This window comes from Leptopilina heterotoma, unplaced genomic scaffold, assembly GCF_015476425.1.
Source record: "Leptopilina heterotoma isolate Lh14 unplaced genomic scaffold, ASM1547642v1 Lhet_199, whole genome shotgun sequence".
Classification (NCBI taxonomy): Eukaryota; Metazoa; Arthropoda; class Insecta; order Hymenoptera; family Figitidae; genus Leptopilina; species Leptopilina heterotoma.
The window spans coordinates 338,089-1,491,521 of record NW_025110915.1 but is presented as its reverse complement, the minus strand read 5'-3'; the positions used below and the strand labels follow the sequence as shown (position 1 = coordinate 1,491,521).

Sequence of the window (1,153,433 nt, the reverse complement as noted above, 5' to 3'; positions counted from 1 at the left end):
AGTTAATTTAATTTCGAAAGCGTTTTCACAAAAAAAGAAATAAATAAAAATATATTTTCATCTAATTCGCAAATATACATACGAAATTACTTTGAATTACTTTTGGAATTTTTGTTTTATGAACTATATGTGAAAATTGTGGCAAGGAGAAATTTTTGGTTTTGAAGTACGGCAATTTTTTCTGAAATTTTTCAAAACTTTACTGAAAAAAATTTTTATTTTTTTCAAATAACTGATTAAGTGACTATTATTAATTAAATATTTACATGAATCAAATAATATTTATTGGAGTCGATTAAATGGTATTTGAACCAATAATTTTAGTATTTGAAGCAAATACCATTTAATTGACTATTTCAATAAAATTTCTCAAAAAGAATTCAATTATATAAAAAAAATTTAATAAAATTGCATGTAAACATTTAATTATTTTCAAAAATAATAAAAATTTTACAGAAATTCAATTATTTTCATAAATAATAAATTTTTTTTAAAGAATTCAATTATTATCTTCATAAAAAATAATTTAAAATTCTAGAAAATAATAATTTAATTAAAATGATGAGAAGAATTTTGATGGAAGTTACAGTAACAATATTCTTATAATATAAAATAATGATTTTATTTCTCGGTCATCTTCATGTTTTAAAACAATACTTTTATAAGTTGTTTAATTTAAAAGAGGTTTGAATTTGAAATTTTTTTTGAATGTCTTAATTCCTGTAGAAAATCCGGTTTCAAAAATAAGATTAAAAATAGAAATTGTGCAAATATTTTTCTTCTTTTTCTAAAACAAAATAGTAATTTTGTTAAAAAAAATTGTGATTCATAAAGAAAAATAATGCAAAATAAATAAATTTTCTATTTCTTCATCACAGTTGTTTAACAATTTTCTAATTTTGTTTAGAAGTGAAGAACAAAAATCTGCATAATTTCAATTTGACAAAACATAATAATTAACAAAATTTTAGTCTTTTAATGAAAAGAAGTGAAAAACATTCTGATGATTTCTATTTGTCATTACAATTGCAAATTAATTATAAAATAAAAATAATTATAAATTTATAACATAATTTAGCAAATTTAACAATAATTGAATTTAAAAATTTGTACTTCAAATTTTTGTTGAAAACACTAAAAAATCCAATTTTGGAAAAATTACAAATAAATGCAGAAATTCAATTATTTTCAAGAGTGATAAAATTCTTCGCATAAAATTTAATCATCTTTTAAATTTAAAAGAAATTCTCGTTAAAATCCCAATTATCTTAATAAATAACAAAATTCTTCCCCAAAGTTAAATTATTTTCAAATCAATTTCAAATTCCCAAAAATAGTACGCAAACAATTAATTATTTTTATAAATAAAAATTTCTCAGGAATTCAATTATTTACAAATTTTTTATAAATTTCTTCGCAATAATTCAATTATTTTCATAAATAATAAATTTTTTTTAAGGAATTCAATTATTTTCATAAAAAATAATGAAAAATTGTAGAAAATAATAATTGATTTGAAATGATGAAAATAATTTTGAAAAAGTTACTGTAATAATATTCTTATAATATAAAACAATGATTAATCACTCGATCATCTTCAATTATTATAAAACATGAAGAAATCGATCACTCCGTGTCTTCGACTCGGAGCAATCGCTATCTTCATGTTTTATAAAAATATTCTTATAAGTTATTGAATTTAAAAAGATTTAAATTTGAAATTTTTGAAATTCTTAATTCCTATGGAAAAATAATATTTGTTAAATTTTTATTAAAAAAAATTGTTATTGATGTTTTCGAATAATTTTACAAATTAAAGAAATTAGTAAATAAATATAACAGAACATTTTTTTTGAGTAAAATTTTTTGCTTTATTTTCTAAAAATTTAAAAAGTTTCAATTTCATTATTAATTAAAATTTGTAATTGACAAATAGAATAGAATATGTAATGTTTCTTTTCCAAAAGAAAAGAACGAATTTCTGAACAATATTGTTGTTGAAAAATATGAATTATGCACAAAATGGGTATATTTCCTATTTCTTAATTATAATTTTCTTACAATTAACAATTTTCTGATATTTTTTATAAATAAAAAGGAGAAAAATTTGCATAATTTAGATCAAACGAAGTTTGTTATAGAAAAAGCATAAAAATTTATTTGTTAATCATAATTATTTTATATTTTTTAATTTTAAATATTGTTTTATTATGAATCATGAAATAATACCTGCATTTTTTCGATCTGTCAAACAATATTTAAAAAAAAACAAAATCATACACAAAAACTAACTTCAAAGTGTGGACAGAATGAAAGAAAGAATAAGACGATTATTATAGATAATAATTCGTATCACCTAATTTTTTTGTATCTCAACAAAAATTTTAATTGACTATTTTTTTAATATCTATTTAAAAAAAAATGATTCTCTCAACGTAAGTGGTCATTACTCTTTCTATTTACCTTGGAATAGAGTAGTTATTTTTCGCGTTGCTATTTTTTTTACACGCTCTTTTTATGTTGTCTTGTTATGATGACACTTTGTAGGGAGATTTTTAAACAAAATGGAACGAGTGATCGTTAAGTGCATCTCATATAGTAAGAGGACGATCTGCGACCTTCTGAAAGCACCATTTCGCGATCCTTTTTGATCTTCTTGTGGGGAACGAATAAGGATGATACCGCGTTGCCTCGGACCTTGAGAGCCCACTCCATCAAAAAAAAAAAAAATAGAAGGAGGGATGAAGGAGAAGCTTTATATACCTTCTATATTTACGAGGGATGTTTCTTCTTCCGCTGTCGTGTCTCCTTAGATAAGAGTTACGTTTCTCCCTTCAAATCTTCTTATATATCCCATCCAAAGGTCCGAATCTTACAATGATTTCTCATAAATAAAAGAACTCTTTATGAAGGACCCGGACAAGGGACAAAAATTTATTCAACATCGATTACTGTTTTGATTCTCGTCTTCAAATTTGAATTTTTATTTTCTAATAACTCGAAATTTTTTCTTTTCGGATTTTTTCTGATTCTAATTTGTTTTCTAATAACTATAACCTTTTTTCTAATCCTAATTTCTATTTTGAAACTCGAAACGAATTTATTTTTCCTTTTGGAAAGCGTATAAAGAAAAAAAAATTTTAACGTATTTTTGAAATGCAGCCCTTGGTTTTTTTCTATGATAAGTAAAAAGTGGAGAGTGAAAAATTGAAGATGACATTCACTTGGAAAAGTAATTTCTTGATAGGTGTATTAAATTTCGTAAACTTGTTTCTCGTGAAGGAAAAGTGAAAATTGATTTACTCCTGTTGGTCCCTTTGGTGAAAAGTACGAGTCTAGAAGGCTCTCGTATCGATACTTAGTGGGTCAGAGTTCATTCGAGTGTCGATAGTAAAGTGACAGGGACGACACGTCGAATTTTCGCACTCGATACTTTTTATCTAAACTTTACCCCCGGAGAGTTTGTCTGAGAGAAAAGTTAAACCCGGGTGGTTATAGACTTTTGACGGGTAAAACTTATATACTTGGATCACATTTATTCTCAGTTATCGTCAGTCGACACAAAAAAGGAAGAAGAACAACGTCGATATTTATTAAATTACATTCTTCTTTTAATCCTCCACTGTATACAACTTTCTTTCATCCTCTTCCAGCTTCTTTCAACTCTTCTTCGAACTAAACTTTCTTTATAACAATATTCTCAGATTTGTAACATTTTTCTTTTCAATTGTCAAACGAAAAGTCTTTTTTTGCACTAATTAACAATTAACAATTAATAATTAACAATTAACAATTAATAATTAACAATTAACAATTAACAATTAACAATTAACAATTAACAATTAACAATTAACAATTAACAAATAACAATTAAAAATTAGCAATTAACAATTATTAATTATTAATTAACAATCAGCAATTATTAATTAACAAGCAGCAATTATAGTTGATAATCAACAATAAGCATTTCTAGGAAATTATCATCTTTTTTTCTCTTACTCTGTGTAAATCCTTCTTGTATTGATTTTATAATTTTGGAAAAGGAAAAATTGTTCGAAGAATACGATTGATTTAAAATTAGGAGAAGGAAGATTGGAAGGGAAAAAAAAGGAGAATTCTGTCTCGGAGAAAATATTTTTTACCCGGATTCGTAATTGTGATGCAATGAAGTAAGAAGTAGAAAAGTATGAACCACCCCGGTATTATAAAGAAGGGTCGTTCGGTTGACGAGGTTCACGGAAGTAAGCAATCACTCCGATAATTTCGTCGAGCCACTTAGCAAAGTGCAACCCTCTTATTGATTCCATTGGGAAATTGACTTAGGGTAAATTTGCAAGTTTAAAATAGTCTCTTTAGTCAATGAGATTACATCTTTTATCGTAGAAATTAATCCTCTGATTAAAGATATTTTTTCATTTACAATATTCAAAAATTTCGATTAAAAATTGTTTGTATTTTATTATAGAGTCTTTGTATTGTTTTTCTAATTGTTCGAATATTATTATCGATTTTAAATTTTTTTAATATTATTACTATTACTAGTACTACTACTACTGCTGCTGCTAAAACTACTGTTATTACTAGTAGTACTACTATTTTACTACTACTGTCCCTATAAATTTGAATTAGTAAAAATGTTTACTAATTTTTATTAGTTACTGCCTTTTTGCTTTTGAATAAGTAAATTTTACTAATAAACAGTAATTTTTACTAATTTAATAAGTTAGTTATTTCATTCGTAACCTTTTACTAATTTTGATTTGGAAACTATTGCTATTACTATTATTATTTCTATTATTATTATTCTAAATTTGAATTAGTAATTTCTACCTAATTAACTCTCTACTCTCTAAATTTGAATTAATAAAAAAGTTTACTAATTTAAATTAGTGACTCAAGTTTTGCTTTCGAATTAGTAAATTTGATTAATAAATAGTAATTTATACTAATAGTAATTTCTAGTACTACTAATTTATTTGTAAAATTTACTAATTCAAAAGCAAAAAGTCAGTAACTAATTGAAATATTAGTACCTAATAATTTTTACAAATTCAAATTTACTCTAAATCTGAATTAGTTGAAAATAACTAATTATTAGGTAGTAAAATCGTGAATGACTTTTTTCTTTAGCAATTAGTAAAAAATAACTAATTATTAGTAGAGAATCACTAATCAATAGTAAATAAATAACTAAAAAAATATTCAAATTTCATTAATTGAATTAGTTACTACAAATTTCAGTCATTTTTACATAACCGAAAAGTGAATTTAACAATTAGTCAATATTAACTTTTTCATTAGTAAAATATTACTATTTGAATCAGTGACTGACTTTTTCTATCAAATTAGTTATATTTAACTAATTCAAATGTAGAGAGTAGAGAGTAATTTTGAATTAGTTCAAAATAACTAATTTGACAGTAAAAAGTTCAGTCCCTAAATCAAATCGCACTTTTTAAATTAAAATTAGTTAAACAATTAATTTGATTGTAAAAAGTGAGTCATGGATTCAAATTTTCAACATTTTATTAATCAAATAGTTAATAAATAATTATTAGTTAAATTGACTTTTAGGTTATGTGAAAATAACTAAAAAATTTTAATCGCTAATTTAATCAGTTAAATTCAACTGTTTTTGTTGTCATTTGATTACTAATAATAATTAGATATTTTCTTACTAATTGCTAAAGAAAAAAGTTAGCTAACATAATAATTAGTTATTTTTTAATAATTCTTCAGACAAAAAGTAAGCTATGATTTTACTAACAATTAGTTATTTTCTATAAATAATTAGTAATTTTCTAACAATTAGTTCTTTTTCACTATGAATTAGTAATTTCTTGATTAATTTTAGTTAACAAAATTAGCCATGATTTTAGGAACAATTAGTTATTTATGGTTAATAATTAGTTGTTTTCTATAAATAATGAATTATTTTCCACTAATCATTAGATATTTTCTACAATTAATTAGTTATTTTCCACTAATAATTAGTAACTTTTTATTAAATTCTGAATCAAAAAGTAAACAAAATGTTACTAACAATTAGTAATTTACAACTGATAATTATTTGTTGTCTATAAATAGTTTGTAATTTTTACTAATAATTAGTTGTTTTTTATTATTTTATAAATTAATAAGTGAACAATAATGTTCTCTCTAAATTTGAATTAGTAAAAATGTTTACTAATTTGAATTAGTGACTGACTTTTTGCTTTTCAATTAGTAAATTTTACTAATAAATAGTAATTTCTACTAATTTATTAGTGAAATTTACTAATTCAAAAGCAAAAAGTCAGTCACTAATTCAAATTAGTAAACATTTTTACTAATTCAAATTTAGAGAGTTATTAATAATTAGTTTTTCTTTAAAAAATTAGTCATTTTCTACAAATAATTAGTTATTTTCTCTAAAAAATAATTTATTTTGTGAATAATTATAGCTATTTCTTAATAATAATTATTTATTTCTGTTACTAATTTACGAATTAAAAAGTCAGCAAAAAAAATTAGTCATTTTTTTTACAAATAATTAGTTATTTTCTGCTATAATAATTATTTATTTATTTAGTAATGTAAACGGTCATTTAATAATAATTTAATAGTAAATAAATCGTCAGTAAACAAAAATTTTTTAATATAAAAAAAGTATTTTTTATATTAAAAAATTTTTTTTATGTATTAATTTTTTTTTCAACATTATTTTCATTGTGTTTTCAGTTAAAAAATATAAGTTGACGTCAATTATTGTGAAGCGAGAGTTTTCACGTATTTCGCGAAAGTTAGAATCCTATTCAACAATTGTGGCGGAGCTTTAAAGTTTAACTAAATAGCATCTGATTCGGAATCGTCTGACTATACCGGAACATTACTACCCGTTCGTCTGACTTAATCGACCGCAACTACTGGCATTGTTCGGCCTAGCGCAAACTACTGTGAACCTAACGTAAATCGCTTGCATTTCTATGTTATCTGAACACAATGGATTTACTCCAGTACTATGTGAACTCTTTCTGTTATTTCTCCTTTTTTTCGATAAAACATTTGACAATTGCTTTTCAACTACACTATTAATTCTATTGGAACAACTTCAGTTTTGAGGGAAAATTCACTTTTTAGGGTCATTTTTTATTTTTCTATTATTTTTCACTTCTGTAAATAATTTATTTATTTTTTTTGCGTTGGTATTCAAAGAAAAATGGAATTCATCACTATTTTTATTATTATTTAATTTCTATTGTTTTATTATTACTATTATGTTTTATTATTTTTATTATTTAAAAATTAAGATTTTTAATTTACTCGGTTTTCCTAAGGATATGAAAATTGAGACAAAAAACGAATCAAAATGTTGCAAAGCAACATTTTGATTCGTTTTTTGTCTCAATTTTTGATACCCTTAGAAAAACTGTGATCGAATTGAGTTATTTGGTTTTTTTCTTATTGTCTTGGTTGTTGGTCGTTTTTTTTTCTCTCTTCGTTTAATGAATTAATTTCCAGTCAAGTTGGAGAATTTTTTTTTTAAATCGCACGAGAGAAGCTTTTATGACTTGGGCTTTATTTGACCTTATCAACTTGTCACGTGAGTTTCATGAGGCTTTTTTTTCTCCTCTCTGGACATTAATATTTCCGTCAATTCTCGTGTGTTGGAAAAAGAAGGAGTGTGAGAAAAAAAAATTTAAAAGATATAGTCGAGTCTGAAGCGATACGTGACGCTATAAATTTTTTTACTTCCTCCTGGCCTCTCGCATGGTTAGCTCCTTCGCGCTCATTGACTGCATGATTATGCAGCGAGCCCTGTTCCGACCCCGATAGCCTCGCATATTTTTGTACCACCCCTCGGCAGTCATAGTCGAGACGACAATTCAGGGGAGCACACATAAAGTGAAGTTTGCACACGATCAAGAATGAAGCGAAAGAAAGAGGGAAATATTGAGAAAAGAAAGAAGGAGAGAGAGAGAGAGAGAAAAGAAAGAAGAGAGGGGGAAAAGAAAGAGAGAAAGATGAAAGATAGAAAGAGAGGAAAGAAAAAAGAAAGAAGAGAGGGAGAAAAAAGACAGAAAGATAAAAAATAAAAAGAGAAGAAAGAAAAAAGAAAGAGAAAGAAAGAAGAGAGGGAGAAAGATTGATAAGGAGAATAATTCCTGAAAAGTGAATGCACGTGACACCTATAGGCACCCTCTCTTTGATTAAAAGACTTGAGATTATTGCACTCAAAACGATAAAATATTTTATATATACAGACAGAGAGAGATAGAAATAGAGATTCGATTGTTGCGCGAAATATGCAAACTAAATTGCATTCCGAGGCCAGGGACTCTAATGCTATTGTGGGACGAGATCCGCAATTCAGGAACACGTGCAAACATCACACACTTCCGCTCAAAAGCACAATTACACTGATGGTCTTGTTACTGTTTTGGCATTTCCGCCCGCAGTTTCGTTAAAAGAAATCATCACTTTTTTTTCAATAAACGATATTGCAGTATAGCGATTCTCGTTTATAATACTCTCCATCTATTGTTTGATAAGTCTCCCTGCAAAAAATATTGAGTATTAATCTTCAGGTGGCGTTTTTTTTTTATTTGGGATTCTTTCTGTACAGTCGAACATTTTTGGTAAATTGAATATTTTGCTTTAAGTTGAATTTAATTGTGGTTTTCGGTCGGGAAGAATTAACAGGGTTGACACAAATCAGGGCAATTCAGAAAATAGTCAGGGAAATTAAATTAAATAAAAAAAATTATAATTGGTTCGAATAAATAGAAAAATTATTAATTAGTAACTGGATTTTTTTTTGGAAAGCCCTAAAATTTCGTAAAGGTCCGTAAATTTGCTTGCAGTCTGTTAAAGTCTTTTTTTTTAAAAACGTCCGTCAAGTCCGTAATTTGTTTGAAAAATTTTATTAATGCAAATTCTTCTAAAATTAGTTACAACTTTTAATATCTATTTAATTAATTTTTAAAAAAAAATGGATTTATAGAAGAATGTTTGTTAAAAAAAATAAAAAAAATTGAATTTTGGAGAAGTTACATAAATGATGGCAGAAATTCAAATTTTTTTTAAAGTAATAAAATTTTTCGGTTTATAAACTATCAACTTACCATGCATTGTAATTAAACCTTCAATTTTTTCTATTTTTGACAATAATTTCTTTTTAAATGACTTAATTCTTGAAGAACTATCTTAAAATTATTACTCATAAATTATTTAATGAATAATTTTACTTAAATATTTCAAAATTAATTGTATTTTAAAACAGTTGCGTTTACAGTTTATGTAAATAAATTCATTGAAAAAGGTTTTGAATTGAAATTTTCGAATATTTTAATCTTGAATGAATTTAATTAGAAACTTTAAAGAACTTAGATTTGTGAAAAATTTTAATTATTCAAATTCTTTCGAAATTGGTTAAATTTTTCAATACATATTTAATTAATTATTAAAAATCATAGATTTATAGAAGAATTTTTGTTAAAATTATTAAAACAAAATTGAATTTTGGAAAAGTTACGAATGATTGCAGAAATTCAATTATATTGAGAAAAGTAATAAAATTCCACGCAGAAATTCAATTATGTTCAAAAATTTTAAAAACACCTTGTCAACATTACAATTATCTTAATAAATAATAAAACCATTTTCCAAAATTCAATTCTTTTTATAAATTTTAATAAAAGTCTTAGGAAAATTTCAATTATTTTCATTAATAATAAAAATTTTATAGGAATTCAATTTTTTACAAATTTTTGTATAAATTTCTTCGCATTAATTCAATTGTTTTCATAATTAACAAAAATTCTATTTAGGAAATCAATTATTTTCCTCAATACTAAAATTCTTTTTAGGAATTCAAATATTTTCATAAATAATAAAACTCATTGCAAAATTTCAATTATTTCTAATACATTTTTAATCGAATTCCTCGAAAAATGTAATTATTCCTAAAAATTTTATTAAAATTCGTCGAAAGAAATCAATTTTAAGAAATATGGAATTGTTTAGAAAAAATTTGAATAAAATTCACAGTTATCGAATTATTTACAATTTTTCTACAAATTTCTTTACAATAATTCAATTATTTTTAATAAATAATAAAATTTTGTTCAAAAGGATTTAATTATTTTCATAAATAATAAAATTCTTTTTAGGAATTTAATTATTATTATAAATAATAAAACTGATCGCAGATTTTTAATTATTTTTAATATAATTTGAATCAAATTCCTCGAAAAATGTAATTATTATTAAAAATTTTATTAAACTTTGTCAAAAGAATGCAATTATTTAAAAATTTGTTCATAAAATTCTTTATGAGAATTTAATTTTAAGAAACATTCAATTATTATTTAAATTATTTATTTTTCTATTTAAAAAATTGAATTCTCGTAGAATTTTCTAAGAAAAATTTATTTAAAAATTAATTTTAGTTAAAATTTTAGATAATAATTGAATATTAAAAGCTTTATAGCATGAATTTTTAGAAATAATTGAATTTTGAAAATTTGAATTTTTCATAATTTTAACTAACAATTCTGTAGAATTAATTAGAATTAATTTTTTTGAAAAAGTCCCTATTGGATTTTTTTTTAATTATTTGAAGTTTTTATTTTCTAATATATAATATATTTAATTGAAGAATTTACAAATAATTGAAATTTTGTAAAATTGAATATTGTAAACAAATAAATTTGAAAATTCTTAAAGAACTTTTTCATAAGTTCTAAAAGTAATTGATTTAAAGAACTTTAGTTAAAAGTTATAGAAAATAAATTATTTGAAAGGAAAAAAATAATTTTGAAGAAGTTACAGTATCAATATTCGTATAATATAAAATAATGATTTTATCACTCGATCATCTTTAATTATTACAGGTTGTTAAATTTTAAACAGATTTGAATTTAACATTTTTGAAAATCTTAATTCCTATAGAAAAATAATATTAATTCAATATTTATTTAGAAATAGAAGTTATTGATGTTTTTGAATAATTTTACAACTAAAGAAATTCGTTAATAAATGTAATAAAATATTTTTTTGAATATCTAATAATTTTGAGAGTGAATGAGAATTTATTCAAAATTCTTTAGGGTCAGGGAAAAAGATGATATTTTGTCTGAAAAGTAGGGAAAATTTAAATACAGTAAAAGGTTGTAAAATTTTTACCAAACAGAAGGTTCACATAAAGGAACATTTACTAAAAATAATTTGAAGAATATATTTTGCCAAATCAATTTATTCCAAGTATAAAATTGAGAGAAATACCTTGAAGAAACAAGAAGTTTTGATTCTATGTTTACATTTATAATTGTTCTTATCTTTAGATAAAAAAATTTCATTTATAAGGAAAATCACAAAAGAATAACCACACTGTTAAAGAAGGGAATTAAATTTGAAATTCCAGGGGATTCTATAAAAGTTACACCAATTTTTGAGTTAAAGCGAAGGAAGTTAAAATTTACACAGTAAAAAAAAGAATCAACTTTAAAAGGGAGTTAATTTAATAATTAACTCCCTTTTGGAGTTGATTTTTAACTCGAAATATTTTACTCCCAACTCCTGTGACCATAAACTCTCTAAAATTTTTTACATTACTTTCTTAATAGAAGCACTTACGTAATACACATAAACACTCCCAAAAGGAAATTGATTCTAAAAATATCGAAATTAATTTTCAAATTAGAAAAAATTTCCTGGGTTTAGGAACACTTGTGGAAAAGAATATTAAAAAGATGGGTAAACTATCGAATAAGGCTTAAAAGCATGGTAAATAAGGAGACAGCCTAATGTTGCATGAATAGCGATAAGCTGGCATCTTGAGCTCATATATATTGTCGTCTTATAGATAGTAATACATACTGTACATATTCTATACATAAATATATTCTATGTATGTAAACGTAGTATATGTATATATTTTCTGTATGTATTTGTGCTTGTGGGCAGGGCACACTGGTATCAGGTGAACGCCATTCAGCCATGTCTGTCTTTCTCTCTAAATAAATAACGATACTTGCAAAGGGCTCACCCGTTTGGCAACTTTACACCCTTCATGAATAACCCCAGGGCCTAAACGGAACAACCAAACCGAGGGTTTATCCTGCCCGAATGTGGATGAACAAATCGATTTGACGTTTGAATGTCAGTCGACAAATCTCCACTTTTCGTTATTGAAGAGAAAATCATCGATCACTTGAAATATCATACCCGACCGCAAATCCGTTTAGTCTTACATAAATAACTGACTTATGACAACTTTCTTGTTCAATAAATCCCCCTTGAAGGGCAGATCAAACACTTCATTTCACTCATTTTCATTCATTTCATTATTCATCTAATCATTCAATCAAAACTTTGCGATTTTTACACTTAAAAAAACTTTTTTTAATCATTTTTTTAAATTAGTAAAAATACTGATTTGAATTAGTAACTGACTTTTTGATTTTGAATTAGTAAATTTTACTAATAAATAGTAATTTCTATTAAATAATTAGTGACTGACTATTTGCTTTGAAATTAGTCCATTTTTACTAATAAATTTGTAAAAATTATTTATTATTTATTGATTAGCAAAATTTACTAATTTAAAATTTGAAAGTTAGTCACTACTTCAAGTTAGTAAATATTTTTACTAATTCAAACTTAGAAAGCAAATACAATTTTCTTGAATGAAAATTATTTTCTTCAAGTAAATATTTATTTGATTACAAAAAAAATTTTAGGAAAATAAAATCCAAAGAATTAAAGGAAAATAAAATAAAGGATAAAAAGTAAATGTATATTCCAAGTATTTTTTTACCTTTTTAGAATAGAGTTTATTTTTTTCATCATAAAAGAAGTAGCAAAAAAAAACAATAGACTTTGATAAAGGAGATGATATTCTTTTTCTCGAATTCTGTGTGGAAAAAGGGTGAAGAGAAATGAGGAGGGGGTGGGGGGTGAGCAGAAAGGGGGTCATGTAAAAATTACTGACAAAAATCGGATTGCTAATGACTTCATATTGTCGGTTGAGCGGGTACTTTGTACACAAAAGTATTTTGAGCTAAGCCTGCTTTCGATGTTATGCGGTTCGGCTTTTTCGTACGGATTATCTCGCGGATTTGCATGAAAATGAAATTTTCATAGACGGACGAAATTAATGAATTTTAATAAGGGAACGTTGTCTCTTTCCGCTTCAACCCTCGCTTTTCGTCTGCGCCGTCAGACTATTAACACGAAAAAAATTAAATGGCATGACTGAACTCGAAAAGATAACAATTTTTTTTTTTTGTCTTTGTTTCATTTAGAAATTATTAAATTACGTTCTTTTTTATTATTAATTATTGCGTAGGTTTATATTTATCAGGAAAGGGGAAAATTAAGTTTCCTGTTTTTTTTAATTGGAACGAATTGTTTTTGATATTTAGAAATTTAATATATTATTTCTAATTAATAATTAAACACATCAATTTAAAAAAAAATTATAAATAATATATTATACAATTAATAAAATTCTATTGAAAATTTCAATTATTTTTAAAACTTTTCCTCATTTAAATTATTTATAATATCTATTATTTTAATAAAGTTTCCGAAAAGAATTCAATTATTTAAAAAACATATTAATAAAAATTATACACAGGAATTTCAATTACTTATGAATTTTTTATAACTTTCTTCGCACTAATTCAATTATTTTTAATTTTATAATAAAGTTTCTCGAAAGAATTCAAATATATTCAGAAAATTTAAAAAAAATAGTTCTGACATATTCATATCAATTATTTAGTAAAATTTAAATGAACTTCTTATAAAAATTCTACTATTTAAAAAAATGTTGCCAAAATTCTTTACAAGATTTAGTTAATAAAATTGCAATTTTAATAAAATTTTCCTATATAATTCAATTATTTGCAATACGATTCTTCTTAAGAATTCAGTTATTTTCACAAATAATACATTTTTTATGGGAATTCAATTATTTGAAAATATTTGAATAAAATTCTTCATAAGAAATAAATTATTTTTATAAATAATAAAATTTTTCTCAATAATTCAATTATTTAAAAAAATTTGAATAAAATTCTTCACAAGAAATTAATTATTTTCATAAATATTAATATTTTTCTCCGGAATTCAATTATTTTCACAAATAAAATTCTTCACAGGAATTCAATTCTTTAAATAAATTTGTAATATAATTCATTGCAAGAATTTAATTATTTTTCTTAAATAACAAAACTAATCGCAGAATTTCAATTATTTTTTGTACAATTAAATAAAATGATAGAAAATTGCATTTATTCTTAAAATTTTTTTTTAAATTCGCCGAAAGAATTCAATTATTTTGAAATATTTTTGTTAAAATTCTTCATAAAAATTCAATTATTCAATAAATTATTTATTTTTGTATTTAAATAACTGAATTATAGTAGAATTGGATTTTGAAAAGGGTTCAAATTAAAATCTTTGAAAATTTAAATTTATAGTTACAATTATTTAAAAAAAAATTAACAAAGTTCTTTTCAATAATTCAATTATTTTTATAAATAATATTAATTCTTTATCGAAATTCAATTATTATTCTTATAAGCTTGAACAAAATTCGTTGCAAAAATTCAATTATTTAGGTATATAAATAATAAAATTCTTTACAGAAATTCATTTATTTTTATAAACTTGAATAAAGTTCGTAGAAGTAATAAAATTCTTTTCATGAATTCAATTATGTTCAAAAATAAAAAAAAAATTGTCAAAATTTCAAGTTCTTTTATAAATAATAAAATTCTTCTCCGAAATTCAATTATTTTAGAAAAATTTAAATAAATAAAATTCTTGTGAAAATTTTAATTATTTTCATAAATAATAAAACTCATCGCAGGATTTTAATTATTTTTGATACAATTTTATAATAGAATTCCTCGAATAATGTAATTATTCTTAAAAATTTTGTTCAAATTCGTCAAAAGAATTTAATTATTTAAAAATTTGTTGATAAAGTTCTTTATGAGAATTCAATTTTAACAAACATTCAATTGTTCAATAAATTATTTATTTTTTAAATTAAATAATTTAATTTTTCTAGAATGTTGTAATAAAAATTGACTTAAAAATGAATTACACAATAATCGGTTTATTATTTATGAAAGTAATTGAATTCTTGCAATGAATTTTATTACATTTTTTTAAAATAATTGAATTTTTTTGAGAAATTTTACTACTTGTAAAAATAATTGAATTCTTGCGAAGGATATTATTAGGGTTTTTGTAAATAAATAACTTTTTTTTGAATAATTTTATGATAATTTAAATTATTACAAAACATGAAGAAGGCGATTAGTCCGAGTCTTTGACTCGGAGTTATCGATTTCTTCATGTTTTATAATATTATTCTGAAAAGTTATTGAATTTCAGAAGGTTTGAATTTTAAAATCTTAATTTCTATAGAAAAATAATAGGTAATGATTAAATATTTATTTTAAAAAAAAATTATTGATATTTTTGAATAATTTTACAATTTTAGAAATTCGTAAATATAATTATGTAATACAACATTTTTTTGAAAATCGAATAATTTTTGTAGTGAATCAGAATAATCTCCAGGGTCGGGGAAAAAGTCAAAATTTTTTCTAGAAATCAGGGAAAAGTCAGGGAAAACCCAAATTAAATTTTTGTAACAACCCTGAATAATGTTGAAAATATAACCATTTCTTGTTATTTCATTTAGAAGTTATTAAATTTGTTTTTTATATTATTTATTGTATATATTTATCATGAACAAGGAAAATTATCTTCCCTGTCTTTTTTTATTGAAACAAAGTGTTTATAATTTTGAATCGTTTAATAAATTAATATTTTCAATTATTGATAATAGAAAATAATTAATAAAAGTAATTAGTCAAATTAGTTTGTGGGTATTAATAATTAAAATTAAAATTATTAATTAGGCTACTATTATAACCTATTATTCTATTATTGTTATAATTCATAAAATATATTGTATATAATTATTTTAGTAAAAATGATAATAAATATTAATAATTAATTTGATGATTCGTGAAAATCTCGTATAGAAATTTTGACTAGGCTCTTGTCAGTGTCACAGGATTAAATTCCTATTTAATGATTCTAATCACGCTCTGATAGACCCAGGTTTAAATTTTTCGTTACGGGAGTTAATTCAGATAAATACTAATTTATAAATAATTGTCAAAAAATTAAAATAATTACACCGAATTTTTTTTATTTGTTGCAGGTAAGAGATGGATTCAACACTTTTTTTTAAATTGAACATCAGCGTGTCCTGATTAAGATGTAAGGTAAGCGTTTGTCGAGAATGAAATCAATTGAATAGAATCGAGTTCGACAGAAAAAAAAGGAAGGAAGAAAAGAAAGAAAGAAATCGAGGGAGCAAATTCACTTTTACTATACTTGCTCATTTGATCTTGGGGGTTTTTGAAGACATATATTGAAGATTGTGGAAGACAAAGAGAAATCTTTTGGATTGGGAGAGAAAAAGACAGGGTTTTATGGGGGGTGAGAGGGGGATGTGAAAGTGGAAGAGAGAAATAAGCGAGAAAATGTGAAAAAGAGAGAAGCGAAGAAGTGAGAGTTTATAAGTCGGTAATTTGAAGCACGAAGCACGTACGCGGACCCAGATCTTTGCGGCGCCGAAATAAATCAAGCACCTACGTCGTCCCCCAAGCTTCATCTATGCCACCTCCTTATACTGGCTCGAACCCCAACACACACCCAAACTCTCTCTCTCTCTTTCTCTTTCTCTCCCTCACTCACTCCTCGATCTTCGCAAGAGGGCCCGCCGCGGTTATTTATTCGAGAATTACCGTCGCTTATAATAAGCCCCTCTTTATTCTCCGGCGTGGCAGGCCGCGGTGGAACAGATTTTCCCCGTGATTTAATGGAGTCTCTCTCCCTCTCTCTCTCTTTCTCTCTTCTCTACGTGAAAATACAACTTTGGAAATTGCGCGTGGTACACATGGAGATCGAAGCTTTCTGTCTCGGTCTTTTTCTTTTCTATATGGAGAGAGAAAAGGAAATGGAAAAAAGCTATGAAAAGCTGCTTTTCGGTTGGCGTTAATGTCGAACTGATCTTCTTTTTTTTGACGAGGTTCTTTTCAATAGGCGCTTTTTTAAATTTAGGAGAAAAGTTTTATTTTCACTGGCAATTTAATATTATGTATGTTCCTGGCTGTGAGTCAAAAATTCAGATTAAGAATCTTCTTTTACTGGGTTGGAATAAAATGCGATTGGCGGAAGGATGGAAAAATTTCTTTGGGAAATTGGTTGTCAATATTGAGCCAATATTGACCCAGGTTTGGGAATTTTAAACAGTGAGGTTGGAATTTGGTTTGGAATACTTGCAATTTTAATTTTCGATTTTTGAAAATAATCACCACCATGGCTCGAATTAGGTCCGTAAAACCCGAAAAGGTCCGTAAAAGTCAGATTTTTTATAAAAAAAGGTCCGTAAAGTCCGTAATTTTATTGAAAAAGGACGAAAAGTTGGTAAATTGTAGGATATAATTTGGAGAATTTTAGAGAAATTACAAATGATTGCAGAAATTCAATTATTAGCAAAAGTAATAAAATTCTTCGCAGAAATTCAATTATGGTAAAAAATTAAAAATAATTCTTGGCAAAATTTCAATTGTCTTTAGAAATAATAAAATTCATCTTCAAAAATCAATTAGTTTCAAAAAATTTAACAAAATTCTTGTCAAAAGTTCAATTATTTTCAAAAATTTTCTTCAATTCAATGATTTTTAATATCTACTGTTTTAATAAAGTTTTCCAAAAGAATTCAATTATTTAAAAAAAATTTAATCAAATTTCACGCCAACATTTAATTATTTTCATAAAATAATAAAAATTTCACAAGAATTCAATTATTTACAAATTTTTTTACAAATTTATTCGCAATAATTCAATTATTTTCATAAATAATAAAATTTTTACAGGGATTCAATTATTTTCGTACATAATAAAATTCTTTTTAGAAACTCAATTATAGGGGAGACCGGGGCGTAATGGCTAACTTTTCACTCTTTGTTGTTTTACTCGGACATTTTTGTTCTAATTGAATGTTTATCTTCCAGAAAATTTACTCTGGTATCTCAGCTTTCTTTTAAGACTACAAACGTCCCGATATGACTCTTACTTTTTATTCTACAACAGTTTTTCTGGAGCAATGCAGAGCTCCAAAATACGGCCCGAGTCGGGGCGTAATGGATAACTCCCGGGGCGTAATGAATAATGATTGCTAATTATTATCTACAGTTTCCAATCTTATTGCATATTGTAAATTAAGGTTCCTGGGTATTCCGTGAATGCTATTTTTATTCAGCAATACTTCAACTATCGCTTTTTCAATAATATTCTGTGATATTGGCACTCTCTCAATTTTTTTTGTAATTTCTCATTAAAATCGTAGCTTGAAATCTACTATTTGTAAATTTTAGACCAAAGCTTTAAAATTTTGTTAAAAATACCTAAACATACTTAAACTAAGTGACAAGCAATCGCGAAAACAAACCTACACTTCGCCGATATGGTAGGTTGCTTTTTATACATAGCGTATTGCATTAGCCAACACGCCCCGGGAAAAACTAGCCATTACGCCCCGGGGGTACTCGGCAAATATTTGGCTTTTTTTTAACAATACCGGAAGTGTGAATCAAAAATCTCGAATTGTCCCTTAAAAACAAACGTGTCAAGATCGAAACCTCATTTCAGTTTTTTTTTAAAAGCTATTTTTGAAAAAAATAGAACGAAAAAACGAAAATTTTGAAAAGTTACTTTCGTATGTCAAAAATAGTTTTTCTACTATATTTCTTACAATAATGAATAAATATTAATGAAACTTCCGACAAACTTGCAGTATACCAAGTACAATAACTTGTCTATTGTGCGAAATTATTACAATTTACGGTTTTTAAACAAATTACAATTATTCATTACGCCCCTTAGCCATTACGCCCCGGTCTCCCCTATTCATAAATAAAAAACTCATTGTAGAATTTTAATTATTTTTAATCAAATTTTAATCAAATTCCTCGAAAAATGTAATTATTCTTAACAATAATCAGTAAATTATTTATTTTTGTATTTAAATAATTGAATTCTAGTAGAATTTTTAAATAAAAATTAATTTAAAAATGATTAATTTCTTCATGTTTTATAACAATTAATGATGACAGAGTGATAAAATCATCATTTTATATAGTATAAAAATATTGTTACTGTAATTTCTTTAAAATAATTTTCATAATTTCAATTCAATAAGTATTTTCCACAATTTTTACTATAGAACTTTACAAAATTCTTCTTTAATAATTTTAATAATTTTTTAATAATTTTTGAAAAAGTTTATTGAGAATTTTTAAATTAATTTGTTTACAATTCAATTTCATAAAATTTCGATTATTCGGAAGTTCTTCAATCAAACATAAATTAGAAAATAACAACTACAAACGATTAAAAAAAATTCAATATTAAACTTTTTCAAAAAAATTAATTCTACACATTTGTTAGTTAAAAGTATAAAAAATTTAAATCTTCAAAGATTTGAATTTTAAACCTTTTCAAAATTCAATTATTTTTAAAAATTTAAGCTATAATCCTTCGAATATTCAAGTATCTAACATTTTAACTAAAATCCATTTTTAAATCAATTTTTATTAGAAAATTTTACGAGAATTCAATTATCTATATACAAAAATAAATAATTGAATGTTTCTAAAAATTGAATTCTTATTTGGAATTTTACTAACAAATTTTCAAATAATTGAATTCTTTCAACGAATATTAATAAAATTATCAAGAATAATTACATTTTTCAGGCAATTGAATTAAAATTGTATTAAAAATAATGGATTTATAGAAAAATTTTAGTTAAAAACACTGAAAAAAATTTAATTTTGGAGAAGTTACAAATTATTGCAGAAATTCAATTGTTTCAATTATTTTCATAAATCATAAAAACCCATCGCAGAATTTAAATTATTTTTAAAACAATGTTAATCAAATTTCTATGAAAATGTAATTATTCTTAAAATTTTTATTAAAAATCGTCAAAAGAATTCAATTATTTAAAAATGTTTTGATAAAATTCTTTATGAGAATTTAATTTTAAGAAATATTCAATTATTCAATAAATTATTTCTTTTTGTATTGAAATAATTGAATTTTAGTAGAATTTTCTAATAAAAATTGATTTAAAAATTAATTTTAGTTAAAATTTTAGATAATTGAATATTTAAAGCAATATAGCGCAAATTTTTTGAAATAATTGAAATTTGAATATTTTGTAAAATAATTACATTTTTTGAAGAATTTACTTAAAATTGTATTAAAAATAATTGAAATCAGACTTTAGTAGAAAATTTCAGCTCAATTTATTAAATATTTAAAGAGAAAAGTGGTCGAAAAAATTACCATTGAGAACCTAACAATCACATGCTGTTAAAGTTTGAAATTATATTTTTGCTTTTAAAAATTTCAAATTTCCCTTGATTTTTTAAGGAATTAAGGAAATTGTCTAAATTCTGTTATGGAAATCAGAAAAAAAGAAATTGATTTTTTATGGTACTTCTGAAGATTAAAAATTTTTTTTTATAAAATGATTTGTGTCCGTGAAATTCTTTTTTTTTTGCATTTGTTTCGCGATTGCGCGCATGTATAATATATTGCATTGGTGATAGTGAAAAGTAGTGGGATAATTTATCGAGTAGGAGTCGTGTCAACCCTTCTCCTTTACTCTATAGGCTCTTTCTCTCATCCTCTTCCTCTCTCATTGCCATTCCTGCGCTCCTGGTCACCGTCCGTGTCACCGGTGTGCGGCCATTGTGCGAAGCTTTGTTCGAACAGTGACGGGGTCACATTAATCTGTCTCCCTACCCCTTTCGGCATACAACTTCCCCCCTCTCTCACCATGTACTCCTCAGTCCACGACGACATCCCTTTTGGCTAAAATCCATCCTGATTTTAGATCTCCAACGGAACCGCTCTCAACATTGATCTAACGATCCTTACAACTCACTAATTTAGCCCGTTCTGTTATATCCAAAACCACTTTATCCTGGAAAACCAAATTCAAATTTGTCTGAACAAAAGCGATCCCAAAGGATGACAATTAATTGACATTTTGAACGTTATCTTGTTTCAGTAGAAAACACTCTATTTAGTCAGACATTATTCCTCGTGTGTGTTTTTTTTTCTATTTTATTCTATCTCTCGTTTTAGGGAAAAAAGAATTTTTTTTAGGTCAAATCTGAAATAGGTTTTTTTTAACAAAAAAAATTTTTTCACTTTTTTTCCATTAGATATTTTTTTTGTCCGAAAATGCTTTTATAGACAGGCGGTACAATATATCAAAAGCTTGATATATTTAAAAATGCAATTTGAATTCTGTTATTTTTTATATTTTTTAAAAAAAGCTCCTATGTATTTAAATTATCAGTTACAAATGCAAAAAAAAATCCTCTTTTGGGATTGTAATTGTGGATTTTGAAAAAATTTTGTGTGTTTTAAAAAAAAATGAAAAAAAAAATATGAATGTAGTAAGTGGAATGAGAGATAATTCGTGATATGGTATATGTATTGAGGGGGTCGGATATTGTGATATTTAAACGTAACGCTTTCTTTCAGTGTCTATCGCTAAGCGGATTGTCGTTTATATCGAATATCATAGAATATATGCGATAATGTCGAAATCATTTGAAATAATAAATGAAACGGACAATATCGCAGAGCAAAATGTTTAGCTCCCTCTCTTCCACTTCTCTCTTCTCGTTTTAGATTATTGATATAGAAAATATGTGTATGATTGGTATTTCCTTCTCTCATTGCCAAATGTTGCCAAACAGAACGATTATGTCCATTTCAAGTGGAAAACTATATAACTGAATTGATATTTGGAAAAATGTTGAAATTAGGTATTATCTATTTGGAAAAATTAAATTTTCTTTTTCTTGCCTTGGGAGCAAATTTTATACTGTGTTTTGAATATTATCAGGGAAAACTCAGGGATTTTTAGTAAAAGTACTGTAAAAAATTGAATTTTTAAAATTCATGAGAAAACTCTGAATTTTGATGTTTTTTTGTTTGCCTCATAAACTATGGAATTACTACGAATCTGATTCCAGAAATTCAATAATTTTCAAAAGTTATAAAAATTCTTCGCAGAAATTCAATTATGTTCAAAAATTTAAAAACAAATTCTCGTCAAAATTTCAATTACACTGGTCGACAAAATTAAGGTTTTTTCTTGCTACAAGAATAAACAAAAGTGATTCTTACAGGATTTTTGACGTAGATTAAGAATCTGTAAGTGAAATTGTCCCATCACGTCTCAATTTTGAGAAAAACGGGGTCAAAGTGCCAAAAAATGGCTTTTATGTCACTTTTTGAAGTACAACATAAAAAGAACGCGACGTGATAAAAAGCTCAAATATGGCTTAAATGAGAGCCAAACAGATTCGTAATCTACGTCGAAAATCCTGTAAGAATCACTTTTCTTTATTCTTGTAGCAAAATTTTGTCGAACAGTGTTATCTTTATAAATAATAAAATTTCTTCTTCGAAATTCAATTATTTAAAAAAATTTTAGAAAATTCTTTGGAAAATTTCACAGGAATTCAATTAATTACAAAAATTTTTATAAAATTCTTCGAAATAATTAAATTATTTTTATAACTAATAAAACTTTCACAGGAATTCAGTTATTTAAAATACAAAATTTCATAATATTTTCCGAAATATATTAATTATTCTAAAAGATTTTTATAAAATTCGTCACAAGAATTCAATTATTTAAAAAAAATTAACAATGTTCTTTTCAAGAATTCAATTATTTTCATAAGTAATAAAATTATATTTAGGAATTCAATTATTTTCAACAATAATAAATGTTTTTACAGGAATTCCATTATTTAAAATACAAAATTTCATAAAATTTTTTAAAAAAGATTAATTATTTAAAAAGATTTTTATAAAATTCGTCACAAGAATTAAATTATTTAAAAAAAATTTAACAAAATTTTTTTAAAGAATTCAATTATTTTCCTAAGTAATAAAATTCTATTTATGAATTCAATTATTTTCAAAAATAACAAAGTTTTTTTCAAGAATTCAATTATTTTCAAAAGTAATAAAATTCTTTTCAGAAATTCAATTATGTTCAGACATTAAAAAAAAATTCCTATCAAAATTTTCAAGAATTTCAAAATTCTTTTTCGAAATTCAATTATTTGAAAAATTTTTTATAAAATTCTTGATAAAATTTTCACAGGACTTCAATTATTTAAAATACAAAGTTTCATAAAACTTTTTAAAAAAGATTAATTTTTCAAAAGGATTTTTATAAAATTCGTCACAAGAATTCAATTATTATTCTTATAAACTTGAATAACATTCGTTGCAAGAATTCAATTATTTAAATAAATAATACAATTCCTCACTGAAATTCAGTTATTTTTATAAACTTGAATAAAATTCGTAGAAAGGATTTAATTATTTTCAAAAGTTTTCAGAAATTCCATTATGTTCAAAAATGAAAAAAAATTATTGTTAAAATTTCAAGTATCCTTATAAATAATAAAATTCTTCTTCGAAATTTAATTATTTTCAAAATTTTTTATAAAATTCTTGGCAAAATTTGACAGGAATTTAATTATTTAAAATACAAAATTTGATAAAATTTTCCGAAAAATATTAATTATTTAAAAAGATTTTTATAAAATTCATTACAAGAATTCAATTATTTTTATAAACTTGAATAAAATTCGTTGCAAGAATTCAATTATTTATAGGGAGAGGGCCCCAAGGTGGTCAGGGCCCTAAGGTGGTCACCCTAAGAAAATTTTTGTATATTAGTTAGTATCTTCAAATGTTTTTTGTTATTGTTATTATTTGAGAAGACAAAGATTTTAGTAAAGTTTTGAGGTAAGTAGTCGTATGAGTCTCTTTGTAACGTGAATGTCGTAAAATTTCTGTTTTTAAATGATCGAAAAATTTTTTTCTTAGGGTGTTAAAATCATCGAAATTAACCATTTTAAATTAGTAAAAATCGTTATAATTATCTTTATATATCGTACAATAATATTAAAATTAAATGAATATAATTAATATTGTGCTTTAAAAAATTTTTTCATGAACGTTTAAAAAATTGTGTCTTGGCCCTAAGGTGGACACTTTTTTGTCCACAAGGTGGTCACTTTTGATTTTTTATGAAAATGTGTTCATACGCCATATTTATCAACATTTATCACTGTGAATGTGAATTTTATCAATTTTTAAGTTTTATGATGAATAGTAATGAAATAGAATTATTTTCAAAATTTTACCTATCTAATACATACACAAAAAGTATCATTTTTGACGAAAGGACAAAGTGCAAAAAAAAATATGTAATATGTTTCTGTGATCCTGAAAAACAATTAATATTAAATAAACAACTTAGTAATACGTTTTTTACATTTTTTTAAAACTTTTTTAGTGAATTTTTGTATGGTGACCACCTTGGGGCCACTTTTTTAAAAGTCGAATTTTCAACTTTTTTTAAAAAGTGCCATAACTTTTTTTTTATTAATGAAATAAAAAAAACTTTATGATAGGAAGTTGGGTAATAAGATAAAGTTTCAAACGCCGTATTATTGACCTTTATATATATAATTCCATTTGAAATCTACAGTCGTTCAAAAGATGGGTGACCACCTTAGGGCCCTCTCCCCTATAAATAATAAAATTCTTCACAGAAATTCAGTTATTTTTATAAACTTGAATCAAATTTGTTGAAAAAATTCAATTATTTTCAAAAGTAATAAAATTCTTTTCAGAAATTCAATTATGTTCAAAAATTAAAAAAAAAAATATTGTTAAAATATCAAGTACCTTTACAAAAAAATAAAATTCTTCTCCGAAATTTAACTATTTTAGAAAAATTTTAATAATTTTCATAAATAATAAAACTCATCGCATCATCGCATTGTATTTATTTTTAATACAATTTTAATAGAATTCCTCGAATAATGTAATTATTCTTAAAAATTTTATTAAAATTTGTCAAAAGAATTCAATTATTATTTAAAAATTTGTTGATAAAATTCTTTATGAGAATTCGATTTTAACAAACATTCAATTATTGTACTTATAAATTATTTATTTTTTAAATTAAATGATTTAATTCTTTTAAAATTTTCTAATAAAAATTGATTTGAAAATTAATTATTACTGAATAATCGATTTATTATTTATGAGAATAATTTAATTTTTGCAACGAATTTTATTACATATTTTTAAATAATTGAATTTTTTGAGAAATTTTACTACTTGTAAAAATAATTGAAAATAAATTTGTAAATAAATGTAATAGAACATTTTTTTGAGTATCTTATAATTTTTCGAGTTATTCAGAATATTCTTTAGGGTCAGGGAAAAAGTGAAAATTTTGTCTGGAAATCAGGGAAAAGTCAGGGAAAAATAAAATTAAATATTTGAGGCAAATAATAATTTTTTTTCCTGTTCTGAATATATGTGGAGCGTAGAGTTAAGAAAATAGTTTTTCTCTGACCATAATATCCCCAGTCGACGGTATTAGAAAAGATTTTTCACATTTCTCCTAAATTTAAGGCACATATAAATCTCGGTGAAGTGATTTATCATTTTCTTTATTACAGAGAGGTGGATATAATGAGAGGAGGGAGAGAGAGAGAAAGAGAGAAAAAAAGAGAAAGTTGAAACCTTGCATTATCCAGAAATAATAATTATCGCTTTTGCTCTATCAGCAACACATTATGGCTTTTCAGCTATCATTGGATAACACTGCTATATTTTTCAAAGTAAAATATATTATCAGCAAATGCGTGCTGGTTATCGCTCGATCGGCAATAAATTGTCGCCGGTCGTCGCGGTGCAATGGTTCATCGACATTTCAGCAATTAGACGAGCCAATGTACATTGGGTGAAACGGTCCGCTGCACACGTTCATCTATATATATATAAACTCTCCCCTTTTTCAAATTATCTCACTACTTTTTCATCATTTACTATAGGTATGACAATTTTTAAGATTTGCTAACTATTTTGTTTTCTGATCTTAATTTTGTTTTCTAATCTTAAATTCTATATGTCTAACTGTAATCTTGTTTTTCTACTGAAACTGATAGGGGGGAATAACTCTGACAGTTTACTGTACGCTTTTCTTGTAATCTTTCTTAATCTGAATTAGTGAATATTGAGCCATTGATTCACATTAGTAAGACTATCATAAAATTATTAATTATAAATAATTTATTAAATAATTTTAATTAACAGCATGTGATTGTTACAGAATTCGATGTTAATTTTTTCGACCACTTTTCTCTTAAAATTTTAAACAAATTAAGCTAGTTTTTTGTGAATAACTCTAAAATATCATAAAGAAGGGCAGTGATGTGAAAAAGTTTTAATATTTTTAAAATTATTTATCAATATATTTCAAAGTATTTTTTTATAATTTATTTTAGAATTATTAAAACTTTTGCACATCATTGCCCTTCTTTATGATATTTTAGAGTTATTCACAAAAAACTAGCTTAATTTATTTAATATTTTAAGAGAAAAGTGGTCGAAAAAATTAACATTCATTTCTGTAACAGTCACATGCTGTTAAATATTTCAAAATTAATTGAATTTTCAAAAAGTTACGTTTACAATTTTCATATAAATAGATAAGCTTCAAAAGATTTTAATTTGAAATTTTATAAAATTTCAATTTTGACTGAATTTGATTAGAACTTTTAAAGAACAGATTTTTGAAAAATTTTAATAATTCATATTATCTTCTAAAATTATTAACATTTTTCAATACATCTTTAATGAATTATTAAAAATAATAGATTTATAGAAGACTTTTAATTGAAAACACTAAAATTTTTGAATTTTGAAGAAGTTACAAAAGATTGCAGAAATTCAATTATTTTTAAAAGTAATAACATTCTTTGCAAAATTTTAATTATTTTTAAAAATTTTCCTCAATTCTATGATTTTCAATATCTCTACTATTTTAATAAAATATTTACTATTTACTATTTAATTACTATTTAATTTACTATTTAAATTAACTATTTTAATAAAATTTTCCAAAAGAATTCAATTATTCAAATTAAATTTGAATAAAATTCTACGCAAACATTTAATTATTTTGATAAATAATAAAAAGTTTACAGAAGTTCAATTATATTTTCAATTTTTCTACAAATTTCTTCACAATAATTCAATTTTTTTCAAAAGGATTCAATTATTTTCATAAATAATAAAATTCTTTTTAGGAATTCAATTATTAATCGAATTCATCGAAAAATGTAATTATTCTCAAAAATTTTATTAAACTTCGTCAAAAGAATAGTGTGTGAAAAATTAATTGCTCCCTATATAATAAACATAATTGACAATCACTTTGCGAAAAGTTTCTTCCAATTGTTCCCACGTCGAAAAATTTAATGGAAGTACCCTCCGGGAATTCCATGGAACTTCTCTATGGAATTTCCGTGGAGTTTCCATAGAAATTCTTTAAGTTTTTTATTTTTAAAATATTTAAACATTTCCAAGTTTGTCATAGGTCAGAAAAAACAGGAAAAAGTCAGGGATTTTTATTAAAGTACTGGAAAAAATTGAATTTACAAGAAGTTACAAAGAATTGCAGAAATTCAATTTATTTTCAAAAGCAATAAAATTCTTCGCAGAAATTCAATTATTTTCAAAAATTTTAATAAAATTCTTGGCAAAATTTCAATTATTTTCAAAAATTTTCCTCAATTCAATTATTTTCAATATCTACTAATTTATAATAAAATTTTTCAAAAGATTTCAATTATTTAAAAAAAGTGTTAAAATTTAAAGCAAACATTATATTATTTTCAAAAAAAAAATAAAATTTTTTACCGAAATTCAATTACTTTTATGAATAATAAAACTCATTATAGAATTTCAATTATTTTTAATACAATTTTAATCGAATTTCTAGGAAAATGTAATTATTCTTAAAATTTTGGTTAATAATCATCAAAAAAATTGAATTACAGTAGAGACTCCATTATCCGGACCCCTATTATCCGGATAGTCGATTATCCGGACAAATTTAAAATAAAAATTTTTTTTTTAATATAAAGTTTATAAGGTCTCAAGCCGTTAATTAACTTCTATTTTAAATTTATTTACACGAAATGTTGCGTTTTAAAGTGTTTTAATTATTTTAAGAAAATGTTTATGTAAATATTTTGAAATATTTCTAACTAAATATTTATTAATGTTGACTTTAAAAGTTTTAGTTTGTTTCAGTCTTAGTTAATACATATGCAAATAAATACATAAAATTATGAATCAAAAATTTGTTTAATTCGTACTTTACTCGATTATCCCGATTTTTGATTATCCGGACAAGTGCCTGCATCCATTAGTCCGGATAATGGAGTCTCTACTGTATTTAAAAATTTGTTAATAAAATTCTTTATGAGAATTCAATTTTGAAGAACATTTAATTATTTAAAAAATTATTTACTTCTGTTTTTAAATAATTGAATTTTCGTAGAATTTTCTAATAAAAATTGATTAAAAAATAAATTTTAGTTAAAATTTTACATAATAATTGAATATTAAAAGCCTTATAGCATGAATTTTCAAAAATAATTGAATTTTGAATATTTTTGAAAATAATTACAGTTTTCGAAGAATTTACTTAAAATTTTATTAAAAATAATCGAAATCCTGTGAAGAATTTTATTATTTAGGAAAATAATTAAATTCTTGTAAAGAATTTATATTACATTTTTTTTAATTGAAGCCCTATGAAGAATTTTATTATTTATGAAGATAGTTCAATTCTTGCAACGCATTTTATTAGATTTTTTTTAAATAATTGAATTCATTTATGAAATTTAATTGAAATAGTAGATTTTGAAAATATTTGAATTTCAGCGAAGAATTTCATTATTTGTGAAATGTAATTGAATTCTTGCAAAAAATTTATGAAAATAATTACATTTTTTGAGGAATTTATTTTAAATTGTATTAAAAATAATTCAAATCCTGTGAAAAATTTTATTATTTATGAAAATAATTAAATTCATGTGAAAAATTTTATTACTTCTAAAAGTAATTGAATTCTTGGAATGGATTTTATTAAAATTTTTGTAAATAGTTTAATTTTGTTTTGAAAAATGTCATGGAAATTTAAATTATTACAAAACATGAAGATATCAATAACTCCGAGTCTTCGACTCGGAGTGATCGATATCTTCATGTTTTATAATAATATTCTTATAATTTGTTGAATTTTATAATAGTTTGAATTTGACATTTTTTGAAAATCCTAATTTCTATATGGAATAATATAATAATGATTAAATATTTATTTAAAAAAGAATTTATTGGTGTTTAGGAATAAATTTACAATTAAAAAAATTTGTAATTAAATGTAATAGAACAGTTTTTTGAGTATCTAATCATTTTTAGAGTGAATCAGAATATTCTTTAGGGTCATAGAAAAATTTAAAATTTAGTTCAAAAATCAGGAAAAAGTCAAGGAAATTCTGTAAATTTTTTATTTTAATAATATTTTAACATTTGTATTATGATTAGAATCTAATAATAAGCTTTGTTGCAATTTTTCAGCAAAATGTGTATTTTATTCAAGTTTTGCAAAAAAAAATTGCAACAAACCTTATTATTAGACTCTAATCATAATAGAATTGAATTTTTCGACGTGGGTTTCGAGTGTATTATTTATCCCCCCTTTTTCAAACAAAAACCAATAAAATTATCCGTTTAGTGTTATTATTTCAATGATAATTACTTACGGACGTTAAGTAATATTACGCTCTCAAACCATTAATTATAATATTACAATAACGATGTAATCCTGAACGAGAATATTGGAATATTGGGCGTTGCGAGCGTATTATAACATTTTAGAAAGAAGAACTGTGTTTGTGTTTATGTATTAGCTTGTGTGTGTTTGTGTGTATTAACTCGTGCCTATATATGTACGAGTGGGGTCAGGTGCATTCGGGAAATGTCCACTAGTCTGCTCGCTTGTCTATCGATAACGTGTGGACGGTACTTTAAGCGCTGCAGTGTAGGTTTATTTAAACTCATATTTGCCGCTGGAGCAAATGTGCTTAAATCGTAAACACCGCTAATCCCAGGGAAATCCTGAGAGCATACACGCGCGCGAGTTAATCCGTGTGTAACGCATGACCAGAGGCAAAGTCGAGTTTCTGCATTGGGGACAACGACGACGCACACGGTTACGCGGAATTATAGTCCAAGCGTAAACGCCACTGCGTGACCTGACTATGAAATTCACGGCAAAAGCGACGAATCGCAAAAGGCTAAAATTCATCTCTTTAACGTTTAAATGCATAAACACACATACACAACAACAACAATGATAACCCCCCTGAAATTATCGTTGCATCAAAATAAATTATCATTATTTCATGTCTCGTGATATTAATCTCGGTCATTTTTAATTATTAGAAAACATGAAGAAATCGATTTCTCCGAGTCTTCGACTCTGAGCAATCAATATCTTCGTGTTTTATAACAATACTTTTATAAGTTGTTTAATTTAAAAAAGGTTTGAATTTGAAATTTTTGTATGTCTTAATTCCTGTGGAAAATACTGTTCCAAAAATAAGATTAAAAATAGGAACTTTGCAAATATTTTTCTTCTTTTTCTAAAAGAAAATAATAATTTTGTAAAAAAAATTGTGAATCATAAAAAAAATAATGCAAAATAAATGAATTTTCTATTTCTTAATCACAGTTGTTTAACAATTTTCTAATTTTCCTTAGAAGTAAAGAGCAAAAATCTGCATAATTTCAATTTGACAAAACATAATATTTGACAAAATTTTAGTCTTTTAATGAAAATAAGTGAAAAAAATTCTGATGATTTCTATTTGTCATTAAAATTTTGAATTAATTATAAAATAAAAATAATTATAACATCATAATATAATATACAATCTATCTAAAGATAACAAAAAAAAAAATATAAACAAAAGACAACTTCAGAGTGTGAGGGGCAGAAAAAGTGAATGAATGAAAGAATGAAAAAACATTTAAATTATTATAGTTAATTTGATGATAGAAGACATATTTTTATACAACTGATTGAATTAGTAACATTTATTTTATACTAATTTAATTAGTAAATTTCTACTAATTATCAGTAACTCAATTCTGGCCACAGCAATTAGTAGAATTCTTCTGATAATAAGTCAAATTTTATTACACTCTAAATCTGAATCAGTGATAATTTTACTAATTTTTTAAATTCTAATGCAATTTTTTAGGGAGAAATAAAACATATTTATTTGTGAAATTTTTGCAAAATAAACAAAGAGAAACTTTAAAGAAAATTTGAAACTTAAACAAAAGAATTTGTTACACATTTTTGACTTTCATGAAGTTAATAAAAAAAATATTTTTAGTAGAAGCGATCATCTTTGCCATTTAATTGAAAACTATACCTTTTATTTTTATTTTTATTTTTTAATTTCCAAATTAAAAACTTTAATTCTTTTTTCAATTTCTATTTCAAGAATTTTAATTCATTTTTGCTTTCAATTTCTGAATTTAAAAATTTAATTTATTTTTCCTCTCAATTATCGAATTAAAAACTTAATTATTCATTTTTGCTTTCAATTTTTCCACCACAAAATTCAATTATTCACTTCTGCTTTAAATTATTTCAATTTTATTTTCGAAGATTAAAATTCAATTTTTATACTAAATTCAATTTTTGATTGTTAAATTGAATTTTTTAATTTAACATTCAATTATTATTCAATAACTTCTATTCAATTTTATAACTGCTTTTAATTCCATCCTCTTAATTTTTTCATTCAAATTTCTTTCTAAAATATTTTTTAAATTCAAAAATTGAATACAGAATTAAAAAATTAAATTTAAAAATAAAATAATGTCAGTGAATTAATAATTAATATTTAAAAAATTTTGCAATTATTTGCAAATTATTTACAATTATTTGTGGATAGCATCAGTTGTAAAAAATTAAATTGCAAAATTTAATTATTTTAAAAATTTTCAATTAAAATTCTTCAAAAACTCGATTATTTTCGTAAAATTTTAATAAAATTCTTAAAAAAATTAATTTTTTCCCAAACATTTTATAAAATTTCGATTATTTAAAAATGTTCAAATTATTATTTTCAAAAATTGAATTACTTTAAAAATGTTTACTAATTTGAAATAATGACTGAATTCCTACTTTTGAATCAGGAAATTTTACTAAATAGGTAAAATGACTATATTTATTAGTAAAATTTACTAATACAAAAGCAGAAAGTCAGTCACTAAATATTTCAATTACTTAAAAAATGTGTAGATAAAATTTAAAGCAAACATTACATTATTTAAGAAAAAAAAATAAAAAATTTTACCGAGATTCAATTATTTTTATGAATAATAAAACTCATTATAGAATTTTATTTATTTTTAATACAATTTTAATCGAATTCCTCGAAAAATGTAATTATTCTTGAAGATCTTACGAAAATTCGTCAAAAAAATTCAATTATTTAAAAATTTGTTGATAAAATTCTTTATGAAAATTGAATTTTAAGAAACATTCAATTATTGTTCAATAAATTATTTATTTTTGTATTTAAATAATTGAATTCTCGTAGAATTTTCTAACCAAAATTGATTTAAAAATTAATTTTAGTTAAAATTTTACATAATAATTAAATATTAAAAGCAGTATAGCATGAATTTTCAAAAATAATTGAAATTTGAATATTTTGGAAAATAATTACATTTTTCGAAGAATTTACTTAAAATTGTATTAAAAATAATTGAAATACTGTAAAGAATTTCATTAATTAGGAAAATAATTGAATTCTTGTAAAGAATTTATATTACATTTTTTTTAAATAATTAAAATTCTATAAAGAATTTTATTATTTATGAAGACAGTTTAATTCTTGCAAAGCATTTTATTACATTTTTTTAAAATAATTGAATTCATTTAAGAAATTTTATTGAAATAGTAGATTTTGAAAATATTTGAATTTCAGCGAAGAATTTCATTATTTGTGAAATGTAATTGAATTCTTGCAAAAAATTATAAATTATAAAATTATAACTTATAAATATTTTTTATATAAGTCAAGAATGTAAATTAAACAATTTGAAAATTTATAAAATGTAAATTAAATGTTTAACCCGTGAAGCATAATATTATTAGCATATGATTTAAATTTGACAACTAAATAAATAAATTACATTTACATAAATGTCATAAACTTTGGGAACATTATTATTATTTGTAAATAATTTTATTTGAAATCATATAAAGTACAATTTGTCGCGAGTTTTAATTTCAAAATTAATTTTTTAATTAGGTACATATAACTTTTAAATTATATATATAGAAATAGTAGAATGGTTCATTAAACTTTTTAATATTGACTATATAAAATTATAGTATAATACAATAATAGATTTTATGATCAAAATTTTACGCGATCTATTTTCAACATTGTGGTCATGTGTAATTTTCTCAGGGGAATGATAAGGTTAAAATATTAAATCCTTGAAAGTGAAGTTTAATCGGATGTTTTGGTATTTTAATGCTTGGAAGGTGAACTATGGGATTTTAACGATAATAGCTTTTGGAGGCAAACTATACCGGATTTCAGCGGAATTAAGAGAAAAGAAAATTTAAATATTTTGTTTCTTTATTTAAAGTATTAAAATAAAAATATTGTGAATTAAAAATACGTTTTTTTTATTCCTTATTTTTATTATTATTTAAATATCGTTAAACAATCGACTTTATCATTTTTCTTCTGATTTTCGATTTCATTTTGATTTTAACATATATTGATAAAGTAGTTAGGAAGATAGTCTAGATTAAGTAGTTTAAATTTTATTTTAGTCAGACGCGTTAGAAGAAATAAATAAAAGTTTTATTTTCTGCTATCCCTAATAATTAATATTAAATTAGAAATTAATGTATTTAATTAAAATTATAAGAAAAATTCTATGGAATATAAAAATTTAATTTCCAAAAACATGATATTATCTTTTGCATTAATAATGTTTATTAATTATATGCGTATATATGTATTTGTTGATCAGACCGCTTTATCTTTCCACGAATACACCATCGCGCAAGCATTTAATTACAAATTGCTATAAGCTTTGATTAACGGAGAGGAATTTATTATTCACAGGCAATTCACTCGAACATGATGCAGAATTTGTAGGGAATTAAAAAACTATTAAAGGATGAACGGAGATGAGATTTACGTGAAACATCTAACTCGGATAATTGATTATCGACGCCATCGGCTAATCAATTATTGAGGCTCATGAAGCAAACTAATTTTTAAAAGTATATGTATTAATCTATCAGACATTATTTTAGTTGAAATTAAAAAAAAAAATTCATATTTTTTCTTCATGTAGAATAGAAAAAAAATACGTAACGAAAAATTAGAGTACATATGCTAATTTAGAAAAGTTATAATTTTGAATTGTAATTTATGTTTTATAAAATTATGATTTACGATTAATATAATAATTTATGGTTAATAAATTACAATTTATTAAAAAATAAATTAACATTATATTTAAAATTCCAATAAAAGATTCTGTAGATTTAGGAAAATTTGCTTTTGAATGCATAATTACAGTGTCATTTTCAAAGAGAAATTATTTTCAAAACAGTTATTAAAGCATAGGGTATTATTAGAAACTTTTACAATAGCAATAATTATGGTCTAATTATTGTTACTATAGTTTCGAGGATCCTGACTTTGAATGCTTTTTACTTTATCATAATAATTTTCTTTTCTCAACAAAAAAAAAAAAAAAAAAAAAAGAAAAAAAAGAGAAAAAAAATGAGTTGCAATTATTTCTGCGTGACTTTGCAAACGATAATCTGCGTTACTTCTAATCGCGATAAGTGTCACGTTGTATCAAAAACTGAGCAGGAGCGCTTTATGGCACGGAAGATGCGCATGCACTCAACTTTCGAGTTTCGAGACATCGCTCGTTGTATCGTTGCTGTATCGATTCATCCCCACCAACAAAATTCCCCTCTGTCTCGTTGAATTGTGGTGGGAAAACGGAGAACAAGCCTGGTGTACACTCGAAAAATTTTCTGCTAAAATTTTCCTCTTCAATTCATCAATTTTTATTGGGGTAACATTTTTTTTTTATTTTTGGGTTTTTTTAGGGTTGTAAACTTTTACAATATAAAGTCTAAATTTTCTAATCTGGAGTCGAAATTTAATAATCTGGATTTTTAAATTTATAGTCTAGATTTAAAATTTTACAACCTAGAGTTTGAAATACCAACCTAGAGTTTATAATACTCTAGATTTTTAAATTTACACTCTAGAATTTTGACTTTACAATCTATACTTTGAAATTTATAATCTAGATTCTAAATTTTACAGTCTAGATTTCAACTTTACACTAGATTTTTAACTTTACAATCGATACCTACTCTAAAATTTAGCATCTAGAATTTAAAATTTACAATCTGGATTCTAAATTTGAAAATTATGATTTTAAGCCTAACAATCTAGACTTTGAAATTAATAATCTGGATTTTTACAATTTAGATTGTAAACTTTCTAAAGTGCACTCTAAATTCAGAATCTAGATTATAAACTTTACAATCTTTATTTTAAACTTTACAATTACCATTTTTATTTTATTTACAATCTAGACTAAAATTCAGAATCTAGTTTATAAACTTTGTAAAATGCAGTTTAAAATTTACAATCTAGGGACAAAAATGTACATTGATTTGCCAACATATACTGTCATTACTGTAAATAGTAAAATCTGTATTGTAAATTCTACAATTATATTTTTATTGTAAATGATACTATTCCGATAATTTTCTTACTATAAATTCTGTAAAATCTACATTATATTTTTTTTAAGGATATCAAATTAAGACAAAAAACGATGGCAACATTTTTGATTCGTTTTTTGTCTCAATTTGATATCCTTAGAAAACTACAATTGAAATTAATAAAAAGTTTTATAAACAAAATGTAGATGATAAAAAAAATTCTCTAGTTCAAAGAAATAAAATTCTAAATCTATATTTACCAAAAAGGCATAATGTAGATTTGACTAATTCTAGATTTGACAAAAAGCATCAAGATTTGCCTAAATCTAAATTTTTCAACAAAAGAAAAAATTACATAATCTGGAATTGTAAACAAATTGTAAAATACAAATTATAAATTTCATTCCACAATATCATATATCGATCTGAACGTTTAAAAGTTAGAGCACATTTTCCTCTTTTTGAACTGACGACTTGGAAAATGTGGAAAATTAATTTTCCAGTGTAAAACGTGCTTGTACAGAATTCTCCCTCCACGCGGGTAATTTAATTCCCCTCGTACGCTTGAAATTTCCCCTCGAGTCCTTCTTCATTCAAGGGGAAGTTTCTGTTTCGCGAAATATCTGCAGGATGGCGGCACTCGACATTTTTCCAGGAAAATACCTACATTATTTTCCGCGTAGACGCCGATAAAGTGGAGAATTACTGACATGTGGGGAATTCGTATTTTCCCGCTATGATTCACTGGAAAAGAGAAAAAAATAATTTACGATTACTACTGAACAAAAATTTTTCAGAAAATTAAACCTAGTGGTCTGACGAAGACTGGTTTTTTTACTGAAAATGTTGAAAAAAATAACGAATAGTTTTGAATCGGCGTTAAAGTCTTTAACTAATAAAAAATAATTTTATGTCTGACTGCGACTGACTTTAACTACTGACAGAGTTTTTATAGAAAAACAATTAAAAAAAATTGTCTTATACTATCTGTCTTTATCTACTGTAACACTGATGTTGAATGTCTGACTGTAAACTAACTTTCCCTACTAACAGGAATATTTAAGTCTTACTAAAACTATTTTTTACTACTGATTTTACAATTAAAAGAAGAAAAAAATGTACCAGGAAGCCTGTAACTATAGAACATAGGGAAATCATTCGAAAATTTTAAAATCTGACTAAAATTGTCGCTTACTACTACCAGAAACAATTTTATATAAAACTAAACCGTTCTGAATAAAATTGACGTTCACTACTTACAGTATTTTTTAAAAAACTAAGACGACCTTTCTAAACACTACTAAATCTTTTTTTTAAGTAAACTACTTTGTTTATTAAAATTTGACATTTACTACTAACTCCAAATTTTGTTCTGAAACTAAATTGATTTGTCTGACTAAAATTACTGTGTACTACTGACAGAAATTTTTTCATGAAACTAAACCCACTGATCTAACTAAGTTTAAGTTTTTTAATGTTAAAATCAAAAAAATTTTGAATAAACTTGACAGTTTGTACCTAAAAGTGAATTTAACTGATAATTATATTCATTTAGTTAATTAGCTAAATATTAGTATTGAAATCAGTGACTGACATTTTACTATCCAATTAATTTTTTTTAATTCGTTATAAAATTTTTCAAAGGAATTCAATTATTTTCTAAAATTTTAATAAATCTTTCGAAACAATATTCAATTATTTTTATGAATAGTAAAACTCTTTGCAGGAATTCAATTATTTTAAAAACAATTTTAATTAAAATTCTTTGTCAGAATTCAATTATTCAAATATTTTCAAATATTTTTATAAAATTCAATTATTTTCTAAAACTTTAATAAATTCTTCGTAACAATTCATTCTATTTTTATGAATACTAAAATTTTATACAGGAATTAAATAATTTTTAATCCAATTTAAATAAAATTACAGGAAAGAATTTAGTTATTTTCAAAAATTTCCATAAAATTCAATGTCAACAAGAATTTAAAATTTTCTAAAACTAATTGAATTATTATCAAAAAATTAATAAAAATTCGATATGAAAACTAAATTACTTTCAATGCAATTTTTAAATATATTCGTCAAAAAAATTGAAAGAATTCAATTATTTTCAAAAAATAATGAAATTCTTCTGATGAATACAATTATTTTGAATATGCTTAATTTTTATAAAATTCTTTACAGAAATTCAGTTATTTTCAAAACAACTTTAACTGAATTTCTCGAAAGAATTTAATTTTCAAATAATTCAATAAAATTTTCAAAACAATTCAATTTTTCCTAAAATTTTAACAAATTCTTCGAACATTTCAATTATTTTTATAAATAGAAAAAATTCTTTGCACAAATTCAGTTCTTTTCAAAGCAATTTTAATAGAATTCCTCAAAAGAATTTAATTATTTTCAAATATTTACATAAAATTCATTTATTTCTTAAAATTTTAATAAATTCTTCCGAACAGTTATGCAATTATTTTTATAAATAATAAAAGTCTTCTTAGGATTTTAATTATTTTCAATACAATTTTAATAAAATTCTTTACAGAAATTTAATTATTTTCAAAACAACTTTAATTGAATTTATCAAAAGAATTTAATTATTTTCAAATATTTCTATAGAATTCTTCAAAACAATTCAATTATTCCTAAAATTTTAATAAATTCTTCGATCATTTCAATTATTATTATAAATAGAAAAAATTCTTTGCAGAAATTCAATACTTTTCAAAGCAATTTTAATATAATTCTTCAAAAGAATTAAATTATTTTTAAATATTTACATAAAATTCATTTATTTCTTAAAATTTTAATAAATTCTTCCGAACAGTTATGCAATTATTTTTATAAATAATAAAATTCTTCTTAGGAATTTAATTATTGCTTTTAAAATTTTCAATTAAAATTATTGATAAAAACTCCATTATTTTAAAAAAGTTCAAAGAAATTCTTCAAGAGAATTTAAATTATAGGATTTTTAAAGATTTTAATAACATTCATCGCGCGTATTCAACTATTTTCATAAATAAAAAAAATTCTTCGAAGAAATTCAATTATTCTCTTGAATTTTTTTGCTAAGATTCTTTGCAAGAATTCAATGATTTTGAATATATTAATTTTAAAATTGAATATTTTTAAAAAGAAAATTTTTTAAAAAAAGTTAGGAAACAAAAAAGCAGTCAACAACTAACTTTAAACTGCGAACAGATTACCGGAAAACAACGATTATTAATATAGATTTTAATTCAATTAAAATATATGAAATATTTTATCTAAATAATATTTTATTTATATAATAAAATATTTTTATAATATAGTATTATAGAAAATTTTATATATATATACACGTCACCCTTGTAATTTCAGGGCGGTCGTGCTCGGCTTGCAGTTGGTTGGTAAGCGTGACTGGCCCAGATAGAATCACGATCGCAATGGACAGATAAGCCACGGTAGTACGCGGCCGTTTTATTTTCTAGTTTAAAATGTAAAATAACAGAAATTTCGCAAATTGCATCTGAGAACGTTATTTGTATAAAGTAATGCAAGAAGCGTGGTTGGCCTTACCTTGCACACATACAATGAAGTACTTTTTCCCATATAGTACCTATATACATGTATATACGTATCGACGGTTTTCTCACTCTTTCAACTTTCCCATATTCTCCGGTGACTAAAATTTCTTCACTCAGTTTGCTTTTCTTCTTTTTATAATAATATTCCAACTCGATGGCTTTTATAGACCAAATTCTCTCTCACTCTCCTTGAGTCACGTACTTATATATATTTTTTTTCCACTATATACTAACTGGCACGTGCATAATGCACATATACTCTCTTTCTTTCTTTCTTTCTTTAGCTTGAATAGTGCCGGAACTTTAGTTTCGTGTAAACCTTTTTTTAAATTTCAAGTCAACGCCTCACGCAACACTACTTACATTTACGTATATCGTCCTAATTAATCTATATCTCGAATAAATTCGTCCTCTCGATTGAGTAATTTTATAATTATTATTGCGATACTTTTTTTTAATAGTGGGGCAGTAAATTTTTTCTTTTTTTTAAGGGGAGAGGGTGTAATTATTAGTTACATTGAAAAATGTGCACGGGTTGTGGTAACTTGTAAAGTCACAGTGAGTTATGGTAATATGGAAATCATAATTTTCATTGCGTATTTTACTTGCAAAAATGTACGACGCTGCTGATTTTGTCTAGATTGAGGTTACTATTTTATAGAGGAGTGAATATTTTAAATGACTTCGCTCGAGTTGTAAATGAGGGCAAAAAGATACTAGAGAACATAAATAGCGCTTATATGTTAAATAATATGTGTGTATATCGAGAAAATTATTATTTAAGTATTTCATTTTGTCACTTGATGATTTGAATAATAAAACGAAAGGTGATTATATTTAATAAACAATAGAGTTTCATCGGGGTTCGTATATAAGTTTTTGTTTAAAAGTTGTTTTTTCTTCTATAATGTTCTAATTTGTTTCCTATTTGGAATTTCGAAATGATGTTAAAGTGATTTTAAAATAAATAAGTAAATAATATTAAACTGATATTATTAATTTTTGAGCAAAATTGAAGATCAGTTGAGCGTAAAAAATTGAACAAAATACGTTATAATTGCTTATTAAAATTATTAATATGGACGCATTGTTGAGCTTAACGAAACAATTGAAAACATGTTTTAATTATTTCACAATGCAAATGACATATAATTAGTCTTTGTAGTGTTATCCATCTAAATTTTGCTAATTACACATTATAGAAATTATTTCCAAACAGTATTGTCATTTCAGAGTTGTGTTATGTAATATATTCATTCATGGTTTTGTTTTAATTATTATTCACCATATTTCGAGAAATTTTCGTTTATAAATTCCACTAAATTATTCTATTACAAAAATTAATTTCCATGCACATCAATAATTTAACTATAAACAGGATTAATTTGAATGAAACAGAATTTTGCCGTAATTTAATTTATAATTAAATTAATTAAATATGTTTTTCATTTGGAATTAGTAGAAAAAGAAAACTGCAGTCAGACGTTATTATAAGGTTTTGTCTTTGTTGGCAATAATCAGTTTCAGATGCACAATATTGAGAATTTTTATTTCTAGTTTCATTAGAAAAATATTTCAGAAATTTTTCATCAACACAAATTCAGTCTATTAATAGCATTATTTAAAACTATTTAATTCCCCTTCGTGTGTCATTTTTATTTATCTTTTGTTTTTCTTACAACTCTTTTGCAACTTGCGTTACTTGCGTGAGTTGAGACAACAATAATGTTTAGAGAGTGACACACAACGAAAACGAATGAGCAATATTTTGCATGCGATAAAATGTGAATTTCTTAAAGTTCTATATGTGGTACATGCGCTCTCTTTCTCTTTCTTTCTCTCTCTCTTTTTTTCTTCACGCAGAATCATGATAAATTTTTCGAAATGCCTGCTGTAAGAATGAAATGTAAACGTTGAGAATTTGTTTATTGATAAAAAGTTAATGTATTTATTCAACTTATCAGCAAAAGACTGAAAAGTAATTACAAGAAAATTAAAAACGTTTATGCTTTTTTTTCTAATCTCCCACATCATCTCGCACGATAGGGGCGACGTTCTTTGAAATTTATCTCAGTAAATATTTCGTCTCCCTTTATTGTATTCTCAGTTTCCTTTCTTATCTACGACTTCAATTATAATATTTGCATATCTCTATTTGCATTTTATTTTATTTTTTTTAATATTCAAGTGTGAATTATGCAACGTCAAAAAATTTACAATGACAATGATGGAACAATCTTTCTTTCGAGGAAGGGATTTTTTTTTGTACACCTGTTTTCATTTTTATTTACATTCTCTTTCTGTTTTTTTTTTTACTAAAATTTGATTTGTTTATTTTTTATTGTAATTAGAAAAAATAAAATTGTTGCCAGATTATAACCAATTTCACTACTTAAAAATGGTCTGACTAAAATTGGGTTCTACTACTGTCGGAAAAACTTCTTGTTATAAAAATAATTTGACCCGTCTGAACATAATTGTCATTCACCACTGACAGAAAAATCATGTCTGACTAAAACTACTTTTACTACTGATTAAATTTATCATATATATTATCGCATGATAAGATTTTTTAAAAAATTCAAATTCGCAAGATATTTTTATTCAAATCGAACGGTGGAGAAAAAAATATCCAGAATATTTATTTACCTCGAAGGGCCTAACAAAAGAAGAAATAAGTATACTTTCACATAATTTCCTCTAAATTCTAAAAAGAAATCAGCGTTTTCTTTTATACTGAGAAGGTAAATTTCGTTTGGTCGTCAAATAATTTTTACCATGGTTCTTTCAATGGGGAGGGGTTACAGATTAGAAAACACGAATGTTACAAATGTAAGCGTCTACCTGAGCTATGTCGGGACAAGGTATACATTGAAAAATACTGGAAGAAAAAGTATTTCGCAGCATGCGATCGCGCAGTAATTTCTGGCAAAATGTTCCCTGTTCCTCAGTGTCGAAATCGTCCAACTTACAAACACTCGACTCTTGAGAAATTCAGGATTCTCTCCCTCTCTCTCACTCTTTTTTCTTCTTCTTCTTCTTCTTCTTCTTTCTCTTACTCGCTCACTCACTCATTCTTTTAGAAAGATGTGAAATATTTTATAAGTTTTTTCTCTCCCTCTCCCGCCGATCGTAAACGAGAGGTATACCCGACAAACGTAAAACTCGCTTTTATGTATGTACGTTGATATAGAGACGTCAGAGTAGAAAAGAAAATTTATATAAACATGTAGAGTAACAAGAAAGACAAAAATATATATGTGATGAAAAAAAGTGTACGAGATTAAACGCGAGAGAGAAAGAATTCTCTTTTTTTTCTGTTTCTAGAAAAATAGAGAAAGAGAGAAAAAGAATGGAGCCCGGCTGAAAAAGTTCTATAGAATTTCACTAGAATCATTTTATAGAATCATTCTATATGAATTCTAGTGATTATTGTATAGAATTTCACTAGAACGATTCTATAGAATTTCTACACTAAATTTTAGTGATTTTTAATTAGAAAGAATATAAATTTCGTAAAACAATTTTTTTAATATTATATTAGTGATGGTTGCTACAGCGCTCAAACTAGGTGCGTAAATTGTACAATATAATTTGGAGAATTTTAGAAAAATAACAAATGATTGCAAAAATTCAATTATTTTCAAAAGTAATAAAAATTTTTCGCAGAAATTTAATAATTGAATTTCTTGGTAAGAATTTTTTTTTTAATTTTCTAATATAATTATTATATATTCAAAATTTTTTTAAAATTATTGTCCAAATTTCAATTATCTTTGTAAATAATGAAATTCTTCTTTGAAATTCAATTATCTTTATAAATAATAAAATGCTTTTTTAAAATTCAATTATTTTCAAAAATTTTAATAAAATTGGGATAATACCAATTATTTTCAAAAATTTTCCTCAATTTAATGATTTTTCAATATATCTATTATTTTAATAAAATTTTCCAAAAGAATTCAATTATTTAAAAAAAATTTAATTAAATCCTTAGCAAAAATTAAATTATTCTTACAAATAATAAAATTTTTACAAAAATTTCAATTATTTAAGAAAATTCCGTAAAATTCGTTGCAAGAATTCAATTATTTTTGTAAGTAATAAAAATTTCACAGGAATTCAATTATTTATAAATATATTAAAATTCTTCTCAGAAATTTAATTATTTTTGAAAATTTTAATAAAATTCTTTGTAACTACTCAATTATTTTCATAAATAATACAATTCATCGCAGGATTTCAATGATTTTTAATAAAATTTTAATCGAATTCCTCAACAAATGTAATTATTATTAAAAATTCTATTAAAATTCGTCAAACGAATTCAATGATTTAAAAATTTGTTGATATAATTCTTTATGAGAATACAAATTTTAAGAAACATTCAAATATTCAATAAATTATTTATTTTTGTATTTATATAATTGAATTCCAGTAGAATTTTCTAATAAAAATTGATTTAAAAATGAATTTTAGTTAAAAACAAATGAATTTGAAAATTCTCAAAAAGCTTTAACAAAAATGATTATAAATAATGGATTTATAGAAAAATTTTACTTTACACTAAAAAAAATTTAATTTTGGAGAAGTTACAAATTATTGCAGAAATTTAATTGTTTTCAAGAGTAATAAAATCTTTAGGAGAGACTTAATTATGTTCAAAAATAATAAAATTCTTCTTACAAATTCAATTACTTTCAGAAATAATAGAACTCAATGCAGAATTTCAATTATTTTTAATACAAAACATTCAATTGTTCAATAGATTATTTACTTTTGAAGTTTATATTTTTTAATATATATTTAATTAAAGAATTTACAAATAATTGAAATTTGTAAAATTGAATATTGTAAATAAATGGATTTTGAAAATTTATTGTCGAAGAACTTTTTCGAAAATTAATTGATTTAAAGAAAAATTTAAGCAAAAAATTCTTAAATATAATAATTGAATTGAAATGATGTAAATAATTTTAAAGAAGTATTATAATTTTATAATATAAAATAATTTTATTAATTTGCTATTTTTAAATATTATAAAACACGAAGAAAAAAAAAAATTAATTTATACTTTTAAGTAAAATGTTTTCTTATTTGACTCGGACTGGTTAAAATCCGTATTTTTAAATACTTTCACTGGTTCGAGCCCTGTTACTAATTTTAATGAATTATATATATTTAAATTGTGTAAACAATTTTTGCTTAAAATTTTTCATAGAAATCGAATGTAAAATTTAATTACACAATAATATAAAGTTGAAAACGAATTTCAATTCTTTCTAATTAAAAATCTCTAATATTTAGTAGAATTAATGTAGAAATTCTATAGAATCATTGTAGTGAAATTCGACAGAAAATTCAATAAAATTTATAAAGAATGTTTCTAGTGAAATTTAATAGAATTTTTTCAGCTGGGAGGAGAGAGAAGAAAGAGTGCGAAGAAAAGGGAAAGAGAGAATAAAGAGAGAAAGAGTAAGAAGAAGAGGAAAAGAGAGAAAATAAGTAAGAAAAAGGGGGAAAAAGAGAAAATTAGAGAAAAAGAGGAGAAAATAGAAAGAAGGAGGGGTGAGAGAGAAAAAAGAGAAAGAAGAAAAGGGAAAGATAGAGAAATGGGGAAAAAGGGTAAGAAGAAGAGGAAAAGAGAGAAAATAAGTAAGAAAGAGGGAAAAAGAGAGAAAATTAAAGAGAAAGAGGAGAAAATAAAAAGAAGGAGGGGGGAGAGAGAAAAAAGAGAAAGAAGAAGGAGAAAATAGAGATAGAAAGAGGGGGAAAAAGAGAAAAGAAGAAAGTTGGAGAGAGGAGATGGAAAAAAGAGAAAGAAAGAGGGTGAAAGAGTGAGAATAGCGAGAAGAGGGAAAAGAGAGAAAATAAGAGGGGAAGGAGAGGGATAGGAGCAAGAGAGAGAAAAAGTGAGTGAAAGAGGGGTGGTGAAGGTTGAAGGGCGGTCGGTTGGTTGGAAAAGTAGTGCGTGTTTCACGCGACACCAACTCACACCAGAGGAGAAAAAACAAAAACCTCCCGCTAAGTCATTACTATTAATAACAAGACAGAGAGAACACACCGGGAGCTGGGTGTTTTATTATTCATAATGATGTGATTCATTTCCCTCGACCCTCTTTCGTCGGTTGCTTCCGTATATATTTAAGAGTCCTCTTCTGTATTTTCTCCATCTCTTTTTTTCCCGCGCGTATACACTCATCTCCTCACATTTCATCATCGTTTTATATATTCAACTGTTTGCGGCCGTTTTGTCCTCTCTTGTCCGCCTTCCGCTTTCGAATGACTCGCGCATATAATCACATTAATATGTAAATATTCACTTTACCGATGCTGCGATCACAACCATTTTCATATTCTTCCCAAACAAGAAGACGGTCAACGCGAACGGAAATCGAAATCAATAATATTAAGGGTCTTTCGGTGGAGTAGTGTGTATGTATGATACTGAAATGAGATAGGACACAGTGCACTGGTGGGTATATATATTTGCTGTGTGGAAAATGCATTCGCTGAGAGGATATCCGATAGGGGACGAATGGAAAATTCAAATTTTCCGCGTCATCATTTACATATCATTTGCATGTGGAGTGCTGGTAATTAGTAACGTACGATACACTTTGAATTTGTAATATAATTGTGAGTGTATAGTGCACAAGTCCTGACAGATGATTTAAGAGCTAAATACATTTTATGCATCAGTTTATATGTCCTGACGAGAATGATAAGTTTAATCGTCACGACATTATTTACAATTGTTTTTCGAATGAAACAATTTTTCTTAGAAGTCAGAAGGAAAAAAAGTTTATTAGAATTAAAAAAATTGGCTTTGAATAAATAAATGCATTGATATACAGTTAAGGAAATATTTGTTTGGATTCAATTAATAATTTGCTAAAGGTGACCAAATTCTTTCTTTGAACGCAAAATTTATGAAACGAAAGCAAATATTTATTTTAATCGTCAAAATCATTTAAATCAAATATTTATTTAGGTTAAATAAAGTAATAATACAATACCTAATAATAATTAATACACTAATACAATAAAGTTATCTAAAACTAAGTTTTATGTACCCAAATAGAGTATTTAATTCAAACATAATTTTTAATTGTATAGACAATTAAAAAATTTAAAGCCTAGTCAATTTTGTTCTTTATTTATTTTTTTTGTCGTAATAATTATAATTTACAAAAGAAAATTTAATTTACAACAAAAGATGGTAAATTTACGATGTAGAATAATAAATGTACAACAAAATATAATGAATTTACAACAAAAAGCAAATAATTTTACAACAGAAGAAACAAATCTAATTGGTCAGCACATTTTTGTAATTAGAGAAGGATAGTTCCAAAAAAAGATTCCAGAGAAAAAAAGTTTCAATAATTCTTTGTTCCTAAAGTCAAAAATTCCAATAATTCTTTGCTTTAAAAACCAAAAGGTCCAATAATTATTTTTTCCAAATAGAAAAAGATGTAATAAATTTGTAATTTGTGAATCAAATATTATTTTTTATTATTTTGCACAATTATATTAGTCAATTTACTATTTTTAGTGATAAATTATTTACAATTGTCTAGAATACAATTTTCTTTTAAATAATAATTAGGAAATCAAACGTTGTTTTTTTTTGGTGGAGATTTATTATTTTTCGTTATGAATTTATTACTTTTATTGTAAATTTACTTCTTATTTTTGTGAATTTATACACTTTCTTGTAATAAATTACTTAAAATTTTCTTTAAAACGATTAAAAATTTTAAGTTTCTTCATTACAATAAAAAAATTGAATTTTTTAATCGTTTGTTAATTGAAATTTTTGTTAATTTACACAAAAGAAGTGAACTTTCAACAAAATATAATAAATTTACAACAAAGAATATTAAATTTACATAAAAAAGTAATTAATTTCCAAACTAAAAATACACTATTTGAATAGTCCCCACCCTTTAGCAAAAAATCAAAAATTATCAAAAATTCGAAAAACCGAATTTCTTAAAATTTAACATTTTTTTCTTCTCTTTTATATCATTAAGCTTAATTATTTTTGGGCTCTTTAAAAACACTTTACTTATTTAATAGTCTCCACCCTTTGGTAAAAAATCTAAAATTATGGAAAATTAGTAAAAATTCCAAAAACCAAATTTCTTAAAATTCAACATTTTTTTCTTCTTTTTTGTGGCATTTAGCTTCATTATTTTTGGGCTCTTCAAAAATACTTTACTTATTTAATTGTCTCCACCCTTTGGTACAAAATCAAAAATTATGAAAATTTCGAAAAACCGAATTTCTTATAATTCAACATTTTTCCTTCTTTTTTATGGCATTTTTCATTATTATTATTTTTTTTTCATTATTTTTTATTATTAGGTATTAATATTGTATTAATCACAATTTTTTTAGAAAAAAGTTGATCTAAAAAAACGAAAAAAAATTTCAAAATACGTCTTTTTTAAAAATTTTATTGTAGAAATGGGTTGTATTTATCTGAAAAAGTTAGCTAAGGATAGTTTTGCATTCATTTTACAAAAAATAAAAAATTTGCATTTTTTTGATTTTTCGAATTTTTTGGAAAAATGTCATAACTTTCGTTCAAGTTAATATTTTTTAATCGGATAAGGCTGTGATTTTAAGTTACGTTAATACCTAATAGACTGCCAAATTTAACTTTAATTGGTTAAACCGTTTTCAATTGATGCGCGAACAAAGTTTTGCATACAGACAGACAGACATTTTTTTTTTATATTTTTCGAATTCTAATGTCTCAAAACGAAAAAATATATAAAAATTTTCAAGTTTGCAGCAATGTACAGACAGAAGTCTGATTTTATTAATATAGATAGATTTACGTAATTACACAGGAAAAAAAAAGTCTGACTCCGTTTACACCTTAAATTCAGCCCATGTATTTCACATAAGTCTGTCCTTGTTTAACGGGGCTGACTCCGTTTACATCTTAAATTCAGCCTCAAAAATAGGCTGAAAGTAAAACTTTTTTTTTAGTGTGTATTTTAATAAATTAACTTCATCGTGAATTATTTTTTCTAGTTATTAGTTAAACTTATATAGTTTCAAGTCAAAAGAACAGGTCATTTTTTCAAATGATATAAAATTTTTATCAATGTTGAAAACTGAAATTTTAGTTAAAGTTTAAAATTTAAAAGAGTTTTATTGAAATTATCGCGTGTGGACCTATTTTGCTATTCTATTTTTTACTTCGACAAAAATAACACGCCTGCATCAATCATACCAACAATTTCGTGGTCCGTTATCAGCGACTCCCATTCACCCTGCCTAGAGCCTGCTTCAAACCTACAATCTATTTCACTTTTTCATTCTTTTTTTTCATTATTACTAAACCGAAATTGATAGTTAACTCATTTCCAAAGCCCTGTAATAAATGAAAATTCAGTCGAGTACGCCTTTCAATATTAGTTGAAATTTTTTTTTTTTAAAGAAAACTGTAACCTAGTATTAAATTTATTTCGGTAAATAATTTTTACATAGAATGAACATTTTGCTTCTGAATTTTTATAGTTTTATTTGTTTAAAAAATGTTGAACGGTTAATTTAAAGTAATTTTGTATTAGATTATTTTTTATCAGGATATTTTTTACACAGAGAAAAGCGAGTGTTGTTTTTGATGCGGGTAAATTTTGGTAGGGTAATTTTAGTGAGGATAAATTTTCTATAATAGAAAATTTACCTTATTTTCGGTGTTAAAATAACACTTCCGAGCTAAAGTTTGATGCAGACACTTTTAACACCGAATTCAGTGTTAAAATAACACTCACTTTTTTCTGTGTACTTTTAACATTTTTATAACGAAAAATACAAATTTATTTTTAACTATCAATATTGGTTTAGTGATAAGAAAAAAAGTTTGTACAAATTATTTGAAGAATTGTTATAAAAATAAATTTTTTTGAAATAGTTTTAAAATTTTTATATTAGAAAATAAAAATGTATTTTCTTGATAAATTTTAAAATTATATTTTTTGAAATACAAAATTGTTTCGAAAATAAAAAAAAATATAATTTCTTTTATAACATTTGTTACACTTTAGTGAGAGTTTTTCATAAACGAGGTTAAAAGCTCGAAAGTAAAGCTCAATTTCTGCACATAAATAGCCTCAGAACGTCTAATATCTTGAAAATGAATCATTTTCGCTATATGGTTACACGGCCGGTAAGCGTTTTCTGCCGGAGAATTTTTGTGTGTGACTCATAATATCCAACACATACATGTTTCCTTTTTTTTATACAACTACGTGTTCCGCGACACAGATATATAAAAATAAATCTTTTTTTTTACTATTTTTATTTTTTTTTTAAAGATTTCGGAAATTGTCTCAGGGAAAAAGGGCACGTGCTTGGCTTTAATGGCCGCGGCGAGGGCGAGCACTCTCACATAGCGTAGCCAGATATGAGCGAGATAAATCTCGGATGCGGGCGTTTAACACCCTTGGGCACAGACCACAGCGAGACTCGGGTACACGCGTGTGCGAGGAACATCTGCGAAACTCACCCAACAAACCCGAGACTGTCCTTTATAACAATCTAATATTTTAGGTAAATAAATTACTTTGCTTTATTTTTATCCTCATTCAGCCTCTCTCTCTCTCTTTCTCTTTCTAATTTACTTTTATTTTTCCCCTATTCTTCTCGGATATATTTCGGTAATTGTTTCCTTGTATTTATATACTCGTAAACATTCCTTCCTGTCACTTAATTCTGGTAGAAAAATTTCAAAAATTTCGAATGTCTGACTATAATGGGAGTTGACTACTTAGGGGGGAAATATTTGAAATATTAAAACGACTGGTCTGGATAAAATTGGAATTAACTACTGATAAATTTACTTTTACAAAAAGTAATCAACTTGTCTGATTATAATTGGTATTTACTACTAACTGTAAAACAAGTGAATTCTGTTAAAAACTTGACTGAATATAATTGGTATTTACTACTAACTGTAAATTTGTTTATAAAACTTAATCAAACGGTCTGACTATAATTGACGTTTACTACTTAGAATATTCAAGACTCTTGAAAGTAATTTTCTAAAACTTATTTTATAATTCGATGAAATGAAAATGTTGTCTGATTGAAAGCAATTGTAACTACTTCAAATTGTCGTCTGACTAAAATTGTCATTTACTACTTACAAATTCTTTATTACAAAACTAAACTAAATTTTCGTCTGACTAAAATTAGCCGTTACTACTTATAATACTTTTTCCTGTAAATGTCTGAGTGCAACTATTTTTTACTACTGAAAGATTACTCTGGTCTTTAAATGTTATTTTTTACTACTTATTTCATAATTTACAGAAATCAAAATGATGTCTGATTAATACCACTTGTAACTACTTAAAAAACTGGTCTTACTAAAACTGACGTTTACTACTGACAAATTCTTTATTACAAGACTAAACTAAATTTTAGTCTGACTGCAACTGTTTTTTACTACTGAAAGATTACTCAAATGTTACGAAAAATATTTACCAATTGTAACTACTTAAAATTTTGATCTGACTAAAATTGGAGTTTTCTACTGACAAACTATTTATTACAAAACTAAAATAAATTGGCTGATTAAAATTAGTGTTTACTACTAAATTAAAACCGAAACTATTTACAATTGTTGTCTGACTGAAATTGACATTTACTACTGACAAATTCTTTATTACTGAAATGAACTAAATTTTAGTCTGAGTAAAATTAACCTTTTCTACTTGCATCATTTTCACCTTTAAATGTCTGACTGAATCTGATTTTTACTACTAAAAAAATACTCAAATCTCTCAGAAGATATTTTTTACCGCCTATTTTATAATTAAGTAGTAAAAATATAAAATTAAAATTTTGTCTGATTGGAATTTGAAACCAATTGTTACTACTTTAAATTGCGATCTGACTAAAATTAGAGATTATTACTGACAAATGCCTTATTACTGGTTTACAATTTTTATAAATAAATGAACTTCAAACGGTTTCAATTTGAAATTTTATAAAATTTCATTAAAATTCTATTTCAATGATTTTCAATATTTACTATTTTAATAAAATTACCCAAAAGAATTTAATTATTTAAAAACAATTTTAATAAAATTGTAAGCAAACATTTGATTATTTTCATAAATAATAAAAATTTCACAGGTATTCAAATATTTACAAATTTCTTATAAATTTTTTCTCAATAATTCAATTATTTTCAAAAATAATTAAATTCTTTTTAGGAATTAAATTATTTTTATAAATAATAAAATTTCCACAAGAATTCAATTATTTAATACACAACTTTCATAATATTTTTCAAAAAAAAGCAATTTTTTTAAAAGATTATTGTCAAATTCTTGGGCAGGAATTCAAATATTTAAAAAAAATTTAATAATAAAGTACTTAAAAACAATTCAATTATTTTTAAATATTTTAATAAAATTCGTTGCAAAAATTTAATTATTTTCATAACTAATAAAAATTTCAATTCTTTTTAATACAATTTTAAATGAATTCCTCGTAAAGTGTAATTACTCTTAAAAATTTTATTAAAATTCTTTATAAGAATTCAATTATTTAAAAAAAATATTGATATAATTTTTTTATTAGAATTTAATAATTATTTTCAAGTCATTTTTATTTAATTCCTTGAAAGAATTTAATTATTTTTAACAATTTTAATAAAATTCTTCGTCGCAATTTAATTATTTTCAAAAAATTTTGATAAAATTCTTCATAGCAGTTTATTTTATTTTAAAAATTTGTTGAAATTCGAATATTTTTAATATTTATCTCCTATTTCAATAAAATTTCCTAGAAGAATTCAATTGTTTAAAAAAAAATTTTTTGAGAAAATTCTATGCAAGCATTTAATTATTTTCATAAATAATAAAAATTTCACAGGAATTCGGTTATTTACAAATAATTTATAAACTTCTTCACAATAATTCCATTATTTTCATAAATAATAAAATTCTTTTTAGGAATTAAATTATTTTCATAAATAATAAACCTCATCGCAGAATTTTAATTATTTTTAATACAATTTTAATCGAATTTCTCAAAAAATATAACTAATCAAAAATTGTATTAAATTTCGTCAAGAGAATTGAATTATTTAAAAATTTGTTGGTAATTTAATTTTTTTTAAGAAAATACATTCTTATAGTATAAATAATTATTTTAACACTCGATCCTCTTTAATTATTATAAAACATGAAGACATCAATTTATATCTTCATGTTTTATAACAATATTTTTATAAGTTGTTTAATTTCAAAAAGGTTTGAATTTGAAAATTTTGAAAATCTTAATTCTTATGGAAAAATAATAATAATTAAATATTTAAAATATTTAAAAAAGAAATTATCGTTTTCGAATCATTTAAAAATTAAAAAGATTCGTAAATAAATTTCATAGAATATTTTATTCAATAAAATTTTTTCCTTTATTTTCTAAAAGTTTAAAAATTTTCAGTTGCATATTCAATTAAATTTTCTAATTGACAAAAATAATTTTTAAACATTTTTTCTTTTATTTTTAAAAAAAAACTTTAAATTTTATTAAAACAATTGAAATTAAGAAATAGAATTGATGCAAATTAATTCCTTATGAAAATTGAGAATTTTCTACAAAAATATTTAGAAACGGGAATATATAATGTTTTTCTTTCCAAAAGAAAAGAAATGAGTTTGTAAACAATATTATTATTGAGAAATAAAAATTATGCATAAAATGGGTATATTTCTTACTTCTTAATCAAAAGTTCTGAACAATTAACAATTTTCTAGTATTTTTTATAAATAAAAAGGAGAATAATTTGCATAATAATTTAGATCAGTCAAACAAAGTTTGTTATAGAAAAAAGCATATTTATAACAAACAAAATTGGTATATTTTTTATTTTTTAATCATAATTTTTTTTTAAATTTTTTAATTTGTAATATTATTTTATTATAAACAGTTGAAAAAATACTTGCATATTTTCGATTTGTCAAACAATATTTAACCCGGCGAGTATGTGGTTGGGCATGTCATGCCCCACATTTACTTAAATCCTTTTAAATCCTAAAATTTCCACTGTAACGTTTTGAAACTTCGAGTAGCTGAAGTTATGGGTTCATAAGAGAAGATGATGGTATGGTGATAGTGTTATGTAAATTATATTTAAAATTACTTGGACGTAAACGTCAATTTTGCATATTTTTGGCGAATTTTTTTTTCCTAATTTTTACTAAATTAATGACAACTGAATTGAGATATATTCTAAAAAGCAGTATTGTGCTCCTCATTCACTAATATTTAAAGTCCTGCCTTTATAAAAGTGCAAATTTGATTTTATAAAAGTTTTAAGTTTTCATTGTTTTATTTAATCATATGATAAATCTTATGACAAAGAGTTGATTTTATCTTTATAAATAAATAAATAATTAAGGAAATATATTTTATTACATGCCTTTTTATAATATAATACCAGAAATTAACTTAATATAGCTATATGTAACATTTATAAGCAATTTTACATTTTGGGCATGTCATGCCCACCACATAGTCGGTGTAACAGTTTCCCGCCACATACTCGCCGGGTTAAAAAAAAAAAAATCAAACACAGAAACTAACTTCAAACTGCGGACAGAATGAATAAAAGAATACAGAGATTAATATAGTTAATTAATAATTTTGAAGTCGGACAAAAATTTCCATTTACAACGATGAAATCAAAAATAAAAAAGACCTTTATATTCAACACTTCTTATTAAAACTCACATTTACCATATTTATACCACAATCTCTCACCGGTTATATATAACAATATGTTCATTCAAATGAAAAATAGTCCCTTTTCCGTGAAAAAGGTAACAGAGTGGTGGTGGTGGTGGGGCAGGGTAGTAGATGAAAAAAAATTTAATCTAGAGCATGTTGACGAACTCGTTTATAAGACGAGTGTCGTCGGTTGTAAATCATAGAGGAAGTAGTCCTCTGTGTGCGTGACAGTAAGTGGATGGGAACAGTGTGTGGGATGAGGTCTCTCAGCAGGTCAGCATCAAGAGTAACGCTTGTCGGATGGTTTCGGGGCCAAGGGAAGAGGGTAAAGCGAGTCCAAGTCTGTTGGGAAATAAGGAGGCAAGTTAAACTTCCCGTCACCCCTTCTTCCCCCTCCCAACCCTCTCTCAACGACTCACTCTTCATGCTACTACTATATGCCTTGCTCTCGGCAAGTAGCTGTGTAACCCTACCATAGACAACTCATCCCACTCTCCCAATTTCAAGATTCACACTGTTACCATCTCGTCCTCTCCGCACGATTTTGGCCTTTGCCGCTGCCTTAGGAGTCTAACGTGCACCGTTTACCCATCGCCAACAGACCTGCTTTAGAATTCTGGTCTCATTGATTTTTTTCTTTCGGGTTTTTTTTTTTTTTTTTTTTTTTTTTTACTTTAACCCGTCACATAACACTTCTTGACACTATTATACCATGTGTGAAAGGAAAAAGTGAAATGTACTTTTACTTTCCTCACGAAACGAATGGAATTTTTTTTCACAAGGTTTTTTTCAACGATTTTTAAACTTCGCGCTACCAGTGACTACTAACGAATCATAACAAATTTTGAAATATCTTATCAGTTTTGGTACCAATTTAATCGAAATTTAAAATCACGGAACAAAGTCTTTCCTACTTTCCTTAAAGTCCGTAATTTTAATGAAAAAGCAAGAAATGTTTGTAAATTCTACTATATAATTCAGAGAATTTTTGAGAATTTATAAATAATTGCAGAAATTCAATTATTTTCAAAAGTAATAAAAATCTTCGTAGAAATTCAATTATATTAATTTTTTTTTTAAATTCTACGCAAATATTTAATTATTCTCATAAATAATTACAATTTCACAGAAATTCAATTAGTTACAAATTTTTTTAAATTTATTGTCAATAATTTAATTATTTTCATAAACAATAACATTTTTTTACAGAGATTCAATTATTTTTATAAATAATACAATACTTTTTGGAAATTGAATTTTTTTCATAAATAATAAAATTTATAGCAGAATTTCGAATTTTCAATTATGTTTAATTCAATTTTAATCGAATTCCTCGAAAAATTTAATTAAATTCTTAATTTTTTTTAATTCGTCAAAAGAATTCAATTATTTAGAAAAATTTATTGATACAATTTTTTGAGAATTCAGTTATTCAGTCATTTTTTTTTGTATTTAAATAATTGAAGTCTCGTAGAATTTTTTAATAAAAATTGATTTAAAAATTAATTACAGTTAAAATTTTAGACAATAATAAAATATTAATATCATTATTAGCTTGTATTTTTAGAAATAACTAAATTTTGTGAAGGTTTCAAATTAAAACCTATGAAAATCTTCATTTTTCATACTTTTAACTAATAATTCTGTAGAATTAATATAGTTGAAAAAGTTTAATTGAATTTTTTTTAAAATTATTTTTATTACCATACTTTACAGATAAATTATATGTAAATTCCCATTCAGATTTATAATGAAATTATGATTTAACAAAACTTTAAGGGAAAGGTACACCGATATTTTTAACTGCAACAAGAAAAAAATTTAAATATTCATTAAAGTTATTTTTAAACTAATTTTTTGAAAGGAATTTAATGGGCATAAAATAAACTCGGTCAGAAAAAAATTGGACCCTTTTTGAATTTTTATTTTTCTTAAAAATTGGTAAATTTTGAAATCCATGTGTCATTTTGTAGAAAATATGTTTTTGAATACATAAAAAAATTGATTTTCATAATGTTTGAAGCATTTTTCTTTAAAAGAAAATATTTGTTTTTAGACTGAAAACGCTAAAAAAAATAACATTGTTATTCAATTTTTGTGAGATGGAAATTCATTTGTTTATTTTTCTAACTAATTTCAGACCACTATTTTATCGTAATTTTTTTGTATTTTTCATTTTTATTTAAAAAAAATTGTGTTTTGAAATTAGTTAGAAAAATAAACAAATGAACATTAAAAATAATTTTGTAGAATATTTAATTTATTTTCTTGATATAGGTAAAAATAACAAAGTACCTTCCTCTTGAAAAAATTATTATTATTTATTAAAAATTTAATGAAATAATTATTGTTATTTACTAAGTTTTTACAGAATTATTTATCATATAATTTTATTGTTAATCTTAGTATGTTCCTAAAGTTTCGAACTTTCAAATAAACGACGATAAAGAAAATTAATAAAGATAAAGAAAATAAAAATTAAATAAAGATAAAGAAGTGATAAAAATATTACTTCTTTTAATTTGTATTTTATTGTCACTATTTATTTTACTTTAATTATTGATTAATGTTGAGTAAGGAGAAAGAAAGTAAGAAATTGTTAAAACTTTGAATTATTAAAAAATTTACTAATTACTAATTTGAATTAATGACTGATTTTTCGCTTTCGAGTTTTTAAATTTTACAAAGAAATCAGTAAAAATGACTATTTGCTAGTAAAGTTTACTACTTCAAAAGCAAAAAGTCAGTCACTGATTTAAATTAGTTAACATTTTTACTAATCCAAATTTATAGAGGAATTTCATATTTCAAAATTTTTATTATTGTATTAAAAACTTAAATTAAAAACATAAAGTGACTTTTATTGTACACAGAGTAAAATTTACTTTTACTCTATACATAGTAAAAGTTAATCTATATTTTTTCTCTGTTTCAAAAACAAAAATTTTTGAACTTAAAACAAAATAATAAAGAAGTTTTAGTTTTTAATTTTTACTTATTATTGAAATTGTTTCATAAAGCAAAAAATTAAATAAAAATAGGGAAGATGAAAAAATAAACTCTTTTTGAATAGAGTTGTTCCAAGAAAAGGAAAAGTATTTTAAAACAGAATAATTTTTTTTTTAATTTAAAGCGTATAATACAATTGTAAGAATTGGAAATAATTCTTTTATTAATTTAATTTTTTTATCTTTTGAATTTTAATTATTATATTCTTCTGTAAATTATAAATAAAATTATCAAATTAACAAAAACAACAGACAAAATTAAATAACGAATTTCTTCTTGTATAGATTTGTGTTAATTGTAGATGAATAATAAAATAAAATGAACAATTTTGTAAATTATTATAATAAATAAATTTGCCATTCGATGGTAAATTATACATAAATAAATGAATACAAACAATGATAATGAATAATCAAAAAGAAAAGAAACACCAAAAAATATTCTATTTGAAACAAATTGATAATAATTATTCGAGTATAAATAAACACAGTGAACATATAAAATATTTTGTGAAATTTAATCAGGTGAATATTTTGAAATCATTAAAATATCATTGATGATATTGATAATAATAGAAGGAAGTTGAACCAATGGCACAAAAGAATATATGTTTACATATAGTATATGAAGTGGTTTTAGTGTGTCGGATTAAATAAATTTCATTTTCTCCCCCTCTCTCTCTCTCTCTCTCTCACACACCCCTCTCCTTCCAAATGTGTGTATCTATGTGTCTATTAAATTCAATGTGAAAAGCATGTAATAACAAACTCAATTTATATTATTGGTGGAATAACTTTGTGTATTACGTTTTTCATCGGGTTCATATTACCTGCTTCGTGAATTGAATTGAGATGGGGGGATAAAATTATTATTATTATTATTATTATTATCATTAGCAGATTTGAAATTTAATAAATATCAAGTTTTTGGCGGTGGGGAGGGGGTAAAGGAGAGGGGGTCAACATCAGCGTATTTCCCAGTAGACTGAATACTATTAAATTAATTAATCATGCAAATATGATCAACGTCCTGTATTGAAGGACGTGAAATTAATTGGCTTCGGTACTGAACGTTGTGAAAGGTTAGTAATATTTGATTGTATATATATATATATATATATATATATATATATATATATATATATATATATATATATATATATATGTTCACTAGTGTAATGCGTTGCGTGTACATGACAATATTGTGCATGCGCATTATTATCAAGTAGTAATGGTCAACATACGATCGGACGTAGACCACAGAAATATGCGTACACTATTGTGGGCAATTAATAAGAAGTGCTACCTGCCGGGCATTCTGATACTTTAATTACTGTAAATTTCTTGGCAGAGAAAGTTTTCAAACTTCAGTTTTCTATTTCTTTACCCACGTCGAAAAATTCCATGGAAATACCCCCTGGAAATTCCATGGAACTTCTCCATGAAATTTCTGTGGAGTTTCCATGGAAATTCTGCAAGTTTTTTTATTTTAAAATTATTTTAACATTTCCAGGGTTGTCATAGAGGTCAGGGAAATCAGGGAAAAGTCAGGGATTTTTATTCAAAGTACTAAAAAAAAATCGAATTTAGAAAAAGTTACAAATGATTTCAGAAAATCAATTTATTTTCAAAAGTAATAACATTCTTCGTAGAAATTCAATTATGTTAAAAAATTTGAATAAAATTCTTGGACAAAATATGAATTATTTTCAAAAATTTTCCTTAATTCAATCATTTTCGATATCTACTATTTTTATAATAAAATTTTTCAAAAGATTTCAATTATTTAAAAAAAGTGTTTATAAAATTTGAAGCAAACATTAACAAACATTTTCATAAATAATACATTTTTTTACCGGGATTCAATTATTTTCATGAATAATAAATCTCATCATAGAATTTCAATTATTTTTAATACAATTTTAATCGAATTTCTCAAAAATTAATTAAGTATTCTTGAAATTTTTATTAAAATTCGTCGAAAAAATTCAATTATTTAAAAATTTGTTCATAAAATTCTTCATGGAAATTCAATTTTAAAAAACATTCAATAATTCAATAAATTTTATATTTTTGTATTTAAATAATTGAATTCTAGTAGAATTTTCTAATAAAAATTGATTTAAAAATGAATTTCAGTTAAAATTTTACATAATAATTGAATATTAGAAGCATTATAGCATAATTTTTTTGAAAATAATCAAATTTTGAATATTTTTGAAAATAATTAAATTTTTCGAAGAATTTACTTAAAATTGTAGGTAAAAATAATTGAAGTCTTGTGAAGAATTTTATTATTTATGAAAATAGTTGAATTCTTGCAAAGAATTTTTATTACATTTTTTTTAAATAATTGAAATCCTGTATTGTATTATTTATGAATATAATTGAATTCTTACAACGCATTCTATTACATTTTTTTAAATAATTGAATTCACTTAATAAATTTTATTAAAATAGTAGATTTGGAAAATATTTGAATTTTAGCAAAGAATTTAATATTTGTGAAATGTAATTAAATTCTTGCAAAAAATTTTTGAAAATAATTACATTTCTTGAGTTTATTTAAAAAATTATATTAAAAATTTAAAAATAATTAAAATGCTATGAAAATTTTTGTTATTTATGAAAATAATTGAATTTTTAGAACGAATTTTATTACTTGTAAAAATAATTGAATTCTTGAGAAGGATTTTATTAAAATTTTTGTAAATAATTTAATTTTTTTTTTTTTGAAAAATTTTATGGAAATTTAAATTATTATAAATTATTCTTAATAATATTTTTCAAAAGAATACAATTATTTTCTAAAATTTTAATAAATTCTACTAAATCATTTAATTGTTTTTATAAATAATCGCAAGAATTAAATTATTTTTCATAAATAATAAAATTCTTTTAAGGAATTCAATTATTTTTAATACAATTACATATTAGCAAATTCGATTGTATTCAATGAATTAAAGAATGAATTGTAAGAACTTGAAAGAAATTGTTCGTATAAAATTCCATTACTTTAAAAACTTTTAATTAAAATTATTAAAGAAACTCCATTATTTTAAAGAAACTGAAAGAAATTCTTCAAAAGAATTTAATTATTTAAAAAAAATTCTAATGAAATTCTGCGCAAACATTTAATTACATTCATAAAATAATAAAACTTTCATAAAGAATTCAATTATTTGCAAATGCTTTAAAAATTTCTTTGCAATAATTTCATTATTTTCATAAATAATAAAATTTTTTTCAAAGATTCAATTATTTTCAAAAATAATAAAACTCATCACAGAATTTCAATCCTATTTTAAATTCAATTTTAATAGAATTTCTCGAAAAATGTAATTATTCTTAAAAAATTTACAGTACCGTCCGCAATTGTCAGTCCACCCATTTTTAAAGGAATGACAAAAATTTTTTAACATAAAATTCATGAAAACTAAAATTTTTTTTGGTTTATATTTTGAAAGACGATAAAATTTTAAAAAGAATAAGACCTTACAGAAGTCATTTGGCCAAAATTTGTAGAAGATATTCCTAAAAATCGTCATTTTCAATGTTTTACAAAAATTTAAATAACTTCTAAAATAATGAACGCTTTTTAATAATCTTAGGCTTATTTTAAAGGTCTTTTTCTACGGAAAAAGAATTACTTATAGGCATTAACCTGTCATTTTTAACTTGGAATAAGCATGACGTCAAAATTGGACAAAAAAATTGGAAAAATTTGAAATCAATTTTTTGTACTAAAAACTATTCTAGAACATATATAAAACATGATATGGTGTAGATTTTTCAAGAAAATTTAATAAAAATATATGTTTGAATTTCCAAAATTATTTTTCTTTTAATAATATTATTTCAAATTTTTTGAATTTTTTTGTCCAACTTTGACGTCATGCTTATTCCAAGTTAAAAATGACAGGTTAATGCCTATAAGTAATTCTTATTCTGTAGAAAATGGTCTTTAAAATAAGCCTAAGATTATTAAAAAGCGTTCATTATTTTAGAAGTTATTCAAATTTTTGTAAAACATTGAAAATGACGATTTTTAAGAATATCTTCTACAAATTTTGGCCAAATGACTTCTGCAACGTCTTATTCTTTTCAAAATTTTATCGTCTTTCAAAATATATACCAAAAAAAATTTTACTTTTCATGAATTTTATGTTAAAAAAATTTTGTCATTCCTTTGAAAATGGGTGGACTGACAATTTCGGACGGTACTGTAATTACAATTTGTAAAAAGAATTGAATTATTTACAAATTTGTTGATAAAATTCTTTATGAGACTTCAATTCTGTGAAATTAATTTTTTTCAAAAGGTTTAATTGAATTTTTTTTTAAATTTTTTGAAGTTGTTATTTTCTACTATAATATATTTAATTGAAGAATTTTCGAATAATTGAAATTTCGTAAAATTGAGTTGTAAACAAATAGATTTAATAATTGTCAAAGAACTTTTTCAAAAATTATTAAAAATAATTGTTTAAAGAAGAATTTTAGTTAAAAATTCTGGAAAGTAGTAGTTGAATTGAAATGATGAAAATAATTCTGATAAAGTTAGAGTAGCAATATTGTTATAATTTATAATAATGATTTTATTACTCGATAATAACTTAAAAACAATAATAATATTAATAGTAATAATAATAATAATATTAATAATTCAGTAAACAAAAAATGCAAATATTCTAAAAAAGAACATGTACACAAAACTATAAAAAAAATTTTAGAGAAAAAAGCGTCACTTGAAATGGTTGAAATTCGTCAATGAGAATATTACGTTACTATTGCGTATAAATTTTGGAGTATAACATTTCTAGTTTGGGCTTTTGTGAGGAAAAAAAAGAAGTTTTATATATTCGAATAAAAAATATTTTTTCCATCAATTGTTCAATTTGAAATTAGACTCTCTGGATATTGAAATGTGACACGAAACTAGCGCCTAAATATTTGCCTCTTAACATTCTGCCGGTTTCATTGTTTCAAACCAGAAATGAGAGTAGAGAAACTTGATGATAGAAATTGGATCCTTAAAGGGATGAGAGCAATTGAAATGTTATATGCGTCCCTCTATAAATTCAATAATACGATGAAATTCATTTACAGAGGAGGTTTTTTCCCCCTTCTTTTTTTTTCTTTTTAGTTTTAGGTTAAGTGTTTGTTTGTTTTTAGTTCAACTATTTTTCTACGTGATAACAATTTTTTGAATGTCTAAAAGAACAATATTATATTGAAAATTAATTTAATTTAATTTAATTTTTTTTAATAGTATGAAAAATTTATAATAATACAAAAAAGTATTGAAAATTAATAAAACAGAATTTGAAAAATGCAAGAAAATGTTTAACAGAATAAAGAGAATTTATATTTAAATTCGTGCGTGAGTGAAGAAAGTAAATATTTTTAATCTTTTGTTTTCAATTATGATTTAGTTCACCGGCTCATAAATAAGTTAATGAGGAAAAAAAAAGGAATGCGTACATTTGTTTACTTAATAAATCGTATTATTTTACAATTGCAGAAAGAATATAAAACGCGATAAGAATATCAAGTGTAAATTGAATAAGCTTAACCTTAAAAAATGTTATTAAAATTTATAAATTCAAATAATTATTACACTAAAGTGGTTTATGAAAGTTTTATCTACCAATATAAATATTAACCAGGAAAATTGTAAATTATATTTCTGTAAATAATTGCTTTGACTTTATCTACTTTTTTTTGTACAAATTAAAATCTTTCTACTGTTTTTTCTCTTGTGTATTTTCTAGTAGAGTTATTTTTTAATTATCTTCAATTTTTTTCAATTAAATATCCACCTTTACCAGAGAGAAACTTATTTTAACTGTAAATAATTATTTGAACTTTTAATAATCTATTAAACTGTCAATAACAATTTGAACTTTAATTAATAATTTAAACTAGAAATAACAATTTGAACTTTAAATAATAATTTAAACTCTAAATAATCATTTAAAATATAAATAATCATTTCAAATTTAAAAGGACAATTTAAATTATAAATAATATTTTATGTATTAAATAATAAATTGTATAATACCAATAATTAGAGAAGCAGATAATAATAATTTAAACTATAAACAAATATTTAAATTACAAACAGAATTATTTAGAATTCAAATTGTTTATTTAAATGCATCGCAATTTGATAAACTTGGAAATTCGTCAATCGTTAAATTATTCAAAGAACAAATTGTCAATAATTTACATATAATTTCTCAATATTCTTTTGTAAATTTAAATTCTCTTTTCTTTATAATTTTCGATTCGAATGATTAAAGATTAAATGTTGATATATTTTTTATCTATATATATATATATAAAATTCATGAATTATAGATTTGTATTAGATTTGTGTAGGATTTTGCAAAACAGTTGGAAACTCCTGTCCTGGATTATGCTCAACTAAAACACTAAGATTGCGTGCTAGCTTTATTCAAGACGATAAACGTCCGAATACGCGTAAACCGACCTTATCGCCTTTGCCACCCGTGTTAAGGACATATCCATATACTTGTTTAACTGTCGTCACGTAAATATTGGGATAAGCCGGTGTTAAAATACTATTGATCGAATCATAATTTAATGCCGAGTCACATCCCGACAATATTCCCTTGCCTAATTATTTATTGCTCTAAGGCAACTGTAAATTTTACAGAGATTTTTTTTTAACACTATTTCTTATATTTTTTTTAACTTTTTATTTATTGAATTGGAAATTTATTCCTTTATTTATTGAAATCATAATTTGTTTTCTTATTTATTAATATTATTTGTTTAATTAAATTACATTTGAATTTGTATTTTTTATTGAAATTGTATTTTATTTATTAAAACTGGCAAAACTAAACGCGCGCGAGAAATTTTATTTGCCACTGTCAGTTTAAAAAATTTGCTTTTTGCAATTTAATAAAAATTCTCCATTTTTTAAAAAATATAACTTTTCTAACAGTTTTTCTTTTAAATTAATTATTGAAGATATTTCTAACAGCAATTTGAATATTTTTTATTAAATAACAAGTTTTTACTCCTGGTAATAAAGTTTCATTCTAAATTCTTTTAAAATTCAATTATTTTCCACATTTTCAATTAGAATTCTTAAAAAATACGATTATATTATTTCAAAATAGTCTTTAAAAGTAAAATAATATTTATTAAAATAGGTATAATTCCGATGAAATTTGAAAAAATTTTCAATTGTTTCAACTTTTTAAAATTATTTTCGAAAATAGAATTATTTTCAAAAATTTTTTTGGAATTCTTAAATTAAATTATTCAACACTTCAATACTTTTTGTTAAACAAAAAAATTAAAAACTTATTCTCATTTATTTTTCTACAGGAATTAAAATTTCAAATAATTTCAATAAAAAAACTTCATGAAATTTAATTATTTCTAAAAATTGCAACTGTATTTCTTCCAAAATTCAATTATTTTTTTACAATTTTTGAATAAAATTATTGAAAAACTTTAAGAATTTTTCAAGAAAAATAATGTAATTAATAATTTTTTAAAATAAAAATAAAAATATCTTTATATGTTTGCTTTCCATAAATTTTCAAGGAATTTAATTTAAAAACTTTTTAAAATCTAATTAATTCCTAAAGTTTTTGTTATAATATTTTAAATATTCAATTATTTTCTAAAATTATAACTGTAATTTTTTTTAAATCATTTCCTATTAGAGTTCAAGTACGAGAATTAAATTATTTAAATAGAATAATTTTTGTAAATTTATAAAATAATGTGTTTTCAAAAATACAATATATAATTTTTAAAGATGAAAAAAAAAAAAATTCTTTAAAATACAAAATTTTACAAAATTTCCAATTGTTTCAATTTTTTAAAAATATTTCTGGGAATTCAAGTATATCTTAAAAAAATTTTAATTACTATTTTTCAAAAACCTAATTTTTTCAGAATTTGCAAATTAAATTTTTCAAATTTCAATCATTTTTGTAAAATAAATATTTAAATACCTACTTATTGTTTTTTCGAAATACTTGCAATATAAAATCATTAGAAAAATTTATTTTTAAAATTATATTTTGTTTATCACATTATATTTTATTTGCTCGTTCTTTCCTTATTTAAAAAAGTTCTATTTCTATTTATTGTAGTTTATTATTTTATTTATTGATATTAAAATTTATTTGTTTCTTTCTTGAAATTTTATTTAATTTATTTAAATTAAAGCTTATTTGTTTCTTTCCTGAAATTTCATTCAATTTATTGAAATTAAAACTTATTAGTTTCTTTACGAAAATTATTTTTTATTTATTAAAATTGAAATTTGTTTATTGCAGTTGTTTGTTTATTTAATAAAGTTCTTTTTCTGTTTCTAGAAGTTATTTGTATATTTATTGACATTAAAATTTATTTGTTTCTTTATCGAAAATATATTTTATTTATTGGAACTAAAATTCATTTTCTGCAGTGGTTTGTTTATTTACTAAATTTCTTTGTCTGTTTATTAAACTTATTTATTTATTATTGACATTAAAATTTTCTTTACTTTTGTTTAAAAGTTTTAAGTTTCTTTATTGAAATCATTTTTTTTAAATTAAAATTTATTTGTTTATTCAATAAAGTTCTTCGTCTAATTATTAAATTTATTTGTTTATTTATTGACATTAAAATTTTTTTTCTGTCTTGAAATTATTTTTTTTTTCTTGAAATTAAAATTTATTTACTGTAGTTCTTTGTTTCTTTAATAAAATTCTTTTTCTGTTTAATAAAGTTCTTTGTCCATTTTTTGAATTTTTTTTATTGTTTGACATTAGATTTTATTTGTTCGCTTATTGAAATTCCTTGTCTATTGATTGAATTGCTTCATTTATTCATTCAAATTAGAATTTATTTATTAAAATTAAAGTTATTTATTGAAATTCAAAATTGATTTCTTGCAACCAGAATTTATTTATTGACATTTAAATCGATTTCTTGAAAATAAAATTTATTTACTGATATTGAAAACTTATTTCATTGATTAAAATTAAAAATATTTATCGAAAACGAAATTAAAATTTATTTATCTAAATTCACAACTTATTCACTATATTGAATATAACTTCTCTATTGTAATATAATTTTTTTTCTATACTTTTCTCTTCTATAAACCCTTCTGATTTATGTAGGGGAATGTAGTCAAGGTTGGCCTACTGTCTAGGTAGGCCACTCGCGTTTTTTTTTCAAGTTCACTAGCGCCACCTACGCGCATTTTTGTCGAAGCTTGTCTTAGTGAAACCTAACTTTTTGTTCAATTACATTTTCGGAAAATCGAAAATTGTGTTTTCTGTGACGTCGGTACAAAAAAAGCTCAAAAAAAGTTTTGTGCATAATGTGAAAAACCATTAATAAAAGATAAAAAACAAATTGAATCGTCAAGGCAAGTATGCAGAAAATTTGTGGGACTCATGGTTGAAAGGAAAACAAAGTAAAAAATCGAATCCCGAAACGTATTTCTTTATGGTTACAACAATTCGGTAATGTTACTTACTGTCAAGGTCGGCCACTATGTGTTTAAAATGCGCAAAGTTGAGGACGAGCTACTTCATTTGCAAAAACTGCAATTCTGTATAACTCATAATATAATTGATCATCTTATTAATATTTTTATTTAATTTTATTAATATTTTAGTTCAAAACTTTTTTTTATTTATATTTATTTTTTTATATTGTTTATTGTTATTATTTTGTTATTTCATTAAGTTACAAACTGTAAACAATAAAGAATCAATTTTCCGTAACTCCAAACATGTTATTTTATTTTTTAACGATTAATGCCCTTTGAATTTTAAACATGGCCGACCTTGACTGTAATGGCCAACCTGGACTACAAATTTTTTTTTTTTTAAATCTTTATAACTTTTTCATTTTTAAACCTGTCAATTTACTTTGTACAGAAAAAATGTTCCTATTAAACAGGACTTTCCAACCATATACTTTAATTGTCCAAATTCATTTTTAAAAAAAAGTTATAAACAAAAGTCAAAAAGGTGGCCGACCTAGACTATGTTCCCCTATATATACGAAATTTAAATCTATAAAACAAAAAATTCTCTCAAATAATAGAAGATATAAATTCGAATATAAAAGACAAAAAATGAAAAGTCTTCTATTATTTTAAATTGTATAGACTTTGTATTGAATGAAACTTTTTTCTTTTTTTGTTTCAGGTGAGTCAAATCTGTCAAAACTCTTATTTATGATCACGGTGAGTAGAAATCGCATAATATATCGTAGAAAAGGGTCATTTGTTTTCAGTTTGCGAGAGTTATGGAGCTTTTAAAAATGGAGTTGAAATATTGGATATTTTACATTATTTATTTTGTATTAAATTTTTTTTTATAAAGACATTCGTCAACGTAACGTTCAACTCCCTGTAAAATATAAGACAAAAAGTAGTCATTACAATATCAATGGAATAGAAGGGAAAAAATCTTTTGGTTTCTACATATATTTTTTCTATTTTAATTCATTTTAATCTTAAATCATAATAAACTTTTTTTTTATAATTATTAATAGTAAAAAAAATTTCAATTTAATTTTGATTATAATTTTGTTTAATTTTCACACCCATTGTGAAATGAAACATTATGGGTAAGATTTATTTAATACGATGGCACCTGACAAAGAATATATGCGTGTACTTATGAGTATATGATAATTAACAAATATGCTAATGTGACGCGAGAATCTAGAAGAAAGGGTTTATAATTTTCTCGCGTTCATAATATAATGACATTATTAGTTATTCATGTTTTAGTAGTTCACGATTCTGTGACAGAAATTAATTTTCAAATTACGTGACTTTTCTAATGCGGTCACATATTTTTTTCCTCTACATATTTAAAATTTGTCTCGAGTATTTAGGCCATAGATATGTATGTGTGTTTACTGTAAGGAAAAATATTCACTTTCATTAAACTAATGTAAAGCAAAAAGGGGAAAAAAAGAAACAAAAAAAGAAAAGACTAGGAAAAAGAAAGGTAGAAAGAGAGAAATTTTTTTGAGAAATAATTAAATATGAAATAAATTTTGCAAAAAAAAAAATATCTCTTGCTTCTTGATACGAAATTATCGGAAGGTGCAAAAGCTATATTCATTAGACGAAATAAGATTCCGTCTGAGCAAGAAAATACCATCTACTCAATAGTATCAAGAGCTTTAATTAAACTAGCTCAGTTGTGTTTGGAACATTCAGTGTCTTTCAGTTTGTGAGTGTAGTTTCCAGAAAAGCGTATATAAAGAAATGGTTTTCCTTCCCGTTGCAAGCGTATATAATTAAATTACTTTTCACGTTTATTTAAATTTATTCCAGGGGGTTTTTTTGTTTATAGAAAATAATTCTTGGGAAAAAAAAGGAATTAAGTATTTAAAAACTAAACGAATATTATCTGTATAGGAAATTAATTTTCGAATATAAAAAATGGAAAAAGTCTTTATTCGACGAAAGTTTTAAACATTCGAAGCTCGAACGAACAAAATTTAATTATTTCTTCTTTGAAAATTAAAATTTGATTCCAAATAATTCAGCGTCATGCTTTGAGAAAAAATCATAAAGCTTCTAATTATTAACTTAGTTTATTTTTAATAAACATTAATTTTAATTATAAAAGATTAATTCTAATTGAATTGATTTTAATTCAATTAATTTTATTTTTAATTAAATTTTTTGCTTTTTAATAAAAATCGTAGTTTTTAAAAACAAACCAATGGAAATTCTACTCCAATTTCAATACTTGTGATTCCAATTTTTTTCTTTTTCTCAATAATTTCACAAATATTGAATTTCTTGGAAAAATTTTTTAACTACGTATTTTGTCAAATTGAGCGTGAAATCAAAACAATTTTTTTTTATATAGAGATTTCTGTTTATGATTTTTTGGATATAGGATATGCTAGACGATTTCTTTTTGATCTTATAATAGTTTACTAGGCTTTCTTCAATATTTTTCTCGTGACACTATTCCGTTATAGAAAATGGGAAATTGGATAGAAAATCCAAGTAAGTCTGCCACTGCTGTTGCTGCTCCTGTGTTTTCACAAGTTTAAGAAAATCGATGAACTTTCTGTCGATATTTTTCAATCATCCCACCATATGAAGTTGCAAAGTCAATCCACTGTCCAACGGGTATTTTTTTTCTTTCATTGTATTCGCGTCATAAAATTTTTACTTTCTTTCCTTAAAATTATCGCAGAATTTTTTATTTTAATTTTTTTTACAATTTTTTAAGTCCGAGTTAATTGTATTTTTTAATACAATAAATTTGATAATTTCTGTCTATTATACTATTTTTGATAGACTTCCTGCAATGAGAAAATAATTTAGATTTCAATACATTGGAGAAATTTTTTTTTTTTTTTTTTTGAAACCACTTGTCCGATTACATTCATTTTATTATTTTCCTACAATTCTTTTTATTTCGAAGCTAAAAATACAATGAACAAATAAGAATAAATTTATAATTTTGTTTTAATCGAAAACAATTTAATCTAAATTAAAAAAAAATTTTACCTTCGAAAAAAAAGAATATGTTGATAAATTCCAATTTGTGTAAATGGATAATGCACATATAACGCAAGTATTGCATATTTGTTGAGAGAAAAAAATGTAACGCGTCCATTGTGTGTTGTTTTATGAACACACAGAGGAAACTCAATTCAACGAAAATGCTCGAAAAGCCTGTTGAAATTGTATCGATGAGTAAAATATGAGAAGGGTGGTTTGATATATGCTGTTAGTCATGTTGTAATTGCGTGTAAATAAAACATATATATCTACTCAATCTCTCCTGAATGTACAATTCGATGGGCATCGAATTATCGTTTGAAATATTACCTTCATTTTGTTGAAATATTACAAAGATCAAATTTTGGCATCTATATTCACTCTCGTTTTAATGTACATTGTTTGTTAAACATTGCATTTTTTCCCCTGTTTTTTTTTCTTTTTTTGAAACCCCTAAATTGCTTTAACTTAAAAACATATATAAAAGCAAAAAAATTTTCTATCAATGATAAAATTTATTTGGAATTTAAAAAAAAAACATGAAGAAAGAAAACAATTGTGGAAAATTAAATAAACTTTGAAGACAAATATTTGCGTTTATTTTCATTTCGTATGGGTTATAATAAATTTATTGAGTTTATTTTGTCGAAATATGTTCTACTTTTAGCAATAAAGTCATTAATGTTAATTTCTCATTAAAAAAAAGTGTATAGGTAAATTTTCAAGTAACGACAACAAAAAAGCTCATATGACAGTGAAAAAAAAAAGTAGTTTTAGCTTTTGTTTTTTTATTTCTACGCTTCCGGGTGTGTACAGGGTCAACAATGATTATTAAAGGATGTTTAATTTAGTTAACACGTATGGAGTGGAACGTTGCGTTCGCATTATATTTTGATGCCTTCAGGTGATTTTTAAAGTATTACGAATGGATTTTATAATTTCGTGTGGAAAATAATACGAATGAAATATTAAATAAAATATTAAATTTACAAAAATTGTGTGAATTTAATAAAACAATAAAGGGACATTAAAAGAATGGAAAAAGAAAATAGAGAAAGAAAAGGAAAAAAAACAGAGGATCAAAAGAGAGGATCAATGAAGAATTTACAAAAAAAAAAATTCTAGAGAGAAAAAGAGTATCAAAGAAGTCGAAGTGATTTAGAAGTTACAACAAGAATCTAAAAAAGAGTAAAAATAAAAAAAAAGAGTAGAAAAATAAATTACAGAAAAAGTAAAAAAAAATAGAAAACAAAAAGAGAAAACTAAAGATCAAAAAGTAAAAAAAATCAAAATCAAAAAAGAAAAAGAAAAAAAAAGTAAAAAAATAGAAAACAGAAAAAACAGACGAGACAGAAAAATAAAAAAAAAGAAAATTACCCCCAAAATTAATATTTAAATCATAATAAAAATCTGAAATTGTCGAATCAACAAAACAACAACTACGACAAAAAATGAAAAATAAAAGAGAAAATCAGAGACCGAAGTTTATTTTCGAATTTTATGCACTAATTATGAATCCTAATGGCTCATTGGACTTAATTTGTCCAATGACTGTGACGAGAGGAAACTGTATGTCATTTGACAGAATGAGAATATTATTTTTGTGTTTGTGTGAGTGTGTGTGGGTGTAAATATTGTCAATTGAAAATTTTACTTATATATGTTTTTCGAGAGTTATACAATATGTTGTCTCTTCTCATTTTGATTGCTCTTTGTTGTAATGTAAGCTCTATTGTCATATAGAAGGCGGAGTTTTATTATGCATATGTCGAACGACTTTTTGGTTCGGTGAAATTTAATTGCACAACAAACCAGCTTTCAGCGTATATAGAAAAACGAAAAATTCTCATCTGTCCGTTGTCACTCGACATTCAATCGCCAAAGCTTTGACGAAGTCAAATTCAATTGCTATGACACATGTACCGCGACACTTTCATGCATACGTATACATACATATATTTATATATTTTATTTATTATTATTTATAAAATAAATATTATTCATTAATAATTAATAATATTAACTACTGATACTGTAAATACAAGTTATTTGTAATTGTCTAACTGTAACGTAATTTTACTACCTACTGTAACAGTACTGACGCTTTTTTGACAAAGTTACCTGACTAAAAAAAAAATTAATTAATTAAATTAATTTAATTATTATATTTTAATTAAATTATTTTAAATTAATATTAAAATTTATTTTAAATTAAATTTAATTATTTTAAATTTATTTATTTTTTATTTTTATTTTATTATTTTAATTAAAATAATTATATTTTAATTATTATATTTTCTACTAATATTAGTATTACAAGTTAAATCATATTGTCTGACTAAAACATTCCTAAACTACTTATTTTTACTTTTAAATTTAAAGGATAGGTCTGATTAACAATTACATTTCCTACTGATATTGTAAATAAAAATTAAATTAATAAGTCTGACTATAACCTACTTTTACTACTGAAACAAGTTTACACTTTTTTAGTTTTTTTACATTAAAAATAAAAACACATTAAAAAGATTTTGAACAATTAAATTTTGCAAAATTAAATTGAAAATAAATCATTTTTTCAAGTATTTCATTACAATTTTTGAAAATTAACCTTTAAAGAATTTTAATTGAAAATTGTGGAACTAATTGAATTTCCAAAAATATTAATGAATAATCATCAAGTTTAAATTCAATAAAAATGAAAATGAATGAAAATTATCTTCTAAAAATAATATTAAAATAGTTCTGGAAAAATAATTCTTTGAATAATTTTTTTCTAATTTTTTAAAATTAAATTATTTTAAATATTTTCAATATTTTCAATATTTCCGAAATTTCAAATACATACACAAAATAATTACATTAAAATTTTTTTAGAATTATTTTTAACATTTTTTGAGAAAATAATCATAGGTATTCAAAATTTTTAACTAAAATTCTTCAAAAAATTATTTTTTTTTAAATTGTACAAAAATTCTTCAATTATTTTCGAAAAATTATGTACATTACAATATTTATAAAAAACTAATTCATATAATTATTATAATTTTTTAAGATTCAATTACCTTCGAACAAAGTGAATTAAAATATTTTTAAATGAACTATTTTAGAATTTTTGAGAAATTATTTATACTTAAAATTCTTCAGAAATTTGATTATTTTTTAAATATTTTTTTTAAAACTGAATTATCTTTCAAAGATTTTACTAAATTTAAATTAATTTTTATAAGATTTTACCAAATTTCAATTTTTTGGACATTTTTTTATTGTATTTGTAATTGTAAAACTATTGTCTTTAAAAAATTATTTGGAAATATTTTTAAATAGTTAATTTTACGAATTTCTTTTATTAAAATTTTTGAAAATATTCTACCTTAATATCTTTAAAAAGAAAAATTGACGGTTTCAATTAATATAAAAAATTGAATTTCTATTTCTATTTCTAATTTCTATTCACGAAGAACTTTCGGAAAATTATTAAAAATTAATATAGATAATTGATTTAGAGATGAAGTTTAGTTAAAAATTGTAGTAAAATAATTGAATTTTTAGACGAGTTATAGTTTTAGTTTTTAAAAGTTATTAAATTTTAAAAATTGGAATTTTTTAAACTTTATTTTCTGTGTAAAAAGAAATAAGAAGTATTTTAATATTTATTTATCAAAATTATATAAGTTTTGATTAATCAAATTTAGAAATCTGTGAAGAATAAGGGAAATACAAAATAAAATTTTTGTGACAACATTAAATTAAATAAATGTCTTTTTAATTTTTTTCTATTTTTAATTATTTTTATTTTTAAAGCGACTTTTTTTGTTCATTTTAAAGTCGATCCGAGGACTGAATATATTACGTACAATATATAAATACATAATAATTATTTATTATTATTTATTAATCATAATTTTAAATATAATATAAATAATTCAATTGCTATTAATATAAAAATTTTAAACTGAGAAATAAATTTTGAAAGTGATAAAACAAATAGTTTTTAGTTAAACTAGATTAAAAGTAGAATAATAAAAACACAATTTTTTGAAATTCAAAAGGGGTCGTTGCATAGAAAAGTCGCAAACGAAAAGAGTTTCAAAATTATAACAGTTAATTTGAAATTAAAAAAGAAAAAGAAAAAAAAACAGAGTTAAAATTAACAACGTTTCAGTAAAAACAATTAGGAGAAAAAGAAGTAGAAGTAGAAAAATAAATAATTTCTAAAAAGGAAGATTCAAAAATTAAAAACGAAAACAAAGAAAGACGAATATCCAATTTTCGTTACAAATGTGCTGGCAAAATAAAAATACGAATTCATTTTTAAGACTTTGCAAAATGAATGTTGCCTATTGCATCTTGTTTTTTATATAAAAAATGCTGACCTCTCAACGTTATAACAGTGCAATTTGTAAATTATGCAAATGTAATTTACGAAGTCATATGTATCATTTCTGCCGTTTAACACGCTAGTTTGTTGAAAATATAAATTATTCTCAGCTTGTGTGTGTATGTACCAAAAAAAGGAAAATTTTTTTTTTCCCTCACCAACACCAACAGGAAACAAATATAAACCGATTACGATTTCACAATCCCCAGGTATCCTGTTGCTACTGCTTATACTTTGCTATTATAAAAACAATGCATCCTTATATCCAATTTAAAAAGTTTCTCAAATGGAGAAAACGCTGATTTTTACCCAACCCCTTTATACTTTCAATTCTGACACTTCTATGCATTTCTATGCATTTCTAATGGATTTTTCTCAAGCTTGGACAGAAACAAAGAGGGGGGGGGGTGGGATTAACGAAAAAGAAAACAGTGAAGAAGTTGAGTAAAACCAAGGGGCCGAGTTTAGCAAGAAACTGACGGATCCTTAATTAAGGTTTTCAGATCGGAATGCCGAGATGTGATCCTTTACAGAGATAAATTACCACTACGTTAAGTAAACCGTACATACATTGTGATTTCTCCTTCTCTCTCTCTTTTTCTCTATTTCTATATTCATTGTCTCTTCTCGTCACTGTGGAATCTCATTTCTTTTCATTGCTCTTTTTTTCAAGTCTCATTTCGAAAACATCATTGTTTGCATATTATTCTTTTGTTTTTTTTCCATTGGTCAATGAACCCGGTTTTAAAAAAAAGAGAGAGAGAGAAAAAGAAAAAGCGATTTTACTGATAGAAAATAATGGATTTTTTTGGGAGACAAAACGTTATTTAACAGAAAACTGAATTTTTAATATGACAATTTTTCGAACAATTTTAAAAAATTCTATATTTTTCAAAGAGAACGAAATTTTGTAAAATAAAAGCTTTCTTTATTAGAGATTTTTTCTGCGAAATTTTATTCAATATTTTGTATATTTTTAGAATTTTGTGTAAAAGATTTTTGCGCAAAATTTTTTTAAAAAAGGAAATTTGACAAATAACATTAAATTTTCTTTTAAACAGAAATATTTAAAAGAAAAAATTATTTTTTTAAGATATGAAATAAAATGTCTTTGCGAAAAATCTCTTTTCAGTGGAAATAAATATTTTTATAAGAAACTTTTCAATACATGCTGTAAAATGTAGTAAAAGAAAAAGGAGGTTTTTTTTTCAGAATGTAATATATTTTTCTTGAAAGAAAAAATAGAATTTATCGGAGAAAAGAAAATATTGGATAAAAGTCCATTGAAAGTGAATTTATGTAAAAAAATTTTATTTTAAAATTCAAAATCAACTTCCGATCAATCATTTTTTTAAAAAAAAAGTGGAAAGAATCGACTAGAGTCGAAAAATAATATCAAAAAATTCTACATTTAAAATAAAAGCGAAAGATTTTTTTTTCTCGAAAAAGAATATAATTTTTTAAATTTAATTTTTTAGCTTTCGAAAAGTATAATATATAATTTAATTAAATATTTAATGGAAAAACATCCAGAAAATATTATTAAAGTTTCAACTTAAAATACAGCAAATGAATTTTGTTTGTCTTTTTTTCGAAATAAATTTAATTTTGATTTATTTAGCATTATAATGCTAAATAAATAAAAATTAAATTTATTTCGAAAAAAAGGCAAACAACATCTTTCTTTTGAAAACGAAAATTTTCTTTCTGGAAGAAAAATTTTTCCTTTTCAAAAGGAATAATTTTTGAAATTAAATTTTTTAATTCTTCGGAAAAAGGGAAAATTTTGTGCTAATGGAACTAGAAGGGGATAATTGGAAATTATCATTTAAAGCGAGAAAGTTTATTGAATGGGCCAAATTGGCAAGTTTTTGGATTGTGTATGCGAAAAAGATGGGAAATACAATTACTTTGTTGCGCCGACTTGCTTTTATGTTGGTGAAAAGGCAGCACGTACGAGAAGAGAGAGAGAGAAAGAGAGAGCGACCAACTCGCTATATATATGACAATATCATCTTAATGAAGCAATTTCGGTATCAACACATTCCCTGTAATGCTTGCGCCACACCGCGTTTCTCGTTGCGGGCTGGACATAAGTAGAAACAAATGGCACACTATACCACCACTGTTTGTAAACGTGAAACTTTCAAATCGTTTTGTTTCCACTCGACCTACCCTCTTTGCACGAAAATTGCTTTCTTTCTCCCTCGTTTCACCTTTCATAACTCGCCATACTCGGACGAATTTAGATTATTTTATTTAACACTTACCTTATTTCTGTTTCATTGCACAATTTCCAACATTATTTTATTTATTTACTTTCAAACAAATGTGGTACTTTTTGTTTTTACTTTATTTCAAAAATAAATTTTATTATTTTTAAATAAACTTTTCTATTTTAAATTATTCTTTTTTAAGTTTAGAATAATTGTTGTTACGAATATGATTTTACTATTTTCATTGTTGTCTGACTAAAACTTTCCTATACTACTTATTTATATTGTTAGTCTTAAGGAGAGACCCCACCTTAATTATGATCCCTTTAAAATAAAATTATTAAACGAGGTAATATTTTTTTTCTTACATCATTTTTAACCTGAAAACGTATAAGATGGTCAAAAATATTTAATTTTAATTTTTGAAGAGGTTAGAATTTTTTTCTTTTGACCTATTGCATATTATTGCAAATCCATGCGAGAAGTTGTTTAGAATGGTAAAATATGCATGGAAAAAAATTTTCGTTAAAAAATATTAAAAACTGTAAGAGAAGATCGATTTTTAATATTCAAATCTTTAAATTTTGCCGAAATTTCGGTAGTCCTTCCATAAAAAGCTTCGAACTATGATTTTTATGGTTTTTACCACGAAAATGAGCTGAATGTCAATTTTAACAATGTTTTTTGAATAATAGCATAAAATTACGTAAATATACACAATTTGGAAAAAAATTAAAGATTTAAGGCTTTCGAAATTTCGTCAAAATTTAAAGATTTGAATATTAAAAATTGATCTTCTCTTGCAGTTTTTAATATTTTTTAACGAAAATTTTTTTCTATGCATATTTTACCATTCCTAACAACTTCTCGCATGGATTTGCAATAATATGCAATAGGTCAAAAGAAAAAAATTCTAACCTCTTCAAAAATTAAAATTAAATATTTTTGACCATCTTATATATTTTCAGGTTAAAAATGATGCAGGAAAAAAAATATTGCCTCGTTCAATAATTTTATTTTAAAGGGGTCAAAATTAAGGTGGGGTCTCCCCTTAAAAATCTTTGTCTGATTCATGGTTACATTTCTACTGATACTAGAATTACGAATTGCATCGTAAATGTTTGACTATAATGTACTTTTACTACTGTACCAATACTCGAACAAGATTTACACTTTTGTAATTTAACTATATAATAAAGAACTACGTATTTTTAGACTCTAACTAAATAATATGTCTGACTATAACTTTCGTATACTACTTATTTTATTTATTAAAGTTAAAATTATATGTCTGATTAATAATTAAATTTACTATTTATAATGAAACTCCAATTTAAAACATATTGTCTGACTATAACGTATTTTTACTACTGAAATAATAATTACGCATTTTCTTAGACTTTAGTTTGACTCAAACAATTTCTGTACTACTTATGTTTAATATTAAAGTTCGAAACTTTACTCTTAATATTAGAACCATATTGTCTGACTATACTGCACTTTTACTACTATACTGGAACAATAATTGCACACATTTTAACACTGGAGTCTGACAAAAGCATTATTATACTACTTAATTTAAGTTTTATACTAAAAAAATGTATTTTATTTATAATTGCATTTACTGCAGCTATTATAATTAATAGTTAAATAATATTGACATACTAAAACGTACTTTTAATACCTCAAAATAGAGAAGTAACGATTTGAAACACTGATTAAAAACTTTGTCTGACTATAACTTACATATACTACTGATTTTATTTTTAATAGTTAAAAATATATGTCTTATCAATAATTACATTTACTACTGATTTTTTAATTACAAGTTAAATAATATTGTCTGACTATAATTATAATTATATAACTATAATTACTAAATTCAATTATTTTTAATATTTTATTTTTGTTTTACTTTATTTTAAAATTATATTTAATTAATTATAAATCTAAATTATTTACAATTATTTAATTAAAATTCCCAGGATTTTCAATTTTTTTTTTGAATAATAATAAAATCTCCAATAACATTTTTTACCGAATTTAATTATGTACAATTTAATTTCACAAAATTTAAATTGATTTAATAATTCTATAACAACATTTTTAAAAATTTTTAAATATCTTTAAACAATTTGTTTAAAATTTTTCAAAAATCTAATTTTTTTAGAATTTTCAACCAAATCGTTTTAATGTTAAACTTTGGATAATTTTTTATTAAATATTCAATTATTCTCAGTTTAATTTCACAACAATTAAAATTTTCAAAGATTGTAGTTTAAAACCCATCGTTAATCAACTATTTCTGAAAATTAAAACCTTTTTTTATTGAAATCTTTTTTAGGTTAATTAAATTTACTTCGGTAAAGTTTAGAATATTTGTGATTTACGATTTGGGAGGAAAAAATATTTTTCTACACAAATTTTTATAAAATTTCGAATAAACGAAATGTTTACAAAGTTTCATGAATTGCCATTTTCAAAAGAAACAGTTGTAAATAAAAAAGTTTATTATTTTTCTTTTAAAAAATATAAATTTTATTTAATTATTTACCAAAAATGTGAATCAATGAAATGATATTTGCTGAAAATGCTGAAATTATTGGTTCCAATAGAATTTAATTGATTTAAATAAAAATTATTTGATTCAAGTGAATATTTATTAGATAATAACAATAAACAAATAACAATAAACAAATATTTACTTGAATCAAATAATTTCATTTAAATCAATAAAATCGTATTTGCTTCAAATACTAAGGTTATTATTGATCCGTATACAAATTTATTTGATTTAAATAAGAATTATTTGAAACAAGTAAATATTTATTTAATAATATGTCTACTATTAAATATAAATATTTACTTGACTAAATGATTATTATATTACTTATTTTTAGTTTTATTATACTCAAAATTATATATTTGATTTATAATTGCATTTCCTGCAGATAATATAATTTCTAGTTAAATAATATTGACTTACTTAAACGTACTTTTACTACCTCAAAATAGAGAAGTAACCATTTGAAACACTGATTAAACACTTTGTCTGCCTATAACTTTCATACACTACTGATTTTATTTTTAATAGTTAAAAATATATGTCTTATCAATAATTACATGTACTACTGGTTCTATAATTACAAGTTAAATAATATTGTCTGACTATAATGCATTTTCACCACTGAAACAAAATTATGTATTTTAATTTTTACGTTGTTGTTTGACTATTAAATACATTTACTATTAATATTAAAATTACAAATTAAAATTTATTTGTCTGACTAAAGCGTACTTTCACTACTCTCTAAATTTGAATACGAAAATTTTTCGCTAATTGGAATTAGTGATTGACTTAATTCTTTTGAATTGGCAAATTTTACTTATAAATACCCGTGTGGAAAAGTGAGGTGGGCCCACGGTGGGTCCCAGGTGGGCTTCCCAGGTTCTAGGTGGGTCCCAGCAGGGATGGCCCAGGTGGGCGATTCCTTGGCTTGTAACGGTGAATCCAGCCACAGCCCACCTAGGAAAAATCCAGCTGGGGCCCATAGATTTAGTGTTCATTTAAATTAATGAATAAATTGTTTATTAATAACAAATAAGTCGAATTATAAATAAATAACGTTATTATTTAACGATTTTTACTTTTTTTAATGAAATTGTGACCAAAAGCAAATTCATAAATAATGTTAGCATATATGTGGGAATTAATATATATCCTTTCATTTATAAATTAAAAATTTATAAAAAAATTAGAAATTTGTTAATTAAATTATTAAACGGTATATATAATCACTAAATTGCATACTTATACGAATACAATGCAGAAAAATCGGAATAAACGCAAACCTAAGAAACAAATAAAATTTAACGCACGCGGGGATTGAACCTATGACCTACGGACTACTAGACTAACGCCCTAACCACTATACTACGGAGACTAACTACTGAACACCGACGTTTTATTGTCAGTGACTTGTTGATCTGCTGTAATGATTCAATAAAGCACTTACTGATACGAATACACCGTAACAAATAAATAGTTTAATAATAATAATAACAATATTAATAATGTAATAATAAACGATAAATATTCTTAAAATAATATTTATATTATTATGAAAAAAATATATCAATACATTTTTATTAAAAATGTGTTTTTTATTGTTTACAATCATTATAAACATTAATTTGTTGGTCTAAAAAAAAAAATTTTTTTTAGTTGTTTGGACTTAGAAATTTTTACTAATTAATTATGTGGACATTACATAAAAAAAATATTGTGAATACATTTTTGTTAAAAACACGTTTTTTCTTAATCTAAGTCATTATAAACATTAATTTTTTGTTGAAAAAAAAATTTTTAGGTTTGGACTTAGAAATTTTTGCTTATATAATTATTGATGTGGGTCCTCAAAAACTGGGAAGCCCAGGTAGGGCCCAGCTCACGCCCACTTACAATATTATTTCGCCTGACCGGAACCCACCGTGAGTGGGTCAATAGACAAACTCTAAAATGCTTCCGTAAAATGTTAACATGTTTGTCAATTGTCAATTCATGTACGAAGATGACCATAATTACATCAAAGTTTTATTATTAAATGTTAAAGAAAAACTAAACTAATTAATAATTTTCACTGTAAACGATTTTTGTTATTATATATAATAAATTTTACTAATGTTATATTGCAGTCGTTATTGTTTAAATAAATAATTGTTGTTAATTAGTAACTCCTGACACTAGCTTCCAGAAAGATGCAGTTTTTTTCTAATTTTGCAATTAACTAATTCGAACCACATGAAATAAAAATAATTTAAGGTTTTAACAATTCAAAAATTGTTTAAACAAATGATTGTTGTTATTTACTAATTTTTGACACAAAGCACCTAAAAAAATGCAGTTTCTTTTTAATTTTACATTTAACTAATCTGAAAAGTATGAAATAACAGTATTTTATGATTTAAACAGTTCAGAAATTGTTTAAACAAATAATTGTTATTGTTTATTAACTTTTGATACAAACAATTCAGAAACTTGCAGTTTCTTTCTAATTTTACAATTACTACTACTCTGATTAACTAATTGCAAAATAAGAAAAAACTTCATTTTTCTAGATGCTATGTGTCAAGAGATAGTAAATAACAACAATTATTTGTTTAAACATTTGATAAATTGTTAAAATTAAAATCATAAAACATCTGAATGATTTACTATTTACATTAGTTAATTGCAAAATTAGGAAAAAACTGCAAGTTTCTAAGTTATGTGTATCAAAAGTTAATAAATAACAACAATAATTTGTTTAAACAATTTCTGAATTGTTAAAACCATAAATTATCTTTATTTTATGTCGTTCGTATTACTTAATTGCAAAATTAGGAAAAAAATTGCAAGTTTCTAAGTTATGTGTATCAAAAGTTAATAAATAACAACAATCATTTGTTTATACAATTTCTGAATTGTTAAAACCATAAATTTTCTTTATTTTATGTCGTTCGTATTAGTTAATTGCAAAATTAGGAAAAAAATTGCAAGTTTCTAAGTTATGTGTATCAAAAGTTAATAAATAACAACAATTATTTGTTTAAACAATTATTAAAATGTATTAAAAACCGTTATACCTTGATGAGTTAATTATTAAATAAATAAATTCAGCTGGAACAACTTTAAAATTTCAATAAAACTAAATGTCTGTTAGTGTAGTACAATAAAAGTTTATAATTATTGACAATAATAAATTGTTTAAAATAATAATGATTATTATTATTATGAATTAATTGTAGAATGATTTATTGTGAATAGTTATATTTAATTTTCAGACTTTTTCTATTATAATGTTAATATTTTTATGAAAATGGGAAGCCCAGGTGGGGCCCAGCTGGCTCCCAGTTTTTAACTGGGCTAACTTGGGCAGATTTCCACACGGGTAGTAATTTCTACTAATTTATTAGTGAAATTGACTAATTCAAAAGCAAAAAGTCAATCACTATTTCAAATTAGTAGACATTTTTACTAATTCAAATTTAGAGAGTCTGCAAAAAAATGTCTGGTTAATAATTACATTTACTACTAATACTGTAATTACAAGTTGAATCTTATTGTCTGACTATAACGTACTTTTACTACTGAAACGAGATTTACGCTTCTCTTGACACCGTCGTCTGACCAAAAATTTTCAGTACTACTTATTAATGTACTTATTTGTGTACTTATTAATTCTAAAGATACAAATGTTTTAAGCGTTTAAGAAAAAATTTTTAAATTTAGTATACTATCTAATAATAGTATTACAGGCTGAATCGTATTGTCTGACTAATACGTAAATTTTACTACTGATTTATTTAAAATTTGATTTAAATTTTCTTGAAAGTACAGTAAAATGGAGAGAAAGCAAGTTAAAATCTATATTCAAATTAAATTAGTAATTTTAATTTTAAATGAAAAATAAATTTTTAAATGAAAGATGAATTTTTAAGAGTTAAAATATGTTGTTAAATTCATTTGAAATTTAAAAAAAGAATTATCTCTTAATAAAAAGAAAGTTATTCATTATGCAATATTGAAAAATTAATTAACGAATCGATTGTTTCGAATTATTAAAACTTTGCCCAGGCTTTTATTAACAATTAGCCGAGATATGAAAGTAGTTGAGTTATTTAAGACAATATATTGTTGTTGTTGTTGATTTTTTTTCTTTCTTTTCATTTTTTTTTTAGAGCGCTTGTGGAATTTCATAGTTAAGTAAAATTTGCTCTGCACTTTGACCCAATTTTGCTTTTCCAACTTTGTGAAAACAAACAAAAACGAACAAACATTTGTTATGGCTCTTGCATCATAAATATCTTCTTGTGCACTTTTCATTCCGAGTGCCCAGGTGAACAATCAACGCTCGCTGGAAAATTGTTCAATAGCTGTGCTTTGCACGTTGATCGAATCATTGCGATTGGAGATATAAATCAAAACTGATTGCAATGAGTTCGCGCGTGTATATTCATAAATAAGAATTGTCATCGTTTTCGCTTAGGAAGAAAAAATCTCCAATTCTTTTATGTCTTTTGTTTCTCATCGTCTATTATAGTTTTTTTCTTTTTTTTTTATTTGTCTTGTCTAGAATTCATTTCTTTTTTCGAGGGAGAGAGGAGAGGAGTGGTTTTTTTCATATCTCTCTCTTTTTTTGCCCCACGTAGCAATGTCTCGCACCACTCTCATTTTGTATCGTGGTCGTGCCAGTCGTTGGGTGGCTGTGAGAGAGGTGATTTGTCGCAGTGGATATGAGAGCGGCGAATGCCCCCTTTGGACGCAATATTATTTTAAACGATGATATAGGAGGGACGCGTGGTGGCGCAGAAACCGCGAGCAGGCTCTGGCCTCGAGTTCGCGAAATGAAAATCACGAAACGTAGTGTAATCCCCCCTCTCCGCTCTTGCCACCCTTCCCCTCGCTCTCTTTCCCAACAACCCCTTTTACCCTCAACCTTCATCATCTATGCTATTCGCCTACGCCAAATTCCAAGCGCGTCTTCCTAAACGAGCTTTCTCCAAATCTCTCCCGTTCTCTCTGCCTCTCTCTCTCTCTCTCTCTCTCTCTCTCTCTTTCTATCCTCTTGAACCAGATTTTAATCATTTCTTGTAAATTACGAAACATATTTTGCTAATATAGGCACACTTTTTGCTAATTCTGGTATTTTGTGTTTGATTTTTTTACAGTGAATAAGAAAAATTTTTATTATACAAATAACCGATTCAATTAAATATTTATTTAATAATATACATATTATTAAACAAATATTTACATTAGATTGTTTGTTACTTAACAAATAACATTAACTTAGCAAATAACATTTTCAAGCTTAAAAGTTTAATTTAATTAAAATTATTTAATTTAATATAAGTACACAGAGAAAAAAGAATTGTTAATATAGAACTAACAAATTTCGTTTGTTGTTGTTACAAAATATTTTGTTACCTCAACAGATTTATTGTTATTAGAAAAAATTTGAATTGTTAGGACAACAAAATAAATTTGTTAGTTCTATATTAACAATTTTTTTGTCAACGTAACAATCCTTCTTCTCCGTGTAGTACTGATATTTTTTTAGTCAGACTAAAGTGTATAAAAAGTGTTAAATTTTTGAAATTCATAAGAAAATTCTGAATTTTTAGTGTCTTTTTTGGATTCAATTATTTTCAAGAATTAAAAAAAAATCTTTGCAAAATTCAATTGTTTTTATAAATAACAATATTCATCACAAGAATTCAATTATTTTCAAAAGTAATAAAATTCTTCGGAGAAATTCAATAATATTTTAAAAACTTTAACGAATATCTCTACAAGAATTCAATTATCGCTTTATACATTGCAAAATTTAATTATTGAAAACAATTTTTTGATCAAATTCTACGAAAACATTCAATTATTTTCGTAAATAATAAAATTTCATTTAGAAATTCAATTATTTTCACGGCATAATTTTAAATATTGTTTATACAATTTTAAATAAATTGCTCGAAAAATGCAATTATTCTTAAAAATTTTATTAAAACTTGACGAAAGGATTTAAAGTTAAGAGACATTCAATTATTAAATAAAATAATAAAATTCGTTGCAATAATTCAATTATTTTCATAAATAACTGTTAATTCGTCTCAGGAAATCAATGATTTTTCAAAATTTTTAAGTTATTCTACAAAACAATTCATACAATCTATAGAATCAATTATTTTAAAGAATTTCAGTAAAATTCTTTTCCAAAATTCAATTATTTTCATAAATATCAAAATTTATCACACGAATTCAATTCTTTTTGAAAAGTAATAAAATACTTTGCAAAAATTAAATTAATATTAGAATTTTTAAAAAATTCTCGTCAATAATTAAATTACCTATCTTTAGAAATAGATAGCGAAATTCTTCTCAAAAATTAAATTATTAGCAAAAAATGTTAATAAACTTCTTGTCAAAATTTCAATTATTTAAACAAAATTTAATAAAATTCATCGCATGAATTCAATTATTTTCATAAATTATTATTTAAATTCATCTCAGGAATTCAATTCTTTTTAAAAAGTAATAAAATACTTCGTAAAAATTAAATTCTAATTTACATTTTTGGTAAATGATTAAATAATAAAATTTTATAAAAGTTTCCATAAGAACATTCTAAACTTCACCGAAGCAAATTTAATTAACCTCAAAAAGATATCAATAAAAAAAGGTTTTAATTTTTAGAAATAGTTGATTAACGATAGGTTTTAAACTACAATCTTTGAAAAATTCAATTGTTGTGAAATTAAATTGACAATAATTAAATGTTTATTAAAAAATTATCTGAAGTTTAACATTAAAACAATTTGATTCAAAATTCAGAAAAAATCATATTTTTGAAAAATTTTAAACCAATTGTTTAAAGATATTCGGATTTTTTGAAAAATGTTATTAAAGAATTATGAAATTAATTTAAATTTTGTGAAATTGAATTGTAAATAATTAAATTTGGTAAAAAATGTTATTGCAGATTTTATTATTATTCAAAAACATTGAATACACAGGGAATTTCAATTTTATAATTGCTTAAATGATTTAGTTTTAGAATTAATTAAATATAATTTTAAAATAAAGTAAAGCGAAGTTAAAATATTCAAGTTCCATTTTTGAAAGATAATTGAATTTTTAGAGAAAGTAATTGAAAATTTGTGAAATAATTGAAATTACCCATAGTTCTATTACAATTTAAAACTAATTGAATTTTTTACGAATTTTATTGAAATTTTAGTATGTAATAGAAATTTAAGTTCTCCGCAGTAACTAATTTTGTTTTCAAAATTTCAGTCTGAAATTTAGTAAAAGTCAGGGAAAAAGCAAAATCAAATTTTTCTGACAACCATAAATTTAAGTATTATTTTCGGAAATAATATTTCGTGTAGTGAAGAACCACTAGAGAGAGGAATTTTCACTTTTGATGGAATTGCAGTACTACTTCTTAGATGTGTTTTAAAGTTTTCGCTAAAATTATCAGTCTGGCTCTGATTCAAGAGAAATGTATTATTAAAAAGCTGCGCTTGGCTACAAACCAGAAAAGCAACTTGCAAAAAGAAAGAAGTAAAAAAGAAGCAACTTCCGGTGCAAAGGAATGACGTTTTCTTCAAGGATGTCGAATTTCTTTTTAAAATCTTCCTCGAATTTCATCAATAGTTCATTAGTTACTTGAAAAATTAGCAGAACATTGAATTTAATTTTTGTGGAAATAAAAAAAAGAGGCTGAAAAAATATATATCTTTTTGTTGGCAAGAGAAAGGGGAAATTTAAGAAATTTTCGAATAGTATAGTGTTAGCTCAGTGGGTTAAAGCGGAGTATTTACTCCGTAGGAGGTTGGGGTTTCAATCCCAGTCGGGGGATATGAATATTTTTTAAAAGTTTTTTTCATTAGTTTGAATATATTTTTAATAAATAAAAGCCAAGTTGTAAAAACGATCCAAGAAGTGGAAAAATAGAAACTATGAAAAGTGAAAATTACAAAAAGTAGAAATTACAAAAATTAAAAATTACGAAAAATAGAAATTTGGAAAAGTGGGAAAAGCGTAAAATTAAAGTAAAGATAATTAAAGTAGGGGGAGATTAAATCAAAGAAATTAAAGTAAAAAAAGGTAAAAACTGCAGTGGAAAAATCAAAAGTAGAAAAGAGAGAGTTATTGGGTAGAAAAATGTTTTGAAAAGTAAAAGAGTTTAAAAATAAAAAACTGGTTTAAAATACAAAAAGTAAGTAAACGTTGGTCGAGAGAAGAAATAATATATCAACTAATAGAAAATATTGAAATTAAAAAGAGGGTAAAAAAATTGAGTAGGAACGAGGAGAAATAAATGTTAAAAGTAAAAATCCAAAAATAAAAGTAGTTCAAGGGAAAAATAAAAAAATCAAAGGGAATTGAAGAGTAAAATTGCAATAAGAAAGAGTTAAAAAAATGGCTAAAGTACGAAAATAAAGTGATTGTACAAATGATAATAGGAAACAATATTTCCCAAAAAGCAAAAGAAAAAAGAAAATAACGTAACCTGAAGCCAATTGAGAATGATTTGAATATCCTGAAAATGGCACCATTGGAAATTTGACACTAAAATTTCTCTCTCTCTCTCTCTCTCCGCTTCTCTTGATACAATTAAGATAACATTAATATGTTAAGGCAACAATCCGTTTTTAGTAAAGTACAGTACTTCACTTAGTTTGATTTCCATTAATGCATTAAAGCAGATTGCAGTGAATATTGTGGGAGAATATTACAGCGAATTTCAAATTTGGTACCATTTCCATTTACATGCCCTGATATTCTGGAATTGAGCCTTTCAACGTATAAATCATGTTACACAATTCATGCCTTAAGGGCTCTACTACTGTATGAAATCATAGATAATCCCTTCTGGATATAGTCCAGCGATGTATGTAAATATCGATCAACATTATAGCAGTCATAAATATTGTTCAATCATATTGTTAATATTATAATATCAATATTGTCAATGAAAATAAGAATTTTCGAGTTTTCTCTGATATTTATTTTCGTTCTTTTTGCGGTTTAGGTAATAAAAACAAAAATCAATTTTTACTATGTATTTACAAAGTAAAATATAGAGTTTTTGGAGAAAATCTGCGTATTTCTACTACTATTTCCAGGGCTGCGATTTTGAAATTTGATTTTCGATTCGATTTTGACATTGATTTTGTATTACCATTTTTACTTTGACTTTGAGGTTTAATTTCGTTTTCACTTTGATTTTCGAACTCAAACTGATTGCTAAAGTCAAAGTCGGTTTAAAAATTGAATCTCAAATCAAAGTCAAATTACAAAATTACTTTCATTTTCCCTTCGACTGTAACTTTCACTTTCACTTTGACTCTCAAACTCAAAGTTAAAATCGAAGTCAAAGTCATTTTAAAAGTCATTTTCAGAATGTCAAAGTCATTTTAAAAAATTATTTTCATTTTCACTTTGAATTTAAAACTCAAACTCAAAGCTAAAGTCAAAGTCCAAGTTAATTTCAAAATCATTTTCAAAATCGTATCGAAGGTGAAAGTCAAACTACAAAATTACTTTCATTTTCACTTTGACTCTCAAACTCAAACTCAAAGCTAAAATCAAGGTCAAAGAGAATTTCAAAATCGAGTCCAAAATCAAAGTCGAATTATAAAATTGCACCCAGAGTAAATTAAACCATTTCAAAGTAAATTTTACTCAATTATTAATTTTTCATTAAAATTAAACTCTCGTTTCGAAAATTGAAAAATTTAATCACCTGGAAAATGGAAATAGAAATTAATTAAAAATGAAATTAAAATTAAAAATAAATTAGTAACAAAATTACACAAAGTAAATTATTTACCATAATAAATACAGGAGTTTTAATCTAAAAGGGAAGTAATAAAAATTAACGAATAATTAATAATAAATAAAAGTTGAAATAAAAATGAAAATAAAATATTTTAAAAAAAAATTATTAATAATAAATTAATTATGATAAAAATAAATATAGGTTTTTAATTTTCGAAACCCAAATGATGAGAATTAATGAATTAATATTAAAGGAGATCATTTTCTTCTGGATTTTCATTCCTGTGATTTTGGATCATTCTCGTGAATCATAGAAGCGTAACTGAACACCTATTTGACGATGTGGTTCATCGGTGGAAAATTCTCCTGATCTCAGGGCAGTTTCGATAGAAAGTCAATTTGCTGCGATTTGAAGTAAGTCACGCGCACTGCGCTCATCTGGCGGCTTCCGGTTAAGACTTCCGGTCGGCGGGAAGCCAGCAGGCAGTTTGTTACTGGACAGACTGCTATACACGTCAAATATATTACACGAGTTGTCCGAAATAGTAAAAAAAATAGGAAAAAGAAACGCAGAAGAAAAAGAAGGAGGAAAAAAGTTTCTTCTCACGGGAAAATATCAATAAATTTTTTTCCCACCTTAGAAAAAATAATTATGAATATAAAATACTTATTTATGTATTTTTATTTTTACTCATTTGTTCTTTATACTTTTACGTTTTTTTACTTAATTGTGAATATAAAATCTGTTTTTCCTGTCTTTGCAATTTTTTACTCAAATTTTTTAATTTTGCATTTGGTTTAAAACTTTGAACGTTTTTTAAATTAAATAAAATTATTTTCTTGTCCTTATATTAATGACAAAATTTCTTTGATTTGAAAAACAAAGTTTTTAGATTGAAAAAATTTTTTTAAATGAAAGAAAATTTGTTTAAATCAAAGAAATTTTCTTTGAATCAAAAACACTCTTTTTTGTTTGAAACCTAGAATCCTGGAAATGTCAGGAAATTTTATAAATCTTGAAAAAACCTGGAAAAATCAGGGAAATTTGATCGAAATCCTGGAAAATTGTTGTTTTCTAAAGTTATTGTGTTTGTTCTTGAAATCTAATTTCACTTAAATATTTCAAAATTAATTCAATTTTAAAAGAATTTCGTTTAAAATTTTCATAAGTAGATGAACTTCAAAATATTTGAATTGAAATTTTGTAAAATTTCAATTTTAAATGAATGTAATTAGAAATTTAAAAAAATTATAAAAATTTATAGAAGAATTTTAATTAAAAGCACTAAAACAAATTGGATTTTGAAGCAATTACAAATGATTGCAGATATTCAATTATTTTCAAAAATAGTAAAATTCTTCTAAGAAATTCAATTATTTTTAGAAGCAGTAAAATTCAACTATTTTCAAAAATTTTATTAAAATTCCTGGAAAAATTTTAATCATTTTCAAAAACTTTCCTTAATTGAATGATTTTTAATATCTATTACTTTAATAAAAATTCCTAAAAGAATTCAATTAGAAAAAAACATTTTTAATAACATTCTACGCAAACATTTTATTGTTTTCATAAATAATAAAAATTCCAAAGGAATTCAATTATATTTACAAATTTTTTTCATAAATTATTTTTCATTTATTTTCATAAATAATAAAATTTTTCACAGGGATTCAATTATTTTTATAAGTAACAAACTTTAATGATGAATTTCAATAATTTTTTAATACAATTTTAATTAAATTCCTCGAAAAATGTAATTATTCTTAAAAATTTTACTAAAATTTATCAAAGATAGTCAATTTATTCTAAAAACTTTTGCTACAATTTACTCATTAGAATTCAAGTATTATTTTAAATACATTTTTAATTAAATTTCTTTGAAGAATTAAATTATTTTTAAAAATTTTAATGAAATTCTTTGCGTAACAATTCAATTTTTATCAAAATAATTTTAATAAAATTATTCGCAGAAATCCAATTATGTTTAAAAATTTACAAAAATTCTCGTCAAAATTTCAATTATCTTTATAAATAATAAAATTTTTCTCCGAAATTCAATTATTTTCAAAACTTGTAATAAAATTCTTGTCAGAATTTCAATTATTTTTAATACAATTTTTATTAAAATTTCTCGAAAAATGAAATTATTTTTAAAAATTTTATTAAAATTTGTCAAAAGAATTTAATTATTTATAAATTTGTTGATAAAATTCTTTATGAGAATTGAATTTTAAGACACAATCAATTGTTTAATAAAATATTTAGGTATTTTTGTAGTAGTACGAAAATTCAATTATAATTGAATTCTCGTAGAATTTTCTAATAAATATTGATTTAAAAACATAAATTTCAAATTAAATTCTTTGAAAATTTGAACTTTTCGTATTTTTAATTAAGAATTCTGTAGAATTAATTTTTCTCAAGAAGTTTAATGGAATTTTTTTTTAATATTAATAAAATTCTTGGCAGAATTTCAATTATTTTTAATACAATTTTCATCGAAATTTCTCGGAAATTGGAATTATTCTTAAAAATTTTATTAAAATTTGTCAAAAGAATTTAATTATTTATAAATTTGTTGATAAAATTCTCTAAGAGAATTGAATTTTAAGACACAATCAATTGTTTAATAAAATATTTAGGTATTTTTGTAGTAGTACGAAAATTCGATTATAATTGAATTCTCGTAGAATTTTCTAATAAATATTGATTTAAACATGAATTTCAAATTAAAATCTTTGAAAATTTGAACTTTTCGTACTTTTAATTAAGAATTCTGTAGAATTAATTTTTCTCAAAAAGTTGAATGGAATTTTTTTTAATTATTTGAAATTTTTAATTTCTAATATATTTAATTTAAGAATGTCAGAATAATCGAAATTTTGTAAAATTAAATTGTAAACAAAAGAATTTGAAAATTCACAAAGATCTTTTTCAAAAATTAAAAAAAAATTAACTTGAAGCAAAATTTTAGTTGAAATTTCTAGAAAAGAATAATCGTAATGATGAAAATAATTTTTGAAGATGTTGCAGTGACAAAGTAGCAAGTTTTAATTTTTATAAAACATGAAGAAAGCGATCATTCCGAGTCGAAGACTCAATTAAATTAAGTGTTTTTTTAGTTTTCATAATAATATTCTTATATGTTATTAAATTGAAAATTTTTCAATATTTTAATTTCTAATAAAGAAAATTGATTAAATATTTATTTAAAAATCAAGTTATTGATGTTTTCGAATAATTTTCGTTTTAAAACCCTCGAAAAATTCATTTTTTTAACCTGGAAAAGTCAGGGAATTTGAAAAGAGCAAAAGCGTGGCAACCGTGAATAATTAATAATAATATAAGTTTCTAATCATTCAATTAAGTGTTGTTCTTTGTTTCAGCCAATAATTATAGAAAATAATTAAATATCGTTAAAATATTTCTCTTAATTTGAAAGTTCGCAAATTCAATAATTTAGATAGTGATGAAATTTAGATAATGAGATGATGTCAAGATGTTTAGCAGGAAAGAGGGAATTTTTTGCTCAAGTTTCTAATTAAGAATTATCCATCTAATGAAATTATGAGAGAGATAGAGAGAGAGAGGAGTGGAACATTATTTATCTTTTGTATATAGAAAAGCAAGAGAACGGTTTCAAACTACAAGGTTGAAGCTTAATTTTCTAGTTGCTCTGTTGTTCGTTCGACATCAGAATAGAGGAGCCACACGGCTTATTCAACACACATTTCCGACCTCTCTGTTGTTGTTATACCCTTTCCTTAATAATTACTTGGCTAATGCTACGGGTCCGGTGTTGTTAGACAAATAAGAAAAAACAGCGTCGTTAACCTCCTCTCCACATAGTTTCCCTTGTCCCGTTTTGCTTGCCGTCCTTCTCTTCTACACATTCTTTTTTTTTCCAACGGCAACGTCGTCGTCGGCGTCGTCGTTCGCCGCTAGTATTTGCGTTGGTATTATGAAATTAAGCCGACCTGAAATGCAGAACCCGCGCTGAAAACACACTGGGAATCCCTTTATTCTCGCGATAACGACACTTTCAAAATTAGGGAAGAAGTTTATGAGGGAAATCTTCATGGTTTTAAATTAACATTTAGAAATCGTATTGTTAGTATTATTAGAATTTTATTTTGTCAGTTGGAAAATCGATAATTGAGGATTTTAAAGCATTTAAGCTTTTGTGTTATCTTTTAGGATTTTTAGTGTTCTTTATAGACTTTTAATCTTTTTTATTTCTTTTCTATTTTTCTAGTTTCTTTTTTTAGTTTTCTTTTTTATTATATAGAAGTTTTTTTGTATTAGTAGTAAAAGTCCATCACAGCCAGACAATAGTTTTTAAAAAATTGTATCTATTTTAGTAGAAAAAGACAATTATAGTCAGATAGCAATTTTTTTTGAATTTCCTACTAGAAACAAAGAAAATTTTTGAATAAGTAGTAAAAGTAAGATGTAGTCAGACCAAAATGATTTAAGTTTCCTATTAGTAAAGAATTTTTTTTATTAGTTGTGAAAGTCAGAATATCTTTTATTAAAAATGTGTATAATATGTATTTTAGTAGTAAAAGTCAGTTATAGTCAGACTACAAATTTTGTCAATTTGCCATTCTTAAGTAAGATGATTTTTCTGTCAGCAGTAAAAGTCGACTGTGGTCAGGCAATACTTTTTAAAAATTCTAGATAATGTAATTTAGAATTAAAAGTCGGTTATATAATCAGACTAGTAATTTTTAAATTGTAGTTAACGTCATTTATAGTCGTAGATATAATTTTAAAAATAAGTATTAGAGGTTCGTTTTAGTCAGACTTCTAATATTGAACCCAGTAGTATAGGTTCGTTTTAGTCAGACATTAAATATTAAACCAGAGTTGCCGCAAGTCAGGAAAATCATTTTTCTATTTTGAAAAACTTTAATTTCAATTCTGTTGAAATTAGTTTCAATTTTAAAAATTTTAACGCAATTATTTGAAAAAATTTAACTATCTTAATAAACATTAAAATTCTTTACAGAAATTAAATTATTTAAAAATTTTTTTTAAAAATTCTCGTCAACATTTTAATTATCTTTATAAATAGCAAAATTTTTGTCCGAAATTCAATTATATTCAGGAATTTTTATAATATTTATTGTAAAATTTAATAATTTTCATAAATAACAATCATATTTATCATAAGCATATTTATCATAAGCACAATATTTATCATAAGCATTCAATTATTTTCAAAATTAAAAAAATTCTTCGCAAAAATTCAATTATTTTCAAAGAATACAAAAAAAAATTGTTGTCAACATTTCAATTATCTTTATAATTAAATAGCGAAATTCTTCGACAAAATTGAATTATTTTTATGAATTTTAATAAAATTCATTGCAAAATTCAATTATTTTCATAAATAACAGTATTCGTCAAATGAATTCAATTATTCCTAAAAGTAATAAAATTCAGTTATTTTCAAAAATTCTTCTTAATTCAATTATTTTTAACAGCATGTGATTGTTACAGAATTCAATGTTAATTCTTTCGACCACTTTTCTCTAAAAATATTAAATAAATTAAGCTAGTTTTTTGTGAATAACTCTAAAATATCATAAAGAAGGGCAGTGATGTGAAAAAGTTTTAATATTTTTAAAATTATTTATTAAAAAATAACTTTAAAATTATCAGTTCTCAAAATCACTTTTAATCAATTTCTCGTCTTTTTCGATTTCAAAGTATTTTTTTATAATTTATTTTAGAATTATTAAAACTTTTGCACATCACTGCTCTTCTTTATTATATTTTAGAGTTATTCACAAAAAACTAGCTTAATTTATTTAATATTTTAAGAGAAAAGTGGTCGAAAAAATTAACATTGATTTCTGCAACAGTCACATGCTGTTAATATTCTACTATTTGAATAAAATTTCTCAAAAGAATTTAATCATTTAAAAACAATTTTGACAAAGTTCTAAACGAATATTGAACTATCTTCTAAAATAATGAAAATTTCACAGAAATTCAATTATTAAAAATAGAATTTGCATACATTTTTTCGAAAAAAATCAATTGTTGTAAACTTTTTTATAAAATTCTTTGCAGAAATTCAATTATTTTCAAAGAATCCAAAAAAAAAAAATTTCATTGCAAAATTTAATTTTTTTTCATAAATAACAATATTTGTCACAAGAATTCAATTATTATTAAAATTAATAAAATTTAGTTATTTTTAAAAATTTAAATAAAATTCATGTCAAAATTTCAATTATTTTCAAAAATTCTTCTTAATTCAATGATTTTCAACATTCTATTATTTTAATTAAATTTCTCATAAAAATTCAATTATTTAAAAAAAATTTTGACAAACTTCTAAACAAATATTCAATTGTCTTTTAAAATAAAGAAAATTTCACAGGAATTTAATTATTAAAAATAGAATTTATATACATTTTTTCGAAAAAAATCAATTGTAAACTTTTTTTATAAAATTCTTCGCAATAATTCAATTATTTTCTGTAAATAATAAATCTTATTGCAGAATTTCAATTATGTTTAATACAATTTTAATCAAATTCCTCAAAAAATGTAATTATTATTAATAAAATTTTTATTAAAATTCGTCGAACGAATTCAATTATTTAAAAATTTGTTGATAACATTCTTTATGAGAATTAAATTTTAAGACACAATCAATTGTTTAATAAAATATTTGGGTATTTTTGTAGTAGTACAAAAATTCAATTATAATTGAATTCTCGTAGAATTTTCTAATAAATATTGATTTAAAAATTAATTTCATATAAAGTTTTAGATTTAATTTTAGAGAAGTTACAAATAATTGCAATTTTTAGAAATAATTGAATTCTGTAAGGGTTTCAAATTAAAATCTTTGAAAATTTAAATTTTTCATACTTTTAATTAAAAATTCTATGGAATTAATTTTTTTTTCAAAAATCTTAATCGCAATTTTTTAAAATCATTTCAAGTTTTTATTTTCTAATGTATATTTAATTGAAGAATTTTCAAATAATCAAAATTTTGTTAAACTGGATTGTAAAAAAATGAATTTGAAAATTCTCAAAAGAACTTTATCATAAATTATTAGAATTTTATTTAAAAATTTTAGAAAATAAAAATTAAATTTAAACGATAAAAATAATTTTTTAAAGTTACAGTAACAATATTTTTATATTATAGGTACTATAAAATAATGATTTTATCACTCGGTCACCTTTAAATATTATAAAACATGCAGAAATGGATCACTTCGAGTCGAAGACTCGAAGTGATCCACTTTTGCATGTTTTATAATAATATTCTTTCAAGTCATTGAATTTCAAAAGGTTTTAATTTCAAGTTTTTGAAATCTTTTTTTTTATTAAAAAAAGTGATTAAAAAAGAAGTTGTTAAGTTATTGATATTTTGGAATAATTTTACAATTAAAAAAATTTGTAAATAATAGAACTTTTTTTTTGAGTTTCTAATCATTTTTTAAAGTGAATCAGAATATTCTTTAGGGTCAGGAAAAAAGTCAAAATCAGTCAGGAAAAATTTTGGAAATCAGGAAAAAGTCAGGGAAAAAAAAATTAAATTTTTGTGGCAACCCTGTGAACTCAGTAGTAAAGGTAAATTCTAGTCAGACTTCTAACATTGAAGTCAGTAGTAACGGTCAGTTTCGGTCAGACGTATAATCTTGAAATGAGTAGAAAAGGTCAATTGTAATCACAGACTTCTAACGTTGAAAGTTACTCTTTATTCTCCAAAGGAATTTTTGTAAAAAATATATAGAATTTACTCTTTAAATCTTAATTAATAAAAAGTAACTATTAAAGTACCGTAAAAATATAAAAAAAAAGAAATAAAAACCCTCAATTTAATCAATACCCAACAAATTTATTAGCAAACAAAAAAATGTTATGCTTGCATAATTTTTAAAAGGATTATACAAACTGAATTCCACATTTTTTTTTGCGCATTTGAAACAGTAAACAAATGACAATTTTTTATGCTTTAAAAAACTCGTTCGTAATTATCAATCATAAAAAGTACGTGACGTTGGGCGTCGATAGCCTATGGTTTTATTTCGTTGGTAATAAATATTGCCCCATACTATTTTTTTTTCTCCATATGAGATTGCTCCCAGAGAATGTCTATACATATACATATATAGGGTGAACATAGAACGAGAGTAACCCCATCTGCATTTTGTACATCATGCAGTAACGTTTCGTTCCCGTATTGGGCCATGCAAAGCTTCCAATATTTGACTAGCTGAAGCTTTTGATTTATATGGTCGTCCAATAAAATACAGGATTTACCCATAATACTCTGACACTGTGATTCCGGTGACCCATGTGCTCGTTTTATATACATGTGTGTATATATAATATATGTATATATACATATATATGAATATGTACAGTCAGGTATTTTATTCACGAATGTGAATCTTTTATATTATTATACATATATTTAGGTACGTTTACCGAGGAATTACAGACTTGGCTTTTTTAAGTAATTTCATTTTTTGTTAGCTAGGTGAAAACATATTTTTTTTGTATTTACACGAATGTGTGTAATAAAATATCAAAATTATCAGTTACTGGATAAAACTGATTGAAATATTAAATGATAACAAAATTTTAAACAACTTTGTCTGGTTGAAACTGACATTTACTACTGTTAAGAATTTTATTTAATTTTTTTAATTTTGTCTGACTTAAACTTATTTTTGCTACTTGTTTTTATTTTTTATTTAACAGCTAAGTTGTAAATATAAATTTAATCAAAAAATTGAAAAGATTGTAGAAAAGCTATAATGTAAATATATTAAACAAAAAGTTGAAAAAAGTTGAAAAAAAGGCTAAAGTGAAAAAGACAAAAATATCAAAAAGTTTATTAAAGAATTGTAAAATGTTTAAGATTTTGTCTGACTTATACTTACTTTTACTATACTATCACTAGAATTTCAGGAATCATAAAGCTTTGTCTGACTGATACTTACTTTTACTACTAGTACCAAATTTTCCAAACTTGAAAAGCTTTGCCTGACTGATACTTGCTTTTACTACTGGTACATAAATTACCAGAGTTTAAAAGCTTTGTCTGACTGATACTTGCTTTTACTACTGTCACAAGAATTGCTAAATTTTATTAAACTCTCTAGTCTGACTTAAACCTAACTTTTACTACTTTTGCAAGAATAATAATTATGCACTTTTCGGTGCAGTGCATGCAAAAAAACATTTTTTCATAACATAGCTTAAAAAAAATTTTGAATCAAAAATACTTCTTTAAATCAAAATTTTATTTATTTTCTCATGTATTTATCTTTTCATTTATTTATTCAATTTGTCTTTTATTATTATTTATTATTTATTTTTGCTCTTGAAAATATATATCTGATTAACAAAATTACATTAAAAAAATGACAATTTATTTGATTTGAATAAAAATTATTTCATTCGGGTAAATATTTCTTTGATAATAGACAAGTAATTGGTTTGAATTTAAAAAAATTTAATAAAATAAATTTCTTTTTAATGTACTGCAAAGTTGTCTGACTATAACGTACTTCAACTACTGACACGATATTTACGGTTTTTAACATTTGTTGTCTGACTTAAGTATTTCTATACTACTTACATTTTCTTTTAGAGATTAAAAGATACGTCTGACTAAAAGCTACTTTCACTACTGCAACATTTAGTCTTTTTTTTTAATTTTTAGTCTGATCAAAACTATCCTGTAGTTATTTATTATTATTATTTATAGTTTTTTCCGCCAGAGTTCATATTCTCATAATTTATTTTTAATATTATTTATTCTATTTGTTTTTTATTTTTTTTTTCTATTATTAGTATATTTTACTTTGAAATAACTTTGTTATTCTATTGCTGTAAATGCACAATAAAATTTTTCCAATATCATATTTTTTCATTCTAAATAAATAAACGTCAGATTCGCTTTAAAACTGTTTCAATTTGTTTCTGATTTTTTTTATTCATTACAATAAAGGGAAATAATTTTTTTTTAATACATAAATTTTTCTTTTTTATAGAAGAAGAAAAACAAAAATTGAAGTTACATGCAAATGAAACGAATGTCAATAGTAGAATAATGGACAAATAAACACTGTGAATATTTTGCTTTTGTCGGAATGATTTTCTGTAAATGAAAATTGTTCCTGAAAGTAATAAATACGTGTATTGCAAAAGTGCTTATACGAAATATTAGAGGAAAATTTATATTGTATATAGAACTACAGTATAGCGAAGTATAGTAGTTCAGAATTCGAGAAACGAGTAAACACACGAAGTACGAAGCTTCCATTTCCGGCTTGGGTACAACTCATTCGGGAGGATGTTCGAATTCGTTCGGGAGAGCCGATTGATTTCCGGCCTTAGAGAGAGGCACGTGAGTCAAATGCGTATTGCCGTCAGACTCGCGAAGAACTATTTCTATCTCTATCCCGATTTCCCAGACGAGAATCTTTCCGGAATTATCGGAATCTCTCTTGAGCCGGTAATCCCACCGGAAAAAGATGTTGCAGTAACAAATGTCGGTGTTTTCTATTTTTTTCCCTCTTTTTCCTTCTTCTCCTTCTTTTTGCACAGACGCATTATTTTCGAAAAATGGGGGGGGGGAAATCACTTTTATTTATCGAATCCCATAAGAAACGTTTTGCTTTCGTAATCATTTTTATTTGATTCTATTTTTATCTTATTTTACTTTTCTTTTACGCAGGGTTGCCACAGGTCAGGATATTCAGGGAAAAATCAGGGATTTTTATTGAAAGTACTGGAAAAAATTAAGTTTTTTGAATTTATAAGAAAGTTCTGAATTTTGGTCTTTTTTGTTTGCTTTATAAACTATGAAATTTTAAAGAATTCAAATACAAACCCTTCAATTTTTCCTTTTTCTGATAATAATTTCTTTTTAAATAACTTAATTCTTGAACAATTATCATAAAATTATTACTTATAAATTATGTATTGAATAATTTTACTTAAAAATTTCAAAATTAATTGGATTTCAAAAGAGTTGCGTTTACAATCTTTATAGATAAACTTCAAAGGTTTCAATTTGAAATTTTAGAAAATATCAATTTTTAATGAATTTTAATAGAAATTTTAAGCACAACTGATTACAGAAATTCAATTATTTTCAAAAGTGATAAACTTCTTTGCAAAAATTCAATTATGTTCAAAACTTTAAAAAAATTCTCATTAAAATTTCAATTATCTTTATAAATAATAAAATTCTTTTCCGAAATTTAATTATTTTCTAAAAACTTAATATAATTTTTGGCAAAATTTCAATTATTTTCAAAAATTTTCCTTATTACAATTATCTATAATATCTACTATTTTAATAAAATTTTCCAAAAGAATTCAATTATTTAAACAAAATATTAATCAAAATTTCACAGAAATTCAATTACTTATCAATTTTTTATAAATTTCTTCGCACCAATTCAATTATTTTTAATTTTTTAATAAAGTTTCTAGAAAGTATTCAAATATGATCAGAAAATTTAAAAAATAGTCCTGATAAATTCAATTATTTCGAAAAATTTAAATAAACTTCTTTTAAAAATTCTATTATTTAAAAAAATGTTGACAAAATTATTTACAAGATTTAGTTAATAAAATTGTAATTTTAATAAAATTTTCCTATGTAATTCAATTATTTTCAATACAATTATTCTTAAGAATTCAATTATTTTCACAAATAATACATTTTTTTACGGGAATTGAATTATTTAAAAACATTTGAATAAAATTCTTCAATTCTTAAAAAAATTTTAATAAAATTCGTTGCGAGAATTCAATTATTTTTCAAATTATTTGATAAAATTCTTCATAAAAATTCAATTTTGAGAAATATTTAATTATTTAATAAATTATTCATTTTTGTATTTAAATAATTGAATTGTCGAATAATTTACTAATAAAAATTTATTAAAAAATGAATTTCACTTATTCTTATGATATAAAATAATGATTTTATCACGCTGTCATCTTAAACTTGTTATAAAACATGAAGAAATCGATCGATTCTTTCATGTTTTATAATATTATTCTAAAAAATTATTGAATTTCAGAAAGTTTGAATTTGAAAATCTTAATTCATACAGAAAAATAATAGATAATGATTAAATGTTTAAAAAAAAGAAATTATTGTTGTTGTTTAATAATTTTTCAATTAAAGAAATTCGTAAATAAATGTAATACATTTTTTTTGAAAATCTAATAATTTTTGGAATTAATCAGAATAATCTTCAGGGTCAGGGAAAAGTCAAAAATTTTTTTGAAAATCAGGGAAAAGTCAGGAAAACGAAATTATGTAATTTTTTGTGACAACCCTGTTTTATTTTGTATTTTATTTTAATTGTTTATTCTTATTTTACTTTTATTTTTTTTTATTTACAGGCATTATTTACATAAGTAGATAAATAATTAAATAAAATTTGAGTCATTTTATGTATTTTTTATTTTTTGTTTTATTTTTTTTTTCTATTTTTTATTTTACTTTTTATTTTATTTTTATTTTTTTTTTAACTTAACTAAGTGAAAAAAAACGTTGGTGAAGTTTACAATGTTTATAATCAACGATTTAAAAGAAAAAGTATTTTTCTACTTATATTTTTATATAAAAAATGATTTGCATAATTATTTGTTTATTAATTTGAAAAAGAAAAATTTGTAAGTAAAACATTTTGTTATTTTTGTTAGAACAAATTTTTTTTTTCGTTAAATCGTTGATCATAAACGTTGTGAACTTCACCGAAGTAAAAAAAAATGGTTTATATTTTAAATTTTTTCCTTCTTTTACAATTGAGTTAGCTGAAGGCAATTGGGTTGTTTTTCGAATAAAATCTCTTAAATTTCGTTTATAGTTATGTCAGTTGGTTGGATTATGAATTTAATTAAAATTTTTCTCTTTTGTATTATATAAACAAGAGAGGAAAATAATAATTGGATACTCTCAGGTTATATTGTATGAATAAAGTAATAAATAATGCAAAATACAATTTCCACATAGTTGACGCACAAACTCATTCACAACATATTGAACTCGTAAATTATTAACGTTTATTATGTTTATCGCATTATAAAGTATCTATTAGATGAAATTAATTACAAAGTACTTGAAAACTTTGTTAACTATGTACTATATATATGTATAGATTTTAAAACCTTTCGAACAAAATTCAAAATACTATAAATTAAAATTATGGGCATTTTTTTAAAATACAAAAAATTTAAAAAGTAATTTTAATTTTTTTCTACTTGAGTTGTAAATTTTGATATTTTTCTGGTAATTATTCTAAAGGCATTAATTAAATAAGTAGATAAATAATTAAATAAAATTTCAAGTCATAAATTTAATATCTTTTTGTAATTACTTTAAAGGTATTATTGTAATAAGTAAATAATTAAATGAAAATTTTAAGAAAAAGAAAAAAAAATTTGATTTTTCTGCGATTCGAAAAATATGTGTGCTGAAATAAAATAGAGAGTCGAAGGAAAATTCAAATCGAAGGAGCATCGTGCACAAACTGAATGGAGGAGTTATGAAAAATAAATATAGTTCCTTGGGGAGAAGTTGTCTTCTCACTCTTTTGCCCACGTTGTCTTTTTCTTCTTTCACGCGTCTACCTATATTAGTCGATATTCTGTTCAATAAAGGTTCTCTTTTTTTCTTCTATTTTTTTTTTTGCTTTTTATTTTTACTCAAACGCAAGTATCGTCTGTCTACCATTTCCCAGTGGTGATGTGGAAATAAACGGCGAGAACAAAGTTGGTTTCAAGTTTAAAAGCACACACCATCTTTGGCTCATCATTGCCTTCACTCGCGATCTCCTTTGGGATGTCGGGAATTTTCCCCTCCCCCCGGATACATTTCATTATCGATATATAGGAAAATTACTAGTCATCATTGCAAATTTAATCAGCACTTTTATTATTACAATAAAAGTGCAATTTATTTTATTGTTTGGATGTTTAACTTATTTTCTGTTCTCTTTAATTTAGAGAATTTTTTTTGGGAGTTAAAAAATTTTTTTGAATAATAAAATTTTAATTATGAATCAAAATAAAATAAATTCAATTTAATTTAATTTATTTTAATTCAATATTTAAATTGAATAAAAAAATGAAATAAATGTAACTCTATTTCTTGACAAAAAGTAACAGAACTTTTAAAACTAAATTAAATCTTTTTACATCTTCTTTTTTTTAATTCAAGTTAGTTTCTTGGGCAATAAATTTTAAATGGACAAAAAAATTGATTAAAAATTGAAATTAGGAAAGAAATTAAATTAAAGGAAGTGGAGTATTAGTTTTGCAAAAATTTCCCTCTGGAAAAGTGCATTGCGTAGAGGGTATATTATGTGGATGACATGTTATGCGAATGACATGTTATAAGTAAGAGTAGAAAAGCTGTCTTTTTTTCTATTTTTTTTTCTTTTTTCTTTCTTTTTTTTTTTCTTTTTTTGGTTTGGAAAACCAATTTTCCGTAGTAAAAATTCTTTCTTTGTTTCTTTGAAACTTTGCCTGGCGCTTTAACTGGAAATATTACTTAAGTGAAGTCTGCAAAGTCCCCGAAGATATAAAAAAGTAATTTAATATTGCCGTTGGCGTGATCGTTGAGATGGACTGAATAATACAGAGGTAACAAAATAATAGTTTACGTAATGTCTTCGGAGCACGGCGAACATCGCTCGCAATTTTTGCAAATACGTTTTTTCGAATTATTCACTTTAATCAATTTAGAAGAAACAGAGAAAATTATAATGAAATCCTGATTATTAAATTTAATGTTTTAAGTTTTTAATATTTAGATAATTAGCGAAATATTTATTTTTGACATTTATTTTTACCTTTTATTTCTTTCTCTATTTTTTTTTGTTCTTTATTAAATTTTATTTTTTATTATTTAATCTTTATCTGTTTCTATCTTATTTGTGTTTTCTATTATTTTTTAATGGCTATTTATATTTATACAGATTTTTCCTTTTTTAATCTCTATTTGTATCTATATTCTTACTTTATTAATATTTATTTGTCTCGATTTTTTAATTATTTAATCTTTTTTTATTTATATATTTATACTTATTACTCTTTATGTATTTATTTATTTTGCATTTTTTATTCGTTTTCATCTTCTATTTGTCTTTATTTTTATTTTGTTCTGTATTTCTTTCTGCTTTTGTATTTAATTTTTATTTTGTTTTTTTTCTTTTTATTCTCACTTCGTCTGTTTCATTAATTTTTTGGAGTTTTTTTTGGTTTTTTTAATTGCTTTTTTATTTAAATATATTTATTTTTACTTTTTGATTTTCTTACTTTATTTTACTTATTTTTAATGAATGTTTATACTTTATTTTTTTCCATTTAAAATTCATATTTTCTTACCTTTTATTGCCTTCTATTTTTATTCATTTTTAATTCGTCTGTTTATTTTCATCTTATAAATTTTTCGTTTTTTCTTTTTTTACATAATTTTTTTTTAACTTTTGATTCTCTACTTTTTTATTTAAAAATTTTTTGTTCACCTTTTGTTCTTTATTTTTTATTTACAAATTTTTTGTACTTTTTGTTCTTTATTTTTTAATTAAAAAATATTTTCTACATTTTAATCTTTATTTTTCGTATACTTTTTATTTGCTTTGTTTTATTTATTTATAAATTATTATTTGTGTTTTTATGTATACTTTGTTTGAGATTTTTATTTATTCTTCATTTTTTATTTGTTTTTTTTGTTTTTTTTTTATTTACTTTGAACCAATATTTATTCTTTAGTTTTTTCCAATTTGAATTTATTTTTCACTACTTTTTATTTACTTTTATTTTTATTCATTTTTAGTTTTATATATGTTTTTTTATTTATTTTTAATTCTTTATTTGTTTTTAATTTTTATTTATTTTTAACTCTTTATTTGTTTTTAATTTTTATTCATTGAAATTCCTCATTCCTTTTTAATTCCTCATTTCTGTTTAATTCCTCATTTGTTTTCAATTTTGATTTAGTTTTCATTCTTTCACGTTTATTTTATTTATTTTTACTTAATAATTATTTGCTATTAAGTAAAATTCTGTAATTATTTTTCTAATCTTTTCTTCATTTGTTGTTAACTTTTTTCTCTTTTCATTATTCTTTTGTTTTTATTTTCAATTTTTTTTTAATTGAAATTTTTGCTTTTCATATTTTTTTTATTATCACTTTCTGTATTCAGTTTGTTTTTATTTTTGTATTTATTTTTTATTTCACTTTATCTTCAATAATTCTACACTTGTTTTAATGTTGTTTTTATTTTATTTCTATTTATATTTTTATTCTCCAATTGCTTCAATTTTCCATTTATCTACATATTTTAATTGATGTAATATTCAATATGTTTTAAATGAAAAATGAAATTGAAAATATTATTGTTTTAAAATTCGATTCTATTCTTTGTACTTTTTGGACATTTTATTTATTTTTTAATATTTTTATTGCATTTTTTTGACAATACTTTTGTTTTATTTTTTTTGCAGTATTTTTATTTCAGTTTTTTGCAATATTTATATTTTTTGACAATATAAAGTATATTTTTATTTTTAACAATATTGTATTTTTTAAAATGTCTATAGAGTTAACCGAGAATTATTTTCCCATAGTCTTATTTCTATAAACAACTGTGATGTACTGTTAATAATTTTTTGTGTAAACAATTTGGAATGGTGTATGTTGCCATAAATGGGAGATAACAAGGTAAACATGTATGTGACCTGCTTCATTTTTCAAAGTCCCTTTCAGTTACTTTTATTATTTGAGTTTGACTAGCTGGAAAGTCTAAGAAGAAGCTCTTGGTTTTATGGCTTCAGGCTAAAGGATTGACGTATCATCTGTTTTCTCAGTAAATATGTGTATGAGCTATCTACGATATTTTCCTGTCTTTCCTTGAAGATTTCCTTCTTATGCCCATATATATAAAAATTGCTCTGGAAATCACTTTACCGTTTCTGCATATATATTCAAATGATTATTTCTCCCTTTTGTTTTCTTTTTTTCCTTTTAGGGTCGAATAATAACAAAAAGAATTAACTTCCTATGTATTTTATTCTCATCAAAGGAAAAAATAGTATTTAAAAATTAAAATAAAATAAAAATTACAATTTACAAAAAAAAAAAAATTATAAAACTATTTTATTTATTTACTAAATTGAGACGATGTAAAATTTTCATAATTTTAATTAAGAAGAGGGAATAAAATATCAAGATATGTTTTGTGAATCAGAAGCTCGCGTGTTTTTGTTTCAAAGGGAACATATTTTGGAAGATGTAGAGTAATATGTTGTGTGTATAAAAAATTATAATACGCAGGAAATACACGGGAGTTGTCGAGAGAGAAAGAGAGAGAGAGAGGAGAGAGAATGAGTAGAAGTCGGTTGGGAGTAAAAGTTAAGTTACATGCTTCGTGCCCGTGTACCCTGTTAACGAAGGAGGTAAAGGAAAAGGTGAAACGACAAAAGAGAGGTTATAGTATGTGTATATATACATATATAGGAGAGAAGCAGTGCCGAAAGAGGAAGAGAGAGAAAATAAGGGAAGAGAGGCCAAAGAACAACTCCGCGCGAAACTCAGATTAAAATGAAACATCTTCGTGTTTGCTTTCTCCCGGATGTTTAATCGCTTCACAAGTTCCTTGATATCCTCCCTTAAAACGACATTGTCAAATTACATATAAGGAAGAATTTCCTCCACCATTTCTATTATTATCCACAAAACTTGAAACGATCCATTAACTTTCATCTGTAAATTTTCCATTCAGAGGGCAAAATTATATTCACCATGTTTGTTGAAATTAATTTTTTATTTCAAAAAGTAACAAAACCAAAGCCAAATCTATTATTAATTATATAATTAAATTATAATTCTTTGTCTGTTACAGGTGAGTCAATATACCAATTTACCCCAATGGTGTTAAATACGTAAGTAATTTATTTTTTTCAATTGAAATTTTCCTTCTTTGTAAATTACTATAATTTCAATTTTTGCTGAATATTTATTTATTTTTTTGCCTGTTATTCTTGAAAAAAGAAATTTACTTAATAAATATTTATTTGTTTTTAATAATAATTGAAAGTCAATTGTGTAATTAATTTGTGTATATGAAACCGAGGGGTCAGTTATCAATTAAAAAAAGTCGACAATTAACATTTCCAATATCGTCATTCGTTACTAACGACCAATTCATTAGTAGATAAACTTGGTCGTTAACTGGGCACGAATTATTCGTGTATAACGAACACTAAACCAATTTAATGTCTGATCATACAATGCTTACTCTACTGAAAATTTCTTATAACAAATTATTGCATTTTCTCTCGTCATTTTATTCAATGATTTTTAAATATGTAATATTTAATATTTATTCAAATTAGGAACATTGAGTATAAACATTTTATTGACGTGGACAATTCGATAAATGTTATTTAATTATTAATGTATTATTTAATTATTGATGTGCTATTTAATTACGATTGCGCTAATTACCGAAGCATTATTATAGCAGTATCTTAAATTAAATATTATATTTAATTTCTTAATAGAAATTTTAAATTACAATATTAATTTAATAATTAAGAATTAATTTAATTAATTAATAAACTACGTAGCTGTTTGAAAGAAGAGGGGGGGGGGATAAATTTCCAAAAAGAGATTAATCTGTCCTGTAATTATTTGATTTTTGTTTTGTTTCTTAATTTTTTGTTTTGTTAAAAGAATTTGTTTTGCAGTTCAAGTGGCGTGATAAGACGCTATTAAAATGTTATCAAGGTGTTATTAAAGTGTTACTTTTTCTCAGTTTTCTTACTTACTTTTAATGTTGTCTGTCGCTATTCGTATCCCTTGGCTCGAAACATGTCTGTTCACTGAAAACTTGGACGGTTTTTAATTTGCTACCCGTCAGAGAGGGATCCTCGACGAATGGCAAAGCTATATCTCAAGACTAAAATAACAAAACTTTAATACATTACTGAAATAAAAAGAAATATGCCTGAGAGATGCATTTCTTTTTCTCGCACATTGACAAAAATGAATCTTATTTTTAAACAATTACATATCGTCTTGTTCAAAATAAAATTCGTCCAAGTTTATGATTTTGGGTAAAAAAAAGGCCCTTATTGGAGACAAAGGCAGGCGATGAAATCTTTTTATAATAATAGGAAGAAATTATAATTATATTACTTACAGTATTAATTACATTACTTATAATATTAATGATATTACTCCACATTAGATTTAAATCCCACTAAGTAAAGATTATTCTCGAACCAAAAAAAAAAAAAAAAAAAAAACAATTGGAAAATTATTCCAATATAAATTTCACTGATTTTTCTCTCATTATTATATCAGTGAAAATTTCTCTTTCTTCCAATGCGTCTGCAATTAGGAGAAGGCCAACTAGATGAACGAGGCTTTCTTTTAATTGCAAGCAACCATTTCTAAATTGGCTGTAATTCTTCGACGAGATCTAACTATCTTTCGAAGCGGTTCACCTTTTTTTGTACATATATAGATATAGGAATATACGCGATCCTTAGTGCACAAAAGAAGAGAGAGAGATAGAGAGAGAAAAATGGTAAGATGGAGAGAGAGAGAGAGAGGGGGGGAAGAAAGTGAAGGAAAAAGAGGGACAATTTATATTTGTCGACCTAACAGTATAACGGTTTGTGTTTCTCTCTGCTCTTCGTCATGATTCTGGGTTTTCGCTCTCGTCGTTTCTTTTCACCCCTCGTGACTTGTCACTTGCCAGCCAAGTCCTCAGTTCAGTCAAGTTTTACATAGTCATATTCACGTTCATTCATTCCTCATGCGCTTGTGGGTTGTAAAATTATTATTCATCTTGTTTAGAGAGATTACGAAGCTTTTTGTTTTTGATAATAAATTTTATTACTTTATTTATTGTTTATTAGGTTATTATTTAATCATTTGTTTATTGATTAATTTACTATATTTGTCAATAATTATTTAATTATTAACTTTATTAATAATTAATAAATAATTAACTTTATAGTTCATATATTAATATCAGGATTGCCACAGATAATGAAAATCATGGAAAAGTCATGGAAAGTAAAATTCGTCAGGAAAATCAGGGAAAAGTTGAAGAATTTTATCAAAAGTACTGGAAAAATCAAATATATCAAATTTCTGTAGAATTGATAAAAAAGTTTTGGATTTCGGTGTTCAGGTTGTTGATTAGGTAATTTCATTTCTACTTTTATTTTCACATTCACTTACACTTTTCACTTTGACAAATTTAAATTTTCACTTTCACTTTGATAGATTTTTATTTTCACTTTCATTTTGACTTTTACTTTCGCTTTGACAGATTTTTTTTTATTTTTCCTTCAATTTTCACTTTGATACATTTTTTTCCTTTTATTTTTACTGTCACTTTTTATTTTCACTTTTACTTTGATAGAAAGAGAAAGTAAAAATCTGTGAAAGTGAAAATAAAAATGACAGTAAAAACACATAAGAGTGAAAGTAAGAATAATATGTTGTTTAAATGAAAGTGAAAATCGTAAATTAGAAATGAGAGTGAAAAGGAAACTAAAAAAAAATTTCATCAAAGTAAAAATGAATTTAAAGTGAAAATAGAAATCTGTCAAAGTAAAAATAAAAATTCGCGAAATTGAAAGTAGAATTGAAATTATGTAATCGATCCCAAGCAAGCAGTCTTTGGAAATTCTTCTTACATTTTTTTTTGTTTTTATCGATTTTCATATGAAATTTAATACAAATCTCGAGTTTTTCTATTTATGACAAAAATGGAACTTTACAGAATACGAAATTGAATTTATTTTTTAAAAAAATTAAATTGTCACAAAAACTTTACATTCTTATTAATAAATTATTTAGGGAATAATTTTACTTGAAAATTAAAAAAATAATTGAATTTTATAAGAAATACGTTTACAATTTTTATAAATAATTTAACTTCAAAAGCTTTCAAATTAAAGTTTTAGAAAATTGTAATTTCTGGTGAAAAATAATAATAATAATTAAATATTTATCTAAAAAAAATTTTTAAGGTTCGAATAATTTTATAATTAATGATATTAACAAATAAATTAATTATACAAATTTTTTTGTGTATCTAATTTTTTTACAGTAAATAAAAATATTCTTTAGGATCAGGAAAAAAGTAAAAATATTGTCTAGATATCAGGGTAAAGTCAGGCAAAAACAAAATAAAATGTTCATGGAAACTTTGGATAATAAACAAATAATAACATTTATTTATTAATTATTAACTCTAAAATTCGAGAAATTTTGTAGAAAATATTAAAATTATTATATTATTTGAATTATTTATTTATTTTATCTCAAAATTAATTTTTATACAGACAAATTTATTTTTCTCTTTAAAACAGTAATTATTTTTTATTTCGTCAAAACGATTTTAATTTTTCTTTCGTTTTTAAAATTAATTTCAAATCAAAGGGACGGAAAAATAATTTCGATAAAAAATTGGAATTACGAGCTTCATAAAAGAATTTATTTTCCATTTAATATTTAGACTGAAAAATAATTGTATTCTTTTGTTTGTTTTTAATAATAATAACTTTTAAATCTAGGAAAATAATTAGAGTGGAAAAGGGAAATCCAAAAGATGAAATGAATTTACGGAAGTTATGGATAAATTGTTGAAATAAATAGAAAAGAATCTTTATAATAAAAAGGAAAAATAGCTTTAAAAAAAATGATTGTATGGAGGAAAGAGATGATTTTAAAGGAGAGGTAGAGGAAAAGCGTTTAATTTTTCTATGTATTCTCTCTGTGATGAGGAATGAAAGAGAGTTGATATTTTATGCATTTGAAAAAGTGGATCAGAGAGAAAATGAGAAAAAGTTCTCGAAAAAGGAAATCTTGATGAAAGAATAAGAAAATAAGAATGTATCGAATTCCATGACGGCCAATCGTCGTTGCTCTTAACGATAGGGTTCGTTTGATACAAGCCAATTCAGTGATAGCGATTCTCAACCTACTCTTCTTTCTCTTTCTCTTTCTCATTCGATTTTTTCCTATTTTAAATTCTTTCTACCCTTTGGTTATTCATTTTTATTTCACTCAGATCGTATACTTTTTCAAAAATAAGACGAAATATTAAATATTAAATATGTTTTCAAACTAAAATTATGTTTCAACATTTTTCGAAATAAAAATTTATGCTTTCGAAATAAAAATACATATTTTCCAAATATGTATTTTTTCAAAAAAAAATAAAAATAAATAATTTAATTGTTTCAAAATACAATTTAAAATACAACAAAATACAAAATAATAATTTATTATTTAGAAATATTACTTCGGTGTTATTTTCCAAAAAAATATCAAATTGGAATAGCAAAAAAATTAGTAAAGTAAATTTAACTAAAAAAAATGCGATTCAAGGAACAATTTGCGAAAAAGAAATCTCCTTTTTGATGAAATCTTACACTTGGTCGAGATTTTAATGATCGATTTTAGAAATCAGCAAAACTGTGACCTTCTTTTGCGAGTTTGTAATACAGTCTCTTCCTTATTTCTTCTACAATTTTTTTTTCCTCGTATATAGTTGAGGTTGAAACCATTCCCGCGAGCAGTGAGTATTTGCGCAACTTTTTAAATTTCCGGTCGCGGATTGCCTCTGCCTAGCTTTACCCTTGTCGTTTTCTTGTTATCTTTTTTTTTCCTTCCTTTTTTTTTCGTGGAACAATAACGCAGACGTGGGTGAGCCACGCGAAGGTATACCACACACAATGCGATACAAATGTACGTAGCACGTATACGAATCATCCCGTAGTCCGGCTCAATCGAAGCGAACTAAAGCGAATTTCTTACCATTTCTTACTCCAATGGCACGTGACGTTAGGTGGATGCTCACCAAAAAATTTCAGCTAGGTTGCATCGTTCGATAAATTCAATTTACTTTTCTTCTTCCACTTCTTCTCCTTCTTCTCATTCTCAAACTCCTCGAAAAGCTATTTTTTTTTCATTTTCAACTATCTTTGATGCGTCTCTAAAAATCAATTTCGATTTTTGAAAAAATGTCTGTAATTGAAATTGGTCTTCTTCCTGAATGAAACGAAGGGATTTTTTTTTGTAATAATATCTATATAGTCTCTTGGGGCTTTTCTATCTCAATTTTCGGAAAAATTTTAGGGTTTTCATTCCTAATTTTGTTGCATAATTTCTACTGGAAAAATTAATTTTTACACTTTTGTTTTTATTGTAGGTACTTTCAAATATAGAAAATATTTTATATACCAAAAGCTAGAAAAAATTCACTCTATTTTATAAAAAAAAACATAATTGACTCAACTGGGACTGAAATTATGACAAAAAATTTTTTTCCAAAAAATATGGATCATTCCAAAGTGGAATTTTCATTAAAAATTCTTTTTGCTTGGAACAATTTTTATCGAATTCAGTGTGAAAAATAAAAAAATATTTTTTTTTATTTTGCTACTGGATGAAAATTGTGAAAGTTGAGATTTTTTTAAATTCAATTTTTCCAAGAGCCGAAGACTTCAGAAACACATTTTTCTCAAATACTACTAGGAGAAAAAATAATGTCTATTTGAAAATAATAAATAATTTTAATAAATTAAATAATTTTTATTTGACTTTTCTAAAGAAATTTTAGATATTGAATAAAAAAATATCTAAAAACTTTAAGAAAAAACGTGTTTTTCAAGTTTTCGGCTTCTGAAGAAGTTGAATTTAAAAAAATGACAATTTCTCCAATTTTCATTCAATTAAAAAATAAAAAAATTTGTGTTTTCTTATTTTTCATATGGAATTCAAAAACAAATTGTTAAAAACAAAAAAACTGTTTTAATGAAAATTTCGCTTAATACATTACACATGTATTATTTTATTTATGTGCGATAGTCATTTACAAGTTAATAAATTAAGAAAGCATAATTGGAAAATTAAGAAATTAAATATTAAGAATTTAAAAATTTAAGAAATTCAGGAATTAAGAAAATTATAAAAATTAAATTAAAAATAATTAAAAATTAAGAAATAACACAATTATATTGAAAAAAAATTTAATTTAAGCAACCCATTTCTTGACTATGCTCAAATAAATATTAATCTGAATTAAATAATTAACTATAATAATTTGAATGTTCTTTCATTCATTCACTTTTTCTGTCTCTCATAGTCTGAAGTTGTCTTTTATTTATACTTTTGTTTTTTGTTAACTTTAGATAGATTGTATATTATATTATTATGTTATAATTAATTTTAAATTGTACTGACAAATAAAAATCATCAGAATTTGTTACACTTTTTTTCATTAAAAGACTAAAATTTTGTTAAATATTATGTTTTGTCAAATTGAAATTATGCAGATTTTTGTTCTTTACTTCTAAGGAAAATTAGAAAATTGTTAAACAACTGTGATTAAGAAATAGAAAATTTATTTATTTTGCATTATTTTTGTTTATGAATCACAATTTTTTTAACAAAATTATTATTTTGATTTAGAAAAAGAAGAAAAATATTTGCACAATTCCTATTTGTAATCTTATTCTTGGAACAGGATTTTCCACAGGATTTAAGACATTTAAAAATTTCAAATTCAAACCTTTTTTAAGATAAAATCATTATTTTATATCAAAAGAATATTGTTACTGTAACAATCATCAAAATTATTTTCATAATTTTAATTCAATTATTATTTTCTAGAATTTTAAATTATTTTTTATGAAAATAATTGAATTCCTTTAAAAAAATTTATTATTTATGAAAATAATTGAATTTGTGTGAAATTTTTATTATTTATGAAGATAATTAAATGTTTGCATACAATTTTATTAAAAAATTTTTTAAATAATTGAATTCTTTTTGGGAAATTTTATTAAAATAGTAAATATTGAAAATAATTGATATTAGAAAATTTTTTGAAAATAATTGAAATTAGGACAAGAATTTTTTTGACATTTATGAAAATAATTGAACTCTAGAGAAGAATTTTGTTATTTATAAAGATAATTGGGATTTTTACGAGAATTTTTTTCAAATTTTTAACATAGTTGAATTTTATAAGAAGAATTTTAAGTTTTTTGAAAATAATTGAATTTCTGAAATTATTTGTAATTTCTCCAAAATTGAATTTTTTTAGTGTTTTCAACAAAAATTTAATAATAACTGCAAAATATTATTTAAAACTTTCAATAATATTAATTAACTGCGTTAATTTACAAAAATGAATTAATAATTATTTATATAGTGAGGTGAGAGTAAAAACATTTTTTTTTTGCAGATATTTTAACTAGGGTAAGTCCGGGGGAGATGGCCATAGTTTTTTTTAAATTAGTGTAAAATTGATAAAAAAGCTTTTTTTGTCTAAACTTTTATTGATAATTAAACATTGAACACTTAACTTGAAAATAAAGAAACATAAAATAAAATATTTTCATTGCAACAATCTTAAAATTTACATTTTCGAAAAAGTGCATTTGGCCATTTCTCTGGAATGTCCGGGTGAGATAATATAATTAAATAATATAATTATAATATAATTTTTGGCTTTTATCTTAAATTTAATTTTTAATCGTTCACATCACTTTCCTCTTTTTCTGGTCGCATTTTAAAAATTTTTCATGGGGTTCAGAGCAGTTTTCATGCAGCCACAAGTGTCAAATTCTGCATTGAATTCAATCTTCAATTAATGTCGTTCGGTTGTAACTTTTAGCACAACCTACAAATAAATCTCCATCTCTGGTGTCAATTAGATCAATTATTTTGTTCTCAGACATTTTTAATTTGCTTTTCTTTAATATTTCTCAAGTATCTAACATTAACATAAAAAAATTTTAAATAAAAGTCATTAATGGCCATCTTACCCAAAAATTCATGATAAAAGTAAACATCAAAATATTAAATAAATAAAATAATTTTTCCTTTCATTTTTCGTTTATATTGAAGCGTGGGTTATACACTGCTCAATAAAACTTAAATTTAAAAATTATGTTAACAAATAACAATATAGCAACAAGAAATCTGAAATTTTCAAATTATTTTGGACCCATGCAAAAAAAATAAACAAGGATTACACTTACAGCTTCATTATTTTTCATCAAATTATTCTTTAGATTTATTATTAATCACAAAAGGTTGAAGAATAACCCATAAAAAGTGATATTTCTTTACAAATTCTGTAAAATATTCGAACTGGCCATCTCTCCCATATGGCCATCTCCCCCGGACTTACCCTATAAGTTAATTTATTTATAATATATTTATTTATAATATAAATATAATTTGGAATATTAATTTTTTTTTTATTTTATTTATGAAATTAATATCTTTTTCTAAAAATTTTGTTTATAAATATTTAAACTAGGTATCTACTTAATGTATTCTTCTATGAAATATTTAATTAAACTTTATTTTACTGTTAAACTTTTACATTTATTCTTGAATAATTAGAAATTTTATGCACTCAGAAAACATTGTACTTGAAAAAGGCAAATAATTTTATATAATTTTCTTTAATTAAAGTCCAAATGTTAACTAATTTGAATTAGTGACTGACTTTTTGCTTTTGAATTGGTAAATTATACTAAAAAGTGTCAATTTCTGCTAATTAATTAGTAAAAGCAAACGGTTAAACTAGTAAACATTTTTAGTTACTAATTCAAATTTAGACAGTACTCTTACAATATTTTCTTATTTTTGATCGTTTGTAATACAAATTCATTTGTAATCTATTAATTTAGATTATTATTTTTTGTGTTTATTATTTATTTATTCAATTTATTAGAAATAAATTTTAGTTCACTTTTTCTATTCCCTTCAGTTACTGTATACCTTTGATAGAAGAGATTTTTGAAAATAATATAATTACTTTTTTCGAGGTTTAATATAATTACTTTTTTTTTTTGAATTACAAATCTCTGTTAAAATTTCTATATATATATATATATGTGGAACATTGAAAAATCTCAAACAGAAAATATTATTTTATTCTCGCGAAAAAGAGAATCCTTGCTAGGATTTTTTTCCTGCTATCATGCTTGAAAAGAGAAAGAGAGATAGAGAAGAGGGAAGAAATTATGAAAATAATTTTGTAGAACGAAAAATATGAAAGAGCGTTGTCATTATATAAGAATAACGAAAAAAGGAAAAAGAGTGGAAAAGGTGGTGTCGGTGAGTCTTTCTCACTAGGGGGTTTCACAGTCGTGTACTATGCTAATCCCAACACGTTACTTTGGACATAAAACTCACTTGTTTCACTCTCTTTCTCTCTCCTTCTTTCTCTCTTTTTCTTTTTCTCTCTTTCTTTTCATTTTTCTCCCTTTCCGGCAGTAACGAAACATGTATTAGAATATTTTTTCTGTAATGCAAATCTTAAAAAACTAGCCACTACTCTCTTTCTATCTCTCTTTCATTTTTTTTCTATTTTTCTTCCTGTGGGACAGTTACATCTTCAATAATAACAATAAGTAAATAATATTCATACATTCCTTTCATTTCTTTTTTTTTTGTCGTCGAATTTTTAAAGACGAAAAAATATGCAATTTCGGTTATACCATCAGGATTTTTGCATTCAAAAACTCATAGAAAAAAATCGTGTAATATAGAAAGAATCTCTTTAGATTATCATCCCTTCTTGGCTTTTATGAAAAGAATACTGTCTTATCAAGGGAAAATTGAATCAGTATATCACGAAGGAGACTTTGTAATATTGTTGAATTGTTGTAATTTTCTCCCAAATTTTTTTTTCAAATAAAATTTATTGATTATTCCAATGGAGATACAATATTTGAAAAAAAATATAAAATTAAATTTAAAATAATTTATTGCAATTTTCATGTGGGTAAAATTTAAATGTGGGATAATAACATTGTCCTCTCGTATTATTATTCGATGAAATTTTTCTAATTAGTCGACAGTGCGCTATTATTTTTATGTGGGAATTTTTTCATATGTTTGAAATGCGTATGAGAAGTTGGTTTAATATTATAATTTCATTTTGGTAATTTGTACTGCAACGTGCATTTATTATTATATTAATTCATAAGGAGACGTGTTTTAATTTTTCCATGCGCATTGTATGGAATGTAAAATTTGTCATCTGATGGCAAACTGGTTGGTTTAAAACTTTTGCTTTTATACAAAGGATCAAAATCTAATTTTTTAAAATGAAAAACTACAAAATTTTCCTTTTAATTTTTTTTTCGAACCATGGGCAAAATATGGCAAAGCAAGGGGGGAAGAAAAAAAGGTTTTTTATATTTTTAAAGTTCATTGTCAAAATTTTGAACTGTGGGCAAACCATGAGAAGAAGAATAACAATTTTTTAAAATATATTCAAACTATGGGCAAAGTATCCCAGCTGAAAAAGTTCTATATATAATTTAACTAGAATCATTCTGTATGAATTCTAGTGAATATTCTATAGAATTTCACCAGAACGATTCTATAGAATTTCTGAATGAATTCTACTAATTTTAGTGATTTTTAATCAGAAAGAATTTAAATTTAGTAAAAAAATTCTTTTAAACATTACATTAGTGTATGGTTACTACAGGGCCCGAACTAGATCTCCGCAATTCAATTATTTAAAAAAAGTTTAATAAAATTCTTTGCAAAATTTCAATTATTTTCCAAAATTTTCCTCAATTTAATGATTTTCAATATATCTATTATTTTAATAAAATTTTCCAAAAGAATTCAATTTCTTAAAAATTTATTTTATAAAATTCTACACAAACATTTAATTATTTTCATAAAATAATAAAAATTTCACAAAAACTCAATTATTTACAAATTATTTTCATAAATTTCTTCGCAATATAATTTAATTATTTATATAAAAAATAAAATTATTACAGGAATTCAATTATTTTTCTAAATAATAAAATTCTTTTTAGAAATTCAATTATTTTCATATATAATAAAACTCATCGCAGAATTTCAATTATTTTTAATAACATTTTAATCAAATTCCTCGATAAAGGTAATTATTATTAAAAATTTTATTAAAATTTGTAAAACGAATTCAATTATTTAAAAATTTTTTGATAAAATTCTTTATGAGAATACAAATTTTAAGAAACATTTAAATATTCATTAAATTATTTTTTTGTATTTAAATAATTGAATTCTAGTAGAATTTTCTAATAAAAATTGATTTAAAAATGAATTTCAGTTAAAAACAAATGAATTTGAAAATTCTCAAAAAACTTTTTCAAAAATTATTAAAAATAATGGATTTATAGAAAAATTTTAGTTAACGCTAAACAAAATTTAATTTTGGAGAAGTTATAAATTATTGCAAAAATTCAATTGTTTCAAGGGTAAACTGAAAAAAAATTTATTTGATTTAAATAACCGATTAATTGACTATTATCAACTAAATATTTACTTGAATAAAATAATATTTATTGGAGTCAAGTAAATGGTATTTTCTTCAAATACTAAAATTATTGGTTTAAATAACATTTAATTGATACTCCAATAAATACTATTTGATTGAAGTAAATACTTAATTGATAATAGTCAATTAATCGGTTATTGGAATCAAATAATTTTTTTTTGCAGTTTAATAAAATCCTTCGCAGAAATTTAATTATGATCAAAAATAGTAAAATTCTTCTTAGAAATTCAATTATTTTCAGAAATAGTAAAACTTAATGCTGAATTTCAATTATTTTTAATACAATTTTAATAGAATTTCTCGGAAAATGTAATTATTCTTAAAAGTTTTATTAAAAATCGTCGAAAGAATTCAATTATTTAAAAATATGATGATGAAATTCTTTATGAGAATTGATTTTTAACTTTTTAAGAGACATTCAATTATTCAATAAATTATTTAGTTTTGTATTTAAATAATTGAATTTTAGTGAAATTTTCTAATATAAATTGATTTGAAAATGAATCTCAGCTTAAATTTTAGATAATAATTGAATATTAAAAGCAATATATATATATATATATATTGAAATTAATTTTTTTGAAAAAGTGTAATTGAATTTTTTTTTATATTATTTGAAGTTTTTACTTTTTAATATATTTTTAATTGAAGAATTTACGGATAATTGAAATTTGTAAAATAGAATATTGTAAATGAATGGATTTTAAAAATTGTCACAAAACTTTTTCGAAAATTAATTGATTTAAAAAAAATGTTTAGTGGAAAATTCTTAAAAATAATAATTGAATTAAAATGATTAAAATAATTTTGAAGAAGTACAGTATTCTTATACACTGAAAAAAAATTTATTTGATTCCATTAACTAATTAATTGACTATTATCAATTAAATATTTACTTGAATCAAATAATATTTATTGGAGTCAATTAAATGGTATTTGAACTAATAATTTCAGTATTTGAAGCAAATACCATTTAATTGACTCCAATAAATATTATTTGATTCAATTAAATATTTAATTGATAATAGTTAATTATTCGGTTATTTGAATCAAATAAATTTTTTTTCAGTGTATTATAAAATAATGATTTTTTTAATTTGCCATTTTTAATTATTATAAAACATGAAGACATCGATCACTCCGAGTCAAAGACTCGGAGTGATTGATGTCTTCATGTTTTATAGTTATAAAAAAATTTAATTTATTCTTTTAAGTAAAATGTTTTCTTTTTTTTTTTGGTTCGTATTTTTAAATACTTTCACTGGTTCGAGCCCTGTTACTAAGTTAAATGAATTATATATATATATATATATATATATATATGGGGCATTCCACGCCAAGTCGGACACCTGTTGACTTTTGCATCTCCGATTTTTTTCAAATATTTTTTTTCTTTTAGTGCTGGTTGAAAGGAACTTCCATGATTTTTTTCAAATTTTTTCATGAAGTAATTTAAGAGATCTGGGTTTTTGAAAAATCACGTTTTTTACATAATTTTTTTTTTTAAATGCTTATAACTCGGACAAAAATTGATCAAATTGGACGTTCGATGTATGAAAATTTTTGTTTTTACACGTAGTTTTTGATAAAAATATTAAAAAAAAATTTTTTTTTAATTTACCAAAAAAATTTTAAATTTTAAAAATAAAATTTAATTTTTAAGAATGTATGTATCGATCGATTTTTTTCAAAATTTTTTGTAAGAAACTGGTACTAAATTAAGAATTTTTAATCCTTGTCTGATTGTGGGCAAACGATGGGATCTATTTATTTTGTAATTTTTAATTTTTGTATACGCAGTGAAAACGGTAGGTAGCCAAATGCGTAACTTGACATTTGACCAAATCACGCAAATTTTTCAAACCAAAACTGTTTTCAGACTGAGTCTCTCCGAACTTAACCTTCTTACTGTTTAAAAAAGTGATTTGATCAAATTGCAAGTTAGGCATTTGGCTACCTACCGTTTTACAAAAATTAAAAATTTCAAAATAAATAGATCCCATCGTTTGCCCACAATCAGACAAGGATTAAAAATTCTTAATTTAGTACCAGTTTCTTACAAAAAATTTTGAAAAAAATCGATCGATACATACATTCTTAAAAATTAAATTTTATTTTTAAAATTTAAAATTTTTTTCGTAAATTAAAAAAAAAATTTTTTTTAATATTTTTATCAAAAACTACGTGTAAAAACAAAAATTTTCATATATCGAACGTCCAATTTGATCAATTTTTGTCCGAGTTATAAGCATTTAAAAAAAAAATTTATGTAAAAAACGTGATTTTTCAAAAACCCAGATCTCTTAAATTACTTCATGAAAAAATTTGAAAAAAATCATGGAAGTTCCTTTCAACCAGCACTAAAAGAAAAAAAATATTTGAAAAAAATCGGAGATGCAAAAGTCAAAAGGTGTCCGACTTGGCGTGGAATGCCCCATATATTTAAATGATATAAACAATTTTTACCTAAATTTTGTCATAGAAATCAAATGTAAAATTTAATTACACAATAATATAAAGTTAAAAAATATTATTTCACGAATTTAAATTCTTTCTAATTAAAAATCACTCAAATTAAGTAGAATTCATGTAGAAATTCTACAGAATCATTCCATAGAACTTTTTTAGCAGAGATTACGAATCATGGGAAGAAAAAATCAATTTGTTTCTTCCCATGATTCGACATAGTTTGCTCATAGTTTGAAAATATTAAAAAAAAAATTTTCTCTTGGATTTCAGAAATAAAATTTCAAAAGTCGGCGCCTACGTAACGAAAAACAAAAGCAAAAAAAAAAAGAAACTCGCTGATAACATGATCAGTGTAATAATATTCTTACGAAATGTAATTAAAATACAAATTAGAGTATTTAAACTGTAATTAAGAGGTGTGAAACCAAGGGCTATTAAAGTTAGGGATATAAATATATATATATGACTGTGTTTCGTGTTCCACAAGGTCCGACAGTTTCGTTTGCTTTCCAAGCAAAACCCACGCCTCTCTATACCTGTACTCTCCCTCTCCCTCTCTCTCTCCTTCTTTATCCGCTTTTCCCCAACTCTTTACCCCTTCAACCTTTCCGTTTGCTACCTCACCTCTCCACTCCTTTTTGCCAGTCGACCCCGTTACGGATTAACTTAGAGCAAACTCCGTTTTAAGATAACGCGATTTTTATCGAGGCTTCCATTAAGGATGCACGAGGCTGCACTTAACCGGATGAGCAGGTCCTTGCAAAGCTCGCATAAATTCAGTCTGAACGGTTTTAAATTGTCTTTCGTACGAGATACGACATTAATGTCTCCCTCTCCCCTCCCTTCACTATACCCAACTACAGTCCCGCGAATGAAACTTGACGAAAGTGGCACCAATTTTATAAAAGATATTTCACATTGCGCTTGACGTTTAATTTTTCATTGCGAGCTCGAGTGCCATAAAGTCAATTATCCCCACGATTACACGCGACACGGTTGAAAATACACCTTTTTATATATGTATATATATTTTTTTTTGCGAATAGCGAAGCTTTAAAAATAAAATTCCTAATTTTTAATTATTGATATTTTACGTGAGGAAGTAAAGGAGATTGAAACAAGTTATGATAGTGAAACTAGCTATTTGCTAATGGATATCAGTAATAATCTATTAACAATTGAGTGAACTTTTTTTTACAGTTTCTTTCTTTTTGTAACTTTTTTATTTCAGGAAATTATTGAAGATTTTTCGAGGAAGAAAATATTTTTAAACTTCTATGAAAAGTAGGTCCTATAAGCTGACTTCAAAAATTAATTTTTAAGGAACAAAAAATATCTTTAAAAATTTTATGTTTGATTCTAACTTAAAAGTTGATTTAATAAATAAATTAAACATTAACCATAACTTATGTTTCAATTAAACTTAAATTTGTTTCTGTATAGCAAAGATATTTTAAGTTTGATTTAAACACCATTTTTCTGAATGAAATAGATTATTTTCTGAGTCCGAGAACAGAATCAAAATAATATTATATATTATAATTAATACTATAATAATATTCTAATTAATATTAATTATATTGATGACAATAATTTTTAACTCTTAGATAAATTCTCCACAGCAATTTATAATAATTCTAGATTCTAGTTATTAATAAAAAACTGTCGTTGAATTTATTTGAATAATAATAATAATAATAATAATTATAATAAAATAGTGAAGTGAGAGAATCGAATAAGCTTTCCTGTTATCAGCAAGTTTTCCCCCAATATCGTTTGCAATTAATAAGATTACGTTGAGTATCTGTGAAGATAAACAATACTGTCGACCATCCCTGTTTATTTCAGAGCATGAAAGCATATTTTATCTTTCCGGGTCTTTGTTATCTTTTGTGTAATCATTATATCAAAGGGGTTTTGATTTTTTTTCCCTTTATAATAATGAGGGAAAAGAATACAATTTCTCTAATTTACGTATTTTTACGAAAACAAAATAGAAAAATATGGACATTACACTGACAGTAGGGAAAATAATGTAATTTTTACTAATCCCCGAGAGAATTTTACTATACTTCTGAAATAAATTTTACAAATTTCTACTAAAATTCGTTTTTAATATAGGTAAATATTTTTTTTATTTAGATTTTCTTTGTAAACTTATTTACGAGATAAATGGGCTTCAAATAAAATTCTTTTCAGAGTAAATTTTTTAAAATTACATTCTTATCAAAGTAAACTTTTTTAAATTAAATTTTTTTCAAAGTCGATTTTTTTAATACTAACTCTCTAAATCTGAATATGTGAAATTTCACTTATTGTACGTTATAAGTCGTCCTCTCGATCAATAAGTGCATATACACTTATAAATAAGTGAATTTTTCACTTATTCTGAGTGAAATTTCACTTATTATAAGTGTATATGCACTTATTGATCGAGAAGACGACTTATAACGTACAAATATGTGAATTTTCACATATTCAGATTTAGAGAGAACTTTTTTTAAATTTAATTAAATTTTAAACTACATTTTTTTAAACTATGTAATGTAATTTTTATTAATTCTGGAGTAAACTTTACTAAACATCCGAAATAGATTTTATTTATTTAAAATTAATTAAATTTGTCAATATATGTTTAACTAATTATTAAAAATAATGGATTTATAGAAGAATTTTGGTTAAAAACACTAAAAAATTGAATTTTGAAGAAGTTACAAATGATTGCAGAAAAATTATTTTCAAAAGTAATCAAATTCTTATCACAAAATTCAATTATGTTCAAAATTTACAAGAAAATCCAGACAAAATCCCAATTATTATCTTTATAAATAAAAAAATTCTTTAAAATTCAATTATTTTCAAAAAATTTAATAAAATTCTTGTCAAAATTTCAATTATTTTTAAAAATTTTCCTCACTTCAATGATATTTAATATCTACTATTTTAATAAAATTAACCAAAAGAATTCAATTATTTAAAAACAATTTTAATAAAATTGTACGGAAACATTTAATTATTTTTATAAATAATAAGAATTTCACAGGAATTTAAATATTTACAAATTTTTTATATGTTTCTTCTCAGTAATTCAATTACTTTCAGAAATAATAAAACTCATCGCAGAATTTAAATTATTTTTAATACTGAGATTAATATAGCTTCTTACTACCTTACTTAAAAAAAAATTAGTAATTTTAAAAATAATACAATTTAAAAGTTTTCTAATTTAAATTTTTGTTGAAAACACTAAAAAACTCCAATTTTGGAAAAATTACAAATAATTGCAAAAATTCAATTATTTTCAAAAAAAAAAATTCTTGTTATAAAATTCAACTATGTTTAGAATTTGAAAAAAATTCTCTTAAAAATCCCAATTATATGTATAAATAACAAAATTCTTCTCCAAAGTTCGCAATTATTTTCATAAATGTCAAAAAAATTCTTGTCCTAATTTTAATTATTTTCATAAATTTTTCTAATTTCAATTATTTTCAATATTTACTATTTTAATAAAATTTCCCAAAAAGAATTCAATTATTTAAAAAAAATGTTAATAAAATTGTATGCAAAAATTTAATTATTTTCATAAATAATAAAAATTTCGCAGAAATTAAATTATTTTCATAAATAATAAAATTTTTTTAAGGAATTCAATTATTTTCATAAAAAATAATTTAAAATTCTAGAAAATAATAATTGAATTAAAATTATGAAAATAATTTTTAAGAAGTTACAGTAACAATATTCTTATAATATAAAATAATGATTTTATCTCTCGGTCATCTTTAATTATTAGAAAACAATATGTTTTCTAGCAATACTTTTATAAGTTGTTTAATTTAAAAGAGGTCTGAATTTGGAATTTTTGAATGTCTTAATTCCTGTGGAAAATCTTGTTCCAAAAATAAGATTAAAAATAGAAATTGTGCAAATATTTTTCTTATCTTTCTAAAACAAAATAATAATTTTGTTAAAAAAATTGTGATTCATAAACAAAATAATGCAAAATAAATCAATTTTTTATTTCTTAATCACAGTTGTTTAACAATTTTCTAATTTTCCTTAGAAGTAAAGAACAAAAATCTGCATAATTTCAATTTGACAAAACGTAATATTTGACAAAATTTTAGTCTTTTAATGAAAATATGTAAGTGAAAAAAATTCTGATGATTTCTATTTGTCATTAAAATTTTGAATTAATTATAAAATAAAAATAATTATCAATTTATAACATAATAATATAATATACAATCTATCTAAAGTTAACAAAAAATAAAAGTATAAAGATAAACAAAAGACAACTTCAGACTGTGAGGGACAGAAAAAGTGAATAAATGAAAGAACATTCAAATTATTGTAGTTAATTATAGTTAATTTTAATTATTATAATTATGTTAATTGTTATAATTATATTTAAATTATTATAATAATTATAATTAATTGCAAACCAAAAAATCGAGGAGAGTAAAAAATTTGCAATATTTCTTTGCCATTGAAAAAAGAAACGATAAATCGGACAATATTCTCTTCACATGCGGTAAATTTTGCCTCTGAATGCTTACACAATTTTCCGTAGCTATCCAAGCGAAGAGATTACACAAAGTATACATAATTTAATAAATCCTTGGCTCGAAGAAGCGGATAGCTTTTGCAGGAGCACATGAAGCCGCAAGACAGTTAAGAAGTCTAAACTGGAATTGTGTACATATGCAACTTTGTCTGAGGTTGGCTCAAGATATTGCGAGTGGCTTTATTTCCTTGAAGTAAACCACGAACGATAATTTTCTTGAAAATCTCATGCATTCCTGGCCTCCACGTTTTGTACAAACGGTATTACAGAATTTCTAACCGGCAGTTAAAGCTTTGCAACTTTTTTTTATTATCCCCTCCCCGCTTCTTCTTCTTCTTTTTTTTTTGCTTTCGTTTTACGTAAAAAGAGAGGGAGAGAGTATGCACTCTTAACACAAAAAGAGAGAGAGAGAGAGTTTAAAACAAAAGGAGAAAGATGGAACGTTTACAATCGAAAATTGGTACGCTTCGGGCAATTGCGGCGGGGGCATTCTCTACTTCTGTATCATCCACCCTAAATCCCCCCTCCCCCCTCTTTCCTCTCCTTATACTGCACTCTTTCGAACATTGTTGTTTTATGAAAACAAATTCTTTTTGGAGACAAAGAAAAAAATTTTTGTTCCTTTCTTTTTTATTGGCAAATAATAATTAAAAGTGGAAAAGTTCAGGTTAATAATTCAAAAGAGAAAAGTCAAACTATTGAATAGAGAATATGTTCGGAAAAAAAAGAAAGATTGTGTAAAGAGATTTTTAAAATGACTTTGATGTTTTTGTGACGTATTTGACAAATAACTGCGAAAGAATTTTCTTTTTTTCAAGGTAAAAAGAAAATTTGTTGTATTAATTGATTCTTTTGTAGGTCAAAGTAACGTGAATGTAAATTGAAAAACACTGCAATATGTATTCTCATAGAAGGGGAAAAGAAAATTGTAAATTGACACAAGAATTTAGTCTGGTTTTTTATTTTGGAAAATGTTTTTTTAAAGGACTTTTTTCTATTTCAATTTTAGTTCCAATATTTATGATTTTAAAAAAATTGTTTTCTAATGCTTTTCTTCATTCATTGAATTTGGAAATCACACTGAAGAAAAAATTATTTGTATAAAAATAATCTTTTTTATTTGTATCAAATAATTTTTATCCAAGTCAATTAAATGGCATTTGCTTCATATATTGAAATTATGGGTTCAAATCCTACAGTTTTTTTGTTTAAATAAAAATTATTTGATCCAGGTAAATATTTATTTGATAATAGTCAAGTGATTTGGTTATTTGAATTAGAGAAATTTTTGTTTTAGTTTAATTTTCTAAGGATATCAAAAATTGAGACAAAAATATTGATCCCCTCGTAAACTATTGACAATAATAGATAATTTTAAAATAAATATTTTTTTACATACATATATTAAACAAAAACAAATTACATTTATTATTAGTGATTTTGAAAGTAAAACTTCTGAACTTTCTGAGTGGAAAATCAATTTTTTTTAAATTATTCATTTTGAATAGAAAATTTAGTTTGAAAGTTAATCTTCGAAATATCTCAGATCACGTCTTCGATTTTGTTAAAATTAAAATCTTTCTCGAATGAAAGCTTAAATATTTTGCTTTTTATATTTATATTTTAGACGATAATAATAATAATGAATATGTATAAATAATTTATGGTAATGAATAATTTTTTTGTTTTAGCTTATCAATTACCAGCAATTATTACCAGTAATAATAGAATTTAAAAATTTGTAATTCAAATTTTTGTTGAAAACACTAAAAAACTCCAATTTTGTAAAAATTACAAATAATTGCAGAAATTCAATTATTTTCAAGAGTGATAAAATTCTTCTCATAAAATTCAATTATCTTTCAAATTTAAAAAAAATTCTCGTCAAAATCCCAATTATCTTCATAAATAACAAAATTCTTCCCCAAAGTTCAATTATTTTTAAATCAATTTCAAATTGCCTAAAATAGTACGCAAACATTTAATTATTTTTATAAATAATAACATTTTTTTAACCCCTTCACAGTCGAGTGAAAATAAAGTTTTTGTGCCATAAGTGTTCAAAAAAAATTTTTTTTTTTAAAATCATGATATTGTCATATTATATGTTTTTGAGGTCACTGATTCAAAATCCGTGGTCGAAAAGCCAAAATTCAAAATGGCGGCTTTAAAATATCCACCAAAAAAAATTAAAAAGTTAACGAATTCGTTAACTTAAAAATTTTTTTTTAGCTTTTTTAAAGCAGCCATTTTAAATTTTGAATTTTTGACCACGGATTTGGAATCAGCGACCTAGAAAACCCCCGAGTAGGCATTTTAAGGTATTTTTAGACAGATTCGTTAACTTAAAAATTTTTTTTGGGCGCCATTTTGAAGCCGCCATTTTGAATTTTGAATTTTCGACAACGGATTTGGATTCAGCGACCCCGAAAACCCCCGAGTAAGGATTTTTAGCCATATTCGTTAACTTTTAAATGTCTTTTTTTTCGATGGCCCTATAGAGCCCATGGACATACAGGGCACGACATTTTTATGGCTCTATAGAGCCCACTGACAGTGAAGGGGTTAAGGAATTCAATTGTTTTCATAAAAAATAATTAAAAATTTTCCTATGAAAAAATAATATTGATTAAATATTAATTTAAAAAAAAGTTATTCATGTTTTCGAATAATTTTACAATTAAACAAATTTGTAAATAAATGTAACAGAATATTTTTTTGAGTAAAATTTTTTCCTTTATTTTCTAAAAATTTAAAAAGTTTCAATTTCATTTTCAATTTAAATTTATAATTGGCAAATAGAATAGAATGTGTAATTTTTCTTTTCCAAAAGAACAGAATGAATTTCTGAACAATATTGTTATTGAGAAATATAAATTATGCATAAAATGGGTATATTTCCTATTTCTTAATTATAATTTTTTAACAATTAACATTTTTCTATTTTTTAAAAATAAAAATAAGAAAAATTTGCATAATTTAGATCAGTCAAACGAAATTTGTTATAGAAAAAGCATATAATAAACAAAATTTATTTGTTAATCATAATTTTCTTATATTTTCCAATTTCAAATATTGTTTTATTACAAATCATGAAAAAATACCTGCATAATTTCGATTTTTCAAACAATATTTTTTAAAGAAAAAAAAAGAAAAATCTTACAAAAAAAAACTAACTTTAAAGTGTGGTCAGACAGAATGAAAGAATGAAATACGAAGATTATTATAGTTAATTATTTGCTTTTAGTTTTTTTTTTAAATAATTATATTATAAAGTATATTTTTCTTTATGTTTCAGGTGAGTTAAACAACATGTTTCCTGTAGAGTTTATTTCGTAAGTAAATATATATTGAAATATATATAATATGTAGGTATTATAAGTAAATTATAATTACATGAATGATTTAAAAATTTTGATTTGTTTATTTATAACGAAAAATATCAGCTCTGCAATATTTTTATCGAATTGATGATTAATTTAATTGTAGGAAACTATCGGAAAATATATGCCTTTTGCAAAATTCCTTTTTTAATTAATATAATAATTATTATTTCATTAGTTTATATTTTATTTTTATTAACCATTATTGTGATTAGATATTAAGAGATGTAATTAAGTAAATCCCACTTATTTCTGAAGTAAATTCATAAAAAATATAAAAATATTTTCAAGAAATTTTGTTTTAAAAAATATTAGAATTAAATTATAATTTTCAGTTTTAAATACGAAAGTTTTTTTAAAACAGTTTTAAGTTTATTTATTTTTTTATTTTCATCATTAACAGATTTTATTTTTTCTTCTTTAAATTTTTCTTTACAAAATTTAATTTATATATAAATTATTCCTATTTCTGCAAAGATGTTAATTTACAGGCCAAAGAGTTTCAAAAAATTTTTTTAATCTACGAAAATAAATAAATGTGCCATTTAAACAAATTCCTATATATGGTTCAAGTCATTAAAATTTAAAAGAGTCTATATGGAAAATAATTCTTTAAGAATATTAAAAATTACATTTTTCAATTAATTTTACTTTTGAGGGCAAACATTTGTTTCACGCACTAAAAAACTTAAATAAGTGAGAGAAAAAAGTCGGAGTTTATTAAAATAATTTTGAACAGCTGTATTTTTTTTTAAATAATCAAAGACAATACATTCTGAGATTTATACTGAAAAAAATTTTTTTTCGATTATCTTTAAATGTTTTCGGTGTTGTTGATTATGAATCCGATGTTTGTTTTTAAAAATTCAAGATGTCGGATCCAAAATGGCGGCTGAAAAAATATAGAAATCACTCGGATTTGCTTGAAACTTGGTACTCGGAAGTTTTTGGGGTCGCTGATTACAAATATGATGAGAAGTAATCGATTAATTGAATCAAATAAATTTTTCTCCCAGTGAAAACTTAATATGATAAAGGTATTTATTCAAAAATTATTTTTTGTTATAAATATTTTCAAATATTGTCAATTTGTTTACGAGAAATGTAGGTCTAAAATGGAATAGAATATAAACAAAAACTTTGGTAGTGAATTTTCCCCGTGTATATATATATATGCGTCATACACATTAAAACAACAAAGTTGAAAGTTGCAAATTAAATTTTGCAACTTTTGTTAAAATGACAAAAGCAAAGTAATTTTGTGAGAAAGAGGGAGTGGTCCTTAAGTATACACGCCGACAGTTCTCTTTCTCTCTCTCTCATTATCATCCTTTGACACGTTGAGGTTGTTCGTGTTGAATCCCTTGGCACCCCCTGCAATCGCATAAACACGCAGCTCGTTACTCGTGCAGTTAGTGGAGGAACTAAAAAAGATACATATACCTATATATATCACATCAGAATCTGCATTCGTGAAATTCATATATAAGTATACAGAACGACGTCACATGACCCGTTACAATATTCGCCTTCCGTTTGGTGTCACGGGCCGACGAATGCTATACGGATAATAATACCGCGCTGCAGTTGAAAAAAAAAGAAATGAAAAGAAATAGAAGAAATAAAAAAAAGAAACGCGGGCCATTATGGTCCTTTTGATAAATAATTCATGGACTGACTTCTCATTCGACAATGAGCGTGTAGACATTCTCTCTCTACTCCATTCTTTTCAATTACATTCCTCCCGTTGCTAATTTCCACTCTTTCGGAAATAATCAGTATATTTTCTCTGCTGTACTTTGCGAGAGTTGGAAAGGGAAAGAAGGAGTAGAAAAATTTTGACGGATAGCGGCATGTATTTTAGTCACGAAACGGGAATTTTTCTTTTGCCAGTGTCTATTTTTATTTGATGAAGGGAGAATTTTTAGTTGGTGTGTTGACGATTTTTAGTAAAAACTATTTTTTTCTTTTTTTTTCTTTTGTTAAAAAACTCTCTTTTTTGAAAAATGTATATATATTTTTTGTGGGCATAAAAGTGTGTCTATGGAAGGTATTCTTTTTTGTGTATATTTTTTTTCAAAATATATTCGTTGTAATAATTACTCTCTAAATCTAAATTAATAAAAAAATGTACCACTTTTTACTTTAGTAGAATTTTTACTAATTTTTAGTCAGTTTTCACTACAAATTTAGAGAAATTATAACTTCATAAAAAAATTGTAACTACTAAACAAAAGAATGATATTCTATAGTAGAAATTAGTAAATATTTTTAATAATGTGAATCGGTGGCTGAATTTTTACTACCAGAATTTAATTTTCAATCATTTATTAGTTATTGATTAATTATAACTACAATAATCTTCGTATTCAATTCTTTCATTCTGTCTCTCTACACTTTGAAGTTAGTTTTTGTGTATGGTTTTTTTTTTTAATATTGTTTGACAAATTGAATGCAGTCATTTTTTTCAAAATTTATAATAAAATAATATTTGAAATTAGAAAATTAGAAAGTTTAAAAAATATTATGATTAAGAAATAAATTTTGTTTATTATATGCTTTTTTCTACAACAAATTTCGTTTGACTGATCTAAATTATGCAAATTTTTCACCTTTTTATTTATAAAAAATAGAAAATTGTTAATTGTTAAAAAATTATGATTAAGAAAAAGGAAATATATCCATTTTATGCCTAGTTTTTATTTCTCAAGCATAATTTCTATTTCTTAATTACAATTGTTTTAATAAAATTTAAAGTTTTTTAAAAATAAAAGAAAAAAATGTTTATAAATTCTATTTGTCAATTACAAATTCTCATTGAAAATAAAGTTGGAAATTTTTTTATTTTTAGAAAATGAAGGAAAACATTTTACTCAAAAAAATGTTGTTATATTTATTTACGAATTTATTTCATTGTAAAATTATTCGAAAACGTAAAAAATTTTGTTTTTAAATAAATATTTAATTATTATTATTTTTCCACAGGAATCAAAAAATTTAAAAATTTTAAATTTAAACCTTTTTCAAATTAAACAAATTTTAAAAGTATTGTCATAAAACATGAAGAAATCGATTTCTCCGAGTCGAAGACTCGGAGTGATCAATTTCTTCATGTTTTATAATAATAAAAAATGACGGAGTGATAAAATCATTATTTTATATTATAAGAATATTGTTCACTGTAACTTTTTCAAAATTGTTTTCATGATTTGAATTAAATTATAATTTTCTAGAATTTTTAATTATTTTCTATGAAAATAATTAAATTTTTAAAAAAAAATTTATTATAAAAATAATTGAATTAGGGTAAGTGTGCCAATTATGGCGCGGTTCTGGTTTAGCCGTCTTTGAAATAGAAAATTCAAAAATTATAATGAAAGAAGTAAATTTATGGCTTATTAAACTAAAAGCCCGTGTCATATAGATAATAAAACTTTTATAAAAACTTTATAAAAATTAATTATTTAAACAAAATTAAAGCAATAAGAATTAGGATTAAAAACGTCAATTATGGCGCGGTTGAGTCAATTTCGGCGCGCCAATTACGGCGGGGAAAATAACGTGTATTTAGAGGTTGTGTTGCGCGCCATAACTGGAGCACGCACATTCAATGAAAATGTGCCAATTATGGCGGGGCACAATTTTTGTACTTAAATAAATAAACCAATAATAGTTCAAATGTGTTTTTTTTCGTACAATTATATCGAGTAAGGTCGAAAATAACTTTTTCTATCATTTTCAAATAACTATATTATTCTAAAATAGTAAATAATTATATTTTTTACAAAGTCGCCATAATTGGAGCACCCGCCACAATTGACACACTTACCCTATTGCAAAAAAATTTATAAAAAATTTGTAAACAATTGAATTCCTGTCAAATTTTTATTATTCATGAAAATAATTAAATGTTTGCGTAAAATTTTGATAAATTTTTTTTTAAACAATTGAATTCTTTATGGAAAATTTTATTAACATAGTAGATTTTAAAAATCATTAAAATGAAAAAAATTTTTGAAAATAATTAAAAGGACAAGAATTTTATTGACATTTTTGAAAGTACAACTTTGGAGAAGAATTTTGTTATTTATAAAGAAAATTGGGATTTTGACGAGAATTTTTTTTAAATTTTAAACACAATTGAATTTTATTACTTTTGAAAATAATTGAAATTCTGCAATTATTTATAATTTCTGTAAAATTAAATTTTTTTAATGTTTTCAACAGAAATTTTAATTAAATTTTTAAAATTTTATTATTATTAAGGGCATTTGAACCTTGATGACGTCACACATGCTTTGCACAAACTGTAACGTCATTAAGGTTCAAATGCCCTTAAAGTTGCTAATTTTATTTAAAAAAGTAAAATAAAGAAGTAGAAATTGTTGCTGGTAATCGATATTTATAGTAAATAATTAATTTATCATTAATTAGTCATTCATTTGTTGGTCATCAATTAGTAAAATTCCACTATAATTTTAATTATTACATATGTATTTTATATTAGATTTAATTTTATTTTATTATTCTCTTCTTTTAATTATTTTGAATTTTTTTTTAATTATTTCGTATTCATTTTTATGATTTTTTATTCAATTGAATTAATTTTTCTTTATTTTAATTATTTTGAATTTATTTTGTTTATATGTTTTTTAACCAATCAATTAATTTCTCTATTTCTAGTAATTTTTTTATTTTGCATTAACTTTCTTTATTTTGTAATTATTGTAGTCATTTCCTATTTATTTTGTTCATATTTTCATTTCAACTAGTTTGTGATTTTTTAAGTCATTTTTTGATTCATTTTAAATATTTCGTATTTCTTTAAATTCTTTTGTATTTAATTTATTTATTTTTTTGTATGTTTCACTTTTTTTTTTATTTAGTACAATTATTTTGTATTCAATTCAATTATTTTAATTATTATTAAGTTCAAATTTTTTCTTTTTATTTCAATCATTGTTTTTATTTTAATTATTTTTTATTTATTGCAATTATTTTCAATTTAGTTTAATTTAGTCTACTTATTCCAAATATTTTTTTTTTAATTTAGTTCAATTATTTTATATTCATTTCAATTATTTTGAATTCAGTTCCATTATTTTCTATTTATTGCAATTAGTTTACATTTAGTTTTATTTTTTGTTTTGTAATTTAAACTATTTTTGGTACTTTTTTAATTATTTGTCTTTTTTTCACTTTTTATTTAGTTGAATTATTTCTATTTAGTTTCAATTATTTTTTATTCTGGTAAATAATTATTTGTCTATTTCAATTAATTTCTATTATGTTCAATTATTTTCTTTTTCCTTGAATTATTTTCAATTTAGTTCAATCATTTTCTATTCTGTTCCACTATTTTTTATTTAGTTATTAAACTTATTACTAAATCATTTGGTGTACATTTCGTTATTTCATTTGTAACTTCTTACTAATTTAGTTGTAGAGAGTTATAAATTCGGATTTAGATTTCCCTAAAGAAAAAAGTAGAATATTTTTATTATTTCCTTAAGAAATATAAATAAAAAAATATCTTCTACACCTTCTTATTAAATATGTATAATTTATTATATGAATGCAGAAGGGTATTTAGAAACTTGACATGCGCGAAGACCACTGTCGTTATTAGTCTCCCTCGTGGACAGGGATGAGAGTAGCGTGAGCTCCTGGCTTTGGCAGAAAGCAAAGCAAAGCTCATGGCATGTCAGTCTTGAAATGGATTACTGATCCTTCTGGATTTGTGCGTGTTACGAATTTTCATCTAATATCCTCTCTCCTTGATTTAAAATTACTATTTTTTTCTTCATCACTTACTCATTATTTCTTTCACTGTTCGCTAGAATTACTGAACAAAGGAAAATTTTTCCCTCCTCAACTCTCTTTGAATTTTTAAATAATTTTTTAAACTAAAACTCTTTTAAAAATTGAGGAAAAAACATAATTTTTTGTATCAACTTTGATTAGCAAATAAAAGAAAATAATTAAGTTGAATAAAAAATAAACAAAACAATTAAAAATAATGGGCACAAAATATTAAAAATAAATACAAAATAATTAAAATGAATCAAAATAAACAAAAAATGATTAAAATAAACACGAAATAATTAAGATGAATAAAATAAATACAACAAGACAAATAGAAATTTATAAATTTCGTGTTTCTGTGAAGGCAAATAATTAAAGTTCGACTAGAGTAAATTTGTTGATTTTTCCCTCGTAAAATGTAGTCACCAGAGCCACTTCTTGATTCAAGTGCTATGAAGGAAGAGTCAAGTTGGTTTAATTATATTCCTATCCCACGGTGTACGATTTCATACATTCCTAATTAGAGAAGGTTAGTTAAGCACTTCACCCCAGGAAACCACCTAAGATCCACTTTGATCGCACGGTGCTAATGCTAGACATCCTGACTAACCACGTGGGATACTGAATCGACTAATGAACGTCCGGTTCTAATTAAAATTATTCCATTCAATCACACTTTTCAAAAAAAGAGAAAATAAACAAAGAAAAAAATCTTTACAATTCCCACTTCTCTACTCTCTGAATTTCAATTAGATAAAAATAATTAATTGTTGGTAAAATTTTGGCTGAGTTTTTTCTTCAATAATTATTTGAAAAATATCTAAGAATTAGTAGAAAGCAATTAATTTTTAAGAGAAAATAACAAAATTATTAGTTAAAAATAACTTATTTTTAAACTAATAGTAAATAATTATTAGTAGAAAGTAACTGATTATTTGGCAATTTAATTGTAAAATTATTCCAAAACACCAGTAAATTCTTTTTTAAATAAAGACTCGGAGTTATTAATATCTTCATGTTTTGTAATAATTGAAATTTTCATAAAATTTTTCAAAAAAAAAAATTAAACTATTTACAAAAATTTTAATAAAATCCTTCCCAAGAATTCAATTATTTTTACAAGTAATAAAATTGTTCACCGAAATCCAACTATTTTTATAAATAATAAAATTTTTTATAGGATTTCAATTATTTTTAATACAATTTCAAATAAATTCCTCAAAAAATTTAATTATTTTCATAAATTTTTTGCAAGAATTCAATTACATTCCACAAATAATGAAATTCTTCGCTGAAATTCAAATATTTTCAAAATATAATATTTTAATAAAATTTCTTAAATAAATTCAATTATTTAAAAAATTGTAACTAAATGCGTTGCAAGAATTCAATTATTTTCATAAATAATACAATTCTTTGCAGGATTTCAATTATTTAAAAAAATGTAACAAAAATTTGTTACAAGAATTGAACTATTTTCATAAATAATAAAATTCTTCACAGGATTTAAATTATTTAAAAAAATGTAATAAAAATTCTTTACAAGAATTCAATTATTTTCCTAAATGATAAAATTCTTCACAGGATTTCAATTATTTTTAATACAATTTTATATAAATTCTTTGAAAAATGTAATTATTTTCAAAAATAATCAAAATTCAATTATTTTTGAAAATTCATGCTATAATGCTTTTAATATTCAATTATTATGTAAAATTTTAACTGAAATCCATTTTTAAATCAATTTTTATTAGAAAATTCTACGAGAATTCAATTATTTAAATACAAAAATAAATGCTTTATTCAATAAATAAATGTTCTTCAAAATTGAATCCTTATAAAGAATTTTGTCAACAAATTTTTAAGTAATTCAATTTTTTCGACGAATTTTAATAAAATCTTCAAGAATAATGACATTTTTCATTGAATTCAATTAAAATTGTATTAAAAATAATTGTAATTCTATGATAAGTTTTATTTTTTCATGAAAATAATTAATTCTCGGTAAAAATTTTATTATATTTTTGAAAATAATGTAATGTTTGCATTAAATTTTATCAATACTTTTTTTTAAATAATTGAAATGTTTTAAAAAATTTTATTATAAAATAGTAGATATTGAAAATGATTGAATTGAGGAAAATTTTTGATAATAATTGAAATTTTGCCAAGAATTTTATTAAAATTTTTGAAAATAATTGAATTTTGGAGAAGAATTTTATTATTTTTAAAGATAATTGAAATTTTGACGTGGCATTTTAAAATATGCTTGAACATAACTGAATTTTGTGATAAGAATTTTATTACTTTTGAAAATAATTGAATTTCTGCAATCATTTGTAACTTTTTATAAATTCAATTTTTTTTGCACTTTAATAAAAATCCCTAACTTTTCCCTGATTTTCCTGACCTATGACAAACTTGGAAATGTTAAAATATTTTTAAAATAAAAAACCTGCAGAATTTTCATGGGAAGTGCTTAAGCAGTTAGTAAAAAATAACTGATTTTTAGTAGAAAATAATAAATTTTTACTAGAAAATAACTAATATTAATAGAATGTAACTAATTTTTAATCGAATTTAACTGATTATTAGTAGAAAATAACAAATTTTTAGTAGAAAACAACTAATTACTAGTTAAAATTAATTAGTTATTAGTAAAAAAAAAGACTAATTATTAAGCGACAATACTTAATTATTTGTAGAAAATAACTAATTCTTAGTAGAAAACAAGTAATTATTAGTTAAAAATAATTAATTATTAGTCAAATTGTGGCTAACTTTGTGCTTCAGGATTTAGTGAAAAAATAACTAATGTAGTGATTTCTAAAGTTAAAATTATATTTGAAATAGAAAGCAAAGTTTTTTTTGTGTTTATTAAACGGCGCCGGATCGTCGCCAAAATGTTTATGCCGATAACGCATAACCAAAGCAATCTCAGTGTACAAAAGTGGTGTGATTCGATTTCGGAGAATGCACGTGGAACTTTTGAACACTGTATGCAAGAGTGAAATAAGAATATGAAAATTGAAAAAAGAGAACACGACTAGAGACTCATGGCCTGCGATGCAAAGAGACCATGAGTCAGTCGAGTTTTTGGTAACAGAGAGTAAAGATCTTTTTTATGATTGATTAAATTTATCTAATTCCTTTGTTCTTATGTCATATGTATAATTTCTTTTTCCAGTTTTATATTAATAAACTAAAATTCGAACTAAATTAATTATTTTGGAATTTGAATCCTACACTAATTAAGTAGAAAAAACTAGAAAAACATTTTAGTAGAAAATAACTAACTTTTAGTACAGAATAACTAATAATTAATAGAAAATATCTAATTATTTTTAAACAAATAACCTAAAAAAATAATCAAATTAGACTGATAGAATTAGTTTCCAAAATTTGTAGTTATTTTGACCTAACCTAAAAATGAATTCAACTAATAATTTCTCATTATTTACTACTTGATTAGTTAATTATTTTTTTTTCAGTTTTTTATTATTATCTGATTCAATGATTGACATTTCACCATCCAAAAATTAGTTATTTTCAACAAATTCAAATTTAGAGAGTACATATGTATCGATAGAAAAAATACACATTACCCCGTCAATGTAAATGTAATGACAAAGAAAAATGAAAGGAAAAATTTATTGCACATAAATTGTGTGAGAATGACCTATTTTTTTTCTCCCCCTTTTCAACTCTTTAACATCAAAAATATATATTCATTGCAAATCAGAATCTCCAGGAGTACTTTTTAAAACATAAATAATTTCAACTTCCCTCTTGTTAATAAATTATTCAAAAGCCAAATTCCCCGTTGACAAGTAAATTTATACTTCCAACTCTCTTCTTCACCGAGTGGAACTACAACTTTACAGAAATCCTGCCTGGAATTTTCAATTTACAACACTCTACTTTCTCTCTTTTAATAACTAGTGTGATTTATTTTTGTATTTTTTTTTTTGTTTTAAAAAATGATTTCTTGTCTTAAATTGGTTTGTTGTTATAAGGTTAATTATTGTTTTTATTTTTTGAGGAGAAAAATAGAAAAGAAGGAGAAATGGAGGAGAATAAATTTTACTTAGAAATATTCTTTTTTTTTTGCTTTTTTTAAAAAAAGATTTTGTAATTCAGGAAGAAGGGAATATTGTTTGAAAACTTTTCGAAAACTTGATGATGAGATTTGAAATAATATTTTAGATTTATGGATCTCCTTGAGATTGACTCGGGTAAATCTCTTGAGATTCTCTTTGGAAATTACTCCAAAAAGTTTCTGGTGAATAATTTCTGAAGTAATCTCTAGAAGACAATTTTTATTCCTGCATTCTCACAAATAATTTCTAATTTTTTTTTTTTAATATTTTAAAAATCTTTTTGTTTTATTATAGTTTTCTACTTTCATTCACTTTTTATTTAGTTCAATTACTCTCTATTCCGTTGAATTATTTACTATTTAATTTAATTATTTTCTGATATCCTTCTTTTCTATGTAGTTCCATTAGTTTCTATTTCGTTTAAAAAATTATCAATTTAGTTCAATTATTTTCTATTCTGTTCATTTATTTTCCATTTAGTTAATTTTTTTCTGTTCATTTAAAGTTTTTTGTAGCTTTTTGAATTATTTTCGATTTAGTTTCAATTAATTTTTATTCTGTCCAGTAATTTTTTATTTATATCAACTATTTTCAATTATGTCCATTATTTTCGATTTAGTTCAATTACTTTGTATTTGGTTCAGTTATTTTGCATTTAGTTTAATACTTTTCTCTTTATTTAAATTATTTTCAATCTTTTTAAATTATTTTTTATGAGTTTCATTTCTTATTTAGATCAATTATTTTTTATTGTGTTCAATAACTTTTTTATTGATTTTAATTGTTTTCTATTCTATTCAATAATTTTTTATTTACTACAATTGTTTTCTATTCTGTTCATCGATTTTCTATTCAGTTCAATTATTTTCTATTTCGAGAAATTCCTTTCGATTTAGTTTAATTATTTTGTATTTAATTCGCTTATTTTGTATATAGTTCAATTTTTTTTCTGTTTATTTCAATTATTATGTAATGTTTTCATTTATTTTGTATGTGTTTCATTTTTTATTATGTTAATTATTTTTTATTCTGGTGAATAATTTTTTATTTACTTAAATTGTTATCTATTCTGTTAAGTAATTTTTTTATTTATTTCAATTGTTTCCTGTTTTGTTCAATAATTTTTTATTTATATAAACTATTTTTAATTCTGTCCAATAATTGTTTATTTATTACAATTATTTTCTATTCTGTTCAATTATTTTCCATTTAGTCAAATTATTTTGTTATTTTAATTATTTTGTTTTAAACCTTTTTAAAGTATTTTTCTGCTTGAATTGAAAATATTTTATTTTTTATTAATTTTTAAGGACCATTTTAGTGGAGATAAATTTATGCTAAAATGTACTCTTCCCAAGTTTCTCGGCAGATAATGAACATTATCTTTCTGAAAATACCACCTGCGTCACTTTAGACAAGAACTTTTGTTTTCCCTATTGAATATGCCCTTAAAAAATTCCTAGAATTTTTTTTTATTTTTCACTAAATATAATTTAAAAGGAAAAAAACAAAAAGTAAATTCAAAAAAGAATAACTTGATTCTTTCAAAGTAAAATTATTAGTTTCTTTCACAATTTTTTCATAATAAGCCTTTTTACAGCGTGAAATCAGAAAGTGATTTTAATTTTACTTTTTAACCTGATTAAAACTCGGCCAGTCTATACACAACGATATCAAAGTTTCGTATCTGCAGAACAAGAGCAAAGGAGGATATTCCACAAAACAGAGGAGCCGTAAAATCTCCTTACCGCGTGGATTAGTCGTACCTTACTCTGTCTCGGCTGATACCTGATAATTAATAATTAAGGGCAAACTTTGCGAATCTCGATTCTGGCTGCTGCTGCTACTGCTACTGCCGCTGCTCTACATACTCAAGTAAGCGAGGAAGACCGCGAAAGTTGGATACGTGCCGGTGTAAAAATGCAGAGGTCACGTAGCTGAGAGTTGCGCACGACTAAGCGGTGAATCAAAATTACGTTTTAGTAAAAGAAGAAAAAAAGGGAAAAGAAAAATAGAAAAAAAAGAATAGAAGAGAAAAACAAAAGCCAAGAGAGAGAGAGAAAAAAATGGCAAAAACGAATCAGAAAGACGGAGAAAAGATTTTTAGAAAAATAGCAAAGAAAATATACGGAAAAATCAAGAATGTTTTAGGAATAAGTAAGAAAAGATCTAATATTTGAAATTTAATGATAAATTTACATTTTTAGATTTTTTTTTTCTTTTTTCAAGATTCTAAAATTTGGAATAATTTTTCCGAATTATTGTATACCAGAAATTAGGTTTTTAATTACTGCATTAAATTAATGCACTTGAAATGAAATACAATAGTTAATTGACAATGAAGAAGATTTACCTACTTTTTTACTTTTCTGTCAAAATAAATGAAATAGAAAAAATTAAACTAAATATAAAGTAATTGAACTAAATTGATAATTTTTTGATGAAATAGAAACTAATTGAATTACGTAGAAAATAATTAAATTAAATAAAAAATAATTGAACAGAATAGAAAGTAATTGAACTAAATAAAAAATGAATGAAAGTAAGAAACTATAATAAAATTAAAAGATTTTTAAAATATTAAAAAAAAAAATTAGAAATTATTTGTAAGAATACAGGAATAAAAATTGTCTTCTAGAGATTACTTCAAAAATTATTCACCAGAAACTTTTTGGAGTAAAAAATTTTCACTTCCGTCAAATGAAAATTAATTTATCGCCACTATTTAAATTTATTAATTAACATGTAAATTAATCATAAAAATAGCATGTTTCAAAATAAAATATTAATAAAATATTTAAGTATATAATAATATAACAAAATTTGAATTTCATATTTAATTAATTAATTTTCAGTACTAATTTAATTTAAGTATACTTGAATTTATAATTTGCCTAATTATCTATAATTAAAAATGCAGTTAATTTATATTATCCATACGTATAATTGACAGATTAATTATAATATGAACTCTTTAGTATATTCTCATCACAAGAGAAAGTATTATTGTTATCATTATTGTTGTTTTTATTATTATTATTATTATTATTATTATTATTATTATTATTATTATTATTATTATTTTTATTTTACAATTTAATAAATAATTTATTTTTGAATTTTATTTAATTAACTTCTTATTTATTCAATTTTCAATTAAAATCAATTTTCATGTTCTCCTTCAAAGTTTTCTTTAAAATCTTTACTTTTAAAATGACTATTAGAAAAATTTCAATCATACTGAAATCACAAACGAACCGTCCAAAGAAAGAATGAAATTAAATGAAAACAAAGACAAGGGGAAAAAGGCGAAAAGAATGAAAATTAAAGGGAAACTGGGTTACATGGTTAATCAGGATAAAAATTAGAAACCTTTGTGAACTATTAAGGATTTAAAAAATAATACAACTTCACGTTGATGATTACAACAATTTATCGTTGATGATTTAATAAAAAAAAATTTTGCTTTGCAAATTTTTGTCAACAAATTATGGTTGAATCAATACCAAATAAGTGCATTATTATACCATTAACGAAACTTTTGTTTGGTTAATTACTGAAATAAAAATAACAAATTTTACTAATTTTAATTAGTGACTGAATTTTCAAATAAATCAACTATGTTCAAAATTTGAAAAAAATTCTCGTAATAATCACAATTATATTTAATATTTATTGATAACAAAATTCTTCTCCAAAGTTCAATTATTTTTATAAATGTCAAAAAAATTCTTGTCCTAAATTCAATTATTTTCAAAAATTTTTCTAATTTCAATGATTTTCAATATCTACTATTTTAATAAAATTTTCCAAAAAGAATGTAATTATTTAAAAAATTTTTTAATAAAATTGTATGCAAAAATTCAATTATTTTCATAAATAATAAACATTTCACAGGAATTAAATTATTTTCATAAACAATGAAATTTTTTCTAAGGAATTCAATTATTATTTTCATAAAAAATAATTAAAAATTCTATAAAATAATAATTGAATTAAAATGATGAAAATAATTTTGATTAATATAAAATAATGATTTTATCTCTCGGTCATCTTTAATTATTAGAAAACATGAAGAAATCGATCACTCCGAGTCTTCGACTCGGAGTGATCGATATCTTCATGTTTTATAACAAAATACTTTTATAAGTTGTTTAATTTAAGAAAGGTTTGAATTTGAAATTTTTTAATGTCTTAATTCCTGTGGAAAATCCTGTTCTAAAAATAAGATTAAAAATAGGAATTGTGCAAATATTTTTCTTCTTTTTCTAAAACAAAATAATAATTTTGTTAAAAAAATTGTGATTCATAAACAAAAATAATGTCAAATAAATAAATTTCCTATTTCTTAATCACAGTTGTTTAACAATTTTCTATTTTTGTTTAGAAGTAAAGAACAAAAATCTGCATAATTTCAATTTGACAAAACATAAAATTTAACTAAATTTTAATCTTTTAATGAAAAAAAGTGACAAAAAATTCTAATAATTTCTATTTGTCATTACAATTTTGAATTAACTATAAAATAAAAATAATTATGACATAATAATATAATATACAATCTATCTAAAGTTAACAACAAAAGACGACTTCAGAGTGTGAGGGACAGAAAAAGTGAATGAATGAAAGAACATTCATATTATTATAGTTAATTTGATGAGAAAAAAAAACAGGGAAAAATTAGGACAAAGCAGGGAATTTTCTTGAACGAAAATAGTAGACATTATAGTTATTTCGAAAAAATATTTAAAGAATCAAAAATTTCGTTTCGAACCTAAAAAATGTTTAGTGTCATAAATTTAATTTAATAATTATTAATTAATTTAATAATAAAATAATTTTTCCCACTATTTTTCAATTTCTACTTTTGAACATACAAGCGAAATAACTTCCTGCAACTATTTAAGAATCGTTGTGGGGGCAAAAGAAAAAGGAGAGACTTGGGAATCTTGAAAATTCCGTAACGGAATTGTGACCTAAATATCTAGGGTTACCGCGCCACGAGGGTCTTGCGACAGACAAAATATGAAGGCGATGTTGTTGAGTAAAAGGGGGACAAACACACACACAGACACACACAAACACACACAAACAAGGTGGGAGATAAAAGAGGGGTTTTATAAAAGGGGTTGGTGCAACTTGAGCTTTGAAGAAAGAGAAAATCAGCACAAATGCGCTTGCTGGGTTGAGAGAAGAGAAGTTTCGCGGGTGCTTTAGTTTGGGGCTCCGCCCCTCGCCAATCGGAGAACACGAGGCTTCGTTTGTCTTCTGGCCTGTCGACCAATATCATAGCCGTTCTAGCCGCGCAGCCTCCAAGGTGGACCAATCCTATAGACCAGAAAAAGAGCGCCGCTTTTACTGGTATGTCCACGAAAGCTCCGCATGTTTTGGCACGTCCGGCTAAAAGCACAACTTGCAGTTTACGGCCGCGTGTTGAACGGCCTCGATGCATACTCCAGGGAGTACCTTTCAACTACAATCAGTAATGCCCGAATGATTTTTTAGAGAGAGAAAGAGAGAGAGAGAGAACAAGAAAAAAATTAAATTTTCTTTTGTCCATTTCTATATATTCTCTTTTTTTCTCTGTTTTAACTATAGAGAGTGAACGATAAATTTCAATCATATATTGGTTTATACGCGGTGGAAAAAGGCTTTTTATTTTCTTTCAATATGTTACGAGAGGGAGCAAATTGATTTTACTTGTTATATCCTCTCGGCAAAGAATATTATTTTAGAATTCAGACTCTGACAATTATTAGAAGCAAAATAAAAAAAAAATGTAATATGAAAGAGAAAAATACTTTTTAGTTAGTTTTGTCACGAATTTCTGGTTTTTATTTATTTTTTTTTTGAGGGGACGAGATTTAATTTTGCTCTGAATAGAAAAATATACGACACATGTAAACTTACTTTGCTTTTAAAAATTTTTCGAGAACCGCAAAATATATTCGTTGTGGTAAAATTGTGTTATTTAATATTGTAGATATTATTGAAAAGGAAAAAGAGACTAGTTTATGAGGGCAAAAAGGGAATATTGGCGAAATTGAATTTTAGTAAAATTTTTAACGATTTTATGAAATTTTTTTTTAGTTTAAATGTTCTTGAAGATTACTATATAGAATTTAAAAATAGAATAAATTTAATTTACTTAAGTTGGGAATTAATTTTTTAAATACGAAAAATAATTTATTTTTTGTAAAGTAAAATAGAAATATGAATAATAATAATAATAATAATAATAATAATAATAATAATAATAATAATAATAATAATAATAATAATAATAATAATAATAATAATAATAATAATAATAATAATAACAAAAAAATAAATGTATTTTTGCTGTACGCTGACTAAAACTGACCTTTTCTACTTGTACAAAAATAAATGTGAATTTAAACCGTTTCGTTCTTAAAAAATTTACTTTTAATACTTTTTGTATAAAAAATAAAAAAAAGAAACATCTCAACTTTTTTCTACTTTTAATTGACTTTTTTCTACTGGGGGCTATTTGGACTATTTTTGAAAAAAAATATATAATTTTAAAAAAATATTTTTTAATACTTTTTACATAAAAAAAAATAAACTGAATTATTTTTTCAATACTAATCGACTTTTTCTATTGGGGTCTGACTAAAACGGACTTTTTTCACTTAGAGACGGATCAAAAACTTTTTCTCACAAAATCTTACAAAAAATCTACGTTTTCCCGTTCGAACCAATGATAATCAACATTTTTTAAACTTTATTAAGTAGAGAACAACATTCTTCTTCGTTATTTGCTTAAAAAAGAATTTTTGTGTGTTTTTCTGACGAAAAACGACCTTTTCCACTTTTATTCTTGATCAAAAGTAAATTTTCCTTTTTCATCTTAAAAAAATCGCTTTTTCTACTTTTTATGTTAAAAATTATAAAACAATAAAAATGTTATACAAAGGAATGTAAAATTAAGAAGAAAATTAATATTTTCAGAGAATTTTAAATTAACTTAAAAGGAAAAATAATTTACAGAAGTTGAAACGGACGAGAAAAATTCACATTTTATCTTCAAAATATAAATTTTTAAATTTTACTTTATATTATCAATTTATCATTAAAAATCAATTTTTCATTGAAAATATGTATTTTACAATGAAATATTGATAAGCCTAAAATAAACTTTGCATGTACGGTTTTTTTCCAAACTAAACACACCGTTAAATAATATTAAGTACCACTATGCGAGATGAATTTCATATATGTGATGTATTTTATAACGACATTACTCGGAATGAAGCCATAATATTATGTATTCTTCCTCGCAGAGTTTACATAAATATATGTCAATTTTCCTTAATTAACATTTCTAATGGTCAAATATTTTGACTACACTTTTCCATTGTCAGAGAGATGAAAATTAATTTTATATTCAATTTTTTTTAGAAACAATTTACGAAAATGGGATAATTATTCGTATTGACAAGAGTAAAGAGAAATTTTTTTTTATTGTATAAATAAAAAAAAATTAAACTTTTCTAAAACATTGCACTACGTTTTGTTATAAAATTTTTTTTGTCACTTTTCAAATAGTAAAGGTCACTATTAGTCAGCCCACAGTAGAAAACTTCGATTATAATAAAAAAAAAAATTCAATCTTTTATCACTTTGTGCAAAAAAAGTAGTGTAGAATTGGATTTTTTTAAATATTAGATAGTTAAAAGTTTCTTGTTTTTTGAACAAAAGTGGAAAAAGTCAGTTTTTGTCAGACAGAAGTAAAAAAAAAAGTCAAATATAGTCAGAAAAAAAGAAATTCTTTGCTTCGCTAAGTCAGAAGTAGAAGAAGTACCTTTGTTCAAAAGAAAAAAAGCAGAAGAATACTTTTTCCAGACCACGAGTAGAATAATCAGTTTTTCTTTAGACGTTCGTCTATATTATTTCTTGACCAAAACAAAATTTTCAAATAAACCTTATTATATGCTAGATGGAAGTTGTAAAACTTGAATTATATCGGCTAAGTAGTAAAGGGTGAAAGTTACTCGTAAATGAACTTTGCACTGAGAGTAGAAATAGTTTATCTACTTCAGACAAGTAGTAAAAGTCGACTTATGTCAGACTCGTTGTAAAAACTTTTTGAATATTACTACAACGAACTTATCCTTTTATTAACTTCGATAATTAAACTTTAAGTAAATTTCTAAACCTTATCTAATCGCGACAAATATATTCAAGTCTTCCTTCTTCTTTTCTAAAATCACAAAAAATTAATTAAATGTACTATTATCGTTACTATTTTTGCTATTACTCTTATTACTATTTTGATTATTTTTATTATTATTTTTATTTTTATTATTATTTTTATTTTAATTTTTATTTTTAATTTTAAGTTTAATTTTAATTTTTATTATTATTATTATTATCACTGAATTAATAATTAAAAATTCGAATCAACTGTTTTAAATTATTTCTAGTTACTTTTTTAATAAATGTTTTATAGTTTTTTAATATCGAAATTGTCCTCATTTTTTTTTCTCCTTAAATTGGAACATTTGAACTATGAATATTTATGAGACGCAATATTTTACGATATTTGCTATATATGTATGTGGATATATAGAATACAGGAAGATAATCCGCGCTTGTCCAATCGTGTTTTGATCAATAAATAGTGCTAATAACAGTTGACGACTCATAAAACGAAATTTAGTATGAGTGAACTGCAAACTTCAAAGCAAAGTCGATTGACGGTTAAAATCGTGAATGTCAATATATAATATTTTATCCAGTTTCACAATTCATCCATAAACTATAAAATAACATATTACACTTAAACATTTGTCATTCTCAAAAAAAAAAAAAAAAAAAAGAAAATAATAATAAAAAGGAAAAAAAATGGCGAAATATATCACTTGGGATTAAAAAGAGACTATTTTTTATTTGCATAGAGAGTGATTATTACATTTATCATTCGAGACATGGAATAATTATAAATTATACTCGAAGAATATTTTCGAAAACGAATATTTATTTTTATTATTGACTCGTATGTTTTAAATTTTTTTTAATGTCTTCTTATTTCCTTCTGGAAATGAAAATAATTAAAAATATTCTTTTTGATCGTAATCTTAATAGGGAAAAATTATGTCGATCATAAGACGAAAGGAAGATAAGTAAATATATAAGAAGAGACCTTAGGGGAGAAATTTCTCTCTTTCTTTCTTTTTTTGTTCACTTTCATAACAAAAGGCAATTGTCTTATAAATTCAAACACTGACGAAATTCTATCTTGTCAGGTTGTCATTTCTTTTTTTCAAGGACACACGGCGAGAAAGTGCAGTTTTCCAAAAAAAACAGAGAATAAGAGGGAGAAATTTATATATTCAAATGGCTAAGTTAAAATGTCGTAAAGTGACGAAATGCTACTGGCAGAAGAAGAAAAAAAAGTAAGAAAAGGAAAAAGGCGAGTGATACGCGAGCGAAACTGCGGCATATTTTTATCATTTAATTTTACCTTTCAAGGGTGCGGGGGGAGAGGGTGAAGGAGCGGGAAAAGCATTACGGATGGTTGAGGAAAAGAAAACGCTTTTTCTCAAAGGCCAAATTCAGAAGGAAACTGCTCTGCCTTATGAGACCTTATCATCCACCTTCACCGTTTTCTTTTAGTTAAAAAAGGTCCCCGGGGATCTAAGATAGTCTTCTTTTGTTTCGAGAACAAAGATTTTGCTCGGCACTATTCTTTACTAGAAAATCTGCACCCCATTCGATTCACCTCTTTAGAAGTACCGTGATTTTCTTTTTTTTCTGCTTCTTTTTTTTGTTTTTGTTTTTTTTTTTTTAATATATATTTTCGTCAAAAGGTAAAATTTTTCCCTGACATGAAGGACATTTTTTTTATCTTGAAGAAAATTTAATTATTGTCTTTAACTGATTGAATTATTTTTATAATATAAATTTTACTTATTCTGATATAGAAAAAAGAAACTGATTTACAAAATTAAAAATTTCTTTCGAAATTTTTAATTTTGTAAACCAGTTTCTTTTGGAGTATATTTAAGTATTTATGTCTCTGTCTGACAGAAAATGACCTTTTCTACTTATACTATAAAAATTTCTGACGAAATTTTTAATTTTTGGAAATCAGTTTCGTTTTTGAACTATATTATTTAAGTATTTATGCCTCTGTCTGACAAAAAATGACCTTTTCCACTGTGGGCTGACTATAACTGACCTTTACCACTTGGAGGAAGAAAAAAACACTTTTTCTAACTAAATCTTATGAAAATCTACTTTTTCTCGTTCGGTCCAACTGTAATCAACTTTTTTCATACCTTTGTTCAGTATAGAAAGACAAGTTTTCATATTTTACTGTAGGCTGACTAAAACTGACCTTTATCACTTGGAGAGTGAAAAAAAACACTTTTCCTAACTAAATCTTATATAATAATTTACTTTTCCTAACTAAATCTTATAAAAATCTACCTTTTCTCTTTCAGTCCAACAATAATTAACGTTTTTCATGCCTTTTTCAGTAGAAAGACAATAGTTTTCGTATTTTTACTGTGGGCTGACTAAAACTGACTTTTTCTACTTGATGCTCAATAAAAACAACTTTCACTACTTGATTCTATGAAAAATCTACTTTTTCTCATTAGGCCTAATAGTGATTAACATTTTACATAGTCTGTGCATAAAATAGTATTTTTTCTGCTCGTGTCTGACAAAAATTGACCTGTTCCACTTGTATTCAAGCAAATATGTTGAAATTTAAACAAATATTTTTATTAAAATTTATTATTTATTACTTATAGGAAATTATTTTCTTTTCATTTTTTATTTCTTGATTATAATTCTAACTATTTTCCTCTCTTTTTGTTTCAGGTGAGTTCAAAAACATATATATTTCCCGTCGAGTTAATTCGTAAGTAAATATAAATTGAAATACATGTAATTGTATATTAAAAGTAAAAATATTTATTAACTGAATAATTTAAAAATTCTGATTCGTTTATTTAACGAAAAATATCAACTTCGACATATTTTTATGGAATCCATAATTAATTAAATTGAAAAAAAAGATCGTAAAATATCGTTTTACAAAATTTTTCCATATATGGCGTTTCTGCATTTGCAATATTGCAATTATTATTAGCTTAATTAAATATATTCTCTTTTTTTAAAGTGAAACCTCTGTTTAATAATAAAAATTCCACATTTTTTACCTTATTCATATGAATAAATCACTGTGATCCCCGATATTTCTATTTTATTCCTAAAAAATATTCAATTTTATTAACTTTTACATAAAATGATATACGATTGAAACAGGGTACTTTTTTTAGTGTAGAAAAACTTTCTTTGGTTGTGTCTGACGAAAAACTAATTTTTTCACTTGTATTTCACCAGATGGAACTATTTTCTATTTTATTCCTAAAAGAACATTCAATTTTAAAGGCTTTTAGCATAAAATGATAACAAATAAAATTATTTTTCGCATTATATTTAGTTTCTTCTACTGTAGGCTGACTGAAACTGATCTTTTTTACTTGCTCAAGAATACGAAAAATTTTTTTATTTAAAATTATTAAGAATAGTTTAAACATTTTTTTTCCCAAATTTTTTTTTTGGAAAATTTTGAATGTTCTTTTGAAGGACACTTACTACAATTATACAGAAATTTTGTTTATTCTTCTAAATTTTATATAATGCACTTATAAGTTCAAATAAAACGTAGTTTTAAGAAATATTTTTAAAATTCAAAGAAACAAGTGGAATAAATAAAAACCTAAGATATGAAAATCCTTTTTTAATTAAAAATATATTTATTTAAAGAAACAACACTTTTGTACTAAAGTAATGAACATTCTCTAAATACCATAAGATTATAAATTCATCGAGAGTAAGTAAATAATACTAATACAAACAAATCCTTCTATTTAAATTAAGTATAAATTTTTCTCAGTGCAATAAAATTATAAATCGAATTAAACATCAAAAACAAGAAATGATGATGAAAAGAAAGTGAATGAAAGGAATGTGTTTTTTCTCGCAACAACATCATTAAATATTACTTATTTGTCAAGCGAGAAAGGAGACTTTCGAGTGAAAAAAGAATGTAATAAATGTCAGAGTAAGAAGAAGGGCGGATTTAGCTTATTTGAAATTTACAAACTCTCTCTCCAAGAAAAAAAGAGAGGGAGAGAGAAGAGTCAGTTTGAAACCATCTTTCTGAGATAATATGCACTTAGACTCCATTTCCGAAGTCTTTAGATAAACATGATATTGAAAAATGGCAACCAAAAGTGCTTGAGGAAACAAAAAAGGTCTCCTAATCTTAAAAAAAAAATTGTAGTCAGGAAGGAAAATTTACAAAAGCCTTGAGAGACAAATTGGCTAAAAAAAATCCAATACTTTTGTTTAACGGTTTTGTTGAGTAGAATCTCCCTTCCCTCTTAGCGAGGGGGAGAGGGCAAAGGATGGCTTTAGTGTTCTCTTTGAGTTGTATACACTCACCACTCTTGGAGTTGTCTTTCCTCGTTGACGTTTTCACGTGGAACGTTCAACTGAAAGTTTGATGGAAAATTCATAAGAAGACACAACAGTCGGTGAAGAATGGTAAAAAGGTAAAAATGGGAGGAAATTGTAAAATACCAGGAGAGGAGGAGAGAAAAAGGAAGAAAGAGAGAAAGGAAAAGGTAGAGAAAAGAAGGAGGGATAGGAAAAGAGAGAGAAAAGGAGGGAGAGAAACAGGTGGAGAGAGAAAGAGAAGAAGAAGGGTGGGGGAAACAACAATATATAGAAGAATCTGCTTTTTGGTGAATCGCAAAATTGACGTGAATATCCTCTCGCTGCTCAATAAAACACGCGAAACAAAAAGCCATCGTAAAACATCGGTTTAAAGTTTCATGCGAGTCAGCCCAGATGCTTCCCTTGTACTCTTGCCTACTTCCTTTGCCCAGCTTTCTCTCTTTCTCTCTCTCTCTCACTCTCTCACTATCTCTCCAGTAACGAAACCAAGAGCTTTACTCAACTCCATTCTAACCATCCATCTTTCCATTCTCTTTTAGGGGCCCAGTGGACTTTACTATGGAAATTTTTACCAAGTAGCATGCAACGGTCTTGTGCAACATTTCTCTCTCGCTCTCTCTTTTCCCACTTTGCGTCTGTAACACGTCATACATAAAGGGCTGACATTAAAAGTTTATCCTCTGCATTACTAAACGTGCCCTGCGTAAAATAACTACCCATTTGCTCGTCTAGTGGATGTGAAATTGTTTCTTAAAATTCACTTTTTTATGGCGAGAAATTACCGTTTTTGATTGACTTTCCAGTGGGAAAAATTTGCTTCACTTGAGATTGAAACTTAAGGGACAATTTTCCAGGAGTTGGACAAAATTGACCAAAAGGCTGAGTGGGGAATAATTTTTCCACTGGGAATTAAATATATATTCTTTTGTTTTCATTTTTTAATAGTTTTTGTGAAATCATGTTGCTTTGTCGATAAAAGCTTTTTTTTTATTTTCATTAGGCATTTAGAAATCCAGACTTCGCACTCATCTACTAAAATCTACTATTTACTAGTTTTTAATTTTTTATACGTTATGCTACCATTTGGGTACTTAAAATTTTCACAGAAATTCAATTAATTTAGAATAGCATTTTCAAAAAAATTTCGAAAATATCAATTATCTAACCATATTGCTCTACAATTCTTCATTATAATTCAATTATACTTTCACTAATAATAACATTTTTTATATAAATGTAACATTTTTTTAAAATTTTTGATAAAATTCTAAGCAATAATTCAATTATTTTCATAAATAATAGAACTCATTGAAGAATTTCAATTATTTTTAATACTATTTTCCATTGATTAATAAAAAATTTCAATTATATTCAAAAATAAAGTTTTCCACGAGAATTCAATTATTTAAAATAAAATTTTCATAATATTTATTATATTTCGAAAAAATTAATTATTTAAAACAATGTTTAAAAAATTCTTATGAAGAATTAGATTATTTTCAAAAATAACCAAATTTTTCACAGAAATTCACTTCTTTTTAAACATTTTAATAAAATTTTCCGCAATAATTCAATTATTCTTATAAATAATCTTCGAAAGAATTCAATTATGTCGATAAATAACAAAATTATTCCCAAAAATTCAATTATTTTGAAGCATTTTAATAAAACTTTATGCAAAATTCAATTATTTTTATAAATAACAATATTCCTCACAGGAATTCAATTATTTTTAAAAGTAATAAATATTTTCTTGTCAATTTAATTATTTTGAAAAATTCTAATAAAATTGTTCGCAACAATCCAATTTTTTTCATAAATATTAGAATGCTTTTTTGTAATTCAATTATTTTTCAAAGAATTTAATAAAATGCCAGACAGACATTCAATTATTCTCAAAAATTTTAATAAAATTCTTTGTAAAATTTAATTATTTTTAAAAACTTTTCACAATTCAATGTTTTTTAATATCTACTATTTTCATAGAATTTTCAAACAGAATTCAATTATTTAAAATTTTTTTCATAAAATTCTTCGCAAGAATTAAATTATTTTTATTTATTTAAATTCTTTTATGAATAATAAAAATCGTTGCAGGAATTCAATTTATTAGCAGGATAAGAAAGAAGTAAATATTTTTGATAAAAATTAGGGAAAAGTCGGGAAAATAAAAAATATGGAATAGAATTTTTGTCAGTTTTGTGAAGTGTTTAAAACGAATTTTTTTTTGTCGTCAAGTTTAATTTTTCGATAGTTGCTACTTGACAACTTTTTTTAAATTTGAAAGCTACTTTTTGCTACGATTTTAAAACTAATTATCGAGTGCGAAGTCTGGAAATGGAATAGAATTAAAATTGCTTTATTTATTTATAGTCTGACTAAAACTGACTATTTTCACTTATAGAAAGATACAAAAATATTTTATTCCTTAAATCTTAAAAAAATCTTCCCTTACTTGTTTGACCTAAGACTAATTTCTAGTTTACACATTTTCCTGAATAGAATTGGTTTTTTCTGTTTGTGTCTGACGAAAAACGTCTTTTTCTACTTGTTTTAGGCAAAACAAGTAAGAGTGGATTTTATTTAAAGATTTAAGTAGTAAAATTTTATTTTATCCATTTGCAAGTGAAAAGTGTCGTTTCTCGTCAGACACGAGCAAATAAATAGTTTTTACGCAAAAAAGAATTTAATTCATTATCATTTTATCCAAAAAGTATTGAAACTTGATGTTTTTCAAAAATTGAATTGAAAATAGTCTCATGTTTAGATAAGTGAAAACCGTCGTTTACCGTCAGACACAATAAAAAAATGTGATTTTTATATTTAAAAGTTGAGTAAATTTTCAGTCAGCCGACAATAGTAGAAGAATTACATTATAATGAGAAAATAATTTAATTGCCCATTTTCGTATAAAAAATATAGTAAAATCTTATTTTTTAAAAATAAAATAAAAAAATAGTTGCATAATTAGACAACTTCAAGGAAGAAAAAGTCGATTTTCGTCAAACACAAAAAAAATGTTTTTCTGTCTAAAATAATATGAGAAAAATGTTCATTGTTGTAACCAAAGCAAGTAAAAGTCTTTTTTCTATTATTTAAGTAGTAATACTTTTTCATTATTACGCAAGTGGAAAAGGTCACTTTTAGTCAGTCAACAGTAAAAAAAAAACAAATTACCAACAGAATAAAATTAATTGTTTATTATTTAATGTACAATATAGTACAGTTTAATATGTTTGAAAATAAATTAGAAAATAGTTGCAAATTTGGTTAAATATAAGTGGAAGAGGTTATTTTTCGTCAGACACAACTAAAAAAATTTGTTTCTATTCTATAAAGTTCGAAAAATATTTATCAAATGAAATTATTTTTTTAGATTTTAGAGGTAAAATATTTTGATCCCTCTGCAAGTAAAAAAGGTCAGTTTTAGTCAGACTGTAGCAGAAATACCTATTATAAGGCGAAAAATAATTTAATTGTTTATCTTTTTATGCAAAGGTAGTAAAATTGAATGTTTTAAAGAATAGAATCTAGAAAATATAACAAATTTCCCCATATTTTGTTGAATCGAAGTGAAAAAGTTGTTTTTCCTCCGACAGAAACAATAAAATGATTTTTATACTCCGAAATAAATGGAATATATTAATTCCTCTTGGACAGAACAACTAAAGTAGATTTTTTAACGATTTAAGTAGTTAAACTTTTTTCTATTCCTTTGTAAGTGAAGAATGTTCGTTTTAGTCATCTTACAGTAAATTTAATAATTATCAGAATGAAAGGTACTTCAATTCTTTAATTCTTTTCCTAATATTGTAATGAGTAAATAAATAAATAAATAAATTTTAGTCTAAAAAGTAGTAAAATTTGATTTTGCAAATAGTCAAAGAAACAGATTGCCTTCAACTCAAGGGATGAAAATCATTAAAAGCATTTTTTTTTCTATAATTTCTCTCTATTTTAAAACACTGTATTAATGTTTCTTTTTTCGTGAAGATTTATTTCACATATAGAATTTACAAAGTAAAATAATCCCTGTTGAACAAGTTAATCCTATGTTTACTCCAGTAGAAATATTCATTTCTAGTCAGACAAATCGTAAACTATTGGGTTTATCACACAAAAGTGAAATAATTCTTATCCCTTGAAATTTATGGAGAAAAGTTCATTTTTAACTGGTGAAAATAATAGAATAAAATAGAAAACTTAAAAAACAGAAAAAGCAAACTCTGAAACCGTTTGCATTTAAAGATCAAAATTTTTGAAAAGCAGACAATTTTTAAGTTTATAACTAAATTAAATCAATTTTAGGACTTAAAATAGTACTCCCAAGGTTGAGCTTTAGTCAAAAATTTTTCTAATATATATACATTTTAAGTCAAAACTGGATCGAAAGTAGTATTTAGTTTTTAACAGTATGAAAAGTAATTAAGTTATTGTAATAATTATTACTTTACCTATTTTTAATAGTCAATAAGTTATTGTAATAATTATTACTTTACCTATTATTGCTATTTTTCACTCTCAAATTTCGACACTTGAATAAAATTTACATTTGTGTTTGTTAATCAATAAAATATTAATTAATAATATTTTGCCCTATCGATTAAGAAAGACAAATCTAAATTTTATCCAAATGTCGAAATTTTTGACTGACATTAGCAGTAAGCGTGAGAGAGAGAGAGAGCAGGAGAGTATCTATAGAGATATAGAATGATAAAATAGAACAGTTTGCCTCATAGTTGAAGTCCAGACAAGTTGGTGTCGAGCAGTTAGGACAGGTTGACATTCCTCTGACGGAGAAACACGTGTACTTGGTTAGGCAGGCTTGTACGTATACAGTGTTTTGGTGCCAGGGTCGTACCTTTCGTTCTTAGACTACATCCTAAACCTCTCTAGGAATGTTTCCCTTGAAGTGGCTGCTTGTCTCGCCAAACATTCTAAACCCGCAGCTTCAGCGTGTTCCTCTCCTTTCGAAGCTCCCATCACGTTTAATACCATATACCAACCGCAACCTTATTCAAAAAAAAATTCCCATCATAAAAAAAGTGTAGAATTTCAATTTTTTCGGAGAATATCAAATTGAGACAAAAAACGAATCAAAATGTTGCGAAGCAACATTTTGATTCGTTTTTTGTCTCAATTTGATATTCTCCGAAAAATTCTTCACATACACAGTAAAACGTGAAGTGTTAAAATAACACCAGAAATGGATTAAGATAGTCTGCAACAGTTTAATCCCTCTAGGATTAAATTAACACCAGAAAGGATTAAAATAATCTATTTTGGTGTTATTTGTAACTATGAATAAATATAAATACTAACTACTTAGTAAATATATAAATATAAATAATATATAAATAATATAAATAATAATATATAAATATATAAATATAAATTACTAACTAACTTAGTAACATAGTTACTAAATTCAATTGTGTTAAAAAATTTAAACAAATTCTTGTCAAAATTTCAATTCTCTTTATAAATAATAAAATTCTTCTCTGATATTTAATTATTTTACAAAATTTTAATCAAATTCTTGGCAAAATTTCAATTATTTTCAAAAGTTTTCTAAAATTCAATAATTTTCAATATCTACAATTTCAATAATATTTTCCAAAAGAATTCCATTATTAAAAAAAATTTGAATCAAATTCTACGCAAACATTCAATTATTTTCATAAATAATAAAAATTTTTACATGAATTCAATTGTTTACAAATTTTTTTATAAACTTCTTCGCAATAATTCAATTATTTTCATAAATAATAAAATTTTTACAGGAATTCAATTATTTTTAAAAAAAATAAAAGTCCTTTAGGAATTCAATTATTTTCATAAATAATAAAAGTCATTGCAGAATTTCAATTATTTTTAATGCAATTTTAATCAAATTCCTCGAAAAATGTAAATTATTCTTAAAAATTTTATTAAAATTCGTCAAAAGAATTCAATTATTTCCAAAATTTTTAAATAAAATTCAATAATAAAATCAAATTTTTAATTACAAATTATGAACAAATACGATAATTTTAAAAACTTGAAAGACATTGTTCATAAAAATCACTTATTTTAAAAATTTTGAATTAAAATTATTTTAAAAAAGTCCATTATTTAAAAAGAAGTTATAAGAAATTCTTCTAAACAATTAAATTATTTTTAAAAATTTTAATAAAATTATTTGCAAGAATTCAATTATTTTTACTATAGAGCTCGAAAATTTCAATTACCTTTAGAAATAATAAAATTCTTCTCTGAAATAATTTAATTATTTTCAAAAATTTATATTAAAATTCTTGGAAAAATTTCAATTATTTTTAATATCTACTATTTTAATTAATAACATTTTCCAAAAGAATTCGATTATTTAAAAAATAATAAAAATTAATTTTTTTTCATAAAATAAAAAAAATTTAACTTCTTCGCAATAATTCAATTATTTTCATAAATAATAAAATTTTTATAGGGATTCAATTATTTTTGTAAATAATAAAATTCTTTTTAGAAATTCAAATATTGTCATAAATAATAAAACTCATTGCAGAATTTCAATTATTTTTAATTTTTAATGCAATTTTAATCGAATTCCTCGAAAAATGTAATTATTCTTAAAAATTTTATTAAAATTCGTCCAAAGAATTTAATGATTTAAAAAATTTGTTAATAACATTTTTTATGAGAATTTAATTTCAAGAAACTTGAAATTAATATAAATTATTTATTTTTGTATTTCAATAATTAAATTCTCGTAGAATTTGCAAATAAGAATGGTTTTAAAAATGAATTTTAGTTAAAATTTTAGATTATAATTAAATATTAAAAGCATTATAGCATGAATTTTCAAAAATAATTGAATTTCGAAAATGTTTCAATCTAAAATCATTGAAATTCCTAATTTTTCATATTTTTCACAAAAAATTCTGTAGAATTAATTCTTTTTAAAATTTTAATAGGATTTTTATTAAAATTATTTCAAGCTTTTATTTTTCAATATTTAATTGCAGAATTTACGAATAATTGAAATTTTGTAAAATTGAATTATAAACGAATGAATTTGAAAATTCTTATAAAACTCATCGTAGCGTTTCAATTATTTTTCATACAATTATAATTGAATTCCTTGAAAAAAGTAATTATGTTCATGCAAGTTTTCATAAAATTCGACAAAAGAATTCAATTATTTAAAAAGTTGTTACTAAAATTCTTTATGAAAATTGAATTTTTAAATTAATTTTTTCGAAAAAGTTTAATTGAATTTTTTTTTTCTATTATTTGAAGTTTTTATTTTCTAATATATGCATTTAATTAAAGAATTTAGGAATAATTGAAATTTCGTAAAATTGAATATTGTAAACAAATGGATTTGAATATTGCCAAAGAACTTTTTCGAAAATTATTAAAAATAATAGATATAAAGTAAAATTGTAGTTAAAAATTTTTGAAAATAATAAATTGAATTGAAATAATGAAAATAATTTAGAAGAAGTATAATATTCTTATAATATAAAATAATGATTTTATTACTTGGTCATCTTTAATTATTATAAATTATTATTATTATCTTCATGTTTTATAATTATAAAAAAATTTAATGAATTAAAATTTCAATTCATTGTAACAAATAACACCAAAATTGATTATTTTAATCTTTTTTGGTGTTATAATTTAATCTGCAACATATTTTAATACCTCACGATTTACTGTGATAAAAAAAAGAAAACTCAAAATTTTTAATTTGAAAAGAAAAGATTAGAATTAATTTTTTTTCGGAGGTAAACATTTTACAGTGGATAAAAAGCTCTTCTTGCCTCGAAACACTTTTGTTTTTTAAGAAGAAAATTCTTCCTGACGAGTCAAACAACGAAATTCTTTCCGTCGATATTTAAATTCCACACCAGACCAAGTACACGTCTATCCATTTCACAGTTGTTGGGCTTTGATCTTTTGCCTTGTAATTACATTCTTTCGGTTCTCAAGACGGACGTTGGATGTCGCTCAACGCCTTGAAAAAAGCTCTCGAAAGCCGAAAATTTTCTTTCCTCCTCTTCTTTTTTATTTCATCCTTTTCGCTTACAGAGTCTTCGCGTTACATCTTTCAGCGCATCTTTTGGATGAACGACATTTCAATTACGATTTTCTTTTGCTTCAGGGCACGTGACCCTTGTGTTTCCTTTCGAAAGAGGAGTCGCGCGAAAATACATTTCTCTCTCACTCTCACTCACTCACTTTTTTTCTTAGTAAGCTGATCCTTTCTTTTTTTTATTCCTCATATTGAGGGGTAAAAGTATTCAAATAAAAGCAATGGAAGAAAAAAGAAATTAATTATCCAAAAAAAAGAGGAGAGAGAAAAGAATCTTGAGATTTTAGCTTTTAAGATTGCGTGTCTAGTGACAGGGAATGATATAATGAGACAGGGGAAATTTTGTATATTGAATTAGTGAAAATTGTTCTAAGATTTGATATTAAATTGTGGAATATTGTCATTATTCAGGAGGTTGTTCAGTAGGAAAGATATATAATTGGAACATATGTGCGTGCCCTCAAGGGTAATAACATATGTCAAGCATGGCAATAAGCACTGTTCCCAGATGGTGCAAGAAGCTTTTGGTACAATGTTTCGCTTTGTATCGTTATTGCCAACAGAAGACATTAAGCACATTTTATTTGATGTCGGGCGAAATTTATATGCTAAAGTCAACACGTCAGGCAGAAGAGAGTTTTAAAGAATATTCTGATATATTATTATTCAAGGATATTTGGAATTTTCTTTTTATTTCTATTTTTCAAGAATGCTCAGAATCTATTTTACTATTTATTTATTTATTTAACGTTTTTTTTACTATTTTGTTACTTAACTGTTTATTTACTCAAGTATTTATTTATTTAACTGCTTATTTATTTTATTATTTATTTAACTGTTCACTTATTCGATTATTTATAAATTTAACTACTTATTTTTCTAACAATTTATTTATTTCCTTATTTATTGAATTAACAGTTTATTTATTTAAGTATTTATTTATTTATTTTTTAACTGATGATAAGTAGAAAACTTATTTTTCTATTGTCTGGCGATGAGCTGCTTTTTCTACTTGCGGTTGTAGGCTAGTTATCTTTTTCACTATCAGATACCCAAAAGCAACTTTTTTTTACTATTTTTTTACTTAAAAAAGAAAAAAATTAATTTTTAATAATTATGAATGCTTTATTGACTGTAGTCTGACTAATACTGCCCTATTTCACTATCAGATAAATAAAAAAATTCTTTTTATTCAAGTCTTGAAAAAATCTACGCATTTACTGCATTTGACTAACAATAATTAACATTTACCACAATTTTCTGAGAAGAAAAACAATTTTTGTCCTTGTGTCTAACGAAAAATGTCTTTTAACTTATTTTCATTCCACTTTGGAATTATTTTCTATTTTATTAATATAAACATACATTTTTTCTCCATTTTTGAGTAAAAAGAGAAACAGTTGAAATATGTTTCTCACAATTGGATTCTTCTACTAAAGAATGACTAAACTTTGATCTTCTTCAGTTTTAGAAGGATAAAGAAAATAATTCTGTTCTTTTAATTTAAAAAAAAATGTACTTTTACCTGTTTTGCGTAACTGTAGTTAACCATTTTTCATACTTTTTTTTTAAATAAAAAAAAATGTTTCTTTGTTTGTGTCGGACGAAAAATGACTTCTTTCACTTGCGGTTTACTAAAAAAGTAACTTTTTTCTATTAAGTCTACAAAAAGAATTTATTTTTACAACTTTTGGGAATAAAGAAAGGTGACACTGATTTATTTTATGAATTAATATTGTCTTTTTGTTCTGAACTAATTAGAAGTGTTCTTTTCTCCTTGTAGGCTGATAAAGAAACTTTTTTCACTTAAATTTTGCAAAATATTTTTTTCTAAGTACAAAATTATTTTTCTGCTTGTTACCTTAAAAAAAAAATCTTTTTTACTTGTAGCAAATCAAACGCAATTTTTTCTTCCCACGTCTAAAAATTCCATGGAAGTACCCCCTGGAAATTCCGTAGAAATTCTGCAAATCGATATCTTCATGTTTTGTATTAATTTAAATTTTCATAAAATTTTTCAAAAAAAATTAAACTATTTACAAAAATTTTTATAAAATTCTTCCCAAGAATTCAATTATTTTTACAAGTAATAAAATTTTCCACATGAATTCAATTATTTTCATAAATAATACAATTCTTTACAGGATTTTAATTATTTAAAAAAAAATGTAACAAAAATTCGTTACAAGAATTGAACTATTTTCATAAATAATAAAATTCCTCATAGGACTTCAATTATTAAAAAAAATATAATATAAATTCTTTACAATAATTCAATTATTTTCCTAAATAATAAAATTCTTCACAGGATTTCAATTATTTTTAATATAATTTTAAGTAAATTCTTCGAAAAATGTAATTATTTCCAAAAATATTCAAAATTCAATTATTTTTGAAAATTCATGCTATAATGCTTTTAATATTCAATTATGTAAAATTTTAACTGAAATTCATTTTTAAATCAATTTTTATTAGAAAATTCTACGAGAATTCAATTATTTAAATATAAAAATAAATGATTAATTGAATAAATAAATGTTCTACAAAATTGAATCCTCATAAAGAATTTTATCGACAAATTTTTAAATAATTCAATTTCTTCGACGAATTTTAATAAAATCTTGAAGAATAATTAACATTTTTTAAGGAATTCGATTAAAACTGTATTAAAAGTAATTGAAATTCTATAATGAGCTTTATTATTTATAAAAATAATTGAATCTCGGTAAGAAATTTTATTTTATTTTAAATAATGTAATGTTTGCCTTAAATGTTATCAACACTTTTTTTAAATAATTGAAATCATTTGAAAAATTTTATTAAAAAATAGTAGATATTAAATATAATTGAATTGAAGAAAATTTTTGAAAATAATTGAAATTATGCCAAGAGTTTTATTAACATTTTTTAAAAATAATTGAATTTTGGAAAAGAACTTTATTATTTTTAAAGATAATTGAAATTTTGACCTGGCATTTTTAAAAAATTGTTAAACATAATTGAATTTCTGCGAAGAATTTTATTACTTTTGAAAATAATTGAATTTCTGCAATCATTTATAACTTCTTATAAATTCAATTGTTTCCAGTACTTTAATAAAAGTCCCTGACTTTTCCTTGATGTTTAAATATTTTTAAAATAAAAAACTTGCAGAATTTCCATGTAAGCTCCACGGAAATTTTTTCTTAATTCTTTTTATGCTATTATTATCTGACAAAACTCTTCTTTTTCCACTGAATGTGGTGCCATATGTATGTAAATTTAGATTTGCTATTAATATTAATTATTAATATTTTTGTTATTAATTAATAGCAAAAATAATTATTTATAAATGTTTATAAACAATATTGTTAATAATAAAGAAAATAATAAAACAAATTCGTTTTATTATGTATGTGCCGAATGTTTATGTTAAACATACATTACATGTTAAATATATACATTTAAATATTTTAACTCCAAATGTGGTTCTAATAAAACTACACGCAACAAATTTAACACATATAATATAAAAAATTAAAATAAATATTAACTAATAGATGTTAATATTAATATTATATAATATTAACCTATAACAAATTATTAAATCTAAATTAATTTGAAATAAGTAATGTAAACATTATGAGTATCGGTATATGGTATATGGTACCTTCATATACCTCTCGTCCGATGCTCATAATGTTTACATTACTTATTTCAAATTAAGTTAGATTCAATAATGTGTTATAGGTTAATATTATATAATATTAATATTAACATCTGTTAGTTAATATTTATTTTAATTTATATTATATGTGTTAAATTTGTTGCGTGTAGTTTTAAATAATAAAGTAATAAAATTAAATTCGTTTAAAAAAAAAAATAAATAAAAAAAAATTCGTTTTATATATATATATATATATATATATATATATAAGAAGAAGTGAAGTGGAGGAGAGTCAGAGGTGGGGAATTAAATAGACTGAGCCATGTTGGTGGTTGAGGGGGACGGTAGAAAGAGTCCAAGGGAAGGAGGTTTCGCTCTGTCCCTAGAGGGCGGCTTTGACATTCTAGCAGTAAGTACCTTGTGCACATTCACTCGCTCGCATGTATCCAACCTCTACACTTTCCCCATTTTCATCTTGTACGAGTCACATATCCATCGTTACTTTAAGCACACGGAAATAAACGAGCCTTCACATACCATATACCCATCCTCGAATAACACTCACTAAAGAATCACTTCTTTTCACCCAACTGCGAATTTTTAGTTTCCGTTAATCTTATTCGTATTCTGTAAATGGAATTTTTTCTTCTGAATCGTCGTAAAAGTGGTAATTCAATCCCATTATTTAAATTTTCGTTCACATATTTTATTTCAAAAATTATTTACAGTTAAATAAATAAATACGTAAATGAATATTTTAAATATTAAGAAACGTCTGTATAATTTTATTAAGTCAAAAAAAATTATGTTCTTCCACTTATGTCTCGAGAGGATCAACTCTTTCTACTTCTGATAAACAATAACTAGTAACGTCTGACGAAAAACTGTTTCTTCTACTGAAAAAATTATTTTCTTTTTTTGTCTGACTGAATTTAATTTTTTCTACTTGAGTCTGACAAAAACCGACCTTTTCACTTGTTGTTTAACAGAATGATACTTTTGATCTGTTTTTTCGTAAAGAATCTATTTTTTGCATAGAAAAAGAAACGATTTAAATATTTTTTTAAATACAATTATATTTTTTTAATGCTGGCTGATTAAAGCAGACCAGAATGATAAAATAAAATCTTGGTACCTTAATCATTAAAAACTCTACTTTTACTTGTTCTACCTAAAAGTAATCAAAATTTTTTCCTACTTTTTTAAGTAGAAAACAACACTACTCATTGTTTATTGAATGAAAAAACAATTTTTTTATTATGTCTGACGAATAATGACTTTTTCCACTTGCATTTAATCAAGTCCAACTGACGTCAATTTCATTCGTAAAATAATTTTAATTTCAATACTTTTTGCATAAAATCATAAACAATTGAATTATTTTTCTTTTTGAGAATTGATTCTTTTTATTGTAGTCTGACTAAACTCGATATTTTCCACTTGTAGAAGACGAAAGAAACGTTTTACTAATTAAATCTTAAAAACATTTAATTTTACTTATTTTGGCTAACAAATATCTAAATTTTTCATATTTTTTTATAGAAAAATAGTCTATTTGTTGCGTCTGATAAATAGTGACTTTATCCACTTTTATGCAACAAAATTCAATTCTTTGATATTTTATTTTTTAAAGAAATTCAATTTTACAATTTTTTTATTGAATATATATAAACAAATAGTTTTCATTGTTCTTTGAATGAAAAATCACTTTTTTAATATTGTCTGACGAATAACGTCTTTTTCCACTTTTATTTACTAATATTCAACTTATATCAATTTTATTTGTAAAATATAATGTTTTTTTTTGCATTTTCTAGTGTAGGCTAACTAAAACTGACATTTTTCATTCGCAGAAGGATATAGAAATATATTACTACTTAAATACTAAAAAATATTCTTTTACATATTTGATCTAATTTTAGTAACTAATAGTTTACATACTTTCCTAAGAAAAAATAAGATTTTCCTGCTCCTGTCTGACGAAAAACGACTTTTTCTACTTGCATTTAACCAAATATACAACTTTTTCATTTTATTGTTAACAACATCCAATTTTACTACTTTTTGCATAAAAGGATATCAACTAGAATTTTTTCTCATTAGACTTGCTTTATTCTACTTTTGGGTGACTAAAACTGATCTCTTTCTGTTTCTACTATCGTCTGACTATTATCGATTTTTTCACTTGCTATCGAACAATTTTTTTCCATTCGAATCCTACGGGAATCTTCTTTCCATTAATTTGTTCAACGTCAGTCACAAAATTCCATCACTTTAATAACTGTTAATTTAATTTCAATAAATCAATTTATTTCACAATTATTGGAAATCTTTCCTTTTCAAAAGAAAAAATGTGTAAAATAAAAGTTTTTGTTTAGAAGAAAAGGAAAAATTGAAATAATAAAAACAAGTAGAAAAAAAGACAAAATACAAAAAAAAGAAAAGAAGATCAAAGATAATACAGAGAATTTGATTAATATATTTAAAATATACTAATTTTTAAATTATGATAGTATAATATTAGAGATTTTATAATTTGTACAGTTTTGAAACTCGTTTTATTATTAAAATAGAAAGAACAAAATTCTCTAGTGAGTTGAAAGAAAATTCGGCGACAGTTACTAAATTGTCAACACGGGAGTCGTGAAAAGCTTGGCGAAGAAATCTTTCAGAAGTTAACAAAGGCTCCTCATTCTTTTTTCTTGCACGCAGTTATCTCAAGTAATATTTAAAAAATTCAAAATATAACTACATTCGATGTAGTAACAATTAATCTTACAAGTCCATTTCTACCTTACCTTTTTTTATCCTTTTTTCATCCTCTTCTTTTTTATAGTGTAAGTATATACACGGGAGTTAAATTTACTATATCGAAATACTTAAAAGACAAATTCAGAATCTCCAAGGAACAATAATGTTCCTCTTCTTAAAAGATATAAATAAACTTTTTATTCTCCCATACAACACACTTTTAGAACATTTTGACTTGTACTTTTTTACAATCTTTTCGATTGTTTTCCAATACTTTGTTTATATAAAGAGGGTTTGGATTTAAACATGTGAATAAAAATACAACTTTGCATTCTTCTTTCTTTTTTTTATTGAATTGTAAGGAAGAAAAAAAGTTTGCGTGGTTCACCATAAAGCTTGATTATAATACTTGGCAAACATCCGGAGAAAAGCACGCCACTGTTATAATTTACGAGATATTAACGATCATATGAACAAAAATATATGAGAGAGAAAAAAAATTGAAAAAATAAGAGAAAAAATTAATAGAATGAAACCGAAGAGCGTGACGTGGTATGATCGTGAATGTTGGAACGATAAAATCGATCCCTCACTATACTGCCTTTCTATCAGGAATGGAACAATTATTTTCCATAAATTCCATAAAGGAACGATGGCTCGTCACAAAGTTTATGCGCTTTTCTTCAATGTATAGATATATTTTTTATGTATGTATGTATATTGGTATTTTCCTCGTCTTTCTTGAATAATAATTAATACTGTCTCGCGAGATGTAGATGCAATAGTAACCTTGAGTCTAAAATAACACTTTGGTGCTAATAGTGTCACGATCAATAAGTACAAGAATAAATGTTGCAACTCACCGGGAATATTATTTGCATATCAGTGATGGAATTGTAGTTTATATCACGCGATTTGAATAAATGATTTTTTTCCACGTTTTTATCGGTCTTTCTTATTTCAATTTTCTTTATGCTTTTGTTTATGAAGAGAGTTTGTTTTTTATTTGGATTTCTTTTTATTTTCGATCGCGGTATATTTGTTTTTTTTTAATTCTGGTTCTGCCTGTTTAAATTTTTATTGTTTCTCTAATTTTTTTTTGTTTTTCTAAGGATATGAAATTGAGAAAATCGTTTTATTTTTGAAAATTATTAAAATTAAATTCAAACATTTGCAATTCTTTCTCTTTTTCCACTGTCTATGTAGAATCCTCTTTTACACGTGGCTGACAAAAATCAACCTTTCTACTAAGATCCCAAAGGGATTTTGTATTTATTTCACTCGAATCGTAAAGAATCAGTAGTTCCCGATCTGTCTGACAGGAACTTTCTTTCTTCATTCACGTCTGACTAGAATTGGCCTTTTTCACTTGTAACTAATAAATATTTTTTTTCATCTTTTAAAAAATAGTTCTTCCACAAAACTGTAGAATTTTTTTTCCGTTTTTGCCTAATAATTAGTAGTTTAGTTTTTTGTCTGACAAGAGTTGCATTTTTCTACTGTCTGACTAACAATGAAGTTTTCCTCAGTCTGACTAATAATGAATTTTCCATTATTAATGTTTTATCTATTATCTGCTTATAATTTTCCACTTTCTGTCTATTAATAAATACTCCAGTGTCGTAAAGTCAATAATTTTACTACTGTTTGACTAATAAAAAATTGTTCAATGTCTGACTATTAATTACTTTTTTACTATCTGGTTGTTTATAAATTTTTACTTTCTAACTATTAATAACTAGCAAATGGTAAGCACGCTAGCACGCGGAACGTGGTTTTCAATTATTATTATTATGCAAGTTACAAAATTTTTAATTTTCAAACATAAAAATTTTCAATAATTTCACATTCAAACTTTAAAAAAATTCAATTATTAACTAATTTACTAATTAATTATTCTTGTTTAGTAATTTAAAAAATTTTAATAAAATTTTTCGCAAAAATTCAATTATTTTTATAAATAATAACCTTCTTCGTAAGAATTCAATTATTTTTATAAATAGTAAAATTCCTTGCAAAAATTCAATTGTTTTTAATACAATTTTAATAACATTTCATAATAGGATTCAATTTTTATTTAATTTTTAATAATATTTTTAAAAAACAAATTCAATTATTTTCTAAAATTGTAATAAATCCTTTGAAACAATTCAATTATATTAATAAATAGTAAAATTCTTTGCAAAAATTTAATTATTTTTAATACAATTTTTATAAAATTTCATGAAAGAATTTAATTTTTTTTCTTAATTTTTAATAAATATTTTTCGAAAAAATTTAATTATTTTCTAAAATTGTAATAAATCCTTCGAAACAATTCAATTATATTTAAAGATACTAAAATTCTTTGTAAAAAGTCAAAAATTTAATTTTTTTCTTAATTTTTAATAATATTTCTCGAAGGAATTCAATTATTTTCTAAAATTTTAATAAATCCTTCGAAACAATTCAATTATATTTATAAATAATAAATAGTAAAATTCTTAGCCAAAATTCAATTATTTTGATAAATAATAACATTCTTTGTAAGAATTAAATTATTTGTAAAAATAGTCAAATTCTTTGCAAAAATACAATTATTTTTAAGACAATTTAACATTTCATGATAGAATTCAATTTTTAAAAAATTTTTAAGAATATTTTTCGAAAAAATTCAATTATTCTCTAAAATTTGAATAAATCCTTCGAAACAATTCAATTATATTTATAAATAATAAAATTCTTTGCAAAAATTCAATTTTTTTTAATTCGTTATAAAATTTTTCAAAAAAATTCAATTATTTTCAAAAATTTTGATAAAAGTCAATTATTTTCAATATTTGTAATTAAAATTATTAAAGAAAATCCATTAGTAAAAAAAAAATTAAAGAAATTCTTCAAAAAGAAGTTAGTTGGAATTTTTTAAAATTTTAACAAAATTCTTCGCAAGAATTCAATTATTTTCCTAAATAATAAAATTCTTCAAAGGAATTCTATTATTATTATTATTTTTAAATTTGTTGATAATATTCGTTTCAAGAGTTCGATGATTTTCAATACCTTAATTTTTAAATTAAAAATATTCGAAAAGAATAATTATTAAAAAAGTTAGGAAACAAAAAAGCAAACTACTAACTTCAAACTGCGAACAGATTACCGGAATACAACGATTATTAATATATAAATAATACTCCACTCGCCTACATTCAATATTTTTACTATTGTTTGATTAATAATGAATTTTCCTCTTTCTGACAATTTATTACTTTTGTACTGTGTGACTATTAATGTTTTTTCTACTGTCTGGTTATTAATAATTTTTCCACTGTCTGGCTATTACTGCTTTTTCTACTTTCTATCTGTTTATAATTTTCCATCTTCTGATTATAAATAATTACTCTACTTTTACTGTCTTGTTATTAATGATTTTTCCGCTGTCAGACTATTCATCATTTTTCTACTGTCTGACTATTTATGTTTTTTTTCATGTTCGACTATTACTGATTCATCTACTATCTGGTTATTATAATGCTTTTTTCACTGTCAAATTATTATTGTTTTTTTCTACCATAGCTTCTACTTTTTAATTTATGTATACCTTAATTTACATCAATTTTTAATATTCCAATATAAATATTCAAATCGATATTTTAAATATTGTAAAAGCACGGCACAAATCATTGAAAAATCTACAAAAACCAAAAAGAGAAGAAAAAAAATACTCCAGAAGGGAGGACAGTAGGGAAATAAATATATACATACATACAGGTTTGGATTTTGAAAACGGAAGCTGTTACGTTTCATTTCCTATTCTCTGGCGCAGTGAAACAACTTTTCTTCCGTGTCGCATCGGAGTCTTATCTGATAAATAGATTCCCGAGGAGCAATTTGAAAGGACAAACGCATCTTGGAGGTCTGACACATACACACGTAGACACACAATGAGAGAAAAGAGAGAGAGAGAGAGAGAGAGAGAAGGATATTTTGTTAGTTGGAAGTGAGAAAAGAAAAGGTTCGAGTACACGAGAAATACACACAGTGTTGGGTAATACATAATAAGATACGAGCAGAGAGCATGCAGCATAATCATATATCATAGGTTAGTGCGGTATGGCGGAGTATTTCCATTCGTGTATGTGTGTATGCACATCACTAAACACACACACACACATATACACATACACAAATATATACACACTGGTTGACAAAAGCCGAAGAACCGACATCCGCAGAACTATACGAACGCCTCTCTGACTTTAAACACCACTATGATAATCATTTGCACCCTCGCTTTTATAAGCGCGTGCGTTCTTATACACTTTGTCTTTGCGTGTGTGTGTAAACATACCCACACACATATGGACATTTTATATGTGTATATTTAATTAAATACAGTATAATATACCTCATTTTTTTAAATTAAATGGAATTTTTATAATAAATGTAGGATGGCCACCCATCTTTTGAACGACTGTAATTCCCAAACGGTATTATATAACATAATTAATAATATATGCCCTGAAACTGTATCTCCTTAGTAGCTACATAACTTTTTACCCACGTCGAAAAATTCCATGGAAGTACCCCCTGGAAATTCCGTGGAAATTCTGCAAGCTTTATATTTTAATATTATTTTAACATTTTTATTATAATTAGAGTCTAATAATAAACTTTGTTGAAATTTTTTTGCAAAACTTGAATAAAATACGCATTTTGAAAAAAAATTGCAACAATATTATTAGATTGTAATCATAATACAAATGTTAAAATATTATTAAAATAAAAAATTTACAGAATTTCCTTGATATCCGGACAAAATTTTAAATTTTTCCCTGACCCTAAAGAATATTATAATTCACTCTAAAAATGATTAGATACTCAAAAAACTGTTCTATTACATTTAATTATAAATTTTTTTAATTGTAAAATTATTCCAAAAACACCAAGATATTCTATTTAAAATAAATATTTAATCATTATTATTATTCCATAGGAATAAGAATTTTCAAAAAATTTCAAATTCAAACCTTTATGAAATTAAACAAATTATAAGAATATTATTATAAAACATGAAGATATCGATCACTCCGAGTCGAAGACTCGGAGTAATCGATATCTTCATGTTTTGTATTAATTTAAATTTCCATAAAATTTTTCAAAAAAAAAAAAATAAAATTATTCACAGGATTTTAATTATTTTTAAAAAAAATGTAACAAAAATTCGTTACAAGAATTGAACTATTTTCATAAATAATAAAATTCCTCATAGGACTTCAATTATTAAAAAAAATATAATATAAATTCTTTACAATAATTCAATTATTTTCCTAAATAATAAAATTCTTCGCAGGATTTCAATTATTTTTAATACAATTTTAAGTAAATTTTTCGAAAAATGTCATTATTTTCAAAAAAAAATTTTGAAAGAATTCAATTACATTTCACAAATAATGAAATTTTCCGCTGAAATTAAAATATTTACAAAATTTACTATTTTAATAAAATTTCTTGAATAAAATTATTTTTAAAAAATGTAATAAAATGCATTGTAAGAAATCAAGTATTTTCATAAATAATACAATAATTTACAGTATTTCAATTATTTGAAAAAAAAATTTAATAAAAATTCGTTGCAAGAATTGGACTATTTTCATTGATGATAAAATTCTTCACAGGACTTCAATTATTAAAAAAAAAATATTATAAATTTTGTACTATAATTCAATTATTTTTATAAATAATAAAATTTTCCATGGGATTTCAATTATTTTTAATACAATTTTAAATAAATTCTTCGAAAAATGCAATTATTTTCAAAAATTTTTTGCAAGAATTCAATTACATTTCACAAATAATGAAATTTTTTGCTGAAATTAAAAATAATTTTTTCAAAATCTACTATTTCAATAAAATTTCTTAACTGAAATTATTTTAATAAAATGTATTTTTCAATTATTTTCATAAATAATACAATAATTTACAGGATTTCAATTATTTGAAAAGAAATTTAATAAAAATTCGTTGCAAGAATTCAACTATTTTCATAAATAATAAAATTCTTTCAATTATTCTTCTAAATAATAAAATTCTTCGCAGGATTTCAATTATTTTTAATACAATTTTAAGTAAATTCTTCGAAAAATGTAATTATTTTCAAAAATATTCAAAATTTAATTATTTCTAAAAATTAACGCTATAATACTTTTAATATTCATTTATTGTCTAAAACTTTAACCAAAATTCATTTTTAAAAAAATTTTATTAGAAAATTCAACGAGAATTCAATTATTTAAATACAAAAATAATTAATTTATTGAATAAATAAATGTTTTTTAAAATTGAATCCTCATAAAGAATTTTATCAAAAAATTTTTAAATAATTCAATTATTTCGAAGAATGTTAATAAAATCTTCAAGAATAATTAAATTTTTCGAGGAATTTGATTAAAATTGTATTGAAAGTAATTGAAATTCTATGATGAGTTTTATTATTCATGAAAATTATTGAATCTGGGTAAAAAATGTTATTATTTTTAAAAAAAATGTAATGTTTGCTTTAAATTTTATCAACATTTTTTTAAATAATTGAAATCTTTTGAAAAATTTTATTGTAAAATAGTAGATATTGAAAATAATTGAATTAAGGAAAATTTTTGAAAATAATTAAAATTTTGCCAAGAAATTTATTATTTTTAAAGATAATTGAAATTTTGACGTGGTATTTTTAAATAGTTTTGAACATAATTGAATTTCTGAGAAGAATTTTATTACTTTTGAAAATAATTGAATTTCTGCAATCATTTGTAATTGTAACTTCTTATAAATTCAATTTTTTCCAGTACTTTAATAAAAATCCCTGACTTTTCCCTGATTTTCCTGACCTATGGAAAAACTTGGAATTATGTTTAAATATTTTTAAAATAAAAGACTTGCAGAATTTTTATGGAAACTCTACAAAAATTCCATGAAGAGGTTCCATAGAATTTCCAGGGGGGTACTTCCATGGAATTTTTCAACGTAGGTACCAAAAAAATTTTTTTATTTTATTAATGAAAATGAAACTTAGACGACTTTGGAAAAACAGATGAAATTTTGCTTTAAAAAAAAGTGGTCCCAAGGTGTCCACCATTCTAAAATTTACTGAAAAATTAAAAGAATAGTTGCAAAAATTAATTTAAGGTCATTTTATTTGAAATGTATTGTTTTCGGCTTATAATCACAGAATCAATAGTTCCAAACTTTGTTTTTTGCTTATAAAAAGCCATTCTAAAATAATATTAATTATTTATCCTATTTCATACATTTGAAAAGTGTTGTTTTCTACTTTAAAAAGTATAAAAAATTTGTATAACTCTTAGGCAGATCAAGTAAAAGTAGAGTTTTTAATGATTAAGGTACTAAGATTTTATTTTATCATTTTGGTCTGTTTTAGTCAGCCAACAGTAAAAAAAATATAATTGTATTTAGAAAAATAACTCATTTGTTTATAAAAACGAACATTTTTTGTAATAAAATCGGTAAAATTAGATAAAATTAGATTGTTTGAAAAATAACAAAATTTAAGTAAAAAATTATATATTTTTTTTTTATAAAATAAACGTTTTGGTGGTCTGGATATCCATCCATCACCATATCTCTATAGTTGAACTAATTAAATGAAATATCAATAAATTATTGTTATTTCTGAATTCTTTGTTGCATTCAAAACGATGAATTATGCAAGAAAAAAATTAACTTTGGGCAACGTATAGAAAAAGGTTTGATTTTATTAAAAATGTATAGATTTAAGAAATATATATAAGTATACTATCGGGTTTATGCATATCCTTGTGTTTATATATTGTTACTTATGTGTTTGTGTGCGTAAATAATACTAAATATGTGTATTGTTGAGAATAGACAGTTGTGTGTTTTCTTTGTGTGTGGGAGGCATTCGAAACAAATGTCCGTGTGCACTAGGGATTTCACGGTATTTCGCTAACTTTTGTAGCTTATACGAAGACGGCAGGCAGGCAACTGAAAGTTTTGCAAGAGCGTATCCCTGGGTAAACGTTTTGGTCAATGAATAAATAGAAAACGAGAGATGAAACTTGCTGCTATTCCGAGCACTAATGGTCCACGGTTATTCTGTCCCTTGAGCGACCCAATATCCAGGTGTGTACCATCCTCCTCTCTAAATTACTTTCTCGACTGTGTCCAGACGCTCAGACTTCTCGCATTTTGACTATGCGCTGTTGCTATTTTTCTTTTGTTTTTTTAATTTCGATACTTTTTGTTAAATTCGTTTTAGACAATTTTTTCTTTTGCAATTTTTTTCTTTGTGGAATTCCTTATAAATTTCTTTCTTTGGGTAACTTTTTAGCATATTTTATTGGACAGTCTTCTTAGTAATATTTTTCTAGAGGATTTGCACTAAGAAGTGGTCAGTATTTTTTTTTATTTTAATAGAATTTTTAATAATGAGTAATTTATTATAGAAGTTTTAGTTATGTTTTGATAAAGTTCTACTAATTTTTACTAATTTATTAGTAAAGATTCTTTGGTAAAATATTCTTCTGTAAATTATTATTTAGTGACAATCTTTTAGTAAAGTATTCTTTAGTAAAATATTCTTTAGTAAAATATTCTTTACTAAAATATTCTTTAGTAAAATATTCATTAGTAAAATATTCTTTAGTAAAATATTCTTTGGTAGATTATTCTTTAGTAAAACTTTTTTACTAAAATATTCTTTAGTAAAACTTCTTTACTAAAATATTCTCTTTAGTAAAAATTTTCTTAGTAATTTTTCTTTAGTAAAATTACTTCTAGCACAAAATATTTTTTAGTAAACTATTCTTTTATAAAATTAAAAAATTCTGTTATAAAATAAAATAAAAAATATTGTTTAATAAAATTGCTTTCAGTAAAATATTCTTTAGCAAAATTCTTTTGGTGAAATATTTTTTATTAAAAAGATTTTCTTATTTATTTTCATCGATTATGGATAATCATATTTTTTTGCAAAACTTGATGAAAGTTCAGTGCTACAGAAGAATTGACCTTGCTTATTTTTTCGAATGCAGGCATCTAAAATTTTCCAAATAGAAAATTTATATTTTATAATTAATCAACTACTAATTATTTTATTAAAAATTGTTATTTAAATATTTACTTACTGTATGCCTCTTCAAGTGAAGTAGAACGGAAAGCAAAACCTGTACATTTAAAGATTTGATATCCATAATTTATCACAGAATTGTTTCCACTGTCTTGTTCCACTTGATATTCAATATTGAAGCAGTGCTCTGAAATAATTTTAATATTCTATTTTTAAAACATTATTATCTTTTGTTATTTTTCATGTTTTATTTATTTTTTTTAATTTTAATTTTCATTATTTTTTTTAGTATTATTTTTTTATTTTTTTTTTATTGTTATTATTTTTTCTTATTTCAACCATTTTCATTATTTTTATGACTTATTAATTTTATTAAATATTTTTTTTTGTTACTCTCGAAATTAAAATTACTGTAAATTTTAACTAATTTACATTACTCACTAAAATTTTTCTTTTGAATTAATTATAATAATAAATTACTAAAAAGATTTATTTATTAGTAAAATTTTAATAATTAAAAAGTGAATAACTTTACTTTTAGTTGAAATTTTACTTATTACAACTTACTTGTTGCTTCCTTTAGAGTGGAGAAAGTTTCGAAATAAACGAGATGAAACGGCTTATTTGAGGAAGGAACTAATCTGTACACTACAAAAACAAAATGTATATTAAAGCAATTTACTCCAAGTGAATAACTTTAATATTTAACACAATAAATTATCTTAATATTTAAAAAATGTCGAATTATTTGTAAGAAATAAAATTTGACATATTGAGTATTAATTAAAAATTTATATATTATATAGGTAATTATAAAATAATTATTGTATAAAAAATAGTATAAATTATTAGCTAATAAAATATTACAAAAATAATAAAATATAATATAAAATATTATAGAAGTATAATATATATTAATATATAAAATATATAAAATTAAAAACACAATAATACAAAAAACAATTATTTTGTAAAAAAAATTTCATACATTAAATTATTAGGATTTAATTTACTTTGTAGTATAAATTCGAAGTAAAATTACCTTGACGCTCTAATTTAGGATTTGTGTCAATCGGCAGACCTGAGGTAGACACCAATTGGCAATTGTTGATTATAGCGAATGAAATGAACAGAATTATGGAAAAATTAAATTTCATATTGAATTTTTAATTTTACTTTTTGGAAAAATAATGAGCAAAAAAAAATATTATCAACAAGTTTGTTCTTTGCAATACAAAAATGAATATAAGTTAAAATGTCTATAAATGAATCTGCAACGGATGAATAGCTATTTATAACGGAAATTGAGTTTTAATTTTGTGTTAATTAACATATTTTATCAGAAAAATAATAACGCGCAAATATTGTTACAGTTGTTTTTGTGAAATTATAATACGTCATTATTTTATATTGAAATCTTACATTTTACGCAGTTAAAAATTACAAATAAAAGAAGAATTGATTCCAAACATTTTCTTTTTCAAATTGTGCATATTTATTTTCTTTTGAATTTTAAAGCAGTTAAATTTTACATTTAAAAGTTATGCATATTTTGTGCAAAGAAAGGAAATTGCAATCTTTTATATTTTTTTTTTTTAGTAATAAAAATTTTATTACGTCTTTAATTTACTGGATAATTATCATAAAATTATACGTGATTTTGAAATACATTCTTTTTATTCTCTGTAAATTCTCTTGTGTGTTGTTTTGTTGAAAAAACTTTTTAACATGAGACAATAAAATTTTTTTTCTATTTTTCTATTTTGTTTGTAATTTTATTAAACTTTGTTAACATACTTTGTGTAGATAAGTATATTAAATAATGTTATTTTAATTGTCATTTAACTTTCGAATGGTATATCGTAATAATCTATTGGTAGTTCTGTCCTGCAGGAGAATTGACCTTGCTTATTTTCCTGAACACATGCATCTAAAATTTTTAAAAATCAAAAATTTAGATTTTATTATTAGTCAACGTTTCATTATTTTATTACTTATAATTTATTAATGAGATCTCTTCATACAGTGTGCTCTTGATAGGTACTCCCAATTGTAATCTGAGTAACCTGTACACATGTAGAGTTCAAACTCGTCGATTGCTTGGTCAATATTAAAAAGCAGAATAACTATGCAATTCTCTGAAATAATTATAATATTTCATTATAAAAATACTTTTAATGTTTTTTTTAATAAATTGTCTTTTTTTAGTTTTAAGGATTTTAAAAATGACAATAACAAGATAGCAAGTGCCGGCAGTAACGTTATCTGATAAATATTAATTGCAGTGCATAAAATAAATAAAATTATTAAAATGCTGATGTGATTGGAGGACAGTATGAAAAAGTTTTTGTTAACAGTTGAGACAATTTAATAAACCCGTGTAGAAATTGAAACGTGGTAGTGAGCCGGCCCTGATCAGGTTAAATAGGGCCCTGATTTGAAAATGAAACACTTTTTCTGATCAGGTCCTGAAGTGGTGTTTAAAAAAAAGACCACATCAGGGCCTTATAAGGCCCTGATCACAACCTGATTTGGTATTTTATAAGTATACTTATAATAAATTAGCTTATTTTATCTGCAGTAAAATTTATTTCTATCATTTCATGTGAAAATGAAAGGTTAATTTTAATATACAAATTGTTTTTATTCCTTTTCAATAAAAAACTAAAATTTTGTTAAAAAGTTAAAATGATTGCGACAAACCAAAATTATGCAGATTTTGTTCTCTTTATTTCAAAAGAAATATAGAAAATTATGCAAATTTCAGCAAAAAAAGAAAATTATTTGCATCATTTTTTTTTCAAATAATAATTTTGTAAAAAATTCAGAATTTTTTTAAAAAAGGAAAAAAATAATTTTTTTAAATAATTAAAATTTTTCAACAAAATGTCAAGTTATATTTTTTTATTGTTTAGAAATAGAATATTATATCCGTACCTTCAGATTCAGAAAAAACATTTTTTCTAGTTTCATCAGAATTTATAACATTTTGGAATATTTCTTCGAATTCATTTTAATTAATTATTATTTATTTTCACTCGAACTGTTTCTTTTTCGTTGAAACTGACGTAAAATGAATTTTAAATAATTGAATGTGGCTTTTTCGAAGTAATCTGGAACCTGATCAGGTCCTGATCAGGCCCTGGTCAGGGCCTGAAGAATGGCTGTGATAAGTAAATCCTGATCAGGGCCAAACCACAAATAGAATTTACTTAAGGCAATTTCTACACGGGAAGAAGATTATTATTCTTAAACAACTAATTGAACTTGATTTCATATTTAAAGTTTATTTAGTAGTTATCAATAAATCGTTCACCTTTTGCACCATCTTTAACTGCAGATTCCACATCAAATTCAGAAATCCCTTTGTTAAAAAATTAGCTTTATATTATAATTATAGTCCAGAAAATAAACAAAATTACAGAAACGATGTATTTTACGTCGCTTTATGTTTGTTTATATCAGTCTAAAGTAATAAATAATAATTATATAATGAGTATAATTACTAACATTCAGAATTATTTGAGAAATACGTCAAACTTGATTAATTGAATTAAATAATATAAATAAATTCTAAGATGGATTGTATCTCTTGGTTCTATTCAACATTTTCTTAATATAAATAAATGTATTATCATTAGATAAATAAATTAATAAACAATTATTTATTTATTACTTTTTCTAGTATCACTGATACCTATAGTATGTGAATAATGATATAAAAGAATTTATTTTATAATTTAAATAACAAATTTCTATTTTTTGCTAAAACTTTCACGACCCAACGTTGGGTCGGAAACGCAGTTATGGACAAACTTTTTCACGACCCACCCGTGGGTCGGAAACAGGCAACGGGTTAAATTTTATTAACAGATGTTAACTTCTCTTAATTAATTTATTGTAATGATTTCCCACCTTAATTTTATTTCATTTTACTTCCGCATTTTAAACAAATTTTATATTTAATTTTTAAATTGCAATTTATAGACATTCTTTTTACTTCATAAAATATCTTCTGTTGCAAAACTATTTTGCAAACTAATTTTTACATAAACGATAATAAATAAATGTGAAAACCAATAATAAAATAGAATCAATATGATGTTCGAAGAATTGTAATCCACATTTATCATTAAATTACTTATATCGAAAAATTGACAATCGTCATTTTTAACTATAAAAATAATGATTTTCTTAAAAAATTCGAAATTGTTTTTCGTAGAATATTAAGGACTTATTTTTTAACTTTTTGATAAAAAATCATTGTATTAGGAAAATTGCTCAATTTAATGACGTAAATTCCATTTTTCTCAAAACATTTGGAAATATTTCCAACGAAATGTGGGATTTATTTCTAAAATATTCTTCGAAAATCTATTGTATTTAGTACTAATTGTATCTGGAAAATTTTCCAATTCTATATGGAATAAATTACAGTTTCGTTTGGAATTTTATTTGAAAATAAGAATTCTGGAAAATTCTGAAAAAATTCTAACAGTTTGCAAGGAGAATTTATTTTTTCAAAAATTGTGCAAGTTTTTTTCTTTAATTCTCATAGGAAAGCATTTGAAAATTCTGTACAGTAAAATTCTTTTATTGAATTTGAATTTCGAGCCATTAGAATTGATGTAAATTTGCCGACAGATGGCAGGAGAAGATTGCTTATGAACGAGATAGATTGAACGGACGATAAGAAATATTTTCAAAAAAAACTTAAAATATTTATGAGAATGTGTGTGTACATACATATATACATTTAGCCTTGGTATAAAGCTTGATCGTTAAATCGGGTAGAAATTGCAAACTGGTGCACTTTTAGCCTTAGCTGGACTGTCTATTCTGGTTGATATTTATTTCCCTATTAAATTGATTGATAGTCAGAGGACCGAGCAGAAACTATAGTATACCTCATGTAAGTACGTTTAATGGCAAAGAGGCCGATTTCGTCTCTCCCTTAATATTATCGACGTGGAAAAACGGATTCCTCTCTCGTTTCTTGTACATAAATATATATATGTATAGTCATTTTGTGATAAGTTCAACCGTTGGGCGGTCCATCTTTATTTTTTGACCACATGGCGCCATTAAATGCCAGCGGCTTTTCTCTCAGCAAGCCATCTAGTCATAATTCACGGAAATACTGTCGTAAACACTTAGCGGAACTTATTTTCCGCTTAGGCGTAATAATTCCTGATTTTAGTTGGGCAGACGAATTTCTCTCCTTAGTGTATATTTATATGTATACTTTCTCTTAATATCTTTCTAATATTTCTCCCTTAATATTTATAAATGTACCATTATACATTTCAATAAACCAATCCCCTTTGTGAACAATTGGTAAATAAATAAATAATAAAGTAAAAAAAAAGTAAATATTAAACAATATTACAATAAATGAAGACCTCCACGGAATAACGATCTATGGCATATTTTAACATAAATCCAATTGTAATGAAAATATGTAGACGTATTATTGAATTTTCAGCCTAAATGAATAAAAAAGTGTAATTAAATAAATAGAGAATAAAATTTATTGGTTTTCATTAAATATTGTAGTTGGAATAATGATTTATGGCAATTCAAAGTTGAAAATTTTAAGCATTTTGAAATGTGCCATAGATCGTTATTCCGTGGAGGTCTTCAAATATTTCTCAGAACTAAAAATTATATACGAGTTTGGAAAAGTTTTGTAGAATTTTACTAGAATGATTCTATAGAATATTTGTATACAAATTTTAGTGAATATTCTGTAGAATTTCTTTAAAATAATTCAATGAAATCTCTACACAAATTCTAGTAAACATTTTGTAGAAGAAAAAGAGTAGCTTCATATCGTTTGTGAGCGAATTTTGATGCCCATCTATAGGCGGTAATATAATAAACTATTTTGGAGCGAATTTCAAAAAGACGTAAAATTTAGTAATAAAACTGAATTAGTGAAATTTGACTGAGAATCAGTGACTCTATTCTCGCTGAAAATAATAATATGGGTGACAGAAATTTTCAGTAGTTTTTTAATTGTCGAATCAGTGGAAAATGACTGAAATTTCAGTTATTTTTAACTGATTTTCAGTGAAATTCCACTGATTCAAATCGCGAGAATAGAGACACTGATTCTCAGTCAAATTTCACTGATTTTCAGTGGAATTTCACTGATTCAGATTTAGAGAGTATAAAAAGAAAATTATTAAAATCTTACATAAAATTATTTTTATTATAATTTTCTTGAGAGGAATTCAACGCTTATCAAATAAAATTAAAACAAACAGATTACTTGTGAGAATGATAATCTTGATCTTCAAAAGGATCTTGATCGACTCTATAAGTGGACCATTAAAAATAGACTTCCCTTAAATATAAAAAAATGTAGCGTCATCTCTTTCACGAAACGTCTGGAAGTAATGAATTTTAATTATTTACTTGGTACTGAGTTGGTTTCCAGGGTTACCCAGGTTCGCGATCTCGGGGTATTCTTGGACCCTGCCTTAGATTACAGAAATCATATTCAGAACGTTGTTAATAGGGCAAATAAGGTCTTGGGTCTTATCACTAGGAGCGCTTCTCGCTTTAAAAATATTTTGGCATTGAAAACTTTATTTTTCTCATTGGTAAGGCCAATTATTGAGTTTGCAGCATCAATCTGGTCCCCTTATCAGGAATGTTACATCATTGTGTTGGAGCGTGTTCAAAACAGATTTATGCGTTTTGTTGCGAGACAATTAAGGTTACCTTTCGATTTCTTTAGTCACGACTACTCTGAACTCAGAAGGGTTTTGAACATACCCTTAATTAAACATAGATTTTTATACGCTGATTTAATTTTCATATTTAAGATCATTAATGGAATTATTAATTGCCCGTCGATTTTGTCATTACTGCAGTTTTTTGTTCCTTTCAGGCCAGTAAGAAACCCTTCTGTGTTCAAACAGTATTGTTATCGAACTGACTCTTGTGCCAACTCAATATTGATAAGACTGTGTAGAGAAGCAAATCAATACCATGATGTTATTGATTTTTATGGTATCTCATTAAATAAATTTATTATTGATTTACGTAGGCTAATTCTTGCTAATACTAATTAGATTGTCATAACTTCGCATTATATTACTTTCTATTTAATTTGTAATTTTTAGTACTCTATGTACGAAAGGGCACTGCCCGTTTATATGTATAAATAAAATAAAATAAATAAAATTGGTCAGAAAATATTTTGAAACTTTTGAATTTTTATTTTTCTTAAAAATTGGTAGATTTTGAAATATAAAAAATGTAAAGAAATTATAAAGAAATTATGGCCTAAAATTAGTTAAAAAAATAAAATAATAAATTTCCAAATAAAAAAATTTTCAAAAATGTTATAATACTTTTTTGATAGGAAAACAAAATGGTCAGAAAATATTTTCACTCTTTTTGAATTTTTATTTTTCTTAAAAATTGGTAGATTTTGAAATCCATGCGTAATTTTGTAAAAAAAAAAATTTTTTTATTAAAAAAAATTGATTTTTACATACTTTGAAATTTTTTTTTAAAAGAACTTTTTTTGGGGGGTTAAAAATGCGCAAAAATACATTTTTATGCAATTTTTTTATTTGAAAATTTAATTGTTTATTTTTTAAAATAATTTCAGGTCATAATTTTTATATTAAAAAAATATAGAAAAATTATAATGAAATTATGACCTGAAATTAGTTTAAAAAAAATAAAATAATGAATTTCCAAATAAAAAAATTCAATTAAAATTGTACAGTACTTTTTTGAGAGGAAAACAATGGTTACAAAATATTTTGACCCTTTTTGAATTTTTATTTTTCTTACAAATTGATAGAGTTTAAAAATTAAAATCCATCAATAATTTTGTAAAAAATATGTTTTAATATAAAAAAACTAAAAATTGCTGAATGATAAAATTGATTTTTACTATTTTTGAAACATTTTTTTTGGTAAAAAAAGCATTATTTTAGGTTGAAAGTCTTAAAAAATACCATTGTTATTCAATTTTTTAATTTGAAAATTTATTTGTTTTTTCCTAACTAATTTCAAATTATAATTTTTTTATATTTTATATTTTGAAAAATTATGATTTGAAATTAGTTAGAAAAATAAACAAACAATAAATATAATTTTTTAAATTACTACCTAATATTTAATAGAATTCATGTCGAAATTCTAAAAAATTTTGTTAGTTAAATTATTAATAGTAAAACTTTAGAAGTAAAATTTTCTAACATTCTGTTAGTAAAGAATTTTTTTTTTAGTTTTTCAGTTTAAATAGAAGATAAGGTTTAAAGTGTGATTCTCCAAATGTTTCAAGAACGTTTTTTTTTAGATGTTGATAAAATTTGTATGAAAAGAAAGTTTATATTCCTCTTTTTATTTCACCAAAAGATATAAAGAAAATTACAACGGAGTTTTAGAAATTAATAAAACACAGAGATTCTGATGGTTAAATTATGTATAAATTGAGAAAAATTTATTTAATAGAGCGAAATTTTTTTTTTATTTAATCCTTTATTGACTTCGGATTATTTGACTTAAGAGAAAAAGTAAGTTTCTTGAAAAAATATACTATTTCAATTACAAAATTTCTGTGATTCCTTTTAATAAAAAAGAATCATGGAAAAAGAAAACATTAGAATTATTCCCAACAATAATTAAATATTTGTTTAAAAACTATTTAACTAAAATTCGTGACAAATAATTTCAAAAATATTTATGAATAAAAAATTTTATTGTTTTTACGCTCGAAAAATATTTGTTTTTCTTCTACGTTGTGAACTGTACAGATGTAAAAGTGCTTTATTATATTTATTTAAATGATCTTTTGTATGCAATAATTAATTTCCATATTAGGTAGTTAAAAAGTTTTATTTTTTTACAGGAAAATTTTTATTTCTTTAAGTTATAAAAAATGTTTCTAGTTTGAAGATATAAATATTCTTTAAGGTCTTGAAAAACGTTCTTTTATGTGGATATGTTCTTCTGAAGTAAAAAAAAAGAATAAAAAAATGATTCGGTTTTTCTACTTAAATGAAAAATTAATTAGTTTTGATCTAATAAGACAGTCTTTAATGGAATAAATATGTGTGAGAATCGAGTGAGGAAATTAATTGGCAAAAGTTTTGACCCGTAAAAACTTTGGTCTTTAATAAATACATAAATAGGACAGGTGCTCCTTAAGGCTTTCTGGTGTGTTAAGTTTTTTCTACATTTTCTATTTTTTTCTTGCTTTTTTTTGAGAGAGAAGAAAAGAAAAAGTGAAAAAGAAGAAAATGTTAAAAAAGTACAATAAATAAAGTTGTTTAGCTTGTGCATAAGGTATAAAGCCGCGGATGGTTTTGGCCCTGCTAGACAGCTGGGGTAGAGCTCGAACTAACTATTAAAAGTTGCAAATTGCTGCAGACACGCTGCGGGCCTGTGTTTATATATATATACCCGGTTAGAATCCTGGGCATTCGTCGCGTATACGAAACTTACTCACTTACTTAGCCATTTTCTTAGTTTCTTATTCCTTCGGACTATACTGTGTGGAGCATTTTTCTACTTATTGCCTTATTCTTTAGTCAACCACCTTTTCGCGCCATATATAGTTTTTTTTTCCTTCCACTTCTTTTTCTTCTTCATTCTCTTTTTTCTTTATACACACTCTCGTGCACCTGGGTGTTTTCTTTTGGGAAAAAAATAAGGAAAGAAAATAGAAAACTTTATTGTCCTCGTTCTTCAGCTATAGTTTTTAACAGTGAAATTAACTTGGATGGTAATACTTGGCGAAGACACTTTTAAAATTAATCTCGATGTTGAACATTCGATTTTTTTTTCTTCAAAAAAGTTCTTTTTGGAGAAAATACGGAAAAATATTTTTCTAATAATTATTTATAAATTTTTGAAAGATGATGGAAAAATTAAAAAAGAAAAACAATTATCTTTTTTAATTGTCTTATTAAAGAAGATAATTGTTTTTCTTTCTTAATTTTTCCATCATCTTCCAAAAATCGAAAAAAATTTCTTTACAAATATTATAATGGAAGGAAAAACTATTAATAAGTTAAGGTGTAAACAGAATAAATTATTATAATAATTATTATTTTCAAAAATTACAAAATAGTATTTTTTTTCTACAAAATATTAAAAATATATTTCGTTCCTGACAATAAACTTTTATTGTCTTTATTCTTCTGCGTACGTCGTGACACATTTTGTAGTTTTCTTATTTTTCAATTTAATTGTCTGTTCAACAGTTAAAAAAATCGAAAATTTGATTATTTTTTCGCAAAAAGTTTTATTTTTATAAAACCGAAATATTTTTTCGAATTATGAAAAAGAAAAAAAATGTAAATAATATTTAATAAATTATACTTCCACGTCAAAATATAATCCCAAGAGAAAGATTCGTTACGAAATATTAATTTTGTAAATGGAACAGAAAGATTGATAATGTAAAAAAAGAGGGAAAAATAGTAGACAGAATTATAATACACTGACACTCGCTCTATATGTAGTCTTTTACTTTAAATGTATTTCGAAATGATGAATTATTGTTTAAATAATATCTAATTATTCTCTTGTCAAGTGGAATTCAATTAAAAATTAAATTAATTGAATTTAATCAAATTAAATTTAATTAAATCAAAATCCTTTTAATGAATGACAGGCATTACCGAAAAATTTTAAAGTAATCCAAAAAATCATATTTCTTTCATTAAAAATTAAAAAAAAAATAATAGGTACATATTTAACTAAATTTTTTTAAATAAAAATAGTAAATTTCAATAGATCATTATAATAGATAATAATAACAGTACTAATTTTAATATTTTATAATTTTTAATTTGTACAGTTGATAATAATTATTATTGTACGTATAATAAATTAATTAAAATAATTGAAAACTATTTGTTATTGTACTGATAATAATGAATGGAATAGTAATTATTAAAATTAATGAAGCAATTTTAGATACTATAAATAAATACATAATCACTTTGAATTAATTACATCGTTTCAGTGCTCTTTATGTATACATCACAGGACTTCATTAAATTAGTGTAAATATCTCGAGTTATCGAAGCAATTCGCTTATTTGACTGTCATTTAGAGCAAATAAAATGGGAAATACCACAGTGGCTAATTAATGTTTCCTTCGAAACTGTTCGTAAATTTCGAAATTGACTAAATAAAAGTCAAATAATTAAGAAACAACAAACTGCAGAAGAATATTTTCAATAATTTTACAAATCTTAAGTTTTTTTTCTTTGGAAACTTAAAAGTGAATGAAAACAATTTTTGAAAAACAATATCTCATGTTTATAGTATTTATTTGAAAATTTAAATAAATATTTATGAAACTTAATATTGGAAAAAAAAGAAAATTTTTATATAAAGTCTCATAATTATTAATTACAAAAGGAAAATGTTTATTTTTTAATTAAAAAAATTAAAATCTCTTTTTATTTATGATATTGAGAAATAAATTTAAATAATTTAATTCTGATTTTTTAATAAATTGAAAAAAAGAAAGTTAATATTGAAGAGAAGGAAAGAAAAATTAATAAGAAAATTTATATTTCTTTTTCATTTCTAAATTTAAGAAATAAATTTCAACTATTTTAATATAAATTCAAGAATTCAATAATAAATCTTTCTATAAAAAAATTCAATGTAAAAATTTTTTTTTTAATTAAATTTTTCCACTTCTATTTTATTATTTATTAGATTTTTCAAGAAACAAGAAATATGCAAATCAATGCGCACAAAACACTTGAAAATAAAGGCAAATCTTTCTGATTACTAATTTCGCACTCTTTAGATTATAATATTTTTCTGAGAAAAAAAAAAGAATTGAAAATTGTTTCATTCTTTTTTCACTCCACTTGAACTTCCTTGCCGCATGCGAAGAAAAAAAAAATTGGACAATTATCTTAATAAGTTATTACGATTCTAAATTCTATAAAAATTTACCTTTAAAATGAGACTGTGAAAAAAAAGAGAAATGAAAAATGTTTATTCCGCATGCGAAGAAAAAAATTGCGTAATTATACTAACAATCTGTGAATCCATAAAATATTCCCAAGAACGAATAGACAGGGAGAAAATATTTTTCCTATTTTACTTTCCGTAAAAGAAATGTTTCTTATTTTTATAAAATTATGTTTGGTTTCATTGTAATTTATTAATTAAATAAACTGTTAAATTACAATTAAACCGTATATTTTTTTCACTCATAAATGAATTTAATATTTGAAACTAAAAATATTGAAAGTAAAAATGGTTCAACATTTTTGAACATTAAAATCAAGAATTATTATTTTTAAATTTTTTTTGTAAATTAAATTTTAAGAAAATATTTATTTACGATTGAAAAAAATTCTGACCGAAATAAATATTTAATTAATTATTTAATTAAATGTTTAATGTATTATTTAAATTTTATTCTAATAATTTTTGAAAATATTTAAGCAAAAAAATACTTTTGTTTATTTGAATGTTCGAAATTTTTGGGAAAATTAATAAAATAAGGAAAAATTGTTAATACTTCTTTCAAATTTAAAATAAGGAAAATTTTCAAATGGACAATTTTTGCATTTTTCGAGTTTCGTATTTTATTCTTTAGCCACATAAAGTTATTTCGTTTTTTTCCGAAAAAATAATAATTAAATTTTTTTCGACCTTAATTATAATGAGGTAAATGAAAAAAAAAACTTTTAGGACACATTATCATAAAAATAATTTTTTCCTTTTTAATTTCACGTTGTACTTGACCCAATATTAAATTTTGCGTACACGAGACTGCACTATGAGAGCTGGTAGTCTGCGAATTTCTATAGAGAGTATGAGGTACAAATAATGGATAGCCCAAATTGAGAAAATGAAAAGTAACGATTCAATATCAGCGCGTGAAGAGTCGCGTATTCAAAATTAACGTTTTCTATATATATATATATATATAAACACCAAATATATATATGTGAGAGTGCGTCGTTTTCCACTATGTTTGACATCGTTTTTCCATTAACCAACATTCATACACAGACAAGCCACAAACAATAATCTTTCCCCACTCATCGAAAAAAAAATGTCGAAAGGATTTTATTTCTAATAAACTATTTATTTTATCGTTATTCAGAAAAATCTATGGCCATTCTTTTTTTTTAGAAATTTACCAAAACCATGTCAACAATATTTCCATATATGTTTTTTTTTTGTGTTTTTTGCAACTCAAATTTATCTTGAAAGTGGCCTGAAGCATTTTTTTCCCCAAACAAAAACACAGCCAACATGGATATATACAATAGTTTGACAATAGAGAAAAAAAAAGTTGAAATATTACTGTTTAAAAATTAAACGATAGAAAGTGGGTTTTGGCTTTATTCTTGATAATTGAAAGCATATGTTGTTTTTTTTTTTTTTTGTAGAGTGGAAGTAAAACATTTCAGGAGATTTGGCCTCTATTTTTATTATTCTATATTTTTTCTGAAATAAATTCTTGTTTATTGAACCCAATTTTTGAATGAACGGTTTCAATTCAATGATGTTTTCTATTCAATGAATTTTCGATTAGATTTATATGGGGCAGTTTTTATCGAACGCAAATATGTTCGTTAATAATAGATTACTTTTTAATGTCAAGTATTTTTTTCCTTTTTTAGTAGGGATTTTTATTCATTTAAATAACAATTTTTTCCTTCAAAGGAAAAATATTTCACTATTATAATTGAAATTTTATTTTTTCTTCCATTAAATAATTGTTAATGCAAATCAAAATATATTACTGTTATTATCAATAGTAGGGGAACATAGTCTAGGTCGGCCACCTTTTTGACTTTTGTTTATAACTTTTTTTTAAAAATGAATTTGGACAATTGAAGTATATGGTTGGAAAGTCCTGTTTAATAGGAACATTTTTTCTGTACAAAGTAAATTGACAGGTTTAAAAATGAAAAAGTTATAAAGATTTAAAAAAAAAAAAATTTGTAGTCGAGGTTGGCCATTACAGTCAAGGTCGGCCATGTTTAAAATTCAAAGGGCATTAATCGTTAAAAAATAAAATAACATGTTTGGAGTTACGGAAAATTGATTCTTTATTGTTTACAGTTTGTAACTTAATGAAATAACAAAATAATAACAATAAACAATATAAAAAAATAAATATAAATAAAAAAAAGTTTTGAACTAAAATATTAATAAAATTAAATAAAAATATTAATAAGATGATCAATTATATTATAAGTTATACAGAATTGCAGTTTTTGCAAATGAAGTAGCTCGTTCTCAACTTTGCGCATTTTAAACACATAGTGGCCGACCTTGACAGTAAGTAACATTACCGAATTGTTGTAACCATAAAGAAATACGTTTCGGGATTCGATTTTTTACTTTGTTTTTCTTTCAACCATGAGTCCCACAAATTTTCTGCATACTTGCCTTGACGATTAAATTTGTTTTTTATCTTTTATTAATGGTTTTTCACATTATGCACAAAACTTTTTTTCAGCTTTTTTTGTACCGACGTCACAGAAAACACAATTTTCGATTTTCCGAGAATGTAATTGAACAAAAAGTTAGGTTACTCTAAGACAAGCTTCGACAAGCATGCGCGTAGGTGGCGCTAGTGAACTTGTCCAAAAAATCGCGATGGCCTACCTAGACAGTAGACCAACCTTGACTACATTCCCCTACTGTATTATCACTATTATTATGTTGATTATTTTAATGTTTATTACTTTTATAATAATTATTTTTTATTATTTTATTCTTAAATATATATTATTTTAAAATTTAAAATGTGAAACTGAATAAAATTTACGAAAAAAAGAAACATTGTTTAGCATAACTTTCTTTTAGTTGTGAAAAAATTAATTAAAAACAGTTTTATATTTTGGCTAAATACTTATATACCTACAAAATGATAAAAATTCTGTTGTGAATAATTAAACTTGTTTTTTTAAATTCATAAAATATACTACTTTCATAATTTATCATTTTTTTAAATACATTTTTTTCGCGTACCTAATGAGACTTTTAAAATTTTTATTTCTTTTATGTATTTGTTCTTTTTTTATCAAAAAAATTTTTCGATTATAAAATGTTTTATGTATTAAAAAAATATTTAAAATGATTTAAAATTATTATTCAAAAAATGATTAAAAAAATATAAATTTTAATAAAAAAAATTTCATATTTTACGAAAATATCAGTAATTAAATTTCTCGGGTGGGAAATATTTTCTATAACAAGAAAGATATTGCAACACTTTGAGGTCCAGGGGATGAAAATTGAATATTCTCGAATATTGGGAATGAAAAGTTTATCTCGTCTTTTGAGTTGGAAAGGTGCACTTTAGGTCTCCTCTCTTCATCTTTTCACTATGTAAGCAGTTCCGGTGTAGAATGTCCCTTGAACATATTCTGTACTCGAATCAGTAAAGACCATAGTTTATATCCTTTGATTAAGAATTTTTTAAATTCAAAGTTTCTATTTTCTTGGAAATTTACTTCGCAAAAATGATTTTTTTTTAAATTTACAGACTATTTTCATTTGGATAAGATGAAAAATTCTTGTCTTATAATATTTTCGATCCTTCAGTAAAAAAAACTTGTATATGATTTAAATAACTAATTATTATTATGAAAGAAAATATTTTTTAAAATTAAATTACGTTTTTGTAAATCAAATAAATTTTATTTGAACCAATAAAACAGGTTCATAAATTCGGTTTAACTTTTGGACAATTTTCATAAATAGATCAACTTTAAAAGGTTTTAATTTTAAATTTTACAAAATTTTAATTTTGAATGAATTTAATTAGAAATTATAATGAACTTAGATTTTTAAAAAATTTTAATAATTCAAATTCTGAAATTAGTTACATTTCTTAATATACATTTCATTAATTATTAAAAATAATGGATTTATAGAAGAATTTTAATTAAAAATACTTAGAAGAATTGAATTTTGAAAAAGTTACAAATGATTGTAATAGAATTCATCTATTTTCATAAACAAAATTTTCTACATGGTTTCAATTATTTTCATAATTGATAAAAATTTCTCAGGATTTCAATTATTTACAAGTATTTTATAAATTTCTTCGCAATAATTCAATTATTTTTATAAATAATAAAACTATTCTCAGGAATTTAATAATTTCCATAAATAATGAAACTCATTGCAGAATTTCAATTATTTTTACTACAATTTTAATGGAATTCCTCGAAGAATGTAATTATTCCTGAAAATTTTATTAAAATTCGTCGAAAGAATTCAATTATTTAAAAAATGTTTGATAAAATTCTTTATAAGAATTCAATTTTAACAAAAATTCAATTATTCAATAAATTATTTTATTTTTAATCTAAATAATTAAATTTTTTAATAAAAGTTAGTTTGAATTTCCAAATAATCGATCTATTATTTATGAAACTAATTGAATTCTTGTAACGAATTTTTTTTGAAAAATTTTATGGTAATTTAAATTATTGTAAAACATGAATTTTCAAGAATAATAAAACTCATCATAGAATTTTAATAACTTTTAATAAAATTTTAATCGAATTCCTCGAAAAATATAATTATTCTTGAAGATTTTATTAAAATTCTTCGAAAAAATTGAATTATTTAAATTTTTTTTATAAAATTCTCTATAAAGCTTCAATTTTGAAGAACATTTATTTATTAAATATATCATTTATTTTTGTATTTCAATAATTGAATTCTCGTAGAATTTTCTAATAAAAATTGATTTAAAAATTAGTTTTATTTAAAATTTTACACAATAATTGAATATTGAAAGCATTATAGCATGTATTTTTAAAAAATAATTAAATTTTGAATATTTTTGAAAATAATTACATTTTTTGAAGAATTTACTTAAAGTTGTATTAAAAATAATTGAAATCCTGTAAAGAATTTTATTATTTAGAAAAATAATTAAATTATTGTAAAGAATTTATATTACATTTTTTTAAAATAATTGAAGTTCTGTGAAGAATTTTATTATTTATGAAAATAGTTCAATTCTTGCAACAAATTTTTATTAAATTTTTATTAAAATAATTGAAATCCTGTAAATTATTGTATTATTAATGAAAATAATTAAATTTCTTGCAACGCATTTTATTACATTTTTTTTAAATAATTGAATTCATTTAAAAAATTTTATTGAAATAGTAGATTTTGAAAATATTTTAATTTCAGCGAAGAATTTCATTATTATTTGTGAAATGTAATTGAATTCTCGCAAAAATTTTTTGAAAATAATTAAATTTTTTGAGGAATTTATTTAAAATTGTATTAAAAATAATTGAAATCCTTTGAAATATTTTATTATTTATGAAAATAATTGAATTCATGTGACAAATTTTATTACTTGTCAAAATAATTGAATTCTTAGGAAGGATTTTATTAAAATTTTTGTAAAGATTAAAATTTTTTTTTTTGAAAAATTTTATGGAAATTTAAATTAATACAAAACATGAAGACATCAATAACTCCGAGTCTTCGACTCGGAGTCATCGATATCTTCATGTTTTATACTAATATTCTTATAATTAATTGAATTTCATAAAGGTTTGAATTTGAAATTTTTTGAAAATCCTAATTCCTAGAGAATAATAATAATGATTAAATATTTATTTAAAACAGAATTTATTAGTGTTTTGGAATAATTTTACAATTAAAAAAATTTATAATTAAAATGTAATAGAACAGTTTTTTGAGTATCTTATAATTTTTAGAGTGAATCATAGAATATTCTTTAGGATCAGCAAAAATGTTAAAATTTTGTCTGGAAATTAGGGAAAAGTCAGGGAAAAACAAAATTAAATATTTGTAGCAACCTTGATTTAATACAAGTAAATATTTATTTTGATAATAGTCAAGTAATTGTTTATTTGAATCAAATAAATTTTTTTTTGAGAACTTTCTATTAAAGAAAGGAAGGATGAAGGAGAGGAGGAAATAAATGCGTATCGAGAGAGGAGAGTTGAAGTCATAGAGGAAAGAAGATTGGTTGAGTGGGAGCGCACTTTTAGGTTCGTAAGCGCCTTATATGCACTCGATCGACTTTGGACCTGTCAAACTATCGACCCTTTCCAAAACGAATGAGGAGCCAAGGCTGAGAGATAAGATTTTTATATATCTTTCCTCTCTCTCTCTCTCTTCTTCCCTTTTTATATTTATTTTATTTACTTTATTTTATATATATTTATATGTATCTATATATACACTTATTTATATATTTTTTGTATGTATGTATTTATTTATTTGTATATATATATATATACGAAAGTTTGTGTAACAAGATGCTTGCGGTTCCTGACCACCAGTAACTTCCACAACTAAAGCAAACCCTCTTCACGTTTGTTTCAGGAGATGAAAGTCAACTGGGCGACGTCGCCGGGTAACCAACCGAAACAGGACACGAGCAGTGAGTAGAAATTTACGATTCTACAAGTCTCTTCCTTCAAGATTGGTTTAAACTTATTCCGAAACTCTACCGCTTGTGATAATTTCTCCACACTCAAACTGTAAAATGTGAATGTGTGTGTGTGTATAAAGTTGTACATTCTAAATTTAAATTTTTCCTTCATTTAAATTTACTATACTTAAACAGTGAGAGTTTTCTTGATTTAATTGAAGGGGATTTTGACTAATCGTCAGATGAACTTTTCAATTGTTGTAGAGTTGAATTTACGTGAATGAACTTATACATTAGTAAGGGTTTCTTTTTCTTTTATGTTTTAAAAGTCGAGTAAACTTTTTTTGATAATTTAATTAAATTTTACTTCTTGACGTTAAATTTTATTTACATCTTACGTTTTTCTACATTTTTAGAGAATTGAAAAAAATTCGAATAGATTCTTTTGTGTTTTCTAATTAAAAAATTGGTCGTATTTTATTTTAATTGATTTGTATTTTAAAATGCAGAAGATTATGAACATTATGAACTTTTGTAAATTTTTGATGCAATTAAATGTAGTTAATTTTTTATTGCAATCTTGAAGTTAGAAATTTCTTATATATTTTTAAGAGAATTTTTAAACACAAATATTTATAACAATTAAGAAAGTTTACTTCTCTTGACATTTCTTACAATCGAACATTTTTTTTACAAATTCTTTCTGAATGCTTGAAGATTTATTTTAGCATCCTGTAATTTATCATTTTTTAACAAAAAGTTTTCTTTTATTTAAAATTTTTAAATCTATAATTTTAAATTTTTTAAATAGAACAAATAAAATGAAATAAAATAAAATTCAGTCAAATAAAACTACGATTATATAAAAAATAAAAATTTTGAAATTCATGTTAATAATATACATTCAATCAAATAAAATCAGTAGTAAAGGTCTGTTATATTCATCCAATGATATAAGCTTCGATAATTTTTGTATCTGTAGTAACTACAAGATATAGTTAAACAAAAATTCATTCATTCAATTATTTTCATAAATAATAAAAACTTTACGGGGATTCAATTATTTTCGTAAATAATAGAATTTTTTATAGGAATTCAATTATTTTTATAAATAATAAAACTCATTGCAGAATTTCAATTGTTTTTACTACAATTTTAATCGAATTCCTCGAAAAATTTTTTAAAAATTTTATTAAAATTCGTCCCAAAAAATTCAGTTATTTAAAAACTTATAGATAAAATTCTTTATGAGAATTCAATTTTAAAAAACATGCAATCATTCAATAAATTGTTATTTTTGTATTTAAATAATTGAATTCTAGTAGAATTTCTCATAAACATTGATTTAAAAATGGATTTCAGTTAAAATTTTAGATTATAATTAAATCTTAAAAGCATTAGAGCGTAAATTTTTGAAAATAAATGAATTTTGAAAAGGTTTCAAATTAAAATCTTTGAAAATTTGGATTTTTTATATTTTTAACTAACAATTCTGTGGAATAGATTTTTTTTAAGAAAGTTTAATTGCGGATTTTTTTTTGTTATTATTTAAAGTTTTTATTTTCTAATATATATTATTTACAATTGAAGAATTTACGAATAATCGAAATTTTGTAAAATTGAATTGTAAACAAATGAATTTGAAAATTCTCAAAGAACTTTTTCAAAAATTATTAAAAATAATGGATTTATGGAAGCTGTTTAGTTAAAAACACAAAAACTAAATTTAATTTTGGAAAAGTTACAAATTATTGCAGAAATTCAATTATATTCAAGAGTAATAACATTCTTTGTAAAAATTAAATATTGTTCAAAAATAATAAAATTCTTCTTAGGGATTCAAATATTTTTACAAATAATAAAACACATCGCAGAATTTCAATTATTTTTGATACAATTTTAATTGAATTTCTCGAAGAATGGAATTATTTTTAAAAATTTTATTAAAATTCGTCGAAAGAATTCAATTATTTAAAAATTTTGTTAATAAAATTCTTTATGAGAATTGAATTTTAAGAAACATTCAATTATTCAATTAATTATTTATTTGCATATTTTATTTGTATTTAAATAATTGAATTTCGCAGTAGAATTTTGTAATAAAAGTTAATTTAAAAATTAATTTCAGTTAAAATTTTAGATAATAATTGAATATTAGAAACAATATAGCATACATTTTTAAAAATAATTGAATTCAGAAATTAATTTTTTTGAAAAAGTTTAATTGAATTTTTTAAATATTATTTTAAGTTTTTATATTCTAATATTTATTTAATTGAAGAATTTACAAATAATTAAAATTTCGTAAAATTGAGTATTGTTAAGAAATGAATATGAAAATTGTCAAAGAACTTTTTCGAAAATTATTAAAAATAATCGATTTAAAGAAGAATTTTAGTTAAAAATTCTTGTAAATAATAATTGAATTGTAAATGATTTTATCACTCGGTCATCTTTAATTATTATAAAACATGAAGAAATCAATCATTCCGAGTCTTTGACTCGGAGTTATCGATATCTTCATGTTTTATAGTTATGAAAAAAAAATTTATAAATTTTTTTTCATTTTAAGTAAAATGTTTTCTTATTTGACTCGGACTTGTTATATTTTTGTCTGTAATTGGTCCGTAATTTTTCATTTTTGGTCCGTAAAGTCCGTGATTTTAAATACTTTCACTGGTTCGTGCCCTGGTAGACTTATCAAAATTGTATTTTATCTACAATCAAGAATTATAAATTGTTACCTAGGGACCAAATAAATAATTTATTATAAAAATACTATTGTAAAAATAGTAAATAATTTATTAAAAAACCATTAAATCATGGAAGATTTGTAACCATAGAATACTTTTGGAATTAAAATAATAAAATTGCGTGCGTTGTTTCCCCTAAAAAATGTGATAGTTAGGATATTTACTGGGGAGGTCATAATTCGCATGGTGTGTCTTCCTACTTCCGCATAGAAGCTGCCCGTTGCAGGGACCAGTTAGGCATTAAACGTACGTCTCTCTGGTAAGCTCTCTACTCACTCTCCCCATAGCTAGTGCAGAGAAAGGAGAATATATATACACATAAAATAATACTCTCTACACACGAGAGAGTCTTCATACACTTCCTTCCTTGAGTTTCCGGTCGACCCGTATCTCGAGGCAGTCGAGGAACTTTTGGAAGCATTTCGCCAAGAGAGAAAGAGAGAGAGAGAGAGCGAGAAGCTATGTTCACTTCGTTCTCTATTCTTTACGTCCATCATTTGCATAAGAGCTACACACAACGTTTATGCGCGCATTCTTGAATATAATAGACCCCCTGCAGCGCACACCCGCCTCCTTACCAGGAAAACCATTTGCCAATCGTTCATAATATCGAGATATTGGTTACACACCGTTGTTCGTATAATACAATTTTATGATGATTGAACTGTTATGGATACTTTAAATAGATATTATCGCGAATCTGATCTTAAAACTTTACAACCAAGAAGGATTTTCAATAAAAATTCTAGTGGAAAATATTAAAATCATTTTTCTTTATTCAGTCATTTAGCTTTCACGATCCCTTACAAACGTATATGTTTATATATAAAGTATTAAAATATAAAATATTTTTACATTAAAAATTAAATTCACATTTCCAAACTGTCAATTTTTTTTTGGAGAAAAGACTGAAATTATACGAAGTTGAAGTCCACAACGTTTATCAACGAAAAAAATTTATTTAACCCCTTAACAGTCTCTGATTACAAATATGATGTCAGATTTTCAAAATTCAAAATGTTGGATCCAATATGGCGGATAATTTCAAAATTTATGCGTTTCGATCAAAATTCGGTTCCCGGGGTTTTTTGGGGTCGCTGAATTCGAATTTGATGTTCGTTTTTCTAAATGCTAAATTGTGGATTCAATATGTTGATCAAATGTTTTGAATGTTGCCTTAAAACGCTTTAATTTTAAACTTATCCACCATATTTGGTCGCCATATTGGATCCGCCATTTTGAATTTTCAAAAACTAACCTCAAATTCGAATTCAGCGACCCCAAAAACCTTATATATATGATTAAATCATATTTTTTTGTAAACTTTTTTTTCGGACTGTTTTTGGACCACAAGCGATTTTCAACTAGACTGCGAAGGGGTTAATGCATTCAAGTATTATTTTTATTTTAATATTTAATTGTAAAATAATTACAATCAAAATATAAATATAAATTTTTTTTTTCTAAATATATTTGTGTCAATATTACTACGTCATTTTTAATTAATTTACTAAATAAACAATTTTTTTTCGTTGATCAACGTTGTGAACTTCAACTTGGTGAAATTATTTATTTCAAAAATTCTATGAAAAAACTTGGAAATCAAAAGATTTCTAATAAGTGAATTCTTTAAATTTTAAATCTGTAATCATCGAAAAATTGATGTTTATTCTAGAAAATGTAAAATTTGTTAATTTACAATATAATAATAAATGGAATACTGTGTTCCACGCGGGCGCACATATTATTAAATTATTTGCTAGTTATTGTAATAAAATATAAATTTAAAGAAGAAATATATAAATTTTGTTCAACGTTCATAACTTTAGAAATATTATAAACAGAAATATCAGAAATACTTATATTAGAGCTTTATCCAAGAATATATTTTTTGTTTCGAGAATTTTTTTTTACAACTTTCTTTTTTTTGCATAAAGAGGCTATATTTGCTTGTAATTAACGATGATGTGGAATTAAAAAGTTGACAAGAGAAAAAAAAGCCTTTGAATTGTAAATTAGATTCGTGGTGGATGGAATCGTTGGACATGGGAGGGGGCGGTCGGTTGAGAAGAGAGGGATTTAATTATGAAAGTTCATTTCCGCAGTAAACAGTGCTTTATAAGCCCTATGGCAGAGAATCGTTGCCTAACATTTTTTACCTCGATCGGTCGATTAAACACTGGGTAAAGAATTATTTATTGATGATACCGGTATTCATGCCAAATGAAAGAAGAGAAAACGGAAATGTTAGTAATGTCTATTCGTAGCATTGCCAAAGTACCGCTATGGAAAATAAAAATATTTTTTTTTCACTATTTGTAAAAAATTCTTCTTTTCTTTTTCATTTTTTATTCGCATTTTCTCTTAATAATAAACAATAAAAAGCGAAGAATCAGTTAAAATTTTCAACTTCCGTGCAGTTTCCATGGAAATTCTGCAAGTTTTTTATTTGAAAAATATTTAAACATTTCCAAGTTTGTCATTGGTCAGAAAAATCAGGGAAAAGTTAGGGATTTTTATTAAAGTACAAAAAAAATTGAATTTATAAAAAGTTACAAATGATTGCAGAAATTCAATTATTTTCAAAAGTAATAAAATTCTTCGCAGAAATTCAATTATGTTAAAAAATTTTTAAAAATACCACGTCAAAATTTTAATTACCTTTAAACATAATAAAATTCTTCTCCAAAATTCAATTGTTTTCAAAAAATTTCCTCAATTCAATCATTTTCAATAATTTTATAATAAAATTTTTCAAAAGATTTCAATTATTTAAAACAAGTATTGATATAATTTAAAGCAAACATTATTTTATTTTTAAAAATAATAAAATTTTTTACCGAGATTCAATTATTTTCATAAATAATAAAACTCATCATAGAATTTTAATTGCTTTTAATACAATTTTAATCGAATTCCTCGAAAAAATGTAATTATTCTTGAAGATTCTATTAAAATTCTTCGAAAAAATTGAATTACTTAAAAATTTGTTGACAAAATTCTTTATGAGGATTCTATTATGAAGATCATTTAATTATTCAATAAATTATTTATTTTTGTATTTAAATAATTGAATTCTCGTAGAATTTTCTAATAAAAATGGATTTAGAAATGAATTTCAATGAAAATTTTACATAATAATTTAATATTAAAAGCATTACAGCATGAATTTTTAAAAATAATTGAATTTTAAATATTTTTGAAATTAATTACATTTCTCAATTGAAATAGTAAATTTTTTAAAATATTTTAATTTCAGCGTAGATTTTCATTATTTGTAAAATGTAATTGAATTCTTGCAAAAAATTTTTGAAAATAATAAAATTTTTCGAGGAATTTATTTAAAATTGTATTGAAAATAATTGAAATCCTATGAAAAATATTATTATATTTATAAAAATAATTGAATTCATGGGAAAAATTTTATTGCTTGTAAAAATAATTAAATTTTTTTGAAGGATTTTATTAAAATTCTTCGAAAAAATTGAATTATTTAAAAATTTGTTGATAAAATTCTTTATGAGGATTTAATTTTGAAGAGCATTTATTTATTAAATAAATTATTTATCTTTGTTTTTAAATAATTGAATTTTTGTAGTATTTTCTAATAAAAATTGATTTAAAAATGAATTTCAGTTAAAATTTTACATAATAATTGAATATTAAAAGCATTATAGCATGAATTTTCAAAAATAATTGAATTTTGAATATTTTTGAAAATAATTACATTTTTTGAAGAATTTACATAAAATTGTGTTAAAAATAATTGAAATCCTGTAAAGAATTTTATTATTTAGGAAGATAATTAAATTATTCTAAAGAATTCATTTTACATTTTTTTTAAATAATTGAAATCCTGTGAAAAATTTTATTATTTATGAAAATAGTTTAATTCTTGCAACGAATTTTTATTAAATTTTTTTTAAAATAATTGAATTCATTTAGGAAATTATTTTGAAATAGTAGATTTTGAAAATATTTTATTTTCTTCGAAAAATTTCATTATTTGTGAAATGTAATTGAATTCTTGCAAAAATTTTTTTGAGGAATTTATTTCAAATTGTATTAAAAATAATTGAAATCCTATGAAATATTTTATTATTTATGAAAAGAATTGAATTCGTGGGAAAAATTTTATTACTTGCAAAGATAATTGAATTCTTTTGAAGGATTTTATTAAAATTTTTATAAATAGTTGAATTTTTTTTTTGAAACATTTTATGGAAATTTAAATTAATACAAAACATGAAGATATCGATTACTCCGAGTCTTTTACTCGGAGTGATCGATATCTTTATGTTTTATAATAATATTCTTATAATTTGTTGAATTTCATAAAGGTTTGAATTTTCAAATTTTTTGAAAATTCTTATTCCTATGGAATAATAATAATGATTAAATATTTATTCTAAATAGAATATCTTGGTGTTTTTGGAATAATTTTACAATTAAAAAAATTCGTGTATAAATGTAATAGAACAGTTTTTTTGGGTATCTAATCAGTTTTAGAGTGAATCAAAATATTCTTTAGGGTCAGGAAAATATTCAATATTTTGTCCGGAAATCAAGGAAATTCTGTAAATTTTCCATTTTATTAATACTTTAACATTTCTATTAAGATTATAGAATCTAATAATATTGTTGCAATTTTTTTTCAAAATGCGTATTTCATTTAAGTTTTGCAAATAAAATTGCAACAAAGCTTATTATTTGACTCTAATCGTAATAGAAATGTTAAAATATTATTAAAATATAAAACTTGCAGAATCTCCACGGAAATTTCATGCGGAATTTCCAGGGGGTACTTTCAAGCATTTTTTCGATGTGGGTGCAGACAGAATGAAAACGGGTCTTCTTCTCGCTACTAAAAACAAAAAACTAAAATTTAGTCCAATATGGTAAAAATCAACATTTTTTTCTCATTATTGTTTATTTTCGTTTCTTCTCATTCTTTTTTTTTTAATACTAAAAAAAATTTGTTTAAAATATTATGAAAGGGGAAGAAAACAACTTTTTTTCAATGAACACTATATGTATGGATGAGAGAATAATGCGAGTTATTTATAGCATCGACTGTGGCGCGTAGGAAATTTTATGGTTTTAGAAGTAGAGTGAGTGAGAGAGAGAGAGAGAGAGATAAAGAGAGGGTTATGGTGGAGGAGTTTGTGAATTTCGCTAAGTTTTACCAGTGGTTTGAGTTCACCTGAGGTTGGTTGTGTGCTTGAAATTCAGAGCGGCGACCAAACAATATTTAACTCAGGCTGAAATTCCTCTTTTTATGGACTTGTAAAACTGTGACAGGCACATGGGACCCGAATCCTGCCGTTTTCCAACGTCATTCGCCTATGTTACCCTTCTGTGTGTGTATATATATATGTATATATATATCTAAAGAGAGAAAGAGAGCGAGAGAGAGAGAGAAAGGACGGTTATGTGGTTTCCTACACACCATCGACCCTTTTACTTTCATCCTTTTTCTCTCTCCCCCCTCCCTTCCTCTTCTTCTTTTCTACATATGTGGCATATTCTGGAACGCTTCGATCTCCTTTTGCAGCGAAAATGCAAAACTAAACTAAAACGTATCTTTCTATTCCCTCAGTAAACATGGACGAATACTATTCCTCCCTCGTTGCTTAAACGGGATGAAAGTACTTTTTTCCATTCACTATTTCCTTCGAGAAGAGTCGCGGTGAATGCTTCTGTATCAGTACTATTAGCACTAAAAGGGCTCGAGGAGTGTGGGGGAAGGGGTTTTTTTCTACCTTGGAAGAAAGTGTGTCATATTCTCGTTGGTCATATTATTTCCTATATGTTTAAAAAAAAATAGAAGAAAAATCATACATATATTCAGCATTAGATGTGGGGTTATTACCTTATCTTGGAAATGGAGTTTGGAAAATTTATTTTCATACATTCAGTATACTATTTTTTTTTGACGATGAAAATCTGTGCGGAAATATTTTATAGAATATAGATTTCCTGGTAGAGGATAAATAGACTGTTTTTATAGAATTTATTTTTTATTTGGTGCTAGTAGTATGAACTAGTTCCCGTCAGACATATTTTCAGACGTGATGTAAATTGTTATAATAATTATTAACTTATAATAATTAGACAACTATTCTTGCCATGTTTCTAAGTGACATTAGTGAATTAATAAATAACTAGCTTTAGCGCGCGGATAACTTTTTACTTCATTTTTTAAATAAAATTATTAATTTTAAAAATAATAGAATTTAAAAATTTTAAATTCAAATTTTTGTTGAAAACATTAAAATAATTCAATTTTGGAGAAATTGCAAATAATTTATTGCAGAAATTCAATTATTTTCAAAAGTAATAAAATTCTTCTCATAAAATTCAATTATGTTTAAAATTTAAAAAAAATTCTCGTCAAAATCCAAAATCCCAATTATCTTTGTGAATATAACAACATTTTTCCCCAAAGTTCAATTATTTTCAAAAATAGCAATAAAATTCTTGTCCTAATTTCAATTATTTTCAATATCTACTATTTTAATAAAATTTTCGGAGTCAAAAATATTAAAAATTCCACAAGAATTCAATTATTTACAATTTTTTATAAATTTCTTCGCAATAAATAATAATAATTTTATTTTCTAAAAATTTTCATTTTCAATAAAATCGACATTTGAAAGAATTTTAATTTAATAATTGAAAAATAATTGATTTTTTGAGAAAATAAATGTTTAATAAAATCGACTTTTGAAAGCATTTTAATTTAATAATTTAAAAAAAATGAATTTTACAAACAACTTTACATGAAATCAATTTTTTAAAGTATTTGAATTTAATAAATTTAAAAATAATTGAATTTTTAAAGAATTTTTCAAAAAATTATGGTTTGAAAGAATTTTAATTTCATAATTGAAAAATAATTGAATTTAACGAATAATTTTCTTTAAAAATCGATTTTTTGAAGAATTTTAATTTAATAGTTGAGAAATAATTGAAATTTCCCAAAATTAATTTCAAAAAGGTTTGAATTTAGAATTTTTGAATGTCTTAATTCCTGTGGAAAAATAATAATTAAATATTTATTTAAAAAAGAAATTATTGATGTTTTTGAATAATTTTACAATTAAAGAAATTCGTAAAAATGTTAAGGAACATTTTTTTTTTTGAGTAAAATTTGTTTGCTTTATTTTCTAAAAATTAAAAAATTTTCATTTTCAATGAAAATTTGTAATTGACAAATAGAATTTATAAACATTTGTTTCGTTTATTTTTAAAAAAACTTTGAATTTTATGAAAACAATTGTAATTAAAAAATTGAAATAATGTAAATTTTTACCTTATGAAAATGGAAAATTTTCTACAAAAGTGTTAAGAAACGGGAATATGTTTTTTTCCCAAAATAAAAGAATTAGTTTGTGAACAATATTGTTATTGAGAAATAAAAATTATGCATAAAATGGGTATTTATTTATTATTTCTTAATTATAATTTTTTAACAAATTCTCTATTTTTTATAAATAAACAAGAGAGAAATTTGCATAATTTAGATCAGTCAAACGAAATTTGTTATAGAAAAAGCATATAATAAACAAAATGGGTAAATTTTTTATTTGTTAATCACCATTTTTTTTTAAATTTTCTAATTTCTAACATTATTTTATTATTACTTTATTTTATTGTCAAAACAAATTTTTTTTAAAGAAAAAAACAAAAGAATACACAAAAACTAACTTCAGGTTAATTCTACAGAAATTAATTAATTATTATTAAATAAATAAATAAATTCTAATATTTGGAACATGGAATTAACAAAATCGGTAGAAAATTAATAGTTCAGAAATTAATTATTAATTAATAAACAATCGTTAACAAATGAATGATCAAACAATTTTTTTATTTACATAATTAGTTGATTGTAAAACAAACAACAGTGTAAAGAAAAGAAAACGGAAAAACTTAAAAATTCCATCCAAAATCTGACTTTGAATGTAATTTTTAATTTCGCAAAAAGGATTCTAAAATTCATTGTTGTTGCGTAGGTGTAATTTAAATTTGATACTTTTTATTTGTTTTCTTGAAGCTTATTAATGTGTTCGTACATGGACGGGAAATCCGAGAGAATATTCATGTGTGTGAGTGTTTGTGTGATTCAAGGGACAAAGGACAGCACATATTTCGTTAATAACGATAACGGGTCCATTAGAGCGCGCGCAAACAGCAAAGGCAAACGGCTTACGGTAAACGTTGGGGGATGCACGCGTATAAACGGAATACGCGAGTGAGATGCTTGTGTCCAATGCCATATAACCCTTTGTGTTCCGAAAGCTTTCTAAATACCGGTGCGATTATTCCTGTACGCGATTCATAATGCAAGAAAAATGACCTGCGATTAAAGGATTTCCGATGATAGTTACTTTAGAGACTGTCTTTCTCTCTTTATTTCTCTCTCTCTCTCTCTCTCTCTCTCTCTTGCTGTATATAAAGTATACGAGAGCTGGTAAAAATTTTTACCAAATTGTCCTTGAGTATTAAAAAAAAACTAAAGAAAAACCACTGTAAAAAATTTCATCTCTTGACAACATTAAGGATTACACATTTAAGTACCACAAGAAGAATGTTAAGATTTTTCATAATTATCCAATTTAAATTTAAGTTTCGTGTTTTACATGTTTAGAGGATTTTGTGCTCATTGTACTTCTTTTGTCTACTTTTTTGAAGTTATCGTTTTCTTTTGTTCTGATTTCTTTTATTTGTTTTGTTTGGTTCTGCTTTGTTTCTATTTTTGTTTTCTTCTGTTGCCTTTTGTTTCCCTTTCCTTGTTTCGTTCTGTTGTCTATTATTTTCTTTGGTTTTTGTTCAATTGTCTTTTAATTTCGCTTTTTTTTCTTCCTTAGTTTAGATTCTGTTTTGTTTTATTTTCATTGTTTTCTTTGTTTTCTTTTTTGTTTTGTTCTGTTCTGTTGTCTTTCATTTACATATTTTTATTTTTTTTGTGTTTCCATTTCTGTTATCTTCTGTCGTCTTTTGTTTCCTTTTCCTTGTTGTCTTTTATTTTCGTTCTTTGGTTTTGTTCTGTTCTCTTTTGCTTTCTCATTTTTTTATTTTCTTGGTTTAGATTCTGCTTTGTTTTTCATTGTTTTCTTTTTTTCCATTTTTTGTTTTCTTTTGTTCTGTTGTATTTTGTTTTCATTTTTTTAGTATGTTTTCTTCTGTTTTGTTATTTTTCCATTTTTGTTTTCTTCGGGCGTTTTTGTATCCGTTTTCTTGTTTCTTTCTGTTGTCTAATTTTCCTTCTGTGGTTTCGTTCTGTTGTCTTCTGTTCTCCTTTCATAGTTATAATTCAGTTTTGTTATTCATTGTTTAGTTTTTTTCCTTCTTTTTATTTTGCTTTATTCTGTTGACTTTTATTATTTACATTTTGCTTGGCTTTGTCCTTTTGTCTTTTGTTTCCATTTTTTTGTTTTGTTTTGTTCTGTTGTTTTTTTTGTTTCTTATTTTATTTTATTTTATTCTGTCTTCTCTTTTTTTATTTTTTTTCGGTTTTCTTCTGTTTTATTTTTTATTCTATTCTTTTGTTTTTCTTTGTTGTGTTTAATTCTTTTTATTTGTCCTGTTGTCTTTGTTTTTCTTTTTGTTTTTCACTTTGTTGTATTTTTTCCTTTATTTTAATTTTATTTTTAACTACAGTTTAGTTTTCTTATGTTATGTTTTCCTTTTTTTCTTGTTCTGTTGTCTTTTGTTCTTTTTTATTTCGTTTTCTTCTTTGTGGTTGTCTTTTAAAGTTTTCCTTTTTTGTGTTTCTTACTAAGGCCTTTTTCTATTTCGTTTTGATTTTCTATTTCAGTTTAATTCTTTTTTAGTTTTTACATTTTGTTCCGTTAAGTTTTCCTTTTTATTTTATTGTTCTGTTGTCTTTTTTATTTCGTTTTCTTTTTTGTTGTTGTCTATAAAGTTTTCCTGTTTTTTTGTTCCTTACTAATGTCTTTTTTCCATTTCGTTTTGATTTTCTTTTTTCGTTTAGTTCTTTTTTAGTTTTTTCATTTTGTTCTGTTACGTTTTCCTTTTAATTTTCTTCTTCTGTTGTCTTTTATTTTATTTTGTTCTTTTTTGTTTTACTTTGCTTATATTTCCTTTCTATGATTTGTTCTATTTTCCTTTATTTGTTTTATTCTATTTGTCTTTCTTTCACTGCTTTTTTCTGGTTGTCTTTTGTTTTCCTTTTTTGTTTCATTATCTTTTATTTTCCTTTTTTGTGTTTCGTTCAATTTATTAGAAGTGGAATTATAATTAGAAGTAGAATCAGATTTAGAATTAGAATTAGTGTTAATTATTACTAATTTCAATTCGATTTAGAATTAGAATTAGAATTAGAATTAGAATACAATTTTGAAATAGAATTTGATATAGAATTAGAGAAGGAATTAGAATTAGAATGAGAATTAAAAACAAAATTGGATTTCGAATTAGGATCAGATTTGGAATTAGAATAAATGTTAATTACTACTAATTTAAATTGAATTTAGAATTAGAATTAGAATTAGATTGTTTTTTTCGTTTAACATTTCTTTGCTTCGTTATGTTGTAGTTTTGTTTTTTCTTCTTTTCTTTTGTTTTCTCACTAAAAAGCCGTTTTCTCGAGAAAAATTTATAAATGATAAATTGCTTCTGGGAGGAAAAAAACTCATCATGTAATTATTTTATGTCACATAAATTCATCCACTGTTAGTCAATTTTGTTTCTTCTTAGATATCGGGGATTATCTGTCCCCGGAGTACAACACAATTAATAGTTAATATACCCTGGCAATTTCCAAGCAACGAACCCCTCATATATGCTACCGAAAATTCGATTACGAGGACTATTATTTTTGGTATTTATACACACGATTTACGAGGAACGGAACAATAAAAGTTTTATTGGTCCGGAGTTTAAATATTGATTTCGAAATTACTCGATTATTAATAAAGCAAAAAACCTTTAGTCGAGTGCGTCTAAAAAATTAACTTCCAAAAATTACTTGCAAAATTAAAGAAACAACGTTGTCTGACGTAAACTTACTTTTACTCTTGACTGAAAGTGCTTTCCGTAACTAGGACAATACTACAACATTTTGGAAAATTTAATCGAATTTTTATTTATTATTATTTTATTTACTTATTTATTGAATACGAAATTGATCAAAAAATATGACTAAAGTCGATTTTTACTACTGATAGAAAATTGTCTGTAACTGCTTTTCGCTACTATAATAGAAAAAAAAAGTTTTCGTGGCAAAAAAATTGTTAAAAAAGTAATATTGTAAAAGTAAAATAATGCAGGCAGAGAAATTGAATTAAACATTGACATTAAATACACATTTTGAATTATGATTGTCCAGGTGGAAAATTTAAAGCATCAACTCGTGTGAATTGTTCCGAAAGTGTGATTGTGTTTATTTGAAGGCATTGTCGTGGAATCTAGTTAGTAGTGAGAAATTTCTAGTCTCCATTAATATTACAAGAGTGCGAGATAGTATGCAAGCAGGAATAAACAATTGACCGCTAACATATAATACAAGCGTTATGATTGTCCGTTGTGCAGGAGGTTCTGCAACTTTGCAGATTTGAAATTTCGCTGAACTCATTTGAATATCGAGGCAAAACTAGAGATGTTATAGTGGAAATATAGTGGCGAATATAGTGCCAATCCTCTAACTGCCTTTTGCTTCTGGTTATAAATTCACGTTGGCAAATTTACAAATTTTCACTTTGTAAATTGTTCGCTGGTAAAATATGCTAAATTCAATGTGTTTACACAATCATTTGATTGATGTGTATTTTGAAAGAAATTTTTGTTCAGGATAATTTCTTGTAATTCGACGTGTTTAGAGTTTTTGTATCATTCTTGATTTTTTTGATACTTGACTTTTGTCATACAGTAGTAAAAATCCTTTTTAGTCAGAAAATTAGAAATGAAAGAGAAAAAGTAGTAGTTGAAATACTTTTAAGTAGTTTGCATAGTTTTTAGTCAGACAAGAATACAAGTAAAATTACAGTAGATAGAATCATTATTAGTCAGACATAAAGTTATGAAAGAGAAATTTAAGTTAGTAACAAAATAAAGTAGTAAAAATATTTTATAGTCAAACAATAAAAATATAAGTAATAGAGTAGTCAGAATATTTTTAAGTCAGACATATAGATAGAAAATAATTACAGTAGTAAAAGTAGTTTTTAGTCAGTTAGATAGAAATTAGCTACAGTACTGAAAATTCTTTTTAGTCAGACAAAATTCTCGACTTTTAAAAAATTCCTCTAAATTCAAGCTCCGCTTTATTAAAACTTTTCCCGCTTATAAATTCTATTCATAATAAATTTTTAAAACCCAGGTATAAAATATTTATAAATGACGTATAAATTATAGTTTCCAGTAGTTAATATTCTCGTAAGTATAAAAATTAATGAAATAAAAGTTCTTCAATAACTATAATAACAAATCTCTCCAATTAAAAAGCCAATTTTAATTTTACACATATAAATTTATAAAATTCGATTAAATAAAAAATAAAAAAATTATTGTATCTCGTTATTTTTTTTTTTTTTTTTTATTAATATTCTCGAAATAGAATTTGCCTGAGAGTAGATAGGGAATAAAGAAAAAGAAGGCAGGAGAAAAAAAAGGGGAAGGAAAATTTATTAAGAGGATTCTCGTCTCGTTTAATGGGGATACTATCACTTGATTGGTCAATTTTATTGCCAACGTATATAGATTCTTTGGTCGGTTTGGTGAACCTCGTTCAAAATGAGCACCTTGTGTATATCACGTCGGTTGTACGACTGATTTTAGAGCCCACTGAAAATTTACTTTAATCGTTTTCTGTGGAAAGAGCTTGCTTTAAATGGTGGCTCTCAGGATATGGAGTATATATATATATATATACCTACACTCATATAAATATATATATATATATATATATATATATTTATATATATACGTGTATTCATTGTATATATATATATAGGGGTGAAAAGGGTGGAGGGGGAGAAGCAGTGATTCTATCGAGATTGGTTCGAGTTTCGCAAATGAGAGAAAAGACACAGGTGTTTTCTTGTCCTTCTATATATGTTAGGTGCACTGCTTTTGTTAGTATAAACCTTTTTGGCTTATTACTTTTTCGTAAAGCAAGTAACATTCCCCCATTGCCTTTTAGTAATCAGAAACAAATTATTCAAAAATGAAATTTTAAACAAGGAAAATTGCTTTCAATTTTATTTCGTGTGCTTCTTGTGTTTATATTTTATCATATAAATACAAAAGCTACTTTCTTCAATATAATATACAAAAGTAAAAGGAAGAGAAGGGTAATTCCAAGTCTAATGGAATCTCGACCATTTTCTCTTCATCATATTCCTTTGCTTTTGCTTAAAACGCAGAATAACTGTATTACTTTTCGTAAAACGAAAATATTATTATTTCAATGAGAGGAAAAATTACTTTATATTATTTACGAATAAAAGTAAGGGAATTACTTTTCCATTTTCTTTGCGTGAAACGAAACGTTAAATTTTTATTTCAATTTTTTAAATAGTTTGGAAAAATATGTTTTCTCATTTTTTTTTTAATATTCAATTTTATTTTTGAACTAGTTAAAATAACGCGTGTGGTTTTTTTTGTATGATACATAAACATACTTAAAATATTTTTCATTTTTATATTAAATTAAATTTTAAAAATAAAAGTAAAAATTATTATAAGCAAAAAAAGGTTAATTGCACAAATTCAATTATTTTCAAAAGTAATCAAATTCTTTTCCAAAATTCAATTATTTTCAAATGTAATAAAATTCTTTGCCAAAATTAAATTATTTATTAAAATTTTTAATAAAATTCTTGGCAAAATTCAATTTTTTAAAAATTTTTAATAAAATTTTTGTCAAAATTTCAATTATTTGCAAAAATTTTCCTCAATTTCATATAAATTCTATTATTTACCCAATTTTTTTATAAACTTCGCAATAATTTAATTATTTTCAATAAAAAATCAAATTTTTTTACAGGTATTGAATTATTTTTATAAATAATAAAATTCTTTTTAGGAATTCAATTATTTTCATAAATAAAATTCATCGCAGAATTTCAATTATTTTTAATTTTAATTGAATTTTTCGAAAAATGTAATTGTTCTTAGCAATTTTATTAAAAATTGTCAAAAAAAATCAATTATTTAAAAATGTTTTGATAAAATTCGTTATGAGAATTCAATTTTCAGAAATATTTAATTATTTATTTTTGCATTTAAATAATTGAATTCTCGTAGAATTTTCTAATAAAAATTGATTTAAAAATGAATTTCAGTTAAAGTTTTAGATTTGAATATTTATTAATAAAATTATTCAAATAATTTTTGAATATTAAAAGCATTACACCCAGAGAAAAATATTATTTAAACCAAATATATTTTATTTGAGTTAAATAAACGTATATTTGTCTCAGAACCAACTAGACTTTTTATTTTTTTTAAATAAAAATTTTATTTGACACAAATAAAACATATATTTGAGATAAATAAAATTTTATTTAAACCAAATAAAATTTATTTCAAACAAATAAAAAGTCTAGTTGGTTCTGAGACAAATATACCATTTCTCTGGGTGTATAGCATGAATTTTAAGAAATAATTGAATTTTAAAAAAGTTTTAAATTAAATTAATTGAAAATCTTAAATTTTCATACTTATAACCAACATTTCTATAGAATTAATTATTTTGAAAAAGTTTAATTGAATTTTTTTCTGAAATTATTTGAAGTGTTTATTTTTTCATACGTAGGTTCAATTGAAGAATTTCTGAATAATTGAAATTTCATAAAATTGAATTGTAATCAAATGGATTTGAAAATTCTCAAAGAACTTTTTTTAAAATTATTAAAGATAATTGATTTAAAGAAGAATTTTATTCAAAAATTCTAGACAATAATAATTGAATTAAAATGATGAAAGAAATTTTGAAAAACTTACAGTGAAAATATTTCTATTATATAAAATAATGATCTAATTACTCGGATATCTTTAATTCATTATAAAAAATGAAGAAATCGATCACTCCGAGTCGAAAACTCGGAGTAATCAATTTCTTCATTTTTTATAATAAATATTCTTATAAGTTGTTAAATTTCAAAAAGGTTTGAATTTGAATCTTTTGAAGAATTTTAATTCCTATGGAAAAATAATAATGATTAAATATTTATTTACTAAAAGAAGTTGTTGACGTTTTTCAATAATCTTACAATAGTTTTTAACAAATAAATTTCGTTAATATTTTTTCCGAAATAAATTATAAATTTCTTAAACAAAATTTGATTTATAACATTTTTTTACTTGAAACTTGTACTTTGTTTATGAATTGTAATTGAGAAGCAGAAAATGTGCAAAATATTTTCTACTTTCTAATTTTAATTTTCCAACAATTGTTTAATTTTTTTTAGAAAAAAGGAAAAAATAGCTGCATGATTTCCATTTGTCAAAAAATTAAGTTTTTCATATTAAAAAATGGATTTAATTTTGTAGGATTTACATTTGTTAATTACTTGAAACGTCTGTTACAAAATGCTAATTTTTTTAGAAACAAAGAAACAATGAATAATAACATTACTAATTTTTTTAGATTAATAAAAATATTTTTAAATTATTTGATAAATAATAAAGATAATATTATTAAATTAAAAAATAGAGTAGAAATAAAAAGGCGGAAATATTTTTATTGTGAAAGAAAATGATCGATGATAATTTTTTAATTTCAAGTCCGAGTGCAAGGAGTGTATTAAAAATGTTTGCGGTATGTAATTCTTTTTTTTTGTTGTTTTTTTTCTTTCTACATTCTTTTGTTGGTGAACTGATGCGGCTGCCAGTCAGAAAAATATTGCTTTTATGCCTGGCGGCGGCATTGGTGCGTAGGTAAGTTGAAAGTTGACGATCCAGAGGAATTGAGCTGCCTTTGGGAACTGAAAGAAAAAGGTATATAAGGAGATAAATTTTAACGATTGTTTACTTTGGTTTGTTCTTTAAAAGAGAGACAATGCCGCCGGGTTGCGCTCTCTCCTTGTAAAACTGGCACACAGTTATACCTTATTTTTCCTCTCTTCATCGCGAAAAGACATTCCCTCGGGTAAAATCACAATTTCCGTCTTCGTCTACTCTCTGATCCGTGCAGTTTATTTTTCCCCACTTTATTTCGATTAATCCTATCGTTATAGACCTACAACAATAGCTTTACTGAAAATGAAGTAACATGGGAATTCGAGCAGCTATTTTTCTTCCTCTCTATTACTAGCTTCTTCTTTCTCCCTCTTCTTAATCTTCCTCTCTTTCTCTTTTAATGAATAAAATGCTATTTATCAAAATATTATTGTAAAGTGGGTTAATAAAGTTTTATGATGTAATTCATTTGTTGAGAATTTTTTGAGAAAGAGGATGTGATTTATTTTGATTTTACCTTTTTCCAAGCTGGAAATAATAAAAGAAATTTTCGAAATTGAAAAGAATGAAAAATTTATTTTTAACTATGAAGTTTTTTTTGATTATTTTAGTTATAAGATAACAATCGAAAAATTTTAAAGACAAAGATAATTGAGATTAAAAGCAAAGAAAAAGTTTTAGAGAATAAAGTAGTTTTGAGTACTTTTTAGTCAGACAAGGAGTTAAAAAACTACAGTAGAAAGAATATTTTTTAGTCAGACAAAAGAGATAATTAAAATTTAGTAAGAAAACTTTTTAGACCGAGAAAAGTTAAATAAAAATAAAAAATTGTTTTTTTAGTCAGGCGTGAAATTAAATATAAAAAATTGCACTAAATTTAATACACTTTTTAGTCTGAGAAGAAAATTAGATTTTAAAAAAAGTAGAAGAAATATTTTTTAGTCAGACCAAAAGATTCGAAATAATTACAGTAGTAAACATACTTTTTGGTTAGACAGAAAAACAGAAAATAAATCATTTTTATTCAGACAGAAAGATACAAAATAATCACAGTAGTGAAAATACTTTTTAGTCAGACAGAAAAACAGAAAATAAATCATCTTTATTCAGACAAAAAGATACAAAATAATCACAGTAGTAAAAATACTTTTTAGTCAGACAGAATGACAGAAAATAAATACTTTTTAGTCAGTAAAAAAGATACGAAATAATTACAGTAGTGAAAGTACTTTTTAGCCAGACAGAATGACAGGGAATAAACCATTTTTAGTCAGGCAAAGAGATGTGAAAAAATTTCAGTAGTAAAAATACTTTTTAGTCAGGCAAGAAAATAAAGTAGTTAATAGACTTTTAAGACAGAAAAACGTTGAAAACCCTTAAGTAGTTCGAATGCTTTTTGATCAGACAAAGAACACGTTTAAAATATTTCAGTAGTTCCCATGCATTTTCTTCAGAAGAGAGTAAAATAAGCAAATTTCAGTAGTAAAAATACTTTTTAGTCAGACTATATATTTAAACATATTCAAAATAATTTTAAACTTTTTTTTTTACAAAAAAAAATAAAATTTCATCCTATTTTTAATTAATTCTGCACTTAATTACACTAAATAAATTGTTCATTGTCAGACAAGAAGACGAGAAATTGCTTTTCACACTTTAAGAAAACGTGAAAAAAAAATCTTCAATTTTTGTTAATTTCTGAAAAGCTTTACTAAAATTAAATTGTGCCATTTTGTAAAGGTTGCTTGGTATATATAATTATTTTTTCCCTAAAGATTCCTCTGTAAATTGAAAAACCGTGCAATACACTTTCATTAATAGAAATTAATGAAAGTGTATATTTTTGCGCGGTTTTTAATCAAGTTAATGCAACCATATGTGCTCTAGTTGTTTGTATGCGTGTGTATATGTGTTTGTATGTATGGGGCAATATTTCAACACATTGACAAAAAAACAAGAATGAAAGAAAGATTTCAGTAAAAAAAAATTGCATTGAAGGTGTTTTTATGTTCTTTACAAGACATCAAGGTGCCAACGCGTGACAAGCGGAAGTTGCTTTTGATTATTTCGCGCGTCGATTAGTTCAAGGAAATTGACAATGATATTATTCTATTGATTATTGTTGGTTTCTTTTTTTTTAATTTTATTTTCATTTTATGGTAATTGAAAGTCCTTGTTAGTCGTCGTTTGTCATTGTTATTTTGTTTTATTTGCTATTAGTCACTTTTAGTCATTTTCAATAATTCTTTGACATTTTTTTGTCATTTTTAGTCATTATTAATAATTTTTCGTCACTATTAGTCACTTTTAGTCACTTTTAGTTTTATTTTATTCACTATTAGTCACTTTTAGTCATTTTCAATCACTATTTGAAATTTTTTGTCATTTTTAGTCATTGCTAGTCATTATTAATAATTATTAGTTACTTTTAGTTATTTTTAGTTACTTTTAGTTACTTTTAGTTACTTTTAGTTACTTTTAGTTACTTTTAGTTACTTTTAGTTACTTTTAGTCACTTTTAGTTACTTTTTGTCACTTTTGGTCATTTTTTGTCATTTTTTGTCAATTTTCAACATTGTTTATAATTATTATTCATTTTTAGTCATTTTTTGAAATTATTCATCACTTTTGGTCATATTTCGCCATTCATAGTAATTGCTTGGCAATTGTTTGTAATTGTTAGTCATTGTTAGACACTTTTCGTAATTGTTAGTTATCGTTGAAACATTCTTAATACAAAATTTTTTTCTATCTGATAGAAATTTATTAGGTTCAGATAAATAATTATTAAACATTTTTTTTATTTTCATACAAGAATTTTGTATTCGGGGGGTGGTTTATCAAAAGATTAAATCGCTATTCCCGTGAGATCAATTTATTTTTTTTTCAAACGGAAATAAAGGCGGCAGAAAGCATCGATTGAAATGTTTTAGCAATTAAATAAAGGATGTTGGTCAGGAAACGATTCGAAATCATTTAAAGAAACAGAATGCGTGTTTACATTTCTATTTTTATTTCATTTTGATCGATATGTTCTATTTTACTATATACATAAATGACGCATGGAACAATAAAAATATTATTTCCTCCGTCATTTTTCTTTCGATTGTTTGCAAATTCATTTTTGTTCTTTATATTTTAATATTTTAGTATCAATTTATTGCACACAGTATTTTTTTATATATATTTATCGTTTATTAAATATTTATTTATAATTATAGTCTATTAATAATTTTCAGATGTTATTCGTTTGTTTGTTTTTTAGTTTTTAATGTTTATTGATTTCATTTTTATATTTATTTTTGAATGTAAATTTGAATTTAATTTTTTTTTTAAATGTAAATTTGAATTTTATTTTATTTTATTTTTATGAATAACAATTTTTTAAATTCTGTGAGTTGTGTAAATAGAGTTCGGAGTAGAAAGGTCTATGAACGTTTCTGATGCAACTGTTTCTCATCGTCATGTTTTTTTTTATATTGATATTACTTGCATTATAATTTAAAATGTGCGTGTTGCGTGACATTTTTGTTTACACTTTGCTTTCGTTTGTTCCACATTTTGTTCACGCTTTGCATGCCATGACGGTATTTTTTCGGTTGTCGACAAGAGTGGACACACCCAGGCGCGCCTGGTGACCAGGCATTATGGTTTACCTTGATTCCCATGGGTTTCGTGTAATAGAATAGAGAGATGCCTCGTTGTTACTTCCACGATACTTTTTGCCCTTTTTTTTCCCTCCACATTCACATTTTTTAAATATTCGTTTAGTTTTGTTGCGATGATTAAAAAATGCCTCTTCACCCGGAACTCATCACACTGCAATCAACGTGAAAAAAAAATCCTCAAGTTTTTTTTCTGCTCACGTATATTTACATCGCAAATGTAAATAAAATCGTAAAATTTTTGTTTAATTTTTATTAATTATTAAATTTGTAGTTTTACTATTTTAGTTTGGAATTTCGTAAGCAAAATTTTTTGTTTATTAAAAAAAATCGTTTCGAGTGTTTGTCAAAACATAAAAAAAAATTAATTTGAATTAAATTAAAATGAGTGACTGTCATTAGGAATAAATATACGCACTATATGGCCTCTTAATGAAATTTAATGAAAAATTATAATCTCCCATCGTTTGGTCCATTTTCCATTCATTAACGGGGGGTCCATTTTCGAGTGCGAAACATTAGCTTGCTGGTACATATAATAAATTTGCAAAATCTGTCTTGCTTGGAGCATTTGATAAAAGTAATTAACGACCGTGCGCTTACAGGAGAACGGCATTGTGTTGTGCCAACATTAGTAATTCATCGCAATGCGCTGCAAACAATTCTGTTTGCCGGGAGCCTTTAAATAAATAATTCAAATGTGATCACAGCTATACTACAGGACATTGGGTGGAAAAAAAAGAATATTGTAGACGAAATTCAAATGTTTTGAATAAAATTCTTTTCTTCACTTATTAATCTCTTGTATTTAAAAGAAAGTTCTTAATTATTTTCTAATAATTTCTGATTTTCTTATTTTATTTTTTTCATTTCTATACCAATTTTCGTTTTTGAGCACTTTTATTTTCTCTAAAAATAGAATATAAAAATATTCTATTTTTTATGGTTTTATTACTTTACCATTTTTTTAATTTTATTATTTATTAGTAATTTCTTTATATATTAATTACAAAAAATTGTCTAGAAGTAAAAGGAAAAAAAAATATATTTCCTTGTTTTTTCATTCTTTTTTCCACTGAAATGTCGTTGTCGATAAATAATAAAGAATGGATTCTATGACCTTTTTTCTTGATTGCTTTTTTTTAGATGCACTTCTCGATCTATACCCCATGGGCTTCATATTCCTCAGCCCAGGTAAATGATTATTATGTCGCCTTTAACGATGCAAGAACGTTGCAAGCCGGCGTAAAGAGAAGTTGAGAACGATATGAAAAACACAGTTTATGACGGTCGTAAAGATTACCGTGTGATGAGGGCCGGTGTGTACTCAACTCGTTACTTTTCCAACACCTCTTTCTCTCTCTCTCTCTCTCACTCTTAACTTACCACGCGAAAACCATTGTAACGCCTGTTTTACATGGAAGAACTGTGAAATTACTCTCCATAACTGTTTGTGCATTTTTTCAAACTGGAATTCTTTTCATTTTTCTCTTCCACTTGGAAAGTATCTTGTAATCAATTATTGTTTTAATCTTTATTAATTATTCAGTTTTAATTATTCAGTTTCATTTATTTTGTTTTATTGAGTTTAAGTTAATAAACAATTTTAGTAATAAAAGTTACTTAAAAGTATAAATTAAATTTTTTCATAATTGTAAAACATGAAGAAATCGATAACTCCGAGTCTTCGACTCGGAGTGATCGATTTCTTCATGTTTTATAATAATTGAAAATGTTAAATTGATAAAATAATTATTTTATATTATAAGAATATTGTGCTTCTTCAAAATTATTTTCATCATTTCAATTCAATTATTATTTTTGGGAATTTTTCACTAAAATTTTTATGTAAATCAATTAATTTTCAAAAAATTTCTTCTACAATTTTCAAAATCCATTTATTTACAATATTCAATTTTACAAATTTCAATTATTTGTAAATTCTTCAATTAAATATATATTAGAAAATAAAAACTTCAAATAATATAAAAAAATGCAATTACACTTTTTCAAAAAAATTTATTTCAAAATTCAATTATTTCTAAAAATTCACTCTATATTGCTTTTAATATTTTCAATTATTATCTAGAATTTTAACTGAAATTCATTTTTAAATCCATTTTTATCAGAAAATTCTACTAGAATTCAATTATGTATTTAAATACAAAAATAAATAATTTATTGAACAATTGAATGTTTCTGAAAATTCAAATTTCAAAATTTTCATAAAGAATTTTACCAACATATTTTTAAATGATTGAATTCTTTCGACGATTTTTAATGAAATTTTTAAGAATATTTACATTTTCCAAGAAATTCGATTAAAACTTTATTAAAAATAATTAAAATTCTGCATTGAGTTTTATTATTTATAAAAATAATAGAATTCCTAAGAAGAATTTTACTATTGTTTAAACATTTAAATCCTTCGCTGAAAATTAATTATGTTAACACAATTAAATTTCAGCGGCGAATTTATTACTCTGGAAAACAATAGAATTTCTGCAATAATAATTTGTAACTACTCCAAAATTAAATTGTTTTTCGTATTAACTAAAATTTGTCTATAAATCCATTATTTTTAATAATTTTGGAAATAGTTTTTTGAGAATTTTCAAATTCATTTGTATTTAACTGAAATGCATTTTTAAATCAATTTTTATTATAAAATTCCACTAGAATTAAATTATTTAAATACAAAAAATAATTTATTCTATATTTGCATGTTTCTTAAAATTAAATTCTCATAAAGAATTTTATCAACAAATTTTTAAATAATTGAATTCGTTTGACGAATTTTAATAAAATTTTTAATAATAATGACATGTATCGATGAATTCGATTAAAATTTTATTAAAAATAATTGAAATTCTGCGATGACTTTTACTATTTATGAAAATAATTAATTTCTTAAAAAAAATTTTATTATTCAGAAAAAGAATTGAATCCCTGTAAAAATGTTATTATTTATAATATAAAAGTATTTAAATTATATTGCGAAGAAATTTATAACAAATTTGTAAATAATTTAATTTCTGTTGAATTTTTATTATTTTATGAAAATAATAAATATTGAAAATCATTAAATTGAGGAAAATTTTTTAAATTAATTGAAATTTTGTTAAGAATTTCATTAAATTTTTTGAAAATAATTGAAATTTGGAGAAGAATTTTATTATTTATAAAGATAATTGAAATTTGTCAAGAATTTAAAAAAAATTTCGTTCTAGTTCTAGTGAAATTCTATAGTAACTGTAGTACTATTTTCAGTAGTAAAAGAAAAACACAGTCAGACAAAGTTCGTCTAACGTTTTTTACACTATATTTATAATAGTATTAACGTTTAATCAGACAAATAAGAAAGAACCATATTTTCAGTAGTAAAATGCTATTTAAGTCAGACCTACATATAATTTTACAGAACTTTAAATATTAGCTCTCGTTGTAATAAAACAATTCCAATTCATTAACACTTTTTAATTTTTACTCTGTATTTAGAACTAAAATCAAAGTTCAGGTAGACAAAAAAAGGACAACATTTTTAGTAGTAAAAGGCTGTTTCAATCAGACTGAAAGTCATTCAGCATCTTCAGTCTCAGTTTCAGTAGTAAAAAAAATCCCGTCAGACAAAGTTTCTCTAACTATTTTTTACACCATATTTCTGTTAATGACATTCATGCCAATGACAAATTATTTGCAAAAACCAAAATTGTCCTTTTTAGATAATAATAATATTTTTAAATAATAGAGAAATTTTTTATTATCCATTATTTTTTTTATTGCTTTCGAGAAACGAGTCCTCTTTATTTTCAATTGTCTAATTTATGAAATTTGTATTTTTTTTTACAACGGCAATCTTCCATCGCGGTGGGCAATCGTTTTTCAAGTTTAATTGCCTTAAAGTCCTCTTGTGGCATTGGACGTAAAATTGTTGGAGAAAATATACTATTAGAATGCGTCAGACAGAAAGTGGAGGCAAGTCCCAATCAAATCGCCAGCAAACTCGTTTTGCACAAGAGCAGTTGGGTTAGTAAAAATTTCTCTCTCTCTCTTTCTCTCTTTGCTTTTGAAACCGCAGTGGCATGCTTGTACCCTCTCTCTCTCTCTCTCTCCTATTCTAAAAAAAAAATTCACATTCTCTCCTTCTTTTCCCCCATCTTTTCCCTTTTTTCCGCCCTCAAAGTGTCGCAATCGACAGGAATTTGCATATCCACTTGGTTTATTCTTTTTCGATATCCGAGAGGCAACGTTACCCGTTCGCCATTGCGCTTCGTCTCACTGAAGCTAATTTAGAGATAGCGGGGTTGAGGAGGGGGGAGAGGACTACACACAATATATGCAGACAACGCGGGGCTCTCTTCTCGACCAGTTCTGTGCTTGGCCGTTACTTCAAAGTGTTACGATGCGAAGGGTTCGCCAATTTAGTGTGCTAACCTATCCTCCCACCTGCTGCCATTGCATCGACTCTTTTTCTTCCCCTCTTTTTTTTTTATGTATATACATATATCGCCTCAAGCGTCATCCTTTTTCCACTTGGCGATAGTATATATATTCTGGAGCTTATTCGTTTTTACTTCCTCAACGATTTTTTTTCTATTTTTTTTTATTTTTAGGATCAAACTTCCAGTAATTAGCTACAGTATAGTATTTTATAATAAGAAGAAAAAGAGGGGGGTAAGGGGGGTTTCTTTATATCAAAAGCTTCTATCTGGGGAAAAAATCAAAGAAAAAAGAATCGAAAGAAAAATGTATAACAAACGAGGAAGGAAAAAAAAAATTAGGTTGAAAAATGTAAGGTAGAATATGTCCAATTACTATAACAATGTACCTGTTATCATTAGTTAGATTTGTACTTTCCTGTATATACAAACATTGAAAGTTTATTAAAATATAATTAATAGTTATATGTTCAATGTTTTTTTTTTCTTTTTGCTTTGAAATGAAAAATTCTTGATATTTATATTTTGTAAGGTATCGAGTATTTTTTTTAACATCATCAGCATATTTTCTTTCTTGAAAATATAAAAATGTTAGGAATATTAAATTAAAAGCAATGTTAGTAATGAGAATGCAAATAATAGAAATGTTGGTAACAAAAATGTTTATCATATAAATGTTAAAATTTGAATATGAATATCGATACTTTGTTCTGTAAGTAGTAAAAATCAATTTTAGTCAGACAAGTTGTAAATTCTTATGTTTTTAAAATTTTCTTTTATAACAGTTTTCAAAGAATTCAAAATTTAATTATTGTTAAAGTTTTAACAGAAGTAGTGGTGGAAACTTTTAGTCAGACACGTTTTTTAATTTTGTTTTAGTACATATCGTCATTTTAGAGCTAAACAGCTGACAAATTATTTTCAAATTTTTTTAAATTTTACAAAAATAATTATATTTTTCAATTTTTTTTTTTTTATTTTAGTAGTGTTCTTCATATTTTTTCTTTGCAAACTTGAAAATTTAGAAAATGTTGAAAATTAACAAAATGGTGACCATTTTTCGAAAAATCGAGAAACTCAATTTTCTGAAAAACAATTTTTTATTTTTTTAATTATCAAAAGTTTTCAAATTTTTCAGATTTGTAAAGAAAAAATATAAAAAACACTACTAAAATTGAAAATTATGTAAACATTCAAAATTTATATTTGTCGATACATTATTCAAAATAAAGAGTTTTGTTTAAAAAAAAATTATAGCAACTTCCAAAAAGTTTTAGCGAACATGAAACATTTTGGTAAAAGTTCTTTTTTTCATCTAGTAACCACAAAAAAAAAATTTCAGAAAAATAAAAAATTATGTTTTTGAAAAAATTGAATTTTTTGATTTTTCGAAAAATGGATGCTACTTTGTTAATTTTTAACATTTTCCAATTTTTCAAGTTTGCACAGAAAAAATATTAAAAACACTACTAAAATCAAGAAAAAAAATTCAAAAATATTTATTTTTGTAAAAATTAGAAAGATTTGAAAATAATTTGTCAGCTGTTCAGCTCTAAAACATTAAACTTGATTTAGAATTTTCAACCTATTCGCCCTCTTTGAATTGAAATAGAAACAGCCAGTAGTAAAAGTCAATTTTAATCAGACATGTTTTAAATTCTAATGTTTTTATAATTTGCTTTTATTTTAGTTTTAAAAGAATTAAAATTTTAGTTATTATTACATTACTAACGAAAGTAGTAGTGGAAACTTTTAGTCAGACTCGTATTTTTAGTTTTGTTGTGTAAGTAGTAAAAGTCAATTTTAGTCAAACATGTTACAAATTCTTATGTTTTTTAAAAATTTGCTTTCATAGTAGTTTTCAAAGAGTACAAATTTTAATTACCTACTTATGCAGTATTGATAGAAGTAGTACAAAAATTAAGTCAAAAATTTAGACATTAACTGTTTGTTAACATAGAAAATTTTTTAAGTCAGTAGTAAAGTCAAGTCTTCAGTAGTACATAACGTGAAAAAAGTATTTAGAATCTTTGTAGTAGTACTTAATCAGTAGTATTGAATGAAAAAGTAAAAATAGTAGAATAAGTAGTCGAGTTAAAGTTTAGTCAGCCTTAAAATACATCCTACTCAAGTAGTAAAGGAGAATTATAGTCAGACCATTTGTTCCCATTTCGTAATTTTGTTAACAGTATTAAAATATTATTTCAATTATTTAAAAATTTTTAAAAATGTAAAAAGTCTACTAACAAATTTTGAGTTTCCATTCTCCTATTATTTGAACAAAAATACTTCCCAAAATATTAATTCGACTTTTTATTTTTACCACAATTTGGATAATTTTACTATCCATTATTTTGTTTTAACATTATTCCCATTTACAATTTCGCTCTCATGAATGTGTAATAACTAAATAAATTACAATAATCCAAATGTGAAAGTAAACGTATTACAAATAACAATATACGAAAATTTTGTTATTCACGTTTTGAGGGAAGTTTATATGCGCCCCAGAAGCAGTAATACTAGATTGAATTATGTATTAATGTAACACAAATGCTGGACGCACAAAATTTTAGTTAGACAAACAGTAAGTTTGCAAGCATATATATATATTGGAGAGAGCGAGAGAGACAGACTGGCTGGCTGGCATTAAAATGAAACTCCAGAATGGCTAATTAACGTTCAACAAACATAACTTTGGATGGAGACCAGGCATTAGTAACGACAATGGCGGAAGACCGCAGGCAAGATGCAGAGTGAACGATATCAAGCCAACTAGGTTGATCCAGTGGTTTCAGATGCTGCATAAATACAAATGGAATTAATCACAGTCCTACATTCCTCATTGCGAGAAGCAGTTAACGTAAACCATTGTTTCTCCAAGAACCATAGAAACTTTCGCGAAACTTTACTAAATATGATTGATGTAAATTAGAACAAAAAGACCATTTTTTTTTAGATTTCCATCATATTCTTTTAATTAATCATTCGAGTATGTATTCCGTATCTTTTCGGTTCTAAAATTATTATTATTATTGTTATTATAATATAGGATAGAAATATAAGTTTAAAACAATATATGATTCAATTAAATGTTGATTATTATTACTTTAGGTCTGACTGAAAAAGCCTTTTACTACTGAAATTATAAACGGCTCCATGTTAGCTGCCTATAAACTTTGATTTTATTATTAAAATACTTTAAAAAGTTTTAACGAATTGTTTTACTACTATACGAGAGCTTTTATTACAACATCTGTATAATTATAGGTCTGACTTAAATAGCATTTTACTACTGAAAATATCGTTCTTTATTTTTTGTCTGCCTAAACATTGCTATTATTGGAAATATAGTGCAAAAAAATTAGGGGAAGTTTCGTCTGACTAAGATTTTCTTTTACTACTGAAACTGACACTGCAGATGATAAATGACTTTTGGTCTGATTGAAACTGCCTTTTACTATTAAAAATATTGTTCTTTATTTTTTGTCTACCTGAACTTTAATTACTTTAATTAATTTATTGAATATTTGAATATTTCTTAAAACTGAATTCTCATAAAGAATTTTTTCACCAAATTTTTAAATAAATGAATTTCTTTGACGAATTTTAATAATTTTTTTTAAGAATAATTACATTTTTCGAAGAATTCGTTTAAAATTTTATTCAAAATAATTCAAGTTCTGGAATGAGTTTTTCTATTTATAAAAATAATTGAATTCCCCAAAAAATTGTATTATTTATAGAAATAATTGAATTATATTGCGAAGAAATTAATAGAAAATTTGTAAATAATTGAAATTTTGCAAAGAATTTTATTAAAATTTTTGAAAATAATTGAATTTTGGGAACAATTTAATAATTTATAAAGATAATTAAAATTTTGATGAGAATTTACCAAAATTTGTAAATTTAATTAAATTTTTGAGAAAAAAATATAATTTGCTTTTACACCATTTTTCAAAGAATTCAAAATTTAATTATTGTTAAAAATTTAACAGAAGTAGTAGTGAAAACTTTTAGTCAGACAATGTTTTTTAGTTTTGTTGTGTAAGTAGGCACTTTGTATTTCAATTCAAACAGGGCGAATAGATTGAAAATTCTAAATCAAGTTTAATGTAATTTTTTTTGTTTTTTAGGACATATCGTGATTTTAGAGCTAAACAGCTGAAATTTTTGCCAAGAATTTTATTAAAATTTTTAAAAATAATTGAACTGTGGGAACAATTTAATAATTTATAAAGATAATTGAAATTTTGATGAGAATTTAAAATAATTTTTAAACCTAATTAAATTTTTGAGATGAATTTTATTACTTTTGAAAATAATTGAATTGCTTTTTAGAATTTTATGGAAAAAAAAATTAGAGGAACTTTGTCTGACTGGGATTTTCTTTTACTACTGCAACTGAGGTCTGATTGAAACAGACTTTTACTACTAAAAATATTGTTCTTTATTTTTTGTCTACCTGAACTTTAATTACATTACGAATAAAATGCGATGAATGAAAAAAGTAAGTTTGTCTGACCGAGTATTTACCCTTACTACGTAAGCTGACAAATTGCAAGTGTTAAATATTTCAGGTCTGACTATACATGACTTTTACTACTGAAATTATTATCGGCTATGTATTATCTGCCTAAACTTTTATTTTATTATAAATACACGTAAAAAGTTTCAATTGAATTGTCTTATTAGAATGAGAGATAATATTAAAAATTCTATAATTATACGTAGGTCTGACATAAATAGCATTTTACTACTGAAAATGTCCTTTTTTATTTTTCTGACAAAATATTGATATTAATAGAAATATAGTGTAAAAAAATAAGAGTAACTTTTTCTGACCATATGTCAAGTGCTGAAGTTTTCAGGTCTGACTAAAAATGCCTTTAACTACTGAAATTACGAATTTATTTCCTTCTATTAAGTAGGTTCTCCAGATAGTAATAAAAATAGAAATTGAATAAACACAATTTGATATCCCTAGAAAAACTATGTAAAAAATAAAATAAGAATGTAACTTTTGTTTATTTACTTATTTTCTTTTTTTTTGAGAAGAGAATGGTGTAGGAAATAGAAGGGAAAATGTAAACTTACAAGATGAGAAAGCAGAGGAACTGAGAGAGGAAAGAGAGAAAGAGAGAGAGAGAGAGAGAGAGAAGGAATAAGGTGTGTTTGAGAGTAAAATTATTTTTAATGCGTCCAATTAGAGCGGTACATGTTACACAATGATAATTTTACTGAAAGATAAATGAATTTAATAAACGGAGGCTGGAGAGAACAGACTCGAGGCCGAGTGTTAAAGGCAGCATATGGAAGAGACGTGTGTCTAGATGTCTGAATTCGTGTACGTGCCACGAACTCATTCGTGGCTCTTACTGTTTATCTATGTATATACGAATATCTCTGTCTGTGTACATAAGTGTTTGGGTGCAATTATCGTCGACAACATACACCTTAATACTCGAAAGTCAACCCTCTCACACAACATATATATATATATATAGATATGTATATATAGTGTCAGAGAGAAGACTGTCTCAAAAGTGCACCTTTGTTCCAGTTCAGAAAGTCGTTCCTTCTACTTTGCCAAGTATACACTTTTTCAACTCAATTGCATTAAGTTTTTTTCGTTTCACTCTTTCGACACAAAATATTTCCTAATTTCATCGTCGCGTGAAATATATAAAGTTTTTTGTTTCCTCTCATTCAGGTTTATTGCAGTAATATAATTCGGAAATGAATTGAATTTTACTGTCTTCGTTTTATTGCTTTCAATATATTTAAAGGTATGTATTTCTGGCTGACTAAAAATGGTCTTTACTACTAATTCTAGAATTTCTATTGCTGATGGAATCAGAAAATTATAGATTGACTTATACTACTTAAAACCTATAATACTACTAGTATGAAACCTTTTGTCTGACTGAAATTGTTCTTTACTATTAATTCAACTATTTTTTCGGTTTTTTCTATTACTAGGGCTAGGAAAATATAGATTGACTTATAGTACTTAAAACTTATAGTATTACCACTAGGAAACTTTATGACTGACTGAAAATATATTTTACTAACAATTCGACTATTTTTACTGCTTTTTATACTACTTCTATAACCAAAAAATTACATATTGACTTATACTACTTAAGATTTGTACTAATACTACATGGAACCTTCTGTCTGACTAAAATTGGTCTTTACTACTAATTCTTTTTCTACTACTGCTAGATAGACTTATACTACTTAAAACTTATACTACTAGTAAGGAACATTCTGTCTGACTAAAATTGGTCTTTACTACTAATTTTACTGTATTTACTGCTTTTTCTCCTATTTTCACCACTAATAATAAATTTTAATAAATTAAACACTTTTTTACCAGTGAGAATCATAACTGTAAGAATTTGAAACTTTTCGGCTGACTAAACAGTTTTTTAACTACTGAAGTGCAAATTTATTTCTGCAATACACTTTTTTAGGCTTTGCACTAATCTACTAAAACCTACTATTTACTACTTTTTCTACGTTATACTACTATTTGGGTACTTTTTTAGATGATTTCAGCCACTAAACGCTACTATTTCTGTTTTTTTTTAAATTTTCACTACTTTAAATTTGATAATACTAGAAATCAAAAACATACTTTTAAAAGTTATAATCAAATTCCTTAAAACGATTCAATTATTTTCAAAAAATATTCGAAATTCAATTATTTTCAATATTTAGTATTTTCATAAAATTTCGCAAAACAAACTCAATTATTTAAAAAAAAAATTGATAAAATTCATCAAAAATTCAATTATTTTCCAAAAAAATAAAATTTACACAGGAATTCAATTAATTTAGAATATCATTATTTGTCAAAAGAATTTTGAAAAAATCAATTTTTTAAAAATATTTTTATGCAATTCTTCACAATAATTTAATTACTTTCACTAATAATAAAACAATAAAACTCATCGAAGAATTTCAATTATTTTTAATACTATTTTAAATTAATTAAACGAAAAACTCAATGATTTTCACAAATAAAGGTTTCCCCAAGAAATCAATTGTTTAAAATATAATTTTCATAATATTTATCATATTTCAAAAAAATTAATTAACTAAAACAATATTTATAAAAATTCTTAAGAAGAATACAATATCATATTAAAAAATAACAAAATTTTTCACAAAAATTCAATTCATTTGAAACATTTTAATAAAATTTTCCGCAATAATTCAATTATTTTCATAAGTAATAAAATTTTTCACAGGAATTCAATTATTTTTAAATATTTTAATAAAATTGATCGAAAAAAATCAATTATTTCAAATACAATTTTAATTAAATTTTTTTAAAATAATTCAATTATTCTTTTAGATTTTCATAAAATTCTTCCCAAGAATTCAATTTTGTCGATAAAGAAAATTATTCCCGAAAATTCAATTATTTTGAGGCATTTTAATAAAATTCTTTGCAAAATTCAATTATTTTCATAAATAACAATATTCTTTTACAGAAATTCAATTTTTTTTTAAAGTGATCAACTTCTTCTTGGAAATTCAATTATTTAAAAAAATTATAATAAAATCGTTCACAAGAATGCAATTTTTTCCATAAATAATAAAATTCTTTTTAGGAATTCAATTATTTTCAACAAAATTTAATTAAATTGACACATAGACATTCAATTATTCTCAAAAATTTTAATAGAATTCTTTGTAAAATTTAATTATTTTAAAAAAATTTTCGCAATTCAATGATTTCCAATATTTACTATTTTCATAAAATTTCTAAACAGAATTCAATTCGACGGCTCCCGTTGATATGATCTTGTTTCAATGGTCAAAATAATAAAATCGTCTTTGGAGCTCAGTTCAATATGATCTCTATTCAATTGTCAATTTAATATAATCTCGCAAAAGTTTCCGTGTAATAAAATCTTAATTCAGAGTAATTTTAAATTCACTTAAAAAATAAAATATTAATTCGTTTTTAATATTATTTTAGGTTATATAATGATTAAATAATGATTAATAAAATAAAATTAGAAAAATAAATGAAGAAAATTATAAAATAAATAAAAAACGATATAAATAAATTAATTTTTAACAATTAATATAAGAAATAAAAGTTGGAAAAAAATAAAATTATACGAAACTAATTAATAATAAAAATACTAAATAAACTAAAATTAGGTAAAATTTCATTACGTTTTAATTATATTTTATTTTGTTAATAATTATTATTTTAAATTTCTTTGATTTATTTTATTAATTTTACTATTATTGTAGGTTAATTATTCTATTTATAAAAATATTTATTTTTTATTATTTATATTACCTACATTATACCTAAAAAAGAATTTCAGTAGAAAAATGTAGTGTAATATAATTCTTAATATATTTTTTAAATATTATAGATAATAGGGGAATGTAGTCAAGGTTGGTCTACTGTCTAGGTAGGCCATCGCGATTTTTTGGACAAGTTCACTAGCGCCACCTACGCGCATGCTTGTCGAAGCTTGTCTTAGAGTAACCTAACTTTTTGTTCAATTACATTCTCGGAAAATCGAAAATTGTGTTTTCTGTGACGTCGGTACAAAAAAAGCTGAAAAAAAGTTTTGTGCATAATGTGAAAAACCATTAATAAAAGATAAAAAACAAATTTAATCGTCAAGGCAAGTATGCAGAAAATTTGTGGGACTCATGGTTGAAAGAAAAACAAAGTAAAAAATCGAATCCCGAAACGTATTTCTTTATGGTTACAACAATTCGGTAATGTTACTTACTGTCAAGGTCGGCCACTATGTGTTTAAAATGCGCAAAGATGAGGACGAGCTACTTCATTTGCAAAAACTGCAATTCTGTATAACTCATAATATAATTCATCATCTTATTAATATTTTTATTTAATTTTATTAATATTTTAGTGCAAAATTTTTTTTTATTTATATTTATTTTTTTATATTGTTTATTGTTATTATTTTGTTATTTCATTAAGTTACAAACTGTAAACAATAAAGAATCAATTTTCCGTAACTCCAAACATGTTATTTTATTTTTTAACGATTAATGCCCTTTGAATTTTAAACATGGCCGACCTTGACTGTAATGGCCAACCTCGACTACAAATTTTTTTTTTTTTAAATCTTTATAACTTTTTCATTTTAAAACCAATCAATTTACTTTGTACAGAAAAGATGTTCCTATTAAACAGGACTTTCCAACCATATACTTCAATTGTCCAAATTCATTTTTAAAAAAAAGTTATAAACAAAAGTCAAAAAGGTGGCCGACCTAGACTATGTTCCCCTACACATTTTATTATACTTTGTTAATTTTTTTTATTTAATTAATTTTATTATTTTTTGCAATATTATTTCATACTTTTTAATGAATAATGAATTTTATTAATTAAAATTAGTTAGTTTTGTATTTTTATTATTATTTAGATTTGTATAATTTTATTATTTATTTTTCCATTTAATTAATAATTAAATTAATTATTGAAAAGTATGAAATAATATTACAAACGAATTAATATTTTATAGTTATTAATTTATTATTTTTTTGATATTTTTAATAGTTTTAATAATTTTAATAATTTTCTTCATTTATTTTTCTATATTTTATTTTATTAATAATTATTTAATCATTATAAAACCTGAAATAATATTAAAAACGAATTAATATTGTATTTTTTAAGTGAATTTAAAATTACTCTGAATTAAGATTTTATTACACGGAAACTTTTGCGAGATCTATTAAATTGACAATTGAATAGAGATCATATTGAACTGAGCTCCAAAGACGATTTTATTATTTTGACAATTGAAACAATATCATATCAACGGGAGCCGTCGAATTATTTAAAAAAAAATTGTAAAAGTCTTCGTAAAAATTCAATTCTTTTTATGAATAATAAAAATTTCTCAGGAATTCAATTATTTAAATTAGAATTTGCATAAAAATTAGTTGAAAGAAATCAATTATTTAAAATTTTTTCTAAAATTCTTCGCAAGAATTAAATTATTTTTATAAATATTTAAATTCTTTCATAAATAATAAAATTTGTTGTAGGAATTCAATTTATTATCAGGATAAGAAAGAAGTAAATATTTTTGATGAAAATTAGGAAAAAGTTAGGAAAATAAAATATAGAATGGAGTGTTTGTTAGTTTTGTGAAGTGTCTGAAACGAGTTTTTTTGGTCGTCAAGTTTAATTTTTCGATAGCTACTTTTTTACTACTTTTTTCAGTTTAATTTTTCGATTGCTACTTTTTTACTACTTTTTTTTAGTTTTAACGCTACTATTTGCTACTTCTTTAAAATTAATTATCGAGTGCGAAGTCTGCTTTTTATTAAATTTTTTGACTTTAAATTGTTTTTTACATAGTTTTCTTTGCTTCTTAATTCGTATTCTACTTTCCTTTTACTTCCCCTCGCATTAATTAAATAAACTAAAACACATAACTGTTTTTCCCATGACGAAGAAATTTTGCGAATGACTTTTGAGGTTCACTACCTCCAATTGTGCATTTTGATGATGATACATATTTATGACGAGACTTTATAGCACCTTCACACTGAAAATACGTAAATATGTTTATGTGTGAATGTATAAATGTGTGAATATATGAATGTGTGTCTCTATAAGAATGTGTGTGTATGTATATACGTATTTTATGCATCTCCCTAAGTGCAGTGATATTATTTGCAAAGTAAATAGCGCGTCGCGGGCGCTAAGTGACAACAGTCAACGTTTCGTGCGCGACTAATCTTCTCCTTATGAAATTCAACGTTTTGCTTGAGGCGTCATTGTCCTGATACGTGTCCTCCCACCGGCTGCTCGCACTGAAACTGAGAACGACACGTTGAAACTCTAATGCCTCTAAAATACGAACAGAAAGACAGCTTTCAACCATGAGATTCCAGCGTTTCGCAAACAACTATTTAACTCGCGTAAACACACTCCTAAATAAACAAACCGATCAACACGTGTGATAAAAGCAAACATTTACAAGGGTGTCTATACTTATTGACAAAAAAAATACACACACACACACACACCAACGCAAAAACATTCTTTTTACAAATATTCCTCTCAAGAAAATTTCATCAAAAAATTATTTCAAAAATGCCCTACTTAAAGAAATAATTTTTTGATGAAACTTTTCGCTGATTTTTTAGACCTTTTTCGATTACTTTTATTTAAGAAATTTGATGTGAAATCTAAAAAAAATTTTAATATTATTACTCATAATTTCTTTGTTTCTAAAAAAATTGGCATTTTGTAACAAACGTTTTAGGTAATAAACAAATGTAAATCATGCAAAATATTATCCTTTTTTTAATATGAAAAACTTTATTGTTCGCCAAATCGAAATTATGCAGCTATTTTTTCCATTTTCCTAAAAAAAAAAATTAAAAAATTGTAGGAAAATTAAAATTAGAAAGTAGAAAATATTTTGCACATTTTCTGCTTCTCAATTACAATTCATAAACAAAGTACAAGTTTTAAGTAAAAAAAAAATGTTTTAAATCAAATTTTGTTCAAAAATTTTTTTATTTATTTCGGAAAAAATATTTACAAAATTTCTATTTGTTAAAAACGATTGTAAAATTATTCGTAAACATCAATACCTTCTTTTCTAAATAAAATTCAATCTGTTTATTCTGGTTATTTGTTTAAATAAAATATATTAAGACAGTTTATTTTATAAGAAAAGTCACTCCACTTTATTTATTTAATTATTAATATATACAAAATTAGGACACTGAGAAACGTGTTTATCGTTCGACTTTCTGTTCTCGACTGACTCATCAAAATATTTCTATATTATCAAAATGTGTGTTTTCGTCAAAATACATGTCTTCTCAAATCTAACACAATCATTATTATTTTTCTATAGGAATTGCAATTCTTCAAAAGATTCAAATTCAAACCTTTTTGAAATTTAACAACTTATAAGAGTATTTATTATAAAACATGAAGAAATTGATTACTCCGAGTCGAAGACTCGGAGTGATCTGTTTCTTCATTTTTTATAATAAATTAAAGATAACCGAGTGATAAGATCATTATTTTACATAACAGGAATATTTTTACTGTAATTTTTTTAAAATTATTTTCATCATTTTAATTCAATTATTATTTTCTAGAATTTTTAAATAAAATTCTTCTTTAAATCAATTATCTTTAATAATTTTTGAAAAAGTTCTTTGAGAATTTTTAAATCCATTTATTTATTTACATTATTTAATTTTACGAAATTTAAATTATTCAGAAATTCTTCAATTGAATACGTATTGAAAAATAAACACTTCAAATAATTTCCAAAAAAAATTCAATTAAACTTTTTCCAAATAATTAATTTTACTGAATTGTTGGATGTAAGTATAAAAACTTAAGATTTTCATTGAATTTAATGTGAAACCTTTTCAAAATTCAATTATTTATTAAAATTCATGCTATAATGCTTTTAATATTCAAAATTTCAAATATTATTTGAATACTTTTGAAAAATTTGAATAATAAATATTTAAATCTAAAATTTTAACTGAAATTCATTTTTAAATAAATTTTTATTAGAAAATTCTACGAGAATTCAATTATTTAAATGCTAAAATAAATAATTTATTGAATAATTAAATATTTCTTAAAATTTAATTCTCATAAAGAATTTTATTAAAAAATTTGTAAATAATTGATTTCTTTTGACGATTTTTAATAAAATTGTTGAGAACAATTACATTTTTCGAGGAATTCGATTAAAATTGTATTAAAAATAATTGAAATTTTTCATTAAGTTTTATTTATTATTTATAAAAATAATTGAATTCTTAAAAAGAATTTTATTATTTATATGAAAAAACAATTGAACTTTTAAAAAGAATTTTATTATTTATGAAAATAATTGAATTCTTAAAAAGAATTTTATTATTTATGAAAATAATTCAATCCCTGTAAAAAATTTTATTATTTATTGAAAATAATTGAATTATTGAGAAGAAATTTATAAAAAATTTGTAAATAATAAAATTCATATGAAATTGAGGAAAATTTTTGATAATAATTGCAATTCGGACAAAAATTTTATTAAACATTTTTTTAAAATTGAATTTTGACAAGAATTTTATTAAAATTTTTTTAAATAATTACATTTTTAAAATAATTTGATTGCTTTTGAAAATAATTGAATTTATTCAATCATTTAATTGAATTTAATTGAATTTATTCAATCATTTATAGTATTTCCAAAATTCAATTTTTTTTAGTGTTTTTGAGTAAAATTCGTCTATAAATCAACTTTTTTTAATACTTTTTGAATATTTTGCGTTTATAGCTTGAAAATAATGAAAAATACTATTTCGAGTGAATGGATTATAAAATTATGTTTCTAATTTAAATTTAATTTTCACTTTCACTTCCACTTTCACAGACTTTGATTTTCATTTTTACTTTAACAGATTTTTTTATTTTTACCTTCGTTTTCATATTCACTTTCACTTTAACAAATTTGAATTTTCACATTCATTTTTACTTTGATGGAATTTTTCTTTAAATTTCATTTTTACGATCATTTTTAATTTTCACTTTCACACTGATATATTTTTACTTTCATTTTCATTTTTCCTTTCACAGATTTTTATTATCTTTTTGTATTGAAGCGAATGAGAAAATAAAAATTTATCACATCGACAGTGAAAATAAAAGGAAAAATAATCTATCAGTGAATGTAGAAATAACAAATTTCATATAGTTTAATACGAAGAAGAAAAAAAAATCGATCAAAGTGAAGATGAAATTGAAAATAAAGTTCTATAAAAAAAGAGACATTAAAAGTGAGAATGAAAATTTGTCAATGTGAAAGTGAAGAAGAATGTGAAAAAGTTTCTAGTAAAATGAAAGGGAAAATAAATTTATTAACGTGAAAGTGAAAATAAAAATCTGTCAAAGCGAAAGTAAAAATGTAAGTGAAAGTAGAAAGGAACGTATACGTTATTTACCCCCAGAGTTTAGTTTACTTAATAAAAACTTCTTAACGAACTTATAAAAAATTTATTTTAATGCAAAAAAATAATTTTTTTGAACCCCTTTTAATATGGTTGCCCCATTAAATGAAGTAAAATTTAATTTCCGTTCCCTTATTCATTTTGTCTCAAAAACTTCTCAAATTCTCTCCTAACGTTAGAGAAAATTATTTACGAACTAATTAAACCACAACTTGATCTTATTTCATTGAATCTTATTTTATAAGATCTCATCTCATCTAATTTCATTGAATCCTATTTCATAAGATCTTATTTACCTTTGTGAAATGTATTTCACAAGAACCTAATTTACTTCTTGTACAACAAGTAAATAAGATTCCACCATCTTTATAAAAACTAATTTTCCCCAACATTAAATTAACCAAATTCTGTAATTTTATTGATTTTAATTCGTGTAACATAAATTTAACAGTGATCCTTTTATGTACATGAGTAATTTAAGCTTTTGTTTATGTGTGAGTGTATGTGTGTGTGTGTGTGTGTGTGTGAACTTTAGGCAGAGATTCAGTCGCGTGTAACAAATAGCATTTGTAATGTGCCATTCACTTGCGAAAATGTATTCGAAGTTTAGTGCCAGATCATGATACGCGCATGGATGAAGTGAAAGAGGCGAGAATGAGAAGTGATGCATAGCGAGCGGATAGAACAAGAGAGCAGGAAAGCAAAAGGGGTATTTAGTGCCTTAATGCGAACAGACTGAAACACAGACTGGACTGGCGTTTATATGTTGAGGTCCGACGAAGCGAGTGGAGTAATGAATAGGGTGTTAGTGAAACATGCTGTAACTACTGCTGGACTGTAAACCTGCCGATGTGCGAGTATTTGTATATCTTCTCGCCATTAACTATACCTTCAATCTATATGTGTATATACACTTATACAATTGTACATTGGAAAGCCCTTTTTGTTCCTCCAGCTCCGTACGCATGTGACAATATTCTCAATGTGGGATTGAATTTACGTTGCACGTGTTTCAAATTGGCGCAAGTGGGTTTAAAGATCTGGTTTTTTCTGTTTAATTGATTTTTTCTTTCTTTTATTGAAAGGAGTAATTTTTGTAGTTGTTGCTAATAGGTTTACTTAATTACGATTTATGGAAATTTAAGTTTACATAAGAATGGTTATTGGAGTAGTAAGTTTACTTAGTAACGGTTTCTAGGAAAATAAATTTAATTGGCGACGGTTGCTAGTCACTTAAGTTTACATAGCAACGATTGCTAGGCAACAAAGTTTACATAGCAGTGGTTGCTAGGCAACAAAGTTTACTTAGCAACGTTTTCTAGGTAACTAAATTTACCCACCAATGCTTTCTACTTAATAAAGTTTACTTAACTAAGCTTACTCAAGGAAAGTTTACTTAACAACGGTTGATAGGCAACAAAGTTTACTTAGCAACGTTTTCCAGGTAACTAAATTTACTCAGCAATGGTTTCTAGTTACAAAGTTTACTTAGCAACGGTTTCTAAGCAACTAATTTACCTAGCAACGGTTTCAAGGCAATTTTACTTAATTACGTTTGCTAGTCTCTTAAGTTTACATAGTAACGGTTGCTGGGCAACAAAGTTTACTTAACAACGGTTGCTAGGTAACTAAATTTACTTAGCAATAGTTTCTAGTTACAAAGTTTACTTAGCAACGGTTTCTAAGCAACTAATTTACCTAGCAACGGTTTCAAGGCAATTTTACTTACCTACGTTTGCTAGTCTCTTAAGTTTACATAGTAACGGTTGCTGGGCAACAAAGTTTACTTAACAACGGTTGCTAGGTAACTAAATTTACTTAGCAATCCTTTCTAGTTAAAAAAGTTTACTTAGCAACGGTTTCTAAGAAACTAAGTTTACCTAGCAACGATTTCAAGGCAAGTTTAATTAGCGACGGTTGCTAGTTAATTAAATTTACATAACAACGGTTGATAGGCAACAAAGTTTACTTAGCAACGTTTTTCAGGTAACTAAATTTACTCAGCAATGGTTTCTAGTTACAAAGTTTACTTAGCAACGGTTTCTAAGCAACTAATTTACCTAGCAACGGTTTCAAGGCAATTTTACTTAATTACGTTTGCTAGTCTCTTAAGTTTACATAGTAACGGTTGCTGGGCAACAAAGTTTACTTAACAACGGTTGCTAGGTAACTAAATTTACTTAGCAATCCTTTCTAGTTAAAAAAGTTTACTTAGCAACGGTTTCTAAGAAACTAAGTTTACCTAGCAACGATTTCAAGGCAAGTTTAATTAGCGACGGTTGCTAGTTAATTAAATTTACATAACAACGGTTGCTAGGCAACTAAGTTTACTTATCAATTCCTATTATTTTATTTATATTTAAAAAAAAATTGTTAATTAAATACTTGAGTAAATATTAAAGGGGAGCATAGTCAGGGTTGGACCACCTTTAGAACTTTGTTTATAACTTTTTTTTAAAGAAAAAATGAAGGCAATAAATTTACATTGTTGAGAGGAACGCTTTCGCTAAACATAGTAAATTGATTGGTCTAAAATTAAAAAAGTTATAAACATTTTAAAAAATTGTAGTCAAGGTTGGACCTTATATTTATTATTGAATAACAAATTCATTTACTTATTTGAATGAAAATAGTTAAAGTAATAAATGAAATAAATGTATTAAAAAATATAAAAAAAAATAAAATAAATTTATAAACTGAACTTAAGAGAGAGAGAAAAACTCAGAGAAATTTTCGTAACACGAATAAATAAAATTAAATAAAATTCACAAGAAAATCAACTAAAGTAAGCGATAAACAGCGAACTAAAAGCAATTTCAAGATAGAAAAACGTTGAAATCACTGGACATAAATAATTTAAAGTTCTCCAAGGCGTGTGGAGAAAAACCGCGATGCATTAAAAGTAACTGTAACACTAAAAATCAACAAACGAACTCCAAGGGGAAGGCTTATGCGAGTTCTGAAACGGATATTATTAGGAAAGGAAGAAAAAAAGGGTTCATTGAAACTCCTTCCGGACCTCAAAGTAGTGGGTACCCTCGGGAGATTCCAACGCCTGTTCAGACACATTGTTCGAGGCAACCGACGACTCTCTCTCTCTCTCTCTCTCTCTCTCTCTCTCTCATTCTCTCTTACTACTCTCTCCTTTATACTGAAAGACTACCGAGAATTCTTAAATCGGGCAATAAAAATACTTACATAATATTCTATCTTACAATTTGAAATTGAACATTTCTTTTTTTGTGTATACTATATATATTTCCAATATTGAAAAATCGAATAAAATTTTATTGTTAGATTCGAGAAAATTATAGGTGAATAATATTTTTTTTTCTCTTGTTCTTATTATCGCGTGGGGAAAGTTGAATAAAATTTTATATTAGTTTCAATATTCAGTTTAATTTCCGTAATATTAGGGGATTTAAATCAATGGGGGAAATTGGGAATAATTAATTATAATAGCGAAGTTTTATTATTTAATTACTTCATTACTTTCGTATTTAGTTAAATTGAAACTTAGTACAAATTTTATATTTTGTTCGTTATATTTGCTTATTTTTTATGTATCTAGGTTTAAAAAGTGGATCAAATTCAGGGTTGCCAAAAAAAATTTACTTTCTTTTCCCTGACTTTTCCCTGATTTCCAGACAAAATTTTGACTTTTTCCCTGACCCTAAAGAATATTCTGATTCACTTTAAAGATGATTAGATACCTACTAAAAAAAATATTCTATCGCACTTATTTACGAATTTCTTTAATTGTAAAATTATTCGAAAATATCAATAACTTAACTTCTTTTTTAATCATTATTATTTTTTCATAGGAAAAAAAATTTCAAAAATTTTAAATTCAAACCTTTTGAAATTCAATAACTTGAAAGAATATTATTATAAAACATGAAGAAATGGATCACTCCGAGTCTTCGACTCGAAGTGATCCATTTCTGCATGTTTTATAATAATTAAAGGTGACTGAGTTATAAAATAATTATTTTATATTGTAATATAAAAATATTGTTACTGTTACAGTAACAATATTTTTATTTTATTTTTAATTCTTCAAAATTATTTTTATCGTTTCAATTATTATTTTCTAAAATTTTTAAATAAAATTCTAATAATTTATGATAAAGTTCTTTTTAGAATTTTCAAATTCCTTTGTTTTCAATTCAGTTTTACGAAATTTCGATTATTCGGAAATTCTTCAATTAAATATACATTAGAAAATAAAAACTTGAAATAATTTTAAAAAATTGCGAATGAGCTTTTCGAAAAAAATTAGTTTTATAGAATTTTTAATTTTTAATTAATTCCAGAGAATTAATTAAAAAATTCAATTATTTAAATACAAATGTAAATAATTTATTCAATAAATGAATGAATGTTTCTTAAAATTTAATTCTTATATTTAATTTTATCAACAAATTTTTAAATAATTGAATTCTTTACATGAATTTTAATGAAGTTTTTATTAATAATTACATTTTTTAAAGAATTTGATTAAAATTGTAATAAAAATAATTGAAATTCTGCAATGAGTTTTACTATTTATGAAAATAATTGAATCATTGAATTAAGAAAATTTTTTTAAAATGATTGAAATTTTGCCATGAATTTTATTAAAATTTCTGAAAATAATTGAATTTTATTACTTTTAAGAATAATTGAATTCTTGTAACAAATACTATTATTAATGAGAAGAATTGAATTTTGCGATGAATTTTATTAAAATTCCTGAAAATAATTGAATTTTGTCGAAGAATTTTGCTACTCAATTATAAAGATAATTGAAATGTTGCGAAAAATTCTTTTTTGATTCTTTGAAAATAATTGAATGCTTGTAATGAATATTGTTATTTATGAAAATAATTGAATTTTACAATAAATATTATAAAAATTCCTGAATATAATTGAATTTCGGCGGAGAATTTCGCTATTTATAAAGATAATTAAAATGTTGACGAGAATTTAAAAAAAAAATTTTAAAATAATTGAATTTCTGGAAAGAATTTAAATGATTATTAAGATAGTTAAATTCTTCTAAATAGTTGAGTTAACATTTTTAACATTTCCTACTTAACAATAATTAATACTTAATATTTAACAATATAGTTATTAATTCTTATAAAAAGTTAATATATTTTTATTACTACTTAATTAAGAGTTATCGATCAATGAATTATTGACAAAGTAACAATGCAAAAAAAGCGTAGAAATTTATTTTTGAATGTAAAAAAAATCGAATTAAATAAAATTGTAAACGAAAAAAAATTAGTTGAATTAAGAAATAAATTTTCTCGTTTCTTTTTCTCCATTGTCTATAATGAAAATTCCTTAGATTGTGGCAAACATTGTTGTGACACATTTAATGACTTTTAAAGCACTAAAACGAACTCGAAAGTGAAATAGAAATAAAAGCATTTTTTTCTGTTAAAAAGCAAAGGGTCTAAAATGTGATAATAGAGGTGTAAAGTGGGGTCTGAGGGTATTTTATAATTACAAGCTCTACTTAGACGAGCGAGCATTAAGTTCTTCTTGCTTTCTTGCTACTGCGGCTAAAAACGAGAACTGTCTGTGTATCTGTACTGCGCTAGGTATGAGTGTGTTTATACGCATTTTACGTATATTCGTATTAAGGAATTAAGGGGTCGAGGCTTTCTGCTAGTCACGTGAAATCCTTAAAAAGAAAAAAAAAGAACCCTCCCTACTTTACTCAACATATATACATACACCGCGACCATTCAACGCCTCATGCTCAGTAACGCAAGCCACCGTCGCCACTATCTGTTCCATTTCTACATTTTTTTCGGACTAACAACGTCCTAGGAGGCTATTAGCGGCTTATGGGATTTCGCATTAATTAAACATATACGATAGTGAGTTTGTACTCCTGTTCTGCGCTACATTTACGCGATCATTCTCTTAATTATTCCCCTAAAAATTCGCGCGCTCAATTTATTTAAAAAAAAAAGTTATCAAATACCACAAAAATATTTATATAAGAATTAGCCCCGTATTTGTGTTGTTGACGCAATAAAAAAAGCAAACAAAAAATAAAAGGAAAAAACAATTAAATTTTCTTTTATCAATAGATTGGAATTTTATTTTATTTCAAAAAGCACTCAGATCCTCGTTTTTATTTATGAATGAATAAAGGGATTTAATTTTATCCGCACTTCGGAAAGCTTTTCAAATACAGCACACACACACAAAAAAAACAGTTTATTTATTAAATTTTTAATTTTAGCGACGTTTTTTTTATTTTTAATCAGAATTGTTTTTTTACAAACAAAATAATTTTTATTGTATTTTCTTTTTAGAGATAAAAAAAAGCCAGATGGATAAATTTTACTCTTGTGTGTTTTATTGAAAGTGGGAAAACTTTCGTATCTTGAGAAAATGGAGATTTCGAAAGTTTGAAATTATTTTCTCGGAGAAATCTGTCTTAATGAAGTCTTAAGCCAAAATTTAGAGCAAAGTTATGACGTACTTGTTACGCACATTAGTGGATGACTGTAATGTCCTTGAGGGTAATTCACATACATTTGTCTGGTTAATTTAAATTAGATGGGAGGAATGGCGAGAGGAAGATTCACACTAAGTCATGAATTCACAATCTCATGTCAAGCACAACGAGAAACCGAGAGAGAGATATCTCAACTTAGGGTACAAGAATCTTTTATTAAATTTGTTGATTTCTTTAGTTTTTGAAAATTTTGCTTTTGTCATTCTAAACCAATCGAGACGAATTACATTATATTTTAATTATAATTTTAATAAAAATAATTATTATTATTTAATTATATAATTTTTCCAAATTGATACAAAAATAATAAATTATAATAAAATTTAGTTTACACAGACATTGGATGTTACCACTTTTTGGACTTTTTTCGACTATTTTCAAAAAATGCAACTTTTTTGCAATTATTTTCAAAAATTTAGAGGCATTTTCTAACAAAATAACACATTTTTAGTATAAAATGCAGCTTATTTCAATTTTTATATACTGTAAAAAAATCCTGAACTAATCTTTCAAAAATTATTTTTGAATAATTTTTATTATTAAATTTTCGAAATATACAATTAAAAAGATTATGAATAATTAAAATTTTGTAAAATTTAATTGAAAATAATTGATTTTTTAAAATTGTTTTATTAAAATTTTTGATAATCAACTTTTGAAGAATTGCAATTTCAAATTTTTTAAATAATTATTGAATTTTCAAAAAAATTCCAATGAATAATCTTCAAGTGTAAATTTATAAATAAAAATTAATAAAAATTAGCTTTTAAAAAATAAATTAAAAAAATTTTTAAAGAAAATAATTCTTAGAATTGTCGAATTAAATTTTAAAATTCAATTTTATTTTCAATATTTTTAGTTACACATTTCAGACAATTCAAATACAAAAAATAATAACATTATAAGGTTTTAGAATTACTTTTAAGTTTTAAAATTTTTGAGAAAAAAATCATATTCAATATTTGATATTACAATAATTTTCCAAAAGTTTAATTATTTTTTTAATATTTGTCAAAAATTCGAATATTTTAAAAAAAAATTTTATAATTTCAATTATTTGGGAACTTTTCAATTGTAAATATAACTGAAAAGCTATTTCTCTTTTAAAAATAATTAAACTTTTGGAAAATTTTTAAAAATAATTGATTTAGAGATTAAGTTTAGTTAAAGATTGTAGAAATTGTAGAAAATAATTGAATTTTAGAAGGGTTGTAGTTGTAATTTTTAGAAATTATAAAATTTCAGAAGGTTTTAAATTTAGAATTTTTAAATTTTTTTTCCGTGGAAAAGCAAATACGAAGCACTTAAATTTTTTTTACAGAATTGTTCAAGTTTTGAATAATTTAATTTAGAAATTAGTGAAAGGTCAGGCAAATACAAAATATAATTTTTGTAACAAAACTGATTTAAATAAACGACTTTTTGCGTCTTTTTTTTGCATTTTTAATCGACTAAAACGACTATTTTTGCGAAATATCTTTGTATTTCATTCTTTCATTCTGTCTGTCCACACTTTGAAGTTAGTTTTCGTGTATGCTTTTGTTTTTTTTTTCTTTAAAAATATTGTTTGATAAATCGATAGCAGGTATTTTTTCATGATTTATAATAAAATAATATTTGAAATTAAAAATTTACAAATTTCTAAGAAAAAACTATTAACTAATAAATTTTGTTTATTATATGCTTTTTTCTATAACAAATTTCGTTTGACTGATCTAAATTATGCAAATTTTTATACTTTTTATTTATAAAAAATAGAAAATTGTTAATTGTTAAAAAATTTTGATTAGGAAAAAGGAAATATACCCATTTTGTGCCTAATTTTTATTTCTCAAAGTATCATTTCTATTTCTTAATTACAATTGTTTTAATAAAATTCAAAGTTATTTAAAAATAAAAGAAAAAAATGTTTATAAATTCTGTTTGTCAATTACAAATTCTCACTGAAAAAATGAAATTGAAAATTTTTGTATTTTTAGAAAATAAAGGAAAAAACTTTACTCAAAAAAATGTTCTGATACATTTATCTACGAATTTATTAAATTGTAAAATTATTCGAAAACATCATAAACTTCTTTTTTTAAATAAATAGTTAATTATTATTATTTTTCCACAGGAATTAAAATATTCAAAAATTTCAAATTCAAACCTTTTTTAAATTAAACAACTTATAATAATTAAAAATGACGGAGTAATCAAATCATTATTTTATATTATAAGAATATTTTTAACTGTAACTTCTTCAAAATTGTTTTCATAATTTCTATTTAATTATTATTTTCTAGAATTTTCGATTATTTTTTATGAAAATAATTGAATTATTGCAAAGAAATTTATAAAAAAAATTTGTAAATAATTGAATTCCTGTTAAATTTGTATTATTTATGAAAATAATTAAATGTTTGCGTAAAATTTTATTAAATTTTTTTTTATATAATTGAATTTTTTTTTGAAAATTTTATTAAAATAGTAGATTTTGAAAATCATTGAAATGAGAAAAATTTTTGAAAATAATTGAATTTAGGACAAGAATTTTATTGAAATTTTTGAAAATAATTGAACTTTAGCGAAGAATTTTGTTATTTTTAAAAATAATTGGGATTTTGACGAGAATTTGTTAAAAATTTTGAACACAATTGAAATTTATTACTTTTAAAAATAATTAGAATTATTTATAATTTCTGCAAAATTCAATTTTTTAATGTTTTTTCAACAGAAATTTGAAAAAAAAAATTTTTAATTCTATTATTTTTAAAGTTGCTAACTTTATTTAAAAAATTATGTAAGAAGTTAGCTGCATCATTTTCTGGTAGATAAAAAAATATTCGTATGGAATAAAAAATATTTTTTGGCATAATATTAATTTTTTATCAATTTTTTTGGATAATATTAATAGTAATTCGAAATTAATAATTTTCAACTAATTACAAATATTGTCTTAATCTCTTATTTTAAAGCTAAATACAAATATTGACAAATAATGAAAAAACTAATTTATTTTCGACTATCAAAAAAAAATATATATATATGGCAAAAATTAAACAGAAATTTCATTTTCCGTTAGAAAAAAAAAGCAAAATATTTTCGTCGCAATAAAAAACAATAATTCGTTCAACTATGAGAGCGATATATGTATATACACGCATAGGTAAAATAAATACGCTATCATGAATAAATACTCTGATCATTGTAGATTGTTAAAACTCGCCTATAAATAATAATAGCTTTGACATAAAAAAATTTTATTACGCGAGAGGTAAATGTTGAAAATTCGTTTTGTAAATAACCCGCGTTTCGGGGGTAAAATGGTTTGCATTTTTCGTTATATTCTTCGCATTGAAGTCACGTAGGGAACATGACATAACACGCATGTCACCTGTATTCTCATTCATGTGAATTTATACATGTATGTGTGTATAGGGATTTCCCCCATTTGAGCGAATAAAAAACTTGAGCGACATCGTCGCGAAGTGACAATTATCTTTGACAGAAATTTCATTTCTCGCTTCAGCATTGCGCGAATCACGCGCACGCCTCCATAAAATGCCACTGGGCGCAAAAGTCGAAAAAAAAGATGAGACAGAATAAAAAAAAAAAAAAGTATAAAAAGATATGAAAAAAGTAGTGGAGCCGAATAAAAAGAGCTAACTGGACGAAAAATCTATGGAAAAAATGACTTTTATGGATTAGAAAGCAAAATTTACATCTTCGTGTTATTTGTACTGAAGGAAAAAAAAGGAAAATTTTAAATTCGAAACATTTTTCTGTCTGCGTCTGGAAAAAAATTGTGATACTGAAGGATAATTTATTTTTCAATTAAAAAAGTTGTAAAAAACAATTGAATTACTGAAAACTTGTTATTGAAAAATTGTTATCGAAAATTTGGAAAATAATAGATTTTTAATAACAAATTGTAATAAAACAATATTTAAAATTAGGCCTTCAAAAAATATTTTTAAGTAATGTTTGAAAGTTAATAGATTTTTCATAATTATTGAAAATCTCGATTTTTTAAAATCTAATTAATTTTCGTCTGAAGATAATTGAATTTTAAAAAAATAGAATAAAAAAATTCTAAAAATTAATTTTTAAAAAAACTGTAATGTAATTATTCGAAAATTATTGAATTTCTCAAAATTGAATGTTTTCTACAAAATTTTAATAATATTTCTCAAAAATCAGATTTTCAAAATGTTTCACTTAGACTTTTTTTGATGATAATTGAATTTTCGGGAAGTTGCAAATAAAAATATTCAAAATAATTGAATTTTTGAAAAATTTAGATAAGAAAATTCGAAAAATTAATTTGAAAAAAATTGTAATCTAGTTATTAGCAAATAATTGAATTTCTTAGAAGAATATTTGGTTAATGTAAAAACTAATTAATTTTTTCAGATATTGCAATTAAAAATTCTGAAAATAATTGTTTTCTACAAAATTTTAATAATATTTCTCGAAAATTTGATTTTTCAAAATGTTTATGTTTTACTTTAGGTACTTTTATTGAATTTTTGGAAAGTTGCAAATAAAAATATTTAAAAGAATTGAATTTTTAAAAAATTAAGATATTAAAATTCGAAAAATTAATTTAAAAAAAAATTGTAATCTAGTTATTAGCAAATAATTGAATTTCTTAGAAGAATATTTGGTTAATTTAAAAACTAATTAATTTTTTCAGAAATTGCAATTAAAAATTCTGAAAATAATTGTTTTCTACAAAATTTTAGTAATATTTCTCGAAAATTTGATTTTTCAAAATGTTTTACTTTAGGTACTTTTATTGAATTTTCGGAAAGTTGCAAATAAAAATATTTAAAATAATTGAATTTTTGAAAAATTAAGATAATAAAATTCGAAAAATTAATTTAAAAACAAATTTTAATCTAGTTATTAGCAAATAATTGAATTTCTTAAAACAATATTTAGTCAATTTAAAAAAGTAATCAATTTTTTGAGGAATTACAATTAAAAATTCTAAAAATAATTGTTTTCTACAAAATTTTAATAATATTTCTCGAAATATATAGATTTTTCAAAATGTTTTACTTTAGTTTTCTTGAAGATAATTGTATTTTCAAAAAGTTGCAAATAAAAATATTTAAAATAATAGAATTTTTGACAAATTAAGATATGAAAATTCAAAAAATTAATTTGAAAAAAAAATTGTAATCTAGTTATTATAGCAAATAATTGAATTTCTTAGAAAAATATTTGGTTAATGTAAAAACTAATTAATTTTTTCAGAAATTGCAATTAAAAACTCTGTAAACAATTGTTTTGTACAAAATTTAAATAATATCTCAAAAATCTGATTTTTAAAAATATTTTAAAGAAAAAATTTTGAGAATTACTTTTTAAAAATTTTTTAAATATTTTTAAAAAATATTTTTAAAAAATATTTTCTTTAATAAAAGTTTTTTATTTTCTATATTTAAAAATAGTATTTTTTAATTTTTCAATTTTAAATTCACTTCTTTGTGTTGCTGACTAAATAACTTTCAATTTAGAAAACTTTTTTCTTTCAAGTAACAAAGCAGAAAAATTTATTGCTTTTTTAATTAAAAACTATATTCTACTTTTGTTTCCTTTGATAAAAAATTTGTATTGTTAAATTAAAATTTTTAATATTAGAAAATGTGTAAATAAAAAAAAATTAATATGAAATCAAGTAGCAAATTAAAAAAAGTTCCTGTCAATTACTTTCATTATTTTTAATAAGTAATTTATTTCTTTGTTTACTTATGTTATTTATTATTACTTTGAATTAGTCCTTTATTTATTTGTTTGGTTGTTTATTAATTTTTTTGAAACAGATGAGTAACATTTATTTATTTCTCTTCAAATACAGAAATTTTTTATTTTATTTACTAATTTTATTTACTTCTATAAGGGGGAGAAAAAACAATTTTGTGAAAAAATTCACTCGTGACAGAATATTGATAATTATTATTAATACCCTGTTGCATATATACAAAACGCAGGTAAATGGTTGAGAAGCGTGACAAATGGTAATAAATAAATCTATCGAAAATCGCACGCAACTTATAGAATATTTTCTCGGTAAATCTCTTGGCATTTGCGTCTAATGTTCTGTACTTTATCAAGGAGCTTGTCAACCACATAAATAATGACTATTGCGTCTAATTCACCCTCGCATTTGTTTTCCGCCTATCGTCCCCTTTTATATATACAATACGTATATATATATTTATAAGTAAAACTTTGAAAATTTTATGTAAAGTTCAAGATAAAGAAGAAAGTTTCGTCGATTTGTTTGCTCTTAATTACAATACTTTGGGTCAATTTTAATCCCTTGTTTCATTAGCGATAAGGTATTAATACTTAATTACGTTTTTCTTTATTTAAAAGTTTTTTCTTTTTCACTTATTCAGTTTTATATTTTTATTTATTTATTTGAAATTTGTCGCTGTTCCAAGTGAATCTTTTTTATTTCTTTTCCTGTGTTTATTTAAAACAGTTATCAACTAAATTTTAATAAACAGGAAACAAAAATTTTTCCAATTAGGAAATTTTGACAAAAGAAGTAGAAATTTAGTCACTAATTCAAAATAATAAAAAAACTAATAATTCTTATTTGGAGAGTAGTGTGTGAGCGATAAAAATTAAAAATAGAAAGAAAAAGAAAAAAAAAGAGGAAAATAAAAAAAAGGAAAAAGTGCAGAAAAAAGATTAAAAAAGAAAGAAAGGAAAGTAAAGAGAAAAGAAATGTGGAGGGAAAAAAAGGGAGACGTAAAAGAGAATAGGAAGTTGTCGCGGGAAAAAGATAATGTAGAGAGGTAAGAGAAGAAAATACCTGTTTGTTCATTTATCATAGGATAATCCCTTCGTACACAGTATATATACAAAGATGTTATATGTACAAGGATTCTGCATTAGCCTTCGGTGCCTTCATCAAAGAAGACGTGAATAACGAGTCTTAATTCGAAAAATGTATGGAGTTTTGCATGCTTTCTGCATTTTGAGCAAACACTGTCTTGTTATAACGTTACGAGCTGTATACTTTTATGATTTTATCTCTCCCAAGAAAAGAGAATTTTCAATTCTCATTTATATTACATTCAAACTTTTTAAGTTTCTCTCTGTTCTTTTCTTCTTTCATTTTTGTTCAACAATTTTTTTGAAGTAATTTTTTGTACAATATTTAATTTTTCCCTCTTTTTTATTCTTTCAAAAGAACATTTTTATTTTGTAATTATTTTTGCTTTGAATTGTTAAAAATAAGTTTATGTTATTCTCCTTTTTATTTATAAAAAATACTAGAAAATTGTTAATTGTTAAAAAATTTTGATTAAGAAGTAGGAAATATACCCATTTTATGCATAATTTTTATTTCTCAATAACAATATTGTTTACACACTCATTTTTTTTCTTTTGGGAAGAAAAACATTAAATATTCCCGTTTCTTAATATTTTTGTCGAAAATTCTCAATTTTCATAAGGATTTCCTTATGAATTTGCATCAATTCTATTTTTTCATTTCAATTGTTTTAATAAAATTCAAAGTTTTTTTAAAAATAAAGGAAATAAATGTTTATAAATTATATTTGTCAATTAGAAAATTTAATTGAAAATAAAACTGTAAATTATTGAATTTTTAGAAAGTAAAGGACAAAATTTTATTGAAAAAAGAGCGTGCTGTTAAATTTATTTACAAATATCTTTTATTGTAAAATTATTCGAAAAAAAATAATTTCTTTTTTAAATATTTAATTATTATTATTTTTCTATAGGAATTAAGATTTACAAAAATTTCAAATTCAAACATTTTTGAAATTAATCAACTTTAAAAAAATTGTTATAAAACATGAGAAAATCGATGACTCCGAGTCTTCGACACGGAGTGATCGATTTCTTCATGTTTTATAAAATTAATTATATTTTATTTAATTATTTAAATACAAAAGTAAATTATTTATTAAATAATTGAATGCTTCATAAAACTGAATTTTTATGAAGAATTATATCAAAATTTTCAGAATAAATGCAATTTTCTTTCATTTTATTTAAAATTGTATAAAAAATAATTGAAATTCTGCGATAAGATTTGTTATTTATGAAAATAATTGAATTCTTCCAACGAATATTATTAAAAATTTGTTTAAAGAATTGAGTTTGTGAAGAATTTTATTTGTGAAAATGATTGAACTCCGGAGAAAAATATTAATATTTATGAAAATAATTAATTTATTGTGAAGAATTTTATTCAAATTTTTTTAAATAATTGAATTTCTCAGAATTTTTTACAAATTTTTGAAAATAATTAAATTCCATCTAGAAATTTCATTGAAAAATTGAAAATAATTGAAATATGAAAAAGAATTTTATCAAAATTTTTTTAAATAATTGAATTATCCAGAAAAATTTTATTATTTATGAAAATAAATGATTTCTTGCGAAGAATTTTAATCAAATTTTTTTAAATAATTGAATTCTTGTGAAAAATTTTATTTTTGAAAAGAATCGAATTCTTTGCCAGATTTTTATTAAAATTTCTTAAATAATTGAATTCTTTGGGGTAATTTTATTAAAATAGTAGATATTGAAAATTATTAAAATGAGGAAAATTTTTGTAAATAATTCAAATTTTGACAAGAATTTTATTAAAAGTTTTGAAAATAATTGAATTTTAAAGAATTTTTTTATTTTTAAAGATAATAATTGAGATTTCGTCTAGATTTTTGTTTGTAAATTTTCAACATAATTGAATTTTTTGATAAGAATTTTGTTACTTGTGAAAAATAATTGAATTTCTGTAGTCATTTGTAACTTCTTCAAAATTCAATGTTGTTAGTGTTTTTAACTATAATTATGCTATAAATCCATTATTTTTTAAAATTAATTAAATATGTATTGACAAATTTAAGTAATTTCAGAAGATTTTGAATTATTAAAATTTTTCAAAAATTTAAGTTGATTAAAATTTCTAATTTATGAAAATTGTAAACGCAACTCTTTTAAAATTGAATTAATTTTTAAATATTGAAGTAAAATTATTCATTAAATAATTTAATCATTTTATGATATTTGTTCAAGATTTAAGTTCTTTAAAAAGAAATTTTTATCGGAAATTGAAAAATTGAAGGTTTTGTATTAAAATTCGTGGTAATTTTATAGTTTATGAGTCATACAAAAAAGACAGAAAAATTCAGAATTTTCTTATGAATTCTAAATTTTCTAATTTTTTCCAGTACTTTTAATAAAAATTCCTGATTTTTCCCCGAATTCCCTATGTCAGAGTATATAATTATTATAATTATAATAATATTAAAATTATATATTCCAATTCATATTTTATTTTTAACAAAGAAAAATTTGAATTAAAATTTTTTACGTTCTATTATTTTTAAAATTACTAGTCGATACTAAACTGTTGTACTAAATTGTTGCTAGTTGATACTAAAGTAAATCAAATTGATACTAAAAAAGATGAATTTTTAATATAATCCAAATTTTTAATATCAATTCGTTGCAATCTGATACTTTTAAAAGTTGACAGTGGAAATAATTAAATGAAAAAAACTAATTAACATAATTACATTGACAAAAATATTGTAATCTAATTAAAACACTCCCTTTGAATATTATCATTTTCCAAACAAGCGAACTATTCAGGAATTTGTAATTTATCAACGTCCATAATATTCGTAATACCATAAAGAGGGAGGGAGAGAGAGAGAGAGGGGGGAAGCGGAAGCTTTTCATTAAAACTGTTAATTTTCCATTACAAGAATTTACAATTATTTGCAAATTTACACAAAATTTCTGTATTAAATTACTGGCATCCTGATCCGCCACCCTTTTCACCTACTCTATATACAATCAGTCAAAGTACGATAATTAATAATTCAAACATAGTGAAAATTGAAAAGGTAAACCGTAGATAGGCGAAAATAGACAATAGATAGTCGAAGATAGACAATAGATAGTCGAAAATAGACAATATAGTTAAAGATAGGCAAAGATAGACAATAGAAAGTCAAGGATAGACAAAAGATAATAAAAGACAGAGATAGAGGGATAATAGAAGAAAATGAGAGAAGTGTGGGGGGGGGGGTGGAAAAGTTTATATCATCCAGAAATCGACATAACTGTAATTTTATTCCCTAGTTTATTATTCATCCAAAAGAGCAGAAAGTTGCAAAAGGCAAGTCGGAACTCGTTATATTCAATTGACGGCCATTTAACTCTATCGCTTTATACATTCTTTTAAAGCAAGTTTTTTATACTCTCCCTCTCTCTCTCTCTCCCTCTCTTGCTCTCTCCCCCGGAGTTTTAACAATGCACTGGGGAAGGCTTGCCTATCTCGACCAGTATTTCAGCGCGATACGACTCTGTGACAAATAGCTACCGATGTAATGAATATGAAACGTACTCAACCCCCTCTTTTTGCCATCTTTCTCTATACCTCTTCTGCATCTCACTTGCATTTTGCAACCCTTTCACTTGTATTATATACGTACAATATATATATGTATATGTTTATATTATATGTATACGTAGCTCTCTTCGGGCGTAATATGACGCATAATTTTGTACACGCGACATAAAGTTAAAATAAAGCGTTGGGTACTCCTTCAGGCTATATAGTATAACATGAGAAGGAATGTCAACAACGTTGCCATTGCATACCGTTGCAAATTGCTTTGAGAAAAATTACATCGCGTTCGACGCCACCTCCGGAATGTTCTCCTTATCATTTTACCCGCACTCATTATGCAGTCAGTAATTCAGTAATGTTACTATACAGTTAGAAATAATAGACTTTTTATTTACATTATTTTTTTAGTCTTTATTGTATATTTAGTGCTTTTTATGGGTGGCTTAATTTCAGTGGAGAATTTTATCTGAAAATATTGATTTTATTGGTAAAACATTACATTCTAACGGAATTTATCAACAGAGTTGATAAATTCAAAAATTGATAAATTCAAACTCATTTTTTGAGTTGCCATAGGTCAGAAAATTCAGGGATAAGTCAGGGATTTTTATTAAAACTACTGGAAAAATTAAAAACTTTAGAATTCATAAGAAAATTCTGAATTTTGGTGTCTTTTTTGTTTGCCTCGTAAACTATGAAATTACCAAGAATTTTAATACAAAACTTTCCATTTTTTCTATTTCTGATAATATTTTTTTTTTAAATAGAAAATTCAGGGAAAAGTCAGGGAAGAAGAATTGGGCAAGGAAATCAGGAAAAAGTCGGTGATTTTTATTAAAACTGCTGGAGAAAATTTAAAAAATTTATTTTTTCATAAACTATGAAATTACCAAGTATTTTAATACAATTAAACTTCAAATTTTTCTATTTCTAAAAATAATTTTTTTTTAAATAACTTAATTCTTCATAAAAACTATCATAAAATTATTACATAGAAATTATTTAATGATTAATTTTACTTAAATATTTCAAAATTAATTGAATTTTAAAAGGGTTGCGTTTACTTTTTCATAAATAGATCAACTTCAAAAGGTTTTAATTTTAAATTTTAGAAAATTTAAATTTTTGAATGAATTTAATTAGAAATTTTAAAGAACTTAGAGTTTTGAAAAATTTTAATAATTCAAATTTTTCTGAAATTAGTTGAATTTTTTTATATAATTATATTTAATTAATTATTAAAAATAATTAATTTATAAAAGAATTTTAGTTAAAAATATTAAAAAATTTAATTTCGAAGAATTTACAAATGATTACAGAAATTTAATTATTTTCAAAAGTTATATAATTTTTCGTAGAAATTCAATTATGTTTAAAATTTTTTTCAAACATCTCGTCAAAATTTCAATTATCTTTAAAAAATAATAAAATTCTTCTTTAAAATTCAATTATTTTCAAAAATTTTAATAAAATTTTTGGCAAAATTTTAATTGTTTTGAAGAAATTTTCCTCAATTGAATGCTTTTCAATATCTATTATTTTAATAAACTTTTCCAAAAAAAAATTCCACGCAAACTTTTAATTATTTTCATAAATATAATGAAAATTTTAGAGGAATTCTATTAATTACAAATTTTTTATAAATTTATTCGCAATAATTTAATTATTTTCATAAACAATAAAATATTTTATAGATAAATTCAATTATTTTCAATATAATTTTAATACAATTCTTCGCATAAATTTAATTATTTTCATAAATAATAAAACTCAACGCAAAATTTACATTATTTTTAATACAGTTTTAATCAAATACATCGAAAAGTATAATTATTCTTAAAAATTTTATTAAACTTCGTCAAAATAATTGAATTATTTAAAATCTTGTTGATAAAATTCTTTATGAGATTTAAATCTGAAGGAACATTGAATTATTTAATAAATTATTATTTTTATATTTAAATAATTGAATTCTCGTAGGATTTTCTAATAAAAATTTATTTAGAAGTGAATTTTACTTAAAATTCTAGATAATAATTGAATATTAAAAGCATTTAGTATGAATCTTTTGTTCACTTATTGTTTTTTCACCCATGGTAGCCGGAATAAATATGAAACTTTTAAAAATCTAAAATTTTGAAAAATAAGACTTTTGAAAATTTTGTTATAAAATGTAGAAGTAATTTTAAAAATCTCATAACCAACTTGTAGAGGATTAAAAAACAACTTCGATTGATTCATTTTTGAACCAAATTTGATTAGAAATTCCGAAATTATTGTTATTTTAAAACAAAAAATTGTGTAAACTATAATTTTCTCAACATTTTTGTCGCAGTGAAATTTTCAATAATTTATTGAAGTTTAAATTACTTTAGTACTTGAAGTTTTTAAAAAAATTATTGTTTTGGCTTTTCATCACAATTTTACCGAACTAAATTCAGTGAAATATCAGAAAATAAATTTTCTCCCTGTAAATTCTCCCAAACCTTTAAAAAAAATATGTTCACTTCTCTCCCACTTACCCCATGGGTTTATTTTTTGTCAGTGAAATAAAGTTTCAAAAGAATAGATTTGCAGATGAAAAAAAAAGCTCGACGAGAAAAAAAAACAGGATTTGCAAGTACAGGTATTTTCAACTGCGCCAGCACGTTGCTTCGGATAGTTAATATTACGTGGCGTGCACGCGTGAGGGTTCGAGAGAAAAAAAATAGCAAAAAAAGAAAAAAAATGAGAGTGTGAACACCGAAACGAGTGGCAGGAGGGTAAAAAAAAATAATTTTCAAAACCGCGAACACACAACAGTATCTACAGGACCACGCGCACTATGTCACTCTGTTAGGTTTGGGGTAGAGACGGAAAAATAGTCGAGTGGAACTGAGAGAGAAAGAGAGAGAGAGAGAGGGAAAAAAAGAGGGCGAGAGAGAGAGTAGAACGACGATACCAGGCGTTATAGTTGGGGGGGTGTTAAACACAACATTTTTCAGCAGATAAGTCACGAATGTTTAATTATGTATATTACTGCCTGCGGGGCTAAAACCAGAACTCGACCGCTGTTGGAATGGGGTTTTGGTATGCTGTTGGTAGCATAAAAGTGAAAAAAAAGAAAGGAAAAAAAATTGGAGGGGGAATGATGTCCCCTGCCCTATTTTATGCTCATGTTGTTGTATTTTAATTATTAATTTCACCTACGCGTGACTTCTAATTAGAATTTTCTTTTTTAACAATTTGTTACTTAGCCTTTTGACTTTATGATGCAATTCACTTTCAGAACGATTAACCAAATCTTTTCTTTGCTTTAAAATTTTCCATGGAAAATATAGCTAAAATTAAAAAAGAAGAGGGAACACGCGAATAAAGAAGAAATAAGAAAAGAAATAAAAATCGTTTTTATAAAAAAAAAATATTCATTTTTACATTCTTACTCTTGAAAAATTCTGTTCGTTAATCGTTAAATCAGTAATTACAGGGTTGCCATAAGTCAGGGAATTTTATTAAATTTTTTGAAAATAATTGAAAAGGAAAAATTGAATGAATTTAATAAGACAATTTAATGTACATGAAATTTTAAAAAAATTTTAATAATTAAAATTCTTCTGAAATTAGTTCAATTTTTAAACATTTATATTTAATAAATTATTAAAAATAATGGATTTATAGCAGAATATTTTAGTTAAAAACACTAAAAAATTGAATTTTGAAGAAGTTGCAAATGATTGCAGAAATTCAATTATTTTCAAAAGTAATAAAATTCTTATCACAAAATTCAATTATGTTCAAAATTTCCAAGAAAATCTAGACAAAATCTCAATTATTATTATTTTTATAAATAAAAAAATTCTTCTTCAAAATTCAATTATTTTCAAAACTTTTAATAATATTCTTGTCTAAATTTCAATTATTTACAAAAATTTTCCTCATTTCAATGATTTCCAATATCTACTATTTTAATAAAATTACCCAAAAAAATTCAATTATTTAAAAACAATTTTAATAAAAGTGTACGTAAACATTTAATTATTTTCATAAATAATAAAAATTTCACAGGAATTCAAATATTTACAAATATTTGATAAGTTTCTTCTCAATAATTCAATTATTTTCAGAAATAATAAAACTCATCGCAGAATTTCAATTATTTTTAATACAATTTTAATCGAATTTCTTGAAAAATATAAATATTCTAAAAAATTTTATTAAAATTCGTCGAAGAATTTAATTATTTAAAAATTTGTTAATAACATTCTTTATAAGAATTAAATTTTAAGGAACATTCAATTATTCAAAAATTTTTTAAAATCTTAATTCCTATGGAAAAATAATAATAATTAAATATGTAAAATTTAATTTGAAATTTTTGAAAGTTTTAAATTTTAAGAAATTTTAAGAACATTTGATTATAGAAATTCAATTATTTTCAAAGTGATAAACTTCTTCGCATAAATTCAATTATGTTAAAAAATTAAAGAAAATTCTCGTCAAAATTTCAATTATCTTTATAAATAATAAAATTCTTCTCTGAAATTCAATTATTCTCAAAAAATTTAATAAAATTCTGGGCAAAATTTCATTTATTTTCAAAAAATTTCCTCATTTCAATTATTTACAATATTTACTATTTTAATAAAATTAGCAAAAGGATTCAATTATTTATCAATTTTTTTAAAATTTCTTTACACCAATTCAATTATTTTCTATTTTTTAATAAAGTTTCTTGAAAGAATTCAAATATCTTCAAAGAATTCAAAAATTAGTTCTTAGAAATTAAATTATTTCGAATGATTTTAGAAAAATTCTTTGCAAGAAATCATTTATTTTCGTAAAAAATAAAATTTTTCGAAGCAATTCAATTATTTAAGAAATTTTAAAAAAATTCTTCCCAAAAATTTAATTCTTTTGAAAAATAAAATTTTTTACAGGAATTCAATTATTTAAAAAAAATATAATAAAAGTATTCTTGAGATTTCAATTCTTTTCAATATTTTAATGAAATTTCTCAATGGAAATGAATTATTTTCAAAAAGTTGTAAAAAATTCTGAAAAATTCAATTATTTAAAAAAATTTAAATAAAATATTCTTCACGAGAAATTAATTATTTTCATAAATAATAATATTTTTCTCCGGAATTCAATTATTTTCACAAATAAAATTCTTCACAGGAATTCAATTCTTTAAAAAAAATTTGTAATAAAATTCGTTGTGTGAATTCAATTATTTTCATAAATAACAAAACTTAACGCAGAATTTCAATTATTTTTTATACAATTTTAAATAAAATGCTAGAAAATTGTATTTATTCTTAAATTTTTTTTTAAATTCGCCGAAAGAATTTAATTATTTTAAAATTTTTTTTATAAAATTCTTCATAAAAATTTAATTTTAAGAAATATTTAATTATTTAATAAATTATTTATTTTTGTATTTAAATAATTGAAATCTGGAAAAATTTTCTAAATATAAATTGATTAAGAATAATGAATTTCACTTAAAATTTTAAATTATAGTTAAATATTAAAAGCATTGTAGCGTGAATTTGTAGAAGTAATTGAATTTTGAAAAGGGTTCAAATTAAAATCTTTAAAAATTTGAATTTATAGTTATAAATATTCTCATAATATGAAATAATGATTTTATTATTCTGTCAAAAGGTTTGAATTTGAAAATCGTAATTCCTATAAAAAAATTCTAATGACTAAATATTTATTTAAAAAAGAATTTATTGATGTTTTTGAATAATTTTACAATTAAAGAAATTCGCAAATAAATGTAATAGAACATTTTTTTAGCATCTAATATTTTTTGGAGTGAATCAGAATATTCTTCAGGGTGAGGAAAAAAGTCAAAATTTTGTCTGGAAATCAGAGAACAGTCAGAGAAAAATAAAAGTAAGTTTTTGTGGTAATCCTGAATTAGAAACAAAATAGAATTCAGAAAAAAGAAATTATTATTTTTTTCAGAATTCTATTGAATGTTCAATTTTTTTCCCTCTTTTATTTATTTTTTTTTTTTCGTTTAATGGTATCGGATTTCGCGTTACGATTATATCAGTGACGGTGGGACACAACAAGCTATGCGCATTTATATTAAATTATCCTCGTGTGCAGTGGAAAAGAAGGAGAAAAAAATTATAAACGACGATGACTCATAGTCGATGCTTTAGTCGTGTTCCTTGTTGACGGTCTGCTTTTAATAATTAATATCATTATTTACGCTTGAATGGTTGGAAGCAAAAGCGCGACTACCGTGTGTAATGTTATCTTGGGTCGCTGGCTGTTTATGACTGTTTAGCTCGGTCCGAGAACGAACAAGAAACTACGCCATTATCAGTGAAACCCATCCCTATCACGCGCTCATTTTATGATACGTTTCAAAGATACAAAAGAGTTAAACATGCGGCTTTTTACTATACCTACATTTTTAAGATGACTATATAAAGCACTCGCTCTCAAGCTTATTATATTGTATGTAATAATAAAAAATATTTTTAATAATATTTATTTACAATAATAATATTTATAAAATTTTGTTTTATATAAAAATATTTTTTTTTTTAAAAACTACCAACTTAGGGAGCAATTTTCTTTATCCTTGAAACTTATTTTTATAGGATATTTTAATCAATGCACGGAGAAACTTTTTCTTATAATATTAAATATATTTGGTTATGTTTATTCTAAAAGTACGTTAGAATGTGAGGATTTTTCGTGTGTTGTGCTAATAATTTCAACATTAATACGAAAATATGATAAGTTCGTTATATATTAAGCAACCTTCGGTGTACAAAAATTACTATCTGCATTAGAAATAGTCTTATTTTTCTTTAGAAAAGAATAAGATGCCATTTTTTGTTTGTGAAATAATACGGTAATTCTAACCTTTTTTACACATATAGATAGAATATATAAGAGACATTCTAACGTAACATACCAATTTTGGAAGGACTGCGGGCGGACTTAACCGATTTCACCCGAGCATCACCGAGTCCATCACCTGACGTCGCGAACTAACCCTAATGTTTTCGAAGTTGAAATTCACACGTGTATGAAAGAAAAAAACCTTTTATTAATAAACGTGAATGTCTCCTCATGCCAAATTAAATTCAAGAACTGTTCCTCAATATAACATAATTTTTTTCACGACTTTTACTTATTTACATAATTTGATTAGTAAGTTATTTTAAAAAATGCTCTCTCTCGAAGGCACATATTTTTCCACTCGTTTAATATATAAGGACGATTCAGCTGTGTACTTCTAACGAATCGTGCGATCTTTCGGTTTCCGTGACCAATCGTCGTGTCTTTACTTGCGTGTGCGTGTGTGCGTTAATAATATAGGTTAGGTTCTTACGTCGTGTTAAATATATTTACCTACAGTTACAGTGACATACACTAATGCCATCTACCATCAGATCCAAGTATCACTATCGTCTCTATGAGTATCTATAGACAATTAATTTGTTGTGTTTCTTTTTAATTCATGGCTTTCCCAACTTTGCAAAAATTATTATTTTCTTTCTAAAACAACATACTAATTTTCGTTAGTTTCCTTATGAAGAACTGTAAAATATATACTGAATGAGTGTTTTTGATAGTCTCAATAGCAATTTCTATAACCTATGTCGTTTTTCCCTTGAATCTAACCTAACATACTAAAATGTCTCACCAGTTTTAAGAATTAGTGGTATTAAAAGTTTCTCCGTGTGGAGTCTCAATCATAGAAATTATATTCTTTTAACTTAATCTTCAAACAATAAAATTCTTTATGTTTAAATTTCATTTTCTATATTTTATTACACAGTAAATAAAAAATAAATAATAAATTTCACTGAGAATCAGTAAAAACTACTAATTAACGAATGTAGTAAGCAATTCACACTTCAAACTTATATTTTTTCAATTTAGTCTTCAAAGAATAAATTTTTTTATATTCAAATTATATTTCTTCAATTTAATCTACAAACGATAAGATTTTTGAATATTTAAATTATTGTTTAAATTTTTTATATTAAGTTTTAAAAATTAAGGCCTCAGATATTTCGAATTTTTAGATTTATTTCGATCATCTTCAGAAAAGGCGACTTTTACCTTACTTTCAAATATTGCAACAGAATAAAACTTTTTTTTTGATGTAAATTGATAACCAAAGTTTATTTTTGATTAATTTTTCAAATATGTCATTAAATTTTTAAAATGTGTAATTAAAAAGTTTTTAAATAATTCAAATTTTGTGAAATTTTATTAAAAGCATTTGATTTTTTAAAGTGTTTCTTGAATATTTTAAAAAATAAAATTTCGAAATATTTTAATTGTACATTTTTAAAAATAATTGAATTTTTAAAAATTAGCATAAAAAGTCGAAACGAAAATTAGTTTTACAAGAAATGTATTCAAAATATACTTAATAAAACTAATTTTTTTTGTTATAATTTTTTAAAATTCAATTTAAAAAACTTTGAAACTTTAAGAAAATTTTAAAAACTTAATAATACTTAATAAGATTAATTTTTTTTTGTTATAATTTTTTAAAATTCAATTTTTTTCAATATATTCTATTGCATATCTCTGAAAATTTAAACATTAAAATTGTGAAGGAAACAATTGTTTTCTAGATTATGAATTAAAATTCTCCAAAAAAACGGTTTATTTTATACTAATTTTCAAAATTTCTTTTTAAAAAATCAATTATTGTTAATAAATTAATAATAATAAAGTACATGTTCCGGTAATCTGTTCGCAGTTTGATGTTAGTTGTTGTTTGCTTTTTTGTTTCTTAAGTTTTTTATAATTTTTCTTTTCAAAATGTTTTCAATTTTAAAATTAATGTATTGAAAATCATTGAATTATTGCAAAGAATTTTATCAAAAATTTTGATAATCATAAAATTCCTTTAAAAAATTTTATTATTTAGGAAAATTACTGAATTCTCGCAAAGAATTTTATTAAAATTTAAAAAATTCCTAATTAAATTCTTTTGAAGAATTGTTTTTGAATTTTTTTTAAACTAATAAAGTATTTTTAATAAAATTTTAATTGAAAATTTTGAGAGCAATTGAATATTTAAAAATATTTGAATTTATCCGAGGAATTCAGTTAAAATTTTTTTGAAAATAATTGAATTCCTGCAAAGAATTGTACTATTTATAAAAATAATTGAAATGTTCCGAAGAATTTATTAAAATTTTAAGAAATAATTAAATTATTACGAAGAATTTTATAGAAATATTTGAAAATAATGAAATTTTTTCGAAAAATTCAATTAAAGTTGTTTCGAAAATAATTGAATTTCTTTCAAGAATTTTATTAAAATTAAGTATATTTAAAATAATTGAATTCAACACAAGAATTTTATTATTTTTTTGAAAATAATTGAATTCTTTAAATTTTTTTAAAAAATACATTTGAAAATTGCATTGAAAGTAATTTAATTTTTATGTAGAATTTTTTAAAAATATTTTGAGAATAATTGCATTATTTTTTAGAGAATTTGAAATTCTTGTTGAAATTGAATTTTATGGAAATTTTTGAAAATAATTCAATTCTTTCGTGTAATTTTATTTAAATTTGATTGAAAATAATTTAATTCCTGCAAAGAATTTTAGTATTTATGAAAATAGTTGAATTATTTCGAAAAATTTATTAAAATTTTAGGAAATAATTGAAATTAATGGAAATATTTTAAAATATTTGAATTCATCCGAGGAATTCAATTAAAATTGTTTTGCAAATAATTGAATTCCTGCAAAGAATTTTACTATTTATAAAATTAATTGAATTCTTGCGAAGAATTTTACTATTTATAAAAATAATTGAATTTTTTCGAAGGATTTATTAAAATTTTAGAAAAAAATTGAATTCTTTCGTGAAATTTTATTAAAATTTTTTGAAAATATGAACAGTGATAATTAATTTTGTACTTAACAAGTAAAGGGATAAATAGTCTTTTTATATTTATTTAATATAATTAAATTTTTAAATTATTTTAATAAAGTTATAAATATATGGAAAAAATATTAAGATAACCATGATTATAAATTCAGTGACAACTTATTTTATTTTTCTACAGAAAAATAAAATAAGTTGTCACTGAATGTGTAATCATGGGTACAAAATTTTCCCGCAACAACAAACAACAAAATGACAAGTACTAATAAGTATCGAGAAAAAAAATGTGATTATTTTTCTGTGTGGAAATAATTTTTACATTCGATACTTAAATAGCTACGTGAAAAATAAATTTTTATCTTGAAACATTTTTCCCCAGTTATTGGAGTTAATACGATAGAAACTTGAAACCACAAAATCGTAGCCTTAATTATGAAGTGCTTTGGAAGCTTCAGGATGGGTTTTATTGCCCAATGGGTTTTTCTTGGGGTCGAAAGAATAGTTGGCTCTTATGTGAGTTAAAGTAAGAAGGAGAAGAAGCATTCTTGAAGTATTAATAGTGTTTAAGTATTAAACGCAATCTTACTAGGTTAAGTCGGATTAAAAAAAAGGGCTAACATCGCGTTGGAGTGAGTGAGGTCGAAGGTTTCACTGAAGAATGGAAAAGGGGGCAAAATGGTTGTGTAGCATTATAGAGCAACGATAGCAACCGCGCCAGTCGATTTTCTTTCCCTAATGGATTGAATCTTTGATAGCCTCGGGGTCAGCCTCATCGTCAATCTCTGCGTATTCACAGTAATTTTCAAATGCAAACTGAAAAAAAAAAATTTTTTTTCTCAAAACATTTGAATTCTTTATGGAAAAATTAATAAAATAATTGAAGTTTAGAATTTATAATTGAAGTGATTAACAGGAAAAAAAAACATTTTTAATGTAAATCAGGAAGATGTCAAAGAAATACAGAATTAAATTTTTATGAATTTTGTGAATCGTCTAAAATAAGTTTTTTAGTTGACAAATTTAATTTTTCGATAGTTGCGGAAAAAAAATTATGAAAAATTCTGTTTTTAAAAAACAGGATTGTTTTTTAATTTGTCTGTATCGAATGTGTAGACTCTCTGAGGGCAAAAGGAATATTTTAAGAAAAATCGTGCTGCGGGAAAATTAAACGGCTTTTGATCTGACCTGCCTTGACTAGTGAAAGCTCTAGTTGACAGGGGTGTTTGTCAGAAGCCTGAACTTAATAACGACCTCTCTCTCTTTCTCTTCAGACTACAGTGAGCGTCGTGGAACTTGAGAGGAAAAAAGAACGAGGAGAAGAAGAAGGAGGAGAAGGAGAAAAGTGGAATGGTGAACAGGGCTCACACGAGTATTATAATTCAAGGCGCGATATCGCCTATCGTGAGAAATGGCCGAGGAGTAATTAAAAATTAAAATGAAAAGCTCGATAAGCCCGTAATCAATCACGGTCACCTTGCATACACTAACACAACCAACACACAGCTATAAATATATTTGTGCCTCTTAAACTTGCGGACTTACAATTATTCTGATGCTATGAAATATACAATTTTTATTTTGCGCCAAACAGATTTCAAATCTCGCGCATATAAATTAGAATATTTTATGAAATTTTTTTTTTTTTTTTTTTTAAATACTTTAAAAATAAATGCGGAAATAAATAATAAGTAAATATAAACAAATGAATAAAAATTAATAAATACGCAAATAAGTAAATAAATAATTATTTCTGTCTTTTGAAAAGAATTAAATATAAAAAAAATAATTAATTTGTCGCTAAGACAACTAAAAATATTAATTTCAACTTTTTTAAATAAATAATTGTTCAGTTCTGTTTTAATAAAAAAAAACTTTTAGTCGTGTGGACGTGAAAATTATAAAACCGAAATTGTATTCTAATTTTATTAATTGAAAAAAAACATTAGATCTTCCCGTTTCTTAATATTTTTGTAAAACATTCTCAATTTTCATAAACAAATAATTTGCATTATTTTTTAAAAATGAAGAAAAAAAATGTTTATAAATTCTATTTGTCAATTACAAATTCTCATTGAAAATGAAATTGAAAATTTTTCTATTTTTAGATTTTTTTTTTTATTTTTTTTTTTGTTTTTTTGTTTTTTTTGTTTTTTTGTTTTTTTTTGTTTTTTTTTGTTTGTTTTTTTTTTTTTAATAAAGTAAAAAATTTTATTCAAAAAAAGGACCTGTTTCATTTATTTACGAATTTCTTTAGTTGTAAAATTATTCGAAAACATCAATAAATTCTTTTTTAAATAAATATTTAGTCATTAGAATTTTTTTATAGGAATTACGATTTTCAAATTCAAACCTTTTGACAGAGTGATAAAATCATTATTTTATATTATAAGAATATTTATAACTGTAAATTCAAATTTTTAAAGATTTTAATTTGAATCCTTTTCAAAATTCAATTGCTTCTAAAAATTCACACTACAATGCTTTTAATATTCAACTATAATTTAAAATTTTAAGTGAAATTCATTTTTTTTATGTAATTTATATTAGAAAATTTTTTGATAATTCAATTATTTAAATAAAAAAATAAATAATTTATTAAATAATTGAATATTTTTTAAAAATGGAATTTTTATGAAGAATTTTATAAAAAAATTTTTAAAATAATTAAATTCTTTCGGCGAATAAAAAAAAAATTTAAGAATAAATACAATTTTCTAGCATTTTATTTAAAATTGTATAAAAAATAATTGAAATTTTGCGATAAGTTTTGTTATTTATGAAAATAATTGAATTCACACAACGAATTTTATTAAAAAAATTTTTTAAAGAATTGAATTCCTGTGAAGAATTTTTTTTTGTGAAAATAATTGAATTCCGGAGAAAAATATTATTATTTATGAAAATAATTAATTTCTCGTGAAAAATATTTTATTCAAATTTTTTTAAATAATTGAATTTTTCAGAATTTTTTACAACTTTTTGAAAATAATTCATTTCTATCGAGAAATTTCATTAAAAAATTGAAAAGAATTAAAATCTCAAGAAGAGTTTTATTTTATTTTTTTTAAATAATTGAATTCCTGTAAAAAATTTTATTTTTGAAAAGAATTGAATTTTTGGGAAGAATTTTATTAAAATTTTTTAAATAATTGAATTGCTTCGAAACATTTTATTTTTTACGAAAATAATTGAATTTTTTCGAAGATTTTTATAAACATTTTTGCCAATAATTGTATTCCTAGGAAGAATGTTTTTTTTACGAAAATAATTGTATTCTATGATCAATTTTATTATAATTTTTCAAATTTATAAAGCATTTTATAAACATTTTTTTAAAATAATTGAATTATCGGGAAAAAATTTTTTTTATGAAAATAAATGATTTCTGGCAAAGAATTTTTTTAAATTATACGAAATAATTGAATTTCTAAGAACTAATTTTTGAATTCTCTGAATATATTTGAATCCTTTCAAGAAACTTCATTAAAAAATAGAAAATTGTTGTAACTTCTTTAAAATTATTTTCATCTTTTCAATTCAATTATTATTTTCTAGAATTTTCGATTACTTTTTATGAAAATAATTGAATTCCTTAAAAAAATTTTATTATTTATTAAAATAATTGAATTATTGTGAAGAAAATTATAAAAAATTTTGTAAATAATTGAATTCCTGTAGAATTTTTATTATTTATGAAAACAATTAAATGTTTGCGTATCATTTTATTAAAAAATTTTTTTAATAATTGAATTCTTTTTGGGAAATTTTATTAAAATAGTAGATATTGAAAATCATTTAAATGAGAAAAATTTTTGAAAATAATTGAACTTTGGGGAAGAATTTTTTTATTAATTTATTTTATTAATTTAATTTAATCAAAAACAAATTATTTCTTGATATCAATGAATTCTTAAATAAATGAACAAATAAACGTATAAAAAATACAAAAATAAATAAATTCATAAACAAATTACACAAATAAATGTAAAGAAATACAAAACTAAATAAATTCATAAATAAATGCACAAAAAGTTGGTACAAAAATAAATAAATTCATTAATAAATACAAAAATAAATAATAATTAAATACAAAGACAAGTAAATAATAAATGAATACATAAACAAATGCAAAAATAAATAATAAACAAATGGGTACATAAATAAATAATGATTTTAAGTTGTCAAAAAATTTACAAACTGAGAGTTTAATGAAGACACGTTTATGAGGGAATTTTAATAATTTAGTTTTTGCAGGTGTTGTTGGAAAAAAAACTGTAGCGTAAATTAAATAATATGTGTTTGGACACTTTTATGGACTCGTTAAAATTCTTTTTTTTTTATTTTTTATTGCGTTCTGGTCACTGCAAAATTGTAATGAAAATATTTATTAAAGGGTAATTTACTTTTTCATGAGGGAAACAGTTTCTGTAAATGTGTATATGTTTTTTCACATATATTTTTTTTCTCGGTTGAAAAATATTTATGTTTTCATGTCAATTACGTAAAGTTTTGCGACTATTTTTTACTTATTATGGATTTTATTTTCTTTTTTGCGAATTTTATTCTAATAAATATTTTTCTTTGTTTCAGGTGAGTATCATTTTTCTGTCTATGAGTTCCTTGTAAAGTACCTTGCAATTATCAAGTAAGTGATACAAATTTTATACTAAAAGTTTTTCTGATTTGAGGAAAAATTTTGTTTTTTCTTTTAATACTACTCTCGTGGTGGAAAATCCTCTTTTTTTATCATTATCAGAATATACATAGAAACATTATTCTCAAAGTGAAAACTTAAAATATTTTTGATAATAATTGAAATTAAATTAAATATCAATAATACAAATACGCATAAATAATAAATAAACTTAATAAACTGAAATAAAAGTATTATTTTTCTTCAGCAGAATTTTTAGCTAGCAAAAATAAGTATTTTTCCCAAACTATATTACATAAAATATCGAATAATAATGTAATTAATTAAACATGTAATATTGATGGAAAAAATTCATGTTTTATATGGAAAAAATGTCCGAACGAAAAGAGAGTTTCTCGAATCTATCTCACGATTTTTGTGTGAGAGTGTGTATAAATCATGAAAAAAGTTTTCCCTTCATTAATTTTGAATAGAATTAGTTAATACAAAATGAACATCGACAGTCGATGTTTGGTATTTGAAATTTTAAAAACGAGATTCGTGCAGAATTTAAAATATAGTAGTTTCCGTATTTTTTTTGAATTGGAAAAAAAATGTTTTTAAAAAATACACACACCGACAACAGGTAACTTTTAATGAAAAAGTTTTTTTTTTCAATTCTAGAATTTCCATTCCCAGTAATTAATATTTATTAGTGGCACAAAAAAAAAGAAAACTTTATTCAATATGCACCTACACTTAGTGGAATGAAAATATTCTCTAATAAAATTTATTTATTTACTACAAGTTTTTACTTTTTACTTTTTATCTAAATTTATTTATTCAGTAATGTAAACGCATTTTGAAAAATAAAAAGCATTGCCATTTCGTACAAAAAATAATTAAAAAATACATAAAATTAATGTTAATAATAATAATAAAAATATTAGTTTGTGTTTTCACATTAAAAGTATACTTTTGTAGTTGGAAATTTTATTTATTTATAATTTATTCGTTGTCTTTTCGTGCATATGTTCCTAATAAAATATTAATTTATTGATAAATATTTTTTATTGTTAATAAATACATTTAGTTTATTGACTTTATTTTTAAACTTATTATAAATAAAACAGTTCTTTTTATCAGTTATTTTAGTGTCATCAATTTTATAAAGAAAAGAAAAAATTTCAAACGTAAACAATAAAATTTTTTGGTTATAAATGTTATTTGGAAAGTCTTTATCAATATAGTATGTTAACTGTCTTTTAATCAAAAATTTATGAAAATTTAAATAGAGAAAATTTTTTTTCTTTCAAATAATTAACGCTGCTATAAATGATGTAATAAACTTAGAAATAAACGTTCTAATTATAAACTTTGCAAACTTCAGAAACTTATAAATGAAATATTTACCTACTCTTACTAGACAATTAAATTAAGCACAAAATTTTGAACTAATTAATTAAAAATTTTATTTTTTATATAACGAATAAATTTAATTCACAATTTTATAACTCACAAATCAAATAAATATTAAATATTTAACTAATAAATAAATTAAATATTTATTTTTTAAACTAGAAAACAACTGTAATTCTTCCAAAATTAAATTATTTTTTTAGAATTTTTAAATAAAATTATTGAAAAACTTTAAGAATTTTAAAGAAAAATAATGAAATTAATAATTTTTTAAAATAAAAATTTAAATATTTTTATACTTTTTCTTTCCTTTACATTTTCAAAGAATTTATTTTTAAAAATTTAATTAACTCCTAAAATTTCTGTCATAACGCTTTAAATATTCAATTATTTTTTAAAATTTTAACTGTAACTTTTTTAAAATCAATTTCTACCAGAATTTCAACTGCAAGAATTAAATTACTTTAATAAAATAATTTTGGTAAATTCATAAAATATCGTATTTTCAAAAATACAATTATATTTATTGATAATTTTTAAAGATGGAAAAATATAATAAATAATTCATAGAATAATTATAATTATTTTTAAATTTGCAACTGTACCTCTTTATTGAGTTTTTGAAATTGGTGTTAAATTTTCTTACTCCACTTATTTTATTATTTACAAATTAACTGTCAAACTTTTAACATAACAATTCGAACTATAAAACAAAAAATTGAATAAAAGAACTTACTAACTTCAGGTGAGGACAGATTATGTCGATTTTTATAATATAATAATAATTATAACTAAAAAATAAATTAAGTATTAAATTTTTTAACTAAAAAATAAATTAAATGTTAAATTAGTTAACTAACGAATAAAAAATAACTCTTTACTTCGTCTATCCGAAAAAAAACCGTGAATTTTTTTTTTTTTTTGATCGAGAATTTAAAAATTCAGTTCGCGTCTCACAAAAAAAAACAACGAGTATATTTTTCGTTTTCGAGAGAGTGTGTGTGTGTGTGTGTGTGTGTGTTTGTGTGTATTTCTCCTCTTCTCAATTTATGCATTACCGTGTGGTTATATAAGGAAAACAGCGTCATCGCAAAAGAAACACGTTAGATCTTTTCCAGTCGTGTCAAGTTATTTCATTCACGAAATACCCATAAAATCACAGGGTATCGAGAGCCAGAGTCGCGCATTTAATAATGCAACCGCCGGATGTTTCTAGCTCACGCGGCCCCTCCTGAATAGAACGATGTTACACAGAGGATGAGAATGAGGAGGTGGAGGAGGATAGACCCGGGCTAAATATTTCACAACGCATTTCCGCCACCCATGTGCTGTACAGGGAGGTAAATGGCAAATGGAGATCAGGAAGGGAGGGGGGAGGGTGAGTTTTTTTTAAGGGAGAGAGGGGACTGTGAAAAAATACATATATCGCAGAATTTCGTGCGCGACAGATTCGAGGTGAATATATACGAAATTTGTTCGAAGCGCTCGTTGGAGATTTCTCGTGTTCAATAATTGATAAGAAATCACTTGGGGGAGGGAGGGGGAAATGGACTTTTTTATCGTCCACCGGAAATCATCATTTTTTCTCACAGATTAATGAAAAATGATTTTTTTTTGGTTTTTAATTTTTAAAGTTTAGTTTTATATTTTTTTAAAAATTTCCTTTTTGGTAGTGAAATTGATTCTTCCCTTTGCTGCGTATTAAATGAATATATTAAAAATTTTATTTTTTAATTGATTTCAAAAAAATTTCATTCTTGTAAAAAATTTTCAGTAGTACAAGTCAAGCTTAGTGAGAGATTTTTATTTTTATCGCATTATTTCTTAATATTTTGCAAATACTTTTCGATTTTAGAGTAATAAAAATTTATGGAAATAATACATTAATTATTTTAACATAGCTTAGAATTTAAGTAGTACAGGCTATGTATGGTCAGACATATTAATTTTTATTATCATATTATACCTATAATTTAAAAGTAGAATATATTCATTGTAACCAGATAAATTAATTTTATTCTTTTTTGCATTGCAGTAAATAAAATTTTTCAGTAGTACAAGTCAATCATAGCCAGACATTTTTATTTATATTATTTTATAATATTTTATTTATATTATATCATTATTTTCATTAATCTTTTGTTCTTTTGTATTTTACAATTGTTAAAATTTATTGAAATTAAATTCATTTCCATTATTACAAAGTACATTAGAATATAAGTAGAACAAATTATATGTTGTCAGACGTATTCATTTTTATGAATATATTTAATAACTTTCAAAAATCGAAAAAATTAATTTATTAAGCTTTCATATTAGTTCATTGTAATCAGATACAGTTTTTTTTATTCTTCTATACAGGAAATAAAATTTTTAAGTAGTACTTATCAATCTTAGTCAGACATTTTTATTTTTATTATTATTTTGATTAACATTTTGTTTCATTTATATTTCATAGTAGTAAAAATTGATTAGAATACAATGCATTAAGTTGATTTAAATTTAAATAAAATAAACAAAATGCTACAGTAGTAGAAGTCAAATAAGGTCAGACGTTCTACTCTATATTGAAAATTTTATTTTCAATTAACACGAATCTTTCTTAATTTTTATTTTATTCTTGTTGGTATAAGGGGTATAATAAATTTTTAGTAATGCTTTTTGAAAATTGTCGGATATTTTAATTCTTATTACTAATAATATTAATAAATCTCGTTAATAAATAAATAAATTATTTAAAAAATTTTTTTTAATTAGAGTGGATTTTTTATTCTTATTTTTAAGAATTAATAAAATTCTAAGTAGAGTATATCAAGAATAGTCATGCGCGGTCGGACAATTATAGTTTTTCGTAAGTATAACAGTAAAAAAATATGTATTTTCAGTAAAAAGTGAAAATTTTTATATTTTGTTTAATTTGTTTTATTTTAGAGAAAATTAATTCAATTCAATTACATTTTTTCGGTACCTATGCATTTTATTGCATAGAAAATAGAACAGTAAGTGATGCAAATCAATTATTTATTTGTCGGCCAGAATTGAAGTTGAATAGAAAAGTTAAAAAATAAAAAAAATATTTATAAAAATTCTAATTTGATTCTAAAAGCTTTCTCTCGTATATTTCGGAAAAATTCTATTTTTCTTTTTTGTAAAATAAATTCTTCTTTTTCGTCGTGTATTATATATAAATATTTGAAAAAATGCCTTTTTTCCAAATGGTTGAATTTGCATATTGTCTAATGCAGATCCGTGGGATGGAAATTTCGACGTATGTCTCGCTCTGGGGCATTCACACGGGTTTATAATATTTGAATATCTCAATTAATTTTCATAATAAAATTTTCCCAAATAAATTATACGGGCACAAACGAGAAACATTCGGGCGTATAAAAGTAATGAAATAAATCTCGCGACATTATTAATTCTATTTGAATTTAAATAGTGTTTTCTTTTTTGAATAAATATATTATGTAAATAAAAAGAAAAAATATAAATAAAATATATTTTCTTATTTGCAGGGTAAATTTTGTGTTTGAGTTATAAATTTAGAAAATTCGACAAAGTATACATATTTTCGCATTAAAATTTAATTACAGTTTAAATTTTACGTGCGGCAGGGGGATTTTTGGAAAATTTAATGTAGATTATTTGCGCAAAAGTTGAACAGTAATCAAAATCTGGCAGTTAATATAATGGCTGGTTATAACCTTAGGCTTGTGCTTTGCTGGGCTTTGTTGCTCTATGGCTTGAAATAATCGCGATCTGTTTTCAGGCAGTTGCTCACGTGCAGGAATAACTTTATAGATCTTTGTTGTAAAGCTCTTACAAACTTCTGATGCAGCTCTCTTGTACTCTCAGCATAGATCGCATCTTCACAAAGCCTCGCGAGTGATAATTAATTTTACATGATCATTCCTGTAGCTTAATTCCACTGTTTCAAAATTCAATTGTCTTTGAAAAAAATATTACCTACAATCAATTATTCACTTATTTTTTTCTCATGTTTATTATTATTTATTATTAAAATAAAAATTTTTTAAATTATTATTTTTATTATATTTATAAATATTTAAAAAAATTAGTGTTTTTTTTTATTTATAGTTTTCAAACGGTTGAAATCGATTTTTAAATTATTATTTTGTCATGAATAATTTTTTTTAAATTTGATTAAGGTCTCTTTTATTTCAAAATAATTAAAAATTCAATTTAAGTAAAATTAAAATTTAGAGAATAATTATTCTCGAAATTTTAATTTTACTTAAAATTGAAAACAGTTTTCAAAAAAATAGGAAAATTATTATTATTTATTTATTATTTTTAATTTATTATTATTATTTGCTTAAAGTGAAAAAAAGATTATGAAAAAGTAGAAAGTATTGAGTTTAAATAATAGCAAAAGGAGAGGAAAGTTTTCCGATTTTTGTGTATATAATTATGTGTTTATTTTTACGATTGGTGAAAATTTGTTCTTTCGCTGTCATGAATTTGCCTTTTAATTAGCATTATTTCAATTATGATGCTGAGTTTTGATGGGAACAGTGAGAAAATTAAATAGCAAGTAGGCAGCAGCTGGTTTTCATTTTAGATTCAATTCTCATAATTAATCTTGATCCTTATGCGTTCTGAACGCAAAGCAAATAAGCATGTACAAACTTTATTTGTCTCTCGGATTATACATTTTCTATTACAGTTTCGCTATTTTCTTTCATTTTTTTTTTTTTTTTTTTAATGTTTTTTGTTTCCCGAGAAAATGGAAAAATGAGTTGTTGAATTTAGCAACAATAATATTCGAACGAAACTCAACAGAAAATATTAATTTTCCAAGTTTTATTTATTGTTCTTATTATTCTTATTTTGATTAAAAATATTTATTTTGTATTCTAATCGGATTCATATAGAGAATTTTTATATTACAATTAAAATTATAGGTAATAAATAATAAAACAAGGTTCAAAAAATTGTTTTTATTCTTTTAAGTAAGAAATAAAATTTTCCAGTAGTCTAAGTCAATCATAGTCAGACATTTTTATTTTTATTATTATTTTTATTAATATTTTGTTCTTTTGTATTTTGCAGTAGTTAAAAATTGATGGTAACAATAAATAATAATTAATAATAAATAATAGAATAAATAATGGAATAAATAATGGAATAAATAATAGAATAAATAATACAATAAATAAAAGAATAAATAATAGAATAAATAATAAAATAATTAATAAAATAATTAATAGCATAATAGAATAAATAAATGTAAAAATTGTCTTGTACAAACAAATAAAAAGCACTATTCATTCTTCTTGAGGAAAAAAAATTACTCTCAAAGCAATTGAATTTTGAAAATGTAATATTCTCACTGCAACAATATTATGAAGAAAAGTTGTAGTCTTATTGTGTATTTTTCATCGGTCGAGAATACAAATCTAGCGTTATAAGTCTCGATATAATAAATTTCCTCCGGTGGTCAATAATTTTTGCGTTTGAATTCTCTTTTCCTTGGCAGACAACTATTCCAGTGGAAGAATCCGCGTTAGTTTATCGTTTCACGTATTCCACTTTTATCTCGCGTGTATAATGGAAAATCTTAGAAATCCGCGGTTCAGTATATGAAGAACCATTCTTCGACAGAGACAGAAAGAGAAAGAAAAAAAAAGAGTGAGAGAAAAAAGGAAAGAAAGAAAAAAAGTGAGAGAGGAAGCGAAAGAAGGAAAGAAAGAAGAGAGAGAGAGAGAAAGAAGAAAAGAAGGAAAAAATTAGAGAGAGAGAGAGAGAGAAACGTTAAGAATAGATGTTAGGATTATCATTTGTCATTTTTTATTCTTCACAAAATAAAAATAAATAAAGAAACCGAATTACATCATTTTCGACCTTTCTTTCATAACTCTTCAACACTTTTTCATTTATTTTTAATACACGGCAAAATTTTTCATCTCCTCCAAAAACATACCTTTGTTTTTCTCTTGTTAAATTAAACGCAAAAGACGATATTGATTTTTCCGTCGAATTCCATTACATATCCTCAAAAACGATTTTGTGCGAAAATCACGTATAGTGTTCGGTTGTGTATATACACACACATATAATATATATATATTTAGAAATGTGTGTGTATAAAGTGTATGATGCTCCGGGAATTGGTATAGTCCGGGATCAGAGATTCCCGCGGAATTTCCATTAGTCTGAGCCCGTGGCATTAGCTTTAACTATTAACGTTGCGGAATAACCTGCAGGTTGGCCTCGCGTACGTTCGTTCGTACAGTATGTTTTGCTATAAAGGGAGAGAGTGAGTGAGAGAGAGACTCACACATTGCATGGAAAATGTGGCATAGGTACGTTTACGTTGTATTTGCTATCACTGTATTTCTACCTACCCGCACCAAAATTGTTGATATACCACCAAGCTCTTCCATTTACGCTGGCACTTATCAACTTTGATGCGAGGGGTGCAAGGAAAAAAAAATTATTTACCTTTTATTTCGTTTAAAAACAAAATAGAATAAAATATAAATTCTTGTTTTCTTCTGGTTACTTTTCTTGGTATTTAGATTTTTTTTTCTTGGTATCTTAAGTACTCTGAATTTATTTAGACTAGAGGATTATTTTGTTTTTCTTAATGACTTTCAATTAAGTGATACAAGTCACTGTTTAGTCAGACAAATTTGGTATTGGGACGCAATACGAAGCTTGAAAAATTGTAGGATTATTTTTTCTACATTCTATTTCTATTTTTTGCCAAGTTTTTTTTTCTACTTATAAGTGACATTTATCGAATATATAATCATACGCACTTTTACTTTTTTTGTATACCTATGAAATATTATAATTTAAGTAGTATAAGTCAAGCTTTGCTAGACGCTGTTATTTTTATTCATATTTTATTTTATTTCATATTTTACAGTAACAGATAAATGCAGTAAAAAAAATTGCAATAAAATGCAGTAGTTTTATTAAAATACAATAGAATTTAAGTAGTACAGGCCATGTATGGCCAGACGTAGTAATTCTTATTCTTATCATACCTAAATACCTAATATTTAAAAGTAGATACAGTTCTTTTATTTTTCTCATCAGGAAAGGAAATTTTTCAGTAGTAGAAGAAGTTTAGTCAGACATTTTCATTTTTATCATTATTATTATTAAGATTTTGCCCTTTTGTATTTTACAATAGTAAAAATTGATTGTTATAAAATTAATAATATTAAAATACCTTAAATTTAAGTAGTACAGGTCATGTATGATCAGACGTATTAATAAAATAAAATTATTGTAAATAAATAGTTTTTTTATTCTTATACACTGGAAATAAAATTTTTAAGTAGTACGAGTCAAGCTTAGAAAGACATTTTTATTATTACTAATATTTTTATTAATATTTTGCTAATTTTGTGTTTTTTGATAATAATAATTGTTTAGAAATATTAAAATGCAGTTACTTCTTTAAAATTGTAAATATAGTGAATAAAATAAAATTTAAACAGTGGTAGAAATCGAATATGGTCAGTCATTCTATTTTATATTGAAAATTTAATTTAAAACTAGTTCGAACCATAGTAAATGTATTTTATTCTTGTTGGTATAAAAAGAATAATAAATTTCCAAGTAGTGCTGATGAATAATAGTCACACATCTTAATTTATATTATTTTTTTATTCTTATGTTTTACAAGTAGTAACTGACGTTTTAAATAAAACACAGAAACTTTATTTCAACTTTGAATATAATGAATAAAATTTTAAAGTAGTAGAAGTCGAGTATTGTTAGACATTCTAACTTATAAGGTAAATCATATTTTCAATTAGTATGATTTATTTTAATCTAATATTATGATTTTTTTAACTCCTGTTTACAAAAACCTGTTAACAAACTTCTAAGTAGTGCTTATCAAAATATATTCTTATTATTATTTTGCACTATTGTATTTTACAAGTATAGCTTTCTACAATAGTAAAAAAGATTTCTATAGTAACTAAATTATGCAAATAAAAATCTAAATTATGAAATTTTTCTCCTTTTTATTTATAAAAAATAGAAAATTGTTAAAAAATTATGATTAAGAAATAGGAAATAAATACCCATTTTATCAATAAAAATATTGTTTACAAACTCATTTTTTTATTTAGGAAAATAAAACATTACATATTCCCGTTTCTTAATTTTTTTGGAGAAAATTTTCATAAGGAAATAGTGTACGTTATTTCTATTTATCAATTACAATTGTCTTAATAAAATTCAAAGTTTTTTAAAAATAAAGGAAAAAAAAGTTTATAAATTCTATTTGTTAATTACTTTATAATAAAAAATTTTGATTTTGAAGGAAATTAAAGAAAAAATTTTACTCAAATAAATATTCTGTTACATTTATTTACGAATTTCTTTAATTGCAAAATTATTCAAAAACATCAGTTTCTTCAACTTTGTTCTTTTTTAAATAAATATTTAATTATTATTTTTTCATAGGAATTAAGATTTTCAAAAATTTCAAATTCTTTTATAGAATTTTATTAGCAAATTTTTAAGTAAATGAATTCTTTTGGTGAATTTTAATTATTTTTTATAAATAATACAATTCTTTATAGGATTTTAATTATTTAAAAAAAATGTAATAAAAATTCGTTGCAAGAATTGAACTATTTTCATAAATAATAAAATTTTTCACAAGACTTTAATTATTTAAAAAAATGTGATATAAATTCTTTACAAGAATTTAATTATTTTCCTAAATAATAACATTTTTCACAGGATTTCAGTTATTCTTAGTACAATTTTAAGTAAATTCTTTAAAAAATGTAATTATTTTCTAAAATATTCAAAATTCAATTATTTTTTTAAATTCTTGCTATAATGCTTTTAATATTCAATTGTTATATTAAATTTTAACTGTAATTCATTTTTAAATAAATTTTTACTTTTATTAGAAAATTCTACTAGAATTCAATTATTTAAATACAAAAATAAATAATTTATTGAATGCTTCTAAAATTTTTTCTTATAAAGAATTTTATTACCAAATTTTTAAGTAATTGAATTTAAGTAATTAAATTTTTTTGGTGAATTGTAATACAATTTTTTAGAATAGTTACATTTTTGAAAGAATTCGATTAAAATTGTATTCAAAATAATTGATATTCTGCAATGAGTTTTATTATTTATGAAAATAATTGTATTATTGACAAGAAACTTATAAAAAAATTGCAAACAATTGAATTCCTGTGAAATTTTTATATTATTTATAAAAATAATTAAATGTTTGCGTAAAATTTTATTAAATTTTTTTTTTTAAATAATTGATTTCTTTTGGGTATTATTGTATAGGAATATTTTATTAAAATTGCCATTTTATTAACTAAATCTGTAAAGAATTTTTGAAAATAATTGAATTTTGAAGAAGAATTTGATTATTTATAATGATAATTGGGATGATAATTGGGAAAATTCATAATTTCCTTATGAATTCTAAATTTTCTAATTTTTCCAGTACTTTCAATAAATATCCCTGACTTTCCCCTGAATTCCCTGTGTCAGAATATATGATTATTATAGTTATAATATTATTAAAACTTTATTCCAATTCATATTTTCTTTTTATGAAAATAAATTTGAATGAAAAATTGTTATGCTCTATTATTTTTAAAATTGCTAATTTTGTTTAAAAAAGTGAGTAAAAAGTTAGCCGCGAACGTAGGCGAACGTCCAATCAGACAGACTATAGGAAAAATGATGATAATCTAATTTCTCTAATGAGGATATATTGTACATTATTGACAATATATTATATTCTTAGTTGATATTCCTTTTTTTAACGGGGGATATTTTCAATTTTAAATTGAGTACAGCACCGTAAAATATACAAAGGTTGGAAAGCTTAGCACTGTTCATGGTACTGTAGATAATTGTGGTAGGTTAGTATTATGTTTACAGGTGAAAGCTTCCCGTTGCGTTGTTTAGCTACGCTCCAGGCAGCATTGCGAGGGTGAGACTCTCATTATTACACAGGAGTGAATCTTTCATGGGTAAATCAAAGCACCAGCCGAGTCTATACAATGTTTCTCTTGTCTACGACACACAGTGACCTGAAGTGATAACACGTTCAATTATCGTTCAACCCGTCCTCTACTGGCAATCCATATCCTGTAATTCAATTCAAAAAGAAACTCTCACCCTATTTGTAGAGTTAAATTAAAATTATTTTATTATATTGCATTCTTACTTTAATAATTTTAATAATTATTTAAAGCGCAGAAATTATTGTTTGGTTAAATTCCAGGTTGTAGGGGATTTTTTTTTTTTTTGTGAAAATAAAAATCCCATTCTTATGGGGATTGAACTTTCTTTCTTTCTTTCTTTCTTTTTTTGCCTCTTGTTAGAAATTAAAGTTTGGGAAGAAAGTATTTTCTTGTATTTTTTAAGTGAGAGCGACAATTGTTGTTTACCTTCTTTGCATCCATGATTCCAAGGAGTTTTAATTCGCAAATGAGATATTTTATGCATTCCTAAACGGAAACGTTGAAAACCCTTTTAACAAAGTTACTTAATTTATTTGAAAACGATGCTGAGTTTCTCCAGTGCAGAGTAACCATTCGAGTTGAAATTCAGGGTGCGAGTTCAAGGGTTAATTAAATTTATGGTAATTCCGAGAATGGTAATTCGATTTTCTCCATTTTTCTGCCACTACTTTTAATTAATGTTTCGAACGCAAATTTACATACCGTACCACAAGATTTGACACCACTAAATCAATGCTAACTTTTTTGAACACACTCTCACCATCTTTTTTGAACAATCATAACAATGTCCTTTCTGTCTATTGAAGAAAATAGAATGGAAAGAAATTATCTCTTTTGAAATTGTTATTTTATTTTTCCACTTAAGAAGAATGTTCTTATATCAATTTTTTCTCTCGTTACGAAAATTCTTCTTCTTCTCTGTAAATGTAGGTTTTTAAAAACTACAAAAAAATTGTATTTAAAAAAATTCAAAGAAGGTTGAAAATTAGAAAGAATTTTTTGTTAATATCAAAAAAAGACAAAGGAAATCCAGTACTTTGATTATAGTCTGGTATGTTTTGAAAGTTGACTACTCGAATTTTGTTTCCAGAGCTATTCCTCTTGAGTTAAATATGAGACGTGGTAATTATCCGCTTGAGATGTTGAATATAAGTCAAATGGAAATTTCTTGTCTTTAGTTGCGAGCAAAGTTTATAGACAATTACAAGTTCTCACCTGTAGCGAGAAGCGATCGAGCTTTATATAATAAGGCTTTTGCGAAAAGTTCGTCCACTCTCTATGCAGGTATACTAAAAACATTCTTCAAAAAAAAAAAATAAAAATCTATGGTAAATATTAATTTATCAAAAAGTTGTCTGACTAAAATTAATTTTTATTCCTTAAAATTCGATATGTCAAGGTTTTTATCAGTTTTTTCTGACTAAACTCAACCTGTACTACTGCGATAAATAAAATTTGTTAAATTTTGCTGTCGAAACTGAAATGAGAAGTATTAAAGTCCCTATAAAGAATTTTCTGATTTACTTTAAAAATGATTAAATACGAAAATTTTTAATTGTTAAATTATTCCAGAACACCAATAAATTCTTTTTTAAATAAATATTTAATCATTATTAATATTCCCTAGGAATTAGGATTTTCAAAAAATTTCAAATTCAAATCTTTATGAAATTCAACAAATTATAAGAATATGATTATAAAACATGAAGATATCGATCACTCCGAGTCGAAGACTTGGAGTTATTGATATCTTCATGTTTTGTAATTATTTAAATTTCCATAAAATTAAAAAAAAAATTAAACTATTTACAAAAGTTTTAATAAAATCCTTCCTAAAAATTAAATTATTTTTACAAGTAATAACATTTTTCACATGAATTCAATTATTTTCATAAATAATAAAATTTTTTTAAAGGATTTCAATTATTTTTATTACAGTTTTAAATAAATTCCTTTAAAAAATTTAATTATTTTCATAAATTTTTTGCAAGAATTTAATTACATTTCACAAATAATGAACTTCTTCGCTAAAATTCAAATATTTTTAAAATCTACTATTTCAGTAATTTCTTAAATGAATTCAATTATTTAAAGAAAAGTGTAATAAAATGCGTTGCAAGAATTCAATTATTTTCATAAATATTACAATTCTTTACAGGATTTCAATTATTTAAAAAAAATTTAATAAAAATTCGTCGCAAGAATTAAACTATTTTCATAGATAATAAAATTTTTCATAAGACTTCAATTATTTAAAAAAAATGAAATATAAATTCTTTACAAGAATTCAATTATTTTTCTAGATAATAAAATTCTTCACAGGATTTCAATTATTTTTAATACAATTTTAAGTAAATTCTTTAAAAAATGTTCTTATTTTCAAAAATATTCAAAATTTAATTATTTTTGAAAATTTGTGCTAAAATGCTTTTATTTTTCAATTATTATGTAAGATTTTAACTGAAATTCATTGTTTAATTAATTTTTATTAGAAAATTCTACGGGAATTCAATTATTTAAATACAAAAATAAATTATTTATTGATTAAATAAATTTTCTTCAACCTCAATTTAATCCTCATAAAGAATTTTATTAACAAATTTTTAAATAATAATTGAATGCTTCTTAAAATTTAATTCTTATAAAGAATTTTATTACCAAATTTTTAAATAATTGAATTCTTTTGACGAATTTTAATAAAATTTTTTAGAATAGTTACATTTTTCAAGGAATTTGATTAAAATTGCATAAAAAATAATTGAAATTCTGCTATGAGTTTTAATATTTCTGAAAGTAATTGAATAATTGAGAAAAAACTTATAAAATATTTTTAAATATTTGAATTCCTGTAAAATTTTTATTATTCATGATAATAATTTAATGTTTGCGTACAATTTCATTGAAATTGTTTTTAAATAATTGAATTCTTTTGGGTTATTTGATTAAAATAGTAGATATATTGAAAATCATTGAAATAGGGAAAATTTGTGAAAATAATTGAAATTTTGACAAGAATTTTATTAAAATTTGTGAAAATAATTGAATTACGAAGAAGATTTCGTCGAGATTTTTTTGTAAATTTTGAACATATTTGAATTTTGTAATAAGAATTTTATTGCTTTTGAAAATAATTGAATCTCTGTAATAATTTGTCACTTCTTCAAAATTCAATTTTTTTAGTGTTTTGACTAAAATTTCTTTTTAAATCCATTATTTTTTAATAATTAATTGAATATATATGTTGACAAAATTAACTAATTTTAGATTTTGAAAAAATTGAAGGTTTCGTTTTTCTATCTCAAGAGAGTTAATCGATTTTAGTCAGTCAAAATATTAAATAGAAGTTACTAAGGGACAAATTGTAATTCAATTAACAGTAGTAATTAGTCAGCATTAGTCGAACTGTACTATATAAAATTTCTTTTAATTTCAGAACCAGTCAAGTTGAATTTTTCAAATTTAACAAACCTAGGCAGTAAAAAATATTCAATCAGGCTTGTCATTCTTCTCATGAAATAATTAACTATTTACTATTTTGACAACGTGCAACTACGATAAATAAAAAAAAAATTTAAACTGACCTAGAAAAATATATTTATTTTTGAATTTATCGCAGTTGTGCGATACCAATGTTAATTTTATTGTGTATTTTTGACTCGTTTGATTTGATATAAAGAGAATAAAAGTGACAAAAGAGTGAATGTTTTCTATTTAAAAATTAATAAGAATTTATTATTTTTTTTTGTCAAAAAGAGGAAAGAATTTTTGTGTGTGTCAAAAAAAAAAAAAAGAATAATAGGATGTATAATTTGAAAAGGTATATGAGAAATTGTCAAACGAGGACCCATTAATCGGATCGGTTGCAATTAATCACGTCAGTGGTGTGGTAATCTGCCGACCGTAATTAGGACAAATCGGATTTTTTTTAAAACTCGCACATTGACGGTACATATATGCGGGTTACCTAATGGTTGACGATAGGATGATCGTGGGAAAACGCGCGGATTCGTTGTGGCAAGTGCGGCGCGCACACATACGCACACTCTCTCTCTCTCTCTCTCCCTCTCATTTTTCCTCTTTCTCTCTATTTTTCTGTTAAAAGCGATGTTGGTCAAAAGCAGACGAATCCCCGACACTTTATTTACGTGAGTACAAACGGACCAGAAGTACAGTTTTATATATATATATATATATATATATATTCCTGGATATATATAGTAAACTATATACATATATATAGTTTACACTAGGTCCATGTTATATATATAGTGCGCGCGATATCCGCACAGACCATAAAGAGCTGCACGCGCCCATAAATCCCAATTACAGCTGCCAATGGTGCAGGCCAACGGTGTGACACGCCGCAAAGTGCGGCACATCCATAAATTGCATGGGGCGGACGTATCGAATTTTCCATGCAATTTGAATAAGAGATACACGCATTTGCGAAATATGCTCGACTCCCTCTCTCTTGCTCTATGGGTATTACTACATAAAGTGTGCATTTCCATGGAATATTTCAAAATTTTCCATACACAGGCTTTTAATGGTGACCCAACTCATCAGAAATGTCCTCTCAACTTAATGGATCAAAAAAAAAAAAAAATTAATAAAAGAGTCGAATATAACGAAAACAAAAATTATTTTCCGCCTCTAAAAAATCACGAAAAGCATTTTCATGTTTAATCAGTTTTGAAATTAGGTAATTTTTTTAAAGTAAATCTCTGATAAGTGAACCTGAATTAGGGAAGTTATTTATATCGTTCATTTTTAGGGTAATTATTTTACAATTGATATTTCTCAGAGTTTTTGTTTGTTTTTGTATTATTTTAGCTTTGTTTTTGTTTATTTACAATAATAGTATTTTTGTCATGAGATTATTTTAAGTAGTAGAGATAAGCTTTAGTAAGACAGGAATGTTCTATTTTCTTACTGTAAGTAGTGAAAAAAATGCTATGGTCAGGCGTCAATTTTTTTCAGTCAAACGAAATTATTTTTACACTTTTGTAATACACTGTAAACGGAGACAGTAGATTTATTATATAATTCTAATAACAGGTAGTATAACTCAGTTTTAGTCAGATAAAATCTTAAGTGCTGAAATTTTACTTTCAGTAGTAATGATCAATGTTGGTCAGACGAAACTATAGATGTAGTCTCTTAACCTACAAATCTCCGTAAATAGGAATTTTTATTTTAAAAATATATAAACATTTCCATGCAATTTATGAAAATTCCCTGGCTAAAAAAATTCTCTGATTTACAGTTTTTTCCTAACTTGTGACCATTTTGAATGAAAACTACATTTATATAAATTCTTGTTACAATAAAATAGGTTTTAAAAACTTTAGGAAACTGTAACAGATTATTGATATTTAATGCTTCTTTAGCTCAAATATAAAATACTGATTTTTCATCTTTCAATAAGTTCAGTAAAAAAAAAAACTTACAGAACAGAAATACTAATTTTGCACCCTTTTCGGTTCCTAATGCATTTTGCATTTTGATTTAAATTTAAATTTAAATTTAAATCGAGATTAACTCTCTAACTTTGAATTAGTAAAAATATTTACTAATTTAAATTAGTGACTGACTTTTTGCTTTTGAATTAGGAAATTTAACTAATACACACATTATAATAATCGTAAGTTTCCTTTCCGTTAGCAAATTATCTGCATTCATTTGTTTGTTTTGAAAATTAATTTTTATGGGTCATTGTCATTTTTTTTAATGTAAAAAAACTCGTTTTATTCACTTCACAAAATTGAAAAAAATTCCATTCCATATTTTTTATTTTCCTGACTTTTTCCTAATTTTTATCAAAAATATTGACTTTTTCTCATCCTTTCAATAAATTGAATTCCTACAACGAATGTTATTATTCATAAAAGAATTTTAATATTTATAAAAATTGAATTGAATTGAATTCTTATGAAAATTTTTACAAACCATTTTTCAAATAATTGAATTCTGTTTGGAAATTTTATGAAAATAGTAGATATTGAAAATCATTGAATTGGGAAAAGTTTTTAAAGATAGTTAAATTTTACAAAGAATTCTATTAAAAAATTTGTCAATAATTGAATGCCTGGGAAATTTTATTAAACTTTTTTCAAAATAACTGAATTCTTGTGAACGATTTATTAGAATTTTTTTTAAAATAATGTAATTCCAAGAAGAAAATTATTATTTAAAAAAAAAATTAAATTATTATGATGAATATTCTTATTTATGAAAATAATTGAATTCTGAAAAGAATTTTATTAAAATACCTCAAAGTAATTGAATTTTCAGGAGTAATGTTCTTATTTATCGACATAATTTAATTCTTAGAAAAAATATTATTAAAATTTTAAAAAATAATTGAATTATGTAATTAAAATTGTATTTAAAACAATTAATTTCTTTTGAACAATTTTATTAAATTTTTGAAAATAATTATTTAATCCGTCCAAAAAATATTAAAAAAAACATTTTTTTAAATAATTGATTTTTTCATGGAATTGAAATTAAGTTTTTAAAACTAATTACTGTAAAATTGTATTAAAAATAATTGAAATCCTGCTATGAATTTTATTATTTATGAAAATAATTGAATAGTTGCTAAGAATTTTATTATAATTCTCAAAAATAATTGAATTACATAGAAGAATTTTATTATTTTTGAAAAAAATTGAATTATTGCGGAAAAGTTTATTAAAATGTTTAAAAAGAATTGAATTTCTGTAAAAAAAATTTATTATTTTTTTTGAGTAATTGAATTTTTGATAAGAATTTTATGAACATTGTTTTAAATAATTAATTTTTTCGAAATATAATAAATATTACGAAAAATTTATTAGTTTAAATATCTGAATTCTAGTGGAAAACTTTATTTGTGAAAATAACTGAATTTTTCGATTATTAATTTAAAATGATATTAAAAATAATTGAAATCATTCGATAAGTTTTATTATATTTATGGAAATAATTAAATTCATGTTTAGAATTTAATCAAAAATTTTTTTAAAAATTGAATTTTCATGAAAAATTTTATTATTAAAGGCAAAAGTCAGTCACTAATTCAAATTAGTAAACAGTTTTACTAATTCAAATTTAGAGAGAAAATCATGATTTAAATTAAGTTGATTTAAATCATTGCAGGCCTGAGCGAAAGCATTAACTGAAGTGACTACAAATTTTGCTAGTCTAGTATTAGCTAGTAGTATTATTTATCTACTAGTTTTGAAAGAAAAAATATTATCGTTTCATGCTTGAAAAATATTTTTTTCCAACAACAGTTGATAATAAACATTCTCAACCTCATTGAAGTTGAGATTGTTTGTGCATATAGTTTTAAATTCCGCAATATAAAAAATTCCTCCTTTCATTATTTGAAAAATTTCCCGCCAATATTAACCGCCACGAGAGAATGCTTTGACACATCATCGTGTGCGGTGAATTAATGCAAATAATACAAACCCAAAAGGTTAATAACATTTCGAAAAGCACTTTGGGTAATACTAAAAGCCATGGGACTGCCGCAGTCATACAGCCTCACTGTGTACCTGTATAGAAATACAAGCAGTGAAGCACGACTATTCTAATGAAACACCGAGTTTAACAATAGTAGAAGTAAGAGATGTAGAAAGTCAGGACAAAACGCTCGAGGATATGTTTTGCTTAGAGTGAACATAATGCAACCGGAACAGGGTGGGGGAAAGTTTAAGTATATACATATATATATAAACAAAGCGAGAGAGAGAGGGAACAAGTTTCGGGGTTAGTTGATGAAGCTGAACAGCAACAGGACTTGAAAGGATGAAGGCCAGTCGGCTCAGGTTACCGCAAGTAGCCGCAGGCTTTCTAAGCTTGGACATCCCACGAAACAAGCCTGTCCCTCTTAACTGCTCTCTGTACTATCTCAATGTTTATACCCAACCCCCCCCCCCCCCTTCGCATTTCTCCTTTTCAACAAAGCTCACCGAGTGGTTAATTAATTAACCGAGTTTTTACTTGTTACTCACTGAGTGTGTACGTGCGCAGTCTACTCTCGTTTGTTGTATTCACCTCAAGGCCATAACGCTTTGGTAATTGTTAGTCATTTATGCGAGGAAAGGTCGTTTGATGGTTAACTCACTCTCTCTGTCTCTCTCTTTAGCCGCAGGCCACATTCACCGTTAAATCAAATACCGCATGACGAATAAACTGACAGGGGTTTGTTGAATCCACCACCCCAAAACCGAGAATTTAGTCTTCCCCTTGTGAATTCCTATCTCTAAGCATGTATTGCATCATTTTGACGCGCAATACACTTCGTTTCGTGGTGATAAATACGCATTTGCATAAACTGATCTTCCGCCATGTAATTATTATATAGGAGAGGACGCTTGAATATTAGCACATATTCGCGCGGGAAAATTGTGTATTCGCGGTAGTTTCAAGAAATATTCTCCTATATATATATGAACATTCTACCACGAATATTTTGTGTACTATTATGTGAAAGAATTTATCTTTTTCAAAAACTGTTTATTTACTAATTCTCATATTATTTACTGTATACTGATTTTCAATGTATATTCTTCATCCTCGTCAATTTTTATTTTATAAAATTAACGTTACCAAAGTTGTTACATATTTCACTAATTAATTACGAATTTTTTTAATTGTGAAATCATTCTAAAACACCAATAAATTATTTTTTAAATAAATATTTAATCATTATTATTATTATTTCATAGGAATTAGGATTTTCAAAAAATTTTAAAAATTCAAATCTTTATGAAATTCAACAAATTATAAGAATATTATTATTAAACATGAAGATATCGATCATTCCGAATCGAAGACTCGGAGTTGTTGATATCTTCATATTTTGTAATAATTTAAATTTCCATAAAATTTTCAAAAAAAAAAAAAAAATTTAACTATTTACAAAAATTTTAATAAAATCCTTCCCAAAAATTCAATTATTTTTACAAGTAATACAATTTTTCAAATGAATTCAATTATTTTTAATACAATTTTAAATAAATTCCTGAAAAAATTTAATTATTTATATATATTGAAATTCTTCGTTAAAATTCAAATATTTTCAAAATCTACTATTTCAATATTTTTTTAAATGAAATCAATTATTAAAACAAATTGTAACAAAATGCGTTGCAAGAATTTAATTATTTTCATAAATAATACAATTCTTTACAGAATTTCAATTATTTATAAAAATGTAATAAAAATCCGTTGCAAGAATTGAACTATTTTCATAAATAAGAAAATTCTTCACAGGACTTCAATTACTTTAAAAAAATGTAATATAAATTCTTTACAAGAATTCAATTATTTTTAATACAATTTTAAGTAAATTCTTCGGAAACTGTAATTATTTTCAAAAATATTCAAAATTCAATTTTTAATCTTTATCTGTAATTAAAAAAGGTTTGGTAAATTGTGAAATTAATAAAAAAATGTCAATTTTCAGAAGCATTATTTGAAGTCATTAAATAACAACAATTACTTTTGTTTATAAATATTTTAATTATTGGTCATAGATAGTTTTCTTAAGATCTATTAAATTATTTAAACTTAAATATGAGTGAAAACTTTTTTATTTTTATTTTATTTTCATCCCGATTCAGTATTCAATTATTTTGATTATTTGTTTCTTTTGTTTTCTAAATTATCAACAACTTTCTAATTTGTCTTAATTATTTAATATTCATACTGAGGTGCGATTTTGTAATTTAACTTTGACTTTCAATTTGAATTTTTGACATTGATTTTAAAGACTTTAACTTTGATGTTGACTTTGGCATTCACTTTGACTTTAATTATCACTCTGATTTTAATGTTGACTTTGATTTTAATTTTCACTTTTAAATTCATAGTTAGAATGAAGGTCAAATTTCAAAGTTAGTGCCAAAGTCAAATACGAAGTAAAAATGAAAGTCAAATTCAAAGTCAAAGTGAAAGTTAAAGTCAAAGTTAATGTTAAAATTCAAGTGAAAGTAAAAATGTCAAAGTCAAAATCGAATCGAAAGTCAAAGTTTTAAATTAAAAATTCAAACCTCTGATTGCTGTTAGTAGTCTAATTATTTATTCAAATATTCTTAATACCGTAAAAAGTGAATTAGTCATCATTTAAAAATAACTCTTACAAACGTTTATTAATTATAAATAATTAAGTACAAAGTAGAGAATAGAAATCTCTAGCGATATAATTATGTTAATAATTTTTGTCGTCATATTTTATTTTCAATAACAGTACAAGTTATAAATTAGACAGTTTCTTGTTTAAACTTCCTCTCTTCCTCCTCTCTTTCACTCTCTTTCTCTCTTAAAACTTAGACTAAAAATGTATCCTTTATTATTTTCTTAAGACACGCAGTAATTAATTTCATACCTCTATATATGTATAGAAAGTATATACACAGGCAGTTAGGATATAAGTGGAGTAAACCAAGATTAGGTCAGACACATTCTTTGAAAAATAGAGGGATATTTATAACCTTTTGCGATAATTAGCGTTTGTACTTTGTCTTAATTAAGAAGTCGTATAAATATTTAACTTAATTAAAAAGTTGTGTTTCTCTCTAGTCGGATATAATTCATTCAAGTAGTACAAGTCTAAATTCGGTCAGATTCGAGAAATTTTGTTTTGTTCTATTATCTAAACTATAATTTTTTTAATTAAATTAAAAATAATATAATTTTCTTAATTATTTAATTTACTCTTATTAATGTTCTTCTTTTTTTTCATTTTCCACCATTTTTTTTTCCATTATTTTATTTTAGAACACGGACGATTTTTTATTTGTTTGGTTTAATAAAGGTTTCTTTATTATTATTATTATTTTATTTCATAATAGGGAAAATTTACTTATTTATTTTTTGGTTGAATCGTGTTTTTTTAATTCAACAAAAAATTTTTTTTATCTCAATAGAAATTTATTATTATCTGGTTGAATAGAATTTTCTGCGTATTCTTGTGTTTCGAGTAGCGATTTTTCTCAATTGATAATAACGCATAGGAATAAAGACAAAAAAAAAAACATTGTCGAGATCGAATAATAAATTGTTATAGCGGGAAACAGAGGGAAAATAGGGAAGAATCTCTTTTTGATTCGCGACGGTAAACGCGTCCGCTTTTCACCATAAACCCCCAAAGGCTTTTGAGTAGCGAAGCGCCATAATTACTCGCCTAAGGCCATACGCTGTTTCGCAGTATACTTTCTCTCTCTCTCTCTCCTGCTCCCTCTTTCTCTCTCTATTCTTCTTGCTTCGTCCTCTTTTAAAAAACTTTTCTGCTCGCAATTTTTCTCTTTCTCTGCAAAAGAAAAAGAGAAAAAAGAATCTGTCTCAATTCCAAATGTTTTCTTTTATAATTGTTTTAAAACATCCACATTCAAGTGTCAGTCAAAAAGAATGTTCATTTCACCTCTGAAACTTTATTTCTAAAGTTTTCGTTTCTTTAGGAGTGTTCCACACTGCAAATAAAAAATAATAAAAAGAAAGAAAATTACTCTCCTTTCGGCTTGTTTCGAATTTCAACAAGTTTTCTTTGTATTAGAAATGAAAAAATTTAAATTGTGTTGTTTTTTTAGTAACACATACTGACCCTCTCTTCCCTCTTTCTGAATTTTTATCTTTTTATTAATTTTGTATACTTTTAATCGTTATAATATATTTAATAAAAAATTAATTTAGATTTATTTTAATTTAAGTAATTAATAATTTTAATAACAATTTATACTGTTAGTAGAAAGAATGTAAATTGTTAGACAATAAGTTAAAGGCATACTTGGTTTGAATAGTTATTTCAATAATCTTTATGATACTTGTTTCAAGTCTGTGTCGGGAATTTTCTGATTTTCTCCCTCTCGACAATGCTAAGCAAGAATTTTAAGACGCGGAAATTTCAAAAGATCGCTTTCCAAAACTTCATTTGCTTTGACTTACTCAACAAATAGCACATCTTTGTTTATTTCCATATTTGTATATACACGCTAAATATAATATAATTTCAAAGTAAATTGCCGTGGTAAGAGGAATTTACTCTCAAGCTATTACACCTACACTTTTATTTTAGAAACGCTAGACAGCATAGAGGAAGGGGGAAAAAATAATACAAACAAAATTTAGAAATTAATAAAAAATATTTAAAAAATTAATAAAAACTGTAAAATAATAAAAAAATATTTATAAATTCCCAACAGAATATTTCTAATGAAAAATAAAAATGAAATTTAAACATTATTTTGAAAATTCTATTGCAAGAAGAAAATATTCACGAGACGTCAAATAAAAGAACATCTAAAAAAATAAACACCTAAGAAAATACAAAATACTCGAAAATTAAATTTCACCTCTAAGAAAAGAATTGTTTGCATTTCAAATTCTTTTTTGAACTCATATTTCAACCTATGAATATTGTGTATACATATTTTTGATCGCACATATCGAATACAATAGAGATGTTTATCTTATTTTCGCGCGCAATTTTTCTATTTGTGGCTGGCAGAGTGTGAATTATAGGCTAATATGAAATTTTGTCTCGACATCGATCGAAAACCACTTTGTCATAAAAATTTCACAAATTGCCGTATGTTATTTGACGCGAGCGCGCTTGTTATATATATGTATATGTATGTTTGTGTGTGTTTGTATGTGCCGAAGAATTTTTATTATCAAGTGCTTTCGATAGTCGAGGTAAAGGAGGATACAAATAGAATTTCATCCAAAGAAGCCGACGATTCGTCTTGGCGGATTAAAAAGCCCCTTAATTTCCCAAGCGAGGCAACTGCGTATTCCTTCAGCTTCGATAATACTTTCATACTCGTCCTTCGTCTGCTCTTTTTCTTCTTCTCCCCCCTCTTACTCCCCCCTTCCTCTTCTCTTCATCTTCTTCTTATTTTTCCCCCTTCTACCCCCCCCCAATGTGTACCGTCTTTACTTTTCCTACATCGTCTACTTTTCTTCACTATTTCCAAGACTTAAATTTATTTTCAAATCCCGAGTTCGCTGTACATTCAGTCATGTGTTTAATGAAAATCTGTTCGCAACATTATTAAAGAAATCGAATTTTTCCCCTCTTTTTATGAATTTTAAATCAAGTTTGTGACAAATTTTTTATTTCATCTTTGGTATAATTGGATTCTTAGTATTTTCGAGTATTGATAAGAAATTTTTTTTTGATTTTTTTGTTCAATAACTCCAAGTCTTCGACTCGGAGTGATTGATATCTTCATGTTTTATAATAATTTAAATTTCCATAAAATATTTCAAAAAAAAAATAAACTATTTACAAAAATTTTAATAAAATCCCTCCCAAAAATTCAATTATTTTTACAAGTAAAAAAATTTTTCACATAAATTCAATTATTTTCATAAATAAAAAATTTTTTCATAGGATTTCAATTATTTTTAATACAATTTTAAATAAATTCCGCAAAAAATTTAATTATTTTCAGAAATTGTTTGCAAGAATTCAATTACATTTCACAAATAATGAAATTCTTCGCTGAAATTAAAATATTTTCAAAATCTACTGTTTTAATAAAATTTCTTAAATGAATTTAATTATTTAAAAAATTGTAATAAAATGCGTTGCAAACATTCAATTATTTTCACAAATAATACAATTCTTTACAAGATTTCAATTATTTAAAAAAATATAATAAAAATTCGTTGTAATAATTGAACTATTTTCATAAATAATAAAATTCTTCACAAGACTTTAATTATTTTAAAAAAATGTAATAAAATTTCTTTAAAATAATTCAACTATTTTCCTAAATAATAAAATTCTTCACAGGATTTCAATTATTTTGATTACAATTTTAAATAAATTTTTCAAAAAATTTAATAATTTTCATAAATTTTTTGCAAGAATTCAATTATTTTCATAAATAATACAATTCTTTACAAAAAAATTCGACTATTTTCCTAAATAATAAAATTCTTTACAGGATTTGAATTATTTTTAATACAATTTTTAGAGTAAATTCTTCGAAAAATGTAATTATTTTTAAAAATATTTAAAATTTAATTACTTTTAAAAATTAATGCTATAATGCTTTTAATATTCAATTATTATGTAAAATTTAAACTGAAATTAATTTTTACATCAATTTTTATTAGAAAATTCTAAGAGAATTCAATTATTTAAATACAAAAAAATAATTTATTAAATAAATGAGTGTTTTCCAAAATTGAATCCTCATAAAGAATTTTGCAACAAATTTTTAAATAATTCAATTTTTTCGATGAATTTTAATATAAAATTTTAAAGAATAATTATATTTTTCGAGGAATTCGATTAAAATTGTATTAAAAATAATTTCAATTCTATGATGGGTTTTATTATTCATGAAAATAATTGAATTTCGGTAAAAAATTTTATTATTTTTGAAAATAATGTAATGTTTGCTTTAAATTTTATAAACACTTTTTTTAAATAATTAAAATATTTGGAAAACTTTATTATAAAATAGTAGATATTGAAAATGATTGAATTGAGGAAAACTTTTGAAAATAATTGAAATTTTGCCAAGAATTTTATTACTTTTAAAGATAATTGAAATTTTGATGTGGCATTTTTAAAAAATTTTTAAACATAATTGAATTTCTGCGAAGAATTTTATTACTTTTGAAAATAATTGAATTTCTGCAGTCATTTGTAATTTATTATAAATTCCATTTTTTCCAGTACTTTTAATAAAAATTTCTGACTTTTTCCTGATTTTCCTGACCTATGATAATTCGGGAAATGTAAAATATTTTTAAAATAAAAAACTTGCAGAATTTTCATGGAAACTCCAAGGAAATTCCTGATTTTTCCAAATCAACTTTGATTGTACTAAATTCTGAAGTAATGCTAGAAATAAATATTGTCGTCTTTTAGATTTATTCAAGTAAAACTGAAACCGGAATTTTTAAATTTTTTTTCAGTTCTAATGAAACTTTTCTTCTGTGCCTTAAATTATTTTTTTACTTATGAAGTGGACTTCATCATCTTCCCACTGTTATTGCAAAAATTGGAAAAGCAATGTCTGACCATAATTGACTTTTACTCCTAACCTAAAATCAAAATCATTCTTTACTACTGAAACTGATTCAATAGAAACATTTATTTTATAGAAAATCTATATTTACAACTATACCGACGATGATATTGCAAAAATTTTCGAATTACCCTGCCAGACTTAAAATTGACTTTTACTACTTCGCGTTTAATAAAAATTAACTCAAACGAAGAGTAAAAACGTGACACAGACTTTTTGGTAATTTTTCAATTTAAATTCCTCCTGTGGTTTTGATATTATATTCAATTTATAGTATATACACACCTTTATGTACCCATATATTTATGTATATATATATGTATGTTCATATGTACATGTATAACGTACATTGCATGCTCGAAACATACTAAAATTCTTCGTCATTCAAATTGTAACGAAATGTTTAGTTTTATTGCTTCGCTTGTGAAAAAGAGGGATAAATTATAAACTTAAGAGCGAAAGTGAGGTAGCCTTTGAAGAACTAATGGGACTGAATTAAACAGAATTTCTGATCAAGATGGCAGTCGAGGGTAAAAGCAACAGGAGGGAGCCACTCTAATATGCTAATGGCAGAGAGGTTGTATTTAAAAAAAAATAACAACAAGAAAAAAAAACACGATACATTACTTGCAAGGCGTGCAAACTATACACTTTCCTTTCTCTACCCGCTGCTAAATTTATGGAAATTTAAAAAAAAGCTTTCAGAGTCACATCAATTTCAATTCGTGTCTATGTCAAATTTTATTTTGTCCATGTCTCAAAATTTAGTTTTTTTCTTGATTAATAAAATGTAAGTTTTAGTATAATATAATGGTTAAAATAAGATTAGATATAAATTAAAATTTATTTTTTTTTTGACCCCAGAAAGGACAATTAAATACCTACCTATTATTTATAAAATTAATTAATTATAAATTTATACATTGATTAATAGGTAATAATAAAATTAATGCTTTTAAAAAAATGTTTCGTTACATTTATTTGTGTCTGACTAAAAGTGGCTGTTACTACTTATAATTAAAATAATCAAGAAGAAAAACATTATTTGCCTGACTGACATTAACCTTTAAAACTCAAAGAAAAAAATTAAATACGATAATTCTGATAATATACCTTTAAACCCTGATAGAAAAATTTCTATAATTTAATTAACTACGTCGAAAAACTCCATGAAATTTCCGTGGAGTTTCCATGGAAATTCTGCAAGTTTTTTATTTTAAAAATATTTTAACATTTCCAGGATTGTCATAGGTTAGGAAAATCAGGGAAAAGTCAAGGATTTTTATTAAAAGTACTGGAAAAAATTAAATTTATAAGAAGTTACAAATGACTGCAGAAATTCAATTATTATCAAAAGTAATAAAATTTTTGCAGAAATTTATTTACGTTCAAAAATTTTTTAAAAATGCCACGTCAAAATTTCAATTATCTTTAAAAATAATAAAATTCTTCTCCAAAATTCAATTATTTTCAAATATTTTAATAAAATTCTTGGCAAAATTTCAATTATTTTTCAACAATTGTCCTCAATTCAATCATTTTCAATAGCTACTATTTTATAATAAAATTTTTCAAAAGATTTTAATTATTTAAAAAAAGTGTGAATAAAATTTAAAGCAAACAGGTACATTATTTTCAAAAATAATAACATTTTTTACCGAGATTCAATTATTTTCATGAATAATAAAACTCATCATAGAATTTTAATTATTTTTAATCAAATTTTAATCGAATTCCTCGAAAAATGTAATTATTCTTGAAAATTTTATTAAAATTCATCGAAAAAATTTAATTATTTAAAAATTTCTTGATAAAATTCTTTATGCGGATTCAATTTTGAAAAACATTCATTTATTCAATAAATTATTTATTTTTGTATTTAAATAATTGAATTCTCGTGGAATTTTCTAATAAAAATTAATTTAAAAATGAATTTCATTTAAAATTTTACAGTATAATTGAATATTAAAAGCATAATTATAGCATGAATTTTCCAAAATAATTGAATTTTGAAAATTTTTGAAAATAATTACATTTTTCGAAGAATTTACTTAAAATGGTATTAAAAATAATTGAAATCCTGTAAAGAATTTTAGTATTTAGGAAAATAGTTGAATTTTTCACACTAAAAAAAATGTTTTACTTTTAGCCTATTTTTGAGGCTGAATTTAAGGTGTAAACGGAGTCAGCCCCGTTAAACAAGGACAGACTTATGTGAAATACATGGGCTGAATTTAAGGTGTAAACGGAGTCAGACTTTTTTTTTCCTATGTTGTAAAAAATTTTTATTACATTTTTTAAAAATAATTGAAGTCCTGTAAAGAATTTTATTATTTATGAAAATAGTTCAATTCTTGTGACGGATTTGTATTACATTTTTTTTTAAATAATTGAAATCCTGTAAAGAATTGTATTGCTTATTAAAATAATTGAATTCTTGCAACGTATTTTGTTACAATTTTTTTAAATAATTGAATTAATTTAAAAAATTTTATTAAAATAGTAGATTTTGAAAATATTTGAATTTCAGCGAATAATTTCATTATTTGTAAAATATAATTGAATTTCTGCAAAAAATTTTTGAAAATAATTAATTTTTTTTGAGGAATTCATTTAAAATTGTATTAAAAATAATTGAAATCCTATGAAAAATTTTATTATTTATAAAAATAATTGAATTTATGTGAAAAATTTTATTACTTGTAAAAATAATTGAATTCTTGGGAAGGATTTTATTAGAATTTTTGTAAATAGTTTAATTTTTTTTTTTTTTTGAAAAATTTTATGGAAATTTAAATTATTACAAAACATGAAGATATCAATAACTCCGAGTCTTTGACTTGGAGTGATCGATATCTTTATGTTTTATAATAATATTCTTATAATTTATTGAATTTCATAAAGGTTTGAATTTTAAATTTTTTGAAAATCTTAATTCTTGTGGAATAATAATAATGATTAAATACTTATTTAAAAAAGAATTTATTGGTGAATTGGAATAATTTTACAATTAAAAAAATTTTTAATTAAATGTAATAGAACAGTTTTTTGAGTATCTAATAATTTTTAGATTGAATCAGAATGTTCTTTAGGGTCAGAGAAAAATTCAAAATTTTGTCCGGAAATCAGGGAAAAATCAAGAATTTTATGTTTTTATTTTTCCGTCTGATTAAATACAAAAAAAGAATTTTATTCCATTAATTAAAATTATAATTATAACCTTTATTTTTCTGCAAAAGAATTTCTTTTCTATTTCATAAATTTCGAGAGAAAAAGGAACTAAATATTTTTGCAGTTGGCTCCTGTTTGTTTTTCTTTTTTTTTCCTTTCTTTTTTTTAGTGTGCGCAAAGTGTTGAGAAGAAAAGTACTTCTGGGGAAGACAGTAAAAAAAAAAAGGAAATGTTTTTTAATTCAGCCTAACGTCTGACCCGGTTGGACGAAAAGTGCGGCTTTTCGAGTGGAGAAGGGTGGATTTATAGGGATGCCTATGTACCATATCCACCCAGGCAAGTGTTTACGAGACTCAACCACAAAAATGTTGCCTCTTCTCTCTGTTATATACACTGCTATATAGTGGGATGATGGGCGCCTAGGAGAAGGGAAGGGGGGAGGGTTACTTTGCTCAGCTTGTTTTTCGAGGTGCAGGCTTTCATTACGCGCCCTGTGGCTGCATTCGCGATTAAACCGCTGAATAATGCGCATTCGCATTTTTAGCGAGCCACATCGTAGCCAAAATCGTCACTGCCTTTCCCCCTTAATTTTTTTTTCCTGTTTATTTTTATTTTTCAACTCTAGAATTTTTTTCTGTATTTTTCTTCTCCATAATTCTTCGATATTTTTATAGTAAAAATAGATTTTTTAAAATTATTTTGCAAACATTTTCTTACTTTTGATTTTTTTTCGTTTAGATGACAGAAACAAAAAAAATCTATAAAAGATTTAAAAATACTATAAAAGCAGAAATTATTTTTTATTTTGTCAAAATTTACAAAATTAAAAAATTTTCTAATAGAATATTTTCTTTCCGTGCAACTTTTGCATCAATTTTTCGTGTTTCGAACAAAAAAAATATTTTTTTATTTTATATGTATATGATTATTAGCGCAGTAAAGCGAGGTTGAATTTTTTTTTTCGCGAAAAAAGATTTTTAAAGGCAAAGCAATAACTTGATGATAGAGGGGGAAACCATCTGCGTTTCCTGGTGAACTCAAATTACAACTGTAAAGAATTGATGAATTCAACGATTTATGGGTCCTAACTGTGGATATGATTTGAGGGTTTACGATTTCATGGATTTATGGACTAAACCATAATGTAAATTTAATGCTTCTAAAAGTACTGCGAACGGTTCAAATAATAACAGATGGGTAATAATATCTCCAGGTTTCTTACTTTAATACGTAATTTTGAATATCAATTACACTCTCGAGATTTTCGCAAAACTAAATTTCCGACACTTAATAAAGTCTTTAAATTAATAACTTTCTCTATATAGTATCACTCGATCGCTTATCGTAAAATTAAAATTTTACTCTAAAAAATCTCTGTTTTTTCACTTTTGAGTATGAAAAAAATGGTGGAAATATAAAAAATTGTTTTTTTAAATATAAATAGTTTGTCTGACCTAAATTATGCTGCACTACTGGAGTAGAGTTATTAATTATATTTTACTACTTAAATTGGGAAATATAAAAATTTATGTCAGTTGTCTAACTAAAATTTTCTTCTACTACTCAATTCGAAAGCTACTATGTTTATTTTTGTCTGACTGACATAAACTTTTACTAATTACAAAAAACAAAAGTAGCAAAAGTTCTTCTGTCACTCGTCTGACTATAATTTGCTTCTACTACTCAATTTGAAAGTAACTATGTTTATTTTTGTCTGAATGGAATAAACTTTTACTACTTACAAAAAATAGATGTGGTAAAAGTTTTGGCAGACTGAAATTTATCTTTAACTACTAAAACTTGCCGAAAAGAAAAAATTTTGAGTAGTAAAACTATTAATTTACTATGAATATTTTTTGCAAATACATCATAATTATTTGAGGAAATAATATTTTAAAACATTTTAAAGTTGAAATGTTAAACTTAATTTTTATTATTAGTAAAAGAAAACACAAAATAATAATTTTTTATACAATTATAATACAATTCTAAATTAAAATTTAAGGATTAAAAGTTTTAAATAATGTTTATTCTCTTCTACAAACACAATTTTACTACTTGTGGAAAAAAAATCAGAAAATAATTGATTTTTTTACTCTTAAAATAAAAACAAATGTAGCAAAATCACGTCTGACTAAAACACGCTTGTTCTCCTGAAATTTTATACTGCATAAATTCGATACGTTTTGTCTGACTAAAGTTAACTTTTACTACTTGTGCAAAATCCTTCTCGACAATTGCTGTGAGGAAAAATGCAAAACATTCAACACATGTCTGACCAAAATGTGCTTGCACTACTAAATTTTGAACTACAAATAACAATAAATTGAAAAACAATGTTTCATTAAATTTATTCTTGCCTGACAGAAAAGCTCGCTTTTACTACTTATATTTTTAAAAGTGTGGGGAATAAATAAGTTGTTGTCTGCCTGAAATTGACCTTTACTACTTAAATAAAGTAATATTAATAGTACCGTTATAATTATATTGTAAAAAAACATTTCTTCGACCTCAGCCTCACCAAAACTCTACTCTACTACTTTCAACAAATATAGTAAAATAGCAAACATTTTCAAATTTGTATTTTAGTAAGTTTAGTAAATTAAACAATGTTTATAAATTCAAAACAAGTGATAATATAGAAAAAAAATAATTTTTGTCCTTAAAAATACATTTTTAAATACGAAATAATATAAATAATAAAACTCATCGTAGAATTTCAATTATTTTCAAATTTTAATACAATTTTAAAGAAATTTCTCGAAAAATGTAATTATTCTTAAAAATTTTATTAAAATTCATCAAAGAAATTCAATTATTTTGAAAAGCCTTCCTATAATTTTTTTATTAGAACTTCAGTATTATTGCTAATACATTTTTAATTAAATTTCTTAAAAGAATTAAATTATTTTAAAAAAAATTTTAATAAAATTCTTCGTAGAAATTTAATTAATTTCAATAATATATCAAAATTCAATTATTTTAAATATCTACTATTTCAATAAAATTTCACAAAAAAATTAGATTATTTTAAAAGAAATATTATTAAAATTCGTTTCAAGAATTCAATTATTTCTAAAAGTAATAAAATTTTTCGCAGAAATTCAATTATAGTCAAAAGTTTAAAAAAAATTCTCGTCAACATTTCAATTATCTTTATAAATAATAAAATTCTACTTCAAAATTCAATTATTTTCAAAAATTCTAATAAAATTCTTGGAAAAGTTCCAATTATTTTAAAAAACTTTTCTCAATTCAATCAAATTTTTTACAGAGATTTAATTATTTTTGATACAATTTTAATCTTATTTTTCGAAAAATGAAATTATTCGTAAAAATTTTATTAAAATTCGAATTTTCATAATTTAAAAACTTGTTAAATAAAAATCTTTATAGGACTTCAATTTTAAGAAACATTAATTATTTAATAAATTATTTGTTTTTTTATTTAAATAATTAAATTCTCGTAGAATTTTCTAATAAAAATTAATTGAAATATGAATTTCAGTTAAAATTGTAGATAATAATTGAATATTAAACTCTCTAAATTTTAATTAGTAAAAATTGTTTCTAATTTGAATTCGTGACCGACTTTTTGCTTTTAAATTAGCAGATCTTACTAATAAATATTTGTTTCTACTTATTTAATAGTAAAATTTACTAATTCAAAAACCAAAATTCAGTCACTAATTCCAATTAGTAAACAATTTTACCAATTCAAATTAAGAGAGAAAGTATTATAGCGTGAATTTTTAGAAATAATTGAATTTTCAAAAGGTTTCATTTTATAATCTTTGAAAGTTTGAATTTTTCATACTTTTAACTGAAAATTGTGTAGATTTAATTTTTTTTTTAAATTTAATGGAACTTTCTGGAAATTATTTTTTTTATTTCGGATTATTCGGAAGAATTTCCAAATAAAAAAAACGATAACATCGTAAACGATTTTAAGATAAAATTTCATAAAATTGAATTGTAAACAAAGGAATTTGAAAATTTTTAAAGAAATTTTTTAATAATTATTAAAAACAATTAATTTAAAAAAGAATTTTAGTTCAAAATTTTAGAAAATAATTGAATTGAAATGATAAAAATAATTTTTATGAATTTACAGTAACAATATTCTTATAATATAAAATAATTATTTTATCAGTCGGTCATCTTTAATAATTAACTATTTTTTATAAAACATGAAGATGTCGATTGCTCCGAGTCGAAGACTCAGAGTGATCGATTTCCTCATCATGTTTTATAACAATTTTTTTAAAATTGTTTAATTTCAAAATGGTTTGAATTTGAAATTTTTGAAAATCTTAATTCTTTTGGAAAAATAATAATCATTAAATATTTATTTAAAAAAAAGAAGTAATTGAATATTTTTCTGAGTAATAATTTTTGAACTGAATCAAAATATTCTTTAGAGTGAAGGAAAAGTAAGAATTTTGTTTAAAATTCAAGGGCAAGTCAGAAGAAAACAAAATTAAATTTTTGTTGGTAACAATAAATGTAATTTTTAAAATCTAGAAAAATTTCGTTTCTTAACCTGGAAAAGTCAGGGAATTTGGAATGAGCTAATGTGTGGCAACCATGCTTTTTGTACAGGAAACTACGTTTTTAAATTAAAAAATATGAAATTTAAAAATTATAAAGAAACGTAAATAATTGAAAAATTAAAAACTAAATTTGTAATTTTTTTAATTTAATAATAATAAAAACAATAATAATTTAATATAATAACTAATACGAAAGTTAAATAATTCACTTAAAAACAAACGAAAATTCAGTCAATTTTGTCAGTAGTGGCATATGTGTATAAAATATTAACCAAAAAAAGAGAAAAAGAATGAAAAAAAAACCAGCAACATTGGACGAGTTAACGTCGATGATGTTACGCGTTTATTTGGTAAAATGATTGCTTTGGTACAGCGACGATCGTAAAAAGCTCGAGTTTATGGCAAAAACACGCATAGCTGGTTTAGTGACACGACCCTTGTGACATTGGATATCAAGTAAATGCGCTCACAGAAAACGCTCGCGATGGTGGACATGACATTAATGACAGTTTTTTGTTCAATTTCGAGGTAAAACTACTTTTGTTGTCGCAGTGTAAGCGAATGTCACTGTTACGTCATCCATAAAACTCATCGCATCTGTATTTTCCCTAGCTTATACCCTCTCACCGTCCCCCTACTCCCCTCTCCTTAGTATCCCACCCCCCCCCCCCCTTATCGTATAGTCACTGTAAATTTATTCTTTCTCAATCTCCTGATGATATAAATCATCACTAAGTATAGTAAATTTTAATAGCATAGTTTGTGCGTGGGAATTTTGCTTTTTTCACTTTTGAACTTCAATATGGGAAAAGTGATAATAGAAAATTAGTTTTTTGTCATCTCTAAATTTTCATATTGGTAAAAAATGAAAAATATTAATTCAGATAGTAATTTAATTTAGAAATTTTGTTTACTAAATAGAAAAACTGAAATTATTTAATTAATACAATACTACTGATTTTTTTAAATAGTATTTTTTCGGGGGTGGTTATTCGTTCTTTCGGAATAATTAATTAAGAAAGTTTTAATTACCAAAAAAGACGTTTTTCATAGTGTTAGCAGTATGAATAGGAGAAAACAAAAAAAATTCGTAATTAGGACATTTTTTGTCATTTTTTGTTTCATTAAGATTTTTTGTTGTTGTTAATTTCATTCACGCCTCTACTCGGATTGTCAGGAACTAATTAAGAATTATTTTAAGAGAATGCATTTCTAGAAATAGTGAAGCGTTTGGCTTGATATAATAACAAAAGGTGAAGATATCGGATTTCCGCCAAGTCGAACACGATATTTAATTGCTGGGGTAATTATGCCATAAAGTTTTGCTACTTTAGTGCTCGTTTATTTTCCGTTTCGCGTTCTCAGTTTCCGTTTCGTTCAAACTTAAGCTTATTGTATATTGCAGATAAAAATTAACGACTCTTTTATCGGAAGAATGGCTCTTTTCCCCTTGGGAAGTCTTAATTCCAGTGAGAAATTTCCTTATTCAAGAGATAATTTTCCACTCTTCTTCTTTTTCTTCTACTGCTTCATTTTTTTTTGTATTTTGTAGTTTTAGTGTTGTATATTTTCTTGTTTGACAAATATTTACTGTTACTGTTTGATAAATAATATTTTACCTTTGTACTGTGTTGGAATTTTTGACTTAATGTCCTGCCTGCCAAATGTTTACCTCTACTACTGATTCTAAAATTACTTTGAACCTGGGTAAAATTTTTTTCCGACTTTATAATTAGGAGAAATTTTGAACAAACTTTAAAGATACATAATTTCTATATCTAAATGAAATTTATCTGCCCTCCTGAAAGTAGAATTAAAATCGAAAGATAATTTTCCTTTTTGTCAAAAAAATATTGACTCTTACTACTGATGCTAAAATTACTTTTTAATTTGATAAAATGATCTCAATTTTATTTGGTAAAGAACTGAACATAAATGTTTATAAAAACCTGTATGACAAATATTTTTTATTTGCTGTTGAAATAACAAAAATAATTTTTGGGATAATTTGTCCTTTTGTCTGACAAGTATTTACCTGCACTACTGATTTTAAAATTTAAATTTTAACTCATCAGGGTTTTAACTTACGTTTATTTAAAAAAAACTCAATAGCACAGGCACATACTATTCTGTCTGACCAGAATTTACCTGCACTACTGAAAACGAAATTTAAAAATGTAAAATCATTTTCCTTCTTGTTTGGCAAACAAGACAAACAATTTTAATAAAATTCTACCCAAACATTCAACTATTTTCAAAAAATAATAAAAATTTCACAAAAATTTAATTATTTACAATTTTTCTACAAATTTCTTCGCAATATAATTCTATTATTTTTATGAATAATAATATTTTTTCAGAAATTCAATTATTTTTATAAATGATAAAATTCATTTTTGAAATTCAATTATTTTCATAAATAGTAAAACTCATCGCAGAATTTCAATTATTTTTAATAAAATTTTAATCGAATTTTTTGATAAATGTAATTGTTATTAAAAATCGTCAAACGAATTCAATTATTTAAAAATTTGTTGACAACATTTTTCATAAGAATTTAATTTTAAGAAACATTCAAATATTCAATAAATTTTTTTTTTAAATTTAATTAATTGAATTCTAGTAGAATTTCCTAAATAAATTTCAGTTAGAAACAAATTTAATTTGAAAATTCTCAAAAAACTATTATGAAAATTATCAAAAATAATGGTTTTGTAGAAAAATTCTAGTTAACACTAAAAAAATTTAATTTTGGAGAATTTACAAATTATTACAGAAATTCAATTGTTTTCAGGATAAATAAAATCCTTGGCAAAAATTTTATTATGTTCATAAATATTAAAATTCTTCTTAGGAATTCAATTATTTAAAAATATGTTGATAAAATTTTTTATGAAAATTGAATTTTAAGAAACATTTAGATATTCAATAAATTATTTTTTTTTATTTAAATAATTAAATTCTAGTCGAGATTTCTGATAAAAATTAATTTAAAAATGAATTTCAGTTAAAATTTTAGATAATAATTGAATATTTAAAGCAATGTATCGTGAATTTTTAGAAATAAATGGATTTTGAAATTTTTTTTTTTGAAAAATTGTAATTGAATTTTTTTATATTATTTGAAGTTTTTTTTTAATATATATTTAATTGAAGAATTTAAGAATAATTGAAATTTGTAAAATTGAATATTGTAAATAAATGGATTTTGAAAATTGTCGAAGAACTTTTTTGAAAATTAATTGACTTATAAAGAAAAACTTTAGTAAAAAATTTTTAACAATTTTATTTTATTCTTGGCTATAAAATTCGTATTTTTAAATACTATGACTGTTTCGAGCCCTGTTACTAAGTTAAATGAATTCTATTTATTTAATTGATATAAACAATTTATACACAATAATATAAAGTTGAAAAATATTATTTCACGAATTTAAATTCTTTCTAATTAAAAATCATTAAAATTTAGTAGAATTCATGTAGAAATTCTATAGAATCATTCTAGTAAAATTCTGTAGAATATTCACTAGAATTCATATAGAATAATTCTAGTAAAATTATGTCGAACTTTTTCAGCTGAGTACCATAATAAAATAATTTTTTTATTATTCGAGATTATGTCTGACCAAAATCAGTTTTTACTACTTAAGTAAAAATTCAAAGTGTTGGATAAATTTATTTTTGTCTGACAAATATTTACCCTTACTACTGAAAATAGAAAAATAATTTTTTTATTCTGTCTGACGAAAATTTATCTTTACTACTGAAATCAGAATTATAATTATTAGATCATTTCCTCTTAGTCTGACAAATATTTACTGTGACTACTGATACTAAAATTACTTTTAAACTTTCCATAATTGTCTTACTTTCATTTAGACAAAAATTGTAAGAAAAATTAATTAATTTCTGTCTAATCAAAATTTATTCATTTACTTTTACTACGAAAACCAAAATTAAACCCATAGGATAATTATCCCCTATGTCTGACAAATATTGACTTATACCACTTGCGATATAAAACTGATTTCTTATCTCGTTAAATTTTTTTTTTGTCCAAAAATTACATTAAGTCTGACAAAAATTGAGACCTGTACTACTGAATTTCGAATTTGAGGTAACGGAGTACAATTAAGAATTATTTCTAATGCGGAAAGTTCTTGCTTATTTTCAGCTAATTAACTGTTGGTGCATATACAACACAGTTTCGTTAAAGTTCTCTGTTTTTTCTTTCTTTGTTTTTTTTCCTTTGAGGAAAAAGGATGAAAGGGTGGATAAAAATGAAGATTGGAACAAGCGTTGTGAGCTTTTGCGGTCCTTGAGACTTGGTGATTTAGAGGTGCAAAGGGGAGTGTTTGTGGATTTAAAAAAGAAGAGAGGGGAAAAAAGATTGTTTTGAGGTGTAATAGTGTGTGACATGGATGCAGAAAACAGAGAGAACGTACGCAGAGATCAGGAATAAACCCCTCTGCAACGGCGGCACTGGTGGGTGCAATGCGCAAAACCCCTTTACTTGGCCCGTTCTGGCTCTCATCCTCTTTTCGAAACTGGTTGTCCCACCATTACCCTCCTCACCTCATTCACAACGTCCATCTCCATTCTCTCTTCTCTCTTTTCCTCTCCCTTTCTTGATTTTTTCTCTCTTTATCCCTGTCTTTTTCTCTCTTTCACACTCTTTCTCTCTCTCTTTTTCTATTTCCCTCTCTCTTCTTCTTACTCTTTTTTCTTCTCTCTCAATTTCTCTCACTCTCTCTTTCTCTATTTCCTTCTCTCTTCTTCTTACTCTTTTTTCTTCTCTCTCTCAATTTCTCTCACTCTCTCTTTCTTTATTTTCCTCTCACTTATTCTCACTATTTTTCTCTCTCTCTCTCTCTTTCTTTCTCCCTCTCCTTCTCTTTATTTTTTTCTATCTCTCTCATTGTTTCTCCTCTTTTCTGACCCTTTCTTTCACATTTATTCAAATAAAAACCTTCTCTCTCTCTCACTTGATATTTTTTTACACTTTTTTTCACACCTAATTGGGCATTTTGTGCCGCGTTGCCCGAGATATTATCATAGTAATAGCCATATGAGATGCCTCACACAATGGATGCAATTCTCTGCGCCCTCTTCTTGTCTCCACTTTTCGGTATATCCTTTTTTTGGCACGGTGTGAGTGAGTGTATCTGTACAAGAGCGAACGATAAGGTTTTCTCCTCTAATATTACCTCTTTGCTGCTAATTTTCTATTCTCTTAAGCACCATGGTCCTTACGAATGAGAATCATTAGTGTTAATGAACTATTTATTTATATTGATATCTATTATTATCAGATAAAATGGAATTTTTCGATGGAATATTTTTTTCTCTAGAAAACAATTTTTTTTGTTTTAGGTAAAGGAATTTTTTTTTATTTCCCTCTAATTCTAATTTTTAATTTTTGTTTAATTAACTATAATAATCTTTGTATTTCATTCTTTTATTCTGTCTGTCCACACTTTAAAGATAGTTTTTCTGTATGCTTTTGTTTTTTTTTTCTTTAAATATTGTTTGACAGATCGAAAAAATGCAGGTATTTTTTCATGATTTATAATAAAACAATATTTGAAATTGGAAAATATAAGAAAATTATGATTAACAAATAAATTTAGTTTATTTTATGCTTTTTTCTATAATAACAAAATTCGTTTGACTGATTTAAATTATGCAAATTTTTATCCTTTCTATTTATAAAAAAATAAAAAAATGTTAATTGTCAAAAAATTGTAATTAAGAAATGGGAAATCTACCCATTTTATGCATAATTTATATTTTTCAATATCAATATTGTTCATAAACTCATTCTTTTCTTTTGGAAAAGAAACATTACATATTCTATTCTATTTGTCGATTACAAATTTTAATTGAACACGAAATTGAAACTTTTTAAATTTTTAGAAAATGAAGGAAAAATTTTTACTCAAAAACATGTTCGGTTGCATTTATTTACGAATTTCTTTATATTGTAAAATTATTCGAAAACATCAATTACTTTTTTTTAAATAAATATTTAATCAATATTATTTTTCCAAAAGAATTAAGAATTTCAAAAATTTCAAATTCAAATATTTTTAAATTCAATAACTTATTAGAATTTTTTATATTAATTAAAGATGACCGAGTGATAAAATCATTTTTTTCATATTATAAGAATATTATTACAGTAACTTTTTCTAAATTATTTTTTCAAATCAATTATTATTTTATACAATTTTAAATTATTTTTTATGAAAATAATTGAATTCCTTAAAAAAAATTTTATTATTTATAAAAATAATTGAATTATTGCGAGGGGATTTATAAAAAAAATTGTAAATAATTGAATTCCTGAGAAATTTTTATTATTTATAAAAATAATTAAACGTTTGCGTACTATTTTTGGGAATTTGAAATTAATTTGAAAATAATTGAACTTTGGAGAAGAATTTTGTTATTTATAAAGATAATTGGGATTTTGACGATAATTTTTTCTTAATTTGAAAGATATTTGAATTTTATGAGAAGAATTTTGAAAATAATTGAATTTCTGCAATAATTTGTAATTTTTCCAAAATTGGATTTTTTTAGTGTTTTGAATAAAAATTTGAATTACAAGTTTTTAAATTCTATTATTTTTAAAATTGTTTTTAGGTGATGGTATTCATGTGTTTCTAGAGAAAAAAATTCTTATTTTTTTAAGAAGTTCTGAAAAATTTTGTCTCTGAAAGTCTAAAGAAGCGGAAGTTACGACTCTTAGAAAAGTATATCCGCAATTGTGGCTCAGGTGTTAGGAGAAGGTATTCAACACTTTTAAGTATTCATTTCTATAAGAAGACAATTTCACACGCCACGATATTTACAAAACAAATATAACAAAGAGAAGCTACAATATTTTTCCCTGTAATTTCGAAATCAAAAATCTATTTGTAATCAGAAGTTTTAAAATTACTTTTCTTTTCTTTATTTACAAATTTATTTGTAGTATATTTTAAATATTTTTAAATTTAAATTTTATTTTTTCATTAACTTTATTATATTTTTAATTTATTATAATATAATAAAAAAAATAAAAATAAATAAATAAAAAATATTTAAAAGAATTTTATTTAAATTGTTTTTTTTGTTATTTCAAAATTTAATGTAAAAAATAGTGAGAGAAGAAAAGACGAGTAAAATTGTCGCTCATGGGAGGACGTTCGGTGTGACTCTGACTTACAAGGGGACTTGAAGTGGAATCTCTTTTTTGCTCCTGCCACGTATCTTATCGAGAATAAATCGCCTGATTCGCTTTTTATCACAAACTTGAAAGGAATGAAAAGACGACTATAAATTAATACTCAGATATCGCAGTTTCAGCTAATTTTAAATTACTTTCGGCGGTCGATCCACAATCATAAATTTCTTCATGCCACAAGCTTTCATTAGCATAAAGGACTTTATAAATGATATCTACTCCTTCCGTTGAAGCGACCATTAACCAAGCTCGCAAACATTTTCTTTTTTCAAAATTGACACTCACAAAAAAATAAAAAAAAAATAAAAAATAGGAAAATAAGAAAGATGTGTTAATCTTTTAATCTTTACAGCAAAAAAACGAAAATATTTTTCCATTTTTGACAAAATTATAATAAATCTTTTGAAACGTAATTATTACAACTGATCTGGTGCTAATTAATAATATTTTTATTAACTAAATAATACCTACAAATTAGTTAGTAATTATTTTTATAATTATAGTTAAGCTAAATTTATTTGCAAATTATTCGAAGACGACGTAATGAGAACAATGAGTGTAAGTGGTAGTTTTTCGCATTATTGCCACGTGTGCGGTTGAAGGTTCGTCCAGAAAGTGGTATTTACTTTTGTATGGTAGAATTTCTATTATGGACATTTTCGTTCCATTCACGTAGTGTGAGACTTTGAGTGAACACAGTTGTAAAAATAAATGACGCGCATAAAATTCACAAGTCTGCTCTCCCATACTGACCTTTCGTAAACATATAAACAGTCCCGTTATCTGAAATTGTGCACTCTCTCCCTCTCCCCCCTTCTCTCTGTCTCTCTGTCTCTCTTTCTCTCTTTCTGAAGCAGCTGGTACCAAATGTGACGGAGGTTCGTATTAATTTGTTTGTTCCACGCTTGGGTAACGATGCTTTCCTCACTCTCACCCTTTTCTTTCCCCTTTCCCTCATCTTCTTTCCAACCCCTATTGAATCTCTTCCTCCCCCCTTTTATTTTCATCCCACACCACTTATTCTAGACACTTTACTCAGCAGTCAGTGTCGAGTTAACAGATTCTCGAGAGCAAAACTGCCCTAGAATCACTCGGTGGTTTCTAACTCTTCCTCGGGCCAAAATAACTTTCTAGTCTTTAGTCGTGTCTCTTGGCAATTAAAAACCCTTTTGAATTTGTAATTTTTTGGGGTTATTAACCCCTGATTGTGTATGAGTATGTTTTAAAACGAATTACAGTGATTTTTCGATTTTTCTCACTTGATTTTTGAATAATTATTTTTCTACAGTTTTTAGGAGTTAAAAGTTAGTTTTTATAATAATTTTTTGTTTTGTCTGATGAAAAAATACTTATTGTACCCACGTCGAAAAATTCCATGGAAGTATCCCCAGGAAATTCCATGGAATTTCCGTGGAGTTTCTGTGGAAATGCTGCAAGTTTTATATTTTAATATTATTTTAACATTTTTAATATGATTACAATCTAATAATAAGCTTTGTTGTAATTTTTTGCAAAAATTGAATAGAATCCGCATTTTGCAAAAAAAATTATAACAAAGATTATTATTAGATTCTAATCATAATACAAATGTTAAAATATTATTAAAATAAAAAACTTACAGAATTTCCCTGATTTCCGGACAAAATTTTGAATTTTTCCCTGACCGTAAAGAATAATCTGATTCACTCTAAAAATAATTAGATACTCAAAAAACTGTTCTATTACATTAATTACGAATTTTTTTAATTTTAAAATTATTCCAAAACACAAATAAATTCTTTTTTAAATAAATATTTAATTATTATTATTATTCCCAAGAATTCAATTATTTTTACAAATAATTAAATTTTTCACATGAATTCAATTATTTTTATAAATAATAAAATTTTTCATAGGATTTTAATTATTTTTAATACCTACAATTTTAAATAAATGTTTTAAAAAATTTAATTATTTTTAAAAATTTTTTGCAAGAATTAAATTACATTTCACAAATAATGAAATTATTTGCTGAAATTCAAATGTTTTCAAAATCTACTATTTTAATAAAATTTCTTAAATGAATTTAATTATTGAAAAAATTGTAATAAAATGCGTTGCAAAAATTCAATTATTTTCACAAATAATACAATTCTTTACAGGATTTCAATTATTTAAAAAAATATAATAAAAATTCGTTGCAAGAATTGAACCATTTTCATAAATAATAATATTTTTCACAAAACTTCAATTATTTTTAATAAAATTTTAATTAAATTCTTCGAAAAATGTTGAAAATTCAATTATTTTTTAAAATTCATGCTATAATGCTTTTAATATTCAATTATTATGTAAAATTTTAACTGAAATTCATTTTTAATTCAATTTTTATTAGAAAATTCTACGAAAATACAATTTTTTAAATACAAAAATAAATAATTTATTGAATAAATAAATGTTTTTCAAAATTGAATCCTCATAAAGAATTTTATCAACAAATTTTTAAATAATTCAATTTTTTCGACGAATTTTAATAAAATTTTTAAAAATAATTACATTTTTCTAGGAATTTGATTAAAATTGTATTAAAAATAATTGAAATTCTATTATGAGTTTTATTATTCATGAAAATAATTGAATCTTGGTAAAAAATTTATTATTTTTGAAAATAATGTACCTAATGTTTGCTTTAATAAATTTTATCAACACTTTTTTTAAATAATTAAAATCTTTGGAAAAATTTTATTATAAAATAGTAGATATTGTAAGTGATTGAATTGAGGAACATGTTTGAAAATAATTAAAATTTTTCTAAGAATTTTATTAAAATTTTTGAAAATAATTAAATTCTGGAGAAGAATTTTATTATTTTTTAAGATAATTGAAATTTTGACGTATCATTTTAAAAAAAATTTTGATCATAATTGAATTTCTGCTACGAATTTCATTCACTTTTGAAAATAATTGAATTTCTGCAGTCACTTGTACCAGAATTTAAAATTCAATTTTTTCCAGTTCTTTTAATAAAAATTCCTGAGTTTTCCCTAATTTCCTGATTTATGACAATCCTGAAAATGTTAAAATATTTTAAAAATAAAAAATTTGCAGAATTTCCATGGAAACACCACGGAATATTAGATGAATTTTTCCGAAAGGGAACAAAGAATCGTTTATCCTTCAAAAATTAAAAATGTAAATTTCTGTTCATAAAATTTAAGTAATTTTCTAAAATCCACTGAAAAATATTTTTATTTCATACTATCAAGTTACACATTAAATAATAGATAGAAAAGAAAAAATATATAGAACTGGAGAAAAATTATTCCCAACAATTAAGAAAAAATGAAGCTATTAGAATTTCTTCCGCGACGCATCATCCATTTGGTTTTCGAATAGATGCAATGAATTTAATTTAAGAGAATCGAAAAGTCGATCTAAAGCAATCGACCATTCCCCTCTCTCCCCTATGAAGGTTGAGTTGGCAAGTGTAATTGTGCCTCTATGCGCCGATAATACTATTTGAACGAATGTTCAACTTAACTCTCGCTGTAACTTTTCTTGTTTATCTTAAGCACTATGGAAATTCTGGTACATTCATCACGTCTTTAATCCGAGGGTTGAGTTCAGTGGATTTAACCCAAGGGAAAATTGTGTGCGAATAACCATTGAAAAACGTTTGTATAATGCAATGTATATACATATATGTATGTATATACGTGAACTGTTAATTTAGATAGACAATCACGTTTTTGAATTAAGAAAACGTCCTTCTTGGAAATTTCGTTTCTCTTCTCCAATTCATTCTATAATTACAATCTTAAATTGTTTCACCATTTTTCTCCGATTTAAATTTTATTTTTTATCTATTTTCTAATTTGAATGTAATTAATGGTATTTAATATTTTTTAATTTTGCAATTATAAATTATAATTAATTTAAATAATTGAAAATTACATTTTTTATTCTTTTATGTCGTAGAAAAATAAAATAACAGTTTTGAGCCTTTTTCCTTTCTTTTAATTTTTACGCTTTCCTATTTATTTCATTCGTTGGTTATTTTTCTCTTTCTCTTCTTCTCTTTGTTTTTCTTTTTAAAAAGTTAGATTATTTCAGAAAAAAAAAGTAATTTCCAAGAATTAATTAATTTAATTGGAACTAATTAATTATTTTTGGAAATAAAATCGATAGACGTTTCAAATTAAAAATTATGAGAAGGTAATGAAAAACCAAAGGATTTATTTTAAATAAATCGTTTAACTATCAGTTTTGTCTAAAATGAATTTTTTTTCACACTTTAATAAAATTTTTGTTTTCGAACTCGTATGTAAATAAATCTGTGAGAGAATTATACAGACGGAGATGAATTAGGAACACAAACTGCTTTCCGTGACGTGCGACGCTTTTCCTGTTTCGCGTTCCCAAAGGAGAGTCTCTCTCTCTCTCTCTCTCTCTATGAAGTGAATTAGCAACAAGCCAGTATACCGGGCAATACTTGGACAGTATTGTAATCTTGCTTATAGGCTGTCCTCTTCTCTACTATAAACGTGGAAGCATTGTTGGTAGCACACGAATGCCTGTGTACCCAGTGGTCACAGTAATGAAATTGCTACACTCCCCCTCTCACTTCATCTCCTTCTCTATCCCTCTCTCTCTCTCTTTCTCTTTCATTCACTCTCTCGTTCTCCCCTCCATATGACGATCTGATATTACTTCGCTACTAACAGGAATACCGGTCGTTACATTTGGTTAGTTTAGGGTTCCAACTGTGAGTGATATTTCGAGAAGTTGCACTCGCACTGTTCCCTAAATAGTTTCATCTATTAAATGACCAACTGCAATTTCATCGAGAAAATGGGGTCACTCTTTTTCTCAAATTTAAAATAGTTTTTTTTTACCTCTTCTCAATTTCTTTTTTTGATAAATTTCTTCATTTCTCTCTTGTCATTTTCAATTTGAAACGTGTCTATCGATTTTGTTTCAGAAAATAATTGGTTAGTATTAATTAACTTTAGTGATTAAAAAAATTTAATTAGGGATGAGATTTTTTATTTTGCCCTTGACTTTTGATTTGTTTTTGACTTTGACTTTCACTATGAGTTTCATTTTAACTTTCAGATTTATTTTGACTTTGACTTTCACTATGAGTTTCATTTTAACTTTCAGATTTATTTTGACTTTGACTTTCACTATGAGTTTCATTTTAACTTTCAGATTTATTTTGACTTTGATTTTCACTATGAGTTTCATTTTAACTTTCAGATTTATTTTGACTTTGATTTTGAAAAAAAATTTTAAGAATAAATGCAATTTTCTATCATTTTATTTAAAATTGTACAAAAATAATTGAAATTCTGCGATAAGTTTTGTTAATTATGAAAATAATTGAATTCTTGCAACGAATTTTATTAAAAATTGTTTCAAAGAATTGGATTTCTGTGAAGAATTTTATTTCAGAAAATAATTGAATTCCGGAGAAAAATATTGTTATTTATAAAAATAAATTATTTCTTGTAAATAATTTTATTCAAATTTTTTTAAATAATTGAATTTTTCAGAGTTTTTTAAAAACTTTTTGAAAATAATTAAATTTTATCGAGAAATTTCATTGAAAAATTAAAAATAATTGAAATCTGACAAAGAATTTAAAAAAAAATTTTAATAATTAAATTCCTGTGAAAATGTTTATTTTTAAAAAGAATTTAATTCTTGGGAAGAATTTTATTAAAATTTCTTCAATAATTGAATTGCTTCGAAGAATTTTATTTTTTACGAAAATAATTGAATTGTTTCGAAGATTTTTACAAACAGTGTTGACAATAATTGTATTCCTAGGAAGAATATTATATTTTACGAAAATAATTGTATTCTATAAGCAATTTTATTATAATTTTTCAAATTTGCAAAGCATTTTATCAAATCTTTTTAAAATAATTGAATTCTCAAAAAAAATTTTATTATTTATGAAAATAATTAATTTCTTGCGAAGAATTTTATTCAGATTTTTTTAAGTAATTGAATTCTTAAGAAGAATTGTATTGAAAATAATTGAATTGTATAGGAAAATTTTATTAAAATTGCAATTTTATTAACTAAATCTTGTAAAAGAATTTTGTTAAAATTTTTTTAAATAATAGAATTTAAAGAATTTTATTTAAATTTTTCAAAATAATTGAATTTCTCATTTTTATCAATTCTCTGAATATATTTGAATTCTTAGGAGAAACTTCATTAAAAAATTAAAAATAATTGAATTGGTGCAAAGAAATTTATAAAAAATTGATAAGTAATTCAATTCCTCTGAAATTTTTATTTAAATTTAATTTAAATAATAGAATTCTTTTGGATAATTTTATTAAAATAGTTAATGTTAAAAATAATTGAAATGTGAACAATTTTTGAAAATAATTGTAAATTTGACAAGAATTTTATTAAATTTTTTGAAAATAATTGAATTTCGGAGAAGAATTTTATTATTGATAAATATAATTGAAATTTTGGCGAGAATTTTTAAAAATTTCTGAACATAATTGAATTGAATTTCTCTGAATATAATAAGAACAAAAGAAATAAATTTAAAAAGAAATTTTTTAACACTGTTTAAAAAATTGACAAGGACAGAAAATCATTTTTTGAACAAAATTAACTAGTTGATTTTTTGTAGAAAAAATAAATTAGAAAATAGAGGGAAAAAAGAGAGAGAGAAGGAGAGTGAAAATAAAAGAAGAAGTAAATAGGCAAAAGAGAGGTACGTATAGCTAAATGAAAAGAAAAGGGGGAAAAAAAGTCCAGAAAAGATCATTTCTTTTCGCACTGAAACTGTAACCTTCCCCTATTTGTCTTTTGCTAATTAACTGAATGTAAAATATATTCTGTCGGTGCCTCGGGATACTTAGGTTTCAGAAACACAAAAAAAGGAGATAGAGAGAAATTGAAAGGTTGTTGTATATATACCAAGTGTAGTTTCATTTTTATTTTATTTCATTTTTTTTTTCACTGAATTCTGTAAATAAAATATTGACAACTATAAAATAATTTCAATTTTCAATCTTTCATTTGCAGATATTTTTATTTTTTTCATTTTTAATCTTCTTTATTTAATTCAATTTTCCATTTTTTTATTGCTAGTCATTTTTCATATTCCATTTTATTTTATTTAAATTTTCATCTTTTCATTTTTAGTTTTTTACAATTTTTATTTTATTCAATTATTTTTTAATCTATTTTTTTCGATTTTTATTTTTTTAATTTAGCTTTTTAATTTAAAAATGTTTCTTTTTTGGCATTTTTTTATAACTTTTCTAAAATTAATTGTATATGGTCTTTTTATTGATAGGTGAAGCAATATAGTGAACAGATAACATTTTTTTGTCAATTTTTCATTTGTAATTATTTTTCTTGTTATTTTTAAAAAAATCTTTTTCATTCTGTTTCCTTTCAATTTTTTTTATATATTCTATTTGATTTTATTTACAGTTTTAATTATTTGTTTAATATATCTTATTTTGTTTAAATTTTGCATTAATTGTTTCGAGTTATTTTTTATATTCTATTTTATTTTAATGAAAAACTTTCTTTTTTATAGTCTTCTCTGGTTCTTCCAAATTTAATTGTTTATGGACTTTTTATTAGTAAATAAATTAATATCAAATGGAAGACTATAAAATTATTTGCAATTTACCATTTCCAGTTATTTTCTTATTTGTTTTTTTTTTTTTGTTTAGAATATTAAATTGATCCTGACAAGTTATTTTTAATATTTTATTCTTTTACACTCAAATTTCTTAGTTTTATTTATTTTTTCCTTGCTTTTTTCTAATATTCTAATTGTTAAAAAAATTTCTAGTTGAAGTAATAGCGAATAGATAAATTTGTAACTTCTTCTAAATATACAAAAATCTAAAAAAAAATTTCTTAATCGAAAAACTAGAAATCATTTAAATTTATAATTTGTGCTTGCTGAAGGTAGAAGAACAAGAAAAAGAAACAAGAGAAATAAGAAAAAAAGAAAGAGAAGAGCGAAAAAAAGAGCAAAACAAAACTTTTGGAAAAAAATAAACATTATTGACTGGTCAGAACCAAGAAGGCACTTTAAAAGATGAATTTTTTTTCTTCTTCTTTGTTATTTCAAGAAATTGCCCCTCAAGTTAAAAAAAAAGAAGAATAAGAATAAGAAAAAGGAAAAAGTTCGCATTTCATTCTGGCAGCAGGAGAAAGAGAGGTAGTTAGGCAACGGGAATTCATTTCCCTTTTAGAATGTCGACTAGTCTCCTTCATCATAAATGTTATTAATCGCCAGAGGGCCTTTAAGCCCCAGCGATGTTCACTATTTAACCGTTAAAGTTTTTCACTTCTCTCTTCTTCTCTCTCTTCTTCTTCATGATTCTCTCTCCTAAGCGCCGCGGTGCGAAAGCTCTCTTTTTCTCTCCTACTTTCCCTCTACTCTCTCTCTCTCTCTTTCTCTCTCAGAATTCCATTCTTACGTTTGCCTTAACGAAGTTCAGGTCGCGCGAACAAACTTTTTCCCTCCACGAGCGCGGGCAGAAAAAAAAGAGAATGAAAAAGAAAAGAAACCTCAACAATTTTCGTTGAGAAAAATTTTTCTTTTACAATCCGCCAGCAAGGAAAAGCGGATGATAAGAAAATATTGTACTTTCTGCAAAATGTTGTTATAAGAAGACTGAATTGCATTTATGTACGAGAGAGAGAGAGAGTAACTAATTTATGCAGTTGACCTTCCAGAAAAAAGGGGAAAATTCCATTTTGATACCAACTTGATTCCCCTCAAAAGTGCCCTTTGGCGATTTTCTCCAATTTTTTAAAATTTCCATCGGAATTTTAGTGCTTTTCCATTCTATTTCCGATATTTCCATTGCGTAAAAAATCTACTATTGGAAATTTCAATAAAGAAAATAAAATAGAATTTTAATTTTAACTTTAGTGGAAAAATCGATGGATTTCAATAAATAAATATTCTTAGAATGCAATTAAAACAAGAAAAATTTGTCAATTTTAGTAAAACTTAATTTAATTTGACACTAATTTCTCTGTCAAATTTTATGAAATTTCAATTTTGAATTAATTTGAAATTAGTTACATTTTTTAATATATTCAGTTAGTTATTTAAAGTAATGGATTTATAGAAGAATTTTAGTTTAAAAACATTTAAAAAAATTAAATTTTGGAGAAATTATAAATGATTACCTAAAAATTATTTTCAAAAGTAATAAAATTCTTCGCAGAAATTCAATTATGTTTATAAATTATAAAAATTTACGTCAAAATTTCAATTATTTTTATAAATAATAAAATTTTTTTCACAAAATTCAATTATTTTCGAAAAATTTTTATCAAATTCTTGTAAAAATTTCAATTATTTTAAAAAAATGATTTTTAATATCTTCTATTTTAATAAAATTTTCCAATAGAATTCAATTATTTAAAAAAAATGTTAATAACATTCTGAGCAAACATTTATTTATTTTCATAAATAATAAATATTTCACAGAAATTTCATTATTTACAAATTTTTATAAATTTCATCACAATACTTCAATAATTATTTTCATAAATATGTAATTTTTTTTGTAGGTATTCAATTATTTCTATCAAATAATAAAATTAATCGTAGAATTTCCATTATTTTTATTTCAATTTTAATATAATTCCACAAAAAATGTAATTATTCTTAAAAATTGCATTAAAATTCGTCAAAAGAATTCAATTATTTAAAAATTTGTTGTTAAATTTTTTATGAGACTTCAATTTTAAAAAACACTCAATTATTTCCTAATTTATTTAAATTTATATTTAAATATTTGAATTCTCGTAGAATTTTCTAATAAAAATTAATTTAAAACTGAATTTTATTAAACATTTTAGATAATGATGGAATAATAAAAGCATTATTGCAAAAAATTTTAGAAATATTTGAATTTTGAAAATGTTTTAAATAAAATCTTAAAAAATTTGAATTTTTCATACTTTTAACCTAATAATTTTGTCGAATTAATTTTTATAATAAAGTTTAATTGAATTTTGTTTGAAATTATTTGAAGTTTCTATTTTCCAATATTATAAGTATAATAATTTGAATGTTCTTTCATTCATTCACTTTTTCTGTCCCTCACAGTCTGAAGTTGTCTTTTATTTATACTTTTGTTTTTTGTTAACTTTAGATAGATTGTGTATTTTATTATTATGTTAGAATTATTTTTATTTTATAATTAATTAAAAATTGTAATGACAAATAGAAATCATCAGAATTTTTTTCACTTCTTTTCATTAAAAGACTAAAATTTTGTTAAATATTATGTTTTGTCAAATTGAAATTATGCAGATTTTTGTTCTTTACTTCTAAAGAAAATTAGAAAAAACAACTGTGATTAAGAAATGGAAAATTTATTTATTTTGCATTATTTTTGTTTATGAATCACAAATTTTTTAACAAAATTTTTATTTTGTTTTAGAAAAAGAAGAAAAATATTTGCACAATTCCTATTTTTAATCTTATTTTTGGAACAAGATTTTCCACAGGAATTAAGACATTTAAAAATTTCAAATTTAAACCTTTTTTAAATTAACCCCTTAACAGTCCATGGCCCATATATGGCCACGAAAAGTCGTGCCACCTTTGCGTCTGTGGCCATATATGGCCATCTCAAAAAAAAAATACTAAACATGATTTGATTTTAGTAGCGAAGTACATACTACTGTTTTTGGGGTCGCTGAATCCGAATCTGAAGTCAGATTTAAAAAATTCAAAATGGCGGACCCAAAATGTTGACTTCGAAAAATAAAAAAATTTCAAATTCGCTTTAAACTCGTTACTTGGGGGGTTTTCGGGGTCTCTGATTACAAATATGATGTCAGATTTTTAAAATTCAAAATGGCGGATCCAATATGGCGGATAATTTCAAGATTGATGCGATTCGATTAAAATTCGTTTCTCGGGGGTTTTTGGGGTCGCTGAATTTGAATTTGATGTTCGTTTTACAAAATTCAAAATGTTGGATCCAATATGGCGGATAATTTCAAAATTTATGCGTTTTGATCGAAATTCCGTTCCCGGGGTTTTTTGGGGTCGCTGAATTCGAATTTGATGTTCGTTTTTCTAAATGCTAAATTTTGGATTCAATATGTCGATCAAATTTTTTGAATGTTGACAAATTTGTCTGAAATGTTTACTCAGGGGTTTTTGAGGTAACTTCATATTTTTTTCGCATCAATCTTGAAATCATCCGCCATATTGGATCCGCCATTTTGAATTTTGAAAATCTGACATCATATTTGTAATTAGAGACCCCGAAAACCCCCGAGTAACGAGTTTTAAGGGAATCTGAAAAAAAATTTTTTTTTGAAGTCGACATTTTGGGTCCGCCATTTTGAATTTTTTAAATCTGACTTCAGATTTGGATTCAGCGACCTCGAAAACCCCCGAGAAATGAATTTCCCTTAAAACGCTTTAATTTTCAAATTATCCACCATATTTGGTCGCCATATTGGATCCGCCATTTTGAATTTTCAAAAATTAACCTCAAATTCGAATTCAGCGACCCCAAAAACCTTATATATGATTAAATCATATTTTTTTGTAAACTTTTTTTTCGGACCGTTTTTGGACCACAAGCGATTTTCAACTAGACTGCGAAGGGGTTAAACAAGTTATAATAATTAAAGATGACCAAGAGATAAAATCAATATTTTATATCATAAGAATATTGTTACTGTAACTTTATCAAAATTATTTTCATCATTTTAATTTAATTATTATTTTCTAGAATTTTAAATTATTTTTTATGAAAATAATAATTGAATTTCTTAAAAAATTTTATTATTTATGAAAAAAATTGAATTTCTATGAAATTTTTATTATTTATGAAAATAATTGAATGTTTGCAAACAATTTTATTAAAATTTTTTTAAACAATTGAATTCTTCTTCTGAAATTTTATTAAAATAGTAGATATTGAAAATCATTAAAATTAGAAAAAAATTTTGAAAATATATTTGAAATTAGGACAAGAATTTTTTTAAGATTTTTAAAAATAATTGAACTTTGGAGAAGAATTTTGTTATTTATAAAGATAATTGGGATTTTTACGATAATTTTTTTCTAATTTTCAACTTAGTAGAATTTTATGAGAAGAATTTTTTTTTTCAAATAATTAAATTTCTGCAGTTATTTGTAATTTCTCCAAAAGTAATTTTTTTTAGTGTTTTTAACAAAATTTTAAATTAGAAAATTTTTAAATTCTATTATTTTTAAAATTTCTAATTTTATTTAAAAAAGGTAGTAAGAAGGTAGCTGCGCAAATTGTTGCTAGTTATATATTTAATGGAAAAATTTTCTGAATAATCGAAATTTAGCAAAATTGAATTCTAAACTTTTTAGAAAATTATTTAAAATTTAATTTAAAAATTAAAACATTTTAAAATTTATTAAAACAATTTTTTCTAGTCTAAGAGAAAAACAAAAATTTCTGTAAAAACGAAAATTCTCTAAAGACAAAAAGTATCATTTTTCGTCAAATTTTCTTGGTGTACAAAAAATTTGCTAATCTTCCGCGTCTTTAATCTTGAATTGCTCCAGGTTCGGAATGAATTTCTTCACCCCCTCAACCCACTTTTGTTTATATCACCCAATACACACTCAAGGAGCAGGAGAATAGTTTACTGTCAAAGTAAAAGACAGTGAGCTAACGTTACAAGAATTTACTATTTTCTGAAACTTTAAATACAAAAGAAAATTAAAAAAAAAAATAGAAGAAAAAAACTTTTCGCTAATTATATGGTAGAGTTGTATAGTTCTTATTAGAAGATAATGGATGAGGGGGTAAAGAGGGGTCAGGACACCATTCCTTTTGTTGGTCCCCCCTAATTTTCCCCTGTCCTCTCTCTATCGCTCTCTATCACTCTATCTCTTTTTCTCCCTTTTCCTCTCTTTATCTCTCTTTCTCTCTTCTTCTTCTCTCTCCTTTCCTCTCTTTGTCTCTCATTTTCACTCTTTCTCTCCTCTTCTCTCTCTTTTCCTCTCTTTATCTCTCTTTCTGTCTTAGAACGTTCTCTCAGAAAACAACGAGCTGTCTTAAGTTAACAGAACAGGAGGCAAAGTGGATGAAGGCACTTTGTCAACTCTGTTTGCCAGTTTCTGGCCGGAGTAAACCTAATTAAAGTCCTACAATTTTCTTTCATTACCGTATAACGTTCTCCAGTGCGCTCTCTATCCCATGGAACCTGATACCCCCTCGACGACAATCTTTTGTCGTCATCCCCCAAAAGTCCTGCAAAAGGGACCGTGAAATAACGTTCACAAACATTGCTTCAACAAATTAAATCGATTGACGTGCACTTTCACGGTAGACGATTTTTTTTTTGCGCCTGTAAATTATCATTTTATAGTTTAGAGTATCTGTTTAAGTAGTAAAAGAAAAACTCGATAAGACAAGGTTTCTCTAATTATTTTTTACATTTTTTTCACATATATTTGTAATATCTGTATTGTAAAAGATTGTAAAATGATTACTAAAACATTTGGTGGACGACTTTTCGTCATTTCATTGGTAACTTTCTTCTAATTTAAATTTAGACAGTCTTACAATTAAATTGTAAAAATTTAAATTTTAAATTTGTTTACAGTAAAATTGTCTCTGAAAATTAATTAGCAAATTAATGGCATTATTATCAAATACACTTATATTCTCTTTTTCGATTAACAACAATTCCATTAAAAAATTACTAAGTAAATTAATTATTGCCCCTCCTCTTTTTTTCAATTAATAACAATTGCATTGTGAAATTCGCCAATCAAGTTTGACAATTTCTTAAATCGCGCTTGAAATGAAGCGAAGTGTAGCAAATGCCGCTCGTAAATCGATTAAGCCATTGTTCAGTGCCAATTCTGTTTGATTTCGAAGCAGCAGGTAGTAGTGGTGGTAGTAGGGTCTCCACAATTCTGGGCACCTGACCAGTATTGAGGCATACATCTATATATATATATAGTGGTGTGAAGCAGACAGTGCAGCAAATCCAATGCTCGACAGTGTAGACCGCGAGCATAATAACCGAGAGTAATGTGTGAATTATTGACTGCTTCCTATCTTGCAACCTATTTTGCGCTCGTGTGCGTGCCTCAATGCATGCATGCGTTTATTTATGTAAACCAACACAGAGACTGTCTCCATGTCTGGAAACACGAAGCTTACGTGTGTACATATACATTCATACATATAAATATTTACTTGTGCGTATTATATATAATTATGTGTATATGTAAAGTATTTATATATATGTATGTGTGTTTTTGTATTTATATATTATCAGAATTGCCACAGGTCAGGGAATTCAGGGAAAAGTCAGGAATTTTTATTAAAAGTACATCCTAAAAAAAGTAATCTCATAAGTAGAGGGAAAATTCTCTTCTAATGTCCCCTTAATTTTTCCTCTCAAAACAAAATTATTATACTTGAATGTATATTTTTATTTTTTGGTAAATAATAATAAAAAATAATTTTTTGAGGTTCAAATGAAGTATGTGATTGGTGGACAATTTTCCCAAAATCCGTTTCCAAAACAAATCATTAAATTCTTTAAATTATTAAATTTTTCCAAACAAATATATTAATTAATGTAAGTAATTAACAATTAATCATAAATTATATTTATTTAATTATAAAACGTTTAATTTAGTGTATCAATATATTTTTTCTTTATCAATTCATAACCATAATTGTCAAATAACAGCCGAGGTATAAGAGGAAAATCCTCTAAAATGAAGACTATTACTTTTGATATCATATATAGGAGGCAATTACGCATTCAGTTTAAAGGAATCTGCATCAAATCAAGATTACTTTTTTTAAGTTTTAATGAAAAAAATTAAATTTTTAGAATTCATAAGAAAATTCTAAATTTTTGTGTCTTTTTTTTGCCTCCTAAACTATGAAATTACCACGAATTCTAGTAGAAAAACCTTCAATTTTTTCTATTTTTGACAATAGTTTCTTTTGAAATAAAATAAATTTCTAAAGAACTATCATGAAATTATTACTTAGAGTTAGAAGTAATTTAATGAATAATTTTACTTAAACATTTCAAAATTAATTGAATTTTAAAAAAGTTGCGTTCACAATTTTTATAAATATATAAATTTTAATAAGTTTTAATTTTAAATTTTAGAAAATTTCAATTTTTTTAATTAATTTAATTTGAAATTTTAAAGAACTTAGATTTTTGAAAAATTTTAATAATTCAAATTCTTGTGAAATTAGTTAAATTTATTAAATATTTAATTAATTATAAAAAATAATGGATTTATAGAAGAATTTTAGTTAAAACACTAAAAAAATTAAATTTTCATAAATTCAATTTTTCAGAGAATGAATTCTCAGAAAATTTTTCAGAGAATTTCTAAAATCAAAAATGATTTCAGAAATTCAATTATTTGCAAAAGTAAGAAATAAAATTCTTCACAAAAATTCAATTATGTTAAAAATTGTTTTAAAATTCTCGTCAATACTCAATTATTTTAAAACATTTTTAAAAAATTAGTCAAAAGCATTCAATTAATTTAAAATTTTGTTGATAATATTTTTTATGAGATATTTAATTTTGAGTACCATTCAATTATTTAATATATTATTTATTTTTGTATTTAAATAATTTTATTTCTGTTGAATTTTCTAATAAAAATTGATTTAAAAATTAATTTTAGTTAAAATTTTAGATTATAATTTAATATTAAATGCATTCTAGCATGAATTATGTTCAATTTTATTTTTAATTTTATCAAAATTTATATTAGTTTTATAAATAATAAAATTCTACTTCAAAATTCAATTATTTTAAAAAAGGTTCAACAATTTGCAATGATTCACAATAAATGTACTATTTTTATAAAATTTTCCAAAAAAATTTAATTGTTTAAAAAAGAATTAATAACATTTACGTGAACATTTAATTGTTTTCATAAATAATAAAAATTCCACAGGAATTCAATTATTTACAAATTTTTTATGAATTTCTTCACAATAGTTCAATTATTTTCATAAATAATAAATATTTTTACAGAGTTTCAGTTATTTTCATAATTAATAAAATTCTTTTTAGGAATTTAATATTTTTCATAAATAATAATACTTATTGCAGAATTTCCATTTTTTAATACCATTATAATCAAATTGTTCAAAAAATTTATATTATTCTTAAAATGTTTTTTAAATTCGTCAAAAGAATTCAATTATATAAAAATTTGTTGATAAAATTCTTTATGAAAATTCAATTTTAAGAAACATTCAATTATTCAAAAAATTATTTTAAAATGTTGGAAAAAACGATCTCCAAAAGGACATGTCAATTAATAAATTTTTTCAATTTCAATTTCCATAGATCTATATTATTAAAAAAATTATTTATTTTTGTATTTACATCGATCGAGTGATCGAGTGATCGGTATCTTCATGTTTTCTAATAATATTCTTTTAATTTATTGAATTTCAAAAGGTTTGAATTTGGAATTTTTGAAAATCATTATTCCTATAGAAAAATAATTAAAATAATAATTGAATATTTATTTAAAAATAGAAGTTATTGATATTTTCGAATAATTTGACAATTAAATATATTAGTTAAGAAATGTAATAGAACCTTTTTCTAGTATCCTATCTTTTTTAGAGTGAATCAGAATATTCTTTGGGGTCAGAGAAAAAGTCAAGATTTTGTCTGGAAATCAGGGAAAAGTTAGGGAAAAATAAAACTAAATTTCTGTGGCAACCCTGATTATATATAATATACTATATTTATAGATATATTATATATAGTGTCCCGTGTAGAAATTTTGCTATGGCCAAGATCAGGGACAGATCGGGCCTTCCCTATTAGGGAATGAAACACACGGCCCGACATGGCCCTGATCAGGTAATCCACATTTGATCGTCGCCCTGATCTGGCCCAGGTCGGGCCGTGTGTTTCGTTCCCTAATATGACCATAGTATTAATTAATTTATTTATTAATTTATGTATTATATTAATTATATTATTATATTATTATAATAATAATTATTATTATTTAATGTATTTATTAATTTCTACACGAGGTACTATATATAGATATATAATATACATAAAGATAATATATTAAATATAGCGTATACTATATATATCACCACTATGTATGGTATATATTACATATATAGTGCGATATGTGAGGTACCATCTAGTCCGTTTCATGTCGCGTGAAACTAAACGCGTGCGTGTGTGCGTAGATTACGGAAACTAAATTCACGCACGCATATATAGATCTAACTTCAGTTTGCTAGCCACTTGGGAAATAGATCTGCCTTCACGCCCTTTACATACATAGACGTATATGCATGCTAGATGGACATTGGCGTAGACATGGCTCACTTAATAGGTCATGAATCTGATAAGGAGTGAGAGGAGGACTAACAAACGATCCGTTTTACTATCTCTCTCTCTCTCTCTCTCTCCCCGTCCTCTATTTGCCTTGAATGCATCTCATATTAAGGTCGTTGCAATTCCTAGTTATCCGCTTTATGTGTAAATTCTGACGTTAATTACAATTTTCCATGTAATTACATATACATATGTTATATACAACAAAAAATGACTTGCATGTTTTCAAAAAAATATTTACTTGCATTTACTTGTTTGATGCAAGTAAATATTTATAATTATATTTATCTATTATCAGTAAATATTTATATATGTATCAAATTATTTTTGACTCAGTTAAATGGTATTTGCTTTAAAAGCTAATATTATCGGTTCAAATATAATTTTTTGATAATTGATTTTTATTGAATTTGAATGAAAAATTATTTGAGTCGAGAAATTTGATAATAGAGGAGATATTAATTATTTGAATCAAATAGATTGTAGTTAATATGTAAATGAGAGTGGTTAACTACTTAAATAGTTTCAAACCAAGTAGTACAAGTCCGTATGCGTCAGACGAAAGGATTTTTAGAAAATAGTGACACTATAGTTAGCAAGAAGTTTTAATATAAGTAGTACAAGTCAATATTTATCATACGTGAGGATTTCAATAAGACAGTGACAATAGAACCTTCATTATTTTTGAAAATCAGTAGTACAAGGCAGAATACGTCAGACTTAAGGTAGTTTAGAGAGTAGTAACAAAAGTTTAGCAGCATATTAAAAATCAGTAGTACAAGTCAATATATTTCAGACATAGAGATTTTTAAAATAATTAATTACAAAACCGTAAGTAGTTTGAAATCAAGTAGTGCAAGTTGGTATGCGTCAGACAAAAGAATTGTTAGAAAATATTAACCCTAGTTAGTAAGTAGTTTTAATATAAGTAGTATAAGTCAATGTGTCATACGTGAGGACTTCAATAAAACAGTGACAATAGAACTTTAATTATTTTTGAAAATCAGTAGTACGAGGCAGAATATGTCCGACGTAAGGAATTTTGGAAAATAGTAACAAAAGTTTAGCAACATTTTAAGAATCAGTAGTACAAGTCAATATATTTCAGACATAGATATTTTTAAAAAAGTATCAATAAAACCGTAAGTAGTTTGAAATCAAGATTTTTAGAAAATATTGACCCTAGTTAGTAAGTAGTTTTAATATAAGTAGTATAAGTCAATATTTGTCATACGTGAGAACTTTAATGAGAAATATTGACAATAGAACATTTATTTCTTTTGCAAATCAGTAGTATAAGACGGAATACGTCAGACGTAAGGTATTTTATAAAGTAGTAACAAAAATTTAGCAAAATTTTAAGAATCAGTAGTACAAGTCAATATTTGTCAGACATAGAGATTTTGAAAGAAATATTATTAATTAAATCATAAGTAGTTTAAAAATAAGTAGTACAAGTCCGTATGCGACAGACATAAGAAAATTGTTAAAAAATTATGATTCAGAAATAAATAATAAAAACCGCTGCCAAGTTGTACATTTTTATAATTTTGGTGTTCATTTCATGAACACTTTGCTTCCTCATAGAAATAATAATAATTGAAATATATGAATTACTTTTTATAAAAGGGTTAAAAATCATTAAATTTTGGTCTAAAAAGTGTGTTTTTATATATTCTATAAGATGGTAATAAAAGTTTAATTAATTACACATAAGTTAATAAACAAGAATGTTGAAAAAATGATATTTTCCACAATTTTTGATTTTTCAAATACCAATAATTTCATAATTTCTGCCCGAATCAGGTTCAAAAATAGGTCAATCGAAGCGTTTTTTAATGCTCTTTAAGTTGGTAATAATTTTTTGAAGTTACTTTTACATAATTTAAAAAAATTTTGATAAAAGTCTTATTTTTCAAAATTTTAGATTTTTAAAAGTTTAATATCTCCGGTTAATATGGACGAAAAATGTTCAATTATGGCTCAAAAGATGCGTGTGAAAAAACTCTACAAAACTAAATACAAAACAAAACTAAACTTCTACATTTTTTAACAAAATTCTTAAAAAAGTCTTATTTTCCAAAATTTTTGATTTTTAAAAGTTTAATATCTCCGGTTAATATGGACGAAAAATGTTCAATTAGGGCTCAAAAGATGCGTGTGAAAAACTCTACAAAACCAAAGAAAAAGATTTATAAGTGTCCTAACAAATTTTTTAAGTTATGTCCAAAAAACGTTTTTTTACAAAATGAAAAATGCAAAAAAAAAATAGTTAAACTTCATGAATCGGGCTGAAAATACTCTCATTTTATGTCCTCCGGGGAGACCTACAATTTAAAAAAAATTGAGGCCTTTAGCTCTTTCTCGTTCTGAGATATTGAAGCAAATGTAATGTTAGTACACACACACACACACATCGGGACAAATTTTTAAAATCCGTTTTTTAGACTTCGGAGGTCAAAATACGTCGAAATTTTTTTTTATTTATTTAGAACATTTATACGGGGAGTTCCTGTGCATATATAAAGTACTAAAGTATTAGGCATAAAAAAATGATAAAATTCAAAGTATTTTAAAAATAAAGGAAAAAAATGTTTATAAATTCTATTTCTTAAATAGAAATTTTAATTAAAAATGAATTTGAAACTTTTTAAATTTATAGAAAATAGGAAAAAATTATAATCCAAAAAAATGTTCAGCTACATTTATTTACGAATTTCTTTAGTTGTAAAATTATTCAAAAACATCAATAACTTCTTTTTTAAATAAATATTTAATTATTATTATTTTTCCACAGGAATTAAGATTTTCAAAAATTCCAAATTCAAACCTTTTTGAAATTTAACAACTTATAAAAGTATTGTTATAAAAATTAAAAATTTATGAATTTAAATTATTGCAAAGAAATTTATAAAAAAAAATTGTAAATAATTAAATTCCTATGGAATTTTGATTATTTTTGAAAATAATTGAATGTTTGTGTACAATTTTATAAAAAAAAATTTTAAATAATTGAATTCTTTTCGAAAAATTTTATTAAAATAGTAGATATTGAAAATAATTGAAATTAGGACAAGAATTTTATTGTCATTTTTAAAAATAATTGTGGGGAAGAATTTTGTTATTTTTACAAAGATAATGGGGATTTTGACGAGAATTTTTTTTTTTAATTTAGAACATAATTGAATTTTATGAGAAGAATTTTGTTACTTTTGAAAATAATTGAATTTCTGCAATTATTTGTAATTTCTATAAAATTTAATTTTTTTTAGTGTTTTCAACAAGAATTTGAATTAAAAATTTTTAAATTCTATTTTTAAAATTGCTAAAATTTAAAATTCATTTAAAAAACAGAGTTAAAACGTTAAAAGTTAGCTGCGCGATTTAGCGCGCGAATTCTTGCTGGTAGAACATTAATTATTTTTGAAAATCAGTAGTACATGGCAGAATTTGTCAGACAAGGTATTTTAGAAAGTGTCAGACGAAAGTTTTTCTAGAAAACAGTGATAATAGTTTTCAAGATACTTTTAAAACAAGTAGTACAAGTCAATATTTTTCTCCAACGTAAATATGGCTGTCGAAAATATAAATTATGAAAAAAGAACTCGAGTTATTTATTTATTTATTTTTTTTGGAGGGAGGGTTGAAACTCTTTCCTCCCTTGATTTTTTTCCTCACTCTCTCACTCTTCTTTTACTTTATGAATTATTTCGCCTTTCTTTGGCTTAATATCCAAAGAAGGACGAAACAAATACAGGAGAAAAGATGATTAATGAGGGCAAAAGGGTTGCTTTACTGAAAAAGAAGCATTTTAGAGAGAAAGGTGTTAGTGTCGGTGTGTGTATGTGTGTGTATAACCGAAAGTTGTAAATTATGGTTGAAAGATATTTAATAACTAAATGTCCTTCATCAGTGAACGAACTCGCCATTATAATTTTAATTCAATTGACTTTGAGCCACCTGCGTGAATGTATGTTCAACATACACACGTGTAACTGTATATATAAAGGGTCGTCTACGCCATTGGCTAACTGAAAAGTTATTCCCGTGCGGAACCTGTCCCGTTAGTTTTGAGTTTGACACGCACGTTATCTGCTATATACTCGCGTCACGAGTTTCCTAGGCGAGAGATCCATGATCTGAAACTAGAATGGGGGTTGGGTAAGGTGATTCATCCGTCAAAGAGTAACTTTAAAGGAACGCTACTAGACGTTATTATATACATATATGTATATGTATATCTTCTTCGATCAAATTCACTAAACTTCTCTCTCTCTTTCTCTTTCACGCAGACTCAATAGTTGTTGATATGTATATCCAAAATTTCAAGTAATATATGATGATAAACTTTCGATTCTTCCCGTTGAGGGAAAATATTTCACAACTTTTGACGATCGAACGTATATAAGAGAAAAATAAGAATATGTAAAATATGCTTTTTCTTCTAAATTATGTTGCAGTGTTTTTTCTCTTTTTTGATAACCAACAAACCTGTTTTGATATTCACTATTTTTGATAAGACATGGAAATTTTTTTTCTAATTTATTTCTGTTTTGTTTGAATATTGTTTCGAGGAAGATAAACAATGGGGTTGATTCGAATAAGAATTTTTTAACTTTTCAATTTATTCTTTCTGTTATAGAAAATTCTTTTATATTATTATAAAAAGAATTTTATTATTTTATTATTTTTTTTAATTTTTTATTTTATTATTATTGTATTATTTTTTTTAATTATTTTTTTATTATTTTCTTTTTTTTTTATTTTCTTTTATATTCTTTTTTTTATTCATTTATATTCTATTATTTTTTAAAAGAAAAGATTTACATAGAATAACGATACGTTTCTCTAAAACGCCGAAAGTCTGAAGTGAATCAACTAAAAGTTTCGCTAATATAGTAAAATTTGTAGCTTTATTATAATTTATTATTATAATATTATTATAATTTTTTTTAGTTGTATTACTATTATTTTCTTTATTATTTATATTTTTTTGTTACCTTTATTCATATTTTTCTCTTTTTCTTTGTTCCTTCTCTTTTTTTATTTTTTTCTGTTTCTGTCGCATATATTTTCCTGTCTATATAAAAAAGCGTAAATAGGAATTAAAAATTTTTCCATAATGTATTGTTCCGTAACAAACATTTTTTTTTATTAATAAAATAATTTTACCTACATTTGTTGCCTTTTATGCTAACTAAATTTTGCTTCTGTTTCTTTGTTTCAGGTGAGTACCAAAAATTATAATTTTCAATACAATAAATTGTCGGGTCAATCACGTGAGTACTAAAATACTAAACATTATTTTCTTTTTGTAAATAATAAAATTTATAATTCAAAACAATTTTTTTTACATTATAAATAAAAAAAGTTTTAAAAAAAACTGAAACTTAAGTGTAAACTTTGTAATTTAATTTTTACTTTGAGTTTCATTTTCACATTCATTTTTATAATTTTTATTTTTTCTTCTATTTCACTTTCACTTTGATAGAAAGTTGAAACAAAAGTATGTCAAAGTGAAAATGAAAGTCAAGTAAAAATAAAATTATGTAACCGGCTCCATTCGTAGTGAAAACTTTAATAATAATTTATATTAGAATATATTTTTATATATTATTAATAATATATAATAAATTATTTTCCTATAATAAAATTTTGTAATTTAAAAGCAAAAAGATATCAAATAATTCCAAACTAGATAAATAGTTTTCCCTTGATTATACCTAAAGGCCTAGTATAAAAAATTAAAAGTACTAGGATCGCTATTATCTCTGGAGAAAATCCAATCAAAATATTAATATGATAAAAGAAAAAATTATTAATAAAAAAAAAATTATATATATATTTTACAGGCTGACAAGTGAGAGATGTAATAATGTACTCAAACAAGTTTCATTCCTTATATAAAAGCGATCAAGTATGAAAATAATGCACGAACGAAATGCAATGGATAATAGAATATTATTATGTTATGTAATATAAAGTTGTCGGACTAAATCGGGGGAGAGATCTATATATATGTATATATTCTGTGAACGGTTTGCGCGCCGCTTTGAGGGTGTTTCTTGGGCCGTCTCGAACAGAGAATTTCTGTTGTTGGGAAAGACGAAGAGAATGAAGGTTACACGTTTGTGCCCCGGGAGAAGAAATAAGGATGGTGGCGCGGTGAGGGTGAGAGCAAGAGGACGTAGGCAGGTCTGAGAGATGAGAGAGAGTTGAACCTCTTAATTAGCTGCAATTACCGCAACATTGCAATGTCGAGCGAATCGCCCGAGGTTCATGCTCCATCCTTCTATCTTCTCTCAGCATGTTTCCATCTTCCCTACCCCCCTGGACCCCGTTTCCAACTTCTAAAAACCCTCTCTAGTGTACTATCTTCCTCTTTGTCTTTCTTTCTCTCTATATATCTTCTCCTCTCTCTCTCTCTTCTTCGCTTTTTCTATCTTACACTCTCTTTATATCCTTTCATTTATCTTACTCTCTTTTTCTGTCTTTTTCTCTTCCTCTCAATATCTCTTTTTCTTTCTCTCTCTTTTCACTCTTCTCTCTCTCTCTCTCTCTCTCTCTTTCTCTCTTCCTCTCTTCCTCTCTAAATTACCTCCATCTCTGATACTTTTACAGTTTTCCACTCTCTTCTCCTTTCATTTTTCTCTTTTCCTCTCTCTTCCACTCTTCTCTCTCTCTCTCTCTCTCTCTCTCTCTCTCTCTCTCTTTTTCTCTTCCTCTCTAAATTACCTTTCTCTCTCTTTCTTTTACTGTTTTACACTCTCTTTCTCCTTTCATCTCTCTTTCTTCCTTCCCTTCTATTTTTCTCTTTTCCTCTCTCTTATCATCTCTATGAATTTGAATAAGTAAAATATTACTAATTAATAGTTAAAATCTACCAAGCGAATTAGAGAAAAATGAAAGCTATTAAAGATTAGTAAAAATTAAATAATTTATATAAAAAGTGAAAATTCTACTTAACTGTAAGAATATATGTAAAATTTTACCGTAAAGTTAGTAGTATGTGACAATTAGTAAATTACAAGTTACTTACTAAATTAATAAGTAAATAACAAGTTAACTATTAAATTAAACAGAAAATAAAAAAGTTAACTATGAAATGAATTAGTAAATAACTAGCTAAATAGAAAAATAATTAGTAAATAACCAGTTAACTTTTAAATTAATTAATAAACTACAAATTATTTACTAATTTAATTAGTAAATTACAAAGTTTGTTAATAATTGAATTAGTAAATAACAAGTTAATTATTAAATTCATTAAAAAATTACAAGTAAATTAATTCTTAAATAACATGTTAATTACTAAATTCGTTTAAAAATTACCAGATAAATAGTAATTTAATTCGTAAACTACAAGTTGATTAGTAAATAACAGGTCAATTATTAAATTAATTAGTAAATTGCAAGTTAATTAGTAAATAAAAAGTTATCTATTAAGTTAAATAGTAAATAAAAAGTTAACTATTAAATAAATTAGTAAATAACTAGCTAAATAGTAAAATAATTAGTAAATAACTAATTAGCTTTTAAATTAATTAGTAAATTACAAGTTTGTTAAAAATTTAATTAGTAAATAACAAGATAATTAGTAAAATAGTTAGGAAATTACAAGTTAATTAGAAAAATAATCAGTAATTAACAAGTAAATTAGAATATTTATTAGTAAATGCCAAGTAAATTAGTTAGGAAACTACAATTTAATCAGTAATTTAGTTTGGAAATTACAAGTTAATTAGTAAATTAATTAGTAATTAGTAAGTAAATTAGAATATTAATTAGTAAACGCCAAGTAAATTAGTTAGGAAACTACAAATTAATTAGTAGTTTAGTTCGGAAATGACAAGTTAATTAGTCAATTAATTAGTAATCAACAAGAAAAATAGAATATTAATTAGTAAATGTCAAGTAAATTAGTTAGGAAACTACAAGTTAATTAGTAAATTAATTAGTAATTTACAAGAAAAGTAGAATATTAGTTAGTAAACTTCAAGTAAATTAGTAAAATAGTTAGGAAATTACAAGTTAATTAGAATAATAATTAGTAATTAACAAGTAAATTAGAATATTAATTAGTAATTAACAAGAGAAGTAGAATATTAGTTAATAAACTCCAAGTAAATTAGTAAAATAGTTAGGAGATTACAAGTTAATTAGAATAATAATTAGTAACTAGCAAGTAAATTAGTAAATTAGTTAGGAAATTACAAGATAATTAGAACAATAATTTAACAAGTAAATTAGAATATTAATTAGTAAACTATACAAATTAATTAGTAGCTTTAACTCTATGTATTTGCTATTTTACATTAGTAATGTAAATTGTATTATAAACTATTGTAATCTTACTAAAATATTACTAAAATTGTTAAAATATAGTTAGTAGTCGTTTTATTGACAAAATTGTTACTATTGTTAATTATTGTTAAACTATTTCACAAGTCAAACATTTAATTACTAATTCTTAATTTTGCAAAATTTCCACTAATTCAAATTTATAGAGACTAGTCACTAGAAAAAAAGTTTATAATATTTTAATCTAATATTTTCTGTGGTTAACAAAAATTCGGATTTCTATTTTATTTTTTCATTAAGAAAACACGTTTTGAAAATTAGATGGTAAATGTATTTTCGACTAGGGATAAAGAATTAGTTGAACGAGATTAAATACGGTAGCACTGCTCTACTCTTCTCTTTTCACGATTCGCGAGTAGAGAAAATTTATTATCCTCATTTCAATTAAGACCAAAAATTGTCTTAATAACGTTTTCGCCGTCACTTTATGTTTAAAGTGACTAAAGCATGAAATGCTTTGAAATACACATTTCTATAAATTGTTTTCTCTCCGCACGACGATGATGAAGGTGCGATGAAAAGATGTTTATACGAGAAAGTTATAACATAATTCGGATTAGTCATTTTTTCGAATCATATTTTTTTTTTTTTAATAACTAATGTCATGTTTCACTAGGATTTTAATGAGATTTGATAGGATGAATAAATAAAAGTAAGAAAACAAAAAATAAATAAAAATAAATTTAAAAAATCAAGAAACAAAAATAAATTAACATAAAAAAATTAACTTGATAGAATAAAATTGAATAATTTAATGTTTAAAATAGAAAATTGTTAATTATGAATAGAAACAATTAAAGAGGATGATGGATTTAATTAATTAACATGCAAATCAATCAGAAAGGGAATATTTTAACAATTTTTCCGATTTTTAATTATTCTATGGGTTTTATATAACATCTAATTAAATTTATTGAAGTAGAATATAGTCAATTTTGGCGGTGATTAATTAATTTTCTGAAAACAGTATTAAATAGTAAATATTAATTATTCAATATTAAATGAACATGCTGACAAGGAGTGTATATAAAATTGAAGCATTTAATACCAATGGTATTTGTTTGATTTTATGAATTATAATATTATATAAATAACTTATGTAAATTTGACAAAATATCGAAAATGAAATCATTGGTGGCAATATTGAATTTATAGTCACGATTTTATATAATAAACTTGTAAACTCTAAAATATACATATATTTATAGAGTATAAATTTTATTATTTAATTCTATCGAGTAATTAAATTGTGTCGCGAATTTATATAAAAGAACTTAATTTAAAAAATAATAAATATAACATGAAATAAATATATGAAAATAGTGAATATATAAAAATAATAAATATAGTTTTAATGTATAAATAATTAAAAAATATTCTTATGAATACTTTTTTTAATCAATGTTTTTATAATTAAATTAGTATTGAAAAAAAAAATATTTTGGTAATTAATAATGGAATCCAAAAAAATAAAGCATTTTTAAATTAAAAATGTAACGTTAGTTTAAAAAAATGTTGCTGGCAGAAATATAATTTTTAATGTAAAGTAGCAATGAATCGTTGAAATATGTATAAAATGATGAAAATAATATTCAAGGAGGTTTAACGTTGAGTGGTTTATGCGGAGGCTATCTTGTCCTAACTTCACTGGTTAGTAGTAACTTTAGTGTTGCGAACTTCTTGGAACTCAACCTAATAGTACTTTGCATGAATAGTGTAATGGGCTTCCATTGAAGTTATAAGTTATGGTACAATCCATTTGCATAGGCACGCGGTAATGGATTTCTTCATTTCTCCAACTAATTTTATCAAATTTTCACTTATTCTATCAAATTTCATCAAATTTCAACTAATTTTATCAAATTTTAGTTAATTTTGCTAAAATTCTGCAAAATATGGAAAGAATTAGAAAATACGAATTAGAAAAAATGAGATATTTTTATTATCTTATTTTCTTCTTCATCTTTTGAAAAAATATTTGTCTACTTTCTTCGAAATTTTTTCTTATTACTTATAATCATTGTCGATTGTATTATACATTTGTACTTTTCTTATTGTTGTTCTTTTGTTTTTAATCTATTTATTTCTTGTTTCTCTTTCTGTTGTTCTTAGCTTCTAATTCTTGTTACTGATCATCTTCTTCTTGTCTTTTTCTTTATTTTGTTTTTTCTTTATCTTTGTTACGTTCTTTTTATTATGTTGGTTATTCTTTTTCTTGTTTTTTAAGCATTGGCGTTTTGGTTATTCTTCTTCTTGTTTTTTTAAACATTGAAGTTTTTGTTATTCTTCTTCTTATTTTTTCCTGCTTTTCATTCTACTTGTTCTTGTTATTAATCTTTTTGATTTTTGGATTCCTTTCTTTCTTCTTCTTCTTGTTCTTCATATTCTTCTTTATTTATTCTTGTTGTTCTTGTTATTCTTCTTCTTGTTTTTTTTTGTTAGTATTCATTGATATTTTTTTCTTGTTGTTTTTGATATTCTTCTACTTGTAATTTTTCCCCTTGTTGTTCTTGTTATTCTTCTACTTCATTTCTTTCATCTTATTGTTCTTGTATTTTTTACTTCTTGTTGTTATTGTTCTTCTTTTATTTGTAATTTCTTTCTTCTTGTTCTATTCTTCTTTTTTTTCCTTTTTTCTTTCTTCTTGTTGCTCTTGTTATCCTTCTTGTTCTTTTTGTTTCCTTTACTGTTCTACTTTGTCTCCTCTTCTTTTTTATTGTTGTTCTAACAATTTGTCTTCGTTTCTTTCTTTTCGTTGTTTTTCGAGTCTTTTTTGTTGTTCTTCATTTTATTAATTTTTTTGTCCTCGATATTCTTTTTTGTTCCTGTTATTGATCTTCTACTTTGAATTATTGTTCTTTATCTTTTTTGTATTTTTTATTTTTGTTGTTATTCTTCTTCTTCTTGTTTTTATGGTTCTCAATTTTTTTTTTTTTTTCATATTTCTTCTAATTTTTCTCATTATTTTTATTCTCCTTCTTACTATTGTTGTTGTTTTTCTTCATGATATTGTTCTTGTTTTTATTTTCTAATTTTTCTTGTCCTTGCAATTTTTCAGAATTTTCTTCTTATTATTATTATTATTCTTGATATTGTTTTCTTTCTTGTTTTTAATGTTATTCTTCTTTTCCTTCTTACTCTTGTTGTTACTTGTCCTCTTCTTTTTTTCTTTTCTTTTATTCTTCTTATTCTCTCTGTTTTTCTTATTCCTCTTAGTCTTTTCATTTTTCTTATTATTGTCCTTTTTATATTTCTTCATTTCTTCTTGTCATTTTTACTCTTATTGTTCTTTTTGTACTTCTTCTTTTTGTTTTTTGTTCTTCTTGTTCTTTTTGAACTTCTTTTTTTTCTCCTTGCCTTTTTTGATTATTATTGCCCTTTTTGTACTTCTATTTTTTCTTCTTGTCTTTTTTGTTCTCATTTTTCTTTTATTTTCTTCATCTTCTTCTTGTTCTTCTTCGAATTATTTTTATTTTTCATCTTATTCTTTTGGTTTTTGTTTTTGTTTTTCTTCTTGTTCTTGTTCTTCTTATTCCTCTTGATCTTGTTCGTATTCCTTTCGTTCTTGTTCACATTGATTTCGTAAATCTCTTTGAAAAATCATCGTCAAATTTACAAATCATAAAAACTAGACGGCAATTCTTTATTCTGAATGTTGTAACACACGTTTCATTCAAATTTTTTCTCATCTGCACTATTTTTCTCTAACGAATTAAAATTAGGCACGAGTTAACTCGTACAAGAAATCTTTTATATTTTCTCTTCAATCTTTTCCCATATCACTTTTGTTAATCGCTATTTTCACTTCTTTTAAAACTAAAAAAAAACAATCATTTCTCTCTCAAGTTGTGCCAGTCTTATTACTTTTCATTCAATTTGCACAAATTTTATTCTTATCCTATCTTTTCTTCTTATTTTCATCTTCGCTCTATTTCTCGCAAAAATTATTTATACTTCTTTTTTCAGAAATTGTCCTTCGAAATAAAATTACCTACCACTTATCTCAAAATACAATTTTCTTCAAAGTAATTAATGTTAATTCTTGAAATTAATTATCTAAATTATCTAATTTGTCTAAATTTTAAATTTTGAAATTAAAAAGTAAAAATTTTAAAAAGTTATTCTTTTAAACAATTCTTCAAAAAAAATAAAGTCTTTTTTAAATGGTTTAAATTTTAAATAAAAAAAATTCCATTTCAAAGAAATTACACTGTCAAGCATAAAATTTTTTGTAATTTCTCACCAATGGAGAATTTCGTATATCATTTCACTCGAAGATACAAAATCCCAATACGAATTTCACAATCGACATTCGTCTTTATCAAGTATAAGCTTTCGGTTTCAAGTCCCATATCAAAAATTTGCATTCTGTTCAAGACGTTGATTTCTCTCTTGAAATAAATATGTATATGTAAAGATATATGCATGTATAGGTATATTTATGTATATATAGGTGTGTATAGATATGTATAGGTATATATTGGTATATATAGGTATATACAGTTATGTTTAGATATGTATAGGTATACATATGTATAGATATACGTATCCTTTCTTTTATCGTGTCAGAACGGCAAGGATCGAGTGGGCCGAAATTTTGAATTCAAATAGAACCTGGTTACTTGAAGTCTAAGGAAGCTGCGAGAATATATGTATATCTATATCTATATAGGTTGGTACGGGGGCGCATCTTAGTGGCTTATAGACGAGCTTTGGCTCGCATTCAACCTCATAAATAATTCTGTTTGTGACCACGAGGGTACTCGTGTCTACGAAGGATTGTGGGTGGTCTGAAACTAAGGTGGACCCCCAGTAACTCGAGGAAGAGCAAGAGAGATGGATATAGAGAGAGACAGAGAGATAGATGGTTAATACAAAGGATGAAGTGATGCTCCAAGTTACATGTGATGACACGCTTTCCGACCATAGGGAATCCCTAAACTATTGACGTTTGACTGCCAAGGCGATCTATTCCTTGACATTATCTTCGACATTGAGGATCTTGAATCTATCCTCTCCTATCACGTGATATGGACCAGGCCTCCCTTTGATCATCTCAACTAGAGTGAATAATCCATCCTTCTCTCTTGAAAGCTTACTCAAGATGGACCATATGGCCTCTTATAACAACGTTCAACAATTCATGACAGTTTGAATATAAATAAATTAAAATCTCCTTTATCTAAAGCGCTACTGATCTATATAGAAAGTAGATGAAACTTTCCGCACAGTTCGCGAAATTTTGGGTTTAGATTCATTTCTCGATGAGTTCGAATATTTTTCTTTTATTTTTTTTTCTTCTTTTGTTATTTTCTTCTACTTGTTCCTTTATTAACAACTAGCGACAAGATTGTCGATAATTTTCACAAACTCGATCAGGAATTTAGTGTATTTTGTTAATTAGAAGTTTGTTTTTTGATCAGAGTCAGAATTTCAAAGATAAATCATCTTTCACTTTAAATAGTTTTCAGGAAAGTTTTTTTGAGTAATTAAATTTTAGTAATTAACTACTGTTTTCTATTGGAGGAGAAAATTCTAACTAGTCAGAAGCAAATCTTTCGAATTATTTACAAAGAGAATTTTTCTAACTTATTTGTAGAGAAATTATTTTATTCTATTTGCATCTTCGCAAATATTTCTATTAAATTTCTCTAGAATAATTCCATAGGATTTCTACACCAATTTTGAAAATATTTTCTAGAAAAAGAAATGGGGAATTTTTCTCAAAAGCAAAAAGAAAAATGAAATTCTTTTTGCTTCATTTCGTTAGTGAGAGAAATTTCATGCCATCTAGGCGGCGATTTAATGAACTTTATTGGCGCGAAATTCAAAAAACGAAAATTTTCTTAACTTAATTATTAATTTGATTTTAGTTTAATATATGTATTTAATTAATAATATACAATTAATGAATATCTAAAGAAGAATAATTGCGTAAATTTCTGTCTAATATTTCACGGAATTCATGAAGTAATTCTATTTAATTGCTATCTAGTGAAATTTTATGGAATGTTCACTACCTTTTTACAGAATTATTCTATAGAATCCTTTTAGTACAATTTTATAGAATTTTTTAACTTTTGTAATTAAATAAATATAACAAATAAATAAAAAAATATTAAAAGAAAATAAATAAAACTATATTTATTTTAGTGATGAAAACTCAAATAATCAAAAGCAGATCTTTCGAAAGTTTTTAGAAAATTTTTAATATTTTATATAGTTGTTAAAATGAATAAAGTTTTTTTAAAACCTTTAATTTTTTCAAATATTTTTCCATATTTTTATGAAATAATTAAATTTTTTCCTCTCTATTTTTACATGAATTTGTAAATTTTTGCCTTTGTGAATTCTTTTTCCGTTCACAAAATTCTTTTTTAAAAAAGGGTATTTTTCCAATTTTCTCTATTTCATAATTAAATAATATTTTTTTATTTCAAAAAACAATTTTTACGATTCAGAAAAACAAAAACCTAATTCTTTTATACAATCAACAATTTTTTCCTCTCAAAATAATGTTTAGTAACGGAAACAATCTTTTACAAAACAAAAAAAAAACTTGTACGTCCTTAACTCTTCCGGCGACGCATTGCTTTTGCATTTTAAAACACAGAATTCATAATTAATCGTCAACTTCTCGATATACAAAAAACTTTTCATTGCAAAATTGGTAATATTAGAAAAAAAGGAGAAGAATTACTTTAAATTTTTAACTTTTTCATTTCCCGTGTACAACGTACACACACAAAACACTTTTTTTCTCCCCCTTTTTTTTGCTCCTATATTTGTTCAGTTCTTATGGACAAAAAAACCCAGGCAAAAGTAAAAAAAAAGTTTTCGTTCTGTATTTCAATTTACAAAAAACAAAAAAAAAAAAAACGAGAAGAAAAAAAAACATTTGCTGGTTGAAATAATTGAAACTCGTTCTAAATGTACAATCCCCAATCATTTTTAACCTCTGAACTTTTATTGAAGTTACTAGAAGAGATATACAGTTTCCCCCAATGTAAAAACGGTGGGAAAAAAAACAATATTTGATAAACAAAAACAATTTTGTTACCAATACTGGGAGTTTTATCCTGCGGAGATACATTACAGAAAATAAAAAATAATTAAAAAAAAAATAACAAGCGATTGAAATATTTTTACTAAAATTCAATGCCCAGAAGGATTCACTTTGAAAAATAATGGAAAAATTCGTTTGTATCAAGGTAATTGATTAATTTTTGTAATAAAATCACTTGTTTGAAAAACTGATTTCTCGATTAAAAAGCTTTCATATGGAAGAATTTGAAATAAAAAATTATTTCTTTCTGTCAAAAATAATTTGGAAAAATTTGGTTTTTATTTTCTATTAATTTTTTATTTATTATATTTTTTTTTGTTCCTGTCATTGAACTTTTTATGTTTGTTATTTTTTTTCTTTTCGTTATTCTTCTTCTATTTTATGTTATTTTTCTCTTTTTCTTATTCTTTTTGGTTTTCTTATTCTTCTTGTTTTTTTTATTTTACTTATTCTTCCTGTTCTTATTGTTCTTTTTGATATATTTTTATTTCTTTTATTTCTGTTTTTCTTATACGAAAATCATTTGTTTAAATTTGTTTTATATTTTCTATTAATTTTTTATTCTTAATATTTTTTTTGTTCCTGTCAATGAACTTCTTATTTTTGTTATTTGTTTTTCTTTTCGTTTTACTTCTTTTTTTATTTGCAAAATTTTATTTCTCTCAAAATTCTATGTTATGTTATTTTATTCCTTTTGGTATTCTTATTCTTCATGTTCTTTTTACTTTATTTTTTATTCTTCCTTTTTTTATTGTGCTTTTTGTTATATTTTTATTTATTTTATTTCTGATTTTCTTATACAAAAATAATTTGTTCAAATTTGTTTTATATTTTCTATTAATTTTTTATTCTTAATATTTTTTTTGTTCCTGTCATTGAACTTTTTATTTTTGTTATTTTTTTTCTTCTCGTTTTACTTTTTTTTCTTGTTCTTTTTATTTTACTTATTCTTCCTGTTCTTATTGTTATATTTTTTTTCTTATACTTTCTGTTTTTATTTTTTTTCCTTATTTTTTTGTTGTATTTTTATTTTTTGTTCTTTTTGTTTTTCTTATTCTTCCAGTTCTCATTGTTCTTTTCTTTTGGTTTTCTTATTCTTATTGTTCTTTTTCTTGTTCTCCTTATTCTTTTTGTTCTTTTCTTTTAATTTTCTTATTCTTATTGTTCTTTTTCTTGTTCTCCTTATTCCTTTTGTTCTGTTCTTCTTCTTTTTCAAGTTTTTGTTCCTGTTCCTTTCGTTTTTGTTCATATTATTTTCGTAAATCTCTTTAAAAAATTATTTCGCAGTAAACTTTTATTTAGAAACTGATTTCTGAATTAAAACCCTACGTATAAAAAAGAATAAGAAATCACAATTATGTTTTAATATTAACAAAGAATTTTTTTTAAATTGAAAGAGAAAAAGAGAAAAAAGTGAGATAAAAGAGAAAGAGGACAAAGAGAGAATAGAAGATAAAAAGATGAGTGAACATAATCTGGAAATATAAATTATTAAAGTGTGAAATCTGTTTCTTTGGAATTTCATTTGTACGGCGCGGTTGAAAATCGAGGCAAAACGTTAAGCTTCCCGAGAGATGAAGGCAGGTGATGAAAAATCTGGGAGATTCTGCTCAGTCGAGGAAGGGCATCGCAATCACTCTAGTTCACAGTGCCTCCAACAAACGGCGCCACACGATGGAATCAGTTCAGTCAGTCGATAAAGCCAATTGAAATCGAGAAGCATTCTCTCTCCTGCTCTATACTGAAATGCATTCCTGGACACAATACATTCAAAGGGGGAGAATATAATATCGATTTATTGAAAGCATCGACTATCAAGTAATTCCTCCATTAATGGCATTTATCCAAAAAGATAATATTCGCCACTTATACATTATAAATAAGCGTCTATCGTTTTCTGCTCAAGGGAAATAGAAATTTACAAATTTTTCCTATTTTACAAATATTCACGGAGAAAAATGAGTTTGATATTATAATTATTTCAATTATTATTGCAACTAATAAATAGTAATTTCTACTGATTTATTGGTAAAATTTACTATTTTAAAAACAAAAACTCAGTCACTAATTCAAATTTGTACATATTTTTACTAATTTAAATTTAGAGAGTAATTAATCATTTTTACTGATTTATTAGTAAAATTTTTTACTAATTCAAATTTATAGAGCAGGAAAAATCAATTAGCAGGTGTACTTATTAGCTATTTATTAACAACTCTCTAAATTTGAATTAGTAAAAATGTTTACTAATTGGAATTATTGACTTTTTGCTTTTGAATTAATAAATTTTACTAAAAAATAGTAATTTCTACTGATTTATTAGAAAAATGTACTATTTTAAAAGCAAAAACTTAGTCACTAATTCAAATTTGTAAATATTTTTACTAATTTAAATTATGAGCGTAATTAATAATTATTAACCATATTTTGTTTGGTGGAAATTTTTGTTTAATGTTCACAATATTTATATTCTTTCTCTTATTTTATAAGAATAAAAAAAAAATATTTGAGTGGCGAATTATCTAATTTGAAAAATTGATTTTCCGAATCGACACCAATTGAATTACATTCTCGAGTAGATACGATTTAATCGAAATAGACATGTTGATTGAATTTCTATCGGATTATTTTAATCAGCCAGATTCGTCTCTCGAATTGAGATTGAGTGAAAGTGTATTCGAGTTATTTAGCCGAAAAGGGTAAAGAAGAAATAGGAGGAGTTTTGGAAATTTTCACTTTTACACCACAAAATTATTTTTTGTTTGAATTTTGCATTTCTAAATCGAAAACAATTTTTTACTTTTTTTACTTCTTTCTTTCTTTTCTAATTCAAATTCGAATCAATTTCAAATTTTACTAATAAATAGTAATTATTAATTCAATTATTTACAAAATTTTTTAATAAATTTCATCGAAATAATTCAATTTTTTTTTATAAGTAATAAAATATTCACAGGAATTCAATTATTTAAAATACAAAATTTCATAAAATTTTTTGAAAAATATCAATTTATTTAGTAAGATTTTTATAAAATTCATCGCAAGAATTCAATTATTTAAGAAAAATTTAACAAAGTTATTTTCAAGAATTCAATTATTTTTATAAATACAAAATTCTTCACTGAAATTCAATTATTTTTGATAAACTTGAATAAAATTCGTTGCAAGAATGCAATTATTTATATAAATAATAAAATTCTGCACAGAAATTCAGTTCTTTTTATAAACTTGAATAAAATTCGTTGGAAGAATTCAATTATTTATATACATAACAAAATTCTTCACAGAAATTAAATTATTTTTATAAACTTGAATAAAATTTTTATCAAAATTTCTAATATCTTTATAAATAATAAATCTTTTCTCCGCAATTGAATTAGGTATTTTAGAAAAATTTTAATAAAATTCTTGAGAAAATTTGAATTATTTTCATAAATAAAGAAACTCATCTCAGGGTTTCAATTATTTTTGATACAATTTTAATCAAATTCCTCGAAAAATGTAATTATTCTTAAAAATTTTATTAAAATTTGTCAAAAGAATTTAATTATTTAAAAATTTGTTGATAAAATTCTTTATGAGAATTCAATTTTAACAAACATTTAATTATTTAATAAATTATTTATTTTTTAATTTAAATAATTAAATTCTTCTAGAATTTTCTAATAAAAATTGATTTAAAAATGAATTACCGAATAATCGATTTATTATATTTATGAAAATAATTGAATTCTTGCAACGAATTTTAATACGTTTTTTTTAAATAATTGAATTTTTTTTAGAAATTCTAATGCTTGTAAAAATAATTGAATTCTGGTGAAGGATTAAATTAGGATTTTTGTAAATAATTAACTTTTTTTTGAAAAATTTTATGGTAATTAAAATTATTATAAAACATGAAGAAGGCGATGACTCGGAGTGATCGCCTTTTTCATGTTTTTTAATAATATTCTTATAAGTTGTTGAATTTCAAAAATGTTTGAATTTGAATTTTTACGGATAAATAATAATTTATATTCTTACAAATAATAATTTATATTATAAAAGAAGTTATTGATGTTTTTGAATAATTTTACAATCAAACAAATTTTTTAATAATAATAGAACATTTTTTTGAGTATCTAATAATTTTTAGAGTAAATCAGAATATTCTTTAGGGTCAGGGAAAAAGTGAAAATTTTGTCTGGAAATCAGGGAAAAGTCAGGGAAAAATAAAATAAAATATTTATTTCAACCCTGATTTTTACAAATTTAAATTTACAGAACAAATATTAATAAATAATTACTTGTTTCATTTTTAATAAATAATTATTTTAATAATTAAGATTAAGAATAAATACATTAATAATTATTATTATGAATAATTAAAAAATTCACAATTAAAAAGTACATAGTACCAAAAGAGACGCTACAATATAATTAGAGAATTAACAAAAAAAAAAAAAAATTTGTAATGAACATTCATAATCCCAAACAGAAAACCAAATTAACTTTCGAGAATTGAAATTAAAAATACTGACGACTGAATTAATATATATCGCACTGTATTTTCCAGCTTTTGTGTGTAATTTATTACCACCTAAGCTGGTTTTGACAAATTAATAATTGGATATAATGAAAAGTTTAATATACCGAAACATACACACACACACACACACACACACACACAAATACACATTGAAAACACGTGTTTCAATCTCTATCATCATCCTGTCGATAAGCTGAACTGTTTTAAAATATTCTTCAGCTACCGGGGGAAAATAACGATTTGAATTTTCATGACAAACTCTCGTTGCATTATTGAACGTTTTAATCTTGTATTTCCGCGGGACTTAAACTGCAAATTAACATGCGTACTGACCCACCCACTCACCCTCACCCCCTCCCTTCCCTCACTTTATACTTTTTGCATGTTAAAACACATAATAAAAAAAAAGAACACAGAGAAAAAAAAACCCACGGTTATGAATAATTTTATTCGCTGGCAAACAAATTTCAAACGTATATAAAGTCCGCGAATGTTTTTTTTTTTCATCAACATTTACGTATGCAACACTAAAACTATGTGTGCATAGATATGTATAAATATAGTCTTATATTCAATAATAGAAACATTTTTTCTTTGAAACAAAAATAAAAAAGACAGAAACAAAAAAATATAAAACAAAAACTAATACTATCTCATGTGATGAGAATGTAAAAATTTTTTTTACTACAGTAAAAATTATTGTTTTTACAAAGAAGAAATTTTTCGACAAATAGAACAATGTATTTGAAGCAAGAAAATTATTTAGACCAAAGTATCTAATTTTGAATCACAAATATAGCTTTCAACGAAAGAAGAAATTTTTCATTCAAAACAAATATTTTTGAACCATGAAGAAGACGTTTTTTTTACTTTATTTTATTAAAAGACATAATTGTTATTAAATTAGATTAAATTTAATTAATTTAGAGAATAATAAGAACTACATTAAAGAAGAAAATTTCTACTTCTTTAGATAATTTTAATTTTATCGAAAAAACTAAAAATAAGTAAATAAATAAAAGCTTCAAAATTTATTTTATTAAAGACATACCTAATTAATTATAATTAAATAAGAGTAGACTAAATTAAATGAAATTAAATTGAACTAATTTGAAGAATAATCAAAAGTAAATTAAACAAGTCATTATTTATTTTTTTCAGACAATTTTAATTATATCGTGAAAAATAAATAAAAAAATGTCTTTTTTATTAAAACAGACAATTTTATCAAGAGAAATAATTTAGTAGCAATTTATTTTATTTCGAAAAATATCTTCCTCTGCAAAAAAATATCAACTATTACAGAAAAAGTCTTTTTCTTTTGGTTCAAAAATATTTTGTGATTTAAAATTATCTGTTTTGGGTTAAATAATTTTATTGCTTCAAGAAACATTGTTCTATTTATTAGAAAATTGATTCTTTGTAAAAAAAAATATCTACTGTAGTAAAAAATTTTTTTACTTAATTTAAAAGTATTTTTTTATCGAAATATATTTCAATTGGTCAAAAAATGTTTTCTTCGGTCGAAATACATTTTCATTGGTCAAAAAATATTTTCTTTGCTCGAAATGTATTTTCATTGGGGAAAAAATATTTTCTTTCGTCGAAATCCATTGTCATTGGTCAAAAAATATTTTTTTTGCTCGAAATGTATTTTCATTGGTCAAAAAATATTTTCTTTAATCGAAAAATATTTTCTTTAGTTTAAAACTGTTTTTTTGTTTTAAAATTATCTTTTTTTTATTCAAAACAGATATCTAACTTATCTTTAAAAAATAATTTAACAACTGTTGAACATATGAGAATATTTTTGTACAAAGGGAAAATTTTTTAACTAAGGAAAATTTTTTGTTTCAGAAAGAAAATATTTTTTAATGTTTTTTTAAAAAATGCGTTTATTTTTGCATAATAATGAAAAAACCAATAAATAATTCATTTTATTTAAAAGGCATTTTTATTTCCCATAATTAAAAATAAATTAAAAAGGAAATTTTTATTGTTCTTTTAATTTCAATTTTACCAAAAAAAAAGAAATATGTAAATGAAAAAAACGAATTTCTATTTTATTTAAAAGCCCTTTATATTTTGTATGGTAAAAAGTAAATTAAAAAAGACAATTATTATTTGTTTTCTACATAATTTCAATTCTGTCAAGAAAAATAAAAAAAAATCTATTTTATTAAAAACTTCTTTTCATTTTACATAATTAAAAGTATAAATTAAAAGAAGACAATTTCTTTCTTTTAAACAATTTCAATTTTATCAAGAAAAATAATTTAGTGTTTAGTCACAATTTATACATATATACGTATATGCATTTCATCTGATAGAAGTGCCTTGAGCTTATTTTCTGAAGAGGGGGATTTAAAAAATCTCAGAGTATATTTCAATTAACAAAAAAGAGAACTGTCAGATCTTTGAAAAATTTTTCCCTTCTGGCGACTCTGTTACGGACGTTGCGTCCACATAACTTTGAAATCGTTATGCGCTGTACTGAAAAACAGAAAAAGAGAAAAGAAATAAAATTGAACACAGCAAAAAAAGAAAAAAAAAAACAAAAAAGAAGAAGAAGAGAAGGAGAAAAAAAATAAAAAGAAACAAAAAAAAACAAGAAATAAAGCTTCAGAAAGTTAGAGTTGCGTACACAGCTTTGAAATTGATGGGAATTAACAGTTAAACTCGAGGCACGCTACTGAATTAATCGTATACACAAATGCGCTTCAAGTATTCAAGAGAAGTGTCATGAAGGGTTTTGTTTAAAAGTTGAGTCTCGATGCATTCGACTGCACTTGAAGTTCTCGCATAGGTATTTTGTTGCGAGAGGATAGGAGAAAAATTAGTTTCATTAAATTCACTCTCCCGGACGCATGTACACATACATATATATATTTGGGGAAAATATTCAACGTGTGTAAATTTATAGAATATTGAAGTAAATAATATCACGTGCGGGCCACCAGACTTCGATATTCCTCGTTAATGTTGACCGTGTCCATGACAGCAGAAATAATAACCACAATCGTAATCTAGTTGCGAATTTTCCACCGATTCTCTCTCTCTCTCTCTCTCTCTCTCTCCCTCTCTTGTTTTTATGCACTCTCCTGCGAATTCTCATTTCATTGCGACCTAATTACTTGTATACGTTAATTATCACTGGCGTATTAAAAAAAAAGAGGAGACAAAAAAAGAGTACTTTATTTTTCCCCTCTTTTTTTTAACAGTTTAATTTGATCAATTGTTCCCCGTGAAGGATTTGGATTTAAATACAATCTGTACAGTGTTATTACAAATTGTTCAATTTTCAGCTTTTGTCCATTTTGTGTTAATCGCATTTGTTTTTCCATTCAATTTCTAAATGAATAATAACTGGAATTTAGTGTTTAAATTATACGGGATTTTTTTCCTTTTATTCTTTTTTGTGTTATTAAAAAGTAATTGTCTTTGGTATTTTATTTTAGCGATTGATTGTTATTTTTAGCATTTGAGTGATGATTGATGAAATTATTTTTTTGACGTCAAAAGAGAAAATGTTTTTTTAGAATGTTGGAATGAGGGAATAATAGATATCTTTACAATAAAGGAAGGAGGGTATTTTTTAATTTTTTTAGACGATTTTTAACCAAAAAAGATATTTTTTGTTTAAAAAATATAATTTTGGTTAAAAAATATATTTTTGGTTTGACAAGTATGTGTTTGGTTTACAACAGATTTTTTCGGTTCAAAACAAATTTTTTTTGTATCAAAAAGATATTTTTTGGCTTAAAAAATATGTGTTTGGTGAAAAAACTATGTTTTTGGATAAAAAAATATAGCTTTGGTCAAAAAAATTTGTTTTTAGTTTAAAAGATATGTGTTTGTTTCAAAAAAGATTTTTTTAGTTCGAAAGAAATTTTTTTGTATCAAAAATAATATTTTTTGTATCATAAATGATATTTTTTGGTTCAAAAAATCTAGGTTGTGTTAAAAAAGTATGTTTTTGGTTCAAAAATGATATTTTTAGTTCAAAAATTATGATTTTGTAACAAAAAATATATTTTTGGTGTAAAACAAATGTGTGTGGTTCAAAAATATATTTACTAAATTTAAACAATGAAAATAATTATCATGTTTGGTATCAAAAATTTCTTTTTGTCTCAAAATATTTATTTTCATCAAATACTTAAATTTTTATATTATAAATTTTATTTATTAAATGATCAAATTAAATTTATTTTGATAATTGAAAAAATATTTTTTCCCTCAACTTTAAAAATTTAAATTATAATTTTTATTCTGTAAACATTTATTTAACATTAAAAGTATATTTATTTTTTCATTATTACAGTATTTATTTGTTTGCTTATGTAATACTGTTAAGAGATTTTGCATTTGAAAACAAGTAAAGTGTATAAATTTTATTTTCAATAAAAATACGCATTCAAATACGCATATAAACAATTTATTTTAAATGATATCGTTTTAATTTTGTTCAATGTCTCCCTCGATTTATTTACTCATCTCCACAAAATCATGAAAAAAAATATATATTTTTTCCTGAACTAATATTTTGCAGTAAATAAAATTCATGTGTACAAATTTCGACATAAAAATTTTCGTGAAATTCACTCGTTAAAATGAACGTTGAATGAAAAGAAAAAAATGTCCATAACAATTCAAATTATTAATTGAATTTAGAAATCAAAAACAATTTAAATAATGTTTAAACTTTAAACAATTAAAACGTTAGTAGACTATTGAAAAAATACTTGAATATTTACTGTTATAACTAAATAAATTAATATTAAGTGAAATGATTAATTTAATTAATATTAAGTTATGTAATTCATTTAAGTGTAACAATTTTGATAATGAATATTTACTACAACTAAATAAGTTTATATTAAGTTTATTAGTTAAAGTGTCAGCTAATAATTTTCCGAATCTATTTTCCCTAATGAAAATTGTAATCAATTGAATTAATTATTAACTTAATCAATTAAATTGGTAGTTAATATTTACTTCAATAATTGATATAGTATTAATTAATAAATAATGCTCTAACAATACTGATACTAATCATATAAATAATATTAATAATTCTGACTGTAATAACTATGTAAACTTATATTAACTTTAATAGTTATATTAATTTATATATTTACTGTTTTTATTTATTAATAATTAGTTGCCACTCAAATTTAATTTAGATTTAATAAAAGGTCATTTTTCTTTTTTGTAAGCCCGTATAATTGTTACGTAAATAAATATATTATTAATATATTTTTAATTACTGTATAGTAATTATTAATTAATATTTACTGCAATAATAAATTAAATGAGATGTTGAATTTGAAAAATATAAATTATTATAATTAATATTTACTTTGATAACTAAATAAATTAATATTAAGTGAAGTAACTAAATTAATTAAAATTAATTTCTTTGTTTAGTTGTTATTGTTTAAATTCGTTAATTCGATAAATTTGTTAATACAGTAATTATTGATTAAATTAATTATTACTGTAAATATAACGTAAATTTTAAATATTTGTAAATTTTTTACAAATTTACAAATACTTTCGCCATTAAATGATAATTTAATTAATAATTCTGACTTTTGCAGAATAAATCAAATTACAGTTATTACAAGTTGATTGTTACAGAAAATATTAATTAATTTAATCAATAATAACAATAAAATAGTAACAAGAAAACAACTACTATTAAAGCTATTGCAATTTACATAGAAAAGAATTTTTGTATTCAAATAATCAATTTAAATAAAAAAATATTTGATTGAAGTAAATATTTATTTGATAATAGACAAGAAATCGGTTATTTGAATCAAATAAATATTTATTTATGTCTAGTTTTATTTTAGTAAGTATTATAATTAATTTAATTACGAAAGTAGATACAAGAAAAAAATACATTAATATAAAGAATATTTTCAAAGTAAAAAATAAGAAGAAAAAGAGAATACGGAATGATATTGAAAAAAGCAGCCTTTGACTTGACAGTAATCGAGAACTGTTGAATTTTCCAAATTAAATAATAAAATATGTATCGCCTTGTTTACACGAAAATAATTAAATTGAAATGAAACACAGAGTAGTCATTGAGAGCGGAAAAGGGGGAAGTTTGTCATTAAATTTCGATTCGCTTTTATCTCCTGAATAATTTTACTGGCGGATTATTATACAAAATCGCTTGCCAATTGGAGGTTCGTTAATTATATTTATTATTATAATACTCACACACATACACACACAGACACAAATACACGAAATAAAAGCAGAATAAAATGAAATAAAATTGTAAAAATTAAAATAAATAAAATATGTCTCTTTTTTTGTGTAGAAAAGAGTTAGAAAGACAACGTCGAATATATTATATGAACGTGACTTGATCAGGAGGAATTAAGCTCGTTCAATGCTCGTCCTCGTGAGGGCGACGAGCGGCGACTGTTGCCTCGCGTCTTAACTCGTGCAATTCCGCGAACGATCGGGAACGCCGGCGCCTCTGGGCGTCGCGACGGCGGGCGTCCTGGGCTGCCAGGCAGGCAGGGAGGCTGGCAGCAGGCTGGCAAGCAGGCAAACGCGACCCTTTACATTTCACCCCGCATTCAGACGAGTCCCGACTCTACGCTCGGACGGACGTGACGTAACGTGTAGCGTTAGCGTAGAGAGAAATCAAAAAAGAATCCGAGTGACATACATCGCGAATAATTTCCCATCAACAATAAAACAAAAAAATAAACTCGGTCTCGACACAGTTTCTCATCAAATCTCCTTGTTTTTTATATTCATTTTTCTCCCCCTCAGTGTTTACCGAAAAAAAAAATTTTTCTTCCGTTTTGTCAAAATAAATTCAAAAAAAAAAAAAAAAATTTTTCTTCACCAATAAAAAAGAAAACACAAAAAGAAAATCGCAATGAAGATACGAAAATTTCATCAAAATTTAAAGGATAGAAAATTTTGAAGATTACATGTGCTTTTTGGTGGTGTTCGTCAAGGAAATAGACACCGCGTGACAAAGTTTTGCCCGGCGACTACTTTCTTTTTTACACCCCTTCTTTTCTTTTCCGTTTCCGTGTTTTATTATATTACGTGCAAGTGTGAATTTCACCAGTGTTGAATTTTCTTTTTTTAATATCGAAATTTTTCCCCCGCGGAAAAAAATTGTGTATCCCACGAAAAATCAGTATTTGACAAAAAATATGCCTACTCTTAAATTCAACTAATTATTTCCCCCCTTTAAAAACCCCTACCCCAATTTTTCCCACTCTATTTTTCTTCTTCTTAAAAAAAAAAAAAAAGAAAATTGATCTCGTAGTGACATTCCCGCAAAAAGGAAATCAGTTTCTCAGCGAAAATTTTTTTCTTTTTCCTTTCTCTGCTCTTTTTTTGTGATTGAATTGCGAGAAAGGATCCGCCAAAGTTCAAATAGGAAAGTTAATAGAAGAGGAAATATTGGTGAAGATAAACGAACTGGAAAATAGGAAATATATGGGGGAAAGAAGAAGTTTCGTGAGAAAAAAAACGAAAAATATCGTAAAGATAATAGAGGAAATTTTTTTTGGTGATTTAGAAGAAGAGAGAGAGAGAAGGAATAAAAGTGAATAACAAGAAGAGAGGATAGATAATAAAGGATAAAAATAAGAGGAAAGAATAGAAAATAAAAAGAAAGGATAAAACGACGAAAATAAGAGAAGATAAAAAATAAAAAGGAAGACGAAAAATTGGAAAAAGTAGAAGAAATAGAAAAAATTGGTAAAATAGTGAATAGGAGAAATAAAAGTGAAAGAATAGAAGGAATAAAAGAAATAAAAGTGAATAGGAAATAATAAAATCCAGAGGAAAAAAAATCCCGTTTTGTTAAAAAAAAGGAAAAAAAGAGGAGAAAATAGTGAAAAAAGTTTTTCGATAACAAGTGAAGTCTCCGACAACCTTGACATTCTGGAAAAGAATTAAGAGAGTGCAGTATAATTGTGCTTTTGGAGTAACAGAGAGTAAGAGAGAGAGAGAAAAAAACAAAGAGAGAAACTGAAAAATCGAAAAGGAAAAAATAGAAAAGAGAGGAAAAAGAGAGAGAGAAAAATAGAAAAACAAAAAAATAGAGAAAGAGAAAAATAGGAAAAAAGAAATTAAGAGTGAATTAATTTATTTCCAAAACGATAACGTTCCTGAGACAAACAGACACGTGACGTTTGGACTGTTTTTCACGATCAGTTTTATTTTTTTGGAGTGATATAAAGAAATAAAGTGAACATTTGTTTATCGCCCTCAAGTGGGGCGAATTAAAATTGTGAAAAAATGCTGACGATGTCAACTTTAATGATGCCAACGACGATGACGACGATGACCAATTCGGGACCGATACCGGCACACGCCGTACCGCAGAAGTTAGAACCACCTAAATTGGCCACGGCAGCAACGATCACACACACAACCACGGCTGCCAACAAATCAGGTGTGCCCCCTTTTACGCTCAACTACGATTTATCGCTTTGCACGGCTATCCTTAAATACAAAATTCTATAGAAGGTGGAGAATCCTCTAGCAATGTTTTTACATTTTTTTTTTCGTTCTTTGGTCCACTAAATTCTCTCTCGCTCTTTCTTTTAACCTTCGATTATTTTTTTTTTTATTTGTGTCATTTTAAGCATGCACTGAGAGAGGATTTTTTTTTTTTTGGTGACTCGATTAGGAAAAATTGTCATTTGTGCCCTATTTGATAAATGTGAAAGAAAAATGTATTGTTTAAAATGATTTTTTAGACCGAAAGTAAAAGAGTGTTAAATGTTACATGATATGTTGAAATTGAAAAACTAAAATCTAGAATTAAAAAATGAAATTGAAAAATGAAACTAGAAGTAAGATTGAAAAGTGAAATTAAAAGTAAATGTGAAATAAAATTAATAATCATGTTTAGAAAAAATTTAAATTTTGTAGATAGAAATAAAAGTCGAGTAGTAAAAGTTAATATGTGTCAGACAGAAGGATTTTTCGAATAAACAGTGGAAATAGTTTGACTGCAAGTAGTACAAGTCAGTATGAGTCAGACGGAGAAAGTTTTTTTTTTAAAACAGTGATAATTGTTTCTAAATAGTTTTCAAACAAGTAGTACAAGTCTATATGTGTCAGGCGTAAAAATTTTCAGTAAACAGTGACATTAGTTTTGAAACAGTTTAAAAACAAGTAGTACAGGTCAATATTTTTCAAGCATAGAAATTTTTATAAATTAATGACAATAGTTTGTAGGTAGTTTAAAAACAAATTTTAAAAGCAAATACTGAAATCATTGGAAAAGAAAATTATTTGAATTAAATAAAAATTACTCAATCTAAGTAAATATTTATTTGATAATGGAAAAGTAATCAGTTATTTAAATCAAAATAAATCTTTCCCAGTGTAGAGATTTTGAAAAAAAGTGACAATAATATCTTAAGTATTTTGAGAAAAAGTAGTGCAAGTCCGTATGTGTCAGACGAACTTATTGTTATATAGTGAAAATAATCTCCAGCTAGTTTAAAAACAAGTAGTATATGTCAGTGTATGCCAGACAAAGATTTACTAAAAGCAGTGAAAATAGTTGTCAAGTAGTTTAAAAATCAGTAGTACAAATAAATATATTTCGGACATAAGAATTTTTAGAAAAAGTCACATTAAAATCCTAAAGTAGTTTGAAAACAAGTAGTATAGGTCAATGTACTTCAAACATAAGAATTCTTAAAATAAAGTGACAGTATTTCTTAAAAAAATTTACAGTCAGTAGTACAAGTCAATATTTTTCAGACGCAAGTATTTAAAAAAACAAATAACAATAGTTCTTAAATATTGTAAATAAGTTGTTCAAGTCCATATATTTCAGACGCAAAAATCTTTAGAATGAGAATAGTCCTTAAATAGTTTAAAATCAAGTAGTGCAAGTCAATTAACGTCAGACATGAAAAATTAAAAGAAAATTGTTTTCCCTTATTTTTAAAAACAAAAAAGAAACAAATGAGAAAAATAATGATAAAATATGTTTTAATTATAGAAGTAAATTGAGATTGGTGAAGTGGTACAGGTCAGACAAGAAATTTAGAAACTTTTTTTTAGAATTCTCCACCAAATTGTTAGGAAGAACAAATAATAGGTTATTATTAATTCTTTGATAAAATAATTCAATTGTAGGGTCGATTCAAATTTGCATATAATTAAGTAGTACAGGTCAGTCTATGTCGGTCCTAAGGGTTTTTAGCAAAAAATAAAAATAATTTCTTTCAATTACATGGAGAAAAAAAAATAATTAGGCGAATTACTAGAAAAGAAAATCAATTACAGAATTAAAAAAACGTGTGTAAAATTATGTAGTACAGGTCAGTGTGTGAGTCAGGCAAATGGATTTTTAGGAAGGGATAAAAATACTCATTTTGTTATATTAAGAAAAAAATGTACTCAAATATTTGTAAATATTTGTAAATATTTGTATAAAAATATTATATAAATAGAAATCTAAGTAAATAAGTAGTACTAGTCGATATATGTCAGGCAAGAAATTAAGACAGTCTCTTTTAGAAAATTTGAAACTATTATTTTAGTAAAATAAAAAGTTTGATAATAATTTTCTCGTTTATATTAAACTGAAATCAATAGAATAGCGATAATAATTTAATAATCGATTTTATGCTAAAATGAAATTAAAATTTGTATGCTCAAGTAATAGAGGTCATTTACATGTCAGACTGGAAAATATTTACAAGATTTTTAAAAAACTTCTTTTTATTATAATAAAAAAAAATAATCAAACGTTTAAACAATAATTTAATGAAATTGAATTTCAGGATTGAATCATATTTGCATAAAATTAAGTAGTATAGGTCAGGATATATCAGACGTATGGATTTTCAGGAAACATTTGCATTTTTATGGTGCGTAATTCTTTTAATTATTTATTAGGACTTTAAAAATATTTAATTAGTTAAATAGTTAAAAATTAAAATTCCTTTTTTTCCCCAAGATTTCGTTCGTCAGTTTCGTTGTTATAAATTTCAAAATCAAGAATAGTATTTTTTTATTTATGATGAGCAATAAATTAAAAAATATATTTTTTCTCTCTAAAAATAATGTAAAAAATAAAATTCGCAAAATAAATATGTTTTTCGAAAGCAACTGATTTCAGTCGAAGATAATTTCATAACTGTCAAATAGGCGTAAAAGTTAATGTGCGCTGCAAATTTATCTGGAAAACTTATCAGGAAGTAGATCATTACGCCTTTAGTCTAAAAAAGAGTCAAGTAGTATAGTTTAACGTGTGTCAGACAAATGATTAACACTTTAAGTATGACACTCTAACCTCATAATATAAAATTACTTTCTCCAACTATTATATTATTGCCACTCATAGAAAAATCCACTTCTTTTCTTTCTTCCAACAAAATTATATGTACGTTCGTGCAAAGACTAAATAGGCAAATTAATAAATTGATAAGTGTTTTTGTTTTAAGAAATTTATTATGTTGTTATAGTAAATAAAATAAATGAAATATTTTATGCAATTTATTTATATTATTTATTCTATATATATTTCATATAAATAAATATAAATAAAAATAGAAATTAGAAAAAATGATAAATGAATAAGAGATAAATGGAAAAAATAAAAAATTATTTAAAAATTAACAGATACAAAAAGAATCATTGAATAGCGAATAAAAAACATAATATTTAGAATTTTAAAAAATAGAGAAAATAAATAATTAAAAAAAAAATTGAAAAAAGGAAATAAAAATGAAAGAAATGAATTAAGTACTCGAAATTTGTCACACAGTCTAGCATCGTTTCTTATTCTCTGTGTTATAAAATTTTCAAATGGCATTTTTAAACTATCCACTTTCAGAATATTTCCTGCTTTAGTTTTCTTTTTTTCTTATCAAACTAAATAATTATTTTTCCCTCTTCTATATCATTCATCTTCTCCTCTATTATTTATGCAAATCTAATTTTTTTTCCTTTGAAAAAAATTGTCTTCCAGTTAACACTTTTTAAAAAAAGCAAACATAATCAAAACAGAATCAAAAAACCAAAAAAGCGTAAACAAAACAAAAAAAAGCATAAACAAAGCAAAAATAGTATAAACAAAATTAAAAAAAAAAACCAAACAATAAAAAATTCTAAAAGTAGCAAAAATACAGTGCCAAGTTTTAATACAAAAGTAATTAAACAAGAAATAAATTTTCCCACATAACTCTCTCTAGTCTCTATGTTTTAATTATACAAACAGAAGTAATTTAAAGAAATTTAAAGCTATACACACAATATTAATAATATGAATAAAAAAAACTGAGTCAAGGTATTTGATACAAATAAAGAAAAGTACAGTAATAGAAATTAAAAACTTTTTTAAAAAATAAAATAATATATAAAAGTTTGATATTATTTTCTTTAATTTATATGAATTCTTTATATAACCCACTGTATTTAAATAATTTTTTAAAAATTTCCAAACATTTTCTAATCCACACACTAATTATTATCGAAGAAACAGTGAAATTCTGCTCACAAGTTATAAATGAGCAAAGTGTAAATTGAAGAAGCCCAACAGACGTTGATTGATCCATTTCCATTTCCGAATGTGTACAACTGGCAATAGGGTTAGTCCTAAGACACTTGGCAGTCAGCACTTGGCTAACTATAGATGTTCTTTCCTACAAAAGGTGCTCTATATACAGTATATATGCCTATTTGTGAGACCGTAACAAAGGCGCAAGTCCAGGCACCGTGCCACTTTGCCATGTATATGTTCCTTTACCCGAAATTTGTATATGTATATATACACTTCTCTATACATATATATATATATATATATATATATATATATATATATATATAAGCATATATACATATAAAATAGTATATATACATATATATAGAGAGAGAAAGAGGGGGGGAGAGAAAATAGTGTATACATGTATAAAATAGTATATGTATAGCAGTAAATACTATACACACAACTATAGACATTGGTCTATGCATATATACATGGTACGTTTAATCTATATACCTAAGGGAGAAAGAGTAGGATGAGGAGGAGGAGGAGGTGGTGGAAATAGGGGGGAGGAGGAAATGGATGTATGGAATTTATCGAAGACCAGGGCAGCACGGTATTCGCCACTATGCCAGCCCGATCACTAGTGAGGATCAATCAGACTAATTGCATCGGATAAAAATGCCGGTTAAGCGTTGAAATCCGTTCCCATTTGCACGCGAGCTTGTTTTCCCACACCGAGAATGGAACCTTGACGATAGACATTCAGGAGTATATGCAAACACCTCATTAACGAAATCCCTTTTCTTTTTCTTCCCCCCCCCACATTTGTATTTTTAGACTCGAAACATTTTTGTATTATTTCTCGTCTTCCTTTCTTACTCTTTAATCTCTCTCACTCTCATTGTAAGAGAAAATAATTATTTTCCTGGTGAACATTTTTTTTTTTTTCTTTAAATTAGTGAAAATTAATAATTAATAAAAAATCATAAAAAATTTATTATTTTATTATTTATTTATTTATTTATCAAAGCACAGGGATATGTTTTTGTTTTAAAAAATAGCTATTTCTGGACAATATGAAAAAAAAAAAAATCTAGAATGGAAAATCTTTTTTCAGGAAAAATTGACATGACACTTTTATTTTGCGAAATGATAAGAAAAAAATGATATGAAACTTAAATCGTAAAAATAGCAACTGGGAGTAAGGGAAGGGTAGAGGTGGTGGCAGAAAAAAAGAAACGAAATGTAACATAAAACGTCCACCACAGATTCGTCTATCACTCAATCTTAGACATAAACTATAAAGTATAAAAAAATGTAATTGGTTTCATCCAGGAACGTCCTTCATTATTTTTACAGTCGACTTTTTTATCCCACAGTTTTCATTTTACTGTATTTCGTTTCTCTCGGATAAGATTCCTTCTCTTTTTTTTTCTTCTTCCTCTTTTGTGTGTGTGTGTGTGTGTGTGTGTGTTGGAATAAATTTTCTAGGTCACGGAATATATTTTCCATAGATAAATTTTTAATATCCCTCATCAGAATAGATTACAAATAATTTTTTTTATTTTCTATACTTTTAACTGGAAGAAACATTTTTTTAATAATAACAATAAAAATTTAAAAAGAAAAATTAAAATACATTTAAATCATAATATTTTATTATCGTTTCTTATATTTTATTATTATTGTTATTATATTATTATTATATTATTGTTAATATTATTATTACTTTTATTGTATATAAAAATATCACTATTTGTACTGTAACAATTTTCATTTAGAATACAATTTTAATTTTCGATCGTATTTAGTTGGTCTTAAAGTTATTAAGTGATTACATAAAATTAATTTTAATTCAGAAAGAAAAATTCACTCTCTAAATCTAACTTTATTAGAAATAACTGATTGTTAGTAAAATACTGACAATTTGCTCCAACAATTAGTAAAATATTAACTTGAGTAGTTTAACAAATAAGTAGTACAAGTCAATATTTTTTGAACTTGAGAATTTTAGTAAAACAGTAAGAATAAAACCATAATTAGTTTGAAAATTAGTAGTACAAGTCAATATGCGTCAGACATAAGGATTTTTGGAAAATAGTAACATTGGTTCTTAAATAGTTTAAAAATCAGTAGTACAAGTCAATATTTTTCAGTCATATATAAAAAAATGTCAAGTATAAAAATAGTGACAATAGTTCTTAAGTAGTATAGAAACAAGTAGTGCAAGTCAGAATTATTTATACTTGACAATTTTTAGAAAAAATGACAATAAAACCTAAAGTGGTTTAAAAACAAGTAGTAGAGGTCAGTGTACGTCAGGCGTAAGAATTTTAAAAATACAATGACATTAGTTATAAAAAATTTTAAAGTCAGTAGTACAAGTCAATATAATTCAGACATGATTAGTAAAATACAGTATCTGTATTTCTTAAAAAATTTTAAAATCAGTAGTTCAAGTCAATATTTTTCGGACGTAAGGACTTTTAGACAAAATTATCAGTATAGTTCTTAAAAAGTTAAAAAGCAGTAGTGCAGGTCAGGTTCCGATCTCTAGGATAACAGTAGTCCTTAAATAGTTTAAAACCAAGTAGTGTAAGTCAGTAAGCGTCAGACACAATAATTTAAATAGAACAAAAACTATTTTTTCTTCTGATTTATTTTTAAAGAAAAAAACACACCACAACAAAAATTTAAAAATATGTTTCAATTCTAAAATTAATTATTCTTTAGTAAACAATTAAACATTAAGTAGTACAGGTCTCTGCACGTCAGACAAGAAATAAAGAAACTTTTTTTTCAGACATCTCCACTGAATTGTGTAAAAGAACAAATAGTAGGTTATTATAAATACTTTTATAAAGTATTTCAATTGCAGGGTCAAATTAAATTTGCATATAATTAAGTAGTACAGGTCAGTATATGTCAGACCTAAGGGTTTTCAGCAATGAATAAAAATAATTTCTTTCCATTACGTGGTGGAATAAAAATAATTAGACAAATTACTGGTAAAGAAACTCAATTACATAATTGAAAAGAATTTGTGTAAAAATAAGTAGTACATGTCAGTATAGATCAGACAAACAGATTTTTAGGAATTGATAAAAATGCTCATTTTGCTATATTAAGAAGAAAATGTCCTCAAATATTTATAAAGAATTAAGAAAATAACATGAAATTACACTGTAAAATCGAATTGGAATAAAATTAAGTGGTACAGGTCGGTGTATGTCAGACAAGAAAAAGGTAATTCATTTTTAAAAAAATCCATCTGATTGTTTTAAAAAATCAACTAGTATAGGTCAGTTGAAGTCAGACGTGCATTATTTCTCAAAAACCAACGAAAATACACATTTTGTTTTTATGGAACAAAAGAATCAAAATTTTTTTAAAAATTAAGAAAAATGATGCAATTGAAATATAAATCGACTTTACTAATTACCAAAAAATTACTAATTATTAGTAGAAACTAATTAGTAGTAAAAAAAATAACTAATTTAAATTTAAAATGCGAATTTTCTCTTTTTAGTTTATTTAAAGTTAAGAAACAATAATATATATGCAGAAAAGTTGTAACTTCACTGATAAAAAAAATTCTAATTTTACGACGAAGGGATTTTATAAAGTTGTCTTTTTATATTATATATGAATACTAAAATGCATATAAAATATATGAGAAGATAAATCAATAAATCATAACTAGAAACTTGGCAAATAAATTATTATATAGAATTTGTGGAAACCTATGTTTTTCCTATGACCCTGACGTCAGAAATAACTCACTACCCTAGGTACAGTGCAAAAAAAAGAGGAAAAAGAAAAAAACGGGGTGTAAGGGGAAAAGGAGAGAGAAAGAGGGAGGAAGGGGAAACCGTTTATCTCAAGTTGGTTAGATAGATCTGAAGATCCTCATCATGCTCAAGTTCATTCGGGCGTGTGACGCTGATCCGGGGAGGGCTTTGGGAAAAATAACGTGACATCTTGAGGAAGGTGACAACGAAAAGGCAAGCTCTCTTTCTCTTCCCTCCGCCCCCCCCCCACCCGGTATCCTTTGGGAGAGAAATGAGAGGAGATAGGTTGGGGTGGGGGGGAATTTTTCCTTGAAACACAAAAATTGATTGATCGTTTTAACTTCCTGTTCTTCAACAAATAAAAGACTTGTCATACTGTATGTCGCAAAACTTTTCTGATAGAAATCGATCCAACACAATTTTTATCACAGAGGGAACAAATGTAATTATATAGATGGGTGGTAAAAGAGACACTTTTTTTCATATTAGTTTTGCGTTTCGATTTTTTTTTTATTATTATTAGAATTTTTAAATAAATTAGAAACTTTTTTATACCTTTTTGTTTTCAATGTTTGAAAATGTTACTGTTTAGTAATTCCTTTTTTTTCTTTTTTATTTACCTTTGAAGTATTTATATGTTTTTCATTTTGTTTTTATGTTTATTTATTTTTTCGTTTGGATTTTTTGTGTTTATACACTTTTTAGCTTTTTAGTTATTTATATTTACATTTCATTTTTTTTACGTTTTTTGTTTATATATTTGATTTTTTTATGTTTTTATATTCATCTATGTTTTATGTACTTTTGTTTATACTTATACATTTGATGATTTTGTTTTTATATTTTTTTTCTCTTTTTGATAGTTTTTTTAATTTTTATTCCACTAGTATTTTGAAATTTTTTTTTATCGTTTTATAGTTCTCTTTTTATATATTTTTTTTGTTTACTTACATTTTTTTAAATTATATACAAATAAATAAGTAAAAAGTGACAGAATAATTGAAAAATAAATAAATAATAAAAAAAAAATAAATAAATAATAAAAAAATAAATAGAAAATAGATAAATAATGAAGAAAGAAACAGAAAATTGTTAAACAATAAAAATGAAATGGAAAATAGTTAAGTAACAAAGAAATAAATAGATAAAGAATGAAAAAATAAATGCAAAATTGATAAAGAATAAAGAAATAAGTAAAGATAGATAAATAATAAATAATGAATGGATAAATTGTAGGAAATAAATAAAAAAAGTAAATAAATAAATACAGAATTGATAAATTGTAATAGAAAATAAAAATTAGATAAATAATAAAATAAAAACAAATATTTCTCTCAGCTTTCAGTCAACGTGTGGTTGATTATAGGTATAGAGAGATTATTTTTTGTTTCTACCATAAAAAGGAAAAAAATGATAGGTTAATAATTAATTGAGTATAATTGAGATGATGCGTGTTTAAACAGGGTGATGAATATTTTATTTGCAAAATGGAAGTTTCGTTTTCCTTTGTGAAGTGAATTGCCCATGCATTACGTTAATATCGATCGGGGTTTATTATAAATTTATAAATGGAAAGTCTGAGACGTTTGTCAATCACTCTATCAACCAGATTAGTTTCTATACCCTCAGGAAGCATGATTGTGTATATGATAAATTGTACTAGTTCGGTGTGTTTGCGTTGACAAGAAAATTGGGTTACTCTAGTTTTGACAGATTGTTAACAAGCGGCTGCTGCCGCTGTTGCTTTTGCCTTCACCGACGTTCAAGAAGAAAGGCGATAGTAATTGTTTTCATTGATGAATTAGTTTAAAGCTAAGCTTTCTATTTACTTAATTTTTCCTTTATAAGCCTCTTTGTTTTATGATTCGTCGATTTTTTGGTTATTGATTATTTACAATATTATCTAAATGATACTAAAATTACTTACAATTTTAGTTGCAATATTATATAAAATAATGATTACAGAATTACTTACAGTATTTTTGAAGAATTATTTTCAATATTCCATATACAATTACTCACAATTTTTCCTACAAAATTACTTACAACTTCTTCTTTTTAAAATTACTTACATTTCTTTTGTAATAATGTTTACAATATTTCTTATACAGTTACTTGAAATATTACTTACAATATTGACCACAGAATTACTTAGAAGTTAACACTTAGATTATTTTGTACAAGATGCAATTTTACTTTCATTATTTTTTGAAATAAATTTTTTCATTAAAATACTTTTTAATAATAATAATTTAGTTACTTTTTAACGAATTTACTTTGTAATATTACTTACAATATTTTTACAGAATTATTTACAAGTTTATTTACAATTTTTTTGATGAAGTTACTTACAAAAATACTGTTAGTTTTATTTACATTATTGCTTACATAATTTATTAAAGTCTTTCTACAATATATCAGATAAAGTAACTTACAATATTTTTTTTTTGAATTACTTACAATATTTCTTTCAATACTGCTTACAGAATTACTTACAAATATTCATAAAAGAATTCCTTAAATATTTCCTAAAATATTTCTGACAAGGTTTCTTACAATATTTCTTACAATATTGATTACAGAATTACTTACAATACTTCTTACAATGTTGCTTACACAATTACTTACGATATTTTTTTCAATATATTTTACAGAATTACTTACAATTTCTTTTAGAATTACAATACTTCATACAATGTATCTGACAAAGCTACTGACAATTTTTTCACATTACTACTTACAGAATTACTTTAATTTTTTATAATACTACTTACAGAATTACTTACATTCTTTTACTGTAATATTTACAATATTTCTTATATAATTACTTCCATTATTACTTACAGTATTATTTACAGTATTAGGTAAAACATTTGCTATTTACAATTTCTTACAATACTACTTACAGAATTACTTACATTATTTTACTATAATATTTACAATATTTCTTATATAATTACTTTTGTTATTACTTAAAATAATATTTACAGTATTAGGTGAAACATTGCGAGAAAAATTACTTACAATTTAATTCATAATACTTCTTACAAAAATACATTAAATACATTAAATTTACAGTATTGCTTACAGAATTACTTAAAATTTACAGTAATTAAAGGAATTACAGTATTTTTTATAAACTTACAGTATTTCTTACAGAATTACTTACAGTATTTTTTTATAAACTTACAGTATTTCTTACAGAATTACTTACAGTATTTTTTTTATAAACTTACAGTATTTCTTACAGAATTACTTACAGTATTTTTTATAGAATTACTTACAATATTTTTCATATAATTATTCAATTGCTTACCAATATTTCTAACGAAGCTACTTACTATATTATTTATAATACTGCTTACAGAATTACTTACAATATTTGTTAGAGAATTACTTACAATACTGCTTACTGAATTACTAACAGTTTTTTTTAAAGAATTACTTAAACATTTCTCAAATTATTTTTGACGAAGCAACTAGAAATATTTCTTACAATATGAAGTAATGTAATAGTGTATAATACAATTTTTCTGACAATACTACTTACAGAATTACTTACAATGTTACACTTTTTACAGACTTGTTTACATTATTATTTATAAAATTTAAAAATTTCTTACTTACAAAATTCCGTAAGGTAATTGTAGATATTTTTCTATGAATTTACATATTTTCCAAAATTAACATTTACATTCTTTTCGCCACTATTATCCAGTACAAATAAATCAAATTTAAATAACAAAATAATATTTGAATCCTACAATTTCTTTTTTCCTTTTTTTTTACTTTTATCCAACGAATCTTGAAAGACTTTTAACACACACACATATATATATATGTACACTGTGAAAGCGGGTTGGAAATACAAAGAAACATTTGTGAATTTCCGAAAAGGACGAGAATGTTGAATTTGGTCAAAGTTGACATAAGAAGTTTACCTCCCAGTCGTAGTGGGTTATTCTACTCAAACTTTTTTTTTCATGTAACTCTCTCTCTCACTCTCTCTCTCTTTCTCTGTTCCTTTAAAGCTTTGTTGACGAAGCAGAGAGACGTCTTATCTTATTTTGAAAAACGAGAATCGAGCTGATAAAGTGAAAGTATCGTTATTCCTGAAAGAAATATCAATTCAAGTAATCCGAATGGAATTTTTCTTTTGAAAAAGGGTAAAAATTTTTTTTTAAACGTATGTTAGAGGAGTGGGGGAAGATGGGTACATTGGAAGTTAATGTAGATAGTGGTTGTCGAATGGGTGTGTGTATATATATACGAATGTCTAGAATGAAAGCGAGAGGGTGAAAGGTCGATGGATAGGATGAGCGTGAGAAGATGGATGGCTTTGGCTTCGAATTCCTGACGAGGTTACCGAAGTTTGGTCCACAGATTCAATTTTAGTTGGTGCGCCAACCCGCGCCACTGCTAGTCACTCGCGCCACTCAACGCCACGTACGTTACCTTCATGAACGGCTGTCTACTTTCTTTTCCTCCCTCTCCTCTCTTCTTTCCTGTCTCTCTTTCTCTTTCTTTCTTTTCCTCTCTTTCTTTCTTTTTCTCTCTTTCTTTCCTTTTCTCTTTTTCTTTCTTTTCCTCTCTTTCTTTCTTTTTCTCTCTTTCTTTTTTTTTCTCTTTTTCTTTCTTTTCCTCTCTTTCTTTCTTTTTCTCTCTTTCTTTTTTTTTCTCTTTTTTTTCTTTTCCTCTCTTTCTTTCTTTTTCTCTCTTTCTTTATTTTTCTCTTTTTTTTCTTCTTTCTCTTATTCTATTTCTTCCACTTCTTATTTTTCTCTTTTTTTCTCAAAAAGAAAGAAAGAAAGAGAGAGAAAGACGAAGAAATAAAGAAAAAAAAAAAAAAGAGAGAGAGAGAGAGAGAGAGAGAGAGAGAGAGAGAGAGAGAGAGAGAGAGAGAGAGAGAGAGAGAGAGAGAGAGAGAGAGTTTGAGACAGAATGAGAATCCCTCTCCTTCTTTCCCTTTCAACTTCCGCTTTTCTCTTTCGTTTTTATTTCCTTTTCACTCCTAAACTGTTATAGTAGATTTCGACTTTTTTTCGCCCCACACACACACACACACTCACATTTTTCCTCCGAAAGGCCACTTATTCGAGGGCCCCATAACTTTCTCTCTTCTATTTTCGACACTCCTGGCACAGCCAACTGATTGGAAGCTTCTTTAGATCCTTGATTCCTTGCTGTGCGCGCCTAAAGCGCCACTACAAGAGTTTCCTGCTAACGAATGTACTTCTAACGAGATCTTCACTACTCTATTGTCCTACTTGGAGATAAAAAATTGTTTCTCCTTTTACAAAACTAAAACTAACTGGTTATTATTATTTTTTTTAACTTTCTTCCTGTTTTTCTACGGTGGAGAAAAATTACAATAAAATATCATTATACTGATAAATACTATTATTATATTAAATTTTATAATAATAATAGTTCTTTTAAATTATTTATTTTTCATTACATTTTGTTTTATTTTATTAACATTATATTATAATATATTAATAAATTGATATTATTTTTAAAATACAAAATATTTCATTATTTGCAGTTTATAGATATTAATTTAATCTCTCTCTCTCTCTCTCTCTCTCTTTACAGTATATAATAAATATATATTAAATTCAACATTATTGTAACTAATAAACACAAGGGAAAATTGATATAAATGATCGTAAAAATATTATTTAAAGTAGTATATCGCATTAAACATATAAATTTACTATTAACAGTTAATAAAGTGATATATAGATAAATTATTATTAATTTACGATCGAGTTTCACTGAAACCAATAAAGTGCATTTGAAAAATTTAATAACCGTAATTATGTAATATTCTCGCCAACATTCAAATATATTAATTGAAATTGAATAATTTCCAGCTAATATTAATTAATCCATATATTTTCCCGAGGCAGGGGAACGGGAGGAGATGGGGGAGGGGGGAGTGAGAGAGAACGTACAAGATATTACAGTTGTATGGTAGTATACTATAAAGATTCAATAATCAAATTTCTCAATTACGATACCGGAGATATTAAATTGGAAGAGGATGGGAAATACAAATAAGTAATAAATACGGTGAGAATATTTCCTGTTCGTTTAATTTCACAAAATTATGTTTGAAACAACTTTTTTGTTTTTGTCTATTTTATTGGACTCTCTAAATTTGAATTAGGAAAAATGTTTACTAATTTGAATCAGTAACTGATTTTTTGCTTTTGAATTAGTAAAGTAAACTAATAAATTAGTAGAAATTACTATTTTTAGTCAAATTTACTATAATTTAAAGGTCAATTACTGACAAAAATATAACCAGTTCGAGTTAAATTAGAAAACATTTTACTTAAAAGTATAAATTAAATTTTTTCATAACTATAAAACCTGAAGAATTCGATCACTCCGAGTGATCGATATCTTCATGTTTTATATTAATTAAAGGTGACAAATTGATAAAATAATTATTTTATATTATAAGAATATTGTACTTTAAAATTATTTCCATCATTTTAATTCAATTATTAATTTTAAGAATTTTTTACTAAAACTTTTCTTTAAATCAATTAATTTTCGAAAAAGTTCTATAACAATTTTCAATATTCATTTATTTACAATAAATTTATTTATTTACAAATTTCAATTATTCGTAAATTCTTCAATCAAATATATATTAGAAAATAAAAACTTCAAATAATATTAAAAAAATTCAATTACACTTTTTCAAAAAACTTAATTTCAAAATTCAATTATTTCTAAAAAATCACGCTATATTGTTTTTAAAATTCTATTATTATCTAAAATTTTAACTGAAATTCATTTTTAAATAAATTTTTATTAGAAATTTCTACTAGAATTCAATAATTTAAATTAAAAAATAAATAATGTATTGAATTGAACAATTGAATGTTTCTTAAAATTCAATTCTCATAAAGAATTTTATCAATATATTTTTGAATAATTGAATTCTTTCGACGATTTCTAATAACGGTTTTGAGAATAATTACATTTTCTAAGAAATTCGATTAAAATTATATTAAAAATAATTAAAATTATGCATTAAGTTATATTATTTATGAAAATAATTAAATTTCTAAGAAGAATTTTATTATTTATTAACATAATTGCGATGGATTTTATTACACTTGAAAACAATTGAATTTTTGCAATAATTTGTAACTTCTTCAAAATTAAATTTTTTTAGTGTTAATTAAAATTAATCTATAAATCCATTATTTTTAATAATTTTTAAAAAAAAATTTTGAGAATTTTCATATTCATTTGTTTTTAACTAAAAATCATTTTTAAATCAATTTTTATTAAAAAATTCCACTAGAATTCAAATATTTAAATACAACAAATAATTTATTTAATATTTAAATGTTTCTTAAAATTGAATTTTCATAAAGAATTTTGTCAATAAATTTTTAAATAATTGAATTCTTTATATAAATTTTAATAAAATTTTTAATAATAATTACATTTATCGATGAATTTGATTAAAATTTTATTTAAAATAATTGAAATTCTGCGATAAATTCTGCGATTTTTACTATTTATGAAAGTAATTTAATTACTTAAAAGAATTTCATTATTTAGAAAAATAATTGAATCTCTGTAAAAATTTTATTATTTTTAAAAATAATTGAATTATATTGTGAAGAAATTTATTGAAAATTTGTAAACAATTGAATTTCTGTGAAATTCTTATTATTTTATAAAAATAATTAAATGTTTGCGTATTATATTAAAATTTTTTTAAACAATTGAATTCTTTTAGAAAATTTTATTAATATAGTAGATATTAAAAACAATTGAAAACAAAAATTTTTTTGAAAGTAATTAAAATTTTACCAAGAATTTTATTATAATTTTTGAAAATGACTGACTTTTGGATAAGAATTTTATTATTTATAAAGATAATTGAAATTTTGACGAGAATTTTTTAACATAATTGAATTTCTGTGAGGAATTTTATTACTTTTGAAAATAATATAATTTAATATTATTTGCATGGAAATGAATAATTTTGTCATCTGAAGAAAATTTTTAGTTGATCCAAAGAAATGTTTGCATTTATTTAGTTGATTCAACTAAAATCTGGTTGATTCGAACCAATTTTTTACTGAGTGCACTATATATACTTGTTTTAAAAAAGGATCGATCAAGTTCTTAAGTGATGATTAATTAAAAGTCGAGGGTTAATTTGAGGGCTAATTAAAAACCCTCAAGCATTTCAAGTCTCCTTGTCTCGAGGAAAAATAATTTTTTTCTCCCTTTCTTTGTTCGTTAAACGTTTCCAGCAATATAGTGGATTAGTAGCTGTATTTATTTTTCCCTTGTCTATAGATTCTAAACGGTAATTTCAAGGTTGTGAGTTATTTTCCGCTATATTTTCTGTTTTCCTCTTTTTTTTCATGGTTTCCTTAATTCTGGGCCATTCCAGTTGAGTCAACGAAGCCCAGCAAGCGTCATTCTAATTGGAATATCGATCTGTTGTATAGAGCGTTTCAAGCGACACACTATCGGCACGCACCCCTTTTACCACTAAGTGGGAGGGGTTTAGAAGGCACGAAGGTAACTTGACAAGTGAGATAGCCAACTTATAATCGAAACTTTTAAACACGTTCAACAACGTGGCCCAATCATAAGTAAACACATATGAGAATTTTTTTTTTTTACATTAACATAATTCAATTTTAAACAGTTTTTTTTGCAAAAAAAATTTATTTATATTATCCAAACTTTTTTTGCAGAAAGATTTAATTATTTTGAAGTCAAATTTTTAATTTTTAAAAATTGGAAAAAATTTTCTTGAAATTAATAAAATTTTTACAAAAAAATTACTATAATTTTATGTTGAAAATTTTTTTCGGTGTAGAAGTTTTTTTTACTTTGGAAATAGAATGGAGAAATTTTGTTAGAGAGAAGGAAAAGTAATTCATGGAGTTTTTTATTTTAATTTTTTTTCCAAAGCTTCGAATTTTTGTGGTTGAAGTTAAATTAAAAAGAATTTCTAGAAAGTTGATTGTATTTATTTTTTATGGCTGTAAGTTGCACGAGCTCTAGCGTCACGGAAATTGATTCTTCTAGTCCTCACCAGGTGTCTGACCGTAGAATATAGTTTCTACTTGAAAATTCTATAAGGTGTTCTTATTGACATAGAAAAAAATTTCTTTTTGTCTCGCACTACTATTTCTATTTTTAAGAAATTATTTTCTATTTTTGATTAAAAATTTTTTTTTTCATAAAAGAATTCTAAAAAAATAAAAAAATAAAGTTTTGAAGAATTAAAAAGACGAATTGAACTAAAAGTACTAAAGAAAAGTTTTTTGTCCTACGCAACAGTATTTTTACTACTTAAATAGTGCATTTTTTTGACAAGATAATTTTATTTGCCAACCAAAAAATGTGTATAGTGAAAAAATAGTACGTTTTTTACTTCAAAAAAAGATTATTTCTTTGTTAGTTAAACTTTATTACCGAAGAACATTTGTGTCTGACGAAACACTGATTTTTCTACTTAAAATATGTATTTTTCTTTGAGGAGATGAAAACATTTTTTAAGTATTTATTTTTTATTTACTTTTCAGTCATAAAATTCCATTATTTCAGTCATAAAAATTAAAAAATATTTTAATTTAGTAACTAAAAAAATTATATTTTTACAGTACTTGAAAAAATTATTTTCTTCACTAAATTAAAACATTTTTTTTTCCTAGCAGCTGAAGTTAATTTATTAGAAAAATTAAACTGCAAATTTTTCCTGCCACAATTTTATTCATTAAGAAAAAAAAAAAAAACAATATTAAAAGAAAATTTCGATCATTAAAAAGTTCAATAGCCTCAATTTTCTATTTTTCCCTATAACTAAAATTTAATTTTTTCCAAGAAGAAAACGTTGTACTTCCTCACTTCTTTTTCCACCTATTTTGAAAATAATTAAAAATCGTTATTTTATAATTTTTACCGAACAAACGCGTTGCAAACTTCCTTTCACTCGAACAAGATTTAAATGAAGCGTCGTCTATTTTTTATGCACACATTTTTCTATGCTATTTTTTTCTTGTAAATTCCCTTGAGAAAAAAAGCAGATGATGAGAAAAAGGGAGAAAAAAGAGAGAGAGAGAAAGAGAAAGAAAGAGTAATGACCTGTAATAGGTCACTATGTAATATTAAACGGTTCATCACATTGAATTATCATCATCATCATCATTATCTTCATCATCATCATCATCAACAAAAAGAAAAAAAAAACTTTGCTCCAATAGTTCCTTTGACGGGCGCCTATCTTTCTACTAAATAGCCTCCTGTTTATTTCCTCTGCGTTCCCTCAGCACAACAATGAATTACATTAACCTTCATCATTTCTTCTTTTCTTTATTACTTATTGTTTCGCGTATTCTCTTTCTCTTCTCTCTCTTTCACTCTCTGATTTTTTTTCCTTATTGTTTCGTTAATTTTTCTTTCTTTTTTATTCCCCATATTCTCTCTCTCTCGCTCTCTTGATTTTTTCTTCATTGTTTCAATAATTTTTCCTTCTTTATTATTTCGCATATTTTCTCTTTTCCGCTCTCTATCTCAAAGTTTTTTTTAAGGATATTAAATTGAGACAAAAAAAAGGAGTGAAATGTTGCAAAGCAACGTTTTGTATGTATTTTAAGATGTTTCTTTTTGCAGTAAATTATTGCTGCTTTAGGTGTCAAAAACTTCTTTAAAGCACATCACTTGATTTGCCAGCAATTTTTATACCATTAGGAAAAATTGACTTTTTTCAAATTAATAAATATGTGAATGAACTGGTACAAGTTTGATTGGGAGGTAGAAGAATAGTTGTTGTGTACGCGGAAAAAAGGAACCTTATTCTTTCGTATAATGGAGCGAATAGAAGGACTTGGAGGGTCGATTCTAGTCTCGAGGATGCTGCTGGAGTGGCCGAGTTATGGGAAGTGTACCGAAATGTTATTGGAATAAAGCCTCGTACAATGCTTTTTCGCGAAGTAAGGTGGTCGAGATAAGTCGGTATATATATATATAGCTGGACAGATATATATATATATGTATATATAGATAAGTTTCGGAGGGTATATAGAACGGTTGGAGACGACTAGGACGGCTATGGTACTGAGGGTGGAACAAGTTTTGTCCGAGCCAACGGGTGCCCATTGGGCAGCCAGGCAGTAAATTCGATCGCCGGACGCCCTCGAGCGAGGCAAAATGGCACGTCCTCTGTTTTTCTTCGATTTCTTTTTCTTCCCTTAGTCTTCCTTTTTTATTTGCTCGCTTGCTCGACGTCATCGATTCGCCTCCTGTATATATATATATGTATATATATATACTTTACGAGAGAACCTTTTCCCTAAGAATTCTTTTTTGGACGTTTGTTCACTTACCCGCTTTGCCCAGGTGAAACCGTTGACTTATCCCGTCAGAGAGCAGTGTAAAATTCTTTTATTTTTTCCCTCTTTTTTTTTAATATCGATCCTTTCGTTATTGTAAATTTGTAGAAAGGAAAAATATTCTTGGTAATGCAATTATATTGCAAAACTTGTGAAATGTATAAATAAATGTATAAACCCACGTTGAAAAATTCCATAGAAGTACCCCCTGGAAATTCCATGGAATTTCCGTGGAGTTTCCATGGAAATTCTGCAAGATTTTTATTTTAAAAATATTTTAACATTTCCAGGATTGTCATAGGTCAGGAAAATCAGGGAAAAGTCAGGGATTTATATTAAAGTACTGAAAAAAATTGAATTTATAAGAAGTTACAAATGATTGCAGAAATTCAATTATTTTCAAAAAGCTAATAAAATTCTTCGCAGAAATTCTATTATGTTCATAAATTTTTTAAAAATGCCACGTCAAAATTTAAATTATTATTTATCTTTAAAAATAATAAAATTCTTCTCCAAAATTCAATTATTTTCAAAAATTTTAATAAAACTCTTGGCAAAATTTCAATTATTTTCAAAAAATATCAATATCTACTATTATATAATAAAATTTTTCAAAAGATTTCAATTATTTAAAAAAAGTGTTGATAAAATTAAAAGCAAACATTAGGTACATTATTTTCAAAAATAAAATTGTTTACCGAGATTCAATTATTTTCATGAATAATACAACTCATCATAGAATTTTCAATTTCAATTATTTTTAATACAATTTTAATCGAATTCCTCGAAAATGTAATTATTCTTGAAAATTTTATTAAAATTCGTCGAAAAAATTGAATTATTTAAAAATTGGTTGATTAAATTCTTTATAAGGATTCAATTTTGAAAAACATTTATTTATTCAATAAATTATTTATTTTTGTATTTAAATAATTAAATTCTCGTAGAATTTTCTAATAAAAATTGATTTAAAAATAAATTTCAGTTAAAATTTTACATAATAATTGAATATTAAAAGCATTATAGCATGAATTTTCAAAAATAATTGAATGTTGAATATTTTTGAAACTAATTACATTTTTCGAAGAATTTACTTAAAATTGTATTAAAAATAATTGAAATCCTGTGAAGAATTTTATTATTTAGGAAAATAATTGAATCCTTGCAACGAATTTTATTACATTTTTTAAAAATAATTTAATTGTTTCGCAGTATTTTATTACAATTGTTAAAAATAATTGAATTTTTATTACAACTCTTGAACGAATTTTCATTGTATTGTTTTAATAATAATTGAAATCATGTAAAGAATATTTTTATTTATGAAAATAATTGAATTTTAGAGTGAATCAGAATATTCTTTAGGGTCAGGGAAAAATTCAAAATTTTGTCCGGAAATAGGGAAAAGTCAAGAAAATTCTTTAATTTTTTTATTCTTATTTCTTATGATATTAATTTAACATTTGTATTATGATTATAGAATCTAATAATAAGCTTTGTTGCAATTTTTTTGCAAAATGCGCAATTTATTTTTAATAAAATAGTAAACAATTGTAATAAAATAATAGAAGTTGAAACAGAAATGAATGAATTTTGCTCATTTGATTTTTAATTATCAACAATTGAAAAGTGAAACGAAATTTACTAGTTAAGTTTATTAAAAAAAATCCAGTTTACTGGAAATTAAATTCACATAATGGAATTTATAATCTAATTGAAAGAGAAATATTTTTTTTCATATTTTTTTTTCTCTTTCAGGTATATTTTCTCAATATACAACTTTTCTCCATTCGAATATATTTTTTCGTTTGTGAATTACTGGGTAAAAATTAACAATAAACTAATTATTATTGGTTGATTAAATAGTATATCCTATATGAAAAGTATCGTTTCTATTCAGAATCTTTCTTTTTCTTTTTAGGAGAAACTAAAAAGAAATTTTTACATAACCGTAATTTACAATTATTCCAGGTATAAATTAATCAATATGCATTTCCTTTTTTATTGATTTTCTTTGTTGCGATACAAATTATAAATTATAACTTATAAATTTTCAACAGGGGTTTCCTTTTATTTTGACTCAAAATTTATTAACAAAAAATTATAATAAATAAATTTTCAATAATTGTACAGTGAAAAATTATTATTAAAATATTTCTCTACTTGGAAATGCTTGATTTTTAATTACAGAAAATCGAAAAGTAAAAGTAGATTAAAAATTCAGTTTGTTAAAAAAACGTAAAAAAAAAAATTTGATTTTTAAAAAGAACTTTTAGTTTATTGAAAATTAAATTTACAATGGAATTTATAATCTAATTAAAAGAGGAATAAATTTTTCATGAATGGTTTTTTTTTTTTTTTTGCTCTACAGTGTAAATTTTTTCCCTCAATACACAACTTTCATCCAAGCGAATACATATTTTGATCGTAAATTACTAACTAGGTCAAAATTAACGATAAAAATTTTTTAATTAATGTTAAAATTTTTAAATTAAGTTTATTACTTTCCAATATTCCAAAATTCTTTTTTACCCACAATAGAAAAAAAACATTTCCACCACGACGATTTTTTTTTCTAATACAAAAATTTTTTTCCCCCACGAAACCATTATTTACAATTATTTTCTATAAATTAGTCAATTTGAATTTTTTTTCCTTCTTTTTCTTTTCTTCTCCTTTTTCTTTTTTTCTATTTTACGAAACAAGACAAACTGCAGCTACAAACGAAAGCTTCCAACAAAGTCAATAAGTTAGTTCAATCAACTTAAATAAGCAAACGTCGAAAGGGGGGGTTTAGAGAGGAGAGGGGAGGGGGCAATATACAAAGAAGTCGAACTCGATAATTGGCATGTTTTACCTCTCCCGCTATATTCGATATTTTCAAGATAGAAATTTGTAAACACAAGAAAAGAAATTGTAGATATTTTCCCCCCTTTTTTTATCGTCGGTTGAGAGAAACAGGGGGGGAGGGATCGTTTTTTTTCTTGTACAATTCTTCAATATTATGTCATGTAAAATATGCATACACGTTGAATTTTTCTATGACACACACAGAAGAACCAATGTTAGAAATTTTTTTCCTCTTTTTTTCCTTTCTTTCAAAAAAAAAAGGAGGGGAAGGTTGAAACGACACAAGTACCATGGTACATTTTTTATAACCTACAATGTAGATATATATATGTATATATAGATAACAATCGTTAAAAATGTAGATATTCTTTGGAATCGAAAAAGAGGAATGGTATAGAAGTGGATGACAACCGCCAGACGTGTATCGATATTCAGAGAAGCGAGCAAAAACGAGAGAAAGACAAAAAGATACAGAAATAGGGAGAAAAAAAACCTTAAATATATAAATATAAGGAAAATTTATAATTTTGTTTTTCTTTTTATAAAATGAAAAAATATATATATAAAAGAAAAAAAAACATATATATATATATATATATATATATATATAAAAGGGGAATAAATATATATATAAAAAGGAAAAATATATGTATGTGAAAAGGAATCTTGAAAATCGGGCCGGAAGTAATAGCAATATATTTCTTCAATATACGGTGTTACCAACCAGATGAATCTAATACCCCCTCCTCTAACCAACCACCCACCCACACCCACTCTTGATGTGTCGGTGAACTTATATTTTCCAATGGTGTTTTACGCAACGATCAAGTTCTTTCGATCTTAAAATTGGTTTTAGATTAACAACGTCGTCTCGTAGATATTTTCAACGACCACGACACGATAAATCTGTTTAGTATCAAAAGTCGAATCGAATTTCGTCGTTGTTGTTGTTATATATGTGTATATATGTATATGAAAAATACAACTCGTCAGTTGCGTGCACTGCTTTGGAAAAATAACCGTGTTCTAATCGACACGAAGCAATTTTTTTTTTCTCTCCAACAACTCCCCCCCCCTCCTCCTCCTTCTCTTCACCTTTCTTCTCTTTCAGTGAGAATATTAAGGTCGACAACAATTATGTGTGCCAACACAAAAGTCTGCGAAATTGTTTTTTCTTTCAGTGCTGTTTTTTTTAACTTGTAAAAAGTATTTTCGATATAGTTTTTTACGAAGAAAACAATTATAGGGTGATTTTTTTTGTACATTGTGCTTGGGGAATTGATTTCAATTTTTGGTCAATTTTGTTGTTAGGGGAGAATTTTGAAGAAAACGAAAAGGGAGAATTTTTTTGTTTATCTGAATTTATGATTTTAAGGGTTTGTGATAGAATATTTTATTCTTGTTTTTTTAAATTCTGAACGAGTGGAAATTTATGTGTTAAAATTTATGCTGAATTATGCTAAGTAATAGGTAATAATAAAAAATAATTTGATAATTTATAAAATTATTATTATATTCTTAAAAAGTTATTATAAAATTATTATGAAGTAATTATAACATTATTCTGAATTTATTATGAAATTATTACAAAGTTTTATTATTAAAGTATGAAATTATTATGAAATTATTACAAAATTATTATAAAATTGTTATGAAATTAATTGAATTATTCTAAAGCTATTATGAAATTACTATAAAATTATTATAAAGTTTAAGACTAGTTTAAAATTATTAGAATTTATAAATAGATTCTCAAATTATTATAATTAGAAAATTATTGAAAAATCATAAAATTACACAAGAATTTTGGAATATTTTTTTTATTATACACAAGATTTTTAACTTTCTTTTAGTTTTCAAAGGTTTTGTTTTTAAAATTTTCAAAACAAAGAAGTTTTCTTTTTCTTCTTAATATTTTTCCTACTATATTTACAGTAAAACAAAATTTTATTTGTAAAAAAAACAATAGTAAATTTTTGTTTTCAAACAAAAAAAGCAATTTGTTTCCATAGATTTACCCAAAATTATCATTATTACCGTGAAAAATTTATTCCTCATTTTATTAGCATTTGTTTAAATTTCACGATTAATTGTTTATCGAGTGGCTTTTTTCTCGTCTTTCCTTTCTTTTTTCTGTTTGTTGTAATTTTTCATTTTGTTAATCAGTGTAAATTCTTTTGGATAGATTCAGTGACCCAGATTTTTCACTGATTACAATTTTCGAAGAGAGTGAAAAATGTTTTGTTAACAATTTTGCATTTTAAGTTCATTAAAAATTACAATGCTGCTTTTGAAAATTTGCGTACTGGAAAATTTTATTTGACAAATGTATATATACATATACCTACGTATAGACGAGATTACTATTGGGGAAATTTTTTATTTCAATAATTCGTTAGCTCCTACAATGTATTTGTTCTTTTTTTTAATTTATTTATTCAAACATATATTATAATTTATTTTTGAATAGAAAAGAAAAAAACTATTGAAAAAAAAAATAATTTTACTTTGTTTAATTAACAAGAAAATAGTAATTGAAACAATCGAAACGAATTCTTTTTCTTAATGTGAATTTTTCTAAATAAATATATTTAGAATCAGTTAGTCGTTAATTATTATTTCATTTAAAAATTGCAATTTATTAGCTAATAAATAAAAATAATTATGTTTAATAATTTATAGTATTTATTATAATATAATTATTATTGTTGTAATAATAATAATAATTGTATAATAATAATAACAATAATAATTATTATTATTAGCTATTATTATTATTATTATTATTATTATTATTATTATTATTATTATTATTTACAACTAAAGTATTTTTTAGTCTTTTAATTTGTTAAATAAATAAACTATTATTTTTTATTTTATATTCTTTTAAATATAAATTTTAGTTTTAATAATTAAAAAAAATTTCTAATTATACAAATAAGGACAAATTGCTAATTTTTGCTGATTTAAATATTTAGTGGAAAATAAAATCGTTATAATAAAATGATTGGAATAATTAAAAAAGAATTGAAACATAAATTTAAAATAGAGAAATTCGACGTTTTTTCCTTCCTTTCCTTTTTTTTTCTTTTAATGTAACAAAACTGCTTATCGTCCAATTTCATCATTTCCTGAAGTGTTCCAACATAATATCATCCTTCTCTTTAACGTTAGAGAATTCCATCCGTATTGAATGCTTAATTCTCGGTAAAGACCTCGAGCCTTAAAAGCAATTTACGCTTCCAACTAGTCCATTAAAAAATTGATTAAGTTTTTTTTGTGGCCGCTTTCTTTTTTGTCTCATTGGTAAAGTGAGAGGGAGAGAGAGTGAGAGAGAGAAAGAGAGAGGGTTGGTGGAAGTAGTAGAAGCAGCGTTGGGAAATGTTACCCCTTAGAACAACATTTCGACCAGCCAGTATAACGACTGATCTCTATTCCCAGTAGCAAGGAAAACTCGTAAAACGGCACTTGGAATTTTGCTGCGCCAAGTTAAACTTGATCGAGACGAAATGGGTGGTGGGCTGAATGTTATGAGGGTAGGAGACAGAGAGATAGAAATTGAGAGAAAGAGAGAGGAACACGAAGGCTAGTTGGTGACTCTCTGTGCCATCGCTTCTCTCGTCTACTCTCTCTCTCTCTCTCTCTCTCTCTTGCTTTGTATATACATATCTTTCTGTCTTTCTTTTTCGCATTCTTTCTATATATATATATATAAATGTAAAGCGAGAGAGGAAGAAAGAAAGACAAAGAGAAAAGAGAGAGAGGGAGAGAAAGAGAGAGAGAGAGAGAGACCAACATGTTGGTTTGTATCGTTAAATAGATATGGATGAAAGTTGCATCTACCTTGGAGACGCCTAGGAAAACTAGGTGAAAGCAAACGATAGTAAAGGAAAAAGTGAATAAAAAGTGAAGAGAGAAAAAAAAGATAAGTAAAACGAGGAAATGAGTGGATACGATATTGTGTTAGTTGAAAACGAGTCCTCATTCGACACTTAGACCCCACTCCCCATTTTCTCTTTGGTCTGTGAAAAAAAAAGTGAGAAAAAAATAGGAAAAATATTAAGGTAGTTGCTATATTTGAAACTATCCTGTGTTTGAAAGGGGAAAGAGGAAATTTTGTATTTTTTCTCTCTTCGTCTCATTTCTCTCTCCCATTTCACTGAACTCTATCTACTCTCTGAAATACTCGGCATTCAAATGACACTGACTTTAAAAATATTCGTACATGCCTACCAGGTTGTATACTCAATATGAAAGTGAGAGAGAAAGAGAGGGGGATGAGGAGGAAGAAATAAATCCTTTTCTCTCTCGCTCTCTATTTCTCGGTGGAGAATTATTAAGAATTTTTTCGATTTTTTTACTGCTTCTTTATTTTCTTGTTCCTTTTCTTCTTCTTATTCTTATATTTCGTTTTCTTTGTTTTCTTCTTCTTACTCTTCATTTGCGTTTTCACTTTCTCTTCTTGACGATTTGTTACTTTTTTTATCGTTTCTTCTTCTTGTTTTCCTGTTTCTTTTTTATTTTTCTTCAGCAATATTTGTTCCTCTTTATTTTCTTTAAATACTTTTCCTTATTACTCTCACTTCTATTTGTATTATTCTATTTCTTCTTCTCTGCTTTTCTTTTCCGATTTTTTCGTCTTTATCTTCTTTTTCATTTTTCTAAACATTATTTATGTTTCCTCCTTTCCATTTTTTTACTTCTTCTTTTTCTTCAGTATTGTTTTCTTTTATGATTTTAGAGCTTCTTTTTTTCTTCTACATTATACTTTTCTTCTTATTTTTTTAGTTGATTTTTCTTCATCGTGACTTATATTCTTCCTCTTTATTTGGTCCCTTACCTTTTGTTTTTGTTCTTTTTTTCCATCCTTCGTTATTTTTCTACTTTTCCTTTAAATTTAAATATTTCTGATTCTTGTGCCAAAATAAAAATAAAAACTGATTTTTCAAAAAAGAAGCTATAAGAAAAAAAGAATACATTCTCTTTTATTTCTCTACTTTTTCTTCAATTTTCAAATTTTTTCATTTTTGCGCTAAAATAAAAATAAAATGTGAATTAAGAAAAAAAGCTTCAATTTTTAAAATTTCTTTTTTTCGCGCCAAAAAATTAAAAAAGAAGCAGGTATAAAGAGGAAAAGGAGAAAAAAAGTAAATCTTTTTCTTCTTTCTTCATTTTTTATCGTTTCTTATTATTGAGCTTTCTTTTTTCCATTTCTTTTCTTTTTCCTAGTTTTTTAGTTCTATTTATTAATTTTTTTTTCTTCTTTCTCGTTTTTCGTTATTTTTCTACTTTTCCTTTAAATTTAAAAATTTCTGATTCTTGTGCCAAAATAAAAATAAAAACTGATTTTTCGAAAAAGAAGCAAAAAGAGAAAGAAGCTATAAGAAAAATAAAATATATTCTCTTTTATTTTTCTACTTTTTCTTCAATTTTCCAAATTTTTTATTTTTGCGCTAAAATAAAAATAAAATGTGAATTAAGAAAAAAAGCTTCAATTTTTAAAATTTCTTTTTCTCGCGCCAAAAAAATAAAAAAGAAAAAGGAATAAGAAGAAAAAAGTGCAAAAAAGGAAATATTTTTCTTTTCGGATTTTTTTTATTCTTTTTTTTAATTGTTCTATTTCTTCAAAATTCTTTATTCTTTCTCTTCACTTTCTTATGCCTTTTATTCTTGCTCTTTCTTCTTTTCCCACTTGAATAATTTTTATTTTTCTTCATTATTATTTATTCCACCTCCTCAATTTTTTATTTAAAAAAAAAAACCCTTTTTCTTATTCTCTTCCTTTTTTCTCTTTCCTACTTCTTCATTTTTTTCTTATTCATTTTTTTATCTCTTTTTGCGCTTCTGCGGAACATGTGTATATATATAGAGAGAGAGATCGCAAAAGGGTCTGCGTGAGAGTTGGCTTTCTGCCTTGAGGCGAGACAAAATCTGACCCCCTTTTCCTTCATGGATAAATCTAAAATTTGGCATCTTCTCCTCGAACAGGAAAAGACCGCCGACGAAAACCACCAACTTAGACTTCGACCCAGGGTCCAAAAACCAAGAACTGATGAAAATCAATTGCCCTTCACTGAATCTATTGCTTTTGGACGTATATCCATTTCCAAATAGTACGATTGCCAAATATATTTATTGTCCGACTTAATGTGAGCATAATTACACTTACTATTATTGGGGAATTATGGAAAATTCACGATTTATTTCTCTTCACAAGTTTTATTAGTTGGAAAATTGGAGGTCCAAAGTTTGTAACTGAATTACTCTTTGTGATTCCTCAAAATTCTACTGAATTTTTATCGGAAATAATTTTCTTTAAGGAATAATGAAATAATCAAAATTCTAATAATCATTGTAATTGCATTCGTATTGTAATAATTTAATTAATTTTTAATGATAAAAAATCATTATTTTTTAATTCATGAACTATAATAACGAATTTTAGTAGTATTATCAGATTTTAGTCAGACGAAAGGTTAATTTTAAAATTTTAAAGATTTTTGAATTTTTAAAAAAATTTTTTCATGTTTCTTTGATTGTTATCTGTATTAGTTACAATTAATAAATAAAAAATAATTATTTGTAATAGAAATAATTGAATATATTAAATTTTAGACTAAATTTTAGAAATTAATTCTACTATTAATTCTGATAATGATTATTTTAGCTTTGATTAAAAATACATTAACGTTGTACTAAATTTTTCTATGTTTAAAAATGATTTGGGTTAAAAGATTTATCTAAAGTGCTTAAAAATTTATCTAAAGTAGTTATTTATCAGTTGGGCTTAAAAAGTTGGTCTACTCGTTTTAAAACTACATTTGGTGAAGCTTAAAAGTTTATCTATTCTATTTAAAAATATATCTTTAGTGCATTAAAGTTTATCATTTAGCCTCTGGAAAATTTATCGCTAGTGCTTGGAAAATTATCTGCAAAGTAAAATTGGCCAGTAACTTATAAAACTATATTCAGTCTGATAGAGAAAATTTTTCCTTTTATCACACACTAATATAGGAAAAAAAATACTTCCTCTATACGGAAGCAATTGCAAAGTATATGGAAAATTGCTTTTTGTATGACAAAAATCTATTTTTACTGCTTCTTCCAAAATTAGAAAGAATTCCAATTCTTTTCAATTTCTTTTTTATTTTTTTTAATCACTTTTTGATTTTTTATACTATAAAAAAATTATGTCAAAATAAAAATGTCTGACCGAAACTGACTCGAACTACTTTACTGGCTTAGCAATACTGGCGTACTAATAATATTACTAATAGTAATAGTTATAATAACGATAATAATTATTATATTTATAATAACGATGATAAATATTATAATTATACTAATTATACTAATTAATTACAGTTTCGTGTGAATTTATAAAGTCTGACCGAAAATTTACCATTACTACTGAAATTATATCAAGTATTTACAAATTGAATTATAAGTAGTAAAATATTCTTTCAAATATTTTTAAAAATATTAAAAACAATTTGTGAAAAATATTTAATATAAAAAAAATATTTTTCTCTATTAAATTTCCCCCTACTTTAATTTTTCTATTTTGTCTACTTAAATAAATCTTTAGTTCCAAAAAAGAAAATAAATCTCAAAAATAAAAGTCATGGCAATTGTGCCGATTTTCGTCTACACACTCGATAGGTGAATTTTTAACAGGGAAACTTTTAAATAGAATCTCAAATGTGTAGGCATTCAAGATTAAATTCCGCGGGGAGAATTCTAAGGTGACCCTGTTTCCGAGAGTTTTCACCGGACAGACTACTGCTCAAAGCTCTCTCGGGATTCATTGGTGTGTGTGTGTGGTGGGAGGGAGGGATAGGAGAAGACGGCGAGAGGAGGGGGAGAAAAGGATAGGTATGGCTGTGCTTGCTTAAAGCAGCAAGAAACATGTTGCGCTCTAGAATCACTAGTGTTTGTGCCAGTGCTAAAGGATGTTACACAGGAGCTATGACTAGTAAGACCCTTCTTATGACCCTTCCTTCCCCCCCTCTCTCTCTCACTCACTCACTCACTTACCACTGTTCGGTTAATGGTTGATGCTTCGTCGACCAACGTTTGTGTACTCTTCAGCCGTCTGGCTGGCAGCCGCAGTGGTTGCCTGGCTTAACTTCCGTTATGAACTAGATTTTCATTTAGCCTTCTAAAAATTGTTTAACTTTCATTTTAACAAGCTATCTTTTAAAGAACATATCACTAACACGGTTGCATTAGCCTCGAAAGCCTTGGGTTTCTTATTTAAGTCTACGAAATTATTTAAAAACCAGTCGACAATTGATAATTTTGTATAATTCATTTCTTCTCTCGCGCATGTCTTATGCTTTCACTATTGCTATTCCACTTTTTGATAAATATAACGACGAACTCGAGAAAATTCAAAAACGATTCTTAACCCCTTCGCAGTCCAGTTGAAAATCGCTTGTGGTCCAAAAACGGTCCGAAAAAAAAGTTTACAAAAAAATATGATTTAATCATATATAAGGTTTTTGGGGTCGCTGAATTCGAATTTGAGGTTAGTTTTTGAAAATTCAAAATGGCGGATCCAAAGTGGCGACCAAATATGGTGGATAATTTTAAAATTAAAGCGTTCTAAGGGAAATTCATTTCTCGGGGGTTTTCGAGGTCGCTGAATCCAAATCTGAAGTCAGATTTAAAAAATTAAAAATGGCGGACCCAAAATGGCGACTTCAAAAAAAATTTTTTTTTCAGATTTGCTTAAAACTCGTTACTCGGGGGTTTTCGGGGTCTCTGATTACAAATATGATGTCAGATTTTCAAAATTCAAAATGGCGGATCCAATATGGCGGATGATTTCAAGATTGATGCGAAAAAAATATGAAGTTACCTCAAAAACCCCTGAGTAAACATTTTAGACAAATTTGTCAACATTCAAAAAATTTGATCGACATATTAAATCCACAATTTAGCATTTAGAAAAACGAACATCAAATTCGAATTCAGCGACCCCAAGAAACCCCGGGAACCGAATTTCGATCGAAACGCATAAATTTTGAAATTATCCGCCATATTGGATCCAACATTTTGAATTTTGTAAAACGAACATCAAATTCAAATTCTACTGATACTAGAAAGAGAATTATTTTAAAATACATTTTGACTGACTAAAAATTACATTTACTACTAATATTAAAATAAAAAATTTGAATTTTTGTTTAGTAGTAAAAAAATGCAAATCGCTTTGTATGGCTAAAATTTATTTTTACTACTAATTCGGAAAGTATAAAAACTCTACTTTTGTTCTTTCTGACAAAAAATATTTTTTCTTAGACTGACACTGAAATTAGAAACATGGGAAATTCTCTGACTGAATTCACTGATCTTTTACTACTGATAATAAACTTTAGAGTTGTGCAAAAAGCTTGATGCTCGAAGCAAAAAATTGCAACAAAGCTTATTATTAGATTATAATCATAATACAAATGTCAAAATAGTATTAAAATAAAAAAATTAACACAATCTCCTTCATTTCCGGACAAAATTTTGAATTTTTCCCTGACCCTAAAGAATATTCTAATTGACTTTAAAAATGATTAGATACTCAAAAAAATGTTCTATAACATTTAATTATAAATCTTCTTAATTGTAAAATTATTCCAAAACATCAATAAATTCTTTTTTAAATAAATATTTAATCATTATTATTATTCCATAGGAATTAAGATTTTCCAAAAATTTTAAATTCAAACCTTTATGAAATGCAATAAATTATAAGAATATTTATTATAAAACAAGAAGATATCGATCACTCTGAGTCGAAGTCTCGGAGTTATTCATATCTTCATGTTTTGTAAGAATTTAAATTTCCATAAAATTTTTCAAAAAAAAAAAAAAAAATTATTTACAAAAATTTTAATAAAATCCTTTTCAAGAATTCAATTATTTTTACAAGTAATAAAATTTTTCACATGAATACAATTATTTTCATAAATAATAAAATTTTCCCTAGGATTTCAATTATTTTTAATACAATTTTAAATAAATTTCTCAAAAAATTAATTATTTTCCAAAATTTTTTGCAAGAATTCAATTACATTTCACAAATAAAGAAATTCTTCGCTAAAATTCAAATATTTTCAAAATTTACTATTTTAAAAAAATTTCTTAAATGAATTCAATTATTTAAAAAAATTGTCATAAAATGCGTTGCAAGAATTCAATTATTTTCCTAAATAATAAAATTCTTCACACGATTTTGATTATTTTTAATACAATTTTAAGTCAATTCTTCGAAAAATGTAATTATTTTCAAAAATATTCAAAATTTAATTCTATTTTTTATATTCATTCTATAATGCTTTTAATATTCAATTATTATGTAAAATTTTAACTGAAATTCATTTTTAAGTCAATTCTATTAGAAATTCATTTCTACAATTCTTATTAGAAAATTCGACGAGAATTCAATTATTTAAATACAAAAAAATAATTTATTGAATAAATGAATGTTTTTTAAAATTGAATCCTCATAAAGAATTTAATAAACAAAATTTTAAATTATTCAATTTTTTGGACGAATTTTAATAAAATTTTCAAGAATAATTACATTTTTCGAGGAATTCGATTAAAATTCTATTAAAAGTAATTTAAATTATATGATGAATTTTATTGTTCATAAAAATAATTGAATCTCAGTAAAAATTTTTATTATTTTTAAAAATAGTGTACTTAATGTTTGCTTTAAATTTTATCAACACTTTTTTTAAATAATTGAAATCTTTTGAAAAATTTTATTATAAAATAGTAGATATTCAAAATAATTGATTTGAGGAAGATTTTTGAAAAGAATTGAAATTTTGACAAGAATTTTATTAAAATTTTTGAAAATAATTGAATTTTGGAGAAGAATTTTATTATTTTTAAAGATAATTGCAATTTTGACGTAGTATTTGTAAAGAAATTTTTGAAAATAATTGAATTTCTGCGAAGAATTTTATTACTTTTGAAAATAATTAAATTTCCGCAGTCATTTGTAACTTTTTATAAACTCAATTTTTTCCAGTACTTTTAATAAAAATCCCTGACTTTTCCCTGATTTTCCTGGCCAATGACAATCCTGGAAATGTTAAAATATTTTTAAAATAAAAAACTTGCAGAATTTCCATGGAAACTTCACGGAAATTTCATTGAGAAGTTCCATGGAATTTTTTGACGTGGGTAGTTCAGTAGTATAAGTAGAATTTTGTCAGACTTTCATCTGACAGAATTCTACTCATACTACTGACCGTATACTTTCTTAAACTCGAACTATACTGATATTAAAGTTATCAGAGTTTAATGGCTGACTAAAATTTTCTTGTACTACTGATAGTAAAGTTATTAGAGTTTAATGGCTGACTAGAATTTTCTTGCACTACTGACACTTCTTGATAGTTTTACGTCTGACTAAAAATTTTTGTACTACTAATAATAGAGTTATTAATGTTTTAACTGTTTTGTCTGACTAAAATTTAATTATACTACTAGTAAGAATCAAAAAACTAATAAGAATAAAAAAATACAAGATTTAAAACACGTCTGACCTAATTCTACCTATACTACTGATTTCTAATTCTCTATTTTATTTTTCCTCGAAATTTCTTTTTAATTTTTATTAATTCTTCCCTCTAAATGTTAAATTTTTAAAGCATGGGAGGATAGGAGTTATTTTTACCGAAAGTGTGAAAATAAAAGACTTGAAATTTTGTCCTCCGAATTGACATTCTCTTGAGCATTCGGCTGTAAGAAAGTAAAAGAGAAATATAAGCGGATAGAATGTAGCAATAGAGAGGAAGGGAGAAATAAAGACAGAGAGAGAGAGAGAGAGAGAGGGAGAGAGAGAAAGGCAGAAAAAGTGTGAGTAAGAGAGAGAAGGACTACATCTATAGTGTTTTGCTGAAAACTGCAAAGTGGATGTTCGCTTTGGCTAAGTGGGTTTTACGTTCGTGAATTTAAGAGAGCAATGTTGCCCTCAACTAATCAATATGCTAATATTTTTATGCTTTCGCTCCAGCGAGAGAGAATTGAGTTACGTTTACGGATGAACGTAGATGGATGCTGAGCGAAAGAGCGATGTTCGGTTATATACAGCTACTCGAGAAATTAAAGCGTTGAGGATTCCTATAAAATACCCGAAAGCTTTATTGAATATATACTTGCATCCTGTTATTTTAACGCACATTTCTTCTTTTTTTTCTCCTTTCTTTCTTAGTTTTACTTCAAAACGTATAGAAAAAAATTCCAAAGATTTTAAATTATTTAATTTGGAATTAATTAATTTATAATTATTGAATTATTCGTTATTATTTATTATTATCATTTATTTACAATTATTTTTTATTTTCCATAATTTTTTAATTACTAATATTTTTTATTTACAATGATTTTTATTTACTATTGTTTTTAGTTTACTGTTAACTTTTGTTTATTTTTTTTTATTTACAATATTTTTTTTTACTTTTAGTAAATTAAAGCTTTTAATTTACAATAATATTTTATTTACTATTATTTTTAATTTACAATAATTATTTATTTACTACTACTTTTTTTTTATTATTTACATATTTCTAATATTCTAATAATCAAAAATTAATATTTTTCCAATTTTTCGCTTTTTAAGTGAAATGCAGATTTCTTTTTTTTTAAAAAAGCACTTTTAAAAGGGAATTTACACACTTTTCGTCGGAATTTAAAATCTAAGATCGCTATAAAACAAAAAGACGTATTTGCGACTCTTGCGAAAAATATTCTCCACAGATTCTACAATCGTTTTGGAGTGGTTCCAAAAAAATTTTTACTTTTACGAAATTCGCATCCAAAAAAAAAGAGAAGAAAAGTAGAAGGATACTTCTCACAAGAAATTATTTTCGTATTGAGAAAGAAATTTTACCCTTTAAATTGTAATTGCTGGAAAATGTGGAAATTGAAAATTGATTTTTTTTAATAATCAAATTTGTTTTTACTATTTTACTCATTTTTTTGCTATTTTTCAACTTGAAGAAATACTGGGAAATTTTTGCTAGAATCGATATTTTTCGTTTAAATGCAAAATAGATCTTTAATAAACATTAAATGGGATCAAGGGGAATCTGTTTATGTGTCATAAAGTCTATTATTTAGTCTAGATATGTAGGTTTACGATGGTTGTTTCACTGAAAATTTATCATCTCACGTCTGGCGTTGACTTTCCATTTTCACTCAAATATATAAATAAACAATTCTATTCAAATAATGTGTTCTTCTTTTTTTTTATTTTCTATAAAGAGATAACAGTTTTTAATGTGAAATGCAAAATAAAAACTATAAAAATGAAATAAATTAATAATATTATTAGTGCTGGTTATAATAATAGTAAATAATAATAATAATAATAATATAATAATAAATATTAAGAAAAATAATAATAACAAATAAATAAAAGAAATGTAATTCAATATTTACAAAAAAAGAATTTATTACGTGGTTGCGGTATTGCTCGAAGTGTAGTTGTGAGGATTATAAAAATTCGATTTTCTCAAAGTCGATTTGGTACTTGATATATACAAATGAAGAGCGAGAGGTAGGGGAGGGGAGAGACAGTCGCTTTGAATGGAATATATAGTCACCAATGTCTTTGTGTATTGAGGAATAGGATCAAAGGAAAACTATATTGTGGTCTATACAACCGCAAATAGCAACTGAACCATTTGAAGCATCGACAGCTTAACGAGGAAAGTTTATTTGCTTATTTATTATTCCCAACTCGACCAATATTATACCAAATGTCTTAACCGTCCATTTCGCTCTCGAATCATATCTTTTCTTTTTAATATATACAATCGAAAGAAGATGAAGAAAAAAAAACATCAAAGACAAACTTTTACATACACCTCAAAGTCGAAACAGTTACAAAGTCCTCTTATAAAGGCCATTCCCCTTTTGTCGATTGCAAAAAAAAATGTATATTAAAAATAAATTTATCTTGAGAATAATAATAAGAAGAAAATTGTAATTAAATGTTTATCTGTATTTTTTCGATTAATTTTATATAAATTTTATATTTCTGTATAATTGTATTTTTTTTTATTAGAATTACAAAAAATTTTTTTTTATTATTTGATAATTAATTTTGTTAATTGCGACGAAAAGGGTGATTTGAAATGTTTAATTACAAAACAAGTTCTTTGGAGTCGAGAATAAATAGTTCACGATTTAGTAGAAAATAACGAATCTGATAATTCCAAGTGCCATTTGTACAACTAGTATGGTATCCAAAGCCGGTTCGTATGTCACAGAAATTCTGCCTCTGATGCAGTGAGCCTCCTTTCACTAATGAGATTATAGGTCAGAAACTCCCGTTTGCTGGGTCGTTACGCATTCTTCTTTTACATGCAAAAAAAACAGGGAAAGATTTAAAAATAATTACATTTAGAGAAATGAAATTATTATTTCAAGAAATTTTATTATTTTATTGTAAATTTTTTTTTTCATTTACCGACTAAATAGGGACTAAAATTTAGGATAATTTTTAACATTTTAACAATGTAAAATTGTTTAATTTAGTAAAAATTGTGAATTTATTTTTCTCAAGTGAAAAAGGGAAAGAAAAGAAAAATATATGCATTTTTTTATTTTCGAGGAAATCTTTTTTAGTTTTTAAATATCATGTACTTTGAAAGAGAGGACTTCTTTTTGCAATTTCATGAATTTTGTAGTAGCACTTTTTTCCGAGTATAACTTAATTTGAATTTCAACTGTATAAATGGATCTTAAAGTAGTTTGAATGCAATAAAAATTCCAAGTCAATGTTACCCAAAAATAAGGTCACTTTGGGAGAAGGCATTTTATTTTAATTTTTCTTTTTTGCCAAAAAGTTTGACATTATGTATTTCGAAAAGGAAAATTTATGCACATTCTAAAAATATTTTAAAAGTAAATTTAAGTCTTACTAGTAATAACAGAAAATAATGATAAATAAGTAAATGGTAGTGAGTAAATAAATATTAGTAAATGAAATAAATTAAGAAATAAATATTAGTAATTTAAATAAAATAAATAAATAAATATTAGTAAATTAAATAAAATAAATAAATATCAACGACAATAATTTTCGTGTCAGAGAGAAAATTGTAATATTTTTCTACAATATTTTTTTTTCTTCTATTTCGATAGACGAAATTATTCGGTGTGTATTTTCTAAGAATGGAAAATGGCTGGAGAATAATAAAGTATCTGGATCACATGATCGGCTAACATAATACTGCTTCTGGAGTTCTCGTGTAAAACGATACCCAGTAGAAAAACACGATGATAATCGAATAACCAAATAAAACGCACATACGTTCCAGAGACATTCAATGACAATACAATGCGCGCACATAACTGCCATTATCGTATTTCCCACGAATGCTTTCGTAAAAGGTCCTTGCATGTAAATATTCCTTCTATATACGTATATATATATATGCAATAAGCTTCTCAGCATCCACCCGCAAATATTGCCATATCCAAATACACACAATATCATCATCCGATCATATCATTTTAACTCAGAAAAAAAGGTTAAAAGGTTTTCTTCACATTTGACTTTTTTTTCGTTTTCCTTTCTCTTGCTCTCTTTCAGGGTCTGCGATATTATTAAACAGAAAAGGAGGAAAAAGTAAACTTACTCCGTGAGAAAAAGAAATGATTTTCTAGAGGAAAAATTAAAAAATTGGACACGAAAAAGTATAAAATTCACATTGAATCAAAAGAGTCAATTTTTTTCTAATTGCCCGACTTCATTTTGCTTTTTCTACTGATAAATTTGATCGACTTCAATGGAGGATTAAAACTTTTAGTGTCTGACTTAAAATTTAGTTACACTACTGATTATAAAGAATTACAATAAAATTCGAACTTCCTCGTTTAATTGAAACTTACATAAGCTACTGAATCAAAAATTACAATTTTTAAAACGTCTGACCTAAATCCACCCATACTACTGATTTTATATACTTCTAAAAATCCACACGACTGAAAATTAAACAAAAGAAAAATGATATTCAAACCATAGAGAATGTAACGACATTTTTTACTCTTAAGAAATAAATTGTGCAAAGTAAATAATAAAAACTCAAATCGCAAAAGAAAAAAAAAATTAGAGAGAAAAGAAACTGTTTCTAGACTCATTCTTTTTTCCTTGTTCGTCGCAATGAACTTTACGAGCCAATTCTGTTATTAGATTGGGTTTCATATCGTAATAATGTAAGCCAGTGTTCCAGATAATCTCGATAGAGATCTACTTATCGAATGGTGCCGACTAGAGGGGTTGGATGCTGAAAAGTGAGGAGGACGTGGGTATGGGAGGGGGTGGGGGGGGCAAAAGGAGCCAGAAGAGGTTGGATAAGGGATGTTGCTGGCAAATCTTATTATCTATCCAGCTATCTTCTGGTTTCCGGAAAACAGTAGGGTTTCCAGTGCCACGTAAAGGATGTCTCACACTGAGAAATACTCTCAGTCACCACTCAGTCACTTATTATTAGTGTACCACCTTCAATGCCCCCCCCCCTGTGTTTCTTTTCCTCTTTACTATTTCCTCCTTCTATTATTTCTCCCTGAATATTCAATTTTCCTTGTTTTCTCCTGTTTTCCAAATTTTTTTCTGTTTTTCTTTTTCTTATTTCGAATTTTCCTCCTCTTCTACTTTTTAATCACTTACATTTTTATTTTTACTAATTTTATTATTTTCTTCTCTCTTTCCTATACCTTTTAACTCTCTATTTTTTTCACTTTCATGTTTTTTTAAAGCTTCGAATATTTAAATAAACGACAATATTTTTTTTGTTGATATTTTTCAATTTGTACTTTGTTTAAAAAATCATTTTGTCTATAAAATTAATTATTACACTACATAAATGATTAATTTAATATTATTTTTTATTTTAGTAAAGTAATTCTTAAAAATATTTAAAACAGAAAGGAAAAGTCGTTTATTTGAACGTTCAACACTGTTCATAAGATTTTAATTCGGATTTTTAAATTTTGTTAGTGGAAATTTTCTCATACGAATATTAATTAAGTGCGTATTTATTATTTATTTATTATTAAATTTAAAAAAAATTAAAATAATAATATGATAAAATAAATAAAATACTGGAATAATAAAATAAATTAAAAAATTACTAATAAAAAACAAAATTACTAATATTAAAGTAAATTGTTAAAAAAATCGCTGAAAGCATTACAGGCAAGGAAAACTAAATAGAAGAAAAATCTAATATCGATCACAAGTGACATTGAATTTTGTCCTAGGACCGAATCATCAGGGAATACAAATCATTAAACAAGCTGTAACCTGCTAAACGTTATCAAGGTCGATTCACAAAAGTGTTTGATAGCCTTTTTCAAAAGATTAATCAACGTCACTTCCCCTTTTTTTTTTACTCTGTCGATAATCCTTCTTTTATTATAAGAGGGTAGATATCGCCGTGGATTGTATTACAATCTTTTTTTCCACGTTTCTCCGTGTGTTCGGATATTAAGAAAATGAGAGTTAATCACAAAAGAAAAGTAATCAGAATTTTTTTTCTTCTCTATTATATTAAAAAAAATGTGGAAACTGTAATTTTTGATACATCGCTCTATATGTACCCTATAGGCACGATATAGTATATTTGAAAGGTGTATTATGGCACAAAAACCCTCTGAGAATAGAGGCAATACGACAAGATTAAGTTTCAACTGTATGTTTGTGTATATATAGATATTGTTTCACAATAATACCGAGAGAGGTGTGATGTTTTGTTTTCTGTTATTTTCTTTTTAGTTTGAAAAATAAAAGATGGAGGAAACGATATTCAAATTGCTTTGTAGTCGATTTTCCAGGTGTATTGGGAATGTGGTAGTTTATCCGAATTTTAGAAACAACTTTTCCATTACGGAATGTATTTGGAAGAGGAATAAGATGCATGTAATAATCCGTTTAGTGCATTACGCAAGAATTCTTGTTAATTTACAAATTTACATTGTAACTTTTACTATACTTTACTGCATTAATCTAATGCTTATATAATTATAATTTTTACCATATTTCATTTATTATTAATATTATTATTTTTTACTAATGTTTTGTTACTATCTTACTATTCATTATTATTATCGTCATTATTAAAACTATAATTAATATTGATAATTTATTTTCATCTTAATATTTAATTAATATTGTTAATAATATTATTATTAATAATATATGATATTATAGGTATTAATAATAATATTATAGTTATTTTTGTTATTGTCATTATAGATAGTAATAGAAAATTTTATCCAGACATTAAATTCTATACTTTTACTGTACCTACGTAGTGCAAGGAAGTTTTAGTCAGACATTAAACTCTGACAACTTTACTATCAGTAGTATAAGGAAATTTTAATTAAAAAATTCAAGATTGATAACTTTATTATCAGTAGTACAAGAAAATTTTAGTCAGACATTAAATTTTTATGACTTTACTGTCAGTAGTACAAAGAAAAATTTAATCAGCCATTAATCTTTGATAACTTTACAGTCAGTAGTACAAGGAAGTTTTAGTCAACCATTAAACTGTAATTATTTTACAATCAGTAGTACAAATGTAATTTTAGTCAGACATTAAACTGTAATCATTTTACTAACAGTAGTAGAAATTCAACTTTAGTCAAACAATGAACTCTGATAACTTGACTATCAGTAGTATAAGCAAAATTTTAATCGTTCATTAAACTCTATAATATATTTACTATCAGTGGTTCAAGAAAAGATTAGTTTAGAAAAAAAAGTTTAGTTTAGTTTAGTTTAGATATAGATCTTTAGTATAAGTAGTACAGGATAATTTCAATCAGACATTAGACTTTGATAATTTCACTGTCAGTAGTACAAGAAAATTTTAGTCATACATTAGTCTCTGGTGTAACTTTATTGTCAGTAGTACAAGAAAATTTTAGTCAGACATTAATCTTTGATAACTTTACTATCAGTAGTACAAGAAAATTTTGATATTATTAGTAGTGAAAGGAATTTCTATTTTCTTTCATCTTTCTTTTCTGTATCTTTATTATTGCTATAGAAACATAATTAATTCAAATGCAGTTTAGTATATTTTATTCAAATCAAAATTCTTTGTTGCTTGAAAAAATATTTTTGTTACCATTTAAAAAAATTGCTATAATTCAAATAATTTCAAAGCAGTATTTTGCAATTTTACTACAATTATCTGTAACTAAACGAAACAGTCAAGAGATTTTTAAAAAATCATTCAGAGTATATTTTTTTGTAATTCTTTTCCTTTTTTCTCTCTTTTCCCTTATTGTATACTTTTCTGTAATATTCCATTACTTTTTTCTACAAGAAACAAGATCTCTTTTTTTTCTTGTATAATTCTTTCTCTTATATAATTTTCTTGTATAATTTTTGTTTTTATAAAAAAAAATTTTCCATTTTATATAATTTTCTTCCTTCTATATATATGTGTACATAAGACACAAACTACAAAAGGTGATATTTCGTATATACTTGATCGCTGTTGCATGCTCGTGAACTTTGTGTGTGTATAAATTACATCATTTTTCTTACGGGCAAAAGGAAGTTCCCTCAAGTTGGAGGCGATTGATGTAACAGCTATAGTTGCCGGTTATAAATTTAAAAGGGTATAGCGCTTTGAAAAAAAAAGTTGGTAAATTTTTTCCCTTTTAAAGCAAAAGGAGAGAGAGAGAGGGAGAGAGAAAAGGAGAGTTTGAAAAAAATGGACGTTAACCAAACACATCCCCCTGAACTTTAGGTTCGAAAAGTCTCCAAAACTCACGAGCAAACGGAATTCTGCGCGTTTTTACTCTAACTAGAGTTGGAACGAGCTACCCAACCCTTTAACCAAAAAGAGGTGGAGGAGGTGAGGGCGGACGGTCGTTTGGTGAGGTGAGTGTCTGGAGGATGGGTGGTGAGCCAGGATCGATGGAGATAATGCCCATTACCCCTAATACTCGTTCTCTCAAACCTTCTCTCTCTCGCTCTCCTTTTTCCTCTCTCTCTCTCTCTCTCTCTCTCTCTCTGTCTCTCTCACTCTCTCTCTCTTCATTCCTCTCGCACTCTCCTCGAACAGTTTCATTCCCAGTACCTCCGATGCGATTTGTAACTGACGCTTTTTACGGTTACCATCAGCTTCTCTCTTCATAGGCGTCGCCCTCTCAAACTTCACTTTAATGCTTCACGAATTCATCTTCTATTCTGATGACTAAAGATAAAAAAAAAGAATTATGACCATTTTTCTTAAATAAAACCCCGGATTTTTTATCCCCACTTTGAGTAAACTACCGTTGATAAATTCTCCTTTCTCCTCCCTCACTAAAAAACAAAAATATACCAATCCATCATGTACAATATATTTTAATTCATCGGCAAATAAAAAAAATTCTTTTGAAAAAAAAGAAAATAGTTTTGAAATAGTGTTGGAGCTTTATTTAGAAAAATTTGCCTTCACTACTAAAAAATTTGGAAAAATTATTAAAGTTTAATGGCGGACTAAAATTGTCTTGCACTACTGATAGTAAAAATGGCTGACTAAAATGTGCTTTCACTACTATAATAGTAAACACCGTAAAGACAGCAAAATTTAATTTTATTTTATTGTATTAATTTTAATTAATACAATTTTTTTCTATTTCAAAACTTTTTTCCTTTTTTAATTTTCTACTATTTTGTAAATTTTTTCTATTTTTCATTATAAATTCTGCCTGACCAAAAAGAAGTACTACTACTGATATAGTTCATACTAGGAAGAGAATCATTTTAAAATAGATTTTGACTGACTAGAAATTACATTTACTACTTATATTAAAATAAAGAATTTTAATTTTTGTTTAATAATGTGGGAATGAAAACTGGTTTGTATGACTAAAATTTATTTTTACTACTGGTATTATTTTTTGCTGGACTGACACTGAAATTAGAAACATGGGAAATTCTCTGTCTGAATACACTGCTCTTTTACTACTGCGACAATAAACTTGATCAAATTTAATGGCTGACTAAAAATTTTCTGTACTACTGACAATAATTTGTATGTGTTCTTTAAGTCTGACTGCAACGTTATTTTACTACATGGAATTTCCTCGGAGATTCCGTAGAAATTCTGCAAGTTTTATATTTTAATATTATTTTAACATTTATATTATGATTAGAGTCTAATAATAAACTTTGTTGCAATTTTTTTGAAAAACTTGAATGAAATACGCATTTAGCAAAACTATTGCCACAAAGCTTATTATTAGATTTTATTCATAAAACAAATGTTTATTTATTATTAAAATAAAAAACTTACAGAATTTCCTTGATTTCCGGACAAAATTTTGATTTTTTCTCTGACCCTAAATAATATTCTGATTCACTCTAAAAATGATTAGATATTTAAAAAACTGTTCTATTACATTTAATTATAAATTTTTTTAATTGTAAAATTATTCCAAAACACCAATTAATTTTTTTTAAAATAAATATTTAATCATTATTATTATTCCATAGGAATTAATATTTTCAAAAAATTTCAAATTCAAAACTTTATGAAATTTAATAAATTATAAGAATATTATTATAAAATATGAAAATATCGATTACTTCGAGTCTTCGACTCGGATATCTTCATGTTTTGTATTATAATTTAAATTTCCATAAAGTTTTTCAAAAAAAAGAATTAAACTATTTACAAAAATTTTAATAAAATCCTTCCCAAGAATTCAATTATTTTTACAAGTAATAAAATTTTTCACGTGAATTCAATTATTTTCCTAAATAATAAAATTTTTCATAGGATTTCAATTATTTTTAATAAAATTTTAAATATATTCTTCAAAAAAAGTAATTATTTTCAAAAATTTTTTGTAAGTATTCAATTACATTTCACAAATAATGAAATTCTTCGCTGAAATTTAAATATTTTCAAAATCTACTATTTTAATAAAATTTCTTAAATGAATTCAATTATTTAAAAAAATTGTAACAAAATGCGTTGCAAGAATTCAATTATTTTCATAAAAAATAGTATTCTTTACAGGAATTTCAATTATTTAAAAAAAAATGTTGTAAAAATTCGTTGCTAGAATTGAACTATTTTCATAAATAATAAAATACTTCACAGAACTTCAATTATTTTTAAAAAATGTAATAAAAATTCGTTACAAGAATTGAACTATTTTCATAAATAAAAATATACTTCAAAGAAATTCAATTATTTTTAAAAAATGTAATAAAAATTCTTTACAAGAATTCATCTTTTTTCCTAAATAATAAAATTCTCCACAGGATTTCAATTATTTTTAATACAATTTTTAGTAAATTCTTTGAAAAATGCAATTATTTTCAAAAATATTCAAAATTCAATTATTTTTGAAAATACATGCTATAATGCTTTTAATATTCAATTATTGAGTAAAATTTTAATTGAAATTCATTTTTAAATCAATTTTTATTAGGAAATTCTACGAGAATTCAATTATTGAAATACAAAAATAAATGATATATATTTAATAAATAAATGTTCTTCAAAATTAAATCCTCATAAAGAATTTTATCAATAAATTTTTAAATAATTCAATTTTTTCGATGAATTTTAATGAGATTTTTATGAATAACTATTACTTTTTTCGAGGAATTCGAAATTGTATTAAAAATAATTGAAATTCTATTATGAGTTTTATTATTCATGGAAGGGGGGAACTTTCATGGAATTTTTCAACGTGGGTAGAGTATAATGTCTGACTAAAATGTTCTTGTACTACTGATAGTAAAGTTATCAGAGTTTAATGGCTGACTATAATTGTCTTGCACTACTGATAGTGAAATTATCAGAGTTTAGTGTCTGACTAAAATTTTCTTGCACTACTGTTAGTGAATTTCGTTTTGATTTTCAAGACTGATTGAAAAAAAGCTTACCTAACATGCAAAATTTAAAATTACAAAATTTAAACCCCGTCTGACTTAATTCTATTGATACTACTGATTTTATAGTTTTTGAAAAATTAAATATCTGATTGAAAACACTTTAATAAATTGTACAGTTGACGCATAAAATGGAAATTTTTGCCAAAAACAATAATTTAATTCTGAACAAAACGAATTTTTCCGGCATAATTAAAATAAGAGTTTGATACTTTTTCCACAAAAAAAACAATTTTTTGAAAAAGAAATTTGAAATGTACTTTTTTAACAGAACAAATTTGAGCAGGATATTTCTTAAGGATATTCTTTAAAGTACACTTGAAAGAGGACATACGAAAAGTTGACAACAAAATATTTACCAAAAACTTGTGTCGCGTTATCTACAAGTAAATGAAATTTTTGATAATTCATTTTATCGGTAAGGTCAGATTGAAGGAGTAAGTTGCTAGCTGAGAGCAATATTCGGGACTTTAAAACTAATATTGTTGAATTCGTTGAATATATAGATAGAAAAGACTAAGGGAAAATCGATCTTAAACACCGCTTTGGATTCGAGTTTTTAAATTCAAGCAAAAAGAGTAAAAAAGAAAGGGAAAGAAAGTAAAGAGAGTGAGAGAGAAAAAGAAATGGGTGGACAAAGAAAAAGAGGGAATGAAAGAGAGTGAGTAAAAAAAGAAAGAAAGCTAGAGAAAAAGAAAGAAAGAAATCTAGAGAAAAAGAAAGAAAAAAAGTGAGAGAAAAGAAGAAGAAGAAGAAAGAGAGAGAAGAAAACAGGAAAAGAGTAAAAGGAGAGAAAAAGAGATAGAAAGAATAAAAGAAAGAGAATGAGAAAGAGAGAAAGTAGTACCATCGAGAAAAGTTTTGCGGAATAATGTCTTAAAGCTATGTCGGCACACGACAACGCATGGAGCCTCTCAAAGATTATACGGTTAGAAAGTGACCCACCAATAGCAGCAGAATTGCGACACACAGAGGGTTGGTACAAAAGGGAAGTGGTAACCTGTTGCCTTCGCGTAGGTGTTAAGCGCCCACGACCCATAAGAGCCAACCTCTCTTTCTCTCTCTCTATATATATAAAGAGAAAAATCACGTCAAGCTATTTTATAAAGTTAAATTTTTCAATATTCATCCCATGATGAAAAAAAAAATGTAGACTCAAAAATTTTGTACCTTTTCCATGATATTTCAACTTAGTACAATATTTACTTTGTAAAATGAAATTTTTATTTGGAAAATTAATTGGAATTTTTATTTTGAAACGGAAATCTTAATTTATCAATTTTACTCTAGGAGATAAAAATTTTCTGATGGAATGATGGTTTTTTTCACTTAGAACTGGAATTTTTTTTTCTTTATAAATTCAGTTTATACTTATAAAAAAGCTTTTAGTGGGGTAAAAATACGTTTTCGAGTACGTTTCATTTTAGACGATAAAAAATGAATCTATTCACTGGAATACTATTCAGAAAATGTCAATTTTTTATACTTGTGTTCTTACCCACGTTAGTCGAGGTCGTTAAGGCGTGTGTAAACAATGTTCAAGTGGTTCGACAGTCACAGGTTCGAGTCTTCCTAGTGTTCAAAATAATTTTCCTATCAATTTTATTAGTATTACTATAAATTTATAATAACATTGATAGGAATAATAATTAAAAGATATATTTAGCTTATATTAATAATAATTTATAATATTATTATTAATAATAATTTATAATATTATTATTAATTATTACAAAAAAGTTAAGTCATTAACATTATGAATAAAAAGATTAACTTTTTTTAATCATAATACAACGTAAATTTTTATAATTCGTATTATAAAATTTTTTTATAAATTTTTATAATTTCATATAAATTAATAAAAAAAAAAAATAAAATTTTTTTTAAGTAAAATTTTGAAAAAAAATTTGTTTTTGAATTTTTTTTTTAAGACACGTGAGTGGTAATGCTAAATTTTTTTTTTTGGCGAACAATAATTATTCACGTACACGTTGTGTGTCACGCGGTGAGAAATAGAATCGCCTGAGTGTGCATTTTCCAGCGTGTAATAATGTAAACGATGAAGGTGAATATGTGCGTCGTGATACCAAACACCCGTCTCACTGTCGCAAACCGTTAAGTCCACCCATTGTTGTCGGCTTTCATATATACTTGTATCTATATGTATACCGGACCTCAAGTTATCTAGTGTTTTACTAGCTTATTGGTCGTTTTCTTATACACACATATATATATATATAGCATTAAACGAGATATGCCACACTCAGACATAAATTTTCTCCACACACACACACACACACACTTTTTTTTGCTTTGCGAAAAAACGTATATGTATACAAGCCACTCAACTGACGTATTTTGCATTACACGATACCACTTCTTCTCTCCTAACACCTGCTGCAAACAGTGTAACCTTTACTCATGTTTGCAACACTCGTGGAAATGTTTTCTGCCTCTTATATTTCATAGTTTCGTGTTCAGTTTTAATTAATTGACTTCGTTTATTCGTTTATTTTTCGATGAAAGGCGAACATTTTTTTAATTTTCAAATTGTTTTTTCGTATTCTTCTGGCTTGTGTGGTTGGGTTTTTATTTAAGGGGAGGTTCTCATTGCGGGAATCAAAAAAATTTATTTCTTTTTTATTGTATTTTTTGAAAGCTATATATATGTAGAATATGTGTGTATAGCGATTTTTTGATCCGAAGAATATTTTCGCTCTTATGGAGTCTTGAACTCACCGGCGTCCCGAGCACTGAATAACAAATGTCAGGCAAATCGAATCGATTTTTAAAAATTTTGCAAATCTGACCTCAGAATCGTAAAGAGTGACCCTAAATACCTATAGATATTTATCAAATACGCAAATTGAACAAAGAATTGGAAAGAATTTAATTATTGCACAAAAATGTTTCTCAAACTTTAAACGCGTTTTTCTCGAAACAAGATTTTTCAAACTGGTGGGCATCGTAGCGTCTAAACTATTTAGTCAATCAACTTCGGGTTTGCGGCTAATTAAAGGTAACTAAATTCTACTGGGGTTATACCTATAATATGGTAAAATTGTTAACAATAGAGATTTTTACAAGAGGTCAAATATAGAAAAATAATGCAAAAACGCAGTTTTTTTAAAAATGTGTCCGCCATTTTGTCATTTTGTTAACTTTTTAACTATTTTATAGGTATAACCTATTCTTTAGGATGTCATCTTTATAAAAAATTTTGAGTTTTTGTTTTAGACTAAAAATTGCGCAGTGTAGAATGCCCACCGTTTTCCATATTTAAGAAAACATTATTTTCTAGATGCGCCATATTGGCCGCCATTTTGCATTTTTTAAAAAATGAAATATATGTTTTGAAAGTTCAAGAATGTATCTTTATTTAGAAAAAAGAACTACATCGCTAAGTCATAGCCGCTCTTTGCAAAAAATTGTCAAAGTTTGTGTTTATTTTGGCCTTTGCAATGAGAACCTCCCCTTAAATTTTACTGTTTGTTTTAAATTCAGTTTTTTAATTTTAGTTTTTTTTCCTTCTTTTTTTTCTTTCTTTTTTTGAAGTATTTTTTTATTGTTTTTTTTTTCTTTTTGAAAGTAGGTCATTTAGTTACAATGCTCTTTTTCTTTTTTCTGAAGTGAGTCATTTTTTCGATATTTTTTCTTCGTATTTTTTTTCTTTTCACTTTTTTTCTTAATTAACTATGATAATTTGAATGTTCTTTCATTCATTCACTTTTTCTGTCTCTCAAACTCTGAAGTTGTCTTTTGTTTATACTTTTGTTTTTTTGTTAACTTTAGATAGATTGTATATTTTATTATTTTGTTATAATTATTTTTATTTTATAATTAATTCAAAATTGTAATGACAAATAGAAATCATCAGAATTCTTTTTACTTCTTTTCATTAAAAGACTAAAATTTAGTTAAATATTATGTTTTGTCAAATTGAAATTATGCAGATTTTTGTTCTTTACTTCTAAACAAAATTAGAAAATTGTTAAACAACTGTGATTAAGAAATAGAAAATTTATTTATTTTGCATTATTTTTGTTTATGAATCACAATTCTTTTAACAAAATTATTATTTTGTTTTAGAAAAAGAAGAAAAATATTTGCACAAATCCTATTTTTAATCTTATTTTTCGAATAGGATTTTCCACAGGAATTAAGACATTCAAAAATTTCAAATTCAAACCATTTTTTAAATTAAACAAGTTATAAAAATATTGTTATAAAACATGAAGATATCGATTGCTCCGAGTCGCAGACTCGGAGTGATCGATTTCTTCATGTTTTCTAATAATTAAAGATGACCGAGAGATAAAATCATTATTTTATATCATAAGAATATTGTTACTGTAACTTCATCAAAATTATTTTCATTATTTCAATTCAATTATTATTTTCTAGAATTTTGAATTATTTTTTATGAAAATAATTGAATTCCTGTAAAATTTTTATTATTTATGAAAATAATTTAATTTTTGTATACAATTTTATTAAAAAAATTTTTAAATCATTGAATTCTTTTTAGGAAATTTTATTAAAATAGTAGATATTGAAAATCATTGAAATTAGAAAAAATTTTGTAAATAATTAAAATTAGGACAAGAATTTTTTTGACATTTATGAAAATAATTGAACTTTGGAGAAGAATTTTGTTATTAATAAAGATAATTGTGATTATTACGAGAATTTCTGCAATTATTTGTAATTTCTCCAAAATTGTTTTTTTAGTGTTTTCAACAAAAATTTAAATTAGAAAATTTTTAAATTCTATTATTTTTAAAACTGTTAATTTTATTTAAAAATTTTATTTCTGTTTAGAAATTTATTTTGTATTTTTTCTATTTCTGAAACAAAATATTTCTAAATTTTTCTCAACTTTAATTTAAATTTTCTTTGAAATTTAATTATAATCTTTTTCAAAAACTTAAATTTTTCAAAAACTTTTTCATGTTTACTAATTACTTATAATTGTTTTCTAAATTTAATTCTAATTTTTTTCAAATATAATGTTAATTGTTTTTTGACTTTGATTTTGTTTATTGTTATTTTACTTATTTTATTTCTTAAAAATTTTTTATGTTTATTTATAATTGTTTTCCAAATTTAATTATAATTTTTTCAAATTTAATTTTAATTGTTTTTTTTAACTTTAATTCTGTTTGTTTATTGATTTTTGAAATAAAATATATTGAAGTGTTTTCCAAATTCAATTCTAATTTTTTTAAACTCTAATTTTAATTTTTTTCAACTTCAATTATGATTGTTTTTCAACTTTAACTCTAATTTTCTCTCTATGTTTAAATTTTTAAGATTGTTTTGTTGTCTTAATTGTTGTTTCTTAGTGTAATTACACATGATTTTTTAAGTTGAAAATTGTTTTTGAAAATCATTCCCATTTTATATATTTTTTTATTTTATTATAATTCCTATTAGTTCGTTAATTATGTGTTTCAATAAATAAATTATTACTACCACGAATTTTTGTTCCTAATTTTTTTTTACATTTTTTTAAAATCTAAATAAAATTATTATTAAATAAAAAAAATGAATTAAAATTATTATTACATTCGTAATTAAAAATTCCCAATCAGCGAAAAATTCTAACATTAACATAAAATAATAAAATTAATAAATAAAAAATAAATTAAGTAAATAAATTAAAATAAATAAACTTTTTCCTATTTCTCCATATTTAAAAAAAAAACCTCAGAAATGTTCCGTCCGTTAATTATATTTCGTTCTTCGAAATTAATTTCCCCGTATCGCGTTTATCTCCTTTTAAAAAAAACATGTTTCTTAATTTCTTCTCGTGATTCTTTTTTTTTTCCCTCGACCCCAAAGAACTTTTTTTTACCCATTTCCCACACAATTTCCTCTATTTGTGTCACGCGGGGGTTTGGTTTGAGTAGAAAAACTTTGCTTAACTTGAAGAAAGAAAAAAAAAAGAGAAGAAAAAAATTTGTTTTCTTTTTTTATTTAAAGAGTTTCTTTTCTCGGATAAATATTTGTTGATCATGATTACTCTTGTCGACATCTATATATATATATACAATATATACACACTATTTCCGGGGAGATTATCGCAAGTCAATTTTCGAATTGATCTTTATCGCAGTGTCGCGAGTTTGAAATTAAACTTGTCGGAATCTATCGAAATACTTGAATTGATCTTTCATTAAGTGGAATGTATCCACCCCCACCTCACCGCCGCTCTTTCTATATAGCGTAACAGAATCCCACTCGCTCTTGCCATGATAAGACCGTGTACCATCTGCGAGCTCTCTACCAATTAGCATATGTCAACAGTTGCGTATACGCTTCTTGCCACTGGCTGACAGTTTCCAGTATAAACGTATATACATATATGTGTGTATATCGATTCCAAGTGTGCGGAAATCTCCTGTGTAAAATGTGCCTTTCTCATCTGAATATATCTCATATATATCCTGACACACATATGTATGTATATATATACAGAGATTGAATACCAAATTTTTAAATATATGAAATATTAAATGAAAAAATTTCATTTTCGCAAAATTTCCATCATGCGAATGTGGGATTTAATTTCTGCAAAATGGAGCAAATGGTTTCATAAAAAAATCGGTGATATTAGTATTAAACAAAAATTGATTTATAATTTTGTTTATATTTATAACTAATTTTTAATATGGAATTATTTTTTTTATTTTGATAGAGAAATATTTTTGTTTTTTATTTTTAAATAAATAAATTAATGAAAATTAAAATCAAGATCTTTAAATAATAAATAGTCTTAAAATAAATTTTAGTTTTGTGACATTTAAATAATTATGCAATATGTAGAATATAAATATTTAATAATATTTTATTTATGTGTGAAATACACTCATAAATAAAATGCAATTACGAATAAAGACGAATTGATTAAAAATTATCTTTAAAGTAAAAAAAAACGAAAAAATTCAATTAACGGATAAAAAGAAATGAAATATTTGCTAATAATATTTTCAATGAAATATTTTTGAAAATTACTAAAAATTTGTCAAACTTAAAGTATATACTTTATCTATCAGGTATTAAAACTATCTACTTTAAAATGGCAAATTAAAATAAATTTTTCAAGGCCCATTGTAAATTTAAGTATTATTTATATATTTTATATTTTTTATATTTTAAATTTACAGTTTTTACATTGTAATATAAATTAAATTTTCTGATTTAAAAAAGTAGATAAAAAACTAAATGAAATGGAAAAATTGATAAACATAATAAAATAGAATATTACCACCAACATCTAACACAAAAATAATTACTCAAATAAGTCAAAACGAAAAAGATCTATTCATTAAAGATAAAAAAAAATTAAAATAAAAGTTAGGACAATTTTAGTAAATATTATATGGAAATTTATTAAGAAATTTGTTTTTTTTTTAATTTCGCGCCAAGAAAGTTCATTAAATTGACGCCTAGTTGCCAAGAAAATTCTGATTCACTCCAAAAATTATTAGATTTAAAAAAAAATGTATTAAATTTATTTACGAATAATTTTAAATTTTAAGTGAAATTAATTTTTTAATCAATTTTTATTAGTAAATTATTCAAGAATTCAACTATTTAAATACAAAAATAAATAATTCATTAAATAATTGAATTCTTTTGGCGAATTTGAAAAAAAAATTTAAGAATAAATGCAATTTTCTATCATTTTATTTAAAATTGTACAAAAATCATTTAAATTCTGCGATAAGTTTTGTTAATTATGAAAATAATTGAATTCTTACAACGAATTTTATTAAAAATTTTTTTAAAAAATTGAATTCCTGTGAAGAAGTTTATTTGTGAAAATAATTGAATTCCGGAGAAAAGTATTATTATTTATGAAAATAATTAATTTCTTGTGAAGAATTTTATTCAAATTTTTTTAAGTAATTGAATTCTCGAGAAAAATTTTATTATTTATAAAAATAATTGATTTCTTGTGAAGAATTTTGCTCAAATTTTTTTAAATAATTGAACTCCCATAAAAATGTATTATTTGTGAAAATAATTGTATTTTTAAGAAGAATTGTATTGAAAATAATTGAATTATGAAGGAAAATTGATTAAAAACTTCATTAAAATATTTTAAAAAATTGAATAAGTGCGAAGAAATTTATAAAAAATTGATAAGTAATTGAATTCCTGTGATATTTTTATTAATATTTTGTTTTAATACTTGAATTTCGTTGGAGAATTTTATTACAATAGTAGATATTATAAATAATTGAAATGAGAAAAATTTTTTAAAACAATTGAAATTTTGCCAAGAATTTTATTAAATTTTTTGAAAATAATTGAATTTTGGAGAAGAATTTTATTATTTATAAAGAGAATTAAAATTTTAATGAGAATTTTTAAAAATTTTTGAACATAATTGAATATATTATTATTAGAAATAGAAAAAAATTAAAGGGTACTTTTAATAAAAATCTCTGACTTTTCCCTCACTTCTCTGATCTGTGGCAACCCTGATAGAAGAATAAAATCAAAATAAGTACAAATTTTTTTTACGAGGAAGTAAAATTGTAAATAAAGAAAAATAGATGTGAATAAATAAAAAATAGATAAAAATAAAAGAGGAATTGATAAAATAAAATAATATATAATAAAATAAAAATAGATAAAATAAAAGTAAGAATACCTAGATAAAATAATAATAACTAGAAATAAAATAAAAATAGTAAAAATAAAGTAAGAATACATAAAAATAACGTTAATAGAAAAAAAATGGTATCAGTGCAAATAAAAATAACAATAACTCCCCCCTCCTAAAAAATAAAAAAAATTGAAAATAAGTCTCGAATTTCAATTAAAAAAGAAAGTTCCTAAATATTTTCAAAGTTGAAAATAGAGTGACGCATCAGTAATTTGGTGACCCTCTGCCCGCTCTCTCTCTTCCTCCTCACACCTCCTCTTCGCAATATATTGTATATACATATATAGTGAAAATCTTGATGCGTGTAATTGAATGACCTTGAGAGAATAATGCCCACCCGTGTTGAGGCATCGTGGTTTATATATTGGAAAGACAAACGAGAGTGTGTATGCGTAATGTTGGCTTTTATCGGAACGAGTTTATATAGCAGAGGCGCAATCAGAGTGGCGCCCGTTGACTCGTAACGTTTCCGGTTCAGGCTTCCGTTCCGCGGGACCGCACCGTTTCCGTTCGACGGCCCTGCCCACCAATCTGACCACATTGGTTTATATCGTGGCCGTTCGGCTAACTTCGAGAATATCGTACAGTGTTGCCTCTTGTCAACAGTCAAAAGAGTTTCCTTTGCGGAAAACTTGTGTCTCACTCTCTCTTTCTTTCTTTCTCTCTCTTTTTTCTACACGACAATAATATTGTCGCAAATTATTTCTCAGTACGCAAAAAGTAACGGTCAAGTTCGGACGTATTTTTTTTTCGTTTTGCCTCAGTGTGGAAAAAAGTTGTTGTGGTCTTTTTGAAAAAAAATCGATTTTAGAATTTTGTGAAAATTTTTTGGAAATAAAAGGGTTTAATAATTTTGAATTAATTTATGGTAAAAATATAAATTTATATTGTGAATAAATAAAGTGAAAAATTTATATTGTGACTATATTTGTAGTATAAATATTTTTAGTATAAACATAGTATAAATATTTATAGTATAACTATATTTATAGTAAAAATATTTGCAGTATAATTATATTTATAGTAAAAATATTTATAGTATAACTATATTTATAGTAAAAATATTTACAGTATAATTATATTTATAGTAAAAATATTTATAGTATAACTATATTTACAGTATAACTATATTTATAGTAAAAATATTTACAGTATAATTATATTTATAGTAAAAATATTTATAGTATAACTATATTTATAGTAAAAATATTTACAGTAGAAGTATATTTATAGTACAAACATTTATTTGTAATATAAATAACCAGAAAAAAAATAATACACTCCTGAAAATAATTACAAATAAAAAATTAATTTTCCTAGTCGTTGTGTTTACCAGTTTAGTAAAAATTGTGTCCACTGTTTGAAAAATCAAAAAAATGATTTTAAAAGTGCATTGAAATTTAAAAGAAAGCAAAAGTGAAAATGAACCGGTTTGGTGATTCTGTGAGATTGAAAGTGAAAAATATAATTTTTTGAAAGAAATTAAAAATAAAAGAGGAAAAGCATTTATAGTGGACGTTTTTGATAAAAAGTGTGGTGCTCGAATAAAAAAAAAAAAAAAAAAAAATGGCAACTGTTTCTGGTAAAAATAAATTGAAAATGGGCAGTAGTGGCCGATATTATGGCGCTTATCTCATCTACGATGTGGCAAATTCTTACCTGTCCGCTTTGCATGCGAAGATACCAGCAGCCGGTGCCACGCGAACCAATCCGCCGTCACCAGTTCATGTTCAAAATCCTCGTAAGTTTATTTTCTCTCACTCTTTCTCTCTCTCTTTTAGACATTTTTACACATACACACACACAAATACATTCTTTTTCTTTCTATCGACTTTTATCATTTTCTATTATTTCCTTTTCTCGAAACCTCACTCTTGCGTCAAATTTCGCGTGATTTGTCTTTCCACTTCCAGCGGATTTTCTCTCAAAGAACATTGAAGATTTTCGTTTCTTACCTTTTCCACTCACTTTACTTTTCCCAACAAGTTTTTTTTCTTTCGGGGTTTTTTTTTTCCTCCCTCTTTGGCAAAATAGAATAATCCTCTCTTGAACAATGTACTTTGATCGAAAGTAATTCTTGAGTAGAGAGGAAAAATTTTTATCTGAGCAGTGTAGAAAATAGTTAATTAAAATAAAATAAAAATAAAATAAAAACAAAATTAAAAAAAAAAATAAAAAAAAAAAAAAATTTAAACAAAATTATTTTTTGTACTTAAATTTGATTTAACTTTTAACAATTCTTTTGTTTATTTTATTACTTTTGTTTATTATATTGTTTATGTTTTGAAGATAAAATTGGATTAGTAGAGAATGTTTTTTTGTAGGTTTTGTAGATAAAGCAGTTTTTTGTCGAGAAGAATTTGATTTAAGTAGAAATTTTTTTTTTTTTATTTTGAAAATTTTTACAGTAGATAAAGTTGTTACATTCCTAATTATGTAGTTTGAAAATTTAAGAATTTAATGATTAATCTTGATAATAAATTATTATTAATTAATAATTAATAATAATAGTTATTAAGTTAATAATTGTTAAAAATTTAAAATATAATTTGGAATAATAAAATTGTAATTAATTAATATTTAACCTTGAAAATCGATGATATTACTACTTAATCTTAAGAATTATTAATCAAATGAATTAATAATTAATGTTTAATCTTGAGAATTGATAATTATTATTTAATCTTATGAATTAATAATTAATCTTTAATCTTGAGAATTGATAATTAATATTTAATTTTATGAAGTAATAATTAATATTTAATCTTGAGAAAGATATTTAATATTTAATCTTGACAAATAATAATTAATATTTAATATTAAGAGTTTATAATTAATATTTAAGTAATTTTATAAATTAATAATTATTATTTAATCTTACGAATTAATAATCAATATTTAATCTTAAATCTGAATAATTAAGGAAATAATTAAGTAATATTAACTACTCTAAACGAATAATAAATTTTTAATTCTGAGAATTAATAATAAATATAATAATAATTAATAAGAATATTAACAGTTAATTTTCAACTTAATAAATAATAATAATAATAATAATAATAATAATAATAATAATAATAATAATAATAATAATAATAATAATAATAATAATAATAATAATAATAATAATAATAATAATAATAATAATAATAATAATAATAATAATAATAATAATAATAATAATAATAATAATAATAATAATAATAATAAATCATTAATCTTGATAATTAATAATTAGGAATATTATAACATTAATTACTGTTATGACAACTGAGAATTATATTTTATATTTTAATTTCACGTTCTGTAGTATAAAAACAAACTGTATCAAGATATGCGAAGTAAACAAAGCGATGAGCATTGAAAAGAAAGTAAACACTTCCGTTTGAACGCCCATTATTGTACAATATAGATATAGTTTACTTCATCAACATGTCTAAATAAGTTATATTTAATGAAATAAAAAAGATGTTATGATATTTCATTATTAATTAATGTACTGTTTATTCTAATTATGCGCAAAAAAAATCAATTCTTAATATTTTCGAAAAAATGATATTAAATAAAATTGAATTGGTATTTTAATTACTTAATTATTGAATTATTATAATTATTACATTTAATTTATTTAATATATTCAATATATTTATTATAATGATTATATTTGTAAAATAAATATTCCATTTCTCGTGGAAATTTTTTATTTTCACAATTTCTGTTATCGCAGTTAGAGAAAGAAGAAAAAGAGAAAGAGTAATAAATAAACAAGGACAGAGAGAAAATAAAATAGAAGAAAAATCAAAGCAGCTATATATTGAGCAGTTGACTTATTTGCATCGAGTAAATTCTCTCAATTTAAAAATAAACATATATTTCTCTTTAAATCTTCAAAAAGGGGAAAAATTTTTTTTTTTTTTTTAATATAATTCGTAAGATCTTCAAAAAAAAAAAAAAAAAGAAATATTTCAAACACATTTCGTATAATATTTAATGAATTCATTTTTTTTATTTCCCTCTTCTCATCGTGTTATATGGCAAAATGACACTTGAGAAAAAAAACTGGTTGGCAATTTTTATATAAGATTCACGTCACAAGTCTTAAAAATAATAATATAGCAACGTTAAATTGCCTAATATAAAGAAACTAATAAAAACTAAAACCCAAACGTTTTTTTTTATAGTTCTTTGAGTTTTATATGACCAGTAGTTTCCTTTTTTTATGGAATTATATTTAAGAGCTTTGATAAAAAAATGTTAGGAAAACTATTATTAACATTAAAGCTTCTTTTTTGTGACTTTTTTTCTGAGTTGAGATAGGATATACTATGAGCCTGTTTACACCGCGTCGCATAAATGTATTCCTCCGCGCGCATAAACGTATATTCCTCCAGGAGAATAAACTCGCGTCTGCGCAAAGTGCTTCCCAGCTGTGTTGTGAAGAGTTAGAAACCGCTGGGAAGCACTTTGCGCAGACGCGAGTTTATTCTCCTGGAGGAATATACGTTTATGCGCGCGGAGGAATACATTTATGCGACGCGGTGTAAACAGGCTCTATATTGTAAGTATGGCTTGTGAAAAACGATGAGCTACTTGTAGAAAAAAAAGATAGAAATGAATGAGAGAGAGATACTTGTAAAATCCCCCTCCTCCTTTTATTATTAACGTATTTTTTTACTCTGAATTTTAATCTATTGCCAGATTATTCCTAGAAAATCAAATTTTGAAAGTGTCGGATTGGCTTTTAACTTTTCCGTCAGCCATATTGAATCCGCCATTTTGAATTTTTAAAAACTAACACCATTTAGGTATAAATTATATTTAAATACATTTTAATTATAAATTATATTTAAATACAATTAGAAAATTAAATAATGAATTGCAATAATAAATTATTAATTAAAATTACCAATTTTCTAAGTTTCCGTTTTCTTCTGATTGATAAAATACGAGAGAATTGCGAGAGATAAAAAATGTAGTGTGAGAAGAAAAAAGAAATACTTCACAACGAAGCAGTGAGTGAAGTAATACATTTCCTATCATCCGGATCTCGTTACTGACCTCTGCCCTTCCTGGCACGTTCCTCTTTCTTTTTTTCTCTTTTTTTTCTTTTTTTTTCTTCTTTTCTTCTTTTTAGGTCTTAGGCAAGTGTTAAGGAGGTAAGAAGGGCGCAGATCGAAGCAAAAGAGGGGCTTGAAAACACTCCCGAAAGACGGGATAGCGTGTCTGTTTTGATTTATAAGAATTCACCACGAACCCCCAAACCTGACCTCTTAAGTCGGCCCTCACTTTTACCATCCCTAGATTCATTCCCTTCCCCTTCCAACTAACCCTGTTTAACCCTCTTTTACCATATCTTCTCCATGTTAACAATAGGTGCGTCTATTTTATACTCGTTTTACGTGTTTTTTTTTTATTCTTACATAAAATTCTCTCATCAGTGATTCTCGCAACTTGACCGCGTATTTTTTTCATTTTTATCTGTCTGGTTAAAAAAACATTCCCCCACTGATACTGCTTCGTTTTTTGAAAATGTGTGTGTATCAAAAAATGACTGCGGATAAATAAAAGTATTAATATATTTACTCTCTCTCAAAGGGAAATTAATTTCGTTCACTGAAATTCTTGTCATTATAAATAAATTTCTGTGTATGATAATTTTTTCCTTTTTTGTAAATAAAGATTGAATATTGCGAGGAAAAATATTTTTTTTTTGAAAACTTTTGTACTTAATTAACTGAAAATTTAATTAAACGTATGAAACGAATGTATGCGGTATGATTAAATTCCTGTATGTATATAAACTGGAAAAATTAAATTAAATTTTCTTTTTTTGTGGGATTTTTAATTTAGTATCGAAAACAGAAAAATATTCTGTTTCCGGTTTACAAATATATGAAAAAGTTACATTTTTGCATTGTTGATAAACAAGGAATATTATATTTTATTATTTTTGAAATTATTTTTGGTACATAAAATGTATGGTTTTATTTAATTAAATAAATCTTTAATGTCCGAGTTAATTACATTCAAATTGTAAACGGACAGTGCGTCTTTTTGTATTTGTAATTAATTTTATACTATTTTTTAAAATTTATTTTTTTTTATTTATCTTTTTTTCTATTTTTTTTTTATTTATTCATTTTAGTCAGAAAAAAAGGTATTTGTGTAATTTTTTGTATTAGTAGTAAACTTATACTAAAAAATTCCAGTGTACATTTTTTTCATTTAGAAGTAAAGACTTATAATCAGAATTTTATTTTTTGAAATTTTTATTGCGTTATAGTAAACTTAAAGTTTTAGTCAAAAATAAAAGAAATTGTATATATTTTTTTGTAACAGTAGTATAAGTGAATTTTATTCAGACAAAACTTGACAAAATGTTTTTTTTTATAAATGTTCACTTAGCAAAAAAAAGAGAAAGTAAATATTTGAAAGTAGTAAAAGTATCAAAAGTAGTAATCGGCAGTTTTAGTCAGACAGTATTGATATTTTTTGTAGCAGTAGTAAAATTAAATTTTATACTAAAAAGCTTTATTAAAATTTTTCATAAATTCTCTTCTAGTAGTAAACGACATTTTCATTCAGACATAAATGTGGAAAATAATTTTGAATTTTTATTTTTGAATAATTTTTAAATCAGTGGTCAAAGACTGTTTTAGTAAGACGGAGAATTTTTATTTTTGTACTAATAATGCCGGTAGTAAATTTCTTTGTTGGTTGGGTATTTTTAGTAGTAAAAGTATTTTCCACTGAGACAGAATTTTTTGACAATCTATATTTGTTTTAGAATCAGTAGTAAATGAAATTTTTAGTTAGACAAAGTTTTTTTTTTCTTTATTAATATCAATAATCAATTACTTCGACGGTCAGACATTCTCAGTAGTATTTTCTTAGTAGGAGTAAAAGTATTTTCTACTCAAATAATTATTTGTAATTAACATTCTTTTTGCATCAGTAGTAAAGGAAAGTTTTATTCAGACAATTTTTTTTTCTTTTATTATATGAATAGTCAGTCACTTGGACGGTCAGATATTCTTAGTAATACTTTAGTAGTAGTAAAAGAATTTTCTACTGAAATAATTATTTGCAATTAATATTCTTTTTGAATTAGTAGTAAATGAATTTTTTAGTCAGACAAAGTTTGTTTTCTTTATGAATATTAATTGTCAATTACTTTGTCAGTCAGATATTTTCAGTAGTACTTTGGTAGTAATAGTAAAATTATGAATTTTTTAGTCAGACAACATTTTTTTTCTTTAATTATATAAATAGTCTGTCACTTGGACGGTCAGATATTCTTAGTAATACTTTCGTAGTAGGAGTAAATGTATTTTCAACTGAAATAATTATTTCCAATTAATATTCTTTTTGAATCAGTAGTAAAAGAATGTTTCAGTCAGACAAAGTTTTTTTTTATTAATATCAACACTTAATCAATCAATTTGGACGGTGAGATATTATTAGTAGTACTTTCGTAGTAGAAGTAGTGAAAGTATTTTATACTTGAAATAGTTATTTGCAATTAATATTTTTTTTGAATCAGTAGTAAAAGAAAATTCCAGTCAGACGAGAATATATAGGAAATATTTCTAAGTAGATTTTTGTAAGTGGTGAAAAACTATTTTAGTCAGACGAAAATTTTTACTTTTTTCCAACATTGATTTATTACATTGTTACCATTTATTCTTTTTTCTTTTGAAGCGGCAAATTACGATTTTTGGAAATTATAAAATAATTGAATTTATTTGTTCTATTTCTATTTAAATCCAGATTAAGAAATTCCAAAAATTCCCTTTGTATTTTTTTTCTGCATTAATTTTTGACCGATTCACAAGAAAGAACATTGTAACTCCCGAATCGCAATGTCTCTACTAAATAATAAAAATAAAAAGAATGATAAATTATTAAGACTTTCAATATTACCGGTATGAATTCGTCGGTTGAAAATTCTATGCATAAAACGAAAATGGTTATTGAAGAGAAGAAGGTTTTTCTCTCTCTCTCTCTCTCTCTCTCTCTCTCTCTTTGCATGAGAGGAAGCTCTTTGGGGGTTGGACATCAGTTTCAAGTATTCAGAACGACGTTGTCATTCTACTCTGCAGAATGTCGCGAACGCGATGAACGTGGAATACTAATAGAACTCTAAACTTGTTACCTCCAAACTAATAAAATATTCCGATTACGAGAAAAATCGCTATCCAAAACCCTCTCACTGCAACCAGAGAGAGAGAGAGACCTTGTACATTTCCTCAATTTACAAAATTTGTATGCCAACGTTATTTTCTCTCTCCTCGTCATATATACATGTTTTTCCAATATATCCCAACGAATTTTATCTAATTTTCTTGATTATGGTTTCAAAAATTATGACTAATTTCCCTTTTTTTTAAATCGTGAGTTGATTTTTAAATGGAAATTCGTGTATCTAAATTTTTAGTAATTTTTCTAAATTAGGAACTTTCTAATCCTAAGTTTTCTAATTCTAAATTGTCTAAAATAGAAAATCTCTAATTTGTAGTTTGTACCCAGATTCCTAATTCTTAATTTTATTTTATTTCTCAGTTTCTTATTCTTTTCCTAAAGTAAAAAATTTCTAATTCGTAATTTTCTAATTTTCAATTTTATTTAACTCCCCTAAGAAAAATTTCTTTTTTTTTTTTTAAAAAAAAGTCCCTTTCGCGAGGAGGGAAAAAAACCTTGACTTTATAATCAGTGAAAAGAAATCTGAACACGTGCATTTTTTTTCCTTTTTTGCTTTTAAAAAGGCTGATAAAAAAAAGGAGAGTAACGAGAGAGAAAAAAAAAGTAGTTGTACTATCTGAACGGCAGTAAACAAGTTTTTTAAAAGCAGCCACTTGACAAACGTGCGCCTATCGAAGTCCATCACGTGATTGTTGAGCTGGAGGAGTAATTTTTATTGAACTCACGAACGTTGTAAGTGAAGGGTGTAAATCGATTTAGCGTGCACTTGCAACAGCCAAACACGCGGACGTCGATTTGTCGGGGACGATAACAACATATATGGACATGTACATGTAATGCCAATCTGGAACAAGTAAAATGTGGGAAACACCCATTGTTTTCATATATACAGTAAAGATGTATACATATATGTAGTATATAGTTTCAGGGCTTTTAACCCTACTAGCTTATAGTAGGAACCAGACGATTGTGTATATATTTGAGGTGCACTTATGTCTTTCTAGAAACATTTATATGCGTTTGTGCTTTTATTAGACATTTGTTTTCATTTGTATGCGTTTACACTTATATCTGCATTCAGCAATATGTGTTTGTGGATATGTATTCGAAAGTTTGCAGATAAATAGGTATGTGGGTAAATATGTTTAGGAATACGGTTATGAATATATTTAGAAATATATGCTCAGAAATACAATTGGAAATATATTTAGAAGTACGTTTAGAAAAACATACTTATTTAACATAATTAAGTACCTATATTTAGAAAGACTTCTAGAAATGTAATTTAGAAATACACTCAGAAGTCGATTATGTTATTTCATTTCTTTGACTTTCATTTTCACTTTAACAAATTTATTTTCTCTTTCACTTTCTTAGAAATGTATTTTTACTTTCATTCACATGGTAAATTTTTTTCCCTTTTTCGAGGCTTTGAATTTGAATTGGAAACAATATTTGCTGAAAGATAGTCCAATACGTAGGACAACCCAGATGAAAAAGTTCTATATAATTTCACTACAATCATTCTATAGAATCATTTTATATGAATACTAGTGAATATTACAGAGAATTTCACTAGAACGATTCTATAGAATTTCTACATGAATTCTACTAAATTTTAGTGATTTTTATTTAGAAAGAATATAAATTTTGTGCAATAATTTTTTTAACATTATATTTTTGTATGGTTACTACAGGGATCGAACTAGGTCCGTAAATCAAGTATAGGTCCGTTAATTTTCTTGAAGTCCGTAAAAGTCAGTTTTTTTGAAAAAAGGTCCGTAAAGTCCGTAATTTGATTAAAAAGGGACGGAAAGTTCGTAAATTGTACGATATAATTTGAAAAATTTTAGAGAAATTACAAATGATTGCAGAAATTCAATTATTTTCAAAAGTAATAAAATTCTTCACAGAAATTAAATTACGTTCAAAATTTTTTTAAAATTCTCGTCATAATTTCAATTATCTTTATAAATAATAAAATTCTTATCCAAAGTTCAGTTATTTTTAAAAATTATAATAAAATTCTTGGTAAAATTTCAATTACTTTCAAGAAATTTTTTCTATTCAATTATTATTAATATCTACTATATTAATAAAATTTTCAAAAAAAAATTCAATTGTTTAAAAAAATTTCAATATAATTCTACACAAACATTTAATTATTTTTATAAAATAATAAAAATTTCACAGAAAATCAATTATTTACAAATTTTTTATAAATTTTTTCGCAATATAATTCAATTACATTTATAAATGTAATAAAATTATTACAGGTATTCAATTATTATTCTAATTATTATTCTATTCTCAATAAATGTAATTGTTTTTAAAAATTGTATTAAAATTCGACAAACAAATTCAATTATTTAAAAATTTGTTGATAAAATTCTTTATGAGAATTCAAGAAACAGTCAAATATTCAATAAATTATTTTTTGTATTTAAATAATTGAATTCTAGTAGAATCTTCTAAAAAAAGTTGATTTAAAAATTAATTTCAGTTAAAAACAAATAAATTTAAAAATTCCCGAAAAATTTTTAAAAATAAATAGGAAAATTTTAATTAACACTAAAACAAAATTTAATTTTGGAAAAGTTACAAATTATAGCATGAATTCAATTGTTTTTAAGAGCAATAAAATTTTTCGCAGAAATTTAATTATGTTAAAAATTGGAAAATTCTTCTTAGGAATTCAATTATTTTCATAAATAATAAAACTCAATGTAGAATGTCAATTATTTTTTATAAAATTTTAATCGAATTCCTCGTTAAATGTAATTATTATTAAAAATTTTATTAAAATTCGTCGAAAGAATTCAATTATTAAAAAGTGTATTGATAAAATTCTTTATGAGAATTGAATTTTAAGAAACATTCAGTTGTCCAATAAATTATTTATTTTCGTATTTAAATTATTGAATTCTAGTAGAATTTTCTAATAAAAATTGATTTTCATTTCATAAAAATGAATTTCTGTTAAACTTTTAGATAATAATTGAATACTAGCAACATATACCTCACTCGCTAACGCTCGTTCGGTTGTATTTAAACTTATTTGTTTTTACTTATTTATTTTTATTTATTTGAACTAAGTAAATATTTACTGGACATAAATATTTTAATTTATGGTATCAAATAAATAGTTATTTAAACCAAATACAAATTACTTAAGTCAATTAAATAGAATAATTTGATCTAATAAATATTGCTTTAAATCAATTATGAAAATTACTTGATTCAATAATGCATAGTTTTTAATTAAAATAAATATTTATTTGCATCAATAAAATAATTTTTTTGAAATAACTAAACTTAGAAGGTTAGATTTTGAATGTTAGCCTGATTCTCTGGATAATTAGTAAGAAAAGGGCGAAGATACGTCCATTCTTTTCTTACTAATAGGATTTTCTGTAGGTAATGATGGGACATCGACATCGGAAACATCAATGTTTACAACCTCGATGTTTTAATTTCGATATTTTCGATGTATCGAGGTTTTTTTCCGATGTTTGATATTGATGTGAATTATAAGTGCGGGGAAAAAATGATTTTTTTAAATATCTCCTTTTTTGCCTCTAACAGTTTGTGTTTTTTTTTATCTTTTAAACAATTGCTTTAAAAATATTATAATGTTATTTTTCGAAAATAATTGAATTTCTTAAAATAATTCTTATATCCTAATTTATCTTTAAAAATTTTTTTTTTAATTTTTGATAATTCAATTATTTTCAAAATTTGCAATTAAAATTCTTCAAAAAATTGTAACAAAATACTTGAAATAAATTAATTATTTTCAATTAAATTTTGCAAAATTTCAACTATTCAAAACCTTCTATTGTAGACATATTTGAAAAATTTTATTATGTTAAAAAATTATTCAAAGAAATCTAAGTATACTTATTTTTAATTATCTATAACTTAATCTATTGAATTTAGAAAAATTACATCAAGAGGACAAAACTTTGTTCTTTCGTCTACTTTTGAATAATGTTTAGAAAACTAAATTTTTATTAATGTTTATTAAAAAATTATTTTATACCTAAAAATTTTAAATTTTTTTAATTTAGGCATGATTATAATCACAGGCACACAAAAAAAAAGTTGTCTGTTCATTGAACAAGACCTACATGGGCACGACCGACCGACCGACCGACCGACCGACCGACCCTAGTCGTATATATATGTATATCTTTTAAAAATAATATTAACACAAATGTATACATATTCACAAATCACGCATGCGCAGTAGTGTTATATCAATGTCAGGCATGCGCAGTAGTGTTCTGTCAATGTCAGGCATGCGCAGTAGTGTTCTGTCAATGTTACGCATGCGCAGTAGTGTTCTGTCAATGTTACACATGCGCAGTAGTGTTCTATCAATATTAGGCATGCGCAGCAGTGTTCTGTCAATGTTACGCATGCGCAGTAGTGTTCTATCACTGTTACGCATGCGCAGTAGTGTTCTGTCAATGTTACGCATGCGCAGTAGTGTTCTGTCAATGTTACGCATGCGCAGTAGTGTTCTGTCAATATTACACATGCGCAGTAGTGTTCTGTCAATATTACACATGCGCAGTAGTGTTCTGTCAATATTAGGCATGCGCAGTAGTGTTCTGTCAATATTACGCATGCGCAATAGTGTTCTATCAATATTACGCATGCGCAGTAGTGTTCTATCAATGTGAGGAATGCACAGTAGTGTTCTATGAATATCAGGCATGCGCAGTAGTGTTCTGTCAATATTACACATGCGCAGTAGTGTTCTATAAATATCAGGCATGCGCAGTAGTGTTCTATGAATATCAGGCATGCGCAGTAGTGTTCTATCAATGTGAGGAATGCGCAGTAGTGTTCTATGAATATCAGGCATGCGGAGTAGTGTTCTGTGAATATCAAGCATGCGCGCATAACACCCACACATGTATACTCACACATATACACTAATCACATGTACATGTATACTCACACATGTACATAAATTACATACACATGTATACTGCTCATATGCAGATATAAACTCCTACATATACACAAATCACATATATGTATAGATTTAATAAACGATTGATAATATAAATTGTTGAATTTTTTAAGGTTCGTTGATGCACGTAGTGTCTGTTGAAATTTTCTTAAATATACGTAAATACCTCACTCGCTGATGCTGCGCTGTCTGTGTTGTAATGGAACTTATTTATTTACTTGTGTATTTACTTATTTATTTCAGGGTTGCCACAAGACATCGATTTTAAAATTCCATGACTTTTCCAGGTTTTCCAGACCATTTCTTAAAAAATTCCAAACCAGAAATAAAATTGTTTTGGTATGTTTTTAGCTAATTACGACAAAAAGTATAAAATCCTTTAAGTAAATTGTTAACAAAATAAGTTATTAATTTTTAATTTCATTAATAACAAAAATTTAAGTTAAAATTTGTGAGATTATTTGAGATACGCTCCGAAGAAAGATGAGGAGCAAATCTTTTTAAATTTAAAAATTTAGTTTAGTTTAGAATTTTTCACAATTATTAAACAAGTATTTTAAGCATTTTAATAACATTTTATGAAACTGAAGTTACCTACGTTTATTCAATGACAATTTTTCCTTTGCTAATTATTTATTTTAATGTTAGAAGCCTTTTAAAAAATTTCAAAAGATCGAAGTCGGGGAAATTATTAATTTTGATTTTTTACACAGATTTTCGAAAAATCCATATATTATTTAAACAAAATTATTATTTCCTAACCTCATAAGCAATTTTTTCTTTTACAAATTATTTATTTTAATGTGACAAGTCATTTAAAAAAATTGTAAGAGGATCTAAGGAAGGCAAGGAAATTAGTGATTTTTAATTATTTTTTCGTAGATTTTCCAAATATCCCGAAATTGTAACTAAATTATTATTTCCTTGCTTCAGAAGCAATTGTTTTCGATTGCAATTTTTTAAAGGGCTTCTTACATTAAAAAAACAATTAGCAAAAGAAAAAATTTTCATTGCATAAAAGTTGGTAGCTTCAGTTTCATAACATTTTGGGGTTTCTAAAATGTATTAATTTAAAAATTATTTAAAGGAAGATAGAGACCAAAAGAAACTAAAATTTAGAAATGCCATATTGATTTCAATTGTAAGCACTAAATTTAAAATCAAAAAGTTGTATAATGTCAACTTGAAAACTTAAAATTTTTACGACTCAAATACAAAAAATTGAGCTTTTAGTATCAGGCTTTGTAAAATTCCCTGACAATTCCAGATTTTTCAGGTTTTCCATGACTGAAAAAAAATTCCATGACAATTCCGGGTTTCCCAGGTTTTCCAGGTCCGTGGCAACCCTGTATTTGTTTGACAGACATCAACAATAATTTTTTAAATGGATAATCAGTGAAAATGACTTATATTTCTGTAAGTTAGTGTTTCACTTCGATCCGAGAATTTCATTTTTTCGAGCGATTATTTGGTTATCGTCTTTGGTTTTCAAACGATCATCTCGTTTATTCTTTTGTTAATTGTCAAATCGTATCGTCTAATTTTCTAATTGTCATCGACCGAACTTCTCGACTGCTTCTCGACTTTCCCATAACTGACAACTAAAAATAATACAATAATAACCTATTTTTTGAAAAAAAATCGATATCCAAAAACATTTAAATTCTTTTTTATTAATTCTATTAAAAACTAAAATTAAATTCATTTTAGTGAATTAAAATTATTATATCATATCACATTGTAATAGTTAGATCTAAATTTAAAATTAACCTACTTTTTTATTTTTCTATTAGTTGGGCTTTTTTGCGGAGTATTATTATTATTTTTAATTGTGTATTTAAATAATAAAAATTAAAAATAATTATTTTTAATTTTTATTATTAAAAAAAAAAAAGTTGTCTGTTCATTGAACAAGACCTACATGTCTTATAGTATTTTGGCCCCCTGAATACGAATATGAAGTCAGAATTGCTCCATCACCCTCTGTTTTTTTTTAAATCGAAAAAACTACCCTTAAGTCTAAAATTCAAGAATTAAAGTAAAAAAAATAAAAACACTGTTTTCTTCGGAGTAGAAGAATATATTTATGCGTTTTCTTCTTTTAAAAACTTAGAAATAATGTCAAAATTGCTCCACCACCCCTGTTTTTTTTAAATCGAAGAAACTACCCTTAAATCTAAAATTCAAGAACTAAAGTAAAAAAAAATGAAATAACCGGTTTTCTTCGGAGTAGAAGAATATATTTATGCGTTTTCTTCTTTCAACAACTCAGAAATAATGTCAAAATTGCTCCACCACCCCTACTTTTTTTAAATCGAAGAAACTACCCTTAAATCTAAAATTCAAGAACTAAAGTAAAAAAAATGAAATGACCGGTTTTCTTCGGAGTAGAAGAATATATTTATGCGTTTTCTTCTTTCAACAACTCAAAAATAATGTCAAAATTGCTCCACCACCCCTACTTTTTTTAAATCGAAGAAACTACCCTTAAATCTAAAATTCAAGAACTAAAGTAAAAAAAATGAAATGACCGGTTTTCTTCGGAGTAGAAGAATATATTTATGCGTTTTCTTCTTTTAAAAACTCAGAAATAATGTCAAAATTGCTCCACCACCCCTACTTTTTTTAAATCGAAGAAACTACCCTTAAATCTAAAATTCAAGAACTAAAGTAAAAAAAATGAAATAACCGGTTTTCTTCGGAGTAGAAGATATATTTATGCGTTTTCTTCTTTCAACAACTCAGAAATAATGTCAAAATTGCTCCACCACCCCTGCTTTTTCTAAATCGAAGAAACTACCCTTAAATCTAAAATTCAAGAACTAAAGTAAAAAAAAATGAAATAATCGGTTTTCTTCGGAGTAGAAGAATATATTTATGCGTTTTCTTCTTTCAACAACAAATAATGATAAATTAACCCCTTGACTGTGGATGACGTGTATACACGTCATGCAAAAAACTGGCCCAAACAGTGGATGACGTGTATACACGTCATGGCCCGAACAAGAAAACATCTTAACGTATATTCGCAAAAATTTTTACTCGGGGGTTTTTGGGGTCGCTGATCACGATTCTCTAGCCAGATTTTCAAAATAAATCATTTTTCATCCAAAATGGCCGCCAAAAATTTTGAAAAATTTCAAAAGTGGATAAATTCTTTTAAAAATTTTTACTCGGGGGTTTTTGGGGTCGCTGATCACGAATCTGAAGTAAGATTTTAAAAACAAATAATTTTTCATCCAAAATTGTCGCCAAAAATTTTGAAAAATTTTAAAAGTGGATAAATTCTTTTAATAATTCTTACCATTTAAACTTTGAAAAGCTAATAACAGATTCGTAATCAGCGACCCCGAAAACCCCCGAATAACGAATTTTAAGGGTATTCAATGAATTTTTCAAAATCGTGTCCGCCATTTTGGATTTGCCATTTTGAATTTTAAAAAACTAATGTCAGATTCGTAATCAGCGACCACGAAAATCCCCGAGTAACGATTTTTAAGCGAATCCAATGAATTTTTCAAAATCGTGTCCGCCATTTTGGATCCGCCATTTTGAATTTTTGAAAACTAACACCGGAATCGTAATCAGCGACCCCAAAAACCCCTTAGTACCTATTGTCATGAAAATTTATTTACAAGAAGGTCTTACACATTTTGGGACCATTTTGTTATATTTTAGCTACACACTGAAGGGGTTAACTCTGATTCTGCTTTTTAGTTATGAGAACAAAAATAAAGGAACGTATGCTTTTGTCGAAAACTAATTGTTTTTATTGTTGTTAGTATACTCTGGGTTCATACTTAAGGGGACATTCCAGTTCAGAATGTCAAAAAAATAGATTTTTTTTTTTTTATTTTCGGATTTCTTATAGTGTCAAGAATACTCTCCTAAAATATTATTGCAAAATTCGACGTAAAACAAAAGTTATACATCCTTATTCTTCGCCATGTCAAAGATGTTTTTGTATGCGGATAAGCAATCGAATGATTTAAATGTTTTCTCATTTGCATTTTTTAAAAAAGACAAACAAAAATGTATTTGGTGTTGCTGATCACAAATTAGATATCAAATTTTCTAAATTCAAAATGGCGGATCCAATATGGCGGAAAAGAAAATTTTTTTATTTTAATTTTTTTTCGTCCACCATATTGCATCCGCTATTTTTAATTTTGAAAAAATGATGTCATATTCGTAATCAGCGACCCCAACCCCCCCCCCCCCCCCGAAACGATTTTCAAGCAAATCCAATGATTTTGAAAAAAAATGTCCGCCATATTGGATCCGCCATTTTAAATTTTAAAAATCTTATTCCATATTCGTAATTAGCTACCTCAAAAACCCCCGAGTAACGATTTTTAAGCAAATCCGATGATTTTTTTAAAAAAATTTCGAAACTTATGAACAAAAACTTTAAATGCATTTTTCTCAAAATGTCTTTTTTTGATCTGGTAAGAGTGATATCTCGAGTTCTTCTGAAGCGATTTTAAAAAATCAAACGGCTTTTGATTCAGCGTCATCATGCCTATAAGTGGAACCTCAAAAACTGGAAAATTTCCAACTCCCCTTTTTTTATAAGAGAAATTCTGAATAAAAACACTTTTTTTTGCTTATTTTTGGGAAAAAGTACTCTAAAAAAAGGGGGGGAAAGAAAATTCCACTTTTTTGAGGTTCCACACCTAAAGAATTATCTAACGAAGAGAATGTTACTTCGTTTTTGGTTTTATCTGTTTTAGAAAGTTTGGAATCGATCTTACCACCTAAAATGGGCATTTTCAAAAATGGCGTATATCGCCGCCATTTTGAAATAAAAATTAAAAAAAAATTTTTTTTAAATTCTTAAATAAATTACTTATTACATGTAAAAAAAATTTTTTAAATAAATGTCATAGTTATTTTAATAATATATACTAAAAAAGCCTTCTTTTTGCCTGTTTTGAACTGGAATGTCCCCTTAAAGGGGTAGTTTTTTCAATATAAATCAATAAGAGGGTGATGAAGCAATGCTGATGCTTTATTAAAAAGTACATAAATATATTCTTCTACTTTGGAAAAAACCTGTTATATCATTTTTTTACTATAATTCTTGAATTTTAGATTTAAGGGCAGGGGGTGATGGAGCAATTTCGTCATTATTTCTGAGTTGTTGAAAGAAAAAAAAGCATTAATATATTTTTCTACTTCGCAAAAAAACTGGTAATTTCATTCTTTGACTTTAGTTCTTGAATTTTAGATTTAAGGGTAGTTTCTCCCATTTAAAAGAAACAGGTGTGGTGGAGCAATTTTGACATTATTTCTGAGAGGTTAAAGGAAGAAAACGCATAAATATATTCTTCTACTGCTAAGAAAACCGGTTATTTCATATTTTTTTACTTTAGTTCTTGAATTTTAGATTTAAGGGTAGTTTCTTCGATTTAAAAAAAAGTAGGGGTGGTGGAGCAATTTTGACAATATTTCTGAGTGGTTGAAGGAAGAAAACGCATAAATATATTCTTCTACTCCGAAGAAAGCCGTGTTTTTATTTTTTTTTTACTTTAGTTCTTGAATTTTAGACTTAAGGGTAGTTTTTTCGATTTAAAAAAAACAGAGGGTGATGGACATTTTTTTTCAAAATCATTGGATTTGCTTGAAAATCGTTACGGGGGGGGGGGTTGGGGTCGCTGATTACGAATATGACATCATTTTTTCAAAATTAAAAATAGCGGATGCAATATGGTGGACGAAAAAAAAATTAAAATAAAAAAATTTTCTTTTCCGCCATATTGGATCCGCCATTTTGAATTTAGAAAATTTGATATCTAATTTGTGATCAGCAACACCAAATACATTTTTGTTTGTCTTTTTTAAAAAATGCAAATGAGAAAACATTTAAATCATTCGATTGCTTATCCGCATACAAAAACATCTTTGACATGGCGAAGAATAAGGATGTATAACTTTTGTTTTACGTCGAATTTTGCAATAATATTTTAGGAGAGTATTCTTGACACTATAAGAAATCCGAAAATAAAAAAAAAAATCTATTTTTTTGACATTCTGAACTGGAATGTCCCCTTAAGTATGAACCCAGAGTATACTAACAACAATAAAAACAATTAGTTTTCGACAAAAGCATACGTTCCTTTATTTTTGTTCTCATAACTAAAAAGCAGAATCAGAGTTAACCCCTTCAGTGTGTAGCTAAAATATAACAAAATGGTCCCAAAATGTGTAAGACCTTCTTGTAAATAAATTTTCATGACAAAATTCATTGGATTCGCTTAAAAATCGTTACTCGGGGATTTTCGTGGTCGCTGATTACGAATCTGACATTAGTTTTTTAAAATTCAAAATGGCAAATCCAAAATGGCGGACACGATTTTGAAAAATTCATTGAATACCCTTAAAATTCGTTATTCGGGGGTTTTCGGGGTCGCTGATTACGAATCTGTTATTAGCTTTTCAAAGTTTAAATGGTAAGAATTATTAAAAGAATTTATCCACTTTTAAAATTTTTCAAAATTTTTGGCGACAATTTTGGATGAAAAATTATTTGTTTTTAAAATCTTACTTCAGATTCGTGATCAGCGACCCCAAAAACCCCCGAGTAAAAATTTTTAAAAGAATTTATCCACTTTTGAAATTTTTCAAAATTTTTGGCGGCCATTTTGGATGAAAAATGATTTATTTTGAAAATCTGGCTAGAGAATCGTGATCAGCGACCCCAAAAACCCCCGAGTAAAAATTTTTGCGAATATACGTTAAGATGTTTTCTTGTTCGGGCCATGACGTGTATACACGTCATCCACTGTTTGGGCCAGTTTTTTGCATGACGTGTATACACGTCATCCACAGTCAAGGGGTTAATTTATCATTATTTGTTGTTGAAAGAAGAAAACGCATAAATATATTCTTCTACTCCGAAGAAAACCGATTATTTCATTTTTTTTTACTTTAGTTCTTGAATTTTAGATTTAAGGGTAGTTTCTTCGATTTAGAAAAAGCAGGGGTGGTGGAGCAATTTTGACATTATTTCTGAGTTGTTGAAAGAAGAAAACGCATAAATATATCTTCTACTCCGAAGAAAACCGGTTATTTCATTTTTTTTACTTTAGTTCTTGAATTTTAGATTTAAGGGTAGTTTCTTCGATTTAAAAAAAGTAGGGGTGGTGGAGCAATTTTGACATTATTTCTGAGTTTTTAAAAGAAGAAAACGCATAAATATATTCTTCTACTCCGAAGAAAACCGGTCATTTCATTTTTTTTACTTTAGTTCTTGAATTTTAGATTTAAGGGTAGTTTCTTCGATTTAAAAAAAGTAGGGGTGGTGGAGCAATTTTGACATTATTTTTGAGTTGTTGAAAGAAGAAAACGCATAAATATATTCTTCTACTCCGAAGAAAACCGGTCATTTCATTTTTTTTACTTTAGTTCTTGAATTTTAGATTTAAGGGTAGTTTCTTCGATTTAAAAAAAGTAGGGGTGGTGGAGCAATTTTGACATTATTTCTGAGTTGTTGAAAGAAGAAAACGCATAAATATATTCTTCTACTCCGAAGAAAACCGGTTATTTCATTTTTTTTTACTTTAGTTCTTGAATTTTAGATTTAAGGGTAGTTTCTTCGATTTAAAAAAAACAGGGGTGGTGGAGCAATTTTGACATTATTTCTAAGTTTTTAAAAGAAGAAAACGCATAAATATATTCTTCTACTCCGAAGAAAACAGTGTTTTTATTTTTTTTACTTTAATTCTTGAATTTTAGACTTAAGGGTAGTTTTTTCGATTTAAAAAAAAACAGAGGGTGATGGAGCAATTCTGACTTCATATTCGTATTCAGGGGGCCAAAATACTATAAGACATGTAGGTCTTGTTCAATGAACAGACAACTTTTTTTTTTTTAATAATAAAAATTAAAAATAATTATTTTTAATTTTTATTATTTAAATACACAATTAAAAATAATAATAATACTCCGCAAAAAAGCCCAACTAATAGAAAAATAAAAAAGTAGGTTAATTTTAAATTTAGATCTAACTATTACAATGTGATATGATATAATAATTTTAATTCACTAAAATGAATTTAATTTTAGTTTTTAATAGAATTAATAAAAAAGAATTTAAATGTTTTTGGATATCGATTTTTTTCAAAAAATAGGTTATTATTGTATTATTTTTAGTTGTCAGTTATGGGAAAGTCGAGAAGCAGTCGAGAAGTTCGGTCGATGACAATTAGAAAATTAGACGATACGATTTGACAATTAACAAAAGAATAAACGAGATGATCGTTTGAAAACCAAAGACGATAACCAAATAATCGCTCGAAAAAATGAAATTCTCGGATCGAAGTGAAACACTAACTTACAGAAATATAAGTCATTTTCACTGATTATCCATTTAAAAAATTATTGTTGATGTCTGTCAAACAAATACAGGGTTGCCACGGACCTGGAAAACCTGGGAAACCCGGAATTGTCATGGAATTTTTTTTCAGTCATGGAAAACCTGAAAAATCTGGAATTGTCAGGGAATTTTACAAAGCCTGATACTAAAAGCTCAATTTTTTGTATTTGAGTCGTAAAAATTTTAAGTTTTCAAGTTGACATTATACAACTTTTTGATTTTAAATTTAGTGCTTACAATTGAAATCAATATGGCATTTCTAAATTTTAGTTTCTTTTGGTCTCTATCTTCCTTTAAATAATTTTTAAATTAATACATTTTAGAAACCCCAAAATGTTATGAAACTGAAGCTACCAACTTTTATGCAATGAAAATTTTTTCTTTTGCTAATTGTTTTTTTAATGTAAGAAGCCCTTTAAAAAATTGCAATCGAAAACAATTGCTTCTGAAGCAAGGAAATAATAATTTAGTTACAATTTCGGGATATTTGGAAAATCTACGAAAAAATAATTAAAAATCACTAATTTCCTTGCCTTCCTTAGATCCTCTTACAATTTTTTTAAATGACTTGTCACATTAAAATAAATAATTTGTAAAAGAAAAAATTGCTTATGAGGTTAGGAAATAATAATTTTGTTTAAATAATATATGGATTTTTCGAAAATCTGTGTAAAAAATCAAAATTAATAATTTCCCCGACTTCGATCTTTTGAAATTTTTTAAAAGGCTTCTAACATTAAAATAAATAATTAGCAAAGGAAAAATTGTCATTGAATAAACGTAGGTAACTTCAGTTTCATAAAATGTTATTAAAATGCTTAAAATACTTGTTTAATAATTGTGAAAAATTCTAAACTAAACTAAATTTTTAAATTTAAAAAGATTTGCTCCTCATCTTTCTTCGGAGCGTATCTCAAATAATCTCACAAATTTTAACTTAAATTTTTGTTATTAATGAAATTAAAAATTAATAACTTATTTTGTTAACAATTTACTTAAAGGATTTTATACTTTTTGTCGTAATTAGCTAAAAACATACCAAAACAATTTTATTTCTGGTTTGGAATTTTTTAAGAAATGGTCTGGAAAACCTGGAAAAGTCATGGAATTTTAAAATCGATGTCTTGTGGCAACCCTGAAATAAATAAGTAAATACACAAGTAAATAAATAAGTTCCATTACAACACAGACAGCGCAGCATCAGCGAGTGAGGTATTTACGTATATTTAAGAAAATTTCAACAGACACTACGTGCATCAACGAACCTTAAAAAATTCAACAATTTATATTATCAATCGTTTATTAAATCTATACATATATGTGATTTGTGTATATGTAGGAGTTTATATCTGCATATGAGCAGTATACATGTGTATGTAATTTATGTACATGTGTGAGTATACATGTACATGTGATTAGTGTATATGTGTGAGTATACATGTGTGGATGTTATGCGCGCATGCTTGATATTCACAGAACACTACTCCGCATGCCTGATATTCATAGAACACTACTGCGCATTCCTCACATTGATAGAACACTACTGCGCATGCCTGATATTCATAGAACACTACTGCGCATGCCTGATATTTATAGAACACTACTGCGCATGTGTAATATTGACAGAACACTACTGCGCATGCCTGATATTCATAGAACACTACTGTGCATTCCTCACATTGATAGAACACTACTGCGCATGCCTGATATTCATAGAACACTATTGCGCATGCGTAATATTGACAGAACACTACTGCGCATGCCTAATATTGACAGAACACTACTGCGCATGTGTAATATTGACAGAACACTACTGCGCATGTGTAATATTGACAGAACGCTACTGCGCATGTGTAACATTGACAGAACACTACTGCGCATGCGTAACATTGACAGAACACTACTGCGCATGCGTAACAGTGATAGAACACTACTGCGCATGCGTAACATTGACAGAACACTGCTGCGCATGCCTAATATTGATAGAACACTACTGCGCATGTGTAACATTGACAGAACACTACTGCGCATGCGTAACATTGACAGAACACTACTGCGCATGCCTGACATTGACAGAACACTACTGCGCATGCCTGACATTGATATAACACTACTGCGCATGCGTGATTTGTGAATATGTATACATTTGTGTTAATATTATTTTTAAAAGATATACATATATATACGACTAGGGTCGGTCGGTCGGTCGGTCGGTCGTTCTTCAACTTAATATAATAAGAGATTAAAAGCAATATAGCGTGAATTTTTGGAAATAATTGAATTTTGAAATTAATTTTTTTGAAAAAGTGTAATTGAATTTTTTTTCATATTATTTGAATTTTTTATTTTCTAATACATAGTTAATTGAAGAATTTACGAATAATTGAAATTTGTAAAATTAAATATTGTAAATAAATGGATTTTGAAAATTGTAGAAGAACTTTTTCGAAAATTAATTGATTTAAAGAAAAATTTTGGTGAAAAATTCTTAAAAATAATAATTGAATAGAAATGATGAAAATAATTTTGAAAAAGTATATTTGAGTAAAGTATATTTGAAAAAGAATATTTTCTTATAATATAAAATAATGATTTTATCAGTTTGCGATCTTTAATTAATATAAAACATGAAGATATCGATCACTCCGAGTCGAAGACTCGAAGTTATCGATATCTTGGGGTTCATGTTTTATAGTTATGAAAAAATTTAATTTATACTTTTAAGTAAAATGTTGTCTAATTAGAAAGACTTCCAAAAATATAATTTAGAAATACACTCATCAGGGATCGATTATGTAATTTCATTTCTTTGACTTTCATATTCACTTTGAAAAATTTATTTTTTCTCTCACTGTGTTAGAAATGTATTTTCACTTTCATTTCCTTCTTGACAAATTTTTTTCCATTTTCGAGGCTTTAAATTCAAACTGGGAAGAATATTGGCTGAAAGATAGTCCAATGTAGGGCAATCTAAATATTGTACTTGCTATCGAAACCTGGGCCAATCCTGACGATAATAATTTATTTTAGTATTAGAATTGATGGTAGTTAGTTAATTAACAATTTTTGACCATAGAAATTAAAATTAAAAATACTAAAGTGAAAAATAACTTTCTTTCTTCGAACTGACTAAACTTTCGATGTGACTAAACACAAGCTGACACGAAACTCCGATGGCCAATAAACACACGGATCGAATTATTGCCTTATCTTAATTAAAACGGAGGGAGGCCCGCGCAAGTCGTGGTCTCTCGTAAAGCGTCTTGCTTTGATTGCAGAAACAATACCTCGTTAACTTCGTAGTCAGTGATCTACCTCTCTCTCTCCCTCTCCCCTCTCTGTCTCTTTCTCTCTCCTTCTCCTTACTTTTTTCTCTTTATCTCTCTTTTTTACTCTCTCCTTCTCTCTCTCTCTCTCTCTCTCTCTCTCTCTCTCTCTCTCTCTCTCTCTCTCTCTCTCTCTCTCTCTCTCTCTCTCTCTCTCCCACTCACTTTGCTGGCCTCGCAAGATCCACTTTCAGTAGACTAGCGTGCTCTTGCCATCGAAACAAAGAGAGAGAAGAAGACGAAGAGAGTTCAAGATAGGGTCGGTTAAGAACTTTTCAAGACAAGACAAAATTACTTCAGAGCACAACCACCTATTTTACGCCCCTACTTCAGACTTAGATCAAGGGATAAATATATAATCCACAATTATCACCCTGATGGTGGTCACATAACTTTTTTATGAACCAGTTTTTTTCTGTCTTCTTTATTACCCAGACTTATTTCATTCCAAATGATACGAATTTAAATTCTACAGTTGCACTATATGAGATTAGAAACTATTTTATTTACCTTAATAACAATTCTTTAATGATTATTTCTTAATTATGTAATTTTCCTCTTCCAAAGTGTAAATAAATAAGTATTAAATGTATCTAATAAAAATTAATATTACGAATAGTACTGATACAATTAAAAATAGTATTCAAATTTATCTCTAATTTTCTATAAAATAAAAATAAAGAAAATAAACAATATTTACAACAAAAAATAACAGAAATGTTAATGTTTGAAGTTTTGAACAAATAAAAATAAAATAAAACTTTAAATAAATATAATATTAATAATTGTGATTATCTCTTTTAAACACTTTTTATTCTAATATAATTATAAAGAAATATAATTAAAATAATTTCAATCACTAATTTCTCTTATTAAATCCTTAAAATAAAATTTTATTTCGCATCCATTAGATATTGGTTTTTGTGAAAGCAGAAAAAAACATGAAAATATTTTACGATGTTTAAAAGTTGAACAATCCCAGTTGATTAATGGCAATCAAACAAATATTTCTATCACTTGTTGCGCACCAATAGGGGAAGAAAAAAATAATAAATAAAACGCGCGTGCACACAAACACACACATACACATTCTGTAACAATTGTAACGGCAAGTTGGAAAAATTTTCTTGCTTAATGCTCGCACGGAATTTCAAACAATAAATGCAACCTCGAGGGAAATCTGTTTTCAGGATTAAAAAAAGAAATAACAACGAAGAAGAAACGTTTACAACTGAACTGAAATGTAAATAAAAATCTCGACTCTTTTGCAAAACTATAATGCTCAAAGATTATTTAACATTTCTCCCTCTTGTATAGAAATTAAATTTCTATCATTAAAAAAGAGAAAAATGAAAATTCCGTTTATCTTATCTTCTTTATGAAGATTGTGAAATGGTTGTTTTTTTTTTTAAAAAGAAGAGATTTTGAAGAGGGAATTGAAAAAAAGTTTGAAGCAAATATTATTTTTGAAAAGAATTTAAAAATGTAGGGAAATACTATTGTATTTGCTCACATTTTTAAATTCTTTTCAAAAATATTTTTTGCTCATATTATAGTATACAGTCATCTCTCGATAAATGAACTTTCGATAAATTGAATTCCTTCATGAATTTAAACTTTAAAGTTGATTTTGTCTCAGAAAAAAATTTTGATACTAAAAACATTCGAAAAACAGTCTTTGATATTTTGAATTTTTTTTCTTTTCTTTGAGATTCAATTTATCGAGAGTCGACTGTATTATCCCATGTTGAAAAATTCCATGGAAGTACCCGCTGGAAATTCCATGGAACTTCTCCATGGAATTTCAGTGTAGTATCCATGGAAATTCTGTAAGTTTTGTATTTTAAACATATTTTAACATTTCCAGGATTGTCATAGGTCAGGAAAATCAGGGAAAAGTCAGCGATTTTTCTTAAAAGTACTGGAAAAAATTGAATTCATAAAAAGTTACAAATGACTGCAGAAATTCAATTATTTTCAAAAGTAATAAAATTCTTCGCAGAAATTCAATTATGTTCAAAAATTTTTAAAAATGACATTTCATCATTTCAATTATCCTTAAAAATAATAAAATTTTTCCCAAAAATTCAATTACTTTCAAAAATTTTTTAAAATTCTTGTCAAAATTTCAATTATTTTCAAAAATCTTTCTCAATTCAATCATTTTCAATATCTAATATTTTATAATAAAATTTTTCAAAAGATTTCAATTATTCAAAAAAAAGTGTCGATAAAATTTAAAGCAAACTTTAGGTACATTATTTTCAAAAATAAAATTTTTACCGAGATTCAATTATGTTCATGAATAATGAAACTCATTATAGAATTTCCATTATTTTTAATACAATTTTAATCGAATTCCTCGAAAAATGTAAATATTCTTGAAAATTTGATTAAAATTCGTCGAAAAAATTGAATTATTTAGAAATTTGTTGATAAAATTCTTTATGAGGATTCAATTTTGAAAAACAATTCATTTATTCAATAAATTGTTTATTTTTGTAATTAAATAATTGAATTCTAGTAGAATTTTCTAATAAAAATTTATTTAAAAATGAATTTTAGTTAAAATGTTACATAACAATTGAATATCAAAAGCATAATTATAGCATGAATTTTTAAAAATAATTGAATTCTGAATATTTTTGAAAATAATTAAATTTTTTGAGAAATTTATTTAAAATTGTATTAAAAATAATTGAAATCCTGTGAAGAAATTTATTATTTAGGAAAATAGTTAAATTCTTATAAAGAATTTTTATTACATTTTTTTTAAATAATTCAAGTTCTGTGAAGAATTTTATTATTTATAAAAAATAGTTCAATTCTTGCAACGAATTTTTATTACATTTTTTTAAAATAATTGAAATTCCTGTAAATAAGGAATTATATACCAAGAATTTCAATATTTGTGAAAGATAATTGAATTCTTGCAAATAATTTTTGAAAATAATTAATTTTTTTGGGGAATTTATTTAAAATTGTATTAAAAATAATTGGAATCCTATGGAAAATTTTATTATTATAAAAATAATGGAATTCATGTGAAAAATTTTATTACTTGTAAAAATAATTAAATTCTTGGGAAGGATTTTATTAAAATTTTTAAAAATAGTTTAATTTTTTTTTGAAAAATTTTATGGAAATATAAATTATTTCAAAACATGAAGATATCAATAACTCCGAGTCTTCGACTCGTAGTGATCGATATCTTCATGGTTTATAATAATATTCTTATAATTTATTGAATTTCAGAAAGGTTTGAATTTGAAATGTTTTTAAAATCATAATTCCTGTGGAATAATAATAATGATTAAATATTTATTTAAAAAAAATTTATTGGTGTTTTGGAATAATTTTACAATTAAAAAGATTTATAATTAAATGTTATAGAACATTTTTTTGAGTATCTAATCATTTTTAGAGTGAATCAGAATATTCTTTAGGGTCAGGGAAAAATTCAAAATTTTGTCTAAAAATCAAGGAAATTCTGTAAGTTTTTTATTTTAATAATATTTTAACATTTTTATTACGATTAGAATTTAATAATAAGCTTTGTTGCAACTTTTTTTGCAAAATGCATATTTCATTCAAGTTTTGCAAAAAAATTGCAACAAAGCTTATTATTAGACTCTAATCATAATAGAAATGTTAAAATAATATTAAAATATAAAACTTGCAGAATTTCATTCCATGGAATTTCCAGGGGATACTTCCATGGAATTTTTCGACGTGGGATATTAATTTAATAAAAAATAATATTGATAGGACCATATAATCATAAATAAAAAGCTAAAAATGATTTAAATTAAAATAGTTGTATCGAATAAAAAATAATTTTCTCCGGTCTTTATTTATTTTTTCTTCTCTTGAAACGTCAGATGTCTTTTTCACTTTTCCTGCAAAGTGTATTTGAAATCTCACCCCCACCCCCACCTCCCTGTTTCCCACCCTCTGGATCTTTGCCTTAATGCATTTAGTGGGCCGTTCATTTTCCGAGCTTCGCCTTTCATAGTCATGCTCTCTCTCCCCCATGTTACGTAGACCTACTTAATTACCAGTCAGTTAGGTCTTAATTGTTAATTTAGCGCAATACGTTATTCTTAGCTGCTTGGCTCGTTAAGAGGGAAAATGCGTTGGACGCGCGGGGAAATGAGATTTCGCTCTGAAAACCACGAAAATGTATAAGCTCGAAGGAAAAACAAAAGCCGAGTACATTTTACTTTACAAAAAGGAATGCGCGGAAAAGGCAAATATAATGTTTTAAGTAACCAACTTTCGTAGACTATTATGAAATTTACTGCGCAGCCAAGTGAAGAAAGAAAAAAACGTGAAGGTAAATATTTAACGGTGGGAAAAAAAAAATGACGGAATTTTCATTTTTGATCTGCTTTTAAGATTATATATATATATATATATTTTTTTTAATTTTAATTTTTTTTTTTTTTAAATATAATTTTATTTTAATTATGGAAAAAATTTTAATAATTGAAAAACTTAAAAATTTTCCTTTTTTTAGTAGTAAAAAAATTTTTTCTATTTTTGTCATGAAGAAAAATTCTCCCCTTTGAAAATATAGAAGTTTTTTCTTTTTTTCAATTTTACAATTTTCCAAATAGAAATAAATTTCTTCCCCTGCAGAAAAAAAAATGTTTGCGATTCATTGAAATTAATTGAATGTTTGACTCGATAGATAAATAACTGTTTTTTTTTCTTTTTGGCTTTCTTTCCTTCCCCTTCTTCTTTTTTTTGTGCAAAGCATAGCAATACTTTTCCGGCAATAGGCCACTTTCGACGTGTAACACGAACCGCTGGCTTAAGGAATTTTATTCGAATGAAATTTTTCGGGCTTGAAGAGGTGAGAGGCCGTCCTTGTAAAAGAATATTTTGGTCACGTGCGGACCATCGTTCTCCTCACTCGAATGCCGGAGCTTGCAAGCTCCGCACTCGAAGCTTCGGGTCTGAGTGATATTTTGCCATTTAATCCTCTTTCCCGATGCCCCACCGCGACTATTTCTCTTGCACCCATCCTCTCTTCTTTCCTCTTATTTTACTTTTCTTCTTTATTTTCTCTCTCTCTCTCTCTCTCTCTTGCTCCTTTCTCTCTTTTCGCACATTTCCTGCACTCACCGACACTTTAATTTCCACCAAGAAGGCGCCTTCTCACTGTCGCCGCCACCACTTCATTTAGCATCGTGTTCCCTCATTACGATTTTTCCACCAACAAATATATTATCGCCCATATTTCAAAACTGTTTTACTTTTTCTTTATTTTTCACTACTTTTGCATTTCTCACTAGTTTTTCATTTTTTTATTGCTCTTTATTATTCATTAGTGTTTATTCTTTATTACTTTTTGTTTTTATATTATTAACTAGCAAAAATTCGCGCGCGGATGACTTCTCGCTCACTTTTTTGAATAACATTAGCAAATTTAAAAATAATCGAACGTGAAAATTTTAAAATCAATTTTTTTTTAAATAAAATATAAATTGTAATATATAATTTTAATATTATTATAATTATAATAAACATATATTCTGTCATAGGAAATTCAGGGAATTTTTGAAAAATTTTAATAATTCAAAAATCTTCTAAAATTAGTTAAATTTGTCAATATAAATTCAATTAATTAATAAAAATAATGGATTTATAGAAGAATTTTATTTAAAAACACTAAAAACAATGGAATATTGAAGAAGTTGCAAATGATTGCAGAAATTCAATTATTTTCCAAAGTAATAAAATTCTTATTACAACATTCAATTATGTTCAAAATTAACAATAAAAAATCTCGACAAAATCCTAATTATTATCTTTATAAAATTAAATCTTCTTCAAAATTCAATTATTTTCAAAATTTTTAATAAAATTCATGTCAAACTTTCAATTTATTTCAACAATTTTCCTCATTTCAATGATTTTTAAAATCTACTATTTTAATAAAATTATCCAAAAGAATTCAATTCTTTATTTAAAAACAATTTTAATAAAATTGTACGCAAACATTTCATTGTTTTCATAAAATACTAAAAATTTCACAGAAATTCAAATATTTACAAATTTTTCATAAGTTTCTTCTCAATAATTCAATTATTTTCAGAAATAATAAAATTCATCGCAAAATTTCAATTATTTTTAATACAATTTTAATCGAATTCCTTGAAAAATGTAACTATTCTAAAAATTTTTATTAAAATTCGTCAAACGAATTCAATTATTTAAAAATTTGTTAATAAAATTCTTTATAAGAATTAAATTTTAAGAAACATTCAATTATTCAATAAATAATTTACTTTTGTATTTAAATAATTTAATTCTCGTATAATTTTCTAACAAAAATTAATTTAAAAATAAATTTTAGTTAAAATTTTAGATAATAATTGATTACTCAGAGTAGTCGTTATCTTTATGTTTTATAACAATATTTTTAAAGTTGATTAATTTCAAAATGGTTTGAATTTAAATGATTTGAAGAATCTTAATTTGTATGAAAAAATAATAATAATTTAATATTTACAATATTTAAAAAAGAAATTATTGTTTTCGAATAATTTTACAATTAAACATATTCATAAATAAATTTAACATAACATTTTTTTCAATAAAATTTATTTCCTTCATTTTTAAAATTTCAAAAATTTTTAATTTCATTTTCAATTAAATATTTTAATTGACAAATATAATTTATAAACATTTTTTCCCTTAATTTTTAAAAAACTTTGAATTTTATTAAATCAATTGCAATTAAAAAATAGAATTCAATTATTTTTCAAAGTAATAAAATTCTTATTACAAAATTCAATTATGTTCAAAATTTACAAAAAAAATTTCGACAAAATCCCAATTATAATCTTTATAACTAAAAAAATTCGTCAAATTCAATTATTTTTAAAAATTTTAATAAAATTCTTGTTAAAATTTCTATTATTTTCAAAAAATTTCTTCATTTCAATGATTTGTAATATCTACTATTTTTATAAAATTACTCAAATAAATTCAATTATTTAAAAACAATTTTAATAAAATTGTACGTAAACATTTAATTATTTTCATAAATAATAAAATTTTTACAGGGATTCAATTATTTTCGTAAATAATAAAATTCTTTTCAGGAATTCAATTATTTTCAGAAATGAGGAAATAATAAAACTCATCATAGATATTCAATTATTTTTAATACAATTTTAATCAAATTCCTTGAAAAATGTAACTATTCTAAAAAATTTTATGAAAATTCGCCAAAAAAATTTAATTATTTAAAAAGTTAATAAAATTCTTTAAAAGAATTAAATTTTAAGAAAAATTTAATTATTCAATAAACAATTTACTTTTGTATTGAAATAATTCAATTCTCGTAGAATTTTCTAATAAAAATTTGCTTTGAAAATGAATTTTAGTTTAAATTTTAGATAATAATTGAATATGAAAATAATTTTTAAGAAGTTACAGCAAAAATATTCTTATAATGTAAAATAATAATTTTAGCACTCGGTCCTCTTTAATTATTATAAAACATGAAGAAATCAATGAATCGTTATCTTTATGTTTTATAACAATATTTTTAAAGTTGATTAATTTCAGAATGGTTTGAATATGAAATTTTTAAAAATCTTAATTCCTACGGAAAAATAATAATAACTAAATATTTAAAATATTTAAAAAAGAAATTATTGTTTCGGAATAATTTTATAATTAAAGATATTCGTAAATAAATTTACCAGAACATTTTTTTCAATAAAAGTTGTCCTTTATTTTCTATAAAAATTGATTTTAACACCTGTAATTATTTTATTTTTATTATTTTAAGCCCAAAAATGAGTTGAATTTAAGAAAAAAACACTTTTACGCTTTGTAAATACTTTTAATTTTATTTCTACAGTGTTTAAAATTTAAATTAATTGATTAATGAAAAGAAAGTCAAATAATTATTGAGGTTAAAATAAAAAAGAAAAGGCAAATATAAAATAGAGCAAAAAAGTTTTGTGAAAAAGTTTTTCTTTGAAAAGTGAGTTATAAGCAAAAATGACGTGAGTAAAAGAATAATTACAAGACTGTTTTATATTTATAAAACACACTTTTGCACCCTACAATATAAGGTGCCCTGGGAAGCGAGTGGGTTGTAAGTGTGCGGTGTATACAAACTTTATTAGCTTTCGCGCCTTTCTATTTATAAACTAATCGTGATTTATAAACCGTTGCGAAACAATGGCGCAAAAACGGGGCCCCATGTATCATGTCCGCGTTGTTCTCGCACTGTGTAGAAACTTGTTAAACCCATCGCAAAATTAAAGAGCTTTTCGCGAAAATTAACGGTTGTACCAACTACCCAGGATCCAAGGTCGCGAGCTTCATACATATACATATATATATTGAGAGAGAGATACTATTTGAAAAGGACCATATCCACACAGCTTCCTCACTCGTCGCGAGATTGAATAAGTTAATTCCCTTTTCGTATAATTTATTAACGTCTCTCTCTCTCTTCTCACTGTGTATTAGTATGTGAGCATGTGAATTATCGTTTCTAACTGGTTTCGCGACATAGTAATTCACCATTCGTGAGATATGTTATATATGAGAATTTCAAGTGTATAGATATATATATGTTTGAAAATGTAAACGAGATGACGAACACGATTTACGATACGAGAGAGAGAGAGAGAAACTTCCTTCTGTGTCTATTGGGTGGAGGACGTTAATTAAGTGGCGTACACGCTTATGTTTTATTGCAAATTGTATGTCATTTGTTAAAAGTATTTGATGTGTGTGGACAATTGTTCTTTTCAGGAAGTTTTATTAAAAGTTAAAAATTCTAAATTACACTGTAAAAAATTTAGGGAGTTAACGGACTCGGGAGTGAAACTTTTCGAGTTAAAAATCAACTCCAAAAGAGAGTTAATTTCTAACTCCCTTCATTCAACACCCGCGCGAGTTATTTTTTCCTTGGGGAGTTAGCATTTGGGTGTGGAATTTTAACTCTCTTTATTTAACTCCCCTGGCATTAACTCCCCAATGGGTGCGACTTTTATAGACCCCCCGGGGGAGTTAAAATTTAACTCCCTTTTTTTACAGTGTAAGAATAAAATTATTTGAAAAGTACGAATAAAAAGAAAAAAATTCAGAAAATACAAATAACAGTAAAAAAAAATTTTAAAAAAAGTTCTATAGAATTTTACACGAATCATTCTATAGAATCGTTCTAATGAATATTCTATAGAGTTTCACTAGAACGATTCTGTAGAATTTCTACATGAATTCTACTAAATCTTAGTGATTTTTAATTAAACAGAATTCAAATTCCTGAAATAATATTTAATTCTGGTAAAGAATTTTTATTATATTTATTATTTATTTATTTATTTGTAAAGAATTGTATTATTTATAAAAATAATTGAATTCTTGCAACGCATTTTGTTACAATTTTTTTTAAATCATTGAATTCATTTAAGAAAATTTATTAAAATAGTAGATTTTAAAAATATTTTAATTTTAGCGATAAGAATTTCATTATTTTTTGTGAAATTTAATTGAATTCTCGCAAAAAGTTTTTGAAAATAATTAAATTTTTTGAGGAATTTATTTAAAATTGTATTAAAAATAATTGAAATCCTATGAAAAATTTTATTATTTATAAAAATAATTGAATTGATGTGAAAAATTTTATTACTTGTAAAAATAATTGAATTCTTGGGAAGTATTTTATTAAAATTTTTGTAAATAGTTTAATTTCTTTTTTTTTTAAAAAATTTTATGGAAATTTAAATTATTACAAAACATGAAGATATCAATAACTCCGAGTCTTCGACTCGGAGTGATCGATTTCTTCATGTTTTATAATAATTAAAAATTTCTAATTGATAAAATCATTATTTTATATTATAAGAATATTGTACTTCTTCAAAATTATTTTCATCATTTCAATTCAATTATTATTTTTAAGAATTTTTCACTGAAATTTTTCTCTAAATCAATCAATTTTCGAAAAAGTTCATCAACAGTTTTCAAAAACTTAATTTCAAAATTCAATTATTTTTAAAAATTCACGCTATATTGCTTTTAATATTCAATTATTATCTAAAATTTTAACTAAAATTCATTTTTAAATTAATTTTCATTAGAAAATTCTACTTAAATTCAATTATTTAATTACAAAAATAAACAATTTATTGAATAATTGAATGTTTCTTAAAAATCAAAATTTAAAATACTCATAAAGAATTTTACCAACATATTTTTTAAAAATTGAATTTTTTCGACGATTTTTAATAAAATTTTTGAGAATAATTACATTTTCCTAGAAATTTAATTCAAATTGTACTAAAAATAATTGAAATTCTGCTTTGAGTTTTATTATTTATGAAAATAATTGAATTCCTAAGAAAAATTTTACTTTTTTTTAAAATAATTAAATTTCTGCGAAGGATTTTATTACTCTTGAAAACAATTGAATTTCTGCAGAAATTTGTAACTTCTCCAAAATTAATTTTTTTAGTGTTAACTAAAATTTTTCTATAAATCCATTATTTTTATTAATTTTTGAAACAGTTTTTTTAAAATATTTAAATTCATTTGTTTTTATCAAAAATCTATTTTTAAATAAATTTTTATTAGAAAATTCTACTAGAATTAAATTATTTAAATAGAAAAAAAAATTTATTGTATATTTCAATGTTTCTTAAAATTGAATTCTCATGAAGAATTTTATCAACAAATTTCTAAATAATTGAATTCGTTTGACGAATTTTAATAAAATTTTTAATAATAATGACATTTTTCAAGGAATTCGTTTAAAATTTTATTAAAAATAATTGAAATTTTGAATTGAGTTTTATTATTTCTGAAAATAATTGAATTCCTAAAAAGAATTTTATTATTTAGAAAAATAATTGATTTTTTGTAAAACATGTTATTTTTTAGAACAATAATTGAATTATATTGCGAAGAAATTTACAAAAAATTTGCAAATAATTGAATTTTTATAAAATTTTTATTATTTTATGAAAATAATTGAATTCCTAAGAAGAATTTTACTATTTTTTAACATAATTAAATTTCCTCATTAAATTGAGGAAAATTTTTGAAAATAATTGAAATTCTGACGAAAATTTTTAAAAAAATTTTGAACAGAATTTAATTTCTGATAAGAATTTTATTACTTTTGAAAATAATTAAATTTTGCAATCATTTGTAATTTCTCTAAAACTTTTCAAATTATATCGTAAAATTTACGAACATTTTGTCCTTTTTTAATAAAGAATTAAGAATTTATATTATTTCTAATTGAAAGTCATTAAAATTTAGTAGAATTCATGTAGTAATTCTATAGAATGATTCTATGTGAAATTCTATAAAACTTTTTCAGCTGAGGTAGTAAGAAGTACATAATAAAAATATACGAAGTGTATACTTCTTTTATTTTAAGCCATATATAATAGATTAAAGATTTCTTTTGTGGCCAATAGACCACAAGTATACAAAAAAAATCCTTAATTTATTATACAATAAAATAATAATCATATACATAATTCAATAAACATTCACCGCGGAATTAAATTATAATAATACTAATAATGAATTTTCTCCTTTCTGTTTCAGGTGAGTACACGGAATTCTCAATTTTCATTTTCCATAAAGCGAATATATAACATAATTGAATAACTTTTCTAAAAATGTAAGTAATTTTAACTACATTATAATTTTATCATCACTTTACTAAAAATTATTATATTTGCCAGAGGCACTCATCATATTTATTTCATTTTTTTTTTCTAGAAAAGAAAACATTGCTTTAATTTTGATTAAAATTTATTATGTCCGTTTCTCTACTTTGCGTTCTCTTGAGCAATTTTGGTTTATAAAACACATAGAGACGTACACACATATATAGATAATATGTGTTGTACTTTAATCATGATATTACAAAAGTTAAATATTTTCAAACAAAAAGCAGAATGGTGCCTTGCGCGCTTATTTTCAAAATAATAAAGTTGATAAAATTTTAATTAGAGTAGATTGAAAGTTCTCTGTAAACATCCATTATGACATTGCATTTTCAAATAAAATTTTTGTGCATATATAGTCCGTGTATACATATATAGACAATATATACAATATATGAGGCATTTTACGTGAAATGTCCTAAGTTGAAATTTCAACTTCTTGAAAAAAATTGAAACTCGAGGAATTTGTTGTTCTATCAAGTAGAAATGTGACCCAAAAAATATTTTTGATTTTTTCGAAAAATTGGAGGGGGTAGAGGGGGGTCAATTTGACCAATTTTGCCAACATCGGCTACTTTGTGAATTTTTTCTGAACATACTTGTAATGGGAAAAATTTTTTAGAATATGTTTCTGAAAGGTTTTTTCGTCCTCTTTCCAATGGTGTATTTTATTTTTTAATATTTTAAAAATTTACCCTAATTTTTGATAATTTATATTTAATTTTCAATTTCCCAAAAATCGGTCCGTTTTTTTTGAAAATAAATTATTGCAAACGAAAGCTGAGGTTTTTTCCTATCGGCATGTAAATTTTCAGAATGCCCTTTTTTTTTGTTTTTGAGTTATTGAATTTCAAAGAATAAATTGCGGCGCGCTGCGTCGCGGTTGCACTGAGCCGCGTGGCAACCCATGGCAACCGGCGTGAGACGAGGCGCCCGCGACGCAGCGCGCCGCAATTTATTCTTTGAAATTCAATAACTCAAAAACAAAAAAAAAGGGCATTCTGAAAATTTACATGCCGATAGGAAAAAACCTCAGCTTTCGTTTGCAATAATTTATTTTCAAAAAAAACGGACCGATTTTTGGGAAATTGAAAATTAAATATAAATTATCAAAAATTAGGGTAAATTTTTAAAATATTAAAAAATAAAATACACCATTGGAAAGAGGACGAAAAAACCTTTCAGAAACATATTCTAAAAAATTTTTCCCATTACAAGTATGTTCAGAAAAAATTCACAAAGTAGCCGATGTTGGCAAAATTGGTCAAATTGACCCCCCTCTACCCCCTCCAATTTTTCGAAAAAATCAAAAATATTTTTTGGGTCACATTTCTACTTGATAGAACAACAAATTCCTCGAGTTTCAATTTTTTTCAAGAAGTTGAAATTTCAACTTAGGACATTTCACGTAAAATGCCTCATATGTATATAATACCTATATAGCCCAAGAGCTCTTTTTGCTCTACGTATGTACATGTCCATAGCTGCCGAATTTATTTATTTACTTGTAGCAAATATCAGACACATTTTCTGAATAAATAGTGAGAGTAGTTTCCTTTCATTCAAAGTGACGCATATTTCTCGTGTTTCATGTTTTTCCATATAAACACAATATATTGCAAAATAAACGCTTTTCTATTCAAACAATGAAAAACACATAAAAAGTGTTACGAAAAGAAATGAATACCTTTTCACTTTGGTTATACATGTACTGTGTATATGAAATCTCATTCTACTGATATTTATTCTTAAATCAATATTTACATATTGTATGTACAAATTTTGTTACCGTATTTTTTCCCGTGGTTTCTTTTTGTTAGAAAAAAAAATCGTACGTTGAGTTTCGATTTTATATTTTTAAAACCGAAAGATAAATTTTTTGAAATTCAGTATTTTTTCTCTCGGAAAAAGTTTTGTACTTTTCCCGAGAGAAAAAATACTGAATTTCAAAAAATAAATACAGTCAACTCTCGATAAATGGACTTTTGATAAATTCAGTAAGTAAGTTGATTTTGAGTCCATGGAAAAAATTTCGATACTAAAAAAATTCGATAATTTGGATTCTTTAATTTTCTTTGAGATTTAAATTATCGAGAGTCGACTGTAGGGGACATAAAAAAATTTAAATTATATGCTTTAAGTATCAAAATTTTCCTAGGGAAAATCAATTTCAATTTATCTAAACTATAATATTATCGAGACATCACTGTAAATACAAAATATAAAAGAAAAAATTGTATACATAAATTCCTTTTAGATTTATAACAATAATACGGAATAATTAACACAAAACTAGTCTAAATTTACGGGTAAAAAAAATAAATACTGCCGCTTAGTTCTAATTAGTTGATGGTTTTTTTTTCTATTTTATTTCCTGGAGGGCATATTGGAGATAAATGTTTCGTGTAAAAAAAAGAAAGAAAATAGTGCGGCACGATACTGCAGCATGAAATTGGACGACGATGTCACAAGGATCGCATTATATTCGTCGACCAAACGCTGTTGCCAGCGTGCCGGAAAGTGCGCACACAAGCTAATTACAGGACGACACGAATGCCTCTAATTACTTTTATTTGAGTTCCGACGAAATTCGTTGAAACGAGATTTCCTCGACAGTCAACTATATATATATATATATATATATATATATATATAGTATATAAATTTCGTGTCGCGCCTAAAGGCCTACAAAACTTGCCTCTATATATATATATATATGTATATATACAGACACATATTGATATATAGTCAACCATTTACTTCCCATTACATTTTGTCGATAGTAGATAATCTGCAAAGTGACTCAAACCTCAATAACAGGACTCAGTCTGTGTAACAATTTTCATTCCATTTGTGGTGTTACTGTAAAGAGCCTCAAATCACTTCATTAATTCGCTTCCTCCCCTCTCTCTTTTTTCTCTTTCTTTCTTTTTCTGACTATTATAACTGTATTACTCTTTCTATTTCTTTTTCTTTCTCTTTCTTCTTTTTCTTTTCTTCCCTCTCTGTCTTGCTCCCTCTTTTTTTGTATTTTATGCTATTTTACTCACTATTTTTTTCTCCTTTTCTCCTTCTTTTTCCTATTTCCCTTTCTCTCTCTCTCTCTCTCTCTCTCTCTCTCTCTCTCTCTCTCTCTCTCTCTTTTTGTAATAAATCCCACGTCAAAACATTCCATGGAAGTATTCCCTAGAAATTCCATAGAATTTCCACGGAAATTTTGCAAGTTTTATATTTTAATATTATTTTAACATTTCTATTATGATTAGAATCAAATAATAAGCTTTGATGCAAATTTTTTGCAAAATTTGAATGAAATACGCATTTTTAAAAAAAAATTGCTACAAAGCTTATTATAAGATTCTAATCATAATACAAATGTTAAAATATTATTAAAATAAAAAACTTAAAGAATATTCTTGACTGTTCACTAATTTCCAGACAAAATTTTTCATTTTTCCCTGATTCTAAAAAATATTCCGATTCACTCTAAAAATAATTAGATACTCAAAAAAATGTTCTATTACATTTAATAATAAATTTTTTTAATTGTAAAATTTAAACCTTTATGAAATTCAATAAATTATAAGAATATTATTATAAAACATGAAGATATCGATCACTCCGAGTCAAAGACTCGGAGTTATTGATATCTTCATGTTTTGTAATAATTTAAATTTCTATAAAATTTTTCAAAAAAAAAAAAAATTAAACTATTTACAAAAATTTTAATAAAATACTTCCCAAGAATTCAATTATTTTTACAAGTAATAAAATTTTTCACATGAATTCAATTATTTTTATAAATAATAATATTTTTCATAGGATTTCAATTATTTTTAATACAATTTTAAATAAATTCCTTAAAAAATCTAATTATTTTCAAAAATTTTTTTGCAGGAATTCAATTACATTTTACAAATAATGAAATTCTTTGCTAAAATTAAAATATTTTTGAAATCTACTATTTTAATAAAATTTCTTAAATGAATTCAATTATTTAAAGAAATTGTAACCAAATGCGTTGCAAGAATTCAACTATTTTCATAAATTATAAAATTCTTCACAGGACTTGAATTATTTTTAAAAAATGTAATAAAAATTATTTACCAGAATTCAACTATTTTACTAAATAATAAATTTCTTCACAGGATTTCAATTATTTTTAATACAATTTTAAGTAAATTCTTCGAAAAATGCAATTATTTTCAAAAATATTCAAAATTCAATTATTTCTAAAAATTCAGGCTATATTGCTTTTAAAATACAATTATTATCTAAAATTTTAACTAAAATTCATTTTTAAATCAATTTTTATTAGAAAATTCTACTAGAATTCAATTATTTAAATACAAAAATAAATAATTTATTGAACAGTTGAATGTTTTTTCAAATTTAAATTTTCATAAAGAATTTTATCAATAAATTTTTAAATAATTGAATTCTTTTAATGAATTTAAATAAAATTTTTAAGAATAATTACATTTTCCGAGAAATTCGATTAAAATTGTATTGAAAATAATTGAAATTCTGCATTGAGTTTTATAATTTATGAAAATAATTGAATTCCTAAAAAGAATTTTATTATTCACGAAAATAATTCAATCCCTGTAAAATTTTTAATATTAATAAATAATTGAATGATTACGAAGAAATTTATAAAAAATTTGTAAATAATTGAATTTTTGTGAAATTTTTATTATTTTAAATAATTAAAGGTATACGTAGCATTTTATTAATTTTTTTTTTAATAATTGAATTCTTGAATCTATTTAAAATAGTAGATATTGAAAATCATTCAATTGAGAAAATTTTTTAAAAATATTTTAAATTTTGCAATTTTTTTTTTTTTTGAAAATAATTGAATTTCAGAGATGAATTTAATTATTTCTAAAAATAATTGAAATTTTGATGAGAATTTTAAAAAAATTTTTAACATAATCGAATTTCTGCGAAGAATTTTATTAGTTTTGAAAATAATTGAATTTTTGCACTGATTTGTAATTTCTCTAAAATTAAATTTTGTTTAGTGTGAACTAAAATTTTTCTATAAATCTATTATTTTTAATATTTTTTAAAATAGTTTTTTGATAATTTTCAAATTTATTTGTTTTTAACTGAAATTCAATTTTAAATCAATTTTTATTAGAAAATTCTACGAGAATTTAATTATTTTAATACAAAAATAAATAATTTATTGAATAAATGAATGTTTTTCAAAATTAAATCCTCTTAAAGAATTTTATCAACAAATTTTTAAATAATTGAATTTCTGTGAAGAATTTTATTACTTTTGAAAATAATTGATTTTCTGCATAGTAATTTTTAAAAATATTTGAATGAAAAAAAAGTTTAAACTTTAGGTAAATTTTTCTTTCTTTTTCTCTCATTTTTCTTCTGTATGTTATACCATTTCACTCTTTCGATTTCTTTTACCCTTTCCTTTTCTATTCTTTCAACTTTTTTCCATCTTTATAATGAAGTAACGATTTCATCACTCAATTCATTGAATCATATTAAATTGACAGTTGGGAAAGATTTAATTACATCAATTTATAGATTATTTTTATGCGCTCTTTTATTCATTTGATGTGGGGGTGAATTAATTTTAAAAGGATAAAAATATTCTCCGCAAAATGAATAAAGAAAGAAGTAAAAATAGTTTTTTTGTCACTTTTTTTAATTATCGGTTGATGTAAAAATTCACCGTGAGGTCAATAAATAGAATGCGGGAATTACAATTTGCGGTTGATTAGAGCAATTTTATATATAAAGCAGTTACGATGATTTATATTTCCGAAGAGAATTTTTTATTTTTAAAATTTATTGGTTTTATTTTTAGATGGAATTTTATTCATTGAGCTATTTTTGCTGCTTGATCTTTAATTTATTGAAATTTAATTTCTAAAATTTAATTTATTGAAATTATTCCTTTTGTCTGGATATAGATAATTTTTAGAAATTATAATTACACAGTCTACGTTTTAATTAGCTTTAGTAATATATTTTTGAAAGAAAATAAATTTTCTGTGTTAATATAGTTAATGGCTAATTAAAAATAAGTTCTTTCGGCAAAAATAATATTAAATGAAGAAAAGAAATTAATATTAATAAATAGAGAAGAGGAAAATATAAATAAACAGAAAGAAATTAATTATTTTCGTAAATTTAGTTTCAATTATTGTTTAATTTAACAGAAATATAAAAAAAATAAATTTAAATAAATTTAAATAATTTTAAATAAAATTAAATACAAATTTTACCAAATTTGAAACAAAGGAAGATTTTTAAGAGCAAGGCAACTATTTTAAGTAGGTGACTAAATGCGTTCTCAGGAATGGTTTTCTTTAAGTCGTTCTCCTTCTCTCTCTTTTCTTTTTGTAAGACTTTTTCTTGGACGAAGGATTTAGAAAGACATTTTTCACGAAGACAAGTTTCATTAGTTGTCGGTGCAGCTTCACGATTTGTCACTCCAGCTTGGTTAATTTAACCAACTAATTAGTTTTGCCACTGAGTTTGCCTTGTAAACTGCGTTATACCAACCAATTTATTGAAACAGACGACTATTTACTGTTTAGCGTCAAGTGTGATGAAAATTTTTCACTCAAGCCCCCACGAGGCGTTGAAAGGAAAAATAATAATAATACAAAATAGAAAAAAATGAAAAAACTCAAAAATTAAGTATTTATTATTTCTACATGAATTCTACTAAATTTTAGTGATTTTTAATTAGAAAAAATAAAAAAATCGTGAAATAATTTTTTTAACATTACATTATTATATGATTACTACAGGGAAATTTTAGACAAATTACAAATGATTGTAAAATTCTATTATTTTCAAAGCTAATAAAATTTTTAGAAGAAATTCAATTATGTTCACAAATTTTTAAAAATTCTCGTCAAAATTTCAATTATCCTTATAAATAATAAAATTCTTCACCCCAAAATTAAATTATTTTTAAAAATTTAAATAAAATTCTTGGCAAAATTTCAAATATTTTCAAAAATTCTCCTCAATTTAATGATTTTTAATATCTATTATTTTCATAAAATAATAAAAATTCCACAGAAATTCAATTATTTATAATTTTTTAAAAAAATTTTCGTAATATAATTAAATTATTTTTTGTATTTAAATAATTCAATTCTACTAGATTTTTATAATAAAAATTGATTTAAAAATGAATTTCAGTTAAAAACAAATGAATTTGAAAATTCTAAAAAAAACTATTTCAAAAATTATTAAAAATATTGGATTTATAGAAAAATTTTAGTTAACACTAAAAGAAATTTAATTTTGGAGAACTTACAAATTATTGCAGAAATTCAATTGTTTTCAGGAGCAATAAAATCCTTCGCAGAAATTTAATTATGTTAAAAAATAGTAAAATTCTTCTTAGGAATTCAATTATTTTCATAAATAATAAAACTCAATGCAGAATTCCAATTATTTTTAATACAATTTTAATCGAATTTCTCAGAAAATGTAATTATTCTTAAAAATTTTATTAAAATTCATTAAAAGAATTCAATTATTTAAAAATTTATTGGTAGAATTTAAGAGAAATTACAAATCAGTGCAGAAATTCAATTATTTCTAAAAGTAATAAAATTCTTCGCAAAAATTCGATTATGTTCAAAAATTTTTAGAAATTCTCTTCAAAATTTCAATTATTTTTAGAAATAATTAAATTCATCTCTGAAATTCAATTATTTTAAAAAATTTTGATAAATAAAATTCATTGGCAAAATTTCAAATATTTTCAAAAACTTTTTTTTTTATTGAATGGTTTTCAATATTTATTTATTTATTTCTTAAAAATGTTCCTAGGGCTGAAGAGCTATTTTAATAAAATGTACTACAAGAATTCAATTATTCCAAAAAAAAATTAATAAAATTCAACGCAAACCTTTAATTATTTAAAATAATAAAAATTTCACAAAAATTCAATTATTTACAATTTTTTCATAAATTTCTTCGCAATCATTCAATTATTTATAAATATTAAAATTTTTACAGGGATTCAATTATTTTCGTACCTAAATAATAAAATTCTTTTTAGGAAACATTCAAATATACAATAAATTTTTTTTTCTATTTAAATAATTGAATTCCAGTAGAATTTTCTAATAAAAATTTATTTAAAAATAGATTTTTGGTAAAAACAAATGAATTTAAAAATTCTCAAAAAACTATTTCAAAAATTAATAAAAATAATGGATTTATAGAAAAATTTTAGTTAACACTAAAGGAAATTTAAGTTTGCAGAACTTACAAATTATTGCAGAAATTCAATTGATTTCAGGAGCAATAAAATCCTTCGCAGAAATTTAATTATGTTAAAAAATAGTAAAATTCTTCTTAGGAATTCAATTATTTTCATAAATAATAAAACACAATGCAGAATTTTAATTATTTTTAATACAATTTTAATCGAATTTTTCCGAAAATGTAATTATTTTTAAAAATTTAATTGAAATTCATTAAAAGAATTCAATTATTTAAAAATTTATTGATATAATTCTTTATGAGAATTAAAATTTTAAAAAACATTCAGCTGTTCAATAAAGTATTTATTTTTGTATTTAAATAATTGAATTTAAGTAGAATTTTCCAATAAAAATTTATTTAAAAATGAATTTTAGTTTAAATTTTTGATAATAATTTATATTTTTATTATTAATTTTTTTTAAAAATGTAATTGAATTTTTTTTATTTTATTTCAAGTTTTTATTTTCCAATATATATTTAATTGAAGAATTTACGAATAATTGAAATTTGTAAAATTGAATATTGTAAATAAATGGATTTTGAAAATTGTAGAAGAACTTTTTTGAAAATTAATTGATTTAAAGAAAAATTTTAGTGAAAAATTCTTAAAAATAATAATTGAATCGAAATGATGAAAATAATTTTCAAGAAGTACAATATTCTTATAATATAAAATAATGGTTTTATCAATTTACCATTTTTAGTTATTATAAAATATGAAGATCGATTTCTTCATGTTTTATAGTTATAAAAAAATTAAAATTAAAATTTTTTTTAATTAAAAATCACTACAATTTAGTAGAATTCATGTAAAAATTCTATAAAATCATTCCAGTGAAATTCCGTAGAATATTCACTAGAATTCATATAGAATGATTCTAGTGAAATTCTATAGAACTTCTTTAGCTGAGCGTCCTTTACTATAAAAAGAAAGGTACTAATTTAGTACCAAAATTGGTACTAAATCATAATTTGGTTCTATTTTAGTACCGAAATCAGCTCTAATTTAGAACCTTTTTTTTATAGTGTTTCTGCCTTAAAAAAATTATACTCTCTTTCTACTATCTCAAATTATCGCTTATTCCTGTACAAGAATTTATTTTATCAAGCAATTTTAATTACTTAACAAAAATTGCTTGATAAAAAAAAAGCAAAAAAAAAATCCTACCTCAACTTTTTCACTTCCTGTTGAGATCGAGAAAAAAACAAAAAAAGTCCAATAAACAGAAAATTTGAACGTCAACGTTGTAAAGTTTATCCTTTCGGATCAAAAAGGAAACGAATGAAGACGTTCGATAAGAGGGATGTTGGTACTATTAAGTGGAGGCGACGGTTTGAGAAGTGATTACTCATCGATGCGCGGATCAGTGACGTCATTCTGTGTAAACGACCCTTATTCATGACTAGAGATCGTCCCTGAACAGGCTATTGGCGTATGAGAGTGAGGGGGGGGGTAAAGTTTCTGGTAAAGGGGTTATAGGGTTAAGGGGGGAGTGAGAGTGAGAGAGAGTACAGAAAAGTGGGGCGTTTTCTTCCTTCAGAAAGATCGAACAAAAGAGGAAGAAAGAAGGCAGCCTCGGAAAAGGATGATCTGGCTTTATATCCATCTAAGCGAGGTTTTTGTAAGTTCACGAGGTAAGGTCAGCGACGGCTGAACGCCGAGGTTAAAAAGAGAGTGGCGAGGCTTTTCAGCTTCTCAGTTTTTCATCGTGACTTCAAAGAGGATTCTCCGCTGGATAAGAAGGTAAAAGGAGTGTAGATGATAGAAGAACGAAAGCAGAGAATGAGAGAGTGTAGGAAGCTTTTTAGGCTCGATAAAGAAAAAAAAAATTTCCCTCCCTTCTTTTATAAATCTCATCGAGAAAAAATAACAAGAAACAAAAACAGAATAATAGAATTTTTATCCTTTTTTTTTTGTTACAATTCTAAAAAAAATCTCTTTTTATTAAATACTTTTTTTTTGTTTCCTTCTGGTCATTTAAATTTTCCCCAGTTTAGAAAATACTCTATCCCCCCTCTCCCTTTTCTTCAATCGATTTTCATTTCGATTCTAAATATTATTATTTTATTGTTTTCTTAATTCTAAATTTACTTTTAAGTTTTGTTTTCTCTTTGAAAAAAAGAGAAAAAAAATAAATGAAGAACAATTCGCTTCTTCAGTGTCTTTAGTTTGAAGAAAGTTTTAGTTTTTTTTTGATATTAAGAAATGTAAAGAAAGAAAATAGAAATTAAGAGAAAAATATGAATTAAGAAAAATTCGATTCTTCAGCCCCTTTAGTTTGAAAGTGGGGGAATTTTTTTTTTATTGAGAAAGGTAAAGAGAGAGGAAGTGATGTGAGGATGGGTGACTTGAAAATATCTCGGGGATATAAAGAAGGTGGAGGGGTTGGGAGGGGGGGTGAAGGGAATAGAGGTGGGAAGGGTTTGTGTGGTTGGAAACTTCAGTGACCGTAGAAAGCCGTCTAACCACCTTGGCGTAAGAGTAGAGGGTAATTCAAACAAGGCTAACCTCGTACTGAGCCCGGGCAGATCCATAAATCGGTAAAACGAGAGCAAAACGGCTAGATTGAAGAAAGTTGGGGGGGTAATAGATAGGAAGGCGTAAGCGGCCCGCGGAATACGAAATGAGTGCCGAGCCTTCCCAGTCACATATTCTCTACCGAGTGTTTCAACTCGACCTTTAATATCCTCCCGTAAGTTTGCCCCCCTCACTTCTACTTCTGTTTTCTTCTTTTTGTCTTCTTTTTCAGTTATTTCTCTCCCTCCCTCTTTCTCTCTCTTTTTTTTTTGTTTTTCCTATTTTTATTGTTTCTTCTCTATTTTTTCTTTCGCGACTTTTTTCTTATATCGTCTTAATACATTTCTTTATTATTAATAATAATAATAATAATAATAATAATAATAATAATAATAATAATAATAATAATAATAATAATAATAATAATAATAATAATAATATTTTGTTTGCCTTTTCATCTGTTTTCTGTTTTCTATTATCTTTTGTAATTTCCATCAATTCTTATGTATTAATTTTAATTATTATTAGGGCTCGAACAAGGACCGTAAATCCCGTAAAGGTCCGCAAATTTGCTTGAAGTCTGTAAAAGTCAGTTTTTTTGAAAAAAGGTCCGTAAAGTCCGTAATTTAATTGAAAAGGGACGAAATGTTCGTAAAATGTATGATATAATTTGGAGAATTTTAGAGAAATTACAAATAATTGCAGAAATTCAATTCTTTTCAAAGGTAATAAAATTCTTCGCAGAAATTGAATTTTGTTCAAAAAATTTTAAAATCCTCGTCAAAATTTCAATTATTTTTAGAAAAAATTAAATTCATCTCCAAAATTCAATTTTTTTCTGGAATAATTTTGATAAATAAAATTCTTGTCAAAATTTCAATTATTTAAAAAAATTTTTCTCAATTTAATGATATTCAATATCTACTATTGTAACAAAATTTTCCAAAAGAATCCAATTATTTAAAAATAATAAAATGCTACGCAAACATTTAATTATTTTAATAAAATAATAAAAATTTAACAGATATTCAATTATTTACAAATTACTTATAAATTTCATCGCAATCATTTAATTATTCATAAATAATAAAATTTTTACAGGGATTCAATTATTTTTGTAAATAATAAAATTCTTTTTAGGAATTCAATTATTTTCATAATTAATAAATTGCATTGCAGAATTTTAATTATTTTTAATACAATTTTAATCAAATTCCTCGGAAAATGTAATTATTCCTAAAAATTTTATTAAAAATCGTCGAAATAATTCAATTATTAAAAAATATGTTGATAAAATTCTTTATGAGAATTGAATTTTAAGAAACAGTCAGTTATTCAATAAATTATTTATTAATTTTGTTTTTTTATAATTTAATTCTCGTAGAATTTTCTAAGAAACTTTTATTTAAAAATGAATTTTAATTAAAATTTTAGATAATAATTAAATATTAAAAGCATTATAGCGTGAATTTTTAAAAATAATTGAATTTTGAAAATGTTTCAAATTAAAATCTTTGAATATCTCAATTTTTTATATTTTTAACTAACAATTCTATGGCATTAATTTTTTTGAGAAAGTGTAATTGCTGATTTTTTTAAAAATTATTTGAAGTTTTTATTTCCTAATATAATAATATTGAAGAATTTACGAATAGTTGAAATTTTGTAAAATTGAATTGTAAACAAATGAATTGGGAAATTTTTAAAGAACTTTTTCAAAAGTTATTAAAAGTAATGCATTTATAGAAAAATTTTAGTTAAAAACACGAAAAATAGATTTAATTTTGGAAAAGCTACAAATTATTGCATAAATTCAATTATTTCATAAATAATACAATTTTTACAGGGATTTAATTATTTTCGTGATTATTAAAAATAATGCATTTTATAGAAGAATTATAGTTAAAAACAAAACAAAAAATTAAGTTTGGTAATGTTACAAATTATTAGTAGTTTTTGTTTGTTTGACTTCGAGCGATCCTATAATTAAGTTTAATCCAATTTTCAATTTCATTCAGAGTGTGTTGTCCAAATTGATGGAGAATTCGTTCGTAAAATTCTTTATTCATGTTGATTGATGTAGAGTCTAATTGGTTTTAAGGCCAGTGTATAATAGTAGTTTTTTTTTATCATTATCCTACAAAAAAGTTACAAATTATTGATGAAATTCAATTATTTTCAAGAGTAAATAATATTTTTAACAAAAATTAAATATTGTTCAAAAATAATAGAATTCTTCTTAGGGATTCCATTATTTTCACAAATAATAAAACTCATTGCAGAATTTCAATTATTTTTTATACAATTTTAATCGAATTTCTCTAAAAATGTAATTATTCTTAAAAAATTTATTAAAATTCGTCGAAAACATTCCATTATTTAAAAATTTGTTCATAAAATTCTTTATGGGAATTGAATTTTAAAAAACATTCAATTCTTCAATAAATTATTTTTGAATTTAAATAATTGAATTCTAGTAGAATTTTCTAATAAAAATTAATTTTACTTAACATTTTGGATAATATTTGAATATTAAAAGCAATATGTATCGTAATTTTTTACACGGAAAGAAAAAGTCCGTCAATCATTAATAGACTAGTATATTACTTTGAGACGGGACACAAAATCATTCAATGGATAACATACTTTGAGTCACAATCAGTGACGAGTTGCTTGCTAAAATTTAGAAAACTGTCATCAATATATAAAACTCGTTCACTAAAATTTAGAAAACTGTCTATTAAATTTTCTATGACTATCAAAAGCATTCAAAAAATTCAACTTCTTTCAGAATTATCCCTAATTTTAGACACTATTTGGTACAGAATGAACACATTTTTTTCGTTGCACAGTTCCGATATTTTATTTACACTCTTAGACGCTTTAGAGACCAACACATTTTCCAACACATTTTCGCACTTATAATAACTACACGTAGAAACGCACACTTATAACACTTTAAGTTTAGAAGCAAACTGTTCTTATATACCAAATAACAAAATTTTTCACAACTTGTGAGAAATGATTTTGCACTAATAACTACTTTTTAATTAGCGAGAAATATAAAAGAAAATATATTTTCATCGAGGTCAATTTCTAGACGCAATTCAACTGCAAATTGTTAGTTAAGTTAAATATTCACATTACACATAATAGTATATAGGGATATGTATAGCAGACAGCAAAAACACATGGACTATAGAGAAACCGGAAGAAATGCGCATCGGTACACTGCGCAACAATGCGCTAGTGAAGAGCGCCGATTTAGAATACGAGTCAACTAACGTTTCACAAACTTTCACTAATGATTCGTAAACATTCAAACAGCCATTGATAACAATTCAGCATTAAATCTAAAACAATTGGTCACTTACTGGCATTCTAATCAATCCATGACTCGTTTTCAATCGTTAAGTAAAGTTAAGTAACCATCAACGGAAAAAGTGTCCCGTCTCAAAGTAATATACTAATCCATTAATGGTTGACGGACTTTTTCTTTCCGTGTACAAATAATTGAATTTTGAAATTAATTTTTTTCGAAAAAGTTTAATTGAATTTTTTTTTATATTATTTAAAGTTTTTGTTTTCTAATATATATTTAATTGAGGAATTTACGAATAATTGAAATTTCGTAAAATTGAATATTGTAAACAAATAGATTTGAAAATTGTCAAAAAACTTTTTCGAAAATTATTAAAAATAATCGATTTAAAGAAGAATTTTAGTTAAAAATTCTTGAAAATGATAATTAAATTGATAATGGATCACTGGATCATCTTTAATTATTAAAAAACATGAAGAAATCGATCACTTCGAGTCGAAGACTGGGAATTATCGATATCTTCATTTTTTATAGTTATGAAAAAATTTAATTTCTAGTTTTAAGTAAAATGTTTTCTTATTTGACTCGGACTGCTTATATTTTTGCCAGTAATTGATCCGTAATTTTTCATTTCTGGTCCGTAAAGTCCGTATTTTTAAATACTTGTATTGGTTCGAGTCTTGTATTATAAAATTATAATAAATATTTTTGATTGTATTTTTTATATTTTTTATTATAATAATCTCATCCATTGAAGAAGAAAAAAAGTCTTCTTCAATTCCAATTGATTTCTATATCTTCACAATTTTTTCTCGCCCATTTTTTTTTTTGGTACATTCTTTTGCACATTTTTTTTAACACTTTTTTTTAAAATTTTTATTTTCGTCATTTTATTCCCTCTTTCTCTTGATTTTTCGTTACCTTTTTCTCTGCTTTTTTTTTTTGAGTCTCGTTCCTGCTCTCTCACCTCATACCAATTTCACCTCAGCTACATGGATCCGCAAGTCTCGCTCGTTCCCTCTCTCTCTCTCTCACTCTATTTCCCCAATATTCCCTGACTACCCAATTCTACCCTGGAACCTGCGAGGAATAACTGAATTCGATTCTTCGCTGCCGGAAGCATACATGAGAATGGCTGGGATCCTTCGACGAATATCCATCCACATCCGGAGTTTATCCCAGAATCGGTTCTATCGACTTCACATCATCGATATCAATCTCTTCTTGTCAGTCAACCATTAAGAAATGCCATAAATTCACTCTCTACTTCAAAAATAATCATTGTCACTGTTGACTTTTTTCTTCCTTTATTTTTCTTTTATCGTATACTTTCCTTATCTTTTGTCTTTTCTCTTTTTTATTCATTCTCTTATTTTCTTTATCTTTGTGTTTTTTTCGACAAATGTGGAAAATTCGAGTTAAAAGGTGGAAAATTTTTTGAAAATTCTTTCATAAAGGGAGCAAAGAGGAAAAAATAGGAAAAGTTCGAGATTTGGAAACTTTTTTTATTTTTTTTTTTTATTTTTATTTTACAGGACAAAAGAATTTTGCATATTTCGATTTTGGTCAGACAGACTCAGATATAAATGCTACTGTAGTTTAAGATGTTGCTTATTTTATTAATTTTCGTAATCAAAGCGTCGATTTTCAATTTTTCAGTGAAATAGTTTGATTATGATCAGTACGAGAAATAAATAGTACTTTAAAAATTATTTTTTTTCTGCTCAGTTGTTAATTAGACAGTAAATTTTGCAATTTTTAGTGGAATACTTCGATTATAGTCAGACAAACTAAGCAAAAACAGTACTGAAAAGAAGAAATATGCTTCTTACATTTCTTAATTAAAGATTTAAATTTGGTCACTGATAAAAATTATAAATTTAAAAATCACAATAATAGTGTTTCTTAATTAAAAGATTAAATATATACACAAAATAAATGAACGAAAAACCAATCTACTCCATATAAAATACGACTTTGAATAACATTCACCACAAATACATTAACGAGACCAAATGTATAATTAAATGTTTAAAAACAATAAATGGCTGCATGCGATTGCATGTAGGAATTTTTAACAATATTTTCAGCACCCCATTAAAAAAAAGCACTTAGACCCGAGAAACATTAAGATCGAACGATTAAAAAAAGAAAAAAAAAACACCAACGTAGAGAAAGAGTGAGAGGAGTGGGGGAAGTTTTACATTCGCAGTCATAAACAAACGATGTAGTAAAACTTAACTGATAAGCAGTTTTTAATGTCGTCGTCGCAGATGGAAGTAAGAAATGACGACCACCTTGACCTATTTTTCTTTTTCTTATTTCTCTCGCCCTTGCGTCTCTCATTCCTTCTTCTTCTCTTTTTTTTCGTCTTCCAACGATCACAAAATATGCATATATAATTTTCAAATAATGCGCTTTTTCTGTTTTTATTTTATTTTTAAAAGCGGATAACGATGCGAGAGAAAAAAGAGGAGAAGGGGTGGGGTGTCTCGACAAATAAAGTGATGGCGCCTCGATGGGAAGAAACGTACATAACGTACGTGACTCACCTTCGATTGCAAGGTATCTGGGGTGAGATTGGTGAACGGAAGAAGAATTACCCCAAAAGAGAAAAAGAAATTCTCCGGCTAAGTCCAGGATTTAAAGGTTGTTTTCCATTCGCTTTAGACTCAAACAGATGCACATTCTCAAAGTCTACTGTGTCTTTTTCAGTGTACATTTTCTCTCTCTCTCTCTCTCTCTCTCTCTCTCTCTTTGTTCTGCTTTTTCTTTCCTTCTCTCTCAGTCTCTCACACTTTTACGTTTTCTCTCTCACTCTTCTACTTTTTCTCTTTTTCTCCTTTTCTCTCACTTACTCTCATTCTCTTTCTCTCTCTCGTTCAAGATACTTCACTCTCAGAAAGTACAATTTCAATTTTAGAACAGGAATTTGTAAACAGAACAGACACATCTCGAATGAAACGTTTTAACTGAATTGAAATTTATATTACGGTGCTTTTCAAAATTTTCCACTTTTTCGGAAAAGTCTTTTTTTTCAAAGCCGATTTTATTGAATTGGAAAGCGGGGAATTTTAGTTGGAAGCCAAGAAATATTTTTCCATAGATCTACAATGGATTTCCTTTGATTTTTATCTAAATGTAAAAATTCTATTTCTACTCACGATATTTTCGAATTATTTTTTCAATTATTTATCAAATTTTTGCCAATTTTGTAAATAAGTGAAATTCCTCCCCTAGCTGGGATGGGTTCAACGTAACTTTCACTTTTCTATAAAAAAATTCTCACTGTTACTCAAAAAATGTTCACTTTCACTTCAAAATTTTTTAAGCGAAAGTAAAAATAATTTGAGTCAAAGTAAAACATTCGTTGAATAAAAGTTCAAAATGTTTTGAGTGAAGAGAATATTTTTTTAGTGTAGATTAAAATTTTTTTAGTCATAGTGAGAATTTTTTTAATGAATGTGAAAATTTTTTGAGTGAAAGTAAATGTGACAATTTTCTGAGTGAAAGTGAAAATAAGAATTTTTTCAGTGAAAGTCAAAGTTTTCTTACTTCACGGACCAAAAATGAAAATTACGGACCAATTACATTTTACTTAAAACTATAAATTAAATTTTTCATAACTATAAAACATGAAGATATCAATAACTCGGAGTCTTCGACACGGAGTGATCGATTTCTTCATGCTTTATAATAATTGAAGATGACCGAGTGATAAAATCATTTACAATTCAATTATTATTTACAAGAATTTTTAACAAAAATTCTTCTTTAAATCGATTATTTTTAATAATTTTCAAAAAAGTTCTTTGACAATTTTCAAATCCATTTGTTTACAATATTTAATTTTACGAAATTTCAAATATTCGTAAATTCTTCAATTAAATAAATATTAGAAAACAAAAAAATGAAATAAAATAAATCGAATAAATTCAATTTTTATTAAAAAATTCTAATAGAATTGAATGTTTCTTTAAATTCAATTCCCATAAAGAATTCTATTAATAAATTTTTGAATAATTGAATTCTTTCGACGAATTTTAATAAAAATTTCAAGAATAATTATATTTTTCGAGAAATTCAATTAAAATTGTATTAAAAATAATTGATATTGTGCAAAGAGTTTTATTATTTGTGAAAATAATTGAACCCCTAAGAAGAATTTCATTATTTTTTAACAATATTTTATTTTAACGAAGAATGTTCTTGAAAAAAAAAGAATTCTTGAAAATAATTGAATTTCTGCAATAATTTGTAACTTTTCCAAAATTAAATTTTTATTCGTGTTTTCAACTAAACACCTTCCATAAATCCATTATTTTTAATAATTTTTGAAAAAGTTCTTTGAAAATTTTCAAATTTAATTATATAAATATTAGAAAATAAAATCTTTAAATAATTACGTAAAAAATTCGCAATTAATCTTTCTCAAAAAAAATTAATTCCACAGAATTGTTAGTTAAAAATATAAAAAATTAAAATTTTCAAAGATTTTAATCTGAGACCTTTTCAAAATTCAATTATTTTTAAAAATTTACGCTCTGATACTTTTAATTTTTAATTATAATCTAAAATTTGAATTGAAATCCATTTTTAAATCAATTTTTATGAGAAAATTCTAGTAGAATTCAATTATTTAAATACAAAAATAACAATTTATTGAATAATTGCATGTTTTCTTAAAATTGAATTCTCATAAAGAATTTTATCAATAAATTTTTAAATAAATGAATTATTTTGACGAATTTTAATAAAATTTTTAAGAATTTTTTTGAGGAATTCGATTAAAATTGTAGGTATTCAAAATAATTGAAATTTTTCAATGAGTTTTTTTATTAATGAAAATAGTTGATTTTTGTGCAAATAATTTTATTATTTACGAAAATAATTAAAGTTTTGTGTAGAATTTTATTAATTTTTTTTAAATAATTGAATTCTTCTCGATAATTTTATTAGAATAGTAGATACCTATTAAAAATCATTGAATTGAGAAAAATTTTTGAAAATAATTGAAATTTTGCCAAGAATTTTATTAAAAATTTTTGAAAATAATTGAATTTCGGAGAAGAATTGAAGATAATTGAAATTTTGACTAGAATTAAAAAAAATTTTTTAACATAATTGAATTTCTGCAATCATTTTTAATTTTTCTAAAATTATCCAAATTATATCGTACATTTTTCGAATCTTTCATCCTTTTTCAATCAAATTACGGATTTTACAGACCTGAATACCCAAGAAGAAGTTTTCTAACCTCCAACAAAATTTTCCATATATGTATAAAAAAAGTTTTCAAAAAGAAAAAAAAATTCTGAATTTATTCTAAAATCGATTTTAAACAAATATCCATAACCGATTACAGAATTGTATAAAATATGTATATTTAGTTTATTCAACGAGAAATGGAAGCAAAAAGAGCCTGGGGGAAAGCTTTTCATCACTAATTTTTCGTGATGTGACGCTAAATGTTTACGTAAACATGAATATTCAACGGGAAATGACAAAGGGGTCAGAGGTGTGGGTGGAGGAGACATCTCCACCCCTTTCAACAATCATAGTTTTGTGAATCAATTGCCTTGTATTTTCCATGTGAAACAAAAAAAAAAAAAAAGAAAAAAAAATGATGAGATTTTTGGAAGTGAAACGAATTTTCATCATAGTTAGTAACTCGCTTGATTTTATGACTGGGAGAGTGAGTGAAAGGAAGAGAGTGAGTGAGAGAGAGAGGGAGTGAGAGTAGGGTATATAACGTACAATATCGTGTAACTATCCGAATTGGTATAGGTGTGGAAGCGTCGTAAAGTAGGATGGTGATTAAGTCTCTCGAAATGCCTGAATATCGCACTTCTAGTTTCAAACTGCCTCCGACCGTGCGGAATCGTCTCTGCGTTTCTATCCTACTTAGTTACTACCTTGCACCTGATACATAATATACTCAGTAGAATTACTTACAAAGTAATCCAAAACCTCCCTCTCCCTCTCTTTCCGAAAACTTTTCTTATATACAATCTCATTATCGCTTCACGTGTTACTAATAAAATAATTTTGTTTCACTTTGTTAGGCGCAATCTTATTCGACAAAAATAGAAAGACTAAATGAAAAAATTTATTTCACTCAAATAAAGCACTTTATAATTTCAGTTAAATTTTAAATTAATTAATTTGATTATTGATTGAGAATTGGTTCTAAATAGTTTTAAAACAAGTAGTACAGGTCAATATGAGTCAGACGTATAAGGATTTTTTGAATAAACAATAAAAATTGTGTGATTGCTAGTAGTGCAAGTCAAGTATGCGTCAGACGAAGACATATTTTAGTGAACGGTGAGAATTGTTTCTAAATAGTTTTAAAACAAGTAGTATAAGTCAATATATGTCAGACGTAAGTAATTTTTAGTTAAACAGTCATAATAATTTTAAAGTTGTTTAATAACAAGTAGTACAAGTCAAAATTTTTCGTAAATGCTAATTTTTAGTAAACAGCGACAGCAGTTTTTAAACTTTTTAAAAACAAGTAGTACAGGTCAATATTTTCCGTACACTGAATGAAAATTTCTTTTATCCAAATAAACTATTAATTGTTTGTTATGAAATAAATTTTCATTTATAAGAAATGAATTTTTTTTCATTCAATGCTTACGACAAAGTTTGTCCTTTATTTATTTTAAGAATGTGATAAATAGTGAATAATTAAAAAATAAAAAAACTTTTTGAATCTAAAAAATAAAATTTTATGTTTTGTCTTCGAATTCACGGTTTATTTTAATTAAAATCAAATCGCTTCACTAAAAACTGGACAATTGACTCTTTAATTCAAAAATTACCTAAAAAAAAATTTCAAATCGAATGTCTGACTATAAATATTTCTTTCTCAATTTGTGATGACCAAAATCGAATTATTCAACTAAAAAATAAAAAATTGACTTTTTCAAAATTGTAGGTGCAAAGTTTTTTAGTCAGACAAGAATTATTGATTATACTTATAAAATTAAGTAGAAAAACCATTCTTAGTCAGCCTTTGATTCTAAAGTATGAAAACAGTTATATTTTATTAATTTTAAAAATATTATAAATAATTATTGTCTAACTAAAAATCTTTGTACTACTTAAAATTAAAATTCTAAATAATTTTTAAGTAGAACAAAGTTCTTTGGTCAGACAAATAAAATTTTTAAGTGTAGAAGAAATACTTTTTTCAGAATTTTATTTTCAAGTAGTACAAAGTCTTTTAGACATACGAAAATTAACCCTTTGATTTAAAAATAAGCGAAAAAATTATATCTTAATTTGAGTAGTACATTCTCCACGTATTGTCTGACCTAAAAATTGACTCAAACTAAAAAATTAATATAAAATATAATTTTTATATTTGATTATTTTTTATAATATTTGATCAAAGTGAATATATTTCACAGTAACTTCACAGAAAACCATGGGGTGTTACATTTGTTGATCTTCATTTTCACACCTCTAATATGTGAATGTCAGATAAACAACTGAAGGTGTACACTTAACTTCAGTCCAGATAGACAATTATTTATGGGAAGAGTCTGGCAAAGTATGGGAAGCAGCTAAAATGAATTTTGATGGAATATTTTTTATTCTGTTGAATTTTATTAATTTTCTGAACTATGGGAAGAGTCTGGCAAAGTATAGGAAGCAGCTAAAATGAATTTTGACGAAATATTTTTTATTCTGTTGAATTTTATTAATTTTTCGAAATATGGGAAGATTCTGGCAAAGTATGGGAAGCAGCTAAAATTACTTTATTAGAATATTTTACTTTTTTGTTCAATTTTAATAATTTTCCGAAACATGGGAAAAGTCTGGCAAAGTATGGGAAGCAGCAAAATTAGTTTTTACAAAATAATTCACTTTTCTGTTGAATTTTATTAATTTTCTAAACTATGGGAAGAGTCTGGCAAAGTATGGGAAGCAGCTAAAATTACTTTATTAGAATATTTTTTATTCTGTTGAATTTTAATAATTTTCCGAAACATGGGAAGAGTCTGGAAAAATATGGAAAGCAGCTAAAAGGAATTTTGACAAAATATTTTTTATTCTGTTGAATTTTATTAATTTTTTGAAATATGGGAAGAGTCTAGAAAAGTATGGAAATCAGCTAAAATGAATTTTGACGAAATATTTTGTATTCTGTTAAATTTTATTATTTTTCAAATATGGGAAGAGTCTGGCAAAGTATGGGAAGCAGGCTAAATGAATATTAATGAAATATTTTTTATTCTGTTGAATTTCATTAATTTTTCGAAATATGAGAAGATTCCGGCAAAGTATGGGAAGCAGCTTAAATGAATTTTGACGAAATATTTTTTATTCTGTTGAATTTTATTAATTTTTTGAAATATGGGAAGATTCTGGCAAAGTATGGGAAGCAGCTTAAATGAATTTTGACGAAATATTTTTTATTCTGTTGAATTTTATTAATTTTCTGAACTATGGGAAGAGTCTGACAAAGTATAGGAAGCAGCTAAAATTAATTTATTAGAATATTTTTTATTCTGTTGAATTTTAATAATTTTCCGAAACATGGGAAAAGTCTGGCAAAGTATGGGAAGCAGCTAAAATGAATTTTGACAAAATATTTTTTATTCTGTTGAATTTTATTAATTTTTTGAAATATGGGAAGAGTCTAGAAAAGTATGGAAATCAGCTAAAATGAATTTTGACGAAATATTTTGTATTCTGTTAAATTTTATTATTTTTCAAATATGGGAAGAGTCTGGCAAAGTATGGGAAGCAGGCTAAATGAATATTAATGAAATATTTTTTATTCTGTTGAATTTCATTAATTTTTCGAAATATGAGAAGATTCCGGCAAAGTATGGGAAGCAGCTTAAATGAATTTTGACGAAATATTTTTTATTCTGTTGAATTTTATTAATTTTTTGAAATATGGGAAGATTCTGGCAAAGTATGGGAAGCAGCTTAAATGAATTTTGACGAAATATTTTTTATTCTGTTGAATTTTATTAATTTTCTGAACTATGGGAAGAGTCTGACAAAGTATAGGAAGCAGCTAAAATTAATTTATTAGAATATTTTTTATTCTGTTGAATTTTAATAATTTTCCGAAACATGGGAAAAGTCTGGCAAAGTATGGGAAGCAGCTAAAATGAATTTTGACGGAATATTTTTTATTCTGTTGAATTTTATTAATTTTTTGAAATATGGGAAGATTCTGGCAAAGTATGGGTAGCAGCAAATTTAGTTTTTACAAAATATTTCACTTTTCTGTTGAATTTTATTAATTTTCTGAACTATGGGAAGAGTCTGGCAAAGTATGGGAAGCAGCTAAAATGAATTTTGACGGAATATTTTTTATTCTGTTAAATTTCATTAATTTTTCGAAATATGAGAAGATTCTGGCAAAGTATGGGAAGCAGCTAAAATGAATTTTGACGAAATATTTTTTATTCTGTTGAATTTGATTAATTTTTCGAAATATGGGAAGATTCTGGCAAAGTATGGGAAGCAGCTTAAATAAATTTTGACGAAATATTTTTTATTCTGTTGAATTTTAATAATTTTCCGAAACATGGGAAAAGTCTGGCAAAGTATGGGAAGCAGCTAAAATTACTTTATTAGAATATTTTACTTTTTTGTTTAATTTTATTAATTTTCTGAACTATGGGAAGAGTCTGGTAAAGTATGGGAAGCAGCTAAAATGAATTTTGACGGAATATGTTTTATTTTGTTGAATTTTATTAATTTTTCGAAATATGGGAAGATTCTGGCAAAGTATGGGAAGCAGCAAATTTAGTTTTTACAAAATATTTCACTTTTCTGTTGAATTTTATTAATTTTCTGAACTATGGGAAGAGTCTGGCAAAGTATGGGAAGCAGCTAAAATTACTTTATTAGAATATTTTACTTTTTTGTTCAATTTTAATAATTTTCCGAAACATGGGAAAAGTCTGGCAAAGTATGGGAAGCAGCTAAAATGAATTTTGACAAAATATTTTTTATTCTGTTGAATTTTATTAATTTTCTGAACTATGGGAAGAGTCTGGCAAAGTATGGGAAGCAGCTAAAATGAATTTTGACGGAATATGTTTTATTTTGTTGAATTTTATTAATTTTTCGAAATATGGGAAGATTCTGGCAAAGTATGGGAAGCAGCAAATTTAGTTTTTACAAAATATTTCACTTTTCTGTTGAATTTTATTAATTTTCTGAACTATGGGAAGAGTCTGGCAAAGTATGGGAAGCAGCTAAAATGAATTTTGACGGAATATTTTTTATTCTGTTGAATTTTATTAATTTTTTGAAATATGGGAAGAGTCTAGAAAAGTATGGAAAGCAGCTAAAATGAATTTTGACGAAATATTTTGTATTCTGTTGAATTTTATTAATTTTTTGAACTATGGGAAGAGTCTGACAAAGCATGGGAAGCAACTTAAATGAATTTTGACGAAATATTTTTTATTCTGTTAAATTTTATTAATTTTCTGAACTATAGGAAGAGTTTGGAAAAATATGGGAAGCAGCTAAAATTATTTTATTACAATATTTTATTTTTTTTCAATTTTATTAATTTTCTAAACTATGGGAAGAGTCTGGCAAAGTGTGGGAAGCAGCAAAATTAGTTTTTACAAAATAATTCACTTTTCTGTTTAATTTTATTAATTTTCTGAAGTATGGGAAGAGTCTGGCAAAGTATGGGAAGCAGCTAAAATGAATTTTGACGGAATATTTTTTATTCTGTTGAATTTTATTAATTTTTTGAACTATGGGAAGAGTCTGGCAAAGTATGGAAAGCAGCTAAAATGAATTTTGACGAAATATTTTTTATTCAGTTGAATTTTAATAATTTTTCGAAACATGGGAAAAGTCTGGCAAAGTATGGGAATCAGCTAAAATTACTTTATTAGAATATTTTACTTTTTTGTTTAATTTTATTAATTTTCTGAACTATGGGAAGAGTCTGGCAAAGTATGGGAAGCAGCTAAAATGAATTTTGACGGAATATGTTTTATTTTGTTGAATTTTATTAATTTTTCGAAATATGGGAAGATTCTGGCAAAGTATGGGAAGCAGCTAAAATGAATTTTGACGGAATATGTTTTATTTTGTTGAATTTTATTAATTTTTCGAAATATGGGAAGATTCTGGCAAAGTATGGGAAGCAGCAAATTTAGTTTTTACAAAATATTTCACTTTTCTGTTGAATTTTATTAATTTTCTGAACTATGGGAAGAGTCTGGCAAAGTATGGGAAGCAGCTAAAATGAATTTTGACGGAATATTTTTTATTCTGTTGAATTTTATTAATTTTTTGAAATATGGGAAGAGTCTAGAAAAGTATGGAAAGCAGCTAAAATGAATTTTGACGAAATATTTTGTATTCTGTTGAATTTTATTAATTTTTTGAACTATGGGAAGAGTCTGACAAAGCATGGGAAGCAACTTAAATGAATTTTGACGAAATATTTTTTATTCTGTTAAATTTTATTAATTTTCTGAACTATAGGAAGAGTTTGGAAAAATATGGGAAGCAGCTAAAATTATTTTATTACAATATTTTATTTTTTTTCAATTTTATTAATTTTCTAAACTATGGGAAGAGTCTGGCAAAGTGTGGGAAGCAGCAAAATTAGTTTTTACAAAATAATTCACTTTTCTGTTTAATTTTATTAATTTTCTGAAGTATGGGAAGAGTCTGGCAAAGTATGGGAAGCAGCTAAAATGAATTTTGACGGAATATTTTTTATTCTGTTGAATTTTATTAATTTTTTGAACTATGGGAAGAGTCTGGCAAAGTATGGGAAGCAGCTAAAATGAATTTTGACGAAATATTTTTTATTCTGTTGAATTTGATTAATTTTTCGAAATATGGGAAGATTCTGGCAAAGTATGGGAAGCAGCTTAAATAAATTTTGACGAAATATTTTTTATTCAGTTGAATTTTAATAATTTTTCGAAACATGGGAAAAGTCTGGCAAAGTATGGGAATCAGCTAAAATTACTTTATTAGAATATTTTACTTTTTTGTTTAATTTTATTAATTTTCTGAACTATGGGAAGAGTCTGGCAAAGTATGGGAAGCAGCTAAAATGAATTTTGACGGAATATGTTTTATTTTGTTGAATTTTATTAATTTTTCGAAATATGGGAAGATTCTGGCAAAGTATGGGAAGCAGCTAAAATGAATTTTGACAAAATATTTTTTATTCTGTTGAATTTTATTAATTTTCTGAACTATGGGAAGAGTCTGGCAAAGTATGGGAAGCAGCTAAAATTACTTTATTAGAATATTTTACTTTTTTGTTGAATTTCAATAATTTTCCGAAACATGGGAAAAGTCTGGCAAAGTATGGGAAGCAGCTAAAATGAATTTTGACGAAATATTTTTTATTCTGTTAAATTTTATTAATTTTCTGAACTATGGGAAGAGTCTGGCAAAGTATGGGAAGCAGCTAAAATTACTTTATTAGAATATTTTACTTTTTTGTTCAATTTTAATAATTTTCCGAAACATGGGAAAAGTCTGGCAAAGTATGGGAAGCAGCTAAAATGAATTTTGACTTTATATTTTTTATTCTGTTGAATTTTATTAATTTTTTGAAATATGGGAAGATTCTGGCAAAGTATGGGAAGCAGCAAATTTAGTTTTTACAAAATATTTCACTTTTCTGTTGAATTTTATTAATTTTCTGAACTATGGGAAGAGTCTGGCAAAGTATGGGAAGCAGCTAAAATGAATTTTGACGGAATATTTTTTATTCTGTTGAATTTTATTAATTTTTTGAAATATGGGAAGAGTATAGAAAAGTATGGAAAGCAGCTAAAATGAATTTTGACGAAATATTTTGTATTCTGTTGAATTTTATTAATTTTTTGAACTATGGGAAGAGTCTGACAAAGCATGGGAAGCAACTTAAATGAATTTTGACGAAATATTTTTTATTCTGTTAAATTTTATTAATTTTCTGAACTATAGGAAGAGTTTGGAAAAATATGGGAAGCAGCTAAAATTATTTTATTACAATATTTTATTTTTTTTCAATTTTATTAATTTTCTAAACTATGGGAAGAGTCTGGCAAAGTATGGGAAGCAGCTAAAATGAATTTTGACGGAATATGTTTTATTTTGTTGAATTTTATTAATTTTTTGAAATATGGGAAGATTCTGGCAAAGTATGGGAAGCAGCAAATTTAGTTTTTACAAAATATTTCACTTTTCTGTTGAATTTTATTAATTTTCTGAACTATGGGAAGAGTCTGGCAAAGTTTGGGAAGCAGCTAAAATTACTTTATTAGAATATTTTACTTTTTTGTTCAATTTTAATAATTTTCCGAAACATGGGAAAAGTCTGGCAAAGTATGGGAAGCAGCTAAAATGAATTTTGACAAAATATTTTTTATTCTGTTGAATTTTATTAATTTTCTGAACTATGGGAAGAGTCTGGCAAAGTATGGGAAGCAGCTAAAATGAATTTTGACGGAATATTTTTTATTAATTTTTTGAAATATGGGAAGAGTCTAGAAAAGTATGGAAAGCAGCTTAAATGAATTTTAACGAAATATTTTGTATTCTGTTGAATTTTAATAATTTTCAAAAACATGGGAAAAGTCTGGCAAAGTATGGGAAGCAGCTAAAATGAATTTTGACGGAATATTTTTTATTTTGTTGAATTTTATTAATTTTTCGAAATATGGGAAGATTCTGGCAAAGTATGGGAAGCAGCAAATTTAGTTTTTACAAAATATTTCACTTTTCTGTTTAATTTTATTAATTTTCTGAACTCTGGAAAGAGTCTGGCAAAGTATGTGAAGCAGCTAAAATGAATTTTGACGTTATATTTTTTATTCTGTTGAATTTTATTAATTTTCTGAACTATGGGAAGTGTCTGATAAAGTATGGGAAACAGCTTAATTGAATTTTGACGAAATATTTTTTATTCTGTTAAATTTTATTAATTTTCTGAACTATGGGAAGAGTCTGACAAATTATGGGAAGCAGCTAATATTACTTTAATACAATATTTTACTTTTTTTTTATTTTTATTAATTTTCTGAACTATGGGAAGATTCTGACAAAGTATGGGAAGCAGCTAAAATTATTTTATTACATTATTTTACTTTTTTTCAATTTTATTAATTTTCTGAACTATGGGAAGAGTCTGGCAAAGTATGGGAAGCAGCGAAAATGAATTTTGACGAAATATTTACTATTCTGTTGAATTTTATTAATTTTTTGAAATATGGGAAGAGTCTGGAAAAGTATGCGGAACAGCTAAAATGAATTTTGACGAAATATTTTTTATTCTGTTGAATTTTATTAATTTTTTGAAATATAGAAAGAGTCTGGCAAAGTATGGGAAGCAGCTAAAATGAATTTTGACGGAATATTTTTTATTAATTTTTTGAAATATGGGAAGAGTCTAGAAAAGTATGGAAAGCAGCTTAAATGAATTTTAACGAAATATTTTGTATTCTGTTGAATTTTAATAATTTTCAAAAACATGGGAAAAGTCTGGCAAAGTATGGGAAGCAGCTAAAATGAATTTTGACGGAATATTTTTTATTTTGTTGAATTTTATTAATTTTTCGAAATATGGGAAGATTCTGGCAAAGTATGGGAAGCAGCAAATTTAGTTTTTACAAAATATTTCACTTTTCTGTTTAATTTTATTAATTTTCTGAACTCTGGAAAGAGTCTGGCAAAGTATGTGAAGCAGCTAAAATGAATTTTGACGTTATATTTTTTATTCTGTTGAATTTTATTAATTTTCTGAACTATGGGAAGTGTCTGATAAAGTATGGGAAACAGCTTAATTGAATTTTGACGAAATATTTTTTATTCTGTTAAATTTTATTAATTTTCTGAACTATGGGAAGAGTCTGACAAATTATGGGAAGCAGCTAATATTACTTTAATACAATATTTTACTTTTTTTTTATTTTTATTAATTTTCTGAACTATGGGAAGATTCTGACAAAGTATGGGAAGCAGCTAAAATTATTTTATTACATTATTTTACTTTTTTTCAATTTTATTAATTTTCTGAACTATGGGAAGAGTCTGGCAAAGTATGGGAAGCAGCGAAAATGAATTTTGACGAAATATTTACTATTCTGTTGAATTTTATTAATTTTTTGAAATATGGGAAGAGTCTGGAAAAGTATGCGGAACAGCTAAAATGAATTTTGACGAAATATTTTTTATTCTGTTGAATTTTATTAATTTTTTGAAATATAGAAAGAGTCTGGCAAAGTATGGGAAGCAGCTCAAATGAATTTTGCGAAATATTTTTTATTCCTTTGAATTTTATTAATTTTTTGAAATATGGGAAGAGTCTGGCAAAGTATGGGTAGCAGCTAAAATGAATTTTGACGAAATATTTATTTTTCTATTGAATTTTATTAATTATTCTAAATATAGGAAGAGTCTGGCAAAGTATATGAAGCAGCTTAATCATTTTGAAAAAATGTTTTACTTTTTCTGTTAAATTTTATAATTTTTCGAAATATGATTTTTAAAAGTCTAGGAAGAGTCGATCAAAGTATGGGCCGCTGTTGAAGTTTGCGTAGAATATTACAGCGTTTATAGCAAACTTTTTTTAATTTACAAAGTATGGGAAGAGACCTTCAATATATGGGTGACGGAGAAAATTTAATTTTTAAAGGGCCGCCTATAATTTGATAATCTCTCTCTACACTTTGCAAAATGATTTTTTTAAACAGAAATACTTAAATAAAATTAATTTTTACTTAACTTATACTTTAATATACTTTTGCCACATTTTATAAAATGAAAAGATTCTTTTAAAAAACTCGTTCTTTTTTTTCTGAAAAATTTAAATAAGATTAATTTTCCGCGTCACCCAAACTTCGACAGCCTGTTCTAATATTTTAAAAAGCTGAAAAATGTAATAAAAATTACATTTTAAAAAAAAGTAAAGTATAATAAAATTTAGTTTAACCCGTCGCCTATATTTTGACAATCTCACTCCATACTTTGCAAAATGAATTTTTTTTTAAAAACAAAAAAATGTAATAAAAATTAATTTTTTTATCACCTATACTTTGCCTAATTTTTTCCACACTTTTCAAAATGAGAAGAAATTTTTTTAAACTGAAAAATTCAAATAAGATTAATTTTCCCTGTCACCCATACTTTGACAGACGGATCTCATACTTTCAAAAATTAATTATTTTTTAATAAATCTGTAAAATTTTTATAAAAAATTATATTTCCCTCGCCCGGGGCGCATGATTATTGCCAAAAATTCAATTTCATAATATTCAAAACATCGAAATTTTTATTATCGAAACGTCAATTTACATAATTTTCATATTTCGAAATACTATTCAACATAATTTTCATTTTGTCGAATAATCATTCATTCTAATTTTTAAATAATCGAATTGTTTTTTAACATAATTTTTATTTTGTCGAAAATTTTTTTGACATATATTTTATTATTTTTAATGACTATTTGTCATAACTATTAATTCTCTGAATGACTACATAACCTAAAATTCATTCACTCTAATCGCCATTTAATATAATTTGTATGTTTGAGAAACATCAATTCACATAATTTTCATATTTCGAAATACCATTCAACATAATTTTCATTTTGATTATAATTTTTAAATAATCTTATTGTTTTTTAACATAATTTTTATTCTGACTAATGTCTATTGGTTAGAAGTATTAAATGTTCAAATTATCAAATCGTCGAATGCTCAAAATATAGAATTGTTAATTCGTCGAATGCTCAAATCATAGAATTTTTAATTCGTCGAATGTTCAAAACGTCGAAAGCTAAAAACATCGAATTGTCAAATCGTCGAATGCTCAGAACATCGAATTGTCAATTCGTCGAATGCTCAAATAGTCGAAGCGCCATCTGTTCGAATTGCCAAGTAGTAGAATGGTAAAGTAGTCGAATGTTCAAAACGTCGAATCGTCAATTTGTCGAATGCTTAAAACATCGAATTGTCAGTTCGTCAATTGCTCAAAATGTCGAAATGTCAATTCGTCGAATCGTCAAAACGTCGAATTGCCAAAATTTCGAAAAATTTGTTTGATTTAAGTTAATGTTTAATTAAATCAAACAAATTTTTCGAAAAATTTTTATTTTTATTTATTAATAATTATAATTATTATTATTAATTATTATTAATTATTATTAATTATTTTTATTATTATTTTTTTTTTATTTATTTTTGTTTTTTATTTTTATTTTTTTTTTTAAATTTTTAAGTTAATGTTTAATTAAATCAAACAAATTTTTCGAAATTTTGGCAATTCGACGTTTTGACGATTCGACGAATTGACATTTCGACATTTTGAGCAATTGACGAACTGACAATTCGATGTTTTAAGCATTCGACGAATTTACGATTCGACGTTTTAAACATTCGACTACTTTACCATTCTACTACTTGGCAATTCGAACAAATGGCGCTTCGACTATTTGAACATTCGACTACAAGGTAGTTCAAGTTGGGTGGGGGAAATCCAATATGGCTGACATCAGCTGATTTACCGGAGGACAAACAATGCATTGAATTCAATGGGACAAATCAGTTTTTTAACCATAACTTTTTAAATATTTATTTTTGAACCATAGTGTAATGGAAAATTATTCTTTATTTATCGAAATCTATTTTTTAAAACAATAAAACCAAAAAATTAAATTTTATTATTTTAAAAAATAGTTTTCGATAAATAAAGAATAATTTTCCATTACACTATGGTTCAAAAATAAATATTTAAAAAGTTATGGTTAAAAAACTGATTTGTCCCATTGAATTCAATACATTGTTTGTCCTCCGGTAAATCAGCTGATGTCAGCCATATTGGATTTCCCCACCCAATTTGAACTACCTTACTTTACCATTCTACTACTTGACAATTCGAACAGATGGCGTTTCGACTATTTGAGCATTCGACGAATTAACAATTCTATATTTTGAGCATTCGATGAATTGATAATTCGAACATTTAATACTTCTAACCAATAGACATTAGTCAGAATAAAAATTATGTTAAAAAACAATTCGATTATTTAAAAATTAGAATCAATGATTATTCGACAAAATGAAAATTATGATGAATGGTATTTCGAAATATGAAAATTATGTGAATTGACGTTTCGATAATTAGAATTTCGATGTTTTGAATATTATGAAATTGAATTTTGGGCAATAATCATGCCCCCCCCCCCTCGCCCATACTTTCAAAACTTGATATATTATTTTAAAACGCTGAAAAATGTAATAAAAATTAATTTTATTAAAACGTAAATTTAATCAAATTTAGTTTAACCCGTCGCCTATATTTTGACAATCTCACTCCATACTTTGCAAAATGAATTTTTTTTAATAACAAAAAAATTTAATTAAAATTGATTTTTTCATCACCCATACTTTGCTTAACTTTTCCCACACTTTGCAAAATGAGAAGAAATTTTTTTAAACTGAAAAATTCGAATAAGATTAATTTTCCCCGTCACCCATACTTTAACAGACTGTTCCCATACTTTCAAAAATAAAATATTTTTTTTAAAAAGCTGTAAAATTTTGATAAAATATAATATTTTTTGCCACCATACTTTAAAAAATTTAAATATTATTTTAAAACGCTGAAAAATATAATAAAAATTAATTTTTTTAAAACGTAAAATTTAATAAAATTTAGTTTAACACGTCGCCTATATTTTGACAATCTCACTCCATACTTTGCAAAATGAATTTTTTTTAATAACAAAAAAATTTAATTAAAATTGATTTTTTCATCACCCATACTTCGGTATACAGTTCCCACAGTTTGCAAAAAGAAAATATATTTTCACAAAACTGGAAAATTTAAATAAGGTTAATTTTCTCCGTCACCCATACTTTAACAGACTGTTCCCATACTTTCAAAAATTAAATATTTTTTTAAAAAAGCTGTAAAATTTTGATAAAATATAATATTTTCTGCCACCACACTTTAAAAAATTTAAATATTATTTTAAAACGCTAAAAAATATAATAAAAATTAATTTTTTTAAAACATAAAATTTAATAAAATTTAGTTTAACACGTCGCCTATATTTTGACAATCTCACTCCATACTTTGCAAAATGAATTTTTTTTAATAACAAAAAAATTTAATTAAAATTGATTTTTTCATCACCCATACTTCGGTATACAGTTCCCACAGTTTGCAAAAAGAAAATATATTTTCACAAAACTGGAAAATTTAAATAAGGTTAATTTTCTCCGTCACCCATACTTTAACAGACTGTTCCCATACTTTCAAAAATTAAATATTTTTTTAAAAAAGCTGTAAAATTTTGATAAAATATAATATTTTCTGCCACCACACTTTAAAAAATTTAAATATTATTTTAAAACGCTAAAAAATATAATAAAAATTAATTTTTTTAAAACATAAAATTTAATAAAATTTAGTTTAACACGTCGCCTATATTTTGACAATCTCACTCCATACTTTGCAAAATGAATTTTTTTTAATAACAAAAAAATTTAATTAGAATTGATTTTTTCATCACCCATACTTTGCTTAACTTTTCCCACACTTTGCAAAATGAGAAGAAATTTTTTTAAACTGAAAAATTCGAATAAGATTAATTTTCCCCGTCACCCATACTTTAACAGACTGTTCCCATACTTTCAAAAATAAAATATTTTTTTTAAAAAGCTGTAAAATTTTGATAAAATATAATATTTTTGCCACCATACTTTAAAAAATTTAAATATTATTTTAAAACGCTGAAAAATATAATAAAAATTAATTTTTTTAAAACGTAAAATTTAATAAAATTTAGTTTAACACGTCGCCTATATTTTGACAATCTCACTCCATACTTTGCAAAATGAATATTTTTTAAAAATAAAAAAATTTAATTAAAATTATTTTTCTATCAACCATACTTTGCTTAACTTTTCCCACACTTTGCAAAATGAGAAGAAATTTTTTTAAACTGAAAAATTCAAATAAGATTAATTTTCCCCGTCACCCATACTTTAACAGACTGTTCCCATACTTTCAAAAATTAAATATTTTTTTAAAAAAGCTGTAAAATTTTGATAAAATATAATATTTTCTGCCACCACACTTTAAAAAATTTAAATATTATTTTAAAACGCTAAAAAATATAATAAAAATTAATTTTTTTAAAACATAAAATTTAATAAAATTTAGTTTAACACGTCGCCTATATTTTGACAATCTCACTCCATACTTTGCAAAATGAATTTTTTTTAATAACAAAAAAATTTAATTAAAATTGATTCTTTCATCACCCATACTTCGGTATACAGTTCCCACAGTTTGCAAAAAGAAAATATATTTTCACAAAACTGGAAAATTTAAATAAGGTTAATTTTCTCCGTCACCCATACTTTGCCATACTTTTCCCATACTTACAAAAATTAAATATTTTTCAAAAAAGCTGTGAAATTTGATAAAAAAATAATATTTCCTTTCGCCCATTCTTTCAAAAATAAAATATTTTTTAACAAAGCTGAAAAATGAAATAAAAATTAATTTTTTTAAACAGTAAAATTGAATAAAATTTAGTTTAACTCATCGCCTATATTTTGACAATTTTTCTACACAATTCGAAAAATTAATTTTTTTTAAAAACTGAAAAAGTTACTTAAAATTGATTTTTTCATCACTTATACTTTTATATGCTGTTCCCACAGTTTGCAAAAAGAAAAGATTTTTTTACAAAACTGGAAAATTTAAATAAGGTTAATATTTTTCGTCACCCATACTTTGCCATACTTTTCCCATACTTTCAAAAATTAAATTTTTTTTTATTAAAATGTACTATTATATTTTTAATTTGAATTTACTAATTAATATTGTATTTGGTTACCTTTATTTTTTTGTTATTTGCTGTCTTTCTCCTTTTGCAATATTCTGTCTATTTTTCTATTTTAATTTTTTTTTGCGTTCTCGGCTTGTCAACTAATTTGGTTATATTTTTGTTTTATACATAATTTCATTGTTTTTTTTTTATTCTTTGAAGATAGGTTTACTCTTTAAAATTGTTAAAATGACTAGAAATGTAGTGTGAAAATGATGATTGTCGAGTGTTTTCATTTTTCTGGTGTTATTTTTGTTGCTCCTCATTTTAACACCTATAATTGGAGTTAAAGTGATACCCCCTGTTTAACTGTGTTGCAAAAATTACAAGAAGTAAATTATTCAATTTATAAGTGAATTTACACTTATTGTAGTACAAAACTATAAATATACATTTTTGAAATTTTACTCATTTTAATAATAAGATTAAATTTTCTTAGAAAAAAAGAATCATATTTTTTGCAAAACCATTTTTTCTGAAACAATTTTTTTTAATATAATTCAATCATCAAAAATAATTTTTGTCAAAAAAAATTTCTATTACAACAACAAAGTTTTTAAAATTAAAAACAATAAAATTTTTCTATTCAACTAGATGAGAATGTTGAGAATGGAAAATTTTGTGATAAGACCAGAATGTCATCATTCTTTCATTTTTTTTTTTCAAAAAATTAGTCCTCATGTGGTCTGGGATGCCAGAAAGCTTTTCCTTTTGTCTCCTAAGAGACAAACATGTTGACTCACGTTCTTGTGGAAAGTAGGGAACATTTAAATAATAAAGTAAAAAATAAAGTATGAATTCCAGGAAAGTGGAGCGTGGAGTAGAGACAGAGAGAGTAGAGTTTGCTTGCAGATGAAATTTAAACTTGTTTGTTATATAAACCACAGAGGTCCCTTCTCTCTCTCTCTCCCACTCTCTCTTTCTCTCTCATGAGGTGGTTTAGTTGCGTTTTTGGAATTTAAACTTCCCTTCATGAAAAAGAGAACGGTGCATTTCTTTGTATTTGACTCTTTTTTTTTGCACCTCTCCCGCTCTTTTTCTGGCGGTGGACGATCGCAAAACAGTGGTGCTGAGTTTCGAGGTTGAAATAAATTATACACGCACTTCGCGTACGAATGCACATGAGTGGACTTCCACTGTTGAAGGGTTAACGGCTTATCCGTACCGTACTGGTCCAAAGCAGGAAACTGAAACGTGGCCAAATCGAAATTAACTCGCGCGTAACAAAGCCGCGACTGAAATATTAATTATCTGAAAATTAGTTGGAAATAGGGGTCACAGCTGGTGAGTTATGCAACTTTGCGGGTACCAGTTCAACCCCTTCCTCCCCCCCTCCAACATATTAAATATCATAAAACCCTATATGTATATAGATTCGTTTCAAATAAAGCATTCATGCAACATTGTCATCGAATTTTCGTTTTCGAATATCGTCCTCAATATTTTATTCACTTTTGCATTAGTATTTTTCGTAAAAATCTTTTTTATTTCATTTTCTCTCTTTTTTTCTACTAAACATATTTTTTAGGAAAGTATTTTTGATTAGGGGTGGAATTTTGCAATTTGACTTCAACTTTTCAGGGTTGCCAGGGAATTGTATTTGTTAGGAAATTGTATTGTCATCAGGGAATTCAGGGAAAAGTCAGGAAAAGTAGAATTAGTCAGGAAACAGTCAGGGAATTTTATTAAAAGTACTGGAAAAAATTAAATTTTTAGAATTCATAAGAAAATTCTAAATTTTTGTGTTTTTTTGTTTGCCTCGTAAACTATAAAATTACCAAGAATCATTCAATTTTTTCTATTTCTTACAATAATTTCAAATTAAATAACTTCATTCATAAATAGATGAATTTCAAAAGGTATTAATTTGAAATTTTATAAAACTTCAATTTTTAATGAGTTTCATAAGAAATTTTAAAGAACTTAAATTTTTGAAAAATTGGAATATTTCAAATTTTTCTTCAATTAGTTAAATTTTTTTTAATATATATCTCATTAATTATTAAAAATGATGAATTTATAGAAGAATTTTAGTAAAAAACAATAAAAAAAATTTGCATTTTGGAGAAGTTACAAATTATTGCAGAAATTCAATTATGTTCAAAAATTTTTAAAAATTCTCGTCAAACTTTCAATTATCTTCAGAAATAATAAAATTCTTCTCCAAAATTCAATTATTTTCAAAAAATTTGATAAATTTCTCTGCAAAATTTCCATTATTTTCAAGTTTTCCTCAATTTAATGATTTTCAATATCTATTATTTTAATAAAAATATCGTAAGAATTCAATTATTTACAATGAATTCAATTCTTTTCAAATTTGTTAAACATTTCTTCATAATAATTCCATTATTTTCATAAACTATGCAATTTTTTACACAGATTCAATTATTTTCATAAATATTAAAATTTATTTTCGGAATTCAATTATTTTCATAAATAATAAAACTCATAGCAGAATTTCAATTATTTTTAATTCAATTTTAATCGAATTCCTCAAAAAAATGTAATTATTCTTAAAAATTTTATTAAAATTCATCAAAGAAATTCAATTATTTTAAAAAGTTTTCCTATAATTTATTTATTAGAATTTAAATATTATTGTCAATAAATTTTTAATTAAATTTCTTGAAGTAATTAAATTATTTTAAAAAATTTAAATAAAATTCTTTTTAACAAGCTCATTCAATTTCTTTCAAAATAATTTTAATAACACTTTTCGTAGAAATTTAATTAATATCAATAATTTATTAAAATTCAATTACTTTCAATATCTACGATTTCAATAAAATTTTACAAAAGAATTCAATTATTTAAAAAGAAATATTAAAATTCGTCTCAATAAGAATTGAATTATTTTTAAAAGTAATAAAATTCTTTTTATGGTCAAAAGTATAAAAAAAAATTGTCTTCAAAATTTCAATTATCTTTATAAGTAATAAAATTTTTCTTTAAAATACAATTATTTTCAAACATTTTAATAAAATTCTTGGCAAAATTTCAATTTTCAAAAACTTTTCTCAATTCAATGAAGTTTTTACAGAGATTCAATTATTTTTAAAACAATTTTAATCTAAGTTCTCGAAAAATGAAATTATTCTTTAAAATGTTATTAAAATTCGTCAAAAGAATTTTAATTAATTATTTAAAAATTTATTGATAAAATTCTTAATTCTCATTGAATTGAATGTTTTTTAAAATTGAACTCTCAATTTTAAAAAACATTCAATTCTTCAAAAAATTATTTATTTTTGTATTTAAATAATCGAATTCTGGTAGAATTTTTTTAATAAATATTGATTAAAAGAGGGATTTAAGTTAAAATTTTAGATAATAATTGAACATTTAAAACATTACAGCGTAAATTTTTAGAAATAATTTAATTTTGAGCAGGTTTTCAATTAAAATCTTTGAATATCTGAATTTTTCATACTTTTAACTAACAATTCTGCAGAATTAATTATTTTCAAAAACTTTAACTGAATTTTTTTTTTAAAATTATTGCTTGCTTTCATTTCCTAATATATAATTAATTAAAGAATTTTAAAATAAACGAAATTTCGTGTAAAATTGAATTGTAAACAAATGGATTTGACAATTATTAAAAATAATTGATCTAAAGGAAAATTTTACTTGAAAATTCTAAAAAGTAATAATTGAATTGAATTGATGAAAGTAATTTTGAAGAAGTACCAGTAATAATATTCTTTTATAATATAAAATAATGATTTTATTATTAGATCATGTTTGATTATTATAAAATAGGCGAAGAAGTCGATCACTCCGAGTCGAAGACTCGGAGCAATCGATATCTTCATATTTTATAACAATACCTATTTTAAAAGTTGTTTAATTTCAAAAAGGTTTAAATTTAAAATTTTTGAAAATCTTAATTCCTATAGAACAATAATAATGATTAAATATTTATTTCAAAAAGAAGTTATTGTTATTTTTGAAATAATTTTACAATTAGAGAAATTCGTTGATAAATGTGATAGAATATTTTTTAAGTATCTAATAATTTTTAGAGTGAATCAAAATATTCCCTAGGGTCAGGGAAAAAGAAGTTTCTCTGAAAATCAGGGAAAAGTCAGGGAGATACAAAAAACAAAATTAAAGTTTTGTATAGCAACCCTATTGCTTTTGATTGGATTCTGACTTTGAAATTAACTTTGAAAACTTTGACTTTGATTTTCAAAGTCTGAAATATTAAAGTCAAAGTTAAAATCAAAGTCAAAGTCAAAGTCAGAGTGAAAATGAAAGTCAACATCAAAGTGAATCGCAAAAAAATTTGTTGTATTATTTTAACACAAAAATGGATTAAAATAATCCGCAATGCTTTAATCCGTCGGGAATTAAAATAATCCATTGAAAGATTAAAGATTTAAAAAAAGGAAATTTCGATAATAACGAAGGCGAAAGTATAAAAAAATGGAATAAAAAAGGCAAAAGAGGAATAAAGTGAAGAGGGGAGAGGGGGAGGGGGTAGAAAGGGACAAGGGGTGATGGGGGAAAAAGGGGGAGGAAATATAAAGGGATGAATACCCTAGAGTTGACAATCGCGTCACGTCACTTGTAGGTACTCGAGCCAGGTGAAACATCACAGGCAAACTCAGGTGGAACAAGTTTGCTGGCCGGTATTGTGTACTTAGGACAAAGTAAGGGGGTGAGTCGAGGGGTGGGGCGAGTAGGGAAAAGGGAGGTAGACCGTTATAGGCCAGACAATCACCGCAACTACTAATGGAAATGACACATACCTGAGTTACACTAACTAACATTTAGCGTTCGAACATGGCGAACAGTTCCTGTTTGTTTGATTGTTTGCCAAAAGCCAGCAAATATTTGTCGATCCATTTACTATGCACGATGCACCCATCTCCAAACGTATTATAGAGATTAGTAGCTTCCAACTCGCGAGCATCATTTGTTCATATAAATTATTTCAATTTACTTTTATGTCTATAGATTATAATAAAATTCCGCAAAATTCTCATTTCTCCGGTTTCTGTATTATTTTCCGTCATTAGCACCTATTAAGTTTGAATGATTACTTTTCAATTTTTTTTCTCTTTTGAAGAATGGTTTCTTTTTATATTAAATTTTTTTTTATATACTATTTCTTTTGTGAGTATGTGCGCATGTGACTCAAACTTCCATTTTTACTTTAACTTGAGCATTAACTTTGAACTTGAATTTCATTTTCACTTTCATTTTCAAAGTCAAAGTTAATTAGTACTATTAATTCTTCGTACTGTCTGACTAGAAACGAATTATATCACTGTCTGACTAAAATCAAATTATACCACTAACAAGAGCAAAATTTATTCTTTACTTAAGAATGTACTTAAAAATTATAAAGGACATTATAATTCCAGTTAAATTTTAAATTATACAATTTGATTATTGATTGAGATTTAGTTCTAAATAGTTTTAAAATAAGTAGTACAAGTCAATATAAGTCAAACGTAAGGATTTTTTTAATAAACAATAAAAATTGTGTGATTGCAAGTAGTGCAAGTCGAGTATTCATCAGACGTAAGGATTTTTGGAAAAAAAGTAAAAATAATTTTATTGCAAGTAGTACAAGTCAAGTATAAGTCAGACGTAGGCATTTTATAGAAAACTACATGAATTGTTTCTAAATAGTTTTAAATCAAGTAGTACAGCTCAATATGTGTCAGACGTAAGGATTTTTGGGGTAAACAGCAAAAATAAGTTATTGCAAGTAGTGCAAGTCAAGTATGCGTCAGACGAAGACATTTTTTTAGTAAACTGTGAGAATTGTTTATAAATAGTTTTAAAACAAGTAGTATAAGTCAATATATGTCAGACGTAAGTATTTTTAGTTACAGTCATAATAGTGTCTGACCAAAATCGAATTGTTTCACTGAAATAGAGTAAAAGTAAACGTCAAAGTCATTGTCAAAATGAAAGTCAAAATTAAAATCGAATCGAAAGTCAAAATTTTAAAATCAAACCCGTGGAACTTTATTATCCATTTTTTCTAAACTACAAATTTTTCTCTTTGCTATTGTAATCTCATTTCAACTGATGAAGACATTTCTAGAAAAAAATAGTAGACTGTTTACAAAAGTGACGTTTATCAGGATTCTCTTCTTCTTCTTCTTCTTCTGATTCTATCCTTGAGTGTCGCTATCCTTTGCACCTTTCCTACACTTCTGATTGTGGGGGATAAAAAATTTCCAAACGGATAAAAGTGGGAGTCGACGATTTGGCAGGGCAATAGTTATCGCGCGATATTCTTATTCTCTTTTTCTCTCTCTTTCGATTCACACGAATATCAAGAAGAGAGAGAGAGAGAGTCGACTTTTCGAATATTCCGGGAATGGACTTTCTGGTAAGTGGGATTCAGCTTTCGTTGAAGGAACGTGGGTTTGTGAGCGTCTTTGCGTCACCAGGAAATGGCGACCGTTTCCTCCCTCTCGTCTCACCCCCCAACTCCCCCTTCATCTCCCTTTTCGAAACCGTCATATCCAGCCAGGATTTAACTATCCAGTGATTCTCAATCTTCATTTAAGGAAAATCAAGTTTGAATATGAATGAAAAATTACTCCTTTATCAGATTTTTTTTCTCAAAAAAAAAAAATATTATATGAAAATTGTGTAGAAATTATTCGTTGCATAATAATTATATAAATATTACTTATTATATAACAATCATATAACAATTAGTCAATTACTCATTTTGTAATAATTTTATAAAAATCATTTATTATGTAAAAATACAACAATCATTTATTAATTATTATATAAAAAAATACAAATAATTTATTATATAAAAATATAAAATTCATTTATTACATAAAAATATAAAAACCATTTATTATATAAAAATTATTGAATACACAGAAAAATATTTCTAAAAACAATTTTTTTCTTCTCGGAAATTATTCATTTAAATATGTAAATTCGCATATATACAATACTGAAGTAGCGGAAGAGAAAGAACTTTTTGAGACGAAAAATAGAAGGGAATTTTTTTGAATGGAACAAAGTTATAAAAAATTTAGTCACTTTTGAATTTTTAAAATTTTTTTTAGCAAATTTCAAGTGACTTGAGAAACAGAAAGACATTTTCTAAAATAAAGGCAGTTTTTTTTTGGTTCTAAATTATTTTTTGAATTCTTCAAAAAGGGAAGTTGTTATGTAAGAATAAAAAATGTTGTAATTTACATATTACCTAATATAAATAAAAGATGTTTCAGTTCTTCTGTTTGACCTAATGGCTTAACAGCCATTAGGTCAAACAGAAGAACTGAAACATTTTTTATTTATATAATTTTATGGCTTTCAAAAAAAAAATTACAAATTAATAATTAAAATAATAATAATAATAATAATAATAACAAATTAAATACCGTATTTAGCGCGTGACATTTTCTAACAACACAATGCCCGTGTAGAAATTGCCATGTTATGGCCTACACAATGATCAAAAGATCTGGCCCCGATTTTGGCCATGGTTAAATTTCTACACGGGTGTAATTGACATGAAAAAAAATTTCGATTTTATTTTTTTCCCCGAATTTGAGACTTATTTTTATCTTGACCTTTTTCGTCCTTATCGCACCGTTTTCTACGTCTATATATTTTCGACTCTTTTCTTGTCTGCAGTTCGCGTGCATCACTGTCACTCGCTTCTTTCTCTCTCTCTCTCCCTCTCTTTATATATATATATATATATATATATGTGTGTGTACCTACTCGTTTTGTCTGCTTCTTTTGATCGACCGTACTTTGCCGACTCGAGTCCTTTTATTGGTAAAATACGACACTCGAGCACCTGAAAGCCATCGTTATATGGAACACGTTCGAGCCCTCGTTATACGGCAAATCGAATCGCAAAAACATTCTTAACTAAATCACCGCATCATTTCCGACAATTCGGAAGTGCGGCAAGATAAGGAGTGAATCAGTTTTCTGGTCATTTTAATAAGGTTAGAGTGCTTACTCCCTCCCCTCTTTTCTCTTTCTCTCTCTCTCTCTCTCTCTCCCCCCGTCTCTTGTCTCTCATGAATCCAAAATGGATCTCTAGGGCTTTTTGAGGTAGGTGTGATTGTCAAACTTTGAATGTGCCAACCAATATTACTAGTTCATTAGAACTTATACAAAAGTTAAAGCAACTCTGCAAATGGAAATCCACATAATTAAACCCAAAACTCGATTCACCTTTTGAATGTGTTTTGAGTTTGACTTTATGATCCTTTTTGAATGTTTAAAGTGGAATATACAAATTTCGTCCATTTCGTTTCGTTAATTGCCAGGGATCTTTAATTTTATTGCGAGAAGTATTTAATTGGGCGAATCAATTTTGTCCATGTGGATTAAATAGACGCCCAGCTGAAAAAGTTCTATAGAATTTCACTGGAATGATTTCTAAACACTATCTACATGAATTCTATTAAATTTTAGTAATGTTTAATTACAAAGAATTTTAATTCGTAAAATAATATTTTTCAATTTTATATTATTGTGTCATTTAAATTTTACATTTGATTAATATGACAAAATTTAGGCAAAAATTTTTTATATCATTTGAATATATATTTCATACATTTAACATTACAATATTCAATTTTACAAACTTTAAAAATATTCGTAGAATCTTCAATTAAATATATATTAGAAAATAAAAACTTCAAATAATATAAAAAAAATTCAATTACACTTTTTCGAAAAATTTAATTTCAAAATTCAATTATTTCTAAAAATTTACGCTATATTTCTTTTAATATTCAATTATTATATCTAAAAGTTTAACTAAAATTGAGTTATAAATCAATTTTTATTAGAAAATTCTATTAGAATTCAATTATTTAAATACAAAAATAAATAATTTATTGATCAATTGAACGTTTCTTAAAATTCAATTCTCATAAAGAATTTTATCAAGATATTTTTTAATAATTGAATTCTTTCGACGATTTTTAATAAAATTTTTAAGAATAATTACATTTTCGCAGAAATTCGAGTCAAATTGTATTAATTGAAAAAAATTTTTGAGAATTTTCAAATTTATTTGTTTTTAACTGAAATTTATTTTTAAATCAATTTTTATTAGAAATTTCTACTAGAATTCAATTATTTAAACACACAAAAATAAGTTATTTTATATTTGAATGTTTCTTAAAATTGAATTCTCATAAAGAATTTTATCAAAAAATTTTTAAATAATTGAATTCGTTTGACGAATTTTAATAAAATTTTTAATAATAATGACATTTATCGAGAAATTCGTTAAAAATTTTATTAAAAATAATTGAAATCCTGCGATGAGTTTCACATATTTATGAAAATAATTAAAATCCTAAAAAGAATTTTATTATTTAGAAAAATAATTAAATCCCTGTAAAAATGTTACTATTTATAAAAATAATTGAATGATATTGTAAAGAAATTTATAGAAAATTTGTAAATAATTGGATTTCTGTCAAATTTGTATTATTTTATGAAAATAATAGATATTGAATATTATTAAATTGAGGAAAATTTTTGAAAATAATTGAAATATTGCCAAGAATTTAAAAAAAATTTTAAACATAATTTAATTTCGTTGCAAAGAATTTTATTAGTTTTGAAAATAATTAGATTTTGCAATCATTTGTAATTTCTCTAAAATCTTCTAAATTATATCGTATAGTTTACGAACTTTTTATCCTTTTTTAATAAAGAGTTAAGAATTTATATTCTTTCTAATTAAAAATCACTAAAATTTAGTAGAATTCATGTAGGAATTCCATAGAATCGTTCTAGTGAAATTTTATAGAATATTCACTAGAATTCAAATAGAACGATTCTATGGAATAATTCTATAGAACTTTTTCAGCTGGGGTGGTAATAATTATATAATAAAAATATATGAAGTGTATTCTCCTTTTATTTTAAGCCATATATAATAATCATATAATTTAGTAAACATTCACCGCGAAATTAAATTATAATAATACTAATAATGAATTTTCTCCTTTCTGTTTCAGGTGAGTACACGGAATTCTCATTTTTCATTTTCCATAGAGCGAATATGTAACATAATTGAATAACTTTTCTAAAAATGTAAGTAATTTTAACTACATTATAATTTTATCATCACTTTACTAAAAATTATTATTAATTATTATTAGAAAATTGTACTATAGAATTCAATTATTTAAGCACAAAAAAATAAGTTATTGAATATTTAAATGTTTTTTAAAATTGAATTCTTATAAAGAAACAACAAATTTTAAAATAATTAAATTCGTTTGACGAATTTTGATAAAATTTCTAATAATAATTACATTTATCAAGAAATTCGATTAAAATTTTATTAAAAATAATTAAATTCCTTAAAAAAAATTTTATTATTTATAAAAATAATTGAATCCCTGTAAAAATTATATTATTTATAAAAATTATTGAATGATATTGCGAAGAAATTTATAGAAAATTTGTAAATAATTGAATTTCTGTGAAATTTTTATTGTATTATAAAAATAATGAAATGCTTGCGTAGAATTATATTAAATTTTTTTTAAACAATTGAATTCTTTTAAACAATTTTATTAATATAGTAGATATTAAAAATATTTAAATAGAAAAAATTTTTTGAAAGTAATTGAAATTTTACCAAGAATTTTATTATAATTTTTGAAAATAATTGAATTTCGAATAAGAATTTTATTAATTATAAAGATAATTGAAATTTTGACGAGAATTTTTAAATAATTTTGAACATAATTGAATTTCTGTGAAGAATTTTATTACTCAATATTCTTGTAATCAAGTTTTTATTTAGCCTAATTTTTATTTTGCAATATTTTTGGTTAGCGAAACTTTAACTGCAATATAAATTTCCCTGAAAGCTTAATTAATATTTAGTCTAATTACACTATATTTAAATTTTCACCTAACTCAATTTATATTTATTTCAATTTTTATTATCAGACTTTTGATATAATCAAAATAAAACAAAACTGTATTTTAGCTAAATATCGTTTGATAAAATTTTTATTCAGCATCATTTTTATTGTTAATTAACCAAATTTTAATTTTTAAGGAATTTTCAAGAAAGAAAAGAAAAAACTAGAAATTTGGCTAAATAAAAATTCTGTATGATTAGAAATTTAAATTCTGCTAAATAAAAATATTGTTTAGTAAAAATTTTGTTAATAAAAAATTCTTCTGTATTTATAACAATGTTAATTATTAAATTAATAGGTAAAATAACTTTTTACACGAATAATATAAATATATTCATTTTTACATTTTTAATGTGTAAAAAGTTATTTTACCTATTAATTTAATAAAATAAACTCGGACGTAAAAGTTTTTCCAATGTTAATTATAAATTTGATTATCTATTAATTTTGCTAAATAAAAAATCTGCAAATAACAATTTTGTTAAATAAATAAATATAGATTCTGTTAATTAAAACTTTTGCTAAATAAAATCTGTTAAATAAAAAATTCTGCTAAATAAAAAATCTGTTAATTAGAAATTCAGCTAAATGAAAAATCTGTCAACTAAAAAATGTACTAATAAATATTCCAAGAAATAAAAATTCGATGTTAGGAAAATTCTACTGAAAATAAATCTAGTTAAATAATAATCTCTCTAAATTCAGCTAACTAGGAATCTGATAAGTGAAGAATTTAGGTCAATATACAGTAAAAATAATTAAAAACACTGACCAGAAAAGGTCGAAAATTTTATCCAATTATATTCCCCCCCCTTAATTTTTTTCTCCCTCTTTTTCGTAATCTTATGAGAATCTGAAAAAGTGTAAAACGAAAATTGAAAAAAAAGAAGAAAATAAAGGAAAAATTGAATAAGAGAGAAAGCAAAAAAAAAAAAATTGTGAAAATAAAAATAAAAGGAGTGAAGATGACAAAGATAAGGATAGAAGTAGGCAGTTGTTGGGAAAAAGAAGAGGAGGAACGAGGTACTTTCGTCGACAACGAGACATCTTGAGTGCGACTCGAGAGGCACAGAAGAGGAAAAAAGGGGGAAGGAAACTCGGAGAAAATAAGGAAGAGAGGGCGAAAGAAAGGGAGCAAAAAAAAATGATAAGAGAGATAGAGAGAATAAAAAAAAAGTAAGAGATCCATGAATAAATCCAAATGTGCCCCCGACACTTCATAGGTCGGTACCCTCAACTTGATGGAATATTTCTATAATGTCACCAATATATATACATATACATACGTATACTTTACATTACCTACCTGTAACGCCTGTTCACCTATCGATATTGCATATCGGACAATTTTTCACATCATTAAACATTGGACCTGGAAATATAAACAGATATCGTGATAACCATGATTCGAGTTAACTTTGGAGATTTTCTGAAGAAAAAAAAAGAAAATTTTCCCCTCAACTTGAGATTGTCACTGATATACCTATATGCTATCAGCGAAAGAGAAATAGAGAGAGAGAGGGAAAAAAAGCCTTTCACCGACATCCAAGCTACGTGTCGTTGAATTTAAATGTCTGCTTAGTACGCGTTCTCACTTCGAAAGGGTGGCGATGATGACAACGGGGTGGATGATCGCTCAAACAGACTAATACTTCCCCAATACCCCAGCCACCCCCCTCCCTCCAATCCTTTCACTCCTTTTTTTAGTATTTATTATTGTCATGTAGATGCATTTACGTGCTTGTATTTACAATCCGAAATATTCGTAAATCTATAACGTATTTTCAGTGGTTCAATTGTCTTGCTGGATTTTTCCCTCTGGGTTTTTAATTCTTGTAAAACTTTATTTAGTTTTCAATTTAATATCGAAATATTATTATTTCTGTACTCACTAAATCTGAATTAGTTGCTTTTTGACTAATGAAAAATGAACGATTCATTCGATATTTAGCGTTTTGACTCATTTTTAGTTTAATATTTTAAGTGCTGCTAAACGAATTAGTAGAACTACTTAAAAATTAGTAGTTTTCTTACAAAAGTTAAAATTACTACCTATTAGTTATTTGCAATCCTTTACTACTCTCTAAATTTTAATTAGTACAATTAGTAATGTAATAAAAATGAAATAATTACTAAAAATTTTCACTAGTTGGAATTAGTGACTGACCTTTTTGGTTTTTAAATTAGTAAGTCTTACTAATAAAGTTGTAGAAACTACTGTTTATTAGTAAAATTTACTAATTAAATAGCAAAAAGTCATTAATTCAAATTAGTAAACATTTTTTACTAATTGAAATTTAGAGAGTAAGTCGAAACTAGTTTCTCTTAAAACGATTTGGACATTAAATTTGTTTACAATTTACAATTTTCATAAATAGATAAACTTCAAAAGGTTGTAATTTGAAATTTTGTAAAATTTCAGTTTTGAATGAATTAATTAAATAATAAGAAATTCCACAGGAATTCTATTATTTACGAATTCTTTATAAATTTCTACGCAATAATTCAATTATTTTTATAAATAATAATAATAACTTTATAGGTTTTCAATTATTTTCATAAATAATAAAACTCATCGCAGAATTTCAATTATTTTAAATACAATTTTAATGGAATTTCTCGACGAAATGTAATTATTCTTAAAAATTTTATTAAAATTCATCAAAGAAATTCAATTATTTTAAAAAGCCTTCCTATAATTTATTTATTAGCATTTAAGTATTATTGTTAATACATTTTTAATTAAATTTCTTGAAAGAATTAAATTATTTTTCAAAAAATTTTAATGAAATTCTTTTTACCAATTCAATTTCTTTCAAAATACTTTTAATAACATTTTTCGCAGAAATTTAATTAACATAAATAATTTATTAAAATTCAATTACATTTAATATCTACTATTTCAATAAAATTTCACAAAAGAATTCAATTATTTACAAAGAAATATTAAAATTTGTCTCAATAAGAATTCAATTATTTTCAAAAGTAATAAAATTCTTCTTATGGTCAAAGGTTAAAAAAAATTATCTTCAAAATTCCAATTATCTTTACAAATAATGAAATTTTTCTTTAAAATTCAATTATTTTTAAAAATTTTAATAAAATTCTTGGGCAAAATTTCAATTATTTTCAAAAACTTTTCTGAATTCAATCAAATTTTTTTACAGAGATTCAATTATTTTTAATACAATTTTAATCTAATTTCTCGAAAAGTGAAATTATTCTTAAAAATGTTATTAAAATTCGTCAAAAGAATTTTAATTACTTATTTAAAAATTTGTTGGTAAAATTCTTTATGAGAGTTTAATTTTAAAAAACATTCAATTTTTCAAAAAATTATTTATTTTTGTATTTAAATAATTGAATTCTCGTAAAATTTTCTAATAAAAATTGATTTAAATATGAATTTGAGTTAACATTTTAGTTAATAATTGAATGTTACACTCTCTAAATTTGAATCAGTAAAAATGTTTTCTAATTTAACTTCGTGACTGACTTTTTGCTTTTGAATTAGCAAATTCTACTAATAAATAGTCGTTTCTACTAATTTAATAGTAAAATTTACTAATTCAAGAGCAAAAAGTCAGTTATACTAATTCCAATCAGTAAAAAATTTTATAAATTCTTTATAGAGAAAATATTATAGTGTGAATTTTTAGAAAGAATTGAATTTTGCAAAGATTTCAAATTAAAATCTTCGAATTTTTGAATTTTTTATATACTTTTAACTGAAAATTGTGTAGATTTATTTCTTTTAAAAAAGTTAAATTGATTTTTTTTAAGTTATTAGAAGTTTTTACTTTCTAATATATATTTGATTAAAGAATTTCCGAATAATAGATGAAATTTCATAAAATTGAATTTTAAACTTTTGTTTACAAAAAATTTTCAAACAAGTTTTTCAAAAATTATTATAAAAATAATTAATTTAACCCGTTGCCTGTTTCCGACCCACGGGTGGGTCGTGAAAAAGTATGGCCATAACTGTTTCCGACCCACCCGTGGGTCGTGTTCACTATCACTAAAATAAATATAATTTGTATATAAATTGATAGATATTTTTCTTCATATCAATATTATAAGAAATTATAAGGGTCATTAATGATATTTTAGAAAATAATTGAATAATTAATTATAATTTAAATATATTATACTATTTGAGAAAGTATTAGATTCCGCTGGGCAGTTTAGGACAATCATGTTGTATTTTCCTCAAACAGTTAAGGGGTTAAAGAAGAATTTTAGTTTAAAATTCTGGAAAACACTAATTGAATTAAAGTGATGAAAGTAATTTTAAATAAGTTAGAGTAACAATATTCTTATAATATAAAATAATGATTTTATCAGTCGGTCATTTTTAATTATTATAAATTTTTTATATAACAATGTTTTACAAGTTGTTTAATTTCAAGAAGTTTTGAATTTAAAATTTTTGAAAATCTTAATTCTTATGAAAAAATTATAATGAATAAATATTTATTTTAAAAAAGATAAATAAATAAATATAAAAATGAATTAGTAACAATTTTAAATGAAGTTAAAATTAAAAATAATTTAAATTAGTTACTTACTAAATAATATAATTATAGTTATTGGTTACTTATTAGCTACTAATTAGTAATTTTTATAGTACGAATTAGTTTGCTATAAGGAATTAATTAGTTACTGATTATATACTAAATTAATTCTGATTGCATACGAATTACTCTCTAAATTTCAATTCATGGCTGACTTTTTGCTTTTCAATTAGTAAATTTTTACTGATAAATTAGTAGAATTTGTAGAAAATTATTGTAGAATTGTACAATTATTGTAGAATTATTGCACAGTTAGTAGAAATTGATGTTAATTAGTAAAATTTATTAATAAAAAAGCTAAAAATTAGTCACTAATTTAAATTAGTAAACATTTTAACTAATTCAAATTCAGAGAGTAAATACTATTTTGATATTAATTAGTTAATAGTTAGATACTATTCAAATACTAGATAAAATTCTAATTTGATAGGTACTAATTAGATACCAATTGGTCGCTAATTAGTAAATAATTACTTACTAATTAATTTATTGAACAAATCGAAGCTTTAGAATAAAAAAGAGAACGCTATAATAAGTTGACTATTAATATCAGAAATAATATCAAACCATCTTCCTTTTGTTTGTTGATTAAAACGAATGAGGATTTTCCTTGAAATTTTAATACCGAAAGGAAGGAACTGCATGTATATATAAGCAAACTGAGTTGCCTGCAAATATACTTGTGCAAATGCACCTGCATATAAGGGTTATGTGTGGGGCATGAGGTGGAAAGTTAACAGGGATCTAAACCACTAGCGACCCGGAATCAATATCTTAATTAACCGGAAGTCGATGAATATGAAATCTGGGGCGCACAGGGATGAAGAAAGGGTTTGGAGGCAGAGAGTGAGAGAGAAGTCAGCAAAGAGGCAGCGAGTTTGCTCCAGAGCTAGAGTTTGCACAAATCAGACTCACTTAGCTTAGCGTCACTTCCTCGATTTCGACTACCCTAGAGAAAGCCAATGCCTTAGGGCAAAGGTCACAGTTCATCCCCTTTCGTCTCCCTTCCCCTCTATCATTCTCTTCCTCTCTCTTTTCTTTGTATGTTTTCTCTCCATCTTCTAAAAATTCTTCTTTCTCTTCTTTTATTCTTATTCTTTTAGTTTTCATTTAAGAAATTTTTTTTTTTTTTGAAAAAATTTCCTCTTTGTTTTTGTACCTTCTTTGTTTTCTTCTGTTTTTCCTTTGTTATGTACAAGGAAAATGAATAAAGTAACGTTTAGTATCCTTTGACAATAAATAACTAATAACAATTTGAATTTCTATTTTTTCTAATTTCTACCTTTTTCGTAGTAAATTTTTAGCAAAAATTAGTAAAAAAACATAATTGACAAAATTTATTTTTCAAAAAAGTTATAAACAAAGTTCTAAGGTGGTCCAATCATAGTTTTTCTAAGGATATCAAATTGAGACAAAAAAAATTTACAAAAGGAACAAAAAGAAAAGGTTTAGTAAATTAATTGGAAACAGTTATATAGCTTTACGAATACAATATGCAAGTACACAGAAATTTCATGATAAATAACATAAATTTGCTTGTGATAGAAATTTAAAATCAATTAATTATTATTAATACATTACAATGTTTGTGGACATATGAATCCTTGAACAGAAATGGCAATCAATTATTTTATACGCCAAAACCAAATTGCTAACTAATAGGCATTTCTTCATAATCTCATAATTGATTCAATCCACCTCAGTAATCAGTGCATAAATTTTGGACAATCAACTATAAATTTCGTGTTCTATTATTATTTTAATGCTATTTGTTCTAATTGTGTGTGCGCCAAAATATAAATAATCAATATGCATTACCGCTTGAAAATCAAGTGTACATTGCTTGCATGTCATTATATTTATTACAAAACATACACACATATATTAATACATATAGAAATTTTATATTCTACATTCCAATAGTCCTCTTTACTAATTTTCTAAATTTAATTTAGTGTTTAATTCACTAATCGTACACTGAAAAAAAATTATTTCATTCAAATAATCCATTACTTGTTTGTTATTACATTCATTACTTCAATTCATTTATTGTTTTCCAGAATTTTCAACTAAAATTCTTCTTTAAATTAATTAATTAATTAATTCTTGAAAATAATTGAATTTCTCCAATAATTTGTAACTTTTCAAAAATTAAATTTTTATTCGTATTTTTAACTAAACATCTTCTATAAATTCAATATTTTCAATAATTTTTGAAAAAGTTCTTTGAAAATTTTCAAATTCAATTCTATAAATATTAGAAAATAAAGACTTCAAATAACTTGAAAAACATTTAATTTAACTTTTTCAAAAGAATTAAATCTACAAAATTTTTAGTTCTTTAAAGTATAAAAAATTCAATCATTCAAAGATTATAATTTGAAACCTTTTCAAAATTCAATTATTTCTAAAAATTCACGCTATAATACTTTCTCTATAAATTTGAATTAGTAAAAATGTTTACTAATTGGAATTAGTGACTGACTTTTTACTTTTGAATTCGTTAATTTTACTATTAAATTTGTAGAATCGACTATTTATTAGTAGAATTTGCTAATTTAAAAGCAAAAAGTCGGTCACGAATTCAAATTAGAAAAAATTTTTACAAATTCAAATTTAGAGTTGAATATTCAATTATTATCTAAAATGTTAACTCAAATTGATATTTAAATCAAGTTTTATTAGAAAATTTTGCAAGAATTCAATTATTTAAACACAAAAATTAATAATTTTTTGAAAAATTGAATGTTTTTTAAAATTGAACTCTCATAAAGAATTTTTATCAACAAATTTTAAAATAAGTAATTAAAATTCTTTTGACGAATTTTAAAAACATTTTAAAAAATAATTTCATATTTCGAGAAATTAGATTAAAATTGTATTAAAAATAATTGAATTCTTATTGAGACGAATTTTAGTATTTCTTTTTAAATAATTGAATTCTTTTGTAAAATTTTATTAAAATAGTAGATATTCAAGGAATTGAATTTTGATAAATTATTGATATTAATTAAATTTCTACGAAAATTGTTATAAAAATTATTTTGAAAAAAATTAAATTGTTGAAAAGAATTTCATTAAAATTTTTTAAAATAATTTAATTCTTTCAAGAAATTTAATTAAAAATGTATTGACAATAAAACTTTTTTAAAATAAAAAAAAAATTTTTAATTTTTTTTTTAAATAATTAAATTTCTTTGATGAATTTAATAGAATTTTTAAGAATAATTACATTTCTCGAGAAATTCCATTAAAATTGTATTTAAAATAATTTTAAATTCTGCGATGAGTTTTATTATTTATGAAAATAATTGAATTATTGCAAAGAAATTTATAAAGTATTTTTAAGTAATAGAATTCCTGTAAAATTTTTATTATTTAATTAATTCATTCAAAACTGAAATTTTACGAAATTTCAAATTGCAATGTTTTGAAGTTTGTCTATTTATGAAAATTGTAAACGCAACTTTTTTAAAATTGAATTAATTTTGAAATATTTAGAAAACAATAATTTTTCAGGATTCCGATCAAAATTCTCTGACTTTTCCAGGTATTCAAGGTATTATAAATGATAAAAATTAAAAGTAATTATATAAATAATTATTAAATTTAAATATTTTCAAAACTTTTACATTCACAATTTACATTCAACAGATTTATTGGAATTGTTTTGCAGTCACCTTTATGTGACTCAAAAAAAACTAAACTTTCAATTATTTCTCAACAATCGTTAACTAAATTCTCCTTCAATTTCTGCTGTATATATACACCACAACATAAAATGGGAAAATTCCAATAAAAAAAAGAAAAAAAAATCTGCACTCGAAAATTGGTGAATGTGAGTAGTATTATTTTGGAGTGAAATGAGTAGAGAGAGGATTATATGAACAAACGATTGAGAGTGACAAACAGCACATCACTCTCCTCATCCTACGAAAAGCCGAGTTCATATGGTATATAATTACCGAGTGCCATGGCCTTTAAAACGTGTACGCAATATTGAGAGAGAAACTGGAAAATAAGCGCACTATACTTTTAACAAATAGAATCGTCCTACTGGTTTATTATCAATAAATTAAGCGATTTCACAAAGCTTTGATTTTCCCTCCTGATGCATTAGGTACTGTTATTTCTCTTTATTCAGTTCGTAATTTGATAACAACACAATCTTTATCATTGTTGCGTATTCTCTTTCTCCCTCTCTCTCACTCTATTATATATTCGCTTTATAAATTTTGCAATTAATATATTTTTCTGTTTTTTGAAAATTATTGCAATTTGACAATTTCTAGTTATAACAAATTTCATTTAGCAGAAGTTTTTATTAACTGAGCTTTTATTAAGCAGAATTTCTTATTAATAGAATTTTTATTTACCAAGATTTCTAATTAACATAATTTTTATTAAGTCAAAATTTTATAGTTAAGTGGAATTCTAATTAACAGAATTTTCATTTAGCAAAGTTTCTGGTTAATAACAGCTTTATTTACAGAATGTCTAATTTACAGACTTTTTATTTAGCAGAATTTTTCAATTAGCTTTCAATTAGCAGAAGCTTTAATTTATAGAATTTATAATTAGCAAAATTTTAATTAGAATTTTAATTAGAAGATTTTAGCAAAATTTTTGGTTAACAAAATTTTTAATATAAACTGTTTTTATTTATCAGACCTTCTAATTAACAAAAGTATTATTTAGCAAAATTTTTATTTGCAGATTTTTTATTTAGCAAAAATAATAGATAATCAAATTTCTAATTAACATTGTAATACATAAAATTTCTTGTTAGCAGAATTTTCATTTAGCAGTATTTTTATTCAGCAGAATTTCAAAATCATTGAGTTTTTATTTAGCAAAATTAATAGATAATCGAATTTCTAATTAACATTGTTATTAATAGATAAAATTTCTTGTTAGCAGAATTTTTATTTAACAGTAATTTTATTTAGCAGAATTTCAAAATCATAAAATTTTTATTTAGCAGAGTTTTTAACTAGCAGAATTTTTAGTTAGTAGAATTTTCAGTTTATGTAGCTGATTTTCTAGTTAATTTACAAATTAAATTGTTATTTTTATTTTAAATAATTGACGTCTAAAACGGTATTTTTGTGTTTCTTACTGTACAATTATAAATGAACATTCAGCAGTTAATTTAATTACGAACGTTATTAATCTTGACTATTATCCGTTACTCAGTTACTATTAATTATATCCATCATCAATTGACACTACAATGTGATTGACCGTTAACTAAACATAATACTCTAATCACCATTAAATCCAAACACAGTTAGGAACTATAATTCAATTACTTCTTCCATAAACCGAACAATTATGCGAATATTACAATTGATATTAATTTCGTCTTTTATTGCATTAACGAAAGAAAAAAGACTTCTAAACAAATTATCATATATGGTCAAAATACTAAGGAAAAAGTAGAAAAAGTGTTTTAAAAAAGTAGAAAGAGGGTTGAAGAGTAGAAAAAGGGTTTAAAAAAAAGTAGAAAGAGGATTGAAACGTAGAAAAACTGTTGAAAAATAGAAACAGGGGTGAAAAGTAAAAGAAGGAAAATTAAATATTTATGTGGCAAGTAGAAAAAGGGTTACAAAATAGATAGAGGGTTGAAGTGTAGAAAAAGGGTTTACAAAAGTAGAAAGATGGTTAAAGAGTAGAAAAAAGGTTAAAAAATAAAGACCAGGGTTGAAGAGTAAGAAAAGGGTTAAAAAAGTAGAAAGAGGGTTAAAGAGTAGAAAAAGGGTTTAAAAAAGTAGAAAGAGGATTGAAAAGTAGAAAAACAGTTGAAAAATAGAAAGAGAGTTAAAGAGCAGAAAAAGGGTTTACAAAAGTAGAAAAGTAGGTTAAGAAGTAGAAAAAGGGTTTACAAAAGTAGAAAAAGGGTTAAAAAAAAGTAGAAAGAGGATTGAAAAGTAGAAAAACAGTTGAAAAATAGAAGGAGAGTTGAAGAATAGAAAAATAATTTACAAAAGTAGAAAAAGGGTTTACAAAAGTAGAAAGAGGGTTGAAGAGTAAAACAAGGGTTAAAAAAGTAGAAAGAGGATTGAAAAGTAGAAAAACAGTTGAAAAATAAAAAAAAAGAGTTGAAAAATAAAATTCTTTCAAAGTAGAAAAAAAGTTGAAAAGTAGAAAAAAAATGATAAAAAGTGAAGAAAAATTGAAAAGTGGGAAAAGAAGTTGAAAAGTAGAAAAAGACAGATCAAAAATGGCAATGGCGATGTAGAAGGTAGATTTCTTCTCAGGTGGTTAGAATATGCGATGCTATTGAGAGTGCAGCTCACGTGCGCCTAACTGCCACGGTGTGTCTGTTCTCCTCCAACCTCCCGCGCGCATTGTGAGTTATACTTCGACTCGACCCACCCACTTTTGCAAAAGCCCGTGACGCAAACGATTCCGACTCTCTCTCTCTCCCTCTCTCTTTCACTCTCTAGAATATAGAATGTCTATCCCAGGTCTTGCTTCTTCCAGTGATTGACGAGATACTTAAACTGTCATTGAAGGTACGAGAGTACATGGAAATAGTTTGACGCCGAATGTGCGCTCGCGCTTACCACACTTGACCGAAAATTCGTCTTCCAAATAAATGACTCTCTCTCACTCTCTCTCTGTTTCTCTCGAACCATCCCCCTCTCTGTTCGTATTTTTTTTTATCAGATATTTATTTCCCAAGGAGCAATTAAAACAAATCTGTTTTTTCGTTAATTTTACTGATTTACCGTTAGTAAAAAATCACTTTCCGCCATTGGGGATCGAACCCTAAACTCCAGAGAGGCGCGAGTTAAGTACGTAGACCGCGCGGCTAGTGTCCTTACTTATTTCAATTTTACAGAATTTTCGTTTAAATAAAGTTAATTAAAAATTGTGCTGACTAAAAATTCTATTCAAACTATAATGATAATTGTAATAATAATATAAAATGAAAGTTAATCAAGCAGTAATAATTTTTAAAATAACTACTAGACCGCTTTAAAAAAATTTTCATCGCTTTGCGGTAAATTTTATTTTTGCCTCGTGTATTATAAAAATAATATCGATATATGACGAATGGATAATGCGGGGTAAAAGGGGAATTCCCCCTTCCCACGAGCTTCGTAAAATTAAATCGTCTTTCGAGGGAAGCTTTAAATTTCCTTTTTCATTTTTTTTTTTTCATTTTTTTTTTTTTGCAAAATGCGCTCACAAAGGATGGAGAAACGTGGTCAGCATTTAGTTTTCATCAATTCAAGTAGCATTCATGGTTAGCGCTCAACGAACTAAAATCCCAAGGGTGGCAGAGGCCGATCGAGTCCCGCGGGAAACATAGTCGACGAGACTTATTCACAGTATTACTCAAGCATCGCCTGAAGCGGAAATATCGACAGTCTCGCCGGATCGAAACGAGCTGATATTTGTTCCACACCTATCGGCCTTTCTCTATATATCCGACCCCCCCACATCACCCCATCACTATTTCCACCCCTTTCCCCCCTCTCTCTCTCTCTCTTTTACCCTATACATTTCCCTTACCTTTTTCTGCCTATTTTTCCCTCCTCGTTCTGTTCAATTCTCTCTCTACGCTTTTCAATTGTACATTTTTAGTATAAAAAAAAGTATGTATGTATATAAATATGTGAATGTATATATATTTCTGTATATGTGCACATGTATTTCTGTATATCTGCATTTGTATTTTTGCATATGTGCGTTTATATTTGCGTACATGTGCGTAAATATTTGTGTATATGTGCGCATGTATTTGTGTATATGTGCACATATAGTTTTGTATATGTGCGCATATACTTGTGTATATGTGCGCATATACTTGTGTATATGTGCACATATACTTGTGTATATGTGCACATATAGTTCTGTATATGTGCACATATACTTATGTATATGTGCGCAAATACACAAGTATATGCGCACATATAGTTGTGTACATGTGCGTTTATGTTTCTGTACATGTGCTGATACATTTTCGCATATATGCGTTTCTATTTGCGCATATGTGCGTAAATTTTTCTATGTGTATATGTTTTTCTACGCACATGTGTCTGTGTGCATAAAGCATGATTGCTATAGGTGATGGGAAAAAATAAACCGTGAATATCAATATTCTCTTTTTCATAAAGGCGCTATGTTTTCACTATGTCATTATTTTAAGCGAACAATCGATACGCTTAGTTTCAGTTTCATTAACACGATTTTCCACCTGGGAAAAAATACACATACACACACACATATATTTGCGTTTTGAATATAAAATACAAAAGAGGGAAAAAAGTGAAATAGAAAAAAAATGAGAGAGAGAGAGAGAGAGTTTCTATTTTCATTGCGAAAAAAAGGAGTTATCATACTTTTGGCGAATTTAATAAAATAATAATAAAAGCGCCCCGTTTTGTGTTCGATAAAAATAATATTTTCCATGTCCACAAGGACAAATTAAAGGTAGGCAAAAAAATTTTTCCCTACATACTGTGTGGTATTTAGCGGGAAAATTTGCAATAAAAAAGAAGACAAAAAAGTTCAAGTGTTTGAAAAAAAAGTTTTTTATTTTGCACGCGTTGCGAGAAAGAGAGAGAGAGTAAAAACAACAGAATTCTAAAAGAAATATTTCAAACAGTTTGAAAAAGAATTTTTCAACCTGATGTTTATATTCGCTTGTGTAAATTTTTGCGAAAAGAATTTTTCTTTTTTTTCCCGCTATTTTTTCAATATAAGTTTTCTCTTCATGTTGTAGATAACTTTCGATGTTGTTTTTTTTTGTTCGTTTAACATTCTTTTCGTGTTCGTTTACTCATATTCGTTAAAAAAGTTTCTCTTTTTTTTGTGTGCGCAAAATTTCCTTTCAATATTTTTTTTTTCGATCGAATATTACACAGTTTATAAATTTGTTTTTTTGATTGATTTTAATTTTTTTGTAGGGTATTGTTTATATTTTAGAATTTTGTTTTAAATTCTACTTGGAAATTTTTCTTTTGAAAATGTGGGAAAAGTGTGAAAATATAATCGAAGTGTATTTTCGATAATATTTGGTTGAAGTTTTTTTTTCTGTTTTTGTTTGTTAATATTTTGTTAAACTGATCTTTTGTAATTTAAATATTGTGGATTTTTTTTATTTATATTATTAATTAAATTTTCCTTTAGCAAATTAAATTGTGAAATTTGTAATATTTTGTTAAAATAAAAAATAAAAAATTTAATTTTAATTAAAACTAAATTTTAATTAAATTTAAAAGATTAAAATAATTAAAATTGAATAAATAAGTAAATATTATTGGAAATTTCCTCAATTTCATTTAGGAAATATTGAGGTCTATATAATAAATTGTTGTGAAATAAAGTGTGGCAAAATATTTTTTAGAGAATTTTATTTAAAAAAAAAAGAAGAAACGAATTTTTTCTGAAGGGAGGTTTTCTTTTCGTCGCTTAAAACTCTAAAGAGAATAGCGATGACATAAAAGCAAGATGGTACGTGTTAATATCAGATTAAGCTTTGGTCGCCGTCCTCATGTAACTATTAAATTTGCATCACGATCTCTGTATGGGTAGAATGTCCAAGAATTCGCATTGTCATCTGCGGTGACATTCAAGAAGTGCACTTCTTTACGTGCACGTATTTACTATTTGAAAATTGTCAAAACATTCAGAATTTTTTACACAAACCTTTCAATTTTTATTTTACAGAAAATCATTCCTATTACAACAAAATTTTTTTGTTTAATTTGACTTCATTCTGTTTATTTAAAATTGATATTAAAAATTTAAAAAATATTCTTTCCTGGATTCTTAAAGTTTGAAAAATTTTTAACCAAATGTTCTCAAAAATATTTTAGTAAAAAAAAATTCTTAAAGTTCATAAGAAATATATTTTTAATATTTTCTAGACAGAAAATATCTCGAATAAATATTTCCAAATAAAAATACTTCTGAAATAAAAATTTTCAAATAAATTTATTTCATAAATAAATATTTTCGAATAAAAATATTTCGAAAATAAATGTTTACCAATAAAAATGTTTCAGAAATAAATATTTTCGAATGTAAATATTTACAAATAAAAATATTTCAGAAATAAATATTTTCGAATATAAATATTTACAAATAAAAATATTACAGAAATAAACATTTTCCAATGAGAATATTTCAAAAATAAATATTTTCGAATGAGAATATTTCTGAAATAAATATTTTCAAATGATAATATTTCAGAATTAAATATTTTCGACGGAGAATAAAATATTTACAAACAAAAATATTCAAATTTTTTCATCTATATTTCTCTTTGCATATCAAACCCATTTCAAAATTTGGAAATAAATTTCCAACTCCAGTGGCAAAAGGCTTTAAAGAATTAGCCTGCACTTAACGAAGTTAAGAAGCTTTTGACAATTTATATCAAAAAAAAAAGAAGAAAGAAAAAAGAAATTCAAACTGCAAATTATCATTTGAAAAAAAAAGTTTCTGAAAGAAAATTCAAATGGAAAATTCTTTGCAGAACGTTTTTTTCAACTTACAAAGAGTGATTAGCGTCAAAGTAATTACTAGTTTCGAGAAGCTTTATGAAGCTTTTATTTCTACTACATTTAAAAATAAAGAGAGAAAGAGTGAGAGAGAGAAAGAGAGAAAAAAGAAGAATTCTTAAAAAGGACGTGTTTTTCGGAATAATTTTTTTCTCTCCTCTATAAACTTTTTTTTTCCTTTTTCTCTTCTCAAATTTTTCCTCTTTCAAAAATTACATACGATATTCACTTCTTTTTGGGAATTTTTTTTTTCAGTATCATCAAATTAATTGCTTTGATATTCTGGTTTATGACATGAAGGAGAATGCTAATTTTCAAAGATTTAGAGTGTGTTTTTTTTTATAACGGCATAATATTGTCATCAACTGCAGCTGGTTATCGAGAGTCTAGAAGAGAGGCTCTTTCTGGAATAGTGAGAGAAAAAAAAAAGTGCCTAAGAAACTGAATTATTAACCGGCGGATTTTGATGTGAGGCATTTTTTTTTTGTTTTTAAATTTTGCTTGAAAACAAAACAAAAAAATTTTAAACTCTAAAAATTTGCACTAAAAAATATTTTAAAAAGTAATAATTAATTTTGAAAATTAAGTTACTTTTTTTATTGGATTTTAATTTTACCTTCTCTTAAAGTAATTTACATATTTTTAAAATAAGTTCAAAACGCTGTCTGACCTGAATCCGGAATTTTTTTTTAAAATTATATTTGAAATTTTTTCATTTTAAATATATGATTAAATTATTAGATTAATTAAATTTCTATTATCGAAAACATAATTTTTATTGAAATTTAATTTATTCTTACTAGACATCAGCAGAAAAAGTGTGTTTCTCCGGAATATTAAAAAAATATCTCTCCATTCGTTTGAGAATAAAATACGATGGTAATTTTAAAAAGTATTTTTCGATCCAGTAAAAAATGAATTATTGTCGACATTTTGGGGTTTGAAGTAAATTAAAGATTCTTTCAGTTGAGAGATGTAGGAACAGATGTTACATCAACAAGAAGTAATCTGAGACTAATACCTATGGAGCCCATAATTCTAACCGTGGAAGGTAGAAAGAGAAGGAAAAGGGGGAGGGGGGCAACTGGCAACGAAGTTTCGACTCGCGCGATCAACTATACACTCTGTGAACCTGACGGCGGGGTTTGCTTGAATGAAATTTAAAGTAAATAATGCAAGTTTAAATGTCCGTACACGTTGGTCCAGGTTGCAGTGAGAGAGACCACTTTGAGCTATTTACAGTCAGTGAGTGTTCTCTCTCTCTCTCTCTCTCCCTCTCTCTGTTATTCACAAAAACGTTATTCTCTTTCTCTTTCTCTCTGTATTATCATCCATTATTCACTACTAAAGTTTATATTGTTTCAAACAAGGTGTTCCAACAATTTAATATTTACTCTCAGGCGGAAACATTTTCCAATATTCCTTCAGCTACTTTAATATTCAGCATGGTGCAAGTAAAACAAAAGCTTTGATGAAGTTTCCATTCGGTCACGGGGAAAACAAATTTGATCAGGACAACAAAACTTTTGCTCCACTCAACAGAACCAAATATTCTATTATATATATATATGTGTATGTACCATTATCATAAATCTTTCAGTATTTTACAATTTTAGTATTATTCCTTTCATTGTAGAAAAATTTGTTTTCTATTCGAATGGAAATTTCTATTATGGAATTTCCCACTGTATGTTGTAACTCAGTAAATTTACTTTTAGTTTTAAAAAAATATTATTTTAAAATTGTTGAAATAAAATTTAGATTTCGAATTAAATTTGTAGAAAATTTATTAATAAAATAAAATACAAAGTACTTTAACCAAAAATTGCTTTGTCCATCTCTGATACAATAGAATTTTCAACAGGAGAATTTGATTAAATGTAAATAGATTACTAGATATATTATACAAATAGGGTAACTGTTACTATGGTGTTTTTGTTTAATAATAATTCATAGCGCAGCGTTCCTTTGTATCCGCCTTTCATGTTCCCTAACAAATCGTTTACAATTAGGAAATATTGCAATTTGGGCAAAAAAAAAATATTATTATCGTTCAATATTGTTATGATGTATAGTGGAATCAACACAATATGTGCGTGTATTTTACTCCTTTTAGAGAAAATCACGAGCGAGAATTACTGTATGTATTTTGAATATTTCGACAATTAATAGCAGCCCTTATTCGATACAATAAGTTAAACAACTATAATTGGAATTTTCGAAGCAAAATTTGATTTATTAATTATTTACTTAATTATGTGTTCATGATCTTTGGTAGTTAAAAATTTGTTTAGAAATTTGTTAATTAATTAATTAATTAATTAATTTGTTAAATTTGTTAATTTGTTTAGCAATAGTTTATATCAGCAGTGCGAAAAATAAACTTAAACAATATGAGAACTTAATTCTCACTGAGAAGCATTTTTTTTATCCAGAATTTGAAAAAACCGAAAAAACAAAAAGTGTAGAAATATAATTACGGTAATAAATTTAATTAAAACTAATTTTAATTGCTGATGAATAATTTTAATTAATATTTTCTACCATAAATTGTAGAAATTTTCTTTTTCCACACGACGAAAAATTCCAAGGCAGTACCCAAAAAAAACTTCTCCATAGAATTTCCGTGGAGTTTCCATGGAAATTCTGCAAGGTTTTATTTAAAAAATATTCTAACATTTCCCGGATTGTAATAGGTCAGGAAAATCAGGGAAAAGTCAGGGATTTTTATTAACAGTACTGGAAAAAATTGAATTTATAATAAGTTACAAATGACTGCAGAAATTCAATTATTTTCAAAAGTAATAAAATTCTTCGCAGAAATTCAATTATGTTCAAAAATTATTTAAAAATGACACGTCGAAATTTCAATTATCTTTAAAAATAATAAAATTCTTCTCAAAAATTCAATTATTTTTAAAAATGTTAATAAAATTCTTGTAAAAATTTCAATTATTTTCAAAAATTTTCCTCAATTCAATCATATTTCCAATATTTACTATTTTATAATAAAATTTTTAAAATTTCAAAAGATTTCAATTATTTAAAAAAAGTGTTGATAAAATTTAAAGCAAACATTATAGGTACATTATTTTCAAAAATAATAAAATTTTTTACCGAGATTTAATTATTTTCATGAATAATAAAACTCATAATAGAATTTCAATTATTTTTCATACAATTTTAATCGAATTCCTCGGAAAATGTAATTATTGTTGAATATTTTATTAAAAGTCGTCGAAAAAATTGAATTATTTAAAAATTTGTTGATAAAATTCTTTATGAGGATTCAATTTTGAAGAACATTTATTTAGTCAATAAATTATTTATTTTTGTATTTAAATAATTGAATTCTTCTAGAATTTTCTAATAAAAATTGCTTTAAAAATGAATTTCAGTTTAAATTTTTCATAATAATTGAATATTAAAAGCATTATAGCACAAATTTTCAAAAATAATTGAATTTTGAATATTTTTAAAAATAATTATATTTTTCGAAGAATTTATTTAAAATTGTATTAAAAATAATTGAAATCCTGTGAAGAATTTTATTATTTAGGAAAATAGTTGAATTCTTGTAAAGAATTTTTATTACATTTTTTAAAAATAATTAAAGTCCTTTGAAGAATTTTATTATTTATGAAAATGGTCCAATTCTTTTAACGGATTTTTATTACACACTTTTTATAAAAAATTAAAATCTTGTAAAGAATTGTATTATTTTTGAAAATAATTGAATTCTTGCAACGCATTTTGTTACAATTTTTTTTAAATAATTAAATTTATTTAAGAAATTTTATTAAAATAGTAGATTTTAAAAATATTTGAATTTTAGCGATAAGAATTTCATTATTTGTGAAATGTAATAGAATTCTTGCAAAAAATTTTTGAAAATAATTAAATTTTTTGAGGAATTTAATTAAAATTATATTAAAAATAATTGAAATCTTATAAAAATGTTATTATTTATTAAATAACTGAATTCATGTGAAAAATTTTATTACTTGTAAAAATAATTGAATTCTTGGAAGAGATTTTATTAAAATTTTTGTAAATAGTTAATTTTTTTTTTTTTGAAAATTTTATGGAAATTTAAATTATTACAAAACATGAAGATATCAATAACTCCGAGTCTTCGACTCGGAGTGATCGATATCTTCATGTTTTATACTAATATTCTTATAATTTGTTGAATTTCATAAAGATTTGAATTTGAAATTTTTTAAAAATCCTATTTCCTATTGGATTAATAATAAAGATTAAATATTTATTTAAAAACGAATTTATTAGTGTTTTGGAATAATTTTACAATTAAAAAAATTTATAATTAAATGTAATAGAACAGTTATTTAAGTATCTAATTATTTTTAGAGTGAATCAGATTATTCTTTAGGATTAGGGAAAAATTCAAAATTTTGTCTGGAAATCAGGGAAAAGTTAAGAAAATTCTTAAAGTTTTTTTATTTTAATATTATTTTAACATTTGTATTAAGATTAGAATCTAATAATATTGTTGCAATTTTTTTTTAAATGCGTATTTCATTCAAGTTTTGCAAAAAAATTGCAATACAGCTTATTATTATAGTCTAATTATAATAGAAATGTTAAAATATTATTAAAATATAAAACTTGTAGAATTTTCACGGAATTTCCAGGGGGTACTTCCATGGAATTTTTCGACGTATGTAATACCAAATTTCAAAAAATTCTCTTTTATTCTCCTGTCTAGGTAACGAAAAAAATTCCCAACAATTTGTCTCATTACTCCTCACGAAAGCAGAAACAATAAAAAAAATTCCATTTATTCTAAAAACCAAAAGAGAGAGAGAGAAGAGAGAGAAGAGTAAACTCGAAAATTATACAAAACTATTTAAATAGACGCCACTGACAAACATTGTGTGGATCGAGGTCGTACGTAGAGTTACTGTCAGTTACTGTCGATTCTCTCGCTCTATGTGCATATACATATATATAGAACGAGGAGTGGAAGGAAGAGGGAGGAGGGAGGGAGGGAGTGAAATGGGGGTTTGTGATCATCAGTGTGGGCAGATTTAAGGGTTTGAGGAGGTAGAGAAAAGTGGGATGGTTTGGTCGGCCACGCTCGTTTTTTCCACGTAAATCCATCAATTTGAAATACAGACAGGAAATGGGTGATGGCGTCGAACTAAAGGGGAGGGGGTGGAGAGCAAAACTGGGTAGGTCTGTCGTTGGCATAGGTATGTCGGAAAAGAAGGGCGGGGTGTATGTACCTATATACATATATATATGCTGAACTTGGGGTGTTCACTATAGAATGCATTGAATTGCGCCGAAATAAAAACAGCCCTTTGAATGTTTTATATGTATATATATAAAAGCGAACAGCAGAGCACAAAATCCCCGCGCGTTTTATACTTTTCATTCAATACCTCAACCATCAAGTTCCATCTCGCCTTCCTTTTACTTCATTTGTACGCTTTCTTTAAGCACAAATTTTCTCTCATTTCTCTCTCTCTCTTTCTCTCCTTCCCTCATTTCTCACTTACACACCTTCTCCTTTCTTTTTGTCTCTGTATTCGTGATTTTGACCTAAGCTGTAGTTTTTCATATAATTTATGTCCTCTTTACTATCACAGTTTTTCTAAGGATATGAAATTGAGACAAAAAAACGTATCAAAACGGTGTTTCGCAACAGTTTTAATACGTTTTTGGTGTCAATTCGATATCCTTAAAAAAATTTTTAAATTTTTGTATAATTTTAATTGGGGTTGTTGTCTGACTAAAACTACGTTTTACTACTTACTTTACCAACTGTAGAATTTAGCTAGTTTGGTTCGACTAAAAAGCAACAATTTCAATACTTTTTTACTATACCCTGAGTTTTCAAATCTAATCCCGTCTGACTATAATTATTTGTACTACTGATTAATTTTGTACATTTAAATAAATTTTTTTAGAAAAAATAAATAGTAGGAAAAAACTACCCTATTTTACTACTGCATTTTAATACTCTTTGTCTGACTATAATTATTTTTACCACTAACAATATTAATAGAATTTTTAGTGCCGTCAGTTAACTAAAACTATTTTTAACATACAAATTTTGCTCTTGACAGAGTAAAAAAGATATTATTTTGACTAAAACTATCTCTTATTTTAAATAAACGCCTTAAAAAATTTTGTCTGACAATTTATAAATTTTCATACTAATTTCACAATTATAAAGAATTTCTAAACCCGCTGCGCTACTAAAACTACTCTTTTACTAAAACAGTCACAAATACCAATTACAGCGACGGATCACAAAACTAGTTTTTAAAAACAAGTATTAAAGACTTAATTGCTTGTTAATAATTTCGGGGAAAAGTTGAAATATTAAAGATATTTAATATTTGCACGAGTGGGTTAAAAAAATGGTCCATGAAAATTTTTTAAAAGCACAACAAACCCGAGTCGAAATTTAAGCCCTACTTTCACCCTGAATTTTCAGGGTCTATTGAGTGTTAGGAGTAGTAAAGTAGGGTCTAATTCTAATACAATTAGACCCTACTTTGACTCCCAAAATAGGCGGAAATTTGCCAATCTTCCATTTGGAGAAGCAAAGGAGGGTCTACTTCTAAGAAACCTATACCGTACTTTTAAACCTCGTAGACCCTACTTTCATACTCCTAGACCCTACATTCTAAAAGAAAATTTAGAATTATTTTTTAATGCATTACTTGAAACACTGCAAATGCAAAAAGTACTCCAAATTCATAAATACTGATGTGTTTTATAGCGTCTATATACACTTCGTGTATATAGACGCTATAAAACACATAAAATTCCACTTTTACTCATTCCTAGTGCTTCAATTGAATCTGAGCAAATCTTCAAATTTTTCTTTTTCTAATTGTAGGGTCTAGGAGTATGAAAGTAGGGTCTACGAGGTTTAAAAGTACGGTATAGGTTTCTTAGAAGTAGACCCTCCTTTGCTTCTCCAAATGGAAGATTGGCAAATTTCAGCCTATTTTGGGAGTCAAAGGAGGGTCTAGTTTTTAAAAATTGTATTGAAATCAGACCCTACTTTACGACTGCTAAACCTAAATAAGCCCTACATTTTCAGAGGCTAAGTAGGGTCTAAATTTCGACTCGGGAACAGTTTGATGTTAAAAAAAAATGTACCATGCCTTTGTACGATAAAAGAGTTTATTTGATTATAGAGTTTAAGGTTCATCAACGGTCCGATAAGGTTGATCAATTTTTTGCGTGTCACGTTTGTAATTTGTTATCGAGAGAGCGAGAGAGAGAGAGAGGAAATGTGTCGAAATAAAGTTTGTAAAAGCGTTACGGATTGTTGGGAACAAAGCAATTTTATCCCCTTTCGTTGAGATTTTTTTTTTTTTTGAGGGGTGAAAGAGGAGAGGGAAGAGCGGGTTAATAATGGAATTATAAATCGCGCCGCGGATAAAGTTTAATGCGATTACCTCGTAAATCCAACGTAAGCGTCAATGCTGATGTTATAAGACTCAAATATCTTGTGAGGCTTCCGTTATATCGTCTCTCTTTCCACTTCTCAAAGATATTTAGTCTAATTTATCTAAAGAAATTTTTTATAATCGACAGAACATGAAAAAAATTTGTTTTTTATTGTTAAAGGGATTATTTTCACTTTTTTTTTGAATTTAGAAAATTATTTGTGCTATTTTTGCATTTTATATATTTATTTTATTACTATGTTTGTCTTACTTTATCTTTATTTATTTTAGTTCTTTTCACACAGTGAATAAGTTAATAATAAAAAAAATTTATCATCATAGTTACTCTCGAAATTTAAATTAGCAAAAATGTTTATTAATTTGAATCAGTGACTCAATTTTTGCTTTTGAATTCGTAATTTATACTAATAAATATAGTATATATAATTTCTGTTAATTTATTAGTAAACTTTACTATTTCAAAAGCAATAAGTCAGGTATTAATTCAAATTAGTATCTAAACATTTTTACTAATTAAAATTTAGAGAGTAGATTAATAAATTAATATAATACTACTGAGAAATATTTAAAATGCTTTCGAACAAAAAATAGAAGAGAAGTAACAGAAGAAAAATGTGCAATGCTAATTAAAATATCAAAATAATTAAGATTAAAATTAAGATTAACTAAAAATATTAAAATAATTAATATAATTAAAATATTAATTATTAGTTGAAGTAGGAAAATTTTTTTTCTAGAAAAAAATTCCATAAATTCAGAAATGAAATTAAGGTACATGAAAAAATAGAAAAACGAGAAAAAGAAATTAAATTGATGAAAATAATTACCACTAGGGGAATAATTGTTTGGAATAAAAGTGACTGCGTAAATTTTGCGCACGCACGCAGTGTATGGCTCGCGTGTAGACGAGCATTAAGTGGCTGATGGTCGTGATCCGTTTGGACATTAGGGTAATTGACGGCTTCCGATTTGCTTGTGATAAGGTCGGGGAAAAAGAAAAATGACTTAATAAATTGTTTGTCGCGCAAACAGACTCATCTTGATTCTGTAATTGTTTTCAGTGTCATCGTATTAATCTCTTAATTACGTCCTTACAACCGCATTGACATTTTTCATTTCGACAGATTATTTGCAAAATTAAAACGACCCACGTGGGTAGTAGGAAAAAAAAATTTCTTTTAGTAGGAAAAAACATTTTTAGTTGGGCAAAAAAAGAGAAAGAAGGTTTTATTTGTTATGAGGGGTAAAGAACATTTTTTAAATAGAATAAAACATTTTTTAGATTTTCGACTTTTGTATAAGTACCTACCCTTTTTACTGAGAAACAATATTTAAAATTTAATATTTATAGTTTTAAATATGTTTAAAATTTAATATTTAAAGTTTTAAAAATACGTTGTTACGAAAATAAAAAAAAATGTCAGTAAAATAAATAAAAAGGTTGTCAATAAAATAAATGGTAAAAATAGATGTTTTTGTTAGAGAGAAAATTTGAGGGCAAACTAATTGCTGTTAATTTGACAATGTAAAAAATTGCAGAAAATGAAAAGTTGACGTTAATTGAACAAGTATTTTTGTGAAGTTTTTGAAAAATTGTCGGCTCAGGTTAGTTTATTTCAACGTTGAAAGTTTCTTTTTTTTCCAAGTCTGACTCTTTCTAGTCCCTTTAATTCTCTTTGTCTTCACTCTTCTGTTAATGATCTTAGCCTCCATTAGAAAGTACCTGGGATCTTGTATTTTACTCGTTAACGAAGCCCGAGAGAATATAGCCGAGCGGAAGAACATTTTGAACTAATTCCCTTAAAGTATCGAAGGGTTCGAAAGATCGTTCGTGAAGCGAGAGAGAAAGTGGAAGAAGAAGAGAGACAGAGGGAGAGAGATAGAGAAAGAGTGAAAAAGAAAAGAGAGAGAGAGAAAAAGGAAGAAAGGGAGAGAAAAATAGAGTGAGAGAGAGAGAAAAAGGAAGAGAAAAAAAGAGAAAGAATGAGAGAGAGAGGAAGAAAGAAAAGAAAGAGAGGAAGAGAGAGGTAGGAAAAGAGATAAAGATAAAAGGAGAGGGAAAACAAAATTTTCTTCGATTATTCAGACGCGTAGACACGAGCCAATCGATGGGAGAAGATAGCTTTTCAGTCTCGAGTTTCGAAGGTCATAACAAAGTCGACATATGTAGATAGTCAAAAACCAATATATACAATAGCATTATTCAACATCGAAACTGTTGTTCCATGAAGATGCAATATGTTACATATTTCAAATGAATAATGAAATGTATATAACTTTCGAAGCCGCTTGTATCATCGCTTATGTTCAAAGTTTAATTTAACCTTTTTGGCTCATATTTCAGAAACTTTCTTCTTCTTTATATCGTTTTTTGTGCTTTTACATTTTAGTTTTTTAATATTTCGAACATAATTTTAAAATGATATTGAATGAAGGAAAGCATCTTATAATTTAATGAAAATGTAAATTAGGTAAATAATAAATAGTAAATTAGTGAATAGTAAATAGTAATTACAAACAAAAGTAATTATAAATTTGACTATGAAAATCAGTTTATAATAATAAGAATTTACTTATTTGCAGTAGAAAAAGACACTTTTGTTCAGACTGACTATTATTTTTATGTTAAATTGTCGATCAGTAGTAAAAACACGCTATGGTCGGACAAATGTGTTCTTGTTTTTTTTCCCAGTAAAACAAAAGCAAATTTAAAAAAATAGTTGGTTCATAAGTAGTAGCAGTCAATCTTAGTCAGACACACATCTCATACATACAAAAACACTTCAAAAATCATTTTTAGAATCATTTTTCCAAAAATTCCTCTTTTCTACTAATCGAAAATTTCCAGAATAATTAAAATAAAAACAAAGATAGCAATAGCAGTGATAACAAGAAAACGTGAAGTTTCTGAAAACTACCTGTGTGTATATATACTTTCCTTGGACTCAAAATAAATGCTTTCTAATTCCGCACGTAACGATCTCGATAGACGTTTTCCGGGCGTGCATTAACGATCTTACTTAATTACTCGTTATCGAGTTTGCACAAATTAGTGGACAATGCAAGTTCCACCTTCCCACTCTCTCCCTCTTTCTCTCTCTCTCTCTCTCTCCAAAGTTTGTTCAATTCACAGACACTCTCTGCTCCCTAGAATGCGAACTAAAACTATTCCGATCGACGTCTTTTGATAATCTGATTATTAGCAATTGTGGAATTCTCCTTCGCTAGTTACACTAAGTGGATTACAATGTCAAAGTTGAAAAATGTTCACCTCTATATGTATATTATAGAGAGAGGGAGAGAGGGAGAACGATGGTATTAATCGTGCTCTCTAAATTAATCAAAATTCAAGGAAAGGGGAAAATCATTTTCATAGTTTTTCTAATGATATCAAATAGAGACAAAAAACGAATGAAAAGTGTTGTATAATAATTAATTAATAATTAATATAATTAATAATTAATTAATAATAATTAAATTTTTTTGAAGAATTTATTTCAATTTCTTTAAAAATACTGGAGTATTAGAATTTTTTTGAAATAATTACATTTTTTGGAAGAATTTAATTAAATTCTACAAAAATAATGTAATTTTTGAAAATAATTTCAATTAAAAATTTTGAAAATAATTGAAATTTACAAAGAATTTTATTAAAAACTTTTGAGAACAATTTTATTTAAAAAAATTTTATTACAATTTTTAAAAATAATTGAACCTATTAGAGACATTTTATTAAAATTATCTTGAATATAATTGACTTTTTTCCTAGAAATTTGATTAAAATTGTATTGAAAATAATTGAATTTCTCAGAAGAATTTCATTATTTACAAAGATAATTAAATTCTTGACAAGAATTTTACAATTTATAAAAATAATTGAATCACAGAAAAAACTTGGACTCATTTTTGTTGCAACTCAAAATGAGTCCATGTTAAATGACATAGAACGTGGCGCCATCTGCGAGGTTCATTTTTGTTGCAGCTCATAATGAGTCACTTTTTCGACTCATTTTGAGTTCAGTTTTTCTCTGTGATGGTTTTAAAGAATTCCAACGTGAAAATGTTCCCGGGAATTTCCCGGGAGTGAAAAAAACAAATTAAAACTCAGGAAAATAATTGAATTTAAATAATATTTTTAAAAATATCTTTTGAGAAACATCCTCCGAAACATTTTATTATTTATAAAAATAATTGAATTCTTTTAAAGAATTTTATTATTTCTATGAAAATATTTTGATTCTTGCAATGAATTTTCTTATTTATGAAAATAATCAAAATCGTTTTTAGAGTGAAGCAGAATATTCTTTTCTGGTCAGGGAAAAAATTAAAATTGTATCTGAAAATCAGGGAAGAACGAAATTAAATTTTTTTGGCAACCCTGTAGAAGAAAGAAATGTTATAGGGCCCGACTGAAACTTATTTTACTACTAATTTTAGAATTTCGAGAATATTCATTCTGTGATTTCTGTCTGACTATAATGTGCTCCTACTGCTGATTTTAAAACTTGAAGCTTATTCAACTGCATCTGATTGGAATTTACTTTTACTACTTATGTTAAAATCGAAAGAAATGCTTATCAGACTGATAGAAACTCATTTTACTACTAAATTCAAAATAAGTAAAAATATAACAATTGCGCGACCAACTATTAATATATGCTACAGATTATAAAATTAAAAAAATATATTATTACGTCTGACTGAAACTACATCCTACTACTACTTTTAAAATATTACACAATTTATTCTGCTGTCAGACTAAAATCTACTTTTACTACTGATCTTTTATTTGACTTTAGACATTTTTTACTTATGCTTGGGAATTTTTTAGAATTAAACTACTTTGTCTGACTAAAACTTTGTCTTACTACTGTTTTTGAAAATTTGTCTTTTGCCTTATTAATTCGTGACTCTACTACTGATCTAAATTTAATTAATTGAAAATTTTAAAATTAAAAATTGAAAAATTTTGTACACAACTTATAGTGATAGCAAAAAGGTGGAGTCAGAAAGAGTATAATTTTACTAATTGTTAAATTAAAATGACTGCAAATTTATTAAATTTCAACTGCTTTAAATTAATCCAATATACCAAAAAAATTCCATTAAATCAATTAAAGAAACTATTTCTCCATAAAAGTGGTATAAATAATTTCCAATTTCAACCAAATAAAAAAATAATTAATGTACATTAAAAATCTAATGAATAAATAGATCCAAGTATCCTCCAAAACAGAAATGATACATGCCAGTTGATTAATATGTCACCGGAGAGATTTCTTTTTCAATAAATCATGACAGAGCACATCAAGTGACAAAATAGCTTGACAGAGCTTGTCTTTGATGATAGTTGGGTGGAGGGGGGAGGGGGTGTAACGCAAGATTGAAGAAAAGTGTGTGTGTGTGTGTGTGTGTTTTATATGTGTCGGTGTGTGAATGGCATCTAGAAAAAAAAAGTTGACGAGTGATTTATTATACTAGGAATAATAGAAAGTAGGTTAGCAGTTGGAGTGCGAGGGAAGCGGGTTTTCGAGGATACGATGGAAGGAAGTAGAAGAGACGACACGCTCGTTTGTTGGTTGGGAACTTAAATCCCCCTCCTCTTCCTCCCTCCCACCCCTCGTCCGTCTTTCTCTCTCTCTCTCTCTCTGTCTCTCTCTCCCTGTCCTTTTTGGCATTGGTCGAATGCGGTTCACGGGACCACGGCCCAACAGAGTTGTAATTAATTACCAAAGTAATTATCTGATGATTTAGAAACCTTTAAGGGGGGAGAAGAGGCGATGGGAAGTAAGGGGTCCAAGCCGAAACTGAAACGAATTACTATTACCCATTCCCGAAAACTGGCCGCTTCACATCCAGTTGGTAAGGAAAGTGTAGAAAGAGAAAGAGAGGATCAGAGAGAGAGAAAGAGAGAGAGAGAGAGAGAGAGAGAGGGAGATGTCCAAAAAGAGACAGAGAGTTCACTCTCTGAGGAAGAGAGAGGAAGAGAGAGAAGCCAAAATCCAGAGACCAGAAAATCATGAGTATAACTCGCTCGTGTCATATAAATCTCAGAGTTACGACAAACCGACTATAGTTGTCCAACGTTTTGGCAAAGTTCAACTTTCAGGTATCATGTAATGAAGTACTGACTTTGTATACGTATATATATTACTCTAAGCAACTATTATTAACATCTATGTAATCCAAAGTAAAAATTCCTTCTTCCCACAAAAAAAAAAAAAAAAATTTGGCAACATTCCGATCTCTAAACTTTCACTAAAAATTAGTTTCTGCTTCCTAACTCCAGGGGTGGAAAGGAAGAATCTTAAATTACTTTATGCACTAAAAAACTATTATTTTGATTAAATCTCAAAGTCTTCACAAAAAAGATTCTATTTTGTCGATTTTATCTCTGGAAATAATATCAATTTTTAAAAAGTGATTTGAAGTGGTTCAAAATTCTAAATTTTTCTCTTATATCGTTGAAAACAGTACTGAGTGTTCCACGTTAAATTATGCATTTACGATAACTTTGTCGTAATTAAAATTACTAATAATTTTATTTTTAATTTTTAACTAACTTTGGACAGAAATAATGATTATAAATAAACTAGTAAATCAACGTGGTATTACATTTCTTATTATTTTGTAAATTAAAAAATTTTATGTTCTTAATTATTCAATGATTACTGATTCAAAATTTAAAGAAATCACTCATTAAATATTCTTGTTTATTATTGAAAAATTTTAATAAAATTTCTCGAAAGAATACAATTCTTTTTAAAAATATTAATTAAATTCGATTATTTTCAAGAATTCTTAAATAAATTCAATTACTTTCAACAATTTTAATAAAATTCTTTTAAAAAAATCATTATTTTCAAAATTTAAAATAAAATTCCTTCAAAAAATTCAATTGTTTTAAAAAATTCCGATAAAATTCTTCGAAACAATTAAATTATTTTTATATATTATAAAATTTTTGTCAAGAATTCAATTATTTTTGTAAATAATAAAATTCTTTACAGCAATTCAATTATTTTCAATACAATTTTAATAAAATTTATCGATAGAATATTTTTTCATGTTTTTATAATAATTAAAGATAACCTAGTGAATTAATATTAAAATAAAATCAATTTTACACAGAATTGTTAGTTAAAACTTAAAAGTACGAAAAATTCTGATTTTCAAAGATTTGAATTCGAAACCATTTCAAAATTCAATTATTTCTAAATATCCCCTTCCAATACTTTTAATATTTAATTATTATCTAAAATTTTAACTAAAATTATCCATTTTTAAATCAATTTTTATTAGAAAATTCTACGAGAATCCAATTAATTAAATACAAAAATAAATAATTTATTCAATAATTGAATGTTTATTAGAATTTAATTTTTATAAAGAATTTTATTAACAACGTTGGAAAATAATTTATTTCTTTTAAGGAATTTAATTAAAATTTTACTGAAATTTATCATATTAAAGAATTTTATAACAATTTTTGAATATAATTGAAATCTGTGTGAAGAATTTTATTAATTTTTTTTTAAATAATTGAAATTTTGACAAGAACAATTGTAAAATTTCTGACAAAAATGTAATTCTTAAGAAGATTTTTGATATCTTTTTATAAAAAAGGTAATTTAATTCTTAAAGGGAATTTTTAAAAAATTTTGAAAATAATTTCATTTTTGGAAAGTGTTTCATTAGTTTTCAAAAGAATTGAATTCTTATAATGAATTTTGATATTCATCGAAATAATTAAATTTTGGAAAAGAATTTCATTAAAATTCCTTAAAATAATTGATTTTACGAGGAAAACTTAGTTGTTTATCAAGATAATTGAATTCTTTTGCAGAATTACTTGAAAAATTTTTGAAAATAATTAATTTCCTGTGACGAATGAAAATGTTATTTATGAAAATAATTGAATTATTGTAACGAATTTTATTATTTTATTGAATAATGGAATGTTTCTTTTTGAATTGATTTTGAATTCCTAAATGAAATTCTATCATTTATGAAAATAATTAAATGTTTACGTAGAATTGTATCAAAATTTTTTTTCAATAATTAATTTTTTTGATAAATTTTATGAAAATATTAAATATTGAATGTCATTGAATTGCGAAAAACTTTTGAAAAAATAATTTAAATTTTGCAAAGAATTATATTTAAATTTTTGAAAATAATTGAATTTTTATCGAAAAATGTTGCTATTTATAAAAATAATTGAATTCTTGACGAGATATTCGCTCAAATTTTTAAAAATAATTGAATTTCTTCGAAAGATTTTATTACTTTTGAAAATAATTGAATTCTTGTGATGAATATTGTTATTTATAAAAATAATCGAGTTTTGTAAAGAATTTTTTTTAAAATCCTAAAAATAATTGAATTTTTGTAAAGAATTTTGTTATTTATCAAGATATTTGCATTAAAACTTTTGAAATAATTAAATAATATTAAAAAAAATTTTCCTGAATTCCCTGATTTCCCTGACCTGTGGTAACACTGTTCTAAATCATTGGGAAAAAATAAAATTTCAATCAATTGCCTTAGTAGTTTTAGAATTATTGGAATCAGTAGTGAAAGCACATTATAGTCAGACAGGATGATAATTCTGCCAATTCTAAACTTAATAGTAAAATAAGTTTCAAAAAAACGAAATAGTATTGCTTACGATTTTAAAATTAGTTGTTGAAGTTAATTTCAGTCTGACTGAATTTCCTTGCAATTTTAAAATCAGTAGTAAAAGTAGAACACAGTCAGACATGTTCTAATACTTCAAATATCGGACTAAGCAGTAAAAATAAGTAATAGTCAGACTTTTTTTTAATTTAATTTTCTGAAATTAAGAATCAGTAGTCAGAGTAACTTACAGTGAAACAAGATTTTAATTTTCTGCAATTCCTTCTAAGTAGTAAAGGTCAGATCTTAGTCAGACTTTTTAAATTTTTTTCTCCTTTCATTTCACTTTATCACTCAAAGATATTTACAATCAAAGTCAATTGTTGGAGATTATTTTTCTCCCTTTTTCAGTAGTAAGAGCTACCTACAGTCAGAAAATTCTTTCTCATAACGTAATTTTGTGTTCCCTCCTAAATCCAGCAAGTATTCTCCCCTTTAAAAAATGAAGAAATTCAATTATTCAAAAATATGCTAGATACTCAATTTTAATGCGAATTCATTACTCAGAAAAAATATTACATCTTCAAATGGATTTTAATTTCTGGAAAAATTAACAAGATGCACGTTTTTAAAATAACTCATCTTTCATATGGATACGTTTTAATGTTGGAGCTTTTTCTAAAAAGTTGAAACTTTTCAAATACTGAAGTATTAATTTTGTCTTCTCTCTAATTTTACCCCCAACCCTCTCTCTACGTATATATCTATATGAGGTAGCAAATGTAGAATTCTCTTCATGAATACTCTACATTTCTAGTCTTGTGAACTCGTGATTTAGTTCAAGGATGAGAAAGTTGGATCACGTGGATCTTGCAGTATTGCTCGATTCTCAAGTTTGGGGAGTGGTTTCTCGGGGGAAAAAGAGAGAGAACGAGAGAGTGAGAGAGAGAAGGAGTATTTTCCTAGACACAAGTTCGAAGACCTATGCTGCCCATTAGTTAATTGTGGTCCTTGGAATCAGTGTATCTGGCGGAAAATTTGCGCGTGTCTCTTCCTGTATAAAGATAGATCGATTTGATCTAGTTGAGAAGACGGCTTTCGATCCAAGTTAAACAATAGTGAATTGCGCTTTCCCGAGGTCTAAGGGTAAGTTTGACAACCCCTACACGCTCACTGCTGATCAATGCAAGCAATCAGTCTTGTGAAAACCCCACCAACATGACTGCATCTTCCTTTCGCATCTCTCTCTCTCACTCATTCTTTCTATTTTCTCTCACAGCATACTCGCTTTTCATCCTCACATCCCAGTTTCACAATCATTGATTTTACCACACGGCTCTTCTTTTTTTTTTCCTTTACCCCGCATTTTAATGAAAATTCTCCATTTCAGTATTGTTTGCTGTTCTAGAGTTTTTCGGCACTTTTTATCTTCTTTTCTCATCTATTTTTTTAGCTGCAAATTCCTTTTTTTAAAACATTTTGTAAATATTGTCTTTTTTATTTTTTTTTATTTTTATGATTACATTTTTATGTTTTATGCTTTATTTTTGTTTATTTAAAGATTAACCGGCAAAATTATATTTTTTAAATTATTTTTATTATATATTAATTTATTTACTATACTTTTACTGTATTTTCTGGATATGTGATGCGCTTTCAAGAAAGGATCCTAAGAAGCTAACGATTAAGAAAAAAAAAATTAAGGTTAAGGTTATGTTTGTATTACATTTATCTTGATTAAAAGTTTGTTTCAAAATATTTGAATTTGAAACCAGTTTTCATTGAATACTTTGTATGTAATGAAGACTTGACGCTAAAAAACTTCTAATAGTAAACAATTTTCTTTCTGTATTTTTATTACAAAATTTATAAACATAACCTAAAATTTTTTGTTTCTTAAGTAAAGGGTTCAACTACATTCTTAGTCAGATAATATTTTTAAATCTTGCATAGAATTATTTTGATAGTAATTTTTTGAGAGATATTGAATATGGTCAGAAAATATTTTCACCCTTTTGGAATTTTAATTTTTCTCAAAAATTGATAAATTTTTGAGATCAATACGTAATTTTGTAGAAAATATGGTTTTGTATACAGAAAAAAATTACCCATTTTGTTAGATGTCAACAAAATTGCCCCTCCATTTTTACATAGTTTTAATTTATTTTTCAATTCTGATTTTTACTATTTATTAAGTATTATTTTGAAAAAACATTGTTTTTAGGTTAAAACTGCAAAAAAATGCCATTGTTATTCAATTTTTTATATGGAAAATTATTTGTTTATTTTTCTAAATTTTCTGAATGGTCAGAAAATATTTTGACCCTTTTTGAATTTAAATTTTTCTTAAAAATTGGTAAATTTTTGAAATCCATTCGTAATTTTGTAGAAAATATGGTTTTGTATCCAGGAAAAAATTATCCATTTGTTTGTTGTCAAAAAAATGGCCAACAAAATTGCCTCTCGATTTTTACATAGTTTTAATTTATTTTTCAATTCTGATTTTTACTAGTTTTGAAGCATTATTCTGAAAAAACATTGTTTTTAGGTTAAAATTTCAAAAAAATGCCATTGTTATTTAATTTTTTATATGAAAATTCATTTGTTTATTTCTCTTACTAATTTGAAGTCATAATTTTATCATAATTTTTTTTATATTTTTTATTTTAAAAAATTATGATTTGAAATTAGTTAGAAAAATAAACAAATGAATTTCCGTTTAAAAAAAAAATTTAAAAACAATTGTATTTTTTTTATCATTTTCAACTTAAAAACAATGTTTCCTTTTTCAAAAAATGCTTCAAAATCAAGTGGAAATTAATTTTTTTGAATCAATTTTTTTATTGGGCAATTTTTTTGTGGATTCAACAACATGTTTTGTACATAATTTTGAATTGATTTTAAAATCAATCAATTTTTAAGAAAAATAAAAATTCAAGAATAGTTAAAAGCTAAAATATATTCTGACTAATTTTGTTTTCCGAAAATTGAAATATTTATAAAATAGTAAATTTCTAAAATTCTTTTGCAAAATGAAACTTTTACAATTGTTGGAGAATTGAAATTTTTTGAAAAGGAAAATTATTTTTTAGATTACATTTGTAAATTTACTTTTTGGTTATTGTTATATCCGTTTGAAAATGCTATCTTCTCTTTCTCAGTAAACTTGTTTCGAACTTGTTTTTTTTTGCGCGCGGGAACATTGTTTGAAATTGACTTCGAATGTTTGTTTGTGAATTGTTTTCTAAATTCTATTGTTTTTTGGAAAACACTTTTTTCGAAATTTATTCTGATTATACTTTTTCGATGCTTCTTTAAATTGTTACACGAATTTTATTTTGAAAGTGCCTTTTGAAATTGTTTCTTTTTTCTGAAAGTTTTTCTAAATTGTTACATGAGTTTTATTTAAAACTTCTTTTTTTTAACCAACTTTTATTTGACTTCTTTTTTGAATTGTTTCTTTTTCTTTTGATTATTATTATTGTTTCTTTACTTTTTTGTTATTTTCATTATTATTTATTATTATAACTTTTTTGGTATTCTATTAATTTTATTATTATTTGATTTTATTATTTTGCTTTCGTATTAGTAAACTTTAGTAATAAATTAGTAGAAATTTCCATTCATTAGCAGAATTCACTAATTTAAAAGTAGAAAGTCAGTTATTTATTCGAATTAGTAAACAATAAGAATACAAAAATGTTACTAATTAATAAATATAAATTAGTAACATTTTTGGTATTCTTTTACATTTTTATTATTTTTTTATTTATTTATTTTATTTATTTTTTATTTATTTTTTATAATTATTTTACTAATAAGGGCAATAAACTCTAAATTCTTTTTCTATTAGGAACACTTTTTTCGAAATTTACTCTGATTATACTCTTTTTCAGATAAAAATACAGCTTAATAAATTAATAATTAATATTATTAATCAATTATTACTTTTACAGTTATTGTTACTAATAATTAATTATTTTTAATAGTATTAATTGATTAAAAATAATAGCATAATAATACTGAAATAATTTCCATTTGTTCCCCTATAATAACAAATATTCGAAAGAGAAACAATTATTATTTTCAATCAACACAATGTTAGGATACAAATTGATCTCTTTTTTTCTTAATTAAAAAAAAATGTAACATCATTTCTTCTCTTGAAAAGAAGTATATATAGAAGAGAAAGAGAGAGAGAGATTCGAATTCTTTGCCAGCATAACATCACTTTCCAATAAATTGAATTCTCTATTGTTCTTTTGAAAAACCTCAATGGAATGAGAAGACTCGAATCCAAGTCTATCATAGACAACAAATCCGAGGGGTTCGAAATGCTGATATATATATATATAGAAAAGGATGGCGAGGGCAACATACGCGTGTGTCAGTTCTCGGCAGTGAGTTTAGGAAAAGGGGTGGCATCTTCTCGTAGGCGATAATGTTGCAAATTTATATTCCAAAGGCGAACGGTCTGAAGCTGCTGAATGTGCACTCTTGGTCGCGGGTTGACTCTCCTACCAGAATGCCCCGTTCTCTTAAACCTTCTTTGCCCCCTTTCCCCTTTCAACTCTCTCTCTTTCTCTCTCTTCCTTTAGAACTGCTCAGACATTTTCTCTCTTTAGATTCCATTTACCCTTCTTGTCTCTCTAAATTTTTTTATCATTTTCTCTCTTTCTCTGTCTCTCTCTCTTTCTCTTGCTTCTTTGTTTCTCTCTTTGCTCCTTTTATTCTTCTTTTTTTCTATTTTTTCTATTTTCTTTCCTTTTTTGGTATTTTTTATTTTCTCTCCTTCTCTATTTATTTGTATTTTTTATTATTTCTCATTCTATTTTTTCTATTTTCTTCCCTTTTTTGGTATTTTTTATTTTATCTCTTTCTCTATTTACTTGCATTTCTTTATTATTTCTCATTCTATTTTTTCTATTTTCCTTCTTTTTTTGGTATTCTTTATTTTCTCTCTTTCTCTATTTATTTGTATTTTCTATTATTTCTCATTCTATTTTTCTATTTTCTTTCATTTTTTGTATTTTTTATCTGTCTTTCATATTTTTTTTCTCTTCTCTCTTCTCCTGTCTTTCTCTCGCAGCTTCTCGATTCTTTTCTTCTAAAAATCCGTCTCTCCTTTTTTTCACCTTCATTTATCTCGTGCTACGTCAGTTCAATCGTGCCTATCGTTCTGTCACTCAGAATATTGACAGACAATTTTTCATCGAATCATTCCCTCCTCAATATATCGTCTCTCGTTTCGTCTCAACCAATTCTTATGTGATTGGAAGAAAAAGTAGGCGCAAAAGACAGCGTGGCAAGTTGTAGAGAGAAAGAGAGAAAGTTTCGATTCGACAACTTTTATCTTTCTCTCTCTCTCTCTCTCTCTATCTTTCTCATCTTCTTGCTATCATATCCTTGTCGACTATATATATAATCTTATCCATACGGAAGAGAAATTCCTAGTGCATGCCCGACATCAGTGCTGCAAACAATCTGCACCGTAAGACCAAATTATCGCTTACTCGAGATGAGTTCAGGTTCATTTGATTCGCTCGACTTGGTTCATTCCTCCTCTGATTGCATCAGTCGCAAAAAAAGTTTTTATTCCAGTATTTTTATATATATAGTTGGTTGGAATTAAATATCCGAATTATTGATGATTAGTAAACTGTCTTGTGGTTTGGATTTTTTAACAGGATTCCCACACTTTATACTTTTTCAACCTTTTCAATATTCAATTATTTCTAAAAATTCACTCTATAATGCTTTTAATATTCAAAAATTTAATTTTGTTTTTCCCTGAATTTTCCTTGATTTTCATACAAAATTTTTACTTTTTCCCTGACTGTAAAAAAAAATTCTGATTCACTATAAAAATTATTAGGTGCTCAAAAAAAAATGTTCTATAACATTTACTTACGATTTTTTCTAATTGTAAAATTATTCGAAAACATCAATAACTTCTTAATTTAAATAAATATTTAATTATTATTTTTCCAAAGGAATTGAGATTTTCAAAAAATCCAAAGTCAAACCTTCTGCAATTTAATAACTTACAAAGAATATTATTATAAAACATGAGCGAGTGATAAAATCATTATTTTATATTATAAGAATATTGTTACTGTAACCTCTTTAAAATTGTTTTCATCGCTTCAATTCAATTATTATTTTCTAGAATTTTTGACTAAAATTCTTCTTTAAATAAATTACTTTTTTTATTAACTTTTAGAAAAAATTCTTTGAGGATTTTCAAATTCATTTGTTAAAAATTCAATTTTACGAAATTTTGATTATTTGGAAAATTCTTTAATTAAATATATATTAGAAAATAAAAACTTCAAATAATTTCCAAAAAATTTAATTACACTTTTTTAAAAAAAATTAATTCTGCAGAATTATTAGTCAAAAATATAAAAAGTTCATATTTTCAAGGATTTTAATTTGAAACCTTTTCAAAATTCAATTATTTCTAGAAATTCACTCTATAATGCTTTGAATATTCAATTATTAACTAAAAATTTTAACTAAATTCATTTTTTAATCAATTTTTATTAGAAAATTGAAATTCTACGAAAATTTAATTATTAAAACACATAAATAAAAATTTATTGTATAACTGAATGTTTCTCAAAATAATAATTCTCATAATGAATTTTATCAACAAATTTTAAAATAATTATATTCTTTCGACGAATTTTAAAGAAATTTTTAAGAATAATTACATTTTTCGAGAAATTCGATTAAAATTGTTTTAAAAATAATTTTAAATATGCGATGAGTTTTATTATTTATGATAATAATTGGATTTCTTAAAAGAATTTTATTATTTATGGAATAATTGAATCCCAGAAAAAAATATTATTTATGAAAATAATTGAATTATTGCAAAGAATTTGATTATTTATATAAATAATTGAAATTTTGACAAGAATTTAAAAAAAAATTTTAACTTAATTAAATTTCTGCAATTATTTGTAACTTCTCAAAAATTCAATTTTTTAGTGCTTTTAACTAAAATTCTTCTATCAAAAAATTTAACTTATTTTTATAAGAATTGGAATCATTAACTTTTTTTAAAAATCGAACTTCTTTAAAATTTCTAATTAAATTCATTTAAAATTGAAGTTTAATAAAATTTCAAATCTAAACCTTTTAAAATTCATCTATTTATAAAAATTCGAAACGTAACTCCTTTTCAATTCAATTAATTTTGAAGTATTTAATTAAATTATTCAATAAAAAATATATAAATTTGTGGTAATTTCATAGTTTAAAAGTTAAACAAAAAAGACACAAAAATTCAGAATTTTCCTATGAATTCTGTAAATTTAATTTTTTTCAGTAATTTAAAAAAATCTTTGACTTTCCCCTGATTTCCGTAACTAATTCTACTTTCCCTAAGTTTTCCCTAAATTCCCTGACCTGTGGCAACCCTGTTGAAGAAATGATCAACAAGGTTTTTCGAATTTGTATTAAAACATTTGAGTAGTCAGTAGTATTAGTCGATTATAGTCAGACAGGGATTTTCTGAATTTTTTATTTGTATACTTTCAATTAGTTTATTTTGTATTTACCCAATAAAAAAATTTTTGAAACAAATTATTTTAAAATCTTGTAATTTTATCATCAGTTGTAGAAGAATATTTTAACTAAACAAAAATTTCTAAAATAAAGTAATAGTACTAGTAGTTTACTAGTGAACTAGTTTACTATAGTAAACATACAGAAGTAGCATCAAATAATAGTAAATATAATGCAAAGTTGTAGAAAAAATAGTAAAACAGTAGTAAAAATCAATAACAGTGGAGATTTTAAAAAAACTTTTTAAATTAGAAAAATAGTAATATGTACTAGTAAATAAATTTAAATTGTAGAAAATAATTTTAATAACAATGTAATAATAACAAAAACAATAATAATAATAATAATAATAATAATAATAATAATAATAATAATAATAATAACACCATATAAATAAATAAATAGCAGTAAGGTAAATAAATATCAGCAGTAAAAATAAAAAACAGTTAAGTAAAAGTAAATAACAGTCGAGACACAAATTTCTCCAATTTTTCTCCTCCCATATTCTAAAGTTACATTGCCCGTATAAAATATTTAGCAGCGCAGTATTTCTTTAATTAGACACTAGTAATAAGTCTCTTTGATTTCAATTTTTTTTTACCTATCTGTTTTCCATATACCATAATTACCCAAATTTTTTTTCTCAACTCAGAAAACATATTCGCAACATTTTTTTTTTCGATTTTTATTTGGTTTTTTTCCCCCGCTTCTTTTTTTTTAAATATATATGTACTAGAGCCCAATCAAGTTGCTCGACCAACAAGAACATTTCAACGAATTTTTTTTCATCTCGAGCGAGATATTTTTAACTCTTTCTAATTCAGAGCCCTATACGATGTAGTGTGTATATGTATATAGATTCCCCAGCAACCGCAAACATTTAACCACGCTTTCTATCCTGTATACTCTCTTTGCTCAAGGCATACAGATTTTTTTTTTATATTTTTCTTTTTTTATTTTGGCATCACGACTGAACAGTAAAACAGCATTTCCCAACGGGAAATTATTAATGACAACTAATTAATCGTAGTTGGTATAAAAGGGAATACGTCACGGGAGGAGCAAGAAATGGTGATGGTGGTGGTGGTAGTAGTAGTAGTGGTAGTTACTAGCTGTGGAGGACTCGAGAGCTCAAACTTTTTACTCCTCGGTTTCCTGAAACATTAACATAATGAGCGATTAATCACATGAGAGCTTAGAGAAGCTGGCAGTTGCTGTTATTATGGGTTCGTGATAGAATATAGGGGGAGGAGGGTGGGATAAGCGAGAGAGAGAGAAGACAGGAGGCTAGAAAAGCAAAACTAAAGGATAACTCTCCCATGATGGAAAAGAGCGTTATGGATCTGTGTCGAGGTCTTTTCCCCGAGGATCAAGACAGGAATCTTTGTAGCGTTTAAACCATCCTTCCCTATACGGATAGATATCCGCCTTGCTAGAGAGATTCTTATCTGCATTTTTTGATCCCCGGATCGTCATTTTGTGTAGTCTTTTAAAGGAAATAATTTCCATTTTTTTTCTGGAAACAATTTTTTTAATTTTATAAAATTAAAAAAATTGTTTACAGAAAAAAAATGGAAATTATACATACAAGAAAATACGTAAAGTATACTTTACGTATTTTCTTGTATGAACAATTTTAACATTTTTAACATTTTAACGTTATTCTATTTTTAATTTTTGTCAATTGATTAAAATAATTATAACTTGCTAAAAAAACGCGCGAGTAGTTTCTACTTCTGATTTCAATTATAACTAGGTATAATAATCTTCGTATTTCATTCTTTCATTCTGTCTGCCCAAACTTTGAAGTTAGTTTTTGTTTATGCTTTTGTTTTTCTGTTTTTTTCCTTTTCTTTAAAAAATATTGTTTGACTGATCTAAATTATGCAAATTTTTCTCCTTTTTATTTATAAAAAATATGAGAAAATTGTTAATTAATAAAAAATTATAATTAAGAAATGTGAAATATCAATTTGCAAAATTTATATTTCTAAATAACAATATTGTTCAGAAACTCATTCTTTTCTTTTATTACAAATTACAAATTTTCATTGAAAATGAAATTGAAACTTTTTAAATTTTTAGAAAATAAAGGAAAAACTTTTACTCAAAAAAATGTTCTGCTACATTTATTTATGAATTTCTTTAATTGTAAAATTATTCGAAAACATCATTAACTTTTTTTTAAAATAAATATTTAATCAATATTATTTTTCCATAGGAATTAAGAATTTCAAAAATTTCAAATTAAAATTTATTTAAATTCAATAACTTATAGGAATGTTTTATAATAATTAAAGATGACCGAGTGATAAAATCATTGTTTTATATTATAAGAATATTATTACAGTAACTTTTTAAAAATTATTTTCATCATTTAAAATCAATTATCATTTTCTATTTAATTATTTTTTATGAAAATAATTGAATTTCTTAAAAAAAAATTTATTATTTATAAAAATAATTGAATTATTGCGAAGGAATTTATAAAAAATTTGTAAATAATTGAATTCCTGTGAAATTTTTATTATTTATGAAAATAATTAAATGTTTGCGTACTATTTTTGGGAATTTGAAATTGAATTGAAAATAATTGAACTTTGGGGATTAATTTTGTTATTTATAAAGATAATTGGGATTTTGACGAGAATTTTTTTAAATTTGAAAGATAATTAAATTTCTGCGAAGAATTTTATTAGTTTTGAAAATAATTGAATTTCTGCCATTATTTGTAATTTTTCCAAAATTGGATTTTTTTTAGTGTTTTCAACAAAAAATATGTAATTACAAATTTTTAAATTCTATTATTTTTAAAATTGCTAATTTTATGCTAAAATTGCTAATTACGTATATGAAGTCACATTTTTAAAATTCCAAATGGCGGATTCAATATGGCTGACAAAAAAGTTTAATATCAATCGGATTTGTTTGAAAATTGTTATATGGGACTTTTTGGTGTCATTTTGAAATATTAAAATCATTTTCGTAAAAGGAACTTAAAAAAATCCAAGTAACAAGTTTCAAGCAAATCCTATTAATTTTAACTTTTTCGTCAGTCATATTGAATCCGCCATTTTGAATTCTTTAAAAAGAACTTCAGAGTGGTAATCAGTGATCTCGAAAACGTCCAAGTAACAAGTTTCAAGCAAATCTTATCAAATTTTTTATTTCTTCCGACATTTTGGATCCACCATTTTAAAATTTAACGTCTTAGGAAAAATCCATGAAGGGATTCGTTCGCTTTCATTTTCATTAAAAAAAATATATTAAACATTTTTTTCTAGAGTTTCGTTTAAGTAATAAAAAAAAATGTATTGCACTTTTTTTTTATTTGAAATCAGTCAATAATATTTTGAGTACAGTAAGTTTTCTTCAATGGAACTTATTAAAAATAATTCAAATTTTCTTTAAAAATCGTTAAAGGAGAATAATGATAAATAAAAATGATCGAAAGCTTTGAATTAAATTCCTTTGTATTCAATTAATATAGACGAAATCGTCAAAATAGGTACTTTCGATATCTTGGGGTCAAAAGTCGAAAGAAAAGGACTTTTAGGTCGAAATGGTGATAAAGAGGGAGGGGGGAAATAGGGGGATTGTCAAAAGCGGTTACTGGCAAACAAAAGGCGAACCACAAGTTTTTGAGAGTTGAGATCGATAGAGGGGTTGAAGTGTTGAAGTGTCTACGGGATTTAAGTAGGGAACGAAATGGAATGAAGTAGAAGAGGTATCGACTGGAAGGTTACGAGAACTAGTGGACGCCACTTTGTGCTGCATCGACACGAATTTGTATCCCACCGGAGCTGACCGTGTCTCGTCTCTCTCTCAATTTTTCCTTCTCTCTTCTCTCCATTTTCCCTTCTCTCTTCTTTCTATTTTTTCCCTCCTCCTATTTTTTCTCTTTATATTTTTTTTCTTCATTTTTGTTTTATTTCTCCTTCTAGTTTTTCTCTCTTACTATTTTTTGCTCTCCTTCTATTTTTTCTCTTTTATTTTTTCTCTTCTACTTTTTTCTTTCCTTATATTTTTCTCTCTTTCTATTTTCCCCTCTTTCTATTTTTTCTCTTTTATTTTTTTCTTTCCTTATATTTTTCTCACTCTCTATTTTTTCTCTCCTTCTATTTTTTCTTGATTTCTGTTTATTCTCTTTCACTATTTTTGTCTCTCTTTTTATTTTTTCTCCGATTCTGTTTTTCCTCTTTCTATTTTCCTCTCTTTTTATTTTTCTCTCTTTTTATTTTCCTTCTCTCTCTCTCTCTTTCTCTCTATTTTTTCTCCCTCTCTTTTCTATTTTGACTCCTTTTCCCTTTGATTCTCAAATTTCCTGTCTCATTTCTCCTTTTCCCCTTTTTTCTCTCTTGCACTTGATGACCGTCAAGGAAAAATAGGTGCATCACGTTTCTCTTCTTCGGAAGAGCAAGACGACTCCGAGATTATCAAGGTTGCGTCCTGAACCTTCACTCTCCTCTTCTTTCCACTCTTATCCCTTTTCTATCTCTCTCAATTTTTTTGTCCCTTTTTCCCCTTTCTCTCTCATTCACTCTCTTTTATCTCCTATCGCTGAGTCTGTAATCAGTCGTTTTCCGGTTTTTGTAACACAAAAAGGTCAAAGACATCACATAGCGAAGTGGAGGCAAGAAATTGGTCGACGTGAGATTGCCTTTTCGACGTGTAATACGAGATAATATTGTTAGCAATATTTCCCCTCACCTGAATGAAACAACGAATTTATTGAAACTAAAAGAAAAAACACAAAAACCAAAAAAAAAATGAATGAAAATAAATTTTTAATTTTCTTTTATTTATTTTCTCTTCACTTTGTTTTTTCTTCGGAGTAGTGTGTAAAAAAATAGATTAAAAATTAATATTGATTAAAAAAATTGAGCGAAAAAAGAAGGAAAAAAATTAATATTAATTAAAAAAATTTATCGAGTCGAAAACAAAGAGGAAAAAAAATTATCATTGATTGAAAAATAAATTGAAGAAAAAATTAACAATAATTGATTAAAATCAATGTTAATATTCTTTACCTTCAATTTATTTTTCAACTTTTTAAGAGGACTTTTGAGAAAATCTTTTTTTGGGTGAGAAAAAAAAATTAACCAATGTAAATTAAAGAGAGGATTTTCCGTTTTCTTTCTTTCTTTCATTCATTCTTTTTTTTTTCGTGTGCATATTTTCAACTCGCCATTTGAATTAGCGTAAAGTGCGGTGGTTAAGCAAACTTTTTCATTAGGTTTTCGAAATTTAAGAGATAATTATTCTGAATAAATGAAACTGGGTATTTTATCTGGCCTATACATGGGAGTATATTACACTATCATATTGCTTTTATAATGCTTTATTGTAAAGTCATAATTGCAATTACAACCCTCCTTGTATTCTGAAACTGCGCGCAGCTTTTTATCTCCTATTATATCGTAACTTGCAGCGACGTCAATTAATTACTTCCAGATCTCCCTCTATATATCGTGTGGCATTTAATGAAACTCAATTTCTGCATTACGAAATCGTTCCATATAAACTGAGATCATAAAATTTCCTGTATATTCACTCATATCCGCGCGCGAAAAGGAGAGAGAGAGAGAGAGGGAAAATATCAGGAGTCGTTGGCATACCTTAAATTACATTACGTCTGGTTATACTTCTGAGTTTCGTTAAAATGATTTTATATTTAAACATTTGAAAACTTGTATTTTTATAAATTTTTCCTATAATCGAATTGATAAATTAATTAATTAATTAATTAATTAATTATAATTAGTTAATTAAATTTATATTAATATTATCATTTTACACCTAATATTAATTTTTCCCCTCAACTTTTTTTACTTAATGTCAATTTTTCTCCTCAATTTTTTGACTCAATTTTTTGACTCAATTTTTTGACTCAATATTAATTTTTTCCCTCCATTTTTTAACCCAATGTTTACTCTTTTCCTTCATTTTTTGACTCCATATTAATGTTTCCCTGCATTTTTTTTAATCAATGCTAATTTATTTACTCAATATTATTCATCTCCCTCCATTTTTTATCTTAATATTAATTTCTTTTTTCCATTTTTTTTGACTTAATATTAATTTTTTTCCTAAATTTTTGTGACTCAATATTAATTTCTTCCCTCCATTTTTTTACTCAATATTAATTTTTTCCCCACATTTTTCGACTCAATATTAATTTTTGCATGCAATATTAATTATTTCACTCCATTTTTTTGCTTAAAAAATTCAGTCAAAAAAATGTAGGGAAAAAATAAATTTCAAGTCAAAAAAATAGAGGCAAGAAATTAACATTGAGTAAAAAAATGTACGAAAGAAATTAATATTGAGTTAAAAAATAAAGAGAAATAATTAATATTGAGACAAAAAAAATTAAGGGAAATATATAATATTCAGTAAAAATATGGAGAAAAAAATTAATATTGAGTCAAAAAATGAAGGAAAAAATTAATATTAAGCCAAAAAAAATGGGGGGGAATTAATAATAAAATAAGCAGTCAATAAAAATTAAAACAAAAAGTAGAAAAAGAGGAAAAAATACAAAAGAAATTTAGTAAATTTAGTAAATCAAATTTCGATAAAATAGTTTCTAAAAATCAAAATTTGACTCTATGATCCTCCTTCATAAAAAAAAATTCCATTCCTCCCACATGTGACCGATTATTATTCGAGCAGCATTAACCTGAGAAGGGTCCAGTGATGGTCGATACTCAACACCTCTCGTCGAGAGTTCAGCCCTTGGTAAACATTTGTCGAGTAATCCTCCACAGCCAATTCGAGAACCAAGACGAGATAAGGTTAATTTTCCCCTCGTGCGAGCATGGACCTCTCTCCCTTTAATGAATTCCATTTCTATTAGCCCACTTCTAATAAACATTATATATAATAATATGTCGAGCGCATTAGATTAAACATGTACTATAAATTATAAATATGTTGAAAGAAAAATTTAAAAAAAAAACGATTTTCAATCCTAGTTTTAACTTTTCTTGAAATTTTTTTTTTTTTTTTTGACAAGTTAGAAACTTATAATATTTTAGAAGTCAATTGAACCATCTTTGACTTGACTTATCTCTATATTCTGCTTAAAATGAAAAGGGTTAATTTTCCCCGAAACTGGGTTAATTCATATGCATTTTATGAGAGTGGTGCATTTCGTGAATTGAATTTAAAGTTTTAAACTGCTTCCAAGGATTATCTTTTCATCACTCTCACTGGTTATAAAGTTATAAGTTTCGATGAATAAATTTTAACATGAATTTTACACTTTTTAACTGATTTTCCATATTTTAGGAGGGAATTTATTTATTCTTTTTTATTCTGATTGTATTTTTTTTATAATGCGAATGCATTTTTCTTTTTATACTGAGTGAATTTTTCTTTTTATTATGAATGAATTTTTCATTTTACTTTCAATCTTGTATTTATTTTTATTTATATTTTATTTTTATTAATCGTTTTTTATTTCAGTTTAATTCAATTTATTTTATTTACTTTATTTATTTTATTTGTGTTTACTTCTTTTTTTCATGTATTTCAATTGTTCTTATTTTCTTTTTATTTATTTCAATTATTGGTTTTGAGTTTTTCTTTTTCTTTTTAATTTAATTGTCCTTATTTCCTTTTTCTTTGTTTTACAAAATTTCAATTGTTCTTAATTTTTGTTTATTTATACCAATTTTTTCATTTAACCTTTTTATAATATATTTATGTCAGTTGTTTTGAAAATTTACTATTTATATTTTTTTTTATAAAATTTATCTACATTATTTTTCTATTAAAGAGGTATGTGTACTATTTTTCAAATGGATTATATTTATTTTTTTAAATATATTTTATTTTTTCAAATAGATTTTGTTTTTTTCTTCCAAAAGATTTAATGTATTTTTTCAAAAAGAATTTATTTCTTCTTTTTAAAATTTTTTTTGTCTAACCATTGTTATTTGGAAAACAATAATATTGATTTATTTCGAAAAACAAACATTTAACAGCATTACTCGTTAATCTTTGAAAAAAATAGATTTATTTTGTAAAATTTAAAAGTTTAAAATAAAAAAAAAATTTATTATCAGTGAACATTTTATTTACAGTATTCAATAAATATATTAAACGAATGTATAAACAAAAATAAAAAAAATTGAAAAACAGTCTACGAAATAAAAAATTGTCGTTACGGTTTATTGAATTGTTACGTGGAGAGTGTTAATGTCATTGACAAACAGAGAGCAATTGAGAACGACAGATTTGAATAAAACAATAGTGCAAATGAAAAATCGATTCGCCATTAACAGAATAGTAGTGACGCGTTTCATACTAAGACGGTTAAATCTTAACTCAATTTTTTTCTTCTTTTATTTACTGTATTAAAAATAGTAGAACGCAATTTTCATACAATGTAAAATTGAATAATAATTAAAAATATTAATTAATAAGCGTTATTTTATAACACAGGTATACAAATTCAGGTCTAGTTTTAGATCCAGAAAAAGCAAAAACGCTTTTTTATGTATTTTTTCACTCATCTGAATCTGAAATTCATTTTAAAAAATTCAAAATGACGAACGAAAGAGTTAAAAATCACTCGGATTTGCTTAAAACTTATTACTCGGGGGTTTTTGGGGTCAATTTGTAATAATAAAGTCATATTCGTAAACAGAAACCCTAAAAAATTCCCTAGTATCAAGTTTCAAGCAAATCCGATTGATTTTTAACTTTTTCGTCAGCCATATTGAATCCACCATTTTGAATTTTAAAAATCTGACTTCATATTCGTAATCAGCGACCCAAAAACCCTCGAGTAACAAGTTTTAAGCAAATCCAAGTATTCCTGTGTAATTATTTTGTAATCAATACAGTATTCTATAATATTTTACTTGTTCGTAAATTTAGATCACGTCTAAGATATAATTTTCCACTTGACTGGCAAAGGCATTGAAAAGACGAGTATAGAAAAGGTGCGTCTTGGTCAAACAAGCAATTAAGAGAAAACAATTTGAAAACAAAATAATATCAATACTGATTGTTAGAATATGTTGTAAAATATTTTATAAAAAAAATATAGTAAAATTTAAAAATACTTGTAAAAAAAATTTAATTTATCAAACATACTTTTATTCAAAGAAACTATTTTCCAAATTATTTAAAAATTTAAATTCTACTTTTACAGATTTTTTTTTTACTAAATATGAAATTCATTTCCAAGTAATTTGAATACACATAAAAGCAATATTGGCTTAAATTCTTGTCTCACATTTTAATTGCGGTGATTGTTAATTAAAATTTTAAATATTCTTTTTTTCATTGTTCCCCGCTGTTTGAATATTTTGAAACAGCGATCGTTTAAAGCGTTAATAATTGTGTTAGAAATTTGTCATTTTAATTTAATAATGAAATTTAACACATCTTTAAAATTTTGTATTTTAATTTATTACTCGATAGTTCTGAAATTTTTGGTCTTTTTGTTTGCCTCATAAACTATGAAATTATCACGAATTTATTTATTTAATATCTAGGTACTATTTTATTAAAATTCAATTATTTTGTGACATTTTAGTAAGAATTATTTGCAAAATTCAATTATTTTCATGAACAGCAATATTCATAACAAGAATCGAATTATTTTTAAAAGTAATAAATTTCCTCTTGGAAATTCAATTCTTTTTAAACATTTTATTAAAATTTTCGCAATAATTAAATTATTTTCATAAATAATAAAATTATTTTCAGGAATTCAATTATTTTTGAAAATTTTAATAAAATGCTTACCAACTATTCAATTATTTTCATAAATAATAAAATTCATCTCATGATTTACATTATTTTGAAAACAATTTTACAGGAATTGCTTAAGAAATGTTATTATTTTTAAAAATTTAATTTCAATTTTTCGAAAAAATCAATTGATTTTAAGAAATAAGTTTCTTATAATTCTTTGGAATAATTCAATTATTTACAAAAATATTAGAATTTTTCACAGAAATTCAATTATTTTCAAATATTTTAATAAAATTGTTGGAAAGAAATCAATTGTTTTAAATACAATTCGATTTAAATTTTTTTGAAATAATTCAATTATTTTCAATACAATTTTAATCGAATTTCTCGAAAAATATAAATATTTTTTTTAATTTTATGAAAATTTGTCAAAAGAATTCAATTATTTAAAAATTTGTTGATAAAATTCTTTATAAGTATTTAATTTTAAGAAACATTTAATTAGGGGCTGTCCATAAATTACGTAAGACATTTTTTGGGTAAATTTGACCCCCCTCCCCCCTCGTAAGATTTTTTACATACATTAGCGCCATTTTTCCTATTGTTCGTAAGATCTTGCTGACCCCCCCCCTCCCCCCTAAATGTCTTACGCAATTTATGGACGGCCCCTTACTTAATAAATTAAAAATTTGCATTAGGTCAAGAATTTTTAGAAATAATTGAATTTTGAAAAGGTTTCGAATTAAAATCATTGAAAATTTTTTATATTTCATTTTCTTTTATTTCTTTAGAATTAAAGTTTTTGAAAAAGTTTAATTGAATTATTTTTTCAAATTATTTGAAATTTTTATTTTTTAATATGTGGTTAATTAAAGAATTTCTGAATAATCAAAATTTCGTGAAATTGAATTGTAAACAAATGGCTTTTAAAATTCTAAAAGAAATTTTTCAAAAGTTATTAAAAATAATTGATTTAAAGAAGAAGTTTAGTTAAAAATTTTAGAAAATAATAATTGAAGTCAAATAATAAAAAAAATTTTGAAGAATTAACAATATTCTTATAATATAAAATAATGATTTTATGCCTCGCTCATCTTTAGTTATTATAAAACATGAAGATGTCGATCACTCCGAGTCTTCGACTCGGAATAATCGATTTCTTTATGTTTTATAATAATATTTTTGTAAGTAGTATAATTTCAAAAAGGTTTGAATTTTAAATTTTTGAAAATTTTAATTTCTATGGAAAAATAATAATAATTATATATTTATTGAAATTAGTTAAATTTGTCAATATATATTTAATTAATTATTAAAAATAATGGATTTATAGAAAAATTTTAGTTAAAAAAACTAAAAAAAAATTTAATTTTGGAGAAGTTACAAATGATTGTAGAAATTTAATTATTTTCAAAAGTAATAAAATTCTTCTTACAAAAGTTCATTTATGTTCAAAATTTAAAACAAATTCTTGTCAAAATCACAATTATCTTTATAAATAACAAAATTCTTCTCTAAAATTTAATTAATTTAAAAAATTTTCCTGATTTCAATAATTTTCAATATCTACTATTTCAATAAATTTTTTAAAAGAATTCAATTTTTTAATAAAATTGTACTCAGACATTGACAAATTATTTTCATAAATAATATAAAAAATTATACAGGATTTCAATTATTAACTAATTTTTTGTAAATTTCTTCTCAATAATTCAATTAATTTCATAATTAATAAAAATTTAATAGGAATACTTGCGTATTTTCGATTTGTCAAACAATATTTTCTAAAGAAAAAAAACAAAAGTATAAACAAAAGTCAATCTTCAGATGTGGACAAAAAGGAATTGTTGGAGGTTGTAGATTTTCTAGTAATGAATCACTGTTTAACTCTTAAATAATCTTTATTGATAATCTTTATATATCACTGACTCTAATAATAATCTTAATGATACACAACAGCACTCTTGATAACAATTATAGTATTTAAAGAATAAACGACGTACAAATACTTTTAGGCGTCAGAGAGAAGTAAGCAATAATAATGTAAAGTGAAGTAAGTCAGTATTGACAACGGTCGATACTATCGATATAAAAATGACGTCCTCGCGAAATATCGCCAAAGTCAAATCAATAACTCAACAGGAATGAATGAAAGAATTTGTCGATTATTATAGTTAATTGTTAATTCCAGAAAAAAATTTTAAATTAAAAATATTTGTTTATTTTTAATAGAAATAATAATACAATGTGATACATATTGAGGCAATTAGCTTCTAATTGAAAATTATTAAGTAACGATGTAAATTACCAAAACTAATTATTACAAACTATAAGAGAGAGAGAGAGAGAAGTGCCATCTGATTCTCAGTTGATGCAAATATGTACCATTGCAAGTGAATACAGTGAGTTTTGCGTGTCTCATCGTCTTGGAGGAGAGATATCACAGAGAATGGAAAGAGAAGAGCGTCTCTAGAATCTTCATTCGACAAAGTGTAGGAATATATCTCAGAGAGAGAGAGAGAGAGAGTGAGTGAGAGGTGGACTGGAGTGAACAGCCCTTCGCATTGGATTGACGGGTGTATTGTAACAACAGTACTCAGGTACTTGTGTGCTTCTGGTTACTTGGCAAGTATCCCACCCAACCAAGCAACCAACCCCACAGATGCATCGTATCCATAATGCGGGGAGCTTAACGCCAAGCGTTATAGGATCCGTGCCGATGTATACCTAACACAGTACTAACCCGGCAGATTGAGGCTTACAGAGACGGCAAACAGCATCAATTTGGCATTGCCCTATACCCATATACACTGATGGATACACGACAAGATAGCTGTAGTAACTTGCTCTCTCATACACACAAGCAGACAGACGTACATAAACATCGATACATGCACACTGGTCATACAGACTATTCAATTAAGCTGATTCAATGTTCGCGAGACTGGGCGACGTGACGATTTCTCCAGCTGTACACTATATACTAACTCTCCTCTCTATCTATGACTCTCTCTCTCTCTCTCTCGCTCTCAATCCTTGCCTTGGAATCTACTCGGGGCGAATCCGTTTACCGGTTCTGATCGCTTACGTCCTCTGCCTCATTCCCAATAGTGTAATAAATTGCTTCATCGAAGCAACCTTCCGCTGTGTTATGTAGCGCGAAAGAGAGGGAGAGAGAGAGAGAGGGCGATCCGATTCCAATGTGGCAGTCCTTCTTCCCTATTTCGTCGATTGAAAACTTAAGAAGATTTATATATTTCTCTCGATTCTGGCGTCTTTCCTCTTCTTCATCTTCTTCTTCGTCTATATAATCAAGAAGCCTCGCCTTCTTTTTGAGTTATTTGTTTAATAACTTGAAAACTTTTCCAGATTTTTGATACTTGGGGATTTTTTTTTACTTCCTTGTTTCGCTTTTGTATCGAGTTCTTACTGTTTTACTTTGTAGAGCTGGACAAGTTTAACCTTCGCGCTACGGACCGGTCCACAGTAGAATTTTTTTACAATTTACTGTTCAATCAGTTCAAATTAATACAATATGATATTCAGACAATTAATAAAACATAGAATAATTTATTTTAATTGTTATAAACAATAGGTATTAATTAATACCTTATGTCATATTTAAAGTTGCGACGTTTCGATAGTGTGGTTTACCATCCTCTTCAGGCTAGTTTATTTAACAAAACACCAAAATTAATAAATTACAATAAATAACAAAATTATATAAAAAATTATAGTACCTGAATATTACAATTTAGAATACATTGCAACTAGTCAAGATTAAAAAAATAAATATAAACATAAAATGAAATAAATAAATAACACGTAAACGTGAACGTAAAAAGGACAAGCACATGACGAATGCTGTCATTTCGATACAACGATTAAGTCAAACTAAAATTAAATATTAGAAAAAACCATCTCCACTAAAAAATGTTTTTTTCCAAATTTTTCTTTAATTTAAGTTAATTTCAAGAATATACAGTACACAGAGAAAAAAAATTGTTAATATAGAAGTAACAAATTTTTTGTTGTTACCTCAACAGATTTATTGTTATTTGAAAAAATTTGAATTGTTAGGATAACAAAATAAATTTATTAATTCTATTTCTATATTAAGTTAACAATTTTTTTGTCAACGTAACAATCCTTTTTTCCGTGTACCGGCCAAAATTATGAGTCCACCCATTTTCAAGGGAAGGAAAAAAATATTTTAACATAAAATTTATGAAAACTAAATTTTTTTTCGGTATATGTTTTGAAAGATGATAATATTTTAAAAATAATAAGACCTTACAGAAGTCATTTGGTCAGTATTTTCTTTAGATATTTTTGAAAAATCGTCATTTTCAATGTTTAACAAAAATTTGAAAACTTGTAAAATAATGAACGCTTCTTAATTATCTTATGCTTAATTTGAAGGACATTTTCTACAGATTAAGAATTACTTATGGACATTAACCAGTAATTTTTTTCTTTGAATAAGCAGGACGTCAAAGTTAGCCAAATTTTTTTTTTTAATTTTGAAATAATCTTATTAAAAGAAAAATAATTTTAAAAATCCAAACATGCTTTTTTTATTAAATTTTCTTGAAAAATCTACACCATATCATGTTTTATATATTTTCTAGAATAGTTTTTAGTACAAAAAATTATTTCAAATTTCTTTGAATTTTTTTTTCGAACTTTGACGTCCTGCTTATTCTAAGAAAAAAATTACAGATTAATGCCTATAAGTAATTTTTATTCTGCACAAAATGACCTTTAAAAAAAGCTTAAAATCATTAAAAAGCGTTCATTATTATAGAAGTTATTCAAATTTTTGTAAAATATTGAAAATGACAATTTTTTAAAAATATCTAAATAAAATAGTGGCTAAATGACTTCTGTAAAGTCTTAATCTTTTCAAAATTTTATCATCTTTCAAAACATACCAAAAAAAATTTTAGTTTTCATAAACTTTGTGTTAACAAACTTTTTTCATTCCCTTGAAAATGGGTTTACTCAGAATTTTAGCTAGTACTGTATGACGTCCTCCTTGTTCAAAAAGTAACTTATTTAAATTGTTATAAACAATATTAATTAACAAATAGATAACTTCAATTCCTCTGCAATAAAAAATGTTTTTTTCCACATTTTCTTTTTAATTTAAGTTTATTTCAAGAATATATGTCCTTTTTGTTTAAAAAATAACTTTATTTAAATTGTTATAAACAATATTAATTAACAAATAGTTAACTTTGATTCCTCACCTCTGTAAAAGAGTAAACGTGAAAAAAAATTTTAGTGGAGATGAATCAAAGTCAAATATTTGTTAATAATTATTGTTTATAACAATTTAAATAAATTACTTTTATGCACAAGCAGGTCATATATTCCTTAAATGAACCTAAATAAAAAAGTAAACGTGAAAAAAAATTTAGTGTCGAGGAGTCAAAGTTAACTATTTGTTAATTAACATTGTTTATAACAATTTAAATAGGTTAGTTTTTAAACCAAAAGGAGGTATATTCTTGAAATGAACTTAAATTAAAAAGAAAATGTGGAAAAAACATTTTATAGTGGAGAAGAATCAAAGTTCTTTATTTGTTAATTAATATTGTTTATATCAATTAACATTAATTATTTTATGTTTTTTTAATTGTCTGGTGGTCAGATTGTATTAATTTGAACTGATTTAGATCATGTGCAATTAACGGAATAAGAAAATAAACGTCCTTTTTTAAAAAAATTGTATTAATTTGTTAACTTTGATTAAAAAAAAATGGTAAACAATTAAAAACTAAAAAATCGGCCTCGAGGGATGTCTTAAGAATTTATTCTTCTTTAATTTAAAACAAAGAACACTTAAATCGGTTATAAATTGTAGGCTGTAGACATTTTTGAATTGTTCTATGTCAATAAATACAATATATTTTGATGTTACAATGAATTTTTTATTTCTTTAAACAAATTATTGTTATTATTTACCAACTTTTTGCAGAATGCACCTAGAAAGTTGCAGTTTTTTCTAATTTTGCAATTAACTAATCTGAAAAACATGAAATTATGATATTTTACGGTTTTAACATAATTCACCAATTATTTTAACAAATAACAGTTTTTATTTACTAACTCTTGACACAAATCATTCAGAAATTCGCAGTTTTTTTTTAATCTTTCAATTAACTAATATGAAAAGTATGAAATGAGGATATTTTACAATCTTAAAAATTCACCAATTTGTTTAAACAAATAATTGTTGTTATTTTCTAACTTTTGACATAAATCATCTAGAAATTTGCAGTTTTTTTTCTAATTTCGCAATTAACTAAGCTGAATATAATAAAATGAAGTTTTTAGATGGTTTGTATCAAAAGTTAGTAAATAACAATTATTTGTTTAAGCAATAACTGGTGAATTCTTAAAATTATAAAATATGTTCATTTCATGTTTTTCAGATTAGTTAATTGCAAGAAGAAATAATAATTTCAACTCTAACATATAAATTCACACCTGTAATCGTTTTTTGAACTCAAAATAAATCCACCACCCAATATCACCACTCAACAACTATATTCGAAAATTTTCCAAAAAGTAAACTTTCTTAAATCGAAAAGTCCCCCCAAAAATGTGTTTAAAATTTGAGTACCCATCCGCTGGCTTAAAAGTTTTGTAAAATTTATTTCACAGTTTAAACCAAAAAGGAATATGTGTATTTGGAGAGCGGGGGGCAGAAACATATGATTGCTATACAGAATTCAAAAGTTTCTATATATCCCCCCCCCAAAACTTGGAAATTTTGAGATTTCAACTTTAAGAGCTTTCAAATTTCAACGCGTGTAAGATTAAAGTTATCCAATTTTCACAAATGAAACGAGTTACAAGTTTCGAAATCTGAAACACTTAAGCTTTCAGAATATATTCCCTGGCTGTAATCCCTTCTCAACATATATACATATATACGTACATACATACCTTCCGTTGCGGAAAAGCTCTACATAAATTTACTAATGTCATTTAAATTTTTGCCAATGTCATAAATATAAAATGTATATAATGTTAAATGTATAGATTTATATTTTACTGCCAACGATGTAAATACATTTAAGGAAAGTGGGTCATTTTTGAATGAAAAGTCAACTTAAATAACGAACTAATAGTAAATTATTATTTAACTAAGGCATTAAATTCAAGATTCCTTTTGTCTTGAAAACGTCGAAATTCACCCGTCTTTAAATCTGGAAGGTAACTTGCGGACTCCTATCTGAAAAGAGCTGAGTAATTATATGATTGGCTCAACCTGTAGTAGAAGAGGTCTGAAAAGACTTTAATGACTATGCCTGTTTCTTTTCATTCAGCGCTTGAATTATTCAGTGTATTAAGATTCACTAAGAGTTTCATGTTTTTGTTTCATTTTTTTTTTACCTTTCTTTCTTTCCTTCTTTCTTCTTTTTTTTCTTTTTTGGGGAACAGAAGGATTTTTTTGCAGCACTTTAAATAAATTCTTGAAAAAAAGGAAACTTTTTATGTTGTCACTTTATTGTATTGCTGTATTTCAATTGAAGCTCTTCAGTAAGACAGTTTGCCCACGATTTATTTTCTTTTAATAAAAATTTTCGTATTTTAGAACTATTCGATTTGTTTAAAATTTTAAAGTACTCGACGCATGGAAATAATTATTAAAAAGAAATTAAAGTACGCAGAGAAAAGCTTCACTTGATAAAGATTTTTAAATAAATAATTAAAAAATTTTCAACAACTTTAAATTAACTTTTAATTTTAAATAAATGTATTAAATGTATTAAAATGTATTAAATGTATTTTTAATTTTATGGTATATAAAAAAATTTATTCAATTTTATGAACGTATATGAACGAAATATAAATTGTATATAAAATACAATAAATGAGGACAATGGGAGGAATTCCTGCAATGAGTGGAATATGAGAAGTAGTTAAAAAAAAGAAATAAGTTGTGTGAAAACGAAAATGCGAGTATGAAAGAATGATATTTTGAAAGATAAAAGAAAGAGGGGAAAAAAAAGAGGACAGTAAGATTTTTAAAAGCTCTGAAATACGGAAACAATTAAAGTTAATTGCTTCTTTCAAATATATATATGTATAGAGAGTATATAGTCGCGCGCATTCTGCCGAAAATCGTTTTACAAGATGAAACGACATTTTATGGTCACGATTCTTATCCGTGTCGTAGGTCATAGGTCGTAGGAGAGGTTTATCGGCACTAACCTCGATTACAGCTATCGTATACCATCTCGTGTGATCTTATGGAGAAAGTTTAAGCTTCGGGAAGTGCCTCAGACAACGAAATGGCGCTTGACGAGTTTAGGTTGGGATACTAATTCGCGCGCTTCTAACTGGCAAAACCCGGGGCTTTATATTAACGCTTTCTCATAAATGGGATAAGTGACCATAACCGGTGCGTCTCTCTCTCTCTCTCTCTCTCTCTCTCTCTCTCTCTCTCTCTCTCTCTCTCTCTCTCTTACTCTCGGAGTATTGTGACAAGCCTTGTATTTATATACGAATTTCTGTATATTTGTATAAATATATTTTGTTAACTGGGTGCAATACTAGTCGCACGATTATTGTGAATCCCCTGCGAAAAATAAAGAAACAGCTGCTGTAATTTTTCTGGAATAATTTAATTTCTGTACCTAATAATTAATTAAAAGTTAATTGAAAGGAATTTTAAAAATAACAACTGGCAGTTGACTATGTAATTTCATTTATAATTTGACTTTAATATTTTTACTTGCAACAATTCTCGCTAATTCAAATTTTTGTTGAAAACACTAAAGAAATACAAATTTGGAGAAATCACAAATAATTGCAGATATTTAATTATTTTAAAAAGTAATAAAATTCTTCTCATCAAATCCAATTATGTTCAAAATTTAAAACAAATTCTCGTCCAAATTCCAATTATCTTTATAAATAACCAAAGTTCAATTATTATTTTAAAAAACGTCAATAAAATTCTTATCCTAATTTCAATTATTTTCGAAAAATTTTCCTAATTTCAGTGACTTTTAATATCCATGGAACTTCTACATGGAATTTCCGTGAAGTTTCCATGGAAATTCTGCAAGTTTTTTATTTTAAAAATATTTTAACATTTTCCGGATTGTCATAGGCCAGGAAAATCAGGGAAAAGTCAGGGATTTTTATTAAAAATACTGGAAAAAATTGAATTTATAATAAGATACAAATGACTGCAGAAATTCATAATTATTTTCAAAAGTAATAAAATTCTTCGCAGAAATTCAATTATGTTCAAAATTTTTTTTAAAATCCCACGTCAAAATTTTAATTATCTTTAAAAATAATAAAATTCTTCTCCAAAATTCAATTATTTTAAAAAATTTTAATAAAATTTTTGGTAAAATTTCAATTATTTTCAAAAATTTCCCTCAATTTAATCATTTTCAATATCTACTATTTTATAATAAAATTTTTCAAAATATTTCAAATTATTTAAAAAAAGTGTTGATAAAATTTAAAGCAAACATTAGGTATAGGTACATTATTTTCAAAAATAATGAAATTTTTTACCGAGATTCAATTATTTTCATGAATAATAAAACTCATCATAGAATTTTAATTATTTTTAATAAAATTTTAATCGAATTTCTCGGAAAATGTAATTATTCTTGAAAACTTTATTAAAATTCGTCGAGAAAATTGAATTATTTAAAAATTTGTTGATAAAATTCTTTATTTAAGAATTTATTCTTTATTTCTTTATTATTATTTATTATTTCTTTATTATTCTTTTATTATTTATTTCTTTATTCTTTATTTATTCTTTATTTATTTATTTCTTTAATTTTGCAATACATTCATTTATTCAATAAATTGTTTATTTTTGTAATTAAATAATTAAATTCTAGTAGAATTTTCTAATAAAAATTTATTTAAAAATAAATTTTAGTTAAAATTTTACATAATAATTGAATATTAAAAGTATTATAGATGAATTTTTGAAAATAATTACATTTTTCGAAGAATTTACTTAAAATTGTATTAAAAAAAAATTGGAATTCTGTGAAGAATTTTATTATTTATGAAAATTGTCCAATTCTTGTAACGAATTTTTATAACATTTTTTTTTAAATAATTGAAATCCTGTAAAGAATTGTATTATTTATGAAAATAATTGAATTCTTGCAACGCATTTTGTTACAATTTTTTTAAATAATTGAATTAAATTAATAAATTTTATTAAAATAGTAGATTTTGAAAATATTTGAATTTTAGCGAAGAATTTCATTATTTGTGAAATGTAATTGAATTCTTGCAAAAAATGTTTGAAAATAATTAAATTTCTTGAGGAATTTATTTAAAATTGTATTAAAAATAATTGAAATCCTATGAAAAAGTTTTATTATTTATAAAAATAATTGAATTTATGTAAAAAATATTATTACTTGTAAAAATAATTGAATTCTTGGTAAGGATTTTATTAAAATTTTTGTAAATACTTTATTTTTTTTCGAAAAATTTTATGGAAATTTAAATTATTACAAAACATGAAGATATTAATAACTCCGACCCTTCGATTCGGAGTGATCGATATCTTCATGTTTTATAATAATATTCTTACAATTTATTGAATTTCATAAAGGTTTGAATTTGAAATTTTTTGAAAATTTTAATTTCTATGGAATAATAATAATAATGATTAAATATTTATTTAATTAAGAATTTATTAGTGTTTTAGTATAATTTTACAATTAAAAAAATTAGAAATGTTAAAATAATATTAAAATATAAAACTTGCAGAATTTCCACGGAATCTCCACCGAAATTCCATGGAATTTCTAGGGGATACTTCCATGGAATTTTTCGACGTGGGATTTAAATTTGAAATTTTTGAAAATTTTAATTTAGCTGTGAAAAAATAATAATGATTAAATATTTATTAAAAAGGAAGTTATTAATGTTTTCGAATAATTTTACAGTCAAAGAAGTTCGCAAATAAAAGTATATTTGAACATTTTTTTAATTATCTAATCATTTCTATAGTGAATCAGAATATTCTTTTGTGTCAGGAAAAAAAAATTTTATTTTAAAAAATCAGGAAAAAGAAAATTAAATTTTGGTGTTAAAAGAAGAAAAATTTGCATAATTTAGATCAGTTTAAAGAAAAAAAAACAAAAGCATTCACAAAAACTAACTTTAAAGTTAGTTTCTTTCACTTGGCTAGATTTTTATTTGTACTTTTATTTCCACTTTTACTTTAACAGATTCTTATTTGTACTTTCATTTCCACTTTCAATTTAAGATATTTTTATTTTCATTTTCTATCAAATTGAAAGGCAAAATCCTTTAGTTTTTACTTTAAAAGATTTTTATTTTCACTTTCCTTTCCACTTCCACTTCCACTTCCACTTGACAGATAATAATTTTCACTTTCTATTAAAGTGAAAGTGAAAATAAATATTTATCAAGTTTAAGCTGAAAATAATAATAAAGATGAAAATCTATCAAAGTGTCAGTGGAAATATTAGTGAAAATAAAATTATATCAAAGTGAATGTGAAACTGAAAATAAAAGCAAGAATATCAATTATAAATTATAATTTCTTAGAATTCAATTATTATTACAATAAACTTTGAATTTAAAGAAGAAGAAATAAACAAATTTCATTCATTTGAACGTTCAGAGCTTTAGGTCTATAAAAATCTCCGATTGTGCATTATATTGAAAATTGCCACTTAAAAAAAAAAATACATTTTACCCAACCAATTTTGCATCAAAATGACAACAACCGACATTTATTAGAATTATTTTAATAAAAAAATTAATTTTGCTATTTTCTTTAAGTACTCGACTATAATCTATGAACATATCGATATATATATATTATTAATGATCAATATGTCGAACTAATTAGGTTCTTTGTTTTAACGTTGACAATGCGAAACCCAGTACATTATTCGTGGCTCTCTCGGTACACGCGTCATCGTCCCAATGCACCTATAACAATGCAAGGAGAGAGAGAGAGAGAGAGACAGAAAGGGGGGTGGAAGAGGAGGGATCGAAAGTGTATTATTGGATGCATAATGGAAACGCTTCGTGACAAATTGGTTGTTTCATGGACGAAAACAGGCATGCTTTGTTCTTGGGTTTTGCTAAAACGTGCTTTTTCGCAGTAGTCATTCATCTCTTCAACATGTATAACAGTAAACATCGTTGAAAAGGATACTCATTTCACACCATTTTACAAAAGTCCAGTATACAACGTTTTTTTGCTTTTTTAAATTTTTTTTCTCTCCCTCTTTTTTTTTATAAATACTTTTTTTTAAGAGCTTTTAGGCAACACACAGAGCGATGACGATGAAATGGAATATGAGTTTAGATAAAGTGGAACGACAGCAGGGATGGAAAAAAATACGAGTTTACGTTTATATTGTCGCCAAATGCAGGCCAATAACCATTTTTTTTTTGCCAAAAAATATGGTTTGTTCGGTTTATTTTTGTTTCTTCCCACCACTCTTAATGCAGCAACAGTTCGTTCGTTTTTATGTGAAATATTTTTTGACAGCTCTTTGTTTTTAAATAGTCTTTCTTTCAATTTGAAATTCATGTCTGTTGAAATGTCGAGGGTGAAAAAATAAATGTTGATTATTAAATTCAATTAGGAATAAATACTGAATAAAATTAGTGGTAAATTTTGAAAATAAATGTAAAATTAGAAACAAGCATTCAATGTAAAAATATAATTATTAGAAATAACTATTGTCTATCAAAATTAAATTAGAAATAAATATTGAATATTAAGATTAAGTTGGGAAAAAATATTGAATATTAAAAGTAAAAATTAAAATTGAATACTAAATTAATAATTAAATAATAAATTAAATTAAGAATATATTAAAAAATAGAAAATTCTAATGAGTACCTAATTAAATAATTATTTTAGAATAGCATTTTTTCAAGACATGGGAATATTAAGAATTAGGTTTTTTTTTGCAGCTAGAGAACGAGGAGGGGGGGGGGTTTATCCCTAAAAACCGAATTATGAGAAGAAAAGCGTGGGAGCTTAGATTTTATGTATTTTTTCAAACATTCGAATTTATAGAAGCATTCAGATTACCAAGCTTTTATCTTGAAAGAGTAGAAATTTTCATCCTTTTAGAGTTAAGAGGATTAAGTTTAAGTCTTGAACTTTAAACCCATCAAATTTAAAATCGATAATATAAACTCCAGGAAACTGTGAAATAGTGAAAAATCACATTAGACACGAGCCACACATATACACACTCATACGATTTATTCAATTCAATATTTCTTTTTTAATCCATTCTTCCATTATGTGTATCCAACTTTAAAAATCCTAGAGAAGCACTCGACGAAAAAAGTAAATAATCCTCAGAAATAAATTCATCTTCATCTGAAAATAAAATTAGCGTATTCTAAATAATTAGAATTAAATTGTAATTCTAAATAATTTCAATTTGAAACGAAATTGCAACTTTTAATTAAATTATAATTTTACCAATACTATATTTCTTTTCAAAAAAAACAACAATTTCAATCTTTAAAAAAAAAACAATTGCGAATAACAATTGCGAAAAAATGCAAAATGGGAAAATATTTCAATTTTCGCAATGTTTAACTTTGGACAGTGATAAATAGAAAAAAGCAAAATACCCCCCCAAAAAAAAAGAGAGCTCTCCACTTGTGGAGTACTTGCGATGATAAAATATAGTACACCCTAGTTTCAATTCCATAATAAATCCCGGTTGTTTATCAATAAACGTTGGAGGGGAAAAATATGAGTGTTGATATAAACCAAACGGTGATTTAACACACTCACATGCATGCTATAGTAGAGGATAAGGCAAAATTTTGAAAGGAGAAACTATTGGCTGAGCAGAAATCTGGTTTATGCAGGAACACACCGGGGGTTTTGCTTTTGTTCTCGCCTCTCTACATAACGTGAGAGTGAGAGAGTGACAGACGAGAGCCAACCAGGTATAACACAACGGGCAAGCGGCGTCGATAGCGTGGACTTGAATCGTAAATCGTTGTGATTTAGGGGGTGACCGACATATTGGCCAATGCAAAAGGGAGGGGGGGATAGGGGGCGACACACTACCTGTCCAAAGAGCTTTATATACGAACATTCGCGGAATCACAGTGAAACTCACCGGGAGCATGACCAACAGGAGCAGACTGATTCGGAACAATGCATCATGAACAACGAATACTGACGCTCAGATAACGCGGAGGGATGACGTTGCTTGTTGAACCACGTTTCCTTTATCGTCATTCTGTTCTCGTTGACGTGTACTTTTGTTGGGTGTGTTTTACTTTTGGATGATTGTCGATTACACTTGGCGGTGGTAATTGGCAATGTTTGTGCAAACAGGGGTTTTTGGGAAGAAGATTACGAGTGGGAATAATAATGTTAATATGGGAAGAATGTTGAAGAACTATTGTCATGTTTTAGCTGATAATATTGCCGAACTATAGCCACAATATATTCTCAATAATTGATTATTTTAAATAGTAATTTGTTAAAACAATTGATAAAATTATTATTTTCAGATTCTTGTTCGTAACTGGTTACATTCGGTCTGAAAAGTTGCAAAATTGAGAAAAAATCGCAACTCTGTAGCTCAATTAGTCTGTAGCTCAATTAGATAAAAAGTTGTAAATAAAGAATAAACAATAATAATTTGTTTAAACAATTGATAAAATTATTATTCTTAGTTTGTTGTTAGTAACTGGTTACATTCGACCTGAAAAGTTGCAAAATTGAGAAAAAATCGCTACTCTGTAGCTCAATTAGATAAAAATTTGTAAATAAACAATAATAATTTGTTTAAACAATTGATAAAATTATTATTCTTAGTTTGTTGTTAGTGACTTGTTATATTCGTCTTGAAAAAGTGCAAAATTTAGAAAAAAACGCAACTCTGAAGCTCAATTTGATAAAAAGTTGAAGTTAAACAATAGTAATTTGTTTAAAGTTTTAAACAATTGATAAAAATTATTATTTTTAAATTTTTGTTAGTAACTGGTTACATTCTGCTTGAAAAGTTTCAAAATTCAGAAAAAAACGCAACTCTTTACTTCAGTTTGATAGAAAATTGAAATTGAACAATAGTAATTTGTTTAAAGTTTTAAACAATTGATAAAATTATTATTTTTAGATTCTTGTTCGTAACTGGTTACATTCGGTCTGAAAAGTTGTAAAATTGAGAAAAAATCGCAACTCTGTAGCTCAATTAGATAAAAAGTTGTAAATAAACAATAATAATTTGTTTAAACAATTGTGAAAATTATTGTTCTTAGTTTGTTGTTAGTGACTGGTTATATTCGGCCTGAAAAGTTGCAAAATTGAGAAAAAATCGCAACTCTGTAACTCAATTTGATAAAAAGTTGAAGTTAAACAATAGTAATTTGTTTAAACAAATTATCAATTACATGGAATAATGTTTAAAAATTAATATTTGTGTTACTTATTCAAAATCAAGGAAAAATAATAAAAATAGTAAAAAATATTTTTTAACGATTTTTTTGTAATTTTGAAATTTATGGTATTTTTTTAGGGCACTATAAAAAATAGTTAATATTAAAAAATGATTAAATAAACAATTTAGCACTATTCTTTGAAGTCTTTTGAAGAGAAACAGAGTTTGTTGAAAAAAATATTATTTTCAAGGATTCTATATCAATTTTACGAAATAGTGTTTTTCCCATGCATTTTAAATGGGAAACTTTGAGCGCTTTGAGCAAACTCTAAATATTTGTTGATAAAAAAAATAATTTAGTTATGTTTTTCTATTTTCCAAAAGAAAATAAAAAAATCTGTCGATTTTTCTTTAAACTAAATCGCAAAAAAATCCTCTCCTTTATTTTCCCCCAAAAAAAAATAAAAAAAATCACCCTCCCTTCTTCATTATCCAAAGAAAATAAAAAAAAAGTATACATATATATATAAAGAAAAGAACAGATAAAGAAACTGTAAGGAAAAAAAATAAAGCTAATACTACTGCTTTGAAAAAAGAAATCTGTGTTAAAAAAAAAAGAAGTACAATCGCTTCACAGTGCGGTTGTCTATTTCGAAGAGTAGATTTTCTCATTTAAAGCAAAAGGGAAATAATGGTATAGCAATAATGATTTGCTTTTCTCGTTAAGCAATTTATCCAATGACTATCAAGAACCTGAAGATCGTAAATGCATGTTTGAGCGCGCATCTCCTCTCTCTTTCTTTCTCTCATGGTTGCTGATTGTGTTTAAGGGTTTATTTTTGTGCGATACACGTTTCGAAAAGCCACACGATTTGATAGCGTTTCCCCTCGTAAAGCCCTCGGCAAAAATTCCATTCAGGATCGCGTAACGAGGATGCTCGCGAGGTGGAAACAATCGGCGGAAAGGCTCGTACGAGGCCAATCTGGTTAAAATCTCGAGTGAGGGAGGAGAGAAAAAAAAAGAGGGAGAAAACAGCCGACTGTTTATTACGTTTCCGTTCACTGCAGTGTGAGTGCGGGGAAAAAACGTAGAGCAAGAATGTGAATGGCCTGCGCAGAGAAGGGGAAGAAGGAGGAGGAAATAGAGAAAATGGGAGAGAAAAGAGAAAAAGATGGAAAATTAAAGAAAAAGAGAGGAAAGAAAGTGAATAAAAGGGAAAAAGAGAAAAAAGAAGGGAGAAAAAGAGGAAAAAGAGAGAAAAAGATAAAGAAGATGGAAAAAGAAAGGAAAGAGAAAAAAGAAAGAAGAAAAGAGGAAAAGGGAGAAAAAGACAAAAGAATGGAGAAAAAGAGGATTAAGATGGAAAAACCTAAAAAAGAGAAGAAAAAAGAGAGGAAAATGAGGAAATGAAAATAAATAAGAGGGGAAGAAAGGGAGAAAGATAGAGAAAGTAAAAATAAGAAAGAAATCAGGGAAAAATAGAGAAAAAGAAAGAAAAAGCTAGAAAAATGTAGAAAAAAAGAATAAGAGAGGAAAAGAAAGAAAAAATAAAAAAAGAAAGAGGAAAAGGGAAAAAAGACGAAAGAAAAGAGAAAAAGAGTATTAAAGATGGAAAATGAAAGAAAAAGAAGGAAGAAGAGAGGAAAATAAGGAAATAAAAAGAAACAAGAGGGGAAAAAAGGGAGAAAGATAGAGAAAGTAAAAATAAGAAAGAAATCAGGGAAAAATAGAGAAAAAGGAAGAGAAAAAGAAATAAGATAGAAAAAGAAAGAATAAAAGAGGAAAAGGAAGAAAAAATAAAAAAAGAAAGAATAAGAGGGAAACAGAAAGAAAAAAATACAAAAGGAAAGAATAAAAATCAAAAAAGAGAGTTGGACGAGCAAAAAGTAAAGAATAAAAAGGGACATAAAAAGAGAAAATTAGGAACGAGCAAAAGAGGGAGAGAGATCACCAGTGAATACGAATGTAGGAATTAAGTACTGATTGGCCGCAACTCGATCAACTCAGTGTGATTGGTTAGTTAAAGTTTAAACAGGATCCAAAACGACTTGACTCTTCCTGGCTTTCTGCAATTGAGACCTTTTTAATCATATGCGGTCTCTTTTCCAATTTTCCCAAAGTATTTTCATGAATTTTCGAAAAGAAGTAGAAAAAGTTGCAAAATATCCCCCTCCCCAAAAAAAAAATTATTAATACTTTCAAAATTATTTTACTATTTTGAATTTCAATTTATGTACAAAATAACAAAATTTTGTGAAGTTTGCAGTAGTAAAAATAAATTTAAGTCAGACAAAATAAAAAAAAAATTTAATCGTATAGTAAGGAAAATAATGAATTATTGTAGTAAAGATAAATGTTTTTTTTTAAACTACTTGTTATTTTTTAGTAGTGAACTAGAGTTTCAGTCAGACAGAACTTGGGGGTTGGTACAATTGGTATAAAATAATTTATTATTATAATAAATAAAAATCTATCACAATGAAAATAAAAATGAAAGTCGAAAAGAAATTTCATTTCGACTTTCATTTTTATTTTCATTATGATAGATTTTTATTTTCACTATTAGTTTCGCTTTCACTTTGAATGATTTTCATTTTCATTGACATTTTCACTTCCACTTTGATATAATTTTATTTTCACTTTCACTTTAATTTTGATAGAATTTTATTATTTTCATTTTTACTTTTATTTTCACTTTCACTTTGTGAGATTTTTATTGTCACTTGAATACAATTATTTTATTTTTGTAATTTTATTTTTATTTTTACATCCAAAGTAAAAATGAAATTGTATTAAAATGAAAATGAATGCTAAAATAAAAATCTATGCACTATATGTATGATTGAAGTTAGTTATTACTTAAGTGAAATTTTTCTGAAGAAGCAAAATATAGAAATTATAAAAAGTAAATAAATACAACAAAGTAAATAATGAAGCGCATTTCGGATAATTATGTTACCACTTTTTTTAAAGATTCTCATGACAGTTTTCCCATTACTTTAATGCCAAACGCTCCCCTTTTTCTCCCCTCTATCATGTATCAAAAAAAAAAAATTGTATTAACACTCTTTCTTGTGAACTACTTACTAATGTACCACATGGAACATGATTTTTTTCTCCCATAATTATTAGACACATTAATTGTCCTAATAAAAAAAACCTAAAATTTCAACCAGAGAGATAAAATTCTTCGAAAATACTACAGTATTGGTAATTTTCTTTTTTTGAAAAAATAACCTCAAAGATGATAGATGCAATAAATTTTCTTACCCCCTAATTTGAAATGTATCTTTTTTTCCAAACTCCAAACAATCTATTTTGTGTTCATTTTGGAACGTGATAATACACTTTTATATAAATGTTTTTGAAAAACACTTTTTTTCCCCAAAATGTATGATGAAAAATAAATACAGAATTTTAGTTCTTGAAGAAATAAATAAGAATTTTTTCCAAAACCCATAAATGTAGAAAAATAAATGAAATAATTGAAATGCATATAAATTGTACGAGGGAAAATCGTGTTTTCTGAAACAATTCTATATTGGAAAAAAAAAGTTGTAGTTTTTTTCTCTCTACCCCCTTGAACGACAAAGGAAAAACTTACCAGACAATTGAAAATGAAATAAAACAATAGAAGTGTTGTTTTTTTTCCTTTTCTCTTTTTTTTTATACTGACAGTGTAGTATTCACGTGCTTTTCTCTATAACGAAAGCTTATAGACAAACGCGGGCTCGTGAACAAGACGGTCCGAACCGCAATAACGTTTTATTAGTGCATCGAACGACATATCGGGACAGAGAGCAAGAGAGAGAGGTATTCGAATATATATATATATATATATATATATACTTTGTATACTTTGGATTCGCCAACGGTATTGTTTACGTTCCGACATTGTCGATGGAACTATAAACTCATATGTTGCTCTATTATATAAAGATATGGGGACATACGTTCTTCACTGACAAGAATTGATAACTTCAAGGATGCTGGTAACAATATTACACACTGAACCTGTGGGCAAGAGGGAGGAGTGAGGCGGAAGAGGGGGGATGGGTTTATTGTAAAATGAAAATTTAGTTACCCTCGAAACTATTCAAGAGAAAATAATAAAATAAGAAACTGTACTTGAAAGAAAAATGTATTGCATTTCGAAATTTTTTAACTCACTTTTGTAAATTGAAAATAAACAAGTAATTTGGAATTTATTATTTTACGATTCAATTATTTTATCTCTTTTATTTACTATTTGTTTTTTATTACATATTTATTAACTTTATTCATTATTTACTTATTTTTCTTTTTTCATTTAAGGGAATTTGAACCATTATGACGTCACATATTTAGAACAAATGCTTTGGACAAACTGTGACGTCATAATGGTTCAAATGCCCTTAATTGCTTTTTGTAAATCATTTAATTTAATTCAATTAATTACATTTTCACTATTTGCAGAAATAATAATTAATTAACTTTTTTATAATTTTCCTTGTAAATATTTTCAATTTTAAAATTAATGTTTTGAAAATTATCGAATTGTAGCAAAGAATTTCATCAAAAAATTTGATAATAATAGAATTGCTTCAAATAATTTGATTATTTAGAAAAATAACTGAATTCTCGCGAAGAATTTTGTTAAAATTTAAAAAAATCCTAATTAAATTCTTTTAAATAATTTCATTGAATTTTTTTTAAACTAATGGAGTTACTTTAATAATTTTAATTAAAATTTTGAAAGCAAATGAATTTTATAAAGAAGAATTTTATTAGAATTGTATTGAAAATAATTGAATTCTTGCGAAGAATTTTACTATTTATAAAAATAATTGTATTGTTCCGAAGAATTTATTAAAATTTTTAAAAATTAATGAATTTTTTATGTTAATATTTGAAAATTTAAATTCTTTCCAGGGATTTTTTTAAAATTGTTTTGAAAAGAACTGAATTTCTGCAAAGGATTTTACTATTTTTAAAAATAATTGAATTCTTGCGAAGAATTTTACCATTTATAAAAATAATTTAAATGCTTGGAAGAATTTATTAAAATTTTAAGAAATAATTACATTGTTATGAAGAGTTTTATAGAAATATTTAAAAATAATGAAATTTTTTCGATAAATTCAATTAAAATTGTTTTTAAAATAATTGAATTTTTTTAACGAATTTTATTAAAATTTAGTATATTCCAAATAATTGAATTCATCACAAGAATATTATTATTTTTTGAAAATAATTGAATTCTTTCAATTTTTTAATGAATATATTTAAAAATTGTATTGAAAGTAATTAAATTTTTATACAACATTTTTTAAAAAATATTTTGAGAATAATTGAATTATTCTTAGAGAATTTTAAATTTTTGATGAAATTTAATTTTATGGAAATTTTTTAAAATAATTAAATTCTCTCGTGTAATTTTATTTAAATTCGATTAAAAATAATTTAATTCCTGCAAAGAATTTTAGTATTTATAAATATATATATTTATAATATAATAAATTAAATAATTAATAAATTAATAAAAAAAAAAAATTAATTAATAAATTTCAATTAAATTCAATTAAAATTTATGGAATTATCTTAAAATATTTGAATTCATCCGAGGATTTCAATTAAAATTGTTTTGAAAATAATTAAATTCCTGCAAAGAATTTTACTATTTATAAAATTAATTGAATTCTTGCGAAAAATTTTACTTTTTATAAAAATAATTGAAATGTTTCGAAGAATTTATTAAAATTTTAAGAAATAATTAAATTGTTATAAAGAATTTTATGGAAATAATTAAAATCAATGAAATTTTTTCGAGAAATTCAATTAAAGTTGTTTCGAAAATAATTGAATTTCTTTAAAGAATTTTATTAAAATTTAGTACATTCCAAATAATTGAATTCATCACAAGAATATTATTAATTTTTGAAAATAATTGAATTCTTAGAGAATTTTAAATTCTTGTTGAAATTGAATTTTATGTAAATTTTTGAAAATAATTAAATTCTTTCGTGTAATTTTATTTAAATTGGATTAAAAATAATTTGATTCCTGCAAAAAATTTTACTATTTTATAATTAATTTAATTAATAATTAATTTTATAATTAATTGAATTCTTGGGAAAAATTTTACTATTTATGAAAATAATTAAATTTTTTCAAAGAATTTATTAAAATTTTAGAAAATATTAAATTTTTTCGAAATGTGTTAAATTTTTTTTAAAAAAATAGTATGCTTCCGAGGAATTCAATTAAAATTGTTTTGAAAATAATTAAATTTTTGCAAAGATTTTACCATTTAAAAAATAATTGAATAGTTTAGAAGGATGTCTAATATTTTAGAAAATAATTGAATTCTTTAGTGAAATTTTATTAAAATTTTTGAAAATATGAACAGTAATAATTAATTTTGTACTTAATAAGTGAATTTTTTAAATTTTGATTATGAAATTATTTAAAAAATGTTACTTGACTTACAAAATTTTTACATTCACTTCAACTTTCATTTTTTTTAACATTAGCTTTTATTTTTACAGTTTTTATTTTTGCTTTACTTTTTATTTTTATACAAGTTTACTATTGATATTTGTATTACTATCACTTTGTCTGACAGAAAATTAAAAATAATTTTTGTTTTCCTTCTATTTATTTAGTTTCTCTAATCTAACAATCTCTAGTTTTGTATGTCTGACTAAAGATATTTTATTCTACTGAAAGAATGCCGAAAATTCGAAAACTACCAGAGTTTTACTACTGTAAAAATTTAAAGTATTCTGTCTGACAATAATCTACTTCTACTACTCACAGTACTGTCATTTATCAGTTAATTATATCAAAAAATCATTTACAATGAAAAGAAAGAAGATAGGATTTACAAAAAATCATTAATTTTCCCTTAAAAAAAAGAAAGAAAGAAAATCATTTCCGAACTAAATTTTGTTATTAAAACTCGTATAAATTTCACCTCTCACAAGTGAGATTAGGATAAAACAGTTTTGAAGCATTAAAACAAGAGTTATGTGAGGTCAAAAGCAAAGTTTAAATTTTGAACGATTAATTTTCTTAAAATCAAGTGAGGCGAACGCAATTGAATTTGTTTTCGCATGATCGGTTCGAATTTCGATTATTCTCTCTCGTTTCGCAAGTTTTCGCACTATAGGCAGAGAGTATATAAGGGGTTTTCTCTTCACACACGTGGTGTACTTGCGCATTCACAACCATATGTGTACGTACACATACATATACATATATATATGTATACTATGTCTTCTGTGTAGGTATAGAAAGAAGTGAGGCGAGGGGATTTTCCCTTCAAAATTTGGGTCACATCGAACCAATTCGACCAAATCGTGTGTCCTCTGGCGCTTTTCAACCGTTTGCCACATCGCCACCGATTGCCCTCCAATCTTGGATCAAATGTACTCTCTCAGCTTTTACCAAATCGCAGTGGCGCTCGCTCGATCAGAAATAGCGAGAAAATTGGAAAAGTTAGTTCTCGGCAGGCTACAACCGTCATGAAATTAATCGAAGCGATGTGTGTGCGCGCCACACTCGAGTTGAAAGGTGTTGGGAAATTAAAAAAAAAAAAAAAAAAAAATTTTTCTCCTCCCCACAGAGAGCATCAACGCATCGGGATTGACTCCAATCAGTTCATCAGTTTAGAAATTAAAAAAAAGAGAATCGCCACATAGAGAAATGAAAATTGTTCCTATTTTTCGTCCGACTGAAATTTTGCGAAATAAAAAGATAAAAGAGAGCAATAAAAATTTTATACAGTTTAATTTATTACTCCTATACTTTATAGATACTTTTTTAAAATTTCTGATCCTGTCCGCTCAGTCTTATCATGGAATTTTATTGATTTTTTACAAAATAAAATATATTGTGTAACCCCCATACCCTAAAAAAGTGCCATCAGTTATTCACTTATTCACTAACTACTATTTGGAAAAAGAAGAGGAAGAAATGACAAAAGAAGAAGAAATGAGAGAAGGAGAAAAATTAAAAAGCGATAAATTATTTTTATAGTTTAAAAAAATAACATTTTACAGTCAGATCCTTCACTTTTTTATTTTTCAGTAGTAAAGGAGAGTTTTAGTCAGACAAACACTTCATATCTAAACAATACAAAGTATCAGTTGAAAAATTCACTTTTAGTAAGAAAAAATATTGCAAAATCGGTCAATATAGAATTTTGTTTGCCTTATAAATTATGAAATTACCACTAATTTTAATACAAAACCTTCAATTTTTTCTGTTTCTGACAATAATTTATTTTTAAATATTTTATTTTTCAAGAACTATCATAAAATTATGGACTTATAAATTATTTAATAAATAATTTTTACAATTTTCATAAATACTAGATTGATAGTAGAATTTTAGTTAAAAATACTAAAAAAAAATTAATTTTTGAAAAGTTACAAATGATTCCTGAAATTCAATTATTTTCAAAAGTTATAAAAATTCTTCGCAGAATTTCAATTACCTATGTTCAAAAATTAAAAAAAATTCCCGTCAAAATTTTTATTATCTTTACAAATAATAAAATTCTTCTTCGAAATTAAATTTTTTTTTTTAAATTTTAATAAAATTCTTGGCAAAGTTCCACAGGAATTCATTTATTTACAAATTTTTTAATAAATTTCTTCGAAATAATTCAATTATTTTCCTAAGTAATAGAATTTTCACAGGAATTCAATTCTTTAAAATACAAAATTTCACAAAATTTTTCGAAAAATATCAATTATTTAAAAAAAATTTAGCAAAGTTCTTTTCAAGAATTCAATTATTTTTATAAACTTGGATAAAATTGGTTGCAAGAATTCAAATATTTATGTAAATAATAAAATTCGTCACAGAAATTCAATTATTTTTATAAACTTGAATAAAATTCAATTTTGTTCAAAAATTTAAAAAATATTCTTGTCAAAATGAAAAAAAAATAAAAAATTGAAATAAAACATTCAAGTATCTTAATAAATAATAAAATTCTTCTCCGAAATTCAAATATTTTAAAAAAGTTTTAATAAAATTTTTGGTAAAATTTTAATTATTTTCATAAATAATAAAATTCATCGCAGGATTTTAATTATTTTTGATACAATTTTAATCGAATTACTCGAAAAATATTATTATTCTTAAAAAATTTTATTAAAATTTGTAAAAAGAATTCAATTATTTGAAAATTTTGTTGATAAAATTCTTTATGTGAATTTAATTTTAAGAAACATTCAATTATTCAATAAATTATTTATATTTGTATTTAAATAATTGACTTCTCGTAGAATTTTCTAATAAAAATTTATTTAAAAATGAATAACCGAATAGTCGATTTATTATGAAAATAATTGAATTCTTGCGACGAATTTTATTACATTTTTTTAAATAATTGAATTTTTTTGAGAAATTCTACTACTTGTAAAAATAATTGAATTCTTGCGAAGGATTTTTTAGGGTCAGGGAAAAAGTGAAATTTTTTTCAGAAAATCAGGGAAAAGTCAGTGAAAAATAAAATAAAATATTTGTGGCAACCCTGATAATACTCGAACTACGTGCAATTTTAAATTAACAGTATTAAAACTTAAAAGCCAATTTCAAAGAGATTTAAAATTTCAAGTTGATTCTTTTTTTACGAAAATAACTTTCAGTCGAATTTTTAATAGAAAAAAAATTTTCCGAACTATGTTTCTCTTTATCTATTAAAAATTACTCTACTTTTAAAAATTCCAAAACTACAAATAAATACCAAATTTTATTTTTTGTCCTTCCAAATGTACTATGTTTAAAAAACAGGTTTTTAAAACCTCTATTCACAATATCGCATTTTCACTAACTTCAATATTACAAATCACTCATTAACAATAAATTTTCATTAACTCCCCCAAAAAGCATGATTGATGACATTATCAAAAGTGCATTACAATAATATTTACTTTAATCCCAAAAACATTATGAATTTATTTTTAGTAGTTAAAATCATTTAAACATTAAATTTTCGTAAATTATTAAATTAGAATTATCATGAGATTCGCGAATGGTTTTCTCTAATTAAAATGATGTAGAATCGATGGTGGGAAGAGGTGTAGTGGTGTTGGCCGAAGAGGAGGAGGAGGATGAGGGTGTACATTAAAATAATTTCTCATTTTCAGATATCATCCAGCAATAAACTAATTTGCATACGAGTATGCAAATTTTTGATTCTAAAAATATTACCAATGAGAATGATAATAATGATAATAATAATAATTACACGAAACCCTTTCGATTGTGTATGCACACATAGACAAAATTATTTATATATACATGTACACTATACATATATTCATGCATTCATATGCACATGTAAACATATACACATGTACACATATATACATGTGCTCTCATAAAATATAAACATATACATATACTTATATGTGCACATATACACATTCACATATACTTATATGTGCTCATATATACATTCACAATTACATGTATTTTTACACATGGGCATATATTTTATGTACATGTGCATTCATATGTGTAAAAATATATGTATATGTACATTCGCACATATACATAAATTTTTACACATATGAATGCACATGTACATAAATTTATACACATGCATAAATTCGCACATATACATATATTTTTACAGATATGAATGCACATGTGCATATATTTATACACATATATAAATAATTACACAAATATATATGCACATGTGCGTTTATGTGTACATGTGCACATGTGAAAGAGGGAGAATCGTTGTATCAGAGCGCAGCATTAGTACACGCAATAATGAATGACGCTCCATTACTCGCGGTTTATCGAAAACCGCAGAATTTTCGCTCCTGTGGAAGCGTCGAAATCGTGTAGCCCGTATTCTGATCGACGGATTCGGGTTCTCTGGTCCCTCTCCTTCTCCCTCTCGTTTGGTTTTCGCTTGTTTGGCATCGCTTGGAAAACTAGACGGGACTCATACCAACGATCGACCCAACTGGCGATATTGGTCCCGCCGGTGTTGGAGCATTTCCGCTTTATATAAAGCAGTAAATAACGCGGAAACCCGAGAAGGCTAAAGGGGGTTTGTATAAGTGTGTATATGTGTATGTGATTCTATTTCTCTTGCGTCTCTCTTCTGTCCCTTTTTTACGACGAATTCGCCATTACAGTCGAATACTCCTTCTCCCTTTCTATATCCTCTTTATCTTTTGACGCGAACAGCATTTTACTATTTCAACTTTCCAATACGTTTTTTTTTAATGTCTCTAATATTTATGCCCGTTACTTTACTTTAATACTTGCCTTAATGCTCAAACACGTTTTTCCAGTCGTCGCTCTCTTTTCATATTTGAATCAATATTTTTTTATCGACACTTAGGCTGAGATTAATATTACAATTACAATATTGTCTTTTAAACAGTTTGTATCAATTAGTCTCTGGAAAATAATATACGTACGAAAATTTAACTGCAAAATTATTTTAATTATTCTTCTTTTTTCTTTTCTTTTTTTTTTTATTGAGTCATTTTTTTCCTTATAGAAAAAGTATTTTCCTCTATCTTTTTAGGAAAAGAAGTTTAAATTTTTTTTTATTTTTTATGACAGTTTTTTTTGCAATGCGAGGAGAGGAAAATTTTTGAGAATATAGACTGTATTTTAGGAGATAAGACGATGAGATGTTGAAATGCAGGCATCACGAGAGGAACGCAGAGCAAACAAATTCCCCGAGGTTCCCATGAACGGATTTCTCTTTTCTGCGCTGAAATCAATTGGAAAGGACAACCTTCACTAGGATTCACGTCCGATAATCCTCTTTCTCTCTCTCAAGCGTCTCAACTTTGCAATATTTTCAATTGATCCCATACACACCCGAATGGCTAAACGATTGATTTACCTTTCTCCGGTTATAAACAGTGAATGAACCGAGAGGAAAAATTCTATAAAAAACCAAGTTGTTTTTCTATTATTCAAGTTTTCTGTAGTATTATGAAAAAAAAAATTATATTCAATTTCTGTCAAGTTGATGTATTTCATTTTTTTCATGAATTAAGATTTTTTTTTTATTTTCTGATTAGTATGGCAAAATTTTAATAGAAATTCGATAGAATCTGAATATCAGACTTCGCACTCATCTACTAAAACCTACTATTTAATACTTTTTTTACTTTATGCTACTATTTGGGTACTATTTTAGATTTCAGCCACTAAAAGCTCCGATTTCAGTTTTTTTAGAATTTCCATAGAAATCAAAAAATTATTCTCAAAAATTATAATTAAATTCTTTAAAAACGATTCAATTGTTTTCAAAAAATATTAGAAATTAATATATTTTCAATATATCTAGTATTTTCATAAAATTTCGCCAAAGAATTCATTTCTATTAAAAAAAAATTTATAAAATTCATGAAAAATTCAATTATTTTCATAAATAATAAAATTTCTACAGAAATTTTATTAATTTACAATAGCATCTTAAAGAAAATTTTATTATTAATTATTTAACAAAATTTTTATACAATTCTTCACAATAATTTAATTACTTTTACTAACAATGACATTTTGAATAAAAATTCAATTTTTTAAAAAAACTTGTATTAAAATTCAAAGCAAGAATTCAATTTTTTTCATAAATAATAAAACTTATCGAAACATTTTAATTATTTTTAATACTATTTTAAATTAATTAATCAAAAAATTAAATTATTTTCACAAATAATGTTATCTACAAGAATTCAGTTATTTAAAATAAAATTTTTATAATATTTATTATATTTCGAAAAAATTAATTATTTAAAACATTGTTTATAAAATTCTTATGAAGAATGTAATTATTGTCAAAAATAACAAATGTTTTTCACATAAATTCAATTCTTTTTAAACATTTTAATAAAATTTTTCGTAATAATTCAATTATTTTGATAAATAATAAAATTTTTCTCAGGAATTCAATTATTTGCATAAATAATAAAATTGTTAAAAAGAAATCAATTATTCTAAATTCAATTTTAATTAAATTTTCTTGAAATAATTCGATTATTCTTTTAGATTTTAATAAAATTCTTCCTAAGAATTCAATTATATTTACATAAATAATTCTTCGAAAATATTCAATTATTAAAGATAAATAACAAAATTATTCTGGAAAATTCAATTTTTTTAAGGCATTTTAATAAAATTCTTTGCAAACTTCAATTATTTTTATAAATAACAATATTCATCAGAAGAAATCAATTATTTTTAAAAGTAATAAATTTTTTCTTGTCAATTCAATTATTTTAAAACACTCTAATAAAATCGTTCGCAAGAATTCAATTATTTTCATAATAATTATAATAAAACCCTTTTTAGGAATTCAATTATTTTCAAAAAAGTTTAAAAAAATTTCACACAGACATTCAATTATACTCAAGAATTTTAATAGAAGTCTTTGTAAAATTTAATTATTTTTAAAAACTTTTCTTAATTCAATGATTTTCAATATTTACTAATTTTACAAAATTTCGAAACAGAATTCAATTATTTAAAATTTTTTTGTAAAAATCTTCGTAAGAATTCAATTTTTTTAATGAATAATAAAATTTGCTCAGGAATTCAATTATTTAAATTAGAATTTGCACAAAATTAGTCGAAAGAAATCGATTATTTAAAAATTTTTTCTGAAATTCTTCTCAATAATTAAATTATTTTTATAAATATTTAAATTCTTTCATGCATAATATGAAATTTGTTGCAGGAATGAAATTTATTAGCAAGATAAGAAAGAAGTAAATACTTTTTGATGAAAATTAGGAAAAAATCAGGAAAATAAAATACAGAAAATAGAATAGAATTTTTGTCAGTTTTGTAAAGTGTCTAAAATGAGTTTTTTTGGTTGTCAAGTTTAATTTTTCGATAGCTACTTTTTTTACTACTTTTTTTAGTTTGAAATCTACTTTTTGATACTTTTTTAAAATTAATTATTAATTATCGAGTGCGAATTCTGGAATATAGAAAACAAAAGATTAACCAATAGTAAAAACTAAAAAATAAATATTTTCGTACGAGAGAAAATAGTTAAACATATTTATGACATAAAAAAATTTTCCCTATTCTATTCTCTTGTTATAAATTTGAAAAAAAATTGGTTTTATTATTTTCCTATTTTATTATTATTATACCAAACATAATTATGTTACCCTGATTTACACCCGAGATGAAATTACTCATCTCGTTATTTAAACGGTAATTTATCATGAGTTCTATATTATCTGAGAGGCCCACCCCTCTAAAAGTTTACACAACATTTCCAAAATAACGCTATCACGTGCCATTAGGCAATGGCTCAACGCACTGAGGTAAAATATACTATATATGTATACGCAAGCAACCTAGGAAATAATCAAATAACTTGATTGCATCGCCAAATACGAGTCAAATTTTGAGTAAAGTCTGTGCATCCAACCATAAATAGTAGATATCTTATGTACACGATTCCCTTCCTGGAAACGCCCACCCTTTTCGTATCGCATTCCACAAAGAGGGAGTGGGTCTTTCCTAAGACCAATAGAGAGAGAGAGAGAGAGAGAGAGAGAGAGAGAGAGAGTAGCATCAACTTAATGCAAAATTTCCTCTAAATATAAAGTGGTGTGTTTGTGTGTACGTATGTGTTTGTATTTGATGGCGAAAAGGAGCGTCGAGGCGTTTTAAAACGAATTTCGTTGATAACCGACGGGTGGTCTGATTACAATCTGTCTGATGGCCTATCATCGGTGACCACTAGAGGTTCCGGTGAGAGCACACACACGCACACATACACAAACCCCTATACACATCATGGGAAATTAGTATCAAAGTCTCTCGTCATTTTGGCTTACTTACAACTCTTTAAAATTTTTTTATTATTATCATTTTTTTTCTTCCTCGTTCTTTAAATTTATATTTTAAATATTTTAAACTCAGCAGATTGCGTATCGATTTTTTTCTTGTGCCATTGTGTTTATATACTTTTTGAAATATCAGTCTCAGCATAAAAAAAAGGACGTCATTATTTTAGGTTCAAATGAATATGAAAGTTTTTCTTCTTTTAATTCTAATTTGCTGAGTCGACAGAATTTCGAGAACGAAAGTTCTTAGACTTTTTATACAGTTTGTAAATTTATTATTATATAAATAAACTTGTGTAAATATTATTGTTTATAATTTAGTTCGTTTAATTATTATCTATAAGTAGTAAGTTAAATATCTATATCTATCAGTGTAAGTTAAATAGATTTTTTGTATTTCTAATTTCCTTACTAAACATTTGGATCATTTAGATCGAAATTTTATTGTAAATATATATAATTATTTTGATTATTATAATAAAATATAATAGACGAATATTTCGATTATATGTTAATTAAAAGAGTAATATTTCTCTATAAACAATATTACACAAGAAAATTGTGAACAAAGAAGAGAAAACAATTTTGAGATTTGAGCATTGTGTGTTAGTCACTTTGAGATTCATTTTTTTTTCTTTTTCTCTCTGATTTCTTTTTTCTTTGTTTTGTTATCCAGCTTTGTTGAGTAAATTCGCATGACTTTAATTAAGCTAGGTTATTTCGTTCAATTTTCCTCGCGTTGTTTCGCGTCGAGTTGCGACGCTCGTGAATGGCTTTTATGTTCCTCACCAACCTTTATGCCGAAGTGAAGACAAATAAAGACCCCCTCGGTGTATAAATAAAAGGGGTGCGTGGAAATGTTACCTAAGGTACGTCGACGTCCACACCAAAAAGCATCAACATCATTCCCGGACGATGCCAAATTAATGAATGCAATTTTAATAGGGCTCTCTCTGTGTGTGTATGTCTGAAAGCGAGAAGGGTTGCCCTTCGCCTCGTGATTTTACGCTTCTTGGGTCACAGAGTTTCCTTCTGTCATGCAACAACAAATTCTATCCTCTTTTCTCTATATCCTCACTACTTACATACTATTCAAAATACATCGTTATACTATCGTTGTTCAATTCAAACAGAATGTTGAATAAAATTTTGAATGGAATTTTTTATTTCTTTTAGTTTTTCGATTAATACAATTTTATTTGGGTTGAATAATGCTTTTCAAAAATCGTTAAACAATTTTTTAAATTTTTTATATCTTTTAAGTCTTTTCAACAATTTTTAATTTCACTTAAGGCTATTTTTATTTTTACTACTTTTTTTTTAATCAACCGAAGTAACAAGGTTTCTTTTTACTAAAACTGAATATTTTCTATTTACATTGATGGTTTTAGAAATTTATATGTTTGTCTGACTAGAACTCACATTTACTACTAAGAAATTATAAAATTACTTCAAAATCTGAAAGAATTTACTTTTAGTCTTTTAAAATAATTTTTTGTAATTTGACGGACTAAATTTTATTTTTACAACTTATAATTTACATTAGTAGTATTTTAAGTGGTTAAGTCTGACTATATCTGTTCGTTACTACTGAAAAATTAGAAAATTACTTTAAAATCAGAAAGAATTTACTTTTAGTCTTTTAAAATAATTTTTTGTAATTTGACGGACTAAATTTTATTTTTACAACTTATAATTTACATTAGTACTTATATGAAGCTTTGAGGCTGACTATAACTTTTCAGCCTATTAAGGTAATTTGTTTTGTAATTTTTCTGACTAAATTTTATTTTACTTCTTTGAATTTAAATTAATAGATATATGAAGTGTTGAGGCTAACAATAACTTTTATTCACTACTGAAAAATTAGAAAATTAATAACAAAAATATAACTAAAACTTACTTTTCTAAAGTAATAAAATAATTTAATAGCGTCTGACTAAATTTTATTTTTACTACTAATAATTTTTAATTTTACTTATTTCAAATGTTCTGGCTGACTAGAACTCTTCTTTACTACTGAAAAATGACATAATTACTTAAAAATCTGAAAGAATTTACTTTCAGACTTTTAAAATAATTTTTTATAATTTGACTGACTAAATTTTATTTTTACAGCTTATAATTTACATTTTTAGTACTTATATGAAGCTTTAAGGCTGACTATAAATTTTTTTTACTACTAAAATTTTTACTACTAAAATTTACTTTTCTAAACTAATAAAATAATTTAAGTGTCTGACTAAATGTTATTTTTACTATTACTAATTTTAAATTTCACTTATTTGAAGTGTTCTGAATGACTAGAACTCTCCTTTGCTATTAAAAAAATATCAAATTTAGTTAAAAATTTGAAAAAATCCATTTTTATTCTAGAAAAATAGTTTTTTTCTAATTTGTCTGACTAGAATTTATTTTTACTACTTACAATATAAATTAATACGTATTTCAAAAAGTTAAGGCTGACTATATCTTTTCTCAACTACTGAAAAATCAGGAAATTCGTTACAAACGTGACTAAAACTTACTTTTCCAAATCAATGAAATAATTGAATGTAGATTGTCTGACTAATTTATATTTTTACTACTAATAATTTTAAATTTCACTTATTTTAAGTGTTCGGCTGACTAGAACTCTTCTTTACTACTGAAAAATTACAAAATTAGTTAAAAATATGAAAATATCCTTTTTTATTGTGTATAAATAGTTTTTTCTTATTTGTCTGACTATATTTTATTTTTACTACTGATAATAAAAATTAATACATATTTTAAGTGGTTAAGTCTGACTATATCTTTTCTTTACTACTGAAAAATTAGAAAATTCGTAAAAAACATGACTAAATATTACTTTTCCAAATCAATGAAATAATTCAATGTAGATTGTCTGACTAATTTATATTTTTACTACTTATAATTTTAAATTTCACTTATTTCATGTGTTCGGCTGACTAGAACTCGCCTTTACTACTAAAAAATAATAAAAGTAGTAAAAAATCTAAGAAAAAAATAATTTTATAGACTAATAAAATAGTTACCATATTCTGTCTGACTAAATCATTTTTTACTACTAATTTTTCAATTATACCTATTTTAAGTGTTTTTTTGACTAAAACTCTATTTTACTGCTGATTTTCCATTCAACTTAATATAGAATGTTGCCCTTTGAGTAACAAAAATGAAAAACAATTATATTCTTCTTATAATATTGGTACATTATTAGATTAAATTGTTATTTATTGTTTTATATTGTTATAAATTGTTTAATATTGTTATTTATTGTCGTATATTGTCGTATATTGTTAAATATTGTTACATATTGTTACATCTTGTTAAATTTTGTTTACATATTATTATATCTTGTTACATATTGTTATATATATATATCTTGTTACATTTATTATATACGAAATCCCAATTATCATTCTCAATAATTCCAATAATTCTCATACTATTTAATAAATTTTTGCATCCCACTTGTTGAAAATATAATTCTAATATACATAACTAAAACAGTTGATAATAATAATTCGATGGAGAGAAATTTTGTTCTAATGCATATTAAATTTGATAAGTTATGAAAGGGTAATTAGTCGAAGATTGCATTTTAATACTTTACTTTTCACGAATGTTTCAGAACACTATCACATATTCGTTGGGGACCTGAGCCCGGAGATCGAGACGCAGACCTTGAGAGAAGCCTTCGCCCCCTTCGGCGAGATCTCGTAAGTCCTCTTAAGCTCCCTCATTAAAGACGACTTACCGTCCCCACTCTATTGCTTTTCCTATGGCGCGCGAGCTCACTAGTTTTAAACACCGAAACGAACTAAACGCGAAAGCGTGTGAGTGATGCCTTCTCGCCAAAGTGGATTCTAATCTGCTCATATTGTCTCGGCATAATCCTCCTCCTCCTCCCTCTCCTCTTTAAACCTTTCCCTATATATTCCCCAGTAAACATCATCACACAAAATGGAATCTTAATTATTTTCCAGTAATTAGCAAAATTACACCCTTATTCATTTGTTTAAAATCAAAATTTTTCCTCCGGTGTCGATTTCTGAGAATTTTATGTGTTATAATTATAAAGTGAATTCAATACTTAAATTTTCTATGGATATCAAATTGAGACTAAGAACGTAGCAAAATTGTTGCGAAGCAACATTTTGATTATAATTGTAATAATTACAATTATAATGTATAGTAATTATTACATGAAAAAAAAATCTTTACCGGAAGGGCATATAAATTTCACTATATTACCGAAATTTTTAGTTGCTTTTGTTATGACTTTCGAAATTCTATTGAAATTTTTCGCTGTTATAGGTGAATATTTTTTCCGTATAAATTTCTTTTTATTAGCGAAAGTCTTAACTGAAACAAATGAAAATTTTTCTAATATATTTTTTCAATTAATAATAATTTTATATTTTGTTGGAAAGAATTTTTATTTTCTTAAATTTATCCGGTTGCTGACAGTTCGAGATACTAAATTTGTCAAAGGAAATGTTTTCTCTGAGCTATTGCACAGAGAATATCGTTAAATGTCGAAATGACTATAGTCTGTTTCTGACAATTATTACTTTGTCTCAAATGATCATTATCTATCAAGAGTGATTATTTACAATTGAAATTACACGATAGGCGGGAAAATGATGTCAAACTAAATTACACACAAATTCAAATTATTTTCGAAATTTCATTGTTTTCGTAAAATTCATTGTGAAATTTTTCAATTTATTATTGACTTGAAAAAAAATTTTTAAAAAAATATAATTAAAAAATATTATTTAAAAAATAGTTTTAAAAAATAGTATTAAAAAATAGTATTAAAAAATAGTATTAAAAAATATCTAGTATAAAAAATACTTTTCAAGAATATTATTTAAAAAATATTTAAAAAATAGTACTAATATTTAAAAAAATGTAGTAATAAAAAATAGTATTAAAAATAACATTAAAAAAATACTAGTCAAAAATAGATTTAAAAATTAAAATTAGAGAGTAGTGTCAAAAAAAAGTATTAAATAAATTTGAAAATTAGAAAGAAATTTGACTAAGATTTACTTTTCTATTAACTAACAAAATAATTTAAGGTGAGGGTTCGTTTGTATTTTTAACAATGTCATGAAAATGATTTAAATATTCCATTAAATAATTTTTGTAATGACTTTTTGACAGGAATTTAACGTCTATAAAATAAAATCGGTCTGAAAATATTTTAACACTTTCTGAATTATTTTTCTTGAAAATTGATGAATTTCAAAATCCATTTGACAACTTAAATTTTGTAGAAAAACTGTTTTTATATCCACAAAAAAATTTCTAAATGAAAGAATTAATTTTTACTTTTTATGAAACATTTTTTTAAACATTGTTTTTCGGTAGAAAATTCTAAAAAATACCATTGTTATTCAATTTTTTTATTTGAAAATTCATTTGTTTATTTTTACAACTGATTTCAAATCATATTTCTTTGAAATCAAAAATAAAAAATATGATAAAATTATGATTTGAAATTAATTTTTGAAAATAAACATATGAATTTCCAAATAAAAAAATTAGATAACAACGATATTTTTATCACTTTCATCATAAGAAATAATGTTTCTTTTAAAAATACTTCAAAAATAGTAATAAAAATTAATTATTTCAATTGGCAATTTTTTTGTGAATATAAAAAAATATTTTCTACAGAATTACGGATGGATTTTGAAATTTAACAATTTTTTAGAAAAATGAAAATGTAAAAAGAATGGAAATGTATTGCGATCGAATTTATTTTATGATCAGTGAATTCCTCTCAAAAAATTACTATAAAAACAACTTTTTTAAATATTTAAATTAATTTCTTGATAAAGTCAAAAATATAGGTGAACTCACCCCTTAATGCATTTTGCCTGACTAAATTTTATTTTCACTACTGAAAATTTAAATTTATACGTATTTTAAGTGTTCAGGCTGACTAGTATTGTATTTTACTACTAATTTTTATGTCAATTGTAGTGTTTCGTCTTACTGAAAGTATATTTTACTACACTTATTGTTATTGTACTTATTTCAAGTGTTTGCCTGACTAAAGCGCTTCTTTACTACTGAAAAATCGGAAATAGTAAGAAGTCTGACAAAAAAAATATTTTTACTACTGATAATTTAATATTACACATTTTTTGAGGGTTCAGCCTGACTGATACTTTTTTAACTATTGATTTTCATGTCACTTCAGATCACAGTGAAAATAAAATGTTTGTCTGACTAGAATTCGTCTTTACTATACTAAAAAAGTAAAATAATATTTCAAAAATAGTATCAATAAAATAGTACCTATTAAAAGAATAATTTTGAATAATAGTATTTAAAAACAGAATTAAAGAATACAATTCAAAAATAGCACCAAAAAATAGTTTTAAAAATCATTGTTGAAGAAAATTAACCAATGTAATTGAATTTAGATTTGAATTTCGTTTGCGTAAACGAATAGAATTTAAAAATAGTTGCGAAAAATAGTTTTAAAAAATACTTTCAATAAAACTAAAAATAATTAAATAGAAAAATAATATTAAAAGATATTAATAAAATAACTAATTTTTAATAATTAGCATTATAACTGCATCAAAAATGACAAAACACGAGATTCATTTTACCAAATTTAATTGAACGGTATTGTTATGAGGAGTTCATTGGGACATGATATATACGTGTGTGTGTGTATTATGATCATTTTAGAATGATCGTTAAAATATCTCGCATCACTTGATGATAGGATAAAATATATATGTATAGTATACATATAATATAGAATATAGTGACACAGGGGCGAACTGAGATATAATACATATATCATTTGATCATGAAACATTTTACTAACTGATTCATTAGTCCCTTATTGTAAATCAATTCCTCATTATATGTTCGATTAAATTACTAGCGTGATAGTAGTGTTTGTGTGGGTGTGTGTATGTGTGCTGGGCGGAAGACAAGTAGGCAGTAAAAGCAGGTCCAATCAAGTGTGTCCTGAATCTGCCACTGCCATTTCCGCGGTTACCATCATCATTAGCACACCTCTAACTTCAAACTCGTGATAAATCCGCTAATCAACTGATAGTTTTGATGCGCTCCCAATTGATTTTTGTTGAAATTAATTTTTCGAGATAATTGAAATTTAATTTCTTCTTTCGCAAGACAATTTATTTTTTCTTTCACAAAACAATTCTTTGCTTCTATAAAAGTTTATTTCTGAATAGAATAAAACTATTAATTTGTATTGTTAAATAAAACTGTTTATTTCAAAATTTTAAGAAATTTTACTCTACTGGATGATTATATATATTTTTTACTACTGATTTTAGAAAATTTTAGAAGTTTCTTGTCTGACCGTGTCGGATTGTTACTACTGTACATGATATTTCATAGAAAAAGCTTTTTGTCTGACTATAAATTTTCATACTACTGATTCTTATTTTTCTGTATTCTCTCAGTCGGACTAGAAATTGCTTCTTCTACTGAAACTAGTATTGCCTGGTTTTAAAGTACTTTTGGCTGACTAAAACTTTTTTTTTTCTACTGAAAAATGACAGAATTTGTCAAAATAAAAACAATTTAAGACAATTAGTATTGATTATCTTTCAAAGTGAAAATAAAAATGATAAAAAAATCCACAATGAAAAAAGTAAGAATTAAAATGAAAGGGAAAGTAAAAGTAAAAATGAGAATGAAAGTCAAAATAAATGTCTCAAAATAAAAGTGAAATTGTAAATCAAAATAAAAATCTCTCAAAGTGAAAGTAGAAATGAAATTACATAATCTACCTCTACTGGCAACTAATTTTTATTTTTTAAATAAAATCAAAATATTTTTTAAAAATAAATTTGAAAACATCTTCTCAGTCTTACCAACCGAAAATCAAGAATTTTAAACAAATCATCATGACCCACATTTCACATAGAAAAGTTAATATTATCTCTTACTTTAAATCCTGACAATTAACCTGTCTTAAGATTTGTATCTACAGTTGATTTTACAAACCAAATAAATTTTTTTTTTTTTTGCTGCCCCAAGCCAAAGATGTAAATCTATCTTCAAAATCAGTCTATCCCATTGTGTTTCGAAAGAGTGAAAATGAAGTTCCATATAGACACTCGTACACATAAGACTTTACTGGCCAAAGTGCTTGGAGTAAGTATGAGTCTACTTATACTCGGCACTGTGAGAGACCCTGGAAAAATGGAGCCTTCTAGGAAAATCGATTCAAACTCGCTTCCGTGAGTACGTAACAGCGCTTTAAAAAAGCTCTTGAAAAATTGCCGGTGGTTTTCCTCTTTATTTTGTTCTCCTCCCCCCCTCCCCCCTTCTTTCTGCCACATCACAATCCACTCCTCACTGGCACCTCCTCTGTTTTTCTCCGTTTTCACGTGGAGAAATTTCACTAGAAAAAAAGAAAAAAATATTCACCCTTGAAAAAAGCAGAAAAGGAAAAAAAAAATTTGTTCACTGATTCGAATCAAAAACTACATAGTTTTTAGAATTTTTCTATTTTCTAAAAATTTTCGAAAATTATTTTCTAATTTTTTATGTTTCTTTTTCGTAATATTTAATATTTGAAAAAAAGTTTTTTTTCAAAGATTTAAATGTTCGATTTTCTTATTCGTGTCAGAATAAAAGAGAGAGGGTGAAAATAGAGAGAGAGAGAGGAGAGAGTTATCTACCTACGTGATTAAAAGTTGGTTCCCGTTAATGTCACTTTTGTACGAGTGAAAAATAAAATTGTGAGTAACCAATTTTTTTTCGTTGGAAGCAAAAACGGTGACTGTAAATTTTTTTTCAATAGAGAACATTTTTGCGGTGATTAATTATGTAGACGTGGATATTCGAGAGTAAGATGAGACGATATTTGATCCTTTTCGACGTTTGATCGTGAGAGAGAAAGAAAGAGAGAGAGTAAGTAATAGAGAGTGAGAGAAAGAGAGACTGAGTGAATAAGTAAGAGAGAGAGAGAGAGAGAGGGAGAGATGCGATGAGAGACGATTTACGACCATCTAGTCTATGGAGTGTCCCCGAGGGCTCAATATAGAGAGAAGAGAGAGAGAGAGAGAAGCTCGTTTCTAGTTCCCATTTTGGAAACTCCGAACGGTGATCGCCGAACAGGATCTCACCAACTATCCTATATTCGCCACAGAGCGCTATCTCTCATGAGTCAGCGTCGACGTATCGAAATAATATTTCCTGTGCACACGGGACCTCTGAAAATGACTCTTAGCCCCCTCCACCTTCAACCCCTTCCAAAAAAAGCAAAATAAAACAGAATAACGTTTATTTTACTTTTTCAGAAGTAGCAAAAACCTTTTTTTCAATTCAGTCTTTCAAATCGTAAAATATGAGAATTAGTGTCAAAATAATTCTATACGTCGAATTTCTAAAAAGCGATAATAAATTCTGTATTTCGAGTAGAGAAGTAAGTTCTCAGTAGTAAAGAATATTTTTAGTCAGACATAGGGTGGTATAAATTAGTAGAGTAACAATCAACAATTTGCTCGCGTCTAACTTCTCACTCACTTTTTTAAATAAAATTAACAATTTTTAAAATAATAGAATGTAAAAATTTTTTATTCAAACTTTTTTTTTATAAAAATAAAATATGAATTGAAATATATAGTTTTAATATTATTATAATTGTAATAATTTATATATTCTAACTTAGGGAATTCAGGGAAAAGTCAGGAATTTTTATTAAGTACTGAAAAAAATTAAATTTTTAGAATTCATAAGAAAATTATGAATTTTTTTCTATTTTTTTTTGACTCATAAACTATGAAATTACCACGAATTCAAATACAAAACCTTCAATTTCTGACAAAAATTTCTTTTTAAATAAGTTTAATCTTAAACAACTATTATAAAATAAATATATTATTTAATGAATAATTTTTACCTAAATATTTCAAAATGAATTCAATTTTAAATGAGTTGCATTTACAATTTTTAAAAATAAATTAACTTCAAACGGTTTCAATTTGAAATTTTATAAAATTTCAATTTTAAATTACTTAAATTAGAAATTTTAAAGAAAAATGAATTTTGATGAACTTACAAATGATTGCAAAAATTCAATTACTTTCAAAAGTAATAAAATTCTTATCACAAAATTCAATTATGTTTAAAATTTAAAATAAAATCTCGACAAAATCCCAATTATTATGTATCTTTATAAATAAAAAAATTCTTCTCCAAAATTCAATTATTTTCAAAAATTTTAATAAAATTCTTGTCAAAATATTTCAATTATTTTCAAAAATTTTCATCATTTTAATGATTTTCAATATCAACTACTTTAATAGAATTACCCAAAAGAAGTCAATTATTTAAAAACAATTTTAATAAAATTGTACGTAAACATTTAATTATTTTCATAAATAATAACAATTTCACAGGAATTCAAATATTTACAAATTTTTTTAAAGTTTCTTCTTAATAGTTCAATTATTTGCAGTATTAATAAAACTCAAAGCAGAATATCAATTATTTTTAATACAATTTTAATCGAATTTCTTGAAAAATATAAATATTCTAAAAAATTTTATTAAAATTCGTCAAAAGAATTCAATTATTTAAAATTTTGTTAATAAAATTCTTTTGAACAAATAAATTGTAAGAGACATTCAGTCATTCGATAAATAATTTACTTTTGTATTTAAATAATTGAATCCTAGTAGAATTTTTAAATAAAAATTGATTTGAAAATGAATTTTAATTTAAATTTTAGATAATAATAGAATATGAAAATAAGTTTTAACAAGTTGCAGCAACACTATTCTTATAATATAAAATAATGATTTTAACACTCATCCTCTTTAATTATTAAAAAACATGAAGAAATCGATCACTCCGAGTCGAAGACTCGGAGTTATCGATATCTTCATGTTTTTTAATAATATTTTTAAAATTGATTAATTTGAAAATTTTCGAATAATTTTACAATTAAAGATATTCGTAAATAAATTTAATAGAATATTTTTTTCAATAAAATTTTTTCCTTCATTCTCTAAAAATTTGAAAATTTTCAGTTTTATTTTCAATTAAATTTTCTAATTGACAAATATAATCTATAAACATTTTTTTCGTTTATTTTTAAAAAAACTTTGAATTTTATTGAAACAATTAAAATTAAGAAATATAATTGATGCAAATTATTTCCTTAGGAAAATTGAGAATTTTTTTTAAAAATATTAGGAAACAGGAATATCTAATGTTTTTCTTTCTAAAAGAAAAAAATGAGTTTGTAAACAATATTGTTATTGAGAAATAAAAATTATGCATAAAATGGGTATATTTTTCATTTATTAGTCGTAATTTTTTAAAAATTTTGTAATTTGTAATATTATTTTATTATCAATCATGAAAAAGTACCTGCATATTTTCGATTTGTCAAACAATATTTTTTAAAGAAAAAAAAACAGAAGCATGTACAGAAACTAACTTCAAACTGCAGACAGAAAGAATGAAAAAATAAGGAGATTAATATAGTTAATTAATAATTATTTAACATTTTAAAAATTAGTAACAGTATTGGACTGAAAAATATACTCAGTCCAAAGTTTTCGTCTTCTTGTTACTCTTTACACGCAGAGAAAATTGATATTAAATTTAGTAAAATTATTTTACAAATTAGGGAAAAAGTGGAACAATGAGAAATTTTAATATAAAAAATACTAAAATTTAGGAAAACTTATGAGAAATTTAGTTAAAGTTATATTAGAATTTAATCAATATTTTTGATATTTTGATATAAATATATTAAATTTCTCATAACTTTTCTTAAATTTTAGTATTTTTTATATTAAAATTTCTCATTGTTGCACTTTTTCCCTAATTTGTAAAATACTTTTACAAAATTTAATATCAAATTTTCACTGTGTATAGTAGTGAAGGTTATTTTTAGTAAGACAGGGGGTCGAGTATGTAATTTCATTTATACTTTCACTTTATTTTTACTTTCTCTTTCAATTTTGTAAGATTTTTATTTTCACTTTTATTTTGACAGTCACTTTTATTTATTTTTATTTTCACTTTCTTTTCCACTTTAACAGATTTCTATTTTTACTTTCTGTCAAAGTGATATTGATACCTAATAAAAGTAAAAATAGAAATCTCTCAATTTAACAGTGAAAATAAAAGTGAAAATGAAAGTGTATAAAAGTGAAAGGAAAAATGAAAGAAAAAATAAAAATCTATCAAAGTGAAAGTGAAAAAAAAATTTGTCAAAGTAGAAATAAAATTACATAGTCGCCTCTATCAGTAGTGAAAAATAGTTTTCATCAGACTAAATATCATAAAAATTGTATAATTTATTCTATCAGTAGTAGAGGAAAATTTTAGCCATACAGAACTACTTTTAAGTCCTTCGGATATTATCTAAGTAGCATAAGACAGTTTAAGCCAGACAAAAGTTTCCAAATTGGTATAATTTTATTGTGAGATCTTATTGCTTTAAATAGCTTTTTTATGGTCCTAATTTCTTTAAGGAGCATTTAATTAATTGAAACTTAGTTTTATTTTAAACATGTTAATATATTTATATTTTAATTATTAATATATTAATGCATTAAAGTTAATATTTTAATTGTTGTAATTAATACACTAAAGTTAATATTTTAATATTATTAAAATTAATACATTAAAGTTAATATTTTAATAATTATAATTAGTATATCAATATACTACAGTAAATAAAACGAGAAATTTACTACAAGAATTTTCGTCCCTCAATATTAATCAAGATTTGTTTCACTGCAATGAAATTGAATTCAATATTATATCTAAAAAATTGACAAAATTTATACACAATTTTTTTTGTCTTTATACAACATATATAGGGTAAGTGTACCAATTGCCGAGGGTGTTCCATTTGTCGATGTTACCATGGTAATAACCAAAAAATATTGTCTAAAATGTCTCATTTGTTTGTTTATATAATATTAATATATTTTTTTCACATTTATAACGCATAAAAAAATTAATATTTATTACTTTTTTTCATTTACAATGTGCTACACTGTTTAAATAAAATTCAAAGTTTGTTTACTCGACAACAGGAACCATCCTCGACAATTGGTACGTTTACCCTACGTGTATATACTTGAATGATATAGTGAAGTTAACTTTACCAAAATATATGAGGTTTCATTGGCTCTTGGTGTACATATGTCTCGGGTAAATATTCTGTATTATGCTTGATATTTGCTTTATATGAAGCATAATACGGAATATTTGAACAGAGTGGAATAGAGGAGATTGGATACATATAGATATATTTTTTTTATTTTTTCATTTCATTTTTTTTTTGTTCAGTAACATAGTTACTACACTGACCGCAGTGCAGTTCGTTATATGTAATTGGAAGATATTTGAGAATCTACTAGGAAATATATTTCCTCTTTACTGTGGAAAAAAGCTTTTAGCAAGCTCAGTTTACGAACGCCATTTAGTTTTTTAAACACGATGATGGCTCAATTCATCCTTTTAAAATCGATATCAACTCTCTCTCTCTCTTTCTCTCTCTCGCTCGCCAGCTCTTGTTCTCGTTCACTTTTCTCTCTTTCACAAAACGAATTTTTTTTTTCATAATTCAACATTATTTTTCGTATACATGAAAAGTTATATTTGATGCGTGTTGTATGTTGGTTAAAAAAGAAAATTTTTCTACAATTTTATTCCGATAATATTCAATTATATATATATGAAAGACTAAAGCTTTTTTCTTCTCTTGGATAATTTTTTTAGTTCAGATATTCGTAATTTTTGCACATTTGAAAAGGATGGGAAAATGTTTTTGCTTTTCAAGTTTTTTTATAGATCAAAAAAGAATTTTTAAAAAAAAATATCGATTTAAAATATATTTTTCGATTCTCGTAATAATTTTTCCCTTTTTCTCCCTATGTGAAAATTAAAATTTTCTCTTCTTCTCATCTACTTTTATATAATATTTTCAATTTGGACAAAAAAATTTTTTTCTGGAAGTCATATTTTTTTTCTAAGTTTAATTATATTCTCTTCTAGACATGTATGTATGTATAGAAATATTCGTAATTTAAAAAAAAGAACCCTGTATAATTTAATCAGAACATCAATATACGAGTTCTCATATTCGCTAGTTTTTTGTCGAATTTTTTTTTGCACTCCCCCGCGCTTTATTTCACGAAATATTTAATATCACTGCATATGAATTTTGATCCTTTCATGTCTCATCATTTCTAGAATTCCTTTCCCTTATTCGTTTCGCGACATACATATATATATCTATACACACACAAAAGCCAAGGGGGATTTTTATGAAACATTCTGAAAAGAGTCGTTGCCGCAAAATGATGGGAAGATTAGAAAAAGTGTGATTTCTTAAAAGAGGCAGGGGGAATCTTAAATACGAATAATGCTATTAGCAGTAATAAGAAAATTCTTAGACAAAAGAAAGTAAATTTTAATTTTGAAAGAATAGATAAAAGTTGGAGGTAAAGTTTCATTTTTCAGTAGTAATGGAGAATGTTAGTCATACAAAGCAGTTTAGAACCGAATATATTGTCAGTACTACTATATTATCAGTAGAAAAATTTAAGTTTGGTCAGACAATATGGCGAAAATAATTTTTTCTAACACACGCACCGAAAGTACACCATTTCCTACGTGTCAAGCGGGAGAAAAGTGTATGATTCCCTGCGAGCGGGAGGGAATGTACATTCCCTCCCGGCTAGTGACGTCACCGGGAGGGAATGTAACATTCCCTCCCTGTGAGGGAGGAAAAGTAACTTGCTTTCTCGGTAATATTATTAGGAACGTAGTATAAATCAAAGTATGACCATTGGTGAATCAGTTACGTGAGTTACGTCAGCTAAGTGACTTACGTAACTTATGTGAGTTACGTAAATGGTGTAGTTACGTAACTTACGTAAGTTACGTAGTTATGTTAGTCTTTCGAGTTACAAACAATAAATGATTTACGTAAGTTACGTAACTGACGTAAGTTACGTAAGTTACGCTACTTGCGTAATCTTACGCTCTTTGGGTCAGTTCAGTTATTTCAAGCTTTTCACAAACTTTCAGTTACCACAGTTGTAACTATACCGCCCCCAGCTACAACTATACATTCAAAAGTAACAATCAAACTGCCGCGTTTGTACTTTCGGTATACGTGTGTTAGAAAAAATAGTATGTGCAACTCGGGAGGAAAATTGATTTCCACTCGTGTTTTACAGTTCTCGGCTTCGCTCGCAAGCACTCGCCTTCGGCTCGTGCGCTCGCTACGCCTCGAACTGCAAACTACACTCGTCGGAAATCATCCATTTCCCTCCCTTGATGCACAATCTACTATTTTATAATTACTTATATTTATAGTGATATAAGTGACTATAAATGATATTATATAAATGATATATAACTGGATATACTAATCATATTATATTCAGATTTAAATTTATAATCATTTTGAATTAAATTTAGAATTTTATGCAAATATTTCTTTGTTTATAGTAGTATTGATATTCGTGTCAGTAGTAAAATTTAAATTCAGTCGCAGGCATGAAAGAAAAGTCGAATCGTATTTTATCATTTTTAAGGGGAGAATACACGGAAAATGCTAAAAAATACTATATTTATTATTATTCAATTTTTTATGTGAAAATTCATTTGTTTATTTTACTAACAAATTAGATATCAGAATTTTTATATAAAAATTTTTTTTTTTTAAATTATCATAAAATTATGATTTGAAATTAGTTAGAAAAATATACAAATGTATTTCTATAAACAAAAACTGATTAAAAATGGTATATTTAGCTTTTTCAGTCTAAAAACAAAGATTTTTTTTTTTAAATTTTTCAAAAATTATGAAAATCAATTTTTTCATTTAGCAATTTTTTTTAGATTCAAAAATATATTTTAGACAAAATTACGCATGAATTTGAAAATTTTTGACAACAAAAACAATTGGTATTAAAAACCATTTTAATCAGTCAAAATAAAATATAATTATTATGTTAAAATTATTTAAAAAATTATAGTTTTATTTTATCAAATTGTTTAAAATTTGTCAGTAGTAATAGAGAATTTCAGTCAGTCAAAGCAATTTAGATTCGATTAATAATTCGTATTAGTATTAAATTTGCAGCTCTTTACTAAAATTTTCAATTACTACTGAAAAATAATAAATTGCTCAATAAAATTAAATTATAATTTTTGATACTATTTTAGCAAAAAAAATTTTTTTGCAAAATAATATTTAGCAAAATTGCTTAAAAAAAAGTTGCTTAAAAGTTTTCACTGACTAAAATTCTTAATTATTACTTGAAAATAATAAACAGCTCAATAAAATTGAACAGAGTTTTGTCTGACTAAAATTCTCTAATACTACTGAAAAATAATAAAAAGCTCAATAAAATTAAATTACATTTTTTTTTACTTTTTTATCACAATATTTTTTTGATTTTGCCTGACTAAAATGGTTTTTACTACTAATACAACTTTTTCTCGAATATACAGAGTTTTTCCTGACTAAAATTCTCCAATACTACTGAAAAATGATAAACAGCTCAATAAAATTAAATTACAATTTTTTTTACTTTTTTATCACAATAGTTTTTTTATTTTGTCTGACAAAAATGTTTTTTACTACTAATAATATTGTTACTCGAATATCACAAGTTTTGACTGACTAAAATCTCTTATTATATTAAGTTGAAGAACGACCGACCGACCGACCGACCGACCGACCCTAGCCGTATATATATGTATATCTTTTAAAAATAATATTAACACAAATGTATACATATTCACAATGTCACGCATGCGCAGTAGTGTTCTGTCAATGTCACGCATGCGCAGTAGTGTTCTGTCAATGTCACGCATGCGCAGTAGTGTTCTGTCAATGTCACGCATGCGCAGTAGTGTTCTGTCAATATCACGCATGCGCAGTAGTGTTCTGTCAATGTCACGCATGCGCAGTAGTGTTCTGTCAATGTCACGCATGCGCAGTAGTGTTCTGTCAATGTCACGCATGCGCAGTAGTGTTCTGTCAATGTCACGCATGCGCAGTAGTGTTCTGTCACTGTTACGCATGCGCAGTAGTGTTCTATCACTGTTACGCATGCGCAGTAGTGTTCTGTCAATATTACACATGCGCAGTAGTGTTCTATCACTGTTACGCATGCGCAGTAGTGTTCTGTCAATATTACGCATGCGCAGTAGTGTTCTGTCAATATTACACATGCGCAGTAGTGTTCTGTCAATATTACACATGCGCAGTAGTGTTCTGTCAATATTACGCATGCGCAGTAGTGTTCTGTCAATATTACACATGCGCAGTAGTGCTCTGACAATATTACACATGCGCAGTAGCGTTCTGTCAATATTACACATGCGCAGTAGTGTTCTGTCAATATTACACATGCGCAGTAGTGTTCTGTCAATATTAGGCATGCGCAGTAGTGTTCTGTCAATATTACGCATGCGCAGTAGTGTTCTGTCAATATTACACATGCGCAGTAGTGTTCTGTCAATATTACACATGCGCAGTAGTGTTCTGTCAATATTAGGCATGCGCAGTAGTGTTCTGTCAATATTACGCATGCGCAGTAGTGTTCTTTAAATATCAGGCATGCGCAGTAGTGTTCTATCAATGTCAGGCATGCGCACTATTTTCTATAAATGTCAGGCATGCGCAGTAGTGTTCTATCAATGTGAGGAATGCGCAGTAGTGTTCTATGAATATCAGGCATGCGCAGTAGTGTTCTATCAATGTGAGGAATGCGCAGTAGTGTTCTATGAATATCAGGCATGCGCAGTAGTGTTCTATGAATATCAAGCATGCGCACATAACACCCACACAAGTATACTCACACATATACACTAATCACATGTACATGTATACTCACACATGTTCATAAATTACATACACATGTATACTGCTCATATGCAGATATAAACTCCTACATATACACAAATCACATATATGTATAGATTTAATAAACGATTGATAATATAAATTGTTGAATTTTTTAAGGTTCGTTGATGCACGTAGTGTCTGTTGAAATTTCTTTAAATATACGTAAATACCTCACTCGCTAATGCTGCGCTGTCTGTGTTGTAATGAAACTTATTTATTTACTTGTGTATTTACTTATTTATTTCAGGGTTGCCACAAGACATCGATTTTAAAATTCCATGACTTTTCCAGGTTTTCCAGACCATTTCTTCAAAAATTCTAAACCAGAAATAAAATTGTTTTGGTATGTTTTTAGCTAATTACGACAAAAAGTATAAAATCCTTTAAGTAAATTGTTAACAAAATAAGTTATTAATTTTTAATTTCATTATTAACAAAAAATTAAGTTAAAATTTGTAAGGTTATTTGAGATACGCTCCGAAGAAAGATGAGGAGCAAATCTTTTTAAATTTAAAAATTTAGTTAAGTTTAGAATTTTTCACAATTATTAAACCAGTATTTTAAAAAGCATTTTAATAACATTTTATGAAACTGAAGTTACCTACGTTTATTCAATGACAATTTTTTCTTTGCTAATTATTTATTTTAATGTTAGAAGCCTTTTAAAAAATTTTAAAAGATCGAAGTCGGGGAAATTATTAATTTTGATTTTTTACACAGATTTTCGAAAAATCCATATATTATTTAAACAAAATTATTATTTCCTCACCTCATAAGCAATTTTTTCTTTTACAAATTATTTATTTTAATGTGACAAGTCATTTAAAAAAATTGTAAGAGGATCTAAGGAAGGCAAGGAAATTAGTGATTTTTAATTATTTTTTCGTAGATTTTCCAAATATCCCGAAATTTTAACTAAATTATTATTTCCTTGCTTCAGAAGCAATTTTTTTCGATTGCAATTTTTTAAAGGGCTTCTTACATTAAAAAACAATTAGCAAAAGAAAAAATTTTCATTGCATAAAAGTTGGTAGCTTCAGTTTCATAACATTTTGGGGTTTCTAAAATGTATTAATTTAAAAATTATTTAAAGGAAGATAGAGACCAAAAGAAACTAAAATTTAGAAATGCCATATTGATTTCAATTGTAAGCACTAAATTTAAAATCAAAAAGTTGTATGTCAACTTGAAAACTTGAAATTTTTACGACTCAAATACAAAAAATAGAGCTTTTAGTATCAGGCTTTATAAAATTCCCTGACAATTCCAGATTTTTCAGGTTTTCCATGACTGAAAAAAAATTCCATGACAATTCCGGGTTTCCCAGGTTTTCCAGGTCCGTGGCAACCCTGTATTTGTTTGGCAGACATCAACAATAATTTTTTAAATGGATAATCAGTGAAAAATGACTTATATTTCTGTAAGTTAGTGTTTCACTTCGATCTGAGAATTTCATTTTTTCGAGCGATTATTTGGTTATCGTCTTTGGTTTTCAAACGATCATCTTGTTTATTCTTTTGTTAATTGTCAAATCGTATCGTCTATTTTTCTAATTGTCATCGACCGAACTTCTCGACTGCTTCTCGACTTTCCCATAACTGACAACTAAAAATAATACAATAATAACCTATTTTTTGAAAAAAAATCGATATCCAAAAACATTTAAATTCTTTTTTATTAATTCTATTAAAAACTAAAATTAAATTCATTTTAGTGAATTAAAATTATTATATCAAGTTAAAAATTAATTCAAGGTGTCTAGTGAATTATTATTTTTAAATTCCCAGACCAAAAATAAATATTCCCGGATTGATTTTTTAAAACAGCAATAACTATAAAATTTAAATATTAATACTTTTAATAAAGAAATTTTTAAGAAAATCAATTTTAAAAAGTCAATAGACATCTTTATTTAGAGAAATATATATAATATTACTTGTTATATATTACTTAATAAATCTATAACATTGTAATAGTTGGATCTAAATTTAAAATTAACCTACTTTTTTATTTTTCTATTAGTTGGGCTTTTTTGCGGAGTATTATTATTATTTTTAATTGTGTATTTAAATAATAAAAATTAAAAATAATTATTTTTAATTTTTATTATTAAAAAAAAAAAGTTGTCTGTTCATTAAACAAGACCTACATGTCTTATAATATATTGGCCCCCTGAATACGAATATGAAGTCAGAATTGCTCCATCACCCTCTGTTTTCTTTTAAATCGAAAAAACTACCCTTAAGTCTAAAATTCAAGAATTAAAGTAAAAAAAAATAAAAACACGGTTTTCTTCGGAGTAGAAGAATATATTTATGCGTTTTCTTCTTTTAAAAACTCAGAAATAATGTCAAAATTGCTCCACCACCCCTGTTTTTTTTAAATCGAAGAAACTACCCTTAAATCTAAAATTCAAGAACTAAAGTAAAAAAAAATGAAATAACCGGTTTTCTTCGGAGTAGAAGAATATATTTATGCGTTTTTTTCTTTCAACAACTCAGAAATAATGTCAAAATTGCTCCACCACCCCTACTTTTTTTTAAATCGAAGAAAGTACCCTTAAATCTAAAATTCAAGAACTAAAGTGAAAAAAAATGAAATAACCGGTTTTCTTCGGAGTAGAAGAATATATTTATGAGTTTTCTTCTTTCAACAACAAATAATGATAAATTAACTCTGATTCTGCTTTTTAGTTATGAGAACAAAAATAAAGGAACGTATGCTTTTGTCTAAAACTAATTGTTTTTATTGTTGTTAGTATACTCTGGGTTCATACTTAAAGGGGTAGTTTTTTCAATATAAATCAATAAGAGGGTGATGAAGCAATGCTGATGCTTTTTTAAAAAGTACATAAATATATTCTTCTACTTTGGAAAAAACCTGTTATATCATTTTTTACTATAATTCTTGAATTTTAGATGTAAGGGCAGGGGGTGATGGAGCAATTTCGTCATTATTTCTAAATTGTTGAAAGAAAAAAACGCATAAATATATTTTTCGACTTCGCAAAAAAACTGGTTATTTCATTCTTTGACTTTAGTTCTTGAATTTTAGATTTAAGGGTAGTTTCTCACATTTAAAAGAAACAGGGGTGGTGGAGCAATTTTGACATTATTTCTGAGAGGTTAAAGGAAGAAAACGCATAAATATATTCTTCTACTCCTAAGAAAACCGGTTATTTCATATTTTTTTTACTTTAGTTCTTGAATTTTAGATTTAAGGGTAGTTTCTCCCATTTAAAAAAACAGGGGTGGTGGAGCAATTTTGACAATATTTCTGAGTGGTTGAAGGAAGAAAACGCATAAATATATTCTTCTACTTCGCAAAAAAGTGGTTATTTCATTCTTTGACTTTAGTTCTTGAATTTTAGATTTAAGGGTAGTTTCTCCCATTTAAAAAAACAGGGGTGGTGGAGCAATTTTGACATTATTTGAGTTGTTGAAAGAAGAAAACGCATAAATATATTCTTCTACTCCGAAGAAAGCCGTGTTTTTATTTTTTTTTACTTTAATTCTTGAATTTTAGACTTAAGGGTAGTTTTTTCGATTTAAAAAAAACAGAGGGTGCTGGAGCAATTCTGACTTCATATTCGTATTCAGGGGGCCAAAATACTATAAGACATGTAGGTCTTGTTCAATGAACAGACAACTTTTTTTTTGTGTGCCTGTGATTGTAATCATGCCTAAATTAAAAAAATTTAACATTTTTAGGTATAAAATAATTTTTTAATAAACATTAATAAAAATTTAGTTTTCTAAACATTATTCAAAAGTAGACGAAAGAACAAAGTTTTGTCCTCTTGATGTAATTTTTCTAAATTCAATAGATTAAGTTATAGATAATTAAAAATAAGTATACTTAGATTTCTTTGAATAATTTTTTAACATAATTAAATTTTTTAAATATGTCTACAATAGAAACCTTTTTGAATAGTTGAAATTGTGCTAAATTTAATTGAAAATAATTAATTTATTTCAAGTATTTTGTTACAATTTTTTGAAGAATTTTAATTGCAAATTTTGAAAATAATTGAATTACCAAAAATTTAAAAAAAATTTTTAAAGGTAAGTTAGGATATAAGAATTATTTTAAGAAATTCAATTATTTTCGAAAAATAACATTATAATATTTTTAAAAACTAATATTATTAGAATTTTTTTATAGTAATTTTTTAAGATTTAATTATCTTCGAATAATGTAAATAAACATTTATGAAAATTTACTTCAATAAGACGAGCGAACATGACAGCTTGGTTATCAAAACAAAAAGAAAATCGTTTTTTGTTCGTTTCTCGGATCGTGTTGCTCGAATGAAACACTACTGTAAGTGTAATTTTCAACTGACTTTTAGTAAAATTATTTGTTTGACAGAAATTTACAATATTAATAAATAAATCACAATAAAATAATAATCAGTGAAGAATGACTGATATTTTAGTACTTTTCAACTGATTTTCAGTAAAATTCCCCTGATTATGAATCCAAAGTCACTTTTTAAAAATACAAAATGGCGAATCCAGGATAGCGGACGAAAATGAAAGATTTAGTAAGAGAATACGTAAAAATAACATTTCGTATAATGTACAATGACATTTTTTGTAAATGTCACTTCATAATTTTTGTCTTATTACACAATGATTTTAAATAAAATAATTTATATTTTTATAAATATTAATAATTTTTTACATTTTCTAACCACTATAAGGTTTTAATTTTGTAAATGTTCAAATTCTGGTTTAGAAAGAAAAATTTATATTATTATACAACTATATTGTCTAGACTTGCAAAAACCCAAAGTCTAGACTTTGTTGTAACAATATTGTTACAATATATATTGTAACAATATTGGTGACGGTGACATGCGTAAGAATAGTGCAGTAAAAATTTCAAAAAAACACCCTGATCATTACCTACAGAAAATCCTATTAGTAAGAAAAGAATGGACGTATCTTCGCCCTTTTCTTACTAATTATTCAGAGAATCAGGCTAACATTCAAAATCTAACCTTCTAAGTTTAGTTATTTCAAAAAAAATTATTTTATTGATGCAAATAAATATTTATTTTAATTAAAAACTATGCATTATTTAATCAAGTAATTTTTATAATTGATTTAAAGCAATATTTATTAAATTAAATTATTCTATTTAATTGACTTAAGTAATTTGTATTTGGTTCAAATAACTATTTAATAGATACCATAAATTAAAATATTTATGTCCAGTAAATATTTACTTAGTTCAAATAAAAAAAAAAAAAATAAGTAAAAACTAATAAGTTTAAATACAACCGAACGAGCGTTAGCGAGTGAGGTATATGTTGCTAGTTCCTAATTATTACTTAAAAATGACAAAGAATTACAAAAATACAACTATAACATTGTTTTACGTTTACGACATAAAAAACTTAATTTCATTTCACCGAAATTTTTCAAGTAACACTAGTATTAGTAGGAAAATCTATTTGAGGAAAAAAAAACTCCTTAAATTCGATATAGGTTCGAATAATACCAATATCAGTAGAAAAAGTCACTTTAGCCAGACAAAACAGAAAAAATATTTACATGGAACAGTAAAATAAAGTGATAGAAAACTATGATCATAATTATTTCTATAATTTCAGTAATAAAAATGATTTTCAGTCAACCAGCAAAACACTACTAAGAGTAATTTTTAAAAAATATATGTATTACATACTTTTTTACTCAGAAAAGTTAGTTGCAGTCAAAAGTTTGGCATGCAGTAAAAGAAAATAGCCAAAAATATTTATAAAAAATATTTCTAATATTCAAAATATTATAAATTCAAGTAACATTAGTAGTAAAAGTCAGTCTTAGTCCGACAGAATAGAATTATTGACAGATAAAGTAATTATTGTATCAAATTATTAATTTCTTATTTTAGTTTTTTTAAGGATATCAAATTGAGACAAAAAACGATTCGTTTTTTGTCTCAATTTGATATCCTTAGAAAAATTGTGAATATTTAATTAGTATATTGAATTTTTTTTTAGCTTCTTTTTCAGTTTAGTGTTAAAAATATTTTCCAAAAGAATGTTAATTCAAAGGGATTTTTCTGAATAATTCTGAAAAGAGTCGTTGCCGTAAAATGATAGGAAGATTAGAAAAAAGTGTGAGTTGTAAAAAAAGGAAGAAGAAGGTGGAGGAAGGGAGGGAGGAAAAAAAATCTGTGTGTCATGAAGAAGAAAACAGCGTTGCCATCCGTTTATAAATACACACATTTACCGGTTTTTTTTTAATATTTTTGGACAAACCAGTAGAGAGGCATTTAAGGTCGTTTATATCGCAGTTTGATCTCGATGTGGCAAAGCTGGCTTTCAGTTCTGAATGGTGGTTAAAGTAAGCTCTGCCTTTCCCTTTTCCGAGTCAACCAACCAACCCCCACTCTCTCTCTTCTCTAAGTACCTTATTCCAGTAGTCGACATATACCCAGTAAAGCTTGAGTCGGTGCAGCCTCTAACTTATGATACACTGCGGCATCGTTACCACGAGACTCTTTTACACTTTGAAAGCAGAAATATTCTCCCCCCCCTCTCTCTCACTTTCTGTCTCTTACTCTCTCGTAAGGTAACTTCCCTGGCGCGATGGGAAATAAAAATAGGAACGAAAGTAGGTGGATGAAAAAAAGCAACAAGGGTTAGAGAAAAAAGTAGCGTCATAGAGAGAGAGAGAGAGAGAGAGAGAGGGGGGGGGAGAAGTTTGAAAGGTGGAAAGAGAGACACGACACAGTAAAGTGTAACGAGGACTTCCGGCTTGTCCCCGAGCGTGGTTGCAGTATTCGAGATTTCGTTATTAATATTTAACTACGGGGAAAGATTAAAAAGTTTCCGGAATTTTAATATACCATCGGACCAAGCGAGAGTTGGTTTCGTTTTGGACTCGAAAACCTCGGTTAACGTTGGCAGACGGGAATTAAAATTCGGAACCCTTTCCGTGCGACTCACGAGAATTTTAATGACCTTAGTTATCTTCCGGTGGCTGAGGAGAGAGAACGAGAGAGAAAGAATGCAAGAGAGTGAATGAGAGAGTGAACGAGAGTGAAAGAGAGAGAGAGAGAGAGAGTAGGTATAGGTGTATAGAAGAAGGTTATAGCTCTCTATAGAAGTTTCCAGGCTGTAACTCCCCTGGATCGACTGCTCTTGGAACTAATCGTCAGACTTCCTTTTCGATGGAATCTCAAGACCTCGGCACAAAACGGCGATTATCGTTTTACAATAATGAACGGAAAGGTAGTCGGACCAATCGATGACACAGTTTACCTTCACGAGTCTATCGTCAAATTCTTAGATGGCATTTGGCTGGAAAAACCGATAATGACTACTCTCTTTCAGGGACTTAGAAAAATATTTGTTTGATTCAGCAAAACGGTTTTGCTCCTTAAATCCCTTTCGAGGAGAAATTGCAATCTCTCTCACTCACAGTCTTTGCCTCTCTCTCTTTTTTTTACTAAATAATAGATATTTTTTTCCCTTTTGAAGGTTCGTCATTTGTTTTCTGTGTATATACATAGTAATTCAGAAGAAGACTTTGTGAAATAGAGGTAGCAATTCTCCTTTCCATGTTTTAAAATTTTCACATTCTCATCAAGTGAAAAGGTTCTATTTACTATTATTTTGACTGAAAACATTCTGTTAGTACGAATACAAAAATCACTCATTTACTCGGTTTTGGTAGGTCAAAATACTTTCAATTTTTTTACAGTAGTAAAGATATCATTGAAAAAAATTAAAGAAATAATTAGTAAAAATCATTAAAGAAGAACAAGTTACTTTTAAGTCAGACAAAGTACTATAATCAGTAGTTCAACTCATTTTTAGTCAGACGTCACGTTCACCAATTTAATAAATATTTTTATTAGTAGAGCAGGTGAGTTATAGTCAGACAAAACACTTTTTAAATGTTATTCTACTAGTTAGAGGATTATACAAGTAGAACAATAGTCAATTTGGGGTCGGACAAAATACAAAAATAAGTAGTTCGCCTCATTTCAATTGAATAATTTTTCAGTTGTGTAAACAAGGAATAGTCAGACAAGTACTTTAAAATTAATTAATAATACTGTAAGTAAGTAAAAATTGTTTAAGTCACACAAAATCAAAAATTCCCTAAAAGAGTAATAAAAATGATAATCAATGAAGTAAAATACTTTAATTTTAAGAAATTCCCGTTTTTAGTATTAGTAGTTTTTTCAGTAATAGTTTTTAGTAGTTACAGTTAAAGATAGTAAAAAAAATAGTAGAATACTAATTTTTAGTTGTTTAACTGTTCTTATACGAACTTAAAGTACTTGGCTAACTAATACTGACTTATACTACTTGTTCGATGTTTGTAAAAATGCAAATAACTTGAGGTCTGATTAAAAGTGTCTTTTTCTACTAATTCCAACATTATGTCTGATTTATAATTGCTTTTACTACTGAAACTAGTATTGGAGAAATTAAATTTGTTTTGACTGACTAATATTGTATTCGACTACTAAAAACTACTACTAATAACTAATATGACTAGTATTTTATGAATTTTGTTTGATTAACAATAATTTTTACTACTAAATTTAGTATTTCACGAATTTAATCATTTAAATATTTTTTTTTTGTCTGACCTAAAAATGACTTTTACTACTTTGATAGTAATTCTACAAAAATTTATCCTCTTTCGAAATAAGAAAATTAATTATTAAAAAAAATTTATAATTTTTAATATAGGTAATAATTTTCAAAATAAAAAAATACAATATTTTAGCTAGAGAAAAAAGAAAAAATTGGAAGAAAAAAAAATTTCTTCATACTCGGTGTGTGAAATCTTGAAAGAATAAGGAGTGAAGTGAGGTGCGGAGAAAAAATCAAAAGCAGTGTGGAAAAGTTGACGGGGCAGACTAAAGTTTCGACACCCTGTAGAAAAGCGACGGCTCGATTAGTTTGCAAACGACCGTAACTTTTCCCAGAGATCTTTATCCGTAAAAGTACGAGCAAGTTTCTCCGAGACATGGAGATGTTAAAGCGATGGTTTCGGAAGGAAAAAAGGAAGAAGGGTTGGATAGGGGAAGGGTGATGGGTGGGGGGGAAATAAAGTAACGGTCGTATTGTTCCCACTGTTTCTACACCCGGATACAATAATTTCAATCTGTCCTTTCTCATTGTGCCGTTTTTCTTCCTTCGAACTATAAATATATACACTCACATGCATCTCTTTTTCCAATTTATTGCAAGAAGTGCAAAAAAAAATTTTTGGATAAGAGAAAATAAAAATTTTTTAGTATTTTTTTTCGATTCTTTGCTTTTGAAATTATGTTCACACAGTTTGTTGTATTTATAGTTGTTACTACAATTAGTCTTAATTGTTATATTTACTTGTTTATTCAAAACTCGTTTTTTATATTTAACTATCCTGATACTAACTATCCTGAGAATAAGTTTATTCAAAATTTTTTTTAAAATTCAATTATTTTCTAAATTTTTAATTAGAATTCTTCAAAAATACGAATATATTTCAAAATAATTTTTAAAAGTAAACAAATACAATTCATTAAAATATCAAATTTATTTCAATCAAATTTGACAAATTTTTAATTGTTTGAATTTTTTAAAATTATTTTCGGAAATACAACTATTTTTCAAAAAATTTTAATTAGATTTCTTCAAGAAACAATTTTTCGAAATATCTAAATTAAATTATTCAAAACTTCAATACTTTTTGTTGAACAAAAATTTAAAAACTTATTTTTATTTACTTTTCCACAGGAATTAAAATTTTAAATAATTTCAACGAAAATCCTGAGAAAATTTAATTATTTTTAAAAATTACCAGTGTAATTCTTACAAAAATTCACTAATTTTTTTTTAGAGTTTTTAAATAAAATTATTCAAAACTTTAAGAATTTTTAAAGAAAAATAATGTAAAATAATGTAATTAATAGTTTTTTTTAAATAATAAAAATTTAAATATTTTTATACTTTTGCTTCCCTTAAGTTTTCAAAAACCTAATTTTTTTTAGAATTTTCAAATTAAATCTTCCAAATTTCAATCATTTTTGTAAAATAAATATTAAAAATCTTATTGTTCTATATTTGCTTATAAAATTTCGAAATTAATAATATTATTTAAAACTTTTCATTCTTAAGAAAGCCAACAAATTAATAATTTTTTCTATTTAAACACATATATTACAGGAATTAAAATTTTAAAAATTGGAATTTAAAAACTTTTTAATTATTTTTAAAGAGCCCTACTTTAACACTTCTAATTATTTTCTAAAGTTTTAACTAAAATTTATTCTTTTTTAAATCAATTCTTATCACAATGCAATTATTTAAATACAAAAATAAATAAATCATAGAATAATGAAATATTTTTAAAAATTGCAACTGTATCTCTTTATTAGGTTTTTGAAATTGGGTTCAAATTTTTTTAGTTCACTTATTTTATTATTTACAAATTAAACTGTCAAACTTTTGACATAACAATTCGAACTGTAAAAAAAATGGAATAAAACAACACTAACTTCACGTGAGGACAGATTATGTCGATTATTATAATATAATTTTTTACGTTCTTCTACTTTTAATTTCTGGTTGATTTTATTTTTCTATTTGATTCGTTTTTATTTATTTTTTATTCTTATCAACTTTTAATTTCGAGTTGACTTTATTTTTACTTTTGATTTGTTTTCATTTATTTTCAATTCTTATTTTTCTCTGATTTATTCAATTTTTGTTTTATTTACTCGTTTTTTCATTTTCCTCCAATTATTTGTTTATTTTTTAGAGAACCTAATTTTTGTCCATTTTATTTTTATTTTCTACGCGCTTTTATTTATTCATTTTTATTTTCACTTTGACAAATTTTTGTTTTCCCTTTTATTCATGTTTCTTGTGAGATTTTTATTTTCAATTTGATACATTTTTACTCACTTTTTCACTTTTTTTTTTTATTTTCATTTTTTTTTAAAGTGAAAGTGAAAAAAAATTTGTCCAATTAAAAGTAAAATTAAAAATTAAAATTCAACTAGGAAACTTCTGTTTTGTATACGTATTTTATTTATTTTTGTCAAATCTCAATCCTCTGTCCGCATTTTATTTTTCATTTCGTTTTTTATTTATTCATCTGCTTATTTTCAAAATTTCCTCACTTTCATAAATTTAAAACATCCCAATTTTGAATATTATTTCTTTTTCACATTCGCCAAAAAAAAATCCAAACTCTCGATTTAAAAAGTGGGTCAAATTGTACGAACTTTATTATTTCTTTTTATTACTTAATAGATCATCACTTATCTATGCGCAATATTTCAACTTTCCCAAGAGAGAATATTGGAATATTCGCGAATCGTTTACTTATTATAACTTTTCAATGTAGTTTGTGTGTGTCTAACCCCCCGCGAACATCTTTTAGGATGCTTTCGTTTCTCTTTCGAAAGTTGAGACGTTTGGTTTGATCTTAAAAGTACTGTGAAGCGTGAGCGACTCAAGTCGAGAACTTGAAAAGAGAGGGAGAGAGAGAGAGAGAGAGAGAGAGAAATTCGAGAAATTGAGATGATGACGACGACGACGAGGACGACTCTGAACATTCAAATGGAGGGGGAAAATGCTTCCATGAATAGTAATTCTCATGAAATCCTTGAAAGTTTGCTTTCATCAATTGCTTTTGCACTGGACAACTTTAAATGATTTGTGTTTTTTTTCTTCATTTTTTTTCTTTTTCTTTTTATCAAAAAATTGAGGGCAATCGATCAATATACTTTTGTGTTTACTTTTTGACAATATGAGGGTAGGGGGATGTTAAAGATCGTAAAAGGGTTTAGCCTAGCCCTCTATATAAATGCTTATCCATCAAGGCTTGGCGAAAGCTCGGTCAGTTGATTTATAGCCCTTGAGATTATCATTTCCACACTCTAAAGGACTTTACAGTCACCTGCCGAGCTTTCTCTTTTGAAATACTCCTTTGTGCACCAAATGCTTTGTCGTTTTCTAATGTGACTGCAATTTTTTTCCCTCCTTCACAATAATCTTTTTATTTTTTGAAAAAAGAAAGGAGTTTAGAAAAATTATAAAAATCATTTCTAGATTTTTTTAAACTTATTTATCGGTTTTTCTAAGGATATGAAATTGAGACAAAAAACGAATCAAAATGTTGCTTCGGCAACACTTTTGATTCGTTTTTTCGTCTCAATTTGACATCCTTTTAAAAAAAGTTTATTTTTTTTTTATGTAGAAAAACTGGAAATTTATTTTTAGAAAAATTAATTTTTTCCTGAAGAATAAAAAAGTTTGTTTTTCAAAGAGCGATGAAACTTAAAACTTAGGAGGAAAAATTATTTTAAAAGCTATTGAAACGTTTTTTAGAAGGTTAATCCCTAATTCTCGGTGTTCGCTTTCGGGTTTTAACTCTCTTGCTTTTTGTCTTTTTGCTCAGAAAATATCGATTCGGAGAAAAAAGCATAGTGGAACTATCAAGATTCTAATTTGCATTTTAACATCAGCAGTATGTTGTAAAAGGGCACTCTTGACCAAACACGACAACAGTAGTGACCCGACATACATGGATTTGAAAGTTTGCAAAAGAAGAGAATTAATTGAGTTCTCAAACGTTGCAGAAATGTTCAGAAAGTGGAATTTGGGGAAAAAAACTCTTAATTTTCTCTTTCTTCTTTTTCCGCTTCTGTCTCTTTTTTTCTGCTAAACGTGTTGTCTGACCATATAAACTACTAACTAGTCATTATAGTACTTTGTCTGACCTAAAATTACTTTTACTACTTTGATAATAATTGTACTAGTATTGCAGATTAAATTAACACCAAAAAGGATTAAAATAATCAATCTTGGTGTTATTTTTTACAATGAATGAAATTTTAGTTTATTAAATTTTTTTAAAAATATAAAACATGAAGATATCGATAACTCCGAGTCTTCGACTCGGAGTAATCGATTTCTTCATGTTTTATAATAATTAAAGATGACCAAGTAATAAAATCATTATTTTATATTATAAGAATATTATACTTCTTCTAAATTATTTTCATTATTTCAATTCAATTATTATTATTAAAAAATTTTAACTACAATTTGACTTTATATCAATATTATTTTTAATAATTTTCGAAAAAGTTCTTTGGCAATTTTCAAATCCATTTGTTTACAATATTCAATTTCACGAAATTTCAATTATTCCTAAATTCTTTAATTTAATGCATATTAGAAAATAAAAACTTCAAATAATATAAAAGAAAATTCAATTAAACTTTTCCAAAAAAATTAATTTCAAAATTCAATTATTTCTAAAAATTCACGCTATATTGCTTTTAATATTCAATTATTATCTAAAATTTTAACAGAAATTCATTTTTATGAAATAAAAATCAATTTTTATTAGAAAATTTTACAAGAATTTAATTATTTAAATACAAAAATAAAAAATTTATTAATTTCATGTTTCTTGAATTTAAATTCTCATAAAAAATGTTATCAAGAAATTTTTTAAATCATTAAATTCTTTGGACGAATTTTAATAAAATTTTTAAGAATAATTACATTTTTCGAGGAATTCGATTAAAATTGCATTAAAAATAATTGTAATTCTGCAATGAATTTTATTATTTATGGAAATAATTGAATTCCTAAAAGAATTTTATTATTTATAAAAATAATTGAATTCCTGCAAAAATGTTATAATTTATGAAAATAATTGAATTATTGTGAAGGAATTTATTTTTAAAAAATTTGTTAATAATTAAATTCCTGTAAAGAATTTTATTATTTATGAAAATAATTGAATGTTTGCGTAGAATTTGATTCAAATTTTTTTGAATAATGGAATTCTTTTGGAAAATTTTATTGAAATAGTAGATATTGAAAATCATTGAATTTTAGAAAACTTTTGAAAATAATTGAAATTTTGACAAGAATTTAAACTATTGCATATTATTTTAATCCATTTCTGGTGTTATTTTAACACTTCACGTTTTACTGTGACTGATTACAGTAGTTTGTCTGACCCAAAATAACTCTTACTCTTACCATTTTTATAATACTTAAACTTGTGTTATACGAATTAGAAAGTGTTTTGTCTGACTGTAACTCCCTTGTACTACTAACACCAATTTTTACTGAATTTTCAAACGTGACGTCTGATTATGAATAACTTTAACTACCGATTATAGTGCTTTGTCTGACTCAAAAGTGACCTATACTACTTTTATGATATTCTTACTACTGTTCTCTCCTTTTCCTTCCGTCTCTTTTTTCTCTTTCTTCTTTTTCTTCTTCTGTCTCTCTACTTCTTTTTTCTTCTTCTTTTTTTTTAATTTTCTTTCTGTCTCTTCTTCTTCTTTTTCTTATTCTATCTCTCTTTTTTTCTTCTTTTGTCTTCACTAAAGAGAGAAAGAGAGAAAGAGAGAAAGAGAGAAAGAGAGAAAGAGAGAAAGAGAGAAAGAGAGAAAGAGAGAAAGAAAGAAAGAGAGAAAGAAAGAGAAAAAGAGGGAAAGAAAAAAACATAGACAGAAAAACTAAGAGAAAGAGAGAAGAGAGCTACAGCTTCGAACTCGGGAAGCCACAACGCCCCAATCCTTGGCGTCTACCCTTTTCCTGGCCTCACCCCTCGCCGTGACCACCTCTCAACAAACTGACCCCGTAAACTTAGCCCCAACCTCCGAATGTGTCCACCCCTCCCATTCCGCCTCTCCTTCGTCCCGGTGAACCCACTGCAAATAGCCCAAGAGAATTCGGTCCAACGGAGCTGTTACTTGGTTATGACCTACGCTAGTCTATGTCATCTCAGTCTTTTCCTAAAACCCCTGAACGCAATTCGCTCCTTTTTACTCCGATCTGATAATTTCAAAAAGTTCCACTGAATCTTGTTTTACCTCCTTTCTATATATATATATATATTCTTTAAATGGACGTCGTTTTAAGAGTCCAAACTCTGAAGAAATTTTTCCTCTTCTCTCTCTTTCACTCCTTCTATTACTCTCTTTCTTTCTCCTTCTTTTTCTCTATTTCTTTCCCTCTTTCTTTCTTTTTCTCCCTCTTTTATTCTATTTCTCGCTCCCTTTCTCTCTCTTTCTTTCTTTCATTTTCTCTCTCTCTCTTTTATTTCATTTTTCTCCCTTTCTCTCTCTTTCACTTTCTATATATTATATATATAAAAGACATTTCAATTTTATGGTTTCAAGACTTTTTTAAGAGAGAATATTCCCGGTTCAAATATTTTCCCGTGAGCTTAAAGCTTTCCAGCTTTGAAGATTTCTAAATTCGGAATTCCCAACGTAAACTTCTTTTTTTTAGGGATATGATATCGTTTTCGCCGTGTGTGTAGAGTGGGGAATTTATTTTTTAGGAGTACTATTGTTTTTTCTTCTCTCTTTGGTATTTTGTTACTATTTTACAAGTTTTGAAATTGTTCAATTTCGAGGATATTTTTGTCACATAAGGGAAAGAAGAACAAAAGGGGGTTAATAGAGATATGTTTGAAAAAATAATAAATCATATATCAAATTTGATAAATATTAATAGCGCTAAATAGGAATTTATATAATTATTTTTTTACAGATATTATTATTAAAGTAAAGTGGAATTTTTTTACTTATTATTTTATGCTCTTGTTTATTTGATTAATATTGTGATAATAATAATTTACGCAAGAAAGTTCTTTTTGAGGAGTAGAAAAAATTTGATACGAATTTGAAATAAACATTTGTTATTGAGCGAACCTCAGCAATTCGGGTCGAACTTGTAATTATTTCAATCAGCAATCCTGTAAATTAACTCTTTTTCACTTGCAAACTTCCTCCGAGAGTGTTGATCTCTTCCTAATTGTTCGACTATTTTGAACTTTCCGAGCCGCTAACTTGCCATGATCTTCAACTGTTTGGATGCATACATATATATTAGATTCAAATGAAGATTCATTGTTTTTTCTGAATAATTCATGATTTTGTAATAACAATTATTTATTATTGGTAAAAAAAAACTAAACATAAGAAAAAATGATGATTTATTCTTTTATTCAACGGTTTTTTTTATTAAATAACATTATAATAATAGATTATTATTATTTTAATAAAAAATAATATATAACACTCTTTGTGATATTAAAAATTATATTTTTCATTAGTTTTGTCCTAAAATTACTTTGTCGTGTTAAAATGAATTTACTGTTTTGAAATCCATTTTCGATTTTAAGAACAAGTTTTCAATTTCTACGAATAAATTTCTAATTGAAAAGTTGAACCGTAGTTTTAAAATTAAACTTCCATTTTTAAGAATTTTTTTTTTTATTCTCAAAATACTTTTTTAGTATAATTAAAATTCATTTTAAGTTTGAAAATCAGTTTTCATTTTTTAAAAATTGCTTTTCAGTTTCGAAATCTGTCTTCTTTATCAAAATCTAAAAATTCTTTTTTATTTTCAATATTTATTTGCAGGTAACAAAATTTACAAACTAATTTATTGTCGATTTAAAAATTATTTCTTTGATTATCAATTCATTCAAAATTTAAAAATCTGACTTCAATTTAGAAAACAATCTCTCACTTTCTATAAATGAACTTTGTTTAAAAAATTATTTTATAGTAAAATTTGTCTTCCAAATCTTTTTTCAATTTTAAAGTTCATTATCATTTTTAAAATTTAGTTTTAATCTTTTAATTATACTAAACATTAAAAAAATAAACATTAAAATTTATTCGACCGACATATTATTCAACTTAATCAGTTTAACTTGAGTAAACTCATTAAAGCCCTTCTTTAAAAAAAGAAATCTGTCTATTTTATTCTCTTCTAAGAAAAAAACTTTTATTTCCTTCAAAAGAATCGTATCATCCACTCTAGCAATAATTCTCGAGTTTCCCGAGTTTTCATTATCTTCTTTTTATGATTCGGTTCTTTTAAAATACAAAATGGTAATGATATAACAGCACAATTACATGGAAACTGAAATAAACGTAGGAACGAAAGAGTATGGAGAGAGAGAGAAAGAGAGAAAAGGAGAGACGATGTAGGTCAGCGTGCATGAAATTTCAATGAGAAGGTGTGCTATGCTGTCATAAGATTAAACTCAAAGCACTGAATGAGAAAGGTACATTCGTCTCGAATTATGTTTTTTAAATTTTTTTCTTCTTTTTTTTGAAATATCGAGCTTGTATATGTACGATTCACTGCCAGTTTATAACACGGTTATATCCTAAATTCTCTTTGTTAGGAAATTTTTACAGAAATTGAGAAGAAAGAGAAAGAAAAAGAGGGAGGAAAAAAGAAAGTGAGTGGAAAAGAGAAGGAGAGAAAAGAAGACGGAAAAGAGAAGGAGAGAAAAGAAGACGGAAAGAGAAAGAGAGAAAAGAGAGAGAAGGAGAGGGAGAGAGATATTCTTACCCCATGTATTTCATTGTGGGTAGCGAGATAAACCAATGGAAAAGTTGAAAAGTAAGAAACAAAGAGGAACGACAAGATGTTGAGAAAGAGAGAAATGAAGAAAGTCAACAAGATATACGACTCAACATTCAAAAAACAGTTCACGTACCAAATCTAGCTTTGAAGCCTGATATCTCGTTCGCCGGGAGTCAAACACTGAAAAATCGGTGTCATGCACCAGAAACTTTTTATCTTTTAGGGTTCAACTGACTTTTTTTTTGCCATTCCATTCAGAAAGTGAATTGCTCCTCAAATTGTTAAACACTTCTAAATAACTCGCCAACAAAAAAAAAAAGAAAAAAGGAACTTTTTCTCTTATATTCTTGTTTGTCTTATATGCTCAAAAACACTTTTCTCGTTTGGACGCTCAATTCTCAAAAAACAAAAAATAATAAAATAAAACTTTCAACAATAAAACAAGTGAAGGAAACAATTTTCATTCATTGTTCTTTCACAACTATCTTTATTTTCTTATCTTTTTATTTTCAAGACAATACTAATAAGATACACAGTGAAAAAATAAAATTTATTTCTGTCAAATAAACTTCTTATCAAATCAACAAATTTTTATTTGTATCAAATAATTATTATTAGTATCAAAAAATTTTTATTTTAGTCAATTAAGTAATTTGGGCGCGTGGAAAGAATAAAAAAAGTACCAAGAATTTTAAAGAAAGTAAAAAATAATTTTAAAAAGTAAAAGAATTTATAATTTCTTACAAAAAATTATAATTTCTTTTACTTTTTAAAATTTTTTTTACTTTTTTTAAATTCCTCGTACTTTATTTAATTCTTTTCACCTTTTTCGCATCTTTTTTTTTCCTTTTCTATACTTATTATCTGACTAAGTTTTAATCTATGATGATAAAATCCCGATTATATTGGCATGTTCTACATGAAGATCGAAGTTTGATTAATCCCCCCCCCCTCGGTGATAATTAAAGACTAATTAAAAAAAAAAAGAAAAAAGAATAGAAAAATTGAAAGGATCGTCTCTTATAAGTTCAAATGGCAGTGAAGATTCAATTATGCTTCCTTTCTCTTTCGTTTCAAGCATATTACGAGCGATTAGTCAAATGATCGAAAGTAGCGATTAAATTAATTGAGAGTCTGGAAGCCCTAATTCGTTAATTCGATAATCTGATCTCACGATATGATTCACGATTGCTAAGACTACCGTAGTCCAGCATTTACGCTATCGCATCATAAAGATGCAAATTACGAAAGTGAATCTCAAGCAACTATTTCTAGAGTGAGTGAAAAAGAGCGATAGAGTGAGAGAGACCGCAATTGAAATCGGACCTGAAACTAATTGTCAGTCTATCAGACAATCTAGCTAAGAAGTGTAATCTTCTTACTCCACTTTCATAAATTATAATCCCTAACAGATTTAAGAAATTCGGTAAATTTTGTCGGGGTCACGTTGGCAAACCGAGGATTATTTCGAAGATTGAGATAAATTTTGGTTTTTATGTGAAATATTAGAAGGAAATTTTGGGAATATGGAGATTTATGAAAGCAGAATTCTATTTTCGTAGTAAATTTCATTTTTTTTGTCGGTAAAATATATCTGGGTTATGATAAAATATTTCTTCTTTGTGCAAAATTATATACTTAATTTTACGAGAAAATTTTAAACCCTGTTTTTACTAGTGATTATAGTTATTTTCTTTCATTTTACAATGAGTTGTCTGACTAAAGACGCTTTTTACTACTGATAATATTCTCGAACAAAATATTAGTATTTGTCTTACTTAAACTCTATTTCACTACTGAAAACTATTTGAAAACCACAATTTAAAGAAAATTTGACAATAAACTACTTTACGACAATGAGAGAATAATTTACTGTACACTGTCTGACTAAAACTGTATTTTACTACTGAAATTATTACTCCATGAGTTCTAAGTACTTGTCCGTTTAAAATTATCTTTTTCTACTGAAAAAAGAATAAAATTCGAAAAATCTTAGACTATAACTTAGTTATACTACTCGAAAATAGAGCTTTATTGTATACTGTCTGACGAAACTATTTCTTACTACTAGAAACTGTATCACACGAATTTAAACAATTTCGTCTGACTAAAACATCTTTGTACTGAGAAATGAAAAATCTGATTGTAATTTGAACAAAATTTGATTTTACGACTCTAGGAGTATTATTTAGTAGAATGTCAGACTAAAATCTTATTTTACTACTGAAACTCGTATTACTAGAGAAAAGAAATATTGGAAAAATAAAATATTTTATTCTTTTTTTGTTACTTACACTGATATTTTCTGCTGTTAAACGTTCCGTCTGTAAATAATCCTTACTACTGAAATAATTACTTTACAAATTCAAAGTACTCGTCTGACTAAAATAATCTTTTTCTACTGAAAACTGGACAAAATTTTTAAAATCTTGGTCTATAACTCACTTTATACTACGCGACAGCAATGATTTCTTGCATTGTCTGACTAAACTGTTTCGAACTACTAAAAATCAAATTTAAACAAAAAACGATTTCGTCTTCGTACTACTGAAAAATAAAAAAATCGAAAAAATCTGACTGTGAAAAAAATTTAATTTTACTGCACTTTAAGAATAATTTTACTGTAAGCGCGTGAAATTTTCGTTAACATTCTTACTTTAAAAAATTTGCTTTTTGAAATTTAATGAAAATTCTTCACTTTTTAAAAAACATAATTTTTCTAACAGTTTTTCTTTAAATTTAATTATTTTAAAAACTCGTAAAGAAATCGCAAAGATATTTCTAACAGCAACTTGAATGTAAGATATTTTTGATTAAATAATTGAATATTTTGAGTAACACTTTAACACTACTGGTAATAAGTTTATTCTAAATTTTTTTTAAATTCAATTATTTTCCAGCAATTAGAATTCTTCAAAAATACGATTTAAAAACCTTCTAAAATTTAATTAATATCTATTATTCATGTTATAAAGCTTTAAATATTCAATTATTTTCTAAGATTTTAACTGAATTTTTTTAAAATCAATTCCCATCAGAATTCAACAACGAGAATTGAATTATTTAAATAGAAGAATTTTTAAAAATTCATAAAATAATGTATTTTCAAAAATAAAATTATATTTATAGATAATTTTTAAAGAAGAAAAAATAAAATTCTTTAAAATATAAACTTTTTACAAAATTTCCAATTGTTTCAATTTTTTCAGATTATTTTCGGGAAAAAAATTTTATTTACTATTTTTCAAAAACTTAATTTTTCCTTCATTTATTTTATTATTTACAAATTAACTGTGAAACTTTTGACATAACAATTCGAACTATAAAACGAAAATTGAAATAAAATAACACTAACTTCAGGTGAGGACAGATTATGTCGATTATTATAATATAATTTTTTTTGCATCTAAACTAACCTTTCCTACTATTAAACGATTCGTCTTTAAATTTTCCTTACTACTGAAATGATGACTCCTCGAATTTAAAGTATTTGTCCGACTAAAATTATCTTTTTCTACTGAAAACAAACAAAATTTTAAAAATCTTAAACTATAACTTACTTTATAAGTTTATACTACACGAAAACAATGATTTAGTATGACTAAACTGTTTCTTACTACTAAATATCAAATTCAAACAAATTTAAACAATTTTGTCTGACTAAAACATCTTCGTACTACTGAAAAATAAAAAAACAAACAAATCCGAATCAAAAGTGTTTTTTCTTCCCAAAAAGAATTTTTTTCTCAAAATTCAAGCTTTCTGGCTAATGTCGTAATTAGTTGAAACACCGAAAAGTCTTTTGGATGCTGCTTTGCTCATTAGGTAATATGTATGAACGCTCGTAAAATGCGCCCTCCTAAAACAAGGCTTTTGAGCTATAGAGAAAGATTCCCTTCTTCTCTCTTTCTCTCTCTCTCTCTCTCTCTCTCTCTCTCTCTCTCTCTCTCTCGTTCCTGAATCTTGAAGAAGATTATTCTCTTAAGTGTGCAGCAGTGTACATTCTTGTCGGCACTTCTTGTAGGCTTGAAAGTTTTGCATGTAGGGTACCGCGATGAAAGTCAGTTGGAAGTTGAATATAGGGTCGGGCATAAGCAGTCCGGACGTCTACGGGAAAAGCAGCCTACTAGAGTATTCCTCAAGAGGGCGAAACACACACGAGGCAAGAACAATCCCTTGGAGTAGAAGCGTGCCGACGTTGCCTACCCAAAGCTCTTGTTGTCCGACTAAAATATTCAAGCCACTCGACGGTACAATGATATGTGCACTTCTCCCATTCGCGCGCTTCCTCACTTTCCTTTCTCTTCCTCTTTTCACCAGCACACCACCTATACTATTGTCCCCTCTCTACCTTCTATCTTTTTCATCAGTACTCGTTTTTGCTAATATCCACCTTCCACTTATATGGAATAACAAAATAACTTACGCTGACCTATTAGAAACAATTTTTTGTCTTTAGCGAGAAGAAGAATATTTTTACTACTAAACGATAGCAAGAGAATAATTTAATGCATACTGTCTGAATTAAATAGATTTTTACTATTGAAACGTATTTGACACGACACGTAAGTTCCCAGGCTGACTAAAAATATTGTTTACTACTTAAAAATGAAAATCTATTCTCTAAATCTGAATTAGTAAGTTTCTACTAATGAAATAGTGCGGATTCGTTTACCAATTTGAATTAGTAACATTTTTTACTAGTTTTTAGTAATTTCTTACTAATTGCTAGTAGAAAATTACTAAAGGAAATTCGTAAGTCGTATTTTTTACTATTTTAAATTAGTAGGCCAACTTACTATTAAATTAGTAGTTTTCTACCAGCAATTAGTAAAAAACTAGTAAAGATTAGTAAACAATGTTACTAATTAAAATTGGTAAATAAATCCGTACTATTTCATTGGTACAAACTTAATAATTCAGATTTAGAGAGTATTGACAGAAACTGTACTTTTATACTAATTAAATTCTTCATTTAATATTACAACTAGCTAACTTTTTACTCACTTTTTAGAATAAAATTACCAATTTTAAAAATAATAGAACGTAAATATTTTTAATTCAAATTTATTTTTATAAAAATAAATTATGAATTGGAATAAAATATTAATATTATTATAACTATAATATCATATATTCTGACACATGGAATTCAGGAAAAAGTCAGGAATTTTTATTAAAAGTATTGAAAAAAATTAAATTTTTAGAATTCATAATAAAATTTTGAATTTTTGTACCTTTTTTGTTTGCCTCATAAACTATGAAATTACCACAAATTATAGTACAAAACCTTCAATTTTTTCAATTTCTGAAAATAATTTCTTTTTAAATAACCTAAATCTTGAACAGCTATGAGAAAATAATGACTAATAAATTATTAAATGAATAATTTTACTTAAATATTTCAAAATTAATTCAATTTTATAAGAGTTGCGATTATAATTTTCATAAATAAGTGAACTTCAAACGGTTTTAATTTAAAATTTTATAAAATTTTATTTTTAAATGAATTTAATTAGAAATTTTAAAGAACTTAAATTTTTGAAAAATTTAAATAATTTAAAATCTTCTAAATTTAGTTAAATTTGTCAATATATATTTAGTTAATTATTAAAAATAATAGATTTATAGAAGAATTTTAGTTAGAAACACTAAAAAAATTAAATTTTGAAAAAGTTACAAATAATTACAGAAATTCAATTACTTTCACAAAATTCAATTATGTTTAAAATTGAAAAAAACTCGTCAAAATCCCAATTCTCCTTATAACTAATAAAATAAAATTCTTCTTCAAAATTCAATTATTTTCAAAAATTTTAATAAAATTCTTATCAAATTTCAATTATTTTTAAAAACTTTCCTCACTTTAATAATTTTTAATATATCTGCTATTTTAATAAAACTATCCAAAAGAAATTAATTATTTAAAAAAAATTTTAATAAAATTGTAAGCAAACATTTCATTACTTTCATAAATATTAAAAATTTCACAGGAATTCAATTATTTACAAATTTTTTTGTAAGTTTTTCTCAATAAGTCAATTATTTTTGTAAATAATAAAACTCATAGCAGAATTTTAATTATTTTTAAATTTTTAATCCAATTTTAATCGAATTCCTTGAAAAATGTAACTATTCTTTAAAATTTTATTAAAATTCGTCAAAAGAATTCAATTGTTTAAAGGTAATAAACATTTTCATCAGAATTAAATTTTAAGAAACATTAAATTATATAATTTACTTTTGTATTTAAATAATTGAATTCTCATAAAATTTTCTAATGAAAATTGATTTAAAAATAAATTTTAGTTAAAATTTTAGATAATAATTGAATATGAAAATAATTTTGAAAAAGTTACAGTAACAATATTCTTATAATATAAAATAATTATTTTAACACTCGATCCTCCTTAATTATTATAAAATATGAAGAAATCGATCATTTCGAGTCTTCGACTCTCGGAGTAATCGATATCTTCATGTTTTATAACAATATTTTTAAAGTCGTTTAATTTAAAAATAGTTTGAATTTAAAATTTTTGAAAAATCTCAATTTGTATGGAAAAATAATAATAATTAAATATTTATTTAAAAAAGAAGTCACTGATGTTTTCGAATAATTTTGCTATTAAAGAAATTCGTCAATAAATGTAACAGAGAACATTTTTTTAAATAAAATTTTTTCCTACATTTTCTAAAAATTCCAAAATTTTTAACTTCATTTTCAATTAAAATTTGTAATTGACAAATAGAATTTATAAACATTTTTTCCTTTATTGTTGAAAAACTGAATTTTATCAAGAGAATTGTAATTAAGAAATAGAAATGATGTAAATTATTTTTTTCTATGCAAATTGAAAATTTTCTACAAAAATATTAAGATACTGGAATATGTATTGTTTCTTTTCCAAAATAAAAGAATGAGTTTGTGAAAAATATTGTTATTGATAAATAAAAATTATACATAAATTGGGTATATTTATTTCCTATTTCTTAATCATAATTTTTTAACAGTTTTCTATTTTTTATAAATAAAGAGGAGAAAAATTTGCATAATTTTGATCAGTCAAACGAAATTTGTTATAGAAAGAAGCATATAATAAACAAAATGGGTATATTTTTCATTTGTTAATCATAATTTTTTTTTAATTTTCTAATTTCTAATATTATTTTATTATAAATTGTGAAAAAATACCTGCATATTTTCGATTTGTCAAACAATATTTTTTAAAGAAAAAAAAAAACAAAAGTATAGACAAAAACTAACTTCAAACTGCGGATAGAATGAATGAAAGAATACAAAGATAAATATAATTAATAAGTTGTCTGCCTTAAACTGTTTTTCACTACTGATTATAATATTGCAAAATAAGCTAATGTATATGTCTGACATAACCTCTTCTTTACTACTGAAAACTGACTGTAATTTAAAAAAGAAATTGACTTTAATCTACTATATAGCAGGGAGAGAATAATTTTTTTCATGTCTGACTAAAACAGTTTTTACTACTGAAACTCGTATTCGTATTTTATTTCGTTTATAATATTTATTTTTGAAAATTGTCCATTAATTTATAAAATGTATTCTTATGATCACCGAATTACTTTTTAAGAAAAAACATTTATTTAATAAAAAAACAAGTATTTAAAATAATAAAGAAAAAGCAAAAAAGTAAATTATCGCGATTGATAAAAGAGACGAAGAGAGATAAAAGTTGGCAAGTTGAGCAGGTATTCAGAAAATCGGACGCAACACGTGAAACGATGTTGCCTTTAGAAACGGAAGTCTTTCTGGTACCTTTTCGTTTTCTGCTACAATGAGACGCGCACAACAGAGAGCACACCCTAACCTGCCTATAGTGATACAAGTAGATCGAGCGTCGAGTAAAGGAACAGAGAAAGGTCGGTAGTATATAAAAAGGATGGTTTGAGAAGTCTCTCTCTCTCTCTCTTTTGAATATAACCTCAATTCACGTCGGTTTGTTGGTCTGTCAGGACTAAAGACTACTCTGCTCTTTGCAAAAGGATTAATACGAGTATTTAAATCTCTCTCTTCACTCCCTCCCCATTTTTCCGAATTTCAAAAGATAGTTGGTCGACAGAATTTCAAAAGAATACTCAACGAGAGAAAATATACTTTTAAACATTTTATATTGGCTCATCTAAAAAAGATTTAAACTTTATTCGCTTCTTCGCACTTATATTTCTCCTTCTGTCCTTTCATTAAAAATTCCATACATAATCATTTTATATTTTCTGTCGTTTTCATATAATATTTTACTCTAAATTATAATCATACTGAGAATTGCAAATTTTATAATTCTGATGAAAATTGTAATTTTTGCAAATTGTTATTTTCCTTTATTAGTAAAAAAATTCCTTTTGAATCAAATATAGTGACAATTTGATTTTGAATTAAAAATTAATTTTACTCAAACTGTTTTTAACTCAAATAAGATTTATTATTTAATTATACAACTAGGTGTCTGACTTAAACATGGTTTTACTACTGAAAACTGACTGTAAATTAAAAATTTTATTATAATATAAATATATACTACATTCATAAAATATTATATGTTGCCTGACTAAACTATTTTCACTTGCAATATTTTGCTCAATATTAAAGTGTTTGTCTTACTAATACACTATTTTACTACTGAAAATTGACTGCAAGTTGAAACAATCGAACTATAATTTACTATACTATAAAAAAATGATTTATTTTATATTGTCTGACTAAAATTGTTTTATACTACTGATTATAATATTACACAATATTAAAGTGTCTGTCTGACTTAAACTCTATTTTACTACTGAAAACTGACTAATGTTCGATAACAGCTAGACTATAACTTCCTAAACTGCACCGATAGAATATTTTATCGCATATTGTCTGACGAAAACTGTATTTTACTACTAATTCTAATTTTACTCGATTTTAGAAGTATTTAGTCAAGCTAAATAACTAAAAGTTTCTCTTTAACTTCATAAATCTTTTACTAGATGTAAAAATTATTGATATTATTTCTTATTTTTAATTTAAATATTTTCTAAATTTTGCTGCAAAAAAATGTCTCTCGATATAAAAATAATGTAAGTTTAATTTTGAATCTCTTTTAGTGTAAACGCAACTCCTTGAAATATATAATTTTTGTTTGTATTCGAGGAGGGAAAACTTTGAGAGTAATTACTTGTATGAAATGAATAATATTTTTCCCATGGATCTAACGCTTAATTTCTCTGGCATCGTAACTTGCTTGGCAGCTCAAATGGATATCCTAATTTTATGAGATCTCGTTAGGAAGTTGTTGGGGTCCTATAACTTTCAGTGATCGCTGGTCTCTCATCCTCATGACACAGTCGTTAGGAGAGAAACTCGATCGTGAGCCTCCTTTACGTCGAACAGTTTCAAGCTATTAAGGCGTGCTACCTACACTTCACAAATCAATGATAAAAGTAAAGTTTGTTTGCACCGCTTGAAATTTACAATTTTCATCTCCCCTTAATCAAGCAAAAAAAAGGTTTATTTTCAAATTTATAATTATTATTAAAAATTAAATTATAATTCTTTCTATTCTGTTTCTATTCCACTTTCTATTTTTCTACATAGAATTTAAGAAGTTTAGAAAAAAAATTAAAAAAATTAAATTCAATTGAATTGAAAAATTGTGAAATATTGTTTTTCAATTCACTGTCACAAGTGTTGTGAATAAAGTGGGGATGAAGCGTGTGTTTTATCCGATAGAGCCACAGGAAGAATTGTTCTGCTGTTAGTGCCTTCAGGGGTTGTTAATTATTCAAGCAACCGTTGAAATCGTACCTGCTAATGGACTGATTCCTTCTGCGAATTACATGTTTCGTGCGTAGTATGTTACAAGTCCTAAGTAACACGTCGTTTGATTTTATCATGATTTATCACTCAATTCACATTCATTCTCTCTATACTCTTACACACACACACACACGCACAAACTTACAAAAACATTCAGCTATTTCTCAAATCGTTAAAAGCGCGACTAAAATAATTGTCACGCTAATTACCACTAATTTCACGTGTTGAAATAATTTATATTAATTTTCAATCTAACAGCGCAATATAAATGTCATTTAATACTCAAATCTTGTGAATTACAATAAAGAATTAAATTTTTTATTTGTATGTATTTTATTTATTTTTAAATTTTAAAATAACTGTTAATACATTATTAAGATTATATGGTTTGAAAACATTTTCCGGTTGACTAAAAATAGTTTTACTACTCAAGTTAGTATTACAGGGAATTTTAAGTGATTTGTCTGACTAAAATTATTCTTTACTACTGAAATTTGACAAAAATTCAAAATAACTGAATTATTTCTAGCAAAATGTCTGACCTAAAGTGACCTTTACTACTTATAGTAAAAATATAGCGTTCATTTAAATAGTGTAGGCTGACTAAAACTGTTTTTTACTACTTAAGTGCTGACAGTTTAAAAAAGTCATGAAACTTAAACTAAGAATAAAATTAAAAAATAATAATAAATATAATAATAAATATAATAATAATATTAATAATTTTTAGTATAATGTCTGACATAAACTGACTTTACTACTGCAACAAGAGAAAATATGCCAGTATTTTTTCATGATTCATATAATAAAATAATATTAGAAATTAGAAAATTAAAAAAAAATTATGATTAACAAATGAAAAATTTACCCATTTTGTTTATTATGTGCTTTTTTTATAACAAATTTCGTTTGACTGATCTAAATTATGCAAATTTTTCTCTTGTTTATTTATAAAAAATAGAAAATTTGTTAATAAATTATGATTAAGAAATAGTAAATAATGTTATGCATAATTTTAATTTCTCAATAACAATATTGTTCACAAACTCATTCATTTATTTTGGGAAAAAAACATATTCCCGTTTCTTAACACTTTTGTAGAAAATTTTCAATTTTCATAAGGAATTAATTTACATTATTTCAATTTTTTAATTACAATTGTTTTAACAAAATTTAAAGTTTTTTAAAAATAAAGAAAAAAATGTTTATAAATTCAATTTGGCAATTACATATTTTAATTGAAAATGAAAATTTTTGAAGTTTTAGAAAATAAAGGAAAAAATTTTAGTCAAAAAAAAAAAATGTTCCGTTAAATTTTTACGAATTTCTTTAATTGTAAAATTATACAAAAACATAAATAATTTCTTTTTTAAATAAATATTTAATTATTATTATTTTTCCACAGGAATTAAGACATTCAAAAATTCCAAATTCAAACCTTTTTGAAATTTAACAACTTATAAAAGTATTTTGCTATAAAACATGAAGATATTGATTGCTCCGAGTCGAAGACTCGGAGTGATCGATTTCTTCATGTTTTATAATAATTTATAATAATTAAAAATTTATGAAAATAATTTAATTATTGCGAACAAATTTATAAAAAAAAAATGAAGAAAAAAGTAAACCGAGCGCTTTAGCGCGCGAATTGTGGCTGGTAGGGGAATGTAGTCAAGGTTGGCCTACTGTCTAGGTAGGCCACTCGCGTTTTTTTGTCAAGTTCACTAGCGCCACCTACGCGCATTTTTGTCGAAGCTTGTCTTAGTGAAACCTAACTTTTTGTTCAATTACATTTTCGGAAAATCGAAAATTGTGTTTTCTGTGACGTCGGTACAAAAAAAGCTCAAAAAAAGTTTTGTGCATCATGTGAAAAACCATTAATAAAAGATAAAAAACAAATTGAATCGTCAAGGCAAGTATGCAGAAAATTTGTGGGACTCATGGTTGAAAGAAAAACAAAGTAAAAAATCGAATCCCGAAACGTATTTCTTTATGGTTACAACAATTCGGTAATGTTACTTACTGTCAAGGTCGGCCACTATGTGTTTAAAATGCGCAAAGTTGAGGACGAGCTACTTCATTTGCAAAAACTGCAATTCTGTATAACTCATAATATAATTGATCATCTTATTAATATTTTTATTTAATTTTATTAATATTTTAGTGCAAAATTTTTTTTTATTTATATTTATTTTTTTATATTGTTTATTGTTATTATTTTGTTATTTCATTAAGTTACAAACTGTAAACAATAATGAATCAATTTTCCGTAACTCCAAACATGTTATTTTATTTTTTAACGATTAATGCCCTTTGAATTTTAAACATGGCCGACCTTGACTGTAATAGCCAACCTGGACTACAAATTTTTTTTTTTTTAAATCTTTATAACTTTTTCATTTTTAAACCTGTCAATTTACTTTGTACAGAAAAAATGTTCCTATTAAACAGGACTTTCCAACCATATACTTCAATTGTCCAAATTCATTTTTAAAAAAAAGTTATAAACAAAAGTCAAAAAGGTGGCCGACCTAGACTATGTTCCCCTATAATATAATAGAAATAAAACTGAAAATATAAATTATAAACAAAAATTTTAAAAATAAAAATGTAAAAATAGTATTTAAAAATTAATATAGTAAAATATGTATTTAATTCATAAAGTAAAGTTCACCGCACTCTAATAATTATTTTTATCAAAAAAGTTTTTTTCTCTTTTTTCAGTTATTAATAGTAATGATTTTCGATTTGGGATTAGCGAAAATTTAAAAGCGTGATAAAAGCAAAAAATATTTTATCACTATATTACAATCGGAAGCAAAAGTAAATAAATTGTATCAATTGATACCTGGTCAGTATTCAGCAGTGCAATATAAAAAAAACAGAAACCTTTACCACCGCATACGGTTCATAAAACTTGGGTACATGTTTTTTTTCAAGCTCCACATTCTCGATAATAAACGAGCACATTTTGCATTATTTATGAGGCTTGCAGTACACATCGTGTAGCCAGTATTTTTTTTCTCCTACAGGAGAGCAATATCTCCAAATCTCGATGACCTTTCGACGTGTGACTATTGCAACAAAAAAAATAAATAAATAAATTAAAAATGTTTGCAAAATAAATTTTCAACTTAATTTATACTCTTTTTAAAAGAATTTTACTTCTTTTGAATATATTTTTAGCATTACTAGTTTTTTTTCTATTTTTTTCCACTTTGTGTGAAAAAAAATTTTTTGGAAATGGAAACTATAATTTCTGATTTAATCGGACAGCAGATTTTTTAATTAGAATCGTGTTTTGTACGTTTTATTTTGCTTGTTTTGATTGTTTTATTTTTCTCTTTATTTCATCTATTCTATTTATTTTATTAATTTATTTTAATTTTATTTAAGAAAATAAAATCATAATGTCACTGTAGAAAATTACTTTTATGATAAGATATAAATTTCGTACAAAAAAGCTAAAAAGTATAATTGAAAATAATTTTACAATTTTCTCTCTAAAAAAAAGTATATATGTATTGAAGAATGAAATATGAATAAGCCTCTCTAAGTAGATAAGTCCATATTAGGTCAGACAATCTATAAAGTAGAGAAATTTTCCCCGAAGATCAGGATCAAGTAAGATTTACAGTAGCCACAGAATATAACGTTGCAAGGGAACTGTAAATTAAATAATTTTCTCATTGCTCCGCATTTTATTGGATACAAAAAAAAATAAAAAAAGTGTTATGTCTGAAACAAATTGATTCATGATTTTTGTTATTTGTAAATGTAAATAAAAATTTATTGTTGCAATGGAAAAATAGTACAAGTAAAGAAATATAAATTATTTTAAATTATAAAAATGGTAATAAAGATCGTAATAATAATAATAATTAAAATAAAATAATAATAATAACCAACTGATCTATTGACGCATTTTTTTCTGTTTGACTCAAACACTATTTTACTACTGAAAACTGGTACTAATAATAATATGAAAATGAAAACGTTAATAATGATAATAATACAAATAATAATAATAATACAAAATAATAATAGTAATAATGATTTTAATAATAGTAATAGTAATGTGAATAATAACAACAATAACAATAGTGTGCCAAATTAAAAAAAGTGATAATATTGGTCTGCCACTAATTATAATAAATTATATTTTGAACAAAGCGTTTGAGAGAGTTCCAATTAAGAGAATTTTGCACTCTTGGGTAATTAAAGTATTTAATAATTCCCATCAAGTCAGATGGCATTTATTTCTCAGTGAGTAATTCACTTTCATGTGATACTTTTTTTTCTGAATTGAAAACTGAAGATGAAATAGAAAATGATGCCACAAGGACGAATCGTCGTACTTTAAAAAGGAAGGCAGACGAGAGAAAGTTACATAAAAAAAATATATATTGAAAAAGGCGTTTCAGTATTCGGTTTTTTTTTCATTTTTCTTCTTCTTTTTTTTTTACTCATAGAGAGCGGATGAAGTGTACAAAATGTCAGCTGAATCGAGGTCGTTCTTGAATAGTAGGGTCGATGGTAATGAAGACGAGGTTGAGCCAAAGGGGAGGACGAGGAAATGAAACTAAAAGATGTAAAAGAGACAGAGTGGAAAAAATGAGAGAGAGAGAGAGAGAGAGAGAGGGGGGGGGGATAGAAAGAAAGAGAGAGGAAGAGAGGGAGAGAGTGAGAGAGAGTGAGAGACGGTGACTGAACGAGTTTACTCTCATTAAAAATAATTTTATATAAATAAATGCAACTTCTGCGAGAGACGTTTTACAGCTTTTACCTGGAATTGCATTTAATTTTATGTACAACTAAACTGTAAGTGACCTACACTGGAAAAAGAGAGAAAAGCGTTTTATACTCGTTTGTACATCTTGTCTAGTTTTCCACTTTGTGGCTCTTTAAATATACAAAAAAAGAGGAGGAGAAGAAGAATGAAGGGAAAGCAAAACTAGTGTTATTATATTCCAAATTGTGAAAAACGCTATTTTTTAAAGAAACATTTTTGTGTTTACACAATAATCCCTTTTTGTGTACATTTTGCACTTGATAATTAAATTTTTTACAGAATTTGTAAAATAATAGTTACATATATATTTTTGGTACACCTTAAATTGATGTTAATTTTCGTATCAGTAGTAAAGGTCAATGAAAGTCAGACAATGCTGAAAATTATTAAGTTACCGAAAAAAAAAATAAATTTGGATTTTATTATTTTTCAGCAGTAGAAAAGAGATTTAATCAGACAGAATACTGTAATTTTTCTACTACTAGAATCAGTAGTAAAAGTCAATTTTTTCATACAGAAGAACTATTTTTTAATAGATCATTATTAAGTATTTATTTTTCAGTGTCAATTTATATTTTTAGTCAGACAATAAATTTTTGTCATACTGAATCAGTAGTAAAAGTCAATTTTGATGCAGATAGTACCAAATTTACTATGAAATTTGTTTTATTTTTTTTAATATTTTTTTTCAGTGGTAAAAGAGAATTTTAGTCAGACGCTTTATGTCATCTAAATTTTTAGTTAGTTTAAATTTACATACTAATGGAATCAGTAGTAAACATTTATTTTAGCCAAACAGAAGGATTGGAATTTATTTTATTAACGAAGTAAAGTAGATTAAAAAAATAAAATTTCATTTTTCCTGCATTTTCCAGTATAGTCAAAGAAAATTTTGGTCAGACGAACGTATTCAAATTAATCTTATTTTAATAGTGCCAAACATATTTAATTTTACGTATTTAAATATTTTTATACCTTTGCCTTAAATTCACAAAATTCTAGAATCATAGTATTGGTCAATATGAGTCAGACTAAAATGCTAAATTCATCATGCTCTTTAAATCTGAATTTGTTAAAAATAGATAATTATTAGTAAAGTCGTATCTGAATTTTTACTTCAGCTTTTAATAAAAAGTAACTAAATATTACTAGAAAATAACTAATTCTTATTAGTAAATAAATAACTATAAAAATAGTCAACTTTTGCAAATTGAAATAGTTCCTAAAAATTTCAGTTATTTGATATAACCTAAAAGACAGTTTATCTAATAATTAATTTTTTTTAAACTATTTTATTAATAAAATTTTACTGTTTGACTCAGCCTCGAAATTCTTACTTTCAAAATAAGTTATTTTTAAGTAATCCAAATACAGAGAGTGAGATCTTTTATTTTTCTCCTTTTTTAAAGACAGAAGTGAGTTTCATTCATATGTCAATGTTTTAATTTATATAATATACTAGATTATAAGTAGTAAAAGTCCATTTTAGTCAGACAGAAGGCCAACATTCTATTTCGTTATGGAAGTATAGTAGATTTTAGATATAAAAATTTACATATTTGCCTTTTTTAGTAGTAAAACAATGTTTTGGTCAGAAAAAGGCTTTTAATTTACTAGTATTTTTAGTAGTAGTAGTAGTAGTAGTAGTAGAAACTTTCAGTCAGACAATTGATCGTAAATTAGTGGAATATTTTTAATTCGCGTAGAAGTAGTGAAAAAAATTTCGTGTCGGAAAAAACAACAGAAATTATTGTTTCTGCTCTAAAGTAAGTAAACTCTTATAAAATTTATATTATATTTCAGTGGTGAAATAGGGTGTTAGTCAGACAAAATACTCTAAATATGTGTAAAATTAGTTTTAGTAATAGAAGTCAAGTTTTTAGATTTTATAGTAAAATATTATCCGACTTTTGTTAACTTTCAGTAGTATTGGAAAGTTTTAGTCAGGCAACGCTTTAAAGAATTTTATAAACCCGTTTTTTTAATTACAAATTTTTTTCCTTTGAGAAATTCTAATGGAAATATTTCATTATTTTTTTAAATTGTCTTGAGGGTTGATACCACTCGACACATGTGAAATTTCTGTTAACTTAATTTAATTTTAACCTAATATTAGAACAAGTAGTATAAATCCATTTAAGTCATACGAAGTACAAAATTTTATTTGATTAAGAAATTATAGAAGATTTTAGAAATAAAAATTGACATCTTTGCCGTTTTTTGGTACTAAACAAATGCTTCAGTCAGAAAAATACTTTTAAGTAATTAGTCATTTTTAGTAGTAGTAGAAAGTTTCAGTCAGACAAACTGTTTTTAATTGGTGACCAATTTTTTAAATTTGTGTAGTAGTAGTAAAAAAAATGCCAAATCAGACAAAAGGACAAAACAATAGAAATTATTGTTTCTGTTCTAAAGTAAGTCATACAAAAATCTAATAAAATGTAGAATGTCAAATTTCAGTAGTAAAACAGGGTTTATAGTCAGGCAGAATACTTTAAATAGATGTAAAAATAGTTTTAATAGTAAAAGTCAAGTTTATAGACTTTATAACAAAAGATTATTAAAGTTTTGTTAACTTTCAGTAGTAATAGAAAGTTTTAGTCAGACAGCACGTCTTTAAGAATTCTATAAGCCTTCTCAATTAATTATAATTTTTTCCTTTGAATATTAAATTTCAAAATTTACCTTATTCTCATATTGAGCTAGTTTTTAATTCATAAAAATACCAATTAAAATATTTAATTATTATTTAAAATAGTATTGAAATAACCACTCTCCACACCTGAAATTAAACTGTTTTTTTTGAATTTTTTTACAATCCCTATAATTATCTTTATTTTTGTTAATTTACTTTTATTTTTCAACCAAATTTCTCCGGATTAAGTTAAGAAAGATAAAGATTAAGTTATAAAGACATACTTTTGATCTGTTTAAACTTTAAAAAAAGTGTAATTTTTCTAAAAAGAATTATTTTTTTTCTTTAAATGTAACAATACCACTGTTTGAAAATATTTAGCAGAAAGTTTTGTCTTTGTGGGGACTAGGTTATACAAAGATATATTCTCATAGGAGGAAGACTACATTTAGAGAGAAAGAGAAAGAGAAAGGTTACGTTGAGTTAACAACAAGAAGCCCTTTGGATTTGTTAAAATTAACTTAGGCGTCACTTACATTGCACTTTTGGTGTAGCGCGTCGCCGCATCTTCTCAGGCCACGCATGCATATATATTCGAGTCACTCGACAAGAACTACTCTCGGCAACGCGACGCTAACTTTTATAATGCACCCCAAGGTGCACTATAAAGGTGCCATGTGGTTTTACATAACAAAATAGAAAGTAGAGAGTTCTGTTCTATATGCAGAAGGTAAAAAGACATTAGAGAAAAAGAGTGAAAGAGCCAAGAGATAGAGATTGCGAAAATTATATATTTTCATTATTAACACTGTTATAGTCATCCCTCTGAAAACTGATTCTAAAACGAAGGTAATATTTCATATCTGATACAAACACATGAAAATTATTGGACGATGAAAACGCTGACTTTACCGATCTAATCACTTCCTGTATTTATTGCAATGGTTTGTGTCTTCCGCGAAATCCATTCGTACCTCTCTCTCTCTCTCTCTCTGGCAAATATAACACAAATCGAGTTTCATTGAAAATATATCTGTTATTATTATTATTATTATTATATATATACCTATATAGTTCTCTGCAAATTTTGTGAAACTGTTATTGGAGAGAATGAGTAAGAGAGAGAGAGAGAATCGCTTATATCAAAATTTTGTTTTCATAATCATTGATCCGCACTGGTGCATTTCGATTTGCTCTATTCCCTGTAATAATGACGTAATTATTATTGTGAGAGATAATTATACTTTGCGTATTATAGTGCGAATCATATCCAATTTATCCCGGTGACAATTTTTAACGTTCTTTTTTTTCTATAATAATAAAACTTAATTTTACCCCGGTTATGAGAGAACAAAGGAGTGAATTGAAGCGTCACTAATGTATAACGTATTGTTTGTTTGTGTGTCCAATAAGCAATTATTGAAAATATGCTTGTGCAAAATTTTAGTTGCATTTTTTCGTTCTTTTTTTTCTTTTTTGGAAAAATGAAAAAAGAGAGGAAATTAAAAAAAAAGATTTTAACAGCATGTGACTGTTAGACATTCAATGGTAATTTTTTCGACCACTTTTCTCTTCAAATATTTAATAAATTGAGCTGAAATTTTGTTTAAAAGTCTAAAATACAATAAAGAAGGGCAGTGATGTGCAAAAGTTTTAATATTTTTAAAATCAATTATTACAAATTACTTTAAAATTATCCGTTGTCACGGTCACTTCTAATCAATTTCTCGTCTTTACCGATTTCAAAGTGTTTTATTATAATTTATTTTTTAATTATTAAAACCTTTGCACATAACTGCCCTTCTTTATTATATTTTAGACTTTCTTACAAAATTTCAGCTCAATTTATTAAATATTTAAAGAGAAAAGTGGTCGAAAAAATTACTATTAAATGTCTAACAATCACATGCTGTTAATAGAGATTGTTTGACTTTAGGTATTTTTTATGATTGTTTTAAAAATATATAGTACTTTGGTTACGATAACAAATGTTAAAAAATATAATACACTTTCTCTGACAATTTTTTTTTACTACCTGAAAATGGCAAGGGTAACAAAATTATTTTAAGCATAAAAAATATAGTATAAAAATACGTTTTATTTCCAGTCTGACTACAACTGACATTTACTACTTTTATTAATGTTCCAAAATATTAGAGACTTTTTATACGAGGGAAATTTTTTTACGCCAAAAAAAATGTTTAAAGTGAAGAAAATGATTTTAAACTTCAAGCAATAGACCATTAGAATAGTTTCTAATTACTGTCTGATAATGAATGACTTTCACGACTGTCAATAATGTTCAAAAACCGGTTTTTTAAGAAAAATTTTTTTTACTTTGTAAAAAATTACAAAAAATAAAGAAAATAATTCTATAAACATTAATAAATTCAATATTTGTCTGACTACACCTTTCATTTTCTACTGTTACTACATTTACAAAATATTAGACATTTCAACTAACAAAGTTTTTTACAAGAAAAAAAAACAATACAAATAGAAAGAAATTTTTTTCTTTTAAAAAAATGCTAAGAACATTTTAAACAGCAAGAATGCACTATTAGAATAATTTTCATTTGATGTCTGACCTGAACTGACTTTTACTACTGCGAATAATGTTGCAAATAATAAAATAATTAGAGACACTTTATATAATAGAAATTTTTTACAACAACAGAAAATGACAGAAATGAAGAAAATAATTATAAACAGGGAAAAATACACGATAAGAATAGTTTTTGTTTATTGTCTGACCCAAACTTAATTTTTCTACTGTCACTATTTACTTTTTTTGACAGAAATTTTCTTACTTTTAAAAAAATAATAAAAATAAAAAAAAAATCATTTGAAACATGAAGTACACTATTATAGCAGTTTTTAATTATTGTCTGACTCTAACTGACTTTTACCACTGTCAGAATAAAATTTTCTTATACTACTTAAGAAATGACAAAAGTAGTATATAATAACAAATAAAAAAAAGAAACCTTAAATGTACATTGCATAAAAACAAAAAGACCATCATAACAATGTTTATTATTCCATCCGACCAAAAATTGACGTCACAACTGATTAATTAACATTCACAATTATAATACAGAATTGCAATAGTCATACAAAACTGTAATACTAATGAAGAACTGTAATATTAATTATATCCACGTAAATTCGTTGATTATGACGTAATGCACTCCATTGACTCTGACAAGTTTCCTTCTGATCTATTTCTGATGTGCAAACTTGACTATATAAGTAGATTCTAGACTTTTCAGTAGGTTGTTATATATATACATACTGTTATACTCTAATTAAAATAGAACATTTATAATATAGAAGGGAGTGTGCTTAGTAAGAGTATTCTCAACTTTCCTCATCTCTTGTAAGAACACGTACTTTGTTTCATTAATCTTCTCAGCCACAATTCAAACAGAATATCTCCTTCAAAGTGTCTCAAGTGACACCTGAAAAAGTGAACAACTGACTTCAAAAACATAGTTCTTTATACGTAAACACATCTCGACATAATTAAGTAATTACGTAATTAATTTTCGACAGCTACATTGAAACCTTTCTCCATCTTTTTTTGGCGCAAAACAATTGCATTGAATTTTGAAAAAATATATTATTCGCAAAGTAATTGTAAATTTGCAGAGCATAATCATTCTTTTTTTTGTTTTTAATTTTTTGCTTCTGCAATTACTTTTTTTTCACTTCTTTTTCCTTTTTCTTACATTATTTAATGTACCTATTGAACATTAACTTTTATTTTCCGTATATATTTTTTTACTTTGTAATTTTATTTCTATTTATTTTCTATTTTTAATTTTCGTTCTTTATTTATTTGTTTAAAAAAAAATTAAAATTAATTTATGAAATCTATCAAAATCAGTCATTTACTAATTTTCGTAAAATTTAGTTACCAATTAAATTTATTCAAAATTTCAAAGTAAATCTTTTTTTTATTCAAATTTTTGGTATTTATTAAGTTTACGAAAATTTTGTAATCTAAAAGAATTGTGAACACGTGACATAAAAAATGACAAACAAAAGAAAATCGTAAAAATTAAGGTAACTATTGTAAGGATAATTTAATAGATTTGTATTTACAATCTCTTTTTTATTATGGTAATAAAGGAAAATTGAAATTTTCGTATTTTATTTCACAAGTAATTAAAGTAACCCTAAATATAGAGAAATTATTATGACTACAAAGTTATCTCTGTACTCTCGTAACCGAGAGCGCTTTGTTTACATTGAGCTCCAAACAAAAGGCGACCGTCATAAAACTCAGGTAGTTACCAATAAGTTGAGAATTTTAGTTTAAACCCGTCAGTTTAAATTCGTGTACTTGAAACCTGTTTAAACTTTAAACTCGTTCGTTTATCGTATCACGCATCTTTAATTTAAAAAAAACATTTATTATTAGTTAATAAATAATTTTTGTAAACAATTTTTTTTTTTAGCAAAAAGCAATATTTATTTAAATTGGCGAATTTTTATTTGAATTAGGATATTTTTATTTTAACCAAAGAATTTTTATTCAAACGAAGAATTTTATTATTTAAGAAAAATTTTACCCTCGGTTTAATTATCTAATAGAGTTATTACTCTATTACACAGTAAAACGTGAGGTGTTAAAATAACACCAGAATGGATTAAATTAACACCAAAAAGGATTAAAATAATCTATTTTAGTGTTATTTTTAACTATGAATAAAATTTTACTTGAAATAAAACACAAAAGTCAACGATTTGTAAAAATTCAACGAATTTAGCTTCTTAAGGGAGAATAGTAAGTTAGTAAGTTAGTCAGTAACTAACTTAGTAACATAGTTACTAAATTCAATTGCGTTCAAAAATTTAAAAAAATTCTCGTAAAAATTTCAATTCTCTTTATAAATAATAAAATTCTTCTCTGATATTCAATTATTTTACAAAATTTTAATCAAATTCTTCTCAAAATTTCAATTATTTTAAAAAGTTTTCTAAAATTCAATGATTTTCAATATCTACTATTTCAATAAAATTTTCCAAAAGAATTCCATTATTAAAAAAAATTTAAATAAAATTCTACGCAAACATTCAATTATTTTCATAAATAATAAGAATTTTTACAGGAATTCAATTATTTACAAATTTTTTTATAAATTTCTTCGAAAATTCAATTATTTTCATAAATAATAACATTTTTGCAGGGATTCAATTATTTTTATAAATAATAAAATTCTGTTATGAATTCAATTATTTTTATAAATAATAAAACTCATTGCAGAATTTCAATTATTTTTAATGAAATTTTAATCAAATTCCTCGAAAAATGTAATTATTCTTAAAAATTTTATTAAAATTCGTCCAAAGAATTTAATTATTTAAAAAATTTGTTGATAACATTTTTTATGAGAATTTAATTTCAAGAAACATGAAATTAATAAATTTTTTATTTTTGTATTTAAATAATTGAATTCTCGTAGAAATTACTAATAAAAATGGTTTTAAAAATGAATTTCAGTTAAAATTTTAGATTATATTTAAATATTAAAAGCATTATAACGTGACTTTTTAGAAATAATTAAATTTTGAAAAAGTTTCTAATTAAAATCATTGAAATTTTTAATTTTTCATATTTTTGACAAACAATTTTGTAGAATTAATTCTTTTTAAAAGTTTAATAGGATTTTTATTGAAATTATTTCAAGTTTTTATTTTTCAATACATATTTAATTGCAGAATTTCCGAATAATTGAAATTTTGTCAAATTGAATTCTAAACGAATGAATTTGAAAATTCTCAAAGAACTTTTTTAAAAATTATTAAAAATAATGGATTTATTGAAGAATTTTAGTTAAAAACACTGTAGAAAAAATTGAATTTTAGAGAAGTTACAAATTATTGCAGAAATTCAATTATTTTGAAGAGCAATAAAATTCTTCTTAAGGATTCAATTTTTTTTACTAATAAAAAACTCTTTGCAGCGTTTCAATTATTTTTCATACAATTATAATTGAATTCCTTGAAAAAAGTAATTATGTACATGCAAGTTTTAATAAAATTCGACAAAAGAGTTCAATTATTTAAAAATTTGTTAATAAAATTCTTTATGAGAATTGAATTCTGAGAAACATTCAATTATTCAATAAATTATTTACTTTTGCATTTAAATAATTAAATTCTTGTAGAATTTTCTAATAAAAATTGATTTTCATTTCGTAAAAATGAATTTCAGTTAAAATTTTATATTATAATTGAATATTTAAAGCAATTTAACGTGAATTTTTAGAAATAATTGAATTTCGAAATTAATTTTTTTGAAAACGTTTAATTGAATTTTCTTTTATATTATTTGAAGTTTTTATTTTCTAATATGCGTTTAATTAAAGAATTTAGGAATGATTGATATTTCGTTAAATTGAATATTGTAAACAAATGGATTTGAAAATTTCCAAAGAACTTTTTTGAAAATTATTAAAAATAATAGATATAAAGTAAAATTGTAGTTAAAACTTTTTGAAAATAATAATTGTATTGTAATAACGATAATAATTTTGAAGAAGTATAGTATTCTTATAATATAAAATAATGATTTTATTACTTGGTCATCTTTAATTATTATAAAATATGAAGAAATCGATGACTTTGAGTCTTCGACTCGGAGTTATCGATATCTTCATGTTTTATAGTTATAAAAAAATTTAATGAACTAAAATTTCATTCATTGTAAAAAATAACACCGAAATTAATTATTTTAATTTTTTTTTGGTGTTATATTAATCTGCAACACTTTTTAATACCTCACGATTTACTGTGAAATTGTGTTTAATTCTACAGAGTCCATAAAAAAAGTCTTTTTCAAAAAGGACATGTGGAAAAAAGAAATGAAAAAAATCTCCAGCGATGTTCTTTATTAATCATCAAATTCAAGTAGATGAGATAGAGATATAGTCAGCCACCCACTTTTGCCCGAGTTTAATCATCGAATCCGTAGCTTGAGGTGTGATTCGAATCAATTTCGGAGCAAGCACTTTTTCGTGCATGTACGCCCACTACAACTTCCTCTCTTTTTTCCACTCACACACACACACATCCACATTGAACCCACCCGACATGTATACCCATTGCATTCTACATTCTAGTTGTATTCGAGGTGGAATTTTTTTTTTCCTTTTTATCTTTTTTTTTGTGCCGATAGTATCGACACGAATTCTAGGCATCCGCGTCCGAAGCCTCGTGTAACAATTAGAGTTGCGGGTGAGTTTGGGGTTGACCGCGACAAAGCGTGCAGCAACGAAGTATTGAGCCATGTATTTCACAAGCACGTACCATTCCAATTCTCCTCTCATTCTGTCTCTCTGATTCGGCGCTCCCTCTTCCATTTTCTATTCTGTCATTTTCTCTCTCTCTCTCTCTCTCTCTCTCTCTGTCTCTGTCTTTCTCTATATTTCTCTTTTTCTCTGTCTCTCTCTATCTTTCTCTCTTTCCTTTTCTATATCTCTTGATCTCTCTCTCTCTCTCTCTCGGTCTTTCTCTGTCGCGGACTGACCGATCTGTACATGACACAAATATATGTATACGAAAACGCTGTTCGGTTTATCTGGTACGATCCTGAAACATGATGCGGCTGTTTCAGAGAGAGAGAGAGAGAGAGCAGAACACACGAAAACACTCAAGCAGCCTGAAACCAATAATCTGCGGTCTGATCAACGATGCTGGATAAGTCCGTTTGCTCTACGTGACACTTGTCACTTTTTGAAAAATAAATTCCTCTCTTTGTTCATTTTTTTTTTTAAATTTTAGCAATTGGACTTTGTGGTTCAAAGTGTGCTTCAACACATTGCGGTCATTGACACTGTTATTTTATTATTATTATTATACTAGCAACAATCATCAATTATTTTCAAGAGTGATAAAATTCAATTATATTTCAAATTTAAAAAAAAATTCTCGTCAAAATACCAATTATCTTTATAAATAGCAAAATTCTTTCCCAAAGTTCAATTATTTTCAAATCAATTTTAAATTCCCAAAAATATTTATTTTCATAAATAATAAAAATTTCTCAGGAATTCAATTATTTACAAAATTTTTTATAAATTCCTTCGCAATATAATTGAATTATTTTCATAAAAAATAATTTAAAATTGTCGAAAATAATAATTGATTTGAAATGATGAAAATAATTTTGAAAAAGTTACTGTAATAATATTCTTATAAAATATAAAACAATGATTTTTATCATTCGGTCATCCTTCATTTTCTAAAAATTAAAAAAGTTTCAATTTTGTTTTCAATTAAAATTTGTAATTGACAAATAGAATGGAATATGTAATGTTTCTTTTACAAAAGAAAGGAATGAGTTTCTGAACAATATTGTTATTGAGAAATATAAATTATGCATAAAATGGGTATATTTCCTATTCCTTAATTATAATTTTTTAGCAATTAACAATTTTCTCATATTATTTATAAATAAAAAGGAGAAAAATTTGCATAATTTAGATCAATTAAATTTTTTATAGAAAAAAGCATATAATAAACAAAATTTATTTTTTAACCCCTTCGCAGTCTAGTTGAAAATCGCTTGTGGTCCAAAAACGGTCCGAAAAAAAAGTTTACAAAAAAATATGATTTCATCATATATAAGGTTTTTGGGGTCGCTGAATTCGAATTTGAGGTTAGTTTTTGAAAATTCAAAATGGCGGATCCAATATGGCGACCAAATATGGTGGATAATTTTAAAATTAAAGAGTTTTAAGGGAAATTCATTTCTCGGGGGTTTTCGAGGTCGCTGAATCCAAATCTGAAGTCAGATTTAAAAAATTCAAAATGGCGGACCCAAAATGGCGATTTCAAAAAAAAATTTTTTTTCAGATGTTCTTAAAACTCGTTACTCGGGGGTTTTCGGGGTCTCTGATTACAAATATGATGTCATATTTTCAAAATTCAAAATGGCGGATCCAATATGGCGGATGATTTCAAGATTGATGCGAAAAAAATATGAAGTTACCTCAAAAACCCCTGAGTAAACATTTTAGACAAATTTGTCAACATTCAAAAAATTTGATCGACATATTGAATCCACAATTTAGCATTTAGAAAAACGAACATCAAATTCGAATACAGTGACCCCAAAAAACCCCGGGAACCGAATTTCGATCGAAACGCATAAATTTTGAAACTATCCGCCATATTGGATCTAACATTTTGAATTTTGTAAAACGAACATCAAATTCAAATTCAGCGACCCCAAAAACCCCTGAGAAACGAATTTTAATCCAATCGCATCAATCTTGAAATTATCCGCCATATTGGATCCGCCATTTTGAATTTTGAAAATCTGACCTGATATTTGTAATCAGAGACCCCGAAAACCCCCCAAGTAACGAGTTTAAAGCGAATTTGAAATTTTTTTATTTTTTGAAGTCGACATTTTGAGTCCGCCATTTTGAATTTTTTAAATCTGACTTCAGATTCGGATTCAGCGACCCCAAAAACAGTAGTATGTACTTCGCTACTAAAATCAAATCATGTTTAGTATTTTTTTTTTGAGATGGCCATATATGGCCACAGACGCGAAGGTGGCACGACTTTTCGTGGCCATATATGGGCCATGGACTGTTAAGGGGTTAATAATGATAATTATAATGATAATAAAAACGACAACATTTTCCTGTAATGAAGATGATATTTTAGAATTAGAATTTCGGTGAACTAGAATTTTGAAAACAAATTTATTTTTAAATTAAAAAATTAAGAACTTACCTCAAAAAAACGAAATTTTGTATATATTTAAAATTTCCATGATTATTTATTTATTTATTTATTTATGAAATTGTAAAAAGATCGCACATGGTACTGAGGTCATGCTATTGAGATTATGTTAATTATTTAGCAGGAAATTTCTCATAAAATTTGAATTAAATTGAAAATGAGATTGAAATGAATTGAAAATAAAGTTAAGGTTATTTTTTTGGAGGAAAATTTAAATTTAAATTAAATGTTTGCAAACGTTAATTACAACTTGCTCAAAGAGTATTTACAATTGACTTAAATAAAAAGTAATTATTAATGTTTATATTTTTTAAAACATTTATTTGATAATAGTAAAGTGATTTATTACACTGAAAAAAAATTTATTTGATTCAAATAATCGATTAATTGACTATTATCAATTAAATATTTAATTAAATCAAATAATATATATTAGAGTCAATTAAATGGCATTTGATTCAAATATTGAAATTATTGGTTCATTTAATTGACTCCAATAAATATTATTTGATTTAAATAAATATTTAATTAATAATAGTCAATTAATCGGTTATTTGAATTAAATAAAATTTTTTTTCAGTGTTGAGGTAAACTATAATTTTGTCCAGGCGTACAAATTTAAATTCATATTATATTCGAATCAGTAGTACGAGTCAATTTTTAGTCAGACGTAAAAACGAAATTTATTGTGGAATTTTATGTCTCTTCTGATTTAATTATTTTTCAGTGGTAAAACCTAATTTTAGTCAGACACTTCAAATCATTATTTTTATATTATTTTCATTAATTAGGGGCCGTTAAAAAAATATGTAAGGGGAGAGGGGGTTAGCTATTTATTATTGAATACAGTAAAGTAAATATTTATTTTAATCACTTTTTTAATTTTAATCACGAAAATAAATTTAATATACAAAAATTATTGATTTGAAGATAGTTTACGATTGACTTAATTACAAATTTAGTATTTTGGACTTTTGGTATTTATTATTTTTATAAAAATATTTATTTATTAGCAGTAGAGTGATAATTTTTTCCTTATTTTTCAGTGATGAACAATAATTTTGTCCAGGCGAACAAATTTAAATTCATATAATACATGAGATTCAGTGGTACAAGTCGATTTTTAGTCAGACGTAAGAACGAAATTTATTGTGGAATTTTATGTTTCTTCTCCTTTTGTTACTTTTCAGTAGTAAAACGTAATTTCAGTCAGACACTTTACATCATTATTTTAATATTATTTTCATAAATTATTGCTGTTCCATTTTAAAAAAATATTCTATATTTTAAATAATAAAACACTTAACTAGCTATATAAAGTAAATATATTTATTCGAAACCACTGTTTTTAATTTTAATCACAAAAATAAACTTTATTTTACATACAAAAATTATAAATTTGAAGCGAGTTTAGTTTTATTTATATACTTTTATGGCATCCAAAAATATTGAATTTTATTTTTTTGTTGAGTTTTTCAACTAGAAAACAAAAGTTTTCGTGAGTAAAAATTCCTTAAATGTGTACAATACTGAAATCAGTAGTATAGGTCAAGATGAGTCAGATTATATGAACTAAATTTATCACTTAATTTTTTTAACACTTTTTTAAAATTTTTTGTAACTAGAAGGCAAAGTTATTTTGTTTTTATATTTAACATATTTAGAACTAAGTTTATTTTTTAATTTAATTTTCTCTTAAAAAGAAAAATTGTTTTAAAAAAAGTAAAAAATAGAGAAAAATTTACTTTCACGGAATAAAAAACAGAAAATTAGACGTCTTCGTTTGTTATTCAGATTCTATTAACTTTGTTTCTGTTTTAAATTCATCTTGTCAGATTCAAAATTCACAGGCAATATTAGTCTTTGTTATTTACATTCTTAAACAAAATTTTTTTTTTTTTACTTTTTTCTAAATTCATCTTGCCAAGGTTTATAAATTTTGTTTAGGTTAATTCAGCCCTTAGGGAAGAATTCCATGTGTACATAATTAATATCGCAAAAAATTATTCAGACATTAGGTAGCAGCTCATATATGACCCTCTTTTCCTTTAGAACTACCTGACTCTTCAATTTTCTTTACGCTCTCTCTCTCTCACTCTCTGTTTCACTCTCCTTCTCTCTCTTGCTCTTTCTGTCTCACTTCCTCTCTTTCTCATTCTCTTTCTTCCCTTACATATCCTCGCCATTCATTCTGAGGAATAGACTTTGATATTTAATAATTCAAGGTGGCTTCCCGGAGCAATCGACCTTTCACAAGTCTTCACGCAAACCTATTCTGACCTTCTTGACAAACCACGATGTCAGAAAAAGTAGTTTAACTTGTCCAAATTCAACCAAACGCTTTTATAACAGGGAATATATTTTACCGAAAGCAGTCATTTTAGATGTCGAATCATATAAAATTTTATTTTCAAAACTAAAAGAATAGTCGATGATTGAAAGGAAAATAAAATTAATGTAAATATGAATACAAAATTGAGTTTACTGAATTTTAAATAAAAATTAGCCTACTGAATTTGAAATAAAATTAAATTTATATTTAAAATAAAAATTAATCCACTATTATATTTCTGATATACAAAAATGATTAGAAATATAACTTAAAATATACTTTTAAATAAGTTTTAAAATTTTGAATTCCAAATTTTTTTAATGGAAAACTTATCTAATTTCGAGTTGAATTTAAAATACTGATGTTTAATATTCAAAGGAAAAAATTATAATTGAATTAAGAGAGTTAAAAAATATTTTAAGTGTTTTGTCTGACTAAAAATTTCTTCTACTACTGAAAACTGCCAAAACACAGTAAATTCAAGTAATTCTAGAATTTATTAGTAAAAGTAACAGTAAATCAAACAACAATATATGTAATTTATTATTTTTGGCGTTTTACACTAAAATATAATATAAAATATAAAAGTTATATAAAAAGTTATAAAGTTATAAAAGTTATATTATATAAAATATAATAGTTTCAGTCTTTCGGTCGCAGTCAAAATGTTCTTAATTCACCTAATACTAGAATAAGTAGCAAAGGTCAATATGGATCAGACAGAAGGAGAAAATTGATTGAAATATTTGTTAATTACACAAAAATTACAAAAAATTACAAAATTTTTCTAATTTTTTAAGTATAACAAGAAAAAATTTAAATATTTCACAAAATTATTTTTAAGATAATTTTTTTGTGAGGAATTCAATGATCATAAGATAAAATCGGTTAGAAAATGTTTTGACCCTTATTGAATTTTTAATTCATTTTAAAAATTGGTAGATTTTGAAATCCATGCGTAATTTTCTAGATTTGTTTTTTTTAGATTGAGAATACTACAAAATAACATTATTTAATTCTTTTATTTGAAAATTCATTTTATTTATTTTTCTAAATAATTTCAGATCATTATTTTACTATCATTTTTAATTATTTTTTATATACAAAAATTATGATCTACAATTAGCTAGAAAAATAAACAAATAAATTTTGATTAAAAAAAATTTAGTAATAAATAATAATGGTATTTTCTAGCACTTTCAGCCAAAAAAACAAAGATTTTAAAAAAATGCTTTATAAATTATAAAAATCAATTTTTGGGGAATTCAAAAACATATTTTCTAAAAAATTACTCATGGATTTCAAAATCTACCAATTTTTAGGAAAATCTTTAAAATTTAAGCAAATCTTTGCCACTATGACTTTAAAAGATTTGATTTTTGAAATTTAAAAAAAATTCTTAATTTTTAAAAAAATATATGTTTTCTAACAGTTTTTCTTTAAATTTAATTTTTTTCGAGATATTTCTAACAGCAACTTGTATATTTTTGATTAGATAATAAGTTATTACTCCTGGTAATAATTTTCTTCACCATTCTTTTAAAATTCAATTATTTTCCAAATTTTCAATTTGAATTCTTCAAAAATACGAATAAAAATACGAATTTTTATTTTTATATTTTTTATTCTTTTTTTTATTTAAAATACCAGTGTTTTTTTAAATTTTTTATTAAAATTATTGAAAAACTTTAAGAATTTTTCAACAAAAGTAATGTAATTAATAATTTTTTTAAATAAAAATTTAAATATTTTTATACTCTTGCTTTCCTTAAATTTTCAAGGACTTGAATTTACAAACTTTTTAAAATCTAATTAGTTCCTAAATTTTCTGTTATAACATTTTATATATTTAATTATTTTCTAAAATTATAACTGTAATTTTTTTTAAATCAATTCCTATCAAAGTCCTTTTATTTTTCAAAAACCTAATTTTTTCAGAATTTCCAAATTAAATCTTGTAAATTTCCATGATTTTTGTAAAATATATATTTAAATACTTATTATTCTTTATTTGATTAAAATTTCAAAATACTTTCAATGTAAAATCATTGGAAAAATTTTTTATAAAAATTTGAACTGCTATTGTTCCAAAATTCAATTATTTTTTTAGAAACTTTGATAAATATTTTTGAAAACTTTGAATTTTTAAGGAAGCTAACAAATTAATAATTTTTTATATATAAATATTAATTATACTTTTACGGCAATTAGAATTTCAAAGATTAAAATTTAAAAACTTTTTGAAATTTAATTATCTCTAAAGAATTCTATTTTAACACTTCTAATTATTTTCTAAAGTTTTAACTGAAATTCTTTTTTAAATCAATTTTTATCAGAATTCATTGATTTAAATACAAAAATAAATAAATCATAGAATAATTAAACTATTTTAAAAAATTGAAACTGTACCTCTCTTTTGAGTTTTTGAAATTGGGGTTAAATTTTCCTATTCCACTTATTTTATTATTTACAAATTAATTGTCAAACTTTTGACATAACAATTTGAATAAGTAAAAAATTTTACTGACTCAGATTTAGAGAGTAAATAATATTTATTTTACAATATCAATTAGAAATATAAACTTCAATTTAAAAAATGAAATCTAGAAATTGAATTTTTTTTTTTTAAAGTGATTAAAATTTTCAATTACAAACCAAAAACCTATAAAATGAACCAAAAATTATAGATTCATATTAAAGGGTTTAAAGCACTAATTAATGTAATTTTTTTTAATTTTCTTATTTTTATAATTTAGATCTCTCTCTCTCTCTCTCTCTCTTTCTCTTCTCTTTCCCATATCTCTCATTCTCTCTCTCTATTTCCAAGTTACCAGTCGATTTATCGTCAGTGGGGTATTTTCGTGGAATTTCGATTTGCCAATAGAGGATATTCTCGTTCAGTATAAAGTACGACGTTATTAATGTCCCACGAAACTGGAAAGGACTGTGTGGAAGGTTCTTGGTCTGTCACTTAACAAATAATACTATTAAATTTTTTTTCGACATTCCCGACAGTGAAGAATACTGATGGAGTATATCACAGGAAATGAATCTGGGGGCGAGAGAGGAGGATGTGGCCTGGCAGGATACAAAAACATTTGCTCTGTCTGTCCCTACGGTCTCTTTTACCCTGATTCCAGATAAATGTTTTGCACGTTTCCTTCTTACATGAGAACTCGGTAGAGAAGAAACCCTCTCTCTCTCTCTTTCTTCATCTTTCTCTCTCTCTCTTCTTGTTTCTCTGTCTCCCTTTCTCCCTCTCTCTCTACCTCTTTCTCTTTTTGTTTCTCTCTCTTTTTGTTTCTGTTTCTCTTATTGTTCTCCTTTCTGTTTCTCCCTCCTTCTCTCCAAATTCCGTAACTTTTCAACGACCTTTCGAAAATAATATCAAAAGTTTTATAAAGTCAAAAAAATTTTTTTCTCCCTTGAAAATCACTTTTATTTTCCTATTAGAATTTAGTAGTTTGGAAAATTATCCTTTTTTCCTGCCGATGATGTGAATTCTTTTTTTCTTTTCAAGGAAGAAATGTTTGAAAAAAAAAAAAAAAGAAATAAGTAGAAAAAGTGAAATGAGTTTTGGGTGTGACTTTTATCACTTTTCACACCGAAAAGAAGTTGATTTCCTTCTTGGCAAGTTCGTTGGACTTGAACTTTGACTTGGTTCGATTTAGTCTGGAAGCCTAATCCACCATCACTTCTACTTATAATGGAATTCCACGGGAGCACTGAGACATTCCGTCCCTGGCGTCTCGGTTCGTCTCTCGGCACCCAAAGACGACCCCTCTTACGATTCTAAAGGCACGTAAACGCCAGAGGCCCTGGACGAGAGTGGTTGGGATCTTAATCCCTCGTACGTTTCTCTCTAAAAAAAAAGAGAAGAGAAGAAGAAAAAAAGGAGAAAAAGAAGAAGAGAAGGGAGAAAGTACTCATCCCACGAAGTCGTTCCCGGGGGAATGAATCGCACACCTCTTCCTAGGGCAGTCATTCTTCCTCGTAGGCTCGGATTAAAAATCTATTATTTAAACGACCGTCGCCCCCGGGGTGTCGAGTGGGTGGGCACTCTCTAAATTGTATGCCAAAGAAAGCTCGTATATCTTGCAAGCCTAGCTCTGTTTTGGAAATTTTCCTCCCGAGTACTCGGACCAATTTTCAACGAGCCATTGAAAGAAAAAAAAAATGTACACTAGACACAATAGTTTTGAGTCTCTTTTTTTCACTCCCTAAACAATATTTTTTTCAAGCTCAGTGGAGAGAAGAAACAAAATTTATTTTTTTGGCGGACTGAAAACTGATTCTTGCTACTGAAAGTGGAATTCAAAGTGATTCTATTGTTGTATGTCTGACTATAGTGAATCTTTTACTACTGACAGTGGAAGAACTATATAGAATAATAATAAGATTATGAACAACAATTCGACCCACTTTGTCTGACTAATAATGTTTTATACTACTTGTTACTATAGCACACAAGATATTGCACTGTCTGACCAAAACTCTCATTGACTACTGATTAAAACGATTTTGTTTTATATTAAGAAGAAATTTTTTAATCTGACTTTTGATTTCGACTTTGACTTTTATTTTCACTTTAATCTCAAAGTCGAAGTTTGAATCAAAAGTTAAAATCAAAGTCAGAGTGAAAAGGAAGATTAAAAATCCTGAAAATAATTAACCAATTTTCAAACAATTGGAAATTTTGTCAAATTTTGTCCTCAGTAATTTAAAGTATTCAGTCTGACTAAAACTCGTTTTTACTACTCGGAAAATAACAAAATTACAAATAAAATCGAATTGAAAATATAATCTGTCTTAACCAAATTGACCATTACTGATTTAAATTTTTTTCATAACTATAAAACATAAAGAAACCAATCACTCCGAGTCTTCGACTTCTTCGAGTCTTCTTTTAATGAATTTTAATAAAGTTTTTTAAAATAATTACACTTTCCGAGAAATTCGATTAAAATTGTACTAAAAATATTTGAAATTCTGCATTGAGTTTTATTATTTATGAAAATAATTGAATTCCTTAGAAGAATTTTACTATTTTTTAATATAATAAAATTTCTGCCAAGGATTTTAATACTCTTATGAAAACAATGAATTTCTGCACTAATTTGTAAATTGTAAATTCTCTAAAATTAAATTTCTTTTAGTGTTAACTAAAATTTTTCTACACTGTAAAAAATTTAGGAAGTTAACGGACTCGGGAGTTGGGAGTGAAATTTTTAGAGTTAAAAATCAACTCCAAAAGAGAGTTAATTTCTAACTCCCTTCATTCAACACCCGCGCGAGTTATTTTTTCCTTGGGGAGTTAGCATTTGAGTGTGAAATTTTAACTCTCTTTATTTAACTCCCCTGGCATTAACTCCCCAATGGGTGCGACTTTTATACACTGTAAAAAAAGGGAGTTAAATTTTAACTCCCCCGGGGGGTCTATAAAAGTCGCACCCATTGGAGAGTTAATGCCAGGGGAGTTAAATAAAGAGAGTTAAAATTTCACACCCAAATGCTAACTCCCCATGAGAAAAATAACTCGCGCGGGTGTTGAATGAAGGGAGTTAGAAATTAACTCTCTTTTGGAGTTGATTTTTAACTCTAAAAATTTCACTCCCAACTCCCGAGTCCGTTAACTTCCTAAATTTTTTACAGTGTAATTGAATTATATTGCGAAGAAATTTATAAAAAATTTGTAAATAATTGAATTACTGTGAAATTTTTATTATTATATGAAAATAATAGATATTGAAAATCATTAAATTGAGGACAATTTTTGAAAATAATTGATATTTTTCCAAGAATTGAATTAAAATTTTTAAAAATAATTGAATTTCGGAAAATACTGATGATATTCATTTGAAAGAAATTTAATAGATTTATGTCTGACAAAAACTAAATTCTACTACTGAAACGCTAGTAGAAAATACAAAAAAATAAATAATAATAATAGGAATTGATTCATGGAAATAAATAACCAAATAATCTTTATTATTATTATTATCATTATTATTATTTACAAATAATAGGAAAATTATTAAATTGACAAAAAATTCTGCAGTCTTATTACAAAAAACTGATCGTTTTTGCTACTAAAGTAATAGTGTATAGTAAAAGTACTAAATGTAAAGGTAAAACTAAAATGTAAAAAAAAAATTGTTTCGCTGCAAAAAATTGGAGTTGAAGGTGCTCGGCTTGTAAAGCAGTTGAAAGGACATAAAGGGAAAATGTAAGGTGACAATATGGGGAATGGACATACCATATAATATAAAGGGAAGGAGAGTGTCTGACGAACGATGGGCGAGCGTCGGATCCCAAGGGTTGATTTATACGCAATTCTACACCATCCTGGCACCACGATTCCTGCATCGTTGTACCCCTATACCATGGGTTTATATCAGCCTCGTCAAGTTTCTCTCTCATACTCCCTTGAGTCGATAACTCGAGGATACTGAACTCTTGTTGCCTCTATATGGAGTCAGTTTCAGTCCAATTTGACCAGACTGTACCGAAACTCTCTCCCTCTCTCTTTCTCTCTATCTTTTATCCTCTCTCCTTTTCTCTCTGTTTCTCTCTATCCTCTATTCCTCGCTAAGTCAACATTACTACGTGTCTTGCAACTTAACGAGGATACTTTAACTTTCGACGATTTTCTTTTCATATAAGTAATCGACAATGACAATAGTAAGAAGTGGATTGAATTTCAATAAAGAAGAAAATATTATTTTAGTAGATATTTGTAATCGGACTTTGTAAGTTTCGAGGACTTTGATAAGTTTTCTTTTCTTTTTTTATTGACGAAATATAAGTTAAATGAATAATAAGATTGAATAATCCGAGTATAAAAGATTCTGTATTTCTTTCTCATTTCTTAGATATTAGGAATTGATTCATGGAAAAGGAAATGATTCAATAAAATTAGGAAAATCTTTTTTGGTACTTGAATAAAATGTTTTGTATCAATACAAGAGAATTAAGATTATACTTGATTCATTTGTCAATTTAACCATTTTTATTGTCATTGTCATCAAAATTTTCAGAATTTTCAGAATACTAAAATCAGTAGTAAAGGTCAATATTTGTCAGACTGAAGTTTTACATTAAATAAAAAATATATTTCACTTTCTTTTTATTAATTTTTAGTGTTCTTAATATTGTACAAAAATCAAAAAAGTGCAAACTTTAAATTATTTTTTTTATAAATACGCGAATTCGTATAAAGTACGATTTTAAACACTTTCATACTTTTCACTTCCGGGCATGTTTTCTATGAACTTTGAAATCAGCATTGAACCGGCATCATCATCCCTCTCTCTCTCTCTCTCTCTCTCTCTCTCTCTCTCTCTCTCTCTCTCTCTCTCTCTCTCTCTCTCTCTCTCTCTCTCTTTCTCTCTCTCTCTTTCTGTGATTGCTGAGAACTATTATTCGCGTGTTTTCGCATTGAACACTCAGAGAGTGCGAGAGTGAGTGAGTGAATGAAAGAGAGAAAAGAGCGAGAGAGAGAGACCAAGGCTTGTGCAACACACAAGGGACTTTCAAAGTCGAAAAAGAAATCGCAATTCAAGCGTTTCTTATCGTTGGAAACTTTTATCGCTCGTAACGGGAAAGTTACCACGCCTTTTTGCCACGCGGTGTGGGTTTCTTTGCGCGAAATGCATCTCACTGCTAAAAGACTTGCCTTTCCAATAATCAAATTGCTATAACTTTTCCACCGAGTCAATAACATTCGGTAACTTTTGAATTCACGGGAATATTTTAAACCCACAACTGTATCATTCAGCGTTATACAATTTTCCCATTTCTGTCAAACATTAGTTATTTGAAAATAGAGGGAAAAATTATGATTTCTTTTGATTCGATAAAGAAATTTTCTTTTTGGTCTTTTGATACTATAATAATAACAATGATAATATAATTGTTACCTTATAATAATAATAATTGAAATAAGGATAGAACAATAAGAATAAATAATAATTAATTATAATATAAGCATTTCAAAGTAATATGACAAAATTTCTGATTCATGTCAGATTCATATTGACATTTACTACCTATCCTAACATTGAGTGAATATTTCAATATTTTCACTAGCTAAAATTTTTATTTTCTATTGTCATTTTATTTACAAAATGACAACAATTTGAAATTACGTAAAAAATTCCTAGCTGAAAAAGTTTAACAGAATTTTACTAGAATCATTCTATACAAATTCTAGTAAATATTCTATAGAATTTCACAAGAACGATTCTATAGAATTTCTACATGAATTCTACTAAATTTTAATGATTTTTAATTAGAAAAAATATAAATTTCCTAAAATAATTTTTTTAACATTACATTATTATATGGTTACTACGGGGCTCGAACTAGGTCCGTAAATTCCGTAAAGGTCCGTAAATTATTATCAAAATTAATATAATTCTTAGCAAAAATTCAATTCTTTTCAAAAATTTTAATTAAATTCTTGTCAACATTTCAATTATCATTATAAGTAATAAAATAATGCTCCAAAATTAAATTCTTGTCAAAATTTCAATTATTTTCAAAAATTTTCCTCAATTTAATGATTTTCAATATCTATTTTTTTTATAAAATAATAAAAATTTCACAGAAATTCAATTGTATTAACAAATTTTTTAAAAAATTTCTTTGCAATATAATTCAATTATTTTTCTAAATAATAACATTTTTACAGAGATTCAATTATTTTTCTAAATAATGAAAATCTTTTTAGAAATTTAATTATTTTCATAAGTACACTGAAAAAAAAATTTAATTGATTCAAATAACCGATTAATTGTCTATTATCAATTAAATATTTAATTGAATCAAATAATATTTATTGGAGGCAATTAAATGGTTTAATTCATATTTGCTTCAAATACTGAAATTAATGATTCAAATACCGTTTAATTGACACCAATAAATATTATTTGATTCAATTAAATATTTAATTGATAATAGTCAATTAATCGGTTATTTGAACCAATTAAATTTTTTTTTCAGTGTAGTAAAACTCATAGCAGAATTTCAATTATTTTTAATAAAATTTTAATCAAATTCCTCGATAAATGTAATTATTATTAAAAATTTTATTGAAATTCGTAAAATGAATTTAATTATTTAAGTTGATAAAATTCTTTATAAGAATTTAATTTTAAGAAACATTTAAATACACAATAAATTATGTTTTGTATTTAAAATATTGAATTCTAGTAGAATTTTACAATAAAAATTGATTTAAAAAAAGATTTCAGTTAAAATTTAAGATAATTCAATATTAAAAGCAATATAGCGTTAATTTTTAGAAATAATTGAATTTTGAAATTATTTTTTTTTTAAATGTAACTGAATTTTTTTTGTATTATTTGAAATTTTTATTTTCTACTATTAATTAAGGAATTTACGAATAATTGAAATTTGTAAAATTGAATATTGTAAATAAATGGATTTGGAAAATTGTCGAAGAACTTTTTCAATGATTGTCATTTTTAAGTAGTAAATTGTTTTTGTCAGACATAACAATTATAGTTTGTAATATTAATGAGTCATTTCTTTCAGTAGTTTAAGTTACATTTGGTCAGGAAATATGTTTATATTTTCAGTTACAGACAGATTTTTCTCTACGTTTGTCATTCTTAAGTAGAAAAAGATTATTTTAGTCAGACATAACTTTTTTTAATGTAGATTTTTTCCTACGTTAGTCATTGACAAGTGAAAAAAGAATATTTTAGTCAGACATATATAATACTTGAGGTTTTGTATTACCAGTGGCATTTAATTTTTCCAGTAGTGTAAAATATCTTTAGTCAGACAGATTCAGGCAGATCCTTTTCTATATTTCTTATTTCGCAGTAGATAAATAGTATTTTAGTCAGACATAACACTTTAAGTTTTGTAATAACGATGTCTTTGAATTTATTCAGTAGTATAATCTATTTTTAGTCAGACATAGTATTTGTAACTTTTATTTTAGCTCTAAAAAAGCAGTAGTATAAAAATAATGAGTCAGTAGTTTAAAAGTAGTCCAATCAGACAACATAACTTTCTGTTTAAACTAACTTTAAAATATTTTTGCATATAGGGGGCTGTCCATAAATTACGTAACACGTTTAGGGGGGAGGGGGGGTTCGAGAAAATGTTATCATATGTTACATGGGAGGGGGGGGTCAATCATCATTGTTACGTAATATTTATAAGGAACTTAATCTCTTTATAATGGATAAATTTTTGAAAAGCTGTCCCTTGCCGCCACTTCAATATAAGTAAAAATCGAATCATTTCGCGAACCGATTCTTGGGAATAATATACAATTTTTATTGTTAAAAAATCAATGTTATATTTTTGGTTGTTCAGTATGATTAATAAAATTATTCCTCTAAATGTTTTTTATATTTAACTTAATTTTGTATTGCTATTGTACGATATAAATACTAAAAAAACAGTAATAAACAAATTTGTTTCGAAAAACGTTAGTAAAAAAATATTTTTAAAAATTACGTAACATTGATAAGGAGGGGGGGGGGTGTAAAACGATTTTGTTACAACTTGTTACATAGGGGGAGGGGGGGTTCAAAATTTCACTAAAAACGTGTTACGTAATTTATGGACGGTCCCTAGTAGAAAATGCAGATTTCTTTTATCAAACTTATGAAATGTTTTACTAGTAGTACAACGTGTTTCCAGTCAGACGAAACTATTATATTTCTTTTGTTACTCTTCTAAAGTAATTTCTAAATTTCAGTCAATAAAAGACTAAATCTGCTTTAATACTATTTTTAAGTAGTAAAAGTTAATCTGTGTCAGACACTACAGGCCTTGGTTCCTCCTTATTTTGTTCCTGTTGCAGACCTAGATAAATAAGTTTTCGGAAATAAAAAAACGAGTCAAAAACCATTTGTTTAAAATAGTCCCTCCTTCAGTACCCTAAAAAGGAATTCCTCTGAAAAATTGTGAAATCGTTTAGCACCGGAACTTGAATTCCAGTTGCAGGTGAGCGTCTGTCTAAAGTTAGCAGAGCAAAAACATAGTCTAATATAGAAAGATTCGAGTGAATTGATGTAGCAAAAAGGTAGAGAGAGAAAAAAAGACAGTTTGATAGAGACAAAGAGGAAGAAAGAGAAACTGAAAGAAAGAAAAAAAGAGAGAGAGAGGGGAAGAGGGAGGAAAAAAGAGAAAGAATTTTGAAGAAAAAGAATTTTTCCAGAAGAAAAAACCAATTGGTGTAGATTTAGAGGAAAACAAGAGAAAAAATTGGTTGAGATGCACGTTTATATAAAAGGGAAATCAAAAAGGAAAAAAAAAGAAGTGGAGAGAGAGGAGAGGAATGAGAATCGGAGGAAACTCACCCTTTCCCTTTGCTTCCACCTCCCGTTACACACAACGTGGTCGTATAACCCGACGGTGTTGCCTTACCAAACGATATTTCACCTCGTAATTATCTTAGCGTGCAACGCGATAGTGCAAGGCGGCTCCAGCTAGTATTAATGCCCACTGATAATGTACCAATAGTGTCCTAATGTCCCGTGGCGCAACGCTCTTGAGTAATAGACAGGCTCAATGAACTGCACTAAGTACCGACCTCAAGGTAACTCCCCCGAGGGTGGATTAGTTTCTCCTTTTGTATCTGCGACACTCTTCTTTTTTATTATTCCTGAATAATTGCCGCAATAGATACATATATTGAGGATTAATTTGTATCTGTAACTTCTCTCTCTCTCTCTCTCTCTCTCGCCTTCACTTTCTCCATTTTTTCTCGTTCTCTCTTTCATCTTCTTTAATTCTTTCTCTTTTCTCCTTTTCTTTAATTATTTCTCTCTTTCTTTTTTTCTCCTCTAATTCTTTCTCTCATTATTGTTTTCTCCTTCTTTATCTCATTCTCTTATTCTCTCATTCTATTTTCTCCTTCTTTTATTTTTTCTCTCTGTCTTTTTTTTTTTTCTCTTTCTTTCTTTTTCTTTTTTAATTCTTTCTTTCTTTCTTTTTTCTCCTCCTTTAATTATTTTTCTCATTCTTCCTATTTTTCACGCTGTTTTCTATTTCTCCTTCTTTAATTTTTTCTATTGTACATTTACTTGCAGTTTTGATGAATTCTCTGCGACTATTTTTAAATAAAAATTCAAAAATTAATTTATACATCTATAATCTTCTTTATTCTACTCATGTAATGAATTTACTCCTTCAGTCTGACTAAACTTGACCCTGACTACTGATTCCAATATAAAAATGAATAATTTTAATATTGTACTATTTTTCTTCATTTCTATATTATTTTTTTAAAAAAGAAAAATCTAATATGATGATATTAGATTTTTTGCTTTAAAGCGTTAAAAAAAACCCTTATAAGAAAGGAAAGAAAAAGTTAACCAAAAACGAAAGCGAAAAAAAAATACACAACTGCCATTGTGAAGGAAAGACAGCTTTTTTTTATTTCAACTACCCGTGTAGAAATTACCCTACTAGGGCCATAGTAAGGAATGAAACGCCGCGCCCGATCAGGGCCAGATCGGGGCGACAAGAAAATGTGGATTTCCTGATCAGGGCCACATCGGGCGCGGCGTTTCATTCCCTAATAGGTCGGCCCTATCCGGCCCTGATTAGGGCCCCAGCGAAATTTCTACACGGGTAGTGATGAATTACAATAGAAACAATATTTGAAAAAAAGAAGAACGGCAAGATTTGTATTCATGAAGCACAGTTACGCCATTGTACTCTCTTCATTTCTAGCCAGGTTTTCATATTTTCCCCGTTGTGAACGATTGTACGAGTGTTATATATACACACCTAGACTATAGTTTAAACGGTTGGCTTTTCGTAACGTTTGTTTTCACTGAGCCGAGTATAATGTGCTTGTGTGCGTCAAGCTTATAAACGTTTGCATATAAGTCTAAAATAACGTGCGTGTTATTTGCATTTCTGAATACTTGGACATGTATATGTAACGTGGAAATTTATAAATACAGTAACTACTATTACTACTGCCACTACTACTGCTACTACCACTATCACTTCTACTACTTTTCACTAATACTAGCAAAAATTCGGCTGAGTTCTCACTCACTTCTTTAAATAAAATTAGCAATTTTAAAAATAATAGAACGTACAAATTTTTAGTACAAATTTCTTTTATAAAAGTAAAATATTAATTGGAGTATATAGTTTTAATATTATTATAATTATAATAATCATATATTCTGACATAGGGAATTCAGGAAAAAGTAGGGAATTTTTTAAAGTACTGAAAAAAATTAAATTCTTAGAATTCATAAAAAAATTCTGAATTTTTGTGTCTTTTTTGTTTGACTCATAAACTATAAAATTACCATGAATTCTAATATAAAACATTCAATTTTTTCAATTTCTGACAAAAATTTCTTTTTAAATAACTTAAACCTTGAACAACTATCATAAAATAATTAAATTATTTAATGAATAATTTTACTTAAATATCTCAAAATTAGTTTAATTTAAAGAGTTGCGATTACAATTTTCATCAATAAATGAAATTTAAACGGTTTCAATTTTAAATTTTATAGAATTTCAATGTTGAATGAATTTAATTAGAAATTTTAGTGGACTTAGATTTTTGAAAAATTTTAATAATTAAAAATCTTCTAAAATTAGTAAAATTTTTTAATATATATTTAATTAATTATTAAAAATAATGGATTTATAGAAGAATTTTAGTTAAAAACACTAATAAAATTGAAATTTAAAGAAGTTACAAATGATTGCAGAAATTAAATTATTTTCAAAAGTAATAAAATTCTTATCACAAAATTCAATTATGTCCAAATTTACAAAAAAATTTCAAATTTTCTATAAGTTTCTTCTCAATAATTCAATTATTTTCAGAAATAATAAAACTCATCGAAGAATTTCAATTATTTTTAATACAATTTTAATAAAATTACTTGAAAAATGTAATTATTCTAAAAAATTTTATTCAATCATTTAAAAATTTGTTAATAAAATTCTTTATAAGAATTAAATTTTAAGAAACATTCCATTTTTAAATAAATAACTTACTTTTGTATTAAAAATTAAACTAATTGAATTCTCGTAGAATTTTCTAATAAAAATTTTTTTGAAAAGTTTCTTATTGAAATGTCAATTATCTTTGTAAATAATAAAATTCTTCTCCAAAATTCAATTATTTTCAAAAGTTCTAATAAAATTCTTGTCAAAATTTCAATTATTTACAAAAATTTTCCTCATTTCAATGATTTTTAATATCTACTATTTTAATAAAATTACCCAACAGAATTAAATTATTTAAAAACAATTTTAATAAATTTGTACGCAAACATTTAATTATTTTCATAAATAATAAAAATTTCACAGGAATTCAATTATTTACAAATTTTTTATAAGTTTCTTTTCAACAATTCAATTATTTTCAGAAATATTAAAACTCATCGCAGAATTTCAATTACTTTTAATACAATTTTAATCGTATTCCTTGAAAAATGTAACTATTCTTAAAAATTTTATTAAAATTAGTCAAAAGAATTCAATTATTTAAAAATTTTTTAATAAAATTTTTTATAAGAATTAAATTTTAAGAAACATTGAATTATTCAATAAATAATTTACTTTTTTATTTAAATAATTGAATTCTCGTAGAATTTTCTAATAAAAATTGATTTAAAAATGAATTTTAGTTTAAATTTTAGATAATAATAGAATATGAAAATAATTTTTAAAAAGTTACAATAAATATTCTTATAATATAAAATAATGATTGTAGTACTCGATATTCTTTAATTATTATAAAACATAAAGAAATCGATAACTCCGAGTCGAAGACTTGGAATAAATATTTTGAAATATTTTTAAAGTTGATTAATTTCAAAAAGGTTTGAATTTAAATTTTTTTTAAATCTTAATTCCTATGGAAAAATAATAATAATTATATATTTAAAATATTTTTTAAAAAAATTTTGTTTTCGAATAATTTTACAATTAAAGATATCCGTAAATAAATTTAACAGAACATTTTTTTTAATAAATTTTTTTCCTTTATTTTCTAAAAAGTAAAAAATTTTCAGTTTTATTTTCAATTCAATTTTCCAATTGTCAAATAGAATTTATAAACATTTTTTTCCTTTATTTTCAAAAAACTTTGAATTTTATTAAAACAATTGAAGTTAAGAAATAGAATTGATGCAAATTATTTCCTTATATGGAAATTGAGAATTTTCTACAAAAATATTAAGAAACGGAAATATTTTCGGAAATATTTTCAAACAATATTTTTTAAAGAAAGAAAAATAGAAGCATACACAAAAACTAACTTCAAACTGCAGACAGAATAAATGAAAGAATACGGAGATTAATATAGTTAATTACTACCTTTAGGCAACAACAAAAACTACTACTATTGTTACTTCTATTATTACTACTGGACAACAACTTCTTCTTATACTGCTACTATTATTTCCACTATTATTACTGCTATTACTATTGTTTCTACTAATGATATTATTACTACTTCTATTGTTACTACTATTTATATATTTATGTACTATTTATATATTTATATATTTATATATTTATATATTTATATATTTATATATCTACATATATGAATAATCATAAATATTCTTCCAGAATATTGAGAGAAGAGGAGGGTTAAAATACGTCTGAGTGTGAATATGTATATGCGTGCTGTCCGCGAAGCGAACAATGTCCGTCCGAAACAGCCGTGATTTCTCTTATCGTGTATTCAAACGTTAAATAATGGGGTAACTTCGCCTTGGGGCTCTCTTTCTCTCTCTCTCTCTCTCTCTCTCCCTCTGACTCTCACTCTGAGCTCTATGACCAAGTAACTCGGCCAACCGGACCTTGCACGTTTATTGGTGAACATAATTTTCTCACTGCTTCACCACACCCATCTAGTGTACACATAAAACTAGAGACAATTTTCCCTCATGAATTTAATGCGACAGAAAATTCTCTAACTTGAAAATTGTTCAAGATTTTTCTTCTTCTTCTCTTTCACTCGCTCTTTTCACGCTAGCGCAAAACTTTTATATATATATATACTTTTACTTCTTTGTTTCTGCAATTCGAGAAACGTGGAAAACTCAAAGTGTCCTCATTATTATACACGATGAAACAATAAATACAGTAGTAGTAGTAGACAAAAGTTGTCTTTGATATTACTTTTCTACTTGGGAGTAAATATAAAAATTATCTCAAGTGCTGGGTGAATAATCGAAAATAATATTTGAAGGGTCTTTTTTTTGTCGTAGGCGAATTCTTTTCTTATTATTAAGAACTATAAGAATGATTTTTGGTTATTTTTATTTTCAATTTTTTGTTTTAATTATAATTTTTCAAAATAGTTGAAAAGAAAAATGTTGAGAAATTGAAAAATGGTAATGTTTTTCAGTAGAATAAACAACATTTAGTCAGTCGAGAAGGAATTATTTTCTCTCTGCAGATAGAATAAAAAATCAAGTTCATATTTTTTATTCTTTATCCTTAAATTTATGGTAAAAATAAAAAATACGTACTTAATATTTCATTCTTAAATTTTGTAAAAAATAAAAAATATGTACTTATATTTCATTCTTAAATTTTGTAAAAAATAAAAAATATGTTCTTGATTTTTTATACCTAGATTTCTTGTTAAAAATAAATGATATATTCTTGATTTTTTTAATCTATATCTGCAGAGAAAAAAAAATAAGTTCTTCTCGTCTGACCAAAAATTGTTTACTCCACTTAAAACAACACTAGGTATCTTTTTAATTTCGTAAATCTTTTTTTCCTCAAAACTATTAAATAAATTTATCAATATTTATTTTACTTACTCTCTAAATTTGAATCAGTTAAAAATATCTAATTTAGAAGAAAAGAGTCAATCACTAATTCAAATTTCTACTGATCATTTAATTAAAAAAACTGATCTTTTTTATCGTACTAGAAAATTGACATAAAAAATTTCTGAAAATTTAAAATAATTTAATTCTTTTCTGCAATTTAGAATTATATCTAGAAATAATGATCCATAGTTTATTTTTTTATAAAAGTGCATTAAGTGTAAGAATAGCAGTAAAGTAAATTTTCTACAACATTTAATTGTGTGAGGTTTGTTGGAAAAAAATGGCTTCTGGGGAAAAAAAGCTTCAGCTAAACGAATATTTGGACTCAAATCAGGAGAATAATCCCAGGGATTAGTGATTTGATCCTCTATGTAACTAGAAACTGGTTCTCATCAAATCGCTGGTGTCTAAAGTCAATTTCATCGGATAATTTTTTTTTTTACTCACCCTTTTATTATTATTAAAAGGGAAAAAAATCGCCAAATTATATAAATAATGAAATTTGTAAAAAAAATTCTTGTTCTAAAATATTTATTTTATTAGTTTTTAATATAATATCTTGAATCTTAATCTTTAAAATAGAAAAATAGAAAAAAATTAATTCTAATAAGGAAAAATTGTATTAGAATTAAAAAGATTCTTTTTAAAAATTTATAATTCTATAATAAACTAAATTAGAAGAATTTGTTACTAACCGAATTATTTTCTTTCTCTGTTTCAGGTAAGTTTTCTTCACGTATTCGCTAATTTACTATTTGAAAATGGAAAAATTGTGGTAAGAAATATTTTTAGTACAATTTTTATCAGTAGAATTAATTGTATTTTGAAAATATTAGAAAACTCTTTAAATCCAAATCAGCAAGAAGTCGTCGACTAATTATTATTGAAATTAGTAAAAACTTTTCTCAAACTTTAGTAGAATTTTATCGTATTTTATAATTTTTTGCTCTCTTCATTTTTTACATTTTTTAATTCCTTCTTTATTTCCTTAGTTTTAAATCCTTTTTATTATTTTTCGTTTCATTTTTTTTTAGTTTTTAGTTCTATTTTTTTTTCTTTTTTTTGCTTATTTTTACAATTTTTCTTTTTTTTCAGTTTTAATTTTTATTCCCATTAATTGCATCCTCATAGACAAAGGATTGTATTTTACTTTCTTTTTTGAGTTTTAATGAAAAAAATAACTTAAATTTGAAAAACCTTTATTATAAATTTAAATAAATTATTGGGAATTTTTCGAATTAAATTTGCAAATAAATATATTTAATACAATAAAATGAAAGTTTCTGACATTCACTAAAATGGTTGAATTTGAATTTGAACATTATTTAAGTTATAGAAAATGCAAGACATAGGTAGACATTTCGCATCAAACGCCACGAACCGTACATCCCCAATGAAAACCCTCGTCACTCCTCGAAACAATTTTATTACAAGCATTGAGAAGCGCGCGCGTACTATCACGCACATATACGATTTATACTAAAAACCCTTTTGCGGTGCTTTATCTCAAATTTAGAATTCAATTTAGAATAAGGAAATATATATATATATATATATATATATATATACCCAATGGGAAATGCCAGTGTAGTGCCGATGTTCACCACTGGCTTAGTACTCAGACGATTGTTCGGCGTAGTCTAGCCGAGCCTCGACAATCAGTGCTGGCGCAGTACAGAATTTTTGTTTCGCCAAAGCTTGGACAAGCCACGGCGGCAAGTGCTGGCTGAGTATAGAAAAATTGTTCACAACGCTCTTTGCCAACATTGCTTTTTTGACATAAACTTGAAAAAAATTATAAAAAAAGTTTATAAATGTTTATAAATTTATTGAAAACATTAATATTTTACTTTTCAGTTGTTCATTTTTTATTCTTGTCAAATTTAATAATAACAATTTAACACAATTGTCTAATTTTGTAAATAATAAATTATTTAAACAAATTAAAATTATAAACAAAATTTAAACTTTAATCTCAATAATAATTTGGTTCCTATTAAAATACTATTATACTTCTTACTATGAATAAAAAATTATTAAAAAATTACCACGTAATTTAAGAATTACGTAAAATGTTAAATGCAATAAAAGTAAAGTAATTTAATTTAATTTTTAAAAATTTAGTTTAATTTATTTTATTTGAATTTATTATTTCTAACGTATCCCTATTTTTTTCTCATCTTTGACTCAATAATTGTATGTCTGAATGATACTGAGATATTAAAATTTTACTGCACACACGTGTCGTTAGCATAGAGGTTAGAGCGTTAGTCTGTTAGTCCGTAGGTCGTAGGTTCGATTCCCCTCGTCAGCAATTTTGTTTATTTTCATAGGTTTGCGATATTTCTAGGTTCCAATCGTTAGGTACTAAAATATGAAAATCTAATGCACACTTACTGTAATTGTTTATTATTTAATTTTTAAATGTTATAAACAATTTTTTTTACTTCATTTACTATATCCATATTGTTAGTCTCCATCTTTAATACAATTTCTTTAAGAAGAGAAATATTTTATGAATAATAACTATTTATTAATATTATTTACCATTTTGTTGTTAAATTATTTATAATTATGAATTTACGACTAATTAATAGCAATACGGCATTTATTGCGGCAATATTCTCAGCCAGCACTGGTCCAGTGCTGCGCCAGCGCTGTCTGGCAGCACTGACAGACAGTACTTCGGCAGCGCCGGACGGCGTTATCATCCCAGAGTTATGCCAGTGCTGGCTCTCAGCCTTGCCGCCAGTGCTGCCAGTGCTGGCGCAGTACTACGCCAGTGCTGCCAGTGCTGGCGCAGTACTACGCCAGTTGTAAATTTCCCATTGGGTATATATATATATATATAAAATGTTATACATATATATTCTTATATACATAGTGAAAACATCAACGTTTCTGTGAGAATATAACAAAAGAAAATAAACACTATACACGAGATCTCCAAAGACATTGAAAGAGAGAACGAGACAGAGAGAGAGAGAGAGAGAGAGAGAGAGAGAGAGATACGAAGTAAACGATAGTGGAGGAAAGTAAAAGTAAACTTGAAACTATAACAAAACTCGTTTCAAGAGTAATTTGAAATCAGACGTCTCGTGACATTTCAGTTGTTGGTTCTCATCACTTGCTCCATTCTATTTCTTCTTCTACGAAACAAAAGATTATAAAAATTTCAAAATAGGAGTTAAATATTAAATTTCGATTTTACCACTATATTTGTCTTTTTTGTCTGTTATTTAAAGAATAAATACTTTAAAGGAAGTATAGTTTTAATTATAATTTTCAATTTCAAAAGCATTACTTAGAAAATAACTTCAATTTTGGTGTAACTTTAAATAAATTGGAGAAATTAATTAGGAAAATTAATTTTGGATTATGAATAATATAAATTTGACAATAAATTAGCTAAAGATTAATTTTTCACTAACAAATAACGAGAAAAAACAATAATCAGTTTTTGAAATTCGTAACTAGAGGTTAATATTACTAATTATTTCTCTGGTTTCAAGTGTGTCAATAAATTGTTTGTTAATAATGCTGAACTAAACATTAATTAATCTTCATTATCTAAATTATCTCCAGTAACTAAATTAACACTTAATTATAAAATCGAATTCCCTTCTATGCCCTTTTTGACTTGGTAATTTTGTTAAGAATAATCAAAAATATCTGAAATCAATAGAAAATTAATTAACGATTTTTTGAAAATGTTTAATTTCGATATTAATTTGATTTTTTCATTTACTTCTTTTTAAATTAATTTTTTAACTATATTATAATTAAAACATATGAACATATATATAAATACACACAAGCGAGAGAAGTAAAATTATTGCAAATATATTCACACAAGTAGCGAATACATTTTCGTCCAAAATCGTGACACAAACTAAAATAATTTAAAATCTCACTTAAACCCTCTTCTTGCAAGTTATAAATGCAAATTCAATAAGTCAAAAATATACAGTCTCGAAGAAATGTGCCAGAGAAAGTTAATTTTACCAAATTACATGTAATTTATCTCCTTTAAATGAAAATAAGAAGAATTTTGTTTCTACATCTTAATTAATGTAAATTTCTTATATCAGATAAAAATACTAATTAAATTTCCCGTCTCATGTCTCGGCGACGACAATGGAAATAGCACATTCATTGACAATGAATTTTTCAGTAATTTAATAAGTTTTCTTTATGAAATTTATAAAAATAAAGAGTACAAATTTAAATTATTATATTAAATAAAAAAGACACTTAAATTTGTAGAATTAACGTAATTTCTAAATTTTCTTAACTAATGAAAGTTATAAATTTTTATAATTATTTTGAAAATTGTACCCAGATTATGATTCGATGAGAGTAATTTTATTGACAATGAATTTAATTCGATAATTTTGAAACTAACTTAAAAGTTAAGTTAATTTGCATTAAAAATAAATGAAATAAAACATAATTTAAAATGATTAGAATCAGAAGTGCGATTTTTTAATTTGTCTTTCACTTTTTTTTCAATTCAATAAATTTTTCAATTTAATTGTTACTTTGACGTTAATTTTGACTTTGAACTTAATTTTGACATTGATTTTCACTTTGACTTTTACTTTCAATTTGATAGTTAAATTTAAAGTAAAAGTTAAAGTCAAAGTTAAATTAAAATTTAAAGTTAAAGTCTTTGACTGTTTCTTTTAATTTAACTTTAACTTTAAATTTCACTTTGACTTTAACTTTGACATTAAATTTCACTTTGACTTTAACTTTGACATTAAATTTGACTTTCACTTTAACTTTGACTTAAAATTTTACTTTGACTTTTACTTCAACTTTGACATTAAATTTGACTTTCACTTTAACTTTAAATTTGACTTTCACTTTTATTTAACATTGACATTAAATTTGACTTTCACTTTAACTTTGACTTTAAATTTCACTTTGACTTTTACTTTAACTTTGACATTAAATTTGACTTTCACTTTAACTTCGACTTTTGTTTCTACTTTCTTTTGATGGACAAATTTAAAGTCAAATTCTTTGACTGTGACTTTGACTTTAACTTTGACGTTAAATTTCACTCTGACTTTGACTTTTATTTTGTCTTTTACTTTCATTTTGATAGTCAAATTTAAAATTAAAGTCTTTGACTGTTACTGTTACTTTAATTTTCATTTTGACTTTTGTTTTTACTTTCATTTTGATAATCAAATTTAAGTTTAAAGTAAAAATCAAAGTTAAAGTAAAATTCAATGTCAAAGTCAAAGTTAGTCAAAGTTAGTGTCAAAGTCAATGTCAATGTCGAGGTAAAAATCGAATTAAAATTTTAATTTTAAAATCTCACCCTAGAATTGAAATATATATTTTATTTATTTACTTATTTAGATTTAGAATTACATAGTAAGAAATTATAAAATAAAAAATAAAATATAAGAAAATAAAAAATAAATAAATATCCTTACATACAAAATCCAAAATACTGAAGAATAAAATGCAAAGAAAAAAGATAAACACGTTCAATAATACCTACTGATGAATATATACATTTTTTGTACGATAATAAAACATGATACTCGAGTATAGGAAAAAAAAAATTTTTTTAAGGCTTTTGATTAAATTTATTGACCATAGATATATCTATATCCATAAGAATGGTCTTTGAGAGTACGAAAAGAGTCGTGTAGTATATAAAAGGGAGAGAGAGAGTCCTCTTCTCTCTAGATCGAATCTGGGTTAACCAGCATTGTTTGGTTCGCAAGGCAGGATTTTGTCCTGTGGCCCAATCAGTCTTGGGTCGTCCGATTTAATGCGCTATTTTATTAGAAATCTATAAAGCCATCAAGCTTACGAGAGACGAAAGGTTTATGGCTCCTTCTTAGAAAAAGAGCCTCTTTGCCCCATCCTCCCTCTCCTCCTTTTCTCTGTGTACCCCCTGCTAACTCGTTAGCGACCACCACTCGCGTCATTTTTATCATTAGTGAGACCGGAGGTCTTACGTTGAGTATCTTTCTTTTAACATTCCTTTCTACTTTTTTTTGCCTCCTTCTCCTTCTCCTTCTTTCTCATCTCTCTCCCAAACACTTTACTATACGAAGTAGCCGTTAAAATGCTCCAACGTAGAATTTTAATTAATGCACGGCTACTTTATTGGGTCAATCCGTAAGATGATCTCTCATTTTGTCTCCTCTCCACTCTTTCTTAGTGTCTTTTTTTCTCTTTTTTGTCCACTCTCTCTGTCTCTTTCTTTTATTTTCTCTCTCTCTCTCTCTCTCTCTCTATTTTTTATTCATTTTTTTCTTTATATATTCTTTCTTTTTCTTCATTCTCTTTCATTCTTTTTTACTTTCTTACTTTCTTTCTCTTTTCCTTTTCTCTTTCATTCTTTTTTATTTTCTTACTTTCTTTCTCTTTTCCATTTCTCTTTATAATTTCAATTTTTTTTTATTTCTCTTTTTACTTCTTTCTCTGATTTTCTTTCCTCTATTCATATTTATCAAAGAAAAGAAAGAAAAGAAGGAGAAAGATTAATAAATCTTTCTCCTTCTTTTCTTTATTTTCTTCTATTGTTTTTATTTTCTCTTTTTATTTATTTCTCTTTTTTTTCCCTCTATTCATAATTATTAAAGAACAGAAAGAAAAGACGGAGAAAGATTGATAAATCTTTCTCCTTCTTTTCTTTCTTTTCTTTTATTTCTTTCCATCATTCTCTTTTTTATTTCTTTCACATTTTTCTTTCCTTAATTCCATTTCTTTCACCTCTTCTCCTTCTTTTATATTTTTTTATAGTTTCACGTTTCCCTTTTCTTTCGTTTTTTCTTAATTTTTTTCTTTCTTTGCTCTCTTCTTAAAATCGTAGCCTCTGATGCGGCAAAAATGCCGACGAGGAAAAGTCGGAGAAAAAGAAAAATACTTTTTTCAATCGTAAAGAAACTTTTTAAGAGGGTATTATAATTATTTTTTTTTGTTTGATTTTTGCCTAACAAATCGTACCAGATAAAATTATTATTCTTAATTACTGAAAAAAAAAATTATTTCTTTCTACTTTTCCACTCTCTAAGTTTTAAAGTTTGAAAATAGTTAAGAGGTAAAAGAAAATTAATAAGTAAAATAAAAAATATACTTAGGAATAAAAACTATAATAAAAAGTTAATGAAATATCTGGACAGGAATGAAAAATACAGTAATGAAAAAAAATAATTAATTACAGAAAAGAAAAAAATTAAATAAATAAAAGGAGAAACAATTAATTGAATAGAGGAAATAAAAATAAAACTAATTGTTCCACTTAGAAAAAATTCGTTTAAACATTTAAATTTACTTGTGAGAATAATAAAATAAGGACAATAATATAAAAAAAAATTAAAAATGGGTAATATTGTGAAAAGTTATTAATAAAATACAAAAAATTATGTCTGACCGAAAATTTGTTGTTCCACTTAATAAGCTTTTAAAAATAGATAAAAATTGGCAAAAGTAAAAAAAAAAATAAAATAAAAGTGGTTAAAACTGTAAAACCTGATAACAAAAATAAAACAAAATTTACCCTGTCTGACCAAAAATTGATTGCTTCACTAAAATATGTTTCCTCGAGAATTTAAATCTACTTCTGGAGAAGACAAAAATAAAATCAGTAATAAAATAAATGAAAATGGGTAAATTTTTAAGACATGTATTAAAAATAAAATATAAATTCCTGTCTGACCGAAAATTGATTGTTCCACTTTTAAAAAAAATGGCTTTAAATGTTGTATCTACTTGTGAAAATAATAACGATAAGGAAAATTTAAAATAAAAAGTAAGATGAAAATAAGTAAAACTGTAAAACTTTATTAAAAATAAAGAAACAAAATTTATTCTGTCTGAACAAAAATTGATAACTCTACTTAAAAATTTTTTTTTAATTTTAAATCTACTTGTAAAGAGATAACAAAAATAAAAAGAGAAATAAAAAATAAAATAAAAATGGATAAAACTGTAAACCTTATTAAAAAATAAGACAAAATTTTCGTTGTCTGGACATAAATTAATTATTCCACTTGTCACAATTTTTGAAAAGTTTAAATCTACTTGTAAAAATATAATTAAAATAAACAAAACAAATAAAATATATAATAAAATAAAATAAATACAGTTACGATTGTAAAACGTTATAAAATTTTTTTTTAATTATATTGTCTGACCAATGATTGATTGTTTCACTTACAGAAATTTGATTAGGAATTTAAATCCACTTGCAAGATTTTAAATATTTAAATCCACAATAAAAATAAATACAACAATAAAATAAAAAATGGGTAATTTTGTAAAACCTTTATTAAAAAATTGTATCCTGTCTGACTGAAAATTGATTGTTCCACTTAAAAACATTGATTTAAATATTTAAAGCTACTTATAAAAAATAATAAAAATAAAGAAAATTTAAAAATAAAAAAAAGTAGAAATGGAAAATCTCATTAAAAATTAAAAACAATTTTAAATAAGTCTGACTGAAAATTGATCGTACTACTTAAAAAAATTGACCTCGTCCTAAAAAATTCAATTTTATGTTTCAATTTTCAAATTCAAATAAATTTTTTTCTTTCTCTCTCTTGTTCCCTTTTTTCCATGACTAAAAGGCGCCTATATATTAATTTTCAGAAAAAGAACTAAATGCTTTATCTTGAAGAGTGAAATGCCATTAAAAGTGGGTCACTACACTTGATTTGACAAAGCAAAAAAAAAAAATGCATTTCCCTCGCGTGAAACAATGAATGTTGCAGCTTTGATTTTCCTATCATGTCAAAGTGTACAGTATTTAAAAAAAAGAAGACTAAAAATAAAAAGAGACAAACCAACAAAAAGAAAATAAATACTGTCTTACTTCCGGTTTTCTCGAACAAGCCCAATAATTCATGGTATTTGGAGGGAGGACTGGGGGGGGGGTGGTAAGAGTTGCGATGAAAGGAGGGTTACCGAAGACAGGGAGAAATGCAGGTATTGCTGGCATTTTGTGGCGCGCAATAGAAACACAGAAACGCGGCTCGAAGCGAAGAGAAAGAGAGAGAGAGAGAAGGAGAGAAGAGAATCGAGTCCGAAAGCCAACCTCGGGAATAAATTCTTGTATCAAGATTCAAATAAATGCATTCGAAGCTGCGAGCAAAGTTGTATCCCGCGGGGGATACAGAACCATAATACCACTTCGAGCCACGAATACCACTGTCTCCTTTCATCTCCCTCTCCCCTTTTTTCTCTTCTCCATTTTTTTTCTCTCTTTTCTTTTGCCACAAAATCCCTTTTTCCGTTTACATCTTATTTCTACCGCGCTTTACCACCGCACACGTCTCTCTATCTAATCTCGTCAGAAAATTGCTAAAACTATTTCAATCGAGATTGTAATAACTTGACCCATACTGGTATGTGTGTGTGTATATATATAAATTTCATCCAAGCCTCAAAAACTTTACTATGACGTCAAACTCAGTTTTCAGCATAATTTTTCATTCTACTCTACACTCCCTTCACCCCCTTTTTTGTAGTTTCGTTAAATGTAATTGCTTTGAATTTCAAACAGACTTACACTCCTGTATTTAACTTGGTTAACTTAAATTTCTCCTTCTTTATATAAAATATACATCCCACTGTTTCCCTGACTTAATGCACTCAATTTTTTTTTTATTTCTTTACTTTCTTTCACTATTTATTTATTAGCTGAATTTTAATTTCAGTTTTTCATTTGAATTTAATTATTTATATTTAAATTGCATTTTCTTTTCTTTTTTTGACAAAAGTTACTTGTGAAATGATTACTTGAACGAAAAGTCGGAAAATATGTTATATAATTAACGAATTTTTTATAGATTAAAATTTTTTTAAATAATAGTTAACTAATCTTACAAATGAACCCAGATGAAAAAGTTCTATACACTGAGAAAACGATTTATTTGGTTGAAGCAAATTTTGTTTAAATCAAACTTAAAATATCTTTGCTGTACAGTCAAATATATTTAAGTTTAAGGGCATTTGAACCATGATGACGTCACAGATTTAAAACTAATGCTTTGCACAAACTGTGACGTCATCAAGGTTCAAATCCCCTTAATTGAAACATATTTTTTGGTTTATTTAAAGAAATAATATATTTAATTCAAAAACATAAGTTATGGTTGATTTTGAATGATTTATAATCAACTTTTAAGTTTGAATCAAACATAAAATTCTTAAACATAATTTTTGTTTAAATCATAACAGAAAATAAATTTGAATTAAACATAATTATTCAAAAAAATAATATTTTTGAAGCAAAGCAGTAGATTGAACCAGTGAAAGTATTTAAAAATTCGGACATTTACGGAAAAAATGAAAAATTACGGACCAATTACTGACAAAAATATAACCAGTTCGAATCAAATAAAAAAACATTTTACTTAATTAATATAATCATTATTTTATATTATAAGAATATTGTACTTCTTTAAAATTATTTTCATCATTTCAATTCAATTATTATTTTTAAGATTTTACCACTAAAATTTTTCTTTAAATCAATTAATTTTTCAAAAAAGTTCTTCTACAATTTTCAAAATCAATTTACTTATCATATTCAATTTTACAAATTTCAATTATTCATAAATTCTTCAATTAGAAAATAAAAACTTCAAATAATATAAAAAAATTCAATTACATTTAAAAAAAAAATTAATTTCAAAATTCAATTATTTCTAAATATTCTCGCTTTATTGCTTTTAATATTCAATATAATTCTAGAAAAAATTATTTTTACAAAAAATTATTCTGAAAATTTTAGAAGCATTCAATTATTTAAGTAAAAAAATTAATAATTTATTGAATAATTGAATGTTTGTTAACATTGAATTCACATAAAAAATTTTATCAACAAATTTTTAAATAATTGAATTCTATTAATGAATTTTAATACAATTTTTAATAATAATTACATTTTTCGAGAAATTCGATTAAAATGTTAAAAATAATTGAAATTCTGCATCAAGTTTGATTATTTATGAAAATAATTGAATTCCTTAAAAGAATTTTACTATTTTTTAACAACATTAAATTTCTGCGAAGGATTTTATTACTCTTGAAAACAATTGATTTTCTGCAATAATTTCTAACTTCTCCAAAATTAATTTTTTTTAGTGTTAACTAAAATAAATAAATCGATTATTTTTAATAATTTTTAAAATAGATTTTTGAGAATTTTCAAATTCATTTGTTTTTAACTAAAATTCATTTTAAAATCAATTTTTATTATAAAATTCTACTAGAATTTAAATTTTTAAATACAAAAAATAATTGAATTATATTGCGAAGAAATTTATAAAAAAAAATTTGTAAATAATTGAATTTCCGCGAAATTTTTATTATTTTATCAAAATAATAGATATTGAAAATTTGGAATATTTTTGAAGATAATTGGAACTTTGTCAAGAATTTTATTAAAATTTTTAAAAATAATTAAATTTTGGAGAAGAATTTTATTAAATTTATAAGAATAATTGAAATTTTGACGAGAATTTAAAAAAAGTTTTAAACATAATTGAATGTTTGCTAAGAATTTTATTACTTTTGAAAAAAATTAAATTTTGCAATCATTTTTAATTTCTCTAAAATTTTCCAAATTATATGGTACCATTTACTTGATTGATTCGAGATTTTTTTAATATTATTTACTATTTATTTACAACCAAATCGAAATAAAAATTAGTAATGCTAATTATTAGCTACGAATTTGAAAATTATTTTTTTCAGTCTTATAAATATTATTTATTTAAAAAAGAATTAATTTCTAGGCAAAAGGAATTAAAATTTAGTCAAAAGTGTAATAAATTTCAACTATTTTCTATAGTATTACTCTAATGTTACCTACAATATTTAAATAGTTTAATAATATTTTAATGTTTAGGATAACATAATTCAATTTCAAAACTAAAGTTCTGAAAAATCTATTCGAATTTTTAAATTCTATTTTAATGTTTAAAATTTTAATTAAATATTAAAATTCTATTTTAGTAAGTATTAGAAAATAAAATTTTAATGTATTATTAAATAGATTATTTTTTAAGAGTTTTTAAAGATTATTTTTTAATTATTAAAATTCTAAATTAATTCTAATTCTAATTCTAATTAATTCTAAATCATTCTGTTTTAATGTTAAAAAAAAATTTAATCTTTAAAATTATATATTACAATTTTCTTTTACAGTTTAAAGTTCTATTTTTAGTTTAAATTATTTTTATGATTGAAATCCAATTTTAATGTTTTGAATCATTTTATATTTTATTTAAAATTTATTGAATTTTAAAGTATTATTATTATTATTTATTTAAAAATTTATTTGATCTCTTAAAATCCTGTTTTAAAGTTTAAGCTTTAAAGTTCTATTTTAATGTTTAAAACTCATTTCTAATGTTTAATATTTAACTGTAATATTTATTTATTGTAATGTTGAAAATTCTATTTTAATGTTGTTAATAACATTATAATGTTTGAATTGTCATTTTATTCTTCTAAATAATGTTCTAATTTTCGTAAAAATACTAATTTATTTTTTAAAATACTATTTTTATGCTAAGAATAATTTCCATATTTTATTTATTTCTATTATTATTAATTATGTTATTACAATTGTAATATTCGTACAATTTTAATTAAAAAACGGTGAAAATTGTACCTAAAAAATTTAAAAAAAAACTTTGTTCATTCATTTTGTTATGAAAACGTATAAAGAAAACACGACATTTATAAAAAACAGAGAAAATGTGTAATAAAAAATTAGTAAACATCTTCTTTTCAATTAAAAAAAAAAATCTTTATTTTCTAACTCTAAAAGAAAATTTTTGCTAATTGTGCTAAATTTTCTAAGATCACTGGCAAGAGGTTTCTGACTCGTTAACTTCGATCAGATTACAGTTTAATTCTCCCTTGTACGAAGAGAGGTCTGTTTTCCGGGTCACATCCTAATTTCTAAGACGAAACGACCGTCGCGGATCGGTAATAATGGCTTTAAAGGTAGACGTACTATAAGCACTAAAAAGGAATAGAAGTGGTAGGGGAGGGTGGAAAACATAAGAGACGGAAACTATAAAGTCGTCCTTCTCTCTCTCTCTCTCACTCTCTTTTTCTCTCTCTTCCCCTCTCCAAAGCTCGATTAGTAAGCCGACTCTTGATCGGGTCGTAGACGTAAATCAATCTTATAAAATCAACTCCCTTTAAAGCTTGGTTCGACATTATTGACTTTTCCTACCGAACGAATGAGAAATCATTTGCACGAACACTCGAAGAAACGCGCTTACACTTTGAATTTTACGTCAAAAAAAAAATTTTTTTTTTTCTTTTTCTTTTTGAAATTGAAAAAAGAAAAAGAATTTAAAATTACTAATCGGGATTTTTCCGGAATAGAAAATGTATAAGAATTTTTTTTCTGACCTTTTTCATATTTTAACTGTGACTGGTTTTTATTTTCACCCTTATTTTTACTGTCACTTTACAAATCTTTATTTTTAATTACATTTTCATCTTGACAAATTTCTATTTTCATTTTGATAGTTTTTTACTTCCCCTTTGTTGGTTTTATAAAAATTTATGAAAGGATATAAATAAAAATCTACCAAAATAGTTTTAAATAATTTTTATTTTCAATCTTTTTTAAATTGTTTATAATTATAAAGTAATATTTAAAAATTCTGTTCTTCATATTCAATCAAAAGTTAAAAAATTATTTTATTTTCTACATTCATCAAATATAAAAAATGATAGTAAATTCAAAATATATTAATTAACAGTAATTCTTTATTCACAAAATATTTTTAATGTTATTTATAAAAAGAACGCAATTTTATTATCATTTTATAATTATTGATGAACAATTTGAAAAACCCTTCAAAATAAATTTTTTTAACAATATTTTTGTACGCTAAATATCAAAACAAGATAAATTCTTTAATTAGTTTCTAATTTGATAAACGAAACTTCTAGAAAAAACTGTTGTAAAGACTATATTAAAAACCTAAATTGTTAATAACTTTAACAATAAATGTTACTTTTTGTCAAAAAGTTTAAGAAAATAATTTTATCACAACAATTGCAATAATTTAATGTTCAGAATTGAATATTTTTATTTAAAAAGTATGTGCTTTTGGATCAGAAATTTTCGATTTTGACCCAAAAAAATTAAAAATACGGAAATCCCGACCCAAAAGTAAATAAATAAGTTTTTATTATAGAAAAAAAAATTATAAGGAAACAATTATTAATTTTAATCATATTTCTAAAATTCATGAGAAGAACAAAAACTACATTAACTTTTTTTTGAAGAAATTTTATTTGTTTCAAAAAAGTAATATTTAATTTCAATAAAATTTTGAAATTGACTGAAAAAGAATTTCAATTGTGTCAAAAAAACATATATTTTCATTTTGAGAAAATAAACAAGTTTTTACGTTTTTAGTATTTAAAATCCTCTTTTAATATTACAATTCTATTCTAAAGATTTAATTTTTATTTTAATATGTATAAAATTCTACTTTAATGTTTAACATTTTACAGTGAAGTTTAAAATTTTATTTTAATATTTAAAATCCTATTTTATGTTTAAAATGTTACTTTATTGATTAAAATACTATTTTAGTCTTTAAAATTTTAATTGAATATTAAAATACTATTTTAATATTAGAAAACAAAATTTTAATGTATAAAATTATTTTTCAGTATTAAAGACAAGTATATTTTTATTTATATCAAAAATAAACTATATTTGTCGCTAGAAAATTATTAATTTGGGTGAAAGTAAAAAGTAGGTAACAAATTTGAATTTGGCGACACGGCAAATCCTATTTTAGTGTTTAAAATTTTAATTGAATACCTATTAAAATTCTATTTTAATATTAAAAACAAAATTATAATGTATAAAATCATTTTTCAGTATTAAAGGAAACTTTAGGAAAGTATATTTTTATTTATAATTTTATATCAAATAAACTATATTTGTCGCTAGAAAATTGTAAATTTGGGTAAAAGTAAAAAATAACAAATTTGAATTTAGCGATATTGCAAATTGCCAACAGATGGCAAGGAACTTTATTGCTCGTAAATGAATTAAATTACACAAAGAAGTACAAGAGTCAATTTATCGAGATAATCCGCAAATAGTAATTCTTATTTATATATTTATTAACAAAAAGATAATAATAATGTTCATTAAAAAAATGTTTTTATCTCAATTTGATATTGTTAGGAAAACTCTGTTATTAATAAAAAATAATAATTATTAATAAGACAAATAATAATTACAATAAACAATAATAACAATAAACAATAAACAAAATGACAATAATTAATAAAGTAAATAATTCCGCTTAAAAAAAATTAAGAAACTCTAACCCAAAAGTAAATAAATTTATTCAATTTTTCACAGTACTGATGAAAATTTAATATGAAAAAAAAATGATTAATTTAAATCATATTTCTAAAATTCATGAGGAGAACACGGTGCATTAACTAAAATGAATGTAATAAAAATCTGATGAAATTCTACTTTTTTTTGACGTTATATGGAATAAGAAAAGAACTTTTCCACGACACTTGAAAATATAATGGAGGAAGGGGTTAAATGAGGGTACTAAAAGATTAGGTGGAAGATTTGCTTTTTATCTTCTCGTCTTCAGGCGATTCGCTGATGTAACTTTTGAAAGTTTAAGCGGAAATTGATGGACAAAATGTGATCCTCGCTATTCAATACACTTGGCCCTCTCTCTCTCTCTCTCTCTCTCCCTTTCTCTCATCCCTCACACCATTAAATTTTGTGTCATCGCACCCCTTCAATATACATATATATATATATAAATATATATATATATATATGTAAGCGGGGTTCGATCGATAAACTAGCAAAAGGTTATTCAATTGAGGGGTCACATGGAGAATGGAAGTGTGAGTGTTTCAGAGAGTTACCCGAATGGCCAGTGGTTTCTGTTGTATATTCAATTCTCGCTAACTATTTGTGGTTTCAAGTTCTTTTAAAAGAAGTATCTTGCGGCAGGAACATGAATCTATCCCCTAAAGTACTGTGTGGTACTTGCACTCGACAAGTTTCGTTGAGAGAGATGGGGTGGGGGAGAAATTGCAGGAGGGGGGTCAGGAAGCAAGTTTCCTATAAGCAAGTGCTCGATCAGTCTGTCTTTTATACTATAGGGGTGTAATAGTTGACAATTTAATTTTCAACTTTGCCTTTTAGTTGTAAAGTGAAAATTAAGAAATTTTTACAATTTCTACACAATTTTTACAATTTTTTTTTTAAATTTACAATATTGAGTCAAAATGCGTCAACCGTGATTACATTTTTGGAAAAGTCGAAATATTTATAAAAATCTAGTTCACAACGATAAAAAAAAAATTTTATCCGTTTTTCGAAATTTAAAATTTTTACACTTTTTTTTATAATAACAAATTTTTGCATTATTTAAGAAAAAAATTAATAATTCAAAACTGTTTTGCTGGAAATTAATGGGTATTTTTTTGGTAGTCAGTGAATATCCACTCTTTTAAATAAATTTAATTGTGGAAAAAATTTTTAATTTTTAATAAATTTTATAAACAATTAGTATTTTTTATGCTTTCTAGAGCATAATTTAAGTTTACAATTAAATTTATTTAAAAGAGTGTTTTTAAAGACAATTTTTATATTTCTAAAATATATTTTTCGATTTTTTTAGTTGAGGACAATAATTGAAAATTGTGGTCAAAGAGAAAAAGAATAACTACTTGTCGAATTTTAGTGGTGCGAAAAATTAAATTTTGGCTCTCTAAATTTTAATTAGTAAAAACGTTTATTAATTTGAATTAGTGACTGACATTTTGCTAATTAAAATTAATAAATTTTACTAAAAAATTATTAGCAATTACTATATTTATTAATAAAATTTACTTATTCAAAAGCAAAAACTCAGTCACTAATTCAAATTAGTAAATATTTTTACTAACTCTAATTTAGAGAGCGAAAAACAATATTAATTGGCTATAGGAGATGAATAAATTTTTAATTGTTTCAAAGAAATTTTAATTGCTTCGCATAGAAATTTTACTTGCTTCATAGAAATTTAATTTATTTTTTAAAAAAATTTGGTTTGTTATAATAAAATTTTATTTTTTACAAAGTAAATGTTATTTGTTGTAAAAAAATTTTGTTTTCATGGAAAAAATTTCATTTGTATATAAAAAATTCTATAATTTAGAGAGAGAGAATAAAATTAATTGGCTACAGAGATGAATAAATTTTTAAATTGTTTCAAATAATTTTTATTTGTTTCATAGTAATTTATAAAAAATTTTGTTTGCTACAATGAAATTTTAATTTTTACAAAGTAAATTTTATTTGTTGTAAAAAAATTTTGTTCTCATGGAAGAAATTTTATTTTTAGGTATCAAAAAAATTCTATTATTTAGAGAGCGAGAATCAAATTAATTGGCTATAGGAGATAAATAAATTTTTAATTGTTTCAAACAAATTTTAATTGCTTCGCATAGAAATTTTACTTGTTTCATAGGAATTTAATTTATTTTATAAAAAATTTTGTTTTTATGGAAGAAATTTTATTTGTATCAAAAAAATTCTATAAAAGAAATTTTTTTTGTATCAAAACCATCTATAAATGCAATTTTATTTTCTATGAAATAAACTTTATTTGTTAAAAAAGCAAATATTGTTTGTTAGTTACAAAAAATTTTATTTGTTTAAAAAAAATTATTTAAATAAAAATATAATTTGCTGTACAGAAATTTTATTTATTTCAAGGAAATGTTTATTTGTTTCAAATAAATGTTCATTGTTTCACAAAAAAATGTTCTTTGCTGCAACTCTCATAGTTTAATTTAGGAAAAAATTGTCCACAGATTTAAATTGGTAAAGCTTGATGTTAATCCTTAGTTAAAATTTAGTGGAAAATTCCAAAGATAGAGTAAAAATTTTTATTAATTTAAATCAAGGGACGATTTCTCCCCAATTTGGATTTAGAAAAAAAAATTTCTTTAAATGAAAGAAAATTTATTTTTATTAATGAATTTTCGGTTTCTTAGAAAGGAAGTTTTATTTCATTCGAAGAAACTTCATTTGTCTAAAAAAACATTTGTTTTGTTTCAGTAACATTTTTAATTGTCTCATAAAGAATTTGAATTGTGTCATATAATATTTTAAATTACATGTTTAAAATTAAAATTTTAACTTCATTTTTAATTTATCTTTAATTAAAATTAAAAAATTAAACTTTAAAATTGAATTTAAAATTTTTAAATTGTAAACAATTAAAATCAAAACAAACATTAATTGAGTGGATTTTTTTTAAATTTACTTTTGAAATTTACTCAATCAAAAAATTATAAATACGGACGTTAAAATATCATAAATCGAAACAAACAATTTTTTGCTTTTCTAAAAGTTCATGAAGATGAAAAAAAAAAAAAATTCTATTGTTATTTCTTTATAAAAGAAAAGTGATTTTTTTTCTCCTCGCAATTTTCTGAATGAAAGATGGTGATGATTTATTTTTTTTTAAAATGATGAGTTTCACTTTGAGGAGTTATGTATATATCTTTTGAAGTTTCTGAATGTTTTTTCTTTTATCAAGTTTTTTTTGTACGTGTAAATATATGTATATGTAAAACAACGAGAGTGTAGAAATACTTCATTATCTCCTTTTAGGTTAAATAAGTAAATCTCGAGAGTCGTTATTTAAAGTACACTCCTATGGGATGTGGCAAGCGATCTCAACTCGAGTTCATCGCCTTCTCGCTCGATCTACCTCGATTTCAGTCGACGTAGCTTCAAAGCCACTTAATCCTCTTAACGAAGCCACATGAAGGAAAGGATATCGCCCTTTCTCTCCTCCTCATTTGCTCTCATTCTCTTACACGCCTCTCTCTATGTCTCTAATTATCCCCTTTCTTTTTTCTTTTTAAAAAAAACTTCAACAACATTTTCTCGCCTTCCATTATTTCTCCTATGTGACCCTCGAGCTTTTTAGAACTTGAATAAATAGAGCGGATTTTTGAGCAAAATGAACTTGTCGATTATTAACTCTGTATTAATGTATTTTTAATAATTAATTTATTAATAATTAGCAAAAAATATTAATTTATTAATAATTATTGTATCACCCATATATATTTAATATTGATTTTCACAGTTTTTTCTAAGGATATCAAATTGAGACAAAAAACGAATCAAAAAGTTGCTTTGCAACATTTTTGATTCGTTTTTTGTCTCAATTTGATATCCTTAGAAAAAACTGGCTTTATAATATATTTAGGGGAATATAATATTTAATTAATTAATTTATTCCTATTTAGATAATTTTGCAGAAAAAAATTTGTTTCTATCATTTTCTTTATTATTATTTATTAACTAGCAAATGTTACGCACGCTAGCGCGCAGAACGTCCTATTCCATTTATATTTATCATGCAAATTAAAAAATTTTTTATTTTCAAATATAAATTTTGAAATAATTTCATAACCAAAATTTAAAAAATTCACTTATTAAGTGCATAATTAATTATTATTGTTTATATTTTCACAAATTTTAATATAATTCTTCGGAAGAATTAAATTATTTTCATAAATAATAACATTCTTCTGAAAAAATTCAGTTATTTTTAAAAATAATAAAATTGTTTGCAAAAATTCAATTATTATCTATAAACTTTTCCAAAAGAATTAAATTATTTTCTATTTTAATAAAATTATCCCTAAAAATTCAATTATTTTCAATACAAGCTTAATTTTTCTCCAAAGAATTTAAATTTTCATTGAAACAAGTATATTATTTTTCTAAAATTTTAATAAAAATCTTTGCAAGATTTTTATTATTTTCATTAATAATAAAATTCTTCGAAGGATTAAAATTATTTAAAAAAATTCCAAACAAATTATTATCAAGAATTCAATTTTTTGCAATTTTTTTTTTTAATTGAATTCCATACAGAATTTTAATTATTTTTAAGAATCTTAAACAAATTCTTGTCAAGAAATCCTTTTGAAGTAAAATTCGTTGCTAAAATTAAATTATTTTTTATAAATAATTAAAGTTTTCCGAGTATTACAATCATTTTCCAAAATTTTAATAAAATTGTTCCTAAAAATTCAATTATATTCATAAAAAATAAAATTCTTTTGAAGATTTCAATTATTTTCTTAAATAATAAACTTTCTCTTAGGATTTCAATTATATTCTAAAATTTTAATACAATTCTTTGCAAGAATTCAATTATCTTTATAAAAAAAAATTCTTTGGAAAGTTTTAATTATTTTCATTAATAATAAAATTCTTCGGAGAATTTCAATTATTTTGAAAACAATTTTAATAAAATTCTTCCTAAAAATTCAATTGTATTCATAAAAAATAAAATTCTTTCGAAGATTTCAATTATTTTCTTAAATAATAAAATTCTTCTTAGGATTTCAATTATATTCAAAAATTTTAATACAATTCTTTGCAAGAATTCAATTATCTTCATAAAAAAAAATCTTTGGAAAATTTGAATTATTTTCATTAATAATAAAATTCTTCGGAGGATTTCAATTATTTTGAAAACAATTTTATTAAAATTCTTCCTAAAAATTCAATAATCTTCATAAAAAATAAAATTCTTTTGAATATTTCAATTATTTTCTTAAATAATAAAATTTTTCTTAGGAATTCAATTATATTCAAAAATTTTAATACAATTCTTTGCAAGAATTCAATTATCTTCATAAAAAAAATCTTTGGAAAGAGTTTAACTTATTTTTATTGATAAGAAAATTCTTCGGAGGATTTCAATTATTTTGAAAACAATTTTAATAAACTTTAAAAAATCAAATATTTCATTATAATTATTAACAGATATTAACTTATTTTTTTCTAAATAAATAAATAAGACACGACTATTTTAAAAAGTTAATAAAATTCTTTTTCTTATGTCAATTATTTTCAAAAAATTTCAATTAAAATTATTCAAAAAACTACATTATTTAAACAAAAGCACAAAGAAATTTATCAAAAGAGTTTATAATTATTTACAAAAACTCTAATAAAATTATTTAAAAGAGTTAAATTTTCTATAAATAATTTTAATAAAATTTTAATAGCAAAATTATTAATTACGATTATTAAGAAAATCAATTAAATTCAATAAATTAAAGAAATTTTTTAAAATTAACAATTTTTTTATTAACATTTTTTTTTGAAAGAATTGAATTATTGTCAAAACCTTTATAGAATCTATATTTCGAAAGAATTTAATTATTTTCTATTTTTTAAAAAAATTCCTTGAATGAAATAAATTATTTTAAAAAATTGTAATAAAATTATAAGAATTTAATTATTTTCTAAAAATTTTAATAAAATTCAATAATATTAAATGTTTATAATTTCAATTATTAAAAATCACGATTATTTTAAAAATTAGAAAGAAATTTTTCATAAAATTCAATTGCTTTCAAAATTTTCAATTAAAATTATTAAAGAAACTCAATTATTTTAGAAAAATTCAAAGAAGTTCTTCAAAAGAATTTATTTAGGATTTTTTAAAATTTTAATAAAATTTTTCGCGAGAATTCAATTATTATTGTAAATATTAAAATTCTGCGAAGAAATTCAATTATTCTCAAGATTTATGATAAAATTCTTTGCAAGAATTCAATAATTTTTAATACATTAATTTTGAAATTGAAAATATTTGAAAGGAAAAAATATTTAAAAAGTAAGGAAACAAAAAAGCAAACAAAAACTTACTTCAGACTGGGAACAGATTCTCGGAATACAACAATTATTAATATAGATATTCTTTTTTTTTTATTATTCCACGATTATTGAAGTTCGGCAAGGGAATTTTACAAAAGGATGAGCGCGTCAGGGCTTTTTTTCATTTTCTTAAGATTGAGAAGAACAACAGGAGGATGAAAGAAAAAATTAAGGGAAAAAAGTGTCAGAGGAGAAAAGAAGAGGGAGAGAGAGACAGAGTAAAAGAAAAAAAGAAAGAGAGAGAGAAAAAAAAGAAGGAGAAAAAAACAGAAAGAGAGAGAGAAAAGAGAGTGAGAAAAAGAGAGAAACAGAGAGAAAGAAGGAAAAAAGAGAGAGAAAGAAAGAGAGAGAGAATAGAAATTCACTGGAGAATAAAACGACGAGGATGTCCTCGATGGAAGCACCGAGTAAAAACATATGATAATAAAGCACCGGGACGCTCTCCTTCTCTCTCTTTCTCGCGCTCTCTTTTTATCTATAGGACATATATAAGAGATGCGATGCTGATGGAGATGACGCGGTGACGTCGATGGCGCTTCTTGGCGTAGCGAAACTTTCAACCGAGTTGTAAATGCTGATTGCTCCTCTAACCTCGCACTCTTTCTCTCTTTTTCTCGTTCACTCTCTTTTTTATACCCCTCCCACTCCTCCTCCTCTTTTTTTTACTCCTTCCCCTGTAAAAAAGGAGAAGAAGAAAAAAAAAACCCCACACAACTTCTCTATCCCAGTTATGCCTTCTTTTATGCGACGAACTAAGGAAAACCAACCGACCCACTACTCTATTCTAACTGTCCTATCAAACTTTAACTAAATAACTTCTCAGTCATTCCTCAAGGAAATATCTTTAAAAAATGGAAAATTCTTTGAAAAAAAAATTCAATCGAGTGTAAAAAAAATAATATTTGTCTTTTCTCGTCATTTACTGTTTTTAGCATTTTTCCCCCTTTTCTCTTTTTTTTATAAATATTATTAATTTTTTTTCTTCTTGTTTATTTCTCTTTCTTTTTTTAATTTTATTCTGTTTCATTCTATTTCTTTTTATTTTATTTTTCCAGTATCCTCTATTTTATTTTTTTCTATTTTTTAATTTTTCTACTTTTTATTCCATTTTGTTTTAATTTTGGTAAGTTTTCTATTTTATTGTTTGTCATTTTATTTGTTTTTTTATTCTCTTTTATCTTTTTTTAACTTTTTTGCCCTTTATTGTTGAATTATCATTTCAATTATTTAAAATCGTTTTCTTTGAAACTTAACGTCCATATAAACGCAAAATTTACCGAAAATTTCGTTTTCGTTACTAAAAAAGTGAGACTTAAATAGAGAACAAAATTTTTATTTTTTGCAAAATTGTCTCTGAACAGAAAGAAAATAATTTAACGTTGAAAATAAAATTTTTTTAATCCTAGTTTATCCGTTTGAAAAATTCTCCACCAGAAATTTCTTGAAACTAAATAATTTTATTTCATTTTCTATAAGTATAGGTACGAAGCTTTAATTTAAATTTCGTTAAAGTTCGCAACGTTCATGATCAACAATAAAAAATATTTTTTATTTTTTAGAAAAAAATTTGTTTAGCAAAATATTAATTTTATAAATTGTTAATTACAAACGTTGAAAATTTCAATGAAGTTAGTTAAATTAAAACAAATCTACATAACGACGACGAGTTTTTTTTTCTTAAAGATTCTAAAAAAACTTAAATAACCAATAAAATGACGGAAGAAGAATTTAATAATTTAAATCAATGGCCGATTTTTTCCTTATTTAGATTTAGAGAGAAAAAAAGTTTCTTTGTATGAAAAACAATTTATAGAATAGAAATTTTATTTCGAGGAAACTTCATTTGTATCAAAAAAAGTTTTATTTAGTTTCTATGAAATTTTTAATTGTCTCAAAGAGAATTCGAATTGTGTCTTATAATGTTTTCAGTAACGTGTTGAAAATATGTACCTTTGAAGTTTAAACTTTAAAATTAAAATTATAAACAATTGATTTCAATTGTTTTTTTTAAACATTTTTTTTTGCTTTTCCAAAAATCCATAAGTGAAGATTAAAAAATATATTATTTTTTTCTTTCTGAACTATAAAAGAAGAGTAATTTTTTGTCTCCTAGCAATTTTTTTTTTTTTGTAAAATTACGAAAATATTGCCATTGATTGATTTTTTAGTTAAAGTACATTTTTCCGAAGTATTTTAAATTTTTTGTATAAAATTCCGAAAATCGTGACATTAATTAATTATATATGGAAAAATTCATTTTTCGAAATTATTTAAAATTTCCGAAAATCACGACATTAATTAATTATATTTATAGAAAAATTCATTTTTCGCAACTATTTGCAATTTTATTTTCAAAAATTTCGAAAATCATGACATTAATTAATGATTTTTACGTTTAAAAAAAATCCACTTCCACAAACTCATCTATAAGAATTTTATGAGTTAAAAGAACATTTTTTTTTTTATTATATTTTTGCAAAAGAATCGAGAGATCTCCACCCATTTTCGTGGGAAGAAGGCGCGCACTTAAACATGCATATTTTTATGTCAGCACTGGCGGATTTTCATCTCAGCTTTCCAAATGCAACAATAGAATTTCTTAGTGGTCCAAGGCTCTTCCGGATATGAGAGTCTCGGGGATAAAGTGCTTCTCGGCAATGAATGATAAACTTTTATCTTGCCATGATACATGGCGGAACCTTGATCTTCTTTTTTTTGTTCCACCCCCCCCCCGCCCCCTCTCTCTTTCTTCAATCCCCATCCTTCCAAGTTATTGCAACAAGGCGTGGGAAGAGGTCAGATTTTTCCCGAGACTTGGGAAATCTTACTGATGTTGTGGTTGCATCGTCGCCTCTTTTCTTTCTCTTTTCATTTATAATATTACAAAAATATTTCTATCGATCGGGATGCTCTTTTCAAATGTTGAAAATTTCAAAAATTTCATTCTCCAAATGGAAATGTAAACTAAATCACGGCGAAAAAAATTCTTTTCTCTATACTTTCTTCATTATTTTAAATTTAAATTTTATTCGTTTTGTCGAATTTTCAATTTTTGGCAGTCGTTTTAAATTTGAGAGTTTTTTTTTCATTTTTTTTGTACTTGTTTCGATTCTTTTTTTTTGACTTGCCATTTTTTGGCAGTCGTTTTAATTTGATAGTTATATTTTTATTTTTTTTTGTACTTGTTTCGATTCTTTTTTTTTACTTGACTTTTGCAATTGAAAATTTTACTAAAAAATAATCAAAATACTGTCGAATGTCAATGAAATGTTATTTCGATTCAAATATTTCGATAATGAATTTATTGGGTAAAATTCAACTTATTTTTTAAATTAAACAAAAATTATTTGATTTATGTAAATATTTATTTGACAATAAACAAGTCATTAGTTATTTAATTAAAATGCATTTTAACTGTAATAATTTAATACCATTTAGTAACAAACATGTCAAATTAATCATTTATTTTTTTATTACTTTTATAAACCATTTACTGAATAAAAATATAAAAACTTGATACATTTAGAAAATTTCCTTTTTTTAAAATCGTTTGAAATATTATTCTATTATTTTATTTATTATTTATTTATTTAGAAATTTCTTTAAATTCACAACATAACTGAAAATTAATTTTTCTTTTTAATTAAAAAGTAATTTTTTTTAACTAAACACTGATTAAAGTAATAGTCTGACTATATTTCAGTTATACTACTTAAATCCTCGATATGGAACATTCGTATTCAGAAACTGAGGACTTATTTACTGTGCTAGTTATTTTTAAAATTAAGATCAGCTTTTTCTAAAATATATTTATGAATCCTATAGCATGATCTATAGTTTAGTGATCTAGATCTAGATTAATAAGAAATAATTATGTCGTGATCTATATTTACAAGAAAGATAAATAATTAAATATAATTAATATGTAGTTTTTTAGGACAAAATAATTTTTTAACTAAAATCGAAGTAAAGAAAATGTCTGACTATATTTGAGTTATACTACTTAAAATTTCAATAATGAACATTCAAATACAGAAAATTGAGTAATTCTTTACCGTTATCATATAGTTTCATTTAAAATTAAGACATTATTTATTATAATAGTGTTTATTATAAATTATATATTTTATTAAAATCGAGATTAAAATATAAAATATTTTAAATAAAAATATAAAAATATAAATAAAAAAATACTTATTAAAATAATATATAATAATAATAAAAATAATAACATAACAATAATATCAATTATAACAGAAATAAGATTGTAGGTAATTAAAATAAAATTAACATTTTGAATAAGTTTTTCATTTCTTTTTTTCTCATAAATACAATTACTGTCAATAAATACAAATAATGCCAATTGTAACTATTTTCTACTTTTCTGCACAAAGAAAAATTGTCATATATCCTCAAAAAACAATTTTCCCAAATTGCGAATGTCTTCATATAATAAAATTTAATAACGGATCATCTGAAATTCAAGGCCAGCTTGCGACTGTAATAAAAAGGAGGTCATTTTTTATCATAAAAAGCTTCTGGCGTTAATAAAATTTTGTTAATATGGATTTCTGTCGATTTCACTTGGCAGTGAAAGAGGGGGGGTGGAAGGAGGAAGGAGGGAGGGATGTACAGCTCATTTTATCGCTTGTTTATTTTTTTTCACCCTCTCTTCCCCCCTCTCTCTTTCTCTATAATAATCAAAGTACCTTTTGTATTTCGTTGCTTGTAAACAATAAATACGTTATTAAAATTATCGTTTGTAACCTTTACCAAGTAAAACTAAGCATTTTGCAGTTAATTTTCCGTTTATCTTGGTAATAATCTCGTTTGCGACGAGGGTAGTTAACCCTACGGTATATAGAGAGGTTGTTCTATATAGCCATTGTTCCTAGGGGGATTGGTGTTGGTGCATCGCGTCGTCATACCGCGGGGCATTAATAAGCGTTGCTTACACGACGAAAATACAAATAACTGTGAGACTTGTGTCCGTATCGTTGGGTCATGTGTATTGTGAATTGTGATTTATTAACTGTATTTGCATTTCTAGAATATATCACATTATAATACTGTAAATATATTTTTTGAAATAATAGTAATAATAATAATAATAATAATTTTTGTGTCGCCTTTTTTTATTACAAAATAATTAATAAACGGTTTTAACTAAAAAACAAAAAATAACTGAATATTATAGGGAAACAGTCAGGGTTGGACCACTTTTTGAACTTGTAACCCCAAAAGCCCCAGAGTCTCAAGCTTCAGTCCAATTTGATGAATTTAAAAAATTTGTTCGACATTTTAAATTTTGAAAAACTGATTCGTTCCAGACGAAATGTTATGATAATTTTTCTTCCATTTAAATAAATAAAGTTTAATAAAAAAAAAAAAAACTTGAGTATATGACTAACAAGAATGAGAGAATCACCCTTGTATAAATATATCGATATTGGAAGACAATTTTAGGTCCCTTGGAGAACAAGGAGATGTAGCTTTCGAGTTGTTTCGACAATTAGTTCGCGCTCGATGGAGTGCACTTAGAGAAAAGTAAGCAAACTCTGTTTCCTCCCAGAAAGTCCCTCTCTCTCTCTCACTCTCTCGATTTCTCTATCTTCTTCTCGTTTCCTCATCATATATATAAATACTTCTCTCCCTCTCTCTCCTTCACTTCCTCCTGTGTCTCTCACTTTGAAACAAACTCGGGAGATTCACTTCTTCCAACTGTGGCGCATAAATTCTCTCGAACTGAGCGCATTTGTCGAGGGTTAAATTTTATCCGTTTGCTTTAATCTACGGAATTCTACTCTCACTCTGACATTGTGTTGATTCTTACGATCTTGTATGTACGAAGCTGAAAAGTAGGTTTTTTCAACTCCTTCGATTTTTATTGTATAAGTTTTCACTTCGCTTCTTTTTTATATTTATTATCAATATATTTAAAATTATATTATTTTACTATACTATATGTATAGTAAAAGTATTCTTTATTATACTTTATTATTAAATTATTTAATTAAAAACTAATTGCTGTTTTTTAGTAAGAAGTGCTATTTTTTAGTAAACATTAAATAAAGGGAACTTCATCTCTAAATAAATTAATTTAAATAATTTTCCAAAAGTTCTTCTAGAATTTAATTATTTAAATACATAAACTCAATTTTTTATAATTGAGACTCTCCATATTTTTTTTTTTGAAGTTATTAAGCTATTATATTTTCAAAAAATTATATTAAAAAAATTCTTACAATTAATTTTTTAAAAATATTTTCAAATAATTTTTGAACGATCTTAATAGTTTTTCAATTTTGAAAAATTTCCAAACAATTAACATTTGATAAAATCTTTTGAAAATAATTGAATTTTTGAAAAGTATAAATAAAGATGATCAAATTTTTGAAGAATTTTAATTATAAACAGGACCATGTTTTCTCAAAAATTTTAATACGTCCAAAAAGTAAATTTTAAATCTTAAAAAATTATTACAAAACTATTCTAATAATTAGTTTTTAAAAATATTTTATAAATGCAATTTTTCGAAAATAATTGTATTTCTTAAAAGAATTTTTGTATACTTTAAAAAAAAATAATGAATTTTATTATTTTATTACCTTTAAAGATTTTTCATTAAAATTTTTCAAAATTTAATTATTTTCAAAATTTGCAATTACAATTCTTCAAAAGTTGACTTTCAAGAAAATGGAACAAAATACTTAAAATAAATTAATTATTTTTAATTAAATTTTACAAAAGTTTAACTATTTAAAACCAATTTTCGAAAGATTTGTTTCTTGTTATTTTTCGCATTATAAAAATCAAAATAAGTTGCACTTTTTTACTAAAAATTGTGGTATTTTGTTGCAATGTTTGGAAGAAAAGACGAAAAAGTAGCAATTTTTGAAAATAAGTCGAAATAGTCGCAATTTTTTTAATTTTGCTGACAAAAAATTTTTTTCATTACATTTATCTGACTTAACTGACAAAAATTTTATTTTAATGTGTCATGGAAATTTTATCATTTATCAACTGGAAATCATGGTAAAATCATGGAATTTTATGAGGAGAAATTTGTTGAAACCCTGTAAAGGAAATGTCTGACTACAATTAAGTTATACTACTTAAAATTTCGATAAATTTATAACTACTATTATAAATAATTATAAAATTCTTTATTATATTTTATTACCATTCAATTATTCAATTAAAATATAATTGTTTTTATTAATAAGTGATTTAAATACTACAGATAGAGGAAATGTCCGACAATAATTGAGTTATACTACTTAAGTTGAGGTAAATTTATAGTTTTCATTATAAATTATTATTTATTATACTTTATTAAAATTTAATTATTTATTTGAAATCTAATATTGCTTTTGTTAAAAAATGATTTTTCAAACTTAATACTAAATAAAGGAAATGTCCGACTACAATTGTGTTATACTACTTAAAATTTAGGTAAATTTATAATTATAATTGTAAATAATTATTTATTATACTTTATTATTATTCAATTGTTTAATTTTTTAATTGAATAATTTAATAATTTATTTGTTTATTAAAAAGTGATTTTTTTAACTAAATACTAAATAATGAAAATGTCCGACTATAATTGAGTCATACTACTTAGAATTTCGATAAAGAATATTTCATTTCAGAAACCGAGGAGTTATTAATTGTAATATTATTTTCTTTTAAAATCAGAATCGATTGTTTTAGAATAGTACTCCTGAATGTTTAGCTGATTTTTAGTAGTATAAGTTTAGATTTGTTCAGACAAATGATAAATTTATTTTTTCATTGAAAATTTTAAATAACCATTTGAATAATACAATTTATTTTGTATTGTCAATTGTAATTATTATAATTATAACACAGTTAGCACTTGATAATTGTACTTTCGATAAATTGAATTTGGTTCTTTGGTAACTTGTAAAAGTTTTGATATTTAGAAATCATTCGATATTTATTCTTATTATAATTCAAAAATTACTATTTAGTCATTTATGGGATAAAAAAATTAATCCCAAGAAATTAAAAATTTAGAAACCATTTTCCATGAGTAGTAAAATTTTGAAAACAAAATGTTATCAAATTGAGACAAAAAAAGTATCAAAAATGTTGCGAAGCAACGTTTTTGATACATTTTTTGTCTCAATTTGATATCCTCAAAAAAACTGTGAATTCAAATTTCAAATTGAAATAAATCATTTCCTTTTTTTCACATATTATTAATCTTTTTTTTTCTACAATTTTTTCTTTATTACTAAGAACCTGAAATAAAAACAAATAGAAAAAAAACTATACACAATTTTTTTTCTGGAAAAATGATTAAATATTGCATTCTATTCACTTGTCAGTGTCACACAGAGTACACTTTTTTTTCATCCCAATAAAAAGAACAAACAGAAAGAAGGAAAAAAAAGAGAGGAACGCAAAAAAAAACTCTTTTATTCATTGTGTTTCATTACTGAGGGCAACTTCGTCAGTTTATGATGAAGGAGCATGGAAAATATATGTATAGTATTATACAAACCTTGCGATATTTTTAAACTTGTCTGCTTTTCTCCCTGTCGCTTATCCGATAAACCGCTCCATAGTTGCCCGAGAGATTTTATGGTACAAAGATTTTTCGCTGACGTACCTTTTTTTATCCCGCATAATTAATGAGTTTAGATTTCCGGTACAAATAGGATAAAGGGGTGAGAGAGAGAAAGAGAGGGAGAGAGAGAGAGAGGTGCAAAAAAATGGAAGAGAAAAAACTTTAGAGAAAACCAGCATACGATAGTTGTCGTTTTATATATATATATACATATATACATTGGTCGGTTAGAAAACGAAAAGTAAAGTTACTCACTTGGAAACATTCTATAGGTATCTATAAAATGGAATGGGTGTAGACATGACGATCCGCGATTTTGCCAATTCTGTCTTTGGCTCGGCACCTTCTTTTCCTGGGCAGCTCCATTCGATCACTTCCGATTGAGTGTAAAAGTCTAAGAACTGCCCCTTTCCCTGCTCGTGTTCTTTATACTTTCTCTCGTTCTTTGTCCTATTCTCTAGGTCTGTATTCTCATATAATCCTATATATTATTTTCCCCTATGTGTAAGTGTGTCTTACTCCAAGTTTGACTTTAAAAAAAAGTTTTAATTCCATTTGTTAAAAATTATTATCAAGAAGTAAATTAATTGGTTTCAAATTAGAAAATATTAGTGGACAAGTATTAATTACTACATTTTGTCATTATTTTAATATTTTATTAGTTTTTACTATTTTTATTATTTTATATTACCTTTTCTTTTATTATTTTTCCCACTATTTATTTATTTATTGAATTTTTTTAAATTTAAAATTGATTTTAAAGTCAAAGTGAAAGTCAAGCTAAAAATAAAAGCCAACATTAAAGTCAATGTCAAAATCAAAGTGAAAGTCAGAGTAAAAATGAAAGTCAAAGTCAAAATGAAAGTCAAAGTAAGAATCGAATCAAAAGGCAAAATCAAATTACAAAATAGCACCTTAGTAATTAAAACCGATTGTGAAATAATTTACGAGAATGAAATTACAATAAAAAATTGTAAACAAAAAGTTACTTTGTTCCTCGAATCGATTAGTAGTAAGAATTCAAGGAAAGTAATGCGAATAAAAAATAAAAACAGAAAAAGAGAGAAAAACTACTGTCTGACTAAACTGTGCTTATTCTACTAATAAATTATTTTAAAAAGTATATTTTCACTTTCCTTTTGTTGCCCCAATTGATTGAAAATCAGAAAAATAAATGTGTGTAGAAAATAGAATGAAAAAACAAAAAGAAAGAGAAAAAATCTTCTGTCTGACTAAACTGTGTTTGTTCTACTTAAAAATACTTTTTTAATATGTATTTTAATTTTTTTTTTTGTATCTACAAATTAATTAGCATAAAAAAGACAATAAGAAACAAAAAGTCGGTCGAGAAAGAAATAGAGAAAGAGAATGAAAAACAAAATGAATTCTGTCTGACTAAACTGTGCTTGTTCTACTTATAAATAATTTTGAAAAGTCTATTTTAACATTCCTTTGTTCTTCACAGTAAAAATGAAAGTCAAAGTAAAAATCGAATCAAAGGGCAAAGTCAAATTACAAAATCGCACCCCAGTGATTAAAATCGATTTGTGAAATAATTTACAAGAATGAATTTACAGGAAAAAATTTTGTAACCAAAAAGAAATTGAAAGTTGTGTTTATTTTTTATTTTTCTATTTGATTTTCTACATTCTTAGAGGAAAACAATAATAAAATATTTTTTGATATCATAATGTTCTGATATTGCAAGCAGTTCGAGAGAAGAAAAGTTGCACTCTAGTGTAAAGTCTCCTTAAAAATTCTCAAATGAAGAAAGATTTCTCCTAAGAGAAAAGAAATCGATTTTTCTCCATTAGTTATAAGAAAAATCAATGAAAACAAAAGTAGTTATTTTCCATTAATTGACAATATCCACCTTTCCAGAGTAATTTTTCTCACAATTTTAACTAAGGGAATTTTCCACTTTTATTATTGTTCTCTTTTTTTTTACTTTAGATATTTTTTCTATATACACTGAAAAAAAACTTGGTTCAAGTAATCGATTACTTGACTATTATCAAATAAATATTTCCTTAAATGGAATAATTTTTATTAAAATCAATTAAATAGTAGGATTAAAATAAATTAAATGGTATTTGCTACAAAAATACTGAAATTATTGGTGGTTTAAATTCAATTTAATTAACACGAATAAAAAATTTTTTTGATTAAAGTAAATATTTATTTGATAATAGACAAATAATTTGTAAAGTAGTATGTAATATAAAAAAATTAATTTCTTTTCGTTCTTAACTTTTGTGTTAATTAAAAAAATATAAAATAGATACAAAATTAAAATAAATACAAAAATGTTCTACTTTTTTATATTTATATATGAAAATAAATAAATTGAATATTAATTATGGATGTCCGTTTAGACATCCAAATAAAAAATTAGAAACATTATTTCTTATCTTCTTAACAATAAAAAAAATGAAAATAAGTTGATTAAAAAAAGATAGAAACTAACTAAATGTTAAATAGTTATTATAAACTCTCTACATTTAAATTAGTGACTGACTCTTTTATATATTAATTAAGTAATTTTATTAACAAATATCAATTTCGATTGCAGAACAAAAAGCCAATTCAAAAAATCCAGACCGGAAACTCCAAGAAAAAAAGTTCAAAGTACAAAAGATCCAAAATAAAAATGTCCAATGTCAAAAAATCAAAAATAAATAAAAACGTCCAAAATAAATAATGAAACATGTGAAAAAGCCACATTTTTACTTTTTACGCTATAAAATTGTAATTTAATAAGTTAATGTTAAAAACGCAGGATTTCTAAAAAAAATTTAATTATTGATTCAATTATTATTCAATTATATTCAATTATATTCAATAATTATTCTAAAATTTTTAAAACAATTATTCCAAGAAATACAATTATTTTTAACAATTTTGATACAATTCTTTACAAAAATTCAATTGTTTCCAATATAATTTCAATTAAATTACTCGATTAATTTAATTATTTTTAGAAATTGAAATTTTTAAGTTTATCTATCAAGGCAACCATTTAAATTTTTATATCTCATTTTTTTTATTGGATTTCTAATCTTTTTGGACTTTTTGACCAGGACAAAAAATCCAAAAAATAAGTCCAAAGTGAATCTATTTTCTTCTTTTACTTTTTTGGATTTCATTTACTTTGGATTTTATGATTTGGACTTCTTGTCCGGATACCATTAATTTTATTTATTAGTAAAATTTACTATCTTAAAAGCAAAAGCAAAAATTATTTATTATTGTCTCATTGAATTATTATAAAAAAATATAGAAACTCCTAGAAAGCAAAATTTAATTTCTATTAAAAATATTAAATAAATTTCCACAGTCGAAAAAAAATACTCTATTTTTACTTTAATTAACAAACAGATTTTATTTTGAGCCTCACGTTTTTATTGGTAATTTTGTCTTCTATTTTCAAAAAGCAAAAAGAGAAAGTCTATCGTTTAATTTTCCCAAATAACCGATATGATCTTTCTGGTATAGAGAACAAAGAGATGAAACTTCATTCACGTGGTTTATCGATTAGAATAACGAAAGAAGGGATTTAGAGAGATTAGGGAGGGGGGGGTGTCAAGGGTCGTTTTGTATTAACCAGTAAACTTGCATCTAGACATATATATATATATTTTTTTTTTACTATTTTTATACACATACTACCTCTAAATTTTTGTTTTTTGTCTTTGACTTTCTCTTCTTTGATTCTCGCTTTTCCCATTCCCTGGAGCAATAAATCCCCACTTGCACACACGTTATCCTATCTGTCCTTTGTCACTCGCGTTATTCGCTCTGTGAGAAGAGTGAGGGTAAAGGGGGGAGGGTAGGTTATCGACGAGTTGAAAAAAAACGACCGAGGGTTGTAAAAAAAAATCAGCTGCTGCTGCAATGGAAAAAGTATTGCGATTACAAAAACGAGAAAAACGCGTATAACAATTCGCAAGTATATCGCAAAGAGAGAAAAGGAAAGAGAGAGAGAGAGAGAGAGAGAGAGAGAGAGGGGGGGGGAGAAGAAAAAGGGAGAAAAATAGAGAGAGAGGGGAAAAAAATTCGCAAGTATATCGAAAAGAGAGAAAAGGAGAGAGAGAGAGAAGAAATACGAAGAAAAATAGAGAGAGGGAGACAAAATAAAGGAAGAGAAAAAAAGGGGGGTGGCTTGAAAAAATGTGTGAAATTGACGACAGATGAAAGAGCCATAGAAAACGAAAGACAGAGAGCGAGAGAGAAAGAAGGAGAGAGTAGCTGCAGTAGTAGTAGTGGTACATGAGGGAGAGTTTGAATTAAATTCTGAGATTTATCGCGTCAATAACCGCGCATTAATTTACGATTTTGTGGCTAGTCGTAAACTGTTGTTTGTCGTATGACACAGGTGGGTTATAGGGAGTGTGAATGGACGATTGTTTCGCCGTTTTGCTTTTCGTGCGGTGTAGGCGAAAGTGTCGAGAGTGAGAGAAGAAAAGAGAGAGAGAGAATGGAGAGTGTGTATGAAAAAGAAAGAGAGAGAGAGAGAGAGAGAGGGAGCAAGAGAGAAAAGGGAGAAGTAAAAGTTCGAAATGAAATGGGGTTAAAATGGGTTATACTCGACTTGAGGTGTGGGCAACGGCATGTGCCACTGGCGTGAACCACGTCCAACTTGTATTGACCATTACTCAACATTAACAACTCGCAACTCTTGCGGCCTTCATCGCGACCACCACTATTACAGACAATTGCGCCATATCGATCAACACCCAAAGAAGATTCTCGTCCACCTAAAATATATTTACTACGACCATTTAGCTTAGGAAAAAAATGTTAAAATGAATCAACAATGCTTATTTTTACCTTTTCCGTTATTGTATAACTACTTAGTGTTAGAAAAATCAAAGAAAAAAATGCGTACAGAGAGAAAAAGTTGAAAGGAAGACTTTGTCTTTCTTTCTCTCTATACGCTTTTTATAGTCAGACGTCTGTGTGGGTAAAGTGTGATTTTTCTACTTATAAATATTTTTAAAAAGTTTATTTGCACATTCCCTTTGTTCTCCAATTTATTTACTAGTAAAAAATCAAAGAAATAAATGCGAATGGAGAAGAAAAACAAAAAAAAAGCAGAGAAAAACTTATGTCTGACTAAACTGTGCTTGTACTACTTGGAAATAATTTCGAAAACTTTATTTTTACTTTTCTTTTGTTCCACAAAATGATTCGAATTCGAAAATCAAGAAAGAAAATTAGTGTAAAAAACAAGAAAGAAGGAGAAAAAACCTTCTGTCTGACTAAACTGTGTTTGTTCTACTTAAATATAATTTTCTAATATTTACTTTCAATTGTTTTTGTTTCTAAAATTGATTAGTATAAAAAAATTCATTAGAAAAAGCGAAGGAGAACAGTCTCATTAAACTGTGCTTGTTATACTTAAAAATAATTTTTAAAAGTGTATTGTTGAATTTTCTTGTTTCTGGAATTAATTGGTACTAAGAATTCAAGGAAAGTAATGCGAATAAAGAAGAAAAAGAGAGTAAAACTACTGTCTGACTAAATTGTGCTTATTCTACTTGGAAATAATTTTGAAAATTTTATTTTCACTTTTTTTTTGTTCCACAAAATGATTCGAATTCGAAAATCAAGAAAGAAAATTAGTGTAAAAAACAAGAAAGAAGGAGAAAAAACCTTCTGTCTGACTAAACTGTGTTTGTTCTACTGAAATATAATTTTCTAAAATCTACTTTTAATTATTTTTGTTTCTAAAGTTGATTGGCATTTTTAATGTCAATAAGAAAAAAAAGTCGAACAAGAAAGAAAGAGCGAAGGAGAATAAAAAACAAAATTAATTCTGTCTGACTGAACGGTGCTTGTTCTACTTATAAATAATTTTTGAAAAGTTTATTTTAGAAAATGAAAAAAAAGAGAAAAAATTTTGTCTGACTGAATTATGCTTGTTCCACTTGGAAATAATTTTGAAAACTTTATTTTTCTAATGTCTAGTTTTAATTATTTTTGTTTCTTAATTTTTTTTGTTATTACAAATTAATTAACATAAAAAAAGACAATAAGAAAAAAAGTCGGTAGGGAAAGAAAGAGAGAAAGAAGGAGAGACAGAAAATAAAAAACAAAATAAATTATGTCTGACTAAACTGTGCATATTCTACTTAAAAATATTTTTGAAACATTAACATTCAAATTTCTAAATTCAGTAAATTAATTACTATTACAAAATTACAAAAGTAAATATATAGAATTGTAATTGATAAAAAGAAAGAAAGAAGAAATAGGATATTCCGTCTGACCAAACTGTGCGTGTTCTACTTTAGAAAAATTTTGAAATGTAACTTTTTTTTATTTTCTATATCCTTATATACACTGCTATCTTTAGTGCTTTAATATTAATTAAGTTTAGACACAAGGAAAATTGAAAGTAAGACAGAAGAACAATCATGTCTGACTCAAGCGTGTCTGTTCTACTTAGAAATAAACAAGACCCGATTACTCCTAACTTTTCTTACCTCAAATACTAATTGTTATTAGGAAATTATGAAAACAAATAAATTTATCCATTTTTACCATATATAAACGTGTACATGGAAAATTCGCATCTAGTCTGACTAAACTCAAAGTGTTCTACTTATAAATAGTTTTATAATGTACATTTTTAATTCTTTTTTGTTTCTACAATTAATTGTCATTTCAAAAAAAGAAACGCAAGCATAGTATTATATTTAATTATATTTTGTAAAACAAAATGAATTCCGTCTGACTAAAATCTAAGTGTTATACTTATAAATAATTTTTGAACTCCTTTTTCGAACTTTCCGTAGTTCTAAATTTTATTTTCCTTAATTAGTTAAAGAAAAAATATTACGACCGTAAATATGGTGATATTTATTATATTTAAATATTACTCCCCATATTTATAATAAGAAAAAAATAAAAATTGAGAGAATGTAGGACAATCTGTCTGACTAAACTCTCCATGTTCTACTTTAAAACTGTTTTTAACTTCATTTTTAACTTTTCTTCTTCCTAATAATTTATACGTATTAGAAAATTAAGGAATGAAAAATTCATAGGGAGAAAAAGGGAAAAAAGAGAAAAGTGAAGAAAATAGAGAACTTTCAGTCCGACTAAACTGCACCTGTTCTACTTAAAAAATAATTATAAACTTTTTTTTCTAAATTTCCTCATCCCCAAAAATTAAAAATTAATATTATTTAATTTTCGGGATAAGGAAATTTAGAAATTAATAATATTTAATTTTCGGGAGGAGGAAATTTAGAAATTAAAAAAATTATATACACAAGAAGGGAAAAAGAAAGGAAATAAAATGAAGAGAGTTAGTGAGAGTGTAAAAGAGAAGAGCGAGAGAGAGACATAGCACTATATCGTAAACCTTCAGCAATTTTGATTGATCGCGTTAATTACTCTGGCTTTCAACCATGCTATCCGCACAGAGCCCTTATTTCGAGCAGCGCGCCCATTTTCACCTCCCGCGACGAGATGAAAACGCGTGGCTCGTTGAGTGAGTGAGAGAGAACGATAGAGAGTGAGAAAGAGAGAGAGAGAGAGAGAGAAGGATGAGACGAGAGAAGCAACGACTGTCAAGAGGAGATGAAATTCGCTGCACTTTCATCCGCATTCTATCACTTACAGACACTCCCACTTGGAGAAAAATTCCTCGTTGATAGATCTTCGTTGGAACATCTGCTCAGAAAATTACTCAAATTCCTACTCAGTAAAAAGAGAGAAAGAGAGAAAGAGAGAGAGAGATGGAAAGAGAAAGAAAAACCCCGCAGGGGACGGGGAAAATAGAGAAAAAAAAATTCAGAATAAAATGATACACAAATATAGGAATTATTATTTTTAAACAGAAAACAAGACATATTTATTTTTCACAGGAATTTTCCAATTTTGCAGATTTTTCAAATATCTCGCAGTTCTTGTTTTTCTTATTACTTTATTACATTATATTTTTATAGCAAGATGAATATGCGCTGGAAATATTTAGAGCAAAAAAAAAGATACATACATTCAGTGAATTTTCATTTCTGGGAGGAATATTGCTTTTTTTGTATTTATCAAAATATGTTCACGTCCAATGGTCTGAAATTGTACTAGTAATTGTATTTTCTTATTTATTTATTATATCAAAATTTTTTTTATAGAATTTTTATTTATCGGTCAAAATTTTGATAAAGGAAAAATTTATTATTAAACATATATTACAAGGTAGATTTATTATTTATTATTATTAGTATAATTGATTTTCATTATTATTACCATTATTTTCTTATTATCTAATATTATCCTATAGCCACAGAAAAAATAAAAAAAAAATTGAATTCTTAATGAAACGATTAAGTAGAAGAATGATTAAGTAGTACAGACTTAGTTTCGTCAGACAGAGTGAGAATTTTGATTTTAAACTTTAAACGACTGTAAATATAGTTTTAAGATCGAACTGACTTGTAAGATCGATTAATATTGATTGAGTGTATAATTTCCAACAAAGTGAATAATTAAAAAGTAAATGATACGTTTGACTATAATTGACTCTAACCACTTGGGTCTTTCATTGGAATTTTTAATTCCGAAAATTGATTAACTTCAATATTAATTACTGAAAACAAAGATTGATATGTCGGTTTATAAATTTACTATATGCCGCACACATTATTCTATTTTCAGGAGAAGATGTCTTGGTATCGTCAGACATGTTATAATTTTCTATTATTATAACAATTTGTCGATTGTGAATAATTGCTACGAATTGAAATAAAATTGGACGTTAGTAATGATTTTAAATAAAAAAATTTTTGTAATAGAAAATTATTTTAACATTTTAATTACATTTATTTGCAAATTTCAATTGAGGAAAGTATTTGTAGATAAAAATGGTTTTTATTTACTTGATAATTATATATTATTGTAAATGCTTAAAAAATTAATTACTAATGAGATAACAATTACTTCTTATTAGAACTAGTTTAAATTTCTGTGACAAATGACAAACTATAAGAAATTTAAATTTACACTACGGAAAAGGAAATTACTTTGAAATATTCACGATTTATAATTTTATGAGTTTTTTTTTATATCTTCGTTATGAATGAAAATTTTCATTTTACATCGTCTTGAAGTAGAGGAGCCAAAGTTTTGTCAGACTCATTAGAAATTTAAATTTTTCGACAAATGGTATTTTTGATAATAGGTCAATATTATATGAAAGAGAAGTAAAATTAAAAATTAGTCTAAAGTAGGATTTGGTTTTAAAAAATTAACGTCTTAGTGGAATTTGATTTCCTGCCATGTTCACATCTTATCAAATTTTTCCTTTCTTATAAATTTTAAGTAGATTATCCATAGTTTATGTCAGACATTATTTTCTATTTATTAAAAAATAAGTAAAAATTGAAAGAAAATATTTTTACACTTTCTGTTTTTACATTTAATTAGATTAATTTCTCTGACTAAAGTCAGTCTCTATTACTTTTAATTTTCCTTTTTATTCTCGTTATTTTTACTATTTGACCTATTAAATAATTCGTTTCTTGCATACTTTAAGTAGATTAGCCTTTATTTAGGTCAGGCGTGAGTTTTTATTTACTAAATTTTCTACATAATTGGAATAGGTAATAATTTCCAATTAAAGTAATTTGAGTAATAATTTTTAATAATTTAGCAGTTAATGTAAATTATTAAAAATAATAGAATTTATTAGGACTAAAATTTCTTTCTACTACGTTTAACTTTATTTTCTATGGTTTTTACCAAACAAGTAAAAATTAGACGAAAATACTTTACTAAAAAGTAACAAAAAATACGTTACTTTCTCTTTATTAAATTCTCTAAATCATTAGAATAATATTTTTTAATTCTTCTCATCTGGGTCACAATTCTAAATAAATTCTCAGTCAGTGTAAATATTTCAACAATAACGATACTGTCTGACCAAAATCAGTTTCTACTACTTTTAACTTCAGTTTTTTATTCCCCAGCATTTTCTTATTTGAATAAATAAATTATTCGTTTATAACAGATTTTAAAGAGATTATAGCCATTTTATAAATCAGTCATGATTTTCTAATTACTTTATACAATAAATAATAAATAAATAAATACTAAAAAAAGAAAAATATGTAAAGCGAATTAAATAATATTAAAGACAAATATAGACGAAGAAATTATTGATAAAAGTATAATAAATGTTGAAATACAAACTATTATGTTTTTAAAAAATTTAGCAAAAATTTCTAAAATAAACTTGTTATCTTTTCTTTTAATTTTCTTCCTAACACTATTAGATGAACAATGCGATAAATTCCTTGAGTAATGATAAAAAAAACACAGCCCCACGTAAAACTCTCATAAATCTCACATTTTCAGTTTCACAAATGTAAATTAAAATAGTAAAGTAAAAATACAGGGAAAAAAAATAAACATTTCGAATCACGACTTCATATATTTCAAACATAAAAATAAACTTTAAAATTGAAAAGAAATACAAGTAGTTTTAACAAGTTAAAGCAATGCAGATGGAAATTCTCATAAAAATAGCAACCATTTTTCCAACTATGTCTCATAAAAAAATACGTTTAATATCACTTTGAAAATATATATATACATATATTGAAGAATGTTCCCGCTTCTCTCCCTCTCTACTACTACTTTTTAATGTGAATTTCTCGAAATATCCCCACATTGTAAACAAGATTCTAAACTCTCCTCTACGCTTTCTATACAATATGCTCAACACTATAAAAGTATTTAAAGAAAAAAAAAATAAATAAATAAAGAAAAGTCTGGGGGAATCTTTCTCTTTTGCTTTTGTTAGACTGAACAATTCTCCCGTCAGATCATGTTTATAAAAGTATATATTTTATGACCATAGGAAGGAACGCAATGTCTGTCCGCATGCAAGTTGAACAATGCCCGATAAAGCAATATCTAAGCGAAGAATATAAGGAAATGTTACATGTAAGAAAAGAATAGAAAAAGTAGAGGCGAGCCAGTTTGAAATTTTATTCCTTGCAGCATACTTGGTTATCCGGAAGAGTATTTTATTTAAGCACATTCAAGAAACGTTTGCTTCTCTCTCTCTATAGTCATGACAAAAGCTAAAGGGGACACTTGACGTATATATATATATATAGAGGTCCAGACGGTTTCCCTAATTCCAACCCCAGCAAACCACCGTTGGAATCTTAATTGTGAGGAAGAATTCGGCAATGTCCGGTGGTTGCAATGTACCGTGCAATGTCGGCGAGACTGTGGCGTGGTTCCATCCTTATTTTAAGAAGGGAGGTTTTAACTTTACCCTTTCTCTCTCTCCCCCTAGACAGTCATGAAATGTCCAATATATTCCACAAACCACCGAAAAAAAAGTAATCCACTGAGACCTCTCTCTGCTTTCTCGAGTTCGTCGCATTACATCATTTTAATACCATTTAGAAAAAAAGAGAAAGTTCAAATAAAGCCTCGTGTGGATAAAAAGTTATTTACGACTTTTTGTGTAGCTTTATTTCTTTCTTTCTGGACAGATTTTTTCCGACTCGGAAAAAAAAATGAATAATAATAATTACTCTCGAAGGTAATAGGGAAAAAGAAAAATCTCTAGCTGGTGCTTAATTAGTCACTTGAAGATTATCTTTGTCCAAGAGAATATTTACAGGAATTTATTACATCTTGATATGTATGTAAGCTTATTGTGGGAAATTTTTTTTTAAAAAGAAACCTTTCAATTAGTTACGAAAAAATAAAAATTTTAAATAGATCCAGAGATAACTTATTTTTTCGTTATTTCTTGAAAATATTTTTCAAAGTTTGTTTATTTCTTTATTTTAGTTAATTATTCTTCTATTTTCATGCAAAGTCTTCATTTAATTTGTATAAGAAACAAATAATTTAATAAGTGAAATAATAAAAATGCTGGGGAATAAAAAACTAAAGTTGAAAGTAGTAGAAACTGATTTTAGTCAGACAGTTTCGTTATTGTTGAAATATTTACACTGACTGAGAATTTATTTAGAATTGTGACCCAGTTGAGAAGAATTAAAAAATATTATTCTAATGATTTAGAGAATTTAATAAATAGAAAGTAACGTCTGACCTGAACCATGGCTAGACTACTTAAAATTTATAAGAAAGGAAAAATTTTATAAGAAGTAAAAATAACAGGAATGAAAAAGTAAAGTTATTTATAAGTAGTAGAAACTGCTTTTAGTCAGACAGGTTAATGTAAAAAAATGTAAAAAAAATTCGAAAGTATTTTAGTCTTATTTTTACTTGTTTTGTAAAAACCATAGAAAATAAAGTTGAAAGTTCGTAAAAACTAATTTTAGTCCAACAAATTCAGTTTTTTTTTAAATTTACATTAGCTACTAAATTATCAAAAATTATGACTCAAATTACTTTAATTGGAAATTATTACCCAGTCAAATTATGTAGAAAAGTTAGTAAATAAAAAATTACGTCTGACCTAAATAAAGGCTAATCCACTTAAAGTATGTAAGAAACGAATTATTTAATAGGCCAAATAGTGAAAGTACCTGGAATGAAATAGTAAAATTGAAAGTAGTAGAGACTGACTTTAGTCAGACAATTTAATCTAATTAAATGTAAAAATAAAAAGTTGGAAAATATTTTCTTACAATTTTTCCTTTTTTTATATAAATAGAAAATAATGTCTGACCTAACTATGGCTAGTCTACTTAAAATTCATAAGAAACGAAAAATAAAAAAATGATGATAAAAGTAGTAATAACCAATTTTAGTCAGACAGCGTCGTTAAATCTTTAAATTAAAACCTTTTCTTATAAAATTTGAGTGTTGTGTTTAAATTATAAAAGAATGTAGCAATAACTTTATTTTTAGTCAGACATTTCATTAAATCGAAGAACGTCTGACGGTAAACTGACTTCTTCTACTTAATATTGAATAAAGTTGTAATAATTGACTAGTCAATCAAGAAGCTTTTGTAATCGTGAAATAATTTTGAATATTAATAGCAAAGGGAACAATTTTTCGGTCACTGAATATAAATGTTGGTTCATGAAAAATGTAAGTAGTATAACCAATTTCCAGTCAGACGTTAATTCTCCCAAATTCAAATTCCATTTTAGACTAATTTTTAATTTTATTTCACTCACATATAATTGAACTATTATCAAAAAAATGCCATTCGTTGAAAAAATTTAAATTTCTAATGCGACTGACAAAACTTTGGCTCCTCTACTTCAAAAGGGTGTAAAATGAAAATTTCCACTCACAACGAAGATAATATTTTTTTTCTATAGCAATAGTTACTATAACTATATTAACAGTTTTTTTTTGCTTTAGCAACGGTTGTCAATGTTACCAAAAATTATTTATGACAAACGATAATAATAACTATTAATCGTTCATTGAAATATTTTCATAAATTTTCATAAAAAAATTAATTTAAAAAAATTTTAACCCAGTCTGACTCAAAATAATCTAGACTACATAGAAGCTCTGTTAACTTAAAAGTGTCAAATTGCAACGAACTGATACCAAAAATGTGGATTAAATAAAAAATTGTTTTAAATTTTTGACATCAATTTGATCCACTTCAGTATCAATATGATACTTTTCAGAAAACTGTGAGCACTCTGTTTAAATGCATCAGCGCAAAATTTATAAGAAGTAAATTATTGAATGAATCAAACCTATATATACTGTGGACCACTTTTCCATTGTACATATGACTTTTCTCATATAAAGTGAAAAATATAAAATGAGGCTAATTTTTTGGGAAAAATATTCCGGACATTTTCCCAAACTGCGGAAGATATATTAGCAATCAGGAGCGCAGTACAAATTTCAATGTAATTTATATTCACAATTTCGCAAGCCAGTGGGTCAAGAGATAGTAAAAGAGATGGGTGGACTGATTGAAAGGGACAGCAAAAGATATGTGATGTTGAAAGGGGATGCAAAAAGAGGGAGAAGTTTAAAAGAGAAAGAGAGAAGATCGTGAGTTGTAACTCTATCCTAGACATCCTCCCTCTGCCTTCTCAGCTATCGATTACTTTGAAGACCTTCGCTTCCCTATTTCTCTCTCACTCTCTTTCGCTCTCTCTCTCTCTCTCTCTCTTTTCACTTCCTCGCACGCTTCAACTATTCGCACTACACTCGTTTTCTTCCATACATTGTACCACTTACATCACTCACGTTACATGGCATGCTCAAATGCTCATTCGGTACCATCACAGATGCTGATCGAGTTTGGACACTTGTCCTATGTATTATTCAGATAAAATCGATATTTCTATTACATAAAAAGGGATGCTTGATTTTTATTGAATTAACTCGAGCAAGCAGCCACTTGACTTTCGTCGAAAATAAACTTTTCCTCAAAAAAAAGAAAGAAGAAAAATGCTAATGAAAATCGTGTAAAGTGGAAGAAGATTTATACCAATTTTTTTTCAATTTTATCGCACGAATATTTTTTCCAGTTTATGTAGAATATAAGAATACAGATTTTTTTTGCTAACTTAAAATAAACAAGGCCAAAATGTTCAAAATGGCTAATTTAAAAAAATACAAAATTATACTCATGATAGAAAAAATATTCATTGGAAATAAAATTGTAATGTTGAAAAACTAAATAATAAAAATTTAACATATGGATTAAATTTTTTTTTTGCGGTGGATTTAAAATTTTAAATAAGCTAAATTTAGTCTGACTTAAATTTGGCTATACTACTTTAGAAATTATTTATTGATTAGTCTTAATTGCTCATTAAAATATCTTGCTTTTGTTGTTAACTAACAAAAATACTTTCATATCTAAACTTCGCTTACAAAAATAAAAAATTTTCAAATACTAAAACTACTAAATACTAATCCTACTAATAAAATAACGTTAAGAAAACTAAAATTAAAATTAAAAATTTGACATTTTTTATAGGGTTACAGTTACAGTTACATTTTTCAGGTGTGGATTTAAATAAGCTGAATTTAGTCTGACATAAAATTTGACTATACTACTTGAGACATTATTTTCTGATTTGACTTAATTGCTTAGTAAATGCTTTCATTGTACCAAATTGAAGTCCACAACGTTGATCAACGAAAAAAAATTGTTCACTAAGTAAATTAATTAAAAATTACGCAGCAATATTGACACAAAAATATTTAGAAAAAAAAGATTGATGCTTATGTTTTGATAATAATTGTTTTACAATTAAATATTAAATTAAAAATAATACTTGATTGCATTAAATAAATTTTTTTCGTTGATCAACGTTGTGGACTTCAACTTCGTTTCATTGTTATATAACAAAAATATTTGATAAAAAAAAACTTCGTTTACAAAAATACCAATAAAACAATAACGTTGAAAAAGTAAAATAAAAATTGGAAATTTATCCTATTAGTTAATTTTTTTTTGAGATTAGATTTAAATACGCTGAATTTAGTCTGACGAAAATTAAGCTGTACTACTTATAAAATTATTTTTTAATAACACTTAATTCCTTAACAAAAAAAATTTGCTTACGTTGTTAATTTACAAAAATACTAAACAAGAAAAATTGAAAATATTCAACGGTCTGACGAAAACTTGGCTATACCTACTTACTAAATTCTTCGCTGATTGCACTTAATTACTCTTTGTTGCGTTGTTTATTTTTAAAAAATAATTTAAAATATCTAAGTTAAAAAAACATTAAAATTCCTAATGGCGCAGAAAATTATTCACTGGAAATAAAATAATAAAGTAGAAATAAAATAAATATAAAGTAGTAACAAAAATAAAAAATAAAATTATAAAACAGCTCAAAAAGCTCAAGGAAAATCATAATGAAAGTTAGAAATAAAAATTTATGTTTCATTGGAGGGGGGTCATAAATAAATGTGTCGAATTTAGTCTGACTAAAAATTGGCTATACTAATTACCTACCGATTTTTTTTCTGATTTCACCAAATTGTGTAATAAAATAATTTCTCTGCGTTTCATTACTTGAAGTAAAAACTACACGGAGAGACCGAGATTACTAATTTTTGTATAAAATCACACTAGAATTTACTATTTTCACATTGCAACCACCGGAAATAAGGGGACTTTTTGTATTTTTTACTATTTTCTACACTAAGTCACTAATCCCGACAAATGTTCACCAAATTAGCAATGTTTCTTACTATTTCGTCCAATAGTTCCAAACAACTGTAGTAAACTCAGAAGTATTGTGTACGTAAAATTACTATAGTCGTTGTAAATGCAGAAAGAAATTCTGCCCGTCAATTTTTCTTCCCCGTCAATTCTTGACTAATGGAGACAAACTGGAAGGATTTTTACATACACAGACACACACACACTTATATATTTGTTGGATAAATATTTGAAGACACACACATGTTTATTTCACTTATATGTATAGACGCGGTTAACTAATACACTAATACACAACTGCACGCACGACAACGAATTTCACTGAAAGCATACATCTTTGTTTCCTTATATATTGAATGATGAAAATTTACAGCACTTACGAGAAAGCAGTTCACTTTTAACAACTTATTATAAGACATAGTTCTTGGGACAGGAATAAATGCAAAATTTATTAATTTTCAATGGTCAGTTTCTGAGATAACGAACGACCTACGTTTCACTTTATATTTAATTATTGTAGATAATATCCAAATTTATTTTACGTACGCGAAACATAGTCACTGTCAATGATCGGATGGCATCGGCTCATTTACGGAGATTGACGAGGTTAGTAACCAATAGAAATGCAGGCGCCATATGACTGCACTCGCTAGCCACACTTGCTCACCAAAAATTACTACAGTGGATCGTAGGTTTTAGTGGAAAATGTTTTCATTTGTCAGATTTTGTGTAACGAAATTAGAGAAAACTATAATCAATTTTCGCTACATTTACAACTCTTACACAAAATATTAAAACTTGCTATTTCAATGTAGCAAATTTATCTATTTCTTTTGTAAATTTATCTAATTCTGTAGTACATTATGCTAAAAGTCCCCTTATTTCCGGTCATTGCAACCGTTTTTAGTAATTTTTACGAATGTGGGTCTCTCCGTGTAAGTAAAATGAAAGTATATTCATTAAGCTCACAAGAAAACCGTAAGTAGAAAAGTCGTAATTCGGTCAGACAGAGTAACAATGGTCTAATTTATCCCAAACAGTAAAGTACTCAAAAGAAAAGGTCAAAAAAAAAAACTTTTTTTAAAAAGGCGTCACACAAAAGGAGCAAAATACTATTTTTTTAATTGTAATTGAAATGTAAACTGACTTAAAGGCTAACTTTCAAAGTACGAAAATTCCTTAAGTAAACTTCACGGTTCAAATTTGAGAAAAGTTTAATTAAAAAGTTATATTGTTTAAGCTTAGCATAAAAACTTTTTGAACCTACAGATTTTTAATGTAAAGTTAACGTTTTGTGTCTCAGCTTTTAATCTTTGAATTTCTCCTTTTTTTAGTCAAGAAGCAAGAGATTAGTAAAAGGAGAATTAAAAAAAAAAGGTTAAGTAGAGGTGAATGAATGAATGAATATATATAGTTCGAAACAAAGCGAAGTGAAACTTGAATTAAGTTTCAAGTTACATTTTCTATATATATATATTTAGGTGTGTATCGCCTTAAGCTACCTCTCTTTTTCCCTCGCGAACAACTTGGTCCCTTCCTCTTTAAGGAGCACTGATCCTTCGCGAAGGGTGTACATCAGCTGATATCCATTGAGTATACATATATATAGTATGAAAAGTGCTCGAAAAGAAAGCTTTCACAAAATTCTCAAGGATTATCTTACACTGAAACGAAGATTTCCCTCATTATCTTGATTTCGTTAAAATCAATCTTGACTTTCGTAGTTGGCAAAATCGCTTTAAAACTCCTTTCATCTATTCTTGATTCTCGAGAGTTGCAAAGAGAATCATTCCCTCTACATTGTATTTGTCCACCAATTAAAACTCATCAGATTATTTTTTTCTTTTCTTTTTTGTTCTTTACTTTTTTTTGGAGAGTATTCACCAGTTTTCAATTTTCTTCTTTCGAGTGCATCTCATTAATGTATTCAACAGACAAAAGTGGTTTTTATAATTATCGTAAAATTTTGACTTTATAAATTATTCTGTACGACTGACAGTAAGCCGGGATAAATTTTTTTTATAAATATAACACAATATGTCGTGAGGCGCATGAAAAGTCTCCAATTTTTATTTTCCGAATCTTTATTTTATCGAAATTCTTTTTATCTAATAAGAATTAATTATAATTTCTTTTAATCGAAAGAATAATTGTCAAAAACATTATTTTTTTGAATGAATAATTAACAGAATGTTTAATACTGCGAAAGAAAATTTTTTAATAATCTTCAAATAACTGAATTATCATTTCTAAAAATTATTATTTTTTATATTTCTTATTTACACTAATATTTTTATTTTCGAAATGTCAATTTTGATAAATAATATTTTATAGACTTGTTAATAATTATAATAATTATATTCCCGAATTATTATTCAATATAATTCAAATATTACCGAATTACCAATTCTTAAAAAATTTATTGTTCCTAATAATATTTTTTTATAATGTGTAAATGTTCTATATTTTAAAGTTTCTAAATTTTATTTTTTCGAAATATCATTTGTTATAAAACTTTTTTCTTATAAATGTTATTCAAAATAATTTTAACTTTTTCGAATTAACATTACTCATAATTTTCTTTACTCCTAATCATTCTTCTTTATAATTACTACATTTTCTAACTTGTATTTCTTCTAACTATAACTTTGCCGAATTGTCACTTCTCATAATTATTATTATATCGAAATAATATTTTTCCAAATTTTTGTAATATCTAATAATTTTTTATAAAAATTTTTTTACTGTATAATAACCAGTTTTTATAATTTTATTTTATTCGAATAATTATTTCGTATAATTTTTTTCTTACCGAAATTATATTTTAAATAATTTTTTTAATCGATTTTTTATTTTTCCTAATATTCATTTTTCCAAATAATTATTTTTCATAATTTTTATATTTCCTAATTCGTATTTTACATAACATACATTTTTTCTAAGTTTTGAATTCTCTAATTTATTATTTCCCTAACCTATAAATGTGAAATTCTCTTATCTACAGAAACAATATTAAGGCTTAACTGAAGCAAAAAATACAAAACAATTTTTTTTTTAAAATTTTTTTCAGGCTGATAATATTTTAATTTGATTTAATTATTAATTTTAAATTTAAACTTTAAACATTTGCGGAATTTTCTTATTTTTTATTTTTCAAGAGTACAAAAGTTTATTTATTTAAACTTGTATTTTAGATAATTTTTACTAAACCGGATTTAAATTTAGTAGTTTCTTTCAATTTTTACAATTTTTTTAGATCGAATTTCAATTTGGTATTAATTTAAAGCGACGACGTTCCTTTTAAAAATTATTAATTCAAATTCAAGTTTTAAAGTTTTTGACAAATTGAAATTATGCAACTATTTTTTTCTTTGTTCCAAAAAAAAAACTTAAAAATTGTTGGAAAATTAAAATTAGAAAGTAGAAAATATTTTGCACATTTTTTGCTTCTTAATTACAATTCATAAACAAACGACAAGTTTTAAGTAAAAAAAATGTTAAAAATCAAATTTTGTTTAAGAAATTTTAAATTTATTTTAGAAAAAATATTTACAAAATTTCTATTTGTTAAAAACGATTGTAAAATTATTTGAAAACATTAATAACTTATTTTTTAAATAAATATTTAATCTTTATTATTTTTCCGTAGGAATTAAAATTCTTCAAAAGATTAAAATTCAAACCTTTTTGAAATTAAACAACTTATAAGAATATCTATTATAAAACATGAAGAAATTAATTATTTGTTTTTAAAAATTATTTTTATCACTTTAATTCAATTATTATTTTCTAGAATTTTTAAATAAAATTTTTCTTTAATTGAATTGTTTTTAATAAATTTCGAAAAAGCTCTTTAAGAATTTTCAAATCGATTTGTTTACAATTCAATTTTACGAAATTTCAATTATTCAGAAATTCTTCAATTAAATACGTATTAAAAAATAAACACTTCAAATAATTTCCAAAAATTATTTGAAAATCTAAAATTCAATTAATTCTTCGAATTCATGCTATAATGCTTTTGGTATTCAAATATTATTTGAATAATTTTAATAATAAATATTCAAATCTAAAATTTTAACTGAAATTAATTTTTAAATCAATTTTTATTAGAAAATTCTACAAGAATTCAATTATTTAAATGCAAAACTATACAATTTATTGAATAATGAAATATTTCTTAAAATTGAATTCTCATAAAGAATTTTATCAAAACATTTTTAAATAATTGATTTCTTTTGAAAATTTTTAATAAAATTTTTAAGAACAATTACATTTTTCGAGGAATTCGATTAAAATTGTATTAAAAATAATTGAAATTCTGCGATGAGTTTTATTTATAAAAATATTTGAATTCCTAAAAAGAATTTTATTATTTATGAAAATAATTTAATCCCTGTGAAAAAATTTGATTATTTACTGAAAATAATTAAGTTATTGCGAACAAATTTAATTACAAATTTGTAAATAATAGAATTCATATGAAATTGAGGAAAATTTTTTTTAAAATAATTTGAAATTTTGCCAAAAAATTTATTAAAATTATTCGAAAAATTGAATTTTGCCAAGAATTTTATTAAAATTTTCAAAAATAAATAAATAATTGAATTTTGGAGAAGAATTTTATTACTTTTGAAAATAATTGAATTTATGCAATCATTTCCTATAATTTTTCCAAAATTAAATATTTTTTAGTGTTTTTGAGTAAAATTCGTCTATAAATCCATTATTTTTAATAGGTAATTAAATATATATTAAAAAATTTAACAAATTTCAGAAGAATTTGAATTAATAAAATTTTTAAAAACCTAAGTAATCCTTAAAAATTCTCATGAAATTGAAAATTGAAATTTTATAAAATTACAATATTCATCTATATTTATGAAACTTGTTAACGCAACTCTTTGAAAATTCAATTAATTAATTAATTGCTTTTTTGTATGCTTTTGTTTTTTTTCAATATTTCTCATATGTGTGCATTTAAAATTTTTTTGCTTATAATATTTTTACTTTTATGTTCAAAATATAATTTAATATGATAATGAAAAATTTTTTTAAGTCTGTTTATGAACCATACAAAAATAAACCACACGAGCATTCTTTTAGCTAGTTACTTAATATTACTTCTTCGACATCCAATAAAAATAAAAATAAATATAAAATTAATAAATTAATAATTAACAATAAAAATAAAATTAATATTACACTGAGAAAAGGATTTATTTGATTCAAAGAAATTTTGTTTAAATCAAACTTAAAATATCTTTGCTATACAGTCAAACAAATTTAAGTTTAATGAAAACATAGTTTCTGGTTCATTTATAGAAATAATATATATTTAATTCAAACATAATTTATGGTTGATTTTAAATTATTTATAATCAACTTTTAAGTTTGAATCAGTAACAGGTCTTAAATCTTATTTTATAAATTTAGGTAAAAAAAGTAACAATTCCTAATATAAACAATAATCTTAACTAATTTCAGTAATTAATTTTTAGGTCAATATTAATAAAATAGATCATCATAAATATAAGATTCTGTATTAAGGGCATTTGAACCTTGATGACGTTTCAGTTTGTGCAAAGCATGTGTGACGTCATCAAGTTTCAAATGCCCTTAATGAAAGAAAAATTAGCACCAAAAATTGAGGTTCGAGGTGTTTAAATTACTAAAAAAAAAGAGGAAGAAAGCTAGCGAAAGATAAAGAGAAGCGGAAAGTGCAAGAGAAAGGAAAGACAGTCAAGAAAGGTGGTAGGATATTGAAGCGATGTAATAAAAGGAGAAATGGAAGGATTATATGGATAGGTGATTCAAAAGATGGCGTTTTAACGGGTAAAATGTAATACAAACCGAGTGTGCACTATATGTCGAGTATCGTCTGCCTTGTCCAAAAGACAAGGAGAGACAAGAAAAGAGGAAAAGAAAGCAATACATTTGGTGCGATTAAAGAAAGCTTTCGAGGTTCTTGATGGGGCGTAAACCTCCGTTAATTGTTCGCTACCGCGTCCTAGAGATCGTAACGTTTTGTGTTATACTAGGCTCTCGCGCGCAAAGTGTCGAAACACATACACACACACACACACACTTTTTGGTAGTAAATACACTCGAAGAATTTATATATGTGTGTGTTCAAAAATAAATGTCTGTATATGTACGGAAACTACTACTATATATAATATACACATTTATAAATTCTTCCTGTGTGTTTACAACCAAAAGTATATGTGTGTGTTTCGATCTCTCTCTCTATTTTTATATTTAAGAGAGAGAGAGAGAATATATATACACACACTAGTGTTTATCTGTATATATCTTATACATCCATGTGCGAGTGTACCATACACAGAAATTCTCTGAGAGTAAATTGGCGATGGAAGCAATGCATCTACGGCTTCTTGTCGCCGGTATACTTTACTGGATCTGTATACATATATATTTGTGTGTGTGTGTGTGTGTGAGTGGAGGCGAGATATAGTCGTCGTTTTATCGTTTCGTAATTCCAAATGTTTTACGGGTCAGTCGACGCTCGACGTATCAACGTCACATGACACTGGAGTATGTGTAGCCAAGCGCATTCCGAAAAAAAGGCGTCGACTCGATTCAAACGAATTTCTAGTTCAAATGCACCTCGCAATAATCCTTTTACAACCGTTTATGCGCTCAGATTGTGAAAAAAAGAGGAGAAAAAATTCCCCCCCCCCTTCCCTCAATGATTGGTTTCAAATGTGCAATTGAAAAATTAATACGTCGAGAAATATCTTTTAATTTTTGGTAAATAATTTAGTGAATTTTAATCCGGGAGAAAAAAATTTAGAACAATTTCATTCCCAATGTAAAATGAAAAAAAATTGTATCCTTTAATGAAGTTTATCGTTTTTAAGAAAAAAATTTTCTCTTTCTAACTGCGCTATCTCTAAATATGAATTAGTAAAAATGTTTACCAATTTCAATTAGTAACTGACTTTTTGCTTTTGAATTAGTAAATAGCAAATAGTTTTACTAATAAATTATTAGAAATTACTATTTATTAGTAAAACTATTTGCTATTTACTAATTCAAAAGCAAAAAGTGAGTCACTAATTCGAATTAGTAAACATTTTTACTAATTCATATTTAGAGAGCGTGGGCAAAAAGTTGAAAACAATGACGAAAGGGAGAATTATCTTTTTTAATAAAATTCATAGATTAAAAAAAAAAATTTATTTTTTTAACTACTTGGATAAAAACTTGAAAACAATGGAGAAATGGAAAATTTTCCTCCTTTTATAAAATTTATAGATATTTAATTTAAATAATTTTTCTTTTTTTATCTGTGGGAAAAACTTAAAAACAATATAGAAAAGAGAAAATACTCATTATATGAAATTTATTTGTTTTTAAATTATTCTTCTTTTTTTAGCTGTTGACAAAAACTTAAAAACAATATAGAAAAGAAAAAATACTCATTCTATGAAACTTATTTGTTTTCAAAACATTTTACTTCTTTTTTGCTGTGGTCAAAAACTTAAAAACAATATATAGAAAAGAAAAAATACTAATTTTATGAAATTTATTGTTTTAAAACATTTTTCCTTTTTTTAGCTGTGGGCAAAAACTTGAAAACAATGGAAAAAAGAAAATTCTTCCTTTTAATGAAGTATATTATTTAAAAAAAAAATTTACTTTTATCAACTGCGTGGACAAAAACTTGAAAACAATGGCAAAAGGGAAAATTCTCTTTGTTAATAAAATTTATAGATTAAACAAAAATTATTTTTTTAACTACTTGGGCTAAAACTTGAAAAGAAATTGGAAAATTGAAAATTCTCCTCTTTCTATAAAATTTATAGAATTAAAAAACAATTCTTTTTTTAACTGTCGGCAAAAACTTGAAAACAATGGGAAAATGAAAAATACTAATTTTATGAAATTTATTGTTTTTAAAACATTTTTTCTTTTTTAGCTGTGGAAATAGACAAAAACAATGGGAAAAAAGAATTCTTCCTTTTTAATTAATTTATTTATTTTTTATTTATTCTAAGTTAAGGAAATTTATCTTTAAAAAAAAATTTATTTTTTCTAGTGTTTTTAAGTATTTGCCTACAGTTAGAAACAAAAAAAAAATTTTGTTATAAAAGCGAAAAATTCCATCAACGGGAAGAATTTTGATTTTTGTCACAAAAAAAATTTTTCTTAAATCTGTAAATTTCATTGAAAAAAAGAATTTTCCTTTCTCCATTGATTTCAAATTTTTGTCCACAGTTAAAAAAAGATAAATTGTTTTCATTAAACGATAAATTTTCATTAAAGGGGAGAATTTTTTTCTTTTCCATTATTTTTAACTTTTTGAGAGAAAAATTTCATCAAAGAGAAAAAGAATTTTGCATTTTCCCACTGTTTTCAAGTTTTTTCCCAACAATTAAAATTAAAACATGAAAATTTATTTTCAAAAATTTGTAAATTTGATTAAAAAAAAAAATGTTTCCTTTCCCATTGTTAACAAGTTTTGGTCCATAGTTGAAAAAAGAAATTTTTTGTTTTTTTATTAAAACAAAAAAATTCATTGCTCGTTTTCCCATTGCTTTCAAGTTTTTGCCCATAGTTTAGTTAACTATTATTCCTATAATTCACATTTACCCCGAAACTTTCGTTTTCGATGCAAAATAGATAAAAAATAAATAATAAAAATAATAAACAAATAATAAAAAAATAAAAACAGAATCGTTTGCTAGTTAATTAATTATTTCAACAAGAATAAACTCAATTCGTTTTCGAATTCTTCAATTTCTCGACTTATTTGTTACTATTTGTTATTTTCTTTTTCGTCTTGGGAATTTCTTTTTTTTTCTTCAAAGTAAACATAAAGCTTGTTGTATATAAATGTGTATATAGCGAGTTTTATATATGTAGACCCCACTTGATATTTAAGAAACGTTGCCGTACCACGCGAGACTTTTCGAGAACCTCTTATATTTATCCTTGACGAGTGTAGTGAGCGAAGCCGCCTCAACAAAGTTTAGAAATAGGCAAGGAAAGTAAAGCGAATGGTTTCTTCGATAAGAGAGAATTCGTTGATGCGAGGTAAACGCATTAAAGTTGGCAAAATCGAAAGAAACAGGAACATTGCGATCAACTACGTGAAAGTAACCGCAAAAAAAAGAAGGAAAAAAAATGAAGAAACCGGCAAAAGTATCCTACGATTTCAACTCCTGGAAACTTGTTTCTCTTTTTCTCTCTCTCTCTCTCTCTATCAGTCTTTCTCCCTCTTAGGAAAAACATTTTCATTTCAAAATTAAATTACAGTCAATTTATTTTCCATTTGGTCTGGCAATTGTTAATCTTTCACTGATTCTTTATAATAATCAGATTAACTTTAGATTCGTATCTAAGTATATTGAATGATAAATAATATAAATATTCAAAAATACGGTTCACGAAGCTTTTTTGCGATTTTATTGATATTTAGGAATTGGAAAAGTTTTTACTCTTTCAAAATATATTTATGATTAAAAAAAAATTTGATTTTTTTATTTCAAAAGAATTATAATTAATTATAATAAAATAAGAATTATAATTATAAATATAATTAAATTTAAATTGGATTTTTTATTACTTACAATTTTCTTCCAATTATAATATTTATAACAAACTTTTTTTTCTGTTCCAGGGACTGCAGAGTAGTTAGAGATGCACAAACCATGAAATCCAAAGGTTATGGCTTCGTTTCGTTTGTTAAAAAAGCGGTAAGTTGTTGAATTTTTTGCATATATTTGAAACCCCCCCCCCCTTTTAAAGTAATTTTTTTATTTAAATACAAAAATAAATAATTTATTAAATAATTGAATATTTCTTAAAATTAAATTTTTATGAAGAATTTTATCAAAATTTTTAAAAATAATTGAATTCTTTCGGCGAATTAAAAAAAATAATTTTAAGAATAAATGCAATTTTCTATCATTTTATTTAAAATTATATAAGAAATAAATTAAATTCTGCGATAAGTTTTGTTATTTATGAAAATAATTGAATTCACACAACGAATTTTATTAAAAAATTTTTTTAAAGAATTGAATTCCTGTGAAGAATTTTATTTGTGAAAATAATTGAATTTCGGAGAAAAATATTATTATTTATGAAAATAATTAACTTCTTGTGAAGAATTTTATTCAAATTTTTTGAAATAATTGAATTTTTTAGAATTTTTTTAAAATTTTTTGAAAATAATTCAATTTTATCGAGAAATTTTATTAAAAAATTAAAAATAATTGAAATTTGCCAAAGAATTAAAAAAAAATTTTTTTAAACAATTAAATTCTTTTAAAAAAGTTTATTTTTGAAAATAATTGAATTCTTAACTTAGGAAGAATTTTATTCAAATTGTTTTTAAGTAATTAAATTTTTCAGAATTCTTTAAAAATTTTTGAAAATAATTCAATTTCATCGAGAAATTTCATTAAAAAGATATCTGACAAAGAATTAATAAAAAAAAATGTTAAATAATTGAATTCCTGTGAAGATGTTTATTTTTGAAAAGAATTGAATTCTTGGGAAGAATTTTATTAATATTTTTTAAATAATTGAATTGCTTCAAAGAGTTTTATTTTTTACGAAAATAATTGAATTGTTTCGAAGATTTTTTCAAACATTTTTGACAATAATTGTATTCCTAGGAAGAATGTTACATTTTATGAAAATAATTGTATTCAATGATCAATTTTATTATAATTTTTCAAATTTATAAGGCATATTATCAAAATTTTTTAAAATAATTGAATTTACAAGAAAAATTTTATTATTTATGAAAATAATTGATTTCTAGAGTAAGAATTTTATTAAATTTTTTTTAAATAATTGAATTCCCATAAAAAATGTATTATTTGTGAAAATAATTGAATTCTTAAGAAGAATTGTATTGAAAATAATTGAATTGTATAGAAAAATTTTATTAAAATTGCAATTTTATTAACGAAATTTTGTAAAGAATTTTGTCAAAATTTTTTTAAATAGAATTTTTAATTTTTATTATTTTTATTTTATTTTATTTAAAAAAAATTTTGAACATAATATTGAATTTATGCGAAGAGGTTTATCACTTTTGAAAATAATTGAATTTCTGCGATCAGTGGTTCTTAAAATTTCTATTTAAATTCATTAAAAATTGATATTTTCTAAAATGTCAAATTGAAACTTTTGAAGTTCATCTATTTATAAAGATTGTAAACGCAACTCTTTTAAAATTCAATTCATTTAAAAATTTTTAGGTAAAATTATTCATTAAATAATTTCTAAGTAATAATTTTATGATAGAAGTTCAACCCTGATTTGGTTTTTATAATCAAATAAGGGACGTGTTTTGTTCTGGTTTTTTTTTTATAGCAGTGAAAAGTTGATCCGCTCACTATAAGAAATCCGTCACCTTTCCAAATTTAGTTTTATGAAGACTGCAAAGCAAGCAGCCTGAACCCAATTTTAGTCCTCGATATTAAAACGAATATCATTCCTGTAAAGCTTCGCCTCCACTATATATATCTATAGAGAGCGTTTCAGGACAAGACGTCTTGATGCAAGCCATCACCACAGGATATCTATTGTCCCACCGTTTACGTTCAACGTTCTTAAATATCGCATTTGAATACCAGTTCTATTTTGAAAAATTCTGATATTGACTTGAAATCGTCTTTATGACTTAGCATCGATATCTTCATTTATAAAGAAAAAATTATTTGTCTCTTTATTTATTACTTTATATCGTTCGACATTTATTTTTTTATTCCTTAAATATTTCATATAGAATTCGTTTTTAATCTCTTATTAATTAAAACTATTTTTTCATTCAATACCAAAAATATTTATGTTCTGAAAAGAAAATTTTTTTTTGAAAAAATAATCAGGAAATTTTAATTACTAATTTTAGAAATTTATTTTAATTTTATTAAATGTACAAATTTATAAATTTATAATTGAATTGAATTGTTTTGAATCATATAAATTAAAATAATTATTTTTTAATTAGATTATTTATCACTAATTATATTAACATTAGCATAATTATTATTTAAGTAGATGAGAACCAAAAACGCACATAGGAAAACCTATATTTGACAATTTTTAATTCATCTCGAAATTTAATGATTTAATTCTATTGATGAGGGACAATTATTCGAATTACCGGAACAATTCTCTAATCGTCGGGCTAAAGTAGTTTAATGTGGGAAAAAAAAGGAGGGAAAAAATTCAGAATAATTTAGAGTCAGTAATGTTGCATGAACTACTAACTCAAAGCGGTAAAAGTACCTATTGTGGCGCTTTGACAGTCCACAGAATACTAATTGCATTGAAATGCAAATTTAAATTGAGTTTATGTTTCTTCAACTTTACCCTCTCTCTCTCTCTCTCGCTCCCTCTCTCAAAAATAAAAAAAAAATAACCCCATTGATCGGTAACGGAAAGTTTGTTTTTTTTCCTTTTATAATTTGTTATTCAACAAAAAGAGCAACAAGAATATTTTTATTTGACAACAAAGGCAAAAAGGAAAACACAAAAGGACACAAAAAAACAAAAAAGGTCAAAAGAGAACAGAGAAGAACAAAAGAGAAAAAAATCTGTTTTGTTCTCTTTTGTTCTTTTCTGTTCCTTTTTGTTCTTTTCTGATATTTTCTGTTCTTTTTTTGCCTTTTTTGATTCTTTTGTGTTAAAAATTCAAAAAAACAAAACATACCAAAAAATATTAAAAGAGAACAAAAAGTATAACAAAAGAAGAAAATGAACCAAATATAGCCAAAAATAACAAAAAGTATCAAAAAAGATAAAAAAAATAACAAAAAGATAATAAGAGAGAACAGAAAGGAAAAAAAATTTAAAAAAGATAAAAATAGGGGGTCGATTATATAATTTCATTTCGACTTTCACTTTCATTTTCACATTCCTTTTCACTGATAGTTTTTTCATTTTTACTATCATTTTCACTTTGATTGATGTTTGATGTAAAAAAATGAAAAAATGTATCATTTTCACTTTCATTTTCACTTTGTTAAATTTTATCAATTGAATTGATTTAATACATTTATTTACTTCTAGCTTTCACTTTTAGTTCAAAAATTTTTACTTTCAATTCATCTCAATAAATTTTCACTTTCAAGCAAAAATTTTCACTTTCACTCGAAAAATGTTCACTATAACGCAAAAAATTTTCTCTGTCATCCATAAAATTTGTACCTACATTAAAAAAAATTCTTACTTTTGATCACAAAATTTTCAATTTCACTCAAAATATTTTCACTTTCACCAAAAAAAAAAATCTTTACTTTTACGGTCAATTAAAAATTTTCACTTTCAATTTCATACAAAATACTTTCAATTTCTATCGAAAAATTTTCACGTTTACAATTTCCACCAAAAAAATTTTCACTTTCTTCTGAAAAAATTTTAATTTCAGTTTCGCCAACAAATTTTCACTTTCACATTCATCCAAAAATATTTTGACTTTTCATTTCGCAAAATGTATTTTCACTTTTAATGAAAAACTTTTTACTTTTAATTTCACCGAAAATATTTTCACTTTCACTCAAAATATTTTAATTTTCACTTTCTATGAAAAAATTTCCACTTACGCAATTGCACCAAACATTTTTTTTTTTATTGAAAGTGTGAATTGTTTTTTGGTGAAATTGAAACTGAGATTTTTTTGAGTGGAGATGAAAATTTTTTGTTTGAAAGTGAAAGTATTTTAGATGTAATTTAAATGTAAAATTTTTTGGGTGAAATTAAAAGTAATTGGTTATTTTTCGCGTGTAAGTGAACATTTTTTTGGTGAAAATGTAAGTAAAAATATTTTTGGATTGAAAGTGAAAGTTACGTCAACGCACGAACAAAAAGAACAAAATATAGTAGAAAATTACAAAATGTTGAAAATAACAAAGGAACAAAAATATAACAAAATATAACAAAAAGAACAAGAAATAACAAAATTTACAAAATAAAAATAGAACAAAAAAATGCCAAAAAGTAACAAAATATATCAAAAAGAACAAAACAAAAAAAAGAAGGAAAAATCGAAAAAGTTTTTTTAGATAAAAAATTCTGATCTTGAAGGGCATTAGAGACGGGGGAAGATAGTGAATTTGATTTGGTGGAGGGATTTGGTGAATTAGAAAGTTTACAGCCTCGTTTTCTGCGAATGGGTGGCGCGCGCTTTTTATAGTGGCCTTCGCCAAAAATCCGTGACATAAATCACGAGTGGAGATAGATGTACGGCCGAGTAAAAGGAGGCTTTACCTTCGTTTATGGCTATGAGGATATTTGGAACTGTATAGTTTGCTGCAGGAGGATGGTTAGTGTGTGGACCCTTTTGGTTCTGGGATTTTGCAGAGCGAACACCCTTCGTCCCTGGTTTTAATGCCCTATCGATCTGGACCAACGGGCATCTGGCCTTCTCTTCCTCTCCAGAACAAACCTTTCCTCTCCCTCTCCTTCTTCACCGTTGCGAGATTACTATTGCCGAAGTATAAATTTCCCGAGTGTCTCCGTTAACCTCGAGGAACACGCGAAAATTCTACCACCCATTCTGCACCCAACTGTTTCTCTCTCTCTCTCTTTCTCTCTCTTCCTCCCTCTCTCTCTTGCTGTCTCTTTCTCTGTCTCTTTCTATCTCTATTTCTCTCTGTTTTTTTCTCGTTTTCTCTCTATTTCTCTCTATGTCTTTCTCTCTCTTTTTCTCTATGTATTTTTTCTCTGTCCATTTTTGTCTTTCTATAGAGAGAAAGAGAGAGAGAAAGGGAGAGAGAAAGACTTTCTCCCTTTCTCTGTCCTTCTCTCCTCTATGGCTTTCTGTAACCCAGCATCCCGGATACACGAATCTAAATCGTGACTCCTGACCACGATTTCAAACTGCTTTCCGTAGAAAACTGCAGCGATTTCCTTGCAGTCATCTTTTTTCTACACATTAAATAATGTTATCTGTGTCTTTCTCTCTCTTTCTCTGTCTCTCGTTCTCTTTCTTTCTTTCTCCATTTTCGAGAAAAATCGTGCCGAATGATCTAAACTGTTTCAAGATCGTCTTTCCTCTCGGAGAAACCGTAAATTTTCCAAAAATTAAATTGCTTCTTTGTGAAAAATGATAGCGAAGGGAAAATTCCAGTTAATTATCCATGACTTATTACACGACCTCCAGAAGTGGGTTAAGCATTGTTAATTTTGATAATTTAGGGGAACAACTTTCTTCTATTTTTTTCTCTTTCTCTCTCACACTTTTCAAAAAGGAATCTAAATTTCCCTCCGTCAGTTTATTATTTTGAAACGATTTTACGGTTTTCAAGGGAGAATTTCTGAAAAGTCGTCATATATATTGATTTCTTTTCTTTTTCATTGGAATTTTCTTTTCTTATTGGGAATTTTATTTATTTTTTTTTTATTTATATATTTACAATATTTTTTAAATTATAAATAATAGTTTTTTATAATTTTTATAATTATTTTTAAATTATTAATTTAAATTTCATGATAAATTGTGAATCTTGTATACACCAGTACTTTGTACGATTGGGCTTTTAACGGATGCTTTTGAATAAATAAATAAATTTCTCGCAAAAAAGTTTGTAAAAAAATTTATTTTTTTATAACTAAGTTTCTATAAATAATAAATTTTTTATTTTCAGGATTTTTTATGAATAAAAAATTGTTTGGTTTATTTCAATTGAATGTTTTTCTTTAAATTTCTTGTCAGACTGACAGGAGAAGTAGTAAAAGGCGTTTATAGTCAGACGGACATATTTCTTTCTTTTGTAACTTTTTCCAATAGTAGTAAAATACGGATTATGTCAGACTTGATTTTTCTGATATGTAATAATTTTATTATGTCATCGGTAGAAAAAATCTTTTTTTGTGAAAGAGTTTTTTTGGTTTGATACCTGCAGTAAAACAAAATTTCTGCGAGAATAGTAAGAATAATTCTTGCTTTGATAATTTTACCAAAAATGGTGGTTAAATACTATTTTTGTCAGGCTAATTTTTTGGGGAATTTAATTAATGTTAGTAACAGTAGTAAACTGTGCTTTTATAGTCAAGCGGACACCTTTTTATTATTGTGTGATTTTTTTGTTTTTGTTTTTTTTACATTATTATTTATTTTTTATTATTTTTTTTCTCTTTCAGTGAAGAATTACGATAATTCACGCAGACTAGGTTTTTTTTTAATTTTAGTAATTTTGTTTGTGGTAGAAAAAAATTTTTTGTTATACACATGTTTGCAATTAAAATCAGTAGTAAAAAACGTTGTTTTGTCAGACTGGACAGGCAACTTTTTACTTTGGTATTTTTGACTTTAGTGGTGAAATGCTATTTTAGTCAGACTAAGTTCTTTTTGAATCTTAGTAATATCAGTAGTAAAAGGCGTTTTAGTGAGGCGAACAGATTTTTTATTTTTTTAATTTTTTCTAGCTGTGGTAAAATTCCGTTTATGCCAGACTGTATTTTTCTGAATTTTAGTCATTTTTGAAATTAGTAGGAAAACCGTTATTTATTATTTATTTTTTGGTCGAAATTTGACTTTTGCTAATTTTTTTCTTAATAAATACTCTCTTTTTCAAAACTTAGTAATGTTGGCGTCAGTAGTAGAAGGTTTAATTTAACAATTTTATTTTTAGTAGTTAAGCTCAATTATCGTCAGACAAATTTTTTTTGTACTATAGTAATATTAGTATTAGTAGTGAAAAGCCTTTTTAGTCAGACAGACACATTTTCACTTCTTGCAATTTTTCCTTCAGTAGTTAAATGCGTTTTTGGTAGAATAGATTTATCTAAATTTTGATAATTTTGTCATGAGTTGTAAAAATTCTTTCATGTTTTTAGAAATTAATATCAGTAGTAAAAGACTTTTTCGTCAGACTGAAAAGTCAACTTCTTTTTGATTTAAAAATTTCGTTTTTAGTGGTTAAGAACGATTATCGTCAGACAAGTTTTTTGTACTTTAGTACTATTGGAATCAGTGGTAAAAGGCGTTTTTAGTCAGACAGATAATTTTAGCATCAATAGTAAAAGACTATCTTTGTAAGACAATTTTTTAAAAATAATATAAGTAGTAAAACACGTTTTCTGTCAGACTCACAAGTTTCCTTTCGTGTTCAGTATATTTTCTGTTTCGTATTTAAATTCAATTTTGGTCAGAATGTTTTTTTTTATTTTAATACTGTTAATCTTAGTAGTAAATTACAATTTTAGTCAGACGAATACATTTTCCACTTTTTGCTATAGTAGTAAAATACACTTTTAGTCAGACTTTATTCTCCTAAATTCTAGTAACACAATTTTTCTAAGAATATCAAATTAAGACAAAAAACGAATCAAAATGTTGCGATTTGCGAAGCAACGTTTTGATTCGTTTTTCGTCTCAATTTGATATTCTTAGAAAAACTTCGATATCAGTAGAAAAAAACTTTTATTAAAAAAATTATAGCTTTAAAAACTCTTATTCCGCACCAGAAAGCAAAAAAAATTTCGTGATCGATAGACTTTTTTCATTAACGCTCTTAAAAAAAACAAAAAAAAATTCCGAAGGACAACGAAAAGATTTTAATATTCACTAAAGCATAATTTTAAAATTCACCATGCGTCTTCTCAAATACGAGACTCAATTACAAGAGGAGCTTCAATTTCATTAATCGATATTCTTTGCGTTACGTGGTATTTACTCAACTACTGCCTTGTTGATCAGCCTGTTTTCAAATTCTGAAATAAACCACCCATTCGGAACAGTGTAAAGTTTCAAAATCCATTTCACGCCCCCGTGAATATAGGAAGTATCATAATTACACCCTTCACGATATAATACTGTAACAATAGACCCTTTAAACCATTCAACTCAACAATGGTAAACATTGTTAGCTTTATAGGCCGATTATAATAAAACGTACATGTCATTATGTGATAAATACGTAACATGCTCTTATAGCTTTTATCGATTTATTCAGCCAAAGCACCACAAACTATCTACAACAATGTCAACCTGAAATGACTATTTCGATTATTGCGTTAAACATTGTTGCATTTCATTTTCTCGACGGCGAAATATTTCCAGGTAACTTGATATTGTAATTTTTCCTTCATTTTTGATTTTTCTAATTTCTCTCATAATTTCATTTAGAAATTTTAGAAGTGATTTTTTAAAATTGTTTACCTTTTCTTTTCCTCTTTTTTTTACTATTTTTTCTCCCCTATTTTTAATTTTCTTTCATTTAATTTTTTCATTAAATTAATAAATTTTACAAGAGAAATAAATTCTTGAAATTTTCTTTTCTTTTTTTCATTAAATTTTCTCACTAAGTTAATAAAATTGCAATAGAAAAATCTTGAAATCTTCTTTTTGCTTTTTTCATTTTTCTTTCATTTATTTTTGCCATTTTATCAATTCTCTTTCTCGATTTGTTTTTTTTTGTTTTTTTTTTTACTAAATTAACAAATTTACAGGTGAAAGAGTTCTCTAAATTCATATAATTCAGTAAGTTTCTCGGCTTGTAATTAGTTCGAATTATTGTGCGATTAAAATTGTCGTGAATAATTGATTCAGTGAAAGTACAAGTGAAATAATATTTACTCGAGAATAGCACGTGGAATTTGCGAGAAAAGTTTCATTTGGCCACGTAATCCGACTTCTTGAACGGTGTTGACAAAGACTCATGATTAAGTAATGTATGTAAAGTTCTTAAAGGCATTAGGGTTGACCTACACTGATCTAAAAACAACAATTCCGTAATAAAATATAAGTGTACTATTTTATTTAAAAAAACATAAAATAATTCTATTTATATTAAAAAAAAAACTTGAGAATAAACAAATTAAGTTCTAAAATTCCACCAAAAATGAAATTCTGGATTTTTTACAATAAATTTTTTTTCTCATTAAAATATTAATTAGAAAAGTCTATATTAATTTATTTAACAATTTCTTTAAAATAGAAAGAAAATTATCATTTTGACATAAGGCGATTTTCAACCAAATTTAACAAAAAAGGAAATAAATAATTTTGTGCAACACCTGTAAGGAAAGTAATACTTTGCATGCCTGTAAAGTATGCGCAAAACAGTACTTTGCTGCACAAGTGCGGCAAAGAGCTTACTTTGCTGCACTAGTGCGGCAAAGTGGTTATTTTGCTGCACTAGTGCGGCAAAGTGCTTACTTTGCTGCACTAGTGCGGCAAAGTGGTTATTTTGCTGCACTAGTGCGGCAAAGTGCTTACTTTGCTGCACTAGTGCGGCAAAGTTCTTAAACTTTTGGGTTTTTTTTGGTGATATACATAGGTATTTGTTTTCTATTTGTAGAATACCTGTTTTTTACAGTAATATACGCGTAAAAAACCACGAATATTAAGTGCGGTAACATACGTTCCAAACCCTGCTAAATAGTACGTATGTTGGCCTCAACTAGCGTTTCCAAACAGCTTTTTTATCAAAACCAAAAGGTGTTGCACAAAGTACTGTGTGCAACACGTACGAAAGAAGATTTTCCAACTTCGTGCAAATTGCTGCCCTCGCTTCGCTCGGGACAGCAAACTTTGCACTCGTCGGAAAACAGCTTCTTTCTGTACTTGTTGCACAATATACTATTTCAAATTAAGATATATTTTTTCAGCGAAATTAAAAAAGATCATTTAAAAAATGAAATAAAATTTAAATGAAAAATATATTGAACTTCAATAGAGTTCTAATTAGAAAAAGAAGAGAGAAAAGAAAAGTGAAACTTGTCTTGAGGAGAAGAGAGATATATTTTTAAATCAATTGAAACAATACTGACAAAATTATTCACACACTTTTTTTTTCTTTTGTTTTACTTTATAACTAAAGCATAAGTTTTATTAGACTTGACATTTTACAAATAAGAGAAAAAAAAATTAAAACTAGAACTTTACTAAATTACTGGTAACTCTACTTTATGAAATATTAACTAAGTTTGTTTTTACAAGAAGAATATTGCTTATGTAATAGTGGGGCGGATGTATAACGTTGAAAAGGGTCGCGAGTGGTGAGCGGGAGGTGGTAGAGGGCACTAATGAAATGCAGTTTGAATATTCAAAATATGATTCCCCAATGCACAATGTTGAGAGAAATATTTCTGTGTATTCATTTACACGAAATAGTTTCTGTTCTATTATTCATCATATATATGTAACTATATATATATATATATATATATATATATATATATATATATATACATGCACCTCGAAAACAGAAATGTAAATATATCGCGATACTTTTGACACGTATGCAACATAATCTGCTACTATATACTTGAATGTTTCATTCGTGAATATCGACTTTATGAATCTTTCATGTCATATAACGAATTATCAGTATATATTATATTCAGCGCATTTGACAATTTTGACGTTTTCCACATCATAAAGTATATTTCCCATTATCAGAATTTTCTTTTTTTTTTTTTTCATTTTTTGCTCACGACGCTTTATGGTTTGCCCTCATCAAGTGCATGACCGCATGAATCATTAAATTCATATTATTATTATACTCTTCATATTCTTATAGCATAGTGTCTAGAACCGGAAAAAAATTATATTACAAATTTTTGAAGATTTTTTACTCAAATTTTTAAGAATTATGTGTAATTTTCCCTTTATTTTCTATGTTAAAAATGTTTATTATTATTTTATTACATTTGTTATTATTATTATTATTAATATTATTATTATTAATATTTATGTAATATTATTAATATTATTATATTGTTAGTTTAATTATTTTATTACTGTAATTATTAATATTATTATTATTATTATTATCATATTGTTAATTTAATTATTTTTTATTTTTATGTACAATGCAAATTAGTCTAGTTATATTACTAATAGAATGTTTAACTACAAAATTTTATTAAATGTTTAATTTATTATTATTTTTATTAAAAGAAAAAGAAATGAAAAATAGAAAGAATTCCTTTCATTATTTAATACTGTTTAAGTTTAATAATAATGAACTTAAAATGAAACTAAAAAAGTTTTTGAATTAGTAGTGAATGACATTTTTGGTCAGACTAAGCTCAAAAAATAGTAATAACAATAATAATAAAAAATAATAATATTTTATTTAATAATAATTTGTATGAGTAGTAAAGGTTGTTCACTGTAAGACATAATTCTTTTCCATAATAATTTTCCATAATTCTTCTTAGTTTTTATTTTAGTAGTAAAAGACATTTTTCTTAAGACATTCGTTTTTCGAACTCTTACAATTTTTCTACTCTTGTAACAAAAATATCTGTAGAATTTTAATATAAGTAGTTAAATTGCTATTAACTCTAACGAAATTGAGTTAACTTTTCAGTTTTCAATAGTAAAGGTAAATTTCAGTCAGACCGATTACTTAATTAATTATATACTATTATTATTAACTATTTCCTTAATTATACGATCTTATTTTATAATAATAATTATAAATAATAATAACTGTAAATAGTAATTATAATATTATTATAATTATAAAAATTATATATAACATAATATAATTAATTACATAATTATAAGTAAGTAATAATAATAATATAATTATAATTAAGTACATAATTATAATTATAATTGTTAAAAAATTCTAACATTATAATAATAATAATAGTAATAATAAAATAATAATAATATTAATAAAAATAGCAACAAAAATAATCATAAAAACAATTTTATATGAACTTTATAATAATTGTAAGAAATAATTTATTGTGTAATTCGATGTATTTTTTTCAATAGAAAAAAAAGATTACATTTTCAAATAGAAAATAAAATTTTCTGCGTTGTTTCTCCACATACAATCGTATGTATACATAATGTACACACGTATATATCGATCAGAGTTTGAAGTTGGCTTATCATTAAACACGACTTGATTCAGATTAGAATATTAGGTCAGCGTCTATCTATTGTAGAGGTTTATTTCAAATAATAAAAAATCGAATACAAATTGAAAACGCATTAATTTTTTTTATTTCATTTCAACACTTTGACAGAGAAGAACTTGATTTTTCCCAAAGCGTGATAAATGAGAATTTGTTCATTAAATTCTATTTCTATTGTGACTGTAAGTGGCGAATAAATTTTAAATTTATTAATTCTTTAAACAAAAAAATACTTTACTTACAAAAAACAATACAAACAAAATTTTGCAAAAAAAATTTTTCAAAAAAATTATTCCAAAAATTCAAACACAATTTAATCAATTTTTAATTAGTATGAGAATAATTTTAAAAAAAAGAAAATATTAATTAAACAATTTTTTTCAATTTACAGGAACATTTGGATTTTAAAAGATTTTTTTATTTCGCAGTTTAAAGTTAATTGTTGATTGCTTTTTTGTTTCCTAAATTTTTTAAAAAAAATTTTCTTTTTAAATATTTTAAATTTTAAAATGAATGTATTGAAAATCATTGAATTCTTGCAAAGAATCTCATCAAAAAATTTGAAGAGAATAATTAAATTTCATCGAACAACTTTTTTATTTATGAAGATAATGAAATTCTTGCCAAGACTTTTATTAAAATTTTTAAAAATCCTAATTCAATTCTTTTGAAGAATTTCTTTGAATTTTTCTAAAATAATGGAGTTTCTTTAATAATTTTAATTGAAAACTTTGAAAGCATTTGAATTTTTTAAAGAAGAATTTTATTAAATTTGCATTGAAAATAATTGAATTACTGACAAGAATTTTATTATTTATAAAAATAATTTAACTCTTGCGAAGAATTTTATTAACATTTTTAAAAATGCAGAATTAAATTCTTTTAAAGAATTTCTTTGAATTTTTCTTAAATAATGGAGTTTCTTTAATAATTTTAATTAAAAATTTTTAAAGCATTTAAAATTTTAAAAAAGAATTTTATTAAATTTGCACTGAAAATAATTGAATTACTGACAAGAATTTTATTATTTATAAAAATAATCTAATTCTTGCGAAGAATTTTACTATTTATAATAATAATTGAAATGTTTCGAAGATTTTATTAAAATAGGAAATAATTGAATTGTTTTGAAGAACTTTATAGAAATATTTGGAAAGAATCCAATTATTTCGTGAAATTGAATTGAAGTTGTTTCGAAAATAATTGACTTTCTGTAAAGAATTTTATTAAAAATAAGTAAATTCAAAATAATTGAATTCTTCGAAAAAATTTTATTATTTTTGAAAAGAATTGAATTCCTTAAAATTTTTTTTTAACTTTTTATAAAAATAATTGAATTCTGGCGAAGAATTATATATAAAAATAATTGAATTCTGGCGAAGAATTATATATTCAAATTTTTGAAAATATAAACAATTAACTATAATAATTTGAATGTTCTTTCATTCTTTCCTTCATTCACTTTTTTTGTCCCTCACACTCTGAAGTTGTCTTTTGTTTATACATTTGTTTTTTGTTAACTTTTCATAGATTGTATATTATATTATTATGTTATAATTATTTTTATTTAATGATTAGAACAAAATTGTAATGACAAATAGAAATCATCTGAATTTTTTCCACTTTTTTTCATTAAAAGACTAACATTGTTTTAAATATTATGTTTTGTCAAATTGAAATTATGCAGATTTTTGTTTTTTACTTCTAAACAAAATTAGAAAATTGTTAATCAACTGTAATTAAGAAATAGAAAATTTATTTATTTTGCATTATTTTGTTTTAGAAAAAGAAGAAAAATATTTGCACAATTCTTATTTTTAATCTTATTTTTGGAACAGGATTTTCCACAGGAATTAAGACATTTAAGAATTTCAAATTAAAACCTTTTTTAAATTAAACAACTTATAAAAGTATTTTGTTATAAAACATGAAGATATCGAGTTATCGATTTCTTCATGTTTTCTAATAATTAAAGATGACCGAGAGATAAAATCATTATTTTATATCATAAGAATATTGTTACTGTAACTTCATCAAAATTATTTTCATCATTTTAATTCAATTATTAGTTTCTAGAATTTTAATCTATTTTTTATGAAAATAATAATAGAATTCCTTAAAAAAATTTTATTATTTATGAAAATAATTAAATTTCTGTGAAATTTTTATTATTTATGAAAATAATTAAATTTTTGCATACAATTTAATTAAAATTTTTTTTAAGTGATTGAATCCTTTTTGGGAAACTTTTATTAAAATAGTAGATATTGAAAATCATTAAAATTAGAAAAATTTTTGAAAATAATTTAAATGTTGTCAAGAATTTTATCAAAATTTTTGAAAATAATTGAATTTTGGAGAAGAATTTTGTTATTTATAAATATAATTGGGATTTTTACTAGAATTTTTTTCAGATTTTGAACATAGTTGAATTTTATAAGAAGAATTTTATTTTTTTTTGAAAATAATTGAATTTTTGCAATTATTTGTAATTTCTCCAAAATTGAATGTTTTTAGTGTTTTGAACAAAAATTTAAATTAGAAAATTTTTTAAATTCTATTATTTTTAAAATAATAGTAATAGTAGTACTAATATTAGTAAAAATAATAATAATAATAATAATAATAATAATAAAAATATTTACAAAATTAGATTATTTATGCTACAAGCATCTTTTTTTCTCCCTTATATCTCTCTGGAATATAAAAAAAAGGAGACGAGGTACGATGTGTGAATTGTGTCGTCAAAATTATGATACGAATGTTTACCCTCAACAGCCTTTCGAAAACCATTAATTTCGTGACCACGTAACAGTGCACTTTCCCTCTTTCCATGATATCATAATTCATCACTTCGTCCTGCATGTGCTGTTGCTATATCCTAAAAAGGAAGACATCCCTTGTGGTATAGTCACTTTTACGTTATTTGTCATGCAACACTCATATATAGAAATGAAGGGGGCGAATATGGACAGTGAGATCACATTCGTGGAAGAAGTCAACCCTCAAAAAATAAAAAAATGATAATTCTTTTCTCTCAATGCTGATGTTATATATATTCTTTTTTTCGCTTCCGTTTTGTATTATTATTATTATTATTATTATTATTATTTTTATTTATTTCCTTTTTTTTCTCCATTCACCAGTCACGAACATTGGTCAGACGTTACGTAACGTCAAAAATCCCTAAGGAAGTGCCCTACAAAACGACCCACAGCTCACGGATCTTGCCGCTATTATCGTAATTTGTTGATTTATGTGATAATCCTATCGAAGCGATCGTGTAAAATGCCATCGTTTAAAAATGAATTTTTTTCCTGTAGAGAAAAATTTTTCTGATTTATTTTCAAAGAAGAAACTTATTTTTGAAAGAAAAAACTTATTTTTAAAAAAAAATAAGTTATACAATTTAAAAAAAAAAATTTAATTTAAAAAATTTAATTAAAAAACAAAAAGTGAAAAAAACTTTCTTTTTTTTTAGTACTTTGTTAGAAAATATTAAAACAAAAGAAATTCTTCACTCGTGTTGAAAAATTGATTTAAATGATTTTTCGTTTAAGAAAAGATGACACTGGGTTACAAAAAAATGGTCATGTCGTGTTTATTTAAAATTTACTGTGTTTATTGAAAGTTTAGGTGTCACAGAATAAGAATATACCAGAAAAACTTTTTTTCATTCGGTCATTCCCTTAAAAAACGAGTTTAAAGTCTCAAAAAACCGTATTTTTAGCACTTTTTGAGGCAGCGTAACAAGAAAATGCAACATGATAAAAATCTCTACAAAAGCTTAAATAAAAGCTTAAACCTTCAACTTTAAGGCTCAGAACTGAAAAGTACTTAAAGAAGCACTGAAAACCTGCAGTCACTATCTGAAATTATCAAAAAAGCTGGGTTAGGTAGCACTTGGTAAAAATCGATTTCCCTAACCGGATTCGGTTGCAAATTGTTATTTTAGGTTTTTTGAGGTTTCTAATGACGAATTGGAACTTAGATTTAAAAAATTTCAAAGTGGCGGACTCAATTTTTTAAAATTATCAACGCAAATTTTGAAAAATTGAGTGAATTCATTATTTTCAGTCCGCCATTTTGAAATTTTTTAAATCTAAGTTCCAATTCGTCATTAGAAACCTCAAAAAACTTCAAGTAACAAGTTGCAACCGAATCCGCTTAAGGAAATCGATTTTTACCAATTGCTTCCTGTTCTAGCTTTTTTGACAATTTCAGGTAGCGACTGCTTGATTAAGGAGGTTTTTATTGATTATTTAAGTACTTTTCAGTTCTGAGCCTCAAAGTTGAAGGTTTAAGCTTTTATTTAAGCTCTTGTAGAGATTTTTATCATGTTGCGTTTTCTTGTTACGCTGCCTCAAAAAGTGCTAAAAATACGGTTTTTGACACTTTAAACTCGTTTTTTTAAGGGAATGACCGAATGAAAAAATGTTTTACTGGTATATTCTTATTCAGTGACACCTAAACTTTCAATAATCACAGGAAACTTTGAATAAACACGATATGACCATTTTTTTGTAACCCAGTGTGATTTAAAAAGATATTTTTGAAAAGGTATGAACTCAAAGTACCGAAAAATATATGTAAGGAGATCACGACTTGCATTAAGAAGTTGGAAATCATTCAAAAAGAGTTGAACGAATTCCAAACGATTCCGCGAAATTTTAACGGATTTCACACAAGCCACCGCAATTGAAAGACGGGTAAGGAATGCGCCTTCCCATCTTCATGACAATAAGACATTTAATTACTAATAAATTCAGATGACTATTGTCCCACTTTTCAAGTGAAAATTCTTCGGGGTGAATTTAAAATTTCTTTTTTAATGCTTATTGTTATGTCATTCATTAATAAAAGATGTAATGGTTGTATAGAAGAGAGTTTTATTAGGATTTAATTGGGTTTTTTTTTTAGTAAAAGAAGTTGATTTCGGTCAGACGGAAAAGTATATATATTTTTTGAATTATTTTAGTTGAAAATTAAGTAGTAAAGGTCGGTTAATGTCAGACTATATTTTTTCGAATTTTCTGTAGTAATTAGTAGTAGAAAAAGATTTTCGTCAGACAGTTTTGAGAAATTTTGATAATTTTTGAATCAGTAGTGAAAAACATTTTTCGTCAGCCAAACACGTTTTCTAATTTTTATATTTTTTTCTAATAGTGCGACAAAGTGAGTCTTTTACCAAAGTGCGACTTTTTACAAATTTTTGTAATTTTTTGTTCAGTAATAAAAATCTTTTATTTACGAATTAATATCAGTAGTAAAAGAAAATTTCTGTCAGACTAGAAAGTCTACTTCTTCTTTTGGTTAATTTTGATTTAGTGGTCAAAGACGATTTTCGTCAGACTGATTTCTTTTAACTTCAGTAATGTTGGTATCAGTAGTAAAAGGCGTTTTCAGTCAGCCGGGACTAATTTTAACATCAGTGGTAAAATGCGCCTGTTGTCAGACAAGATTTTTTCAAATTTTACTAATTTTATCAACAATAGTAAAAAAACTTTATTTTAAAACCTTTTTTTATGAACGAATATTAGTAGTAAAATACATTTCCTGTCAGATTGTGACTTTTTTACTTCCTGCAATATTGTCATCAGTCATAAGACATTTTCTGACAGACTGATTTTACAATTTTTAAATTTTTCTTTCTCTAGTAGTAAAGCTGTTTCTAGCAGACATTCGTTTTTGCAATTCTTCTGATTTTTCTAAAACTCTGAGTAATTTTCATGGAAGTAGAAAAACTGATTTTAAGTCAAACGAAATTGAATTTAGATTTTAGTAGTAAAGATCAATTCCAGTCAGACAGAATATTTCCATTTTCTCTTTTTTCGGTACTACTTAGTAGTAACAATCTCGTTTTGTCAAAGTTATTTACATTCTTTTAACAATTTTTCTAGTTTAATCTTATTTTACGAAATTGAATTTAGTTTTCATTAGTAAAAGTCAATTCGAGTCAGACATAATTCTTCTTCGAAATTAAATTATTTTTAAGGTAAATAAAAACGAATTAGAAAATTAAATTATTTTTACAAATTTTAATAAAATTCTTGGATAAAATTTCAATTATGTTCAAAAATTTTCCTCAATTCAATGATTTTTAATATTTGCTATTTTAATCAAATTTTTCAAAAGAATTAATTATTTAAAATTTTTTTTAATAAAATTCACCGCAAACATTTGATTATTTCCATAAAATAATAAAAATTTCACAGGAGTTCAATTATTTACAAATTTTTTTTAATAGATTTCTTCCAAATAATTCAATTCTTTTTATAAATAATAAAATTTTTACAGGGATTCAATTATTTTCGTAAATAAAATTCTTTTTAGAAATTCAATTATTTTTATAAATAATAAAACTCAATGCTGAATTTTAATTTTAATACAATTTTAATGGAATTCATTTAAAAATGCAATTATTCCTAAAACTTTTATTAAAATTCGTCGAAATAATTCAATTATTTAAAAATTTGTTGATAAAATTCTTTATGAGAATTTAATTATACAATATTTTTTTTTATTTAAATAATTGAATTTGAAATAAATTTCAGTTTAAATTTTAGATGAAAATTGAATATTAAAAGCTTTATAGTGTAAATTTTTAGAAATAATTGAATTTTGAAAAGGTTTCATATTGAAATCTTTGAAAATTTTAATTTCTCATACTTTTATAACTAACAATTCTGTTGAAGAATGAATTTTTTTTGAAAAAGTTTGTTTCAATTCTACTTCAAATTATTTTTTTGAAATTTTTATTTTCTAATATATATTTAATTTTGAAGAATTTCCCAATAATTGAAAGTAAAATTGAAAAATAAATTTGAAAATTCTCAATGAACTTTTTCAAAAATTTTTTAAAATAATGGATTTATGGAAAAATTTTAGTTAAAAACACTAAAAAAATTAATTTTGAAGAAATTACAAATTATTGCAGAAATTCAATTATATTTTTGTATTTAAATAAATAAATTCTAGTAGAATTTTCTAATAAAAATTGATTTAAAAATAAATTAATTAAAATGTTAGATAAAATAATTAAATATTAAAAGCAATATAGAGTGAATTTTTAGAAATAATTGAATTTTGAAATTAATTTTTCTGAAAAAGTTTAATTGAATTTTTTTTCTATATTATTTAAATGTTTCATTTTCTAATATACATTTAATTGGAGAAATTACGAATAATTGAAATTTCATAAAATTGAATATTGCAAACAAATGAATTTGAAAATTGTCAAAGAACTTTTTCGAAAATTATTAAAAATAATTGATTTAGAAGAATTTTAGTTACAAATTTGTTGAAATAATAATTGAATTTAAATGATAAAAATAATTTTGAAGGAGTTACAGTAATTTTTTATTTTTGGTCCGTAAAGTCCGTATTTTTAAATACTTTCACTGGTTCGAGCCCTGATATCTCCATATTTTTCTTTTTTTTGGTACTAGTAGTAAAAATCTAGTTTAGTCAGACATATTTTCTTCCCTTCAGCATTTTTTCTAGTCTACTCCTTTCTTATCTAGTAATTTTTTTGCTGTTAGTAGTAAAACACGTTTTCAGTCAGACGTAGTTTAAAATCTTCTTTAAATATTATTTCATCATTCGTCAAATGCTTTTATCAGACTAATTTTTTTTTTAATTTAGTAGTTTTGTTGACAGTAGTAAAAAAAACTTTTATTGTAAAAATGATTTATTAACTTAAAATCAGTAGTAGAAGACCTTTTCTGTCAGACAGACACTTGTGTCACACAGACTCGAAGCTATTGTCAATTTATTAAAAATACTCCTTTTCATTTTATATTAATTTTTAATTTTTGTTCTTTTTTTTGATTTTTTAAAAAAAATTTATATTAATTTTTTTATTAAAAAATATTATTTATTTTTGATTTATAATGTTTTAACGTCCGTATTTTTAATTTGTTGATTGAGAAAATTTTACAAGGCTTTTTGATTTATTATTTTTCTATTATTTATTTTTATTATTTATTATTACTATCTTTTTAAATCACTTAAAATTTATACCCACTTTTTTTTAATTTACAAAATCGACGAGAGAAAATATTTTCTATTTTGAAAAGCAAAAAAAAAAATCACGTAAATAATTTAAAAATTACAAAAAATTAGAGTCTATAAACTTATAAATTTTATCCGCCGAGAGAGAGAGAGAGAGAGATTTAAAATTACACGTCACATCGATACGGTAAGCGCGAATGATACATGCCTGAAGCTCTGAAGGAAAAATTGGCCCACGATACCCTTTTCTTTTTTTTTTTTATATGCGCTACCAAGTAATCCGATCTCATTTTAGATATCCGAGTCGTCGGCTGATTGGCTGCTCGGTCGAGCGTACAAACCTTACGAGCACATACGATCCAGCAATGCTTCCGTTTTCCCTTTTCCCTTGACGTCCCTTTTTCCCCCTCATCGGCTTTCTCTGTTGAAAAGTGAGGAAGGAAAAGGGGGGATGGAAGGGGGGGGGGGACCGTTTCGTCCGGTAGGCGCCCCGCCCGTTTTATGTCGCGCCCAGAGCGCGCAAAATTCGATCGAGCAATATTTTCCCTATGCCTGATGCTTAAATCACTTTTGTTTCGTGATGCCTGCGTTTTATCGTCATTCACTTTCTCACGTGACTGTTCCAGGAAGCGGAGAGCGCTATTGGTGCAATGAATGGCCAGTGGTTGGGGAGTAGAAGCATCCGAACGAATTGGGCCACACGTAAACCACCGGCACTTAAATCGGAAGGTGAGTCTTTATACTTTTTTTCCTTTTGTTAGTGTTTCTTCTTCCGCATTTTTTTTACTATCGAACACTTTCTATTTTATTCAATTTTATTGTTGTTGATAATTTTCTTATCCGAAAGTTATGCATCTTGACAGTATTTTTTTTTTTTTTTTGATAACTTTTTTGAACACTTTGAAATGTATCAAAAATTTTTAATCAATTTACGAGTTTTTCACATTAATTAAATTCAAATAACTGGAAAATAAAATAAATTCAAGAAAAAAATTCAGTAATAAAATTAAAAAAAATTTCTTTGAGAAATTTTAAGACATTCAATAACAGGGTTACCACAAATATTTAATTTGATTTTTCCCTGACTTTTCCCTGATTTCTAGACAAAATTTTCACTTTTTCCCTGACACTAAAAAATACTCCGCAAGAATTCAATTATTTTTACAAGTAGTAGAATTTCTCAAAAAATTCAATTATTTAAAAAAAAATGTAATAAAATTCGTTGCAAGAATTGAATTATTTTCATAAATATAATAAATCGATTATTCGGTAATTCATTTTTAAATCAATTTTTATTAGAAAATTCTAGAAGAATTTAATTATTTAATTAAAAAAATTAATAATTTATTAAATAATTGAATGTTTATTAAAATTGAATTCACATAAAGAATTTTATTAACAGATTTTTAAATAATTGAATTCTTTTGACAAATTTTAATCAAATTTTTAGGAATAATTAAATTTTTCGTGGAATTCGATTAAAATTGTATCAAAAATAATTAAAATCCTGCGATGAGTTTTATTACTTATGAAAATAATTAAAGTTTTGTTAAGAATTTTATTAAAATTCTAAAAAAAATTGAATTTCGAAGAAAAGTTTTATTATTTGTAAAGAATAATTGAAATTTTGCCAAGAATATTTTTTTAATTTTTGAGAAAAATTGAATTTTATTCAAGTTTATAAAAATAACTGAATTTCTCTGAAGAATTTTTTTATTTATATAAATATTTGAATTCTTGCATCGAATTTTATTCAAGTTTTAAAAAATAATTGAATTTTGGTGAAGAATTTTATTATTTATAAAAATAATTGAATTCCTGTGAAAAATTTATTACTTATGAAAATAATTGAATTATTTCAAAGAAAGTTATTAAAAAATTTGTTAATAATTGAATTCTTATGAAATTTTGCCAAGAATTTTATTAAAATTTAAAAAAAAATTCAATTTCGAAAAAGAATTTTATTATTTGTAAAGATAATTGAAATTTTGACCAGAATATTTTTTAAATTTTTAAACAAAATTTAATTTTATTCAAGTTTATAAAAATAACTGAATTTCTGTGAAGAATTTTATTATTTACATAAATATTTGAATTCTTGCATCGAATTTTATTCGGCAGGGCTTCAATTCCACCTTTTCCAATTAAACAAAGACTGACTGTACATTTCCTATTGTACAAAGTAAAATTCGCCAATAATAATTATTACCTATAGACCGATTATACAAAAAGTAACTGATTACAAGGTATTCAACTCTAAAGAAATTAAATATTCAACTGACCGACACTTCATGGATCGATTGTACAAAGACCGACTCTACACCTATATAATTTTTTAATATTTTAAATTTTCATGGACCAACTGTACAAAGACCGACTGTACAACAATATAATCTTTAGAAATTTTTAATCTTTTGAATCTTTATGGACCGACTGTACAAAGACCGACTCTACAACAATATAATTTTTCAAAATTTCGAATCTTCATGGACCGACTGTACAAAGACCGACTCTACAACAATATAATTTTTCAAAATTTCGAATCTTCATGGACCGACTGTACAAAGACCGACTATACAACAATATAATTTTTCAAAATTTCGAATCTTCATGGACCGACTGTACAAAGACCGACTCTACAACAATATAATTTTTCAAAATTTCGAATCTTCATGGACCGACTGTACAAAGACCGACTCTACAACAATATAATTTTTCAAAATTTCGAATCATCATGGACCGACTGTACAAAGACCGACTCTACAACAATATAGTTTTTCAAAATTTCGAATCTTCGTGGACCGACTGTACAAAGACCGACTCTACAACAATATAATTTTTCAAAATTTCGAATCTTCGTGGACCGACTGTACAAAGACCGACTCTACAACAATATAATTTTTCAAAATTTCAAATCTTCATGGACCGACTGTACAAAGACCGACTCTACAACAATATAATTTTTCAAAATTTCGAATCTTCATGGACCGACTGTACAAAGACCGACTCTACAACAATATAATTTTTCAAAATTTCGAATCATCATGGACCGACTGTACAAAGACCGACTCTACAACAATATAGTTTTTCAAAATTTCGAATCTTCGTGGACCGACTGTACAAAGACCGACTCTACAACAATATAATTTTTCAAAATTTCGAATCTTCGTGGACCGACTGTACAAAGACCGACTCTACAACAATATAATTTTTCAAAATTTCGAATCTTCATGGACCGACTGTACAAAGACCGACTCTACAACAATATAATTTTTCAAAATTTCGAATCTTCATGGACCGACTGTACAAAGACCGACTCTACAACAATATAATTTTTCAAAATTTCGAATCTTCGTGGACCGACTGTACAAAGACCGACTCTACAACAATATAATTTTTCAAAATTTCGAATCTTCATGGACCGACTGTACAAAGACCGACTATACAACAATATAATTTTTCAAAATTTCGAATCTTTGTGGACCGACTGTACAAAGACCGACTCTACAACAATATAATTTTTCAAAATTTCGAATCTTCATGGACCGACTGTACAAAGACCGACTCTACAACAATATAATTTTTCAAAATTTCGAATCTTCATGGACCGACTGTACAAAGACCGACTCTACAACAATATAATTTTTCAAAATTTCGAATCTTCATGGACCGACTGTACATTAATATAGATTTTAATATTTTGAATCTTCATGAACCGAATGTTCAAAGACCGACAATACAACAATATAATTTTTCAAGATTTCAAATCTTTAAAGACCAATTTAAATCTTTTTGACACAACATTATAAAGACTATTTTAATTTGTATGTATAAACTTTTATTGTATGAAATTATATTTGTTACATTGCGAAATATGGAATAATTTTTTATTCGTCAAAAATGACTGAACATTAAAGATAACGTGTTGAATTAAATATTTGTGTTTTAAACTCGTGGCGCTCTTTTTTTTGAGGATGGCTTCAAGTCTTTTGTTTTTTCTCTGTTGGTTTTCGTTTTCTTGTTGTTGTAGGCTCAATATCCTTTTCTAATGTTGCTGATAATTCTATAAATTTATTGTATTTTAACTTTTTATGTTTTTACAATTTACAGCATCAAAAAGTTTTTTAGTTTTATATAAATACTTTAAGGGCTATCCAAATATTACGTCACACTATTTTTGACCATTTTTTACCCTCTCTACCCCTTTTCACACTCTAGTATGTACATTAACGCCATTTTTTCTTATTCGTGTCACAAATTGCTTGATTCCCTATCCCCTCAGAATGTGATATGTGATTTTGTCTTTAAATTGTGTAATACAAAATTTCCAATCTTTTTAATACGTTTTGAAATACATATTGTGATTATATGAAACTCCTCAAAAACTTTTTGATAATGCGTAAAATTTGTTATATTTTTTCAACAAGCGTTTCAATATTAGAAATATTAAATATTTTATATTAAATTATCACAATTTTATCAATATTTAAATAGGTTTAACTTTTTATCGCATACCAGTAATTTCTAGCAAGTCTTTTAATTGATTTTGATGTTCACGTGTAACGACTGTTTTCAAAAACTCTTCTAAATCAATTCTATATTTAATAATCAAAATATATTAATTACATAAATAATAAGGTAAGTTATTATAATATTAATAATGATAATAATAATAATAATAATTATAATAATAATAACGTTAGTTATGTTAGTAATATTGTAATGATAGGATGTAAAAAAAATTCTTTAGTTTCCTTACTTTTTATCAATCAATTCTTTTTGACAATAAAGAATATGAGCGTCGTTGGTAATAGAAGTTTTCGACTCTCTACGTCTAATGGAATAACCTTTCAAAACTCTTAAGTACTGTAAATCTTCGGAAGCAATGTAGGCCGCCATTTTTGCTATTATCATTTATTAATAATGATTTGTTTGATTTGTAAGTTGTGATTTTATTTTAATTATTTTTTTATATTGTATAACATAACTTAAATTTTTTAATTTTGAATGCTTATAGTAATATACGAATAGAAATAATTATATCCCCACTGCTGTTTTGAATTTTCATTGGATATTTTAAAAAAAACTTTCGTACAATATGAAGTCTATACGAATACTAAATAATAATAAACAATACATTTAAATCACTGAAAAATTTTCGATTATTTCTTTTTGTCTATAAATAACTCAGAACTTACTTAAGAAAGCATACATATGCGGATGATTGCCTCCTAATTCGTCAAATGCGTTTTTATGAAATGATTCTACTGCATTGTTTGTTCTTTGGCTACAATCACAAACACATAGCACAGATGCTAGAGGAATCCACTGATTCTTGACATAATCGAGAAAGGTTTTAATATCTTTGAAATTTTGTATATCATCCTTGCATACTTTTTCTATCAATTCTAAACCTTCTGAAAATCGAGTATCAGGTGCTAACGCAAGGTTCATCACCATCCATAGTACAGTTTTTGGAGCCTTTTTACGAATTAAACCTAGTTTTTTCCAATACCTTAACAATGCCTAAATAATAATTTATAATTTTAGAATAATTTCATGTTATAAAATATTATTACAATTTTCAAAACAATAAAATTATCTCATTGTTTCTGATGGAAAGAGATTTGGTATTGTCAATGAAATCTTTCGTATCGAAAACTGAGTGTTAAATTTTCTTAAAACAATTAAATTAACAAATGGAAAAAATACATTTGTTACTTTTAAAAAAAAGTAATCAATAAAACTTTTTTTTAACCTAAAAAAATATAAAAATGATTTAAATGATTTATGTATGCAGAATAATTATAACCTGGCAGAAATGAAACCAGCATGCTTTAACTGTGATCTCCTTTGAAATGCTGTTGGTTATTGACTTTTGTATAGCGGTCTCGAAATCTGACATGATTTCTATCAAATTCTCTTTCAATTTGGGAGCTAGATTCAAAATCTTTTTCCATACGGCAGTGTATAACAGTAAGGTTTTTCGTGTCATTAAAACCCATAATGAACAAAAATTCTAAAAAATTTAAAAAATATTGATATTGACAGTATAATTATATTTAAATAAACATTTTATTAATTTGTTTAAAAATGTTGGTTTATTTTCATATATACTCACTGTACCCCGATTTTGGATATGAACAGTGTATAATTGATAAATTGACATTTGACGTGGAGAAACCTATAATTCATTATTACAATAATAAATGTAAATTTTAATTTTTTTAATATATAGAATATAATATTTACATTTAAGATATATTAATAAATTAATATATATTAAATAATATTATTTAGATTAATTGTTTTGTTATATATTTTTACCGAAAAAGTTGCATCGATATCAACTTTCTTTGTGTCACACGAATTTAATAACGATATCATTAAATCCGATCCAAATATTGCAGCTGCCGATCCATCGTTTACTTCGACAATGCCACGAAACAAGCTTTTAGTCGGTTCGAAATTATTTTTTAACACATTCTCAAAATCTGTCAAGTATTTTGGAATATTTGGTAATTTATTTTCACTTCTACGAAATATCGAGGATCTCATAGAATTAAAATTTAAGGATGATCCAATTTCCGGTGGTTGTCTATACATTAACGAATTCGAAAATAATGCGCTTTTAGAAAATCTTTCGAAAATTTACTGTACATTTTGATGCACGCTTTTTCTCATATATTATAAAACAAGAAATAATAATATAATATATTATATAATATATTATATATATTATAATATATATATATAATATATATATAATATATTATATAATATATTATTATTATTATATTATATTATTATAATATAATATATTATATATTATATATTTATAATATCAGAAAAAAATTTACTAAAATTGAAAAACTTACTTAGAAACAATGGAATTGAACAAGTTTTTTGGTTTCAAAGGAGTGTTTTCGCTTTCTTTTAAAATTACATTTTTTAATTTTGATACTTTTTGCGCATTTACATCTGCTTCGTGATTGTGACCTTTTGTAATTTCTACTAATTTGGATTCATTATTTTCCTTTGTTGTACCAAGACAACCGTAAGTATCATAATTGACACAGCGAAAGGTAGAAAATTCTGATGTATCGTCATTCTTTTTCGATTTTTTATGATAATAGAAACCACGATAAAAGTATTTTGATGAATTCTTGCGTTCACCTTCTTCCTTTTCCATTTGTCTTTAATAAAAATGATAATGATAATAATAAATTTTACAAAACATTTTGTAATTTGTAATTCAATAATTTTACCTTATTCTTATAGATACAAATTTAAAAAAATTGTATTTCTCTTCTTATTTTGTAATATATTCAAAAAAATACTGGTATTAATTTGATATAAGAATAAATAATGTGAAATGCTGATATTCACACTGTCTATTGTTTTATTATTTTCAATTTGTATATTACTATATTCACATATAAACACAAGTTGTCAAATCATCACGACAATTTGTAATATTATTATATTACAAATATACTGTGCGCTTTATTGGAAAATTGAGAAATGGAAGAGTTAAATGGTGAAAGAAAAGGGACTTCAAAATATTTCGCTGATGGGTTCTTTTATCATAAAATGAAAAGCAAGGAAGAATCAGACAAAAATAAAAAGGAGAAAATCATTTATCGATGTGCAACACGGGCAAGTACTTCCTGTACTGCTACAGCAGAAGAAGATGAAAGTACTAAGGAAGTAAAATTTTTCGGATGTCATATTGATAAACCAGTAGCTCATGGAGCAACTTTGTGTCGATTGAAAGAAAAAATGTTACTCATGGCTGAAAACACGTCTTTACCTTTGCGATCTATTTACGATCAAGTTCTCGAAGAGTGAGCAAAATTAATTATTAATTAAAGTTGAAATATGCAATAACAAATTTTAAATTTCGATTATTTTATTTTACTTATTATGAAATAATTTTATTTATAAAACTTTTTTTAATTTAATTTAATTAAAAATTTTAATTGAATTTAAATATTAATTAGTAATTTTCTTTACGCAGCCAATTAGAAGAAATAAAGAAATTGGTTAATTTTGAATCAGTCAAAACTATGATGAGCAGGAAAAGAAATATAAATGCGGGACAAATTCCGGAAACAATGGAAGGCTTTGCAGAGAGTTTAGAAAATAATATTTTTTTAAAAGGTTATTACCAAGAAACTATAACTGTGGGTGAATCGTGTGCAACGATATTTATGTCTAATCTAATGAGTACATTTTTGCGAGAAAACACATTTTCCACTGGATACATTGAAGACTCGATTCGTGTAAGATTTAAATTACTTAAATATTTAAAAAAACAAAGTAAATTATTAAATAAAATTTTAAAAAAATTAATATAAAATTTGAAATACAAATTATAATTAATTAAATCTTGCAGCTTCCTTCCATGAAACATGATTTTTCGCATCTTTACACTGTGAGTGTGAAAAAAAATGAGAGCAAAATAGATCCGGTGAATAAATTAAAAATTTAATATTTAATTCTTTGCCCTACTGATGCAGTTATTTAATTTTAATTTTATGTAAATTTAATTTCGAAGATTTATACGCCAATATGGATTTTGATGTCTGATAGGAGTTTACAATAATATGATGCGGTTTGGTGTAAAATTAGAGAATTAATACCATCGTTGAAAGTTGAGCAAATCAAATGCGGTTTTAAAGAAAACTCTGTAAATGCTATTCATCAAAATTTGAAAGAATCAATTCTTCAAGGAACTTGGCATCATTATATAATAGTAATAATTAATTGTTTAAAAAGTACTGCATTTTTCAGATTAATGCAAATTTGCAGGAAACTTACAACCCTTTTAATTACAAACTTGGATTAAAAATTTGAATTTGAATATCTTTGTTCAATGTTCAGATCGCATTATATTATTTATATTATTATTTAGTATTTTTTCTTTTTTTAATTTTTACTCATATAATAGGAATTATTGGCTGAGTGGAAATCACTGAAAATTCCAGATAATTGCATAAGTGTTTTGTGGATGGCATTAGGACTACCACTACTCCCATTATCACATTTTGAAGATGGAATTCATATTATTCAAACTGAGGCTGATAAAATAGCACTTCAAGAACCACTGGTGAATTCATATATGACATACTTAAGAACGAATTGGACACAATTGGCAGAATCAGTCAACTCTTTCCATTGCAACCAGAAAATGGATCCATTCGAAGCAACATTTTTTACTTATTTACTTTCATCAATAAGTCAAGTGTCAGACCCTGATATTTTAAAATTAATCAGTGAGTTGGTTTCATTATCTATTGAAACTTATAAATTTATTTCTTTGTGTTCTGAAGGTTAATGTTAAGTAACACTTTCAATTTAAAAAAACAGCTACGTAATCGACTTTTCACTTAACAGAATTTTCATTTGCTTAAACTTTATTTAGTTAAATTCTAATCTACCTAACATAATTCACGAATTAACTAATAATATATTTTTAAGTTTGAAAACTTAAAAAAATTTTATTTTTTACGTAAATTGACTTTATTGTTTCTCAGAAATAATTGTAAAATTAATGAAACGCGAAGATAAAAAATTAACTAAAGTGAAAGATGGAAAAAAATTAAAGCAAAGTAAAATGTTAAAATGGACCCTAGATTCGCATATAATCGAATGTCAAGAGAAACTGATAGTAAAACACTTGACATTAAAGAATTTTTTACTGAATGTCATAAATTGTAATCGGCGTCTGGCTTACCAAAATCTATTGTTTCAAATGAGTAAGCAACAATAACCGTCGTAAAGTTATAAATCAAATCAAAATTTTATTTTTATAATTATTTTTAAAATGTTTTAGGAATTGATAATGAAGAGAACAAGTTGTTATCTGATTCTTCATTGTTGAAAAAGAATGAAAATACACCAGGTTTTTACTCATTATATATAAATAATTTATAGAATTATTTTTAATTAGTACTAAATAATAAATATATTTATTGATAAACATATAAAAAATATAGAATCTGTGTCAGAAAATCTACGTGCTCTTTTACCTGGCGAAATCACAGAACCTTCAAATTCATGCTCAGAACAAAGAGATGGAAATTTAACATATCCACTACTAGGTAACGTACTAAATATAATTTTGCTGTGTAGTGTGTACAAACAAGTGTATTCTTACTAATTGTAATAAGTGAAATACTTATTACTTGTTAGGGGAGACTGGGGCGAAAAGTTAAATTGTGAAAACAGTTAAAATTCATTATCTTTCGAACGGAAATAGTTAGAGCATTTCAATTTTAATTATAGAAGAGTGTTATCACCCTAAATAAATGTGCGGAGTTATGTGACATTCTGCTAATTTTTGTGGTGTCCATATTTAAATTCTTTTTCACCCTACTTTTGAAAATTTTTTCCTAAAAGAAAATTTTAACTTTTAAGTATATTTTTTGCATTTATTCTCACCGCGATTTTTTTACTTCATTATTAGGGTCCCCTGAAGAGATACCTAAAGGTATTTGCTAAATATCTTTAGTCAGATTTTTTATATTTGTTGTTAAAGCAAGAAACGCACCCTGGGGCGAAATGATAAATCATTCACGTTCAATAAACTACTTGTTTACGTATAGTTTAACTTATCTACTACTTAACACCTATCAGAAAATAGTTTCAGTAGGCTAGAAATAGAATTTAGTTAAAGTTTATTTTATTTAGATAAAGTTAAAAGAAACAAAATTTTCAAAGAAGGACAAAACATGTATTTTATGCGAAAATATCAGAAACTTTTTTATTGAAAGTTGTAGGGGAAAAGTTGACCTACAATATTGATGTATAAATATTTGCATCTAAGCGGATTATATTGTCTAAAAATCATTTATGCAAAATTTAACTTTTCGCCCCAGTATCCCCTAATCAGTAAATTTAATCTATTAAATAAGTAGAATTTCACTGATTGTCTAAATCACTAACACTGTTATTACAATTTATAGATTTTGATGAGCTCATTGAAATAGGTGAGAAATACTATTAAGTAATTATTAAATTATTACATATAATTTTTTATGTTTATCTAATTAAAAAATACAATTATTTTATTAAAGGGCTTAATCAAGAATTGGAGAATGATTTATCTTCAAATATTGAAGAAGAGCAATTTCCTCCAGGTATTAAATAAAATTGCAATTATACAAATTAGATACAAGTAAAAGAAAAACAATAGAAATAATAAAACATGAAAAGTAACAATGTGAACGAATAACTTTAAAGTTGTACATTTGTACCCTTTTTGTGACGATTTTACACTAAAATAATTTATCTTTATAAAATATAATTCTTATGCACTTGTTATATAGATGCAGATAAAGGAGTCAGTATTGCAGTTGAGGAAGATCCTACCAAAAATGGTTTATTACAAAGTTCGAAATCAAAACCATCACCTACACTACCAACATTAAAAGAAAACAAGTTAGCAAACAAAACAAAAACACCCATTAAAACATCTACTAATGTTCAAAAGGCACCACAACGAATTTTGAGACCAAAAAGAGGACGACCAATTGATAAACCCAAAGCAAAAGACCCAGCAAAAGACAAATCTCAGCCGCCTATAAAAAAAGGACGCAGAGCGATTAATAATTAGTGTTGTGATTAATGATTAGTGTTAATGAGTTGATACAATAAATTAAATATTTTGCATTTAGAAAAAACCTTGTCTACATTATTAATTCTAAATCAAAATTATAAAAATAACACATTTAAACTAATAGTCATCAGTACCATAAACAAATAAAAGAATTAAAATTTCTAAAAATTACATTGTTGAAGAGTCGGTCTTTGTCCAGTCGGTCCATGAAGATTCAAAATATTGAAAAATTATATTGTTGTAGAGTCGATCTTTGTAGAGTCGGTCCATAAAGATTCAAAATTTTTAAAAATTATATTGTTTTATAGTCGGTCTTTGTACAGTCGGTCCACGAAGATTCGGAATTTTGAAAAATTATATTGTTGTATAGTCGGTCTTTGTACAGTCGGTACAGTCGAAATTTTGAAAAATTATATTGTTGTAGAGTCGGTCTTTGTAGAGTCGGTCCATGAAGATTCGAAATTTTTAAAAATTATATTGTTGTATAGTCGGTCTTTGTACAGTCGGTCCATGAAGATTCGAAATTTTGAAAAATTATATTGTTGTAGAGTCGGTCTTTGTACAGTCGGTCCATGAAGATTCGAAATTTTGATAAATTATATTGTTGTAGAGTCGGTCTTTGTACAGTCGGTCCATGAAGATTCGAAATTTTGAAAAACTATATTGTTGTAGAGTCGGTCTTTGTACAGTCGGTCCATGAAGATTCGAAATTTTGAAAAACTATATTGTTGTAGAGTCGGTCTTTGTACAGTCGGTCCATGATGATTCGAAATTTTGAAAAATTATATTGTTGTAGAGTCGGTCTTTGTACAGTCGGTCCACGAAGATTCGAAATTTTGAAAAACTATATTGTTGTAGAGTCGGTCTTTGTACAGTCGGTCCATGATGATTCGAAATTTTGAAAAATTATATTGTTGTAGAGTCGGTCTTTGTACAGTCGCTCCATGAAGATTCAAAATTTTGAAAAACTATATTGTTGTAGAGTCGGTCTTTGTACAGTCGGTCCATGAAGATTCGAAATTTTGATAAATTATATTGTTGTAGAGTCGGTCTTTGTACAGTCGGTCCATGAAAATTCGAAATTTTGAAAAATTATATTGTTGTATAGTCGGTCTTTGTACAGTCGGTCCATGAAGATTCGAAATTTTGAAAAATTATATTGTTGTATAGTCGGTCTTGGTACAGTCGGTCCATGAAGATTCGAAATTTTGAAAAATTATATTGTTGTAGAGTCGGTCTTTGTACAGTCGGTCCATGAAGATTCGAAATTTTGAAAAATTATATTGTTGTAGAGTCGGTCTTTGTACAGTCGGTCCACGAAGATTCGAAATTTTGAAAAATTATATTGTTGTAGAGTCGGTCTTTGTACAGTCGGTCCATAAAGATTCAAAAGATTGAAAATTTCTAAAGATTATATTGTTGTACAGTCGGTCTTTGTACAGTTGGTCCATGAAAATTTAAAATATTAAAAAATTATATAGGTGTAGAGTCGGTCTTTGTACAATCGGTCCATGAAGTGTCGGTCAGTTGAATATTTAATTTCTTTAGAGTTGAATACCTTGTAATCAGTTACTTTTTGTATAATCGGTCTATAGGTAATAATTATTATTAGCGAATTTTACTTTGTACAATAGGAAATGTACAGTCAGTCTTTGTTTAATTGGAAAAGGTGGAATTGAAGCCCTGCCTTTTATTCAAGTTTTAAAAAATAATTGAATTTTGGTGAAGAATTTTATTATTTATAAAAATAATTGAATTCCTGTAAAAAATTTATTACTTATGAAAATAATTGAATTATTTCAAAGAAAGTTATTAAAAAATTTGTTAATAATTGAATTATTTTAAAGAAAGTTATTAAAAAAATTTTTTTAAATAATTGATATTTTTCAAAAAATTTTATGAAATTTTGTATTTTAAAGAATTGAATTCCTGTGAAAATTTTATTACTTATGAAAATAATTGAATTATTTCAAAGAAATTTATTAAAAAATTTCTAAATAATTGAATACTTGTGAAATTTTGCCAAGAATTTTATTAAAATTTAAAAAAAAATTGAATTTCGAAGAAGAATTTTATTATTTTTAAAGATAATTGAAATTCTGCGAAGAATTTTTATAACTTTTGAAAATAATTGAATTTCAGGAATCAATTTATAACTTTTCCAAAATTCATTTTTTTTAGTATTTTTTACTAAAATTCTTCTATCAATGTAGTATTTATGAAAATTGTAAAAATTATTCATTAAATAATTTATAAGTCATAATTTTATGATTGTTCTTGAAAAATTAAGATATTTAAAAAGAAATTATTGTCAGAAATAGCAAAAATTGAATGTTTTGTATTAAAATTTGTATGGTAATTTCATAGTTTACAAGGCAAAAAAAAACATCAAAATTCAGAGTTTTCTCATAAATTTTAAAAATTAAATTTTTCCAGTACTTTTACTAAAAATCCCCGACTTTTCCCTGATTTTCCTGACCAATTTTACTTTCCCTGACTTTTCCCTGATTTTCCTGACTTCCCTGACCTGTGGCAACCCTGAATAAAAATAAAAATTCACCAGAAAATCTAAATAAACTGCGATAAAATATTTCGCGAATTCGTAATGAAAATATTAGTTTGAGATTTAAAAAAAAAATCATTTAGCGAGTGCGATTAGTCTTTTAGAAGATTTTAAGTACAATTTTCAGAGAATACTTAATAAATCGGATGAATTAATGAAAGGATTCTATTTTTTTTTCTTTTTTTTTTTGAAAATACGTTGAAGTGGTGCGTTCTTGAAAAAAAATGCTATTATAATAATTCGACTGTTTTCTAATCGATATCTCTTGAGAATGAGAATTCGAGAGGTGCTTTTTCTTCTTGCTAGTCGCGTGGCGAAGAAGAAAATTGCAACTTTCACAATGTACCACTCCAGTGTCTCAGACAGCTCAATTGCACATTCAAAATCTAATAACGTACTTTTGGATATTCTCTTTTCCATTCACACAGTTGCTTTTCATCTATACACAATGATATTTTTTTTTTTGTTCAATCACAATCGAAAAGTGAAAAAGAAATACTACAATTTTTAATTTCTCAGGATCTACAATTTATTATATTTATTCTTTTTTGTCATTTTTCTTTTATTTTTCCTGATTTTTTTCTTATTTACTTTTTTCGATTTTTTTATAAAATACTTTTTTATTTTTATTTCTGCTTTTTTATTATTTATTTTGTTAAAATTTCTTGTATAAAAATTTTAAAATATTATTTACAAATTTTATTCAATGGCAAAGATTGTTCTCCTGGAAAAAAATCAAAATTGTTTTTTCCCTACAAAATATAATGAACACATAATACATGATAATTAAATGTGTAACACTATGGCCAAGGCGAAGTATTATTATATTATCATAAGCGGCTTTTTGTGCCATTCAACGAGAGACCCGCAAGCCTGCAACTAACTAATTTCATTCCGCAAGACTTTAATTAGTATTCGTCGCCAGCGTCCAAACTTTTTCACTAGACCAGAGATTAGAGCGTCGCTGGCGAAGAGAATCGAAGAGCAAGAGAAGGGTTGAGGGGTGGTGAGGGCGGGGGGGGGAGTAGAGCAAAAGGAGGTGGAGATTGCAAGTTTAACCTGGTCTGTATTACCGGCCTGTTCCTCTACATTTGCATACACCACATTTAGTATTCCTTTTATCTTTCATTTTGTTCGATTTCTATATATGTATATAGATATTATATTCCTCCATTTAAGTCCCGGGATTTTTCATTGAAAATTCCTTCATCTACTTTTTGGCTCTTTCAATAATAAATTAATATTAAATAATTTCATCCGCTTAGTATAACTTTTAGAAAGCTTTAATATTTCTTTCTTTTTTTTTGAAACAATTTTCCCTCTTTTTGAAATTTATTCGTTGTCTTTGAAACTTTAATCCTTTGCCTCTTTTTTTTCATAGAGTCTGAAAATTAAAGTTTTAAATTAATATTCAAAGGGGTGAAAAAAGAATTTTAATAGTTTCCTTCGTGGGGAAAAATTGAAAAAGCTTTTTTGAAAATAAATAATTACAGGGTTGCCACGCTTTTCCTCTTTTCAAATTCTCTGACTTTCCTAGGTTTTCCAGGTTAAAAAACGGAATTTTTTTAGGTTTTTAAAACGAAAATTTTTTGTAGACATCAATAACTTCATTTTTAAATAAATATTTAATCATTATTTTTTTATAGAAATTAAGATATTCAAAAATTTGAAATTCAATAACATATAAGAATATTATTATAAAACTTGCTACTTTATTACTGTAACTTCTTAAAAAGTTATTCTCGTCATTACGATTATTCATTTCTAGAATTTTCAACTAAAATTCTTCTTTAAGTCAATTTTCTTTTGATAATTTTCGAAAATGTTCTTTGTGAATTTTCAAATTCTTTTGTTTACAATTTAATTTTACGAAATTTCGATTATTCTGACATTTTTCAATTAAATATATTAGCAATTAAAAACTTCAAATAATTAAAAAAAAATTACATTAAATTTATTAAGAAAAATTAATTCTATAAAATTCTTAATTAAAAGTATGAAAAGTACAAATTTTCAAAGATTTTAATTTGAAATTCATTTTTAAATCAATATTTACTAGAAAATTCTACGAGAATTCAAGTATTTAACTATACAAATAAATATTTTATTAGACAATTGAATGCTTCTTAAAATTGAAAAATTAAAAATAATTTAAATTCTGACAAGAAGTTTATTAAAAGTTTTGAAAATAATTGAATTTCGAAAAAAAATTTTAATAAAATTTTGAAGAATAATTAATTTTTTCGAGGGATTACATATTAAAATTGTATTAAAAATAATTTAAATTCAGCATTGAGTTTTATTATTTATGAAAATAATTAAAGGTTTGTGTAGAATTTTATTAAATTTTTTTTTTAAATACTTGAATTCTTTTGGAAAATTTTTTAAGAACAGTTAATACCTATTAAAAATCATTGAATTGAGGGAAGTTTTTAAAAATAAATAAAATTTTGCCAAGAATTTTATGAAAATTTTTGAAATTAATTGAATTTCTGAGAAGAATTTTTCTACTTTTGAAAATAATTGAATTTCTGCAATCATTTGTAATTGCTTCAAAATTCAATTTATTTTAGTGTTTGTAATTAAAATTCTTCAATAAATCCATTATTTTTAATAATCAATTCAATTAATATTAAAAAATTTAACTAATTTCAGAAGTATTTTAGTTTTAAATTTTTTTTTTTAAATCTAAGTTTTTTTATATTTCTAATTAAATTCATTTAAAATTAAAATTGAAATTTTACAAAATTTTAAATCAAAATCTTTTGAAGTTCATCTACTTATGAAAATTGTAAACGCAATTCTTTTAAAATTGAATTAATTTTGAAATATTTAAGTAAAATTAGATTTTAAGAATGAACACAATAACTTTAGAAAACAACAATTTTTCAGGATTTCGATCAAAATTCCCTGACTCTTACAGGTTTTTTTAAGGTTTATAAAATTCCCTGAAATTTCCAGGTTTCCCATGTTTCCAGGTTGTGTAGCAACCCTGAATTATTTTGCAACTAAATTTTTTTTCTCAATCTTTGTTTATGACTAATGACATCATCTTCTGTTTTAACACAAATTCAGATAAAATTCAAGCTGAAGAAAAATTTTCAAATAAACAAATTCAAAAAAAAAAAACGTAGAATGTAAAATAGAAAAATAATAACAAACTAAAAAAAACTTAATCTTTCGCAATTTCCGCATTTCTTCTCTCATTCTCAAAAGACTCGCAAGTCAAGCGCGAGAGGATGAAGAGAGCAAAAAAAGGAAAGAAAAAAACCTCCGGATTCATTTTTTGACGAGGAAAATTCATTTGAAATAAATTCAAATTGATGCTCAAGGGGAATCAATGGAAATGTCAATCCACAAATAGTGTGAAAGCCGACATTAATTTGACGACTTTCGAATTGACATTCAAAAATGTAAAATGAAAAGAAAAAAGGAAAATAATAATAATGAAAAAAAGAAGAAAGTTGAAGAAAGAAAAAGGATAAAAGCCACACGTCAGTAATAAATCTCCGGTTATTCTCAAGACGGAACTCAGTTTGCGTTCACTAGGCATTGCGGCAGAGGAAAAAGACGACGACGAAGAAGAAAAAAATAGAGAAAAAGAAGGGGGATTCAGTGAAAAAAAATTCGCTGACTTTTCTTTTCTTAAAAATCGTGGAATTCTTGATCGACGCTTGTGAGTGTGTCGCGCGACAAACTGTGAAGAGTCGTTTTTTAGCGCGCATTATTTCGGATCCTTTCTCTCCCTTCACGTCTTCTTTCAGCTTGATCTGAAATTTAAAATAGTTTATACACCTTGCTTTTGGGAATGGGGGAAAAACTGAGGGAAGAATGAAAAAGTGAAGGAAAAAAGGGGGAAAGAGAAAAAAAAGGTGGAAAAAAGAGAGAAAAGGAAAAAGAAGAAAGGGGGAAAAAAGAGAGAGAAGGAAAAATGAGAAAAAAGGAGAGAAGGGGAAGAGAAAAAAAGAGAAGGAAAAATAGGAGAGGAAATAGAGAGAGAAGGAAAACCAGAAGGAGAAAAAAAAGAGAATGAGGAAGAGGAAAAAAAAGAAAAAGAGAAAAAGCTGCAAAGAGACGAAGGGCAATGATTAATATTTTAGGCTCAAACAGCCACCACCATCACTACTGACATATCAGAAGTTCAATTTTTCAAAAGGGCTGCATCCAAAAAAGCTCTTTTTCTCTCCTTCTTTCTCTTTTAGCTTTACTATCTCCTTGATCCGTGTGAGTACTCCAAGCCTCCTGCATAACATGTCGTGGTAAATCCGTTATGCATGCCCGCTCACATTCTCCCTCTTTTTCTCCAACACACACACACATACCCAGACACACAAGCCACTTCAAGCAGAACTCACTTTCCCAAATTGCCCCTACTTTGCAGCATTGAACCTTTTAGTTGGAAAACTAAACTCTTCAATGCACACTCGATCAAAAAAAAAAAGAAAAAAAAAATTCGAGTAGGCACTTGATATAAATTTGAAACACCGCCGAAACTTGTTTAAATAATCCATACTCTTTTTTTAACATCGTTTGTGTAACAAAGATACAACAAACGACGAGGGTAAATAGTAATATTTTCTTTTATTTTATCCCCTCCGGAATAAAAAATCTCTCTTTTTTCCCCCCAAAAAAATGAAACGTTTCAAAACAAGTAAATAACTAATTCAAAACAGTAAATATTTTTCTTCCCTGCTTGGTAAAATTTAAAGATACAAATTCATTTCTATTTATTTTTAGTCACTTTTTCTACTAGACAAAATTGTTAGCAACAATTTTTTAGTTTCTATTATATTCCTTTTTGACTTTTTTTTAATCAAAAAATATTTTAATCTTTATTTATTTATAAAAACAATTTTTATTTGTATTTTCAATCTTATTGGTCTTTTTTTGTCAATAGTGTATTGAGAAATTAGTTTACTTTTTAATAAATTCTATTTGCTTCATTTTCAGGAAATATAGTAATTAAAATCGATATATCGATAATTTGAGTACAGCTTCTGTCAACACTTGTATTTGCGAATAATTCCGAAATTACAAGAGCCAAATGATAATATAGCGAAAAATATGTATTATTGTTATATTACTGCAAATTTATAAATTGGTACTATTTATAAAATTTTCGCTCTTTTTCTCGACGATAGAGAAAATATAGAAATATTTTCCAAAGGCTAAAAATACTAAAATTTGAATGCAGTTTTGATAGTAGTTCTACATCAAAACAAATTTCTTTTTCTAATTTCATTTCAAAAACATTTTTTTAGTTTTTATATTTTCTATATTTTTCTAAATACTTTCCTATAGTTTTGTATATTTTTACGATTTTTTTAATAGATATTTTTAAGAAATAGTAATTGAAGCAATTATTTTTTAAATAGCAACAATTTGCGCGCGACAAACTTCTTATTTAATTTTACTTAAATATTTGAAAATTAATTAAATTTTAAAAAAGTTGCGTTTACAATATTCATAAATAGAGCAATGAAATTAATTAGAAATTTTAAAGAACTTCGATTTTTGAAAAACTTTAATAATTCAAATTCTTCTGAAATTAGTTAAATGTTTAAATATATATATATATTTAATTAATTATTAAAAATAATGGATTTATAGAAGAATTTTAGTTAAAAACACTAAAAAAAATTGAATTTAGGAGAAGTTACAAATGATTGCAGAAATTCAATTATGTTCAAAAATTTAAGAAAAATTCTTATCAAAATTTCAATTATCTTTAATTCTTTATAAATAATAACATTTTTCTCTGAAATTCAATTATTTTCAAAAATTTTAATAAAATCCTTTGCAAAATTTCAATTATTTTCAAAAATTTTCCTCAATTCCATGATTTTTAATATCTATACCTACTTTAATAAAATTTTCCAAAAGAATTCAATTAGTTAAAAAAAATTGATAAAATTCTACGCAAACATTTAATTATTTTCATAAACACTAAAAAATAATTTAACAGAAATTCAATTATTTACAAATTGTTTATAAATTTCTTTGCAATAATTCAATTATTTTCATCAATAATAACATTTTTTACAGGGATTCGAATATTTTCATAAATAATAAAACTTAACCCAAATTAAAAAAAAAAATTTAATAAAATTTTTAATCGAATTCCTCGAAAAATGTAATTAATCTTATAACTATTATTAAAATTCGTCAATAGAATTCAATTATTTAAAAATTTGTTGATAAAATTCTTTATAATAATTAAATTTGAATTTAGATTCAATTATTCAATAAGATATTTATTTTTGTAATTAAATAATTGAATTTTCATAGAATTTTCTAAAAAAAAAATTGATTAAAAAATGAACTTGAGTTAAAATTTAAGATTATAATTGAATATTAAAAGCATTATAGCGTAAATTTTTAGAAATGATTGAATTCTGAAAAGATTTTAAATTAAAATCTTTGAAAATTTGAATTTTTCAAACTTTTGACTGACGAGTTTATAGAATCAATTTTTTCGAAAAAGTTTAATTTAATTTTTTTTAAAACTTTTTGGAAATTTTTATATTTAATTGATTATTAAAAATAATGGATTTATAGAAGAATTTTAGTAATTAGTCAATTATTTTGAAAAATTTTAATAAAATTATTTTCAAAATTTTAATTATTTTTAAAAACTTTCCTCAATTCAATGATTTTTAATATCTACAACTTTAATAAAAATTCCTAAAAGAAATAAATTAGTTAAAATTTAAAAACAATTTTAATAAAATTTAAATTATTTTTATAAATAATAACATTTGTTACAGGAATTCAATTATTTTCATAAATAATAAAACTCAATGCTGAATTTTAAATATTTTTAATACAATTTGAATGCAATTCCTCGAAAAAAAAATTTATCAAAGAAATTTAATTATTTTAATAACCTTTGCTACAATTTATTTATTAGAATTTAAGTATTATTTTCAATACATTTTTAATTAAAATTATTTTCAAATTTTTAATGAAATTCTTTGCGTAAGAATTCAATTATTGTCAAAACAATTTTAATAAAATTCTTTGCAAAAATCCAATTATATGTTTAAAAATTTACAAAGATTCTTGTCAAAATTTCAATTATCTTTATAAATAATAAAATTTTTCTCCGAAATTCAATTATTTCTCTATGAAAATTCAATTTTAAGAAACATTCAATTGTTTAATAAAATATTTATTTTTATAGTTAAATAATTGAATTCTCGTAGAATTTTCTAGTAAATATTGATTTAAAAATGAATTTCAAATTAAAATCTTTGAAAATTTATACTTTTCATACTTTTAATTAAGAATTTTATAGAATTAATTTTTCTCAATAAATTTAATGTAATTTTTTTTTAATTATTTAAAGTTTTTAATTGCTAATATATTTAATTGAAAAATGTCAGAATAATCGAAATTTCATAAAATTAAATTGTAAACAAAAGAATTTGAAAATTCACAAAGAACATTTTCAAAAATTATTAAAAGAAAATTGACTTAAAGAAGAATTTTAGTTGAAAATTCGAGAAATGAATAATCGTAATAATGAAAATATTTTTTTAAGAAGTTACAGTAACAAAGTAGCAAGTTTTAATTGTTATAAAACATGAAGATATCGATTGCTCCAAGTCGAAGACTCGGAGTGATTGATATCTTCATGTTTTATAATAATATTCTTATTTGTTATTGAATTTCAAAGAGGTTTGAATTTGAAATTTTTGAAAATGTTAGTTCCCAAGGAAAAATAATTAAACCTAAATATTTATTTAAAAAATAATTTATTGATGTTTTTGAATAATTTTTGATATCGTGAGAAAAATTTGTGAAAACGAAAAAAAATAAAAAGCGATAGAAAATAATTGCCAGAGTCTCGAAAAAAAAAATTGAGCGATGTGTCGTATATAACTGAGTTTGGGTGTCGACGAGACAAGAATCGCCGCAGACGAATCGTCGTCTGAATGACGATACGGAACTTTCGACATTAACCTCGGCTGACTTCAAGTTTGCTCTTTCACATGCCAGCAATTACATTTTTGCCGAACCGCAAAGTTAACTAATTGCCGCCGCCATAAAATATTGACCCAGTTGCCGGGCAACTTCGGGACTCAGTCAAATTAAATGCAAGCGAGATAGCGAACGATTCATGCCATTCGAGCTCTCGTGAGAAAGAGAGACAGAGTGAGCCTCTCCCTTCTTTCCTTCCATTTCCGCAATTCGTCTTCGTCTTCTTTTTTCTCTAAAAATATTGGTCGAACAATTTTTTTTTACCTCTTGATTTTCTCTACTTTACAGTTCTCTTTTAATACAAAAAACCAATAGTAGCTAAACTCGGTTAGTGTAAGATGGGATTTTTGTAATTTTTGATTTAAGTAGAGTATTTCGATTTTTGCCAGACTGTGCATAATATTTAAATTAAAGGTGGAATTTTGTACTTCTGGTTTAAGTTGAACAAGTCGATTTTGGTCAGACAAATTTTTCTGATTATATTTATTATAAGGAGTAATAGACTCTTTAAATCAGACAATTTTTTTTACTTTTTGCAAATTTTCTTCAAACTAATTAATATTTCCTGTTATTAATAATTTAGTGGTAAAAGACTAAGACTAAAGCAACTAAGACACTTATACATTAATTTTAATATAAATAATAAATATCATAAATCAATTGTAAATATAATATAATATAATAATTATTGTATTATAAATAATATAACAATATAATAATACAAATAATTACAATTCTGCTTCGTTATAAATATGAAATCCCCGCTAAATGAGATTTCCAAAATTTATCGAATGATACAGTAAACATTCTCTGAATATTATTTGAAATATGGGAACTATAGCAAATTAATAGGCAATTTTGATGAGAATTTTGCGAAACTGTTTTCGAAAAGAGACATATAACCATAAATGTCAGAAAATCTGTCGAGTATCCCATATGCATACAGCTTGCAAAGTGGCCATTTCACGATGAAGTGGACTATGTTATCACTGTAATGACCTAGACACATGGTTATACTCTATACCCTACTTCTATATACATATATACACATATATGATCCGTAAACGAGCCACTATTATGACGTGATTATCTCCTATACGCTCATCTATACTTTTGAATTTCCTAGACATGCTCCAGTTTAATTATAGCTAACAAAAAAGAATAACAAATTTCCAAAACTAATAAAAAATTATTTTCTCTTCATGATTGATACTGCGGGCATAAAAGTTCCCAGTGTCTGGCTTTTAGTATCTATCGAGAAAGAAAATTTACCATTTTGAAAAATGAAGCACACACCCGATGAGAAAATTCTAGATGTGTGATTTATAGTATTTGACTTTCAGAAATATTTTTTGTACACACTGAGTGAAGCAGTAGTGGAGTCTTATATAGAGAAGAAGACGCGGAATAGAACATCGTTTGCAAAATCGAATTTTTATATATAAATACCCAACGTCCAGGGGACATGAAAGGAAATACGAGTAGTTATGTCAGGTATATATATATGCATATAGTATCGGTCGAGGGAAATTCAAATCATTTGAAACTAGTATAACAGATGATACACTAGTCCCCAAGGTGCAGAGAACGTATATGGATTTTACCCGAGGACTATCGTATTTCAGTAAGAGATGCTCAAGATATTGTGCTCTACGATCGTATCCGAAAATTATTATCCTCAAATAAATATAAAGCTGCGACCCATTTTTGACAATAGAATCAAAATGAGAAATAAATTCCAAAAGCCAATAATTCTTTCTTTCCATTTTGCATTGTTTAAATTAAAATTTAAATACAAATTCAAATTGAAAGTTGAAACTAAAAGTGAAATTTTATTAAAATTAAAACTATTCGAAATTATAATTAAACTGAAGAGGAAAAATAAGACTGAAAGTAAAACTAAATGTGGAACTGTACACTGAAAAAAATATATTTATGCAGATTAAATTAACAGCATGTGATTGTTACAGAATTCAATGTTAATTTTTTCGACTACTTTTCTCTTAAAATATTAAATAAATTAAGCTATTTTTTTGTGAATAACTCTAAAATATCATAAAGAAGGGCAGTGATGTGAAAAAGTTTTAATATTTTTTAAATTATTTATTAAAAAATAACTTTAAAATTATCAGTTCTCAAAATCACTTTTAATCAATTTCTCGTCTTTTCCGATTTCAAAGTATTTTTTATAATTTATTTAAGAATTATTAAAACTTTTGCACATCACTGCTCTTCTTTATTATATTTTAAAGTTATTCACAAAAAACTAGCTTAATTTTTTTAATATTTTAAGAGAAAAGTGGTCGAAAAAATTAACATTGATTTCTGTAACAGTCACATGCTGTTAACACCAAAAAAGATTAAAATAATCAATTTTGGTGTTATTTTTTACAATGAATGAAATTTTAGTTTATTAAATTTTTGTATTATATATTATATATTATATTTCAATTATTCCTAAATTCTTTAATTAAATGCATATTAGAAAATAAAAACTTCAAATAATAAAAAAAAAATTCAATATTAAACTTTTTCAAAAAAATTAATTTCAAAATTCAATTATTTCTAAAAATTCACGCTATATTGCTTTTAATATTCAATTATAATCTAAAATTTTAACTGAAATTCATTTTTATGAAATGAAAATCAATTTTTATTAAAAAATTCTACAAGAATTTAATTATTTAAATGCAGAAGTAAATAATTTATTGAATAGGTATAATTGAATGTTTCTCAAAATTCAATTCTTATAAAGAATTTTTAGTAACCAATTCTTAATAATTGAATTCTTTTGTCAAATTTTATTAGAAATTGCATAAATAAAATTACTTTTTTCAAGGAATTCAATTATGTATGAAAAATATTTGAAACGCTGCGATGAGTTTTATTAAAATTTTCAAATTCATTTGTTTACAATTCAATTTTACAAAATTTCAATTATTTGGAAATTCTGCAATTAAATATAATATTGCAAAATAGAAACTTGAAATAATTTCCATAAAAATCCTATTAAACTTTTAAAAAGAATTAATTTTACAGAATTTTTTGTCATAAATATGAAAAATTAAGAATTTCAATGATTTTAGTTTGAAACTTTTTTAAAATTTAATTATTTCTAAAAATCCACGTTATAATGCTTTTAATATTTAATTATAATCTAAAATTTTAAATGAAATTCATTTTTTAAACCATTTTTATTAGTAAATTCTACGAGAATTCAATTATTTAAATAAAAGAATAAATAATTAATTAATTTCATATTTCTTGAAATTAAATTCTCATAAATAATGTTATCAACAAATTTTTTAAATCATTAAATTCTTTGGACGAATTTTAATAAAATTTTTAAGAATAATTACATTTTTCAAGGAATTTGATTAAAATTGCATTAAAAATAATTGAAATTCTGCGATGAATTTGATTATTTATGACAATATTTGAATTTCTAAAAAAATTTTATTATTTATAAAAATAATTGAATCCCTGTAAAAATGTTATTATTTATGAAAGTAATTGAATTATTGCGAAGAAATTTATATAAAAAATTTGTAAATAATTGAATTCCTGTAAAAACTTTTATTATTTATGAAAATAATTGAATGTTTGAGTAGAAGTTTATTCAATTTTTTTTTTTAATAATGGTAAATCGTTAGGTATTAAAATAACACCAAAAAATATTAAAATAATCCAATTTAGTTTTATTTTAATCCATTTTGGTGTTATTTTAATACCTAACGATTTACCGTGGTAGATATTGAAAATCATTGAATTTTAGAAAACTTTTGAAAATAATTGAAATTATGATAAGACTTTGATTAAAATTTTGTAAAATAATTGAATATCAGGGAGAAGAATTTTATTATTTATAAAGAGAATTGAAATTTTGACGAGATTTTTTTTTTAATTTTTGAGTTTAATTGAATTAGTTACTAACTTACTTACTTACTATTCTCCCTGGAAAAGATAAATTCGTTGAATTTTTAGAAATCGTTGACTTTGGTGTTTTATTTAAAGTAAAATTTCATTCATAGTTAAAAATAACATCAAAATAGATTATTTTAATCCTTTCTGGTGTTAATTTAATCCTAGAGAGATTAAACTGTTGCAGATTATATTAATCCATTCTGGTGTTAATTTAACACCTCACGTTTTACTGTAAGCCCTATGCATGTGAGAGACAGTAATATGTATATGAAGAACACCAATACTGTATTTTAAGAACAGAAATACAGTATTGACTGCCACCTTCGGAATCTTTAGCTGCAAAGCTCCTGAAATATTAAAACTTTTAAAATTACTTTCATTAGTACCGCCTCTAAAAATTCTGAAGGGGGTAGTCATTCTATATCTAAAATAAGAATCTAAAGAATATAAATCCTGTAAAAGAATAAAAATAAAATATTTTAAAGTACACGAACTAAGATCAAATTACAATGAAAATTAAATATTTAACTAGCAAAACAATTATCATCCTAAAAATAATTGCAACACACTGCATTTAAGAGGCTCAAACAGTTTGAGAGTGAGTAAACAGTATAAACGAAGGTTAAGTGTCAAACTGTGTTGTAGATATTCCTGATGTGTGTGCTTTAAAAGCTAAAGTGCGTAGAGGTAGAGAAGAGAGAGAAGTCGAAGGTCTCTCTGATTGCGTTTACAGTTGAGTGTATTGTTATGTAGGTACATTGAAGGCGTTGTGTATTGCTACTAGAGAATTGTTGTAGTTGCAGATTGGAACACGTTTGGTCGTAAGTGTTGAGTTAAAGGGGACACTAGGCACCCCTTCCACCTTTCTACCCCCCCCTCCCCCTCACCCTTTTACAGAAATCACCCCCATCACGGTTGTGTGTGCTTTACAACTATACACAACGGGTGGTCTTATCGTTTTCAAGGCTTAATGTCACTCTCGTCCAGAGAGTTCTTTGCTGTAATGCCACAATACGTTCTTCAATATAGCCTTTTCTTTAATGGACCTCTTTCTCTGCAAACGATATTATAGAACCCAAGACACAAATACCAACCTCCTTCGCCCGATCTGTCACTCTACCTAACGTGATGAATTTGGATTAGAGTTTCGATTCCGTCCCTTTTGCTGATAAAAAAGGCAAGAAACATTCGAAAAGGAAAAATAATGTTGAATTTATAGTTTCGATTCCTTTCTTCTCCTCGATAAAAAATAATTTTCAAACGTTCATAAATGGATGAACTTTAAAGGTTTCAATTTGAAATTTTAGAAAACATCAATTTTTAATGAATTTAAATAGAGATTTTAAGAACAACTGATTACTAAAATTCCATGATTTTCAAAAGTGATAAACTTCTTCGTAGACATTCAATTACGTTCAAAAATTTTTAAAAGTTCTAGTCAACATTTCAATTATCTTTATAAATTATAAAATTCTTCTCCAAAATTCAATTATTTTCAAAAAAATTTAATAAAATTCTTGTCAAAATTTTAATCATTTTCAAAAAATTTTCCTCATTTAAATCATTTTTAATATTTACTATTTTAATAAAATTTTCCAAAAGAATTCAATTATTTAAACAAAATTTTAATAAAAATTCCACAGCAATTCAATTACTTATCAATTTTATTTTTTAATTTTTTGTGAAGTTTTTCGAAAGAATTCCAATATATTTAAACAATTATAAAAAATAGTTCTGAGAAATTCATATTATTTTGAAAAATTAAAATAAAATTCGAAACAATTCTTTTAAAAATTGTATTATTTAAAAAAAATTTTGACAATACTCTTTAAAAGATTTAGTTAATAAAATTGCAATTTTAATTAAATTTTCCTATACAATTTAATTATTTTCAATTCAATTCTTCTTAAAAATTTAATTATTTTCACAAATAATACATTTTTTTATATGAATTCAATTATATTTAAAAAAAATTTGAATAAAATTCTTCACAAGAAATCCAATTTATTATTTTAAAAATTTTTCATAAAATGCTGTATAAATTTGAAAAATTATAATAAAATTGATCATAGAATAAAATTATTTTCGTAAAATATAACATTTTACCTAAGAATACAATTGCTGTCACAAATGTTTCTAAACATCTTCGAAACAATTCAATTATTTTCGAAAAAAATCAAATTCTTCTAACCAATTGAATTATTTAAGAAATTTTAATAAAATTCTTCCCAAGAATTCAATTTATTCTTTTCAATACTAAAATTTTTCACATAAATTCGATTATTAAAAAAAATTTTTTTTTTAAATTCTTCTTCAGATTTCAATTATTTTTAATTTTATCATAAAATTTCTCAATAGAATTTAATTATTTTCAAAATGTTTTAAAAATTCTGAGAAATTCAATTGTTTAAAAAAACTTTGAATAAAATTCTTTACAAGAAATTAATTATTTTTAAAAAATTTTAAGTAATTCTGCAAAAGAATTCAATTATCTTGATAAACAACAAAGTTTTCCACATAAAATCAATTATTTTTAAGAATTTTAATAAAATTCTTTTTCAAAATTCAGTTCGAAAATTAAATTATTTTCAAAAATTTAAATAAAATTCTTTGCAAAATTTCAATTATTTTCAAAAGTTTTTCGCAATTCAATGATTTTCAATATTTTCTATTTTTAAAAAATTTATCAAATAATTTAATTATTAGAAAGAAATTTTGATATAATTCTGGGTAAACATTCAATTATTTTCATAAATGATAAAATTTCATTTCGGAATTCAATTATTATCTTCGCAGAATTTCCAATATTTTTAATACAATTTTGAATTAATATAAGAATTATATAAATTCAAATTTAAGAAACATTCCATTATTGAATAAAATAATAAAATTCTTTGGAATAATTCAATTATTTTCATAAATAACTTTTCATTCGTCACAGGAAATTATTTGTTTTCAAAAAATTTTAAGTAATTCTGCAAAAGAATTCAATTATTTTAATAAACAACAAAGTTTTCCACATAAAATCAATTATTTTAGGGAATTTAAAAAAAATTCTTATCCAAAATTTAAAATTCAATTCGAAATTTAAATTATTTTCAAAATCTTTTAAAAATTCTGGTTAATTACCTTTTATATAAAAAGATAGCGAAAATCTTATTTATTTGTCTATTTAAATAATTGAATTCTCGTAGAACTTTCTAATAAAAATTGATTTAAAAATGAATAATTTCAGTTAAAATTTTAGATAATAATTAAATATTATAAGCATGGGGGAAAATATTCAGAAATAATTGAATTTTAAAAAGGTTTGGAAATTTTTGAAAATCTTAACTCCTATGGAAAAATAACAATGATTAAATATTTATTTAAAAAAAAAGTTGTTGATGTTTTCGAATAACTTTACAATTAAAGAAATTCGTTATAAATGTATCAGAACATTTTTCCCAGCATCTAATCATTTTCAGAGTGAATCAGAATATTCTTTTCTGGTCAGGGAAAAAATTAAAATTTTGTCTGGAAATTAGGGAAAAGTGAAGGAAAAACGAAATTAATTTTTTGTGTCAACCCTGTTTTATTATAAATATCAAGATTATTTATGTGCTTAGAAGAGTAAATAAATAATAATTTTAATTGAAATATATATAAAGTATAAATTAAAATATATGAATATTTATTTGTTATTTTGTTAGATTTTAATGTTTTTGACGAAAAGGCAACTTCCGTTTATATTGATATAAATAATTCAACAATTATTAAAATATTTAAGAGAAGTTATCGACCTTACCGATGAAGTGACATCTATCAAATGCTATTTAAACATTTATTCAAATAACGTAATATTTTTTCAAATACCTTTTAATTTTTATAATATGATCGATTGTGTAAATAACAAATAAATTTTAAACATTATCCAAATGTTTTCGTTTTATTTGCCTTCTTTTACAAATATTATTTTTAAAAGGAATTTTTAAATATTAAAATATTTGCGAATAAGAAAAAAGAGAAACAAATACTATTTCACTCAACAAAAATTTAAATAAACATAAATTTTAATCTACAAAAAGTTAAATAGTATTCGCTTTTTTCCCCAAGTATAAAAATCGTGATATGTTGAATTAACAGAAACCACAGGTGCGGTTTTGTTAATTCAATAGAAGATTGGCGTTTCAACGCAAAGTGGTCAAATATCACAGAATCACTATTATTACCATTATTATTATTATTATTATCATCAACACTATCATGATTATTTTTTTTTCCTTTTTATTTAAAATTTCCAGAAATCCTTCGTTTTCCCACTGGATTGAAAAGGGGAAAATTAACAAAGGCTTGTTTTAGGGTAACCAACAACCCTTCGGGGTCGAAAGAGAGAAGGGGCAATCTAAAGGTCCGTCCACAAAGCGTACGATAATGCTTTAAACAATATTCCAGAGTTGACTCCTAAGGGGATATCAATTTCCCATTGTACCGCGCAATTTCAGCCAATTTTCCATGTACGATGCTATAAAGGCTTTGGGAAAAGGGGGTACTCTATGTTGCGATATGGGCAACCAATCAAAAATTCGCTTCGACGAACGTCAACGAACAACAAGCGTAATCGACTCATCCCCCTCAATTCCCCTCTCTCTCTCTCTCTATCTGCATACATGTATAAAGCAGCGGCAGCACGCGATCCATGTCGTCAACGAAAAGCGGAAAAACTTTACAGAAAAAGGATCCTGGGGTTAAAGGTTAAAAAGAGAAAGAGAGCGAGTGAGGAACAAGGAAAGAGAAAGAGAGAGAGAGAGAGAGAGGCAGAGAGTTAGGGGTTGTTCGAGTATACGTATAATAGTTTCGACTGTTGATGTTTCATCCAACGAGTGCTTTGCTCGCGGCTGTATACGGGTCATATGCATACGCATTTTGGTTCTAGTATATTCATATGGCCGGAAGGAGATTGCAGATGGAAAAAAAAGGATCGAAGGAAAAGTACACTGGTTATGAAAGTGAGAGAGAGAGAATTCCCTCAGACCGCACTCTCGAACGTCCACTAACCCTTCGGGCCATAAAAGTAATTATCGCTCGTAGTTAACGATTCTGTCTACAACGAGCGCCACGTTTCCATATGTGCAACTCTCTCTCTCTCTCTCAAGCATTTGCTTGCCCTGGCTGGCAAGAATGTTGTTGAAAAGGGTGCGCCTCTGAGATTGATGAATGAGCCAGAACAAATATATACGGGTGATTAAATTTAAAATGTCATTTTTGATCCTACTAACTTTAATTTTTAGATGTTGGATTTTGAACTTAACGATACTCTATTTTGGTTGACTAGAATGTATGATGGACAAAAATAATAGTGGTCGAGCAGGTGGAAGCAAATTTTAATTTTTACCAGGTGAAAAACGATAGGCAGAAATGATAAGAAATTTTCTGTTTTCGTTTATTCTTTTCTCAAATGAATTCTTACAACTTTAAAAAGTTTAAATATTTCAAATTACAATAATGAATGTTTTAACATGACTTAAAAAATATTTGTAATGAGTTCTGCCATAAATTAATATACTTTTAAAGACCAAAAAGACATATGAACATTGAGGGACACCACTGACATTTTTGAAAGATTTCACTGATAATTTTTTTTGAATAGTGAGAATAAAATCAGCTTATAAATTACAATCTTGTATCAAATCTTCATTAACTGCATATAAGGAGTAAATTTAACACAAATTTATTAAAAATAAAATAATAAGCTGCAAGAAACAGAATTTTGAGGGGACACCACATACACAGATATTCAAACCAAAGTCATAACAAGTGAAATTCTCTGTTAACAAACTGACCACGAAATCGTTTGTTAACGTGGATTTATTTTCTCACTTTTTCACTTCACTATTTTTCCAAAATAAAACTGCCAATCGGAGAAACTTCTCAATTTGGTAGCAGTAAAACATCTTCTTGTAATTTTTAGTCACTGGAGGAAATTATTTGACTTTTTCTAATCAGGGTTGACATAAAAATTTAATTTTGTTTTTCCCTGACTTCCAGAAAAAATTTTAACTATTTCCCTAACCCTGAATATTATTCACTTTAAAAATTATTAGATACTCAAAAAAATGCTCTATTACATTTATTTACAAATTTCTTTAATTGTAAAATTATTCGAAAACATCAATAACTTTTTTTAAAAATAAATATTTAATCATTGTTATTTTTCCATAGGAGTTAAGAATTTCAAAAATTTCCAAATCAAATCTTTTGAGATTCAATAACTTATAAGAATATTATTATAAAACATGAAGAAGTCGATCACTCCGAGTCTTCGATGCGGAGTAATCAATTTCTTCATGTTTTTATAATAGTTAAAGATAACCCAGTGAATTAATAATAAAAGAAAATTAATTCTACGCAGAATTGTCAGTTAAAAGTATGAAAAATTCTGATTTTCGAAGATTAGAATTCGAAACCTTTTCAAAATTCGATTATTTCTAAATATTCCCCCTTTATGCTTTTAATATTTAATTATTATATAAAATTTTAACCGAAATTCATTTTTAAATTAATTTTTATTAGAACATTCTACGAGAATTCAATTATTTAAATAGAAAAATAAATAATTTATTCAATAATTGAATGTTTCTTGAAATTTAATATTTACAAAGAATTTTATTAACAACTTTTGAAAATAATTATTTTCTTTTAAGGAATTGAATTAAAGTTCTACTGAAATTTATCATATTGAAGAATTTTATAACAATTTTTGAAAATAATTGAAAACTTTTTGAAGAATTTTTTTTGGAATTTTTTAAAATAATTTAATTCCTGAGAAGAATTTAAATAATTGAATTCATGTGTCCCGTATATACTTTACTATGAGTCACGTGACCACTGAAGAACATAACCTTAACGGGAATTTTAAAAAGGTTTTGAAATTAATTTAATTTTTGAATTGAATTTTGGAAAAGAATTTTATCAAAGTTCCTTAAAATAATTGATTTTATGTGCAAAACTTTGTTGTTTATCAAGAGAATTGAATTCTTTTGCCGAATTACTTAAAAAATTTTGAAAATAATTAATTTCCTGTGACGAATGAAAAGTTATTTATGAAAATAATTATTGAATTATTGCAACGAATTTTATTATTTTATTAAATAATGGAATGTTTCTTAAATTTTAATTTATAATTTTATATAAATCTTAAATTTATTTAAAATTGTATTAAAAATATTGGAAATTCTGCGATGAAAATAATTGAATTCCGAAATGAAATTTTATCATTTATGAAAATAATTGATTGTTTACCCAGAATTGTATCAAAAATTTTTTTCAATAATTAAATTATTTGATAAATTTTATGAAAATAGTAAATATTGAAAATCATTGAATTGCTAAAAACTTTTAAAAATAATTTGAATTTTGCAAAGAATGTTATTTAAATGTTTGGCGAAAAATTTTGCTATTTGTAAAGATAATTGAATTATTGACGAGTTATTCGTTCAAATTTTTAAAAATAATTGAATTTCTTCGAAGAATTTTATTACTTTTGAAAATAATTGAATTCTTGTTATGTATACCTATTGTTATTTATAAAAATAATCGAATTTTGTAAAGAATTTTTTTTAATTTCTAAAAATAATTGAATTTTTGTAAAGAATTTTGTTATTTATCAAGATAATTGCATTAAAACTTTTGAAATTATTAAATAATATTAAAAAATTCATTCTGCTCAGAATTAGAAAAAAAATTAGAAAATTTTGTATTAGAATTCGTGGTAGTTTCATAGTTTATGAGGCAAACAAAAAATAAAAAAGACACAAAAAATTTAGAGTTTTCTTATAAATTCTACAAATTTAATTTTTTCCAGTACTTTTAATAAAAATCTCTGACTTTTCCATGAATTCCCTGATTTTCTTGACCTGTGGTAACCCTGTAAAAGTAAGTAATTACATAAAAATAATTTTAAAAATGTTATAATGAAGCGAAGTAAGAAATAAACCGAACTAAGAAAATGAATATAATTAAATACTAAGTAAACTAAAAAATAATTATTAAAAATTTTGTATAATTTTTTCGTCTCTTTTTTTTGTTTTTTACTTTTTCTTTTAATTTTATAACGTTATCGATTGTGTAAATTACCAATAATTTTTATGCAAAACGAATTGTTTCCAAATTATTTATTATTTATAAGTTACTAAAAATGTTCAAAACAGTTTTAATTAATTATTTATAAAAATTATTATTAAACTGACAGGTTGTGTAGGAAAATAGTTTTTTGTTTATAAACGAGGAAATTTACAAAAAAAAATCTGTGACCAGAGAATAATATCTTCCTGTAATTAATAGAGAGAAAGTTATTTGTGTATCACTTTAGAAAAAAAAATCTGTTTCTTCGTTTTTTGAAATAGCCACAGGTTAAATAAAGCAGAATAATAAATAATAATAATAATGATAATATTAAATAATAAAGCTCAAACAGGATGAATTTTGTAAAGTTGAGAAATTTATAGTTTAAAGACGATTATATATTTGAAATAGCACTTTATTTCAGTTAATACTTTGAAATTAACATCAAGCAGAGTAATTTAAATGCTTTTGAACATAATTCAACTAAATTTGAAAGCTCTCGAGTTTAAACAAAAACGATTTTCACTGACTTTAAACTTTTTGTGGCATTGGGGTTTTAAAAGCTTGTTTATAAAAGCATAATTTAAAAAAAATTAATAAATACGTCTTCTTAATTTTAAACAAATTTTTTAAATTCAAATTTTGTTAAAAATACTTCCTCTTTGGGAGGAAGCGATTTATAAAAGAATTGACGAATTGAAAAAGAAAGAATACGTTTAACAAATTTTTCTTTATCATGTAAAATGGAGAGAAAAAAAAGGAATAGCGCTTCTTGATAAATTTGTTCGATTATATAAATCTAAAAGTTTATGCAATCGGTAATAATTTCTAAATGAGAATTCTCTTTGGAAATTTATTCCCAATTGTATAGTTGCAATACAAGTTGGAAATTCGAAGCAGCAGTGAATGCTGGGTTTGCTCTGGAACAGACGGTAGAAAAAGTATTTTGTATCGACTTCTATCTCGTGGCGTAAATTGAAGAAAATTGAGGGCTTCGTTATTTACAATTGATCCAAGGTGAATCCTGGACCCCTTAGCGCCACCGAAAGTTCTTTTCCTGTTTTTACCTCTACTATTTTCTATCCTTTCTCTCTCTCTTTCTCTCACTCGTTCACTGCTTTTTTTTCCCCAACCCAGAATGCATTCGCTCTTTCCTTATTCCATTCTTTTCCTTTCTTTCCATCTATTTTCACTTTGGCGCTCAGCGAACCATGAAATTCGAGGCCGGGGGACTTGTAGAGAAACGCGATAACATTTTACACACAGAAAGAGAAAGAGAAAATGGCAGACGTGCCAGACAGTTAAATGTGTGCCTTAAAAATTACTCGACGAGATTCGAAATAATTTGACATCGTCATTTTAAGGGAAATTTTATTTTATAATTTACACAATCGATCATTATATAATTATATATTGAAAATAGAAAAATTCTAAAGAAATGGAAAAATTATACAGCAGTTTTTTTGCAGACTTATGGTTCAGAAAAGTTATTTTCAGTCCATAAAGTATAATTTACAAGAGAGAAAAGTGAATTAAGGAAAATTAGTTATTGATTTAGGGGGAAAAAATTGCGTGAAAAAAATGTACTTCACTTTAAAAAAAAAACCGATGAACAATCTCCTTAATGCCATTCTTGTAATTTGAAATTTTTTTCTAATCTACTTTCACTCTTTCTACCCAACAAATATTTTTGAAAAAAAATAAACTTTTGCATACATATTTTTGACACTAAAATCTTCATGTTAAAAAAAATCCTAAAAAATATACTTTTAGAAAAAGCCTCATAAAGAAAGTTTTATGTTTGTGAAAACTTTTCCGAAAATCACGGTAGATGAAATCTAGTAAAGTTCGCTTCTTTTTTTTCTTCTTCTAAGTATTGTCTTCCTAACTCTTCGGAAGTTTCAAGTTCTCGAAAAATACTTTAACTTCTTTTGTCAATTTTCAACTGTAGTTTATTAAACTTCATCCAACATATTAGAAAATAAAGGAACAAACAGTATTTATTGTCTTATTACATTACTTCTGGCAATATTGGAAATACTATTATATTGAATATATACTCTATTTTATTTGTTCAACATGGGGACTGTCTTTAGAAACAAAAGATTGAATCGATGAAATTCCCAAGGGCGTTTCATAAGACATTGGGATAAAATGTATCCAATTGGGAAGTAGGGGGAAGAAAAAAAATTTTTTTTCCATAATGAAACAATCTTCTTTTCATCAACTTTATATATTTGTTCTACGATCATCCGATGAAAAAGGCAGAAGATTTAAAATTTGAATTTAAGTTCAATTTAACTAGATTTTAAAAAAGAATTCAATTCACAGTAAATTGTGAGGTATTAAAAAGTGTTGCAGATTAAATTAACACCAAAAAAGATTAAAATAATCAATTTAGGTGTTATTTTTTTACAATGAATAAAATTTTAGTTCATTAAATTTTTTTAAAACTATAAAACATGAAGATATCGATAACTCCGAGTCTTCGACTCGGAGTGATCGATTTCTTCATATGAAAGAAATCGATATCGATATCTTCATATGAAGATATCGATAACTCCGAGTCTTCGACTCGGAGTGATCGATTTCTTCATATTTTATAATAATTAAAGATGACCAAGTAATAAAATCGTTATTTTATATTATAAGAATAACTACAATTCTAATAACTACAATTTAACTTTATATCAATTATTTTTAATAATTCTCGAAAAAGTTCTATGTCAATTTTCAAATCCATTTGTTTACAATATTCAATTTAACGAACTTTCAATTATTCCTAAATTCTTTAATTAAATGCATATTAGAAAATAAAAACTTCAAATAATATAAAAGAAAATTCAATTAAACTTTTTCAAAAAAATTAATTTCAAAATTCAATTATTTCTAAAAATTCACGCTATATTGCTTTTAATACCTATTCAATTATAATGTAAAATTTTAACTGAAATTCATTTTTATGAAATGAATATCAATTTTTATTAGAAAATTCTACAAGAATTTAATATTATTTAAATGCAAAAGTAAATTATTTATTGAATAATTGAATGTTTCTCATAATTCAATTATCATAAAGAATTTTATTAACAAATTTTTTAAATAATTGAATTCTTATGTCGAATTTTATTAAAACTTACATGAACATAATTACTTTTTTCCAGGAATTCAATTATAATTGCATAAAAAATTATTGAAACGCTGCGATGAGTTTTATTATTTGTAAAAATAATTGAATCCTTAAGAAGAATTTTATTACTCTGGAAAATAATTGAATTTCTGCAATAATTTGTAACTTCTCTAAAATTAAATTTTTTTCTATAGTGTTTTTAACTGAAATTCTTCAACAAATCCATTATTTTTAATAACTTTTGAAAAAGTTTTTTGACAATTTTCAAATCCATTCGTTTACAATTCAATTTTAGAAAATTTCAATTATTCGGAAATTCTGCAATTAAATATAATATTGAAAAATAACAACTTGAAATAATTTTAATAAAAATCCTATTAAACTTTTAAAAAGAATTAATTCTACAGAATGTTTCGTCTAAAATATGAAAAATTAAGAATTTCAATGTTTTTAATTTTGAAACTTTTTCAAAATTTAATTATTTCTAAAAATCCTCGTTATAATGCTTGTAATATTTAATTATAATCGAAAATTTTAACTGGAATTCATTTTGAAAACCATTTTTATTAGTAAATTCTACGAGAATTCAATAATTTAAATACAAAAATAAATAATTTATTAATTTCATGTTTCTTGAAATTAAATTCTCATAAAAAATGTTATCAACAAATTTTTTAAATCATTAAATTCTTTGGACGAATTATACTAATATTGTTAAGAATAATTACATTTTTCGATATATTCGACTATAATTGTATGAAAAATAATTGAAATTATGCAATGAGATTTATTATTTATGAAAACAATTGAATTCCTAAAAGAATTTTATTATTTATAAAAATAATTGAATTTCTGCAATAATTTGTAACTTCTCTAAAATTGAATTTTTTTCTATAGTGTTTTTAACCAAAATTCTTCAATAAATCCATTATTTTTAATAATTTTTAAAAAAGTTTTTTGAGAATTTTCAAATTCATTCGTTTACAATTCAATTTGACAAAATTTCAATTATTCGAAAATTCTGCAATTGAATATATATATATTGAAGAATAAAAACTTGAAATAATTTCTATAAAAATCCTATTAAACTTTTAAAAAGAATTAATTCTACAGAATTGTTTGTCAAAAATACGAAAAATTAAGAATTTCAATGATTTTAGTTTGAAACTTTTTCAAAATTTAATTCTTTCTAAAAATCCACGTTATAATGCTTGTAATATTTCATTATAATCTAAAATTTTAACTGAAATTCATTTTTAAAACCATTTTTATTAGTAAATTCTACGAGAATTCAATAATTTAAATACAAAAATAAATAATTCATTAATTTCATGTTTCTTGAAATTAAATTCTCATAAAAAATGTTATCAACAAATTTTTTAAATCATTAAATTCTTTGGACGAATTTTAATAACATTTTTAAGAATAATTACATTTTTCGAGGAATTGGATTAAAATTGCATTAAAAATAATTGAAATTCTGCAATGAGTTTTATTATTTATGAAATTAATTGAATTCCTAAAAGAATTTTATTATTTATAAAAATAATTGAATCCCTGAAAAAATGTTATTATTTATGAAAATAATTGAATTATTGCGAAGAAATTTATAAAAAAAATTTGTAAATAATTGATTTCCTTTAAAAATTTTTATTATTTATGAAAATAATTGAATGTTTGCGTAGAATTTCATTAAAATTTTTTTTAATAATGTAATTCTTTTGAAAAATTTTATTGAAATAGTAGATTAATAATAGATTATTTTAATCCTTTCTGGTATTAATTTAATCCTAGAGGGATTAAACTGTTGCAGATTATTTTAATCAATTCTTGTGTTATTTTAACACCTCACATTTTACTGTGATTACTTAAATGATTACTAATAGTTTAAAAATGGTACTGAGTAAAAATACAAAAAAAATTTGTTAATTACTTGGAAATTAAAATGATAATTGAAATAACTTAAAACTGTGTGGAAGTGAAATTCACTTAGTGAGTAATTAAAAAAAATAGAAGCAAAAAACTGTAATTAAACTTTATTTCAAACTAGTTTATTACAGTTATACGATAAAATTATGAGAGTCGAGTGGATGAATTGACACGAATTCTCTTACCTATATATATATACACAAAAGAGCCCTTCCCTGATCTCTGCCTCTAATTCCCAGTGGAAATGTGGAAATGGTTCCTCTTATCCACGTTACACATTCCAACCGAAGCTCCATTCTGCCGTTATCATCAAGACAAGTATTATTATTATTATTATTATAATACCTCAAGATGAGTTCTACACTCTTTTTTCATTCATTACTTTGATAATCGTATTATTTTTTTACCCTTATTTTTTTTTTACACAATAGCAAAAATATTGCGTATAAAATATTTGTGTTAAATATTTGTTTCCTTCAGAAAAAATAGAATTACAAAAAGAATAATAAAATTAACGTACTAATGATAAAAAGATGATTTTTCATTTTGAACAAAAGGAAGGAAAAAATTATTGATGGCAAAAAAAGAGAAATCTTTTTTTTTTTCTTTCTGTCGAAACTCATATCCAACGGTTATTTAAACTACAGTTATACTTAAATGAACCATAAAACGACTCAGTTGAAATAACCATAAAATGAAATTTGTAGCAAAACTCGTATTTCTCTCGGTGAGCGCATCATACGAAGCTTAAAATTTTTAGGAGCAGTATAAAAAGATAAACGATTTTTGTAAAACCAATCCTAAAGACTTCCCTACTCGATGTAAATATTTGGCTTTACTCCAGAATTCAACATTACTGAATTGGCAATAAAGGCCGGGGCATCTTTTCCACTTTCTATATAGTGTGTATGTGTGTGCAAGAGAGAGAGAAAGGGGAGAGTATAGAAAAGAAGATATTCCACGTATACCCGATTAGCGTATTTTCTAGCAAATGAATTTCGCATCCGTTTGGCATCAAATCCGCATAATCTTCAACAATCGTGCGAAGTGATCTCGATATATTCGAGTGATAAAATTAACTCAAATTGAGCTGTTAATGAAATCATACATTTTTCTCTTTTATGATACTCATTTCGAGGGAGGAAAAGAGAGGGAGAGTGGGAGTGGGAATTAATATAAATTACCCTCATTCAATTGATCCGCGTAATAGACACCCATTCTGATAATTTGCTGATGGAAAATTTAATTTTCCAATTCGCACTAGAAAAAGATTTTTCGTCAGAAAATTGTAGTTTGAATATTTTTTTTATTATGGTAAATTGAAAAAGTATTTTGATAAAAGAAAATTATTTATAATTTATACAATCGAATGACTGGAAAAATTTTTTAGTTTCAGAAACATTTTAGTGTAAAATATATTTTAAGAGGTGGGTACACCTATATTTTTAATTTTAACTATATTAAAGAAATAATTTAAATATTCTACAAAATTATTTTTAAAGTAATTTTTTGTGAAGAATTCAAATGGTCATAAAATAAAATCGGTCACAAAAAAATTTTGCTCCTTTTTGAATTTTTATTTTTGTTAAAAATTGGTGAATTTTGAAATCTATACGTAATTTTGTAGAAAATGTTTTTGAATCCACAAAAAAATTTCCAATTAAAAAGATTGATTTTCATAATTTTTATAGTACCCTCCCCTTAACTTTTAAAATATTAAGAAAAACATTTTTAAAAGCAAAAAAAAAAGTATTTGTAATTTATCCAATCGAATTACTGAAAAATATTTCAGAAACATTTCAGTATAAAAAATATTTATAGTATTATTTAATATTTTTATTTTTTAAAAATATTATGAAAAATATTTTAATTTGTAAAATATTAAGAGGAAAGCATTTTTAAAAGCAAAAAATTTTGAATAATATGAAGTCAAATAGTTTTGATTGTTAAAAATATAAATAAAGAATACAATAAAATATGAAAGGAAATCTGTCCGCGTGAAATAAATAAATTATTTTTTCTAAATTATAAATAAAGAAAAAATAATTCACATAATAAAAATACTTTATTTATTTTATATATTTCTTCTTCTAAATAAATTACTTTTCAACAAATTAATATATTATGAAAGTAAGTAATTAGACAATAATAATTTTAAAAATATGAAAAAGACTCTTTTTGTCTCTTTTTGCTTTTTTTAGATTTTATAATGTGATCGATTGTATAAATTACAAATTCATTCTTAAAGAAGAATTAAGTTTTTAAATTATTTAAATAATATGATCGTTTATAAAAGTTATTTGTGCATTTAAAAAAAATTCTGATTCAATGCGACGAACTTTTGAGTATTTTAAAATATCCACAGTTAAACAAATTAGAAATTTTGTTTCTTTATAAAAATCTGTTTTCAAGAATTTCATTGCGACAATGAATATTTTTTTCTTCGTCAAAATTAACTATAATAATTTGTTTGTTCTTTCATTCATTCAGTTTTTCTGTCCCTCACACTCTAAAGTTGTCTTTTGTTTATTCCTTTGCTTTTTGTTATAATTAATTCAAAATTGTATAATGACAAATAGAAATCATCAGAATTTTTTTCATTTCTTTTTATTAAAAGTCTAAAATTTTGTTAAATATTATGTTTTGTCAAATTGAAATTATGCAGATTTTTGTTCTTTAAAAATTCTAAACAAAATTAGAAAATTGTTAAACAATTGTGATTTTAAGAAATAGAAAATTTATTTATTTTGCATTATTTTTCTTTATGAATCACAATTTTTTTTTAACAAAATTATTATTTTGTTTTAGAAAAAGAAGAAAAATATTTGCAAAATTCCTATTTTTAATTTTATTTTTGGAACAGGATTTTCCACAGGAATTAAGACATTCAAAAATTTGAAATTCAAACCTTTTTTAAATTAAACAAGTTATAATAATTAAAGATGACCAAGAGATAAAATCAATATTTTTTATCATAAGAATATTGTTACTGTAACTTAATCAAAATTATTTTCATCATTTTAATTCAATTATTATTTTTTAGAATATTAAATTATTTTTTATGAAAATAATAATTGAATTCGTTAAAAAAAATTTATTATTTTATAAAAATAATTGAATTTCTATGAAATTTTTATTATTTATGAAAATAATTAAATGTTTGCATACAATTTTATTAAATTTTTTTTAAATAATTGAATTGTTTTTAGGAAATTTTATTAAAATTGTAGATATTGAAAATCATTGAAATTAGAAAAATTTTTGAAAATAATTGAAATTAGGTCAAGAATTTTTTTGACATTTATGAAAACAATTGAACTTTAGAGAAAAATTTTTTTATTTATAAAGATAATTGGGATTTTTAAGAGAATTTTTTCCAAATTTGGAACATAGTTGAATTTTATAAGAAGAATTTTAATTGTTTTTTCGAAAATAATTTTTCGAAAATAAAATTATAATATTTTTAACACTGGAATTATTTCTTTCTTTTTTAAAAACCTCTTTTCAGACACTCGATTGTATAGATTTTATTATAAATATTTTTCCCCTTCGTCAAAATACTCAAAATGACATAAAATAACACTAATTGCATTTATGACTGCGTGAAATACACTTGAGAAAAGTTTAAATTGGACGGTGAATGATTGTGAGAAGGGAAAAGAAAATCATTGGGAACAATTAGTCGAGAATTAAATTTGAAGAATGGAAAATCAATCGAGAGTTTACTCGAGAGACGTTGTTAACTTGAAGCTTCCAGTTTGAGAAATAGTGCGACTGCCCTCAATTCCAAAAACTTTGGCGATTATACAAATCGCCCCGATAAACCCACTCCAGCCACCTTGTGAAATGTTCCCCGAGCTTTCCAGGCAAATCGTCCCTCGTTTGTCCTGCAGACTACGACCCACACACACACACACATACACTGAGAAACGATTTTGACGGCATAACAGATTTAATCATTTGCTATACCAACACTTTTCACTAAAGCCAACAAAGAAACTTTTTTTGAGAAAAAAAATTCCCAAAGAGAGAAGGAGGAAAATGTTTCACATCACTGTGAATTATAATTCTACAGATTTGGAATTTGGGACAAGTTTTCTTAGAGATTCCAATAAAAAGGCATTTTTTTATTTTCATTTTTAAAATAATTTTATGAAATAACGTTAATAATTAATTATCCAATTACAAATAATTTTTATTAGGCTACCCATTCGTAGCCTAATAATATTTATTATTTCGAAAAGAATTATTCCTAAGCTAGACAAAAACGATCATTACACTTTACTGTCTTTCTCAATTTTTTTTTTTATCTACTCCCTTACTTATTTATTTTTCTTTCCCTCTGCCTTTTTCTATTCGCATTTCAAATGGATTCCACGTACAAAAGACTGAAAATAAGCAAGATAAAACTGTGGAATCACCGGAAAATATCTTCCGTTGAGCATATCGGCACGAGTAACTCTCGATGTCCGGCAAGCACGATAATAATCTCAAGAAGAAGAGAGAAAAACAATGAAAAAAAAAAAATAAAACAGAAACAAAGCCAGAAAAATAGAGGGAGGGGGGGGGAGTTAAAACAGAAAAAAGAGGACAGATTTACAACTACCTCTTTCTTGCAAATCAGTTTCCGCTTCAGGTAGGCTGTTACGTATTTGCATGAAAAATAGGTATCCGGTTTTTTCTTATACCGAGCCAACGTATTCTTTCATTTTCTCGATCGGTCGGCTCACTGCCAGAAAGAACTAAGGACTCTCGTTCTCAATTCACGAATTCTTTCTTTACTTCCCGTTTTTTATCATCTTGCCCCCTTTTTTTTACTCCTCTCACCCTCTTTCCACCCCCCCCCTCTTCCCCTTCTTTCTTATCAACATTTTTCGTACACTTTTATATCACATTCAACGATTTTCACAAGTCAGCAAAGAATATATTTTGCATATTGAAAATTTTTCGGGGTAATTTTCTTTTTTTCTTTTTTTTTTGGTGATAATTGAATCAAAGGAATATGAGAGAAGGGAAATCGCTAGAGACTGTGAAAGCCAAGCTTATAAAGAGAGAGGGGGAGAGGGATTAAGAAAAAGAAAAAGAGAGAAAGAGAGAGTAGGAAAAAAAAGATGTGGAAGAATTTTTGTGAGAAAAGAAACTGAGTTCAGGTTGGCTATGTAAATTCAGAAGAAGCTGTGCTACATAAAAGATTTTAATAAATACACTTATCATGAAAGACGTCGGGCTTTTATACGAAAAGGATTGTGAAAAATTCATGCTCTAACAATTTCTTAAGAGCACGAAACTAATGCCTGCTTTTTTCATAATATATAATTTAAAATTGAGTTACAAATTTTTCTTTATCACGAAACTATATATAAACTTTTTTCTCTTGACTAAAATAATTAATTATGAATTATTGTAAATTTTTGATTTTCTTCACATCGACATATTATTTATTAAAAACTAGCAAATGCGGAACGAGATATTCAATTTATTATTGATATGCAAGTTACAAAATATTTTATTTTCAACTATAAATTTTTTTAATAATTTCATAATCAAAATTTAAAAAATTCACTTAAGTACAAAATTAATTATTACTGTTCATATTTTCAAAAATTTTAATAAAATTTCACGAAAGAATTCAATTATTTTCTAAAATTTTAACAAATCCTTCTAAACAATTCAATTATTTTTCTAAATAGTAATTTGCAAAAATTCAATTATTTTCAAAACAATTTTAATTAAATTCCTCGGAAGAATTTAATTTTAAAAAAAAAATTTTTAACACATTTCGAAAAAATTCAATTTTTTTCTAAAATTTTAATAAATCCTTCGAAAAAATTCATATATTTTAATAAATAGTAAAATCCTTCGCAAGAATTCAATTAATTTGATAAGTAGTAAAATTCTTTGCAGGAAATCAATTATTTTCAAAACAATTTTAATAGAATTCCTCGGATGAATTCAAATATTTTTAAATATTTCCATAAATTTCAATTATTTCCTAAAATTCTAATAAATTCTTCGAAACAATTCAACTATTTTTATAAATACTAAAATTCTTTGCAGGAATTAAATAATTTTTAAATCAATTTAAATAAAATTACAAGAAAGAAAGAAATTATTTTCAAAAATTTCCATAAAATTCAATTTCAACAAGAATTTAAAATTCTCTAAATATAATTCAATTATTCTCAAAATATTTTCTAAAAAATTCTATATAAAAATTAAATTACTTTCAATGCAATTTTTTAATATATTCGTCAAAAAAATTGAAAGAATTCAATTATTTCCAAAAAATAATAAAATTCTTCTGATGAATTCAATTCTTTTGAATATACTTAATTTTAATAAAATTCTTTAAAGAAATTCAATCATTTTCGAAACAACTTTAATTAAATTTCTCGAAAAAATTTCATTATTTTTAAAAAATTTTATTAAATTCTTCATAACAATTTAATTATTTCTTAAAATTTTAATAAATTCTTCGAAACATTTCAATTATTTTTATAAATAGTAAAATTCTTCGCAATTATTCAATTATTTTTATAATTTATCCTTTGCAGAAATTCAATTCTTTTCAAAACAATTTTAATAGAATTCTTCGAAAGAATTTAAAGTTTCAACTTTCAAATGTTAACATAAAAATCATTTATTTTCTAAAATTTTATAAAATTCTTCGGAACAATTCAATTATTTTTATAAAAAGTAAAATTCTTCGTAAGAATTCAATTATTTTCAATACAATTTTAATAAACTTACACGAAAGAATTTTTAAAAATTTCCATAAAATTCAATTTCAACAAGAATTTAAAATTCTATAAAAATAATTCAATTATTCTCAAAATATTATTAAAACAATTTTACATAAAAATTAAATTACTTTCAAAACAATTTTTAAATATATTGGTGAAAAAAATTGACAGAATTTAATTATTTTCAAAAAATAATAAAATTCTTGTTATGAATTCAATTATTTTGAATATTTAATTTTAAAAAAATTCTTTAAAGAAATTCAATTATTTTCGAAACAACTTTAATTGAATTTCTCAAAAAAATTTCATTACTTTTGAATATTTCTATAAAATTCTTTATGACTATTTAATTATTTCCTCAAATTTCAATAAATTCTTCGGAACAATTCCATTATTTTTATAAATAGTAAAATTCTTTGCAAAAATTCAATTATCTTCAATTTAATTTTAATAAACTTCTTCTTCATAAAATTCAATTACTTTCAAAATTTTCAATTAAAATTATTAAAGAAACTCCATTAGTTTAAAAAAAAATTCAAAGAAATTCTTTCAAAGAATTTAAATCAGGATTTTTAAAAATTTTTATAAAATTCTTCGCGAGAATTCAGTTATTTTCCTATATAATAAAATTCTTTTAAGGAATTCTATTATCAAATTTTTTGATGAAATTCTTTGCAACAATTCAATGATTTTCAATACATTAATTTCAAAATTGAAAATATTTGAAAAGAAAAATTATAAAAAAGTTTAAAAAAACAAAAAAGCAAACAACAACTAACTTCAAAATGCGAACATATTACCGGAACATGTACTTCATTATTATTAATAATATTTTATATTTTTTTATTAACTACTATTCTTTATATTTTTTCATTAACTAGGTATATTTTATATTTCTTTTATTAAAAAATATTTTATTTTTAGCATCAAAGGTAGAATAAATTTTTTTCTTAACTTTTCAAAAAATCGTACTTCATATAATTTTCCATTCAGTCAAAATTGCTTTTCAAGAGAAGATAATTTTTCTTCTATTGGTAAATTTTCTTTATTTCTCTCTGCGCTATTTTTAAGAAACAAATAAAATTTGATGGGATTAATCAGAGTCTAAAAATTTCTAAAAACCGTTTATGAATTTCTGGCTTTTTTATTTTCGGAATTGAATGGAAATATTGGAGAGTTGGGAGTTTGGAGGGTGATTGGTGAAGCTTTCTAAAAACGTAGATTGAAAGTAATATTGGCATGTATATATACATATATATAAAAAGGAAAAGCATGATCTAAACGATAGGAGGCCAACTGCTGGTTTTCCGGTTTCGTTTAATAAGCAGAGGACCCATTTCAAAAGGCAAGTGCTGAACGCTGTTTTAGCACCCCGTCGCTCTTTAACGTTCCACCCCCCAAATGGAGCGAACCCCACCCCTTTCATCATTCACTTTAGCCACAGAAAAAGAATCAAAATTTATTTTTCATTGCTCGAAAAATCCATAAATTTACAAATATAGACGTCTCGCTTTTCTGACAAATATTGTCCATAATTTTCCAAGCAAGAATTTTTCTTCTTTCTTTTTTTTTGAAAATAATGGAAAATTAATAGAAAAAAATTTTGACTTCCTCTCTTCATTTATAAAAAAGAATTTCTGATTTATTTTAATAATTCTTCTGTAATTATTAATTATAGAACTGCAATGAATATTAAAATTTATCCAACTATGTAATTAAATAAAATTATTGAAAATTAATTTACAAATAAGAAAATAAAATAGAATTTATTTCCCTTGATTAATAAAAAAAAAATCCAATTTATTTTCTTTTCCATTTGTATTTTATTGTCTCTTATTATTAAATTATAATTAATATTCAATTTTACTTAATTTATTAACATAAATAAACACTTTAATACCTTTTTCCCTGATTGACAAAAAAATATTTCAATTTACATTCGTTTTAATTTAAATAATTGTGAAGATTAAATGAATGATGAAATAATTATTGATTTATTCGACTACAAGTAATATAATTATGTTAAATCTCATCAAGTGTAAATAAATTAAACAGAATATATATTTCATTTAATTTCCACTGATACGCTTCCGCTTTTATCAAAATTTCGACAAAATAGCCATAAAATTTCGAGAGAGTGAGAGAGGGAGAATATTGCATGAAACACTATACTGTGAAAAGGGATTTTTATTTTAAAGTTCAATAAATGGAAAATGAAACTCATATTTATATGAATCGAGAATCTATACATTGAAATCTACAATGCGTCAAATGGTTAACAGAAAAAAAATCATAATATATAAAACTGTTATTAAATAAATTCGTACAATAATAACAACAACAACAACAAGAAAAAAAATACTCGTTGGGTGTTTTAAAAAAACGAAATTCAATATTAAAACGCTTTTAAAAGAGAAATTGATGAAATTCAGAATTTTCAATTAAAATCCTGTTACTGATTCGAACACGGCTCAAAATCAATTGCTCTTGTGATTAAAAATATTGCCGTTTGTATAAATGTTCAAATATTGCACTTGAACGTTCGTTATCGTAAAAATAAAAAACAAATTTATCCGCTTGGTGTCAAGCATTTTACGTGAAAATCGGCGTAAGTTAATTTTTATTAATTTTTTCTCTGTATATGATGGATTTAAATATAAATTCCTTTATGAAAATGAAAAAAGGGATTTTTCTGATTAAACAATTGAAGGTTATGGAAAGGGATTTTTTTTGTAACAAAAAATCCTTTTGAATCTACAGTTACAAACCATAACAGAATTAAAATTATGCAACAATTAACTATATTAATATGTAGGAATTTTTTATGAATTATAATAAAATAATATTACAAATTAGAAAATTAAAAAAAATTATGATTAACAAATAAAAAATATACCCATTTTGTTTATTAAATGTTTTTTTCCGTAACAAATTTCGTTTGACTGATCTAAATTATTATGCAAATTATTCTTCTTTTTATTTATAAAAAAATATTAGAAAATTGTTAATTGTTAAAAAATTTTGATCAAGAAGTAGGAAATACCCATTTTATGCATAATTTTTATTTCTCAATAACAATGTTGTTTACAAACGCATTTTTTCTTTTGAAAAGAAAAAAATTAGATATTCCCGTTTCTTAATATCTTTGTAGAAAATTCTCAATTTTCATAATGAAATAATTTTCATCAAATCCATTTCTTAATTTTAATTGTTTTAATAAAATTCAAAGTTTTTTAAAAATAAAGAAAGAAAATGTTTATAAATTATATTTGTCAATTAGAAAATTTAATTGAAAATGAAACTGAAAATTTTTGAATTTTTAGAAAATAAAGAAAAAAATTTTATTGAAAAAAATGTTCAGTTAAATTTATTTACGAATATCTTTAATTGTAAAATCATTCAAAAACAATCATTTCTTTTTTAAATATTTTAAATATTAATATTATTATTATTTTTCCATAGGAATTAAAATTCTTCAAAACATTCAAATACAAACCTTTTGAAATTAATAAACTTTTAAAATATTGTTATAAAACTTAAAGAGTCGAAGACTCGGAGTGATCGATTTCTTCATGTTTTATAATAATTAAAGAGAATCGAGTTTTAAAATCATTATTTTATATTACAAGAATATTGTTACTGTAACTTCTTAAAAATTATTTTCATATTCTATTATTATCTAAAATTTAAACTAAACTTCATTTTCAAATAAATTTTTATTAGAAAATTCTACGAGAATTCAATTATTTAAATACAAAAGTAAATAATTTATTGAATAATTGAATGTTTCTTAAATTTTAATTCTTATAAAGAATTTTGTTAACAAATTTTTAAATAATTGAAATCTTTTGACAAATTTAAAAAAAGAATTACAGAATAATTTTATTTTCTGAGAAATTTGATGGAAATTGTATTAAAAATAAATAAATAATTGAAATTCTGACAAGAATTTTGAAAAATAATTGTAATTTCGGTGAAAAATGTTATTATTTATAAAGATAATTGAAATTTTGACGAGAATATTTGTAAATTTTTAAACATAGTTGGATTTCTTCGAAGAATTTTATTGAAATTACTTTGAAAAAAATTGAATTGTTACGCAAAGATTTTCATTAAAATTTTTGAAAATAATTTTATTCTTTAAAGAAAATTAATTAAAAATGTATTGAAAATAATACTGAAATTCTAATAAATAAAATTGTAGCAAAGGTTTTTTAAATAATTGAATTCTTTTGACGAATTTTAATAACATTTTTTAGAATAATTTTATTTTTTGAGAAATTTGATGAAAATGGTATTAAAAATAATTGAAATTCTGTGATGAGTTTTATTATTTCTTAAAAAAATTGAATTATTGAGAAGAAACTTATAAAAAAACATTGTAAATATTTTAATTCCTATGAACTTTTTATTTATTCATTAAAATAATTTAATGTTTGCGTACAATTTTATTAAAATTGTTTTTTTAAATAATTGAATTCTTTTGGGCAATATTATTAAAATATTAAATATTGAAAATCATTAAAATGAGGAAATTTTTTAAAAATAATTGAAATTTTGACAAGAATTTTATTTAAAATTTTTAAAATAATTGAATTTTGATTTTGAAGAATTTTTATATTTATAAAGATAATAATTGGAATTTTGTCGAGATTTTTTGTAAATTTTGAACATAATTAAATTTCGTGATAAAAATTTTATTACCTTTGAAAATAATTGAATCTCAGCAATCATTTGTAACTTCTTCAAAATTAAATTTTTTTAGTGTTTTTATCTAAAATTCTTCTATAAATCTATTATTTTTAATACTTAATTAAATTTAATTGAATTCATTTGGGAAATTCATTAAAACAGTAGATACTGAAAATCATTGAAATGTGGAAAATTTTTGATAATAATAATTGAATTTAGAGAAGAATTTTGTTATTTAGAATTTAGAAAGATAATTGTGTTTTTAAAAATAAAATTGAATTTCTGCAATTATTTGTAACTTCTCCAAAATTCAGTTTTTAAAATTTTTTTTAACTAAAATTTTTCTATAAATCCATTATTTTTAATAAAACTAATTAATTATATATTGACAAATTTAACTATAATTTCAAAAAGAATTTGAATCATTAGCATTTTGCAAAAATCTAAATTTTTTAAAATGTAGAATTAAATTAATTAAAAATTGAAATTTTATAAAATTTCAAATTAAAACATTTTGGAGTTGATCTATTTATGAAAATTGTAGACGCAACTCTTTTAAAATTGAATTAATTTTGAAATATTGTAAAGTTATTCATTAAATGGGTAATTTATTTTTTTGTACGTTTATTTATTTATTTATAGTTGTTCAAGATTTAAGTTATTTGAAAAGAAATTTTTGTCAGAAATTGAAAAATTTGAATAGGTTTTGTATTAGAAATTTAGAATTCGTGTTAATTTTATCGTTTATGAGTCAAACAAAAAAGACAAAAAAATTCATAACTTTCTTATAAATTCTAAAAATTAAATTTTTTTCAGTACTTTTAATTACATTCCATTTTATTTAACAATAAATTAATAATACCCATTGGATGGAGCATTGAATTGCATAGAGGTGTTCCTCGTGAAGGCATTGATGATCTGAGATGGCTGAAACTTAAAGTTACTCTCTCCATATACATGTATGTGTGTAATAGGAGTCAATTCGCTTTTGCACTTCTGTCTTGGAATTCAAGAGAGATGCTTCTGTATGCATGCGCCAGCATGAACTCCTCAATCGGAAATAAGGGAAGGGTAACGCGATGGGTTTCGGCTTTTGGGTTTCCATGTTGATGACGTCGTAAACGTTCCCATGTTGAAACGTAAACGTTTCACATCCCCCATGTAAATTCGCTTGTATAAACTCACGTAGCATTACGGACACACTTGCTCACGTATTGGCCGCCATTATTGGGGGCAGCCAATCTATTAGGGCAAAGAGAGAGAGAGAGAGAGAGAGAGAGCAGGATCGAAAGCACGAATTTATGCTGGGACTACAAATCTTGGCTTGGCTCGACTCGAGAAAAGGCGGTTATAGAGGCGGGGAATCGGGTTTCCTAAAAAGCAACCAAAACTTGTGCTTATATATAGTTTGAAGATCTCTCGCGTACTAAAGATCTAGGCTCGATATCTAACCGAGAACGTTTATATAAAATGTCAAACGTATCGATTTATTGTTAGTTCATGCAAAAACATATCTATCTGTTCTTATTTATAAGGACATTCGAAAATGTCCTTTCAGTATTTTACTCAAATTTTTTTTTGGTTAAAACTTTTGGATTTTTTTTGTTAGCTATAGCAGATTTTTTTTTACTTCAGTCAATATGATTGATTCGTACAAAAGTTGTTTCTATTACAAATTTTACACTTAAAAATTCATCGACATTTTTATAATTTTAATCTTGAATTATTTAAATCATATTTTCTCAAAGGCAAAAATTAGTGATTAAAATAAAAAAGTTATTTGTAATTGATACAATCGATTATTATAAATCAATTACGGAATTCTAGCTTTTCATTCAAATTTTTAATTAAAAAATATTTAACATTTATTTGAAATATTTAAAAGAGAAAAAAGGTTTTAATTGACGAAAGCTGGAATATTAATTATAATAATTCATTCTTTCATTTTTTCTGTCCCTCACACTCTAAAGTTGTCTTTTTTGTATACTTTTGTTTTTTGTTAACTTTAGATAGATTGTACACTACCGTCCGTGAGTATCAGGACGCCCCTTTTTTCATGAGTGGAAAAATGCTTAAAACGTAGAAAATAAGAATGACAACAATTTTTCGTATTCTTTTCCTGAAAAAGCTAATGAAATAATGAAAAGACTGACACCTAATCGAACAATTTTCGTTGACTATTCTGTCAGATACAGAAAAAATACTGGATTTTGCATGCTTTTCGTAATTTTTTAATTTCTCAAAAATTAATTAACTTTTATTAGCGCTCTTGGTCTTGTTTTAATCTCTTTTTAATGTAGAATCTAAATTATTAACTGGTATTGTGAAATAAAGTTTTCCAACAAAATTTGAAACCGTAAAAGTAGGATTAAAAAAATTCAAAAAATTATCATGAATATTAAAGTGTCAAAAAGGTCAATGTAAAATATATTCATTTAATAGATATACTAAAATTCAAAAAAGCTTTTTAATTACTGAATTATTTAATTTAAAAAATTTTTTTTTTTTTTGAAAAAGTGTCAATCTGTATTTCAAAATTTTTTTATCAGACTTTCGCAGTTTCAAATTTTTTTTGAAAAATTTATATCACAATACCAGTTAATAATTTAGATTCTACATTAAATAGAGATTAAAACAAGACCAAGAGCGCTAATAAAAGTTAATTAGTTTTCGAGAAATTAAAAAATTACGAAATGCATGTAAAATCCAGTATTTTTTCTGTATCTGACCGAATAGTCAACGAAAATTGTTCGATCAGGTGTCAGTCTTTTCATTATTTCATTAGCTTTTTCAGGAAAAAAATACGAAAAATTTTTGTCATTCTTATTTTCTACGTTTTAAGCATTTTTCCACTCATGAAAAAAGGGGCGTTCTGATACTCACGGACGGTAGTGTATATCATATTATTATGTTATAATTATTTTTATTTTTATTTTATTATTTATGAAAATAATTGAATTTCTGTGAAATTTTTATTATTTATGAAAATAATTAAATGTTTACTTACAATCTTATTAAATTTTTTTTTTTAATAATTGGATTCGTTTTGGAAAATTTTATTAAAATCGTAGATATTGAAAATAATTGAAATTAGAAAAATTTTTGAAAATAATTGGAATTAGGACAAGAATTTTTTTGACTTTTATGAAAATAATTGAACTTTGGAGAAGAATTTTGTTATTTATAAAGATAATTGGGATTTTTACAAGAATTTTTTTCAAATTTTGAACATAGTTGAATTTTATAAGAATTTTATTTTTTTTTTGAAAATTATTGATTTTCTGCAATTATTTGTAATTTCTCCAAAATTGAATTTTTTTAGTGTTTTCAACAAAAATTTAAATTAGAAAATTTTTAAACTCTATTATTTTACTTATATTTATATTATTACTTTAATTAGAAGTATTTAAAAATTTATTAAAATTAAAAATTTTTAGTTAAAAATGAAGTGATTTTAATACAATAAAATATATATTATATAAAATGTAATAAAATAATTATAAATACCGTGGAATTGTCAATTAAAAATTTGTTTTCAGTGTAGTTCATAATTTAAAAATGTGCCCTTTTTTGGGTATAAAAATATTTATTAATTTTACATTTCTTTTGTAAAATTTATATTCTAATTAATCATATTAGAAGAATCAATATTCAGTTTTCAAAGATAAAAATACATTCAAATTTGACTTTCAGTGGTATTAACTAAAATGAAAATCAAATTATTTTCTTTTCTCTTTTTCGATATTACAAAAACTGTCAAATATTTTTCAACCAGAAATTTGAGTGAAGAACTAGAATTAATAAATTATTTCATATAATGATAGATGTTGTATAAATTATAAATATTATTTTCAAATAACATTAAGTTCAATTTAAATAAATAATTTCTGAATTTGTGACGAATAGTATTAAAAGAATTTTTGATAAAACTAATGTTTACTTAAAACAATTGTTCCATAAAATATTTAATAGTACTTGAAGTATTCAAATGTAAAAGAGAAATGTAAAGTAAAATTCTCTTTTGTGAAATAATTTCCCACTGTAAATATTTTAAGTTCAAAAGTTAAAATTTCCAAATGATGTAAAAAATTAAAATTCTTTCTAATAGAATTAAATAAAATTAAGAAAAGGATACAACTAAATGAATAAGTAAAATTAAATAAAATAATAAGTGATTTTCGTTAATTTACATTCATAAAATTTATTTGCAGATAAGATTATAAACAAGTCGCTTTATTATTTTCTTTTTCGATATTACTAGAAATTTTGAATAGTTTTCAAATTAGAAATTTGAGTGTAACACTAAAATTATCAAATTTTGTTATGTTTCGATTGTGTAAATTACAAATCTTTTTTTTTTTTTTTTTGAATAGCATTAAGTCGAATTTAAATAAATAATTTTTACATTTGAGACAAATTGTATGAAAATAAAATAAATATCAATTATTTATTAAATTTATTCAATCAATGTATTCAAATAAAAATTATTTTTATCTTGAAATTTCAGTAAATAAATATTTTATTGATAGAACTCTCAATAAAATATGTATTAACTAAAATTTTCAAATTTTAACAATATGCCAAATTCAAAACTATTGTGAATTTAAAGTAAATTATTTTCTTCTTCTTTAGAATATTTTTCTATTATAAAACTTTTTGAGTTCAAAAGTTAAAATTACCTAATGCCACATAAAAAAATCCATCCATAATAATAAAATTAAATTAAAAAATTAAGATTCTCATGAATCCATTTTCTTCAATTTCATAATCACAAAATTTCCATCTGTTTAACAAAAGTTTGGGTTAATGCGCTGAAAAATTATTCAACGTAAGGGAGAGAGTGAGAGAGAGAGAGAGAGAGAGAGGTTAATAATAACTTTGGAAGATTTAAAGGAGGACGATGTGCATTAGTCTTCGTCTCTGCTTTCCTCTTTGTCAGCGTGTCGTCGTTTGGGATATTATCAGTCCTAATAAAACTTAGGTGAGAGGGGAAGGGTACGAAAGGGAGTACACACAGTACTTTCTGGAAGACTCGCTTACATTCGCCAAAGAGGGAGAGAGAGAGAGAGAGAGAGAGTCGAGCTAAGTAACCGAGGCCGTTAAAGTTTTGTGTGTATTTTCTTCGGCGGTGCTTTACTCTCACACTTCCCCCCCCCCCCTTTCACCTTCTCTTCCAAGAAACACCAGGCCGCATTCGCGCCTTTAACCAAAAAGGGTTACACCTCGGACTATTATTTACGGTTGTTTGTTCGCTACTTATCCAGCACTATCCGCAAAACTACCACACTACCATCATTGCCATCTCTCCCAAGACCATTTAGTTTCAAAACATCTTTTCCTTCAAAAGAAAAGTCCTCTTTCCCATTTACACTTCGTTTCCTTCAAAAAAAAACAAAAAAAAAACAGCTCTTTCTTATAATTTCATTTCTTAATTTATATATAATTTCTTAAAACATTTTTAGTCACCGGATGCTTTTTTTTATGACTCCATACCGTGTCAGGTGTCACTTTTTACGCTAACAATACTTTAAGGTTATTAAAAATAAGTCAAAGAAAGAAAACTTCTTTTCCTTTATTTTCTTTTCCACAAAAAAAAAAAGAAAATAAAACTAGAAAAATTATTATCATTTTAGTATAAAGTAATTTGTCTCACCCTTTTTTTTACAATCTACCATGAAATTTCTCCCTTTTTTTCTTGCTACCAAACAATTTTCACACTGTAAAATTTTTCAAGAGAGGGGAATGTCTTTTATTAAATCACAAAAAAAAAGGAAGAAATTGGATCATAAAGTTACAAAAATAGGGACTCATATAAGGAAAACGAAATTTTTTACGCTCCGGTAGAAATAGGGATCGAATTCCTCACTGAAAATCCGCAATAGATGCAGGTCAGTCAACCACCGAAGGAATTTTTGTCATAAAAAAAATAGGGCTTGGTGAGAAAGGGGGAAGAGGTGGAGGGGTGAAATCTCATGAAAAGAAAGAAGGATCAAACATTTGGTCCATATGATGTATCTCTGGGTCCTTACGACTTTTATCGAGATGAAATTCTCTTCTTTCTTTTTTTTTTTTTAAGCGCGGACTTTCTTCTGACGTGTTATAAAACGCAAAGTCGCAATGCGAACACATTTTATTGGCTGACTTCCCGATCCCTAATCTTGGGTTGGTCGATATATGTATACATCTTCTTGTGTCTCTGGTTTCCGGTATGTCAACTTGCCGCCGACTGGGAAAATAAGATGTTTGTAAGAAAAAAAAAATGGAAAAAAAAAATTTATCCCTCGTAAATTGTGATCAAGTTTTTGAAATTTTCGTGAAACTATCTTCACGTACGTTTGAGAGTTTAATAAGGAATATAACGTAAATACGAGAGAGAGAGAGAGAGGATAAATCCTTTTTAGATCGAGCCGACATTGGTTGAGGCGAAACCAGTTGCTCTTGCGGGAAGATTGAATGCCGACTCGGATGACGTTCTATACGGGAATTAGTTAACCTTCCGTCAAATCGATTCGAGACGTTGTAAATTTTTACTCTTTTTCGAATTGAATTACCTTAATGTATTACATATATTGCCTTGGCAAAAGGATAAAAATGAATAACGAATTTTTATTCGTGTTTATTCGAAAGGGAAAATTAAAATTACAAATTTGTTTCTAAGGAAAAGATCGAAGAGAAAAAAAAATAAGTGAGACAAAAAAAAAATTTAGAATTTTAAAGAAAAAAAATGTTGCACATAATTTTTTTTTAACTTCAAATTAAAAAACTATTTTATAATTTATAATATTGTCAAATATTTTTAATTTTTAATGTTTATATTATAAATTAACTCTCCGTATTATTTCATTCATTCTATTCGCAGTTTGAAGTTAGTTTCTGTGTATGTATTTGTTTTTATTTTCTTTCAAAAATATTGTTTGACAAATCGAGAATATTTGAAATAAATTTCTTAATTTCAATTGTTTTAATAAAATTCAGTTTTTTAAAAATAAAGGAAAACAATGTTTATAAATTATATTTGTCAATTAGAAAATTTAATTGAAAATGAAACTGAAAATCTTTGAATTTTTAGAAAATAAAGGAAAAATTTTTATTGAACAAAATTTTCTGTTAAATTTATTTACGAATATCTTTAATTGTAAAATTATTCGAAAACAATAATTTCTTTTTTAAATATTCTAAACATTTAATTATTATTATTTTTCCATAGAAATTAAGATTTTCAAAAATTTCAAATTCAAACCTTTTTGATAATAGTCAACTTTAAAAATATTGTTATAAAACATGAAGATAACAATTACTCCGAGTCTTCGACTCGGAGTCATCGATTTTTTCATGTTTTATAACAAATTAACTAAAATTTAAACTAAAATTCATCTTCGAATCAATTTCTATTAGAAAATTCTACTAAAATTCAATTGGGTATTTAAATACATAAATAACAATTTATTGAATAATTGCATGTTTCTTAAAATTTAATTCTGATTAAAAAAAAATTTATTAACAAATTTTTAAATAATTGAATTCTTTTGACGAATTTCAGTAAAACTTTTTAGAATAATTTTATTTTTTGAGAAATTTGTTAAAAATTATATTAAAAAAAAAATAAATAATTGAAATTCTGACAAGAATTTTATTCAAATTTTTGAAAATAATTGTAATTTCGGAGAAAAATGTTATTATTTATAAAGATAATTGAAATTTTGACGAGAATTTTTGTAAATTTTTAAACATAATTGTATTTCTACGAAGAATTTTATTAAAATTTTTAAAAATAATTTTATTCTTTTAAGAAATTTAATTAAAAATATATTGATAATAATACTAAAATTCTAATAAATAAATTGTAGCAAAGGTTTTTTAAAAAATTGAATTCTTTTGAGTAATTTTTATAAAATTTTTTAAAATAGTTACTTTTTTCAAGGAATTTGATTAAAATTGTATTAAAAAATAAAAATAATTGAAATTCTGCGATGAGTTTTATTATTTCTGAAAATAATTGAATTATTGAGAAGAAACTTTTAAAAAAAAAATTGTGAACATTTTAATTCCTGGAAAATTTTTATTATTTATTAAAATAATTTCATGTTTAAGTACAATTTTTTTGAAATTGATTTTAAATAATTGAATTCTTTTGGTCAATTGGAATTTTGTGATAAGGATTTTATTACTTTTGAAAATAATTGAATTTCTGCAAATTAGCAAAAAGTAATTTTAGAAGATTTTGAATTATTAAAATTTTTCAAAACTCTAATTTTGTTAAAATTTTTAATTAAATTCATTCAACATTGAAATTTTATGAAATTTCAAATTGAAACCTTTTGCATTAAAAATACTTATGAAAATTGTAAACGCAACTCGTTTAAAATTGAATTAATTTAAAAATATTTATTAATATTATTATTAATATTATTTAATATTTTAATTTTTGTCTCCAAGTAGAATAAGTAGTTTTTAGTCAGACATTTTGCCTTTTATAGCAAAATAAATAAAAATTTTCGTCAGTCATAACAGTTTAATTTTTTAATATAAGTAGAACAAATTTAATTCACTCAGACAGATCTTATTAAAACGAAATTAGAGAAATTTTATTATTTATTTTCTTTGCTTCTATTTATTTCTATGTATTGTCACTTATTTTATCTATGTTGTAATTTTTTTTTAATTTATTGAAATGAAAATGTATATTTAATTTATTAAAATCTATTTTATTTTATTCAAGTAGAAAAGAACGTGTTAAGTTAGACATAAATATAAATAAACTCAATAAATTCAATATACATTGATACGAAAAATACTTTACTTTTGTTTCTCAGTAGTAAAATCTAGTTTAGTCAGACATAAGAGCGATAATATTTTATTTTTCATTTCGAAGTAGAAATAGTCGGTTTTTGGTCAGACAGCTGGTCTTCCATTGACGATAAGTCAACTAAAATCATACAATTATTGATTGTACTAAAATTAATTTATTTAAGTTAGGATTAAAATAAAATATTCGAATTAAGTAAAAAAAATCTTATTTTCAGGCTTTACTGAAGTAGAAAATTCCGATTTCGTCAGACATTCACAAAAAAGAATTTGAAAGATAACTAAATTACGATAAATGCGAGTAATAAGGAGAAAAATTATTACTATTAATTATTATAAAAGTCTCAGACAAAACTATCAGATTTTTCTCAAAACTACTGCTTATATATCTCAAAGACAGATATATCATTTTACTTTCAGGAGAAGTTATTTAGTCGTATAATATTTAATTACGCGAGAGAAGTTCCAAGGGGATATATTTCTCGCATCAGTTGCTTTTAGTGAATTTAAAGTAATTACAAAAATGCATATTTACATATTTTTTTTGTTTTTTTCTACTCTCTATACATTTTTCCCCTTTATACTTTATTACATTCTCTGTTAATTTTTCCACCACTGTTCTATTTGAATCCATTTTTATACAACTCTTCATTTCTATTTCTATTGTCTCGAACTGCAAAATTTCAGTGTATTTTTTTCGAATATATTTTTTTTATTAACTTTTAATTAAATACTTTTTTTATTAACTATTTAATAATTAGAATTTTACTCATTTAATGTTTGGCCTTTCATAAATTTTCACATTATTATTAACTTAATTACATTTTATTTATTATTTAATATTTATTTAACTATTAAATTTTTAATGTTTATTTTACGATCGACTATATTTTAGTTTTTTAGTCAATTATTTAATTAAATTACACTTTAATTATTGTAATTGACGATTAATATTAATAAACAGGAGAGAGTAGATGAGAATTTTTTTTAAGATTTGAAAAATTAGATAAAAAAAAAATTTGTTAAGTTATCTTTTTTTTATTTTTGAAATATCGAAAAATAAATTTTCATAAGCAAAATGCCGAAACACCTGCGCCTTGCAAAAAAAAAAATTGAGCGCAACAAGATGAAAGCAAATTATGTAACATTTTTATTTTATTTCGAAAATACGGCAACATGGAAGCTATGAAATTTATAGCTTTTAACGAAATCGATTGACCTAGTTTAAAATTTTATAGGCCGAACTATAACAAAATTATATGAGTTTCAAATTTTGAACACTTGCTTTTATACTCGTCGAATTTTTATTTTATAAATAAATTACTTAATGCAACTATTTTGCAAATTATATCGCTTTTACAACTTTCACTTTGTTTTTTTAATAAATCGTTATCATTGATTTTTCATCATTTTCATCTCCTTTTTCTTCTTCTACTTATTATTTTATTCTTTATTTATTTTATCTGTTATTTATTTATCTATTTATTTATTTTTTTTATTTTCTCTCTTATTCGTCACTTATTTATTTACCTATTATTTATAATTTTATAAAAACTGTTTGGAAATTAGTTTCAAATATTAAATTCTGATTCAGATTTCAGAATAATAAATTCAATTGTTATTCTCCCAAAATTTAACAAAACTGTGAAGTATTAAAAAAACAAAAAATAATAGACATATAATAACATAAAAATATAAAATTATAAAAAGAATATATAATTAATAATAATTAGTAAAAAATATTGTTTTATTGCAAAAAAAAAAAACCTGTTGAGCTGTCTTCTGAAAAAAATTCGCCATTTTCGTGGCAAGTACACTAAACTTGCCAGTTATTTAACCTTGAAAATGATAAATTTCGTGCGAAAAGAAGAAGAAAAAAAAAGTTGTGAAGGTTTCGCTCTAACACGGATATTTTACAGGAGGGTGAAAAAGCGGAACTTAAGAACCGGTAGCAAAGAGAAAGAGAGAGAAAGAGAAAGATGAGAGAAAAGAGGGTGTGCTTATAGGCGAGTATGTAAGTTTACCAAAAGTTCAAAGCAATCTATATAACTAAAACCGTTTTATATATCATTATATATATAATCCTCTATTGAATACATATATATACTTTCCTATTTTCATTCTTTATTAACATAATTTTTTTCTTACTTCTTTCTTATTCGTACTACTTTACTCCTCTTAAAATACACTCTTGAATTAATAATTTAATATGCAAATAATTTTTATTATAGTATATATTATATATTACTTTTATATATAATATATAATATATAGTCACAAATATAGATATTTATATTTGTATAAAACATTATTTGTAAATAAATAAATATATATTTCTCTATATATATATATTTAAATCTTTCTCAAATATTTTAACATCCTCTTTTTTTCATTTCTCTCTCACTTTACTTATTATAATATCAATTTTTTAATTTTAATTTTTTCACTATATAATGGTATTTTTTTCCAATCACATGCATAACTATAATTATATCTGTCGTTACTCTCTTTTGAGCTCAATCATATCTCTTCTGGAAAAATTATTTTTATGTACATTTACTACTTAATTAACTTCTTTCAATTAATTTAATGAAAATTCTTCTTTTTTTTTTGTCTTAAAAATGAGTAGGAAAAAAAATTATGCTGTAATTTTATTAATGTACATGGCTCAAAGGACAGATCGCCTGCTTATTCTGCGACTTGACGCAGAATTTTCTACTCACTTTCTCTTTCTCTTTCTCTCATTGAAAAATCAAATTATTTCGTCTTGAGAACGTTTTGAAATGTTACGAGTATATTTTATACTAAATTTTCTTTTTTGATAAATGACTAAAAGACTAAAATTAAATATGATAAATTATCAGGATTTTTTATCTGGAAAATTGTATATAAAATTTTTATAAAATCTTTTTAAAATTGAAACAGTAAAAACATGTAATATTAAAGAGTAAAATTTTAAAAGTTAAGCATTAAAAAGGAAAATATTTTAAGTCGATATTTGAAATTAAAATGTTTAAAGAAAAATATTTTAGATAAATTTGTATGGAATGTTTTAAACCTTTCTGAAAGTAAAAACGTAAAAGTAGAAAATTAAAGAGTAAACTTTTTAAAGCAAAATATTATGTAGTAAAATGTTTAAAGTTAAATATCAATTGTAAAATTTGTAGATGAAATTTGTATAGAATTTTTATAAAATCTTTTTGAAATTAAAACCTAAGAAGTAAAATGTTTATAGTAAAATATTTTGAGAAATTTGTATGGAATTTTTAAAAAGCCTTTTTGAAATTAAAAACGTAAAAGTAAAAGTAAAATATTAAAGTGTGAAATATTTAAACAAGAAAATTATTGAGTAAAATGTTTCAAGTAAACAATTTTTCTGGTTTGATATTAAATTTTTTTCTTGAAAATAACAATTAAAGATTTAAACAATAAAAAATATTTTTTAATTCTTGGAAAAATTTATTCCGAAAATAATTTTTTACCAAATTCTGTAATTTGAAACATGTGTAAAAATATTTTTTAAATATAAAATATTGCTAAAAAGATAAAAGACGAAATAACAGTAGCGCAGGTTACAGAATAAGAAAATCTCTTTATTCTTATATTTCACTTTACTTTTTTCAATGTCTATTCTATATCATCTGTAATTCTTTCTTCGATATTGAACATCTATATATACATATGATCCGACAACAGAGGATTTAGTGTTAGCGTACTTTTCGATCTTCTGAAATGGATTTCGGAATTTCCATATTCTTTTTTTTTTCTTACTCTTTCTCTCTCTCTTTTCATATTCAATGTATATAGAAAACACAATTACTTTAGTAACTAACGAAAAAAATCTATTTAATCTCATTACCAATAATACTCCCATAAATTTCCTTCAAAAAAAAAATTTAATTCCAAAATAAATTCCATAAATTTTATTAAAAAAATAGAGAAATAATTTATTTCCAAAAATTTGCATATCACTCTTTTCTCGAATCAGAAATTTCTTTCTCTATTTTGCACTATACTACTGCACCTCTTTTTAAATTTTCTCTTTAATAAGAAAAAGAAAGAGTTGAAAAAAAAACTTTTCATTTATACTCTTTTGGTAAAATACATAATTTTTTTTTTTCGTTAAAAATAATATTGTATTATATTAAATAATAAAAGCATGATTAAACGAGTTTTTCTTTTTTAATTACTCGACAAATTGATTAGTTTGCAGTAATTAAAAATTTAATGCACGGAAGTTGGTTTTTTTGCGACTCTGTCGCGTGTGTGAAAAGTAAAATGTTGATCGACAAAATGCTGTGAAATTTAAAAAAAAAATGTAAAAAAAAATTATTATTTAGGAAAGTTGGTGAAATTTAGTTTTTAATTGAAAAAATTCTGTTTGTAGATAAGGCGAATTTTTTACTTTTAATGAAAATTTTTTAAATTATATAACAAAATATGTAGTACCTAGTATTATATTTTAATATGGTATGTTTTTAATTTTTTATACATTATATTATTATATTAGCATTATATTATTATATTAACAGTATATTTTTATACTAACAGTATATTTTTATTCTAACAGTATATTTTTATATATTGACAGCCTACTATTATAAAATTATTATCATTATAATTATCATTCTAACCAGTAGATATTATCATATTATTTTATTAATATTACATTATTCTATATAAATTAGATATTAAATATTTCAAAAATTATCTATTATAATCGAATAAATTTTGCTTTTTTCCTGAATGTATAGTTTTAACAAAGACTTGCACTTTTTTAAAAGTATATTTATTGATCGTGTGCAGCCATAAATTTGGGCCTTATTTCAGCATAAATTTTATAGATCGTGCTGCTATCAATTTTAGGACGCGTCTATCTTTTTACGACCGTCACGGCCGAATTGACCCTTATTTTACGAAAATTCCTCGCAAATGTGTTGGAAACGTGATTTAAATTTTCCCTTTAATTAAATAATGTCGAGAATTTTAAAATTAGTGGAAAAAAGTAGCAAGTAAATAAATTATAAATTAATTGGATATTTAAATATCAAAATAACTGTAAGAGAATAAAATAAAGAAATACTTAACAATAAGAAAACAAAATAATAATAAAATAAATAAAAATAATAAAAACTAATAATAAATAAAAACAGTTAAAATGTTAAAAATAATAATATAATAAAAAAAAATACAGAAATAGAAAAAAATATTAAAAAATACGAAATAATGCCAAAAAAATAATACTGAAATAATTAAAATTAAAAGAAAGACAAAGAATATACACTTAAAATAGAAAAAAATAAAATATAATAAATTGCTTGCAGTAAAAATATAAAATTAAAATAATAACTGTGAAACGACATCAAATAAGATTATCCAAGAGAACAATTTGAAAAATCTCGCGTGCAAGAGAGAAAGAGAGAGAGAAATTCTGCCATTTGTCAGAAAGTAAAATTGGAGCATCACATTGAAATTTCAAACACGGAATTGAAAATTGCCAATGACAATTTTCCAAGATTATAAGGTATGCCTTTTTCTAAACATAAATTTCGCCGAAGCCAGTATTTTTGTTTCAAGCTCATATTTTTAAAGTCCTAAAGAAATTTATAACCCCAAAGGATTTCTCTCTCCGCAGTATAGTGCTCGTTTCTACTATATACTAAAATATAATAAACGAAAAAAGTTGCACTGAAACAAGTTATTATTTCCTAAGTCAGACGGATTTTTATTGAAACAAAAACACCTAAAAAAAAAAAGAAAAAAAAATCTTCTTTTTGTGAAAAAATAACAAATTTTCTCCATAAAAAATTTCTCCTTAATCCTTTCTTTATTTATTTATTTATCTGTTTTTATTTTTAACAGAAATGCTAAATAATTTTTTTTTAAATTAAAACAAAAAGGATTTTTTCAAAAATATAAGTTTATTTTTAATTATAACAAAAATATTCTTTTCTATCTTTATTTCTTACTTATTTGTTTATTTATCTCATTGTTTAAAACAAAAACATTATAAATATATTTTTTTTAAATTATAACAAAAAAGAATTTTTTTAATAAAACTCTATTTTTAATTATAACCAAAAACATTATTTACAAATTTATCTTTATCAGCAAAAAATTTTTTACAGGAAAAACAACAAATTTTGTTTGATTTAAAATTTTAAATAAAAGATTTCTGATTTAATTTTTTTTCAAGAATTTTTTTGATTTAAATTTGTTTTCAATTGAAACAATAAAGAATTTTTTTTATTAAAAAATTTATTTTTAATTATAACAAAAATATTAATTATAAATTTTCCTTTAATTACAGCAAAAGACAGGAATAATTTCTTCTAGCGAAAGAACAACAAATTTTGTTCCATTTAAACAAAAAATGTTGTTTTAAACATTTTACATTTCTTTTTAATTTAATTAAAAACTTTTTTTTTTCTTTTTAAATTAAAACAAAATAAAATTTTTTTGATATATAAATTTGTCTTTAATTCAACAAAAAATATAAATTGATGTTTATTTGAAATAAAACATTACACAAATTTATTTTAGAGGAAAAAAAATTCTTTGTATTTAAACAAAAAATTTCTTTTCGATGGAAGCAGAAATCAAATAAAAATTTTCTCTAAAATTAAAATAAAAACTTGTTTTAAATATATAAATTTCCTTCTAATTGAAACAAAAATTTGAAAATAAGAAGACAAATTTATATATATATAAATATAAATTTCTTTTTAATTGAAATAAAAATTAGTTTTAACTAAAAAATTTCCTTCCAATTAAAACGAAAATTTTTCTCTTATAAAAATATATCTCCTTTTTAATTGAACCAAAAATAAATTTTATTTAAATGTAAATTTCTTTTAAATTTAAAAAAAAAATTCTTTTTGTCTCGAAGACTATTTATATAGAGAGTACGTTATCCTCTTTTTTCTCTCCTCTCTATATACATATATATATCTATCTATATGCTATACATCTTGTGTTCCCTCAACGAAACGGTCTTTCATTTTAAAAGGGGATTTCATCCGCGGAACGAGGTTCGCTATCGCCTCTGCTTGAAGCGATAGCTTTACGCGGGAAAGTGTGCACTTGAATCTGCCTCCGGGGTTACTTGGGATTTTCAAGGGGAAACTCCTGACGTGGTGTAGTATCAAGCTTTGGAAAATCCTCGAATCCTCGCGTCTTATGAATTCTTTCACCTTTGCTCTTCACCAGTAACTTTATCGCTTTTTCTTACTCTCCCATAGCCTCTTTGATGCCATACCAGGTCGTCTTCTTATTTGTGCGCACCACTGTTTTTCCAAGACTTTAATTAAAATCGCCTGAAATTTAAATATTTACCCGGTTTATTAAATTTTTCGTTCTTTTTTTTCCCTCTTTTTTCCTCTTTTTCCCTTTTTTTCCTTTTTGATAATATTTTATTTATATCCCTCCAGCAAATATTACGATAAATGTGAATTTCTTTTTTTTTTTGTTAAAAAATAATTCAATATAATCTATTAGTATTATTAAAAATTAATAATCGAAATATAATATTTTCATAATTTTTGTATTATCTTTATTTATTAAATAAAGATCGTAGATTTAATTGTCAAAATTTCGTTTACTCCATTTTTTATTTTTATTTATTTTCAATTTCATTTACTTCTTTATTTATTTGGAAGATAATTGTATTTTATTTGGTTTATTTTTTTTGAATAAATAGGAATTGATTGGAATTTAAATTTAAAAAAAAAGTTTATTTCCTTTCTTTGCAAAATACAAAATTTTATAATTAAAAATTATTTTCAATAATCCGAACTGACAATATTTACCTACAATATTTTAATTTATTTTGAAAATAATTTTGTTTTTATTTGTTTTAATTTGTTTTAAGGAAGTCATATAAAAATTTACTTGGTTCATTTGGAAAATTAAATAAAGAATAGAAACAATATTTGAAAAATTAAAAAAACATTATCGATAAATTGAAATGAAATAATATTTTCTATATTGAAATTTTTTGCATTGAAAATTCCGTCTGTTGTGCCTTGGCTATGAAAAAAAAAGTTATCGGAGAGAAAACGAAAATAAAAATTCTCTTGGGGAGAAAGTGTTTTTAGAAATTATTTCTCCTGCGAAAAAAAAATCAATCTGTTTCTTTTAATCTTTCGAACTCGACTTTTATTGAAGTTGACATCTGCTCTAATTTGAATCCTTTTATATTCAAAAGCACTTTAAATTTGAAAGCGCTTTCAACTGCTGCTACTACTACCACCACTACTACTACTCCTGCTGCAACTATTACTACTACTCAAATATCAAAGCTATTGAACTTGAAAGCTATCATAACTCTATGTAGCTTATTTTATTCTCTCTTGTTTATTTCGACTCATTTTTTTTTATTTTATCCATTTTTTTACAATGCACTTTCAAAGAAAAAAAAATGACACATTTTTACATTTCAAAAAAAAAGAGTGACGAACCAACAAAAAAAAATGTTGAAATGTATTTCAATTGACGAAAGTAAAATCGATTAAAAGAATTATTTGTTAAAAGCGAGAGAGAGAGAGTGAGTAATTAAATTTTAATATTTATATTAATCAGGATAATTGTTTTCAGAGGTGTCAATTTTTTACTATTGTTCTGGTTTTTATTTTTGTATTCACTTTTTTTATTATTTTAAAATTTAAAGTAAAAATTTAATGAGAAAGTGATGTAACTAGAAAAAATAATGTATTTCATTCACAACGGAAATCGAATAAAACGATTATTTATTGACAGTATTTAAATTTTAAATATTCATAATAATCGGAAAATTTTTTCCCCAATTTTTCAATTTTTATTATCATTTCAGTTTTTATTTATAAATTTACACTATTTTTTGAGATTTTATTTATTTAATTTAGTTGAAAATAAAATAACTATTAACAAGTTCAAAAAATCGGTTTACATCTTACTTACTTTTTTTAAATAAAATTAGAAGTTTTAAAAATAATAGAATTTCAAATTTTTTATTTCAAATTTTTGTTGAAAACACTCAAAAAATTCAATTTTGGAGAAATTACAAATAATTGCAGAAATTCAATTATTTAAAAAAAATAAATAAATAAATAAAATTCTTCTTATAAAATTCAACTATGTTCAAAATTGGAGAAAAATTCTCGTAAAAATCCCAGTTATCTTTATAAATAACAAAATTCTTTACCAAAGTTCAATTATTTTCATAAATGTCAAAAAAATTCTAGTCCTAATTTCAATTATTTTCAAAAATTTTCCTAATTTCAATTATTTTCAATATCTACTATTTTAATAAAATTTACCAAAAATAATTCAATTATTTAAAAAAATGTTAATAAAATTGTATGCAAACATTTAATTATTTTTATAAATAATAAAAATTTCACAGGAATTCAATTACTTTTATGAATAATAAAATTTTTTTAAGAAATTCAATTATTTTCATAAAAAATAATTTAAAATTCTAGAAAATAATAATCAAATTAAAATGATAAAAAAAATGTTGATGAAGTTACAATAACAATATTCTTTAAATATAAAATAATGATTTTATCTCTCGGTCATCTTTAATTATTAGAAAACATGAAAAAATCAATAACTCCGAGTCTTCGACTCGGAGCACTCGATATCTTCATGTTTTATAACAATACTTTTATAACTTGTTTAATTTAAAAAAGGTTTGAATTTGAAATTTTTGAATTAACTAATTAATTTTCCTGTGGAAAATCCTGTTCCAAAAATAAGATTAAAATTAGAAATTGTGCAAATATTTTTCTTCTTTTTCTAAAACAAAATAATAATTTTGTTAAAAAAATTGTAATTCATAAACAAAAAGAATGCAAAATAAATAAATTTTTTATTCCTTAATCACAGTTGTTTAACAATTTTTTGATTTTGTTTAGAAGTAAAGAACAAAAATCTGCATAATTTCAATTTGACAAAACATATAATATTTGACAAAATTTTAGTCTTTTAATGAAAATAAGTGAAAAAAATTCTAATGATTTCTTTTTGTCATTACAATTTTGAATTAATTATAAAATAAAAATAAATAAAACATAATAATATATAATACAATCTATCTAAAGTTTACAAAAAACAAAAGTATAAACAAAAGAGTATAAACTTCAAAGTGTGAAGGACAGAAAAAGTAAATTAATGAAAGAACATTCAAATTATTATATGTAGTTAATTAATTATTTTGTGCCTCAGTAGTAAAATCAAATTTAGTCAGACATTTTAATAACAATATTTTATTTCATATCATTAGTAGAAATAGGCGATTTTTCGTCAGACAGTTCGACTTCCGTTGACAAAGTACCTGTATTAAAATCTGAAATTGGTCAGACTAAAAATAATTTATATAAATTTAAGTTAAAAAAAATTTTAATTAAGTAGAAAAACCATATTTTTTGACACAGACAATTAACTAAATTTTTCTTTCAAGTAGAACAGTTCTAATTGATCAGACATTTAAACTTTAAAACTTTGAAAACAAGAAATGTTTTAAACCTAATATTCTTAGACGACAATGAAGTAAAAAATTGCTGAAGTAGAAAAATCCGATTTGGTCAGACATTGCTAATTGGATTTTTTATTGTAACAAACATGAAAGGGATTAATAAATAAATTTTAAAAAAAATTAAAAGTAGCAATTAAAAATTAAAATTAAATTTACTGCTTAAATTTGGAAAAAACAATTATTTTCCAAATTTTAGTAGTTAATTTCGGTTTATTCAGACAGATAGGTCTCAACTTAGTAATTTAAGTAGAAAATTTTAATTTAGTCAGACTTGAAGGCCTCTAACAAAGTGTCGTTTTTTGATAGTTCAGTTCAATTTTACAAAGTAGAAAAATCATATTTTAATCAGGATACTAATATTTGAGTGACAATAAAAAAAATATATAAAATACAAAATTTATTTCATTTAATCGGACATTGCTAATATTGTATTTTTCTCATTTAAGTAGAAAAATTAAATTTAGTCAGACACGAAAACCTCTAACAGAGTTTGGTTCTTTGATAGTTAAATTCAATTTAAGTAGAAAAATACCATTTTAGTCAGACATTGCTCATTATACAACAATAAAAAAAATACACAAAAAATATCGTTTGGAAAAATGAAAAAAATATTAAAACAAAAGAAACTTATAAAATTTCCCTCGAAAATAAAAAAAAATTCACAAACTATGATTAATTCCTCAACGATATGATATAGCAACAATAAACAAAATCTAATTTGAAAAAAGGAAGATTAATTTTTCACGAGCGAAAGAAAGATATAAAAGTAATTGCGCGTTCGAGAGAATAGAGAGAGAAAGAGAGAGAATGGTTGTCATTACTTGAGGTTGAATGTTTTTCGGAAAAGCTTTTGAAAGAAAGGAAATTTCCTCTTTCCCTGAGGTAAGTTTATGGGGCGTCGTCTCGCGGACAGTTTTCCACAACGACTTTTCATCCCCCCCCATGCGACGCAATTACACGAGGCGATGGAGAATAGCGAACACAAAAAGGAGTGCGGGTGAAAGTTAAAGTTTTCAGAGTGTGCAAGCGAGAGAAAGTCGTGTGAGCAGGATGAGAGTATAGAGGATGAGGAGCGATTTTACCAGTCGCGTTTACACCCAAAGTCTACTACTTTAGAGTATAAGCCCCGTAGGATCGTAAACTCGACGCTCATGGGTACCAAAAAACCTCTTCGACATTTGTGTGTCCGATATCGTGAGAGCTTCTTCTCCATCTCCTTCTCTCTTTCTCGCTTGGCAATCTGATATCTTCTCTTGAAAACCAGCTTTAACCTCATTTTCAAAAACTCGAAGGAAATGAAGGAGATATATATATAAGAGGGAAGGGGTGAGGAGAGGGGGAACCCTCTTATGATTACAAAAATCTATTTACTCACTTATATATATACATATACACATGAAAAATATTTTTGCATCTACTTTCGCAGAAATTCCTCAATTTACGAGCAATATATATTTTCTGAATTTCATTTTTTTTTCCATCCCCTTTAAAAGACGTTATGGAATTTTTATCGGGAATTTTCAAAAATATTTTTATTCGGAAAAAAAAGAATTTTTTTGTTTTCATTCCAATTTTTTCTATGCACGCAAAATATTTATTTTATTTATGTGAAAACTGCTTTGAAGGAAATTTATCAAATTGATTCAATTACGAAATTTGTTTCCTTCAATTTTCCCCTGCCAGTGAAAATGTTTATTTTATTATTATAAGGTTTTATTTTTTTCCATTCAAATTGTAAAATTTTTGAAGGTGGAAATTTATCAGCTATACAATAATCAATTTCTTATCACAAATTACTAATAATAATACTTTTATTTCTTTTATTTTTAATTTTTAAAAGATTTCTAAAGATTCTTTGTTTTTATTTATTTTTTTATTTACTACTAATTTTTTCTAGAAGTCGAGAAATAACTGATTTTTATTTTCTACGAAGCGAATAAAGCGTTAAAAAAATAAAAAGAATTAATTAATAAAAAAGAATAAAAATACAAAGCTTCCTTTATGAGGAAGCAAAATACAAAAAAGAAAATTATTGAAAATTTTATTTTTTACTAGATTTTCATTATTTATAAAAGAAAACATTTTCAATAAAATAGAGAAAAAAAATCGATATCTAATTGAAAAATTTGATTCCGTTCACGACAATTGAATTAATCGTTATATATTTATTTACACGTCAAACATAAACCGCAATTGGCGAAATAGAAGAAAGAGCAAACAACAACAAAAAAAAACAGAAAAAAAATGTGCGGATAAAAAAAAGGTTTTTCCTGAAATCGTCGTTTTACAATATTCATCAAATTTTTATCTTCAATCTATTCGACACGTTGAAAGCACGTTCAGCGAAAATGTGATTGACGTCAAACGAAAATGGCCATTATGATTGCAATAACTGACAGATATGAATGTGTGAAAGCATTCAGTTACAATCTTCTTTTAATCAGCTGCCCCCCCTCCCTTCTCTCTCCCACCAGGCCTATCGCCTTCAAAAAAAAGCTTTAAAATCGACTTTTCTACTCTCGATATTTTTTTTTATCACTGATAACTCTTCAAGTCTTTTTTATTGAAATTTATATCACACCTCAATAAAATATTTCTTTTCTTCGAATTATTTAAAAATAAATTTTGCATGTCCAGAATTTTTAAAATTTCTTGTTTTAGTAAATATTCGATTTAAAAAAAAAATATTAATATATTATAATTATGCACGAGAATTTTTTGAAGAATTATTTTTTCTGCTTTTGAAAAATGGATGAATTATTTTGAATTTTTAAAAATATTTGTCTACGTTGTAAAGATAATATTATTATTAGCAATAGGATAATAATAATAATAATAATAATAATAATAATAATAATAATAATAATAATAATAATAATAATAATAATAATAATAATAATAATAATAATAAATTAAAAGTTAAAATAATATTAATAATTTAATAATATAATAAGTATAAAAAATTGTATTCGCAGTAAAAATTTAAAAACTGAAAGAAATATTTCTTTTAAAATTAATTATCATCATTCTTGCGATTCGTTATTTTGCGATTATGATAATAAATAAAAATGTGAAAATAGCGAAAATTATGATTATAATTAAAATTATTTGTTGATTTTCAGCGAACGCAAAACCGTTGACTTTCGACGAGGTCTACAATCAAAGCAGTCCGACCAACTGTACCGTTTATTGTGGGGGTTTGACCAATGGTCTAACAGAGGAGCTTATGACGAAAACATTCTCGCCATTTGGCACCATTCAAGAAATCCGTGTTTTCAAGGACAAAGGATACGCATTCATTAGGTAAGTCATTTAATTAACTAATAATTAATTAAGAATATTAATTAAGTAGAATTTAATAAAACTTCTATCTTCAATTTCTTTTTTCCTACTTTCTATGATTTTTAATTTTTAATTCAATTTTTTAGTAAATTAACATTTTTAGTGAAGAAAGGAAATTTAATACAACCGTAAAGAAATAATCTTTATTTTTAATTCTTTTTATTTAAATTATTTATTGAAATTTTTATTTAATAGTAATTATACAATATGTTTTGTTAAAACAGCAAAAAAATAAAATTATTTATTTTCTCGATAATTCGAAGAATTAAATTTCAATTTCCACAATCAGGAATAATATTTTCAAGTCAATATTTAAAATGATAATAATATTAATAATAAAAATCTTTCCTACCACGACATTTAATTAAATGTGACAATTTACTGTTAAAAATTATATCTTCGATAAATTATTGAATTTTAACTGAAATTTGTCACATTAGGAAGAAAAAGGGAAAGAGAAGAGAGAGAGAGGAAAAAGAGAGAAGGGAGAGAGAGAGAGAGAGTGCATTAAATAAAACAAATTGCAAAACTGATGAATTGTTATCGAACAATTTATTGGTAAAAGTAATTATGTCTGACTAGACGTTGACCTGTTTCAGAATTTTATTAAAATTGACACGATAAAATTCATTAATTTCAAATAAACATATTAACGATTGTTTGAGAATTACAATATTACTGGAAGTTTATTTGTCAAGCGATTAAATGTCGGATTAAACTTTATATTGACTTGCACTACTTCAATTTAACGTGTCTAATAATAATTGATCATTTTAGAGACAAATGTCCATTAACTTTAATTAATACTATATACACGATTAGTTGTGTATACAATAATCTAATAATTTTCATGACTGTATCGATGTCAAACTATTTGTTGAGTTGTACTACTTAAACTGTAATTAACGCTACAGCGTTTATATCAATACTTCGGAAGTAATAGTATTAATTTTTAATCCACACAAAGTGGATTCTATATAGTTTCATTTCACAAATGAAAAAATATTTTTTCTTTTTATTATTTACAAAAGTAAAATTTGTAATAGTAAAAAATATTAAAATAATAAATAAATAATAATAAAAAAATAATAAAAAAATTTATTATATAAAAATAATAAATAAATAATGAGTATATTTATAATTAATAAAATAAGCAAACAAAAATCTTTGACCTGTACTAGTTAAAAAAAGTAATAATAAATCAATACTAGTTAAAATAGAAAATACGATAATTTTCTTTAATAATTCAATGTCTGATTAAATACTGACCTCTACTACTTAAATTAAAATATTCTTTGACCTCTACTACTTAAAAAAGTAATAATAAACCAATACTACTTAAAATCGAAAACACGTGAATTTTCTTTAGTAATTCAATGTCTGTTTAAGTAATAATAAACCAATACTACTCACAGTAAATCGTGAGGTATTAAAAAGTGTTACAGATTAAATAAACACCAAAAAACATTAAAATAATCAATTTTGGTGTTATTTTTTACAATGAATTAAATTTTAGTTCATTAAATTTTTTAATAACTATAAAACATGAAGATATCGATAACTCCGAGTCTTCGACTCGGAGTGATCGATTTCTTCATATTTTATAATAATTAAAGATGACCAAGTAATAAAATCATTATTTTATAAGAAAAAAATTCTTATAAAAAAAAAAAAAAATTAAATTAAAAAAAAAATTAAATTTTTTTTTTTAAATTAAATTAAAAATTCTTATATTATAAGAATATTATACTTCTTCAAAACTATTTTCATTATTTCAATTCAATTGTTATTTTCAAAAATTTTTAACTACAATTTTACTTTATATCTATTATTTTTAATAATTTTCGAAAAAGTTCTTTGGCAATTTTCAAATCCATTTGTTTACAATATTCAATTTCACGAAATTTCAATTATTCCTAAATTCTTCAATTAAATGCATATTAGAAAATAAAAACTTCAAATAATATAAAAGAAAAATCAATTCAACTTTTTCAAAAAAATTAATTTCAAAATTTAATTATTTTTAAAAATTCACGCTATATTACTTTTAATATTCAATTATAATCTAAAATTTAAACTAAAATTCGTTTTTAAATCAATTTTTATTAAAAAATTCTACAAGAATTTAATTATTTAAATGCAAAAGTAAATAATTTATTAAATATTTAAATGTTTCTCAAAATTCAATTCTCATAAAGAATTTTATTAACCAATTTGTAAATAATTAAATTCTCTTGTCGAATTTTATTAAAACTTGCATGAACATAATTACTTTTTTCAAGGAATTCAATTATAATTGTATGAAAAATAATTAAAATGCTGCGATGAGTTTTATGAGAATTTTCAAATTCATTCGTTTACAATTCAATTTTTCAAAATTTAAATTATTCGGAAATTCTGCAATTAAATATAATATTAAAAAATAAAAACTTGAAATAATTTCAATAAAAATCCTACTAAACTTTCAAAAAGAATTAATTCTACAGAATTTTTTGTCAAAAATATGAAACATTAAGAATTTCAAGGATTTTAGTTTGAAACTTTTTCAAAATTTAATTATTTCTAAAAATCCACGTTATAATGCTTTTAATATTTAATTATAATCTAAAATTTTAACTGAAATTCATTTTTAAAACCATTTTTATTAGTAAATTCTACGAGAATTCAATTATTTAAATACAAACATAAATTATTTATTAATATAATGTTTCTTGAAAGTAAATTCTCATAAAAAATGTTATCAACAAATTTTTTAAATCATTAAATTCTTTGGACGAATTTTAATAAAAATTTTAAGAATAATTACATTTTTCGATGAATTCGATTAAAATTGCATTAAAAATAATTAAAAATTCTGCAATGAGTTTTATTATTTATGAAAATAATTGAATTCCTAAAAGAATTTTATTATTTATAAAAATAATTGAATCACTGTAAAAATGTTATTATTTATGAAAATTATTGAATTATTGCGAAGAAATTTATAAAAAAAAATTGTAAATAATTGAATTCCTGTAAAATTTTTTATTATTTATGAAAATAATTGAATGTTTGCGTAGAATTTTATTCAAATTTTTTTTAATAGTGGAATTCTTTTGGAAAATTTTATTGAAATAGTAGATATTGAAAATTATTGAATTTTAGAAAAGTTTTGAAAATAATTTGAAATTTTGACAAGAATTTGATTAAAATTTTGTAAAATAATTGAATATCAGAAAAGAATTTTATTATTTATATAAAGAATTGTAATTTTGACGACAATTTAGTAAAATTTTTGAACACAATTGAATTTAGTAACTATGTTACTAAATTAGTTAGTAAGTTAGTAACTAACTTACTATCTTACTATTCTCCCTGGAGAAGCTAAATTCGTTGAATTTTTACAAATCGTTGACTTTGGTGTTTTGTTTAAAGTAAAATTTCACTTATTTTTAAAAATAACACCAAAATAGATTATTTTAATCCTTTCTGGTGTTAATTTAAACCTAGAGGGATTAAACTGTTGCAGATTATTTTAATCCATTCTGGTGTTATTTGAAAACTTCACGTTTTACTGTTCTTAAAATAGAAAAAACAATTATTTTCTTTAATAATTCAATGTCTGATTAATTACTGACCACTACTACTTAAATTTAAATATTCCTTGACCACTACTACTTAAGTTTGAATATTACTTCACATCTACTACTTAAAAAAGTAATAATAAGCCAATATTACTTTAAATATTTTTTATTTTTTTAAATATTGGTTTCCTACATAAAAAATATTATTTTCTTAAATAATTCAAAATCTGATTAAATACTGACCTCCACTACTTAAGTTTCAAGAATTCTTTGACCTCTACTACTTCAAAAAGAAAGTTTACTTTGAAATTGTTTACTATTAATCTACTTGTATATTTGTCAGACTATATGCATCGACTCGCACTAGTGAAAACAGAAATTTACTTTAGAAATTGTTCATTGTTAACTTGCTTCTCTCATTGTTCCACTTTACACAGACTTATACCACTTATAATATCAGACGTTAATTTTGGAATTTGTTTGCATTATTACCTTACTTTACTAATTGTCTGACTATACATTGATCTCTATTACTTGAAAGTAGAATCTGCTTCTGGAATTAATTATTGTTAACGTGCTTGTATAATTATCGGTCTATTCATTGACCTATACTACTTGAAATCGTATAATTACGATTGTTTTCATTAATAATTAGATGCCTGATCGCATAATGATCATCATTTTACTTAAACACAAATATCGTTAACTAATGTTAGTTATATTATTTACTACAAAGCAGAAATAATTGTTTGAAGTGAATCTGAATTAATTGAAGTCACAATGGAAATAATCTGAATTAATTGTTGTCACTCTTGATTTCTACTACTTTAAAGTTTATATAAAACAGAGAAAAGTAAACAAGTTCTAAAAACGTTTACTTCTTAAAACCAAAATTATTTAAAGTTATCCTATTTTTGAGCTCAAAACTTCTATTAAGTCAATTTTTGGACCATTCGTTTACTTGTCTGAATGTCCATTAATCTACTCTATACTTAAAATATATCATTTTCTTTAGGAATTTATTCATAATATTAAGACTTGAATAATTACTCGTTAATAAATGGTAAAATATACATTGACCTATACTACTTAAAATTGTTTTTATGGTTTTCATAAATTTTTATTTTTTTCATATCACGGTAAATCGTTAGGTATTAAAATAACACCAAAAAGGATTAAAATAATCCAATTTAGTGTTATTTTAATCCATTTTGGTGTTATTTTAACACCTAACGATTTACCGTGACATATTTACATATTATTGTTTATTATTACCATTATATTACTAGTTGTCTGACCATACATTGATCTGTTCTACTTAAAAAACGTAAATTTCTTTTGAAATTGTATGATTAATATTAGAATACAGCTATCATTGTCTGACTATTCATTGAGTCATACTACTGAAAATGGTAGTTCCACTTGTTTTAATCAAAAAATACAATGCCTGATCAAGTACTGTCTACTACTACTTAAACTCTATTTATTTTAATTCAGAATACATGAAATATGTTTAAAAATTTATTTATTTTTAATTAAAATCAATTATTAGACCGGTTTTTTGTTAAAATAATATTGCGTCAAGTTTTAAAAAGTAAAATTAATGTTTAATTCTGTTTTTGCATCACTGCAGCGGTCAGTATCTTTTCAAAATATTTTTATCAGCAAAAAATTTCGTTCATTTAATTACGTCAAAGAAATCAATTTTTCCAATATTCTGTGATAAAAAGGAGTAGATTGAAAATTGAAGTGAATTTGAACTTGAAGAGTAAAAAAAACGGTGTCATTTGCATTTTTTAATTTCATTACTTATTACAATTAATTTTCATTATAATTAATTATTATATTTAACTTTTATCATAATTAATTAACTATAATTACTATAATTATCAAATATTCAGAATTTAGTAATTAGGAGAAAATGCGATATGTATATAACTTTGAATATAATATTTCTATATACGTATAGGTACATATATGGTGAAACGATTTTCATGCAATGCAAGAGAGCGGTACATAAACCTCAATCGCTAACCAAAGGCAGTCTGTTTAGGAGTATGAATTCTAATTCCCATGTGGTCTCGAATATTCCGTGAACTAATGTGCTCACGCTTGATATATAGATTGACTGTTCGTTCTGATAGGAAGCCGCGTTCTCCAGATCCGAATTCTCCGGAGTCTCGAACTACGCTCTATTAATTCAAAAGGACTCACAGAGGGTCCAGAGACTATATTCATTGCTTCATGACACGGTCGACAAGCGAGTCTCAAAATCCATTGGGATTTACAACAGAGAAGAGAGCGTGCCTGTCGTCGTCGTCATAGTTGTGACGAAGATAACGTCTCTTATCAGCAGCGAAAGACGATTTACAAGATTGTTCGCGATTCATTCGAATATATATTCTATTTTTTATAGGAAAAAATTGTTTTTTTTTTAAATAAAAAAAGCTATTTAACAGTTGTTTTAATAAAAAAATGAAATGTCTGACCAAATACTGACTACTACTACTTTAATTTTTTTTATTTTTAAATAAACCACTCAGCTGAAAAAGTTTTAAAGAATTTCACTAGAATCATTCTATTGAATCATTCTATATGAATTCTTGTAAATATTCTATAGAAATTCCCTAGAACGATTCTATAGAATTTCTACATAAATTCTACTAAATTTTAGTGATTTTTAATTAGAAAGAATATAAATAATTTTTTTAGCATCATATTATTATTGTATGGTTACTGCAGGACTCGAACTAGGTCCGTAAATCACATAAAGGTCCGTAAATTTGCTTGAAGTCCGTAAAAGTAATTTTTTTTTTAAAAAAGGTCCGTAAAGTTTGTAATTTGATCAAGAAAGGACAAAAAGTTCGTAAATTGTACGATATAATTTGTAAACTTTTAGAGAAATTACAAATGATTGCAAAATTCAATTATTTTCAAAAGTAATCAAATTCTTCGCAAAAATTCTATTAAATTCAAAAATTTTTAAAAATTCTTGTCAAAATTTCAATTATTTTCAAAAAATTTCCTTAGTTTAATTATCGTCAATATCTATTATTTTCATAAAATAATAAAAATTTCACTGAAATTCAATTATTTACAAATTTATTATAAATTTCTTCGCAATATACATAATTCAATTATTTTTCTGAATAATAACATTTTTACAGGGATTCAATTATTTTTCTAAATAATAAAATTCTTCTTAGGAATTTAATTATTTTCATAAATAATGTAAAATTCATCGCAGAATTTTAATTATTGTTAATAAAATTTTAATCGAATTTCTCGATAAATGTAATTATTATTAAAAATTTTATTAAAATTCGTCAAACGAATTCAATTATTTAAAAATTTGTTGATAACATTCTTTATGAGAATAAAAATTCTAAGAAACATTCAAATGTACAATAAATTATTTTTTGTATTTAAATAATTAAATTTTAGTAGAATTTTATGATAAAAATTGATTTAAAAACGAATTTTAGTTAAAAACAAATCAAATTGAAAATTCTCAAAAAATTATTTAAAAAATTATTAAAAATAATGGATTTATAGAAAAATTTTAGTTAACAATATTAATTGGATCTTAATTTGGTTTTGACTTGTGAATCAATTTAACTTATTGTAGTTGTTTTTTTATAAAAAAGTTTCATGGACTTGAAGTGAAACTTTTTTATAAAAAAACACCTACAATAAGTTAATTTTAGTTAACACTTAAAAAAATTTATTTTCAGAGAAGTTACAAATTATTGCAAAAATTCAATTGTTTTTAAAAATAATAAAATCCTTCGCAAAAATTTAATTATGGTCAAAAATAGTAAAATTCTTCTTAGAACTTCAATTATTTTCATAAATAAGAAAACTTAATGCAGAATTTCAATTATTTTTAATACAGTTTTAATCGAATTTCTCGGAAAGTGTAATTATTCTTAAAAGTTTTATTAAAAATCGGCAAAAGAATTCAACTATTTAAAAATTTGTTGGTAAAATTCTTTATGAGAATTTTGAATTTTAAGAAACAATAAATTATTTATTTATTTATTTAAATAATTGAATTCTAGTAGAATTTTGAAATAAAAATTGATTTAAAAATGAATTTTAATTAAAAACAAATGATTTTGAAAATTCTTTAAAAACTATTTTAAAAATTATTAAAAATAATGAAATTATAAGAAAAATTTTAGTTGACACTTAAAAAAAATTCAATTTTGGAGAAATTCAATTGTTTTCAAGAGTAATAAAATCTTTCGCAGTTTAATTATGTTAAAAAATAGTCAATTCTTCTAAGGAATTCAATTATTTTCATTAAATAATAAAACTGAATTCAGAATTTCAATTATTTTTAAACAAATTTTAATCAAATTTCCCGGAAAATATAATTATTCTTTAAAATTGTATTAAAATTCATTAAAAGAATTCAACTATTTAAAAATTTATTGATAAAATTTTTTATAAGAATTTGAATTTTGAGAAACATTCAACTGTTCAATAAATTATTTATTTTTGTATTTAAATAATTGTATTCTAGTAGAATTTTCTAATAAAAATTTATTTAAAAACGAATTTTAGCTAAAATTTTAGATAATAATTGAATATTAAAAGCAATATAGCGTGAATTTTTAGAAATAATTGAATTTTGAAATTAATTTTTTTAAAATGGTGTGATTGAATTTTTTTTTATATTATTTGAAGTTTTTATTTTCTAATATATATTTAATTGAAGAATTTACGAATAATTAAAATTTGTAAAATTGAATATTGTCAATAAATGAATTTTGAAAATTGTAGAAGATCTTTTTTGAAAATTAATTGATTTAAAGAAAAATTTTAGTGAAAAATTCTTAAAAATAATAATTGAATTGAAATGATGAAAATAATTTTGAAGAAGTACAATATTCTAGTAATATAAAATAATGATTTTATCACTGGGACATTTTTAATTATTATAAAACAAGAAGAAATCGATCACTCCGAGTCGAAGACTCGGAGTTATCGATTTCTTCATGTTTTTTAGTCATGAGAAAATTTAATTTATACTTTTAAGTAAAATATTCTCTTATTTGACTTGGTTATATTTTTGTCAATAATAATTGGTCCGTAATTTTTCATTTTTGAACCAAAAAGTCCGTATTTTTAAATACTCTTACTGGTCCAAGTCCTGTTACTAAGTTAAATGAATTATATAATATATTTAAATGATAAAAACAATTTTTGACTAAAATTTGTCATAGAAATCAAATGTAAAATTCAATAACAAAATAATATAAAAGTTGAAAAATATTATTTCACGAATTTCAATTCTTTCTAATTAAAAATCACTAAAATTTAGTAGAATTCATGTAGAAATTCTATAGAATAATTCTAGTGAAATTCTGTAGAATATTTGCTAGAATTAATATAGAATGATTCTAGTGAAATTCTATAAAACTTTTTCGCACAAAAAGTATTAGTATTTATAAATTTATTTATTTTTTTAATTAAAAATACAATGCCTGACCAAACACTGACTACTACTACTGGAATTCTTCTTAAATACAACCGGGAATAAAAAAAATATTGCAGATAAGAAAAAAAAAAGAAGAATGAAAAGAACAAGGAAAAACAAGTAAAAATAGAAATAGAAGAAAAAATCGAAAACTACTGATATAAAAATCTGTTTAAAAAAAATGAGGTTAAAACGGACGTGTCTTGAATGCAGTGTAATAATAATAAAAATAAAATTTCTCTATATATATATTTTTTTTTTCTCTTCTGCCAGTAATAAAGATATTGCACGATGTGAACGGTGGTCTAGTATAACAAAAGCCCGTTATATGATAAACAGTTTAACATCTAAAAGTTGAAAATAACTTTCTCATATATAAAGAATTGATCCAATATTGCTTGGCTGGATCACATGTTTATCGCGATATCATAACAGTGGCAACCGGTAAGGTAACGAGGACTCTTCGAGCTGCTTCCATAAAGAGTGGATTCTTGAAGCGATAACGCTAAGCGTTTTATGAACCCTTAAACTCCCTCCTCTCTCTCTTTCTCTCTCTCTCTCTCCTTCCCTCTCCATCCAAATACTAGCGTGAGAGTGTGCGCAAAAGATTATCTTTATAATATCGTTAAAAACGATGTGTTTATGTCTAGTGCTGTTGCATAACCTCTATATATATATGTATACGTCGCACATACCGTTTTGTCACTATGCGACAGAGGAACATCCTCTTGAAAATCTTGGGAAAATGCCAAACGGGCGAGGGAACAGGCCTCGATTTTCCCATAATTGAAGGGCTCAATAAATAATACCGTGCAATATATGCATATATATGTAGTCCATGTATATATAGTACATATAGTATATATTCTAGTAAATAGTGATTCCATTCAGTTTTCGCTTCCTGGATTTAAATTGTGTTTATATACTCTCTCTCTCTCCCTCCCTCTCTTCATTCCCCTCTTTCTCTCTGGATCCATATAGAATTTAACCCCTTTTACCCTCTACCAGTGCCTATTTTACCTCTTCACTAGAATTTCACTCCCCCCCTCTCTCTCTTTCTCTCTCCTCAACACTTTTCATCCCTACCACCTGCTTCATCCGTAAGTTGGCGGTAAGCGAAAACGATCGATGATTCTCGCAGACTTTATTATTTTACCCACAGTGAAGGCTGCCAAGACGCAAAATCCGTGAAGCCTCACTTCTAGCAATTACGGCAAGCGTCTAAATCACTTTTCTAAAGGTTGTTTATGACTCGAAAACCCCGCTTTTTCACACGAAACTTTCACATTGTGTATTCAATCATTCATTATCTTCATTTTTTTTTTTAGAAACTAACATTAAGATATATGATTCATTAAAATATTTATATTCTATTTTACAGTATTTTCTCTTCTCATTTTCCCAGTTTATAATGAAAATAAAGTATTAATGTGTTTTTAATTCTTTTTCGGTCAAATATTGATCTACTTTTATTTATTGATGTTAGTTAAACATAATCTATATTAAGGGCATGTGGAACTAGACAACTTCGATTGATAATTGTATTAATATTCCCACTGATCTTCTTAAAAAATATAAATTATAAATATTGATAAATTAAATTATTATGATAATTATTAACTATTGATAAAATTAAGGGAAATATTGTTTCAAATGTAAACACATAGATCTCAAGTCCAATTAATAGAAAAATTGTCTTTAAAATATTATTTTTCATTTAATAAAAAGTTTGATATTTTTTTGAGAAAAAAAGACAATCAAATACAAATTAATATTGAAAAAAATGAATAAATTTCTATTTCTATTGAAACATTCATTTTTTTCATTGAATTTGTATTCGATTGTCTTTTCTTCTCGAAAATTGTCAAAAAAAATGAAAGTTTGAATAGAAAAATATAAATTTATTCATTTTTTTAAATGTTAATTTGTGTTTGATTCTCTTTTTTTCTCAAAAAATATCAAAGTTTTTATATTTAAAGAAAAATAATATTTAAAAGAAAATTTTTGTATTAATTGGACTAGAGATCCATGCCTCAATAAATAAAATATTATTTTTCTTATATTTTGTCAAGATTTATTTTATATTTTTTACGAAAACCGGTGGAAATAATTATTCTTTTTAAATGTTTTCAATTTTTATATTAATGTTCTGAAAATCATGGAATTCTTGCAAAGTATTTATAATAAAAAAATTGAAAATAATTGATTTCACTTCGAGGATTTTATCAACATTTTTTTTTCAATAATTGAATTCTTTCGAGAAAATGTAATTAAAATATTGTAGGTATTGAAAATAATTTATTTCTTGGCAAGATTTTTCTTAAAATTCTTTAAAATAATTAAATTGTTTTGAAGAATTTTTTTCAATATTCTATTCAAAATAGTGGAGTTTTTTTAAAATAATTTTTACTGAAAATTTTTAAGGTGATTGAATTTTATCAAGAATTCAATTATTTTCAAATAAATTGTAATAAAATTCTTTGCAAAAAGTCAATTTATAATAATACAAATCTTTGTAAAGGAATTAAATTTTTTTTATATAAATAATAAAATTTTTATTAGGATTTCACTTATTTTCAAAACAATTTTAATTGATTTCTTCGAAAATTTCCTTTATTTTTTAAAATCTCGTAAAATTTCTCCATGAAAATTCAATTATTTTAAAAAGTAATTGGATTTTTCACAAGAGTTCAATTATTTAGAAAAACTTTAAATAAAATTCAATTTAAGAATTCAATTATTTTCATAAATAATAAAATTTTCACTGGAATTAAATTATTTTAAATACAATTTTATTGAATTCCAGGGAAAATTATATTATTTTTAAATTCTTCGTAAGAATTCAATTATTATATCAATAAATAGTAATTTTTTCTCATTTATTCAATTAAATTAAATACAACTTTCATAAAATTTTTCTAAAAAATTTACTTATTTCTTAAAATTATGCAAAAATTCAATTATTTGCAGAAATAATACATTTTTCAATTATTTTCAGAAATATCTAAATTTTCGTTGTACTAAAAATCATTGAATTCTTGTAAAGTATTTTTAAAAAAATCGAATATAATTGCATTCATTACAAGAATTTTATCAACATTTTTTCAAATCATTGATTTCTTTTAAATAAATTTATTAGAGTTTTTGTAAATAATAACATTTTTTTGAAGAATTTTATTAAATTTCGTAAAAATAATATAAATTTTGAAAATAATTTTAATTGAAAATTTTGAAAATAATTGTAATTTACAAAGAATTTTATTAGTAACTTTTGAGAACAATTGAATTATTTAGAGAAAATTGTATTACAATTTTAAAAAAATAATTAAACCTGTTAGAGAAATTTTATTAAAATTGTATTGAAAATAATTGAATATCTCAGAAGAATTTTATTATTTACAAAATTTATTGAATTGTTTCGAAGAATTTTATCTGAATTTTTGGAAATAATTGAATTTTTTCAAGGAATTATATTAAAAATTTTGAAAATAATGATTTTTTAAAAGAATTTCATCAAAATTGTTAAAAATAATTCAATTTATATTAAAATTCTTTAAAATAATCGATTTTAAATAATATTTTTAAAAATAATTGTATTCTTTCGATAAATTTTATTAAAATTGTATTGAAAATAATTGAATTGCTCTAAAGAATTTTACTATTTATGAGAATAATGAAATTCTTAAAAAGAAATTAAATTAAAATTGAATTTTTACATATTTATTTAACGAAAATTGACAGTAGATATTTAGTAAAGTAGGGAATTCTAATAAAGTGAAAATCCTAAAATGTGTATAAAAAGAAGAATAGTAATAATTGAAAAATATAAGAAATAAAGTTTGACATTTAGTTGAATAGTGTAATAGAATTTTAAGTAAGAAAATAAAACTTGAAACTAAGTAGTATAGGTCAATGTTTAGTCAGACAATAATTAATACATAAATTACAATTTAACTGAATATTGACTAGAAGTACTTATTTTAAAATATATACATTTTTATTTTAAAATTAGGTGATTCGATTCAATATTTAGTCCGGGCTGGTATTATTTACAAATTTTTTTTGTCCAACTGCATATTGGCTAAAACTACTGAAATTGAAATATAATTTCTTGTTATGAATATTTCTACATTCAATTTTGTGACAAAAAAATAATTTTTTACTTTGAGTTAAGTAGTACAAGTCGATAGATTTAATTAGACTCGAACAATTAATTAAAGTTCTAACTTAAGTAGTTCTAAACTTAATTAAGCAATATTTAACGATTAGTCTGTCCATGTGTTGACATGAACTACTCAATTTACATGAGGAATAGGTATTAACTGTTGAAAACAAATTTTCGAACTTAATTTAAAATATAAATAATTTTCTACTATGACTTAAGTAGTTTAAGTCTATATTTATTCAGACAAGAACTTAGATAGTTTAGAAGTTTGAGCAATATTTTTCACTTTTTTGTCTGATTAAATATTGACTGGAACTACTTAATTAAAATGAAAAATAATTTCAAATTAAGTAGTACAAGTCAAGGTATAGTAAGACTAAATAACAGAAGTGAAAATCAAACTACATTATTATCCAGAAGTACTGAAAAACCATAATTATTTACTTTCTAGTCTCATCAAATATTGACTTCAACTACACATTTCTAATAAAAAAATTGTTTATTTAAAAACAAGTAGCTCGAGTCAAAGATTTAGTCGAACTCTACAAACAGACTGAATATTGACCTAAATCACTTTTTTTAACATAAATGGAGTACAATTTAGTAGTAGTACTACAAGTTGCAATCCTATTTTTATTAAATATTAAAGAATTAGAAAAAATACTATATTATCAGAATGTAAAAAAATATATTTAATAGAAAAAAGAACATAGATAGATATTATAATTTATAATTTATAATTTATAAAACTATAGACTTAAGCTTTAAAAAGCAGAAATATTTGCTATTTGGCAAACGATAAAAAAAATTATTTCCTTTTTTTACTTAAAAAAAAAAATATATTAAATTCGATGATAAAACGTATAGAAAAACTTTGTTAATAATTGTACTTTTTTTATTTGTAAAAGTTTCGTTACACTCTCGTGGGAAATATATGTGGTACAAAAAACTGTCTAATTGTCTTTAAAGGACTGTCATCCATTCTTCTGATAAAGCGTATGACATATATAAATACACACACTGTATATATATAGAGATATATATGTATCATAAAAGAATAAAAGACTTTCCAAATGTTCATTAATCAAAGGCCACGTGGAGAAATTCGTGACATATTTTTTACATTCTGTAATAAAAGTAATACACACAAAATGCTTTACCAGTTTCGAGAGAAGACAAAATAAAAATTTCTCCCCTTTACAAAATGCTGTTATTATATTTTTTATATATTGTTATATCTACTTATACTTTTATTATTATTATTTTTAATATTATTATTACTATTACTATTACTATCATTATATTAATATTTATTGTATTATTTTATTTATTTTATCCATTTGTAAAATAGATGTTAGTATTTTTTATTATTATCATTATTTATTACTGTATTCTCCATTATTATAAACATTATTATTATAATTTTTATATCATTACTGCAATATAAATATTTGTATTTTGTACTTTTTTTTAATTGACATTTTATTTTATAATTTATTATTATTACTATTATTGTTATTGAAACTATTTTCGTATTTCTTTTTTCGTTATTAGCATTAATAATATTATTTTTGCAATTAGCCATAGACGACGAACCTTTAGACTTTCGTTATTATACTTTTGTTAAAAAAAACTTTAATTTTTTTTTTCAATAAAATATAAAAATTTTTTATATAATTTGCGATATTAAAATCACAGTTTTCTTAAAAGTATTAAATTATTACTAAAGATTATCAATTTAATACTAAAATGTAGATAAAATAAAAAGTGTTTCTAAAATTTTTGTATCAATTTAGTATCAATTTAATACTTTCAAGAAAACTGTGCTACAAAAGTTATTTTTATTTACAAAATTTTTAAAGATATTTTTGAAAATTAAGAATTAAATTATTATTTTATATTATAAGAATATTGTACTAATTTCAAAATTATTTTCATCATTTTAATTCAATTATTATTTTTAAGGATTTTACACTAAAATTTTTTTTTAAATCAATTAAATTTTCAAAAAAGTTCTTCTACAATTTTCAAAATCCATTTATTTACAATATTCAATTTTACAAATTTCAATTATTCGTAAATTCTTCAATTAAATATATATTTGAAAATAAAAACTTCAAAAAATATTTTAAAAATCAATTACACTTTTTAATGAAATTAATTTTAAAATTCAATTATTTCTAAAAATTGACGCTATATTTCTTTTAATATTCAATTATTATCTAAAATTTTAACAAAAATTCATTTCTACATCAATTTTTATTAGAAAATTCTACTAGAATACAATTATTTAAATACAAAAATAAGTAGTTTATTGAACAGTTGAATGTTTCTCAAAATTCAAATTCTCATTAAGAATTTTATGAATAAATTTTTAAATATTGAATTCTTTTAATGAATTTTAATAAAATTTTTAAGAATAATTACATTTTCCGAGAAATTTGATTAAAAATTTATTAAAAATAATTGAAATTGTAGATTGAGTTTTATTATTTAATGACAATATTTGACTTCATAGAAGAATTTACTAATTTTTTACATAATTAAATTTCAACGAAAGATTTTTTTAAAAAAGATTTTGAAAAGAAAAGATTTTATTACTCTTGAAAACAATTGAATTTCTCCAAAATTAAATATTTTTTTAGTGTCAACGAAAATTTTTCTTTAAATCCATTATTTTTAATAATTTTTTAAATAGTTTTTTGAGAATTTTTAAATTCATTTGTTTTTAACTGAAATTAATTTTTAAATAAATTTTTATTATGAAATTCTACTTGAATTCCATTATTTAAATACAAAAAATAATTAAATTATATTGTGAAGATATTTATAAAAAATTTGTAAATAATTGAATTTCTGGGAAATTATTATTATTTTATGAAAATAACACCTAGATACTAAAAATCATTAAATTGAGGAAAATTTTTGAAAATAATTGAAATTTTACCAAGAATTTTATTAAAATCTTTGAAAATAATTGAATTTCGGAAAAAAATTTTATTATTTATAAAGATAATTGAAATTTTGACAAGAATTTTCAAAAATTTTTGAAATAATTGAATTTTTGCTAAGAATTTTATTACATTTGAAAATAATTGAATTTTACAATTATTTGTAATTTCTCTAAAATTTTCCAAATTATATTGTATAATTTACGATCTGTTTGTCCTTTTTTTTTTTATCAAAAAACGGACTTTACGGACTGAAATTTATTTTCAAATCAGTATATTTATTAGAAAAATCTACGGGAATTCAATTATTTAACTATAAAAATAAATATTTTATTAAACAATAAATTGAATGTCTCTTAAAATTGAATTTTCATAAAGAATTTTATCAACTAATTTTTAAATAACAGAATTCGTTTGACGAATTTTAATAAAATTTTTAAGAATAATTACATTTTTTAAAAAATTCGATTAAAATTTTATTAAAAATAATTGAAATTCTGCGATGAGTTTTACATATATTTATGAAAATAATTAAATTCCTAAAAAGAATTTTATTATTCAGAAAAATAATTGTATCCCTGTAAAAATTTTATTATTTAGAAAAATAATAATTGAATTATATTGCAAAGAAATTTATAAAAAAAAATTTGTAAATAATTGAATTTCTGTGAAAATAATAGATATTAAAAATCATTAAATTGAGAAAATTTTTTGAAAATAATTGACTTGAACTACTTAATGTACATAACAAAATTTGTTTCTTCAATTATTTTACTGTGAACAAAAATTGTAATGTTTGTGGTCCAGAAGTTTTGATACAATTACAAGTACTTAATTTTTAATATCTTTTCCTTAGTTATTTATATGTTTCCTGTGGAAATAAAAATAATGATTTTATTTAACAATTTCTTCTCATTTTTTGCTTACAGATTTTCTACAAAGGAATCGGCAACGCACGCTATCGTTGCAGTGCACAACACTGATATCAATGGTCAGACGGTGAAGTGTAGTTGGGGTAAGGAAAGCGGAGATCCCAACAATGCTCAACAGACCGGACAGGTAAATATACGAGTTGCATCCCTATATATATATGTATATATAACTATATCTGTATAGCTTTAGTCAGCGACCTTAATCCTTGACGTTAACTCGACTCACGAGAGCACACGATTGTACCCCATTGCCCCTATCGAGGTTTACGATTATCGACCACCATCTTTCCGTTTTCTTCTCTTTTATATATATAAGGTACAGGAGAGAATCTCCAACCTCTCGTAAATCGAACTTTGTCAGGGATTCGCTTCCTTTTCGCCAAAGGGAACGACAGAGAACGAGAGAGAGAGAGAGACAGAGTGAAACTTCCACCACCTGGACGCGAATCTTCTTTTGCAATGTTCACTTTCAGTGTTGGTGGGGAGGGGGGACAACACACAATGGGGCGAACTCGGGAATTATATATATATATATATAAAATGTAAGTAATCTGGACTCAGCGTCCATTCAAGCCGAAAAAATCCTAAATTGAGACCTCGCTTTCTCTCTAAGGAATTGTCGGGGAGTAATTCTCCCTACTTTATGGAATTTACCCCTTTCGAAATCCCAAGTGACTTCATATATGTGTCCTATAGGGAAATTTTTTTTCTCTCTCTTTTTTTTGTGTGTGATCGATTGCATTTTTTGCACGTAATATTATTTATTCTTCTAAATATTATTTTTTTAAATAAATTTATTTTTTTCCCCACTTGAAGAATTTTTTAAAATTTTTTTACAATCAATTTTTCAATCTAAATAACCACCACCTCTCTAAAAAAAAAAAAAAAATTATCAGCGATATTTTTTGGTATCAGTAGGGAAGTCAAGATTTAATCAGACAAGGACATTTAATCTGCATGTAATTCTGTAAAATATAAAAAAGATTTTCGTGAGGCAAAACAATATTATAAACTAGGAGAATATGGATATTAGGGGAAAAGGCCACTTTTAGTCAGACATATAATTTAATTTGCATTTACTTTTGTTAAATAAATAATGGAAACTAATTTTTTCAAACATCATTATGAGCATAATTTCAAAATAAGTATAACAGTAGTAAAATCGATATTGCAGTCACACAGAATATTTAATTTGTATTTAATTCAGATAAACAAATAATTGAAATAAATTTTAGTCAGACGACAAGATTCAAATAATTACAATCTGAGTAGCAGTAGTAAAATCGAGATATAGTCAGACCATCATATAATTTGCGTTTAATTTAGTTAACTAAGTAATAGAAACAAGTGTTAGCGAGACAGCAGGATTAAAATAATTACAATTTGGTATCAGTAGGAAACTCGAGTTTTAGTCTTAAATATAATTAAATTTGTGTTTAATTGAGTCAAATAAATAGTAGAAACAAATTTTAGTACAGGATTTATGATGTGCACAATTCTAAATGTACTATTAGTAGTAAAATCGAGTTTTAGTCATACAACGTATTTTATTTGGGTTTAATTTGATTAAGTTAGTAGTAAAAGTAAGTTTTAGTCAGACAATATAATTCAAATAATTACAATTTTGTGTATAAGTAGTAAAATCGGTATATAATCAGACCAATTATATAATTAGTATTTAATTGTTTCATAAGTAGTAGAAATAAATGTTTGTCAGACAGCATGATTCAAAGTTAATTACAATTTGATGTCAGTAGTAAAATCGTGTTCCTATTTCTGTATAATTGAGGCAAAAAAGTAGTAGAAACAAATTCTAGTCTGAAGACATGATTTAAATGTTAAATGATCAATTTTAAGTTTTATAAAATTTAAATGTGGAATGAATTTAATTAGAAATTTTAATGAACTTAGATTTTTGAAAAATTTTAATAATTCAAAATCTTCTAAAATTAGTTAAATTTATTGTAAACAAATATATTTCATTAATTATTTAAAATAATGGATTTAAAGAAGAATTTCCGTTAAAAACACTAAAAAAAATTGAATTTTAAAGAAGTTACAAATAATTGCAGAAATTCAATTATTTTCAAAAGTAATAAAATTCTTATCACAAAATTCAATTATGTTCAAAATTTACAAAAAAATCTCGACAAAATCCCAATTATTATCTTTATAAACAAAAAAATTCTTCTTCAAAATTCAATTATTTTCAAAAATTTTAATAAAATTCTAGTCAAAATTTCAATTATATTCAAAAATTTTCCTCATTTCAATGATTTTCAATATCTCCTATTTTAATAAAATTACCCAAAAAAATTCAATTATTTAAAAATAATTTTAATAAAATTGTACGCAAACATTTAATTATTTTCATGAATAATAAAAATTTCCCAGAAATTCGAATATTTACAAATTTTTTATAAGTTTCTTCTGAATAATTCAATTATTTTCATAAATAAAAAATAATAAAACTCATCGCAGAATTTCAATCATTTTTATTTTTTAATGCAATTTTAATCAAATTCCTTGAAAAATGTAACTATTCTAAAAAATTTTATTAAAATTCGTCTAAAGAATTTAATTATTTAAAAATTTGTTAATATTTGTTAATTCTTTATAAGAATTAAGTTTTAAGAAACATTCAATTATTCAATAAATAATTTACTTTTGCATTTAAATAATTTAATTCTCGTAGAATTTTCTAATAAAAATTGATTTGAAAATGAATTTTATTTTAAATTTTAGATAATTTCTGAAATTATTAAAAATAATCAATTTTAAGAATAATTTTAGTTTAAAATTCTGGAAAGTAATAATTGAATTAAAATGATAGAGATAATTTTAAAGAAGTTACACTAACAATATTTTTATAATATAAAATAATGGTTTTAACACTCGATTTTCTTTCATTATTATAAAACATAAAGAAATCGATTAATCCGAGTCGAAGACTCGGAGTAATCGTTATCTTTATCTATTATAACAATATTTTTAAAGTTAATTAATTTCAAAAAGGTTTGAATTTGAAATTTTTGAAAATCTTAATTCCTATGGAAAAATAATAATTAAATATTTAAAATAGAAATTATTGTTTTCGAATAATTTTAGAATTAAAGATATTCGTACATAAATTTAACAGACCACTTTTTTCAATAAAATTTTTTTTTATTTCTAAGAAGTCAAAAATTTATAGTTTCATTTTCAATTACATTTTCTAATTGACAAATATAATTTACAAACATTTTTTCCTTTATTTTAAAAAAACTTTGAATTTTATTAAAACAATTTAAATTAAGAAATGGAATTGATGCAAATTATTTCCTTATGAAAATTGAAAATTTTCTTTAAAAATATTATAAGAAACGGGAATATTTAATGTTTTTCTTCCCAAGTGAAAAAAATCTAGTGTTTTTTATAAATAAAAACGAGAATACTTTGCATAATAATTTTAATCAGTCAAAAGAAATTTGTTACAGAAAAAAGCAAATAACAAACAAAATGGGTATATTTTTTATTTCTAAAAACAGAATTTTTTTTTAAATTTTCTAATTTGTAATATTATTTTATTATAAATCATGAAAAAATACCTGCATATTTTTGATTTGTCCATCAATATTTCTTAAAGAAAAAAAAACAAAAGCGAACATAGAACCTAACTTTAAACTGCGGACAGAATAAATGAAAGAATACGAAGATTAATATAGAATTAATTAATTTCCTACACTTTAATTATTTCAAAATAATAACTTTAAAAAATAATAACTTTAAAATTTTGCAAAACAACGATTACCCTTTAGAATTTATACAAAAAAATATTAAAAAACGAAAACATACATTAATTCATAAAACAATAGATAAAAAACAAACTAACAATGTCGTTAGTATTTATCAACAACTACCTAAAATCTGTATTCCTTTCAATGATATTTATTATCAATTATCTAATATTTTAAATAAATATAATTTACTTTCTATTCCTATTGTGGAAAAAAGCTTAAGCTCTGTAATAAAATTAGGAAAGGACTTGACAAAAAAGTGGGATCGGAATAATATTGTTTATAAATTTAATTGTAATAGTTGCCCTGCAACATATATTGGTGAATCAAAGCGTACTTTGAAAAAAAGAATTAGCGAGCATAAAAACAAAAACCTCGAATCCGTTGTGAACAAACATCAAACTGAATATAATCATTCTTTTAATTTTGACGATGCAGAAATTTTAGATTATGAAACTTCTTATAAAAAACGATTAATTTCTGAGATGATTTATATTAAATGCAATAATTTTACTATTAACAAGAAGGAAGATATACAGTTTCTTAGTAATTCCTATTTTCCTTTGCTTAATAAATTGAAATAATGGTTATAATTCATAATATTTCGATTGCGGGTCATTGACCCCATCGACTGTATATAACGCGAAAATTGTCACCGGCTCAGTCAGTTTGACTAATCACTCGTTTTAATATGTTTGTGATTTGTAAATTTAAATATTTTATTTTTTTGTTGTATTGCGTTTATTTATGTTTTTAATTTATTGACGTGATGTTTATTTATTGACTTTAACTAGGTAAAAATTGTTTTTTATTTTTTGTTTAAATTTAAATTTTCAAAATTTTGTTGTATTAATTTTTTTTTTTAAAAAAATTTTTCTATTAAAGTGACCTGATGATGGTGGCGAACCTGACCACCGAAACGTCGTCTATTTTATAAAAAAGTAAAAGAGTGTTTTTCTTTTACCTTTTATATACGTCTTCCAAAAATCGAAAAAATTAATTTATTAAACTTTAAAAAATAATTATTAATTTTCAAATATTTTGAAAATCTTTTTTTTATATTATTTTCACGATAAACGTACATTTATGTCCACCTACCAAAAAAAACTGTAAATTTCTTCATTCAAAAATTACAAAGTCAAATTTTTTATCCCTCCCGAAAATAAGCTCAGAAAAAAGAAATGCGAAGAAAAAAATTGAGGAATGCAGTGACTATCGGGCCGGGTCTTAAGAAACTCGCCCCGAGCATTCTAGAGAGTAAACCACAAGGAGGAAAATATCTCTCCCACGTTGGAAATTCACGGAAGTTGGAAAGTTGTTGAAATTCGGGGTGTAGCGGTAGTTACCGGGGGCTTTCGGCTTTCCATAGAGCACAAGAGGATTTTGAAAGGAAGAGGTCTTAGCTTCAGTAGCTATGACTTTGACTTAGGGTTGGGATTTCGGGGTTTTCAAAGGTGGAGGGGGGGGGGAGAGGGAGAGAAAGGTCGATGATAGGTCGTAATGGTCGAAAGCAGAATAAAGACAGAATGGGGAAGGTGCAATGGGGAATCGAGCAAGATTCCGGTCTATTCACGAGCCTCTCGATGCTTTGGGGTGGTAGATGATGATGTTGGTGGGGGAGGGGTGGAAGGGAGAAAGAGGAAGGAGAGAAGGGGAACTCATTGGGGTCTCTTAGCAATTAGCGCCGTTAGGAGAAGTGGGCACGTCCGATCAGGGAATAGCGTAGAGGTAACGTTAGGTTCTCAACTGTCCCGTTGCACCACTCCACTATGGTACTTCCCAACGATCCATCCCCTGTTATGCGGCCCGTGACATCGTCCTAATTGATCCCTATTCCCATAACACGACGTCTCTTCTCTCCTTTAGAAACTCTCGCTAAACCTTACTAATAACATTTCTCCATAATTATATTTAATTTGTATTTATTTTATTCCATTTTATTTATTTTTTCTATTTAATTCGAATATTTCGTTTCAAAATAAATAATTACTGATAAAATCTAGGGGATAATAATAATCTAAACTAAAATCTAGATTTAATGAGCGCATGCTTTAATTAATTGGCAATGCTAATCGTTTGATAATAATTAATTAGGAAAAAAATTTATTAGTTAGTAACAGTAAAAGGCATTTTCAATCAGGCGGAATTTTCAATTGTGTATTGTAATTTTTACAATAATTGGTAAAAGCAATTTTTTCGGACAACAAGATTAAAATATTTATTAGTTAGTAGCAGTAAATGGCATTCTTAATAAGACGGAATTTTCAATTGTGTATTGTAATTTTTACAATAATTAGCATAAGCAATTTTCTCGGACAATAAGATTAAAATATTTACGATTTGAGTCTCAGTAGTAAAGCAGAGATTTATTTAGACAAAGCATTTAATTTGCGTTTAATTTACTTAACTAAATAGTGGAAACAAATTTTAATCAAAAAAGAGGAGTCAAGTAATCAAAAATTATGTATCAGTAGAAAAATCAAAATTTAGTCCTGCACAACATTTAATTTGCATTTAATTAAGGGAAATAATTTTGAATTTTTATTTTAAATTAGTAAATTATATTAATAAATTAGTAGAAATAAAAATAACTATTTATAAGTAAAATTTAATGATTCAAAAGCAAAAACTCACTCACTAAATCAAATTAGAAAACATTTTTAGTTTTTACTAATTCAAATCTAAAAAGTAAAAATGAAATTTAATTCAGGCGAAGAAAATTCCAATAATAACAATTTGACTCTCAGTAGTAAAATCGAGTTTTAGTCAGACAAAGAAGCAGAACTTGTGTAACAGTAGAAAAATCAAAATTTAGTCAGACGCAGCATTTAAATCTTAAATGGCGTTTAAGCTAGTTCAGTAAGTAGTAACAACAAGTTTTAGTCAGACAGACGTATATAAATAACTACAATTTGGGTATCACTAGTAAAATAGAGGTTTAGTCAGACATGTTATTTAATTTACGTTTAATTAAGAAGTCGAATAAGTAGTAGAAACACATTTTAGTCAGACAACGAGATTCAGATATTTACAATTTGAATCTCAGTAGTAAAATCCAGTTCTACCCAGCTGAAAAAGTTCTATAGAATTTCACTAGAATAATTCTATATGAATTTTAGTTTTACTTAAAAGTATAAATTAAATTTTTTTATAACTATAAAACAAAGAAATCGATCACTCTTAGTCGAAGACTCGGAGTGATCGTTTCTTCATGTTTTATCATAACTAGAAATGTCAAATTGATAAAATCATTATTCGATATTATAAGAATATTGTACTTCTTCAAAATTATTTTCATCATTTCAATTCAATAATTATTTTTAAAAATTTTAGGCTAAAATTTTTCTATAAATCAATTAATTTTCAAAAAAAGTTCTTCTACAATTTTCAAAATCCATTTACTTGCAATATTCAATTTTACAAATTTTAATTATTCGTAAATTCTTCAATTAAATATATATTAGAAAATAAAAACTTCAAATAATATAAAAAAAAATTCAATTACACCATTTTAAAAAAATTAAATTCAAAATTCAATTATTTCTAAAAATTCACGCTATAATGCTTTTAATATTCAATTACTATCTAAAATTTTAATTGAAACTCATTTTTAAATCAATTTTTATTAGAAAATTCTACTACAATTCAATTATTTAAATACAAATATAAACAATTTATTGAACAGTTACATGTTTCTTAAAATTCAAATTCTCATAAAGAATTTTATAAATAATTTTTTAAATAATTGAATTCTTTTAATGAATTTGAATAACATTTTTAAAAATAATTACATTTTCCAAAAAATGCGATTAAAATTGTATTAAAAATAATTGAAATTCTGCATTGAGTTTTATAATTTATAATTAAATTATAATTAAATTTCTGCGAAAGATTTTATTACTCATGTAAACAATTGAATTTCTGCAATAATTCGTAACTTCTCAAAAATTAATTTTTTTTAGTGTTAACTAAAATTTTTTCTATAAATTCATTATTTTTATTAATTTTTAAAATATTTTTTTTAGAATTTTCAAATTCATTTGTTTTTAACTAAAATTTTTTTTTTAAACAATTTTTATTATAAAATTTTACTAGAATTAATGTATTAAAATTTAAAATACAAAAAATAATTTATTGTATATTTGAATGTTTTTTAAAATTGAATTCTCATACAGAATTTTATCAGCAAATTTTTAAATAATTGGATTCGTTTGACGAATTTTAATAAAAAATTTTATAATAATTACATTTATCGAAGAATTCGATTAAAATTTTATTAAAAATAGGGGAAATTCTGCTATGAGTTTTACTATTTATGAAAATAATTAAATTCCTAAAAAGAATTTTATTATTTAGAAAAATAATTGAATCCCTGTAAAAATGTTATTATTTAGAAAAATAATTGAATTTCTGTGAAATTTTTATTATTTTATAAAAATAATTTAAATTTTGCCAAGAATTTTAATAAAATTTTTGAAAATAATTGAATTTCGGAGAAAAATTTTATTATTTATAAAGACAATTGAAATTTTGACAAGAGTTTTTAAAAAATTTTGAAATGAATTGAATTACTACTAAGGATTTTATTACTTTTGAAAATAGTTAAATTCAGTAAGTAGTAAGAACAAGTTTTAGTCAGACAGAACTATTTAAGTAACTATAATTTGAGTATCAGTAGTAAAATCTACTTTTAGTCAGACAGATTATTTCATTTGCTTTTAATGTTTGTTCTCAATAAGTAGTAGCATAAAGTTTTAGTCAGCCAAAACGATTTTGAATTATAAACTGAGTACTAGTAGTTAATACTTACTACATTCAACCATTAAGTTTAAAGTCATAATATTTTTAACGTTTATAATCCCTAATAATTAGTTTACAAATCAAAAAAAACTATTTCGACTTTTAAAATAAGAGAGAAAAATTAAAAGAGAAAAAAATTCGACACTCAGAAATTTACCAATTTATATCCATTTAATACAAAATTAAAAAATTATTATTTTTATTTTACAAATTGAAAAATAATTTCAAATTCAGATAATGCATTGAAATTGAATTGGCTCTCTTCTATATTTATATGTTGAAATAAAATTGCTCGAGCATGGTTTTATTCACATATAAACATACACACATATATATAGAAATATATTGATTCGTACTACTTGAATATTTGCAAATGATGATTTTGTCGAACAAACAGCTCGAATGTTAATACATTACTGCGTGTATTTGATATGCTTGAACGGTACTTGGAACATTATGCTATATTGTGTCTGACTACCTATTGATTTGTACCACTTACGTGGTCGTTTGACAATGGTAACTTTTGTCATCAAATTAATTTGCCTCAATTTCATATACCGAGACAATTTTATAGTCAGTAATTCACTTGATGTAATTTGACCAGCACTCAGTGTATCACTTTCTCTCTATATATCTATATACAATGTTTATATTGACCTATACTACTCAAACTATAGTTACTGCGCATATTTTCCCTTCTCTAATGTAATTATATTTCTTCTTGTTATTATTAGCAATGAATATTATTTATAATATTAGTTTTTATGTTTTAATATTAATTATTCTTTTTTTTTTGCTATTTCTTTTATTTATTGGTATTTTATTATCATAATTCTTTTTATTTACTGTGTCTGACTTTAAACAGAATTGTACCACTGAAATCGTACTTTGTCAATATAATTGTTTCCTACGAGCAAATAGTGAAAATTATTAACGTTATTTACATTAAGTAACAATTACACAAATATTAGAGACAAAGCGAGTGGGAATTGAAGCTTGAAATTTGTTGATAATTTCGATTATTGCGCTTCATTGAAAATGGTATTTTAGAAAAATTTTAATAAGATCGAAATTGCTATTTACTGCAAATTTTACTAATGAAAAATTACTTTAATAAAGTAATTTAAACTTTAAAACTTTAAACTTTAAAGTTTAAAAATTGTAAAATTACTAGTAATTTTTAGCTCTAAACTTTCTTTCAATTTTCTTTTTCAATCTCTAAACTTGAAGGTAAAAAGAAGTTGAGACAGCCGGTAATGGAGTTTAGCAATTAGTGTTCCCGGATTATTTCCGATTATTGTTACTAACGCTTTGATAAGCAACTATAAGATAACCAAAGTGATAACTGAATATGTTCAAGTCTTTAGCCTTTAGCTAACTTTGACTTGGGTCAATCTGATCTTTAGGTATTAACTCTCTTGTGTCAGAGAAGTTTCCGTCAGCTTACGTTAAGTTTGAGATAGAAATTATTTGACATATTTGGATCATTTTTTTTTTGTGTTAACTTAGTGAAAGTTTTTGAAAATAATAATGTTTAAGACAGTAAATAATAATGATAATAATTTTACACAAAGGACCGCAGTAAATAGTGAAACAATAGCAGTAAAAAAAAACAATTAAATTACTAAAAAAACAATATAAAAAATAACAACAGTAATAATACCCGTGTGGAAAATGAAAATTGGTCCTAGCCAGGTCCTACCTATTTTGCCCTGTTAATAGCTTGGTCCTAGGTTGGCAGTGTAGGTTGGACCAACAATGGGTGGTGATGCGATTCTAGTCTGGTCCTAACTTGGGAGCCTAGTTAGGACCAGTTTATGGGTCCATTTTAGGACCTAGAAAGGACCATCTCAGACAGTATTTTCTATTTCATTATAATTTTAATTAGTTAATAATATTTGTTAAAAGAAATAACCTAAATTATTAATAATAAGTATTAGTTTTAATTAATTATAATTTTTTTTAATTAAGTGATGACCAAAAGCGAATTCATAAATAATGTTAGTATATGTAGAGATTAATATATATTCCTCTAATATATACATTAAAAATTATAAAAAAAATTAGAAACTTGTTAATTAAATTATTTTACAGTATATATAATCATTAAATTGCTTACTTATACGAAAACAACGCAGAAAAATCGGAATAAACGCAAACCCACGAAGTAAATAAAATCTAACGCACGCGGGAATCGAACCTACGACCTACGGACTACGAGACTAACGCCCTAACCACTATGCTAATGAAACTAGTTGAGATCAAAATTTTTATTGTCAGTGACTTGTGAACTTGCTTTTGATGATTCAATATAGTAATTATTGACACTAATACACGATAATAAATAAAAAAATAGTTTAACAACAACAATAATAATAAAATAATATCCAAATATAAAAATTCAAAAATTAATATTTTTATATTATATCAAGAAAAAAAATATCTGTACATTTTCGTTAAAAACAGGTTTTTCATTGTTCTCAATCATTTTCAACATTAATTTCTTGGTCTAAAAAAATATTCGTCTTTTGGACTTGGAAATTTTTCCTAATTAATTAAGCGGGTGATCCACTTTTTAAAAAAATGTCAAAAAAATTTATGTTAAAAACACGTTTTTCATTATTCTAAATCATTTTAAGCATTAATTTTTTGTTGCAAAAAATTTTTTAGACTTGGACTTAGAAATTTTTACTAATGAAACTAGGAACCCCAGGTAGGTCCTGGGTTGGACCTGGGTGGGTCAGCCCACATTCGAATTGCAATATCTCTTAGTGTTTAGCACCAACTTAAACGAAACTGAAAATCAGCGAACGAAATTAGAAATATATTTTACTAATGATAATTATATTGCAGTCTGTATCTGTTTAAATAAATAAATAAATTTTGCTGTTATATTAACTTTTGTAACAAATTACTTAAAAATTTGCAGTTTTTATCTAACTTCGCGATTATTACACTTGAGTAGTGAAATATGAAGATAATTTATAATTTTAACAATTCAGCATTTGTTTAAACAAAAAATTGTTGTTATTTATTAATTCTTAAGACAATAAAGCGTCTAGACACTTGTAGTCTTTTAAAATTTTGCAATTAACTAATCTGAGTATTTACTTAGGGACCGTCCATAAATTACGTAACACGTTTTTAGTGAAATTTTGAACCCCCCCTCCCCCTATGTAACAAGTTGTAACAAAATCGTTTTACACCCCCCCCCTCCTTATCAATGTTACGTAATTTTTAAAAATATTTTTTTACTAACGTTTTTCGAAACAAATTTGTTTATTACTGCTATTTTTAGTATTTATATCGTACAATAGCAATACAAAATTAAGTTAAATATAAAAAACATTTAGAGGAATAATTTTATTAATCATACTGAACAACCAAAAATATAACATTGATTTTTTAACAATAAAAATTGTACCTATATTATTCCCAAGAATCGGTTCGCGAAATGATTCGATTTTTACTTATATTGAAGTGGCGGCAAGGGACAGCTTTTCAAAAATTTATCCATTATAAAGAGATTAAGTTCCTTATAAATATTACGTAACAATGATGATTGACCCCCCCCCCTCCCATGTAACATATGATAACATTTTCTCGAACCCCCCCTCCCCCCTAAACGTGTTACGTAATTTATGGACAGCCCCTTATTGCAAAATTAGAAAAAACTGCTAGTTTCTAGGTTGATTGTGTAAAAAGTTAGTAAATAAAAATTATTTGTTTAAACAATTGCTGAATTAATAAATTAATAAATTAACTTTATTTTATAGTATTTGTATAATTTTCTGATTTATGTCAAACAATAAATTGTTTAAACAAATATGATTATCAATTAATTTTATAAATATTAATTGAGAATATTTATCAATTTTTACATGTTTTTCATGTATCAATTTTGACACTTCATTTTCCTAAAAATTTTTCTAAGTCATAACTGGATCTCCTAGCTAGTACCAAGTTAGGACCAGCCTAGGATATATAAAAAGGGGTTGCCAAGTTAGGTCCAAGCTAGGGCCAATAATCATTTTAGGCATAGCATGGTGATTTCTACACGGGTAACAATAATAATAAAATAAACAGTATTAATAAACAATAGTAATAATATCAATAACAACATTAAGAACATCAATAACAACATTAAGAATAATTAAATTATTAAAAGTAATTAATGTAAATAAAAAAATGAAATTAAAATGTTTTTTTTGCAGGCTCTGTCTTCGGCGACGTACCCATACTATGCAGCGGCAGCTGCAGCTGCTGCAGCAGCAGCGGGCGTCACAGGGGTCGGTGGCGTTGGTGGTGTTGGTGGTGCTGGTCAACTCGGATATTGGTACCCTCCACAATCTTATCCAACGACAGCAACGCAGATGCAAGCTGGCGGATTCCTTCAAGGAATGCAGGGTTACACATATGGCCAATTTCCGGGTTATCAACAAACCCAGTATTTAGGGTAAGTTCAAAAAAAAATTGAAAATTTCTCATACATAAATATTCATGAAAAATTCGTTTTATTTACTTTTGTTATTTTTGGTAAATATAAAACAGATATTTTATTGAAAAAACTTTTTAGTTTTGATGTTAGTAGCAAAAGATAGTATTTGTCAGACAAAGCGTTATAAATTAGGTATGTTCTTGATAATATAGTGATTTTCAAACAGACACAGTAAAAAGTAAATCTTAATTTAAGAGCTGCCTTAAATTCAACACTGTCTGCTATAATGTTAAAGAATACGAAAAACGTGCGTAAATTCAACATTGACTGTCTTAAAAATGTTGCATCTTAATTTAAGGCAGCTTTCGTGCCTTAAAATAAGATTTTCTTTTTACTGTGGACTTTTTGTTGGTTTTTATATTATCGATATTTTAAAGTGCTTGAAAGCAATATTTTTTAAAGAATGTATTTGTTATTCTACTCAGCTGAAAAAGTTCTTTAGAATTCTACTAAATTTTAATGATTTTTATTAAGAAAGAATATGAATTTCGTGAAATAATTTATTAAACATTATATTATTATATAGTTACTACAGGGCTCGAACTTGGTCCGTAAATCCCGTAAAGGTCCGTAAAATTGTTTCAAATACATAAAAGTCAGTTTTTTTGAGAAAAGGTCCGTAATTTGATTAGGAAAGGACGAAAAGTTTGTAAATTGTACAATATAATTTGGAGAATTTTGGATAAGTTACAAATTATTACAGAAATTCAATTATTTTCAAAAGTAATAAAATTATTCTTTGCAAAAATTCAATTATGTTCAAAAATTTTTAAAAATTCTCGTCAAAATTTCAATTATCTATAGAAATAATAAAATTCTTATTCGAAATTCAATTATTTTCAAAAAATATATTAAAATTCTTCATAAAATTTCAATTACATTCAAAAAAATTATTTCTATTCAATTATTTTTAATATCTATTATACCAATTAATAAAATTTTCCAAAAGAATTTAATTATTTAAAAAAATTAAAATATAATTCTACGCAAACATTTAATTATTTTTATAAAATAATAAAAATTTCACAGAAATTCAATTATTTAAAAATTTTCTATAAATTTCTTTGGAATATAATTCAATTATTTTTAAAAATAATATAGTATTTAACATGAATTTAATTATTTTTCTAAATAATAAAATCTTTTTAGGAATTTAATTATTTTCATAAATAGTTAAACTCATCGCAAAATTTCAATTATTTTCAATAAAATTTTAATCGAATTCCTCGAAAAAATTCTTAAAAATTTTATTAAAATTCGTCAAAAGAATTCAGTCATTTAAAAATTTATAGATAAAATTCTTTATGAAAATTCAATTTTAAGAAATATTCAAATATACAATAAATTATTATTTGTATTTAAATAATTGAATTCTAGTAGAATTTTGTAATAAAAATTGATTTTGAAATGAATTTCAGCTAAAAACAAATGAATTTGAACATTCTTAGAAAACTATTTCAAAACATAATAAAAATAATGGATTTATAGAAAAATTTTAGTTCACACTAAAAAAAATTTAATTTTAGAGAAATTATTATAGAAATTCGTTATAAGAATTTTGAATTTTAAGAAACTTTTAATTGTTTATTAAATTATTTATATTTTTATTTAAATAATTAAATTTTAATAGAATTTTCTAATAAAAATTAATTTAAAAACGAATTTCAGTTAAAATTTTATAGATAATAATTGAATATTAAAAGCAATATAGCGTGAATTTTTAGAAATAATTTAATTTTGAAATTAATTTGTTTTTAAAAATGTAATTGAATTTTTGTATACTATTTGAATTTTTTATTTTCTAATATATATTTAATTGAAGAATTTACAAATAATTCAAATTTGTAAAATTGAATATTATAAATAAATGGATTTTAAAAATTGTAGAAGAACTTTTTTGGAAATTAATTGACTTAAAGAAAAATTTTTGCGAAAAATTGTAAAAATAATAATTGAATTCTAATGATGAAAACAATTTTGAAGAAGTACAAAATTCTTATATAATATAAAATAATGATTTTATCAGTGGGCTATCTTTAATTATTATAAAACATGAAGAAAATATCGTCATGTTTTATAGTTATGAAAAAATTTAATTTATAATTTTAAGGAAAATGTTTTCTTATTTGACTCGGATTGGTTATATTTTTGTCAGTAATTGGTCCGTAATTTTTCATTTTTTCCGTAAAGTCCGTATTTTTAAATACTTTCACTGGTTCGAGCACTGTTACTAAGTTAGATGAATTATATATATTTAAAATGATATATACAATTTTTGCCTAAAATTTGTCGTAGAAATCAAATGTAAAATTTAATTACACCATAATATAAAGTTAAAAAATATTATTTTACGAATTTAAAATCTTTCTAATTAAAAATCACTAAAATTTAGTAGAAACCATTTTAGTGAGACAATAGAACTGAAATAATTATAATTTAAGTGCCAAGAGTAAAATCAAGATTTAGTTGGACAAAATATTCAGTCTGAGACTTATTTTGTTAAATAAGTAGTAGACAACAATTTTAGTCAGACATAACTATTTAAATAATTATCCAGAATCAGTAGTAAAATAAAGGTTTAGTCAGACATGCTATTTAATTTACGTTTAATTATAAAGTCAAATAAGTAGTAGAAACAAATTTTAGTCAGACAACGAGTTTCAGATATTTACAACTTGAATCTCAGTAGTAAAGCCGAATTCTAGTCAGACAAAGCAATTAATTCCCGTTTACTTTATTTGATAAAGTAGTAGCAGAAAATTTAAGTCAGACAACAGAATTTGACGAACCACAATTTGTGTTTCAGTAGAAAAATCAAAGTTTAGTCAGACACAACATTTAATTTGCATTTCAGTTCTCTTAACAAAATAAAGAATGATTTTAATCACTCAAACTGTTTTGTATAATTTAAATTTGAGTATCAGTAGAAAATTCAGAGTTTAGTCAGACTTCTGTCTTTCAAGTTGCGTTTAATTTAGTTAACTAAGTGGTAAAAACTGTAAAAAGCAAATTTTAGTCACACAACAGAGTTGAAATATTTACAATTTGATTATCAAGAGTAAAATCAAAGTTCAGTCAAATAATTTGGTTTTAATTTAGTTAATTAAATAGTAAAAACAAATATTAGTCAGACTATAATTAAAAATGGAAATAAATATAAATTTCCACCTAGAAACGATATATGAAAAAAAAGATATTATAATTTCTCGTTGAAAATTAAGTAATTTCGAGAATAATAGAAATAGCGAGCGGTTATACACATAATCCACATTTAGTAATTAACCCAGCCCGAGCGAGTATGATGAGATGTGCGTGTATATATAGAGCTTTTATTGTCGAGTTTCTGTATATATATAAGAGAATGTGAGTCATAAAATTCCTTTGCAATTTTCTCACCTGTTTTCTGGAAATTCTAAAACAGAATGGGAATGGGAGTTCATGCAGCGGGAACGGCTGCTGGTTGGGGACAGGGTTTACCTGGTGGACCTCAACTTCCGCCTCATCACGCCACGACGGTGACAGCACCACCTGGAGTTCAAGCGGCACCACCACCACCCCCACCTCCAGCGCAAATGATGGCCTATCCCATGCAACAATTCCAGGTAAACATTGTCTCTCTAATTATACGCTTATATTCTCCCGAATGCATGCTTTTACTCTGCTTGTCTTATTGTCACTTGTTATTTGAAACACTCTTACCATATTTCTCTTATGGATACATTTATCAAAAAAAAAAACATTTTTAAAAATAATTTTAATTCATTTTCTTTCATTCGTTTTACATTTATTTTTTCAAATTTGGAAATAAAAATAAAATAATTATTATTTTTCGGTTTTTATTTAATTGAATTTCATTCACTTGATAAGTATAACAAGGAAATTAATAATTAATTTACATATTTAAATTATAAGTATTATATTAATAAAAATATTATTCATCTACTATTGAACTATTTACTAGTATTTTATATATGTTTTTTAATTATTTTTATATTACTATTTGCAATATTATTTGCAATTTTCTATTATTTATTGTTAAAGTATAATTTTTTTAAAACTATAATATTTAATACCAGTGTTTACTATATTAATAGTTATTTTTTCAATATTATTTACTATTGAAATACTAATTAGTACTTTATACTATTGTTTACTATTATTTACTATTTATATTTACTATTAATTACTTTTGTTTACATTACTATTATTTACCATTATTTGTTATTAATTTCTATCTTACACTAGAATGTACTTTTATTTACTACTTTTTACTATTATTTACTATTATTTATTTTGTTTATTACTATTTTCTATCATTTACTATTATTTACTATATTGTCCTCTATTATTTACTATTATATCTATTATTATTTATCGTTATCTACTATTTTTTACTATCAATCAATATTATTTACTATTATCTACTATTATTTATTATTATCCACTATTATTTATTATTATCTACTATTATTTATAACTACTTATTATTATTAACTACTATTCAATATAATTTACTACTATTTACTATTATTTACTATCATTTACTATTATTAAATATTATTTACTATTATTTACCATTATTTACTACTATTTACTATTATTTACTACTATTTACTATTATTTACTATCATTTACTATTATTAAATATTATTTACTATTATTTACCATTATTTACTACTATTTACTATTATTTACTACTATTTACTATTATTTACTATTATTTACTATTATTAAATATTATTTACTATTATTAAATATTATTTACTACTATTTACTATTATAATTTTATTACTGATTATATATTATTGTTTGCTATTTATTATTTATACTTTTACAACCAAAAACATGTTTTTATCAGAATAACAAGATTCATGGCTACTACAAACGGAATGATTATTACTTCCTTACTCTGGTATTGATGAAAAATGTTTTATGCATCTTGTTAACTGATTATAATAAGATTGAGAACATTTTCTTATTCATCTCGTTCAAAATTCAGAATGAGCTAATTTTTTTCATAACTACTATGAGAAATGAAAAATTGCTTACATTTTTATTTATCAATTATTATTCTGAATGAAATATAATATGAAAATATAATTATTATAATTCTGAATTTGCATTTTGTTTATCGACCCAAGGCAGGCATTTTAATATAGTAATTAAATTAAATTTTTAAATTAATTGAATAATTAACTAAATTTAAATTTTAATTTAATTAACTTTTAATTTTTGATGAATTAATTAGTTAAGTAATTAGTAAAGTTTTACTCTAATTACTAATTATCTAACTACTAACAGGAACTAGAATAGGCTAATTATTAAAGTTTCGAACTTAAAAATTAAATAATTAATAATTATATTAAATATAGAAATTTTCCTTTACCATAAAAATTAGTCCTATCTTTGTTTTTTTCATTACCAATTGAAATTCACAAAGTTTCCATTACAATTATTCTGGAATATTCATTTATCCCAAATAAAAGTTGTTGAAAAAAACTTTTCTAGACAAAATTTGCAAATTAAATTCTACTTGTAACATATTTTTGTCTTTTTTCTATCGTTCATCATAAAATATATATAGAATATTCTCATGATTGCATTTAAAAATAATCATTGGTCACGTTTTTAAGGCTTTTTTCTACTCTCTTGCTAAGCATAATAAAATTATGACATAATTGCATGTCTTATTCTTATTGCAGAAAATAGGTTGTTATTTTTCAAAAAAAAAAAATAATAATAATAATAAATAAATAAATAAGAAAAAGCTTCTAGAGGGTTTATAATTTTCTTACTGAATTTTCAGTTGTGAGAAAATAATGAATATAATTTAAATTAAAGCACGATAGTGTAAAATCACAGGAAATGTAATAATAGCAAGAATAAACAAACAGCAAGAATATAAATAAATTTTTATAGTAAAATATAAAAAATATAATAGTAGAAAATTAGAAATACTATAACAAATATATTATCAAATATATTAACAAATATTATAACAAATATATTATCAGATATTATAATAAATATTATAACAAATATATTATCAAATATATTAACAAATATAATTACAGATATAAAATAAAAATATAATATCAGTAGAGTTATATAACGAATATAAAAGTATAATAACAGTATAGAAATGCAACGACACTAAAAATATGAAACAGAAATTATAGTTAAAATATAATGGCATATAGTAAAAATACAAGAATATAACGTACATTCATTTGTATAACGTAATCAAAATAAAAGTTCAGTAAGAAAATAAAATACGCTTTAGACTGCACAATGGTACGTTACTTTTTTTCCATAAATGGTTTTTTCATCTGTAATATTATGCATGTTCAAAATTTAGTAAAGGAAAGCGATTGCACATGTGTTTTCATTTATTCAAATTTTCTTCTGATCAAATATCCGCTCAAAAATTTCTTTCGCATTTATTTTCAAAAATTATCAGAAAACGTGTTATGAATTTAAAAAAGAAAATTTCCCAATGGTTTACAAGAATCGAAAGTTTATTACAAATTCAAATAACTTTTCATTGAATTGAACAATTTAAAAATAATATTTATTATTAAAAAATTATTTAATACTATCAGTAAATTATTCATTTACACGATTAACTATTTATTATTTATTTATTATTTATTATTTATTTACTATTCATATATTATTTAATTTACCATTTCTTTATTATTTTATTATTTATTAATTTATTCGTTATTTAATAAATAAATAAATAGAATTAATTTTTTTACACTAATAAAAAAAATTGTAACCTCACGTTCGTGAAATCTGAATTAAAAAAGTTTTTGAATAAAATCGCGAAATTTAACGCGCAAAAATTTATTATTTATATTATTGGCGAAAAGAAAAATTTCCTTCTTCCAGGAGCGGATATTCGATAATCAGATTGGTTCAATTTTGTATATACGTGTTTCGGTTCACAGGCACAATGATCACTACCAGTACCAGAACACAGCATCGCTTGTCCTTTATATAAATACGTTAACACAAAAGTTTCGACAATGCGGCCAAACTTAATATCAAATTGTCTTCCCTATTCAATTAAATTTTATACTGATGACAATGCAACAAATGAAATTAGCGAGAACTTTCTCGAAAAATGTTGCCTATAAAAAAAAATAATAATAATAATAATTGTCAAAATCCTTCCATCTTTCATAATTTGCAAAAGAAAAAAAAAAGAAAAGAAAAATAAATGAAATATGAATGAAAAATCATGAAAATTTAAGAGAGAAATTAAAAATAAATTAAGGAAAAGTTGAAGAAAAATTAAAGAAAAATTAAAGATAAATAAATGAAAAATTAAAGTAAAATTGTCGAAAAATTAAAGAAATAAAACGAAAATAAATGAAAACTAATAGAAAATAATAGAAAATTAAATGAAAAATAAAGGAAAAATAAATTAAAAATAGAAGAAAAATAAATGAAAAATAAAGGAAAAATAAATTAAAAATAGAAGAAAAATAAATGAAAAATAAATCTAGAAAAATAAAAATAAAACTTTGCAATACTAGAAATGAAAAAAAAGAAAGTAAAGTGAAAAAAAGATTTTCATTGCTTTTTTCAAAATAGAATATTCTAACGTACTCTATTAATTTTTCAAAAGGAAACCAAAAAAAATTTCTAGAGTCCTACATATCGCTAGTGCTTTAAATATTTCAATAACCAGAAAGTAGAGTATTTTAACAAAAATAGAAAAGAAAATGAAAAAAAAAAATAATGATGAAGTAATAGCGTTGTAAAAGCGCTAATGTAGAAAAAAGCTGTGCTTTAATGTATAAATTGCTCATTTGTTAAAACTAAAATAAAACTTGAAAATACTGAAGTTAAAGTAATTAAGAACATGGAGAACTCTGGGTTTTTTTTATTCTTTCAAAAACGAGGGAAATTTTTGGAGAAATTGTTTTCTCTTCTAATAAATTTATTTTGGATCCTTATGAGCTTTTCTTTTTTTTCTCCTTTTTGCATAATTCAAAAATTTTAAAAATAAGAATTCCTTATTTTTTAAATTTTTAATTCCTTATTTTTTAAAGTTTTGCTTCTTTTCAAAAAGGGTTAATTATTGGAAAAATTATTTTTTCTCCTGATAAACTTCTTTTAGAACCTTTTGTGCATTTTTCCTCTTCTCCTTTTAATTTTTTTCTCCTTTTTAATTTTTTAATATTTATTATTTTAACTTTTTATAAAAAGGATAATTTTTGGAGGAATTTTCTTTTCTTTTCATGAATTTTATTTTGGAAGCCTTTGAGTCTTTTTCCTATTTTCCCTTTTGTATTTTTAATTATAAAAATTTTTTTTTATTCACTTAAAAAAAATTTATCAAAAGAAAAAAATCCTTTGAAAAATTATCATTTTTCAAGGGATTTTTTTCTTTTGATTAATTGAAAAATCCTTTGAAAAATTATCATTTTTCAAGGGATTTTTTTCTTTTGATAAATTTTTTTTCTGAACCCTTTGAGACTTTTCTGTTTTCTCCTTTTTGTCTTATTTGTAATCAAATATGGAGTTTCTTTAATCAAGTAATTATATTTAAAAATATTTTCTTTAAATTATTTTAATTAATAATTTAATTCTTTAAATTACAAACTAAATTTTTAAATTACAAACTAAATGTTTAAATTACAAAAAATTTTATAGTTGTTAATTACAAAAATACCAATAATCAATCTTTCAATAAACAAAAGTGGGTCAATTTTTCCAACAATTTCCTGTCAAAGAAATTGTTACACAAATAAAAGGATACATTTGACAATGTATCATTTAATTTACGTGTAACAATTTGTAAAAAAAATTCCAAAAAAAGAATATGACTTTTTATTTACGGAATTTTGTTTCTTCGCTAAATAAAAATCCAGAGTATGTGACATGCCCTTAATTACAAATTGAATATTGAAATGAAAATTCTGAAAATGGAAACGATGAAAAATATTTTTGGTTTTTGATATTAGGTCAGGACGCTTATTTTTTGTGGTAGACGAAAACTAGAAATAGCACATTAGATGTGAGAGTGGGAAGAATGTTTGCAATATGTAAATAAAAAATCATAAACGAATATAGAGAAACAAAAAAAAAGAGAAAAGCGCAACTGAGTGAGAGAGAGCAAAAAAAAAAAAATAAAGAATGTGTGGTTAGTTTATTTTTCACCCCTCTTGAATTTTGGACACCAAGACTTAACGAGCGTTTGTGTGTTCAAATGGTAAAGTGTGTTCTTGGTTGCGGTCCAGCTAGCGGATGAGGACTGGCTGACGCCTAGCCTCCTAGTGTGATGGTAAGCAAGCACAACCCATCGACAGGAATAACTTCAACAACTCCAGCTACGACAACATCAACAACAATCATTAACATCGCCTCAACCAACATCAATCTTATTAGCGCTTCAACCATCACAGCATTATCGAGAAGAAACGTTCCACTTCCCGCTTAAAAAAAAAAAACAAAAAAAAATCGTACATTGTCACGATTAATATAAAAAAAACAATTATTGAAAAAGTTATTAAAATAATTTCCAAAAAAAGAAGCGAATACAATGGTTCGTCTAATGGAAAAATTGTTGTAGTTTTTCTCCGCAATATATTTCAAAATACGGAGTAAAAAACAAAATTTCGAGAATTATAAATATGCGGAAATAATTCTCAAATAAAAAAGAAAAATCTTTAAACGAACCATCGTATTACTTCTTTAAATCGTTTTCTGAATTGTCAAACCACGAAACAAAAAAAAATTGTGGTAAAGCGACTCCGAAGAAGTTCGCCCGATTCTCGAGGTCCTTTGACGAGAAAAAAAAAGAATAATCTCGATAGGTAATAAATTTTTTGAAATCCCTGCCCCCTGACCCAGTTAATCCCCAATTTAAACGGGACACGAGACACACTTGGATCTTCCGCAAAAAAAGTGGCACACACAATATTGCGCGCCCAAAAAAAAAGGATCCGTTATTTTTGTAGTTTTCAATCGCGGCGATTTTTTCAAAAAAAAAGGGCCACTATAAACAAAGCCGGGTTGTCGTACTTATTAACCAAAGCAAACAAAAAACAAAAAACCCAAAAAAAAACTGTATAAACAATAGAGCAAATGTGAGAAAAAAAGCATATTAGACAAAAAAAAAGGATAACAATATTGTAGGTAGTTAGGTATATTAATGTAGTGTGATATAAACATTGAGGACGAGCCGAAATTCGGAGATTTTAGGCAAAATTTATTAGCAAAAAAAAAAATAAATAAATGCCAAAAATAGGGGAAAAAAGGCCCTGCACAAAATCAAGGGCGCTAGTGACACAATCAAAAAAATGAACCTAGAGAAACTTTTTATCGCATCTCCATTAATTCAGATTTTCAAAGATTTTTCTATATGAAAAGAAAACGGGTACTATATCGCAATTCAAGACGCAGATCATTGAAAAGAAAATTATCATTATCGAAAAAATCTCATAAAAAAAAATGATGAAACATTTGTTCGAGTATTTCAAGTTTTTAAATAAAGACTTAGATTTTTTATACACACAATAAATTATACCATGGGTATATAAAATTATAGACAGCGAGTATAAAATCGTGATTTAAGGAAAAACGGCAAAATAAAAGTCAGTGAGACTGATAAGGATTGTTAATTCATTAGAAAGTACCCTTGAACTTTTCTAAATTCTCTAAAATTCAATTTTTGTTGGAAATCAATTTTTCTTAGTGAGAACTTGGAAAAGCCCAATGGTCTTTATTTAATAGACATTTTGCAAATGTGATTTTTTTAATGAAAAAATTGAAAGAATTTTCCCTTTTTTTACAGGAATGAAAATATTTTTTTTTTAGGATAAAAAAGATTTTATTGCGTAAAAAGAGTTGCTAACTAGGTTTTTTTCAAGTAATGTTGGTTTTATTAAGAAATTTATAAATTACAAAACAATGTTATTATAATTTTTCTTGGAAAGTGGAAATTTTCCGGAAACCAAGAAATCTGGAATATTTCTAAAATATATTTACTAGAAATTTTCCAAAAACGACTAGTTTTAATTTTTCGAAAGTCACTTCTGGAATAATTACGGAAATTTTAAGGAAAATTTCCAAAAACTATTTCTGCAAGTGTTTTGAAAGTAACTTCTGGAAATTTTCTAGAATTCTTTCCACGTGAGTTTAGAATATTCGTTTCGAATTTCTTTGTTAAAAATATTTTTTGAAAATATTTTTTTTTAATATTTTCTCTCATGGGAAAATTTGTTGAAAACAAGAAACTTGGAATTATTCCAGAAATTTTGCTGAAAATTTCCATTTTTTCTGGAATTTTTCTGAAAACTTTCTGGAGAATTTTCAAAATCAAGAAATTAAGAATTTTTCCTGAATTGTTCTAGAAACTTTCAGGAAAATTTCAGAAATAATTCTAAATGGGTTCAGAAGATTTTTTTATAATAAATTTTTTTCTCACTTGAAAGGATTTTCACACAATTTTTCAAAAATGTTTTTCGAAACAATTCCAGAATTTGTCTGAGAAAATATAAGAAAAAATTTTTCGAAAACCAAGATATTTAGAATTATTTCAGAAATTTGTAGATAAAAATTCCGTTTTCCGGAATCTTTCTTGAAACTTTATAGAAAATTTCCCGAAATGCGAGACGTTCGGAATTATTCCAGAAATACGGAAAATTTCAAAAAGTGACTTTTTCGGAATTTTTTGAAAATCCTTCCACATAGTTTCACTTAATTCTTTTACAACATTCTTTAGAAAATTCTAGTAGAACATTCTTCTCGTAATATTCTTCAAAATTGTTTTAATTTTATTTTTAGAATTACAAAAAAAAAATGGACGTGTTTTAGAAGTTTGAACACTAGAGAATAATAACAAAAGCAATTCAAGTAGAAAACATATTTTTTTCTTTAATTTTTTTTAAAAAGAGAAATCTTCCACAGATGCCCCGAATTTCGACTCGACCACCCCGCAGAACTGTCAAAATGTTTACCAAAAAAAAAAGTAAAAAAAAAAAATATTCGCTAAATGCACACAGTGTGAAACGATAATCGAAACTGAAAATTATATTGAGGCGAGAGAAGGGGTATTATAAAAGAAAAAAAAAGAAAAAAAAACTCGTAGGTAGTCATATTGCACCCACAGCACGAAAGTTAGATTAGAAGTGAAGTGTTTCTTGCGATCGCGTGTCCTGTCCTCCCGATAGACTTCTGAAAGGCTGATCGTACCGCTGAAAACACAACCTCTTATATATTGGACTCCTGCCGAGGTATATATATATATACATACATATACAGTGAAAAAGAAAAAAGGAAACGTAACTCTTTACAAGAAAAAAAAAATAATACGGTTATAAGAACGCAGATTTTGTATATTTTCTTTTGTTCCATTTTCTTTTTATACTTAGAAATTGCGCTATTTTTTCGTTACTCTATTACCAAAAAAGAAAAAATTATCCCACAAAATTTAAATAACAACTAAATAAATAATAAATAACAATTAAATTAATAATCGAAAAAATAAATCGAAAAATGAATATTTAGAAAGAGAAGAAGAAACAAGAAAAGCAAAAGAATAAAGAAAAGAAAAAAGAAAAATAACTAGAAAAAAAATGAATAAAAAATACATAATTTAATGAACAGAAAAATTGTGACAGTAAAAAATTGTTTGGTACTAGAGTAACAAAAAAATATTCAAGCCTCTTTCGTCAAAACAAAAAGAAAGAAAAAATGAGGAAGAATGTACTCTTTCCTTTTCAACCTCCCTCCCCCCCACTCCATGATCCTATTGTTTTCTCCGCAATTCAAACGTCGCGAACTCTCGTGGGAGATTAAACGCACAAATCTACACCCATAAAATAATATGTATCGTTTCAAGCAAAATCAACTCCACAATCAGAGTGAAAATAAAAAAAATAACTAGGCGCTTCAAACGATATATACAAAAAAAAACCCTCTAAATACTTAAATGAAATTTTTACTTTTTGGAAATTTTTCTAAACTTATATCATCAGAAATCTTGGAACGAGTAGTTTTCAAAAGCGGAGACGAAAATAATAAAATATAACCACGCTCGGAATATGCGTAATATAATTAATTGTGTATAGTGAAAAAAAGAAGAAGTAAACGTCGATTAGTTTTTTGCGAAATAAGTTTTAAATTCTCAATTTTTAAAAAAATATGGAAGGAGAATTGAAAAAAAAAGAATCTTTATTTTGACAACTGATGTACCAAATTAGTTGATTCTGGCTGTGAAGTCTGGTCGTGTACATAAAAAAAACTAGGAGCGAAAGGGAGAATGTGTTTAACAAAAAAAAATAATAACAAAAACGAATGTGAAAAGGGGAATTTTTTCGAAAAAGGGCAAAGAAAATAGGACTAGAAAAAAGGGAGAGGGAAAAAACGAAACAGAAAAGAAAATAAAAAAGAAAAAAAGTTACAAAGAAATAAAGAAAGGGAATAAAAATTACAGAAAAAGGGGGGAAAATAAGAAAAAAGGCAGAAGGATTGAAAAAAATTAGTGAAAAGAAATAGAAAGGGACAAAAATTGAGCAAAAGAAATAGAAAGAGGCAAAAATTTAGGAAAAAAATAGAAAGAGAAAAAAATTAGGAAAACGAACAGAAACAAAAACAAGAAATAGAGAAAGGAATGTAATGAAAAACTGGGGACAAGAAAAAAAAGGGGAAAATTGTAATTTGAGACAAAAAAGGAAAAGATATAGAAAAATGAGTGTAGATAAAAATTAGGGACAAGAAAGAGAAGAGTAAAAAAATGTAAAGTTTTGTGAAAATTGAGAAAAGGAAAAGAGAAAGATTATGGAAAATTAGGGACAAAAAAAGTAGGAAAATCTCAAATTAAAGGACAGAAAATAGAAATGGTTAAAAATTAGTGACAAGAATAAGAAAGATAAAGAAAAATTAGGGACGAGGAAATGAAAAGAAAAATCACTAAAGAATAGAAAAAAGAAAAGTTAGAAATAAAAAAAAGGTTAAAGAAAACTTAGTAAAGGCAGAAGAAATGAAAAACTAGTGAAGGAAAAGGGAAAAGTAGAAATTAGAAAAAGATTAAAAAGAACAGGAGAAATGATGAAATGAAAATTAGTAAAATTTGGTTAATAGAAAAAAAATAAAAACGAATCATGAATGAAACGTGCGAGAAAGGGAACGTCTTTTAACTTTTAATCAAAAGGACACATTAAGTTGTCCTTTTAAGCGTAATCAAAACATAAGTTCCCTGCTAATTTAAAATCAAAAAATACCCGAAAGATCAAAAAAAGTCCTTATTTAAATAAAAAACGTGGATCGGAAAAAATCGTAAAATTTATTCCAAGAAAAAAAAGAGAAAAAAAAACAACCGGTTCATACACAAATGTAGTTCTTAAGAGTCTCTTGTTAACAACTTTTAAAGCTTTATTAATAACAATATTCTGCATGACGATTCGATTAAGGCTGATAAAAAAAGATAAAAAGTTAAAGATAATATTTATAATTATAAGAAATGGAAAAAATAAAAGAAAAATTGTTTCAACTTTGGAAGCAATGCTTCAAAAGAGTATTTTCGAGATAATCTAATTCAAAAGAAAAGCAAAATCGTCCTTTCAAAGTGAAGTAAAATTTGAGGCAAAGTGTAAAATATTTTTCGCAAAATACTCGTATTTTAGTATTTCAAAATAATGATTTATAAAGTTCAAAAATCATGATACTTTAATTTATTATTTCAAAGTTATTCCTTAAAAAAAAATAAAATTAACAATTAAGTAATTTGATAATTTTTTTTAAATTTATTTTTCGTAACAAATAGAAGTTAAAAATTTATAATTTATTGAAAATTAAAAAATATTTCACGTTTTTAATTTTCAATCACGGAAAAATTAATTTAAATCTGTAAAACTAGTTCAATTTCTTTAATTTCCAATGAAGGAAAAATTAAAATAGTTTGATTTTTGAATAAGAAAAAATTAATTTAAATTGAAGAAATAGTTAAATTTTTCAATTCTCAATGCAGAGAAAATTAATTTCAATTGAAGAAAAGAAAAGAAAATTTGCAAAAAACAAAAAGAAAATTAACTAAACAAATGAACGAATTAATAAAAAATTTGCAAAGATAATATTTTATCTACAGGCGAGGATAATTAATCTAAAACCTCGACTAATCGCTGAAAGAATTTTCTGAGGTGCAATTAAAAGTGCAATTAAAATAAAAAAAAAACCAATTATCAATATTTTGAGAAAAGAAAAAAATAAAAACAAGTACCTCATGTTTAATTGTTTAGCGCAAGAAAATCTATTTAAAAAAAAGAATCTAATTCTATTGCCAATTAAAAAAATGAAAATTTATCTAAAGAAAATACCTTACGAATCGTCATTGGAGAAAAAGAAACAAAAAAATAAAAAGAGAGCTGAATATTTTTTATCTGAAAAAGAAGTCCTAGATGCGCCGGCAGTAATTTTTGATATTTTTCCCCCGAGACGCTTATCAAACGGAGGTACAATGTTAGTTCATAAGTAGCTCGGCTCTATGCCGCTAGTGTTCTAAAGACAAAAAAAAATAGTTCATAATTGAAAAAAAATCCACAAAGCGTCAAATCGTGGCCAATCGATAATAATCCAATCCACGTTTTTTGTCGTTACGATTTTGAATATAGCCTTACAAGAGAATAAATAAGAGAAAAAAAGGGACACGACACGAGCGATATAATAGGGACAATGCAAGAGAAGAAGTGTTATAAATATATAAATAAATAGATATATAAATACAACTTATACATATACAAAACAAAAAAAAAACCGTATACATAGTCGAAATGGGAACTGTTAGTGCGAGAACGTCGTATATACATATTATACATATATATAAAAAAAAGAGTGCTGATCGTGTTGTAGCTTCAAAAACAAGAAAAAAAAGAAAAAAAAACTTTGCAATTGCGTGCAAAAGAAAAGGCAAACGCAAAATGAAGAAACATGTACATTATTAGCTAGGAAAAAACAAGATATAACAAAATACTAGATAATTTTTTTGCGAAAACAAAAATCAAGTCACGGGAATCGAGAGTTAAAAAAGAATCTTTCCGAAGAAATCAATTTTTCAAATTTTCCTTTCTACTGATTTTGCTATGCGTAAGATTATTACTAGATTAAACAAACAAACAAAAAAATGCTCAGCATCTCGTTCCTATATAAATACTTACAGAAACAGCAAAATCGCTTTAAGAAAATAATTTCTCAAAAATGTATGTAAAAAAAAAATAATCCATTTTCAAAAAAAAAGGAAATACCTTCTCATTTTTTTATATGAGAACGTAGAAAAAACTCTCGAATTCCGGGTACTTGAACAAAAAAAAAAGTGATAAATGGTCCAGTAATCTGGAACCTTAATCACAATGTATAAAGTTTTTGGGACAGACGCCTTAGGAATTAAGGCATTATTATATAAGTCATAGGTATATATATATATATTATATATAATGCACTTAGAGAGAAAGCGAGAAAGAGTATGCGAAAGAACGAAGCGTGAAAAAAATTTAGTTAGATTCGTAATTTTAAGGAAGTAATTAAAAAAAAACAAACAAACAACAAAGAGAGCATCGAAATTTTTTCGAGAATGATAGATAAGAATGGGATATAGATTGTAAGGTGAGAAAAAAAAGTAGATAAATAATTGACGTAGCTTGTAGAAAAGTATAAAGAAAAAGGAAAAAAAGAAGAAGGTGAGGGAAAAAGGGGAACTTTGAGAGAAATGAGAGAAAAATGGTGGAAATTAAAAAGAAACACACAAAAAACGACAAGGGAATAAAATTAATATATACGTATATATATAATATAATGTATTATAAATTATCATATAATACAAATATCCAATATATAAAATTATTAATATTCTTAATAATATTATTAATATTATTATTGCATAATATATTATAATTATTAAATAGTAAAATATATAATTATAATACAACTCAAGTTCACTATTGGGCAAATAGTTTGAAGTTCCAATAAAAAATTAATTATATTATGCAATAATAATTAGGATGATAATAATAATTATTACAATTATTATTATTATTAATTAATAATTACTTAATACTTAAATTTCTTTTTTGCTATTAAATAATTAAATTAAAATGAATTAAATAATTATTTTTTAACAATAATGTAATTTATTATTATTACTGTGTAATTATTAAATTACACAGTATTATTATTAATTATTATTCTATTTTTCAATATTACTATATTATATTATTTATTTATTTTATTATATTATTATGATATTATTAACATTTATTATTATATTATATAATATATACACATATATAATAAATATATTGCCCTGTTGAAAGATAAGCCTACAGTGGTAAGAGCCAATTATCGTCAGACATTGTACGCACACCACACGAGAAATGTAAAACACACATGTCATTCACATACACATGTTTCATTCCCCGTATATATATAAAAAAAAATATATATGTACACAAAAACCGATACGCCAAGTACACAGTACAAGCGTCTAAAGTAATAGCGTCGGGAAAACTAAAGAAAATGCTCTAGACATAGTCTACTCTAATCTAGCAAGTTTTAGTATAGGGATAAACGTGTAATGAAGAAAAAAAAATGCACAGAGTAGTTTTGAAGGTGAAAACGCGACAGAATTTTGCAATTTAATTTTAATATACCCACTATAGTGATAATTTTTATTTTTTCGCCATTCCTTATTTCATTTCATGGAAAAAATTTTGCCGATCTCTTTTCGTTCTGGAAAATTTTTATGGAATTTTTAATTTTATTTATAATTATTTTGTTTTTTGACAGAAATATTTTATTGATAATTGTGCAAATAATTCAAATTTTTACTGGATCTTTTATTTTTAAATTGTAATTTCAATTATAATTTCCATCGAAACTTAAAAATAAATTTTCATTTTTAACCATTAAAACAATTCATAAAAATTTGAAAATTTTCCAAAAAGGGAAAAATATTATCTCCCAACAAATAAGAATAAAAAAAAATTTCTCTCATCAAAAAGTGTTCATTTCCATCGAGAAATATTTTTAAAACCAATTTGCAAATGTTTGCAATAGCAAATTTTTCCCAATAACAAAAAAAAAAAAGATACGTAACATTATAAAATACGTTAGCCATTATTATTAAGAGAAAAGAAAAATGTATTTTTCCAAAGAAAATATTGTCAATCGCAAGCATGATAAACATTAAAATATTTTGACGTTTAAAATACTGCATAAATATTTTCCTTAAAAAATCCATTTTTATTTTATTATTCACGGAAAAATTCAACCAACCCAAATGCCGAAAAACAAAGTTTTCCCGCGACGAAAAGAGACTGACGAATTTTTACATCCGATTTGAAATGTTGAATATTTATTGAAAAAAAAATTAGAGAATATTAATTAAAGAAGGAAGAAAAAATTGGTGCTTTGCTTATCAGTTTTCAGATTTTATTCGAGGAAATAGTTATAATTATTATGTTATATTATTTTAATAGTAATTATTAATTTTATTTTAATCTATATTCAATATAATAATAATAATAATTATTATTATTATATCGTTTTCGTTATGCGATTTCTGTTATATAATACACCCAGAAAAAATATGTTTGACCCAGAGCCAACTAGATTTTTTATTTGTTTGAAATAAATTTTATTTGCTTCAATGAATATTTTTCAAATAAATTTTATTTACTTCAAATAAAAATTTTATTTTTCTACAATAGAATTTTTATTTAAAACAAATAAATAAAGTTTCTGAGACAAATATACTTTTATTTAATTAAAATAAAATCTTTCTCTGGGTGTAGCAAATGCAAAAAAAAGAAAATTAGTTTTACCTACGTTTTTCTATTGGTCCTAACGTTAATTACTTATTATAAACTGCCAAACTGGCTGAATGTTAATAATATTAATAATTTAATAATATAATAGGTTTCATTACAATAAAAAAAAACATTTAATTGTTTTCAAATTTAACTATTAATTTAAGAAAAAAAAATTGTTTTTGTTATATATTTGCGAAAGAGGCGAAAAAAAATTGTACGATGAGATAGAAAGAGAAAGGAGAAAGAGGCAAATGTGTCGTGGCTGCTACACCTGCTGGCGAGTTAAATTCCATCTTTCTGGAATTCCATGAGATTCTATGATCTCATAACATGACCATTGGCTCGATATAACTGCCTTATATCGAAGATTTTTTGCGTAATAGTATGAGAAGTATATTTGCGTGTGTATTTGTGTAAAAGAGAGAAAAAGAGAGAGAGAAAGTGTGTGAGAGAGCGAGTGTATAGGCGACACATCGTTTTGACTCCCAGCAAGCTGGCGCTTTCAAAGCTTCAGCATCAAAAACCTCCGACCACCTTTCCATCGACCTTTTATCGAATCATGCTATTCGCGAGCTACGATGAAATCCAATTTCATTTCTCTTTCTTTTTTTTCAACCTTTTTTTCGTCTTTTACCTTCTTCCTTCGTCTTTCTTCATCTTTTTTCTTTCTTTCTTCATCTTTCTTCGTCTTTCTTCACCTTTCTTCGTCTTTCTTCATCTTTCTTCGTCGTTCTTCGTCTGTCTTCGTTCTTTTTCGTCCTTCTTCGTCTTTCCTCGTCCTTTTTCGTTCTTCTTCGTCTTTCCCCCCTTTTCTCTTCATTCTTCGTCTCACCCCCCCCCCCCTTCAATTCCATTTATTCCTTTCGAAAGACGTGATTTTTCTCACTCTCTCTCTCTCTCTTTATATTTGACTACTCTCTTTAAAACCTTCTCTGCTGGAAGTCGGATTCCCAAGTGTTCTGCGGGCTTGTTTCACGCGCGTGGATATAAAGTGCTAATGTCAAGACGTCACTGAATTACCGATTCTCACGCTTCCTTATCGCTTCCTTTCGACAAGAGTCCTTATCGCGTGAGAGCTGACAATCACTCGAGAAACATGCCCTTTCAAAGCATTCGGTCTAGCCATCATATCATCGATCCTTATATAATATTCTTTTCGCAATATATACATTTGGATTTGAGAAATGTAAAATTATGGATGTCGGTCAATTTTCACCTAAATTAAGGCGCAAAAAAAAAGAATTTGCGAATAATTTTCTCCATTTCAATTTTAAAAACATTTTCTTTTATTTCTATATTTTTCTCTTCTTAATTCCTCGCTTGAGGAGAAAATTCTTATTCGTTTCAATAATAATATTCTTTTACGGTGAATAATTTCTTTCGCCTCACATTCAGAGAATGAGAATTTTATTTGAAGTAAATAATAATTTATTTATACTCCAAATAAATTATTATTTACTTCAAATAAAATTCTTCTCTGAGTGTAAAATTATTTATTTGTTTTAAATGAAACTTATATATTTGAACCAAATAAAAATTTAAACAGAAAAAAAATTTTATTTGACAAAAATAAAAGTTTTATTCAACACGAACAAAATTTATTTGAACTAAATTAAATAATAATATGGAAACAAATTAAATTTATTATTTATTTTTTTTGAAAACTTCAAATAAATTCTTATAAAGAAAGTTCTGCACGTTAAATTTTTCCATATATCGTTTTCCGATGAGAAATAAAAAAAAATGTCTGTTCCTAATTTCGATAAAAAAAAGGAAATTTTCTCCAAAAGAGAAAAAAAAATTTACCCTGAAAAATTTCGCTTCGAGAAGTGTTTTCTAAGTACTTTGATAAAATGAATTTCAAAAAAATACCATTTGGCAATTCATTAGAAAAGTGATTTCAATTTGCTGATTTTGCAAATAGAAAGAGGGAAATTTCTCTTTCCTTCCAATTATTAATTTTAAAAAAGGAGAAGAAAAAAATTTTTTTCTTTTTTTGCACACAAAAAATCACCATATAAATTCAATTCACCAAATATATATACCTATATATATTTTTTTTTCTTCGCCTTATTTTGCACCCTGCTTTTTATAACTTCAGTTCGTCCCAGTTTTACTTCATTCGAATCGACCCCATTTCAGATAATGCTTTGTGCTTCATATACGTTTGATTATTGAGCCCTTTTTATCTTCGTTTCGTTAAACTGCCAGCTTGAACCTTATTCAACATTCAATTAATTTTGTTAATTTTTCTCCAAGTCTCTTCTTTTTCTATTTAAATTAAATCTTTTGCTCAATCCTTTTTTACATTTAAAAAAAAGAAGAAGAACGAAGAAGAAATAATGAAAGAAAGAAAGAAGATGAGTAGAAAAAAAGAAAGAAGCCTTTAAAAGCTTTATTGATCCCTTTTTACTCGCATTTAAATTCAATCCTCTTTCCAATATTATTTATTTCAGCTTCCTTTAGTTATATCATTAATTTTTTATTTTATTTTGTTAATTTTGTTTATATAAAACATTTTTCCAATGTACGAAATTTTTTCATGAATTCGTACGTTTGGAATTTTATTTACAATTCGAACAAATCATTTTGATCCAATTTATATTTTATAATACTAAATTGTAGTTTTAGTATTTTTTTTTAAATCACAAAATCTGTAATTTTTCATTTTTTTTGACCTTTTAACGGTGCATTTTGAAACAAAAAAAAAGTTTTTTTTTTATTTGTCTACATTCTTCAAGTGTCGAAAGTATTTTAAATTCCGCATTACCGAATTTTAATTGAAATTCAAAAGAGTCCAAAATGTAATTATTTCAGTTTGTAACTTTGAATTCTAATTTGAGTGGCTTTGGAGTTTAAAGCATTCAACTTTTCAAACGAGAGGGGATAAAAAAAAAAGTTGTACGAAAAAATTTAGTTACCCGTCCATTGACTTCACGAGAGGGAACTGTTTTTTTGGAAATTTTTTTCTATTTTTTAATGTACCTTTTATATTTTCCCAAACAAAAAGAATCTACAATAAATGAAAATAGGAATAAAAAAAAAAACTTTGAACCAAACTTGAAGTAAAGTAATGGAATTTTTTTCACAAAATAAAAATAGAAAAAAAATTAATGAAGAGTAAACAAATTTTTATTTATTTCTTTAATTAAATGTTTAGTATAAAATAAAATTGTTTTTAATTTAATTTTTGCAGTATTCTACAATTATTTTTTGTCCGAGAAAGTAAAATTATAAAAATGAAAAAATTAGTCACTTTTGTGCTAAAGATTAAATTTTTCTTTTTAGAGAAAAGAGAATAATTTATTTTTTAGGTGAAAAAAAAAAATTATTCTTTCCTTTTCATCGTAAACTTTTTTAACTTTCCTCAAAAATATAATCAATTTAAAAAAAAATAATATCAACTTTCATGAGAGAGAGAGAGAGTTTGTCACCAAGTGAATTGAATTTCACATTTAGAAAATAAAAAATTTTTTAGAAGAAAATAGATATAAAAACAGAAAAAAATGGGAAAAAGTAGAAAAAAATTAAAAGATTAAAAAAAGTAAAAATGTTGAAAAAAGGAAATTTTTAAAAAACACTTTCCATTGTCTAGAAAAATAAAAAAAAAATGATACCACTTACAGAACTAAAAATACAATTCAATTAACACAAAAAAAACTACGTCGCAAAAGAAAATATTTTACACCATCAAAATATTGTTTTTTAGAGAGAAAAAAAATACTCTACACACCTGTCGAGGAAAAAAATTTCATTACAAAATATTTTGCTTCTAAGTTTAGAAGAACCTTTATCACGATAAATCCTTGATGGAAACGAACTATATAATAACATTCTATATCGTTGCGAAAATAGAATAGAAATTGTATAATTTAACTAAAAAAATACTTTCCTTCTCAATTTTTTTCCCCCAAATTTTCCTCCCAAAAAAATACTTTTTCTTCGTAAAAAACAAAAAACAATGGAAATGTTGTATTTATATTAATATACATAATATTTATTTATGGGATTGACGCAACGTGTCCTCGGGTAGGTCTCGCGTGAGAAATGGCAATTATGCAGGGTAGCAGCCAGACCGATTATTACTTACCAATATACAGAGCACCGCAGAGAATACTTAGTTAGTGCAAGTTGAATGAAAGATGAATTTTTAAACAAGTATAAATATCGCGCAGTGAGATTGAGCTAAATAGAAGATGAAACAAGTAGATGACATAAGTGTAGAATAGAGGAAACAAAAAAAGGTGTATATTATAAGTATATATATAATATGTTGTATATTATGTATTACATATTATATATTGTCACCAATTTTTTTAAATGTTAAAATTAAGACAAAAAATGTATCAAAATGTTGCTTCGCAACACTTTTGATACGTTTTTTGTCTTAATTTTAATATTTCTCAAAAAAATTGTGCGTTTAGTGTATACTGAACATTGCATATATTGTATATTATATACTATACACTGTATATTATACACTATGTAGTGTATATTATATGCTATTTACTGCATAACGCAAAATATATACTACCTAACATGCAGTATAGTATATATTGTATATTATATACTATATGATGTACACTGTATACTGTATATTAAATACTATATACTGTATATTATACACTATATACTGCATATTATATGCTATATACTGTATAACGCAAAATATATACTGTTAATTGTATATTATATATAGTATAATATATAATATATATTGTATATTAAATACTATATACTGTATATTATACACTATATACTGTATATTATACACTGTATACTGTATATTATATACTCTATAATGTATAATATATATTTTACACTGTATATTATATATTATATACCGAATAGTATATATATACACAACCAATATAAAACATAGAGTTAAATATATAATATGCAATAATATAATATTGCATAATATAATTTTATATGTATTTATATATATTATATATAATTAATTATATATTGTATATATAATAATATATACAACTGCTGTATTGTAGTATATACTGTACAATATACTATAATATTTATAATTATATTATATAATATATGTACCCAAAGAACACACCTCGGAAAAAAATATAAATATACAAAAAAGCGCGTATGTATGAAAAGACAAAAAATATGTATATTATATATGCATATGCTTACATGTGTAAGAGTAACTGTAGATGACAATTAGAGAAAAAAATATATATAGTATATATAAAAAAGTATATAAATAAATAAATGAAAAAAAACGAGTAATTTATTGAAAGGCGGAAAGGTAAGAAAGAAATTACCAAAAAAAAAAAAAAAAAAATACGCCACTGTTGCATCGTAACGAGACGATGTAAATTAGTGACGTGATATACTGTGTTAAAAGTCGTAGTGATAAGTTATTAAACGAGCCGTAATTATAAAGGAAGTGTTGTGGCCAGCCTATCGGATCCCTTGAACCCTTGAAGTATATTAAGGTATAAATATATACACGTATATGGTTTATATTATTATAATTTTTGAATTATAATATACTATCTAAATACTATAAATTAGAATATAATTTATAGTTGGATATGTAATTTATATTATATATTATATACAGTGTATATTACGAAGTATATATATAGTGTATTTTATATAATATATAATATACAGTGAATATTACGGTGTGTATATATATATAGTGTATATTATATAGTACATATTATACATTACTTTATAATATACAATATATTAATAACATACTATATAATATACAAAATTACAAAAATAAATTATATAATATATATTATATATGTGTATATATTTATAAATATAGATAACCTAGAGTATGCATGTGCCATAAAAAAAAATTTGCGACCGTGTCTGTGTGTGAGTAAAAGACAAGAAGAAAAAAAGAGAGAGAGTGCACCTAAAAGAAAGAACATAATTAACAGTTAATGATTAATATCGCGTCCGATTATTAAGATATAAAAAAACAGACACCCGACGTTCCTTGATTTCTCGTAGGTTTTCGTACGATTCGACGTGCGCACGTTTTCGGGTTTTTCAAAAAAAAAAGAAAGAAAAACAAAATTTTTTTTTTTTTTTTTTTTTGAATCCCGTCACGATACGGCATATCACATTACGACCGTACGCTAAGGAGTTAGGTGCCTTTTTCCAATTCACGACATATTTCCCAAGGGAGCGAAAGAGAGAAAGAGAGCGCGCGCGAGAGAGAGAAAGAGAAAAATTAGAGTGTTGCTAAAAATGTACGATAATAAAAAGTGCAAAGAAAAGCAAAAAAAGAACCATTACAAAAGAATAACATTACAAAAAAAAATAACACTAGAAAAAAATTAATATTACGAAAAAAAAAGTCACTACAAAAAAATAAAAAAAACACCGAAAATCGATATAAAGGGAATAAATTTCAAATTCACGATTTTATAAAAAAAGAAAAGAGCAAAAAAAAAAAAATAAAGAAGCCGAGAGATTTTAAACAATATATAAAATATGTGAAATTCTAAGTGATGATGTGTGGGGGGGAAAAATTTTAAGTTTTTTAGTAAGTTCGCGCAAACGAAAAATATTTTTTTTTTCGTGAGAGAGAAAATTAGCGATTGTCTCCCTTTTTTTTTTGATAAATATAGACAAAAAGAAGTGATTTGCGTATATGTAATAGAAAATACTAATAAAGGGAGGCATTTGCAATCACACGTCCAAAGAAAAAAAAATTGTCATAATTTTATTTTATTGATCGAATAATAATTTTTTTTTATTATTTTTATTAAAATGGAAGAGATTAAATTGTATGTGAGAGTATGCGTGAGAGAGGCGCTTACGAAGAAGTGTAAAAACTTCCAATATTATATATATATATGTAACGAATAAATAGCCAGCGGGGGTTCCATGGCAGCCTCATTGCTTATACATATAGGAATTATAAGGGATGCTGGCGCGATGTAAAATCAATAGTCACCAAAAAAAAAAATAAAAAAAAAAATTGAGCGAAAGTGCTGTGTATGTAATAACTCGCAAGAAAAAAAATACCTTCGCATATGTGTACACAAAAAAAAGCGGCACGAAATACACTAACTCATTCGACACAAACACAAACACAATTTTAATGGAATAATGCGCGTGTTACGCACATAAACACACAAACACACACACACACTCATACATACATATAATACACAAATACATACATAGGAAGTCTTGGGACATGCGTGAGAAAACGTGTATGATATTATACATAACATAGCATATGAAGTATATTATAAATAAAAAAAAAAGTGGATGGCGATGATGAAAAATGATGAATATAAATATATATATAAATATATAAATATTATGAAAAGTAAACAAATTATAAATATGAAAAAAAGTATATAAACGAGAATACAGAATAAAAAAAAAACCCGTTTAGGTGTAAGAATATAAGATATTATTATTATTATGATGTATGGTTGGTTTATAATGTAAAATATATTATAGAAAATGTACCACAGTTGGTTATTTGAAATTTATTTCTATATCCCTTTACTATTGTCCTTTATGATTTTTACTTTTTCTTTTTGATTTTTTACATTAATGACAAATTTGTAATAATATAAAAATAATTGTAGTTAAAAAATACTATCAATAAAAGTATCAGTAAAATAATAAAAATACTAAAAATACTAAAAATACTAAAAATACTAAAAATACTATGAATAATAAAATTCGTAACAAAAATAATAATAATAATAACAGGAATAACTGTAGTAATAACAATAACAACAATTACAAGAAAAGATAATAAAAATAATAACTTCAATAACAATTATTGTAGGAATAATAGTAATGATGGTAATAATAGTGATAATGATAACAAAAAGTTTATATTTTCCAAATTTATGTTTTACATTCATATTTATTTTTGCAAACTACTAATAAATATTAAATAGAGATTTTACGTTTTTATTTTATTTTTTTTAGAAGCAGAATTTTCTTCAATTCTTTCAAGTTCAGAATGAAAAGGTAAGTCATCATATATAAATTTCGTGATTTAGTGAATTGTATGACTTGTAATTTTCATGTTTTCGAAGACGTCAAACACGTAATAATAAAAAAAAATAAAAAAAAAATAAAATTATGCAATATAATATATATGAAAACTGATAATAACGAGAAGCAATATTGTAAATGTTTGTAAAATTTGTCTTACTGTAATTGTCTTTTACTACTGATACAAAAATTGTTGTCCTTTGACAAAAATGTCCTTTCATTAAAACTGTTTTTTAATTCTGCATATAGAAAAATTAAAAAAGCTTGGTATTCTTAATATAGTTGAATATTTCAATGTTAATAAATAATATTAATAAAGAATTTTTAAAAATAATTTTTACAAATAATTTTTATTTACTACTGTATTTTATTTTTTATTTGTTTGCTATTTATTTATTGATCTGAAATACAGGAAATAATATACAATTGACTGAAATTTACTCTTTGTCCATTCAATAATAATTACGGAAATAATACCATAAATGTCTGACAGATTTAAAATTATGTCTGACTAAAATTTGCTTCTACTACTGAAATAAAAATTACAAAAATATTAATACTAAAGTCGAACCAAAACCTCTTTTTACTACTGTTCCTATAAAATTATAGTTTTAAAAATGCAATTTTTAAAACTTTCCTTTACTACTGATTATAGAATTCTCAAGATTTGAATATTTTCAAAATCTATTTGACTGTCTAACTAGAATTTACTTATACTACTGCAAAAAAATTACAAACATATTCATACAAAAGTCTGACTAAAATGTTTTTATACTACTCTTTCTAATGTCTGACTAAAATTTGCTTTTACTACTGAAATAAAAATTACAGAAATATTAATACTAAAGTCGGACCAAAACCTCTTTTTACTACTGTTCCTATAGAATTGTATACTTTTAAAAATGCATTGTCTGGCTAAAACTTTTCTTTACTACTGATTCTAGAATTTTTAAGATTTGAAAATAGACTGTCTGACTAGAATTTACTTCGACTCCTGCAAAAAAAATTACAAAAATATTCATGCAAAAGTCTGACTAAAATGTTTTTATTCTAATTTTCCTAATAGTTGACAGATTTAAAATTAGACTGTCTGACTGAAATTTACCTTGACTACTGTAACAAAATTTACGGCACTACTAACATGAAAGTCTGACTAAAACAATTGTTTGCTACTGATCCCACAATTTTTAAAACTAAAATTTGCTTTGAAAACTGATTCTAATATTTTAAGAATTTAAAAATATACTGTCTGACTAAAGTTTATTTTTACTACTTACAGAAGACTAAGGAAACTGTAATATAAAAGATTTTCACTGTCTGACTGAATTTTACTTTTACTACTAATAGGAGGTTTAAAAAAATGATCTAACAGAAATTTTCTTTACAATCTTTTTCTCTAGAAACATATTTTAATATTTTGAAATGTCTGACTAAAATTTACTTCGACTACTAAAATATCTATTCATAAGGTATCCGACTTAAATCTGGTTAAATGTTTTACTATTCATACTGAAACAAAATGAATTTTCAAAATTCGGTACCCATAAAAAACTTTGTCGAAGACTATTTAAAAAAAAAATTAAACTTTAGATTTTCTATCGAAATATAAAATGTACTTTCAACGTACAATTAATCTCCATAAAAAATAAATTATAACCAAAAAAAAGTTCAAACAAAACGAATTTATTTAACTACAGAAAACATATAAAACTAAACAAAACACTAATTGCAAAGAAAGTATAAATAAGCAAACCGAGAACTTTCTGAACAATCAAAATTATATTTAAAAGCAAAGAAGCAATTACTTTAGAAAAAAAAATAGATTTCTTTATTTATTCTTGAATATATATTTTCATACAAAAATGTTTCTACACACATATATATAGTAAATATGGAAACTAGCACACAAATATACGCACACGAGATATCAACGAAATGCCAAAAGAACAACGAATGGTGCACGGAATAAAGCGCATAAACTACAATTAGTGATAATCCATTTGACATGAACGTGGCACCCTTTGCGAATATTATAGTCCTACTGCCTGTCTTTATTATCAAAGCTGTACGTCATTTTACAAAATTATTTCTTTGATTCTGATACATCAATCATGAAAAACTTTTATTACACTTTTTTTTTACTTTTCTAAAAATTAAAAACAAAAGAAAAAAAAAATCTTTGCCTTTAATTATTATCATTACACTAATCATTTTTATTAAAAAAACGATATGAATCGAAAATTTCAATTTTCATTTTAGTGCTTATTTATTTATATAAAGAAAGACAATAAAGAAAATTGATAATAAAAAACATAATGCTATAGTGAGAGAAAAAGATTAATAGCAACGAGTCCAGGGAAAAACTTACAATCAGCGACATTGGAAGCGAGCGACGAGAGCGTTTAATTAACTTAATTAAACGAGTACTTTTACTAAGGATTATTCTAGAATTAAGTAATGAGGCGCCCTCTATACTTTTCCAGTTAAAAAAAAAGGGGAGGAGGCTATTATTACAAGTAATTAATGCGAAATAGAAATAATTAACAATTTATCGCTATTTCCGAGTGATTTCAATTGTCAATGCATTAATGATAAAAAATAAAATAAACAATAATAATAATAATAATAATAATGATACTAAATATAATATAAAATTACGTTCATCAAAAAAATCATTTTAATTTTTATATTCTTCAAATTATTTTATTTCACATATTAATATTTAAATATTAAATTATATTTTAATGCAATTATATTTTAACAAAGAAAATTTACTTATTATATATTTATTGAAACGGTTTTTAAAACGATTTACATTTATTCGAACTGAAACTTACCTTTACTAAAAAGGTTTTTTTGTATTTAGTAAAATACAAAAATTATAATTCGTCTGACTAAAATTTGTTTTTACTACTGGCAAAAATTAAGAATTTATAAATATTATAGAGTCTGACTATAAATTTTTTTCTACTACTGATCATAATTTTCTAGAATTTATAGAATGACGTCTGACTAAAATTACTTTTTACTACTTTTTAATTTTTTGCAGTAGTAAAAATCAATTTTAGTCCGACGAATATTTATTTCTCTAAAATTAAAAAGCAAGTTAAACTAAACCAAATAGAATTAATAAATATACAATTTTTTTCAAAATCAAAATAAATATTATTGTTAGTTATTAATAAAAATTAAGTAAAAAAAACCTTATAAAATTAATTTGTTCTTTGAAGCAAAATAAATATTTTCAGATCAAAAAAATTTAAACCAAATTAAATTTATTTGAACTATGTAAAATTTATTCGAAACCAAATTAAACTTATTTAAACTATGTAAAATTTTGTCGAACCAAATAAAATTTATTTCCATTAAATAAACTTTATTCGAATTAAATGAAATTTATTCAAATTTCAAACCAAAGAATTGAATTTGCACCCAAAAATATAGTAATTTGTACGAAATAGAAGCTATTATTTGAAATAACTGAAATTTTTTTAAACCAAAATAAATATTTTCAGTGAATGGAAAATAAATAAACAAAATAAAACAATAAAATAAATATTTATTTCAAATACAAATTTTCTTCTCAAGGTTGCCACAAAAATTTAACTTTGTTTTTCCCGGACTTTTCCCCTGATTTACAGACAGATTTTTGACTTTTTCCCTGACAGTAAAGAATATTCTGATTCACTCTAAAAATGATTGGAAACTCAAAATAATGTTCGAATATTTGCGAATTTCTTTAATTGTAAAATTATTCGAAAACAATTGTTTTATTTATCATAATTATTTAATAATTATTATTTTTCCATTAAAATTAAGATTTTTAAAAACTTCATTTAAATTCAATTATTATTTTCTAGAATTTTTAACTAAAATTCTTCTTTAAATCAATAATTATTTAAAAGAACGATAAATTTAGATTTCCAAAGATTTGAATTTGAAACCTTTTCAAAATTTAATAATTTCTAAAAATCCATGCTATAATAATGTTTTTAATATTAAATTATTATCTAAAATTTTAACCGAAATTCATCTTTAAATCAATTTTTATTAGAAAATTGTAGGAGAATTCAATTATTTAAATACAAAATAATTGCATTTTTAAAATCAATAATAAATAATTTATTCAATAATTGAATTTTACAAGAATTTTTTAAAATAATTGAAAACTTTTTAAAGAATTTTATTAAAATTTTTTTAAATAATTGAATTCTTGAGAAGAATTTTAATAATAATTTATGAATATAATTGAATTTATGCGATAAATTTTATTTACTTTTTGTTGCAAAATAATTGAATTCTTGTGATAACTTTTGATATTTGTGGAAATAATTGAATTTTGGAAAAGAATTTTATTAAAATTCCTTAAAATAATTGATTTTATGTGGAGGTAATTAATTTGATTTTGTTGTTTAACAAGATAATTAAATTCTTTTGCAGAATAAGTTAAAAAAATTTTGAAAATAATTGATTTCCTCAGACGAATTAAAAGTTGTTTATGAAGATAATTGAATCATTGCAACGAATTTTATTATTTTATTCTATAATACAATGTTTCTTAAATCATTGATACTTTCTTAAAACAATGTTTCTTAATTCTTAATTTGAATTCTTTCGTCAAGTTTCAATAAAATTTTTAAGAATAACTGCATTTTTCGAGGAATATATTTAAAATTTTATTAAAAATATTTGAAATTCTACTATGAAAATAATTGAATTTCTAAATGAAATTTTATTATTCATGAAAATAATTGAATGTTTTCGTAGAATTGTATCAAAATTTTTTTTCAATACTTAAATCTTTGATAATTTTTATGAAAATAGTGAATATTGGAAATTATTGAAATGCGAAAAACTTTTAAAAATAATAGAAATTTTGAAAAGAATTTTATTTAAATTTTTGAGAAAATAATTCAATTTTTGCCAAAAAATTTTGCTATTTATAAAGATAATTGAATTCTTGACGAAATATATACGTTAAAATTTTTTAAAATAATTGATTTTCGTCAAAGAATTTTATTACTTTTGAAAATAATTGAATTCTTGTGATGAATGTTGTTATTTATAAAAATAATTGAATTTTGCAAAGAAGTTTTTTAATTACTCCTAAAAAATAATTGAATCTTTGTGAAGAATCTTGTTCTTCACAAACTTTTGTAATAATTAAATAATATTAAAAAAAATTCATTCTGGTCAGAAATAGAAAAAAATGTTGAAAGTTTTGTATTCGACTTTGTGGTAGTTTATGAGGCAAACAAAAATACACTAAAAATTCAGAATTTTCTTATGAATTTCAAATATTTAATTTTTTCCACAATAAAAAAATCCTTGATTTTTCCCTGATTTTCCTGACGTGTGGCAACCCTGCTTTATGTTTACAGAAAAAACAATCCTTTTCAAGTTCTATCTAAAAAAAAATAATTCTCTTTAAAAATCATTTTTAAATGAATTTTTTTATTTCCAAATAAAAACACATTTTTTCCATATTCTTTGGACAAAAATATTACCCACACCAAATACAGTAATATTATTCCCCGATAATAGTATAAAAGTATAAATTGATATTCACCGAAATAAAAAAATTCCCCCAAAAAAAAAAAAATAAATAAAACCATCCCAAATGAAAAAAAAAATTAATTTTTCCCACCGAAATAATAAAATTTTTCCAACTCCATATATTGAATATAATTATTTGGAAAATTCCTTTTGAATTCGTTTTCATACAAAACGTGAAATTTTCTTTTATGTAGGATTTAATTAAAACAATCCATTGAAACGAATAACAAATGCGAAACATTTTTTTTTTACATTTTACCCCCTGGGGTTGTTGGTGGGTTGAAGGCCGGAGGGATGTTGTGCGGGGTAGAAGAGAGGTTATAGTACACATAGTGACTCTGAGTGTAATTTCATTTTCATTTTTGTAACTCTGACGCATATAATAACGACATTTAAATAATATACAGGCTTTCTGGCCACACTCATACACACTCGCAGCCGAGTTTCGAAAATCTCAGTGGCAAAACTATATGTATACACAAACTCGGATTTCATATACACGACGAGGCATTATATGCGCTTCGACACAAACTTTGTGTATATCTCTATATATATAGAAGCAAAATAAGCCAACACATTCATTATGGTTGTTAATTTATGTTAAATACATATTTACACCATCTGTAGCGTAGATATAGGATCATATCGTGTGGCACCCGCCGCGGGGAGGTATGAGAGCATATTATTTCATTTATCACCATATAACGACACAGATGTGAACAAAAATTAACATTGCAATCGTCGAGTGTGTGTGAGAGAGAGAGAGGAAGGAAATAATTCAAACAGTGCGCGAGTTTGAACGAAAGAGCATTTTTCAGGTTGGCTGAGCATTGCCAGTAAAGCGAGAGGAATGGGTTACGATGATAAACTAATTAATATACTTTGAAACCAGGGGTTTGCCTCTGCTTTTAATCAATACTTTCCTTCTCCTCCGACTATTGTTACAGAAGTTAATTAAAAAAGTTATTTTCATATATACCTTATATCATTCATTAAACAACAAACTATCATTTTTTTTTCTGTATATATATTAAATGCCTTAATGAGAGCCATAGGTTACTGAGGTCTTTCAACAATGATAAACATTACCTGCGAAATCATATTTTGTGCACATGAAAAATGTTTCCTAAATATATTTTTCGTGATAAAAAAAATATTTTTCTTTAGTTTCATTTTTCATTTCATATATTTTAGAATAGAAAAGAATATGTTTGTTGGAAAACAAAAATTTTCTTTTGTGATTATATAAATTTGGTCTTTTATGTTTTTTATATATTTGTATATACTTTTACTAGCAAAAGGAGTCATAAAATAATAAAGAAAAATTTATTAGTTTGTTTTATTAAAATAACAATACACTGTCTGTTAAAAGGAGACTTCAACTACATTTTTAATTATAACAAGAAAATGATTTAAATCTTCCATAAAATTTTTGGATTTTTATTTTTTATTAAAAATTGATAGATTTTAGAATCCATCTCTAATTATTTGTAGAAAATATGTTTTTTTATCTACAAAAAAATTGACGAATAAGAAATAATTGATTTTTACAATTTTTGAAACATTTGTTTGAAAGAAATTATTGTTTTTAGATTGAAAATGCTAAAAAAGATGATTGTTATTCAATTTTTTTATATGGATATTCACTTGTTTATTTTTCTAATTTCGAATCATTCACTGAAAAAATAATTTATTTGAATGAATTAAAATTTTTTTCAGTGTATTTTTATCATAATTTATTTATAATTTATATTTTTTATTTAAAAAAATTATAATTCGAATATTGTTAGAAAAATAAATAAGTGAATTTCCGTATAAAAATCTTAAATAACAATGGGCTTTTTAGCATTTTCAACCTAAAAACAATGTTTTTTTCAAAAAGAATGCTTCAAAAATTGTAAAAATCAATTTTTTTCATTCGGTAATTTATGTGTAGATACAAAAACATATTTTCTACAAAATTGCAGATTGATTTTAAAATCTACAATTTTTAAGAAAAATAAAAATCCAAAAAGGGTCAGAATATTTTCTAACTAATGATTTCCTCCCAAAAAATACTATAAAAATAATTTTATGGAAGATTTAAATCATTTTCTTGACATATAGTTAAAATTGCACATATATGGAAATTAATAAATTATCAAAATAGATGTTTTTTTTAATGATACGTAATAATATTATAATCAGCGTCTAGAATTCTAAATAGGAAGGAAATTAAAAAAAATTAATATATTTAAATTTTTATAAAATCGATAAATATAAATTGGATATATGTTTTAATATTAAAATAATGAACACGTTTGAGTTTAACTTTTATTGCCGTTTAATAATAAATGAATATTTAAAATTGTAAATTATCTTTAAATAATAATGAAAATATTTTGCTGCGTAAAAATTAATAATAATTCTCGATAAAAAGTGAAAATGAATAATTTCTATGCAGTTTTATAATATATTTTCGTATACTTCAATTATTTATGAGACAAAAAAGCAGAAGAAGGTAATATGAATTTATATATATTTTATTTTTTTGGTTTGTATCATTTTTATTTGTAAAATAATCAAAAACAAGGGTTTATACTTATATAAAATTCAGTAGTGTAATAAGTTAAAGTTTTACGAGAATTCAATTATTTACATGCAAAAATAAATAATTTATTGAATAATTGAATGTTTCTTAAAATGTAATACTCATAAAGAATTTTATGAATTTTATCAACAAATTATTAAATAATGAAATTCTTTTGACGAATTTTAATAAAACATTTTTAAGAATAATTACATTTTCGAGGAATTTGATTAAAATTGTTAATTGTTAATTGAAATTTTGCGATGAGTTTTATTATTTATGAAAAATAGATGAATTCATAAAAAAAAATTTAGTATTTATGAAAATAATTGAATCCCTTTAAAATTTTTTATTATTTATGAAAATAATTGAATTCCTAAAAAAAATTTAGTATTTATGCGATAATAATTGAACCTCTTTAAAAATTTTAATTATTTATAAAAAATAATTGAATTATTTCGCGAAGAAATTTGTAAAAAAATTTGTAAATAATTGAATTCCTGTGAAATTTTTATTTTTATTTTTTTAGATATTAAAAATCATTGAATTGAGGAAAGTTTTTGAAAATTTTTGAACAAAATTGAATTTCTGCGATGAATTTTATGACTTTTGAAAATATAATTGAATTTTCGCAATCATTTCTAACTTCTCCAATTTTCAATTTTATTTTTGAGCAAAAAAATTCTTCTATAAATCCATTATTTTTAATAATTAATTAAGTAGATTAAAAAATGTAACTAATTTCGTAAAAATTTAAATTATTAAAATTTTTCAAAAATGTATGTTTTTTAAAATTTTTAATTAATTTCATTCAAAATAGAAATTTTATAAAATTTCAAAGTAAAGCCTTTTGAAGTTCATCTATTAATGAAAATTGTAAGCGTAACTATTTTAAATTTTAATAAATTTTGAAATATTTGAGTAAAATTATTCATTAAATAAATTATAAGTAAAAATTTTATGATAGTTCTTCGCAAGAATTAAGTTATTAAAAAAGAAATTATTGTTAGAAATAAAAAAAATTGAAAATTTCTGACAATAACTTCTTTTTTAATATAGGTTGTTTATGTGACAAACAAAGAAGTCACCAAAATTCAAAATTTTCTTATGAATTCTAAAAATTTAATTTTTTCCACTACTTTTAATTAAAATCCCAGACTTTGTCCTGATTTCCCTGAATTCCCTGACCTGAGGAAGCAAATATTTATGAAATGAACACAATGAGAATTACAAAAATATACAACTTGGCAACGCTTTTATATAATTAAGTCAATACATAAATAGTTAACTTTATAAATGAAAAAACCCTTAAATAATCTTCAGCATTTTTATTCACGTAATTTATTTAATAAAAAATTTTTCTTAAAGACCAGTAATAAAAAAAATTCACCAATAATTCTTACTTAGAAGTAAATTTTCCCATTGAAAATTGAATACTTGAAGTAGATTAAATTGAAACTTTAATATCACTTAGGCAAACGTATATATACACATAGTTTATATATAGGTATATATTTGTGTGTGTGTGTGTGTGTGTTGGGTGCTCTGATACTTTCTAAGGAAAGGACCAAACAATTTATCACTCTCTGTGTCTGTGGATATATGTTTAAAGAGGTTTATGGTGTGACTGAGAGTCGTTGAAAATGAATTGCTATAGAATAGAGAAAAGAGGCAAACGAGGAGGGATGAGGGGGGTTAAAAAGGACGAAGTTGCTTCGGACTCAAAAGGGTTTTGCTCGAATATAGCAATTGGTCTAGCAACCGCAAATGAGAATAGCGGGCTGGAAGGGAGCTGCAACGTGTTCCACGCTTCCCTGGTGACCGATGAGGCCAATTCCGTCAACCATCGTGTGCCTTCATTCTCCAACTACTGTTCCTGCAAGTTTTCTACTAATTGAAATAAGAATCACTAAATTTCTACACACGTCCATAAAATACCATCGTTTAGTATTTTTCTATTTTCGCCTAATTCGACGTCATCTATAACATAATCAAAAACTTTCGTTTACATATTAAAATATTTTTACTTCTTATTTTTACTATTTATTTATTTATTTACAAATTATAGTATTTTGAAGTTTTAATTAACATTTCTCTTAATAAAAAAAAGTTTTAATTCAAAAATTATTCAATTAAAACTGTTTAAAAAATTATATTATAACATTTACAATATGTATTTATTTCATGTAAATATAAAATTGTTTTGAGTTTCTTAATTAAAATATTTATCAGGATTTAAAAATTTTTATATAATTAGGTATTTAGTTAATTTTCAGTTTGTCGCATTTTCTTATATATAAAAAACTAATTTTAATTATTGGATTATATTATTTTAATAATTGGAGTATAAACTCCAATCGCCCTAAATTTGAATTAGTAAAAAATTTAAAATGTTTACTAATTTGATTTAGTGACTGACTTTCTCCTTTAAGAATTAGTAAATTTTACTAATAGTAAATAGAAATAAAAAGTAGTAGAAATTACTATTAGTAAATTTACTAATTCGATAGCAAAAATTCAGTCACTACCACTATTAAGAAATGAATATAATTTTATTTTTATATATTTTATAATTTAATAATTATATAATTTGATACTTTATAGCAGACTTCGCACTTGATAATTAATTTTAAAAAAGTAGCAAAAAGTATCTTTCAAACTAAAAAAAAGTACTTAGTAAAATAGTAGCTATCAAAAAATTATAAACTTGATGACCAAAAAAAATTTTATTATTCATAATAAAGAATTTAAATATTTATAAAAATAATTTAATTCTTGGGAAGAATTTTATAAAATTTTTTTAATAATTCATTTCTTTCGACTAATTTTATGTAAATTCTAATTTAAATAATTTAATTCCTGATATTGAAAATCATTGAATTGCAAAAAGTTTTTTAGAATAATTAAATTTCACAAAGAATTAATTAAAATTTTTGAGAATAATTGAATGTCTAAGTGGTATTTTATTAAATTTTTTAAAATTAAATTCCTGAAATTCTTGGGTACGATTTTATTAGAATTTTTTTTAAATAATTGAATTTTCAAGAAAAAAATTTATTACTCATTAAAAATAATTGAATTCTTGTTATGAATATTGTTATTTATGAAAATAATTGAATTTTACAAAGAATTTTATTCAAATGCCTCAAAATAATTGAATTTTTGGGAATAGTTTTGTTATTTATCTTTAATAATTGAATTCTTTGGATGAATTATTTATGTAAATAATTGAATTCTTGGGAAGAATTTTATTAAAATCGAAAAGAATAATTGGATTTTAAAAAAATTTAATTAATATTGTATTTAAAATAATTGATTTCTTTTGCACAATTTTACTCAAATATTTGAAAATAATTGAATTTATGTGGAAAATTCTAATATTTTTGTAAATAATTGAATTCTTGCAAAGTATTTTATTAAAATTTTCAAATATAATTCAATTCCTGAGAAGAATTTTATTATTTATAAAAATGATTTAATGTTTGCGAAAAATTTTATTAAAATGTTTAAAAAGAATTGAATTTCTGTGAAATTTTTTTTTATTTTTAAAAATAATTGAATTCTTGTGGAAGACTTAATTTGTGAAAATAATAATTGAATTTTTCGATTAATTAACTTAACATAGTATTAAAATTTAAAAATAATTTAAATTCTTCGACGAGTTTTATTATTTATAAAAATAATTGAATTCTTGTTTAGAAGTTCATCAAAAGTTTAAAAAAAAAAATACTTTAGGTACTTTTTGAAAATAATTGAATCGTTTGAAAGAATTTGATCATAATTTTTGTGAATAGTTTTTTCATTTCTAGTATTAGCGAATTTAAAGTAGTGTAAAATCTCAACAACAAAAAACAGAAATATTAGCTTTAAGTGGCTGAAATTTAAAAAAAGAACCAAAATGGTAGCATAACGTAAAAAAGTAGTAAATAGTAGGTTTTAGTAGATATGAGTGCGAAGCGTTTATAGTGAAGAACAATAAGAACTTTTAATTAGAAAAATATATTAAAATACATTTTTTTAATTTAAACAAAGGGATTAAAAAATATTTTTTTTGAAAAAGGGGATTACCCTAGAAAAGCTTATTTATTTATACACATTATGTATTCTAATATTATTTATTATTTAATTTAAATAAAGAGATAAAATACATTTTTTGTGAAAAAGGGGATTACCCTAAAAGTACCTTTATTTATTTATATACTAATTTATTCAAATATTATTTATTATTTAATTTGAATAAAGGGATAAAATGTATTTTTTGTAAAAAAGAAAGGGGAATACCCTAAAACTACCTGATTTATTATTATTATCTTAATGTAAATAAATTCAAAAATAATATGAATAAAAGAATTATAACACTAAATAATAATCCTTATTATTTTTTATTATTTACTACTTTTATTATTCTAATTAATTAATATGTTAATAATATTAATAGTTAATGATAAAAATGTTTTTTTGCAAAATAACATTGTAATATGGCGGTAAACCTACATTTGAATTCAAATTAGCACAAAACTAGAGATTAAATTGCGTTTTATGACTTAATTATGCTAATTACCCGGGGAAAATTGTTTTACATAACTTTAAAACCAATATCTCGGGTTATATTCTTGTAATAAATCTTTTTTTGATATAAAAAAATACAGTTTTCAACAATTACAGCTGCAGGGAAATCCCGAATGTTGGAGTTTGTCCAACGGTTGGCAGCACTGGACGTTGCGGAAAATTAAATATTTAAAAAATAATAAATACAATCCAAAACTTTTAATTAATAATAATGTTAATAATATTATTATAGAACAATGTTAATAAACAATTTTTTGACTATTTTTTATTTTTAAATTCTTAATTAATTTTGAATTTTTCGTTAATGTACCGACCGTGGGGAAGTCAAAAGTTACCGTTAGAGGTGACAGCAAAAAAACAAATTTAAATTGTTGTTTATAATATTTTTCGTACAAAGAAAATGTTTTTTATTTGTAAAATTAATATTTACCAGTTTAAAAAAAATAAAATAATCGCAAAATTTTAAATTACCGACGAAGGAATAATAAGTTACAAAAGTGATCAGTAGATGTCACTTGATGTAAATGTACAATCACAGAAATAAGCATGGCTAACCTGTTCTCTAATAAACAATAACATTGGCAGTTATTTTTGTTGATAATTAATGAATATCAATCAAGTATTTAAAAATGTGATTATCAAGTGCTGTGTCTTATTAATTGGAATTAATTTTTAGAAATTATGTTTTGGAACTGTAGTGTTTGGAGTTGTCAGTCTGATCTGTCAACACAAATTGACGGTCGGCAGATAAAATTTTATCCATATCCAAAAGATAAAAGGTAATTGGAAATTTGTTTTATTTTCTGAAATAAACAATAAAATGTCCTGTTACAGATCTAATTAATTACGAGCAATGATTTTTTTCTAATAGCTTACAGGACCATTGGAAGAATGTTTGTAAGAAAGTTTCGCACGTTAAAGATAACAATTTCTTTCGATTATGTGAATTGCATTTTGAAAAACGATATATTACAAGGGATTTGAGATTAAAGCCCAGAGCGATTCCGACTATTTTTGGTAAGTTTAGTTTTTTTCTCTACTTTCTGAAATAATTTTCCTGATTTCATAACATAACCTCAAAAAATAGTCTCAGGTGTTTTCTTTTACCGCGCACACAATTTTTTCATATTTGTTTCAAGTGCCTACTGTTATCTCTTAAATATAGTTTTTATATATTTGTTTGAAAACATTTTTTATATTTCTATATTTTTATTTATTTTTGGTTCTTTTTCCGTATTTTAATTACAAAAGTTTTTTATCGATTTTGTTTTGACTAATGTCGATATAAACACTCTCTGCTAATTGTAAAATAAAATTTCAATAATTTTGTCTCATTACAGATCTTCCAAATAAGAGAAAGTTTCAACAAACTCCACAATCTGGTAAACGTAAATCTAAAGGTCCGCCAACTAAAAAAATCAAAGAAGAACCAAATTCTTCTTTAGAAGTGAATCAAGATTCTTCATTGCTTGTATGAATTTTACAATTTTTATTTTTCCAATAATTCTCCATGTATTTATCATTTTTTTCACTGTAAATTTTCTTTTTAGGATAAAAAGGACAAAAAGAAATCTCAAAAGTCGTCAATGATCACTCCGACTGTAAATAATTTGCGAAAAACATCAATAGACTCAAAGAAAATTGTTCGTTATCGATTGGTAATTGATATTGAAAAAATCCAGTCAACTGTACAAAAGAATGGCGAAAATATAAATGAAAATCAGAAAAGTGTCGTGAAACATTTTAGTGATGCAAGTGAAAAGAGAAAAAGAAAAGAGGAAAAAGAAGAAGAAGAAGAAAAAAAAAAAGAAGCAGAACAAGCAGATCAAGAAGAAGGCAAAGAGGAAAAAATAATAGATAAAATTGAAATAGAAGACGAAGAAAATTTCGAATACTTTGATTTTGTACCTGAAACGAATCGGCATACACAAGAAAATTCAAATGACTATCAAAAGGAGGAAAAACAGGACGAAAATTTAAGGTTTTTGGGTCAAAATTCAAAAAACGAATCATATCAAAATAGTTTACAATCTTCAGATTCTTCTCTCGATGAAGAGGATTATGAAGCGGAGTATTTAAAATTTTCTGACGACGAAGACAAATTAAAACCCTCAAATGCCTCTTATCGAAAAGAAGAATATTTAGTATTTTCCAACCAAAGTGAGACAGAAGAGATTGTAGGAGAGATTAATGAGGATAGATTGCAAACTTCTTTACACAAAGACGCTGAAGAAGAATTTATGATAATTTCTGATGATGACGAGACAATTGAAACGAATCAAAAGAAATTGCAAACTACTCCCCAACAAGAAGATAGAAAAAAATATTTTTTTTCCAATTCCAATAAACATTTTCTGCAAAATTCAAATCAAGAAGACCACCGAGAAAAAATAAACAAACACGACGATGAAGAAGAAGAAGAAGAAGAAGAAATGGAAGCAGAGTATTTAATATATTCCGATAATTCTGAAACGAATGAAAATATTACAGAACCACGGAATAATTCTCAAGAAATAAAATCCAGTGATCTTCCAACAAATTCCACGGATAAACGTTGCAAAAAAGGATGCGCATTGAAAAAAGAAACATGCGATAAAAATACCCAATTCCGTTGTATAAATTGCAATAATATCTATAACGTGACAAATAAATCCAATCAGGAAATATCCAATTCAATTTATTGTTTAGACAAGGAAATAGAATTTATCCCTCACTCAACAAAATTAATTCTCTCAGAATCGAAAGTATCAATGAAACTACTTGCGGAACATTTGATATTTACAAATAATGGAAATATTCAACCTTGCGGTGGTAATTGTGAATTGACAAGAATAATTTACGATAATTCACAAAATTATAAATGCGAAAAATGTGGTAATATTTATCGAAATTCGATACAAAGTGTTGTACAATTACCATATTCAGACGACGAGTCGGTTATTAAATTTAACGATATTTACCCAGATATCGATGACTGTGATGATTCTGAAGACGACGATGTCTCGTCAAATTTTTGGGATGACGATTCTGCATCAGATGCTGTTGATGTTAGTAAAGAAGATTTATCAGAAACGGAACCATTGAAAGAAAAGAAAAAAAATCATCTAAATGACAAAAATATTACAAAAAAAACTGAATGTAAAAATGGTTGTCAATTCACAAAAATAACTTTGAATGGTGGTACAATTATCAAGTGTATCAAGTGCAAGAGAAATTACGAATTGGAGGAGAAAAATAAATTGGAAATAAACTTATTAAAAATATCCGACGAGGTGTTGCAGAAGTATGAAGATAAACTATCAAAAGAGGAAAATAATGACGAGAAAAAAATAGGAAAGACTAAGAAAAGAGCGAAAGATTTACTTAAAGCTCTACAGGATAAGACGAAAAATGTTAACGATATGATGAGAGTATTAAAAAATTCGAAAAAAGTCTCTAATTTATTGCAAATGCAAAAGGAAAAAATCAGGAAAACTGCAAATTTGAGTAGTAAATTGAAAAATAAACAGGATTTATCAAACGTGGGAAATAAATCGAAAGAAATAAAAAATTTGTTGCGAACATCAAATAGTCAGAAGGAAAAGAAAACAGAAGTGCCAAAGAATGAATTAAAGAAGAAAATAGATGGGAAATTGGAGAAAATTGAGAAGAAGGAAGAGGCGAAGACTATTGAGAAAAAAGTGGAGAATCAAATAAAAATTACGAATAGTATTTGTCTGGTGAATGAAATAATTGATTTGGAAGAGGAAAATGTAGAAAATTACCCTTGTGATATTTGCGATTTACCATTTGAAACTAGGGATTTGGTGAAAGATCATATTTTCACGATGCATGGCATTAAACCTGAAGTGCTTTGGGCTCCTTTTGAAACTCCTGATTGTAAATCAATTTCCATCGAAAACCAATCGAGGTAAATTTCACTTCTTTTCTATTTCTTTCTATTCAATTCTTCAAGTATTTTACATTTTTCTAATTTTTTTACTAAAAAAAAATTATTAAATTTTTTTTTATAATTTTTATAATTTTTGGTTTTACAAATTTTTATTTTTCAAGAAATTGATAAAATTTTGTAAAAAAAATCAAGCAAAAAATTATAAAAATTTGCTTTGAAAAGTACTTTTCCTAACAATTCGTTGATCAAAAATGTTGTAAAATTCACGAATGTGCATTTTTCTCTTTTTCCGTATATATATAAAAATTTTAATTTCATAATAATCGAAAGATATTTTTATTTTTAATATTTTAATGAATGAAAACAAATGATTTAATTTTCTTATTACAGGCCTCGAATAGTATGACATTTTCGACTATTCTTCCGAATACTACAACAAAATATCACTTTTCTGGTATAAAATACTATTTATTTCGATTTTTCTATCGCAAAAAATAAATCAAATCTTTCAAAAATTATTTTTGAATAAACTTTTTAAGATAATTAAATTTTTGAAATATATAATTGTAAAATTTGTCAATAATTGAGATTTTGTAAAATTGTTTTAAAACTAATTGACTTTGATTTAAGTATTTCATTAAAAATTTTCGAAAATCAAATTTTGAAGAAAATTAATTACAAATTTTTAAAATAATTGAATTCTCAATAGTTTCAATGAAAAATCTTCAAATAAAAATTATGAAAATTAAAAATTAATGAAAATTAGATTCCAAGAATTTTATTCAGATATTTTTTAGAAATGTAATTCTTAGAATTTTTTTACTACTAATTTTTTAAAATTTAATTATTTTCCATATTTTTTCCTACATATTTCGAAAAATTCAAATATCTACAAAAATCACCTATTTATAAATTACTTAAATTAAAAACTATAAAAAATAATAATGAAAAATTAACAACATTATATTTTTTTTAAATTGTTATTGAAATTTTGGAGATAAAAATCATCTGGAAAATTTTCAATTGAAATTGTTCAAAAAATTAATCAGTTTCTTAAATACGTATTTTAATAATTATAATTAAAATTCTTCAAAAACTTGCTAATATGTTTTATATTTTCAAAATATTCAATTATTTTAAAAAATATTACCGAACTTCAATTACATTGCGAAATTTTCTACTGTATATATAATTGAAAATTCTATTATCTTTAAAAACTTATTTTAAAATAATAAGAAAGAAAAAGGAAGACATTTAACTCGGACGTTAAAGACTTATTATAATTATTTAAAAATATTTTGAAAAAGTGAATTTAAAGAATTTATTTATTACAATTTTTTAAAAATTAATTATTTTCAATATTTTTGTTAAAATATTTTCAATTATTTACATTAATAACTTTTATATTAAAACTGAAACTTTTAAATTAAATTAAATAAAAAATGTCAAAAACAATTATTTAAAAAAATTGATTTTTATATTTAAGTAATTGAATTCTCGAAATACTGTCGTAAAATTATTAAAATTAATTGATTCTAAAATGAATTTTAATTTTAAATTGTAGAAAATAATTGAATTTTGTAAGGATGATTACAGTTGTGATTTTTAAAAATAATTAAATTTTAGAAGGTTTGAAATTCAAATTTAAAAAAGTTTTAATTTTTTTTTTTTTTTGAAAAATAAATAAGGAGTATTTTAATAAGTTAATATTAAATCAGTAAATTTTAGAAATCAGTAAAAAGCCAGGGAAATAGAAAATGGAATTTTTGTGACAAAACTGAATAAATTAAACGACTTTTAATCGACTAAAGCGACTTTTTTGCGCTTTATATTCGATCCGAGGCCTGTTATTTTTGCTGTCTTCTCTTTCCGTATACATAAAAATTTACGTTCCAAAATAATCGTAAGATAAATATTTTCAATTTTAATAAATCAAGAAAAACTATACGTATTAAAAAATTATTGAATTTTGTTCTATCTTATTAATTTTTTCCCAAACGGTATTTTCGAAAGACAGCAAACATGAATTACACTTTTTATTTCTAATTAATAAAAAAGAAATTAATAAGAATTAATCGTTGAATTTCAACCAGGAATATGGATCCACCACAGGAGACATTGGAAAATTCATTATCACCAAAAGTCGAGGAGGAAAAATTGGAAAAATTTCCCTGTAACAATTGTGAATTGAAATTTTCCACAATGGACGAAATTAATGTGCACAAAGAGATTCATTTGGAAATGCCAGTGAAGGAAATGAAGTGTAATATTTGTGAAGAAATTTTTATAGACAATAACTTATTTCGAGTTCATTTACGTGAACACATTGCACACTCATAAATGCCAACAATATTCTAAAGCATTTATCGATTAATTATTATTACAAACTCAATGCAATGTCATGAAGTTTACTACATTATTCAACATTAAATTAATTCCAAATTTAAATTAATTTTTTTTTCCTTTATAATTTATTAATTGTTAAATTAATATTTGCCTTCGTTCTGTTTCTTTTTTTTATTCGTTTTGTCTTTTTTTGTATTCTTTTTTCCTTATTCTTTTTTCCATTGCTTTTATTTTTTTTTATTTTTTTTTCATTTTTTAAATTCTTTTCTCATTCTTTTCTCATTTTTTTACTTTTTTTTCATTTTTTTCCCCTAAATTTGTATTTAAATTAAGAACTAAAAAATCGTGTATGTTTGTACAGTAAAATCGATGAGGGAAAATGAGAAAAATATATTTTTAATCTAGTTGATAATTTCATTTTTGTAACTCACGTAAAAATAATTGTATAATAAAAAAAGTCTGTGACTGCAATAATTAGCAATAGCTTTATTTGTTTTAAACGATTCAAGTACATTGGATTACATAACACCTAGTGTCTTTTTTTCTCGTCACTAAAAATCCAACTGTAATATTACATCGTTCCGTTTTTTTTTTTTCATTTGTAATAGTACATTTTATTTTCTGTTTTTTTTCTCGTAAATGGTGCGTGATGCGAATTTATTTTTTTTTCTCAACTACAGTGTGTATGTTTTTTTATTTCTTGTATATATAGAGGTATATGTATACATATTTGTTCATCATTTAAGACGCAGTTACAACAATTAATTATGTACATAACTATTTAAGCTATATATGACTAACGATATTGACGCTTTAGGATGCTTTCGATTTATGCTTTCGTGAGAATGCAAATAATTTTTTTTTTTTTATAGCGACTCGACGAGGCTCAAATCTGAAATTGACTACTGTACAGTATATTAAATTTCAACTGAATAACAATATATTGTGCAAACTAGCATCTAATTAGAATTGCAATTATTTATAAATATATACATCAACATTCATATTTTTCGCGAATCGCCATTTATATATTATATTTTAATAATAAATCTAAAAATTCATCATCAGGATTAACAATATTTTTACGTTCAATTAGCATTCAATTTTTCTCATCAAAAAATTAAATTTTTAAATTATTTTAATAAATTATAAATTACAATATATTTTCAGTTTTTGCAAAGTAGAAACAAATTCGATTTTTGAAGAAAGCTAAAGAAAATTTCTCCGTAGTTAATTTTCGACTTTATTTATTTCTTCCATTTTTTTATTTATTTGGATTTATTTTTTGAAAAAATTGAATGCAAGTTGAGAAAGTTGTTTCTAAAACTGAAGTTCCTTTATAAGAACGGACCTCGTCGATTTTTTTTTTGTTTTTTTTTTCATCGTGAGCGCACTCTTGGGACTCGGTCTAATCCAAAAATTGACCATTTCAGAAATTGGTAATCGTAGGGTAACTTTTCTTTTCTTTCTTTTCTCTTTTTTTTTATTGTTTCACTCTAAAAATTGAAAATATTGACTTTGATTTCACGCTACTTTTTTTTTTGTTTTGTTAATAAGGACACATGAAAAATTGATCGACGCTTATAATAATCTAAAAAACACTTACACGCATATAACATCTAGAGATTGACTTTCATACCAATTCCTGAATTAATCTCTCGGTATATAATAATATTAATAATAATATTAATTAACACAGAGGAAAAATTAATTCGAAAAAATATTTTTCCATTTCTAGTAAAAATCTACAAAGGAATATTGACTTTTCGAATCTTGTTTTATCTCATCATCACATTTCAATTTCGTCTTCTTACAATTATTTTCTCTTTTTTTCTATTCTTTTCTCTATTCTTTGATTATTTCCACTATTCTTTTTTCTTTGTTTCCTTTTTTTCACTCTCGATTTTTTATTCTCTCTTGAAATTACTTCAATACTTTTTTTTTGTCAAAATTTCGGTAATCTTTTTTTTTTCTGCGGGTATTACTTATATTTTTTTTATTAAGGGCATGAGATATTTTATTGACATTTTAAGATTTTTTTTTCGTTAATTTAAACTTTTTTTTAATTAGCTAAAAATTTTGTTTCAAAAATTAGTAGTTTTGTATATTTATCACTCAGGTAATGAAGAATTTTTTTTTTGTTTTGCATTTTAAATTAGTGGCTCACTTTATTTTCGCATACTAGTGCATATTTGTAGAGTATAATTTTTAGATTATTAATATGAAGATATGTGATTGACGAAAAATTATATTATGACTATGAAAAAACCCGTTCTATTAATTTATTGACTTTTTTTTTTTAAATTTAAACATTTTTCGATTTATTACTGTTCAATTGTATAATTAATTTATTTTTAGCAACTTTTTCCGTTTATTTTTATGTTTAAAATTCGAAATTTATTTTCTCTTTGAAAAAAAGAATTATATTATATTAATTTAATGTTTATTTAATATTTTATTGTTTAATATTTATTTCATTTTTAATCATTTAAATATTTTTAAAAAAATTAACAATAATTAAACTAATTTGAATTTATTTATTAAATTTGTAATAATTAAATTAATCTCATTAGCTTCATTTATTTAATATTTAATTTATAAATGTTTGACAGTAGACGAGCAATGTAACAAAAAAATGTTTCGCCAAATGATATTGTAATTTCTTTCGCTATTAACAATTTTTTTTTCGAATAATGGTTCACTTTGACTGAAAATTTATTTTTACTATTTATTTTTCGCTGTGAAGAACTTATCGTCCGACCGACAAATAAATAAATTTACTGTAAAAACAATTTCATAAATAATAAATAAAAATTTTATTTTCCACTTATAGATTATTTTTTTTTTTTGCAAAAACTAAGGTGCAAATTACTTTTTTTTACATTATATGGAAATTTATATAAATCACTATAACTTCTTTGATAATTATAATAATTGCAATTTTTTCTCAACATTTCGTATATAGTTAACAATATTCTAAATTTTTTTTATAATTCTAAAATTAACTATTTAGGCCAAGTAAACGATGGCGATCTTATTTTTCAACAATAACATTTTTGTATAATATAGTAATTATTTTTTTCAATAACGAAAAGACTTTTTTTTTTGAATTATAGGAGAATTAATTTACTCCTCATGAAATATTTAATAACTATTAATTAATTAATTATTGATTATTAATTAATTATCAATGATTAGTTGATTATTAATTAATTGTTAATTTGCAATTAATACATTTTGGATTAATAATAAATGATTATTAATTAATTGTTGTGTTTTATTTAATTAATTAATAATAATCAATTAGGTAGTTGTCTAATTAATTAATTTCTTTCATAATTTATCACTCCGTTTGAATCATTTTACACATAATATAATATATTTTTCGTTCACTGAATCTAATTCTTCTTCTATTTTTTTTAATTAATAATACGTATTAATTAATTTGCTAATTTTTCGTGTTATTTGCTATTTATTTTTTTATAATGATTTAGATATATAATAATATTGATAAGGTAGGCCATTTATAAGGAAGCATAAATAATCTTGTCGATCGGCCACGAACCCATAAATATTGGTTATTGGAATATTTATATAACCCACTTACGTAATAATATAATTGTTAATAATAATTATTTTTTTACTATTAAATAAATAACAACTTAACAAGTTAAATACATTAAATATCAGTAATAAGGATTAAACTTTTTTTTTCGTTAATTTTTGTATGTGGTAATAATAAATTTTGCTATAATGTCTGCGCGATCCTTGCGTTTTGGAATAATAATTTATTTCAATTTCTTTTTATTTATAATAATTTCAATTATTTCTTTTACTCTTCTTTTTTTAAATAATTTTTCAATATTTATACTTAAATGACAAATTTCTCCTTTACAAAATCTATTATTCGATGTCTAATGAAAAAATTCTATTCTTAAAATTAATTATTTAAAAAAATAATACAATTTTTCTGTCTTTAAAGCGTGAAAATTAATTTTTGTACTTATACACTCTTGTATTTGGTTTGTTTCGAGTTTAACGTACTTTCTTTCTTCACAGAAAATTTTTTGTTTCGAATAAACAATTTTAATGTAAAATAAAAAAATTTGAATAATATTTATTCCTATTGTTAAATTAATAATTAATTACAGTATTAATGAATAATATTTCTAATTAATTATTCTGTTAATTAATCGCATTATTAATTAATTATCCTAATAATTAATCACTATATTAATTAACTATTAATTAATCACACTATTAATTGATTGTTAATTAATTATTAGTTAATTAATTAATTATTTAATTGATTACTAGTTAATTATTAAATTCATATTACTAGTTAATTAACTAATTAATTATTGTTTAATTCACTTATTAACTAATTTTTTAATTAATAAATTTGAAATTAGTGAAAATTCGTCTGAACATGTAAATTTAATCAATTCATTTACAGTTTAACTATTTTAGGAATATTTTTAATTTATCAATTTTTTCTATAGAAAAGCTCGCGGTCAAAAAAAAAAACAAAAAAACAAAAAGGATCCTGAACGTGAATTTTTTTGAGATATTCAAGAAGATCACAAGGAACGCGCAGCCTCCGTGCTGTAAAATACTTTCATCAATTAAGGCTGTGTTAATTATTGTCTTTCTCGCACACCCTTAAAACTCGCGCTCGCAGGAGTTCCTTTTTTCAATTTTTTTTTTCGATCGAGAGCTTTGCACTCATTTTTGTTTTCTGTTAAAATCATTTCGTACATATTTTCTAAAACACTTATAGAACAATATTTTTATACTCAATGAAAAATCTATTATAATAATTCACTCTTTCTGTAATATATATATAATATATATTTAAAAATTTGAAAATTTTGATCCAGATTTATCTCAGTCCATTTTTATAATTTTAAAAGCCTCTGCCATTTTTTTCTTTGTTTAAATTTGTTTTTTTTTAGTTATAAAGTCGGGTTTATTTTTTTTGTAATTTTTCTTTTCATAAAAATTTTTTTTTAATACTTTCTATATAAATTTTTATTAGCGCAAGTTTTCAGTCTCGCTTCTATTTCTTTTTTTTTATAAATTATTTGCTTTTACATGCAGGTAGCCTACTTCATTTTTTTACTTTTTGTTTCACTTTTATTTGAATTTTTTTTTCCTTTAAAAACTACTGTGCATAAAAATTTACAACTAAGCGAAGAATTTTTACAATATTGCAAACGATTAAACGTCCACTAATTTGTAGAAGTTTTTTTTTTTCTTTGAACATTTAATTAGTCAACATTTATCTATTAAACATTTAGTGAACATTTATGTAGAAAAATGAGCTCATTCATTGGTCTTTCCTTGCAGGTATTATAGAACTGCAAGTTTACGAGTTTTTTTTTCCTTAAATAATCAAGAGAGGAGAGGGGACGTTTAACCGGCAAATTTTTATTTTTTGTTTGTTAAAAATTACTTGTGAATTTGTATGTTAATTTTGGTGAAAGTTCTACAAAAATTTATATAGACTTTTCTTTTTGTTTTTTAAAATAAATTTTGAAATGTCTGATTTTCATTCTCCACTAATTATTCTGTTTAATTTTCCGTTAATTATTCTGTTAATTTTTTTAATTATTAATATTTATAATTATTAATATTAATAATTTTAATGCAGTTTGTTAATTTCAATAATTTTATTAGTTCTATTAATTTATATTAAATTATATTAATATTAATTTTATTAATAAATAAAAAAACAAGAAATAAACTTTTGAAAATTCTTAATTAGTATAAACATAAAATGTAAATAATAAATAAAATTAATATTTTTTTACTTCAAATTTAATTTACACGAAAACGAAACTTCACCTGGAACAGCGAAAAATTTCTCTAGAATAGCGAAAGTATTAATTGAAACAACCGAAAAATTCGCCAATGTAGTGAAATTTATAACTATTTCAGATATAATTTTTTTTTCACTTTTTTTGTAAAAAAAATTGATTGAAAAAAAATATTTATTAAATAAATTCGTTATTAATTGCAATTAATAACGAATTTAAGAAATAATTGAAAATTTCGAAATTAGTAATTTTTGTAGAATTTTCGCCAGAAAATTCAGTGGTCAGTTGATAGAAATAGCTCGTAAAGGAACTAGCGATTAATAATTAGTACAGATATACAATATACGTTAATACATTTAAGTGTGTTTATAATATTTTTATGTATAATATTATAAATTTTGGTCACAGACGAGTGATTTGAAATCGATGAATTTTCGCGAAAGAAATGTATATATATATTCTAAATCTATACATTAATTATAGATAGAGGAAAAAGCCAGTTGGAAGTAAGCAGATAGAGAGAAGATTAAAAAATAAAATAACAGGAAGAATAAGCACAACTTTCAGGATCCCTGATGAATTTTCTCTCGATTTCTTATCACTCGTTGGCTACCGCGATACTTTTTTTTTAAACGACTAACAATCGTTATAAATATATAAACAGCTGCGAGCTAATTCTCATTATAGGTACATAATTTACTGTACACACAAACATATATGTATAATATATAATATTTTTTTTTCTTTCATATAATATATTCTATATATATATGTATATGTATATTATATATATTTTATCATTTAATATAATATTTGATAATGTTTGTTTTGAAAAGTAAAGACTAAAAAAGTGCCGGCAGGGTTTGATTCGGTTAATCCGCGCTTTAAAAAAAGAAAGAAAAAAATCTGCTTTTTAATGGACTTTTATTTTCCTTGATCAGTCTATTAGTACTTTTTTTCAGGCAATTAATGTGGATTTCTTACTTCTTGTTTTCTCGGGATTGGAAATTTTCTCTTCTTTAAAAGAAATGAGAATTATTTTTCTTATGGAAGAAAAATTTTTATTTCTATTATAAATTTTTCTTTTGGGAGAAAATTTATTTTTCTGTTATAAATTTGTTTGATGAGAAAATTTATTTTTCGATTATAAATTTTTTTGATGAGAAAATTAATTTTTTTATAAAAGAGAAAGTTTATTTTTCTTTCAAGAGACAATTTATTTTTCGTTTTAAGAGAAAAATTATTTTTTTTTTCCAAAAAGAGAAAAAGTGGTTTTAGTGAATAGAGAAATTTTTTTTTTTTTCTTTGAAGAAAAGTTTTTCCATTCTTCCAATAAAAGAAAAACGTATTCTATTGTTGGAAAAGAGAAAATTTTTATTTTTTCAGTAAAAGAAAACATTTTCTTTTATTGAAGAAACGAAATTCTCATTTTTTAAGAGAATTTTTTATTTTTCCAATAAAGAAAACATTACTTTTTTTATTGAAGAAAAGAAATTCTGATTCTTTCAATGAAAAACATTTTCTAGAAAAAAGAAGTATTTATTCTATCTATAAAAAATATTTTTCTTTCTTGAGAAAACAAATTTTCATTCTTTCGATAAAATTACTTTTTTTAATCCATTTGTTTATAATATATTTTTATTTTGAAAAAAATAATTTTTTGAATATAAATATTTTTTATTCTAGAAAAGAAATATTTTTTTTCAATAAAAATATTTTCTTTCATTAAAGATAAAAAATTCCTATTCTTTCAAATGAAAAATATTTTTTTTTTTTTTGATGAAAATATTGTCTTAATTTTCTTTATTAATAAAAACAAATTTTCATTTGGAAAATTTAATTTTCCTCCCTTTTTTTAAAGAAAATTTTTTTTTCGAAAGAAAGAAATTCTTTTTGTAAATAATACACAAAAGTTGCATTTAATTAATAGAAGCAAGAAATTAAAATTCTTTTTAGTAGACAACAATTTTCTTTTATAGGAAAATGAAGTTTTCAAATTATTTTAGTGGAAAAAAGTTTTAGTTAAAAAAAATAGCAATTTCCTTTCTAATACTAGAAAACATTTTCTTTCATTAAAAATGAAAAACGAAAGATTCATTCTGTCAAGAGGAAAAAATTTTCTTTCATAAGAATGAATTTTTCATCCTTTCATAAATGAAAATCCTCTCTCATTGAAAGCAATTTTCCATTTTTTCTCGATGGAATAAAAAATTGTTTTCCATTAGGGGAATTGTTTTTCATTAAAAAAAATTGTTTTTTATTTATAAAAATTATTGTGTATTGAAAAAAAGAAGAAACAATTATTTTTCATTATAAAGAAAAATTGCTTTTCATTAAAAAAAAAATTGTTTTTTATTAAGAAAATGGTTGTATATTAAAAAAAAGAAAGAAGCATTATTTTTCATTAAAGAAATTTTGTTTTTCTCAACAAAAAATTATTGTTTATTGAAAAAAAGAGGAAATTAATAGTGTCTCATAAAAAAAATCGTTTTTTATAGAAAAAAAAGAAGAAAAATGCCCTTATTGAAAAAGAAATGCCAAAAAATTGCCATTTATTGAAAAAAAGAAGAAATTATTTTCGTCTCCAAAAGAAATATATTTTTTCTCCATTTCTTTTTCTCTAGTTCCTGCTAGATTCAAAAAGCAGAAAAAACTCCCAACCTAAATTCACTAAAACAAAAATTCTTTTGATTTCCCTCTATTACATTTGGCATAGGAAAATAAAAATCACACCATTTAATATATGAAAATAAAAAAAAACAAAAAATACGGAAGATATTATTTGACGCGTGTGTGCACAAGCATTTTTTTTTTTTTTTTATTTATTTTTGCTTATCAAGACAAAAATGTTTGTGATACTTTCTAGTCAGTTTCGATGTTTCAGTTTCCCCTTAAATAAATTCTCGAATATTCAATCGAGTTTGAATAGGACGATTATGGGAACCACGATTCCTTAAAATTCGCTAAGTAATAAATACTTTGTTTTTCATCATAATTTTCTTTTTCAAGGAAGTTACACATAGATTTTTTTTTTTTGGTTTATTATATCACATATGTAATCGTGGTCCGGGGTACGGATTATTTTGCTTTATACTTTCTGAAGTGAAACCGTGCCTCAGCATGGTTTTATGGAATCATTATTATTTTACTTTTTTTTTTTAATATTTGTACGTACAGTAAGCATTCAATAAACGCGAGTTTTACACACCTGATACTGTCGCTTATGAACTAAATGCAAATCATATAACAATTAACGATATAATACTGATATTTTTTTTTATTTTTCTATATTGTTATTTTTCTCGCTCAAGTGTCTTTTTTTCTTAATTTTCTAACTAAAAAGTTTTTTTTTTGTCAATTCTCAGAACCAAACTTTTCAATTCCTTGCGGCTAATTTTCTGTTTCTTGCTTTCGTTTAATTGGTTTTTCTCTTTTTGGTGTTTTTCATCTTTTTTTCTGACACTTTTCCTTTTTCTACTATACTTCATTTTCCTTTTTCTTTCTTTTTCCTGCTTTTCTTGCATATTTTTTCTTCTTTCTTTCTTCCTATTTTCCTCCTATTTTTTCTTCTTCGTTTTCTTTAATTTCACTATTTCCACTGTTTTTTTCATGTTTTCTTCTATTTCTCTTGCATCTTCACCTTTGGTTTTTCATGCTTCTTTCATTTAAGTATTTTTTTTGTTCTTTTCTTTTTTTCTATTTTCTCTCCTTATTTGTTATTAGTTATTCGCTTGTTAAATTCAATTATTTTTCTCCATTTTTTTAATTCTTCGCTGCTTTAATTTAATTTTATTATTTTATCATCTTTTCATATTTTTAAAAATTTTTTCCCCATTTTATTTGGTTATTTTTCTTTGCTTTACGTATATTCCATTCTTCTTTTTATATTCTCTTCTATTTTCTCTCATTCTGCATTAATGGTTCTTCGCATCTTAAATTCAATTATTTTCCTTTTCATCTTTTCTCGAATTTTTAAAATTTTTTTCTTCACTGTTTTTATATAATTAAATTTATCTTCTTTCAATTTATTTTTTTCAAAATTTTTTCTTTCTGTTCGTTTATTTCTTAACCATTTTAGTAGTAATTAATTGTTCTTTCCATATTTTCTTTTCGTTCTTTGATTATTTTTTAGATTCACCAATTATTTTATCTACTTTCCACATTTTTTTCAAATTTTTTCTTTTTCTTTGGTTATTTCTTAACTTCTTTAGTAATTTTATCTTCTTTCCATATTTTTTTCAAATTTTTTCTTTTTCTTTGATTATTTCTTAACTTTTTTAGTAATTTTATCTTCTTTTCACATTTTTTTCAAATTTATTCTTTTCCTTTGGTTATTCCTTAACTTCTTTAGTAATTTTATCTTCTTTCCACATTTTCTTCGTCTCCTTTAATTATTTTTTTACTTCTTTCGCTATTTTATCTTCTTTCCCTATTTTCTTTTAATTTTGCTTCTTTTTCTTTTATCATTTTTTAACTTTTCAATTATTTTATCAATTTATCCATTTTCTTTTTTTTTTCCATTATTTTCTTCTTCCATTATCTTTTTTCCTAGTCTGCTTTTAATCATTCTTTTTTTCTTCTTTCATTAATTTTTACCTTTTTTATTACCTTATCTTCTTTCCATATTTTTTCTGTCTTCTCTTCTTTTTCTTTGGTTGTTTCCCAGCTTCTAGAATGAAATTATTTCCTCTTCTATTTTTCTTCTTTTGTATTCTTCTATTTTTTTTGTTCTTTTTTGCCTGTTGCATTTTCTTCTATTTGTACCTCTTCTTTGGTTAGTTTATCCTTTTTTTAATGAAATTGTTTTCCTTTCTTCTTTCCAAAGGTTGTTATATTTTTGTTCTCTTTCTTCAGTTTTTTTAGATATTTCTTCGCTTCTTTTTTTATTTTTTTCTTCTTTCCATATTCTCTTTTCTTTTGTTTTCTACTTTTATTCTTCATCTGCAATATGGAAATGTTAAAATCCTTTTTAGTTTCAAATCACTTTTCATTAACTTGTTCTAATTTTTCGTTTACTTCTATTTTTCTACTTTTATTTCCTTTAGCCGTCTTTCTGATATTAAAAATCTTCCTCTACTTGCAATTATGTCTCAAATTCTATTTTCTATTTTTCCTCGTTAATAATTAATACAGTTTTCCTCTTCTTCTTCTCTTCTATTTTTTTAATTTTCTTTTTTTCTCCTCTTTTCTTTTCTTTCATTATTTTTCTTTTCTTCTTCTATTTCTTTCTTTCTTCCATTTCTTTCTTTTTCATTTCTTCCTCTTCTTCTTTTTTGTTGCGAACTATTACTTTCAATAAGAATACAATAAATTTCGTCTGAATGATGCAAATATTTTATCGTTTAAAAATTAATTGAGATTAAAAAAAATATTCGAATGAAAAAATTTTAATATATACTTGGACATGCTGGTGGATTCATTTGTCCGAAAACATTCAATTCGTACAATGAAGCGAACACAATGAATATCAAGTACCAAACCATCAGTACAATACCGTAACGTCGATCTAATTTCCAGCCATTCATGTGTGTCGCTAATACCAAAAATATGACTGTCGAAAGTAGAGAAAGGGTCGAATAGGTCAGACCTGTAAACAGAAGATCAAATTACAATCAATTATATCCGGATTTCAGTGAATTATAGAAGACAATCCGAGTGAATTATAGAAAAAAGAAATTTATTTATCCTTCTATAGTGAATTATAGAATTTAATTAAGGTGAATTAGAGAAAAAAAAATAATCAATTGTAGAAAAAAACTTTCTAAACGAAAACAAGAAAAAGAATGCTTTATAGTAGGAGTAATTAAATTATTGGATATTGACAATGTTTATATATATGGGACAGAGAACAATGGAATTTAATGAAGAGTTTATTTTTTTGTGAAAATAAATAATTCTCGTAGATATGTGAAATATTGTGAATTAAAGAATATTTTACCTCTGCTGGTGACATTAACGTGTGAGCCGGGTTTAATAATTGCAGTCTGAATGAACCACGGAAGACCGAGGCAAACTAAAATATCGAAGACATTACTCCCGACTGCATTGCTGACGGCCATATCGCCGAGGCCCTCTTTGATAACAGCCAGTGAAGAAAGTGCATCAGGTACGCTTACACCTGCCGCGACGAAAGTCAGACCCATAACAGTGTCAGGAATTCCAAGTGTGCTACCTGAAATTGAAAGGGGAGAAATTGTTTATTTTTATTTTCGTTTAAAACAAATTTCACCCTCGTAGATGATAATTGACCATTTCTACTGACGAAAAATTATTTATAATATAAACTTTACTTTCTGAGAAAAATTATTGTTTGCTATTGCTAAAAATTAAAATAACTTTGTATCACATTGTCTGACTAAAAATTGACTATTTCTACTGTAGAAAATTATAATAGTGTAAATTAAGCTGTTTGACCGCTGGTATTGATAAAAGTTATAAATACTTGTACCTCTTTGTCTGACTGAAAATTGACTATTTCTACTAACGAAAATTGACAATAATATACAATTAATTGTCTGACTAAAATTGTTTTTACCACTGATAAAAGTTGAAAATACCAATAACAATTATTTGATACGCAATTAAGAAAACCAAAGAAATTTTTTTCCTACTAATTTTGCAATAATTACCTAAATAAATAATGTTCGAAAAATAAAAAAGTAATAAAAATAAATTAGATAAATTATTTTTCAAACTGATATTATTAATAATTAGTACGTAAATTTCAGTAATAGTTAGATAAACAATTACGTTTACTACTTTCCATTAAACTTTCAGTACCCTAATTAACAATTTTGTCATGCTAAAATTAACCTTTACCGCAAAGCTTCAAAAATTCAAGAAACGTTAAATAATTCTCTCAAGGAAAAGTACTTATTCAACTTGATTCCTAACGACAAAAATAATTTAAAAGTTTTTCCAGTCTGCAAACTGTCTTCTTTCACTCAATTAAACAAATTTTGCAACAGTTGAAAATGTCTTGCCTCATTAATATGTCTCTGCCTATAGTAATTAACAATTTCAAAAAAGAAAATCGTTATGTCTGACTAAAATCGACTTTCTCCACTTGAAAGAAAGAGACATTTAGTAAACAACTCTTAGGTAATAGTAAACAAATAGTTTTTCATCCCTATTAGGAAAATTACAAAAATTCAAAGTTTCGTCTGACCATTTATCTGATTTATTTTTATACTACTGTGATAGTAACCCGTTTTTACAATTTTTTTTTTTTGTTGGGAAGAAACACATTAGATATTTCCGCTTCTTAATATTTTTGTAGAAAATTCTCAATTTTCATTTGAAAATATTTTGCATCAATTCTATTTCTAAATTTCAATTGCTTTAATAGAATTCAAAATTTTTTCAAAATAAAGGAAAAAAATGTTTATAAATTATATTTGTCAATTAGAAAATGTAATTGAAAATGAATCTGAAAATTTTTTAATTTTTAGAAGATCAAGGTAAAAATTTTATTAAATGAAATGTAAATTTATTTGTTAAATTTATTTACGAATATCTTTAATTGTAAAATTATTCGAAAACAATAATTTCTGTTTTAAATATTTAAAATATTTGGTTATTATTATTTTTCCGTAGGAATTAAAATTCTTCAAAACATTCAGATTCAAACTATTTTGAAATTAATCAACATTAAAAATATTGTTATAAAACATAAAGAAAACAATTACTCCTAGTCTTCGACTGAGTAATTGAGTAATTGAGAAGAAACTTATAAAAAATTTGAATTCCTGTGAAATTTTTATTATTTATGAAAATAATTAAATGTTTGCGTACAATTTTATTAAAATTGTTTTTAAATAATTGAATTCTTTTAGGTAATTTTATTAAAATAGTAGATATTAAAAATCATTGAAATGAGGAGAATTTTTAAAAATAAAAAAAATGTTGACTAGAATTTTATTACTTTTGAAAATAATTAAATTTCTGCAATCAATTTTTTTAGAGTTTTCTTTTTTTCTATAAATCCATTGTTTTCAATAATTAATTAAATATATATATATTGACAAATTTAACTAATATTAGAAGATTTTGAATTATTAAAATTTTCCAAAAATCTAAGTTCATTAAAATTTCTAATTAAATTCATTCAACAGTGAAATTTTATTAAATTTCAAATTGAAACCGTTTGAAATTCATTTATTTATGAGAATTGTAAACGCAACTCTTTTAAAATTGAATTAATTTTAAGATATTCAAGTAAAGTTATTCATTAAATAATTTATTTATTTTAGGATAGTTGTTCAAAATTTTGAGTTATTTAAGAAGAAATTTTTGTCTGAAATTGAAAAAATTGAAGGTTTCGCATTATAATTCGTGGTAATTTTAACGATCCACAAGTTTTGAACGTTCAAATGAACGAAATACTTTTTATTAAAAATATTTTCATAAATTGCTAATTGCAATAAAAATTAAAAACTTTAATTTTATATTGAGAAACTTTATAATTAATTTTATTTACAGTGACACAAAATATTGTACCTAATAAAAATTTAATTTGAAGAAAAAAAAATAAATTTCATTAATTTGAACGTTTAGAACTTTAGGATAATTAATTTTATAATAATTTATCAGTCAAACGAAAAAGACACAAAAATTCAGAATATTTTCTTATGAATTCTAAAAATTTAATTTTTTACTTTTCCCTGAATTTTCTTATGAATCCTAAAAATTTAATTCCTAACTTTTCCCTGAATTCCCTATGTCAGAATATATGATTATTACAATTATAATAATATTAAAACTATATATTCTAATTCGTATTTTATTTTTATAAAAAAAAAAAATTTGAATTAAAAATTGTTACGTTCTAATATTATATTTTTAAAATTGCTAATGTAAGAAATAGTCATAAATACCTATTATTGTTATCATCCACACCATAATATAGCTGTAAAAGCTGATCCACATCATTGACATGAAGAATGTATAGGGATACAATCTCTTATACTTCTCCTGTCTGACATCGGGCATTGTAAATCGACACATATAGTGAATCGGATAGACGAGTGCCCAGGAGAAAATTTGAAATCGTGTACCATCAACTGGTTTCTCCAATGGTGAAACTTCATTTGGATCGTATTCCTTCGCCTTGTAATATTGCGGTTTCGCTGCAATTGGCGCCGCCGGTTGTGCTTGTTGTTGTTGCTGCTGTTGTTGAGGTTGTGGTTGTTGCTGAATAGGTTGCTGCTGTTGCATTTGCTGTTCCTGTTGTTGAGGATCATCCCAAGCATTCAGTACATTATCTGCAAAAAAATCCACTTGAAATAATTCTTAATTAAAGATTCTTTAATAATTAAAATTTATACTTGATTTTTTAAATTTTTTCTGTGATTCTCAACTTATTTATCAATAATTAATTCAATACCTTATTGATTCACGGGGGAAGTATAATATAAATATAATTATTATAACTATTTTTTTTTAAATTATAAGGTTTTGTAAATTTCCTTAATATGGAATTTATTTTTTTTCCTTTAATTCTTTTTTCTAACTTTTTAAAAATTTTCTTTAATTTCAAAAAGGAAAAATAGATAAAATTGAACGAGGAACAAAAAAAACAACAAAAAGAACAAATAGAAGAAAAAACAAAATAAACAGAAAAAGAACAAAGAAAATAAAAATACAAGAAATAAAAAAAGAATAAAAATAAAAATTGAAGAAATAAAAGAAACAAAATAAAAATAAAATTTTCTCTAATTTAAAAAAGGAAAAGTGTAAGAAGAAAAAAGAATAATAAAAAGTGAAAAGTAACGGACCAACTGGATTTTTCCATGGATCAACCGGTGTTGGAGAACTGGGCGCAGTGTATGAAACTCTCTCCTCTTGTAAGGATTTATATGTAACTAATGCGCTCTGTTCTGCTGGCTCTTCATCTTTCGGTAGGAATGGAAGATCATAGGATTTTGCCCAACGTTCCAACGATGCATTATACGACAAAGTGACGCAATAAACAACGTACATGATAAGCATGAAAAGCGCTTCAGGCCTTGAGAAACAACAACAACAAAAAACAAAGAGTAAATTAATCTCTTGAAAAAATATTCTCTTTCTAATTTCAAAAAACGAGTATAATTAATTAATTAACTAAATGAAAAATACAATAGAAATATTTTCAAGTAATTTTCAAAATATTACAATAATCTATTATATAAAGTGAAATACATTAAAGACAGAATTATACCATGAAATTATCTCGTTGGATATTGTGCCGAGCATAACTAAAATGGAAACAGCGTAGAAGAACGAGTCACGACAAAGGGGCCACCAATTTAATTTAGATACTGTTGTTGTGCACAAGCCACAGATGGATATTACAAACATTATGTTGAATACTGCGCTTCCGATGACTCCACTCACCTATATTTACAAGAAAAAAATTAAACATTACAAATTTTAATTTTCTTTATTATTTGAATTTAAATATTTTGGGTAAATATAGGTAAATATTTGTTTAACTAGATATTTATTTTACGAGGGCGCATTTTAATTGTATATTTTATACTACTGTAGAAAAGTAGAAAAAAAGGTTTTGTTCTCTCTTCGTAATTGAAAATTTTATGACATGATAAATGAATGAAATTGAAAAAATGAAGAGATTTCTGTGGATTGAAAATGAAAAGTCGAATGGAAGGAAATTAGAGGGTAGAGGCAGATAAAGATGTCAGGAAATTCGAATAGCAAGAAGGAAAATGAAAAAATGGAAAAGAAGAAAAAGAGAAAGGTAGTGAAGAAATAGGAGAATAGTAGAAATTGAAAAAAAGGAATGAAGGACGAAAATATGTCGATGAAGAAATTTCAAGGATGGAAATAAAAAGAAAATGAAGAAAAAATACGAAGAAGAACAATATGAGAGAAAAAAATGTAACAGAATTAAGAAATGAAAAATTGAAGACAAAAAATAGAAAAGAAGAAAATGAATGGAAAAAAATAAATTCCAAAAAAGAAAATCAAAAAATAAAATCGAAAGAAGGATTCGAATTTTGAAAAACAAAAAACAAAAAGGAAAGTAATAAAAGAAGATTAGATAAACAAGAAAAAGATAAATATTAAATAATGAAAAAAAAGACGAGAGAATGGAAAATATAAGAGAAAAAATAAAGCATAAAAATAGAAATGAAAAATTAAGCAAAAAAAAAAGAAATGAAGACAACTTGTGAAAAAAAGAACATTCAAAAAATCTAAAAAGAAAATAGAAAAAAGTATTTGAATAACAAAAAAGAAAAGTAGAAATTTAGAAAAGAAAAAAAAGATTAACTATGTAAAAAATTTATTTAAAAAGAATAAATAATAATAAAGAATAAATAAATAAATAAAAAGAAAATTATAAATGAAGAAAAAAATAAAAAAAGGAAAAGTAGAAAAGAAGGAAAAAGATAAATAATGAAAAATAAGATGAGAAATAAGAAAAAAAATATCAAAAGGGAAAACAAAATATATAAGACAAAAATACAACATTTTTGTACGTCTGACTAAAACTGTTTTTTAATACTGAAATTAAAGAAAATTTTAAAAATCTCAGAAAAAGAAAAAACAAACAAAAACAAAAGTGAAAATTTAATCAGAAGAAAAAATAAATGAATAAAAATAAAAATGGAACAGAGAAAACCAAAAAAGGGAGAATACAAGAGAAACTTAATTCATTTTTAAAGAAAAAGTAAAGAAAGAGAAAAATAATACATATTACCTAAAGTAAAAAAAAAGAAAAGTACAAATCGAAAAAGAAGAAAATGTTGAAAATAATTAAAAAAATAGAAAAAAAGAGAAATGAAGAATAAAGGAGAAGAAAAATGGAAAGAGGCAAACTGACCAATAAAAATGAAGAATTAACAAAATCTACTTAACTTAAGAACGAGAAATATAAAACAAAACAGAAAAAAGTGAAAAGAGCCATAAATAAACAGTGGAAGAATAGAAAATAAAAAACAATTAATTCAACAATAAAAAATTGAAAAAATTAGAAAAGAAGAAAATATAAAAAAAGGAAAACTAGAAAACAAGGAAAAAGATAAAACATAAAAATAGAAATGGAAAATTGAAACAAAAAAAAAAATGAAGAAAATTCAAGAAAATCTAAAAGGAAAATAGAAAAAAGTATTTGAATAACCAAAAAGAGAAAGAAAAAGAAAAGTAAAAATTTAGAAAAGAGAAAAAAAGATTAACTCTAAAAAAGAAAATTGGAAATGAAGATAAGAATAAAAATTAAGAAAAAGTAGAAAAGAAGAAAAAATATAAATAATGAAAAAGAAGATGACAAAGAAGAAGAAAAATGGCAAAAGGGAAAATAAAATATATTAGACAAAAATACAAAATTTTTGTACGTCTGACCAAAACTGTTTTACTACTGAAATTATAGAAAATAGTAAAAATGAAAATTTCAAAAATAGAGAAGAAGAAAAAACAAAACAGAACAAAAGTGAAAAATTAATCAGAAGAAAAAATAAATGAAAAAAAAAATGGAACGAAGAAAACTAAAAAAAGGAAAATACAAGAGAAACTTAATTAATTTAAAAAAACAAAGAAGGAGAAAAATAATACACAGTAAAATAAAAAAAAGAAAAGTACAAATAGAAAAAGAAGAAAAAATTAAAAATAATGAAAAAAAGAAAAAGGAAGAAAAATGAAGAATAAAGGAGGAGAAAAATGGAAAGAGGCAAACTGACCAATAAAAATAAAGAATTGGAAAAATTTACTTAACTTAAGAACAAGAAATATAAAACAACAGAAAAAAGTGAAAAGATAATAAACAGTGGAAGAATGAAAAAAAAATTTAAGTTAACAATGAAAAATTGAAAAAAATTAAGAGAAAAAAATAGAAAAGAAGAAAACTGAAAAATATGAAATAAGAATAAATAAAGGAATAAACTAAAAGGGAGAAAATTAAAAGAACTGTAAATTAACTTGACCGAGAATTTAACATAAAAAAACAAAAAGTACGAAAGAAGAAAAAAGTGGTAAAGATATAAACAAGCCAGGAAAAAAATAAAAAATGGAAAAATTAAAAATAGAAGAGACGTAAAATGAAAAGAGCAAAGACGAACAATATGAAGAATGAAAAAATATAAGAAAAACTAAATTAATTAAATTAAGAAACATGAATTAATTAAGAGACGATGAAAATGGAGCGGAGAACAAAAGCGCGAGTGAAGCTCTCGCGAAAGAAAGGAAAGAAAAGATATAGACAAGAGGAAAAAGAGATGACAGAAGGAAAACATTAAAAGATCTAATATTGCAAAATGAGTATTTGCTTTCATTGTATACAGTAATACTGATGCATAAGATCAATAATTATTTCCCTTTGTGAATGAAACTTACGCCAATATCGTCTTGCGCAAAGAAGACTCCTATTACAACGGTTGCCAATTCTGGTGCAGACGATCCTGCAGCCATGAATGTTGCCCCTGCCACGTCTGGTGATAATCTTAGTCCTGTAAAAAAAAAATTATTTTTTTTTATTTTCAATCATCTAATAATAATATCACATTCAATTGAATTAAAAATATTTTTCTCTCGATATTAAATTGAAATTGTTTCACTTTCAATTAACTTGAAAATTTGTTGCTTTCAATGAAACTAATAATATTTCTATTTCAATTTAAATGAGAATATTTCACTCTCAGTTAATTTAAAATTATTTTACTGACAAGTGACAATTGAATTATAACTATTTTACTGAAAATTAAATTATAACTATTTTACTCTCTATAAAATTGAAATTATCTTACTTTCGATTGAATTTAAATATTTTACTCTCAATTAAATTGAAATTATTTTACTTTCAAATAAATTAAAGAATTTTACTTTTATTTCAAATAAATTGAATATATTTTAATTTTATTGAAAATATTTTGCTGTTAATTAAATTGATATTTTACATTCAAATTGAATCAAATTTACTTTCAATTCAATTATAACTAGAAAATATTTTGCTTTCAATTAAATTGAAAATATTTTGCTTTTAATTAAATTGGAAATATTTTACTCTCAATTAAATTGAAAATCTTTTACTTTCTATTAAATTGAAATCATTTTAAAGTCAATTAAATTAAAAATATTTTACTTATAATTTCATTAAATTTATTGTACTTTTCGTTTAATTTATGCAATGATCTTGAAAATATATTGCTTCCAATTTAATTTGGAACTATTTTACATTTATTTTAGTTAAAAATATTTTACTCTCAATTAAATTGAAAATAAATATTTTCAATTAAATAAACTATCAATTAAATTGAGAATATTTCTATTTTAATTAAATTAAATTTATTTTACTCTGAATTAAATTTCAATTTGAATTTACAACTATTTTATTTCTCATTAAATTTAAATTATTTTACTATTTATTAAATTGCAAATATTTCTATGTTAATTTCAAATTTAAAGTGAAAAATTAAAGTTCAAAAATATAATAAAGAACAGAAATTTTTTTTCTTTTCATAACTGAATTAATATTTTGCTGAAAATGTTATTATTTCATAATATTTTAACTAGTATTTATTTTTTTCCATTTACGCGACGTGCTTCGAAACAATCACACAAATTATACTCTTTTCCCTCTACGTAAAAATTGTTTTGAAATTTTTCAACTTCACCTCACTTTTATTTACTTAAAAATTTATTTTAATTTCTACATTTAAAAATAAAAATTAAATTAAATTATTATAAAATAGTGATTTAAATTTAAAAATCAAATTAATTCAATTATTAAAAATGTGTATTATTTCACCCGTTAAATTCATATTATTTAATAATTTAAAACAAAAGATAAAACTCGATTCAGCAAAACTCTCATGAGTAATTAAAATATGAACTGACTGCTTCTAAAATTGAATAGGTCGAGAGAAAGAAGCAAAAAAGAAAAAAAAAGTGGAGAAAATAAATTTTTATTTTTATCACAAAGTTAAAAAAAAAATTCGTCTCGTCTCGGACAAAATTGATCTGTTAAGTAGAACAAGTTGTTATGGGGTCAGACAAGATTTTCTCGCACTAAGTGAGATAAATTTATGAGAGATAAAATGAAATTCATGTTGATATGTGAAAAAGCTAACGTCCCCCTCAAAAAAAGCGAGAGTTGAATTCAAGAGGAAAAAGTAATTTTTTATGAGGGAAAATTAATTTTTCCCGTGTACAAGAAAATTTTTTTTCTCCTCAAACATCACATTTTATAAATTATAACAAAACGGAAAAATGTCTTCAAACATTTATATGTATATACGTACATTCATATATAAGTAATTGAATCCATTTAATTAGGAAAAAGTGGGTCAAATTGAACAAAAAATTTTTCTATTCTATAATATCAATTATCCACAATTATTAATTATTAATTACTCTGATTGCTTGTAGAAGAAATAATTAATTAATTTCCCTCGTTAATAATTTAGGTAAAAGGAGATTCATTTATTTAATTAATTATTTAAGTCATAAAATATTATTTCAACCGACATAACTAAAGTCATGAAAGATAATTTCAATTGATAATAAAATTAATAAAATACAACTTCATTAATAATGTCAATTTAGTAATAACTAGAAAATTCCAAATGTAATTTCAAACTCTTTAATTTAAATTTTTTTTAATAAATTAAACAGAAATGAAAATATTATTCTTTAAATAAAGTAGATGTGAAACAAATTTTTTTACATTTATTTTATTCTTGAAAATTTCAAAACAAAGAGAAATATTATCAAATGGAACAAATTTTACTAATTAAATTTTTCTTCAACATTTTTCTTCTGTAAACAAAAATTTTCTCTATAGAAAGAAAAAGGAAGAAAGAAGATTATTTCAATTTTTTTCAAATATGTGTCTACTTGTAATAGTATTAAATATTAAATTAAATTTAATAGATATTGAAAATTAAGAGAGAGAGTTAGAAAATAAAAGAAACCGGGGAAAAGTAATAATGGAAAAAAATAATAGGTGGAGAGAAAAAAGATGGAAAATGGATGGAGAGGAAATTGAAAGATTTAGAGTCTTACTCTCGCAAATCCTGTCGAGGCTGGATACGAAGTAATCATCACAGACTATGGCAAGACCAAGAAAAGTATAGGCTGCGACTAATATGTGAATGATAAGACCACCATGTTTCCTGGCACTGGGGCCCATCAATGGTCTCGGAAATTGTTCGATGGCTGGCGCTGAACAATTTATTCTTTTAGGCCTCACTGTCGAATGTTCAGGTATACTTGTCGTTGATATAATTGAAGGTTCCTGTGCAAAAAAAAAATGGAGAAATTAATTTTCTATTTAGAAGAAAAAGGAAATTTTTTAATTTTGAAAAATAATAAATAAATTTTTCTATTTAAAAGAAAGAATAAATTTTTCTATTTAAAGGAGAGAAGAGATTTTTTCTATTTTATGAAAACGAGATTTTTCTATTAAAAAATAACATTTTTTTTTCTATTTAAAAAAAAGACATCTAATTTTTCTATTTAAAAAAACTGGAGTATTTTCTATTTAAAAGACAAAGATTTTTTCTACTCAAGAAGAAGCAAAAAGTTTTTCTATTTAAAAAATCTACCAATATTTACTAAAAAGGAACAATAAATTTTTTTTATTTAAAAGTAATAGATTTCTCTATTTGATAAAATCTGCGTAAATTTTTCCATTTTCAATAAATTAAAAACAAATATTTCCATTTAACAAACAATCATTTTTTTATACAATAGATTTTTCTATTTCAAAAATATTATAAGACTTTTCTATTTTTAAAAATTAATCAATTTTTCTGTTAAACAAATTAATTTGAAAAATAGAAAAAGAAACTTTTTAATCAAACACAATTGATATAGTTTACGCTAATTCTAAATCAATCAAACAGTACATTTTTCTATTCGAATGAGAAATAACAAATTTTTCTTTTTAAAAAATAAACTATATTTTTTTCTTCTTAAAGGTAATAACAATTTTTTTCTATTTTAAAAAAACAATAGATTTTTCTATTTGTATACTATACAATAAATTTTTGTATTTAAAATAAATGACAAATTTTTCTATTTAAAAGAAACAAATTTTTCTATTTCCAAGAACCAACAAATTTTTCTATTTAAAAGAAACAATAAATTTTTTGTTTAAAAAACAATAGATATTTGTATTTGAAAGCAACAATAAATTCTTCTATTTAAAAGAAACATTTTTCAATTTAAAAGAAAGAATAAAATCTTCTTTTAAAGCAATAAATTTTTCTATTTAAAAAATGCGGTAAAATTTTTTTATTTTAAAGAATGAATAAATTTTTGGCTTAAAAAAATTAATATCCAAAGTAGAAAAGGCAAGTTTTAGTCAGACAATTCTAAAAGTTTAAGAAGTAACACTTATTTTCCTTCAGAAATTACAACTTTTCAGTAGAAAAATCAATTTTAAGTCAGACTTTACTGTCAATATTCCTGTCATTTTAGAATCAGTAGTAATAGTAAATAATAGTGAGACGTAAAATTTTCTTACACTAATGTGACAGAAGTACAATAGCAACTACAATTAAACTTTCTTAAACTTCTGATACAACGTCTGTAAGCGAAGTGTTAGTTAGAAAGGGACAATGTTACTAAGACAAAAGGTATTGTTTCTTGTAATTTTTTTTTTAGTAGTACAAATGATCTTTAGTCAGACAAAAGAGTTAATTTTCGTAAACTTCCTTACTAAGTTGTACAAAAACTTTAGTTAGACAAAGTTGTTACTTTATTGTAATTCTAATGGAAGAAGTGAAATAAAGTGTGTTTCATACAAAGTTGTAAAGAATTCTTCGTAACTTTAGCAAAAGTAGTGAAAGTGACTTTGGCTAAATTTTGTAAGTAGTACAACTCACTTTTAGTCAGACAAATTTGCCTTTTTTGTAATTTTCTTTTGTGGGATAATTTTATTGTTATGCCCTAAGTAGTAAAACTGAGTTTTAGTCAGACATTTGACATTTTCAACGTAAGGAGTCAAAAATATATTTAGACAGATATATTTAAATTACTTTTGTGTCATTTTTCTTTTGCAATATTCATTTTTTATTAAAAAAAAATTCTTGAATTTAAAAAAAAATTTATACATACACTTTTAATTGTTTGTTTTTAATATTAATTTATTTATTTTGAAACAAATTATAATAATTTTTTTAGACAAGCGAAAATGACCATAAATGACAATTTTAGTTGACTAAAATTTTTGTCTTTTGACTACTTAAAAAATTTACCAGAAATTTACTAAAAAAAAAGTTTTAGTCACGTTAAAAGTTTATTTTAAAAATTTTGCTTTTTATCGAAAGTAGAAAAACTACTTTTCAGTGATACGAAAAAATTTAAGTAGAAAAAGTGGGTATTTGTCATAGTTATTTTTTGCAATAATAGTAGAATAAGTAGAATTTAGTCAGACGAAATTGTAAATTTTGTTTCAAATTGTATAAGTAGTATAAAACACTTTTAGTCAGATGGAATTATTATTTTGGGTAATTTTTACTAACACTCCTTGTACAGAAGTTAAAGAAAGTTTGATTGTCTCATTATTATTTACTTTTACTACTGATTTTAAAATGCCATAAACGGAAATTATCCAGTCTGATTAAAAAATGATTTTTCTACTGAAAATTTAGAAATTCTGAAAGAAAATAAGTTTTTCTATTGTTTCAAAATTGGAAGAAACTATAAGCACTGAGTCTGACTAAAACTTGCTTTTTCTACTTGACAAAATCAATTTTCTCTAAATTGAACAATTTATTGCACCTTTTAATTAAAAAAATTAGTTATTTTTTATTTTCTTTTAAATAGAAAAAATTATAGTTTTTTTTTTAAATAGAAAAATCTCCTGTTGTAAATTTTCTATAGAAGTAGTAAAAGCAGTTTTTAGTCAGAAATGGCTTTTGTTTTCCCTGATTTTAAATTTAAATAGTAAATAAAAACAATAAAAAATAATGAGAAAATAAATATTAACAAATTTAAATAACTTTAGTCTAACACAAAAAATACCAGTTTTCTGTAGAAAAAGTGAATTTTTATCAAACAAATTAGTTAAATTTTTGTAATTTTACTAGAAGTAGTAAAAGTGGATTTTAGTCAAACAACGTTTTGATTTCTCTCTGATTTTGAATTTAAATCAATAAAAGTAAACTTTAGTCTCAACAGAACTGTGAGTTTTGAGTTTCAGCGTAAGTAGAGAAAGCAAGTTTTTAATAATTTTTGTCAAACAAAACTTGTTTAATTTTTGTAATTTTCTCTACAAAGTAGTAAAAGTGCCTTTTAGTCAGACAAAACGGCGAATTTTTTCTAATTTAAGAAGAAGCAGTAAAACTAAGTTTTATTCAGACTGGAGTATCAGTTTCCGATAATTTTAGTCCCAGTAGTAAAAGAGTTTCAAGGTCAGACAAAATTAAAACTTTTTACAATTTTTAATACAAGTAGTAAAAGAATTTCTCTAACAGACAACTTTTTTCTTTATAATCGTGACTTTAGTACTTTAGAAAATATTCTAAACCCACATGAAATAAAAATTGAAAACAAGTTTTATTTCGATTTTCAAAGAAAATTCTATAGATGTTCGGATGGAAAAAAAATTGTAAAAAAATATTTTATAAATTTTTCCCAATTGAGAAAAATGTTGTCAAACAAAATTCTATTAGAAAGAAAAATAAATTTTTCTCTGATTGCAAAAAGAAGAAGAATCTTTAAAAAAAAACTTTGAAAAAAGAAACTAGCACTTTCAAAATAAAAACGAAATCTATAAAATAGAAAAAATATTTTTCAAAAAATAAACTTACACTTGTTGAATTTGGAATTTTTCCTGAAATCTTCTCATTCCCATCGCTCTTCTCATCTTCATCCTTACGATCAGGCTCCGTATTTTCTTTTCCCATTGTTTTATCGTCTATCACATTATCCTTGCTTGTCTTTTCACTTTCTTTTGTTTCATTTTCTTTTTCGCTCTCCGGTGACTTTGTATTTTCATTAAAATTATTTTCCTTCACTTGATCCTGAGGGGGTAATCCTTTATTCTTGTCATTGTTTTTGTCCTTTTCATTTTCAAACTGATTGGAATTTAACTGGGACGATTTTATCGCCGTTTCCATTGTTGACGATATTGTCGTTGTATTTGAAACTAAATTCCCAACGTTTAATGGCGATGTTGTCGATGATGAAATCAAATGAATTAAAAAATAAATGAGAATAAATGCCAGATGTAGGGGCCATTTTTCACGACGTGTGAGACGTCGCGTTCTGTGCCTCGTGAAATGCGACTGAAAAATAATATAATTCATTTAGTATTGTTGAAGAATAATGAGAAAAATTTAAATCTTAATATATTTTTTTTATACATAATATATAAAGTGGAAATAAATTTCCGACAAATGTTTCTGTTTTCTAATCAAAGAAATTCTGATTATGGAACATTTAATATTATTATCGTAATATGCAGTTTTATGTTTCCGGTTATAAACTTAGATATTATATTGACTCAAATAATCTAGTCCGGAACAATAAACTTTTTTATTTCTACTGCATTAATTTTAAATACTCGTTTATTGCTTTTATTTTGCGTTTTATTGATATTTTATGCATTTTCTGGAAATTGAAAATAATTTTCAATGATTCTACATCTACAGATATAATTCTGAAAAATTATATTTTTTATTTTAATAACAATTTACAGTTTACAATTTTATTGCAAACTGTTAGTAAATTGTTATTTTTATAATTAAAATTAATAGAACTGTAATTTTTGTAAGTGAAATTTTTGCAATTATAATTTTTGTATTAAACGAATATTTCTTTTTAAAAAATACTTTTCTAAAGGGAAAAGGAAAATCTTTTATAAAAGAATCAATTTAAGATTTTTTTCTCCGAGAATTTTTTTTATTCATGTAATTGAAAGATTTTTAGTTTCAATTTTTGCAGTTGGCAATCAATATTCAATATTCAATATTAAATATTAAATCAATGTGTATCATATTTTTGAAAAAAGATGTTGTAAAAGAAAAAGAATATTTTACAAAAGATTCAATTTTAAATTGTCATTTTTCCTTCATGGGGAGTTTATTTTGAGAATTTTTGTAATTTAAATTCTTTGAATTTATATTTATTGCAATGGACGATGTACTTAAATAAATATATAAATATTTGTTAAAGAACAAATTTTGTAAGAATAAAATATTCAATTTTAAATTCTTATTTTCCGTTCAAGGGAATTAATTTTTATTTCCGTAATTAAAATTTTTACAATTACAATTTCTTACATTCAATACGAATATTTATTTTTGAAAAAATTTTCTCTAAAGATAAAGACGAAAATATTTTTTAAAAGATTCAATTTCGAAATAGTTTTTTTTTCATATCAAAGAGAATTTTTTTTATAACAGATTCAACTTTTAGTTGAATCAATTTGAATCAATTTAAATCGATTTGAATCAATTTGTAGGAAATTTATTATTTAAATTTCTTGTAATAGAAATTTTTGCCATTATAGTTTTTGCATCTGACGAATATTTATTTTTGAAAAATAATTTTTTAAAAGTAATAGAAATATCTTTTATAAATAATCTAAAATCTTATTTTACCTCGGAGAGAATTTATTTTTAAAATTTTACAAATTGAAAACTTTGCAATTATAATTTTTTGCATTAAACGAATATTATTTATGAAAAATACTGCTACGAAAATAAGATGAAAATCGTTTAAAAAAGATTAAATTTTAAATTATTATTTTTTCCATAAAGGAATAATTTATTTTCACAAATTATTTACAATTGAAATTTCTGCAATTACAATTTTTGCAATTATAATTCTTCGCATTTGACAAATATTTATTTAAAAAAAATACATTCTCTTAAAATAAAGAAGAAAATATTTCATAAAAAATTCAATTTAAAATTGTTATTTTCAAGGGAAAATTAAATTTACAGCGGTTGAAAAATTTTCATCAACGTTTAATTTACAATTTTATTTTCTTTTAATTTTAATCTAGTAAAAAAAGCTAAATAAACTTGTCAATATCATGCAAATGAATTTAAGCTGGCAAACATTTATGTTTTCATCATTTCACAAATATAATGTCTTCGCCTCTCTCTCTCTCTATATATATACATATAATGTTAGAGGGATTTTCCAGAAATATCCACCAGGGAACAATATTGACCCAATATAGCGGAAAATGTCATACACGGCGATGATTTTCTTAGAATTCTCAGATAGAAAAAAAGAGCAACTGAAATACAATTTGTAACATAGTAATAAAATTTTACTGGGAAAAAATAAAAATCGATTCTTCAAAAAGAATAGAAAAATAATATTTAAAAAATAAAAGTTATGAAGAAAAATAGAATTATTTTTCTATTATACATGTTAGAATAATAGAGATACTAATGTGTTTGTGAAGACAGATATATCTCGTAAATAATAAATTTACTTTCTATGTAAATTGAGTTCTCATGCGTTGACTGTAATTGAATAATTTGCTTTTCAACTGCAAAGTAGAAAATATCATTAAAGATTTATGAAACTATGGCACGATTTTATAGACTCTCGATATAATTGGAACAAAACTTGTTAAAAGAAAAACTAAAGAGAGGAAAAAAATGTGATTATTAAATGTAAAAATTGTTTTGATAAAAAAACATAATACATAACGTGTAAACATTCGATAAGCTCGTTTCAAACTAATTAATTTACATCTCGCACGCAAAATTATGAGCATGAGGAAGTTATCGATTTCCTGATTATTTCAAATTTATTTTTTTTTTATTTTATTTGAGTTAAATTAATTTTATTTTTATTTTATTATTTCATTATTTCATTATTTACTTATTTTATATTTATATTTATTTGATTTTATTTTTATTATTTTTTATTAATTTATTATTTATTTTTCTTCCTCGTGGAATCATTATTGTTTTATAGGGCATAGAAATATTTTTTATTGAATATAAGCCCGTTCATGATTAAATAAATAAATAAATATTTTAAAGCAAAATTTTTTTTTATTTTAGGGCGAAATACTAAAAGGAGTATCTATCAGTCAGAAGTTCAATTTTGTTCAACAAACAAAAATGTTTGTTTTTTGAAATTTCACTTTAAGTATAGTTATTTAATTGAAATCTTATGTATTTTTCAAGTTTCAATGTAAGTGAAAAAAATATTTTTTGTCAGACAATAATAATAGTAATTTATTTAATTTTTTTTAATTTAGTCATTTATTTATTTATTCAGTAGTAAAACATAATTTTAGTCAGACAACAGTGATCATCTTTTGCATATTAAATCCAAGTTATTTAAGTAATTTTGTGCAGTTTCTCGATTAACTAATATTGGTACTAAGAAATACCTTTAATCAAACAGAAGTACTATTAGTAGTAACAGACTTTTTAGCCAGACGGCATAGATATTTCTTTTAAGTTTAATTGTCTATAATTAGTAGAAATAGTGGAAAGAAGTAGAAATTAATAAAAATAGTTTTGGACAGTCAGAAGAAATTGTTTTTTCGTAATTTTTCTATTAGTAGTAAAAAAATTTTTAGTCACATGAAATTGATGGTTTTCTTTAAATTGTAGTGTAAGTAGGAAAAATAGTTTTAGTCAGACAAAAGTAGTCGTTTCTCGTAATTTTACTATTAGTGACAAAAAAGTATCTTGAAAGCTAATGGAAAAAGTAGTTTTTATTAAAAAATAGGTAATTTATTAAAATTTTAGTGTAAGTAGTAAAAATAGTTTTGCTCAGACAAAAGTGGTAATTTTTTGAAATTTTACTATTAGTAGTGAAATATATTTTTAGTCAGACAAAATTGACGGTTTTCTGTAGTTTTGATTGTAAGTAGAAAAAGTAGTTTTGCTCAGACAAAAGTGGTAATTTCTCGAAATTTTACTATTAGTACTGAAACATATTTTTAGTCAGACAAAATTCACGGTTTTTTGTGGATTAGGTTGTAAGTAGAAAAAGTAGTTTTAAACAGACAAAAGCAGTAATTTCTCGAAATTTTATTATTGGTAGAGAAATTTATTTTTAGTCAGACAAAATTGACGGTTTTCTGTAGTTTTGATTGTAAGTAGAAAAAGTAGTTTTGCTCAGACAAAAATAAGTCACTTCTAGTTACTAGTGGAAAGATAAAAAAAATTGGTAGTCAAAAATACTTTTAGTCAGACAGATTACTTTTAACAATTTAGTGAAAGTAGTAAAAGACATTCTTAGTCAGACCTTACAGTACCATTTTCCATAAATTTTGTCATCAGTAGTAAAGAAAAATTAAGGTCAGACAAAAATTCCACTTGTAATTTAAATTCAAGTATTGATTATACTACAAGTAAGATTATCATCCAAAAATTACATTTCCATCCAAAAAAAGAAAAATTTTCTTCTATTTTTCGTCTAAGTAGTAAAAGTGACTCTTGGCTAGACAAAACCACAAAATTCAGACATAATCATTAAAGACTTCCTACTTATACTCTTTTAACCAAAACTAATTCCAACGAATTATCAAAAACTTCTAAATATTCCCCACTAGAACAATAGTCAAAGTTATATTTTATTTATAACCCCAATGAATTTTTATCCACTGCCTTCATTTCGATTTAAGAGCTTTAGGATTACCTTCAACTGTTTTGTAACACAATAACCAAGAATAGTTTCCCCTTAAAAAAGCAAAAAAAAAAAAAAAATGCTAAATTCTTTCCCCTCATCATATTTTTATATCTTATATGACACATATACATCAAAATCTGATGGTGGCAAACAATGTACATGAGGCGGAAAAAAAATGAAGAAGAAAAAGGGAAAATCCTATAATATAAGGGGTGTGTTTTGTTTGTGTAAATGTTGCTTAGTCATCTTTATCCGTAATCTCCCTCTAAGGGGAAAAATACACTTAAAGAAAATTAGATAATAACGTTTTTTCTGACTTAATATAGAAGTTGCTATATCTTTCTCTTTCCTCTCGCCATATATTTTTTTTCTTCAATATTTTTTATTTACTATATCATTTTTTATTTTTGTTTATAATTGCACATCTTAAAGGCAATGATACCAATAAAGCTCATCGTCTTGAGAATTTTTTTTTTATTTCTTTATTTTTTCATCTTGAAAGGAGAGTCAGAACCTCTTAGGGGAAATTGAATTAATCTTCCCACGGTCTGTCGTTACCATAAGATACTTGAGCTTCATTGACATAATCGTATCAATGATGTATCTGCCTTTCAATACACGAGAGCACTTGAATATTCTTCGTAATTGGCTCCGAATATCTCATCTGCGAATGATAGAAATTCAAAGGTATTTTACACTCCCTGCGATGTTATCGCTATATAAGGTAAAAAGTGAGGAAAAAGAATGGAAAAAAAGAGGAAGGATCGAAGAATAAGTGAAATATAATTTCTTCAGAGATTTCTCCTTTTTTTCCTTGACTTTATTAAAAAACTCGAGTCCTTTACTCTTTAGAAGAGCGAAATAGAAATCTTTTTCATTCACGACAATAGTGGAAAGTTTTTTTTTTTTTAAATATAATTTACATTTTATTGAACAAATGACATTTTAATATGGATAGAAATTAATCTTCATTGACAAAATTAAATACTGTTGTGAAATAAAGTTGGAGAATTTGTGAAAAGAATCAAGCTTTTAAATTTATTTTCGAAAAATTTCTATTGGAATAATTTCTGTTAGAAAAATTCCTCACAACATTTTTTTAACCATGAAAAGTTTTGGTTAAAAATATTCCTATTAAAAGTTTTTCTTAACTAAATAATAAATATATTTACTAAAAAATTACTATTAGAAGTTTTTTCTCAACTAAGAAAATTGTTTGTTAGAAAAATTCGAATTTGAAGTTTTTCTTATCTAAGATAAGTTTTTGTTAGAAAAATTCGAATTAGAAAAATTGATTTTTCAAGACAATAAAAATAATTTAAACAGAAAATTATAATTAGATGTGAATAATAATAATAATAATAATAATAATAATAATAATAATAATAATAATAATAATAATAATAATAATAATAATAATAAAAATTCCATTGGAAAATTTGTAAATAAAACGCATTGAGTACAAAAATAAGAATTTAAATAAATACACATTTCAATGGATATTAATCAAAACATAAAAGGGTGTACATTAAAATATCTGAAGTGCGGTGACAATATAAAGAAATGTCAACGTTAAAATAAACCAAACAAAAAAAATAAATAAATAAAAAGTAAATCAGAAAAAGAACCAAAACTGTTGAAATTTGAACCAAACGTTTCAAATTTAGAACTAGAGGAAAGCAAACAGAAAATATTTTTTCAAAAAAATACCTTTTAACGAAATGTAAACAGGGGAAAAATATACTAATAATAAAACCTTTCACAAAATATTAAAAAAACAGAATAATATAAAAATGAAATTGAAAAATTAAAAAAAACAAATAAGAACAAAATGAAAAATTCGTAGAAATAAAAAATTAAAAAATTAAAATATATAAAAAATAAAAATAATAAATAGAAATCAAAAACTAGAAAGAAACTAAAAAAATAAATAAAAATTAAAAAAAATAAATCGAAAATAAAAAACGAAAGTAGGTTATAAATGAAAAAAATAGAAATTGAAAAATAAAATGAAAATAAGTAAAAAAATAGAAATTAGAAAATGAAAAAATAATACCAAACGAAAAAAGAAAATTGAAAGAAAGAAAAAAATGACATTAAAAATATAAAAATTAAACAAAAATTAAGAAAATAATTGAAAACAACAATTCCAATAAATAAAGAAAAATTAAATTATATAAAAAAAAATTTACAAAATTACAAAATCAATGAAACGAAAACATCAAAGTAAAAAACTTGGATTCACGTCACCTTGTCGTTCAATTAATGTTACTTAAACTACCCTCAACCAATCAACGTAATTATCGACAGCTTACACAAATTCTCTTGTACACTACCTCTATATATTTGACCTCAAAAAGAAAAGTGTGGAAATAAAATCAAAAGATTAAAATCATTGTAATTTTAACCCCAATTTTCTTTTTTCCAAAAAAGAGAGAGAGAGAGAGGGGTAGAATTTTTTTTTTTGTGATTTTAACGATTTCCAGAAGGGTCAAAAGTACTAATTACAACAACCAGATGTCTCTTTTCTACAATTCCAAACACAATCGATCTTAATTAGAGCAATAAAATATCAAGTTCACGAGAGTGAAATTTAAAAAAAAGGCCAAATAGGGATAAGAGAGGAAAGAACAAGAGGCTGCTTGCAAAAATGTGGCTTCAGGCTTTTGTCGATCGTTAAACGTCACAAGTCATGATGATATAGCTACATCTTTCACAGCTTTTACCCCCTACCCCACCCCTTTTACTCCCTAACTGTCCATTCAACCTACATGCACACATATGAACCCCCTCTTTTCGTTTTATATACATATATATATTTTATATATATATCAGTGTATTATATATATATATATATATATATATATATATATATATCCACACACAGACACATTATTATATATACATTGAACCATTTCGTGGTTGAAAATCTAGCAAGTTTATTCTCTATATAAACACAGCCACACTATACAGAGTACTTGTGTTTATAGTCAATAATAGTTGGTTTTCCACAATTTGGTTTTAAAAGAGTGTTATTTTTTATATTAAACGTGGTTTTAATACTTTTAAGTAATAATAAACCTCTTTTTTTAATATAAAAAAAAATACACTTTTTTCTGAAGAATAATGAATATTTACAAAAAAAATAAATATAATAAAAAAATAAAAAATAAAATATAAAAAATGTAATATAAAGAATAGCAAAATAAAAATGTCAAAAAATAAAAAATAGAATACAAATAAATAATCTATTTATATGGGTATTTAATAAATTATTTTTTGGAAAAATTGAAATCTATAATATATTTTTAATTCGTAGTTTTTTCCACAATATTTAATCAATTAATTAAAAATTATTTTCTCATGAATTATAACACTACTAGCAAAACTACACGCGCGCAAGCGCGAATGAAATTTTCTCTACCATTGTTACTTTGAAAGATTTGCTTTTTGTAATTTAATGAAAATTCTTCATTTTTAAAAAATATGATTTTTCTAACAATTTTACTGTAAATTTAATTATTTAAACATTTCGTAGATAAATCGCCAAGATATTTCTAATAAGTTTATTCTAAATTTTATATAAAAATTTAATTAGGTATTTTCCAAATTCTCAATTAGATTTCCTCAAAAATACGATTATATATCAAAAATAATTTTTTGAAAGTAAACAAATAAATTCATTAAAATATTATTAAATTATAAATTTATTTCAATGAAATTTGACAAAATTTCTAATTGTTTTCAATTTTCTAAGATTATTTTTGGAAATACAATTATTTTAAAAAAATTTTAATTACCTACATTTTTTCTAGAAACAATTTTTCGAAATTTCTATGAATTAAATTATTCAAAACTTCAATACTTTTTGTTAAACAAAAATTTAAAAACTTTTTATTTTTCTACTGGAATGAAGATTTCAAATAATTTCAATGAAAAACCTCATGAAATTGAATTATTTTTAAAAATTGCAACTGTAGTTCTTCTATAATTCTCTTTTTTTTTTTTTTGAATTTTTGATTAAAATTATTGAAAAACTTTAAGAATTTTTAAAGAAAAATTTTATCTGCAATTTTTTTAAAATCAATTCTTATCAGAACATAATTCAACCACGAGAATTGGATTATTTAAAGAGACTAATTTTTATAAATTCACAAAATAATGTATTTTCAAAAATACAATTGTATTTATTTTTATATAGATAATTTTTAAAGATGAAAAAATATAATTCTTTAAAATATAAAGTTTTAGAAAATTTTCAATTCTTTCAGTTTTTTAAAATTATTTTCAGCAATTCAAGTATATCTTCAAAAAGTTTTAATCACTATTTTTCAAAAACCTAATTTTTCCATAAATTCCAAATTAAATCTTTCTGAATCATTTTTGTAAAATAAATATTCAAATACTTATTGTTCTTTATTTTCTTAAAATTTCGAAATACTTTCAATGTAAAATCATTGGAAAAATTTTTTATGATAATTTAAACTGCAATTCTTTGAAAAATCAATTACTTTTTTAGAATTTTTGAATAATATTATTCAAAACTTTTAATTTTTAAGAAAGCTAACAAATTAATAATTTTTTTTTTATTTAAATATTATGATACTTTTACAGGAATTAAAATTTCAAAGATTGAAATTTAAAATTTTGACATAACAATTCAAACTATAAAACAAAAAATTAGAATAAAACAACACTAACTTCACGTGAGGACAGATTATGTCAATTATTATAATATATAATTGCAATTAAATCAAAAATGGTTAATATTTTTTTTTTTTTTTTTTTACAATTTTGTTAGACTCTGTAATTTTAATTTATTTTTAACATGATTACACTGAGTATATACACTAATAACGAATTATTCAAATACGTTTCATTCGTGTTAAAAAATTAATTATTTATTTAAAAGATTTTTATTAAAATTTTTTTTACAGACTAATTCAAATTTGGACAGAAAATTGCAATTACTTCAGAAACCTGACATGTAGTAAAAAGACTGACTGTGGATTCGAATTCAGCGTGACAATTTCCCTTGCAAATGGGCGAAAGTTAAAAAAATAATATGAGAAGATAAATGAAGATTATTATTTATTAAAAAAACAATTAATATTGTACTAAAATTGTTTAATCAAAAAGAAAATAATAATAATAACTTCTAGGACAATAATGTTGTTGGACATTACTGAAAGAAAGAAAAATCTATAAAATCGAGTATCATTCCAAATCGTTTCAACTGCATATAAATTTTTCAATTATAGAATATAAATAATATATTATTAAAAGAAAATAAAAGCATAAATTTGTTTAAAAAAAAATATTGAAAGCAAAAAATAGTTATCCTTTCTTCTAACATAAATAGAATTTTTCCTCTATTTCTAATCAAAAAATCGAAATTTTCAATTTTCTTCACCTTCTTTTTTTTGTAAAAGAGAAAATTCGCGAACAAAAGTAAAGAGTTGAAGAAGTTTATTTTTATTTTCCGCACTCTCTTCTTTTTTTTTTTGCTAAAAAGAAATTTAAACAGCTCCCGAGGGAATGTATACTTTCTCCAAAGGCAAGAAAAAAAGAAAACTTTAATTTTAATGAGTCCCTTTTCGCATCGACTTTTTAAATTCGTAATAGACATTAAACTTTGTCCCAGGGACATTATTGTTCATAGATATAATATTTAATAGAGAAAAGAATAAAGATCGCTCATCGTAATTTTTTTTCGGAAGAATATAAAAAATTTGTGAATAACAGATCAATTAAAATTTCTCCCTTTTTTTTCTTTACAAATTATACTAGAGTTTTCTACAATTTTTTTTTTTTATAAACGCAAAAAATAGTTATGATGATGGAATAAAATGAAATTTACGAGCATTGAAATTGTTATTGGAATTGATGTAAAAAAAAGAGAGAAGAAAGGAAGTAAAAGAAAGAAAGAGAATATATAAAAATAATTGACGAGTTTTCATATTTGAGTGATTATATATTTTTTTAATTGAAAAAGCAAAAATTGGATGGGAAAAATTTATTATTTTTTTTTGGTACTGTTTATTTTACGAATTTTTGCGCTTGTTAATTAATTTAAATTGATGAAATACAAATATACTGTTGGCATGGGATAATTACTGTGAAAAGTGAACTTTTAGAGTATAGTATAGATATTAATAATAGAGTTTCAATTATCATATTCACATTATATTCGATTTATTTTCAAGCTATATAAGGTTATAAAGTTGAAATAATATCTATTTGGTTGGAATTGTTTAGTTAATGTATTGATTATTCTATACTGATATTCATTAGTGGAGTGATTATTCCAGGAGAATTCTTTAGTGGAGTAAATTATTCCAACAAAAATCATTTGATTGTAATTAGTTTTCAAAATTAGCACAAACTTTTCTGCGCCATTTAATAGTAAAAATAAATTTTATTTTTAAAATAATTAAAAAATAAAAGTATTTTCTATTTTATTTTTTTAATCGTAATAAAAATAAAATATTTTATTATTTTGAATTAAAAGTCTTTTATAAAGAAGATAAATTGTTTTTTTACTATAATAATAATTAATAAAATATATTTTTAGTATTTCGAACAAAAAATTCTTTCATAACGAGGAAAAATTGTTTTTTTTATGAATGAAAATGAGAATAAAATATATTTCTCGTATTTCTAAACAAAATTCCTTTGTGAAGAAGAAAAATTGCTTTTTAATTAATAAATATAAAAATAAATTTTATTTCTATTATTTTGAATGAAAATTCTTTTGTAAATCAGAATTTTTTTTTATTTTATACAAATAAGAGAACATTTCTATTAATATTAATAAATATTAATAATATTATATTACTAATAATTAATATATTACTGTCAATTAATATTCTCTTTTATAAATGAATTCTTGCAAAGAATTGTACTAATTTTAATTTTACTTTAATAAATATTATTTCCATTATAATAGAAATACATTTCTATTGTTTCGAATTAAAATTTTTTATAAAAAAGAAAAATATATTTATGTAGTAAAATTTTGTGTAGTAGAATAAATATGATATTAAAATTAAATAATCGAATCAAATTCATTTAATAAAATAATTATTTCAATAAAATTCTTTGATAAAATAAATTATTCCGATAGAAATTTTAATGAAATAATTATTTCCATAAAATTCTCTTGTAAAATAATCATATCGATAAAATTCTTTTGTAAATTAATTATTTCGGATGAACTTTATTATTAAAATAATAAATTCAATAAAAGCCTTTCAAAAAAATTTTTTTAGTACAATTTTTTTCAGAAGAAATGTTATCTTTTAAAAATAAAATCAGAAAAAAATTATTTTTTATTTTATTATTTTTATTATTTTCAATTTTAATTATTACATTTTTTTAATTTTTTTTTATTTTTGAATTAATTACTATATTGAAACAAATAATAGATAATTCTCCAAACAAAATTCTGTTTTAATAAAATAAATTCACTGAATTTTCTCTGGAATTGATTTTTAGTAGAGTAAATTATATATTCTTTGTAAAGAAAACTGTTTTCAGTCGTTCAGCACAAAAATATTCTCTAAAGTTATACAGTTTCCAAAGGAAAATTATGTCAAATTCCTCTCAACTTCTTTCCTACTTGAGAAATAATCTTCGCCAGCAATCTTAATCCGAGATTATTCAAATCTATATATTTCGCAGAATTTCTCAAAACAAGAACCACGATCTTAATGAAGATTAATTTACCTAATCTTCTTTTTAGAAGGGCATAAAAACCGAAATAATTATCTTAAAATCGGCGTGTAGGACAAAAGTTTAATAAATTCGAATTCAATTTTAAAAAAAGAAATCGTAAAAATGAACAAAAAATTTATCAAAAGAGGTATAAAATATGGGTTCTTGAATTAGAAATTGAGAATAAATTCTTTATTACAGGAGCCTTTAGCCTATTAGTAATAAATGAATATTAATAATTAATCTTTTGTAGTTTTATATTTTATAGGTATACCTAAATAGTTCTTTCTTTCTTTAGTTTCATAATTTTCTTCCAACTTTTAAAAAATTTTTGTTAAGTAACTTTTTATATTCGTAAAAATTTAAATAAATAAATAATAGTTTAATTAATAAAATAGTAGAGAAAATGGTAAACAAACTAGAAAATTTGAAAGAAAATTCTATTACCAATTTGAAATTTTTTTTTTCTTTTTTCATTCATTTCGTATACGAATTTTTTCCTTACTAATACAATTTGCTTTCCTTTCTATTTATTTTCATATTTTTCTGCTTTATTTTTCCTTTTTTGTTTTCAAAATTTTTGCAAAAGAGAAAATTTATTTTCGTTAATAAAAAAAAGCTTCTAGCTCGAAGGAAGAAATCTAATGGCTCGTGTAACAAAAATTTCCGAACTTTTTTCCGCTTCCTCTTTACTAAATATTTTTCGATTTTTCCATTTTTTTTTTACTCTTTAGGTTTTTTTCTTCTTCTTTTAGACTTTACTTTAAACTTTATCAAAGAAAAAAATTTACAATTTAGGTTTCTTTCAGATTTTTCTTAAAATGTTAGCACAGAAAAAAAATTTACTTTTATTGCAAAAAAAAAAAAATAAAATAATACTCAACTTGATCGAAGAAAGAAATGGCTCGTATATAAAAAAAAATTCCATCATCTCCTTTCGTTCAATATTCACTAAATATTTAGCACAATTTTTTATTTCATTTTTTCGCTTGTAAAATTTTGCAATGAAAGTTTTTTCTTCCATTGTAGAAAAAACGAACAGATCGAAGAAGGAAATCTAATGACTCGTGTAACAAAAATTTCCGAACTTTCTTCCGTTTCCTCTCTGCTAAATATTTGCGAATATTTCCATTTTTTATTCTATTTTCGTTTTTTCAGTTCAATTCTTTTCTATTTTATTTTTTTTATATTTGTAAATTTATAAACGTGGTTATTTTAGTTTTTTTTATATTTAGTAATAAAAAAATGTACTTTTATTGTGAAAAAAACCAATTAAATTGTAAAAAGAGAGCAAATGGTTTGTATTACAGAAATTTTCTTTTCCTTTCCGGTTAAAATTGACTGTATTTGCAACAAAACTTTTTCAATTTTTCCTTGCTATTGACAAATTTTATCTATTTTTCAAGCTAGAGTGAAATTATCCTTGTATTTAAACTATTTTCCGCCTGCGTAAATTTTTGCAAACGTAAAAATTTAATTTTCTTTAAAAAAAGTCACTAATTTTCTTTTATTGAAAGAAAGTCAACTATAGATTGGAAAAAGACTTTCAAAAAGCTCATGTATCAAACATTTCAATTTTTCCTTTCGATTAATATTCAAAAAAATTTGCAAGCCTAATTTTTTTTCCAATTTATTTATTTATTTTTTCTTCTATTGTCAGATTTTATCAATTTTTTACGCTATTGAAATTATTTTCCGCCTGCGTAATTTTTTGCAAACAGTAAAATTTAATTTAATTGAATTTTTAAGTAAATTAAAAATTAAATTTTAATAAAATAATTTAAACTATATTTAATTTTAATTAAAAAATGGCTATTCTTTTACTTTTTGCAAAAAAAAAAAACACTCCAAATAGAGAGGAAAAAGATTCCTAATAGTCACAAAAATTTCCATTTCTTCCTTTTATTTAATATTCATACTAAATTTTGAAGCTCAATTTTTTGCTATTATTTCCTGTTATCGACTAATTTCATCCATTTTTTACGCTATTGACATTATTTTTCGCTTGCGTAATTTTTTGCAATCGTCAAAATTTAAGTTTACTTAAAAAGATGTCTATAAATTTATTTTTATTGTAAAAAAAACCTGAAAAAAACACCAACTTGATTGAAAAAAAATCCAAATAGCTCGAATAACAAAAATTTACACTTTTTTCTTTTGTTTAATATTCACTAAATTTTGTAACACATTTTTTTCCTGCTGTTAAACAAATTTATCCATTTTTTTTTGCGTTATTGACATTATTTTTCGCTTACGTAAATTTTTGCAGACGGAAAAATTTAATATTTCTTACTAAATAGGTAGGTATTCATTTTCTTTTATTTTAAAAAAACCAACAAGATCAGAAAGACTTCCAAATTGCTCATGTTAGAAAAATTTCCTTCCTTTTCTTTTATTTAATAATTCAAAAATTTTTATTTTATTTTATTTACAATTTGTCTCTGGCTATTAACAAATTTTAACTATTTTTTACGTTATTGAAATTATTTTCCACCTTCGTAAATTTTTGCAAACAAAAAATTTAATTTTAGTTTAAAAAATGAATATTAATTTACTTTTCTTGAATAAAAACTCCAAATAGAACACGAAAAAAATATTTCGCTTTGGAACAGGGATAATTTTCTCTAAAATAACGAAAGTCTTAACTGGAAAAACTAAAAATTTCGCTTATATAATAACATTTGTAGGTATTCCAGATAAAATATTTTTTTGCCTTAAAAAGAAAAAGACTCAAAATAGTCCATGTAACAAGTATTTCCATTTTTTTACTATCGTTTAACATTCACTAAATTTTGTAGCCCAATTTTTTTCCCCCATTATTCATGCTATTGACAAATTCTATCCAGTTTCACCGTTTTATTATTTTCTTTTTACAATTCTATTGACATTATTCTCCCCCTAGATTACTTTTCACAATCGAAAAAATATACTTTTTTTAAAAAAAAAATCTCCTAAATCGAAAGAAAGAAACGTAATGGCTCGTAATAAAATTTCCCACCGCATTTCCCTGGGCGAGTAACGAAAAAAAGGAGAGAGAAAAAAATCTCACTTTACAAATTGAAATAAAGCAAAAAAAAAAAAAAGAAAAGAAAAGAAAAACGATTAGAAAAATTTAACAAGTATCCGAGTTGATGATACTAATTCCACCCCCCCCCCCCTATGTTTTCATTAGTGCTAAAGTACGTTATCCTTAGATCGGGGTCGAGGAAGATATTTTTAGTTTACCGCAAACCCTATTTTACACCGGCATTCTGAATTTATTGATTCACACATAAACCGAGCGTGAAGGCCCCTGCACTAACTTCCGGTTTTGTAGCCATTGACAATGTCAGTGCCTCTGCGAAAACGTGGTTGAGAGAAGGAGAGAGAGAGAGAGAGAGAGAGAGAGAGAGAGAGAGAGAGAGAGAGAGAGAGAGAGAGAGAGATGGTTCACCCACCTTTTCGGCGATCACCACGGAAGACATGCCGCATTGATATCCTCACAATTCTTGATTCCCTTTATTGGAAATGAATTTCAAAAAACAAGAGCACTGTGTTTTTTTGATCACTTGAAAAACCTCACATCTCTCACTTTTAAAATTTCCATTTCGTATTTTAAAGAACCAAAAAAAAAATTCTGGCAGTGATATCGAAAAGTTGTATTTAAGGGGGGATTTTTTTGAACGGCACTAAATTTTTTTTTTCGTGGAACAAGAGAGGGATGAGAAAAAGGAGAGAAAGAGAGAATTTTCGGTATCGAACGAGCCCACCACTTTTGCGTAACTGAAAGCTTTTTCGTGGAACCCTTGTTCGTTGTACGGATAGCCACCCCCGCACACCACGAATCTCAGCCCCCGATCTGACGGCCGGTGCTCTCTCTTACGTCTACGCTCCTTCTCTGATAATAGCAGTCTCTCGCTTTTATCACGCCTGCGCCGAAATGTGGGTGAAAACGAAAAGCAATGAATTCCCGTTTCTCTCCTGCCTATATATATATATACACACTTCCACCCTACAAATACATGTATATATAGGAGTCGTGAGAATATAAATAGTTTCAAACATATTCAGAGAGTGCTGGCTTTTTTTTCTTCTTCTTCTTCGTCTTCGTCTTCTCTCATTTCTCCTCAAGTTACCCCCATCAGAATTTTCATTTTAAAAGCGAACCGAAGGCATTTTGGCTCAATAAATATTTCATGTATATCGTGATAATAATAATGATGATGATGATGATGATGATGGTAATGGGAAAAAATGATAATCAGCATCATTATTCATTCCCTTTGGAAGTTATGTAACTTTTAAAGTGGGCGGAATTGAGAGTATTGAAGTTACAAATTTGTGATAAAATATATTTGTAGGGAATTATTATTTTTTAACTGTTTTTTTTTCTTTTTTTTTTAAAAAGCTAGCTTAACATTATTTTTGAAAACTCTCCACGCCCATTCGTATTTTACGTGGAATTTTTTTATATTCACATTGCCGCTTTCAAGAGCTTTTAACAAAAAAATTTTTTCAGTAGTAAAGGTCAGTTGGAGTCGGACAGAAATAGAAAATGATTGAAATTTTGATACTAGTGATGAGAGAGAAGAGTTTAATGATGATAACATATTTTCTTTTAATTTTTATATTTTTGAAAAATATAATGATAAAGGAAAAAAAATAAATTGGAAAAAATAGAATTTTTATCCAAGAGAGCTCTCTCTCTCTCTCTCTCTCTCTCTCTCTCTTAGATAAAAATTCTATTTTTTTTTCTCAAAACAAAGAAATTTTTTTTTGGAAATTTAACACTAGGAAAGAAAAATGTTTTCGACAGAAAAAAAGTATTCTCACAAAAAAATCTCACTTGTAAGTAGTAAAAATAATTATGCTCAGACAAAGTTGTAAGTTTTTGAAATTCGCCAATCAGTAGTAAAGAATACTTTTAAGTCAGCGACATAAGGTTTGGTATCCAGACAAGAAGTCCAAAAAAAAATTCCAAACCAAAAAATCCAAAGTAAATGAAATCCAAAAAAGTAAAAAAAAATAGTTTCACTTTGGACTTATTTTTTTGGATTTTTTGTCCTGGTCAAAAAGTGCAAAGAAATTAAAAATCCAACAAGAAAAAAAATTTAAAAAAAAATTTTTTTAAATTTAAATGGAATTATATTGAAAAAAATAATTGAATTTTTTTAAAGAATTTTATGAAAATTTGTTGAAAATAATTGTATTTCTTTGAAGAATTGTTTTAAAAATTTTATAGAATGATTGGAATATTTCTAGAAATTTTTTTAATTATGAAAATAATTGTATTTTATGGAAAAATTGTTTTAAAATTTTATAGAATAATTAGAATTTTTCTAGAAATTTTTTTATTTCTGAAAAATAATTGAATTTTTGTGTAAAAACGTGGCTTTGGACAATTTTATTTTGAATTTTTGTACTTTGGACTTTTTTTCTTGGATTTTTTGGATTGGTTTTATTGTCCTGTAATCATAACGTTTGTTTCTTGAAATTTGAGTGCAAGTAGTAAGAGTAATTTTTGTCATACGCAGAATAAATGAAAGTGATTATTTTTTGAAAATTTATGTTTAAGTAGTAAAAGTAGTTTCAATCAGACTAAATAATTAGTTACAGGTAATTTTGCTATTATAAGCAAAAAATACTATTAATCAGTCATAAGTGGTCATTTTATGAATTTTAATCGAAGTAGGAAAAGAATTTTTGGTCAGGCAGAACCAGCATTTTCTCGTAGCTTTACTATAAGTAGTGCAAAGTTATTTTAGTCAGACCAAAGTGGTTATTTAGAGGGAAATTTAGTGTAAGAACCCGTGTGGAAAAATATTGTGGCAGTCTAGAGTCCAATGATTTCCCGATTAGCAATCATCAAGTCCGTCTAATTCTAGACGGTCCATCAAGTCCCGAATCAGTGACTTAACAGATTGGCTTATTAGAAAAAATCTAAGTCAAATATGTCCGTCTAGTACGGTGTTATTAAGACCGTCTAGATTTGGTCTAGGATGTTATATGCGCATGCGTCGATGAATGCCCAGCTGTTAAGTAACATGGCGCCTAATGGCGTCGCGTCGTTTGGCGTCGTTAGATCAGTCAGTGTGTGATGCATTTTGTTTGTGAATTATAGTATTTGTTGTGGTTTCTGTTTTACGTGAATAATAATGTGCTATGTTGTTGTTGTTTTCTGTATAATTTAATTTTAAATGTGCCCTGAAAAAAAATGATTTTGATGTGTTTCTATGTGTTTTGATTAGTCGGCTGAAGCTAGCAGTCGTACTCAGCATCAATGTTTAGGCGTCATCTACCAATATGCCTCTCCTTCAAATTTTGTAATACTTAATGATTTAAAAAACCATCGAGTATTGTTATTTGGGAATCAATATCCACTAAATAGCAAATTTAGTAAGTTTTTATTTATTAATTTCATTAATTAGTGGTTGACGCCTAAAGATTGGTGCTGAGTACGACTGATAGTTTCATCCGGCTGTTTTGATTTGCAGTAAATTTTATTTTACAAAAAGACTACTATCTCCAATGCCAAAGATTGGGAGGGACACAAAGCCTTACGCTTAAAGAAAGTTGAAGTGAAAAATACAGAAAGTTAAAATATTTTTTAATACTTTTTATATAAAAAAAAGTCATTAAAATTATTTCAAATATAATTAAGTTTTATTATTCTAAGAATAGTTGTCATAACATATAACGAGAAATTTTGAATAGACGTAGATTAGAATTTACTAGCACTGCTGATCAGACCAGAAACGCTGGTCTATTCTAGACGATAGCGTGGAAGTTTCGTTTCAATTCTGAACAGCCGCTCGACAAGACCGTCTGCCCTGGGTCTAGAAAGACGTTAGACAGTCTATTAAGCGCTTGGTCAGCGCCCTAAAATTTTTCCACACGGGAAAGAAAAATAATTTTGGTTAGAAAAAAGCGGTTAGTTAGAGGAAATTTTAGTTAAAGTAGTATAAATATTTTCGGTCAGACAAACATTGTAGTTTCTAAATGTTTTAGTATCAGTAGTAAACAATATTTAAGTCACACATAAGTGGTCGTTTTATGGATTTTATTTGAAGTAGAAAAAGTATTTTTGGTCAGACAAAAAGCTTATTTTCTCGCAACTCAACTATTAGTAGTGAAAAGTTATTTTAGTCAGACAAACGTCGTAATTTAGAGAGTAAAAGATATTATTAGTCAGTATCAGTAGTAAAAACATATAAAGTCAGACATTACGCTTGTTGTACATATTTTACTCTAAGTGGAAAAAGTAGTTTTGGTCAGACAAAGAAAGTATTTTTTTCGTAATTCTATTATTAGTAGTCAAATTTTCTATTTAATCAAAATTGACGGATTTTCAAAAATTTAATGCAATATTACTACTACTAGTAGTGCAAGTAATTTTAGTCAGACAAAAGTGGTTATTTAATGGAAATTTAATTGCAAGTAGTAAAACTAATTTCGGCCAGACAAAATTTTTGTGTTAGTAGTAAAAGTATTTTTGGTCAGACGTAGTAATTAGTTTTCTTGCTTTTAACTATTAGTAGTAAAAAATACTATTAGTCAGACACTAAGTGATAATTTTATGCATTTTAGTTTAAGTAGAAAAAACGCTTTGATCAGACAAAATTAACTATTAGTAGTAAAAAGCTGTTATAGTCAGACAAAAGTGGTTAATTAGAGGAAATTTTAATGTAAGTAGTACAACATAATGTAAGTCAGACAAATATGGTAATTAAAGGTAATTTCAGTTTAAGTAATAAAAATAATTTAGGTCCGACAAATGTTGTAGTTTCTCGAAGTTTGACTATCAGTAGTAAAAATATTTTAAGTCAGACAAGTTTTGAGTTATTTGAAATTTTAGTATCAGTATAGTAAAAGTATTTTTGGTCTGACAAAGTGCTTTATTTTCAAAATTTTAATTGTAAAAAGAATTACTATTCCTAGTAAAAAAAAATTTAGTGATAATAATTTATGTAAATTTTAATTTTCAATAGTGAAAACTTGTTTTAGATACACAAAGTCACTTTTAAAATACATTTTAAGTAGTTCAAAAATTTTCAGTCAGACAAAGCATTACTGTTTTGTAATTTTACAAGTAGCAAAAGAAATTTGAAGTTAGTTAAAATGCAAGTTGCGTGTAATTTTAATCTTTACTTGGTAAAGTAGGTTTTATTAAGAGAAAACTCAGACTCTGATTCTAGTAGTAAAAGCAGTTTACGATCAGACAAAGTAATGATACTTTCAACTACTTTTAATTTTCAGTCGTAAATAAGAGTTTCAGTTCAAAAAAAACATTGTTTCGCCTAGTTTCGGTGTAAACAGTAAAACCGATCTTCAGCCAGCCAAGTAAATTATTTCTTGTAATTTTACTCTTAGTAGTAAAAGTCTAATATAGTCAGCCTAAAATGTAATCATCTCATTTTTACCACAACTAATTTTCTATCAGTTTACAAAAGTAGAAACAACAATCTTAAGCCAGAAAAATAATTTATTTCTTTTCTTTTGATTCCAAGTAGTAAAAATATTTTTTAGTCAGACCAAAAATGTCTTTCTATCTTGTATTTTTGTATTGCAATTTTATCCTACAGTACTACAGTAGAAAAAGTGGATTTTAGTCCGACAAAAGTACAAGTTGTCAATAACTTTATAATCTTTCAAGTGTTTTTTTTTCTACCACTTTGGTGTCAGTAGTAAAATTCAAGTATAGTCAGACAATGTAAATTTTTGTAATTTTCACGTAACTATTAGTAGTAAAAATAATGTCCAATCAGACAACCTTTCTGAATTCTTTCCTGTGAATTTCCCATCAGTAGAAAAAGTGAGTTTTAGTCAGACTTTTCTCCCCTGTCTAAATCGTAAGGCCAACTTTAGTTTCATTCATTCCGGCGGAACGAATCGTACTTCAAATAAAATTACGATGAGTATTTTCGGCCCTCAACAAATAAACGGAAAGGAAAACGATATTTAATTTGAACAGACTGGTTTAGTTTTAATGAGAATAATTGATTATCTGAAATTACTTCACCAACTTTTTAATACCAGTCACTGAACAAATTGAATAGGTTTATATTTTCATAAAAAAATATTTATCTCCATATAGAAATTATAATTATTACAATTATATTATATAATTATAAATTATTTATTATTTTACTATTATTTATTATTTATTTTAAATTTTTAATATTAATAAATAAAATAAACAATTATTTTACTTATTAATATTAAAAATTAAAATAAATAAAAATAATACCTAATTTTTACTGAATCCCAAATTTGCAAAAAACATAAAATAATGAAAAATAAAATTTTGAAAATAAAATCTAGCAAACACATGAAAAATTGGCATTGAATTTAGCCGCCAGAATGGCGAGTGTTCACGACGCCAGAACGTCTAGCTCCAATACAACTTAAGCGTGTATACGATATCAAAAGTCGAGGACGCCGACGTTTTTTCTTTCACTAAGAATCTATTTCACAGCAGTTTTCTCAAAAAAAAAAAAAAATAAAATAAATTTTTCTCCCCAAAAGAAAGAAAATCTTTTAAACATCCTTTTAAGTACATCGAAATTATTACAAGATTCATTAATAGTAATAAATGTTTTGAAAACTTCTCTTCAGATTGAATAACCCAATAATTACCATAATTAGAATACGTCACGATTTAAGATTCTCTCATCCATCTATTGTGTACATATATATATTGTTATCGAAAATGGAAATTTTATACAAGAGGAAAATTTATATTTTGTAAAATATTGTACAAATTGCAAATTTTTTTTTTTCAGTTGTAGTTTTTTTCTTTCCTTTTAAGAAATTCTTCTATATAATGGTTAAGGATGAAAAGATCACGTTTCAAGATACATAAAGGTTTATTCGTGACGAGCATGTAACTATTTATCTTTCTACGGACGTATTTTATATGTATCACGTTCATAGATATATATCGATAAATGTAAAAAGATCACGAGAAGATAAAAAAGCCAGAAAGGAAAAATTTTATAATTTTCAAAAAGCAGTAAAAAAAATTTTATTTTCAATCCTTTTTCTCGGATATTTTAAAAATTTGTAACTCAAGACTTACTAACATTATGTAAAACTAACTAAAATTAAGTGTAACTAACTAACATTAAATAATTAGTTATTAAAAATTAATTTCCACTTTGTAATTCAATTAATATTATTCTTATTATTATTGTTTTATAATTAATATTATCCTTATTGCTATTATGGTTATTATTTTTATACTTAATAATTATAAAAAATAATTTTTAGTTTCATTATTATTAATATCATTGTTATTACAAATATACATTAAGTGAAAGTTAAACGAGATTGATTCGAGAAATCTATAATATGTAACGCAGAAAAGAGCAAACAAAGTCACAGGAAAAAGTTGAACGAGAACTTTTTTTTCTATTCTTATTACGACAAAAGTTACTTTATAAAAGTTTCTAAAATATAAAATTTTAATACGACTTTGATACTTAAACTTTAGACACATGTCAATTTAAAAAGCGAAATTTATTATCTGTTTAGTACTTTTGAACTATAAAGGGAAAATTAGTTTGAAAAATGTAATTAATATATATGAATGTAAAAGAAAAATGAATCTCTATCAAGTAAAAAAGTAAATAGAAAAATTATTTACTAACGTAATATTTACAATTTTTGTTTTTTCCAAATATTTGCAACATTTCCTCTTGTTTTCGCAGTCAGTACCTACACAAACATTTATAACCTTCTTTTTAAATACAAAATTAAAACATTTGTAGAGGCAAATAAAATGTAAATAAGACAACTTCAGAAGGTATAACAAAATATTCCTGCAAAGTTTGACTTTTTTCTTTTGTAAAATATTTTTATAAGTGGACAAATTAGAAAAAAAATAAAAAAATAGATAAAAAATAGAAAATATTTTTAGAAATATATAAAAATGTACAGTAAAATATAAAAAACAGAAAAATATAAAAGAGGTTGGGAAAAAAATTCGAAGACGGTTTTTAATAGAAAAAATTGGAACAAAATTTATTTAAAACTTAGTTTTTCCTTATGCTACAATTTTTTTTTTATAATTTATACATATTGTAAACACATTCATTCGTCAGTTTTATATTTTTCCATATCCTCTTAACTTGAATTCTGATTAAATTTTACAGAATAGCCACCACTGTTTGGATCTTGTTGTAACTGGAAATTATCGGTTGAGAGGCCAAAAGGTTTTAAAACTAAGTTACCAAGATCTTTCAATTTTCCCAGCATTTCGGTTTTTAATTTCTCGTTTCTCTGTTCAATTAAACTTGGTAGCCTCTGTTGAAGAAAAAAGTTTATTCAATTTTTTTCTATTTTTTTTTTTTTTTGAAGATTTTAACAGAATGTTAATTGAAATATTAATTGTAATAATAATAATGAATTTCAAAGAGAAACTTACCCTAATTGCACAATTCGACTCGGTGTGACTTGGATCGAAAGTTAAAACTTTTTTAAAGTCTTCCAAAGCCTCATCGAATTTCTCTGTTTCCTCGTATAAATTAGCACGTCTTAAATAAGCTTTTACATAATTTGGATCTAGTTGAATAGCTTTAGTACAATCTCTAATTGCAGATTGTTTCTCATTCTGTGAATGGTGTAAAATTAAAAGAGTTAATTTCAAAGTGTGAATATAATTCAAAAAAGTTTTTTGCACACAATTTTTGTTCCTTTAGATAGAATTATTTACGCTGTTATTTATTAATTGATAAATATTTATTATTATTCAATTGGTTGATTATTAATTTATTAATTTTTAAAATTTCATAATCAAAATTTAAAAGAATCACTTATTAAGTACAAAATTAATTATTACTGTTCATATTTTCAAAAATTTTAATAAAATTCCTCGAAAGAATTCAATTTTTTTTTAAATTTTAAAACATTTCGAAAAAATTTTAATAAATCCTTCGAAAATATTCAATTATTTTTATAAATAGTAAAGTTCTTCGCAAGGATTCAATTAATTTTATAAATAGTAAAATTCTTTGCAGGAATTCAATTATTTTCAAAATAACTTTAATTGAATTCCTCGGATGAATTCAAATATTTTAAAATATTTCCATAAATTTCAATTATTTCCTAAGATTTTAATAAATTCTTCAAAACAATTCAACTATTTTTTCAAATACTAAAATTCTTTGCAGGAATTAAATTGTTTTTAATCCAATTTAAATAAAAATTCACGGAAGAATTTAATTATTTTCAAAAATTTCCATAAAATTCAATTTCAACAAGAATTCAAAATTCTCTAAAAATAATTCAATTATTCTCAAAATATTAAAAAAAATTCTATATAAAAATTAAATTACTTTCAATGCAATTTTTAAATATATTTGTCAAAAAAATTGAATGAATTTAATTATTTTCAAAAAATAATAAAATTCTTGTGAGGAATTCAATTATTTTGAATATACTTAATTTTCATAAAATTCTTTAAAGAAATTCAATTATTTTTGAAACAACTTTAATTCAATTTTTCCAAAAAATTTCATTATTTTCAAATATTTCTATAAAATTCTTCATAACAATTCAATTTTTTTCTAAAATTTTAATAAATCCTTCGAAAAAATTCAATTATTTTTATAAATAGTAAAATCCTTTGCAGAAATTCAATTCTTTTTAAAACAATTTTAATAGAATTCCTCGAAAAAAATTAAATTTTCAAATGTTAACATAAAATTCATTTATTTTCTAAAATTTTAATAAATTCTTCGGAACAATTCCATTATTTTTATAAATAGTAAAATTCTTCACAAGAATTCAATTATTTTCAATACAATTTTAATAAAATTCTTCTTCATAAATTACAACTGTTTTCAAAATTTTCAATTAAAATTATTAAAAAAACTTCATTAGTTTAAAAAAAATTCAAAGAAATTCTTCAAAAGAATTTAATTAGGATTTTTTAGAATTTTAATAAAATTCTTCGCGAGAATTCAGTTATTTTTCTAAATAATAAAATTATTTGAAGGAATTCTATTATTTTCAAATTTTTTGATAAAATTCTTTGCAACAATTCGATGATTTTCAATACAATAATTTTAAAATTGAAAATATTTGAAAAGAAAAATCGAATTGTATTATTTCACATACCGGAAGTTTGGATTTAGCTGCAGCCCTGTTAGCGAAGAGAAAAGTCCTTTCTTGAGTACAACACAAAGGACAAATTTTCAAAGCTTGAGAATACATAGACAGGGCTGTTTCAAATTCACCCATTCTGAATCGATCATTAGCATCTCTTCTGATGATTTCAGACTCTTTTTGCAACAACTAAAAGAATTTGTTTTAAAAAAATAACACATTACAAATTTTTCTATGTTTAGAATTAATTTTAATAATAATTAATTTTTAATACTAATAATTATTATTTTTCCTCTATTAGAATATCGAGAAAATGTTTCAAACATTACAGAGCTCTAACCATAACCTCAAAATAAATAATTTTATTTAAAAAAAAGAGAAGGAAAAAATTTTTCCTTTCCCCAAAAAAAGAAACTTAATTTAAAATTTATCGTAATTTGCAAATCAAAAAGTCTATTGAACTCAATATGAAAAAATAAGGACAAAATAGAAAGTGAACTAACCTTTTTGTCTTCCTCGGTTAAATTTAAATCCCTGTCTTTTAACTCCTCTTCGTCGGATAAATCTTCATCAATTACATTTTCAGTTGTTTCAGATTTTTCCTCCTTTTCATCCTCATCAGGATCTTTTCCTATATTCTCCCAGGGATCATCCTTATTACTACTGTTTGACTCGAAATTTTCACCTTTCTCAGATTTCGTCTTATCATCCTTCATACAGGTACTTTTAAAATCTTTCGTTAATTCTTCGATAATCTCCTCATTCGTTTGCAAAGTATGTAATTTCTTTTCAGCCATTTTCTCTTATTATTTATAAAATATTTTCTCTATTATATTTAATTTATTAATTATCAATAAAAAAAATAATATACAGAAATTGACAAATGCTAAACTTATCACTGAATTTTTTTTTAAGGTTATGACACAAAATCATTGCGCGAGAGCGGTATTTAATATTTTTCATTTTTACTCTGGCGACGAATTGTGGTACTAAAAAAATATGCTAATAATGTAGAATTTTTATTCAAATAAAAAAAAATTTTGTTTTATTTATTTTTTTAATAAAAGGAAGGTTCGAGGAGTTGGTGCAAATCAGATTCTTTGATCTATTTACATAATTATCGAAAAGGGGTTCTTTGCCTAAATGAAATGGCTTTTGTCTAACTTATCTACATATCCGGCTACCGTTGTATATAGTAGCCGGATTTCCGTTTCCAGTTCCTTTTGCCCATACTGACTTCGTCCCCATTAACACCCACCTCTTTGATTTTTATACTATTACCTTAATTTCTCTCTGGGACAAAATTTAAATCTACTCGAGTTCGAGATCCAACCAAATCTCACTCGTCTTGCTCGTCGTTTGATGTTTGGTCTTGTTCGATCGCAGTGCAGGGAATTTAAATTTAAGGTCGACTTTCACACTATTCTAAAACAAGGCTGATTTACACCGAAAAATTCAAGGTCATTCTGCGCACGCGTGACAATTACCCACCAGAATTTAAAACACAGTTCCTGAAAAAGCAATTTTTCTCGTTAAAGCAATAAATAAAAATATTAAATAATGAATTATTCAATAGCAAATAAACGGAAATAAATAAAAGCTATAGCCAAAAATATTTTTTACCCTAAAATATATTTATAATTTAAAAAAAAAGATGTAAGGATTAATAATATAATTACACTATTAAATCTAATAATTATTTTAAGTTATAAATTTAAATTGATAATTTTTCATTTCATTCAAAAGTATCGAAAGGTTAATTAAATAAAAACTAAACTCTCACTGTTTTATAAATATTTATAATGTATATTGTTTACAAAAATAATCAAAATAATCAAAAAACTTCATTTTTTTCAAAAAAGCATAAAATCTATAATCGTTTAATGAAACTAGAATGACAAAAAATGAATAAAAATCAAAAAACAATTCTCACATTTTATAAAATGAAATTTTTTTCTTCTTTACAATATGCATAAATATTATATATATATTTATTGCAATATAAGTAGTGCGTTAACTATATATATATTATAAATAAAAAGCATCGAGAATAACATTTCCGATAACAATGCACTTGAGGCAAGAAAATGCTCATAAAATTATTACGCAGCTTATTACTAAATTAAAAAATATATCATATATACTTATAATTTATAAACAAAATTTTTTTGTAATCCGTTTTGTCACATAAATTGAAAATTATTTCGTCGCCTTCAACAAAAAAAAAAATTATTTTTCCAAAACAATACAATTTTTTTTTTCTTTTTGATCATCGAAGGTGCGAAAAATAGGCTTTCGAATATTGTTTCGCAAAAAATACGACTTAATATCGTTGCATTAATATATAAGTACATCATTCCTATAAATATGTATATATTTTTAACACTGGAGAAAGTATTTTTAACTCCTTTTTTTTACAATAAAGAATTAAATGAATATATCAAAAAGATTCAGAAAACTTTTTCTTTTTTTCAGAAATGTGTCTCGACGCATATTTTATATTTATATTTGTGTAAAAATTACCGATCTTACACGTATAACGTTTTTTTTTTCTCTCTCAAACTAGATATTATCACATTTGCAATATTATTTATATGTTTCAAAATGGGTTTCCTATCTTTTATCGACATCCATTTAAAAACTAAAATTTATCATTCCTTGGTATTTTATATATAATATGTGGATTATGTTATTATTATTAATTCAAGTTTTGATATAGCGCGAATATTATGCCTACTTTTTCGTTAAAAAAGAGCAGCTTTCAATATTATATTGCTTGTAAAATGCTGCAAAGACGGAAAAAACTGTACAGTCAAAAATTCTGGTGTTGCTCTAAGTACCTATATTTATATAATATATGATTTGAAGATCTAATATATGAGTGAATGGAGAATAATCTCTCTTTGTATGATATTAAAAAAAAATCGAATAATTTATAATAGAGAAAATTAGAGCTTCATCACATGTTTTCTTTTGTTTTTCTGATCTTACTGTAGGTACATATTTTCTATACGTTAAAAAAATGAACGACGACATTTCGTATAATAATAATAATGACTAGAATTAAAAATTCAATCCTGCTTTTGCCTGGTGACGTTACCATTTGTATTTGAGGATTCCTCCTCAATTTGTCGCGATTTCACTTTCTGTCGAAGTTGAGCCCTTTTTAAACTTGTCATCAATTGACTCGATTGGTATAACCAACTTGCCTTTAAATATATATTAATTAAAAATACATATTATAATAATTAACATATTAATAATTAACAATTTCTACTTCAAATACTAATGAATTCTAATTTTTATACAATAAAATTGTTATTAAGGACAACAGTAAATAAACAATAAAAATCAGTATAAAAAATAACTATACTAATTCTATTTTGATAAAATTATAATATATGAATTAGAAAGTGGAATAAAAAATAAATACTCACCACCATAATCATACAGTTAATTAAAATAGGCACTGAGAAAACGAGAGATATAAATTGGCCTTTGGAATCGAAGTATTGCTGTCTAGAAAATACCCTGTAAGAAATCAAAATAATCATGTATCATTTAATGTTACATCACGTAATAAATAATAAGATTCTGCACGAACAGGAATAATTTTAGTACAAAACTTACTTCCAATTTGTGGCTGCAACTTCGTTGATACTTTCAGAAAAGTAGACTAATAGTACTTGAAAATTAAAAGAAAAAGAAAATTATTATTATTTATTGTCACAATGTTAAATTAAAGAAGCAATAATTAGTTAAAATTTAAAAATTACTCTCACAACTAAATTAAAGAATCTCAGTTAAAACTAATAGTAAAAATAAAAATAATAATAATTTGAGACTCGATCCTAAGAATTTAGAGATTTCTTTCGGAAATTAAATAATAAAAAAGGGGACTATAATTATTATTTCTTAAACACAATCAATATTAAAATTATAACTATTATTATTATATTAAATATTCTTTCAACTATCAAAATTGTAATTATTATTTTTAATTATTAAAATTAATATTAATTTTTCTAATTACCATATATTAAATTTACTTTCATATTTTGTATCTTTATAAAAAAAAAATTTTAAATTAACTCTTTTATCCAATTGCTTTAATTTTCATTTCTTTAACGTTTACAGACAATTATGAGCGATTATTATTATAATCGAATTTAATCAACTTACGGAGTATAAGGAAAAGGATAATTTGAAAGTTGGCATGATTTCGCGTCATCAATGCTGTCATTGTGATGGCCACATGAAAAGTTAATAAAATTGCTAACCAGGGGTCCCTCCATTCGATCTGAAACAATTTTTTTTTTATTATTTCAATTATTCCTCATATTTTTTTCAAATACATTCATATCATCATTAGCGTGTTCATTTATTTAAATTAAAACTGGTATATTACTTTTTCTTTTGTGCTTATCAGAAAATGAATACATAATTATTTACAAAAGTATATTATAATTTAGAAAAATAATTATTGTAAAGAAAATAATAAATTTATTTAGTCAAATAAAGATAAACATTTATATTTTTTAATAAAAAAAAAATTTATTTTTGTGCTTATCAAAAACAGTGAATTTAGAATTATTTACAAGTACATTAAAATAATAAATATTTTTATGTTTATTTGACTAAAAGGCAAATAAACATTTATATTTTTTAATAGTAATATAATAATTATTTTTTTTACATAAAATTCAATTTAAACAAATTTAAATAATTTATTTCTTTATTCGTTTCAAAATTTGTATGAAGAAGAAAATTTTCTTTAATAAAAATATATATTAAAAACTAATGAAAAATTATAAGACCAAACAGTCGCGAATAATGTCTGAGTAAATAAAGAAGAGTTTATTCAAATGTATAGACTATTGATAATATAAAAATATAAATAATAATAAAAAAGGAATTTTAAATATAAATTGCAGTGTACAAGTTTAATTTGAATAAATAAAATTTTTTTATTAAATTTAATATTTAATATTTAAAAAAAAAAATTTTTTTTTATTTGTAATAATTAATAATAATTTAATAATAAATAATAATTTCAATAATAATTTTAAAAAATAATAATTGAAAATTATAATGACAATAATAATAGTAAAATAGTTATTATAATAATGAAGAGTATAAAAAATTTTCCTAAAATTATGAATGTTGGTATGTTCAAATATGAACGAAAGTTTGTTTCTTTATAAATATTTTTAAAAATTAAACTATTAAATTATAATTATACTAAGTTAAGAATAATATAAATTAAGAATTTATTTAAATTAAGAATTATTTATTTCAATAAATTGCAAATTAAAAGAAGTAACCAAAGTCGTTTATTTGTATGTTCGAAATTTTAGAAACATGATAAGAATGAAGAAGAAGAAGAAGAAAACTAAAGTTTTATGAATTTAAAGTTAAACTAAAGAACTAAAACTTAAACTAAAATCAATTATAAGCTAAAGAATTTTTATAGATTAAAAAATTTCTTTCTCACTTAAACAATACGTTTAAATATTATTTATCTCCATGGTTAAGTTAAACAAACACATCATTCTGTGTGAATTGTTGGTATACTTGTCACAGAACATGATAAATGCATATTAGGTACTTAAATAATGCGCTCTCATTAAAATTTTTTGCACGTCTCTCATATTCGTGACAATGGCGAATTAAAAAAAAAAAAAGAAGAAAAAAAAATGAGAGAATAAAAAACTATTTTACTATATAATTATGTTTGCAAAAATTTTGATGAGAATATTTCAAATTTTTCTCTCTATATAGAAAGTTTTTTAATTTCCACTCTTGAATTTTACCGAATTTTTAAAGAAGCCAAAAAGAGAAAGTGACATATATTTAAATATATTTACAAAAAAAAAATTCTCGTATAAAAAAATATTTACATATATATGTAAAATCTTATAAACTCTCTATAATTACGTAATGAACTATATATGAAATTCTATCGATTATTCGTTCAATTTAATTTTACAATTTATGTATGTATATATATGTAAACATATATTGGTGTTACATTTTGCTGTCATACATTACTGTTATATACATTTAAATTAATGAACATTCAAGGTAACACTACCCGGTATCTGTTTAAATAATGTGACACCATTATAAAAAGAAGTTCATAATAATTCATTTTATTCAACGTTCATAATAATTTTATTACACAAGTAAACATTTTTTTCTTATTCTCAATTTTTTTTTTTTAATTTTGATAATATGCAATCTCATGAGAGACGAATAATTGGGTGGCATGATAACATGTATATATATATATATATAATGCTGAATATAATAAGCTACTTTGATTGGAGCAGAACCGGTGACATTATATTGTCATGATATAAAAATTTTTCCTTTCATTAAAAATTCTGTTTTATATACACTCACAGAGAATGTTTGAGAGAAAAAAACACTATATTATCACTAGATATTTTTTTGTGTGTCATTAAAAATTTTAATTTTAAAAGTAATATTTAATTTTGTAAACACTTACACTGAGTAAAAAGGGCCAAATACCATCGATTGCATCAGTCGCGATAAATTGCTGCTTGCTCATTATTTCTTTATTATAATGATTGTGGAAAAAATTTTACATTAAAAAAAAATTGAGAAATAAAAATAATGAGACAATTTCTCATCCGTTATTGTTGTCTTGAAACGCACACATTTATTATTATATGATATATATGTGTTTATACAGGAAACTAGTTACAATGCAGACGCATATGCGTTGATTACCAATATATAAACTGACATAACATTCATGTTGGGTTATAAAAGCCCTTTTTTTTTGTTGAATGATTCGATTATCCAATGGGAAAATTTCTTATTCTGCTGTATCCAAAATGAAAATCGGAGAATATTTGTTTGTTGCCATCTGTATTGGAAATTGGGTAAGTTTAGAGTGAAGTTCCGTGAGGATAAGTAGAAAATCTGTTTTTAATCAGACGAAACAGATTTCTACTGGTTCGAAAGTTAGTCTCTGCGGTGTTTTCCTTTTCAGTTGTCACTGTTTTTTGAACTGAAGGAGGGAGAATTGTTTTTTGGAATAACATAGAAAATTTATAAACAAATTGACAATTTAGTACTTTAATTATTTATTATTTTAAGTAATTTTAGTAATTTTCAGTAATTTTTACTGATTTTAGCTAAAATTAGGGATTTAGTGATTATTTAGCAGTAATTTTAGCTAAATACCTAAAATATTAATTTAATAGTTTAGTAATTTTAGTAATTATAGTAATTTTCGTTAAAATTAGTAATTCAGTGATTATTTGGCGGTAATTTTAGCTAAATATCTAAAATACTTCATTTTTAGATAGTATTTTCATAGAAATTTTAGTAATTTTTAGTAACTTTTTCTAATTTTCCCTAAAATTAGTGATTCAGTAATTATTTAGCGTTAATTTTAGCTAAATATCTAAAATACTTAATATTTTAGTTAGTATTTTCCATAATTTTAGTACTTTTCAGTAACTTTTATTAATTTAGGCTAAAATTAGTAATTTAGTGATTATTTATCGGTAATTTTAGCAAAATACCAAAAATAATTTATTTATTTAGTATTTTTACTAATTTTATGAATTTTTAGGAAATTTCAGTAATTTTTAGTAATTTTCGCTAAAATTAGGGATACAGTGATTATTTAGCAATAGTTTCAGCTAAAAACCTAAAATATTAATTTATTAGTTTAGTAATTTTAGTAATTATAATAATTTTTACTAATTTTTGGCTAAAATTAATGATTTAGTGATTATTTGGAGTTAGATTTAGCTAAATACCTAAAATACTTAATTTTTTAGTTACTATTTTTATAGTAATTTTCAGTAATTTTTTACTAAGTTTCGCTAAAATTAGTAATTCAGTGATTATTTAGCTGCAATTTTAGCTAAATTTCTAAAATATTAATTTATTAGTTTAGTAATTTTAGTAATTATAATAATTTTTACTAATTTTCGCTAAAATTAGTAATTCAGTGATTATTTAGCTGTAATTTTAGCTAAATATCTGAAATATTTAATTTTGTAGATAGTATTTTTATAGCATTTTTACTAATTTTTAGTGATTTTTGACTAATTTTCGCTAAAATAATTTAGTAATTATTTACCGTTAATTTTAGATAAATTTATAAAATATTTAATTTTTTAGTTATAGTATTTGTAATTATTATAAGTAATTTTTACTGATGTAGGCTAAAATTAGTGATTCAGTGATTATTTTTGAATTAGCAATTCAGTTATTATTTAGCTGTAATTTTAGCTAAATATCTAAGATACTTAATTTTTAAGTTAGTATTTTTCATAATTTTAGTAATTTTCAGTAATTTTTACTAATTTTCGTTAAAATTAGTGATTATTTAGCGGTAGTTTCAGCTAATGTCCTTAGAGACTTTATTTATTTAATATTTTTACTAATTTTAGTTATTTTGAGTAATTTTTAGTAATTTTCAGTAACTTTTCCTAATTTTCGCTATAATGAGTGATTCAGTGAATGTTTAGCGGTAATTCTAGCTAAAGTCCTAAGACACTTTATTCATTTAATATTTTTACTAATTTTAGTAATTTTAAGTAATTTTCTGTAATTTTGACTAATTATCGTTAGAATTAGTGATCCAGTGATTATACAGCAGTAATTTTATCAAAATACCTTATTTTTTTATATAAAATACTTAATTTATTTATTTAGTATTTTTACTAATTTTCAGTAATTTTGACTAATTTTTGATAAAATTAGTGATAAGTTTGCCGTAATTTTGGCTAATTATCTAAATATCCCTTAAATACGCTGACTTTTTTAGCCTAGAAACGATTTTCTGTCTTTGAAAAAATAATTTCAAAATTGTATTTTCATCAGCGATTTTTAATTAACTTTTAGTTGATATTGTTCACCGCCTCTCTTCGGAGAAGAATTTCCATTTTATTAATTTTTTTATTATTTCAGCTTCTTTATTCCAGTATAAAAAAAAATTATTACATTTGTCCATTCGAAAATAAATAAAAATTAAATAAAAAAGGAGTGGAAATTTTGAAAATTTTTTATTTAATCCTGATAACAGGTTAATTATATGATAGATAGAATCATTTGATTAAAATTTAGTTGCGATTTCTATCAAAATTTGCAGATAAAACTTGATTATATGACCTGATTTTAGGAAAGTGTGATAAAAAACAATTTTAATAAATTTTGGAAAAAAAATGAATTTTGGATATTCGTATTGTCAAATACAGTAATAAGTTAGAAAAGTATAATGATTTGTCTTAACGGTAATTATTTTTTATAATTAAAGAATTGAACCTTTGAAATATACTACGTTGGCAAATAAAAAATGTATAACTAAATATTAAGCACAGTAGAAAATATATAATTACGTATAAAATAAAAAATAAAATAATAATAATACACAATAAAAAAAAGTTATTATAAATTATGCATATAAAATATAAAACAATAAAAAAATAAAGTACTCTCTCAATTTGAATAAATAACTGAATTCCTGCTTTTGAATTAGTAAATTTTGCTAATAAATTAATGGAAATTACACGTCAGGTTCTTAGATAATTCCAAATCTATTTTTATCTTATTTTACACAATTGTTACTGAGAATCAGAATATATTAGTTAAAAAAAAGTCAGAATCTATGGGTACTTTAAATGTTTTCGGTGTTGCTGATCACAAATTCGATCATTTTTTTAAAATTCAAAATGGCGGATCCAACATGGCTGCTGAAAAAGATAAAAATCTCTCGAGGGTTTTTTGGGATTGCTGATTACGAATATGAAGTCAGACTCTTAAAATTCGAAGTGGTGGATTCAATATATAAAAAACAAAAAAAATATATTTAAAAAGATAAAAACTCACAGTTCTTCTGCGTATAGCAAATTGAGACAAAAAACGTATCAAAATATTTGCGAAGTAACTTTTTGATACGTTTTTTGTCTTAATTTGATATAGGTACGCAGAAAAAGTGTTCTAATGCAACGATGAAATAATTTAGAACGGAAAAATTAATAGTCAAATTAATAGATAAACAAAAAATATTTCCGAAACATCCATTGGTATTATGAATTTTTATATATAATTTTCGATAAGCGCACAAAGGTCAATATTATTTTTATAAAAGATAAATGGAATTTATATAGGAATGATGACTGTTTGCTAAAAAAAATCGCCTTTAGAATGTGGAAGAAAACCAAAGTACATATCGTTAATAAATTGAGCGCTTAACTTCCGCGAATTTTTATTTTTGCAAGCAATAAATATATTTACTTCTTTAGTTAAATTTATTGAGGTATTTTTCAATATAAAAGTTTACTTAGTTTATGTTTACGCGAAAACACGTCTTAATTATTAAGGAATGAACTTTGTAAATAATGTATGTTTATATTTGAAATCACGTTTTATGTTTTATTTTCTGAATTTCTTTATATAAAGTTTATAATTATTCTGTAAAAAGAAAATAAGGAATAATTTACAAATTTACATTTCTGTTAATTTATTACATAATTCTGATATGAATAAGTAATTCGTACAGGAACTGAAAATTTAGTTAGTAATTGATTTGAATTAATTCGATGAGGTCGAATTTCTATTTTGCTACAGATTTTTTTTATAAAGAAAAAATAGAAGAAAAATAAGAATTTTTGTACATTGGACGTTTTTTGTACATGAATTCTCATTTCAAATAAATTTCACATGTTTGTCAAAATTTCTGTTTAGAAATTTCTATTTCGCAAGTTTACTGTTTGTATAAAACTCTTATTTAGTCAAATTTTAACTTTGAATAACTTTTACTTAGCCAAATGTTTACTAAATAAATGTTTTATTTAGCCAAATGTTTAATGTACAAAACCTTTATTTAGCAAAATTGTAGTTTCGTAAACGTTTTGTTTAGCCTAATTGTATATTCACAAAACTTTTCTTCACCCAAATTTTAACTTCCCAAACCTTTATAATTTAGCGAAATTTCTATATTAATAAAAGTATTATTAAGCCAAAGTTCCATTCTGTATATTTAGCAAACTTTCAATTTGAAAAACTATTTTTTTTTACAAAATTCGTGTTAAAGAAAAGGAAGTGGGGCTAAATTATTATTATTAATATTTATTTAATTATTTATTTTGCGAAATTTCCATTAAGCAGAGAATTCATGCTTATTCTATATATATATTACACAAAATTTTATTTACAAAAAATTTTTAATTTGAGAAATGTTTTATTCTTGTAAATTGTCATTTAATGAAACATTTCATTTGACTCAATTTTTATTGAAAAAAACTATTTTAACAAAATTTTCATTTCCGAAAAAAATTTGTCAAAATTCTTCTAGTAATAGAATTTTTATTTAACCAATATTTAATTAAACAAAATCATTGTCAGTCTTAAAATTTAATTAAATAGCAATTCTGTTAAATTAAAATTTTTTTAATTGTCAATTCCGTTGAATGAAAATTTTGTTGCATTATAATTTTGCTAAATAAAAATTCTATTGTATACAGCAATTTTGCTAAATAAAAATTCTATTGTATAACAATTTTGCTAAATAAAAATTCTATTGTTTAACAATTTTATTAAATGCAAATTTTATTAATTAAAAATTATGTTAAATAACAATTTTGTTAAATAGAGGTTTTGTTTAATTCAAATTTTGTCCAAATTAAAATTTTTTGTCAAATTTCATTAAATGCAAATTTTATTAATTAAAAATTATGTTAAATAACAATTTTGTTAAGTGAATGTTTTGTTTAATTCAAATTTTGTCTCCTCTAAATGTCAATTCCGCTAAATTAAGATAATACTATTAATTAAAAATTCAGTTAAATAAAAATCCTGTTTATTAATAATTTAGTCAAGTAAAAATTCTAAAAATACCAGTGAAAATAATTATTCCCTTAATTAAAATTTCATTTAAATAACAATTCCTTGACTTAAAATTATCTAAATAAAAATTTCATGAATTTAAATTTTGTTTAAATAAAAATTTTATATATTTTCGTTAAAATTTCGTCAAAATAAAAATTCACAGAGTAAAAATTCCACGTGTAAATAAAACCCCTCTTAATTAAAATTCCCCTTAAATAGAAATCGCATTTAGTTCAATAAAAATCCTAATAAATTTTGCTGAATAAAAATTCGAACTTCCAGAAATCGATACAAGAAATTATAAAATAAGAATCTCAAAAATAAGTTTTTAGCATTTTTTCGAAAATCAAAACGTCTTTATTTTCTCTTCGTCTAGAACATAGTAACATAATCCCCATTTTTAATCAATTTGAACACGAATTTATTAATCACCATTCGACACCTGGTCAAACATAAGCAAATCAACTTGACGTGGAATAAATATTCTTTTTTTAAACACGCGACTAACAATAGTATAATGAAAACTCCACAAAGATTTTTCATTTCAAAATCATCACGAATTAAATCATCATCAAATACATATATATAAAATCTTGAGAATTAACACAATCTTTACAAATAATAAAATATATAAATATATATATATGAAAGCTTCACGAGCACGTTGCTCTCGTTATCAATCGAAAAGAAAATGCAAGACACGTTTTTATCTTGCAAATATATATATGTATATTAAATATATATTGCGGGTGACGTGGTTCCCTTATGGATGTATGAATATACAACAAGTCTCATCATCAGTGAGACACTTATGTGTCTCAAATCAAAAGCCGATTGGACTTTGGGCGGTCAAAGATTGTATCGAGAGATGGTGGACAAGAGGATGCCTCCTCCAACGTTCTTGGTCACAGATATATCGCTGGCGTTCGCCCGTGAAGATCATCAAAAGAACCATCATCAATTTCGCATCATCAGAAATTGAGAATGGCGTTCCAAATTGAGGAGAATGTCGTTCTTGATGCCGATTCAAAAGCGTTAGCACTCAAGGAACTCAGGGAAACTGAGGATAATGTCAAAAATGGCATTACTGCTCTTAGAAAACTTTTGGAAGGTCAGTGAAATATTTTATTGTCATATTTTTTTTTGAGAAGAGAAAGAAAAATAAAATTTATTACCTCGGAGTTTGTTTCATCAAATATTTTTCTTTTATTTTTTCCCCTCGTGTTTGTTACACATTTTGAAAAAGAAGAATTTTTTCTTACCTCATTTTCATATATTAGAAAGAAAAAAGAAAATTTTTGACAAATTGGAATTTTCTCAATTATTTTTGTGTTGAAAATTGTTTCGTCTTAATAATTAAATTAATTTACTGTTGATTTACTGAACGAGGATCTTTGAATTTAATTATTTTTTCACTTGATATTTTTTGATTCACTTAAAACGAATTCACTAAATGAATTTATTTATTTTCTAATATTTTGATTCTAATTAGAATTCTTGTAATTGAAGATGAATTTTTGGTCGACTGCGAAAATAATATTCTGTGTGTCATTGAAAAAAATCTTTTAGATTTGAACCATTTTTAATTATTTAATTATTAAATTCTAATTTTTTCACTTTTTGTGTTGAAAATTGTTTCGTTTTAATAATCAAATTAATTTACTTATTCATTCATAATTCATAATTCATTTATTCATAATTTACTTATTAATTGACTTATTATTCATTTACTGAACGAGGATCTTTGAATTTAATTATTTTTTCACATAATATTTTTTTTGATTCTCTTAACGAATTCACTGAACGAATTTATTTATTTTTTAATATTCTGATTCTAATTAGAATTCTTGTAATTGAAGATGAATTTTTGCACCACTGAAAATGCAACTTTGGTCCATTGCAAACGAATCTTTGTTGCACTGAATTTTAAAATTTGTTCCATTAAAAGTAAATTTTTAATCCAATGTAATTTTATTCTCAATTTGTTGAAAATTAATCCATTGATCCATTCGAACTGAATTTTTAATTCTCAAAACTAAAAAGTTTAAAGAAAGAATTTTTGTTCAATTGAAAAAAATTTGATCTATTCTAGACGCATCTTTCGTATAAATTTTCATTTATCAAAGGATTTAAAAACATTATTTAATTGTTAAATTATAATAATATTTATTATTGTTAAGAAATATTTGATAAATATTTCTATGATTATTTATATATTTAATATTTATAAATGATTAATAGTTAATAATTAATAATGTTATTTCAACAAATATAGTGCGTTAATTTTAAAACCTACATTCAATTATAATAATATTCAACTAAATATCAAACTAAATATACATCATTAATTGATTTATTGAAATTCATTTTTATTTTAATATAATTAAATTCAAATAAATAAATAAAATTATTAATTATTAATAATAAACTAATATAAAACAATAGTTTTAGTTAATTTTCAGTTAATAAAATGTTAATAAAATAATTCAATTATTTTTTTCCAATTTTTTTTATTAATAATTATATTTTTCTATTATTTTTTTTAATTCAAATCAATTTTGTTGGAACGTTGATCTTCAATGATTAAGATTCAGAATAATTAATATATAATCACCAAACAGAAGTTCAAATTTTTTACACTCGGTATTTTTTTCTACAATCCATAAGTGAAGTGTTTTTCTTTCTTTTTATTGTACTGTTTCGAATAAAGTTTTTTTAGAGTGAAAAAATAATGTTTCGAATCAATTTCTAATACCAATATTTTTAGACTGATAATATTTTTATTCTTATCAGTCATTTTTATACGATTATTTTTTTTCTTCTTCTTCTTGTATTGACACACCTCATATTATGTGAAATCTTACTAATTACGATTAGATAGAAAACAAATTTTGAAAATCATTAAACACGTTTCTAACTAATAATACAAATATAATAGAAAATTATCATTTCTTTCGTTGTTTTTCTATTTCTATTCTTTGAAATTTAAAGACGATAAGAAAAGAAGTATTGTTAATTGCATTTTAATTTATGTCATATTTTTTTATATATTTATGTAATAAATATTTTTATACGTTTATAGAAAATTGTTGTTTATTATAAATTGTTTATTTAATTGTATTTTTAAAAAATTTTTAATAATATTTTTTTGTGCTTTTATTTTGTGTTATATTTTTATTTAGAATAAAAAGAGTAAAATTAAAAATAGTTATCTTCTTTAATTAATATTATTTTCGAATTTATCACTCGGTGACACTTAATCGTCTTTAATTAACCTGTCAATTTGCACAGTGACAATTTTTGGAGTTTTTTTTTGTAACAAAGTTATCGTATTATTAAAAGTCTGAAAACATCAGCCAAAGGTCCTCTATTACGATAAAAGGTCTTTATATAGGATAAGAAATTGAATAATACTATATCGAAGCAAGTGCTGAAAAGTTTCTTTTTCCTTATCAGAAATTTTTCTCTCTTTCTCCTCTCTCTCTCTTTCTCTCTAGTGAAAGAAAATTTCGATAGAATTTCTTATCAGAAATCTTTCATAATACTTCAGTACAGGTACGGTTTTTTTCAAAAAAGAAAAGAAGTTTTTGTTAATTTTTCTAAGAAAGGAAACAGTTTAGATATAACTAAAAAAACCCTAATAATATTACTATTATTGTAAAAATTGAATGTTAATATTAATTAATAAACATTAAACTTCAATTAAATTAATTAAAAATTTAAAATAAAAAATAAATTTCAAAATTTGGAAAAATTTTCGAATGTACATTATGTTTGAAAAGAATAATATACGCATACGTAGAACCAGTTTTTTTTCAAATTATAATTCCATAGACTTTTGAAAACATGTTTTTTTTATTTGCATCGAAATAAATCGCATTAGTGATGTAATGCACAAAATTAGGGAGACCAATTTTCATCTATAGTTTCATATTTGCATAACTATAGATGCATCAGCCAAAACAGATCTAAAATTATCGGCCCTTTGACCTGTAAAAAAATCAATAACTTTACGTAATGTAAATTTTGACCTGAAGCATTATTCTTTGTCATCGTTTTTCTTTTGACTAATTGCATCGCGAATAATTATCAATTTTTAGTTTTAATTTAAGCATTCGCGGTGAGGAAAAAAGGAATACATTTTTCTAGTTTTCTTCCACCATTTGATTTAGAATAATAATTTTGATAATAATTAAATTTAAGTTTAATAATAATAATGATTTTTATAATAATATTATAATTTATTTATAACATTAAATAATGAATAAATATTACTATTATTAATATTATTATTATAATTTTTTTTTTGCTTCTCTGGGTCCAAAACTTGACCTGAATTTTATAAACCTGTGTTATTTTATTATTATAATAATAATAACATTTTGTTCTACAATTTATTATTTATTTATTTAAACAATTCACAAAAGAAAAACGAAGGCGCCCTTCGTACAAAAAATATTATAATTATTATTAATAATAATAGTAATTAATACTATTAAGTAAATAATAGAAACAATAAAAAATAACGAATAACATTATAATCCTTTTTTAATATTTATAAAAACAATATTATATCTACAATAATATCATTATATTTATAATGATTCCCCAAGGGCTTTATTTTAACCTAATTTTTTTTAGGAACTTTGATTATTATAAATAAATAATAATTATAATTCCAAGAATAGTTTATACTAGTAGAAATAAGTATATAATCAACGATATAGCAAATGAATAGAATAAAAATAATAAATAAGTAAACAAAAATTATTTACAAAAACTTTATAAAAGTGGAATTTTAAAATATAATATATCGCAAATGAAATTTTGCAAGCTTGTAAAATAGATAGATGTATAAGCGAAGGTCAATTATTGAGGCCATAATTTCTTCCATAATGATAGTACTATCATCTTAGGAGATGAATTTAGCATTTGTGCTCTTGTAATTAAATTAATTGTATCAAAAATTTTCACTCATCTAATTAATTTTTCTATAAAAACTAAATTGTGTTTTCTGACACTTTTCTTCGTCAATATAATTACATACTTGGATAAAAAAGAAAAAGAAAGAAAAAATAAATAAAATTCTAAATTTTTTATTTGAAAAAAATATAATTTTTGTTTTTCTTCCTTGAGAAAATAAATAGTTAAGTATAAGTCAATGAACGCAGCTTATACTACATATGTAAATATACATGAAAATATAATATGTAAATCAAAGACAGTGATTCATTATCATATGTGGCTTATTATTCAAACAATTGATACATTCGATAATATCAAACTGTTATCGTTTAAGAATTTGAACTTTTCGATATTCATGTTTGTAATCATTTCGAATAGACTGAATTCTATTTAGAAAGAAACGTCTATAAAATTCCTTAAAAAAAAAAATTAGTTTCTAGGTACAAAAATCAGTCTTGGATATTTTTTTATCAAAACAAAATCTTACTGCTTATTAGAAAAATTAAAAATAAATTTAATAAATTTATTATATTTGAAGAATATGAAATGAAAAATATAAATTTTTCTATTTTAAATTTAGAACCGTTCAAAGTTATGTTCTCACAATCAGTAATTTTTATTATCTTCTTTGTAGCAAATATTAAAATTTTCGCAAGGAATTTTATTACGAAGTAAATACTAATTTAAGATTGTTATTTTGAAGTGTCAAATAGAAAAAAAGTTGAAGTAGGACATGAAAAGCTATATTTTTAATAAATCTGATTAATGAAAACGAAATCTTTTTTCAATTATTTAATGTTTTGATTATGAAAAAAGTCATAAATATTCTTTGATAAATTAAACTGATCATAAATTTGAATTCTCTTAAAATTTTTATGCGTAATAACCATGGAAGATTATAATGTTTAATTAATTTTTTCTCAATTTTGTCAGTACGTTAAATCTCTCGAAATAATGATTATACTTGGGAGTATTGCCGGTTGCATATGTGGAGGATGACACAAAACACGTCATTAAATACTAGACGTTTCTTCTTAATTTCGAATTTTCTAAATACATTTTTCTTTAATTTTTAAAATTTTTATTATTTTTTTTTAAAATGTTTATTTATGTTTTTTAATATTTCTATTTCTATTTTTTTTATTTAAAATTTTTAATATTTCAAAATAAAACTTCGTAATAATGAATATTGTGGTTTCTTTCTTTCTTTCTTATTATTTGTCTTGGCAAGATTACTTTTTTTAAAGAAAAAAATGCAATTTTTCAAAATGATATTTTTATTTTTAGTAATTTAACAATAAAAATAGTTTTTAAATTGTAGCTTTTCTAGTCAATTTGCAATAAATATTTATAAATTGGCCTTATCAGAATTTTTTATCTCGTCAATATTTATTATTAAGTAGAAAAAAAAAGTTTGTCTAGACAAATTGAAAAATTGATATCAATATTACAAACAGCATAACAACTATGAACTCTCCTCATTTGCATCTTTTTTGGTAATTTTACCTATTTTTATTTGAAAAATAATTTAAATATATTTTAATGTTAAATATTAAATATTTCCTAGTATTAAATATTAAATATTTTTTAATATTAATTAAATTATTATTTATTAATTTATTCATTATCATTAATTATTATATATTAAATATTAAATATATTTTTGAAAAAAAAAATGTTTTCTTATTGATTATTTTATTTTTCAGACGACACGTCCCTTTTCTTCAGAACAGACGATAGTTTTTTGATAATTTTTTTGAGGCCTTGTAAATACTATCCAGACAGTGCGTACGCATTAATGAAACGTTGCGCTGAATTTAAACAAAGTAATGCATCGTTATTAAATAATTTAATGCCAGCCGATGAGAGGCAAGCGTTTCTCGAAAATAATGTCGTTAATGTCATGAAGAACAGAGACCATAAAAGAAGAAGGGTACTCATTGTGAATGCAGGAAAATCATGGGATCCATCTAAGGTCAATGCCGATCAAATGTTCCGTATCTTTTACCTTATTCATGAAGCTGCCGTTCTCGAACCTGAAACACAGGTAAATATACAAAAAAAAATATATATTCAATACTATTACAAATGTGAAAATCAAATTCAATTTTTATTATGAATTCCAAAAATTTATCAAACTTTAAAATTTATACACTGTAAAAATTTATATGAAAATTTATTGAATCACTGAACCAAATTATTGATTCAAATACAATTTTTTTTAAATTAAATAAAAATTATTTGATTTAACTAAATATTTAATTGATAATAGACAACGAATCTGATATTTGAATCAAATTTTTTTTTCACCATCAAAAATTATTACATGGTAGAAAAAATCGGTTCAGACGAATAAAAATTGTTCACTAAAAATAATTGGACTAAAAATTTTTTTTTCATATCTTGTCATTTTTCCGCATAAATTGAGACCACTCTGAGCAATTTTTATTCGTTACGTAATTTTCAAACTGTCTGTTATTTAACAAAAAAATAAAATGTAGTATGGATTATATAAGACTCAGTTTTAAAAAAATTCATTTTTTTTTATTATTGAAATATATTTTCTATATCAAAAAGAAATCTACAGAAAACAAATTTCAATTAAAAAAATTTCCCTATAAATTTCATATAAGAAGATTGACATCTTTTTTTGATTAAAATTACAATTATACATCTGTTATATTCTTTCAATTGTACTTTAATTTTCTGATAATAAAAGAGAAAATTAAATGATTACATTATCATCAATAAAATATATATAAATACTCGGTCGCTTCTTATGGTAATCTAATTTTGATCAAGAATATAACTTTGAACTTTGAAACTTTTCAAAACTTTACCCTGGTATACCCAGTTAATTGAATTTATTTTAGGGTCTCGCAAAACCCCTACCTTTGACGTAAATTAAATTTTCTTTGTCCAATGAAAATTTCGCTCACGTTGTGGATAAATTAAACTTTTAATTATAAAACACATTGACTTGAAAGTAAACGTCACTAAAAGTGTACTACATTTTTTCTTCAACATTACTAATTTTTGTTTTCTGTTTATTTTTTATAAAATTTTTACTAAATTTTTAGTCAATTTTTGGTATATTTTTATTAATAAAAACAAATTGTTTTTAAATAAAAATATTTTTTTTTGTAAATTTGCAGAAAACTTTTATTTTTTAAGCGTATGTGTATTTATTATTTATATTTATCAATTATTATTTAATTATTATTTGATTATTATTTTCTAGGTCCATGGAGTAGTCGTGATTATGGACTTCGATGGACTTTCCATGAAACAAGTTATGGGCTTGACACCTGCTTTCTGCATGCGACTTTTGACCTTCATTCAAGACGCTATGCCTCTTCGACTAAAAGAGGTAATTGCAGTGTGAATATCGTAAATATTTTTCCAATTTAAATTTTTTTCTCGTAAACAAAAATTTAGTGAGAGAGAAGAAGTTAAATTTGTCAAAGGGTATTACAAAGACAATTTGAATGAAAAGAGAAAATTGAAAAAGGTATCATTAAATGAGAAGTAAAAATTTATTGAGATGGGAGAATTAATTAAAAGTATGATTCTTGAATATTGAATTGAATTGAAAATATGAATTCAAATTTAAATTTATTTACTTATTTATGCAATGTAGATGCACAAAGTAGCAAATTTCAAATAATTAAATATCTTAACATACTGTTCAGGCTAAAAGCCCTAGTACTTTTATAAATAATTAAATAAGTATACCTAAATAAATAAATATTCTAAACATTAAATTATTAAAGTATTAAAATTCTCATTAGTTTATTTAATATTCTTATTAGTTTATTTATTTTTTATTAAAGAAATATTTGTATTAAAGAATTTGTGTTCTAGGCAATATTTAAATTCAAAGTTGGACAATTAAACTTCAAAGAAAAAATAAATTTAAATTCGAATCATAAAATTGAAATTCAAATGAAATTTAAATCTATAAATGAAAATAAAGTATTCAAATTTGAATTTTCAATAATCAAAAATTAAATTCAAGTCAAATATGCAAATTTCGAAATTATCAAAATTAAAATATTAACATTCACACTCAAATTAAAATTTTGATAAATCAAAATTCAAATCAATTGTTTAAATTTACAGTCAAACTTAACAAGTCAATATTGAAATTCCAATATTAAAATATCAAAAGTCAAGTCATTTTGAATTTGAATTTAAAAGCAAATCTAACTTAATTATTCAAAGTCAAATGTTGATAAATCAAAATTCAAATCAATTATTTAAATTTACAATCAAATTAAAAATCAATATTAAAATTCCTATTTATAAAAATCAAAAGTCAATTCAATTCGAATTTTAATTTAAATACAAATCTTACCTAAATATTCAAATTCAAATAAAAATTCAAATTGATTATTTAAACTTACAATGTTACAATCAAACTAAAATGAGTATTCAAATTTTAGTTGAAAAAATCAAAAGTCAATTTAATTTGAATTTAAATTTATATTGAACTGAATTATTCAAATTTTAAAAAATTCAAATTTAAATCGTTTATTTGAATTTACAATTACATTTAAATCAGTATTATATGCAAACAAATTTAAAATCAAAATAAAATCAATAATCAAATTTCAGTTTAAAATGAGTCAAAGTTTAATTCAAATTTGAATTTGAATACAAATCTAACTAAAGTGTTCAAATTTAAATTTTAATAAATCAAAATTCAAATAAAAAAACAAGTCACGATCAAGTTAAAATCAATATTCAAATATCAGTTAAAAAAAAGTTAAAATCCAATTTAAATTTGAATTTGAATATAAATCTAACTTAAATATTCAAATTCTAGTTTAATAAAGCAGAATTAATGTAAAAATGTTAATTTAAAATTAAATAGAAAATTAAATTAAAAATAAAATAAAATATTCAATTTTGAATTAAATATTCAAATTGTTATTTAGCAAAAAATCAAAATTAAAAATCGAAGTCAAATTTAAATCGAAAATTTAAATGAAATAATCAAATTCGAATACTAAAAATTAAAAATTTAAATTGCAATAAAAAATTAAATTTCACATCAACAATTTTTTAATTCAAAGCAAATCTTATAAATTCAAATGAAAAATATTCTAATTTAATTCAAATTTTCAAAATTAAAATGGAAAATAGTTTGTTTCAATTTTAATTTTCCAAATTAAAATTAAAAATATTTTAATTTATATTCGTTTATCTTCGTAAATTAAGAAAAATTAAATAAAAAATTAATTTTATTTCAAATCGAATCTTCCAAATTAAAATTAAAATATTCTATTCTTATAAAGAATTGAATATTCTACTTGAATAAAATTCTTTCAAATTCAAATGGAAAATACTTAATTTCAATTTTCCAAATTCAAATTAAAAATATTTTAATTTATATTCGTTTATCTTCGTAAATTAGGAAAAATTAAATAAGAAAATTAATTTTTATTCAAATCGAATCTTCCAAATTAAAATTAAAATTTTCTATTTTTATAAAGAATCGATTATTCTATTTGAATAAAATACTTCAAAATTCAAAAGAAAAATATTCTAATTATTACCATGAGAAAAACATTTCATGACAAAAAAAAAGAATATAAAAATTAAAAAACTGAATTTTTACAGGTTCATTTCGTTAAACAACCATTCCTCTTCAACATGGTTTGGCAAATGTTCAAGCCATTCGTTAAGGAAAAATTGAAGAAGAGAATGTTCTTCCATGGAACAAAAATGTCCTCCCTTCATACTCACATGGCCGCTAGTCATTTACCAAAGAATTATGGTGGCGAATTACCAGACATTGATTACACTGGTGCCGATTGGTATCCCGCTATCGTCAAATACGAAGACAGATGCAAAGGTAAAGTTTTTTTTTCCATTTGCAAACTTTTTTCCAAATTTAATTACATATTCTTTTAATTTTTTCAATTAACTATACAAAATTTATACCTAACATTCGAAAAATTACAATTTCGACATTTTCTTTCAATTAATTTTATTTCCAATTAGAGAGAAAAGTCACTAATAAGACGAAGTTTTAATAAAACTGTAAAAAAAAATAAACAAAATTTCACGATACGTATTTCTTAAATTTAGTTTAAATAATTTTTACTTATAAAAGATTCTGAAATTCATTTTTATATTACATTTTTATAATTAAATTTTTTATTTTAAATATTAAACTTAAATTCAATTAAAATTTTATTTTTTCAGTTTTTAACAGTTAAATTTTTTATGACGAATTCTCATAGTTAATTCTTATAGTTAAAGAGTTATAATTAAATAACAAACCCTAAGAAGAAACCAAAATAAAATAGAGATAAAATCTTTGCTAGATTTCACTTAAAAAAGAATTCGAGTTTTTTTTGGTGCAAAAAAGAAAAAAAAATTTGTTAGTACATAAATAATTTATTTCATCATACCACCGGTCGTAAAATTCTGAAGAAATATCTGTAACTTGCACTTTAGACGTAGAATAGCCAATGGACAATAAAATTTCACAACATAAATTCTTTTAATAATTTAAAAAAAATTTTTTTTTTTTTGAGAAAGAGAGAAAAGAACAAGAAATGTGTAAATTTGATTATATTTTTGTTTACAGAATGGAACACTTTCGGATTTCGTAAGAAGTGAATATTGCCCGACGCTCGTTTGTTGTAATTTGTTAAATTATCGCAATTAAACATTATTTCTTATTATTGTTTGTTTATTAGAATTTTTAATGTTATTTTTTTCTAATTACCTATTTGCGTATGAAAAAAAATTATAGTAATTGAAAAATAAAATTTATTTTCACGTACTTTGTTATTGTTTTCATTGTAATTCCAAAAAAAAACCATTTTATTATTTATTTACTATTTTTTTCATCTTATGAATTGATTACTATTTTATTCTTTTTTATTTTGTAAATCTTTTTATATTATTTATTAATAATTAATAATATTTTTTTATATTATAGGAAAATAAATATAATATTTGTCGCGGTCTGAAGAAAGGTTAGAAGCAAACAAATTATAGGTTATATTTGTCTTAGACTTTTCTTGATTATAAGTTCCTTTTTAATTATGTAAATTTAAAATCAGCTTTTAATGAATATTTTCGATGTAATGAAAAATTGAACATCAATAATTTGTAATAGTAATCGATTCTTTTTCTGTAATATTCCTTAAAAAATTTTAAACATAACCTAACATTTTTTTCATTCTTAGGTACCTTTCTAGGACACATATTATTATATAAAATTACAATAGTTTAATTTATTATTAAATTATTTTTAATAATAATTTATTAATAATCCTTGCAATTTAAGGCTGTGTTTGAAATAAATAATAATTTTGTATTTAAAAAACTAATAAAAAAATATAGGTATATAAATTTATTTTTTAATATATTTTAATTATATATTTTCTTTTTATAATTTTGTATAAAAATTGTATAAAAACTTCATTTTATAGAATTTGCGAAGAAAAAAAGTTGATAAACATTTTTATAAAAATACGAACAAAGGAAAAAATGATGAATAGCAAAATTTACAATTCCATTTTTTCGACAATATTTTTCTCTATATTAACATTGGGGAAAAAAATAATAAATTTTAAATTTAAATAAAATGTGACCTATGACAGGAGAGTTTTGCTTAAAAATTCGTCATCGGGTCAAATCTGAGATTATGTTCCATGGTCTTTCATGCAGAATAAGTGGGGAAGGCGCAATATACTTTTTACTCGTACTATTCTTCCAACTTAACTAGAAGACAGTCTTCTCTGGGAAGTCCAACTCTCTGGTCATTCCTTGACCACTAGCACAACAAGTCCTTTCTTTATGCGAAACATTAAAAAGTGGAGGTTTTTTTTCTATTGTGAATTTTTTTTTTAAAACTGTGATATTTTTTTGTAATTTTTTTTTTTTGAAAAATTTGTTTTTGTTTGAAAATTGTTTTTTTTTTTGCAAATTTTGAATTGTGATGGTATTCTGTAAATTCATAGTACTGTAAACAAAAGTTCTTTTTTGAAATAATATATTCTCTCGTTGGAAAATGATCATTGGAGATTTATTTGGGAAAGTGGAATAAATTTTCATTTTAAACATTCAAGTTGCGTGTATGTGGATTTTTTTCGCAATTCACAGCATCCATATAGAGTTGAATTGAAAGAGGCAAAAACACAACACTGAAGTACTGTAGCATCCATCAACAACTCTAGAAAGGAGGGTACGTTGACCTTTCACATTTTATCACAATTTTCCCCTGCAATTGAATTCTATTAAAGGATTAAAATTTGTAATTTAGAATAATTAGTAATTATTTTTTGATTTTTTTACTGTAATTTTTTTCTTACAGTTAATTAAAGAGATTTTGTTATTTAGTTTACAATTCGTTAATTTAATTCAAAGGGAAAATTAATAATTTCTCATTTAGGTAATTAATTATTTAATTAAATACCTTTTTAGTAAATTGAATTTTACCTTCTAAAGGGAAAGTTAATAATTTCTTATTTGGTAATTAACAATTTAATTTAATACCTTTGTGGCAAATTGAAATAATTAACAATTGATTTAAAAATAAAAGGGAAAATTAATTAATTATTACTAAAAATTAAAAATACAAATTTCGTATTTACAATTATTAATTTATTTACTAAATTATAATAATTTAATTCTTTTAGAGAAAATTTTTTTTCAATTCGTTTCGATACATTTTTTGGCAGAATAACAATTTTAATAAATTTTCTATTCCGGTTTTTAAAAATAATGTTTTAATAATTTTCTTTTTGGAATTTACTCGATAATTTATTAATTATTAATTAATTAATTATCGGACAGAAATAAATTAATTATGTCTTTGTATTAAATTATATTTCAAAATCATCTGTCAGATAAATTATTGCAGACTGATCGTAGATTTCCCTTATCGCTTTTTAGTCATCCTGCTGAGTCTCAATGTTGATAACAAAAACACAAATTATAAAACAATTTTTTACTTTTAAATTGATTTAAAAAAAATTAATTGATTCACTTAGTTTTTCATTTTCAAAATTAAAAGAATATTAAAACATAAAGTAGAAAAGCAAAATAAAAATTGAAAACTAAAAATAAAGAATAAAATAAAACATTAAAAAAGAATAAAATAAAGAAAGCTATAAAGAATAAAAATATTAAAATAAAAAATAATAGAAAATTAAAAAATGGTAGAGAGAAGAAATTATTAAATGCATAATTATTATAAAGAAAGTATAAAATTTGAATTAATATTAAAAGAATTAAAAAAGAACGAAAATAAAGGAACGCAAACATCAACTTTGTTGTGGTTTTAAAATTAAATTTTCCAAACTATTTTAATTTGAAACTTTTTAATAAAATATAATAAAAAAAAATTTTTTTTCTACATCTAACAAAAAACAAAAAGTTTATTATAAGAACGAAAAATTTACGAGTCATTCAACGTTGAAGTTTGAGTCAGAAAAATAATTTCAAATTCAGAATATAAATTCGAGTTCAATAGTTTAAATTTAAATTCGATTTAAGTATTCTATAATAATACAGATACATATCTAATAAAGAAAATAAGTTCAAAAATAAATACACACAAAAAAAGAGAATATAAAAATGAAAATTAAATATTTTTCTTTATAAAAATTCACTAACACAATTTCACAATCTTGAACTTCAAAAAAAGGTAAAAATTATAAGTAAAATATGTAAATTTTAAGTAAAATAGAAAAGAATTTTAAGAATTTGTTTTTTTTTTTCCTAAATTTTAATATTATTTATTAGAAATTTCAATTTATAGGAAAATTTTAATTTTTAGACTTCTACTTCTCTTTCACCATGACAACGGCAAAGATATTTAAACCTGGAACTCAAGAATCGTTAATTGAGACGGCAAGAAAAACCCCGCCGATTAAAGTAGGAAAACATTTGATTAAAATTGAACCTGAAGAATTTAATGAATTTTATGCTGAAAAGGCGCGAATTGAATTAAACGAAACTCCCGAAACTGTGAAACGTGGTTTGGAGGAACTCAGAAAACTTCTCAGAGGTAATAATTTTATCTAATTTAGAAACATTTTTTTTCATTTCCCATTTTTTATTTTTTTTATTGTTTTCCTCTTTCCTTTATTTTCTATTTTTATTTCCTATTTTTTATTTTCATTTTTTGTTTACTATTTTTTATTTCCTATTCTTTTATTCCCTACTCTTCTATAATTTGTTTATTTCTACATTTTTCTTTTTTATTTCCCCCCTATTTTCTAGTTATACTAGTTTCTTTTCTTTTTTTCTATTTCCTGTTTTTACATTTCCCGCATTTTTCTATTTCATATTATTTTATTTAATTCAGATTTCATTCTTTTATTTCATATTTTTCATAATTTTCATAATTTTTTTCTACTTTTATTTCACATTTGTTTTACTTTCTACTTTCTTGTTTCCTGTTCTTTCATGTCCTATTATTATTTATTATAAAATAATAATTTATATTATATAATATTATTTCCTATTTTTTCTATATTTTTCTATTTTTTATTTTGTTTTCTTGTTCCCAATTTTTCTATTTCCTATTCCCTTTTTTATTCTGTTATTTCATATTTATCCTGTTTTTACCTTATTTTTTATATTTTTTATTTTCTAATTTTTAATTTTCTATTTTTAGAAACTCATTAAATTTTCTGTTTTGACGTTTCCTGTATTTTCTGTTTTCGATTTTCTTATTTCCTCACTTTTTTATTTCCTACTTATTAATTTTCTATTTTTTCCATTTCTCCTATTTTTTATTTTCTCAGTTTCGTTATTTTCTATTTTTTCATTTTCTGTTTTTTATTTCCTATTTTTCTTCTTTCTCCTTTGTTTTAATTTTCGTTTTGAATAAGTGATTTCTATGACTTAATAATTAGGTAATTATTAATAATTCATTATTAATTATTATTAATTATTACTCTTCCAAAAATTAATTCGAAAATTAAACACCTAAAAAAAGCAATTCTTTTCAAAGTACCTTTAGACAACGTAATATACATTAAAAAGTAGCCTTGAAAAAATTGCTGCTTGCATATACTTTATTTATTATTCATTCCACTTTTTTTCTAATCATCCATAATCGATCAATTGCTTGAAATCAAATTTTTTTTTTATTACTAGCTTGCGAATAAATATTTATTTATAATACATTAAGGATTCACTCTGCTCGGAAATGAGAATTTTATTTCCTATATCTAATATTAAAAACTAGACTTATAATTAGAGTAAAAAGCTACAAGGTAAAATTGTATAATTACATTTAATGCAAGTTCACGAAATAAACTCCTACTAAAAAAAAAATTCACGATACAATAATTAAGTGACGTGTATATAAATGATGCAAAAAAAACAAGTCTTCAATATTAACCTCGCAAATAATATTTCGAAAAAAAAAGAAAAAAAAACACTAATAAAACGATTTATGTGGAATTAATTTCCTATATAAGAAAATATTTTGCCATGAAATCATTTCTTTTTTGAAAGTTCAAAAATCAAGGTAAATAACTTTCAACCCACACAAGAAACTTAACACAAGTGTAATTCTTTTCGTTCAATTTATAAAATGAGAGAAGCGGACATTATTTCTCACGCGAGGACTTTAATTTTTTTTAAATATATTATTTGAATAACATTAAACAAATTTTATTATTTAATTACCCTTTTACTTTATAACTATGATATGAAAAAAAACAAAAGAAAAAATTTTTAAATGCCAAGGAAAAATATAAGTAAAAAGTAATGAAAGTAATTAACAGTTGACAACAATTTTTTTATTCAAATAGTAAAATTATTTATTATTACTATTATTATGGTTAATTAATTAATTTCTATTTTTGTATTTTTTAATAAAAAAATTATTTATTGAAAAAGAGCTAAATAATCATTTACTCTTGTAATGAAAGTATTTAACAATTAAAATAATTTTTTTATTTATTTGGAAATGATTTTTAGTCCTATTATCATTATTATCATTTTTCTAATGGTTAATTAATAATAGATATACTTAATTAATTTCTATCTTTGTGTTTTTTAATAAAAAGATTATTTATTGAAAAAGAAGAAAACAATTATTTACATGATTAATTAAATTTGAAAGCCAATACCTTTATTATAATTAATTATTTAATTAATATTAATATTTAATATGAATATAAATATTATAATTATTATTGTAAATAAATTAATTATATTAATTTTATTTAATGCCGGAAGCTCGTTCATAGTCAAAAGGCTCGAACAATTTACAAATTACAATAAATAAATAACATAAATATTAATTATATTTTTTATTAATTTATATGTAACTTATAATTAATAATAATAATAATAATAATAATAATAATAATAATAATAATAATAATAATAATAATAATAATAATAATAATAATAATAATAATAATAATAATAATAATAATAATAATAATAATAATAATAATAATAATAATAATAATAATAATAATAATAATAATAATAATAATAATAATAATAATAATAATAAAATAATAAAAATAATAATTTAATAATCAAAACACAAAGACTGAAATCAGTTAATTCGATAAATTTCGATGAATTTTTGCTGTTGCATAAGATTGGCGCAATTGAGTTATTATTATTTTTAGGCAAAACAATTATTTACTCGATTCATTAAATTTGAAATTCAATGAGAGAGTGAGATTCACGGAAACTTGAAAAGAAGTCAATAAACTCGTTCTCTTCTCTTTTTTTTTTTTGCTTCATATTTTCTATTTTTGCGAAACAACTAACAGACGTTCTACTTTTCATTTTATTAGTTATTTCATCAGTTTAATTGGACAATGGACGAAAAAAAAAAATGGGTGAAAACTTGAATGGCTAAAAACCAGTTTTATAGCAACGAGTCTTAACATTTTACGCGGTCATTCATATAGCCTTGACGTCATTTTCCTCCTCGACTTTAGTATTACACATACGTAGAATATTTGTATATATGTGATTTTTGAACGAAAGTTGAGAATTTTTCATTTCCTCTCGACGAACACGATTTACCTAAATGAGTCTTATTTAAATCTTACGTATTTATATAATAGGAGAATTACTTTTTTTTCCTTGTGAAATGCTTTTTTTTCCCTCCTATTTTTTTACTCTTTTTCTTTTCCTTTTTATTTTTTTTGCTTTTTTCTTTCTATTTTTCTCTCTCTCTTTGCATTGAATGCAAGCATGTGTTGTAAGAAACTAAAAGCAAAACGCGTAAATCCGGTCACGCGTTGAATTTAACTGGAGAAAATAAGAGTGAAATTGAGAGTAGAAAGAAATTCGTATAAAATTTTTCTTATCTTATTTATTTGTTTTATAATACATTATTAAGAAACCGAAATCGTGCATTGGCGAAAAAGATAAAAATATTTTTTTCCCGCTACTTCCAATGTTTTAATTAATACCAATTAAATTTTAATTGCAGACGTAAATAAATTCATGAATTAATCATTAACTTTCATTAACGGCAATTAAATATTGTATTAATTACATTTTTCTTTCACTGAATTGAATTTTGTTACTGCAAAATTTTTATCAATTTTTTAAATAATTAAACTCTAAAAATTCTTGTTTCTTTATTTTCCATTAATTCTTTTAATTTTTTGAAAAAAAATTTTTTCTATAAATTTAATTGTTCAATTTCTTTCATAAATTTAATTGTTCAATTTCTTTCATAAATTTCATTCTTTCAATTTTTTCTATAAATTCAATTGTTTAAATTCTTTCTATAGCTAAATACAATTGTTTAAAATATTTAATGATTTTAATTGTTTCAATTTTTTTATGAGTTTAAATATTAAAATTTAATTTTAATTTGATTGTTATAATTTTTTTCTATGAATTTAATTATTTCACTGGTTTCTATAAATTTAATTGTTTGAATTTTTTTCACTTGTTTCAATTTTTTTTATAAATTAAAATATTTATTATCTATTTCAATTTATTGTTTCAATTTTTTCAATAAATTTTAATTGTCTCAATTTTTTATGATTTTATTTATTTAAATTTAAGAATTTAACTGTTTTAATTCTATTATAAATCGAATTGTTTACATTGTATTATGAATTTAATTGTTTAAATTACATTATAAATTTAATTTTGTAAGTAAATTGAATTATAAATTGAATTTGCTATTTGCATCTTTGCCTTTGTTTGTTTATTTATTTATTTTCTTTCTTTTTTGTTTATTTTGTTTTTAACTAAATTAATAAATTTTGAGAAAATTTGTATGAATCCATATTTATTTTTTTTTTCGTTAATTTGATTGCAAATGAATTGTTGGATTATCTAATAATTCGTTGATGATTATGTAAAAATATATAAATGGAACGAGGTCAACGAAATTCCATGAAATTGAGAAGTACATTTTCGGAAAGTACTTTGCATCATTGAGTACACTCGAAAGAATTGGAAATGGTTTTTTAGGTGAATTCGGCGATTACGAAACTATAAAAATGATTTCCTACGTTTGTGAATGGATTTCAGAATGGAAAAAAACGTTCTTGTTGACATTGAGAGATTTATTTTTATTCACTTCATTTATTTAATATCAATTCTTTTGCAAAAATTATTTTAAAAGTATAGAAAATTCTTATTGTTTCTTAATTATAATAATGAAATGTAATGGCAATAAAAAATTAATTAATAACCACAAGTAAATAAATAATAATAATAAATAAATATTAAATAATTACTAACAAAAAGGCCTAAATTACAGAAAAAGGGTTTTTACAGAAAACAACTAATAATAAATAATAATAGTATTGATAAAAATAATAATAACAATAATATCAAACGGTAAAAAAATTTGTTAATTAATTTTTTCATTCTTTTAGATTAATTAATTCAAAAATATTCAGTCATTTAAATTCTATTAAGAATCTAAATGTTAAATTTATTAATTTTAAACAATTTTAATAAATTAAAAGAAAAAAAAATAAAGTTTGCATTTTTTACGCAAATCTAAAGCTATTTTTTTTGCATAATAATAGGGGAAATATTTTCGTCTACTTCTATTTTACATCTCACGATATTAGTTATGCAATATCACTTTACAATGTAAGAGCAATAAATTCTACGTGTTACTTAACAATCAGGCAATAAAAAATCTACGACTGAATATTTGTTGGATAATCCCCTGAGTGTTTTAAATTCGTTCACTCATATCGAAAATTCAACACCAAATTATTTTCTTTTTATTTACTTTTTGTTAATTTCTTATTAATTACTTCATTTTTTTCTATTTTCATTAGTTTTATCATTTTTTTCATTTTTATTATTCCTTACTAATTTACTATTGACAATAATGTATAAATACAGCATTAATTAAAATTCCCTTTTTGTTTGATAAGTAAATATGCAATTAAATAAAAAAAATAATAATAAATAAGTGAATTAATCAATTGCTTGATTAATTAATTAATTTCATTAATAATTAATAATTTATAATTATTAATTAAAAGTATGATCAAGTGATAGATTAAAATGATTAAATTATAAAAAATGTCATGAATTTTAAATCTAAAAAGCAGTTAAAAATAAGAATAATAATTGATAATGAATAATAATTAATAATTAACAAAATTGTTTAGGAGAATTTAAAATTCTGATCGTATTATAGAAATGAGTTAAACATGAGATCAATAATGCACTCTGCTGCAAATGAATAAAAAATTATCGATTAAAAAAAAAATTATTATGTAAATCATGTAATTTTGTATATTAAATATAAATAATTCTAGTCACGTGTACTTAATTTTTGATGACACTTTAAGAGATAATGAATATTGGTGAATGTAGATTATTATAATAACTGCGCAAAACAGTTTTGAATTGATAATTATTTCTTTTAGTGAAAAATTTTACTTAATAACAATACTTAATTGATAAATTAATATATAAATAATTTTTATAACTTTAAATTAATTGCTTTATTCATGATTGAAAATTATTAAAATTCATTACTAAATATTTATTTATGAAATGATTTTTTAAGTATTTAATATTTTCTGAAGTTTATGATCTATTTTATTAGGTATTTTTCAGTTAACTAACTTTATTTTTATTAATTATTTTCCAGCTTACTAATAAATACTTAATACCAATAAATAAAAAAACAGTAAAAAAATTAAATACTTAATAAAGCATTTTTTTTTAAGTTTATTATTTTTTTAATAAGTATATTTATTTGTTATAAATATAAATAATTCTTTATTTAATGTTTTTCTATTGAATTTTTCTTGAGTTAATTTTTATTTCATATCTTTTTCAAAATAATTTATTATAATTTAATGAAAGATAATTTTTCGTTCTAGAGGAACCTGACTTGGTGATACCAGATGAAGATGAATTTTTATATAAATTCCTGAGACCCATTAAGTGGGACGCAAAAAGTGCTTTTGATTTGGTAAATAATTCAAATTAATAATCTCGTTTTTAAATATTTTAAACAAAAACTAAAATATTAAATAATAGTCTTTTTTTCTTGACAGATGAAAAGATTTTATCAATTTCATTTCAATAATCCACGATTTTGTAAAGGATTGGTGCCAAAAAATGAAAGAGCCGTCTTGATATCCGGTATTTTAACGTTCCTTCCGGAACGCTCAGATGGATGTAGAATTTTAATAATTCAAAGTGGTAAAAAATGGAAGCCTAAACAAGTCTCGTTGGATCAAATATTCAGAGGTGTAATGCTATGCTTAGAAGCTGCCATGTCAGAACCAATTACACAGGTAATTATTATTATTATTAATAATTGTTTTTAAAATATTTTTTAACTTTTCGAAATTTTAAAATAAAGTTTGTACATATTTTATGTAATATTAATTTATTAAAAATCAAATTTATATATATATATATATATATATATATATATATATATAATTTATTATCAATTTAAAAAAATTTATTAATTTTAGATATTTATTAAAAAATATAATTTATTAAAAAACGTATATATTTCATGTTTTTGTTTATTTATTTGTTGACATAATTTGTTAATTAATGTACGATTGATTTTTTAATTTAATTAATTGACAGAAATAATTGATCCATTAGTTTAGTTAATTAATTAACAACTTATTCGAATGCAGGGATAGTGAATAAACATTAATTAACAATTTATTTATTAATAAATAGTTTATACTATTTATTGTGTATTTAAAATTTGAATAATTTGCAAAACTAAAATTTTCCCTTTATAAATGAATAAATTTTAGGTTTCAGGCGTTCATGTAATTTTGGATATGGATGGTCTTAGTTTAGGTCACGTGACACACTTTACACCAAGTTTTGCAAATGCAGTTTTGGAGTGGGTCCAAAGGTGTTTACCCTGTCGGCTCAAAGGTGTTCATATTGTCAATCAACCATACATATTCAACATGGTTTTCGCTATCTTCAAACCTTTCATCCACGTATGCAAAATTTCTTCTCTCGCATAACAATATTCATAGATTTTACTTAAGCCTTTTAAAATATTTACAAACAATCTCAAGAAGGAAACTAAAATTCTAATTTTTTACAAACGAGAATTTTACAAGAAATTTTCAATATAATATTTTAAAAAATAAAAAAAAATATTATAGAAAATAAAAATATAAATACTTAATATTTACCATATATAAATAAATAAAATATTATTACAATATATGAAATAAAATAAATAATTAAGAAACATTTTTTTTATAATTGGCTTAGTGGTTTAGTCGCTTGTTTCCTAATTAAATGACTGGGGTTCGATCCTTACCAAAGTATAAATAAATAATTAATGTTATTATATGATTAATATTTTTTTTATTCATTTATTTTTATGTTAGTAGTAAATAAAAATTGTTTCTTTTCTTTTTGTCTAGGAAAAATTGCGAAAAAGGATACATTTTCATGGAACAAATAGAGATTCATTGTTGGAGCAATTAGAAGCTAAAGCAATTCCAACAGAATATGGTGGTGAATTTAATTTGCCAAAGGAACCACTTGGCGAAGCACTCTATGAATATTTTCATGCATATGAAGAAGAATTTATAGGTACTTTTGCACATTTTTTAAAAAAAGTTTTCCATTTCCATTTGTCTAAAAAATTTTTACGATCTTAACTAATTAATTTGTTAATTTAATTTTTTAATTAATAATTGATTTTTTAATTTTATTATCTAACGAACAATTGATCTAACAATTGATTTAATGATTAAATTAATTAAAAACAGTTTATTTATAATAAATATTATTAATTAATATTAGTTAATTAAATTAACAATTTTTTTATTTAGTTGCTTCATTAACAATTTATTTTTTAATTTAATTTTTGAATTGATAATGAATTCATTCAGTAGTTGTTGAATTAGCAATTGATTTATTAATTTAATTACTAAACTAATAATTTTTTATTAATTTTGTTAATAATTATTATTATTTAATTTAATAAACAAATTTACTTGTAAATTTGATTAATCAACTAATAATTGCTTTAGTGGTTATACAATTAATAGCTCAACAATTGATTTTTTAATTTAATTAACATTCAATTTGTCTAATTAATTAATTAACATTTTTTTCTTTTTGACTAAATATAAAATTTTAAAAAAAAATTTCTCTATTTTCGATTTTTGTCTTTTTATAGTATTTGTAATTAAAAATTTTTTGTTTCAGCGAGCTGTGCTAGGGGATATTCCTCAAAAAGTTAAAATTAAATTTTGTGTCCTAAAGAATTTTTTTTAATTAAGCTGTAGTGATTTTTCAATTCGTCGCTTATTGAAAATAGACGAAAATGTAAAATTTTAGTAGTTTTGGATACGAATTTAAAGTTTTTTTAATGTTTGTAAATTTCCTAAACTATTTATAAATATATTAGCAAAAATATATAACAAAAAAACTTCTACAGAAAGGTATTTTAAAAAAAATACTATAGAAAAAGTAATAATATTTTAGTAAAATACCTTTTCATGAAAATTTTCTTTGGGAAATTTTTCTTCAAATTTTTGAAGACAATTTTTATAAATGAATATAAAACAAATTTTTATAATTTATTTGTTTAGTACTTGTGGCGAATAGATACGAATTTTTGTATCTTCTCTTTATATATAAAATAGAGAAAATGGATGAAAGTATTGTCCCTAAGAAGACATAAAATATTTAATAATAAATTAAGATATTTATAATTTTCAAATTATTTTATTGTAATAAATTACAATAATAGAATAACTAAAATTATAATTAAAAATTAACATTCCCGACGATTATAAAAAAAAAATTTTATTTAGAAAGAGAGATTAATATATTAGAAAATTTGTATTTAACATTTTAATAAAATATTTTACTACTTATACAAATAGATAATTTTTTATTTGCAACACTTATTTGTAATAGAAATTTTCGATATGCGCAACTTATTTTTATTTATAATTTATAATACAAAAATTTTACTTTCTAACACAGAAAATTTAATTCATTTTTATTAGAATTTTGATCTTCTTGTAAAAATTTTTATTTGAACAAAAAATTTAGAAAAAAAATTTGATTTTTTTCTCATTACGAATAATTGTTTATTTATTTTTTATTCCTATTTTTAATAATTTATAAACTTTTCTGATATGTATTACAAAATTGTCATATATATATTATATTTATATAACAATATATAAAAATTATTCGAATAATTGCATATTTTATTCGTTCAATTTTTTAAAGAAATATTTATAATTTTTATAAATATTTATAAATATTTTTTCGTTGTAGTAAAAAGGACGTTGTGAAGAGAGCATTTTTAAGTTATTATAAACTAATTTTAAAACATTCGTAAAAATAGAATGTTTGGAAAATTCTTCTTTTACAAAACAAGAATAATTTGATTTAAATTATTATTTATCATAATACACATTATTATAATACACAACAATAATATTTTTCAACCTTTCCGTACACTAAACCTTCTGTAAATTAATTATTAAAAACTAGTCTGAAAGTAATAATGTTCTCTTTACTCGCACGATAATTGGCTTTTTATCACGTTATATGAAATAAAATAATTATATAAATATAATTTACACTAAAAAAATGAGCAATTAAAGGCAGTTGAAGGATATGTTTTTTTTTGTAAAACAATTCGGAAATTAATCTTCAACTAATCCAAAAAAATCTTCTCCAAAGAAACAAGATAAATCTCTATAAGTTTTATTTCTTCTTGTAACCATACGAGTTGATAGCTAAAAATTGAAAAGCAACCTTTTTAGTAAACTGTACGAAAAATTATTAGAAAATTATTAAAAAAACTATTGGAAAACTTGTTAAAAATTTCTGGAGAATTTTTCTAAAATATTAAAAAATTTTAATTTAGAAAAAAATGTATTTCCAAAATTTTAATTGACAAAATTTAAATGTCTATTAAAAATAGGATTCTTTGGTTTCAAAATAAATATTGACAAAATTTGTGAAACTATAAAATAATTTAAATTTGAAATATTAATAAATAAAGTGATTCTAGAAATTAATTTTCAATTTTTTTTAATTACCGTCGAATTCCTTGTCGCATTTTAGTAAAAGTTCAAGCCACTGAGGACCGGATATTGTTGGAATTTCTAAAGTTCCTCCATAGCAACTTGGAAGGCATTTTGGTGACATGTGTTGATGCAAAGATTTTCTGTCTGTGCCATGGAATATTATCTATAAACAAATTTTTACTGTATATTAAAATAAAATAATGAACCAGTTCAGGAAAAAAAATATTTTCAATGTATTATATTTACATAATTTGATAAGTAAATACAATAAATAATTTTAGAAAAGATATTAAATAAATCTAATAAAAATGGGAATATTAAAAATTAATGAACCAGTTCTGTAAAAACAAAACCATTTTCATTGGATAAAACTTTCGTAATTATAGTTGGGACAAAAATATTTTGAAATATAAAAATAAACAAGTGAATAAATAAATAAAAGCAGTATTAAAAAAATAATGAATCAGTTCCGAACGAAATTCTATAATTATAGTTGGTAAAAAAATGTGAAATCTAATAATTAATCAATTTTAATAGTAGTAGTAAAAAAATAAAGAACCAGTTCCGCAAAAAAACAAATCTAAGCAAAACAATATTTACTTGGTATCAAAGATAAAATACTAATAGTTAGGAAAAATATTTTAAAATCTAATGAAATAATATTTAGAAGATAAAAGTTCTAAAAGAAAAAAATAAATTTCAACTAAACAAATTTACAAAATTATAGTTAGGGAAACATTTTTTTACAAATCTAATGAAATAAAAAATAATTAACCATTTTGGAAAAACCAATATTCAAATTGTATCAAATTTAAAAAAAAAATAATAAACCAGTTCCGTAAAAAACAAAAGAATATTTACCTTCTATCAAATTTACATAATTAAGAAAATAATAATAATTTTATTATTATTATTTTATTTTATTTATTATTAAATAATAATTCATAAAATAACAAAGAACTAGTTTCGAAAAAAATTCAATTTTTATTGTACCAAAAAATTTTATAATTATAGTTAAGGAAAAATGTTTTGAAATCTAAAAATAAATATAGAAATAAACTTTAAAATCATTATTTAAAAAATAATGAACCAGTTCCGAAAAAACAACCCTAATTACAATTGTACCGAATTTTTGTATAGTTATAGTTGTGGAAAAAAAATATGAAATCTAAAAATAAATAAATGAATAGCAACAGTAAAAGACAATAATGAACCAGTTCCGAAAAAAATTCAAATTGTACGAAACTTTTATAATTATACATAGTTGTGAAAAAATGGTTTGAAATCTCAAAAAAAAATATAATGAACCAGTTCCGAAAAAAATGTTTTAAAAGCTAATAATGATGAAATATCGTAAATAAATAAATAAAATAAATAATTTGAATTAGGAAAAATTAATGAACAAGATCCGCAAAAAACAAGTCGAATTTTAATTGTACTAAACTTTTATAATTACAGTTGGGAAAAAATGTTTTAAAATCTAAAAATAAATAAGTAAATATATTTGAAAAGCAGTATTTAAAAAGTTATGAACCAGTTCCGGAAAAATATAAAAAAAAAATGAAATTGAGAATTTTCACAGTTATAGTTGGGGAAAAAATTAAGTTAAAAAAATATTTAAAAATTTACAATAATAATAATTTATATTGAACCCACCCTCGATTTAAGTTTCTCTCTCAAAAATGGTTTAAAGAGATTGAAGACCACGTTGAAGATGTACGGTTGATTGATGATGTGAATATTTTTAATTCTCAATGGAACAGCGTCCTGTAGCCAATCGACTATTCTTTTGGCGAATGGCGGCGTGAATTGCCACGTTTGTTGCAGTGACAAGCCATCCATATCAAAAATAACAACAGCGCCGGCAATTTGTGACGTTGGCTCTAACATTGCCGCCTCCAAATATAAAACACAACCCTTAAATACTTCATCGAGACTACATTTATTGTGCTTCCATTTTTTTCCTAGTTCTATAATTAAAATTCGTCGTCCATGTTGATCGCGATTTGGCAATACAGTGAGAATATTGTGTTCAAATATATTTCTCTCATTACTTGGTTTGAGGCCTAAATAAACATTTGAATGTTTCACTTTAAAACTATAATAATTTTTCACTAATTTTGACGCCGACTCGGGATAATATTTGCAGGGCCTCAAGAAACGTATTAGCCATGCCTCATTATCCAATGGACAGTGGAGATCTGGCTCGGCTGGAAATAATCGAAAAATTGACAAATTTTGTTGTTTGTTACTTTTTTTGGTTTTTTTTTGTGTTACTTTATTTCTTCGAATATTTATAATATAAATAATATAATATAATATAATTTATTCGAATATTTATTTCGAATATTTATTCGATAAAGATTTATTTATTTTGTAAAAATTCACTTTCTCCATAAAAATTTATTTACAGTCGAACCTGTCGGAATGCAACGCTATTTTTAAATATTTTCTTGCAATGAATATTATCCAACAAGAATTATTTTCACTTACTTAGTTCCAAAATATTATAAAAATAGTAAAAAATTAAATTACAAAACAATTTTTTAAGGATTGTTTACGTGATCAAATTTTAAAAATCGAGTTGCATTTCGACAGGTTTTACTGTATTGGAATAAAAATAGTTTAAAGAATCGAATAGAAAATTAATTTATTCGATTAAAATTAAAAGTTATTTATTCGAATAAAAATAGTTTATAGAAATTAATAGAAATTTTATTCCCTCTATAAAATTCTATTTATTTAATAAAAATTCGTATATATTTATTTCATATAAATTTATAAATTTATTTGTTCGAAAAAAAGAATAAATATTTTTTAGAAATTAATAGGAAAATTATTTACTTTAGAGAAATTAATAAAAAATTTATTTATTCGATGAAAGTTTATTTATTTGATAAAAATTTATTTATTCGATAAAAGTTTGTTTATTAGAAGAAAATTGATTAAAAATTTATTTATTAAAAAAACAGTTTATAGAAAATTAGTGGAAAACTTATTTATTCAATAGAAATTTATTTGTTCCATAAAAATTTATTTATTCGAAAAGAAATAGTTTATAGATAATTAATAAAAAAATTTAATTTTCAACAATAGAAACTTTTATTCGAAAGACAATAATAAATAGAAAGTAATTGAAAATTTTTTTGCATCTACCTCTGAGCAATTCCTGTAATCGTGAGACTGCTTCTTTCTGTAATTCAGGCGATTCCCTCAATTCTTCTCTCGCGACTTCTTGAATTTCAGGACTCGGTGGACCAAGTTCAAACTGAAGAACAAAATTACCAACCTTGATTGAAGGCAATTCCTCCACGTCCGTCGACAGCATTATGTCTGCAACAAAGAATTTTTCTTATAAAACAAAATGCTTGATTAATTTTTTTTTAATAAAAAAAAAATTTAATAATAATTTTTTTAAATAAAAATAAATAAAAAAATGAAGAAATATAAAAAATAATGAAAAAATAGAAAATATCAATAACAGTATTTTAGTTATTAGTATATTAATTAATATATTAATTATTAACTAATATTAATTATTAGTATATTAATTATTTTAATTATTATTAACTAATTAAACATTTAAACAATAGTTAGAAAAATGTTGAAGACGATAGAATCAATCTTAATTTTTACAATGGTTAAGAATTAATAATTAAAAATAATAATAAACATTACTTAAAGAATAAAAATGATTTAAAAAATAATCACTAAGTACTCTAATATAATGAATTTCTTAATCAATACAGTAATTGCTTTAATTAATGTAATAATCCAAATAACTGTTTATTGGAAAAATTATATTATATTACTTATTTTGACTAAATATTGTTAATATTAAATAATAATTAATGTTATTATTATTACTTATTATTAATAATACTGAATATTAATAATAATATAATTAATTAATACTATTAATATTCTCTTACTTAATTGAATTTGATTCAAAGAACATTTATGAATTTATCCGATTTTCTAGAGGAACTAAATTAAACTTGGAAATTGGTCTAATTACTCTTATTTGAAATAACTCGATTAAGGAGAAATTGAAATTAATAATATTAAAATAAATATCAACACTAATTAAAATTTATTTAGTTCAATTTATAATACGAAAAATAAAGTACTGAAAAGTAATAATTTAATCTTATTTAATTTTATTTTATTTCAATAAATCCAACAGTCACGTGGACCAATTACAGAATTATCATTTATAAAATAAAAAGATGCCCCACCCAATGTTACATTAACAATATTAATAAAAATAAATAAGTAATAAAAAATGAATTTTAAACAAATAAAATAATAATAAATGAATTTTAAAATAATTATCAACACTAATCAAAATAGTTTAATTTATATTAAAAAAAATATAATAGTAAAAAGTGAGAGAAAAAATAATGTTAAAAAAAAGTGAGGGGAAAAATAATGTTAAAAAAAAGGTTTTTTTTATTTTAAATAGTTAATAAATAAATAGTAAATTATTTTCTTACTTGGATATTTTAATTTCGATAAAATAACTCCAGTGGACATTTTTACTTTATTTTTATTTATAAATTTGCCGGGACAAAAAAAATCTCAATCACACGAAATTACACACTCGGCGTGTAAATACTTTAAAGAATACTTAATAACTGAAATTTATTTTATTTATTCAGTAATAAAAGAATTTATTGTAATTGCTTAACATTTCACTATCTAATACTTGACCTTATCGTACACGAGATTTATCATCGCACTGAAATCATATAACGAGAAATTCTCTTTGATAATAATTTATTGATGTACCAGTGATATTTTGTACATTGTACCCAAATGATTATTAATTTTATTGAAAATATTTACTCCTCAATTCATCATTACATACTTAATCAAATTGAATTAATATCTTTAAAGAAAAAGAAAACAAAAAATAAGAAAAAAATGTCATTACTGGAATTTTATTTTATCTTCTCAGGAAATCGAATAAAAAGAACATCAATTACAAATTGAGTGTTTATGAAGAAAAACGAAATAAATTTTCATTGAATATTTCTAATTTGGATAAATAAAATAGGAAAAAAAAGAAAAAATAAGAATAGAAAACTGATAATTAAATAAAAATGTGACTAAAAAAAATAATAATAAAAATATGACTAAAAAACTAATAATAAAAAAAATAAGCAAAAAATAAAAATTATGCTAAAAACATAAAATTACAATAATACAATAAATGCTAAATAAAAATTAATAAACTCCATGAGAAAAATTCTGAAAACAAAATCTTTTTTTAAAAATTTAATTATTTTCATAAATAATACAAATTTTCCAAAATTTTTAAAGAATTTTTTATACATTTCTTCGCAATAATTTAATTATATTATCAAAAATAATAAAAAATTTTAAAATGATTCAATTATTTTAGTAAATAATAAAATTCTTTTTCGGAATTCAATCATTTTCATAAATAATAAAACTCATCGAAAAATTTCACATTTTTAATTTAATTTTAATCGAATTTCTCGAAAAATGTAATTATTCTTAAAAATTTTATTAAAATTTGACGAAAGAATTCAATTAATTCAAAAAAACTCTGAAATAATTTGTTTATTAGAATTTAATAATTATTTTCAATGCATTTCTAATTAAATTTCTTAAGAGATTTGAATTCTTGTAACAAAAGTTTTAATGAAATTCTTCGTACAATTCAATCATTTTTTAAAAGAAGTTTAATAAAATTCTTCGTAGAAATATATTTAATTTTCAAAAATTTTTCTCAATTAAATTATTTTCAATATCTACCCTATTTCAATAAAATTTTCCAAAAGAATTTAGTTATTAAAAAATTTTTTTTTTTAATTCTACTCACATATTTAATTATTTTCATAAATAATAAATATTTCACAGGAATTCAATATTATAATTGAATTTTATAATTTCAGTTAAAATTTTAGATTATAATTTAATATTAAAAGCATTATAACGTGAATTTTTGTAAATAATTGAATTTCGAAAAGTTTCTCTAATTAAAATCTTTAATAATTTGATATTTTCATACTTTTAACTGACAATTATATGTATAGAATTAATTTTTTTTTTTAAAGTTATTGAATTTTCGAATAATTTTACAATTAAGGAAATTGACAAATAAATATAACAGAATTTTTTTCCCTTTATTTTCTAATAATTCAAAAAATTTTAATTTCGTTTTCAATTCAATTCAATTTCTATTTTATAATTAATTCAAAATTGTAATGACAAATAGAAATCATCAGAATTTTTTTCACTTCTTTTCATTAAAAGACAAAAATTTTGTTAAATATTATGTTTTGTCAAATTGAAATTATGCAGATTTTTGTTCTTTACTTCTAAGGAAAATTAGAAAATTGTTAAACAACTGTGATTAAGAAATAGAAAATTTATTTTTTTTGCATTATTTTTCTTCATGAATCACAATTTTTTTAACAAAATTATTATTTTGTTTTAGAAAAAGAAGAAAAATATTTGCACAATTCCTATTTTTAATCTTATTTTTGAAACAGGATTTTCCACAGGAATTAAAATTAAAACATTCAAAAATTTCAAATTCAAACCTTTTTTAAATTAAACAGTTTATAAAAGTATTTGTTATAAAACATGAAGATATCGAGTTTAATTAAATTATTATTTTCTAGAATTTTAAATTATTTTTTATGAAAATAATAATTGAATTCCTTCAAAAAATGTTATTATTTATGAAAATAATTAAATGCTTGTATACAATTTTATTAAAATTTTCTTGAAATAATTGAATTCTTTTAGGGAAATTTTATTAAAATAGTAGATATTGAAATTCATTGAAATTAGAAAAATGCATTTTATTTTTGAAAATAATAATTGAAATTAGGACAAGAATTTTTTTGACATTTATGAAAATAATTTAACTTTGGAGAAGAATTTTGTTATTTATATAAAGATAATTGGGATTTTTACGAGAATTCTTTTCAAATTTTTAACATAGTTCAATTTTATAAGAAGATTTTTATTTTTTTTTTTAAATAATTGATCTTCTGCAATTATTTGTAATTTCTCCAAAATTGAATTTTTTTTAGTGTTTTCAACAAAAATTTAAATTAGAACATTTTTTAAATTCTATTATTTTTAAAATTGCTAATTTTATTTTTAAAAAATGTAGGAAGAAGTTAGCCCAACTATTGCTAGTAGGTACTCTTTAAAAATTGTTGCCAAGTAAATAAATCAGTAAACCTACCAAACATAAATAAAAACAAGAAATTAAAAGAAAATAATTTCACACATATTTCTGCATATGATAATTTGCGTAAGATTCAAAAATAGAATTTAAATGCAAATGAAATCAATACACGGGAGGATTTTGCAAATTAATTTCGGTTCAGTGGGTGCGAAAATGATATCTGATAAATGAAATTTATGTCCGAGGAAGATTATATACCTATATATATGTGAACAAATCGCATATATGTATGTATAGATTTTTTATATTTACTATATATCCACACATATGTTCGGTACAATGTATATAGCGAAGGCTGTATGGAGGGAACCACGTGATCGAATCATTTGCGTCACAACAGCAAAAGAAGATTGATACGCATCATTAATAGTCCTTACGCAAAATGTAATGTAAGAAGACCTTCAAATTACAACCATAAAATACTGAATAACTAACCCTACGAACATCTCTCTTACCTTGAAATGAACTTCTTAAAGGTGAGTCTTTTCTGTCTATTGATATTAAATTCTTTTTCTCATCTACTTTTCAGAAGAAAACTCAATTTTTCCCTAAATGACGCATTGAACAAAATTGAAAATTCAGCTCTTGACTATCTATTGACAAACGAGAGGAGGAATTATTCATATTTGTAATTTTTTTGTTTTCCATAGAAAAAAAATTTGCTGCTTAATGATTAATTTAAATTATTAGACACTTGAAAAGTTTATTTTTCAATTTTTATAAATTTTATAAATCATTAATAGCAATTATTTATAATAGTACCAATTTTAATAATTGTAGTTCGTAATTCAAAATTAATTAATCTAAATTTTAAACATAATTTAAATTTAATAATTAATCATTTTAATTATTTTATTATTTGATAATATACAATAATTAATAATTTTAATTATGAATTAATAATAAATAATTTTCACTATTTATTGATAATAAGTGTAGGTATAATTACAATTATTTTTCTTTTTCCTATTTTTCTATCAAATTTTTTTCCCGCCACAAAATTCTCCATCCTAATTTCGTGGTAACAGTAACCAAGATGGCGGCGGTCGCTACGAACAGCTGATCGCAATTGAAAAAAGAAATTTCACATAATTATTAAACTAGGCAATTAATTTTAATTATTCATTAATTAATTTGGCTAATAATAAATTTGCTTCTAAATTTTCTTACAGAAAATAATTTTCTTTACTAATGTAGTATTTTTATGGTAGGAAAAAAATTTGATAGAAAAATGAAAAATAATCGTAATTAAAATAATTATTAATAAATAGTCAAATTTATAATGGTAGAGATAAATAAAAAATTATTTTTTTTCAATATTACTAATTAGTTTTATCCTCGCATTTTTTATGCAAAAATTCCCTTGCAATTCTTGTAAATATTTTTTTGTTTTGTTATTTTTTTGTTTATTATCAAACAGTAGAGAAAGAAATTTTCTGTATAACACTTCAAACAAAAAGCATTTTTTTTCCTTATCTATGACAATATTATCATGAAAAAATATATACGTTGTATTGTCGTCTTAAATTTCAGGACATTTTTAACACGCAAATGTACGTTAATAGTGAAGAGTCGTAAATATTGTTGTTCTATACGGAAACAATTTAAAAACAAAAGTCAAGAAATAAATAAATAAGGAAACAATAAACAAATAATAAATTAACATTTCAATGCTGATAATTATTATAGTAATTATAATATTACTGATTGACAAATGAAAAGTAAATTAGAAAATTTCGCATAAAAAATTTATTTGAAAATTATAATAATAATTTTTATTGAATAAATAAATAAATTTTTATTGAATAAATAAGATAGTAAAAAATAATTACAGTGGAGAAATGCAAAAAAAAGTGATTAAAACAAAGAAACGAACAAATAAGTAAATAACTGTAAAAATTTTAAACATATAAATAAAACAAATAATATAAATAAAATTTTTCTTGAACTACATTATTAGAAATAATTATAAAATGAATAATAATAAATAAATATACAATACAAATATTAATAACTAATTTATAAATAAAAAATTAATTACCATTTTTTATTGAATAAACTAAAACAAGATTGAATAAATTAAAAATGCATACAGTTAAAAAATATGTAATTCAATTAAAATTTTAATCTTTATACAGTTAACGAATATTTTTTAAAAATTCTATATTTAATTAAAAAATCTAATCATTATTAATAGACATTTGACATACGTGAATATTTGCAAATTTAACATAAGCTATATTATTTATACTACATGATCTTTTAATAATTAAAAAAACTTGCATTTTCATCGTATCTATTGAAAATTTTTTATTTTAATTTTTTAACATTTTTCTTTTATTTTAAAACAAGAAAAGTGCTATATTATTTATGAATTTTTTTTGTCCATTGAGACAACACGTCCTGATTAAGTCTTAATAAATTCTGCATTAATATAAATGCATCCATCTGGTCATGTAAATTACATCAATAAAACATATTTGAAAAAAAATCTAAGTAAACTTGACTTCATTTTTTTTTGCCATTTCAATAATACAGGAAAAAAAATTAAACAAATCGAACTTGTGATTGTGTAATCAATTTGATAAATTGTACTTTTTTCTCTCTCATATTGTTGTAAGGTGAAATAAATTTATAAATTTGCAAAAATAAAATTAATAACCGTGTAAAATTATTATTTATTTTGATTTCGTAAGATTTTTATAAAAGATATTTTTTTCTTGGTAATTAATTTCTGATAATAAAAAAATATATAAAATAAATGATTTTTGTAAGAAAAATTCAATTTGTATATATTTCGTAAGTATTGGTAAGAAAAAACTTAAGAAATTAGTTAAAATTTAAATTATACGTATATATGCAATATTTCAAGTGATATATTGTTCAGTATTTGACATTTAGAATTAGAAAATGATAATTTTGCATTGACGGTTGTTGTAAATTTTTTTTTCGTTTGCGAAATAACACAGCAAGCGTGTGTTATTTAAGAAAATATAAATTTGATGAAACAACATAAAAGTATAAGAAATCAATTTAAAATTTAAATGTATAAATTTTCCATTTAATATTTCTTTCCATTTTCCTTTTTCTTGAACTAAAAAGAAAATAATTTGCTTAATTGAAAATAGATTTAAATCTGATGTAACTCCGTTATTATTATAATAACTTTGACATGACAATAATCACTTATTTTTCAAAAACTCATTACACAATTACAATTGAAAAACAATTTTTTGATCTATTTCTAATTGTGTACCTCATTAAATTACTAATTATATATATGCACTGAATAATGAATATGGAGAGTGATTATTTATTCTAACTTCGCTATATTTATAAGAAGATGAATTCTATTTTAGTTCCGCATCCTCTTTAACCCCTTTGACATTAAAACAATAATTTATAATGTCGATAGAGCAAAAATATAATAGCAGAGGCAGAAATAAATTAAGGCAAAAAAAAAATTAGGAATAAAATTAAGAAAAAAATTAAAAAAAAGAATTCTTCATTTTTTTCTTCATTTTTTTCTTCATTTTTTTTTTTGTTAAATTTATTCCTTAATTTAAGAATAAAATTAAGAATAAAATTAAGAATAAAATTAAGAATAAATTAAGAATAAAATCAAGAATAAAATTAAAACAAAAATTAAGAAAGAAATTAAGAATAGAATTAAGAATGCAATTAAGAAAGCAATTAAGAAAAAAGTGAGAAAAAAAGTAATGAATTAAAATTAAGATGGAAAAAATGAAGAAAAGAAAAAAATTAAAAGTGCGTGAGTGTGCATATTATTTTTATCGGATAATTATCACTAAGAAATTTCTTGAAAACTACATTTGAAGAGATGCGATGATTTCTTCATTTATAAAGGAAATTATGAAAACTATAATATTCAATTAGTCTGGACGCAACGACTAATCGTTTAAGCATTTATGCAATGCTTGTGGAATTGCTTTACCGGCATTTCGGTATTTAGATTTTTCACCTGTTATACGTCAAGGATTCAATACACACAAACATTCCATTATGTACATGTGGGTGTGTGTACTGCGTGACCGAGTTGCTCGATTTGAAACCCAACGATATTACCTCCATTACGTACATGTCGACAAATCATCTATTTGTATACACTCGGACTCTTTCTACAGTTTCTATCGAATTTAAACCGATCCATGAATTCCATTAGATATTGCATAATTTGTTTTTATTATAAAACCTATTTTTAGCTATATCAACAGTATTTCTTCTTCTTTTTCTTCTTCTTTCAAAAAATTAAGACAATATTTAATTTTATTTTTTCTTTCCTTAAAATTTTCTTCTTTCCTTAAATTTCCTACATTATTAAATAGTTTTTTTTATTTATTTTATTAATTCAACTATTTAAACAAATAATTGTAACAAATATTTTTATTACTTAGTAAAATTCGTTTTTTCATAACAATAAAACATGAAGAAATCAATCCATCGATTTATTCATGTTTTATATTAATTAAAAATCCCAAATTAATAAAATCATTATTTTATATTATAAGAATATATTGTAGTTCTTCAAAATAATTTTCTTCATTTCAATTCAATTATTATTTTTAAGAATTTTTCACTAAACTTTTTCTTTAAATCAATTAATTTTCGAAAAAGTTCTTTAACAATTTTAAAAATCCATTTATTTACAATATTCAATTTTACAAATTTCAATTATTCGTAAATTCTTCAATTAAATATATATTAGAAATTAAAAACTTCAAATAATATAAAAAATTCAATTACATTTTTTCAAAAAAATTAATTTCAAAATTCAATTATTTCTAAAAAAATTTTTTAATAATTGAATTCATTCCACGATTTCTAATAACATTTTTAAGAATAATTACATTTTCCAAGAAATTCGATTAAAATTGTATTAAAAATAATTAAAATTCTGCATTAAGTTATATTATCCATGAAAATAATTGAATTCCTAAGAAGAATTTTATTATATTTTAACATAATTAAATTTCTGCGAAGGATTTTATTACTCTTGAAAACAATTGAATTTCTTCAATAATTTGTAATTTCTCAAAAATTAAATTTTTTTTACTGTTAATTAAAATTTTTCTATAAATCCATTATTTTAAATAATTTTTTTAAAAATTTTTTAAAAATTTTCAAATTCATTCGTTTTTAACTGAAATTCATTTTTAAATCAATTTTTATTAGAAAACTCTACTAGAATTCAATTATTCAAATACAAAAAATAATTTATTATATATTTGAATGTTTCTTAAAATTGAATTGTGATAAAGGAATTTTCGAGGAATTCGATTAAAATTTTATTAAAAATAAAATTGAAATTCTGCAATGAGTTTTACATATTTATGAAAATAATTAAATTCCTAAATAGAATTTTTTTATTTAGAAAAATAATTGAATCCCTATTAAAATATTATTATTTATAAAAATAATTGAATTATATTGCGAAGAAATTTATAGAAAATATGTAAATAATTGAATTTCAGTGAAATTTTTATTATTTTATAAAAATAATAGATATTGACAATAATTAAATTAAGAAAAATTTTTGAAAATAATGGAATTTTGGAGAAGAATTTTACTATTTATAAAGATAATTGAAATTTTGACAAGAATTTTTAAAAATTTTTCAAAATAATTGAATTTCTGCTAAGAATTTTATGACTTTTGAAAATAATGGAATTTTTGCAATAATTTGTAACTTCTTCAAAATAAAAATTTTTTTTAGTGTTAATTTTTCTATAAATCTATTATTTTTAATAATTTTTGAAAAAATTTTTTGAGAATTTTCTAATTCATTTGTTTTTAACTGAAATTCAGTTTGAAATCAATTTTTATTAGAAAATTCTACTAGAATTCAATTATTTAAATACAAAAAAAAATTTATTGAATATTTGAATGTTTCTTAAATTTGAATTTTTATAAAGAATTTTAGAAACAAATTTTTAAATAATTTAATTTGTTTGACTTTAATAAAATTTTTAATAATAATTACATTTATTGAAGAATTCGATTAAAGTTTAATTTAAAATAATTTAATTTCTGGCATGATTTTTACTGTTTATGAAAATAATTAAATTCCTAAAAAGAATTTTTATTTAGAAAAATAATTGAATCCCTATAAAAATTTTATTATTTATAAAAATAATTGATTTATATTGCGCAGAAATTTATAGAAAATATGTAAATAATTGAATTTCTGTGATATTTTTATCATTTTATAAAAATAATTAAATGTTTGCGTAGAATTATATATTAAATTTTTTTTAAACAATTGAATTCTTTTGGAAAATTTTATTAATCTGGTAGATATTAAAAATAATTGAATAGAAAAAATTTTTTTAAAGTAATTGTAATTTTACCAAGAATTTTATTATAATTTTTGAAAATAACTGAATTTTGGATAAGAATTTAATTATTTCTAAAAATAATTGAAATTTCGACGAGAATTTTTAAAAAATTTTGAACTTAATTGAATTTCTGTAAAGAATTTTATTACTTTTGAAAATAATTGAATTTCTGCAATCATTTGTAATTTCTCTAAAATTCTCCAAATTATATCGTACAATTTACGAACTTTTTGTCCTTTTTTAATCAAATTATGGACTTTACGGACCTTTTTTTTTTAAAAAAAACTAAAATTTACGGACTTTATGCAAATTTACGGGATTTACGGATCTAGTTCGAGCTTTGTAGTAACCATACAATAATATAATGTTAAAAAAATTATTTCACGAAATTTATATTCTTTCTAATTAAAAATCACTAAAATTTATTAGAATTCATGTAGAAATTCTATAAAATCGTTCTAGTGTTATTTGAATCAAATTAATTTTGTTTCAATATACCAGTAATTGAACTTGGTACTAACGCAATTTATTAAAACTTTTAATAAATAAATAAATAAATAAATAAATAAATAAGTTCAATTATAATCACTAAAAAATCGTATTATAGAAATTCTGTTGTTAATTTGTTTATTATCTTATGTTGTTATTTTGTCGTTAAATGAATTATAAAATATAAATTATATTATTATATTATAATATAATTTTTTACAATGATTTAACAGTAACAATTATAATTTTGCAACATTTCACATGGACCTAATAAAGTATAGGACAGCTATTTGAAAATTTTTACTGCACACTTTAAACTGTCAACTCAAAATGCATAATTTGATGATATAAAATTTTCTAGAGTAGAATAAAACCATTAATAAAATGACCATTATAAAATGACAACATTTGAGTAGCAAAGCGGAAGCTGTTTATCATAAACATGACATAATCGAGTCATGTGGATCGTTATAGAAATAATTTCATTAAAAAATAATTTAATCTAAAAAATAATTACTTTAGAACATTTATTTCCTTTTTTAGTTTTTAATTCTTGTATTTAATTTATCTGGAAAATTTTTTTCCAAATACAGTAATTAGGTATTTATATTTTTATGAACTGAGAATTTAAATACAAATATTCATTTGGCAAATATTTTTATTTTCCCTTCTTCGCTTATTATTGACCAAACAAAAATACGTATATTAGAAACAAAGTTTTCAGTCATAATTGCATAAACAAAATCTATGTAAATTTTGATAAATATTCAAAAGACGTTGTTCAATCATTTGAAATTGCAGATGATTTCAAACTACTTTCTAAAGCATTGAGTGTAACAATAATATCTTCTAAGAATCGTGACATGCATTGAAATCCTTGTGTATCGACCACATTAGAGGGAATTTTTTTTCTTTTTTCACCATTCTTATCAATTTTCAAAAACAAATAAATTTTACAATTGTAAAAACAAAAAGAATGTTTCGTTCTTTAAGCATGCAGAGAGTAAAGAACAAAAAGTTGTAATGTTTTGGACAAAAATTATTTTCAAATGCAAAAAATATTTTTCTTTGAAAAAAAAAAGTTTTAGTAAAAAAAAATTCTTGCATTTGAAAATTATTTTTTTTCTTTTTAACTGCTTTAATTAAAATATAATCAATTCAATAAAAATATGTATCGCAAATTATATTTCAATAGTGAAATTACTTCAATTTCTCTAAATGATGAAATGAAAAGAATGACTGTTCACTATTGTTTACACTAGATACACAAATATGTGTGTGACAAATTTGCATGAATCATATTTCTATATCTTCATGATTCGCATTTAGTTAAAAATTATTATTCAAGGCGGAAAGAAAAAAAAATTCAACAAAACAATGTAAAGATTAAATTTTTTTTTAAATTCCCCAAACATTTTTTTTACAAAGTTTTTTGCGAATGATAATTTTTTCCTCCTTCAAGCAAAAAACTAGAAGTATTTTACTTCTAACGATATGTAAACACTATTGAAAAATGTTCCTTCGTCATTAAATGGAAAATTATTTTTTTTATAATCCTCTAAATAAATAAAATAATTTTTTTTTATTATTTTATTCTTTTACTAATATTTTATTAGAATATGCAAATTGTGTTTCTATAATTTATAATTATTTTTTTCGCACTTGCAATTCATAAAATAATATTTATTAAAATTTAATTTCATAATTTATTTTTTTTACAATAAAATTTATTATTGTTCAAGTAATTATACGCCCGTTTTTTAATTATCTTTTAAATTATTTTTTATTTATTACCAAATGTTACATATTTATTTTTTATTATTCAGCTTTTTTGTTTTGTTTTTTTGTTTGTTTTGTTATCTTGCTTATTTTTGTCTTTTTTTGTTATTATTTGTTTTCATTGTTTTTTTCTTTGTTTTTGATATTAATTATTATATATATTTATTTATTATTAATTATTAATTATTAATTTATTATACATTTGTTATAAATTATATATTCATTTGTTATTTTTTATTTACTATTTTTTATTTATCATTAAATATTAAATATTCACTTGCAATTAATTTATAAATTTTTTTATCAATTGTCACACATTTCCATTACCTGTTTATAAACAGTTTATCACGAAAAAGAATACTTAGTTTTTAATTGCTTTTAATAAACATTATAAGTAAAGAAACGTTAAAAATTAAATAATTTAACAATTGTGAATCATCACAGTTTAAAAAAATTATTTTCTAAATTACTTTTTATGATTATCAGTTACTGCATTTTTCCTAGTAGAAAAAAAAAGATAAGGAAAAACTTTAGTTTTGTTTATGACTAATGATGAGATCATAAATTTTCAATTTTTAAATGCGAAAAAAAATTTCACTAATAATAACAAAAAGACTTCATTGTAAAATTATTTGCACACATTATTTATGTTGATATTATCAAATTAATTATTTTGCAATTTTTTTTTGTAAACATATATTATAAATTACTTGATCCATTACTTTTTTTCAAATTAATTATTATTCAGAAAATTCAATATTCTTCATAATTTCCTTATAGGCTTTTTTTTATTTTGTTCTTCAAAAAAAAAGATACTTTTCTTGAAAAACTTGTTATCTTACGATTTTATTTTTGCATAATTATTATTGTATTAATTAAGGTCAATACGAGGCAAACCGCACACTTTCGCTTTTTGGACTAAATTTCCAAAAAAAATATTTTCACACTTTATCCGGTAATTTTTTTAAATCGCACTTTTAAAAAAAATATACACATATTCTTCTGACTGGTAATCCTAAAACAGCACGTGTATGAAAAGAAAAATTCAAAATTCATAACCAGGGAATGTTTCCAAAAAAAAATGAAAATAAAAAAATATTCAGTCTCTACTTACTTTCGATAACCAATGCCATGATCAAAAAAGCAAAGAAAGAATAAACTGTGGGACCGTGAGACAATAATTACAACTGTGGTAGCAAAATTTCGACACGATCGTTTTTATTTTTATTTTTTTTTTAACAGGTTGGAGGCGAACAACACGCGAACGAGGTTCCCCCTTCGAATATACGACCAAAATGCTGATGCGACTTGTCTGGATCTACTCTTTATATGAACGTTCGTTGCTCAAGGCTTGGGAAAACCGTATAGAGGAATCAAGTCTCTTTTTCGTCGAGTTATGATTTGAGCAAAACAGAACGCAAAAAAAAAAATTAAAAAACAGAGAATGAAAAAAAATTAGAAAAAAATTATATATTACTATGAGAGAAACGAGTTCAGAGCTTACGACTTGCAGTTAATTTTATTGTCTTTTATCCTGTCGCGTGTATCAAGGAGAGTATTATATACATATAAGGTCAAATAAACAAGGCAATCTGTATGAAAAATGACTGTAAGTATCCTGTCAAGGAATATATGGAAATTTGGAAAATTATCCTCATTATAAGATCAGTTTTTCATTTTACTGACAATTTTGTATTCATACGTGAATTTAATGAATTTATTCTTATTCACTGAAAATGAGACTAAAAACAATTTTTTGAGGGGAAAAATTAATTTTCTTCATTTTTGACTTTTTTTGCTTGTGGCTAAGAGGGTTAAGACACGCTCTGGTAACTCTCACGGGGTTCGATTCCCAGCAAGAATTTGATTTTCTTTATTCACTTAAAATTTTTCTAATTCTTTTTTTAAATTATCTACTGATTTTTGCAATAATTCGTTTCATTTATGAGGGAAAATAGTTCGAACAAATAAATATGATAATATAAATTTATTTTCTACTACAATTTTTTGCAAAAATGTCTATTAAAAAATTTAAATAATTGTACATTAATAATAATTAATAGCAACAATGGTTCTAATAATTTTTTAACATTCGAAAGCTTTTTTCTGTTTCATTTTTCTTCCTTGTGGATAAGAAGGTTAAAAAAGCACAAAAAAAGTACTTTAATAAAAAAAGCAAAAAGTATTCTCACAGGGTTCGATCCCCAGCCCAAAATTAAATTTTTTCAAAAAGAATTGCAGAGGAAAATTTCCTAATGATTTTTGTAAAAAAATTAGTTTTAATCGTTAGTAAAACTATTGGTAACGAATAAATATAATGTAAATCTTTAATTTTTTCTGCTGTAAATATTTTCAAATATTTCTAGTACTAAATTAATAATAATGTAGTACTAAAAACTATAATCAAATTTAATTAACTATGAATATAATTATAAAAAACTAATGAAAAATTTTCTAGAAATTCGAAAGTTTTTCAATTTTCTTTTTCTTTTTTGTGGCCGAGTGGGTTAAAGCACGCTTTGGAAAAAATATGGACTAGGTTCGATTCCAAACGAAGGGTTCAATTTTTTTTTTGCTAAAAAAATTGTAGAAGGAAATTTACTAATTTCTTTTATGAAAACTAGTTTTATTCATTAAAAGTATTAACGATAACAAGTTGAATGTAGTAATTTAATTTTTTAATTTTATTTCTACTTTGGATTTTTTAAAATATTTTTACTATTAAAAAATAGTTGAATTATAGTTGAATATTATAAGTTATAAACATAATTATAAATAATATGAAATTTTTAAAAAATTAATAAATAACTTTTTAAAAAATTCAAAGGCTCTTTGGTTTTTGATTTTTATTTCTTATGGCTAAGTGGATTAAAGCACTCTCTGAAAGAAAAAAACACCTCGGGGTTCGATTCCCGGCGAAAGGTTTAATTTTTTTTTTTTTAAGAAAAATTATAAAAGAAAATTTTCTAATCACTTGTAAAAATACAAAAAAGTAATAATTAAAGTTTTTTAATTTTTTTCATTTCAATTTTTTGCAAATTCTCTAATATTAAAAAATTAGAATATTTTGCTTTGAATGTAATTAATTTTGAAAATATAATTACAAAAACAGATGATATTACAAAAACTAAGGTATAATTTTCTAAAAATTCAAAGGTTTTTTCAATTTTTTTTTCTCGTAGCTAAGTGGATTAAAGCACGATTTGGAAATAATACGGAATAGGTTCGATTCCTAGTGGGAGGTTCAATTTTTTTTTCAGGAAAAATTGCAAAAAATTCCTTTTAAAATAGTTTCATCATAACATTAATTAATTAATCAAATTTTATAGTTCTAGTCAAAGAGGTGTAAAATAATAAATAATAAATTTTCGAAAAGTAAAAAAATGATTTGTAACAATTTGAAATTTAGTAGATTACAAAGTAAAAAAAGAAAACATTTTCTTGGAATTCTTGAGCACAGTGCAATAATTCACAACGTTTTACCGACTTTAATATGTAAAAATGCGACTAAACAACAAAAGCACTTTGCCGCGTAAAAAAACTAAAAACCACCTGCATACTAATGCGCCGATTAGAAAGAACGCAATTTTCTAAATTTATATATACAAAAAAAAGTATCGATACATGCAAAAAGTGCGCTCAATTTTATTCTAGAGACAAAAATCTCATTGAATTACAGTATTTTATGATCATTTTTCCTACTTTCTAAAACAATAAAAGAAAATCTAATTATTTCCACAAAATCTTGCACGCGAAATTGTTTTTTAAAATCATAATAAATAAAATTAAATAAAATTAAATAGATTACATTAAATTAAATAGAATAAATTAAATCAAATAGATTAAATTAAATTAAATAAATAAAATTAAATAAAAAGTGAAACATAATTAAATAAGAATTTTAAAAATTAATTAAATAAATTATCCTTATAATGTTACTCTTTCTTTATAAAAACAAAGAACGAATAAGGAATTTCATTTTATTTTCAAAATAATCGCCTTATTTACAATTTAAAAAATAAGTTTTGATAATATTTTTGTTGATTCGTATTTTGTCGACATTAGTATTTTATTCTTACGAAATAACATGATTTCTTAATTTATATATTAAAATAAAAATTGTAAAATAAATCTTCATGGACATTAGAAGGACATAGATTTTATAGCTCTTTATAATTTCTCTCTCTCTCTCTCTTTCTCTCCCACTCTCTTTCTTGCTTTTTCTATCTTTCTTTTTTAAAAGTAATATCAAGGTTATTTGCTGTTTTTATTTGATGAAATGATATTCATTTTGGTTTTTTTTTTTTACCTTTTTTCTTTTTGATTTAAATAAATTCTTATTCATTAAATATAATTTCGTGAAATTTTAAACGTGATGAAAAAAAAGCAGAACATATTTCTGAAAGTCAAATGACTGACATTTTAAGAGTTTAAAGTTCGCTGACGATATATTAGAAAAAATGTGACTAATTTTTGAATTAAGTAAAAAATAAAAAATAGAAAAAAAACCGGTCTTGATGTTAGATGTTTGAATCGAAATCGTATTTTGTAAATAATTGATAATTTTTTTTTTTAATTGCGATAGAATTTAATTCATGTTTGTTTTTTTTAATTGTAACATTTTTCTGTATTCTGAATTCTTTTCGAAATTATTAGAGAAGAAAATATTTTATTTACATATTATGATTACAATATTATTCATAGTTAATAAACAGAAAATTTTTTATAAAATATAATATAATAATCTAACAATAATTTAACAAAGTTTTTTTATTTAAAAATTCGAAATATTTAAAATCTGTTTTTAAATTTTAAATATAGTGTCAAATAACAAAATCAAATTTTAATATTATTTTATACTGACTTGTATAATTAATAATTATAAATAAATAATATTTTAAAAATTGTTAATATAGCTCCAACTAATATAAAAAAGTTAAAAATATTATTTTTAATATTCTAAATATTATTTCGACAATTTTTTCAGTTTTAGTTAGAATATTTTCAATTTTTATTAAAAATGGAAATATTATTCAAACAAAGAAATATAGAGAAATTTTAGTTTTGAAAGAAGATACAAAAATAGTTCACGTTGATATCATTCAATTTTCCTGTTCTGATACTGTTCTACCATAGTGGTAGAAACTATTTCTACTTTAGAATTTCGTCTGTCCATTTAGACTCTTGAATCACTTGAGAAAATGCTTTCAATCCTTTTCTATTCTCCTCTAAAATTTTCCCTTGTCTTTTAAACTTTGACATTTTTTCTTTAATTTCACTTTATTTCTCTCAATCTCTTTGAGTGGATTTTTGAAATTTCACATTTTTCAAAAATAAATACTTCAGTATTATTTTTTATTTTTTTCATAAATCATTTTATCGAAGTGTATAATATTAAATTTTTAAATAACTTTTCAATATTTTCTTGTAAATAAATAAATAGTTGAAAAAAATTGAAATAAAAACAAAAGTTTTTTTTAAATATGAAAATATATAATTATATACAAATATAGAAAATACTTGATTTTATTTTTAACTTAATCTTCTTTTCTCGCAGCAATGAATGTTAATTAATTTACTAAATTATATTTTATCGTGAATCAAAATCCTTGAATAATTTTTATTCCCCAATGAATTTTGATTAAAAAATCAATCATCAAAAATAGAGAAGATAATTTATTCTTAGCGTCAGGAAAAAAAAAACTTTTATGAAAATCGCATTTCAATTAATTTCAAAGATCATTGAACGTTATTAAATTAAAAAATTTCAAAATTCATCTGCTGTCAATTTTTCAAATCACTCTTTGAATTCAAACACAATATTAATTCCAAATATGGTTTGACGAACAACATTTGATTGATATTTCTTTGAGCATCAAAATTTTTTCAGTGGATCCAATGAAATATTATTTCCTTCTCTCAATCAAAAATTATTAAAATTCAAAAAAAGATGTTATTACTTGAATTGAAAAAAATTATTATTTATCTATTTATATATTTATAATGTATAATAAATTTAATAATTTATACCTGAAATATTTCAATGAAAAAGTGGAAAAATTCGAAAGAAATATTCCATCTACATTTTAAGTTAATTAAAATATCAAAGTTTTTGGAATATTCCCATCAAAATAGTGAGGGAATATTCCACTGGAATTTTGAAAAATATTTTATTAATACTATTATCATTATTATTATTGATGTTCTGTTGATCAATTTTCGCGCTATTTAAATAAATTATTAATTTATTGTAAAATAAATTGATAATTTACAACTTTTTCAGTTCAATGAACTGAAAAAGTAAATTTAAAAAGTAATATTCCATTAAAATATTCCTGTAATATTTCATTAGAATATTCCATTATAATATTCCATTAGAATATTCCTATAATATTCCAATAAAATATTCTTATAATATACCAATATTTCATTGGAATATTTTGAAGCTAGAATGTTTTCAAATTCCTAAAGTGTGGATGGAACATTCCTTTGCAATATTCCCTGTCAGTTTCAATGAAAAATTCCAGGAATATGAATAGAATATTTCATGCAATTGGAGTAAATAAAAAAACAATATAGTAAATAATAAATTTTTAAAATATATTTTAAATCTTTCAAATCAATTAAATTTCAATTAAATTACAAATTTGTTGTAACGAGAAAAATTTTATGAAAAACATTAACTAGGTTTGTAAATCATAATCAATCTCAATATAACAGAATATTCCATACAAACTCCTGGAATATTCCATTCCAAATAATAATCAAATTTATATTTTCTGAATATAACAATGTCAGACCTTTGTAATGTTCTTTTGGAACAATGTAGAAATATGGAATATTCATTCCAGAAAAATAATGTGGGAATATTGAACTGGAATTTTAGAAAAATATTTTTTATTATTATTAAGTATGTATCAAACTATTGTTGATATACAAATTTATTTTCACGCAATGTAAATATATTTTTTTAACTTAGAAATTTGTGACCCAATAGTATGGAATATTTAATTCACATTCCTGGAAAATTCCATTGAAACATTGAAAAGAATATTCCTTGGAAATATTCCATCCACATTTTAGAAATAGTAAAATGTCTGATCTTTGGAATATTTTTTTTAAATAGTGTAGGAATATTCTATCCACATTATAGGGACATTTAAAAATAAGAATATTCGAACGTTTTTTTGGAATATATAATGTGTAAATATTTCATATAAAAATATTGTGGGAATATTCTTTTTGAATTATATACAAATAAATTTTTTTTATTAGTGTTATCGATGATATAATAATTAATTTTTTTGTCTATTTAAATAAATTTATCGATTTTTATTTTTCAATCAAAAAGTTGTAAATTTAACTATTCCATAGGAATATTGCTATGGAATATTCAAATAATATTACAATTCCAATAGTTCAATGGAATATTCTTACATTATTCCAAAAGCATATTTTAATATTGAACATTTTTATATTTCTAAAATGCGAATTGAATATTCCAAAGGAATATTCCGGATTGTAGGAGAAAGATGCCAACTACAATATTCCAATGGAATATTCCTACAATTATTTATTATTTATTTAATAATAATTTATTATTATAATTCTTATTATTATTAAATATTCGTAATATTTCAATTGAATATTCCAAAGGAATATTGGTAATTTTCTAATTGAATCTTTCAAAAGATTATTCCTCATGTTCCAATTGAATATTTTATTAGAAAAGTGAATAGAATATTATTAGGGTGAAAATTATTATTCGATTTAAATATTTCCATATTATATTCCAATGAAATATTTCTATAATATTTCAAAGAAACACTTATTCCAAAAAATTCCTACTACATTCTAATTACAATATTTCGTTGGAATATTTCTAAACTAGAACATTTTAATATTACTAAAATGTAGATGAAATATTAAAAAGGAATATTTCCAAAATTCCAATGAAATAATCAATGAAATATTCCAGGAATTTCAATGGAATATTTTCTAAATTCGGAGATTTCAATATTATTAAAACGTGAATGAAATATTTAAAAAGAATATTTACAAAATTTCAATGGAATATGTAATGAAATATTCCAGGAAGTTAAATGGAATATTTGCAATATTTGAATGGAACATTTTTAAACTTGAACATTTTTATATTAATAAAATGTAGATGAAATATTAAAAAGGAATATTTTCAAAATATTCCAGGAATTTGAATGGAATATTTGCAATATTTCAATGGATTATTTCTAAATTCGAACACTTTAATATTACTAAAATGTAGAGGAAATATTCAAAAGGAATATTTCTAAAATTCCACTGGAATATTCAATGAAATATTCCAGGAATTTTAATGGAACATTTGCAATATTTCAATGGAATATTTCTAAACTCGAACAATTTAATATTACAAAAATGTAGAGGAAATATTCAAATGGAATATTTTTAAAATTCCAATGGAATATTTAATGAAATATTCCAGGAATTTTAATGGAATATTTGCAATATTTCAATGGAATATTTCTAAACTCGTACATTTTAATAGTACTAAAATCTGGAGGAAATATTCAATAGGAATATTTTCTAAATTCGAAAATATCAATATTACTAAAACGTGAATGAAATATTCAAAGGGAATATTTTCAAAATTCCAATGGAATATTTAATGAAATATTCCATGAATTTAAATTGAATATTCCGAGCTATTAGACTAAATTAAATAATTATGTATTAAATAATAGTAAATTTTTTAAAGATTCAAAATCAATTCAATTATAATTGAAGTATAAATTTTTCGTGACAAAATTTTGTCCAAAACATTAAATTTATAAATCTTAATTTGTAAATCGCAATTTATTTATCACAATTAATTGATTAATAAGAGTGATTTTATTACTAGAGAGTATACAAAATGCATAGGCAAAGTAAATATTTCTTTCCATCATGTTTTTACCGATGGGAAAATGTTCTACTTTTCACTTCGCATTATTCGCGAACGATGACGCTGCCATTGCTTTTTACCTACTTACGTGTATAATACAATTTCACAAAACGGGGAATCAATCAACCTTTGACAGTGAGTTGATGCCTTAATTAAAAATGACTTGCACTAATAAAAATTTACAAAAATAGAAAATTCTATTTTAAAAAAAAGCGCAACAATTTAATTCTTTTTCAATATTATCTTATTACAATCTCTCTTCAATATCCATTCAAAACCACCATTCACATTCATTCCATTTATAAAAATCAACAACAGTCCATATATAATACTATAAACAGTAGAAAACTTATCAACCTCAACATTGACACTGACCTTCATTTCCCATGATTCTTGATTAAAAGATGAATAAATCCCCGATGATTTAGTTTTGTTAAATACTTTTTTCTGGTCTACTTTGTATTTTAACTACAAAAAAAAACCACACAAAATATAACGTCCAAACCTTTTCCTGCTGGGGCAACAACACTTTGTTCTCTCTTTCTTTCTCTCTCTCTCTTTCTCTGTAAGTATATTGATCAGACAGACACGTGAACCAGAAGAAGGGAAAGGAACGAATCCAGGCGATTGCACTTAAGGAACTGCCGCGTTCTTGTTGGTTTGTAAACGAAGCCACCACGCTGGGGTCGATTGCGTTATTTCTTTTAATGATGATGACGAAAAAATGATCATAAGCGCGCTCACTGTTATAGTATATCTAGGTAGTGTTGGAAAATTCAATTGAAAAGCTAATGAGGAAAATATGAGTGTAACACGCGAGTATATAAAGGAGGTGTAGAATTGAGCTCTGACCCTTTGGGGACTTCTTGAGCGCCAATGAGAAATCTTCATGCGCTATGGATGATGATGATAATGATGATCATATTCTAAATATATATATATATGTTGTGTAGTGTCGTCTGATCGGATTGATCCTGAAATTTATTTACGATAGGTGAATTACAATATTCCAGTAGTGTCGAGAGAGGTGTTCTCTGACGCATCCCACGGTCGACGGCTTTTTCGAATCAAGTGGAAACTTTGCGATCGAAGTTCGATCTAGATAGAGGAAGGTCATTGGATTTATTTAACATACTTTCTATATGAATGATCTTCTCGAAAATTAATTCACATTTTCGAACATCATTTTCAAAATTCAGATGGGTTGAGAGTTTGTAATTTTCACTCAAATGGGGAAAATAATGATTTTTACACTAGGGAACAAAATGAGTACTTTCTACACTAGGGGAAACGATTTAATTTCTTCAACTATAATTTTTCTTCTTTTCCTTCTACACTTTTACTTTAGTTTTCTATTTACTTCTATAGTATTTCTGGGTCAAAAATATTATAACCAGAAATAAACAAATTTATTGCCCACTTTCCACACTAGGGTGAGAAATGGTCTCTTTTGTCTCTGGGGAAAACGATTAAATTTTTTTTAGTTTCTTTTTTTATTTTTTTTTTCTTCTTTTTTTACTTTCTTTTCTTATTTTCCTAAAGTATTTCTTTGACTATCATTATTCTTATTTTGCTTCTATTTTTTTAGTTCTCTATTTACTTCTATAGTATAATTTCTGTGTCAAAAATATTATATATATAATAATAATTATATATATAATAATATAACCAGAAAGTTATAACATACCAGAAAGAAACCACACTAGGGAGAGAAATGACCCCTTTCTGCTCTAGGGAAAACAATTTAATTTCTTAAACTATAATTTTTCTTATTTTTCTTCTAGTGTTTTATTTTCATTTCTTATATTTTCAGAGTTGCCACAAAAATTTAATTTTATTTTAACCTGACTTTTTCCTGATTTTTAGGCAAAATTTTCACTTTTTCTCTGACTAAAAAAAAAAATTCTGTTTTACTCTAAAAATTATTGAATATACTCAAAAAAATGTTCTATTCAATTATTTATGAATTTCTTTAATTTTAAAATTATTGAAAAACATCAATAACTTTTTTTTTAAATAAATATTTAATCATTATTATTTTTCTATAGGAATTAAGATTCAATTATAATATCAAATATACAAACTTTCTGAAATTCAATAACTTCTGAGAATATTATTATAAAACACGAAGAAATTTCCCTTTCTTCGAGTTTTATAATAAATTTAAGATAACAGAGTGATAAAATCATTATTTAATATCATAAGAATATTGTAACTATAAATTCAAATTTTCAAAGATTTTAATTTTGATCCCTTTTCAAAATTCAATTATTTCTAAAAATTCACGCTATAATGCTCTTAATATTCAAATTATAATTTAAAATTTTAAGTAAAATTCATTATTTAATCAATTTTTATTAGAAAATTTTTTGAGAATTCAATTATTTAAATACAAAAATAAATAATTTACTAAATAATGAAATATTTCTTAAAATTGAATTTTTATGAAGAATTTTAGCAAAATTTTTAAAAATAATTGAATTCCTGTGAAGAATTTTATTTGTGAAAATAATTGAATTCCAGGAGAAAAATATTAATAATTATGAAAATAATTAATTTCTTGTGAAGAATTTTAATCAAATTTTTTAAAATAATAATTGAATTTCTCAGAATTTTTTAAAACTTTAAAAAAAAATTAAATTTCATTCAGAAATTTTATTAAAAAATTGAAAATAAATGAAATCTGACGAAGAATTTTATTAAAATTTTTTTAAATAATTGAATTTCTGTGAAAATGTTTATTTTTAAAAATAATTGGATTTTTCGGAAGAATTTTATTAAAATTTCTTAAATAATTGAATTGCTTCGAAGAATTTTATTTTTTACGAAAATAATTGAATCGTTTCCAAGATTTTTACAAACAATTTTGACAATAATTGTATTCCTAGGAAGAGTGTTACATATTTTATGAAAATAATTGTATTCTATGATCAATTTTATTATAATTTTTGAAATTTATAAAGCATTTTATCAAATTTTTTTTTTAAATAATTGAATTCTGGAAAAAAATTTTATTATTTATGAAAATAATTGATTTCTTGCGAAGAATTTTATTTATATTTTTCGAAATAATTGAATTTATCAGAACTATTTTTTTTCAATTCTTTGAGTATATTTGAATTTTTTGTGGAAATTTCATTAAAAAATTAAAAATAATTGAATTCCTGTGAAATTTTTATTAAAATATTGTTTAAATAATTGAATTCTTGTGGAAAATGTTATTAAAATAGTATAGATATTAAAAATAATTAAAATAAAAATTGAAAAATAAGTAATAATTTTTTGATAGTTCTTTAAAAATTAAGTTATTTAAAAATAAATTATTGTAAGGAATAGAAAAAATTGAAGGTTTTGTATTAGAATTCTTGTCAATTTCATTGTTTATGAGTTCACTCTAGGGGGCAAAGTAATCTTTTTCAACCCTAGAGAAGAAAAGACCACTTTTTACTCCTAGTGAAGAAAACAATCATTTTAAGCCCTAAAAAAATAACCTGCTCTCTTATTAAAGCCCCCAAATAAAGATATTTTTTTCAAAAGAACAACACAAACATATTTTCCAAGAGAAAAAAGAAAATCCAAAGAGAAAAATCACACGACCAGTACAATATTAAAATTAAATTATTAATGAAGCAAAAAAATACGGAAACTAGATTTTTTCTACCAACAACTACCATTAACTGACGTCAAGAATAACTTTCGTAATTATAAAAACGAATTGCAAAAAATTCTATATATTCAAATTAAATTAACCGTGTGTTATCACAATGAAATAAGCAAAAGTGATTGGAAAACTTTTTTTGTGTATAGATATACACTTCTTCTTTCTATAAATCCACATTGACTTAAAGAGCAAAATAAATGCAAGTTATTGAATAAATAAACATCTTCACAGTGATGATAGCTTTTTTTTTTTAATGCACTGTCTCATAGAAGAGAAATAAAAAAAACATACTTTTTTTTTATTCACTTTGAAATAAAATTCATAGAATATTGAATAAATTGAAAAAGCCCCAAGAATACGTTATCGATTTTTTTTCCAATCTTCGAGAACCTTTTCTATTCGCATAATTTATGAACAAGATCTTTTAAGAGAAATGGATTTTTTTATGCTTCCTTATTGAAATATTACAATACCTAATGCACCTCAAACTACTTTTATTATTTAACAGTGTAATTGAAATGGAGAAAAAATAATTATTTTTATGTAATAAAAAAGAAATTAATTTTATAAAGGAAATATATTTTTTATCTTTTCTTTTATTAATTTACAAATTATTGTTCTTGTTTTTGTAATATTTTTTAAAATAATTTTTTAATTTTTATTGTTAAATAATTATTATTTAATATAATGTACAAATTCATTCTATTTTTATTTTTTTTTTTAATTTTAAAATTTTTGTTGTTAAATTTGCAGTTACTGTTGTTAAATAATTATATTATTTAACATTTATTCATTAATCTATTACAATTTTTTTGTATCAAATAAAATTTTTTTATTATTATTAGATTATTATTAGGTAATGTTAATGTATGTTTCAAAGAGAATATTAAATAATAGAAGAACAAAAAAGTAATGTAATCATACTTTTTATAGTTTGCGAAAAAACGAAAGATGAATTATGTAATTAATTATGATGTATCATTGTTATTTCGAAGGAGGAATAATAAATGTGTGACAAGCATTAAAGATGAATCAGGAAGCTCGTTGACATTGACAATTATTGGCACCCCGAACGTCATTGTTGTAAAATGTCAAATTAACATTTTATTTTAGAAGGCATCGTAACTCAAGAAAATTTATAACCACACTATACAAGTAATACACAGCAGCATTGTAATAGATTTTATAATATATAATCTCTAAATTATATATTATATTTAATTTAACCATATACAATCTACTCGAATTTTCCACACACGTGAACACATGGAAAATAAATTTTATGAGAAATTTATATAATTCACTCTGTCTATTTTCATTCCATAGAGTGTGGATATAAAGTCTTATAAAGTTTCCCCCACAGGATAAATATTTGTCTAGTCATTTTATAATTTAAAAAAAATCGTTTATCATTTATTAAATAAAGAAAAAAAGCATATTAAAAAAGAGAAAAAAATATAATAGAAACAAGAAAAAAAGAATATTAAAAATGGAGAAAAAATTATTAAAAAAGAAAAAAAAGAAAAAAAAAGAAAAAAGAATATTAAAAAAAAATTTAAATATAAGTATGAAATAAATAATTCGAAAATTTTATGTGAATTAATTTTCGAATCACTTCTCTTAATTGCATCTATAAATTATTTAAAGTTTTGTAACAGGGTTTATCAGAATTATTAGAATATAATTTCCCTGAAGGCAAATTTATTTACAGAAACGTAGAATGGGAAGTTCTGACTCAGGGGCCTTATTAATGTAGTAAAACAAACATACAATTGTATTGTATTAGGGAAAAAATCTATTTCAACGAAAAACAAATACTTTTTTTCTCTGAATAAAATAAAAAATAAAATAAATGATTATAACTAGAAAATTATTTAAAATAAACTTAATTGAAAAAATATTTACATTCTTTTTAAAGAAATTGAACAATAATAATGTAAAATAAAATATATGATAAAAAATTACTGTAAGTATAAATAAATATAATATTTAATTAAATATTATTTGTTTAAACGTTATATTTAATTTAATTGTAACAACAATTCAGCATAATTCATTTTCTTGATTTATTATTGTTATTTTCAATATTTGAAGAGTATTGATGTACGATAGGATTTATTCTTTATTATAAAAGAAAATTATTTATTATAAAATAAAATAAATTAATAAATAATTAAAAAATAATATCTAATAATAAAAAAATATAAATGGTGATTCAATAAAAAATAAAATTAATAATTGTAATAATAATATTAATAATAATAAAAATAGTAGCAATAATACAATAAAAAAATATTTGTTATAATAATAATAATAATAATAATAATAATAATAATAAAAATAACAATAAAGAAAATATTGTAGAAAATTTCTGGAGTTGACAGTTTTTCTATGAGACGAAAAAAGAATTTTGAAAAATTATCTTTCAAGTGCAATAATTCATCAGAGACGAGACAACAGCTTGCAGAGAATCATCAAAAAAGAATATGAATTTAAATCTACTGATTATTACGCAATTATTATGACTTGTGACAGAATTTTTTTTTCGCACTCAAGTTTTTACAACTATTGTATTTAAAATTTTCTGTTGTATAATTTATAACCATATGATTTAATGTTCATAAATTATATTTTTTTTTCTAAATAAATTTTACTGCATTTATTTTTAACACTGGTTTTAGAATTTTTTTTTATTTTCCTGATAATAAATTTGTTTTTTCAATTAGGAAATAAATTTCCAAATACTGCATTAGTAGTTTATTTAAAAACAATTAGATTGTGAATTGTGTTTGATAAGTGGAAAAGGACATATCTAGTCAGACAGAATTAACATATAGTAAGGGAGAAAAAAAATTAATATGTCAAATACTGTTGAGATTTGAATAAATAATTTTCCTACGTTTTGAATAAATATTTTCTTTTGTTTTAAATTTTTAAATAAGAATTTTTGTTTCTTAGTAGAAATCGAGAGTGTTTGTCAGACGGAATTCATACTTTGAGTGGAGAAAGCTAAATAGTAAGAGTCTTTTTTCAAATAGTTTAAATAAATATACCTATACTTATTTAATAGAAATAATATCACTTCTGGAAAATTTATTTTTTGGGTTTCAAGTGGAACGAGACAGTTTTAGTCAGACACAATTTATCTTTCAATTAAAAAACTTTGATAAATAAAAAAAAAATCTTATCTAACTTTTTGAAAACTTGAAACATTTTAAAGTTTTCTACGCTCAGTTATAAAATTATTATTCAATTATTATTTCGGTTATAAAAAAGTTTTATTTAGGAGAAAATTCAGTTTTTCGTACTTTAAGTAGAAAACGATATTAATAGTCAGACGAAAATTTTTTTGAAGTTGAAAAAAGCCAAAGTATTTTTCTAAACGATTCTTACTGGCTACTTTCAATTATATTTGTATTATATTTTGTTTTTAACATCCGAAGTGAAAAAAGTACGTCTCCTTCAGACGGAATTTACATTTAAGTAGAAAAAGTCAGAAAGTCAGACACACTTATTTTTATAAAGACGATTTGCATATTACTATTATTCTTTGCATTTAAAAACCTTCTTCTTCTGGGTTACATAAGTGGAAAAAGTTTATCTTAGTCAGACGGAATTTACCTTCAATTTAACAATGCTACAAAATGCTTATTTCCTCTTAATTTAAATTAAGAGCTACAATTCTTTTCTAAGAAGGCTCAATTTTTTTCTTTAAAGTGAAAAAAGTGTTTTTTAGTCAGACATAATTAAGTTGCAACTTGCAAGTAAGAAGGAAGATAAAAAGTCAGATATCTTTTATTGAAAAAATTTTTGTATGTACTTTAGTAATTTTAGAAAAAAAAAATTTAGAAAATAATTTATTGTTTATATGGCAAGATTTTAGCACGAGACTTTGGATAAAAGAAGTTAATTTTAATGATTTTTTATAATAATAATAAGTATCATTAATATTAGTGTTATTATTATCATTATTGTTACTGACATTAATAAATATTTATTGCTTTATTTATATTTATTTATACTTTTTTAATAATATTTTTATACTTTTTTTTATTTTAATATTTTTTTTATTCTTTTTTTTTAATATTTTTTTTGCCTAATTTTTTTCCCCATAAATTTGACAAAATTTTGAATATAGAAAAAAAGGCAATTACGTATTTTAAAATAAGTGCAAATAAATATAAATCTCTTTCTCTGAACAAATATAAACTGTTTATTTTACATCTGTGATGAAAAAGCATGCATTATGTAAATAGAATGTAACTCGGGTTTATTCAGTTAATATGTAAGCAGGCACGAACCTATTTAATATAAATCTATTAAAAGATACTTTATTTCGCATTTAAGTGTAAATAAACCAGTAGCACACGTGAAATATATTTCTAATTTTGATTCATCTATTAGATAATTTAATTACACGAATACTTGGTTTATGCACTACATATATATTTATATTACACCATAAACATACATGCGGATATAAATTATATTTGAAAGTGTAAATTTTTTTTCCTATTCTGCCTTCATTAATGGAGCATCAACGATAAATAATTATTGAAAACCACTCCTTGTAATAAAAAAAAATAAAATAATTAAGGAAAATTTAACCGAAAAAAACATATTAATTCGCACTCAAATTGAGAAGGTAAATTGTAAATTTTTTTTTTTGCCGACATTAAAAATGCTTACGATGTACTTTTTTGCTAAGAGAAAGTTATCAAACTAGAATAGAATCAAACTATACTTAGAATCATGAAAATTTATAAAAATTTAGAAATAGTTTCTGAAAACATAAGTGAACTTTATAAGTGCAAATAAAATTCATATGTAAATATATTTTTCCTTTTTTATTTCCAATATTTAATTAAATTTAAAAATATTATTGAAATTTGAAGTTTACAATCACTCAGAGTCAAAGGTTGACTCGGAGTGATGGTTAACTTCAATTTTGAATTATTTCAAAAAGAAAATTAATTCTATAATATAATTAATTCTATAATATAAACCACACTAAAAAAAATTTAATTGATTCAAATAACCGATTAATTGACTATTATCAATTAAATATTTACTAGAATCAAATAATATTTATTGGACTCAATTAAATGGTATTTGAACCAACAATTTCAGTATTTGAAGCAAATACCATTTAATTGACTCGAATAAATATTATTTGATTTAATTAAATATTTAATTGATAATAGTCAATTAATCGGTTATTTGAATCAAATAAATTTTTTTTTCAGTCCACTAATGTGTAAGTATTTATTGAATCTTACCTAAAATAACTAATAAAAATTCATTTTGGTTTTAATTAAACAAAAACTTTTTGAAATTAATCAACTTTAAAATCATTATTTTATATTATATTTATTTATTTAATAACATAACGGGACATGCCCTTTTGTACATTACGTACTCCCTAATTCTAAAAGTTACATTTGTAACATATAAAAACAGATACAATATGAAGGTTGGCGCTTCAAAAGTTTAAGTTCGGTATAGATGTAAACACCGTTGTAGTGTAATAATGAAAATAAAGTAATATAATTAGACATTTTTGTTTTTCCACTGAGTCCATTAGAAAGTTAGTTATTGTATAGTGAATCTTACAGTTTAATAGAAGAATATCAAAATAATATTAATAAATGACAAATTTGTATCTCTATTCGAATTAATTTTAAACAATTAGTAAAAATTATATGAAAAATAAAATTAAAAATATTGTAAATTAAAAATATTAAATAATTAATAATAGTAATAATAATTAATAATAATTAATATTAAAATATTAATAATTAAAATTAAAAATATTATAAGAATATTGTTACTGTAACTTCTTAAAAATTATTTTCATATTGTATTATTAAATAATATTTAAACTAAAATTTATTTTCATATCAATTTTTATTAGAAAATTCTACGAGAATTTAATTATTTAAATACAAAAGTAAATTATTTATAGAATAATTGAATGTTTTTTAAAATTTAATCCTTATAAGGAATTTTATTAACAAATTTTTAAATAATTGAATTGTTTTCACGAATTTTAATAAAATTTTTTAGAATAGTTACATTTTTCAAGGAATTTGATTAAAATTGCATTAAAAATAATTGAAATTCTGCAATAAGTTTTATTATTTCCAAAAATAATTAAATTATTGAGAAGAAACTTATAAAAAATTTGTAAATATTTGAATTCCTTTCAAATTTTTATTGTTCATTAAAATAATTAAATGTTTGCGTAGAATTTTATTAAAATTGTTTTTAAATAATTGAATTCTTTTAGGTAATTTTATTAAAATAGTAGATATTAAAAATCATTGAAATGAGGGAAATTGTTGAAAATAATTGATTTTTGACAAGAAACGTATTAAAAATTTTTGAAAATAATTGTATTTTAAAGAAGAATTGTTTTATTTAAAGAGATAATAATTGGGATTTTGTCGAGATTTTTTTGTAAATTTTGAACATAATTGAATTTTGAGATAAGAATTTTACTACATTTAAAAAAAATTGAATTTTTGCAATCATTTGTAAGTTTTTCAAAATTCAATTTTTGTAATTGAAATTCTGCGATAAATTTTGTTATTTATGAAAATAATTGAATTCTTACAACGAATTTTATTAAACAAATTTTTAAAGGTTTGTTTTATTTTATTTGTCAAAATAATTGAATTACGGAGAAAAAAATATTATTAATCATGAAAATAATTAATTTCTCGTGAAGAATTTTATTCAAATTTTTCAAAATAAATAAATTTTCGAGAAAAATTGTATTATTTATAAAGATAATTGAATTTTGGAGAAAAATTATATTATTTATAAAGATAATTGAATTTTTGATGTGAATATTTTTTAAATTTAAACTTTTGATCATAATTGAATTTCTGCGATGTATTTTATTATTTTTAAAAAGAATTGAATTCTTGTAAAGGATTTTATGAAAATTTCTTAAATAATTGAATTGCTGTGAAGAATTATATTTTTAAGAAAATAATTTAATTCTTTCGTAGATTATTACAAATATTTTTGACAATAATTGTATACCTAGAAAGAATGTTATATTTTACGATAATAATTTTATTCTACGACCAATTTTATTATAATTTTTAAAATTTATAAATCATATTATCAATATTTGGTTTAAATAATTGAATTCATAAGAAAAATGTTATTGTTTATAAAAATAATTGATTTTTAGCGAAGAATTTTATTAAATTTTTTTTTAAATAATTGAATTCCCACAAAAAATTGTATTATTTGTGAAAATAATTGAATTCTTAAGAAGAATTGTATTAAAAATAATTGAATTGTATAGCGAAATTTTATTAAAATTTTAGAATTTTGTCAAAATTTTGTTTAAATAATAGAATTCTTTTGTAAAATTTTTTTTTAAAATATTAGATATTAAAAATAATTGAAATGAGGAACATTTTTTAAGATAATTGAAATTTTTACAAGAATTTTATTAAATTTTTTGAAAATAATTGAATTTTTAAGAAGAATTTTATTATGTATAAAGATAATTGAAATGTAGACAAGAGTTTTAAAAAATTTTTGAACATAATTGAATTTATGCGAAGAAGTTCATTACTTTTGAAAATAATTGAATTTCTATAATCAGTTGTTCTTAGAATTTCTATTTAAATTTATTGAAAATTGATATTTTCTAAAATTTCAAATTGAAACCTTGAAGTTCATCTATTTATGAAAATTGTAAACGCAACTCTTTTAAAAAGAAATTTTTGTCAGAAATAGACAAACTTGAAGGTTTTGTATTAGAATTCGTGGTAATTTTATAGTTTATGAGTCAAACAAAAAAGATACAAAAATTCAGAATTTTCTTACGAATTATAAAAATTTAATTTTTTTCAGTACTTTTAATAAAAATTTTTATAAATGTAGAAATAGGTACAAGTAACTGAAAATAAAAAATAAATACAAAATTGCATTTATAAAAAAATCGAATAGATAAAAATTTTATTTCTACCTTCATTTGAATAATAATTTAATTACCTTTGTCATAAGATATATTTTTTTTTGCAGTAAGTCTATGTTTTTATTATTATTATTCTTACTTCCCAGTCTTTAATTATTTATTTCGGTTGTACTGTGTAATAATGGATTCTAAAATTGCATTTAGAAATGTCACGAGTCACATAAAATTGGTAAAACCACTGAGCGTAACAGTAAACCATAAGAGTCATTATTAAAGTTGTTGGTAACGTGAGAGAAGAAAGTTCATTTTGTGTGTGTATAGGTGCAAAAACAGCTTCCAGTATATATATACTGAAAAGCTTTCAAACTGAAATGACATATAGAGAGGAGACCCATCATTTCCTTGAGTCTAGGTCAAATATATACACACAAGTTTCGAATGTCCTTTTCTTTATATTCGCCTCATACATTAAATAAATACCATAAAAATTGTTCTTTCCTCAAAAATTTAGAAAAATATAATCGAAAATTAACATATATGTTAATAAATTTTAACTATTTTTATTTTTATCTGTTATTGCTGGTATTTTTTTATTCCGTTTATTTAGTAATATTACTATTCTTGAAATTGAGAAAGAAAAAAAAACAAAAAAAAGAATTCTTAAAAAAATTTTATGAAGGTTTTTTTAGTAAACTTTATATGAATTGGTAAAACTGTAAATGTAAATGTAAATGTAAATGGAAATGTAAATGTAAGTTTTGAGTAAATTTTTTATTCGTTATTTTTTACTTAGAATTTGTAAATTTCTTTAGGGAAAATATAACATTACCAAGAAGTGTGTGGAAATAAAAGTTAAAAACTGGTATGTACAAAGTGGTAGTATGCCAAAATAAGTAGTCTGTGTTATATAATAAACTTTCAATGATTTCATGATTATGTCATGTCCTGGGTATAGCATAAAATGAAATGAAAATCAATCATCTTCAATCATAATTTTCACTTATCATTGAATCGTTTAGAAGTCACCAGAAGGAAAATTGATGGATTGAAGACTGAATTTAATTAAGCTAATCGTCAAATAGCAGAATTTTTACGAAAGTAATTAATTAACACTATTTGCATTACTTTTATTAACAATTTTAAATTAAAAAATAAATTTTTTTAATATTATTAATTATATTTTTCTTTGGATTACAATCTTATTTAAATAAATTTTTATCTTATTTACTATCACTCGGATTTGCTTGAAACAATTAAAACTTATTACTCGGAGGTTTTTGGGGTCATTTTGAAATATTAAAATCATATTCGTAACCAAAAATTTAAAAAAATCCCAAAGTAACAAGTTTTAGGGAAATTTGATTAATTTTTATTATTTTACTTTTATTATTATTTCTATTTTAATTTCAAGTATTATTTTTAAAAAAAATTTTTATTTTTATTATTACTTTTATTATTTACTATATAACTGCTTATCTAAAATATTGTAATAAATTCTCTTTTTATATCTTCTGTTTTAATTAAAAAAAAACTTTTACTCGATTTTATTTAAAGGAAGAAATTTAAAAATTATTTCACATCAACCTTTTATTATTTATTAAAAAGCAATAAATGAGAATGCATTAAAGCAAATTAATATGTTCCTTGTTTACATATATGGAGGAAATGAATTCCCATAAGTAACAAAAAATTAGAATTTTATTATACTTTCACAAAATAAATTCAATTTTCTATGGAGAGAAATTTAGAATAAATGAACCATATATATTATAGAAATAGAAATAAAAAATTTTTTTTCTGAATTTATTGTAAAATATCTGTTAAAGCATTAATATATAGAGAAAATGGGAATTCTTTCAATTCAGGATTCAACTGAATAAACAAAAAAATTAATAAATATATTTATAAGTTTATAAATTTATTCTTTTTCTACTAAAATTAGAATTAAATTTTTAAACTATAAGCGTTTTTTTATTAGATTTCTTCGAACTGTTAATTAAAATATTAAAATCTGAATAAATAAATAATATGTTTGGGGGCGATGATAAAATTAAAAAAAGGAAAAATAATTTGTTAGAGTATGAATGAAATCCGATCCTGATGTTAAATAATATATACACAATATGCCTATGTAACTGATCACCTACGCTATTACATATTCAGCAATAAAAAACAATATCTCACGTCTCGTCAATGAGATAACAATAATTGTGCACAAGAGTTTACGTCGTACACACTTTATAGAAAGGCCATTAAACCCTACCTCGCAACTTTCTCATAGGCTGAATTACAAATACAAAATGGTTTTACCACAAGATTTGACCAATTTCATCAACAGTTTTATGTGTATTGCTCGTCAGTGAGGATCAGTATAAAGATCACATAAAACTAGTGGTTACATTTTTTGCCTCGTGCAGTGTTTTTTTGGTGAAGAAAAATAGAACTCAACTTGACTTTCAACATCAAAAAAATTGAAGTTGAAAAATAAAAGAGAAAAAGGAAGAAGAAAAGGAAGAGCGAAACTCACAGAGAAAAAAGAATTGTTAATATATAACTAACAAATTTTGTTTGATTACAATATTTTGAGGTAAAAAAATTTTTTGTTACCTCAACAGAGTTATTGTTATTAGAAAAAATTTGAATTGTTAGGACAAAAAAATAAATTTGTTAGTTCTATATTAACAATCCTTTTGTTAATGTAAAAATCCTTTTTCTCCGTGCTGATAGAAGAAAGAAAAAAAGAAGAGAAGAGAAAATAAAAAACAGGTAAAAAGAAGAAAAAGAAAAAAAATAAGAAGAAAAGGAAAGAAGAAGAAGAAGAAAAAAAGAATAGACAGAAAATAAAATAAAGAGGAAAGAAAAAATAAAAAAACAAAGTAAGAAAAGAAAATAAGAAAGCATAAAAAGGGGAAAGAGAAGAAAAAAACGAAACAAAAGAAGGAAAAGGAGAAAAAAGAAAAATAAGAAAAGAAAAAAAAGAAAACATAAAAAGGGAAAAATAAAAAAGAAACAGAAGAAGGAAAAGGTGAAAAAAGAAAAGTAGGAAAAGAAAAAAGAGAAAATTAAAAAAAGGAGGACGAAAAAGGAAAAAAAGAAAAAAAGTAAGAAAAGAAAAAATAAAAACGAAAGAAAGGTCGGAAAAGGAGAAAAAAGGAAAGTAAGAAAAGCAAAGAAGAAGAAGAAAAAATAAAGAAGGTAAAAAGAAGAAAAAAGGAAGAAAAAGAAAAAGAGAAGAAGGAAGAAAAGAAGAACAAGAACGAAAAGATGAAGAAAAAATAGAAAAACAAACAAGAATTCGACTCAAAAAGCCAGTGGTGCATTAACCCAAACTTCTCATCAAGGATAACAAGCTTTAATTCCTGAAAAAAACTGCCTGAATAAAGGAAAAGAAGACGAAACAAAAACAAAAGTAAAACAAAATAAAAAATGCATAAAAGAGAAAATAGATATCGCCCTAAGAATTTTGTTGATAATATTCAAGTCTCGTGCACGCACAAGTTTTGTTATTAAATTCGCAAAAATGCGTGTAGAAACCGGTTGACTTGGTGCTTCGTTTGCTGACAGTAAAAATCTCCGCTGCCAACTCTTGTTGAAGAAGATCAAGAGAAGTTCCGACAGTTCCCTGACGGCAGCTTTTGCTGAAGGGCGGCTTACACGCATATAGTATATAAATTTTCTTGTGAGAACAGATTTTTCTTATTGATAAAATTTTTGCCCAACGACAGTTCAATTCTCAAAAGAATATTTCTCCGCGACTGCATTTTTTTTTCTCTTATTAATTAAAATCCTTGTTATTCTTTAAAACAAAATTCAAATTTTTAAAAGTAACACTCTATAAAATAACGGAATCTAAACTCGATCGGAACCATTAGTGGATCAGTAGATAATAAATTCACAGTTTAATTAAATTGGTATTAAAAAAATTTTATATTTCAAATATATTTATGAATAATAAAAGTTCTTTTTATACTCAATTATTTTAATATTTTAAACTATTAAACTATTAATTAATTATATAATTAATTAATTATTATTCTTAGTATCATTATTTTTATTATTATTGATTAATTTATAATTATTGATCTACTATTGGTTCCGATTGAGTATAGATGATGTTACCTTAAAAAAATCCTTTTTTTTAAATAATTCAATATTTTTTCTATTTAGTAATATTTGAATTAATTATTTTTCATCGTTTTCCTCTCCTTCTCGATATTTAACAATTTTTGAAAACATTTTTTTACTCAATTTTATACCTATTATTGTTCTTATGTATTTTTTTTGTTATTTAGACCGTGACAAAAAAAAAGTGCTACGAAAGAAACTGCATTTTTCCGCGTTGTTAATTTGAATGTAGAGGCATTCTTCTTTTTTTTAGTGTAGATAACAGAAATGCAAGTAAGGAACACAACAGAAAAAAATTCTTTATATTACTTCCTCATAGAGGAAGTATTTTCGATTCTATTTCATTTTCATAATATAAAAATTATATCATCAAAACTATTTTGCTTTTTTAATTTTTATTTTTTACTGTTATTAATGTTATTATACACTCATTTGAATATATGTTTATAATTATTGCTTGTTAATTATTCTCTGCATATAGTCAAAGAAAAATTTTCTCTTCTAAATTAGTGAATTTAGTTTTAAAATAAAATTAATATCATTGTAATTATTTAACCCATAAATGTATAAAAATGCTTCTTCTAATTACATAATTAACAAGTAATTAAATTTTTAAAATGCATAAATGCAAAAATATTAAATGAATTTAATGAACTAGTGAAAATATAAATTTTCGCTTTTTCTATTTGAAAAGAAAATAATTTTACCCATTTTACTATAACATTATTAACAAAGTGTTTCTTTCAAAGCGATAAAAATCTTATAAAAACAAAGTTTGCAAACCGGTTTTTCACCGCTTTATTTGCGACTACTAGAGTCATCTAACAAACTCTCAAGAAACTCTTATCTCTTTTAAACCATCAAGAGGATAATTAAGTGTATATAATAGTTCGAAAATCAAAATTAATGATACTTATTAAAAAGTTAATTTTTATTAAGAACGTGAAAATTATTACAAAAGTAAAACGTTATTAATAACTTTTGCATAAACTTACAAAAAGTGTTTTTAATTTTTAAAACTTGCGTTTTTCTTAAAGAATAATTATTATTTATTATTTTTATCTAATTAATAATAATTTATCGAGTAATTTATTTATAATAGCTGATTGATAGTATTTTATTACTATTAGTAATAAATAGTAATTTATTAATAGTTGCAAATTAATAACAATTTATTTTCAATATATATTAACAGTAATATATTTTTGTTCGTAATTTTATTGAGAAAAGTCGAAAAGTTCCTAAATTCTACGACATAAATTGTAGAATTTTAGAAAAATTACAAATGATTGCAGAAATTAAATTATTTACAAAAGTAATAATATTCTTCGCAGACATTCAATCATGATCAAAAACTTTGTAAAATTCTCATCAAAATTTTTATTATCATTAGAAATAATTAAATTCTTCTCCAAAATTCAATGATTTTCAAGAATTTTAATAAAATTTTTAGAAAAATTTCAATTATTTTTAAAAACTTTCCTCAATTTAATGATTTTCAATATTTAACTATTTTTAAAAAATTGCTCAAAAGAATTCAACCTTTAATTATTATTTTTATAAAATACTAAAAATTTCGCAAGAATTAAATTATTTACAAATTTTTTATAAATTTCTTCGCAACAATTCAATTATTTTCATAAATGATAAAATTTTTACGCAGGGATTCAATTATTTTTGTAAATAATAAAAATCTTTTTAGAAATACAATTATTTTCATAAATAATAAAACTCATTGCAGAATTTCAATTATTTTTAATACAATTTTAATCGAATTCGTCAAAAAATGTAATTATTCTTAATTTTTATGAGAATTTATTTTGAAGAAATAAGCAATTATTCAATAAATTGTTTCATTTTGTATGTAAATAATTGAATGCTAGTAGATTTTTCTGATAAAAGTTAATTTAAAAATAAATTTTAGTTAAAATTTTCGATTATAATTGAATTTCAAAAGCATTATAGCTTGAATTTTTAGAAATAATTGAATTTTGAAAAGGTTTCAAATTAAAATGTTTGAAAATCTAAATCTTTCATATTTTTAACTGTGGAATTAATTCTTTTGAGAAAGTTTAATTGCGGATTTTTTTTTAAAATTATTTCTTTATTTTCTAATATATATATATATATTTAACTGAAGAATTTATGAATAATTGAAATTTTGTAAAATTGAATTGTATACAAATGAATTTTGAAAATTCTCAAAGAACTTTTTCAATAATTATTAAAAATAATGCATTTATAGAAGAATTTTAGTTGAAAGCACGAAAAAAAATTTAATTTTGGAAAAGTTAAAAATTATTGCAGAAATTCAATTATTTTCAAGAGTAATGATAATCTTCGCAAAAATTAAATATTTTTCAAAAGTAATAAAATTGTTATTAGGAATTCAATTATTTTCACGAATAATAAAACTTATCGCAGAATTTCAATTATTTTTAATATAATTTTAATCGAATTCCTCGAAAAATGTAATTATTCCTAAAAATTTTATTGAAATTGGTGAAAAGAATTCAGTTATTTTAAAAAAATTTTGATAAAATTCTTTATGAGAATTAAATTTCAAGAAACATTTAATTATTCAATAAATTATTTATTTTTGTATTTAAATAATTGAATTCTAATAGAATTTTCTAATAAAAATTGATTAAAAAAGGAATTTCAGTAAAAATTTTAGATAATAATTGAATATTAAATTCAATACAGCGTGAATTTTTAGAAATAATTGAATTTCGAAATTAATTTTTTTGAAAAAGTTTAATTGAATTTTTTTGTATTATTTTAAGTTTTTATTTTCTAATATATATTTAATTGAAGAATTTACGAATAATTGAAATTTCATAAAATTGAATATTGTAAAGAAATGGATATGAAAATTGACAAAGAACTTTTTCGAAAATTATTAAAAATAAAAGTAAAATTGTAGTTAAAAATTTTTGTACATAATAATTGAATTGAAATAATGAAAATAATTTTGAAGAAGTATAATATAAAATAATGATTTTATTACTTGGTCAATTTTAATTATTATAAAATTTGAAGAAATGATCACCCAGAGTCGAAGACTCGGAGTTATCGATATCTTCATGTTTTATAGTTATGAAAAATTTAATTTGTAATTTTAAGTAAAATTATTTGACTCGGACTGCTTATATTTTTGTCAGTAATAATTGGTCCGTAATTGTTCATTTTTTGTTCGTAAATTCCGTATTTTTAAATACCTTCACAGGTTCGAGCTCTGCTAATTAAAAATAATTTTTTATTATTAGCTACTTAAGAATAGTTTACTACTAATATAGTTATTAATTGTAATTTATTTTTATTAGTTATTTTTTAGTAATTTATTATTGTTTACTATTAATAGTCGCTAAAGCTCTGACAAGCGTTCAGTAAATAGAAATCGTCACAAACGGAGAAATAGTTTTGGAATTTTATAGTCACGACTTTTTCAGAAACAAAGGAATGATAAAGAGGAGAATTTTTTTTAACACCATTCGCATTTTAATCAGAGAATTCAAGTTTTATGAGGAATCTAGGATAACACACTAGTCATGTTACTTGTGGTAAGTCAAAACAAATTGCATTTCAATTATAATGTTTTCACGTTTATTTTTAGAGCCTAAGTAGAAAAAAACTCGTTTTAAACCACTCTTTTATCATTAACAATAGGAATAATTCTCACTTACTACATTTCAGTGACTTTGTCATTTAACTCTATACATAATTAACAATAGTCTGCGCTCAAAATTGGAAATAAATAAAGAAACCTCTTAAATTATTTGTATAAAAAAATTAATTAAGTATAAATAAATTTTTTAAATATTTAGTTTCACATGATAGAAAAACTTAAAATTTTATTTATTTATTAAATTCATTATTTTATTTTCTTTACAATTTACAAGTTTTTTTGTACTGAAGAAATAAATTTTTAGTCTTTTTCAAAATGATTCATTTTCAATTTTTCCTCTTCTTTATGTTTCTTTTTGAATTATGAATAAATGCGGAAAAAAAATTTTAACTTCAATGAAAAAGACGTAATTTTTAACTTGAATAAAAAAAACGCAATTGTAATTTAAAATAAAAAAAAAGATCTTAAATCAAATTCGAAAAGTCACTAATTTGTTAAAGTCAATTTTTATTGCTGGCTTATTATTTGTTTGTTGTTTGTTTATTATTTGTTTGTTAAACGACAAAAAAACGACCAAACTAAAATTTTAGTTTTTTCTCCAATTTTTTTCTTTTGAACATTTTTATAAATTTTTTTACATTTTTTCTCCATTTTGATGATATTTCTGCGTCATAATGGAATAAATCTTTTGACTTTAATGCATTCAACATACTTATTCTATATGTTCCCTCATTTTTATTGCATCTTTAACATTATTTTTTTTCCTCCTTAATAGGAATAAAGGTATATATGTATATAGGAAATACTGTTAAAAGTATATGTTGTGAAACAAACATACAATAGCGATTGAGCCTGCTGGCATCTTTTACATGAGATATTCAATGTACAGTCTTTCTTTTTTCATAGGAAGTGAACCTATTGTCCTTTTGAAAGAATGGGTCGTTTACTGAAAGTCTCTCACTTTTATTATTTATAACAGAGGAAACTTTACAAGAATATTCATAATAAAAAAAAATATATGATGCAGAAAAGAAGTAAAATGGAAATACATAATAATAAACTATAATACAATGTATAATTATTAATTATAAATTATTTAAACATAATAATATTATTATTAGTTATTAATTTTGATATGCTTCAATTTTTAAAAAATGTACTATTCCTCAGAAGTCGGTAATATTTGTAATATCTGTCAGTCAGATTCTTCTCTAAATTTTTAATGTCTGAAAAAATTCATAGCGAAATAAATTTATAATAATTTAATCAAATATCAATTTTACAAAATTGAAAATGGCGGATCCAATATGTCGGACAAAAATCGCATTACTTTAGAATATTCTGATAATAATGTCTTTTTAAATAACTTAAATTTTGAAGAACTATCATAAAATTATTACTTATAAATTATTTAATAAACAATTTTACTACAAAATTTGAAAATTAATTGGATTTCAAAAGATATGTGTTTACTTCTTCGCATTTATTTAATTCTGTTCAAAAATTTAAAAAAATTCTCGAAAATTCTCATTAAAATTTAAATTATCTTTATAAATAATAAAATTCTTCTGCAAAATTCAATTATTTTCAAAAAATTTAATAAAATTCTTGACAAAATTTCAATTATTTTCAAAAATTTTCCTTATTTTTAATTATTTATAATATCAACGATTCTAATAAAATTTTTCAAAAGAATTCAATTATTTAAACAAAATATTAATAAAAATTACACAGGAATTCAAATACTTATCAATTTTTTATAAATTTCTTCGCACCAATTCAATTATTTTTCATTTTTTTAATGAAGTTTCTCGAAATGTTGACAAATTCTTTACCAAATTTAGTTAATAAAAATGCAATTTTAATAAAATTTTCCTATATATAATTCAATTATTTTCAATACACTTCTTCCTAAAAATTCAACAATTATTTTCTGAGTTATTTTTAATAAGTCAAAACTTAAATTATTTTTATGATTAATAAAATCCTTCTTCGAAATTCAATTATTTTCAAAAATTTTAATAAAATTCTTGGCAAAACTTCAATTATTGTTGAAAGTAATAAAATTATAAAATTATCTTAATAAATCACAAAACTTATCGTAGAATTTCAATTATTTTTTGTATAATTTTAAATAAAATGATAAAAAATTGCATTTATTCCTAAAAATTTTTTTTAGATTCGCCGAAAGAATTTAATTATTTTAAAAAAATTTTGATAAAATTCTTCATAAAAATCCAATTATTTAATAAATTATTTATTTTTGTATTTAAATAAATGAATTCTCGAATAATTTACTAATAAAACATGATTATAAAATTAATTTCACTTAAAATTTAAAATTATAAATGAATAGGATTAAAAGTATTATAGCGTGATTTTTTAGAAATAATTGAATTTTGAAAAGGGTTCAAATTAAAATCTTTGAAAAATTTGCATATAGAAAAATAATAGGTACACTGAAAATAATAATAAAAATAAAATAAGAATAAAAAAAAATAATAATAGAAATAATAATAAAGATAATAATAAATTATAATAGAATAAATTAATACCCTTTTTTGATTAATAGTGTATTTGTTAATATTATATGTCCTCAGTAATTGCACACATTACAATGAATTTAAATAATAATAAATTTCAATTTTTTTTAATATCTGAATTTTTTATTTCGCACAAGAAATAAATAAATCCTTTTTAAAAATTTACATAATTGAACTCGCGATCATTTTTACGCAATCAATTTCTTTATTTCTCGCAATAAAATCGCGTAACGATAATTTATTGAAGGTAGAATATTGATTTTAAAGGTTTTCATTACTCGCGAAAGGGAGAAAGAAATGGATGAAACGTGTTTTGTTTGTTTGATTTTGTATAACTACACACTTGAAATCGTATAATGTTTCGCGCACGAAAATACAATTTAAAATAGATTTTAAAATAAATTCCTCGTATTTCAGTCGAAATTCTCGATATTAATAATATTTTCGAATTCAAAATGGAAATTTTTTTCTATAAATTATTTAAATTATACAATACGGAAGAAAAAAACTTCACACCTAAAGCAACTATAGTTAAAAATCTCACTTAGCAAAATTTAGTAATTTCAATTAATACACTTTCGATATTTTAGAGAAACTTATCCCTATTTCAAACTTGGTTGAAGTTGAAAATTGTTTCTCCGTGTTTATAATATTATTAAAAAAAAAATCTAAATTTTTTTTGTTGGAATTTGCAGTCTTTGGTTAAATTTTTTTTTCCAATTTTGTGAAGGAAAAAAATTAATCATATGCATAATTAATTTTCCACAAAAGTTGAAAATAAATCTAATGCAATAATATTAAAGTTAAAATAAATTCTTAATAAGAAAAAAAGAATTTATAGCTATATACTATTAATAATTTAATACCCTGTAGATATTAATTTTCCAATTTGAATATCTATCTTAAAGGAAAAAAATTTCTATGAATCATAATATAAAGCGTTCTCTGGTTACCATAAAGTCACTCTCCGACTCTTATTTTATTTATGAGACTATTCACTTCCTTTCATATTATTCATATATAGTTGCAAATATTAGCATTCGCGCATAATTTTTTTTCCGCTTACATTTCAATTTTTTCGGAGTTTCGTTTATCAAATAATCTATATTGATTCCTCTCTTTCTCTCTCTAGTGATATTATAGAATTTATTTTCAATTATATATAGATTTGAAAGAAGAGAAAAAAAATTTGAAGAAAATAAATTAATAAAAAATTTTATATTTTATAATATTAAAAATTATGAAAAAAAATGAAATAAAAATTTTCTAATATCAAAAATAATAGGTAAAAATAAAAATAAAATTTATTAGAATTTACGTACAGAGGTAAAAAGCAACTGTTACATGTAAATAAGGTATTTAGAATGATTTCAGGCACATAATCGTATCTAATGGTATAACTATGAATTATGAGAATCATAAATTAAATTGATTTCGAGACACTATAGAATACTATATCTCTCCACTGGATTCTATCTCTCTGTCTCTCTCTTTCTCTGAATATACATATATAGTATCCTATTTGGAAATTCGTGGAATTTCTCTGCGATTTCCTGGAATTTTCAATAGCATTCATTTCAAATTTCTGGAGTAAGAGAAAAAAGTATACTTTTTACGATAATACAAATTCAGTGAATAATAAATGTAATAAGAATACCTGAAGAGAAATATTATATTTTAGAAAATATTCTGAATGTAAAAGATTTATTTCATGATACTTATTAATAATGGATATTTGTTTATAAAATATTATCATTTAATATAAAATATTTAAAAATAAAAATAATATAGTTGAAAAGACAAAAAAAATTGGTAAATATAAAATAAAAATAATATGAATAGAAAAAAAGTTTAATAAAAAAAGATAAACATATTTTTTCATAAAAAATAAAAACGTTTAGTAATTATTAATTAATATAAAAAATTGTGTATAGCACACAAATAAAACTTACCTTTTCTCTATGGTAAAAAATTATGTCCGAAAAACAGAAAACAAAAAAAAGTAAAATAAAAGAAAATGGGAAAAAGCTAAAAAAAAGGAAAATAAAAAAAAATGAAAAAAAGGAAAATAAAAGAAGAACAGAACAAAGTAAGCAAAAATGCAAAAAAAAAAGAAACAAAATGTTTTTTGAAAATCCAAAAAAGTATAGGATAATGTTTTTTAATACGCCATTCGTTGTTTATTCTTTATTCTCTCCACCGGTGGATTAAAATTGAACTTTTTGTTGAACTTTAGATAGAGAGAGAAAAAGTTGATTTTATACTTGAAAAGCTTTTTTGACCCACTTCCCCCACCCACTTTTTCCCCTTGGGTTCATTTCCTATTTCCAATTTTTTTTTGCACCTATTTCCTTGATTTCCATTTCAAATTCTTCTTTCATTTCCGACTGTTTTCCGTATTTCTCACTTCCCATTCTTTCGCCGATATAATAAAGCACGTGGGGGACAAAAACTTTGTATATGTATGTAAATATAAATAAACAAATAAATAAACCCATCTGGAAAGATTTAAATATAAATGTTTAAATTAAAATAAATAAAAAGAAAAACAAAATTAAATATTTAGAATATTTATAAGTTTTTTTAATACATATTTACTAATTTTAATTAGTGTCTAACTTTTTCCTTTTGAATTAGTAATGTTAAAATTTCAGGATTTTAATTATTTAGATAAATAATAAAATTCTTCACAAAAATTCAATTATTTTCATAAATAAAAAAATTTCTAAAAATAATTTCAATTATTCTATAAAATTTTTAAAACAATTATTCCAAGAAATACAACATTATTTTTAACAATTTTGATAAAATTCTAGTTACAAAAATTTAATTATTTTTTTTAATATACATAATTCCAATTAAATTACTCTCGATTAATTTAATTATTTTCATAAATTTTAAATATCAAGTTTATCTACTTTCGATTCACAGTCATTGAAATGAGCAACTCAAAAACAGGACAATTTTGTTCAAGGCAACCATTTAAATTTTTATATCACAATTTTTTTATTGGATTTTCCATTTCTTTGGACTTTTTGACCAGGACAAAAAAACCAAAAAATAAGTTAAAGTGAAACCACTTTTTTTTACTCTTTTGGATTTTATGGTTTGGATTTTTTGTTTTGGACTTCTTGTCGCGAATACCGTAGAAATTACTCTTTACTAGTAAAATTTACTATAAATTAGTATAAAGTACTATTTATTAGTAAAATTTACTAATTCAAAAGCAAAAAGTTGGGCACTAATTCAAGTTTGTAAATATTATTACTAATCAAGATTCGCCGTCAAGTAAAAAGTAAAATGATCTGAACAGATTTTTATCTTAGACAAACGTAGAACCTGAACTTCTAAACGGATATGTAAAATATTCCAGAAAATTATTAATTGGGTTAAAATCTCAATACCGTCAACCGGGGCTATTTTGTGCACCAAATAGCTTTTTTTGACTCAAAGATTTATTAAAATTCAGAATTAAAAGAATAAAGAAAATCAACTCTTGATATATGTTGTGGACATCCTTCTGAAGGTTTCCTATAAATTTGGCAAAGAAAAAAAATTTTTTGTCTTAGTTGTAAGTCATTGAAAGTTGTGCACACAATAGTTCCCAAGATGGGGTTATTTTGTTCATCAAACTTTATCTTTCTATAATGTTGCGTAAACTTTTTTTTTAATCGTTTCTGCTTTATTAAATCTTTTGTGTATATATTTGAGAGTAAATTAAAAAAAGAATGACTTAGTAAAATTTTGTTTTGTAGATATTATACAAAAAAATGTAAAATAAAACACTAAGATTTTGCTCAAAAATCTGGATTTACTAAAAATTAACAATCTTTTTTTAAATTGTATATTACGCAGATATTAAATAACATTTTTTTCTCTTTTAATATATATTTTATAATAATATATTAATATAATTATAAATTGATCGTTTAAACACTTATAAGGGTGATTCTCCGCGTAGTGCACAATTCAATGTCCCTCGTATTTTTTAAGAAATTAGTTGCACATATTGCAATGAATTCAAGGAGAAAAACTAATTTCTGTGTTTACAAACAAAAGCCAATAGTCGCGTTTACATTTAAAAATTTATAATTTAGCTTTAAAAGCTGTTTTAAGGTGCTAAAACGTCATAGTATGGCCTGTCCCCAGTACGATGTATATAAAAAAAAAATTTATTTTTAATAAAATACAGTAATTAATCTAAAACCTATTCGTAGTTTCGTATTGCTTATGTTCCTAGAATTGTGAAAAACAAAAAACTTGCGAAAAAAATTTATTTAAAAAATTTTTTTTTATGTTAATTCTTGTCCCTTGTTTTCGCGTCATGGTCTGGCCTTTTTATAAAATTGTATTATTTACATAAAAATCAAATCGAAACTTTACTCAATATTAGTAAAACGCAACAACAAACTCTCCTAAGTAAATCAATAAGAGAGAAACTAATTTGAAAATTAATTGTTTTGTTTTTTATTTTTAGACATTAAAAGCACTAAACTTGCATAGGGGAGGGTACACCTATATTTTTAACTATATTAAAGAAATAATTTAAATATTCAACAAAATTATTTTTAAAGTAATTTTTTTGTGAGGAATTCAATGGTCATAAAATAAAATCGTTCAAAAAATATTTTGCCCCTTTTTGAATTTTTATTTTTCTTAAAAACTGGTGGATTTTGAAATCCATAGATAATTTTGTAGAAGATATGTTTTTGAATCCCCAAACAAATTTGCAAATAAAGAAATTGATTTTTATTATTTTTATAGTATTTTTGTTTGTTATTGAAAAAAAATCTCTGTTTTTAGGCTGAAAATGCTAAAAAATACAAGTATTCTTCATTTTTCTAAAATGAAAATTCTTTTTTTTTTTTAACTAATTTCAGATCACATTTTATCCTAACTTTTTTTTGTATTTTTTTATGTATAAAAATTATGATCTGAAATTAGTTAAAAAAAATAAAGATAAACAATTATTGAAATGTAAGTTTACCAAGTAAAATTTATAACTAAAGTTTAAATATTAATTAATTTTATTAATTTTACTAATTACATGTCCGCATTGAGTCAATATTTTCCGTTTTATTTTGAATTGTAACAAATATGAAATTTAATTTCATGATTAAAATAAGCAAAAAATTAAATCTAATTATTCGACTAAAAAATTTATATTTAAGGCAATTTGGAAATATTGACTCAATCCGGACTTGTAATTATTAATATATTAACAAAATCAATCAATATTAAAACTTTAGTTATAAATTTTACTTCGTAAACTTATATTTCAATAATTGTTTGGACGATTACAAAAATTTTTACTTGGCGAAACTTTTTGCATCAAAAAGATGTTTTTGTTGGTATTCAAATTTAGAGAAAAGATAAATAAATAAATATACAAAGAACTATATGTATATATGTAGAGTGACTGACTCATCGACACCTGGAAAGACCAGTCAGTGGGTGATCCTAGTTTATCGTTATAAGTGAAAGCATCAAGCCACGGATGCAACAGGGTGACCCTGACCAGGTTTCCTAACTCACGAGAGTGTTGAATATATCTGTCTATATATATAACGTTCATATCCATGTGGTGCATTCCCGCAATATTCTCCAACAAGCTTCCTAAATCCTTTTTACTCTCTCTCTCTCTCTTTCTCTCTCTAAATATACATATACATCTTTCTACCCGGCTTCATAACGAATCAAGGATTATGCAAATGCAAGTGCATTTATGTTTTGCTGCATTATAAAATTATTACACGTTTCCTCGTATTTTCTCCCTTCACAATTTTTTCAAAATAAAAAAAAACAATTAAAAAAAAGTCAAAAAGAAAAAAAATTCAAAAAAAAATTTAATATACATATAAGTTGAAATAAAATAATTAATAACACAGTTTTTCTGTAGATATCAAATTGAGACAAAAAACAAATCAAAATGTTCCTTCGCAACACTTTTGATTTGTTTTTTGTCTCAATTTAATATATGTTGCTTCGCAACACTTTTGATTCGTTTTTTGTCTCAATTTGATATCTGCAGAAAAACTATATGAAAATAAAAAAACACTTTTAAATAAACAATAAATAAAAGTTGTAAATAAAAAATAATTTAAAAAAAAAATTGTTCCTCTGAATTTAATTTGAGTTTTTGAATATTTTTTTCTCCCTCTTGTTTTTTTTTGACGACGATGTTGGGGAAAGAATATAAATCAAAGTTTAGAGAAAGCTAATCAATTGTGGCCGAAAAGTTTATTTAATCGGGTTATAAGGGGAAAGAAGATGGTTTAGTCAGACGGAATTCACCCCTCGAGTATAGGTATAAAGCAAAAGGTATAATGAGTCAGCAAAAACTTTTTACTAAATCATTTAAACTAATAGTCTCGATAGTATAAATTTAATTTGTTTTCTTCGTTGGAAGGGGATTAATTATTTTTCCTTGGACTTGAAGTGGAAAAAGATAGTTTCAGTCAGACGAAATTTAACTTTTTTTTTTGTTCGGGGATAAAAGGTATACAAAGTTTGGGGAAACTTTTTGTTTTTAATTATTCGAGAAGGAATATTATTTCGCTAGGTTTGGGGATAATCAGCTTTTTGTTTGTTTTTGAGTGGAAAAAGATTGTTTTAGTCAGACTATAAAGGAATGGATTTTTGGTATGGGCCAATCTAAATAAGAGACAGGAAATAGATTACCAAATGATAATTTTTACCATATAATAATCTTTACCAAATAATATTATTTGCCAAATAGTATTTACCAAATAATATTTACCAAATAATTATTATTTATTGCTAAAAATAAAAAAAAATGTAAAGAATGTTATTGATAAAATTATAATTGCTGAAACGTAATAATTATTACCTACTAAATAATAATTTTTATCAAATAATCTTAAAAAATGCTTTCTGCTTAGAAGTATTAGTTTTTTTCGCATTAAGTGGAAAAAAACTGTCCTAGTCAGACAGAATTTTTATTTAAGTGGTAAAAGATCAAGTGTCAAATATAAGTATTTTTCTAAATCATGTGCTATGTACTTTGTAAATAAAATTCTCGTTTTTATGCTGTAAGTGGAAAAAGAGTGTCCCGATCAGACTGTATTTGCATTTTTAAGCGCAAATGTCAGACATGAGAATTTTTCTAAACGATTTGTTTCACGCCTTTTAAATTTAAAAGTTAAAACTTCGTTTTTTATTTCGTTTTACTTTATTTCAAGTAACAAAAGTTGGCTCTACTTGGGAACATTTTTACCTTTAAATAGAAGAAAGTTAAAATTTAAATTTTTTTGTACATTTAAATGATTTTTTTCTGTACAATATAAATAAGAATGTTTTTCTTTAGAGGAATGAATTTTTTAATTTAAGTGGAAAATTTTATTGTCAGGCAAAATTTACCGTTTAGTAAAAAAGTATCAAGTTTTAATTCTCTCTTCATAAGATTTTTATTAGTTTATATTATTATTTATTTATTATTTTTATTATATGCTTCTTTCTAAAAAAAAATTTTTTCGAGTAAAATTTTTATTCTTCTTTAAATTGAAATATTTAAATAATTATATTGTAAAAAATATGAATATTAAATTTACTTTCTTTAGAAGCAAGGGTTTCTATTTTAAGTGAAAAATACGTTTTACGGTCAGACAAAAATTACTTTTTAGTGAAATGTTAAGAAGCCTCATTTTCTTTGTCATACAATTTTTTTAGAATTCTACTTGTTATTCTAGACAGAATTTTTTTAAGTAGAACAATATTGACCTAGTCAGACAGAATAAATATTTTTTGATTAAACAAGAAAAATAAATAATATTATACTTTTTTGCAAATTGCGTATTATTTCTGTTTTAAGTATATAAAGTTAGAATTTTTTTTCTTAAAAAAAACTAAATTAGATAGTTAGATTAAAAGAAAAAATTAAATTAATTAATTAATTAATTTTTCTTCTGTCCGTGTTGACCAAGAATTTTCTCAACATTTTCTAATAACTTCTGGTATACCCACAGGGTTTAAATCTTGGCCCACTCTTTTTTTTATTATTTATAAACGACATTAATTCCGTAATTAAACATTGCCTTTTTCTCTTGTTTGCTGACGACCTTAAAATTTTTAAATCTATAATTAAAAACCAAGATGCATATGACCTTCAATATGATCTTAATCGTCTTATCGAATGGTCTTTCAAGAATAAACTTTTTTTCAATATTAATAAATGTTTCATTATTTCATTTAGTAGAAGTTTTAAAAAAATAAATTATCATTATATAATTGGCAATGAAATTCTTTCCAGAGATTTTTTAAGGGAATTAAATGGTCACAAAATAAAAGTACACAAGAAATATTTTGCCCTTTTTGAATTTTTATTTTTCTTAAAAATTGATAGATTTTGAAATTCATGGGTAATTTTTTAGAAAATATTTTTTTGAACCCACAAAAAAATTGACAAATAAAAAAATTAATTTTTCTAATTTTCGAATAATTTTTTTTTAAAAAGAATTGGAATTTTCAAATAGAAAAATTATATTATAATAATATCGACATAATCTTTCTTCATGTGATGCTAGTGTTTTTTGATTCCAATTTTTCATTTTATAGTTCGAATTGTTATGTCAAAAGTTTGACAGTTAATTTTTAAATAATAATGTAAGAGGAGAAAGAAAATTTAATCCCAATTTCAGAAACTCAATAAAGAGGTACAGTTGTAGTTTTTGAAAATAATTAATTATTTTATGAATTACTTATTTTTGTATTTAAATAATTTAAATCTCGTAGTTAAATTCTTATAAGAATTGATTTAAAAAAGAATTTTAGTGAAAACTTGTACAAAAAAGATTAAAATTTGAAAAATTTAATTTAGAAATTCTGAAAAAATTAGGTTTTTGAAAAATAGTAATTTAAATTCTTTTGAAGATATATTTATAAATTCCCAAAAATAATTTTTAAAAAATGAAACAAATTGAAATTTTTTAAAATTAAATAATAAAGAACTTTACTTTTTCCATCTTTAAAATTAAATTTTAAAAGAAAAATTTTAAAAATAATTTAAATTTTAAAAGATTGTTAAATTAAATTCTTTAAAAATTTAAGGGAAGCAAAAGTATAAAAATATAAAAATTTTGATTTAAGAAAATTGTCAATTACATTATTATTCTATAAAAAATTCTTAAAGTTTTGAATAATTTTATTCAAAAATTATAAAAAAAATAATTGAATTTTGGAAGAATTAATGTTGCAATTTTTAAAAATAATTAAATTTCAAAAAGTTTTTCATTGAAATTATTAAAAATTTTAATTCCTGTTGAAAAATAAATAAAAAAATTAAGTTTAAATTTTTGTTTAACAAAAAAAGTATTGAAGTTTTGAATAATTTAATTTAGAAATTCCGAAAAAATTTGTTTCTTAAATAAATACAATTAAAATTTTTTTATAAATAATTGTATTTCCGAAAATAGTTTTAAAAAATTATAGAAATATTTTAAAATTTTGTCAAAATTTCATTGGATTTAATGGATTGTTCCAGTGGTACTCGAAAGTTCAATTATTTAATTAAAAATATCTTACGTTCAAGTTGTAAAAAACATCTTGGCCATTTCTATAGAAAGAGTTGTTCAAATAGAACAAAAATTTAAATAAATTTAAATAAATTTAAAGAAAAACTGTTAGAAAAATTATATTTTTTAAAAACTGAAGAATTTTTATTAAATTTCAAAAAAATAATATTGTAAAGTAACAATGGTAATGAAATTTCACGCGTTGTAGTTTTGCTAGTTAAATAATAATAATTGTATTTTTTAGCATTTTCTGTCTAAAAATTGATTGAAAGTGAAAAAAAAATTTTTAATGTGAAAAATTATTTTTTTAGCCAGACAAAATGATCACTTTGAAAATAATATTAAACTTTTATCTAAACTATTGTAAAAAAAATTGTTTTTTGCTATGAGTAGCAAAAGTTTGTCCTGGTCAGACTGGTTTTTCAATGGATAAACCTATAAAGAGTCAGACAATTTTTTTTTTATTTAGAGAGCGACTGTAGTATTTATTGTTTAGCAATTATTATTAAAAATTCAAAAGAAATAAATAAGAAAACAAAAAGGAAAAAAATTAAATAAATAAAAGGAAATAAAAATAAAATAAATAAAAAAAAAATAAAAACATAATAAAATAAAGAAAAAAAATAAAGAAAATAAAAATATATAAAAAATATGGTTTTAACAAATATCAAATAATAATTCAATCAAAAATACAAATAAGGGTGTAAACAGAGTAAATAAAAAAGAGAAGTGTCAAAAAGATTAAGTATGATGTCACACTTTATAAATGAAGATATTTCTGGTAGTGAAGAGATAAAAATGAAAATAAATGTCATGAAGTAGTGAGAAGATATAAAATGAAGATATTTCTGAAATATTAATGAAGGTATGCAGTCCTCAATAATTGAGGGGTTGATGACAAAGAAGGAAACGCGTAGCATATACACTTGAACCCCATTCTTGAACATTTTAATTATCACTTGCTTTAATCAAAGACTAGTTCTCTTCTTATTTTCTAGTCGTGTGTGTCGAAGGTTGTGAGGCTAGCATGGCACTTGGATTCGCTTTTACGGCTAGAAGCCACGAGAACGGTGTTCATTTCACAAGGTCCCTTTTGCTTGTAGTAAGAGGGAATAGCAATTTCGTTGCAGTGCATGCCGCGTAAAGTCAGTTGCATCACTGACTCTCTCGGTTGCAACTGTTGCCCGACTATAAACCATTGAGTTTTCATTTGTGTTATCATTTTTTTTTATTTTTCTATAAAAAAAAAAATATTTTATTCCTATTCAAAAAAAAAAAAAAAATTCTGTGTTTATACCAAAAAGGTTAAAAAAATCCTACGCCAAAAAAAAAAAAATTTTCGGAAAGTTTCCCACTGCTCTGAAGTTTGCAACCGGTGCCGGTTAAATTCGATAAAAATAATGACAGTGCGTTGAAAAAAAATTTGACTTTTTATTAAGTTTTCTTTTTTTTTTTAATTAAAATTTTAATTACCAAGTTTTGTAAATAAATTTCTTGTTAAATTGCATCATCGTCGACAGAAGCAGGCATAACCGATGGTATGAATATGTTTATAAAATTTTTGCAATTATTTTATGTAATATTTTTAATGATATTTGTTTTTACCAACAATTTTGAATGCAATTATTTTCTTTATTGTTTCTTGATTACAAATGAGAAATAACACGTGTGTTCTCGCAATGTTTGTCCTGGTAGTGGAGATAAATTTTCATTTGAGAAATTTTAATTTATTTATTTTATTTTCCATATTTTTATATTTTGTTTATACTTTGTTTATTTTTATATTATGTTTATACTTTGTTTATATTTTATTTATATTTATATCTTGTTTGTATTTTGTTTATATTTTATTTTGTTTATTTATTTAATTGTGTATTATTTATATCTTATTTGAATTTTGTTTATAATTTATTTATATTTTGTTTGTACTTTTTTATTTTTATATATTTTGACATTTACAACTAAATTTTTAGATTTATTAAATAAATAAAATGTAAAAGAAAACAATAGACAAAAATAATGGAAATGAAATGTAAATGTTTTACAATAACTTTTTTAGAAAAACAAAAAAATTATTTATGCAACAAATTAAAATTAAGTGAAAAATAAGAAAAAAAGGGAAACTTTTGATGTTTTCTTCTTAATTTTCAATTAAAAATCTAATTTTTAAAAGAATACTTTTTATAAATGAATATAAAATTGAAATTTTAATTACAAAGCAATAAATACAATTGCAAAATTCCTTTTGAAAGACCCTAGAAAAATGGTATTTTTCACATATTTTTTGTTTGAATAATTAAATAAATTTTCGAATTTAAAATTAAAAATGAAATTAATTCGAATTGAAAAATTAAGAAATTTATATTAAAAGATTACATAATTAAATTAATTTTTGAATTTGAAATTGAACATTAAATTAATTTGAATTGAAAAATAAAAAAAATTGAATTAAAAACTTCAATTTAAAAGATTTAATATTTAATTAAATAATTTTAAAATTTAAAATTAAAAACTAAAGTAATTTGAATTTTAATGAAAAAATTAGATTAATTTGATTTAAAAAAAATCCAAATGGTAAAGTTGAAAAAATCAAATTAAATAAATAAACTATTTAATTAAAAATAAAAATTGAATTTACACTAAAAAGTTATATAATGAAAATTAAAGAACATACGAAGCGAGAAAATTTTTTCGCATTTCTATCCAGGAAATTGAATACCATTATATTTTATAAAAATTACGAAAAAAAGATCCTTGTCATTTCTTTTGATATTTCATATATCAAGTTCACAATATTGAATTATTATAGTGCAACCAAGCGTATTATGACATTTATCAGTCTAGTCGTAGAGGTCAATGGCTTCTTTATTGCGATGAAGTCACGTCATTAAAAAAAAAGAAAAAAAAATTTCCCTGAATATCTCAATTTTCACTGAATATAATAAATCAGTTATCCAATACCAATTAGTTAGACGAAAATATATTAGGAAATCTCCGGTTATACACATTTTAATTAATATCTGCCACTATACCATTTATGCCATTTTTGTATATATTTCACTATCAACCGTAACCATCAAAATAGAGTAATGATTCACATTCATTTATTTAATTAAATTACAATAAATAACAATTTTGCCTTTATAATTCAATTCCAATTTAATTTAATTAAATTTCAATATAATAAATTATTTCAAATTTTCTCATTAAATTCCCATAAATAACAATTTTAAATTTACTAATTAAAATTCCTATAAATATTTTTGTATTTATAATTCAAATAATCTTTCTGTTTATTCAAAATATATTAAAAATGATCATTTTTATACTATTTTCTTTCTTTCCTCGATTTTATCTTTTCATTTGAAAGAGAATAAATTTTGAAAAATTTTCATTTACTTCTTTACTATGTCGTGAGTTTATTAGACATTGTTTGTAATGTATAACGAACATAAGACTTCAAATGGTAAAAGAATATTATTATGTATCTCTTTTTTCCCTGAACAAAAAAATTTGCAAATCAGTGGAATTACATATTAGGCGGGAGTTCATTAATTCACGTATTCCTAATTATATTGAAACAAATACAAATAAGCAAGTGATTAAAATACGATTATAATTAATTAACGAGGAACCAAATATCTATTTTAATTAAAAAAAAAAGGAACAACAAAACAAAAGCAGGAGAAGAAGAATCTTTCGTTTGTCGTATCTGATAAGCGTGGAGCGTGTAATGAGATCCTAAACGTGCCAATTAAATATTTTAATTATAATCAGCGACGATTCGCTGTTTAATTGAGAAATTTCGATCAATAATAACATTTATTTTACTGATTTTTATAGAAAATAAAAAACGAACCAATTAGTGAATAAATTATATTCATAAACAAATACAGAAATAAATTATATAAATTAAATAAATGAATAAATAAATAAGTAAAGAAAAAAACAAATACAAAAATAAATAAATAATGAATAAATTAATAAATAGAGTAAATAAATATATGAAAAATATTTTTGTTTTCATTCTTAATTTTATTATTTTTTAACTAAAATAATTATTAACTAAATAAATAATTTTCAATACATTTTTCCACTGAAAATTATTGATGGCATGTGATTCTCGCTCTCGGAGAAAAATAAAGGACAATTAGAAAATTATTATCTCTTATTCTCGCGAGTCATTAATTTTATTGACCTCAATTTTTCTAAAATATTATATGAAAAAAAAAAATTGTCTATCTCTTCTTTTTCATGTTCTCGAGAGAAAACAAAAATGATTATTGAATCAATTTCATTCTTCTTGTTTCGCATCACTGCTTCTCTATACACCTTATAAATTGTATACTGTCAAGGAAATTTTTTTTTCTTCTCCTCCTCCTCTTCCTCTTTTTCTTTCTCGCATCCGGAAATCAAGCAGTCAAAAAATTACTATATATAATCACTATTGGTGTATCAATTTTTGCTTCAAATAAGAGTAAAATATTTTTCTTGAAATATTCTGAAAATATTTTCTAGATATTATCTATAAAATGTCACTTCAATCCACGCTCACACGCCCTCGAAACAATATTCCTTTTTCTTTTTTGTTTGCTCTGGAAAGTCTTGACATTCCTGTTTTAAATCCAATCGTTGTGAAACAATGCAAGATTTATATTATTTGAAAATAAGGGGGTGAGGGGGGGGGGGGAATAGTCGAATCCAATTTGTGGTTTTTCTGAATTATTAGATTATTAGGAAATTCTAATTTAGTTGTAGGTAAGCTCATTATATCTCAGTTACGATATTGCGACAGAGATGTGAATCATATTATTTCTGTTGTATTAATTCAATTTAATTTCAATTTCTTCTATTTTTTTCTATTTTTAATTTTTTATTCCTTTTTTTTCTATTTTTATTTTTTCTTTTTGCTCTTCTAATTTTTATTATAATTATTCGCATTTTAAATTTATAAATACTACTTTTGATTTTTTTACGTAATAATCCCCTAAATAATAATAACTCTCTCAAAATTTGAATTTGTAAAAATGTTTATTAATTTGAATTAGTGACTGACTTTTTGCTTTTGAATTTGTAAATTTTATTAATAAATAGTAATTTCTACTAATTTGAATTAAAATTTAATATTTAATATTTAATTGACACTATTATTTTGATTACTATTATTATTATTAATATTATTGTACTTTAATAATAAAGAATAGTACAAATATATAGTAAATAATATATTTTTATGGTGTTACTATTTTTTATTCTAATTTTTCTCTTTTTATTTTTTTAACTATTTTTTATTCAGAATTTTAATTTTAATAATTAATTTTAATTTAGTGAAAATAATTACTGTAAATTTATTCGAGTAATATTTGTTTAAAAGAGAAATAAATATTTGTGGAAATATTCAAACATTAAAGTTGTTGATAAACATTTTCTCTCGTCAGGAAATTGTGCGATTATAAAAATGATATTAATAACAAGAGATAAAATATTTTATTAACGATATAATTATGTAATTCATGGGAGATAATTTGCAATATAAATGAACAAGAAAATTTAAAAGAAAAATTTTTTAAAAATTGTTATTACTTGATAGGTTTATTATTAATAGAAATTCATCTGTTTCTGTCATCTATATGAAACGAAGGTTATTTTTTTTTTTTTTTGCTTAAATATTAAAAGCGAGGATGATAAAAATAATAAAAATCATCTATCAAAAAAGTAACAAACAGAAATTAATAAATTAAATGATAAATCGCTCGCATGTGTTAATAAATAAAATGTATAACAGAAAATATTAGTAATAGTGGAAAAAAAATATAAAAGCAGAGAAATATAAATTGAAAAATATGGTAGGAGAAAATGTGAATATAAAAATTTGAGAGAATAGAGAAAAATTGAAAAAAATAATTAAAAGAAATTAATGAAAAATTAATGAAAAAAGAAATAAAATAATTGACTAAAAATAAATAGACATAAAATTACAATGAATTAGGATAAACCAGACAGTAATTGTCTACTTAAGAAAATATTTTTAATAAATACTGTTTAAAAATTGCAATTAAAATTTCTTTTAAATTTTTTCCACGTGTGATTGTTCCTGATGATTCTACAAAACTATTATACCAATCATGTTTACAAAAAAAAATTTCTTATTTTTAAAAAAATTTTCAAATAAACAAGTAAGAATACGACGACAGAAATCGGCTACTTAAAAAAGCCTTTAAAAATAAAAATATAAAACGCAAAATAATAATAATACAAATATAAAGTAAAAATACGAAATAAATATACAAAATAAAAATACAAATAAATACTAAAAAATATGAAATAAAAATACAAAAAAATAATACAAAATAATAATACAAATACAAATACAAAGTAAAAATACAAAATAAAAATACAAATACAAATACAAATACAAATACAAATACAAATACAAATACAAATACAAATACAAATACAAATACAAATACAAATACAAATACAAAATAATAATACAAAGGGAAAATAAAAATATAAAATACGAAATAAATATACAAACTAACAATACAAATAAATACAAAAAAAAATCGAAATAAAAAAACAAAATTCAAAGTAAAAATACAAATACAAAATACAGAGCAAAAAGGAATACAAGAGAGCATAAAATAATATCAGTACACTTTTTCTAATTCAAAAATTGCGAACAAATAATTCACTGCTAGTAATAAAAAATGCAAATAATTCAAACAACCTGTCAATTAGTACAGAAAAAAAAATTCCATCAGAAAAATAGCACCAAAAAAAAAAATATCTCTATTTATTTTTTTTTTCCTTTTAGGAGAGCATCATTCGCACTTTGAATGGCAGAAGTGCCCATGGGAATGGAGATGTAAAAGAGGAACTTCGAAAGACCGCCGCCATCAATGAAGGACAAATCGATAGTCAAAAAATAAATAGATCAGTTCCAATTATTTCCAATTCAGTTAACACGAGCATTAAGGATGAATTTGAATCAAATGTAAAGACTCGTAATGGCAATGATAGATGCATTGAAAACAAAGATGGAAAAAAGCGTTTAGAAGAAAATTCAGAATTCAAGAGTCGAGAATCATTGGATGAAAATGATGATGATGAGGATGAAAATGAGAATGAAAATGAGAAGGAGGAGGAGCTCAGTTTAGATCTCGAGGAACCCTCGCAAGAAGTGATGGAGTATGCCAGACGGGAGCTGGGTGAAACCGAGGAGGTCAAGTGTCAAACACTTCAAGAGTTACGCGAAATGATATACGGTAATTTGAAATTTCACTCGTACTTTTTTAGACAAAAAAAAAACCTGCTGCAGTTTTTTAAAAAACCGCACTTAAGAATCTGCGTGAAAAGAGGTGGATTCTTTTTTTCTCATTCTTCTTTTTTTTACTCGTACGAGAAATTAATTGCTTCACAAGAATACATTTTTTCTGTTGTGTAAAAAAGTTTTTTAAATGAATTGACAAAAATTTATTATTCGTGAGAAAAATTTTTACTGCGCTTGTTTTTTCTTTTAATTATTTTATGTAAAATTGTTCTTTTTAATTATTTTTTTTAATTATCCTTTTTTAATCTTTTTTTAATTATTATTTAAAAATTTTTTTTTAATTATTATTTTAAATATTTTTTTAATTATTTAAGCATTTCTTAAAATTTTCTTTTCATTTTTAATTCTTTTTAATTTTTCTTTCGAGTATTTTTTTAATTCTCTTTTCAACTATTATTATTCTTCGGAGTGCGTCACATTTTTTAAATATTCTTTTCTTATGATCAAAAGATCAAAATAAATTCTGAACATTCAATTGAAGGAAATATTTTTTTATAAGTAATTAAATAAATAACTTTTTATTAAAGTGCGTTCAATTATTTTTATAATTACTCTGTTTAAATATTGTTTCTTTAAATTTTTTTACTAATTCTCTTTTCAATTATTTTAATTTAATTAGTTATTAATTAATTAGTTTATTAGTTAATTATTTTCTTAGTTACTATTTAATTATGTATTTAATTAGATTTTAATTTTAATTATTATTTAATTACAATGATTCAAATGATAATTATTATTATTATCTATTTTAATAATTATTTTTTATGTGCAAAATAAATTCTGAACATTCAAGTGAAAGGAATATTTTTTCATTTACATAAATTTTTTAATTACTTTCGTAGAAATGAGACATTTTACTGAACATACTATATTAAATAAAATAAATAAATGAAATAATAAATAAATGAATTAATAAATTTCCAAAAATTACTGCCAGAAATAAAAATTAAAAATATAAAAAATTTAATATTTCGAAGGTTATAAATGATTTTCTAAAACGCGACACTGACAACAAAAACCTTTAAAGTATATTTTTTTTAATTATTATCCTTTTTTTAAATTGTTTATAATCTTTGTCTCTCTTCTTCATTTTCTTCTTTCTTTTTCCCCTTTTTTCGATTTCTGAAAAATATATTCAATGCGATTGATATAATTTGTCTATAAACGCTACAATTTTTTATTTCCCAATAGCAATAAATTCATGACTGGTTTAAATCGTGAAAAAAATAAATAGCATCTATTTTAGATTTATAAAACTGTCGTAAATTTGCAACAAAGTAAATTGATGTAATTTGTTCCAATTAAGCAGATAATTATAGTGAATTTAATTCCAGATACCAGTGACATTAAATACAATGTAGCAGATTTTTTTCTCACAACTGCAAATTCTTAAGGTGGCAATTTTTTTTGGAATTTTTTTTTTTTTACTAACCCTACAAGACTTGACTTGACTTTCTAACTCTATTAGATAATAAGCATCTATTTTTAGAATTTTAAAAAAATATGAAGGAGAATTATTTCTTAATTTTTAATTTATTTTAAATTCTTCAAATTATTTTTAATAGTTGACGTACATTTTTCTTTATTTCTACTTAAATTTTTAGAATTTTTTAGTATTTCTATCCTGCATTAAAATTTTTTGATTATTTTCATTCTTTTTAAATTGTAATTATTTCTATTACTGTTTGATATTTTCAATTTATTTATTTATTTTATAATTTTTATTTATTTATTTACAAAAATTTTACGCACAATGATGAAAACTTTATTTTTATTCAAATAACTGATTACTTTTCTATTATGAAATAAATATTTATTTGAATCAAATTATTTCATTTAAACACTGAAAAAATTACAATATAAATTTAAGAAAATTCTAATTAAATTTAGAATGTAATTTTTTCAGTGAACCAAATAAATTTTTTTTTCAGTGTATTGTTTTCTATTTATTAGAATTTATTTCTTTAATTTATTTTATTATTTAATATAGACGGGGAAAATAATATTTATTATAAAGATAGAAATATTCCTTTGCAGTTTTTAAATTTTTTTGTGAAAAATAAACTTTAAGGAAGAATCGAACCCTTGACTTGACTCATTTTATTCATTTGATTTACGTTTAAAAATTTTTTTTATTTAAATTTTGTCGTTAATTACTTTTGATTATATTTTACATTTTTATTATTTTAATTTATTTTCCATTTTCATCTGTCTATTGTTTATTAATTATTTGTCTGCATTGCAAAACAATTTTTTGCATTTTCATTTATCGTTATTTAAAACCATGTTCATTTAACACATTAAATATTTTATCATAATTCACTAATATAATTTGCTTCTTACATTTTTTTTCCACACAAACACTCAATTTGTTGAACCTTTTAGTTTCTTATTAGTATCCATTAAAAATGTTTTTTATTTATTTTTCAAAATGCAATTTACATAACTAGATAATTTCCAAGTTAATTCTCACTTCATTGGCAATGAACAAGAAAAATAATTTAATTACAATAAATTTTATTATATTCCCAAAGATATCATATTAACTAATATAGTCAACTTTAGTCACACAGATAAATTCCAGGGCATATAAAGTCATTTCAAAACCGGTATCACAACCGCAAATATCTAAAATGAAAATTAAAAAAAAATATTATTTTCTTTATCGATCAGACAAAAACACGTTTCTATTTAATCTATACTTTATAGTATTTTAATATATCTGTCTCTCTGTGTATATAAAATGAAGTATTAAATGTAAATCGACTTTTATCTCTTTAGTTTGATATTTAAATTCAATTGTTTCTACCGTATACTATCATTTACAATTCAACCTTTTCTTTTTATAAAATCCAATAATAGGAGTCAACAATATTCAGTCTATAGATTATTATGGAGAGAAAAAAACTTGTATATTTTTGCATCTGTCATTATAAAATAGAGAATACAATAAAATATGGGATGTCATTAAAATTAATTGTCGCACGCTAGGTGTTATTCAGTTTTCAGTTTTTCATTTATATAAATAATTAGACGCGCAGGAAATTCAATTTTCACAGCGCAGCTAGATAATTACTTCATGAAAAAGTTTCTTTTTATTAAAATTAAATTGAAAGGAGAATTAATTTTAATAATACTATTTTAAGTAATTAAGTTAAATTATAATAACACGACTAAAATATTTATTAATTAAAAGAAAATGCGATTATTAAATCATTATGAAGAATTTAAATACAAAAATAAACTCTGAGTAATTTTTAATTACCATTTATTATGTATAATTTTTATTTCTATTTAATTTACAATAAATTATAAATATTATAAATAAATCAATAATAAATAAATAAAATTAATAAATTAATAAATACTTATTATTTTTTTTTGTTATTAATTTTAACAACTGTAATTGTAAATATTAATTAATAATTATTATTTATTATTAATATAGATTAGCAACAATTATTCTTGAAAATACAAAATGAGGGTAAACTGCAAAAATTTCAAAATTATTTCTTGCTAATTATTAAAAACACTATAATTTATAAATTTAATTAATGCCTAATAAAAAATATTGAATCAAAAAAAAGAGAACAAAAATATTAATAGTAACCACCCCGTTTCCTTTTACTTTTTAAATTTATTCTGATATACAATGTTGCACATTTTTTTATAATAAAATTGTGATAAATTTTCTCACATAAGAAAATGGCGTGTCTTATCTTAAATGAGAAAGGCGGGGAGGGAGGAAAAAAGGATCAGTTTCGCAATGTGGAGCATGCTAATAAGGCAAATTGCGTAAATCTATTTAGAAGGCAAATTCTTCTATTTACACGACTATTAATAATGATTATACTTTTTATATTTTTTTTTTATTTGACCCTAGAAAGGGGAGAATGTTCACCACAACGAATGGATGATGCATTTCTCATCAGATTTTTACGAGCACGTAATTTTAATATACATCGAGCACATCGTTTGGTAAGTTTCAAAAAGCTACAATTTCTTTTCAACAAAAAATTATTTTTTAGTTAATAAAACTGTTGATTTTTTTTTCAAAAAAAAAAAAAAAATATATTTTAGTTATAAAAAATGTTGATTTTCTTCCAAAAAAAAATTATATTTTAGTTATCAAAAATGTTGATTTTTTTTCTAAAAAAACAAATGTTTAATCGAATTTTTCTTTTATAATTAAAAATATCAGTTTAAATATTTTTTTAAATATTAGGTATAATTTTCCAAATGCAAATATTTAATTGGATATTTTTTTTTTGGTAATCAGAACTGTCAGATTTTTTATATTCAAAAATAAATATTTAATTGATTTCTTTTTTTTTATAATTAAAACTGTCAGATATTTTATTTTCCTAAATAAATATTTAATTGAATTCTTTTTCTACAATTAAAACACAGATTTTTTTATTTTCCAAGACAAATATTTAATTGAATTTTTCTTCAGGTAGAAAATTCTTTTTTTGGTGTCAGCTTTTTAATTTTCCATTACAAATGTTACATTAAATTTTTTTTCAAACAGAAATTTTGTTCATCAGTTGTTTCTGTTTTCCAAAATAAATATTTCATTAATATTTTTTCCAAAAGACAATTTTCTTTTTTTAATGATTAAAATTGTCAGATTTTTTATTTTCCAAAACAAATATTTCATTTTTCTTCAAGTAGATAATTTTTATTTGTGTCAGCTTTTTTAATTTCCAAAATTAATGTTAAATTGGTTTTTCAAAATGAAATTTTTTTGTCAATTTTCTTTTTGTTTTTGATAATTATAACTTGCAGATTTTTATTTAAAAAAAACAAATATTGATTTGAATTTTTTTCAAATAAAAAAACACTGAAAAAAATTTATTTGATTCAAATAAGTAATTTTCAAATAAATATTTGATTCAAATAAGTAATTTTCAAATAAATATTTGATTCAAATACAATTTATTTGTTTTAAATACAAGTTATTTTATCTAAATTAAAATTATTTGATGCAAATAAATATTTATTTGACAATAGACAACTAATTGTTTTTTGAATTAAATAAATTTTTTTTAGTGTAAAAAAATTTTTGTAGATAATTGTAAAATTGTAAATACTTTTGGTAAACGTCAGATTTTTAATTTACGAAACCAGATATTTAGTTGAATTTTTTTCAAATATAATTTTTTCTTGTAAGTAAGAAAGTTATTTTCTTTTGTTTTCCAAAACAAAAATTGAATGTATTTTCAAAAAGAATTTTTTTCTCTTGGCAATTAAAAATGTGATGTTTTTTCTATTTTCCAAAAGAAATATTAAATTGAATTTGTCGCGTGGTGGACCAAAACGATAAATAACTGATCGTCAGATCATTTCTTGTCTCCGTTGAGTTTACACAATCGTGCCAAGGTGAACCAATCACTCTTTCGAATGCGCAATCAGTACGGTACATTATACATATAGTTGTTAATCTTATTTTTCTATATATTGATTTATAACTCGATTTGGAAAATTTTTCTCTTTGAGACAGTACATAGACGAGGGGAAAAAATTTTTTTTTGTATTCCGTAAACTATTTTTTACCCCTTGATTTTTTGACATCCTTGTAGTATTTTCTAATTTTTTTCATTATTTTTTTTGTTCTTTTCCTCCTTCTTTCATTTTGTTTTATTCTTTTTTTTCAGTTTATTTTTTTTTAGAGAAAAAAAATTTGATTCTATGGATAAGAAATAGAGTATCAACAATGGAGAAGTGAAGTGAAATTTATATATAGTTTTAATTTAAATGGAGAGATGGGTAATTAAGGGGTGATTATAATAGAAGTTGTCGCTTATTAATTGTTCTATTCAATGCAGTAAACAAAACGCCTTGCCGGAGGCAATCCATTCTACTTCTGTGTTCACCGGATTATTTCGTTGTGAATACGCGGAATTCAATTGCTGAAGTACTTTTGAATCTAGATATCTCTTAATTTTCCTTTGTTTTCCATATATATATATATATATATATATATATATATGAAGGCAATTTCACCATACTGTCTCCTTCTCTCGTTCGTTCGTTTCTTTTTCTGTTTTCTTTTTCAAGATAGAAAATTTATTTTTTACCTCCTAGTCAATAAACGGGAGTAATTAGATATTTACTATTACATTACTAATAATTAATTATTATTATTATATTATTATTATTATTATTATTATTATTATTATTATTATATTATTAATATTTATTTACAATTATTAAAAAATACGTATTATTAGTATTTTAATTAAGTTTTATTTATTTATTTTAAAATTATAAATTTACATTTTTGAAATATAAATATTTGTTTATATTTTTGTAATATTATTTTTTATTTAAAACTAAAAATTAAATTTTTCATAACTATAACAATGAAAGATGACCGAGTGATAAAATCATTTTTAATTTAATTATTATTTTCTTGAATTTTTAACTTAAATAACTATTCTTTAAATCAGTTATTTTTAATAATTTTCGAGAAATTATTATTTAACTATAAAAATAAATAATTTATTGAATAATTCAATGCTTCTTAGAATTCAATTCTCATAAAAAATTTTATAAACAAATTTTTAAATAATTGAATTTTTTCGACAAATTTTAATAAAATTTTTTTAAAAAATTATATTTTTCGAGAAATTTGATTAAAATTGTATTTAAAAATAATTGAAATTCTGCGATCAGTTTTATTATTTGTGAAAATAATTAAATACCGAAAAAGAATTTTATTATTTTTGAACAATATTTAATTTTTGCGAAAAATTATTATCAAGCGTAATAATTTACTCTTGAAAATAATTGAATTTTTGCAATAATTTGTAACTTTTCCAAAATTAAATTTTTTTTCATGTTTTTAACTGAAATTCTTCTACAAATTCATTATTTTCAATAATAATTTTTGAAAAAGTTATTTGACAATGTTTAAATTCATTTTGAAATTCATTTTTAATAAAAATATTCTATTAGAATTCAATTATTTTAATGCAAAAAGAAATGATTTATTCAATAATTGAATGTTTCTTAAAATTCAATTATCATAAAAAATTTTATCAAAAACATTTTTAAATAATTGAATTCTCTTGAACTTTAATAAAATTTTTGAGAATAATTACTTTTTTCTAGGAATTCGATTGAAATTGTATTAAAAATAATTAAAATTCAGAAATAAGTTCTATTATTTATGAAAATAATTGAATTTCTAAAAAGATTTTTATTTTTTTCGAAAATAATTGAATCCCTGTGAATATTTTATTATTTATGAAAATAATTGAATTGTAGCGAAGAAATTTATAAAAAAATTTGTAAATAATTGAATTCCTGTGAAATTTTTATTATTTTATGAAAACAATTAAATGTTTGAGTAGAATTTTATTAAATTTTTTTTTTGAATAATTGAATTCTTTTAGAAAATTTTATTAAAATAGTAGATATTGAAAATCCTTGAATTGAGGGAAATTCTTCAAAATATTTGAAATTGTGCCAAGAATTTTATTTAAATTTTTGAAAATAATTGAATTTCTGAGAAGAATATTGTTATTTATAAAAAAAAATTGATATTTTAATTTTTAACGAGGATTTTCTTAAGGGGAGGTTCTCATTGCAAAGGCCAAAATAAACACAAACTTTGACAATTTTTTGCAAAGAGCGGCTATGACTTAGCGATGTAGTTCTTTTTTCTAAATAAAGATACATTCTTGAACTTTCAAAACATATATTTCATTTTTAAAAAAATGCAAAATGGCGGCCAATATGGCGCATCTAGAAAATAATGTTTTTTTAAATATGGAAAACGGTGGGCATTCTACACTGCGCAATTTTTAGTCTAAAACAAAAACTCAAAATTTTTTATAAAGATGACATCCTAAAGAATAGGTTATACCTATAAAATAGTTAAAAAGTTAACAAAATGACAAAATGGCGGACACATTTTTAAAAAAAACTGCGTTTTTGCATTATTTTTCTATATTTGACCTCTTGTAAAAATCTCTATTGTTAACAATTTTACCATATTATAGGTATAACCCCAGTAGAATTTAGTTACCTTTAATTAGCCGCAAACCCGAAGTTGATTGACTAAATAGTTTAGACGCTACGATGCCCACCAGTTTGAAAAATCTTGTTTCGAGAAAAACGCGTTTAAAGTTTGAGAAACATTTTTGAGCAATAATTAAATTCTTTCCAATTCTTTGTTCAATTTGCGTATTTGATAAATATCTATAGGTATTTAGGGTCACTCTTTACGATTCTGAGGTCAGATTTGCAAAATTTTTAAAAATCGATTCGATTTGCCTGACATTTGTTATTCAGTGCTCGGGACGCCGGTGAGTTCAAGACTCCATAAGAACGAAAATATTCTTCGGATCAAAAAATCGCTATACACACATATTCTACATATATATAGCTTTCAAAAAATACAATAAAAAAGAAATAAATTTTTTTGATTCCCGCAATGAGAACCTCCCCTTAAATTTATGATTACATTAAATTTCTGTGAAAAACTTTATTTCTTTTGAAAATAATTGAATTTCTGCATTCATTTGTAATTTCTCTAAAATTCTCTATATTCTCCATAGAAAAAGGGGGAGGGAGGGGGGGTTAAATTTCCAAAAAAGGTCTACGTAGTTAATAAACTAGCCTTAATTATAATAAAAACAAAAAAAATTACTATAAGTTTTGAAATTCAAAATTTCAGGTAGTAAATTACTATAATTTTAAAGAGGAGCATCATACGATACACAAAAATGTGAATCCATTGGAAATGAGGCATATTGGCGATGATGATGTAATGACTGTACCAGCGTATAGAACACAATGTGGAAGAAGAATGATGATATTTAGGATAGGCAATTGGGATCCTAGAAAATATTCAGTGGAGGAATTGTTCAAGGCAACTGTAATTGTCCTTGAATTGGGTATTCTCGAACCGAGAGCCCAAGTTCTCGGCGGTGTCGTTATCTTCGATTTGGAAGGAATTACAATGGCACACGCTTGGACAATTACTCCTCAGGTTTGGAAAATTTTTCTCAAATTTCATCTTTTTCTTAATAATTATAGTTTTTATAAAAATACTATTTTGTGGTTAAAATTATTTTTAGTATTTTAAGTAAAATGTATATTTTTCTTACTAAAAACTGTTTTTAGTGTTTTTTAAGTAAAAAATAAATTGTTCTTAATAAAAATATTGTTAGCATTTTTAGTAAGTTACAATATTTCCTACTAAACATATTTTCAGTATTTTTTTTTAGTAAAGATAAAAATTTGTGACTAAACATTTTTTCATAGTATATTTTACTAAAAATTTAACTATTTCTTACTAAACGTATTTTTAGTATTTTTTAGTGAGAATACATATTTTTTACTAAAAATACTTTTAAAGTATTTTACACAAAATGTAAATATTAGATAATAAAATTTCAGTATTTTTTGTAAGTTACAAATATTTCTTTCCAGAAATATTTAAAATATTTTTAGTAACAATTAGTAAGTAGTAAGTAATAATTAAGTGGAAAAAGAACAACTCTAGTCAGACAGATTTCTTTTCTCAATTAGAAAAAATATTTATTCGATGAGATAAAAGTATTTTCTTGGAATGGATTATCAAATATTCACTCTTCTCACAAAAGTACATTTTTCCAGAAAAATAAAAGTGGAAATAGATTGCTTTACTCAGACAAAATTATCAATTTCTACCAAACGACAGTTTAAATTAAAAGTTTAAATTGTTTAGACAATATTTTTTTTGCTTAAATGACAATAAGGAAAATTGTTCCCTGTTCAGATGATTTATTAGTTCTTTTTGCACTTCCAAGTAGAAGAAGACCATTTCAGTCAGACAAAATGTTTTCTTTGAGAAAATTGTTCTGACAGAGTCTTGTTTAAAATGATAAAATGGAAAAATGTTCCCCGTTGAAATATAATACCTGCCTCTATTAGTAAGTAGAAAAATATTGCTTTAGTCAAACGAAATTATTCTTCTTTTAAATAAAAACATTTACAATAACTGTTCGGAGAATATTTTCTATTTAATTAAGAGTGTATAAAAAAATTATTATGTTGGGAATATTTATTTTGTGTTTATAAGTAGAAAGGGTCAGGTTTAGTCAGACAAACAAGTTTCAATATTCTAGAGCATAAATCGAAAATGGAAAATCATAGAAAAACAATTATCAAATTACATAAACGATTACTATACTCTGAAGGGGATTTTCATATTTTTAAGTGAAAAAAAAACGTTTTCAGTCAGACAATTTTTTTTTTTTTTTTTTTTTGAAAAATTGAAGTAAAATAAAAGTTTTTTCAAAAGTTTTTAGGTGATAGTAAAATTAAGTAGAAAGATAGTGTTTCAGTAAGTCATAATTTTAATATTGACTTAGCGTTAACAATAAACATTACGTTTGTTTTTAACACACACGGAAATGTTAATGAAAATAATTTTCAAAAATTATGTAATTATATATGGAAATAAACTTACAGAACTTTGAAGTAGAAAACGTATCGTGTAGCCAAACATAGTTTACCTTGAATTCTGAAAATTTAAAATTAAAAAAAATTAAAATCTAGTAAAATATAATTATAGTTAATAAAAAATAAAATAACGGTTCATTTAACTAGTTACCGTCTATTTGAGTCAAACATAATTTGAATCAAGAAAATTAAAAACAAAATAAAAATATGTGATAAATAAGAATAAAAATAGTTATAGGGAATAAAAAGTAAAATATTAATTTATTTAAGTAGAAAACTAGTGATTCAGTCAGACATAATTTCAGTACTTAATAATTTAAATTTTGAGTAGAGGAATTAAAAAATATTCTAAAAATTTAAGGAATTGAATTGAATTTAATTTACAGTATTTGTGAGTAGAAAAGGTCTCGTCTAGTCAGACTATAATACTCCTTTAGAAGCAAAAAAAAATTAGAATTTAATAAAAATAAAAAATGTAAAAATATAATTATATTTAGTAAAAAATAAAATATTAATATTTTTAAGTAGAAATCTACAGTTTCAGTCAGACATAATTTAAATGCTCCATAATTTGAATGTTGAGTAAAGGAATGTAAACAGTGGAGGAAATAATTATTAAACAAAACGACTTTAAAATATTAAAAGATTGAATAAAAGTTAAATTACGGGATTTTTAAGTAGAAAAAGCTTTGTATAGACAGACACATAATTCACCTCTAGAAACAGAAAAAACTTTAAATTAAATAAAAAATATAAAAAATGTTAAAATATAATTATAGTTAGTAAAAAGTAAAATATTAATTTCTTTAAGTAGAAGTATTGTGCTTTAGTCAGACATAATTTGGGTGCTCCATAATTTGAATGTTGAGAAGAAAAATTAAATCAGTAAAGGAAATACAATTGAAAAATAACATTTAAACAATTAATGAAATAATTAAAAAAATTTATTTGACAAATATTTTTAAGTAGAAAAGGTTTTATCTAGTCAGACGTGAAATTTAGTTAGACTTTTAAAAACAGAAAATTATAATTAAGAAAGGTTTTAAAAAAAATACCAAAATGCAGTTACAGTCAATTGATAAGATATTAATTTATTTAAGTAGAAAGAAAATTTTTTAGTCAGACATAAGTTAAATCTGGAGTAAAAGAATTTTAACTGTGAGAAAAATAATTATAATGAAAAACGATTTTTAAAAATTGATAAATTATGTAAATTAATTAATGTACAGTATTTTTAAGTAGAGTAGGTTTTGTCTAGTCAGACATACAAAATTATTCTATTGTTATATTATTCATTTATCACGTGATAAAAAATACAGTATGCAAAATATAAAAATAGTTAATAATGATGACTTTTTAAATAGAACATAAACAAATAATAATAAATATTAATTTATTATTATTTGTTTATATTGTATTTAAAAAATTATCATTATTAACTATTTTTATATTTTGAATCCTTTATTTTTTATACAGTATTAATAAAAATTAATAAAAACAGGGGGGGGGGGCCGTTAGCTTAAATGGTCTTGAAAAATTTGACCCACAGGTCAAAAAATAGGTCAAACTTGATCGAAACTTTGACGCAACGTAACAGCCCCTAGGGGGGCCGTTAAATTTAATAACCTTAAAAAATTGACCTATAGTTAAAAAAACATGTCAAATTTGACCTAAACTTTGACGTAACGTAACGGTCCCCTGGAGGGGGCCGTTAGGTTGAATAACTTTGAAAAACTGTAGAAATCTGCAGTGGCGAAATGATTTTCTATTATAGGGATAAATAATTAATAATTAATAATTAGTAATAAATAAATATCGAATAATTTGTTTCAAAAATTATTTTTTCAGATTGCCAGTATGGTTATTGCCCTAATGGTAACGTCATTTCCAATGAAAACACACGCAATTCACATATTAAATCAATCATGGGTGTTCGATGCAATTTTCGCCGTTTTCAAACCACTTCTCGATTCAAGAATGCAGGGTAAAATTTATTTTCATGGTCATGACATGAGTAGCCTTCATCAACATGTTGCACCGGGAAATCTGCCAAAAAAATACGGTGGCACACAGGAGGAACTTCCCTATTACAAATGGATCGATTCACTCAGCAAGAAGCCCATTGTTGTCAAGGAAATGCATCAAGTTGGTTATATAATTCCCGAAGAAATTCTCAAAACAGTAAAAGATTTATAAACAGAAAAAAAAGAAATCTTTCTTTCTTTCTTTGTTTATAAAAAAATGATGGATGAATTTTTTTTTTTAAACAAAAATCTCTGTTATTATTTTTGTAATGTAAAAATTCACATGGACCAGGGTTTTACACAGGGATAATGAATGTCATTAATTATGAAATTTAATTACATTAGGAGGAATCATAAAAAATAATATATGACAATTTTGCCCTCTTCATTACTTAGAAAGGAAAATCCTAGCTTATTTTTTTCCCGGATTACTCATTTATTAGGTCATTAAAATCGTCTATTATTATCAACTATTGTTATTCTTTCCATTTTATTAAATTCATTTTTTTTCAAACTTCCATTTCTCCAGTTCTTGTAAAATAAAGATAATAATATTTAATTCCGTTCTGTAATTTTTCTTTTTTTATTAAAATAAATAATTTTTAATTTCCATTTTTGAATCGCAATGTTTTTCATGTACGTTTTTTATATAAAAGAAATAAAAAAAATAAAATGTAAGAATGATATTTTGAAATAAAATGTAAAAAAAAAATGATAGATGGATTTCTTTTTTTGGAAAAACAGAAATTTTTGTGGTTTTATCGAAAGTGGAAAATTTACGGCTTTTATATGGATCGTTTAGTTTTTCAGCTATGAAATTATATAATCTTTTCTGGACGAATACCAAGAGTTTTTAAAAGCTAGTCCTCATGAGAAGAATATGAGAATGCTTTAAAATTCTTCATTTTCTGGAAGATTTTCAATGCTACTAAAATTTTTGTCCCAAATGGATTCTGGTTACATAAGTAAAAAGATTATTATATATTTTTTTTTTTGCAAACTAGAGGGAATATTTTCGTATCATTATTCACCGCCATTAAAGTATATTCTCCACAAGAAAATGTAAACAATTCAGAAGATAGAAAATTGATACAATTTTTTTATTTTAATTTTTCAATGGTTAGAAAATTAATTCGAAAGTTTTTATATAATTTTAATAAAAGTAATTTAAATAATATTAAACATCATTAACCATTATTGTATTATTTTATTATTTTTATTCCCTTATTTAAACTTTTATCTTCATTTTTATGCAAATTCCCATTGATTAGAAAATTAGTTCCAAAATTTTTATATAATTTCAATAAAAATAGGTTCAAATAATATTAAACAATATTAATCCTCATTTTTGTTTTTTTGAAGTTTTTGTTAAATAATTTTTACTTAACTTTTTCTTAAAAAATAAATTCCGTTTCTATAATATTCCTTTATTTCTTAAAATATAAAATTTTTGTTGCAATTTTTTATTAACTTTTTCATTAGTTGCAAAATTAATTCCTAAATTTTAATACAATTTTTATGAAAGTGCTTTTAAATAGGATTGAATAATATTAACCACTACTTTTATTAGTTTAAATTTTTTCTTCTTATTATTATTATAATATAACTTTTCAATCTTAAAAAAGAATTTCCAGTTTTAAAAAATTTAAAAGTTTCTTCTTTTCTTTAAATGCAAAATGTCTATTCACAATTTTCTGTTAATTTTCAATTCGATTTTAAATAACAAAAACCACTATTTTTATCTTCTTGAATTTTCATTTTATAAATTATAAATAATTATTATATACCTGTTTAATCTTAAAAAATAAATTCCAATTTTAAAATATTCAGAAGTTTAACTTTTTTTTAAAATGCACAATTTCTATTGACAATTTTCTATTAATTTTCAATTGTGATAATAAGTTAATTAAAAACTTTTGATATCATTTTACTAAAAGTGATTTTAGTTTTGAAAAAATGTCTATGGAAAACGGTATTTTTTCTAGAAATTTTTTTATTTATGAAAGTAATAAAATTTTTATAAAAAATTTTTTTTATGAAAATAATTCAATTTTATTATTTATGTAAATAAATAAAATCCTCCGATTGTAAAATTAATATTTTAAATTCCGATTCTATAGCGTAACAAGTAAAAATATGGCTTTTCCACATGTTTCATTATTTATTTTGGACTTTTTGACTTTGGACAATTTTATTTTGGATTTTTTGTACTTTGGACTTTTTTTCCTGAATTTTTCGGTCTAGATTTTTTTGGATTGGATTTTTTGTCCTGTATTCATGGAAAACATCTGAACTGAAAATTTATTAATTCAATTAATTACAAATTAATTTAACTAAAGCAGATAAGAAAATGTAATGAAAAATAATTTCCTAAGAGAAAAAACTGTTAAAAACTGAAAATATTTGCCAAATAATAATTTTTGTCAAACAAAATGTTTCAGAATAATTAAAATTTATATAAATATAAAAAAATGGTGAGAATTTGAAAAAAGGTGCTTAAAATGAAAAGTCTGAGGGCGAAATGAAGCTTCAGGAAGAGAAACGAATGTAGTTGTATAACTCCAAGGGTGCGCCAGAGAGGTTTGCAGTATGGATTCGGGTGAATTAAATTGTCTGAGAGCTCACTGGAGTTTAAGTATGTAGGAGTGTATGTTTGAAGGAGATGAATTACATCGCAGGGAAAATGTGTTACAAAAAATAGGGTAAAAAAATATAACAAACCACAATTTTCGTATATGGAAATTACATAACACGAATTACAAGAATTATTGAGCATTACTTGATCACTTATTTTCTGCTGTTTCATTTTAATTACTTATTTGTTATTAAAAATTTTTTTTCAATTATTAATATTTTTCTTCTTATTATTATTATTGTTATTATTATTTTTTTTAATATAATTTTTGTTCTACGAAATTTAAAATTAGAATAAATAAAAATAATAATTTTTCTTAACCATTCATTTAATTTATTTACTGTAAACGGAATTTATTTATTTTATTTGACGATTTTTACAAACGTTTTTGTATATTTTTGTTTATTTTATTTAATTTTAAATAAATTTATTTTATTTTTATTGTAACAATATTTAAAATACAATTTCGCTATAAGCTATAATAGAAAATTAAAATAATTTTTAGTCAATTTTATTAATTATGAAAACTTGAAGAAAAAAAATTTCGAAAATATTTTTGGTGGGAAAAAGGAATTATTTTTAAAAAAAAATTTCGAAAATATTTTTGGTGGGAAAAGGAAATTATTTTTCAAAAAAAAAAAATGGTATCTTTATGTAACAAAAAAGTGAGATAAATAAGGCAAAAAGAAAGAAATTTTTCATTAGAAAAGAAATGTTCAACAAGACAGGATTCCTCTCTTGTGAAGTAAAGAGATAAGACAAATAGAACTGAAAACGAGGAAAGAATAGAGTGAGGGTGAGAATTTGTGGATCCATAGCGAAAAGTCCAAGAGAGGAAAATAATAATACGATCATCCTGCACTTATTTATTTAAACTTGAAGCACTTTATTTGCAATTTTATTATGTGAAAAAATATTCCAAGAAATATTGTTTTTTCATTTTGCATATTTCTTACGATATTTTTATTTGTTGAAAATAATTTCTTTATATCGTTTTTTATAGAAAAACAGAAAATATTTTTCTTCACTACAATAAAAAATATTTAAAACTAATTAATCTTTCTACTACAGCAAAATTATTTTATTATTAATATTATTTTATTCATTTACTTTTTTTTTTGTTTTATATTTTATTTTTTAATTTTTTTATTAGTATTTTAATAAAATTTTATTATTATTTTATTTATTTTTTACATTTTATAAATTTATATTTCATATTTTATGTATATTTCATATTTTTAATATTTTATATATTATTTATATATCTATATTTTTGTATATATAAATATAAAATACTTGGTGCTGTTTTCGAGAGAAGAGAGTATTCTCCGAGGGAGTCTTTCAAGAAAATGAAATTTATTGTACAAAGGAGTGGCGAGTACTTAAAAGAATGTTTTCTTCAATCGACAATCCATCAGTTTTTCTTGATCGTTACAAGAAAAAAAAAAATGAAGACAACTTCCGCAAAAGCAATATCACTTTCAAAAGTAATATAAAAAGTTAAATTTACTTAGAGGCGGATAAATTATTTTGTAATTTATATATATTTTTTTCTAAACCAACAATTCCTCAATCTTTTATGTATATTTAAGGGACAACTGAGAAAAATCCGACCCTCGCAGATGTATATAATGTACAATTTCAATCAATCATATCAATCGATTTCGATTCGTATATATATACAATAACTTTTCAACCAAGACGAATCAATTTTAAGGTCCTAAAAGTTTTCCTCCAATTTCTTGCCTCTAACTTCTCGGCGGCAGTAAAAAGGAAATCGTTCAATATATGAAGAGTCAAAAAGTTATAAATTATCTACTCTGTAAAAAGTTAATCGATTTTGAAGATTCATTTGTTATTTTTTTTATAATGAACCGAATAATTTTGTTAAGAGGAGCAAGGTGTCAATTACTAGTTTATTATAACTATAATAATAATAATAATAATAATAATAATAATAATAATATTTTTATTATAAAATTATTATGTTATACAATATTTTAATAATAATAAAAAAATATTACAATATTATTATAAACACAAGATTTCTTTTCTTTTAACTAAAAATAAATTTTTTGAAGTTGAATTACCCTTAATTTTTGGAATAGAAAACAATTGTATTTAATACACAAAGTTATTTATGGCAACCAAAAGTTTTTTCTTGAAATATACTTGAAATTGTTCTCTGCGATTAGAAATGTCAATTTCCTGTAATAATAAGTAGAAAAAGTCTGTTTCAGTTAGACTTGATTTGTTTTCGAAGAACATAGTTCGCGCGAAACATAAATTAAATTTGTACCCCGAGGGTAATGTTTCTTTAAAAAAAAAATTGATTCGACAATCAAATTCTGTCAAAAATATAGTAATTTTTGCAATTAAAGTAGAAAAGGCTATTTTGGTCAAACGGGTTCAATTTCAAGAGGTAAAGTCTCCTTCAGCCAGACTTTACTTATTTATTAAAAATAATAATTTAACCACGCCGGGCAGAATATTCTACGATACTCTGCGTAGAAGTATATTAACTTTTTGGTGTTTCGAAAGTAGAATAAAACTTTTTAGTCAGACACTTCAATTTTTAAAATGAGAAAGTTATTTATATGAACAAAAAAGTTTTTTCACATTGTTCTCTGATTAGAAAATTATAAATACATATCATTTTATACATACATACTTTTATTTATTTACATTTTTTGACATATAATTATTTTAATTAATAAATAAACAATTATTTCATTTTTATATGCATTAGTACATTATGAATAGAATTGTAAGTGGAAAATTCTGTTTAAGTCAGACAAGCTATAATTTCTAAAAAATAATTTCCATTGTTCATGCAAAAAGTATTTTTTAAATTATTCAATTAGGTATTGCGTACCAAATAGGTATGAATATTATCGCTTCTGAGATTTAAGTAGAAAAATTTGACTTTAGTCAGACGAAATAAAATTTTTTTTTTCTATATAAGTATTCATCTTATGGACAGTAAAACTCTTTTTGTACATTTTTTCTACATGTATTGTTCACTGTTTAGAAAAAAAGTGCATTTTTGTGTATTTCCAGTAGAGAAAGTCGACCTTAGTCAGACAAAACTGCTCTCTTTAAGTAGAGAAAAAGATGTCACAATGAATAAGAATAAGAATTTTTTCCGGAATACAAACAAAGTAATATAATATTTCTCGTACATTGTAATTAATTTTCAATTAATTAATATTTATTTTTTAAAATTTATTATTTGTAATTTATTATTTATTACTTATTGTTTCTAGGCTTTCCAGGTTAAAAAAAGGATTTTTTCAGGTTTCTAAAAGTATATTTATATTTTACAAAATTAATAATTTCAATAAATTTTTACAAATACATGCAACTTTTATATAATAGTATTCCGCATTGTAATATTTATCTTTTCTAAATAAATATATATTATATAATAATAATAATAATAATAATATATATAATAATATATTATTAGTCATTAAAATTTTTCCATAAGAATTAAGATTTTCAAAAATTTCAAATTCAAACCCTTTTGATATTAAACAACTTATAAAAAATTGTTATAAAACATGAAGAAATCGATCACTCCGAGTCTTCGACTCGGAGCAATCGATTTCTTCATGTTTTATAAATAAGTAAAAAATTATTGACTGATAAAATCATTATTTTATATTATAGGGAATCATATTGTTATTGTAACTTATTCAAAATTACTTTCATCACTTCAATTCAATTATTGTTTTCCAGAATTATTAACTAAAATTCTTCTTTGAAATAATTATAATAATATAATTTTAATAATTTTTGAAAAATTTTTTTGAAAATTTCCAAATTCTTTTGTTTACAATTTAATTTTACGAAATTTCATCGATTATTCGAAAATTCTTCAATCAAATATTTATATATTAGAAAATAAAAATTTCAAATAACTTCAGAAAAATTCTATTAAAATTTTTCAAAAATATTAAATCTACCATTTTCAAAATTCAATTATTTCTAAAAATTTACGCTATAATACTTTCTCTATAAATTTGAATTAGTATAAATGTTTATTAATTGGAATTAGTGACTGACTTTTTGCTTTTAAATTAGTAAATTTTACTAATAAATTAGTAGAAACGACTATTTATTAGTAAAATCTGATATTTCAGAAGCAAAAAGTCAGTCACTAATTTAAATTAGAAATTTTTACTAATTTAAATTTAGAGAGTTTAATATTCAATTATTATCTAAAATTTTAACTTGAAATTCATATTAAAATCAATTTTTGTTAGAAAATTTTACGAGAATTCAATTATTTAAATACAAAAATAAATTATTTGTTGAAGAATTGAATGTTTTTTAAAACTGAACTCTCATAAAGAATTTTATCAACAAATTTTTAAATAGCTAATTAAAATTCTTTTGACGAATTTCAATAAAATTTTTAAGAAATTGAATTGAAATTTTGCCAAAAATTTTAGTAAAATTTTTGAAAATAATTGAATTTCGGAGAAGAATTTAATTATTTCTAAACACAATTAAAATTTTCACGAGAATTTAAAAAAAAAATTTAGAACGTAATTGAATTTCTGCAGTGAATTTTATTATTACGTTTGAAAATAATTGAATTCTTGAGACGAATTTTAATAATATTTCTTTTTAAATAATTGAATTCTTTTTTTGTGAAATTTTATTAAAATAAGTAGATATTGAAAATAATTGAATTTTGATAAATTATTGAAATTAATTAAATTTCTACAAAAGAATTTTATTACAAATTACTTTAAAAAGAAAAGTGAATTTTTAAAAAGAATTTCATTAAAATTTTTGAAAATAATTTAATTCTTTCAAGAAATTTAATTATAAATGTATTGACAATAATATTTCAATTCTAATAAATAAAAAGAAATGTGATTTTTTCCGATGTTTGACAGAAGTTTTCTAATATTTCTAAATAGAAAATTCATAATAGAAAATACAAAATTTGAAGTACAATATAGAAAATAGAAAAAACAAAATCGAAAATTCGAAGTACAATATAGAAAATAGAGAAAACAAAATTGAAAATACAAAATTTGAAGTACAAAATACAATATAAAAAAATAGAAAAAACAAAATTAAAAATACAAAATCCAAAGTACAAAAAAATAACTGTTTACACTAGTTTGTCAAAAACTGTACCTACTAAAATGTCTGACCAAAATCAATCTTCTCTACTTAAAATTCCAAATATTTTCCTAACTACCTAAAACACAATAATTAATTCCTCTAATGATTTCCTGATAGAATTACCAAACCCCTCTCTTATCCCTCCTCCATTTCTCACCCTCTTCTTTCCAAATCACCTCCTATACATTTGACATAAATCTCATTAATTCCACCACAAGACTTATCAATCAACTTACATATATATATATATATATATATATATATATATATATATATATATATATACCAAGCAGTGAGGGGAATATTTACACAAATCATTAAAATATCTATTTTCAGAGCTTATCTTTATAATCTCCATTTTTCTACCCCACACTGAGGAAAAAACAAGAACTAGACACCTAATAATCCCTCCTCTTTCTCTCCAAAGACTTCACTTCCCGCCCGCAATTTGTCGCCTGCGATAATTGACTATTGGAAAACGATCAGTCAGGAAACTCCCTGTACATAGCGTTTAGCGAGTGCGTGCCACACAGCGAACGTAGATATAACACGAGTTCATATATATAAAGCGGAAGAATCAACCGGAAATAGACAAAAAAAAAATTTTTTCTCTCACCCTCTCTCTCTCTCTCTCTTTCGCTAGAAGGTCGTGCGGCGCGAGGAGAGAGTGTAGCGACAAAATAGTACATGAGGATAACTCCTTGGGTGCTGGTGAGAGAGGAGAGAGAAATAGAGAGGGAGGAGGGGGGAAGAGAGTGACAGAATCAGAGAGAGAGGGGGGAGAGAATGATAGAGAAAGAAGAGAGGGATGTTAAGAGTAAGAGAGAGAGAGAGAGAGAAAGAAAGGGAAAAAGAGTGGGAGAGAGTAAAATAGAAAGAGAGAGAGAGCGAAAGAGGAAAAGAAAGAGAAAAAGAGGGGGAGAGAGTAAAAGAGAGAGAGCGAATGAGGAAAAGAAATAGAGAAGAGGGAAAGAGTATAAAAGAAAGAGAGAGAGCGAAAGAGGAAAAGAAATAAATAGGAGGGAGGGAGAGAGAGAGAGAGTGATAGAGAAAGCAAAGAAGAAAAGAGAGAGAGAGAGAGAAAAAAAAAGTAGTGGCACGAGAGGGTGATGGTGGGGGTGGATATGCTTGGGGTTGGCGGTGCTTGATATCGACCCGGGGAGGGTGAAACTATCCATGGCGCAAGACTGGAAATCGTTTGCCTTTCAGCGGAAGCAGAGAACGAGAACTGCTGGTAGTAACCCGGCCAGTCCCCCGCGTGCGGGCGGTGCATCCTAACAGCCGTGGGTCGAATAAAACTTTTTGCCGCGTCGAACCTTAGAAACCACGACCTGCCGCCACGAAACCCAATCCTGCACCTCGCCGATGAGGTGAGCAGGTGATCTCACCTGCTCGCCCGCTTCGACACGGTTTTCAAAGCAAAAAAAAAAAAGTGAATCGCGTTCTAGTGTTTCATCATTAATCCACCCCACTACCACCCTCTTTTTGCTGATCATCCGCCAAAAATTGACCTTGAAAAACTTCTCATCCCCCCGAACAGACACACACACACACACGAAAAATTTACCCTCTATTTTTTATTTATTACATATATTTCTAGACGCGAGTGATCTGTGCCGGTATAAATTAATTAAAAATATAAGTTTTCATCCTTTAAGAAAAGAGAAACGTGTCAATTAAATTTGTGACTGGGACCATTTTGAACCGGGTTTTTAAAAGAGATAAAGTTGAAAAATCTATTTTATTGAATATAAATTACAAAACGAATAATAATAAAGAAAAAGATTATTTAGATTATTATCTTATTTTGAAAAAATTATAATTTTCAATAAATGTCAACATCCATAAGAAAAAGATTATAATCAAAGGAGATCAAATTGAAAATTTACGAAGAGATTTTAATTAGAGAGAGAGAGAGAGAGAGAGAGAGAGTGAGAGGCAAAACAGGAATTGTCAAGTGTGGAGTGATTCAACATATATACACACAGATACCAAAAGACCTTGAAAACAAGACCTTGATTTAGGTTGAAGGGCCTTCCAAAACGAAGAATTCGGATATGATCCTTGGCTTAAAAAAGGGGAGAAAGATTTAGTGCTTTTTTCTTGAGCCAATTTTTTTCTTGTTGTTGGTAAACTATAATTTTTCTTTCCAGATCGAATGATAAAGTGGTAAAAACAAAAACAGAATTTAAGAGAGAGAAAAAGAAGAATTAAAAATCGATCATAAAGAAATTTTTTTTTTTTTTGAATCAACACTCAATCAAATTTAAAGCGGAAGCTGATTATCTATAGATCGAAGTTTCTCAAGAGATTTTCTTTTACTTTCCAATCAATTTTGATTTGAAAAATCAAATTCTATTTATCAAAATTCCAGTCTGGGATTGTAATAAAATTACTTGGATTATTGAATATATTGTCGATTGCATATGTGTCGATTAATTCTCCAAAGTTGTTGATTGATCTCATTGCTTACGGAGAATTTATGCTCTAGAATCGCTAATTGATCGCTGCTGATTGAAGATTGTTGATTAATAATTGCCAACTATTAATTGATTGAATCAATTTTAGTCCGCGGATTGCAAATTTTGAATTTGCAATTGCTCATTGATTATTGACAATTGCTATTTGATTTTCTAATGCTGATTGCAATTGCTAATTGATAATTGCTAATTGCTTATTTTTAATTTCTAACTGCAAACTGCAAATTACTAATTGATAGTTGAAAATTGCTGAAGACCAACTGCAAATTGCAAAAACATAAATTGTTTCAATTTTTGGTGCTTAATTACTAATTTCCAATTGCTTCAATTGCCAATTGCACAAATTGAAAATTGATTGACAAAATAGAACGGATTAAAAAGTGGTTAAGAACTCTGTGAAAATTTACGATTGACGTTTGATGATTGATCATTGCTAATAGCTAATAGCTAATTGCTAATTGCCAATTGATAATTGAAAATTGAGAATTAATAATTGATAATTTCGGATTGAAGGCTGCTTAGTAACAATCGAAGACTTCGAATTTTTGATTGATGAATGAGAAAAAATAATTGCTAATTGCAAATTGATCCTTGAAAATTAAAAAAGACTCTTAATTTATTCTTGGCAATAGAAAATTGATCATTTATAATCAAAAATCACATTTGCAAGTGGAAATTCTTGGGAATAAAAATCATCATTCACAATCGAAGACAATTATTTTCCAGACAAAACAATTTTCAATAAAAGAAAATATAAAAACAATTATTTGAAGAAAATATTATTTAAAACAGTTCGAGAATATTTTAACTTAAAAATTGTTCCATTAATTTCTGAAACTATAATTGACGATAAGTAATTAAAAAAACACTATTAATCCAGAACTGATTGAACTGATTATTATTTTATAACATTCAATTTTTTAATACAGTCTTATAACTGAAAAATCAATTCGAAATTTGATTTGGAGGAAAGAAGAAAAAAAAATCGGTTAAATCTGATAAAAAATTACCAAAGATAGAAAGCAAAGTTTCGATTCTTGAAGCAAGGGAACCTGACTAATCTAATAAATCTTTATCAAGAGGAGAAAAATCAGAACAAGCACATAAAAATGCAATTAGAAACCGTTGTTCTAGAGCAGTGAGCAAGGTCAAAAGATAATTGGGGTGGAATAAAATTTTTTTGACAATCCAATAAATTTTTGCCCAGAAAAAATTCTCATTGAGAATTGAAATTTAAGAGACGGGGGATAATAGGAAATTTCTTTTTTAAATCCATCAAGAAGTTTTAGGATCAAGACTCTCTTTATCAGAAAGTTACGAAAAAGAAGTTTTAGACTTTCCTTATCAGAAAGTCTCTCCGATCATTCTAACAACTCTAAGTTTCCAAACGTTTCAAGTAAGGGAAATATCAAGAAAACTTGAGGGGGATTTTTCTGAAAGTAACTAAAAACCATCAGTAAAGATTCAAAAACATTCCGAACAAGAAGATTCGAGAAAAATACTGACAAGAACTTAAAAGAAAAGTGAAGTGAAGTGAAGAAAGAGTAAGTAAAGCAAAGAAAGTTAAGTAAAGTAAAGAAAGTAAAGTAAAAAAAGGAAAGTAAAAAAGTACTTAAAAGTTATTAGATATTAGATATTATTGGAGACAAATAGATCCTGAAGAAACGTGGTAAGAATTTTAGGAAATTGACTAAAAATCGTCAGAGAAGGTTCCAGACAAGAAGATCCTGGAGAAATCTAACGAAAAATTGTGAAAAGTACCTACAAATAATTTTTAAAGTTCCAAAAGAAAGTTAGAAAGAATTCTAGAAAGAATTTCAAAAAATTAACTAAAAATCATCAGTGAAGGTTCGAAACATTCCAAACAAGAAAACTCTACAAAATCCCAGCAAGAATCTTGGGAAAGTTTCTGAAAATCATCAGCGAAGATTTAAAAGCAAGAAGAATCTAAAAAAATTAAGCAAGAATTTTTGGAAATTATCTAAAACACATTAGTGAAGTTACAAAAAATATCTCAACAAAACCAAGCAGCAATTTTAGGAAACTACCTAATAATCATCAAAAAGGATCTAAAAATAATCAGAGAAGGTGAGAAATATTCCAAGCAAGAAAACTGTATAAAATCCTATAAGTTGTCCAACACTATTTCCAACTATATTTCAAAAGAAACTTGATAGCAATTTAAGGAAAGTACCTAAAAGTCATCAGCGAAAGTACCAACCATTCCAATCAAGAAGATATCGAATAGTTCCACCGAAGATTTAGGAAAGTTCCTGAAAACCATCAGCAAAGGTTCTAAACAGGTGGGTACCAGAAAAGCCTAGTAAGAATTTTAGGAAAGTATCTAAATAACGTCAGCAAAGTTTTCAAACATTCCAAAAAATTTTAGGGAAGTACCCAAAAAAAGCATCAAGCAAAGTTTACAAACATTCCAAACAAGAAAATTCCAAAAAATCTTAGCAGGACGTTTGGAAAAGTAGCTAAAAATCAATAGCGAAGGTTCTAAACCTTTTTTCTACAGCTAAACGGAAGAAAAACTTAGTAAGAATTTTAAGGAAGCACCTAAAAAGCAGCCAGCAAAGTTTGCAAACATTCCAAACAAGAAAATTCGAACAAAATCTATCAAGAAGTTTAGAAAAGTTTCTGAAAATCATCAGTCGAGTTTCTGAACCAAAAGATTCGAAAAGATTCCAGTAATAATTTTGGGAAAGTACCAAAAAATTAGCAGTAAAGTTTCAGAAAATTTCAAAAAAAGAAATATCTTAAAGGAACCTAACAGCAATTTTAAAGAAGTACCCAAAAAAAAAGCATCAAGCAAAGTTTGCAAAAATTTGAAACAAGGAAATTCCAAAAAATCCTAGTCGTCAGTTTAGAAAAGTAGCTAAAAATCATCAACGAAGGTTGCAAACAAGTGGATACAAGAAAACCAAGTAAGAATTTTAGGAAAGTACTTAAAAATCATCTGCAAAGCTTTTAAATATTCCAAACAGAAAGGTAACAAAAAATTCCAGCCAGAAGTTTTTAAAAAGGTTCCTAAAAATCACCAACTAAAGAATTTTTGGAAAGTACCAAAAAAATTAGCAGCGAAGTTTCAAAAAGTTCCAAACAACAAAAATCTCAAAGAAGCCTAGCAGCAATTTTTTAGAAAATACCTCAAAATCATCAGCGAAGGTACAAAATATTTCGAGCAAGAAAATCTCAAAAAATCCAAGAAGAATTCAAAAAATACTATCAAGAAAAATCCAAACAATCTCAGCAAGAAGAATTCAAAAAAATTCTAGCAAGAAAAATCCAAACAATCCCATCAAAAAGAATTCAAAAAATCCTAGGAAGAAGTTTAAGAAAGTTATTTAAAAGCTATCAGAGAAGTTTCTAAGAAGAAAGATTCCAAAAAACCAAAGTAGAATTTTTAAAAAGTACTTAAAGTCTTAAGTTAAGCAAACTCATCAACTCATCAACAGTCTTACTCATCAGCAAACTTTGCAAACAAGAAAATCCAAAAATCACAGCAAGAATTTTCGAAAAGTACCGAAAAATCATCAGCGAAGGTTTTAAGCATTCCAAACAGAAAATTCCTCAAAAAGCCAAACGATATTCTTGTCTTCAAAGAAACTCAACTCGTCTTCAGACAATTTTCCAAAATTACTGATTTGTTACCATTTTAATTTAGTTTCTAAATAATTTTCTGCCAGACAAGAGGCTCCAAAAGAAAGCTAACGAATATTTTTCGAAAGTTATCCGGAAGTACTTGTCATCGAGACAAAAGGAAGACAAAGCAAGACGAAAGGAAGACAAAGCAAGACAAAAGGAAAGCAAAAGAAAAGGAAGGCAAAAGCAATATAAATAACAGACAAAAGGAATACAAAATAAATACAAAAACAAGCTAAAAACAAAACAAAAACAAGGCAAAAGCAAGACAAAAACAAGCTAAAAAGAAGGCAAAATACATTCAGGTCCAAAATTCCAAAAAAATCTCTCTCTAACAAAAAAACCAATCCAAAGTCTTCGAAGAAGATAAAATTCACCTCGCCAAAAAGAAATCCAAAGAAAAAAATGTCACCACCTCCAAAGCAGCAAATAAAACCAAACTAGAATCAAAAAGAGAAAAGAAAAAAATTAATGAACCATGTCTCAAAGGCCAGAAACGTCCAACGAGGAGTCGTACCTTCACTCAGGACGACCCTCAAATCTCCTAAAGACAAGTTTCTCCAGTTCCCATTTAGAGAAACTCTACCGTCAATCATCACTCCAACAAAAGCGAAATGGTCTAAAATGTTTTCTCATCTCAGCCCTAATACACGATGTCTATACATTATTTCTCCCCGAATTGGACCTAGTGATTCGTGGATTGGCAGTGGTATTCATGGGACTAAATCTCGCCCTATTAGCGTGGGCACAACGCGGTATAAAGGCAAGAGGTTATTTGTGGTTTGTCATGCCAAATGTCGCTTGGCAATTATTCACAGCACAAATATTGGTTCAATTATTTTTAAAATCAACCGACGTCAATCATCGCGATGGTCTTGGATGGTTACTTTTATTATTGTACTTAATATTTGCAACACTTCCATTGAGATTGCCATTATGCTTATTTTTGGCATCGGGAACCGCATTGGTTTATATTGTTGCAATCAGCGGCCTCTCCAAGGATATTGCCGATGAGCCTATATCCGTCATTGACGTCCTGGTACGGAAATTTTTTTATCTATATTTTATATACACTTATATATGTTTGCATGTATTAGTAACTTTTATACTTTGCGTGTTGCTTTTACTATATATAGAGGCAATTTTCATGTATCTAGAGACTGAAACTTTGCTACGGTGTGGATATGTGTATGTGTGAGAGTGTGTTCTTATGTATATAAAAAATTCTGACTTCCCTTCCTGATTCGCTTTTCTACCTTAACGAAAATTAGGGGTTGTTAAACCGTTATCTTTTACAAATGGAGAGGGATGTTTTGTTCGATGGGAGAGGGGTTTGGGAGGGGAGTTGAAATATTACTTCGAAATTGTGTTTCTCTGAGGCAATGTTTTCAAAACGAGATATGAACATCTGCTTCTTTTTTTTTTTTTTCAAGATTTATCATTTATTTTTCCTTCTCTTCTTCATCTTCTTTTTTTTGGGAGAAAAAAAACACTTCTTGACTGTTGATTTATCATCGAAAAGAAACATTTTTTGCTTGATGATTTATCAAAAGTTTTCCTTTTTCCTTGTTTATTTAATCAGATAATCGAAAATTTGTTTCTGCTTGATGATTTATTTGCCAAAATTCGACCTAGTTCCTTATTTTTCTGATTTTTGATTTTTTTAGTTAGAATTTTTACATTTTGTGTTTAAAGTTTTTAATCTTTGTGTTTATAAATTTTACTTTTTGTGCTTGGAATTTTTACTCTTTGCCTTTAAATTTTTATACTTTGTGTTTATAAATTTTACTTTTTGTGGTTGGAATTTTTACTCTTTGCCTTTAAATTTTTATACTTTGTGTTTATAAATTTTACTTTTTGTGCTTGGAATTTTTACTCTTTGTCTTTTAATTTTTAAACTTTGTGTTTATAAATTTTACTCTTTGTGATTAGAATTTTTACTCTTTGTGTTAAAATAAAATTAAAAACAGAAGAGTTTTTGAAAAATGTCTTCTTTTAATTTCAATTTTAATGTACAATAAACAGATAAATAAAAGAATAAGTAAAAAAATAAGTAAAATAATAAATAGAAATTAACAGACTTCGCACTCGATAATTAATTTAAAAAAAGTAAAAAAACGTATCTTTCAAACTAAAAAAGAATTAGTAAAAAAGTATAGTAGTTATCAAAAAATTAAACTTGACGACCAAAAAAACTCGTTTCAGACACTTCACAACAAATTTTTTAAATAATTGAATTCTGTTTGGAAATTTTATGAAAATAGTAAATATTGAAAACCATTGAATTCCGAAAAGTTTTTAAAAGTAATTAAATTTAACAAAGAATTTTATTTGAATTCTTATGAACGATTTTATTAGAGTTTTTTAAAAAAATTCAACTTCCAAGAAGAAATTTATTACTTTAAAAAATGATTGAATTCTTGTGATGAATAATATTATTTATGAACATAATTGAATTTTGCAATGAATTTTATTAAAATGCCTCAGAAATAATTGGATTTTTGGGAATAATTTTGTAACAACAAAATTATTCCCAAAAATAAAATAATTGAATTCTTTCGAAGAATTATTTATGTAAATAATTAAATTTTTGGGAAGTATTTTATTAAAATCTAAAAGAATAATTGAATTATTTCAAAACAATGTAATTAAAATTGTATTTAAAATAATTAATTTATTTTGAACAATTTTATTAAAAAAATGATTGAATTTTATTAAAATATTGGAAAATAATTGAATTCTTGTGAAAAATTTTAATTGAATTCTTCCAAAAAATTAAAAAAAAAACATTTTTTTAAATAATTGATTTTTTCGAGGAATTGAAATTAAATTCTAAAGAATAATTACATTTTTTAGCAATTCCTGTAAAATTTTATTAAAAATAATTGAAATCCTGCGACGAATTTTATTAATTTAAAAATAATTGAATTCTCGCTTAAAATTTTATCAAGATTTTTTTTAAATAATTGTATTTCTATGAAAAATGTTATTAGTGAAAGTAATTGAACTATTGTGAAGAATTGTATAAATATTTTGTTAAATAATTGATTTTTTCGAACTTTTTTTGAAAATGTTATTCTTAATGAATTGAATTTCTGTGGAAATTATATTATTTATGAAAATAATTGAATTTTGGATGAATTTTATCAATTTTTTAAAAATAATTAAATTCTTTTGCGAAATTTGATAAAAATACTATATATTGAAAATAATTGAATCGTTTTAAAGAATTTGATTATAATTTTTGAAAATAGTTTTTTGATTTTTAGTATTAGGGAATTTATTTAAAGTAGTGGAAATTCGCAAAAAATAGAAATAGTAGCTTTTAGTGGCTGAAATCTAAAAATAGTACCCAAATAGTAGTATATAAAGTAAAAAAAGTAGTAAATAGTAGGTTTTAGTAAATGAGTGTAAAGCCTACAATAAGTAAAAATAAATAAAAATGTTTATAAAAACAGAAATCAGTAAATCAATAGAAAAATAAACAATTAAATAAATGAAGAAAAAGAACTAAAAGGAATTTATAAAATTAAGGATAAATAAATAATTATAGAAATAAATAAATAATATACGAATAAATAAAAAAATAAATGAATAAATAAACAAATAATTAAAAAAACTAAATACATCCGAAAATAATAAAATCGTGAATTTTCCAATTTTCACTAATCTCGATTTTCAATAATTGGAACTGATAAATTTATAATCTTATTATTCTACTTTTTATTGTTGAAACAAATTTTTGTTATTGTATTTTTTGTCCAACGAAATAAATTCTCTTCATATAATTATTACAATTCTGTGATCGAAATCTCTCACAATTGTATTTTATATTGTAATTATTCTGAAATTTTAAATCTCATCGAATTGAAATATAATTTGAACTGTTAAATAAATTTTGAAATCGGGAAATTTCTGTCTTTAAATATACAATTTTATTGATAAACTACTAACTTCATTAAATAAACATAATTAATAACGTAAATATATTTTTCTTTATAATTTCAAATTCAAATAAATGAAATAAATAAAACGAAATCACCGTTTTTTTCTATAATATTTTGATATTGTATTTGAAATATCTCGTTTCCAATGTATTCTAATTGTTCTCAATTTTCATTCAATCTCGATTTTTAAATTATTAAAACAAAATTGGAATATTGATAAATAAAGATTGAAAATTGTTTTTATGTATTTTAAAAGAAAAAAACTCTATTTCATGTTACACAATTAATGTTATACTTTTGAAAATTAACTTTTTGTGCTTTCTTCTGTAATGAAATAGATTTTTTTCACAATTTTGTATAGAACAAAAGAAATGGTGAAATATGTTTTAATATTTATATTGTCCTTTTTTTTGCATTCGCTGGACATGAAAGTGTTTTTTTTTAAAGTATGTGTAAGTAACGAAATTGTAAAAAAATGTTTTTGTTTTACTTTTCAAAGAAACGAAACAATGTATTGTTTTTTCGTACCAAACGAAAAGAGAAAAAAAAAGAATATCGCTTTTGTTTAAATTTTTAATAAACGAATTTATTAATATGTCTGTATTTTAATGGAGGTCTTTATTAAGTGTTTATTTATTTTTTTTTTTATTCGTAACTGTTTTATTTAACTTTCAGCGATAATTAATTTTGCGATAATAAGTACAATCTTTTTTCTCATTTTTATTATTCTTCTTTCGAATTTATTATTTATTTTATTACTCTTGTATTATTTTTATTTATAATTTTTTTATTATTATTTATCTATTATTGTTTTCCTTCTTCTGTATTTAATATTCTTGTATTATTTTTATTTAAATTTTTATTATTATTAAAATTTATTTACTATTTTCTACGATTATCCTCTTATTATTTATTTATGTTTTATTTATTATTTATTTACTCATAGTTTTGTTACTATTATTATTTCATTAATTATTTATTGACTATTTTGATACTATTATTATTTTATTATTTATTTATTTACTATTTCGCTACTATTATTATTTTAGTATTTATTTATTTACTATTTTTTCACTATTATCTTTTTATTATTAACTACAATTTAATTCAATTTTTTATTTATTCTATTAATTTTAATTAATTTCGATAATTAATTTTAATTAATTTCAATAGACCTGTTCATTGAATTTATTTTAATTTTAAAGAAAATTTCGCAAAAATTTTCCTAAAAAAAAATTTACATAAAAAAATAATTTTCTCTTGTTCAAAATTCATCGAAGAAAAAATAATTAAATTACTGTCAAAATAGATATTTTTTTCGATTAAAAATTAAAATAATTAATAGTTGTCTGAGAATATGCAAAATATATTCTATAATCATGTTACGTATAGGGTAGTGTGTGTTCTAATTATTTATTCATTCCAATGAAAAGGTGAACGATTTACGGTCAAAAGGCCTGATTATATATTTATATATTTACACGTGAGAATATGAATTTTATTATATTGACTATGAAATAATCATTATTATTGAAACTAATAGAAATTTATCGCATACTCTTTTCTCTCTTTCTATGTATAATATAACATATTCCATAAATTTACAATGAGGGGCAAAGAGCAAATACTTACAAGCGAATAATCAATATAAATATTTTTCATTATATTTTCTCATAACTTTTCACTTTAATGACCGAAGTAATTAATTAATATTTAATATTTTAATAACAGTAATTACAATTATCATTCAAATATAAGGTCTGTAATTAATAATCTAAAAAGAGATTTACCAAAAATTTACATAATTAATTAAAATTTAAATAATCGGATAAAATTAATTTTTTATTGTATATTAATATTTTATTTCTAAAATAATATTAACAAAAATAATAAAAATATTAAAATAATTTATATATTAATAATTATTATTATGTTAATAATAAAATAATAATAGTTAAATTAACGTTAATTTTTGAATGTAAAAAACATGATTAATTACTCAATTAGGTAATTAATTAATTTACTAATTAATAAATTAAATAAATATTAATAAATATAAATAAAATAAATAAAATTTATATTTAACGAGACAATTTTGAAATTCAGTTGCAAAATAATAAAATTGTTAAAGAAAAGAAAATTGTCAATATTTTAGTTATTATTTTTCAGGAATAAAAAATGAATATATGGTGAATTAACTTTTGTGATTTGTTTTTTGATAAATTAAAAGGGAGTTGCGAAGTAACACGCGTTCGTTAGTGACAGCCGAGCAGAGACCGGTCAATGGTGGTTTAAAATAGAGTCATGCGATGTGAATAAACGAATGACAGTTTGATGTAGTTTCACGTTGTTACTTCCGGGAATAACTTAATAAATGGCAATATACGCTGTCGCAGCGAAACTATAAATTAATATACCATACATGAAAATTGAACAAATTTTCATTCAAATTATCCAACTGGACAAATTTAATATTCCAATTTTTCTCCTTTTTAATATGCTTTCCACAGTTGCGTAATTTTTTCACTTTTTTTTAATTGACGTTCCGTAATTAATAAACTTTGTAAAAAAAATCTTAACCAGCGTTTGCTTTCAATTGTTGCATAATTTTTCTTTTTCTTTGATGTTCCGTAATTTATAAACTTTGTAAAAATTCTTAACCAGCTCCAGCTTACAAGTGTAAACGTTATTATAATATTATTATTGTTATTATAATTGTTTTGGAAAATATTCTTAATTATATTTATTAATTTAATAATAAAATTAATATTATAAATATTTTGATACTAGAAAACAGAAAAAGTACAAAAAATAAAATTTTTAAATTTTAGTTACTGACGGTGACATTATCAATTGGTGCTGTAATACTGGGTGCGTCAACATATTCACTGGGTGAATTTCAACAACGACGGGCCTTCCTCGAAACGAGGCAAAGTCTCGAGGTTCAATTGATTATTGAGGAGCAGAGCGCCGAACAGGAAAGATTATTATTGAGCGTGTTGCCCGAGCACGTGGCGGTGAAAATGCGTCAGGATCTTGGTGCCTCACTAGACACACAATTCAAAAAAATTTACATGTCACGTCACGAGAATGTGTCAATTTTGTACGCTGACATTGTTGGATTCACCGCCATCTCATCCACTTATAATGCCAGTGAACTCGTTAAAATTCTCAATGAACTTTTCGCAAGATTCGATCAACTCAGTGAAAGGTAATATTATCACTTTTTGAACAGTAATAGTTAATTTTCAATCGAATTGAATTAATTTAAATCATAATTAATTAATATAAAATATAATTTTTTTTAAACTTAACAATCTTTCAAGTAAATTTAAAAAAAAAGTAAATTTAATTAAATTTATTGAAATTTGATTGAATTAAATTGAATTAGAACATGGCTCGTACTAGTGAAAGTATTTAAAAATACGGACTTTACGGACCAAAAATGAAAAATTACGGACCATTTACGGACCAATTGCTGACAAAAATATAACCAGTCCGAGTCAAACAAGAGAACATTTTACTTAAAACTATAAATTAAATTTTTCATAACTATAAAACATGAAGATAATAATTTAATTATTATTTTCATGAATTTTTAACTAAAATTCTTCTTTAAATCAATTATTTTTAATAATTTTCGAAAAAGTTCTTTGACAATTTTCAAATTCATTTGTTTATAATATTCGATTTTACGAAATTTCAATTATTCGTAAATTCTTCAATTAAATATATATTAGAAAATAAAAACTTAAAATAATATAAAAAATCCGCAATTAAACTTTATCAAAAAAATTAATTTCAAAATTCAATTATTTCTAAACATTTACGCTATATTGCTTTTAATGTTCAATATTATTATCTAAAATGTTAACTGAAATCTATTTTTTAATCAATTTTTATTACAAAATTCTACTACAATTCAATTGTTTAACTACAAAAATAAATAACTTATTGAATAATTCAATGTTTCTTAAAATTCAATTCCCATAAAGAATTTTATCAACAAATTTTTAAATAATTTGAATTCTACCTTTTCAAAAATAAATTTTTATTTGAAAATTGAACGAGAATTCAATTAATTAAATACAAAAGTAAATTATTTATTGAATAATTGAATGTTTTTTAAAATTTAATTCCAATAAAGAATTTTATTAACAAATTTTTAAATAATTCAATTCTTTTGACAAATTTTAATAACATTTTTTAGAGTAATTACATTTTTCGAGAAATTCGATTAAAATTGAATTAAAAATAATTGAAATTCTGCGATGAATTTTATGATTTGTAAAAATAATTAAATCCCGAAGAAGAATTTTATTATTTTTGAACAATATTTAATTTTTGCGAAGAATATTATTACTCTTGAAAATAATTGAATTATTTCAATAATTTGTAACTTTTCCAAAATTATTTTTTTTTTCGTGTTTTTAACTAAAATTCTTCTCTATAAACATTATTTTTAATAATTTTTAAAAAAGTTTTTTGAAAACTTTCTAATTCATTTTTTTACAATTCAATTTTACAAAATTTCAATTATTCTTAAATTTTTCAATTAAATATGTATTAGAAAATAAAAACTTGAAATAAATTCTAAAAAAAAAAATATTCACAATTAAACTTTCTCAAAGAAATGAGTTCCACAGAATTGTTAGTTAAAAATACGAAAAATTCAGATTTTCAAAGATTTTAATTTAAAACCTTTTCAAAATTCAATTATTTATAAAAAAATCCACGCTATATTGCTTTTATATTCAATTATAATATAAAATTTCAACTAAAATTCATTTTTAATTCAATTTTAAATTTAATAAAAAATTCTACTAGAATTCAATTATTTTAATACAAAAAGAAATAATTTATTAAATAATTGAATGTTTCTTAAAATTCAATTATCCTAAAGAATTTTATCAAAAATATTTTTAAATAATTGAATTCTCTTGACGAATTTTAATAAAATTTTTGAGAATAATTAATTTTTTCTAGAATTCGATTAAAATTGTGCTTAAATGTTAAAAATAATTGAAATTCAGCAATGAGTTCTATTATTTATGAAAATAATTAAATTTCTCAAAAAATTTTATTATTTACGAAAATGTTTGCGTAGAATTTTATTAAATTTTGTTTAAATAATTGAATTCTTTTGGGTAATTTTATTAAAATAGTAGATATTGAAAATCCTTTGAATTGAGGAAAATTTTTTAAAATATTTGAAATTGTGCCAAGAATTTTATTTAAATTTTTGAAAATAATTAAATTTCTGAGAAGAATATTGTTATTTATAAAGAAAATTGATATTTTAATTTTGACTAGAATTTTTTTAAATTTATGATTACATTGAATTTCTGCGAAAAATTTTATTTCTTTTGAAAATAATTGAATTTTTGCATTCATTTGTAATTTCTTTAAAATTCTTCAAATTATATCGTACAATTTTTTTCAATCAAATTACGAATTTTTTTTTTTTTTAAACTGACTGTTACGGTTTTTTAAGAGATTTACGGTGCTATTTCGAGCCCTGTCCAAGTCAAAAAGTAAAATTATTTAAATTTATTGAAATTTGATTGAATTGGATCGAATTTGATTGAATTAAAATCAAGTTAATTGAATTAGAACGAATTTGATTGAAATAAAGAGAATTTGATTGAATTAATTAAAATTTGATTGAATTAAGTAGAATTTACTTTTGTGATACAATTTTTCTTCCAATACAATTATATTTAATTCTCCATTACAAACATTTTTTTCCACTACAAAAATCTTTTTCCAATACAACAATTTTTTTATCGAAGAAAAAAATATACATAACTAGAAATCAAATTTTAAAATGAATATTAAAGAAAAAGTACATAACGATCCTGTTTTTTCTTCTCACCATTTTCCTGAAAGGAATTGCATTTTATTCAATTGAGAAAATAAATGGTAGTCTCAAAAAGAACACATTTTTATATGCAGTTCATGATAGATTAGGTACAATTAGGTTACACGTTTTTTTATTATTAAAGTATCAAATAAATTGTGAAAAAGAATTTTCTCAGTTGAATTTTTCACTTTGAAAACTTCTCTCTTGTGAAGTGTTGGAATAGAGAAAAAGCTACTTCTCCTCACTGAAAACGTACACTCACTAACTTTATGAAACGTTTCAAGTTTCTTTTCTCCCCACTCTCCCCATCCCCACCGAAAAAAAAATTATTTCTTTATTCTCATTGCATTTTCAACTCGAGTATCATTTTGAATTCCATTTTATTCAACTTTGCGATAAATTGTTCTCTAAAACGAAAAAAGAAAATTATTTTAACATATTACAATAATTTGAGGATAATTTTACTGAAAAAGTAAAATATTACTGTAAACGTTTTTTACAGTAGAAATATTTTACTCTGAAATTTTTTTTCAGCGTAATTTCAAAACAAGTAGCGATAAATTTCAACGTTTACTTATTAATAATTTATTTTGAAAAAAGTTTTTCTCTTCAAATTTTTCTTTTTGAAAAAAAAACAATCCTTGATTAAAAATTTAAAAGAAGAAAAATTTTGTTGGGAAAGAAATTTTACTTCTAAGTGAAAAATAATATTTTTCTTTTAATTGTCGTTAGGGGAGTATTAAAAATAAAAAATTTTTTAGCACTTTTCTTTGAAGAGAAAACTTTTTTTACTAGGCGGGGAATTTTGGTCTGACTAGAATCATCATTTTCCACTTGAAAGAGAAATATTTTTTTGAAAGTTACGAAATATATTAGAGATTAAATTCTGTGGTAGAAAAAAAAACAGTTTTGTTTTCATGAATAATGTTGTTTACTTAGCAAACAGTTACCGTCTGACTAAAACTGCATTTTTCTACTTAAACAGCAAACACTTGATTTTCCCAACTGAGGGTAGTTCTACTTTACGTTATACAAAATAAATATTCAAAAATTAAGTTTGTCTGACTAAAAACATTTTACTCTACTTAAAACTATTAAAATTAATATTTTATAAACAGAGACTACATTTTTTGAGGCAAAAGCCGATTTGCAAATTAATTAAGTGTTTTGATACAAACAGGGAACATTGTCTGACTAAAATCGTAATTTTCTACTTGAAAAGTAAGTAAAAATTGATTAAAAAAATATTATCTTGCTATTTAAATTTACTAATAAAAAATTTTAACCTAGTCTGACTTAAATTGATTTATTCCACTCAGAATTGCAAAAATTTGTGTTTTATAAATAAGGTAAAGAACAATTTATTTTCCCAGTGAATTTTTATGGAAAAGAAGTTTTGATTAGTTAAACTTATTTTTTTCCGGATGTTAATTATGTCTGACTTGGATTTATTTATTACATTTACAATAACAAAAACTTATGATTTTTAATCAAAGCACACCAATATTTAGTAAAATTATTTGTGAATAGATAATTAGACATACATTTTCCTTAATATTTTATTTTTCACTTGGGGTGCAAATTCGGTCTGACTGAAATAGTATTTTTCTACTTGCCATCATTGCAAAGAAAAATGTATTTTAAACGAGGCGAAAACAATTATTCATAGAATCAGATTAAAAAATTGTTCTTTGCTATTTAAATTTCTTTACTAAAAAAATTTAAATCCTGTCTGACTAAAATTGATTCATTCTACTTAGAATTAAAAAAATTCATGTTTTATAATAAACAAAGTAAAAATTATTTAATAAAATTATTTGTGGTATAATATTCCTGACAAATATTTATTTGCCTTAATATTTTTTTATTTGGAGTGCAAGTTTAGTATGACTAAAATAATTTATTTCTAGGTACTTGTCACTCGCAGAAAACAAAATTTTTAAACGATATAATGCAAACGTTAGTTCATTTAGTCTGATTGAAACAATTTTCCTACCTCTTTTTTCTTCCTTTTAATTAAAAAAATTCCAAACTTGTCTGAATATAATTGAGTCATGCTAGTTAGAATTACAAAAAATTGTTTTATAACCAAAACAAATGATATTTTACAGTTTTTCTGAGGATATCAAATTGAGACAAAAAACGAATTAAAAGTGTTGTAAAATTTTCATTAAATATTTCTCTAAACGTTTTTTACTTGGGGTGCATATTTGGTCTGATCAAAACAATCTTTTTCTACTTGGTACTGAAAAAAGAAAATATTTTGATTTTAAACGATGCGAAAACATTAATTTGTATTTTTAGATAAAAAAAACTTTTTTCCTTCCCAAAAAAATTTCTAACGAAAAAAATTTAAATCTTGTCTGACTAAAATTGATTCATTCTACTTAGAATTACCAAGAATTATGTTTTATAAACAAAGCAAACAATATTTAGTAATATTTTCTTTAAATATTTCTCTAAATTTTTTTTATTTGGGTTGCATATTCGGTCTGACCAAAACATTCCTTTTCTACTTGTTATTGCAACAAACAAAAAATTTTAAATAATGCAAAAACATTAATTTATATTATCAGATAATAAGACCTTTTTCTTGAACAATTATCATAAAATAAATAAATTATTTAATGAATAATTTAACTAAAATATTTCAAAATTAATTCAATTTTAAAAGAGTTGTGTTTACAAGTTTCGTAAATGAATGAACTTCAAACGGTTTCAGTTTAAAATTTTAAAAAATTTCAATGTTGAATGAATTTAATTAGAAATTTTAATGAACTTAGATTTAATATTTAATTAATTATTAAAAAATAATGGATTTATAGACGAATCTTAATTAAAAAGACTAAAAATATTGAATTTCGAAGAAGCTACAAATAATTGCAGAAATTCAATTATTTTCAAAAGTAATAAAATTCTTATCACAAAATTCAATTATGTTCGAAATTTACAAAAAATCTTGACAATATTCCAATTATTATCTTTATAAATAAAAAAATTCTTCTTGAAAATTCAATTATTTTCAAAAATTTTAATAAAATTCTTGTCAAAAATTCAATTATTTTCAAAAACTTTCCTCATTTCAATGATTTTCAATATCTACTATTTTAATAAAATTACCCAAAAGAGTTCAATTATTTAAATACAATTTTAATAAAGTTGTACGCAAAAATTTAATTATTTTCATAAATTAGTAAAAATTTCACAGGAATTTAAATATTTACAAATTTTTTTATACGTTTCTTCTCAATAATTCAATTATTTTCAGAAATAATAAAATTCATTGCAGAATTTCAATTTTTTTTTTAATACAATTTTAATCAAATTCCATAAAAAATGGAACTGTTCTAAAAAATTTTATTAAAATTTGTCAAAAGAATTCTTTTATTTAAAAATTTGTTAATAAAATTCTTTATAAGAATTAAATTTTAAGAAACATTTAATTATTCAATAAATAATTAACTTTTGTATTTAAATAATTGCGAATTCTCGTAGAATTTTCTAATAAAAATTGATTTGAAAATGAATTTTAGTTTAAATTTTAGATAATAATAGAATATGAAAATAATTTTTAAGAAGTTACAGTAACAATATTCTTATAATATAAAATAATGATTTTAACACTCGATCCTCTTTAATTATTATAAAATAGATTAATTTCAAAAAAGGTTTGAATTTGAAAATTTTGAAATCCTAAATCCTATGGAAAAATAATGATAATTAAATATTTAAAAAAGATATTATTGTTTTCGAATAATTTTACAATTATAAAGATATTCGTAAATAAATTTAACAGAACATTTTTTTAAATAAAATTTTTTCCTTTCTTTTCTAAAAATTCAAAAATTTTCAGTTTCATTTTTAATTTAATTTTCTAATTGACAAATATAATTTATAAACATTTTTTTCCCTTATTTTTAAAAAACTTTGAATTTTATTAAAACAATTGAAATTAAGAAAATAGAATTGATGTAAATTATTTTCTTATGAAAATTGATAATTTTCTATACAAAAATATTAAGAAACGGGAATATCTTATGTTTTTCTTCCCAAAAGAAAAAAATGAGTTTGTAAACAATATTGTTATTGAGAAATAAAAATGATGCATAAAATGGGTATATTTCCTAATTCTTAATCAAAACTCTTTAACAATTAACAATTTTTTAGAAATAAAAAGGAGAATAATTTGCATAATAATTTAGATCAGTCAAACGAAATTTGTTTTTAGAAAAAAGCATATAACGAACAAAATGGATATATTTTTCATTTGTTAATCATAATTTTTTTTAAATTTTCTAATTTCTAATATTATTTTATTATAAATCATGGAAAAAATAACTGCATATTTTCTATTTGTCAAACAATATTTTTTAAAGTAGAAAAAACAAAAGCATACATAGAAACTAACTTCAATCTCTGGACAGAATCGAATGAAAGAATACGGAGTAGTTAATTAAATAATAATTATTAAATTATGATACATATTTATTAGCAATGAACTTTTTCTTTTCTACTCTTTTTCTTTCACATTCCTTAATAAGGAGAAATTTCTAAAGAATTTCCTTAATACTCAACAGTACATATAAATTTCACAGTTTCAGTTCAAAACTCAACAATTTCAGGTTAAATTGACATTTGACACAATATGATACCTGACAAGATATTTAATCTTTGACGGAACTAAAGATGCATTTCAAAGCACACTCGTATTCACGAATCAAGGAATTTTGAAACAATGGGTGTTCCTAAACAAAGGGAATAAGAGATACGGTTTTAGTTGTGTGTATAAATACCCCATTGTATATGCATCTTAACTATATAAATTATATATATATTCCACTTAATGCTTGTGTGTTGAAGATAACGTTACTCCACGTAACGGTAATGTAAAATGATTATGTCAATTTTTTACGGAGAGAGAAAGAGAGAATATCGTGCGTGCATAAAAGTTTTCCGTTCGATTGAACGTATATTTGCGAGAAAATGAGATAGAGAGAGAAGGAGAGAAAAAGGGAGAGAAAAAGAGAGAAAAAAGGAGAGAAAAAGAGAGAGAAAAGAAGAGAAAGAGGAGAGAGAAAAAGGAGAGAGAAAAAGAGAGAGAGAGAGAGAGCGAGAGAGAGAGGAAATAGAGAAAGAGAAGAAATTAGAGAGTGCAAGAAAGAGAAAGATAGAGAAAAATAGAAAAAGAGAGAGAAGGAATAAGAGAGAGAAAGAGAGGAATAAGAGAGTATAAGAAAGAGAAAGATAGAGAAAAATAGAAAAAAAGAGAGAAATATAGAGGAAACGAAAGAGAAAGATAGAGAAAAAGAGAGAGAGAGATAAAGACAAAAAAGAGCGATAGAGACAGAAAGAGAGAAAGAATGTAAAGGAGTGTGAAGCATGAAATATTGTAACGATCGACTATCATCTATATATCTCGCAATTATATATTGTGAAACACCAACGCGCTATACACAAAAATAGATTTTCCCGCAGGTATGAATGGAAGTGGTTTTGTGTAACATGGTATACAGCCACGAGGAATTTCTCTCGCTTCACTTCACCCCTTACCAATGTGTGTCAATGAGATTTGACGACACGAAGAATCACGCCACCATAAAACAACCCTATAAAAACCTGAAAATACCGATGAGATGAAACTTCATTTCCTCTATAACAAGAACAACAACAACCACGAAAAAATAATAATAGCGTAGAAAAAAAATAGATGCGTAACTATTTTTCTCCCCCCAAAGCAGATAAGAATAGATTTTTTATTGATTTCTTCCTCTACATGAAAAAAAAAAAAATGTCTTTAGACACGTTAAATTACAATTTTATTAATGTTCCAATATTCTTTTCATACATTATTATACTGACATTGTTGTTATTTTTATTTATATTTTTGTCATTTCTTAATGTTTCTTAATCTTATTATATTATTTTTAATCATTAGTTATTTTTTACTAATTCAGATTTAGAGAGTATTTTAATTATTATTGTAGAATATTTCGACTAAAATTTAGAATATTTATAGACTGAAAAAAATTTATTTAGTTGCAAAAAAGAATTCCTTGACTGTTAATAAATAAATATTTATTTTCTAACAGCCAAGGAATTGTTTATTCGAATCAAATAAATTCTTAATTTGTATAAAATAATTATATTTATTATAAAATAATTTTTATTTTTGTTGATTAAATATTATTTGCTGTAAATACTGAAATTATTGGTATTTGCAAAAAATACCAATAATTTTATTTATTGGTATTTATTAAAATTTATTTTGATTTAAATAAAAATTCTTTGATTCAGGTAAAGATTTATTTGAATAATGTAATTATTATATATATAATAATTTTTTTGATAATAAACAAGTAGTCGATAATTCAAAACAAATAAAATTTTTTTTCACTCTAACATTATTTCTTTCTTCTTTATTTATTTACAGCATTTATTTTAAAAATAAAAAAGTAATAATTTAATAATTATAAAGTAGAAAAAATATTTATTATTAAATCATTAATAAATTTTTTCTTCTGTCGTCTTAAATAAATAAAAATAATCGATTGTTAAAAATTAAAATTTTCAATTTTTAAACTAACGAATATTTTCATTTTTTGATTTTTTTAAATTTGGAATGAATTTTGACCTTTTGTTTCCTCTTCACCAATTTTTTTGTTACAATAAATTTCTTATGTTAATGTAAAAAAATATAATTTCGTTTTCATTTTTATTTATTAATTCGTTTCGATATTTATTTTATACTGTCTGTCAAAGAAACATTTTTTTTTGGGGGAAAATTTTCAAAGAAAACTAGGTTAAGAATTAAATAAAAAATAGAAAATAAAACATTAAAAGAAAGGAAAAGTTTTTCATTTCTTTCCCACGTCAAAAGAAGTATTTTATTCTTTTCCTCTTCTTTTAAAAAAAAAATTTCCGTCAATTATCGAGAAAGGATTTTGAAAAATAGAAAATTTGTTCTTTTCTCTTGTAAATAAATAATTAGTAAGTTTTTCAGAAAATGATTTCTTTTAGCAGGCATCATCGATTTTAAAATTGAGAACGTGAAAATTTATTGAATTATATATAATTCATTTACTAAATTAAATTTTATATTTATTTTAAAAATCAAATTTTAAATTTAATTTATTAAAAATTCGAATAATAGAAATTAGAAACAGTAAGAAATAGAAATCTGAATTTTCGTCTTTATTTATTTACTGTTTTAAATTTTTAATACATCAATAAGTGAAATATTTAAAAATTCAAAAAATAGAAAATAAAAATCTGAAACGACTTCTTTTTTTAGAATTTCTTTCTAGTTTCTATAGAACATTATATATATTTTGTAAAAAAAACATCTTCAATAAACCGACACTGAGATGAAAAAATATTTAAACTGACAATAAATTTTCATGCTAAAAAAATTGTTGAAAAAAAAATTTCTACAAAAAAAAAAAAATAGAATGTCCCACAGGAAATCGATCCGCATAGAAAAACAACCACTTCATCTCTGTCCAATTATTAACAAAAGTAAATTGGAAAATGAAAGAGATAACGTGGATGAATTTTTGTCCGGAAAAAAAGGTAGTCATAAAAAATTCTACTAAAAATTGAGAAATGCTTTAAATTCCAGTGGCGTTTGTACATATATATACATATATTATATATAGGACTAGAAGAATTGTTCCTACTCTGTTTTTTTTATTCTTGGTCCAGTATTAAATCGATTCGTTACGAAAAAATGTCCCCAGAATATTTGAATATCAGAAATTAATTTTTTTAAATTAAATATATTTATAAATATTGAAAATTTACGCAATATAGACAGTTACTTTACATTTATAAACAATTAGATACATATTTAACTTGTTAACAATATAAATATTGTATTTTTATTTTATTTTTTTATTTTTATTATATTTTTTATTTATTATACTAATTATCAAAAAAGGACATAAAGAAAATGATTAAATATTAATAATTATTAATATTTAATCATTTTCTTTATGATAATGATAATTAAAATTTTGGTATTATAGATAAATGATTTAAACCAGAACCGCGCCATAATTGGCACACTTACCCTATTAATTTTCTTCTTTTTCTTAAATGAATTTTGACTATGCCAACTGATTTAATGAATTATTTTGTCGCGAAATTTAAAAAAAGAAAAATTTAATAAATATATTAATATTAATAATGTATAATTAATTAATATTTAGAGAAAAATAATTATGTAAATTTCTACCCAATATTTACTAGAATTCATGTAGAAATTCTAGTAAATTATTTTGTAGAATATTTTTACTGTAGACAATTTAAATATTATCGACAAATATTTATAATTTAAATATTATCAAAATAATTTTGATAGAAAAATAAATATTATTATTATGGGCATGTCTTGTTATTAAACTAAATAAATAATTTATCAATTAGTATGATAAAGTTAATTAATAATATGTTTAATAATATATTTACCTATTTAGTAATAAAAAAAGTAGATTTGATAGATTTGATAAATTTTATAGAAAAAAAATAATATTAAATTAATAGGATAGAGATAATTAATAATATATTTAATAACACATTTATATATTTAGTAAAAGAAAAAGTAAATAATATTGCAATAAATAATAAGATAGAGAATAAATTTTTTGGAGTAGATTTTTCCATTAAACTTCTAGTAAATGTAAATTAATTACTTTAATAATATTTGCAATAAATAATAAAGAAAGAGAATAAATTTCTTGGAGCAGATATTTTTTATTAAATTTTTTGTAAATAAATTAATTAACCAAATTCAATTGAACTAATGCAATGAAAATTAAATTTAAAAATAATATTAAATAAATTTTTTTGCCTTCTGTTTAATTCTAGATACGAGCAATTGCGGATAAAAATTTTGGGCGACTGCTACTATTGTATAAGTGGAGCACCAATCGAGAGACCAGATCACGCCGTCCTTTGTGTTCACATGGGACTCTCCATGGTGGACGCAATAAAATATGTCCAACAAAAAACAAAAAGTCCTGTCGATATGAGGGTGGGAATTCACACCGGGGCTGTTCTCGCAGGCGTTCTTGGTCAACGACAATGGCAGTTTGATGTTTACAGCAAAGACGTCGAGCTTGCCAATAAAATGGAGAGCAGTGGAATGGCTGGGTAAGATATTTTTTTCCCACAATTTTACTGCATTCTTTTTTTTTATTATTATCATTTTTTATAGAAATTCTGTAATTTCTTCTACTATCACATTTAGAAAAAAAACTTAAATTTATAAAAAAAAAAATTAAAAAATCTTATGAGAAAACCAGTTTTTCATTACTGACAAAAATAAATTAATAAAAATAATAAATAACTCATTTAATTAAAAATTATAAAATTAATATAATTCATTACTTACAAATATAATTAAGGTTCCCCCCTTCCTATTAATAGTTATTTATTTCCTATTTTTCTTATATATAAAAATTAAAATTAAAAAAAAATGTTACAATTTTTAAGTTTTCAGATAAATAAATATAAATTATAAACAATAATGATTTGAGAAAAATGATTAGTTTAATTTCTGATTAACTTTCCGAAGTTTCATAAATAACAATACAAAAAAGTTTTCTTGTTATTAAAGAGAAATTTATAATTAAAAAAAAAAATTCACTTTTATTTTTTTTAGAAAAGAAAAATATTGAAAATTTAATTTAGTCTTGACAAAAAAAAGAATACGAAACAATTGATTATTTCGTAATTCAGAAAATATTTATTAATTAATATTAATAGCTTAATTAAATATTAATTTAATATTATCGTTTAAATTTAAATGAACTATTATGAGAGTAAATAATTATTTTCATAAAAGTTCATTTAAATTTGAAAAAAATTTTAAATATAAAAATTCCGATTTGAAAAATTTTAATTTAAACAATAATTTTACATAAATTATCATATTTTTTTAGTAAGTTTTAGAAAAAGTATTGAACTTTTTTTTCCAAAAAAATTACGCTCTTTGCAAAATTTATACGTCCCGAAATTTTATCATTTCCCATTTATTTTCATAATAGTTCATTAAAATTTTGAAATATCATTAAAGTTTATCGATTTTAATTTGTTTTTCAAACAATGATTTTGGTACATTGTTATCGTTTCGCCCCCATGTAGATTCACAATAACACACACACACATATACAGATATATATATACAAATAAAACTTGGATGAAACAACTATCAGTTATTGAGAAAAAAAAGTTATTCTCGATTTCAGGAACAAAAAAAAGTGTGGGCGACATCGTAAGTAACAATAGAGGGTCAAACACAAAATCGAATTTCGTGACGGAGAAAAAAATAAATACGATGATAATTTAGAAATTTTATATTGAAACGTTTATATAAGTAGGAGTTGGACAAAATAATAAAAGTTGCTTTGTTTACGGAAACATTGTCTAATAAAATTAATAAGCGATGAGAAAAAGTTAAAAGCAAAAACAGAAAAAACAAAAAGATACAGTAAAAACTAAAATCATTTATTTAATTTTATGATTCTCATATAAAGTGAAATATAAATTTTCTACTAAATGTAAAGTTCGAAAAAAGTGTTTTTCTACAAAAAAAAAAAAAAAAACTAAAAAATCGGAGAAAAATTAATGCTGAAAATTAATTGAAAAACAACTGTTTACATAATTAATAATTACATTGACTGATTATTAAATATTAAATATTATAAAATTATAAATGTTATAAAATATTATAAAATATTAAACTAAATATTAAAATTAAATAATAAAAAAAATATTTCTGGACAACTTTATTTTTACAGTCACAAATACACTTTTTCGGGTCAAATAAAGAATTTGTAAATAGTTTCGAAAAATCGCAAAAAAATCAGTAGAAACATTTTTTTTAACTCCCCTTGAGAATTTATAACTTCAGAAACACCCCAAGAGAATAAATTTACTGGATCAACCTCCAATAGAATAATTACGAAAAAATATAGAGCAAAAAATCCAAATAATTTTGTCAGAATAGCCAAATTTTTCCATATTTTGCAAAGGAAAAAAAATAGAAAAAAATTTTTCCTCGGTCCGCTTTTGAAAAATTGATTTCATAAACATCCTAAGAGAGTGAAATTAACGAAATCAACAAAAACGGATAATTGCGAAAAAAGTTAGAGCAAAAAATTAAAAAAATATTTTTCAAAACAGCCGATTTTTAAAATTTTTTGCAAAGAATAAAATAGAAAATAATTTTTCCTCAGTTCGCCTTTGAAAAATTGACTTCATAAACATCCCAGAAGAGTGAAATTAACGGAATGAACAAAAATGGATAATTGCAAAAAAGGTTAGATAAAAAAAATTTAAAATATTTCCAAAACAGCCGATTTTTAAAATTTGTTGCAAAGAATAAAATAGAAAATAATTTTTCTCGTTTCACCTTTGAGAATTTGAGATCAAAAACACACCTAGAGAGTGAATTCACAAAATAAGCCCTAGATAATAATTACAAAAAAAGTTCGAGCAAAAAATCTAAAAAACTTTACCAGAACAGTCGAATTTTTAAATTTTTATTGCAATGGAAAAAATTTAAAAAAATTCCCACGGTTCGCCCTTAAAAATTTGATTTCGTAATTACTTCAAAAGAGCTAATTCACAGGATTAACCAAATCCGTTACTTACAAAAAAAGTTAAAGCAAAAAATCCAAAAAATTCTGCCAAAGCAGCCGAATTTTTGCATCTTTTGCAAACGAAAAATAATAAGCTGAATTTAGAGATTTTCTCAAAATGAAGTCTAATATAATTTAATCATAATTCAATTAAGGTTTATTTAAACTCATTTTCCTCATAGTAAATAACTTTTCTACTTTCTTTCATTTAAGAATCAAAAAACAAGTTATTAAATCTTATGAGTAGGAAATGTCGAGGGGAAAAGTTTTTGCAATATCCTGTGGAATGTTTCGAAAAAGTATGCGCTTTATGATTTTGTTTTTTCCGTAAATAAAACAAGAAAGAATGAAGTATTTCTCAAAAAAGTGAAAAATATAAATTTTTTCAAAAATTGTTCTATTGTAAGATAAAAACGAAAAATATTTTTCAATACTTTTCTCTTAAAGGGAAAGAGTTCTTTATTAATTTCCCCAAATAAGTTCGAAAAGTATTTTTATTCAGTAAGTTTTTAATTTAAATTGTTTTTCTTATTTTAATTTACTTTTTCATTGTTTTTTATTTTTTAATTTAATTAAAATTGTTTTTCATATTTTAATTTACTTTTACATTGTATTTTATATTTTAATTTACTTTTACATTGTTTTTAACATTTTAATTTACTCTTAAATTATTTGTTACATTTCAATTTACTTTTACATTGTTTTTTATATTTTAATTTACTTTTACATTGTTTATAAGGTTTATATTGTTTATTATTGAAATTTAACTTTTACGTTTATATAGCGGGTGTTAATTAACAAGTTACAGCTGTAATTGCAAAGAAATGGAAATAAATTCAATTGACAAGGAATTTACAACTTCGAAAACTTCTTTACTGATTTACATTCATTACAGAATTAATCAAACTTCGCGAGATTCTCTCCGCAACTTCTTTTTCTTTTTAAATCCAATTATCCAACTTTCATATATCAGATGACAGTTAACAAATTGTTCACGCAATTCATTAAAACCCTGGTAATTTCTTTTAAAAAAAAAGATTAATAGGACCAATTTTTAGCATTTGAATAAATTTTGTTAAAAATTGATTTTCTAAATTATGCTGAAAAAATTTATTTGATTCTATTAACCGATGACTTATCTTTTATCAAATAAATATATTTACTTGATTTAAATACTTTTTATTTTAGTCAATTAAATATTTGCTTCAAATAAAAAATTGTTTTAACTTTCAAATACTGAATTTACAGTTTTTAATACAATTTGACTTACATAAAATTTATTCGATTTAAGTAAATATTTATTTGATAATATACAAGTAAACGATTATTTGAATCAAGTAAATTTTTTTTTCAGTGTTTAATATAATTAAACACAAAAGTAAACGAAATTTAAAAGTGAAAATTTAAATTTAAATTAAATTTTTCTAGGGAAAAAAAGTTAAAATGTAAATAATAAACTAAATGAAAAAAAAATATTTGACGAAAAAAATGTACTAAAAAATAGTTTTTAATGTGAAATAAATGTGGACGAAAATATCTCACCAACTTCACATTAAGGGGTCAAGTATCTACCCTTAATCTTAAATACAAAAAGTCTAGGAATTAAATATATTGAATACATTCATTAAAATTCCCCTACAAAAAAAGAATTTCTAAATAATAAAACTTTTTTTTCTTTTGGTTTGAGAATAGAAAATAGAAATTTAATTACGAAATCCACAGATTAGTTACATTTTCCTGTACTATTTATCCTGGATTAAAGAATGAATAGCTGTAAACAAAGACAGCCTGTTTCATCGTCCAAATTAAGAAAAGTTGTAGGAAAATTTTTAATTCTCAAACTATATGACTGGTAATACAAAAGTCCAAAACTTTATATAATTCTCAAGTTGCAAGAAGCAGTCAGTTAAGCTAAAAGTAGGGTTGAGACTATGTGAACCCCTTGGGAGTTTCCCTTTAAGTCAATTTAGTCGAGTCCTTGTGGTAAGATAAACACACGTACATAAAAGAGAGTGAATACGTGTTTGTATTGGTCTTGATAGAAAGGGAGGCTGTGAGAGGAAGTTGGGAGATAAGGCGAAATCCGGTTTAAATATAGGTTATAAATAGAAAGTAGATAGTTTTATAAATTTATAAATAAATATAAATAAATATTTATTTATTTTGAATCACAGAATATTTTTCTCAATTTTTAAACATTCCTTTTCATTATACAAAAGGGTGAAAAAATATTGTACTCACTTTAAAAACATCAGTGTTGCCTCAAAAAACTTTAATTTTGATTTTCCCTAACTTTTCCCTGATTTCCAGACAAAAATTTCACTTTTTTCCTGAGTCTGAAGAAAATCAATAACTTCTTTTTTAAATAAATATTAAATCATTATTATTTTTCTATAGGAATGAAGATTTTTTTTATAGGAATAATTTTTTTTTTTTTTATTATTATTTTTTTTTGGAAATCCACTCCGAGTCTTCGACTCAAAGTGATCGATTTCCTCATGTTTTATAATAAATTTAAGGTGACAGAGTGATAAAATCATTATTTTATATAAATTCATTTTTTAATACATATTTTATTAGAAAATTTTTCGAGAATTCAATTAGTAAGATACAAAAGTAAATAATTTATTCAATAATTGATTATTTCTTAAAATTGAATTTTTATGAAGAATTTTATCAAAACATTTTTTTAATAATTCAATTCTCTCGGTGAATTTAAAAAAAAATTAAAGAATAAATGCAATTTTCTATCATTATATTTAAAATTTTATAAAAATTAATTCAAATTCTGCGATAAGTATTGTTATTTATAAAAATAATTGAATTCTTGCAACGAATTTTATTAAAAAAAATGTTTAAACAATTTAATTCCTGTGAAGAATTTTATTTGTCAAAATAATTTAATTCCGGAAAAAAATATTATTATTCATGAAAATAAATTATTTCTTGTGAAAAATTTTATTGCTCTTGAAAATAATTGAAGTTTTGCAATAATTTGTAACTTTTTCAAAATTAACTTTTTTTTTCGTGTTATTAACTAAAATTTTTCTATAAATGCATTATTTTTAATAACTTTTGAAAAATTTCTTTGAGAATTTTTAAATTCATTTGTTTAAAATATTTAATTTTACGAAATTTCAATTATTCGTAAATTCTTCAATTGAATATGTAATAGAAAAAAAACTTGAAATAATTTTTAAAAAATCCGCATTTAAACTTTCTAAAAAAAATTAATTCCACAGAATTGTTAGTTAAAAATACAAAAAATTCAGATTTTCAAAGATTTTAATTTGAAACCTTATCAAAATCCAATTATTTCTAAAAATTCACTTTTAATATTCAATTATAATATAAAAAAAATCAAATGTTTATTAAAAATTAAATTTTTTAAAGCTCTTAGCTTCGGAATACTCGAAAATTCGATTGTCTGCTAATTGGCGGATGGAGTATTTTGACTAGTAATTTTGCCAAAATTATTTATTAAAAGAAAATTCTTGTAAATAATCATCTTATGAACAACAGACAACAACAAAACCTGTTGTTTATTAACAATTGAATTTTTAAAGCTCTTTGTTGTTGCCGAATGTTCGTAGAATATTTATATTCAACTCTATAGTGAAAGAAATTATCGCGAAAAAGAAAGAATGAAGAATTTATCATTTCGAATTATTCAGTCTGGCGGATGGCGGGTCGCTAGCTTCACGGCACCTAAAATTTATAATTAAATTTATTAAAAATTGATATTTTTTAAACTTTCAAATTGAAACCTTTGAAGTTCATCTATTTTTAAAGGTTATAAACGCAACTCTTTTGAAATTCAATTAATTTTGAAATTTTTAAGTAAAATTATTCATTAAATAATTTATAAGTAATAATTTTATGATGGTTGTTCAAGAATTAAGTTATTTAAAAAGAAATTATTATCAGAAATAGAAAAATTTAATGAGTTTGTATTAGAATTCCTGTTAATTTTATAGTTTATGAGTCAAACAAAAAAACACCAAAATTCAGAATTTTCTTATAAATACTAAAAATTTAATTTTTTCCAGTACTTTTAAAAAAAATTCCTGACTTTTCCTTGATTTTCCTGACCAATTCTAATTTCCTGACTTTTTCCTGAATTTCCTGATTTGTGGAAATCTTGAACATAATTTATCTGATTCAAAAATATTTGTACGAATCCAATGTTTGTTTTTAAAAATTCAAAATGGCGGATCCAACATGGCGGCAGAAAAAATAAAAATCACTCTGATTTATTTGATTTAAATAGAAATTATTTCTATTAAAGTAATTATTTATTTGGTAATTGAATTTATTTTTAGAATTTGTTTGATTTAAATAATTCTACAACCGTATAGAATTATTTGAATAAAATAAATTTCTATTTCAGTGTTCAAAAATATGAAACGACTATGTTGATATGGGAACAAAAGACTTGCAAAGTTTACTGTCAAGCGATACTACTTCTATATATAGTGTTAATAGCTTCTCTCGGGAACGGTAATTCCTTTCGGATAACCTCGCCAAACAGCATTATAATACAGGTCGACTATTTTGGCCGTCTGCCAATTTATATTTGTCCATCTGATTTGAATATTAGCGCCAACTGTAGAATTGACTACTTGTACTGATTAACGAACTCTGTTTTAATTATGGTTGAGAAGAAAAAAATAACTAGACAATTTTCAAGAATTTTTTTTTCACACTATTTATCGGATTCTTAATTGACTGACTCTAACTATCATTTACTACTGTAGATTAAAAAAACATTTCTATCTTAGAGAGGAAAGAATATTTTTATTTACTATCTTGATTAAAAATTCAAAGAAAAAAATATTTGTTAGGGAATAAATTTTACTTTTTTGGGTGAATAATATTCTTCTTTTTTAAATTGTCGATATGGAAGAATAATAAATAAAAATTTCCAGTGCACGTTTAAAGAGATATCTTCTTGTTATTAGGCGGGGAATTTTTGTCTGATTGGAACTATCATTTTCTGCTTGAAAAACAAATATTTTATTTGAAAGTCACAAAATACATTACAGATTAAATTACGTGATAGAAAAAAAACAGCTTTCTTTTTCTAAATAACGTTGTTTACCAAGCAAACAGTTATGGTCTGACTAGAAATGGATTTTTCCACTTAAACAGCAAACATTCATTTTTTCAACTGAGAATTTAGTATATTATTGCGAACAAATATTTACCAAGTTTATTAATTTTCCTTGTATTAAAAAATTAGGTTTTGTCTGATCAAATTAAATTACCAAATTACCAAGTCTAGACCAAATAACTTCACTGTAAATTACTAAAATTAATGTTTTTTAAACAAAAACTAAATTCTTTTAGAAAAAGAACAGTTTTCTAAGTTAATTAAATATCATCTTGTTATAAACTTGGAACATTGTCTGACTAAAAAGGTAATTTTCTACTTAAAAAGTATTTAAGAATCGATACGTTACTGTTCGATATTTGAAAGAAGGAAAAATTTTGCTATAAAATTATTTTTTATCAATTACTTCGATAAACTAAATATTCTTCACATAAAAATTGAGTTTTGTCTGACAATAACCGATTTATTCTACTTGAAATGAATAAAAATGGTTACAAAGAAAGCAGAATAGAATCTTTTCTATTTTATTTACTTAGATAAACTAATTTTCAGACACAGTCTGACCAAAACAGTCTATTTATACTTATCAGAAAATAATTTAAATTAAATCAGATTAAAACCGATCCGGCTATTCAAATTTCTTAACTTAAGAATATGTCTGACTAAAATTGACTTATTCTACTTAGAATTATGAAAAAATTCATGTTTTACGAACAAATGCGTAACAATAGTGAAAATAAAAATAATCATAAAAGAATTTTATTTCCCTAAACATTTTTTTACTCGTGATGCAAATTCTGGCTGACTAAAACAGACCTTTTCTACTTATCACTGCAGAAAACAAGTTAATTTAATGCATAATAAAAACATTATTACTTCGTGTATAATTTAATAAAACTATTTTTTCCTTCCCATGGAAATTTCTCAACTACAAGAATTTTAATTTTTTCAGACTACATATATAATTGAGTCATACTAATTAGATTTACTAAAATTTATGTTTCATTAAAGTAAACACTATTTAGTAGAATTTTTTATAAAAATAGATACTTATTTCATTATACTCGAGGTGCAAATTCGGTCTCACTAAAATAATTCTTTTCTACTTCCCCACTAAGACAAAACAAAATTTTCCAAATCAGATAAAAATAATAATAATAATAATTTCTTATAAACATTAATAATAAATTATAATAATAATTAATATTAATATTAATAAAAATCTATTATAATTTTCATTATTATTAGATATTATAATAGTGATGAAAATATTAACGATAATAAAAGTAAATAAAAATACAAACAAAAAGATTGACGAGTATAATAAAAATAAAATGCCGAGAGTATTTGATTTACTGTGATATTTTTTTGTACATTTGGCAAAAATTTATAGGTGACGCGAAATTTATTATCACCTCAACAAGGAAATCGATAGTGCGTGTCGTTATTATACGTGTAGCGTGAATAAAAAAGAATATTATACGAATAATTCTGTTATAAAAGATGATATACATATATACAGCACACATACATACTCACATATAAATATGTAACATCGATTGCACTTTGCCTCTATATTGACTTTTATTTAATTTTGGTTTCAATTTTCCCAATGTGAATTTATTATTGGTTTTTTTTACACCGCAACATTCAGCAGAATTTTTTACTAGTCACGCAATTTTTTCCATTTGCTTTTAATTATTATACTATCTATGAAAATATAACAATATAAACATCATATAATAATAACAATTACAATAATAATAATAATAATAATAATAATAATAATAATAATAATAATAATAATAATAATAATAATAATAATAATAGTAAGAAAAGTTTATTATTTATAAAAATATTAATATTAATATTGAAGTACATTTTTATATAATGATAATAAAAATAGAAAAGTTTCATTAATAATAAATTATAGTCATGAAATATATGATAATAACATTCTTATCAGATTACAAAAAACTTTAATTCAATTTGATTACAATCTTCAAAGAAATCTTAAAATTCTTTTCATTCTCGTTCTCATATAAAAGGATATAAATTTTTTTCCATCAAGATTGAATATATAAAATGCAAATAAAAGCTCGTGTTTTCGTTATTTAAATGGAAAAACTCTATTTTTAGAGAAAAGGTATCCCATTAATAAATTGAAATAAAATTAGACTTTGTTGTATACCGGCTCTTTTTAATGATTCAAGACTAACTTCTGTGCTTGATGGTGGATTAATGAAGCTTCAGAAACAAGTGATTACACTTCACGAGAATAAGAGAAAGAGAGTGTCGAGTCAATTTCGCCATTTATTGTTATTTAAACAAAAAATGTCACAAGTAATTTCATTTGTCATTTAATCAATTTTATTTTACTATAATGTTATAAATGTGAGTTTTCTGATTATTCTCTACTCGTCGACATTAATAATACTAATAATAATAATAATGATAATAATTAAAATAAAGATAAAAATAATAATAATTTATATCACCAAGTGCCTCTGAGAGATAAGAAAAATCAATCAATATCAAAGTTCAACGAGTGGTATGAACATCTGTCGTTATTATCAAAGAGCGACATTTTAAATGTCGAAAATAAATCGCAAAATTCATGTAAAATGTAATTATTTTTCAGCTAATTGAAATTTAAAAAAAAATTTATTTTTTTTTTTTTTTTCCTTTACTGTATTTTTATTTTGTTTTTGAAATTGTTACTAGCTGTATTAATTAATTTTAGTTGATTTAAAAAATAAACAATTTTGTCTGACTAAAAACTTATTATTCTACTTAAAATTACTAAAAATTATTTCAAAGAAAGCAGAATAGAAAAAAAGAATATTTACTCAGATAAAGAAATTTCCGCTTACCCACACTAAAAAAAAAGTTTTACTTTTAGCCTGTTTTCGAGGCTGAATTTAAGGTGTAAACGGAGTCAGCCCCATTAAACAAGGACAGACTTATGTGAAATACATGGGCTGAATTTAAGGTGTAAACGGAGTCAGACTTTTTTTTTCCTGTGCCTGATATCTTTTTCTACTAAGTGCTCAAATTCTGTCTGACTTAAATTGTACTTTACTACTTAAAACGTATAAATTAAATCTCTTTAAGGAGCGAATAATACCAGATTAAATTCTATGGATAAAAAAAGTCTCCTCTTCGATTTAATTCTTTCTTTCCAGTCAAAGAATCCAGTTTGTCTTATTGTAAGCAATTTTTATCACTTAATCCTGAAAGAAATATTGCACCCAATAAACAATTACAAGAGAATTGTAATTTAAAAGAGAATTGCAGATGAGACAATTGTTGAAAAAAACGTAACATTGTTCAAAAAAAAATTATTTAGCTATTTTTGTAATTTTCCCTATAATTACAATTAAGACTTGTCTGATAAAAGAGTATTACTCTACTTGAAAATGATTAAATTAATGTTTGAAAGATAAGGAAGACAATAAGCAATGGATTCTTTTGGAAAAAGAGTTTCGAGTCATTAAATATATAATTGTTTATTCTAAGTGCAAATTATGTCTGAAAAAATAGTCTATTTCTACTTATCAAATGGAGAATATTAATATTTTAAATTTAAACCAAGCAAAAATAATAAATTTTGTAAAATCAGATAAAAAATTATCCCCCTCTCTAAATATAAAATAGTCACTAATTAAAATTAATAAACATTTTTACTACTTTAAAATTGAAAAAGTGGCTGTTCAAATTTCTTAACCCTTAAACTGTAAAGCTTGTTTGACTAAAATTCAATTATTTCACTTAGAATTACAGAGAATTCATGTTTTATAAACAAAACATAAAATATTGAATACAATTGTTTATGAAAAACTTATTATTATATTTTTTACTAGGGGTGAAAATTCGGTCTTACTAAAACAATCCTGTACTACTTATCACTCTAGAAGATAACAAATAAACAAAAAAAAACAAAAAAATCTAAATGGTTGGTAAATTTTAGATAAACAAATTTCCACTTACCAGGTATCTTTTTCTATGAAGTACTCAAATTCGGTCTGACATGAATTATACATTACTATTTAAAACGGAAAAATTAAATTTCAATAAGAAATAATGCCATAATAAGAATAATGCCAAATAAAATTTCATAGATAAAGATGCTTCTGTCCTCGACTAAAAACAAAGAATTTTTTTTTATTCAAAAGATCTAGTTTGTCTGACTAATCGACTTTTTCTACTTAATCCTATGAGAAATATTTCAAAAGAATTTACCTGGCTTATTAATTTTCCTCGTATTAAAAAATTAAGTTTTGTCTGACTAAAAATTAATTACTCTACTTGAAATTACTAAAATTAATGTTTTATAAACAAAAACTAACTTATTTTTGGGAAAGAACAGTTTTTTAAGTTAATTAAGTATCTTGATATAAACTTGGAACATTGTCTGACTAAAAACGTAATTTTCGACTTAAAAAGTAAGTAAGAAGCGATATAAAATTGTTCAATATTTAAAATAAGGAAAAATTAAGTATAAAATTTTTTTTAAGCAATTATTTTGAAAAATAAAAAAATAAATAGTAATAAAATAATATTCTACGTAAAAAATCCGAGTTGTCACAGGTCAGGGAATTCAGGCAACAGTCAGAAAAAGTAGAATTTGTCATGGAAATCAGGAAAAAGTCAGGGAATTTTATTAAAGTACTGGAAAAAATTAAATTTGCAGGATTCATAATTAGTTTTGTTTTATTTTTTAATATATATATTTAATTAATTATTAAAAATCATGGATTATATAGAAGAATTTTAGTTAAAAACACTAAAAAAAATTTTATTTTAGAGAAGTTACAAATATTTGCAAAAATTCAATTTTGTTCAAAAATTTGAAAAAATTCTAGTAAAAATTTCAATTATCTTTAAAAATAATAAAACTCTCTTCCAAAATTCAACTATTTTTATAAATAATAAACATTTTACAAAAATTCAACTATTTACAAATTTTTAAAAATTTTTTTTGCAATAATTCAATTATTTTTATAAATAATAAAAGGTTTCAATTATTTTCAGGGACAATGCAACTCATTATAGAATTTCAATTATTTTTAATACAATTTTAAACGAATTCCTCGAAAAAGGTAATTCTTCTTGAAAATTTTATTAATATTCGTCGAAAAAATTCGATTATTTAAAAATTTGTTCATAAAATTCTTTACGAGAATTTAATTTTGAAAAAAATTCATTTTATTCAATAATTTTTTCATTTTTTTATTTAAATAATTGAATTTTTGTAGAATTTTTTAATGAAAATTGTTTTAAAAACGAATTTCAAATAAAATTTCAGATAAAAAATTTAAAATAATTGATAATTGTTAATTATTTATTTTAAAGAATTTTAATACAAATTTTTTAATTAATTACTTTTTTCGAAGAATTCACTTAAAATTGGATTAAAAATAATTGAAATCCTCAGAAGAATTTTATTATTTAGAAAAACAATTGAATTGTTGCAACGATATTTATTACATTTCTTTTAAATAATTGAAATCCTGTGAAGAATTTTATTATTTTTGAAAATAATTGAATTTTTTGAGAAATTTTATTAAAATAGTAGATTTTGAAAATATTCAATTATTTCTGAAATATAATTAAATTCTTGCAAAAAAAAATTGAAAATAATTACATTTTTCGAGGAATTCATTTAAACTTATATTAATAATAATAATTTATGTCCCAGGAAAAATTTTATTATTTATGATAATAATTAAATTCTTACAACGAATTTTATTAAAATTTTTGTATAAATAGTTTATTTTTTTTATTTGAAAATGTTTATAGAAATTTAAATTATTATAAAACATGAAGATAGCGATTACTCCGAGTCTTTGACTCGGAGTGCTCGATATCTTCATGTCTTATAATAATATTCTTAAAAGTTATTGAATTTCAAAAGGCTTAAATTTGAGAATCAAAATATTCTTTTGAGTCAGGGAAAAAGTCAAAATTTTGCCTGGAAATAGGGAAAAAGAAAATTAATTTTTTTTGTCAACCCTGAAAATTTGAGATTTGTCTGACAATAACCGATTTGTTCTACTGACAATTAATAAAAATTATTTCAAAGAAAACAGAATAGCAGTAAGAATATTTACTTGGATAAAGAAATTTCCGCTTACCTGATAACTTTTTTTACTAAGTGCTCAAATTATTTCTGACTTGAATTGTACTTTACTACTTAAACCACAAAAATTAAATTTCTTTAATGGGCGAATAATATCCGATTAAATTTTATAGATACAATTTTTTTTTCCAATTCTCTTTCTTTTTAGTCAAGAAATCTAGCTTTTTCTGACTATAATCAACTTTTTTTACTTAATTCTTTATTAAGAAATATTTAACCTAATAAACAAGGTATTGCAAAAAAGGTAAACGTGGAAAAAAACAGTTTTGCTTCTCTTAATAATATTTGTAAGTAAATATTCAGACACGGTCTGACTAGGACTGTATTTTTCTACTTAAAAAAAACAAACACTTGATTATTTACAATGTTATAGTAGTCCTACGTTATGTTTTTCAAAAAATTTATACCTGTTTTTTTTAAATTTCTCTATATTCTAAAATTATGTTCTGTCTGGCTAAAAATGGATTACTCCACTTAAAAATGATTAAATTACTGTTTTCTAAATAAGGTAGAAAATATTCAATGAATATTTTTTTGAAAAAACAGTTTCGTTAATTGGTGAAATATATTTATTTACTCCGGATGCGAATTTTGTCTTACCGAAACAGACTATTTCTACTCATCGGTAAGAAAAACTAATAATTTAAGACAGTCGAACTCGAAAATAATAATTTATATAAAATTATCTTTAACCCTAGAAGGAGTACGTTAATTTACTCACCCTCTAAGGAGTAACTGGGGCGTCCCGACACCCCACGCTTTAAACTTGTTTTATAAGGTTTCTATTTGACGTAAAAAAATTTTTTTATAATGAATTGATTGGTTTTTTAGAAAGGAATACAATAATATTGTTTATACTTTGATAAATTAAAAAAAATTTGAAAAAAAACCGTAAAAACCCAAAAAAAAACACCAAAAAATTGCAAAATTGACTTTTTTTACAAAAAACGTTGTAGTTTCTTAAGAATTTGACTAATTTAAAAACTATTTTAGGTTTTTAAAGTTAAATAGATACACTTTTAGGGGAAAAAATTAGTTTTTGTATTAGTTCCAAAAAACATAATTATTTGAACATCTGAAGTGAAAGAAATTAAAGACAATTGACGAATAGTGAAAATCATAAAAATGGACTTAAACAATTAATATTTACTAAAAATGGTGCTATAAATTTAAAATTTTACAAACTTAATATATCTGAATACATTAACATTAAAATTAATAACTTATGAAATGATTCTGTAAATTAATATTTAATCAAAGTTTTAATTATCAATTCTTAATACCTCTAATATATGTTAAAATATTATTAACAATATAGAATTTATAATTTAAATTTGACTGTCATATACTACATTTTTCTGTATTAGAATTTAATTTCTGACTGTAGAGAGAGCACAGAAATTTTTAATAAATCTTAACTCAAATTTCATAAGTTGTTACAAATACAGAATGTCTATTTTTCATAAAAATAGAATTTTTGTATAAAAATGTTTCTTTTTTATAAAATACAACTTTTTCATGCATAACATATCAATTTATACTTTATTAGATGTTTTTAACTGATTAAAAACGATTTTTTAAAAAAATTTAAATTTACTTATCTTGACAATTTTTCTAACGTTAGGGAGTAACTGGGGTGTCCAGACACCCCAGACGTATTTTATCAGGAGATAGAGCTCTTCCTAGAGCAAAACTTTTGGCGGCACATACAGGTGTCAAAAGATAGAGGTTTAAACTAAATTATCAACGGGTTTTGAGCGTAAAAAAATTATTGGTTAAGCCATGGGAATACTTTAAATTTTGCTTGGGGTGTCCAGACACCCCAGTTACTCCTTCTAGGGTTAAAAAAAACTGTCCCGACTGTTCAAATTTCTTAACTTAAAAATGATGTAATTCTTGTCTGGCTAAAATTGACTTATTCCACTTAAGAAATCATGTTTTATGAACAAAATGTAACAATACTGAATAAAATTATAAGTATAATAGATTTTTATATAAAAAATTTGCGAATCACAATGTGAAAATTAAATTAAATTTTCTTTTTTATTTTTTGTCTTGCTGAAATTTCTTTTCATTATAGGAGGGTACATATATCAAACGCCACTCTGAGCTTCCTAAACGATGAATTTGAGGTGGAACGAGCTTTCGGTGAAAATCGCGAGGAGGCACTTCAAAAAGCTGGCCTCGTCACGTACTTTATAGTCAGAGCCCTCAAGCCATTTAAACCAGCTCTGACCAAAAGTCTCGCATCGCTGGCCGATGCTGAATATTCTCATACAGTCGTCTCTGACACTGATGGCAGAAACAAAGAGGACTCTGAAGATTTTCGACTACGACTTCGCCAGGAACTTGACAGCAGAAGTATGTGTCATGTAAATGAAAAAAAAAAATAACAAAAAACTTTTCTCATTATCTTTCCAAATTCAACCTACTTTTTAAATTGTTAAAAATAACTTCACACTCATTATTTAAAATATAAAAAAAACCACTTTTCCATTTTTGTATTTTTTTTTTTTTTTGCAAAAATATTCCATCTCAAAGCGTGACAGTTTTTTTTTTTCATTTTATTTTACAAAAACCCGACAAGTCCAACTTTGCTACTTTTCAATTTTAATTATTAAAATTTTTCCTTTATGTTCTATTTTCTTTTTTATTCAGGAAATTTTTTTTAAATTCATCATTCTTTTGTAAATAAATATTGTTAAATAATATATTTTCCTTTGGAATAACTATTATTATTATTATTATTATTATTATACTATTATTATTTCATCAATAACTATTGATTGAAATATGGATAATAATTAACTACTTTATTAACACAAACTAGTTCATTAATATCAATATTTCAATTAACTATTTTTAATACTAATTTCATATTAATAGCATATTAACATATTTAATTACTTTTAAAAAAAAAACTTCTTTAAAATAAAAAAATTTCTTTAAAACTTCTTTAATTCCCTATTGAATTTGGATAATATTTGTTCGAAATTTTCTAATTCTATTTTTAATTCTTTATGTAAATTCTGATTCTAATTCTAATTCGAATATAAAAAAATAATATTATTAACATTTTTAATTATTTCTAATATATTTGTGTTAATTTGGAATAAATAGTATTTAATTGGCTATAAATAGTCATTTTAAATCACAATGAAGAAAATTTGTTTTAAAAACAAAATTAATATTTAAGACTACGATTTTGCAATTTGACTTTGACTTTTCATTCGATTTTAAGTTTTAACTCTTATTTTCACTTTGACTCTGACTTAAACCTTTGCTTTTACACTAACAAAAAATTTTTTTGATTCAAATAACCGATTACTTGTCTATTAGCAAAAATATGTTTACTTGAATTAACCCTTTGAGGACCAGTGTTGCTTTCAGGCAACATAAACATTTTTTTATTAACTCGTGCATAAATTTCTTAATTTTCAAAACTGAATATTGAAACAATAATTTTCACATAGTCTGGAAAATTTCCAAATTAAGTTTGCTTAAAAATCAAAAATCGCGATTTTTTAAGAAAAAATTTGGTCCTCAAAGTGTTAAACAAATTTAATTTAAGTCAAATTTTAATTTAAATAAAATAAATTTTATTAAAACCAGTAATTACAGCATTTGAATTAAATACCATTTAATTGACTCAAATAAAAATTCCACAGATTTTTCGTCGCGTTGTCAATAGTTGTATGATTCAATAATTACTATGTATTGCTGCTATGTAACTAATCAAAAATTATTTTCAAGATTTCAATTCACTTATTTTCTAGAATTTTTAACTGAAATTTATTTTTAATTCAATTATTATTATTTTTAATAATTTTTTGAGAAAGTTCCTTAAATTAAATTATTATTTATATATCAAAAAGCTCATCTAAACTATTTCTAAAATTCACTTGATTACAATTCTATTTTATGAAATTTCAATAATTTGAAAATTTTGCAATTAAATATTTATTTAAAAAGACAACTAATTTTAAAAAAAAATTTGAAAAAAATGGTTCAAAAAACTAACTTCTTCAGAATTTTTAATTAAAATTTTTTACAATTTATTTTCTGAGAGAAACATAATTTTATTTATTTTAATGTCTTGTTTTATGTAGGATTAAAAAAAAATATTTTTTGGAAAATTCATATCACTTCTGTTTTAATCAGGTTAAATTTTTACTTATTCAAATTTAGAGAATACATTTTTTGATATATTATGTAATATTATTGCAAAAAAAAATTAGAAATTATAATTTATTTCACACACAATTTTTCGTTAATATGTGAAATTTTTTTTATTTTGAAAGTTAAGATTTTTGTAACTTCTCATAAAGTCGAAGAATTTTTTATTGAAATTTTGTAAAGATAATCCAATTCTTTTGAGTAATTCAATTAAAATTGTAATTTACATAATTAACATAATAATAATAAATTAAATACTTTGTTTGGCAGGCGTGACATTTGCTACTTATTTATTTTATTTGTAAAAAAAATTTTTTAAAAATTAATTAAAAAAATTATTCAAAAAATTCAATTTTAAATCTGTAAAGTTCATTTATTGTTAAAAATAGTAAAAGTTTAAAATAAATATAATCTTTTCAATGCTGAAGAATTACATTCAGAATTTTCTTATGAAACTGAAAGTCAAACTGAAAGTCAAAGTTAAAGTCAAAATTAAAGTCAAAGTGAAAACGAAAGTGAAAGTCAACAATGAAAATAAAATCATATTCTCCTCCGAAATTTGTACTTGAAATAAATAAAACTTCGATCTTAAAAAAGTATAGATAAACATAAATAATTTTTGATTCCATCATTTCTACAGTAAAAATAATAAAAATTGTCGGTTTCAGTTACAAATAGTTTAAGAGGAAAAAAAAATTTAAATAGAAATTTCTATTTTGGTAAAATTAAAAAATTCGAAAACTGACTGTTTCGGTTTTTGAAAAAAAGATTTCAAGTGGCAAAAAAAATTTAATTCAAGAAGAAATAAAGATACTTTTCTTTTATAGATAAAATTGAAAAATATATGACAAAGGAATTGTTTTTCAATAGAAAATTAATTTTTCAGTTGGAGGAACGGAGTTGAAGGATCACGCCTCGTGGCTGACTCTACATTTCAAGGATCCACAATTGGAGAGAGGTTTTCATAGTGCTGAGGAGGCATTTTCACCACTTTCGGTATTGGGAGGACCTTTAGTGCTACTGTGCTCGGCTCCAGTATGGAGATTCCAACATTCGAGTCGATTCACATACGGAGGTGTGGCAGTAGTCACGCTCTATGGAATAGTCTTGGCAGGTGCAACTTGCCTTGGAAGCGCCGTGAGAGCGAGATGGCTTCGAAGGATTTTGGCTCTCCTCATGATATTTTCCCTTAGCATTTTCGTTCTCCTCGATATGGTGAGTGGAAAAAGTTATTTCTCTCTCTCTCTCTCTCTCTCTCTCTCTCTTTCGAAACAAATATTTCTCTCTTTAAAAAAAATTTATCCTTTTTTCAGCAAAGGAAAAATAATTTCGCAACTAATTCAGAAAATTTTTTGAAATATTTGTTAAATAAAGAAAACGAATCGTTTTCTGATACAAAAATCACTTTTCGACTGACTACGAATTTCTGTTCCATAAATTTTAGAAACTGGACATATATTTAGTCAATTTTGTTTTCATATTTGTCTACAATAATTATTAGATAATTTAGAAAATTAAACAGTAAAACATATATTTTTTAGAAATTTTAGTTTATTTTATTTTTATTATACCTATAATTATTAGCAAAATGGTTAATTTTATTTATTTTATTTATTTTACATAAAGAAAAAAAAATTTAATTTAAAAAAAATCAGTTTCTTAGACTCGTTTTGTTTCATTTAAAATGAAAATTTTTCTTTTAAATAAAAAGGGAGTTTATAATGCCAAAAAAAATTCTTTAATTTAAACAAATTATCCTTCAACAAATTATCCTTTCCAAGAAATTTGTTCCTTATACCAAAGAAAATTTTTATTATTGATAATAATTGAAAAATTAATTTGTTTCAATGAAATTTTACTTTTTAAATTAAAAAATCATTTCTTTGATCATATAGGATTAAATTTTTCAAACAAATTAATAATTTTTTTTTTTAATCAAGAAAAAATTAAATTTTTAATCGAAAAAGCAAGTCAAAGGAAACGATTTCCTTAAATCAACAGAAACTATTTTCTTGGTGTATAAGAAAATTGGATTTTAATTATTTTTATTTTATTTTTAGAGTTTACATAATTTTTTGTTGTGAAGTAAATGTTTTTTTATTTTAAAATATATATAACATTTTTTTTTAAAATCCATAATTTTTTTTGTAACTTTAAACATTTAGAACTTAAAATAATTTAATTTTTGCATAGAAATTTTAATCAAAGTTTTGAAGATAATTGAATTCTTTCAAAGAATGTAAAAAAATTGTTTAAACAATTAAATTATTTTTAAAAACTTTATTAAAACCGAGGAGAAAATAATTGAATTTATTTAAAGAACTATATTAAAATTTTTAAAAATAATTGAATTTCTGAGAAGAATTATATTATTTATAAAAATAATTGAATTCCTGGGAAGAATATAAAAAAATTTGTATAAACAATAAAATTATTTTTAAAAATTTTATTCAAACAAATAAGAAAATAATTGAATTCATTTGAAGAATTTTATTAAAATTTTTGAAAATAATTAAATTATTTATATAAATAATTGAATTCTTGAGAAGAATTTGATAACATTTTTTGAAAATAATTGAATTTCTGCAAAAATTCAATCGTTTATGAAAATAATTAGATTCTTGGGAAAAATGTTATCCAAATTTTTAAAAATACTTTAATTTCTTCGAAGAATTTTATTATTTTTAAAAATAATTGAATTCTTGGAAAGAATTTGATAAGATTTTTTGAAAATTATTAAATTTCTGAAAAATTTAATTGTTTATAAAAACAATTAGATTGTTGGGACAAATGTTTGAAAATATTTTAATTCTTTTTGGAGAATTTTATTATTAATAAAAATAATTGAATTTTTGAGAATAATGTTACCAATAGTTTGGGAAATAATTGAATTTCTGCAAAAAATTCAATCGTTTATGAAAATAATTATATTTTTGGAAGAAATTTTATTCAAATTGTTGAAAATCTTTTAATTTCTTCTAAGAATTTTATTATTAATGAAAATAATTGAATTTTTGCGAAGAACTTTATTAATATTTCCGAAAATAATTGAATTATTTCAGAGAATTTTATTTACATTTTTTAAAATAATTGAATTTCTGAGAAGAATGATATTATTTAAAAAAAATTATTGAATTCTTGGGAAGAATTTGATAAAATTTTTTGAAAATAATTGAATTTTTGCGAAGAACTTTATTAATATTTCCGAAAATAATTGAATTATTTCAGAGAATTTTATTAACATTTTTTAAAATAATTGAATTTCTAAGAAGAATGATATTATTTAAAAAAAATAATTGAATTCTTGGGAAGAATTTGATAAAATTTTTTGAAAATAATTGAATTTTTGCGAAGAACTTTATTAATATTTTTGAAAATAATTGAATTATTTTAAAGAATTTTATTAACATTTTTAGAAATAATTAAATTTGTTCTAAAAACTTTATTAATATTTTTAAAAATAATACATAATGATAATTAGTTAATTTGTAAGTGAATTTTAAAATTTTTTTAATTTCAAATTATTAAAAAATTGATTCACGTGAAACTTAGTATCAAAATTTTGACCAAATAAATAATCTCGAAAGTGTCTGCAACAAATTTAAAATTAATTTTTAGTAATTAGGACAAATAAAGTTTAATAAGTCATCATATATTGAATTATAAGTTACTTTCAAAATTCTAAATCATCATTATTAAATAAATATGAAATAAACTTTTTTTTAACACTAGCTCCTCCGACGGCCGCAAGCGGCCGTCTACGGTGCTAGTTTTTCTATGTCCATTGTCCAAGTCCATTATTTCATTAATAATAATATTCAAATTTTTTCAGTTAATAATTTGCTTATTTATATTTGAAATGTTGACGTTTTTTCTGACAATGCAAAATAAGATTTATGATGAGTACTTTCTCTTAACAAAAATAAAATTTATATATTCGCGCTCTTTTTAAATAACATACGACTGCAGCGCCACCTCACATATCTAATGTCCAAACAATTTTGAAAACACCCTTCTATAAAGATTTTACATTCTCATTGCCCATTCTTTACTTCGATACTTTTCGATACATTCGACCTTTCCACTCCATGTCTTTTTTAAGAAAGGATAATTTTTATGTTCAAATTATTATTGATTATTTTTCAATGAAAAATCTTCTCAACTTAAAAAATAAAACATAAAAGTAATTTATAAAAAAAGTATTTCTCATAATCCGGGGATTTATTCTTCCTATATCAATAAAAACATAAAAAAATAAAAAAATAAAAATTGCGTTTTATCCAGTTTTAATATTGCGAAAATGAGTGAAAATTAAGGGTGGAGACTTGTAAACAACAAAAGGAGTAGAGGGTAAAGAAGATGTTATTCAAGATTCCCTTTGGAGCATCTTTTGATGTGATGCTGTCTGGTGAGATTAAATTATATATGCACCTGTAAATATGATGAAAATAACTTATCTCAGGGGGGGTTTCTCACTATAAAGCACATGAAGGGAAGTTTCTCAAGGACTCGTGAAGTAGACTGAAGCATCTTGTACTTGATGACAACCTATCTCTTTCCACATAAGCCATTACTCATCAAGTTCTCCTTTGCGAAACGAGACCGGGAAGAAGGGATGCTGTGAACTATTGTACAATAAAGCAAAAGAGATTTTGCCCAGATATATACCCCAGTCCACTTGTAATCAGATCATGAACCCACAGTTACAGCGTCAAAATTACAGAAAAATTATTCCCAACAATTTTTTTCCTCTTTTTTTTGTTTTTAATATATTAAAAACTAAAAATGAGAAACTAAATATATTAAATTAAATATATTCAATTTATTCAATTTATTATATAGAAATATTACTGAATATAAAATTATAAATTAATAAATTACTAAAGATTAACAAATATAATAATAATAAAAATTTGAATAAATTTAACAAAGTTTGAATTAGGAACGAGAGAATTAAGAAAGAATTAAATTACGAAAGGATTAATAAATGAGAGGAAGTTTAATAAAGAAAAAAGTAATACTAAATTTTGTGGTCTTTCGAAAATTTTCCATAGTCTCCTTTTTTTTCTATTTTTCTGAATTGAAATTCACTTTATGATAATAGAAAAACTTGTTGAAAAAGTTTCAATTAAAATTATTCACATTACTTCTGACAATTACAATTTAAACTTTCGCCACACTAATATATGTTGGAAACATACTTTTGCTCCACTGGATTACCTTCTCAGGGAAAATGGTTCATTGGGTCAATCCGATTAAACTCGAATAGAGGATAATTTCTTAATTCAATGTTAATTATGTTAAACCAATATTTTTCAGGTCATATTATTGACTCTGCCCTTTCAAATATGCTAATTTGTATATTTAAATATTGAAGGATTATTAATTGCACTTTTTTCGCAATTTTTATTTTATTTCTCCTGTTTTATACTTTATTTTTCATTTTCAATATATATTTCTAAATTTTTTATTATATTTTTATTTTTTTTTTATTTTTACTTCCTTTTTTAATTTTATATTTTACTCTATTTTTATATGCAAAAGTTAAATTGAAACAACTTATTTTTATATTTCAAATTCTTTGTAAGTTTATAGTTTGTTTACTTTTAACGCAACGTTTTTTTATCTCTACTTTTATATTTATTTATAATTTATATTTTATATTTTATTTTTGATTTTATAAATTTTATATTTTATTTTAATATTTTTTAATTATTAATCTGTAGGATTATCATTTATTCTCTCGATATTCTCTGTCTCACTCTATCTATATCTCTCGAAAAAAATTTCTCGAATATACGGGTTTAAATAATAATGTAATTTTCATTTTTAATCCAACTATTCTGATATTTATTTCGTTTGCATCATATTCAATGTTTAACTAACGTATAAAATTTTACTTTTGTATATCCGTTTATATTACTACATAAATCAATTTTTATTAAATTTATACGTAGGAGACATAATTTACATACCACGTAATGGCAAATTTTAACTGTTATTTTAACAGTTAACTTCTGAACAAATATTTTTAAAAGAAATTAATCCGAATTTAAGAAGAGAGATAATTCTTTTGTAGAATAAAAATTAAGAAAAAAACTCACTGTTTGTTGCAGGAAATCAGCTTCTTTGCATCTTCCTTCCTGTCCGCTAAGTCTGAAAAATTAAAAAAAAACAATTATCAGTTAAAATTTTATCTATAATTACATAAAAAAATTCTATTTTTATTCAAAAGCAGTTTAAAAAAATATTTTTTCAATTTTCTTTACAAAAATAGTATCACAAAACATTTTCTAAATCTAAATTATTAAAAATATTAACTAGATTTAATAATTGATTTTTCGTTTTTAAAACAATTAAAATTCAATAATAATTAGATTCTAAAAAAATATTTTTTTAGTGAAATTTAAGTAATTTAAAAAATTATTTTTAATAGAAGTGATATGAACTTTCTAAGAATAATTGTTTTGATTTTACTTAGAAAAGATATTAAAATAAAAAATACAGTTTTTTTTATAAAAAATTAACCTTTTTTAAAATTAATAAACTTAATAAAATTAACCGTATTTTTTATAAATAATAATTTGTTTTTCTACAATAATTTATAATTAACTATTTTTGCTGTACAATGTTTACTTACATTTACAAATTAAATTATTACTAGCAACAATTCGCGCGCGGCTGAGTTCTCACTCACTTTTTAAAATAAAATTAGCAATTTTAAAACTAAAAGAACGTAAAAATTTTTAATTCAAATTGTTTATTTATAAAAATTAATAAAATATGAAATGGAATAGGTAATGGATTTATAAAAGAATTTTAGTTAAAAACACTAAAAAATTGAATTTTGTTACAAATGATTGCAGAAATTCAATTATTTTCAAAAGTAATAAAATCCTTATCACAAAATTCAATTATGTTCAAAATTCACAAAAATATCTCGACAAAATCACAATTATTATCTTTATAAATAAAAAAACTCTTGTTCAAAATTTAATTATTTTTAAAAATTTTAATAAAATTCTTGACAAAATTTCTATTATTTTCAAAAATTTTCCTTATTTCAATGAATTTTAATATATACTATTTTAATAAAATTACCCAAAAGAATTCACTTATTTAAAAACAATTTTAATAAAATTTTACGTAAACATTTAATTATTTTCATAAATAATAAAAATTTTACTGGAATTCAAATATTTACAAATTTTTTATAAGTTTCTTCTCAATAATTCAATTATTTTCATAAATATAATAAAACTTATCGCAGAATTTCAATTATTTTTAATACAATTTTAATCGAATTCCTGGAAAAATGGAACTATTCTAAGAAATTTTATTAAAATTCGTCAAAAGAATTCAATTATTTAAAAATTTGTTGATAAAATTCTTTATAACAATTAAATTTAAAGAAACATTCAATTATTCAATCAATAACTTACTTTTGTATTTAAATAATTGAATTCTCGTAGAATTTTCTAATAAAAATTGATTTGAAAATGAATTTTAATATAAATTTTAGATAATAATTAAATATTAAAAGCATTTTTAAGAAGTTACAGTAAGAATATTCTCATAATTTTATTCTATATAAAATTATTATTATTAATAAATATTATTATATTATTAGATATATAATTATATTATTATTATTATTATTATTATTATTATTATTATTATTATTATTATTATTTTTTTTTTTTTTTTTTTTTTTTTTTTTTTTTTTTTTTTTTTTTTTTTTTTTTTTTTTGCTTAGGGAATTTTGGGAAATCTGCCTACAGATACCTTGGATTCCGCACTCCAAGGTTATGTGGGGTTGGTGTGATAAAACAAAAGGAGATAAAAAAAAGAAAAATAAATATATAAAATAGTAAATTTAATAAACTGGCGACCTACTGCCAGCCCGACCCACTAAAACCCGTAACCCTTCTTCTGGAGCCCTTTACCCTCCCTCGGAACTGTCGTAAGACTTTAGCCTTCGAGGGTGGCGCTCCAACTCTGTCGCTAATGTGACTTTCTGCTTTTCTCTGCGGTTATCCTGCGTTAATAGTTAAAAATTTAAAACTATTTCAATATAAAGCGGAATTAACAGCACAACAATAATTAAAAATAACAAATGTGTAATTAAGTGTAAAAAGTCAAAAGATAAAATTATAAACGGATATATAAAAAAAAGAAAAAATAAACGCGTATAAAAAATTGAAAACATAAAACTGTACAAAGATGAATAATAAAAAAAAACACAAACAATTAAAAAATGTATAAGGACAAATAAATCACAAAATAAATTAATAAAAAACAAACGAATAAATTAAAAGCTGTTTAAATTACGCTTTTTGGCGGCCGTCGAGATCCTTCCTCGACATAACCGAGATTATGAAGTTCTCGACTTGCCGCCAATTCTCCTCTGACTGGGTCATCAGCGATACCATGTTCTCCGGTGTAACTTGACTGTTTACACCTTCGAACATGGCCCGCCTCTCCAAGTCCCATTTCTTGCATGAGAAGAGGGTGTGCTCCGCGTTGTCCTCAGGGAACTGGCAATATGCACACACCTCGTTCTCGCGTAATTTAAAGCGACACAGGTACGAGTTAAAACACCCGTGACCTGTGAACGCCTGAGTCAAGTAATAGGAAACCTGACCGTGTTTCCTATTTATCCAGGTGGCGAGTGCCGGGATAAGGCGATAAGTCCATCGACCTTTTTCCTCACCATCCCATCTTTCTTGCCATCTTTCTATGAGCCTGTGCCTCGCTTCTTTGCGGATTAGGCCCTTGCTTGGTCTTAATTCCTCATTCAAGGAACTGCTTTCTTTAGAAAAGAGAAACATTTCTTCCCTTTCCCTCGCCAAAAGATCTGCTGGCGGGACACTTGCAAGGACCTGCACAGCACTCGTAGATACCGTCTTATATGCAGAGATGATACGCGTTGTTATCGATCTCTGCGCAGACAGTATCTTTTCACAGATGGTCACACATCTTTTACTCCTCAGGGATGGGGCCCACGCTGGTGCTGCATAGAACATTTTAGCGTGGGCGACACTCGCCACCAGTCTTCTTTTTTGTTCACGGGGTCCGCCAACATTTGGCATTAGCCGTGAAAGATTAGCCGCACACTCGATCGCCTTATTTGACGCCGTAGCCATGTGGTGGTGGAAGTTTAACCTTCCATCTAACTCCACACCAAGATATTTAATTTGCTTACTCCACTTGACCTCAAATCCGTCTATCACGATTCGTGGGAGCTCATAACCACGTCTGTCTGTGACCAGCAGTGCCTCGGTCTTTTCCAGGGCCATTTCAAGACCTCTGGTATCCAGCCAGCTTTTAGCTAGTCGCAGACATTCGTTCACCAATGTCCCAAGAGCCTCCTCACTTTCGGCAGTGCACACGAATAATGCGTCGTCCGCAAAGCCGATGATCACCGCACCTTCGGGCAGATCCATTCGCAGAAAATCATCGTAAGATACATTCCATACAAATGGACCCACCCTTGAGCCTTGAGGAGCCCCACGCTGCATCTCTTCCTTGAGAGTGCAGGTGTCTCCCTCATATATAACCCACCTGTCGCTAAGATAATTATCCATTATCCGCAACAAGTAGGGCGGCATGTTTTTCTTTTCCATCGACTCGATGAGATCTTTCCATCTTGCGGAATTAAACGCGTTACGTATGTCAATTGCTACCAACGCGCAGAAGCTCTTCTTTTTCCCAGGTCCCAATTTGTTTTTTCCTGCTTTGGCTATGTCCACAACTGCCTGGATGGCATCAACTGTGGACTTGCCTTTACGGAAACCAAATTGGTAATCGGATAGACGATTCTCTTCGGTCAAGTGGCCCTGCATTCTCTGGAGAACCATATCCTCTAGAAGTTTACCCATCGTATCTAGCAGGCATATAGGCCTGTACGATGAAACCTTATCTAGAGGTTTTTCACCTTTCCTTAGGAGGACTAACCTCTGTCGCTTCCAGTCGCGGAAGAACTCTCCTCTCTCAAGGCAAAGATTGAAGCATCGAAGCAGAATCTGGGGTGAAGTGTCGATTACCAACTTTAGGATCTCGTTACTTATCCCATCGATTCCAGGCGCCTTGCCTGTTTTCAATCTTTTGCCTGCTTTTTGCAGTTCACTAAGTGTGAAGAGTTCTTCCTCTTTGACTTTGCAATAACTCCAGTCCCTTCTAAGGTATGGCTCTGCAGGAGGAAACAAAGAATTTATTATCTTTCTGACCCAATCGGGATTGTCCAGGCCGGGGGTCTTTTGCCTCGTCACTAATTTCTTAGTAACGAGTTTAAAAGCCAGACCCCATGGGTCCTTATCGACTTCCTCGATTAGGTCCTTCCAGCTACGGCGTCGCGACTTGCGGATCTCTTTCTTGAGGTTCTTTTTCGCCTCTTTAAAAGCCTCTTTCAGCAAGGGATCTCCCTTAGAACGGGTATATGTCCTTCTTGCTTTGAGGCATTCCTTTCTCAAGGAGGACAGTTTTTCTGACCACCAGTGCAAGGATTTTTTCCTTGGAAAGGCGCCTTTGCGACGTGGCATCGACGCATTGCAAGCGGTGACGATTATATTTCGCACCGCTCGCACCTCTCCATTTAGACTTTTCGGCCTCCTCACCCAACCAGAATCCTCAATTAAGATAGATTCTTTTAGGGACCGGCTGAACTTCTCCTTGTCGAGTTTCTTAATGTTCCACGAGAAGGTTTTGCGACTAGGAGCTTCCTGTCTCTTTCCTCCTCGTGTGTCTCCCATTGAGACTGAGAACTCAATGTACTGGTGGTCACTTGCTGTATATTCCTCAGAGACCCGCCAGTCGCTTATGCGGCTAAATATATTAGACGATGCTATCGTTAGATCTATTATCGATCCGATCGCACCTCGTCTAAACGTCCATGTTTTTCCCCGGTTTACAACTAATAAATCGTTCTTGGAGATCATTTCTCCAATCAGAATTCCTCTCTTGTCGAGCCTCGTCTCACCCCACTCTGGCGACTTTGCATTAAAATCGCCAGTGATGATGACATCCAGCTTGGATTCTATGAGGCTTGATTCTAGGTCTTCTATATTGGCTTCGAAGGTGGTCAGCGGGTCGTTGGGTGAGAAGTAGCAGCTATACATACGTATGTTAGCCACCTCTATCCACACAAACCCGCTGCTTGTCTCCAAGAACTTGTCAACCCGCAATTCTGGGTTGCACAGCTTGATGGCGGCTCTCTTCGCCTTATCCTGATACCAAGGTGCGAGGTCGCTTCCTTGATACTGCTCACTGCAGAACAGGATATCCACCTCATTTTCCCTAGCTGTTTGCATCAGGAGCACCTGTGCATCCTTACTTGTATGCAGGTTGACTTGAAGGAGCTTTAAGGATTTGCCCTTTTAAGTTTCTCCAGTTCCTCCTTGTAAACCGGGCAGGAAATTCTTCCAGGGATATGGTTGACTTCCGTTTTTCCCAAATCTGTACACGTTATGCACTTTGGCTTGTCATTAGTACACTTTTTGGAGAAGTGTCCCGCTTCGCCGCATCTCCGACAGTTTTTTGTTCTGTCGGGGCCCTTGCAAATTCGGGTCACGTGTCCATAGGCTAGGCACTTTTGACATCTTGTCACTTCTAAGTGCGTTCGGATGGATGCATTTATCCAGCCAATACGCACTTTGCCCAGCTTAAGCAGACTCTCGCTGTCCGTTTCATTCAAGCGTACTAGTGCCACTTTCGTACCACCAAAACGTGTCAGAAGTCGGCAAGTCACCTCTAATTCGGGCTTTTGCAACTTCTGCTTTAAGACGGTTAAAACGTCCTCCTCTAAAGTTGTTTCGACAAGATCCCGAATTTCGAGGGTCTTTTTACTGACAAGAGCCGTAACCTCGGCCTTGTCCAGAAGAACGGAGGTAAGATTCTGAGCGAACTTTGAAGTTTCACCCCCCTTTTTCACAACAACAAGAACCTCTTTTTTAAGAGTTCTCCTAATTTTCACAATCTCTGTTCCAGTTTCCTCTGGCTTTACCGAAGTTGTTGCCAGTTTTATGAGATCATGGTAGGTCTCTGGATTCCGGGCCACAATTTTTATTGCCTCCGTTGTTCTAATTTTGGGGGGGCGCTTCTGAAGTCGCTCCCTCTCCTCCGCTTTCTTCAAGGCCTTTTTCTTACGGGCCTCCCGTTTCCTATTGGAGACAGTTTCAAAGTCTTTTTCGTTTTCAGGCTTATTTGCCACAGTTGCCTCCGAATAAGAAGCAACCCTGGCCGAAGCAGCCTTACTCACCTCCGTCTCCATAACAGTAGGGTTTGCCTTGGTCTCCTTGCTCTTAACCCTCTTACCCTTGGGAGTGGTCACAGAAGAATCAGTCTCCGGACCTTCAAACTCTCTAGGGCGCTTCCTTGGGTCGATGGACTTGCTCTCGCTGGATGTGGCGTGCGACATCGATCTAGGAGTTTCAGGATTCGACCTTGGTTTGCTTGGGCTAATGAAGGGCTTAGGTATAAATCGCAGGTTTCTGCAAAGCACCTCGTGCACCTTCTCCATTGCCACCATTCCATCCTTAACATCCTTGCTAATGTTTTTTTGCTTTTTGCAAGCACGCCACATACTATCCAGTATTATTGGGATCAGATCGACCTGTTCTAAAACATTTTCTTCGAATCTGCTAAGTCCCACATCCTCAGAATTTTTTATTTGGCTCCCTCCAAAATCCTTGGAGCCGTCTGCACCGACTACCGGGGCTTGAACCCGATCAGAATCGGTGACGGGATTACCCTCATTTGAGGTACCCGCTTGGAGTAATTTATTTGAATCTTTATCCATTTCATTCATTTTTTTTGGTTTTAGAATCAGGGAACCACCCTGTTGGTTGCCCTTTAGTGAAAAGCCCCGCCACCACGGCAAGGTCTACCGAACATATCCATGATGTCAATCATGTCTGGCAGTGGATAAGCATCCACTTCTCCCAGCACATCAAAGACATCGATGATGTTCGGTAGTGGACAACCATCGGCGGGGATTATTATTATTATTATTATTATTATTATTATTATTATTATTATTATTATTATTATTATTATTATATTATTATTATTATTATTATTATTATTATTATTATTATTATTATTATTATTATTATTATTATTATTATTATTATTATTATTATTATTATTATTATTATTATTATTATTATTATTATTATTATTATTATTATTATTATTATTATTATTATTATTATTATTATTATTATTATTATTATTATTATTATTATTATTATTATTATTATTATTATTATTATTATTATTATTATTATTATTATTATTATTATTATTATTATTATTATTATTATTATTATTATTATTATTATTATTATATTATTATTATTATTATTATTATTATTATTATTATTATTATTATTATTATTATTATTATTATTATTATTATTATTATTATTATTATTATTATTATTATTATTATTATTATTATATTATTATTATTATTATTATATTATTATTATATTATATTATTATTATTATTATTATTATTATTATTATTATATTATTATTATTATTATTATTATTATTATTATTATTATTATTATTATTATTATTATTATTATTATATTATTATTATTATTATTATTATTATTATTATTATTATTATTATTATTATTATTATTATTATTATTTTTTTTTTTTTTTTTTGCTTAGGGACTTTTGGGAAATCTGCCTACAGATACCTTGGATTCCGCACTCCAAGGTTATGTGGGGTTGGTATGATAAAACAAAAGGAAATATAAAAAAAAGAAAAATAAATCCATAAAAAATTAAATTTAATACACTGGCGACCTACTACCGGCCCGACCCACTAAAACCCGTAACCCTTCTTCTGGAGCCCTTTACCCTCCCTCGGAACTGTCGTAAGACTTTAGCCTTCGAGGGTGGCGCTCCAACTCTGTCGCTAATGCGACTTTCTGCTTTTCTCTGCGGTTATCCTGCGTTAATAGTTAAAAATTTAATACTATTTCACTATAAAGCGGAACTAACAGCACAACAATATTTAAAAATAACAAATGTGTAATTAAGTGTAAAAAGTCAGAAGATAAAATTATAAACGGATATATAAAAAAAGAAAAAATAAACGCGTATAAAAAATTCAAAAAACATAAAACTGTACAAAGATGAATAAAAAACACAAACAATTAAAAAATGTATAAGGACAAATAAATCACAAAATAAATTAATAAAAAACAAACGAACAAAATTAAAAGCTGTTTAAATTACGCTTTTTGGCGGCCGTCGAGATCCTTCCTCGACATAACCGAGATTATGAAGTTCTCGACTTGCCGCCAATTCTCTTCCGACTGGGTCATCAGCGATACCATGTTCTCCGGTGTAACTTGACTGTTTACACCTTCGAACATGGCCCGCCTCTCCAAGTCCCAATTCTTGCATGAGAAGAGGGTGTGCTCCGCGTTGTCCTCAGGGAACTGGCAATATGCACACACCTTGTCCTCGCGTAATTTAAAGCGACACAGGTACGAGTTAAAACACCCGTGACCTGTGAGCGCCTGAGTCATATAATAGGAAACCTGACCGTGTTTCCTATTTATCCAGGTGGCGAGTGCCGGGATAAGGCGATAAGTCCATCGACCTTTTTCCTCACCATCCCATCTTTCTTGCCATCTTTCTATGAGCCTGTGCCTCGCTTCTTTGCGGATCAGGCCCTTGCTTGGTCTTAATTCCTCATTCAAGGAACTGCTTTCTTTAGAAAAGAGAAACATTTCTTCCCTTTCCCTCGCCAAAAGATCTGCTGGCGGGACACTTGCAAGGACCTGCACAGCACTCGTAGATACCGTCTTATATGCAGAGATGATACGCGTTGTTATCGATCTCTGCGCAGACAGTATCTTTTCACAGATGGTCACACATCTTTTACTCCTCAGGGATGGGGCCCACGCTGGTGCTGCATAGAGCATTTTAGCGTGGGCGACACTCGCCACCAGTCTTCTTTTTTGTTCACGGGGTCCGCCAACATTTGGCATTAGCCGTGAAAGATTAGCCGCACACTCGATCGCCTTATTTGACGCCGTAGCCATGTGGTGGTGGAAGTGTAACCTTCCATCTAACTCCACACCAAGATATTTAATTTGCTTACTCCACTTGACCTCGAATCCGTCTATCACGATTCGTGGGAGCTCATAACCACGTCTGTCTGTGACCAGCAGTGCCTCGGTCTTTTCCAGGGCCATTTCAAGACCTCTGGTATCCAGCCAGCTTTTAGCTAGTCGCAGACATTCGTTCACCAATGTCCCAAGAGCCTCCTCACTTTCGGCAGTGCACACGAATAACGCGTCGTCCGCAAAGCCGATGATCACCGCACCTTCGGGCAGATCCATTCGCAGAAAATCATCGTAAGATACATTCCATACAAATGGACCCACCCTCGAGCCTTGAGGAGCTCCACGCTGCATCTCTTCCTTGAGAGTGCAGGTGTCTCCCTCATATATAACCCACCTGTCGCTAAGATAATTATCCATTATCCGCAACAAGTAGGGCGGCATGTTTTTCTTTTCCATCGACTCGATGAGATCTTTCCATCTTGCGGAATTAAACGCGTTGCGTATGTCAATTGCTACCAACGCGCAGAAGCTCTTCTTTTTCCCAGGTCCCAATTTGTTTTTTCCTGCTTTGGCTATGTCCACAACTGCCTGGATGGCATCAACCGTGGACTTGCCTTTACGGAAACCAAATTGGTGATCGGATAGACGATTCTCTTCGGTCAAGTGGCTTTGCATTCTCTGCAGAACCATATCCTCTAGAAGTTTACCCATCGTATCTAGCAGGCATATAGGCCTGTACGATGAAACCTTATCTAGAGGTTTTTCACCTTTCCTTAGGAGGACTAACCTCTGTCGCTTCCAGTCGCGGAAGAACTCTCCTCTCTCAAGGCAAAGATTGAAGCATCGAAGCAGAATCTGGGGTGAAGTGTCGATTACCAACTTTAGGATCTCGTTACTTATCCCATCGATTCCAGGCGCCTTGCCTGTTTTCAATCTTTTGCCTGCTTTTTGCAGTTCACTAAGTGTGAAGAGTTCCTCCTCTTCGACTTTGCAAAAACTCCAGTCCCTTCTAAGGTATGGTTCCGCAGGAGGAAACAAAGAATTTATTATCTTTCTGACCCAATCGGGATTGTCCAGGCCGGGGGTCTTTTGCCTCGTCGCTAATTTCTTAGTAACGATTTTAAAAGCCAGACCCCATGGGTCCTTATCGACTTCCTCGATTAGGTCCTTCCAGCTACGGCGTCGCGACTTGCGGATCTCTTTCTTGAGGTTCTTTTTTGCCTCCTTGAAAGCCTCTTTTAGCAAGGGATCTCCCTTAGATCGGGTATATGTCCTTCTTGCTTTGAGGCATTCCTTCCTCAAGGAGGCTAGCTCCTCTGACCACCAGTGCAAGGATTTTCTTACGGGAATGGCGCCTTTGCGTGGTATTGATGCATTGCAAGCGGTGACTATCATGTTTCTCACCGCTCGCACCTTCCCATCCAGACTGCTCGGCCTTTTCACCCAGCCCAAGTCCTCAATCAAAAGGGATTCTCTTAGGGACCGGCCGAACTTTTCCTTGTCGAGTCTCTTCATATTCCACGAGGAGGTTTTGCGACTAGGAACATCCTGTCTTTTTTCTCCTCGTGTGCCTCCCATCGAGACTGAGAACTCAATGTACTGGTGGTCACTTGCGGTATATTCCTCTGAGACCAGCCAGTCGCTTATGCGGCTAAATAGTTTAGACGATGCGATCGTTAGATCTATAATTGATCCGATCGAACCTCGTCTAAAAGTCCATGTATTGCCTCGGTTCACAGCTAATAAGTCGTTTCTGGAGATCATTTCTCCAATACGAATTCCTCTCTTGTCGAGTCTCGTCTCACCCCACTCTGGCGACTTTGCGTTAAAATCGCCAGTGATGATGACATCCAGCCTGGATTCTGTGAGGCTCGCTTCTAGGTCTTCGATATTGGCTTCGAAGTTTGTCAGTGGGTCGTTGGGTGAGAAGTAGCAGCTATACATACGTATATTAGCTACCTCTATCCACACGAACCCACTGCTCGTCTCCAGAAACTTGTCAACCCGCAATTCTGGGTTGCACAGCTTTATGGCGGCTCTCTTCGCCTTATCCTGATACCAAGGGGCGAGGTCGCTTCCTTGATACTGCTCACTGCAGAACAGGACATCGACCTTATTTTCCCTTGCCGTTTGCATTAGGAGCAACTGTGCATCCTTACTTGTATGCAGGTTAACCTGCAAAAATTTTAAGGATTTGCCTTTTTAATCTTTTGCAGTTCTTCCCAGTAAACCGGGCAGGCTCTCTTTCCGGACTCATGATTTGTTTCTGGCTTTCCCAGGTCCAAGCATGTAAGGCACTTCGGCTTAACGTTACAGCTCTTCGCGAGGTGTCCCTCTCCGCCGCATCTCCGACAGTTTTTACTTCTGTCGGGGCCTTTGCAGAATAGGGTTCTGTGTCCGTAACCTAGGCACTTTTGGCACCTAATTACTTCAACATGCTCACGAATTAGAGCGTTTATCCAGCCGATTTTGATTCGGCCAAGTTTAAGCAGAATGTCACTTTCTGCTTCTGCTAAGCGGATTAGAGCCACCTTAGTACTTCTAAAGCGCGTCAAAAGGTGGCACTCTATCTTCAGATCAGGTTTGCCCAGCTTATCTCTCAGAACTGAAATCACCTCATATTATTATTATTATTATTATTATTATTATTATTATTATTATTATTATTATTATTATTATTATTATTATTATTATTATTATTATTATTATTATTATTATTATTATTATTATTATTATTATTATTATTATTATTATTATTATTATAAATATTATTTATTATAAAACGGGAATATCTAATGTTTTTTTTCAACTCAATCCTCTTAAATTATTATAAAACATAAAGAAATCGATCACTTCGAGTCTTCGACTCGGAGTAATCGTTTTCTTTATGTTTTATAACAATATTTTTAAACTTGATTAATTTCAAAAAAGTTTGAATTTGAAATTTTTGAAAATCATAATCCCTATGGAAAAATAATAAAAATTAAATATTTAAAATATTTAAAAAAGAAATTATTGTTTTCGAATAATTTTACAATTAAAGATATTCGTAAATAAATTTTAACAGAATATTTTTTTCAATAAAATTTTTTCCTTTATTTTCTAAAAATTCAAAAATTTTCAGTTTCATTTTCAATTAAATTTTCTAATTGACAAATATAATTTATAAACATTTTTTCCCTTTATTTTTAAAAAACTTTGAATTTTATTAAAACAATTGAAATTAAGAAATAGAATTGATGCAAATTATTTCCTTACGAAAATTGAGAATTTTCTACAAAAATATTAAGAAACGGGAATATCTGAGGTTTTTCTTCCCAAAAGAAAAAAATCAATTTGTAAACAATATTGTCATTGAGAAATAAAAATTATGCATAAAATGGGTATATTTCCTACTTCTTGATAAAAATTTTTTAACAATTAACAATTTTCTAGTATTTTTTATAAATAAAAAGGAGAATAATTTGCATAATAATTTAGATCAGTCAAACGAAATTTGTTATAGAAAAAAGCATCCAACAAACAAAATGGATATATTTTTTAATTTGTTAATCATAATTTTTTTTAAATGTTCTAATTTGAAATATTATTTATTTAAGATTCTTATACGGGCAGAGCCCTTAATACAAAAAAAACGTTTATAAAAAATAAGTAAATTATTATAAATCATGAAAAAATACCTGTATATTTTCAATTTGTCAAACAATATTTTTTAGAAAAATAAAAGCAAAAGTAAACACGGAAACAAACTTCTGCGGACAGAATGAATGAAAGAATACGGAGATTAATATAGTTAATTAATTAATTTTGAATTCTAAAAAATCTTAATTGTTTTATTAGTTTAAAAACATTAAATTTTGTAATATTCAAAATTTCTCTTCTTGAATAATTTAGAGAGGAAATTAATTAACTCTTGTATAATAATAATAACAATGATATTAATGGGAATAATTTAATGTTTCAGGCAAACTGTGCCGCAATTGAGGAGGTCGATCAGTCAGCGGATGGACCATCAAAGGGTCCATTGAAATGTCCATATCCTTCATATTACTCCTACATTGGCGTTCTTGCCTTAATAGTTATATCCATGCCTGTGTACATAAGTTATCTTGGAAAATCCATGTTGATGTTCATGCTGGCCGGAGCACAATGTGGATTGAATTTACTCTTGGGACCTAATTTAGATCGTGAGGAACGTTGTTCGGCAGCACTAGGAACAGTAGTGGCTTTTCCTCTCAAACATTCTCTCTCTGTTACACTGCTAACCATTGCTCTCGCACTGGTCGTAGTCGCAAGATACGTTAGTAGAACTAATTACTCATTAATTATGTACCAATTAAGATTCATTCTCTTTATGAGATAATTGCGCATACCTACTATTTTCCACTTCAAATAATTCTCCCATTCCACTTGCTTTTGCAAAAGAAAAAATTACTTCTTTTTTTTGGGAGGGGGGGAATTATTATTATCTACTACTATTTAAAAATTATTAAATTAATTAATCTCAATTAACCGACAAATAAATATTCATTATTTGTCTCAAAAACTAAATTTATTTGTTGAAATAACAATTAATTTAACTAAAATAAAAATTAAGTGAATATTTTTTTGATAATAGATAAGTAATCGGTTATTTAAAATTGTAAATCAAATAATTTTTTCCCCAGTGTAGAATAAGAATAAAAAAATTATAAAGTCGAAAATTTCGTTATAATATTTATGGGATAATTTTATCGGAAATTGGAAAATTAGAGAAAAAAGGCGATTAATAATAATCAATTCAAAGGGGAGAATTAATTTGAGTGTTAATTGAAAATTCCAATGTCAGGAGAGAGGAGAGGGACGTTAGAGGAAAATAAGCCGTGTGTTCATATTGGGGGCTTTTCGAGTCTAACGAGAATCATTTCCGTGCGTAATCCCATGGCAAAGCCGCTTTTATCGATGATGAAGACCTCCCTTCCTCTCTCTCTCTCTTTCTCTCTTGAGATTTTTATGTCCCAAAAAAGAAGAAAAAAAATATAACAAAATCCCCTAATAATCGACAATTTAATAAAAGAGACATTGTTATTTTTTTGTTTTGTTTTTTGTTTTTTTTGTACAGACGGAAAAAGCGAGAAGAATACTGTACCTCAGGGGACAGGAAGTGGTCGCACAAAGGGAACGAGCTTCTGATATGAAAAGAAGAAATGGAGCATTGATTTATAACATTCTTCCACCTCATGTGGCCGCTTATTTCTTATCAACCACAAGGCACCATGACGATTTATATAGTCAAAGTTATGCCGAAGTTGGTGTTCTTTTTGCCAGTATGCCAAATTTTTCCGATTTCTACAGCGAAGAGAGTATCAATAATCAAGGTCTCGAATGTCTCAGGTTCCTGAATGAGGTCATCTCGGACTTTGATGCTGTGAGTTTAACGAAAAAAAAAAAATATCCCCTTTTTTTATTTTAGTAAAATAGAATTCCTTATTTGAAATTTTATTTCTGTTTCTTTATGGATTCTGAATTTTAAATTAATTCTGAAAATATATTTATAAATACATTTCCTTATGAAACTTAGAAATTAATTCGCTCTAAATTTGTTTCATATATTCCCCGTAAAAATAGGGGAATTTTTATTAGTTCACTCAGAAAAAGGTATAATTGACTTATATCCTGCTAAATTATTTATTTGGTTTAAATGAATTTTATTAGGTTAAAATGAATTTTATTTGGTTCAAATCAATTTACAACGGTTCAAATAAATTTTATTTTGTTCGAATAAATTATATTTGGTTAAAATTAAAATTTGTATTTCTGTTAAATAACATTTTTAATTTAAAACAAAAAATAATTTACTACACCCAGTGAAAAATTTTATTTCAAAACATAAAATAAAAATATAACCAAATATAATTTATTTTGAGTTAATTAAAAGTATATTTGTCTCAGAACCAACCAGGTTTGGAGAAATAAAAATTTTATTCGAACATAAATAAAAATTTTATTTGAATCAAATTGAATTTTACTTGTTCTAAACAAACTTTTAATTTAAAATGCATGATTTAGTAAATTTTTTGACAAATATACATTTATTTAACTCAAACAAATTATATTTGGTTTAAATAAATGTAAGCAAATAATAATTATTTATTTATTCATTGCGTTTATTTATGTTTTTAAGATTATTTATTATGTTTGGCATAAATGATTTTATTCGGTTTAAATAAAAATTGTTAAATAAAATTTTTATTTACCTAACAAAAATAATTTATTACAAAAAAATATATTTTTATTTGACTCAAATGAATTATATTTGTTTAAATAAAACATTCCTCTGACCTTAACAAGAAAATAGGGAAAACTTATTAGGCCCTTGGAAAAGCCTTAAATTAATTAGAATTTTCATGAACTACAATTGAAAACAAAGTTTATCAAAAATTAAAAAAATATTTTAAACATAATAATTTAATAAAAAACTACTTTAGATTTGCAACCACAGAAAATAAAATGAAAATCATGATTTACAACAACAACAAAATTAAATAAAAATATTGTAATTTTCAAAAAAAAGTACCTAAATAAAAATTATAATTTTCAACAAAAAAAATTAAATAAAAATTGTAATTTTCAAGAAAAAATTGAATAAAAATTTTATAATTTTCAAGAAAAAAAAGTAAATAAAAATTATAATTTACAACAAAAAAATTAAACAAAAATTATAATTTATAACTACAAGAAGATAAATAATACAAATATTCTACAAAAAATAATACTGTTAGTAGAATAAATAAATAATAAATTTTCCATATTTCTAATTTTCCAAAAATAATACTTTTATGAGAAAATTAAAAAAAAATAAATAAAACTCTTCTTAATTAAGCAAAAAAATTTTATATTACTGCTAATTAGTTACCACAGCGGATTAAATTTTTTTCTATTCCTTTTTTCATCAAAAAAAAAAAAAAAAAAAATACTGAAAAACTTGTGTGAAGTTTATAACTTTGAATTTTAGAAAATTTCTGATGGGTTTTTGCAAATTCCTGTCACGTCTCTTGACTATTATATTGCACAATTCCATTTTCTCGACGTCCATGTACAATATGGACCAAACTTTAAACTCGCTTCAACATTGTATTATAAACATCAAGTTTATTAAATTCAAATATTCAAAACGTTCACAAATTAAATAATTGACCTTTTGTAATTTAAATATAAAAAAAAATGTATTTTTTAATATTTCTTTCTTTCTTTAATTTCTAATCGAACAATGAAATAACATTAGTTTATATTATATTTAAATTACAAATTAAAAAAAAATACAATATTATAATTAGAATTTAAAAATTTTTTTGTACAGTTTGTTTAAATAATTATCCTAACAATAATTTTTAATTTCAATTATCTGAAGGTAAGCATTATTTTCCCCTTATTTTATTTTACCTTCAACCTTTTCTCCTTTGAATTTTTTATATTTCTTATTTCCATATTTTATAATTAGATTCTATAATCCCTTATTGTTAATAAGAAAAAAATACTGCTAAAAGAACCTTGTCTTTTTTATTTTTTTTTTTTTGAAAAAAACACTTTTTGTTGAAAGTAAAAAATAAATTTGAATTTACTTTTAATTTATTAAAATAGTAAATAAAAATATTGTCTTTTTTACAAAAAGCACTTTTTGTTGAACGTAAAAAATAAATTTGAATTTTCTTTTAATTTATTAAATTAGTAAATAAAAATATTCTTTACTGTTATTGCAATGTTTTAGTAATTAATAAACAAAATTATTTATTATAATTATTTTTTAGTTGATAACTAAAGTTATTATTTGCTGTAATTATTTAATATAATTTGATTTTATTTATTTACTAAATAAACAATTAAGTTATTAAAATAAGAAACAAAATAAAATTAAACAATTTTTTTCTTTTTCAGATACTTGATAGAGATGAATTTAGGGATATAATTAAAATAAAGACAATTGGATCGACCTATATGGCAGCTTCGGGAATAATGGATTCAACAAATAACGATGGACCCAGATGGGGACACCTCTCGACACTCGTCGATTTTGCTTTAGAATTGAAAAAGGCCCTTTCAAGTATCAACGAGCAAAGCTTTAATCATTTTGTCCTAAAAATGGGCATCAATCATGGTCCCATTATTGCCGGTGTAATCGGCGCAAGAAAACCTCATTACGACATTTGGGGAAACACGGTAAATGTCGCATCACGAATGGAGAGCACTGGAAAAGTTGGTCACATACAGGTGAATATTTCTCAACTATAATAATTAATTAACATTTGAGATTTTTTACAGAAAAAAAATTACATGAATAAAAAGTGAAATAGATTTTAGTTAAAAAATGAATTGAATTAATTTTAATTTAGTTTTTGTCTATTTGTTTAGTTAATTACTTAGTTCGATAATTCAATATTTTATAATTTAGTTAAAAAGTTATTTCTTTTTAAATAACATAAATCTTGAACAACTATCATAAAATAAATAAATTATTTAATGAATAATTTTACTTTTAAATATTTCAAAATTAATTCAATTTTAAAAAAGTTACGTTTACAATTTGCATAAATAAATGAACTTCAAACGGTTTCAATTTGAAATTTTAGTAAAATTTTTAATGAATTTAAATAGAAATTTTAAGAACAACTGATTATAGAAATTCAATTATTTTCAAAAGTAATAAAATTCTTCGCAGACATTCAATTATGTTCAAAATTTTTTTTAAATTCTCGTCAAAATTTCAATTATCTTTATAAATAATAAAATTCTTCTTCGAAATTGAATTATTTTCAAAAAATTTAATAAAATTCTTGGCAAAATTTCAATTATTTTAAAAAATTCTCCTCATTTCAATTATTTTTAATATCTACTATTTTAAAAAAAATTTCTAAAAGAATTCTATTATTTAAAGAAAATTTTAATAAAAATTTAACAAGAATTCAATTACTTACCAATTTTTTTATAAATTTCTTCACACAAATTCAATTATTTTTAATTTTTTTAATAAAGTTTCTCCAAAGAATTTAAATATATTCATAGAATTAAAAAAATAGTTTTGAGAAATTCAATTATTTCGAAAAATTTAAATAAAAATATTTTTTTCACAAATAATATATTTTTTTATAAGAATTCAATTATTTAAAAAAACAAGTTGTAAATCCAGATGCTCATTACATGAACATTTTGCTTCCTCTTTACGATCAGCAAAAAAAATTTGCTTCCTCGTGGAGGAAGCATTAACAATAAGAATATTTAATTTTTAAATAACTTTTAATACAATTTAACATTTATAAAATAAAGTGCATTCGTCTTAATAGAAAGAATAAAATTTTCTTAAACAGTAATATGAATCTAAATAAATAAAAAAATTTTTAGTAAAAAAGTGAATTTTTCAAATTTGATTGTAATTAATTCTATATTTTTCAATAGACTATATACTTTATATAAATCAATCGATTCGTCTTGATGCAAAGAATAAGATTTTTGATTTATTTTTCAATAAATAATAACATTTTATTGTACAGCAACATGATTTTTAAGAAAAAATGAATTTCTATTAAAAGTGCAAATTTTTTGTCTATAATTGGTTTTAATTCTATAAATTTAAATACAATATATACTTTATATATACCAATCGATCCGTCTTGGTGCAAAGAATAAGATTTTAGAAATAAATGAGTAAGATTTTCTTATACGGCAACATAATTTTGCGGAAGGAACTCATTTTTTGATAAAAATGCGAATTTTTCAGCTTTAATTGTGATTAACTCTGTAAATTCTCATACAATTTATACTTTTTATATACCAATCGATTCGTCTTGATGCAAAGAATAAGATTTTATTGTTTATTAACTTCAATAACCAACTTAAAAAAAATTTTTTGAAAAAAAATTTTTTTTAGAAAAATGTCAAAAAAAATTTTTTTTTTGAGAATTTTTTAAAGTCTATCAATCCATTTCGAGATATTTTTAGGATAAACATACCTGGTAAATTTTAGCCAAATTCGTTAAAACCTCTTTGAGTTATCGTGTTCACAAAAATCGGGATCCACACACACACACACACACACACACACACACACATACACACACACATACATACATCCGGACAATTGTTCAGGGTCTTATATAACATAGTCCCATATAGAAGAAAATTTGTTAAAAGGATTTTTAAAAATTTTGTAAATTAAACGACTACAAAGCTTCCTCACGAGGAAGCAAAATTGAATAAAATTCTTCGCTAGAAATCAATTATTTTCATAAATAATAAAAATTTTTCTCGAGAGTCCAATTATTATAAAAAATTTTGATAAAATGCTTTATAAATTTGAAAAATTGTAATAAAATTTGTCATAGAATACAATTATTTTCGTAAAATACAATATTCTTCCTAGGAGTACAATTATTGTCAAAAAATGTTTGTGAAAATCTTCGAAACAATTAAATTATTTTTTAGTTAAAAAAATGAATTGAATTAATTAATTTAGTTTTTGTTTATTTGTTTAGTTAATTAGTTAGTTCGATAATTCAATATTTAATAATTTAGTTACAAAGTTATTTAGTTAGTTATTTGTTTTTTTTAGATAAGTTAATTTTTAATTTATTAAGTTATTTGGTTAATTAATTAATTAGTATACTGCTCAGTTAAATAGTTATTTAATTAATTTATTTACTTATTAAGTTGTTTCGTTCGTCATTTACCTATATAATTAATTATTTGGTTAATTAGTAATTTTGTTGAATAATTAGTTAATTAATTAATTAGTTTGTTAATTAATTAGTTGTTTTGTTGATTAATTAGTTAATTATTTAGTTATTGACTTATTTAGTTCATCAGATAATTAATTAGCTAGATAATTAATTATTTAGTTAATTAGTTCGTTTTTAAGTTTTTTAGTTAATTACTTTTTTATTTAATAAATTAATTACTTAATTACTTAGCTATTTAATTAATTAATTAATAGTTATTTAGTTACAATATTAGTTAATTATTTAGTTATTTACCTAAATAATAAGTAATTTACCTAGTTATTTAGGTAATTAATTAGTTAGTTAATTACTTTGTGATTTAGTTAATTATTTAGTTGTACAGTTACATAGTTAGTTAATTAGTTAGTTATTTAGTTAAATAATGACTAAATTACCTTTTTTCTTTAGCTATTTAATTATTTAATTAATGTGTTATTTAGTTAATTTTAAATTTTAATTTTTTAATTTGTAAATTTTTACTTTTTCAGGCAAAGATTTTTTCGGTGTAACTATAGTTACACCGAAAAAAACTTAGCCTGAAAAATTTAAAATTAACAAATTTCACTATATTAGCGAAATTTTTAATCGATTCAGTTAAGATTAAGACTTTCGCTATTCTAGATAAACTTATCGCTGATCCAGCTGAATTTTTTTATCGGTGCATTTAGTTAGTTGATGAAAAATTAAATTAAAAAATTGTGAATTTTTGAGTTGTGTGACTAATTTTCTCAAAAAATTTTCCACCAGGTGACGGATGAGACGCGAAAAATTCTGGAGCCATTTGGTTTTGGATTCGTCGAACGTGGCAATGTTTTTGTCAAAGGTAAAGGTGAATTGCTCACTCACTATTTGATGACAAAGAATGGAGTTGCCTTGAAGTTGGACAGTGATTTACCAGTTGAACCAACGCATCCAATCATTTACCAGTAGAAAAAAAAGAAAGTCTCCCAAACAATATTGTCGATGACACCGTGGGGCGAAAAAAAAGTTTCGTTTTTAATTTCATATTCTTTTCAATCACTCTAAATCTTGACAAGAAACGTTCGAGTGTGTGATAGAAAAGAAAAAAAAAATAGCATCCGCCACATCTACAAGTGAACTTCGATCCGCAGGTAAACTTAGGCCTGGCGGCATTATATCGTCTAAAAATAAGCAACAAACGAGGTGTACACATCTTTTTTTTCTGCTTTCCTTAATCCCCGGTGTCTCTCTAACGCTGCTATCACACAAAGCAGTCTAAAATTTCTATAATCCACAAATAAAAATTCATTCATTAAAAACAATGTCACTGGATGTCCTTTAAATTGTTAATTAATATAAAAAAGAGGAGAAAAAAATTTAGTCTAACAATCTAATGGAATGGTAAATAGAAAACAAAAACAAAAAGAAACAAAAATAAAAATGCTGATGTACCTGATACGGTTTCATTATAAATATTGGTTTTCGTACCAATTGGATCATTATGAGAAAGTTTTCTAGATTGTAAGCGAAATAGTTTTTAAGGTGTAATGAATTCTTTACAGAAGAAATATTTGTAGATCTGTCATAATTGGATGTGAAAATTAAAATAGTAAATGATTTTTCATTGTAAGGGAACGTTGATTGGAATGATGATGATGATGATGATGAATGTAAGAATTATTGTCATGATGTTGGTTGTAGCGATACCGATTATGCTAATACAAATCATAATGAGACGAATTATAATGATACGAATCATAATGATACAAATCATAATGATATGAAACATAATGATATAAAACATAATGATAAAGATCATAATGATGCAGATGATAAAACATGTAATGACACGTATCATAATAATTCAAATCACAATGAAATAGATTAGGATGGTACAGATTATGATGCTGCAGACTATGAAGTTGCAGATTATGATACTACAAATTATGATCCTGAAAACTATGATGGTTCTAATTGTGATCTTATATATTGTGATGCTGAAGATAATGCTGCTTCAAATTATAACGCTACAGATTATGATGCTACAGATTATAATGCAATAGATCATAATAATGCAAATCATACTGATGCAGATTATAATGCTGTAAATTATTATGCTACAGACTATGATGTTACAGATTATGATGCTGCAAATTTTGATCCTACAAATTACAATGATACAGATTATAATGCTGCAAATTATGATTCTACACATAGTTATTAGCATAACTTATGCTATAGATCATGATAATGAAAATCATATTGTTGCAGATTATAATGATAAGCATTATGAAGGTACAGATCATAATGAGAAACATAATAATGATTCAGATCTTAATAATATACATCACAATGATACAGATCAAGTTGCCATAAATCATAATTGTACAGATCATAATATTGCATACCGTACTGTTGCAGATCATAATCATAAAAATCATAATAATACACACCGTACTGATGCAGTTCAAAACAAAAAAATTCATAATAATTCAGAGTAAACTGGTACGCAATAAAATAAAAAAAAACTAATACGGATAACAATAAAGCACAACATAATGATAATTCCAAACTCATTGAATTGTAATTTCGCATTTACGATATAGAAATACATAATAATTAGCATTGTTCTCTTAGGTTCTTCAGCAACTTTTCAAAAGCTCTTCTTTTTTTCTTAACAATTTTTCCAAACATCAAATCTTATCTCAATATATACCACTTTTGGGTCTTTCGTCATTTGCATTCAAAACAAAAATATTATTCTGTGTGCATTGTAAACAAACAAAAAAACTACAAGAAAAAAAATCTTTGTGGCTCTTGTAGATTTTTAGAAATTATCAAACGAAAAAAAGAGAATTTAAAGGACTTCCAGTAAATTTTGACCAGAATATCCTGAGGATATTTGGTCCATTTTTCATCTAATTCATAGTCTCACTCTTGCTACCTCTGTATCATTACACATGTACCTTTATACCGCGCTACAAGCGTTACGAATACTTCTTTCCACTGTGTAAATATTCCTCCAAATAATCTCTTGGACGAAAATTTTATTGTTTTCTAAATTCTAAATTTCTGTTCTATAAATAAATTTACATATTAATATAATTATTTCAAAATAAAAATAATATAATCATAAATTTTAATATTATTATCTAAATAGGTAATTTATATTTGCCTGTTAAATAATAATTGAAAATTATTAAAATAGCAAATCAATTTTATTTTTTTTACTTCTTTTAAAAAGAAGACTGGAATTAGTCAAGTAAACTAGATAAAAAATTCAAATTCTACTAAATTTGTCTATAGTTTCCTTTTTTCCATTAATTATTAATTTGAAAAAAGGAAAAAACTAAATTTAATATTATTTTCAAACTTTCCATTCGCATTTAATTAAATTGCATTCATCACAAAATGGAAGAATAAAAATTTTTTATTTCTTTTTCTTCAAGAGAAACTTTCGATAATGAGAAAATTGGAGAAATTTTTTTAATTGAAAATTTCGATGAGAAAATTAGAGAAAAAAAATAAAATAAAAAATGTTCTGAAAAGAAAATTTCGATAATGAGAAAATTGACGAAAAATAAAAGATAAACCTTTTCTTTCTAAAGTGAAAATTTTCGTAGTGAAAAAAATTGGAGGAATAATTATTGTAGTGTTTCGCTGGTTGTCCAGAATTCTACAAATAAATATTCTGCAAAAGCTTGTGGCAACTTCTTCCAGCATTAGTAAGTTGTAGAAAAAAATAACTTGTATGTTTTTTGAGAATTTTTGAGTCTGGACAACTGGCTTTTTGTCACACAATTACTATTAATACTGTTACAACTGCGAGTATTATCGATATAAACTACAACTGTTGTTAATTGTGTTCACGTGAGGTCGTCTCAGCACAACGAAGGTGTTTTAAATTAAATTCCAAAAAAAGATGGAAAAAACGATAAACTTTTCAAAAAAAAAAATTAATCGACAAGAGCTTCGTGATGTTTTTTAAATTTGCAAAATTAAAACGCTCTAAAAATTAAAATGAAAATTTTTTAAAGAATTCCAAAGGGGAATTTTTAGTATTTTTTAGTAAAATTATTAATTAATTATTAATTATTAAATACTGAGTATTAAGTATTAATTTTTAGCATTTATTTTAATTTTCTTATTTTATTTATCGTTCTTTTTTTATTTTACATTTCGTTTATTCTTTATTTTATTTATTTTTTACTTCTCTAATTTTGAGTATTTATTCTTTAATTTTCTAATTTTCATTATAAATTTTTTGATTTTTTTAGTACTTGTTATAATAAATATGCAAAAAAGTACTAAAAGTTAAAAAAAATGTTTGTCTTTGCAATTTTTTGAAATAATGTCAAATTCTAGAAAATATTTTTTATTTTTGTTACAAATTATTTTTTCAAAATCAAAAGAAAAAAAAACTTCTTAATTGTATTTTCCTTTATTTCAAATCATCTCTGTTCTAATTTTCAAAATTTTAAACTCGTTTGAGGAATAAGAAAAATATTCGAATTTTGATTGATCCGAATTCAAAAAATAATTCTTCATAAAGAAATTTATTTAAAGGATTAAAATTTTCGTTTGTTCGAAAAGAAATTTCAAAAAATAGTTAAATAAGTTTAAAAAAAAATTTTAAATTCAATTTTGACTAGTTTTGATCGCATTTTTAAAAAGCTATCAAAAAGAAATGGAAAATTAAAAGAAATAGAACAAAAATTAAATGAAATAAAAAAATAAAGAAAATTAAAGTTGAAAAATAAAAAATTTTAATTAATAAAATTTTGCAAAGATAAGAAAATCTTGAAACCCATTTTCGAAAATTCGCAATAAAAGAAAAATATCGGAGTCTTCAATAAAACTTTCGATGCGGAGAGTCGTACGAAGGAGACCACGAAACATTTTCACGTCTGTGATAACTTCGTCGCGAGTAGCGTAACGATATGTATTAGCAGGTACTATGTAAAACAAAAAACAAATTAAAAAAATCAAAAAAAAAAAAAAAATATGGAAGATGCAAGGTAAGGTAGCTAAGAAAAAAGGCTTTAGAGTACTTTTAGCTCCAATTTTTCGCGGGGGAAACCACGCAAAAAAAATCTAACTGTACCATTATTTAAGACTTCGCGCAAAGGCGCTAATAATTTATTTTTTTACAAAAAAAGAGTGCAAAGTTATCACAGACCCTACTATAAATATATGTAAAAAAATAAAAAAAATATAAATATATATATTTGTCGCGCAAAACACAAACTACATATAAACGGAGGAGGAAAGAGTAACTCTTAAAAACAAACAAGAAAAAGTAACGGCCTAAGCGCAAAAAAATAGCGCGACTTTCGGAAACAAACGAGAAAAAAGAATTTTTTCAAAATAGCGAAAAGTTCAAGAAAGTGCAAAATGACAAGTTTTTTCAAAAAAAAAAAAAAAAAAAGAAAAATCCTCCTCGAATTTTACACTCTCTCATCGCAACACACATTTCACGCACATTAAATCTTGTAAATTAGAAATAAAAAAGAAAAAAAAAGAAAAAAACTGTCGTGTACATAATTAAATGGATCACTGATCAGAAAATAATAATAATAATAATACTATATATTATAAAAATAAAATATATTAAAAAGAATGAAGGACAAGTGAATTATATAGTTATGAAAGGAATTAGAGAGTCTATTAAATTATAAATGTAAAGGAGAGAAGGGAAAAGATGGGGAAAAAAATATCACTGTAGATATCCTAGCACTATATGTATATGTATAGGAAATTTATGAATTCGAATGGAAAAAATGATGTAACTTTAAATGAAAATGATAATGGTAAATGAAAAAAACCCCCAATATATCACGTCGAACGAATAAAAATGCATCATCGATGTGAGAAAATTAATTGACTCAGGTTCTCTTTTCTATTTATTGAATCCTTACCTTTGACATTTTTTTTAACGAAAATAAAAATAAGTGGTGAAAACCAATTTTAGTCAAGACAATCGTACTAATTACTTTACTTTTCGTATCAGTAGTAAAGTGCAGTTTTAGTCAGACTGGAAGTATCACAATTATTTTAAATGAATTTAAATAGAAATTTTAAGATAACAACGGATTAAAGAAACTCAATTATTTTCAGAAGTGATAAACTTCTTCGCTTTCTCCAAAGAATTTAAATATATTCAGAGAATGGAAAAAAATAGTTCTGAGAAATTCAATTATTTCGAAAAATTTAAATAAAATTATTTTAAAAGTTCTATTATTTTAAAAAAATTTAACAAAATTCTTTTCAAGATTTAGTTAATAAAATTGCAATTTTAATAAGATTTTCCTATACAATTAAATTATTTTCAATATTTAAATACAATTCTTCTAAAGAATTTAATTATTTTCACAAATAATATATTTTTTATGAGAAAAAAATTTTGGACCAAATTTTTGTTTCTTCGTCGCAAATCAAAGAGAGATTAATGCTTCTTTTTATTGGACCAATAAGAATTTAAAAATGAAAATTTTGATACCCAGCGTCCCCACCCGCCCGTATCAGAAAAACGACAATTGGAAAAAAAATCGAAGAAAAATTCATAACTTTAATAATTTTAGACCAATTTTCTGTTTCTTGGTCGCAAATTAAAGAGGAATTAATGTTTCTATTTATTGGACCAATAAGAATTTTTTAAAAAAATTTTTGATAGCCAGCGTCCCCACCCGCCCGTATCAGAAAAACGAAAACTGGAAAAAAATCGAAAAAAATTTATAAGTCGAACAATTTTAGACTAAATTTTTGTTTCTTGGTCGCAAATTAAAAAGGGATTAATGCTTCTTTTTATTGGACCAATAAGAATTTTTAAAAAAAATTTTTGATAGCCAGCGTCCCCACCCGCCCGTAGCAGAAAAAGGAAAATTGGAAAAAAATGGAAAAAAAATTCATAACTCGAATAATTTTAGACCAATTTTCTGTTTCTTGTTCGCAAATTAAAGAGGCATTATTGCTTCTTTTCATTTGACCATTAAGAATTTAAAAAAAAAATTTTTGATAGCCAGCGTCCCCACCCGCCCGTATCACAAAAACGAAAATTGGAAAAAAATCTAAAAAAAATTCATAACTCGAATAGTTTTAGACGAATTTTCTATTTCTTGGTCGCAAATTTAAGAGGAATTAATGCTTCTATTCATTGGACCAATAAGAATTTTTTAAAAAAATTTTTGATAGCCAGTGTCCCCACCCGCCCGTATCAGAAAAACGAAAATTGGAAAAAAATCGAAAAAAATTTATAAGTCGAACAATTTTAGACTAAATTTTTGTTTCTTGGTCGCAAATTAAAAAGGGATTAATGCTTCTTTTTATTGGACCAATAAGAATTTTTAAAAAAAAATTTTGATAGCCAGCGTCCCCACCCGCCCGTAGCAGAAAAAGGAAAATTGGAAAAAAATCGAAAAAAAATTCATAACTCGAATAATTTTAGACCAATTTTCTGTTTCTTGTTCGCAAATTAAAGAGGGATTAATGCTTCTTTTTATTGGGCCAATAAGAATTATTTTAAAAAAATTTTGATAGCCAGCGTCCCCACCCGCCCGTATCAGAAAAACGAAAACTGGAAAAAAATCGAAAAAAATTTATAAGTCGAACAATTTTGGACCAAATTTTTGTTTCTTGGTCGCAAATTAAAGAACGATCAATGCTTCTTTTTATTAGACCAATAAGAATTTTTTAAAAAAATTTTTGATAGCCAGCGTCCCCACCCGCCCGTATCAGAAAAACGAAAATTGGAAAAAAATCGAAAAAAAATTCATAAGTCGAACAATTTTGGACCAAATTTATGTTTCTTGGTCGCAAATTAAAGAGGGATTATTGCTTCTTTCTATTGGACCAATAAGAATTTTTTAGAAAAATTTTTGATAGCCAGCGTCCCCACCCGCCCGTATCAGAAAAACGAAAACTGGAAAAAAATCGAAAAAAATTTATAAGTCGAACAATTTTAGACTAAATTTTTGTTTCTTGGTCGCAAATTAAAAAGGGATTAATGCTTTTTTCTATTGGACCAATAAGAATTTTTTAGAAAAATTTTTGATAGCCAGCGTCCCCACCCGCCCGTATCAGAAAAACGAAAACTGGGAAAAAATCGAAAAAAATTTATAAGTCGAACAATTTTGGACCAAATTTTTGTTTCTTGGTCGCAAATTAAAGAACGATCAATGCTTTTTTTTATTAGACCAATAAGAATTTTTTAAAAAAAATTTTGATAGCCAGCGTCCCCACCCGCCCGTATCAGAAAAACGAAAATTGGAAAAAAATCGAAAAAAAATTCATAAGTCGAACAATTTTGGACCAAATTTATGTTTCTTGGTCGCAAATTAAAGAGGGATTATTGCTTCTTTCTATTGGACCAATAAGAATTTTTTAGAAAAATTTTTGATAGCCAGCGTCCCCACCCGCCCGTATCAGAAAAACGAAAACTGGAAAAAAATCGAAAAAAATTTATAAGTCGAACAATTTTAGACTAAATTTTTGTTTCTTGGTCGCAAATTAAAAAGGGATTAATGCTTCTTTTTATTGGACCAATAAGAATTTTTAAAAAAAATTTTTGATAGCCAGCGTCCCCACCCGCCCGTAGCAGAAAAAGGAAAATTGGAAAAAAATCTAAAAAAAATTCATAACTCGAATAGTTTTAGACGAATTTTCTATTTCTTGGTCGCAAATTTAAGAGGAATTAATGCTTCTATTCATTGGACCAATAAGAATTTTTTAAAAAAAATTTTGATAGCCAGTGTCCCCACTCGCCGATATCAGAAAAACGAAAATTGGAAAATAAATCGAAAAAAAATTCATAACTTGAACAATTTTAGACCAAATTTCTATTTCTTGGTCACAAATTAAAGAGGGGTTATTGCTTTTTAAAAGGTGACAATTGAAAATTTTTTCAATAAAATTAATCATTTATTCAAAAAGGTTTCAGTAGTAAAATATACAGTTTGGGTCAAACTGCAGGTATAGGAATCATTTTAGTTTTTAACTCATGGGTAAAATATAACTATATTTATCAAAAATATTATTAGACTGAGTAATTTTCTTAATAATAATTTTTTAAAATTCATACTTTTTGTTCTTAGTAATCACTGAAACAAAAATTCTGAATAAAAAGTAAAGTATCAGTAGGTAAAACCGTTTAGGACAGACTGTGTTTGTCGTGAATATTAAAATTTTGGTACCAGTAGTAAATGTCATTGTTAATCAGACAAAAAAACTATTTTTAACTTTCTTATGTGCGAGTAATGGAGGACAGTTTCAGTAGTAGCATCAGCTGTAGTCAAACAAAAATTTTTTCTTTTATAATTTATGTTATATAATTTTGTTATTAGTAATTAATAAATTAATTAATAAAAATAAATATAATAAGTCAGACAAAATATTATGAAATTTTTGTTATTTGTTAGTTAACGGTAAGCAACAGTTTCAGTAGTAAAATATTTTTTTTTAAGACAAAAAATATATAAATTCTTTTATAATGCCGGAAAATTTCAAATCAATTCTTTTAATTTATTATTAAGGATAATTAATGTTAATTTTAGTGGTAAAATCATTTTAAATCAGACAAAATATTGAGGTTTTTCAATTTTTGCATTAGTGGTAAAGGAAGGTCTTGTGAATATAAGTTCTAAGAATTTATTGTTATTTCTATAGCTTCAGTAGTAAAATAGAGTTAAAGTCAGACAGAGAATACACAAAGTTTACAATTTTATTGTCAAATAAAATATACTTTTAGTGATAAAATCAGTTTAAGTCAGACAAAATAATTCCTAAATTTAAAATTTTTTTAGGAGTAAATCATGGGGAAAAATTATAGAGTAAAACACAGTTCGTGTCAGACAAGAATTGTCATAAATATTAGTCGTAAATATTTATTATTATTTAATATCAGTAGTAAAATAGAGTTAAAGCCAGGCAGAAAATACACAAAACAGTGCAATTTTATTGACAAATAAAATACAGTTTCAGTGGTAAAAGCAGTTTTAGTCAGGGATGAAATTTCGAAAATATTAAAATTTTCGAACCATTAGTAAAGAAAGCGTAAAATTTACTTATTTTTTTACCTAGAATAAGAATTCACAAACCTAAAAATTTTAAAAATAGCAAGTAAATTTCAGTAGTAAAAACAGTTTTAGTCAGACATGCAAATTATCGAACAGTTAAATATCGATTATCCATACTGTTGACAATAATATGAAAGCTTCCTTCTGAAAAAGAAAAAAATACACAAGTATACAAGAAATACAAAATCTGATTTAGCATGAAAATAATTTATTTTCTTTCCAATATATAATTTGCGATTATACATTTATTTAAAAACAGCTGACAAAATAAAATTTGACTTTTTTCTTTTGTAATTCAATGAATTGTATTTTATTTTCTTTCGATAATTAGCAAAAATTTTTTACTGGACTAGAATTTTATCATAAATATATATAATATATAATTAAATGAATAAAATTTTTTTATTTTTTTTTTGAGCTTTGCTACTATTCGAGTGGCCACTTTTTGACTGGCACGTCACTAGATTTTCGGATTTAAAATGACAAATGTTCACGTAGATTAATTTTCATTAAAGATGGAATTTTCATTATCTACATTTTAATATATTGAAACGTTTCGTTATTTGTATAGTAAATACAATTAGTTTTCTTTTTTTGCAAACAAAATCGTACACAATAAACTGAGAGATGGAAAAATATAATTTTTTTTGTAAAATATTTTTTTTTTACATTTTTAGAGAAGTTTTTTTTACTTTCAGTTGAATAAGGTATATTACATGTATATTATATAATAAATATATAAACGTTTATATAAATAAACGTTTTTCTGAGAAATGAATAGAAATTTTTGAGAATTTTGATTTTTTGAAAATTTATATATAGGACTGCAAAGATTTTTTTTTCTGCGAAATTGGATTTAAGCCAAAGCTGGCACATAGAAATATATTTTAGTAGAAAGATTATTATTATTTTTTTTTGTCAAGTAAAATTTTCTTTTCTTTATATGTACATTTTTTTTGTTTTATAAATAATTTTACTAATAATATGGTATTTTGTTTGAGATTAAGAATAAATATTCATTGTATAGATATTGTTGTACGTCTGTTTTATATGATAATTGTTAATTCATTATATTCTTAATAATAAGAATTCGTTACGAATTGATAAAAATTGACAACATTCATTTACACACATTTTTCGAAATCTGAACTTGATATTCACTATTTCTCTGAGGCATTATTTTGGCCTCAATTTCTAATTTCATTTTTTGGGGAAATTTATATAAAAGAATAAAATTATTAATTTTTATTTTCTAATAAAAGTTAAAATTGAAATTAACTTTACCGGAAGTTTTCATTAAATTTTTAATTTTATTATTAATTTTTTTTAAATGTTTTGAAAATTAACTTTTTTAATAAAAAAAATCGGATAATGCGACAGAGAAGTAACATTGATTCATGAAGATAGATTCAGAAGACACACATTACTTCACATACGTTTTCCTCACTTCAATTTTTTTTATTTCGTACCATTACACTGTTACAATAATTATTATAATTACCATCATTTATTAAAAACATCCCCTTAATTTTTGATTGTCGATTTTCTTATTATACGATCTAGGAAAAATAAAGAAATTCAACAATTTATGAAAAAAGTTAGAATATTTTATTCCTGTTTTCAAATGATTTTCAATATTAAAATTTCTATATAAATTAAAATAGAAAAAATAATAAAAAGTTCTATATAAAATTACAAAATAAATGTATTTCTATTCTCAGTTTATTAGATAGATTCGAATGTTTAATATTTAACTAAAATTACCGAAAAACCAAAAATTGTTTATTTATTTAATTACAAAGAATATTACAAAAAATATTCAGGAGATAACAGACTTTGAAATAAAAGCTAACAAATTAAAAAGAAAAAAAGATGTGAAAAAAAATTAATTCAATTGTCGATATTAAAGTTAAAATGAGAAACACATTGAATTATTGCTGATATTACTAAAAAAAATTCATCAGAAAAATTGAATTCAAACTCTATCATTACATCTTTTCATGTGAACTCTCTGTTTTTTTTGTGCAGTAGTAATAACAAAGGAAATATTTTCTCTCTTTTAACAACCATTTTTCAATTTTTCTATATAATCACAAAAGATTTTATTGGATCTAAAATTTTTTTTAATCTCTCATATCATTTTTTTCTTTTTTGTAAAATTTTTTGAAAATATAAAATATTTCTCCTCTATTTTGACAGTAATTATTCACTTATCGCACTGACATAGAAAAATTTGTTATCTTATCTCTATCAATTGTGTAAAATAAAATAAAAGAAAAGTAAAATTGAAATAAAATTTTTAAAAACTGAAATTTTTATCCAAGGCACAGCTTGGCAGAAATCTTAAAATATTGTTGTTTACATTTTTATTTATAATGATCAATTTCACAAACAAACAGTCTTAAAAATTAATTTTCATCAAAAATTAATTGATATTACTCTTTGAATGTTAGCATTATTAAAAATTTATTAATATATTAATATAAAAATATTAATGGTAAAAATAATAATACTTATATAAATAATTAATAACGGAAATAATAATAACTATAAAAATAGAAAATCAAGAATCGATTTCTTAAATTAACTGAGTTATTTTTAATTGCTTTTGATAATGAAAATTAATTCTCTCTCATGAGACGGAATAATTAGTTATCGATTATTTAGTGTGAAAAATAATTATAAATACAATTTCCAGTTGGTTTGCGACATTGATCTTTGTTTGCTGATTAAAAAAAAAAGACGCAAAAATCTTATTAGCATATGACCAATTTTCCTCTAGAAATAGAAAAAATTTTTAGAAATTAAATTCCATTTGAAAATTATTTTTTTGTTCAATAACTCGTATCAATATTTATTACAATATTTTTTTAATATAGTAATAATAATAAGAATAAATTAATAATAATAATAATAATAATAATAATAATAATAGCAATAATATTAATAATATTAATCAAAAGAATAATAAATAATAACCATTTGTAAAAAAATCATTAATAATTTAAAAACTTATGTAAATTTGCATTAGAAAAAATTTCTTTCTACCTAAATGACAATGAAACCTTTAAATAAATAAATCACTTTTTTTTGTACCTGCGTAAGAAAGAAAAAATATAATTTCAATTTGAATAGCAATTATAGAATTCAAAGAAATTTTATTCAGAAGGCTTCTTCTAGAAAAAGCTCTTAAGTGAAAGAAAAATATACTAGGTATAAGAAAGAAATGTCAGAATTTGTGAATAAACATTTGAAACAAAATTAAATTACTGCAAAAAAAGTCTGAAAATCTGTAAAAAAAATTATATTATTCAAAATACAATATCACATAGTAAAAGTAAATATTTCAAAGAAGAGTGTACACTTCAAAAAAATTTATTTGACTCAAGTATTTATTTATTTTCATGATAAACAAGTAATCAATTATTTGAATCAAATAAATTTTTTTTCAGTATAAATAGAGTAAAATAAAAAATAATGGTAAACAATAATGATATTACAAATATTAATAATAATAATAATAATAACAATACAAATAATAATAATATTAATAATAATAATAATAATAAATATAATAATTAATAGTAATAATAATAACAGTTGTTATAATAAACAAACAAACAAAAAAATATTTATAATAATAATAACATAATAGATTTCGAGCCCGCTGAGGGAGGGCAAAAAAGCTAGTAATAATAATAATAATAAAAAGAATAAATTGTTTCAGGAAAACAACCCTTTGAAAATACACAATATCGTATTAATGAAAAATGAATTTTAGAGTTTTTTTTCTTAATTCTAATTTTTGTCGATTCAATCGCTGGTGCCCGATGTGAGGACATCGGACTTTTGTAGGTCCGATGTGGGATTTTGAATTCTCTCGGGCACCAGCAGTAAACCTCACGTCCTCACGAATTTGTAAACGACACCAAACACAAGAACACTGACGAGCATTAATACTAATGCAGTGACCACTTTAGCAAATGCGTTCATTCCACTTTCAACGTGCTGCTGAGGTCTCCTGGATGGGACGCTCTGCTTCGAGGCTAGACCGCGAGCTAAAGCTGGGAACGCCAGACTCTGGGTGAAGGTCAACTTGTGCAAGGACTCGGACAAAGAATATGGTCCAACTGAACCACGCGCCGCTGCGCGTAATAGTGCGTATTCCAGGTCCAATGCATCGAACATACTGTACCTGAAATTTTAACGTTCATTTCATTTTTTTAAAAATTATTTTCCAATTTACTTTTTACTATTTTTTCAATTTAGGTTTTCATTTTTTTGAATATTTTTTTTTATTTTGTTTTACTTCATTATTTTGCATTTATTTTTTGTTAAATTGTTTATTAGACAAACATTGATTATTTTGTTAAAATAGTTCTCAATTATTCACTATATATTATACGCTTTTTTCTATAACAAATATTTCGTTTGACTAATCTAAAGTATTATGCAAATAATTTTCCTTTTTATTTATAAAAAATACTAGAAAATTGTTAATTGTTGAAAAATTTTTATTATGAAGTAGGAAATATACCCATTTTATGCACAATTTTTATTTCTCAATAACAATAATGTTTACAAACTAATTTTTTACTTTTGGGAAGAAAAACATTAGATATTCCCTTTTCTTAATATTTTTTAAGAAAATTCTCAATTTTCATAAGGAACTAATTTGCATCATTCTATTTAATTTTATTTAATACTATTTCTTAATTTTAATTTTTTTTAATAGAATTAAAAGTTTTTTAAAAATAAAGGAAAAAAATGTTTATACATTATATTTGTCCATTAGAAAATGTAATTGAAAATGAAACTGAAAGTTTTTGAATTTTTAGAAAATAAAGCAAAAAATTTTATTGAAAAAAATGTTCTGTTAAATTTATTTACGAATAACATTAATTGTAAAATTATTCTAAAAATTAAACTAAAATTCATTTTCAAATCAATTTTTATTAGAAAATTCTACGAGAATTCAATTTTATTCACCTACAAAAGTAAATTATTTATTGAATAATTGAATGTTTTTTGAAATTTAATTCTTATAAAGAATTTTATTACCAAATTTTTAAATAATTGAATTTTTTTGATGAATTTTAATAAAATTTTTTAGAATAGTTACATTTTTCAAGGAATTTGATTAAAATTTTATTAAAAATAATTGAGATTCTGCGATGAGTTTTATTATTTCTGAAAATAATTGAATTATTAAGAAGAAATATAAAAAATTTGTGAATATTTGAATTCCTGTGAAATTTTGATTATTTATGAAAATATTTAACAATTTAATTAAAATGAATTTTAAATAATTAAATTCTTTTGGGTAATTTTATTAAAATAGTAGATATTGAAAATCATTGAAAGAAGGAAAATTTTTGAAAAATGAAAATAATTGAAATTTTGACAAGAATTTGATTAAAATTTTTGAAAATATTTTAATTTAAATTCTAAAGTTTAACAGTTTAAAACTTTAAAGTACAAAAAGTTTTAAAAGTAAGAAGAGTAAAAATTTTCAGTAGTTAAAGTAAATTTCAGTAAGACAAATATTGTCAAAAGAATTCTAAATTTTTTTAAAAGTAAAAAGAGAAGAAATTTCAGTAGTAAATGTCCATTTTAGTCAGACAAATATTGTTAAAATAATTCTAAATTTTATAAAAGTAAAGAGAGTAAAAATTTCAGTAGTAAAAGTCTGAAAACTTTAGTAGTAAAAAACAATTTTAGTTGAATAATTATTGTGCGTATTTCATGTTCGTTGCATCGGACATACTGTATCTGAAATTTTAATGTTCATTCCATGTTTTTAATTATTTTCCCATTCATTTTTTATTTTGTTTTACTGTAGTATTTTGTATTTCTTTCATTTTATTATTTTAATTTTTTATTTCAATTTTTTTCCAATTTTTATATTTTTCATTTTTTATTACTGTTATTTTTAATTATTTTCGTTTGTAATTTTCAATTTTTATTTAATTTCAGCAGAATAAAGTAAATTTTACACATATTGTATTGTTATAAATTATAATTAACATTGATAGGTGACGTATTTTGCTTTTGATGAATTTATTATTACGTGAGAGTGAGGGAATTAAGGTGCGATTTAACATTGGCGATGAATTTTTTATCTCATCTCTTTTAGTACATCATCGATTTGTAATTTTTTTTTCTCTCGTTTTTTCAATTACTCAGTTCTTTTAGGAGGAGAGTAATTGAATTTTATGTTATTCTATTTTGCAAATTTCTTTTTTAATTGCTGGTAAAAAGTGTATAGGGAATTTAATGAAGTAATGAATTCAAAAAATTTATGTACTTAATAATTCGTATAAAAATAAATAAAATAAAATTCACTCATAAAAAGAATTATATTAATAATTATAACAGAAAATTTAAACATGCATAATTTTTATTGTTAGTGATTTTATTGGTTAATGGTAAGCAAAAGTAGTAAAGCAAAGTTTTAGTCAGACATAACGAGTTCTAAAAATTATTTTTTTTACCAGTAGAAAAAAAAACAATTTTAGTAAAGTACTAAAACAGTAGTGAAGTGAAATAATTGCAATCGCACATTTATTGTGAAAATAGTTTTTATAATTTTAATAGTGAAATGACTAAAAATTTTCAGTAGTAAAAAACAATTTTAGTCAGACAATTATTGTCAAAATATTTCTAAACTTTAACAGTTTAGAGCATAAAAAGTTCAGTAGTAAAATAGTATTTTAGTCAGACAATCATTGTCAAAATAGTTTTTCTCTTGTTAATAGTAAACCGACTAAAAACTTCAGTATTATAAACAATTTTAGTCAGACAATTATTGTCAAAAGAGTTCTAAATTTTTTTAAAGTAAAAAGAGTAAAAATTACAGTAGTAACAGTCAATGTTAGTCAGACAAATGTTGTCAAAATAATTCTTATCTTGATAATAGTAAATTGACTAAAAATTTCAGTAAAAAAAATAATTTTAGTCAGACACTTTTTGTTAAAATATTTCTCATCATTTTAATAGTAATATGACTGAAAACTTAAGTAGTAAAAAACAACTATAGTCAGACAATTATTGTCAAAATAGTTCCAACTTATAACAGTTTAGAGTATAAAAAGTTCAGTAGGAAAATACTATTTTAGTCAGGCAATTATTGTCAAAATATTTCTTATCTTGCCAATAGTAATGTGACTAAAAACTTAAGTAGTAAAGACAATTTCGGTCAGACAGCATTTTCAAAAAAATTCTGAATTCAATTATTTCTAAAAATTCACGCTACAATGCTTTTAATATTCAATTATACTTTATAATTTTTAATGAAATTAATTTTTAAATCACTTTTTATTAGAAAATTTTTCAAAAATTCAATTATTTAAATACAAAAATAAATAATTTATTAAATAATTAAATATTTCTTAATATTGAAATTTTGCCAAAAATTTCATCAAAATTTTTAAAAATAATTAAATTTTTTCGTCGAATTTTAAAAAAAATTTTAAGAATAAATGCAGTTTTCTATCACTTTATTTAAAATTGTATAAAAAATAATTGAAATTCTGCGATAAGGTATTGATATTTATGAAAATAATTGAAATCTGACGAAGAATTTTATTAAATTTTTTTAAAATAATTGAATTTCTCTAAAAATGTTTATTTTTGAAAAGAATGATGAATTCTTGGGAAGAATTTTATTTAAATTTTTTAAATAATTGAATTGTTTAGAAGAATTTTATTTTTTACGAAAATAATTGAATATTGTTTTGAAGATTTTTACAAACATTTTTGACAATAATTGTATTCTTAGGAAGAATGTTATATTTTACGTAAATAATTGTATTTAATGATCAGTTTTATTATAATTTTTTCAAATTTATAAAGCATTTTATCAAAATTTTTTTAAATAATTGATTCCTCGAGAAATATTTTATTATTTATGAAAATAATTGATTTCTTGAGAAGAATTTTATTCAAATTTTTTTGAATAATTGAATTCCCATAAAAAATGTATTATTTGAGAAAATAATTGATTTCTTAAGAAGAATTGTTTTATTTGAAATTTTGCGAAATAACTAAATTTGTAAAAACTATTTGTTTCAAATCTCTTAATATATTTGAATTCTTTTGAGAAACTTCTTTAAAAAAATTTCAAATAATTGAATTGGTACGAAGACATTTATAAAAAAATTGGTAAGTAATTGAATTCCTGTTAAATTTTTATTATAATTTTTAAATGAATTCTTTTGAAAAATTTAATAAAAATATTAGATAATAAAAATAATTGAAATGAGGAAATTTTTTAAAAATAATTGATTCGAAATTTTGACAAGAATTTTATTAAATTTTTTGAAAATAATTGAATTTCGGAGAAGAATTTTACTATTTATATAGATAATTGAAATTTTGACGAAATTTTTTTTAATTTCTGAACATAATTGAATTTATGCGACTTCCCTGACCTGTGGCAACCCTGTAAAAATTTCAGTAGTAAAAGTTAATATTAGTCAGACGATTATTGTCAAAATAGTTCTAAACTTGAACAGTTTAGAGTCTAAAAAGTCCAGTAGTAAAAACAATGCTAGTCAGTCAGTTATCTTTAAAATATTTATTATCCCTTTAACAACTAAAGAATATAAAATCTCAAGTAGTAAAAACCAGTACCAGTCAGACAAATTCGTCAACGGTAAAAATTCCCTTTTTTCCTTTCTTTCTTTTTTTCTTTTTTCTTTCTTTCCCGCTAATAAAGCATTTTTCTACAATTACATTCATCTATATAAATAAAAAAAAGGAAGAAAAACAGACCTACTGCTACGTCTCCTATCGGCAGAATGCATAGAAGCGGAGCACATTGCTGAACTTGGCATCGAGCGAAGACTACTTGTAGTTGAACTGGATGGACTTGGCGGCACTGGCTGTACGTCTTCATCGATGAAATGTCTATCGGGCGATGGCGAATTCTTCAATCCACTGTTATGATGATTGTGATGCGAATGATGCGAATGCAGTCGTGCATGATCCGGATGAAGGAGACTCGGTCTTCGTGATTGCTGCGGGGTGGTTGCTGGACTCACACACGTCACACCACACGGCGATGGCGAGGCCTATTTTTTTCCAAGCAAAACATTTTTTTTAATACGTATAAATGCAAAAAAAAAAAGTTTACAAAAAACAAAATTTTCCGACTTATCTCTGACCAAATTTTAATTTTCCTGTTTTTTCACAAATTTTCAAACTAATTGTTCTAACTTTTCTAAACTCTAAAATTGATTTAAAAAATAACACTTTTGATTTTCGAATTATTGTATTTTCAGGTCTATTTTTACATTTTCCCTGGAGATAAAAAACGAGTGCTTTTGAATGTTTAATATCTCTCTTTCTCTCTCTCAAAAAGAAGAATTCAAAGTCTCAAAAACGTGGACAAAGAGAATTGCACTTTTCTTCTTTAGATATTCTATTTAGGAAGTGAAAAGTGTTGAAAATTTTATTTTTCACGCAAACATTTTCTCAGTTGCCTTGAGTCTCATGTAAAAACTCTAGTTATTTTTTCGTGTATCAGAACTGCTGTTTTTTTTATAAAAATATATTAATTCCGTTGTTTAAAAAAATTAACATTAGTTAAATATAATTTACATATTTATTACCATCTCAACGCTGTAAAAAATAAATCTTACTTTCAGTTCACTTTTGACTAAAACCATTTACATAAGAAGATTAAAAAAAAAATTCTTAATTAATTAAAAATTAAAAAATTATTATTCTCCTTTTTATTTAAAGAAAAAATACTAGAAAATTGTTAATTGTTGAACAATTTTTATTAGGAAGTAGGAAATATACCCATTTTATGAATAATTTTCATTTCTCAATAACAATATTGTTTACAAACTCATTTTTTTCTTTTGGGAAGAAAAACATTAGATATTTCTGTTTCCTAATATTTTTTAAGAAAATTCTCAATTTTCAACAGGAAATAATTTTCATCAATTCTATTTCTTAATTTTAATTGTTTCAATAAAATTCAAAGTTTTTTAAAAATAAAGGAAATAATTGTTTATAAATTATATTTGTCAATTCGAAAATTTAATTAAAAATAAAACTAAAAATTCTTGAATTTTTAGAAAATAAAGGAAAAAATTTTATTGAAAACAATATTCTGTTAATTTTATTTACTAATATCTTTAATTGTAAAATTATTTGAAGACAATAATTTCTTTTTTAAGTATTTTTAATATTTAATTATTATTATTTTTCCACAGGAATTAGGATTTTCAAAAATTGCAAATTCAAATCTTTTTGAAATTAATCAACTTTAAAAATATCTTGTTATAAAACACAAAGATAACGATCACTCCGAGTCTTCGACTCGGAGCAATCATTATCTTTATGTTTTATAATAATTAAAGACGATCGAGTTCAAATTCTATTATTATCTAAAATTTAAACTAAACTTCATTTTCAAAACAATTGTTATCAGAAAATTCTACGAGAATTCAATTATCTAAATACAAAAGTAAATTATTTATTGAATAATTAAATGTAAATCTTTCTTAAAATTTAATTCTTATAAAGAATTTTATTAACAAATTTTTAAATAATTGAATTCTTTTGACTAATGTTAATAAAATTTTTTTAGAAATAGTTCAATTAAATTAAATTAAATTAATTAAATTTTTCAATTAATTTGTTTAAAATTGTATTAAGAATAATTAAAATTCTGCGATGAGTTATATTATTTCTGAAAATAATTGAATTCCTAAGAAGAATTTTTTTATTTTTTAACATAATTAATTTTTTAATTAATTATTATTAATTAATTATAAAATAATTAATTATTAAATAATTATAAATTAATTAATTGATAATTAATTTCTGCGAAGGATTTTATTGCTCTTGAAATAAAATTTTTAATAATAATTACATTTATGGAGAAATTCGATTAAAATTTTATTAAAATTGTTTTTAAATAATTAAATTTTTTTGGGCAATTTTATTAAAATAGTAGATATTAAAAATCGTTGAAATGAGGAAAATTTTTAAAAATAATTGAATTTTGAAGGAGAATTTTTTTATTTATAAAGATAATAATTGGAATTTTGTCGAGATTTTTTTTTAAATTTTGAACAAAATTGAATTTTGTGATAAAAAGTCTCGGAGTGATCGAGTTCATCATGTTTTATAATAATTAAAGAGGATCAAGTTTATATTTTATTATTATCTGAAATTTAAACTAAAATTCATTTTCAGATCACTTCTTATTAGAAAATTCTACGAAAATCCAATATTATTTAAATACAAAAGTATTTGTATTTTAATTGCATACAATTATGGAATAATTGAATGTTTCTTAAAAGTGACTTGTCATAAAGAATTTTATCGACAAATTTTTAAATAATTGAATTCTTTTGACGAATTTTAGTGAAAATTTTTAGAATTTTTTTGTGGAATTCCATTAAAATTGTATTAAAAATAATTGAAATTCTGCGATGAATTTTATTATTTCTGAAAATAATTAAATTCCTAAAAAGATTTTATTATTTAGAAAAATATTTAAATCCATGTTAAATATTTTATTATTTCTAAAAATAATGAAATGTTTGCGTACAATTTTATTAAAATTGTTTTAAAATAATTGAATTTTTTTGGGTAATTTTGTTAACATACTAAATAATGAAAATCATTGAATTGAGGAAAATTTATGAAAATAATTGAAATTTTGAAAAGAATTTTATTAAAATTTTTGAAAATAATTGAATTTTGAAAAGGAATTTTTTTTTATCTATAAAGATTATTATCTTTATAGATAAAAAAAATTATAAAAATAATTGGTATTTTGTCAAGATTTTTTTTTTGTAAATTTTGAACAGAAATGAACTTTGTGATAAGAATTTTATTACTTTTGAAAATAATTGAATTTCTGCAATCATTTGTAACTTCTTCAAAATTCAATTTTTTTAGTGATTTTAACTAAAATTCTTTTATAAATCCATTATTTTTAATAATTAATTAAATTTATATTGCCAAATTTAACTAATATTAGAAGATTTTGAAAATTTCGATTTTATAGCGTAAAAAATAAAAAACTGTCATTATCTTCCCACTCAACTTAAATTTCTATTGTCCAGCCAATTTTGAATGAAAAAATTAATAGAATTGAAAGTAGATTTGGATTTTCCAGTACCTGAATGGATTCGATGCCACTGTCGTTGACATTTTCCTGAACATCTGGAAATATGAAAGCCTGAGATTGACCATCTCCTTCTCCTCTTGGCGAGTCGCTTGGCCATACTTGAAGAAGAGGTAAGCCAACACGCGTCTCAGTGCAAACGCTGGTTGTTACCACGTTATTTTGACTATTGTTCGCACCAAGGCAGAGTCGACTCAACTCTTTCAATGGTTTCTGTAATGAAAAATCACCACTTTCCTCCACAAATTGCTGGAAATTTATTTTTTATTAAAAAAATTTTATTTTAAAATTGCTACAATAAATTGACGAGCCGTTTATCCAATTCTTCATGCAGAAAAGCTTTTTTTTTCTATTAAGTGAAAAAGGCCATTTTCAGTCAGACTGAAATAGTTTGAAATCCAGTGAGTGTATAGAAAACAAATAAAAATAAAATTTAACTGTAATAAAAAATTAATTAACACTTTCTTTTTCACTAAGTGGAAAAAGATGTTTTTAGTCAGACACACGTCATTACGTGCGAGACAAAACCCTTTATTGAGTATGGAGTCATATTATCATGTTACCCTAAAAAACTATTATCTATAAATTATTGTAAAACTTTTACTAATTAAATAATTATTCTTACATTATTATTATTATTATTATTGATTTTATTGTTATTATCATTATTAATATTATCATTATTATTGTTATTATTATTAATAACTGGAATATTTTAACTGTAATCGTAATATTTTTAACTTGCCTAATTCCTAATATTATTTATAATTAGAGTAATAATCAAATTATCGTATGTGTAAATTTTGAATTTCATGTTTTCTAAAATTAACCGCAATTGTAAAAATAGAGTGGGAAAATAAACGTGGTTGGTTGTTATGGCTATATATATATGCATTTATGTTTGACCAACGATGCAAAATAGTCACCCTCATAAACGACAGTTTTACGTACACACACACCAGCCATATTTAAAGTGCTCATATCAAAAGCACATGTTCACAAAATATAATAAAATCTTTGAAATCTCTCAACATTAAATGTATACCCTGTAGGCGTTGAGGTCATATTTATTTTTAAAAGGCTGCTTTTCAAACATGTAAAATCGACACTCTTTTAATACCTTTTTTACATGAGGAACATATTTGCATTCATGTACTTATAATCTTAATTTATCAGTTTTTGTTTATAATCATAATTAATCATTTAGTATTTATTTATGTTGATAACAAAATTTTTTATATCAGAGCAAGTAATTTTTAGAATTAGTAAATTTCTCAAATAATTTTTAATACAGAAAAGATTACGTATAATTATAAATTCAGTAGCAAAACACAATTGTAGTCAGACATTTAATTTCAAAATAGTTCGTATCTTTTTAATAGTAAAGAGACTAAGAATAGAAAACGGCAATTTTAATCAGGTAATTATTGGTAAATTAATTCTTAACTACTTTAACGTAAAAAGACAAAAGAGTAAAATTTAAGTAGTAAAGGTCAATTTGAGTCTGGATAAATTGTTTTTTACTTTTTAGTAGTAAAGTGACTAAAAACTTCAGTAGTAAGAGACAATTATTCACCAGCCAATTATTGTCAAAATAATTCTAAACATTTTAAAAGTAAAAAAAAATAAAAGTTTTAGTAGTACAAGAAAATTTTAGTCAGACAATTATTAGGAATATGAACATAAACTTTTTAAAAGTGAAGAGAGTACAAATTTCAGTAGTAAAAGTCAATTTTAGTCAGACAATTATTGTCAAAATATTTTTATACTTTTTGAAAGTAAAGAAAGTAAAAATTTCAGTATAAAAAGTAAATTTTAGTCAGACAATTATTGTCAAAATAATTCTATACTTTTTAAAAGTAAAGAATGTAGAAAGTTAAGTAGAGAAAGTCAATTTTAGTCAGGCAATATTATTATCAAAATAATTTTAAACTTTTGAATAGAAAAATGACTAAAAACTAAGGAAATGACTAAAACTTTAGTAGTAAAAGACAATTTTAGGCAGACAATTATTGTCAAAATAATTGTAAACATTTAAAAAGTTCAAAAAATAAAAATTTCAGTAGTAAAAGTCAGTTTTAGTCAGACAATCATTAAGAAGATAAATATAAACTTTTTAAAAGTAAAAAGAGAAAAAATTTCAGTAAAAAAAGTAAATTTTAGTCAGACAATTATTGTCAAAATATTTATAGACTTTTTAAAAGTAAAAAAAGTAAAAAGTTAAGTAGAAAAAGTCAATTGTAGTCAGATAATTATTTTTAAAATAATTTTTAACTTTTCAATAGGAAAATGACTTAAAACCAAGAAAATGACAAAAACTTTAGTAGTAAAAGACAATTTTAGTCAGACAATTATTGTCCAAATTATTCTAAACTTTTTAAAAGTAAAAAGAGTAAAAATTTCAGTAGTAAAAGCCAATTGTTAGTCAGACTTTTATTAAAAAATAGTTCTTAGCTTTCTAATAATAAAATCACTCAAAAATTCAGTAGTAAAAGACAATTTTAGACAGACAATTTTTGGCAAAATTATTCCAAACTCTTTAAAAGTAAAGGGAGTCAAAATTTCAGTAGTAAAAGTCACTTTTAGTCGGATAATCATTGTCAAAATAGTTTCAGTAGTACAAGAAAATTTTAGTCAGACAATTATTGGGAAAATAATTATAAACTTTTTAAAAGTAAAGAGAGTAAAAATTTTAGTAGTAAAAGTCAATTTTAGTCAGGCAATTATTATCAAAATAATTATTAACTTTTTAATAGGAAAATAACTAAAACTTTAGTAGTAAAAGACAATTTTAGTCAGCCAATTAGTGTCAAAATTATTCTAAACTTTTTAATAGTAAAGAGAGTAAAAATTTCAGTAGGATTAGTCCATTTTAGTCTGATAATCATTTTTAAAATAGTTTTCATCTTGATAACTGTAGTAAGACTATAATTTCAGTAGTAACAGACAATTTTAGTAAGACAATTATTATCAAAATAATTCATAACTTTTTAATAGGAAAGTGACTAAAACTTAAGTAGTAAAAGACCAATTTAGTCAGACATATGTTCTTAAAATATCTTTTAGCTTTTTAATAGTAATAAGTGTAAAAATTTCAGTAGTAAAAAAGAATTTTAGTCAGACAAATATTGTAAAAATGGAAAACTTTCTTTCTTTCAATTTTCTACACGCCAATAAGGCATGTTTTGCTGAATTATAGATTATAGAGTATAGAATATAAATTCTACATCAAATCAAAGTTGCTCTTTATATAATAATTAAATGTAATTACTGAAAATGAATCCAGTTTCGTGTAACAGTATGAGGCTCATGTTTCTTATTATGGTTATTTGATATTGGAAATTTTTCCGTGAATTGTATCTATATATATCTGTATATTGTATATTGTTCTAGGCACCTCATTAAAGTTCTTGAACTTGGCTGTCCGCCAACTTGTGCATGCAGATTTTGCGATATGCAAACTTCCGGTATTTTTCAGTATTGGGTTTTGTTGTTAGTGTTGCGATATTTTTTCTCTCTCTTTCTCTCTCTCTCTTTTGCTTTTTTTAAAATACAGCTTCTTAAACGACTATTTTAATATTATTGTTACAAGGTCTTGGCTACGAAATACAACAATGGAATATATTTTAAACAAGACACAGTAAGTATTATGCAGTAAAAAAAGAAAAATAATTCATTTGAAAAAAATATATACACAGCAAATGTGTGTAGTATATAATTTCAGTCTATTAGTGATAATTTGTCGTCAATTTAAAAAAAATTTTAAATTTTAAATCAAAGTAATTATTGATTTCTGTACTTTTTAAATTTGAGAAAATTAATTTTTTTCTTACATTAGGTTTCAGTTTTTTATAATTAGAATTTATATAACTTATTACGAATTAGAATAATTGTAGTAATTTTGTATTTGAAAATTGGTAACCAAACTGATGCATTACTCAGAAATATTTTTTCTTCCTTCTTGGATTTTTAATTTATTTCTCGAAAATATTACTATTATTTTTTTTATTTCACGAATATTTTATTTTTATTTATCTCTCGTGTATTTTATTATTAGTCATATTTATTTCTCGAATATTTTATTATTATTATTCTGTATTTATTTCTCGAAAACTTTATTACTATTTTTATAGCTTCAGTAGTAAAGGAAAATTTTAGTCAGACAAATATTGCAATAGTAGTTAAAATCTTGTTAATAGTAAACAGATTGAAAAGTTTAGTAGTATACTATAAGTTTTGTTGTAAAAATAATTGTAATCTTTTTACAGAAAAAAAGATTTTTTTTTTTTTTTTTTTTATCTTTTTTTTATCTTTTCTTAGTAAGGAAAATAAGAAACTCATTAGTAAAATTGAATTTTAGGCAGACGAAGATTGAGAAATAGTCCTTAACTTATTAACAAACGTAAAAAATATAAAACCTAAGTAGTAATAATAATTCTAGTCAGGCAGGTATTTTTGAAAAAAAAAATTTTTACCTGAATTATTTTTTTCTACCGAAGAAAATATTTTTTGGTTAAGTTAAGTTTATGTTTAAAAAGAAAATAAAGAATTTAAGTAGTGAAAAAAATTGTAGTCAGACATTTATTGACAAAATAGTTTTTATTTTGTTACTAGTAAAATAATTGAAAAATTCACTAGTAAAAGACAATTTTAGTCAGACATTTATTGAAAAAATAGTTCTTATCTTGTTAACACTAAAATTACTAAAAGCTTTAATAGTAAGAGACAATTTTAGTCAGACTATTATTGTCAAAAGAATTCTAAATTTTTTAAAAGTAAAGAGAGTAAAAATTTCAATAGTAAAATTGAGGCAGGCAATTATTGAAATTAAATTAAGGCAGACAATTATTATGAAATAGTCTTTATTTTCTTAATCGTAAAAAAACATAAACTTCAAAGAAAGGAATAAAATAGTAAAAAAAATAATTTTAGTCAGACAGTTATTTTTGAGAAAAAATTATCTTTTTCACTGAAAAAAAAATAATTTCAGTAGTAAATGAAAATTTTAGTCAGACATTTATTGGAAAATATTTATCTTGTTAACCGTAAAATAACTAAAAGTTTCAGTAGTAAGAGACAATTTTAGTCAGACATTTATTGTAAAAGATGTTTAAATCTCGTTAATAGTAAATTTTTCGAATATTTAGAAGAAGAAAAATTTCTTTTATCCGAATATTCAAAATTTTAACGAAATTTTTTTTTTTTATTTTTTTAGTTTTATTTATTTTTATTGCTTTTATAACAAATTTTTTATTTTCTCATTTTTTATTTTAACCCTTCTTGATAATTGTTCTTTTTTATTTTTTTATCGATTTTTGTTACTATTTACAATTTTTCTGTTTCCATAAATATTCTTTTTTACCATTCCTCACAAAGTTCCCAACATAAATATTTAATCTGTCAAGAAAAAATTTGTCCTTCCGCTACAAGAAGCAAAAAATTCTCTAAATTGCGTATCGAATATTATAAAAAGAAAATAAAAAAAATACATCTATAAAAAAAATTTAAAATCGTTTAATATTTTCTACAAGTACAAATATATATTTATATACACATCATTATACCACCGAATACCTTGAGGGTAAAGAGATATGCATCAAATGCGCTATAAAAACATGGCATTGATAAAATATTGATGCAGGGTTTTGCTTTTCAATTTCTACAATTTTCCATGATGCTCAGTGATTCGTTTTAAAGGTAAATAAATCCCCATATCCTGAGGGTGGAAGGAGGCGATGGTGAAGGGAGAGGAGTGAATAGGAGAAGATGTATTATCGAAAATTACGAAAACTTCTCATCAATAAATAATAAGTAATTTTTATTTTTTTTTTTATGATTAAGGTAAAATATATTCCACGTGGTCTGTTTGTGTGTGTGTGTGTGTGTGTGTACGCGAGCGATGAATTTACTTTTAAAACTCAAAATCGTGCTTGTCCTCGTGTCTTGAATCGATGAAAACTATAAAGAGCTCGTGGGTTGTCACGCGATTTCATCCGGTCACGAATTCTTTTTACAGATCTTTACCAATTTTTCTCGTTTTTTTTTCGTTTTTAGAAAAAGGTAAATATAAAAATTCCAATATATAATTTTTTTCTTTTTTTCTCTTTAAGTTGCAAATTGGAAAATTTTTTTTCATATTTGAAAACAAGTTACTCTTTCCATTTCAGGTGAAAATATTTTTGCATCAAACGCAGTTGCGGGAAAAATGTGTAAATTGGAACAATTTTTAAATAATGAAAATTATTTTCTTCTCCTATAAATTTATTTAAAATAAAATTTTATTTTAAGTGTAAAATGAAATTTATCTCGGTTAACTTTTGTCGATAATTGTTATTTTTACACTATAATGATAAACATCAAATTTTTATTATCAATCATGTGAATTTTTATTTTTTTTTACTCATTAATATTATTTTTATTTATTGGCAAATTATTATTATTATTTTTATTTTTATTACTATTATTTATTTATTTATTTAATTTGTTATTATTCATCTTTAAGACACCGACTTTGATTGGTTTATTAATTACAGTTTTCGACTATAAATTCTCAACTATTTTCGAATAATGAAAAAAAAAATAATTGAAAGTGAAATTAAACATTTTCTATTCCATTTTTTCACATAAAATATTTTTTTAAAGTATTTTATACAAAATTCGCATAAAGTTTCGTCGACATAAACCAATATATATTGTGTTACACTTGTTTGCCGTGTCTCTTCTTTGTTGATCGTATTTTACTCAAGTCTGATTTATCGTCCAATGAAAAATAGAATGAAAAAAATGATATAAACGTGCAAATTGTACAAGACGAGATTTTTCTATAATAAAAACCGTAAATGAATAAATTTTTAAAAAATATACACTCTAAATAATATATAAATTATGCAAAAATATTATAACCGTACTGAATATAAATTTACAAACATAATGAAATATTCTAGGCAAAGAATTAACTACATGAAAGCAAATAAAAAAAAATTCATGCGTAATTTTTCAAACTATTTATAAACTATTTTAAATTCTAAAATCTATATTCTATTATTTTTCTTTTTTATTTCTAAAATATTTTTCTGTCTCTATAAAGAAGTAAGAAAGAAAATTTAAAATAGTTGCAATTTTCAAAAATATACTCAAATATACTCTAATATTTTCAAACATTCTCAAATATCCTCAAATATTCTCAAATATCCTCAAATATACTCAAACATACTCAAAAATACCCAAATTTACTCAAATATACTTAAATATTCTCAAAAATACGATAAAGTATTTAAAAAAAATTTAAAGAATAAGAGAAAATTGTTAATTTTTCTTGCAAAAATAATTTACATTTTAAAAATAAGAGATACTACTCTTGGTGAATATTGGAGAAAATACTGATTGATGTTGACTGCGACTAATTTTAATAATCTCAAATTTATTTTCAAAATCAAGGTTAATTACTCTACATTCCAGAATAAATTTACGTTCAAATTAATAGCCTGTGAAATTGATTATGAACAGCAAACTACGCGCTTATGACCAAATTTAGTGTATACGAAAATTATAATTGCGACTAATTATTTCTCGTCAATCAACGCAATATTAGACAATGAATTTTCCATCGAGATAAAATTGTTTTACGTCCAGTTAAATTTTTTTATTATCAATAAATCCAATTTAATAGTTATTCAATGTTTTTGCATTAAAAAAATTTTTTTATTCATTTTAGAAATTTTCTTGCAAAAAGAAATTAAAAATTTTTTAATGCATTTGCGAATTTTTTTGCATTAAAAATTTTATCTGCATTAAAAACTACTGTATATACTTTTTGTAATTTTTATATTTTTAAATTTTGTTTCAGTAATAATTTAATAATTATGTTATTATAATTATTTATTATTGCAATTCTATTATTTTAATAGATTTACTTATTAAAGTAGCTAATAACTATTATATAAAAGTGAAAATATTTCTCGTCTTCTAAATTAGAAAAAAATTCCGATTAACGTTTCACTGCGACTACAATCCTAAAACGTTGTTAGCCACTAAATTGGAATAATTGGAATTTTTTTCACTTATCATTGAAAATTTTAAATCTAATTAAAAATAATTAGTGAATTTGTCACGAATTTTTATTGAAAGAAATTTAATTTTAAATTTGTATTTGAATTCTCCATTTCAATTAAAACAATGAAAATTTTTAATTTTTATTCGGTTCAAAGTTTTTCTAAGAGTATCAAATTGAGACAAAAAAAAAATGTTGAATCGCAACAATTTTTAAACGTTTTTTTGTCTCAATTTTGAATTCTTAGAAAAACTGTGAATTACTAAAAAATTCTTCTAGTTTGGATTGCAAAAAATTCCTAATGCTTCATAAACAATTGAGATTGCGGAATAATTTTCTCGTGTACCTATATTTTAATTAATTGTTGAATTCCACGTTTTATTAATTTAACGAGCGTGTGATAAAAACATTGTTTATATTTTAATTAAAATTCCGTATAAAAAGATATAATTAAAAAACATGCCAGATGAATAATAAGAATAAAAATAATTCATTTCAATAATTAGCAGTAACAAAATATTAAAAATAACTATTAATAATAATATTAATACTAATAGTAATTAGTGTCAATCATACTAATAATTAGTAATAGTAATATAAATATACTACTAATAATAATTAGAAATAGTAATAGTAATAATAAAATTAAATAAAAAAAACTACCAATAAAATAAAGAAGAGTATAGCATTCACTTTTCTATAAAATGTCAATAAAAATTGAAAAAATAACTATTAAAAAAAAAATTTAAGAGTAACATTTTTGCATAAAATTGAAATAGTAAACTGAAAGCCCCAAAAGTCCTAAACTCACTGTCTCAGTAAATTCTTCCTCAAGCATCACACGTATTTTCGAGGAATCATATTATATTCCTTTTTATTGTTCTTTTCTTAATCATCTTTGACGCTAAATCAGTTCACATCGATTCCGTTTTATTCACTGATCCAAACTTGAAAAGTCTGATCAATAAAAAGTTGTATACAACTTTTACACAAAGTTTTTCCTTTTATTATTTTCTTACGCTCCTTTTCAATGAAACTTGAGTTCCTTTCCCTCAATATAAAACCTTCCTTCAATAAAACATCAATTTCCTTCCGTCAATAAAACATCAATTTTTTCCTTCAATAAAACATAATTTTTTTTTATAAAACATAATTTTCTTTATAAAACATAAATTTTTTTTTATAAAACATAAATTTCTTTTCTTTTAATATAACATCAATTTATTATTTTCCCAATAAAAATTTTTGTTTTCAAAAATTAGTTTCTTATTTTTTTGTGATAAAAAATCAAAAACACATATAAAGATTAATTAATTACACTGTAAAAAATAGGAGTTAAATTTTAACTCCCCAGGGGATTCTATAAAAGTCGCACCCATTGGGGAGTTAATGCCAGGGGAGTTAAATAAAGAGAGTTAAAACTTTACACCCAAATGCCAACACCTCAAGGAAAAAATAACTCGCGCGGGTGTTGATGAAGGGAGTTAGTAGGAGTTAGTAAATTAACTCTCTTTTGGAGTTGATTTTTAACTCGAAAAATTTCACTCCCAATTCCCGAGTCCGTTAACTCCCTAAATTTTTTACAGTGTAATTGAATAAAAAACTGTTCGTTGATAAATGAAAACCCACCTGCATGCTTCTGATGTCAGACGCATGGCAGATTTTTTTTGGCACGTTCTTGATTATTATTTTTTTTCCCTGAAAAATTGAGTCTACAATACTATATCTTGGGGGATCCCGGCACTCTTTGGAACGACCCGCGATGAACTGCGGCTGGATCGCCGTTGCGCTCGGCAGGCATGCGAGAGGAGAGAGAGAGAGAGGGTGAGGATAGAAGGGTGGGTATATCGTCGGGGTGTTTTGAGCGCGATTCGAGCGAAAGTTGAGAGAGAGAAGGGGTCGTCGGGAGAAAGCGACAAACTATCAAGAGTGAGGGATGAAAAGCAATAAAACTTAAATGAAATTCGTCAAAATAAGAATGAGAAAAAGAGAGAGAGAGAGAGAGATTATAAATATTAAGCAAAATGAGGGAGAGAGAGAGAGATTATAAATTGTAAGCAAAATTATAGAAAGAGAGCGAGAGATTATAAATTTTAAGCGAAATGAGAGAAAGAGAGAAAAATTATAAATGTTGAGTAAAATAGAAAAAATTAAATGAAGATTAAATGAAGAGATTTAAAAAGTTTTAGGGAATGAGAAAGGAAAATAAAAGAAGGAGATATAATTGAAGGAAAAAAGGGGATTTCGAGCAAAAGTTGTATAGGTAAGTTTTATCTGATTGAGAACTAGAAAAGAGATAGAGAATGTTGAAAAGTGTAAGAGAGGAACAGAGAGAGAAAAAAGAAAGAGGGATTTTAAGGGTCGAAGACCTGTACACTCAGGGGACCTTTTCTTTGTAAATACTTATCTTTTGATTTTTCGATAATAAATAATTAATTATTTTAGGCATTATCTTGTTATCGTGAATGAAAAATATATTCCAATTTATTTCTCTATTATTTTTTTTATACTGTTAAAACATTAATTGAGTTTTTATTTATTTCTTTAAATAAATTTTATTAAATATAATAAATAAATCACAAATCTGCATAGTTCAAGAAAATTATTAAAAAATAATAGAATAAAATAATTATTTTTTATATATTATATACAATGAAAATAATTATAAGGATAATAAAAATAATTATAATAATAATTCAGTTTTTCCAAGAATATCAATTGAGACAAAAACAAATCAAAAGTGTTGCGAAGCAACATTTTGTCGCAATTTTGTTTCAATTTGATAATTTTAGAAAAACTGTGAAGAAAAAAAACGATGAAACTAATAACAATCAAAATAAGGAAAATAATACAAAAATAATAACGGTAATAATGAATAGAATAGGTAACAAAAAAATATAATAGATAGTGATGATGATAATAATTTTAAATTAATAACAAAAATTAATATGTTCCAAAAAAAATAATAAAAAGAAAGAAAAAATTAATGTTTAATTAACTAACTTGAAACAAAATGTTAAAGGAAAAATAGTAATACGAAAAATTACCAGTAAAAATTAAGAAATAAAGAATAAACACAGATAAATAAAGGATAAATAGAGAAAACTATGAAAAAATGGTCAAGAAAACTAAAATATAAAAAAAGAAAATAAAAATAATTCAAAAAAAAGTAATAGCACATAGAAAAAATTAATTGGTAAAAAAAATGTATTCATAAATTTTATTGCATTCGACAGGAATGCTAAATAAATTATATTTATCCATACTAAAATAGAAAATGGCGAAGTATTACAGGCAAAGAGGAAAAAAGAATGGATCAAAAATTAGAGAGAAATAAAAACGATAAATTGGGAAATACAATGAAGATGATAAATTACTGCAGTCAAGGGAGTAATAAAGAAAATAAAAGTAATTTTTCATGACAGATGAAGAAAAAATAAAATAATAAATCGGGGAAGAGAAGAAAAAACAAAAGGAGAAAGGAAGAAAATAGATATAGAATTCAAGAGACAGATGGCGAAGAAGAAGGAAAAAAGAGAAGAAAATTAATTGAAGAAAGAGGTATAAAAGAAGAATAATTGTGAACAAAAAAGAAATGAGTAAAAAATGAAAAGAGAAGAAAAAAGATAAAAATACAAATAGGAATAGAGAACAAAAAAGAATAAAAAAAAATAAAAGAGAATAAAAATAGGAGAAAAGGGAAAAAAAGAGAATAAAAAGAGCAAAATGGAAGAAAAAGAAAGAAACGAAGAAAAGAAAAAAAAAAATAGAAGAGAAGAAGAAAACATAATAAAAGAGATGAAAAAACGACAGAAATGGAAAGAGAAAAAAAAACAGAAGAGAAAAAAGAATAGAAATGAAAAAAAGAAAATTGAAAAGAAAAAGAAGGAAAAGAGAAAGAAAACGAAAGGGCAAAGAAGAAAAAGAACAGAAGAAAAGCAAAAATAGTAAAAGAGAATTAGAGAAGAGAGAATTAAAAGAAACTCAGAGAAAATAAAAAATAAGAGAAGAAAATATTCTCTCTAATAAAATGTTCTACAAAAAACGAAGAAAAAGCGGAAGAAAACAAGAGAAAGAGAAGAAAATATTCTCTAAAATATTCTAAAATAAACGAATGTAGAACAAAAAAGAATAAAGAAAAAAAGAAGCAAAGAATAAAAAAAAGAAAAAGAAGAAACAAAAAACAAGAAAAACAAACTTTAAAAGACAAAAATTTAGAATAATAAATAACAAACAGAGAAAAAATTAAAAAGAAGAAAAAAAAGGAGAAAAAAAATACTAAATATATAGAAGAAAAGTAAAAATATTAGAAGAGAAGAGAAGAAAAACAAATAGAATAAAGAAGACGAGAAAAAAAATTTCATAAAATAAAAAATAATTAAAGAACAAAAGAGAAGAAATAGCAAAGAAAGAATGAAAAGGGAAAAGAAGAGACACAGAACAGAAGAAAAGCATTAAATAATGGGGAAGAAAGAAAGAGGGAGAGGAAAAAACAAAAAAACAAAGAGAAATAAAAAAGAAGAAAAGAGAAATAAAAGAAAATAATTTTAAAAAATAATAAAGAACAGCGAAGAAATTAAAAAGAAAGAAAGAAAAGAAGAAAACAAAAAAAACGAGAAGAAAAAAATTAAAAACAAAGCAAAAAGAACAAAGTATAAGACAAGAAAGTATTCTTCAAAATAAAGACTAATAAAGAACAAAAGAGAAGAAATGAGAAAAGAAAAAAAGAAAATAAAAAAGGAAAAAAAACTGATAAAAATAGAAACAAAGAAAAAATAACTGAAGTAAAGTAAAAAGTACAAAGGAGAAGAAATGTGGAGATGAATGAGCAAGATCGTTAAAAAAAGAAGAAAATAAGAAAGAAAAGAAAGAAAGAAAAAATATAAGAAGAAGAAGAAGAAGAAACAAAGATAATAAATAAAGAAAAAAGAGAAAAGAAAATTTAATAAAAGGGAAGGAAAGAAGAGGGAAAAGAAAAAACAAAAGAAGAGAAAAAGAGAAGAAAATAGAAAAGAACCGAAAAAAGCAAAATAGAAGAAAAGAGAAGAGTAAAAAGGAACAAAAGAAAAGGGATAAGAAGAGAAATGAAAGGAGGAAAATTAAAAACAATAGAAGAGAAGAAATTAGGAAATGAAAGATAAAAAGAGAGATCAAAAAAGAAACAAAGACAATATGGTCAATTTACTCTTTTGTAAGCCCGTTTATACGAATAAATGAATAAATAAATAAATAAGAAACAGATGAGAAAAAAGGTGAAGAGAAGAAAAAAAAACAAAGTAAAAATTAAAAAAAAGATAAAATAAAATTTAAAAAAACAGGAAATAAAAAGTGAAAAGAAGAAACATGAACAGAGTAGAAGAAAAGAGAAGAAAAAAATACAGAAGGAAAGAAAAGGGAGAAGTGAAAAATGAAGAAGAAAAGAGAAAAAATTTCGATAAAACGAGAAGAAAATAAAATAGAATAAAAAAACAAAGAAGAATAAAAGAGAAAAGAAACAAAAAAACAAAGGGGAAAATATGGAACAGAAAAAAATCCAATGAACAGAAGAAGAGAAGAGAAAAAAGAAGAAGAAAATAGAAAAGAACTAAAAAGAACAAAAAAGAAAAAAGGAGAATAGTAAGAATGAGAAATAAAGAAGGAAAGAATAAGGAAAAGAAAAAACAAGTTGTATATTTTTTTTTATAATTTTGGTGCTCATTTCATGAACACTTTACTTCCTCATAGAGATAAAAATAATAGAAATATATGAATAACTTTTTATAAATATGGTAAAAGTGATTAAATTTTGGGTCAATAAATGTATTTTTAAATACCCTACAAGATAGTTACAATAATTTAATAGTTAAACAAAAATTTTCAAACAAAAAAGTTGAGAAAATGTCATTTTTCACAATTTTTGGTTTTTAAAATACCAATAATTTAGAAACTTATTTTCGAAGTAGTTTCAAAAATAGGTCAATCGAAGCGTTTTTTAATGCTCTACAAGTTGATAACGATAATTTTAAAGTTACTTCTACGTTTTTCAACAAAATTTTCAAAAAAGCCTTATTTTCCAAAATTTTTGATATTTAAAAGTTAAAAATCTCTGGTTAATATGGACGAAAAATGTTCAATTAGGGCTCAAAAGATGCGTCTAAAAAAACTCTACAAAATTATGGAAAAACATTTATAGGTGTCCTAACATTTTTTTAAAGTTATGGTCAAAAAACATTTTTTTTCAAAATTAAAAATCAAAAAAAAATTTAGTTAAACTTTACTAATTTATCAGAAAGTACTCTCACTTTATGTCCGCAGGTTAGATCTACAATTTAAAAAAAAATTCAGCCTAAAAGCTCTTCATGATTTCGAGATATTTATGAAAATGTGATGTTTACACACACATACACACACATACGGAATGACATTTTTTAAAAATGTCATTTTTGAACTCTTGAGGTCAAATAACATAAGGATATGTCAAAAAATCGAACTCGAAAAATTTTGGTATTACAATACTTCCTCTATGAGGAAGTAAAATCAAAAGAAGAAAATAGAAAAGAACCAAAAAGATCAAAAAAGAAGAAAATAGAAAAGAACCAAAAAGAGCAAAAAAGAAGAAGATAGAAAAGAACCAAAAAGATCAAAAAAGAAGAAAATAGAAAAGAACCAAAAAGAGAAAAAAGAAGAAAATAGAAAAGAACCAAAAAGATCAAAAAAGAAGAAAATAGAAAAGAACCAAAAAGAGCAAAAAAGAAGAAAATAGAAAAGAACCAAAAAGAGCAAAAAAGAAAAAAGGAGAATAGTAAGAATGAGAAATAAAGAAGGAAAGAATAAGGAAAAAAAAATCAAAAGAAGAAAATAGAAAAGAACCAAAAAGAGCAAAAAAGAAGAAGATAGAAAAGAACCAAAAAGAGCAAAAAAGAAGAAGATAGAAAAGAACCAAAAAGAGCAAAAAAGAAGAAAATAGAAAAGAACCAAAAAGAGCAAAAAAGAAGAAAATAGAAAAGAACCAAAAAGAGAAAAAAAGAAGAAAATAGAACAGAACCAAAAAGAGCAAAAAAGAAGAAAAGAAAACGAAAAAGAAGAAAAAATCAACAATAGAAATGTAGAGAAAAAAAAAGAAGAAAATAGAAAAGAACATAATCAAAAAGTGAAAAAAAGAAGAAAACGAAAATAACTGAAGAAAGGGGAATCTATATGTAATAAACAAAAAAAAGAGAAAGTGACATCAAAAGAAATGTATCTTACTCTCACAAGAAAAGGAGATGATTGTAAGAGTAGAAGGAAAGCGGAAAAGGTGCGAGAGAGAAGAAGCAAGGACGCGACGCCGGCGCGAGAACAACCCCGTAGGTCAAGGTCAGAGCCAACGAAGCCGGCCATGAGCTCTCTCGTGTTGGTTGTGAAGCCTCCACGGCTTACGGACTCACGATCCTGGCCTACGATCGATCGTAATTCCAGCTCGACCATCAAAACCGGTGCACCACAAACTCTTAGGGGGATGCGTGTTGCCAGACCTTAAAAAATGATAAAGGCTAAGGTCGAG

General features: G+C 24.2%; 13 protein-coding genes across 36 annotated transcripts; 7 read left to right on the top strand and 6 right to left on the bottom strand.

Annotated features, from left to right (window-relative positions):
• Positions 1-352,012: 352,012 nt before the first annotated feature.
• LOC122501065 (nucleolysin TIAR-like) lies at positions 352,013-855,811 on the top strand. 8 transcript variants are annotated; one of them, XM_043610311.1, is made up of 10 exons: positions 406,592-406,928; positions 407,277-407,801; positions 570,937-571,024; positions 704,928-705,003; positions 725,791-725,893; positions 798,298-798,478; positions 815,611-815,740; positions 828,404-828,645; positions 832,109-832,289; positions 837,942-839,558. In XM_043610311.1, the coding sequence occupies exons 2-10, from the start codon at positions 407,627-407,629 to the stop codon at positions 837,981-837,983; spliced, it is 1,218 nt and encodes a 405-aa protein (XP_043466246.1). In that variant the 5' UTR covers positions 406,592-406,928; positions 407,277-407,626; the 3' UTR covers positions 837,984-839,558. The 8 variants fall into 8 exon arrangements, with proteins under 8 accessions (XP_043466247.1, XP_043466246.1, XP_043466248.1 ...); XM_043610313.1 differs by having other exon boundaries at positions 406,595-406,928; positions 837,920-839,559; XM_043610310.1 differs by lacking the exon at positions 837,942-839,558 and adding an exon at positions 855,456-855,810 and having other exon boundaries at positions 406,602-406,928; positions 407,397-407,801.
• LOC122501067 lies at positions 729,174-731,871 on the bottom strand. Its single transcript, XM_043610316.1, has 5 exons — positions 731,492-731,871; positions 730,977-731,348; positions 730,363-730,690; positions 729,924-730,068; positions 729,174-729,759 (listed from the first exon to the last, which is right to left on the bottom strand). The coding sequence occupies exons 2-5, from the start codon at positions 731,157-731,159 to the stop codon at positions 729,669-729,671; spliced, it is 747 nt and encodes a 248-aa protein (XP_043466251.1). The 5' UTR covers positions 731,160-731,348; positions 731,492-731,871; the 3' UTR covers positions 729,174-729,668.
• Positions 732,516-734,723, top strand: LOC122501068. 4 transcript variants are annotated; one of them, XR_006301535.1, is made up of 5 exons: positions 732,516-733,011; positions 733,185-733,449; positions 733,563-733,637; positions 733,725-734,442; positions 734,704-734,723. XR_006301535.1 is itself a non-coding variant. In XM_043610317.1 (4 exons), exons 1-4 carry the CDS (start codon positions 732,689-732,691, stop codon positions 733,770-733,772), a joined length of 711 nt encoding a protein of 236 aa, XP_043466252.1. In that variant the 5' UTR covers positions 732,516-732,688; the 3' UTR covers positions 733,773-734,483. The 4 variants fall into 4 exon arrangements, 1 of the variants encoding a protein (XP_043466252.1); XR_006301536.1 differs by lacking the exon at positions 734,704-734,723 and having other exon boundaries at positions 733,725-733,922; positions 734,155-734,483; XR_006301534.1 differs by lacking the exon at positions 734,704-734,723 and having other exon boundaries at positions 733,725-733,922; positions 734,118-734,483.
• Positions 855,812-868,725: 12,914 nt separating the features above from the next.
• LOC122501064 (uncharacterized protein DDB_G0283697-like) lies at positions 868,726-874,558 on the top strand. Of its 2 annotated transcripts, XM_043610306.1 has the most exons (6): positions 868,726-868,997; positions 869,090-869,235; positions 869,559-869,689; positions 869,769-872,128; positions 872,501-872,564; positions 874,204-874,328. In XM_043610306.1, exons 1-5 carry the CDS (start codon positions 868,900-868,902, stop codon positions 872,514-872,516), a joined length of 2,751 nt encoding a protein of 916 aa, XP_043466241.1. In that variant the 5' UTR covers positions 868,726-868,899; the 3' UTR covers positions 872,517-872,564; positions 874,204-874,328. The 2 variants fall into 2 exon arrangements, with proteins under 2 accessions (XP_043466241.1, XP_043466240.1); XM_043610305.1 differs by lacking the exon at positions 872,501-872,564 and having other exon boundaries at positions 874,204-874,558.
• Positions 874,559-884,916: 10,358 nt separating this feature from the next.
• LOC122501063 (probable sodium/potassium/calcium exchanger CG1090) lies at positions 884,917-916,414 on the bottom strand. Its single transcript, XM_043610304.1, has 9 exons — positions 915,990-916,414; positions 900,030-900,506; positions 896,275-896,506; positions 893,608-893,720; positions 890,477-890,652; positions 890,052-890,281; positions 889,152-889,538; positions 886,214-886,447; positions 884,917-885,862 (listed from the first exon to the last, which is right to left on the bottom strand). Exons 1-9 carry the CDS (start codon positions 916,014-916,016, stop codon positions 885,663-885,665), a joined length of 2,076 nt encoding a protein of 691 aa, XP_043466239.1. The 5' UTR covers positions 916,017-916,414; the 3' UTR covers positions 884,917-885,662.
• A 7,111-nt stretch (positions 916,415-923,525) lies between these two features.
• LOC122501062 (tetratricopeptide repeat protein 1) lies at positions 923,526-927,056 on the bottom strand. 2 transcript variants are annotated; one of them, XM_043610303.1, is made up of 5 exons: positions 926,920-927,056; positions 926,142-926,440; positions 925,651-925,827; positions 923,957-924,142; positions 923,526-923,835 (listed from the first exon to the last, which is right to left on the bottom strand). In XM_043610303.1, the coding sequence occupies exons 2-5, from the start codon at positions 926,433-926,435 to the stop codon at positions 923,656-923,658; spliced, it is 837 nt and encodes a 278-aa protein (XP_043466238.1). In that variant the 5' UTR covers positions 926,436-926,440; positions 926,920-927,056; the 3' UTR covers positions 923,526-923,655. The 2 variants fall into 2 exon arrangements, with proteins under 2 accessions (XP_043466238.1, XP_043466237.1); XM_043610302.1 differs by lacking the exon at positions 926,920-927,056 and having other exon boundaries at positions 926,142-926,572.
• A 1,277-nt stretch (positions 927,057-928,333) lies between these two features.
• Positions 928,334-932,431, bottom strand: LOC122501061 (transmembrane protein 18). Its single transcript, XM_043610300.1, has 5 exons — positions 932,150-932,431; positions 929,821-929,938; positions 929,269-929,323; positions 929,076-929,169; positions 928,334-928,847 (listed from the first exon to the last, which is right to left on the bottom strand). Exons 1-5 carry the CDS (start codon positions 932,210-932,212, stop codon positions 928,710-928,712), a joined length of 468 nt encoding a protein of 155 aa, XP_043466235.1. The 5' UTR covers positions 932,213-932,431; the 3' UTR covers positions 928,334-928,709.
• Positions 932,432-938,382: 5,951 nt separating this feature from the next.
• LOC122501084 (clavesin-1) lies at positions 938,383-949,192 on the top strand. Its single transcript, XM_043610347.1, has 5 exons — positions 938,383-938,626; positions 944,187-944,527; positions 945,722-945,850; positions 948,106-948,340; positions 949,082-949,192. The coding sequence occupies exons 1-5, from the start codon at positions 938,500-938,502 to the stop codon at positions 949,111-949,113; spliced, it is 864 nt and encodes a 287-aa protein (XP_043466282.1). The 5' UTR covers positions 938,383-938,499; the 3' UTR covers positions 949,114-949,192.
• Positions 949,193-950,221: 1,029 nt separating this feature from the next.
• LOC122501082 (alpha-tocopherol transfer protein-like) lies at positions 950,222-961,384 on the top strand. The gene is made up of 7 exons (XM_043610345.1): positions 950,222-950,689; positions 952,286-952,516; positions 958,821-958,912; positions 958,998-959,240; positions 959,727-959,921; positions 960,360-960,531; positions 961,153-961,384. Exons 2-7 carry the CDS (start codon positions 952,306-952,308, stop codon positions 961,185-961,187), a joined length of 948 nt encoding a protein of 315 aa, XP_043466280.1. The 5' UTR covers positions 950,222-950,689; positions 952,286-952,305; the 3' UTR covers positions 961,188-961,384.
• A 962-nt stretch (positions 961,385-962,346) lies between these two features.
• Positions 962,347-988,600, bottom strand: LOC122501079 (alpha-tocopherol transfer protein-like). Of its 4 annotated transcripts, none has more exons than XM_043610338.1 (5): positions 988,174-988,600; positions 966,156-966,332; positions 964,656-965,209; positions 963,012-963,162; positions 962,347-962,705 (listed from the first exon to the last, which is right to left on the bottom strand). In XM_043610338.1, the coding sequence occupies exons 1-5, from the start codon at positions 988,184-988,186 to the stop codon at positions 962,674-962,676; spliced, it is 927 nt and encodes a 308-aa protein (XP_043466273.1). In that variant the 5' UTR covers positions 988,187-988,600; the 3' UTR covers positions 962,347-962,673. The 4 variants fall into 4 exon arrangements, with proteins under 4 accessions (XP_043466273.1, XP_043466275.1, XP_043466272.1 ...); XM_043610340.1 differs by having other exon boundaries at positions 988,304-988,600; XM_043610337.1 differs by lacking the exon at positions 988,174-988,600 and adding an exon at positions 979,972-980,593.
• On the top strand, positions 970,362-1,039,757 carry LOC122501078 (alpha-tocopherol transfer protein-like). 7 transcript variants are annotated; one of them, XM_043610331.1, is made up of 7 exons: positions 1,002,628-1,003,064; positions 1,003,694-1,003,799; positions 1,006,979-1,007,089; positions 1,026,045-1,026,495; positions 1,030,444-1,030,538; positions 1,035,247-1,035,561; positions 1,038,867-1,039,757. In XM_043610331.1, the coding sequence occupies exons 3-7, from the start codon at positions 1,007,078-1,007,080 to the stop codon at positions 1,039,212-1,039,214; spliced, it is 1,221 nt and encodes a 406-aa protein (XP_043466266.1). In that variant the 5' UTR covers positions 1,002,628-1,003,064; positions 1,003,694-1,003,799; positions 1,006,979-1,007,077; the 3' UTR covers positions 1,039,215-1,039,757. The 7 variants fall into 7 exon arrangements, with proteins under 7 accessions (XP_043466263.1, XP_043466266.1, XP_043466265.1 ...); XM_043610330.1 differs by having other exon boundaries at positions 1,002,628-1,003,080; XM_043610333.1 differs by lacking the exon at positions 1,003,694-1,003,799.
• An 8,168-nt stretch (positions 1,039,758-1,047,925) lies between these two features.
• Positions 1,047,926-1,119,656, top strand: LOC122501075 (adenylate cyclase type 3-like). The gene is made up of 9 exons (XM_043610324.1): positions 1,047,926-1,053,989; positions 1,059,729-1,060,108; positions 1,071,626-1,071,910; positions 1,087,738-1,088,018; positions 1,090,720-1,091,048; positions 1,108,893-1,109,228; positions 1,110,030-1,110,335; positions 1,112,843-1,113,175; positions 1,116,424-1,119,656. The coding sequence occupies exons 1-9, from the start codon at positions 1,053,429-1,053,431 to the stop codon at positions 1,116,604-1,116,606; spliced, it is 2,994 nt and encodes a 997-aa protein (XP_043466259.1). The 5' UTR covers positions 1,047,926-1,053,428; the 3' UTR covers positions 1,116,607-1,119,656.
• Positions 1,119,657-1,129,336: 9,680 nt separating this feature from the next.
• Positions 1,129,337-1,147,673, bottom strand: LOC122501080. 3 transcript variants are annotated; one of them, XM_043610341.1, is made up of 5 exons: positions 1,147,541-1,147,673; positions 1,146,723-1,147,028; positions 1,137,856-1,138,074; positions 1,134,483-1,134,781; positions 1,129,337-1,129,902 (listed from the first exon to the last, which is right to left on the bottom strand). In XM_043610341.1, the coding sequence occupies exons 2-5, from the start codon at positions 1,146,747-1,146,749 to the stop codon at positions 1,129,608-1,129,610; spliced, it is 840 nt and encodes a 279-aa protein (XP_043466276.1). In that variant the 5' UTR covers positions 1,146,750-1,147,028; positions 1,147,541-1,147,673; the 3' UTR covers positions 1,129,337-1,129,607. The 3 variants fall into 3 exon arrangements, with proteins under 3 accessions (XP_043466276.1, XP_043466277.1, XP_043466278.1); XM_043610342.1 differs by having other exon boundaries at positions 1,146,723-1,146,979; positions 1,147,541-1,147,660; XM_043610343.1 differs by lacking the exon at positions 1,146,723-1,147,028 and having other exon boundaries at positions 1,129,338-1,129,902; positions 1,147,541-1,147,668.
• Between the last annotated feature and the right edge of the window lie 5,760 nt (positions 1,147,674-1,153,433).

Bases quoted from the DNA above. Each gene is read 5' to 3' on its own strand.
- LOC122501075 (XM_043610324.1), top strand. From the start codon at position 1,053,429: ATGTCTCAAAGGCCAGAAACGTCCAACGAGGAGTCGTACCTTCACTCA. The intron at 1,053,990-1,059,728 runs GTACGGAAATTT...TTTAAATTTTAG, and splicing joins TATCCGTCATTGACGTCCTG to TTACTGACGGTGACATTATC. The intron at 1,109,229-1,110,029 runs GTTAGTAGAACT...TTTTTTGTACAG, and splicing joins TGGTCGTAGTCGCAAGATAC to ACGGAAAAAGCGAGAAGAAT.
- LOC122501065 (XM_043610310.1), top strand. From the start codon at position 407,627: ATGGCAACTGTTTCTGGTAAAAATAAATTGAAAATGGGCAGTAGTGGC. The intron at 815,741-828,403 runs GTAAATATACGA...TTTTTTTTGCAG, and splicing joins ATGCTCAACAGACCGGACAG to GCTCTGTCTTCGGCGACGTA. The intron at 828,646-832,108 runs GTAAGTTCAAAA...ATTCTAAAACAG, and splicing joins CAACAAACCCAGTATTTAGG to AATGGGAATGGGAGTTCATG.
- LOC122501067 (XM_043610316.1), bottom strand. From the start codon at position 731,159: ATGACACGAAAAACCTTACTGTTATACACTGCCGTATGGAAAAAGATT. The intron at 730,691-730,976 runs GTTATAATTATT...ATTATTATTTAG, and splicing joins GCTGGTTTCATTTCTGCCAG to GCATTGTTAAGGTATTGGAA. The intron at 730,069-730,362 runs GTAAGTTCTGAG...AAATGATAATAG, and splicing joins GCATATGTATGCTTTCTTAA to CAAAAATGGCGGCCTACATT.
- LOC122501062 (XM_043610303.1), bottom strand. From the start codon at position 926,435: ATGGCTGAAAAGAAATTACATACTTTGCAAACGAATGAGGAGATTATC. The intron at 924,143-925,650 runs GTATGTGAAATA...CACCATTCACAG, and splicing joins CAGCTAAATCCAAACTTCCG to AATGAGAAACAATCTGCAAT. The intron at 923,836-923,956 runs GTAAGTTTCTCT...TTTCTTCAACAG, and splicing joins AGTCGAATTGTGCAATTAGG to AGGCTACCAAGTTTAATTGA.
- LOC122501080 (XM_043610341.1), bottom strand. From the start codon at position 1,146,749: ATGCTTGAGGAAGAATTTACTGAGACA. The intron at 1,138,075-1,146,722 runs GTGAGTTTAGGA...TTTTCATTACAG, and splicing joins AGGAAGAATTTACTGAGACA to AAACCATTGAAAGAGTTGAG. The intron at 1,134,782-1,137,855 runs GTACTGGAAAAT...GGAAAAAAATAG, and splicing joins GTGGCATCGAATCCATTCAG to GCCTCGCCATCGCCGTGTGG.
- LOC122501064 (XM_043610305.1), top strand. From the start codon at position 868,900: ATGTTTTGGAACTGTAGTGTTTGGAGTTGTCAGTCTGATCTGTCAACA. The intron at 869,690-869,768 runs GTATGAATTTTA...TTTTCTTTTTAG, and splicing joins ATCAAGATTCTTCATTGCTT to GATAAAAAGGACAAAAAGAA. The intron at 872,129-874,203 runs GTAAATTTCACT...AATTTCAACCAG, and splicing joins TCCATCGAAAACCAATCGAG to GAATATGGATCCACCACAGG.
- LOC122501079 (XM_043610336.1), bottom strand. From the start codon at position 967,535: ATGTCCACTGGAGTTATTTTATCGAAATTAAAATATCCAA. The intron at 966,333-967,495 runs GTAAGAAAATAA...TCTTTGTTGCAG, and splicing joins ATCGAAATTAAAATATCCAA to ACATAATGCTGTCGACGGAC. The intron at 963,163-964,655 runs GTGGGTTCAATA...ATTTGTTTATAG, and splicing joins GAGAGAAACTTAAATCGAGG to ATAATATTCCATGGCACAGA.
- LOC122501061 (XM_043610300.1), bottom strand. From the start codon at position 932,212: ATGAGCAAGCAGCAATTTATCGCGACTGATGCAATCGATGGTATTTGG. The intron at 929,324-929,820 runs GTAAGTTGATTA...TTAATTTTCAAG, and splicing joins TATCCTTTTCCTTATACTCC to TACTATTAGTCTACTTTTCT. The intron at 928,848-929,075 runs GTGAGTATTTAT...ATATATTTAAAG, and splicing joins TTAACTGTATGATTATGGTG to GCAAGTTGGTTATACCAATC.
- LOC122501063 (XM_043610304.1), bottom strand. From the start codon at position 916,016: ATGTCTTCCGTGGTGATCGCCGAAAAG. The intron at 896,507-900,029 runs GTAAGTTTATTT...TTTTTTGCACAG, and splicing joins AAATTCCAAATTCAACAAGT to GAACCTTCAATTATATCAAC. The intron at 886,448-889,151 runs GTATTTATGACT...TTTCAATTTCAG, and splicing joins GTGGATGATAACAATAATAG to GTAGCACACTTGGAATTCCT.
- LOC122501078 (XM_043610328.1), top strand. The intron at 1,030,539-1,035,246 runs GTAAGTTTCAAA...TCAAAATTTCAG, and splicing joins TACATCGAGCACATCGTTTG to GTAGTAAATTACTATAATTT. The intron at 1,035,562-1,038,866 runs GTTTGGAAAATT...TTATTTTTTCAG, and splicing joins CTTGGACAATTACTCCTCAG to ATTGCCAGTATGGTTATTGC.
- LOC122501084 (XM_043610347.1), top strand. From the start codon at position 938,500: ATGGCGTTCCAAATTGAGGAGAATGTCGTTCTTGATGCCGATTCAAAA. The intron at 944,528-945,721 runs GTAAATATACAA...ATTATTTTCTAG, and splicing joins TTCTCGAACCTGAAACACAG to GTCCATGGAGTAGTCGTGAT. The intron at 945,851-948,105 runs GTAATTGCAGTG...GAATTTTTACAG, and splicing joins TGCCTCTTCGACTAAAAGAG to GTTCATTTCGTTAAACAACC.
- LOC122501082 (XM_043610345.1), top strand. From the start codon at position 952,306: ATGACAACGGCAAAGATATTTAAACCTGGAACTCAAGAATCGTTAATT. The intron at 952,517-958,820 runs GTAATAATTTTA...TTTTCGTTCTAG, and splicing joins ACTCAGAAAACTTCTCAGAG to AGGAACCTGACTTGGTGATA. The intron at 960,532-961,152 runs GTACTTTTGCAC...TTTTTGTTTCAG, and splicing joins ATATGAAGAAGAATTTATAG to CGAGCTGTGCTAGGGGATAT.
- LOC122501068 (XM_043610317.1), top strand. From the start codon at position 732,689: ATGGAAGAGTTAAATGGTGAAAGAAAAGGGACTTCAAAATATTTCGCT. The intron at 733,012-733,184 runs GTGAGCAAAATT...TTCTTTACGCAG, and splicing joins TACGATCAAGTTCTCGAAGA to CCAATTAGAAGAAATAAAGA. The intron at 733,450-733,562 runs GTAAGATTTAAA...TAAATCTTGCAG, and splicing joins ACATTGAAGACTCGATTCGT to CTTCCTTCCATGAAACATGA.